Source organism: Rhinatrema bivittatum, chromosome 4 (assembly GCF_901001135.1).
Source record: "Rhinatrema bivittatum chromosome 4, aRhiBiv1.1, whole genome shotgun sequence".
Lineage (NCBI taxonomy): Eukaryota > Metazoa > Chordata > Amphibia > Gymnophiona > Rhinatrematidae > Rhinatrema > Rhinatrema bivittatum.
The window spans coordinates 111,590,580-112,711,318 of NC_042618.1; the positions used below are offsets into that span (position 1 = coordinate 111,590,580).

Sequence of the window (1,120,739 nt, forward strand, 5' to 3'; positions counted from 1 at the left end):
CACTGTTCTAGTTATATGCAGTTCTTTAGTTTATTTGTTAATGTTTCTCAAAATGGCGGGGGGTGGGGGGGGGAGGGGTGGTGTATGCTGGTGACTGCTGGAAGTCGGGTGTATACGGCCTCCATATTATGTATCCCCAGGAGGGTTGGAGGGATACGGTTGAATTGCTGGGGCACACATTGGGACACATCTGTACTTTTGATATCCTGGGATTGGAGGGGAGGAGTTGGGGAGACTCGTGTTTTGTGGGCCACATGATCAGGAGGGGGGGTACTGTCCTCACCGCCACGGGTGTGCTATGTACTTGTTATGCGACATGACTACTAGGATATTATCCCTAAATGTGAAGGGGTTGAATACTCCGAGGAAACGCTTGCTGCTCCGTAAGGAGCTTCAGCGACAGAGGGCAGGAATAGCATTTATTCAAGAAACGCATGTACGGAGACACCATGAACGGCTTCTGACTTTCCCACAGTTCTCTACCTGTTATTGGGCAGCCAGCTCTAAAGAGCAGAAATATGCTGGGGTGGGCATCCTACTTTCCTCTGCATGTGTTCATGAGGAGTTATTTAAATTGATAGATCCCCAGGGCAGATATGTTTTTCTGAAACTAAGGGTGGGTAAAAATATACTCTCCCTGCTAAATGTCTATTTCCCACACACGGATCAGGTGGCCTTTCTGAATCACATTGATGACCTCCTGTTCAAGCATTTAGAAGGGGATTTAGTACTGGGGGGTGATTTTAATGCCACTTTATCACCCTTTTTGGACAACAGTTCAGGCACCAGTGCCGCTCATAGTTTTCGGTCCAAATGGCGTAGCTTTCTGGCCAAATGGTGAGTGATTGATATCTGGCGGCGGAGGTATCCACACTCTAGATCCTATTCCTTTTACTCTCATCCCCATGGCACGTACTCTCGGATTGACTATTTTTTTGTCTCCACACAAATGCAAAATAGGGTGCGGAAAACAGAGATAGACCATATCACCTGGTCTGACCATGCCCCAATCTGGATAGATGTTGAACTTCAGGACACTGTCCCTGGGTATAGGCCATGGCGACTTAATGAGGGCTTGCTTAAGGATCGGGATTTTGTTACTAAGATAGAGTCCCACCTGAAACTCTTTTTTCAGGAAAATAAGACAGAGGATATGACCCCCGTGACAGTATGGGAATGCTCTAAGGCTGTGATGCGGGGCCTCTTTATTTCTCAAGCAGCATACTGCAACAAGAAAAGGGAGGCCACTAGGCTCAGTCTGCTAGCTCAGTTAGGGGTCTTGACTAAAAGGCACAGCGCTACCTCCTCGAATTCTGTTTATTATTTAAAGTTATTTATTATTATTATTTATTTAAAGTTTTTTATATACCGCCGCTCATCAAAGATATCACGTCGGTGTACAATGAACAGGAACTTACGCCGGAGCGTTATACATTTAACAGGGTTAAATAAACATTATACATATTACAAAAGTAAGAATATATATATTTAAACATAAAACAAGTAGAATCTTTTAAAACCGAACTATCATTTAGGTTTAACTGAGCTGAGTTAAACAGGACTGGAAAGTAAAGGGATATTAGGAAATTAGGTATGAGAGTAGGGACAGGTTAGGAGGGGTTGGAATTATAAATTAGGGGTGATAAGAAAGGGAAGAAAGCGCTTAAGGTGCATTTAAGAGCAAATGTATGGAATGGTATTTACAGTAAGGGCATAAAAAGGGGAACTTAGATATAGTGTAGAGAAAGGGGGTGTTGGGTAAATAAGGCAGGGCATATAAAGGGAAGAACGACATATATATTTCAGGTATAAGCATGTGTAAATAACCATGTCTTGAGTTTTTGCTTGAAGGTTTTGGAAGATGGCTCAAGGCGCAGTTCAGTGGGCAAGGTATTCCATAACAATGGGCCAGAAAAGGAAAGCGCTCGTGCTTTGGTGGAGGCATGGTTATATAGTTTGGGTGAGGGGGTCTGTAATGTGGCGAGGTATTGATTTCTAGTTGGCTTAATAGATGTTTGAAATTGCAGTGAATTATTAAACCATTTCATTTCAGGATTGTGGAGGGCTTTATGGATCAGTGTTAATGTCTTGTACTGTATGCGAGATTGAATGGGGAGCCAGTGTAGGTCCTTCAAAACTGGCGTAATATGTTCCTTTGAATTTGTGTTGGTAAGGATACGGGCTGCAGTGTTTTGCAGAATTTGTAAGGGGCGGATGGCATTTTTAGGTAGGCCTAGGAGGAGTGAATTGCAATAATCTGTTTTGGAAAACAACATGGCTTGTAAAACTGTCCGGAAATCAGATGCGTGAAGCAAGGGTTTCAATTTTTTGAGTGTATGTAATTTGAAAAAACATTCTTTAAGGATTGCACTGATAAATTTTTTGAGGGTCATCAATAATGACTCCTAAGTCTCGGACTTGGTGAGAGAATTGTATGTGCGTAGGTGTTATAGGTGAGGTAGGCGACGTATGTAATGGGGTGGGAGGAGATATGATCATGAGTTCTGTTTTTGTGGAGTTGAGGGCAAGTTGTAAGGAAGTTAATAAATTGTTGATGGCAGTGAGAGTAGTGTCCCAGATTTCAAGAGCTTTGGATATGGATTCTGTTACTGGAATAAGAATTTGTACATCGTCAGCGTACAAAAAGTGTGGAAGTTTAAGGTTGGCGAGGAGATGGCAAAGTGGAAGAAGATAAATGTTAAAAAGGGTAGATGAAAGTGATGAGCCTTGCGGGACTCCTTGCTTCAGGGGGATTTCTTTTGATAGGTGGTTGCCAATTTTGACTTTATAATTACGGTTGGACAGGTAGGAAGTAAACCAGTTATGCGCGGTACCAATTATTCCAATCTCGTGTAGGCGTTGGAGGAGAATTTGGTGGTTAACGGTATCAAAAGCCGCTGAAATATCCAGGATTACTAGAAGATGTATTTGATTTCTATCTAGGCTTTTGAGAAGGTAATCAGACAGTGATAAGAGAAGAGTTTCGGTACTATGTAATTTGCGAAACCCGTATTGTGAGGGAGAGAGGATTTGGTGTTCTTCTAAATAGTCACTGAGTTGACGGTTGATAGTTTTTTCTAGGATTTTAGCAATAAATGGGAGATTAGAAATAGGGCGGTAATTGGCAAGGTCTAATGGGTCGAGCTTAGGTTTTTTTAAAGTAGGTTTAAGGATAGCAAATTTTAGAGTGTTGGGTACTTGTCCAAATTCGATGGAAGTATTGATAATGCTAGAAATGGGGCTGGCTATTAGATCAGGGACAGTGAGGAGGAGTTTTGTGGGGATGGTATCAGACGGGTGAGAGGAGGGTTTAGCTTTTTTGAGCAGGGATTCAATTTCAGTTGTTGCTGTGTTTTCAAAGATTGTTAGCTGAGGTGCAGAGTCTTTTGTGTGACAGGTTATTGAATTGGGGCTTGTGGGAATTGTGGGGGAAGCGTGTCATAATTTTGTTAATTTTGTCCTGAAAGAAAGAAGCCAGTTGTTCGCATTTGATTTTGGCTTCTTCTTCTGGTATGATATTTGGAGTGAGGTTGGTAAGTGAAGTGACATATTCGAACAAAATTTTTTGATTGAATTGAAATTGATGTATTTTACTAGCATAGAAATTCTTTTTAGCATTGTTGATCATCTCACTATAGTTTTGCAGCGAAGTTTTGTATCGTGCAAGTAGAGTAGGTGTGGGTTCATTACGCCAATTTTTTTCAGCTTTTCTAAGGGCTTGTTTTAGGTCTTTCAGTGTGGGAGTGTACCAAGGTTTTTTTGTATTTTTCTGAGAGGAGAGGTTTTTTGTAATGAGGGGGCAAATGTTATTAGCAACTGAGAGGGTGTATTCATTCCATGATGTTAAAGCAGTATCAGCATTTGATAGATCAAGGTTAAACTGGGTGTTGGATAGAGCTGTGGTAAGCTCATCTCTATTGCATGTTTTTCGGTATTGTATAGTGGTAGAGCAGATTGGGGGGGGCGGCGGTCTTTGAAGAGTGTTGGATGTTCTTATGATATAGTGGTCAGACCATGGGATGGGTGTGCATGATAGAGAATCAGTTACGAAGTGACGGTTTGTAAAGATGAGGTCGAGTGAGTGACCAGCTTTATTACAGCTTTATTACAGCTTTATTACAGATTAAGGGCAAACTTCGGTCCCTAGACGACGAAGCTATTAGCCATCATATGCTCCTGTTAAAACAAAAATTCTTTGAGGGAGGCAATAAAGCAGGGCGATATTTAGCCCAAAAGCTGCGCGCTAAGAGGGCACAGGCGACCATCGCCAGGATAGTTACCTCAGGGGACTCTGCTACTACGACGTCGGAGGGTATTAGGCATGCTTTTACAAATTTTTATGCCCATTTATATTCACCTGATGGTACGATAAATGAGACTGCCATTGTCGACTACTTGCAATCGGTGCACTTACCTTCCTTGACTGAGTCACAGAGGGTTTTTCTGGATAAGCCTATTGAGACCGAGGAGGTGCTTACCGCCATTAAACAATTGAAGCCTGGCAAGGCTCCGGGTCTCGACGGCTATACGGGTTGTTATTACCGCAAGTTTGCCCATCTTCTGGTGGGACCTTTGACAGATGCGTTTAACTCCCTCTTGCAGGGGTCGGCCATTGGACGGGACGCTAATACTGCTGGTATCACGGTGTTACCGAAACCAGGCCGCGACCCCACCAATTGTGGCTCTTACAGGCCTATATCACTCATTAACATTGACCTTAAAATCCTTGCCAGAGTCCTGGCCGCTCGCCTAAATGGAGTATTGCCCAGTTTAGTACATAACGACCAGGTGGGTTTCGTACCGGGGCGGTTAGCGGCGGACAATGTTCGCAGGATAGTCGATATTATTGATTGGGTGCATGCTGAGGGATTGCCGGCTGTACTGCTTTCATTGGACGCGGAGAAGGCATTTGACTTGGTGCACTGGCCGTTTCTTTTTCAGACTCTGCACACCATGTCATTTGGCCCTTCCTTTGTGACCTGGTTGGAAAAACTGTACGCTCAACCCTTAGCACGCGTTAAGGTTAATGGTAGTTATGGTACGCCGTTTGAGATCCAGAGGGGAACCAGACAGGGGTGCCCTCTGTCACCTTTACTATTCGCCCTATTCCTTGAACCCTTCACTACGGCCATTCGCAACTCACAGGGGGTGGTGGGCGTTCGGAAGGGGGCACATCATTTTAAGATTTCCCTCTTCGCTGATGACGTGATGTTCACTATTACAGACCCGGAGCACTCCCTGCCACAGATTATGTCAGAATTAATCCGATTTACTTCTGTATCCGGAATGAAGGTTAATTATGATAAATCAGAAATTCTCAATCTTACTCTGTCGCCTCTGGAAGTGCAATCCCTAAGGCGACAGTTCCCTTTTAAGTGGGCCGCCTCCTCCCTTAAATATTTGGGTGTCCGACTAGGCTCCACAACTAGTCAGTTATATACGTTAAATTATGACCCGCTAGTACAAACCATACGTAAAGATCTAAACACCTGGCAGTGTCAGATGCATTCATGGCTGGGTAGACTCGCCATTATTAAGATGAATATTCTGCCCCGGTTTTTATATTTTTTTACTACGATACCAATTTTTTTGCCTTCTTCAATTCTAAAGAAGTGGCAGCAGATGCTCTGCAGTTACATCTGGCGCAAGAGGCCCCCAAGGGTGGCCCAGGCGACTTTATATAGAACAAAGCCTCAAGGGGGTGTTCAGTTACCTAATTTGTTGTGGTACTACCTCGCTGCACAGCTTCGGGCTCTGGTGGCCCTTCACCGCACAACTGATGTGCCGCAGTGGGTGCTGTTGGAACAGGCACTGGTAGGGAGGGTTCCCTTATCGGCACTTCCTTGGCAGCCACCTTTGACTGGGGTACAGATTCAATATATGCCTATCTCTCTCCGCACCACCCTAAAGGTGTGGCTTAACTGGAAGGTTAAGTTGGTGGGGCCTGAACGGTACTCTACTATGACACACCTTCACACGAATACTGTCTACCACCTCTCTGACAAATCACCGATTGTGCGGAGTTGGATATCGGCAGGTATCATTAAATTGGCACATGTTCAGTTTCAGGGGTCCCTGTACACTCTTGAACAGTTATGTAATCAATATAAGTTGGGTGGAGGGGACTTCTTGCACTACGCCAAACTTTACCATTTTGTTAAGCGTGGGCTACGGGGGGGGCACTCTAAAACTGACAAGCACCCTGTTCGAGACCTATTGTAAATATGCCACTACCATCAGGGGTGTCATATCCAAGATATATGGCCTTTTTAATGGGTTACTGAAGGAGACTCCCCGCCATCGCACATTATGGGAACACGACTTTCAATGTCCTCTAGAGGACACGGAATGGGATTCTATTTATTCCCTTGCTCACAAATGCTCAGTATCGGCCAGTTTACAGGAAAACTGTTATAAGCTGATTTACCGGTGGCACTACACACCAGAGCGTCTCCATAAGTTTCGGCCCACAATATCTGACCAATGTTGGCGGGGATGCGGACACACCGGAACCTACTATCATATCTGGTGGGCATGCCCCAAGGTAGCAACAGTGTGGCGAGAGGTTTTGGGTTGGCTCTCGGCGGTTGTACTGGAGCCGGTGAGAGCTGAACCGATGCACGCACTTCTAGGCCTACCCTTACTTGGACACAATAAAGAGACACAGAAATTTTTGCTGCAAGTCTTTATTGCGACGCGCACGGAGATAGCCTGCCATTGGAAGGACGCCACTGCCCCCAGTTTGGCTAAAATCCAAAGCAGACTACACACATATTACCAACTTAGCAGACTTACTGCGGTACACAGAGACCGTTTGGTAGCGTTTGACAGGATGTGGGATCATTACACCAAGTGGCTCAAGCTCCAAAGCATGTCTACATAATGAATGTCACCGATGCTCTAGGTCCTGATCTAGTATATCTAAGCCTATCTAGATACCTTGGCCACTCTCACTCGGGGGATGGGCCTCAGCTATAAACTTATCCACTAGGGCCCTTACTCTGGTCGCATACGTGGGATATGCCCTTTCTGTTATAGTTGTCGCTGTTTTAGCCCATATGATTGCTACTTCTCCTTCAATTTATTGGTGGTCTCACTTCATTCCTTCTCCCAGGCTAAAATCTTCCATACAACTCTTCCATACATTACTTCCTTGCCGATATATATATTCCCAGTGTGTAAGGGGGGTGGGGGGTGGAGTACTGGGGTGGGGGGTGACTGTATAATTAAAAATTTGGTCAATTTTGGTTCGGAATGTATTGGTTCCTCTAGCAGTTTGTTGATGCTACCAAATTGCACTTACTGTTCTGTATTACACTTTCTGTTTTTATATGCTGATGTTTTGTATCATTGTTTTGCACTGATTGACAATAAATTCTTTAAACACAAAAAAAAAAACACGCGCGAATTCGAATGCAACGTTGTGTCAAAGTTTCAAAGCAATTGGTGAAGAACTTTTGGAGATTTAAGATTTTGAACAAACGAACATTTACATTTTTATTTATATAGATGATGTCGTAGCATGTCTTCAGCAATTAACTGAGAAGGTGCTTTATAAATATAATTGCAATTACTACCATGATTCTTCTCTCTCATAATCTTTTGTTTGTTATCACATCTCAAGAAATATCAATAAAAATCTATATTCCTGGCTAACCACAAATAAACTAGTTTTAAATTTGTCAAAACCAGAGATCATAGTTTTATAGTATCATCCATCTGTTCTGACTCCATTATCAATGACCATTGATGGGAATGTGATAAAAATTGTCGATAAAGCAAAAAGTCTAGGAGTTATTATTAACTCCAAATTGTCGTTTATTCCGCAAACCAGAGCAGTGGTTAGATCTGGATTTTATAAGCTACGACTGATATGGCCTGTGAATGTACTTTTTCTACCCACTGACTTTCAACTAGTAGTCCAAGCCTTAATAATACTTGTGACTGACTATTGTAACATCTTGCTCCTAGTCTCCCTACTTATATTATCAAGTCCCTGCAGCTTATAACAGAATGCCTCAGTCTGCCTTATATCTGGCCTCCCAATTAGGGATCACATATCTCTTGTCTTGGTAAGCTTACATTGGTTTCCTATTGCATTTACAATTAAATTTAAGAGGGCCTGTTTGGTGTATAATTTGTAAGTTCGCACAGCAACATTATGGATCTCTACCATTATTAAGCCTTATTGTCCTTTGAGAGCATTGCATTCATCACAGAGAGCTCTGCTCGATGTACCTTCCCTTAAGGAGGTTCATTTACATGAAATTTGAAAATCTGCTTTTTCAGTTGCAGGTCCAGAGTAGAATAGTTTACCAGATGGGTTGAGATCTGTGACTTGCCCAAAGGCCTTCAAGAAAAAATTCAAAACTTTACTTTTTGAGCAGGCCTATTACTAAAGTCTTATTATTTTTGCTTTAGGGTCAGTTCATGTTCTGCACGTGTTCAGTTCTATAATTGTTATGAGAGGTATTTAACTAGGTTTTTACTGTCTTTTACTATTTTTAGGCGTTAGACTATTTTATGTTGTTCTTAATCTTGTTTGATTCATCTACTTTTAATGTATAGGTTCTGTTGTGAGACGCCCTGGATAGGAGCAGCATAAATATAACCATGTGTTGGGTCTCTGGTTCAATTTCATTTCATTTCATTTATAAAATTTATTAATCGCTTAACACTGTTAGGCCTAAGCGATATACCCAGGTTTCAGCCACAACTGTAGATTTCCAGTATAAAAAGACCCCCTTAATAGCAGCTGTCAAAGGACCCTGGATTTACTTTTTTATCTCCATCAAGCAACCATTTTTTGGTCAACTTATTTAGCAATAAAAGTAATACTAATCAGAAACCAACACTTCCTCTTTCTTGGGCATTGAAAAATCCTAAAATAGCTCCCCAAATTGACCTTTTCACTCTATGATCAGGATAATATTTGATTAATAATGTTTGCGCTATTGAGTCATGAGAATGAATGAGATTTTGGAGTTTAAAAATGCAAAAATGTAGAATGGTATAACCCAAAGTAATTAAAAAATAATATGTATATCTATATGCTTTAACAGCTTGTATGAATGTCAAATAAAAATGTCCTGGTCTAGCATAAACTTTAGCATTTCCTTTCTGTTTTCTATTGTCTGGGTAAAGAACATAAGAGTGATTTGCTTTCTGGTCATGCAGTGCTATGTTTGGCTACCCCATTCTGATTATAAAACTCAACCACTGTGACAGGGAATCTAAATAGTAATTCTGTTTGTCAGAACAATTGTGATAGGCTACTGAGGTGTTTTGTAAAGCTATGAAATTACCCATAATTTCATCATCTTTCACATACCTAGATAAGCATGTAAAAACATTATCACCTGAATCATTATAATACACATCTACTGGCCAATATTCAGAATACTCCTTCCTAAACATAAAGCAAGATTCCTCAAACTCCCACCCCTTTGGATGTTTATAACTTCCGTTAACAAAGAGCAGAACGGTATTTTCACACATAGGGTAGTCATTCTCATGAACATAATCAGGCCCTTGTCCTATGGGGAGGGCTCGAAAGCACCATTCAATTGGAGTTGGCCTGCATGCAAAATGAATTAGTGTGATGAATACGGTGGAGTCACTGAATTTGGTCATCATGTTCCTTGTATCCACCAACCTGTGAGATTTGCTGGCACTGCCTGAAACATAGAAGTGGCCTTAAAAGGAGAAGCAGAAGTTGGTATGTAAGAGTAGATCCAACAATCTGTTAGATTATAAACTTCTTGATTGGCCTTAGTGAGATGCACATAGCCATTATCTTCTGGAATCATCAGTGGGCTGGCCATTAGCCCGGGTAGGATAGCCAGCATGAGCAGGGAGAACATCCATATTTTCACTTCTCTTTTTTGAAACAGCCATTTTGATTTTAGATGATATGGATATGGAAAGCATTTCAATTTCCTGAGGCTCCGATGAAACAGCACCTGGCTCCAAAGGATAGGATACCTGGCTGTGTCAGGGTGCAAGTGAGGACTAGACGACATACCAGCTTATTAAGATCTTAGCAGGGTCAGGCATGCCTTACTGTGGTTCTGCTGGACTGCAAAGCTGAATATAAACAGGTTTACTTGCTTTACACAAGCGTGTCTAGGGCAAGCACTGTCCCCAAAAGAGCAACATCCCTTGGAGGGCTCCGCACCCATGTGGCTGTGTGAGACAAGCTGTTCAATGGCTTTTCCAACAGTTTTGGAGAACTGGCACTAGGTCTCTCATTGATCAAAATGAATCACTGTAGATGGTTCATAAGCTTTCTTACAATGGCTAACGTGCACACAGTGGTCAAAGCCCTGTAATTTTAAAGCAGAGTGACTCACCAATAGTACTTGATAAAGTCCCTTCCACTTTGGCTGTAAGCAGTGCTTTGTAGTATACAAACTCACCTGGTTGGATATCTAGAAAGTCTGTGTTAGGCAGGCCCTTGGAACACCGGAGAAATCTGTTGAACAATCTGGTTTTGTAGATGCAATTGTAACACATAAGAACATAAGAACATGTCTTACTGGGTCAGACCAAGGTCCATCAAGCCCAGAATCCTGTCTCCAACAGTGGCCAATTCAGGCCATAAGAACCTGGCAGCTGCTCAAAAACTAAATCTGTCTCATGTTACTGCTGCTTGTAATAGCAGTGGCTATTTTCTAAGTCAGCTTAATTAATAGCAGGTAATGGACTTCTCCTCCAATAACTTATCCAATCCTTTTTTAAACCCAGCTACACTAACTGCACTAACCACAAAACATAGAATCAGTTAATCTTGCACAAAGTTCATATCTATTGGCAACTTTGACATAGTGGGCACAAGCAAAGGCTTACCAAACAATATCTCATATGGAGTGAGTCCATGTTTAGGGTTATTTCTTATGTTAATTGAAGCCAAGAGTAATTTTTCCCACTTTAGCCATTAAAATCTATAGGAGATGGCAATATCCAATCCAGATCAATGTTGAACCTTATGGAACTGAATATTAAAAAACTCATAGTAAAAACTTTAAAAAATATATCCGAAGCAAGAAACCTGTGAGGGAGTCGGTTGGCCCATTAGATGACCGAGGAGTTAAAGGGGCTCTTAGGGAAGATAAGGCCAATGCAGAAAGATTAAATTAATTCTTTGCTTCCATGTTTACTAATGAGGATGTTGGGGAGATACCAGTTCCGGAGATGGTTTTCAAGGGTGATGAGTCAGACGAACTGAACGAAATCACTGTGAACCTGGAAGATGTAGTAGGCCAGATTGACAAACTAAAGAGTAGCAAATCACCTGGACTGGATGGTATGCATCCTAGGGTACTTGAGGAACTCAGAAATGAAATTTCTGATCTATTAGTTCAAATTTGTAACCTATCATTAAAATCATCCATTGTACCTGAAGACTGGAGGGTGGCCAATGTAACCCCAATATTTAAAAAAGGCTCCAGGTGCGATCCGGGTAACTATAGACCAGTGAGTCTGACTTCAGTGCCGGGAAAAATAGTGGAAACTATTCTCAAGATCAAAATCGTAGAACATATAGAAAGATATGGTTTAATGGAACACAGTCAATATGGAATTACCCAAGGGAAGTCTTGTCTAACAAATCTGCTTCATTTTTTTGAAGGGGTTAATAAATATGTAGATAAAGGTGAACCGGAGGACCTTACTAGATATAGTGTATTTGGATTTTCAGAAGGTGTTTGACAAAGTCCATCATGAGGGCTTCTAAGAAAACTAAAAAGTCATGGGATAGTCCTTTCGTGGATTACAAACTGGTTAAAAGACAGGAAACAGAGAGTAGGATTAAATGGTCAATTTTCTCAGTGGAAAAGGGTGAACAGTGGAGTGCCTCAGGGATCTGTGCTTGGACCCGTGCTTTTCAATATATATATAAATGATCTGGAAAGGAATACGATGAGTGAGGTTATCAAATTTGCGGACGATACAAAATTATTCAGAGTAGTTAAATCACAAGCGGATGGTGATATATTACAGGAGGACATTACAAGACTGGAAGATTGGGCATCCAAATGGCAGATGATATTTAATGTGGACAAGTGCAAGGTGTTGCATATAGGGAAAAATAACCCTTGCTTTAGTTACACGATGTTAGGTTCCATATTAGGAGCTACCACTGAGGAGAAAGATCTGGGGATCATAGTGGATTATACTTTGAAATGGTCGGATCAGTGTTCTGCAGCCGTCAGGAAAGCAAACGGAATGTTAGGAATTATTAGGAAGGGAAAGATTAATAAAACGGAAAATGTCATAATGCCTCCATATCGCTCCATGGAGAGACCGCTCCTTGAATACTGTGTACAATTCTGGTCACCGCATCTGAAAAAAGATATAGTTGCGATGGAGAAGGTACAGAGAAGGGCAACCAAAATGATAAAGGGGATGGAACAGCTCCCCTATGAGGAAAGGCTGAAGAGGTTAGAGCTGTTCAGCTTGGAGAAGAGACGGCTGAGGGGGGATATGATAGAGGTCTTTAAGATCATGAGAGGTCTTGAATGAGTAGATGTGAATCGGTTATTTACACTTTCGAATAATAGAAGGACTAGGGGGCATTCCGTGAAGTGTTATAGTTAGTGAGGTTTTAGGTGGACCCTTGGACACTGTGGCAGCTGATCACACCCATGGGGGGGAAGTCCAGTGAGGGGCCACAGGTCAGGCTCAGCTCTGGACACACAAACACAGAAAGTTCTTTATTTAGACTGTTTGAGAAGCCACCAGAGGTGGCGCTAGTGAGTAGAAGATGTAGCCTGGCTGGGCTAGTATTCCCCAGGGTGCTGGAACAGCGGTTCTTCCGGTAGCAGTGCTGTAGTGGAGAGAATTGAGAAAATGAGCACAATAGAACATTCACAGAGTCCCAGATATGGAGAAGCCCCGAGATAGGGAGAGCTGGTGCTCGAGGAGAGAGTACCAGATCCCTGGAGGTAGAGAGACTTGTTGGCAAAGTACTCACACAGCGGTTCCATGTAAGAGATGGCACTGACGCTGGAACGGGGGCAGGCCCTCGAGGAGCGAGTGCCTGGTTCCAGGAAAACAGCTCTAAGGAGTAGATGGTGATAGTACTCACTGATGTTGTCTGTGGCGAATTCTTCCAAGTAGAAGAGGAGATAGATGCAGGCAGCGAGTCAGGGAACATGGGCCCTCGAGGAGCGAGTACCCCGTTAGCAGAAAGAGTCCAATAGTAGTTGGAAGGCAGAGTAGCTGGGTACGGAGAGTGAATCCCATCCTTAAGATTCCCCTTGCTAACTCAACGGCTAGCAATAAACTGTAGGCTTAAATATCCGGGCAGCGTGACGTCATCACAGGGGGATGCCCCTGAGGAACACGCCAAAGAGGAAATAAGAATGAGGGCCGCGTGGCGTGCGTGCCCTAAGGAACCTGTAGAACATGGCAGGAGGCAGCGCCCAAGCCGGTCCTGGGACTCCGGAGAGGACAGCAGGTGGACACCGCGGCAGCCAGGCGTCCGTGAAGAGCAGAAGAAGCCGCAAACAAGGAAAGGTAGGTGGAGTGAAGCCGTCGGGAAGTGATGGTCACAACAGTACCCCCCTTCAAAGGGCGGTCTCCTCTGTAGGTACCAGGTTTTGGTTTCCAAGGATACGAGAGATGAAACTGATGGAGCATCTCTTTGTCAAGGATATTAGCCAGAGGCTCCCAAGAATTTTCTTCGGGGCCAAAACCTTCCCATGAAAGAAGGTATTCCCAAGTCTTGCCTTGTTTTTGGACATCAAGGACGGCTTCGACCTTGTATTCTAGGTCATCTTCTGCATTGAAGGGAGATGGTTCCTGAGACTTGGAAGAGAACTCACTGAGAATGAGTGGTTTCAAAAGTGAAACATGGAAAGCGTTCTGGATGTTTAATCCAGGTGGTAGCTTCAGACTGTAAGTGATGTTGCCAAGACGTCAGAGGATTGGAAATGGTCCAACGTAGATAGGAGCAAATCGAGTGGAGGGTAACTTCAGTCTAAGGTGCTTAGTGGATAGCCAGACTTTGTCACCAGGTTGAAAGACAGGCGCTTTGTAATGGTGAGCGTCATAAAAACATTTGGCTCGATCACTCGCTTTGAGTAGCATTTCTTTCGTCTGAGTCCATAATTGATGGATATCATCAGCAATGGATTGAGCTGCTGGGGACGTCACTGACTGCTTCAGTGGAAGTGGTGGTGATGGTGAACGTCCATATACCACTTCAAAAGGTGTTGATCCAGTGGATGATGCTGGATGAGAATTAATGGCGAATTCAGCCCATGGTAACAGTTCGGCCCAGTTATTCTGATGGCAACTCACATAGACCTGAATGAACTGTTTCAGGGTCCTATTCATCTGTTCCGTTTCGTCATTTGAGTGAGGATGATAGGCTGAAGTATAATCTAGAGAGATTTTGAAAAGCTTGCACAAAGCCTTCCAGAATCTTGCCGTGAACTATGATCCTCGATCTGAGACTATGTGCTTCGGTAGGCCATAAAGGCGAAAGATGTGGGTTATGAAGAGCTTTGCAAGCTCCAAGGCTGAAGGTAAGCCAGGCAGCACCACAAAATGGGCCATCTTGCTGAAATGGTCAACTGTGACCCAAATGGTATTCATACCTCCAGAGAGGGGAAGATCAACTACAAAGTCAGTAGCGATATACATCCAAGGCTGTTCCGGAGCTGGAAGCGGTTTCAGCAATCCCCACGGTTGGCCAGAAGTAGGTTTGTGCTTGGCACAGTTGGCACAAGATGCTATGTAGGAGAGTGTATCTTCCTTGATAGTTGGCCACCAATAATACTTCTGTAGCTTCAGCAGGGTACGGCGTTGACCAGGATGGCCAACCAGCTTGGAATCGTGAGCCCAATAGAGCACTTTCTTCCTGAGGTGTTTAGGCACGATGGTTTTACCAGCGGGCACAGTATGAGTAGCCGCCAAGATGACTTTCTTCTGGTCGATAGTATGCTGAGGTTCTTCTGGAATATCCTCCGAGAGAAAGGAGTGTGACAGGGCATTAGCTCTGGTATTCTTGTCTCTGGGGCGATATTTGAGCACGAAGTCAAAACGGTTAAAAAATAAGGACCATCTGGCTTGTCTATGGTTAAGACGTTGCGCATGGCAGAGATACTCTAGATTCTCATGGTCCGTAAACACGGTAATTTGATGTTGAGCGCCTTCAAGCCAAGGCCGTCATTCCTCTAATGCTAACTTAATAACCAGGAGCTCTTTATCTCCGATCTCAAAGTTCTTCTCTGCTGGAGAGAAACGTCACGAGAAGAAAGAGCAGGGACGTAAGGATTTGAAGTCTCCTGTTGGCTCAATACAGCTCCACACTGACATCAGAAGCATCGACCTCCACGATGAATGACTTGTTGGGGTCTGGATGACACAGGCATGGTTCAGTGGAAAAGGCAGTCTTTAAATCCTCGAACGCGGATATGGCCTCTGCAGACCATTTAGAAGCGTTGGCCCCTTTCCGGGTCATTGCAGTTAAAGGCACAGTTAAAGAAGAGTAGTTCTTTATAAAGCTTCTAGAGTAATTAGTAAACCCCAAAAATCATCTCAGGGCCTTCAGGCTGGTAGGTTGAGGCCAATATTTAATACTCTCTAATTTTTGGGGATCCATCTGGAAGCCATCTTTAGACACAATGTAGCCAAGAAAAGGCACAGAGTCTTTATGGAATTCGCACTTGGATAGCTTGGCATAGAGCCGATGTTTTCGAAGTCTTCGTAGTACTTGTTTGATGTCCTCTAGATGAGTAGACAGTTCCTGAGAAAAGATCAGGATATCATCTAGGTACACTGCGATGTAAAACAGATCCCGCAAGCTGTCATTCATCATGTTCTGGAACACGGCGGGTGCATTGCACAGGGCGAAAGGCATTACTAAGTACTCAAAATAACCATCTTGAGTGTTGAAGGCTGTTTTCCATTCGTCGCCACTGCGAATGTGAACTAAGTTATAGGGGCTCTTCAGGTCAAGTTTCGAGAATATCTTGGCAGCTTGAAGCCGGTTGAACAGCTCTGAGATTAAAGTCAGGGGATATCGATCTTTGATCGTGATCTCGTTCAGACCTCGATAGTCGATACAAGGACGTAAGGTACCATCCTTCTTTCCCACAAAGAAGAAGCCTGCGCCAGCTGGAGACATTGATGGTCTAATGAATCCTTTCTGTAAATTCTCCTTGATGTACTCAGACATAGCCTTATTCTCTACTGCAGAGAGTGGATAGACATGTCCTTTAGGAGGTTCAGTGTTCAGTTTAAGCCTTTTGGCACAGTCATAAGATATGTGTGGAGGAAGGATATCAGCAGCTTCTTTGGAGAACACATCAGCAAATGATGCGTATTGAGGCGGCAGTCCTGGCATCACTGGAGTTGTAGGCATGCAGAGGACAGGAGAAACCTCCTTAAGGCACTTGCCATAACAACCTGGGCCCCAGCGGGAGAGCTCCAAGGTGGCCCAGTCGAATTGAGGCTGTTGCGATTGCAACCAGTGTAACCCCAGAACGATAGGGTGCATGGCCTTCTCTAACACAAAGAAGGAAATTAACTCAGTATGGAGGGCTCCGGTGTGGAGGGTTACCGGTTCGGTGCAACGGGTCACATCACCCAGCAAAGGTTCTCCATGGATAGAAGATAAGAGCAATGGAATCTTCAAAGTGACAAGGGGAATCCTCAAATGTTCCACTGGGTAAATGTAACATCAGGACTTGCTAGAGATATAAAGTTCCTGGATGTAATAAATGATTGTTTCATGGAGCAATTGGTTCAGGAACCAACAAGAGAGGGAGCTATTTTAGATTTAATTCTTAGTGGAACACAGGATTTGGTGAGAGAGGTAACGGTGGTGGGGCCACTTGGCAACAGTGATCATAACATGATCAAATTTAAACTAATAACTGGAAGGGAGACAATAAGTAAATCTGCAGCTCTAACACTAAACTTTCAAAAGGGAAACTTTGATAAAATGAGGAAAATAGTCAGAAAAAAACTGAAAGGTGCAGCTGCAAAGGTTAAAAGTGTTCAACAGGCTTGGACATTGTTTAAAAATACAATCATAGAGGCACAGTCCATATGTATTCCACGCATTAAGAAAGGTGGAAGGAAGGCAAAACAATTACCGTCATGGTTAAAAGGTGAGGTGAAAGAGGCTATTTTAGCCAAAAAATCATCCTTCAAAAATTGGAAGAAGGATCCATCTGAAGAAAATAGGATAAAACATAAGCATTGTCAAGTTAAGTGTAAAACATTGATAAAACAGGCGAAAAGAGAATTTGAAATGAAGTTGGCCATAGAGGCAAAAACTCATAACAAAAACTTTTTTAAATATATCCAAAGCAAGAAACCTGTGAGGGAGTCGGTTGGACCATTAGATGACCGAGGGGTTAAAGGGGCTCTTAGGGAAGATACTGCCATTGCAGAAAGACTAAATGAATTCTTTGCTTCCGTGTTTACTAATGAGGATGTTGGGGAGATACCAGTTCCGGAGATGGTTTTCAGGGGTGATGAGTCAGACGAACTGAACGAAATCACTGGAAGATGTAGTAGGTCAGATTGACAAACTAAAGAGTAGCAAGTCACCTGGACCAGATGGTATGCATCCTAGAAACATAGAAACATAGAAATGACGGCAGAAGAAGACCAAACGGCCCATCCAGTCTGCCCAGCAAGCTTCACACATTTTTTTTTCTCTCATACTTATCATTTTCTCTTAACTCTTGGTTCTATTTCCCTTCCACCCCCACCATTAATGTAGAGAGCAGTGATGGAGCTGCATCCAAGTGAAATACCTAGCTTGATTAGTTAGGGGTAGTAGGGGTAGTAACTGCTGCAATAAGCAAGCTACACCCATGTTTATTCCCTTTACCCAGACTATGTCATACAGCCCCTATTGGTTGTTTTTCTTCTCTCCTGCCGTTGAAGCGGAGAGCCATGCTGGTTAGGCATTGAAAGTGAAGTATCAGGCCCTTTTGGTTTAGGGTAGTAACCGCCGTAACAAGCCAGCTACTCCCTGCTTTGTGAGTGCGAATCCTTTTTTTTTTTTTTTTTCTTCTCCCCTGCAGTTGAAGCTATTCTGGATATGCGTGAAGCCTCAGCTTTTCTTATTCCCCTGCTGTTGAAGCAGAGAGCTATGCTGGAAATGCTTGATGTATCAGCCTCTCCCATGCCATGAAGCAGAGAAGCAGGAACTAAAAAATGAAATTTCTGACCTATTAGTTAAAATTTGTAACCTATCATTAAAGTCATCCATTGTACCTGAAGACTGGATGTTACGGGCGCGTCCGCCATGCCGCTGACGGGTCGAGGGTTTGGGCGCCCTCGGGTACATATCGTAGGCACGAGGAGCACGGCCGTCTCTAAAGCAGGTGGTGTGAGCCCTTGGGCCACGGCGAGAGCTAGGGAGGAGCCCCAGCCACACCGTGGGAGGTGAGCCAGTGCTGGCATGGTGAGCCAGGCGAGTACTGAAGCAGGGGTTAAGGAGCGGAGTTTGACCCTCAGCCGGACCTGCACGCCCATGACAACCAGCAATGTAATGTTGGTTGATGAACGGTCCTCCGACTGTTCCAAGCCCTTTCGGACCTGCCGCTGGGTAACGGCAAGGGGCGGCAGGCCAGACAGAGAACGAGGGCAGACAGAGTCCTAGTACACGGACGACATCTTAGTCGAAGTTTAGTGCAGAGACATCAGAAGCAAGGACTGGTGCAGAGACATCAGAGACAAGGACTGGTGCAGAGACATCAGAGGCAGGGTACTGAAGGTGCAGACGTAGAGTCAGGAACGAGGTATGATGCATACAGGAGACTCAAGGGCGAGGTACGAGACTGGCAACATGGAGTGCCCTACACAGCCCGCCCGTGGGGCTGGTCACGGACCATGACAGAGGTTGCCGCAGGATACCAGGCTTTCAGAGAGTTCAGGAATAGGGTAAGGCTTTCTCACAGATTCAGGAACGAGGTGCATAGCTTGCATCACGAAGCGCCCTACTCAGCCTGCCCAAGGGGCTGGTCACAGACCACGACATGGCTTGCCGCAAGGCACCATGACATCTTGAAGATACAGGAACGAGGTGCTAGCTTTCAGGACAGGGTAAGGCTTTCTCACAGACTCAGGAACGAGGTGCATGGCTTGCATCACGAAGCGCCCTACTCAGCCCGCCCACGGGGCTGGTCACAGACCACGACATGGCTTGCCACAAGGCACCAGGACATCTTGAAGATACAGGAACGAGGTGCTAGCATTCAGGAGATTCAGGAACAGGGTAGAAACAAGTAACTGCACTCCTGGCAGTCTTTAGCAGGGATTGCTGCACACCGGCAGCCAAAGGCAAGGATTACTGCACGCTGGCAGCCTGAAGCAGGGTTTGCTGCACACCGGCAGCCTGAAGCAGGGTTTTCTGGGAAAATCAGGAACTGGATCAAGCACTGGATCAGGAACAGACATCAGGCAACATCAGGAGCAGACATCAGGACAGAGACAGGACAAGGAGCCATCAAAGCAAGGCAGACCACGGAGGACCTGGATCGGGAGAGGTTACAGGCAACTGTAGAACCCAATCCGAAGGCAGACATCAGGACTGGAAACAAGGAACAAGAAGACACTGAACACAAAGCCATCAAGACACAGGAGACCATGGTGGACCTGGATCAGCAGACAGGACACAGCAATGTGCAAGCTAATCCAAAGGCAAGTAGCAAGTGAAATGAGAGTCCTTTTATACTGCAGGATGTAGGCAACTCCCTGGGAGGAGTTTGCCTGGACCGCCCCTCGCTGGCCCTATAACTGAGGTGGAGAGCTGCGGACCAGCCCCTAGGGAGAAGGGCGTGGCCGAACAGGAAGTCCAAACGCAGCCAAGCAAGCCACAGGCAGGCCTCAGGAACAGCTAGGCCTCCCAGGCCCTGGAGCAAGTCGTGGATGGTGCACAGGCGAGGCCCTGGCTTCGGAGCGGCCTCCGGAGGGAAGGTAAGATACCTCCTGTAGCGCAGCAACAGGGGGGATCGTAACACTGGAGGGTGGCCAATGTAACCCCAATATTTAAAAAAGGCTCCAGGGGTGATCCAGGTAACTATAGACCAGTGAGCCTAACTTCAGTGCCGGGAAAAATAGTGGAAACTATCCTCAAGATCAAAATTGTAGAGCATATAGAAAGACATGATTTAATGGAACACAGTCAATACGGATTTACCCAAGGGAAGTCTTGCCTAACAAACCTGCTTCATTTTTTTGAAGGGGTTAATAAACATGTGGATAAAGGTGAACCGGTAGATGTAGTGTATTTGGATTTTCAGAAGGCGTTTGACAAAGTCCCTCATGAGAGGCTTCTACGAAAACTAAAAAGTCATGGGATAGGAGGCGATGTCCTTTCATGGATTACAAACTGGTTAAAAGACAGGAAACAGAGAGTAGGACTAAATGGTCAATTTTCTCAGTGGAAAAGGGTAAACAATGGAGTGCCTCAGGGATCTGTACTTGGACCGGTGCTTTTCAATATATATATAAATTATCTGGAAAGGAATACGACGAGTGACGTTATCAAATTTGCGGATGATACAAAATTATTCAGAGTAGTTAAATCACAAGCAGACTGTGATACATTACAAGAGGTCCTTGCAAGACTGGAAGATTGGGCATCCAAATGGCAGATGAAATTTAATGTGGACAAGTGCAAGGTGCTGTATATAGGGAAAAATAACCGTTGCTGAACTTACACGATGTTAGGTTCCATATTAGGAGCTACCACCCAAGAAAGAGATCTAGGCGTCATAGTAGATAATACATTGACATCGTCGGCTCAGTGTGCTGCAGCAGTCAAAAAAGCAAATAGAATGTTAGGAATTATTAGGAAGGGAATGGTTAATAAAACGGAAAATGTTATAATGCCTCTGTATCGCTCCATGGTGAGACCACACCTTGAATACTGTGTACAATTCTGGTCACCGTATCTCAAAAAGGATATAGTTGCAATGGAGAAGGTACAGAGAAGGGCAACCAAAATGATAAAGGGGATGGAACAGCTCCCCTATGAGGAAAGGCTGAAGAGGTTAGGGCTTTTCAGCTTGGAGAAGAGACAGCTGAGGGGGGATATGATAGAGGTCTTTAAGATCATGAGAGGTCTTGAACGAGTAGATGTGACTCGGTTATTTACACTTTCGAATAATAGAAGGACTAGGGGGCATTCCATGAAGTTAGCAAGTAGCACATTTAAGACTAATCGGAGAAAATTCTTTTTCACTCAACGCACAATAAAGCTCTGGAATTTGTTGCCAGAGGATGTGGTTAGTGCAGTTAGTGTAGCTGGGTTCAAAAAAGGTTTGGATAAGTTCTTGGAAGAGAAGTCCATTAACTGCTATTAATTAAGTTTACTTAGGGAATAGCCCCTGCTATTAATTGCATCAGTAACATGGGATCTTCTAGGTGTTTGGGTAATTGCCAGGTTCTTGTGGCCTGGTTTGGCCTCTGTTGGAAACAGGATGCTGGGCTTGATGGACCCTTGGTCTGACCCAGCATGGCAATTTCTTATGTTCTTAGGCATTGTAGTATGAAGTTGCCTCCTGCCCCCGAATCCATCAGGGCAAGAGTTTGAATTTCAGATGGTCCGCAGATCAGGGAGACTGGGAAAGAGAGCGGAGGAGAGGGCGTAGTAAGGCCTAATAATAGTCCTCCTGCAGGACTTAGGCCCGTCCGTTTCCGGGACGAATTGGGCATGTTGGGACATCGTGACCAGCTTGTCCATAGTACATACACAGGCCATGCCTCTTCCGAAGTCCTCTCTCTTTTGAAGTCAGGTGACTGCGACTAAGTTGCATCGGTTCCTCTCCACTGGCGACAGGTATTGCTGGAACCATCTGAAGTGCAGGTTTAGCACGAACCTCCTTCTGAACTGGTCCTTTACTAGGCATGAGTTCTTTCACCTTATCATGAAGCCGGTGGTCAATTCTAGTAGCCAAAGCCACTAGTTCATCCAGCAAGTCAGGTGTCTCACAAGCGGCCAGCTTGTCTTTCAAGTGAGTATCCAGTCCTCTGAAGGAGAGGGTTTTCAGACATTTAGAATCCCAGCATAATTCGGTAGCAAGAGTCTTGAACTCTATTGCAAAATCAGACAACCAATGGGACAGTGCTATACCGGGGTACAAATTATATCGCAATGACAGAGAGGAGCACCCGGGAGGCAGTGTGGTGCTTTATCTCCGGGATGGCATAGAGTCCAACAGGATAAACATCCTGCACGAGACTAAATGCACGATTGAATCTTTATGGGTAGAAATTCCTTGTGTGTCGGGGAAGACTATAGTGATAAGCGTATACTACCGTACACCTGGAGAAGGTTTTCATGGGTAATGATTCAGATGGACTGAACCAAATCACGTTGCACAAACAGTGAAGGTGTTTGCTGGATGCAGGCTGCCTTGGCATCTCCTGCTATAGCCCCTGAAACAGCTCTTTCGAGCGAAACTCAGCTTGAGTCGGGCTTTTTTGATGCATAGTGCTGAATAAAGAACTAAGAATCCTTGGTGTTCATGGGTTCTTTTTTTTTTATCATTCACTGCTATACATTATAATTCTCCCATCTTACTTCTTAGACTTCTGGTATTAGCATACAAACATTTCAAAGTTTGTTTTTTGTTTGTATTTTCATTCTGCTTTTTTTTTTTTTTGGTAAAACAATTTTTATTGGGTTTTTCAAAAAACGTACAACATCACAGAGACGGGTGTGTTCAGATCCCACTCCGAAATAAACATACCCAACCAACAACATTTCTACCCCCTCCCACTGACCTCCCATCCCCTCCCAACCCTCCCTCCCCCCCTTTTTTTTTTGTACCTTTCACCGTACAGAACAGACATATGCAATAAGACATTGTACACAAAATCATCGGGATGGTTGGCCTGGAGAAACCCAACGTCATTCAATCATTCAGGACCAGACTCCGGGCTCGGTGTGGAAGCCGCTGAAGGTAAGGATTCCAAATACTGGAGAAGAGGCGTCGTCTACGTGGAGATCCCCATGCCGCCATGCTCTCCATGGTCTCATTCTGCTTTTTAATTGATAGGGATAAGTTAGAATTTTTTAGCTCAGGTGAGTTTTTAGTTACAGGCACTTGGACTACTTTTCTTATTACTGGAACCTCACTATCGGGATGCCCTAATTCTAATGCATCATTAGTATCCTTGAAGATACCTCTCTCCGAACCATGCACTGCTGAGTGACTGGCGGCTTTCCCCTTTGTTCTAGTTTAAAAGCTGCTCTATCTTCTTTTTAAAGGTTAGCGCCAGCAGTCTGGTTCCACCCTGGTTAAGGTGGAGCCCATCCCTTCAGAAGAGACTCCCCCTTCCCCAAAAGGTTCCCCAGTTCCTAACAAAACTGAATCCCTCTTCCTTGCATCATCGTCTCATCCACGCATTGAGACTCCGGAGTTCTTCCTGCCTCTGGTGACCTGCACGTGGAACAGGGAGCATTTCAGAGAATGCTACCCTGGAGGTTCTGGATTTAAGATTTCTACCTATGAGCCTAAATTTGGCTTCCAGAACCTCCCTCCCACATTTTCCTATGTCATTGGTGCCTACATGTACCACGACAGCCGGCTGCTCCCCAGCACTGTCTAAAATCCTAACTAGGTGATGCATGAGGTCCGCCACCTTCACACTAGGTAGGCATGTTACCAAGCGATCCTCACGCCCGCCAGCCACCCAGCTGTCTACATTCCTAATAATCATTCCAGATGTCTCCCAGAAGCCATTCAAGCTCGGGTCAGTCTGAGTTCCTTGTATGCCAGAAGTTGCAGGTAGGCCGTGACAGCAAAGGATTCTGGATAAGCAAAGTCTTCATATTAGGCTGCCCATATATCATTTCCCTCTTGTGCCATGTCAAATGGCAAAAGTGGCACACCAAAGCATCAGAGATGATGACAGCAGACAGTATAGGGCTAGGCCTATAGGTGTATTCTAGCCACTAACCTTTGGTTTATATTGGGTGTGTCAAGCATGTGTCCCTCTAGATCCCTAAATTAGGTACATGATACTCACAGATTCAAGCAGTCTTCAGATAGCAAATGGCAGCATTAAGGCTGAAGTTACAATAAAAGCCAGTCAGCTCTGAGGTTGAACTGCAAATACAACTAGATTATCATAACATTAGTCTTAAGCTTCAATTTATATTACATAAGTATCAGAAGAACAGTGTAAAAAAACTAAACAACTGGCAAAAGGAAGAAATTATTCTTGAAGGGTACAGAGAAAGTAATAAGAGGCAGTCCAGTGTAATGGACAAAGAAAAAGAAGGAAGACATTAAATAGCAATGTAGGGAAGATGTTTCAAATCACATGTAGTATTTTCTAAGGCAAAAGACCACATATTAGGGTTAGAACCAGCATAAAAATAGAAAGGAGAATGAGGAGCTATTATAGCAGAAAATATAGGAATAGTGACATATCCCTATGACAGTGAACATCATTTATAATGGGTGAGTCTCTGCAAGGAGATCAATCTCATAATAAACACAAAGGCCACACTACCAGGAAATATTTGTGAGAGGGTATAAACAGACTCTAGGTAAAATCTAATAGGCAGTATTACAGGAAGAAATGTTCAAAAAGGGGGTCAAGGAAGAAATCAGAGTAAAAAAGGGAATAGGATATTGAGATGTTACCATAGATGCAGGCTGCAGAGATCCAGCAGGAACATGGCGAGACCCCCTCGGCGTTCTTGGAACATGTTAGGGCCAGAATGAGACAATACTCTGGCCTACCAGTAGATGATCCCATAAGTCAGGGATTATTAAAGATAAATTTTGTCACAAAATCCTGGCTGGATATTCAAAAGAAGCTGCAGAAGCTAGAGGGGTAGAACAAGAAACCCATAGAGGAATTGTTAAAGGAAGCACAGAAAGTATTTGTGAGAAGGGAAGAAGAGAGACAGAAGCAAAAAGCAAAAATAATGGTAAACACAGTGAATGAGATAATAAAGTGAGAAACACAAGATAGGGAAGGGGATCGAGGACGAGGAAGGAATAGGGGAGGTTGGCCAAGGGGTAGAGGGCGAGGACAGGGAGGTAGAGGCTACAGTGGAAGTCCGGGATTCAGAGGAGGATGGGATCCAAATCAATCCGGATGTGTTACGCGCCCCGCCAGCGGCCATCCCGAGCACGGGACCGCTCACCTGCATAGTTCCTCAGCGGGTCCCTGGACGACCTCCTTCACGGTGGTTGCTAGTCCAGCTAGGCTCTGGTGGTCTGCGGCAGCAGACGCTGGGCCTTCCATTGCACGCCAGGCCTCACGCCAAGGGTCGGCGTCTTCCTCCATGCTAGCCACGCACATACACGCACGTACGCGGCCTGCCCCAAGACTTGTAGGGCCGAAGACGGGACCAGGTTCCACGGCGCGCCCTGATTGAGCTACGATATAAGGAAATTCCTGACTGCACTTCCTTGCCTTGGCGATCAGGTTAGTACTCTGCTAGATTGTCTTCGCGTTTGTTCCTGCTTGTTCTTAGTCTCGTCCAGGATCCTTCTGTTCCAGTTCCGTTCCTGACTTGTTCCTGTATCCTCGTTCCTGAGTCCTGTCTGTTCCCAGGTAGTACCCTTGGACTGACTTCTGGTACTGACCTCGGCTTGTTCTTGACCTGCCTGACTGCCTGCTGCCTGTCTACGACCCTCGCTAGTTCATGATTTGTCTGTCTGCCGCCTGCGTCAAGACCCAGCCTGTTCCTGATCTACTCGTCTGTCTGCCGCCTGCCTCAAGGACCTCTGCTTGCCTCTGACTACATCTGACCCTTGCTTCGGTGATCACTCCTCAGACTGATCTATGGACATTGACCTTTCACCTGCCTGACCACGCTTCCAGATTCTGGCTGTTCCTCGCCTTGTCATCACCAATTCTGTTCTGGTTCTCCTTGCTCCAGCTCGAACCTGACCGCGCTCTTTCTCTGTCTGTGGGCACGCCGGACTATCATTCTCCCAGGAGACCCTGCGAGGCCCATCTAAGTCCAAGTGGCTCGGGTCCCTACGGGCTCCCGGGACCTCAGGCTTCCAGTGGTGAAGCTCTACCTAGCCTCTGTCTCCTTCAGTGCTCCCCCCCCCCCCCGGGCCAGTTATCTCCTGATTCCTTTCAGGAGCCATTCCACCCTTGCCCCAGGCCAAGGGTCCACCCCAGAGCACATCAGGATGTTACCATTGTGGGCAGAAAGGACACTTCAAAAGAGAATGTCCTCAAATGTTGAGGAAAGAGAAGGTTTTCTCAATGGTGGAAGATGAAAGTGAATAGGGAGGTCAGGGGCTGCTTACCTTTAGGTCCTACCGAGAGTCCTTGGTAAATTTGGAGGTAGGACTAGAAAATGAGATAATCTTTTTGGTAGATATAGGAGCTGCTAGATCTTCAGTTGTAAATTTGCCAGTGTGGGTAGGAATAACACCCCAGAAACTGACAGTTTCAGGGGTAAAGGGAGAACAATTTTCAGTCACAATTAGAAGAAACAAATATAGGAAGCCAAATTAGGAGGTAAAAGGAAACCTTCTCTATATACTAGAGACAGGGTGTAATTTGTTAGGAAGGGACTTGTTAACTCGATTAGAATACAAATCCAGGTGGAAGGAGACCAGCTGGTCGTTCACATGAAACCCCTTGCACCCCAAGATGAAGCCGAAATAGAACCAGAAGTATGAGTGCGGGATGGTAATAGAGTGTGAAGCTTATGTTTGTCTTTGGGTGGGAGATGTCTTAATGGTGTTGACAAAGGTCTTTGATTTTGCTGTCAAAGGAGGAAGTGATTTTATTTTTTGTGTTAGTTCTAATTTAGAGGTAAGATTCTGTTCTGGTGGTGATTTTATCTGGCTATTCACTATTTCAAATAGTTTTTTGTTTGGGCTTGCATGATACAATGGGAGAGGTATGTTTTTTAGGACATTTTTATTATCTTATATTATGTTGTCATGTGTAATTTACATTGCAGTCTATCCTTTTTGAAGGGTGTTTTCCAATATTTTCTTTCTAGTTTTCACCCTTGGGAATAGCGAGGCATGCATCTATGGGGAGGGTAAAGGACAATTTTTGAGAGGGGGGGGGGGGGGGAGATGGTACTTCTGGCTAAGGCTTTTTCCACGTTTTCATTCCATACCTTTACTTGGACTGTTACACATGGCTTCTTTTCCATAGGTGGGAATTGTAGAGCATTTAGCAGGATTTTGAAGTCTACAACTTTCTTATTCTGGATCACTTTCAAGGATTTAGTCGTGTCTGCTTATTTAAAGTTTCTGAGCAAAAATATTTAATTTTCTCTGTATAATGACTTTGAGGAGAAAACAGTAATTCTTAAGAACATAAGAAAATGCCATACTGGGTCAGACCAAGGGTCCATCAAGCCCAGCATCCTGTTTCCAACAGTGGCCAATCCAGGCCATAAGAACCTGGCAAGTATCCAAAAACTAAGTCTATTCCATGTTACCATTGCTAATGGCAGTGGCTATTCTCTAAGTGAACTTAATAGCAGGTAATGGACTTCTCCTCCAAGAACTTATCCAATCCTTTTTTAAACACAGCTATACTAACTGCACTAACCACATCCTCTGGCAACAAATTCCAGAGTTTAATTGTGCGCTGAGTAAAAAAGAACTTTCTCCGATTAGTTTTAAATGTGCCCCATGCTAACTTCATGGAGTGCCCCCTAGTCTTTCTACTATCCGAAAGAGTAAATAACCGATTCACATCTACCCGTTCTAGACCTCTCATGATTTTAAACACCTCTATCATATCCCCCCTCAGTCGTCTCTTCTCCAAGCTGAAAAGTCCTAACCTCTTTAGTCTTTCCTCATAGGGGAGTTGTTCCATTCCCCTTATCATTTTGGTAGCCCTTCTCTGTACCTTCTCCATCGCAATTATATATTTTTTGAGATGCGGCGACCAGAATTGTACACAGTATTCAAGGTGCGGTCTCACCATGGAGCGATACAGAGGCATTATGACATTTTCTGTTTTATTCACCATTCCCTTTCTAATAATTCCCAACATTCTGTTTGCTTTTTTGACTGCTGCAGCACACTGTACCGACGATTTCAATGTGTTATCCACTATGACACCTAGATCTCTTTCTTGGGTTGTAGCACCTAATATGGAACCCAACATTGTGTAATTATAGCATGGGTTATTTTTCCCTATATGCATCACCTTGCACTTATTCACATTAAATTTCATCTGCCATTTGGATGCCCAATTTTCCAGTCTCACAAGATCTTCCTGCAATTTATCACAATCTGCTTGTGATTTAACTACTCTGAACAATTTTGTGTCATCTGCAAATTTGATTATCTCACTCGTCGTATTTCTTTCCAGATCATTTATAAATATATTGAAAAGTAAGGGTCCCAATACAGATCCCTGAGGCACTCCACTGTCCATTCCCTTCCACTGAGAAAATTGCCCATTTAATCCTATTCTCTGTTTCCTGTCTTTTAGCCAGTTTGCAATCCACGAAAGGACATCGCCACCTATCCCATGACTTTTTATTTTTCCTAGAAGCCTCTCATGAGGAACTTTGTCAAACGCCTTCTGAAAATCCAAGTATACTATATATACCGGTTCACCTTTATCTTATTTTATTTTTTTTATTAATTTATTTAAAATTTTTATATACCGACATTCATCTAGGATATCACATCGGTTTACAGTGTAACACAAACAAACGCCAAGCATGGCACTTTACATTGAACAAATAAAACAAGTTAACAAATGAATAAATGAGGGTGTGAACAAGGGGAAAATTGCATTAAATACTCAACTAGGTTTGTAATTATATATATATGTACAAAAGGAAGACACTAAGAGATAAACAATTTAGGAGTGCTAGGAGGAGAGGGGGGAGTGATGAGCAGAGAAGGGGTGAGAAAAAGGTAGGAGAAGGGCGACCAGAAGAGGGGGGCAGAGGAGAGAAAGGGTGGGCAGTAGAGAGGAGGGAGAAATTAGGTGTATGCCTTGGTGATATCCACATGTTTATTAACTCCTTGTTTAGCCAAAAGAAATTAGGGAGAAATTAGGTGTATGCCTTGGTGATATCCACATGTTTATTAACTCCTTCAAAAAAGTGAAGCAGACTTGCCCTGGGTAAAGCCATGCTGACTTTGTTCCATTAAACCATATCTTTCTATATGTTCTGTGATTTTGATGTTTAGAACACTTTCCACTATTTTTCCTGGCACTGAAGTCAGGCTAACCGGTCTGTAGTTTCCCGGATCGCCCCTGGAGCCCTTTTTAAATATTGGGGTTACATTTGCTATCCTCCAGTCTTCAGGTACAATGGATGATTTTAATGATAAGTTACAAATTTTTCTAATAGGTCTGAAATTTCATTTTTAGTTCCTTCAGAACTCTGGGGTGTATACCATCCGGTCCAGGTGATTTACTACTCTTCAGTTTGTCAATCAGGCCTACCACATCTTCTAGGTTCACCGTGATTTGATTCAGTCCATCTGAATCATTACCCATGAAAAGCTTCTCCATTACTGGTACCTCCCCAACATCCTCTTCAGTAAACACCGAAGCAAAGAAATCATTTAATCTTTCCGCGATGGCCTTATCTTCTCTAAGTGCCCCTTTAAACCCTCGATCATCTAACGGTCCAACTGACTCCCTCACAGGCTTTCTGCTTCAGATATATTTTAAAAAGTTTTTACTGTGAGTTTTTGCCTCTACAGCCAACTTCTTTTCAAATTCTCTCTTAGCCTGTCTTACATTTAACTTGCCAATGTTTATGCTTTATCCTATTTTCTTCTGTTGGATCCTTCTTCCAATTTTTGAATGAAGATCTTTTGGCTAAAATAGCTTCTTTCACCTCCCCTTTTAACCATGCCGGTAATCGTTTTGCCTTCTTTCCACCTTTCTTAATGTGTGGAATACATCTGGACTGTGCTTCTAGAATGGTATTTTTTAACAATGACCACGCCTCTTGGACATTTTTTACTTTTGTAGCTGCTCCTTTCAGTTTTTTTCTAACAATTTTTCTCATTTTATCAAAGTTTCCCTTTTGAAAGTTTAGCACGAGAGCCTTGGATTTGCACACTGTTCCTTTTCCAGTCATTAAATCAAATTTGATCATATTATGATCACTATTGCCAAGCGGCCCCACCACCGTTACCTCTCTCACCAAGTCCTGTGCTCCACTGAGAATTAGATCTAAAATTGCTCCCTCTCTCGTCGGTTCCTGAACCAATTGCTCCATAAAGCTATAATTTATTCCATCCAGGAACGTTATCTCTCTAGCGTGACCCGATGATACATTTACCCAGTCTATATTGGGGTAATTGAAGTCTACAAAATTATATCAAAAAGAGTCAACACAGTAACCCGATGGGAGAACTGTAACATATAAGGGAAACCGAATAGTGATTTAAATTATAGCGTATAGTGACGGTGTCCCCAGTGTCCCCAGTCGGTATACCGACTGGGGACAGTGAGTCCGGCAGGTTTAAATGCCGAGTTAGAATTGCACACTTTTTTAGGATAAAATTGACCTAGGATTCAGTGCTTTCTTTTCAAATTTTCTGACAGTCAATACGTCATCAATTGACGTCACATCCATTGCATACTTATTAAAGACGTAAACGCTAGCCTCGTTTCCTCCTTGCGACGTAGAAGAATGGCTGAGACGCCAGGTCCATTTTGAAACGGTAGCCTACGGTGATCAGATAAGTACTACATTTTATATATTAAATTGAAAGTCACTAAAACTGTTTCTTTAAACACTTGTAGATAAACACTCCTAAGTTGATGTTCGTCTATATGCCCCTGAGGAAGCTTTGTCAAGCGAAACATCGGCCGTGTTGGGCGTTTTTCCAAATATCAGTCTGAGAGAGTGCTAGTCACCTCTTATTCATATAATGACAACGGAGTGTAAAATATTACCAATGGAGTGAACAACACTATTAATAGAGTGGAAGCTCATGTTTTAAAGAAAAAGAAAAAAATAACAAAAAATCTTTTCAAATAAATAATTAAAAGAATTTTAAGTGACGGTGAATGATTAGAAGTCCGGTTGGATTTGGGTTTGAATCACAACGTCAGGCTTGCTGACACCGTCACTATAGGCTACAATTTAAATCACTATTCGGTTTCCCTTATATGTTACGGTAATTGAAGTCTCCCATTATTACTGCACTACCAATTTGGTTAGCTTCCCTAATTTCTCTTAGCATTTCACTGTCCGTCTCACCATCTTGACCAGGTGGACGGTAGTATACCCCTATCGCTATAGTCTTCCCCGACACACAAGGGATTTCTACCCATAAAGATTCAATTTTGAATTTAGTCTCATGCAGGATATTTATCCTGCTGGACTCTATGCCATCCCGGACATAAAGTGCCACACCTCCTCCCGAGTGCTCCTCTCTGTCATTGCGATATAATTTGTACCCCGGTTTAGCACTGTCCCATTGGTTATCCTCTTTCCACCATGTCTCTGAGATGCCAATTAAGTCTATGTCATCATTTACTGCTATACATTCTAATTCTCCCATCTTACTTCTTAGACTTCTGGCATTAGCATACAAGCATTTCAAAGTTTGTTTTTTGTTTGTATTTTCATTCTGCTTTTGAATTGATAGGGATAAGTTAGAATTATTTAGCTCAGGTGAGTTTTTAGTTACAGGCACTTGGACTACTTTTCTAATTATTGGAACCTCACTGTTGGAATGCCCTAATTCTAATGCATCATTAGTATCCTTTAAAGATACCTGTCTCTGAACCATGCGCTGCTGAGCGACTGTCGGCTTTCCCCTTTGTTCTAGTTTAAAAGCTGCTCTATCTCTAACTAAATATGAACTGCCAGGCATAGCTATGGTTCCCAGTTTGCCACAGTATATATCTTTTGCTAAGAAATCATAGTCACTCAACTCTGCTTAGCTGTTTATGCCATTGCTTTACTGCTTTGTCCCCCGGACTTACTGCTGCTGCTCTCTGCCTCTGGCAGTGTTCCCCTACCATGTTTTATTTACAAATTTGGATTGAGAAGTCTATCAATAATTCTGTGTTTCTGGAAGTACTCTTGGTGCTCAGCAGCTCCACCTTAGTAAACTGAACTAGGCAGTAGGTAGTCGTGAGGAAAAGAAATACAGCAAGGGTATGATAATAAATGATGGCAGATAAAAGACCTAAATGGTGCATCCAGTTTGTTCAGCGCATGCAGCACCTGCTATTCACAGGTGCTCACCCATTCAAGTATTAACTAGGACCAACGTTGCCTGGCTTCCCAGGTCAGACAAAATTGGGCAGGATACCTATAGGGTGGAAAGGAAGGGAGACATTAGGGGATAAAGAAAAAGAGAAAAAAAAAGACAACTGGAGAGAAAGGAAGGTAATTCAATGGATATGTGCGCGGAAGGAGAAAACAGAGACGTGGCAGAAGGGAATAAAGGTTCCAAACTAATGAACATAAAGAAGAAAGAGAGAGACTAAGTAACATGGGGAGTAGAGTCAGGCTCGAAAAGAAGCATCTATGAAAATGTGGGATACACGCCAAGGGAAAAAAGAAATGAAAATGAAAAGACAATAGCAAGAGAAAGAAAAATGGATAATGAAAAAACAAGAGTTGCCATTGCCAAACAGAAAAAACTTGTATTTTTTAATGGAAAAGGTGCATTTAAAGATTTCCGATAAAAGCTGACAGTTGCCTTTTTGTGTATATTTACTAATACATATTAATTTATGCAAATATGCAACGAAATGTACTCTTGAGCTGTCCCAGAAACAGTCACCCTGGCCTCCTTTTCTCTTTCAAGACCTATATTACCTAACCCAAGGCAATTTAATTTACGGAAGACCTCAGCCGTAGCTCTTTGCCACGCTGCCGTTAAGCGCTCGTAGCGTCGCACTGCTCCTGGCTTCCTTTCTGACGGTTGTCACACTGCCGTGAACGTGCCGGAAAGTGAGGTTGTCTCGCGCTGTCTCCTCGGTAACGGGTTTCCGGTTGGCTTGGTAGTGGGGAGGAGGCTACTGTCAATGGATTTCAAAATGGCGGACGAAGGGGATAGTGGGGACGGAACGGAGACGAGTGGAGTTCCTGTGAACCCCCAGTCTTTGGCTATGGTGAGTCTCGGGTAGGGCGTGCAGTGGTGGTCAGTCTCTGGCGCTCAAAGTGTTGGTGGTAGACTACTCGTTAGACAGAAACTCGTGGTACGACTGATTCCTTACTTTTCATTTCCTAGGCAGCAAGGCAGGTATGGAGGGGTTAGAAGTGTTTTCCGGCGTTTTGATATTCTGCGGGCTCCCTTAGAATATTGTAGATGTTACAAGGAACGCAAAACGAAAACTGCAGTGTCCCGGTTGTCCTCATCCCTTGTTTACATGGCAGGCACAGGAAGCTTGGAGAGGCGGTGGAAGCTCCGGTCTCGCTTTTAACCTCCATTCCTCAGGCACAGTATCATGTTGTCCTTATGAAGAGACAATTTTCTTCTCTGCCCCCCCCCCTCCCCTTTTTTTTGGGTGGTGAAGGTAAGGTAGGGAAAATGTTTTGTGAGAGCAGGTGTCATCTCAGAGGTGGCTGAGTTTAGGCCTTGGCAGTAGTTTTGGTAGTCATCTATGCAGTTATCTCTTAGAGGCTGCAGAAGTGTTGTAAACAGCACTGGGTGCACAGTCTTTTATCCTAGTTTTGGGGCCACATATACTTTATTCTTCATGCTTTTGTTATGTCGATCGTGAAATATGTAAAGACCTTTTATTTGTCAAATTTATTACTTAACTTTCCAAGAACAAACTTGCCCCGGGCGAGGTACACAAATTGAATCGACAATACATACATAAACACATTGAAACACAAGTCAGACAAGGGTTTCTAAGACCGTCAACTGTATTAATGTAATTTTTTGTTTTATTTGATTTTTGACTGATGGTCAGAAAACCAAAACTGTACTATAAATATTTACAAAAGAAACATTTGCTGTACGTTTGATGTTTGTTTTGCTTTTGTTTAGTTTGGACTAGTCTGTAGAAATAAAATTAAAAAAAAAAAATCCAACAAACAGGTTTGGGAAAACTAGGTTTATATACTAGAAATGGAATATTTGTAGCAATTTATCTTCAATTGTGTTAAAGCATGTGTTAAAGCATGAATTCTTTTGGATTTATATCTAGATGGTACTCTTTGAGCTGGGCAGGTCCTACTACTGCTTTTATTTTATTCGAGTTGATATTTTTCCAGGTTGTTTATAATTTCTATAGTGCTACCAGGCATATGCAGCGCTGTACAGAGAAACAGAAGAGAGAGTCTCTGTTTGTTGGCATTTGCAATCTGGTCAAGACACAAAAAATTAAAAAAAAGCTTTGTGTTAAAATAGTAAGGCCATGATGTTGTTTCTCTACTAAGATTGTTCTTTAATTATTATATAAATTGCAGTTACAAAAAAGCATTTTACAATGCTTCACAGCACAAAAATAAAGTTCTACCAAGCAAAAAGAAATAATATAAAGTGATACCCCCTTTTTTAAAATTTCCTGACTAGTTTTAGGGAATTGAGATTCTATTAGGTCCAAACAAAATTAGCAGATTAGAGCAAGAGGTGACATTACAACCGAATCATAAAATACATTATGGTAGTGTGAACAGGCAAGGGTGGGGGTTGTTATGTAAGCAATAGAAGGTGACAAGCAGTAGGATTAATTCTGTTAGTTAAAAACCTCAAGTTGCTGTTCAGTCCTTCTTTGTGTGCTCTGAAGTGTTTGATAAATGGGTAATTTTTTTCCAAGAATTTGGAAACCTTTTCTGTCATTGCTTACTACAGTTAGGAATCTCTTGCAGGGACAGCCCAGTCACATTTCTGTGTACAGGATACTCCAGTACAGAATTAATGCCTTGGGTATCTAATCAAAATCTTGTATTTAATGCTGTTTAAAGAAGCGTTTAGTTGAAAATTGATTTTAAATGGAAATAGTCTTGATGTTTGTGATTTTATTGTTATAGGTTAAGGTGTGATCCACTTAGCTTGATTTGTTTTCATTATAAGCAGGCAATAAATGTTTTTAAATAAAAAATACTTTGGGAGAAAGATGTCCAATATCAGGTAAGTGCTTGGGAGGGAGGGGGAGTAGATGTCTGTTAATAGTAAGTTATTCACAAGAACAGCTGATGTTAATGTCTTCTTGTTTTTGATTTTTAAGTTTGAATAATCCCATTTCAATTATGGAACCTGTTGACTCATTTTTTTCTTTATTTTATTTTGATAAAAAATTCAATAAATAGGTTTAAAGATACAATTTTAGGATAACCTTCCTTGGATGAAATCCATTCCATTACTATAATATTATGTAATTGGCATCTCCAAACTTCACCATTCATCCATTTGATCCTGAAATATTTTTTAGCTATAAGAATGTGTTTTTGGTCAGGGAATATTTATTAAAGAAGTAAACTTGCAGACTGATCAAAGATACATAATAGGATAGATTTTGAAAATGAATCATTAACTATACTATTAACAGTACCTAAGATGTGATTCTAAAATGCTGAACTATTAGGGCACTCCTATATGCAGTATAAATTGATTTACATTTGCTGCACTCATTTGTAGAGATTATTCCTGTTTTAAAAGCTCTAGCTAGGTTAATATATTATCTCCCCATCATTTTGTAGTACAATTCCCACAGCAGTACATTCCCTGTAAAAAAAAATTTTCACCATGGAGACCCCTCTCCCATTTCATCTCATTTCAATCCAAAAACCTATCACTCCCTCTTGGTAACCTCTCATGACTGTATTAGATAGTGGATTAATTATTGATTATTTAGGAACTTGTAGGTTTGAGAGAGAGACAGACCCTTCTCTACAGCTCTGAGGAGCATTATATCAAATTTTGTTTTTGGTTAGAAATATTTTTATTAATGCATTACGCACATTCAACATAATGTTTAATTAGCAGGAATGCAAATAACTGCTTGTCTGAAAGATCAAAGTACTCTCTTAAGTTCTTGAAAAGAATACATCAGGTTCTCTCCTAATGGAATGAATTTGTTAATGATTACCAGCCTTTTCAGAGTCCAGTTTTTAAAAACACTTGCAGACTTCCCACTTGGGTTACAGTCATTGCCTCTTAAAGGAAGAAACTTAGAGTATCCGGGTGGCCACCACAGAACCCTCCTCGCTGAGCTCCTGGCCTATCTCACTGAATGTATTAGAGGACTCTGTCTAATTTTGGCTTGGAACATATTGGCTTTATCATATAGCACATAAAAAAAGATTAAATGGTAGCAGTAATTGTTCAATTTGCACAGAAGTATAAATCCACTTGCTAATAAGCCAGTCATGGATATGACGCATGATACATGTTTGGTTATATTTCTTAAGGTCCAGAAGAGAGCATCCACCTTTTTGAATATGGCTGAAAAATTTTCTTAATTGAAAGTTTGGATTTTTTTTTTATCCCACTATAAAAATCTGGAAATTTACTTTGTTAGTCTTCTGCACATTCTTACCAAGTAATACTGGGGGGATGTTTGCAGCGCACAGAGATATTTTGAATAACTGGGATTCTTCCAGTTAGAGAATTGGGTAGGTTATGCCAGCTGGCTAGGTTTGAAAACATTGGGGTGACATTTAATGAGTACAGTATTTTCAGATTACTAGGAATGGAAATTCCAAAATATTAATCTTCTGAATTACCCACCTTACGGGAAAGATCCCTTTCCAATTTTGTCACACCTTACTAGTTAGGTCTAGAGCCACCAATTTGTGAAATTAATCTTCAGGCATGAGAGAGCCAGTATTTTCCATCAGGTTGGTTACTATTGACAATGAAGGCTCTAGCTCTAACAATAACAGGAGCATGTCAGCAGCAGCCAGGCTGATTTTGATGATATCTTTCACTAAGGGCCAGATTTTAAAAGGGGTACGTGCATAAGTTATGCGCGTAACCCTTTTAAAACCCCCCTGTGCGCGCCGAGCCTATTTTGCATAGGCTCAGCGGCGCGTGCAAGCCCCGGGACGCGCTTAAGTCCCGGGGCTTCGCAAGGGGTGTGTATTGGGTGGGCAGTGCAAATTTCGGGGTGTTCCAGGGGGCGTGTCGGGGCATGGTGCCAGCCCGGGGGCGTGGTCGAGATCTCCGGACCAGCCCCTGGGTTGGGTGATGGCGCGCCAGCAGCCCGCTGGCACGCGCAGAGTTACACCTGCCTCTGGCAGGCATAACTTTAACAACAAAGGTAGGGGGACGGTTTAGATAGGGCCGGGGGGTGGGTTAGGTAGGGGGGGGTAGAAGGAAAGTTCCCTCCGAGGTTGCTCCGATTTCGGAGCGGCCTTAGAGGGAACGGGCAGCGTGCGCAGGGCTCTGCATGCGCAAGTTGCACAAATGTGCACCCCCTTGTGTGCGCTGACCCTGGATTTTTGTTTCCGCGCGCGTACATTTATAAAATCTACCCCTAAGTGAATCCCTTTACAAATCTCTAAGATTTGAAGTTTCCGAACTAGATGCTCTAGGCTCAGAACATACAAAAGGGGCTTTTCCTAGCATGTAGCCAGATGGACTCAGAACAAATGGGTATAGTGTGCTCGTGCTACCGTAGCAGTTGGAGACGGATCTGACGTCAGCACGGGTACGTAAACCCCAATAGGAAGTGAGGCAATTCAGTAATTTCCGTCTCCAAAGCAGTTTGGAGAGCCTGCACGCTCGCAGAGCGTGTTTTCCAATACTACTTTCTATATTCTACTTACTAAATTTCTACAGGAATATCAAGCCTCGCACTCCTGCGGTGATACCCTCTGGTCCCTCCCCCAGTTGAGTTTCCCGGGGTGATTTCCGCGATCCCTCGGAGGTCTAGGCCTCGGTCCGGTGGCCGAATCGCGGCAGGGATCTAGCCCCTGAGCGAGAAGGGCTTGGGCCGGGCTGAGAGGCGCCTCGGTCCCGGCGTGGACCTAGAGGCAGCGGGTGCATTTCCTCAAGCGCGGCGGTGAAGGTATTTCCCCTCTCCCCCCGCAGCCGGAGACCGCCCGGGTTCCAACCGGGAAGCGCTGAGGATCAGGTAAGGCGTACATCTCTTACTTTTGGTCTCCGAGGTACGAGGATCGGCGGCGTTGCCTGTATGCGGCACGCCGTGGAGGTCGCCATTTTGTCGGCCTTGTTCAGGTATTGAGCACCCATGATAGGCGCCTGTATATGATTAAGCGCATATTATTGAGCGCATATTGTATATCATTGAGCGTATATTGATGACCGCATACTATTGAGCGTATATTGCTGATCGCATATTCTTGAGCGCATATTGTATATCATTGAGCGTATATTGCTGACCACATTTTATTGAGCGCATATTGTATATTATCGAGCGTATATTGCTGCCGCATATTATTGAGCGCATATTGTATATCATTGAGCGTATATTGCTGACCGCATTTTATTGAGCGCATATTGTATATTATCGAGCGTATATTGCTGCCGCATATTGTTAAGCGCATATTGTATATCATTGAGCGTATATTGCTGCCGCATATTGTTAAGCGCATATTGTATTGAGCGTATATTCTTCAGCGCTACATTTGCAAGCCGCGATGGAACATTCGAACGCCCCAGCGTCTCCTGCGGCGGCGCCTCCTGATTCCGGCGTAAAAGCTCTCGGCCTCTGCTCAGCATGCCAGCTTAGAGCCACGCACAGCGAGGAGCCAGACTCCCTTTGTGCCCAATGTGAGGAGGCAGTGGGAGCCTCGGGCCAGGACCAGTCTCAACCGAGGTTTGCTGACAGTTCCCCAGGGGCCACCCCGGATCTAGCGGGCAGTCTCGACCAACCTGGGATCCCGGGGGACCTGGTACCCCGACGACTAGAGACCGCTTCCATTTCCTGGGTGGATCTCTTTAAGGGGATCCATGCCTTTGTACAGATGCAATCAGCTTCCTGTCCAGGCCCTGCTGTTGCTCCAGCTGATCCTGCCCCTGGACCTTCGCGCCCTTATCGTGAGCACCTGCCTCCGGGCAGTCCGGTTCAGGCGGACCCTGATGTCTCGGAGGACGAGTCCGAACCCCCCGAGGAGGGGGAACTTCCCTCGGGGATTGAGCCATATCGAACCATGAGGCGGTTCTTTCCCAAGGAAGATCTCTCCGACCTGGTATCTCAGTGCCTGGCGGAGTTGGCTATTACAGGAGCCAGCACTACGGTGCCCTCTATGCAGAACCCTCTGCTGGAAGGTCTTCGTCCTACAGCCTGCCATTTTCCCTTCTTGCAAGCAGCACAGCAACTGATAGATTTGGAATGGGCTGCACCAGCGGCCTCATTCAAAGGGGGTTGGGCCCTGACGGGCATGTACTCCCTGGAACCGGTAATCAAGGAGATGCTGGCGTGCCCTCAGGTGGACGCCTTGGTTAGCGCTGTGGTCAAGCGCACTACCATTCCAGTTGAAGGGGGGGCGGCCCTCAAGGAGCCTCATGACCGGCGACTGGATGTTATCCTGAAACAGACCTTTGAGGTGGCAGCTCTATCTTTGTGGATCGCAACCTGCTGCACAGTGGTGACGCGTTCCTGTTTGTCACAGGTCAGGAACAATGCTCCGGCAGCAGACATGGAGTCAGCTCTCTCGTTCCTCACGGATGCCGCATCCGACCTAGTCCGTACGACAGCAAAGGGGGTCTCATCCTCTGTAGCTGCCGGGAGGCAGCTCTGGATACGGAATTGGTCAGCCGATGCTCCTTCGAAGACACGCCTCACCAGAATGCCCTTTAGGGGTTCTTTCCTGTTCGGCAGCGACCTTGATAAACTGGCCAGCACATGGGGCGCCTCTCCAGTACCTCGACTGCCGGAAGATAGGTTCAAAAGGAACCAGCGCGCCTTTCCGAGGCCCTCCAGAGGTAGAAGCTCCCAGCGCTTCACTCCCTATAGGAGTCGCTACCAGGCGCCTCATCCTCAGGCCAGGAACCAGTCCTTTCGGACCAAGCAGCATAAGAGGGGAGCCGCCTCTGGTTCACGGCCCGGCCACGCCTCCCAATGAGAATCAGCCGATCCATCCGGGGGACGGAGCCATAGGGGGCAGGTTAATCCTCTTCTACCCCAGATGGGTCGAGATTACATCGGATCAGTGGGTCCTTGCCATCATCCGAGAGGGGTATTATCTGGACTTCCATCACATCCCTCCGGACAGGTTTGTGGAATCTTCGTGTCCAATACACAAGAAGGTGGCATTGGAAGCTACCCTGGCGAGGCTCCTGTCCTTGAAAGCCATAATCCCAGTACCTGCATGGGAATTGGATTCTGGGCACTATTCCATTTATTTCATGGTACCCAAGAAAGAGGGCACTTTCCGGCCCGTACTGGACCTCAAGTCAGTCAATCGATACTTAAGGGTCCCGAGGTTTCGCATGGAAACTCTGCGCTCAGTCAAGACCGCAGTACAGCCAGGAGAATTCCTCACGGCCTTAGACTTGTCAGAAGCCTACCTGCATATCCCGATCCATCCGGATCATCAGCGCTACCTACGCTTCAAGGTTCTGGGACACCACTTCCAATTCCGGGCTTTGCCCTTCGGGTTAGCCACGGCGCCGCGGACCTTCACCAAGGTGATCGTAGTGGTAGCAGCGGCGCTCAGACGGGAAGGAATCCTTGTCCATCCCTACCTAGTCGATTGGCTGATCAGGGCGAAATCACAAGAGGAGAGCCATCGGGCAACCAACAGAGTGATCGCCCTTCTGGAAAGCCTGGGATGGGTAGTCAACCTCAACAAGAGTTGCCTACAGCCTTCCCAATCACTGGAATACCTGGGAGTCCAGTTCGACACCCAGGCAGACACAGTCAGTCTCACTACCAAGAGAAGATTAAAACTTCAGACGCGTCTCCGGTCCTTGATGGGAGCCAGCCGGCCCATAGCTTGGGACTATCTGCAGGTTCTCGGCCTCATGGCATCCACCCTGGAAGTAGTACCCTGGGCAAGGGCCCATATGAGACCTCTACAACGCTCCCTGCTTTCTCGCTGGAGCCCCTGCTTCCGGAATTATTCCGTGCATCTACCTCTGCCAGCCAGAGTGCGGACCCAGTTACGGTGGTGGTTGCAGTCCAACCACACGATCAGGGGGTCGAAGATGTCCTCCCCCACGTGGATTCTGCTCACCACAGATGCCAGCCTGAGCGGATGGGGAGCACACTGCAAAGAACTCACTGCACAAGGGCGGTGGGACAGAGAAGAGTCAGGGTGGAACATCAACCGTCTAGAGTCACGGGCAGTCCGGTTAGCCTGCCTGCAATTTGCTCACAGACTGCGGAACCGGGCAGTCAGAGTGATGTCCGACAACGCCACCACGGTGGCATACATCAACCGTCGGGGCGGAATCAGATGCCGACAGGTGTCCCTAGAGATGGCCCCGCTAATGGCTTGGGCAGAGGTGAATCTCCAGGACATCTCCGCCGTCCACATTGCCGGGAAGGACAACACCACGGCAGACTTCCTCAGCAGAGAAAGCCTAAATCCGGGGGAATGGCAGCTGTCGCCCACAGCCTTCCAGATGATTGTGGATCAGTGGGGGATTCCGGACATGGACTTACTAGCGGACAGGTCCAATGCTCAAATACCCAGATACTTCAGCCGCAAGCGAGATCCGTTCGCTCACGGGATCGATGCCCTGGTTCAGCCATGGCCTCCCGGGACCCTGCTATACGCTTTTCCTCCGTGGCCTTTGCTGGGCGCCCTTATCCACAAGATTCAGAAGCACCGGGGCCTAGTTCTTCTAGTGGCACCAGACTGGCCAAGAAGACCCTGGTACGCGGACATGAGAAGACTACTGGCAGGGGAGCCCCTTCCCCTGCCTCCTCTCAGGGACCTGCTACGTCAAGGTCCCATCCTCCACGAGGATCCGGCTCAATTCTCTCTTACGGTCTGGCCATTGAGAGGGCTAGACTAAAGAAAAGAGGTTACTCGGAGCCGGTGATAGATACACTCCTCCGAGCTCGCGAGTTTTCCACATCCCTCACCTATATAAGGATCTGGAGAGTATTTGAAGCCTGGTGCGACACTCATGGCACCAATCCACATGCGACCACAATCCCTATTGTTCTAGATTTCCTGCAAGATGGGCTTCAGAAGGGTCTCTCCCTAAGCTCCATCAAGGTTCAGGTGGCTGCGCTGTCTTGCTACGGTCCCAGGAGGGATGGCAAGACCATTGCCATGCACCCAGATGTTTCCCGCTTCCTGAAAGGAGTCAAGCACATTCGTCCGCCACTGAAGTGGGCAGTGCCCCTGTGGAACCTCAACATTGTTTTGGATTTCCTCGCAGGATCTACCTTCGGGGCCTGTCTCTCCGTTCACTAACTTTGAAGATGGAGTTCTTGCTGGCGGTGTGTTCCGCACGCCGCATCTCAGAGCTACAAGCACTGTCCTGCCGTGATCCCTTTTTGCGAATCACTCCTGAGGCTATCCATCTTCGCACGGTTCCCTCCTTTCTACCTAAAGTGGTCTCACAATTTCATCTCAACCAAACCATATCTTTGCCAACCACGGCGGGTTTGAAGAAATCAGAAGAAGGGCGTTTACTACGCCATCTCGACATTGGCAGATTGCTGCCCAGATATCTGGAAATGACAGAAGAAGTACGAAAGACGGACCATCTGTTCGTCCTGCACAGCGGAAAGAAACAAGGAGAAGCGGCCTCTCGGTCCACCATCGCCCGCTGGATTAAAGAAGTTATCAGAGCGGCTTACGTAGAGGCAGGGAAGTCACCGCCTCTACAAGTCAAGGCTCATTCTACATCTTGGGCAGAATCTAGGCTGCTGTCGCCTGCAGAAATATGTAAAGCGGCGACATGGTCCTCCCTCCATACCTTCTCCAGGTTCTACCGTCTGGATGTCCAGGCCAGGGAGGACACAGCATTTGCGAGGGCAGTCCAACGCGGTCCTCAGGCAGCCTCCCACCCAGTCCGGGAGTAGCTTTTGTACATCCCATTTGTTCTGAGTCCATCTGGCTACACGCTAGGAAATGTTGAGATTACTTACCTGATAATCTCCTTTTCCTTAGTGTAGACAGATGGACTCAGCATCCCGCCCGGCTGCCCGGTATACATGGGTTTCACCGATTCAAGGAAGGCCATGTCATCTTCTTACATAAGAGCGTCCCCTTTGCCAGGTGTCGACGCCTTCCGGTTGTGAATGCTGGTGGTCTCCAGCTACTATCAATCGGTCAGGGGAATCCTGTTTCACTATTTCATTGATCGTCAGTACACATATATCCATAACAGCTTTTGCAAGGAAGATTACTGAATTGCCTCACTTCCTGTGGGGGTATATGTACCCGTGCTGACGTCGGATCCGTCTCCAACTGCTAGCACGAGCACACTATACCCATTTGTTCTGAGTCCATCTGTCTACACTAAGGAAAAGGAGATTATCAGGTAAGTAATCTCAACAATAAGGGCCATCCATGCCTGATTTTATATAGTAGAGAAAACCTCTTGGAAACTATCCCAAGGTGTTCCTTGTTCCATGGAGCAACATTTTTTCAAGACCATTAGGCCCTTATGGTCAGGATACTAAAAGGTAAATTAAGAATACACCAGGAACATAAGACATTTTTAAAGTTACAGGGATCCAGCACTTTGGAACACACATAAAGGACTGATCAGAGACTTAAGTTTTTTTTAATTTGCTACCAGAAATAATCTTCTGCCTCTGTCAACTTATCACTTTTAACACATCAACTCTGTTCTTCCCGCTACCATTGTAATCTATCTTATGATTTAGTTGTATTTTCTGACAATGTCATCTCTTGCTTTGACCTGAGGAATGTTAACTCCTGAAAGCTAGTCAAGAAATGTATTGTTAATCCACTATGGAGGTGGTAATATGTATGTAGTTATAATGAATAGACCTTTTATTCATATGTCATGTAGAGGGGTGCGTCAATTATTTTCCTCTGAAGTATTTTTAATGCTTTATTGTGAAAATAAATTAATGTACAACTAAAAGTGTAGGTGGAAATTTGGAATGCCAGATCACATTCTGGGCTCAGATTGGCATCTGGATATTAGGAAAAAGTTGTTTTGGCAACTAATGCAAAATAGGCCCCTAAAATGACAATTCTGTGATCCCACATAATCTGACACCAATTTTGGAAGAACTGTGGAGGTATGATGAATAAGGGGTCAATTTTAAGTGTTGCTTGTGCAAAAATGCTCAGAGGTCTGAGTAACGCAGATTTTAAAAGCTGTGATTTATATATGTATGTGTGCATGAGCAAAAAATAAGGGGGGGAGGGGCAGGGCATGGGTGTTCTGAGGCAGGGCCAAATGTTACTCACGTAAATCTGTATTTTAAAACCAGAGGCCACAGCACACAGTAGCTTGTGATGAGAAGCAAGTCTGCAGATCTCGTGTTTTAGGGCTTATATGACGGGGGCGAGCAGGATGAAGATTCAGAGGAATCTGGATGACCTTGAGATTGACTGGACAAACTGGGAATGTCCCTTGCATGAGCATGTTTAAAATCTACTTACCTACGTGTGTTAAAACTGGCGAAAATCTATGGAAGATACGCAAAGTAGGTTTGCTCAAGTAACCTCTTGAAATTAGGAGCATACTTATGTACAGTAGGTGTATTTTAAATCATATACAAGCAAGTGTGCACATGATTTAAAATTCCAGCATAGCTCCACTCATGCACTGATACGTGCATGTATGGGCATATGTGTGCTAATTTTAAAATTAGCCTGTAAGAGCAGTGCTTGTACTTCACTGACCTTGTCAAGTAGTCAACAAGGCTACTAAAAACAGCCTTTTTCATTTGAACTTTAAATTTAGCTGGTTCCAGAAGCTCAAATGGAGGCTTCATGAGCTGAACCTGGATGACATTAAGATTCCATGGCACCAGAGGCTTATTGACAGAAGGTTTAGAATGCCACAATCCTTTTCATAAATTTGGCTCCTTTTTATCTGCTGATGGTATACTGCAATAGAACTGAAGTTTACTTTCACAAAGGACATATTAAGTCTTGAGCGGAGTAGCTCTACAAATAAATGGGTCCAGAGATCTGGCCTGACCCCAGGCTAAAAACCTCTTCCATTTGAAGCTGTAGAATTTTCTAGTCGAAGGCATTTTGGCAGAAATCAAGATGTCTTATATTTTCTCTTGGAAGGAGCAGGGAGGAAACTACTGTGCATTGAACATCCATACTGTGAGTACTAGGGAGGATAGGTTCGGATAGCAGAGTTATCTGTCCTCCTGCATGATGAAATGAGGGACAAAAGTTCCCAATGAGATGGGAGGCTGCTTGGATTATTGGACGAGGTAGGGGAACCACGCATGCCTTGGCCATGCTGGAGCAATGAGATTCATTCTTGCACAGTCTTGAAGCACTTTCTGGAGTGTCCTTACAATCAACAGGATTGGTGGGTATGCATTTGGAAGACTAGCATCCCAGTGCAGCAGAAGAGCATCTGGAACTAAACAAAACCTGTTTGGAAGCATGGAGCAAAACTTTGACCTTTCTGTTGCTCTCCAAAGCAAACAACTTGAGTGTTGGCTGCCACCCTCCATCCCTCCCAGAGATTGAACAAATTATCCATCATTTGCTCATCCAAGGACTTGTCTGAGATGGTTCTCGGATGAGGATGAAGACTCCCTGGAGGAAGGGGAAATCCCTCCAGGAACGGAACCTTACTGAACCATGAGGCGGTTCTTCGCCAAAGACGAACTATCAGACCTCGTGGCTCACAGCTTGAAAGAGCTCACTATCCCAGGCACAAGTGCCACAGGGGAACCAAAGATGAACCCCCTCCTTGAGGGACTCTGTCAGGCCTCCCACCAATTCCCTTTGCTGCAAGCCGTTCAACAGCTGATTGACCTGGAGGCCACGTTCAAGGGGGGGCCACGTTCAAGGGGAGGCCACGTTCAAGGGGGGACGGACCCTGGCAGCCCTATACCCTCTGGGCCCCGCTGCCAAAGATCTCCTGGCATCCCTATCATCTCTATGACTGACCACATCATCCTAGGATTAGACAAAGGACAAGCCTTCCTTCTGATACTACTCGACCTCTCGTCTGCATTTGATACGGTCAATCACTCCCTTCTCGTCAACCAATTATCAGCCATAGGTATCTCAGGCACTGCCCTTTCATGGTTCAGAACCTTCCTCAGCAACAGAGGTTATAAGGTTAAGATTCATAATAAAGAATCCTCTATACACCCCGCATCAGTAGGAGTCCCTCAGGGCTCATCCCTGTCTCCTACCTTGTTTAACATTAATCTGTTACCTTTATGTAAACTTCTCACTGACCTCAATCTCAAACATTTTCTCTACGCTGACGATATTCAGGTCCTGATCCCCATCGAAGAGTCGCTCGCAAAAACACTGTTGCACTGGGAATCCTGCCTCCAAAATATCAAACAACTTCTTACAAGTCTCAACCTGATACTAAATTCATCAAAAACAGAACTTCTACTCATCACACCAGAAAACAGCTCCATCTCATACACCCATCCTACCATACCAAACACCACACAAGTGAGAGATCTAGGAGTTCAAATTGACAATCACCTAAACCTGAAAGCTAACATCAACAAAACCACCAGAGGCTGCTTTTATAAGCTCCAAGTGCTGAAAAGAATACGACCCCTCTTCCACACACATGACTTCAGAACGATCCTACAATCAATCATTTTCGCAAAGCTGGACTATTGTAACACCATCATGCTTGGTCTCCCTTCATCACACACCAAACCATTACAAATGGTCCAAAACGCCTCCGCCCGTATACTCACCAACACCAGGAGAAGAGAACACATAACACCTATCTTGATGGACCTCCATTGGCTGCCCATCCACTTCAGAATAATCTACAAGGCCATTCTCACCATTTTCAAAAACATCCATCAATTAGCCCCAATCGATCTACATATCCCCCTCCGATTACACCATTCCACAAGACCGACAAGAGATGCTTACAAAGGATCACTTCAAGTACCTCCAGCCAAGACTACCAGACACATCACGCTCAGAGATCGGGCATTCTCCACAGCCGGTCCAACATTATGGAACTCCATTCCCCCGGATCTTAGAATGGAACCCAACATCTCAACATTCAAGAAAAGACTCAAGACGTGGCTGTTCACGCAGGCCTTTCCTAACTCCAATTCCCTCTAACTCCCTTCATTCAACACGCTCCGCTAGCATTAGCGTTAATAGCCACCTCTTACAATGTTATCTATACTTATATATAACTATCTGATCTTCATTTCCCTTCTCATTCCAAGTTATTGTTTTCCTTGTTATATGTAACTGCTTTTCTGCACTATTGTTTAAATGGTAAAGTTTATTATAATTACACCCCTGTTTCTTGTGAACCAGCATGATGGGACCACAGTCTTGAATGTTGGTATATAAAAAAGTTAAATAAATAAATAAATAAATCCCCAAAGTGGATGCCATGGTCTGCGCGGTCTCAAAGCGCACTACCATCCCAGTCGAGGGAGGAGTGGCACTCAAGGATGCCCAGGACAGACGTCTGGAATCCATCCTCAAACAGTCATTCGATATATCAGATATGTCATTACAGATCGCGCCCTGCTGTGCCGTGGTGACACGCGCCTGCTTATCAAAGACCAGGAACGCCACCATACCCGTCGAAGCACTAGAACCAGCAGTATCGTTCCTCACGGATGCGACCTCTGACCTGGTGCGCACCGCAGCCAGAGGCATTTCGTCCGTTGTGGCAGCCGGAAGGCAACTCTGGCTCTAAAGCTGGTCAGCTGACGAGACGTCTCGTGAGCTGCAAAAGGCAGCTCATGAGAGTGCCTTTTAAGGGAACCCTCCTGTTCAGAAGCGAACTGGAGAAGTTAGCCGACAAATGGGGCGAATCCCCAGTACCGTGGCTACTGGAGGACAAGAACAAGAGAAGCCAGCGCCCCTCTCCCCGAATATGTAAGAGCAGGGGATCACAGCTCTTCAAACCGTACAAAAGTACATATCAAGCAACTCGTCCCGCAGGCAGGGGCCAGTCCTTTTGGAACAAACACAGCAAGAGGGAAACCGGCGTGAGTCCAGGTCCCAGCCGCACCCCGCAATGAAGATCAGCCGACCCATCCACAGGAAGAAGCCATAGGGGGGCAGACTTGCCCTATTCTACCAAAGATGGGTCGAGATAACTTCGGACAAGTGGGTCCTAACCATAATTCAAGAGGGATATTTTCTGGACTTCCACAACATTCCTCTGGACAAATTTGTGAAATCTCCCTGCTACGACCCTTCCAAGGCGACGGCAGTGGAAACCACACTGACCAAATTGCTAGACTTAAAGGCCATAATGCCGGTGCCCACGCATCAACAGAATACTGGGCACTATTCCACCTATTTTATCGTTCCCAAGAAAGATGGTACGTTCCGGCCCATCCTGGACCTCAAGTCTGTCAATCGCTACCTGAGGGTACCTTGCTTCCGCATGGAAACCCTACACTCAGTCATAAGGGCAATACAGCCAGGAGAATTTCTCACATCCCTGGATCTGTCAGAAGCCTACTTGCACATCCCGGTCCATCACGAGCATCAGCGTTTCTTATGCTTCGTGATCCTGGACCACCACTGCCAGTTCAGGGCTAGCTACAGCATCCCGAACGTTCACCAAAATCATGGTTGTAGTGGCAGCGACACTGAGGAAAGAAGGAATCCTCGTACACCCATATCTGGACGATTGACTGATCAGGGAAAAATCCCTAGAGGAAAGTCATCAGGTGACCACTAGAGTCAAAACTCTACTGGAGAACCTCAGGTAGGTGGTCAACACAAACAAGAGCTATCTGCAGCCCTCCCAATCTCTGGAATACCTGGGAGTCTGGTTAGACACCAGACAAGACCAGGTCATTCTGACTCCTCCAAGGAGAACAAAGCTGATGAACCAATTGCGAAACATATTAAGCAGCCTTCGCCCCAAAGTGTGGGACTACCTCCAAGTTCTCGGTCTCATGACATCCACACTGGAAGTGCTTCCATGGGCAAGAGCTCACATGCGACCTCCTACAGCATTCCCTTCTGTCACGATGGAATCCGATGTCTCGGAAGAAGTTCGAACCCAGCTACAATGGTGGCTACAAGAAGACCATCTGAGCAAGGGAGTAAGGCTATCCCCACTGACCTGGATCCTGCTCACCACGGATGCGAGCCTGCGAGGGTGGAGAGCCCACTGCCAGGAGCTGAATGCCCAGGGGCAATGGGACAAGGAAGAGTCGGGATGGAACATCAACCGACTGGAAGCACGGGCAGTCAGGCTAGCCTGCCTACGCTTCAGTCAGACTCTGGGACGAATCGGTCAGAGTCATGTCGGGCAACGCCACAACAGTTGCCTACATCAACTGCCAGGGAGGAACCAGAAGCCAACAGGTGTCCCTGGAAATAGACCCCCTAATGGCGTGGGTGAAATCAAACCTACAAGAGATCTCAGCCACCCACATCGCGGGAAAAGACAACATCACTGCGGATTACCTCAGCAGAGAAAGTCTAAACCCAGGGGAATGGAGGCTGTCAGCCACAGCCTTCCAGTTGATAGTAAATCGATGGGGAACACCAGCCATGGACCTCCTGGCAACCCAGTCCAACACCCAAGTTTCCAACTTCAGTCGCAGACGGGAACCACAATCCCAAGGGATCGATGCCCTCGTCCAGGCCTGGCCTCAGGAAATCCTGCTATACGCCCCGCCTCCCCCGTGGCCGCTACTGGGTGGGATCATCCGCAAGATAGAACACCACAAGGGACCAGTACTTCTAGTGGCCTTGGACTGGCCAAGAAGGCCGTGGTACACAGACATGCGAAGACTACTGACAGGGAGCCCTCTCCCTCTACCTCCACACCAGGATCTGCTCCAACAAGGCCTGATCCTCCACGAAGACCCAACTCTATTCTCTCTTACGGTCTGGCATTGAGAGGACACGCCTGAAGAAGAGTGGATACTTGGGGGTGGTGATTGACACTCTGCTCCGAGCATGCAAGTTTTCCACATCTCTAACTACATATGAATATGGAGAATATTCAAAGCCTGGTTTGAGGACCGCGACATCCTCCTGCAGTCAGGTGGCCGCATTGGCCCGCGGTCTGTCCCTCCGACTACTAACACTGAAGACTGCATTTCTAGTGGCAGTCTGTTCGGTCCGTCGCATCTCCGAGCTTCAAGTACTGTCCTGTCGAGAACCGTTCCTCAGGTTCATACCGGGATCCATACAGCTACACACGGTCCCCTCCCTCCCAAAAGTGGTTTCTAACTTCCATCTAAACCAAACCATCTCGCTGCCATCGCCAGATGAGCATAAGGACTCTGAAGAATCTCGCCGCCTTCGCCATCTTAACGTCGGCAGACTCCTAGTCTCCGACCTGGAAAGGTCGGAATCCTTACGGAAGACGGACCACCTATTCGTTCTTCACAGCGGGAAGAAACAAGGGAAAGTGGCCTCATGGGCAACCATAGCCCGCTGGATCAAAGAAGTTATCAAGGCGGCCTACGTAGAGGCAGGCAAGCCTCCACCGCTGCAAGTCAAGGCCCATTCCAGTAGAGCCCAGGCAGTGTCCTGGGCGAAAACCAAAATGCCGTCACCCGCCGAGATCTATCGAGCAGCGACATGGTCCTCCATTCACACCTTCTCCAGGTTCTACCGCTTGGATGTTCAGGCTCGGGAGGACACGGCATTCGCAAGGGCAGTACTAAGTGGGCCACGGGCAGCCTCCCACCCGGTTCGGGAGTAGCTTTTGTACATCCCATTGGTTCTGAGTCCATCTGCTACATGCTAGGAAATGGAGAAATTACTTACCTGATAATTTTGTTTTCCTTAGTGTAGACAGATGGACTCACCATCCTGCCCACGGCTGCCGACAAACACAGAAACCTCAGGTGACAATCCCTGAGAGCAAGACAAACACGGGTAAGCCAAGCTTCCCTCTAATTAAGACACCCATACCTACCGGGTGTCAGCGTTTCTCGGTTGAGTGCACTGGCAGTCTCCAGCTATAACCACATTAACCAGTTCAAGTTAATCACGTTAACCAAGTTATTCAGTCACACATATATCCACAATTGCTTTTCGAAGAGAATACTGAAGAGCAGAGCTTCCTGCAGGGGTATATGTACTAGGGCTGACGTCAGACTGAAATCTGACTCCATCTCCAACTGCTATCAGGAGCACACCATACCCATTGGTCCTGAATCCATCTGTCTACACTAAGGAAAACGAAATTATCAGGTAAGTAATTTCTCCTTTGATGCTTCTTAATTTGAGCTATAGTTTCCTTGACTTTGTCCCTGAATAGATTGTCTTCAGCCCAAGGGATATCCGCAAGCTAATCATGAATATCTTTCTGCAGACCATTGGCTTGTAACCAAGCTAACTTGTGGGCCCCAGTGGCCCCACTGAAGTCTGGCTATAATGTTGAGTGCCTCGTAAACCAAGCAAACTAGATGTCTTTTGCACTTGTCTGCTTCCTCCATTGCCTTCCTACCCAATGCTTGTTCCAGGGCAAGAAATTATGTAAGAGGCTTCAGCTTCTTAACACGCTCTATAAGTACCGTAGCATGTACAGCCGGTGTTCTCAGCATGGTGTTCAGGTCTTTTCCTTGCAAGGTTTTGGGTAGCTCCTGGGTCGTATTAGTGCATTTGAGAGCTAACTTTACCATCACAAAATGATGAGGAAGCTGGACTACATCAGACCTTGGTACTATTTGTATCCTGTACTTTAAGTCAAATTTCCTGACAACTTGAAGGCATATGGTGGGATTTTGCCACATCCTGAACTGGAGATTATGGGGCAACTAGTGCATAGGGATCACTGCTGAGTCTCCTGGAGATTGCAGCAGCTGAAGCAGGCCAAAAACCCATGTTCTTCGATCAGCCTCTTTCCGGATATTGATGCCCAGCACATTCTGTTAACTTATCCAGGAATCTGGAACAACAGAGGTCCACCTGGAGGGAGAGTGTTGTAGTGGATCAGTTCTCATTACAAAATCATCGCAAACTTTGTGATTACTTATTGCCTTCCAGGTCTCTTACATCAAGACCCATCTCATTTACTCAAAGCCTTATCGAACCTTCCAATCAATTTCTCTAAAACTATAATTACTGGTGACTTCAATATTCATCTTGATCATCCTAATCCTCCTCCTTCAGCTCTCTCCTTTCTTTGTGCCATGGGAGGGCTTGGCTGGGAACAACTCATTAATGCAGCCACTCACAAACATGGCCATACCCTTGATCTTGTTTTTGTTAACCAAACTACATTTCAATACCTCCATCTGGACTTTCTATTTATCCTGTACCTTGGTCTGATCACTTTCTCATCCAACGTTTTGTTACCACTAACGGCATCCTTCCACAACCGAATCCAGACAAAAACTAATTGACCCTCTACAGAAGGAAAAAAATAAGTATAGAAAATTTTATTGAGGCCTTTTTACCGAATATGCCTTCAACTGTCAGTTCAGACATTAACAATACTGTATCCTCATGGGATTCTGCAATTCGTAATATCCTCAATACCATAGCTCCTTTAGTTCCTCAAACTGCAAAATCCAAACGTAACGCTCTCTGGTACTCTGTTCGTAAGGATGCATTCAAAACTACTCTACTCTAAGGCATCTAGAACGCTTTAGGAAAAACATTGTACCACTACAGCTAAAAATTCCTACTTTTTTTGTCTGAGAAAATACAAGAAAGAAATTGATATTGCCAAAAAAACCTTCTACTAACAAAAAATAATTGCAGCCAATGGTAATCCTTCTTTTCTTTTTAACATTGTCAAGTCTATAATTCTAATATGGTTTATCATATAATTCTTCTCTAATATGGTTTATCATATATAATCGCGTTTTAACTGTGATGCATGTTGGCACCACAGTAAAGTTAACCTACCTTTTAACTATTTATCTTTCTTCCACCTATCATTGTAATTTCCTTTCTCAGTTACATGTAAACCGACATGATGTTTTTTTACGAATGCCGGTATATAAAAGTTATAAAATAAATAAATAAAATAAGTCTTTAACAACAATCCCTCATACTGACCGTTCTGATATCGATTGATGCCTTCTGTAATCGTATAGCCACTCATTTTCAAGACAAAATTTCGAAAATCATTAGCAGCCTCCTCCAACCTTCTAATCATCAATTACATTCCCCTCTGCCAGTTTGAAACTGGTCACATTTTTCTCATGTAGACGTCTCATCTATTATTCACATACTACAGAAAACTAAGATCTCCTCTTCTTCTCCTTTTAATCCTTGTTCTGGCCAACTACTAAAAGCTTTATGTGATCTCGCAAGTTCATTAAAAAACCCCTCCCCCACAACACTTGCCACACATAAATCCACTTTACATACCCACAGAACATCCACGCAGAAATCCAAACGTGACTTCTATGTATGTAAAATTCACAACCTCCAATTTAATCCCAAAGCCCTCTTTTCATACGTATCTGACCTTACAAAAACCCCCAACCATCCCTCCGCCCATTTGGACTCCAAAAACAGAAGTAACGACGTCACCCAAAATTCACAAAACCTGGGAGTCATCTTAGACAATTAGCTTAATTTAAAAAAAATGTATAAATACCACCACCAAAGAATGTTTCTACAAACTTCATGTACTTACTCAGACCCCTCCTCTACTTCAATGTTCTCCAGGCCCTCATCTTCTCAAAAATGGACTATTGTAACTCCCTCCTGCTAGGCCTCCCCAACTCATCCATCAAACCACTCCAAATGCTACAGAACGCCGCAGCCAGAATCCTCACCAATACACGCAAAATGGACCACATCACTCCCATCCTAAAAGACCTCCACTGGCTCCCCATAGAAACATAGAAATGACGGCAGAAGAAGACCAAACGGCCCATCCAGTCTGCCCAGCAAGCTACGCACTTTATCCATTTTTATTTCCCTTTTTCTCTCTCCCACCTGTTACTATTGGCTTCCAGTACCCTCCAGCCCTAATAGCCCTAATTCCCCTCCACCCCACCACCAATGTAGAGAGCAGCGCCGTATCTGCATCCAAGTGAACATCCAGCTCAATTAGGGGTAGCAACCGCTGTAACAAGCAGGCCACACCCCTGCCCCATACTCTTACCCACCCCTGTTTTTTTTTGTTTTGTCTTTTTTGGAGATGGCAGCCCTCCATCCTTCCGCTCTGTGAAGGTGGAACACCAACCACTGGCATCCCACTCCGTGAATGCCTCTGTGGCTACTGCCGCTCTGTGCAGTGTTTTGCTGCTTCCTCTTTATTCACGCCCTCTAGACTTGATGGATCCACAGTGTTTATCCCATGCCCCTTTGAAGTCCTTCACAGTTTTAGACTTCATCACTTCCTCAGGAAGGGCATTCCAGGCATCCACCACCCTATCCGTGAAGAAATACTTCTTGACATTCCTCCCTGGAGCCTCAGCTCGTGACCTCTGGTTCTGCTGATTTTTTTCTGATGGAAAAGGTTTGTCATTGTCTTTGGATCATTAAAGTTTTTCAAGTATCTGAAAGTCTGAATCATATCACCCCTGCTCCTCCTGTCCTCCAGGGAGTACATGTTTAGATTCTTCAATCTCTCCTCGTATGTCATCCGATGAAAACCCTCCATCTTCCTGGTCGCCCTTCTCTGTACCGCTTCCATCTTGTCTTTGTTTCTTTGTAGATACGGTCTCCAGAACTGAACACAGTACTCCAGGTGAGGCCTCACCAAGGACCTGTACAAGGGGATAATCACTTCCCTTTTCTTACTCTATATTCCTCTCTCTATGCAGCCCAGCATTCTTCTGGCTTTTGCTATTGCCTTGTCGCATTGTTTCGCAGACTTCATATCATTAGACACCATCACCTCAAGGTCTCTCTCCTGCTCCGTGCACATCAGCCTTCCCCCACCCCCCCCTCTCGAATACAGTTCATTCGGATTTCCACTCCCCATATGCATGACTTTGCACTTCTTGGCATTGAATCTCAGCTGCCATATCTTCGACCACTCTTCCAGTTTCCTTAAATCCCGTCTCATTCTCTCCACTCCTTCCGGCGTGTCCACTCTGTTGGAGATCTTAGTGTCATCCGCTAAAAGACAAACCTTACCTTCTATCCTGTCCACAATGTCGCTCACAAAGATATTGGACCGGTCCCAACACCGATCCTTGCGGTACACCACTTAAAACCGCTCTCTCTTCAGAGAAAGTTCAATTTACCATCACACATTGTCTTCTGTCCGTCAACCAGTTTGCAATCCAGGTCACCACCTCGGCACTCACTCCTAAGCTTCTCGTTTTATTCACCAGTCTCCTGTGCGGAACCGTATCAAAAGCTTTGCTGAAATCCAAGTAGATGACATCGAGCGCTCTTCCTCGATCCAATTCCTTGGTTACCCAGTCAAAAAAGTCAATCAGATTTGTCTGACAGGATCTTCCCCTGGTGAATCCATGCTGCCTCTGGTCCATCAATTCTCCGGACTGTAGATAGTTCACTATTCTCTCTTTCAACAGTGACTCCATTACTTTTCCCATCACCGAAGTGAGGCTAACCAGTCTGTAGTTACCAGCCTCCTCTCTGTTCCCACTCTTGTGAAGCGGGACCACCACCGCTCTTCTCCAGTCACTCGGCACCACTCCCATTTCTAGGGATCTATTGAACAGGTCACACAGTGGACCCAACAGCACATCTCTGAGCTCCCTCAGTATCCTTGGATGAATCCCATCAGGCCCCATGGCTTTGTCCACTTTCAGATTCTTTAGCTCTTCCCATACATTTTCTACTGTAAAAGGATTTTCATCTATTCCACTTCCCTCCAGTTTCTTGTTGTGTAGAGATGGTCCTTCTCCAGGGTCGTCTTTAGTGAACACAGAGCTGAAGTATTCGTTTAATATTTCTGCCATTTCTTCATCTCTCTCCACACATTGATCATTTCCACCTTTCAATTTCACTATACCACTTTGGACTTTTCTCTTTTCGCTGACGTATCTGAAAAATGTTTTGTCACCATTTTTTTATCTCCTTGGCAATCCTCTCTTCCGCTTGACTTTTTGCCAACTTGATTAATTTCTTTGTCTCCCTCAGTTGAATCAAATATTCTTCTTTGTGCTCCTCCCTTTGGGATCTTTTATATTTCTTGAATGCTGTTCTTTTAGCTTTAATTTTGTCAGCCACCTCCTTTGAGGACCAGATAGGTTTCAATTTTCTTTTGCTTTTCTTTACATTTCTAACATATAGAGTAGTTGCCTTGGTGATTGCTCCTTTTAGATTGGTCCACTGCTGATCCACATCTCTCTCGTTCTCCCATCCTTTTAGTTCTTCCTCTAGGTACTTCCCCATTTCCTCAAAGTCCGTGTTTTTGAACTGTAAAACTCGGGTCTTTGTGGTTCTTTTCCATGTTCTTTTAGTGATATTAAACCATACCGTTTGATGATCACTGGTGCTGAGGTGGGCGCCCACCTGGACATCAGAGACATTATCTCCATTAGAGAGCACTAAGTCGAGTAAAGTTCCTTCTCTCGTGGGTTCCAATACCATTTGTTTGAACAAAGTTACTTGCATGGCATCCACTATCGCTCTATTATTTTTAGGTTCTGCAGATGGGATTTTCCAGTCTACATCTGGCATATTAAAGTCACCAATGATCACCACTTCTCCCTTCTTACCTATCTTATGGATGTCTTCAACCAGATCTCTGTCCAGCTCTTCCTTTTGGTTTGGAGGCCTATAAACCACTCCAATATAAATGGACGCTCCGTCATCTTTTTTTAGGTTGACCCATAGTGCTTCTTCCTTGCCCCATCTTCCTTGCATCTCAGATGCTTGGATATTGTTTCTGACATAGAGCCACACCTCCCCCTTTTCTATCCACTCTGTCCTTCCTTAACAAGTTATAGCCTGGTATTGCTGTATCCCAATCATGAAATTCTGTGAACCATGTCTCTGTGATAGCAACAATGTCCAATTCTGCCTCCGTCATTAGGGCTTGCAGATCTGGGATTTTATTTCCCAAACTATGAGCATTTGTGGTCATAGCTTTCCAGGTTCTCTCTTTAAGGTTATTGCTTTTCCTGGACTCCTTATGAGATTTTAGTTGAGATTTGTTATTCACTTTACTCTTTCCTTTTGCAGTTGTGCCACTGATGACAGTTATCCATCTCAATTAGCTTTTTCTTTTGGTTATGGATCTTGAAATTCTGCATGCATTTGGTTTTTTTTCCCTTTTCTGGTAACACTTCAATGTTTTTCTCAAGAACTTCTTCAGTTTTTAATATAGAGAAGGCTTTTTGTTCTTTTTGCATTTGGTATAGTGTGTGTCTCCTCAACACAGGTCTAATTCTACCAGAGCCCACTGTAATCCTGGTTTTTAATGAATTCTTTAATGACCTGTTTGAGTGGGGGGGTATACTTGTTGGCTGCCCATCTGTCAAGAATGGGTGTCTGTGGGTCACATGTGTTATCCTACCTGAGCCTAATGAATCTCTTTTTCTTGACTCCTGGTTTTTCTGTGGTATTGGGGAATTATTTTCAGAATCCTCTACAAAAGTCTCACTATCATTCACAAAACCCTGTACAACCAGACCTCAACTGGATGAATGACTCTCTCTCTTTTTTTTCACTTCTCCAACAGACCTACCAGATCTGCCTACAAAGGGGGGGGGGGGGGGAGAGAGAGAAGAGTATGTGGGGGACAGAGATGTGCAGGGGGGGGGGAGAGAGAGAGAAGAGTATGTGGGGGACAGAGATGTGCTGGGGGGGGGGAGAGAGAGAGAAGAGTATGTGGGGGACAGAGATGTGCTGGGGGGGGAGATATGAGTGTGTGGGGGACAGACAACTAGTTTTATTATTGTTACTCAAATTATAACAACATTAATCTTGGAATATTTATTTTTAATATAAATGAAAATTTTTTCATGAGATAGGTTATGTCGTGAAACATTTTATTTATGTATATGTTTTAAGGAAACATACATAAATTGTCGAAATACGTTTCGTTCGTTTAACCTTTAACCTCTGGTTTGCTAATAGACTGAATTACTGTGTCGTGAAATTGTCTAAAAAGTGTGTCACTGACACAAAGTTTGGAAAGCTCTGCTCTAGACCATCAAATCCTCCTTCACCAATTGCAATCCATCGGTTTCATGGACTCCATCATAAATTGGTTTCGTACCTACTTATCGAACCATCCACATCAGATCAACATCGGTCCCCACTCATCTACATGAGCCTGGTGTTCCCAAGGTTCATCACTTTTTGGCTATTCTATTTAATATCTAATACCACTTTGCCAACTCCTAAACAGTCTTAGTATCCAGTTTAAAATCTATGCCGATGATATTCAGTTTTTTGTGCCCTGTTCTACATCATGGTCCCAACCATGCTTTCTTCCATATGTCTATATATTAAAACAATCTATGGGTATCCCATAATCGTCTTAAATTAAACACATCAAAAACAGAAATTCTTCTCTTCTCAACCATACCACACTCTGCCTGTAGTCCATCTGATTTACTCCTTGATGATTTAACATATTTCAATAATATCAAAAGCTCGAAACTTTGGCATAATCTTAGACTCAAGTCTATCTATGTCTCACCACATCTCTATTACTGTTAACAACTGAAGTTTGAAGGAGTTTCTAACACCTCCGTATTTCTCACGACACCTGCTGGATGCTCATCATACTCTTCCCTTTTCCTTACTAGATTACTGACTTTAATACCTTTTATTTGCGTTTTATCTTAATGATTATGGTATTTGTTTTTGTTATTTTTGAATATTGACAGTTGTAAACCGTTTTGACACACGCGTTGTAAAAGCGGTATATAAACCTTTTTAAATAAAGCTGATGGAATTCCCATAGTTCCTATTTCTGATGCTGACACTGGAGTATTGCTAACCCCTGACCCCAACAATGAAGAGGGAGACAGAGGGTTGCCTTGGAGGGGACATAACCAGGAGAGAAGTTGACTTAGCTGATGCTTCTTTCCCCATACTCCAGCTCTGTGTGGGACTCCCCATCCACAAGCGAAGGGCTGTTCAGTTGTTGAGAGTAACACCTATGGCTGGCAGTTCTTGCGATGGTGTCGGGACCATCTGTTTCTTGTCCAAAGGGGGCTCTGTAGTCAGCTTTAGACTTATAGGGCCGGATTTTAAAGCATACATGTGCGCGTGCTACCTGGCGTGCGCACGTGTACTCCTGATTTTATAACATGTGTGCGCATGCTATAAAATCCAGGGTCTGTGCGCGCAAGAGGGTGCAAGCTGAGCCCTGCTGCCTTCCCCTGTTCCCTCCTAGACCGCTCCAAAATCGGAGCGGCCTCAGAGGGACCTTCCTTAGCCCCCACCCCACCTTCCTTTCCCCCCTACCTTTGTTTGTTTCTTTTTGTTTTAAAACTTACTTCAGCCCTGGGGCTGAAGTAAGTTGTGCACGCTGGCCAACTGCTGGCGAGTGATCCCCAGCCCAGCGGCGGTGCAGAGGTCTCTGACCACGCCCCCGGACTGCCCTGCCCCGCCCCTTTTGTAAAGCCCTGGGACTTGCATGTGTCCCGGGGCTTTATGTGCGTCGCCGGGCCTTTTGAAAGTAGGCCCGGTGCGCGTAAGGCCGGTTACACACGTAAATCTTCTGAGAATCCGGCCCAGAGTGAATAGCTGTCATGGCAGCGATGTGGCCAGTAGAGGGTGTCATATGTTAGAGTGTAAGCTACCCTTCCTTTTTCTAGTTCTGGATATGATTCTCAATGTGGATTTCTTCTCTGCTTGTCTAAAATTTTAATAACTAGGGGAATACTAAGTTCTACACTTAAAAAGCTCAAAAGATGGAATCAGCAACCATATATTCATTATCACTTTAACATTTGTCTTCTGGTAATTGAACAACCAACTTAAGCACAAACCCCCCCCCACAGCTCTAACTAACTTATAACCAGGCTTAAGGTAATCCTAGTAATAAACATAATTATCTGAGGGCTTACTAGTCTAGCTTCCATTGGCTTAAATGTAATGTTACACATTTTCTAATGCATGAGACAATGTTAACAGCAAATACAATAATTTTAAGGTTCACTAGTCTAGGTTCCAAAGGCTTGATTATAGCAGTGGTTCCCAACCTTTTTTGTGTTGTGGCATACCTGGCATTGAGCTCACTTCATCATGGCACACCAGCACCTTCTCTATCCCCCCAACCCCTGGCATCATCACCCTCCCTTCACTCTGCACCCCTTGTATCATCACCTTTTCTCTTCCCTCTCCCTTCACTCCACTGTAGTTCTCTCAAGCCACCCTTGGCATCATCATCTTCTCGTCCCTTCCCTCATCATCACTTTCTCCTCCTGTCCCTCTCCCCCCTATTTCCCAGCATCATCACCTTCTCTCCCCTTTACCACATGGTATTGTCACCTTCACCTTTCCTCTCTTCTCTCCTCTCCTTCCAGCCCTCCCCCAGTTTAATTTCCATCAACCTCTTCTATTCTCTCACTTCACTCCACCACTCCCCCTGCCAATCTCCTTCTCTCTTCCTCCTTGGCATCAGTACTTTCTCTTTCCTTCCCCTGCCTCTTCCAGCAGCACTTACCTGGTGGTGCTGCTGCTTTCTTCTATACCTGTTTCCCTTTGTAATTGGAACTGCATGAGGCCAGTAGAACATGAGACTAAAGGGTTCCCCATGCTGTTTCAGTTGCAGAGAAGAGGCCACAGAGGGGGAAACAGAAGCAGCAAAGCACTGCTCTTTGACTCCCCCTGCTGGTGGGAGGATATCCTGCAGGCCAACTATTAGGAAAAGAGAAATTAAAGAATTGTGGTACACCAGAGCTACAGTTGCGGCACACTGGTTGGGAAATGCTGGATTTTAGGGTTCACCACTCACAAGACAATCCAGCTGTTCTTCAATTGCTGTAGACTTCAGTTCCTTCAGGTAAAATACAAGGTCCCCAATTACACTAAATCAACTTTACAACTTCATATAGTCCCTAAACAACCCTCTAAACTATGTATGAATCATTAGTCTTTAGTAGCAAATCTTTTCCTTCAAACTCTTAGGGAACAGAAACAGCAGTGCCAGTAATTAGAGTCTGGTATGCTATCATTAATTAGCTTGGCTCACAACAAGGTTTCGGTTCCTATAACAAATTGCCAAGCTTTATTAGTTTGGTAGCAAACCTTTTTTTTCAAACACTCAGGAGGAAAAGAGAACAGCAGTGCTAGTAATTAGAGTCTGGTGCACTATCATTAATGAGCAAGCACGAACACGTTTTCTAGTCCACTGTTAATGGTTTTAACTCCCTCACTCATTTACTATCAATTTAGGAGAAGTTTGATGCTGCAAGATTTCAATACAGAGCCTGGCTATTGTACTTTGGGTAAAGTATGTACTACTGAAAAAAACCAGGAATATAGTCTTTACTAAGGGCATAAAAATCCAGCCCATATAAATTCCACAATATAACTCGGCCCAGCTCAGTGCAATTGTTTCTTTCTTCAGGTCTGCCTTGTCAGAGCACCTAAACCCAGGTCATTTTCTTTCTTAAAGTTAGTTTCTCAAAGTCCCAAAAATTAGGAGACAATAGTCTCCCTCATAAAACCTCTAGCATTTGACTTAAGTGGTGAATTGTTCCTAGGTCAGTTTCTGAGTCCTTGTCCTCTTCCTCCAGGGTCTCCTCTGTCTGTGGATTGGTGAGCTTCTTGCTCACCATGGTATTCCCTCTTTTTCTTGTTACTGCAAAGCCCTCTTTTTGTCTTTTTTTTTTTTGGCACTTGAAAGCCTTTGAGTGATGCAGTACTGTCATCATCTGTCTCATCTTCTCCCTGCTCAGATTCTGCCAGAACCTAGTTGTTAGCTTCTCTTTGGAACTACATTTCTCAGCTCCCCTATCTTAGTTTCTAGTCCAATTTTGTTCTCAAGAAATCCTGCCTTCTTGATTATGTCCTAAATTTTGCACAGGGATTAGTGAGGCTTCTTGTGAATCATCACAGATGAGCTGTACCTTGACATGGAACTGGGTGGAGCTCCAATATGCAGGAATACCTCCTCCATCTTAGATAACTGAGACTGCAGGGCACCTTTCCTATCTGCAGGAATGAAGGAGGCAAATAAATTCTTCATCTTGTCAGTGAGCTGGTCCACTAGCTGCCGTGCTCTTTGGGCTAGAGTTGGAGAAGACCTCCTCTTGTGAGATTCTTATGGGCTCCTCCTCACCTTGCTGGAATAAGACTAAATTACTTATTTCCATGAAAGATTTTGTTCCAAAATGCTCTGCACTAATCTGGATGGCCTACACACTGAGGCCTCTGGTGCTCATGCTGGAGGGCTCTTACTTGGCATCTTCATTGAACCCTCCAGGTTCCGAACACAAAATCAACCCGTCACACAACGGCAAGAGACCGGGCACTCTCGACAGCTGGACCCGCACTTTGGAACTCAATTCCTACTAATCTCCGCCTAGAACCTTGCCTTCCAACCTTTCGCAAGAGACTAAAGACTTGGCTTTTTAAACAAGCCTTCCCGGACAGCTCATAACCCCCTCCAGTTCATATAACAATGTCTCTAGATAGTACTGTAAATAATTATTAAATTTATTTATATTCCCCTTACAGTTCCTGTTACACCCCACTCTCCCCCTTTCTGCTCATTCCATGTTATTTACCCCTGTTTTTTGTAACTGCTTCCCCCCTTGCACAAGTTTAGTTATACTGTTCATTGCACCCCTTGTTCTATGTGAACCGGCATGATGTGACTTGTTCATGAATGCCGGTATATAAAAAAGCTAAATAAATAAATAAATAAATAATAGTGGATGGACTTGGTGCTGTGGAGTGTGCACTCTGTGCTGAAGCCACTGATTGGTGCCCTGAAGGTGCTGGGGTCTGGGAATAAAAGGTGATCCAGTACCAAGGGGATTTTTCACCCTGTGAAGGATGAAGGCATTGCGCTGACGATGACACCACGGATGTAGGGCCATGCAGCTCCTTTATTTGGCTGTGACGGGTTCTGCCTCAGGGATGGACCCCTTTTAGGCACTGGCCTCCATGCATCTTCTGTTAGCAAACATTTCTGCGCACTGCTTGATCGTATTTTCCCCTCCCTTCGCTCTTAAAGCCTGTGCCAGTGGAAGAGGGGAGCTTTAGCCATGGAAGGGTGACGTGAGGAGCCCATGCTTGACTTGATGCATAATGAGTCAGTTGATTGTCCTGCTGTGGGATGAAGAAGGACTCCAGTGTCTGGGCTCGTGTGAACACTTCTCCTTAAGTGCTCTCTGGAGGTCCCTCATTTTCCAGGCTGGGGACCTAAATTTGGGGGACATGCGACCACATTTATAACAGGTAATCATCTTGTGGTTGGGGCTCAAGCACTTGTAGCAAATTTCATGGGTGACTGTAGTCGACTTCCGAAACCTGCAGACACAGATCTTGAAGCTGCTGATGGCTGGCTGCTGCTTAGGCCTTTCATTAGACGCAAAAAACTCTTGAGCTTATTTCCTTTTTTTTGCATTTAAAGGTGCTGTGGAGATAGTGGAGAAAAAAATGTAACTGCAATAAGGCAGACAAAAATTCTAATACAAAAATCTAGAGAGAGGGAGTCGTATGTATATGTGGAATATTGGATAAAATCATGTGGCAGCTTTTGTGTGGGAACTGATCAAGCTCAGTAAAACCTTTACTGAGCTTTGAGAGATGGGTCTGCTCAGCACCATTGGATAACGTAGCCCATACGTCATGGCTAATTCAGCCCGTTTGTTGATGGAGAATGAAGTGTTAGGTTAGATGCCATTATGTTCTGAAGAGGCTCCCAGAATTTTTGGTTCCTGTTGTGATTGTCAGTTCAACTGACTTTGAGAAGGTTATTGGAAAACAGAGGTACCTATCTCCATATCTATTAATACTTTATACATTAAGGGCCAGATTTTCAAAGGGGTACGCGCGTACCCTCCCCCCCCCCCGAAAACCTGCCCGAAGTTCCCCCTTCGCACGCGAGCCTATGTTGAGTAGGCTCAGCGGTACGCGCAAGCCCCAGGATGCGTGTAAGTCCCAGGGCTTTCCTGGGGGGGGGGGGTTTGCCGTGGCGGTGTGTCATTTGGGGGTGGGGCTGTGGGCGTGGTTCCAGCCCAGGGGTGTTTTGGGGGCGTGGCCAAGGCCTCCGAAACAGCTCCCAGGCCTGGGAATCATGCACCGGTGGCCGGCCCGGCAGGCGTAACTTGTGCCACAAAGATAGGGATGGGTTAGGTAGGGGAAGGGAGGGGAAGGTATGGGGGGTGGAGGGAACGGAGGCAGGCTGTGCGGCTTGGCGCGCGCAGGCTGCCAATTTTGCACAGCCCTGTGCGCACGCCGATCCCGGATTTTAACAGATACGCGCGGCTACGCGCGTATCTATTAAAATCCAGAGTACTCTTGCTTGCGCCTGGTGCGCAAACAAAATTACGCGTGTGTGTGCAAATTTGTAAAATCTACCCCTAAGTGTTTGTGTATTTGTGTGTGGGTTTTTGTTTTTGTTTTTTTTTTTTTGTAAGGAAGTTTTATAATATTGATCAAATCTTAGATTTTTCTTGCGGGAACAGGGTGTGAACTAAAACAAACTGCAAAATTTATTTGCATTACAGTCAGCAGAAGTAGCCTTTTTTTTTCCAATCTATTTATCGACTGTACTTTGAATAAATGTACCGTATTTTTCGCTCCATAAGACGCACCTGACCATAAGATGAATCTAGGATTCAGAGGGGGAAAATTAAAAAAAAAAAAAGGTGTGCTAAACCTGCTCTGCTCCCTGGGCGTCTGTGCGTCTTATGGAGCAAAATTGGGGAGTACATAAAATGTTTGTTTTTGTCCCCATTTTGTTTTCGGGTCTGGGGAGGGCCATTTCGGTCCACTCCCCAGATCAAAAAACTTTTATCATTCTCTTTCTGTGGGAAAAATTTAAAACAAACCCCCCCCCCCTCCCGGCCTGCCAAAAGTCCCTGGTGTTCCAGCGGGGGTCCAGGAGCGATCTCCAGCTGCCAGGATGCCGATGGTTGCCCCTGTGATATAATAAGGGCAAAGGGCTGTTGGCACCATTTTGATTACTGGCAGCCCAAGTGCAGGAGATCGCTCCTGGGCCCCTGCTGGACCACCAGGGACTTTTGGCAGGTCTTTGGGGGGGGGGGGGGGAGGAGGGTTGTAGGTTGTTGGGTTTTTTTTTCTTTTTTTTTTTTTTTTTTTATATTCGCTCTAGAAGACGCACAGACATTTCCCCCCCACTTTTGGGGAAAAAACGTGCATCTTATGGAATGTAAAATACGGTACTTCATGATGTTAGCAATAGCTGCTAATTTTGCTGAATTCTTTGGGTTTTATAACTGGTCAGAATGCAGTATTAAGCTAGAAACTTGAGATTGTTTGTTCTACAAGCAAGTAGTAGATGTAAAACAATCAAAGTGGTGTTTGTGAATCCCTTAAAATCTCACTTCATTCTTGCAATTACTTATGTGTATCCCAAAATGACAAGAAGCGGGTGGCATCTTACATACTAACCAATTTATTGAGCTTTTGAGGATAGAGTCCACTTAGTTAGATATGCATCTGATAGAAGCACATCTGACAAAGTGGACTCTGTCCTCGAAAGCTCATTGCCAGGTGGCCCAAGGGTAATGGACAATAAACAGATTAGAGACACGAGCTATCAGGTTAGCACGCCAAAAGTTTCTTCTGTTGCTGAAATGGAGAGCAGTCAGGGTGATGTCAGAAACTCCATGGCAATAGCATATGTAAACAAGGAGGCACCCACAGCTATGCTCTAGCGCAGGAGGCAGTCCAGTTTTGTGAGTGGGCAGAAAACAATCTCCTCCTGTTCTTGGCAGTGCTTTTATTTTATTTAAAATTATTTCCTGAACTCTCCAAAGTTCAGGGCGGGGTACATAAAATAACATAAATAATAAAATAGAACATCTGTAATATTATAATACAAAAACTTTAGACAAAAATGCTGCTTACAATAAGACAAATCTCCAGGGGCTGTGCCAATGGTTGTACAAAGTAGCTGTTATATCAAAATAGGAGCCTGCAATCTAAGAGGCTGCTTTAAATAAATGTTTTTAGAGCTTTTTCAAACTGCATATAGTAAGGAAGGACAATCCCTAGGCTGACTTCCTCAACAAGATCAGGCTGGACCCAGAAGAGTGGGAGCAGAGTCCAGAAGCCTTCCAGATGATACTGGATCACACTGGGTTCCCGGGTGTAGGTATAATGGCGACAAGCTCAAATGCCAAGGTAGAAATGTGCTTCCATCACAGGGCAGAACTGGGCTCCAGTGGCTATAGAAGCTGTTTTGTTCCTGTGATCGCAGTTCAGCCCACTGTATGTCTTCCCACTATGGCCTCTGGTGGGCAGGATGCTAAAAACAATAGAGGGCCACTCGTCCACAGTATTACTAGTAGCCTCAGATTAACTGAGGAGGCCATGGTATGCAGATCTAGTCAGGCTGTTTCCCAAGGAACATGGCCGCCTCTGGCAAGGGCTAGTTCTAATGGAGAATCTGGCTCCATTCTTTCTTATGGCCTATTGTGTCCGTCGGTCGCAGATGGCTGCGTCCTCTGTTGCTTACCTTTCTTCTGCCTAACTCTGTTCACCTTGGGAAGATGGCTGCCTCTGCTTCTCTACACCGACCCCTTTGGCGCCCCCAGATCGGCATGGGCGATTGCATTCACCATCTTTCTCCCGGGATCACCTAGGGCACTCATGCGCGCAGCCCAGTCCTTGACTTGCGTCATGGCGGGAACCGCGGGGGCATCCCCACCGCATGCGTCACAAGCTCAGGACATTTAAACCCAATTCACAGTTCCAGCTACGAGTTAGCAAGGAATCCTCCTTGCTGATCTCTTCTCATTATCAGATGCCTCCGCTCTGTGTACTCTCGCTCCAGGATGTCTTAGGTACCCGCTCCACGTGGTCCTTGCCTCGCTCCTCTTTACCCTCTGGGGTTATCTGCTACCAACAAAGATGTCTAAGGCACCCACTCCTCGGCGGTCTGGCCTCGCTCCTATTTACCCTTCGGGGTTGCCTATCTATTACCAGGACGCCTATAGTATCCGTTCCTCAGGGCTCTCTCCTACTACAACTACCAGCATCAGAGTGAGTACTGCCACTCCAGTTCTCTCTTTTTGCTTGTCTCATCTCACTCTCTCCATAGACTCCCGATCTAATTTGCACTGCGGGCCTGGTGAGACTGTGGAACTGCCATTCCACTCTGCTAAATACAGACAGAACATTATCATCTGGCTGGAATCCTCACCCGGTCTTTGGGTTACCATCTACGTGGCAGTACAATAAAGATATATCTCTGTGTCCATCTCTGCCTAGAGCTAGCCTATCGCTGCATGTCCCCACAGGGCTCTGCCCTGTGGGAGGTGTCATCTCTTACAGCAACCAAGGGCCCATGTTTCAATGTCCAAAACACAACATGGCCTAGCCCTTGATAGAGTGTACTTGTGTAGTAGAGGTTACACCTCAACCATAATTTCAACCATATTAAAAGCCTGAATGCCCTCAAACTGACGTACATCATAATCTGGTGATTTGAAGGTTTCTGCAACAAGCATGGATTCTCCCCATGGAGGACAGACATATTGCATATTTTACATTTCTTACAGTTGGGCCTAGCCAAAGGGCTGGCCCTTAATTCCTTGAAGGTACAGGTGGCTGCTATTTCATGCTATAGGGGCTGCGTCAAGGGCGCTCAGGTGGCAGCACACCCAGACATTGTGCGGTTTCTGAGAGGTGAAATGGATGTGCCTGCCTTTCAGGCCCTTAATCCCTCAATGGGATGTCAACTTAGTCTTAATGGCCTTAGTGAAACTATCTTTTGAAACTGGTAAGACAGGCCTCCATAAAGGACCTTTCCCTAGTTATGATCTGCTTGGCAAGGTGCATCTTAGGGCCTGCAGCTCTATCACATAGAGATCATTACTTGGTCTTCTCGGATGTGGTGACTTTTCAGTAGTACACGAGAAATAAGTGCAGAAAAGTTTATTGGTCCACACATAAAGCTTCATAAATAAAGGTATAATATTTCAGAAACGGCAATTCCACTGTATAAATATAAGTTTTAGAAGGATCCCCTGACACGGACACCGTGTTTTGCCACAAGGCTGCGTCGGGAGGGACAGCGAATTTTAGCAACAATTTGTGTCCGTAGTTATAGAGGTTCACAGGAACTGTGGAGTTGCTGTTTCTGAAATATTATACCTTTATTTATGAAACTTTGTGTGGACCAATAAACTTTTCTGCACTTATTTCTCGTGTATTATTGATGCCTAGTGCAGTAACAGTTCTCCCTTGCTTGTTGTGGACTTTTCAGTAGTCCCATTCTTTCTACCAAAGATAGTATCTGTGTTCCATATTAAACACTCTGTTCTCTTCCAGCCTTTAGTAGCAGAGAAGGTAAGGAAAGAGATGGTCTACTTCGGTTAGATATTTTCTGTATATTGTTGAAGTATTTAAAGGTAACAAATGCCTTTGCGAAGATAGACAAGATGTGTTTGGTTCCCGAAATGGGGGAAAGCAACGTCTAAAGCCATCATAGCTACATGGATAAAGGAGTCAGTAACCTCCAGCATGCATGCCCTTGGTCAAGCAGGACTGAGAGCCCACTCTATAAGAGCATATGCATCTTCATGGTTTGAAACATCTGTGACATCGCCAGATGAAATCTGCAAGACCACCACATGGGCATCTCTGCACACCTTCACGAAGTACAAGTTTGATGTGCAGGCCAAGGCAGACTCTGCCTTTGGAGCATTAGTAGTGAGGACAGCCTAATCTTCCTTCCGCCCCAGCAAGGGGAAACTTAGGTAACTCCCATATGTATTGACTGCTCTAGCAGGATGATAGGGCAGGTTAAATTATTCTTACCTGATAATTTTATTTCCTTGAGTCCTGCTAGACCAGTTCAGACAAGGGCTATGAGGCTCATGGAAACTATTGACTTTATATGAGGTAGCTCAGTTGTCCCCTCTTCATTCTTCCTGTTTTTACCTTTTCCTCCTCTTGACTCACTTGGAGCGGTCTTCAGTACCCTATACTAGAAGTTCAAGAATTGAGCATTGTCGGGATTTTGTGTGGTCACAGTGCTTTGGCAGTAAGATACTGGGAGCAAACCTGGGCCATACCTCCCTTTCAGGCTGATATAGTAAAATGCGCGGGAGAGCCGGTGCTCCGAGGTGAGCGCGAACTTTCCCGACGCGCACCCAGGCCACTCTCCTGGGCGTGTGATTTAGTATTCAAATGAGGGCCCACGGTAATAAGGCGCTAGGGACACTAGCGCTCCTTATTGGCAGAAGCGGCGGCTGTCAGCGGGTTTGAAAGCCGCCGCTTCTGCCAATAAGGGGCCTCTGACTTAATATCGCGATGATATTAAGTCGGAGGTTGTACAGAAAAGCAGATCTTTCTGCTTTTCTGTACACTTTCCCGGTGCCGGCTGGCTTGGCTGCACATTTTACATTCTGGATCGCGTGGGACTAATAGGCTCATCAACATGCATTTGCATGTTGCGGGCACTATTAGTTTCGGGGGAGAGGGGGGGTTGGCCTTGCGTTTTCCACGCGCTATTACCCGTTATATAGTAAGGGGTAAAAATAGCGCGTGGAAAACACGCAGCCAAATGGGGGCTAACAGTGCGCTTCGTCGAGCCCACCATAGTGCATCAGCCCTTTTATAAGCCCAGAGTAAGGTAATAAAAAGGTTTATCTTCTGTCTCTGGCAATTGTGGAAGAGGGAAATCCCATATGTAATTGACTGGTCTAGCAGGACTCGAGGAAAGAAAATGATCAGGTAAGAATAATTTAATCTTTTTCTTGAAACCTATTTTGGTTTGCATATAAAGCTGGCCTAATATAACGACTCCATTTATACTGTGTGATAACTCTATGACTTGGCTTGTATTTGAATTCTGTTGGTTCCCACAGCATTTTTTTTTAATACTTGTTTTGAATGTTAGGTTAGTATCCCTTTAATTTTTGAGGTCAAATAAAAAAAAAACCCAAAACAAAGTCATGTAAACTTAGTTAACCTCTGCATCTACAGTAGGCTGTGGGACGATTAGTTTATGCTGTTGGTGTTTTCATAATGATTATATCTTACTATACTCCACACTAGAAATTTTGGACAGCATGCAGTTTGTGCCAGTTGCATGATGAATAGGAGTGGAAGAAGAATTCTGATAACTGTTAACAACTTTCTCAGTCCATTTTTTTTTTTTTTTGTTGTTTTAAAAAATGAAGTTAAAATTCACATGGGAACAGGGGTGTAGCGTCCATAGTGCAGAGGCACCACCAACTTTAAAAAGGGGTGTGTTGTGCACTACCAATCAGTGGCATTCTTAGATCTGGGCGCAAGGGCCCGTACTCTGAATCTGATGATCAGTGCCCCGAGTCGGGGTTTTTTTTTTTTGTCGCGTTTTAAAAGAAAAGGCTTGTCCTCTGATTCACTGCACTGCATCGGTGAAAAGATCCCCCATCTTCTCTTACCTCTTCAGTCATGCCTTTTGTTTCTCCTTTGTTGGTGGAGAGGGGGCAGGGTTCAGCTTGGCAGACAGTAATAGATGCGCTTGTGCTGCCTACTTTCTAGCTCTTTCAGCAGCACAGACACCGATCAGTTGCTACAGTGTAGGCCGCTGGGACTAAGAGCATGCACAGTGCTGCTGGTCCCCTCTGCCCCTCCTGCTACTGTGCAAGTCTGCTTTTGAAACAGGAAGTGTACCGGCAGCAGGAGAAGAGGGAGGGGCCATGGAAACAAGTAGCACTGAGCATACTCAAAGTCCCCCACGGCCTGCAATGCAACGATTTCTCTGAATCCGTGTTGCTGATAGACCTGGAAAGCAGGTACCACAAAGTGCCTCTTCTACTGTCTGCCGAGCCATCCCTCCCCTGAGTCAGAAATTTTGGGTGGCTAAGCAGGAAGGAAGTAGAGAGAGATAGCAAAATGGAGGCAGTAAATGGGAGAAAGAGATAGGTTTGGAAAAGGAAGAAGAGAAATGAGTAGGAGCAGGAGAGAGACCTTGGGATGATAGTGTCTAATGATCTGAAGTTGGCGAAACAATGTGACAAGGCGATAGCTACAGTCAGAAGAATGCTGGGCTGCATAGAGAGAGGAATGTCTAGTAAGAGAAAGGAAGTGATGATCCCCTTGTACAGGGCCTTGGTGAGGCCTCACCTGGAGTACTGTGTTCAGTTCTGGAGACCGTATCTTCTAAGGGACAGAGACAGGATGGAGACAGTCCAGGGAAGGGCGACCAAAAAGGTGGATGGTCTTCATAAAATGACTTATGAGGAGAGATTGAAGAACCCAAATATGTATACCCTGGAGGAGAGGAGGAGCAGGGGTGATATGATACAGACTTTCAGATACCTGAAAGGTTTTAATGATCCATGGTCAACAACAAACCTTTTCTGTTGGAAAAAAATCAGTAGAACAAGGGGACACGATTTGAAGCTCCAGGGAGGAAGACTCAGAACCAATGTCAGGAAGTATTTCTTCACAGAGAGAGTGGTGGATGCCTGGAATGCCCTTCCGGAGGAAGTGGTGAAGACTAAAACTGTGAAGGATTTCAAAGGGGCATGGGATAAACACTGGATCCATAAAGGCTAGAGGATGGGAGTGAAGAGAAGAGCCATGGGGGTGGAGTACTGGAATGGAGGCTACTACCTGTTGATTACTACCCTTACTCAATAAGCCTTCGCAACTCCAACATTGCTCTCTGCTTCAACTGCAAGGGGAAATGTGGAAAAGGGGATTTGCATTCAGATGACAACCAACAAGGACTGAACTTCACAATCTGGGTAAACAAAGAAGCATGGGGGTAGTTTGCTTATTACGGCGATTACTAGCCTAAACCAATTAAGCCTGATACATCGCTTTGAATACATATGTAGCACTGCTCTTTGCTTCAATGGTAGGGGGAAATGTGGAAAACAGGTTTTACATTCAGACAACATCCAACAAGGCATTGATCTGTGCAGTCTGGGTAACCAAGCATCGGGGAAACTTACTTGATGCGGCGGTTACTACCTTTAACGATTAAGCCTTCTGCTCACCTTTGATGCAACTCCAACATTACTCTCTGCATCAATGACAGGGGATGGCAGGAAATTTTTTTTTTTTTTTTTACTCTTTATTAAGTTATTAAATCAAACATTTACAAAGATTACTTTGTTTCAGAAATATGTTGCATTAACACAAGAATGAAAAATATCAGCAAATAAAATTTTTTCAAATAAGGAACCTTGATTAATACATCCCTTAGACCACTATACTAAATGGGGGGGTGTACTGCACAATGTAGGGAGATTGAGGAAAACAAATTTTATAGAATGAAAATAGCGGACATCAAGCTTCAGGTATTTCTATTAGACTATTTGATTCATCACCTATCTGTTGTTCCAGCTTCTTGGCATCCACAAAGGCCCTCAGATGCTCTACTTGAAAAAATATATAACTCTCTCTTCTATACTTAAGGACACATTTACATGGGAACCTAAGTATGAAGGAGGCCCCAAGATCTAAAACCTCCTGTCTTAAGGCTAGAAAGCTTTTTCTTTTTTGTTGAGTCTCTTTTGTCAAATCTGGAAATATACGCAGACAGGATCCCATAAAAGGTACATTAAGCTTTTTAAAATATGCCCTTATAAGTACACCCATATCGTTTTCGTTAAAGAAAGAAATCAATAAAGTTGATTTTTCAATAATTTCATAAGTGGATGATTCCAGAAACTCAGTCAGGTTTTCAAACGTATTCTGAGTTGGTGGTACAGGTTGATTCTTTCGTATAGGGAGAAAATAGACCTTTTCCAGGGGTGTGGAGTCTTATCCGCGGGAATCTCCAAAACATCACATATATACCGATTCACGGTTATCCTAGGCAACTCTCCTACAACCCTGGGAAAATTGATAATTCTCAAATTCAAATGTCTGTGTGTTCTCAATTTTCTCCATTTTTCTTTTAATCATCCTACAGTCCTGAATCAAAACAGTCTGCACATCTTTAACTTGTTTGAGTCCTGCCTCCAATTCAATCACTTTCCAGAGACTTCTTTTTTATAGCCATCAAAGCTGTTATTTAAAGTATCTAACTGACTGGATACTGAATTTATTTTTAAAGAGCAGTCTGTTAAGGCCTTTGCCATAGCTGATGATAAATTCCACAGGCAGTCTAAAGTGACTACCTGTGGTTTCTCCGCTATTACCTCTCTCTCAAGGTGGGGGGGAGGGTATCCTGTCCCGAGGTCTCTTCTCCGGGAACTGGCTGCTCTTCTCTTCTTCCCGAAGCACTCTCTTCACCGAGAGAGGTTTCTCCGTGTTTCATGGAGGTCTGCACACACTGCTCCAAAGGCACCGCCCCCTCAAGCTGCACACCAGAAGTTAACCCTTCAGGGCTCTCAGGCAGCCTCGGTGTCGATGTTGCTCGTGCCGCTGGTGGTGGTCGATCGTCTAACGGACTGAGGGAAACCTCAGAGGTCGAGTCCCCAGCTCCCCTCTGGGACTCGACAGCCGGAACACTCAGCCCTGCTGCCTCAGAAGCGCCGATGCATTGCTTGATTGTTCTCTGTCCAGCTGGGATCGCCGAGGAAGAGTGGGGTAAGCTCGGGGTCTCCCCTTGCGTTTAGGAGGCATTTTTTTCCACTTCCACAGAAGTTACAATGAAATAATTGTTAAGGCAAAAAAGACGCTGGAACAGGAGTGCTATGCGTCTGCAGTGTCCACCATCTTGACTCCACCCCCCAGGGGATGGCAGGAAATTTGAATCAAACAGTTACAAACAAGGGCCCTGAACTTGCTGGTAGATGAAACAGATAAGTATGGGAAAATAAGTGTGGGAGCTTGCTGGGCAGACTGGATGGGCCGATTGGTCTTTTTCTGCCGTCATTTCTATGGGAGAGGGAAGAGAGATGTGGGAGGTGAGATTCATAGCTTGGGGAATATGGGGAGGACAGCAATAGGAGGGAAGAGAGAGATGCAGAGGTGGGAGGTTGGTAGTGGGAGGGCAGGAGAGTGATCAAAGATGGGGCAAAAGTTAGAGGATTGGGTGGAAGAGTAGGGAGTTGGGGATTGGATGGATATGCAGGGATGCAGTGACTCTGTGATTTGGTGAGAGGTTTGAATTAGGGGGTTGTTAGATGGGTTAGGGGGGTTACAGGGTTCAAAAAGGCAAGGAGGAGTGAAGAAATGGTGCAAAGAACCGGGAGGAGCTGGGGAAGTTTGAGAGGCAAGGGAAAGGGAGGGAATGAGAGACAGGAAATCTGGGAATGAGCAGAAGGATGTTATCTTCCTGTTATTTCCAAAAGACCCAGATTGTCCACTGTCAGAGGCCAGATGCTGGGCTGCTTGAACCATTACCATTGACCTGACTAGCATGGCACATCTTATATTGAGAGGGACAGGTCTGTCAAGTGAGTCAGAGATGGTGAAAGCGGGAATAGGTGGCTGGGCAGGAGCAGAAGAAAGGGGATGAGTGAGGGAAGAAGCTGGAGCTGTTGAGGGAATGAGAGAGAGGGAGGTAGACGAGGCTTGGGAGGGTGGTGAGTATAGACAGAGGGACTAGTGAGTGGGTGGAAGAATAGAAGGCTGAGAAAGGTGAGAAGGGGAGTGGGTGATAGTGGTAAATAGGTAAGAGGGAGATGGGGGACTGGAGGAGGAGAGGTAAAATTTAGCTATGAGAGGATAGAGAAGCAAGGAAGAAAGAAATGGAGAAAGATGAAAGGGAAAGATTGTCAGAAACAGATATAGGGAAAGAGAAGACAGGAGAGAGGAAAGACCACCAAGAGTAAAGTGAGAGAGACCAGCCATGGGTTTGGAAACTGGATGCCGACAAAATTGAGCGACCAGTTTTTAACCTGCGAGCTGTGGGCTGATTTTAAATTTATTATTTTTTATTTTTTTATTTTTAACTTTTTTTTAACTTTTGGGACCTCCGACTTAATATCGCCATGATATTAAGTTGGAGGGTGCACAGAAAAGCAGTTTTTACTGCTTTTCTGTGCACTTCCCCGGTGCCGGCAGAAATTAACGCCTACCTTTGGGTAGGCGCTAATTTCTGAAAGTAAAACTGAACCTCACCCCCCCCTCCCCCAGTTATGACTGATTAAATCGAAATGCAACTAACTGCACAATGGAAAGAGATTAAACATCTTGGGCTTTTTTTCGTCCAGGGAGAATCATAGAAAGTACATGGCATAGAGCAGAGAAAATGCCATTTTTGTCTTCAAGTAAATGCCTGAGCTGTTTGATAATCTGGATGTTGTGAGAATTTGAGCTATATATTAGCTGTAAGGAATACATGCCGTTTTTAAACTACTTTCTCTTCTTTAGGCACACCTACAAGCCCAAGTTCTTGGCTGTGCTATTGTAATCTAAAACGTCTTCGTGAGCAGCGTATACCAGAGTGATAACTATACTGTGTAACTGATTAAAACAATTAAAAGGAAAATGCTTTAACTAGAACACATAGCCTCAAATACTACAGTGACTAAATAGAATAGGCATGTGCATTTTACTCCATTCGTTTCATTCATTTTGCAATATGTACATATCTGAAGAATGGATAGTGCTTGCCAGAAAAAAATGGTGTACGTGTATAAACTTGGCACTTACATAAGCATATTTATTTATTTATTTATAACTTTTCTATACCGAAGTTCAAATAACAGAGTTAATTATCACTCCGGTTTACATTGCAACCATAAAACAGTGACAAAGTTGTCTTACATAGAACAGGGGGAGAGAAAAACTTGGATACAGCTTAAGCATGGGGAGTAACGTGTCAAAACTGGTAAGAACTGATAAGAGTTGGCTTTTTGGGGTAGCAAGGTATTCCGAGGGAGGGGGTAGGAATGAGGGATTGTAAGGGGGTTGGAAGGGGGGTTGGAAAGTGGGTGGGGGAGGGTAGCGGAGGGTTACCATAGATTTAATGAAACTAATATACATATATTAAATAGCTTAGGCAGCGGAAGAAAAAGTGCTTAGGCATCTGAGCTTAGGAAGAGAAGGTCCGTGGAGGATGAGGCAAGGACAAGTGTTATGGGAAGGCTTGTCTGAATAGTAGCGTCTTAAGTCTCTTCTTGAATGTAATTGGGCATTGTTCCAGCCTAAGGTCCGGTGGGAGCAGGTTCCACTGTTTGGGGCCTGCGGTGGAAAAGGCTCTTTTACTAAAGGAGGTTTTGAATGTAGGTGTTCTAAGAGTCCCTCTTTGCGCTAATCTCAGAGGACGGGTTGAAGTATGAAGTTGCAGGGGGGTCGATAGGTCCAGCGGAGAGATGTTAAGAATGGCTTTGTGGGTGATTACTAAAAGCTTGTAGATTACTAAAAGCTTGTAGAGCATACACCATTCGTTTTTGCTGGCCCACTATCCATTTGTAATATACTCTGGTACTGCCAAAATAAAAGGAGCAACAAATGCACATCCCTAAAATAGAATATACTCACCTATGAAAAGCAAGGCTGTAATTAGCAAGTATAGCGTAGAAACTACTCTTGCATGTTCTTAGCATGGCACCTGGTGTTGAGGAACAGTAGTTATTTATTTATATTTTTATATTCTGCTTTTTGGCACTTCAAAGTGTACATTCAGGTACTATAGGTATTTCCCTATCCCCACAGGGCTTACAATCTAATTTTGTGCCTGAGACAATGGAGGGTAAATAACTTGTCCAAGGTCACAAGGAGCCACGGTGGGATTTGAACTCTGGTTTCCCTGGGTTGTAGCCCACTGCTTTAACCAACTCTTTTGTTGATGGCTGGAGCTTGACCAAGGATAACAGTGATACTCTTGAGTGGTTGGTTGTGAAATAAATGTATCGGTTATTTTTAGAGTCATGTGTCTGCTGCAATGGCAGTGGATATGCACTGCAGCTCAAGGCCAGATGAAAATGGATGTTTGAAAGGGGAGATAGAATGGTGGTGTGGATTATAACAAGAATAAACTCGGACTAAAGTCATTGAACATCCTTGTTCAGATGCTGTGCATAAATAGTAGTATATGATTATGACTAGCAGTGATCAGTCCTACATTTCTGAATTTTAGAAAATGGGTTTTTGTTCATAGCAGGATGCAACAGCACTTGTCCATGTGAGAAAAAATAGGAAAATACCTGAGGTCACATGTAATGGTTCTTTAGCGAGAGCCAGCTGGGAGAGGGTGGAAGTCCCTACAAGGAAAAATAAACATAAAAATAAAGAATCACTCTAACAAAGAAAACTATCCTTGGGGGATTGCACAGATGGGTTTTCCTCCCACGCTCCTTGATAGGCATTGCTACAGACATTTTCTAGAGTCCCTGTTTCATTAAGTGCTTTTTGCATTATTTTCACTTATGACAAAACCGCATTATTGAATATGATTTAATGATTGGAAAGCTTGAAAACAATCTCATGTCAAAATAATTTTGGATCTTGCAACTGCTTGTTATAGTGCAAAGTTATTGTAGCTGTATTGATCCGAGAGAACTGGATTCTTTTCATGTTGTAATGCTTTTTTAGTTCATTTGGCATAAAACTGGAGAGATGCAAGAAGTTTGGGGATTACATAGTTGCTTTCTTTGGATAGGGAAGAGAAATTTGTAGTGTCCAAATCTCACATACAATATCATTCTTCGATAATTCTTACACAGGTTATATTTGGGGCATGCCTTAGATGGACTGCAGCAGAGTTTGGGGCAAGTGTCAGCTCAGGAGCTGGAGGGAGGCTGCTGCATACATCTCTGTATTCACTCTTCTAGCACCTATATATGCATTTGAGCCATAGCCTGGTTCCACTTTTATTGTTTTCATGTGAAGTGGCAAGCACCCTTTGAGTATCATGTCCCTTGTCATCCCCTAACGCCTCTCCTGGTTACTGTAAAAATGTATTCCATGCATTAAAATGATATATAACATTTACATATTTCTCTCTGGGCATATAATGAGAGGAATAATATAGAACAGAAGGCTACAACAGAAAAACTGCTGCACCCTTATCATATGGTCTCTGAAGCTGGTATGGTGACTAAAAGGCAGAACTTGAGGTAAACAAAGTAGGATTGTTGAACTCATTCCCTTCAGGTGCTGTTAACCCTCAATCCCCTTTCCATCCTTTAATCCATGAATAGTATTTTATGTTCAAGGCTTGATATAGCTTTATTGTAGGTAATGAATTATAGATCAGAAGGTATTGAAATGCTGCCCAAGTTTCTGCAGGAACTGTAATTACACTGAAATATTGCCCAGGTCCCTGTAGGAACTGTAAAATGCTTGTCCATATTTGTTCAATTCAAGCAACTCCTCCTCTACCCTGACCTAAATCCTTCCTGTTTAACTTGGTAAATGTTCCTCAGAAATGGATTACTGTAATGCACGGCTATGCTGATGGGAATGAGGGTTGCAGGTAAATTGTACCCTTTCCCTAAACTTGCTGTTATAAAAGTGCATGCTGTTATGCTGCTGAATGTGAAACTGCAATGGGAGCAAGAACATGTTTATGAATGTACAGTTGTGCTCATAAATTTACAATTCCCTGGCAGAATTTGTAAGATGTTTTCTTAACATGATGTACATGAGTGATCAGACAAAACATCTGTTATTTTTAATGTTTCAAATTAGAATCACAGAATAGTACAATCATTAAACAAGCTATAGCAATAAGGGAAATAATAATGGTCCTGTTCAAAAGTTTGCATGCACTTAGCTCTTAATATTGTGTATTGGCCCTTTTTCCATCAATGACCACTTGTAGTTTTTTTGGGATAGTTGTGAATGAGGCCCGATATTTTCTCATGTGATAAAGCTGATCATTCCTTTTGGCAAAAAGCCTCCAGATCCTTTAAATTATTTGGTTGTCTAGCATGAACTAAATGTTGAGTTATCCCCAAAGTGGCTCAAAGGAGACTGTGATGGCCATTCCAGAACCTTTTACTTTCTTCTGCTGCAGCCACTGAAGGGTCGACTTGGCCTTATGTTTCGGCTCATTGTCATGTTGGAAAGCCCAAGTGCACCCCATGTGCAGTTTCCTGGCTGATGAATGCAAATTCCCCTCCAGAATTTTCTGGTAAGTTGCTGCATTCACTCTGCCATCAATTTTGACTAAATTCCCTGAGCTACTGTAGCTCACACTCCCCGCCCCCCTCCCCCCTCCAAAAAAAGAGCAGAGATCCATCTCCATGCTTCATGGTAGGGATGATGTGCGTCTCTTCATAGAGTTTATGGTTGTGACCATAAAGTTCAGTTTTGGTCTCATTACTCCAAATTAATTTGTTTCAGAAGTTTTGAGGATTCTCTAGGTGCTGTTTGGTGTATTGTAATGGGGATGTTTTGTGGCGTTGGTGCAGCAGTGTGTGTTTTTGTTTTTTTTCTGGCAATTCTACCATACAGCCTATTTTTGTTAAAGTATCTCCTTATTGTACATACTGAAATACCCACACCACTTTGTTTCAGAGAAGCCTGTATTTCAGTAGAAGTTGCTTGTGGGTTTTTCTTTGCATCCTGACAAATTTTCGTGACAGTTGTCTGAAATCTTTCTTGGTCTATCTTGGTATTAACAGAACCCATAATTTTCTACTTTTTGATCAGAGTTTGAACAATACTGATTGGCATTTTCAAATCTTTGGATATCTTTTTATAACCTTTTCCTGATTTATAAAGTTTGAACTACTTTGCTTGCAGTTCCTTTGACAGTTCTTTTGCTTTCCCCAAGCTTCAGTAACCACCAAAGTCAGTGCAGCCCTGGATGAAACACACAAGGGTTTCTCAAGAGCTAAGAAACTAATTGACTATACACAGACACTAATTACAATCAAACAAGGCACAGGTGTGGCTACCTACCCGTCATTGCCATCTCAAACTTTGTGCGTCAACTTGAATGTTTGGCTGATAATATACACTCAAGGGTATATAAACTTTTGAACAGGACCATTTTATTATTTTCCTTATTGCTATGGTTTGTTTATTTAATGATTGTGCTGTTCTGTGATGCATAATTTAATTTGAAACACATTAAAAATAAGATGTGTTTTGTCTGATCACTCATGTTTTCTTAACATGCTACACATCTTACATATTCTGTCAGGGGTATGTAAACCTATGAACATAACTGTGATATATATTGTCTGGAATATTTTGGACAAAGTGCTAGGTCTGTTTATAGTGATAAGTTATGGCGTTTTTCAAGGTTAACAATATTGGTTGTCTATTTTCCTAGATCTAAGGGGGTTCAAAGCATACTTTAGAGGAAAAAAGCTCTTTATTTTAAGCTGTATGTAGTTTAAAAAATTTGGTACATATATGAAGTGAGTGGATGCCTCAATAGCTCACCATGCTTTGTAAGATAGTTTTGGGCTAGGTAAAAATGTGTTTTTCAGCAGGCTTAGTGGCTGTGCCCAGCACTGGCATGTAGAAAATCACTGGTTTGATACCACAGTCAAGTATTCCACTCCAGATCATATCAAATGGGGGATGCTGTGAAGGTAGGGAGTCATTGCCTTTGCACATTGGTGACACCTAGTGGCCAGTTTCATATTTGTAGAGCAGTGCTTTCAAACATTCTCCTGGAGCAGTAATTCTCAACCGGTGCGTCACGACACACCAGTGTGTTGCCAAGCACCGGCAGGTGTGTGATGTGTGCTACCCGCAGCTGGCGGGGCCGAAGATGGAAGCTACCGGCCGCTGCCGGAGACCAGGCCGGTGGGGCCATAGCTGGAAGTACTGGCTGCTGCCAGAGACCAGGCCGATGGGGCTGAAGATGGAAGCTGCTGGCCACCGGCAGAGACCAGGCCAGTGGGGCCAAAGACTGGAGCTGATCAGTTGGGGGCCGCTGTGTATTTGAGATCGGGACGGTGCTTCTGTTTGTGTGTGTGTGGGGTGGGAAAGGGGACGGTGTGTGTGTGTGTGTGTGGGGGGGGGGGTGGGAAAGGGACGGGGTGTGTGTGTGTGGGGTGGGAAAGGGGACGGTGTGTGTGTGTGTGTGTGTGGGGGGGGTGGGAAAGGGACGGGGTGCGTGTGTGTGGGGTGGGAAAGGGACGGGGTGTGGGGGTGGGAAAGGGACGGGGTGTGTGTGTGTGTGTGTGGGGGGGTGGGAAAGGGACGGTGTGTGTGTGTGTGTGGGGGGGGGTGGGAAAGGGACGGGGTGTGTGTGTGTGGGGGTGGGAAAGGGACGGGGTGTGTGTGTGTGTGGGGGTGGGAAAGGGACGGGGGTGTGTGTGTGTGTGTGGGGGTGGGAAAGGGACGGGGGTGTGTGTGTGTGTGGGGGTGGGAAAGGGACGGGGTGTGTGTGTGTGTGGGGGTGGGAAAGGGACGGGGTGTGTGTGTGTGGGGGGTGGGAAAGGGACGGGGTGTGTGTGTGTGTGGGGGGGTGGGAAAGGGACGGGGTGTGTGTGTGTGTGTGTGGGGGTGGGAAAGGGACGGGGTGTGTGTGTGTGTGTGTGTGGGGGGGTGGGAAAGGGACGGGGTGTGTGTGTGTGTGGGGGTGGGAAAGGGACGGGGTGTGTGTGTGTGTGGGGGGGTGGGAAAGGGACGGGGTGTGTGTGTGTGTGGGGGGAGGGTGGGAAAGGGACGGTGCTTCCGTGTGTGTGTGTGTGTGTGTGTGTGTGTGTGTGGTGGGAAAGGGACGGGGTGTGTGTGTGTGTGGGGTGGGGTGGGAAAGGGACAGGGTGCGTGTGTGTGTGGGGTGGGGTGGGAAAGGGACGGGGTGCGTGTGTGTGGGGGGGGGAAAGGGACGGGGTGTGTGTGTGTGTGGGAAAGGGAGATAGAGACTGGTTGTGGTCCCTAAGGAAGAGGACCGCGAGGACAGCTACTGCTACTTCTGGCCTGGCCTGCAAGGGAAAGGAATAGGAGAACTGCTGGAGAGGGTAAGTAAAGGTGACTTTTAAGTTCATTTTTCTTGATTGACTGCCATTTTAATTATTGGGTATTATGTGATGTCTGCTGTTTTGAAATATTTAATTGGTGTTTGGAGAATTTTTAATAATTTGTAAGATTTTTTTAATTGTTTTTGTTTAGATGTTGTTCTTTTCAGTTGTTGTAAAAATATGTGAATAAATGTTTCAAATTTATTTCTGTGTGGGGATCTATATATAGCAGGTTGGCTTTTTCTGTTTTCCTAATTGGAGGCGTATTGGTGTTTAGGGCCTGGTTTAATATCTGTTAGTGTTGCCTTTTTATAGGTTGGATTGTTCCATCTGAGTGCATGCCATAATGCAGGTGTAACTTTGTGCGTATTAGTTTGTGTGCATTATTGCAGATCTTGGTACTATATTAGGTGCTATATTTCTGTTTTCATTTCTCCTGTTTTGTAGTGCATGCAGAGTGTTTTTTTGGTTTCTATTCCAGTTTCTGTCTCCATATTTGTAATTTTTGGTATTTCTGTACTTGGTGAAGGTCTATTTTGTGTGTATGACCGAGGTGAGGTATTTGATTAGCACATAGGCTAGTAAAATACCTCACCTATATTTGTTGTGTTTTCTCAATAGGACATGCATTGGTGGTGAACTGCTATCTTCTTTTAAGTAGGGCTGTTGCGCTTGGTAGTAGAGGGAGTTTGTATTGCTGTTATTCTGATGTTATGTCAATATCTTTTTTGTGTGGTGAGTTATACTGGGAATGTTCTAGTTCTGCTTTATACTCATTGCTGAGGGTGTGTGTGTGTGTGTGTTGGGGAGGGGGGGAGGTTTCCAGTGGATGATAAATGTACATTTAGCCTTGTGACTGTCATGTGTTCAGTGTCGCATGTGAGAACTATCAGGTGTGTCCCAACAGAAAAAAGGTTGAGAACCACTGTCCTGGAGGCACACCTAATGAATATGCATGAGAGAGATTTGCATACACTGAAGACCATATGTATGCAAATCTTTCTCATGTATATTCATTATGGCAGTCCTAAAAATCCGACAGGTTAGATGTGCTTCAGGAGAGGGTTGGGAAACACTGCTGTAGAAAAAGCCCTGGTGTATATCTTCTGGCTGAAGACTGTTGCTGCAATGACCAGGCTAGATACAAAGGGTGGTAGGAGGATGTATATAAAATAGAGAAAAAATCCCCAGGTAGTTGTGAATGAAGGCTCACTCTATTAGGATTCCAACTGTGGTTCTGATTTGAGGTGGAGGAAAAATACGAGGAAACTGCCAAGTCAGAAAACCCCCAAATTGTTAATCAATGTAAGCTATCTTGATGCATGGGGGGACGGAACTGTATGGTACTTGTCATATCTAGGACATGATAATGCTTGTTTCATATTGGTTTAATTGCAATTTTGTTTTTCAAATATAAGTAATTACGGTCAGGAACATTTCTGTGTATAAAGCATTGTCTGTACAAGATTACACTAAAAATAGTTCAGCGATAAATTACACATTTCCTGCTCAAATGGAGGCTATAAAAAATCTTACAACAGGTATAAAAAAAAGTCTGCCTTTCTTCCCTACGTTGTTGTTTTTAGACTCGCAAGAAATAAAAACTGTATGCAGAATATAAAAAAATTATTTATAAATGGAACACATTTTTTGTAAACTGTGTGAAGCACCTAGTAGTCAAGTCTGTCTGCTTGAATGATTATGTATGTGGGTAATTTTACTGTCCAAAAGCTTCCCCTAATGACTATTTCTAAGTTGATTGGATGTCAGTAAAATGTTTTAAGTGGTGGTGGTAGCATCTAGATCAGTTGTATCTGTCTAATTAAAAAAAAATAAAAATTTGGTGGTAGTTCATTAGCTCTCCTTCAGGTTGGTGGCTGTCAGTCAGTTACAATGTGTAATAATCTCTACCTGGTTTGTAGCTGACTGTGACTGTGGTGTACAAAAAGCACCTTGCCTGTGCAATAACTTTTGATTCTTTTTTGGTGTCCATACATCCAATGTTCCCTCTAATTTCTGACATACTATGTACGCAAAAATTTTGTTGTGTGCAACTTTTCCGAAACTTAACTTAATGTTGTGCATCCAAACTTACAACTCAGCCTACTGGAATTTAAAAAAGAAGTGAAGACCAAGTGAAATGTTAACATGTTTATATACTTCTTAAATAAAGAGGCTACTAAGGTATAGCAAGTAGAAAGCGTAACAGTTTATTTGTTTTATATCATATATACTGGGCGTCTGCGCCTCATAACTCAGTTCACAACTTCACAGTCCATAATATTTACATTTTTTCCCTGCGGTCTTTGACATTTGTCCATTCGTTATAGATTCTGTCAAGATCTATATTTCCGCCATCTAGTTGATAGTTCTTCACACACATGATCATATCCAAATACTCAGTCTGTAATAGATTCCGCGATTTGGTTTTCATAGCATTCATTAAACTGAAGCCACGTTCAGTCTACACTGGATGCCATGAATGTTCCTCCAATATCCATCAACACAGCGAGGTCTTTGAATTGTTCATTTTGAGTTACAAACAACAACATAGATGACAAATTTGAAACTAGTTTTGTCTTTGATTTTCTCAGCAACAACGAATTTGAAGTATTCGTATTGATCATCTACTGTTAACTCCTCAGGCAGAAACTCTTTATATTGAGCACAAAGTGATTTTATGTTATCAATTCCGAAATTGAAGTCACAATTGATAAGTGACCCAATATCAAATGCAGTCCATGCCTGTACTTCCTCTTCTGGAAACCTTTCATCCAGATGGACACACAAGAGATTGATAAAAGTGATCAGCGAGCTTGTGTCAACTGCACTATTGGTTGGTACTTGTAATAGTGCTTTAACACTTTGACTCCACTGAGGTGAGCTTTTTAGATATTGACTTCTGATCTTATTCAGTTTGCCTTGAGCTAGATGGTGAGCTTCTAGAGTTGTTAAACCCTTCTTCTGAAGAAGAAGAGACAATGAAGCCAAATCTGATAGAACATGATAAAGGGGATGGAACAGCTCCCCTATGAGGAAAGGCTGAAGAGGTTAGGGCTGTTCAGCTTGGAGAAGAGACAGCTGAGGGGGGGATATGATAGAGGTCTTTAAGATCATGAGAGGTCTTGAACGAGTAGATGTGACTCTGTTATTTACACTTTTGAATAATAGAAGGACTAGGGGGCATTCCATGAAGTTAGCAAGTAACACATTTAAGACTAATCGGAGAAAATGTTATATTTATTCTACCTGCCTCTATCTTCCTTCCAGCTTGTCTTTAAGCCTCCAAGTTTTCCATTCCTTGTTGATTGTAACTTTGACTTATTCCTTTTCCTTTGTTATCTATTATTTACCAGAATTGTTACCTCAGTTTACCCTTTGTTAAAATGTAAACCGATCCGATATGGTTATCTACTATGAAGGTCGGTATAAAAAACTGTTAAATAAATAAATAAATAAAATTCTTTTTCACTCAACGCACAATAAAGCTCTGGAATTTGTTGCCAGAGGAGGTGGTTAGTGCAGTTAGTGTAGCTGGGTTCAAAAAAGGTTTGGATAAGTTCTTGGAGGAGAAGTCCATTAATGGCTATTAATCAATTATACTTAGGGAATAGCCACTGCCATTAATTGCATCAGTAGCATGGGTTCTTCTTAGTGTTTGGGTAATTGCCAGGTTCTTGTGGCCTGGTTTTGGCCTCTGTTGGAAACAGGATGCTGGGCTTGATGGACCCTTGGTCTGACCCAGCATGGCAATTTCTTATGTTCTTAACATCATTCAAAATTTCCAGAGCTACCCTAAACTCAGAAGTGCTCAGCTTCTTGAACAGTATTTGGCAATTGGGTCTTTTCCCTGTTCTTCCTCGAAATATTGTAACAAAACAGCATAGTTTTGAACTATAGCTTGCATTGCAAAATGCCTCGACAGCCATCGTACTTCATTTAAAGGTCTGAATGCCACTGAATCATGCTCTGAGGCGTCAACGATTTCTTGAAATTTAACTATTTTCGAAATAGATCTACTAAACATAGAGTACACAGTTCTGATAAGAGTGTCAATGTCTTGCATCAGTTTGACTTCTTTCCATGTATCAGCTATTCCTAAATTTTCACGATGTGTTACACAGTGTTGCTGAGTTAGGTGTGGGATTTCTTTTTTCAACTGTGCTGCTACTCCATTTTTTCTTCCTAACATAACAGAGGCTCCGTCCGATGTAAACATAACCATCTTCCTTAAAACAAGCTTGTTTGCTTTATAAAAGAGTTTGACGGCAGATACGATTAAAGCAGCATTGCAATGTTCCAATCGCAAAATGCCACCAAACAATACTTTGTAATCCAAAACATTGTTAGGCCAATACTTAAAGTATTAAGCATTTGGTCAAAGATATGTCAGTGCTTTCATAAACGGTTAAAGTGTGGAACAATGCCGAAGAAATTTCTTGCATTATATCATTTTGAACAACGCTGTTGATAACTTCAAGAAATTCAAATTCATAATTTTTACTTCTCCAACTATCTGGCAGCTTTCAAATTTGGCCATGTGTTCATATATATATGTAACACCAGCATAGAGGAGTTCAATTTGATGGCTAGCAAGACGCTGTCAATCAGGACCTTTATCTCACCTGGATTGGAACTCTTCCGTTCTACAATGATTTGCCTCCTTTGCTTTTCTTCTGGAGTCTCTAGTAACAGGTTCTTCAACCCACCGCGGAATAGTGGATTCATATTTTTCAATTTTGTTACACTGTCAGTGTGAGATTTACTTACTTAGATGTCTTTTGAGGAAATCCAGTTTCCAGACCTCGTTCCAACTTTTACCCGTAGAAAATTCTCCTACAGCTTTTGCTTCAGCGCAGACCAGACAAATGACTCCTTTATCTTCATCATAGGAAAACATTTCGCGCAGGGCTATGCGAGTTAGGCCATGCAACTTCGCGGTATTAGTTTCAACAGTCTCATCTAGCCATTCGGCTTTAAATGATGTAGCTGTTCTCTTGCATTTAACACCTTTACTCATTTCGGTTTTTGTGTTCATATCTTATCTTAAGTTGATAATATTTAAGTTAATTACAATTATTTAAACTTAACCAGTTGACACTATCTTTTTCTAATGTTCTTTATAAATGATTTATATTACCAGATGGCGTCATATACACTCAGTCATCTAGTTGCTGATGCAGAGCATAGATTCTTGTATGCGTGTGTATTGTGTAGCCTAGCAGTTCTAGCATCCCTCCCATTTACACTGTGTCGCTGTACCCTGAACCGCTGCAGCTATGCCATTGGAGGTTGGGAGTATGAACTCTTCCTGACCTCATCCCATTAATGACCTAGCAGGTTAGCAGTCAGTTCTAAGTAACAGGTGGCATCCTGGCCTCTGTCAGAGAGCTGCATCAGTGTGTGCACTTAGGCCTAAATTCACTGGGGTTACAGAAACTTTGGAGCAAGTGTTTAAACCAATACTATGGACTGTGTAGTAGAGTGAGTCAGAGATCTCTTAACCCACAGAGTGGCACAGACATTATGTAGTGCCCGTTAGGTGTCTCCCATCATTGCTGTTCAAGTATAATGCTGTGCAAGGTTAATGCCTAATAATTTGCCTAGTTTTTGGAAAAATTCTAGGATTAAAAACTCTATGCGCTAAACTTTGTACCATGTGCGCGGCCTTCACGGGCCATGTGCGCGCGCACAGCTTAGAGGGAACACTGCATACATCAACACAGTAGATGAAGAATTGATATTATTACAAGCAGTTATACTTTGTTCCTCGCAGCTGGGATATATCCTTGTCAGTTTGGACAGCAATAACTGGTCAAACTGGATGGACCAGTTGGTCTTTTACTGCTGTTATCTACTATGTAACTATATTTTATTGCTTTAAATGCACAAACACAATGTTTTATTAAAATATTCCTTTAATTCCTTCAGTTTCTTTTTTTAAAAAGTTTTAAAATGTTTGTGCATCTGGATAATTTCATTTGTTCATTAGCATTCTAATTGTTTTAATCTTTGATGTTTGTTTGATTTGTATATTTATTTTATCTGATGTTTTGTGTATGTTGTATTGTAAGCCACTTAAGGCCCTTGCATAGGTGGGTTATAAATAAATCAATCATAACCATTTAGCTTTTTCTCCTTAAAACTTTTCTTTCTTCTTTTCTCTCTTTTCATATTATCCTCCAGGTCTCTATATTTTACTGGATTTTGTTGTCATTTCAGTGCTAGAGAAACTAATTTTAGCCTCTGGTACAAATTAGTAAAGATTCCACAAATCATACCTGTTGCGCCCCTCTTTCAAACTCCATTTTAACCTCTCCCTCTGTCTGACATTCTTTCCCTTTTTTCTTTCCTTCTTCCAATAGTGTAATTTTCTCCTCTTCCTTCTGTTTGAATAATTTAGGTACTAAAATTAATGGACTAACACACAGTATTTTGAGTTGTATATGAAAAGCAGTTCATTACTATTAAAATGGAGCTAGGATAAATTGTGCACTTTCCCTGGGTGTAGTTGTTTTTGTGTAGGTCCTCAGGGGCTATCATAAGGCCCATTTACATTTTTTTTTTTTTTTTATCCGAGAGGAGTTGGCAAAATAGATGGATCCCTTCAAGATGTTTTTCTTCATTCACCATTGATGAGATAGTGAGTTGATTGACTTGAAAATCATTTAGGAAAGTTTTTACTGTCTTTGATCAGCTTTCCTCTGTTTTTCTGCTCTATTTTAAACCGACTGATTTTTTTTTTTTCCCTAGTGGTGGGACGAAAGATTAGATTTTCATACAGCTTTTTACCAGCACTTGGCAAAATTTGTGCCAGGAATTTACCATGATGAAATGCACCCTGTAGTGGAGAAACAAGAAGAGATGGCCCAGATGATGATTTTCACCCCTTTGGAATGGTATTTATTTGGGGAAGATCCTGATATCTGTTTGAAGAAGCTGCAGCAGTGTGGCGCACCCCAGCTTTGTGGGAAGGTTTTCAAAGGTGGGGAGACAACTTACTCCTGCAGGTGAGATTTATGTCTCTGACTTGAGTTTTAAAAGCTGGGGTATGTTCCTGGCACCTAGCATAGGCTGGTACAAGCATTAGTTCAGAAACAATCCAAACGATTTGGCATAAAACAGCATTCGTACTGATCATTCATTGTTTTGAAGGAAGGGTGGTTCAGCAGTAAATAATGTCCGTACAAAGACTCTGGCAGATTTTTTTTTTTTTTTAAAAAGAAAAATAGCTATAAATGAATACTGCTGTTACTTACTATAAGAAATTATGAAACCACATTCTTTTAAACATTTATATTGAAATTTAACAATATACTAGCAACATACTTATAAATATAGCACTGGCAAAAAAGAAATATAAAGCAAAATACCAAATTCTCTCTCTATAAAATTACCAGTGTGTACCAGTGATTTTTGCTTTGAAAATCCCTCCTTAATGGCAGAAAATATGTGGCATTGTCCTCGCACAAAGTTTACACCTGTTCCATTCAGGGCATATCTTGGCATTGGTAACTTCTAGATTAGATGCCAAAATAGTCCAAGTGTAAACTTTATTTGAATGGAGACGTGAATTCATACAAATGCCCTAAATTCACGTCTCCATTCAAATAAAGTTTACACTTGGACTGTTTTGGCGTCTAATCTGCATTGTTGCCCAGACGGCTTTCTTAGATAGCCTTCCCTCTTGTTTTCTCAGTTGGTAACTTCTATGCATACTTTCAAAAATATGAAGGTGTGCAAAGTCATAGCCTCGTCCCAGTTCTGCCTTCTAGAATGTTTACTCCCAATGTGTATAAAAGAGCAGCCAAAACCAGGTTCTGCGTGTGCTATTATGCATGCTGGCCCTCGGTTGATTTTCAAAGTGCCACTTGGTACATAAAATATTTTATGCAGGGTAAGTCACCTTTTATAAATCAGCACAATATGTGAAAAATGCTACACACATTGTCACATTTTTTAAGAATCAGTCCTAAAATAGAAGCCCAAAAAGCCTCTTTTGGGGTCGCATGGAGTGAGAAATGACACTCCCAGTGTGTGCATGGGTTTTTTTTGGTTTTTTTGTTTGTTTTTTTAATACTCTAATACTGTGGTAATAGGAGCCTAGCTTATGATGTTACTGCTGGCATGAAATTCCTGCAGTGACACTGAAAACAGTCTACATTTTTAAAACATTGACTTATTTCTTGGACTTATTATTTCCTCTCTTGATTTTCTTCTTAAATTTTTGTTTTTTGGGGGTTTTTTTTGTTGTTGTACAGTATACTTATATTTTCTGTTTGTTAAAATGAGGTATGTATCTTTAACCATGGCCTGGTCAATACCTGTTTTTAAAAATGTTCTTCCCTGAGTCATGCTTTTAAATTCTTTAGTGAAGTCTTTATGAGGTTCCAGAAAAGATCAGCACTATAGCTCCCTGATTTATATAAATTTGATGAATGAGGTGACTAAATGGGAACTGTTTTTAAGCACATTAAGGGACCAATATATTGTCTGTTAAAATCAGCTATTAATGAAATACAATTGAAGTGTGCGTTAACATTAGGAATTAATGTACATGTTAAAATCCTATTAATGCAGACATTAAAAGATAACTATAATTGAGTTGAACTTTTTTTTGTGTTAACAGCACTGTTAAATTTTATACATTTAAGCTTTTTTTTTTCTTTTTGCTGCACTAATTAGTAAAGAGTTGTTTAGCATAATTCTGTATCTCATTACTTCAATAGCATAGATTTTATGTTAAGGTTAATTCAACATTCAGACTCCATCCTCCCTGAAGCACTGCATTGTTAATCTGATTCTTGTTCATGGTGAAGATGTTAGCATCAAACTTTGCTATACAGTGAAACCGAGGTTTCTAAAACCTAAATGTTTCATGAAAGATGTGTGTTTATTTTATTTTATTTTTTTGATCTGCAGGGACTGTGCAATAGATCCAACATGTGTCCTTTGTATGGATTGTTTCCAAAACAGTATTCACAAGAACCACCGCTACAAGGTACAAGTATCTGCCTTCATAGCATGAGATTTCATTGTGACTTGTCATTGAAAAAACGAACGCAAGGTGCCACTCAATGGAAGCCAATCTGAGTTTGATACTTGGAAACTGCTGCAATTAGGCGTGCCCCAAGAATCAGCATTATCAGCTGTACTATTTAATATGTACTTGCAAACACTAGCAAAGATTTTGTCATCACTTGGTGTTATCTAATTTCTAGTACCATACATATCGAATGGGAGTTGTTCTGCTGTACTCTTCAATCACTGTTTTAAAACAGAGCATGACTAACCCTGGCTAATAGTGAGGTTCGTCATCTTAAAAACTCTTCCCATTCAAATGGGCAAAGGAATCCATAATGGGCAAAGGAATCCATAAAGTATCTGGGAATAAGGATTGGACCCAGGGTAAGGGATCTTTTTGTACTAAATTATCTCCCTTTATTAAAAAGTTAGATCAGGCTATCCAAAGGTGGAACTGGGAGCACTTTTCTTGCAGGCCGATACAGTAAGGAGCAGTAGGAAGAGCTGCGTTAGTGCGGGGCGCACCCGTGTTTGCCGCACGCACAGTCCGGCTCACCTACCGCTCGATACTGTATTAAAATCACATGCAAATGCAAGCCGCGTCCGTGAAGTGTTAGGCCCGCGCAACCCATTTTACTGTATAGGCGCTTTATACAGTGCCTATACAGTATCAAGTCCAACCCTGCAAACACGCCCAATTGAGACATTTCCACTTGCTAAAGAAGCACGGATTGGCTTTAGCATTAGGAAAGACTCTCTTTGAACACTTATGTGTAGATGTGGAGAGGAAGAAGGGTTTCATTTCTAAGATTTATAAACTGCTTATGGGAACTTGCAGAGAATCCTTTCCCCATACAAAGGTGTGGGAAAATGATTTGAGAACTTCCCTATCATTAGATGTCTGGGATCAAATTTACACCACAGCTTACAAATGTTCCATATCAGCCTCCTTACAGGAAACTTGCTATAAATTACTACTGAGGTGGTACCTCACCCTATTTAGGCTACACCATATTTATCCATCGATAGATTCTAACTGTTGGAGGAATTGCGGGTGTGAAGGTACCTTCTTTCATGTATAGTGGGAGTACCCCAAAGTCTCCTTATTCTGGGACCAACTACTACAGTGGCTGGAATCCGTTTTGGGAGTTCAGGTATCTGTCAAATGCAGGGTTAGTGTTGCTAAATGTCCCGCATTTAAATTTAGATAAATACCAACAATGATTGTGCCAACAAGTGTCCATAGCAGTTAGATGTGAATTAGCTTGTATTGGAAAAGAACAGATGTCCCCACACTACAATCAGCCCTAAAATGAGTGTGCTTCTATTATATAATGTTGGTTTTATATGTTTTCGTTATATTGTATTACTTATTTTAATTTATAATTGACTTAGCACAGAATTTTGATATAGGCAGAATAAATATTTTTAAATAAGAAGGGACGTGAAAAGCCTCAAGGCCAAAAAAGCACTACTGTCAGAATTTGCCAGACTGCATGGGGGTAATAAACAAATATTGGTGGGAAAGAACCTTAGTGCTGAAGAGGTTATAACTACCAATAAGAAGCATGATGAAGCTGAGAGATTTCTTGGAGAAGTATGCTAGTGGGAAGGACCACAAATAGATGGTTTGTCAGGAAGAGGAATTTTGAGGGCAGGAAACGTACAAGTAAACTATAAGACTAAAACTTCAAAAGTTTTACTATGGGAGCCACATACTCATTGGTGTAGAATGAGTGGAGATCGGAAGAGAAAGCAATGGCATGCTGTCTCTGACATGTACTTGTCATAGTAACATAGAAACTTTATGGCAGTCTGTATGGCCTATCTAGTCTGCCCAGTCTCCCAACTAACTTAGCTTTACAATTCCCATCACTCCCCCAGAGATCCCTTGTATTTATCCCATGCTTTCTTGAATCAAATGCCGTTTTTGTCTTTTCCACCTCCTCTTGGAGGCCATTCCATGCATCCACTACCTTCTCTGTAAAGAAATATATCCCAAGATTACTCCTGAGTCTGTCCTCTTTCACCCTCATCCCATGACTGCTCGTTCTAGAGTCTCCTTTCTGTTGAAAGAGTTTTGCTTCCTGTGCATGGGGAGATATGAAATACATTTAACTACTTGCCTTTCCTCTAGGGTATACACATTTAAATATGTCTGTCCCCATATGCTTCAGAACAAAGACCACTATCCATTTTAGTAGCCACTCTCTGGACTTACTCCAACCAGTTTTTCTTTTTGAAAGTACGGTCTCCAGAATTGTACACATTTACTCTAAATGAGGTTTCACCAGGGACCTATACAAGGGCATTATTGCTTCTCTTTTTCTGCTGACCATGCCTCTCCCTATGTAGCCAAGCATCTTTCTGGCTTTTCCTGTCACTTTATCCACTTGTTTAGTCACTTTAAGCTCATCCGATACAATCGCCCCCAGATCCTGCTGCTCTTTTATGCTTAGAAGAATTTCACCTTCAATTCTGTACCTCTGGTTTGGGTTTTTACAGCCTAATTACATGACTCTGCATTTTTTTTAGCATTAAATCTTAGTTGGGAGACCCTAAATCAGGGCTTCCCAAACCTGTCCTGGGGACCCCACAGCCAGTCGGGTTTTCAGGATTTCCACAATGAATATGCATGAGATAAATTTGCATACCGCGGAGACTCAGTATATGCAAATTTAACTCATGCATATTCATTGTGGATATCCTGAAAGCTCGACTGGCTGTGAGGACCCCAGGACAGGTTTGGGAAGCTCTGCCCTAGATCATTCCTTGAGCTTTGCTAGATCTCTCCTCATGTTTTACCACATTTTCTTGTGCGTCTTCCCTGTTACAGATTTTGATATCGTTGGCAAACCTTTCCTGAAATCCTTCTGCTATGTTGCTTACGAAAATGTTGAAAAGAACTGGGCCAAGGTCCGATTGCTAAGACATACCACTAGTAATGCCCCCCCCCCCTTTAGAGTAAACGCCATTTACCACTACCTTTTGTGGCCTCCCAGTCAGCCAGTTTTTAACTCATTCCAATACTCTAGGCTCATACAAGGAGTTCTCAATTTATTTATGTTGCCTCTGTGGAACCGTGTCAAAGGCCTTACTGAAATCCAAGTACGCTGCATCTATTGTTCTCCCTTGATCCAACTCTTTGGTCACCCAATCAAAGAAATTGATCAGATTCATCTGACAAGATCTATTTCTAATAAAACAATGCTGCCTTAGATCTTGCAAGCCATTGGAATCCGAAAACTGTGCTATCCTCTGTTTTAGCAGCAATTCTGTTAATTTGCTCACCACAGAGATCAGACTGACTGGCCTGTAGTTCCCAGCCTCCTTTTTACATCCACTTTTTTGAATAGGAAACACATTTGCCAGTCTCCAGTCCTTTGGAACTACTTGCAACTCTAAAGAAGCATTGAAAAGGTCAGCCAGGGTAGCTACCAGGACTTCTTAGTTCCCTCAATAACCTCAGATGTATCCTATCCAGCCCCTTTGCTTTGTCTTATTTAAGTTTAGTTAGCTCCTCATGAACACACTGTTCTGAAAATCAATTAAAATTTACCTTGCTTTCAACCTTATTTGTATTTGTTTTATTTAGTCTTGCTCCTGACCCTTCTACAATGAACACCAAACAGAAATATTTGTTTAGTAGTTTTTGCTTTTTTTTTTTCCCCCTCATCTTCTACATATTCCTCTCCTTCACCTCTTAAGTATCACAATGCCACTTTTGTACTTTCTTCTATCATTAACATATCTAAAAATGTCTTGTTCCCCTGTTTTACCATATTTGCTATGTTTTTTTTTCTTCCTATGAGGGAGTATACAGAAAACTCCCTCAGACCACCGTAAGGGACTGGCAAATCAGTCTTGCCCAGTCGTCTTTAAGATAGACACACACATGGAATCATGGATGAAAGGAGGAGCCCCACACCACAGGTTAAGAGCTCAGGGCCTAGAAGGCTTAGTCAGGCCCCAGGAAGCAGGGAGAGAGATATCATATGCCCATACGCCAGAACCTGTTATGTCTAAAGGTGAGCTGCATCTAATATTTTTTTGAGATCTGGAGTTAATGCGAATTGCACTAAATTTTTGAAACCTAAAGGTAAGTTGTGCTGCCCTTTTTTTGTTTCTTTGTTTGTTTTTCACTGTAAATAAAGTGAACTTAAGGAACAGCCAGAACCTACCACCTTTTATCCCAGGACAAACCGGATGATAGTCCTCACATGTGGGTGACATCATCAGATGGAGCCTTGATACCGGAAAAACTTCTGTCAAAAGTTTCTAGAAACTTTTGGCTGGCACACTGAGCCCACTGAGCATGCCCAGCATGCCATGATATTCTCAGCCACAGGGGTCTCCCTTCAGTCTCTTTTTTTCCGCCTTGCTATAAGCAAAGCAGATTAGGAGCTCTAGAAAATTTTCCCTCACTTTTCCTCAGGGAAGAATATATATTTTCAGTCACAAAATCATTGTCATCTGGTCTCCCTTTGACATAGTATCGGTGAGTACATTTTTTGAATCATTTTTCGGTTGATTCCGGTCACCCTTACTATTGGTATTCGCCGGTCATCGACCGTTACTCGGCCTCATTTTTTATCATGGCCTCCGGATTCAAGAAATGTCAGGATTGTAACCAGACTATGTCAGTTACCGACCCCACAATGTTTGTGTTTTGTGCCTGGGATCTGGCCACGATGTCCGGGCTTGTTTAACTTGTGTCAAGATGACACCAAAGGGCAGGTGTGCCCGTTTGGACAAGATGGAGGAGTTGTTTAAGAAAACCCCATCGGCATCGTCTACATCGTCTCCAAGAATAACACCTCCCTTGGTCGCAAAACATTGAGGAGAAAAAAGGACCGGTGACCGTCCGTCACCGACTCCATTGGCGTCCTCCATAAAGTCTTCCTCAGCATTGAAGGAACATCGAGAAAAAAGATGCCATTGACATCGTTCCACCGACCCATTGGATGGAAAGACACAGCCATTGACTTCAAAGAACATTGAGCCGATGCCCAAACGACTCCGGGTACTGGAACCAACATGCCCTACCGTACCCGAGGAACCGAGGCGCTCTCCACCGGGTTCGGTGTTAGAGACTGTGCCATCACGCTCAGTCGTGGAAGTGCCAGTAGCGCCAGTCTTATCTTCCCCAGTGACAGTGGACCCAGTCCCAGTTTCCAGGGAAGAGGTGACTACCATGGTCCAGCAGGCCATCGTCGAGGCTTTTCGAAATTTCCAGTCTCCTTCCGTACCATCGGTACCGACCCCGGTATAGGCATCAGATCCGTCGATATTTCAGCCTTTGCTGAACAAAATCGATGCCTTGGTAGGTATATTTCCTCCACCGGCGCTGATGACGCCGGTACCACCGATGCAACCATCGATGCCGACGCATCCACCGGTGACTCCTTCCATTCCGATCCCAGGTTTATCGGAGGAAGATGCTAGGGATTCGGATTCCGTCCCAGGGCCATCGGGCCTTCACCGTCATCGAATATTGGAGAAACCATCGATGCCAATGTGTCCCGGTCCATCGGGTGATACCCGACATTGAGGCCCATCGATTCTCCATCGATGCCTTCATTACCTCCTATGCTGCCAAAGCAGATTCCATCAAAATCTGCTTTTAAGACAAAGCATCATCTACCACCAGATGATCCTGAATCGCCTTATCCTCAGTATACTCCCTGGAAGGATGTGGATTCTGATACTGAGTCAGAAGAATTACAGTCTGAGCCTTCTCCACCAGAAGAGAGAAGAAAGTCCCCTCCTGAAGACTTGTCCTTTACAAATTTCATTAAGGAAATGGCAGACACAATTCCCTTCGAATTGCGGACGGAGGACACAAGGCTCTAGAAGTCCTTCAATTCGTGGATGCACCAAAGGAGGAAATGGCAATACCAATCCATGAAGTCCTATTAGAACTCCAACAAAGGATGTGGGAACATCCATGTTCAATTCAAACTGTAAATAGAAGAACAGATGCCACATACCTGGTGCAACATGCTCCAGGTTTCCAAAAACCCCAACTACCTCATCACTCAGTCATTGAATCGGCTCAGAAAAAAAGCCAGGAAACAGAAGCCACACTCTTCTATCCCACCAGGAAAAGAACAGAGATTCTTAGACATCTTAGGAAGAGAGGTTTTTCAGGGATCCATGCTGGTATCTCGTATTGCGGCGTACCAGCTTTATATGACACAGTACCAAAGAAACATGTGGAAGCAAGTTCAAGGTATTGCCAATGATCTCCCTTGGCAACAACAACTGGCTTTGAACACACTCATTGCAAAGGGGCTGGAATCTGGTAAACACGAGGTAAGGGCAGCTTATGATGCTTTTGAAACATCTATTCGCTCATCAGCAATTAATGCAAGGAGGTGGGCTTGGCTTAAGGCCTCAGACCTCAGGCAAGAAGTCCAGGAAAGATTGGTAGATCTCCCTTGTACTGGAGAGAATCTCTTTGGAGAAAAGATTCAGGCTATGGTCTCTCAGTTAAAGATCAGCACGAGACACTCCACCAGCTCTCCAAACTACCATCAGATCAGCCATCCTCTCTAAGAAAATCAGCTAGAAGGGACACCAGGAGACTCTTCCTTCTGAAGACCTAGAAGATATTACCCACCTGCTTCTTCAGTGCGTTCATACCGTCCACCACAAGGGGGACGCGTACGCCAGCAAAAAACCCAACCACCACCACAAACTGGTCCAGCAGCGGGTTTTTGAAATGAATCAAGAGAACAGAAGCCTTTCCATCAACCCTATGCCCCACTTGTCAGTAGGAGGTCGACTTCATCATTTCAAACACCAATGGAGTCTCATCACAAAAGATCAATGGGTATTAGCCATACTAAACCGGGGATACTGTCTAAAGTTCCAAACGATAGCCCCGCATTCGCCACCCATTCCAATATGGTCAAACATGGTCATCACACCTCAACTTCAAGTAGAACTCTCTACTTTGCTGACTGCCAGGGCTATCGAACCAGTGCCCCGGTCTCAACAAGGCAAGGGGTTCTATTCCCGCTATTTCCTCATTCCAAAGAAAACAGGTGGCCTTCGCCCTATCTTAGACCTACACAATCTGAACAAATTTCTTCAAAAAGAAAAATTTCGGATGGTATCTCTGGGAACCATCCTTCCTTTGCTTCAACGTGGAGATTGGCTCTGTTCTCTAGATCTTCAAGACGCTTTATGCCCACATACAAATTTCCACACAACTTCGCAAGTATCTGCGATTCATCATGGGAAAACATCATTACCAGTATCGAGTCCTACCATTCGTACTTGTCTCTGCTCCTCGAGTATTCACAAAATGTCTAGCAGTGGCTGCTGCACAACTAAGGAAAAACTGCATTCATGTTTTTCCATACCTAGACGATTGGCTAATCAGAAGTCCATCCAGGCAGGGAGCTCTGTCTGCCTTAAAAAGCACAATAATACTATTACACTCCCTGGGATTTCTCATCAACTATCAAAAATCCCACATCGACCTGTCTCAACTCCTCACATTCATCGGAGCAGACATCGACACCACAGTGGCGAAAGCTTTTCTTCCAAAGGACCGTGCCAACAATCTAGCATGTTTAGCGAACTCTATAACCCAATACCAGTTTGCATCTGCCCATCAACTACTAGTGCTACTAGGACCCATGGCCTCGACAGTACATGTTACCCCTATGGTGAAGTTAGCCATGAGAAGAACTCAATGGACTTTGAAATCTCGATGGCTACAAGCTTTCCAACCACTGTCATACACAGTTCAAATCACCCATCAGTTACACCTATCGCTCCACTGGTGGACAAATCAAACAGCATTGAAAGCTGGTCTCCCATTCCAACAGTCAACTCCGCAAGTCATCCTGACCACAGATGCCTCCAACTTGGGATGGGGAGCTCACGTCAACAACCTTCAAACACAAGGGACGTGGACTACGCTTGAAATGAAGTGTCAGATAAACTTCTTAGAACTTCGAGCTATGCGATATGCCCTCTATGCCTTCAAAGACTGCCTCTCAAACAAGATTGTGCTGATACAAACGGACAACACAGTAGTAATGTGGTGCATAAACAAACAGGGAGGCACAGGCTCTTATCTGCTCTGCCAGGAAGCAGTGCAGATTTGGGCTTGGGCTCTAGAGCACTCCATGCATCTCCAAGCAACTTATCTAGCGAGCATACAAAACGTCCTAGCGGACGATCTCAGTCGACATTTCCATCCCCACGAATGGTCTCTGGATCCATGTGTAGCGAGCAAAATCTTTCAACGCTGGGGTTGCCCAGCTATAGACCTCTTTGTGTCCAAACTGAACCACAAAGTGGAAAGGTTCTGCTCCCTCCATGGCCGTCGACAAGCATTCCCCAGGGACGCATTTGCTCGCCCCTGGAACACAGGACTTCTCTATGCGTATCCTCCAATCCCGCTCATAGCAAAAACTCTCGTGAAGCTATAACAGGACAGAGGAACAATGATCCTTATGGCCCCGTATTGGCCTCGACAAGTATGGTTTCCCATACTACTCGACCTCTCGATCAGAGACCCAATTCGCCTGGGCACAGCGCCCACTCTCGTAACTCAGAATCAGGGCACGTTGCGTCATCCCAACCTGACAACTCTTGCCCTGACAGCTTGGATGTTGAAGGCTTAATTCTGCAACCACTTAATCTTTCAACACAAGTCTCTAAAGTTCTCGTAGCTTCACGAAAGTCTTCCACACGTAAATCTTACCACTTTAAATGGACTAGAATTACCAAGTGGTGCACACAAAAAGGTTTTGACCCTTTCTCTTGCCCCACTCCTTCTTTATTAGATTACCTTTGCCACCTTTTGGATTCTGGTCTCCAGACATCCTCTGTAAGGGTACACCTAAGTGCCATATTGGCATACCACAAGGGAATAGGGGATGCGCCAATAACAGCGCAACCCCTAGTAAGTCTGTTTGAGAGGCTTACTTCATTTTAAGCCTCCCATTCGACCACTGGTCACTGAGTGGGACCTAAATATAGTACTGACGAGACTCATGCGGTCACCATTTGAGCCTCTACATTCCTGTGATGAAAAATTTCTTACATGGAAAGTATTTTTCTTAGACATTACATCGGCTAGGAGGGTCAGTGAGTTGCAAGCTCTCGTCACATACTCACCCTACACAAGGTTCCTGCATGACAGAGTAGTCCTTCGCACTCACCCCAAATTCCTACCAAAAGTAGAAATGGATTTTCACATCAATCAGTCAATAGTCTTGCCTACTTTCTTTCCAAGACCTCACTCTCACCAGGGAGAGAGAGTCTTACACATCTTAGACTGTAAACGTGCGCTAGCTTTTTACCTGAACTGCACGGCGGTCCATAGGAAATCCACTCAACTCCTTGTTTCTTTTGACAAAAATAAACCAGGAGTTGCGGTAGGAAAACAGACTCTCTCCAACTGGCTAGCAGACTATCGAATTCTGTTATGAAAAAGCGAACATTCCTCTCTAGGGGCGAATAAAAGCACATTCAGTAAGGGCTATGTCCACATCAGTAGCACACTATCGTTCAGTGCCCATTCTTGACATATGTAAAGCTGCAACATGGAGTTCCCTTCACACCTTTGCAGCTCATTATTGTTTGGACAAAGAAGGACGACAAGATTCAGCCTTTGGACAATCTGTCTTAAAGAACTTATTTCCAGTATAACACCAACTCCTTCTACATCCAACCTGCTGTGATTTCAGGCTGCCTCATTTTTTCCAGCAGTACACCTGTTGTGCTTGTTGCACAAGTTGTATGCTGTTGGTGGAATATAAGAATGACTCGGCCTGTAGCTTGCTAATCACCCATATGTGAGGACTATCATCCTGGTTGTCCTGGGATAAAGCAAAATTGCTTACCTTGTAATAGGTGTTATCCCAGGACAACAGGATGTAGTCCTCACAGAACCCACCCGCCACCCCGTGGAGTTATGTCCATTATGTTTTATTATTTTATTTTTTTAGCTCACGCATAATGCTACAAACGAGACTGAAGGGAGACCCCTGTGGCTGAGAATATCATGGCATGCTGGGCATGCTCAGTGTGCCAGCCAAAAGTTTCTCCGTATCAGGGCTCCATCTGATGATGTCACCCATATGTGAGGACTACATCCTGCTGCCCTGGGATAACACCTATTACAAGGTAAGCAATTTTGCTTTATCTCTGGCTGTTCCCCCAACTTGCTGCACTCAAGTTACCTTACTTCCTTTGAATTTTTTCATTCTTGACTACTTTCCCAGCTTCTCTTAGCTTTTCCAGATATTGTTGCCTGTCTTCCTCTTTTTACAATCTCTTGTAGCTTATGAAAGCTAACTTTTTTTCTCCCTTACCCTTTTCAGCTACTTCTTTAGAAAACCATAGCAGCCTCTTTTTTTCTCTTTCCTTTATTTCCGTTCCTAAAAAATATTAGCTGCCCTTACAATATCTCATTGTAATTTTGCCCACTGCTATTCTACTTCCCCCTAGATTTACCATCTAGCCAATGACTCCTTTCAGGTACTCCCCCATTGTTTACAAAATGAGTTTTCCTAAAGTTTAGGACCCTCTCCTTTGAATGAATCTTCATGTTCTGTGCTCTAATACTGAACCACACCATCCAGTAATAACTGGATCCTAGATGATGGTCCATTACAACATTAGAGATACTGTCCCCATTGGTAAGCAGCAGGTCCAATACCACTCCTTCCTGTGTGGGTTTCATTACCAATTGACAGAACATTTCTTCTTGCAGAGAATCCAGGATTTCCCTGCTTCCAGAAGACACTGCAGCTGGGATGTCCCTATCAGCATCTGATAGAATGAAGTCCCCTCCCCTTTTCATAGCAATTTTGTGATTACCCTCCATTATATCTGTAACCATTTTGTCAGCTTGTGATGGAGGTCTGTATATTACACCTATATAAATAGATGTTCCATTCTCTCTTTCCAGTTTAACCCACAGTGTTGTCTTCTTACCTTGCAAGCCCTGCAATTCTGTTGCTTTAATATTAATTTTTATATATAGTACGATACCTTCTTCCTTTCTTCCTATCCGGTCATTCTGAATAGATTGTAGCCCGGTATATAGGGCTAGTAGTTCCAGTAAGTAAACTAGGCAGTCACCTAGAGTGCCAAGATTTTGGGGATGGCAAAATCCCACCCATGTGAGGTCGAGGGATGCTATACCAGAGCCAATACTACCAAAGAAGGAAGTGTCATCCCGAAACCACTGCTGTGGGAAGGAGGAAGCACTGTGTTGGAGTTGCTGCCAATAGATAAGTGGGGGGGGACGGGACGACTAACCAAAGGATTGCCTAGGGTGCCAAATAGGCTTGCACCGGCCTTACCAATATAACTATATCCCAGTCATGGTTGTCTGTGTACCACCTCTCTGAGAGAGCCACTACATATAAATCTGCATCTTTCATGATTGCCTCTAGATCCAGGACTTTATTTCCCATATGAGTATTAATGTATGTAGCTTTCCAGAGATTGTCCTTTTCTCCTATTTCTATGTAAGTATTTAATGTTTACTTACTTTTAGCATTTTGTCCATCTTCCTGCTTGCCCACTTTTGACGATTTTAGACTGTACAATGGAAATCCCATGTTGATGAGGTTTCCTAAATGACTGAGGAAGAAAAGTCATTTTGCCGGACAGTCAGATCTGTACATAATCATTTACAAAAGCAAAAGAATGGCTGCATTGAATTTATAATGATAAAGAAGAACAAACAAAAGCAATCCAAATAAAGCAAGAATTGTGTGCACTCTTCAAACACAATTTTAAGGAGACAGCAGAGGCAATAAAAATAAAAAGTCACCTTTATTGTCAGCTAATATATTTTATGGATCATAGAATAATATGAAAGGGATATAGTTTTGACACATTTTTTGTGTATTCATATGCTTAGTAAGGTTTAAAGGCTATTCTGAGATCCTTCCTTATATTCTTAGCAAATTTAAAGAACAATGTTAATGAACTAAACTACAACATACTCGTGAAACAAATTATAAAACTTATTAAAAATATTGAAGATTTACTTCAACTGCATACTAAAATATATCCAGCCTTAGTCGTAATCAGAATCTGTTCAATATTCATTCCACAAGGACTTTTTATAGTAAACATGCTGGCGATCTTCTTGTTTTGGAATAGAGAAAGCTATTAATTTGAAAAAGGAAGTGATAAACTTAAGATTGTTGGAGAATTCTGTTGGATACAGAGTTAGGTACATTGATTTCTTATGGAATGAATATTGAATTCTGCTACATCATCTTCCTCCTCCATGTCTTTTCCTCCTTGTTCCCACCTCCAGGAATGCCTCCCAAGCCCTTGAGAGAGACTATGGAGGGAAATTAACCCATTCTCTTTTTCCTGTCTCAGGAAGTGCTTCTGAGGTTATTGTTTGGGTTGGGATTCTTTGGCTAAGAGTCCAGGACATAGATAAAATAAAGATTAGATTGCCGAGAACTGTTTCATGTTGCCCTTCCCCTAGTTTCTCTGTTAATTTAATTCTTCTGGCATGGTGTTCATGCCTCTTTCAGCCACCCACTTATACTTTTTCCTTGCTTGGTGGTTTCATTCTCTGATAGAGGTTCCTGACTCCTTCCTTTCTTTCTAGAAGTCCTGGGCTTGCTTCTTTTGTCCTTTAAGGTGAGAGAGCTCTTGTTCTTTCTGGCCTTGCCTTTTTTTTTTTTTTTTTTCTGCCTAGTCTCCTAAGATGTTCTGAGAGGGCTGAATCCCAGGCCATTTATTTTTTCTTCTATTTTTTCTTAGTCTGGCTTCTGTTCCTGGGGTTATTCCATCTCTCAGTAAGTATGCTATCCTTTGTGCTGTTCAAGAGGTGCACATATATAACATTCATGAATATCATTAACATATTTGTATATAATTTTTCAGATGCATACTTCTACTGGAGGTGGTTTCTGTGATTGTGGGGACACAGAGGCTTGGAAGACAGGCCCATTTTGTAAAATACATGAGCCTGGAGCTGGAACAACTGCAAAAGGGGTAAGAGAATACAGAATGAAGAAAAGTGAAATGTTGCTAAGAAACCATTTTGGAACTTTGAAATTTCTTCCACATACTGATCTCTTTGGTAATAATGAGTCTGTGGCTTGGGATGGACAAACAATTGGCAAATTTTATTTTTCTACATTTCAAAAGAATAAATTTAATGGGAATATATAGAAACACTTTTTTTCCCCCCAGAAATTCACAGGAAAACCAAAACATTAAACAATCATATATAATTGTTCTTAAAGCATAGCACAAAATTTAAGTTGGAGAGAGAAGGTGAATAAAAAGATTAGATGTTAAAAAAAACCCAAAACAAACCCAAAAAACCCCAAACAAAAGAAAACCCCAAAGGAAAATTACAAACTGACAAAAGGCAATCTGGATATATTTCAATGATGTGCAATTATCTTATAGTCCTACAGGAGAAGCAGTGTTCCCTGTATGTATACAGATCACTCCAGACTCCCGGGGTTTTGTCTCCCTGCCAGCAGATGGAGACAGAGAAAGTTTCACTGACATTGTACATAACCCAGTGTGCCACCTGCAGTCCCTCAGTATTTCTCTGTCTCCAGTAGATGGTGCAAAATCTACAGTTATGCAGTCAGGAGACTATTATGGATATATGAGCTTTCCTCCCAGGGGTTTTTGGGAACTAGTGGGTTCTTCCCTGTCTGGTCGAGGTGGACAAGCTTGGGAGTTGGTAACCCTATGCTCGCTCCTTTCTTCCCTGGGATGTAAATCTGGTGGTCAAGATCCTGCCCCTTTACAAGGCTACTGAGGCAGCTACAGACTCAGGGGAGGCTGTTTCTTTTAGTCGGTCCCTTTTTTAATTTGGCTGATTTTCTTTTTTCCTGCTAGCAGGTCTGTGTTCCATTCTAAGGAGTAGATATTGTAAGTTTTTGGTAAAATTCTGAAGAATAAAAAGGTCTGGTATTTTTTCTGATCTGCCATGCATCCTGTGCTCCTGGAACCTGAACCTCTGCACCAAAGGAAAGTATTGGTTTCCATGTATCTTTATTTGTTCTCAGTCAGTAAAAAACCCCAAAATGAAGGACCTAGCTAGAGGAATCTGTGCAGCAGTGAGGTTCCAGGGGGGAAGCTACCTTAACAGCTTGGGAAGCTCAGAGATGGGGTTTTTCAACAGCTTCTCTGTCTGTGGAGGAGACTAGGTGTTGGCTCTGTGGCTCTGAGGAACTGTTCCTGTGCTTCCCGTTGAGGTGCTGGTGGTGCCGTGGGTGCGGGGAAGAACAGATGTGTTTGCAGCAAAAGCATTCAGAGGTCTACTTCAAGCATGGTCGCAGCGGTAGAACAAGCCTCACGGATGATGGGGTCTAGCACTGAGGCTTTCCCTATCAGTGTGGAAATGGTGGCCATTTTGGAGTCCCTAGCAGCCTCGACGGGAGAGGCAGGGGAATCCCCTCCTCAACTATCGCCGGCAGTTCCCTGTCCTGCAGAGGTGCAGAGAGGCATAATAACTGAGGAGGAGTAGAGGTCTTCTGCTGGATTTAATTTGCTTATGCACAAGTCGTGTTTAGTGAGATGCTGGATCTTGCCTCAGTCTCCATGGATTCTGCCAGTCAAGAGGCCTGAGCTGTTGAGAAGCTCTTCAGGACTATGATTTTCCATGCTGGATGTTAAACAGATCCGGGCCTAAATGCGCTGAAGGTGCAGACAGGCTTTACTTAGCCATGTGGCAGGTTACTGCAGTGGTTCTTTTCTCGCGTGCATAGGCATGTGTGCGTATTCTCACTGTGTGGCAGTTGTATGTGCTGGGACCTGTGTGCATAAGGTGTGTCTGCAACCTAGACTTATGCGCATATTTGCGCAGCTAGTTGTGCGCATATTTGTTCAGCTACTTGTTTGCGTACAACCATGACCTAGTCTTGAGCGTGTATTTGCATGCATCCTGGAGGGGTGTGTGTGTATACGCCCAGGTGGCATTAATGTGCGTGCAGGAGGCCTCCTAGAGCCGAAGTTCAGGAGAGCAAGGCACCAGGGATAAACAGGTCCACACGCCATGCTATCTGTGAGGCTTTGCTGTCTGACAGCAATTCAGTCCTCACTCTCTCTCTCCATTTGTGTCAGTGCTGTTTAGATGCTCAACGTGATTTGACTACTACAGCTTTTGCCCATGTTGGGACATCCCCTTGGCTTATGGTGTTTCTGGATGGGGAATGGAGTGGGAGGCGAGGGAATGGTCAATTCTCCCTTGTTTCTGAGGGCAAAAGCTTTCCAGAGAGGTTGGAGAGAGCAAGGTTGGGCCTGTGGACTCTGGTATGGATCCATCCTCCTCCTCCTGGGTGAAATGTTTTCAGTGCCTGCAGACCTTTCTGCAGGGGGTGCCCAGTGAAGGCAAAGCAACCTACTATGTAGGGATCATGTGCTTGGGCCTCCCATTTGTCAGTCGCTGCAGGGGGGCTGTCCCTGGTAATGTTCAAGGGGGTGTGTATCATGAGACATCGGAGGATTCCGATGGGGATTTGGCTTTCTCACTTTTTTAGAAGAGGAGAAATTGCATATGATTGAGAGCCGCTTTGGATTCTGCTCAGATTTGTTTTTCTTTTTTCACAGAGATGTCTTGAGTTTGTTGGCTCAGATCCTGTACATGATTAGTGTGGCTGGAGGTCAATTTTAAGTAAAGCATCCTGTTTCTTTTCCCCCCTGTATCCAATTCAAGAGACATTGGATTTAAAGAATGTAAATGCAGCTCTCAAGGTTCCCTGTTTCCGAGTGGAAACTCTGAGGTCCAACTCGGAGTGCCGTCATAGGGGGCGGTACACAAGGGAGAGTTCTTGGCATCTCTTGCCTTGATAGAGGCATATCTGCACATAGCCATCAGGCCGGAGCACCAGAGATTCCTGAGGTTCATGGTCCTAAGGGAATATTTTTGGTTTCGAGCCCTTCCCTTCAGCTGCCGTCTGCTCCACGTACTTTCACCAAGGTGATGGTGATGGTGGTGGGGGCAGCCGCATTGGAAAAGGAGGGTGTATTGGTGTATCCGTATCTGGATGACTGGCTTCTTCATGCAAAATCAAATGACCTCTGACAATCAGTACAAAAGGTACCGATGCACTTGAAGTCTCTAGGATGGGTGGCGAACCTAGCAATGAGCCATTTAGTCCTTTTACAAACTCTGGAGTATCTGAGAGCTCAGTTCAACACACTAGCAGAGAGAGTGTTTCTCACAGAGAGAGAGAGAGTGCTGAAATTGCAGAGTCAGATTAGGCTTCTGCTAGAGCTTTCGGTGCCTAGTGTCTGGGACTGTTTACAGGTCTGGGTTCTATGGCAATGACATTGGAATTAATGCATTGGGCGTTTGCACATATGCGGCCTCTGCAGGGCTCTTCTCCCACAGGAATACGTTATTGGAATAGTTTCTTCTTCCTCATCTGTTAAAAGGGGAAGCTAGGGGACAGTCTTTCGTGGTGCTTACTTGCACCAAGCTCGAGCGAGGTACAGAATTGGGGATTCTGAAATGGATAATAGTCACCACCAATGCAAGCCTCTCTGGATGGAGGGCTGTGTGGCAAGATCAGTCGGCACAGGGCCAGTGGTCGAAACAGGAGACCTCATGGCCTAACATGCGGGTAGAGGTTAGAGCGGTGCCTTTCGGCCAAAGTTATGTGCACTTCCAGGACATATCCTATCAGACAATGCAACAACGGTGGACTGCATCAACTGTCAAGGCGGAACCAAGAATCAGGCAGCGGTTCAAGAGACCTGGGAGTTACTTCTCTGGGCAGAACAGCACTTGGAGCGGCTGGCAGTGTCTCACATTGCCGGAGTGAACTAGGTTCAGGCGGATTTTATCAGTCTGAGAAAGTTATGACCCTGGGGAATGGGTGCTGTCTGAGGCAGTGATGTCTCATTCACGGAAGATGGGGATATCTCAACCAAAAAGAACACCAAGGAGTTGCGGTTTTACAGCCACTGAACAGAACACAGTGCAAAGGAATCAGAGCTCTTGTGCTGCTGTGGACTTGAGGGATTCTTCTTTGTCTTCTTTCCCGTGGTCTCTGGTGGACAAGCGATTACGGCAGATAGAGAAACATCCAGGAAATATGATCCTGGTAGCTCCAGAGTGGCCACATCGACCATGCTTCCCAGATCTGATCAACATGGCCATAGATGGGCCCCTGATGTTCGGACATCAGTCGACCTTTTTCCACCAGGGCTAATTATTTTTGGGTCAGGGGCTCACTTCTGTTTCACATCTTTGCTTCTGAGAAGAGAAAACTTGAGATGGAGGGGATATTCCAAAGCGGTTATTTCCACCTTCTACATCCTTGATGTATATGCGAATTTGGAGGAAATTAGAGTTCTGATCTGGTGTTGAGGAGTGCAGCTGCAATCAGTTCAGGCTACGATGTCACATATTTTGGCTTTCCTACAGAAAGATTCTGGCCTTTAAATCTGAGTGTCCAGGTAGCAACATTGGGTTGTCTCTGGGGTAAGGTGCAAGGGTATCCTCTGTCCACACATCCAGATGTTCTATGGTTCTTTCAAGGAGCTAAGAACTTGTATCCTCAGGTGTGGAATATTTGTCCATCTTGGAATCTGAATCTAGTCCTTAGAGGATTGTGTGAGGCTCTGTTTGAACCACTAAAGAAAGCTACGGTTACAGTCTTGACTCTTTCTTGGTTGCTATTTGTTCAGCCAGGAGAATTTCAGAGCTCCAGGCACTGTCGTGTTGAGATCCTTCTTACAGATGTTTGATTCCGGGGGTATCTTTATGCATGGTGCCATCTTTTTTCTGCCTGAGGTAGTCTCTGCATCCCATTTTAGACAGTAGAGCTTCCAGCTTTTATGGATTTGGATTCCTCTACGCCTCAGACGGGGGAGCTTAGGCTCTTAGATTGGAAGCATGCATTATTGAGGTATAAAGGTCATTTAAAATTTCCATAGATTGCACCTCCTCTTTGTAGATCGTATCACCTCTTTGTACTGTGGAGTGGTCCAGAGGAAGGAAATAAGTCGTCTAAAGCTACAGTTGTGCGGTGGCTGAAGGAAGCGGTCGAGTTGACTTACATTTCTAAAGGGTGCCCGTTGCCAGGGGGGTGGGGGCGCACTTGATGCGTTCTCAAACGACTTACTGTGCTGAGTCACATCAAGTGTCTCCACATGAAATTTGCTGGGTGACTACTGGAAAGTCATTGCCACTTTTGCTAGGCATTATCACTTGGATGCCTGGGCTCTGGCTTCCATGTGCTTTAGTAAGAGTGTTTTATGAGAGGACTCTTCACATCCCACCCAAGTTAAGGGGAGCTTAGGTACATCCCAGGAGTCTGGACTGATCTGGGTATGTACAGGGAAAGGAAAATTGTCTTCCTTGCTAACTTTCGTTCCTGTAGTACTACAGATCAGTCCAGAGACTCGCCCATTTACTGGGGGGAGAGTCCGCTGCTCGTACTGTTGCAAGTAAGAACCAATTTTCCTGTATTAGTTACTCCTACTAAGAAAGATTTTGAAGATTAAAAAAAAGAAAGCTCTCTGTTGCTTATGATTAAAACACATGTACTTATTAAACAAGTATATTACAAAGATTTATATGCACCTTGAATCTCAATCGGCCAGAATCTTTTGGTGTCCCTTGAGCGACTTCCCATATGTAAGGAAGCACCCTCACTGTGTGATTCAAAAACGGAGAATAATGCTTTATTCTGAAAATAGTCTCACTATTTTCTCTGAGGTCAATATTCAAAAGCCATTTAGACGGATAACTCACAAGTTATCCATCTAAATGGCAACTTTTGAGATATTCAGCCACTTACCTGGCTAAATTATAGCTGGATAAGTCATTATACGGCTATAATTTAGCCAGATAAAAAAAGAGGTGTTCTGGGGCATACAAAAGTTATCCTGCTAACTTAGCTGGTTTTCAACTATAATTGGCTATGTTAGCCAGATAACTTTAGATCTGCTTCAGAGTAGGTCTAAAGATAATCTGGCCTTGTGTAGCTTAATAATCTGCCATTTAATTGGATATCTTCAAATGATTCCTAGTTAAATAGCGATCCTGTCAAAAAAAAAAAAAAAAATCCCCAAAAACGTCAATACGGGCCTCCTGCTTTGATTCCCACCTTATCATAAATGTCACAATTCCCCCTCAGCTGGCACGGACTCCCCTCAAACCCCCTCTAAATTGAGGCAAAAAAAAACAACTTTTATCTATGCCAGCTCTCCCTGGTAAATACTTAAAAAGAAATTACTGCCTCCTTGCCACCACCATGCTCCTGAATCCCTCCCATGCACCCAATATGTGAGTGGTGGGCCTGTTTTAAAACCTGGGATTGTAATTCAGAACTATCCTGGTCACTTATGCGTTACATTCTTAGTAGTGCTAGAAACATATTTTAGCATAGATGGCGGGCTTAACAAGCAAGGCCGGATAACTTAAACTTAACCGGCTATATTCAAACATAGTGGTTAGATTTTTTTAGTTATCTGGCTATATGTAACTGGATAACTTTAGGCAAGTATATTCAGTGAGATGTTTATCAGGATAACTTGTCCACTATCTCAGTGGTCCCCAACCCTGTCCTGGGGGTCCACCAGCCAGTCGGGTTTTCAGGATACCCACAATGAATATGCATGAGAGAAAATTTGTATGTCATGGAGGCAGTGCATGCAAATTTTATCTCATGCATATTCATTGTGGGTATCCTGAAAACCCGTCTGGCTGGTGGATCCCCAGAACAGGATTGGGGACCACTGCACTGTCTGACCTACTGAATATGGATTTCTATCTGGCTTCAAACAGCAGGTGACTGATGTTATTGGTTGTACTCTCTTCCTCTTCCAGAGGCCTCTCTAACATCCCAGTAAGGTCTATAGACCAATGATTCTCAACCCAGTGCTCAGGACACATCTAGCTAGTTTGGTTTTCAGGAAAACCACAATGAATATTTATGAAATAGATATGCATACAATGGAGTCAGTACATGCAGGTCTATGTTACGCATATTCATTGAGGATATCCTGAAAACCTGGCTGGGTGTGTCCAGAGGACTGGGTTGATAACCCCTGACCTAGATTGTCTAACTTCAACTTCCCTTCCTCCACAACTTCATAGGGGAGCTATCATGTTTTCCAAGAGGCAGATAATAGACCATAAAAGTAGGTGGAATAGCTTTTATAGGTATTTTGAATGTTTTGTAAATATTTTTTCATCTTATCTCCTGGATTATATTAGGGGTTCTAGGAAAGTTGAGGAATCTCCAGATGTCTGGATCTGTTCTCCAAATCCTCCAACTTGGAGTGAACTGCTAGATTATATTTAATTATGTCTGCACTACTGGTCTTCACTACCAACATCTGTTCCAGAATATCAGTAGTAGTGGGCAAGGTTCTCAAACAGAGGTCACAAACCTTGCATCATGTACATTTATGAATTGTGAGAAGCCTTTGTTTGCTTGTTAGCTTTGGTGCTCCAACTTAATTGTAACTTGCCTCAATGAAGCCTCACGCTCTGAGTGTTTGTTTGGAACTACCTGGGATTTTTCCCTATTTTTATTTCCTCACTCTCCTCCCTTTATAACCCAGCCATTACAATGACAGTTCTCAGTAAGGGAGAACAGACCCATGCACTTTTTTTTAAAGCATATGCTGTTAATTCCCAGTTGTTTGACCAAGAGCCTGGAATTCATGTTTTGTTTGGATCATTAGTTTCCCTAGCTGGTGTCCTGGTATTTCCTAGTGTTCTCTCATCCAAGTACAAGCCAAGTTTGACTCTGCTTAGCCAGGTACTCACATGGCATATAACATTTAATGCTGATCCACTGTTCTTGCATCCCTTCAGAACCTAATTCATGGACTCTGAATCCTCCTCCAGGTCAGGGGGTGTGTCGCAGAATTCTCTTAACTGAATCCGGCTTGTCAAGTAGGGTCTTGATTTCAATTCTCAGATCAGACACCTGCTGGTTGAATTTGCCTGACTTGATTTGCATATCATTGTCAGCCCCTCAGAGAGTAAAGAGCCAGGTCTTTGTTATTTGCATCTGGTGGCTAAGCACTCTTAAGTAGACAGTCCCAAAAATACTGAGTACTAATTCAGTGCAAAGTTATGGTAGTTCAGATCTTAATGAATATTTCTTAGTAATTTATTGTAAGGTGTAGAATACTAAGAAAAGACCTGTTTCATACAGTTAACTTAGCTTTTAAATTATCGAAACTCCTAATTTTAAAACAGCTGAAAAACGTGAAGATGAGACTAGATATTCTCAGTGCTTTTTCTCAAGTGTCCTGTGTGGTTTCCTATTGTTAGTGGTTTCTCAAATAGATCCAGCTTTGATAAAATCCTTCAGGACCCCATTAAAGCATCAGCAAGCATAGTATCTTATTTGGACCAATGATGTTAATCTAATATTTTCTGAAACTGCTAAATAACATGAACCAAATTTAATTACAGGCACTTCTTTTTGTGTCTGATGTGCAATAATTGTTTGGTCTCTGTTCCATTTGGTGCAGGAGAAGCATTTTAATAGCAACTAATTTGATTTTATGTGACATTTTGCACATCTGTTTAATCTTTGTGGGGTTTTTGCATTTTAACTGTTATTGCTGTTCCATGACAACAGTTAGCAATTGCCATATCTGTCTGCCATGCACTAGAATAGAGATCTGTCTAGGATACTCGTCAGTTCATTAAGCCACAAATCTTTTATTTCATGGCTGCAATTTCCTCCTTTTTGATCTAAAACGAGCAAAGTGTATACCATAGTAGATGGCAAATATCCAAGCAGAGTAAGTTTAAAGTACAAATTTTACTGAAAAAGTAAAGTGTGTGTTTAATGGAGAGTCTGTCATATTTACAAGAACAAAATGTATAAACGCTGCCTGGGGATAAGAGATTTTAGTTTATTAATGAGAAACTTAAATTTAGCCTTCGCAACCTCCTTCCTGCACATTACTATGTCATTGGACAGGGAACGCAGGGTTTGGAGAGAAGCTGATCTAGGCCTTTGTACCAGGCAGACAAATTATCAAGCAATTCTCATATCCACTAGCCATTCAGCTATCATCTGTATCCCTAAGAATAAAATTGCCATTAACGACAGCAGTCCTATTCCTACCCTCTTGTTCGTAAAGACCTAAAGATGCATCCTTTGTGCAAGAGAGTAACACATCACCAGGAAGGTAGATCCCAGCTACTGAAATATTTCTTGCCACCAAAGGGTGATGCTTTCCTTCCTGGTGTCCTGACTAGGTCCCTAAAGACTTCTATTTTTCTCTTTTTGCCTTAGCTCCTTTAGGTCAGCTATATGCTGCCAAATCTGATAAATAAAAGTATATTTCTGAGGAGAATACACATTGTCTTTTTCTGACTTAGGATCACAAGTAAGGTGGGAGGGCAGCTGGCAGTGTCTTGTAGCAGACAGATCTCTGCACCCCTAAACTTGCTTACAGGTTAAGGGAAATTGGATTCAAACAGCATCCGTGGGGCCCTGACTTTTATGGTCTGGGAAACTGATAAAACATGAGGGTAACCTGCACAGTGTAGCAAATACTGGCATAAGTATAAACTTGCTGGGTAGATTTGGTGGATCATTTGGTCCTTTTCTGCTGTCATTTCTATGTTTCTATGATCGATCGATCTATCTGTGTATAAGAAATTTTTCATCTTTTGAGTGTCAGTTTTTCCACACACATGCTCTCAAATGTTTTTGTATGTAAGGTTTTAAAATTGGAATCCATGACTCTTACCATCATTAGTATCATGTGATCTATAAACATACGTTTTCACTTGTTTAGGAAGTAGGTAATGTACTTAAGTATATCATATATTTCTATTAATACATGTATAAGAAATACCTTATGGACTTCATAATTATTGAACTAACATTCCTGTACGTACCCGGATCAGTCCAGACAGTGGGTTGAGCCTCCTTTCCAGCAGGTGGAGACAGACTAAAACTTGAAGGATGCCCTATATCAGGACAGAGCCTATCCTCTACCCCTTCAGTATTCGTCTGTCTCCAGCAGGTGCAGCATCTCCCCTTCGGTTCTCTGCTGTAGGCTAGTCAGCCTCTTCTTCTTTCTTTTTCGGCTCAAGCAAGTAGTTCTTTGATTCCCGCTTGTTTTAAAAACAAAGGAAAAAAATCTATGAAGGAAATTTTTGCCTTCTTTTAGTGCTTTTACTGTTTTTGTGTGGGAGACGTCCGTCTCCCAGCTCTTGCCTGGCTCGGGGGGCTTTGCCCCTTTTGCAGGAGGGGGTTCCCTGCATAGTCCTGAGTCCGTGGACGCTTCCAGGTGTGGGGACCGACGCTCTCTGGGCCTCGTTCCCCCTCTGGCTGCCGAGAGGGTTTTTAACCCGCTGCTGCGCTCAGTAAAAAAAAAAAAAAAAAAGGAGTTTAAAAGTTTCAAACTTTCAATAAGTTGCAGGTACTCACCTACCTCTGGGCCTCGTTCCCCCTCTGGCTGCCGAGAGGGTTTTTAACCCGCTGCTGCGCTCAGTAAAAAAAAAAAAAGGAGTTTAAAAGTTTCAAACTTTCAATAAGTTGCAGGTACTCACCTACCTCTAACTTATTTGCAGCAGTTGACCAACTTTTTTATTTTTTTCTGGTCAGAGTAGGGCTAGAACCGGCAGCCAGAGAAGCAGAAGGCAGTAGGTTTCCCGCCTGCTCTCTCCTGCTGTGCAAGCTGTCAATCAAGCTTTTTTTTCTTCAGCCGAGGCTTAGCTATGTCCCGGCTGGCAGCCTGCCTTTCTTGTGGGCTGCCCTCTTCGCATTTTTCGCGGCAGGGCCTCTGCACTGCTTGCCTGCCGGGTGGGGAAGGTCCCTCCTCAGCAGGACAAGCAAATTTAGCCCGGGGCTCCACTCCTCCCGGCATGGCTAGGCCTTTCCCGGGTCGGCAGAGCCCGGGAATGGCCGCCATCTTGGATTTTTCATCGAGGCCGATTTCAGTGCTCCCTGGGGCTGGGGGGGCCAGATTCTTTTGATTTAACCCCCGATTTGGCCTCCGCGGGTGCCCATGAGTGGGGTCCTGACCTTCCCTCACCCCCCTCCCCCCCTGCCAAATCCAGGGTCCGTTTTTCAGCGGATTTCGTCCTCCTCAAGCACAAATCTTATCTAGCTAGCCTGCATGAGCTGGACGAAAGCCCCCCCTGCCCCCCGCCAAAAATCCCTCGCTCAGCGCCGTTGACCACTGGACCGGCCGAGGAGCCCCAGGGACCAGTTCGGGTGCAGGCGGTCCCGGGGGTGCCCCCCCCCCCGGTGTCTCCCGTGTCCTCTGACCCCCGTTGCTTCCTCTGATTCGGCGGATGCCTGCCCCCAGAGGGGGATGACCCTAGAGCCCTCCGTCTTTTTCGTAAGGAGGAATTAGAGCCCCTCCTCCCTTTTGTTTTGCAGGAGCTGGGTCTGGAGAGTCCCTCCGTGGATAATCTCATGGCCTCGCTCCCTAAGGATATGAACCCGGTTCTGGGAGGGCTCCGGGCTCCGGCCTCGGCCTTTCCCTTCCACCCCATGCTTAAGCTCCTTATCCTGCGGGAATGGGAGGCTCCTGAGGGTGCGCTTTGGGTGGGGTGTGCGATGGATAAGCTCTATCCCTTCCCGGAGTAGGGCTTGGAGCTGTTGCGATATCCATCGGTGGATTCTTATGTTTCTGCAGTGGCCAAGCACACCACGATTCCGGTGGAAGGCTCCACGGCCTTGAAGGATTCACAAGATCGTAAGCTGGAGGCTCACCTGAAGCGCATCTTCGACGTTCTGGCCCTTGGGGTCCGGGCGTCTTGCTGTAGCAGTCTCATGATGCGAGTGGGCCTCCAGTGGGTCCAACAGTTACTCTGCACCCGGGAGCTTCCGCCAGGTGAGGCAGAACAAGCCGAACGTCTGGAGGCAGTCACCGCTCTTTGGCGAGGATCTTGAGAAGCTTATGGACTCCTTGGCTGACAACAAGGTCCATAAGCTCCCAGAGGACCGCCCTAAGTCTTTACCGATCCTTTGCGGCCTCTCGCTCTTGCTTCAGGGGCCAACGTCGCTTCGCTTCTCGGGGGCGGGGCGGTTCTGCGAGGGGGTCTTCTTGTGCGCAGTCCTGGTCACAGTCCTTGCGTGGCAGACGGCCCTTTCGCGAGGGCCAGCCCATGCGTACCGCCGCTAAACCTGCCATGCAATGAAGTTTAGCCAACCCATTCCTCTGTTCCTTACCTCAGCGGACGCCTCTCCCTGTTCTTCGAGGAATGGGTCAAGATCATGTTGGATCAGTGGGTCCTCGACATTATCAGAGACGGGTACGCTTTTGACCTCGTCAGGGAACTTCCAGATCTTTCTTTTCTCGCCTTGCGGCCGGGACAAGAGGGACGCGGTGGTCCCAGTCCCGGAAAAGGAAATTGGCACCGGCCAGTATTCTATTTACTTCACCGTGCCCAAAAAGGACGGGTCCTTCCGCCCAATATTGGACCTCAAGAGGGTCAATCGGGCTCTCAAGAGCCCCCACTTCCGCATGGAAACCCTGCGGGCGGTCATTGCGGCGGTCCGCCCCGGAGAGTTCCTTGCTTCCCTCGATCTCGCAGAAGCTTATTTTCATATTCCCATTCACCGCGACTATCAGAAGTATCTCCGATTCCACATTCTCAACCAGAACTTCCAGTTTCGAGCTCTCCCCTTCGGCCTCGCGACTGCTCCTCGCACCTTCACGAAGGTCATGGTAGTAGTAGCGGCGGCCTTGCGCCGGGAGGGGATTCTCGTCCATCCCTATCTGGACGATTGGCTCATCAGGGCCAAGTTGGAGACCTCTTGCCGGCGGGCGGTGGATCGCGTCTTGGAGCTCCTTGCCTCTCTCGGGTGGGTAGTGAACTTTTTCAAGAGCAAGCTTCAGCCCTCCCAGGAGTTGGAATTTCTGGGAGCCCACTTCGACACCCGAGTAGGCAAGGTTTTCTTACCTCGGGCGCAAGCCCTCAAGCTGATCGATCAGGTCCAGACTTTGATTGCCCTACCCTCCCCGACAGCCTGGGATTATCTCCAAGTCCTGGGATCCATTGCTTCTACCCTCGACCTTGTCCCCTGGGCTTTTACTCATATGCGTCCGTTACAGAAAGCTTTGCTGTCCCGTTGGCAGCCAGTGTTGGAGCAGTTCCACGTGGTCCTTCCGTTCTTGCATTCTACTGCCGACGAATTACAGTGGTGGCTGTCTATTCCTCATCTTCTGCAAGGGATGCCTCGTCAAGCTCCACAGTGGACGATGGTGACCACGGACGCCAGCCTGTTGGGCTAGGGTGCGGTCTACCTTTCTCAGTCCACCCAGGGAGCATGGTCGCAGACTCAGTCGCACTGGCACATCAATCGACTGGAAACTTTGGTGGTCCGCCTGGCGCTTCAGGAGTTCCTTCCCCTGATCCACAGCAAGGCGGTACGAGTCCTGTCCGACAACTCCACCACAGTCGCCTACATCAATCGCCAAGGGGGCACTCGCAGTCTCCTGATAGCCTTAGAAGCCAGCCATCTCCTCGCTTGGGCGGAGCGTCACCTACAGTGCCTTGCGGCTTCTCACATCGCCGGAAAAGACAATGTTCAAGCCGACTTCCTCAGCCGGCAGTCGCTCGATCCAGGAGAGTGGGAGCTCGCGGACGCGGCCATGGCTCTGATAGTGGACAGGTGGGGTCCTCCTCACCTCGACCTCATGGTGACTCTGCGCAATGCAAAGGCCAATCGGTTCTTCAGCCGCTGGAGGGAGCACAGCGCAGAGGGCGTGGATGCTCTGGCTCTACCTTGGCCAGCGGACGTCCTTCTGTACATGTTTCCCCCGTGGCCACTGGTGGGGAAAGTTCTCATGAGAATCGAGCTCCCCCGGGGACCGGTGATTCTCGCCGCGAAGGCCGTGGTTCGCGGATCTTATCAATCTAGCGGTGGACGGGCCCCTGCACCTCGGTCATCTCCCTCGTCTCCTCCAGCAGGGGCCTGTATTTTTCGACCAGGCCGATCGCTTCTGTCTTGCGGCCTGGCTTTTGAACGGCGTCGCCTGAGGCGCAAAGGTTATAGGGAGGAGGTCATCTCCACCCTGCTGCGAGCCCGGAAGCAGTCGACTTCTCAGGCCCTTGTGCGCATCTGGAAAGTTTTGAGTCCGCGTGTACGGAGGCGGGTGTCCCTGCGTGCTCCGCCTCGATTCCTTTGATTCTTTCTTTTCTTCAGAAGGGTCTCTCTAAGGGCCTCTCCTTCAGTTCTCTACGCATTCAAGTCTCTGCGCTCGGCTCTCTCCTGGGTCTGGTGGACGGTTATGCCGTAGCAGCTCACCCTGACGTGATTCGTTTCCTGAGCGGCGTTAGACACCTCTGCCCCCCCTCTCGGGCCACGTGTCCATCGTAGAGTCTCAACCTAGTCCTTCGTGCTCTTTGTGCGGCTCCCTTCGAGCCTCTTCGCCACGCTACGCTCAAGGATCTTACTCTAAAGACTGTCTTTCTGGTCTCTATTTCCTCTGCTCGCCGTATTTCCAAGCTGCAGGCGCTGTCCTTTTGGGAGCCCTTCTTGTGTTTCTCGGATTCCGGGGTTTCTCTCAGGATGGTTCCTTCCTTCTTGCCTAAGGTTGTCTCTGCTTTTCATGTCAACCAGTCGGTCTAACTCCCAGCGTTCTCTCCGGAGGAGATTGCGGGTATGGCGTGTGGCGACCTTCGTCGGCTAGATGTAAAATGAGTCTTGCTTCGTTATCCCCAGGTCACCAATGACTTCCGGGTATCGGACCATCTCTTCGTCCTTTGGAGTGGCCCCAACCGCGGAAAACAGGCTTCTAAGACCACGATTGCGCGGTGGTTGAAGGAAGCCATTTCCTCGGCGTATCTTTGTCAAAGTCGTCCGCTTCCGGAGGGTCTGAAGGCCCATTCTCTGCGTTCTCAGGCTACTTCGTGGACGGAGAGTCAATCTGTCTCCCTGCAGGAGATTTGCAGGGCCGCCACTTGGACGTCTCTGCACACTTTTGCTCGGCACTACCGTCTGGATGTACACGCTCCGGTGTTCGGTTCCTTTGGGCGGCAAGTGCTTCGAGCGGGACTGTCTCGGTCCCACCCAGTTTAGGGAAGCTTTGGTACATCCCACTGTCTGGACTGATCCGGGTACGTACAGGAAAGGAAAATTAGTTCTTACCTATTAATTTTCGTTCCTGTAGTACCACGGATCAGTCCAGACGCCCTTCCCTGTCTGTCTTTTGTCCTCTCGAAGCTTGTTTTCTTGCAGGTCTGCAGATTTCCGTATATTTCTTTGTGCAAGATTACTGAGCAATTACACTGGAAGCCTTGGTCGTTTTCTTATACCAAGTTGATGCAAGAGCGTATAGGTATACTATGTTTTCTACATTATTCTATATTTGCTCCGTTGAGCTTTACAGTTACTTGCTTGATCCTATTCTTGGGTTTGTTGTTTTATGCTTTGACATACGTTATACTGAAGGGGTAGAGGATAGGCTCTGTCCTGATAAAGGGCATCCTTCAAGTTCTAGTCTGTCTCCACCTGCTGGAAAGGAGGCTCAACCCACTGTCTGGACTGATCCGTGGTACTACAGGAACGAAAATTAACAGATAAGAACTAATTTTCCTTTTGTGTTCATAGTTCTTTGTATAGATGTTTGCCCCTTTTAATTAGAGAAAAAAAATGCTAGACAGAAAAAAACAGCAAGAGAGAAATTCAAAATATATAATCACAGTTTCTCTGAGGCAATGGAATGAGTAAGCTTTGAATACCTTTTGCTTTAGACAAAGCTATTCTGAATGCAGTAGTCTCTGATCCCCTGTAATCACAGTTTACCAAACAAAATTTGCCCTAGTGTTTTAAATAACTACCAATGATACACTGAACTGAAGAAAGAGGGGCAAATGTTTGCTGCCTGGTTTCATCATCTGAAGAGATTATTCTTTCAATAGCTATATGTAAAGTTTTTTTTGAGAACTTGTGTCAAAGGTGCTATATAATATGGGAATTGTTGAGACAATTATTGTATTATCCTTGATTGTATATCCCCATAATGCTCCATACATTATTAAACTATATAGCAAGATAATGGGTACCCTCATACTGGATTATCTAGGGAGCTGCATTCTGTTTTGGTTGTGGGATCATTGTGTCAGCATTTGGGCTATAGTAGTGGAGAGTAAGGGTATAGATATGTGGACACCTGTATATAATGGTCACTGGCATGTAGCCTGTCAACATGGATGAGTGAGGTTAGAGTAGGTTTTTTGGGACCCATGAGTTAGAGGTTCTACCTAAGTTCATATTGGTAACATTGTTTTCTTCCAGAATGATGGGCATCATCTAAGTGAAGAAATCATGGCTCAGGCCAGAAAATTATTTCCCTCTGTGATTAAGTACATTGTTGATATGACAATTTGGGAAGAGGAGATGGATCTTCCTCTAGGCCTTCAGACCAGGTATCCTGTATTTTTGTTTATTTTTCAGAATACAAGCATTGTTGGCTTGCTTGTAGGTGTGCACTCTTTTATATTTGAGGTCTGTGAAATAAAGGGAGGAGAGAAATAATTTCTGCATAGTTAAATCCCTGGTAATAAATAACTACAAAAAAAAAGTATAACTGTGTTGTAATGCAAGAAAAAATAATGCAGTATAGGAACATTATTACTCTGGAAATTATTGATGTGTGTGGGCATTGCAATTTTTCCATAGAATATTGTAAACCAGGTTTTGCAGTTTATATTCTGAACTTTACTATTTCTGATTTGCAAGTACCTCCTTTATTGAAAAGGTGATTCATGTCTACTGACACCTTTTTATTTTTGACTGGCTAATATCCATATTCATTCCAAGTGGAACTGGAACTACGGTCTACTGTTGGTCTTATCCTAGTTCCTCAAATAGATCCATTTCTCAAGGGTGGAAGTTGTTTTGCAGGTAATCCACATGTACTAACTATAGCTTTTAGGACATTTTTTCTTGCTGATCTAATAAGTGTTTGGATTCTTTCCCAGTACTGAGAAGACAGACCATTACTACTGTGTTTTGTTCAACGATGAACATCATTCTTATGATCATGTGATCTACAGTCTTCAGAGGTCGCTGGCATGTGATCTGAGAGAGGCTCAGTCGCACACTGTGGCAATAGATAAAGAGGTCTGTGTTATATGAAGTCCCTTTTTGGTGGTGGTGTATACAATAACTTTGTAATTTTGCTTCAAATACCTCTCTGTTGATAGGAAATATATTGTAAATGAAAAATAGGATACTCTACAGTTGACTACCGTACAGACAGGATTGTGGAGATGATTTTGTTTCTTGCTGTCTTGTATTAGTTTTATAATTACTGATAATTTCATGGTCATGGATATCTTAGCATAGCAGTAAATAAGAAATCAGAAGGTTATGGCTTTTGAAGAAAATTAAGCAGATGGAGGTGCACCTGACTGTCCTTTTATATGTAATATAAATCCTCTATAATGTGTTGTCTAGTGAGAAGCATGTGATACCACATCTAATAGTGGGACCTAAGAGTGATTATATTGCTTTATAAAATGTTGATTTAAATTAACTCTTATGTAATGGGTTCATATGTAAGATGCATCAAATTTTAACATAGAATACAGAGCTAAGATTCTGTCACGCTGATGGCATTAGTCTTTTACTTGTGGGGCAAGAATCCCCCATGAAAAGATTCACTGAATTCCTTAGTGGATTACCCATATCGTGTTTGTTCCCTATCCCAACCTCCTTTTTTTCATTGCCATAATTTTAAAAATTAAATTGTTTTCATGCATTTTCCTTTGTAGTTCAGTGCCTTTGTTATGCTGAGGGGCTTTGCCTTATCCTGACTCTTTGTTTAAAAGACAGCACCACCTTTTAAAAACATTGAGCACTTGTTACAAAGCTTTATGGTATTTTTTTACCTTCTAAAACAGGGACGCAGGGCTGTTAAAGGAGGTAACTTTATGGATTGTCAGGAAGTTGAAGATGATATTAAGGTAACCTTTATGTGTGTGTATATATGGGTGCACATACAATTTTCTGTCTGAAACTTCATGCTATCAATTTGTTTAACACTGTCTTCTTCAGCTCTCTACTTATTTGACATGTGAGAAGTACTAATGGAACAAGCTTAAAAAGTTGATGTAATTGTTTTTCTGCATTTTGTTTCATGCTCTTGAACCATGTCATCAATGTGCAACAGTTGAATCCTTTTTGGGGAAGTATGGTTTGGAAATGTAATTTTATTTTAAATCTTAATTCTGTTTAAACATATGAGAGGTAAGTGACTAGATGAATATAGTGAAATACTCAAGGAATTCTCTTAGGATAATTGAGATCATCTTTTTTTCGCGTAGATAAGCAGTTGAATTAGCCATGCTGTATGGGTACGTCCTCCGTGCCACTAGGTGGCGGCGCTCTCTAAGACTAGCAAAGTCTTTTAGCTAGGTACTCCATCCCATCTATAACCTGACAGGATTACCTCAGGCTCCTCAGTCTAAAATTTTCCGCGCAACACAGTGTGCAGGGCTCTCTATTTATTTTCACTATACTTAACAAAACAGTTATATTTCTATCTAAAATCCTCTTGACAAAAAGAGAAAACGAAGATGAAGACACACATCATCAATAAAAACAAAAAACCAACAAAAAAAAATCCTCAAGCTGCCTGCACGAGATTGTTCAGCATCTCGGGGCACCCCCTCCCCCTCCAAACCTACTTGATGCTTACTTTGACCCCCTGGTCTACCCGGGCTGGCACAGAGTAGAGACCGGGGGAGGGGCGCTTTGTAGCTGTTGTTTCTCCCTTACCGGCTGCTGAAAGACAGAGCGCCAAGTTTAAAATTGGCTCTGGGATGTCCTGCCCTGCTGCAGCACTGACTGTCTCTCGATCTCAGAGGCCAAAACTAGTTGCGGTGGCGCCGAAGGACCGGTGCGTCAGTGTGTGAGCTGGAGAACTGGCACGTCACTGATCCGAGGGCACATCGTCCCAGGAGCCAAGGAGCCAGCTCATTAATCAAGTGTGCCGAGGAGCCGGCACGTGCACCATGGAGCAGGCGCATTGGTATCTGTGCCTGCGCCGTGGACCGGGCGCATTGGCACACGCCCTAGCCATCGTTATGCTGGCCTGGCGCCGACGCATCCAACCGCTATCCCGAGCAGAGCCATCGGCACGCATTGGCCCACTCTGGTCTTGATGTGGGCTTCAGATGCCCCAGACCATCCGGCACATCATCCAAACAGGCGCAGACAAAGTCATGCGGGTGAACACGCAGGATGCGGATGCGGGATCCGCCAAACGGTGGGATGCACTGAACGCCGGCGGAGACGCCGGACACGCCAGGACATGGGCATATGCGCCGGGTGCATGGTAACTTATGCCCTCCATCCACCTGACGCTATCGCAGCGTCCACCGCCTAGAAGAAAGAAAAAAAAAAATGCAGTGAACAATAACGCAAAGGCTCCCATGAGTGCGCCTAGAAGTCCACGCAAAGGGAAGGGGTCACCGTAAGACCCACGTAACAAACACGTACTTCAAACCGCTAAAGCCTAATAAGGGTAAAAAAAACACTTTTTTTTTTACGTGGCCTATTTGCCCAATGGCCCTACCACAGCATTGAGACCAGGATCTCATAGGTGCTGTGCACATTCTCCTTCCATATTACTATGCACCTTCCCCTTCATTTCCTGCTAGTGGACGGGATGTTGCAGGCAGCTTCTAAGTTCAGGCTTCCTTTTTTTCACCGCCACCATACGATAATAAGTCACTAGATGACTTTAAAAAAAAAAATGTGGAAAAGAGGAGAAATACAACCTTTTTCATCTGCAATGCTCAAAGCATGCAGTCACACCATGGGTTTTTTACATCTCGCATGCCTGGGGATACTCTACAGACTCTAACTCCACAACTCCATCCAGCTCGACAGACACCATTTACCTCCTCAAGTTCATTTCTATGATGGAGGAGTGAGGTGCTTCCTAAGTTGTTTTTTTTTTTTTTTTTTTTTTTTTTTAAAGAAAAAAAAGATGTTTCTTCTGGTACTTCAGTAATGCCTTAGCAACCAGACATCTTACATGGCTACATTCTGCAACAATAGAGTACAATTCCCGACATATGTGCAATATTGCCATTTCGTCTGGACATTTATCCAAAATAAATTCACTGATGCATTCCAAGCTTCAGAAACATCAAGCAACAGTCTCACCCTTATTCTAGGTCTCTCTCTTGCCAACCATCGAAACGGCAGATTAACAGTAGACAACACGTCAGCATAAGTCACCGGCGTTTCCTCAAAAAAAAAAACCCAGTGGGATTTTTAAAGCCATGGGGCCACCATCCACCTTTAAGGTGCAGGTTGTCCGCTTCTTTCCCAGCCTGAACTCACATATATCGAGTCAATGGGGGTTTCTCAAAATTACACGTATCGTCTCACTAGACACATTTCCTCCTTACAAGACCTCCGGAAATTTACTAAAAAAAAAAAATTTTTTTTTTTTTTTTTTTTGGATAATTTTCTTTGCGGAATGACTTCTCTGTTATTTCCTTTGTTTCCGGATGGACAACCATTCCGTCCGATATAAGATTCTTACATTCCACCTTGCTTCTTCTCCCACAGATTTTTTCACCAAACGCAGAGCACTGGTCATGCGCACCTTCATCGTTTGAAGGTGCAATTATTTCTCTCTCTGGCTAATTGACTCCTATGAGGCGTCCACTCTAACACTTCTCGAAGCAATCTGTACACAGATTTCTTCCCTAAACAACTCTGCTTCATGGTACCACAATGGCAGCTCGCCTGGTCCTACCTGTTCTGGGACAGACGACGGCAAACATTTCCATGGTTCCACATGCCCACCTATAAAGCACCAATACGCTCAGTTTCTCAATAAATGGACCACTCACATTTACGTGATCAGCAGCAGGGGAAAGAAACCCATAATCCTGACTACTCCCGCTTACTAAATTGGCGGGCTCACCCCTGCATTTCCTAAGTCATCAATTAATTTTCACCACAGTTGACTCCCCCAGGGCCGGGGACTCTCATCTGAACGAATTATAGATGCAAGGTCCATGAACTTCGGAATCAACTATGCTACACGTAAACCTTCCAGAACTTGCGGAGGTCAGTAACACCCTCCCAACCTTCTAAGCTTAAAAAAAAAAAAAAAACAACCAAAAAAACCCCCCCCCACTCTGGAATCACACAGAATCCGGATTCCAAGCTTCTAGTAAACTAGAGGAACTCAGGTCCATGGAACCTCTACACAGAGAGGATTCCAATATGAGAGCAGACTCACTTCACTTCACTCGGCTCTCTCTTCTGACTTACTGAGTCTAGAATGGTCACGCTCAATCAATATTCTCGAATGGGAATGTCACTACAGGGAGTCTTTTGCGACAGACTGCAACAGACAACAGGAGACACCTCTACAGAGTTTATCCGAGTCCACTCAGATTCGCTCTGAGCTCTTTTTGCTCATTGCTGGATCACAACTAATTTTCTACATTCTCTCTAATTCCATTCATCTCTTTAATGCTATTGAGATCCTACAGGACCAAGCACTACACCTCCTGATCGTAGACATTCATAGCAAACCGGATGCATCTGCTCCGCTTCGCAACAGCAGTGCCATGACGTCCCTGATCCAGTTGCCTTCTACAATTCTCGAGCCACAGCCATTCCCCTGGGCACTGGCTCACAGTCTCTTCACGTGCACAAAGAAGCACTACGACATCCTCTTCACTCCTCCCTATACCTTACGGCATGGAGATCTAGAGGCCTGTTTCCTAGCGCTTAAACGTTTTTTTCCTGCCAATCAAGATGTCATATCCATCTCCTTTACAGCGAACGCCTTCCTACTTCCTCGCTACGGGTTCACGTAAGCAATAAAATGGCTTGCCCATTCATCTACATGAGGACATATGAACATAAGAAAATGCCATACTGGGTCAGTCCATCATCAAGCCCAGCATCCTGTTTCCAACAGTGGCCAATCCAGGCCATAAGAACCTGGCAAGTACCCAAAAACTAAGTCTATTCCATGTAACCATTGCTAATGGCAGTGGCTATTCTCTAAGTGAACTTAATAGCAGGTAATGGACTTCTCCTCCAAGAACTTATCCAATCCTTTTTTAAACACAGCTATACTAACTGCACTAACCACATTCTCTGGCAACAAATTCCAGAGTTTAATTGTGCGTTGAGTAAAAAAGAACTTTCTCCGATTAGTTTTAAATGTGCCCCATGCTAACTTCATGGAGTGCCCCCTAGTCTTTCTACTATCCGAAAGAGTAAATAACCGATTCACATCTACCCGTTCTAGACCTCTCATGATTTTAAACACCTCTATCATATCCCCCCTCAGTCGTCTCTTCTCCAAGCTGAAAAGTCCTAACCTCTTTAGTCTTTCTTCATAGGGGAGTTGTTCCATTCCCCTTATCATTTTGGTAGCCCTTCTCTGTACCTTCTCCATCGCAATTATATCTTTTTTGAGATGCGGCGACCAGAATTGTACACAGTATTCAAGGTGCGGTCTCATCATGGAGCGATACAGAGGCATTATGACATTTTCCGTTTTATTCACCATTCCTTTTCTAATAATTCCCAACATTCTGTTTGCTTTTTTGACTGCCGCAGCACACTGCACCGACGATTTCAATGTGTTATCAACTATGACACCTAGATCTCTTTCTTGGGTTGTAGCACCTAATATGGAACCCAACATTGTGTAATTATAGCATGGGTTATTTTTCCCTATATGCATCACCTTGCACTTATCCACATTAAATTTCATCTGCCATCTGGATGCCCAATTTTCCAGTCTCACAAGGTCTTCCTGCAATTTATCACAATCTGCTTGTGATTTAACTACTCTGAACAATCTTGTGTCATCTGCAAATTTGATTATCTCACTCGTCTTATTTCTTTCCAGATCATTTATAAATATATTGAACAGTAAGGGTCCCAATACAGATCCCTGAGGCACTCCACTGTCCACTCCCTTCCACTGAGAAAACTGCCCATTTAATCCTACTCTCTGTTTCCTGTCTTTTAGCCAGTTTGCAATCCATGAAAGGACATCGCCACCTATCCCATGACTTTTTACTTTTTCTAGAAGCCTCTCATGAGAAACTTTGTCAAACGCCTTCTGAAAATCCAAGTATACTATATCTACCAGTTCACCTTTATCCACATGTTTATTAACTCCTTCAAAAAAGTGAAGCAGATTTGTGAGACAAGACTTGCCCTGGGTAAAGCCATACTGACTTTGTTCCATTAAACCATGTCTTTCTATATGTTCTGTGATTTTGATGTTTAGAACACTTTCCACTATTTTTCCTGGCACTGAAGTCAGACTAACCGGTCTGTAGTTTCCCGGATCGCCCCTGGAGCCCTTTTTAAATATTGGGGTTACATTTGCTATCCTCCAGTCTTCAGGTACAATGGATGATTTTAATGATAGGTTACAAATTTTTACTAATAGGTCTGAAATTTCATTTTTTAGTTCCTTCAGAACTCTGGGGTGTATACCATCCGGTCCAGGTGATTTACTACTCTTCAGTTTGTCAATCAGGCCTACCACATCTTCTAGGTTCACCGTGATTTGATTCAGTCCATCTGAATCATTACCCATGAAAACCTTCTCCATTACGGGTACCTTATTTACCATTCTTTACTATCCAGAATTGTAAAAGCTATTACACCAACGTACACCTTCACATACACCACAGGTGTTGTAGGTCATAGGCATACTTTAGAACAACTAATGTTCTCACCCCTTGCACCTGGGACACTTCTCACTTTCAATACTTCTCATGGATGGTGCTGTCCTGGTCGGTTTTTTGCCTTCTGCAAGGAGCCTAAGTGAGTTGCAAGTATCGATTCACCATGCTCCTTATCTTTTTTCACCATGTCACGGTGACCTTGCGCACTCACCTTACCTGTTTTCCTATGGGAATTTCCAGTTTCGATATTAACTGACCATCACCTTCCCACGTTTTCATCCAAGACTTCATCCACATGACACTGTGACTGTTACATACCTTGGCTTTCATTCGAATCAAACGCACACAGGCGTCCAGAGATGATGGCTACTTTCTTCACAGGAATATGCCACTGTCTCCAGTTCTGTTATAATAGAACATCACACATGCTATACGCAATCCTAAGGGCACACCACGTGCATGCACTTGCAGCCTCCATGACCCTTTTCTGTCAATTACCTCTCATAGACATTTGTGCAGCGGCGATATGGTCATCGCTACACACTTTCACATCCACCATTGTTTACGCAAACAGACGGGGATGATTCGTTTTTGAGATGGACTAACCTACAGAAGTGCACAGATTCCAAACATATATATAGCCTTCATAGGAACTGTCCGCCATGGTTACTGTATTGAGCAAAAAAAAAGTTCAATCACACGCACCAATTGCTCAGTACGTCAGCTGGGGACTCCCATACAGCATAGCTAATTCAACTGCTTATTTATGTGAAAAGAGCAAGTTTGCTTACCGTAAACGGTGTTCTCCGTAGATGAAAGATGAATTAGCCATGCTGACCTGCCTGCCTCCTCGGACAGTTCTAGCATACCTGTCTTGGTTTGATGCTGACTGAGGAGCCTGAGGTAATCCTGTCAGGTCATAGATGGGCCCGAGTACCTAGCTAAAAGACTTTGCTAGTCTTGGAGAGCTCCGCCACCTAGTGGCACAGAGGACGTACCCATACAGCATGGCTAATTCATCTGCTATCTACGGAAAACACCTTTTACGGTAAGCAAACTTGCTGTTCTTGGCCTTGGTAATAGGTAGCATAATCTACCAAACTTTTTTTTTTTAATCATTTATTTTTGCTAAATCACTTCAAACACTTCAGCTTAACTTGTTCCTCCTTCTTTTAAATGCAGAAGCTAGAAAACAGTAGTACTATTCAAGGTGCGTAATTAATGCAGAATAAAATTTTGCCAATTTAAAGGCTAGCTTGTTAGCAAGGGCTGTGCAATGCAATGCCATGCGGAGGACCACGGAGTTTGATTTCTCGGCCAGAATTCGACTTGCTATGGCTGGAGATGCTATAGAAGCAATGTTTACAGCTTTTACGGGGATGGGAGTCCCAGGCATAGCTCAACAGTGCTATGTACTGGCCAGACTCTTGAGTACATAGTTCTGTGTTCTAGAGTGTGGTGACGTCTGTGGTCTTTGGCTAAGGACTTTCTCAGTAGTAGCTGAGCTAAGTACATCGTAAGGGGATATAAAAATAGGAAGGGGCAAAATAACACCAGCAGGCCGATGCAATATCATGCATGTAAAAAAACGTGTGTCTAAACTGGATGCACATTTTATTTGAAAACGCGCACATCCACCTCTCTTGGGCACTCAATGCAATACACAAATGTGCTGCTGTGCTAAAAGGGACGTTCAGCGGATAATTTGTGCGTCCCTAGCGCTCTGCATCGGGCGCCCAGGAGAAATGGCTGTGCTTCCACAACAGCCTGGCCAGAGCTTCCTTCCACTGCCCCCCCCAGTAAGCTGTTCTTGATTGGTCTTTTTCACTGACAGGTGTCAGTGAAAGGACCAATCCCCTCTCAGGACAGCCATCTGAAAGGGAATTGGTTCTTTCACCGACATGTGACAGTAAATGACTAATCAGCAGTAAGTGAAAACTGAATAAATTAAGTGCCCTGTGTGTGCAGGTTACCAAAATGGATGCTCAATTTGAGTGTGTTTTATCCCGCAGTAGCTAATTTACTGGCACAATACACAGGCATAATATGTACAGCTCTGAGCATGTATATTGTGCGCCTCCAAATCCTTTTTTTTTTTTTTTTTTTAAATGTAGACTTTTTTTTTCTTTTTGCATGGTGCTGCTTTTTTGTGGTTCTTCCTATTTAGTATCAAGAGGATATGAAGTAGGAGGAACTACAGAAAAGCAGGGATTTTTTTTGTTTTTTGTTTTTAAGTTGAGCCCTTGATGTGCGGGAAGACTTTTCGCCTGCTCTGAGCAGGCGTAAGATTTGACAAGTTAAAAAGTGCGCCTCGGGTGCTCGAGGATATTTTGTATAGCAGGCATGGAATTTACATGTGATGAGCTCTATTAGCTACGTGTGAGTTTGGACGTGTATTTTGGACGCGCTGATACCTTATTGCATCAGGGGTTCTGGACGCACGTGCAACATGCACGGCCAAAAAACACATCTGAGCACTCTTAACCTGTGCACTAGGCTCAGTGCCCAATATTGCATCAGCCTTTATGAATGCATACTCATAGTGCCATAGCCCAACAGAGGATGTTTCTTATTTGATCTGGAAGGTCATAGGTCGTAGGAGGAAATTTCCTGGCCAAAATAAAATAAAATCCAACTTTTAAAAGACTAATATTATTTAGAGTTAGAATTATTTTTGCCTGATTTTTAATAGTTAGCTTCTTGTCATCATGATGCCTATTGTGGAGATCCTCCCTAGGTGTGTGTTGATTGGAAAGCTCTCTAAAAGTTTCAGTTCTTAATTTCACTCAGTACTGTATATAGAAAATGATCAAGATACATTTCCTAGTTAATGGAGCTTCAAAAACCTTTTGTGCATTACTCAAACATCTACACATTTAAGAAATGATGTAAATATATTGGAAAATGTGCATTCCATGGTAATCTATAATTGACCTTTGTAGGCACTAGGTAACAAACAAAAGCACACTAAATAAATAAATAAACAATTGCAATACTTTATACCAATGGTTTTCAACAGGTGTGTCGGGTCAAACTGGTGTGTTGTGAGGTCCTGGGAGGTGCCGGGACACATTGGTGTGTCGTGATGTCCTGGGAGGTGTGTCGCAGGGCCAGCAGATGGCTGCCTCCTTATCAGCCCGGGTGGGAGTTGGTTGATACATTGGGCCTTCTCTTCTTTCTGGCCCAGTGGGAGGCTGTTTCCTCCTTCACCCAGATCAGAGGGAGACATTGCCAGCTCCTGCTGTTCTGGGCCTGATGGGATGCAAACTTTCTTCCCCTGCTGAGTCTGGGCGTGATGCTGCTGATGATCTCTTCACCCTGTGGAGGGTGGGGAAAAGAGGTTGGGGATCCAGGGAAGATGAAGGTGGAACGGAGAGGGAGTGTGGGGGCTGCTGAGCAGAAAAGGGTGGGAAACAGGGGGTTGGGGTAGCTGGGCAGGCAGGGAGATGGGATGAAGGTGGTAGGGAGAGTCAAGCAGAGGAGAGAAGGAGCACAGGGAAGAGGATTTGGGGGGGTCAGGAATATGAGTGTGAGCGGATGATTGAAAGGGAGTAATTGGGGAAAAGTGAAGGACGATGGAGGCATGGAAGGGGAGTGACGGGGTGCAAGAGCCATAATATGTTAGTTTTGGGAATGTGCATGTCTTCTCTCTTTGTACTTTGCTTAGTGTAGGAGGATATGTATTTCTGTTTCTAGCTCTCAGTTTTGCACTGCATGCAGAGTGGAGTTTTGAGGTTTCCATTCCAGTTTTTGTTTCCACATTTGTAATTTGCGGTCTCTTATTCTGTATTTGTGAAGGTCAGATCTGTATGTGTAATTGGTGTGAGGTATTTAACTAGCAGGTAGGGATTTGTATCAATCTTCTTCGTTGCGTTTTCTCATTCTCAATAGGACATGCATTGGTGCTGCACTGCTGCCTTTTCACTGTTTGAGTTCTTGGAATTAGTGTTTCCCGTCGACAGCAGGGCTGAATTAGCCATGCTGTCATGGGATCTGTCAATCAGGCCCGGGAAGCGGAGCTTGTCAAAGCAGAGAACAGAGCTTTGCTCTCTGCGGCTGCGCGTGTGTTCCCGCGTAGGAAAGTAACGGAATCTCCTCAGTCTGTTTTTTCCGCGAGCGGGATCGCACTCGGAGCTGTTCTTCTCCTCAGCATTAAAGTAATACACATGTCAAAATCTGGGTTTAAACCCTGTCAATGCGGCAAAGTAATGTCGGTCACGGTCGGCCATGACCGATGTTACCGATGCCTAGGACCAGATCACAATCGGGAAGATTGTGAATTTTGCTCCAGGATGTCACCTAGAGCACTAAAACAAAGGGCCTACAGGCTTCAGGAGCTTTTGGCCTCAACGGAACCATCGGAGGTTCATTCATCGCCTGGCCCACCGACTTCATCGGCTCCTTCAAAAAAGAGAAAATCTTCGTCGGATCATCAACCCTCCACTCTTGGAGGTAAGGAGAGCTCAAAACGACAAAGGCCAATGGATTCTAGAAAATCCACAGAGCCAGAAGCGCCACAACAGGACATATTGGCGCCAGAAATCTCGGCGCCTACAATGTCTGTGCCTACGGTGCCGTATGTGCACAAAAAAAGTATCGGCGCAAATACTTCGGCGCCTAGAGAGGGATCGGCGCACAATTCTTTTATGCGCATGACGCCTACAACACTTCCGCGTACAACGCTGAAGAACCCGGCGCGCATGGTGCAGAAGAATGCTGCGCGAAGAGCAAATGCGCGCAAGGCGTCGTTGACATCTGCGCGTACGGCGCCGACATCACCTACGCGCTCGACTCCATTGGGATCTATGTGCGCGGCACCGAAGACATCGGCGCCGATAACCCTTGCACACACGAAAACAGAATGGTATGCGCACAAGTCTACTTCCGCGCATAAATCTATGTCCGCGCATATTTCTAAATCTGTGCATAAATCTAAATCTGCGGTTGGAAACTATCACCGTCTTCACGTAGAAGTCATACAGACTCGTCGTCTCACTATTATCATAAGCACTCATGACACTCTCACCAGAAAAAATTGGCAAAGAGGAGTTCCTCATGGGAAATAAGCCCTTCGACTTCTAAATCATCTCATATACCGCCTTCCAATTCCTTCTCACATAGAGAGGTAATACAGGTTGTTTCCTCTAACACTTCTACAGATTCAGAAGATTCGAGGAACATAACTGGCAATAAAATATGAAACGACGGGGAGCCTAAGAGGTGGTGAGAGGCTTCAAGTGAGCGTGAGTCCGGAGAGCCTTACCCTGTAACATTCTTCAAACCCCAGCAGAGCTCGAGAGACCTAGCCAGCCTGAGGAGAGGGAAGGAGGCGGGACCAGGCGACGTGAGCGGTGTGAGGGAAGCCCGTGCCCTATAAGAACAAAGGGCAGACGCCGAACTCCGGGAGCCTAAGAGGTGGTGAGAGGCTTCAAGTGAGCGTGAGTCCGGAGAGCCTTACCCTGTAACATTCTTCAAACCCCAGCAGAGCTCGAGAGACCTAGCCAGCCTGAGGAGAGGGAAGGAGGCGGGACCAGGCGACGTGAGCGGCGTGAGGGAAGCCCGTGCCCTATAAGAACAAAGGGCAAGTGGCGCCCCGCCGTCGCGGTGCGCTGCCTAAGCCGCGCGCTCCGAAGGGGCGAGCGGCTTTGACCGGCTTAGACCGGAGAAGGCCGGGAGGCAGCACTCCATGCTCAATTGTTCCTTACACCACCCCAAAGAATTATGGAATAATTTGCAGTTTGTTGTGTGGATTTTGCAGCTTGTTGGTGTACCTGATTGCTTAGTTTATGATGCCGCATACGAAGCGTAAGGGCAAAGTTAGACAAGAACCCTCAACCCTTGCCATTCCGAGCCCCAAACAAACAACGCTGACAACATTCTACCCAACTACGGAGAACGTGACCCCGGAGAATCCCGTTACAGTTCCAGTAGGTGAGCAAACCTTGGATATGTTGGGAGAAGTGACTCTCAGTCCCGGGGCCCCAATTACACCTATACCACCTGCCAGCGCTACAAATGTCACTGCTACAGACTTGGTAGAGGAACGGTATTTGTTTCTGCAATCGAGTCCGATTGAGGGGGGCAGTGATATGAAAGTTCCGCTAGTAAGTGGGGAAAAGGAAATTCCCCCTTTGGAGCAGGAGGTAATTTATGTCGGAGGTAGGTCCGTCAAGAGATCTGAAACACCTGGAGGAAGTCCTCAATCCATTTCGTGGACTGCACCCAACCAGAATTTGGCAAACCCCCAGGAATTAATATCTATACCAGTAATAGATAAGGGTACAGTGACTATGGAAATGTTATGGCAATCGATTAATATGCTCCAAAATAATATAACGAAATTAAATGGGAATATCAAGGACATGCAAGATGTCCTGCTAAATATAAATCCATTGGTTACAAATTATGGGGTTACTCTAAAAAAAAAAAAGTTGAAGATGAAATTAACACTGTTAAAAAAGTGCAATCGTCTATTATTCAGGGCGAAATGTTAATTACAAAGAAAGTTGAAAATTTGGAAAACCAAGTTAGATACTCTAACTTGAGAATGGTGAACTTCCCCAAATGTAAAATGGTCTCTTTAAAAGAACAGCTGAAAAATTATTTTTCAGAGATATTGCAAATATCCTCAGATAACTTTCCAGCAGTTCTAAATGTTTATTTCATAAATAAAGATAGAGTTAAAACATCTTCCCCAGAAGTACAGGAAATAACATTAAATGTAACCGACCTCATTGAGACATCATATAGTTCCCAGGTAGAGGAAAGAGGGACTCTATTAGTAAAGTTTGCTTTATCATCAGATAGAGACAAAATACTTAAATTATTTATGTTAAAAAGATCCTCCCTCTACCTGGGACAAAAAATATGGGTCTACCCTGATGTTTCAAAAGATACACAGCAGAGGCGAAAAAAGTTTATAACATTGGCAAATATGGCAAGAACATATGATATTCAAATAATGGTCAGATTTCCATGTAAATGTATCATGTATAAAGAAGGTAAAAAATATGTTTATTATGATCCAGAACATTTGGAAAAATTTTTGGAGGAATGCAAGAAACAAAAGGAGGATAGCACTTCATAATGTCATTCCAGGCAAATTGGTATATAATAGAGATATACTCCGTAATCTGCAATTTATGTATTATGTTATAGTTTATTATTCTATTTGCTAAATTAGGCTCCTCAATATTGTTTTGTAACAAGGAAACAGGGTCAATAAGATTTTTTCTTCTTGTTATTTCAATTTGAGTATAAAATTTATGTGAAGACCCTGAACCTTTAAAATGTTCAATTTGAATATTGAATATATGTACGTTTTGAATTTTTGTTGCATGATTGTAAAAAATTCATAAATAAACAATTAAAAAAAAATAAAAAAAAATGAAACGACAAGAAGGTATCTGATACTTCACCTCAGAATACTCCAATGCACCCTAAAGCAGGTGTCTCAAGGTCAATGGAACACATCCAATCGTTGGTTTGAATGAGAGGAAGGATTGACTTCAAGGATACCATTTTGAATTTCTCCTTGGTGAGAAATTTGTTCAGTTCCCTTAGATCTAGTATGGGGCCCGTACAACAATGCCCCCTCATACAAAAGAGGCATTTTGTCAATTGTCTCAATCTTTAGCAGGTTTTTATGAAACTCTTCAGTCATCGTTCAAAATGACTAATATTGCTGATGACAGTTCTCCGGAACACAAGGCACAGCTTACTAGAGAACCGTCGGTGGAGCCGCCGACATCTCCCATAACAAATCGACCAGCCTGGCCAACTCATACTCAGGATACATCTTTTGATTCTCCTTCAATGCAAACATCTCCATCATCATCTACGAGATTCCCATCAGATCCGCAAGAACAACCTCAGGAACCGTACTCCCCTCCGGAAGACCTCACATACCCAAAATTCCTAGAAAAATTGGGTACAATACTGCATCTAGAGGTCCAAAAAGAAGCAGACCCTAGAGCAGAAACCCTTGGTCTCCTAAAGATTTTTGATACTCCAGGGGAACCAACATCTCTTCCACCACAAAAACTCCTGCATTCAGTCTTACAGAAGTCCTGGGATGCGCCTTATGCAATTGCAGCCGTTTCCAGGAAAACAGACATAAAATTTTGTATGAGGAAAACATCACCGTACACGCTACCACAATTACCTCATACCTTGATAGTGGTGGAATCGGGGATGCAAAGATTTAAGAAAAAAAAAATCTCATTCCTCATTCCCACCAGGGAAAGACAACATATTTAGATGAATTTGGCAGAAAAATATATCATAACTCAATGTTGACTACTCGAATTATGCACCATCAATTCTATTTGGTACAATACCTATATGAGTGCATGCAAGCTATGAAGGGTATGCTTTCCTCGACGGCAGATCAGATACCTCCGCCTCTTCATGGCATGGAAGAGTGTTCTCGACACCTTTTGAGGTCAATCTACGAAGCACATGAAACATCATCCAGGGCATCAGCAACAGCCATTGCAGCCCGCAGACTAGCATGGTTACGTTCAAGTTCAATACGTGAAGATTTGCATGAGAAACTAACAAACCTCCCATGTACAGGAGATAACCTGTTCGGAGAAAGATTCCAGGACACAGTAGGTAAACTGAAGGAAGAAGCTCTAGCAATACAATCATTAACATCACATCCTAATTATTTGACCACATGTCATTATATTGGATCTACTCGTAGGCAATCATATGCCAGGAGACCCTATAGATCTTATCAGTCTTTTCATACACAAACATACTCTTCCTACCAGCGTCCTCCTCCACAACAGAATACCTCAAACCAACGTAGAGGTAAACCACGTAACCAGAGACAACAGGCACAACAGCCAACTTCTGCACCAAAAGCAACTTCATCTTTTTAGTTACTCAGCCAGCACCACAACATCAAGCTCCACCAGGCAGAATTCTTTCTTGCCTGGAAGCCTGGGAAAGAATAACATCTGATCAATGGGTTTTGGAGATGGTACGTCACGGTTACCAGCTCCAATTTATTTATTTATTTTATTTATTTAGCATTTTTATATACCGACTTTCCAATAACAATTACTGATCAATTCGGTTTACATTTTAACAGAACAATAACATTGACAAGTAAATGTCTTACAATGAACAGGTCGATATAACTTGGATAAGTATATATGGGGTTAACAAGTAAAAGATACTTTGCCTAATGTAGGCATAACAAAAGATACAGTGCCTAATGTAGGTTAAATAAACAGTTGCTAATTATAAGACTAGGTTATGATCTTCGACTGCCAAAGTTTACGTGAGTTCTATAGATGATCTAAATAGCTCTCAGGTGGATTACCACCGAAAGGATCATTGGCAGGGATGTTCCGCAGGTTGCTGTTATGGGAAAGCTTGGTTGAATAACCAAGTCTTGAGTCTTTTTTTAAATGTAGATGAGCATTGCACTGATCTGAGTTCTGGTGGGAGAGTGTTCCAGGTTTTGGGGCCCGCTGTGGAGAAGGCTCTTTTGCTTAATGCTGACTTCATCGGTATATGCAGGTTGTTTTTATAGGCTTGTCTTACTGGTCTGGTGGAAGTGTGGAATTGGAGAGGGATTTTGAGAATTTGAGGGAATTTGCCACAAAACCCATATTGCCTCATCTTTCCACGCTCAAGATTCACAACCCCCAACCAAAACGGGGGGTGGGGGGGGGGGGATTGCTTTGCTTTGCAAACAACAAGCAATTCGACAAATTCACCCAGGCTCCAAATCAGCAGCATTTTATCCCACATACTTCCTCATTCCCAAGAAGACGGGGGGCCTTCGCCCCATACTAGATCTAAGGGAACTGAACAAATTTCTCACCAAGGAGAAATTCAAAATGGTATCCTTGAAGTCAATCCTTCCTCTCATTCAAACCAACGATTGGATGTGTTCCATCGACCTGAAGGATGCTTACACACGCATTCCAATCCATCCATCCTCGTGGCATTACCTATGCTTTCGCTACAGGCATCAACACTGCCAGTACAAAGTCCTTCCCTTTGGCCTTTCGGCTGCACCCAGGGTATTCACCAAATGCATGATAGTGGTGGTGGCTCATCTCAGACAACAAGGTATAACCATCTTTCCATATCTGGACGATTAGCTCATAATCGGCCCAACTCCCAACATCTTAATAGATCACCTCCATCGGGTGATGCGCTGCGTACAGGAACTAGGATTAGTGATCAATTTTCAGAAATCACACCTACAACCAACACAGCAGTTACAGTTCATAGGAGCATGCCTGGACACTACTTGCAACAGGGCATACCTACCATGCGACAGAATATCACATTTCCATCACCTTCTACACACATTGAACCATACTCAGAGTCCGTCAGCGAGACAGGTGTTGGTAGTCCTGGGCCACATGGCGGCGGCGATTTTCATGGTTCCCAACACCAGGCTATACATGAGACACCTTCAATGGGGTCTAAAACGTCTATGGAAACAACATTCACAACCATTGACACAGAAGATTTCACTGACCGCTGAAATGAAAAAGGACATAGCATGGTGGCTCCTAGACTCCACCCTGTCCAAAGGAGCATTGTTCAGTTCCCCTCCTCACAACGCAGTCTTAACCACAGATGCGTCTCGCAAGGGCTGGAGTACACACCTAGAGATTTACGAAACACAAGGGTTATGGATGATCTCGGAACAGAACCTGCAAATAAATTTACTGGAGCTCAGAGCGATTCACAATGCATTACAAGTATTCCAAGACCACCTGAAAGGACGCAGGGTCATGATCTACACGGACAACCAAGTAGCGATGTTTTACATCAACAAACAAGGAGGGTCCGGTTCATGGTCCCTTTGCAAGGAGACCCTGATAATTTTCGAACACGTTCACTGGAATTCCATACATTTCCAAGCAACTTAACTACCAGGAGTTGCAAACACAAGAGCGGACAGACTAAGCCGCATCTTTCATCCTCACGAATGGGCACTCAATACAGAAATAGCCCAGGACATATTCATGCAGTGGGGGACACCTTCGATAGATCTCTTTGCAACAGAGATCAATGCTCAAGTTCCCAAATTCTGCTCGATAAGACCAAGCCAATTCAGGATCGCTCAAGATGCCTTCCTCATTCCGTGGACGACAGGCCTCTTGTACGCCTTTCCTCCCATACCACTCATAACAAGAACAATTCAGAAATGCATAGCGGACAAAGCTCAACTGATGCTCATAGCCCCGGCCTGGCCGAGACAACCATGGTACAGTTTCCTTCTCTGGCTATCCATCATGGATCCAATTCAATTACAGAATCGACAAGATCTTCTCTGCCACGATCAAGGGACACTTCTACACCCGCTACACTCATCTCTACTCTTGACAGCGTGGAGATTGAGAGGCTCCTTCTGACAGAAAAAGGAGTTTCCATTTCAGCACAATTCATTTTGTTAGAATCTAGGAAACTCTCAACCAGAAAAAATTATAGCTATAAATGGAAACGTTACTCTGCCTGGTGCATTTCCAAAGGTGTACCACCATTGGACTGCTCACCGGAGTTGCTCATTGATTATCTTCATACACTATATGTAACTGGTCTAGCAACATCATCCATCAGAGTTCACCTCCACACCATAGGCGCCTATCATAGACCAATCAACGATATTCCTATATCCAATCACCCATTCCTGTCTCGTTTCATCAAAGGATTAACTCACATTCGTCCTCCGGTATCTAAACCTCCAGTTCCATGGAACCTCAACATAGTTCTGGAACAGCTCATGCTTTCCCCATTTGAACCCATGGACTTGGCACACATAAAATACCTCACATGGAAAGTGGTATTCCTGGTTGCAATAACATCAGCACGAAGAGTTAGTGAGTTACAGGCCTTGGTTCATTACCCTCCATATTTGCAATTTCATCACCAGAAGGTAGTTCTCTGAACTCACCTATCCTTCCTACCGAAAGTGGTTACTCAATTCCATCTCAATCAGACCATGGAATTACCCACCTTTTTCCTTACACTTCATGCAAATGATAGGGAAAAACCACTGCACACGCTAGATTGTAAAAGAGCTTTAGCACACTACAAAGAGAGAACAAACTCTGACTCCCGTGTTTCTCAACTCTTTGTCTCCTTCGACTCGAAGGCACCTGGATTACCAGTGGCTACGCACCATCTCCAGCTGGATAGTACAGTGCATCAAATTCTGCTATGATAAACAGAATTTACAATTACATTCTACTCCTAAAGCTCACCAAGTCAGAGCAGTAGCGACCTCCTTGGCACACCTTAAGAATGTACAACCCATAGACATTTGCAAGGCAGCTACATGATCATCGCTTCATACCTTCACATCTCACTACTGCCTTGATCAACAGGCAGCCACTGATGCGAAGATAGGGCAAGCAATACTGCAATCTCTATCCTCCTGTCCACGGTGACTGCCACACTGTCAAAGATCACGTACAAACATATATATCATAAACAACGTGATCGGGAGCTTGGGACTCCCATGACAGCATGGCTAATTCAGCCCTGCTATCGATGGGGAAAAAGCAAGTTTGCTTACCGTAAACGATGTTTCCGTAGATAGTTCCGTAGATAGTTTCTTCGACACTAAGGCTTAATCACAGACTGAGGAGATTCCGTTACTTTCCTGCGCGGGAACACACGCGCAGCCGCAGAGAGCAAAGCTCTGTTCTCTGCTTTGACAAGCTCTGCCTCCCGGGCCTGATTGACAGATCCCATGACAGCATGGCTAATTCATCCTGCTATCTACAGAAACATCGTTTAGGGTAAGCAAACTTGCTTTTGCAGTCTTATGGAAGGTTTGCTGCACATGTGCTGAATGGGTTTGTTGGTTTTTTTCTCCAGGTTTTATATTTTACAATGTGCCTGGTAGTAAGGGAGTTTCAGTTTCTTTTACTGAGATAGCACCAGAATCAGAATATCTGTTTTTTTTTTATATAGCAAGTTATATTTGAAATATCCTAGTTCTGCTCTGCATCCATTGTTTGGGGGGGGGGGGGGGATTCCTGTGGTTGCAGAGTATGTTTACATTTAGCCCTGTGATGGTCAAGTGTTCAGTGTGTCACAACTTTAAGCATTATCTACCAGATATGTGCCAACAGAAAAAAGGTTGAGTGCTTTATACACTATAGGCTTTCTTAAGTGTTTGATTTTTTTGGCATATAGAATTGGCACAAATGACGAAATATTTGCTAATTTTTCTTTTTTTTTTTTTTTGCATTTGAGCCGTTTGTTAATTATTTTGAATACCAAATTTGCATGTAGTTCTCTATATGTTCCCAGTATGAAATGGGATATTTGTAAGCAAATTCTTTCATTTGTGCTACATATTAATTTGATATCTATCTGGCTCAAACCCTGATTAAAGAGATGACTAAAATGTTGCTATGGCAAAACAGGAGTTTGTAACTGTTAATGTTTATCTGCCATGTAAAATTCCTTTCCCTTTGAGAACTTTTTTTCTTTCTAGTGATTTGAAGATGGACAGCAGGTGGTAGCAAATCAATGCAGTATTCCATAATCGCTAGCAACTGGAGCTGACAAAGTTAGTTCCAGAGTCAGAATGAGCTACTGACAACTTGCTGCTGCTGAGAGTCCATTAGTTTTTCAGTTTCAGCTAGGGGGAGAGACAGTTAATTGACAGAGAGAGTGTGAGTGACCCTTTTCAGCTGGGAATTTACAGCTAGGTGCTGACAAATATAATGTGATATAATGACACGCTAGAGAGATAACATTCCTGGATGGAATAAATGATAGCTTTATGGAGCAATTGGTTCAGGAACAGACGAGAGAGGGAGCAATTTTAGATCTAATTCTCAGTGGAGCACAGGACTTGGTGAGAGAGGTAACGATGGTGGGGCCGCTTGGCAATATTGATCATAATATGGTCAAATTTGAATTAATGACTGGAAGAGGAACAGTATGCAAATCCACGGTTCTCATGCTAAACTTTCAAAAGGGAAACTTTGATAAAATGAGAAAAATTGTTAGAAAAATACTGAAAGGAGCAGCTAAAAAGTAAAAACAAATGTGCAAGAGGCGTGGTCATTGTTAAAAAATACCATTCTAAGAAGCACAGTCCAGATGTATTCCACACATTAAGTAAGGTGGAAAGAAGGCAAAACGATTACCGGCATGGTTAAAAGGGGAGGTGAAAGAAGCTATTTTATCCAAAAGATCGTCATTCAAAAATTGGAAGAAGAATCCAACAGAAGAAAATAGGATAATACATAAACATTGGTAAGTTAAATGTAAGACATTGATAAGACAGGCTAAGAGAGAATTTGAAAAGAAGTTGGCTGTAGAGGCAAAAACTCACAGTAAAAACTTTTAAAAATATATCCGAAGCAGAAGCCTGTAAGGGAGTCAGTTGGACCGTTAGATGATCAAGGGGTTAAAGGGGCACTTAGAGAAGATAAGGCCATCGCGGAAAGATTAAATGATTTCTTTGCTTCGGTGTTTACTGAAGAGGATATTGGGGAGGTACCCATACTGGAGAAGGTTTTCATGGGCAATGATTCAGATGGACTGAATCAAATCACAGTGAACCTAGAAGATGTGGTAGACCTGATTGACAAACTGAAGAGTAGTAAATCACCTGGACCGGATGGTATACACCCCAGAGTTCTGAAAGAACTAAAAAATGAAATTTCAGACCTATTAGTAAAAATTTGTAACCTATCATTAAAATCATCCATTGTACCTGAAGACTGGAGGATAGCAAATGTAACACCAATATTTAAAAAGGGCTCCAGGGGTGATCCGGGAAACTACAGACCAGTTAGCCTGACTTCAGTGCCAGGAAAAATAGTGGAAAGTGTTCTAAACATCAAAATCACAGAACATATAGAAAGACATGGTTTAATGGAACAAAGTCAGCATGGCTTTACCCAAGGCAAGTCTTGCCTCACAAATCTGCTTCACTTTTTTGAAGGAGTTAATAAACATGTGGATAAAGGTGAACCGGTAGATGTAGTATACTTGGATTTTCAGAAGGCGTTTGACAAAGTTCCTCATGAGAGGCTTCTAGGAAAAGTAAAATGTCATGGGATAGGTGGTGATGTCCTTTTGTGGATTGCAAACTGGCTAAAAGACAGGAAACAGAGAGTAGGATTAAATGGACAATTTTCTCATTGGAAGGGAGTGGGCAGTGGAGTGCCTCAGGGATCTGTATTGGGACCATTACTTTTCAATATATTTATAAATGATCTGGAAAGAAATACGAGTGAGATAATCAAATTTGCAGATGATACAAAATTGTTCAGAGTAGTTAAATCGCAAGCAGATTGTGATAAATTGCAGGAAGTCCTTGTAAGACTGGAAAATTGGGCATCCAAATGGCAGATGAAATTTAATGTGGTAAGTGCAAGGTGATGCATATAGGGAAAAATAACCCATGCTATAGTTACACAGTGTTAGGTTCCATATTAGGTGCTACAACCCAAGAAAGAGATCTAGGCGTCATAGTGGATAACACATTGAAATCATCAGTTCAGTGTGCTGCGGCAGTCAAAAAAGCAAACAGAATGTTGGGAATTATTAGAAAGGGAATGGTGAATAAAATGGAAAATGTCATAATGCCTCTGTATCGCTCCATGGTGAGACTGCACTTTGAATACTGTGTACAATTCTGGTCGCCGCATCTCAAAAAAGATATAATTGCAATGGAGAAGGTACAGAGAAGGGCTACCAAAATAAGGGGAATGGAACAGCTTCCCTATGAGGAAAGACTATAGAGGTTAGGACTTTTCAGTTTGGAGAAGAGACGACTGAGGGGGGATATGATAGAGGTGTTTAAAATCATGAGAGGTCTAGAACGGGTAGATGTGAATCGGTTATTTACTCTTTCGGATAATAGAAAGACTAGGGAGCACTCCACGAAGTTAGCATGTGGCACATTTAAAACTAATCGGAGAAAGTTCTTTTTTACTCAGTGCACAGTTAAACTCTGGAATTTGTTGCCAGAGGATGTGGTTAGTGCAGTTAGTATAGCTGTGTTTAAAAAAGGATTGGATAAGTTCTTGGAGGAGAGGTCCATTACCTGCTATTAAGTTGACTTAGAAAATAGCCACTGCTATTACTAGCAACAGTAACATGGAATAGACTTAGTTTTTGGGTACTTGCCAGGTTCTTATTGCCTGGATTGGCCACTGTTTGAAACAGGATGCTGGGCTTGATGGACCCTTGATCTGACCCAGTATGGCATGTTCTTATGCATTTGTCCGTCAGATCTAACAGTGAAAGTTACAGCATTAAGCTCTGTTAACAAGCTGATTTAAGTGTATGTTAGTATTCTGTGAAAATCCTTTCCTTTCTGTATGTTGTAAATCAACTTTTAATCTTTTGTTTACAGCTCCTTTTTGTTAATAAGCTATTTCATGTGTTAGCTCTGTTTTTTATGACTGATTTAGTGACCCGGGTGAGTGCTATAGGATTCTTGTATTTTTAGGCATTCACAGACAATCTGCTTTCTGAGAATCCTGTGATTTCAGTTTGTCGTGAGGTAGTGTCCCTAGAATTCCTTGGGAGAATACCTTGTAGGCAGGGCACTTGCCCAACGGCAAGCAGAAACCCAGCTGCTGGGTGGGTGGTTGCCAGATCAGGGGCACATTCTTGCTGGGGCCCTCAAGTGCATTGCTTGCTGGGACTCTCAAATGGTAAAGGGTTTAACTCCTGGAGACAATGGTAAGGATAGTGCAAGAGCATTATGTGACAGTTGCAAAACCATCAAAATATTAAAAATAGTTTAGAGCCTTAAATAAGGTAGAAATGGCATCATAGTGGTTAAAGGGTGACAAATTTAGCAAGGCTAAAGTATTATATTGTAAATTAGTTTTTAAAATTAATTTCATTACTCTTTCATTTTCAAGATTGGTATGGTCTGGTATACCCCACTTTTAAATTTAGGCTGAAGTTAGAACTTTTCAAATTTCTTTTTTTAAAGAGTACCTCATTGTTTTGGATTGTGTTTACATAAGTAGGACCAGTTATGTATCCATTGAAATTTGAAGTCTGGGTCACTTATAATGTATAAATGTTGAGTCAGAAAATTCTTTTTGCTAGAGTGTTTTCCATTGTATACTCAGACAAAAATAGCTTTAGAGTATAGAACTCATTCTACAAATGAATGCAACTTGATTTTTTTTCCAAATAATTTGCCATTAGAGCTGATTAAGTGCTATTGAAAATGAGGCTGTTGATCTCAGGTGTGGCATAGGATAAATGGAGAATTGGTAAGCAACTTTCTTTAGTTAAAGGTAGCATTTTGTGTTTATATGATCATAGAGCCATTGAGAGATCATAACATTTCTTAATTTGAAGTCAGATCTGCTACTAGAAATCCAGAAATAAGATTAACATAGTAGAACCATATTAGATCCTTGACTTGTGCTTTCTAAAATGTCCGTTTTAATGTTGTACTGAATGTTGATCAAATTTTTGATTTGAAAGAACAATGTACTTTTCTTCTTCTAGAGCTTGTATTCTAAAGCAAGATTATGTTCTAAAATCTAAATGATCAAATGGTCCTTTGTTTTCCTAGGCACACTCAGAGAATGTGTCATTACGTCAGCTTCATACTGAGGTGCTGCATTCAGATGTTATGGCTCATCAAAAATTTGCTTTGCGGCTTGGTTGTTGGTTGAATAAACTAATGAGTTATTCAAGTGAGTATATATTAGTTTTGACCACATAAACTACTTTGGTACTGGATAGTGTGCCTCTTCTGTTCAACTACTGTAAATGTTCACTATTGTTAAATTCCACTGAAACAAAGATTTTTACTTGCTTGGACTTGAGGGTCTGTGTGCAATGCGACCCTCAATGGGCTATGTTCCTTGATGCTCAGACCTTCCATTCCTATGGTCCTGCTGGTGGTCATATTTCCAGCACTGCCGCAGCTTAAAAAACTGCCTCACACAGAGTTCCTCACTTCAGCTTGGAATCTGTTGTGTTCCTCCTTGTGGTCCTCTGTTACTCTGTTACTCTGTTCTTGTAATGGGCCCTAGTTTTGCAACCTTCTGATCTATGTTTTGTTCTGTTCTGTTTGCTCTTTGTTTTTGTCTAGCTTTGTATTTGGGCTTTAGTATTGTGGCTTTCTGTTTTGTTTGTGTTTGATTTGTTTGGCTCTATTCTGTGGCCTCCTGGTCCTTGCTTGTTAGTCCCGTCCCTGTCTATATAGCCCCGAGTTTGTTCTGTCGTGTTTGTAGTGCACTCCTTGTCTTGTAATCCTGTGTGGGCACCTTTCTGTTCTCTGCTGTTTTTCTGCAGCCTAGCTCTGCCCTAACTGTCCCTTGCATCGGTTTCTGAGTGTACTTCCTGCCAGCCACCAGAACCTGAGAGCTCAACTCGAGGAGAAGGTGGCAAGTCCAGCAGAAGACCCTGGTGCTTGGCCAGCCCTGTGCCTGTTTAAACTAGCTGTTCCAGATTCCAGCTTGCTTCAAATCCAGGGCTTACCATAACTGGCAGCTGTGCCCTGTCAGGAATGAAAAAAGCAAAAAATTGAAATGTATGAATCAGTGAATTATATTTTAATTGTAAGTTATATCTTCCATAGGTGATTTCCGCCAGATCTTCTGCCAAGCTTGCCTCAAGCAAGAGACTGGTTCTGATGAGCCTTGTCCCATCAGCAGGTTAATACTTTGGGATGCAAAGCTTTATAAAGGTGAGCATATATGATCTTACAACAGGGGTTGGCAACCTATGGCACGAGAGTGAGAAAAACAGCTGGGTTTCCCTGGTTCAGATGCTATGTCAGAGGTTGAAGGATGTACATGATAGAAGGATTGAGGCTATTCTTAAGCAAGCCTTTGAGGCAGCGGCGATTGAATTTACAGATTGCCTCTTGTTGCATCCTAGTGGCGAGATCTTGTTTGCTTCTCTCTCAGGAGGTTGAGTCTGGAGGGAATTCCAGAACGGTTATGGAACCTGCTGCTGCCCTTTTAGCAGACGCAGGCCGTGATTTGGTTTGGACCTCAGCCAGAGGAGTGGCTTCAGTGATAGCGGCCAACTGTCAACTCTGGTTGCAAAATTGGTCAGCTGATACAGCTTCCAATGCCAGTCTTATTTATTTATTAGCTACCAAGAAGCCCTTTAAAGGCTCACTTTTCTTTGGGAGTGAGTTGGAGAAACAGGCCAGTAAGTGGGGCAAGTCTCCGGTGCCTCAGTTGCTGGAGGATAAGAAACACTTACAGCGCTCCTTTAGTATTAGGGATCATTTCCAGCATTCCAGGTGTTTTTGTCCCTACAGAGAGGGATGACCTTTCAGCAAACTCGGCCTTTCCCTGTACGTACCCGGATCAGTCCCGACTGTGGGTTGAGCCTACTTTCCAGCAGGTGGAGACAGACTAAAACTGAAAGGATATCCTATATGAGGACAGAGCCTATCCTGTAACCCTTCTGTATTTGTCTGTCTCCAGCAGGTGCAGCACGTCTCTCTTCGGTCTCCTAATCTAGGCTAGTCAGCCTTCTTTCTCTTCCTTCCTTCTGGGATCAAGCAAGTACTTATTCCTTAGGGATTTTGTAGTTGTTTTCTTCCTGTTAAAATAAAGTTAAAAGGTTAGTCAGGAAGTTGTGGATTTTTTCTTCAGGAGACGGTTCTGTCTCTTGGCTCTTGCCGGACTCAGGGGGGCTTTGCCCCTTGTGCAGTGCATAGCCTGTGTCTGTTACCGCTTCCAGATGTGGGGACAGAGTCTGTCCAGGGCTCGTCTTCCCCCCCCCCCCCCCACCCTGGCTGCTGAAGGGTCTTAATGTTTCGCTGCTGTGCTCAGTCCATTTACAAAAAAAAAACAAAAAAAAAACCAGTGACACAGAAACAGGTTTAAGTTTAAAAGTGCTCCCAGTGCTTTTAATACTTACCTACAGCAGCAGACCAATATTCTGTGTCTTTGTCCCCCACCTGGGCTTGAACTGGCAGCCAGACAGGCAGGAGTCAGCAAGTTTCCCCCCTGCTTCACTCCGGGCCTCCAGGCTGTCAATCAAACTTTTCTCTGCAGCCTTTTTTTCTTCAGAGCGACCCTCTCTTTGCCGCAGCAGGCAGCCTGCCTCTTCTCCCCCAGCCCCTTAAGAACATAAGAAAATGCCATACTGGGTCAGACCAAGGGTCCATCAAGCCCAGCATCCTGTTTCCAACAGTGGCCAATCCAGGTCATAAGAACCTGGCAAGTACCCAAAAACTAAGTCTATTCCATGTTACTGTTGCTAATGGCAGTGGCTATTCTCTAAGTCAGAGCTTTCCAAACTTTTCATGTTGGTGACACACTTTTTAGACAAACATAATTTCACGACACGGTAATTCAGTCTACTAGTAAACCAGAGGTTAAAGGTTAAACGAACGAAACATATTTCGACAATTTATGTATGTTTCCTTAAATATATACATAAATAAAATGTTTCACGACACAACCTATCTCATGAAAACCTTAAATTTATATTAAAAATATATATTCCAAGATTCATGTTATTGTTATAATTTACGAGAAACAATAATAAAACAAATTGTCTGTCCCCCACACCCTCATCTCTCTCCTCCCCCCAGCACATGTCTGGCCCCCACACACTCATATCTCTCCCCCTCAAGCACATGTCTGGCCCCCACACTCATGTACCTCGTCTTTTTGATTGTTGCCAGTTAAGTGCTTCACTCCCTTCCATGATCACCAGACACTGCTGCTTGCAGTCAGTACTCCTCATGGCCAGGCCTCATCGGCAGCAGCAGCCAATGCAAGGATGGCTGGGCTCGTTCCACCCACCAAGCCCCCCCAAAAAACGCGATTGACAGCAAAAATCTCCCAATAATAAGCAACCCATAAACTGAAAAAAAAAGTTGAATCTCTAGGAAAAAAAAAAGCCCAAACTCGCATCAGAGTTGACCGGGCTTGCGCGACACACCTGCACACTGCAGGCGACACACTAACGTGTCCCGACACACAGTTTGGAAAGCTCTGCTCTAAGTGAACTTAATAGCAGGTAATGGACTTCTCCTCCAAGAACTTATCCAATCCTTTTTTAAACACAGCTATACTAACTGCACTGACCACATCCCCTGGTAACAAATTCCAGAGTTTAATTGTGCGTTGAGTAAAAAAGAACTTTTTCCGATTAGTTTTAAATGTGCCCCATGCTAACTTCATGGAGTGCCCCCTAGTCTTTCTACTATCCGAAAGAGTAAATAACCGATTCACATCTACCCATTCTAGACCTCTCATGATTTTAAACATCTCTATCATATCCCCCCTCAGTCGTCTCTTCTCCAAGCTGAAAAGTCCTAACCTCTTTAGTCTTTCCTCGTAGGGAAGCTGTTCCCTACGAGGCCCCCCTCCCCCTTCATGTTTTTTTTGCGAGGGGGCCCTCTCCCCTGCCTCCCTGCCGGGTGGGGTAGGTCCCTCCTTGGCAGGGCTGGCAAATTTAGCCCGGGGATCGACTCCCCAGAGCTTGGCCAGGCCGTTCCCGGGTTGGGAAAGCCCGGGAACGGTGGCCATTTTGGATTTTTTGTCGGCTCAGTTTTCGGAGCTCTCTGGGGCTGGGGGGCCAATTTTATTTTTGCAGCTAACCCCCGATTTCAGCCCCCTGGCCCCCCAGGATGGATTTTCTGTCACCCTCTCCCTCCCCCTCCCCCACCCGGGACTTCCATGGCTTGTTTTGTATCTAATTTTGTCGTCCTCCTGCGTAGATTTTATTTAGCTAGCCTGCAGGAGGAGGAGGAAGGTTCCCCCCTTGCCCCCCCCCCCCCCCCCGGCAAAAAACAAAACAAAACTTTTTTTTACCCGCTCCGCGCCGTTGACGGTTAGACTGGCTGCGGAGCCCCCGGGGTTCCTTGGGGCGCCGGTGGTCCCAAGGGTGCCCCTCCCCCGAACTCCCGGTGGATCCGGTACACCCGGATCCTGCCGCATATCCTGATGCGGAGGATACCCTTCCACCCCTGGAGGGGGACAACCCCAGGGTCTTTGGACTCCCTTATGGCCTCTTTGCCCAAGGGTATGGACCCTGTCCTGGCGGGAATCAGGGATCCGGCAATCGCCTTCACCCCTCATCACACGCACAAGTTGTAGCACCTGCGGGAATGGAACGCTCCTGAGACGGGACTCTGGGCGGGCCGTGCACTAGACAAGCTCCCCCTCCCGGAGGTATGCTTAGATTTAAAAAAAAAAAAAAAAAAAAAAAAAAGAAAAAACAAAAGACAATAATCCCTCCGTGGACTACTTATGCGATCACGATACAGGAGGGTTTCCCGGCTTTTAAAGCCGCCCAGGTCCGCATGCTCAAGGCTCATGTGATGCGCATTTTTGATGTCCTGGCGCTTGGGGGTGCGTGCGCCTATTTGCAGCAGTCTCATGCTGCGGGCAGGTCTCAGGTCGGTTCAAAGTTGCTCTGCACCCGGGACCCACCGTAGGCAGAGGCTGCGCATACGACCTTCTCCACGTCCAGGCAAAAGCGATGGCTTCGGCGAGGTCCGCCAAACGGCTCCTCTGGCTGCGCCATTGGTCGGCCGATCCGTCCTCCAAAGCCCGGTTGGGCATGTTGCTGTTCAAAGGTAAGCTGCTTCTTGGCAAGGACCTTGAGAAACTCTGGATTCCTTGGGGGAAAATAAAGTCCAAAAGCTTCCGGAGGACCATCCGAAACCATCCCGTTCCTTTACACCTTCTCGTCCACGTTATCTGGGCCAGAGATGGTATACCCCACGCGGGCAGGGTGACTTCTCAGGGGGTTTTTCCGTCTTGCTCGCAGCCTTGGTCGCAGCCTTCCCATGGGTGCCATCCCTTTCGTGAGGGCCAGCCCACGCGCTCCATCCTTACGCCTGCCACACAATGAAGTACACTTGACTCATTCCTCTGTCCCCTTCCTAGGCGGTCGATTCTCCCTATTTTTCATGGCATGGGTCAAATTCATGTCGGACCAGTGGGTCCTCGACGTCCTCAGAGACTGGTACGCCTTCGCTTTGCTCGAGATTCTCGAGATCCTTTTTCTATTTCCCTGTGCGGTCGGTCCCAGCGGCAAGCGGGGTGGAGCAAACCCCCGCCTGGCCCCTGTGTCTGGGCGTGGTGGTCCCGGTTCCAGACAGCAAACTTGCCGCAGGCCAGTATTCTATTTACTTTGTCGTTCCCTAACAGGAAGGGTCTTCGTCTGATCTTCGTCGATCTGATCTAAGCTCAATTCATGACATCAAAGCATTCAAAAAAGAACTAAAGACATGGTTATTCAGTCAAACTTTTAGAGATGGCGTGGGATAAGAAATCCACCCCCTTTCGAACCATTACACATTGACGCTCCCATTCCTTCGACGATCCCCTTCTATTAAACACTTTCTCCCCTCCCCTCCCCCCCCACCCGCTTCTTTCCCTCTCACCTCCCCTTTCATCGCCCTCGTCCCTCATACAACCTTATCAAGTCTTTACCTGAAATCACCTAACATACCCCGAGCTACTACCCAGACCCATTTCATACATTAACCCTCCCCTGCTCAGATTGCTATTTGTTCCACATAATAGCTAATGAATATCATATATTATATCTTCGTATAGATTATCTCCTGTATATAATTTTCTCATTTAATATGTTAAATAAGGTTCTACTCTTTGATGGTTAAATATAGTTATAAGATATTTGTATGTATTACGTTGTTATCCTGTAAACCGGAGTGAAGGCAAAACGCTATACTTCGGTATATAAAAACCCCCAAATAAATAAATAAATAAATCTTAGACCTCACAAGAGTCAACCGGGTTCTCAAGATCCCGCTTTCCGCATGAAAACTCTGCGAGTGGTCCTCGTGCCGTTTCGCCCCGGAGAGTTCCTTGCCTCACTTGCTTTGACAGAGGCGTATTTCCATATTCCGATTCATCGCGGCTACCGTAGTCTCTTCGTGTTCACATCCTCCACCGGGACTTCCAGTTCAGGGCGCTTCCCTTTGGTCTCGCGACGGCACCTTGCGCCTTCACCAAAGTCATAGTGGTGGTGGCAGCAGCTCTCCGCTGGAAAGGGATCCTTGTTCACCCCTACCTGGACGTCTGGCTTGTCGGGGCCAAGGTGGAGGCTCTTGCCGGCAGGCGGTGGATCGCGTGTTAGCTCTCCTCGCATCTCTCGGGTGCATACTGAATTTCTCCAAGAGCTACCTTCAGCCCTCCCAGGAGTTAGGGTTCCTGGGAGCTCACTTCGACAACCAGGTGGGCAAGGTCTTCTTGCCTCGCATGCGGGCTCTCGAGTTGATCGGCCGGTTTCAGAGTCGGATCTTGCTGCCTTCTCCGACGGCCTGTGTCTACCTGCAGGTCTCGGGCCCCTTGGCTTCTGCCATCGACCTTGTCCCTTGGGCATTTGCTCATATGCGACCGTTCCAGAAAGCTTTGCTGTCCTGTTGGCAGACAGTGTCGGAACAGTTTCACACAGTTCTCCCGTTTTTTGGGCCTTACCGTCGCCGACTTGCAGTGGTGGCTTTTCCTTCCTCATTTGCTACAGGGAAAGCCTCTCCAAGTCCCTCAGTGGACGATAGTAACCATGGACGCCAGTCTCTCGGGCTGGGGTGCGGTCTGCCTCTCCCAGTACGCCCAGGGGATCTGACCGGCAGCTTAGTCTCACTGGCACATCATTCGGTTGGAGGCTCGGGCGATGTTCTTAGCTCTTCTGGAGTTTCTCCCCCTCATCTGCGGCAAGGCGATAATGGTCTTGTCCAACAGCTCCTCCACTGTGGCTTATCAATCGCCAAGGAGGCGCCCGCAGTCCGCTGATGGTCCTGGAAACCAGCTGTCTCTTCGCCTGGGCAGAGCGACATCTACAGTGCCCGGCGGCCTCCCACATTGTGGGCAAGGGGAATGTTCAGGCCGATTTTCTCAGTCGTCAGTCGCTCAATCCCAGGGAGTGGGAACTCTGACGTAGCCATGAATCTCATCGTCGACAGGTGGTCCCCCACCACCTGGGCCTCATGGTGACCCTTTGCAATGCTGAGGCAAATTAGTTCTTCCGCCGCTGGAGGGAACACGGCTCGGAGGGCGTAGATGCTTTGGCTCTCCCTTGGCCGGCGGACGTCCTTCTGGATGTGTCGTCGTCCCCCCCCCCCCCCCCCCCCCCCCCCCCCCCCGTGGCCCCTGGTCGGGAAAGTTCTCAGAAGAATGGAACTCCACTGGGGTCCCGTGGTTCTGGTAGCACCAGAGTGGCCGCGCAGGCCGTGGTTTGTGGATTTTCTCAACCTAGCGCTGGACGGACCTCTGCGGCTACGCCATCTTCCTCTGCTCATTCGTCAAGGACCTGTATTTTTCGACCAGGCCGATCGCTCCTGTCTAGCGGCCTGGTTTTTGAAAGACGACGCCTAAGGCGCAAGGGCTATTAGGAGGAGGTCATCTCCACCTTGCTGCGGGCCCGGAAACAGTCGACTTCCCTGGCGTACACGCATATCTGGAACGTGTTTGAAGCTGTTTGTGCGGAGTCGGATATCTCAGCTCTCTCTGCCCCGATCTAGTTAGTCCTCTCTTTCCCAAGGAGATCTTCTCCCCTCTCGGCTCTCTCCTGGGTTGGGTAGAATGTCATCACTGAGCGGGCCACCCGGATGTGATTGGTGCTTGAAGGGCGTCAAGCATCTACGTCCACCTTCTCGGCTGCTTGACCGTAGGGGAGTTTTAACCTGATCCTTCGGGCCCTCTGTGCGGCTCTGTTCGAACCTCTCCGTCGCACTACCTTGCAAGCTCTTACGCTTAAGACTGTCTTTCTGGTCTCTATCTCTTCTGCTAGTCTGATCTCGGTGATCCAAGCGCTGTCCTGTTAGGAACCTTTTGTTTTGCGATTTTCCGATTCCGGGGTATCCCTCGTGACGGGCCCTTCCTTCTTAGTGAAGGTTCTTCTAACCTCCATGTCAACCTGTCGGCAGAACTCCCTGCATTTTCCCCTGCGACTGGGGACGATTTTCATAAATTTGATACCATACGAGTTCTACTTCGCTATTTCCAGGTTACCCATGGCTTTCGGGTTTCGGTTCATCTTTTGTCCTCTGGAGTGGACCCATTCGGGGTAAGCCGGCTTCCAAGACCACTATCGCACAGTGGTTGAAGGAAGCGATCTCCTCGGCCTATCTTTGTCGAGGTCGGGCGGTTCCCGAGGGCCTAACGGCTCATTCACTGCGTTCTCAAGCTACTTCCTGGGCGGACAGTCAATCGGTCTCTCCGCAGGAGATTTTCAGTACCACCATTTGGATGTCCTTGCATACTTTTGCTCGACACTACCGCCTGGAGGTGCAAACTCTGCTTCTTGGTTCTTTTGGGCTACACCCCACCCATCCCACCCGGTTTAGGGAAGCTTTGGTACATCCCACAGTCTGGACTGATCCGGATATGTACAGGGAAAGGAAAATTAGTTCTTACCTGTTAATTTTCGTTCCTGTAGTACCACGGATTAGGATAAACACGGATCAGGATAAACACAAAAATAGATGCCTTGATCTTTTTCAATTGTTTATTAAAACAGAGACGTATTCACAATTTGTGAAAGATCAAGGCATCTATTTTTGTGTTTATCCTGACGGCTATCATAGATCGCCTACCTCTTTGCTTTCTTGTACCACGGATCAGTCCAGACGCCCTTCCCTGTTTGTCTTTTTTTCTGTCCTCTCGAAGCTTGTTTCTCTTGCAGGTTTGTAGATTTCCACACATCTTTTTTTTGTGCATGAATACTGAGCAAATACACCGGAAGCCTTGGTTGCCCAGCACCAAGTATATGCAAGAGCGGTTAGTCATACCATATCTATTACATTGTTCTACATCTGCTCCATTGAGCTTTCTGTTTGTGCTGTATGAAGATCCAAAGAAGGGAAGCAGGGCTTCCAAAGACACTATTGCGAGGTGGTTAAAAGAGGCAATTATTTCAACTTACATTTGTAATGGCTGGAAGATTTCTGAGGGCGTGTGGGCGCATTCTGTGAGGGTTGAGTGTCAGCTTGTCACCTCTGGACATCAGTAGGGCAGTGACATGGTCTTTGCTGCACACTTTGTCCCTGTATTATCGTTTGGATGTTCCCTCGCCAGGAGAACAGAGTTCTGGAAATAGTGTGTGGAGAGCAGGTCTTTTGGGTTCCCGCCCAGTATAGGGGTAATTTGGTACATCCCACTTGTCTGGGCTGATCTGGGGTATGAACAGGAAAGGAAGATTGGTTCTTACCTGCCAATTTTTGTTCTTTAAATACCTCAGTTCGGTCCAGAGACCCACCCGAGAGTTGCAAAAGACCGGGTGGATTACAGGCTATTAGTCTTGATAAGCTTTTCAGTGTATATATTTTAAGATCCTGTAGGAGGCCAGTATTGATTGGTTCCTTTGGGTTTGATGTGGGGATCCAACTCAAGGGGACTCCAACCCTTTATTAACTTTTTCCCTGGGAAGACAGGGGGTAGTTGATGATTTCACTCTAGTTTTGGCTTGGGTACAGGTCAATACTGAGGGACTGCTGGTAGCACTCTTGGTAATGTAGCGGTGCCTCAAAGTTTTTGTTCTCTGCCGCCATTTGCTGGTAGGGATGCAAAACCCACGTGTCTGGACTGATCTGTTGCACTTCAGGAATGAAAATTAGCAGGTAAGAACCAATTTTCCTTTCCCATGTATGGAGAGCAGTTTGTTCTCAGAGGACAAGCATCAGTGACATTATCCAATGGAGCCAGTCACAGAACTCTGATTTCAAAGAATCTAGAGCTTTGAATACTGAGCTTGTGTAACTGTAGTTATTTACCTGTCCCCTAGGCAGAGCCCCTCAGTCTTTTTCCATGGAGCCATGTGGTTGCAGTATTCAGCTTTACTCTTTCCTCACAGCTGCTCCTGTGTGTTTGTTTTTTTTTTTTTTGGATCCATAACTGTTTTTTTCTAACAGCCTTTTTCATATCCTCACCTTGCAGCGTTTCTCGTTTTTCCTTTCTTCTTTTATTTACGACTTTGCTGGCCGCATGGCGGGCCTTATGCTGTGCAGCCTGGCAGAGTCTACTTTCTTTTCTTAATAAATAATGCTGCAATTGCAGCTTATTTTCTGTGTCCTCTCTTTAATTTGTTTGTGCCTTTATCAGGTGCTGATTTGACTGGCAGTATGCAGTCCATGTGTGGACCTTGTAGGCCTCTGGGCCTGAGGACTTGCCAGAGTTCTTGCCCAGGCAGGAGTTCCATTTAATGTCATCTGACTGCTGGGCATCAATGGAAGTCTAGGCAGTGAAGGAATCGAGGACCGTATTGTTCCTGTGAAGAGGAGAGCTCATCCTCCCCACCCTCCAAGTAAACAGTCTCCAAGGGCCTGTGGTGCTCTGAACAACATAGACTCCCCTCTTGCTTGTCAGCTCTGGTAATGCTGTCTCCTTAAGAGAGAGGGTGAGCATGAGCCAGGGTCATCAGCATTGTTGCTGCTCCATCAGTGCCTTGCCTGAGATCAGTTGTCCATGCACATCTGGGTCAGAGCACCAGTGATCTGATGTATCAGCGTCAGGGATGCATCGGGTGCCATGGATGCTACCAAGCACTGTGACTGCTCTTGATGCAATAGAGACTGCCCTCAAGGCAGGGGCCATGGATGGCAGGCATTGGTTGCTGCCATGGAAGTCATCAAGCCATGGAGCGCCATGGATGCAATCAAGTGCCTTGGGCTATCTGGTGCTATAGATGCCCTCGGTCCCATCAAGGGCCATGGTCACTATCAAGCACCACAGCCATTGAGCATCAGGAATGGGCATTCTAGGTGTATCATGGGTGGCGGTGTGTGCCAAAGGCAGCATTGAGCGCGGGCGGCACCTTTGATGTTGAGTGCTATAGGCACTAATGAGAGCTATTGAAGTGTCCAGATGGGCACCATTGGTGCCATTGAATACCGTGGGTACCATGTAGCGCCATTGAAGTCATAGACCTGATGCCATCAAGCACTGAATGCTGACGCTGTCAAATGCCATGGGCAACATCAAGGATATTTGTGCCATTGTTCGCTTTGGGTGCCATCAATGTCGCAATACACCTTTGACACTATTGTACGTTATAGACACCTTAGAGCACCATGGGTGCCGTCGACTGTCAAAGATGCTGTCGAGGCCATTGACAGACATCAATGCTTGTGGGCGCCATGGACATCAAGACATCCTTCACTCTTTTTGAGCATTGCAGGTGCTGTTGAAAGCGTTGATGTTGCCGGACCTTCAATGGCTTCGGGCTACCATGGGCACCTTCAGGCAAAATGGGCGCAATCAGTGATGCTGGACCATTGATGCCTTCTGGTGGGGTCATCGATGTCTTCAGCTACCGTGGGAGCCATTTAGCTCTTTTAGAACATAAGAACATACCATACAGGGTCAGACCAAGGGTCCATCAAGCTCAGCATCCTGTTTCCAACAGTGGTCAATCCAGGTTAAAGTACCTGGCAAGTACCCAAAAACTAAGTATATCCCATGCTACTGATGCTAGTAATAGCAGTGGCTATTTTCTAAGTCAGCTTGATTAATAGCAGGTAATGGACTTCTCCTCCAAGAACTTATACAAACCTTTTTTAAACCCAGCTACACTAACTGCACTAACCACATCCCCTGACAACAAATTCCAGAGTTTAATTGTGCGTTGAGTGAAAAAGAACTTTCTCCGATTAGTTTTAAATGTGCTACATAATAACTTCATGGACTGCCCCCTAGTCCTTCTACTATCCGAAAGATTAAATAACCGATTCACATTTATCCATTCTAGACCTCTCATGATTTTAAACACCTCTATCATATCCCCCCTCAGCTATCTCTGTTATGTTTTGTAGGTTTTGGGTGGACCATTGAACACTGTGGTAGCTGACCACGCCCACAGGGGAAAGTCCTGTGAGAGGCCATAGGTCAGGCTCAGCTCCGGACACACAAACACAGATTATATCTTTTATTAGACAATTTATGAAGCTACCAGAGGTGGCGGTAGTGAGTACAAGATGGAGCCCGGATAGACTAGTATTCCTCAGGGCGCTGGAACAGCGGCTTCTTCCTACAGCAGTGCTGTAGGAAGAATAACTGAGAAAATGAGTACACTAAGATATTCACAGTCCCCAGTATGGAGAAGCCTCGCGATAGGGAGAGTTGGCCCTCGAGGAGTGAGTACCAGATCCCTGGGCATAGAGACTTGTTGGCAAGTACTCAAGCAGCAGTTCTTCTTGGAAGGTGGCACTGGTACTGGAACGGAGGCAGGCCCTCAAGGAGTGAGTATCTGGTTCCAGGGAAACAGCTCTGAGGAGTAGATGGTAGTAGTACTCACAGATGGTGTCTGTAGCGAATTCTTCCAAGTAGAAGAGGAGATGGACAAAGGCAGCGAGTCAGGGAACATGGGCCCTCGAGGAGCGAGTACCGGTTCCTGATAGCGACCTGAAAAAAGCAGAGAGGCCCCCCCGAGGAGCGGGTACCTCATTAACAGCAAAGAGTCCAAATAGAAGTTGGAGGCAGAGTAGCAGGGTACGGAGAGCGAATCCCATCCATAGGAATTACCTTTGCTAACTCAAAGGCTAGCAATAAACAACAGGCTTAAACATTCGGGTAGCGTGATGTCATCACAGGGGGATGCCCCTGAGGTTTGCGCCATAGAGGAAATAAGAATGAGGGCTGCGCGGCACGTGCGCCCTAAGGTACTTGAGGAGCATGGCAGGAGGCAGCGCCCAAGCCGGTCCGGGGATGCCAGAGAGGATGGCAGGCAGACGCAGCGGCAGCCAGACATCCATAGGGAGCAGGAGGAGTCGCAGAAAAAGAAAGGTAGGCGGAGTGAAGACGTCGGGTCGCGACGTTTGCAACACTCTTCTCCAAGCTGAACAGCCCTAACCTCTTTAGTCTTACCTCATAGGGGAGCTGTTCCATCCCCTTTATCATTTTGGTCGCCTTTCTCTGTACCTTCTCCATCATAACTATATCTTTTTTTTGAGATGCGACGACCAGAATTGTACACAGTATTCAAGGTGTGTGGTCTCATTGTGGAGCGATACAGAGGCATTATGACATTTTCCATTTTATTCACCATTCCCTTCCTAATAATTCCTAACATTCTGTTTGAAATTGTCAGCTCAGTGTGCTGCGGCAATAAAAAAAAAACCCAATGTATTAACCACTATGACGCCTAGATCTTTCCTGGGTAGTAGCTCTTAATATGGAACCTTACATCGTGTAACTATAGCATGTGTTATTTTACCCAATATGTATCACCTTGCACTTATCCACATTAAATTTCATCTGCCATTTGGATGCCCAATTTTCCAGTCTCACAAGGTCCTCCTGCAATTTATCACAATCTGCTTGTGATGTAACTTCTCTGAATAATTTTGTATCATCTGTAACTTTGATTACTTCACTTGTCGTATTCCTTTCCAGATCATTTATAAATATATTGAAAAGCATGGGTCTGAGTACAGAACCCTGAGGCACTCCACTCCTCACCGCCCTCCACTGAGAAAATTCTTTCTATATGTTTTGTGATTTTGATCTTTAGAACACTTTCCACTATTTTTCTTGGCACTGAAATCAGGCTAACTGGTTTGTAGTTTCCTGGCTCATCTCTGGAGCCCTTTTTAAATATTGGGGTTACATTAGCCACCCTCCAGTCTTCAGAAGCAATAGATGATTTTAAGGATAGGTTACAAATTTTTACTAATAGATCTGAAATTTCATTTTTGAGTTCCTTCAGAACCCTGCTAAACTTTCAAAAGGGAAACGTTGAGAAAATGAGAAAAATAGAAAAAAACTGAAAGGAGCAGCTACAAAGGTAAAATGTGTGCATCCGGTCCAGGTGATTTACTATTCTTCAGTTTGTCAATCAAGTCTACCACATCTTCTAGATTTACCATGATTTGGTTTAGTCCATCTGAATCATTACCCATGAAAACCTTCTCGGAAATGGGTATCTCCTCAACATCCTTTTCAGTAAACACCAAAGCAAAGAAATTGTTTATTCTTTCCGCAATGGTGTTATCTTCTCTAAGTACCCCTTTAACCCCTCGATCATCTAATGATCCAACTGACTCCCTCACAGGCTTTCTGCTTCGGATGTATTTTAAAACGTTTTTACTGTGAGTTTTTGTCTCTACAGCCAACTTCTCATTTAGCCCGTCTTATCAATGTCTTACATTTAACTTGCCAGTGCTTATGCTTTATCCTATTTTCTTCTGTTGGATCCTTCTTCCAATTTTTGAATGAAGATCTTTTGGCTAAAATAGCCTCTTTCTTCTCATCGTTTAACCATGCCAGTAATCATTTTGCCTTCCTTCCACCTTTCATAATGTGTGGAATAAATCTGGACTGTGCTTCTAGGATGACATTTTTTAACAGTGTCCACGCCACTTGCACACTTTTTACCTTTGTAGCTGCTCCTTTCATTTTTTTTTCTTATTATTTTTCTCATTTTATCAAAGTTTCCTTTTTGAAAGTTTAGTACTAGAGCTGTGAATTTGCTTACTGTCCCCCTTCCAGTCATTAATTCAAATTTGATCATATTATGATCACTGTTGCCAAGCGGCCCCACCACCATTACCTCTCTCACCAAATCCTGTGCTCCACTACGAATTAGATCTAAAATTGCGCCCCCTCTTGTCTGTTCCTGAACCAATTGCTCCATAAAACTGTCATCTATTCTATCCAGGAAATTTATCTCTCTAGCATGTCCTGATGTTACATTTACCCAGTAAATATTGGGGTAATTGAAATCTCCCATTATTACTGCACTACCAGTTTGGTTAGCTTCCCTAATTTCTCTTAGCATTTCACTGTCCGTCTCACCATCTTGGCCAGGTGGACAATAGTATAGTCCTATCACTATACTCTTCCCCAACACACAAGGGATTTCTACCCATAAAGATTTGATTGTGCATTTAGTCTCATGCAGGATCTTTATCCTGTTGGACTCTATGCCATCTCGGACATAAAGCACCAACCCGCCTCCTAGATGCTCGTGTCTGTCATTGCGATATAATTTGTACCCTGGTATAGCAGTGTCCCATTGCTTATCCTCCTTCCACCATGTCTCTGAGATGCCAATTAAGTCTGTCATTCACTGCTATACATTTTAATTCTCCCATCTTACTTGTTAGACTTTTGGCATTAGCATCCAAACATTTCAAAGTGTGTGTTTTGTTTGTATTTTCATTCTGCTTTTTAAATGATGCAGATAAATTGGAATCTTTTAGCTCGGGTGAGTTTTTAATTACAGACACTTGGGCTACTTTTCTTATTATTGGAACCTCACTTTTGGGATGACCTAATTCTAATGCATCTTTAGTATCCTTTGAAGATACCTCCCTCCAAACCTTGCGCTGCTGAGCAACTGTCTGCTTTCCCCTTTGTTCTAGTTTAAAATCTGCTTTATCTCCTTTTGAAAGGTTAGAGCCAGCAGCCTGGTTCCACCCTGGTTAAGGGTGGAGCCCATCTTTTCAGAAAAGGTTCCCCAGTTCCTTACAAAACTGCATTCCTCTTCCTTGCACCATCGTTTAATCCACACATTGAAACTCTGGAGCTCTGCCTGCCTCTGGGGACCTGAACTTGGAACAGGGAGCATTTCAGAGAATGCTACCCTGGAGGTTCTGGATTTAAGCTTTCTACCTAAGAGCCTAAATTTGGCTTCCAGAACCTCCCTCCCACATTTTCCTATGTCGTTGGTGCCCACATGAACTATGACAGCCGGCTGCTCCCCAGCACTGTCTGAAATCCTAACTAGGTGATGCGTGAGGTCCACCACATTTGCACCAAGTAGGAATGTTACCAGCAATCCTCACGCCCACCAGCCCACCCGGCTGTCTACATTCCTAATCAAATCACCAACTATAACGGCCGACCTAACCCTTCCCTCCTGGGCAGTAGCCCTGGGAGATACATCCTCAGTGTGAGAGGACAATGCACCACCTGGAGAGCAGGTCCTTGCTACAGGATCCTTTCCTGTTGCACCAGGTTGATGCTCTCTGATCATGAGACCTTCTTCCTCCAAGGCAGCACCAGGGCTGCCAGTCTGAAGTTGGGACTTGGCTACTATGTCCCTAAAGGTCTCATCTATATACCTCTCTGTCTGCCTCAGCTCCTCCAGGTCTGCCACTCTAGCCTTCAGAGATCGGACTCGTTCTTTGAGACACAGGAGCTCTTTGCATTAGATGCACACGTACAACTTGTCACCGGCGGGTAAAAAGTCATACATCTGACCCTTGGTCTGACCCAGTATGGCATTTTCTTATGTTCTTATGACGTCAGCCCCTAGTACATATACCCTTGCAGGAAGTGCAGCTCTTCAGTACTTTCCGTCTCCATAGCAGTTAGGAACTATCTGCACGCTTTCACAGCTTTAGAACAAATTCAATGGAGAAAATCCAAATTAGGAAGAAAACCTACCTCTGAAGATGAGCCCCGCTCTCTTGCGGTGATACCCTTGGGTCCCTCCCCCAGTTGAGAATTCCCGAGGTGATTTCCGTGGTCCCTCGGAGGTGAGCCTTGGTCTGGTGGCCGAATCGAGGCGAGGACCTAGCCCCCGATCTTGGGCGTGGCTGAGAGGCAGCGTGTGCACCCTCGAGCGCGGCGGTGAAGGTATTTGCTCTCTCCCCCCGCAGCCGGAGACCACCCGGAACGAAACCGGGAAGCACCAAAGACAAGGTAAAGTAGAAATCTTTAGCATAGACTCCGGTCTCCGAGGTTCGAGGAGTCGCACAGGTCGCCGGCCGGGACCGTGCCGCCGGTTGATCTGCCCTAGCAGGGCCAGGCCCCGGTTAGTTCCAAGGGTCCTCCCACGCCATATTGCCATAATGCCCGCGTGGTCGCCGTCGCCATATTGGCCCTATTCGCCGCTCTGTCCGCCGTTTCGATCCGGGCGCACAAAATACATGTGCGCATAAAGTTACACGTACAAGGGCCATGTGCGCATAACATATACGCACATCGCGCGCCTATCGGACTGAGCGCATATCTGCAATTTGGGCGAACACCTACGTGCACATCTTAGACGCGCCGGAGCGCATAAGGGTTTACGCGCCTATAGCCATGGCACCACCAGAAATGGAGCTCAAGGCCTCTGCCTAGCATGCCATATCAGAGCCGCACAAAGTGAAGAGGCCCTGGGAGATCCAGTCCAGGTCCAGTCCCACCCAGGGCAGAGTACTAGTTCCTCAGTGAGTACCCTGGACCTAGCAAATTCCAGCGGGACAACCCCTCAGACAGGGACCTCTAGGGACTCAACGCCCCTTATTTTGGACTCAGCGTCTATCTCATGGGTGGAATTCTTCAAAGGGCTACACACCTTCGTCCACATGAGGACAGAGCCTCCGGCTAAACAGCCACAGCCTCCACCAGAAGACCTTTATCTCTCAGGCCACGCTAGGTCTAGACAAATGTTTCCACCGACCGGAAGCCCCACCTATGGAGGCACGGACAACTCTGAAGAGGAAGCAGAGCCCCTAGAAGAGGGGGAACTCCCCCCGGGGACAGAGCCTCACCGAACCGTGAGAAACTTCTTCACCAAGGACGACCTCCCAGACCTGGTCACCCACAGCCTGAAGGAGCTCGCTATCCCGGGCACAAGTGCTTCGGGGGAGCCTAAGACTAATTCCCTGCTAGAGGGACTCCATCAGACCTCTCGCCATTTCCCTCTCTTACAAGCCATTCAGCAGCTAATTGACCTGGAATGGAGTGTTCCAGAGTCCACATTCAAAGGGGGACGAGCTATGGCAGCCATGTACCCCCTGGACCCGGCGGCCAAAGACTTTCTGACATGCCCAAAAGTGGATGCCATGGTCTGCGCGGTCTCGAAGCGCACTACTATCCCAGTGGAGGGGGAGGAGCAGCGCTCAAAGATGTTCATGACCGGCGTCTGGAATCCATCCTTAAACAGTCCTTTGATGTCGCCGCTATGTCTCTACAAATAGCAGCCTGCTGCACCATAGTGACACGTGCCTGCCTATCTCAGACCAGGAGCAACACCCCTGGGGAGGCCATGGCACCAGCAGTATCATTCCTTGTGGACACTACCTCTGATCTGGTGTGCACAGCTGTCTCTGCCAGCTGTGGCTGCCAGGAGACAACTCTGGCTCCGAAGCTGGTTGGCCGACTCATCTTCCAAAACACATCTCACAAGGATGCCCTTCAAAGGATCCCTTCTATTAGGCAGCGAACTAGAGAAACTGGCCAACAAATGGGGCAAGTCCCCATTGCCACGCCTACCGGAGACAGGAATAAGAGAAACCAGCGACCCCTCCCCCGGGCCTCTAGGGGCAGAGATTCACAACGCATCAAGCGCCCCGCCCTACAGGCAGGAATCAGTCCTTTCGGAACAAGCACAACAAAAGGGGAACCAGCTCAGGTCCAGGCCCCAGCCGCACTCCACAAGGAGATTCAGCCGACCCATCCAAGGGAAGAAGCCATAGGGGGCAGACTAGATGGGTCGAGAGAACTTCGGACAAGTGGGTCCTAGCCATCATTCGAGAGGGGTACTACCTGGATTTTCTACGAACCCCTCCGGACACGTTCGTGGAATCCCCCTGCCCACGACCTCTCCAAGAGGGTGGCAGTGGAAGCTACACTGACCAGACTACTGGCCCTCAAGGCCATAACCCCAGTGGCTCCTCAAGAAATAAATACTGGGCATTATCCCATTTATTTTATCGTCCCCAAGAAAGAAGGGATATTCAGGCCCATCCTGGACTTCAAGTCGGTCAACCGCCACCTGAGGTCCCTGCTTCCGCATGGAAATACTACGCTCCGTAATAAGGGCGATACAACCGGGAGAGTTCCTCACATCCCTGGATCTTTCGGAGGCCTACCTTCACATCCCAATTCATCAGGAACATTAGCGCTTCCTACGCTTCAAAATCCTGGACCGTCACTACCAGTTCCGGGCACTACCCTTCGGGTTAGCCACAGCACCCCGGATGTTCACCAAGATCATAGTGATGATGGCGGCAACACTGAGGAAGGAAGGAATCCTCGTACACCCTTACCTAGACGATTGGCTGATCAGGGTGAAATCCCCAGAGGAAAGCCACCAAGCAACCAGCAGAGTCAAAACTCTACTGGAGAGCCTCGGAAGGGTGGTCTACACAAACAAAAGTTGTTTGCAGCCCACACAGTTGCTAGAATATCTAGGAGTCCGATTCGACACCAAAGAAGACAAGGGCAGCCTGACTCCCACAAGGAGATCAAAACTGAGGAACCGGTTACAATTCCTGCTGAGCGAACCTCGCCCCACAGCATGGGATTACCTACAAGTCCTCGGTCTGATGGCAGCCACACTGGAAGTAGTGCCAAGGCCGCGAGCTCACATGAGACCCCTATGGCGCTCACTTCTATCGCGATGGAATCCACTGTCTCAGAACTACGCCGTTTGTCTATAACTCCCGGGCAGGGTCTGGACTCAGTTACGGTGGTGGCTGCAGGGCAGCCACCTGAACCCAGGGGGCAAGGCTATCTTCACCAGCCTGGACCCTGCTCACCACAGACCCCAGCCTACGAGAATGGGGAGCACACTGCAAGGCGTTAACCGCCCAAGGGCAGTGGAACACAGAAGAGTCGGGATGGAACATCAACCGCCTAGAAGCGCGGGTGGTCAGACTAGCCTGCCTGCGATTCAAACACAGACTCCGAGACAAAGCGGTCAGAGTAATGTCAGACAACGCCACGACAGTGGCCTATATCAACCGTCAGGGGGGAACCAGAAGCCAACAGGTGTCTCTGGAAATTGACCCTCTAATGTCGTGGGCGGAAGTAAACTTCCAGGAGATCTCCACATCTCCACATCGTTGGGAAAGACAACATCACGGCAAACTACCTCAGCAGAGAAAGTCTAGACCCAGGAGAATGGAAGCTGTCACCCACAGCGTTCCAAATGATAGTGATCCGGTGGGGGACACCAGAAATGGACCTTCTGGCAAACCGGTCCAATGCCCAAGTACCCAGGTACCTCAGCCGCAGGCAGGAACCTCAGTCCCAGGGGATCGATCCCCTGGTACAGACCTGGCCACAGGGGACCCTATTATATGCCTTCCCGCCATGGCCCCTGTTGGGCGCAATCATCCACAAGATACAGCTACACAGGGGACTAGTACTTCTAGTGGCCCCGGACTGGCCAAGAATACCGTGGTACGCATACATGAGAAGACTACTAGCAGGGACCCCCCTGCCACTACCTCTAGACAGAGACCTGCGTCAACAAGGCCCGATCCTCCACGAGGAGCCAGCTCAATTCTCTCTTACGGCCTGGCCATTGAGAGGGCTTGCCTGAGAGAGAGCGGATACTCGGGGGCTGTAATCGACATCCTACTCCGAGCACGCAAGTTCTCCACATCTTTAACGTACATAAAGATTTGGAGAGTATTCGAAGTCTGGTGCGAAGACCACGACATCATACCACGCTCAATTAAAGTTCCCGTGATCCTGGAATTTCTGCAGAACGGGCTACAGAAGGGTCTGTCCCTCAGCTCCATCAAGGTACAGGTAGCCGCATTGTCATGCTACGGCTCCAAGAGCGAGGGCGACAGCATAGCTTCTCACCCGGACGTTTCACGCTTCTTGAAAGGAGGCAAACACATCCGCCCACCACTAAAGTGGCTGGTACCTCTTTGGAATCTCAACCTGGTCTTGGATTTCCTAGCAGGAGCCTCCTTCAGGCCCCTCCGAGGTCTGTCCCTTTGCCTGTTAACTTTAAAGACAGCATTCCTGCTGGCAGTTTGTTCAGCCCGCCGCATTTCGGAACTACAAGCACTGTCCTGCCGTGAGCCGTTCCTCAGGCTCACCTCAGGAACCATCCAGCTACACACGGTCCCTTCGTTCCTTCCCAAAGTGGTGTCACACTTCCATCTTAACCAAACTATCTCGCTACCATCGCCGGATGAGTTGAAGAATTCAGAAGAGGCTTGTAGCCTACGCCACCTCAACATCGGCAGACTCCTATCCAGATACCTGGAAATGTCGGAACCCGTATGAAAAAAGGACCACCTATTCGACCTTCACAGCGGGAAGAGACAAGGGGAAGTGGCCTCACAGGCAACCATAGCCCGCTGGATCAAGGAAGTCATCAAGGCCTACATAGAGGGAAGCAAGCCACCGCCTTTACAGGTCATGGCCCATTCTACTAGAGCCCAGGCAGTGTCCTGGGCAGAAACCAGATGCTGTCACCCACCGAGATTTGCAGGGTGGCGACATGGTCCTCCATACACACCTTCTCCAAATTCTACCGCCTGGATGTCCAGGCTCAGGAGGACACGGCATTTGCAAGAGCAGTACTAAGTGGGTCACGGGCAGCCTCCCACCCAGTTCGGGAGTAGCTTTTATACATCCCATTGGTCCTGAGTCCATCTGCTACATGCTAGGAAATGGAGAAATTACTTACCTGCTAATTTCGTTTTCCTTAGTGTAGACAGATGGACTCAGCATCCCACCCTTGGCTGCTGTTACTCATGGAATTTCGAATGATTCAAGGGTAAACCATGTTTTCATCCACCTAGGACACCCACCCTACCGGGTGTCGACGCTTTCTGGTTGAGTATACTAGCGATCTCCAGCTATAGCCAATTCAACCAGATCAAGTTAATCCAGTTAATCAGTTATAAAGTTTAACCAAGTTATAAAGTTATTCAAGTTAATCAAATTAGTCAGTCACACATATATCCACAATGCTTTTCGAGGAGAATACTGAAGAGCTGCACTTCCTGCAGGGGTATATGTACTAGGGGCTGACGTCAGATTGAAATCTGATCTGTCTCCAACTGCTATCAGGAGTACACTATACCCATTGGTCCTGAGTCCACCTGTCTACACTAAGGAAAACGAAATTATCAGGTAAGTAATTTCTCCAATCTTGGCACACCACTTAAAGGTTGTAGTACAATATGATCAAGCTTATTTGAAAAAGGTTCATGATTGTTTAATTGTATTTAGCTCACACCTTTTTTCATTGATGGCTCAAGGCATGTTACATTCAGGTATAGTAGTTATTTCTCCGTTTCAAGAGGGCTCAGGATTAATTCCTTATGTTGATAATGGAATTCATTCCCTCCAATTGATAGGTATTAAAACTGATTCTCTTTGACTTTTCCAGGAGCTAGAAAGATTGTACATGAACTGATCTTCAGTAGTTTTTTCATGGAAATAGAATATAAGAAGCTTTTTGCAGTGGAATTTGTGAAGGTAACTGAAATATTAATATTCTGTATATATGTATGTTTGCAAAAGAGGGGGTTAAAGAGTTCTGCGTGTAACCTTAAATCTAATTTTATCTGTTTTCACACTGGATTATCCAATATATAGCAACACCAGTAAAGTTTTCCTCGAGTTAAACTTTGCATGCACAACAGTATTAACTAGTTACCACACATTTTAGCTTGCCATTATTCCCTACACTTTCTTGGCTCATAAATATGTTTATGGTAACCAGATGTGGTGATTAGTTGGGGAATTGGAGGAGTGTGGAGTTAAAACCATAGCGGAGAACCAAATAATGAAGTCTGAGCAATAGCATAACCACACATAATCTCTTTCCAAATAAGGATCCTCTTTTTCTATCCCGTGCTTTTGTTCCTTGAAAGGCAGGTATTTATAAAATGAAAAAAATATTATCTAACTACAATTCATACATTAAAGTAATGTACTTAACATGAGTTTAGCATTGCATTTAAAAAATATGGCAGCAGAAGGTTAAAATTTAAAGGAGCAAAGGAGGGGGCTTTGTTTATGTTAAATCAAGATTTTATTTGTAGAAGGTTATAGGTGAAATATTCTATCAACAGCTTACTGTAACAATCACTCTAACAATTTTATTTATCACAATTTCTTTTGTAAGGGGAATACTTAATACTACTAAAACTATCCGTAACCTCTCAGAGCTTTTAGGGAAAATATGCTTCAGAGAGCTATGTTTTCTTTTTATAATAAATTATTTTTTAGTCTGAACTTTATCTCAGGACAAGCAGGATGATAGTCCTCATATATGGGTGATATCACTGGACGGAGCCCTATCATGGAAAACTTTCTGTCAAAGTTTCTAGAAACTTTTGATTGGCACACTGAGCATGCCCAGCATGCCATGATCCCTCGAGCCACAGGAGTCTCCCTTCAGTCTTCGTTTTTCCGCGCTGCAGTTAGCATCGCGGTGAAGGAGCCCTGTGTGAGTTTTCTCACACAAAACACTTAGAGAAAAAAGTTAAAAATTTCTCGATTTACCCCTTCATAGGGGTCTCCCTGTCTTCACCGGCCGGTGAGTACTTGCTTTTCCCGGTCGATTCTGGTTAAACAGAATTTTTCTGTCAGAAGGTCGTCAACGGCTGTCCGGCCTTCATAATGGCAACGGGTTTTAAAAAAATGCCCGAACTGCCCTCGCACTATGTCTATCACCGACCCGCATGTCGAGTGTGTGCTGTGCTTCGGCGAATCTCATAATGTTTCCTCCTGTCCATAATGTGCCAAAATGACGGCCAAGGGCAGGCGAGCCCGTCAGGAGAAATGGAACATCTCTTCCATATTCAACTAATACCATCAACATCGACTTAGTCGTCTCCGGCTGGAGCGGCTAAAAGGTTAGTCGTCCGAAAGAGTCGCCCTGACTGCTCTGGTGACCGATTATCACAGACTCCATCCCGGTCATCGGTAAAATCTACATTGGGGCTTGAGAAAAAAAGCACCGAATATCTGGAGAAGCATCTTCATCGGACGTCGACACCCGATGTTGCATCGATTCCCGGAACTCCATTGATGCCAAAAGAGCCATCGCCGAAAAGGTCTCGAGTGGAAGAGCCATCGATACCCTCGATGCCTCTCACTCCAAGACGATCCCTACCGGTAACGGTGCCGGGAACCGAGCCAACACAGGGACCTGTGGAAGTGCTGGTTCCGCCTTCTCTGCCACCCCCTATAGCTGCTCTGACCTCACCAGCTATACAGGAAGAACTGGATGGTTTTATCCCCCAGGCAGTCAAAGATGCTCTCCGAGACCTTCAACCATCGATGCCATCTCAGCTGATACCCGCGCTGATGCCACTACCGATGCCGGCGCCGGATCTTTCAGTCTTTGCACCAATCCTCTCGAAGCTCGATTCCCTTATCGATGCTCTCCTGATACAACCATCAACACCGAAAATGCCGATTCCCGTGAGTGAAGATGATGCCTCCGGGGCTTCTCCCATGCCTGAACCCGTTCCAGGGCCGTCTGGAATTTCTTGGCCGAGAATTTTGGTGTCTCCATCGATGCCTTTTTCTCCTCCATCGATGCCACCGCAAAAGCCATCAATGTCTTCAATGCCTTTTTCTCCTCCATCGATGCCACCGCAAAAGCCATCAATGTCTTCAATGCCTTTTTCTCCACCATCGATGCCACCGCAAAAGCCATCAATGTCTTAGATGCCTTTGTTCATACCTCACTCTACTCCTCCACAATGCCCTTCATCAGACACCTGGGAGGAGGGAGACACTGATTCCTCATCAGAAGATATACTGTCTGAGCCATCCCCACTTGAAGAAAGGAGGAAGTCACCTCCAGAGGACCTCTCCTTTTCAAATTTTGTAAAGGAGATGGCTGATACCATTCCTTTTCAGCTAGTGGCAGAAGAGGACACCAGGCAGAAGACCCTGGAGGTTTTGCAGTTTGTAGATCCTCCTAAAGAAGTTTGAGCAATACCAGTCCATGGGGTCCTGGTTGACCTACAGCATAGGCTGTGGGAGCACCCCTGTTCAATCCCACCAGTGAACAAGAGGATGGATGCCACCTACCTAGTACAGCATATTCCAGGTTACTAAAAGGCCCAACTCCCACACCAATCTGTAGTTGTAGAATCCGCCCCGAAGAAGTCAAAGAGGATATGTCCCCATACATCGACACCTCCTGGCAAAGAACAAAAGTTCTTAGATACTCTTGGCAGAAAGGTTTTTCAGGGTTCAATGCTTATCTCCAGGATAGCGTCATATCAACTATATATGACTCAGTATCAATGCAATCTTTGGAAGCAGATGCAACAACTATCTGAGTCCTTACCTCAACAATATCAAGACTCAGTGAATGACATCATACACAAGGGCCTAGAATCTGGCAAACATGAAGTCTGTGCAGCCTATGATAGTTTTGAAATCTCATCCAGGATGGCTGCAACGGGAATTAGTGCCCGTAGGTGGGCCTGACTGAAGGCCTCTGACCTCGGGCCTGAGATTCAGGAAAAGTTAGCAGATCTGCCTTGTACTGGTAACAACCTTTTTGGGGGAAAAGTTCAAGATGCAGTGGCGCAGCTAAAATAACATTCAGAAACTCTGCACCAACTTTCTGCGGTTCCAATAGAAACACCGTCTTCTGCATGTAAGAAAGGACACCAGAAAACCCTATTACAGACTGCGGAGGTGATATCCATCAGCACCCCGTGGTAGGGCATCCAGACCAGCGCAGAGAAGTCATCCTAAGCAACCAAGGGCACCTAGGCCTCAACCTCCTCAGACAGGCCCAGCATCAGGATTTTGAGTACGTGCCAGAGGACAGCAGCCACTCCACCAACCCGATCCCAAATCTACCAGTGGGAGGTTGGGTCTCTTTCTTTCAATCCAATTGGTCAAACATAATTTATTTTATTTATTTAGCATTTGTTTATATACCGAGGTACAGCTGACATAGCCTTCACTCCGGTTTACATTATAACAAACCAGTTACATTTAAATTCATAACAGTGTGACAGAGAATGAATCAGAACATTAACTTAAAGTCAATAAATACATTGAACCATTCATTGAACAATAGTTATGAGTGTAAGCAACACTTGAAGTAGACGGTTGAAACCGTTAGAGAGAAGAAAGGTTTCTGCAAGACAGGACGAAAGACAGAAGGAGGGGATTGCTGGCATAAAAAAGGAACGTGAAGGTGGATATGAAACATAACAGATCAATGGGTACTATCTATTATAACACAAGGTTACCAACTGGGTTTTATCACAGTACCAGAAGACTCACCACCAAGGTCTCTTTGGATACACAAAGATCATATCGCTCTCCTGCACACAGAATTAGCATCCTTCTGAGAGCCAGGGCCGTGGAACCAGTTCCCGGATCTCAGCAGGGCAGAGGATTCTACTCCCATTATTTCCTCATTCCAAAGAAAACAGGAGGCCTATGTCCCATCTTAGACCTCCGCAATCTCAACAAATTTCTACGGAAAGAAAAATTCAGAATGGTCTCCTTAGACACCATGCTTCCCCTTCTTCAAGCAGGAGATTGGCTCTGTTCTCTGGATCTGCAAGACACTTATGCTCACATTCCAATATTCCCTCCTCATCGCAAATTTCTACGCTTCCTGGTGGGACATCAGCATTTCCAATACCGGGTTCTACCATTCTGACTGGCCTCAGCACCCCGAGAATTCACAAAGTGCCTAGCGATAGCAGCGGCCCATTTGCACAAAGAAAGTATACACGTCTTTCCTTACCTGGACGACTGACTCATCAAAAGCCAGTCAAGACAAGGAGCTCTCAACTCAGGCTCACAATCAATCTGCTCCACTCGTTGGGATTCCTAATCAACTACCAGAATTCCCACCTCATGCCATCTCGCCTGCTGCAATTCATCGGAGCAGAGTTGAAAACCATAATATCAAGAGCCTTCCTCCCAGAGGACCGCGCAGAGACTCTCTCCTCATTAGCGAAATCTCTGCACACAAAGGAACATGTGACAGCCCATCAGTTTCTAACTCTGCTCGGCCACATGGCCTCGACAGTTCACGTCACTCCTAAGGCCAGATTAGCCATGAGAATAACCCAATGGATGTTAAGGTCACAGTGGATACAAGCTATTCAACCACTGTCGTCTCCAATTCAAATAACCCACCAACTACGTTCCTCTCTCCTCTGGTGGGCAAATACGAACAACTTGCACAAAGGCCTACCCTTCCAACAACCAGTTCTGCAAGTAACTTTAACTACAGATGCATCCATCTTAGGTTGGGGAGCACACATAGGCAATCTCCAAACTCAAGGTACTTGGACAAAACTCGAAGCAACATTTCAAATCGATTTCCTGGAGCTTCGAGCTATACGTTATGCTCTATATGCGTTCAAGGACTGCCTTTCACACAACACTGTTCGTATACAGACGGACAACACAGTAGCCATGTGGCACCTGAACAAACAGGGAGGTACGGGCTTGTATCTCCTTTGTCAAGAAGCCGCACAGATTTGGGACTGGGCCCTGACACATTCCATGTTTCTCCGGGCCACTTATCTGGTGGGCATTCACAGCATAGTTGCAGACCACCTCAGTCGTCAGTTCCAACCTCACGAGTGGTCCCTGGATCCTTTAGTAACAACCAGGATATTTCAACGTTGGGGTCAACCAACAGTGGACCTCTTTGCATCCGAGCTGAATAACAAAGTGGACAGTTTCTGCTCCCTGCACAAACAGAGAACTCAGTTAGTCAAGGACGCCTTTGCTCGCCCCTGGAATTCAGGTCTTCTATACGCGTATCCCCCGATACTGCTAATAACCAAAACTCTAGTGAAGCTACAACAGGACAAAGGGTCAGTGATATTCATGGCCCCGTATTGGCCACAACAAGTGTGATTTCCCATACTTCTCGACCTCTTGATCAGAGATCCGATTCGCCTGGGTACAGCTCCCACTCTCATAACTCAGGATCAGGGCAGGTTGCGCCATCCCAACCTTCAATCCCTATCTCTAACAGCCTGGATGTTGAAAGCTTGATCCTGCAACCACTCAATCTTTCAACTAATGTCTCTTAAGTGCTTGTAGCTCCACGTAAACCTTCCACACGAAAAACCTATCGTTCTAAGTGGAAAAGATTCACCACGTGGGGTGCACAGAAAAGTACTGGCCCCTTTTCCTGCCCCACAACATCTTTATTAGACTATCTCTGGCACCTTTCAGACTCTGGTCTCCAGACCATGTTAGTAAGGTTACATCTAAGCGCTATCATCTTACCATCATACAGTAGGGGATGCACCGATATCAGCGCAACCCCTTGTCAGTAGATTTATAAGAAGTTTAATTCACCTTAAACCCCCGTTACGGCCACCAGTCACGGAATGGGACCTTAATGTGGTACTAACAAGACTCATGCGTTCTCCCTTTGAACCCATGGATTCCTGCCATGTGAAATTTCTTACATGGAAGGTTCTCTTTCTAGTAGCTATTACATCTGCTAGAAGGGTTAGTGAGTTACAAGCACTTGTCACATATTCACCCTATACAAGGTTCCTACATGACCAAGTGGTACTCCGTACACACACAAAATTCCTTCCCAAGGTAGTTACGGAATTCCACTTGAATCAGTCCATAGTCTTGCCCACATTCTTCCCAAGATCTCACTCTCACCAAGGTGAGAGGGTTTTGCACACCTTAGACTGTAAACGTGCACTTGCATATTACCTAGACCGCAATGCAGTCCATAGGAAATCCACTCAACTCTTGTTTCTTTTGATAAAAACAAACCAGGTAAAGCAGTGGGCAAACAAACTCTCTCTAACTGGCTTGCAGATTGTATAGAGTTCTGCTATGAAAAAGCAGGCCTTCCTCTCCAGGGATGAGTAAAGGCGCACTCAGTAAGAGCAATGTCAACCTCAGTAGCACACTATCATTCAGTACCAATAACTGACATATGTAAAGCTGCAACATGGAGTTCTCTTCACACCTTTGCAGCTCATTATTGTTTGGACAAGGAAGGACGATAAGATTCAGCCTACAGACAATCTGTCTTAAAGAACTTGTTTCCAGTATAATCTCAACTCCTACATCCAACCTGCTGCGATTTCAGGCGGTCTCATTTTTTCCAACTACACCAGTTGTTGTGCCCGTTGCACAAGTTGTTTGCTGTTGGTCCAATACAAGAATGACTCAGCCTGTAGCTTGCTAATCACCCATATGTGAGGACTATCATCCTGCTTGTCCTGGGATAAAGCAAAATTGCTTACCTGTAATAGGTGCAATCCCAGGACAGCAGGATGTAGTCCTCACGAAACCCACCTGCCACTCCGCAGGTGGTTATCTTATTTTTGCTAATGCTTATTGCTACACACGAGACTGAAGGAGACCCCTGTGGCTCGAGGGATCATGGCATGCTGGGCATGTTCAGTGGGCTCAGTGTGCCAATCAAAAGTTTCTCGAAACTTTGACAGTTTTCCATGATAGGGCTCTGCCCAGTGACGTCACCCATATATGAGGACTACATCCTGCTGTTGTGTTTGCAGAGGGTGAGCTCATGGGGCCATCCCAGGCAACAGAGAGCTCCCAAGCTCCAGCTGGCTCCCCAGCCAAATCCTGGGATGGGGTTTTGACTGGATCGTAGGGAGTATAAACCAGCCATCTGTACTGGAGATGCTGGGATCTTTGCAAATCTGTGGCCCAGTATAACCTCAGACCAGTGGGTCTTGTCCATCATCCATCAAGGGTACCAATTAAACCTATTGGGTGTCCCGCCAAATTACCCCCCCCCCCGGTGACTGTTTTGGGGGCCAATAGTGCATCAAGAGGTACTACTTTGGGAGCTCTCTGCCCTTTTAACGGTCAGAGCGGTTGAGCCTGTCCCACCAAGGCAAAGAGGGCAGGGATTCTACTCCTGGTATTTCCTGATTCCAAAGAGAACAGGTGGACTCTGTCCATCCTAGACCTGAGGGCCTTGAACAAGTTTCTGAAAAAAGAAAAATTTCAGATGGTTTCCCTGGGCACCCTGATTCCCCTCCTGCAAAAAGGGGACTGGCTTTGCTCCCACGATTTAAAGGACACATACACTCACATCGAGATCTTCCCATGTCACAGGAAGTATGCCAGATTTGTGATGGGAAAACAGTATTTCAGGTATACGGTGTTGCCGTTTGGGCTAGCGTCGCCCCCACATGTCTTTACAAAATGACTGGCTATGTATGGTGGGAGTGCACATCCGCAGACTGGTAGTGCATGTTTTCCCCTTACTTGGACAATTGGCTGGTCAAGAGCACCTCTCAGGAAGGGGCCGTTCGGTCCTTGTGCTTGACCATCTGGGTGTTGGAGTCTCGGTTTGTCATCAACCACCCGAAGTCCCGTCTCAGTCCGAAACTTTGATTGGACTTCATAGGAGCCCTGCTAGATATGGGTCAGGCAAAAGCCTTCCTGCTGTAATCCAGGGCAGTTACCTTGGGTCCATAGTGGCGGTGATTCAACAGAGCCAGCAGGTTTCAGCTCGGCACATGTCGAGGCTGTTGGACCACATGGCCGCAACCGTTCATATCACTCCTTGGTACATTTACACATGCGCAGAGCCCAATGCACTCTGAGGTCGCAGTGGTGACAGGCAACACCGAACTTCTGGGCTCGCATCAGACTCACTCTGCCTCTCAGGGACTCTTTTTGTCCTGGTGGCAGGCTCTCTCAAATTTGGAACAGGGAATATCTTTCCAAAATCCCCCTACCCAAATTGTCCTAACCACAGATGCATCAACCTTGGAGTGGGGAGCTCATGTAGAGGGGCTCTATACCCAGGGCTTATGGTCAGCCCAGGAAGCAGGTGTAAAATCAACTTCCTGGAGCTCTAGGCGATCAGATACACGCTATGGGCTTTCAGAGATTGGCTGTCCAGCAAGATTGTTCTGATACAGACACCTAAGTTGACATGTGGGTATGTTCATTTCCCTCCTGTGTCGGGAAATGGTCCAGATCTGGTCCTGGGTCATGTCCCACGGGCTGATACTCAGGGCCATGTATTTGGCTGGAATGGAGAATGTGATAGCCCATGAGTGGTCTCTGGACCAAGGGCTAGCTATCTGAATCTTCTGTCTCTGGGGAAACCTGGAGATGGACTTGTGGTCATCCTCCTGCAACAGGAAGGTGACTCAGTTCTACTCCCTGTGCAGGTCGGATGGCAAACCAGCCTCAGATGCCTTTGCCCGACATTGGGGCAGGGGTCTTCTGTACGCATATTCTTCGATTCGTCTAGTTACGAATAGTCTCTTGAAGCTTCATGAGGACAGAGGGACTATGATCTTCATAGCCCCTCATTGGCTGAAACAGATTTGGTTCCCACTCCTTCGGGAGTTATCCATCCGAAAACCGATCAGTCTGGGGACTTCCTCAGATCTCATCACGCAAGATCAGAGCAGGCTATGGCATGCCAACCTCCAGGCCCTATCACTTACAGCCTGGATGTTGAAAGGTTGATCCTGCAGCTGCTTGATCTTTCTGAAAATGTGTCTTGATTTCTGGAAGCTTCCAGAAAGCCTTCCAATTGAAAGTCCTAAGGACTGAAGTAGAGGAGTTTTTCTGTGTAGTGGAGCAGAAGGCCCTAGATCTGTTCTCCTGCCCCATGCAAAAACTGCTTGACTACCTCTTACACCTGTCGGAGGTGGGCTTGCAAATCAACTCTGTTAGAGTTCATTTCAGTGCAATTGGCGCATACCACCAAGGTGTAGATGGTACACCCATCTCTGTACAGCCTATAATTGTATGTTTCATGTGGGGCCTGCTTCAACTGAAGCCTCCCCTAAGGCCTCCCACTGTGTCTTGGAACTTCAGTGTGGTGTTAGCTCAGCTGATGAACGCTGAGCTGCTACACTCCTGTGACCTGAAGTACCTGACCTGGAAGGTCATATTTTTGGTGGCAGTCACTTCTGCACACAGGGTCAGCGAGCTCCAGGCCTTAGTGACTTATCCACCTTACACTAAGTTTTATCATGATAGGGTGGTCTTGTGCACACACCTTAAGGTGTGGCAGATTTTCATCTTAACCAGTCAATCATCCTGCCATCATTCTTTCATAAGCCCCATTTGCACCGAGGAAAACGAGCCCTGCACAGTTTGAATTGCAAGAGAGCCTTAGCCTTCTATCTGGAGCGGAAAGAAGCCCATAGACAGTCCATCCAACTTTTTATTTCTTTTGATAGGAATAGGTTGGGAATTGCTGTTGCCAAATAGACACTATCCAATTGGCTAGCAGACTGCATCTCCTTCTGTTACGCCCAGGCAGGAATGCGTCTTGGGGGTCATATCAAGGCTTATTCTGTCGGAGCCATAGCAATGTCAGTAGCCCACTTGTGAGCAGTTCCCATGGAGATCTGCAAGGCTGTGACATAGAGTTCTCTCCACACCTTCACATCCCCTTACCGTCTAAACAAAGATGGCTGAAGTGACAGTAGGTTCGACTAGTTTGTCCTCAGGAATCTGTTTGAGGTATAGAACCCAATTCTCCGTGACTAGGGCCCATGGTTTGGGTTTAGACTGTCTCCCCTTTGTTACCAACAGAACTGTGGTTGTTGTGCCCGTTGGCATCTGGTTGGGTGTTGGGGAGCAGCCTGTAGCTAGGGATTCACGCATGTGTGAGGACTACCATTCTGCTTGTCCTAGGAGAAAGCAGAGTTGCTTACCTGTAACAGGTGTTCCAGGACAAGCAGGATGTTAGTCCTCACAAAATCTGCCTGCCACCCCGTGGAGTTGGGTTCTCCTATTTTTGTTTATTTTTTGTTGTAATTCTGTGTTATAAGATTGAAGAGGGTCCCCACGTGGATTAGGGTATGCTCAGTCAAAGTTCTATAAACTTTGACTTCTAGACTTCTATAAACTTTGATTTAAGTGTGAGGACTAACAGCCTGCTGTCCTAGGAGAACACATGTTACAGGTCAGCAACTCTGCTTTTTCTTTTTATGTGTGTATATCAGTATATTAACCAATTTGTTGTATACTGTTGAGCATTTCAGCAGCTGGCAACAACGATAAGACTATTTTTAGTGGTAATGGGGAAGGAAAAGAGAAGTATTATTGGGTGTAATTGTAATATTTTGATGTGTACATATACGTGAACATAAGAACATAACATTTGTTAAATGCAGAATTGTTACATATTACATTGAAAAAATATTATTTTGGTTTCAGATGTAACATTCACAATTTCGTGAATTAAATGTCAGCTATACATATAGATTTGTGCTTTCTGATTTTGTAATTTAATGTATATTATACATGTATTTATTTTTCTATACCAACATTGGATTTGCCATATCACATCGGTTTACATATAATAATAAATCTAAGGCTAGCCTTGTAATGACTTGAAACAATGTAACAGCTTAAATTGGATAACTAGTTAAGTACATAATTTCTTACAGTATTATAAGCAGCTACAGAAGGAATATATTGATGATGACCATGATAGAAGTATCTCTGTGACCTCTCTCTCTGTCCAGATGTTCACAGTTCCTACATTGGTATGTATTGTATACTGAACTAAAGATTTCTTACAAAATGAAAACCTGGAAACATATATGTTTCTCTAATTGTATTATGAAAATATGAATAGTTATTCTCACTCATTCTGCACAATCTGTTGTATAATGATAAAGATGAGAGAACTTTTTTATTTTTCTGTTAAGCTCTGCAGAGGAGGACTTTTCTTATTCCTTCCCATTCAGCCATCACCTGGGAGCCATCCTACCATATTTTCTCCTCCAATTATATTGGTCAAGCTCTATGGGCAGCCTCATGGTGTCAAGAAAACAGGATGAGGCTCCTTTTAAATACTACCATTGTGGCAACTTTGTTATCTTTTATAAAGAATGCATACCACCACTGTTATAAGTACAAGTATGTCTGTCATAACTAGATGAATCTCTACTGGGAAGAATGGGTTGTTTTGGTCTTTATATGCCATCATTATGTTATGTTAATAGATTCTTGCTGAGATATGCATTTTTCTAGATAAAAGATTTTAGGAATATCTACAAATCAATTGATTCCTAGGAATATGTTTGTACATCATCACTTTTTAAGGTATAAACTCCAATTGCAGCACATTTTGCTCCCATAGCATATCTAGTAATTGAATTATAGAAAGGAGAAAAGTAGGAAAAGTGGCTGCAAAACCAGTATAACGGAACCTTGTTACATACATTGTGACTGTATATCTACAACGTGGAAGTACATTGAAAATGACCACTTATTTAATTTTATTTATTAAAAAAAAATAAAAAATAATGATATGGAGACAAGTAGAAGAAAATTAACAGCAACCCAGCTGGTGTTTACAGCACTGATGGGAAGAGAATATTGTTTGGAGTATGTTTGCAGCTTAGTGGTATAAATTTTTTAATGAAATTTTTTAGTGCCTAATAGTTTGATATAAAATGGTGCAATGGGAATCCATTTTAATGCTGTCAACCTTGGAATCTTTCATGTTGAAGTGCTAATTTAAAGGGGGGAAATCAGAGTAGCAGAAAGGGGTAAAGACAAACATATCACCAGAATGAAAAGGATATAGGTCTCTGTTTTACTGTGGAAATCCATATTCTGTACTTTCTTTATCACACATTCTCTCACTCCAGCTACCAATATATAAGGCTCAGAGATGTAATGTCTGAGTAAAGCATATTTATCTGATTAAATTTTTTAACCACATAGGCCCGCCATCTTATTGAAGAACAGTGTGTACTAACGGTCATCGCTGAGACGCTGCTTGAGGTGTTACCAGAGTATTTGGATGGGAGCAACAAGTTCAACTTCCAAGGCTACAGCCAGGATAAGCTGGGCAGGGTATATGCAATCATCTGCGACCTCAAGTAGGTTGATGTTTTGGGTATTGTAAGGGTTTTTCTATAGTTTCTCCAACTTTAAATCGGATAGCAAATGTCTCAGCATCATATAAAGGGAGCAGAATGTCTTCATCTTTTTAGATAATTTTATTATAGCAGCATAAAAGATCTACCATATATAAAACCATGATATACTTTTTAGGTTTCTGGTTTAACAACTCTTGTTACCAAGGTTCTGACAACCCCTGTGTTTAGCTCAAAGTTAACTTGCAAATCTCAAATGCATTGCCAGTAAATTACCCAGTCTAAAATTGTAATTTGGCCAGTTTATTTCAAGTTGATCAGGAGTGCATGGAGACATCACAAAAGTGGTCTCAAGCTCTCTCACTCTCTGCTGTAGTGAGTGGTCCTTCTGAAGAATCAGGGTTCTGTCTTAGCATGGAGGGCAGTCAGCTGGACCTTCATTGGGCAAATACAGATTAACACCACCTTCTCAGGGTGGCAGAGGAAAGGAGCGAAGGTTGGCTTGGCCTGTAAAGGCTTGGGCAAGGATGAGATCGGCAAGTACTCCAAAGTTAATGGAGCTGAGCTGAGGAGGGAGCCCAGTCTCAAAGCTTAGGCTTGAGCTTCTTGAAAAATCTTGGGTGCAGGGTTTGAGTGTAAAGCTTGCATGAACACCAGCCTTAAATCTGAAAGTTCAAAGTCTTGTTTCCTCATACAGCATATGAATCAAAAATTGATATTGCTTAGATGTTGCCACAGTCCAATGGCATAGGATTGGTGGGCTTCAATATGACTTTCCTAGCATGTAGCAGATGGACTCAAAACAAGTGGGTATAGTGTGCTCGTGCTAGCAGTTGGAGACGGATCTGACGTCAGCACGGGTACATATATCCCCGCAGTAAGTGCAGCAATTCAGTAATTTCCGTCTCCAAAGCAGTTTGGAGCTACCTCACGCTCGCTGAGCGTGTTTCCAAATTCTAACGACTAAATTCATAGAAGAAACCTACCTGAAGACGAGCTCCGCACTCCTGCGGTGATACCATTCGGTCCCTCCCCCAGTTGAGTTTCCCGATGCGATTTCCGTGGTGCCTCGGAGGTAAGAGCCTCGGTCCGGTGGCCGATTCGCGGCAGGGACCTAGCCCCCGAGTGAGAAGGGCTCGGGCGTGGCATAGAGGCAGCCTCGGTCCCGGTGTGGACTTGGCCCCCGAGCGAGACGAGTTCGGGCGCGGCCTAGAGGCAGCGGGTGCACCTCATCGAGCGTGGCGGTGACGGTAATCACCCTCTCCCCCCGCGCCAGAGACCGCCCGGGTCGCAACCGGGAAGCGCCGAAGACAAGGTAAGGCGTACATCTTTACTTGTGGGTCTCCAAGGAACCGAGGAGTAGCAGAGTCTGCCTACGTGGCAACCCGCCAAGGGGGTCGCCATTTTGCCTGTCTGCTCGCCGACGCCTTCTGTCCTGGTTCGTCACCATGCAATAGGCGCATGTTGCTACGCGCACGTTGATTGGCATGTTGCTCAGTACATACTGTTAGGCGCCCGTTGCTAAGCGCATACTGTTAGGCGCCCGTTGCTAAGCGCCCGTTCATAGGCGCCCGCTGATAGGCGCACGTTCATAGGTGCCCGCTGATAGGCGCCCGCGGATAGGCGCACGTTGATACGCGCACATTGATAAGCGCACGTGGACAGGCGCACGTGGATAAGCGCATATTGGTAGGCGCACATCTTCGCGCATATTACAAAGCACAGACTCTAGCTGCATTAACAGACGAGATGTAGTGTAAGAGAGCCCATGCGTCAGCGGAGCTGGCACCTCCTGAATCAGGCATAAGCCTCTGCTCTGCATGCAACCTCAGAGCCACACAGAGCGAGGAAGCAGACTCCCTATATGCCCAATGTGAAGAGGCCCTGGGAGTTCCAGGCCAGGACCGGTCGAGGCCCAGCGTACTTGCCAGTTCCTCAGGGAACACCCCGGACCTAGCAGGCAGCGGGGAGCTGCCAGGGAACCTGAGAGACCTGGTGCCCCTAAGGCCAGATCCGGCTTCGCTTTTCTGGGTGGAATTATTCAAGGGGATTCATGCCTTTGTCACAATGCAGGCTGCGCCCCGAACGGGTCCATACGTACCGCATGACCCGGCCCCTGGACCCTCAAGGCCTAGGCATGGCCACTCGCCACCTGGAAGCCCCACTTATGAGGATTCAGATTGCCCGGAGGAAGACGAAGAGCCCCGATGAGGGAGAATTTCCCTCTGGGATTGAACCATATCGGACCATGAGGCGCTTCTTTCTGAAAGAGGATCTCCCAGGCCTGATCTCTCAATACCTGTCGGAACTGGCTCTTCTGGGCCATGACGCTCCAGGGGAACCGAGAATGAACCCCCTGTTAGAGAGGGCCTGCGTCAAATGACTCACCATTTTCCCCTCCTACAAGCAGCACAGCAGCTAATCGATCTAGAATGGAATGCGCCGGAGGCCTCATTCAAAGGGGGTCGGGCCTTGGCTGGCATGTACCCCTTAGACCCGGCAGCTAAGGAAATGCTGGCGTGCCCTCAGGTAGACGCCATAGTAAGTGCAATTGTGAAGCGCACCACCATTCCGGTGGAAGGGGGGACGGCCCTCAAGGATACACATGACCGGCACATGGACGCCATTCTGAAACAAGCTTTTGAGGTGGCAGCCATGTCCCTACGAATTGCGACCTGCACCGTGGTGACGCGTTCCTGTTTATCACAGGCTAGGAATAACACCCCGGGAGAAGAGATGGAATCAGCTCTCTCGTTCCTCACTGACGCAGCCTCCGACCTAGTCTGTACGGCAGCCAAGGGAGTATCATCCGCAGTGGCAGCCAGGAGGCAGCTCTGGCTACGTAATTGGTCGGCCGACTCCTCTTCCAAGACACATCTCACGAGAATGCCCTTTAAGGGATCCCTCCTGTTCGGCAGCGACCTCGAGAAACTGGCCAATAAATGGGGCGCCTCTCCATTACCCTGTCTACCAGAAGACAGGCCAAGGAGGAGCCAGCGCCCTTTTCCTAGACCATCCAGAGGTCGAAACTCTCAGCGCTTCAACCCTTACAGGACTCGCTACCAAGCACCTCGTCCGCAGGCCAGGAATCAGTCCTTTCGGACTAAACGCAACAAGAGGGGAACTGGCTCGGGTTCGGGTCCCGGCCGTACCCCACAGTGACAATCAGCCGACCCATCCGGGGGTAGCAGCCATAGGGGGCAGGCTAACCCTCTTCTACCGCAGGTGGATTGAGATTACCTCGGACCAGTGGGTCCTCGCCATCATCCGAGATGGGTACTATCTGGACTTTCTTCGGCTCCCGCCGGACAAGTTTGTGGAATCTCCTTGTTCACCCCTCAAGAGGACAGCACTAGAAGTTACCTTGCGGAGGCTCCTGTCCCTAAAAGCCATAATCCCAGTGCCTGCATGGGAGATAAATTCTGGGCATTATTCCATTTATTTCATAGTGCCCAAGAAGGAGGGCACTTTCAGGCCCGTCCTGGACCTCAAGTCAGTCAACCGACACCTACGGGTCCCCAGCTTTCGCATGGAAACTCTGCGGTATGTCAAAAATTCAGTACAGCCAGGGGAGTTTCTTACATCCCTAGATCTGTTGGAAACCTACTTGCATATCCCAATCTATCGGGATCACCAGCGCTATTTACGCTTCAAAGTCCTGAATCAACACTTCCAGTTCCGAGCTTTACCCTTCGGGTCAGCCACCGCGGACCTTTACCAAGGTCATAGTAGTAGTGGCGGCGTCTCTCAGGAAGGAAGGAATCCTCGTCCATCCCTATCTGGACGATTGGCTGATCAGGGCAAAGTCCCCGGAGGAGAGCCACCAGGCAATCAACAGAGTTATAGCTCTTCTGGAAAGCCTAGGATGGGTAGTAAACTTGAACAAGAGTTCCCTACAGCCTTCTCAGTCGCTGGAATACCTAGGAGTCCGATTCGACACCCAGGAAGACAAGGTCAGTCTGACCTCCAGCAAAGCTCTGGAATCGTCTGCAGGCCCTGCTGAGCGCCACCCGGCCCACAGCTTGGGATTACCTACAGGTCCTCTGCCTTATGGCATCCACTCTGGAGGTGATACCATGGGCGCGGACTCATATGTGACCATTACAACGCGCCCTCCTATCTCGGTGGAGCCCACGATCACAGAACTACACCGTACACCTACCTCTACCAGCCAGAATACGGAATCAGATACGGTGGTGGTTGCAGCCCAGCCACATGAGCCGGGGGTCAAGAATGTCCTCCCCCACCTGGACTCTGCTCACTACAGATGCCAGCCTGAACAGATGGGGAGCACACTGCGAAGAACTCACCGCCCAAGGGCGGTGGAACAGAGAAGAGTCGGGTTGGAACATCAACCGACTAGAGGCACGGGCAGTCAGGCTAGCGTGCCTGCGATTTGCCCACAGACTTCGAAACAGAGCGGTCAGAGTGATGTCTGACAACTCCACCACGGTGGCATACATCAACCGACAGGGCGGAACCAGAAGCCAACAGGTATCCCTAGAAATAGCCCCCCTGATGACTTGGGCGGAAGCAAATCTCCAGGACATCTCCGCTGTCCACATCGCCGGGAGGGACAACACCACGGCAGACTTCCTCAGCAGAGAAAGCCTAAATCCAGGGGAATGGCAGCTGTCGCCCACAGCTTTCCAGATGATTGTGGATCAGTGGGGGACACCGGGCATGGACCTACTAGCGGACAGGTCCAACGCTCAAGTACCCAGATATTTCAGCCGCAGGTGGGATCCGCTATCCCAGGGGATCGATGCCCTGGTACAGCCATGGCCTCAGGGGATCCTGCTATATGCCTTTCCTCCATGGCCCCTGTACACAAGATTCAGCGGCACAGAGGCCTAGTTCTTCTAGTGGCCTCGGACTGGCCAAGAAGACCCTGGTACGCAGACATGAGAAGACTACTGGCAGGGACTCCATCTCCCCTGCCTCCACACAGGGACCTGCTGCGGCAAGGTCCCATCCTCCACGAGTATCCAGCTCAATTCTCTCTTACGGTCTGGCCATTGAGAGGGCTAGACTGAAGAAAAGAGGATACTCGGGGCCGGTAATAGATACACTCCTTTGAGAGCGCAAGTTCTCCACATCACTAACGTATATAAGGATCTGGAGAGTATTTGAAGCCTGGTGCGAAACTCACAGCACCAATCCACATGCCACTAAAATCCCTATTATTTTGGATTTCCTGCAAGATGGCCTTCAGAAGGGTCTGTCCCTCAATTCCATCAAGGTTCAAGTGGCAGCGCTATCCTGCTACGGTCCCAGGAGTGACAGCAACAGCATCGCCACACACCCAGACATTTCCCGTTTCCTGAAAGGAGTCAAACACATTCGCCCGCCACTGAAGTGGCCAGTGCCCCTGTGGAACCTCAACCTAGTCTTGGAATTTCTAGCGGGACACGCCTTTAGACCACTTCGAGGCCTGTCCCTTCGTTTGCTAACCTTGAAGATGGTGTTCCTGCTGGCTGTATGCTCAGCACGCCGCATCTCAGAGCTACAAGCACTGTCCTGCCGTGATCCGTTTCTCAGAATCACTCCAGAGGCTATCCATCTTCGCACGGTTACTTCCTTCTTACCCAAAGTAGTCTCACACTTCCACCTCAACCAAACCATATCCTTGCCTACCACGGAAGGTTTGAAGAAGTCGGAAGAAGATCGAATACTATGCCATCTCGACATCGGCAGGCTGCTGTCCAGATACCTGGAAATGTCAGAAGCAGTACGAAAGACGGACCACCAGTTCGTCCTTCACAGCGGGAAGAAGCAAGGAGAAGCGGCCTCACGGGCAACCATCGCCCGCTGGATCAAAGAAGTTATCAAGGCAGCCTACGTAGAAATGGGAAAACCACCACCTCTACGGGTCAAGGCTCACTCTACCAGAGCGCAAGCGGCCTCTTGGGCAGAAACTAGGATGCTGTCGCCTGCAGAGATATGTAAAGCAGTGACGTGGTCCTCCCTCCATACCTTCTCCAGATTCTACCATCTGGACGTCCAGGCCAGGGAGGACACAGCATTTGCGAGGGCAATCCTGAACGGACCTCGGGCAGCCTCCCGCCCAGTCCGGGAGTAGCTTTTGTACATCCCACTTGTTTTGAGTCCATCTGCTACACGCTAGGAAATGTAGAGATTACTTACCTGATAATCTCATTTTCCTTAGTGTATGCAGATGGACTCAGCATCCCGCCCGGCTGCCGGCATACATGGGGATTCACCGGCTCACGGTAAGCCATGTTTTTCTTATAATAGGGCATCCACCCTGCCGGGTATCGATGCCTTCCGGTTGAGAACACTGGCGGTCTCCAGCTACTATCAATCGGTCAGGGTAATCCTGTTCATTTAAACGATCGGTCAGTTACACATATATCCATAAAGCTTTTGCAAGGAAGATTACTGAATTGCTGCACCTTCCTGCGGGGGTATATGTACCCGTGCTGACGTCAGATCCGTCGCCAACTGCTAGCACGAGCACACTATACCCACTTGTTTTGAGTCCATCTGCATACACTAAGGAAAACGAGATTATCAGGTAAGTAATCTCACCATTCTTTTAGCTGGTACATATATGCATTTCTCACAGAAATGATGGCGTGAATTGGAAGACATCTGGTGAACAATTCTGGGTCACATGACTGAATACAAAGTTTCAGCTTATCACATTTGTGTCTGGTGCTACCAGCTGAATTGTAAGGTGAAGACAGTTTGCTCAATATGAAGAACAATAGCAGCTGTTTCTTCTCCATGTAGTTCCCAAAGGCATTCAAAATAAAACTTCAGGGGCCATCACATAGCTTGATTTCCATCTTGTGTTGTCAGGCCTGCAAAGTTTGATTTAGTTGCATACTTCTTTTAGGGTGATTGCTTATTCCTATAGTAGACACATATTGCAGAGGACCAGCCAAGGGGCAGTACTGCATATATAGAAGACCTAGATAAAGTTTCCAAGCCTGAGTCTAGTTCATCAGAATTGGAGAATGCTGTGAAGACAGCTTTCACAATCCCTGAATGGAGGGGGGTGATTCTTGGCCATTGCACTATAGTAACACTTAGTGGCCAAGTTCAGAGTTCACAGGCTGGGTTTCAGAGAGCCATCATACTCTCTGCCCCTTGGCTGAGCAGGACTAGATGGGAAAAGGATTTATAAAATCTGGACAGACTATGAATAGTTGTGAATAAAGGCTCTGGCTACATAGCCCTGTAGAACCTGGTTTCTATTGATTTTAAGAGTTCTCATTATGGTCTAAGATTATGATCTGGAAGCTCAGAAAAACTACTAGGTGATTTGGTTACTCCTAAGCTGTGTATTATGTACCATTTATTTTAGTCAATCCCTTATAATTAAAAAAAAAATTAGCAGGCCTGGGTCAGATCAGGTCTTTTGTTCCCTGGGTCAGCGGGGGTGGGGATGCTGTGGGCAGGGGATTGCAGTCACAATACAACAGCATCATCTACTAGTCAGATTTAGGGCCCATGATTGCAGGGTTTTAGAAAGAGCCTCGGTGCATGGCCCTCAGCCAAGGACTGTCATTACAATGTCTGGGATGTAAAATAGGGGAAAATCCCTAGCTAGTTGTGAAAGAAGGCAAATGGTACCATACACTAGTAGAGACTGATTCTGATTGAGCAGGAAACTGAAATAGCAGGAGGAAACTGCCAAAAAAAAAAAAAGTGGTTTTTTTTTTCCTATTTTGAATTAGTGTTATTTTTATCTTTGGATATATTATTTCAATAGAAAAAAGTAGCTGAAGGACAATTGAAAGGAAAGGAACTAAGAAGAAATGTAAGGGCATGCTGCTTTACTAGAAGAGTAATGGATGCTTGAAATAGTATACCATCAGAGGTAGTAGTCAAAAACAGAGGCAGAATTCAAGCATGTTGAGGACAAATACAGAAGATGATGGTAAGGATAAGGAAGGGATATGACTGATGACTGGATATCTAGCAAGGTCTGCATTACACAGGCCGGGGCACCTGCAGGTTGGATGGGCCAAGGGGTCTTTTATCTACATAGTCCAGGGATGGCTAAATCTAGACCATAAGAAACACAAACAGGTCTAGTTTTCATACTATCCACAGTGAATATTCATGAGAGAGATCTGCTTGCATCACCTCTGCTGTGTTGAAATCTCTCGCATGTTCATTCATTGTGGATATCCGAAAAACCAGATCTGTTTGTGGCTTTTGAAAATCAGAATTGGCCACCCCGGTATAATTGGTTAACTCGTGTTAGAACAGCGTATTCTAGAATCCTTAATACCACAATGATTAGACCAGTTAATCATATATAATTATGAAGCTGATTGTTTTAAGCATGCACTGGACATGCTTTGTATAACTGTTAGTAAAAGCTGAGATGGCTTAGATATAAGGTTGTTTTATAATGATTCCTTTCTCCACATCTGAGTACTTAGCCATTTTTCCCTTTGATTTTTAAGGGTTCTCATCATGACTAAAGATTTTGATCTAGTAAATCCTAAGCAGAGGAAAATTTCCATGTTTTTAAGGCAGAATTTATGATAGTAATTGTTTATAGCCCATCTCTTACAGGAATATGCAGAATAAACTTCTCTGTGATAAATGTGTTTTAAATGTTTCTGGGACAGGTACATTTTAATTACCAGGCCCACCACATGGACAGACATATTGAGGTCCCGGTTTTTAGAAGGGTTTCGATCTTTCTTGAGGATTCTATCCTGCATGCAGGTATGTTTCATTCCTATGGAAGTCTAGTAAAGAGAAAAAAGATGCTCTCATAAAACTACATCTACCTCTTGTTTTAATCCAATGCCTTCTCGCTGAACTTGTTCATGCTTCCAAATGTAATAGGCTCACAAACAACTAGAATTTCACTCTTGAATGCTGTAAATATCTTCTAACACAAAAAGTGTATTAGACAGACAAATTAAGAATTTGATTTAGAATGATCATCATAATAATGTCAAAAGACTGCATCATTTACTTTCAATGACTGAAATACCATTAGTGTTATAATCATCAGTCATTCAAGATAAGTAATAGCCCTTACTCATACAACTTTTTTTTATAATTTTGAAATATGCAAATAAAATATCTTGTTTATTTATCTGGGAAGGTATCTAGAGTCCACTTAATATTTGTTGGTGACTTAAATGTCCTTTACTTTGGGGGAGAGATCATAAAACATTCAATGCTATAACTTGCTAGATGTAAAAACAAACATTATCTGATGCCGCAGCTCACCCCTGATAGCTGACAGTCAGCAGTGAGCTGTCTTAGCGTTCAGCACACCTCCTAAGATAATTCCTGTAAGAACATGCTATTGAAGATGAGGTGGAAGTAATATAATATCCACCTTGGAAGAGACTTCTTGGAATACAGTTGATTTCTTGACTCAGAGTGCAAACTGCTCTCGAAAAGCTGTGGCTTCAGATAATGTTTATTTTCACATCTAGCAAGTTATAGAGTTGAAAGTTTTATGATCTCTCCCCCAAGATAAAGGGCATTTAAGTCATCAACAAGTATTAAGTGGATCTAGCTACCTTTCCAAATAAGTAAACAAGATATTTTATTTGTATATTTAAAAAATATTAAAAAAAATGTTGATTGAGTACGGGCCATTACCTATCTTGAATGACTATAACGCTAATGTCATTTCGGACATCAGTCATTGAAAGTAATTGCTACATTCCTTTGACATTATTATGATGGTCATTTTTATTTTTTTAATTTAAATTTTTTTAACAACACAAGTTAGAATGTAACAATCAGAACATCCATAGTATACTGTCAAATGTAGTCCTTTCATACAGCAAGATTGTAAACTTAGCATACATTGATCAGGAAACGCTTCTACAAATTGTACACTGCTGTGGTCATAGATTAAAGAGAGAACGTAATAAAACATTAGATTAAACTGTCTGGTGAATTATTGGATTCCATTTATGGAATGCTCTATAATTGTATAAGTGTTTAATATTTACCTTGTATGGTTATAGATTTTTCTCCCCTCCCCTCCCCCCCCCAACCCTACCCATCCCCTGCTATTGTCGCACTACTAAGACCACCTTAAGATATACATGATGATTTTGCTTACGAAGCTGAGCACTATCAGGGTTACAGTGAAGAGGCAATGAGAACATTAACGTCTCAAAATATGTATGGCTATGTCCTGGGCCTATAAGTCATTTATGAAGTATCTCTACATGGCAGCCTGGCGTATTTATACCTCAACGAGAGCTGGAATTTTTCCAGTCAATATAGGACTGCCATACTTGTTCGAAGCTATGCAATCTGTCTCCCTGAATAGCTGTCAACTTTCCCATATAAAACACTTTTTCCAATTGAGAGCGGAAATGATTTAGAAGGAACTTCAGCTTTTCACTACCATAAAGCTAATTCTCATTTGACAGCAGAGAAAACCTGATATATCCATCGTTGTGTATGGGACGTGCCTACGTTAAGAGGGGCATGTAACAGGTATTTTTTGGGATCTGTGAGGATAGCGAGACTCGTTAGTTCAGAAATAAAATCCCTAACCGCTTCCCACAAATGTTGCACCCTTGTACACTCCCACCACATATGCAAGAAGGTCCCAGCCTGCCTATACCCCTTCCAGCAATGATTATCATTCTGCATAGGGTTAGGTACCACCAGTATATAGTACCTTATATCCATTTTCTTTGATTGAGGTAGATACAGAACTTCGGCTAATAGCAAGAAAGATTTGATCCCAGACCTTGTCAGCCAGAACTTCCCCTAGGTCTTGCTCCCACGCACGTTGAAAGGTCACCTTGCCTTGAAAAGTACCCTTAATGAGTGAGAATTCTAGTTATTGGTTTGGTAATTCTTTTGTGTTGAGAGCATAAATTTTCAAAGAGGGATTTGCCCTTGCGAAGTTCTGGTCCTATATGGGCCGTACTAAAGAAATGTAAGATTTGATTATAAGCATAGATGTCTCTATCTGGCAGGTGAAAAAGACGTAAGTCTGAGAAGGTTAAAAGGTGTTGACCATCCCATAATTGGTCCAATTTGTAAAGACCGTTGGCCCCCCATCTGGTAAAAATACCATGTTCATGACCCGGAGGGAAAGATTTATCGTATAAAAAAGAAGTCAGATGGTATACTAGTCTATCTTTCCACTTGTCCCAAACTTGAAACAAGAGTTGTGTGAATGGGGAAAGATCTTTGTTGTCCCTACGCCCTCTCTGCCAAGCCCTTACGTGAAGGGGGTGTGTGTCTCTCTAAGTGGGGATGCTACTCTCACCCATGGTTTAAGTGTATCCTCAGAATGACAATGAAGAAATGCACTCAATTGGGAAGCACCAAAGTTCCAGGAGAGATTGGGCACCTGTAGACCGCCAAATAGTTTCTCTTGGAATAGCATAGAGCGTGCCACCCTGGGTGGTCTCCTTTTCCATATAAATCTAAGTAGCTTACGTTGCCATAGTGTCAGCGTAGCATCGGGCACTAATATAGGGTGGGTTTTGAAAAAGATAGCTAAGACGGGGCAGTATCTTCATCTTTATTATTGCTATCAGGCCAAACCACAAGAACATTCCCCTATCCCACTGAGTCAAATCGTTTTGGATGGTACGAAACAGTGGGATATAATTCAGGCGATACAAATCCTGACACTCTGAACCTATTTTAACACTCAAATACTTCACCCACTCTTTCACTACATGGAATGGGAGAGTCCGTGTGATATCACCAAAGCGATCCAGTACCATCAATACATTTAGGAGCTCCGATTTGTCCTCATTGACCTTAAAACCGGAAACTACCCCATATTCTCTCATCCCAGCCAGTAAAGATTGCTCTGGTTCTGTAACTGTGCATAGAAGGTCATCCGCAAATATTGATATTTTATAATTGGTGGAGCCTTTCCTCAATCCCCAAACTTCTGGGTTCGCCCTAACCTTGGCCACATAAGGCTCAAGAGAGAGTGCAAAAAGAAGTGTTGACAAGACAGCCTTGTCTGGTACCCCTCTTTACCGGGAAAGGGTCACATATTCTCCATTGACCTTTAGGCTGCCCCTTGGGTTATCATACAATCGCTGTATCCATTAATAAGTTCAATCTGGGCCCTAATTTTATCTAAAACTTTAAACAGGTAAGACCAGTATACTCTGTCAAATGCTTTCTCTGCGTCGACAGCCAGAAGTACCATAGGGGGGTACCTGCCTGCTTTGCTTTTCCACATTACCTCCAAAACTCTCTTCATATTATCCGAGGCCAACCTGCCTGGGACAAAGCCAGACTGATCTTCGTGTATTAGGGATGGAGCCACCATAGCGAGCCTAGTAGCCAGGATCTTGGCCAAAATTTTAAGGTCGATATTAAGGATATGGGACGATATGATCCACATAGGATGGGGTTCCGGCCGCTCTTGGCCACTATTGTTATGCCAGCTAGATTCGATTCTGGGGATAGCGAGCCCTCCCCTATCAAAGCAATAAACATAGTGAGCAGGGGCAGTATCACCGCGGCTTGAAACACCTTGTAAAATTTGGCAGTATACCCATCAAGCCCTGGGGATTTGCCCACCTTCAGCTCTTGAATTGCCTTGTATAATTCAGCATGAGTGATTTCTGCATTGAGAAAGTTTTGGGCTTCGTCAGGTAGGGGAAGGGAGTTAAACACCTGCCAGATAGTCATCTATAGTAGCGGCCTCCATCGCCGTGTCTGAAGCATATAAATCAGTATAGAAACCTGTAAAAGCATATGCTGATTTCTTCAGTGGTAAACAGAAGATCCCCTGAGGCATCTTTTATCTTAGTAATATGATATTGCGCTACCCATTCTTTTAAGCATCTAGCCAAGAGATGCCCGGCCTTGTTGCTAAATTCAAAGTGTTGCTGCTTAACCAGATCCATCTGAAAGGCCGTCTTATCAAGATCCAGAGCTTGAAGCTCCTTTTTAGCGGATAAGAGTTCCTCTAGTGTGCCAGGGTCTAAAGAGCATTTGTGGCTTAGCGATAATCGGGCTATGCGGTGGAGAAGATGAGCCCAGCATTTCTCTCCTTTTTAAGAAAACTGGCCCGAGAAATCAATTTACCTCTGACTACTGCTTTTAAACAGTCCCAAACAATACTGGGAGAGAGTCCATCCAGGTTATTAAATGTCAGGTATTCTCCAATGTCATCTGATAATGCGTCGACAAAAGACTTGTCATTTAAGAGACTATCATTTAACATCCAGTGAAAATTGTCAGCCATTTTATTGGGTAATGTAATTTCCAGCCAAATTGGGGAGTGGTCGGACCATATGATAAGCCCAATATTTGAGTCTACTGTTAGGTTCACTAACTCTTTGTCCACAAGATACATATCTATGCGAGAGTAGGTGCAGTGGGCATGAGAGTAATAAGTATAGTCGCGCTGAGTGGGGTTTCGTAGCCGCCAGATATCTTCTAATCCCCTCTCGGAGATCAAGAGTTTAAGAGCCTGCCTCTGTGCCCGGAGACCTGTGCCCCCATCCCCCGAGTTGTCCAAAAAAGGATACCTAGTCAGATTAAAATCGCTTCCCACTATCCACATGCCCTTCGGCCAATGACTCTAACAGTGTGGAAATGATGTTCAGGAACTTGCCTTGATCTGTGTTGGGGCCATATATGTTAAGAGTGAACAAGTTTGTGCCCACCAGAATTTCTATTACAATGTATCTCCCATCAGGGTCATACCTGCTATCTTTGACATCGATCACCAACATGCGTGCGAATAGGATACCCACGCCACAATATTTCCATTTGATGGAGGCTGAAGCTAATTATTGCTGGGAAAAAAATTTGTTCCAGAGCAAACATTCTGTACGCTTAAGCAGATGTGTCTCCAGACAGAAAATAACATTTGCGCGCCCCTTTTTTGCCTCTTGGAAGAATAATTTCCTCTTATAGGATGAGTTAAGCCCCTTTGTATTAATTGACATTATTCGTAACCTTGCCATTGTTCCCTTGTAGATCTGAGATAAAGTCGTACCCCTTCTAGGCCCTTGAGTGTTAGTGTGAGGCATCCTCTTATTTCCATAACCCCTGTGTGCGGTAATGTATCTCTTGGCAGCCAGAATAGTATCTCACCTCCCCTCCCCATCCCCCTCAGATTGACCTGATTGAAGCCCACATACAGCCCCAGAGGGCCTCATTTTGGAGGAGTGTGTGCATCGTCTCATTAGACAACCCCCCCAGCCTCGATCCCGTCCTGCCTCTGCCCCCCCTTTTGGTAAACATGTCAACATGACAGAGGAAATAAAATAAAGTTAGGCTGCCAAAACAAAAGATAGCAGTTATATGAAAACAGTTTAAGTCCGCTGGTGTGAAAGGATCTTGGAACAGATCCCATGTGGAAATTCTGGATAGAAGCATCTGCTAACAGTTCATCCAGGGCGATCGCAGAGTTGCAAAGATCCACTAGAGTGTTGGCGAAGCCTCTTGCCCCCCTTTTCTACGCATTGCCATCTGGGTGTCTCGCTGCATGGCCGACCCTGCCTCTCGCCTCCGGGAGCATTAGTCGAAATATTAATATTCATGCCTGCGGCTTGCAGAATATCTTTCGCTTCTTCCGGAGAAGGGATCCGTGATGTAACACCTGCTATGGTAAAACTTAAGCCGAAGAGGAACAGCCATCTGTATGGCTACGGAGTGTAGTTACAACATCTCTAAGTTCTCTCCTTTTGCATATAGTAGATGGGGCTAAATCTTGGAATTCCTCTATTTCATTGCCTTTCCACATTACTGGGCCCTCTCTGCGAGTCTTCAAGGCAATTTCCTACTTCTCTGCGTAGCTGTGGAAACACATTGCAATGTCTCTGGGCATGCTAAGATGTGGTGCCCCTAAGGCCCTATGGGCTCTTTCCAGCTTTACTACTACTGGAGCTTCAGAATCATCAGCCAGCGAGCCCAAAATATGCCCACAGATGTCGTTTACTACCTGTTTACAGTCCAAAAAGTCCACTGTCTCAGGAATCCCCCTAAATCTTAGGTTTGCCCTGCGGGATCTGTTCTCTAGATCGTCCATCCTGGTTAACAGATCAGTGTTGCCTTGGAGAAGCTTGTCCTGGGCTAACTTACAGTTGGATAATTCTGAGGCCTGGTCCTCCAGCCGTGCCTCCATCTCCTCCACCCTGCTCCCTAGCGCAGCCAGATTTCCTACGATTTCTGCCCTCAAATCTAATCTCCCCAAACCAGTGCTGGAATTCTGCCCGGCTCGGTGCTGTATCGCCTGCGCCATTCCCTCCGTTCCCTCTCACCTCCTTAGTCTCGGGGTCTGCTGAGGCCTGTTCCGCCCCATCAAGCGCCATTTGTGCCACGGCGCTGGTGAAAGATAACTTTTGCAATTCTGATTTTTTTTTCTTCGGCGCAGACATCGCGCTGAGGGGATGGCCATCAAGGTAAAAAAATTCAGCAATTGGAGCTGTTTGGAGCCTGGATGCAGGGGGGATCGATGCAAGCCAAGTTGGGAGCTCGGAACCAGGTGGCCATACTCGACGGTGACGTCACGTCCTCCCTATGATGGTCATTCTATATCAAATTCTTAATTTGTTTAGTACACTTTTTGTGTTGGAAGATATTTACAGCATTCGAGTGACATTCTTGTTTTTGGATATCAATTATATTTTGCTCTAGAGTTCATTTTTAGTAGTAAATGTAATAGGCTAGCATAGTGATAACTTTTTGTTGATTTTTAGGACATGTCAAGAGCTTGTAGAAAAACCTAGAATTAAACCCTTTTGAAATCTATTTAAATACTTTTGAAAATTCCATAGGTTCACCCATTAGTGCTGGAGCAATGCTGGGGGAAGTCAGTTGATAGCATGAGAATAGAGTGGATGTAGCTATTGATAGATGGTTTTTGTTATGTGGACACAAGATCATGCACCTTTAAAGGGGAACATTTAGCTCCATCAAAATATGAGTCCTGTGAGGAATAGCTTAGTTACCATGTTTTAGGCCTTGTTCTCTGCACACTGGAAGGGATTCTAAATTCAAGTATGTGGCTGGGGTAGCGGACCACCTTTTTGGTTGTGTGTGTGGGGAGGGGCAAAAATCATGCAAGCTCTGCCCCGGCCTCGATCCCCTTCACAATAAATTTTGACACCCCCTCTCATAACCAGCCAGCTGTCCTCAGCCTATTTCCTTGGACTGCAATCCCTTAGCCTTGGACCTCCAGCCTCTGACTCTCCAGGCCTCAGGCAGACTCCATCTTTGGACCAGTAACCCTCAGCCTTGGACCTCCAGTTTCTGAGCCCCCAGGCAGCCTCAGACCACCAGCACTCTCACCCTTTGACTCCCAGACTTGGACTCCTCCAACCTCCAGTCCTGGGCATTCCCAGCCTCAAGCCTTTGACTCATCCTGCAGCCAGTCAGTCATCCTGCCTCCCTCCATTCTTGTGCTCCTGCAGGAACCACATGACTCATTGTGAATTTGAGTCATGCAGATGCCTGCATTCTCATGCTGTTCTTGCAGTAGCAAGATTACATGCACCCACAAGGCTCAAAAGTTGCAGAGAGCCATACAGTGACTGCAAGAGAGCTTCCGGTATGGTGCCACTTGAGATTTGCTGGAACCAGGGCCTGAGTGTCTTATGCCATGCCAGTGCTTATGGTATGTGGTAAGGTGCTTTGAAAGATAGTGCTGGCCACTGAACATCAAATAATATATTCATATCGGTTTCAAGTATGTAGTCACAATATTTCTACTTGTTTGTGTAGTAAAAGGTTACACATTAAATTATACCATGTGAAGTATGTTTGTTTCTCCTAGAACAAGCAGGATGCTAGTCCTCATATGTGGGTGACATCATCCGATGGAGCCCAGCATGGAAAACTTATGTAAAAGTTTCTAGAAACTTTGATTGGCACACTGAGCATGCCTTTCCTGGGGCTAGAGACAGTTTGCTGGGGACACCTGAAGCTATTACACTGAAGTCCTTTTGGATTGCCTTCACATATTTGGAGTTTGCTGTTTGTAAGATATTAGAGGGCATGGAGTCCTCTCTCAGGGACTGCAAAGATCAGGTTACCAGCCTGGATAATTCAGTAATTCTTCATGTTGGGAAATTGGAGTCATATGAGGAACAATTAAAGGCTGTGATTGAGATAAATGTTAACCTTATAAAGGCCAGACAGGAATTCCGATGTAGGTTAGAGATGATAGAAAAGAGATGCATTCTCCCTCTCGTGGGCAACCGGTCTGCTCTATGCATTCCCTCCACTTCCTCTTCTGTCGAAGACTCTCGTGAAGCTACATCAGGACAAGGGAGCCATGATCCTGATAGCACCTCACTGGCCACGCCAAGTGTGGTTCCCCATACTTCAGGATCTCTCCATCCGCAGGCACATTCCCTTGGGAACGGACCCGCATCTGATCACTCAAAACGATGGATGTCTACGCCATCCCAATCTTCAGGCCTTGTCCCTGTCGGCATGGATGTTGAAAGGTTAATCCTTCAACCACTTAACCTTTCAGATTTGGTTTCTCGTGTCCTGATTGCTTCACGGAAGCCTTCCACAAGAAAATCTTATTCTTATAAATGGAAAAGGTACACATCATGGTGCTCTTCGCAGTCCCTTGATCCCTTTTCCTGTCCAATCTCATGGTTTTTGGACTATCTCTGGCATTTGTCAGTCAGGTCTAAAAACCTCTTCCATCAGAATGCATGTCAGTGCAGTAGCCGCCTTCCATAAAGGTGTCGGAGATGTCCCTATATCAGTACAACCCCTCGTAACACGATTTTTAAAGGGCTTGCTCCATATCAAACCACCTTTATGTCCTCCAGCCCCTTCTTGGGACCTTAACCTGGTTCTCGGTCGGCTCATGAAAACTCCATTCGAGCCTCTTCACTCCTGTGACCTAAAATATCTCACATGGAAAGTGATTTTCCTTTTAGCTATCACTTCAGCTCGCAGGGTTAGTGGATTACAGGCCCTAGTTACCTATCTGCCTTACACTAAACTCCTGCGGGACCGGGCGGTACTCCACACTCACCCTAAGTTTTTACCCAAGGTAGTTTCGGAGTTTCACATTAATCAATCCATCATACTACCTACCTTTTTTCCCAGGCCCCATTCCAATCCAGGGGAACAGACTCTGCATACCCTTGACTGTAAACGGGCTCTAGCTTTCTATCTAGACCTTACAGTTGCCCACAGGAAGAGTACTCAATTATTCTTCTCTTTTCATCCCAACAATTAGGGCAACCTGTGGGTAAGCAGACTCTCTCCTCCTGGTTGGTGGACTGCATATTCTTTTGCTACCAGCAAGCAGGCATTCCTTTTCAAGACCGTGTTAAAGCACACTCTGTGAGGGCCATGGCGACTTCAGTAGCACACCTAAGATCGGTGCCACTTCCTGACATTTGCAGGGCTGCCACCTGGAGCTCTCTCCATACCTTCGTAGCCCACTATTGCTTGGACAAAGTCGGAAGACAAGATTCCATCTTCGGCCAGTCTGTCCTGCGTAACCTATTTCCAACGTGACGTACCAACACCCTTCTGCCTGCTCGGTGGGGTTCAGGATGCCCTCTACCAAATTCCACCCCAGTTGTTGTGCCTGTTGCACGCCGTTGGGTACATTTGGTGCGTGTTCGGACATCCTCAGCTCGGTACTCACCCATATGTGAGGAGTACCATCCTACTTGTCCTGTGAGAAAGCAAGTGTTGCTTACCTGTAGCAGGTGTTCTCACAGGATAGCAGAATGTTAGTCCTCACGAAACCCGCCTACCACCCCGCGGTGTTGGGTTCGTAACGTTTTGTTTTATTTTTTTGGCACTGCCTGTAGCTATCAAATAAGACTGTAGGGGAACCCCTGCTGGCTGCAGGGTTAGTGCCATGCTGGGCATGCCCAGTAGGGGCTAGTCAAAGTTCTGGAAATTTTGATAGAAGTTTTCCGTGATTGGGCTCCATCCTGATGATGTCACCCATATGTGAGGACTAACATCCTGCTGTCCTGTGAGAACACCTGTTACAGGTAAGCAACACTTGCTATATCTGACTCCTATTTGTCAGCTGCTCTGTACATGGTGTGATATACAGAATATATGCAGACGACATCCAGTTCTACTTTCCTACCAAACAAACTTGGACCGATACTTTTAGATTTCTAGAACTATGTGTATCAAACATAGAGATGGCTAGTGCACAATAAATTAAGCCTAAACTTATCCAAAACTGACATACTCATACTAGGTAAATCCCCCTTTGAGAATACCCCCTCCTCTATTAAACTGCACCTTTTAATATTGCAAAAGAAGTCCATATTTTAGGCATCGTATTAGACCCTAAACTAAATCTAACCACGCACATCAAAGCACTTCAAAAAGCCTCATTTTAAAAAATTAGACTACTAAAACACATCAAGTCCATACTGGACCCTCTTCATTTCCGTTCTACATTTCAGTCACTAATCCTCACCAGTTTAGATTATTGTAACTCCATGTTTCTAGATCTCCCTCAATCTATGATTTGCCCCCTTCAACTCATACAAAATTCAACTGCCCAACTTCTCTCCAATAGCAGCATCTATGACCATATATCTCCACTTCTTCATAAATTACATTGGCGCCCAATCAAATGGCGTGTACAAATCAAAGCCTTGACAATCATTCATAACCTCATTTATAGTAATAACACTACTTGGTTATCAGCATCTCTACATATATACACACCATGCAAAAACCTTAGGTCAAAAAACAAACTTCTTCAAATTCCTTTCCCTAAAGCTACTAGACTGGTTTCAACCAGGGAATGAGCGTTTTCTATAGCAGGTCCTATTTTGTGGAACACTATCCTTCCAGATATATAACTAACTGACAAAAAAGCCTTCAAGAAAGCCCTCAAGCATTACTTTTTCCAACTAGCCTTCCCTGACCTGTGTACATCTTAAATTATTTTAATCCTGTGTTGTTTTTTTTTTCTTATTGACTTTTAAACTTTTTTAAATTTACTACCATTTTATTTTACTTTAAGATATATATTAGTTATGTCATAAATGTAATTTTTAGTTACTGTTTTTAAGTTTATTATGTATGTAGTTTTTGTAACCCGCCCAGACCTTTGGAGGGCGTGGGCTATAAATACACTTAAATAAATAACTAGAATGCCTGTGGACCACAGATCAAGATTGGCAAAGAACCAGGAGGCCTGTAGGCCCTAGAGCAAGGCAGGAAACCAGGATGCTCGAAGGCAGGCAAGGCAAGGAACAGCTGGCTAAAGCAGAGCGTCCAAAGGAACTCTATGCCGAAGCACAGAGGTATGGGCTAGGTGGGGTTAAATAGTGAGTTGTGGATATGAAACAGGTAGACAAGGAAGGCCGGGACAGCCAGGGGAGAGTGCTCTGGTGGTGAGGAGGCTGCACTGTAGCCAGAATCGTAACATGTCAAAACCAATTTTATTAAATCTATACCAATCTGCGGTTCCTAGCACAAAACACAAAAAAAGGACATTATAGAACCAGACTATTTTATCTACTATTTCACTGTATCTAGCCACAAAAAGCCCTGCATACCCAGTCTATAGCCCAGACTCCCCCATCTTATTTTCCAGTAGTTAAAATAAAAAGAATCCCATTTAGTTGTTTTCTAAAAATAATATAAATAGGAATCTTATGAGCATAACTTGGGAGCGAATTCCATAGTTTTGAAGTGATGGCTAAAAAAGCCCTCCAGCTCATTCCCTTCAAAGGAGGAGTCTAAAGTTAAATTTTCATTTGCAGACTATAAACTTCTCCTGATATCATATCAAAACAAGCACTTTTTCAAATATAACCAGTCCTTACAAAAGAGCATATTAAACATCATAGACAAGATCTTAAATTCAGTTTGCACTGAAATGGGCAACATTGAATGACTTTTAAGGTAGGTATGATATGGTCTTGTAAACAGAGATGTAACAACAAATAGATTGCAGAGTTTTGCACTTTTTGAACAGATCTTTACTAGACTGAGGCAATTCCACCCAACAGGAAATTGTAGTAGACCAATATACTGGTTACTGTTACATGCATTAGAGTGGCTAGTTCTTTCTTCTCAAGAAAAGGTAGCAATTGACCTAATTTATACAATTGAAAAACAAAACAAGATTTTTATGGTAGATCCCACTTGAGACTTTAATCTATTATCCTGCATCCAATCTGAGATCCTCTGGAGGCAGTCATTAAACCTTAACATGGCCTCATCCCTTTGGGAGCCAAGCTCAGATACAGTTTAATTTTATCCATGTATATCTGGAACCTTCAGCTCTTATCAGATCACACAAGGGACATATATACAAATTAAAAAACGTAGGGGAGAAGATGGAGCCCTGGGAGATGCCACAGGATAGTTTCCAGACAGGAAAAAAGTTCCCTGTAAATATTAAGACGAAATAATAGCCTACTGATGACTACCAGTTGCCTTTCTTTTACTACTTTGGTGATCTGGGAGCCAACTGATTATACTGAGGTGAAGGGCTTTATAGCCCTGTTATCAATGCATCTTGACTATCCATTCCCTTCATTTTCTATCACTAATCTTGCAGAACTAAATCCACCACCCCCTCCAGGCATTTTATTGAACTGAGATTACATTTTATGGAGATTACCTTTGCAGGGCATGGAGGAGATAAAGAGGCAGATTGGCCAGCACATTGAAGTGGATCCTGATTGGGAAGCAGCTATCGCAATCCAGATGCAGCTGAAAAACATCCTTGTGATGTTCCAGGAGTGGTGTGCCAGTGACGTAAGTTAAATTTTTACCATTTCCAGCCAGTGCTTGTTCTTTCACTCTCTATATACCCACTGCAGTGCATTCATTTCTGATTTAACATGAGTATTTTATTGCTATACTGTACATGATGCATTCTTCAGCCACCCTGTTAACCTACTATTCTGTTCTCCAAAAACATTTAGAACCGGTTTCTTCAATTTTCTTAGGGAAATACTCTCAATAATAGACAGACATATACGGGGTCATATTCAGTAAGCTGAGTAGTGGACGAGTTATCCAGCTAAAATTAGCCAGAAAACGTGTTCCATATATTCAGCGAGATAAACGTCCTGCTGAATATACTAGCCTAAATTTATCCAGCTACATACAGAGGAATAACTTACCTAACAGGCTATGTTTGAATATAGCCGTTTAGATTTTTTAAGTTATCTGGCTTTGTGTGGCTGGCAAACTTGCTACTTATCCATATATTTTTAATAATTATATGGGTATTTTACTGTTTTAGGATACTTGTTTGTGATGTTATATTATGTATTATTGAGAGCAGAGAGGATAGAGGATAGTAAGGGTATGGAGTATAATCCTGTATAAATTGTAGGGCCTTTTATTTGCCCTAATTGTAGATGATGTGTTAAACTCTGTTTTGTGCCGTTGTATATTTTTCTTATGGATAATAGAGATTTTAAATAAATGTTATCCAGGTAAGTAGCGCTTTGAAATTAAAAAAAAAAATAGTAGTAGTAGTAGTAGTAAAGGGCCCCATGGCATGATCCCCTCTTTCCCCCACCAAAATTCATTGAAGGCCTGTGGGGCCATGCATCCCCATCCTACATTCCCTCCTAAATGGTAAAATTGGTTTGGGGGTCTGCAAATCAGGACCCCTCTTTACCCCATTCTCCTATTCTCTTAAAAGAAAAAAAAAGTTTCCCACCTCAGATCCTCCCCTCACCCACTTGATCAGCATTATAGTTGTGGCCCAGTGAGCCCCCCTGACATACAAAATGCTGCCAGAAGCGAGGAAGAGTAGATTCTCATTCAGGCACTTCCATTGAAGCTTCTGATGCTGCTGGAAGCGTTAGCTATAGTGTACAATTCTAGCGCTGAGCACTGCTGAAGCATACAGTATGGGTAACTAACTTACACTTCCTCTCAGGCCCAAATTTAAGCATAAGCAACATAAGCAATTGTCTAGGCTGCCAAATTTGTAGACCAAAGAAGAGCCTGCCTCTGTTTGCTTTAGGGCCCTGTGTTAGCACAATTTCAGAAGAGGCACTGCCATGGCATTCTGCTTGTGGGCAACAAAATCTTAAATCCAGCCATGCCAGGAATGAGTATCTACTCTACCTTGTACCTAGCAGCAGTTTTGTAAGAGGGGATCCAGGAGTTTGGCAGGGAAGGAGGGGGCCCTTTACGTTGGGATTTTTTTTTTGTTGTTTTTTTAATTTCAAAGTGCTACTTATCCAGGTATCTTTTAAAGATATTCACATAATAGCAAGTTATCCAGCTAACTTAGCCAAATTTCATTTACATCCAGCTAAGTTAGCCGGATAACTAAAACCCCTCCCAGAAATGCCCCAAAATGCTTTTTTTTAATTTTTTTTTTTATCCAGCTAAATTATAGCTGAATGATAAAACATTTGGGTATAATTTAGCTGGATAACTTGTGAGTTGATGGATATCTAATTGGCTTTTGAATATTGACCTCCCTAGTTTACAGTTAATAGATTAATCTAGATTAAAATCTTTAGATAAGAGAGGATCCAAAATAAAAAATAAAAAAATCAATTGTATGGGTCTGCAGTTCTTTTTGAAAAGACACTAAAAGTGTATAATGTAATCCAATAGAATGTACAATAAATTTCTGTAGTACAGCAATCTCAATCTCTGGACCTACCTCACCAGGTTTTCAGGATATCCACTATTAATGTGCGTATTAATATATAGAAACATGACGGCAGAAAAAGACCTTATGGCCCATCTAGTCTGCCCATCTGTCCATTTAATTTAGCATTATAATTCTCATCACTTCCTTAGAGAAGTCCTGTATTTTTACCCTATGCTTTCTTGAATTCAGATGCTGTTTTTGTTTCCACCACTTCCACTGGGAGGCTGTTATTTACTCTTTCGGATAATAGAAAGACTAGGGGGCACTCCATGAAGTTAGAAAGTTCTTTTTCACTTAATGCACAATTAAACTCTGGAATTTGTTGCCAGAGGATATGGTTAGTGCATTTAGTGTAGCTGTGTTTAAAAAAGGATTGGATAAGTTCTTGGAGGAGAAGTCCATTACCTGCTATTAGCTGAGTTGACTTAGAAAATAGCCACTGCTATTACTAGCAACGGTAACATGGAATAGACTTAGTTTTTGGGTACTTGCCAGGTTCTTATTTATTTATTTATACTTTTTTTTTTTTATATACCGACATTATATCAGTGATGTCACTCGGGTTACAGAAGAACAGAACTGAAATAAGAGGGGGGTTCTTATTTTTTTACAGAGAACGTAATAAACATAACTGATCTGTAACATGGTTAACTAGCAAACGAGCAACGAGTGGCGTAGGGGTTTAACTGGAAGCTTGGAGGGGAATAGGGCTGAGGGCGGGGAGGGTGGGAAAGGGTATTGCGTTATTGGGGCGAAGGCTTGTCGAAAGAGCCAGGTTCTTAGGTGTTTCTTGAAGAGCTGATTGGAGGGTTCAGTTCTCAGTTGTGCTGGAAGGCTGTTCCAGAGTGAAGGCCCAGCTATGGACAATGCACGTTCCCTTGTTGTGGTTAGATGAGCTTCTTTTGGGGTGGGGATGGGAAGAAGACTGGTGTTGGAGGAGCGGAGGTTTCGTTGTGTTATGTGGAAGCGTAGAGGAGTGCTTAGCCAGTCCAATTTGTCTTCATGGAGTGTTTTATGGATGATAGATAAGGTTTTGTGTTGAATCCGGTAGGTGATGGGTAGCCAGTGGAGATCCTTGAGGATGGGGGTGATATGGTCTGATTTCCTTTTGTTTGTAAGAGATCTGGCTGCTGCATTTTTCAGTAGTTGGAGTGGTCTGATTGTGGCGGCAGGGAGGCCGAGTAGGAGGGAGTTGCAATAGTCGAGCTTTGAGAATATTAAGGTTTGGAGAACGGTTCTGTAGTCATGTGGGATGAGGAGCGGTTTGAGTCTTTTGAGTATCTGGAGTTTGAAGAAACCATCTTTTATGATGGTGTTGACATGATTTTTGAGGTTGATTTTTGCGTCCATGGTGATGCCGAGGTTTCTGGGTGCCGGGGATAACTAATGGTTCGTGGAAGTTGTTGAGCTGAGGGGTTTGAGAGTGAGGGTGGCGTGGTTTGTTATATGTAGGATTTCAGTTTTTTTATGGTTGAGCGAGAGTGATAGTTGTGCGAGGAGTTGGGTAATGTCCGCTAGATGGGTGTCCCAGGCTTTCAGGGTGTTTTCGAGGGATGTTTTAAGGGGGAGCAGAATCTGTATGTCATCTGCGTATATGTAGTAGGTAAGACCTCTGTTGGAAAGTAGCTTGCAGAGGGGGAGCATGTAGATGTTAAACAGAGTGGAGGAGAGGGAGGATCCTTGGGATACGCCATGTGGGAGGGGAATTTCTTTGGATTGTGAGGAGTCTATTCTTACTGAGTAGGATCTGTCGGAGAGATATGAGTCAAACCATTTGAGTGTGGTGTTACATAGGCCGATTTCCTTTAGTCTGGTTAGCAGGGTGTTGTGGTTGATGGTGTCAAACGCTGCGGAAATGTCCAGGAGGATCAGTAGGAAGGATGTGCCTTTGTCCAGGCCTCTGAGGATGGAGTCAGTGAGGGATAGAAGAAGTGTGTCTGTGCTAAGGAATTTTCTGAAGCCATGTTGTGCCAGGTATAGAATGTTATGGTTTTTCAGATGTTCGGAGAGTTGTTTGACTATTTTTTCTAGGATCTTAGCAATGAAGGGGAGGTTGGAGATGGGTCTGAAATTGGAGGGGTCAGCAGTATCAAAGTTGGGTTTTTTGGGGATGGGTTTGATGATTGCAGATTTGAGTCTGTCAGGGAAGGTACCTTGTTCTTATGTTCTAAGATTACTTATGAGCCTACTCCCTTTCAGCCTTAACTCATGACCTAGAACATCTTTTCCATTGAAAAAGGCTCAGTTCCTGTGCATGGAAACTTTTAAGAACATAAGAAATTGCCATGCTGGGTCAGACCAAGGGTCCATCAAGCCCAGCATCCTGTTTCCAACAGAGGCCAAACCAGGCCACAAGAACCTAGCTATTACCCAAACACCAAGAAGATCCCATGCTACTGATGCAATTAATAGCAGTGGCTATTCCCTAAGTAAACTTGATTTAATAGCAGTTAATGGACGTCTCCTCCAAGAACTTATCCAAACCTTTTTTGAACTCAGCTACACTAACTGCACTAACCACATCCTCTGGCAACAAATTCCAGAGCTTAATTGTGCATTGAGTGAAAAATAATTTTCTCCAATTAGTCTTAAATGTGCTACTTGCTAACTTCATGGAATGCCCCCTAGTCCTTATATTATCCGAAAGTGTAAATAACCGATTCACATATACTCGTTCAAGACCTCTCATGATCTTAAAGACCTCTGTTATATCCCCCCTCAGCCGTTTCTTCTCCAAGCTGAACAGCCTTAACCTCTTCAGCCTTTCCTCATAGGGGAGCTGTTCCATCCCCTTTATCATTTTGGTTGCCCTTCTCTGTACCTTCTCCAGCGCAATTATATCTTTTTTGAGATGCGGCAACAGAATTGTACACAGTATTCAAGGTGCAGTCTCACATCTATCATAAATATCATCTCCCCTATCTCGCCTTTCCTCTAGGATATACATGTTTAGATCTTTAAGTCTTTCTCCATATGCTTTAGAATGAAGACCACTGACAATTTTAATAGCCATCCTCTGGACCAACTCCATCCTGTTGTTGTAAATATGAATTAAAAATATCTTTGTTACAAAGTATAGAATAAGGCTATTCCAATTCATATTTGCAACATTGTATGTCAAATGCCACTTTCAAATGTTCTAGGTAATTTGTTTGGTCTGTTTCAGACTTTTGTGGTTTCTTATTTGTAAGTACACATTACTCTTCACTTTGTCATGTATATTATCATTTAATGTATGTTGGTTATCATTGTAGATTTCTTGTTAATGTGCATTGGTTATGTGTGTTGTCTTTATCCCAGGACAAGCAGGATGCTAGTCCTCACATATGGGTGACATCACCGAACGGAGCCCAGGCGGGAAAGCTTTCTGTCAAAGTTTCTAGAAACTTTTGACTGGCCCTGTGAGGCCACTGAGCATGCCCAGCATGCTATGATATTCTCTGCCAGAGGTGTCTCTCTTCAGTCTTCACTTTTCCACGCTGCCGTTCGCACCGCGGACCTATAGCCCTAGCGTTTGGGAATTTCTTTGACTGAAAAAGTCAACTATTTTCATAATATTCTCTGTCATAGGAAACTCTACCTCGCCGGCTGGTGAGTACTGTATTTTTCCAAATTTTCGGAAGAAAATTTTCTCACACACACACACTCGTTCATTGGCCGTCGATTCAAAAATGGTGACGGGCTTCAAAAAATGCCCCGTCTGCAACCGAAATATGTCTATAACCGATCCGCATTTGGAGTGTGTACTGTGCCTCGGGGGAAAAACATGATGTCAGTACACGCTCCAAATGTGCAGAGATGACCGTAAAAGGCCGAAAAGCCAGGCAAGAGAAAATGGAACACCTATTTTCTCTTCAGCTAATCCTTCTCCCTCGAAACCACCGAGGTCGTCTCCGGCTGGAGCAACAAAAAGAGTTTTACTCAAAAAACCGCATCCGGATGGATCCGGGGATCGTCCGTCCTCTCCATCGTCTGTGCTCTCCACAAAGTCGGCAGAGCATCCAAAAACTAAACATCGCCATCGACGTCCATCATCGTCCGCATCGGTGTCCCAGGACGAATCGATTCTGAAGCGGCCTAAAAATCAGGAAATGCCGGTGGCTGGGCCTTCGCCGTCACCAGTACCTACGACATCATCGATGGACATCGCAGCACCGACAAGTATGGTTCCCCACACTATTAGATCTCTCAATCAGGGACCCAATTCGCCTGGGAGTAGCTCCCACTCTCATAACTCAGGATCAGGGCCGGTTACGACATCCCAACCTTCAGTCCTATCCCTGACAGCATGGATGTTGAAAACTTGATCTTACAACCACTCAATCTTTCATCTCATATATCTCAAGTGCTTATAGCTTCACGTAAACCTTCCACACGAAAGAACTATTCTTCTAAATGGAAAAGATTCACTTTGTGGTGCTCAGCAAAGGATATAAATCCTTTCACTTGCCCCACAACTTCTCTACTGGAATACTTATACCATCTTTCGGAATCTGGTCTCCAGACTTCATCTGTAAGAGTACATTTAAGTGCAATCCCTGCTTACCATAACAAGATGGGAGATGCACCTATTTTGACACAACCTCTCGTAAGCAGATTTATGAGAGGTTTAACTCACCTTAAACCACCAATTCGAAAACCTGTTCCAAGCTGGCACCTGAATTTGGTATTAACAAGACTCATGCGCTCTCCTTTCGAACCCATCGACTCTTGTAATCTTAAATTTCTCACATGGAAGACTATCTTCCTCGTAGCCATTACTTCAGCTAGAAGAGTTAGTGAGTTACAAGCACTTGTCACATACGAACCTTAGACGGTCCAAGAAAACAAAGAGGTAGGCGATCTATGATAGCCGTAAGGATAAACACAAACAATAGATGCCTGATCTTTTTCCAAATGTTTATTAAGCAGAGACGTGTTCAAAAATCGCCCGACTCAGGCCGAGTTTCGCAGTTCAACTAAGGGAATTTAATAAACGTATACTTGAACATAAAAGTAGTATCAAGAGAAGTGTTAGGTCAAAACCACTAGTTGACCACTCCTTGGAATTTGGTCACACATTTGAACACTATAGATTCTGTGTTGTTCAGCAGCCAATTTTGAACTGGAGAGGAGGAAACTTGGATAAAATGTTATTACAGATAGAGCAGAAATACATTTATGAATTTAATACATTGACACCAAATGGTTTAAACATGGAAACAGATCTATCTGTATTCCTTTGATCTGTAATAGTGTACTGAAAATTTTTTTAATTTTATTTCTGCAGCATCCAGCATCATCATAAACTATGACTAAATGGCATTGAAATTGGTAAAATATGCTATATGATTTATGGTTTTAGACATTTTTTACTGTATTCATTTAACTGATTATTTTATTATTTTTTATTTAATATAATTTTTAGGTGTTATTAAGTATTGAATTTTAACCATTTCCTCATTATAAACATTTTTATCGTTTGTTTTTTTCTTAGTTGGTTTTAACATGCCACTGTCCCAATTACTAGTTTAATCTCTGGATCGGGTGTAGTGCATTCAGATGACGTTTTACATAGAACACACCCACTTAATTGATTGACATTTGAGGGAATGCCCACTAAATTGAATTTAGATCGCTTTGTTTAAATAACATAAAGATTTATGTTTAATATAAATTTTCCACCTTGCAGACTGATTTTGAGCCATTTTATTAACTTGAATAAAATAATTTTATCAGTCCCTGGTCCTGATTTTTTGGTGCCAAAATTAGGGATTTAAAATGGTGGACAATCAAGGCTGAGCTCAGTAGCAGCAGAGACCGGGAGTGAAGTGCTGTTTGCAGAAGGTAAAACCTCTTTTAAAATACCTCTCAGTGTTCTTCAAATTAGATTTTTTTTTAGCTATTTGAGTGTATGAAAAGCATCTTTTCATGACATTAACTTGTAGCATGGAAAAAGCAAGTTGTCTTTGGTTATTTTAGTGTATTTTAGTGGGTTTTTTTTGTTTTTTTTTAGTGACTCAAGCGTAAGAAATTAAGGATTACAATTGGCAAGTGTTCACTATGACAGCAGAGAGTAGAACTGATATGTTTGTTTTTAACACCCTCATTGGCATGTTTTTTCTAATATACACATTTTTTAATTTTTTAGTAGTTTTAATATTTATAATGATTTGAAATGGTTTATTATTATGTTTAACAAATTTTTACTCACAAAATATTCACCACTTCATCTTTGACCCCAGAGATGGGGTCAAAGATGAAGACGCCACACATCTACAAGACCAGTGAGAAAAGCCTACAGAAACAACCTCCAGACTCCACCAATGAAATCAACGTTAAGCAAAAGAGCATTCTCCACAGCTGGTCCCAAACTCTGGAATAGTCTCCCACCAGAACTCAAATCAGTACAATGCCCCATTATTTTAAAAAAAAAAACTTAAGACGTGGCTCTTCCATCAAGCTTTTCCATAACATCAGCCTGCGGAATAATATCGGCCAAGGACCCCTCAAGGTTATTTTCATTCAACCTACAAGAAAGCTATATAAGAACTTCAATTTATTTTAAACAACCAACAAGAGAATTACACAAGAACTATCCAAGTTCAGCTCTGGAACTTCTTTGAAACCCCAAAGAATACCCCCAAAATACCACAAGGAATACCAAAAGAATTTGTCTAACCAACTTCAACTCCTTGGCAGTCCAAATCCCAATACCCACCCTCTTGACAGTCCAACGCCATTGTTTAGTGCCTCTACCCACCTTTAGGCTTTGTATATATTTGTATATAGTACTATTTGTATATAGTACTTTTTATGTAATCAACCCACATATTTATTTCCAAGTTATTTTCTTCCTGTTCCTTGTAAGACATTTACTTGTCACTGTTGTTATTGTTCAAATTGTAAACCGAATTGATCAGTAATTCTGTTACTGGAAAGTCTGTATAGAAAAGTTCTAAATAAATAAATAAATAACAAATAAAAAATGAGTACAGTTTATACAGTTTGATTTATGGTAAAGTAAAATGTCCAAATAGAAGGTTTTTATTATATATTTTTTATGTAGCATTGTTTTTATTTGTTTCTCTGCCATTTTACCATCAGGAAATGATTCAGAATGACTAATATGTACTATGATGAGATTTCAGTTTTTAAGTTTGTCACACATTTTCTCTGGTTATCTTAAGCATTGCTGACAGTAATTGACTGTACATCGGATGAAAAATACACTACTGAGATTTTTTCATAACTGTGGAGTGTTGAAGGTAAATTTATCTTTAAACCTGCTGAGAAGTATATATATTGTTAAATATTTAATTCTTAAGCAGGAATGGATAAAGTATTCTTGTGGGTATGTTTGATATACTGTTGGATTTTTGTCATCATTTTAAGAATTTATTAATTTAATTTTAAATAATCAATATTTTTTATCAATATCTGAGATCTTAATTAAGGATTTAAAAAGTTTTTATTTTGTGATAATGACTTTTTAATATTTATAAGATCTTAAAGATGTTGCTAATTTGAGTGTTGTTTTTAGATATTATTGTTAATTTATGTTTGGTTTGTTTGTAGCCCCTGAGGCAGCGGTTTTTGAACCGCGAAACTCGGCCTGAGTCGGGCGATTTTTGAACACGTCTCTGCTTAATAAACATTTGGAAAAAGATCAGGCATCTATTGTTTGTGTTTATACATATGAACCTTATACAAAGTTCCTACATGACAGAGTGGTTCTCCGTACACATCCAAAATTCCTTCCCAAGGTAGTTACGGAATTCCACTTGAACCAATCCATAAATTTACCCACATTTTTTCCAAGGCCTCATTCCCATCCAGGAGAAACAGCCTTACACACCTTGGACTGTAAGCGTACACTTGCTTTCTATATAAACCGTATTGCAGTCCACAGGAAATCCACTCAGCTTTTTGTTTCTTATGATCCAATCAAACTGGGTAAACATAGAAACATAGAAATGACGGCAGAAGAAGACCAAATGGCCCATCTAGTCTGCCCAGCAAGCTTCACACATATTTTCTCTCATACTTATCTGTTTCTCTTAGCTCTTGGTTCTATTTCCCTTCCACCCCCACCTTTAATGTAGAGAGCAGTGATGGAGCTGCATCCAAGTGAAATATCTAGCTTGATTCGTTAGGGGTAGTAGCCGCCGCAATAAGCAAGCTGCACCCATGCTTATTTGTTTTACCCAGACTATGTTATTAGCCCTTATTGGTTGTTTTTCTTCTCCCCTGCCGTTGAAGCAGGGAGCTATGCTGGATATGCGTGACGTATAAGTCTTCTCCCATGCCGTTGAAGCAGAGAGCCATGCTGGATGTGCATCGAAAGTGAAGTATCAGGCACATTTGGTTTGGGGTAGTAACCGCCGTAACAAGCCAGCTACTCCCCGCTTTGTGAGTGCGAACCCTCTTTTCTTCTCCCCTGCCGTTGAAGCAGAGAGCTCTGCTGGATGTGTGAAGTATCAGTTTTTCTTCTCCCCTGCTGTTGAATCAGAGAACTTTGCTGTATATGCATTGAAAGTGAAGTATCAGGCTTATTTGATTTGGGGTAGTAACCGCCGTAACAAGCCAGCTACTCCCCTCTTTGTGAGTGTGAATCCTTTTTTCCACATTTCCTCTTGCTGTTGAAGCTTAGAGCGATGTTGGAGTCACCGTAAGCCTGTGTATGTTTATTTAATAAGGGTATTGACTCCAGGCAGTAGCCATCATTCTGGCGAGTCACCCACTCTTCATTGGCAGCCTCTTGACTTTATGGATCCACAGTGTTTATCCCACGCCCCTTTGAAGTCCTTCACAGTTCTGGTCTTCACCACATCCTCCGGAAGGGCATTCCAGGCATCCACCACCCTCTCCGTGAAGAAATACTTCCTGACATTGGTTCTGAATCTTCCTCCCTGGAGCTTCAAATCGTGACCCCTGGTTCTGCTGATTTTTTTCCTTCGGAAAAGGTTTGTCGTTGTCTTTTGATCATTAACACCTTTCAAGTATCTGAAAGTCTGTATCATATCACCTCTGCTCCTCCTTTCCTCCAGGGTGTACATATTTAGATTCTTCAATCTCTCCTCGTACGTCATCCGATGAAGATCCTCCACCTTCCTGGTCGCCCTTCTCTGTACCGCCTCCATCTTGTCTTTGTCTTTTTGAAGGTATGGTTTCCAGAACTGAACACAGTACTCCAGGTGAGGCCTCACCAAGGACCTGTACAAGGGAATAATCACTTCCCTTTTCTTACTCGATATTCCTCTCTCTATGCAGCCCAGCATTCTTCTGGCTTTAGCTATCGCCTTGTCGCATTGTTTCGCCGACTTCAGATCATTAGACACCATCACCCCAAGGTCCCTCTCCTGCTCCGTGCACATCAGCCTTTCCCCCCCCAGTGGGTAAACATACCCTATCAAATTGGATAGCAGATTGCATAGAGTTCTGCTATGAACAAGCAGGCCTTCCTCTTCAAGGGCAAGTAAAGGCACATTCAGTAAGAGCAATGTCAACTTCAGTAACACACTTTCGTTCAGTGCCAGTCCTAGACATATACAAAGCAGCAACATGGAGTTCTCTTCACACTTTTGCAGCCCACTACTGATTGGACAAAGAAGGAAGACAAGATTCAGCCTATGGACAATCTGTCTTAAAGAACTTGTTTCCAGTTTAATCCCAACTCCTTCTACATCCAATGTTTTGTGATCTTCGGTGACTCATTTCAACAACAATACTTCACTGTTGCTTCAATACAAAATGACTCAGCCTCTAGCTCGCTATTCACCCGTATGTGAGGACTAGCATCCTGCTTGTCCTGGGATAAAGCAAAATTGCTTACCTTGTAATAGATGTTAGCCCTACAACCTTTCAGACGAAGAAGTCTGGCACTCACCGATTAAAGCATCTTTTTGCTCTATTCCAAATTCCTTTGGATAATGCTTCTTCAATTATTTTTGACCTTTAACTTCCTTCCAGCTCTTAAGCTTCCCAAGTTTTTACTCCTTGTTAAATGTAACTTTTATCTTATTCTCTTCTCTTGTTAATTACTTTTATTTATTGCTTCTGTTATACCCTTGTTTTATGTAAACCGATCCGATATGGTTTAATTTACTATGAAGGTCGGTATAAAAAACTGTTAAATAAATAAATAAATAAATCCCAGGACAGCAGGATGTAGTCCTCACAGAACCCACCCGCCACCCTGCGGAGTTAGGCCTCAGACCTTTATTATTTTATTTTTGCTAACGCTTTATGCTATATACCAGACTGAAGAGAGACACCTGTGGCAGAGAATATCATAGCATGCTGGGCATGCTCAGTGGCCTCACAGGGCCAGTCAAAAGTTTCTAGAAACTTTGACAGAAAGCTTTTCCGCCTGGGCTCCGTTCGGTGACGTCACCCATATGTGAGGACTAAATCCTGCTGTCCTGGGATAACACCTACTACAAGGTAAGCAATTTTGCTTTTCAATGATTGACATTAGTTAGACAGATTAGTATTTAATTTCATATACGATCACACATAGTTTATCCTTTGCTATGTAATTGTAAAAATGAATGGTTGTTTAACACATATTTTAATGTTTGATTAGATTATTAAAAATGAAGTTTTAATATATGTAATACATGGGATTCTTTTATTTGATATACATTGCTAGATTTTTTAATCTGTTTTGCCCTACTTTGTGTGTAGCATACTGATATGATATAACCTAATGTGCCTCCTGCAGTTCCTCAGTATTTCTCTGTTTCTAGCATATGGTAGAGGTGTAAAACTTGCAGTCTGGAGTGAAAAAGAAAAGTAAATATTTACATAATCTTTCCAGTAATATTTATTTCTTTAAACAATTTTTATATACCGCTGTCTATAGTGGCACACAAAGTGGATCACAAATTTTACACACACATAGTAATTAAAATGATTAAAACATCAAATGAAACATTACATCTTAAACATACTTGCAAAAAACACATTACCTACAGATGATAAATCTCTAGCAGTCAGCACCTGTCAATAAAGCTTGATTTGCTAGAATAACTATAAGCGCTGATCTGAGAAACTCACATATCTGGTAAATGTGACAGTACTCTGAATTGCTCACACTTTACTGTAAAGTTTAAGTCTTAAGGTCCCTCTTAAATGCCTTCGCGTTGGTGATTATGTGTAATGTAGTTACTATTTGATTGTTTTTTTGTATCTCGTTGTTAAAAATGTAAACCGGAGTGAAGGCCTTCACGAATACTTTGGTATACAAAAACCTATAAATAAATAAATAAAAATGTTTCACATAGCGTGTTCCATAATTTTGGGCGGCCACTGAAAAAGCGCAGTTCCTTGTTAAATCCAATCTGGCCAACTTTGGAGTCAGAATGCCAACAGATTTTTATTTGCAGTGCATAGCTGTCGCGGAGGTTTATATATGCGCAGTGAAGAACACAGCCAAACATTAGATTCATTATTTAGGGAATTAAAGATTACCGTTAACACATTATATTATTTTCAAAATATTATGGATAGCGAGTGCAGTGATTCTAGTACTGGTGAAATATTTGTCCTTTGAGTGTTAGTTAAAATGGGAGCAGCAGAATGTTGAACTAGCTGCAGCTACTGCAATGTGTTTACTAGCATTCCCAAATACAGTGAATTACGGCAATCAGTTTTTGTTAAGACTAAAGATTGAAGAACCATATGAAAATCGTACGGTTCAAGCAGTGGTTTTAAACGCTTTAGCAGTTGTATCTTGTAAAATGAAGACTTTACTACAGAGGAAACATGATGTTGCATAGAAAGCGAAGAATCAAGAGTTACTCCCAAATTTCTGGCTCTATGTACGATGCGAATAGTAAAATTATCGAAATTCAAGATTACTGGGGCATTAGATGCATTAGGTATGCTGGATAATAGCATTATCTCGGTCTATGAAATTTTAATCTGTTGTGAACTAACGAGGGTCTTGTCGGGAAGGTGCGCACTGCAATATGCGGCTCCTGCTGACACACAGCTCCGACTTCATGGTGTGCGGTAACAGCTGTCGCTCCTGCGGGGAGTCACGTTCGCATCTTTCTTGGGCTGGCTTATGCTCCTGCTACATCTCCGGAGGGGAAGGCAGTACAGGAGAGAAGAGCCATGCTGCGAAACTCGATTGAGCACCGAGAGCATCAGGGTCTGCCGCTGGTGCCTTTCCTTTTTGGTGCGGGAAAGGCAACCATCTTGGTGGCAGCAGAGACCTCTAGGGAGGCAGGGAATTCCCACCTCGATTATCTCCGGCTGTGCAGGACCCCAAGTAAGGACAGGAAGCCTCTGAGCTAGAGGAGGATCTGCTGGGGGGAGGATTCCTCCACCTTTCCCTCAGTTTGTGCTGCTCCTGCACAGGAAATATCTGGTCTAGGAAGGCGGTGGGGGGGTGGGGGGGGCAAGAGGCCTCAGTCCCAGGTTTGGCCTACTGGTGATTTTGCAGCCTGTGAAGAGATCCAAGGTTTCAGGGAAGAAGGGGTCTGCAGGTATCCAGAGGATCCTAGGACTGTGGGCTCGCCCGGGTAGCCCCAGGGATGACTCTGAGGAATCAGAAGGTTCCGTTGCATCAGCAGATGCCTCTCCTGGAGCAGGAGAATGGTTCAGGACTTGAAGCCAGAGGATGGTCCACTGGAAGTGCCGGTAGCCGAAGGGGATGATCTTAAGGTGGTGCATCTCTTCTGCAAGGAGAAAATCTTACAGCTTTGCACAAACACACATACTTATAGATGCACATTCACAGTTAAATTATGCATTTATAACGGATTTTACATGAAAAAAGAGTATTCAAAAGTATAGTCTTCTGAGGCAAAAATATCACTTATAATATGCATATTATATTTACTTGCACTGCTGTGGTGCCAAACAGAAAATACAGCAAAAAAGACACTTGGAACTCCTGTTGAATTAAACTTTTTGAAATGTGTGCTGGGTGTGGGCTTAGCCCTCAGAAAGCCATGAATAACCAGAATTAGTGTTACAATACAATAAACCTTCCATACCAAAACAACCCTTACTGCCAGCACTCTAAACAGTAACATTTATTTATTTATTTAATTCTTTTCTATACCAGTATTAGTGGTTACAACATACCGGTTTACATCCAAACTGAAGGTAGAAAGTACATCAAACAGGGAAAGGGGATGGGACTGAAAGGAACAGGAGAGAAAGGTAGCCGGAAAATGGCAAACAAGAGGTCAGAATAAATAGATAATAAGTTAAACAATGTAACATAACTTAACAAATAAGTTCAAGGTAATGAACTGATGCAGAAGGGGGGTTGAGGCGCAGGGGATCTAATCTGGGCCTGTTTGAAAAGCCAGGTCTTTAACTTATTTTTGAATTTGATGGCACAAGGCTCAAGTCGGAGGTTTGTGGGTAGTGAGTTCCAGCGGGCAGGACCAGCAATGGAGAAGGCTCGGTCCCTCGTGGAAGTACAGTGTGCCTTCTTGAGGGATGGGATATGGAGGGTTCCTATGTTATTTGCTCTGGTGTGGCGGTCTGAGAGTGTGAGATGGAACGGCTCGTCGAGCCAGTTGGAGTTGTTTGTAGATGGATTTGTGAATAATAGTGAGGGTTTTTTAGAGGATACGCGAGGGGATCGGGAGCCAATGCAGCAAGTCTTTAAGGATGGGGTAATATGGTCATATTTACGGGCACTTGTGATAGTTCTTGCGACCGCATTCTGAAGCATTTGAAACTGTTTTATGATGGAGTAAGGAAGGCCTAGGAGTGTAGAGTTACAATAGTCCATCTTGGATGAAAGGGTGGCTTGAATGACGGTCCGGAAATCATAGGTATGGAGTAAAGGTTTTAGTTTTTTCATGACATTAAGCTTATAGAAACCTTCCTTGAGGATAGAGTTGATATATTTTTTTCAGGTTCAATTGCTGATCAAGCAGGACACCAAGGTCTCGTACGAAGAGCTGAGAGGAGATGGAGCTATATGCAGGGTCGCTTGCTAGGTGGGGTTTAGGGATCTGTTGTTGGGAGATGAAAAGCAGTTCAGTTTTGGAGGTATTTAGGGTGAGGTGGAGAATCGTGAGTAGGGTGTTAATGGAAGCAAGACATTTCTCCCAGAATTTTAGAGAATCAGAGATTGAGTCGTGAATAGGTATGATGATTTGTACATCATCGGCATATAGGTAGAATTTGAGGCCAAGGTCGGATAGGAGCTGGCAGTGGGGGGTAAGGTAAATATTGAATTGGGTAGATGAGAGGGAGGAACCTTGAGGAACTCCTTGGGAAAGGGAGTAATGAGTAGATTTGGCATTGCCTATTTTGACAGAGAATTGTCTATTGGACAGGTATGATTTAAACCAAAAGAGGGCTGAGCCTGAGATGCCTGTGTCAGATAGGCGGGAGATGAGGTGGTTGTGGCTTATTGTGTCGAACGCTGAGGAGATGTCAAGTAGAGCGAGGAATAGCAGTGACCTTGGTCCATGCCTCTGATGAGGTGGTCAGAGAGTGTGAGTAGGAGGGTTTCAGTATTGAAGTGCTTGCGAAAACCGAATTGTGAAAGGTGTAGGATATCATTGCTTTCGAGGTAATCGATGAGTTGGGTGTTGACTACCTTTTCCATGATTTTGGTGATAACAGGGAGGTTTGAGATAGGACTAAAATTGGTTGGGACATTGGGGTCTAGCGAGGGTTTTTTGAGCAGGGGTTTGACAACTGCATGTTTGAGTGTGTCTGGGACTGTGCCAGAGGAGAGGGAGCAATTGATGATGTTGGCTAGGGGTTTGGCGATGATGTTAGGAATGGTGAGGAGTGCTTTGGTGGGATGGTGTCTGTGGGGTGGGATGCAGGTTTAATCTTTTTGAGAATAGATTCAATTTCCTTGGATGAGGTGAGGTCAAGGGTAGTAGTGGTTGAGCTTGGGCCAGGGGGTGTGGGAGGTGGGGTGAGGGGGAATCTGAGGAGGATGTTTGCTATTTTTTTGTGGAAGTAAAGTGCTAGTTTTTCACATTTGTTACTAGCTTCGTTGTCAGGGATGGGAGGAGTGGAGGACTTAGTGAGATCTGCAACGTAGGAGAACAGGGCTTTGGGGTTGTACTTGTATTCATGTATTTTTGATGCATAAAAGACACGTTTGGACTTAAGTGTAGAGAGTCTGTAGGAGTGCAGGGCAGTTTTGAAGATGGATGCATGTTGGGGTGAGGGGTATTTACGCCAGATTCTCTCACTCAGTCTGAGATTATTTTTCATTATTTATAACTCCGCAGTGTACCATGTTTTTTTATTTTTTGATGCTGGGAGCAATTCTCGGCTGGTGACTGGGCATAATTTGTTCGCGATGTCAAGGGTGAGGTTGCTCCATGAGGCAAGTGCAGTTTCAGGGTTGGTACAGTCGAGTTTGGACAGAGGTGGAGAAAGCTGAGATCAGGTCCTCGCTGGAGCAGGATTTTCTGAAGACAATGGTGGCATTTTGTGCAGGGGTGTACAAGGTCGGGGCATTTATCGAAAGCAGGGTTTCGATGAGGGAGTGGTCAGACCAGGGAACAGGGGTGCATGAAGGTGTTAGGTGACTGGATGCAGGAATTAATGAAAATAAGTTCTAGGGTGTGCCTAGCTTTATGGGTGGGGGAAGAGATAAGTTGTTTAAGGCCAATGGCGTGGAGTGAATTAAGAAAGGTTTCACAGGACGATGAGAAGGGGAGGGAATTTACATGGAGATTGAAGTCTCCTAGTATAATGGCTGGGATTTCGATATTGATGATGTCAGAAATGAATTCAATCAGGGGGGAGGGGTTGAGGTCTAGAAGGCCAGGGAGGGTATAGACAAGGCAGACTTGAGTTCAGGGGATTTGAACAGGCCAATTTCAAATCAGGGGGGGTATCAATGTTCACAGGTTTGAGTTTTAGATGCTTTTTAACTGCTAAAAGGAGGCCACCGCCTCTTTTCTTAGGTCTAGGGATGGTGAAAATATCATAGGAGAGTGTGGGGAGCTGATTAAGGAGGGCAATGTCGGAATCCTTGAGCCAGGTTTCTGTGATGGCGCAGATTTCCGGCTTGCAATCAAGTAGTAGCTTGTTGAGGATTGGGTTTTTTTTAGAGAGAGATTGTGCATTGAAGAGAACTAAGGAAAGGGTTGTAAGTCCCAGTAGCTGTGTCAGGGGGGAGATGAGGATGGGGAGAAGGGATTTGCGATGAGCGGGCAGGATGGTGTGGGGGAGGAATGGGGGGGGGGGGGTGTCTGTGGGAAGGATAGTGAATGCGGGGGATTGGATAGGTTGTCGTCATGCTGAGACCCGGGGGATTAAGCAAGGAAACAGATGATAGCTGAGATAGCAAAGGATGACAGCCAGGGGTGGGAACAGCAGATGGACAGCAAAGGGGGCGGGTTGGCACAATAGAGGCCCAGTTGACAATAATTAGCTAGATTACCAAAGGGGGGGCAAATACAATAGTAAAATAGGAGTATAATTAACACTGAGGCTAGAATAAATGTACAGTTAACAAAAGCAGTGTGGCAATGGTAAATAGACAATAGAGGTACAATTAACAATAAATAGCTGGATTAGCTTAGAGGGGGCGAATACTGTATTGAGAAGCGGGTAATGAGATAAAGCAACGGTTCTAGTATAATGGTTTAATCAGAAAGGATGGGATGTTAGGAGGTTAGGGACAAGGGGGAGAGGGGCTGGGCGATAAGGAGTGGGGGGGTAGGAGGGAGCACTATGGGGCGCACTAAGGGGCAGGCCCCTTGGTCGCACTCCTTAGACATGTGACGCCTGCGGTCGGGGCCTTCCTTTTACGGGGCAAGGTAGGCCAGAAGCAGAGTCACAGGGGGACGGTCCTCTCGTGGAGAGAGGGCCGGCCTTGCCTGATGCTGGTCTCTGGTCCAGGCGGTCGTGGTGGACGGATGCCGTGCTCCTGACCCCAATGGGTCTGTGTTGGCCGCGCGGAGCTTGCGGAGGTCAGAGTCGGGTGCAGGGATCCGGCCGAGAGGGACCTACGGTCGGGGCCTTCCTTATATGGGGTAAGGTAGGCCGGAAGCAGCGTCAGCAGGGGGAGGTCTTCTTGTAGAGAGAGGGCTGGCCTTGCCTGATGCTGGTCTCGGTGGACGGATGCCGTGCTCCTGACCCCGAAGGGTCTGCGGAGCTTGTGGAGGTCCGAGGCTGGTGCAGATTGCTATTGATTCCTACAGATAAATTATATGATAGCAGATTACCTCATCTCGGTCACACATGGAGAATACAGACAGATCCTGGCCAAATACAGGATAAAGATACCAGAAAGTATAAATAGAAACATAATGGAACTGGATCCTACAAGCCAGCCTCTGTAAGCAGAGCAACCATGGAAAAGGCAGAAACATTACCATTCTTCATAAAACATTAAATAATACAATCAGGAAATCATCAATCATAATAGTAAAATCATAGTCATATAAAAAATATATTTCAAACCAGTTAACATAGATTATCCCAGGACAAGCAGGATGATAGTCCTCACATATGGGTGACATCATCAGATGTGAGGACTATCATCCTGCTTGTCCTGGGATAATCTATGTTAACTGGTTTGAAATATATTTTTTATATGACTATGATTTTACTATTATGATTGATGATTTCCTGATTGTATTATTTAATGTTTTATGAAGAATGGTAATGTTTCTGCCTCTGTCCAGGGCTCCATCTGTCAGATGGAGCCCTGGTATGCAAAACTTCTGGCAAAAGTTTCTAGAAACTTTTGGCTGGCACTCTGAGCCTACTGAGCATGCCCAGCATGCCATGATATTCTCAGCCACAGGGGTCTCCCTTCAGTCTCTTTTTTTCTGCCTTGCTGTAAGCAAAGCAGATCAGGAGCTCTGGGAAATTTTCCTTCATTTTTCCTTAAGGGAAGAAAACTTTTTTTCAGTCACATTTCATCATAATTGGGTCTTCCTTTGACACAATCTTGGTGAGTACAATTTTTTGGTTAGTTTTCGGTCGATTCCGGTCACCTCACTCTCGGTTCCCACCGGTCATCGACCGTTATTAGGCCACAACTTTTATCATGGCCTTCGGCTTCAAAAAATGTCCAGATTGTAACCGGACTATGTCCATTACTGACCCACATTATGACCTTGTTCTGTGCCTGGGATCAGGTCACGATGTCCGGGCTTGTTTAACCTGTGCCCAGATGACACCGAAGGGCAGGCGTGCCCGTTTAGACAAGATGGAAGAATTGTTTAAAAAAATCGCATTGTCATTGTTGACATCGTCCCCAAGAATAACACCTCCCTCTGTTGCTGATCATCGAGGTGAAAAAAGAACCGATGACCATCCGTCACCGGCACCATCGATATCCTCTATAGCATCTTCTTCAGCATCGAAGGATCATCGAGAAAAGAAATGACCACGCCATCGATCCATCGGATGGTAAGGCATCAACATCGACATCGAAAATCATCAAACCAATGCCAAAGAAAGTCCGTGTACTGGAGCCAACTCCACCAGCTGTACATGAGGAACCGCAGCGCTCTCCACCGGGCTTGTTGTCAGAGGATGTGCCACCACGAGTAATCGTGGAAGTGCCAATAGCGCCAGCAGTACCTTCCCCAGTGACAGAGGACACAGTCCCAGTTTCCAGGGAAGAGGTGGCTAGTATAGACCAAAAAGCCGTCGTCGAGGCTTTACGGAATTTACAGCCTCCGACAAGTACCATCAGTACCGATATCAATTCCTGCATCGACATTGGACCAGTCAATATTTCAGCCTTTGCTGAATAGACTCGATGCCTTGATAGGAGCCTTTCCTCCAACACCGGCACCGATTCCACAGATGCAACCATTGACGCCATCGATGCAGACGCACCCACTGGTGGCTCCTGCCATCAAGATTACTGGATCATCGGATGAGGACGATAGGGACTCCGATTCCGTCCCAGGGCCATCGGGCCTTCACCGACATCGAGTCCCGAAGAATCCATCGATGCCAGTACATCCAGGTCCGTCAGGTGGTACCTGGAATCGATTTCCACCGATGCCATCGAGGCCCATCTATTCCCCATCAATGCCCTCATTATCATGATGCCAAAACACATTCCAGCAAAATCTGCTTTTAAATCAAAGCATCATATACAGCCAGAGGACCCTGACTCCCCTTATCCTCAAAATACTCCCCGGAAGGATATTGACACTGATACGGAGTCAGAGGAATTGCAATCGGAGCCCTCTCCACCAGAGAGAAAGAAATCCCTTCCTGAAGATTTGTCATTTACAAATTTTATTAAAGAAATGGCGGACACAATTCCCTTTGAATTGATAACAGAGGAGGATACCAGACAGAAGGCCCTAGAAGTCCTTCAATTCGTGGGCGCACCAAAAGAAATAATGGCAATCCCAATCCATGAAGTCCTTTTAGAACTACAACGGATGTGGGAACATCCCTGCTCAGTCCCAGCAGTAAATCGGAGAACAGATGCCACTTACTTAGTGCAACATGCTCCAGGGTACCAGAAGCCCCAACTGCCTCATCATTCGGTAGTTGTAGAATCGCCTCAGAAAAAAGCCCGAAAACAAAAACCTCACTCATCTGTTCCACCAGGAAAAGAGCAACGCTTCCTAGATACCTTAGGAAGGAAAGTTTATCAAGGCTCCATGCTGGTAGAACGCATTGCAGCATACCAGCTTTATATGACACAGTACCAAAGAAACTTGTGGAAACAAGTACACGGTATTGTGGATAACCTTCCTCAGCAACAACAACTAGCTTTGACTACGTTAGTTGAAAAAAGATTGGAATCTGGTAAACACGGGATGAGAGCAGCTTATGACGAGTTTGAAACATCAACTCGTCTATCAGCCTCAGCAATAAATGCAAGAAGATGGGCCTGGCTCAAGGCCTCAGACCTCAGGCAGGAAGTCCAGGAAAGGCTGGCAGATCTCCCTTGTGTTGGAGACAATCTTTTCGGGGAAAAGATTGAAGCTACAGTATCTCAGTTGAAAGACCATCATGAGACACTCAGACAGCTCTCCAAACTGCCAGCAGACCAGCCATCCTCCCTAAGAAGGCCAACTCGAAGGGACACAAGGCGACCCTTCTATAGACCTAGAAGGTATTACCCACCTGCCTCTTCAGCACGTCAGTACCGTCCATCACAAAGAAGACGTCCACGTCAGCCAAAACAACAAAAAACCCAGCAACCACCCCAAACTGGACCAGCAGTGGGTTTTTGAACCAAATTAAGAGAACCAGAAGCCTCTTTCTCAACCCTATGCCCTCCCTACCAGTAGAAGGTCGACTTCATTATTTCAAACACCAATGGAGTCTCATCACAAAAGACCAATGGGTATTAGCCATACTAAATCGGGGATATCGCCTAAAATTCAAAACAATACCCCCGCATTCTCCACCCATTCCACTTTGGACAAACATGGTCATCACACCTCAACTCCAAGTAGAACTCTCTACTTTGCTGACTGCCAGGGCCATCGAACCAGTGCCCCGGTCTCAAGGTACAGGGTTCTATTCCCGATATTTCCTAATTCCAAAGAAAACAGGCGCCCACACACGTTATCTTTACATACATACATACATACATACATACATTCATTCATTCTTTCACACATTCCATCTCTCATATACATGCCTATGCTCTTACACACACTCCTTCTCTCTCTCCCCAACACACATTGTGTATGTGTGCATGCCTTTGGGAGACTGTGTGTGTCACATAGGCTCACACAGGCACTCGCACAGAGGATCTCACAGAGACATACACACAAGTTCAAGTTCTGACACAGACACACATTCAAGCATTCACACAGACACATACACATTCACACAAGTTCAACACACATTCTCTCTCTCTCTCTCTCTCTTCCCCCCCCCCCCCATCCCTCCCCTCCAGGCCATGGTTTGATGAGCTCTACTGCGGCCCCTTCCATCTTTCTCTTCACGTCGGGCCATGATGGGATGAGCTCCTCCATGGTCAAGCCTTTCCTTCGGCCCCGCCATCCTTCTTGCGATTTGAGGGGGGGGGGGGGGAGGACGGAAAGCCGTGAGTGCACACGCACAGCTAAGAGGGAAAACTGCTGCAGCCTTTCCTCATTTTCGGCCGCTGGCAGGTTGAGCTCTGCTGGTAGCCCTGCATAGTCTCCTATTGCTACCATGGTGTGCACACCTGGTCATGCCGGGCCTGCTTAAATACATTTAGTTCTTTATATTTGCTATCAAATATTAACCTGTACAAGCGTACAAAATTAATCCAAAATCTACTATCTCTAAAACACAATTCTTAACATTTGCAAACAATACTAGCGTTAAAAACTAATCATGAAGACTCGAGCGGCAGTACTTCACTTCAGTAACCATTCTGTAGTCCTAACATTCTAGATATTGAGAGAGAGTTACTGCACAGGGTAGTGCAAAGAAATAAATTCTCTTGCGTCTTTCTGGCTTTCAGGAAGCAATCTACCTCTGTTTACTGAAGAGGATGTTGGGGAGGTACCCGTAATGGAGAAGGTTTTCATGGGTAATGATTCAGATGGACTAAATCAAATCACGGTGAACCTAGAAGATGTGGTAGGCCTGATTGACAAACTGAAGAGTAGTAAATCACCTGGACCGGATGGTATACACCCCAGAGTTCTGTAGGAACTAAAAAATGAAATTTCTGACCTATTAGTAAACATTTGTAACTTATCATTAAAATCATCCATTGTACCTGAAGACTGGAGGATAGCAAATGTAACCCCAATATTTAAGAAGGGCTCCAGGGGCGATCTGGGAAACTACAGACCGGTTAGCCTGACTTCAGTGCCAGGAAAAATAGTGGAAAGTGTTTTAAACATCAAAATCACATAACATATAGAAAGACATGATTTAATGGAACAAAGTCAGCATGGCTTTACCCAGGGCAAGTCTTGCCTCACAAATCTGCTTCACTTTTTTGAAGGAGTTAATAAACATGTGGATAAAGGTGAACCGGTAGATATAGTATACTTGGATTTTCAGAAGGCGTTTGACAAAGTTCCTCATGAGAGGCTTCTAGGAAAAGTAAAAAGTCATGGGATAGGTGGCGATGTCCTTTTGTGGATTGCAAACTGGCTAATAGACAGGAAACAGAGAGTAGGATTAAATGGGCAATTTTCTCAGTGGAAGGGAGTGGACAGTGGAGTGCCTCAGGGATCTGTATTGGGACCCTTACTTTTCAATATATTTATAAATGATCTGGAAAGAAATACGACGAGTGAGATAATCAAATTTGCAGATGACACAAAATTGTTCAGAGTAGTTAAATCACAAGCAGATTGTGATAAATTGCAGGAAGACCTTGTGAGATTGGAAAATTGGGCATCCAAATGGCAGATGAAATTTAATGTGGATAAGTGCAAGGTGTTGCATATAGGGAAAAATAACCCATGCTATAATTACACAATGTTGGGTTCCATATTAGGTGCTACAACCCAAGAAAGAGATCTAGGTGTCATAGTGGATAACACATTGAAATCATCAGTATAGTGTGCTGCGGCAGTCAAAAAAGCAAACAATGTTGGGAATTATTAGAAAGGGAATGGTGAATAAAACGGAAAATGTCATAATGCCTCTGTATCGCTCCATGATGAGACCGCACCTTGAATACTGTGTACAATTCTGGTCGCCGCATCTCAAAAAAGATACAATTGCGATGGAGAAGGTATAGAGAAGGGCTACCAAAATGATAAGGGGAATGGAACAACTCCCCTATGAGGAAAGAGTAAAGAGGTTAGGACTTTTCAGCTTGGAGAAGAGACGACTGAGGGGGGATATGATAGAGGTGTTTAAAATCATGAGAGGTGTAGAACGGGTAGATGTGAATCAGTTATTTACTCTTTCGGATAGTAGAAAGACTAGGGGGCACTCCATGAAGTTAGCATGGGGCACATTTAAAACTAATCGGAGAAAGTTCTTTTTTACTCAACGCACAATTAAACTCTGGAATTTGTTGCCAGAGGATGTGATTAGTTCAGTTAGTATAGCTGTGTTTAAAAAAGGATTGGATACGTTTTTGGAGGAGAAGTCCATTACCTGCTATTAAGTTCACTTAGAGAATAGCCACTGCCATTAGCAATGGTAACATGGAATAGACTTAGGTTTTGGGTACTTGCCAGGTTCTTATGGCCTGGATTGGCCACTGTTGGAAACAGGATGCCGGGCTTGATGGACCCTTGGTCTGACCCAGTATGGCATTTTCTTATGTTCTTATGTTCGTAAAAGATTTTACAAGTTTAAATGGAAAATGTTTGCCATTTGGTGTGAGGGCAAGACTGTAGAGCTTGTCTCATGCTCCATACAAAATCTACTTAATACCTTCTCCATCCTAGCCTTTAGATTCTTGTGGGATAAAGAAACTGGCCTGGAAGTTCATATTTTTGGTGGCAGTTATAACTTCCTGCAGAGTTAATCATCTCCAGGTTCTAATTACTTATTCTCCATATTTATTTATTTATTTAAAAACTTTTCTATACCGTTGCTAAGTTAAATACCATCGCAACGGTTTACATGTAGGCACGTATTTAATGTAGGTAAAAGTGTACTATAGTGCATTCTAACAGGTGCCGTCAAAGTTTTGGTTACAATATATCATTATACATAGTCATTTAGTGAGGTAGTTCATGACCAATTGTACCAAGGTACTTACACCGGTAGTTTTATCACACATAGTATTATAGTTATGCTTTGTGGTGTAGAAATCATAGACTAATCTACTGTACAGTCTTAAGGGACTGTGTGTCGGTGCCTTTCTGTCTTTTCCCGAATAATTTCTCTCTATTCTCCTGTCTCTTTGTAAAATGCTTGTTTAAAAAGCCATGTTTTTAAACTTTTCTTAAATGTCTTGAGATCATTTTGCAGTCTGATCTCTGGAGGCATTGTGTTCCAGATTATGGGTCCTGCTAGTGATAGGGCTTTTTCTCTCACTTGGGTCAGTCTTGCTGTTTTAACTGATGGAATGGTTAGGAGTGCTTTATTTGCTGATTGGAGGTTCCTTTGTGGAGTGTGTACCCGTAATGCTGTGTTTAACCAATCTGATTTCTCATCATAAATTAGTTTGTGAATGATACATAAGGTTTTGTATTTAATTCTGTGCTCAATTGGTAGCCAATGTAACACTGCTAGGGTTTCAGTTATATGGTCCCTCCTTCTTTTTCCGGTTAGTATTCTTGCTGCTGTGTTCTGAAGTATTTGCAGTGGTCTTAATGTTGTATTAGGTAGTCCTAACATAAGGGCATTACAGTAATCTGTGCTGGAGAAAATTAGTGCCTGTAGTATTGTTCGGAAGTCCTTTTGAGTTAGTAGTGGTTTGTTTTCTTAGTACCATGAGTTTTGCATAACCCTCCCTCACCTTCAGTGATATGTGTTGTTTTAGATTGATTTCAGGGTCCATTATTGTTCCCAGGTTAAGTACTTTCCCCGCTAGTTCAATTCTTTGGTTGTCTTTGAGTAATATTGAGGTTTGACTGATTTCAGAATTTTTTCTTTCTAGGTGTAGGAATTCTGTTTTATCAATGTTAATTACAAGTTCCATTTGTGTCAGTAATTGTTTTATAATGCTTAGGTACATGTTGGCTAGGTTTAATGTTTTCTCTAGAGTGTCCTCTATGGGTAGAATTAGTTGAATATCGTCGGCATAGATGTAGTGTATAATTCCTAGCCCTGCAAGTAAGTGGCATAATGGCAGCATGTATATGTTAAAAAGGGTCGCAGATAGGGCTGATCCCTGTGGAACTCCTGTTTTGAGATTAATTTTTTCTGATAATGTGTTGTTGATCTGAACTTGGAAAAACCTGTTTTTTTAGATATGAACTGAACCATTTTAATGTTAGGCCATGTAATCCGATTTCTTCCAGTCTATTTAGTAGTATTTCATGGTTTACTGTGTCAAAGGCTGCCGATGGGTCAAGCATTAGTAGAATATAGTGTTTACCACTATCAAAGCCTCTTAGAATGTTATCTGTTAGAGAGTAGCAGAGTCTCAGTGCTGTAGTGTTTTCGAAAACCGTGTTGAGCTGGATACAGTATGTTACTGTTATCCAGGTGTTCAGCTACTGTTTCTGTACCGTTTTTTCAATTAAGTTTAGCTATTAACGGAAGATTTGATACTGGTCTGTAGTTGTTCAGGATCATGGGGGTCACTGTTTTTTTTCTTAATTATTGGTTTTATTATTGCTCCTTTCAGTATATCTGGCATTGTTCCTTCTTCTAGGGATAGGTTTATGATTTTAGTCAGTGTATGGGTGACTATGTTAGCTGATTTCTTCAGTTCAATTGTAGGTATTGAGTCAATTTTGTGTGGGGCGGGGTTTACATTTTTTAGCATATGTTCCAATTCCATTTCAGATATTTCAGTGAAAGATGTCCATGGGTTGACATCCCTTTTTTGCATTTTAATTTCTTGGTTGGCAGAGTTTGGAAGTTTGTCTCTTAGTTTAATAATTTTGTCACTGAAAAATTTGGCGATTTCATTACATTTTGTTTCTGGTAGGTTTTGTGGTGATTCTTGTTTGTCACTGGTTAGGTTTGATACTATTGAGAATAGTGTTCTTGGATTATGTGCAATTTTTTCAATTTTATTGCTGAAATATTCTCTCTTAACATTGAGTATTAGTTGTTTGTAGTAAGCTAGGTGTTTTCTGTATTTAGTTAGGTTCTCGGATGTTTTGTGTTTTCTCCATTTTCTTTCCAATGCTCTGAGTGTCCTTTTTGCATCTTTTACTTTTGTATTATGCCATGGGTTATGTTGTCTTGCTTCTTTTTTCTGTATCAGTTTGATGGGGTTTATTTCATCAGCAATTTTTTTGGTTGTTTCTAACCATGTTTCTGTGGCCGAATTACTGTTGTTAAAATCAATATCTGTTAGTTTATCTTCTAGTTTGTCTTTTAGTTTTTCAATATTAAAAGGTGATCTATATTTGCATTCTAAGGGTTTATGATTTTGTTTGATTTGGGGTTTAAGGAATTTTACGTCAGAATGAATGAGGAAATGGTCTGACCATGGAATTTGTGTGTATTCAGATTTGCAGTGTTCTAAGTAATTGTGGTTGATGAAGGTGAGATCCAGTGAATGTCCAGCTTTATGTGTTGGTTTGTTTGTTATTAGCGAGAAGCCTAATGCTGTCATTGCGTCTAATAGTGCTTGGCATGTGTTAGATAAAGGGTGGGCATCCATGTGAAGATTAAAATCTCCTAACACTATGGTTGGTTTAGAGATGTTTAAGTGTGTGGTTAGGAACTCAATTAATGGCGATATATTTAGTTCTAGGAGGCTCGGTGGGCAGTAGATAAGGCATATTTGTATATTGTTGGTATCAAACATGGCAATTTCATGATTTTGGGGGGGGGGGGGGGGGGGGTGTTATTTGGATGGGTTTTCATTTAAAGGTTTTTTCAATAATTAGTAAAAGCCCTCCTCCGCGTTTGTTTAATCTGGGGACTGAAAATACTTCACAATTTTTGTGAGCTATTTGATTTTTTAGAACTACATCTGCTTTTTTTAACCATGATTCTGTTATTGCAACAAAGTTTGGTTTGTTGTCATACAGTAAATCCGTGATGATTGGGAATTTCTTTGCAACTGAATGTGCATTTACTAGGATGAATGTAAGCATGATTAGTTTGTTTATTGCAGGAGTTATGGAAATAGACATGGGGATACTAAATTTTATCACCCATCCCAAGTTTTCTCTGAAGGTTCTGTCTGACTCTATTTTAACCAGTCAGTTGTCCTCCCAGCATTCCCCAGGCTACACTTGCAGAGAGGTAAGCAATTCCTGCACAGTTTGAATTGCAGGAGAGCTGTCACCTTCTCTCTGGAGTAGACTCTTAGAAGGGTTACCCAGCCTTTTGTTTCATTTTATCCAAACAGGAATACCCTTCCAGAGGAGGTGAAAACCAAAACAGTGAAAGAATTCAAAGTAGCATGGGATAAATACCATGGATCCCTAAAGGCTAAAGGATGGAAATGAAGAAAATAATTCATGGGGTAACTTTCTGGTGCGGCGGTTACTACCCTTAACCAATAAGCCTTGATACTGTTGATGCAATTCCACCATTGCTCTCTGCTTCAACAGCAGGGAGAAAAGGGGAATTGAATTTGGACAGCAACCAGCGAGGGCCCTGACTTTTATGTCTAGGGAAACAAGTATGGGGGTAACTTGTTGATGCAACAGTTAATACCCTTAACCAATAAGATTGATACTTTGATGCAACTCAAACATTGTTCTCTTCTTCAACAGCAAGGCATACTTTATTTATTTGTTTGTTTGTTTTTATATACCGACATTAGATTGAGATATCACATCGGTTCACATGAAACTGAGAAAGCAAATAAGACATGGGCTGCTTATTTTTACAGGCTAACATGGAGAACAACTTAGGAGATACAGAGTAACTTGGAAAGCTTAATAACTTAGAGTACTTAACTTATTTTTACAGAGTGACTTAGAATACTTAACAGGCAACTAATTTTTACAAAGTGTCCTGATAACTTGGTGGCTTGACAGCTTGGACATGATGACTTAGTTGAAGTTGAGTTTAAACATTATGAAATAAATTCATTTGGGTTTGATATTAATGTTAATTAAAGAGACCATTGTGAGTTATTTGTGTTAGTTACTGAGACCATTAATAGTTACCTATGTTACATTTATGTACAGAATCAAGGGTGAGGGATCAGCTGGATACAATGGGCGAGAGGGGAGCCCTTTGGTGGTAGAGTTTTGAGTCTAGTGCAGTGATGGCTAACCTATGACACGCGTGTCAGAGGTGACACGCCGAGTCGTTTTGGCTGACACGCGCAGCGTTTCAAGGACTATCAGGAATTTATTTTTTTTTTATCGGCTGCGCCGAGCCTTTTCTTTTTCAGCTGCGCCGACCCTTTAAAATGTGTTTTTTAGTTTCCCCCTACCCTCCACCAATGCCCCCCGGGCGCAGGGAGGCTCATGCGTCGCAGCGATGAGGCTCAAGACAAAGATCGCGTTCAAACGCGCTGATGCTCCTCCTTCCTGCCTGTGCGGCCCCGGAAGTAAACATTGCCGGAGCCGCGTGGGCAGGAAGGAGGAAGAGAATCAGCGCGTGCAGAAGAGGAGGAGCCGCCACGGGTCGCTGCGAATCCCAAGTCGCAGCGGCCCAAGAAGAGGAAGAGGCCCAGTAGCAGGGCTGCCGCGGCCCGAGAAGATCAGGGCCGCTGCAGAGCCCAACCTGCGGCGACCCGCGAAGAGGAGGCCCAGAGGTGAGAGAGAGGCTGAGGGCCCGTAGAGTGCGTGTATGAGGTGAGTTGAGAGAGAGGACCTGAATGTTTGCAGAGACAGCATGTGAGAGCCTCTGTGTGTGTGTGTGTGTGTGTGTGTGTGTGTGTGTGTGTGAGAGAGAGAGAGAGAGAGAGAGAGAGAGAGAGAGAGAGAGAGAGAGAGAGAGAGCATGTGCCAGTGAGAGCCTGTGTGTATGAATGATTGTATGAGAGAGAGCATGTGCCAGTGAGAGCCTGTGTATATGAATGATTGTATGAGAGAGCATGTGCCAGTGAGAGCCTGTGTGTATGAATGATTGTATGAGAGAGCATGTGCCAGTGAGAGCCTGTGTATATGAATGATTGTATGAGAGAGCATGTGCCAGTGAGAGCCTGTGTGTATGAATGATTGTATGAGAGAGAGCATGTGCCAGTGAGAGCCTGTGTGTGTGAGAAAGAGAAATGCATGTGAGAATGAGAACCTGACTGTGTGTTTGAGGGAAGAAGATGGAGAAAAAAGAAACAGAAAAAAAGACAATATAAAAGGAATTGGCAAAAAAATAAGAAAGGGAAGGTGAAAAAAAAGCCTGTGACCAACCAATTAGAAAACTAAGATCAGACAGCAAAGGCAAAAAAAAAATAATTTACTTTTTAGTGATTGGCACATATGTAATCTTTGGGAATGTGCAAGAGTAGCACTTTCTCTATGCGGATCTCACAATGTATGAGATTAGCATGGAGAAAGTGGAAGCCCACGGGGCCTGCACAGAGGAGGCAGCAGAATGGACTTCAGTGTCAGTAGCAGCAATCGGCACCTCCGCAATAGCCACGCGGCATCAGTGACAGTGGCAGCAGAGGAATGAGAGAGGTTCCGAGGTTGCTGGCAAAAGAAAGCGAGGGGGGGTCTGCCTTTAGTGTGTGAATGTGAATGAATGGGACTCTGCCTGGGGGTGTATGTGTGTGAATGCATGGGTGCCTGCCTGGGGGTCTGTATGTGTGAGAATGAATGTGTGCATGCCTGGGAGATGGGGAGGGAGTGTTGTGAACATGAATGGGAGCCAATAAAAAATCAACTGACAGATGAAGTTTGTAACGCTTGCTTGGACTTGAAGTGTACGAAATACCAACCTTCAATTGAAGATTTAGCCAATGAAATTCAGCAACAAAAAAGTCACTAAGCAGGTAAGGTAAAGAATTATTTGTTTTTGCTTTATTAATAAATACAGTATATATATATTAAAATTATAACTTTGTTATTGATTAGAGCTACAAATATCACAGAATTATGGATTTTTCTAGAAGTGACACACCACCCGAGTTATGCTAGGTTTTTTTTAATGAATTTTGACACACTGAGCTCAAAAGGTTGGCCATCACTGGTCTAGTGGAATTGTATTTGTCTGCGAGGATTAGTTCGGAATTTATTGTGGGTTTATGGAACTCCAGTAGGTGTGGGTGGGGTGGGCTAAGTCTCTGGAGGGAAGGCTTTCAGGAAGAGCCATGTTTTGAGATGTTTTTTGAAGGTTTGAGTCGAGGGTTCGGTTCTGAGTTGTGGTGGAAAGGAGTTCCTTAGGGTGGGTCCGGCTACTGATGTGGCATGTTTCCTGACTGCGGAGAGGTGTTCTGATTTTGGGGGGGTGGGCGGACAGTGAGGAGCCCTGATTTGGTGGACCGGAGACTCCAGCAACCAAGAGCCCTGACATTTACAATGTGGGAAACTGATAAGCATGGGGTAACCTACACGGCACAGTAGATACTACTATAAGCTTACTGGGCAGACTGGATGGACTATTTGGGCCTTTTCTGCTGTCATTTCTATATTTCTGTGTAATCAAATGGACTATATATAATTAGCTAGCAGACTGCATCTCCTTTTGTTTAACCTGTTGCTGCTGACCTAAGAAGTTTATCAGCCACACAATCCCGGTCTTCTCTCTGTAACAAATTGTTCAAGTGAACATTGTTATTGGACTGGGGGTTCCCGGGAGATGACATGCGAGTAGGAAATTCAATGCATGAAGGAGTAGCCTAATTGTTTAGAGCAGTGACTATGAACAAGGGAAGCCAGGGTTCAAATCTCACTGCTGCTCCTTGTGATCTTGGGCAAGTCACTTTAGCCTTCATTGCCTCAGGTACAAACTTAGGGCCTGATTCATCAAGATATTTTCCCATAGACACAGAATGGGAGAAAAACCTTAGTGAATCAGGCAATTAGATTGTAAACCCCCTGGGGATAGGAAAATACCTACAGTACCTGAATGTATTCTGCTTTGAAAGTGCCTGAAAAGCGGAATATAAATCAAATAAATATTGAGAAAAGCCCAGAAAGACCTTTTCTGAATATTCTCTGAAACAGTCTGTGTTGGTACTGTCAGATGACATTACCTACTTGTGTGACTAATTATCCTGCTGTCCTCTGAGAGTATTAATTACAAGTAAGAAACTTTGCTTATATAATGTACATGTATTGTGGATTTCCTGAAAACCAGAATGTACAGGTGGGTCCCCAAGACTGTTGAGAACCACTGCTCTAATGATAGTTTTACTGAGTCAGTTATTTCCACATAATGCACAGATGTGATGTTTTTTTTTAATGTAATATACAAATAAAAATGATTAAATTGCAAAGGGTGGGAATCTTTCAGGGTACATGACCAGGTTGTCAGACTGCTCTCCTTGTTTAGCTCAATGGCTCACTCACTGAGTCTTTCCTGCTATGCCTCTCCCTCCCTTTTTCCCTTACTCCAATCTTGATGATGTCTCTTTCTTCCCCCTTTCCTCACTTAATCCATGCTTTGCTCACATCCTCCTTTATGGATTCCCTTCCTGGCTCCCCCCCTTTCTTCATTCTTCTGTTTCTTCCTTCTGTCCCTCAGTGCCTCCTGTCACACACTTTTTTTTATTTCCTCACTTCCTTTCTCCCTTTCTCTTTCAGTCCTCCACTGATTCTGTCCTCCTAGTCTTCTCTCACTATCTCTCATCACTCTATCCATCATTGACTCCTTGCTTTTCTGTCTCTCCTTTACTAATTCCCTCCTTGGATCCCTCTCCTTCCTTCCTTCCCTTCATTTCCTCACTGCCTCTCTCATGCCTTTTGTTCCTTACTCCTTGCTTTCCTCACACCTTCTTTCTCCACTTTCTTCACTTCCTCTCTCTCACCCACTGAAAGGAAGACAACACACATTGGCATGAACAAAACAGAAAGGAAGCACACCAGGTGACCCTTACACAGAAAACACTGGACAGAAGCAAAGTGATCAGGTGTGGGAGTAGTGTTGTCTCGGTTTCCTGTGCTGGTGATACAACAGCAGCATGGAGATATGCACCTCCACACCAGTAACATAGCAGCAGAGACATGATGGGGGACTGACAGTCACCTTTTCAGTATGTCATGTACCAGTGAACGAACCTACAGCAGTCACAGAACAGGACAGAGGAGATGGGCCCAACGGTGCAGTGCAGTATCCATTTTTTACCCCAATGACCAGCATAAACAATGAAGTGATGGAGCAGTAGGGCCAGTTTGGAGCTATACTGCCAGTATGTCTACTTTTTAAGCCGATATCTGCATATTTTGGATGTCTCCCCATGGCATCTGTTCAATGCAATAACCAGATGGACATGCAGGAGCATGGTTTTTTTTTATATGTAGATATATATATATATGTATATGTATATACATATGTTTTATTTATATATATACAAGCCGTTAAGCCCGTTAAAACGGGCTACATTACATTTGTTTTCAGTCCATTTTCTAACACAGCACCCTTCTACACTTTTTCTCCCTCTCTCCCCCTTCCCCTCGTTCACTCCTCCCCTTTCCTCCACTCAGTCTTACTCACCCTCTGTCTCCCACTGCCTTCTTCCCCTCACTCTCACACTCCCTCCCCTTCCCTCAGTCACTCCCACCTCTCTCCCCTTCCCTCATTCACTCCCCACCCTCTCTCAATCCCATCCCCTCCCCCTCAGCCCTCCTCCACTCCCTTTTTCTCTGCTCCACAACTTCTTACCCTTCCACTTACTCACATCCCTGTCTCTCACCTCTCCCTCATTCTCCCTCTCCCCCCTTCCACTTACATCCCTGTCTCTCACCTCTCCCCTATTCTCCCTCTCCCCTCACTCTTCCCCACCCCCTACCTACCTCCCTCCCACACACTCACCCACTCCGCCCTCCCTCTCACTCAGGCCCTCCCTCTCACTCAGGCCCTCCCTCTCACTCCCTCAGTCCCTCCCTCCCTCTCTCTCCCTCAGTCCCTCCCTCCCCAATCCCTCCCTCCCCTCCCTCAGTCCCTCCCTCTCACTAAGTCACTCCCTCCCACCGTCCCTCCCACTCCCTCCCACTCCCTCCCTCCCTCTCACTCAGTCCATCCCTCCCTCGCTACTGGCCGCCGCCGCCCGCTACCGCCCGCTGCCGCCGCCGCTACTGCCGCCGCTACCGCCGCCCGCTACCGCCGCCGCCACTGCCACCCGCCGCCATGTTTTTTTTTTTTCCTTACCCTGCCTAAGACCGACGTGCTCGCCCGACAATGCGCAGTAGAGCTGCTCTCTACTGCGCATTTGCGGCACGTCGGTCAGGCATCATTTATCTAGTTAGATATATATATATACACACACACACAAAAATAGAGTATTCAAACAGAGTACTCATGTCAGCCTATGTCACAACACTACTGCTAAACTACTGGGCTAGTTTAACTGTCTCTCTTCTGGTTTCTGTATTTGATTTAAAGTTCAATTTCAACACAAATATACATGTATCCTTTTTTTGTAATACTGTAGGAAGAAGTGTTGCTGAGAGCTTACAAAGAATGCCATAAAGCTGTAATTCAGTGTAGCACTAATATTTCTTCAAGAAGAAAGGTAATGCTTCATATGTCTGGCCATTCTCTAGAGGAGCGACCCTATCGTGTGTCTGTAGACCCAGTCAGCATACATCTGCCACTCTCCAGAACACTTGCTGGTGAGGCATCGCTATATTCTTTCTTGATATTTGTTGTACCGTATCAGTTCTTAGCCCTGTTATAATGTAAAAAATGTAAAATATATAAACGTCTGAGCGCCATACTTTGCTAGGTAATTTTCCCTTGTATTCCCTCCTCCCCTCAACTTATTGGCATCAGTTTGGGTGTTGCAGCATCAGTATTCCCACTGAGGGGCACAGACCAAGGTAGTCTTCAGAGTACAATAAGTAAACTTCTTGCTTGGACAGTAGGTTCTTTCTATTCTAATCCCAACAAATCTGAGCTAGTCCAGGGAAACCAAGCAGAACTTGTTGCTGGTTTATCAGACTAATATTAGTTCTGTGGAGGAAATTTTTTAAATCCATTTATAAGGGTAAATACTGATTTACCTGCTTCAATTGCTGGTGTGGCAATTGCACTCCCTCAATTATACTGTTTTAATTGTATTTGATTTGTATGTTGAGATGTTGAACACTGCCTTGTAGCTACTGAAGAGGAAGTTTATAAATTTGGAAATATATAAATAATGTGGCTGAAAGTATGCATGTTGTATTGTGAAACTTGTGCATTTTTTTGTCACATTTGGAAAAGGTGTTGCCTGAGGCATGTTTGTTTAGGGAAGGAAAATAATGTGTAAACTGCATTTTCAATTCTGCATGTGCTGTGTTTCATGGAAAAGGTAGCTGCACAAGAAGGAGCCAAGTACCCATGGCTACTTTCAAAATGAAATTATGCATATATTTTCTTTTTGAAACTTGGTGCATAGTCTGTGGGTAAAAGCACTTGTGCTTTATCTTATTAAGAGTACAAATGTCATCTTAATACTATAGTGTTAAGGTTAACAATTTGTTCACTATCCCTTTGTGTATAATGTTGTAAAATTGGATTAGAACCAGTCCACTGCTTTTACTTTCTTCTCTCTGTTATTGTCATTTAGGTCTACATGCACATCTGAGCAGGACTGGAGTCATCTCAAGGCTACATGAATTTGTCACACCTGTAAGTAGGTTTTGCTTCTAATTTTAGCAATCCAGTCTTCTGTATCACAGGAATTGAATTACAGAGCATGGATATATTGTCACACACCCAGATTTTGGAGCAAGTCCGCCATTAACACCCTCTTTTCTAATCTCCACCTTGCATTAAACCCCTCCAAAACGGAACTTCTCCTCATTTCTCAATACCTACCCCCCCAAACCCGCCCTTGCAAATGATGCTGCATATAGCGCCTTTCCCGCACAGCATTGTGTTCGAAACCTTGGAGTTCAGATTGATCAGCAATTGAACCTAAAACACATCAACACAATCCTCAAGGAAGGTTTCTATAAGCTCGATGTGATGAAAAAATTAAAACCATTACTCCATGTCAGTGATTTCCGCACCATCATCCAGGCCACTCTCTCATCTAAAATGGACTATTATAACTCCCTCTTCCTAGGCCTCCCCCACTCCACTATAAAACCACTTCAAATGCTTCAGAGTGCGGTAGCTAGGACCATATCTAACGCCTATAAATATGACCATATCACTCCCAGCCTTAAAGACCTTCACTGGCTCACGATCCCCTCTCGTATCCTCTATAAAACTCTCACTACGATCCGCAAAGCCATTTACACTCACAATTCAAACTGGCTTGATGAGCCACTCCGTCACACACGCTCTAACCGCCCCACCAGAGCTTCTAATAAAGGGACCATCCATGTGCCTTCCCTAAAGAAGGCACACCTTGCATCCACGAGGGACTGAGCCCTTTCCGTTGCTGGGCCTACACACTGGAATTCACTACCTTCGAACCTCTGGCTTGAGCTGTGCGCTATTAAATTCAGAACTAACTTAAAAGATCTGGCTCTTCAAACAAGCATACCCTTCATAGCTCCTCTACACTCCCACACCCCTTGCTGCGCCAGCTTGTAACCTGAACCTATGTATAAAGTTATGTTACATTGTTTCACTGTTTTCTGGTTTTGCGTATTCCTGCAACCAGCCTGTTGCGCTTGTATTTCCAATTCCTTGCTGCATCTCTGTTCCTATGTAATCCCTTCCCTGATACCTGTTTATTGTAACTTCCAACCTGTAGTTCTGCTGTAAACCGATATGATGTCGCTACTAATATCGGTATAAAAAAGTCTTAAATAAGTCTCAAATACAAATTAAATAAAATCAGCAATAGTATGGATCCCTGGGGGAATTCCATACTCTGGACACCATAAAGCAGAAGACTCACTGCTGAAATATACTGTTTGGACCACATCCTTCAAATAAGAGCAAAACCACCTCATTTCACTCTTCCCAAAATCTATGTCAGAAAGCTTTCATAGTAGAATCTTGTGATCTATAGTTTCCTAGGCTGCAGTGAAATTCAGTAGTAGATTATCCTCCAGTACCATAAACAAAGTTTCTGTACTGAGCTTTCTTCTAAAACCAGACTGAAAAGAGTCCAGTATTCCACTGGTATTCAAACAAATCATATAATTGTTTTGCTACCAGCCAGTCAATAATCTTCTCCAAAAATAGAAGATTTGAAACTGGATAGTAGCTACTCAGGACCTTAGGATCCAAGGAAGATGCTTTTTTGATTGCTTTGTTTTTGTTGTTTTTTTTTTTTTAGCAGGGGGTGTACCATAGCTGATTTAAACTAGTTGGAAATAGCCCTTCTGATAGGGATGTATTGATGATCTTATGAATAGGCGGTGCAAAATTTAGAGACTGTTTTCACCAATTGGATGCGGCACAACTCTTGAATACAATTTATAGGTTTCTTCTTATCTATCATTATTATGATATCCTCAAGCTCCACATGAGAAAATCTTTGAAAAGAGGCCACCCTTTAGAAGTCACTATATACTTTCTTCAATGAATCACAGTTTTCCAACCTCAGTTTGGATCTGAATGTAGACATTTTACTAGAAAAAAAGGTAACAAAGCTGCTTTTGTCTAAATTAAATGTCAGTGTTTTATATTAACAGGTCCATTCAACAGATCATTCACAATCATAAAAGCCTAATTTTAAAATGATTTCTTTGCCATTACAATAGCGAGTTTATAAAATTTAGTGCTATTGCCATTTGAATTCATTTTCAACCAACTGACACTCAACAATCGAGAGATGCTCTTATACTTCTTGAATCTTAGATTCTCTAAAAATCAAGATGCTTTCAAAATAGTGGAAACTAAATCTACCCGAGTGACTGCGGGCTCAGATACTGCAGGTCAAGCTGGTGCTGACCCGTTCCCACACAGCGTGGGAACGGATGCCATTTTGCAATCTTTCAGAGCTGCCACTTGTGCTGCGATGGGGGAGGGGTTTTTACTGCCACCTCCTTCTCAGCAGAGGTTCCCAGGTGAAAGGGACCTTTTGCATCATGATTTGCCAGTAATGGAGGATAGCCCCGAGGGGGTTTCTGACTCCTCCTCTTCCTCGTCGGACTTTGTTTTACTGCTCCATAAAGCTTATAAAGCAAAACAAAATCAGGGAAGCAGCAGTCTGGCTTAAAATCCGTTTCTCTGGGGTCCAAGCCTATTTCCAAGAAACACTCTAGGTCTCAGGGGGCTGCTGACTCATCGAGACCTAAGTGCCCTCTCCGAACAGGGGTCCCTCAGACTGACTCAGATACCTCTGATCAAGTTACTGATCCTAGAGACCCAGACCATCAGTCCCAGCCCCCACAGGGGGGTAGATGGGGACATTGATGGACATCAGCAAGGGATTCACATGTCACGGAAGGTGACGACCGAAAGGTGATCCGTCTCTTTAGGAGGGAGGAGTTGGGACCTCTTATTCCTTCCATTCTCGCTGAGCTGGGCATTGAGGGTCCGCCCGAGGAGTCAAAATTGGGAGCGATGGATCCAGTCTTACTGGGTCTGAGAGGCCCTGCTACCTCCTTCCCTTTCCATTTCTCGGCTACGGTCTTGCTGTTCCGGGAGTGGGATACCCCGGATTTGAAGGTGAGTAAAGCCATGGATAAGCTATATCCTCTGCCGGAGGATGCTTTAGAGCTGCTTTGAGTGCCCAAGGTGGATGCGGCTGTATCCACGGTTACCAAGAAGACCACGATCCCAGTCACAGGGGCCATAGCGCTCAAAGACCTCCAAGACAGGAAGTTGGAGTTGCAACTTAAAAAGATTTTTGAGGTATCCACACTGGGAGTGCGGGCGGCCATGTGCAGTAATTTTGCCTTGAGAGCAGGCCTCCGCTGGGTTCAGCAGTTGTTGCAGGCCAACGCGGATTTCTCGGATGAGGAGGCTGCTCAAGCAGGCCATCTAGAAGCGTATTTATTTATTTATTTGTGTATTTATTTATTTAGAAGAGTTTATATACTGAGGTATAGCTAGCTGCCTTCACTCCGGTTTACATTTTAAACAACTTATTACAGGAGAAAAATATAATTGAGAACATTAACGCACAACATTCTTCTATGTGCAGTCAAAGTGAAAAGGGAGTAAATTATATAAAAAAAAAAATCGACTGATAACAGGCATTATACAAACAGAGACTAATTGGGTGATACGGTATACAGAGATGGAATCAGCGAGTACGGGAGCACGCGTTGCATATAAACTTGCACATGACTTCGGGTCTCGGAGTGTGGGCGGACAGCTTAGCCAACACCAGCTGTGAATGATTGCCTGAAAAGCCAGGTCTTGAGCTCCTTTTTGAATGATTTGGAGTCATTGATAGTGATTAGGTAGTCTGGTAGGGAATTCCATGCTGTCGGTCCCGCAATGGAGAAGGCTCTGTTCCTCGTGTTGGAGAGCTTAGCTGAAGGGAGAAGGGGTATTGCTAGGTTTAGTTTGCTGGTTGTTCTTGTTCGTTGTGGATTGTGTAGCTGGATCATGTTATCAAGGGTGTAGTTCTCTGTTCTGTAGATGGCATTGTGTAGGATAGTTAGTCTTGAACTTGATTTTTTGTTCGACTGGAAGCCAGTGGAGACTTCTCAGAACCGGGGAGATGTGGTCCGTTTTTCCTTGCCGGTTAGGACCCTGGCTGCAGCATTCTGCAAGAGTTGAAGAGGTTTTAAGGCCGATTTGGGAAGACTAATCAGGAGCGAGTTACAGTAATCGATACTGTTGAAAATAAGAGATTGTAGGACTGTTCTGAATTCTTGTTGGTTGTAGGAGCGGTTTTAGGTGTTTCAGTTTGTGTAATTTGTAAAATCCGACTTTAGTTTTTGTTGCAATGTTCTTTTTGTGGTTTAGTTCGTTGTCGATCCAGATACCGAGGTCTTTAGTATTGTTCTTCAGTTGGATGTTAGTGTTGTCGATTTGTAAGGGCGGCAGTGGAGTAATTTGGCCAGTGTTGTTTCTTTCGATGAGGATTCACTCAGTTTTGGTCATGTTGAGGCATAGTTTTAGTTGGTTCAGCATGTTTCTGATAGCAATGAGGTGGTTAGCTGTACGACTCAGGGCGTCTTCAATTGTTGAGGTTATTGGAATGAGGAGTTAAATGTCGTCGGCATACATGTAGTATGTAACGCCTAGACTTGAGAAGTTGGCAGAGTGGTAGTAGATAGATATTAAAGAGGGTGGCTGAGAGGGCGGAACCCCAGTTTCAAGGGGGAGGGGGTCAGAGGAGTTGTTAACGGTTACTTTGAAGAGCCTGTCTTTTAGAAATGAGGTGAACCAGTCGAGAGTTTTTCCTGACAGACCTATGTTTGCAAGTCTGGATATCAGGCTTTTGTGGTCTACGATGTCAAAAGCCGCGGAGAGATCTAATAGAATTAGTAGGTGGCTGAGTTTATTGTCAAATCCTCTTATTATTTTGTTTGATAGATTTAGTAGTAGGGTTTCGGTACTGTGATTTTTTTTTTAAACCATGCTGAGAATGGTGTAGTATTTTGTTGCTTTCCAGGTGTTCATTCAGCTGTATCAGTGCGGCTTTCTCTATCATTTTTGCAAGAAGGGGAAGGTTCGAAATAGGATGGTAGTTATTCAGATCGACTGGGTCTAGGTTCTTTTTTTTTTTAGAATTGGAGTGATTGTTGCAATTTTTAGTTTTGAAGGAAGTTCATCTTCTTCAAGAGATTTGTTAATAATTGCTGCTATGGAGGGGGCAATAAAATGAGCCATTTCTTTTAATTCACGGGTAGGGATGGTGTCAAGATCGTGATGATCTGGGTTTATCTTCCTTAGCATTTTTTTCAGCTTCAATATTTGTGATAAGATCGAAATTCGACCAAGGTGTTATCTTTGTTGTGTCTTGAAGTTCTACTGTATTTGTGGAATTGTTAAAGGTGCCAGTGATTTTGTTTATTTTATTCTTAAAGAAAATGGCAAGGTCTTGGCTTAAATTCAATGGCTTACATTCAATTAAATTCAATGGCTTACAGTGCTGATGCACTTCACAACCTATTGAAGACGTCAGCGAGATCCATGGTATCTGCGGTCTCAGCTCGGAGACGCTTGTGGTTAAGAAACTGGTTGGCGTACGTGTCCTCCAAGACACAGCTGGGTTCTTTTCCTTTTAAGGGTAAATTGCTTTTTGGAAAGGACTTGGAAGATTTGATTCAATCTCTGGGAGAGAATAAGGTTCACCGCCTGCCAGAGGACAGGCCTAAGTCAAGAGGGACTTTCTCATCCCGGGCCAGATTCAGAGGGTTTCTGTGCTTCCGACCAGCTAGAGTCCCCAGTTCTTCTTTTTGTCAGACACCAACTAGGCAACAGTCCTGGTCCCAGCCCTTTCGGGGCAGAAAATTCGGCAGAGCCGGGAATTCCCAGTCTACTTCGGGGGCTAAGTCTTCACAATGAAGGGGCGCCAGTCCATTCCTCGGTGCCTGTGGTAGGGGGCAGACTATCCCTATTTTTCGAGGAATGGGCCAAGGTAACAATGGACCAGTGGGTGCTGGCCGAGATAAGACAAGGCTACGCCTTAGATTTTGCACGGCGTCCTCAGGACAGGTTTCTCGTCTGTCCCTGCAGTTACGCAACCAAGCAAAGAGCGGTCCAGGCAGTTAGGAGCCATCATCCCAGTACCTCTAGAGGCAAGAAGGAAGGGCCATTATTCCATTTACTTCGTGGTGCCAAAGAAAGAAGGATCCTTTCGGCCCATTCTGGTTCTTAAATGAGTGAACAGATGCCTCAGGGTGCCACGTTTTCACATGGAAATGTTCTGGTCAGTCATTGCCTCGGTGCGAAAGGGAGAGTTTCTGGCGTCCCTGGATTTCACGGAGGCATACCTTCATATAGGCATCCGGTTGGGATCACCAGAAGTTCCTTCGTTTTTTGTGATACTGGGTCAGCATTTTCAGTTTCGAGCGCTGCCCTTTGGGCTGGCCACCGCACCCAGGACGTTCACCAAGGTAATTGTAGTCGTGGCAGACCATCTCCGTAAGGAAGGGCTGCTGGTACATCCCTACCTGGACGACTGGCTGATTCGAGTGAAGTCGGAACCACTGGCCGGTTGGCAGTTCACAAGGTACTCCAACTACCTCAGTCACTGTGCTGGGTGGTCAATTTATCCAAGAGCAGGCTCGTGCCCTCTCAGTCCTTGGAGTATTTGGGGGGCTCTATTCGACACACACAGCAGGGCAGAGTATTTCTTTCCACAGAACGCATTCCAAATTGCAGGCTCAAGTAAGAGCCTTGTTACTCAAGCATCCTCCCAGGGTCCGGGATTACTGCAAGTTCTCGGCTCGATGACCTCAACCTTGGAACTGGTTCCCTGGGCTTTTGCTCATATGCGGCCTTTACAGTCCGCGGTGCTTTCCCGCTGGAATCCCGTCTCAGAACTGTTTCTTCTTCCTCTCCCACTGACGGATGCCGCACGGTCCAGTCTCGATTGGTGGCTGGTATCGGATAATCTGACTCGTGGAGTTCCCCTGGAGGTGCCCGACTGGACAGTGGTTACCACGGATGCCAGTCTCTCCAGTTGGGGAGCGGTATGCCGGAGGAAATCTGTACAGGGATTTTTGGTCTCCAGAGGAGTCACAGTGGTCAATAAATCATCTGGAGACTTGAGCGGTTTTATGGTTAGCGTTTACAAGCGTTTCGTCCTCTCCTGCAGGGAAGGTCCGTCTGAGTTCTCTTGAACAATGTAACCCCAGTACTGTACATTAATCGTCAAGGAGGGACCGGAAGTCAAGCCAGTGGCAGTCGAGGCTCGGTCAATTGATCAGCTGGGCAGAACAGTTACTTAGTCAGCATAATGGCGTTTCACATTGCCGGCATGGACAACGTGCAGGCAGACTTTCTCCAGCCGAAATCGCCTAGATTCCCGGGGAATGGGAGTTAGCGGAAGCAGTTTTTCAACTAATATGCTACATGTGGCGATGTTTGTTTCGGAATGCCAAGACTCCGCATTTTCTATGCTCGTCGCAGAGAGACGGGAGCAGAGGGCGTGGATGCCCTAGTCCTTGCCCTGGTCCACCGAAGTTCTACTGTACGTCTTTCCACCTTGGCTGTTGATCGGCAAAGAACTCAGATGAATAGAGCTCCATCCGGCGGAGGTCATCCTCGTAGCCCCAGAATGGCCCATTCGCCCATGGTTTGCAGACCTCCTCAATCTAGTGGTGATGGGTCCACGTAGTTTCCAGACAGTCCAGTACTGCTATATCAAGGACCTGTCTGTTTGGAGGAAGTAGATCACTTTTGTCTAGCGGCAAGGCTTTTGAAAGGTGACTGTTATGGGTTAAAGGCTATTCTCCAGCCATAGTGGCTACGCTTTTGCGATCGTGTAAGAGTATGGAAGATTTTTGAGGCTTGGGGTTTAGACAGAGATGTTTCTCCTACCCAGGCCTTGGTGTCGGATATTCTGTTTTTCTTCAGGCTGGTTCTGTCCAAGGGCTTCTTGTGCAGTTCCCTTCATGTGCAGGTGGCGGCCTTTTGGTTGTTTGCATGGCTCTGTGCAAGGTGTAGCATTAGTGGCACATCAGATGTGGCTTGTTTCTTAAGGGGAGCAAAGCACTTACGTTCTCCGCTGAGGCATCCTTGTCTGTCCTGGAATTTAAATTTAGTTCTCACGGCTCTATGCTCTGCACCCTTTGAGCCTTTGAAGAGGGCGACTATGAAGGATCTTACCTTGAAGGTAGTCTTTCTGGTGGCCATTACATTGGCTTGTAGAGTGTCTGAGCTCCAAGCTCTTTCCTGTAGAGTCTTTTTTGCTGATTTCGGAGTCAGGGGTTCATTACAGACAGTGCCTTCCTTTCTCCCAAAAGTGGTTTCTTCCTTTCATATCAACCAATTGGTGGAGCTTCTGGCTTTCGCAAAATTAGACCATTTGGATCCCTTGTCACAGGGATTTGTGGAAGCTGGACGTTTGCAGAACATTGCTCTGTTATCTGGAGGTTAAAAATGACTTTCGTGTGTCCGACCATCTTTTTGTGCTCTTGAGTGGCTCCAAGCGGGGTCAGATGGCCTCCAAGACTACCATAGCTCGCTGACTGAAGGAGACTGTTAGCTCGGCCTATCTCCTTCATGGTAGATCTTTTCCTGTTCTAAGAGCTCACTCTACTCGTTCGCATGCAGCGTCTTGGGCAGAGTGCCAGATGGTTTCTCCACAGGAAATTTGCAGTGCGGCTACGTGGAAGTCCTTGCATATGATTGCGAGACATTACAGACTGGATGTCCAAGCATCAGGTTTCTGGTGGTTTTGCAGAAGGTGTGCTTCGAGAGGGCCTTTCCGGATCCCATCCCAGGTAAGGTAGCTCTGGTACATCCCAGGAGTGTGGACTGATCTGGGTATGTACAGGGAAAGGAAAATGAGTTTCTTACCTGAATTTTTGTTCCTGTAGTACCACGGATCAGTCCAGAGTCCCGCCCGTCAGAGGCATGGAAGTAAGGGAGAGTCCCGCTCGGTTATTGTGTAATTAATTTTAGGTTTGCAGAAATTTGCGATTGTCTATCCTCAAGTGGTTCTACAGGTTCGGTTCCCAGGAGGGTTAAGTGGACCAATTATTTCTTTTCTTGTTAAAGGTTATTGTACATAGTTCAAGAGGTTTTGATGAGATATTCTGCTTTGACATTGAGTAGTACTGCCGGACTGTAGGTGGCACCATTCTATTTATAGGCGGAACGTTGTTATGGAAACTGCTCTATCTCTATCTGCTAGAGGGGGGCAAACCCAGGAGTCTGGTTTGACCCATGGTACTACAGAAATGAAAATTATCAGGTAAGAAACTAATTTTCGTATTTCTCCATCCTTCCAGAACTTAACCAATTCAGTCCCCCAAATTCTTGGCAGATAATTTGCTTTTTGAATGAAAACTGATCCATTGTCTAGAATCTGTTTTTAAATTAATATTATTCAGTTGAAAATGAATCAGTGCATTGTCAGACCATATTACTGGCATAATTTCCACTACTTCAGTTCCCATAACTAGATAGATCAAAAATATTTTTGTTATGACAATCAGTTGTTACATGTCAAATAAAGGTACATTGCCTCATAAAACAAAGCAAAACAGCATCTAGGTAAGGCCACCCACCCCCCCCATAGAACAAGAAACCATAAAGAGAAGATCAGGCATAAAGTTGTAAGCACTTCAGTCCATATAATAAAGGGTGCAAGATGGCTTCTGTGGCAAAGGATGGGATGATTTCTGAAATCAATGACACGTGGCATATAGAGTTCTCCTAATATGGTGTATTTTTTACATTGACGCATAGTCTCTTAATTCATTATTAAGTTAGATGTGATGTTTATGGAGTAAAGCTAATATAAGAGCAAAATCAAATTAATCAATGAGAAAATTCCATCATGTGAATAACTCCCTGTATCTAATAATACCTACATATACTATGTACTAATCTGCTTAATGTTCCCACTTTATTATAAGGAACAAGCAATAGTCAAAACCACAAACAACTTAGGTGCTCAGGACATTACATAAAAACATTATACTTTCACTGAACTGACTACATAAATTCTTTCTCTGCATTTCTTCAGACAACAAATAACACATAGTTGAGCTAAAAAATTAGACCAAAAAGTATTTGGATTTGATCCAAATAAAACAAAAGTCAGAATTAAAATAGATTTGTTTAAAAATGAAAATAAATCAAACTGGGAGAAAAATGTCATCTTCAAGCGTTACATTCTACATGGCAGAGAAGGCTTTATGTTGTCCACCTGGAAAAAAATATAAAAATCTGGCAAGCAAACAAAATTAATGTAATGTTTATTGTGAAATTACGGTTTCATTGAAACTAAACATTCTGATAGCCTTAATTCAGCAAATAACGGTCATGAAGCTACTCTCTTGTCTCTATTGTTATGCCTCTAGGAAGCACTACCACAAGTTGTGGTGCGATAGCTGCTCTTCATCTGCAGATATAAAACCCCTTTGTTCCATTTTTTAAGGTGATAATGTATAAGAGAGAAAACATAATCTAAACCTGCATATATGGTTAAATTATGTTGCAAATTACTGCTACAAATATGACAGACCCATCAATAAACCATGGCATGGAGTCCTATATTTCTGAATTTTGAATTGGAATCTCATTGAATAAAGGCAAAACTAGGATATATCTGTTATCATTAGGATATGACATTTTTAATCAACAAATACTTTAGTATTGATTGTAATTATATAATTTTTCTCCTTTTTTCCCTCTGTTTAATTAACTCATATCCTTAATGTATTTTCTTCTCTTATACATTTATTTAGTGATTTTTATATACCGCGGCACGTAAAGATATACATCACCTCGGTTTACAGTAAACAATAAATTAGCAACAGGCTTTACATACAACAGGTTTTACAGTAAGTAAAACAATTGACAGCAAACAGGCTTACATAAATAACATTACCCATACCATACCATAAATAACATTTACTATACCATACCATAACTCAGTCCATCCACTAACGTACCCTGACCCTCAAACAACTTGCAGTGTAGTAACCCCTCTGTTCAAGCAACAAAAACTCTTCCAAAAGGAGAGCTCCTTCAACTCATTTTTAAAATCCTATAAACCTTGTGTGAATCTATTAAGAGTCTGAGGAATAGTTTATAAGTGCTTTGTGATATGAAATTAATCAAAACAAATTGTTGCTGGATAGGGTAAAAAGGTTCTTACTCCCTTATTCAGAATGATTTTTGTATGTATTTATTTATTTCCTTAGTCTTTTCTATTACCGTCGCTAAGTTATATACCATTGCAACGGTTTTACATGTAGGCACATAAGTTTGGAGTAAGCGTATACTTAAAATAACCAAATGGATGCATTTTAACTCTCACTAGAATAAAGCAACTTTCCAACTCAGGTCTCTCACTGTTTTTTTTTCTTCAGAGAGGAGGTGAATTCCTGAGGGTGGGGCTAGGTACTCCTACTGCTATAGTAAAACAAACTTTCTTTACCGCAGATGTAACTTGAAAGCTGATCATAATATATTACTTTACACTTCAGTCATTTATTTATTGACAAAAAACACTGTTTACCACACCCACATCTGGCAGAGCAGATATCTTGTTAACCTGTAGAAATAAAATCTCACATACAAAGAAAAATGTGATTCATCTTTCAACTCTAATCCCATGGGAAGACAGACAGCTACCGGATACCTTTTCATTTCTAACTAAAGTAGGAAACTACTTTGAATATTTTACTTAACATAAAAAAATCCCTATTCTGTTCTTACCACATGACCACATGATTTTTTGATTTATTAAGCAAAGGAAGCAAAAGGCAGAAAGTAAAAAGGAAGCTTATCTCATCTATATCAGATCTCTGTATAAACAATACAAACATCTGCGTTGTTTAAAGAGCAAGGCACTCAGAAACTAACTGCATGTTTCAACTCATTCTGCCATATAGGTTCCTTCCCTAAATAGTACAAGAAAATTATTCCTTACCTGCTAATTTTCGTTCCTGTAGTATACCACGGATCAGTCCAGACAGTGGGTTATGTCCCCAGTCCAGCAGATTGGAGTCAGAACAAATTTCAGAGGGCGGTTCCCTTATACACCAGTGCACCCTCTGGAAAACCTTAGTATATAGAGAATATCCAAGCATGAACACAAACAGAAAATGGATGGATCAAGAAAAAACTACCCAGTTAACATGGTAGATAGTAATGCAAAACAGTTGTACCAACTGGCAAAGAAACTTGCAAAATGAACTTTGATTCCAGTCTGACAGACTTGGAACAGAGCAGTAAGTGAAGAACAACGAAGCAGGGATAGACAACCCTCCCATCCTCCAAATCCTTAGGGAGGGCGTCTGGACTGATCCGTGGTACTACAGGAACGAAAATTAGCAGGTAAGGAATAATTTTCTTTTCCCTGTACGTACCCGATTCAGTCCAGTCAGTGGGATGTACCAAGCTTCCCTACTTAGGGGTGGGTCCCGGATAACCCTGCCCGAATGACTCGATCGCCAAAGGAGCCAAAGACCGGCGGTGTGAAGGATCGGTAGTGCCTAGCGAAAGTGTGCAATGAAACTGCAGGTTGCCGCTCGGCATATTTCCTGAGAAGAGACAGAGCCACTTTCCGCCCAGGAAGCTGCCTGATCCCGGAGAGAATGGGCTTTGATGCTGCGGCGTCTGCTTACCTGATCCCAGGTAAGCTGCTACTATAGCTTCTTTCAACAGGCCACAAGAACCTGGCAATTACTCAAACACTAAGAAGATCTCATGCTACTGATGAAACTAATAGCAGTGGTTGTTCCCTAAGTAAACTTGATTAATAGCAGTTAATGGACTTTCTCCTCCAAGAACTCATCCAACCTTTTTTGAACCCAGCCACACTAACTGCACTAACCACATCCTCTGGCAACAAATTCCAGAGCTTAATTGTGCGTTGAGTGAAAAAGAATTTTCTCCGATTAGTCTTAAATGTGGTACTTGCTAATTTCATGGAATGCCCCCTAGTCTTTCTATTATTCGAAAGTGTAAATAACTGATTCACATCTACCCGTTCAAGACCTCTCATGATCTTAAAGACCTCTATCATATCTCCCCTCAGCCATCTCTTCTCCAAGATGAACAGTCCTAACTTCTTCAGCCTTTCCTCATTTGGAGCTGCAACACCCTGCACTTGTCCACATTAAATTTCATCTGCCATTTGGATGCCCAATCTTCCAATATTGCAAGGTCCTCCTGTAATGTATTACAATCCGCTTGTGATTTAACTACTCTGAATAGTTTTGTATCGTCTGCAAATTTCATAACCTCACTCGTCATATTCCTTTCCAGATCATTTATAAATATATTGAAAAGCACCGGTCCAAGGACAGATCCCTGAGGCACTCCACTGTTTACCCTTTTCCACTGAGAAAATTGACCATTTAATCCTACTCGCTGTTTCCTGTCTTTTAACCAGTTTGTAATCCACGAAAGGACATCGCCTCCTATCCCATGACTTTTTAGTTTTCTTAGAAGCCTCTCATGAGGGACTTTGTCAAACGCCCTTTTAAAAATCCAAATACACTACATCTCTATCCACATGTTCATTAACCCCCCCTCAAAAAAAATGAAGCAGATCTGTTAGACAAGACTTCCCTTGGATAAATCCATGTTGACTGTATTCCACTAAACCATGTCTTTCTATATGCTCTATGATTTTGATCCTTAGAATACTTTCCACTATTTTTCCCGGCACTGAAGTCAGGCTCACTGGTCTATAGTTACCCATATTGCCCCTGGAGCCCCATCAAAATATTGAGGTTACGTTGGCCACCCTCCAGTCTTCAGATAAAATGGGTTTTGTGTGTAGACAGGAGGGAAAAGCATATAATTCATTTTAGAATAAAGCTGTAATGTAACAAAATATGGAAAAAATGAAGGGGTCTGGGGGGGAAGTGACGTCATCCCAACTGCATGGACGTCTGAGGCGTTAGCTCCGCTCCCCTTCATCCTGCATTAAGCATTAAAAGCTTTTTAACGGCGAATTTTTTATTCTGGACAGCATCAGGGGTTGTCAAATCCCTACCGATGCACCCCAGGAGGAAAACTGCGGATCTTAAGGCTTTTTCCTACGAACCGGGAGGTTCCCGTTTTGCGGCCTTGAGCGAAGAATCTGATCCAGGAGCTCCCGCAATGGCGGATGCCGTGCCGCGCGCTGGGGTGCCGGCGATTGAGCGGCGCTTGACGGTTCGGATCGCACTCACGTTCCGCACCGGCTGAACCGACTAAAATGATTTTCAGCTTTGGTTCCGGGAAATTCAAAGTGACATTAAATCGATGCGTTCCGAAATGCAGGCGGCGCGATGACCGAATTTCGCACTGAAATCGGAGATATTGGCAGGCGAGTGGAAGATGTAGAAGGGATTGTAGAGGGGCAGGTAGTAGAAACCTCGACCCTTAAGAAAGAAGTAGCGCTGCTTCACAAAGCAAACGAGGAGCTGCAACTCAAAATGGAGGACTTAGAGAATCGTTCTCGCCGAGCAAACATCCGGGTGAGGGGAGTCCCCGACACGGCGGAATATGCTGATGCCACAGGGGTGGTACAGAAAATATGTGAGCTCATTCTCCATAACAGCCCTGCATCGGCTGGGACCAAGGCTGGCGACATCATGCTGGATAGAGCGCACCGTGCACTGAGGGCACCCCGACCGAATGTCTCCAGAGACATTATAGCCTGTTTACATAGTTTTCGCCTGAAGGAAGCTATTATGCAACAGGCCCGTAAGTTGGGCACAATAACCTGGGAAGGGCACAGTGTTACGGTTTATAACGACTTGGCAGCCGCTACACTTCAGAGACGACGGGACTTTCAGCCGGTAACCTTGATTCTCCGAGAGGCAAATCTGAGATACCGGTGGGTGTACCCTGCAGGACTTGCTTTTACTAAAGATGGCCGTACGAGATTTATAAAGATGGTGGCGGATGCGGCTTCATTTTGGCGGAGGAAGGTATGCAGCTTCCGGATTCGGGACATGGTTTCTCTAAGCCGCTGGCTGCGGATCGGCCCCGGTGGCAACGAAAGGGGACATCTGGATCACGTCTACGTAGAAATTCATCTGAATCCAATATGACTCTGAGTACCAGTTCTGAGGCCAAGGTTCCTTGAGTGGCCCTCCCTGCATATTCGCCCGGTTGGGGGGGGTTTTTTCTTTGCATTGCTCGTTCGGGGGCGACCTTGTGCTGCAGGGTTTTATTCCCTGTTATCTATGGGGAACTGTTGCAGAATCGGTTTACAGGTTCCTAAGTTTTATACCCTATGGGTGGCCTTTTGATAAGGGCTGGATGTATGTTTCAATTTCTGTGTTTAGTTATACGCTGTTTTGTTATTCTGTATGAAAGGGGGGGGGGGGGCGCACTTCACCTCGTATTCCCCGGCCATGGTCATTGGCGGGGAACATGGGGTTTTTGGGTGGGGGGGAGGGGGAGGGGGGGACGGGGGGTGTATTTTCGTGGGGGTTTATTTCTTTTTGGACTTCTCTGTGGTAAGGTGGGACAGCCGTTATTGGCCATCTGTGGACATGCTCTGGTCAGATTGGTTGGGGGGCGTAATTTAGGCAAGAAGGGGGAGGTGTGGATGGTTATGAATATGGCATCTCTTAAAATAGTGTCTCTGAACGTGAAGGGACTCAACCATCCCGCCAAGCGCAATAGTTTATTTAAAGATGCGTTGCGGATGAAAGCTGATATTTTATTTCTTCAGGACGCACTTGCGTAAACGTCATGAAAAGTTATTGCATCACGGGTTATCCCTTGGTGTTTCTGGCAGCAAGTACTCCCCAATAAGTACAATGGGGTGGGGATTTGATCTCCAGGGACCTGGTGGGGCAGGTGGATTCGGTATTTAGGGATCCAGAGGGTCGGTTTCTCATAGTGTCCATATATTTTCAGCAGATTTTGTACACCTTGGTTAATGTTTATAATCCTAACAAGCTGCAGAGGGCTACTATACAGCGAATAGATGACCAGCTGCTAAATCCTCTTGTGGGCGGTTGATTTTGGGGGGGATTTTAATTTAGTTTGTGATCCACGAATGGATTGTTCCACAGGAGTGGACATTATGCCCAAGTGGATAGTAGAGCTCTACATGCCTTTATTGCTAAATGGCATTTAGTGGACATATGGAGGGAACGTAACCCCACGGCGAGGGATTACTCGTATTTTTCGACAGCACATGAGATCTACACTAGAATTGACTTTCTGCTGGTTGACTCTGCATGTGTGGGGGTCACGATAGATACCGGTATTGGTTCGATTACCTGGTCGGACCATGCCTCGGTCTGGTGGTCCTTTAGTACTGCAGGCTCTGATACTGGTTGCCGGTTTTGGCGATTGAACGACTCTCTTATTAAGGATAAGCAGATAGAGCAAGACATAAGACTCGCCATTCAGGAGTATTTGCACTTGAATGACAACAGGGAGTCTACACCAGTGGTGATTTGGGATTGTCTGAAAGCCGTTGTAAGGGGCAAGTTGATAGCTATTGCTTCTTACCGGAAAAAGGAAAAGCTTAGGAAAAGCAATCTATTGAGAACTAAATTAGGAGTGGAAGCGGCTCATAAAGCCGCACCTACTAAGGCTCTGTTACGTGAATTGGGGGAACTTCGGTATCAGTTGCAGCAGCTGGACGCTGATGAGAGGGCCCATCAGCTAGATCTGGCTCGCCAAACTTATTATGAGCATGGTAATAGAGCGGGGAAATTGTTAGCCCATACTTTGAAGGCTAGGGCAGCACAAACCCAGATCACCAAGATTCAGACTCGGGAGGGGCAGTGACGACGGAGGGACGGAATAATCAGAACGCAATTTAATACTTTTTTTGCCATTTATATTCTAGAGAACAGGCTGCCTCGGAAGAACCATTCGGGACTATTTAGATGGGGTTACATTACCGTGCCTGGAAGCCCCTCTGACGGAGGGAATGGGTCAGGCTATTACTTCAGCGGAAGTATTGGCAGCCATAGCTGAGTTGAAACCAGGAAAGGCCCCGGGATTAGATGGGTATTCACCTCTTTTTTATAAAAAATTTAAGGATGTGTTAGTGAGTGATCCTTTGGTGGCATGTTCAACGCATTGGGTACGGGAGCTCATATGCTCCCTGCGGCTAATGTTGCAGGTATAACGATTCTCCCTAAGCCCGGAAAGGACCCAATGTTATGTAGCTCCTATAGACCCATCTCCCTTATCAACATTGATTTAAAATTATTAGCAAAATTTTGGCCACCCGTTTGAAGTTTGTTTTCCCTTATTGGTGCACGATGATCAAGCCGGCTTTATGCCCGGAGGATGGCGGGCGATAATATTCGCAAAGTGGTCAATATTATACACTACGCTAAACGGCAATCCATCCCTTCGGTGTTGTTCGGGGTTGATGCGGAGAAGGCCTTTGATCGGGTCCACTGGCCATTTTTGTTTCAGGTGCTTCGAAAGGTGGGGCTGGGAGGGGGTTTCCTCACGTGGGTTCAAGAATTATATAGCCCCGGCTGCCTGCATTAAAATTAATGGGGGATACTCCGAGAATTTTGAGGTACAGCGGGGGACCCGGCAGGGATGCCCGCTTTCACCATTATTATTTGCCTTAAGTTTGGAGCCCTTGGCCACCAAGATTCGGGAAGCGGAAGGGGTTCAGGGGATTCAAATTGGGGATGCTCCTATAACTTGCGCTTTATGCGGATGATGTGTTGTTTACCCTGGCTGATCCGGCTTGTTCTTTGGCGAGCCTGCTGCCTATTTGGAGGATTATGGTTCGGTTTCAGGGTTTAAGGTAACAAAGACAAATCAGAGATATTGCCTATTGTTTGGCCCCACCTCTGGTTGATCAACTCAAAGCTCAATTTCCTTTTGTTTGGGCCTCCAAATCAGTGAAATATTTGGGGGTTTTCTGGGTCCGGAGTACAAAGAGTTATTCCAGTTGAATTATGAGCCCTTACTTAAGAAGTTAGACTTAGACTTGCTAACTGGGATAGGTTGACACTTTCTTGGATGGGAAGGGTTGCGGCTCTTAAGATGACCTTTTTGCCTCGGATTGCTTATCTTTTCCAAACATTGCCATGTTTGGTGCCTGCTTTGGTGTTAAAAAAACTGCAGGTTAAAGTTTTCTCTTTTATTTGGAGGAGACGACCTCCGAGAGTAGCTCGTGCGGTGCTGTATCAACACAAGCGCGATGGGGGAGTGGGGGTCCCAAATTTTCTACACTACTATATTGCTTCACAATTACGAGCCATGGTGGATTTTCATAACCATCAGGATGTCAAACAATGGGTCCGCCTAGAAGTTTCTTGCTCCAGGGTGCTTATTCGGATGAGTGTTTTGGGGACTGGAGTCTATCCCCATGATATGGGTATCCAATCTCCATGTACTATGGTTACGTTACTGATATGGCGAAAGTGGCGACCGCAGTTTATTGGGGATCGGAAATTCTTGCACTCAACTACAATTCGAGCCTGCAAGATTTTTCTTGCTGGCTGGGCGGAGAGAACCTTTCAAGTATGGAAGCGTAGTGGTTTGCTGACACTGGGGCAACTGTGGTATGATCAGGGGGTACGCTCTTGGGAGGAGCTTCGGTCCACGTATCATCTGGGGGCCAACCAGTATTATGCCTATTTACAAATTTGTCATTTTTTGCATTCTAAGCCAGTGCGCACAGACTTGCTTAAAGGGAAGACGCTACTGGAAGGCTATTGTGCTACTGCACATACGATACGGGGGGTAATCTCAAAGCTTTATACTGTCCTGAATGGAGCGCTGAAGGGCAAGCCCACTCATGTGAAAGCTTGGGAAAAAGACTTGGGGGGCCCCTTATCGAGGCTGAATGGGAAACATGTTTTTCCGCTGTGGGACGGTCGTCACGTCAGCCTCTATGGTGGAAAATGGTTACAAGATGTTATTCCGGTGGCATCTTACCCCCTATAAGCTGTATAAGATGGGGCTTAGGATTCGTTGTGCTGGCGGAATTGTGGGCTGGAGGGAGATTTTTACCACATGTGGTGGACGTGTCCCGTGATTCGTGCCCTCTGGGAACAAGTGGAACAGTGGTTTGGGGTTCTAGTGGGTGTGCCTGTAGTCTTTCACCCGAAGGAAGTTTTGCTCCACATTCCAGTTTCGCAAGACACTCATATGCATAGTTTACTACTCAGGGCAGTGGCGCACGCGGTGAGGGGTGAAATTGCCAGGCGGTGGAAGGCCTAGTTCCCCTACTCTGTCTGATATCTTGAGGAGATTGAAATGGATCTATTATATGGAGTATCTGACGGCAATTCGTAGAGACAATATGGCCAAATTGGGCAAAGTTTGGCATCTTTACACACACTGGTCTGATACCACCTTACCGAGCTCAGCAGGAACACGTTAGCGGGAATGGGAATGGGGGGGGGACGACAGGGGTGCCGGGGGGATGGGGTTTTTGTTATAAGGGATCTAGGGGTGGGGGGTGGCACCTAAGGGTGGTTCTCCCACGGGGGTTATAACAGACATGAGTATTTTGACGTTGTTTATTGCAATGTTGGTTGCTGGTTTTCTACTATGGGCTAGATTGTTGTGTATTAGCCTGCATTGCCTTTGTTCTATGGAATGTGTACTGGTATTTATGTCAATAAACATACAATTACAAAAAAAAAAAATGAAGGGGTCTGAATACTTTCTGAATGCACTGTAATGTGAGGAGCAAACAAGTAAAATTAATTGCAAACAATATCGCATGTTTTATTTATTATGTTAATTATGTTCTATAATGATTCTGATAACAGGTAATTTTATGTGCTTGCGTTCATTATACTGTATTTCATTATGTGTGTCTAAGATGCCGCCTTAGGGCTTATTTTAGATCTTCAGGTCCAGTACATAGCAGATTAATACACCAAACCTGATGATGCGAGTAGGACCTTTATGGTATAAGACTTTTCTGTATAATTGTATGTATTAATGATTTTAGGAGGAACTGAAGGTGGAGAGATGTTAGTGAATATCCCCTGCGCTGTCTGGTGCTAGTTGCCCAGGTGTCTGCAGAAATGTGGGAGAAGGAATGGGCTATCTCTAATAAGTCAGGTATGGAACTACCATGAAAGATATGGTTGTACTTATATATAATAATTTGATATTTATGTTGCCATGGTTAATATATCTCATTTGATATTTATTAGATTTCTCAGTGCAGCATGCAAGGATATTACAATGGCATTGCTGAAAGATTTCTAAGCCATTGATCTGTTGCCACGTGCAAAGGTATTTTTTATAGTTGGTTCATAAACATATGTCACATCCATTATCTAGGTCTGGCTGTATCAGTTTTTATTTTATTCAGCAATTTTCAATGAAAATATAGTTTAAGCATGGTGCTAGTAAGGAAGAAAGTCTCCTGCTATTTAACTGACAATCTTTCAAAAATACATCTTTGCCAGCATAAGTAAGTTATTCTTTTGGTTCAATCGTAATAATTCTAATTAGATTGAGAGGAAAGCCTTCCCCTTAATTTAGGGAAGCAAGTGAACAATGATTTGATTGGCCAGTGGTATCAGTTTATTTCTTGGCATGTTTCTTGGGTCACTTGACCCTAGGAGTGCTTGTATCTTAAATGTGTAAGAGCTCTGTAAGCAATACCTCCAGAAGCAATTGCCCTGCTTCCGTAGCTTCAAGAGCTGACACTGATGCCAGAACCAGTGAGACAAGAAAACTGTAAGAGAGAAAAGCTACATGTAGCACTAAAAAATTCCCTTCCCCCACTGAATCTTCATTTTCCCCATAGATAAGCAGGCTGAATTAACTATGCTTTCTGGGACTTCCTCCTGGGCCGCCCGACGTGGAATCCTCTCAAAGAATACAGAGCTATGCTCTCTGGGCTTGCTCAGCTTTCCCGCGCAATTTCCCTAACCTGCCCAGTTTTCATTTCTCTGCAGCAGCTCACAGTTGTGCTCCTCTTCTCTCATACCTAAAATTTCTCTTCAGCTTCTTTCTACACTTTTTTAGGTACCCCCATAAAGCACTTGTAAGTGCTAATATGCCTCTGAGAACCTCCCGGATTTTAAATTCTGCCAAGGTGGCAAAAATTATGTCTATCACTGACGGACATAATCATTTGCTATACTTTGCCTTAGGGCTGGATCATGACCAGACATCCTGCCGGTCGTCTGCGGCAGGATGTCCACCATGGTTCAAAGGAAGAGGGCAGAAAAAATGAAGAAGAAATTGAAAGCAGACCCATCCGGGTCATATGAACCAACAAATAAAAGTAATGGAGTCTCTCTGCTGAAGAGAGAATAGTGAACTATCTACAGCTCCGGAGAATCGGATGGACCAGAGGCAACATGGATTCACCAGGGGAAGATCCTGTCAGACAAATCTGATGACTTTTTTGACTGGGTAACCAAGGAATGGATCAAGGAAGAGCGCCTCAATGTCATATACTTGGATTTCAGCAAAGCTTTTGATACGGTTCCGCACAGGAGGATGGTGAATAAACGAGAAGCTTAGGACGTGAGTGCCGAGGTGGTGACCTGGATTGCAAATGGTTGACTGACAGAAGACAATGTGTGATGGGTAAACGGAACCCTTCTCTGAATGAGAGAGCGGTTTTAAGTGGTTGTACCGCAAGGATCGGTGTTGGGACCGGTCCTGTTCAATATCTTTGTGAGCGACATTGCGGACGGGATAGAAGGTAAGGTTTGTCTTTTTGCGGATGACACTAAGATCTGCAACAGATGTGGACACGCCGGAAGAAGTGGAGAGAATGAGACGGGATCTAAGGAAACTGGAAGAGTGGTCGAAGATATGGCAGCTGAGATTCAATGCCAAGAAGTGCAAAGTCATGCATATGGGAGCGGAATCCGACATGAACTGTATTCGCTGGGGGGGGGGAACGGCTGATGTGCATGGAGCAGGAGAGGGACCTTGGGGTGATAGTGTCTAATGATATTGACGTCTGCGAAACAATGCGACAAGGCGATAGCAAAAGCCAGAAGATGCTGGGCTGCATAGAGAGAGGAATATCGAGTAAGAAAAGGGAAGTGATTATTCCCTTTGTACAGGTCCTTGGTGCGGCCTCACCTGGAGTACTGTGTTCAGTTCTGGAGACCGTATCTACAAAAGACAAAGACAAGATGGAAGATGGAAGCGGGGTAAAGGAGAAGGGCGGACCAGGAAGGTGGAGGATATTCATCGGATGACGTACGAGGGAGAGATTGAAGAATCTAAATCTGTACACCCTGGAGGAAAGGAGGAGCAGAGGGATATGATTATACAGACTTTCAGATACTGAAAGGTTTAATATCCAAAGGCAACGACCAAACCTTACCATAAGAAAAAATCAGCAGAAACCAGGGGGTCCACGATTTGAAGCTCCAGGGAGGAAGATTCAGAACCAAGTCAGGAAGTATTTCTTCACGGAGAGGGGTGGTGGATGCCTGGAATGCCCTTCCGGAGGAAGGATAGGTGAAGACCAGAACTGTGAAGGACTTCAAAGGGCGTGGGATAAACACTGTGGATCCATAAAGTCAAGAGGCCACCAATTGAAGAGTGGGTGACTCGCCAGACAGAATGATGGCTACTGCCTAGAGACAATACCCTTATTCAATAAACATACACATGGTTACTGTGACTCCAACATCACTCTAAGCTTCAACAGCAAGAGGAAATGTGGAAAAAAAGGATTTGCACTCACAAAAACAGGAGTAGCTGGCTTGTTACGGCGGTTTACTACCCCAAACCAAATAACCAAATTACTACCTCCACCTTCCTCTATTCCTGATGCCTTTCAACTAGCTTGATCACTCCATTCTTATACTTCACTTTCAATGCATATCCAGCATAGTTCTCTGCTTCAACGGCAGGGGAGAAGAAAAACTGTTACTTCACACATCCAGCAGAGCTCTCTGCTTCAACGGCAGGGGAGAAGAAAAAAGGGTTCGCACTCACAAAGCGGGGAGTAGCTAGCTTGTTACGGCGGTTACTACCCCAAACCAAATGTACTTGATACTTCACTCTTGACGCATATCCAGCATGGCTCTCTGCTTCAACGGCATGGGAGAAAGACTGATACATCACGAATTTCCAGCATAGCTCTCTGCTTCAACGGCAGGGGAAAAGAAAAACTGATACTTCACGCATATCCAGCATAACATCAACGGCAGGGGAGAAGAAAAAAGGATTCACACTCACAAAGCGGGGAGTAGCTGGCTTGTTACGGCGGTTACTACCCCAAACCAAATGTGCCTGATACTTCACTTTCGATGCATATCCAGCATAGCTCTCTGCTTCAACGGCAGGGGAGAAGAAAAAAACTGATACCTCACGCATATCCAGCATAGCTCCCTGCTTCAACGGCAGGGGAGAAGATAAACAACCAATAAGGGCTGTATAACACAATCTGGGTAAAAACAAATAAGCATGGGTGTAGCTTGCTTATTGCGGCGGTTACTACCCCTACTACCTCTAACTAATCAAACTAGATATTTCACTTGGATACAGCTCCATCACCGCTCTCTACATTAATGGTGGGGGTGGAAGGGAAATAGAACCAAGAGCTAAGAGAAACAGATAAGTATGAGAGAAAAAATGAGGGAAGCTTGCTGGGCAGACTGGATGGGCCATTTGGTCTTCTTCTGCCGTCATTTCTATGTTTCTATGTTTCTATGTTTCTATAAATAGATTGATGCAGTTGCTGCCGGTAGAAAAGAGGAAAATATCTACCACAAACGAGAAGATCCTCTTCGTTGGAACCTTGGCCAAAAAGTAAGTGCTCCGAGGGAGATACCAAAAATGCGAAGGGCTCAGACGATAAAAGCCCAAAAGACCCAGATACTTAAAAAAACAAAACAAAAAAAAAAACCATCCCCTCGGGAACAGGGTCAGAAGCAACGACTCTGAGCAAAGACCAGGAAAGAGCGTGCAACTCAGTCGGTTGGCGTACCTGTTACACTTGACGCAGGAACCGTCGAAGCAGTACAGTCTTCTGACGCAAGACGCAACTTCTTTCTCAACGTAAGAAGAGTTGAGTTGTCAGATGCAGGATCCATCAACGCGTTCGAAGCATGTAGCATCGCATCGGTCAACGTACGAAGTGAAAAAGCACGCTGCGCAAGAACTGCATCGACGCTCAAAGGAGGACACAATGCATCGGCCAACACAGAATGCAGCACCTCCAATTCATATACCTAAAAAAGAAATCTTTGACTCAAATGAAGCGCCAAAATCCCAGGGACCTTCCCACAGGAAGTAACCAAGCACAGATCCACAAATAGTGTTTACTCAAGAACTGGAGGGCGGTTCTGACGTATAAGTAGTGCGACTTACAGACAATTCTTCCTCTTCATCTAAAGGCATAGTATACTTGGGCCTATCACAGGAATCAAAGCTTAAAAGAGCGCACAGCCCAGTTGCAGGAACCTCTTATAAAAAAGCACAAATCCCACCAAGAACCCTAGGGCCAATTGGGGTCGCAAAGAGAGCCAGACTCTGCTATCCTATAGGCAGCTCTTCCAAAGAAGGTTCCATCCCATATAGCCAAACATCCCGCCCCAAGATGAGGTCTTCAGCTTCACAAGCAATAACTCAAATATCTGATATTCTGAAATTTTTTTGCATCACTACCAGAATCCTCCCACAAGCAGGATTCTTCAAGTGAACCTGAGGATAACATATTCATAAGATCTTTACCATCTTCCCCTCCGGGAGAAGAACAAATAGAAGGATCCATAGGTCATGACCTCAGCCCAGTGGATTGAGATCAGGACTTAAATGTCCCAGCCTTCCCATCAACATCTCCGGGGTCATCAACAGGAATCCCTTCAGATCCACCAGAAGGACCACCTGAATAGTCTTCACCTCCTGAAGACTTGACATACTCTAAATTTGTAGAGAAGGTTGAAATAAAAGATACCAGACCCAAGGTCAGAGGTTCATGGAATATTGAAAATATTTGATGTACCGTCAGAACCCATGGCACTACACCCTCACACAGTGCTGGAGGATTTACTAGACAAATCTTGGATGTCTCAGTTTTCTATCCCTACCATCTCTAGGAAAACAGAACTAAAACTTAGATTATGAAAGTCCATCCATTATGGATCAGTGCAACTACTGCATGCTTCGGTTGTTGTTGAGTCAGCAATGAAACAAGGCTGTACTCAAATACACACCCGCAGGTAAAAACACTAAATATCTGGAAGACTTCGGGGGGGAAAAAGATATGTCAAGGTTCTATGCTGAATTCAAGAATACAACACCACCAGTTCTACATTACTCAATGCTTATTTGAATGCTTACAGGAATAGATGAAAACCGGGAAGTCCCTACAGTACTGATGCTCAAATCAAATTTGATATGGAGGAAAGTTTATGCCATCTGATAAGAACGATTTATGAGGCCTTTGATATCTCTGTGAAAATGTCAGCTATGTCTATAGCAGTACGCAGAATCGTATGGCTTAGAGCAAGTGCCATAAGAGAAGACATTCATGAAAAACTTGCTGATCTCGCTTCCAAAGGAGACAGCCTGTTTGGCGACAGGTTGAAAGAGATGGTCTCACAATTTAAAAGCAAAAAAGTGTAGCAGTCTCATCACTCACGTTACCAACAGAGCATTACCCTTCCAAACGTTATTATCCATACAAATGACTGTTCTACCAACATAGTCAGGATAGACCATCCACAAGTTGTTGCACAATGCCTTACCAATCTCAGAGACAACAATCTCAACCACCTCAGCCAAGAAATTGCTGAAGAAGGCCTGAGCCAGAAACTTCAACAAACTTTTTGAGCAAAGCAAGGCCACAGCCAACACCAGCTGTAGGGGGAAGAATATCTTCATCCTATCAGGAATGGTCCTTCATAACATCAGACCGTTGGATCCTCAGTATTGTGAAGAATGGATATCAACTGAATTTCCGTGTAACCCCAAGCCTACCCCATCTAGTTTATCCACAAAAAGATTGCACAAACATGGATCTTCTTCAAAAGGAAGTACAATTGCTTTTAGACCAAAATGCCATACAACAGCTGCCTCGCTGGCAACACAACCCATAGCTTTTACTCCCAATACTTCCTGATACCCAAGAAAGGGAAGGAATCTCAGACCTATATTAGACATATGGGCTTTGAACAGATTTATGCAGAGAGAAATTCAAGATGACGTCTGTCAAAAACCATTCTTCATTTCTACAACCCAATGATTGGATATGCTCCTTGGATCTCAAAGATGCATATGCCCACATTCTAATGCACCTGACCTTGCGCAAGTACCTTCGCTTTCAAGTGAACGAAATGCATTATCAATACTATGTACTTCTGTGTGGCCTATCCTTGGCACCCAGGGTTTTCAAAAAATGTCTAACAGTGGCTGAGGCCCATCTTCGAAGGAAGGGCATCAAGATTTTTCCCTACCTGGACGACTGGCTCCTAGTATCCTCAAAACCAAAAATACTTCATTCACACCTACAGCAGACCATAATCCGCTTGGACAAACTGGGATACATAATCAACTACGAAAAGTCGGACCAAATTCCTACCCAAATCCTCCAGTTCATTGGAGCATTAATAAATACCAAAATCTGCAGAGCCTTCCTTCCACTGGAACAAGTCCAGACCTTTCAAGAACTGGCCTCTGCATTAAAGACTCATTCCAGTGCCTTAGCTCGGCAAATTCTAAAAATGCTGGGTAACATTGCAGCAGCCGTATTTGTGATACTACACATGACTTCACATGTGTCGACTTCAATGGAGACCAAAAGCTCAGTGGTCTCAACACAATCAGCCAATGTCCCATGAAATTATCCTGACTCCCTCAATGACCACAGATAAAGATTGGTGGCTCTCACCCTGAGTTCTGCAGATGGGAGCTCTGTTCGATCATAAGAATAGCAAATCACTATGACAACAGATGCATCTACTCATAGCTGGGGTGCACATGTACTGCACCTGAAAACTCAAGGGACTTGGTCACCACAGGAAAAACAGCTGCAGATAAACCTACTGGAGTTGAGGGCTATAAGGCATGCAATCCACCTTCATTCATATCCTCACTGGAAAGAGCATAATGGTCTACACGGACATCCAAGTAGCCATGTTTTACATAAACAAAGGCGGGTCAGATTTCATGGACTCTTTGCAGGGAGGCAGTGCTGATACTAGAATGGGCATTGAACCATTCCATTCAATTGCAAGCAACATATCTTCTGGAAATAAGAAACACAGAAGCCAATAGGCTCAACAGGATTTTCCACCCCCATGAGTGGGAATTGAAACAAATAGTGAACAGTCTATTCAGGAAATGGGGAATGCCCTACATAGACCTCTTCGCAACGGCAGCCAACACGAAACTACCACATTTCTGCTCCATCTACCCCAGTACACGCAGAATAGCTCAAGATGCATTCCTACTTCTGTGGATGGAAAACCTGTTTATACACTTACCCACCAATACCCGTGTTGGGTAGGGTAATCCAAAAGTACATAGCCCATGAATCCGTTCATATTCTCATTGCACCAGCATGGCCCAAGCAATCATAGTATACCTACCACGTACATTTGAACATTCAAACGCTGATACAATTAGGAAACAGAGAGGATCTTATATCACAGGAAGGGAGCATGCTACGTCACCCCCTACACTCCTCTCTGCATCTGACAGCGTGGAGATTGAAAAGAAGGCCTTAAGTCATCTCTCTCTTCCAACAGGTATTGAACATATTCTTATTTCCACTAGAAAACCATCTATACAGAAAAATTATGCAGGAAAATGGAGCAGATACTCCAGCTGGAGTAATACTACAGCAATAGATCCTCTCCATAGCTCTCCACCACAAATTATTCAGTATCTCCATTTACTCTCTTCCTCTGGTCTAGTAGTATCGTCCATTCGAATACACTTGAGTGCTATAGCAGCATACCACCTTTCTTTGAATGGGAAAGCCATATCTATGCATCCCTTAGTATCTCGTTTCATGTGTGGAGCAATAAGACTTCGTCCTTAGGTCACAAAGTCAGCGTTCCTTGGGACATTAACATAGTTTTGGAAAAACTCATGGACCCACCATTTAAAACCATTACACTCCACCTCAATGAAATTTCTGACAGGTATGGTATTATTTCTAGTAGCCGTCACATCAGTAAGAAGGGTCGGTGAATTACAAGCCTTTGTTCACTACTCTCCACACCTACAGTTTTGCCATGATAAGGTCACCTTATGAATAAATCCAGAATTTTCCCTAAAATAGTCTCAGCATTCCATTTGAACCAGGCAATCACCATACCCACTTTTTTTCCCCAAGACACATGCTATGGAAAGGGAAAAAACCCTTCACACCTTAGATTGTAAAAGAGCTTTGGTATATTATATTCAAAGGACTCAGTCTTCGAAATGTAGTTCACAACTGTTTCTTTCTTTCAACCCGAATGCACCATGTTTGCCAGTATATAAATGAACGTTAGCAAATTGTTATTCCAGTGAATTAACTTCTGTTACTCAACTGATAACGAGAAGCTCCCAGATGGTGTGAAGGCACATCAAATCCGAGCCATGGCAACTTCCATTGTTCAGCTGAAAGATGTACCGATTTTAGATATCTGCAGAGCAGCCACATGGTCCTCTTCGCACACCTTCACATCATACTACTGTCTTAAAAAGCAGACTCAACAGTGGAAGAAGCAGTATTTCACTTCACAACCAAAACTTAAGCTGTCCACAAACTTCATTAATTCCTTCGCGCACAGTCGTCTGATTTATACATGACTAGGAAAAATCAGAAGGAACAGTGTGCTCTAGAATTCATAGCTGGGGACTCCCAGAGAGCATGGCTAATTCAGCCTGCTTATCACTCAGCGTAGAGTTAAACTCTGGAATTCATTGCCAGGGGATGTGGTTTCAGCAGTTAGTGATACTGGGTTTAAAAAAGGTTTGGATAAGTTCCTAGAGGTTAATCCATAAACTGTTATTACAGTAATTAGATAGATCACAAGCTACTATTGCTTATTAATGTTTGGGTACTTGCTAGGTACATGTGACTTGAGTTGGCCATTGTTGGAAACAGGATACTAGGCTTGATGGACCCTTGGATTGACCCAGTATGGCATTTCTTATGTTCTTATGTAAGTTTGCTTACTGTAAACGGTGTTTTCCGTAGGTAGCAGGATGAATTAGCCATGCGTCCCCACCCTCCTCTCTGGACAGCTTCTACTCTGACTCTCTCTGTCCTGTAATAGGGAACAGAGCTGTTTTTCCTGAACCATACCCAGATCAGTCCATCAAGTAGGTTTATGCATTTCTATCAGCAAATGGAGACAGAGAAGAAAAACTTTGAGGCACTGCTACATAATCGAGAGTACCACCTGCAGTCCTTCAGTATTTCTCTGCCTTCAGCAGAGGTAGAGGTGCATACCTGCAGTCCTGACTGAAAGTGGAAACTTGGAGTTTTTGACGTTGGATTCCGCTCCCCGAGGTGCTAGGTTCTTTTGTGGGCCATCCCTCGGGTTGAGCCGAGCGACCAGGGGGTTGGATACTCCTGGCTATAGTGGCTTGATACCTCCGGGGACCTTGATAGCCAGGGGACTGGCTCACTCTGGGTGGCCCAAAGTCTTCTCCTGTCTGCCACTGGCTCCGTGCAGGGAAGTATCCCTCCTTTTGTTTTAACATTTAAGCATGTTGAAAAAAAAAAAAAAAGTAGAACAGTCAAGTGGAGCCAGGAGTATCGGCCTGTGGTGCAGTGCCGGGGCGGTCAACCAGTGTGAGCAGAAAAAGCTGGGCTTGACAGGAGGGGAGAGCGCTTAGGACTGCGTATTAGTTTTGCCTTTTCTCCCGGCGGGGGAAGATTTGGTGGGTGCCATGCAGCTCGCATGGCTCTTAGGCTGCTGCCGTTGTTCCTCCCGCGTGCCATCAGTGCCGGGTGTGTGCTGTAGCTCATGTGGCGCTTAGCCTGCTGCTGTTTTTCCTGTGTGCCTTCAGGGGCAGTGAGGGCGCTCCTTTTGCGCATTTTGGCAAAGATCACGTGATGCGGCCTTGCTCACGACAGTGCGCTAAGTCCGACCACATGGCGGTTAAACCACGCATGGAACCTTGTAAGGTCTGCAGACTTTAGTCAGCCCAATTGAATGATCGCTCCCTCTGCACAGGGTTGGCTAAGGGAGGGGAGGGCGCTTTTGGTAAGCCTTCTAAGGCCAGGAAGGCCTCTTGATCCGCGAGTGTTGTGCCTGGCTCCAAGGGAGCGGTCTCCTTTGCTTCTTCTCCTGAGAGGATCGCAGTTAGGTGGCCTCGGTCAGCCGGGATGCCTGTAACTCCCCTCCCCCCTCACCTGCGGTGCAGGAACCTGAGGAGGTGCAGGAAGTGGGGAATAGATGTGGATTTTGGTCTCTTTACTCAGGAACTTGGGGGCCCGCAGGGTATTTCCCCCAAATTTGTTTTGCTAATGCATGAAGCTTTTTTGGCTAGGGAAATCTTAGGCCAGAGGAGAGTCAGAGAGCGAAGGTTGGGCCCATCCAAGAGACCGAGACTGGCTTTGGGCAATTCGGAGCGAGGACTCAGACACCTGGGGCTGCGGGGTACTGGTGCGGGGGGGGGGAGGAACCCCCCAAAGACTCCGAGATGCAGGACGATCCTGTGTCGCCCCAAGGTGTGGATCTGGATGCGGACCCAGATGGTGGGCCAGCCACCGGATTGGATGTGGGCAAGGATGATCCGGACCTCCTGGAAGGACCTACAACTGAGGGGGATGACCCTCGGTTAGTCCATCTGTTTAAGAAGGAGGACTGTTGCCCTCTCATCCCTCAGGTGTTGGAAGAGTTGGGGGTGAAGCTGACTCAGGAGTCGCCGCATAAAAAGGGTGTCAACTCTGTTCTGGATGGACTGCGGGGCCTTCCTAGTGCTTTTCCCATTCCTAAGAAGAATCAGAAGCTCATTAGTCTGGAATGGGATTCTCCGGATGCAGGCATATAAAGGTTGGTAGGGCAATGGCTAAGCTTTATCCCTTGCTGAAGGAGCACTTGGACTGTCTTAAGACCCCTAAGGTTGATGCGGTGGTCTTGGCCATCACTAAGTATACGATTTTGGTGGCGGGTTCTGCCGCCCTGAAGGATGTCCAGGATCGCAGATTGGAGATTCAGTTGAAGCGCATGTTTGAGGTGTCAGCTTTGAGTTTGTAAACCGCAGTGTGTGCCAGCATGATATAGCGAGCTTGTTGGTGCTGGATCCAGAAGCCTCATGAACAAGCCTAGTCTGGTGTGCTCATCCCTGTTCAGGCGGCTCACCTGGAAGCTGGAGTGGCTTATGTGGCGGATGCCTTGTATGATTTGGTGCGTGGAATATGGCCTTGGTGGTAGCTGCTCGCAGACTTCTATGGTTATGCAATTGATCAGCAGATGTGGTCCAAGGTTCAGCTATGCAATCTTCCATTTAAGGGGAAGCTGCTGTTCGGGGAGTACCTGGATCAGCTAATGAAGTCCCTGGTGGAATCCAAGGGAAATAGGCTGCCGGAGGATAGGAAAGGAAATAAGGTCTTTCCATCTCGATCCCATTTTTGGGACTCCAGGAGATTTCACTCTGGGAGAGGGATTTCTTCTTCGGGTTCCAAGCAGCCTTCTGATCACCAGCAGACATTTCGGGGTGCTGGCAGGTCCTCCAGAAGCGGGTCCGGTCAAGGGACTGGAACCAAAAAGGCCTTCCAATGAAGCCAGGCTTGCCCACTCCTCGTTAGGGGGCACGTTGTCCTGTTTTTACGAGGAGTGGGTCAAGATTACCTTGGACTGAAGAGTGCTAGAGATGGTAAGAGATGCCTTATAATTTTCGTGTCCGCTCAGAGAAGCCTTTCTGGAGTCTCACTGTGCTTCCCGAAACAAAAGGGAGGCGATAGAGGAGACGCTTCAAAGGTTAATTAGCCATAATTCCGGTGCCGCTAAGTGAACAGGGGCAGGGGAGGTACTCCATCAATTTTGTGGTTCCAAAGAAGAGGGGCACCTTTCATCCCATCTTGGATTTGCAAAAAGTAAACTTAAGCTTGCAGCTGCCATGTTTCCGGATGGAGACATTGTGTATGGTGATTGCGGCGGTCCGCAAATGAGAATTCCTGGCATCTTTGGATCTAATCGAAGCTTATCTGCCCATTCCCATTCAAAGGGCCATCAGATGTATCTATGGTTCAAGGTCTTAGGCCAGCACTTCCAGTTTCAGGCTTTCCCTTTTGGGTTGGCCATGGCTCCTCGAACTTTCATGAAGGTGATAGTGGTGGTGGCGGCAGCCTTGCGACGAGAAGGCATCTTGGTCCATCTGTATCTCGACAATTGGCTTATCTGGGCAAAGATGGAGGAGGAGTGCTGTCGATCCGTGCAGCAGGTAATGAACACCCTTGGCTCTCTGGGTTGGGTCATCAATGTGGCGAAGAGTCACTTGGTCCAGTCTCAATTGTTGTAATATCTAGGAGCCCTCTTCGATACCCAGGAGAGCAGTGGACAGATTGTCAAAGTTGCAAATTCAGGTGACGCGACTGTTGCATCTGGGGTTACCTGCAAGTCCTGGGGTCCTGCAGCCTCAGCGTTGGATTTGGTTCCGTGGGCCTTTGCTCACATGCGGCTGCTGCGGGAGGGCACTGTTGTCCAGATGGAATCCGATGTCTGAGCAGTTTTACCTACCATTGCCTCTTCTAGCGGAATCCAGGTCCGGCCTTGCCTGGTGGCTGTCGAGGAACAACCTGGAAAAGGGAGTGGACCTGGAGGATCCGGATTGGGTGGTAGTGACCACTGATGCCAGCCTCAAGGGCTGGGGAGCAGTGTGCCTGGGTCGTTATGCCCAGGGACATTAGTCAGTGGTGGAGGCGTCCGGGTCCATCAATCGTCTGGAGATGAGGGTGGTGTTCAGAACCCTAGAAGTTTCTGCCTCTGATCAGGGTCACATGTTTTGAATGTTTTCGGACAGTACAATAACGGTGGCATACATCAACTGTCAAGGAGGAACGAAGAGTCACGCGGTGGCTTGGGAGGCTCAGCTGTTGTTTGTGTGGGCGGAGCGTCACCTCGAAGGAATTGCAGTCTCTCATGTAGCGGGCATAGTCAACTTGCAGGTGGACTTCCTCAGCAGGCAGCAGCTGGATCCTGGGGAGTGGGAGCTGTCTTCGGAAGCCTGGAATCACATTTGTGCCAGATGGGAGGTTCTGCAGATGAATCTCATGGCAACACGAGCCAATGCAAAGATGACAAGATTCTTCAGTTGCAGAAGGGAAGCTGGTTCAGTAGGACTGGATGCTCTGATGTACCTGTGGCCGAGGGGGATCTTTCTATATGTGTTTCCTCCGTGGCCACTCATAGGTTGAGTGTTGCGGAGCATAGAAGCGCATACAGGACAGTAGTGCTGGTAGTGCCAGAATGGCCGAGTTGTCCATGGTTTTTAGATCTGATGTATCTGGTGGTGGACGGACCTCTCCAGCTGGCTCATCCACCGGGATTATTGCGGCAGGGACCCATATTTTTGGATTATGGCTTGGCTTTTGAGAGGCGGTGCTTGTGCATAAAAGGATATTCACAACCAGTTATTTCCTAGCGTGTAGCAGATGGACTCAAAACAAATGGGTATAGTGTGCTCGTGCTAGCAGTTGGAGACTGATCTGACGTCAGCACAGGTACATATACCCCCACAGGAAGTGAAGCAATTCAGTAATTTCCGTCTCCAAAGCAGTTTGGAGCTACCCCTCGCTCGCTGAGCGTGTTTCCAAATTCTAACGACTAAATTCATAGAAGAAATCTACTGAAGATGAGCCCCGCACTCCTGTGGTGATACCAGGCGGTCACTCACCCAGTTGAGTTTCCCGAGCTGACTTCTGTGGTCCCTCGGAGGTAGGAGCCTCGGTCCGGTGGCCGGTTCGCGGCAGGGACCCAGCCCCCGAGTGAGAAGGGCTCGGGCACAGCTTGGCCCCCGAGCGGTTCGGGCGCGGCATAGAGGCAGCCTCAGTCCCAGCGTGGACTTGGCCCCCGAGCGGTTCGGGCGTGGCCTAGAGGCAGCGGGTGCACTTCCTTAAGCGCAGCGGTGAAGGTATTCCCCTATTCCCCCGCAGCCGGAGACCGCCCGGGTCGCAGCCGGGAAGCGCCGAAGACAAGGTAAGGCGTACATCTTTACTTGGTCTCCGAGGAAGTGTGGACTGACTGGGCCTGCCTACGAGGCCGCCCGCCTGGGAGGTCGTCATTTTGCCTGCCTACTTCTCTTTTCTAATTAAGCGCTTTTGCTTGCTAAACGCATGTTGTTAGTGCACGCGATAGGCGCATGTTGTTAGCGCACGCGATAGGCGCATGTTGTTAGCGCACGCGATAGGCGCATGTTGTTGGCGCACGCTACTAGGATACGCACACATATGCTAAGACGCCCGCTATAGGCGCCCGTTTATAAGACGCCCGTTTATAAGACGCCCGTTTATAGGCGCACGTTTATAAGACGCCCGCTATAGGCGCACATTTATAAGACGCCCGTTTATAGGTGCACTGTTTATAAGACGCCTGCTATAGGCGCACATTTATAAGACGCCCGCTATAGGCGCACATTTATAAGACGCCCGTTCATAGGCGCACTGTTTATGAGACGCCCGCTATAGGCACACGTTGATAAGATGCCCGTTCTAGGCGCATGCTGTTAAGCGCCTGTGTTAGGCGCACTGGACGACACCTCATTTAAGGCAAATGGAGCATAAGAATGCCTCTGCGTCCGCAGAGCCGGCACCCCCAGAATCAGGCATGAACGCTCTAAGCCTCTGCTCAGCATGCAACTTTAGAGCCACACAGAGCGAGGAAGCAGACTCCCTATGTGCCCAATGTGAGGAAGCCATGGCAGTTCCAGGGCAAGACCGGTCCCAGCCCAGTGGTTCCTCGGGGACCACACCGGACTTAGCAGGCCGCGGCGAGCAGCCAGGGAATCCGAGAGACCTGGTACCCCTGCGGCCAGATCTGGCTTCGCTTTCCTGGGTGGAATTATTTAAGGGGATTCACGCCTTTGTCCAGATGCAGTCTGCTCCTCGGATGGGTCTTTCCGTCCTGGTTGATCCGGTCCCTGGACCCTCGAGACCTAGGCGCAGCCACTTACCACCCGACAGCCCCAATCATGGGGATTCGGATTACTCCCAGGTAAGTGAGGAGCCCCCCAAGGAGAATGAACTTCCCTCGGAGATAGAACCATATCGGACCATGAGACGCTTCTTTCGGAGAGAAGATCGGCCAGGCCAGGACCCCTCAGGGGTCCTTGTACAGAACCCTCTGCTAGAGGGCCTGCACCAAACGGTTCACCACTTTCCCCTCCTACAAGCAGCACAGCAGCTAATCGAGCTGGAATGGAAGGCACCGGAGGCCTCATTCAAAGGGGGTCGGGCCTTGTCTGGCATGTACCCTCTAGATCCGATATCCAAGGAACTGCTGGCATGCCCCAGGGTAGACGCCATAATTAACGCAATTGTGAAACGCACCACCATTCCGGTGGAGGGGGAAGCGGCTCTCAAGGATGTGCATGACCGACGCATGGACACCATTCTGAAACAAGCCTTTGAGGTAGCAGCCATGTCTCTTCGAATCGCAACTTGCTGCACCGTGGTGACGCGCTCCTGTTTATCACAGGCAAGAAACAACACCCCGGGAGAAGACATGGAATCAGCTCTCGCATTTCTCACAGACACAGCCTCCGACCACGTCCATACGGCAGCCAAGGGAGTGTCCTCCTCAGTGGCAGCCAGAAGACAGCTTTGGCTACGCAATTGGGCGGCCGACTCGTCCTCCAAGACTCGACTCACAAGAATGCCCTTTAAGGGTTCCCTACTGTTCGGCAGCGACCTTGAGAATTGGGCTACAAAATGGGGTGCCTCTCCGTTACCCCGTCTACCAGAAGACAGGTCAAGGAGGAGCCAGCGTTCTGTTTTCTAGACCATCCAGAGGTAGAAACTCGCAGTGCTTCAACCCTTACAGGTCTCTCTAACAAGCACCTCGTTCTCAGGCCAGGAATCAGCCCTTTCGGGCTAAACACATCAACCGACAGGGCGGAACCAGAAGCCAACAAGTGTCACTAGAAATAACTCCCCATATGATTTGGGCAGACGCCAATCTTCAGGACATCTCCGCCGTACACATCGCCGGGAAGGCCAACACTGCGGCAGACTTCCTCAGCAGAGAAAGCCTAAACCCGGGAGAATGGCAACTGTCACCCACAGCCTTTCAGATAATTGTGGATCACTGGGGGATGCCAGCCATGGACCTATTAGCAGACAGGTCCAACGCTCAAGTTCCCAGATATTTCAGCCGCAGGCGGGATCCTCGAGCTCAGAGGATCGATGCCCTGGTACAGCCGTGGCCTCGGGATCCTGCTATACACATTTCCTCCATGGCCCCTGTTGGGCGCCATCGTACACAGGATTCAGCGACACAGAGGTCTAGTTCTTTTAGTGGCCTCGGACTGGCCAAGAAGACCCTGGTACGCAGACATGAGAAGACTACTGGCAGGGAATCCTCTACGCCTGCCTCCACACAGGGACCTGCTGCAGCAAGGTCCCATCCTCCACGAGGATCTGGCTCAATTCTCTCTTACGGTATGGCCATTGAGAGGGCTAGATTGAGGAAAAGAGGATACTCGGAGCGGTAATAGATACACTCCTCCGAGCACGCAAGTTCTCCACATCACTAACATATATCAGGATCTGGAGAGTTTTTAAGCCTGGTGCGACTCTCATGGCACCAATTCACATGCCGCTAAGATTCCTCTCTTCTTGGACTTCCTACAAGATGGACTTCAGAAGGGTCTGTCCCTCAGCTCCATCAAGGTACAGGTAGCAGCGCTGTCTTGCCACAGTCCCAGGCGTGACGGCAAATCCATTGCCCAGCACCCAGACGTTTCACGTTTCCTGTAAGGAGTTAAACACATTCGCCCGCCACTGAAGTGGCCAGTGCCCTTGTGGAACCTCAACCTAGTGTTGGAATTTCTAGCGGGATCAGCCTTCAGGCCCCTTCGAGGCCTGTCTCTCCGTCTATTGACCTTGAAGATGGTGTTCTTGCTGGCTGTGTGTTCAGCACGCCGCATCTCAGAGCTACAAGCACTATCCTGTCGTGATCCATTTCTCAGAATCACTCCAGAGGCCATCCATCTTCGTACAGTTCCCTCCTTTTTACCCAAAGTGGTCTCACACTTTCACCTCAACCAAACCATATCCTTGCCTACCACGGAAGGTTTGAAGAAATCGGAGGAAGGTCGAATACTACGTCATCTCGACATCGGCAGACTGCTGTCCAGATACCTGGAAATGTCAGAAGCAGTACGAAAGACGGACCACCTGTTCGTCCTGCATAGCGGGAAGAAGCAAGGGGAAGCGGCCTCACGGCCGACTATCGCCCGCTGGATTAAAGAAGTTATCAAGGCAGCCTACGTAGAGGCAGGAAAACCACCACCTCTACAGGTCAAGGCTCATTCTACCAGAGCACAATCAGCCTCTTGGGCAGAAGCTAAGCTGCTGTCGCCTGCAGAGATATGCAAAGCGGCGACGTGGTCCTCCCTCCATACCTTCTCCAGATTCTACCGTCTGGACGTTCAGGCCAGGGAGGACACAGCATTTGCGAGGGCGATCCTACACGGTCCTCGGGCAGCCTCCCGCCCAGTCCGCGAGTAGCTTTTGTACATCCCATTTGTTTTGAGTCCATTTGCTACACGCTAGGAAATGTTGAGATTACTTTCCTGGTAATCTCCTTTTCCTTAGTGTATGCAGATGGACTCAGCATCCCGCCCGGCTGCCGGTATACATGGGGATTCGCTGACTCACGGTAAGCCATGTTTTGCTTATAATAGGGCTTCCACCCTGCCGGGTGTCGACGCCTTCCAGTTGAGAACACTGGCGGTCTCCAGCTACCATCAATTGGTCAGGGTAATCCTGTTGATTAATCAATCGGTCAGTACACATATAGCTATAACAGCTTTGCAAGGAAGATTACTGAATTGCTTCACTTCCTGTGGGGGTATATGTACCCGTGCTGACGTCAGATCCATCTCCAACTGCTAGCACGAGCACACTATACCCATTTGTTTTGAGTCCATCTGCATACACTAAGGAAAAGGAGATTACCAGTTAAGTAATCTCGACATTACTCCGCTTTTGCAGGTGAGGCGACCTGCTACTTCCATGGTGTACATCAGGGTTTGGAAGGTTTTTGAAACCTGGTGTCTACAACAATGCTTGGATCTGCTGTTGGTGACTGTTCCGCATATTTTGTCCTTCCTTCAGCAGGGCTTGTCCAAGGGTTTGTCCTGTAGTTGGCTCCATGTCCAGGTTTCTGCCTTGGGTTGCCTCAGAGGCAAGATGCGAGATAGGTCTTTGGCCTCCCATCCTGATGACATTTGAATCCTGAAGGGGGTGAAGCACGTACGCCCTTTGGTGTGGAAAACATGCCCAGATTGGAACCTCAATTTAGTCTTGCAGGTTAGGGATGTGAATCATTTTTTGACAATTTAAAACAATCGTCAGATATATTTTAAATCGTCAAAAATCGTTAGAGCCGCGATACAATAGCAATTCCCCTGATTTATCATCAAAAAATCGTAAATCGGGGGAGGGCGGGAAAACCGGCACACCAAAACAACCCTAAAACCCACCCCGACCCTTTAAAACAAATCCCCCACCCTCCCGAACCCCCCCAAAATATTTTAAATTACCTGGGGTCCAGTGGGGGGGGGGGGGTCCCCCGGCGTGATCTCCCGCTCTCGTGCCACGGCTGCGTTAATAGAAATGGCGCCGGTGGCCCTTTGCCCTTACCATATGACAGGGCAAAGGTAACGCCGGTGCCATTTTGGTTCCTGTCACCCGACGTCACAAGTGCAGGAGATCGCTCCCGGACCCCCGCTGGACCCCCAGGGACTTTTGGCCAGCTTGGGGGGCCTCCTGACCCCCACAAGACTTGCCAAAAGTCCAGCGGGGGTCCGGGAGCGACCTCTTGCACTCAGGCCGTATTGCCAGTATTCAAAATGGCGCCGGCACTACTTTTGCCCTCACTTTGTCATGACAAAATGGCGCCGGTGGCCTGAGAGCGGGAAATCGTGCCGGGCCCCCCCCCCCCACTGAACCCCAGGTAATTTAAAACATTTTGGGGGGTTCGGGAGGGTCGGGGTGGGTTTTAGGGTTGTTTTGGTGTGCCGGTTTTCCCGCCGATTTACGATTTGACGATTTTTTAACAAAAAAAACCATGATGATCAGATTTTCCTCCCCCCCCCAGCCAAAATCGATCGTTAAGACGATCGATCACATGATTTACATCCCTATTGCAGGTTCTCTGTGAGGTGCCTTTTCAGCCTCTTGGATGGGTTTCCTTGAAGGACCATACGTTAAAGGCGGTTTTTCTGGTTGTGATACCACAGATCAGTCCAGAGACCTGTACCGGTATTGCTGCCGAAAGACTGATTTTCCTGGTATTTTTCTCTGTATTTCAAAGAGCTTTTCTGTATTTTCTTTTTTTTTTTTTTTATGGACCAAGCGGTTGACTGACTGTTGGGTACTAGAGTTAAGTTGGTCTCCAGTTCAAGGGTATCCAACGCTGGTATAGGGGAAGGTTTGCTAATCTTAAATTGGGTAAAGGTCAGTACTGAGGGACTGCAAGTGGCACTCTCATTTATGTAGCAGTGTATCAAAGTTTTTTTTTCTCTGCCTCCATATGCTGGTAGGAATGCATAAACCAACTTGTCTGGACTAATCTGTGGTATTACAGGAACCAACTTTCCTTTCTTTGCTCTGTCCCTTCTAGCCTTACCCTTCCCTCTTGTTCTCTGCAGGGGGAGGGGAAAGGCTGGAGCAGGAGCAGCTGAATCTCACTGAGCAGCTGTTGCCTGCTCAGTGAGATTCAGCACAGCTGAGAGACAGCAAATCTTAAACTGGCCTCCATGAAATTTGACCGCTCTAGGCCTGCTGTTTACTAGTTTTATGGCATGGCCCTTAGTCCTAGTGTTTGAAAGGGTAACTAACTGTTCCCTATTTACCTGTTCTACTAGACTCATGATTTTATAAATCTCAATCATAACCCCTCTCTGTCCTCTCTTTTCCAAACTAAAGATCCCAAATCTGTTTAGTCTTTCTCCATAAGGGAGCTTTTCATCCCCTTTATCATTTTTGTTGCTCTTCTCTGTATCTTTTCTATGTACGCTATCTCTTTTTTTTTTTTTTTTTTTTAGATGGAACAACCAGAATTAACATATTTTTCAGCATATGTCACTTTTTTTTCAACAATTTCAGTGACTGCGACTTATACACCAGTGCCACTTATCTACTGACATATATTCATATTCTCCCTTTCTCTCTCTCTGTGTGCATTTACTTTCCATAACCTTGGTAAACAGACTCACATCCTGCGTGCCCTCAGTGCGCCGATATAGACTGCAAGTCCGTAGTGCGCCGAATCAGTCTCCATGCCGTTACGCTGCCGATACACTCTACATGCCCTTACTATGCCTGCTCCTCCACAACGCTGGCAGACTCGCAGCCAGTGTATCCTGCATGCCCTCAGTGAGCCAATACACTCTCTGTACAAACAAGTGCATCTTATACAAAGGTGCGACTTTTCTACCAACTTTTTCATGAGTGATCACAGTGAGGGCATGGAGAGTGTAATTGGGTTTATTTTTTCCTATGTTCATTACATTGTACTTGTTGACATTAAATTGCATCCACCATTTAGATGCCCTGTCTCCTAGTCTGAAAAGGTCCTTTTGCAATTCCTCACAATCCACTGCTGTTTTGACAACTTGAAACAATTTGTGTCATCTGAAAATTTGGTCACCTCACTTGTTCCTTTTTTCAAATTATTTATGAATATGCTATTTAGCACAGGTCCCAGTACAAACCCTGGGGCATTCCAATAATAGTATGCTATAGAGATACATTTTTTCTTTTCTTTTCTTTGTGGTAAAAAAAAAAAAATGTTGATAAATGTGTAAACTTGTTTTTAGTGAACAATTGATAACCTATGTCTCCTTTATTAATAACTATTAATAAAATTTTTTTTAAAAAGCCTAACAAATGCTCTATATAGTTTGTTTTTTTCTGTTTTCACCAGGTGTTTTACTACCAAGATGTAAAATGCAGGGAGGAGATGTTTGATAAAGATATCATAATGCTGCAGGTAGAGTCTTTTTCCATTATATTTGATAATGTTACAAGATGCATTACCCCTTTTATCAGCTAAGTAACTTATTATTTTCATTTTAATTAAGAAAAAAGCTATTGCTCACCTAAAAGGAAAAAAATCTTGTTGAGCTTGTACATTTGCTACTCCTAAGTTATGAAATCCAGACTTTCATTCATGAACAGTGAGGATAAGACCTTAAACTAATGGATAACCATTATATATTCTTCATCACTTTTTTCCCTGTTTTTAATTTAAAATAGCCTTCCCTTCACCCACATACATACATATATCTATATCTTATACTTTATCTATAATGAACATAATTTGCTTAAAGAATGATGGTTGAATTGACCCACTTCCGAAACTTGTGAGCTGTAACACTATTTTCAAAACTGCCATTCTTCTTGATTTTGTTTCATTAAATCCCTACATTGATCTAGGTAAGATGGAAACTATTTTAAAGACTATTATAAGGTAGAAACAATTAATTTCTATTGGAGTATTTCTGCTTTCTGGGTGTGAGAGGGGAAGCTGAAAAAAGAAGCGTATTCCACTGTGAATGTGGGAGAAAAAGTTAGAGGAGATGATTGGAACAGAGTTAAAAATACAATATGTCGGGAAAATCATAAATTGCCACATCATCTTCCTATATAAATTTTGAAAAATGACTGGTTAAGCAGGTAAGCATTCAGTTAATACAATCAGTCGAATGGCCCCAGGGTTCCGGCTGTAGCGCTACATACTGTGAAGGGATTAGCAAAAGTTGGGCATGCTTCTTAAATGATAAGCCCATGCCAGGGAAGGGAAGGAAGATAGCTACTACTACTGTGGGTGACCCCTGCTAACCATGGAGCCACATTTGGGGTTTATCATTCAGGAGCCATCCTTCTAGCTCTGGAGGCTGGCAGGTGTAAACATCATGCTGTCTGAGGTGAGGAAGTGATACACAGGTAATGAATGGATTTTAAAAAAAATGCATTACATACTTTATTATCTTCCTATATATTTGGTTAAACACGTTTCTAGGTTTATTTTGTTGTTCAGCTATTTCCTCTTAGATTCCTTGCCTTGTCCTTGATTGTGGTACTATCCCACTGAAATTCAAATCTGCATTCCCTGTACGTACCAGGATCAGTCCAGACAGTGGGTTATGTCCCCCGTCCAGCAGATGGAGTCAGAACAGAGCTCGAGGGCACCGCCTCCTGTACCAGCGCACCCTCTACTGGAGCTCAGTATCTTTCTGACTCCAGCAGATGTGAGTTGGGGAATCAGTGCTTCCCCAAGGTGACAGGTTCTGAGTTTTTATTTTGCTCTTTTGAGTCTCTCTCCTGTCATTTCCTTTGATATTAACAATTTGGATCAAGTTTGTTCAAAAAAAAAAAAAAAAAAATTAGTAGAGAAAATCTTCCTGTCAGTAATTTTGAGGAGGCGTGCTTTTTCTGTGTTCTGTCTCCTCCTGCAGCTTGTTTCACTTGCGTCTGGGGTAAGTGTGTTTTATTTGCCTTTCAGCTGCTTGTTCTCGGCGTTTGCCGGGACTGCCGGCTCCTGCACACATTTTTCAGCGGTCCCTCGGCCCGGCGACTTCTACCTCGGGCCTGGGCGCGCCGGCAGCGGTTCTTCCTGCCGGCGCCTGGGGACCACTCGGGCGGGTTGTGTCGGCCTTCAGGCCCCCCCCCGCGCTGCGTTTTCGAATCGGCCCCCCCCGAGGCTTCTTCCGGCGGTGGTTTTTTTTTCTCCTTATGCCGTGCGGGTCTCGTTGCGAGACCTGCGGCGAGGCGGGGACTCGTTTTTCTAACGAGGGAGTCTGCCCACGCTGCCTCCCCAACGGGGAAGGCGCTGTGCACGGCTCGGGTTCGCGCCCAGCGCCCCCCTCTCCACAGCCAGGGAACCGCGGGCCGGCCACGTTCTCGGCAATGGCGGGAACGGCGGCCATTTTGGATGAAGATTTCAGCGCGGACCGCGCTCCGGATGAGCAGGACGCAGTTCGGGGAGCCCCCCGCCTGCACCGGGGCCCCGAGGAGGGCCTGTCTGCCCGGCTCCCATAAGGGGATCCTGCTGCTGCGCCTTCGCCTGGCCTGCCGTTTTTTTCACCGGACTTCATCCTGAAGATGCACACGGCCTATTTACAAGGCCTGGCGGATCCGGGGGGTGCTCCCGCGGGACCTCCTGCGCCCAAGATTGCCAAGCTCGCGGTCCCCGCCCCCGGGTCCCTGGTTCCACCTGGGACGGCCACAGGATTCTCAGCTTTGCCATCCCGTCGCTTGTGGTGGGAGCGGCTTTCCCTTCGGGCCCTGACCCCTCGGACCCTCCGGATCCTGCGCATTCGGAGGGGCAGGCCGAAGGCGACGATCCGCGAGCCCTGCGCATTTTCCACAAGCAGAATTGGAGGACTTACTACAACGGACCTTGCAAGAGCTCGATCTGGACCCTCCGCCAGATCCCCCGGCACCTGTGGCCCCAGCGGTTGCGACGTGCTCCAAAAAAGGGGACCCGGTTCTGGCGGCCCTCAGGCCTAGGGCTAAGGCTTTCCCGGTCCATGAGTCGTTTCTTCAGCTCCTCACCGGGGAATGGGACGTCCCGGAGGCATCCTTGAAGGTCGCCCGGGCCATGGAGAAATTGTACCCGCTGCCGGAGGATTTCCTGGATCTCGTTCGGTTCCCAAAGGTGGACTCGGCGGTCTCGGCGGTGACTAAGCGGACTACGATCCCAGTTACTGGCGGAACGGCCCTACGGGACACGCAAGACCGCAAGTTGGAGACGTTCCTCAAGAAGGTTTTTGAGGTTTCCGCCTTGGGGATGCACGCCGTCATGTGCACTTCTTTGACCCAGAGGGCCAGTCTTCTCTGGGTCCAGCAGCTCCTAACGTCGCAGCAGTTGCCGCCGGATGAAGCCGCTCAGGCCGACAGCCTGGAATCGGCCATCGCTTACGGGGCGGATGCTCTGTATGACCTCTTTTGCGTCCTGGCCCGGTCCATGGTGTCGGTGGTGGCGGCTCGTAGACTCCTGTGGCTCCGAAATTGGTCTGCGGACACCTCCAAGTCGAGCCTGGGGTCCCTTCCATTTCGGGGGAAATTCCTCTTCGGAAATGACCTGGATCAGATCATCAAGTCTCTGGGGGAAAACTCGGTGCATCGTCTACCCGAGGATCGGCAGAGACCTTACCGAGCCTTTGCTTCCACCAGAACCAGGGCTCGGGCGCAGCGGCGCTACAGGTCGTACCGGCAGCCAAGTTCTCGCACAACTTCGAGTAGACCGCAGCCGTGGTCGCGCTCCTTTCGAGGGCGGAGACCCTCGAGGGAGGGCTCGGGGCAGGGGAACCCCCCCGCCAAATCTGCTCAATGATGCCAGACCGGCCCACTCCTCCTGCCCGACCATCGGAGGCCTACTCACACAATTCGCAGAGGAGTGGGCAAAGGTTACTTCAGACCAGTGGGTCCTGGACACCATCCAATATGGTTACGCCTTGGAGTTTGTCCGCCCCCCTCGGGACAGGTTTCTCTTCTCTCCTTGCGGCTCCGACCTCAAGAGGGTGGCGGTTCAACAGACTCTAGACCGGCTGCAGGCCATAGAGGCTATTGTACCCGTTCCCTTCGGCGAGGTGGGCTCGGGCCATTATTCCATCTACTTCGTGGTGCCCAAGAAAGACGGTTCGTTCCGGCCCATACTGGATTTGAAGGAGGTGAACCGCTCGCTGCGGGTCAACCGGTTCCGCATGGAAACGCTGCGATCCGTGATTGCCGCAGTTCATCAGGGCGAGTTCCTGGCTTCCCTGGATCTGACGGAGGCGTACCTGCACATCCTGATACATCCGGACCACAGGCGTTACCTACGCTCCAAGATTCTCGGTCAACACCTTCAGTTCCGGGCCCTACCCTTCGGACTCGCAACGGCTCCCCGGACGTTCACCAAGATCATGGTGGTAGTGGCGGCGGCCCTTCGGAAGGAGGGTATACTAGTGCATCCCTACCTGGACGACTGGCTGGTGCGGGCAAAGTCTTTCTCGCATGGTCAGGACTCGGTGGCCAGGGTCTTGGAGGTGCTCCGCTCCCTGGGCTGGGTGGTGAACCTCCCCAAGAGTTCCCTCGTTCCATCTCAACGCTTGGATTTCCTGGGAGCAACCTTCGACACACATCTGGGCATGGTGTTCCTGCGTCCGGACAAGGCTATCTCCCTGAGGGAACACATCCATCGTTTTGCGGCCTTGTCGGACCCTACAGCGTGGAATTATCTTCAGCTTCTGGGAGTGATGGCTTCCACCATCGACATGGTGCCCTGGGCTTTTGCACACCTACGTCCACTGCAGGCGTCCCTGCTGTCTCGCTGGAAACCTGTGTCGCAGGAGTATCAGGTAGTTCTGCCCCTCCCTCAGTCGGCTCGGGACAGTCTGAACTGGTGGCTGGTTCCGGCTCATCTGGCCCGCGGCGTCTCGCTCGAAGTCCCCTCCTGGGTGGTAGTGACGACCGACGCCAGTCTCGTGGGTTGGGGCGCCGTCTGCGGCAGAAGCGCCACACAGGGGATGTGGTCCCCGGAGGAGGCAAGGTGGCCGATCAATCGTCTGGAGACCAGGGCGGTACGTTTGGCGCTTCAGCGTTTCCTCCCCCTGGTTCGGGGCAGGGAGGTACGAATTCTCTCGGACAACGCGACGACAGTGGCTTACATCAATCGTCAAGGCGGGACGCGGAGCGAGCAGGTCTCCGCGGAAACCACGCTCCTGATGGCATGGGCGGAACTCCATCTTGTACGTCTCGCAGCCTCCCACATCGCCGGGGTAGACAACATTCAGGCGGATTACCTGAGTCGTCAGCGGTTGGACCCCGGCAAATGGTCTCTTTCCGCCGAGGCGATGGACCTCCTGGTTCAACGCTGGGGACCGCCACGGTTGGACTTGATGGCTACAGCCCTCAACGCCAAGGCCCCGCGCTTCTTCAGCCACAGAAGGGAACGCGGCGCGGAGGGGATGGATGCTCTAGTATTACCGTGGCCGACAGGTCAGCTCCTCTGTGTGTTTCCTCCCTGGCCATTGGTGGGCAAGATCCTTCGAAGAATCGAAAACCACTGCGGTCCCGTAATCCTAGTGGCCCCGGAATGGCCGCGTTGGCCTTGGTTCGCGGATCTACTCCACATGGCGGTGGACGGCCCGGTCCGGCTGAGTCATCTTCCTCGGCTCCTGCATCAGGGTCCGGTATTTTTCGAGCAGGCGGCACTCTTTTGTCTTGCGGCCTGGCTTTTGAACGGCGCCGACTCCGCCGCCGAGGCTATCCGGAGGCGGTGATTTCAATGATGCTCCGGGCTCGTAAGCCCTCGACCTCTGTTGCCTACGGGCGAGTGTGGAAGGTCTTCGAGTCCTGGTGTGTCGGTCATGGGACCCGCCCGACGGAAGCAACGGTTCCCCTAATCCTTCAGTTTTTGCAAGACGGATTGGATAAGGGCCTGGCATACAATTCTCTCCGAGTACAAGTGGCGGCCCTGAATGCCCTGGTACAGACAGAGGTTTCTCTACCTCTCCAAGCGGATATCGCTCGTTTCCTGAAGGGGGTTAAGCATCTTTGGCCTCCAGTTCGAGATCCCTGCCCGTCGTGGAGCCTTAACCTAGTTCTCCGGGCTCTGGCGGGCGCTCCTTTCGAGCCACTGCAGGAGGCTTCCCTCAAGGACCTCACTATGAAGACGGTTTTCCTTGTGGCGATTTCTTCGGCTCGTCGCATCTCGGAGCTACAGGCGCTTTCCTGCAGGGAACCGTACCTCCGCCTTTCTGATGCGGGGGTTTCTCTACGTACCGTACCATCCTTCCTTCCGAAGGTGGTTTCTCACTTCCACTTGAACCAGACGGTGGAACTTCCGGCGTTCTCGCCAGGGGAAGAGAGGTCCCTTCGTCATTTGGACGTCAAACGGGCTCTGCTCCGTTACCTGGAGGCTACCAATGAGTTCCGGGTTTCCGATCACCTGTTTGTGCTCTGGTCGGGACCTAAGAAGGGCTCCGCCGCATCGAAGACAACGATTGCCCGCTGGATCAAGGATGCCATCTCGGCGTCTTATATCGGGGCTGGTCGTGATCCGCCTACAGGCGTCAGAGCTCATTCTACACGCTCGCAAGCCGCGTCTTGGGCGGAATCTCGGTCCGTCTCGCCACTGGAAATCTGCCGGGCAGCGACATGGAAGTCGTTGCATACCTTTGCTTGGCATTATCAGTTACACCTGCCGCTTTCAGCCCCTGGGCTTTTTGGCGATCAGGTTCTCCGAGCAGGGCTCTCAGGGGCCCACCCGGTTTAGGGAAGCTTGGGTACATTCCACCGTCTGGACTGATCCTGGTATGTACAGGGAAAAGAAAATTATTCCTTACCTGCTAATTTTCGTTCCTGTAGTACCATGGATCAGTCCAGACGCCCACCACTCTGGGATACTGCTCCCCTGCTCGGTCTTCTGTACGTGTCTCTGTCTCATCTTCTCTTCCTCTCTGGTTCCCTCTCAGAGTTGTACAGCTCCTCACAAGTTGACTAGGGCGACCTCGTTCTGGGTCTGCCTATCCATTGTTCTTGATGTTGGTTTACGTCAGGGTTTTTGATCCAAATTGTTCTGTTTTTGGCTCTTTTGGGCTTTGTTATGCATGATACTGAGCTCCAGTAGAGGGTGCGCTGGTACAGGAGGCGGTGCCCTCGAGCTCTCTTCTGACTCCATCTGCTGGACGGGGGACATAACCCACCGTCTGGACTGATCCATGGTACTACAGGAACGAAAATTAGCAGGTAAGGAATAATTTTCTTCTTTAGAGCAATGGAGCTGTATCTTTTAAAATAGCCTTCATTTTATCTGGCAGCTCCTTCACTGCCTTCACTCATTGGATTGTGAACAGGGTATGGAGAACAGATGCTTATGAAAGGTGAGTGAATAAACAGTAGCAAGACCTGAAGCCTTGGCAATAGTATTACTGCTCACAAGATTCAAACTCCTGCTAATTCCACTATCTTTGTGCAATACCAATTGTCCAATATTATGTACTTACAAAATAACTTAGTGCATGTTAAATAACAGAATCTTTATTAAATTAAATATTTATCTTTCCTTTGACCTGGATTCCCTGTGCCCTGTTTAATTTTGTTAAAAATTGTAAACCCGGCAAAAAGCTTTTCTGTGTCTTATTGTCATTCTAGGCAGAGTTTTATTTTATTGGTAGGATATCTAAAGCTTGAAATTTTTAGGAATGGATGTAGAAAAAAAGATCTGTTCTCTTTGTGCAGTTACTGAATCAAATTGTTTGAAGTTGAATGGTTTTGTAACATGTCTGCAAATTGTTAGAAATTAAGTCATGGGTCTGGCTCAGTGGCAGTTTTATGCACTTCCATGTAGAAGGTCCTCCCTTTGATTCCTATATCAGGTCTTCTGCTCTCCAGGTCAACTAGGAATGCTGGAAGGGAGGGAATTGTGGTCATCAATAAGAATGGCATTTAGTGGTCATATTTAGATCCCATGATACGGAGTTTTGGAAAGAGTCCTGGTGCATGACTTCTGGTGTCAGGACTGTTGCTGCAGTGACCAGGCTAGGAACAGTGGGAGGGTCTAATAAAATAGGGGAAAGATCCCAGGTAGTTGGGAATGAAGGCTCATGATGCCAGGATCCTAGGACTGGTTCCAACTTGAGCTGCAAGAAAAAGAGAAAAGGAAGGAAAACTCAGGGCAAAAAAAAAAAATTGAGGCATTCATTTCTCAATGAGGATTATGACTAATGCTTTGGCATATCTGGCAGATTGGTGCTTCTCAGATGGATCCAAACCGCTTCTTGTTGCTGCTGCTCCAGAGATTTGAACTTTTCGATTTTTTGAAGCGAGTAATGCCTACTAAAGACATGGTGAGTTATAGCTTTTCTTAGTTTGATGTTTGTGTAGTAGGCTAGGAATTTGTACATGAACTTGGTCCAAATTCTTAATATTATTTGGTGATTTATATAGCGCTCTAAACCAGTTTAGTTTTACAACAAATTGCATACAGGTGCATTTAGTCCCTGTGTCAGAAAACTTACAACATAAGTGAACACCTGAAGCAAATATAACAGGAGTAATCCCTTCTTCACAAGTATTTATATACCTTACATTCAGCATCATAAAAATATGGCCTTTTATGGAAATTAGATCACCAGGACCATCCATTCTGCCCATTTTTCCTGCCTGCTGTAGACCCAACTTGATCTTTGCTTTCCTTTCAACTTCCCACTACCCACGGTTCTTTGTCAATTTCCTGTATGGCTCAGATAACCTAAATAAGTCTTGAACAGTAGCCCCCCTCACAAGCCCCTTTAATCTAGCTTTGTTTTCATGTTATATGCCTACCATTGTATTACTTCTGTTTATTACGAATGTTTATCCACCTTGTAACACTCATTATAATTATGAATGTTTTACCTGTAAACTGTCATGAATTAGTGATTCTCATATGGAATGATGGCGTATAAAACATCTAAATAAATAAATAAATGGCAGAAACCTCCAAATCAGAATGCACCGACATCAATATACTATAGCTGCCCCTACTACTAGTACACCTATGGAATAGTACTTCACCCAAATAACATACTCTCTGTATATAGTATCAGGTTCTGACTCTCTCTGGTTATGTAAAGTAATCCCTTAGGGTTCTAACTTGGCTTTATTTAAAATAGAAATGTAAAGTTTATTATATGGAGAAACTCATAGCTATCAAACATGATTCACAGTTAAAATTTGAAAAAGTTTGGTGCTCTTATTCGTATTGGGTGGGGGTGGGGGTGGGGGGAGGGTTTAGGGAAACCGATAGAAGGTGTGTGTGTGTGTGTGTGTGTGTGTACACACAGACATCAAACTATACACACACACACAGGAGTAGAAACAAGTTGTCCAGCTAATGTTCTATGGGCATTATCTTTATCGCTGTTCTTTTCTTCTATGTGTTTGAGCTTGTATATCAGTGTCTCAATCAGGATTATGTGTGATGTATCATTATATTGTAGCATTCAATAAAAAGTTAATTAAACAAAATTGTAAATATCAAAGTTTTCTTAGAACTTTGAGCATACCCTACTGAGCATGTGTAGCGTACCTTATTGCCACTTGTCCAAGCAGGGACCCCTGCAGTCTCATCTTTTCTGCAGAGCACACAGGTTACGGTTTTTTTTTGTCTCCTCTTGAGAAGGAACCTTCAGCTTTCTGAGAAGGCAGGATTGATATTTCACAAGACCCCATGGTCTTATTTTGTTTTCTAAAGCCACCTAGGTAGGTTTCGTCGGTTTGCTTTATACATATCCTTTATTCTTTGACAGCTGTGTTTTGCCCTGGTATTGCTGCACTGAGAAGGCGTAAGTCACATTTTTTGTCTTCAGGTTGTTTGATTTTATTATGCTTATTTTTTGGCTGATGCCCATACTAGAGAAAGCGGCCAGTGGTTTTAATAACCACCCCCTGTATGAGAAGTTCATGTCTACCATGGATCTCCATGATAGATCCATCCTTGGCTGACCACAACGTCCTTGGTCAACAACCAATATTCTTTCCTAGAGGAGAATCAACATCAATACCAGCTTCATATATGGTGATTTCTAGCTCATTGTGAGCTCCCTCGACATCAGCATCAGGAAGGACCTGGGGAATGGGTCATCACCTGTCCTTTCCCACTCAAAGAAGATGAAGGGCTCGGCCTCTTCAGTTCTAGCATTAAGGAGTGCTGATGACGTTAATTGGGTGAAGGCTAGCAAGCATTGACAGAAGTCTCAGTTGATGTCCATTGCTGGGAGCAAGTATATCCTGGTAGCTTACCTGAATTCCCCCAAGCATTTCCATGGTAAGGAGCCTTCATCCTCAATTTAATCCCAGGAACTGCAGCAGTTTCCAATGGTCCAGATGTTAACCACTGGTACACCCCTGGTATCCATGGAAAGCGATGCCTTGTTTTCATCAGCAGTCTGTGAGAAGCAGTTGGACAGGAAGATCCAACAGGCCTTGGACGGAGCTATGCATAGCGTCTGTTTCAGCATTGAGGGCCTCAGTATCCATGCAGACTGGAGTCTCTCAAGGTATCTGAAGGAGTGGTAGAGATGCCATTTCCCAGAGGGGAATCAACATCAATACCAGCTTTACAGATTTTGATTTTTATCTCATTGCATTGTTGGGAAGGCAACTTCTCTGAGATGCATAAACTCATTGGGATCCAGGCCCCAATAGACAAGTACTTCCCTCTCTGAGGTCTTGTCTGCAAGATGGGCAAGATCATAGAAACATAGAAATGATGGCAGAAGAAGACCAAACGGCCTATCTAGTCTGCCCAGAAAGCTTTCACACTTATTTTTTTTTCTCATACTTGTCTGTTAATCTTGGCCCTTAGTAAGTTTTTGGTTCTATTTACCTTCCACCCCCAGCCATTGATGTAGAGAGCAGTGCTGGAGCTGCATCTAAGTGAAATATCTAGCTTAATTGGTTAGGGGTAGTAACTGCCGCAGTAAGCAAGCTACTTCCATGCTTGTTTATCCAGCCTGTACAATTCAGTCCTTGTTGGTTGTTGTCAGGGTCCACATCCCCAACTTATCAATTTGGCTCGGATTCAGAATACTCCTGAGGATATAGCTATGGATTTGAAGATTTTTCTGATTAGGCAGAATCAACAGGTCTCTTCTTCGCAGGAAAGAAGAAAGTCTCCACTGGAGGACCTCTCCTTTACCTGCTTCATCCAGAGAAGACATTCCATTTGCTTTGTAGAAGGAAGAGATGTTTAGGAACAAGATGTTGGGAATCCTCCAATTCATGGAGCTTCAGAAATCGATTGTGGTAGGCCCAGTACACAGGATCCTTCAAGAATTATAGATGAAGATGTTGGATGTTCTTATGTTCTATGTTATGGTCAAGTTGACCTTTAAGGTTTTCAAGATTGCATCGAGAGTCTCTACAATGAGGATTGGCACCCATTAGACTCTCCTGGCTGCAGGTTTCAGCCTTCTATCCAGATGTCCAGAAAAGACTCGATGTGCCATGCAATGGAGACAGTCTCTTTGGAGGTAATGGTGGTCCAAATAAAAAAAACCAAAACAGTGTGATGCATGTACTGTGGCTCGAAAAAGTTGAAGGAGGGATCCCTGTGGGGTAAATTAATTTTTAGTAATTCCGTGAGGAAACTTCCTGTCAGGAATCTCTGCAGAGCTCCTTAACCGCATGGCTACTGCTGTGCGGAAAAAAGAAGACTGAATGGGGGACCCCTGCTGGGCATGCCCAGTAGGGGCCAGTCAAAGTTCTGGAAACTTTGACAGAAGTGTTCTTTGATTGGGCTCCATCCTGTGATGTCACCCATATGTGAGGACTAATATCCTGCTGTCCTGTGAGAACACCTGTTACAGGTAAGCAACATTTGCTTTCTCTTGGAGACCAATGCAATTCAGTCTGTTCCACTCAAGGAAAAAGGGCTGGAATTTATGCCAAGTATTTCTTGAGCCCAGTGAAAACAGGAGGACTCCATCAATCATAAGCCTAAGAGCCTTAAAGAAATTATTGAAAAGGGAAAAATTCAAGATGGTTTCCCCAGGCATGTTGATTCTCTTTCTCAAAAAATGGAGATTGATTATGCCATCAGCATCTAATGAATGCTTACATCCACATAGATATATTTCTAGCTCACAGGAAATATCCGATTCATAGTAGGTAATTGCCTCCTCCAGTTTCCCATGCTGCCCTTGAGCATAGCATCAGCCCCAGTTGTCTTCATAAATTATCTCACAATGGTGACAAACTGGAGATGCATGTTTTCCCATACCTGGATGATTGATTAGTAAAGAGCACATCTCAAGCAGGTACCACAGAATCAATGTACAGAGTCATCCTAGTATTGAGTTACTAGGGTTCATCATCAGCTACCCCACTTGAGCCTGTTATCTCCATTGGGGTTTATCGGGGCAGTGCTAGATAGAACTTGGGCAAGAACCTTCCTCATATAGCAGTGGATGGTCACATTGATATCCGCAGTGGAGAGGATTCAAGAGAGTCAACAGGCATCAGCATGGGACATGTTGAGGTGGTTGGATCTCATGGCATCACAATGCATTGTACTCTGTTGGCATATCTTCATATGAGAAGAGTCCAAGGGACCTTCCAATCATAGTGGGTACAAGCCAGCATCCACATCGTTCAGCTGTTCAAGGACTCCCTGTCCTGTTGGCAGATTCATTCCACTCTGATCAGGGGTAGGCCCTTACATTCTCCTAACCAAAGATGCATCCAACCTGGGGTAGAGAGCCCATGGAGAATAATTTTGCACCCAAGACTTTTGGTCCACTGAGGAAAGCTTTAGCAGATACATTTCCAGAGATAAGAATGGTTTGTTAAACCCTGATGGCTTGCAGAGATTGCCTTTCTGGATAAGAATTACTGTGTTGTCCAATCAAGTAGTATTGTGTTACATCAATAAGCAGGTAGGAATGGGATTACATCTTCTATTTCACAAAATTGTCCAGACGTTGGTCTGGGCTATTATTTAAGGAATAATCCTCAAGGCCACTTACCTGGCAGGCGAGGAGAATGTCCTGGTAGTCAGATTGAGTTGGGTCCTGGAACCTCATGAATGGCTCCTGGACTGGAGTGTAACAAACCAAATATTTCACGAGTGGAATATTCCATGGTGAATCTGTTTGCATTCCCTCAGAACAGAAAAGTCCTGCTTTTCTGTTCCAGGAAAGGGGTTCAAGGCAAACTAGCCTTGGATGCCATTGCCCTCAGTTGCTACCAGGGCTTACTGTATGTCCATTTTTTAATTCCTCTCGTTGTGAAGACCTTGTTGAAACTCAGAAGAGGTCAGGGGACTTTGATTCTTATAGCACCCTTTTGGCCAAGACAAATTTGGTTTCTTTTCCGAAGGGAGATGTTTATCAGGATTCTAATCAGCCTGGGGAAATCCTCACTCCTCATCCCTCAAGATCAGTGGCTGTTGTGCCGTCCCAGTATCAGATCCCTGGTTCTCAAAGCCAGAATGTTGAGGGTGGCTTTACAACCTCTAGATCTTTGAAGATGTGTTGCAAATTCTTCTAGCTTCAAGGAAGGACTTCAGCCCATAGAACATTCTTGTGAAGTTGAGGAGGTATGCCTTTTGGGTGTGAGAAAAAGGTCCTAGATCCTTTCTTCTGCTGTACACGGAATCTGCTTGATCACTTTCTACATTTTCCAGAGTCCCATTTCAAGACCAACTCAGTAAGAGTTCATTTTAGTGTAATTGTTACCTTTCATCAGTGTGTAGAAGGTAGTCTCATTTCTGTGTACCATTTAGTTGTTAGATTCATTAAGCGTTTGCCTCATTTGTACTGACCTAGCTGATGAAAGCTCCTTTTCAGCCTCTGCACTCCTGTAAGCTGAAGTCCCTGACCTAGAAGGTCGTATTTTTGGTGGTGGTGACTTTGGTTCTTTATAAGTCTTGGGAGGCTGTATTGGGAAATGTTGAGGGAACTTGACAGTTTTATTATGGATGGTATTGATTTCCTATTTTTCATAAGGCAATTGTAAGATGTTCTGATGAGAGACGTTATGAACTGTTGTTTTTCTTATGATGGCTAAACCTATTAGGATATTCTCTCTGTGTTAAAGGTCTTAAAATGCCATTAAAAAGGCAGTTACTGTTTAAAGAGGTAGTTAAACTGGAGGCTTCAATTATATTTTTGCAAGACACCTACCTTTGGATAAAGGATGAGCACTTGCTGTGGAATAAATATTTTTCCTTGTGTTTTTTTGCATCAAGTTCTATTTGCAGTAAATATAGTAGGATGGGCATAATGTTCTCTAAAAATTTGCTGGTTCATGTTCAAGAGGTTACAGTTGGTAAAGAGGACAAGTTCTTAATAGTTAAATTACAGTTAGATGCACTTTTTTTTTTTTTACTTTTGTTAATATTTATTCTCCCAATCTGACCAAGGTGGGGGTTTTATTATCTGAGACAGGTGTTGAGCTTACATCTAGGTAGGTTTGTTATAATAGGTAGGAATATTAATATTACTAGAAACCCTGCTTTAGATAATTCATTGGGATCTGGGTTGGGGAGATATTCACCTAGGCTTAAATTGAAAAACCTGGTTATAAAATATAACTTAATTGACAAATGGAGATTACTGAATCAATCTAAAAGGGATTATTCTTTTTTTCTCCTCTGAGCATGCTTCTTACTCCAGGATAGATTTTTTTCCTCATTGATAAAAGTTTAATTTCTCATGTGGTAAGTGTTGATATTGGAACCATTTCTTTGTCAGATCATGGTCCCTGTTCTGAATCTTTCTCACGAAGATTTGGGCAATCTTTTTTGGCATTTGGATGAGAATCTGAGTGATTCTGAATTTTGTCAACGATTGTGAGATCTGCTTACCTATTTTAGGCATGATGATGATAGGAAGACCTCTGCACAGACCCTTTGAGACTGTTTTAAACTGGTTATCGGTGGGAAACTAATTCGCAAGCTGTTCATAAGAAAAGAGAAAAAAATTCAGACCCAGATTAGTCTACAGGCTTAGATTTAACATAAAATCCAGTGATTTTGAGACAATTGGAAATTTATGGAAGTAAATTGAGATCTTGATGTTAAAGACATTACTTATAAGCTTAATCAGGTTCACCAACAGTATATTGAATTCAGAAATAAAGTAAGCAGATTATTAGCTTTTAAATGGAAGAAAAAGAAACAGTTTAGGCAGTAAAATAAGGGATAAGCAGGGGGTATATTGCTGAAGAGCTCAGCTATTAGAGGAAGGTTTGCTCAATTTTATAGAGATTTGAATACTGCAGACCATCTGTCCTGAAATGAGGTTGTATGTTAAGTTATTCAATGCACAATGTTGGCATAATCTGTTCCTTTTTATCCTTTTCCGTGGGGAAAGGAATCTTTGAGAGCAGGTTTTATGTATTTGCATTTTGTTGTAATTTTTGTTTTCTTTAAATTATTCAGGTCTTGACAAAACAACGCAATACATTAATAGAAGAGATGCTGCAAATTTTAATTTATGTTGTTGGTATGTATTCATTGATTTAACTGACATGTATTAGTTTCATAATTGCACCTCCTGTAACGTTTTACGTTTATGGTTTCATTCCCATCCTCTCCATAAAACTTTTTACCTTTTAAAGCAAGCTGATAATACTATTGCTTTCAGGTTTTTGTTTGTTTTTTTTGACATGCAGTCCCCCTTCTGCTTTACTTTGAGTACTGCACAATAAATCTATATTGGTAACACTGGAACTCCCCGACCCCTATTTTAAAACACTTGCATCCCAGCCATCATGATGACAATTCTTGACCAGGAGTCACAGTGCTCTGATTCTTTTAGAACACAGTTTTTGAGTTTAGCCAGTAAATATAACTACTGCGATTGGGACTTCTAGAACATTGTCTTTGCATCATTTATAGCTGGCAGCCAGTGTTCCAATTAAGTGCCCATAAGTTGTGAAATAGGTGCACACAGGAAAACAGCATGGACAAGAAATGAAAATAGAATGGTATTTCAGAGAGCACTGTGCACAAATTTCTACAATACATTGCACACAATATATATATATATATATATATATATATATATATATATATATATATATATATATATATATATATATATATTTTTTTTTTTTTTTTTTTTACGCACGTGGCCTTCAAAAAAAAAAAAAAAAAAAATAGAACATTGCTGGCAGCTTTAGCAGAAAAGGACTGGAAATCAAAAACAGAAATTCCTCATGGGAACATGCAACTTTGCTACTGAGCCATTGAGTTTAGCCTAGCATGTAGCACTGCTTACAGGAGAATATATTACTTATCAAGAAATTCATGATCAGTCCACTACTCTGCTATTTTAATGGGGAGACCACTTTCATAGGATTATTCTTGTTGAAAGAATAAAACTATGCTTTGGTTAAAACAAAGGTATACAACCCTGATCCTCAAGGGTTGCCAGTAGATCTGGTTTTTGGGAAATCCAGGTTATGCAAACTAATTTGGTTCTCGTACTATGTGTATTTCTCTGAGGACAAGCAGGATTGCAGTCCTCACACATGGATGACATCATCCAATGGAGCTTGCCACGGAAAACTTATGTCAAAGTTTCTAGAACTTTTGTGCTTCACTGGGCATGCCCATGCATGCATTATACTATGTATCCGTGCAGGGTCCCTTCAGTCTTTCGTTTTCCATGGAGTCCTTCAGTTGCGGTGTGGTGTCTCACTCTTTTGTTTCTGGGCCTTGTTTTCTTTTTTCAGCCCCAGAATCATTTGTCGCAGGGGCCTGAGGTCTTGTTACTCGTAGTTTCCCTAAGTAAAGTTTGTTGGTTGAATTTCTAAGTTTTCTTTTGCCTTGATAGTGGAGCCATTGATCCATTGCTGCCATAAACTTTGAATTTGTATCCCTTTTGTTTCAGTCAGACATGTCTAGCAGATTCCAGTGATGCTCCAGTGCAAAAGGACCATGTCTAGCACAGACCCCCATGACAGATTTGTTCTTTGCTTGATAGCATCCCATGATGTCCAGCTGTGTCGCAAATATGTGACTATGACCCTCAAAGGACACCGATTCTGACTAGAACTTATGGATAGACTCTTCAGGAACCAGAATATCAATCCATATACACTGAAGAACCTCTGAGCTGCATTGATGGAAGGAGCTGCTTCGGGGGGTTTGGGGATGAGGAACCATTGGTTCTGACTCTTCCTGATCAAAGAAGGTGTCAGTTTCTGTCTGTTCAATTACAGTATTGAAAAGCTGAGCATCAAGGGAAGCCAAAGATACATTGGCATTGGTCTCCATCTGTGTCTGATGTCAGTGGAGGGGAAGGTCTAATCCATGCCGAGCACCCTCAGAAGCGATCCCTGAAAGCCAGTCCTATTTGTGCCATTTGATGTCCTGGCATGTACACCTGTTGATTAATTAACAATGTTCAGTGCTGATACAGCCCCAATAATATAGTATATGACAGCAGATAAAGACCAATCGGTCCATCTAGTCTGCCCAGTGAATTGCTTTTGGCAGTAAATGCCGCTCTGTGCAGGTTGCCCCATACCTTCGGTTAAGGGCAGCAACTGCTGCTTCGTGCAGGTTAACCCATTCCCTCAGAAATAGGAGCTGCTGTTCTGTGCAGGCTACCCCTGCAGCAAGCAGTTCTTCCTCATACTTGATGTTTATAATAAACTCTGATTTACTACTTTCAATGAATACCATAGAAAATAATCACTTGGAAATTGCTTTATGTAGGTGTAAGAGGACTAATAAGGGCCATAAGCAATCCTGGTTTATAGGATGTCCTTGGTGAATATTTAGCAAATATTTGTGTGCATTTGGTCTGAGAACCACTTTAAACATAGAAATGACAGCAGAAAAAGACCAGTTGGCCCATCCAGTCTGCCCAGCAAGCTCCCACACTTATTTTCCCATACGTATCTCTTTCACCACCACCACCAATTTCAGGGCCCTTGTTGGTAACTGTTTGATTCAAGTTTCTTGCCATTGATGCAGATAGTAATGTTGGAGTTGCATTAAAGGTGAGCATAAGGCTTAATGGTTAAGTGTAGTAACCATTGCATCAAACAAGTTACCCCGATGCTTGTTAACCCAGATTGCACAGATCATTGCCTTGTTGGATGTTGTCTGAATGTAAATCCTGTTTTCCACATTTCCCCCTTTCCCCCCTGCCATTGAAGCAGAGAACAATGCTATGTATGCATTCAAAGTGATGTATCAGGCTTAATTGGTTTAGGGTAGTAACCGCCGAATTAAGCAAGCTTACCCCCATGCTTATTTGTTTATCCAGATTGTGACGTTCACTCCTTGTTGGTTGTTGCCTGAATGCAAATCCTCTTTTCCACATTTCCCCTTGCCGTAGAAGCAGAGAGCAATGTTGGAGTTGCATTAACCTTGCAAAGGCTTATTGAATAAGGATAGTAATCACCATGTAGTAGCCTCCACTCCAGTAATCCACCCCCATGGCTCTTCACTTCATTCCCATCCTCTAGCCTTTATGGATCCACAATGTTTATCCCATGCCCCTTTGAAATCCTTCACAGTTTTAGTTTTCACCACTTCCTCCGGAAGGGCATTCCAGGCATCCACCACCCTCTCCATGAAGAAATACTTCCTGACATTGGTTCTGAGTCTTCCTCCCTGGAGCTTCAAATCGTGTCCCCTTGTTCTACTGATTTTTTTCCAACTGAAAAGGTTTGTTGTTTTTCATGGATCATTAAAACCTTTCAAGTATCTGAAAATCTGTATCATATCACCCCTGCTCCTCCTCTCCTCCAGGGTATACATATTTAGGTTCTTCAATCTCTCCTCAAGTCATTTTATGAAGATCATCCACCTTTTCGGTCGCCCTTCTCTGGACCGCCTCCATCCTGTCCCTGTCCCTTTGGAGATATGGTCTCCAGAACTGAACAGAGTACTCCAGGTAAGGACTCACCAAGGCCCTGTACAAGGGGATTATCACTTCCTTTCTCTTACTAGATATTCCTTTCTCTATGCAGCCCAGGATTCTTCTGGCTTTAGCTATGGCCTTGTCACATTGTTTCACCAACTTTAGATCATTAGACACTATCACCCCAAGGTCTCTCTCCTGCTCCGTGCACATCAACCCTTCACCCCCCATCAAATACAGTTCTTTCGGATTTCCACACCCCATGTGCATGACTCTGCACGTCTTGGCATTGAATCTCAGCTGCCATATCTTCGACCACTCTTCCAGCTTCCTTAAATCCCATCTCATTCTCTCCACTCCTTCCGGCGTGTCCACTCTGTTGCAGATCTTAGTAATATCCGCAAAAAGACAAACCTTACCTTCTATCCTGTCCGCAATGTCGCTCACAAAGATATTGAACAGGACCGGTCCCAACACCGATCCTTGCGGCACTCCGCTTAACACCGCTCTATCTTCAGAATAAGTTCCATTTACCATCACACATTGTCTTCTGTCCGTCAACCAGTTTGCAATCCAGGCCACCACCTTGGCACTCACTCCTAAGCTTCTCATTTTATTCACAAGCCTCCTGTGCGGGACCGTATCAAAAGCTTAGTCACCCAATCAAAAAAGTCAATCAGATTTGTCTGACAGGACCTTCCCCTGGTGAATCCATGCTGCCTCTGGTCCAGCAATTCTTCTGACTGTAGATAGTTCACTATTCTTTCTTTCAGCAGCGACTCCATGACTTTTCCTACCACCGAGGTGTGAGGCTAACCGGCCTGTAGTTTCCAGTCTCCTCTCTGCTCCCACTCTTGTGAAGCAGGACCACCACCGCTCTTCTCCAATTACTCGGCACCACTCCCGTTTCTAGGGATCTATTGAACAGGTCACACAGTGGACCCGCAAACACATCTCTGAGCTCCCTCAGTATCCTGGGATGAACCTCATCAGGCCCCATGGCTTTGTCCACTTTCAGTTTTCCTAGCTCTTCCCATACATTCTCTTCTGTAAACAGAGTTACTTCTACTCCACTCCCCTCCAGTTTCTTGTTACCTAGTGATCGTCCTTCTCCAAGGTCCTCTTTAGTGAACACTGAAGTATTCGTTTAATATTTCTGCCATTTCTTCGTCCGTCTCCATATATTGATTCTTTTCACCTTTCAATTTCACTATACCACTTTGAACTTTTCTCCTTTCTCTGATGTATCTGTTTTGTCACCTCGCTTTACCTCTTTGGCAATCCTTTCTTCAGCTTGACTTTTTGCTGTCTTGATTACATTCTTTGTCTCCCTCAGTTCCACCAGATATTCGTCCTTGTGCTCCTCCCTTTGGGATCCTTTATATTTCTTGAATGCTACTCTTTTAGCTTTTATTTTGTCAGCCACCTCCTTTGAGTACCATATAGGTTTCATTTTTCTCTTGCTTTTCTTTACTTTTCTAACATATAGATTAGTTGCCTTGGTTATTGCTCCTTTTAGTTTGGCCCACTGTTGTTCCACATCTCTCATGTTCTCCCAGCCTTCTATTTCTTCCTCCAGGTACTTCCCCATTTCATCAAAGTCTGTGTTTTTGAACTGCAAAACTCTGGTCTTCGTGCTTCTTCTCCGTATCCTGTTTGTGATATGAAACCATACCGTTTGATGATCACTGGTGCTGAGGTGGGTCACCCACCTGGATATTAGACACATTATCTCCATTAGTGAGCACTAAATCTAGAATAGCTCCCTCCCTCGTGGATTCTGTTACCAGTTGTTTGAACAGAGACCCTTGCAGGGCATCCACTATCTCTTCACTACTGTTAGATTCTGCAGAAGGCATTCTCCAGTCTACATCCGGCAGATTAAAATCTCCAACAATCACCACTTCTTCCTTCTTTCCCATGTTTTGGATGTCTTCAACCAGATCTCTGACAAGCTCTTCCATTTGATTTAGAGGCCTGTAAACCAATCCAATAAAAATGGATGCCCCATCATCTTTTTTTTTAGGTCGACCCATAGTGCTTCTTCTTTGCCCCATCTTCCTTGCAGCTCAGATGCTTGGATTTTGTTTCTCCCAAATAATAACAAAATCTCACCATATAATGTACCATCAACTTTATGATGAAATTTTGAGAGATGGGGTAAGTTTCATATATTTTGATGCATGCCTCCACGGCCTTGCTTCAATTTTTTAATTATAGTCATCAATTTACCTCCCTCCCACTCTCTATTTTATTCAACAATTTTTTAAACAAACTTTTTTTGATATTTGAGTAAAAAGATATCTATATATCATTCAATAAACCCTCTAAACCATGTTTCAATGACCAATTATTAAATGTCCCCCGTCAAAAAATTTTATTTTACTTGTGAAGTTCAAACTAATGTCTTTCGATCTTTCTCCAACCCTGTTTAGTTGTTCTTTCTTCAACGAAATAGATTTTCTTTTTTTATTTGTTATTAAATTATTCAAACTCAATGAGTACTTTTTACTTTGAGCATTTTATCTCTGCTTTTATTTGAACAAAAATGCATCTCCATTCAGGCGACATTGTTTGTGTATCAGTTGCAATAAGCTTTCGCTACCGCCAAAGGCTATTAAAAGTATATGCGGTTTCTATCTCATTTGGACTCAACTTGACATGGTGGGGTTATAAATCTTCTTTCCAATTATTGACGCCAAACAAACACTTATCTCGCATGTTCTCCCCCTTTCGATCTTTCTCCAACCCTGTTTAGTTGTTCTTTCTTCAATGAAATAGATTTTCTTTTTTATTCGTTATTAAATTATTCAAACTCAATGAGTACTTTTTACTCTGAGCATTTTATCTCTGCTTCTATTTGAACAAAAATGCATCTCCATTCATTCAGGCGACATTTTTGTGTATCATTTGCAATAAGCTTTCACTACCGCCAAAGGCTAATAAAAGTATGGCATCACTTCATATTTATTTCCTGCCTTATCTTCTTTCCAGCTTGTTGCAAGCTTCCAAGTTCTCTTCCCTGTTGATTGTAATTTTGACTCATTCCTACCTACTGTTTATCTTTCGTTTACTTGAATAGTTACCCCAGTTTTTATTCTTGTTAATTGTAAACCGATCCGATATGGTTATTTACTATGAAGGTCGGTATATAAAACTGTTAAATAAAATAAATAAATAAATATATGCGGTTTCTATCTCATTTGGACTCAACTTATCAAAAAGTTTTGACGGGACATTTAATAATTGGACATTGAAACATGGTTTAGAGGGTTTATTGAATGATATATAGATATCTTTTTACTCAAATATCAAAAAAAGTTTGTTTAAAAAATTGAATAAAATAGAGAGTGGGAGGGAGGTAAATTGATGACTATAATTAAAAAATTGAAGCAAGGCCGTAGAGGCATGCATCAAAATATATGAAACTTATCCCATCTCTCAAAAAAAATTTTCAAAAAAAATATACAATCTTTTTCAAAAATGTTTTCAAAATTTCTTCATAAAGTTGATGGTACATTATATGGTGAGATTTTATTATTATTTGGGAGTGTGATGTTTTGGTCTTACCTTAGCGGAGATTAACAAATGGATTTTGTTTCTGACATAAAGAGCCACTCCTCTTCCTTTCCTATCCTCTCTGTCCTTCCTTAACAAGTTATAGCCCGGTATTGCCGTATCCCAATCATGAGATTCCGTGAACCACGTCTCCATGACCGCAACAATGTCCAAGTCCGCCTCCACCATTAGGGCTTGCAGATTTGGGATTTTATTGCCCAAACTAAGAGCATTTGTGCTCATAGCTTTCCAGCTTTTCTCGTTCAGGTTACTGCTTTTCTTGGGCTCCTTTTGTAACTTATTTAGTTGAGTTTTGTTATCCACTTCACCCTTTTCCATTGCATTAGTATTTGGGGGGTGCCATTCTAATTTATTTCTGCCACCCCCGGCATCTAGTTTAAATGTCTTAAGTCATAAGATTTGAATTTATCTCTTAGGATCCTTTTTCCTGCCACAGACAGATGTAAAAAATTCTTATCAACACCTACATTATGTGGAATGCTGTATTCTTGTTGATTTAAATTATGCTGTGGTTAAAAATTATATTAATTATATTAATTATATTAATTTTTAACCACTACAGCATAATTTAAATCAACAAGAATACAGCATTCCACATAATGTAGGTGTTGATAAGAATTTTTTAATCATTTTAAAATTGAATTAGCACTATAAAATAAGATTATATCAGCGATTGAGGTTCAGCTCATGATTTTCCAGATAATTGTTTAGATCGCTGAAATTGTGGTGTATTCTATTGATATCTTTTGGTTTGTCACAGACAGATGTAAGCCATCTTTGAGAGAGAGCTTTTTACTGTTCCATACACGGCCCCAATCCCCAATAAATCCAAATTTAATTAGTATGTTTTGCTTATTCTGAAAACCAGACCTGACTGCAACCTTTTAAGGACCAGAGTTGAGAAACCATGATTTTGCATGTTCCTAATACATTGGTTATGTAATGTTTGAACATCTTCAGTGAAACTGGATGGCATGAAATCCTCCCTAGATAAAATGTACTACTTAATTACAGAGTAGCGTTTATGGCAATAACTTGCCACCATGATGTCATCTGAATTTTCAAATTTTTTCCACTTTGAATTGACCTCCGTAGGTTTTTGTTTTCCTTACAGCTAGATCCTGTCAAACATCCAGAAATAAACTATATACCATATTCAAAAGTGCATGTACCTTTTGAAAATATCTTTTCTCTTTTTCTGGCTGTAAGGGGAGAGATATGTGCCTGGATTGAGTCATGTGATCAAGGAGGATGTCACCATGAGGGAGATCATCCATCTACTTTGCATTGAACCAATGGCTCATAGTAGCATTGCAAAATGTTTGCCTGAGAATGTGAGTACTTGCTTATTTTTATGAGCAAACAGATGAGAACAGAGTTAAACCTGGTTTCTATCATTTATTGATTTGAGATTTTCCAAAACCAGAGTTTTTGACCCATACTTTTTATATTTTATATTTTAAGTCACAAAGGAATCATGCTATTGAACTATAAACATGAAGGACAGATGTGAAGATTTTACAAGTTTAGTCAATTTTTAATATATATTTAAAAATAATGCTGGCTTTTTAAAAGTTTGAATATACATTACTATGTTTAGATCTATAGTAGTAAACTTTTCCCAACTTTTACTTTTTCTGTTTCATTCCTTACAGACCTATGAATACCATATCTGATCAGTAGAGATTAGTGTGTTCTTTATATAGATTATATCTACAAGTGAATTTTTATTCTTTATGTGTATCTAAATATGCAGTAAAAGTCTTCAACCCTTTCTCTTATAAAGTGCTAGTAAATTGTTTCCCTTTAGTAATTGAATGTGAATAATTTTATTTTTTTTAATAGGAAAACAATGATACTGGCTTGGACAAAGTTATCAATAAAGTAGCCATATTCAAGTAAGCCTTTTAATTCTGTGCATATTACAAATTATTTGAAGATGCTTCTCTAAACAAATCTGGCTTTTTCTCTACCTTGGGACAGATTTACTTTGAGCAAAAATAGGAAGAAAAAGTATAAAAAGCATGCAAGCCATTTGTTGTTTTGAAATGGCATATCTTTGGCTCGAGGACTGAATTTCCTGAAACTTTTGGAAAGGAAAAAAAGTCCTAGAAAATTGTATACAAGCAAATGTTTGTGTAAATATTACAGGAAAATTGGTTCTTACCTGCTAATTTTCGTTCCTGTAGTACCACGGATCAGCCCAGACTGCTGGGTCATGCCTCCCTTCCAGCAGATGGAAACAGAGAAAAACTTGAAAGGCATCCCTTTAAGTAGGATGCGCCACCTGCAGCCCCCTTCAGTATAAACAGTATCAAAGCAGAAAATGGAATTAAACTGGTAACAGGAATCCAAAATTTAAATGGTCAAACCAAATCAATGAGACCCAACTATGTACAAAATAAGCGCATTTGAGAAATCCTCATCCTGCTATATAGCATGACAGAAAAATTGAAAAACACTAGAGCGGAATCAAAAACTGGGCGGGCTTCTGGGCTGATCCATGGTACTACAGGAACGAAAATTAGCAGGTAAGAACCAATTTTCCTTTCCCTGCACATACCCGGATCAGCCCAGACTGCTGGGATGTACCCAAGCCGCCTTATATGGGGTGGGACCTAGAAAGACCCGCTCGAAGCACACAGCTGCCAAAGCTCTCTCAGTCAGGAGCCCGAACATCAAAACAGTAATGCTGAGCAAAAGTATGCAAAGGTTTCTAAGTCACCGCCCTACAGATCTCCTGGGGGGAAATCAACTGACTTTCTGCCCAGTACGCCGCCTGAGAACAAAGCAAATGAGCCTTAAGACCCTCTGTAACCGCTCATCCGTGACATATGTAAGCTGAAGCAATAGCATCCTTCAACCACCGGGCCATAGTAGTAGCCTTGGAAGCTTTATGCCCTTTCCTGGGACTGCTCCACAAAACAAAAAGGTGGTCTGACAGGCGAAAATCATTAGTGACCTCCAAGTAACACAGTAGTGCCCACCTGACATCCAAACGCTTCAATTCATGAGCATGTGGAGAATTCTGATCCAAATCTGGAAAAGCAGGCAACTGAACCGACTGGTTCACGTGAAAAGCCGATACAACCTTAGGCAGAAAGGATGCACGGTTCTAAGAGAAACGCCAAAATCGGAAAACCTAAGAAAAGGTTCGCGACAAGATAGAGCCTAAATTTCTGAAACTCTCTGAGCCGAGCAGATAGCCACTAAAAACACCGTTTTGAGTGTAAGGTCCTTTAGAATAACGCACTTGAACGGTTCAAAAGGAGATTCACACACTGTCCTAAGGACTAAATTCAAACTCCAGGATGGACAAACAGCTCGACTTGGTGGATTCAAGTGCTTAGCACCTCGTAGGAAACAAACCACATCAGGATGAGTTGCTATGGACACACCTTCCACTTTTCCACGTAAACAGCCTAATGCCGCCACTTGAACTTGAGCCCCTCTTGCAAGAAGGCTAGAATGTGGACTATTGAGGCCCGCCTAGGAGAAACGTTAGACCTACTACACCAAGAGTCAAAAACCTTCCAGACTCTGACATAAGAGAGGTGGAAGTTTTACGACCCTGCAAAAGAATAGAAATCACCGTATCTGGATAACCCTTCTTTCTCAACTGCCACCTCTCATAAGCCAAGCTGCTAGACAAAAGTGATCCACCTGGTCAAAAAATACTGGACCTTGCTGCAGAAGATTCGGAAGCTGACCCAGATGGAGCAGACCGTCCACTGCAAGGTTGAGGAGATCTGCGAATCACGGCCTCTGTGGCCATTCCGGAGCTACCAGCACCACCTCTCCTGGATGGGCTTCTACTCTTCTCAAGACCTTGCCTATCAGGGGTCAAGGAGGGAATGCGTAGACCAGAATGTTGCGAGGCCATGGGAGGACAAGGGCATCCACCCCTTCCACTCCGTGCTCTCTTCTGTGACTGAAAAAGCACGGTGCCTTGGCATTCCCCTTAGTCGCCATTAGATCCAAACGGGGAATCCCCCACCGATGAGTTATCAATGCGAATGCCTCGGACAGCTCCCACTCTCCGGGATCCAAGCTCTGACAGCTCAGAAAATCCGCCTGCATGTTGTCTATCCCGGCAATATGCGAAGCCGCTATCCTGAGCAGATGTATTTCCGCCCTGGCCATGAGCTTGTCCGCCTTCGTAGCTACAGGACGGCTTTTTTCCTCCTTGCCGGTTGATGTATGCCACCATCGTTGCATTGTCTGAGAGCACTCTCACCGACCAATGATGAACTAGAGGCAAGAACTTCTGCAAGGCCAACCATACCGCCCTGGTTGCGAGACGATTGATGGACCATTGCGCTTCCTGCTGCGTCCATTGGCCTTGTGCTGCCTGAAACTGGCAAACTGCCCCCCCCCAGCCAGAAAGGCTGGCATCAGTCGTTACAATAGTCCACTGAGGGACCTCCAGATCCATCCCCCGCGACAAGTGTTCGGGACTCAGCCACCAAGCTAGGCTGGACCTGGCCGGTTCCTGGAGAGGTAAGGGGACTTGAAAAGCCTCCGACTTGGGGTCCCAATGTGAGAGCAAAGCCCTTTGCAATGGTCTCATATGAGCGAAAGTCCATGGGACCAACTCCAGAGTAGATGCCATAGAACCAAGCACCTGTAAGTAGTCCCACGACATAGGAATTGGCAGGGACAAGAGATGCCGAACTTGCGACATGAGCTTGTCTATCCGATCCGAGTATCGAATCTCGCCCCCCAAAAATCCAGGACCTGGGCAGGGGACAACTGGCTCTTGGCCGCATTGATGATCCATCCCAGAGAGCAAAGAGTTTGCACCACCTTGACGACCGCCGCCTCGCATCGTTCCTTTGACTTCGCTCGAATGAGCCAATCATCCAAGTAGAGATGGACCAGGATCCCCTGGCGACGGAGAGCCATCGCCACGACCACCATCATGTGGTAAACGTGCGCAGAGTGGTAGCTAGCCCAAAGGGAAGGGCCTGAAACTTGGTAATGCTTGCCGAGAATCATAAACCGGAGATACCACTGATGGTCCTTCTGAATTGCAATGTGTAGATACGCTTTTGTCAAATCGAGGGATGCTAAAAACTCCCCCACTCTGATGGAGGCAATTACGGAACGTAGCGTCTCCATGCGAAAATGGGGCACTCGGAGAGCTCTGTTGACCTTCTTCAGATCCAAAATCGGATGGAAGGACCCCTCCTTCTTCGGAACCAGAAAATAAATCTAATATCTGCCGGTTTGAAGTTCGTCCAAAGGAACCGGGATGACCGCCCCTAGCTCTAACAACCGACGAAGCATGAGAGAGACTTGGCGCCTTTTCTCCAGGGACCCGCAGGGCGACACCAGAAACAGATCACGTAAGGGATGAGCAAAATCTAAGGCGCAGCCATGTTCTATAATGTTTAGAACCCAGTGGTCCGACGTTATTTTGACCCACTCCTCGTAAAACAGGGACAGCCACCCCTCGACGACCGGAATAGGGGAGTGGGCCAGCGCTATTTCATTGGGAGGACTTGGCTCCTGTCGCCCCGGGGTACTGCCGTCTCTGGCGGCTCTACGGCCACGAAAGAAAGGAGATCAAGTCTGTGATCTTCCGGACGTCTGCCTTTGGCCAAAAGGAGCCGGCTTAGACTGGCGAAAACAGCGCTGTCCCCTAAAATGCGAACGGGAAGGGCCAAAACCTCTGGAAGCTTTTGGCCTATCTGGGAGCTTGTACACCTTATTGTCCCCCCAAGGACTTAATGAGCTGCTCCAAATCATCCCCAAAAAGGAATTTCCCCCTAAACGGAAAAGCACCCAGCTGCGATTTGGAGGCAACATTGGCCGACCGATTATGGAGCCATAAAAGCCTGCGAAGATATACAAAGGAGATTGTACAAGGCATCCGCCCCATAGGCTACACCGCTTCCAAATGATCAGCCTGCTCAGACTCCTCCAGGGAGAGCTCCCGGGCACTCAGGAGTTGCTATACCCACCGGAGACTCACACGCTGCATTAAACTACTACAAGCAGCCGCTCGAACCCCCAGAGCCGACACCTCAAAGATACGTTTGAGAAGAACCTCAAGCTTACAATCCTGAGGGTCCCTAAGGGCAATCACCGCAACCACCGGAATAGTCGTATGCTTGGTGACTGCGGAGATGGCCGCATCCACTTTGGGAACGTTAAGGAGGTCTAGAGAGTCATCCGGCAGCGGGTACAATTTATCCATAGCTCGGCCTATGCGAAGGCTAGCTTCCGGAGTATCCCACTCCCGAAACAGCTGGAGCAACATAGGATGAAAAGGAAAATTTCTAGCCGGGGGACGAAGACCAGACAGCACCGGATCCTGAGGCGCTGGCATCTGTCCGACCAGTATGCCAAATTCCGCTAGGACATGTGGAATCATCGGCTCCAATTCATCTCTACGAAAGAGTCTAAGGACCCAAGGATCATCCCCTTCCACTGGCGCTACATGCTCGGAATCATCATCCATTTCCGCCTGAAGCGAATCAGCCAGCGGCACGGCACCCTGGGTCCCGGAACCGGACCTTTCCCGGACCACCTGAATGCGGGAGACCTCAGGAGGATCTGGCCTAGGAATCTGCACCGGGAGGAGAGGGCCCAGCCCCAGGCCGCCCCGGAGGATGCTCAGGATCCCCCGGGGGGATAAGGCTAGCTAAATATGCCTTATGCAGCAGCAAAATAAAATCAGCTGAAAAAGGTGGCTGGCCCTTTAAATTTTCCCACTCGGTGGGGGGTTTCCCAAGGGGGCAGGGAAGGTGGGAAACAAATCGTGGGGAGAACTGGGGCAAAAATCATGCAGAAATAACTGAAGGGGGAGATCCCCTCCCCCTGCCAAGCTATCTGCATCGGCATCCGCAGCCCCTAAAATGGCCGTCGTTCCCATGTTCCGTGAGAGCGGGGCAGGCTGAGCACCACGGGCCAATGTGCCTACCTCCCCCTTTCGCCGGCCGCTGCCTCCGACGGGCCCTTGCCCCCAGGAAGACAGCGGGAGCAGAGGTTATGGGAGAGCTGTGCTGCTAGCTCCCCGCAGGCTCTACAGGCCGAGGCACAAGGCATTGCCGTGCTGTAAAGGAGGGGAGGCTGCCCAAAAGAACCACTGGAGCCCGAGAGGCCGAAAGAGAGCAGCGCTGCTCTAAAAACGCCGAGGCTTGTTTCCTTTTTTTTTTTTTTTAAATCGCGTTGGCCTCACCATAGCAAAACCCGTGGTTGTCTCTGGGCCAGGGAGGGAGGGACAGGCCCACCGATAAAGCTCCTCCCCCCCCCCCCCCCCCCCCCCAGTCACTCACCGGCTGCTGCTCCTGGGACACCGGAGCAAAGAGAAGCTTCCTGGCAGGCCTACCACCGAGGAGAAAATGACTCTGCTCCTTGGGAGGCCCGGCTATTTATTTATTTTTTTTAACTTTTTTTTTTTTTTAAATCAACCAAAAACAAAAACTTTGTTTCAGCCAGACAAATCAAGGATACCTGTCACTTTTTTTTTTTTTTGTATAGAATCAATTAACCAGGACCGCAGGTTCTGCCACCTTCATCTGCTGGAGACAGAGAAATACTGAAGGAGGCTGCAGGTGGCGCATCCTACTTACAGGGGTGCCCTTCAAGTTTTTCTCTGTCTCCATCTGCTGGAAGGGAGGCATAACCCAGCAGTCTGGGCTGATCCAAGTACGTACAGGGAATGTTGAAATTTTGCCCAGTTCTTAAATTTTAGCAGTTTTGAGATAAAAGTCCCATAGAACCTTTTGCAGATATTTTGGCTTGCACTAAGTTTCCCTGTCTGAAGCTGCTTTAAATTAATGCTATGGGCAAAAGACATACTATTTCAAACACTACAAGCAAACGGGCTTATGGGATTTTTATACTCTTTTTGCTTGAAATGTAAATCTGGACTCTACCTTTTTTTGTTTTATCAAAAATCTCATAAATAGGAATAATTGTTTTCTTTAAAAACTATATACATGACAATATTTTTAACAAAATGGATAAGATCAGTGCTAATGCTAGAGCTTGAATACAGCAGCCTAGAAATTTCTAGGTGTCCTGATGATATTTATGTATTTCTTAACGTCCAGTCATATGAATCCAGAACAAGGGGGTTATGCACCCCTACCAGCAGATGAAGACAGAGCAAACTGACTTCACCGTATATATACCCTTGCAGGGTTATAAGCCTGCCAGTATTCTCCAACTCAAGCAGATGGTGGGCGTGCATTTCCCTAGTGGGGATTGCTTCATTTTGAGAAAGGAGAATTAAGGAAATAAATACGCCCCACTCTCCTACGGTGATAACAAATGGTCTCTCCCCCAGTTGAGAATTCCTGAGGTGATTTCTGTGGTCCCTCAAATGAGTGCCTTGGTCCGGTAGCTGGTTTTCAGCTGGCGTAGACTTAGCTGCTTAAGAGGCTGAAAGGCAGCGGTTGCAGGAAGCTGAGCACAGTGGTGAAGGCACATGTTCTCTCCCCCCACATCCAGAGACAGTCTTCGTACTCAGCCAGGTAAGGCGGAGCTCCGGTAAATGACTCTGGGGTAAGCTCTAGGGCAGTTAGGGAACCAGCTGCTGCTGCCTTGGCAGATGCGGGCTGTGATTTGGTCCGCACTTCAGCCAGAGGGGTGGTTTCTACAGTAGCAACCAGGTGTCAGTTATGGTTGAGAAATTGGTCGGCCGATGCGACCTCCAAGACTAACCTCACCAACTTGCACTTTAATGGCTTGCTTTTATTTGGGAGCGAGTTGGAGGAACTGGCCAGTAAGTGGGGTGAATCTCTGGTTCCTTGTTTGCCAGAGGATAAGAAGCAGACGCAACAGCGATTCTTTAACATGAGAGGTTGTGCTTGAGGATCCAGGCGTTTTTGACCCTATAGAGGAGTGACCTTTCAGAGGACCCGGCCTTTTGGTAGGTCTCAGTTCTTTCATCCCAGACAACCCAGAAGGGGCACAGACTCGGGAAGTGGAACCTGCCCATCCCTTCCAATTTAGGCTTTCCGACCCACCCCCAGGAACAGGAGATGGGGGGGTGCCTCTCTCTTTAATCAGAGGTGGGTCGAAATCACATCGGATCAGTGGGTCCTGGAAGTGATATTTATTTATTTATTTTGAACTTTTTTTTATACTGACCTTCATGTTGAAAGCAAACATATCAAATCGGTGTACATATAACAGAAGAGCCCAAGGCATTACATAGAACAATGATATGAGAAGGATATGCAATGGAGTTTTGCAGTGTTCCTTGGGATGTATTTATGGAGTGTCCCTGCCACTCCCTGCAGAAGAAGCAGGCAGTGGAGAGTACATTGGCTTAGTCTGTGGGCTGTGGTCCCAGTGCCCACATCTCATGAAAATACAGGGCAATATTCCAATTATTTCGTCATACCAATGAAGGAGCACTGCTTTCGTCCCTTCCTGGACCTCAGAGCTGTCAACTGTCATCTGCAGGTGAATCATTTTTGCATGGAAACCTTGCGCTCTGTTATAATGGCCGTGCAGTTGGGGTAATTTCTGATCTCCCTGGATCTGTCTGAAGTGTATCTTCACATTCCAGTCTGACTAGAATTTTAATGCTTTTTGTGGTTCACAGTTCTGGGGCACCAATTTCAGTTTCGGGAACTGCCCTTTGGTCTGCCCACTGCTCCCTGAACCTTTTCCAAGGTAATGGTAGTAGTTGTGGCAGAGTTGAGAGAGGATGGAATCCTAGTACACCCATAATTGACTGACTGGCTGATTCGAGCCATTTCGCCGGAAGAGAGCCTTCTGATAACTCACACGGTAATTTTCCTGTTGCAGGAGCTCAGCTGGGTGGTGACTCTAGCCAAGAGCAATCTTCAGCCTACTCAGTCACTGGAATACCTCAGGGTTTGGTTCATCATGAAGTAGGGCAAGGTGTTCCTGCCGGAAGCTCAAATTCAGAAGTTTGTAGCTCAACTCTGTTGGTTGAACAATCTGCACCCAACCGTATGGTCTTACCTGCAGGTACTTGCCTTCATGGTGGCAATCCTGGAAGTGGTACTGTGGGCGAGGGTGCATATGCATCCTCTTCAGCGCTCCCTGATGTCTCGGTGGAACCCACAGTTTCGGCCAATGGAGATCTTCTCCCAACTTCAGTGGAGATTCCAACGGCTGAGAGTCTTCTTGGTTGGGCAGCTCACTGTCAGGAGCTGACAGCGCAAGGGCGCTGGAGTGCAGAAGAGTCTCTCTGGAGCATCAATCGGCTGGGAGCCAGGGTGGTCCGGTTGGCATGTTTACAGTTTGAGGTTGCACAGTAGATCACTCCGAATAATGTCGGACAATGCAACAACTGTGGCTTACATCAATTGACAGGGAGGTACCAAGAGCTAACAAGTGTCGCAGGAAATAGATCAGCTTACAGAATGGGAAAAGGTGCATCTCCAGATGATCTCAGCCTCACACATTGCAGGCAAAGACAACGTAAGAGCAGACTTTCTCAGCAGGGAGAATCTGGACCCAAGAGAGTGAGTGTTGACAGATGAGGCATTTCAGCTGATTTGGGATCGCTGGGGTCTCCTGTTGGCGACATTGTGTAATGTGAAAGTTCTGCATTTCTTCAGTCGCAGGAGGAAGTCATTGGGGATTAATGACCTAGTGCAGGAGCGGCCGGAAGACAAGTTGCTGTATGCCTTTCCTCCAAGGCCCATGTTGGACAGACTGATTCAAAGGATTGAACACCATAGAGGGATGATGCTCTTGGTCACTCCAGATTGGTATGCAGATCTGTGGAGGCTCATGGTGGATTTGCCTCTTTGACTTCCAGCGCACAGGAACCTGTTGCAGCAGGGACCTGTCTTCACGAAGATCCGACTCTATTTGTCTTACAGTATGGCCCTTGAAAGGGCTCGCTTGCTGAAACGTGGATACTCTGTGGCAGTGATTTCCACCTTGCTAAGAGCTAGAAAGTTCTCCACTTCTTTGGCCCATGTGCAGGTTTGGAGAATGTTTGAGGATCAAGATTCCACTCATTTTGGAATTTTTGCAGGATGTTTGAGGATCAAGATTCCACTCATTTTGGAATTTTTGCAGGATGGCTTGAATAAAGGCTTAGCTTCTCAATTCCTTAAAGGTACAAGTAGTGGCTTTCACCTGTTTCAGGGGTCAGGTAGATGGTGGATCTTTGCTCATCCTGATGTGGCCCATTTTCTGAAAGGAATGAAACATTGTTGTCATCCTTTGCGGTTTCTGGTGCTCCTATGAAGTCTTAATTTGATTTTGGAATTTTTGGCTGGCCCTACACTTAGATTACTACGTACTCTGTCCTTGTGGTTTCTGACCTTGTAAACTGTGTTCCTTGTGGCAATTTGTTCTGCATGTAGGGCTTCCAAACTGCAGGCCTTGTTTTGCTGGGAACCATTTCTCCAGGTGACTGCAGGGGTGGTACAGCTGCGTACTGTTCCTTTTACCGAAGGTGGTCACTGAGTTTCACGTGAATCAGTCCATCTCCCTGCCATCTCCAGACAGAGAGAAAGATATAGAGAAGTATTAGCTGTTGCGACCCTTGGATGTCAAGAGACGTCGGCTATCTGGAAGTTTCTGAGCCTTTGCGGAAGTCTGATCGCCTGTTTGTCCTTCTCGGTGATGGAGAGCCAGCCTCGCGGGCTACAATAGCTTACTGGATTAAGGTGGTAGTCAGGCCGCATATGTGGCTGCTGGGAAGCTGTTACCTAGTCAGGTTAGGGCTTACTCCACTTGGGCTCAGTCAGTGTCATGGGCAAAAGTTAGATTGTTGTCTTCCATCAATATTTGCCAAGCTGCGATGTAGTCCTCCTTACACACCTTTCCCAGGTATTATCATCTGGATGTTCAGGCCCAGGAGGACGCAGCCTTTGCATATGTGGTTTTGACTGGACCGCAGATAGCTTCCTGCCCTATTCGGGAGTAGCTTGGGAACATCCTACTTGTTCTGGATTCATCTGACTGGACACTAAGAAATGAGAAATTACTACTTTCTGATAATTTCCTTTTCTTTAGGACAGTCAGTTGAATCAACCTTCCTTTCCTCGGCTATTGAATGATTGCATAATGATCCTCCTGTGTGCCTACGTGTTACAGGGATTACTGATAAGTATTACTCCAGTCTCTAGACTAGTGTTATTACATTCTTGTCTGTGCTCAATGTTGCTTGTTGGCTGAGTACAATAAATAACCATCTCACTTTCACTCGAAGTATAGAAGTCAAGAAAGATGAACCCACTAAAATTATAGCATATAACGAATTGTGACCTTCATACAGCACTGAGTCCACAAAAGGATTTGTGTTTATACTTCGAGTGAATGTGAGATGGTTATTTATTATTGAGATATTGATTCTTTCACTTTTGGGTTCTGTTTCATGCTGTATTGTTGGCTGAGTATTGCAATGGTTATGTTTTTAATCAAGTTTTTTGCTAGTCTGTCCACAGTTGCTTTTGAAGAAAATACTGGCAGGCCGATATCACTGCAGGGGGTATGTACTGTGATGTCAATTTACTCCGTTTCCATCTGCTGGTAGAGGTGCATATCCCACTTGTTCTGGATTCATCTGACTGTCCTAAAGAAAAGGAAATTATCAGGTAAGTAGTAATTTCTCATTTCTGGTAGATCAAGGAACAGCTTGAATTGGCGGAACAGATCAATAAAGGAGTTATCAGTTAACTTATCTTTGTTTCTTAAATTCAGCTTGTCTTTGAAGTGAGAGAAGTAGCAGATTGTTTTTAATGATACTCTGAACTTCAGAGAGAGGCTCAGACCCTAGGAACTTTAATTTCAATAGCTAATTTGTTAAATACAGATGATCTTAATACTCCCTGTGTACTATTCACAGATATATATGTAGCACTAAAGAGATGGTAAATATTTTATTAGATATCTTACTGCAAGCATAAGAGCAAAGGTAAAAAGGGTCAGTCTGAGAACCAGCTTAATTTGCATTTTTTGCTTATTCTGAAAACCAGACCTTCCAACGTTTATGAGATAGTATATCAAGTGAGAACACTAAAAAAAAAAAAATAAACAAATTTTGATTGATGAAAAAGCAATTATGTATAAGGTCAGTTTTCAAAAGCAATTTACCTGGGTTAATAGGCTGTCTGAAAATTGCCTACCCTGTATGCGGTTAAAAGTGTGTTTGTTGTGGAATAATGAATGTAATTTTAGCTAATGTTTTTACATTTTGTCATTTTAATACATTTTTATTGATGTTTTATTTTTATTATATTTGGGGGGTTTTTGTCCATTATATTGTTATCTACTTTGCATGAAATTTTTGCTATAAACAGGTTATAAGCATTTTGAATAAATAAATCCACATATTCCAGGAGGCAATCCCGGGATGGTGATAGATCAGGAGAGGCAACAACATATAATTTTGGCTGGAAAAAGTACCTGCAGAAAAAGGAGGCACAAATCTCTGCAGGTATTTTTTCTTTAGTTTTCAGAGTGAAAGCATGTGCATACATTTCCTTTGAAAACTAGTGAAAAACCTGCAGGTAAAAAGACCTGTGAACATTGCATCAAAAGGCAGAGTTTTGAAAATTGCTTCCAATATGAAGATAGTGCCCATGTCATGGAAATAAAATGGGAAACAGTGTTAAATTTAGGTCTCAAATATAGGATATATTTATAATTCAAAGGCAAACAGAGGCACTCAGCCATAGCTAAGTTGGTGATAACTTCAAAATGTTGCTAGAAATCAAAAACTAAACACATCCTTCTGTAAAAAATTGTTGCATTTTCCCCATATACAAGTCATCTGATATCTAGATTGAAAAGTCAAGTTTGTGTGTGGAAAAGGTTTTGGAGAACTTTGACAAAATATTGCTTTTACATTTCTGGCTTTTAAATGTTTATAGTCTATGCCGTCTTTGGGGTTTTTCTTTGAAACATAATTAACACACTAACTGTTTTTCAGTGTAATAACTGTGGTGCTTTAGTCCTAAGGCATACCATCTAGAGGCCTAAGACTTGTCCCATTTGACTTCAACTGACTCAGATGAAAAAGGAATTTGCTTTGCATTAAAAAAGCCTCACCCATAATACAGCATTCTGGAAATCTGCCTCTACTTCCACAGAGGATTTGAAAACTCAGAAATAAATAGGTTACAGTGAGATCTGGTAAAGTAAGAGATATGTGATACAGAGAAACCACTTCTGCCAAATGACACCCATACAAAAATTCCTTTTCTGCCTTAGAAAATAAAGATGCACCAGGAATGGAAATTGAAGTGCTATCTGAAAGGAATGAAGATACCCAGTGCACACAGAAGCTCAAAGTACTGTCAGAGAACCTCAAAACAGAAAATTTGTTTTGCCGTGTGACTTTATTATAAGAACATAAGAAATTGCCATATTGGGTCAGACCAAGGGTCCATCAAGCCCAGCATCCAGTTTCCAACAAAGGTCCAATCCAGGCTACAAGTACCTGGCAAGTACCCAAACCCTAAGTAGATCCCGTGCTACTGATACCAGTAATAACAGTGGCTATTTTCTAAGTCAGCTTGATTAATAGCGGTTAATGAACTTCTCCTCCAAGAACGTATCCAAACCTTTTTAAACCCAGCTACACTAACTACACTAACCACATCCTCTAGCTGCAAAGTCCAGAACTTAATTGTGCATTGAGTGTGAAAGAATTTTCTCAGATTAATTTTAAATGTGCTACGTGCTAACTTCATGGAGTGCCTCCCTAGTCCTTCTATTATCCAAAAGAGTAAATAACCGATTCACATATACCCGTTCTAGACCTCTCATGATTTTAAAGACCTCTGTCATATCCCGTCTCAGCCATCTCTTCTCCAAGCTGAATAGTCTAACCTCTTTAGCCTTTCCTCATAGGGGAGCTGTTCATCCCCTTTATCATTTTGGTTGCCCTTCTCTGTACCTTCTCCATCGCAACTATATCTTTTTTGAGATGCGGCAACCAGAATTGTTCACAGCACTCGAAGTGCAGTTTCACCATTGAGCGATACAAAGGTATTATGACATTTTCTGTTTTATTCATCATTCTCTCTCTTCCTAATAATTCCTAACATTGTTTGCTTTTTTGACTGCCGCAGCAAACTGAGCCAACGATTTAATATATCATCCACTATGACACCTAGATCTTTTTCCTGGGTGGTAGCTCCTAATATGGAACCTAACATTGTGTAATTGCAGCATGGATTATTTTTCCCTATATATATCACTTTGCACTTGTCCACATTAAATTTCATCTGCCATTTGGATGCCCAATCTTCCAGTCTCGCAACGTTTTCCTGCAATTTATCACAATCTGCTTGTGATTTAACTACTCTGAATAATTTTGTATCTGCAAATTTGATTACCTCACTCATCGTATTCCTTTCCAGATCATTTATAAATATATTGAAAAGCACCGGTCCAAGTACAGATCCCTGAGGCATTCCACTGTTTACCTTTTTCCACTGAGAAAATTGACCATTTAATCCTACTCTCTGTTTCCTGTCTTTTAACCAGTTTGTAATCCATGAGAGGACACTGCCTCCTATCACATGACTTTTTAGTTTTCTTGGAAGCCTCTTATGAGGGACTTTATCAAATGCCGTCTGAAAATCCAAATACACTACATCTGCTGGTTCACCTTTATCCACATGTTTATTAACCCCTTCAAAAATATTGAAGCAGATTGTAGGGCAAGATTTGCCTTGTGCAAATCCATGCTGATTGTGTTCCATTAAACCATGTCTTTCTATATGCTTGGTGATTTTGATCTTTAGAATAGTTTCCACTATTTTTCCTGGCACTGAAGTCAGGCCCAGTGGCCTATAGTTTCCCAGATCATCCGTGGAGCCCTTTTTAAATGTTGGGGTTACATTGGTCACCCTCCAGTCTTCAGGTTCAATGGATGATTTTAATGATAGGTTACACATTAACTAATAGATCTGACATTTCATTTTTTAGTTCCTTCAAAGCCCTGGGGTGCATACCATCTGGTCCATGTGATTTGCTATTCTTTAGTTTGTCAATCTGGCCTACTGCATCTTCCAGGTTTGCAGTGATTTGGTTCATTTTATCTGACTTATCATCCTTGAAAACCATCTTCAGAACCAGCATCTCCCCAAAATCCTCATTAGTAAACACAGAAGATAAGAATTTATTTAGTCTTTCTGCAGTGGCTTTATCTTCCCTGAGACCCCCTTTAACCCCTCGATCATCTAACTTAGAAATATCTTTTGAGGGACATACAAAGGTTAAAGACCCCCCCCCCCCAGGATACTCGGCTAGCAGAAATGCAAAGCAGAGAAGAAAATAAGGCCTCTAAAATTGATGTTATAATCCACTGGGATCTGATTCACTGGTTTAAAACATCTCCCCTGAAGATCAGAAAGATTCCAGAATTTGGGAGAGGGACTCTGGCGCATGATGAACACCATAGCCTTTTCAGATGTTACCTGTTCATGGAGAGAAAGAGGAAAGGTGGTGCTGTATAGATGGCTTTAATACATGGCTCAAAACTTGATTTAAAGAAGGTTTTAGATATGTAGGAAGTTGTGGCTGTGTATGGAACAGTAAAAGACATTCTGTGTGGACAACTGAACAAACTGCCATATAATTTGGTTGACATTATCTGATGATGCTAAGTTGGGTTATTTTCTCTCAAAACCCATAAAGTTTCATTTTTGCTTTCTGAGTGGGTGCAGGCCTTCCCGCACATAATCCTCTTCAGCCTCTTTGTCCTATGCAGCAAATGGTTGGAAAGAAATTTTTCCATCAGCATTACGATAAAACGTGGAAATGTTGACAGTGAAAGAATCTGTGGAAAGGAAAGGGAAAGAGTCCTTTTAAGAAGTGCAAAAAATGTGGACATAAGATGTGCATCTTAGATTTTGCATTCTTTGACTTAAATGCTTGGTCCAGACCTTGATACAGCAAACTATGGACTTTATGGACAGATGTCCCTGAGGGCACTAGCTTACAGAATGCTCCAAATGAAAGAAGAGCAACCACCTTCATGTGATAAGTTGGAAAACATTTCAAATTAAAATCATCAGATTGTGCACGAGAGTCAAATATGCCAGAAGAACAAACTGAGGACCCATCGGTGTAGAAACATAGTAATTGAGATTACTCTGTGCTGAGAAGACACAGCGCCGAACCATTGATGCCAAGAGATTGTAGCTAAGAACTACCAGTGCCAAGGAAGTTCAGCACGGAACTATGGATAGCAAAACACCTTTGGCACCAAGGATCACTGGCATCACAGAAATGTGGCATAGAACCATCCAAGACAAAACATCAGCTCTGAGATTTATCAGCACTAATAAGATGCTACTCACTGCTAGAACCATGACACAGATATTCCAGATGCTGCAAGAAAGCTTTTCTGCACTGAGGTCAGCTTCAGACTGACATAAAATAGGGAAAAAACAGAGAAGTACAAAGAATCAACAAGTGGCATGTCTTCACCTCTTGTATTGGGACTAGAGATGGATTCCAAAAAACTTTTACATTCACACATTCCTCTGCAACAGCCATTACAGCAATATAATGCCTTTGTACAGTAATTGTGGGGCAGACTTCGTAAACACATACATGAAGCAAATCTCTCAACAACAAAAGTCTGTCACTCAGCCCATGCTGAAAAAGTTTAGAGAACATCTAAAAGCAAAATTTCTATCTTCTAGCTTTAAAAATAGAGAAGAAAGAGGAGCCAAGGAAACTTATAAATAAGAAACAGCTTAATTTATTCATACCATTTCTGATGATTCACAGAGTTCAATTGACTCCATTATAATAGAATCAGATATACTGTACCCAGAACAACCCAGGAGTTTAACACTACCAGAAGAGACTCCACATAACCAAATTTTCTTTATACATTGTCAGAGGTAATATCATACATCTTAGAAGAGTATGCAGAAGAAAATAAACTACTTGCAAGGGGTGCTAAGATTCATTGAGCTACCAAAAATGCTACAAGTGCATGATGTGTTAAAGTCCAAAAAAAAACCCTTGGAAGACAACTTTTTCTGGTCTGCCAGTAACCAAAAACATTGATGTAAATATGACATGAGACGGTGATGAAGAAAGTAAAAAATGGAAAAACTTACTCAAATATTCCTCTAGGGAAAGATCAATACAGTGGGTAAAAGTATATCAAGGAGCGACTTTGTAAGTAAGGATTGGTGTGCACCAGATTAGAATGATTAAATGTCTTTATAATAACCTCAGAAAACTCCATGAGTAGTCTAAAACATTGCCAGAAAAACATTCTTTCAGTGAATCATGGCAGACACACAAGACTATATGAAACATATGACAGGATCAATTTACGACTCCAATACAGTGATAAGGGTATCTGCAACAGCCATAGCAGCAAGAAGGCTAGCATGGCTAAGGGTATCAGGTCTCAGAGATGATGTCCACAAAAAACTGGCAGATACACTTTTTGCCAGAGACAATTTATTTAGAGATAAGATGAAAGATACAGTAGAAGCGATAAAAAAAATCAAAATACAGCTCTTTAGTCTCAACTCTTCTCATCAAGAAACCATAATACAAAGAAGGCTCAAGCAAGATCCTTAGAATAGGCCATTTTTCAATTCCCAAAGGAGAAGATATTACCTTGACTATTCTTTCAGGCAACTCCAGCTGCAGTCACAAGGTCATCGACTACAAACAAGATGGCAAAATCATAACAGATCTCACAGATGCATAACCTTCAGCCTCCACAGAAATCCATGCCACTTTTTAGACTGCAATCTAGGGAAGCCTTACTGGGAGGTGCTGAGTAGTTCTGCAGATGAGCCAGGCTGAGGGACTAGTGCTGGAGGCCTCAGGAACTTCTTCCTCCTGTGTTGCTCCCCACGATGCCATCTATCTCAGTCAGCTGCACCTATTTAATCCAGGAGGCAGTGGTAAATGGGTGGAAGCCTTAACATGAGAGTGCTGGGCAGTTCTGCAGCTGAATTGGCCAAGGGACTGAGTGCTGGATGCCCCGAGAACAACTTCCTCCTGTCACTCCCTGTGATGTTATCTATTTTAGCCCGCTGCACCTATTTAATCCATGAGGTGGTGGTCCACAGCCACCATCACACACCCCTTGGTAAAAATTTGGAATGCTTTTGATTTTTTTTCTTCCCCTTTTTAAATGGGAAGAAAAAGAAAAACTAAAACCATTTCTATACCTGCAGCGAGTGGGGTGAAAGATCCGATGGATTTCTATTTGACCCGAAGGGTGAGTCAATCACTGAGTCTGTTCCTGATATTTTATTCTCATTGGGGGGCCTCATTTAGTCCAGCTCTGAGCCAGTCTCCTCCTACCCCCACTGGATTCACTAGGGAAGGACTATTGGTGAATAGATCTGATCCTGTGGAGGTCATACCTATGTCGACATAGGGGCTAAAGACATAGGGGTATGCAATTGGTACATACTGTGATGAATTTCCCAGTTATTGATTGTAGCTCAAAAGCATCTGTTACTTCCATCTGTTACTTCTATTCCACTGGAAGTGAGCTTTGATATAACTAAGCCCAAAAGGGTTACTTTAGCCGATGTATGGAGTACTGACACCAAGATGGAGAAATCATTGTCCCAATCAATATCTCAATTTGGTAATTTTTCTAAGGAGACCAGGAAACACTCGAAGATCACTGAAGCCATTTAACTCAGTCTACCATTCTAGCCTTAAATTCTCAAGCTGCAGTGGCTTAGTCATGTGGAACTTCCTTTATTAAAGACACTTTACTCATATATAAACAACTTGAAGGGCTGGAAAATACTATGAGGGGAGAAAACTTATGTTTTCTGAATTTTCCAATAGCCAGAATTGCTTTCAGCGAATGAGTTATTTAAAAAATGTGTGGGAAATGTTGACTATTCCTAGTGAAAATATATTAATTTCTAAGATGTTATGTTCCTCATTTTAAGAAGGTAAATCAAGATTCAGATGAAACTATGGATGTTTTGCAGGCTGATAGCCCTAATTTATCATTCTTTTTGGAGGCATCCATAGATGATATACAAGCTAGGGCCACTTTGATAGTTACTTTTAGTTTGGTGCAAGATAAAAATCTGGTACTCCAAAAATACTTTAAAGAATTTCTTTTTTGTGGTCAGATTTTTTCTGATGTCTCTAGAAACACCCAACTTAGAAGGAAGCAATTTTACAGTTGAGACAACAGGTAGTAGCTATATTTGCCACTTTTTTCTCAAATTTCCTTGTAAATGTTTGGTAACATTTCAGAAGAATAAGTTTATATTTTTTGATCCTGCTTATTTGGAAGTTTTGCTTGTGGATAAAGGGGACTGATTGGACACTTAGTTACAGCTTATTGTAGGAGCAAATGATACTGGTTAATATTTTTTTTCTCTCCCAAAATGGTGTAAAGATACTTTATTTTTCTTTTATGAGTTTTCTCTTTTTTTTTTTCTTCCTTTAGGCTTCCCATTTTTTAATGTGTACTGGTATAATTGGAATACTATGTAATGTAATAGGTGGAAATTAGTCTTCATGACAGCTTGCTAATTGTGTTTTTTCTTTGTACTCCAACTTGTTTGCTTTTTCTTTATTTTCATTGTTATATGAATTTAAGAATTTAATACAATATAAATGAAAAAAAAAGACTGCAGCCCAGCTTTCCAACAAAACTTTTTTCCTGGTGCTGAAAGTAGGGGGAAGACTACAGTTTTTCAAGAATCACTGGAGTCAAATAACAGACAAACGGATTTCGAAAATAATAATCAAAGGATATTTTCTAAATTTTGCAAGTTTGCCATCCCCGGATCCACCAGTTTACCAGCACTCAAAAGAATAACTTTCCATGCTACAGAAAGAGTTGTAATCACTTCTGCAAACAAAAGCAGTTCAATCTGCTCCCAAATCACAAAGGGGAATAGGATTCTACACCAGATACATCCTAATTAAAAAACAAAACAGGAAATCTTTGTCCAATACAAGATCTCAGTGATTTAAACATCTTTCTAAAAAGAGAAGTTCAAAATGAATTCAATAGATATGATTTTTACTACTCCTCAAAAATGGAACTGGCTAGCATCCTTGAATCTAAAAGATGCTGATGTACACATCCCAATAAACAAGACTTACTAAAAATTTTAAAGATTTTACCCTAGAAGACCAGCATTACTAATATAGGGTTCTACCATTCGGACTTGCAGCAGCTCCCAGAGTATTCACCAAATACATAGGAGTTGTAGCAGCTTGTCGGAGAAAACAGACCATACTAGTATTATCATATTTAGACGACTGGCTAATATCATCAAGTCTATCTTGTGAGCATTCAATCAAGGACACAAGCTTACTAGTAAGAAAAATGCACTACCTCAAGTTCCCAGTAAACCTTCAAAAAATCAGCATCTGGCCACAACAGTGTGTGAAGTTCATAGACAACTCTGCTCAAAATGATCAAAGTGAAAGCATATCTCCCTTTAAAGCCAGCAACTAAGTTGATAGACTTAGCATAAGTCAAGGGAAAGAAATAGGTAACAACCAAAAACATACATGTGACTACTGGGACTCTCAGCATCAACCATGCATGTTACAGCTATGGCAAGACAGAGAATGAGACAAGGACACTGTCACTAACCTACAAAATCCAGATAAACAAGGAAGTTAGATTCTCATCCAATGTATTACTAAAGGGAAACAATTTAATAGTACTTTATAAGAGACAGGTGATATGGAATCTTTCTGCTCTGTCTGTTCTTAAAGGCACCTTGTCTATTTTAGCATTTATTGCATCCTCTCTACAGGGATGCCCTAATTTCCCTTTTCTCTTAGTATCCGTCAAAGATAAATCATTCTGAACCATGTGCTTTTAAGCAGCTGTTGGCTTCCCCCTTCATTTAGTTAAAAGTTGCATTATCTCAATTTTAAATGTTAGTTCCAGCAGCCTGGTTCCACTCTGGTTAAGGTGGAGCCTTCCAGAAAAGGCCCCCTCTTCCCCAAAATGATGCTCAGTTCCCCCAAAAAACCTAAAATCGTCTTCCCTGCACCATTATCTCATCCAAGTATCGAGATTCTGGAGTTCTGCCTGCCTCTGGGGTCCTGTACGTGGAACAGGGAGCATTTCTGAGAATGTTTACTTGGAGGTTCTGGATTCCAACTTTCTACCTAAAATCCCTAAATTTCGCTTCCAGAAACACTCTCCTATAGTTTCCCTTGTCATTGGTACCCACATGTACCAAGACAGCCAACTTCTCCCCAGCACTATCTAAAATCCTATGTGAAGCAGAACCTCCTTGTACAGGGGCTAACATTTTCGATGATGAAGTTAAATTGATGATAGACCTAATGAAAGAAAACTTAATTCTACAGTCCAGTCACAACAGACGACTACATCGTAAACACAAGAGTAAAGAACCATCTGTGCTTAAATCTGTGGACAATACAATAATGATGAATTCAAACTAGGGCATAGAGATGTTAAGACCTCATAACTGTGTGAAAACACTTGTATTGTGTAGAGTCACACATTTTAATGATAGGGTAGTAGAAGAGTTTAATAATGATTTTTCTATGAAAACATCTTTTGTTTCTTTTTCTTTTTTTCAAAAGACTATCATTCTGTACTCCAAATGGTATCAGTAGCTACATCAGATCAACAATTACTGAATAAAAATTTCAACATTAACCTTATAGAAGACAATATTGTTGTTCTCGCAGGTTTCAACTTACTCTTATCAGTGGCCCCATCTGCAGCAGCAGCAGGTCTGGCAGTGCACAAAAAAGAATGCAGCCCAAGAGCTAGTCAACAATCCTTAAAAACAAAACAAAACAAAAAACCCCCAAAAAACCTAGTATAGATTTTTGACTACCAGTCTGAGGAACTCCCTCAATACAGTTAGAAACCCTGTCAGTGGGGGAAGGCTTCAATTTTTCTTACACATTGGTCCCTAATTACATAAGGTCAATATTTACTAAAAAATTATCTGCAATAATTATTGTCTACATTTCAAAACTTTATCTACACAGACATCTCCAGTCTCTCATTCCATTCCTGTGTAACAACTGCAGCTCTTCCAGACAGAGCTTTCATCTGTTTTAGCAGCAAAAGAAATAGAACCAATCCCCCAATTGGAAAGGGACACTGGTCTCTATTCAGGGTACTTCCTCATCCCCAAACGACAGTGGGTCTACATACTACCTTAGATCTCAAGATTTAAACAAACACCTAAAGAGGAAATCGTTCAGAATGAATTCTTTAGGCACAGTTCTCCTACATTTGAAAAAATGTCTGGCTAACTACCCTAAATCTGAAAAATTCCTACAAACACATTTCCATTCACAAGACCACAGAAGGTTTCTGTGAGTCACAGTTGCAGTTGAGCTTCCCCAATATTAGTCTAGTGGCAGTTGTAGAAGCTCATGTGAGGAAAAACTATATGTGGATGTTTCCTTACTTAGACGATTGGTTCATATCAAACAACGCTTACAAGAAGTGCTTTCATCCACTTGTTACACAATGCACACACTTCAGTCTGTGATATATGTATCATTAACTTTCGAAGAGACATCATTTTGAATTCATAGGTGCATCATTGGATACCATAAAGGAAAGGCTTTCCTCCCTTGTCAATGAATGGACAATTTAGTTCAATTTTGCCAATTAGACAATAGTTTCATAATGTCTTTTCATGAAGATGTTAGGTCACATGGCAGCAAATGTACATGTTATTTCTTTCACTCATCTTCATATGAGACAAGTTCAATGGCATGTAAAAACCCAGTGGAATCTGCATTCACAACTGCTGTCTCACGCAAAGCAACTTTAAAAAAAACCCTCATTCTCTCTTTGAAACAATTGATTCAGCCTTCCTTGTGGGCAAACTTTCATCCCCCTCAAATACAATGGATATTAACTGCGGATGCCTCCATTCAGGAATGGGAAGCACATCTGAACAATATTTGTTCTCAAGGGACTTAGAATCTACACGAGCAGAAATTCCATATAAACCTGCTAGCACTCAGGACAATCTTCTGTGATTTAAAGTTTTCAAACCATAGATAATAGGAAAAACAGTACAAGTCCCAACAGAGAATAAAGTAGCAATGTACTACATTAACAAATTATGTACCTGATTCACTATGGGTTTTTCCCATAGACACAAAATGGGAGAAAAGCCTTAAATAATCTGGCCCTGTGAAGGACAGGATCTTCCCAACTCTGGTGGAAACATGCAAGATTTGGAATCGGGCAGTTTTGCAAAATGTATTCCTCAATGCCATTCATCTTTAGGCAAGCAGTATCAGATGACAGACTCTTTGAATCAGCAACTACAGCCACATGAATGGTCATTAGATGACCTTATAACACAATAGCTTTTTTATCTTTGGGGAAGTCTGCAAATAGATATTTTCGAAGCACCACTCAACCACAAGGTATCCCTTTACTTTTCAAGAACACTAGCAAATAATTGGTGATGAATACATTTTTCATCCCATGGAATCAAGGTCTTCTGTATGCTTTCTCTCCAGTACCGCTCATAGCCAAAATGCTTCAAAAATTAAGCAAAGACAAAGGCATCATGATCTTGATAGCACCTTTTTGGCCAAGAATGGTTTCAATGTCTTCAATGCCTAGCTATTTTTCAAATCATTTAATATGGATTATTCCCAGCACTAATCACACACTACAGCAGAACTTTTCTCCCCCCATGACTTCGATCTATGGTTCTTATTGCCTGGATGTTGAAAGCCAATTAGTTCATGATACAGTTACCTTTAGAAGTAATGGAGTCATACTTTCAGCAAGGGAAACCTTAACTAGAAAGTCCTACAACTTTAAATGGAAAATATTTTCTGTTTTGTGTACAGCACAAAATAAAATTTGATTTGTGTATCCTACTTCAGTTGTACTTCAGTACCTGTTAAATCTCTCTAATTCCAGATTGAAGACTACTTCAGAGGGAGGATAATTTTCAAATAACTGCACGCAGCAGCATATATGTGTGTGTGTGTGTGTGTGTATATATATATATATATATATATATATATATATATAGCCATGTATTTATTTATTTATTTTTATTTATTTAAGATTTTTATATACCGGCATTCGTGATACAATCACATCATGCCGGTTTTCATAAAACAAGGGGTGTACAATGAACAATTGAGTAGATTTACGATAGTATTTTATAACCTATGTGTATCACAAAATACGCGTGCCTCTCCATACAGCATATGTGCATATGTATGCTTATGCATAAATACGTGTAATGCATTGAAAGTGCGTACTTCTCTTATCTATTTGAAAAATATATGCGTATATATTTTACACATAATTATCATTGCCAGTTTTAGCAGTTACTCTACTGGTTTGCCCAGTCCTTTTCCAGGTCATTGAGACCCTCCTGGTTCTTCAGTCTGAACTGATCCCAGAACTCACATTCAGCCAGTAGTACATAACATATTTAATATCGCTTATGGAAAATAATTAGTAGGTGTAAAATTATACAAGTAATTTGACAAATCAACCTGTGCATCTTTTAAATGCAACTTAAGCATGTATATGTTGGCCCCACCCCCTTTTTGCATGTTTAAACAGTGTGGGCACACAGAAGCAAAACTTTGCACTTAAAGAATGTTGATTATAAAATAGCATGTATGTGAGTAGATACTACTTATATATATGCTAATAGTTACATGCATAACTCCTCCATTTGAGTGCTAATAGCAGCTTAACAACAATTAGAAGGCCTTCCCATACCTCAATAGCCTATAGTATAAGGATGGCCAACCTGTCACACATCAGGAGCCATAAAACCAGAATTCACAGATGTAGAGAGCCGCCAATCATTTCCCAAGCTGGGAGGAGCAAGAGGGGGCTGGATGCCTCCCCCCACACCTATCTGAAAGAAAAGGCCAACTATCTCACAGAAATACACACACAGTCACTCTCTGTTTTAACAAGACACACATACGCAGTAACACAAACAGATACAGACACACACACACACAGTCTCTCAGACACAAAGAGAGATGCTCATTTTGCTGTGGTGCTGCTGCTCATGTGCTCTCTCAGGGGTATGCCCACGTTCCAGTACTGCCTGTGTCAACATTCCTGTCTTGGGCTTGGACAGGGTTCTGATTTCCACTTTCTGTAGTCTGGCTCAGGGATTCGTGCTTTGGTGTGTGCCTGTGGTTTTAAGAAGTTGAAGTGCCTATAGGATAAGTATGCCAGAGTTCTGCCTATTTCCTCTCTAGCCATGTCTCATGGCTTGGAGGTCATGTGGAATAAGTACAATGCCTTCGTTACACCCTGTTTAAGCTCTCTAGAGCAGTGGTTCTCAACCTTTTTTCTATCAGGACACACCTGAGAGACGATGCTTACATGCGTGACACACTGAACACATGACCATCATGGGACTAAATATAAGCATATGCCCTGCATCCACAGGAGTCCCCCACTTCCTAACAGAGCAAAACTAAGACATTTCCCTGTACAGCTCACCATACAAAAAAAGATCTACTCTAATTCTGGTGTCATCTTAACAGCATCACAAACTTCCTCTACTACCAGGTGCATTGCAAAATAATACAAACAAATCCCACTCTGTACATGTCTATCAAACCTGCCATACCTCAGCAGCACTAACTCCAAGAAATGAAATAGCAATAGCCTACCCATGAAAAGGCAGCAGCTCACCACCAGTGCAATATAATATTGAGAAAATACAACAAATAAGGCTGATACAAACCTCTAGTCAAGTACCTCATCTCAGTACATAGACAGAACACAGACAGACCTGCCTTCACCAAATATAGAATAAAAGTCCACAAATTACAAACGTGGAAACCCCAAGACCTCCTTCTGCATGCAGTGCAAAACTGGAGATTAGAAACAAAAATATATATTTCCACCTACACTAAGCAAAGTTCAAAGAGAGAAGGAATGAATATTCTCAAAACTGGAGGGGAGTGACCCAGTCACTCCCCTCCATGCCCCCATCAACCCTCACTTCTCCCAACTACTCAGTCATCCCTTCACATGCTAATATCCCTGTCCAACATTCCCGATACCTCCCATCCCACGTCCTCTTCCCCATGTTCCCTCTCTCCCCTGTTCAACTCTTTTTGCCCTTTCCTCTCCCCTTCCCTACCCAGAATACCTCTGACCACCTCTTTCTTACCCCTTCCTGCTCAGCATCCCCCCATTCCCCGCTGCCCTCTCCCCAACCTAGCAGCCCCACACCTCCCATCTCTCTCCACTTCCATCTCTCTTCCATGCCCAGCAGCCTCAACCATTCCCTCCTGCACCTCTCCCTACCCATCAACCCCAACCTCCTTCCTCCCAACTCCTTCCTATCCAGCAGACTCCTGACTCCCTATCTCCCCATGCCTTCCTGCCCAGCAGACTCTTGAACTCCTATCTTTTCTAGAGATGTGTTCGTGATAAACGAATGCACATCTCTAATCTTTTCACGCCTTCTTGTCCAGTACATTTCCCCCTCCTCCTGGCTCCCAGCCAGCAGAAAAGTCTTCAGTCCATTCCAAAGTTTCCCTCCCTCTTTATCAGCAGCAGATGAGGGCAAGAAGGATTGAGGAGAGGAAGATGAGGAGGCAGCAGATCTATAGAGCAGGCACATTTCTCCCTTATGCTTCTGCTTTCACATCCAGGCCCTATAGGGTAAAGACAGTATCAGCAGCCTCACTGCCAGGCCAGGCAGGGGAAGATAAAGTTGGTGTTCTGCCAGGCCCATATGAACAGGAGTTGGTGATATTACGCTCTGATCTGGGTGAAGGAGGAGGGAGCAACCTCCTACTGGCCAAGAAGAGGAGAAGGAAGCAAGAGCAGCTTCCTGTCATACCCAATGAAAGAGAAGTCAGCCAATTCCTGCCCAGATTGATGAGGAAAGATCAGTCTTCTGCTGGCTCTGCGACACACCTTCTGGGACTTCGCGACACACTAGTGTGTCCCGACACACCTGTTGAGAACCACTGCTCTAGAGCAACCTTCCTTTATTCCCTTCAGTACCTTTAACAACATCAACTCGTCAGTTAGCAGTTTGAAATTTATTTTATATATTACCCAACTAAAGGCTATCTTCCAAACTCCCCACATTTACCAGCTTTCCAGAGTATACATCAGTATACATCATATCAGTCACTCTGATGAAATTCCATTACATGATTTCTTTCCAGTTTCCCACTAAACAACATCACAATTCCTAAACTCAAGCTTAATTCTTTAACAGAGTCTCCACCAAGTTTAAGTGCAGAAGTTAAATAGTTTTAAGGGGCAGCCTTAATTTGATCCCTCTGTGTTAATTACAGGGCTCCCTCCCACATTACCTTCACTGAATACAGGACTTTAGCTTTCCAGATACAAATCACATTTAAAAAGCAGACATAACATCCTGGATGTAAACCTACAAACCTATCAATGTGAGTATTGCCACCTTTTAGCCTCCACATTACTGTTACCCAGCATGGGCAGTTTAAATGCCTGGCTTTCATAACAGTTGTGTTACAATGTCTAAAGCTTTGTTTACCCTGGTTAATAAGCATACAAAGTACTTAGACACCAGTGTCACAGTGCTGTAGTTTCCTTATTACTTTGGTAGTGTACTTTTAACAAAGTCAAACTTTCCATATCAATCAAGAGAATCCCTCAACTGTGCTGCACTCTTTTCTCCCTGCATATATTTTGGTAGTATAGCTTAAACTAGGCAAAACCCTTTCTATATTAAGGCAGTCTCTCAGTAGTGTTGCAGGGGGAATAACCCTTCTCTTTTCTCTTTTCCTTTCACCTTCTATGTATCAGGCTTTTCTCCCACAAGTTTCTCTCATAGTTTTTTATATTCAAAAGTACCCAGTGTTTCCTTTGAGAAAAGTTCTCTCATGCATATTCATTGTGGATATCCTGAAAACCCAACTGGCTGGGGGGTCCCCAGGACAGGGTTGGGAACCGCTGCCTTAGATGATTAAAAGAAAAAGACTTTGTGCTGGCATTTAAAGAAGCTGTGGAGTTGAAGTGCTTTGATAAATATTGCAGGAATTCAGACATTTATAAACAAAGGGAGAGTAATATTTGGAGGAACTCTTTTGTGGGGTATCTAGTGAGAATTACATGGGGAGTTAGCTCAAAGGAAACACTGGGTACTTTTGAATATAAAACCCTATGAGAGAAACTTGTGGGAGAAAAGCCTGTGATACATAGAAGGTTGGGAACCAGTGATCTAAGGCATCAACTTAACTTAATGGCTGCAGGAATCAGGAGACTCTGCTTCATCTTTGTCAGAGACTTGTCTCCATGGTAGGCTCAGTGTCTGCCTCCCTGTTCTATTTTTTTCACCTGGTAGCAGGTCAGCTGAAGTGTGTGGACTCCCACCTCCCCTCTCCCTGCCCCATGTCAGCTGTTCCTACCTGTTTTTTTTCCTGGATACCATTTAGTTTCTTTTTAGAAAATTCTAGATCCAAGGGTCTGCAGTCTTTCCAAGTGGAGGAGTGTTTTGTTTTGTTTTTTAATTGTTTTTGACCAAAGTATTTTGAGAGCCATATCACTTTCTTGAATATTAATACATCACCCACACATATTCCCAAAACATGTCTATATATAGAGAGCTATTTTCAAAGTCATTTACAAGCATAAAATAATTTTATGTACATAAATGACTTATTAGAAAATGTGCCCATCTTTGTATGCAAGCAAAATGTACACAACTTAATTTCATACGTACTTTGGAAAAAGGAGGTGTTCTGTGGTGAGGGGAGGGGAATTTGGGTTTACATGCTTTTGATTTTAAAAAGTTTACACTTAAATCTACACACACACACATGTTGTTATGCCATGCCATGCCAGGATCAGGTATACCTTTGTGTGGGGAAGTTTGTTTGCTTGTCTGTCAAGAATGGGGAAAAATGCACTATCCCACTGTGCAAAGTTTGTAGACATTTATTCTAAATGATTCATGGCTGTTATTGCTGCAAAAGGGGTTTCCAAAAAGTAGTGAGTCAAGGAATATGAAAACTTAAAAAATCAAGACTTTGAATTTTTTTTTTCTTAAATACTTTTGGAATATTTCTATACTTTTCATAACGTAAGTGTAAAGTATGTTGTGAAACGAACACCTTTCTTAAAGGTGAATTTTCAAAGAGTTGCAAGCGCATAAATTAGGTATGCACACAAATAGCACACATTTGCATAAATGCTATTTTATAAACCTCAAACATATGCATGCAAGTAATGGTGCATGAATTTGCTTTTATTAAAAAAACCAAAAAGGAGGCGGGCTTTCTGGGCAGTGCCAACATTTGTGTATAAATTGCTATTTTATATTGTGTAGCCAAATATTGACTGGGATTGAGGGGGTCAAGATAAACTGGGGGGAGTTCAGGCTGAAAATCCAGGAAGGTCTTGATGATCCAGAGATAAACTGGGCAAACTAGTGGACTAATTGTTTGATTAAACTGGTCATTTCATTCACGCACTCATTATAAACTTTGATTTACATGCGTAAAAGCCAACAAATGCTAAGGAAAATATGTGAGTGAAATCTACACATGTAAATGCTTAAAACTAGGAGCACAAATATTCACATACAGAAGATTTGCATCATTTATCTGTATTAATATATTTTTTAAAACTTTATTTTAACCAAGGGTTGCACACAATATTGTCAAAAGTACACACAAAGGTCCAAGGTGGAATCTAGATGATCCCACACTTGCACATAACAAAATTATATGCAGAAATAAACATCTCAAATACAAAACAGAGAAAAATACTAGAGAACAGAAGTATATAGATACATAACAGGAGTATGAAAGAACTATGCAAGAACCTAACCAAAGGGAGAGCAAAAATAAATTTGAGCTGAAGCCCCTGAACCATTCAACTTTCCCAAAGAGTATTCGTATTTTATTGTACATAGACTCGTTATGCTTTAACAAAAATGTCAATTTTTCAATAAGTGCAATCTCATGTATGTATTTATGCCATGTAGCCAGGGAAGGGGCTGATTTCCACGATATGGCAATAGTGAATCTACCCACATGGATTAAGTGGTCAGCCAAAATGCATTTAGTGGTGACCAGCCTCTGGGCCTCCCACCTGCCATCAAACAGAGCTCAGCAGAGAGGTGTAAGGTTCCCCCCAATATCTTTTCCACTATCCTCTTCAGCCCCTGCCAAAAAGATGCCACCAGCAGATACTCCCACCACATGTGGAAAAAGGACCCCTCCATCTTACATCTCCTCCAGTAGATTCTTGAGGAGCCTAGGGAAAAATGCAGCGTAAAACAGAAGGTAATGATGAGTACGCTGCAAAAGCTTCATCATAAGCTCAACCCTCCTTTTACGCTCTCCATAAACATCTGGATAAATTTTGACTTCTGTAGGTAAGTGGTGCCTTTGCTGCCACTTAGTCGGATAAGTCTCAAGACCCTCTTCTTATCCAGCTATGTTGAAAATATACATCGCATATCTTTTAGATACACGAACATATTCTTGGGTAGATTTAAGCATATTTTATATAATGTGCACACATTTGCACGCATGATATAAAATACATGTACATGCATGCACATATCCATATAGCTGTATGTATGGGTATGTGTTCATTTTAAAGTTATCCTCCCTATGCATTTTGATTGGTATTTTATAGACGCCGAATGTAAAACATGTACAAAGGAATGAAGACTTTTGTAAGGCTCTGTTATGTGTTTTATTTTTCATGCATAAAGTATGCGCAGAAAAACAGGCACAAATGTCCACAGATACTTTGTTCCCTGGGCAGTTTTCAAAGTGAAATTATGCATGTACTTTCCATTTGAAAAGTGGTGCAAAGATCATAGGTAATATATATTCATAAACTTTGAAGCAATGTAAGCAGTTCGATAATTGCTCCCCCTATGTTTTAATATAAATTGAAGTTTAACAATAAATAACAATAATCATGATAATTGGTAGCATAGGATATTTCAGAAGAATGGAATGTATTTCTAGAATTATTTAAAATCTACATCCTATTACTGCCTACGCAGGAAGCCAGGTGTGTCTGGCCACGGAGTCTATGAGCTGAAGGAGCAATACCAGAATCAGTTCAACTTGTTCTTTTATCACTACACGAAGACACAGCACAGCAAGGTAGGAGATGTGAGATATTGGGGCAAAGAGGATGAAAACATTTTATTTATAGTACTGGTAGGTTCATTTTGAATTTCTTATTTATATATACTTTTTATTATCTCATTTTTCCTAATTCCTTCCTGTGAACCAATAGTACCGTAACAGGGGAGAAACCAAAACTACATATGTTACAAGAAAGCTGTGTATGTTTAGTCCAGGCCCTTCTCCTCTGCTGCACCACCAAAGGAAGGGCCTGGATAGGAAAGGCAGCTGGTTGCTGAGGAGCAAGTTTACCTAGAAGTTAACCCTATTGTAGAAGTGTGTTAACAGGAAGAGTATTTTTTTTTAACTTTATAATTACTTTTTGACAAAAACAAAGTGACTTCAAACCAGTGTTAAGCTAGTGCGGATTGGACAGTTTTGTTATTAAGCTGTACCCAAACAGAAAACACAGGCTTGTATAGAAAAGTTGTGGGGATTAATCTGCATCCTCCCTATGCTCATTCTTGTCTTCATTGCATTCCAAAGGCCACAATTTATGTAACTTTTTTTGTATTGCAAATGTTTTCTGCTAAGGGAGGAAACTTGTGTGAGAGCACATGACTATTCCATGTCATGTCTGCTTGTGCCATTCAGATGCTTTTTGTATAACATTTCAGTAACTCTCTAATCTTATAGGCTGAACATACGCAGAAGAAAAGGAGAAAGCAGGAGAACAGCGATGAAGGTAAAGAAGCTGAACTGAGAGTCTTTCTTTTGGCTGAAATATCTGCCTTGATGTGAAGAATTAAAATTCTACCAATTAATCTTCTAAAAGCTAAAAATGTACTATAAAAATGGTTGTAGTGAGAAACTGCACATGTTGTTCTGCTGTAGTAGTCTCTGTATATCCGTAATGTATATACTGTAGTGCTATAGCTGTGAGAAATACCCAAACATAAAGAGGTCAATTTTAAGATCTGGTGCATATGTGCACTGTCTGCAGAATTTGCCCCAGTTTTCAAAGTGAAAGTACATGTGTATTTCTGGAGAGTGTGATGTGGGGCCTGTTTCTGTTTCTTCTGATTCCATTCAATAATTTTGTGACCCCATTTGGGAACTACTATATTAGTTGCTGCTTTTGAAGTGACTGCCACTTAGCAGTTCAAGACATAATGAATAATAGATGGAAACATGAACTTGGCTCCTAGATAACTAAAGGGGGCTATTTCAGAAAAATGTTGTGGCAGTTTTGCTTTTACCACAGTAAGGGGTAGATTTTAAAAAGCATTTACTCGAGCAAAACTGGTTTTTGCTCGAGTAAATACACTTTACTCAAGTAAGTGGGCTTTTCAAAATTGCTACAATATATGCCATTGAATTGTCCATAGGATTTACTCAAGTAAGTGCACTTTACTCGAGTAAATAGCTTTTGAAAATTGCTACGATAGTATGTCACATTTACATGCATAACTCCTTTGAAAATGACCCCCTAAGGGTTGTTCTTATAAATTAGAATTTTGTTGCAAGTAGATGGTACCTCTGCTTTAAACCACTACAATCTTGCTGGCTAAAACTTGGTAACAATGGAGAGATTTTCTACCACATTTCTTCTAAACTTCATTTTTTTTTAATTTAAACCTGTTTTTCAGTGCTGCCACCTCCACCACCACCTGAATTTATGCCTGCTTTCAGCAATGTAGTGAACCTGCTGCACTGTGATATCATGATGCATATCCTCAGGACTATTTTGCAGAGGGTAGTAGAGTTAGATGCCACATCATGGACCGAAGCCATGATCCAGATGGTATGAAATGCTGAAGAAACTGTGGCAATTTTCTGATTTACAGTAACAATGCTCAAAATGTTGTTTAATGAACCTATTTATATCCTATACAGGAAAGCATTTAGCATGTTGACCTATGTGGTTATTAACTATAGCTTTACACTTATTGGTATGGTTACATAACACTTTTTTTTAAGGTTCTGTCTTGGGGAAAGCCTTTTCTTTTGTATCATTAGGTGATGTTAGATGCATTTTTTATAATGAACATTTTTTTAGTCCAATAAAATTATTTTCCCCAAAGAAATATTTTTGTTAGAATCACGCCAATGTTATCATATCACCCATCACACAATATGTAAGAGAAGCTTCCAAATTGGACTCCTCCTGTGTACTTCTACAGATTAGTTTTGTTCAAATTAAATTCATTTTCTAGTAATTAAATGCATGTGCTAATGCAAGGGCCCATAAAAAATGATTAGGAAAAAAGACCATTAGATATGTAGTCACTCCCTCTGACCTCTTTTGTACCTCATTTGTACTCTGCCTCATTTTCTCTCTCTCTGCATACTAATTCTCTACACAGTAAACATACACACATGGTTACACTGTGTTTGTAATGTTATCTGCACAGAGGCCGGACGATGTTTAGAAGCATGTGTTAGGCATGTACATGTGCTCTCCCACAGAAAATACATAGAAAATTGTTGTCTTTGTGTCCCTTGAAAAAAGTGTTTTGATTGTGTTTTGTGTTGATTGTTACAGGACAACTTTTGGTGGGATACTAAGACTATTTATTTAAAAATGTTGTATACCACATAAATCAGCCAAAGCCACCAAGGCGGTTTACAATAGTAATTCAAAAAACCATCTGATTATAAAGTTATAAATTTTCAATCACTTGGCATATCTTTTTCTTTTTCTTTTCGTGGGACCTTACATATCACCGGAAGTGGTGGAAATGTTAAAAATAGCAGAGTATCTGCTGGATGTTAAGAAGGTCCCACAAAAAGAAAAAGAAATAGATATGCCAAGTGATTGAAAAGTTTATAACTTTATAATCAGATTTTTTTTTAATTACTGTGTAGAGAATGAGTATGTAGAGAGAGAAAATGAGGCAGTGTACAAATGCAATCAGGTGTTCAGGTAGTTGTATACTTCACATTGACAGAACAAGAACCCTCATGTATAGACTAAACTTAAGCAAATTGAATTGAGCAAATTCAAACTTAAATCCTGATCATACAAAAAAAATCTTATTACTGCAAAAATCGAATATTATGCCAGCATAGTGAAAAATAAAAAATTAGTATAACCTTTATTTTTTTCTGTTCAAAAATGTTTTTAAAAGAAAACAATTATAATATTTAATCCTCAAAGGGGTCACAGTCCAAACAAAATCACAGACTTTAGAACAGTCAGTACTCCAATGCAGGGTTAAGAGCTCATAATGTTCTCTATATCCACACATACAGCATTGTCTTTTTAGGTCTAGAGGCTGTGAGTAACAACTCTTCATAAACAGTGATTGCTTGAGTTCTTAAATGCCCCGATGGCACAACTTTAAACAACTCCTCTTGACAAAGGGTCCTTTTTTTCACCCAGAGGGCTTCATCAGGAGACTGAGTTTAAATGAAAACAAGCTGGACCTATTATACTGCCTTATATGATGCTAGAGATTTCAGTTATCAATGGGCATCAAAACGGCTGTAAACTTCAAACTTTCTAAACCTTCAATTTTATTCTGACAGCAGCCTTCCTTCCTTTAGCATCTCAAATCTGGAAAATGAAAATGAGGCATGTTTAGTCTATACATACATACATACTTCACAATGACTATCCATAATATATCGGGCTTGGTAGTTTGTCCATCAGTGCTCACGCTTGTTCCCAAGCCCGCCAATAGATGGTGCAGGCGGCTCCAACACGCCATACAGCGGCCATATCACAACACCAGCTACAAGAGGTACTCCTGGGGGAATTCAGTGCTACTGCGGAATGCAGATTTTGCATAGAATTCCTCCTTCTCGCAGATTTCCTCCTTCACTTCCTGTCCCACGATGGCCGCTGTCCTTCCTATTCAAACCGGAAGGACAGCGGCCATCGCGGGACAGGCAGAAAATAGCAGAAAAAGGAAGGCCCCCGTGTGCTGCGATCGGCGCCCGGGCCTTCATCTTCACGGCGAATGGAGCGTGTGCCGCGGGACGCACTCCGTTCGAAACATGCCAGAGTCTCCCTTGCTATTTTCTGCTTAAGGCGAAAATGGAAGGCCCCCGTGTGCCGCGAACGGCGCGCCGGGCCTTCATCTTCTCCGCAATTGGCGCGCCGGACTTTCATCTTCTCTGCGAATGGCGTGCCGGGCCTTCATGTTCGCCGCAAATGGTGCGGGTCCCGCGGCATGCCGGTGAGAGAGAATGTGTGTCGGGGAGGGGAGGGTGAGAGAGAGCATGGTTGGTAAGAGGGGGGGTGGGAGGGTATGAGAGAGCATGGGAGGTAAGAGAAGGGTGGGTGTGGGGGGATGCTTGAATGTGGGTTTCAGAGAGAGGGAGCCTATATGAGGGGAGGGGGTTACCGGTGAGAGAGAATGTGTGTGTGTGTGAGAGAGGAGAAGGGGGTGTGGGGGAGTGCGAGAGACAGCTTGGTAAATAAACTTTGCGAGCCCTGGCTTTAGCAAATGTGCCTCCAAGTCCCTTGCCCTGGGTGAAAACAATTTAGTTTTTCTTTTTCAGCTAACGCTTCCATACAAGAGCATATGTGCCAATAAAAAGGCTCGCCGCCCAGGCGTAGAACGGGTACAGTTGCTAGTATATATATAGTCAAAACAAAGGCAGACAGAAAAAAATATCTATATAAATAGTTCCCACCCAATACAATATTGGTATAACATATATATAATATGTTTAAGAATTTTTTGTTACTTTTAAAATGTAAGGGAAACAGATTACTTCCCATTAATCATACTCATAGTCTACTGCTGGCCTGACATGGCACCATGTTTCGAAGACACGTCAGGGGCTTCCTTTATTAATGCCAACGTACTTTGTTTGGCACAGTCTCAATTTTCATAGCGTCTATTCAGCAGCCATTTTGCAGCAACCCTGACATTTTGCAGGGTTGCTGAATAGACACTACGAGAATTGAGACTTATGCAAGCATTAATGCACACTAAATTATTAGCCTGCAATTTTAAGATGAGATGCAAAACTGCAAATTTCCTCATCAGTTACCATGAGAAAAACAATTGTGTTAACATCAATATTAATGCCTCTACATTAATACCTAAAACTTAACTACATTTAATAAATTATTGCATTAATTAATTTATTTTTTATTTAAAGCTTTTTTATACCGGCATTCATGATAGGATCACATCATGCCGGTTTACAGGAAACAAGGGGGTGATAACCTAGAACATTTAACAGGTGACAAGAAGCAAAAAAGTTACAATAAAACAGGGGAGGAGGAACTGGGAGAAGATAAGAGGCTTGAAAGGTTTTTAGGAATGAGAACAAAAAACAAGGAAAACTATTTACATAGTACTGGAATGTAACTTAGTGGTTGTAGCAGTTAATGCAGATTTTGCACTTTTTAATTAACATGCTGTGCTATATTTTGCCGGAGCATGTTTTGTGAATATTAAATGTATTTATTTAAAAGATTTATATCCCGCACTTTGGTCCATAGCTCAAGGCAGCATACAGGAATACAGTCATAAAACAAACAAAACATGGCAGACATACAGAGGAGAAGAGGCATTGTACCTAATATCATCAAACTACAACAAGTTGGAGCCTGCCAAAATAATTTTTTTTAAATATAATCATAAAACTAAACCAGCACATACCACATTAATGCACTAATTAGAACATACTTTTATAAGTAGACCCCTAAATCTGCAAGTGTAGTGTATGTATTAATATTTTGTCAGTTTGATTTTAAACAGTTAGGGGTAGATTTTCAGAGGGTTATATGCGAAACCCCCGAAAACCTACCCCAAACCCCCCCTGTGCGCGCTGAGGCTATCTTGCATAGGCTTCCGGCATGTGCAAAGCCCCGAGACGCGCATAAGTCCCAGGGCTTTCCTGGGGGGGCGTGTCGGGTGCGTGCCGCGACAGCTCGTCATCGGGGGACGTGGTTCCGGCCCGGGGGCGTGGCCGTGGCCTCCGGACCAGAACATGGCGTGCCGGCAGCCGGCCCGGTGCGCGCAAGTTATGCCTGCCTTCAGCAGGCGTAACTTTCGCAACAAAGGTAGGGGGGGGGGGTGTAGATAGGGCCGGGGGAGGCCGAAGGAAAGTTCCCTCCGAGGCCGCTCCGATTTCGGAACGGCCTCGGAGGGAATGGAGGCAGGCTGCGCTGCTCAGTGCATGCAGGCTGCTGATTTTGGGCAACCTTGCGCGTGCCGACCCCGGATTTTAATGGACACGCGCGGCTACGCGCGTATCTATTGAAATCCCGCGTACTCTTGTTCGTGACTGGTGAGCGAACAAAAGTACGCGTGTGCACAACTTTATAAAATCTACCCCTTAGTTATTAGTACACAGAGTATTCTGTATTTTACAGTGTTGTAGAAGGCTGGTATTAATGTGCAATGATCTAAAGTGTTATTTTGTATTGTAAAGCTACACTTGTATTTTCTAGTACATAAAAGGTGTTGTCCTTTAGCGGAGGTAGTGTTCACAGCCCTTGAATATTGCTATGGATGATACCTGGTGGCTGGATTTAAAGCCTACGATGCAGGGTTTCCGAAGAAACCCTGGGCATGGCTTCCAGCCTCAGCACCATGGTTGCAAAGGTCAAATTAGGAACAATGGGAAGGAAGGTCTCTTAAGATAAGGGGAAAATTCCCAGATAGTTGTGAATGAAAGCTCATGGCATTAGATTCCATTCTGATTCAGGGAAAAGGGGAGTTGGATTTAGACAACAACCAATGAGGGCCTTGACTTTTACAGTCCGGAGAACTGATAAAATGGGGGGTAACCTGCACGGAACAGCAATTACTATCCTTAACAGAAGGCAAGGGATTATTTCCCTTAACCAACTACAAGATCACTCTCTGCTCTGCCAATGGTGGCGGGGAAGGGTGGGCGTGAGAGGGTGGAAGAGGAGTTGGATTCAGATGACAATCAACATGGGCTCTGACTTTTACGATCTGGGGAAGTGATACACAGACATAAGTGAAAAAGTAAGGATTGCTTCTAAGACCAAGTCCATAAGCAAAACATGCCAGCACTGTCTGAATTTTCAAGAAAACTCATCCCCTAGTAAAAATGTTGCTAACAATAATTTTTTTTTGGGTTATCATAAGGCTTGGGAATAACTGCACGGAGCAACAGTTATTACCTTTAAGAGAAGCATGGGATTACTATTCTTAGCTAATAAACCTTGATGCTTTTGACGCAACTGCAACATCGCTTTCCGCTTTTGGGGGGGGTGTGGAATTGGATTTGGACGACAACCAGTACGGGCCCTGACTTTTATGGTTTGGGTTACTGACACACAGACCTAAGGGAAAAAGCACAGGACTGCTTCTACATCTGTCTCTAAGCAAAACATGCGAAGCAGCACTAGCTGAGTTTTCAAGAATGTTCATCATCCAGTAAAAGAGAAACCTGCACAGCAGATACAACCATTTGGTCCTTTTCTGCCGTCATTACTATCTATGATGGATCATTTGGTCCTTTTCTGCTGTCATTATTATGCTACTATGTTATGACTGAGCTGGGAAAAAAAAAAAAGGAAAAAAATGGCAATGTCAGGCTGAAAAAAAAGTCATTAAAATTCTTTATTTGAGGATTAATTTTTTTCTCTTATCCCAGGTGCTTCATCTTATAACTTTTGGTTTACTTGAAGAAAGGCAACAGCTGCAGAAAGCCTCCGAGGAAGAAGTGACTTTCGACTTTTATCACAAGGCATCGAGTAAGTATGGTAACTGAGGACAATTAACATTTTTTATTTAGTCTATTCCTACACCACAAAGACTGCAATTTTAAAGATTATCAAATGGAAATAATTCTTGATTCCAGACTGAATTGCATCCTTAAAATGCTAATTGAACTAGTTTGAATGTATGCATAAGGAGAAGTATTTTATAACTATATATTCAGGTAAAGATTGTGCATACCTCTTCCTTACAGAATTTACACTCTATTTTCAAAGTGAACTTATGAGCATAAACTTGCTCTGAAAATTTGCAGGTAATTGGCTTAGTTCATGTAGAAATTAACTCACACAAAGTTACACTTTTCTTCAAGTGTGCAATTTGTTCTTGCAAATTTAATCACATACATTTTATAATCAAAAAGTGTGCATGCAAGTTCCATCTCCACCCCAGCTGAGTTACATGCATACATACGCAAGAATGGTTTTGAAATTCAGCCCAAAGGGTAATTTTTGAAGTGTTTCTCCATTAAAACGGTGTTTTACGCAAACAAATGGCCTTTTACAAAATTGGCCTTTTACAAAATTGCCCTCCCACTATGTGGATGAATTTATATGCATGAGTCATGTTAGTGCATAAATATACTTGGAATGTGAGTAGGCATATCTGGGGAGGCATTTGAACTTAAGTGCATACATTTGGATTTTAAAAAATATGCATGAAAATGGTCACACAAAATTTGTACAATTAATTTAGGCATAAATTGTATGAGTAGTTTGTTTGCAAGTCCACTTTGAAAAATTATGTAACTTATGTGTATATTTGCCATGTTTTTATGCACAATGTTAGAAAATTGCTCCCTGAAAGGGTAATTTTTAAAACCATTTCTGTGAGTAATCAGTGCTTTACCCATGGAAATTGGCTTTTAGAAATTTGCCTGCGCTAAATGCACATGAATGTACAGTAAGAGGAGTGTTTCCCAGGGGAGGGGTTGGGAGGAGTTTCCACTTATGTAGTTTTTATGGGATAATTTTAAAGGAAAAGTACATAAGAACATAAGAAATTGCCATGCTGGGTCAGACCAAGGGTCCATCAAGCCCAGCATCCTGTTTCCAACAGAGGCCAAACCAGGCCACAAGAACCTGGCAATTATCCAACACTAAGAAGATCCCATGCTACTGATGCAATTAATAGCAGTGGCTATTCCCTAAGGGGCTTGCGCGTACCCCCGTTCGCGCACGAGGCACAAACAAAAGTACGCCGGATTTCAACAGATACGGGCTTAGCCATTAAAATCCGGGGTCGGCGTGCGCAAGGCTGCCCAAAATCGGCAGCCTGCGCGTGCAGAGCCTGCCTCCGTTCCCTCCGAGGCCGCTCCGAAATTGGAGCAGCCTCGGAGGGAACTTTCCTTCCACCCCCCGCACCTTCCCCTCCCTTCTACCTAACCCCCCCCCCCCCCCCTGGCCCTATCTAAACCCCCCCTACCTTTGTTGCACAAGTTATGCCTGCCCACAGGTAAAAATCAGACTTTTCTGGGGGTGGGGATGGAGTTTAAAATTACCACCCAAGGGTGCAATAAATTGAAACTTCTATGCTGGTAAATTTGTGTTTCTCCATGGACAAGCAGGACAAATCCACCCACACAAGTTGGTAATCACATCTGATGGTGCTGACACTGAAAAATTACTCTCTAGCATGCAAGGGAATTCCTGCACAGACACCACCTTGCAGTCCTCAATTTTTCCTTCTGTTGAGCCAATTCGATGTGGAAAATCTTTCTTAAAGTGGCCGCTGTGCTTTTGTGGATTCCTTTTACGTAATATTTTAATTTCATTTGTCAGTTTAATTATTCTTTCCTTGCAAGCCTCCAAAAAAAACAAAAAAAAGGTTTCCTGTTACCTTGCTACAGTTTCCTTCGCTGCATGATGTGAGAAAAATCTAGAACGGATAAAACACCTTTTAAACAATGTTCACAATACTGGCATAACATATACAGCCTGGATCTTTATGAATTATGCCTTATGTGAAGGCCCCCAAGCATCTATATCTAGCTGCTCAGGATGTGGCAGGATGGTCCCCCTTGAGGATAGTTAAATGGAGATGAATATTGGTATTTTCTCTATCAGACAAAGACAAAAGATGGTCTTTGAGATATGTACCAAAATCAAAAAGATCAGAGTCAAAAGATCAGGGTTGCAGCTCTTCAGGTTCCTGCATGGAACATAAAACTTCATGGAAGAGGTTGCCATTGGCCCCATGAATCTTGAAGAAACACTGCAGCCAGCATACATTAGCACCAAAGTCAACTATCTCTTCACGGCCAAAATGTTTCAGAGCACAGTCTGTGCTAAAAGTCCTTGGAGCATCTGTGCCAAAACTCCTCAGAGTTTCAGCACCATCCTCGCCATCTGCCTTGGCACTATTGGCTAAAGCGCAGAAATCTGTCAGCATTGATGCAATAGGAGCAATAAAGTTTCTACTTTTGACAATTGATTTTAGACCCCGAACCTGATGCTTCAACCACAACTCAACATTCGATTTCTTCAGAATGTCACCCCTTCATACAGAAGATGCTATTGGAATTCATTCATTCATATATGAAAACTTTACTAGCTGGACCTCCAACTCTCTCAACACTGTTCCAAAGACAAACATCACAATTACATGAAGAAACATTTTTCTAGACAAGAACATCCATCTAAAGAAACTCTGGTACTAGTTTCAGATTACTTCTCTTCTCTTGGCTTACCATTTCTTTGCTCTGTAACAAGTTGTACAGATTTTCTATTACATCTGCCACCAGAACCTAAGAGAACTACCTCACCACCAGAAGACATATCTTATCCAAATTGAATTTAAAAATGTTAGGTCACGTGATGTGGTGAGAGCGTGCAGACATGCTGCTCCAGGGCTGCACTCCCTATATCCAATCCCATTGACCTTTTATTGTGGTGAATATCGGAACTTAATATTTTCCATGCAATGCTGAGGACTGGTAAAGGTCTGGTACTGTTTTGTTCTGGCAATTTATAGCTATTGATGGTCACAAAAGCAATTTGGTAAGAGAAGCCGAGACTGATGGTGGTGAGTAAGATGGCCGACAATGCTAGTAAACCTCTTGTCACCGCAGATTTTGGCAGGGGAGCCCAGAGATATAGTGACAATGATTTTGTCTGCGATGGGTGAAAAACTGAGTAAATTGCATTCTAGATTTGATATTCAATCCTTACTTACAGATCATTTGAAGTGGATTGTGGAAACTGAGGTGCAAATCACAGGGGTAGAGGAGCGAGTGCAAATATTGCAGTGTAAATTGGAGGTTCGCTGTACGTACCGGATCAGTCCAGACTCCTGGGTTTTGCCCCCGCACCAACAGATGGAGACAGAGCAAAACTTGATAAGCTCTGCCATAAATACCAGGGTGCCTCCCACAGCCTGTCAGTATTACTCTGTCTCCAGCAGATGGTCGGGTGCTTCTCCCACAGTCTGATTTGATTTAAAAAAAAAAAAAAAAAAAAAGGGTGTTTAGTCAGGTTATTTTTGTGTGTGGCTTTCTTCTCTCTAATAAGTTGAAAAAAAAAATCTGGAAAAAGAAGTAAGGAAGAAGCTGTTTGTAGAGCCGGTCCTTCACTCCCAGGGGGTTGTGTACAGCCCAGCCGGGGTGATACGGGGAGCCTGGCTCACTCACCCCAGCCAGACCGCTTCAGAACCACGGCGAGGGACAGCTCCAGGTAAAAAAAAAAAAAAAAAAGAGACGATTTTTAAGTTTGCTCAGGCGGCGGTCGATTCAGCGTCTTCCTTCCCTCCCTCTTCCCTTCTCCTCCTCGGTGAGTTTTTCTTTGGTTCTTTTTTCCCTAGCGCCGAGCATGCCACGTGGGTTGGCCTGCTCGGCTTGCGGCTCGGGCGCCGCACGCCTCTCTCGCACCTGGGGGCAATTGTTCCTGTTCCCGCCTTGGAGCAACAAAGCGGACACTATTCCATATACTTAGTCATTCCAAAGAAAGAAGGGGCCTTCCGGCCCATACTAGATCTCAAGGGCATCAACAGATGTCTCCGGATACCACGTTTTCGCATGGAAACCTTGAGGTCCTTGATTGCCTCCGTGAGACTGGGGGCGTTTCTGGCTTCGCTGGATCTCACGGAGGCATATCTCCACATCGGAATCCAGAAAGATCATCGGAGGTCCCTCAGGTTCTATATTTTGGGGAAACACTATCAGTTTCAAGCGTTACCATTTGGTCTGGCTACGGCCTCCAGGACTTTCACCAAGATCATGGTGGTGGTTGCAGCGCAGTTGCGCCGGGAGGGTCTGTTAGTCCATCCATATCTGGATGACTGGTTGATCCGAGCAAAGTCCGAGGTGCTTTGTCATTTGGCGATTCAATGGTGCTGCAGTTGTTGCGCTCCCTAGGATGGGTAGTCAATACAGCCAAGAACCACCTCAGTCGCTGGAAGTTTTGGGAGCTTTATTCGACACTCGACAGGGCAAGGTTTTTCTGTCCGTCAAGCGCAGTCTCAAATTACAGCACCAGGTCAGGGCCTTACTGCAGAACCAGTCTCCGACGGTTTGGGACTATTTGCAGTTGATAGGTTCAATGGCATCGACCCTGGAGTTGGTCCTGTGGGCCTTTGCACACGTGTCCATTGCAATCGGCATTGCTTTCCCGCTGGAGTCCGGTTTCCGAACAGTTCCATCTTCCGTTGCCTCTAACGGAGGTAGCACGGTCCAGCCTGGGATGGTGGTTGCGTTCGGACGATCTCGGGGGGGGGGGTGTCTCTCTGGTGGCGCCGGATTGGACGGTGGGTCACCACGGATGTGAGCCTCTCCGGTTGGGGAGCGGTGTGTCTACAAAACTCCGTTCAGGGTCTCTGGTCCACGCTAGAGTCCCGCTGGTCCATCAATCGTTTGGAGACCAGGGCGGTGCGTCTGGCACTCCGGGCCTTTCTGCCCCTGATTCAAGGAAAGGCGGTCAGGGTGTTGTCCGACAATGCGACAACGGTAGCCTATATCAATTGTCCAGGGGGGACCCGGAGTCGCCCGGTGGTGTTGGAAGCTCGACTGTTGATCCAGTGGGCAGAGCGGCACCTTCTCAGCATCGCCGCGTCTCACATGGCAGGGGTAGACAACCTTCATGCAGACTTCCTGAGTCGGCATCAACTCGATCCCGGAGAATGGGAACTGGAGGATAGGGCGTTCCAACTAATCTGCGACAGATGGGGACAACCAGCCATGGATCTGATGGCGACCTTTCAGAATGCTAAGGCTCCACGCTTCTTTGCCCGCCACAGGGAACTGGGGGCGGAGGGGGTGGACGCCTTGGCTCTACCCTGGCCAAAGTCGATCCTTCTGTATGTCTTTCCCCCCTGGCCGCTGATCGGCAAAGTCTTGCGTCGAATCGAGAGTCACCCTACGGAGGTGATTCTGGTGGCTCCCGAGTGGCCACGGCGTCCCTGGTTTGCAGATCTTCTCAACCTGGCATTAGAGGAACCTCTGCATCTTCTGGCGTTGCCGAATCTTCTTCATCAGGGGCCTGTCTCTTTTGATCAGGTAGATCGCTTCTGTCTAGCGGCCTGGCATTTGAGAGGCGCAGTCTAAGAGGTAAAGGCTGTTCTGATGCAGTGGTCTCCACACTTCTGCGGTCGCGCAAGACCTCGACTTCCTTATCATATGTGCGAGTTTGGAAGGTTTTCGAATCATGGTGTGTATCTCGGGTGATTCGAGCTACTCTGGCGTCTGTGTCCGAGATTTTAGCCTTCCTTCAAGATGGTTTGGCCAAGGGCCTGTCCTGTAGTTCGTTGAGGGTGCAAGTGGCTGCTCTCGGTTGTTTACGTGGTTCAGTGGAAGGAGGGTCGCTGGCTTCCCATCCAGACGTTGTCCGTTTTCTTAAGGGGGTAAAGCATTTACGTCCACCGCTGCTTGTTCCCTGTCCTTCCTAGAACTTAAACATGGTGTTAAAGGCCTTGTGCGGTCCACCATTTGAACCACTGAAGAGGGCGACCCTGAAGGATCTAACGTTGAAGGTAGTCTTTTTGGTGGCAATCACTTCGGCTAGGTGTGTTTCTGAGCTTCAGGCGTTGTCCTGTAGGGAACCATTTTTGCGGATCGCTGAGTCCGGAGTTAGTCTCCGGACGGTTCCCTCCTTCCTGCCAAAAGTACCAAAAGTGGTTTCCTCTTTTCATTTGAACCAGTCGGTGGAGCTTCCGGCGTTTTCGCAGCTCGACAGGTCTGATTCTTTTTTCAAGGACTTGAAGAAACTGGATGTGCGTAGGGTCCTTCAACGCTATCTGGAAGTTACTAATGGCTTCCGGGTTTCGGATCATCTCTTCGTTCTCTGGCAGGGTCCCAAAAAGGGTAATATGGCCTCCAAGACCACCATCTCACGGTGGTTGAAGGAGGCCATTAATTCCGCATACCTTTTAGATGGTCAGCCTTTGCCTTTGGGACTGAAGGCACACTCTACACATTCCCAGGTGGCTTCCTGGGCGGAGTGTCATCAGATTTCTCCACAAGAGATTTGCAGAGTAGTGACCTAGAAGTCGTTGCATACATTCACACGTCATTATTGTTTGGATGTCCAGGATTCCAGGGAGGGCAATTTCGGAGCAGGCGTGTTGAGAGCGGGCCTCTCCGGGTCCCATCCCAAGTAGTTTAAGCTCTGGTACATCCCAGGAGTCTGGGCTGATCCGGTACGTACAGGGAAAAGAAAATTAGGTCTTACCTTCGATAATTTTCGTTCCTGTAGTACCAAGGATCAGTCCAGAGTCCCGCCCACTTCTGCATTAAGTTGGAGAGTCCGCTGTTTTCTAGTTCTGCTCTAATTCATTGGTCCGTGAAGGTCCTTATCACTGTCTTTCTGTTTTTGGGTCCGGTTCCATGTTGGGGGTAGTGACCCGAGGGTTCCCTGTAGTACCAAGGATCAGTCCAGACTCCTGGGTTTTGCCCCCGCACCAGCAGATGGAGACAGAGCAAAACTTGACAGGCTCTGCCATAAATACCAGGGTGCCTCCCACAGCCTGTCAGTATTACGTAATGTCAAAGCAGAATAATTCCCAGCTGCAAACTAACTGTAGCACATTATCGTTCAGTGCCCATCCTAGACATATGTAAAGCTGCAACATGGAGTTCCCGTCACACCTTTGCAGCTCATTATTGTCTGGACAAAGAAGGACGACAAGATTCAGCCTTTGGACAAGCTGTCTTGAACTTATTTCCAGTATAACTCCAACTCCTTCTACATCCATCCTGCTGTGATTCAGTCTGCCTCATTTTTTTCAGCAGTACACCAGTTGTTGTGCTTGTTGCACAAGTTGTATGCTGTTGGTATAACGTAAGAATGACTCAACCTGTAGCTTGCTAATCACCCATATGTGAGGACTATCATCCTGCTTGTCCTGGGAGAAAGCAAAATTGCTTACCTTGTAATAGGTGTTATCCCAGGACAGCAGGATGTAGTCCTCACAGAACCCACCCGCCTCCCCGCGGAGTTGGGTCCGATACAATTTTTTTTTTTTTTTTTAGCTACAAACGAGACTGAAGGGAGACCCCTGTGGCTGAGAATATCATGGCATGCTGGGCATGCTCAGTAGGCCCACAGTGCCAGCCAAAAGTTTCTAGAAACTCTTGACAGATGTTTTCCGTACCAGGGCTCCATCTGATGATGTCACCCATATGTGAGGACTATCATCCTGCTTGTCCTGGGATAATGATACTACCACATCTAGAAAAGGGGAACTGGTGGATGACTAAAAAAAGTGCTTATATGCACGTAAGTATTAATAGGAACCATAGAAATTTCCCATGGTTTGAAGTGAATCAGGAACATTACTAGTAGTGTGTACTGCCTTTTGGATTATCAGCAGCCCCGCAAAATGCATAGCAGTAGTTGCTGCCCACATTAGAAAGAATATTGTATTTCTATTTCCATACCTAGACGATTGTTTCATATCGGACCATTCTCTGGAGCAAGCCAAGAGAACAACAAACTTCATAATTCAGACACTTCAATAGACAGGTTTTCTAATCAACTATGAAATGTGCCGTTTAATTCTGTCAAATCAACTGGAGTTTATAGGTATATACAGAAATACTGACTAGGGCAAAGCATTTACACTTTTGCAAAGAAGGAAAAATGTAATTAACCTTTTAGGTACCAACGTTCCACAAGTGGAACATTTTTTCATATACTTTTATTTACTTGCAAATTTTTTATACCATATTTGGGTCTAGTTAACTAACATATGTAAAAAGGGGCATCAGGAAATAATTCCTTCAATGAGCAGGATCAGAAAGGTTAAGTTAATTTATATATTAGCCAAATGGTCAAGTGTGGCAGCCAGATTTTTCTTGAAACTGTTAGGTCATATGGCAACAACTGTACATGTGGACCCTCTGGCTTGCTTATACATTTATTTATTTATTTATTTATTTATTAACTTTTATTTACCGACATTCGTGCAGCACATCATGCCGGTTTACAAAGAACTCAGGTGGGCGATACAATAAAACAGTAAAACAATGTACAAAGAATAAAATAAAAGTAAAACCATAACAATGTAACCTTAGGACAAAATACTATTTCTTACAAAAGGACGCATTAACCGATCATGATCAAAAAGAGATAAATTAAGCAGTAGGGGGGGGGGATGTTGTTTCTTCTAGGGTATCCATGGGTGGTGCGGGGGGAGGCGGGGGAAAACATAGGATGGGGTGGAGAGGTTCGAACAGGGGGGGCTGGGGAGAAATTAAATTGGTTTGTGTCGGGATAGGCCTGTCGGAATAGCCATGTTTTGACTCCTTTCTTGAAAATTTGCAGGGATGTCTCTTGGCGTAGGAGGGTGGGGAGGGAGTTCCAGAGGGTGGGGCCAGCGACGGAGAAGGCTCTCTCTCTGGTGTGAGTAGAATGTGCTGCCATGATCCCAAAACACCCAAAAACTCGTCACACAGTTGTATATTTTTTAATTTTTTTAAAATATGCATCAGCAAATTTCTGTCATGCCAGAAAGTTTCTTTGTAGGACTAGGAGGCTAGGATCTGAGTGTAACTGCAAGCTAAGTTATTTTTGAATTCTTTCCTTCTTATAAAAAGAAATAGTCATCTAAAGATATTGCTCTGATTGGACCTGAGAGCAGTGATATATATATATAGATATATATATATAGATATATATATATATAGATAAAGCTTTTATTAAGACAAAATATAAAATAAATATATCTGGGATTAATAAAGTAAAGTTGGACCTATGTGAGAACGCAGTTTGTGGGTGATATAAACTGTACTCTAGAGGGTCCTACAAAGAAACTTTATGGCGTGATAGAAATTTGCTGATACATATTTTAAAAAATAGACAACTGGGTGACGAGAGTTTTTTGGTGTTTTGGGATTAAGTTTGGTAGTCCCCAAATTACGTTTGTTTTTTTGGGCTAGTGTATGTGGATTGATTGATCGGAATTGCTGATACATGAAACAAATCCTGTGGTATCTAAAACATTGTTTGAATCACCATACCCGACCTCTACTTTTCAATTTATAGATCATAAGATTGCTTGTTCATGCTTTGCATTGGTGGACTCAACTCATCAATCTTCTATGTGGATGAGATTTTAACCCCCATCCCAATCTAGTTTTGACAACAGATGCATCCACTCAAAGCTGAAGGGCACATCTCAATGCCCTATGTTTCCAGGTAACAGGGACTACTCAGGAGAAAAACCACCGCATACTTTTTTAGAACTCTGAGCCATATTCAATACTTGCAAGTATTCAAGAATTGATTAGAAAATCAAATAGTCCAGATATAAATAGACAATTAGGTAGCTATGTATTACATAAAAAAGCAAGGAGGCATGGGTTCAGCAGTTCTCTGCAAAGAAGCATGCATCATATTGAAATGAGTGGTAAACAGGAAGATATATTTAGTGGTAATATCTGCCAAGTGAATGATCTAATGGATAAGTTAAGCTGTTGAGTCCAAGCTCATGAATGCTCTCTTGCTTGGACACAATAAAAACTTCTATTTTGATTCTGGGGAGCACAAAGATGGATCTTTTTGCACCACTGGAAAACAAGCTTCACCTGTTTTGCCAAAAAAAAAAAAAAAAAATACTCATAATGCACTAGTGTCTAACATCTTCCTTTTTCCATGGGATGCACATCTTCTATATGCATCCCCCTATTCCATTAATACCGAGAAAAGATAAAGCAAAGATGATTCTAATTGCAACCTTTTGGCCACATCAGATATAGTTCCCCTGGTTACAAAAACTGGCAATACTACCTCCAATTCATCTTGAAATATTTCCATCTGTCCTTACGCAGAACAGTGGAACTCTTCTATATCCACATTTCCATTCGTTATCTCTAACATGGATGTTAAAAGAAGATTAGTACAGCATATGCCCTGTCCAGAGAAATTAAGACAAATGATTCTAGCAGCAAGAAAACCTACCACTAGACATTCCTATATCTTTAAATGGAAACATTTTTCATTATGGTGTTCTAGTCATGAACTAGATCTTTTCAACATCTCGTATTCTTCAGTAGTTGATGGAACTATTAGATTCTGGATTGAAGTTTAATTCGGTGAGAGCACACATAAGTGCAATAGCAGTTTATCACAGTTGATGAGACATTGGATACTCAACCAATATCTCATCAATCTATTATATGAAGATTTATAAAAGGCCTCTTTAACCTCTGTGCTTGAAAAAAAGACATTCCCATCCAATGGGATCTTAATGTTCTGGCTAAGTTAATGGCTTCTCCATTTGAACCTCTAGCTACAGCTCATCTCAAATATTTATCCTGGAAAGTATTATTTTTAATAGCAATTACTTCTGCATTTAAAATAAGTGAGCTTCAGACTTTAGTCACTCAAGATCTTTATACACAAATTTTAAAAAATCGAGTAGTTTTAAGAACTCATCCAAAATTTTTACCAAAGATCATGTCTCAGTTCTATCTCAATCAAATGATAGTATTGCCAATATTTTTCTCCAAAGTCTTACGCATCAAGCACTGAATGAAGACTACATATGGTGGACTGCAAGAGAGTGTTAATTATTTTACTTAAAAAGAACTAAACCCTTCAGAAAAGCTACTCAGCTTTTTTTTATCCTATGGCTAAGTCAGGCAGGGCTTATCAGTGAAGAACCAGACTCTGCCAGCATGGCTTTCAGAGGTTAAATTACACCAAATCAGGGATACGTCAATGGTTCATCTTAGATAGTATCTCTTCAAGAAATTTGCAAGCATCATATGGTTGTCTGTAAATATGTTTACAAAGCAGTACTGTGTAGAAGAAGATTCTCACAGAGAGAGTAGCTTTTGCTAAGCAGTACTTAAAAACTTTTTAAAATAGACCTTCAACTCTCTTCATCCATTTAACAAACTTACAGGCTGATACAGAAAGAAATGCAGGAGAGTGGGCGAGCGCCCAGGCTAGTGTCCTGTGCACGCGATACAGTAAATAAAATTATTCAAATTAGGGTCCACGGTAAAAGGAGGCGCTAGGGACACTAGTGCGTCCCTAGCACCTCCTATTTGACAGGAGTGGCAGCTGTCAGCGAGTTTGACAGCCAACGCTCAATTTTGCCGGCGTCTGTTCTCAAACCCGCTGACAGCCACGGGTTCGGAAACAGGACGCCAGCAAAATTGAGCATCTGGTTTTCAACCCGCGGGCTGCTTTTACATTTTTTATTTTTAATTATGTTTTACTTTTGGGACCTCCGACTTAATATCGCCATGATATTAAGTCGAGGGTGTACAGAAAAGCAGTTTTCACTGCTTTTCTGTATACTTTCCTGGTGCCGAGAAAAAATAACGCCTACCTTTGGGTAGGCGCTAATTTCTGAAAGTAAAATGTGCGGCTTGGCTGCACATTTTACTTTCTGAATCGCGTGGGAATAACTAATAGGGCCATCAACATGCATTTGCATGTTGCGGGCGCGACGCGCTATTACCCCTTACTGAATAAGGGATAAAGCTAGCGCATCAAAAACGCACGTCCAACCGCGGGTAGGCGCGCTCCACCGGAGCGCACTGTACTGTTTCAGCCTGTTATTTGCCGTCCTCAGCTCGGGAATCCCCACTTGTGTGGATGAATTTGTCCTGCTTGTCCACAAAGAAAGGAAAGTTACCTGCAACAGGTGTTCTCTGTGGACAGCAGTACAAGCCAGCCACACAATCCCGCCCTCCTCTTCAACAATTGAAGCTCAGAATTCCTGCATGAGCAAAGAAAGTTTTTAAGCTATAGAGTAATTTTTCCATGTTGGTGCCATTGGATGGTTTGTCCTGTTATACATGGAGAACACATGTTACAGGTAAGCAAGTTACTTTACCAATGTAAAATTGCAGTCTAATTATAGCCCTTTCCATATGTGTACAAGCACACTTGCTGTTCAGGGTTATGCACTCAAAAAAGAGGGTGCAGTTAAGTTGGGGAGAGAAGTTACACACGAAGATTGCATAATTAAGTCATGTTTAATCACTTGTACATACTTTGCACCACCTTTAATGCAGGTGCAAAGTATATACAAGTGATTAAACACCTGTGTTGTATGTGCTGCCTGAATTTTGAAAGGGAAATTTTGCAAAGATTTTTACCTTTGAAAATCAGAGTACAGTCCTGCAGAATGGCTCATTATTGCCTATCAAGGGATTTGGTTGCACTGGTGTCATCACACTTCTGTGTACCAATAAAACTAAACTATTATATACTTGGGACTTATGCACTAAAATTTGTACTGAGCAGGTAAGATAACCAGCAATTTTTAAATTTCACACTAATCAGCTAAGAATGTATTGTATATGTGGTTTTATATTGTACATCGCTTTGATTTAATGTAGAAAAGCAAATAAATCAATAAACTAAACTCTTTAAAAGAATAAATAAATAAAAAACCCCTTCCCTCCCACTTTCAAAATATTTTAAAATGCTCCCTCGCAATCTGAACCCATTTCCTTCCCACTCTTCAAATATTTAAAAATGTCCTCCTCCAGTCTGATCACTTCATTTCGAATTCCTTTTTCATTTTTTTAAATCATTGACCTGCAGTGGTGCTTTCAATCTCCTCTTAATACACTCTGAATACATCTTTAAAAAAAAAAAAAGTCCTATAGAAGCACCCCAATCCCTCCTGTCCTCATCTCTTTTCTGCTGAAAGCAAACACCAAAGTAGCCATTTCTCATCTTCTTGGCCACCATCCTTCCAACACAGGAATTCCTACCACCATCCCCTTCATCCCTACAAATATCTTCCTTACTTAAAGCGGGAGGTTGACACAGACTTATATCCTCCTGCTTTGGCTCCATACTAAGGGTAGGTAGCTGCTAAAGCCTAAGAGCACTTAGTGTTAATTTATTCACTGCACTTTCAAAAGAAACCAATCCACATTCAGAACTTTTTTTTTTTTTTAAAGATAAAAAGAGTGGGGAGGAATTAACAATGACTGTGAAAGGGAGTAATGCTTTAAAAAAAAAAAAAAAAAAAAAAAAGTAAAAGGAATGGGATCAGGAAGGGAAATTGAGTTGTTGGACATGTTTTTTATTTATTTATTTTTTTGTTAATGTTTAGAGAGTGGGTGCCTGGCTAGATTTATGCCTACTATTGTAACACATTTGCCAGTCAAGTTAGGTGGCAGTGCTAACTGCCTATCTTTCTTTTCTTGCCCTAACTCTGCCCCCAAACCACCCTGAAGTGGGCCAGCTAAATTTAGCTGGTTAGTCTGGCGAGTCTTCAGAGGCTTTGATCTAGCTAGCTAGATCCCTCTGAATTTTGACCTCTGTTTATGGTATTGCTTCTGATTGATCACTAAACATTATAGCAGACTAGTAGGCCGATACAGTTCAGTGCGCTCCGATGGAGCGCACTGAACTGTATCGGCCTAACAGTGCGCTCCGATGGAGCGCACTGTTAGCCGGCATTTGGATGCTCGTTTTGGATGCGCTAGCTTTACCCCTTATTCAGTAAGGGGTAATAGAACGTCCAAAACGCGCGTCCAACCTCCCCCCCCCCCCCCCCCCCCGAACCTAATAGCGCTCGCAACATGCAAATGCATGTTGATGGCCCTATTAGGAATTCCTGCGCGATTCAGAAAGCAAAATGTGCAGCCAAGCCGCACATTTTACTTTCAGAAATTAGCACCTACCCAAAGGTAGGCGCTAATTTCTCTGGGCACCGACTTAATATCATGGCAATATTAAGTCGGAGGGTCCCGAAAGTTTAAAAAAGCAAAAAATAAAAAAATGTAAAATGGGCCCGCGGCTGGCGGGTCAAAAACTGGATGCTCAATTTTGCCGGCGTCCAGTTTCCGAACACATAGCTGTCAGCGGGCTCGAGAACCAGCGTCTGCTGTCAAACCTGCTGACAGCCGCCTCTTTTTACCGCCGGGCCTAATTTAAATAAATTAAAATACTGAATCGCACGCACAGGAGAGTGGCCTGTCTGCGCACCGGGAGAGCAGGCGCTCTCCCGCGATTTTACCGTATCGGCCCATATGAAAGTAAGTATAAAAAGTCACAAAAGCTTGTAGAAAGGCTTGGAATGCACACAGTCCTTTTAAAAGCTCTAATGACATTTTTCTCTTTTTTGTACATATATCTCCATTTCTTCCTTTCCCTTATGTAGGAGCAGGAAGTTCATCACCAAATGCTCTGAGCATATTGATGCTTTTGGAGAAACTAAAGATTATTCCACAGTTAGAAGCACAAAAGGACATGGTTAGCTGGGTACAGCAGGTAAACGAGTCATAATAAACTCAGCATGACCTGAACTCCTTTTTTAAAATTGTTTTTAAACATATTTTCTTTACCTTCACTTATTCTCTTCCCCCACTGTGTTTAGTAGAAGTGACTGCTGCCAGACTCGATAATTCCACTGATGTTTGCACAAGCTTGGCAGCTGAGTGAAATCAGGCTTGTCTATAAAAAGAATAATCTTTTCCACAAGGATTTATTTCTGCACTAGGAATTTTCCAGTTTGGTGTGCTGGATCAGTCTCTGAATATTGTTACTGTTTAAGTATATATGTAAGTTTTACTTAACTTAAAATTTGACTCTACATGTAGCACACATAAATTTTCTTTAGGCATGGATTACTTGTAGAACCTTCTAGCAGACAGATCATAGCAGATTGAAAGATGATAGCATTTCTGATCAAATAACTGATTGTAAAGAAGACCTTCATTGCTGGAAAACAAATAGTTCTAATTATGTCTAGCTGGATTTCAGTGGGGTACTATCAGGTAGATTTTCAAAGGCTACGCACGCAAATTCTGGGCCTTGCGCACGCCGGGTGAATTTTCAAAGAGGCCCAGCCACGCGCGTAAACCGCGTTACGCGCACCACTGTCAGGCCTCTTCACAGCGGGGGGCAGACCTGGACAGCGCCATTGAATGCTGCCTAGAAGACCTGGGAACCCGAAGTAAGTTATAAAACAAACAAAAAAAAATAGGGTTTAGGGATGGAGAGGAGAAGAGGGGAGGGAGTTTAGGTAGGGGGGGTAGGGAACTGGGGAAGGCCCGAATGTGTCGCCGTGCGGAATTTGCATAAATTCTCCTTCCCTTGCGCGCGTCGCCAGCTCATATGCGCGTGGATTATAAAATCCGGCGCGCATGTGCATGCGCCCATCGGATTTTATAACATGCGCCAGTGCGCGCGTGTTATAAAATTGGTGCGTCTGTGTGTGCACGCACGTTTTAAAATCTATTTCTATTTGTGCAGTACTATAAAGTGACCTTGTTTTTCAACTTGGGCAAAATTCCACCAAAATCATTTTACTTTTTATTTCTTTTTTCTAAACTATTGAAAGATATCAATGTCAATCCTGCAGTCTTCATTTTCAACATCTCCCATCCTCTCTCACTTCCTCCAGCAAGTAGGAGCAATGCTTCATGCTGTATCTACAATCTCTGACTGAATTCAATGTGAGGTTTGAACACATTGTGCCAATAGGCCCTTAACTTGTGCACGTCGTAGCTTCCGGGCATCCCGACCCCCCCCCCCCCCCAACCCTTGACCACACAGAGGCAAAGAAAGGTAATTAATTCTCTTTATTTGAGTGGAAGAAACGGCCACAGCCAATTGACATTAATTTAAACATCAGCAACCAGCAATATTTTTTAAACAAGCTTAACATTTGCAATTAAAGCGTTATGCCCTCACCGGTAAAACTGCATGTCATTACCCACCCCACCATTTGTTTGAGGCGGCAGCCTTCCGCTCCATGAAGGTGGTACACCCTTGGCATCCCGCTCCGTGAATGCCGCTCCAACCTTCTGCTCCATGACGGCGGTACACCAACCACTGGCATCCTACTCCGTGAATGCCACAGTGTCCACTGCCGCTCCGTGCAGTATGCTGCTGCCTCCTACCACCCCGGGCCTTGCGGGCCACACTTATTTATTTATGCCAGGCCTTCATTGGTTCACCCCCAGACCGTCCCTAATCTCGGTCTGCGCCATGTTTTGCGTGTAGCCATCCTCAAACTTTTCTTTATGCAAAATCATTGTTGCTCAAAATCATTGCTGCTCAAATATTCCCTTATGCCACGAAACATCCCCCTATAATACCGGTGAGGGCCCTGCCATGGTAGGAAACAGTAATACCTTACTTGTTCCCTACCCCCCACCTAACCTACCCCTCACCTAATCCGCTAGCGCTGCTGTGGCCGTTTGCAGGGAGAGTATAAAGATATCCATGCCCACGTCTGATAAATGCACCCCCATTATGCCTATACATGCCCGCACAGGTGGGTAAAATATTATCATGAGTGATGACGTGACCCCCTACAGCCCTTACCCAAGCTCCTATTTCTTTATTTAATTTACACCTGCTTTTCTCAATGCCTTTGTAGGACTTTGCTCCTCTCCATACCAATCGAGGGATAATGTGAGACCAAACTAGTACCACAGCTGGCCAAAAAGCCTCGACCATAGTCAAATCCTTTTTGATGGCAATTATGAGGTCAATGTTTTTGATCGCGACCAAATCGTTATCTCCTAAATGAAAGATGGTAATGTCTGGCCGTGGAAGCTCCGCAGAGTATTGAAGGATGTATGGCATTAATTGGGCCCACTTCATCCCCCGGTTGCCTAGCCAAATTATGCTGGCCTTGTTCCGTGGTATGCCCATCTGTTCACTGGAGGTCTTTGTTCTGGCTCTGTGTGCCCAATACACAAATGAGTGCCCCAAGATCCATATCACCTTCGCGACCGGTGGAGAGTCTATGACAGATAAGAACAGCAGTGGTTAGGGGTAGGGCAGTCAATGAAGCGCTAGGCTATGTATGTCCTAGGGGCCTGCTTTATGGGCCGGATGTATGACTTGTATTTGCTCGATTGCCAGCACCCTCTGCTTTGATCTGTGCCTCACTCAACCCACTGCTGCTTGCAAACGATGCTGCACCAATTCTGAAGGAATGGGTGTGATATTCGCCCAGGTTCTCCCCTATCCTTGCTAAACCCTTGCGCAATATACTAATAAACTGGTAACGCGACAAAGAAAATCCATTTTGATGTTTTAGCAAGGGACCGTTCCCCGGTGGGCGCACTAATAAATATATACGCGTGGCCCTAACTGGGCATATGGCCTCTGTACTAGCGGGATACAATGTAACCCATCTTCCCCTTGCACATTGGTCATTTTTTGATTTGCTGATGAAAATCTGGACCGCCTCCTGACACACCCGTATGTTCTCCATCGCAAGGCCTTCCTCGGAGGTCCTGGTGGTCACTTTTGCCTGTGGGATCAGGTCGCTGCTCCTAAAGGCTCCAAAAAACATTAAGGAAAAGGTGAGGGTCCACAGCTTTATCTCGAAAGCATCCCAGACCAACCTAGGGAGCTCCTCGACTAGAGCTTTCAGCACCATAGGTGTAATAGGCCTTCTATTATCTGCCCTAGTTGGTTCTTGCCTCTGCCAGCCCTCTAATAACTTCCTAATCAAAAAGGAGTTGCTGATGCCACTGATGCCGCACAATTTAGCAACAAATCCAATTGCAGCCAAGTACTGACCTGCCTGCGCTCTGGAGACACCAGAGTCCTTGAGGTGGATTAAGAACTCTGTTACTGTTCTCTCCATAAATTGCCTCGGATAATGAGTGCTGTGTGCTTGACTAAAATCTTGGAATAAAATCCATCCCCTTGAATAGGCTCTCCATGTACTCTCCGCTAGAGCCGGTTTCAGCATGGAGGCAATCCTGGGCACCCCAATTCCCAAATCCATGGTGGAATACGTGATGGTTGGTCCTTTGCCTCCGGAGCCAGGAATCTGAAACGAGACCACTGAAAACGGGAAAGAGCATCAGCAATGCTGTTCCCTGTACGTACCAGGATCAGTCCAGGACACCTGGGTTGTGACTCCGCACCAGTAGATGGAGACAGAGCAAAACTTGTCGGACTGTGCCATATATGACCCCATGCCAGTCACAGCCCCTCAGTCTTACTCTGTATCCAGTAGATGGTGCAGGTGCAGTCACAGCCCCTGCCTGCCCTGATTCTGGTAGTCAGTCAGGGTTGGTTGATTTTTTTTGGTAGTTTCAGTATTTTAGGTAAGCCTAGTTTGAGGTTTCTGTCAAATTGGGGTTTTTGTTTTGATTGGTGAGTGAAGTCCCGTCCGCCCTGCCTCCCAGGGGGGTTGTGAGGTTCTGAGGGGACCATCCCCCCTGGTCGAGGCCGCTGCTAGGGTCGAGGACCCGGCTTCTCTAGTAGCAGCGCCAGGGGTGACACCGGGGAGCCCGGTTCACTCACCCCTGCTGGAACAGGGCTCCAGGACCGAGGACAGCGGCAAGCGTTTGTAAAAAAAAAAAAAAAAAAAAAAAAAAAAAAAAAAAAAAGTTTCTTGTTTTGTTGTCTGCCGGCTCTCCGTTGCCTCACGTCACCGCTCCGTTTTTCTCGGGGGGGGCGCCGCTGGCAGGAGGGAGGTCACTGAGCTTTCTTTTGCTTTTGATTTTAATTTGGTCGTGTCTGTCCTCATTTTCGCCTCGATCGCCGGCATGCCTCGTGGGTCGTCTTGTCGGGCCTGCGGCTTGGCGCGCGCCTTTCGCGGGAGGGCCTCTGTGCGGCCTGCATCCCGGGCGGAGAGGGGTCGTCCGGGGGTCCAGGTCCAGGGCCGCGCGGTGGGGGCTCAGCTGATAGGCCCCAAGATCTTTTCCCGCTCAGCGCGGGAGTGGCGGCCATTTTGGTCACCGGCCGCGAAATGGCGGGGGAGGCGGCACGGGATACAGCCTTGCCTCCCGCGCTTTCCCCGCAGCGGGGCACTGCGGGGGGGGGGGGGGGGTGTCGCCTCGGAGGGTCTTAGGTCCCCTGGGGATACCGGGGAAGATTCTTCGGATTCCGGATCTTTTTCGGCTGACTTTGTGCTTTTGCTCCGCAAAGTGCTTAAATACAAGCGCAGCCGAGGAAAAGGAAAGCTAAGGAGGCTGCGGAGGTCTCCCCGGAGCCTTCGCAAGGGAAGCGGCCTCCACGGGGCGTCCCGCAGGAGTCTGATACAGAATCTTCCTCCGTGGCAGACACGGATTCCCCTGAGGAGCCCCTGAAGGGGGCCGAGGAGGCGGTGGCGGACGGTTCCACCCAGCCCAGCGCGGGCAAAGGGGCACAGACCATGGAAGGAGATGACCCCAAGGTGGTCCGACTATTCCGCAGGGAGGAACTGTCCCCACTAATACTGGCCATTCTTCAGGAGCTGGGAATAGAGGCCCCGCCGGTGGTGGTCCGACAAGAGGCCAACATGGATTGGGTCCTGTTAGGTCTCACGGGGCCGGCAGTTGCCTTTCCGTTTCATTTTTCTTCTTCGGATATCTTGTTCCGGGAATGGGATACTCCGGAGTTAGGATTGAAGGTCAGCAAGGCCATGGATAAGCTTTACCCACTACCGGAGGATGCGCTGGAACTTCTCAGACTCCCGAAGGTGGATTCAGCGGTTTCCGCGGTGACGAAGAGGTCTACCATCCCGGTTACGGGAGCGACGGCTCCCAGGGACATACAGGACAGGAAGCTGGAAGTGCAACTTAAGATCTTTGAGGTGTCCGCCCTGGGGGTGCGGGCCGCCATCTGCACGAACTTCGCTATGCGAGCTAGCCTGCGCTGGGCCCAGGTTCTTCAAGCGAATGCGGGCCTGTAAGCAGAAGAGGCATCACAGGCAGATAGGTTGGAGGTGGCAATAGCGTATGGGGCAGATGCTCTCCACGATCTGCTGTGTACGTCAGCTAGGTCCATGGTGGCGGCTGTCTCGGCGCGCTGCCTCCTGTGGCTGCGCAACTGGGCGGCGGATGGCTCTTCCGAGGCTCACCTCGGGGCGCTGCCATTCAAGGGGAAGTTGTTGTTTGGCAAGGAGTTGGATGATTTAATGATTTCTCTGGGGGAGAACAGGGCTTTTAAGCTGCCCGAGGACAGGTCCAGGGAACGGTCTTCGTTTCCGGCCAGGTCCCGTTTTCGTGGTCCCAGGAAGTCGTGTCCTCAAAGGTCTACCGGCCCCTCGTATAGGTCGTCTTCCTCCCGAACCCCTCAGTGGCAGCAGTCCTTTCGGGGGAAACGTTTCGATAGACAAGGAGGAGCCCCGTCGGGCACGGGGTCCAAGGCTTCGCAATGAAATGCGGTCGGCCCATCCCTCGCCGCAGCCTCAGCACGTCGTTCCAAATGCCAGGGCGCTGTTAACGTTATTTTTAGAGGAATGGGCCAGCGTGACGTCGGACCAGTGGGTCCTCAACATGATAAGACACGGCTACGCATTAGATTTTGCTCGCATCCCAGCGGACAAGTTCCTTGTCTCGCCCTGCAAGGCCCCCGAGAAGAAGGCGGCAGTGCTAGGCACCATCCGGCGCTTGGAAAGCTTGGGAGCTATTTCCCCCGTCCCGGTCAGCCAGCACGGCAAGGGACGTTACTCCATTTACTTCATCGTTCCAAAGAAAGACGGCATGTCAAGACCGATCCTGGATCTAAAAGGGGTAAACAGATGCCTTTGCGTTCCTCACTTCAAAATGGAGACTATTCGTTCGGTAATCTCCTCGGCTCGTCCAGGCGAATTTCTGGCCTCCCTAGATCTCATGGAAGCGTACCTTCACATAGGCATTCAGCCGTCGTTCCAGCGATTCCTAAGGTTCTGCATCCTGGGGTGGCATTACCAATTTCGGGCGCTCCCGTTTGGTCTCGCGACGGCTCCCCATACATTCACGAAAGTGATGGTAGTGGTGGCGGCGCAGCTACGCCGGGAAGGGCTTCTGGTTCATCCTTACCTGGACGATTGGTTGATTCGGGCGAAGTCCGAGGGTCAGTGTCGGCTGGCAGTGGCCAGGGTCCTACAGCTTTTGCAGTCTCTAGGCTGGGTGGTCAACTTCAACAAGAGTACCTGGCACCCACCCAGACCTTGGAATACCTTGGAGCCGTATTCGATATGAAACAGGGCAAGGTGTTCCTATCTCACGAACGGATATGCAAACTGCAAGCTCAAGTGCGGCGGTTATTGTCTCTCCGCCGACCGCGGGTCTGCGATTATCTGACGGTTCTGGGTTCTATGGCTTCAACGCTCGCGCTGGTTCCCTGGGCGTTCGCTCATCTGCGGCCATTGCAGTCATCCTTACTATCCCGCTGGAAGCCGGTTTCGGAGGAGTTTCACCTACCGCTTCCACTCACAGACCAGGCGAGATCCAGCCTGTATTGGTGGCTGGATTCCAGTCATCTGATCTGTGGAGTGTCCCTCCTAGTGCCCAATTGGATAGTGGTGACCACGGATGCCAGTCTCTCCGGCTGGGGAGCAGTTTGCCTAGGCAAGTCAGTTCAAGGCCTATGGTCAGCGTCTCAAGCGCAGTGGTGTATCAACCGGCTAGAGACCAGAGCGGTCCATCTGGCACTGCAAGCCTTCCTACCGCTGGTGCGGGGAAAGGCGGTCCGAGTGTTGTCGGACAACGCAACTACCGTGGCCTACATCAATCGCCAAGGCGGGACGAGAAGTCCACTGGTGGCGGAGGAGGCACAGCTCTTGATGGCCTGGTCGGAACAAAATCTCAGCAACATCGCGGCGTCTCACATTGCCGGAATCGACAACGTCCAGGCGGATTTTCTCAGCCGTCATCGCCTGGACCCCGGGGAGTGGGAGCTGGCGAACGAAGCGTTTCTCCTCATCTGCAAGATGTGGGGAATGCCCCACATGGATCTGATGGCCACGTGGCACAACGCGAAGGCCCCGCGTTTTTACAGTCGGCGTCGAGAAAGGGGAGCAGAAGGCGTCGACGCATTGGTGCTTCCCTGGCCGACAGATGTGCTGCTGTTCGTGTTTCCCCCGTGGCCGATGATCGGCAAGATTCTCCGGCGCATAGAATTGTACCCGTCCAACGTGACGGGTGCAATTCTATGCGCATATGACGGGTGCAATTCTCTATGACGGGTGCAATTCTCTATGATGGGTGCAATTCTCCGGCGCATAGAATTGCACCCGTCCAACGTGACGGGTGCAATGGATCCAATGTGATCATGGTGGCACCGAGTGGCCGCGCCGTCCGTGGTTCGCCGACCTCATCCAGTTGTCGGTGGCGGCACCCCTTCGTCTCCAAGGGTTCGCTGGGCTCCTCTGTCAGGGCCCCGTCTGTTTGGAGGATGCGGATCACTTCTGTCTCGCAGCATGGCTTTTGAGAGGAATCGGTTGAAGAGAAAAGGTTACTCAGACGCGATGATAGCCACGCTGCTGAGGTCCAGGAAGCAGTCTACGTCCCTGGCGTATGTCCGTGTCTGGGTGGTCTTTGAGGAATGGTGCGTGAAGCGTGGTGTGGATCCCACTTCCGCTTCCGTATCCGATATTCTGGCGTTTCTCCAGGCCGGTCTGGCCAAAGGCTTGGCCTGCAGTTCTCTACGGGTCCAAGTGGCGGCACTCGGTTGTTTGCGAGGTAAGGTCCGGGGAACCTCCCTGGCTCTTCATCCGGATATCTCCTATTTTCTTTGGGGGGCTAAACATCTCCGTCCTCCATTGTGTTCCCCCTGCCCGTCCTGGAACCTCAATTGGGTCCTCTCCGCCTTATGCTCAGCACCGTTTGAGCCCTTGAAGCGCGCAACTGTTAAGGATCTCACATTGAAGACTGTATTCCTGGTGACGATTGCCTCGGCACGGCGTGTTTCGGAATTGCAGGCCCTGTCCTGTAGGGAACCGTTCTTGCGTATTTCCGATTCAGGAGTCTCCTTGTGAACGGACCCTTCTTTTCTGCCTAAAGTGGTGTCGTCTTTTCACTTAAATCAGTCAGTCGAGCTGCCCGCTTTTGCGGTCGGGGAGGGAACTGAGGAAGCTTGATGTGCGGAGATCCCTCCTTCGCTATCTGGAGGTTACTAATCCGTTTTGGGTAACAGATCATCTGTTTGTTTTGTTCTCTGCTCCAAAGAAAGGGGCCGCAGCGTCCCGCACGACAATCGCCCGTTGGCTCAAGGAGGCCATTGGTTCGGCGTACTTGGTGCGGGGAAAACCGCTGCCCGTGGGTCTTCGGGCTCACTCGACTCGATCTCAAGCTGCATCTTGGGCGGAAGCTTCTCAGGTGTCGCCTCAAGAGATTTGCAGGGCGGCTACCTGGAAGTCGTTACATACCTTTATCAGGCATTACCGGTTGGATGTCCGGGCTACCGATGCCGGGGGTTTTGGAGAGAGGGTACTTCGAGCGGGACTCTCTACTTCCCACCCTCGGTAAGTTGGCTCTGGTACGTCCCAGGTGTCCTGGACTGATCCTGGTACGTACAGGGGAAGGAAAATTAGTTTCTTACCTGATAATTTTCGTTCCTGTAGTACCAAGGATCAGCCCAGGAGCCCGCCCGCAGTGCTGCGCTGAAGTAACGGAGAGTCCGCTCATCGTTGTTAGCTAATCTGACCGCTTGTTTAGCTCTCCCGGTTGGGGAGTCCGGTTCCAGAAGGGGTTTTGGAATTATTTTCCGTTCAAGTAGCGAGTTTACTAGCTAGTTTTGGTTTTCCTGGTTGGATTTCTACTTTGACATTACGTATGACTGAGGGGCTGTGACTGGCACGGGGTCATATATGGCACAGTCCGACAAGTTTTGCTCTGTCTCCATCTACTGGTGCGGAGTCACAACCCAGGTGTCCTGGACTGATCCTTGGTACTACAGGAACAAAAATTATCAGGTAAGAAACTAATTTTCCTTTATCCGCCCCAGGTACATGCTTAGCCTTGAAGACCAGGTTAATGCGCAGGCAGAGCAATACCAAAGTCCCGCAGTAGCCTCAGAACCCTGTTCTGAGTGAGCTGTGAGGGAGTTAATGACCTGCACCACCGCCATATTATCGGACCAGAAAACTACTCTCATATTCTGGAAACAGGGCATCCACATGTGTATGGCCGCCACTATGGGGAATAACTCAAGAAAGGTGATATCCCCGAGAACGCCCAAGGCTTCCCAATGTGAAGGCCAGTGCTCCGCACACCATCTCCCTGCCAGATAGGACCAAAATCCTACGCTGCCTGCCGCATCAGTGTAGAGCTGTAATTCCTGATTGGTAACTAGCGGGTCCCTCCATACTGTTCTCCCGTTATACTCCAAGAATGTCTGCCAGACTCCCAGGTCCTCTCTTAGCTCCTGGGTGATTCTAATAAAATGATGGCCCCTTTGGGTACCCGCTGTGGCTTGGGATAATCTTCTAATGAATGGGCGACCCATGGCCATGATTTTGCAAGCGAAATTAAGATGACCGATGAGTGACTGCATTTGTTATAACGTGACTTTCTTTGACTTTGCGGTGACCCAGATGGCGTCACGCAAAGCTTCTAGTTTTTTGTGCGTGAGGCGCGTGACCATTTGCTGTGTGTCGATCTCGATGCCGAGAAAGGACAGTAATTGGCTAGCCTTTCCGTTTTATGGTGTGCTAGTGTAATACCTAGATCGTCAGCTTTACTGATGAAATCCTTAAGGGCCTGAGCGCATGCATATGTGTCCCTGTGGCCAGTGAACAAAAAATCGTCCAAGTAATGGATCATTTTTCCTCTGCCGATGTCCTGCTCCACTGCCCATTGAACAAACGTGCTGAGCTTCTCAAAGTAGGCGCAAGATATGGAGCAGCCCATCGGCAGGCGTTTGTCGAAGTAATATTTACCCTGAAATTGGAACCCCAACAAATGAAAACAGCTGGGGTGTATTGGTGGCAAATGGAAGGCTTGGTCAAATGACGTGCAAGATACAGAGCATGTTTCGGGGTCCAGGTGATCGTTAACTGATCCTCCCACCAGGAAAGACAGATGGTGAATCATTCTGAATTCACCTGGCTCTTTTTTAGGTACAACCCCAAGCGGTGAAATCCTAAAGTTGGGTATTGGTTTCCTTTTAAATGGCCCTTCTACCCTGCTTAAAGAGCACTCTTTCTTAATTTTCTGAGCTATAATATTCTCATTGTCCCTTGCTGATAGGAGATTATCAGCCTCTGTAGATGTTTCGAGAACCTTGAAAGGGATGTGGAAACCTTCCGAGAATCTGTAATAGAGCCACCTCGCCACCTCAGGCTGATAATCCTTTAATATGCTCCATAACCTATGCAGGGTGATAGGCGTTGGAGCTATACCCCAACTAATGCTGCTCTGTCTGTTGGCTGCCACCTCCGTTCGTACACTTGGCTTGAGGGTGGCCTGCCCCACATCCCGAGCATGAGTGTCTGAATCTGCAAGCTCCTGCCTATTTGCAGAAACCATTATTGTACAGGCGCCAGATGGGAGCGCCTCCCCTAAATCTCGTGGGTTGCATAAACCGCTGCGCTTGACGAAGGGGTTGCCCTTGACAAAAAGGGGGCCTCCCTGGAAAAGTCTGGTGTCGAAACGCCGACCATGTATTAGGCTGGTAAGCGTTTCCTGAGAAGCCGGGGGTGACTTCATGCACCGGTCTATAAGGGGTGATTTTGGAAAGCCACAGATCAATATATTTTCTATCCCAATCTAAACTAGGATTCACTGCCATATTTCGCCTAAACTGCTAGTCGTACTCTAACCAAGCGGTACCCCCATATGTACGGTATGTACCGCAGATAACGTCCAGATATGTGAACAGGGAGCAACATTTTTCCGGGTATTTTTCCCCTATAATACTGGACAAAATTCTAAAGCCCGCCGACCAATTGGCTAGAGATCTTGCTATAATGGATTTGTCTTTAGCTGCCAGCTTGCATGCCTCATGGCACTTTGGCTCGGCTCCTTCCCCCTCCCTCCTAAGCAACTCGAATATGTCCACATACGCATTGCGGCAGATTTTTGCTTTCAATGTTTCGGAGACATGCGTGGTGAGAGAGCCCATAGTACATATATATTGTGCCGCATTAATCATCGTGGTGGATGAGTTTGCTGCGTGCTCCTGACCTGTGTTCCCTACATGTCTCTCTGCTGCTACTGCTGCTGTTGTGGGCTTGGGAACCACCCCGTTTTGTGTTGCTGGTAACTGTTGTGCTGCCCGTAACAGGAAAACCTTCCCAATGGCTCGCCTTGGTGGCCCCTGTCCCTGCGGAGAAACATGACTTGGCGCTACCGGGCCCCCGGCCGCATGTCCGTTAATGTTCTCGGAAAGGGCTTTCATGGCAGCTAATATATCTGTTGTACTCCCTTGTGCCCAGCCACGCTTCGCTGCTGCTGCTGTTTAGCGTGTTTAGTGCTTGTGGCAGGTAAATGAGCTGTTCTTGGGGAGCCTGTGCATTAGCCTGGCCCATGTTTAAAGCAGTGTACTCACAGTTCTATCTTTCTTGTTAGTAATGTCTTGACTCAAGTGGAGTAGGGGTGTTGCTAGCTGCCCCTTGATGTGGGGTGACAGTTGCATTGTTATACTGCATGGGTGCCCAGTTGTCGTTCTGTAACCCCGCAAGCAGTGACCTCACTGTGACCAGTGCCTGCTCCGTGGCGAGTAGCAGCTCCTTTCCCGGTTGTGTAGAGCTCGTTCTGTCGTCGTGAGCTTGTTGTGGCGCTGCTGTGCTCGCAGGGGCCACACCTTCCATCGGGCGTCACTCTGGCACATAGCAGCCCAAGTGGCTGATGCTGCGTGGTTGATGCCTGGTCCCTGCTTTGTGTGCCTTGTTCCTCTGTGTCCTGGACTTGCTTCTTGTGCGGTTGCCGTCATCCGGGGTAGCTGCAAAGTTTTCTTGTGGCATGCTTGGCTTCCTCCTCCCTCTTTTTCCGGTTGGTGCATGATCTGCTATTGTTAGCTGTGGTGCAGCGATGGAAGAATGACTGGCAGACATGCTGTGTAAACATATAAATAGGTTAGACCACTGTCCTCGTCCTTGTTGGGGGGGGGGAGTCAGTTACCCGGTGAAGGCCAGTAGGGGGCAGCGGGTGGGGGGGGGGAGCAAATTGCAAGGGGCCAAGTGCCGGCGGAAATAAAAGAGCAGGGGGCTATGGAAGGATGGGAGGGGGGTTGGGGGGTGGCAGAAGTGTCGTTGGCGAGGCAGATAAAAAAGCGAATTAGATAACAGCAAATAGAAAAAAAAAAAGCTCTCTAGTCCTCCGCCGGCTAATGTGCCCCCCTTCCCTATCCCACCCCTTAATGTACCTGAAACGCCTTCCTGTCTCATTGGCTCTTGACAGGAATTTAAATCGGCCAAGGTACCTCATTTGTCACCTGTCACCCCATTGGCCGCCAGTTCCCCCCCCCCCACTTACTGGCTGCAGCATGCCTGCCCAGTTATGCAGCCCCAGCCTCGAGAGGCTGGGCCTCATTTTCATTCAAACCACAGAGTGTACCCAGCTAGCATCTGGTGAGCTGAATCAACAGTGAATGTGGGACTTGCAGCAGAAGACTGATATAATTTTATCTCCTTCCCTTCATCTGAACCTGCAGGCTACATCATTATGAACTCAATACCACCAGAAAAGAGAAGAAGCCTCCAAAATGCCTGGCTTTCCACCAACTCTGTCTTCCAGGTGTTTTTGAGACATCTTCTCTTTTCTGGCTGTATTGAGCTCTTGATGATGTAGCTGGCAGGATCAGGTGAAGGGAAGAAGATAAAATTATGTCAGTCTTCTGCTGCAGGTTTACCAACTTTGGGCTGGGGATTGGGAAAAGCAGAGCCCCTAATCTTTGCCAGAATAAGGGAAGGACAAGCAATTATGTGAGACCCTTCTAGCAGGTTTTGAGGGTGAGGAGAAGGAAAGCCCTCACTTTCTTTAAAGGGCATCTCATGAATATTAATTGTAGGTATCATGAAACACTTGTGGCCTTTCAGGAATGGAGTTGGCTTTTTCTATCATTTATCGACTCTGTTTTAGGTTGTTTTTTTTAAATAAGGCACTTTACCCATAGCAGTGGTAGAGCTGACCAGGTTAGTATAAAGTTATTTACCTCTGAGTTTGAGGTTTTATGTTTTCTGCTCAAAAGACTATCATTATCCTTCTGTATTCTGCTTTAGGTGCCTGTATAAGGTTCTCATTCTTCTAGTAATTCTAGTTATTTTTTTCATGATTTTATGACAGTCTTCCCAAAATTTTCTATGAAAAAAAATCATCACTGTTTAAACATGAAACCTGTATAATACAACAAAGTCCTACTTCCTCTGATCTGTGTGCTTTACTTCCAGATGTTTGATACAGTAAAATGTTTGAGAGAAAAATCCAGTGCAACAGCAGTAGCCACTACATCAGGATCAGAAGTCATGAAAGGAGATGAGGTAATGAGTCAGCAGATGGCAAAGGGAAACTTTTGTTTTCTGCAGCATTTAAATTCTTTACACTGTGATCTCTGCTATTATATAGGTCTTATCCACAAGAAAAACACACTTATTGTAGCCCTGTCAGAATAGAGAGAGCCCTCATTTGTTACATTGCCTGACATCGAACTTTCATGTCCAAGAAGAATTTGCACTTTGTTCCAGATCTCCAAGACCTCGTTTCACATTCCAGTACGCTAAGTATATTGCCAAACACAGACAACAGCACATCTAACGCCTGCAGGAGGTGCTGGGTGCTAACATCATTGCATTATAACTTGGCCCCCGCTGGCTCACTAGGTGAAAGAGAGAGGGAAAGATGGCTGTGCTAGGAGTGGTGGGATCTAGAAGAAAGTTGAGGGAGTGAGAATATTGGTGGGGTAATGAAGAAAGCATGGGAGAGGACTGAAAGAGGAAATAGGAATTGCTGAGGGAAGACTGGGAAAGAACAACTGGAGAAGAGCTGGTTTGGGGAATGGGAGAAGAGAAAGAAAGGAAAGAAATAGGGAACAGCAAAAGGAGGACAAAATCAGCAGTTGAAAGAGAAAAGGATGAATGAAAATACCAGAAAATGCTAGTAAAGAAGAGAAGGAACAGAGAAGAAATTGCCAGACAGAAATGTGGAATGCCTGAGTTTTTCTGTGTCCTGTAAAAAAAAACAAAAAAAAAAAGCAACTTTGGCGAAAACAAGCCTCTCTGTTAAATGCCAGCACCTGTGTCTGGAAGAAGACAAGTTATGTTATGAAATTTTAAAATAGGTTCAGAATAAATCTATTTTTTTAAGCACAAATGAGGTCACAGCCTTGGCATTGGAAACAATTCCTTATGTATAACATTGTTTCCTATGGGAAAATTAGTTTTGACTTAACGTCATCTCAATTTAAAAAATGAAGTTTCTTACCTGTACCAGGTGTTCTCCTTGGACAGCAATGCAAATAGCCACAGAAATGGGTGACGTCAGCCTCCGTTGAATACGTGTGTGTTCTCCTTATATGGTTCAGAAAGTTCTAAAAGTCTTGCTGAGTATATGTAAGCCTTCCTGCCCAGTCGTCACCTCTCCCAACATCCTCAGTTTAGTTTAAAGCTGTATCACGTGTCTCTTTTTTCCCCCCACTTTCTGCGGAGGAGGGAGGACTGTCCACGAAGAACACCTGCTACTGGTAAAAAAAAACTTTCTTTTCTCTGTGGAGAAGCACGCAGTACAGCCACACAAGTAGGGCTCTGGATGTCAAAGTAGCAATGTATTTCTTTTCGATACTTTGCATCCACTTAGCCTTTATGGAAAGCTGTGTTGTTGTCCTTTTTATGTAAGACAGCTCTCAGGATTGTTTTCCCAAATTTTGTACTTGGTTTGAACTTCTAATTGAAGCAATAATGATTGATGAGGGTGATTCTATCTGACCCAATTGCTGCGTTTAGAATTTCTGTCAGGGGACGTTGACTCTGGAATGCAGCCGAAGCTGCCATCCTAATTTGGTGTGGTTTATAAGATTCAGGCAGAATTCGATTCTCTAGTGTATAGCAAAAGGTTATACATTGCCTTAAGCAAGGCGGATGTAGTCTGTTTGGAAACTTTATCCTTTTTATGCTCTGAATAAGATACAAATAGTTGTCAAGATTTTCTATACGACTCTATTACTTAAAAAAAAAAAAAAAAAGATGTGCTCTTCTGCAGTCGAGATTGTGGTAAGTTTGTGCTTGTATGAGGTTTTGGAAAGAAAATCGATAACTCTGATTTAGATGAAAATCCAGAATTATTTTAGGGAGAAATCTTGTATTTGTTCTAAATGTTACTCTGTCCTCACAGAAACTCATATATGGTCTGTGCATAACCAATGCCTGCAGTTCACCTATTCTTGCAGTAGTTACTGCAATTAGAAACACTACTTTCCAGGACATCAGTTGCATAAGAATATCCGCTAAGGGTTCCAAAGGTGAATCTGTTTTTGTAAAATGTAGGCAAGATCCCAAGCTGGCATTAGAGGTCGGAGATTAGCTAGGTCTTTCATGAAACATTGAATTAATGGATCTTGAGAAATAGGTTTCATAAGGATGGAATGGTGATATGCTGTAACAGCTCTAGAGTGTACTCTTATGGTAGAATTTGCCAGGTGAAAGATGGTAAAAGTATCTTAGTAACTGGTCCATAATGCATGCATGAGACTGAATTGAGTTTGAATTACACCAATGACAGAGTCTCTTCTGTTTTTTGGGATAAGCCTTTTGAGTTGAGGGTTTTCTTGAGGCTTTCAGAATGTTTGTTATTTGGATAGGAAGGTTTAAGTTCTCGTAGGAATGCTCATTAGCTTCCATGCTGTTAGAGCTGTTAGAGCTAATGTCTATACCTCTAGGTGTAATAGAGATCCATTGCACTGCATTCTAAGATTCTAAGATGTTATATATTATATATTATATTTTATTATATTATATAAATTTATTATATACGGTATATTACCTTGTTACTCTTTTTATCACATTGTTAATTTTCTATCGCTTTCCTTACTTTCCAAGTTACTTTATGTCCCTGTTTTATTGTAACTGCTATTTCTTCTTATATCACATGTTAATGTTCTAAGTTTTTCTCCTCTTGTCACACCCTGTTAATTGTAAACCGACATGATGCGACTCCCATCGCGAATGCCGGTATATAAAAAATTAAAATAAATAAATAAATAAAATAAGATTGTTTTGAAGTGGTAGACATACTGGGTTGTCTACTGAGAGACAGTTTAGCCAAGGGATCAAAAGCTGCTGTGGCCAAAATGGAGCTATTAAAATTTGTGTTCCTCCCTCTGCTCTTAGTTTCAAAATTACCTTCGTAATCAAGGGTTTTGGTAGAAAGGCGTAAGTGAAGAGACCAGTCCATGGGATTGCAAATGCATCTTGTGACAGGGCTTGATCTGAGAACCTCTTTGAACAGAACTTGTTCATCTTCTTGTTGAAGGAAGTTGCAAACAAATCTATTTGAAGCGTTCCCCATTTGTTGATGATTGTGCAAAGGACTTGGTCGTCTAGTTCCCTGTTGTGTAGATGTAGTTGCCTGCTGAGACGATCTGCTAGTATGTTTTGCCTGCCTGGATGGTAAACTGCTGAGAGATGTATTGTATGTGAAATTGCAAAATACCATATTTTAACCGCTTTTTTGCATAGTGTATAAGAACCTGTTCCCCCTTGTTTGTTTACATAGAACGTGGCTTCTTGATTATGCGTCTGAATCTGGTTGCTTGAGTTGGTAATGTATAGTTGGAATACCTGGAGTGCCTTGAACACAGCTAGAATCTCCAAATGATTTTTATGTAGTTGAGGTTCTTCTATGGACCATAATCCCTCTGTTGTTGTTTTTGTTTTTTTTTTGTTTAAGTGGGCTCCCCTGTAGTGATGCATCCATTGTTATCTTGTGATGAATATGGTAGGGTGCATTTTTTTGCCCACATGTTAAATTAGATATTCTTGTTCACTATTGTAATGACCTTTTCAAATGGCTGGTAACTGGGATTTTAGTCAACATAGATTGTGTGCTTTGCTTGCAATGAATTTTGAGATGATACTATGGTCAACACATTTTTTTTTTAAATTTATTCTTTATTATAATTTTCAAATTACAAGTAAGACAAATCTTACTAAAGGGAAAAAAAAGGATTCATCCATATCAAATTAATACATGAAATTTCAGAAACATTTATAACATAGGTCAACAAAAACTTTGATATGCATCATCTAAAAGGAAATATTGAGGGGAGAGAAATTACCAGGAGAAAAATTAGGAAATTCAGCATTTTCATGTCTCTTAAAGAAATGGCTAAGCTTAATTGGCAGCACATATTATTATTAGATCCCACTTAGTGCTCGCTAGGGGAAATTACAGAAATCACCCTAGCATTTACAAACAACTTGAGCTGCTCTGGGTAATAAAACACAAAACATTCATCTTTACGTTTCACAATGCATCTACTCGGATATCTCAAGACATAGGAGTATCCCAAACTTTTAACTTGTGATCTATAGACTAAAAATTCCCTTCTCCTTTGTTGTGTAACACAAGGAAGGTCCGGGAAAATTCTCACCATAGCTCCATAAAAAGGAGTTGACATATTTTTAAAGAAATTCTTCATCACAATTCCCATATCATATTCTGATACAAAAGTAACTAGAAGAGTAGCTCTATCTCACAGTTCTGTTGAGGAGTCTTCCAGGTACTGGGTTACATTCTCCATAATCTCAGCCTGATTTTCAGAACGTCGTCTAACCATTTGTGGAAATGTAAGAAAAAATTGCTTAACTATGCACGGCAAACCCTGCTCGTTAAGCTTCAAATTTTCAAGGAAATATTTCTTAAGAGTCACATCGATTGCCCCACAATTCTAAGAATCTAAGGTTGAGATGTTTGGAGTAATTCTCTAGGTTTTCAATTCTGCGGGAAGCCAATGTAACATCTTTAATCATCTTAGTAGTACAATCCTCGTTTGTTTTCAGAGTGGCTTCCACCAAATCAATCCTGGATTCACTTTTACCCACATTTTCTTCTATTTTTTCCACCTTTGTATTGAGAATTTCGACACTTGCAGAGACTTGCCCAGGCCGGGCACTAAGTTCCATAAAGCGTCAAGAGTCACACTTGCTGGCTTTTTTGGCATTTGAAAGTGGCTTAACTCACCCACTTTCTCATCCAGCCTTCTTTCCACCGTCATCAGCCGGTCACTTCTCTCCCTTTCTCCCTGCTCGGGGGTCGATGTCCGGACCACCACCTCATTTTCTCCAACTCTACACACAGCAGGGCCTTCAGGAGATTCGGACAAGCTGCAAAAATCTCCTCCAAGTTCCGCTCCTGCCGACGCCACAGTCGCCCCTTCGGCAGGCTGTGCCTTGACAAACGTGGGGGAGCTGGTGGAAGATGCCATCAACGAGCGCCAAGGATATGGAGGGGTAAGTGTTACTTTCCCCTGCGACGCGGAGGCTCCTTCCTCCGACGCCTGAACGGGGGCCTTCTCCAATTTTGCTGCCAATGCCGGTGAGTAGGATTTCATTAATCGCTGCCCTGATATCTGGGGAGGGTCGGAGGGGTAGACCCGTACTTTCCCCTTTCTTTTTGCAGGCATTTCCAAAGAAATTTTAGAGATAGTTCGAAGCAGCGCTCTCTCAGCAGCTATGCACGGCCATCTTGTCTCCCAGTCAACGCATTTTTAAGTGAGCATGAGGTACCATGTGCACCATGGATGCAATGTGGCTGATTATTCTGAGGAGGATTCTGGCAGTGCTGGTGGTTCTTCATGTTAGATGAAGCATTAGATCTCACAAGACCTTTGCTCTTCTTTTTGGGAGAAAAGTGCATATTTTCCTTGTCTTCAGCAGTGTGCCAATGAACTCTAGGTTCTGGGACAGGGAAAGATTGGGCTTTTTGAAGTTTGACAAATCCCAAGTTTGAAGTAGTTGTAAGACTATAGATGTATTGTATGCATTCTTGGTTTGTCCTTGCTGGAATGAGCCAGTCGTCCAAGTACGGGAATAGTAGTCTATTTCTTTTCCAAAGATGTGCTGCTACTACTGCTAGAATCTTTGTGAAATCTTTGGCTGAGTCAAGACCGAATGGTAAAATTTGATGTTGGTAAAGGGAACTTTAAATTGCAAACCGTAGGTATTTTTTGATGATTGTGTGTGATTGGAATGTAAGTGTTAGGCAACTTTCATGTTTGTGGTTGTTAACCAGTCATCTTGTTGAAGAAGTGGCATTATTGTCTGGAGCGTGTACATGAAGAAATTTTTGTTGCGAAGATGCTTATTCAATAACCGAAGATCCAAAATTGGATGAAGTTCTCCTGACTTTTTGAGATCAGAAAGTACTTGGAGTAGAACCTTTGTTCTGTCTGAGAAGTTGGAATTCTGATTATGGCTTTTGACCATATCAAAGGTGAAATTTCTGCAAACTGCTATGCTTTAATAAGAATGTACTTATGGTCTTGCAATATTGGTCTTTGGGAATTTTCTTGAAATTTAGATGGTATCCTTTTTCTATTATAGAAAGCACCCATTTGTCTGATGTTATCTGCTTCCATGAGTTGTAAAATTTTGTTAGCCTAGTGGAAATTTTGTGTTTGCATTTAGGGTCAAAAACTAGATTGATTTCTTTGAGAACTGGTTCTGTTTGTTACCCTGTCCTGTGGAATGGGAACTTTGATTTCTTGGTTGCTGGTTTTGTTGCGTAAAAGAATGGTACTGCTGTGGTTGTTTGCGAAAGTAGCTATGTGGCTGATAACCTCTGTAAGATGATATATAGTATGGACATCTTTAAGAGTAGAATGGATTTCGTCTACTCTGGTGTTGAGTAGATGATGTTGATGATAGTGATTGTAAAGCCGTGTTCTGCATCTTTATCGACTTAACTGCCGCCTCCTACCTTTTCCCTAAACAAATTTTCGCCCTTACGTAAGACACCTACCAGTTTTTCATGTACATCTTCCTTTACACTGGATGCTAACAGCCAAGCTAATCTTCTGACTGTGTTGGCAACTGTGGAGGTTCGAGAAGATATATTGAAAGTGTCATATACCAGTGCATTGCAAACCCTGGGGAGAGAGAGGTTTATCTCTGTGTGCAGAGATTGCAACCAAATATCCTTGCTAGTTAGAAGGGGTGATTCTTCCCATCAAAAGGACACCCTGCCTACCTGGGGAACCCTATTTTTCCAAACCCTGGAGGATAGGATTTCCCCTGGTTGGTGTTTTGACCTTCCTGCACAGATTGAGAAGGAAATTGTAATGAGAAAACATGCTGCTGCGAATTGATTGTGCCAGTTTCATTGTTTTCATCAGTAAAGATTTGTTTGGACATTAATATAGTGACTCCAGACTTTCTTTGGCATGCCCAGCCCACTGAGGGACTGACATACATTTGTTGCCCCTGGGGAATAATAAAAGGAGACAAGGAAGCCTCTCTTAGCACTCGGGGCCCTGGGAGTCATCTTCCCCCACCATTTGACCAAGAACCCAGGCCCTGGAAGGAAGAATCAATCAGTGAATGAGCTAACCTGGTAAAGTTCCTGTTCCCATGAGAACAACAAATATTTTTATGGCCTCATTGGGTAGCGGCCTGCACCCGGAGTTGGTTACAGGTACAATCTTGAGTTCTTTGATTGTTTCATAGCAGACTTAACAATCAGTAATTCATGGGGCAGCTGATATTTGGTGTGGCCTTGACGCTATTTTATGGCATATTTAATAGAGGCTTGGGAGCTGGTATGAAAGTCTATGGAATATTTCATCTGATATATGATTTCATCTGACAATATCAGCATAGTCGTTGTCACCCAGCCCCTCTGTATACAAGTTCCTGAAGAGTTCATTATTGAAATGTAAATAATCATGTTTTTGTTCACTGTAAGTTCCACTAAGTTCCTCCTTGCGCCTTCATGTTTTTGTTAATTGTTCAGCAAATAATTGTTAATTGTTTCAATGTAAACCGCCAACGAGGCGACAGTTTTTTCCTTGTAAAACCGGTGTGATATGTATATTATACAGGAACATTCGGTATATAAAAACCAAAAATAAATAAATAATAAATATCTTGCAACTCCAACAAAGTTTCCAGCATCAGAATCATTTTATTTTTTTGTGGTTGAATGAATTCAAAATTCCCGATTCATTAGCTGTAGTTTTATCATCTTCTATTGCAAAATTGTTTCCTTTCGGCGAAAGAGTAAATGGTAGATCTGGAGAAACATCTGGAATTGGACACACTAATGAATCTAAGGAGGAAGTTGAAAGGTCAGAAGATATGGTAACAACTGATGATGCATCAGGTAGCACTATAGAAATGTTAAGTAGTAGGAGTAGGTTCCTGTCATACCCCAAATCAGTCCAGTCAAGTGGGTTTTCATCCCTACCAGTCGATAGAGAACAAAAACTTTTCTGAAACTGCTACATAAGCTAGAGTACCACCTGCAGTCCCTCAGTATTTCTCTGACCCTAGCAGATGGTAGAGAGGTGAGAATCCTGCAGTCTGGAGTATTAGATTTAAAAAAAAAAAAAAAAGACAACAGGATTCTCTGGTGGGCTCCCTGAGATGCTAGGCAGCTTTGTGGGTCATCCTTCAAGTGGAGCAATGGGGGTGGTATCCCTGGTTTACCTCAGCCTGAAGTCAACGAGGGAACTGAAAGTCAGTGGTTCTGGCTCTCTCCGTCCCCTGGAGGTCAACAAGGGGACTGAAAGCTGATGGTTCTTGCTCCCTCTTTCCCCTTAGACTGCTCCCGCTGGCCCTCCAGCATCTGAATCACCATCAGGGAAGTATTCCCTTTCTTTTTTCTGGGGGGGAGGGGGTATTTTCGCAGACCTGACTTAAAAAAAAAAAAAAAAAAAAAAAAAAAAAGCAGTACAGGTGCAGACAGGGGAGGAGAAGGAGCGCGAGCAATCAAGGCCCACTGGGCACCTGGGTCTGTGAGGGAGGGGGGGTTCCATTGTGGCCTATTAGCAGGCAGCTTCCCATCAAGCGTGAAGCACATCTGGCTCGAAAGAGTGCAAAGCTTGTGCATAATGGCGACGGCCGTGGCAAGTGCTGCAAGGCCGGCAGGGAGAAGTGGAGTTGGGGATCCCAGATAGGGGAGTGGTGACCACAGACGCCATCCTGACAAGGACAGATGTCTCAGAGTTGGTGGTCATCCATACAAGTATTATGGTCTGTCATTCATGCAGTTCGAGTTTTGTCATCCAATGTGGCAACAGTGGACTCAGCGGCTGTTTTCTTGAGCAGAAACATACTTGACGGCGCTTGCAGCATCCCATGTAGCCAGGGTGGGCAATGTATAAATGGACATCTCAGCCATCCAATTGGATCTGGGAGAATGGGAATTTTTGTTCTCAGACTCCATCTGCTGGTAGGGATGCAAAACCCACTTGTCTGGACTGATTGGTGGTATTCCAGGAACAAAAATTAGCAGGTAAGAATCAATTTTTCTTTCATGGGAAATCTCTTATTTGGAGCCTAGTTTCTGGTTAGATGACTTATTTTCTTTTGGATCTGGCAGGTATTTCTTGACAAAGGCGGAACACATCCTTTTAACAAAGGCATGATATTCACAATGTGGAAATGGTAGAAGAATGTTACCATCAGAATCATAATCCATCTCATAAGACTTGTCAGAATGTACAGAATTCTGATCTTCATCAGAAAAGTCTGTGTCAGAATCTGATAGGGATCTCGCATGCTTTCTCTGTTTGACTTTCTTAGGAGAAAGAGAAATAATGTTGATGTCCAATTCTATGCCGCTATGCTTCGATCCATGTTTCAGCATGGAAGAAGATGGACTTAAAATCGGTGCCATGGGTTCAGCACTATGTAATGAATCTGCTAGTTCATTGCCATGCATTTGCGCCAGCTTGTGTGCCATTCTTGGAGCCGATTCGCTCGGTGTTGCTATTTTCAGCACAGAGTCGTAGGATTTTTTCGGTGCCATATGCTTTGTTCTTGGATCTTTTGACACGGAACACACCAATTTCGACAGACGAATGGTGGCTATGATCTTTTCCCTTTTGTGAGGAATGACTTCGACTCATTCTCTTAGAATTCAAGGAATGGGAGGAGGAATAGCAAAGTGATTTTGATTCTAATCCTAAGTTCTTGATTTCTTATTCACAAAAGCTTTTCTGAAACTGCTACATAAGCTAGAGTGCCACCTGCAGTCCCTCAGTATTGACCTGTACCCAAGCCAAGATGTAGAAAAATTCCAAAACTAACCTAACTCCCCCCTCTACATGAGCAGGGGAATAAAGGTAGAGCCCTTCCACAAGAGCCCTTATGTCCATAGCAAGGATTGAAACCCCTGAAAGTTAAATAACGACTTTTCAGTCTTTTCTAAGATATGCATAGCCAAGATATTGGTCATTCAACAGGGTGGGTCTCTGAACTGATCTGTGGTATTCCAGGATTGAAACAGAGCAGGTATAACGAATTTTCCTTTCCTGTTCCAAACCCCAGATCAGTCCAGACAATACCTACAGTACTGCATGAATCATGCAAATGATAGCTCCTGCCTTAACAACAAAATTTGAACATGATCTATGTTTTCTATACTTTTATTTTTCCCATTATATCAAGAAAGTAATTTTTAATTTGTTTATCTTCAGATATTAAAATATACAGCAGAATTCTTCTAATCTGAACCCTGTGATTAAAGACCTAGGTTTTTTGGTTTTTTTTTTGTTTTTGTTTTTTTGATCCAACAGTTTCTTCCTGCTCCTTTGGGCTTTCAGCTCTATTGGAACCAGGGCTAGGATCTGGTGCTATGAATCTTCATTTACATCTACTTGTGGATTTTTCCTTTCTTTTAAATCCCCTCCCATATTACTTATTCCAGTCAAGATATATTAAGATAGTAAATGACAGCAGATAAAGTTCTATCCAGTCTCCCCAGCAAGTTGCTTAGGTGGTAACTGCCACTCCATGCAGGTTATCTGTGCCTTCTTTAAGAGTAGCAGATGCCCCCATATACTTACTGTTAAGGATAGCAACTGCCGCTCTGTACAGGCTATCACCATTCAGAAATGTTACATCTAAAAATTTCTTTTTTTTTTTTCAATTCTTTATTTTACATTTCTTAATTATAACAGGCAAATGGATACAATACATAAAATATACTTATACATCTCCTGTGGGAACTAAATCTCAATCTTTACCCATATAATCAGATAATAGTAATATTTAAAGAAAAAGTGGACCGTTGGAAAATTAAACAGAGCGAAAAATATAAGGTAAATATGGTATCACCCATAATACTAGGCAACAAGAGATAACAACAATTTAAATAATTTTTTCGCTCTCAACCATTTTCTGCACTTTGGGGGTGTGAGTCCAGGAAAGCCTGTAATGCTGCGACTTCAAAATAAACATACTTTTGATCTTTAAACCAAATTTCGCACTTGTAAGGGTATCTTTAAAGGAATCTGGCACCCCTGGCCAGGGTGGCAGACTTCAATTTAAGAAACTCTTGTCTCCTTACCTGAGTTGGTCTAGATAGATCTGGATAAATCCAGATCTGTTGACCATGGAAATTTAATAATCTATTACGTAAAAATAAACGTAATATTGTATCTCTTTCTTGTGGAAATGTAAAGGAGACAAAAAGAGTTTCCCTAGAAGTTATAACAGTGTCTAAGTAGTTTCTAAGACATCTGATATATCAATGGATTGCTCTGGTTGTTCTTCTCTTATAGAGGATTTTTTAAAGATATTATAAATTTTTGCAATAGTTGGTATCGCTTGTTCAGGTATCTTTAATAGGTGCAAAAAATATTCTTTAAGCATATCTTTAGGGGAAGTCAGTCTCAAATATGGAAAATTAAGCAGTCTAATGTTGGAATATCTAAAGTTATTTTCCATGAGTTCTAATTTCCTTGCATTTGAGATTTCACTTTTAACCAAATGACTTTGTATATTTTCTACTTTACTTAAACGTTGTTCTTGCATATCCAATTTAACCTGATGTGTTGTCGCTACTTTTTCTACCTCTATTGCTTTTCTTTGTACCTCTACATGTGTCTTGGTCAATTTTAATATAGCATTTTCGAGAGATTTAATTGCAGTCCAGAGTATATCCATTGTTATCTCTGATGTTGTTGGAGTAACAATTATATTATCTACAGACTGCCCCGTATCACATTCCCCTGCATCAATGTTTCCCATCCCTGGTGGGGATGGGATATTGGGAGCTCCGGGGCTCAGAGAGATAGCTTCGGCCAGAGAAACAGATTCTCGCTCCAAATCTGTTTCTAATGCGGCCTTGTCCTCCGGATTAGTTGTTGTTGTTGGCACAAAGAAAGAAGAAATATTAGACTGAGTTAGGCCCGGTACTGGAGATGATGATCATATTCTCAAAAATTTATAATATCAAGATGTATTTTTGATTTCTATATTTTAGATCTTAATGTTTAAAAAGTGTTTTTTATTCTTTTTAAAAACATCTTTTTAATATTTATGAGATCTTGATGATATAAATTTTTGAGAATATGCATTTATATTTATTATGTACCTAAATTGAATTATTGATGTTTGGTTTGTTTGTAGCCCCTGAGGCAGCGGCTGTTGAGCTGCGAAACTCTGCCTGAGTCGGGCAATTTTATGAACACGTCTCTGCATGAATAAAGTTTTGAAAAAGATCAAGGCATCTATTCTGTTTTGTTTACCTCACCATGGAGCGATACAGAGGCATTATGACATTTTCCGTTTTATTCACCATTCCCTTTCTAATAATTCCCAACATTCTGTTTGCTTTTTTGACTGCCGCAGCACACTGAACAGACTATTTCAATGTGTTATCCACTATGACGCCTAGATCTCTTTCTTGGGTTGTAGCACCTAATATGGAACCCAACATTGTGTAATTATAGCATGGGTTATTTTTCCTTATATGCATAACCTTGCACTTATCCACATTAAATTTCATCTGCCATTTGGATGCCCAATTTTCCAATCTCACAAGATCTTCCTGTAATTTATCACAATCTGCTTGTGATTTAACTTCTCTGAACAATTTTGTGTCATCTGCAAATTTGATTATCTCACTCGTCGTATTTCTTTCCAGATCATTTATAAATATATTGAAAAGTAAGAGTCCCAATACAGATCCCTGAGGCACTCCACTGTCCACTCCCTTCCACTGAGAAAATTGTCCATTTAATCCTACTCTCTGTTTCCTGTCTTTTAGCCAGTTTGCAATCCACGAAAGGACATCGCCACCTATCCCATGACTTTTTACTTTTCCTAGAAGTCTCTCATGAGGAACTTTGTCAGACGCCTTCTGAAAATCCAAGTGCATCATTAATACCTTTCAGGCATCATTAATACCTTTCAGGTATTAGTCTGTATTGCATCTCCCCTGTCTCTCCTCTCATCCAGAGTATACATATTTAGGTCTTCCAGTCTGATCTCCTAAGTCTTTCAGTGCAGACAGCACACCATTTTGGTCGCGTTTCTCTGAACACACTTCCATCCTATATGTGGCCAGGAGCAATGCACCAGGATACTTCCAGAACCCTGCAATCATGGCTGTTAAATCTGGTCATTGGTCACCATTGCATGATGAATATGATTTTCCTCTCTGCAGAGGCTATGAACATTGCCTCCACAGCATTCCCATGGAGCAGAAGATCTGAGCCGGGAATTGAAGCCAGGCCCCCCTGCACGGCAGTGTGCAGCAATGACACTAAACTTCCAGGCACTCCCAACTTCTGGTTATTTAACATGGTTTACTGACTCCAGTGAGACTTTGTTCATTCTGTTAATTTACACTTTTACATTGAAGTCAAATGTCTACTGCTAATACTTTCTGCAATACACAAAGTTGCACTGCCTTTGATACTTTGTTTATTTCTTGTACCTTTTTTCTGCTTCTTTTAAAATGTTTCCTCTTCATCCAGCCAGACTCGTTCGGATGCATGGGTTATATTCTCCAAGCAGCAAATGGAGACAGATAAAAAAGGCTTGCTGACATTACCTCATATAGGGCATGCACTCTGCCAGTATTCTTTGTCTCTAGTAGATGGTAGGCAAGTATTCCATGCTGTGACTGAGTCCTGGTTTTAGGCCGGGTGAAGAAGAACATTCAGCTTGTACTTACTCCTGGGGTGACAGTCTGGTGACTCCCTTCTTTGATTGAGCTGATCCTGGGGTGTCAGTGACTCTCTCCCTCAGTTGAGCCAAGTCTAGTGTCTTGGGGGCTTCCTTGGGGTTGGGTCATTAGAGGTTGACTGTGAGTACTCCCCCCCCCCCCCCCTTCCCTTCCCCCCATGTCTTTTGTAGTCTCTCCTAGGATTAGTCTGGTTCATGATAATGTTTCCCTCTTTTTTTGTTGGTTGCTGCTTGCTAGTTAACTAAAGTTTAAAAATTTTAAAAAGAAAAAAAGGAAAGCATAGAAACATAGAAATGACGGCAGAAGAAGACCAAATGGCCCATCCAGTCTGCCCAGCAAGCCATGCACTTTTTTTTTTTTCCTCATACTTGTTACGCCTGGCTTTTAGTACCCCTTAGTTCCATTTCCCCTCCACCCCACCACCAATGTAGAGAGCAGTGCCCGAACCACATCCAAGTGAATATCTAGCTTAATTAGGGGTAGTAACTGCAGCAATAAGCAGGCTACACCCATGCCTTTGTCCACCCAGACTATGTAATTCAGACCTTGTTGGTTGTTGTCCATATACAGATCCTCTTTTCCATATTCCCCCTGCCGTTGAAGCAGAGAGCTATGCGTTGAAAGTGAAGTATTAGACTTTCTCCCCTGCCGTTGAAGCAGAGAGCTATGCTGGATATGTATTGAAAGTAAAGTATTGGCTTATTTGGTTTTGGGGAAGTAACTGCCGTAACAAGCAAGCTACACCTTGCTTTTTTGTGAATGCAAATCCTTTTTTTTTCTTCCACATTTCCTCTTGCTGTTGAAGCCTAGAGCAATGATGGAGTCTCATTAACCGTGTGTATGTACATTGAACAAGGGTATTATCTCCAGGTAGTAGCGTTCATTCTTGCGAGCCACATTAACAATCAACAAATATTGAACAAGCCTAATAATTGGCAATACCTATAGCCTATGTCCTCAACGGTAATTTTACATACTCTTACCCACCCCTCTGCTTTTTTTTTTGGAGATGGCAGCCCTCAATCCTTCCGCTCCGTGAAGGTGGTATACCATTGGCATCCTGCTCCATGAATGCCCTCCAGCCTTCCGCTCCGTGAAGGTGGAACACCGACCACTGAGGCATCTGAGGCAGTCACTTCTGTATTCAGACTGGCTTTTGCAGTTGAGTTGGTCCATGGCAGGAGATCAGGGATTTTGGTTTGTTCCCGGGGCTGGGCAGCAAGGGAACAACGACTAGTTAATGGCAGTGCTTCAGGAGCATGGGAAGAAGGCTCCCAAGCAGTTGTCTCTGGCGGTAGGAGGGAAATTTATAAAGAGCTTGTGAGGAGGAGAGGGAGAGAGAAGCATGGCGTTTTCAGGGGTAACTGTGTTGGTGAAGTCATTAGACCATTTGGTTTGCTACTGTGGTGGGTGTAGTAGCCATTTTATTCCCACAGGAAAGAGAAGTTTTGCTTCCCATGGGGTTGGATGTCACTGCTGCAGTCCTGGGGACTTCAGGAGCTGCAGCAGGTAAAGTAGCTGGAAGTTCTTCTGCAGGGTAGGAATCATCTTCTTTCTGGTCAGCACTCTCTGCAGAATTCCTGAAGTGCCTGCAGCAAGCTTTCCAAATGGGGCATCACCAGGGGCAGCCTCCTCATTACAGGTCCCGCCAGGAAGTTTGCGTTATTCTTCTGGGCATAAAAGAGCTAAAAGGGAGTTGGAGGGGAATCAAGAAGAATGGTCTTTGGATTCCGATGCATTCTTACTGCCTCTTAAGAGACTGAAAAGCAGTGATAGTGACAGGGGATTTGGAGGAGGGGAAATACTTTCCCAGGAAGGAGGGCAATTCTCCTGTGATTTGCCTTTCCATAAAGAGGAACTTTCTTCCCTAATGTCGTAATCCTTAGGGATTTTAAATATAGCTGAGGAGAAGGGGGAAGATGATGGTGCTTTGAAGGATTCAGTTATGGCAGGGTTGCACAAGCCATCCAAGGCATTTCCCCACCATAAGTCTATCAGGGAACTGATCTCAGGAAAGTGGGACTCTCTGGACACCAGCTTTAAGGCTTTGATGAGGCTTTATCCATAAAAAATAACATAACAATTAACCGAAACATGTATAATCTATCCTACAAACTAAGTTCATAAAACATTCATAACTCTGTAAAACTATAATCCTATGTTAACCATTTAAATGAACCTTTTTTTTTTTTTTTCTAAACTCTGTTAAACTTCGAAACTTTGTAAACCGTTGTGATGGCAAAACCGAACGACTGTATATAAAACTCGACAAATAAATTAAGTGAGGAGGAAAGGCAGAAATTGAAGACTCCTAAGGTAGATGTTCTGGTTTGTGTGGTCACTAGGAGGATCCCTATTCCTGTAGAGCATGGTTCTCAACCTTTTTCCCATCGTGACACACTAAATGAACAGCGCTCACATGTGTAACACACTGCTCATTACAATCCATGGCGGAAAAAAAAAAAAAATGCCCAGTATCACTTTTATTGTTAAAAATGACACAAGGGAAAGATAAATATTCTCTTTGAATAGAAATCACATAAATAGTAAGCATCCCCTACCAGAACAGCACCAAATTCCAGCATTCAAACAATAAACATCTTATCTAAGAAAAGAAAACACTGAAAATATTACCCTAGGCTTAAAACACCAATACTCCTCCTGTTAGGAAAACAAAACAAGCCAAGCTGCTATAGAGCCCTATGCAGAAGCTGCATGCCAGCAGAATACCTCACCTCAGTCACATGTGCAGACCTTCACCTAACAAAAAATAGAGACCATAAAGCATATATAGAAATTTGCAGACAAAAACTGAACTAGAAACTGCAAAATGCTGCAGAGAGACTCTATACAGAGCAACAAAGGAAAAAGAGAAACATCACCAGTCCTTATAAAACAAATCAAGAAATATTAAATGAATAGCAGTAAAACCATAATAATAAAATGAACAGATTATTTCAAAACAGCTGATGAATGGAATATCCAATAATTAAAAACTCATAAAAAATTCCAGACACCAATACAATATTTCAAAACAGCAGAAACAAAGACCCAACAATGAAAAATAATAAGGATAAAAAAATTGCTCTGCTCTCCGTACTTGGGAACTTTTGATTTCCAGGTGCCTTGAGATTGTTGTGAATTAGCAAGAGGAGAGGAGAGGGGTTTGCTTTCAACTTTCGCCTCTCTCTGTCACACCCAAGCTCTCTTCTCACACAGGCTCACAATCACACACATACACATGCTCTCTCACTTACTGTACATTGGCTTTCAATCACACATTTACACACGTGCTCTCTTTCTCACACACAAGCTCTCAGTGACACACACATACTTTCAGACACGCACAAATACATGTTTTCTCTCATATTTATACACACAGGTGCTTAATCATACATACACATGCTCTCTCTCACACATACAGGTCTCAATCACTTACATACATGCTATGTCTTTCTCTCACACACAAAGGCTTTCAATCACACACACATGCTCGCTCACACACCACACAGGCTCTCCCTCTCACACTTAAATACATGCTTGGTCTCAAATACACACATGCTCATGGTCCCCCCCCCCCCCCCCCCCCCCCCCCCCCCCCCCCCCCCCCCCGCCCTGCTGAATAACAACTGGCGGCAGCAGTAGCCATCTCCTTTTCCAATTCTTATGACCTTGAGAAAGGAGTCCTGTCAGCCATGGGGACTGACATTACTCCTCTTTTTTCTCCAGGGTGCGCTGCACTGCTCTTCTCCTTCAGGCCAATGCTGCATACACTTGTAACTTAGCATGGTCTCTTCTTCCTGTGTATGCAGCCGCTGCACACCACTTCCTCTTCTGGGCCGCAGGGGCAGGAAGAAGAGACCGTGCTGCTGACTGAGCATTTATTCCAGCTCTCCTGCTGCATTCTGCCCAGGCTGTCAGCATTTCAAGGATGGGCGGAGGAAGCGTTTGCATCTTGCTGGGGCAGGGGTAGCAGCTGGACCAGCAGGAAACTGGGAAGTGTGGCGACACACCTGTGATGTGCTTGGTAACACACCGGTTGAAAACTGCTGCTGTAGAGGGTGGTGCTTTCCTCAAGAATGCACAGGACAGGAGAATTGAAGTGGTCCTTAAACATCCCTTTAATGCGACTAGTCTAGCCCTATAAGCGGTGGTAAGTCATGGAATTGTGGCTAGAACAATCTGTTTATTACAGCTCATTCAGGAGGGTTCTTTGGAAGGTAATGGTGCTATTATGGAGGAAGCAGCTCAGTGAAGCTGGGCCAGCTTTTCTGGCAGATGTTTCTTATGTTTAGTGCATATTACGGCTAAGTCTGTGGCTTCCTTTGTGACAGTGAGAGGTTTGTTAGGATCCCCCAACCAGTTGAGCAGTCATTTCTCACAGGACAAGCAGGATGGTTGTCCTCACAAATGGGTGACATCGAGGATGGAGCCCACCACGGAAAACTTCTGTCAAAGTTTAACAGAACTTTGACTGGCCCCTACTGGGCATGCCCAGCAAGGCACTGACCCTGCAGCCAGCAGGGGTCTCCCTTCAGTCTTCTTTTTTCCGCGCAGCAGTTGCCACGCGGTGAAAGGAGCTCTCTAACCACGTTCCTGACAGGAATTTGGAAATTAATTTCCTAAGAAAATTTGCCCCTCAGGGGTCTCCCTTCGACAAATTTTTTAGTCATCTTACGGAACCCGGTAAGTTTTTTGCCTTCTTCCATCGACTACTGTCGAATTTGGCCCTCGAGGCCTGTTGGCACTTACCGATCCCCAGCCTAAATTTTGGCTTCCAGCCATGGCAACGGGGTTCCGTCGTTGTCCGGATTGTACCCGGACTATGTCCATCACAGACCCCCACAGGGTTTGTGTAATGTGCTTGGGTAGTGAGCATGATGTCCTGACTTGCACCAAATGTGCCTTAATGACACCCAAGGGTCGCAAAGCCAGGATGGAGAAGATGGGGCTCCTCTTCCATGCACCCACCCCAACGCCATCGATAGCATCGACGTCATCGGAACCGGCACCGTCGAAGTTGTACCATCATCGTCAACCCTCCGGTGACCGTCCGCCATCGATCGCTTCTCGGCCGTCGACTCCCGTCCCTTCCCCGGATGGGCGAGGGGATCGGAAGGAAAAGCACCGCCATCGACGGCACAAGTCTCGGCCTGTCGAGGATCCACAGCCATCGACCTCTACTCAAGCCGAGCCACCGACAAAGAAGCCGCGAACAGACCGGACGCCCTCCACGTCTCGTTCGCCGGCATCGAGGAAACCCTCACCCTCTCGGGGTGTGGGGGCCGTGATCCCACCGGTTACGGTGGTCCCTCCGGCCCTGCCTCAGCCTCCCTCTCCCGTCGAGCCGGGTATGTTTACCCCTGGTCTCCGGGCAGAACTGGACCGGCTGGTCCAGGAGGCCATCGAGAAAGCGATGAAGAAATTACAACCTCCATCGGCACCGTCTCCGGCACCGGTTCCAGTGCCGCCCCCGGCACCGATGCCGGCACCGGCTTCGCCACCGAGGAGGGAACCGACCACCGAGCCGTTGATACAAGCGCTAGCACCGCTACTGAGCCGCATGGAGGCACTCATGACGGCCCTTCCATCGGTGATTCCAGTGCCATCGACAACACCACCGTCTCCGACTGGTTTCTCATCGGCAGGAGAAACACAGTTTCGAATTCCCCCTTCCGGGGTAGTTCCATCGGTACCTTCTGATATATCTCCACCGATTTACCCTTCGGCTCCATCGATTCCGCGCCAGGCACCGATTCCATCGGCAGCACCGAAGCCATCGATGCCATTTCTGATTCCACCTACCGCACCGATTCCACCTCGGTTTCCATCGATGCCTTCAGAGCCTCAGCCAGGTCCATCAGGGCTACAAGCCCCACATGATCCCTACGATACCTGGGGTGATGATGATGATACCTCTTCTGACACAGATTTGCCTTCGCCACCATCTCCTACAGAGAGTAGAAAAAGATCTCCTCCTGAGGATCTATCTTTCATTAATTTTGTGAAAGAGATGTCAGAAGTTGTACCTTTCCAACTACAATCTGAAGCTGATGACAGACACCAGATGATGGAACTACTTCAATTTCTGGATGCTCCAAAAATCATCGCTTCCATCCCTATACACCAGGTGTTTTTGGATCTGCTCAAGAAAAACTGGGAATCTCCTTCATCGGTGTCACCAGTTAACAAGAAAGCTGACTCCACATACCTTGTCCAGTCAGCACCAGGTTTCCAAAAACCTCAACTGGATCATCGCTCTGTTGTGGTTGAGTCCGCACAGAAGAAGGCCAAGCATCTTAAGCCGCACTCTTCTACCCCACCTACCAGGGACAACAAGTTCCTGGATAGTGTGGGACGGAAAGTGTATCATGGAGCTATGTTGATTTCACGCATAGCTTCATATCAACTTTACATGACTCAATACAACAGAGCCATCCTTAAGCAGATGCAAGACTATGCTGACACGTTGCCGGACCAATACCAACCGCAGCTTCAAGCCCTTCTTCACAAGGGATTTGAGGCAGGGAAGCACGAGATTAGGACTGCCTACGACATATTCGATGCTTCCACGAAGGTTTCAGCCACAGCCATCTCAGCCAGACGTTGGGCTTGGTTAAAGTCATCCAACCTTCGCCCAGAGGTCCAGGATCGTCTTGCTGATTTGCCCTGCTTAGGCGACAATTTGTTTGGGGAACAAATTCAACAGATTGTGGCGGAGTTAAAAGACCACCATGAGACGTTGAAACAACTCTCATCTGTCCCACCTGAGGTGACCTCCAAGCAACCGCAAAAGAAGGACTCTAAGAAGTCGTTCTTTCGACCACGCCGCTACTACCCTCCGTCAACTAGGGCTCGTCCTGCACGGTCCTCTAACAGGCCTCAGCCTCGTCAGCCGAGAAAGCAAAGACCTACTGTAGCCCCACCCCCTGGGCCTGCGGCGGGCCTTTGACTTCCCTGTATTGAGCACATGCCAACTCCCTCTTCCACACATCCCTGTGGGAGGTCGGCTGTACCACTTCTTACCCCGTTGGAAACAGATTACCTCAGATCAGTGGGTGCTAGCAATTATCGCACAGGGTTACCACCTCAACTTCATAACACTTCCGCCAGACTCCCCGCCCCTTCAGGCATGGAGTCTAACCAGCCATTTGACTCAATTACATCAAGAAGTATCCCTTCTTCTACAGTCAAATGCTATAGAACCCGTCCCTCCTTGTCAACAAGGGAAAGGATTCTATTCCAGATACTTCCTAATACCAAAGAAATCAGGGGGGTTACGTCCAATTCTGGACCTTCGGGCCCTCAACAAGTATCTACGAAAAGAGAAGTTCAAGATGGTAACCCTGGGCGCCTTGCTCCCTCTGTTGCAAAAGGGGGATTGGCTGTGCTCTCTCGACCTCAAGGACGCTTATACCCACATTGCGATAACACAATCTCATCGCAAGTATCTGCGTTTTCTGATAGGCCACGACCATTATCAATACCGGGTACTACCTTTCGGTCTGGCGTCTGCTCCACGAGTCTTTACCAAATGTCTCGTAGTAGTAGCAGCATTTCTCAGGAAGGAAGGTGTCCACGTCTACCCCTATCTGGACGATTGGCTAATCAGGGCCTCCACCCCTCAAATTGCGCAATCCTCCCTAACGTTGACAATTCACACACTCCTCTCCTTAGGGTTTCTTGTCAATTACGAGAAATCTTGCTTGGTCCCATCTCAGACCTTATCCTTCATTGGAGCAGACTTGGACACCTTACAGGCAAAAGCCTACCTTCCACTTCAACAAGTCCAAACTCTCATGTCTCTAGCTCGCCAGCTCCAGTCTCAACACACTGCCACAGCTCGCCAATTCCTCATCCTCCTAGGACACATGGCATCCTCGGTTCAAGTCACTCCCTTGACCCGACTAGCCATGAGAGTATCGCAATGGACTCTGCGACACCAATGGCTTCAAGCTTTCCAGCCTCTGTCCTACATCGTCACAGTTACACAAGCGCTACGCCTGTCTTTAACCTGGTGGACGACTCAAGTCAATCTCCTTCAGGGCTTACCCTTTCTCCTACCAGATCCACAGGTAATCCTAACCACCGATGCTTCCCACGTCGGTTGGGGGGCCCATGTGGACGATTTACAAACCCAAGGGTTGTGGTCGCCAGAGGAAGCCGAACACCAGATAAATTTCTTGGAACTTCGAGCAATTCGCTACGTGCTCAGAACTTTCCAAGATCATCTCTCAGATCAGATAATCTTAATCCAGACAGACAACCAAGTGGCCATGTGGTACATAAACAAGCAGGGAGGCACAGGCTCCTTCCTTCTGTGTCAGGAAGCTGCGCAGATTTGGGCAGAAGCCCTCTCCCATTCCATGTACCTCAAGGCCACTTACTTGCCGGGAATAGACAATGTATTGGCAGACCAGCTGAGCCGTGTCTTCAAGCCACACGAGTGGTCACTCGATCCTCTGGTAGTGACCTCTCTGTTTCACAAGTGGGGTTTTCCCCGCATAGACCTCTTTGCGTCCCCTCAGAACCACAAAGTGGACGATTACTGCTCTCTCATTCGGAGCCAACACTCTCAACCGAGGGATGCCTTCTCCCTCAAGTGGACGACAGGTCTGCTTTATGCATTCCCTCCACTTCCACTTCTGTCAAGGACTCTCGTGAAGCTACGCCAGGACAGGGGAACCATGATCCTGATAGCTCCCCACTGGCCACGCCAAGTGTGGTTTCCCATACTCCAGGATCTCTCCATCCGCAGGCACATCCCTCTGGGAACGGATCCGCATCTGCTCACTCAAAACGACGGATGCCTCCTCCATCCCAACCTCCAAGCCTTGTCCCTGACGGCATGGATGTTGAAAGGTTAGTCCTTCAGCCTTTTAACCTTTCGGATTTGGTTTCTCGTGTCCTGATAGCTTCACGAAAGCCCTCCACCAGAAGATCATATTCATATAAATGGAAAAGGTATACATCATGGTGCACTTCTCAGTCCCTTGATCCCCTTTCCTGTCCAATCTCTAAGTTCTTGGACTACTTATGGCACCTATCAGAATCCGGTCTAAGGACCTCTTCCATTAGGATGCATGTCAGTGCGGTAGCCGCCTTCCATAAAGGTATAGAAGGTGTCCCTATTTCAGTACAACCCCTGGTGACACGCTTTCTTAAAGGCTTGCTCCATCTGAAGCCACCCTTACGTCCTCCGGCCCCATCTTGGGACCTTAATCTGGTTCTTGGTCGTCTAATGAAACCACCTTTCGAACCTCTGCACTCCTGTGAATTGAAGTATCTCACATGGAAAGTATTATTCCTATTGGCTATCACTTCAGCTCGCAGGGTTAGTGAGTTACAGGCCTTAGTCACCTATCCGCCTTACACTAAACTCCTGCAAGACAGGGCGGTGCTCCGCACTCACCCTAAATTTTTACCTAAGGTAGTTTCGGAGTTTCATATCAATCAATCCATCATACTACCTATCTTTTTTCCCAGGCCCCATTCCAACTCTGGGGAACAGACTCTGCATACCCTAGACTGTAAACGAGCTCTAGCGTTTTATCTAGACCGTACAGTTGCTCACAGGAAGAGCACTCAATTATTTGTCTCCTTCCATCCTAACAAGTTGGGACAACCTGTGGGTAAGCAGGCTCTTTCCTCCTGGTTGGCGGACTGCATTTCTTTTTGCTATCAGCAAGCTGGCATTCCTTTTCAAGACCGTGTTAAAGCACACTCTGTGAGGGCCATGGCGACTTCAGTAGCTCACCTTCGATCGGTGCCGCTTCCTGACATCTGCAGGGCTGCAATCTGGAGTTCTCTCCATACCTTTGCAGCCCACTATTGTTTGGACAAAGCTGGAAGACAGGACTCCATCTTCGGCCAATCTGTCTTGCGTAACCTTTTTCCAACATGATGTACCAACACCCTTCCACCTTCCCGGTAGGTTGCGGATGCCCTTTCCCAAATTCCACCCCAGTTGTTGTGCCTGTTGCACGTCGTTGGGTGCATTTGGTGCAAGCCAGGACATCCTCAGCTCGGTACTCACCCATTTGTGAGGACAACCATCCTGCTTGTCCTGTGAGAAAGCAAATGTTGCTTACCTGATGTAACAGGTGTTCTCACAGGACAGCAGGATGTTAGTCCTCACGAAACCCGCCCGCCACCCCGCGGTGTTGGGTTCGTTTTAGTTTTTACTTTTTTAGGCACTGCCTGTAGCTTTGAAAATCAGACTGAAGGGAGACCCCTGCTGGCTGCAGGGTCAGTGCCTTGCTGGGCATGCCCAGTAGGGGCCAGTCAAAGTTCTGTTAAACTTTGACAGAAGTTTTCCGTGGTGGGCTCCATCCTCAATGTCACCCATTTGTGAGGACTAACATCCTGCTGTCCTGTGAGAACACCTGTTACATCAGGTAAGCAACATTTGCTATCTCCAAGACTCAGCTGATGAAGTTTCTCTTTAAGAGAGATCATCTTTTTGGTGAAGAACCTGAAACGTTTGTGAAATCCCAGGGAGAATTTAAGTTGCCCAGGTTGCCAGAGGATAAGCCTAAAGGAGCTTCATGTCCTGCGCCAGCTAGGAGCCGTTTTGGGATCCGAAATGGAGGTGTTGTGTTCCATAGCGGTGACATTGGGTTTGTCCCTTGGGCGAGAGGACAAATGAGACTGTTGCAGAGAGTCTTGTTGTCCAGATATCCTCCTCAGTCTCGGGTCCATGCCAGGTGTTTGGCTTTGCTGGAGCAGGTCAGGGAGAGCCTGGATTGGTGATTGATCTCCAGGAATCTGGAAGATGAGGTAAACTTGGAGACACCTCTGTGAATTATGGTGACAACTGATGCCAGTCTCTTCGGATGAGGGGGCACATTGTCAGGGTCAAGTGGGTCAAGGTGTCTGGTTGGCAGAAGAATCCAAGTGATCCATCAATCATTTGAGGGCAAGGGCACCTCTTACGTTTTGTTCCTCTTCTGAGGGGGCAAGCAGTTAAAGTTCTTATGGATAATGCAGCAACAGTGTTGTATATAACTCACCAAAGAAGGACCAGACGTGCACAAAGCAGCCCAATTGATACAATGGGCAGAGAAGCATGTGAAAATTCTTTCTGCAGCTCATGTAGCGGGAAAAGAAAACCTGCAAGCAAGCCGCCTCAGCTGGAATTCTCTGGATCTGGAGGAGTGGTCCCTGTCAGAGGAGGCATTCTCTTTGATAGTGTCCCAATGGGGGAGTGCCTGTAATGGATTTAATGGCCTCCCACAACATTGCCAAAGTAAGCAATTTCTTCAGTCGAAGAAAAGAGCAAAGATCAGCAGGACCGGATGCTCTGATTCAATAATGGCTAGAAAAAGGCCTAATTTGTTTCCCCCATTGCCCTGGATAGACAATAGAGATGTGAATCGGAACTGAAATCCGAACCGATTCTGGTTCCGATTCACATCTATAGAGATGTGAATCGGAACTGAAATCCGAACCGATTCTGGTTCCGATTCACATCTCTAGTAGACAGTGCTTTGCAGAGGGTTGCAGAGCATCAGGATCTTATGATTCTCATAGCACCAGATTGTCCATGACCTCCCTGATACACAGATCTAGTAAAAATGTTTGCGGGCAGCCCAGTGGCTTTTCCACAGTCCAAGGATATGTTGGTCCAGGGTCCTCTGGTGCATAAAGATTCAGATTGATTTTGTTTTATGGCTTGGCCCTTGAAAGGGCACATTTAATTAAGAAGTGTTACTCCCAAAGAGTCATGAGTACTCTTTTACATGCAAGGAAAGTGTCTTTATCCTTAGCATATGTGAATCTAGAGGATTTTTGAGACCTGGTGTTCTTCCAGAGGTGTTTCACCCAGGAAGGTCTTGATTCCAATGATTTTGGATTTTCTGCAGGAGGCTTTGGAGAAGGGCTTAGCTCTCAGTTCTCTGATAGTTCAGGTATCAGCTATTGCCTGTTTCAGGGGTTGTTTGGAAGGCAGATCTTTATCTGCTTATCCAGATGTAATGCGGTTTCTTCGAGGGGTTAAACATATTCGCCGTCCAGCTAGACAGGGGTAGATTTTAAAAGGTGCGCGCAAGTTTTAAAATCGGGGGTTGGCATGCGCAAGGGGGTGCACAATTGTGCACCTTGTGCGAGCCGCGCTGTCTTCCCCTGTTCCCTATCCCCCCACCCTACCTTCCCTTCCCTTCCCCTACCTCCCCCACCCTTTCCCTCCTACCTTTTTCTTTTCTTTTTTTTTTTTTTTTATTGTTTCAAAACTTACTTCAGCCTTGGCAGTAGGTCGGCGCGCGATCCCTCGCAAAACAGCAAATGGCCGCTGTGTCAGGAGCCTCTGGCTCCTGAGCCACACCCCATCTTGAGAGTAAGTTTGGCAGTGTTCCACCCAGATGGATAGCTTGGGTACATCCCATGTGCATAGACTGGTCTGACTGAATGAAGAGGAAGGAGAGATGTATTCTTAATTGATAATTTCCTTTCCTTGAATACAGACAATCCAGTCCAGGACCCTCCCTAACTGCCAAAGTCTATATTCTGTAGTGTATTTTGGAGTGTTGTAGATTTTGAATGCTCCCTGGATGAAAAAGTTCTGACCACAGATTGAGAGGAACCAGGCTCTGATCAGGTGGGAATTTTCCTTTTAAGTTCCTTATTGAAGGTATTGCTTGTTACATAGAATACTGGTCGGCTGAATGCAACATGGAACACTATAAGGGGTAATGTCAGCAAGCCTTTTGTTCTGTCCCCATCTTCTGGTTGGGGAGGATAACCTCTGTGTCTGGACTGATTTGGCTGAATTCAAGGAAAGGAAATTATCAGGTAACAATAAATGTCTCCTTTCTATGGGTTACAGAGCACCCAAGACAAAGAGAAGAGGAAAAGGAAGGCTGAAGCAGCCAGGCTGCATCGACAGAAAATCATGGCCCAGATGTCAGCCCTGCAAAGAAATTTTATTGAAAGCCACAAATTATTATATGAGACTACAGTAGAGAGTCAGGAAAGAATAGATACCAGAGCTGAAGAAGAAAGGTAAGACCAAAGACATTAAAAAAGCCAAGCAAATATGCATTGGAAGAAATTGTTTTATGTAATTCTGACTTGGGCTGATAATGATATACATCTTTTATAGCTGCTTTGTTGACTTTGCATTGTACAGGTAAATCTATCATCTTTTATTGATAGAACCCCTGATAATGGAGGAGGTGGACATAGTTGATCAGCAGTTGGAGAGGAAGCAAGGAATACTTATTGCTTTTCTGTGTTCTACTGATATGTAATAAAGGAATTTGTTAGGTAATGATTATTCATATATTGGTATAGAAAGACCTTTTTAAAATGTAGCTCCTATCTATTTTTTAAGAGCTCTTTTTTTTCAGTAATGGAAGAACTGGTTTTTGTTTTCAGCGCACTTCCAGAAACACTTACAGATTTTTAAAGCACACCTGGTGAACCTCCACTTCTTTTCTTTCCAAATGAAAAGCTGGTTCCTTTTTACATGAGAACCAAACTTTAGACCAGGGTCCCCAAACTATGGCCCCCAGGCCAGATCCGATCCATGGAGCTCAATTTCTTGCCTGCCATACTTGTCCTTCTGGTGGCCAGATCCAGCCCACAGAAGTTTTTTTGTTCTTTGGGAGTTTCCCCCTACTTAAGATAGAGGCAGCAGCAAGGCTGGTAGAATTTCCCAGGCCTCACCAACAGAAACAGAAGAAGACAGTGGAACCAGAAGAAAACACATGCAGCAATGGGGAAAAGCTAGAGGGGATGCCAGGCTCTGCCAATGATAGCCAGACTCAGCTGCATAGGAAGCAACCACTAGCAGAGAGGCTGCATCCACTAGTAAAAATCAAGAGGTAGCAAGGTGGACTAGATGAGAGAAGGTAAATTGGAGTGAATGAGAAGGAATGGGATGAATTAGAGGGGAGAGGGGGGGAGAGGTCAGAGGGATGAGGTAAATAAGAAAATGGAGGAGGGAGATGAATAGTGAATCAAGGGAAGGAATGGGGTGAGTGAGACGGGATGATTGAGTGAGGGGAGGGGGGTGAGGTGAGAAGGAAGGAGAGGGGAAGCCGGTGAGAAGGAAGGGGTGAGTGAAGGGAGAGAGATGGGGGAATCGTAAGAGTGAAGGAAGGGAGGTGAAAGAGGGAAGGTGAGGATGGGTGAGAAGGAAAGTGGGGAGGGTGAGTTAAGGCAGTGAATAAGAGGGAAGAAGGGATAGAGTAAGAGTGGAGGGCAGGTGGAAAGTGAAAGGGAGGTGAGAGTAAGAGAAGGAATGTGTTATAAGGGAGGGAGGTGAAAGAGGGAGGAGATGGGCTAAGAGGGAGGGAGGTGAGAAGAAAGGAGTGAAAGGGGATCGGAAGAAGAGAAGGAAGAGAGGGGATAGGGTGAGATAAATGAAAGATGGCCTAAATGTGAAAGAGGGAGGGGAAAGAATGTGTGAGAAGAAGAGCACTACAGACACGCACAGACTCACCACACACACACACCCCTACCCCTACTCTGCAAGGGGTAAGGCTCCCAGGGGTGTGGCACAGTTGCTAACCAAAGAAATCTAGAAATACTATGATTGACATTTATACAGATCCTGCCCACTTTTTCCATTTCCCAGTATTTCAAATGAATGAAAGGACACTTCTTCAGAAAAATCCGAGAGGACCCCCATGGCTCTCTTAGTGGTTTGAAACATCCTTTATGGTTCTTGCCTGAAAAGTCTGACTCCTACATTAGACTGTATTTTGTAAAATATGATTTTCACTGAACAAGATATATTGAAATATTTTTACCAGGTGATGCTGGATGGAAACTATAATTGGCATTTTGTTACTGGGAAAAGGAGAACTGAATTATGGGGAATGATTTGGAAAAGATATTTCTCCTAGGACAAGTAGGATGGTAGTCCTCACATGTGGGTGACATCATTAGATGGAGCCTGGCATGGAAAGCTTCTGTCAAAGTTTCTAGAACTTTGACAAGGCACACTGAGCATGCCACTATCCACACATCTATGCAGGGTCCCTCTCCAGTCTCTCTTCTTCCCCGGAGCTGTTGCCTCGCGGACGTGGAGTTCACGCTCTTTATTTATTTATTTCCCCCCCCCCCCCTTCAAAAAGCCTATTTTGAATCTTCTCGTACCTTTCCACGCTGGGTCCCTTTATCTTTCTCGGCCCTAGTTAGAGGCGTCATGGTAAATTACTCACGTTCTCTACGGTTGATCACTGACTGTGCTGTCCTCCGGTGACCGCTGGCCATCGACCGCTCGGCGGTTATTTTTGTCGATGGCTTCCTCTGGGGTTCTGCCACTGCCCCCAGTGCCCTCAGACTGTGTCCATCACAGACCCCGACGAGGTCTGTGTCCTGTGCCTGGGGCCCTCACACGATGTGCGCAGCTGTCCATTTTGTGCTCAGATGACCCCCAAAAGTTGTCAAGCATGCCTAGATAAGATGGACAAATTGTTTGGTGCCAAGAAGTAGGATCCTTTGACCTCTGTGTCCGGGGTGTCAACACCCCACAGCAAGGAAGACCCTGGAGACATTGGAGCCATCTTATCCTCTCCCTTGCCAATCCCCCAGCTGGAGATAGGTCCTGGGGATCGACCCGTATCCGTTTCTTCCCTTTCTAGGTCTGGGTCATCGCCAACATCCTGTGTGCTGGGGAAAGACTGGGACGAGCATCCGGGGAAACTAAGAAAGCACCAGCATTGGTCACCTTCCTTCCATGACTCCAAGCTTGGGAAGGTGCCGGCTTTGCCCGCGATGCCCCCAAAACGGCTCCGTACCGACGAGTCATCGATGCCCTTTGAAGTTGAGGGCCCGAGGTGGTCCCCACCAATGTTGGTGCTGGGCTCCAAGGGGAACCAGGTCACACCACCTCTTCCTCAAGCTGTACTGTCATCGACAGCATTCGAGGAGGAGTTGAAGTGCAGGATGTGTCTGGCGGTAGGGCAAGCCCTAAAGGGTATCGAGCCACCAAAGCCCCCTCTGTGCCTCTGCCGCAGCCAGAGCCTGCACCATCATAAGAACATAAGAAATTGCCATGCTGGGTCAGACCAAGGGTCCATCAAGCCCAGCATCCTGTTTCCAACAGAGGCCAAAACCAGGCCACAAGAACCTGGCAATTACCCAAACACTAAGAAGATCCCATGCTACTGATGCAATTAATAGCAGTGGCTATTTCCTAAGTAAAATTGATTAATAGCCATTAATGGACTTCTCCTCCAAGAACTTATCCAAACCTTTTTTGAACCCAGCTACACTAAGTGCACTAACCACATCCTCTGGCAACAAATTCCAGAGCTTTATTGGGCGTTGAGTGTGAAAGAATTTTCTCAGATTAGTCTTAAATGTGCTACTTGCTAACTTCATGGAATGCCCCCTAGTCCTTCTATTATTCGAAAGTGAAAATAACCGAGTCACATCTACTCGTTCAAGACCTCTCATGATCTTAAAGACCTCTATCATATCCCCCCTCAGCCGTCTCTTCTCCAAGCTGAACAGCCCTAATCTCTTCAGCCTTTCCTCATAGGGAAGCTGTTCCATCCCCTTTATCATTTTGGTTGCCCTTCTCTGTACCTTCTCCATCGCAACTATATCTTTTTTGAGATGCGGCGACCAGAATTGTACACAGTATTCAAGGTGTGGTCTCACCATGGAGCGATATAGAGGCATTATGACATTTTCCGTTCTATTAACCATTCCCTTCCTAATAATTCCTAACATTCTATTTGCTTTTTTGACTGCTGCAGCACACTGAGCTGACGATTTTAAAGTATTATCCAATATGATGCCTAGATCTTTTTCCTGGGTGGTAGCTCCTAATATGGAACCTAACATTGTGTAACTCCATGCTAGCAATGTTGCTGGAGTGCTTGGACTTCATCAGTGCACTGCCAACGCAACCCATGCCGATACCCCAGGAGCCCTCACTACCACGAGGGGTACCAGTGAGGCCACGGTCAGAAACAGTTCCCATCGAAGATTCCTCTGATGAGGAAGGGCCATCAGCTCCGGTGGTATGTCCTCCCCGATTGATTCCACAGCCACCAAGCCTCAGGTTACCAGGGCCCATGACTCCATTGATGCCCCCGGGGCCGAGTGTGCTGTTTGTGCCTGTAGGGCTTTTGGTGCCCCTGGCGCCCTGGCCTAAGTCTGTGCTTCAGACTCTGGGAACATCCAATCTTGGTTCCTTCAGAGAACAGGAAGACCGCAGTGTACCTGGTGCAACCTTCTACCGGGTTCAAGAGGCATCACCTCCCATACCAATCCATGGTAGTGGAGTCTGCTCTTAAAAAAGCAAAAAGGTCCTGCACGCATGCCTCTGCACCCCCCAATGTGTGAGCACAAGGCCCTAGATGCCCTAGGCTGCAAGGTCTTCCAAAGTTCCATGTTGGCAGCTCGCATTGCTTGCTACCAGTTATACATGGGCCAATATTCCAGAAATCTCTGGAAGCAGGTACAGGATTTGACAGACCACCTCCCTCAACAATTTCAGCAAAATTTCCTAAATGTTGTGCAGCAGGGATTGGAATGCGACAAACATAAAGTTCGATCCGCGTATGATGTCTTTGAGACAATGACGAGAGTGGCCGCGATGGGCATTGAGGTTTGTCATATGGCCTTGCTAAGGACCTCTGATCTCCGGCCCAAGGTATTGCTGACCTACCTTGTACTGGAGAGAATCTCTTCACTGACAAAATCAAGGAGACAGTAACACAACTCAAAGATCATCACAAGACCTTGCAGCATCTATCCGCAAGCACCTCGGACCCCCAGTCCTCAGGCAAAAAATCCTCGAGGCAGGGTCCTCGACAACCATTCTACCGTCCAAGGAAATACTACCCTCCGGCAAGCAGGGCACAACCTCAGAGGCCTGGACCAAGGTCTCAGCCTAGACAACAGTGTGCCCCCAGAACTCAGCCAGCACTGCAGCAGACTCCTGCCACAGATTTTTGACTGGCTGCGAGGGAGTTTAAGCCAGTCACCACTGCAGCCAGTGGTGGGCCTACTGGTCAGAGGTTGGTTGACGTCCTTCATGGACCATTGGAGAGCCATCACCTCAGGTTGGTGGATCCTCTGCATCATCTGCCAGGAAAACAGGTTACATTTCCAGGAGACCCCGCCAGACTCTCCCCGTGTCCATCTTGGAAGGCTCCCAAGGATCGAGAAATACTTCTCAAGGAGCTCTGTGCCCTAACAGTGTCCAGAGCGGTCGAGCCCGTACCTCCCAGTCAGTGGGGAAGCAGATTCTACTCCAGGTATTTCCTTATCCCGAAGAGAATGGGAGGTCTTTTTGGATCTGAGGGCCTTGAACAAGTTCCTCACACGGGAGAAGTTCAAGATGGTCTCGCTGAGTGTCCTTATTCCCCTTCTGCACCAGGGGGACTGGATTTGTTGCCTCAATCTAAAAGATGCCTGTGCTCATATAGAGATTGCCCAAGCCCACCAGAAATATCTCCGGTTTGTAGTGGGCGAGCACAATTTTCAGTACAAGGTGTGCTGCCCTTCAGACTGGCATCAGTGCCCCACATTTTCACGAAGTGCCTTGCAGCAGTGGCTGCGCATCTGTGAAGGCAGCGCGGGAAAGTCTTTCCCTATCTGAACGACTGGCTAGTCAAAGGTGCCTCCAGACAAAGAACGCTGCAGTCCCTACAGGCCACCATTCGAATCTTGGAGAACATGGAGTTTTTAATCAATTACCCCAAGTCCCAGCTGCTCCCATCCTCAAATCTGAACTTCATAGGTGCCAGGTTTGACACAACTCAAGCCTGGGCGTTTCTGCCCAGGGATTGAGCGATCACCTTGGCTTTGTTGGCGGAGACTATCTCAGGAAGTTGCCAAATTTCAGCACGCACCATGTTGTGCTTACTGGGGCACATGGCAGTGATTGTCCATGTCACCCTCTTTTCTCGCCTTCACATGCACAGGGTGCAGTGGACCTTGTGGTCTCAGTGGTGCCAGGCCAATCAGGACCTTGGGGAGCACATTCAGGTCACCACACCGCTCCGAGACTCCCTGTCATGGTGGATGACTCTTCCCAATCTGGAGGTGGGGGTTCTGTTCCAGGCTTCCCCCATTCAGGTTGTACTCACCACTGATGCCTCCCACCTGAGCTGGGGAGCTCATGTGGGGGAACCTTGACACCCAGGGTTGCTGGTCAGCTCAGGAGCTGAGGTGTCAGATCAATTTCCTGGAGTTGCGGGCGGTCCATTATGCCATCTCTGTGTTTTGGGAGCAACTGTCCAGCAAGGTTGTGCTCGTCCAGACCGACAATCAGGAAGCCATGTGGTACCTCAACAAACAGGGAGGAACGGGATTATTCCTCCTATGCCAGGAGGCAGTCCAAATCTAGTCATGGGCCTTATCCAGAAGTTCTTCGAGCCAGATACCTGCCGGGACGGAAGAATGTTCTGGCGGACAGGCTAAGTCGTTCCTTCCAACCACATGAGTGGTCCCTGAAGCAGGAGATAGCAGACCAGATCTTCTGCCTTTGGGGGACTCCAGAAGTGGATCTTTTCACTTCCCCTTGCAACAAGAAAGTGGACCAGTTCTGTTCCCTGACTGGGAGGGAGGACAGGACAATGTCAAATTCCTTTGCCCTACACTGGGGCAGAGGTCTCTTGTATACCTATCCTCCGTTTCCTCTGGTCTCCAAGACGCTCCTAAAACTCAAGCAGGACCAGGGGACCATGATTCTCATCGCACCTTATTGGCCCTGGCAGATCTGGTTCTCACTGCTGCAGGACCTTTCCCTCCATGACCTGATATATCTGGGAATGTCTCCTGACCTCATAATGCAAGATCAGGGGAGGCTGCGCCATACCAACCTCCAGGCCTTGTCACTCACGGCTTGGATGTTGAAAGGGTGACCTTATAGCCTCTGAATCTCTCAGAGGGAGTATCTTGGGTCCTGCTGGAGTCCTGGAAACCTTCTACTAGGAAGTTTTATGGCCTCAAGTGGAAGAGATTTTTGGTGTGGTGTGACTACCAGGGGTTGAACCCGTTTTCGTGTTCTACCTCCAAGTTGTTAGATTACCTGCTGTACCTCTCGAACGCTGCTTAAAGACCACCTCGGTGAGAGTGCACCTCAGTGCAATTGGAGCCTACCACCAAGGAGTGGTTGGATCACTCATCTCGATGCAGCCTGTTCTGGGTAGTTGCATGTGTGATCTACTCCAGCTGAAACCTCTCCTCAGGCCCCCTGCGGTTTCCTGGGACCTCAGTGTGGTCTTGGCCCACCTGATGAACGCTCCCTTTGAGCCTTTGTGCTCTTGCGACCTGAAGTACCTGACCTGGAAGGTCATTATTTTGGTAGTGATCACTTCAGGACGCAGGGTTAGTGAAATTCAGGTGCTGGTGTCATATCCACCCTACATGAAGTTCTTCCATGATCGGGTAGTTCTCTGCACTCACCCTAAGTTCCTGCTGAAGGTGGCGACTGAGTTCCACCTTAATCAGTTCATTGTCCTGTCAACCTTCTTTCCTAAGCTTCATTCACATCGGAGTGAGCGAACTCTACACAGCCTAGATTGCAAAAGGGCCTTGGCATTCTATCTGGAACAAACAGCAGGCCACAGACAGTCTACGCAACTCTTCATTTTGTTCATCAGAAATAGATTGGGAGTTGCCATATCCAAGCAGACCTTGTCTAACTGGCTTGCAGACTGCATCTCTTTCTGCTATGAGCAGGCGGGTCTACAGCTGGATGGCCATGTCAAAGCTCACTCCATTCGAGACAGGCAACTTTGGTGGCCCACTTGCATGTGATCCCCATGGACAAAATAAGCAAAGCTGCAACCTGGAGTTCCCTCCACACCTTTGCTTCACACTACTGCTTGGACAGAGAAGGTCGACATGACAGCCATTTCAGTCAGTTGGTCCTGTAGAATCTTTTCCATAGTTAAACTTGACTTTTCAGACCTTATGCACCTTGTCTGGGTTCAGACTGGCTCCCCCTGTTGTCACCAGCACTGGTTTGTTGTGCTCATTGGCACTTAGTTAAGTGCTGTGAGCCCCTGTTATGTACAGGAGCAGCCTGTAGCTAGGTATTCACCTACATGTGAGGACTACCATCCTGCTTGTCCTGGGACAAAGCAGAGTTGCTTACCTATAACCGGTGTTCTCCTAGAACAGCAGGATGTTAGTCCTCAAACAACCCACCTCCACCCCACGGAGCTGGGTTTCTAATGTTTATTTTATTTTTTATGAATTCTATGTTACGAGACTGAAGAGGGGACCCCGCGTGGATAATGGCATGCTGGGCATGCTCAGTGTGCCTAGTCAAAGGTCTAGAAACTTTGTCAGACGTTTTCTGTGCTAGGCTCCATCTGATGATGTCACCCAAATGTGAGGACTAACATCCTGCTGTCCTAGGAGAACACCTGTTACAGGTAAGCAACTCTGCTTTATTACTTGCAGGAAAACTGTACCATGTTGCTGGTAATGCTTGTGAAAAGAGGAAGTAGCAACTCAGGTTTTTTGTTAGTAATTTTTATTGTAATGAAAATTAGTGTTATTTATAGTGGTCTTTGGGTTAAAAAAATACAAAACAGAGGAATTTTGCAAATTACAAAAATTGCCAGACAGCTGATAGATTAAGGACTTACTATAATCAAAATAATGGTGTCTTGTATAACAATTTGTTTGGAAGAGTAGGCTACTCATGCATACAATTACACTTGGGATCTTCAGAGGAGACTATATATTAAAGAGAGAGGCATATGCCATGCTATGTCACGCATAACAGATTTACAGTCCAGGACTTGGTTCATTGGTCGGGCAGGAACTGTGGATTAGCAGCGGGAGTCTGCAGACCAGTCTGGGCTGCAGTAACATGGCAAGATGTCTCTGATCTCTGAAATGCCTTAGGACTGCCTCTTTCTTTTATATCTTATGAGAAGATCTGCTGTGATGTTGGCCCCTAATTACATATGTACAACACAGCAGTTTTTGGTAGTTTCTAGCAATTTCTGAGAAGGTGTCATGGCATATTCATCCATTTTTTCCTTTTAATGGATTTTTTTTAATTTAAATTTTTATTGATATAATGTAAATACAGGTATCATAACATGGATGACCAGAAACAATGATATATTATGAATACAAGTTAAGATATCACTAATATCATTTAGCGAAACAAGATAATGGATGTCTTCTATATGGTTTGAGATCTGAGCCAAGGCCTAGTCATCCTTAGTTCTCCTTTTCTTCAGCCATTGTTTGTTCCATGATCTAGAAGGTAATATCTTAGAAGTCCATATTCAGTAAGTCAATGAGCAGACAAGTTACTTTAAGACTTAACCAGCCATATTCAAACTCTAGATAGTTAGGTTTAAAGTTAGCCGGATAACTTGTTCTGGATATTCAGCAGGGTAAACGTTTCATTGAATATACTCACTTAAAGTTATCCAGCTACCTTTTGCCAGATAACTTTAAACCTAACCAACTAGCTTCTGAATATGGCCAGTTAAGTCTTAAGCCTTGTAAGCCAGATAACCAGCCACTTAACTGGATATCTTCAAAAGATACTCCTATAGAAAAAAAAAAAAAAGCTTCACCACAAGCCTCCTGGTCTGTTTCCCACCCCTACTTCAAATTTAAGTCCGATTGGCTGAGATACCCCCTCAAAAAAACCTCTCTTAATCAAACCTTGACACTGGCTCTCCAGTCCTCACCCTTCCTCCTAGGGGAAAAAAAATTATGCTACCTCCCCACCCTGCCCTCCCACGCATCCCCCTGACCCTGAAAACGGTCCCTTATATGGCTTAGGATTGCATTATGGTGCTTCCAGCATATCCCTGAACAACCACACTGGAAGCATAAGCTATCAACAAAACTGTTCCGCTATTTATTTATTTGAAGGGTTTTATAAACCGTTACTCGGTAAAGCCATCATAACGGTTTACATAGTGAACAATTTTTATCATGGAAGTTTTGAGATATCATAACATAGTGAACAATTATAGGAATAAACATAACATAACAAGTCTAGGAAGTAATATAAGGTTGGATGAGGAGGGAGGTATGTTAGATTGTAGATTATAGTTGTGAGTTCATTTGAGAGTTGGTATGAGCATATGATTGGGGGTCCGTGAAGAATTTACGAAACAGTAAAGTTTTTAGGTCTTTTTTGAAGGTTTTTATGTTGTGTTGAGTTCTCAGGTCTTCAGGTAGAGTGTTCCAAAGATTGGGGGAGGCGATGGAGAAGGCAATTGGGGTTGGGAGGGGGATCTCAGCCAGCAGGGGCTTGTTAAAGTTGAGATGAGGTGAGGGGGTGTGAATCGGGCCGGGAGGCCTGCAGTGAAGGGTTTTTCTTTTTTATAGGCCATATAACTGAAACCCTAATTGAACTACACTGGCTACCCATTGAACAAAGAATTCAATATAAGACACTATGCACCATACATAAATTAATACATGACGAAGAGGCAGAATGGCTGAACACAGCCCTTCGCGTACATACCCCCCCCCCCCCCCCCCCCCCCCACAGAAACCTGAGATCAGCAAACAAAGCCCTGCTAACTATTCCCTTAGTTAAAACAGCCAGAGTAACTCAAGTAAGGGATAGGGCCCTATCCCTAGCAGGACCTATAATATGGAACACCATGCCTTCAGAAATCAGAATGCAAAGAGACATCAAAGCATTCCAAAAAATTTTAAAAACATGGCTATTTAAACAAGCATACCACAAAGAGAATGGAGAGTAGAATCCAGGGAAATGTAGGATGCTGTCAGCAGAACACAGACACACACACTGTGTGTATTTTATTCTTATTAGATTGCAACAACATAGGACGAGATTTAAGTGTGAAGTTATCTTATAGCTGATATAGTTAGAAGTAGACATGACATCACAACCACTAAGTAATATTTAATATGAAACTGTTACAGTATTTGTTAGCACCTGTTTATTTAATATATTATAACACATTTAAGCAAACATGTAATTATCTGCCTTATTGTGAACCGTTGTGACGGCAGCTTGCTTAACGACAGTATAGAAAAGATTTTAAATAAATAAATAAATAGGCGTGCCACATAACCAGATATCTTGTGAAGTTGTCCAGTTAAGTGGTAAGTTATTCAGCCACATGGCCGCATATTAGATCTACTCTGGAGCAGGTCTAAAGTTATCCAATTAACTTAGCCGGTTCTAGTTTAAAATCGGCCAATGTAACTGGATAACTTAACTTCTCCAGGATATATCCAGCTAAAATCTAACCAGTTCAATATTTAAAATCTTGTCATTTAGATATGTCAGGTGCAATACATAATTCCAAATATACCAACTCTATCGCTGCATACTGTTCTGACATCTGTTGTCTTTGAGTTTTTTTTCTTTCTCTCTTCCCTTTTCCCCACCCATCTTCTCTTCTGTAGTGCACATCTTGGCTCTTGAATAGTGTTCATTATTTGCTGATCTCTAATTCTGTGTTTAATTCTGGTAGTACTCCTGTGGCTGTAGATTACTCCAGAATAGCCTTGGGACCCAAAAGAGACCCAACTGCCTCTGAAAAGGAAGTCCTAACATGTATCTTGTGTCAGGAGGAGCAGGAAGTGAGGATAGATGATGCTGCCATGGTACTGACAGCTTGTGTTCAGAAATCAACTGCCTTAACCCAGAACAGGGGGAAAACTACAGTACATTCAGGTGGTATGTATATGTCCTCTGCTGCTTTCACAGGGTATGATTGCTTGCATCCTGGATTTACTTTATTCCAGCAATAGTTGCGCTTTACTAACTGTTTAAGGATGTTACAGGATCTAAAAACTGTTCAGCTTGTTGCAGACTGTTACAAGTTTCCTGTGTTTTTTAAACATAGGAATGACTTACTTTGTATAGGCATATGCATATAATATCACCTCTATACATATATATGATTACCTTATATGTAGAACAATGAAAACACATGTACTATGTTTAATCATATTTTATAATATAAAAACCTTATATTTTTGTAGAATTTTTCATAGCTATAGTCTGAATTTACCTTGGTTTGTGTGTCTCCTTGTAGATTGTTATATTCTGTACATATTTTATACCCAAGTGATATGATCAAAACATATTTAATCCCATATATTGGACTATATAGCTCCCTGGCATTTGGTATGAGGACAGACACTGTAAAATTAATTTTAATTAATTTTTTAAATTATGAATTTTTTTGGCCTGCTTTTCCAAATAATGTTCAAGGCTGCTTACAACATTATTAGTATTAGATAGTATTTGGAATTAAAAAAAAATAAATGAAGAGTGAGGATAAGCAAGGATCAACACTGATCTGGACAGGATGGTTAGAGAGCAAAAGTAAACTCCAAGATGGCGATACAGTTAAAAAAAACAAAAAAAAAACCTGACATTTACATAGGAATTTGAAATAGCAAAACAGAATACCCTAATAAACACAATAAAGGGTATAGTCTGCTTTAGAAGATTATTAATGTAAGAAAGCAGAAGAACCTAGGAGTCACAGATGAAACACATGTGAATACAGATATTTAATGTGTGTCTCAAGAACCCTGTTTGATTTCCTAGGTTCCTCAGAATGGCTTTTTTATACCAAAGAATATTATCATCATTTCTCAGATGACAAGCAGGATACTTTATCCTCACACACAGGTGGTGTCATTTGATGGAGCTGATATTCTACAGTTCTAAAGCTAACATTCTCAAAACATCCCGCTTTCCAGTATCCAAGAAGGGCCCCTCCCAGTTCTGTTTTTCAGCAGAGCCCAGTGGTCACTTTTCATCATGCTTTCCTCATTATTTCCTCTTAAAGGGTGAATTGTTTCAGTAAGAATTTTTTTTCTTTCTGACCTCACTCTCTGTTTTGGGTATTTTTTCAAAAAGATAAATCGAAAAAAGACAGTATCTCACAATAGCTCAAGTTAATCTTAACTCCATTTATTTATTCATCTCATTATTCATTATCAAATACTAAAATCCAAACTCTACTAATTTTTCTTAAAATATTAATATAGAATAAATGCATAGATTTATTCATTAAGTTAACCAAAATACAACCCTCCCAACTACCCTCTACACTTCATTGTATACATATACCGTAACACAATACACCACATATCACATGATTACCATCAAAACCAAAAAACATGTATATCAATCAAATTAAACAAAAACACAAAACCAAAAACTCCAAAAAAAAAAATGGCCACACATTAAAAATGAAGGTATGTATCATCCGACAAGTAGGGCTGCCTTCTGTTGTCCGTGATATCAGCTTTAAAAGCGTTATATATATCAACGATGTAATCCTAGACACTGGTCACATCCAAACTGCGGCAAATGCTTGTCAGAATCCAACCAGCTCAGTGTTCACTCACACTGAACTCCATAAATCAGAACACTCTTCCAACAGATGTTGTAGCTGTAAAGAACTAAGAAGCTCTGTCCCTCTTATATTTTGTAAATCCACGTGCAGTCTGCGTCCGCACTCATCGGATCCCAGACAATCTCAAGACGTCCACTCGCAATAAACTCTGTTGAAGGGATGATCTTCCGAAAATATATAAGACCGTAGTGGTATTAACAAACCATTCGAGCGGAACCTGCTCGAAGTCTGGTGATGTCACAGGCCCACCTGCAAGGGGCGAGACAGGTTTGGGTTCTCTTTGGCTAGAGCAGGCGCTGTGGGGGATGTAGCCAGAGGAGGGAGAGGCATTGCTGTTGCTTCAACAGATGTACGTCCACAAGTCCAGGGGGGCCATACCTGAGTGGTCTGGACAACAGTCAAGGCACAAGGAAACCACAGCAAGAGTATCAAGAGAATTATCGACCACAAACCAGATCGCAATTCCCAGATTAAATGAGACGGTCCCCTGATGCAGGCAGCTAAATGCTGCCAAAATGCAGCGTTGAGTATGGTTTGTTAATACCACTATGGTCATATATCTTCGGAAGATCATCCCTTCAACATAGTTTATTGTGAGTGGACGTCTTGAGATTGTCTGGGCTCCAATGAGTGCTACCGCGGACTGCACGTGGATTTACAAAATATAAGAAGACAGAGCTTATTAGTTGTTTACAGCAACAACATCTGTTCCCTGTACGTACCAGGATCAGTCCAGACTCCTGGGTTTTGCCCCCCCTCTAGCAGATGGAGACAGAAGTTTATAAACAAAAACTCAGCCTATATCTAGGCTGGTGCCACCTACAGTCTTGCAGTATTCTTCTGTCTCCTAGCAGGTGGAGAGGGTGCAAAACCTACAGTCTGTTTAGGGCCTAAGTTTTAGGTGTTTAAAAAAAAAAAAGAGAGAGAGAGAAATTTTGACCTAGCAGGTAGGTGTTGTGTTTGCTGAAGGGGAAGGACCGCAGAGGCTTGCCTGCTGGTCCCAGTCCCCGCCTCCCAGGGGAAGGTAGGGTCCTGAAGGGACTGTTCCCCCTGGTAGAGGCTGCCGAGGAGTGGGGGAGCCCCATGTACCGGCACTGACAGGCCTGGGGGTGATACCGGGGGTCCCGGCTCACTCCCCCCCAGCCGGCTCTGGATCCGAGGTAAAGTTTAAAAAAAAAAAAAAAGTGTAGCTGTTTTTTGGCTTTGTGTGTGTGTGCTGTTCAGGTTGCCTTACTTCCTCGCGGTGACTGGGGCTCGGCGATCCGGGGAGTTTTTCGGGGATATTTTATTTTATCTTCGGGCTCTCTTCCCGCTCCGCGGCGTCTTCATGCCCAGGCAGGCTGCTTGCAGGGCCTGCGGGTCCGCGGCAGCGCGGCTGTCGCGAGACAGCCTGTGTTCCGGATGCATGGGCGGCGGAGAGGGGGGATCGGCGTCGGCTTCAGGGACCCGGAGGGGTAGACAGTCGCGCGCTGGGTCGTCCTCCGCGGTTTCTGCTTTTTCTGAGCGGTCGTCTTCAGAACCGCCGGGGGCGGCCGCCATTTTGACCGTGTTTTCGGCGGGAACGGTGGCCATTTTCTCAGCGCGGACAGCCGAGATAAGCGCGGGCCTGTGAGACAACAGGGACTTTGTGGACCCGCCACGTTTGTCCCCCCAGCAGGGGTCTGCGGGGGGGGGGACAGGCCGGCAGGGCCTAGGGCACCTAGTGAGGATTCCCCCGGGGAAGGGGGTGACGAGGAGGGGTCATCGGACTCCTCCTTTAACTCACAGTTTATATTGCTTATGCATAAGGCTTTTAAAGCTCGGCACCTAGCCAGGAAAAGGATGCAGGGGACCCCTGAGACTGGGGCTCCGGCAGCGAAAGTACCGAAGCCCGGTCCGGGGATGGGGGGCCGGCTCGAGCCAGACCCCTTCGATCCTGGGGGGCGGAGGTTTGTCAGGACTCCTCGTCGGAGGAGCTAGAAGAGCCGGCGGAGGATCCGGAGTTTCCATCCCAGCCCCCGAGGGGGGTTGAGGGGGATGGAGAGCCGGGGACTAAAGGTTCCGGGGCACCCCATGGAGCAGAGGGGGATGATCCGAAGGTAGTCAGGTTATTCCATAAGGATGAGTTAGGACCCCTCATTCCGGAGATCCTGGGGGAGCTGGGAATTCCACTTTCCCAGGTTGAGTCTCGTCTTGGACAGACGGATCCGGTCGTCCTGGGGCTCCGGAGGCCGTCTTCGGCTTTCCCGTTGCACTTTTCGGCCTCGGATTTACTTTTTAAGGAGTGGGATACTCCGGATTTGGGCCTAAAAGTAGCAAAAGCCATGGATAAGTTATATCCACTGCCGGAGGACGTGCTGGAGCTTTTGCGCCTACCAAGGATTGATTCAGCGGTAACGAAAAAGACCACCATCCCGGTGACGGGAGGTACGGCGCTTAAGGATATACAGGATAGGAAGTTGGAAGTTCAGCTAAAGCGTATCTTTGAAGTTTCGGCGTTGGGAATCCGTGCTGCGATCTGTAGTAATTTTTCGTTGAGAGCAGGTCTTCGCTGGGCGCAGCAGCTTTTGGCCAATGAGTCCCTGTCCTCGGACGAGGTGAGGCAGGCAAGTCGGTTAGAAGCGGTCATCGCCTATAGTGCGGATGCGTTTTATGATCTCCTGCGCACCTCCGCAAGGACTATGGTCTCCGGTGGCGGCGCGGCGATTGCTATGGCTCCGCCATTGGGCGGCGGATGGCACCTCCAAGGCTAGGTTGGGCTCCCTTCCCTTTAAGGGGAAGTTGCTGTTTGGCAAGGAGTTGGAGGACCTAATTGAATCCTTGGGGGAGAATAAGGTACACCATCTCCCGGAGGATAGACACCGTTACCGGGGGGCCCCAGCCTCTCGTCCTCGTTTTCGTGGTGGTCGTAGACCACGGTCGACTCGAGGATCGACCTCTTCGTTCCGTCACGGAGCTACCCGCCAGCAATCGTATTCTCAGTCCTTTCGTGGGCGCCGTTTCGGCCGTCCAGGAGCCGGTCAGACTGCGCAGGGTGGTAAGCCAGCACAATGATGTGAGGCCAGTCCATTTCCCCGTTCCCAAGGTTGGCGGCAGGTTAAGCCGGTTTTACGAGGAATGGACCAGAATCACGTCGGATCAGTGGGTACTAGAGGTGATAAGACAAAGCTACGCGTTAGATTTTTCGCGCCCCCGCCTCAGTGCTTCCTGGTGTCCCCTTGCTGTTTTTCAGAAAAACGTCGAGCGGTGCGGGCGACTCTGGCTCGGCTGCGCGATCTCGGGGCCATAGTGCCAGTCCCCCCCCGGCGAGCTCCGGCAGGGCCGTTATTCCATTTATTTTGTAGTACCCAAGAAGGAGGGAATGTTTCGTCCCATTCTCGATCTGAAGAGTGTCAACAAGTGTCTAAGGGTACCGCGTTTTCGGATGGAAACCTTACGGTCCATAATCGCGTCGGTGAGAAAGGGGGAGTTTCTGGCCTCTCTGGATCTCACGGAGGCGTACCTTCACATTGGCATTCGGCAGGAGCACCAACGGTTTCTCCGGTTTGCGGTAATGAGGCAACATTACCAGTTTCAGGCGTTGCCCTTTGGCCTGGCAACGGCTCCGCGCACGTTCACCAAGATTATGGTGGTGGTGGCGGCAGCGAGACTCCGCGAAGAGGGGCTGTTGGTGCATCCATACTTGGACGATTGGCTGATTCGGGCCAAGTCGAGAGATCTTTGTCATCTGGCGGTCCAGCGAGTTCTACACCTCTTACGCTCGCTGGGTTGGGTGGTCAATGTAGCCAAGAGCCATCTGGTGCCGTCTCAATCCCTGGAATATTTGGGAGCTTTGTTCGACACGTGTCAAGGCACGGTGTCACTCATGCAGGATCGAATAATAAAGCTGCAAGCTCAGATCCAAAGGTTGTTACGCAAGCCAGTACCAGTAGTATGGGATTATTTACAGGTATTGGGCTCTATGAACTCCACGCTAGAGTTAGTTCCATGGGCGTTCGCTCATATGCGTCCCTTGCAGACAGCGTTGCTCTCCCGCTGGCGCCCCGTCTCGGAGGAATATTTCCTCAGCTTGCCATTGACCCAGGACACCAGAGACAGCTTGCCGTGGTGGCTCTGCCAGGCCAACTTGAGTCGAGGGGTTTCGTTGGAAACTCCATCGTGGACGGTGGTTACCACGGACGCCAGCCTGCTCGGTTGGGGAGCGGTCTGTCTCGGGCAGGCAGTTCAGGGAACATGGTCGGCTCGGGAGGCGTCGTGGTCCATCAATCGGTTGGATACTCGAGCGGTGCGGCTAGCTCTGTTGAGGTTCCTCTCGCTCATCCGTGGTCAGTCAGGATTCTGTCGGACAATGCGACCACGGTAGCCTACATCAATTGGCAGGGGGGAACCAAGAGTCAGCCGGTGGCGGCCGAAGCTCGGTCGTTGATGATATGGGCGGAGGCCCACCTGAGCAGTATTGCGGCTTCCCACATAGCCGGTGGCCGCTCATAGGAAGGGTGCTGCGTCGAATAGAGAAGCACCCGGCGGATGTGATCATTGTCGCTCCAGAATGGCCAAGGAGGCCGTGGTTCGCGGATCTGCTGAATCTAGCGGTCGAGGAGCCACTTCGTTTCCCGTTTATTCCGGACCTCCTGCATCAGGGGCCCGTTTGTTTCGACCTGGTACATCGCTTTTGTCTAGCGGCATGGCTTTTGAGAGGCAGCGGTTGAGATCTAAGGGGTACGCTGAAACGGTGGTATCTACACTTTTGCGTTCCCGAAAGAAGTCTACGTCCATGTCTTATGTGCGTGTGTGGCGACTTTTTGAGTCTTGGTGTTTGGAGCGCAGCGTAGCGCCTACCCGAGCGGTGATCCCGGACATACTGCTGTTTCTCCAGGACGGGTTATCCAAGGGGCTTTCCTGTAGTTCCTTGAGGGTGCAAGTAGCGGCGTTAGGTTCCTTCCGAGGACTAGTGCATGGAGTTTCGGTGGCGGCGCATCTGGATGTGGTGCGTTTCCTTCGGGGGGCAAAGCATTTGCGCCCTCCGTTTAGACAGCCGTGTCCGTCTTGGAATTTGAATGTTGTCCTTAAAGCGTTGTGTACGGCACCTTTTGAGCCTCTTCGCAGTGTCACGCTTAAGGATTTAACTCTAAAGGTGGTATTCTTGGTGGCCATGGTCTTGGCCCGGCGGATTTCTGAGCTTCAGGCTCTGTCGTGTCAGGAGCCTTTTTTGTGGATTTCAGATTCGGGAATCTCATTGCGGACGGGTACCGTCTTTTTTACCCAAGGTGGTCTCATCGTTTCACGTGAATCAGACGGTAGAGTTGCCATCTTTTGGGTAGGTGCCGTCTTCGGACCCTATGGCTAAGGATCTTCGTAAGTTAGATGTGCGGCACGTGCCGCTACATTATTTGGAAGTCACTAATGCCTTCAGGGAGTCCGACCATCTATTCGTACTCTATGGTGGTTCAAGGCGGGGTAAGGCGGCCTCCAAGACTACGATTGCTCGGTGGTTGAAAGAAACCATTCGGTCGGCATACCTTTTGCAGGGGAGGTCGTTGCCTTTGGGGCTGAGAGCCCACTCTACTCGTGCCCAGGCTGCTTCCTGGGCGGAATGCCACCATATCCCTACAGAGGAGATCTGTAGGGCGGCCACCTGGAAATCGGTCCACACTTTTGCCTGGCACTATCGTTTGGATGTGAAAGCGCCAGGGTCGTCGGGATTTGGAGAAGGGGTGCTTAGAGCAGGCCTCTCCGTCTCCCACCCTAAGTAAGGTAAGCTCTGGTACATCCCAGGAGTCTGGACTGATCCTGGTACGTACAGGGAAAAGAAAATTAGGTTCTTACCTTTTGCTAATTTTCGTTCCTGTAGTACCGAGGATCAGTCCAGAGTCCCGCCCAGTGTTGGGAATTTCTGCCGGGAGAGGATGTGTGGTCTGTGTGTGTGTTAACTAAGTCAGGAAGTTTTTTCGTGTTGGTTACCTCGAGTTCGGTACCCAGTTGGGTGGAGTTGTGCTTAGTTTTGCATAGTTTTTGAGGTAAATTTCAACGTTCTAAGGATTATATGTTGCGGTTGGTCCTGCTGCTTTGACATTAAGTAATACTGCCAGACTGTAGGTGGCACCAGCCTATATATAGGCAGAGTTTTTGTTTATAAACTTCTGTCTCCATCTGCTAGAGGGGTGGCAAAACCCAGGAGTCTGGACTGATCCTCGGTACTACAGGAACGAAAATTAGCAAAAGGTAAGAACCTAATTTTCTTTTGGAAGAGTATTCTGATTCATGGAGTTCAGTGCGAATAGACACTGTGAGCTGGTTGGATTCTGATAAGCATTTGCCGCGGTTGCCACAGTCTGGATGTGACCAGCGTCTAGGATTACATTGTTGATATATATATATATATATATATGTCGCTTTTTAAACTGATATCACGGGCAATAGAAGGCAGCCCTACTTGTCGGATGATACATACCTTCATTTTTAATGTGTGCAATTTTTTTGGTGTTTGGTTTTGTGTTTTTTTTTAATTTTGATTGATATAAATGTTTTTTTATTTTGGTGGTATACATGTGGTATGTGGTGTATTATGTTATATCTTTGTGTGTGTTGTGGTATATGTGTACATTGATGTGTAGACGGTAGTTGGGAGGGTTGTATTTTGGTTAACTTAATGCATAGATCAATGCATTTATACTATATTAATATTTTAAGAAAAATTTGTAGAGTTTGGATGTTAGTATTTGATAATGAATAATGAGATGAATAAATAAATGGAGTTAAGATTTAACTTGTGAGTTATTGTGGGAGACTTGTGTTTTTTTCGATTTGTCTTTTTGGATTTGTATGGACAGACAGTCCTGAGTGGTGTTGTCTTTGTTTGGGTATTTTTTCAATTGGGTAGTAGGTCATTATGTAGGTTTTCAACATCTTTTGAAGTTCTTTCTTTTTTGCACATCAGCTTTCTGCCTAGCCTAGTACATTAAGAGCATTGGGCAATCTTATATTTTGTCTAAATTCAGTTGTTTGATTTTGCTTCAGTCACTTTTTGTCCAATGTCCCAAAAGAAGAAGGAGATCAGTGGCTTCTGAAATTTCCCTGGTACAACCAGTGGATGTCCATTATAGACATGCATGAGGTATGTGTGTGTATGCCTGGGGGAGATAAGCATGCAATCTCTGATTGAAGCACTTGTAAACAGATGATTCTCAGAGGATGTCGGACCCATTTGAAGCTTATGGAAACCTTTTCAAGTTTAACTCAAACACTTCAGAGGTACCAGCATTGAAAGACACTGATGGTGCATCAACATTGGGGAGGCTTCAAGCTTTGCTGGTGGAGTACCAATAAAGGCTAGAAAGACAGCTCCCCCCTCCACCCAATGAAAGCAAAGATTTCTGCTTCATCAGTACTGGCACTGGGGGATTAACATTGATGCATCGAGCGAAGGCAAGGAATCATCATCATCTTTCCCCATTGATGCAGAATATCAAGCTGGCTGCAGTTGTATGTCCTTCCAGATATCCCTACAGAGAGGGTGATTTACATTTTAGATAGTCTAGGTGATCATAAGTCTTCAGGGGGCAAGGATGCAGCCACTGATACACTTCAGATGTCCCAGGAAGATGTCACCACTCCTGCTTCCCATGCACTTTTGGCATTGGTAGTTTTTGAGGAGTTGGAGAGAAGATGCCAGGAAGCAATGAAATGCAGTTTTATTGACATCAATGCATCTGTATCTTCAGTGGTGATATAGACTTAGCTTCACCTGATCCTGGAAACTGTTGGAGCCCGGAAGGTATCACATTGATGCAGAAACCTAGGGGGGCATTGGCACCGGTTTCCATCACTCTGTTGTCGATCTCCAGTGCATCAAGGAGGAAGCTACACCAATATGCGGAGTGGCATCTGGGACTAGTCCTCAGTGTATCCTCAATCAAGCCTTGGCCCTAGTCAGATGCTGACTTGGACATCTCCCTCACAGTATTCTGAATTGGAGTCTGAGTGTTCCTGGGGTAATGATTATAGATCTGAGGAATACTTTAATCATGCAAAGTAAATAAGTCACCTCTCAGACTCCTCTACTCCACAGAAAAGGAGATAATCTCCATTTCCTGAATTTAAGGAAATGGTGAATACCAGTCCATTTCAGTTGGAAAAGGAGGTTGAATCCAGGGCACAAATGTTTAACATCCTCCAGTTTCATAATCGCTACTAAAGATATTGTGGCAGTGCCTATCCATGGTATACTTAGAGGTTCAAATGAGAATGTGAGACATTTCCTTCTCTACTTTCAATTGATAGGAAGGCAGACACTGTGTATCATGTTTGAAGGCTCCTAGATATAAAAAATAACTACTTCGTTACTAGCCTATTGTAGAATCCACATTCAAAAAAGCCAAGAGGTCGAGGAGTCATTCCTTGGTGCCTTTCGGGCATGACTCCCATACTCTTGACATGGTTAGGAAGAAGATTTACTATGCTCTCTTCCTTTACAGCATCTTACCATCTCTTCATGGGTCAGTATATGTGGGACATTCTGCAAAAGGTGAATGCCCTGTCAAGTTCTCTCCCTCAAGAGAAACGTGACAAGTTGGTATTGCTAGAGGACAAGGAGCAGGAGTATGAAAAACATTTGATTAGGTCGACCTATGATGTTTCCAAGACTGCATCGGGAGTCTCTGCCATTGGGATTGGAGTTTACAGATTCCCATGGCTACAAGTCTCAGATCTTTCTTCAGATGCACAAGGAAGGCTTGCTGACGTGCCCTGCAAGGGAGAAAATCACATTAGGGATAAGGTCAAGAAAGTGGTGGATCAAATTAAAGACCACTGCCCCATGTTTCCGACCATCTCTGTAGCCACTTCAGATTTGCCCTCCACGTCAACAGGGAGGTTTGTGAGAGGGATGCAGAGAAAACACTTCTACTCTCTGAAGAGGTGTTTTCCTCTGCCCCCTCATTCCCATAAACAATAGAAACCTTGCTTTCATGCCAGAAAGCAGAGGACTCCTAAGTCACAAACAGCTCCCCAGTCAAAACCTGGGATGGGATTTTGACTAGATCCAGGAAAATATAGTCCATGTTCTTATGTCAGTTTCAGAAAACCTGTTTGTAGGGAGAGGGTTAAGGGTTTACCTAAACTGTTGGCCCACAATAACCTCAGGTAGCTGGAGTCTTAGTATAATTCAGAATGATACAACTTTGCTTATTGGAAACACCTCCAGATTTCCCATTGAGAGGATCTTGGTCTACCTTTAACCATCAGAAACTGGTAGTCCATTAACTCTCCTCCCTCATAGAGGCCAAAACCATTGAGCCTGATCCACCATAGTAAAGAGGACTGGGATTTATATTCAAAGTATTTCCTGATCACAAAAAAGATAGGACTCATCCCATTTTAGATCTAAGGGTCTTGAACAATACCTCTTGAAGGTATTGGCATCTTAATTCCTTTTCTACAAGGAGATTGGATACGTTCCATGCTTTTAAAAAATGTTTTTACCCACATAGGAATATTTCCAGGACACAGGAAATATCTCAGAATCACAGTAGAGAAATGCCACCTCCTATATTCTGTGCTATTCTTCATCCTAGTATCGGCATTACAAATATTCACAAAATGTCTAGCTGTGGTAGTTGCACAACTTCACATACTGGGTGTGCATGTATTTTCCTTTTTGAATGATTGGTTGATCAAGAGCACATGCCTCAAGGAAGTATCATAAAATCAATTAGCAAAACCAATTGAAGTTGCTAGGACTCATCATAAATTGCCCCAAATCCCACCTGAATCCCTCATCTCAATTGGAATTCAAAGGAGCTCTGCAAGACATGACTCTGGCACAGGAAAGGATTACCAACTTGGCATCCATAATGGAAAACATGAAAAGACTCAGCAGACATCAGCATGGGACATGTTGAGGATGTTGGGTCTAATTGCATCAATAGTTTGTCATTTCCTTAACATGTCTCCATACAGGAAACTCCGTCAAATCACCTTGAGGGACTGGCCACAGCTATCTGGCCCGGTCTTCCTTAAGGATTAGCCCCTTAAGGGATTCTGGGTGAGATGAGGCTCCCCTCACCCTATGATAAGGAGTCAGGGCCCCAAAGGGTTGGAGAAACCCTGGGGAGCAGGCAGGAACTGAGTATATGCAAAGACTTTCTATGTTTAATGTTTGAGTGATACCAGAACTGCGAGGTGAGCTTCATTATTTTCTGTTTTGCTTTTCACTGTAAATAAAATTGCATATAAAGAAACAGCCAGAGTCTGCCTTCTTTGCCCCCTCAGGCTGTTTCCCAAGCCCATCCACACTGACTCAAGTCTTACAGCCCCACAGTGGCCCTGAATTGGGGAGTAGCAAATCTTGTATTCCACTAGTGGGGAACACCCATGATGAATCTGTTTTTGTTCCTTCTGAAAAGGAAGGTTCCTCAGCTCTATTCAAGGAGAGAGTCACATTGTAAACCTAGTCTCTGTCTTCTCCCTAAACTGGGGAAAGGGTTTTCTGTATGCATATCCTCCAGCTGATCTGGTGACTTTGCTAAAACTCAAAAGGTACCTGAGAACTGTGATCCTACTAGGTCATATGTTGTTTTTTTTCTGTTATGTTTCTATGAGTCATTCTGAGAAATGGCTAAGGTCCACATTCTGATAGGTTCCCAACATAGGAGATATGATCCTGTTCCTCCCTGCTTATTTACATAGAACATAACCACTTGGCTATCCATTTAAATAAGGATAATTTGGGCAAGACAGATCTGGTTCCTGCTCCTCCAGGAGTTGTCCATGAGAGAGCCTATTTGGGTGGGGAGTTATCCAAATCTCATCATGTATAAGAGGGAATAATGCTTCATTCCAACATCAGGTCCCTAACCCTCACATCCTTGATGTTGAAGGTGGTGTTAGGTTCCCTGGATCCATTAGAGGATGTCTTTCATATTCTTCTGGCTTCTGATAAGATTTCCACCAGAAGGTTATATGATTTTTAGTGGAAGAGGTTTGCCTTATAGTCTGAATGAAATACCACACTGGATGGGACCTCACGTGGACACATTATCACAGGAATTGCACAAGCACAATAGAATCTGCCAGAGAGCTTTAGAACTGCAGATTATCAGCGCTGACTTAGGCTTTATCAGATAATCTATCCTTCTGTCCTTGAACACCTGTTACAACTCATCTATATCTGCAAGTAAATATTTGTAAATGTTGCACCTTTCTCAGAAACATTTGATCCTCATTTTATGGACCCTGACTTGGCTTGTGGGACCCATACTGGAAGTTGTGGTCATGTGATGCATGCAGCTTGTTGGCAAAAGTAAGTAGGCATAATTCATAATTGTGATATTTTAGTGACTTCTGAGGCTTATTGACTGCCTGTATTCTGGTCCATTCAGAGAGAAAGAGATTGGTTATATTGCCTGTCATGTTCGACATAATCAGAGATAAGCTGAAACTGCACATACAACATCCAGAAAATTAGAGGCATTATGCTAGAACCACTGAGAGAATTTGAAAAATGACAAACAAAAATTGTCATTGGCATAACAAAATAGTCCTTTAAAAATGGCATAATTCATAGATGCCACAGCTTTGTTTTTAAATTTTGAGGTGAACATTATGGATGGACTGGTGGTTCATAAAAAAGTTTTTGTATATCCAAATTTATTCCTCTTCCTTTATTCTGTAATCTGCTCGCATTCTGCTTTTCTGGTTAACCTGCTCTTGAATGTTGCAGATACTTTGAAGCAATGAATATAAATTCTCGCCATCGCCTTCATGTGGAGCTGATTTTTGATTTAGAGAATGGAGAATATCTCTGCCCACTCTGCAAATCTCTGTGCAACACTGTGATTCCCATCATTCCACTTCAGGCACAGCAGATAAACAGGTATATATCTTAATTTCTAGTAATATGGTCTGAGTCACTGAGTTAGTGTTTTTTTCTTGGACATAGATGATGGTTGAGTTTTTCCAGCTGGCTTATATATATTCAGTCAGATTGGGACATCCCTTCTAACTTGTTTCAGTTGGGTACTGCAGTCTATGTAATTGTCCAGTTCTGAGGGGGAGCAGAGAAATAGTGGGAAAACTCAGCCCTACTGCAAAAAGCTACTTTGTTGTTTGTTTGACCCAGTAGTTCCTACTTTTTCCTCTAATTAAATCTTAACCAGGGCTGGAATCTGGCACCATGAACTTCAATTCTCAAACACCTGAGGATTTTTCTCCTGAATTTTATTAAATCAACCCTCCCACTATTCCTAGTCTGATTGTTACAGCAACAGTCCTGAGGTTGGGAACCATGCACCAGACATGCATCCTTGTCATGGATCCAAACTCTGGCCACTAGGTGTTACGCTTAAGCAATGATCAAAACTCACTCCCATGCCCTCCCCTAAGGAATGTTAATGCATTCTCGGCTCCAGCCACCCTGGAATGCAGAAAACTCAGTCAGGAACCAAACCGGAGATCTTCTGCATAAAAATGCATAACACTGCCATGGAGCCTTTGGCCAGTCCCAAAAAAGGTACTTTGTGATTTGAAGCTGCTTTATAGACTGGAGCTGCTTTCTCATTTTATAACAGCAGCTATCTACCTTCCTAGTTCTCTGAAAGTGAGTAGAGCACTGTGCCACTAAAAATCCACTGACTTTCTAAAAGCAAATGGAGGTTCCCTGTACGTACCCGGATCAGTCCAGACTGTGGGTTATGCCTCCCTTCCAGCAGATGGAGACAGAGAAAAACTTGAAGAGCACCCCTTATAACTTGGAGCGCCATCTGCATCTCTTCAGTGTTTCTCTGTCTCCAGCAGATGGATGTGGCAATCCCTGCAGGCGTGACCTTCTGTGGTTAAGTTCTATCTCTTCAAAAAAAAAGAAACAAATAGCAAACTGGATCAAGCAACTGTCTATCCTCCCAGAGGGTCTGAAGGTCCTAGCTGGGCTATCCCTTCTGGTGGTAGGATCCAGGAGCTGGGGTTGGTGACCCCGCGGAGCTCCTTCAGGTAAGGTGCCTGGGGTGGAGATACCGGTGGTCCGGTCCCTCTTCCACCTTTCTTGTGCCCACTGTGCGCGCTGCCGAAACGTCCTGCTCCCTGTAAGACTCTGGCCACTCCGTTCCTGTTTAGCGCAGGAACGGCGGCCATTTTGGACTCCTTTACCTGCGCAGGCCTGTGCAGTCACTGGAGGAGATTTCCCTCCCCCTGATTTGTCTCCCAGGCAGGCCAGTCCTGGCGATCCTGTGGAACAGGACCAGGATTTTTTGGATTCTATGCCCGATCCCCTGGTGGGGGAAGGGGGCGGGGAGAATCCTTTTTCATTAGATTTTGTGCTTTTAATGCACAAAATCTTTCTGGCAACTCAGGCGCAGCAATCGGTCACTACCTGTTTGGGGCGACCTGCGGGGCCCCCTCCAAAGCTACCTAAGCGCCAGGACCACCAGACCTCCCTTCGCGTTGTGAAGCTTCGGGGTACCTCCCTTACGGGCTCTTCTACGAGCCAGATGCGGTGCCAGAGGGTTCTTCGGACCCTCCCTCCGTCCCGCCCTCTCCTTCGGGATCGGAGCTGGAAGAGGATCTAGGGAAGCCATTCCACCTGGAGGGGGACAACCCTAAAGTGGTTCGTCTTTTTCAAAGGGAAGAATTGGATCCTTTAATTCCATGGGCCCTTTTGGAACTCGGTGTGGACCTCCCACAAGACGTGCCCCCACAGGGTTCGGTAGATCCAGTTTTAGCAGGCTTGCGAGGCCCATCTAAAACTTTTCCTTTCCATCCTATGGTTCAGGCATTGATGACTAGAGAATGGAATGTTCCTGAGGCAGGGCTCCATGTCGAGCGGGCTATGGATAAGCTTTATCCCTTGCCCGAGGAGACCCTGGAACTGTTAACGTTTCCCAAAGTGGATGCTTCCGTGTCAGCAGTAACTAAGCGGACCACTATTCATGTGGCTGGGGCTGCGGCCCTTAAGGATCTACAAGACAGAAAGCTAGAGGTTCTTCTCAAGCGAATCTTTGAAGTTTCAGCATTAGGTATAAGAACAACAGTGTGTAGCAGCTTCATGCTCCAAGCTGGCCTCTGTTGGGTCCAGCATTTGTTGACTTCCAGAGACCTTTCTCCAGAGGACTCGGCAGAAGCAGAACATCTAGAGGCAGCGGTGGCTTATGGAGCTGATGCCCTGTATGATCTCCTCAGAACATCCTCTTGGACACTATGGCATCTGCGGTGTCCGCAAGGCGACTCTTATGGCTACGCAACTGGGCCGCGGATGCCTCTTCCAAGGCAGTTAAGCTCTCTGCCTTTTAAGGGAAAGCTACTTTTCGGCGAAGACTTGGAGCAGATGATCAAGTTTCTTGGTGAGAACAAACTGCACAAGCTCCCGGAGGATCGACCCAAACCTTCCAGAGGTTTCCAGCCGGCTAGCTCGCGTTTTCGCACGCAACGAAAATTTCGGCAGAGCAGGATGCAGACTGGGAGTCAGCGCCAGCCAGCGGGGTGGTCACAACCGTGGCCCTCTTCCTTTCGGGGACGTCGACCCTCCTGAGACGGATCCTCTTCAGCCACGTTCGGATCCAAGTCCTCTCAATGAAATGCTGCTGGCCCATCCGTCGATCCCTCGTGTGTGTGTGTGGGGGGGGGGGGGGGGCGCGGCGGTTATCCCAATTTCACGAGGAGTGGGCCAGGATAATCTCCGATCATAGGGTCTTAAACATCATAAAACACGGCTACGCTTTGGAATTTGCTCTGCCTCTTCGACATCTCTTCATGGTCTCCCCTTGCGGTTCTCATACCAAGGCACAGATCGTGAAGCTGACTCTCGAACGTCTTATTGCCCTGGGAGCTGTGGTTCCCATCCCTCAGGCCGAGTGGAAAAAGGGAAGATATTCCATCTATTTTGTGGTTCCCAAGAAGGAAGGATCCTTCTGACCGATTCTCAACCTCCAGAGAATCAACAGAGCGCTCAAAATCCCACACTTCCAAATGGAAACTCTCTGGTCCGTCCTTGTGGCAGTATGCAGCGGCGAATTTCTCGCTTCCTTGGATCTCACGGAAGCGTACTTACACATACTCATTCTAAAAGCCCATCAGAAGTATCTGCGCTTCAAGATCCTCAGACAACATTTTCAGTTCGCTGCCCTGCCCTTCGGACTCGCTACAACCCTCCGCACGTTCACCAAGGTGTAATGGTGGTTGTGGCAGCGGCCCTACGCAGAGAAGGTATTCTGATGCACCCGTACCTGGACGATTGGCTCAATCATGTGAAATCCCAGGAGCTCTGCGTGGAAGCTGTCTCCAAAGTCCTCAGCCTTCTCGAGTCTTTTGGATGGGTCGTCAATTACGCCAAGAGCAAACTTATTCCATCTCAAATCATGGATTTTTTAGGGGCTCGGTTCGACACCAGTCAGAGAAAGGTATTCCTCCCACCGGAGTGGGTCCACAAGTTGTTGCTGTCTGTCCGTCGACTGTTGTCTCTCCCTCTACCTACAGCTTGGGACTATTTGCAGGTTCTCGGCTCCATGGCATCCATCTAGGACTTGGTTTCTTGGGCTTTTGCGCATATGAGACCAGTGCAATGAGCGTTACTGACCCGCTGGGATCCAAAGTCTGAGGAATTTCAGGTCCCACTACCTCTCACCGAGTCCCCCAGGTGCAGTCGTGGCTGGTGGCTGGTCCCAGAACATCTGAGCCGAGGGGGTGGACCTCGAAGTTCCCCAATGGATAGTGGTAACCACAGATGCCAGTCTCTCAGGTTGGGGAGCAGTCTGTCAGTCCAGGGCCTATGGTCAGCGGAGGAAGTGAGTTGGTCCATCAATCGCTTGGAGACCAGGGCTGCTCGTTTGGCTCTCAGGCACTTTCGTCCTCTCCTTCGCAACCGAGCAGTCAGAGTCCTGTCCGACAATGCGATAACCATAGCCTACATCAACCATCAAGGCAGTACCAAGAGTCAATCAGTAGCGACAGAAGCGGAGCTGCTCATGGACTGGGCGGAGAAGAATCTTGCTCTGCTAGCCGCATCTCACATTGCCAGAACCGACAACGTACAATCAGATTATCTAAGTCAACAAAGGATAGATCCTGGAGAATGGGAGCTATCTGACCAAGCAATGGACCTCATCATGCGCAGGTGGGGGATCCCTCATTTAGACCTGATGGCTACGCTTCAGAATACCAAGGCTCCACGCTTCTTATAGCCGCAGAAGAGAGCACAGGGCAGAAGGAGTCGATGCACTAGTGCTTCCCTGGCTGACTTTGGTACTCCTGTACGTCTTTCCTCCTTGGCCCCTCATCAGCAAGATTCTTCGCAGAATAGAGGTACATCCAGGAAGAGTGATTCTCATAGTTGCGGAGTGGCCCAGGCATCCATGGTTTGCCGACCTGGTCAATCTTGCGTTGGACGGTCCCCTGAGGTTCAGACATCTTTCACATCTGCTTCGTCAGGGACCAATATTTTTCGACCAGGCAGATCACTTTTTGAGAGGTGGCGATTAAGGAAGAAGGGATACTCTGAGGCCGTGATTACTACTCTGCTACAATCTAGGAAGAGCTCCACTTCACTTTCCTATATCAGAGTTTGGAAGGTGTTTGAGATCTGGTGTCGAGAACAGGGTGTTCCCCACATTCGCCGTCAATAGCTCATATATTGGCGTTCTTGCAAAAAGGCTTGGCAAAAGGTTTGTCTTTCAATTCCCTGCGGGATCAAGTAGCAGCCTTAGGTTCTCTTGTAGGTAGAGTTTTTGGACAGTCTCTCGCCTCACATCCAGATGTGGTTCGGTTTCTTCGGGGAGCAAACCATGTACACCCCCCAGTCCGACTTGTGTGTCCTTCTTGGAATCTTAATTTGGTACTAAGAGTGTTGTGTGACCCACCTTTTGAACCTCTTAAGAGGGCCACCTTAAAGGACCTCACCTTGAAAACAGTATTTTTGGAAGCTATCTGTTCGGCCAGGCGAATTTCTGAGATCCAGGTCCTGTTGTGTAGAGATTTCTAACTCAGGAGTTTCTCTTAAAACGGTTCTTTCCTGTATACCAAAGGTGGTTTTGTCCTTCCATGTTAATCAGTCAGTGGAGCTTCCAGCTTTTTCAGACTCTTCCCCTGACATTCCTCATGCCAAAGAGTTGAGGCGGTCTCGATGTTCGAAGGACGTTATTGCATTATTTGGAGATCATCTGTTCATATTATGGAGCGGACCTAAGAGAGGACAGAAAGCATCTAAAGCGACTATAGCTAGATGGTTGAAGGAAGCTATTTCCTCTGCATACATTTGTCGCGGTTGTCCCGTTCCTGAAGGGTTGAAAGCCCACTCGCTTCGTTCCCAAGTGACTTCGTGGGCTGAATGTCAGTTGATATCGCCACAAGAAATTTGTAGAGCGGCAACCTGGAAGACAAATGCATACCTTTGCTCATCATTAACGCCTGGACGTCCAGGCTCCAGACGCAGGTGATTTTGGTAGCGCTGTCATTCGAGCGGGACTCTCGGAGTTCCACCCTAATAAGGGACTCTTTGGTACATCCCATAGTCTGGACTGATCCAGGTACGTACAGGGAAAGGAAAATTGGTTCTTACCTGCTAATTTTTGTTCTTGTAATACCACAAATCAGTCCAGACGCCCGCCCTTCTGAGGAGGGTTGTCCTTTCCTGAGAGTCCACTGTGAATTCTTTATGACGGTATTTTATTCTGCAGAAAACTATAAAAGAAGGCTACAAGTTTCTTCTCATTCTTGGTTTCACTACAATTGGTTTACTAGTTGAAGTTTCAAGTTCTCTATTTCTGACCTTGCTTGATCCATGTTTGTTCCTGGTTTGATCTTATTTTAAGTCTGCTTGGATATTCTGTACACTGAAGAGATGCAGGTAGCACTCCAAGTTATAAGGGGTGCTCTTCAAGTTTTTCTCTGTCTCCATCTGCTGGAAGGGAGGCATAACCCACAGTCTGGACTGATCCTTGGTACTTTAGGAATGAAAATTAGCAGGTAAGAACCAATTTTCCTTTCTTTTTAAAAAAGGTTTTCTGCTGCACTCAGGTAGGCCAATCCATACTGGTGGGTTATGCACTTCTACCAGCAGATGGAGATGGATAAAATCGACTCGCTGATGCCATCCACATATAACCCTGCTCCGATAGCCTGCCGGTATTCTCTGTCTCCAGCAGATGATGGACATGCATCTCTCTAGTGGGGATTGCTTGTGTTAAAAAAAAAAAAAAATAGAACAAAGAGTTGAGTCCTGAGGTAACAGCCTTCAGTTAGCAGTTTAAGTCTTGATGCCTGGCCAGGCTTAGGTTTAAGAAGGATGAGGGAATGCTCTGCAGTGAAAGCTTGTGCCCTCTCCCCCTGAAACCAGTCACCCGATTGTGCTCTCAGCCAGGGAAGGACTGAGCTCAGGTACAAATAAAAGGAGGGAAGTGTTAGGCTGCCTTTTTCCTTACCAAGTTGTGTCGCTCTCTCTGCATTTAATACCCGCCCCCAGGGGGAGAGTGGAAGTGGCATGGGTCGGCGGGTAGAGCAGCTTTTGCCAAGTCCTGCATTGCAGGCTCAGACAGTTGGCAGCATGGTAGGCCTCTTTAGGGGATTTTTTTTTCCTGCGCACATACATAGCTGTGCGCACAATACATAGCTGCGCTGTGCATGTATGCGTGCAAGCCCGCAGCCTAGATTTAGGTGTGTCATTGGATGAGTACGCCTGTGCGCACGTTGGTGTGTGTGCACTTTTTTGATGGCAAAAAAAGTCTAAGTGCCTTGTGCGGCTTACCATATAAGGGCAATTCAGCCGTCACTCTCACTTCACTTGTGCCAACTCTGTCTGAAGGCTCAAGGCGATTTACCTCCCAAGGATTTTGCCACCACTGGGGAATTGCCTCCACTGATGGAGGACTCGGTGGGAGGAGACGTAGAAAGTGATGCAATGTACAGTTCCCCTCCCCCCCCCCCTTCCCCTTGTTCCCAGGGAAGGAATCGGAGAATGCCATGTTCAGTCCTATGAGCTCTGGTTTGGATTCATCTTCCTTCTCCTGGGTGGAGTTTTTCCTGGGGTTACATGCGTTTCTGAAAGGGGATCCAGCAGAGGCGAAGCTGCCAAGTAAGAAGGGGGCTCATCATAGAGCATTCCACTTGGCATCCAAGTCTGAGAAACTAAGTAGAGGAGGATGAAGATCATGGCCCGACAGATATTCCCGATGAAGATTTGAATTTCACACCTCTGGTAGAGTGGGAAATTCTACCTGACTTAGAACTACATAGGACTCTACTCTGCTTCTTTCATAAAGACGAATTGCCAGGTCTGTTGACTCAGACTTTGAAAACACTTGGAGTAGATGGGGGTGACGTTACGGGATCACAAAAGAAAGATCCCATCTCCGTTACCTTGCATAAGGTGTCTTGGTGCCTGGAACCGATTCAAGAGCTAATTGATCTTGAGTGGAATGCCCCAGGAAAGGGGTGGGGGGGGGGCGTTCATTGGTGGGCCTATACTCCTTTGATCTGAAGGCAAGCGAGAAGTTGCGATTCCTGAAGGTTGATGCCTTGGAATGCACCAATACCAAGCGAGCCACCATCCCGATCGAAGGGGGAGCAGCTCTGAAGGATGCCCAGAATAGGAGGATTGAGACCATTCTCAAGCAGGCATTTGAAGCCATGGCAATGAATTTGCAAATAGCTTCTTGCTGCTGCTTGGTGGCTTGAGCCGGTTTGCATCTCTCTCAGGAGACTCAAGGAGTGGGAGCAGATAGCGGGCTGGTGTTGCAACTCCTAGTTCCATTTCTAACTGATTCAGGCTATGACTTGATACATATGGCAACTAGAGGTATAGCTTCTGTAATAGCGGCAAGGCGCCTGTTGCGGCTGTGCAACGGATTGGCAGATACTATTTCTAAGTCAAATTTGATAAGTTACCCTTTAAAGGTTTTCTCTTATTTGGAAGTGAGTTGGAGAAGATGGTGAATAGATGGGGTGAATCCAAAATTCCTGTAGTACCTGTGGCTCACTTCAAGATAGAAACTTTACGCTCTGCAATTATGGCAGTACAGAGAGAGGAATCTCTCATGTCTCTCAATCTGATGGAAGCCTAAGTACCTATCTTCATTCGACAAGAGCCATCAGTGTTTTTCATTTTGCTGTTCTAGGGCAATATTATCTGTTTCAGGCCCTGCCAATTCGGTCTGGCTATGGCGCCGAGGACCTTCTCCAAGTTCATGGTGGTGGTAGTGGCGTCTGCATGAGGAAGGCATTCTAGTCCATCCGTATCTGGATGACTGGTTGATTCGAGCCAAGAATGTGAAAGAAAGTCAGTTGGCATCTCGCAAATTGATCTGCTAGCTCAGGAGCTAGACTGAGTGTGAACTTAGCCAAGAGCAGTCTACAGCCAACAGATCCTGGAGTACCTCGGTATGTGATTTGATACAGAGCGGGGCAGAGTGTTCCTGCTAGAGAAACGTATTCAGAAGTTGGTGACTCAAGTCCAGTCCATGAGGAGGGCTATTTGTTCAATGATTTGGTCTTAACTGCAGGTCTTGGGGTCTATGGCAGCAATGTTGGAGGTAGTATCCTGGGCAAGGGCACATATGCAGCCCCTTCAGCATGCGTTGCTTTCCTGGTAGAATCTGCAGATTCTTGAAGGGAGTCAAGCATCTATGTTCTCCCTTGTGTCTACTGGTTTCTCTTTAGGACCTTAAGCTGGTATTTGGTTTCTTGGTGGGTACTATTTTTCGAGCACTAAGTGATCTTTCCTTGCAGCTGCTGACCTTGAAAATGTTTTTTCTGGTGGCAATCTGTTTGGTGAAGCGTATTTCCAAGATACAGGCTTTCTTGCCATGAGCCATTTCTGCGAATAACTCTGGGGGCAGTACAGCTTCGGACTGTATCTTTTTTTTTTTTAATACAGAAAATGGTATAGGAATTTCATTTGATTCAGTCTATTTCCTTACCCACACTGGGCAGGGATAGAGATAAATAGGATTATAGGTTGTTGCATGCCTTGGATTCAAGCGGCATCTGATGTGGTACTTGAAGGTTACTCGCTCTTTGAAGAAGACCAATCGACTGTTCTGCATAAGAACATAAGACATGCCATACTGGGTCAGACCAAGGGTCCATCAAGCCCAACATCCTGTTTCCAACAGTGGCCAATCCAAGTCACAATTACTTGGCAAGTACCCAAACATTAAAAAGATCCCAAGCTACTATTCCTTATTTATTAATAGCAGTTTCTGGACTTCTTCTCCAATCCTAATATCCTTACACTGGTTACTGGTTAAATATCGAATCGAATACAAAGTCTTATGCATTCTTCACAAAATCATAAATGGTGAACAAACTGACTGGCTTAATGCCGCCATTAGGATTCACACTCCATAACGCAATCTCCGTTCTGCCAATAAAGGTCTCCTAAATATTCCCTCTGTCCATTCAGCACATCTCTATCAAGTAAGAGATCGGGCTTTATCATTGGCAGGACCCAAGTGCTGGAATTCCCTCCCAATAGAGACACGGCTTCAACCAGATCTAAAAGTTTTCAGAAAGGAGTTAAAGATGTGGCTTTTTACAAAGACCTATCAGGATCCAACATGATTCTTTTTATAACTTGTTTAAAGAGCTTTTTCTGTTTCAGTCCTGACTTTATGCTTTTATTGAATACAGCTGCCTCTAGTATTTTATTTTCCTTAATCTTATTATCTTTTATTTTATTCTATTAGTCATGTATTTTTTATTCTTCATGTTATTTGCTATTATTAAACTCTGTTATCTTTACTATTTATTGTAAAACTGGGTAAACCTTTGTAATGGTTCCCGAATGACGGTATATAAAAGTTATTAAATTAATTAATTAAATAGACTTATCCAAAGACTTTTTTAAATCCAGTTTTGCTAACTGCCCGGAACCACATCCTGTGGCAATGAATTCCAGAGCTTAATTATGCATTGAGTGAAAAAGAATTTTCTCCATATTGTTTTAAATGAGTTACTTGCTAACTTCATGGAGTGTCCCCGTAGTCCTTTTATTGTCTGAGAAAGTAAATAACCAATTTACATTTACCTGTTCATGTCCTTTTCTGATTTTGTAGACCTCTGTCATATCCTCCCTCAGCCGTCAATTCTCCAAGCTGAACAACCCTAACCTCTCTAGCCTTTCCTCATTGGGGAGTTGTTCCATCCCCTTTATCATTTTGGGTACCCTTCTTTGTACTTTCTCCAGTGCAGCTATATTTTTTTTGAGATGGGACGACCAGAATTGCACACGGTATTCAACGTGCGATCTCACCATGTGCGATACAGAAGCATTATGACATCGATTGTTTTATTTACCATTCCCTTCCTAATAATTTCTAACATTCTGGTTGCTTTTTTTGACTGCCACAGCACACTGAGCCGACTATTTCAATGTATTATGCACTATGACGCCTAGATCTCTTTCCTGGGTGGTAACTCCTAATATGGAGCCGAACATCGTGTAACTGTAACAAGGGTTATTTTTCCCTATATGTATCACCTTGTACTTGTCCAATTAAAATTCATCTACCATTTGAACACCCAATCTTCCAGCCTCACAAGGTCCTCCTGCAGTTTATCACAATCCGTTTGAGATTTAACTACTCTGCATAATTTTGTGTCATCCGCAAATTTGATCACCTCACTCGATGTACCCCTTTCCAGATCATTTATAAATATATTAAAAAGCACTAGTCCAAGTACAGATCCCTGAGGCTCTCCACTGTTTACCTTTTTCTATTGTGAAAACAGACCATTTAATCCTACTCTCTGTTTCCTGTCTTTTAACCAGTTTGTAATCCACAAAAGGGCATCACCTCCTATCCCATGACTTTTTAGTTTTCTTAGAAGCCTCTCATGACGGACTTTGTTGAATACCTTCTGAAAATCCAAATACACCACATCTACTGGTTCACCTTTATCCATGTTGTCCTTAACGGGACCCAACTTGTGGAATTCAATGCCTCTGGAGATAAGACTGCAGAGAAATTTTAAACTATTTATAAGGAAATTTTGAAAACATGCCTTTTTAAACAGGCGTTTTACAAGGAGAATGGAGAAATTAAATAAAGGCGCAAGCACCGTAAACACAACACTCAGCACCTAGTTTTTTACTATGTGCTTAATTATTATTTTTATTCAAAATTTCACTGTTAACTTTATATAACATTTTTATTACAAGAAGACCTACGTGTAAGTTAAACCTTAACACATGTATCAAAAGGACAAGACAAACATACTCATCATATAATTGTTTATTTAAATGCACTTTGTTACCGAACCATTTTTGGCACTTCTAGAATGTTTTAACTAGTTTAAATAATTAATGTTACTATATGTGCCTTCCTGTAAACCGTTGTGATGGTAAATAACTTAACAACGGTATATAAAAGATTTTAAATAAACAAATAAAATAAATAAATTCACCCCTTCAAAAGAAATTGTAGGAGATTTGTGAAGCAAGACTTCCCTTGGGTAAATCCATACTGGCTGTGTCCCATTAAACCGTGTCTATCTAAATGTTCTCTGATTTTACTCTTTATAACAGTGTCCACGATTTTTCCTGGCACTGGAGTCAGGCTCACCGATCTATAGTTTCCTGGATCGCCACTGGAGCCCTTTTTAAATATTGGGGTTACATTGGCCACCTTCTATTCTTCAAGTACAACAGGTGATTTTAATGATAGGTTATAAATGAATTGTAATAGGTCTGAAATATCATTTTTTAGTTCTTTCAGAACCCTGGGGTGTATACCATCCGGTCCAGGTAATTTACTAGTCTTCAGTTTGTCCATCTGGAGGTAAACAACGAGAACTGGCCTCGTGGGTTATGGAAGCCCATTTGGTTAAAGAGGTTAACATGGTTGCCTATGTGGATGCAAATGTCCCATTGCATGGGCAAGTCGGTGTGCATTCCACTAGAGCTCAGCTGGTCTCGTAGGTGGAGATTTGATTATTGTCTCCTGTTGAGATTTGCCGAGCAGCAACTTGGTCTTCCTTACATTCTTTCTCCAAGCATTACCTCTTGGATGTTAAGGCTCAAGAGGACATGGCCTTCGTGTTTGTGGTGTTGGCGGGAGCACAGGCACCCTGTTTCGGGAGTAGCTTTGGTACATCCCACCGGGGTGGCTTGGCCTGCCAAAGTGCAGAGGAAGGTGAAATTAACTTCTTACTTGATAATTTCCTTTCCTCTAAGGAAGGTAGGCCAATCAACCTGCCATGGGCTGCCTACTTGGTATTTGGTTTCAGCAGTCCCAACATGGTCATTTGGCTAGGGCCTACAATGTTCAAGGGGCCTACTTTTGTTGGGCAAAATTTTAAAAACTAAATATATCTATTTCTAACATGTATAAATAAAACATTTATTCAACTTATTGTACTAACTTTTTTATGCAAGAGAAGGATTCAGTCGTTTTGTTCTTTAGATTTAAATATGATTGTTTTATTTTATAGAGGTGAGCAAGCTTACAAACTTAACAGCGGAATGTAAGGCTGACCTTGGTGGTATTGAAAAGTATCTGGACAGTTTTGAATGTGTTTTAATGGCTTCAATTTGGATTAAAGTGCTAACAATGATACATGAGGTAAATCTACTATTGGAATGTTGTGATGCAACATTGGATGCAGAAAGAGACAATATCAATCAATTACAAGCAGATCTTCTGAAGCTTAGAGACAAGTGGGATGAAATACTTCAAGAAGCCCGAACAGTGTCAAGTAAAATAAGTATATTGACTAACTTTAATTTGCATCGTGGGTTCCACACACTCAACTCAACAACATGCAGAAAATTACTTCATGGTGAATGTGTTCCATCACGTAATAGACTTTGTACTTAATGGGCTTAAGCGTCGATTTTCTGCAGTTAAAGAAATATGCAACTATTTTGGTTTTTTATGAGACTTTAAGAACTTGAGTGAAGACAAATTATTTCAAAAAGTTAACAGATTTGTGAGCCAATATGCGAATCAAGTTTCAGTTGGACTCCTCGATGAAATAGCTTTGCTTAAGAGAGTGTTTGACGAAAATTTTAAAATTGATGATATGTCACCGAAAACATTTACGGTCAAATATTGAGTTTGAAGTTATCTAATATTTTTCCGATTGTCCTTATTGCACTGAGAATTTTCTTGACATTTCCAGCAACGGTGGCATCAAATGAAAGAAGCTTTAGTGTCCTAAAATTAATTAAATCCTATTTGCGATAGACAATGGGACAAGAACGACTAAATGGATTGGCTATATTGAATATGAATAGTGATATAGCAAAGTTACTTGACTTTTCAATTGTAATTGAAGAATTTGCTAACAAAAAAGCTCGTAAAGCCTTCTTAAATAAAAATTATTTGAGAAATTTAGAAAAAGATTTAAGTATCACATCAGAACCTTACATAGGGGCCTACTTTTCTTAGCTGGCACGGGCCTAATTCCTGCTTTCCCCGGCCCTGGGTTTCAGGTTGTGCTTTATTCAGGGATGATACAGAGGTGTTCCTGGTTATGAGTCATTTGAAGGACTGGTAAATGGAAAAACTTGTTCCTAAGGTCAGTTGATGTTAAATTTTTACTGATCTCAGTGTTTCCCAGTTAGCTGGAAGTAATGATTTGAAGACTGTTAATAGTTATATTTCAAGTATAATCAGTTTATCCACAGTTTGGTTTTTCTAGAGATACTGGCAGGCTGATGTCAGGGCAGGGCTATATGTCTCTGACGTCAGTGAGTCAGTTTTCTCCATCTCCATCTTCTGGTAGGAGTACATAACCCACCGGTGTGGATTGGCCAGCCTTCCTTAGAGGAAAGGAAATGATCAGGTAAGAAGAAATTTCATCATCGTCTTTGCTGCTGGAAATAGGCAACACAAAGAGCACCAATCCTATCATTGAGGCTCCATGCACTGTTATAAGAATGTGCACATCCTTTCTTTTTTTTTTTTTTTTCCAATTGTTCTCTGAGAAGTTCACTATTAGGAAATAGTGTTTAGATATGATTAGACAAACCTCCTGCCAGCCAAGAAATCTAGAAAATGCTTTTTTTTTTTTTTTTTATTAAAAGGAACACCTTGTTGTCTGATCATAGCTTCGCATCTTGTCTGTTTCTGCTTCATGTACATTTTCTTATTAACCTTAAATCACTTGTTCTTCTCTCTCATTCTTAGTGAGGATGCAGAAGCAGTATCTCAACTTCTAACTTTGCCTCACTGGTTAGAAATTGTGATAAGCAGGATATCGGGCTCTAGTGTGAAAAACATAACAGGTTTGTGTTCTGCTTTTCTTAGTTGTCTTTACAGAAGAATTCATATGCTGAATACATTTTTTGATCCAAAATTCGAATTAGCGCTACAGAGGCTTCTCAGACTTTGAGACTGTATTTGTTTTGTCTCAGTCAAGAATGACAGGCCTGGATTTTAGAGGGCAATTTTCAGAACCTATTTACCCGGGAAAAAGCTTTATGAAAATTGGTCACCCTGCTAACAGGTAAAAGTGGGTGTGCATTGAATGGAGGCATTCCTAGTGGTGGGGATAGGGTGAGAAATGCAACAACATGTGTAATTTTGCATTTTCAATACTTTTTGCAGTTTTTTGAAGGGAAAAGGTACTTACAGAAACAGCAGATGTAAATCTCTACAGGTTCTTTTTCCCTAGGCAGTTATCAGAGATAAAGTATGTGTAGATTTTCCCTTTAAGAACTAGTGCAAAAAATTCTGAGGGAAAGATAACTGCAGACTTTTTAACTACTCACAGACATTTGAAAATTGCCTCTTAAATGGCTGGCATATAATTGCTCTTTAAAGTCTGATGCTACTCACCAGGGAGATTCCCATTATAACCTGAAATCCCTTTTGTAGATTCCTAAGGAAAAATATAGGAAAATTGGATTTTACCTGCTAATTTTTCTTCCTGTAAAACAACAGTTCAGTCCAGACTCCTGGGTTTTACCTCCCTGCCAGCAGATGGAGACAGAGAAATGTTTCACTGAAATTGCCATATATCCTAGTGTGCCACCTGGATTCCCTCAGTATTGACCCATACCCAAGCCAAGATGATAATAACCAAACATTAAATTAAGAACCCAAATCTCCTTTATTGAGCAGGAGGGAGCTGAAGCCTCAAAATTGGAAACCCCATTCCAACAACAAGAGAGAATATCATTGAATTCCTCAATAACTGTCATTTACATACTGCCAACACGAGTGGACTTTCTAATCTGGTGGGGCTCTGGACTGATGTGCGGTATTCCAGGAATGAAAATTAGCAGGTAAGAACCAATTTTCGTTTCATGTTCATACCCTAGATCAGTCCAGACTCCTGGGATGTACCCAAGCTCCCCTAAACAGGGTAGGTCCTTGATAGTCCCGCTCATAGATCGCACTCACCAAAGCCCAAGGAATCTGGAGCCTAGACACCCAATCGATAATGCCTGGCAAAAGTATGTAACAACTTTCACATAGCCACCTGACAAATCTCCTGCGGAAGCACCTGTTGACACTCGGCCCAGGAGATCACCTGGGAGTGAGCCCTCAGCCCCTCTGGCACTGGGTGACCATTACAAATGTAAGCTGAGCCAATAGCTTCCTTCACCCAATGTGCAATCTTAGCTGTATTCCTTCCTTAGACCACTCCACAGCACAAAGAGGTTATCTGACATCCGGAAACAATTAGTAACTTGAGATATCTCAGCAGCATGCACCGCACGTCCAAGACCCGAAGTTTCTTCACATGAGGTGCAGATAAATCCAGATTTGGAAAGGCCAGAAGCACCACTGATTAACTAAGATGGAATGCAGAAATAACCTTCGGAAGGAACGAGAGTATCATATGCAACAAGACTCTGGACTATGATATCTGTAGAAAATGATCTCTACATGACAATGCCTGAAGTTCTGAAATCCTCCTGGCCGAACAAATTGCCACCAAAAACACTGCTTTCAGGGTTAAATCCTTTATAGTTACAGTCTTCAGCAGTTCAAACAGAGCCTCACACATTCAAGAAGGACATAACCTTTGCACATGAGGACCCAAATGTTTTGCCCCCCGAAGAAAGCAAACTACATCTGGATGTGCGGCCAGGGCCACTCCTTGTATTTTACCCCAAAGACAGCCCAAAGCTGCCACTTGCACCTGAAGAGAGTTAAAGGCTAGTCCTTTAACAACCCCTTCTGTAGAAAGGTCAAAATATGTGTAACTGAAGCCTGAGTAGGCTGCGCTCCCCAATCGGTACAGCAGGACTCGAAAACCCTACAAATCCTCACTTAGGCCAAGGATGTGGATGGTCTTCTGGCCCTGCAGCAAGGTGTTGCTGAGATCCTTGGAATAGCCTTTCCATCTCGGAGGTTTCCTCTCAAAAACCAAGCCATGAGACAGAAGTGAGCCACCTGATCAGAAAATCTTGGACCCTGACAAAAAAGCTTGAGCAGCTGGCCAAAACTTAATGGCCCGTCTAACACCATGTTGACCAGGTCTGCGAATCATGGTCGATGAAGCTACCAGATTCAATCTTGCCTGGAAGTTTCTCTATCCATCATAGCACCTTGCACACCAGTGGCCATGAAGGAAATACATAAAGAAGAATTCCCCGAGGCCAGGGTAGGACCAGAGCATCGACCCCCCCCCCCCCCTTCTCCCCATGTTCTCGTCTACGACTGTAAGTATGGGACACATTGTTGTTCTGTTGTGACGCCATTAAGACCATGTAGGGAATTCCCCATTAGATTCGAATGAGGGTCATCGCTTCTTCTGACAGCTCCCACTCTCTGGGCTCCAGCCTTTGTCAACTGAGAAAATCTTCCTGAATGTTGTTCACCCTGACAATATGAAATGTCGCCAGACATGGCAAGTGCTGTTCTGCCCGGCGAACCAACTCCTAGGCCTCCTGAATGACCTCTTTGTTCCTCCCTGCCGGTTGATGTAGGCTACCATCATTGCACTGTATGACAGAACATGCATCGGACAATTGTGTAACTGTGGCAGAAAGGCAAGCAATGCAATGCGTACTGCTCTCGTCTCTAATCGATTGATAGCCCATGATGTCTCCTTCGAGCATTAGCACTGAGCCTAGTGACCTTGACACACTGCTCCCCATCCAGAAAGACTGGCATTGGTGGTCACCGTCACTCAATTCAGCACCTCCAATTCCACCTCATGATTCAGAATGGCCCAAGTAAGCCACCATGAAAGACTGCACCTGGACTTCCCCTTGAGAAGACGCATAAGAACATCCCATACTGGGTCAGAGCAAGGGTCCGTCAAGCCCAGCATCCTGTTTCCAACAGTGGCCAATCCAGGCCATAAGAACCTGCAATTACCTGAAAACTAGTCTATTCCATGTTACTGTTGCTAGTAATAGCAGTGGCTATTTTCTAAGTCAACTTAATTAATAGCAGGTAATGGACTTCTCCTCCAAGAACTTATCCAATCCTTTTTTAAACAAGCTATACTAACTGCACTAACCACATCCTCTGGCAACAAATTCCAGAGTTTAACTGTGCGTTGAGTGAAAAAGAACTTTCTACGATTAGTTTTAAATGTGCCACATGCTAACTTCCTGGAGTGCCCCCTAGTTTTTCTATTATCTGAAAAAGTAAATAACCGATTCACATCAACCTGTTCTAGACCTCTCATGATTTTAAACACCTCTATCATATCCCCCATCAGCCATCTCTTCTCCAAGCTGAAAAGTCCTAACCTCTTTAGTCTTTCCTCATAGGGGAGTTGTTCCATTCCCCTTATCATTTTGGTCGCCCTTCTCTGTACCTTCTTCATAGCAGTTATATCTTTTTTGAGATGCAGCGACCAGAATTGTACACAGTATTCAAGGTGCGGTCTCACCATGGAGCGACACAGAGGCATGATAGAGGTCTTTAAGATCATGAGAGGTCTTGAACGAGTAGATGTGACTCGGTTATTTACACTTTAGAATAATAGAAGGACTAGGGGGCATTCCATGAAGTTAGCAAGTAGCCCATTTAAGACTAATCGGAGAAAATTCTTTTTCACTCAACGCACAATAAAGCTCTGGAATTTGTTGCCAGAGGATGTTGTTAGTGCAGTTAGTGTAGCTGGGTTCAAGAAAGGTTTGGATAAGTTCTTGAAGGAGAAGTCCATTAACGGCTATTAATCAAGTTTACTTAGGGAATAGCCACTGCTATTAATTGTATCAGTAGCATGGGATCTTCTTAGTGTTTGGGTAATTGCCAGGTTCTTGTGGCCTGGTTTGGCCTCTGTTGGAAACAGGATGCTGGGCTTGATGGACCCTTGGTCTGACCCAGCATGGCAATTTATGTTCTTATGACATTTTCCGTTTTATTCACCATTCCCTTTCTAATAATTCCCAACATTCTGTTTGCTTTTTTGACTGCCGCAGCACACTGAACCGACGACTTCAATGTGTTATCCACTATGACGCTAGATCTCTTTCTTGGGTGGTAGCACCTAATATGGAACCTAACATTGTGTAACTATAGCATGAGTTATATTTCCCTATATGCATCACCTTGCACTTATCCACATTAATTTCATCTGCCATTTTGATGCCCAATTTTCCAGTCACACAAGGCCTTCCTGCAATTTATCACAATCTGCTTGTGATTTAACTACTCTGAACAATTTTGTATCATCTGCAAATTTGATTACCTCACTCGTATTTCTTTCCAGATCATTTATAAATATATTGAAAAGTAAGGGTCCCAATAAAGATCCCTGAGGCACTCCACTGCCCACTCCCTTCCACTGAGAAAATTGTCCATTTAATCCTACTCTCTGTTTCCTGTCTTTTAACCAGTTTGTAATCCACCAAAGGACATCGCCACCTATCCCATGACTTTTTACTTTTCCTAGAAACCTCTCATGAGGAACTTTGTCAAACGCCTTCTGAAAATCCAAGTACACTACATCTACCGGTTCACCTTTATCCACATGTTTAACTCCTTCAAAAAAGTGAAGCCGATTTGTGAGGCAAGACTTGCCTTGGGTAAAGCTATGCTGACTTTGTTCCATTAAACCATGTCTTTCTATATATTCTGTGATTTTGATGTTTAGAACACTTTCCACTATTTTTCCTGGCACTGAAGGAAGGCTAACCGGTCTCAGTTTCCTGGATCGCCCCTGGAGCCATTTTTAAATATTGGGTTACATTAGCTTTCCTCCAGTCTTCAGGTACAATGGATGATTTTAATGATAGATTACAAATCTTTATTAATAGGTCTGAAATTTCATTTTTTAGTTCCTTCAGAACTCTGGGATGTATACCATCCGGTCCAGGTGATTTACTACTCTTCAGTTTGTCAATCAGGCTTACCACATCTTCTAGGTTCACCATGATTTGGTTCAGTCCATCTGAATCATTACCCATGAAAACCTTCTCCAGTTATGGGTACCTCCCCAACATCCTCTTCAGTAAACACCGAAACAAACAAATCATTTAATCTTTCTGCGATGGCCTTATCTTCTCTAAGTGCCCCTTTAACCCCTCGATTATCTAACGGTCCAACTGACTCCCTCACAGGCTTTCTGCTTCGGATATATTTTAAAAAGTTTTTATTGTGAGTTTTTGCCTTTATGGCCAACTTCTTTTCAAATTCTCTCTTAGCCTGTTTTACATTTAACTTGCCAACGCTTATGCATTATCCTATTTTCTTTTGTTGGATCCTTCTTCCAATTTTTGAATGAAAATCTTTTGGCTAAAATAGCTTCCTTCACCTCCCCATTTAACCATGCTGGTAATCGTTTTGCCTTCTTTCCACCTTTTTTAATGTGTGGAATACATCTGGACTGTGCTTCTAGGATGGTATTTTTTTTTTAACAATGACCATGCCTCTTGCACACTTCTTACCTTTGTAGCTGCTCCTTTCAGTTTTTTTCTAACAATTTTTCTCATTTTATCAAAGTTTCCCTTTTGAAAGTTTAGCACGAGAGCCGTGGATTTGCTTACTGTCCCCCTTCCAGTCATTAATTCAAATTTGATCATATTATGATCACTTTTGCCAAGTGGCCCCACCACAGTTACCTCTCTCACCAAATCCTGTGTTCCACTGAGAATTAGATCTAAAATTGCTCCCTCTCTTGTCGGTTCCTGAACCAATTGCTCCATAAAAATTTCATTTATTCCATCCAAGAACTTTATATCTCTAGCATGTACCGATGATCCATTTACCCAGTCAATATTGGGGTAATTGAAGTCTCCCATTATTACTGCACTACTAATTTGGTTAGCTTCCCTAATTTCTCTTAGCATTTCACTGTCAGCAGAAGATGAATCTGATTCCAACAGGGGAGAGGTGCCCTCTGAAGGGGTCACATATGATCAAATGCCCATGGGACCAGCTCTAACATCAATGCATAGAACCCAAGAACTATAAATAGTCCCAGATCTTGGGCATTGAATGTTTCAACAGGCAGAGAACTTGACCCTGCAACTTATATCCTCCTCTCCTCCATGAGAAACATCTTCTTTGCCTGGGTGTCAAACCAAGCCCCTAGGTATTCCAGGGTTTGATACAGTGTGAGATGGCTCTTTGTCAGATTCACTACTCAGCCCAGAAACCTTAACCATTCCAGAATCCGCTGCACCGACTGTCGACAGAAAACTGCTGACTTTGCCCAAATGATCCAGTCATTGAGATACCGATGCACCAACACTCCTTCCCTCTTGAGGGCTGCTGCCACTACTGCTATCACTTTGCTGAATGTATGTGGTGCTGTTGCTAACACGAAAAGAAGGGCACAAAACTGAAAGTGTTCCCCAAGGATCATAAACTGCTGGTGCTCTGGCTTAAATTGCTATATGCAGATATATGTCTGTCAAATCTAGGGATGCCAGGAACTTTCCCTTGCGTATTGTTGCTATGACTGACCGCAGAGTCTCCATACAAAACCAGGGAACCTTGAGGGCTGCATTTACCTTTTTTAAATCTAAAATCAGCCAGAACGTTCCCTTCTTTTATGGTACCATGATATAAATGGAATAGCTTCCTATTTTCTGTTCCTGTTGAAGAACCGGCACTATAGCCCCTAGATGTTGCAAGCAGTCCACTGTCCCCTAAACTGCCACTTGCGTGGCACGTGGAGTGCAAAGGGAGATGCTGTAGGTTTCTTGTATTAGTCAAGCAAATTCTAACACTTAGCTGTCTTTTATCACACTTAGGGGTAGATTTTCAAACACGGCGCGTTCGTGTACTTTTGTTGGCGCTCCAAGCGCCAACAAAAGTACGCGGGATTTTAGTAGATACGCGCGGAGCCGCGCGTATCCACTAAAATCCTGGATCGGCGCGCGCAAGGCTATGAATTCTGTATAGCCGGCGCGCGCCGAGCCGCGCTGCCTACCCCCGTTCCCTCCAAGGCCGCTCCGAAATCGGAGCGGCCTTGGAGGGAATCCTCTAACGCCCTCCCCTCATCTTCCCCTCCCTTCCTCTATCTAACCCACCCCGCCCGACCCTGTCTACACCCCCCCCCCTTACCTTTCTCCGGGGATTTACGCCTCCCGGAGGGAGAAGTAAATCCCCGCGCGCCAGCGGGCCTCCTGCGCGCCGGGCCACGACCTGGGGGCGGGTACGGAGGGCGCGGCCACGCCCCCGGACCGCCCCGGGCCGTAGCCACGCCCCTGTACCCGCCCCCAAAACGCTGCCAACACGCCCCCGAAACGCCGCGACGACCGGGACCGCCCCCCGACACGCCCCCCCTCTGAGAACCCCGGGACATACGCGAGTCCCGGGGCTCTGCGCGCGCCGGTAGGCCTATGTAAAATAGGCTCACCGGCGCGCAGGGCCCTGCTCGCCTAAATCCGCCCGGTTTTGGGTGGATTTAGGCGAGCAGGGCTCTGAAAATCCGCCCCTTAGGTCTCACTGGTCTGTTGTAATTCTAGTCCACTCCTCATAAAAGAGAGCGAAACAACCCCTGACTGCCAGAAGAGAAGATGCCTTGCTAGCGTTGTCTCTGGATGGCTTCCACCCACCCCAAAAGGACTGCTTCCAGGACTATGTTCTTTCTGAGCCCTGTCTCTGAGGCCCCGAAGAGCCCCTATTCTGCCAAAATCTCTTATTATCTTGAAAGTGCGAATGGGCAAAAAAGGACTTATTATCCCTTTTCGGCCTGTCCTCCAGCAGTTTGTTCTTTGGTCTCTCCTAGATGTTTCACCAGCTGCTCTTAGGCCTGCCTGAACTAGAGCTTTCTCTTGAATGGCAGGACTCCCAGCTGAGACTTAGACCAAACATCAGCTGATCAGTTTCTCAACCAAATCAATCACCTGGCTAACACAGCAGACAACATAATCCTGGAGAATGTTCTGATTAGGTCAGTCAAGACATCCACCACATATGCTACTGCTGCCTCCAAACACTTAGCCTGTTTTGTTGCAGATGGTGGACTCGGCATAAGCATGCTCTTTGCATAAAACCACTGCAAACCGCAACACATATGCCTAACACCATGATCTCAAAAATCTTCTTGAGGTGGACTTCCATCTTATGATCCTACACATATCTTAGTGCGACAGACCCTGCCACCAGAATGGTAGTTTTCTTGGTTACCACCGACACGGAGGCAAACGTTTGTGCGTCTCCTTGAGCAACAGGTAAAGTTTAGCCATTATTCTACCCACCTTCAGGCCGGTCTCAGGGGTGTCCCACTCCCTGACCACCAGTTTCTTCACTGACTTATGAAATGGAAACGCTTTCGCTGGGCCCTTCAATCTGCCACCTATGCTACGGGGTCCACACCTTTCATATCTGATTCTTATTGCACAACCTTGATGCCTAGCTCCTTAAGGACATGCAGAATCATTGGCCACAGCTCCTCCTTGCAAAAAAGCCACACTAACTTAGGGTGATCCCCTTCAGCCACTGGCACTTCCTCTGGTCCATCATCAGGTTCTGACTCATCCAGAGCTGATCCTTCTCCAGGATAAACATCCGCAGAAGCATCAGAAATATCTGATTCTTCAGTGTACCTCCTGAGTCTACTTGGTCAAGCTGACAGTCCAAGAATTCTTCAGATAATAGTTAGACTCCTTTTTCTCTGAAAGCTTGGGTCTCTTCGCAGGCCATGACCCACTTGTAGGCTGATCCCAAGGCAGAGAGTTATTCTCCCCCTCTGCATTCTTAGCCAGATATGATTTGTGCATTAGGAGCACAAAATCTGCAGAAAAGGTGGGAGACCCATCCAAATCCTCCTCCAGAGGTCCTATCTCAGGAGGCTCGCTTACCCCTCCTTGGGCCTAGAAACTGCAGGAGACAAAGGAAGTGGGGAATCCCCAATCACCCCTGCAGTTGCTGCCACTGAAGCCAAGATGGCTGCCATTCCCGCACTGATGGGAAAGGCCTTCATGGGAGCTTCTGACGTTCTTGGCATACGCCTGACAGTAGTGCAGGAGTACTGCTCACCCAAGCCGCTTCACACCCCCCCCCCCCCAAGAGAAGTATTGCTCGCACAAGCTGACTCTAGAGAGGCGCAAACATGACTCTCCACAGGAGCAGTAGTTCTTGCTGCTTGCCATTGCAGCCACGTGGTGCTTGGAGCCTCATGCCATTGTGATCACCCCTGCACTGGGACCCGTAGACAAAAAGAGGTGATTGGCTCTGCACTTGGGAAATCGACCTCGCCGGTGATTAGGACTACTACAAACTCGCAGAGAAGGTTGCTGCTACTGAGCAGCAACTTATTTTTTTTTTTTTTTGGTAAAAAATCTTTAATAGCCCCAAGAACAATAGTTATTTCCTTTAAAATAGCCAGGTCATGAAAATGTAGAGCTGCCACGGGAAATTCAAAGGTCACTCCTCAAGGGTGAGGGAACTGGACCACCAGCTGTACAACCCCCACGGGTTGTACAGCTGCTGGTCGTCAAACAACATTCTCTGAATTTTCAAGAAGGCTCCTTATCTAGTAAAAATATTGCTTTGCTAATATATAAGGCTTTGGGGTAATCTGCATGGAGTGGCAGTTAGTACCATAAAAAAACTTGCTAGTCACACATGCCTTCCCTTATTTGCAGATTAGACATTACATAAATGCATTACCGGACGCTACAAGACTCCCCTCAACCTTTCATACCATTGATCGTGTCTTCAGGGTTGAGGCAGTTAATGCTCCAACATTATCTATATACTATAAGGCCCTGGTTCGTATGGTGGAGGTGGATATGTACATAGTGTTGGAGGCCCGCTGGAATAGGGATGGGACCTTTCTAGTTAGCCAGACAATACTGCGGAGGGCATTTCGACGAATAGCAGGGCTCTCGAACAACACGAGCTATCGTGAACTCCAGTTTAAATTTTTGAGCCATGCCTATATGTCGCCACAAGCGGCCCATCAATCGACAATAGCAAACACTGCGGCCTGCCCTAAGTGTGGCGAGGCTGTGGGGACTCTTTCCCATATGTTCTGGGCGTGCGCCTCAGTACAACGTTTTTGGCGCAGAATTGCAGCTTATCTAGCGGACTTGATAGATATTTCTTTCCCAGTCACCCCTATGTGGATGCTTTTTGGATGTATATCTCCTATCCGAATTAGGGATCCGGGTCTTCGAGTACTTTTTCAAAAGGCTACTCTGGTGGGGGAAAAATTGATACTCTTGGTATGGCGCTCGCCGGAGGCCCCGTCCTACTGGGCCTGGAGAAATCATTGGCATCTTATGATGACAATGGAAAATTTGGAGGCCAGGATTTCCCCACGGCATAGACAGAGGTTTCTGAAGGTGTGGCAACCCTATATCCAATCGCTTTCCTCGAGGGCCCGCAGCTTGGCGATTAACGACTAAATTTCTATGACAGTATTGATGTATCACCTTTTCTGTAATAGTGTCATGCTGCTCTTGATGTTCTGGTATATCAGATTGCTTCTCTTCTTCTTCGTAGGGGGGGGGCGGGGGCGGGGGGCAGGTGTTTAGGGGATTAGTGAGATACTTGTAACTGTATGTGTTGATTGCAGCTGGGGAGAGCCAAGAGCCCTGTTCTCCCTAGGAATGTTGTTGTTGCTGTAATTTTGAAAAATCAATAAAAACCGTTTAAACATCAAAAAAAACTTGCTGAGCAGACTGGATGGACCATTTGTTTTTTATCTGCCATCAATACTATGTTACTATGGCGACCAGAATTGAGCTTCTTTCAAGGGTCACCAACCCTCTTCTCGTCCATCTCAAACCAGGGGGGATGGCCTCAACCAGGACCTAACAACCCGTAAGAAGAATGCTGGAACCTAAAAATATTTTCCTTTTTTTTTTTTTTTTTTAAAATAAATAAACTCTTTCAAAGGTTGGTGACCCTTGAAAGAGGCTCAATCCTGGTCTCCAGAGTAACATATTTGCTCCAGTCTGCAGGGTTTACACTTCTACCATCTGCTGGAGACGGAGAAATACTGAGAGACTGCAAGTGGCACACTAGGCTATATTTTATATATATATATATATATATATATATATATAATATTTTGTGAGTAGATACCTCATATATACTAAAGTGGAGGCAACTTGCTGTTTACTCACACTTAAATATGAAGATAGTTCTTGCTTAATGAACCTCACTATTCAGAAGGTGAATTAAATCACCATCTTTGAACTTTTCCATTTATATGATGTTGGCTTGGATCAAGTATTAATAGATTACATCATATTAAGCAGTTTTTATGTAACACACTAGATTATATGGCAGTCAGTGAAACTTTTCTCTTGTCTCCATCTGCTGGCAGGGAGGCAAAACCCAGGAGTCTGGTCTGATCTGGGCTATGAACAGGAACTTTAGTATATTGTGACCCTTGTTTGTCTCACATTGTCTATTTGACCTCAATAAAGTAAAATGAAAAGCACAACAAAAGAAATACAGATATGAGTAAACAGGTACTAATTATGTATATTTATATTCCACCTTTCAGGCACTTCAAAGTGGATTACATTCATGCAGGGCCTGTGCAAGGGGAATTGGTGCCCTAGGAGAGCCTTCTCCCTTGCACCGCCGCCACCCCCCGGTCTATGCCCCGACTCCTACCTCATTCTCAATCACGGCCACTGACTGTGTAGTTTTCTGGGTCACGAGCAGGTTGGGCACTGCTCGCGGCCCGCCAAATCTCCACTCCTCTTTGCCACCACTTGCGGCCCCATATGGCTCGCACCCAGTGGCGCACCAAGGATCTCAGACGCTCGGGGGCCAATGCATTTGTGAGCCTCTCCAGCATCCCCCCTTAATCCTTCTTGTTACTAATGCTTAAGGTCACAGAAAGTCAGTGATGTCTCTAGACAGAAGAAGTTGGGGGGGGGGGGGGGAGCCAAAATGACATTTCTTCATCACACCCACCTCTATAGCATGGATCCTGCTTTAAAATTGGTTATAAAAAAAAGTATTAAAAAAGTCCAAAGGGTCTTCTGCGTAATTTTAAAAAGCTGGCCGGTTTCACACTATAAAATTATTTGATAGCCTCATTCAACTAATTCTATATGGCTATGAGAGTGAAGTCTGGAATATATAGGAAGAGACAGAATGTCAATACAAATCCTGCAGCTCCAATTCTGTAACTCTGTGCATCCACTGAAATTCCCCCAAACAGTGAGCTTGGATGTTTCTCTTACAGCTCATCATACTAAAAGATATTTTCAAATTCTGGTGTCACCTCACAGTAACAGCAGCACAAACACGTTCCACTGCCAGACACACTGTGAACTAACACAAAACCCCGCAAAAAAGACACTCAAAATCTATACTGCAATCCCATCATAACATAACAGTAATAACACCAAGGACTCAAACAACAATAACCCTACCTGTGAATAAGCAAGGGTAAATATTACATTGGGTCCTAGAATAACAATACACCACTTACTGAGGAAACAAACCAGATTGCTTTAGATCCCTATACAGACACTACATGCTAGCAGAATCTCTCATCATGGTCACACACACAGAGCAGCCCTCACCAAATACAGAATACAAAATAAAGGAGCACAAATTAGAAAAAACTGAAATGGAAACCCCAAGAAGCCAGACTCTGTGTATTAACAATGGAAAAACAGAACCACCATTCCTCATAAAACAATAAAATCAAGAAACATAAAGCATCAGTTATAATAGTAAAACCATACTAATAAAAGAATATTTTAAAACTACTGATAACTGTATATGATTTTAATTAATAGAAATTCTATTTTTTACAATTTCCCAAACACCAATAAAATATTTCAAAACAGCACATATATCAAATAACACCCAGTAGTTAAAGCTAATAAAGATTTTAAAAAGCCCCTGCTGTCCATACATGGGAACTCTTGATTTCCAGTCACCCTGATATTGTCGAGGATTAGGAGGTTATCCTCTCTCTCTCACACATACTCACATGTCCATTCTCTCTCACACATACACTGTCACGTACATACACATTCATGCTCTTTTACCCACCATAACCTCTGGCTCTCACAGACACTGACGCACTCTCAGGCTGTAAGACACTCTCCCCCTCCACACACACTCTTACTCCACTGGATTTTCTCATACACACTCATGCTCTCACTCTCACTGGCTCCCTCACATACACACAAACACACACACCCAGGCAAGCTCCCAATCATTCTCACACTGATCCCCAGGCAGGCTCCCATTCATTTTCACACCACTCACTCCCCATCCCCCAGGCATGCACACATTCATTCTCACACACACACATACGCCATACACAGGCAGGCAGCTATTCTCACACATACAAACACCAGGAAGACACCCATTCATTCTCATACACAGACACACCCTCAGGCAGGCACCCATGCATTCACACATATACCCCCAGGGAGACTCCCATTCATGCACATGCACACACTAAAGGCAGATCCCCTCTTTTTTTTTTTTGCCAACAACGTTAGTCTCTCTCATTCCTCTGCTGCCACTGTCGCTGCTGCCGCATGGCTATTGGGGAGGTGCTGATTGTTGCTACTGGCACTGAAGCCCATTCTGCCTCCTCTGTGTATGCCCCGTGGGCTTCCAGTTCCTCCATGCTGATCTCGTACATTGTGAGATCCGCATAGAGAAAGTACTACTCTGCACATTCCCAAAGATTACATGTGCCAATCAGTAAAAAGTAATTTATTTTTTTTTACATTTGCTGACTGATCTTAATTTTCTAATCGGTTGGTCACAGGCTTTTTTTTTCCACCCTCCCTTTCTTATTTTTTTGCCAATTCCTTTTATGTTGTCTTTTTCTATTTCTTTTCTCTCCATCTGTCTTCTTCCCTCAAACATAGTCGGGTTCTCATTCTCGCATGCTTTCTCTCTCTCTCTCCATCTCTCTCTCATGCAGTGATTCATACACACAGGCTCTCACTGGCACATGCTGTCTGACTCTCACACACACAGGCTTTCTCTCACTCCCACATGCTGTCTTGCTCAAGCACAGGCTCTCACTGTCACATGCTGTCTCTCACACACACAGAGGCTCTCACATGCTGTCTCTGCAAACATTCAGGTCTTCACTCTCAACACACTCACACACAATCTCTCAACTCATCTCATAATGCACACATACAAGACTCTACAGGCCCTCAGCCTCTCTCTCACCTCTGGGCCTCCTCTTCATGGGTCGCCGCAGGATGGGCTCTGCAGCGGCCCTGGTCTTCTCAGGCCGCCCGCAATGTGGGATTCGCGGCGGCCCGTAAGCACTGCCCCTCTTCTGCACGCGGCTGATGCTCCTTCTCCTTCCTGCCCGTGCGGCTCCAGCAACACTTTTCTTCCGGGGCCGCGCAAGCAGGAAGGAGGAGGAGGAGGAGCACCTGCATGTTTAGACGCGACCTTTTTCTTCAGGCCGTGGTGACGTGAGCTCCACCACGGCCCTGCCGATCTTCTTGCTGTGTGTATCCGGCACACAGCACGGCAGTAGTTCACTGCTCAGCCGCCAGTGGGATGAGGTCCACTGGCGGCCGCATGAGCCTTCATGTCGGCCATCAGCGGCTCGGCACCCCCTAGTTTTTGGTGCCCTATGCAATCGCCTAGTTTGCCTAGTGCTTCCACCGGCCCTGCATTCATGTACAGTAGGTACTTCCCTGTGCCCAATGACAGGGAGAGCTACCTTGAAACTTAAGAACAGGAGTGTGTGCATATGTTTCATACTAATGACTTCAATTTTACTTCAACATTAGCATCAGTTTTCATATATGTATTTTGAATGTTATCATTAGAAAATATTATATTGTAATAATTTTGTTTCTCTAAAGGTGAAAAGCAGCAATCTCCAGTTTTAACCAGTGAGGAAACCAGGGATCCTTCTGTGGAATTTCACTCCATACTGAGCTACGGTGTGCAGCCCTCGTAAGTGTTCCAGAGCTAGATAAAAGATTTGGAAATGTTTCTGCAAAGTTTAAAACACTGTTTAAAATTGAGCTCTTTCTCTAAAAGAAAAGCCTTAAGACCATTTCTCTAGCATTTTTCACTTTTTTACAGTGCCATTTTTTTGCTTTCTGAGCATCCCATTTGAACATTTAATTTTTTTTCGGTATTTCTTTATATGTTTTTTGTTTTGCTTTATTTTTATATAAATCTATGGTGTGCCCACATCTTGAATTCTATGTGCAGTTCTGGTCATGCTATCTCAAACAGGGCTTGATGCAACTAGAAAAGATAGAATAGGGCAACAAAGATGATTAGGAGTATGGAACAACTTCCATATGAAGAGATACTCCTAAAGTCAACACTCAGCCTGGAAAAGAGATGACAGAAGTGAGTTCCCTGTACGTACCCGGATCAGTCCAGACAGTGGGTTATGTCCCTCTTCCAGCAGATGGAGTCTGAGAAAAACTTGAAAGGTGCCCTTATATAAGCAGGTGCACCCTCTGCGTCCCTCCAGTATTCCTCTGACTCCAGCAGATGCGAGTGGTATAACCTGCGGTTCCCCCTTCTCTCTCTGATACAGATTGAACATTAGTTTTCTATGTTCTCTGTGGTTTTGTTTCTCTATTTGGTTGGATCAAGTTTATTTAAAAAAAAAAAGTGTAAGCTGTTACTAGAAGTTCTCAGTGCCTCGGCACTAAAACTTGCAAGCAGAACTGTTCCCCCTGTTTAACCTTGTGAGGTGTTCAGGTAAGTTCTGTCTTATTTCTCTTCACAGATTTTTCATACTTTTATCATTCTTGGGGTGGTAGTTAGTGGTCCAACCACTCCCCCTTCCTCCAACGACATGTTGCCCTGAGAAGCCGTTTTTTCCTCTGGGCAGCACTAGCAGAGAAGCGTAATTCCTCTGCTCAAAAAAAAAAATTTTATTGGAAAGTTCCTTCAAGGTTCTTTCACAGTCGTTGGTATTTTGAGCGGAGGTTCCTTCCCGCTCTGGTCAGAATTCGGGAGTGAGCGCTGTAGCTGCCTGTGTTCCTCCCTCCCCCCATGCCGCGATTTTCACAATGCGGAGCCTGTGGAGAGCCCGGGTCTTGGTTCTCCAGGGAAGGCTTGTGTTCGAGGTGCCTCCCTGGCGGGGAGGGTCCCTCGACTCTGACCACTCGTTCAGCCGTGCGTTTGCAGTTGCGCCAGCCTCGGAGGGGGGGGGGGGGTCGGCCCCATCCCCATCTAGCACGGGAATGGTGGCCATTTTGATTTCCGAGCCGCCTGTTCCAGCGCAGCCTACTGATGATTCGGGCCTCGGTTTTTAACTGCCACCGCAGATTCTGTCGCCTGTTGATCCCCCCCGGACCTGGCCACAGCCTCAGGAGTTTCTTCGGGGACTCTCCCTGATATCCCCTCCTCGGACCCTTACCCCCCTGCCCCCTTTTCAACGGACTTTGTTCTGCTTCTTCACAGTGCATATCTGGCTCGCTTAGAACAGCAGCAAGAGCCAGTCCCTGGACCGCTTCCTGCCAAAGTCAGCAGAGTAGATCAGCCAAGGGATGGCACGGGGTCTGGGGCTACCTTGGGGTCCTCCAGGGTTCGGCTCGTCCCCCAGCCGGTTATGCCTGCTCCTATACCTCAGTATCCTTCTTTTCCTGATCCTGATTTGGATGATCAGACCTCCCACTTGCAGGTAGAAGGGGATGACCCTAGGGTTCCCCGCCTCTTTCACAGGGAAGAATTGGACCCCCTAATTCCCCATGTTCTGAAGGAATTGGATATTGATGCGCCTGAGGATGCCCCTGGCACCATCGCTAAAAAGGGGGATCCAGTTTTGGCGGGGCTGCGTCCACCGGCAAGAACCTTCCCTTTCCACGAGATGCTCCTACAATTGTTTTCCAGGGAATGGGATGCCCCTGATGCTACACGCAACATGGGCAGAGCTATGGACAAGCTCTGCCCCCTCCCTGAAGAGTACCTGGATCTCCTCAAGGTACCCAAGGCGGACGCGTCGGTTTTGGGCGGTCACAAAACGGACGACAATCCCAGTCACAGGTGGAACCACTCTCCGGGATCTTCAAGACCGAAAGCTTGAGGCATACCTCAAAAGGATTCTTGAGGCATACCTCAGAAGGATTCTTGAGGCATACCTCAAAAGGATTCTTGAGGTATACCTCAAAAGCATTCTTGAGGTATCCGCTCTGGGTGTCAGAGCCGCTGTCTGTAGCTCTCTTATGCAGTGTGCAGGTCTCCGATGGTTCCAACAACTGTTCAGTGCGCAAGACCTGCCTCAGGAGGAAGCGCAGCAAGCAGAGCGTCTGGAATCAATCCTAGTTTATGGGGCGGATGCGCTATACGACCTTCTCCAGGTTCTGGCCAGGTCGATGGCTTCAGCTGTCTCAGCCAGACACCTTCTTTGGCTTCGGAATTGGTCCACGGATGTTTCATCTAAAAGTCAGGTGGGATCCTTACCTTTTAAAGGAAAATTACTTTTTGGAGAGGAACTGGAACAGATTTATTTATTTATTTATTAGCTTTTATATATCGACATTATTAAGTCCCTCGGAGAGAATAAGGTACATAAGTTGCCTGAGGATCGCCCGATAAGCTCCAGGACTTTCAGCTCCACTAGGAGCTGTTTCAGGGGTCAATGACTGTTTCGTCAGTCCAGGCCAGTCTCTCAGAGGCCACCTTCAGCTCGTTCCCAGTCTTGGTCACATTCCTTTCGGGACCAAAGAACAACTCTGGATAACCCCTCCCAAGGAGGCCCATCCAAGTCTTCTCAATGAAGTTGTGCCAACCCACGCCTCGAAGTCCAGGATAGGAGGACGTCTTCGCCTCTTCTACAAGGAGTGGGTCAAAATTACCTCAGATCACTGGGTTCTGGATATTCTAAAGCATGGCTACGCGTTAGAATTTTCTTGGCCCCTAAGAGACAGGTTCCTCTTCTCTCCGTGCGGCCCAGTGCAGAAGCAGCTCATCGTACGGGAGACTCTCGACTGACTCCTGGCCCTGGGAGTCATCCTTCTGGTGCCTTTGGCGGATCAGGGGTCAGGCAGTTATTCTGTTTACTTCGTAGTCCCCAAAAAGGAAGGATCATTCCGTCCAATCCTCGATCTCAAGATGGTCAACAGAGCCCTCAAGGTTCCTCGCTTCCGGATGGAAACGTTGAGGTCCGTCATTGCGGCAGTTCACCGCGGGGAGTTTCTGGCCTCCCTGTACTTAACAGAGGCTTATCTCCACATTCCGATCTTCAAGGAGCACCAGCGTTTTCTGCGCTTCAAGATACTCGGTCAGTATTTCCAGTTTCAGACACTACCCTTCGGCTTAGCAACTGCTCCCCGCACTTTCACCAAGGTCATGGTGGTAGTGGCGGCAGCCCTCCGAAGGGAGGGAATGCTAGTGCACCCCTATCTGCATGTGACTGGCTCATTCGGGCGAAGACCAGGGACCTGTGTCAACAGGCCGTCGACAAGGTCCTACGGCTCCTCCGCTCCCTGGGATGGATTGTCAATTTTTCCAAGAGCAGCCTCACTCCCTCGCAATCTCTCAACTTCTTGGGAGCACACTTCAACACCAGAGTGGGCAAGGTGTTCCTTCGCCCGGACCGGGCCCGGTCCCTCATCTCTCAGGTACAGCGCTTCAGGGGCCTCCCGCTCCCCACAGCATGGGACTATCTCCAGGTTCTGGGCTCTGGCGTCAACTCTCGATTGGTACCTTGGGCCTTGGCACATATGCAACCTTTTGCAGAGAGCTTTACTATCACACTGGAAACTGGTCTTGCAGGAGTTCCAAGCCCCCTGCCCCTGTCGGATCTTGCCAAGGACAGCCTGGGCTGGTGGCTCAGTCTGGATCACTTGTTGAAGGGAGTGGACTTGGAGGTCCCTCAGTGGGTAATCATCACCACGGATGCCAGCCTCTCTGGTTGGGGGGCTGTGTGCCACACGCAATCGGCTCAGGGGCAGTGGATGCCGATGCAGGTGACATGGCCGAGAAATCGACTGGAAACCAGAGCAGCCTGGCTCGCATTGAAGCGTTTCCTCCCCCTCGTCCATCATCAGGCCGTAAGAATACTATCCGACAATGCGACCACAGTGGCGTACATCAATCGGCAAGGCAGAACGAGAAGCCATCTTGTCTCTCTGGAAGCGGACAAGCTGATGGCATGGGCAGAGCTTCAGCTCTCTCGCCTGGCAGCGTCCCACATTCCAGGGGTGGACAATGTCCAAGCGGATTTCTTAAGCAGGCAACACATAGATCCTGGAGAATGGGAACTCTCCGTGGATGCAATGGCTCTCCTCTTTCACCGGTGGGGAACTCCCCACATGGACCTAATGGCGACTCAGTGAAATCTCCACGTTTTTTTCAGTCGGAGAAGGGAGCACGGGGCAGAAGGAGTGGATGCCCTGGTCCTTCCATGGCCACGACATCTCCTGCTCTACGTGTTCCCGCCCTGGCCCCTGGTGGGAAAGGTAATTCGGAGAATAGAAATCCACCAGGGACCGTGATCCTGGTAGCGCCTGAATGGCCACAAAGACCGTGGTTTGCGGACTTGATCAACCTCAAAGTGGACGGTCCTCTTCGCTTGGGACATCTACCGAACCTCCTACATCAGGATCCAGTATTTTTCGACAGGGCAGATTGCTTCTGTCTTGCAGCCTGGCTTTTGAGAGGCGCCGGTCAAGACGACGAGGTTACCAAGAGGATGTTATTTCCACTCTCCTCAAGGCCAGGAAGACTTCTACTTCCCTTTCTATGTCCGGGTCTGGAAGGTTTTTGAGGCCTGGTGTCAGTCCATCAACATACCTCCACAGCGTGCCTCCATTGCCCAAATTCTTTCTTTTCTTCAGCGGAGTCTGGAGAAAGGACTGGCCTACAATTCTCTGCGAGTCCAGGTGGCAGCCCTGGGCTCTGTCATCCAACATCTGGACAGGGCTCCTTTGTCAGCTCATCCTGACATAGTTCGTTTCTTGAAGGGGGTCAAGCCTCCAGTCCACGCTCTGTACCCTTCCTGGAGTCTCAATTTGGTACTTCAGGTCCTGGCCGGTCCTCCCTTCGAACAGCTGAACAGTGCTACCCTTAAGGATCTGACACTCAAGACGGTCTTCCTGGTCTCCATTACTTCCACCCACAGGATCTCGGAACTTCAGGCTCTCTCTTGCAGGGAACCCTATCTCCGCTATACGGATTCTGGGGTGTCCTTGACCACAGCCCCATCTTTTCTACCGAAAGTGGTCTCGGCGTTTCATGTGAATCAATCGGTGGAACTTCCGTCCTTCTCGACTGAAGACTCCAGGGAGCTCCGCCGCCTTGATGTCAAGCACGTTCTTATGCGCTATTTGGAGGTGACTAACGAATTCCGTTTAACGGACCATCTCTTTGTCCTCTGGAGAGGTCCCAAGAAGGGCAACAAGGCTTCTAAGACTTCCATTGCTCTCTAGTTGAAAGAAGCAATCTCTTCAGCATACGTGGGAACGGGGTGGCAGCCTCCAGCGGGGATCAGGGCTCATTCTCTCCGGGCTCAAGCCACCTCCTCGGCCGAGAGTCAGGCAGTATCTCCGCAGGAGATTTGCCAGGCATCTACGTGGAAATCGCTACACATCTTTTCTCAGCATTATCGTTTGCATCTTCCATCACCGGGTTTTGACTCCTTTGGCGCTCACACAATTCGAGCAGGGCTATCCGGGGCCCACCCTACATAGGGAAGCTTTGGTATATCCCACTGTCTGGACTGATCCAGGTACGTATAGGGAAAAGAAAAATGTTCCTTACCTGCTAATTTTCGTTCCTGTAGTACCACGGATCAGTCCAGATGCCCTCCCTGAGATTTTTATGCGATTGGGATTGTCTCTCAGCTGTTATGTGTACAATTTCTGCGTGGTTCTTTTTGCAACTTTTATTTTTCTCAAAAAAATTGGTATTTTATGCCGGGTTTATAATTGTTCAGTTTTCTGAGGTCACTTGATCCATCCACACTATTATTTTATGCTTTGATATTCTGAATACTGGAGGGATGCAGAGGGGGTACCTGCTTTTTTAAGGTCGCCTTTCGAGTTTTTCTCTGACTCCATCTGCTGGAAGGGGGACATAACCCACTGCCTGGACTGCTCTGTGGTACTACAGGAACAAAAATTAGCAGGTAAGGAATAATTTTCTTATATGTTAGATTTATATAAAATCATAAATGGTGTAAAGAATGTAAATAGTTCATTTATTATTCACTATGGGCCTGATTCACTATGCTTTTTTCCCCCTCCATAAACACAGAATGGGATAACAACTTTAGTAAATCAGGTCATATATCTCATAATGCAAAATCTCGGGGGCACCCGATGAAACTATCCGGTGACATGTTTAAAATATGGAAAATAAAGTACTTCTTACAGTATATGGTTAACCTATGGGACTCCTTGCCCTGGGACTTTATGGAGGCAAATAGTATAACTGGGTTTGAAATGGGATTAATCAAATTTTTGGAATTAGATTAGTTATGGATGGAAGGGAGCAATAGGGGACATTTCTTATTCACATTTCTTATTCACTGCTTTAATATACTCATTGCTTGCTGCTGTTGGGTTAGCTGGGACCTTTGGTTTGACCCACTTTGTTAGTTATGTTTTTATGCATTATACTTTTTGATTATGAGAACTTGATAAAAGCACAGATATCTCCTCCTAATCTGGATCATCCTCTGCATTCAAAAAGAAAATGTCTGGGCTTATACTAAGCTCATAGCAAACAGCTATAAAATGCACATCGAAAAAATTTGAAACTAAATAAATTGATATCAGGTGAAATTCTCTGGAGGCCTCTATTCACTTTCCTTCTTCCCAGCATACTTTGATCCCATTTTCTCAGCCCATCCCTATTCCCCTTCTCCAGCCCACTCTGTACACACTATTCTCACAGGACAAGCAGGATGGTTGTTCTCACAAATGGGTGACATCGAGGATGGAGCCCAACCACGGAAAACTTTTGTCAAAGTTTCAGGAACTTTGACTGGCCCCTACTGGGCATGCCCAGCACGGCACTAACCCTGCAGCCAGCAGGGGTCTCCCTTCAGTCTTCTTTTTTCCGCGCAGCAGTAGCCACGCGGTCAAAGAGCTCTTAACCACGTTCCTGACAGGAATTCTTCAATTAAATTTCTGAAGAAAATTTGCCCCTCAGGGGTCTCCCTTCTTCAAATTTTTCACTCCGCGGAACTTCGGTAAGTTTTTGCCATCCTTTGGTCAACTACCGTCGAGTTTGGCCCTCGAGGCCCGTTGGCAGTCGACAGTCCCGCGGCTAAATTTTTGGCCTATGGCCATGGCGTCGGGGTTCCGTCGGTGTCCGGATTGTACCCGAACTATGTCAATCACAGACCCACATAGAGTCTGTGTTTTGTGCTTAGGAAGCGAGCATGATGTCCTGACTTGCACCAAATGTGCCCTAATGACACCAAAAGGTCGCAAAGCCAGAATGGAAAAGATGGGACTCCTTTTCCATGCTCGTACCCCAACGCCATCGATTGCATCAACGTCATCGGAACCGGCACCGTCGAAGTCTCATCATCATCGACAGCCCTCCGGTGACCGTCCGCCATCGACGACTTCATGGCCATCGACTCCTGTCCCTTCCCCTGATCATCGAGGGGATCGGAAGGAGAAACATCGCCATTGACGTCATAAGTCTCGGCCCGTCGAGGAACCGATGTCATCAACCTCTGTACTGTCCGAGCCTCCGCCAAAGAAGTCTCGACCAGAAGTGGCACCGTCCACTCCTGTCTCGCAGACACCGAGGCAACCCTCACCCCTCCGGGGTTTGGGAGCCACGATTCCACCGGTGACGGTGGTCCCTCCGGCTCGGCCTCAGCCTCCCTCTCCCGTCGAGCCGGGTCTCGTTACCCCAGGTCTCCGGGCAGAACTGGACCGGCTGGTCCAGGAGGCCATTGACAAGGCGATACTACGGTTCCAGACTCCTCCGGCACCGAGAGTGGAACCAGTCACCGATCCGATTCCAGCAGCACTGGCACCGCTGCTTGCCCGGATGGAAGCGCTTATGAATGCCCTTCCACCGGCAACACCCGGATCACCGACAGCCTTCTCATCAGGTGGAGAAACACCGTACCGAATTCCCCCTTCGGGGGTAGTTCCATCGGTGCCTTGTCGTCCCTCGCCACCGATACATTCCTCGGGGGCGATACGCACATCAACTCCACCGAGGATTCCGATGCAGACACCGATTCCCTCGATGCCGACACCGGTTCCTTCGATGCCGGCACCGGCACCGATGCCGGCACCGATTCCATCGAGGACATTCTCGATGCCCCCAGTGATTCCTTCCAATTTCTCGGAGCCTCAACCGGGGCCTTCAGGTATTCAGCCCCCTCATGGTCCTACAGGTCAGCATCCTGATCCTTATCACACCTGGGGTGATGATACCTCTACTGACACCGATGATTTGCTTTCACCACCCTCTCCTGCGGGGAGTAGAAAGCGTTCTCCCCCTGAGGACCTCTTTCATAAATTTTGTGAAGGAAATGTCGGAGTTGGTCCCTTTCCAACTTCAATCTGAACAAGATGACAGGCACCAGATGATGGAATTGCTCCAATTCCTGGATGCCCCTAAGGTCATCACCTCTATTCCAATTCATCAGGTTTTTCTAGACCTTCTCAAAAAGAATTGGGAATCTCCTGGATCTATTGCTCCGGTAAACAAAAAAGCTGACTCTACCTATCTCGTACAGTCAGCACCTGGCTTTCAGAAACCACAATTGGACCATCATTCTGTTGTGGTAGAATCAGCTCAAAAGAAAGCTAAACGACTAAAGCCACATTCTTCCATACCTCCTACTAAGGAAAATAAATTCCTAGATAGTATAGGTAGAAAGGTGTACCAAGGAGCCATGCTGATCTCTAGAATAGCTTCTTATCAGCTGTATATGACTCAATATAATAGGGTCATCCTGAAACAGATGCAGGAGTACTCAGATGCCTTACCAGAACAGTTCCAACCACAGCTTCAATCCCTACTAAATAAAGGATTTGAAGCTGGGAAGCATGAAATAAGAACGGCTTATGACATCTTTGATGCTTCCACTAGACTTTCTGCTACGGCCATCTCTGCCAGACGCTGGGCTTGGCTCAAGTCATCTGACCTTCGTCCAGAAGTTCAGGACAGGCTCTCTGACTTGCCCTGTCTAGGGGATAATTTGTTTGGTGAGCAGATTCAGCAAATTGTTGCTGAACTAAAGGATCATCATGAGACACTTAAACAGCTCTCATCCATTCCTCCTGACTTGCCTTCTAAACAGCCGTTTAGGAAGGACTCCAAAAAGTCTTTCTTCCGGCCACGGAAGTATTATCCCCCACTAGCCAAGGCTAGGCCTGCGAGGTCTTACCATAAAACTCAACCTCGCCAGTCTCATAAACAAAAGCCCACCGCAGCTCCACAACCTGGCCCTGCGGTGGGTTTTTGACTCTCACTTAGAGAGCACTTGCCAAACCCCTCTTCCAGCCATACCAGTAGGAGGTCGGCTGTGCTACTTTCTAGAAAGGTGGCATCATATCACCACAGATCAGTGGGTGATAGCGATAATTGCACAGGGTTACCATCTCAACTTCCTGACTCTCCCTTCCGACTTCCCACCCCTGCAGGCGTGGAGACTCACCGATCACTCTGTTCTTTTAGAGCAGGAAGTTTCTCTTCTCCTACAGTCAAACGCTATAGAATCCGTTCCTCCCTTACAACAAGGACTAGGGTTCTACTCCAGGTACTTCCTGATCCCAAAAAAGTCAGGGGGGCTTCGTCCGATCCTGGACCTACGGGCCCTCAACAAGTACCTTCACAAGGAGAAGTTCAAGATGGTAACCCTGGGCTCGCTTCTCCCTCTGCTGCAAAGAGGGGACTGGCTATGCTCTCCAGACCTGAAAGACGCATATACCCACATTGCGATCACGCAATCTTGTCGCAAATACCTGCATTTTCTAGTAGGCCGGAATCACTACCAATATCGAGTGCTACCTTTCGGCCTGGCATCCGCACCACGAGTTTTCACCAAATGCCTTGTGGTAGTTGCAGCTTTTCTGAGGAAGGCAGGTGTCCACGTCTACCCCTATCTGGACGATTGGTTAATCAGGGCCCCAACCCAGCAGATTGCTCGGTCCTCCCTGACCCTAACAATTCAAACTTTGCTTTCTCTAGGGTTTCTTGTCAATTACGACAAATCCTACTTAGTCCCATCTCAGACCTTATCCTTCATTGGGGCAGACTTGGACACCTTACAGGCAAAAGCCTTCCTTCCTCATCAACGGGTTCAAACCCTTGTGTCCCTAGCTCGCCAGCTGCAGTCTCAACACACAGCAACAGCTCGCCAATTCCTCGTTCTACTGGGACACATGGCCTCCTCAGTTCATGTGACTCCCATGGCCCGTTTAGCCATGAGAGTCACACAATGGACTCTGAGATTACAATGTACACAAGCTGTTCAGCCTCTGTCCTCCATTGTTCGCATCACCGATGCACTCCGTCTGTCTCTTGCCTGGTGGACAAATCAATCCAACCTCCTACAGGGCTTGCCTTTTCTTCCACCAGATCCCCAGGTAATCCTCACCACCGACGCTTCCAACATCGGTTGGGGAGCCCATGTAAACAATCTACAAACTCAGGGATTCTGGTCACTAGAGGAAGCCAAACACCAGATAAATTTCCTGGAGCTGCGAGCAATTCGCTATGCTCTAAGGACTTTTCAAGATTGCCTATCGAACCACGCAATCTTAATTCAGACAGACAACCAGGTGGCCATGTGGTACATAAACAAGCAGGGAGGCACAGGCTCCTTCCTTCTGTGTCAGGAAGCTGCGCAGATTTGGGCAGAAGCCCTCTCCCGCTCCATGTACCTCAGGGCCACCTACCTGCCGGGAGTAGACAATGTATTGGCAGACCAGCTGAGCCGTGTCTTCCAACCACACGAGTGGTCACTCAATCCTTTGGTAGCGACCTCTCTGTTTCACAAATAGGGTTATCCCCACATAGACCTCTTTGCGTCCCCTCAGAACCACAAAGTGGACAATTACTGCTCTCTCATTCGGAGCCAGCACTCTCGGCCGAGGGATGCATTCTCCCTCACGTGGACAACCGGTCTGCTCTATGCATTCCCTCCACTTCCTCTTCTGTCGAAGACTCTCGTGAAGCTGCGTCAGGACAGATGAACTATGATCCTGATAGCACCGCACTGGCCACGCCAAGTGTGGTTTCCCATACTCCAGGATCTCTCCATCCGCAGGCACATTCCTCTGGGAAAGGACCCGCATCTGCTCACTCAAAACGGCGGATGCCTCCTCCATCCCAACCTCCAAGCCTTGTCCCTGACGGCATGGATGTTGAAAGGTTAGTCCTTCAGCCATTTAACCTTTCGGATTCAGTTTCTCGTGTCCTGATCGCTTCACGAAAGCCTTCCACAAGAAAATCTTATTCCTACAAATGGAAAAGGTATACTTCATGGTGCACTTCTCAGTCCCTTGATCCCCTTTCCTGTCCAATCTCTAAATTCTTGGACTATCTCTGGCATCTATCAGAATCAGGTCTAAAGACCTCTTCCATTAGAATGCATGTCAATGCGGTAGCCGCCTTCCATAAAGGTATCGGGGGGTGTCCCTATTTCAGTACAACCCCTTGTAACACGCTTTCTTAAAGGCTTGCTCCATTTGAAGCCACCTTTACGTCCTCCGGCCCCATCTTGGGACCTTAATCTGGTTCTTGGTCGCCTTATGAAACCACCTTTCGAACCTCTTCACTCCTGTGACCTAAAATATCTCACATGGAAAGTGTTATTCCTTTTGGCTATCACTTCAGCTCGCAGGGTTAGTGAATTACAGGCCCTAGTTACCTATCCGCCTTACACTAAACTCCTGCAGGACCGGGCAGTACTCCGCACTCACCCCAAATTCTTACCTAAGGTAGTTTCAGAGTTTCATATTAATCAATCCATCATACTACCTATCTTCTTTCCCAGGCCCCACTCCAACTCCGGGGAACAGATTCTGCATACCCTGGACTGTAAACGGGCTCTAGCTTTTTATCTAGACCGTACAGCTGCCCACAGGAAGAGCACTCAATTATTTGTCTCTTTCCATCCTAACAAGTTAGGGCAGCCTGTGGGTAAGCAGGCTCTTTCCTCATGGTTGGCGGACTGCATCTCCTTTTGCTATCTGCAAGCTGGCATTCCTTTCCAAGACCGTGTCAAAGCACACTCTGTGAGGGCCATGGCGACTTCAGTAGCACACCTTCGATCTCCCTAACACAAGCCCAGAATTCTCTCCACCCCCCCCCCCCCCACAGCCCAACTCCAGCACTATATCTTCTCTTTCCCCAGCACACCCTGCCTCCCTTCTCATCCCTTCTGTCCCAGATATTTGTCACTCCCAGTTTGAATGCCCTACTCCAACCTGACCCAATCAGTCCCGCTGTTTTCCCCCTCCTACCCGACTTTCTGCTTCTCTCCATTTCCAGAGCTCTCTTTTCCAGTCTGCCTGTCATTGTGACTCCATCCAGTCCTGCTGCTCTCTGGTTTCCTGTGCCCTGCCGACAGCTTCCTTATTCCCCCAGATCAGTTCAGATGCATATTTTTTTCTCCCCTACCAGTAGATGGAGACAGAGAAGAAAAGCTTTGCTGAAACTGTTGCTTAAGCCAGTGTACGACCTGCAGTTCTTCAGTATTCTCTGTCTCCAGCAGATGGTAGGGGTGCAAAACCTTCGGTCTGGAGCTTTGAATTAAAAAAAAAAAGAAAAAGAAAATGAAGGATAAATAGCTCACAGGGATGCTAGGTTCCGTGAAGGGCCAATTCCTGATAGAGTAGGGTGAGCCAGGGGGTTGGTGTTGCTGAATTGTCTCTGCTTGGATTCTATGAGTAGACTGATAGCCAGGAGTCTGGTTCCTTCTTTTTCCCCACACGGCTCTCTCTCTAAAGGGAGGTCTCTGGAGAAGGCACTGGCAGGGAAATACACCTGTTTTGCTTTTGGTGATCTGTCTCTTAAAAAAAAACAAAAAAAAAACACGGGAGGCAGGCCTGATTGACTTGTTGAAATCGACAATCAGGGGAGAGAGAGTCAGCTGCAGCTTGAGCGTGTGAGGCCAGATATAAGCTCTGCACTGCCATGAGACTGTTTTTTTTGGTGAGTGGTGTTCTGTCCCGCCAAGAGCAAGTGTAGCCCAGGTCCCAGGATGGCAGCAACTGCAGAGTGCAGGAAACGCTACAAATCGTGTGGGGACAAGAAAGTGCAGGTGAACACATTGGGGCTGTGTGGGCCATGTACTAAAGGCGGGAAGGCAACTCAGTGACTGTGGCTCTGGAGGTGAAGCTGACAATGCTGCTCTTCTTTGCAGTGTGGGAACTATGGCCATTTTAGTCTGTTCTCACAGTACAGGGAAGATCAGGGAAGGGGTCTGCTTGTCCTCTTCCATCATCCCCTGCCGTACAGGACTTAGGTAGTGCCCAGGAAAGATCTAATGAGGACGGATGCTCTTCAGAAGCAGATTCTGAGTCTGGTAAAACCTTTTCAACTGACTTTTTGCAGTTGATGCACAAAGCTTTTTTAACAAGGAAAGGAACATTAGGGAAACATTAAGGCTCTAAGAGTCTCCTGTGTCTGAGCAAGACTCGTAAAGTATCTCCCCCCCCCCCCCCCCCCCCAGGCTAGAGGGGCTCCTATGAACTCCTGGCAATAAGCGGCATACTGATTGGGAATCGAAGGAGTCTGCGGGCTTTGAGGTAGAGGGGGACCCCTTAATAGAGCCTCCAGGAGATGAGGATGAGGACCCTGCAGAAGAGGGGGAGATCTCTAAGGTGGAAGGGGATGATCCCCAGGGTAGGTTCAGCACGTCTGCAAAAAAGAATTCTCTGAGGACAAGCAGAATGGTGGTCCTCATACATGAGTGACATTATCAGATGGAGCTTGGCATGGAACGTTGATCTCAAAGAATCTAGAACTTTCAAACATGCCCTACTGAGCATGTGCAGTTGTAGTCATCACCTTCCCCTTCTAGGCAGAGTCCCTCAGTCTCTTTTTTCCGCAGAGCCATGTGGTTGCAGGAGTCATATGTCTCAGGGTATTCAGCTTTGCTCTCTCTCCTCACAGTTTTTGTAAGTGATTTTCTCTAGAGCTGCAGCAGTTTCCTTTCCTTTACCTTATGGTCGTTTTAGTTCTTTTCCTTTTTCTTCTTCTTTCTTCTGTCGCATGGTGGGCCTTAGTTGCTGTCCTGTCTGGCAGTCTATTTTTATCCCTTATTAAATTAATACTGCACCAGCAGTTTAGTATCTGTCCTCTCCTTGCTCTGTTTTTTTTTTTAACCTTTGTCAGGTGCTGGCAGAACTGACTGAATGCAGTCTGTGGGTGATCCATGTTGACCGCTGAGTCTGAGGATTCGCCTGAGTTTTTACCCCAGCAAGAGTTCCATGTCGTTTCACCAATCGATTGGCATCAATGGTTCAGACAGTGCAAAGATCGAGAACCACACCATTCCTGTGGGTGGGAGAGCTCATCCTCCCCACATTCAAAGGAACTAGTCTCCTTAGGCAGAAGCCCTGGATGATGTAGTCTCCCCTCCTGCTTGCCAGTGATGGCAGTGCAGTCACCTTCTGAGAAAGGTGTGCAGGAGCCTGGGCAAGCAGCTAGTTGCCGCATATTTGGTGCCATGCCTCGTAACGGTTGCCCTTGCACATCTGTGACCAGCACACCATTGATCTAGCACATCAATGTCAGGACCGCATCGGGGACCAGGACTGCAATTGAGCCTTGATGCCATTGATTTTCTGGGACGCCCTTGATGCCACAAGGGCCTTCTGTGGATCTCGATGACCCTGAGTCATCGAGCAACATGGGCCTCGATGTGGTGGAGTAGCGGCACCAACCTCTAATGTCAGGGACCAAGTCTGCCATTAAGCACCATGGTCCCCCTCAATGCCATTAGAACCACCCTTGATGCTGATGATCTCGCTGACTTGGTGCCTTCGATGACAATGATGCCTTGGTGCCATCGATGCTTTCGATGCCCTCGGGGACTTCGATTCCATCGATGCCCTGAGGGCCATCTAGCCCATTGAGGTGAGTGAGTAGCCACCCTTGATGCCTTCGAGGTGCGTGACCTCAATGCCGAGGCTCCCCTCGGGGCCATCACAGTGCGGAGTTGCCCTGATACCATCGAGATGCAAGGCCACTATAAAGGCCAATGGGTGTGTTCGCCACTGATACCTTTCGTTGCTGCCCTCGCCAATTTCAGGCACCACCAACGAGGTACTGGGATTGCCATTGAGCACCCTAGTTGTCCCCGAGGCCATGAACCGCTGGGGCTCTTGAGAGCCCTCGGGTGCCAGTGAAGCCCTTGAGCAACAGAAATTTCGGCCTTGAACAGATCAAGCGCTGGGGTTGCCATTTGTTCAAGACGTCCTGGTATGCTGAGACAGTGTTCCAGTGCCCTCGAGGCTCCTTGGCGGTGTCCAGACGGGGCACTGAGGGGCATCATGCTGTCCCATCATTGGCCTATGGCTATCAGGCATCATGGATGCCAGTGATCTTGGGGGCCCGGAGCATCGGAGGCCCCATCTGGATTTGTGCATCATCGGTGTTAATGAGTGCTAGCAAGGCTATCGTCAGCCATAGCTGCTGGTGAGGGACACTATCAAGCTCGCAGAATGGATAGGTGAGTCAAGGGGAACAGTGGATGGCACTGTGACAGTATTTGGTTCCTTTGGTTTCTGATGAGGCATGTCTGGGCCGTGTCAGGGCTGCAGAGCCTATGTCTGCAGGTGCCCCTGGCATCCTTGGTACTGCCAGTCCAGTGATGCCTTCGGGCACTGGGGTCTCTAATGGTGCCAGTGGGCTGTTGAGATCCACGGGCTCCTGTGGCGCTGGGGATGGTGCTATATACAGTCAAACTGATCAAGATTCGGTCCAGCACCATCAAAGCCCTGGGTGCAGCATTGTTTGGTGCCCTTGATGTGATCATCATTGTTGAGCACAAAAGCGCTACGGGCTCTATGGATGCCATCACCACTGTGGACACCATTGGATGCGGTTGGATACTGCAGGATACAACCAAAGAGCACCATGGGCACAGTCTGTCGCCATGGACTTCACTGCTGTCGTTTCACGAGGGAAGCGGTGTGAGCCATTCCCGAGACAGTTTCAAAGGCTGTGTCCACCCTTTTGGAGCATTTATCAGATACTGAAGGGGGTGCACCATAGAACGCCACCCATCACATTGCCTTACCAGCGCCCCAGTGGCTCTGGGGTCACCTTAGTCGCACTGTTTTTGCGCACTCCACTGGGAGTTACTCTGAAGGTATAGCCCAGAATGTGCGGTTGGATACTGCAAGGCATTTACTCAAGCATCTCCGATGATGGCAGGCGGCATTCTCCCTGTCTGTGCAGTTCTCAGCCATGCCAGGGTTATGCCATTGTCACGCCAAGGTCTCAGCCTCTTTGTCAGTTCTGCACCACAAAGTGCTAGGGAGCACCGGCAAGGAAGGTGTCATTACACCCTCTGTGATTTGCCTTTTGGCAGCGCGCAGCCACCAGCTCTAGCATGTGGTGCTCGGTCCTTGCTGTGTCGTGGGATTCTACCCACAAGCACAGTGAGTGGGGTCATAGGTGTGCCACCTCCATAGGATGGGATACCACTGTATGAGTACTGGTCAGCGTGCTTTTACAGTGAAGGGCTCTATTCTTCAGTTGCCCTCTATTGTGTGAGTATGTGTGTGTGTTTCCCTTGTGGCGAGCAAAGTAGGTTTTGCGCTGCAGCCACAGGACTGACCCAGGACTGCGTTCCTGGTCGAACCCCAAGGGGAGTAGACACCAGGAGGGTAGAGCCAGGAGTGTTCTTCCTCAGAAGAGAAATGTCTTTCGATCTCTTCCATGTCGCACATCTCCTTTGTGGGGAAGCCCCTTGGGCTCCGTCCCTAGCAGGTTTATCACTGAACCAGAGCCTCGATTCTTGGATCTGTGCATCTCCTTATAGGCCAGGGCTGGGGGACGGCAGCGGCAGTCATCTGACCATTTTTGCTGGGGCCCCTTCGTTGATTACTGTGGTGGCTTCCCATCTGAGGATTGCTGCCAGTGGCAGATTGGTCACTTTTGAACCTCAGCGATCAGTGATTGTCTCAACTCTCAACTGGAGAACTGAAAGGTTGTTTGGGATCGGAAGGCCCCAATTCCCATTGCTTTCCTGTCCCTTCAGGAAGGAGGCATTCAACTGGGTTCTAGTGCAACTTTTATGAGTTTCCCTCTGGACACCTGGTTGTCCATCCCTGTAAGGGGGTGTCCCTCGTTCTCAGTTTCCCATAGAAGGCATGTCACTGCTTCTGACTGGCGGTTGCTCTCAGTTCCTCACAGGATCTGAGAGCTGGTTGAGCAGTAGTGCTCTCCTTAGGTTGTCCTAAAGCATAGCAGGTCTGTTTCGCGAGGGAGCCATTCCAGATTAGCTCCTCAGTGAAGATTAGGGGTTTCTCCCATCCAGTAGTCAACTTTGATACCTGCTGAGCTTAATGGACTTTTTTGATAAGGACCAGTCATCCTCGCCTGCGGGACCCTACGTCAGTGAGGAGGGTTCTAGTCCATCTAATTGGCGAGTATGTCTTTCAGCCTATCGCCATATTCATGGTTGAGGGAGTTGGGGGACAAAGGACCCCGCAGCAGAGGTGCTGCTCTTTGGTGCAGTGGCTTGCAAGGTACACTTCCCCATTTTAGGGATAACCCTCTCTGCGGACAGGGGAGTCCTGGTTCGTGCACCAATTGTTCCATTTACTGGACCGCATACTTCCTTGGGGAAAGTATATGCTGTCATGGCTGAGGTATTAATACTTAAGCCAGGTTCTTGGTAATCTGTTCCGAGATCGCTCTTGCCTTGCCCTGGTATCCTTAGGGTTTCCAGGCTGGTGAAGAAATCCTGTTTGACAGGGGTTTGCATTTGTGGCACCCCAGCTTCCTTTCTCTTAGTGGAATGTGTCTGGATTTCTTCCCTGAGGAATTTGCTCTGTTTCAGCTATTCCAAGCAGGCTGAGAGCTCTATCTCAGTGGGTAATTCCCTACTGGAATCGGCAGTGAGTTATTCGCTTGGGATTGAGTTGTTATATAACCTAGCGACTTGTGCTTAGCCCTGCAGTCCAGCAGTCTGCCTCTTTGTGTTCTTTGCTCTTTCCAATTTACAGTTGGAATTTCAGGGAGGGGGGGGGGAAAGCTATGGCATTCTTGGTATATCTTGGTATATACCTGCAGGGAAAGATACACCACTTTTTCCCTATATTTTCGCCAAGCTCTGGCCAATACTGCTTTTACTTTTTCTCACTTCATTAGGTTGCCCAAAGTGTCTTTCTGCTCACCTGAATTATCCTGTAGACAGGATGGATAGCCCTGCCCTTAACGGGGTTTAGTGTGGGTGAGCTTCAGGCCTAACTTATCTCCCTGTTCTGGTGTTTGGGCTAGCGATCCCATTTAGGGATGGCCTCTCATCCCTGAAACTCTTGATGCTGTCCTGATCAGCTATGTCTGGTACTTTGGCACGTAGAATCTGTCACAAACCCTGCCATTGTTGTTGATTATTCTTCCAAGCGTTGCTTGGGTTTTCTACCCATTGTACCTATTAGCCAAACATGGGCACACTTCGGCAGATGCATTCTGTCCTTCGGATTTCAGTGGATCGCAGTTTCTTTCTGCGGAGTTCTTGGGCCCCAGTTGGTTTTTGGGTGTCTTGTAACACTGAAGGAAACTGTGATCTTCGTCCAAGAGTCCTTCTCTTGCTTACATCTCTAGACTTTTTCCTGTATCCAGGAGGTTCTAGACCTACTGTCGTCGTTGCAGTTTACTGATCCGAGATACTGCTTGTACTGTTTTCTGTGATGCAGAGTATGTTTCTTGCAGACACTCACATCACTCCTCTGCCTTAGGCGCCCCTGCTACACATGGGGGTTTTCTGCTTCGGTAGTTTCTTTGGTTTTTTTTATTTGTAGAACCCAACCCTTTTCCCACCTAGACCCCTTGTGGGTCAACTGCCTCATAGGCAAAAAGGAGAAAGGTGATGCTTTCAGTACTGTGCTGTTTCCCGCTTTGTCCTGTTCAGACAGCCTAAAGCTTGAAAATCACCCATGTGTGAGGACTACCATCCTGCTTGTCCTCAGAGAAAGCAGAGTTGATTACCTGTAACAGGTGTTTTTCGAGGTCAGCAGGATATTATTCCTCATGAAACTGACTCGCCTCCCCTGTGAGTTGGTTTCTTAATGTACTAGCTATATCATGGACTGAGGGACTCTGCCTAGGGGGCAGGGAAATGACTACAGCTGCACATACTCAGTAGGGCGTGTTTGAAAGTTCTAGATTCTTTCAGATCGAAGTTCCGTGCCAGACTCCATCTAATGATGTCACCCATGTGTGAAGACTAACATCCTGCTGTCCTCGAAGAACACCTGTTACAGGTAAGTCTGCTTTATTTCCCCAAGTTTTAAAAGAGCATGGGATTAAAGAGGTTTGGGAAGATTTTGAAGCATGTGGGAGAAGATCCCATCATGGAAGGCCTTTGGGATCCAGCGAGAACCTTTCCATTCCATTGTATAGTCAAGAAGCTGGTTTTTAGGGAGTGGGATACTCCTGAGGTAGTTTTAAAGGTCGGTAGAGCGATTGAAAGCTTAACTGCTACTGAAGGATGCATTGGAGCTCTTGAAGGTGCCTAAGGTGAATGCGTCAATCTCAGCAGTGACCAAGAAGATGATCAATCTGGTGGTGGGTTCAGCTGCACTAAAAGATGCTCAGGACTGGAAGATGGAAATACATCTTAGGAAGATGTTTGAAATCTTGGCCTTGGACATATGGTGGCTGTGTTTACTAGTTTCTTGGCATGGGCCTGTTTGCACTGGTTCAACATCTTCAGGTAGAGGGGACAGGAGATTTTCATCCAAGCAGGCAGAGCATTTTGGAGGCTGGGGTATCTATATTGCAGATGCTTTGTATGACTTGCTGTGCATTTCCACCTGGAATAAGATGTCAGCTGTTTTGGACAGAAAACTGCTGTGGTCGCATAATTGATCGGCAAATGTCTGGCAGTCTTCCCTGGAACTTGAGTGAGTGCAAGGGGCATAAATTGACTGAAGATAAGTCCAAGGGGTATAAAAAGAGCCTCCCAGGTAGACAAAGAATACCGGGAGTCAAGAAGGTATCAGCTGGCAAGGGACCCTCCTCACAGAGGTAGAAAAACCATGCATCTGGACTAATCTGTGATACTCCAAAAATGAAAATTAACAGGTAAGAACCAATTTTCCTTTGCTACATACGTATGTTCCTCAGTTGTGGGTGAGGTGCACATGTGAGCTGGCACATACACGTACAACTTAGCAGTCCCTATGTCCACTGGCCTCCAGCATGTGTATATGTCAGTTGGAGCTTACACATAAGAACATGCCATACTGGGTCAGACCAGGGGTCCATCAAGCCTAGCATCCTTTTTCCAACAGTGGCCAATCCAGGCTATAAGTACCTGGCAAGAACCCAAAAAACTAAGTTTATCCCAATCTACTGATGCTAGTAATAATAGTGGCTATTTTCTAAGTCAACGATTAATAGCAGGTAATGGACTTCTCCTCCAAGAACTTATCCAAACATATTTTTTTAAACCCTGCTACACTAATTGCACTAACCACAACCCCTGGCAACAAATTCCAGAGTTTAGTTGTGCGTTGAGTGAAAAATAATTTTCTCAGATTAGTTTTAAATGTGCTACATGCTAACTTCATGGAGTGCCATCTAGTCATATTATACGAAAGAGTAAATAACCAATTCACATTTACTCGTTCTAGGCCTCTCATGATTTTAAACACCTCTAACATATCCCCCCTCAGCCGTCTCTTCTCCAAGCTCTTTAGTCTCTTTAGTCTTTCCTCATAGGGGAGCTGTTCCATCCCCTTTATTATTTTGGTCACCCTTTTCTGGACCTTCTCCATCGCAACTATATCTTTTTGAGATGCAGCGACCAGAATTGTACACAGTATTCAAGGTGCGGTCTCACCATGGAGCGATACAGAGGCATTATGACATTTTCTGTTTTATTCAACATTCCCTTGCAAATAATTCCTAACATTCTGTTTGCTTTTTTGACTGCCACAGCACATTGAGCTGATTATTTCAATGTATTATCCACCATGACGCCTAGATCTCTTTCCTGGGTGGTAGCTCCTAATATGGAACCTAACATTGTGTAACGGTAACATGGGTTATTTTTCCCTATATGTATCACCTTGAACTTATCCACATTAAATTTCTTCTGCTATTTGGATACCCAATTTTCCAGTCTCAGAAGGTCTTCCTACAATTTACCGTATTTTTCGCTCCATAAGACGCACTTTTTTCCACCAAACGTGGGGGTAAAATGTCTGTGCGTCTTGTGGAGTGAATATAAAAAAACCCAAAAAACCCCATCCCAACCCTTTAAAGTTAATTAACTACAACCCCCCCCCAACCCTCCTGACCCCCCCCCCAAGATTTGCCAAAAGTTCCTTGGGGTCCAGCGGGGGTGCGGGAGTGATCTACTGCACTCGGGCCGTCGGCTGCTGTTATTCAAAATGGCGCCGATAGCCTTTGCCCTTACTATGTCACAGGGGCTACCGGTGTCATTGGTCAGCCCCTGTCACATGGTAGGAGCAATGGATGGCAAGGCCAATACCGACCAATGGCAACAGTAGCCCCTGTGACATAGTAAGGGCAAAGGCTATCGGCGCCATTTTGAATACTGGCAGCTGACGGCCCGAGTGCAGAAGATCACTCCTGCACCCCCGCTGGAACACCAGGGACTTTTGGCAAGTCTTGGGGGGGGGAGGTCAGGAGGGTGGGGGGGGGGTTTGTAGTTAATTAACTTTAAAGGGTTGGGATGGGTGTTTTTTTTTTTTTCCCCCCCCAACAAAGAGAACGGTAAATGTTTTCTGATCCGGGGAGTGGACAGAAATGGCCCTCCCCAGACCCAAAAATGAAATGGGGACCAAAAATAATTTTATGCCCTCCCCTAATTTGCTCCATAAGACGCACAGACGCCCAGGAACAGAGGCAGTTTAGCACACCATTATTATTTATTTATTTATTTATTTATTTTTAATTTTCTGCTCTGAATTCTAGGTGCGTCTTATGGTCAGGTGTGTCTTATGGAGCGAAAAATACGGTATCTTAATTACTCTGAATAATTTTGTATCATCTGCAAATTTGATTACCTCACTCGTCATATTCCTTTCCAGATCATTTATAAATATGTTGAAAAGCACGGCTCCCAGTACAGATCCCTGAGGCACTCCACTGCCCGCCCCCTCTACTGAGAAAATTATCCATTTAATCCTACTCTGTTTCCTGTCTTTTAGCCAGTTTGTAATCCATGAAAGGGCACCACCACCTATCCCATGACTTTTTACTTTTCCTAGAAGCCTCTCATGAGGAACTTTGTCAAATGCCTTCTGAAAATCCAAATACACTACATCTACCGGTTCACCTTTATCTACATGTTTATTAACCCCTTCAAAAAAGTGAAGCAAATTTAGGAGGCAAGACTTGCCATGGGTAAAACCATGCTGACTTTGTTCCATTAAACCACGCCTTTCTATATGTTCTGTGATTTTGATCTTTAGAATACTTTCCACTATTTTTCCTGGCACTGAAGTCGGGCTAACTGGTCTGTAGTTTTCCTGGATCTCCCCTGGAGCCCTTTTTAAATATTGGGGTTACTTTAGCCACCCAAAGGTCTTCACGTACAATGGATGATTTTAATGATAGTTTACATATTTTTACTAATAGATCTGAAGTTTCATTTTTTAGTTCCTTCAGATCCATGGGGTGTATACCATCTGGTCCAGGTGATGTACTACTATATAGTTTGTCAATCAGGCTTACTACATCTTCAGTCCATCTGAATCATTGCCCATGAAATACTTCTCCGGACCGGGTATCTCCCCAACATCCTCTTCAATAAACACCGAAGCACAGAAATCGTTTAATGTTTCCCCGATGGCCTTATCTTCTCTAAGTGCCCCTTTAACCCCTCGATCATCTAATGGTCCAACTGACTCCCTCGCAGGCTTTCTGCTTCGGATATATTTTAAAAAGTTTGTACTGTGAGTTTTTGCCACTACGGCCAACTTCTCTCTTAGCCCGTCTCATCAATGTCTTGCATTTAACTTGCCATGGCTTATGCTTTATCCTATTTTCTTCTGTTGGTTCCTTTTTGAATGAAGATCTTTTGGCTAAAATAGCCTCTTTCAACTCACCTTTTAACCTTTTATTTGGTGGACTAAATATCTTAGGGTAATTTTCAAAAGAAAATGTAAATGTAACAGACTATCATAGCAATTTTCAAAAGCCCATTTATCCACATTAAATGTACTTAACATGGGCAAAACCTATTGACAATTCAATAGCATATATTGTAGCAATTTTCAAAAGATTTTTTTAACCTGTATATTTTTCTGTTCTTTATTTTAACAAGATTGAAAAGTTATACGTCATGGAATACATTAATTCTGAAGTCGTTCTTTAGATTGAGCACTGAGCATTTGAGACATGAAAGGTTGTGTTTGTATATAAGCGCACGAGTAAGCCTTTGTTTTTTGTGTGCATGTGAGAAAGAGGTCCGATTCTGGTGTCAGAGATGCAAGCATTGTGAGTGGTTCTGTGTGTGTGTGTGAGAGGGAGGTTGTATATATATTTCTCACAGGACAAGCAGGATGGTAGTCCTCACATATGGGTCACATCACAGGGTGCAGCCCAATCACGGAAAACCTCTGTCAAAGTTTCCAGAACTTTGACTGGACCCTTCTGGGCATGTCCAGCATGGCACTAACCCTGCAGCCAGCAGGGGTCCCCCTTCAGTTTTCTTTTTTCCGCGCAGCAGTAGCCACGCAGTTAAGGAGCTCTGCAGAGATTCCTGACAGGAAATTCCTCACGGAATTACTAAAATTTAATTAACCCCACAGGGGTCCCTCCTTCAACTTTTTCAACCACGGTACTCCGTTAAGTTTTTTACCCGTTTCCCGTCGATTACCGTCTAGTTTGGCCCTCGCGGCCTACTGGCCGTCGACCATACCGTGGCTCAATTTTTTCATGGCCATGTGTCGGGGTTCCGCCGGTGCCTGGACTGTAATTGCACCATGTCCATCACAGACCCCCACAAAGTCTGTGTAATGTGTCTCGGATGTGAACACGATGTCCTAACCTGCACCAAATGTGCCCTAATGACACCAAAAAGTCATAAAGCTAGAATGGAGAAAATGGAACTTCTCTTACGTGCTCAAACCCCGACGCTGTCTATTGCATCGATGTCGTCAGAACCGTCACCGTCAACTTCGCAACAGTATCGACCCCCGGCTGGTGACCGTCCAGCATCGACGACTTCTCAGCCTTTAACACCCTCTACTCCCCCTCAGGACCATGGGGATCGTAGAGATAAACATCGCCACCGGCATTGAAAGTCTCGGGCCATTGAGGGAGCGAAACCATCGACCTCGCCTTCGTCCGAGCCACCGTCGAAGAAGCCCCGTCCAGAAAAGGCACTGACCTTTTCGGCGACCGGGTCACCAAGCCAACCCCAACAGGGTATCGGGAGCCGCAACTCCGCCTTTAACGGTGGTCCCTCCAGCTATGCCTCTGCCTCCTTCTTCTGTTCCGGAGCCGGGGCTGCTTGCTCCAGGTCTCTGAGAAGAACTGGACCGGATGGTTCAGGAGGCCATCGACAAGGCGATGCATCGACTCCAAGTTCCTCCAGCACAGACACAGATACCGATTGCGGAACCGACCACGACCCGATTCTAGCAGCGTTGGCACCGCTGCTCTCGAGGATGAAGCACTCATGGCCGCTTTTCCACCGATGAACCCTGGGTCACCGATGGCTCCAATGCCCTCCCCCGCTTACTTTGTCATCGGGAGGAGAAACACCGTTCCACATCCCTCCATCGGGAGTTCTGCCGATGCCGATACGTCCGGTGCCATCGATCCATCCATTGGTGCCTGCACTGGTGCCTTCAATGCCTTCATCGGTACCTCCAGTTAGTCCTTTGGAGCCTAGACCAGGGCCTTCAGGGATCCCACCGCCCCATCCTCCTCTAGTCCCCTAGAGGAGCAGGTGGTGATCCCTATGATACCTGGACTGATGATTCTTCACCAGACACCGATGATTTGCCTTCACCACCTTCACCTACTGAAAGCAGAAAGCGTTCTCCTCCAGAGGACCTTTACTTTATAAATTTTGTGAAGGAGATGTCTGAATTGGTTCCCTTCCAATTACAGACAGAACAGGACGATAGGCATCAAATGATGGAGTTGCTACAATTCCTGGATGCTACCAAGGAAATAACCTCCACCCTTATCCACCAGATTCTTCTGGATCTCCTCAAAAAGAACTGGGAACATCCTGGCTCTGTTACTCCAGTCAACAGGAAAGCTGACACCACCTATCTCGTACAGTCAGCTCCAGGCTTTCACAAACCTCAATTGGATCACCAATCTGTAGTTGTAGAATCTGCCCAGAAAAGAGCAAGGAGATCAATACCTCACACTTCTTTTCCCCCAGGCAAGGAGCAGAAATTTCTAGATGCCATTGGTCGCCGTGTCTTCCAGGGATCAATGCTCATCTCCAGAATTGCCTCTTATCAGCTCTATATGACCCAATATAATAGGGTCTTATTTAAGCAGATACAAGACTTCACAGACTCCCTGCCTCAGCAATTTCAAGAACAAGTGCAAACCCTAGTAAACAAGGGTTTTGAGGCAGGCAAGCATGAGATCAGATCATCTTATGATATCTTTGACACTGCTACCAGGATATCTGCAGTTGCTATCTCGGCAAGACAATGGGCCTGGCTCAAGACTTCCGACCTTCGCCCTGAAGTACAAGACAGATTATCCGACCTGCCTTGTGTAGGAGATAATCTGTTTGGCGAGCAGATTCAATGAACGGTGGCTGAACTCAAGGACCATCATGAGACCCTAAGACAGCTCTCTCTGATGCCTTCTGAGTACTCTTCAAATCAGCCCTTCTGAAAGGACTCTAAGAAGTCATTCTTCCGCCCGAAGAAATCCTACCCGCCACCAGCTAGAACCCATTCTACGAGACCGTTTCAAAAAACTCAGTCTCGTCAGATGTGAAAACAAAAACCGCAAGCACCTCCTCAACCAGGTCCTGCTTCCAGTTTTTGACTCCACCATAGAGAACAGCAGCCAGCTTCCATTGCCCCACATACCAGTGGGAGGTTGATTGTGCCATTTCAACAACAGGTGGCACTCAATCACCTCAGACCAGTGGGTCCTGGCGATAATTGCTCAGGGTTTTCATCTGATCTTTCTCTCCATTCCACCGGACTCCCCACCTCTACCGACGTGGAGAACATCCGATCACTCCATCCTTCTGGAACAGGAGGTCTCCCTCCTCCTCCAGTCCAAGGCAGTAGAACCCGTACCCTACTCTCAGCACGGCCTGGGGTTCTATTTCCAGTACTTTCTAATCCCCCAAAAATCGGGGGGTGTTCGTCCAATTCTGGACCTATGTGCCCTCAACAAGTACCTCCAGCGAGAGAAGTTCAAAATGGTAACCTTGGACTCTCTTCCTCTTCTACAAAGAGGAGACTGGCTCTGCTCTCTAGACCTCCAGGATGCATACACTCATATCATGATAATTCCATCCCATCGCAAATACCTGAGGTTTCTAGTAGGCCCCAAGCACTATCAGTACCGAGTGCTTCCACTCGGCCTCACGTCTGCACCACGAGTCTTCACAAAATGCCTCATCGTGGTTGCAATCTTCCTCAGAACTCAAGGTGTTCATGTCTACCCCTATCTAGATGATTGGTTAATCAGGGCTCCCACTCAGCAAGCTGCTCTGTCATCCCTACGTCTTACCTTACACACTCTAATTTCGCACGGATTTCTCATCAACTACGACAAATCCTACTTAGTCCCATCTCAAACCTTATCGTTCATTGGGGCAGACTTGGACACCTTGCAGGCAAAGGCTTTTCTGCCTCAACAGCGAGCTCTCAATCTCGTGTCTCTTGCAGACCAGCTACAGTCTCAGCACTCCACGACTGCACACCACTTTCTCATCCTCCTGGGACACTTGGCGTCCTCAGTTCAGGTCACCCCAATGGCCCTCTTGGCCATGAGTCATGCAGTGGCCTCTAAGGTCACAATGGACTCAATCCATTCAGCCCCTGTCGACCATTGTCCACGTAACAGACTCACTCCATCAGTCTCTCACCTGGTGGAGAAATCAGGTCAACCTCCTCCAAGGCTTGCCCTTCCAGGCTCCAGGCCCTCAAAGAACTCTCACCACCGATGCTTCCAATCTCGGCTGGGGAGCCCATGTGGCCGATCTGCAGACACAAGGATCTTATTTATTTATTTATTTATTTAGAAACTTTTATATACCGGCATTAGTGGGTACATCATACCGGTTCACATAATAACTTAGTTTGGAAAATACATTTCAACAAGGAGAATGTAACTGGGCGGGGGGTAAAATAAATAAGCAGTAGGAAGGATAGATAAAACAAGAAAGTCATAACCAGAGAATACAATTTATAATTTACAATGGTAGTCTCCTTAATATAAGGAGAGGGCAGTCCCCTGGAGGGGGGGGACTATGAGGGGAGATGGAAAAGTTATTCTGGATAAGCATGGTTGAACAGAAGTGTTTTTAGTTTTTTTTTTAATTTAATTGCACACGGTTCAATGCGCATGTGGTCAGGTAGAGAGTTCCAGAGAGCTGGACCGGCAATAGAGATAGCACGGTCGCGGGTAGAGGAGAGATGAGCCATTTTCAGGGATTGGACATGTAGGGTGCCTTTGTTGGTAGATCTGGTGGCTCGGGTGGACTGGGGGGCAGTGAAAGGGAGGTTGAGCCAGTTGGAATTGTGGGAGTGGATGGACTTGGGCTCTAGAGGAAACCAAACACCAAATAAATTTCCTGGAGCTTCGAGCAATCAGCTATGCTCTCAGGGTATTTCAGGATCGCCTCTCCAATCGAGTCATCCTGATCCAGACGGACAACCAGGTGGCCATGTGGTACATCAACAAACAGGGAGGGATGGGCTCCTACCTTCTGTGTCAGGAAGCTGCACAGATCTGGGCAGAGGCCCTCTCCCACTCGAAGTACCTCAGGGCCACCTACTTGCCGGGAGTGGACAATGTGTTGGCAGACAAGCTGAGTCGCACCTTTCAACCGCACGAGTGGTCTCTCAACCCCTCAGTAGCGAACTCGATCTTCCAACAATGGGTTCATCCTCAAATAGACCTCTTTGCGTCACCTCAAAATCGCAAAGTAGACAGCTTCTGCTCTCTCACTCACAGCCAACACTATCAGCCAAGAAACGTGTTCTCCCTCTCATGGGCAACCGGTCTCCTATATGCATTCCCTCCACTTCCTCTTCTCTCAAAGACTCTCGTGAAGTTACGTCAGGACAAGGGAACCATGATCCTGATAGCATCTCACTGGCCGCGCCAAGTGTGGTTTCCAATACTTCAGGATCTCTCCATTCGCAGGCACATTCCAATGAGAAAGGACCCGCTTCTAATCACTCAAAACGGCGGGTGCCTACGCCACCCCAATCTTCAAGCCTTGTTCCTGACGGCATGGATGTTGAAAGGTTAATCCTTCAGCCACTTAACCTTTCTGAACCAGTTTCCCGGGTCCTGATTGCTTCACGCAAGCCTTCCATGAGAAAATTGTATTCTTACAAATGGACCAGGTTTATGTCATGGTGCTCTTTTCAGTCCCTTGACCCCTTTACCTGTCCAATCACGGTTTCTGGACTATCTCTGGACTTGTCAGAGTCAGGTCTAAAAACTTCCTCCCTCAGGATGCATGTCAGTGCGGTAGCCGCCTTCTATAAAGGTGTCGGGGATGTTCCCATATCAGTACAACACCTTGTAACACGTTTTTTGAAGGGTTTGCTTCACCTCAAGCCTCCTCTGTGTCCTCAGGCCCCTTCTTGGGACCTCAACCTAGTTTTGGGTCGACTCATGAAACCACTATTCGAGCCTCTTCAATCCTGTGACCTTCGATATCTCACATGGAAAGTGATTTTCCTTTTGGCAATCACTTCGGCTCACAGAGTTAGTGAATTACAGGCTCTAGTTAACTATCCACCTTACACTAAACTTCTGAAGGACCGGGCAGTACTCCGCACTCACCCTAAATTCTTGCTTAAGGTAGTTTCGGAGTTTCATCTCAATCAATCCATTATACTACCTACCTTTTTTCCCAGGCCCCATTCCAATCCAGGAGAACAGGCTCTGCATACCCTTGACTGCAAACGGGCTCTAGTGTTCTGCCTGGACTGTACAGCTGCCCACAGGACAAGCACTCAATTGTTTGTCTCTTTCCATCCTACCAAATTGGGGCAGCCTGTGGGTAAACAGACTCTCTCCTCCTGGTTAGCGGACTGCATATCCTTTTGCTATCAGCAAGCGGGCATTCCACTTCAAGAACGTGTTAAAGCACACTCTGTGAGGGCCATGGCAACTGCAGTAGCACACCTACACTCTGTGCCGCTTCCTGACATTTGCAGAGCTGCCACCTGGAGTTCTCTCCATACCTATACAGCCCATTATTGCTTAGACAAAGCCGGAAGACAAGATTCCATCTTTGGCCAGTCTGTCTTGCGCAACCTATTTACAATGTGACGTACCAACACCCTTCCGCTTGCCCGTTGGGGTTCAGGATGCCCTCGACCAAATTTCATCCCAGGCCTAGTGCCTTGCACGCCTGAGTACATTTGGTGCATGTTCAGACATCCTCAGCTCGGTACTCACCCATATGTGAGGACTACCATCCTGCTTGTCCTGTGAGAAAGCAAATGTTGCTTACCTGTAACAGGTGTTCTCACAGGACAGCAAGATGTTAGTCCTCACGAAACTCGGCTGCCGCCCCGCGGTGTTGGGTTCATTACGTTTTCTTATTTTATTTTCGGCACTACCTGTAGCTTTTTAACAAGACTGAAGGGGGACCCCTGCTGGCTGCAGGGTTAGTGCCATGCTGGGCATGCCCAGTAGGGGCCAGTCAAAGTTCTGGAAACTTTGACAAAAGTGTTCCGTGATTGGGCTGCATCCTGTGATGTCACCCATATGTGAGGACTAACAACCCACTGTGAGCAACATTGGCTATATGTGTGTGTATGCACAATTGAGGCTTTGTGTATGTATTCGAAAGGGCACTTGAATTTGCTTGCATGTGAGATGGTGACAGATGCTGGTGGTGTTTGTGTGTGTGAAATAGAGAATGTATGTGTGTGAGAAAAATGGGTTCTGTATGTTTGAGAAATGGAGTATATGTGTGTGTGTGTGTGAGAATGTCCTTCCAGTTCCATTTCAATCCATTTCTTTTTTTCCACTTGCATTTAGAACTTTCATAATTATGCATATAAAGCTCAAAGTTAAAAATCTGAATTTCAACTTACGTATGTTATATGCATACATTAAAAAAACATGGCTGGAAATTAGTGGGCCAAGAAAACAAACCGGCAACCGATCCAAGATGGCTGATAGCAACAAACGCAAGAAGTAGAATCGGTATAAAAATGGACTTTATTGAATCTTTGCACCATTTTGTTTGAGCAGCGAGTAGAACTAAAACGCCATTGCGTTTACAGTGGTTTGCTGTTAAAAGTGGCTGATTTAAAACCAGATTTCATAGTCAGTTTTTGCTGATGAATGTTTCTCTAAGTATGATATGAGAGATCCATGCTAATCTGAGCCAACTCAAGTGGCTCTTAAGCCCCTGAGGCAGCTCGTTGAGCGAAACTCGGCCAGAGTCGGGCAAGATTCAGTAAAGTCCATTTTTATACCGATTCTACTTCTTGCGTTTACTGGAAATTGGTGGGGACAAAAAGTGCCTAAAAGCTCTTACTAGGAAAAAGCATACATCGATCAGGCAATACTGCACTGTGCAGAAGTATGCTTAGTACAATGCAGAATAATCATCAAAATATTTTACAGTTTCTGTAGTGAATGCTCCGATGCATGTACCAATGGTACCAATTCATTTTTGAATACTAACCAACATCTTTCCCCTCTCCTCACCCATCATTTGCTTGTGTTCTTAATGGCCATTTTCTTATCCTGCTAGACCAGTCCAGACTTGTTAGTTTATGCAACCTTGCCAGCAGAGGTAGACTAAGAACACAACTTTTCTAGTGACTACAGTGAGTTGCCAGTATTCTTTAGACAATGCACTGGAATAATAAAAACCCATTATAACAACTAACAAAGATTATTTTAACAAATACAAAAGGTGAAAAACCTCCAAGAACCCTGCATACCCCCTCCCCCACACACACACATTACAGCACGATAGATGAAAAAACGAGAAGTAGAGAAAATAGATTCAGAAAATGTCTCAGACTTTTCAAAATTCGAAGTAATACAACATGACCTTTCTGCTGAACCCAAGGCTTTCAGCTTCAGCTGCAGTCCTTGACTTCCTAAGTTGGTCCTTGACTGGTCTAGCAGGATACAAGAAAAGGAGATTATCCGGTAAGACTACATTTTTCCTTATTTACAAAGTGCAGGATCGGTCCAGACATGTGGGAAGTACTCCAGCCCATTCTAATGCAGATAGATAGAAAACAGAGTTGCCTTGAGAACACCTACTCAAAATCCTGCATCTGTTTTAGCATTTACTAATGTTCATTTTACATGTACGTGTAATGCTTGCTGAAGATATGGTTGACTAAGTGGCCGTCTCACAGATATCTTCTAGCATAAACCCACTCATCTGGACTGGTCTAGCAAGATTCAAGGAAAGCAAATTATCAGGTAAGACTAAATTTCTCCATTATGAACTGATAGATTCACACAGATGGGTGATGTCACCCATTTGTGTGGCTGATTATCCCACTGGATATGGAGAGCATACATTACAGGTAAGCAACTCTGTGCTCTTCATTGACAAGCAGGATCACCCATAGAAGTGGGTGATGATATCCAGCAGTGTCATTGGGTGACATCACCTATTGGTGTGAATTATTGAGCTGCTGCTGTTAGAGAACCCTAGTTATAGGTAAGTAATTTTACTAACCCTGTTTTATTTTGATGCGGTTACAGTGCTATAAGTTTTGCTTAAATGGTTAGGTGCCTCGTTCGTAGTCTATATCAAAATGGGCATATTTAGCTTTGCATTTTTGACCTGAAGTTCCATGCCTAGCCTGTGAACAAGTTCTCTGTTTCCAGCAGAAATACCTTCCAAGAATTACTACATAGCTGTCTATGAAGAAGATAGTTGGTGCTTAAGTGGAAAAGCCCAGTGTTGTGACTCACTGCTGCTTTCTTGTTTGTACTTCCCAGAGCCAAATATTCTAACAGTATCAAGGAAATGCTGATTCTCTTCGCCACCACAGCTTATCGAGTTGGATTGAAGGTTCCTCCCAATGAAGTAGATCCTCGTGTTCCTGTGATGGCTTGGAGCACCTGTGCTTTCACCATTCAATCCATAGGTAAGTAGTTCAGATGAGAAGTTTTAAGATGAAAAATTGGATTTGCTTTCAATCCACTTAGATTTCTACCTCTTTTGTTACATAGTTCTGATGAAGAAATTACAATCAGGACTTAAAATAATAAGTGATTTTAGTACATCAGAATTTGTTGAATTGCAGGTTTGAAGACTTGGGGGCTTATATAATCTATACCACCAGACAAATATGTGAAAAAGACCTGATCTGGAGTCTGGAAAAGAAGAGTAAATGGCAAATTACTAAGTTTCCTTGTTTAACTAATTGGGTACCACGTTTGTGAAGAGATATCCTACATAAGCTCAAAATCAGAGAAAACACTGTGATAGACAGCTTACTAAGGCTTTATTTCTACAGGATATTTGTGCCATTTTGTGCGTATAGGCTAGAGCCATTCTTCTGAATTAGATGACTAATAAATATAATAGTGAGCAGGGCCTAATAAAGCGAACTTGGTTACAGGAAATTAGAAAGTTGTTTAAATGGATCCTTACCAATGAAATGAATATATAAAGTCAGCCTTTGAATAGGTGTTTATAAAACTGTGGACATGTAATTGATTTTCCTCATCATCTAACCAGACCAGACCAGATATGTGGGTTATGTTCACCAACCATCAGATGGAGATGGAAACTAACAGGTTTGCTGACATTGCTCCTTATAAGGTTCCATTCTAACCTCAGCCTTACAGTAGTCTTTGTCTCCAGCAGATAGTAGGCAAACCTCCCATGCTATGAGCTGAGGCTTGGTTAAGCAGGGTGAAGAAAAAAATATTGGAAGTGGCTGGACAGCTCCTGAGGCGAAAGTTTGCATGTTCCTTCCCTCAGTTGAGTACAACCCTAGACCAGGGAACTTCCAGTTTATTCCTGGGTTAGGGCCAAAAACTGTTCAATACAGTTTTGAACCTGTCTTTTTGGATTGGCCATAGCTCCAAGGACCTTTTCCAAGGTGATGGTAGTGGTGAAGGCATCCTTACAGCGAGAAGGTGTTCTGATTTATCGTTATCTGGATGATTGGTTGAGCTGAGTGAAATCGGCCTAAGAGAGTGAGTCAGCCACAGCCAGAGTAGTTTAGCTGCCACAGGAGCTGAGCAGGATGATACATTTTGTGAAGAACAAGTGACAGGCCTCTAAGTCCTTGGAGTATCTGGGAGTTTGTTTCAAAATGAAAGGAGATCACAATTAATTAATGCTTCAGGGGATGCAGCAACTCTAGAGGCAAGAGCATGCATTGTTATACACCAAGAGGCATAAGGTTTGGAGTTATTTTCAGGTATTGCGGTCCATTCACAATTGGATTGTGATATATTGCAGGAGGTCCTTGTGAGACTGAAGATTGGGCATCCAAATGGCAGATGAAATTTAATATGGACCAAGTGCAACGTGTTGCATATAGGAAAAAATAACCCTTGTTATAGTTACACGATGTTAGGTTCCATATTAGGAAAAAGATCTAGGCATCATAGTGGATAATGCTTTGAAATTGTCGGCTCAGTCTGCTGCAGCAGTCAAAAAAGCAACCAATGTTAGGAATTACTAGGAAGGGAATGGTTAATAACACGGAAGATATCATAATGCCTCTTAATCGTTCCACGGTGAGACTGCACCTTGAATACTGTGCCGTATCTCAAAAAAGATATAGTTGCAATGGAGAAGGTACAGAAGAAGGGCAACCAAAGTGATAAAGTGGATGGAATAGCTCCCCTATGAGGAAAGGCTGAAAAGGTTAGGGCTGTTCAGCTTGGAGAAGAGACAGCTGAGGGTGGATACAAGAGGTTTTTAAAATCATGAGAAGTCTTGAATGAGTAGATGTGAATCAGTTATTTACACTTTCGGATAATAGAAGGACTAGGGGGCACTCCATGAAGTTAGCAAGTAGCACATTTATTATTTATTTATTTATTTATTTAAGAACTTTTCTATACCGGTATTCGTAGGTACATCATATCGGTTTACAGATAATGTATTACAGAGAACAAGGGTAGGGGAAACAAGGGAACGATAGAGGAACCAAAGAACAAGGGGGTTGAGGGGGGGTAAAATGGAATAATAGGAGAAACTAATATGAACGAGGAAGCTAGAGGAAGGTAACAGGGGAAAAAGGGTACTAAAATACACAGGGGAAGAGGATTCAGACAAAAAGTGGTCTAACTAATAACGGCTAGATGGTACGGGGTAACAAGGCATAGGAAATTCTGAAAAACGGGGCAAAAATAAACTGAGATACAAGGCGTAAGAAATACTGAAATACAAGACATAAAATATACTGAAATACAGGGGGAATAAAATACAGGACTAACAATGGATAATATAAAATAAGGAGAATATTAAAAAAAGGCAAAAGAGAAACTGAAATACATGGGAGAGAATTTACAGGACTAAAACTGAAATAATATAAGATGAATACAGTAAACTATATAAAATATGAATACAACTATATAAAATACGATGAATACAGTGAAATAATGGGGATGAGGATTGGAAGTAAGAGGGGGGGGGCCTAGAGGGAAGGGGAGAGAAGAAGCAAGAAGAATAGAGGGAAGGAAAGGGGGGAAATGGACTCTATTTAGGGTATGCCTGTTTGAAAAGCCATGTCTTAAGCTTTTTCTTAAATTTCTGAGAACATGGCTCTTAAGTGGAGATCGGGGGCAAGGAATTCCAGAGGGTCGGGCCTGCCAAGGAAGACCAATTGAAGAAAATTCTTTTTCACTCAACGCGCAATTAAGCTCTGGAATTTGTTGCCAGAGGATGTGGTTAGTGCAGTTAGTATAGCTGGGTTTAAAAAAGGTCTGGATAAGTTCTTGAGAAGTCTATTAACTGCTATTAATCAAGTTGACTTAGGGAATTTCCTCTGCTATTACTGGCATCGGTAGCATGGGATCCTCTTAGTGTTTGGGTACTTGCCAGGCTCTTGTGGCCTGGTTTGGCCTCTGTTGGAAACAGGATGCTGGGCTTGATGGACCCTTGGTCTGACCCAGCATGGCAATTTCTTATGTTCCTTGAATCCACCCTGTTCTGCTTAGCAGCATTGTCTGCTATTGAATATTTTAGGAAAAAGAAAGTTTGTGGTAGTATTCTTATTTAGTGGTAAATTTCAATGAAGTATATTTGTTATAAAATCTGAGTTCCGTGTTTCTGGTTATTCTGTCATCTCCCTCCTGGAATCCCCCCTGGTTGTAGGGAGAAAGAATTGGGCTTCTCATAGCTTGTTACAGAATATACTGACAGAATGACATCAGCAAGTCTGTCCGTCTCTGTCTCCATTTGCTGGTTGGTGAGTATAACCCACAAACCTGCCCTGGTCTGGCTGGATTCAAAGAAAGGAAAATATCAGGTAAGAACAAATTTCTCCTTGTGTGCTACATGGTATGAACATATGTTTCTGTGTAGCATAGAAATCCATATACAAAGACCCACTGAATGGGTGAAAGTGCCATTGCATATACCTGGATAAAGTTAGCTGGATAATTATCCAGGTAAAGTTACTCAGGTAACTTTGTCTGGGCTATGCTGAATACCAGCACTGCCAAGAAAAAGTAAAACTGTACCCCAGGAACACCCTTAGTGCTGCCTTTCCCCCAGGTAAATGTTGTGCAAGCAACAATTTGCTTGGGCAAAATTTAGCCAGGGAGCAGGGGAAATATTTCAGACCTTGGGATTTGTTTGGCTGACTCCAAAAATTAACCAGTCAAAGCCTTTAGATATTGACCTCATCTTTTAAGTACTCACTATAAATGTGTTTCCCAGACATATTGGAGGTATTTGAGGTATTGCCTGTGTTAACATTTGCAAGTAATTGACTCATGTTTACCTTATAAAGTTGTTCCCTGTACGTACCCGGATCAGTCCAGACACCTGGGTTTTGCCTCCGCACCAGCAGATGGAGACAGAGCAAGACTTTGACGGGCTCTGTCATATACCAAGGTGCCACCCACAGCCTCTCAGTCTTACTCTGTCTCCAGCAGATGGCGGGTGCAAAACCCACAGTCTCTGGAGATTCCTGATTGTGTAGTAGTATAGTTTAGTTATAGTCGGGATTTATTTGTTAATTTCCATGGTTTAAAAAAATAATAATAATAAAGAAGTCAGGTCCTTCGTTGCTGGGAGCCTCCCAGGGGGTTAGAAGGTTCTGAGGGGACCATCCCCCATGGTTGAGGCCGCTGCTCAGGGTCGAGGACCCGGTCCCATTGGGGTAGCAGCGTCGGGGGTGATACCGGGGAGCCCGGCTCACTCACCCCCCCACTGGAGCAGGAGGTCCAGCACCAAGGACAACAATCGGCAAGTGCTCCTCTGTAAAAAAAAAAAAAAAAAAAAAAAAAAAAAAAAAAGTGTTTGGTTTTTCTGCCTTTGCGCACCAGCTCTCCGCTATCGTCTCTGCTGTTTTCTGTAGTTTTTATTGCAGTTTTCATCGGGGGTTGCAGGCGGCAGTGGGGACAGATGCCTCTGGGATCATTGTGCCGCGTGCGACGGCCTGTGTTCGGGATGCGTGCAGGGAGAAGAGGGCTCTTCCGATTTCGATCGGGGGGGGGGGGAGGGGTGTCGTTTACGAGCGCCGCATTTGCCAGTGAGCGCCGGACCGGGTGAGGCAGGGCTGGAAGATCCGTTCCCGCTGAGCGCAGGAACGACGGCCATTTTGAGCTCACTTCGGGATGCCACGCGGTCAGTGCTGGGGGAGGGATCGCTGCCTCCCAAGCTTTCTCCTCAACAGCTCCCATTGGGGGGTGGAACGCTACAGCGGGGGAGGCCTCTCCCTTACAGGAGGATAGCCCGGAGGGCTCCTCCTCGGAATAATCTTTTTCCTCAGAATTTGTGCTACTTATGCACAAAGTTTTTAAAGCTAAGAAAGGGTTAAAAAGCTAACTCCTGGGAAGCTGGGGCTTCAGCCAAAGTCCTAGGAGAAACGTAAAAGGAATAAGTCCCGGGGGGATTCGGACCCACCAAAAGGAAAAAGACCATTGCGGTCCATCCTGCCAGGGACGGACACGGATTCCACATCTCAGGACGAGACGGACCCTCCGGTAAGGCCCCTGGGGGGGGGCGCCGATGAGGCAGATACGGAGGTATCAGCGCAGCCCAGTACCAACAAGGGAGCGCAAGCAATGGACGGGGATGGCCCACGGGTGGTACGTCTTTTTAAAAAAGATGAGTTGGCACCGCTTATTCCAGCCATCCTGCAGGAGCTCAGAATAGACGCTCTGCCGGCAGAATCCCGTCTGGGAGCTATGGACCTGGTCTTATTGGGTCTCGGGACCGACGGTGTCCTTTCCTTTTCACTTTTCGGCGACAGACCTTCTCTTCTGGGAATGGGACACTCTGGATTTGGGTCTGAAAGTAAGCAAGGCTATGGACAAGCTGTATCCTCTCCCAGAAAACGCTTTGGAGATCATGCGTCTTCCTCGGGTGAACGCAGCGGTGTCAGCCGTGACGAAGAGGTCCACGATTCCAGTGACAGGGGCTACGGCTCTTAAGGACTTACAGGACAGGAAACTGGAGCTCCAGCTCAAGAAGGTCTTCGAGGTGTCTGCGCTGGGTGTCTGCGCAGCGATATGTAGTAACTTTGCACTTCGGGCGGACCTTCGCTGGGATCAGCAACTCCAGGCCAATGCTGATCTCTCGGAAGGAGAAGCCACACAGGCGAATCATCTGGAGGCGGTAATCGCTTACAGCGCGGATGCATTGTATGATCTCTTGCGCACGTCCGCCAGATCCATGGTCTCCGCGGTTTCCGCACGCCGTCTCCTTTGGCTCCGGAATTGAGGCCATTCTTAAGCAGTCCTTTGAAGCAATGGCAATGAATTAACAAATATCTTCTTGTTGTTGCCTGATGGCTCACTCTTGTTTGCTTCTTTCTCAGGAGGTTGATGAATCTGGTGTGAATGCAAGGGCAGTGATGAAACCAGCAGCCACCTTTTTGGCAGATGTGGGCTTTGATTTGGTCCGCACTTCAGCCAGAGGGGTGGCTTCGGTAATAGCAGCCAGGCATCAGTTATGGCTGAGAAATTGGTCAGAGAATGCAACTTCCAAGTCTAACCTTACAAAACTGCCCTTTAAAGGCTCGCTCTTGTTTGGGAGCGAACTGGAGAAAATAGCCAATAAGTGGGATAAGTCCCAGGTTCCTCGCTTGCCAGAGGATAAGAAACAGACGCTGCGATCCTTCAGCATGAGAGGTCATACTAGGGGATCAAAACGCTTTCAACCCTACAGAAGAGCAGTCTTTCAAAGGACTCGACCTTTGGTTAGATCTCAGTCCTTTCGTCTCCGGCAGCCCAGATGGCACAGACTCGAGTAGTGGAGCCCCCCAAGCTTCCCAAATAAGGTGTGCCCCCCCAGGAACTGGCGATAGGGGTCGCCTCTCTTTTATTGGAGGTGGGTTGAAATCACGACAGACTAGTGGGTTCTGAAGGAAACACAAGATGGCTATGTGCTGGATTTTCAGTGTTCCTTGGGATGTATTCATGGTGTCTCTCTGCAACTCTCCACAGAAGAGACAGGTAGTGGAGTGTACTTTTAGACTTCTCAGTCTGCAAGCTGTGGTACCAGTGCCCACATCTCAAGAAAATACGGGCCGATATTCCATTTATTTTGTTGTGCCCAAGAAGGAGGGTTCTTTTTGTCCCATCCTACATCTCAAGGGGGGTCAACCTATGTGAATCGTTGTCGATTGGAAACCTTGCGCTTAGTGATAATGGCAGTCTAGTCAGGGGATTTTCTGATGTGTCTGGATTTGTCTGCGGCATACCTGCATATTCCCATCCGGTTAGAGCATCAATGGTTTCTGCATTTGGTGGTTTTGGGATTCCATTATCAGTTTTAAGCTCTGCCTTTTAGTTTGGCCACCATGCCCAGAACGTTTTCCAAGGCTATGGTGGTGGCGGCAGTGGAATTGATAGAGATTGGGATTCTAGTATACCCGTACTTGGACGACTGGCTGATTCAGGCCAAGAATCTGGAAGAGAGCCTCCAGGTGTTGCGCAAGATAATTTCCTTGTTGCAGGAATTAGGTTGGGTGGTGAAGAGCAATCTTCAACCATCTCAGTCACTAGAGTATCTTGGTGTTTGGTATGACATGAAGTAGGGCAGGATGTTCCTGCTGGAGGGCCGCATTCAGAAGCTGACGGCGCAGGTGCATCTGTTGATGAACATGATACATCCAACAGTGTGGTCTTATCTACAAGTATTCAGTTTAATGGCGGTGACCCTGGAGGTGGTGCCGTGGGCGAGGGCACATATGCGTGCTCTTCAGCACTCTCTGCTGTCATGTTGGAGCCCGCAGTCTCAGGACTATTCGATTTAGCTTCACCTACCGATGGAAGTCTGCATTCACCTGTAGTGGTGGTTGCAAGCGGATCATCTAAGAAAAGGGGTTTCTCTAAGATCACCGGACTAGCTAGTACTCATGAAAGATGTGAGCCTCCAAGGTTGGGGAGCTCACTGTCAGGAGCTGACAGCACAAGGGCACTGGGGTACAGAAGAGTCTCTCTGGAGCATCAATCAGCTGGAAGCCTGTGCTGTCCGGTTGGCATGCTTATGGTTTGGAGACTGATTGCAGGGTCAAGCAGTCCAGATAATGTCGGACAATGCAAGGCAGTGGCTTACATCAATCGACAGAGGAACCAAGAGCCAGCAAATGTCGCAGGAAAATAGCCCAACTTATAGATGAGCAGAAGTGCATCTTCAGGAGATCTCAGCCTTGCACATTACAGGAAAAGCCAATGTAAGAGCAGACTTTTTCAGCAGATAGTCTGGATCCAGGAGAATGGGAATTGTAAAAAGAGGCGTTTCAGCTAATAGATCGCTGGGGCCTTCCATTTCTGGATCTGCTGGTGACTTCTCGCAATGCAAAGGTTCCTCGATTCTTCAGTCGCAGAAGAGATCCAAAATCCTTGGGCATCAATGCCCTTGTGCAGGAGTGGTCGGAGGGTAAGCTGCTGTATGCTTTTCCTCCATGGCCCATGTTGGACAGAATGGTTCAGAAGATAGAGAGTCAGAGGGAGGTGGTGCTTCTGATGGCACCAAATTGGCCCAGGAGACAGTGGTATGCAGATCTGCAAAGGCTCCGGGTGGACTCTCCCCTCCAGTTTCAGGCACACAGAGATCTGCTACAGCAGGGGCATGTTCTTTACGAAGATCCCACTCAAATTTCTTTTACGGTATGGCCCTTGAGAGGGCTCAGTTGCTAAAGCGTGAATATTCTACTGCGGTGATTGCCACCTTGCTGCGAGCAAGAAAGTTCTCCACTTCTTTAGCCTCTGTGCGGGTTTGGTGAGTGTTTGAGGGTTGGTGTGAAGATTGAGGAGTTCTTCCTTGTTCTGTTAAGATCCCACTCATTTTGGAATTTTTGCAGGATGGATTGTGTAAAAGGTTGACCCTTAATTCATTAAAGATAAATGTGGCAGTTCTTGCCTGTTTCTGAGGTCAGGTGAATGGTGGACCCTTGTCGGCTCATCCAGATGTGGCCCGTTTCTTGAAAGGAGTGAAGCATTTTCATCCTCCCTTGCAGTTACTGGTGCCCTTGTAGAGGCTTAATCTAGTTTTGGATTTTTTTTTGTGGGCCCTACTTATTGATTGATGTGTAACCTTTCCTTGAAGTTACTGACCTTGAAAACTGTGTTTCTTATGGCAGTTGTGTTCAGCATATAGGATATCCCAATTGCAAGCCTTGTCTTATTGAGAGTCATTTCTACTATTGACTTCAGGGGCAATACAGCTGCATACTGTTCCTTCCTTTTTGCCAAAAGTGGTCTTGAATTTTCACTTGAATCAGTCATTTCCCTGCCGTCTTTGGAAAGGGAAAGGGATGCAAAGGAATATCACCTGTTCGGTCCTTGTATGTCAAGAGGCATATCTTGAGGTATTTGGAGGTTTCTAAACCTCTCAGGAAGATGGATTGCCTGTTTGTTCTTCACAGTGGAAGTAAATAGGTTGAATCAGTGTCGTGGGCTACAATAGCCCCCTTGATTAAGGAGGTGGTCATGGCCGCATATGTGGATGCTAAGCAGCTGCTGTCTAGTCAGGTTAGGGCTCGTTCCACTAGGGCTCAGGCAGTGTCATGGGTGGAGGTTAGACTATTATCTCCCGTCGAACTTTGCCAAGCTGCGACATGGTCTTCTTTACACACCTTTTCCAGGCATTATCACCTGGATATGCAGGCCCGGGAGGACGCAGCCTTTGCACGTGTGGTTTTGACTGGATTGCAGGCAACTTCCTGCCCTGTTCGGCAGTAGTTCGGGTACATCCCACTGGTTTTGGATTCACCTGTCTGAACATTAAGAAAGGAGAAATTACTACTTACCTGATAATTTCCTTTTCTTTCGTACAGACAGGTGAATCCACCTTCCCGCCCTTGACTGCCGAATGCTTGTGCTATGGTCCTCCGGTGTGGCTGTGTGTTCCAGGGAGTACTGGTAAGTATCAATCAATCCTTAGACTAGTGTTATTACATTCTTTGAGCTCAGTGTTTTCCTGTTCGCTAAGTGCTAGAATGGTTATCTGTTAATCAAGTTTTGTTAGTTTGTCCACAGTTGGCTTTTGCAGAGAATACTGGCAGCTGATGTCACTGCAGGAATATATATACTGTGATGTCAGATTTGCTCAGTCTCCATCTGCTGGTAGAGGTGCATAACCCATTGGTTATGTACTAAAGAAAAGGAAATTATCAGGTAAGTAAGGAAATTATCAGGTAAGTAGTCATTTCTCCTTTCAACTGGGGATGAAGGTTCAAATCACTACATGTTGTGTGCACCCAGCTGCAATGAATTTCACTCCTCTGCCTGTTTGGGAAATGAAATGTCTGTTTTTGGGAGGGTTTTATTTCTTTAGTAATATAGTTTGGGAGAACCATGGCTGCCAAGGAAATGTATGGGATAAGAGGGCCGTAAAATGGAAATCAAAATATCAACAGTGCCATATTTTGTTATGTGTTTTCTTTTTTAGAAAACCTGTTAGAAGATGATGGAAAACCTTTATTTGGATCTCTGCAAAATAGACAGGTAAAATCCACAGGAAAGAGCTTATTTAAATCATTTATGTACTTGGAACTTTGAACATTATTTAACATCTCATCTCCCTTAATTAGCTTTTATGTGTTAGCTTGTGCTTCCACTCAACAGCAGATTTTAAATCTGAAGTGTGTGATTATTTTTCCCCAACAAAGTTGCAGAAATCAAGGTGTTTTCTTTTAGTTCCTCTAAAGTCGATATTGAGCCACAGGTAGACTGGGAAAATTATATGGATAAACATATCTGCATAATTTAAATTGGATATTCAGTGGTGCAGAAACTCCATGAGGAGGAGATAATTTTTTGAAAACAAAATAAAACTATAGAATCCATCAAGAACCAAAGCGCCACACTCCAATCATTATCTGCTTTAGAGATGGATACTTACTTATTTGCAAAGAAGATTTCTCCAGGGCAAATATAAAAAAAAAAACCAAAACATATTCCTATTCTCAACAAACACTACAATCCATATGCTTATTGTAGACAGCAACCCATTATTTTGCAGCAACTTCAACAGCCCTAGTAGTAAACCCAGAACTTCAATGGAGACAAAGGGAAAATATTCATCAACAATAATGTCAAACTCAGCAGACTCCTCAAATGCTCACCACTCATTTTTGACACAAATCCCATGACCAGACATTCGAATAGGGCGAAGACTAAAATTTTTCAAACATCAATAGAATCTCATCATTATGGGGAGCTGCCTGTCTTGCTGCGATTCAGGAGAAGAGAGCAGAGGTGTCATCCTGTGAGGCCTGGCCTTGCCTTGCTTGCCTGCCTTGCTGCGACCCATGAGAGAAGAGCAGGAACCATCTAGGCCACCTGACACTGATGTCATCAGAGTGTCGGGGTCCTATTAAAGGAGGCACCCTGCGGCAAGGTATGGAGCTGCCCTTCTTGCATTTCAGGAGAGGAGAGCAGAGGTGTCATCCAGTGAGGCCTGGCCTTGCATGCCTGCCTTGCTGCGACCCATGAGAGGAGAGCAGGAACCATCTAGGCAACCTGAAGCTGATGTCATTGGAGCGTCTGGGGCCTATTAAAGGAGGAGCCCTGCGGTGCGCCTCTTATGCCATTTTTTAAAGACCTTTTGGCAAAGAATGGGAAGGAAAAGGAAGGGGAAACTTCCCTACTTTTCTCAAGCTTCTAGCCCAACTCCTGTAAGTGGTCCCATGGATCGTCATGTTATTTCTAGTTCAACACTGCAGGACAACGTGAGTACTAAACAGGAGAAACATCTCCTTGAGCCCTGAAGCTAGATCTCCATCTCTTATCCTAAGTGGTTTATTAGTGCAACAGGAGGTTATACCTGTACAGTCTATTTCTTCTCTGCTGTCTGGTGCTAATTTTTCATCTGATTTAAGTTTGGGTCAGACTTGCGAAAGGAACTCCGTTATTCCAATCCCGGTCCCATTGCAAGTCCTATTTAGAGAGGCTATGGAGGAGTCTAATCACATGCTGGTATCTGGGGAGATATCCCTTAAGGATATTTGGAAAGTTGTGGTGGGAATAGACTCTAAATTATCAAATTCAATTTCTCAATTTTGTCAATTTTCTCAGGATACTGTTAATAAATTAAGAAGTTGATGCTAGGTTATCCTGCAATGTCTGCCCAATCTTCTACTATTTCCAATTTGCAATCAGTATCAACTGCAGGAATTAAAGATAGGATTCTTTATTCTAAATGTGAGTTAATGGAAAACAGACTAAGGTTTAATAATCTTAGTCTGTTGAATTTTCCTATCTCCCATCTGATATCAGGAGAGGAATATTTAAAAAAAAAATGTGGTTCCCTGAACGTACCGGGATCAGTCCAGACAGTGGGTTATCTCCCCCTTCCAGCAGATGGAATCAATGAGAACTTTGAAGGATGCTTCCTTATAAGGTAGTGACCCTCTACTAATCCTCAGTATTCTCTTGACTCCAGCAGATGACAGTGGTGGCTTTCGTTCCCCACTGAGATGACTAGAAAGCTATTTTAGGAATTTTCTCTATTTTCCTCAGCTTTCCTTTCTTTTGGATGGATGAAGTCTAATTTTAAAAAAAAATCTTTGAATTTTGAATTTTCTGAGGGAATTATTTGGAGAGCTCTCCTGTGACCTCCGCTCCTGTTTTAGTGGGAGCATTCTATTGCTTGCAGGCAGTACTATTTGCAGCTCTCCCCACCTCTTCCATCTCTGTTGTCGGGGTAAGTTTGTTTTTATTTCCTTTTGACAGGTTATTTCCTCTTTTCAGGGTGCAAGTCAGTGGTGCCAACCTCTCCCCCTGTGGCTGCTATCCGACCCGCTGCCCCTGAGACGCAGTTTTCCTCTCAGCAGCCGGCACAGAGAGGCGTTATTCCTCTGTGCCTCTATCTGTCTCTATCAGATAGAGGCACAGAGGAGGGATAGAGCTGAGGGATAGAGAGAGAGCAGGACTGAAGCGGAGGCTATTACCCGTTACAGCCACTAACCTGGTGAGCGTGAGAGAGAACAGGCTGAAGCGGAGGTTTTTACCGCTTCCCGCAGCTTTAAACCTTGCCTGTTTCTCACGTTAAGAACAGCTGGTTCCTTCACGGCTCTGTTGGTGGTTCCCCATGCCTCGTTCGTCCAGGTGCTGCGCTTGTGGAGAGCCTGAGTCGAGGCTCTCCCACGAGGGGATTTGCACAGCTTGCCTCCCTGGTGGGGAGGGACCCTCTCAACCACCGGGCTGCTCTGGTTCTCGTCTTCTGGCACGCCTCGATGCTCAGGGGCCGGCCCCAATCCTGCTGACCGCGGGAACGGTGGCCATTTTGTCTCCAGACTCGGCTGCTCTGGTGCTAACAGGAGAAGAGCAGGATGCTCATTTTTCATCTCAGCTGCCGGTTTTGACATCCGTTCCACCTCTGGAGCCTTTTCCTCCGTCAGGGGATCTTCCCACTCTTCCTCCATCGGGGCCACCTCTGTTTTCCACGGATTTTGTTCTCCTGCTTCACAATGCTTACCTGGCCAGAATGGGCCAGCACCAGGAATTTTTGGCGGGACCTCCTCCTCCTAAGGTACCCAGAATGGCTGATTCCACTGAGGTCTTATGAAATGCCAGACCGTGGGGAGTGCCCAAGGGTCAGCGGTCCCGGGACCAGGGGTACCTCCGACCACCTCAAGCGCTCTGAGGGTCCGTTTGGTACACCCCTCTGCGGGGGGGGGGGGGGGGGTCTGTTCCTCAGCAGGATCTGGATCCGGATGAACCTTCAACTACGGCTCAATTGGAAGGGGATGATCCTAGAGTCCTGAGCATCTTCCAGAGGGATGAGCTGGACCCCCTCATTCCACATATCCTACAGGAATTGGACATTGAGGCCCCTCAGGACCCGCCTGAGCCTAATCCACCAGCGAAGAAAGGGGACCCCCTTCTGGCTGGTCTACGTCTGCCGTGTAGGTCCTTTCCTTCCCATTCCACGTTCCTTCAACTGTTATCCAGGGAATGGGATTCTCCAGAGACCTCCCTCAAGGTCGGCAGAGCCATGGATAAGCTATATCCTCTCCTGGATGATTTCCTGGAGCTTCTTAAGGTTCCCAAAGTAGATTCTGCAGTCTCAGCAGTGACAAAAAGAACTACCATTCCAGTAACGGGTGGTGCAGCCTTGCAAGATCTTCAAGATCGAAAGCTGGAAGTTTATCTTAAGAGATTTTTCGAGGTGTCCGCCCTGGGGATCCGGGCGGCCATTTGTAGTTCCTTTGCTCAGCATGCAGGCCTCCGCTGTGACAGCCTCCATATGCTATGACAGCCTCCAGGCAGACCACCTGGAGGCTGTCATAGCATATGGAGCAGACGCTCTATATGCTATTCTGAGAGTATTGGCCAGATCTATGGTTTCTGCAGTCTCGGCTAGACGCCTCCTCTGGCTTCGCAACTGGTCGGCGGATTCTTCTTCCAAGTCGCAGCTGGGATTCCTACCCTTCAAGGGCAAGCTACTATTTGGGGAGGATCTGGACCAGATTATCAGGTCCCTCAGAGAATAAGGTACACAAACTGCCAGAGGATCGCCCTCGTTCTTCTAAGTCTTTTAATTCTACTAGAAGCCGATTCAGGAATCAACGTCGTTTCTGCCAGGCAAGGACTGCAGCTCCTCGTCAGCCGTCCTCTCAATCTCAATCCTGGACTCGGTCCTTTCGTGCCCGAAGACAGCCCCGCTCTGGTCCTGCCCAGGGGACGTCCTCCAAGTCTTCACAATGAAGCTATGCCAGCCCACTCCCCGATCCCCAGGATAGGGGGACGTCTCTCCCTTTTCTACGAGGAGTGGGTCAACAACACGTCAGATCAGTGGGCCCTGGATATTCTAAGACACGGCTACACGTTAGAATTTGCTCAGCTGCTAAGAGACAGGTTCCTCTTCTCTCCATGTGGCCCAGTCCAAAAGCAACTCATACTCCGGTAGACATTTGACAGGCTTCTGGCTCTCGGAGCGATTTATCCGGTCCCCCCCCACCCCCCCCCCCCCCCCCCCCCCCCCCGGAAGCAGGCCGGGGACATTATTCGCTATACTTCGTAGTCCCCAAGAAGGAAGGTTCCTTCTGCCCGATCTTGGATCTCAAGTTGGTCAACAGGGCCCTCAAGATTCCCCACTTTCGGATGGAAACCTTGCACTCCGCGATAGTGGCGGTACATTCCGGAGAATTTTTGGCCTCCCTGGATCTGATGGAAGCTTATCTACACATTCCCATCCTCCAAGCGCACCAGCGTTTTCTGCAATTCAGGATTCTGGGACAGCAGTTCCAGGCTCTACCCTTTGGTCTTGCGACCGCTCCTCGAACCTTCACAAAGGTGATGATAGTAGTAGCTTCTGCTCTCCGGAGGGAGGGAGTCTTGGTGCACCCATACCTGGACGACTGGCTCATTCAGGCAAAGTCCTCAGCCCAGTGCCACCGGGCGTTTGACAAGGTGTTGATGCTTCTTTACTCCCTCGGTTGGGAACTTCGTCAAGAGCAGCCTTTCTCCATCTCAGTCTCTGGACTTCCTGGGGGCGCATTTCGACACAGCGCTGGGCAAGGTGTCTCTGCCCCCGGACAGGGCTCATACACTCATAGCTGAGATACAGTGATTCATCGGTCTCTCGCTTCCAACAGCGTGGGATTACCTCCAGGTCCTGGGATCCATGGCTTCCACCATCGATCTGGTCCCCTGGGCATTTGCACATATGCATCCCTTACAGCGTGCTTTGCTTTCCCGCTGGAAGCCGCTGTCTCGGGACTTCCAAGCCATCCTTCCTCTCCTGCAGGGAGCCAAGGACAGTCTCTCGTGGTGGTTCAACCTGCCTCATCTTCTCCAGGGTGTTCCTTTGGACATCCCGAAATGGGTAATCGTCACGACGGACGCCAGTCTCTCTGGCTGGGGAGCGGTGTGTCAGATGAGTTCTGCGCAAGGGAAGTGGACGCCATCCCAAGCAACTTGGCCGATCAATCGCTTGGAGACCAGAGCAGTGCGTCTGGCATTGAAATGCTTCCTACCTCTCGTCCATCATCGCACAGTCCGAATACTCTCAGACAATGCGACCACTGTGGCCTATATCAATCGCCAAGGGGGCACGAGGAGCCAGCATGTCTCTTGGGAGACAGACAGATTGGTGGTGTGGGCGGAGACTCGTCTCTCCCACCTAGCGGCTTCCCACATCGCAGGCGTAGACAACATTCAAGCCGACTTTCTCAGTTGTCAACATCTAGATCCCGGAGAGTGGGAACTTTCAGAGGAGGCGGTGAATCTCCTGTTCCACAGATGGGGGGACCCCCTATCTGGATCTAATGGCAACTTCCCGGAATGCCAAGGCAGCTTGGTTCTTCAGTCGCAGAAGAGAGTACGGCACAGAGGGAGTGGATGCCTTAGACCTCCCCTGGCCCCGTCACGTTCTCCTCTACGTGTTTCCCCCTTGGCCTCTGGTGGGCAAGGTGCTCCGGAGAATAGAGTCCCAGTAGGGTCTGGTAATGCTGGTGGCGCCGGAATGGCCCCGTCATCCATGGTTTGCAGACTTGATCAACCTCGCAGTGGATGGACCTCTTCGTCTGGGTCACCTTCCACACTTGCTGCATCAGGGTCCAGTATCTTTCGCCCAGGCCGATCGCTTCTGTCTTGCGGCCTGGCTTTTGAGAGGCGCCGGCTGAGATGGTGTGAATACCCAGAGGCCGTTATCTCGACCCTCCTCAAGGCTAGAAAGACGTCTACCTCCATCTCCTATATCAGGGTATGGAAAGTTTTTGAGAACTGGTGTGCCTCCATACCTGTGTCGTCACGGACCACCTCAGTGGCTCAGATCCTATCTTTTCTTCAACAGGGACTGGAAAAGGGTCTGGCCTACAGCTCACTGAGAGTTCAAGTCTTTGCCCTAGGCTCTCTACTTCATCAATGAGAGGGAACTTCCCTCTCCTCTCACCCGGTTATCATCAGATTCCTCAGGGGGGTGAAGCACGCTCGTTATCCTTCGTGGAGTCTCAATCTCGTTCTCCGAATCTTGGTTGGTCCACCCTTTGAACCCATGCGTTCCGCGACCCTCAAGGATATCACTCTCAAGACTGTTTTCCTCGTAGCTATCTGTTCTGCCCGCAGAATCTCGGAGCTTCAAGCACCCTCGTGCAGAGAGCCCTACCTTCTTTTTACGGATTCAGGAGTTTCCTTGTGCACTGTGCCTGCTTTTCTGCCCAAGGTGGTTTCTGAGTTCCACTTGAATCAGACGGTAGAGCTTCCATCCTTCTCAGCGGAAGCATCGGTGGATCTATGCAAGCTAGATGTCAAGCGTATCCTCATTCGCTATCTGGAAGTCGCTAATGATTTTCACTTGTCAAGACCATCTTTTTGTTCTCTGGCATGGTCCGAGGAAGGGGGCCAAGGCGTCGAAAACTACCATTGCTCGCTGGCTGAAGGAGACAATCTCGGTGGCCTACATTGGAGCGGGTCGACAACCTCCGGCGGGTGTCAAGGCCCAATCTCTTCGAGCTTAGGCTGCTTCCTGGGCGGAGATGCAATCGGTCTCATTCCAGGAGATTTGTCGAGCAGCAACTTGGAAATCGTTACATTCCTTTGCTCGTCATTATCGTGTACACATACAGTCGCCTACTTTTGGCTCCTTTGGCTCTAGGGTCATTCGAGCAGGGCTTTCCGGGGCCCACCCTAAGTAGGGAAGCTTTGGTACATCCCACTGTCTGGACTGATCCTAGTACGTACAGGGAAAAGAAAATTATTCCTTACCTGCTAATTTTCGTTCCTGTAGTACCAAGGATCAGTCCAGATGCCCTCCCTGACTGTTTTATTGGGTTTGGGATTGCCTCTCTGCTCAAATTGTTCTTCAGTGCCTTTTTTCCTTTGGCTAGTTACTGGTTCATTCTGCAAGTTTGTTGTTTGACACTGTTTTGTGCCTTTTGCACACTGTTATTTGTTACTTAATTCTATTGTTCTTGATCCATCCTGATTTTCCTCTTTGCTTTGATATACTCCATACTGAGGATTAGTAGAGGGTGCACTACCTTATAAGGAAGCATCCTTCAAAGTTCTAATTGACTCCATCTGCTGGAAGGGAGAGGTAACCATTGTCTGGACTGACCCTTGGTACTACAGGAACAAAAATTAGCAGGTAAGGAATACTTTTCTTTTGAAATACTACAATTCCTGTCTGAGAAAAATTCTTGATAAATAATTCTTGCTACATACCTGACAAAAAGAGGTTTTCTGGTAGTGGATCAGGGGAGGTAGATGTGTTGCTCCCTGTCCCTAGTCCAGATTCCTCTTTATTTCTTAAGTCTTCCAATGATAATGTCCTGTCTAAAGCTACTTTTGTTGTTTCTTTTGCATTAACTGTGGATAAAGAAGTGTTTTTTAAACAATACTTTAAATATAAGGGATCTTTATTTTGTGGTCATAGTTATGATATTTCCTGATGTCTCTAGGGAGACACAGATCAGAAGGAAGCAATTTCTTCAATTAAAACCTCGTGTTCTCTCACTTGGCGCCTTGTTTTATTTAAGGTTTCCATGTAAGTGTATTATTACTTATCAGAGAAATAAGTTTGTTTTTGTGGACCCTGTATACCTGGAAACATTCTTGATGGACAAATCTACTGGGTAATCTTTGTTGCTGTTAGTATAATTGGGCAGCTCCAATAATGTGGACTATATTTAAGTCCACACAAGCAGGTGAGTGCTAAGATTAAGTTGTACAGTCCCAAGGAATTCGAAACAATTTGTAAATCCAAAGGTAATATTTATTTATAGCGGCAACTCCACTGTGTATATAAGATCATGCTTTAAGCAAAAGGGTCCCCCGACACGGACCCGTGTTTCGCCAGGGGCTGCATCGGGGGGGACGCACAAGTAAATTCAGAGCAATCTGTAAATAAGGGTAAAAACACAGGACTGTAACAAAATGTCACTGCCAATGCCATATATACAATCAAACAGTATATCCACTTACCGAGTTGAAGAGTATACACACGTAACAGGGAGCGCGTTTGAGTGTCATTAAACATGGAGTTTTAAACATGTAAAGGCGCCAAAAACTTTCACAGACCAATCAGTTAAGGCAAACAACCCACCAATCAGAGCATGGTATTATTATCCAATGGGCTGTCAGATAAAGTGTACCCATTCAATCTCTTTGTTGAGACCTACGGGGGTAACGGTATTCAGCCGGTAAATCCATCGTTGTTCACATTGAATCAGATGGGCATCAAAATCCCCCCCTCTAGGAAGGGGAGAAAGCACTTCCAAAACAAAGAAGAAAATATCAGAAATTGAATGAGAAAGGGCTACCCAATGATCAACCAAGGGAGCTAATAGACGTGAATGTTTGATATTGGATCGATGTTCTATTATACGAGTACGAATTTGTCTATTAGTCTTGCCGATGTAAAGTTTGTTACAGGGACAACGAATGACATAAATTACACCTGTAGAACTGCAATCGGAAAAATCAAATAGAGTAAAAACTTTGCCCGAAGTCGGATCAGTAAAATCAGACATCCTAGCAGTATGTCTACAGACTGAACAACTTCCACATGGAGCATGTGTGTGTGCCAGTCTGTTGTGAGAAAAGTCAGAATGAGTTAGGATATCTTTTAAATTCCTGCCCCTCCGATACGTAAATCGCAATGAACTCTGAAAAAGTTGTGAAAAAGACAGGGCTAACCAGTGTTTCCGAACAATTGAGGCAATATTATGACTAGCTGGTGAAAATGGTAGAATGCAATTTACAGAATTTTCTGAATCAGTATGTGAGGGTAGGAATAACAAATCTCTGTTGACATATAATGCTCTCTTAAATGCCCGTTTCAAAATCTTCAAAGGGTACCCCCTCTGTCTAAACCGGAGCAACATCTCCTTAGCTTTGTTGACGTACTCAACTCTCGAAGAGCACAGCCTGCGTAGCCGGAGGAACTGACCTGTCGGGATGTTGGTCTTAAGAATTCTCGGGTGGCAGCTGTCAAATTTCAGAATCGTATTACGATCAGTTTCTTTTCTGTATATTGAGGTTGTGAAGATACCATCATGAATTTTAATAAGCATGTCTAAAAAGGGGATCTGAGAATGGTGCAAATTAAAGCTGAACTGAAGGTGTGGATTGCAATTATTCAACCAATCGAAAAACATAAAAAATTGAATCTCAGTCCCTAACCTATACTGTTTGATTGTATATATGGCATTGGCAGTGACATTTTGTTACAGTCCTGTGTTTTTACCCTTATTTACAGATTGCTCTGAATTTACTTGTGCGTCCCCCCCGATGCAGCCCCTGGCGAAACACGGGTCCGTGTCGGGGGACCCTTTTGCTTAAAGCATGATCTTATATACACAGTGGAGTTGCCGCTATAAATAAATATTACCTTTGGATTTACAAATTGTTTCGAATTCCTTGGGACTGTACAACTTAATCTTAGCACTCACCTGCTTGTGTGGAATTATACTTAGAGTGCTTTGCTGTGCTTGGTGATTTATGGACTTACATTCCTTATATGTGAGCAGATTAAATGGCTGCCAGTGCCGATGATGAACAAACCATTAGCTACTCGGATGAAAATTTACCTCACGTTGGGTAATATATCAGTTTGTAAATGCGTCTTGAACCAAAATAGATATAGTGTGCTTAAGGGTATCTGTGGGATCAGCTTGTAGAGGAAGGTAAAATGTGGTGTCATGTAATTGACGACATACCTCAGATCTATAATTGGTCCGATCCATGATAACCACCCCACCCCCCTTATCGGCCGGTTTAATCACTAATGTAGGATCTGCTGCCAATGAAGACAGTGCAACACTTTCATCCTTGGTAAGGTTATACCGAATACGTTGATGGGACTGAGATAAAAGATGAATATCCTGTTGTATTAGTTTTTCAAACACTACCAACATAGGATCCACTGGGCCCGGATGGACCCATTTCGATTTCGTAGTGACCAGAGATCCATCAGGAGTAGGTTGGGTATCTTGAAAAAATAATTTCAATTTTAACAATCTAAAGAACCTATGCAGGTGTACTTGTACATTGAAAGGGTCATTACGGATAGTGGGTACAAATGACAAACCCCTAGACAGAGACCTTAACTCAATTTCAGACAAAGTCCGCGAAGACAAGTTAAAAATTAAATCAGAGTCTATTGCCAGGGATCTGGTTGTTGTCGAGTCGTTCTGGTTGTGCGTTGAATGGGGGCGGGACGGCCTCGAGATCTGGTTCCCCGATTGCTGCGGGGTGCCTGTCCCGAGTCTAAAAAAGAGGCAGCTATGGAAGCATAATGTCCCGATGATGAAGGTAACGAGCCAGTTTGCAAGTTCTGATTTGAACGAGGGTTTGGCACAGATGTATCTTCCCCCGAAGATTCGTCCGAAGACGACTGAGCGAAGGTGACTGCCCTTTTTTGTGGGCGGTTCGGATTTAGCCATTGGTATACGTAGCCTTTAGTATAATCTGTAATGTCTCTCTGAAATTTTCTAAATTTAGCCGCCTTTAAGTCTTTCCTGAATTTTTCAAGATTTTCTTTGAATTCGGTATATTGTTGTTCAAATGTATCCAGAAATGTGGGACTAGACCGAATCGTCTGAATGCTCGTTTCTACTTCAGTCTTTAAAGGGGTGATCAGCTCCTTGGTAGTCTCGATGATCAGAACCATTAAATCAAACGAGCATTTGTTCAGAATCTTATTCCATCGTTCAATAAAGGCAGGGTTGTCCGCATGCAGTCTAGGTTCTTTCTGAATCCGTAGCCCACGGGGAATTCTTCGTGCTCTACAATATTCGGTCAGTGTAGAGGCATGCAGTTCAGCGCGAGTTAAGCGTTTCTGTATGTTGATAATGTCTATCCAGGTAATGGTAGGAAGATCCTCAGCCGTGTCTGTGAAGAATGGGGCGTCTGCAATTACTGCTTGAAAAGCCTCATCCGAGTAGCTAAAGGTTTGTTCATCATCGGCACTGGCAGCCATTTAATCTGCTCACATATAAGGAATGTAAGTCCATAAATCACCAAGCACAGCAAAGCACTCTAAGTATAATTCCACACAAGCAGGTGAGTGCTAAGATTAAGTTGTACAGTCCCAAGGAATTCGAAACAATTTGTAAATCCAAAGGTAATATTTATTTATAGCGGCAACTCCACTGTGTATATAAGATCATGCTTTAAGCAAAAGGGTCCCCCGACACGGACCCGTGTTTCGCCAGGGGCTGCATCGGGGGGGGGACGCACAAGTAAATTCAGAGCAATCTGTAAATAAGGGTAAAAACACAGGACTGTAACAAAATGTCACTGCCAATGCCATATATACAATCAAACAGTATAGGTTAGGGACTGAGATTCAATTTTTTATGTTTTTCGATTGGTTGAATAATTGCAATCCACACCTTCAGTTCAGCTTTAATTTGCACCATTCTCAGATCCCCTTTTTAGACATGCTTATTAAAATTCATGATGGTATCTTCACAACCTCAATATACAGAAAAGAAACTGATCGTAATACGATTCTGAAATTTGACAGCTGCCACCCGAGAATTCTTAAGACCAACATCCCGACAGGTCAGTTCCTCCGGCTACGCAGGCTGTGCTCTTCGAGAGTTGAGTACGTCAACAAAGCTAGGGAGATGTTGCTCCGGTTTAGACAGAGGGGGTACCCTTTGAAGATTTTGAAACGGGCATTTAAGAGAGCATTATATGTCAACAGAGATTTGTTATTCCTACCCTCACATACTGATTCAGAAAATTCTGTAAATTGCATTCTACCATTTTCACCAGCTAGTCATAATATTGCCTCAATTGTTCGGAAACACTGGTTAGCCCTGTCTTTTTCACAACTTTTTCAGAGTTCATTGCGATTTACGTATCGGAGGGGCAGGAATTTAAAAGATATCCTAACTCATTCTGACTTTTCTCACAACAGACTGGCACACACACGGGGCGCACATGCTCCATGTGGAAGTTGTTCAGTCTGTAGACATACTGCTAGGATGTCTGATTTTACTGATCCGACTTCGGGCAAAGTTTTTACTCTATTTGATTTTTCCGATTGCAGTTCTACAGGTGTAATTTATGTCATTCGTTGTCCCTGTAACAAACTTTACATCGGCAAGACTAATAGACAAATTCGTACTCGTATAATAGAACATCGATCCAATATCAAACATTCACGTCTATTAGCTCCCTTGGTTGATTATTGGGTAGCCCTTTCTCATTCAATTTCTGATATTTTCTTCTTTGTTTTGGAAGTGCTTTCTCCCCTTCCTAGAGGGGGAGATTTTGATGCCCATCTGATTCAATGTGAACAACGATGGATTTACCGGCTGAATACCGTTACCCCCGTAGGTCTCAACAAAGAGATTGAATGGGTACACTTTATCTGACAGCCCATTGGATAATAATACCATGCTCTGATTGGTGGGTTGTTTGCCTTAGCTGATTGGTCTGTGAAAGTTTTTGGCGCCTTTACATGTTTAAAACTCCATGTTTAATGACACTCAAACGCGCTCCCTGTTACGTGTGTATACTCTTCAACTCGGTAAGTGGATATACTGTTTGATTGTATATATGGCATTGGCAGTGACATTTTGTTACAGTCCTGTGTTTTTACCCTTATTTACAGATTGCTCTGAATTTACTTGTGCGTCCCCCCCGATGCAGCCCCTGGCGAAACACGGGTCCGTGTCGGGGGACCCTTTTGCTTAAAGCATGATCTTATATACACAGTGGAGTTGCCGCTATAAATAAATATTACCTTTGGATTTACAAATTGTTTCGAATTCCTTGGGACTGTACAACTTAATCTTAGCACTCACCTGCTTGTGTGGAATTATACTTAGAGTGCTTTGCTGTGCTTGGTGATTTATGGACTATATTTAAGTAAAATGTTTTCTTCTCTTTTTTATATATATTGGTACCAGTTGTTATATTGTTTTTTCACTGTTTTCTGTTTATTTTCTGTTTCTTGAAATATGAAGTAAACTTAATAAAGAATTAACTATATTAAAAAAAAAAAAGAATCTCATCACTAAGGACAAGTGGGTTTTCAAGATCATCCATCAAGAATATTTTCTCAATTTCAAAACATTACCACCATGAAAACCTACCCATTAATATTATTCAACACATCAACTAAAAATATTGACCCAGGAGGTACACACACGCGTACAATCTAGAGAAGTCCAATCAGTCCATAAAAACATAAATTTCCTTACTGGGTCAGACCAAGGGTCCATCAAGCCCAGCATCCTGTTACCAACAGTGGCTACAATCCAGGCTACAAGTACCTGGCAAGTACCCAAAAACTAAGTATATCCCATGCTACTGATGCAGTGGCTATTTTCTAAGTCAACTTGATTAATAGCAGGTAATGGACTTCTCCTCCAAACCATTTTTAAATCCAGCTACACTACTGCACTAACCACATCCTCTGGCAACAAATTCCAGAGTTTAATTGTGCATTCAGTCAGCAAGCGAAAGGATTTTGCTCCATATATTTCCTCATTCCAGAGAAAACAGGAGATCTTCGACCAGGGATGTGAATACTTTCTGAAGAGAGAAAAGTTCAAAATGAACTTGGTGAGCACAAAACTTTTTTTTCTTCAGCATCAAGACTCTCCAACAATCCTTAACTGACCCCATACTATGAGACTCCAACTCTAATGAATCATACTGCCTAGTGCTGATTGATCTCACAGCAGCTTTTGATACTGTTGATCATAATCTACTTTGCAGACAGTTGAGAAACATTGGGATCAAAAGAAATGTACTTAATTGGTTCACCTCATTCCTTGCAAACAGATCTTTCCAAGTTAAATTCAACAATCACTTATCTGACACATACCAATGCTCAACAGGCATTCCACAGTTCTTATGTTCTTAAAACTGTGGCACTCCATGCCAGAGGACCTGCGATCAATAACAGACTTTAAAAAAAATGTAAGAGCGATTTAAAAACATGGCTATTCACAAATGCCTACTATCTGACAGAAAACTCCAATTCATCATGAGTCTGATAACCAGAAATGTCCTGACCAATTCCCCCTACCCTTGACCCTTCTATTGCCCAGTTACGTCTTTCCTTAATTGTACCTATCCTTGATACATACCCGCTGTCTCTATATGTTTCCCTAGTTTATGGACGTATGCCTACCTCAGTTTTTCACTATTTATTTATGAATGTCAAACCTGTACACCATTATAAACTAGTGATTTTCACATGGAACGACATTATCTAAAACACATAAATAAACTCATTCATCCTCCACAAATACAGAAGTTATTGACGATATATGTATCTAATCAGGGCTGGGGAGCTCATACTGGCTTACTGTGTTCTCAAGGCCTTTGAACAAAACAAGAGTCATTACTTCACATCAATATCCTGAAAATGAGAGTGATCTACAGTGGCCTTTGAGTATTTGAAATATATCTAAAGAACAACATATTCAGATTTGGATGGACCAGAAAGTGTCAGTGTTTTACATACATAAGAAAGGGATGACAGGCTTCTTTCCAGCTTTACATAGAAGCATTAAACATTTGTATATCAGCAATGAAAGGCAGAATGCAGCTCTCTGCTGTCTGTCTCCCAGGAAAACACAATATACTAGCGGACAGGTTGTGCCATCAACTTCAGCCCCGTGGAACCTATTTGTCCTATGGGGAACACAGACCATAGACCTGTTTATATTGCCTTTCATTGCAAACTGAAACAATATTGTTCCTGGAGACTAACCAACCAAGCACTAGGCCTACTATGTATTCCCTCTGATTCATTTAATAGCAAGAACTATACTAAAATTGTAAAGGGAAAAGGGAAGAATGATCCTAATAGCCCTGTAATTGGGGCAGAATTGTGGAATTCGGTGATTGCTGGGGGGGGGGGGGGGGGAGGTGATGAGGAGTGGAGGAAGAGGGATAGTGATGATGCCAGGGGATGGGAAAGGGTGGAGGCAGAGGGAAGGAAATGATGCCAAGTGGTCAGGGAGAGGAATAGAGGGAAGATGATAATGTTGCCAGAGGGCGGGGAGGGAGAGAGAGAGAGAGGGAAAGTGCTTCTGATGCCAGAGACTGAGGAGAAGAGGTGGAGGGAGTGGGAAGGTGATGGTGGGGAGGGGAGATAGAGGGAGAAGCAAGATGATGATAATGTCAGGGTGTGGCAGGAAGAGGTGGTGGGAGAGGGAAAGTGATAATGATGCCAGGGGGTGGGGGAAAAGGGAGAGGGAAGATGATGCCAAGGGGTGGGGAGAGAGAAAGGAAGAAGATTATGATGCCAGAGGAGAGGGAAGAGAATGTGATTAAGATGATGGAGGGGTGGGGAAAGAGAGGAGAAGATGATATAGGGGTGGAAGAAAGAAGAAAGTGATGGTGCCAAGGGGTGGGAGGAAAGAGAAGGTGATGATGCCAGTGGGATTGGGGGGGGGGGGGGGGAAGAGAAAGTGATGATGGGGAAGCTGGTGATGTGCCACAGTGAAGTGAACCCTATAACAGGTGTGCCACGAAGCAAAAAAAAGGTTGGGAACCACTGGTTTAGGTCAAGGTCTACTACTTTATCTTTATTAAAATTTGATAATTGCTTATTTAACCAGATACTAAGTGATATACAGAACAAAACATACATAATACAAAACTTAAGCAATCAAATATATCAATAAGATCTCACAACACGAAAACATGTCACAGACATTTTTTTTTACACATGCTCATATTTCTTGGCTTACAGCTAGGACTGCTTAAAAGGATACATTTTAGATAGTACACTTAATGTGTTTGAACCCCTGGCTACAAATAAGATTGCTTGAATAGATGAGTTTCAATAGTATCTTGAATGTCTTTAGAAACTCTAACTGAGGCATTGATTCTAGAAAGGAATTCCAGAGTATAAGAGCTGCCACTTAAAAAGCACAGTCCCGCATTACTGCAAGACGAGTCAGCAATCCTCTCTGATAGGATCTCAGAGATTTCTTGGTTTGATACATCCATAAAGTTGCATGGGACCATGGAAACACACTGGAATTAAATCAGTTTTAAAACTATGGTAGAAACTTATAATGTATGCTTGCAGGTCAGACCCTTGACTTGAATGTCTCTTAAATTCTGAACCTGCTATTTTGGAACCTTTTGTGCTCTAAAAAATACTTCCTTACAAGATTGTCTCCCCCCCCCTCAGTTGAAGAAGCTTTAGTTTCTACTCCCTTGAAAAAAAAAAACCACTTAACCCAATGGTCCTATCCAACTTTGTCAGTCTCTCACTTGCTATTCCTTGGTAAACTTATTGAGAGGCTGGTAGAACAACAATTTAGAGAAATTTCACATTTTGGATACGGTCCAGTAGTTCTTTCATACTAATCAAAGTATTGACACAATTTTGATTAAGCTTGCAAATGACTTTTATTGTAATTTGACCAGGGTATAGATACACTGGTGGTTCTTCTGGACCTTAGTGCTATGCTTGATACAGTGGACCATAATATTCTTCTGCTCCATCTTTAGGAGATTATCTTATCTACAGTTAAAATAGTTTGGATCATTCCTGTCAGGTGGATGATGATGTATCACCTGAGGCTCCTTTAGTTCCTCTGCTTTCCTTCTTATTTGTGGTGTTCCCTAGGTACCACCTACCCTTTCTCTGGACCAGGTTGTTTGGACTTCCAAAAGCATCTCACTTATGTATGCTGATTATATACAATTTTATACTTATCTTGGTGACCATTATGAGAGGTGGTTTCACACCTTAACAGTTATCTGTGAATGATGCTCAGTGGATGAAATTATATAAGTTGAAATTGAACCCCCCTAAAGCAGAGGTTATTTAATTCTGAAGATCCTCACTCTTCTTTTTTTAGCCCAGTCAAAAAACTGAGCAATAACATGATCTGCCAGGGTTAGCACTTTAACATTTTAGAGGTCATTTTGACTCCTATTTAACCTTTGATGAACACATTTCAACTCTGGTGATAAATAGTATATTTTTCTTAAATTTTATATAACATTTGTGCCCTTTTTTTCTCTTAAGATGTGCTTTTTGTAGTAGTCCAGCCATGATTATATTGAGAGGTAATCCAAGAGATTATAGACCGGTGAGCCTGACATCAGTGGTAGGCAAAATAGTAGAAGCCATTCTTAAAAATAAAATCAGTGACTGTATACCGTAGATAGGCATGGCTTAATGGAGAAGAGTCAACATGGTTTTAGCAAGGGGAATGGAGAATAAAATGAAAAATGTATTGCCTTTGTGTTGAGCCATGATGTGACCACACCTTGAGTATTGTGTGCAATTCTGGTCACCCCATTTCAAGAAAGACATAGAACTAGAAAAGGTGCAGAGGAGGGCAACAAAATGATAAAGGGAATGGAACATTACTCCTATGATGACAGGCTATGCAGGTTAGAGCTCTTGAGCATGGAAAAAATACGGCTGAGTGGGGACATGATTGAAGTTTATAAACTCATAAGTGGGGAGCAATGGGTAAATAAAGAATGGTTATTTATTATTTCAAATAATATTAAAACAATGGGACATTCCATGAAATTAACAACCAGCAGATGCAAAACAAATCATAAAAAGTACCTTTTCACTTAGTGTACATCAAGCTGTGGAATCTGTTGCCAGAGGATGTTTTCAAAGTGACTAGAGTATCAGGGTTTAAAAGAGGTTTGGACAAGTTCCTGGAGGAAATAAATGTCTATTTCACATTATTAGCCAGGTAGACTAAAGAAAGCTGTTCTTATCCTTGGGAGTGAGTAAACAGCAATTAGATCTATTTTATGGGATCTTCCCCTGGATTTGCCACGGTCGGAAACAAGATGTTGGACTTGATGGACCTTGGTCTGACCAGTCATGGCAATTCTTATGTATTTATGAGACTGATTTATTGCAATGCCCTTTATTTATTTATTTATTTATTTATTTTTGGTTTTTATATACCGGAAGTTCCTGTATAATATACATATCACTCCGGTTCACAGATAACAGAGATAACTATCGCCGGGATGGCGTTTTACATGGAACATATCGAACAGTAAATCTATTATAAAGTAGAATACAAACTAAGATCTACTAAGAACACATAAATAAAGCAAATAAACATTACAAAATTGCTGTGGGATGGGAGGGTTGTTATTCTTCCTGCTCTTAGCTCTCTGGGAAAGCTTGTAGGAAGAGCCAAGTCTTGAGTTTCACTTTGAACGTGGAATGGCACGGCTCAAGGCGGAGGTCTGGTGGTAGTGAGTTCCAGAGCGAAGGGCCCGCTGTGGATAGTGCGCGTTTCCTCAGGGAGGATTTTGCTGGTTGGGTGATCATTCTGTTCTGATATGCCCTTCTGGTTGGCTTTTTAGAAGTGTGTAGTTGGAGCTGGAAGGTTAAGTTGAGTGGAGCGATGCTATGTAGGGCCTTATGAATCATCATGCTGGTTTTGAACTGTATCCTGTATTTAATGGGGAGCCAGTGGAGATGCTGGAGGATCGGGGTGATATGGTCCCTTTTTTTGGCGTTGGTGAGAATTCTTGCTGTGGCATTCAAGACCATCTGGAGGGGTTTGGTGGTGCAGGCGGGAAGGCCCAGCAGGAGTGAATTGCAGTAGTCCAATTTCGGGAGAATGATGGCCTGGAGTACTGTGCGGAAATCCCTGTAGCGGAGAAGTGGCTTTAGTTTCTTTAAAACTTGTAATTTAAAGAAGCATTCTTTTGTGGTGTTATTTACGAATTTGTTGAGGTTGAGTCTGTTGTCTAGGAGTACACCCAGATCTCTGATTTGAGGTGAGGTGGTGTATCCTGAGGTGTCTAGAGGATTGCAGGCGGTGGTTGGGGCAGATTGTTCCGGTGCTATTATAAGAATTTCCGTTTTGTTTGTGTTTAGAACTAAGTTGAGACTGGCTAGTAGATCGTTGATGGTTGAGAGGCATTTATTCCAGTAATCCATGGTTTTGTGTATAGTATCCGTTATGGGGATGAGTATTTGTATGTCATCCGCGTATAGAAAATGGATTAGATTGAGGTTAGTAAGTAGATGACAGAGTGGGAGGAGATAAATGTTGAAGAGGGTGGGGGAGAGTGAGGATCCTTGTGGTACCCCCATTTTGGATTGAATGGGGTGAGACTCCTTGTTGTTTATCTTGACTTTGTATGTTCTGTTCTCAAGGAAGGATTTAAACCAGTTGAAAGCTGCTCCTGTTATGCCGATGTCTGTTAGCCGTTATCTTGGTCTTCCAGGAAAGGCCACTCAGTATCTACAGATTTGTTAAAATAATGCTTCTAGTATTATCTTTGGACCTTGCCCCATTTAATCATATTTGTTCCATTTATACAATCTCCACTGGCTCCTTATTTTATCTTGGATCCAATTTAAGGCTACAATCCTAATGATCATATTTTTACATCCGAGTGGTCCCTTTTATCTGTCAGAGTACTTGATCTGTATGGAATATAACAAGTTATTATATTCAGCTAAGGAAGCTTTTCTCAGGCTTCCTCGTTTAAAGGAATGTATGCTGAAGAAAACCAGGAGAGGAGTTTTTTTCATTTTTTCTTCCCAAGTTATGGAACTCGATGCCTTGGGATCTTTGTTATTTGGAGCAATACCAATCTTTCCATAAGGCCATCAAGACCTGGAGTTTTTTTGTTCTCCAATTGTGTAGGTTTTTGCCATTTGAGTTAATAGTATCTTATCAAACCAATTCATATTTATATTTTGTATGAATGTGTCCTTTTTTAAGTTTTCATGTTAACCATAATGTGTGCGATATGGTGATTGTCTCATTTGTTTTCTTTTAACCTGTTAGCCATTGTGAGAAACAATGGGATATAAAAATAAATGTAAAGGAAAGGGAGGTAGAAGCAGATAATTCTACTCATTCCTGGACTCCTCACTGCTTCAATGGGTGAGCAGGTGGGGAGGATACAGACATCTCTTCCCCTTCCTGGGTTCTCTCTCTCTCTACCTGGGTAGCAAGGAGAAGGAAGGTGGTGACCCTGTCTCCTCTCTACTTTTTCAGTTGGGCGGGCAGGCAGGGAGTAAAAGGCAACAGATAGTGAGCTGCTTCCTACTCTGCTCGTGTCAGGGTAGTGCTTGCGGTCTTGTGTTTCTGCTCCCCACCCTTTGTTGTCACACCTCAAAGACTGAGAGCAACTAGATCAAATCAAATAATGCTGCTGACTGAATGACATGTTTGCTGCCAGTCTATGCTGATTAGCATTAACAGTCTTGTAAGAACAGTTAAAGCACAGACATACCATTGGATTTGTCCATTAAAAAAAAATAGTCCTATTATTTTAAAGCTGAAAATTAAAAAAAGCAAATGATGTCCACTGACCGATGCCTAATGTTTGTAGAGAAGTCCAAGAAATTCATGTTGTGATGTTTATCACAGTTGGATCACATTTGTCTTTGAGTTCTCTATGTAATCTCTTATATTTATTGAAAATTGCAGGTTAAAAGAAACAAAATAAGAAACTGATAGGATCTAGACTATTTTTAAAACTGGAGCATTTTCCATCTTCCCAGCTATAGTAAAGACAAGTAATAACAGTAACGAGGAAATATTACATACTCAGAACTTGAATTCTGAGCACAGTAGCATGCTACTGAGTCTTTCCTGATACTTTGAGAGGCAACTGTTGGGATTTATTGTGTATTAACATAACCAGAAAACCTTGTCGTTATACATCTGGTTGTATAATGAAATATGTATAATCCGTTGGGCAAATGTTAAATAAGAAGCACATCTCATGACATTTGTTACTCTTTAAACAATTGATTATTACAAATGAATTTGAAGAGAGACAACAGAATAAAACCTCCAGAAGATATTTATTTCCTGGGTAGGTCCTTAAGAGGACAACATTAATCATCTGTTTAAAAACTGCCCTCCTTCAATGTGGCTAAAAGTCTGCACATTCTTCAACAATATGCATACTTTTAACTGCATTGAAAAGAAGCATTCTCAGGGGCATGTTCGGGTCACGGGAGGAAATGTATGTGCATAGATTGCACTTTCAACTCTATATACAAACACTTGCAGCAAAATTATACCTGCAGATAAAGCAGGTGCAGGTGACCATGGGTCTGACAAAATATGGCAGTTCTTATGTACTTTGTATGTTTAGCAAATTTCAAGTAGAAAGTACATGTAATCCTTGTCCCAATGTAGACAGTTTGAAAATTGCCCCCATAGTGACCCAAGATGTTCTTTTTTTTTTTTCCCTTCCCCTTTTCTGCATTATAGAACAGTGGCCTTAAAGCATTAGTAAAGTTTGCTGCAGCTCAGAGGATTACATCACCACAAAGCCTGATTCAGAAACATTTGGTCCGTTTCTTAGCAGGTAACTTGTGTATTTTTTTTATTTTTCTTTCATTTTTTTTATTGCCTATCACCTCTTCTCAAGCAGAAATTCATTGAAAGGTTTGGTTGCATTTATTATGTATTGCACGTGTATACAAAGCTTTTAGATATTGTAGGGCCAATATTTTAAAAGCTGGGCTCCTAAATTAGTTGCCTAAGGGCTGGATTTACTAATACCGCCGGGCTCTTTGAATCCCGCGGTAATGGGGGACGGGGGGGGGGGGGCGGTCCTGCGATAGCTGGCAGCGATCGCACCTCCATGGTGCGATCACTGCCAGCATCGCGCCAAATAACTACACCATAAAAGGTGTAGTTATTTGGCGTGAACTTGACAGCGATAAATAAGCGTACTTTTCGCTGTCGGCGAAGTCTTCGTGGCGTCAGCCCTGGTGCCGCCCCGACGACTCCTCTTCCGGGGCTGACGCCGCCCCGACTCCGCCCCCATCTTGGTATCGCACGCGATAAGGGACTTTTTGCGTGCGATCCGTTTGGTAAATGACCCCCTAAGTTAGGCATCTATTTTCAGCCAAACTCAGGGAGCCTAAGTTTTCAGCTGAAAATTCACATAAATTTAGGTACTTAAAAATTAGGAACCTAAATTTAGGACTGCTATTAATTTACCTAGCCTTAGACTCATAAATTAGATGCCTTGTTCTTAAAATCAGTACTAATCTTACAACTTGTTTCTCTGCCCTAACTCTGACCCTATAGCCACCAACCTATTTAGACTTCTAAATTAAGAGCCCTAATGAAATTAGGGGCCAACATTTAGGCACTCAACCCTGGTAAATTTTCAAAAAGGCTAATTAAGAGTTTAATGCCAAAGTATTAGGAACCTAAACTCTTTGAAAATTAGCCCACCTTTCAGCTTCATAATAATAAGTTACCTATGTAGGGATATTCAGAAATGTAAATCTAAAATAATACAGAACTTAAAACGCCAACCCTACACAGATGTTTAAGACATTCAAAATATATTTGCTGAAGGAATAGTGTGATATGATATAAACATCCAAACAATTACAGGGCCGCATTTAGTTTTTTAGTGCCCCTAGGTGCAAGGTGTGTGTGGTGGGGGTCTCCCTTATCCCCCAAAGGATGTGTTGGTCTGGGGGTTGTTTCCCCACTCCCCTCTCCTGAGGATGTGCCATGTTGAAGAGCGCTTCTTTCTCCATGGGGTAGCACTCTCTCTCGCTGTCTGTCATATGCTTGAGTATCACTTAACCTGAGCAGCAGCATCCTGTCATAGCTGCCCTTTTAAAGGCAAAGGGGAATCTACAGTAAATCTGGAAGGGAGCCTATAGTGCTCCAAATGCCGCCATTCCACCTCTACACCTTTAAGAGAGTTTAGCTAATGGGACGCTAATGCCACCAGTACCAGAGGTGTGTCATGTTTGACTGCTCCTAGGTTAGTCCCAAAACCAGCCACACTCTTCCCCCCCCCCCCCCCCCCCAGCTGTTGCCAGCACCGACGGATTCTGCAACATGCTTACATGCTTACATGCAACATGCTTACATGCTCACAGATGCTTACTGTGACTCCAACATCGCTCTAAGCTTCAACGGCAAGAGGAAATGTGGAAAAAAGGATTTGCAATCACAAAGAGGGGAGTAGCTGGCTTGTTACGGCGGTTACTACCCCAAACCAAATAAGCCTAATACTTCACTTTCCAAGCATATACAGCATAGTTCTCTGCTTCAACGGCAGGGGAGAAGAAAAGAGGGTTCACACTCACAAAGCGGGGAGTAGCTGGCTTATTACGGCGGTTACTACCCCAAACCAAATGTGCCTGATACTTCGCTTTCGATGCATATCCAGCATGGCTCTCTGCTTCATGGCATGGGAGAAGGGCTGATGCATCGGGCATTTCCGGCGTGGCTCTCTGCTTCAACGGCAGGGGAATAAGAAAAGCTGAGGCTTCACGCATATCCAGAATAGCTTCAACTGCAGGGGAGAAGAAAAAAAAAAAGGATTCGCACTCACAAAGCAGGGAGTAGCTGGCTTGTTACGGCGGTTACTACCCTAAACCAAAAGGGCCTGATACTTCACTTTCAATGCATGACCAGCATGGCTCTCCGCTTCAACGGCAGGAGAGAGGAAAAACAACCAATAGGGGCTGTATGACATAGTCTGGGTAGGAGGAATGGGCATGGGTGTGGCTTGCTTATTGCAGCGGTTACTACCCCTACTGCCCCTGACTGGTCGGGCTGGGTATTTCACTTGGATGCAGCTCCGTCACTGCTCTCTGCATTGGTGGTGGGGGTGGAAGGGAAATAGAACCAAGAGTTAGGAGAGGAAGATAAGTATGGGGGAAGGGGGTGTGTGGGGCTTGCTGGGCAGACTGGATGGGCCATTTGGTCTTCTTCTGCCGTCATTTCTATGTTTCTATGTTTCATGGCCAGAATGGCATTGCTGTTATCCTCCCACCAGCCTCCATAGGCATGCACGCATAGCAGGCACCAAAGCTTTTTGAGGATGGCAAAAGTGCCCTCCAAAACACTCCTGTCTTGACTACTGTAATGTACTGACCCAGCCTGACTCCGGGAATTATGTCTCACTATACCCTGAGGGACCATCGCCTAAGTCGTACTGGCCCCCACGGGACGTGCCCACGGGATTCCCACTCCCACAGACAGTAAGAAAAGAACCGTGGTAGCTAGCAGAGAGACTAGCCAACCACTTCTACCATGGAGTCAACTTTCAAGAGGAGTAATAGTTTTTCTAAGTTGACAGAGCATTATAGGATCTGGTGGTGACAAAGTGATAGCAGAGTGTGAAGATATCTGTTCCTGAGCATTTTATCAACAATGAAAATAAGCTTATTACCCCTGAACTGGAAAACTTAATTTTGAAATGTTGTATCAATGTTGGGATGCACCTTAGGCTGACCATCACATTTATATCTTTGGGCCAATGTAGATTGGTTCTCCAGATAAGTTCCTTTTGGATTGCAATATGAAAAATTTCTAAAACAAAATTGGAACTGTAGTACTGAATGACCTATATATGATTATAACCATAAGACATTAAAATTCAGACCTAAGTCAAATAAGATATGTGCAGTCTCTGAGTATGATGTTCCTACACAAGACATAATTGTTTGTGTCACTTAAGCTCCAGAGTGAATTTTTCTTTTTTGGTAGTTTAGTAGTTTCACTCTCTAAGGTCTCCTTACAGTATTGGCACAGTTTTAATGACACACCTGTGGGGGTCTCCCCCCCCCCCCCCCCACCTGCCAAGGACAGAAAAAAAAATCTGCGGTGGCACATGAGGTACTCGCAGAGCTCCAAACCACCCCCCCACCACCATCCCCTTTACATTGGGCAGGAAGAAGAGCTCCACTGAGGCAAGGCAAAACAAAGCAATGAAGAGAGAGGAAAGGAGAGGGAGTGAGTAAGAACTTCTCATTCACACCTGTCCCTTACCCTTCTTTTCTCATGCAGCGTATCTCCCCTTCCCTTCTCTCAGCTCAACGTCCCTGAGTGAGTGAAAGGAAAGGAGTGTTGAGCTGAGAGAGTGGAAATGGAAGGTGGATGTGAGTAAGGGAGAAGAAAAGGGATGAAGGAGGGGGAGATGAGAGAGAGAGGAAAGGGAGGGGGCAAGTGAGAAGAAAGGGGGCTGAGAGGGAAGGGAAAGGGGATGCGAGTGAAGTGGAAGAGGGGAGGGAGAGAAAAAAGGGGGAAAGGTGATAAGTAGAGAAGAAGGAGCAAGAATGTATGGATGTGTTTTGGGGGGGGGGGGGGGAGAGAGAATACAGGGTCAGTAGAAGAACTAGACGGACTAGGCAGCTGCCTGGAGCATCACAGTTTGGGGGCAGCACAGGACTACTACAGTTGGAATTCCTTGTTCTTCACACCTGCACGGGTCCAGGAGTGGAAGTTCTGTTAGGTGGATCTGCACAGGTGGGAAGAAGGAGGCACAATCAATGCGGCCAGAAGGAGCAGGAGCAGTGTTGGCCTATGTAGCCAGAAGGAAGGAGTAAGAGCAGTGTTGGCCTACGCCCTGAGAGAAAAGAGGAGTAGTCCCAACGTCTGCATGGGCTGAAAAGGTGGAGGCTTCTGCTGCAAATTATACATTCCAGAGGGGGAGCAAGAGTGTGTTTCCTAGTGTGTAGCTAGATGGACTCAGAACCAATGGGTTATATGCTCCCCTGCTAGCAGATGGAAACTGAGTCAGGTTTCAAAGCTGACGTCACCTTAGATACAGCCCTCTTCCCCCCCCCCCCCCCCCCCCCCCCCCCCCCCCCCCCCCCCAATAGCCGGAGACCGTGTCTGTACTCAGCTGATAAGCACTGAGCCCAGGTAAGGAAAAAAAAAAAAAAAAAAAGGTTCAGATGCATTGGAGAGGTTCCAGTTTCCTTGCTCGGCGCGCTGTACCAAAGTCGTTCCCAATCCTGTTGGGGTAAAAGGGGAAGTGGGCTTCCGAGCGGGTTGAGCGATCCCACTTTAGGTTTGGTAGGCACATCACATGGTAGGCCGTGGCAGCGCCATCTTGCGTGCATGTTTGTGCATCTTGTATTGCCCCCCATAGAGTGTCTGTACGCGCAGTGCATGCCGGCTCTGTGCACGTGCTGTGCACATAATGTCAGAATGAACATGTGTGTGGTTAGGGTGTGTATATGACAGAGCAAGAGGACAAAGTTTGTGTGTAACCTATCCCCCCCAACTAATCCACAACAGTCTCAGGGTGATTAGAAATCAAAAGTTCCCAAGTAAGGAGAGCGGGGGAATTTCTTTTATCCTTATTAGTTTTAATTATTGGGTGTTATTTAATGTGTCTGCACTTTTAAAATGTTATTCATTTTTAGGATGTTTTAAAAAAAATTGTATGTAAGGTGTTTTTTTAAATAATCTTTATTTCATATTTACAGTACAAACAAACTTTCCCCACAAAAATAAACATCTTAACAATTCTACAATCATTCCCCCAACAGTTCCCATACCCCAAGGAGTTGATCCCCTTCCTATCTTACCCCCACAATCTCCAACCGCATTCTAAAGCAATACATTATGCTTCATGAAAGCTAAATCTAGCTTTCATCTAGCTCAGAAGGCAAGAGATTCAAGTATAATCCCCAAATCTGCAAAAATTTCTTATGGGCTGTCAAAGGCTTTCCACAGTATTTCTTATACTCAAGACTGATTAACTCTAGCATTTCTGCTTTCTAGTGTGCCATAGTAGGTTTTTTAGACTCTAATCAAGTAGACATTATACATCTTTTCACTATTAGGCAGCATTTCAAAAGGTAATTATATGTAACAATACTGAATCGAGAACCTTTGAAGAGTGAAAGAAAACAGAGACAAAAATATCCACTCTAGATTGCATCTGATTATATTAGACTTTCAAAAGTAACCATGACTGTCATATATAAATTTAAAGGACGCTGCCTGTGTAAAGCACTTAATTTTGTGAAGTTTCTGCTTGTGCTCTTGATTGGATACATTGTGTTCGTAATCCTGATCACAAAACCTGGCATGATCAGTGTTGCGAAGGCTGTGTTGAGCATGGGCACTTTAAATGAGAACTTCAGCATCCATTTTTCACATAACTTTTATTTGCATATGAAAAAATCTTAAAAAAGAGTTTAGCGCATGACCAATGATTATATCATAATAGATGTTGGGAAGCAAAGTGACCATTGCCTATATTACAGGCAGTGACATTTAAATCCATATATGACAGTCATGGTCAGTTTTGAATGTCTAATATAGTCAAACACTAAATCAAGAGTGGATATTTATAGTATTTCAAAATGAGCACCACTTTCCTCTTTTCTATGTCTCCATATTCTGGTGGAATACCCAAAATACAGAGCATTGGCGATTTAGCCCCAATCTGAGAAAACAAATTTACAACAATTCCCATATGTTGCTCCAAAACTTCTGCAACAATTCACACACCCAAATACAATGAAAGAGGATTGCATTGTTCCCCCAACATTTAACACATTTGCTTGAGTCCAAGATTCCTGCCTTAAAGGCTCTGGATGGAGAGTTTAATTATTGAATGTTCTATTTCTTAGCTATTTTGTAATGTTCTTTTCCTTAGCATGTTTTTACTATTATGATTGATGTTTTATATTTTTTTTATTGTATTTGATGTTTTATGAGGAATGATGTTTCTGTTTTTCCATTGTTGCACTACATTTTGAATCTGGCTTGTGGTGATTGCCTGTTACATTTTTGTCTGCACATTTTTATTTGTACTTTATGGTCTCTGTATTTGGTGAGGTTCTGTCTGTATTCTGTATATATGTCCAAATTAAGGTGTTCTGCAACTGTATTGTTTCTGTATGGGGTCTATAGCAGCTTGCTTATTCTTTTATCCTAATAGGAATTGTATTGGTTTTTTTTAGGGCCTGGTGTAATATTTGCAGTGTTGCTTTTTCATAGGTAGGGTTGTTACTGTTTGATTGCTGGCAATTAATGTTTCGGTGAGGGAGGTATACTAGATTGCAGTTGTAATTCAGTTTACTCATAGCTTTCCTAGGGCTAAGTTTATACACATAACATATAGAAACATAGAAGTGATGGCAGAAAAGAACCTTATGGCCCATCCAGTCTACCCAGCAAGCTCCCATATTTATCAGTTTCCCAAACTTATCAGTTACTCAGACTGCCAGGGTCAGGGCTCTTGTTGGTTACTGTTTGAGTCCAATTTCCTTACCCCTGCTGCAATTGAAGCAGAGAGCAATATTGGCGTTTCATCAGAAGTGTAATATCAGGCTTTTTGGTTAAGGGTAATAACCGCCGCATCAAGCAAGTTACCCCCATGCTTATTTGTTTTCCTAGAGTGTACAGTTCAATGTCCTTGTTGGTTTTTGTCTGAATCCATTTCCTCTCTTCCCCCCTGCTGTTGAAGCAGTAAGCAATGATGGAGTTGCATCACAGTATGAAGTCTTATTTGTTAAGGGTAGTATCCGCCGCACCAGCAAGTTACCCCCATGCCTCTTACTTCATTCCCCTCCCCCTTAGGGATCCTCAGTGTTTATCCCATGCCCTTTTGAAATCTTGCACCGATTTCATCTTCCCCACCTCCTCCAGCAGGGCATTCCAGGTGTCCACCACTTTCTCCATGAAGAAATATTTCCTGATATTGATTCTGAGTTGTCCTCCCTGGAGTTTCATTTCGTGACCCCTAGTTCTATTGGATTCTTTCCAGTGGAAAAGGTTTGTTGTTGATCGTGCATTATTAAAACCTTTCAAGTATCTGAAGGTCTGTATCATATCTCCTCTGCTCCTCCAGGGTATACATATTTAGGTCCTTTAACCTCTCCTCATAAGTCATTTGATGGAGACCTCCCATCATGTTGGTCGCCTTTCTCTGGACCGACTCCAACCTGTCTCTGTCACTTTTGAGATACGGTCTCCAGAACTGATAACAGTAATCCAGGTGAGGCTTCGCCAAGGACCTGTACAAGAGGATTATCACTTCCTTTTTTCTTACTAGATATTCCTCTCTCTATGCAGCCCAGCATTCTTCTGTCTTTAGCTATCGCCTTGTCACATTGCTTTGCCATCTTTAGATTGTTAGACACTATCACCCCACGGTCTCTCTCATGTTCCGTGCACAGCAGCGCTTCACCCCCGCGCCCCCCCCCCCCCCCCCAGTCACATACTGTTCCTTCGGATTACCGCATCCCAGATGCATAACTCTACACTTCTTGGCATTAAATCCCAGTTGCCATATCTTCGACCACTCTTCAAGCCTCCTTAAATCATGTCTCATTCTCTCCACTCCTTCCAGCGTGTCCATTCTGTTGCAGATCTTAATATCATCTGCAAATAGAAATACTTTACCTTCTATCCCTTCCGCAATGTCACAAAGACATTGAACAGAACCATTCTCAACACCGATCCCTGCTTCACTCCATTTAACGCTGTTCTCTCTTCAGAGTAGGTTCCATTTACCATCACACGTTGTCTTCTATCTGCCAACCAGTTTGTAATCCACACCACCACCTTGGCGCTCACTCCCAAGATTCTCATTTTGTTCACGAGTCTTCTATGTGGGACCGAATCAAAGGCTTTACTAAAATCCAAGTAAATCACATCAAGCTCTCTTCCCTGATCCAATTCTCTAGTCACCCATAGGGCTAATACCATATGGGTTCCAAGTGTCTTTTTTTTGCTTTTTTGCAGAGTTTTCTGGTTGGCACCACAGCGGTGCATGTAAATGTAATATACATGTTGCAAGTGATATTTTTACCTTGGTAGACTGTACTATGAATGTCCTTTTTCATGTAAAATCTGTTATGAATGCATCATTTTTAATTGTGTATAGGGAGGGCACAAGGCTGTAAGGTTTACCTAGAGTGCCCTTGCACTGTCCTGGAGGGAGTGTGTCACATAGAACTGCACCATTCACCTATTTCTTACTTCCCCAGGGGGAGGGAGGGGAGCAAATACTGGTGAAGGGTAGGAGGCAAGAAATAGGATCCCTGGGCGAGTGACAAGGTTGTTAGTTTCCTAGAAATATTATCATTAACACACTTTCTGACACTCCTCTGGGAACACTGACCCCATCTCCCCCTTCCCCAGCATTTCAAGTCATCAAAAGGTATAGACAGTAAAGGGAACACCCCTCTTTGCCCCCTCATTGATTTGACCTGTACATGGCCTTGGGGGGCAGAGGCTCCATGTTTCCATGAGCCACCCTGATTGTGACCTTTGATTTCTTCTCTCTTTCCTTCCCCATCCCCACCTTGGCCTCCTCTAATATTGTGACTCTGGTCGTTGTCCCTACATTTAAGGAGTTTTTGCTTTCAAAATGATAACTGATCAAGTTATAAAAAAAAAAAACAGGGTAAAGGATCAACTGCATGGATTGGCTTGGATTCCAATGGTGGCTGCTTCTGCTCTGGGAGAGCCCTGGGGGAAAGAAGCTTGGAGAGCTGAAGGAAGTGCCTCATATGGAGCTCTTCTGGAGTTCCTCCATGGGCTTAGAATGCAAGTATGCAGCAGCTGCGGGAGGTGGGGGAAGCAAGAGGCAGCCTGTTTTTCTTGGTATTTGTGCTACTTTTGCCCAGTGCCTTTTTTTTCTGCAGTGCTAGTCTGGAGGACACAAGATTGCTTATTTTCAAGAGACCACCTGAAGTCAGCATTACGTGGGGAATTGCAGCCCCCTGTGAAGCAATATTGCTCTTTTGGAGATGGACATTCTACTAGGATTTCTGGGAGATCCTTACCTCCAGCCAGTCTACTTTGGGATGGGAAGAGGCACAGTCTGTTGAAAGAGGAGAAAGGAGAAATTTCTCACAGCAGATATTGAGGAATTCTCTGTCTTCTAGTCGTTTAAAAGAGAAGAATTAGGCTCTCTCATATCCCAAATACTGAAATCCCTTAAGATTTCTGATCAGTTGACTGAGAATTTCAAATCAGAAGGGGATACCATTCTGGAGGACTGCAAGCAATTTTCAAACTTCCCTTAGACAGGGTTGTTGGAGACATGATTACTATGGAATGGGAAAGACCAGGCTGAGCACCATGGGAGATCCCACAAGCATAGACACCAGTCACTGTCGATGTGCGGCTCCGGTTCTGGTGTGGTACCGGTAGCTGCCATTCCACCGACATAGCCGGGAGTCCCAGGCATTCCCCACTGATATTGGTGCCATGCACCGTGCCTCCTCAGAGAACAGAGGAAGAGCCGGTGACGCCTCATCCTCCTCCTTCAGTCCTCAACTCATCGGACTTTCAGGAGGAGTTGGACCGCAGGGTGCAGACCGCGGTGCTCAGAGCTCTACGGAGAGTCAAGCAGCCTGTGCCGCCGGTCCCGGAGCCTCTGCTATCTATTCTGGCACCTCTGAACGTCCTGTTAGGCACCCAACTGACATAACTGGTGCCCGAGGGCCCTTCAGTTCCACAGTGGCCACTGATACCCCTTTGGGAGAGCTCCCTATCATCAGATCCTCCGAGGAGGAAGACGTGGATGGTGCCGCATTCCTGAAGCTTCAGTTCCTCGAATCTTTGTCCGTCCCTCCAGCCTCCTGCGGCCCTCGGTCCACCTGACGCTGGGGGAACTGTCAATTCCCATGGTGCCCTCGATGCCTCTGAAGCCCTTGGAGCCCAGGGCTGGACTGCCCCACCGGCCTCGCTCACACCGCGATGGCTTTAGTGAGGAGGAAAGCTCTTATGAACCATGAGGGGATGATTCCTCGGACTCTTCGTCCGAATACTTGGACAACCCTCTCCAAGCCTTCCCCGCTAGAGGAACGGAGTCAGTGTCCCCCAGAGGATCTTTCCTTTGCAGGGTTCGAGAGGGCCATGGCTGAGGCTTTCCCCTTCCAATTGTTTACTGAGGAGGTTGCATGACATAAGATGCTTGAAGTGCTCCAGTTTGTCAATGCCCCTAAGGAGAATGTGGCATTTCCCATCCATGACATCTTTAAGGATCTTCTCCTTCGGATGTGGGAACACCTGATCTTCATTTCTCCTGTCAATAGGAAGGCGGATGCCACTTATTTGGTACAGCAGGCCACGGGATTCGAGAGGGGGCACCTCCCCCATCAGTCAGTGGCAGTGGAGTATGCCTTGAAAAAGGCCAGGCGCTCCCGTACCCACGCTTCTGCCCCTCCAAGGTGAGAGCATAGGGAGCTCGATGATCTGGCAGAAAGATCTTTCAGGGCACTATGCTCATTGACCGCATTGCCGCCCACCAGTTGTATATGACCCAGTACAATTAGAACCTATGAAAATGAGTCCAAGATCTAATAGCCTGCCGCAGCAGCGATTGCCCTGCTAGGTTTTGAGGCTGGCAAACACGAGGTGAGGTCCACCTACAATGTGTTTGAGACCGCGGCCCGGGTAGCCACCATGGGCATCGGTGCCCATAGGATGGCCTGGCTCAGGGCCTCTGACCTCCATCCAGAAGTACAAGAGAAGCTGACTGACTTCCCCAGTACAGGAGACAACCTCTTTGGGGATAAGGTCCGGAATGTGATGGTTCAGTTTAAGGACTACCATGAAAACCCTACAACAGCTCTCTGCTAGTGCTTCCAACGTCCCTTCTTCTACCAGGAAGTCTTCCAGGCTTAGACCCCGGAAGCCTTTTTACGGGCTGAGAAAATATTATCCTCCAGCCTCTTGAGTTTGCACGCCACACACTAGCTTCAGGGGCTGCTCTAGTCAGCAGCAAGCACCCAGAACTCAACTTGTGCCCCAGCAAGCCCTGTCCACAGATTTTTGACTTGTGGCGAGGTAGCATGAATCAGCCGAGCATACCCCTGATGCCGGATTCCCCAGTGGGAGGCAGGCTTATCAGCTTTGCCCATCACTGGGAGGATATTACTTCAGACCGAAGGTTCCTTTCCATAGTCTGTCAGGGGTATCAACTCAATTTCAGACGGCTCCTAGAGACCTCTCCCCCATGTCCATCGTGGGATTCATCTGCCCAGCTGGTCATACTTCAGTCAGAACTCTCCGCCCTTCTCTCAGCAGGAGCAATAGAGCCCCTTCCTCTCCCTCAGCATGGCCGAGGGTTCTATTTGAGGTATTTCCTCATTCCGAAGAGAAACGGTGGCCTGCGCCCCATTCTTGACCTCAGGGTATTGAACAAGTTTCTCGTAAGAGAAAAATTCAAGATGGTCTCTCTGGGCACACTGATACCCCTCCTCAAAAGAGGAGACTGGTTCTGCTCCCTCCATCTCAAAGAGGCTTGTGCTCACATAGCCATCTTCCCCGGCCATAGTAAGTACCTCCACTTTGTGGTGGGGAAGTCTCATTACCAGGTCAAGGTACTGCCTTTTGGGTTGGCCTCAGCCCCTCGTGTATTCACCAAATGCCTAGCGATGGTGACTGCGTACCTCTGCCGTCATGTGGTACACGTCTTCCCGTACCTAGACAACTGGTTGATCAACAGCAATTCCCGCACAGGGACACTAAGTGCTCTAGCCCTGACAGTGCAGACTCTGCAATCCTTGGGGTTCGTGATCAACTACCTGAAGTCTCATTTCTGCCCATCTCCTCAGCTGGATTGTATAGGAGCCAGGCTGGACACAGTGCAAGTGAAAGCATTTTTGCCCCGCGATCAGGCTCTTGCCCTCCCCTCGTTGGCAGCCTTTGTGCACAGCAGCCGGCATGTCACTGCCTGCCTTCTGTTCTGTTTGTTGGGCCACATGGTGGCCTCATTCCACATTACCCCTCTCACCCACTTGTGCATGTGAAGGGCACAGTGGCAGCAGGCCTCCTAGGACCTGGAGATTCCTCTTTCAGTCACGGAGCCTCTGAGGGCATCTCTGTCATGGAGGGAGAACCTCTCCAACCTGGAGCAGGGAATTCCTTTCCAGGTTGCCCCGCCTCAAATGGTCCTCACCACCGATGCCTCCCCTCAGGGCTGGGGAGCCCATGTAGACAGCCTTGTGAGTGGTCTCAGGAATCCTGCCCGCGACCCCGCAGAATTGGGTTCAACTTCCGGTTTGTTTTATTTTTTCGCTTGTATTTTTATCTATGCTACAAGACTGAAGGGGGACCTCGCATGGATGCGTGGATAGTGGCATGCTGGGCATGCTTAGTGTGCTAGTCAAAGATTCTAGAAACTTTGACAAAAGTTTTCTGTGCCAGGCTCCATCGGATGATGTCACCCTCATGTGAGGACTAACATCCTGCTGTCCTAGGAGTACACATGTTACAGGTAAACAACTGTGCTTTTTCCTGATCATATTTCAAAGATGAATTTTTAAGGTTGGTTCTCTAAAGGGCTCTGGAGAACTGGTCAACTTTTTGAGGATGTCTTTTATTTCTTAACAGGCTCTTCAAAAGCAATTTCATTTTGATAGTATTTCTATTTTTTCAATATTTAAGGAAGGGTTGGTCACTAAAGAGCCTGTGAAATCTTCATGTAGAAAAGCATTGTCTGTTTTTGAAAAAGTGGTCCTAAGTGTCTGCAGGAATAAGAGTTTGATCTCATTTCTTTATAAATTGCTGGTGAATGCTGATTTTTTAGTATTTGATAATCTTAAAGGGGTTTGGAAAAAGGATTTGGGTCATATTTTGTCTGAAGATGACTGGAGGTTTTTGGATTTTTTTTTTTTTTTTTTTTTTTTTTTTTAGATTATGTAAAGGGAGCTCAATTAGTGCTTCTATCCATGAGAATAGGTATAAAATTTTCTATTGTTGGATCTCTACTCCTGTGAAGTTTAACATGAATTTCCTAGGGTGTAGCAGATGGACTCATTACAAATGGGTATAGTGTGCTCATGCTAGCAGTTGGAGATGGATCTGACGTCAGCACGTGGTACATATACCCTTGCAGGAAGTGCAGACGCTCAGTAATTTCAGTCTCCAAAGCAGTTTGGAGCTACCTTAAGCTCGCTGAGCGTTTTTCCAAATTCTAACGACTAAATTCTTAGAAGAATCCTACCTGAAGACGAGCCCCGCACTCCTGCGGTGATACCCTCGGGTCCCTCCCCCAGTTGAGTTTCCCGAGGTGATTTCCGTGGTCCCTCGGAGGTAAGAGCCTCGGTCCGGTGGCCGGTTCGCGGCAGGGACCTAGCCCCCGAGTGAGAAGGGCTCGGGCGCGGCATAGAGGCAGCCTCGGTCCCGATCCGTTCGCGGTGAGGACTTGGCCCCCGAGCGAGACGAGTTCGGGCGCGGCTTAGAGGCAGCGGGTGCACTTCCTCGAGCGCGGCGGTGACTGTACTCACCCTCTCCCCCCGCAGCCGGAGACCGCCCGGGTCGCAGCCGAGAAGTGCGGAAGATCAGGTAAGGCGTACATCTTTACCTTACTGGTCTCCGAAGAGCGAGGATTAGCGGGGTCTGCCTACGTGGCAGCCCGCCAAGGAGGTCGCCATTTTGCCTGCCTGCTTGCCGTCGCCATCTGCCCTGGTTCGCCGCCTCGATCAAGCGCCCGAAATTGATAGGCGCACGTTCATAGGCGCACGTTCATAGGTGCACGTTCATAGGCGCACGTTCATAGGCGCACATTGAAAGGCGCGTACTTTCGGCTGAGAGCACCGGAGATAACAGACGAGATGGAGCGTATGAGAGCCCATGCGTCCGCAGAGCCGGCACCTCCAGAATCAGGCATAAGAGCTCTAGGCCTCTGCTCAGCATGCCACCTCAAGAGTCACACAGAGCGAGGACGCAGACTCCCTATGCGCCCAATGTGAGGAGGCCCTGGGAGTTCCAGGCCAGGGCTGGTCCCAGCCCAGATTGATGGCCAGTTCCTCAGAGAACACCCCGAACCTAGCAGGCCGCGGTGAGCAGCCAGGGAACCCTAGAGACCTGGTGCCCCTACGGCTAGAACCTGCTTCGCTCTCCTGGGTGGAATTATTCAAGGGGATTCACGCCTTCATCAAGATGCAGTCTGATCCCCGACCGGACCCATACGTACCGGATGACCCTGCCCCTGGACCCTCAAGACCTAGGCACGGCCACCCGCCACCCGGAAGCCCCACTTACGGGGACTCAGATTACTCTGAGGAAGAAGGCGAGCTCCCCGAGGAGGGAGAACTTCCCTCTGGGATAGAGCCATATAGAACCATGAGACGCTTCTTTCTTAAGGAGGATCTTCCAGACCTGGTCTCTCAATGCCTGTCGGAGCTGGCTATCCCGGGCCCAGGCACCCCAGGGGAACCTAGAATGAACCTCCTGCTAGAGGGCCTGCGTCAAACGGCTCACCATTTTCCCCTCCTACAAGCAGCACAGCAGTTAATTGATCTGGAGTGGAATGCGCCGGAGGCCTCGTTCAAAGGGGGTCAGGCTTTGTCTAGCATGTACCCCCTGGACCCGGCAACCAAGGAGCTGCTGGCGTGCCCAAAGGTAGACGCCATAGTTAGCGCAATTGTGAAGCGCACCACCATTCCGGTGGAGGGAGGGGCGGCCCTCAAGGATGCACATGACCGGCGCATGGACGCCATTCTGAAACAAGCCTTTGAGGTGGCAGCCATGTCCTACAAATTGCGACCTGCTGCACCGTGGTGACGCGTTCCTGTTTATCACAAGCCAGGAACAACACCCTGGGAGAAGAAATGGAATCAGCCCTCTCGTTTCTCACTGACGCTGCCTCCGACTTAGTCCGTACAGCAGCCAAGGGAGTGTCATCCTCAGTGGCAGCCAGGAGACAGCTCTGGCTACGAAATTGGTCGGCCGACTCCTCCTCCAAGACGCGCCTTACAAGAATGCCCTTTAAGGGATCCCTCCTGTTCGGCAGCGACCTTGAGAACCTGGCTAACAAGTGGGGCGCGTCTCCATTACCCCGTCTACCAGAAGACAAGTCAAGGAGGAACCAGCGCCCTTTTCCTAGACCATCCAGAGGTAGAAGCTCTCAACGCTTCAACCCTTACAGGGCTCGCTACCAAGCACCTCGTTCTCAGACCAGGAACCAGTTCTTTCGGACCAGACACAACAAGAAGGGAACCGGTTCGGGTCCGGGCCGCACCCCACAATGAGAATCAGCCAACCCATCTGGGGGACGAAGCCATAGGGGGCAGGCTAACCCTATTCTACCACAGGTGGGTCGAGATTACTTCGGACCAGTGGGTCCTCACCATTGTCCGGGAAGGGTATTACCTGGACTTCCTTCATCTCCCTCCGGACAAGTTTGTGGAATCTCCTTATCCGCCCCTCAAGAGGGCGGCGCTGGAAGCTACCTTGGGGAGGCTCCTGTCCCTAAAAGCCATAATCCCACTGCCTGCATGGGGGAGAAATTCTGGGCATTACTCCATTTATTTCATCGTACCCAAGAAGGGGGGGGGCACCTTCAGACCTGTCCTGGACGTCAAGTCAGTCAACCGGCACTTAAGGGTCCCAGGATTTCGCATGAAAACTCTGCGGTCAGTCCGAAGTGCAATTCAGCCAGGGGAGTATCTCACATCCCTGGATCTGTCAGAGGCTTATTTGCATATCCCAATCCATCGGGATCACCAGCGCTACTTACGCTTCAAAGTCCTGGATCAACACTTTCAGTTCCGGGCTCTACCCTTCGGGTTAGCCACCGCACTGCGGACCTTTACCAAGGTAATAGTAGTGGTGGCGGCGTCACTCAGGAAGGAAGGCATTCTCGTCCATCCCTACCTAGAAGATTGGCTGATCAGGGCAAAGTCACCGGAGGAGAGCCACCGGGCAACCAACAGAGTTATATCTCTTCTGGAAAGCCTAGGATGGGTAGTCAACACAAGCAAGAGTTCCCTACAGCCTTCACAGTCGCTGGAATACCTAGGAGTCTGATTCGACACCCAGGAAGACAAGGTCAGCCTGACCTCCAAGAGGAAATCAAAACTCCGGAATCGTTTACAGACTTTGCTGAGTGCCACCCGGCCCACAGCTTGGGATTACCTACAGGTCCTCGGCCTAATGGCCTCCACTCTGGAAGTGGTTCCATGGGCACGGGTTCATATGAGACCGTTACAACGCGCCCTCTTATCTCGGTGGCGCCCACGAATACAGAACTACACCGTGCATCTAACTCTACCGGCCAGAGTATGGCATCAGTTACGATGGTGGCTGCAGCCCAGCCACACAAGCCGGGGGTCAAAAATGTCCTCTCCAACCTGGACCCTACTCACTACAGATGCCAGTCTCAGTGGCTGGGGAGCACACTGTGAAGAACTAACCGCCCAAGGGCGGTGGAACAGAGAAGAGTCGGGGTGGAACATCAACCGACTAGAGGCATGGGCAGTCAGGTTAGCATGCCTGCGATTTGCCCACAGACTTCGCAACAGAGCAGTCGGGGTGATGTCGGACAATGCCACCATGGTGGCATACAGCAACCGGCAGGGCGGAGCCAGGAGCCGACAGGTATCCTTAGAAATAGCCCTCCTGATGGTTTGGGCGGAACCAAATCTCCAGGACATCTCCGCCGTCCACATCGCCGGGAAGGACAACACCACGGCAGACTTCCTCAGCAGAGAAAGCCTAAACCCGGGGGAATGGCAGCTGTCATCCACAGCCTTCCAGATGATTGTGGATCAGTGGGGGACGCCGGGCATGGACCTACTAGCGGACAGGTCCAACGCTCAAGTACCCAGATACTTCAGTCGCAGACGAGATCCTCTATCCCACGGGATCGACGCCCTGGTTCAACCATGGCCTCAGGGGATACTGCTATATGCCTTCCCCCCCATGGCCCCTGCTGGGCGCCATTATACACAAGATACAGCGACACAGAGGCCTAGTTATTCTGGTGGCCCCGGACTGGCCAAGAAGACCCTGGTACGCAGACATGAGAAGACTACTGGCAGTGGATCCTCTACCCCTGCCCCCTCACAGAGATCTGCTGAGACAAGGTCCCATCCTCCACGAGAATCCAGCTCAATTCTCTCTTACGGTCTGGCCATTGAGAGGGCTCGACTGAGGAAAAGGGGATACTCGGGGGCGGTAATAGATACACTCCTCCGAGCACGCAAGTTCTCCACATCACTAACTTACATACGGATCTGGAGAGTATTTGAAGCCTGGTGCGAAACTCGCAGCACCAACCCACATGCCGCTAAAATCCCCATCATTTTGGATTTCCTGCAAGATGGGCTTCAGAAGGGTCTGTCCCTCAATTCAATCAAGGTTCAGGTGGCAGCGCTATCCTACTACGGCCCCAGGAGTGACGGCAACGCCATTGCCACACACCCAGACATTTCACGTTTCCTGAAAGGAGTCAAACACATTCGCCCGCCACTGAAGTGGCCAGTGCCCCTGTGGAACCTCAACCTGGTTTTGGACTTCCTAGCGGGACCCACCTTCAGACCCCTCCGAGGACTGTCCTTCCGGTTGTTAACCTAGAAGATGGTGTTCTTGCTGGCCGTATGCTCAGCACGCCGCATCTCGGAGCTACAAGCGCTGTCCTGCCGCAATCCATTTCTCAGAATCACCCCAGGGGCTATCCATCTTCGCACGGTTCCTTCCTTCCTTACCCAGAGTAGTCTCTCATTTCCACCTCAACCAAACCATATCCTTGCCAACCACGGAAGGGTTGAAGAAATCGGAAGAAGGTCGAATACTGCGTCATCTCGACATCGGCAGGCTGCTGTCCAGATACCTGGAAATGTCGGAAACAGTACGAAAGACTGTTCGTCCTTCACAGTGGGAAGAGGCAAGGAGAAGCGGCCTCACGAGTGAATATTGCTCGCTGGATCAAAGAAGTTATTAAGCGGCCTACGTAGAAGCGGGAAAACCACCACCTCTACGAGTCAAGGCTCACTCTACCAGAGCACAAGCAGCCTCCTGGGCAGAAACTAGGATGCTGTCGCCTGCAGAGATATGTAAAGCGGCAATGTGGTCCTCCATCCATACCTTCTCCAGATTCTACCGTCTGGACGTCCAGGCTAGGGAGGACTCAGCATTTGCAAGGGCAATCCTAAACGTACCTCGGGCAGCCTCCCGCCCAGTCCGGGAGTAGCTTTTGTACATCCCATTTGTAATGAGTCCATCTGCTACACGCTAGGAAATGGTGAGATTACTTACCTGATAATCTCGTTTTCCTTAGTGTAGGCAGATGGACTCAGCATCCCGCCCGGCTGCCAATATTTATGGGGATTCACCGTTTCAAGGTAAGCCATGTTTCCTTACATAGGGCATCCACCCTGCCGGGTATCGACGCCTTCCGGTTGAGAACACTGGCGGTCTCCAGCTACTATCAATCAGTCAAGTTAATCATGTTCAGTTAATCAATCGGTCAGTCACACATGTATCCATACAGCTTTTGCAAGGAAGATTACTGAGCGTCTGCACTTCCTGCAGGGGTATATGTACCATGTGCTGACGTCAGATCCGTCTCCAACTGCTAGCACGAGCACACTATACCCATTTGTAATGAGTCCATCTGCCTACACTAAGGAAAACGAGATTATCAGGTAAGTAATCTCACCATTTTTTAAAGGATCCTCTTTGTTGGAGAGATTGTGGAGAGAGAGGTTCCTTTTTTCATGTTTAGTTGGCATGCCTTGTTAAAAATTATTTTGGTCAGAAATTACTTTGTGGATTTATAAGGTTGCCAAGATAAGAATCCCTCTAGATCCAGCTATACTGCTTTTGAGTCACAGTATATCAAATTATGTTATTTGGCTCCCTACTTTGTTCATATATTGGTGGCGGCAAGGCCTTTGTGTTGGAGTTCACCATCCAAACCTCTGTTTTTATGGCTCCAAAGCTTATGGTATATTTGTTATGGAGCACTTGACTTATCAGGTTAGAGATTGTTATCCTGATGTTTCTAAAATTTGAAAGCAACAACACAAAGAGCAACAAAAAGGCGACCCTGTCGAAACTAAATAACACAAACAAAAGGTATCGCCACACCTATAACCCAATCACACCGTCAATTATATTTTTAGAAAAATTATTTAGAAAACAGGACTGCATCAGCAAGCCTTTGTCAACGTGCACAATATAACCATATTGAGCCATCCGGTCTTTTCAATCATTTGCAGCCTGTCATGTGAGTTCAAAAGTGTTCAAAAGCCCACTGTAAATCTCATGCTTGGGGGGCAGTCCTGTTTTCTAAATAATTTTTCTAAAAATATAATTGACGGTGTGATTGGGTTATAGGTGTGGCGATACCTTTTGTTTGTGTTATCTAAAATTTGAAAGCCATTTTTGGATGCTGTTGAGGACTATGGGCAGAATCTTTGTTGTTAATGGATTCTTGCCCTGTGCTTTTTGTTTTATCAGTGAGAATTTGTATGTATTGTATTCTTTATGCTATTTGGTTTGGAGTAAGGTCTAGCTGGAAGTTTTGCTTGCTTATTGGTGGGAGGAGGGGGGTTTTTTTTGTATTTTTCTCTGTTTTGGTTGGTTGTTTTCCCTGCTAATTTCAAGTTTTGACTTATGGGCATAATCTTTGCTTGCTGGGTAGACTAGATGGACCATTTTGGTCTTTTTCTGCTTTCATTACTATGTTACATATTTTAAATCATATTTTTAACTGTTGGTATGATTGTTTCCTTTGGGTTTATATTGTTTTCAATTTGTCTTGATAAAATGTTAAATTTTAAAAAAATTCATTTTTAAAAGAGAGAGTGATACCAGATTCTGTGGTGATTGTGGGTATTGGTCATTCTGGTCATGGTTGTAAACCTGTCAGGCCTTCAAATTATTTATTGACCTCTTCATGCATGTTTTATTTCTTACAATTTATGGAAGATGTATTCAGGCTGATGTTTTTTCATGTTAATGAGGATAATTTTATAACAGCCTGAATGTAGCAAGTACATGCAGACTTAAACCTGAATTTTCACAGCGGATTTAAGCGCGTAAGACTACTTTGAAAATCAGCAGGTGTATGTGGAAATCAGTGTGGCATGCAAAAGCACAATTAAACATGCTTGAGAGTAGGTGTAAATATATACGTACATTTACACGCATTATTTCAAAAGTATGCTTATAAATGGTTTCTCAGCCTTACTCTGCCCCAGGAACGCCACTTACTAGTACACGCAAAATCTCTTCCTCATTTATTTTTATGTGCACAACTCCTGAAGCAATTTTCTAAAAGCCCATTTATGTGCAAAAAACCATGTTTTATACACATAAATGCTTTGAAAAATCAGACCTAATGTGCTGACTTGTTCTTTGAAGGTACATTTCTGGATTTAACCTTAGAAAGAATGTCTCGAAAATTGCATGGTTTTATACTAATCGCTATTTTATGTGAGTTTCCAGTAATGTAGCATCTTTAAAGAATCCTGAAGCTTAGAGTAATTTGTCAATACTCCTCTTTTGTAGTTCTATAGCATTCTTAAATGTAACCTATTTTAACAAATGTAAAGGACCTATTTAAATAAGACTAAAATATGAGCACTTTTTTTGTTTGTTGCTAGTTTTACTGCCAAGCATAAAAATGGAAGACACTCCCTCCCTTCTGTCTGTAGATTTCTTCCACATTTTGGTAAGTTTTTATTTTCAGTTTGACATTTAGTTCATTTTGTTTGTTTTGGTCATATTAACTTTACTGGATCCCTGCCTTCATATAAACTGGCTTGATATTTTGTGATTTATCAGGTTCAAATCACTAGATTTAGTTTTGTATTTTTCACTGAACTCTTGACCTCCAAGACCTCTTGTTCTTTCTAAATCTCTACCTTCTTCAGCAAGGCCTCATACAGATCAGGACAGAATTCACTCATCCCCCCATGGGCTGCTATTTTATTTTTATTTTCACTTCTATTGAAGTATACTCCAATGGCCAAGAGATCTGGAGCTGCTCCTTTGTAGAGTTGATGTCATGCTTTCCAGTATTGGAAGATGCTTGAGGAGAATATAATTTATGCTCACTTTTAACCTCGCCTGTTATCTACATTGATACCTGCCAGTAACACTGCTCAAGGGACAGCACAGATTTCTACCAAACCAGAGTATTTCACTCTAGTACAGAAAGTAGGAGGATGGACCAAACCCATTTCAGTAGTGTCATGAAGAGATGTTTAGTTTACCTAATAGCCTGTTTGCTAACCCTTGTCATTAGGTATAGTTAATTTTGTTCTGTATTTACTGTATACCTCTGTGCAGTTATTTTTCTTTATAGGTTCTACAGTCCCATAACTCATTGTTTATTTTTCTTTCTAACAGGTGGGTGCTGTATTAGCATTCCCATCTCTGTATTGGGAAGACTCAGTAGAACTGCAACCCTCCACCATCAGCTCTTCTTATAATAACCTTTACCTCTTTCATTTGCTCACCATGGCCCATATAGTGCAGATCCTCATCAGCTCTGCCACTGGTAAGAGTTCCAACCCCATAGTGACCTCTTGTACACACTCTGATACTGGCTCTGTTTGTTTATTTTGTAATGCATATGTTTGGGAGAAGATATTTTGTTTTACTTGAATTGATTCTTTACTTTTTGATATTAGAAAACTTTTCAAGGATGGAATTCATTTTATTTTTCAACCCTACTGTTTAAACGTTAGATACTGTTATCTGTAGACCTTCAGCTGGGGAATCATGATTTCAGTCTTGAAAAAGATGAAAAGCATTTATTTTTAAATATTATTACCTTATCTTTGACTGGGCAGCTCTCTGCAATGTGAAAGACCTGAGTTTGGAACCTGCAAAGTGTTAGCTTTAGCTGAAAGCAGAAGTAGTATTCTTTATTTGCTCTAAAAATCATTAATGTCAGCTTTTAATGAAAGACTATTATGAGGTTAATATACAAACATACATAAAGGTAGGCACAGAGGATACAAACCTTATCTGTTACATAAGGTTTGGAGTTTGGATACCAAAAGTAAAAACAAATAATGTGATTCATAATCCAATCAAGAGTTCACCCTATAAGCTTCCCTTTGCCACTCTTCACATACGACTTTGGCTGTTTGTTCAATGTGCTCACACAACCTGTCTCTCTACTACTGTGTGAATACCTGGAGCCTTTTAAATGAAGAATTTAGTATGATGAGTAAAGAGAGATTTGCATCCAACATGCATGACAGAACAATCCAAGAATAAGGTCTTTGAACAGAATGTTTTCATTGTTATTGCTTAGCCTTGAAATAGTAAAGGAGCTGACTTTATAAGTATTGAAAATACAATTAATTAATGCATTCAGATAACATCTATTGTATTTCTCATTTATGCCATCTAATGATATCCAGATAGAGAAAGGTTATTAAGAACATCTGATGCAATGACAATATAAGGGATTAGATGTTCATCTGGTAGAACACTATTTATTTGTGGCAGTGGTATTTCACATTATCAGAGAACAAGCAGGATGTTAGTCCTCACACATTTATTTATTTATTTATTTAAAATTTTTATATACCGGCATTCATGTTGCAAACACATCATGCCGGTTTACATATAACAGGGGTGTACAGTGAACAATTCAATAACCTATTTGTGTAGAAGGAAGCAGTTACAAATAACAAGGTAAAAGAACTGGGAGGAGAGAAGAAAAGGGAGAGAATAACATTAGGTATAGGTATTTACATTAGTAATAACATTTTTACATGTGGAAGTGGTAGAATCTGGCTGAATAGAATTAATCGGTGTCCGGGAAAGCTTTTTTAAACAGCCAGGTCTTAAGTCTCTTCCTGAAGGTTGGGAGACTGGGCTCCTGTCTAAGGTCCGGTGGGATGGAGTTCCATAGAAGGGGGCCGGCTGTTGAAAAGGCCCGATCTCTCAAGGTAATGTGTTTGGTAGATCTGGCTGGGGGCACTTGAAGAGATCCTCTGAGTGTGTCTCTTGTTGGTCTGGAGGAGTTATAAATTTGGAATGGGAATTGTATGTCGAGTGGGGTGTGTTGATGGATGGTTTTGTATATTATGGAAAGAGATTTGTAGAGGATTCTAAAGTGAACAGGCAACCAGTGGAGATCTTTTAGGATTGGAGATATATGGTCCCTCCTCCTGGAGTTTGTCAGTAATCTTGCCGCAGCGTTTTGTAACATCTGGAGGGGTCTAGTATAGGAGGAAGGTAGGCCCAGTAGGATAGAGTTACAGTAATCGATCTTAGAAAAAATGATAGCTTGTAGAATGGTTCTGAAGTCCTGAGTGTGGAAGAGTGGTCTAATTCTTTTCAGAACTTGGAGTTTGTGGAAACAGTCCTTGGTGGTTCTGTTGATGTAAGCTTTAAGGTTCATCCGGTTATCAATTAATACTCCTAGATCTCTCACCTGTGTAGTAGTTGGGATAGTTGGAGGATTAGAGATGGCATTGTTATCTGGGGAGATGAGAAGCAGTTCTGTTTTAGAGGAGTTTAAAACTAGGTTTAGGTTAGCCAGGAGATGTTTAATTTCGAAGAGACAGTTTTCCCAGTGAACCAATGTTTTTGTGTAAGATTCTTTAATGGGTATCACGATCTGGATGTCGTCGGCGTAGAGAAAATGTTTGAGGTTAAGGTTGGAGAGGAGTTGGCAGATAGGTAAAAGATAAATGTTAAAGAGTGTAGGTGACAGTGAGGAGCCCTGAGGGACTCCTATGGATGCGTCCATTCGTGAAGATTCTTTGTTCTGTATCTTAACCTTGAAGCCTCTGTTGGAGAGAAAAGATTTAAACCATGAGAGAGCGGTGCCTGAGATACCTATAGAAGCCAGAATGGAAGTGAGAATGGAATGATTGACCGTATCAAAGGCGGCTGATAGGTCCAGTAGAATTAAGAGGAAGGATTGGCCTTTGTCAAGGCCCATTAATATGAAGTCAGACATGGAGATGAGGAGGGATTCTGTGTTCAGTGATTTGCGAAATCCGTATTGTGATTGGAATAGGATTTTGTTTTCTTCTATGTATTCGGAGAGTTGAGTATTGACAACTTTTTCTAGAATCTTGGCTATGAATGGGAGATTGGCGATAGGACGGAAGTTGTTGGGGTCTTTAGGATCCAAGTTGGGTTTCTTGAGTAGAGGTTTGATGGAGGCCAATTTGAGGTCGTCAGGATATAGTCCTTGGGAGAGTGAGCAGTTTATGATGTCCGACAATGTTTTAGCGATGGAGTCAGGGATGGCCAGGAGCAGTTTGGTGGGGATAGTATCCAAAGGGTGGGAGGAAGGTTTCATTCTTCTTATAAGAGTTTGTATCTCTAAGATAGAGATGGGTTCAAGTGTTTCCAGACCATTGTTGTTGGGGGATGATTGTTGAAGAGACTGGTAAAGAGCAGGGTCGGTGGGATTAGAAGGCAGATGAGTTAGAAGGCTGTTGACTTTGTTGTGAAAATGAAGAGCAAGTTCTTCAGCTTTGGGTTGTGCTAGGTCGTTGGGAATCTCCTGTGGGATGATTTGGGTGAGATTGGAGACATAGGCAAAGAGGGCTTTTGCGTCGAAGATTAAGTGGTGAATCTTGGATGCATAGTAGTCCCTTTTGGATTTAGAGGTAGTTGACTTGTATTGATGGAGGGTGGCTTTGTAGATGGATCGTGTATTGGTGCTTGGGGATTTGCGCCAGTCGCTCTCTTTCTGTCTTAGATTTTGTTTTAGCTTTCTTAGTTCTTTCCGTGAACCATGGTTGTCTTTTGGAGGCGTTTGGGAGTGATTTTTTGGTTGCTAGCGGACATAGCTTGTCGGCTATGGAATCTGTGATGGCTTTCCAAGAGCGGAGAGCTGTGTTCGGGTTTGAGAGATCAATGGATGGAAGTTGAGAGGCTAGGTGTGAGCTGAGGTCTTCTGTAGAGCAGGATCTTCTGTATGGGAAGGATGGTGAGGGCCCTTTGGAGGTGGAGGGTTTATTCAATGAGAATGCGGTTGAGATAAGTGAGTGATCAGACCAAGGGACCTTCTTGCTTTTGAGGCGTGAAGAATGTTTGATGCCTGGGTTAATAAAGATAAGATCCAGCGTGTGGCCTGCTTTGTGTGTGGGTTTGGTAACTAATTGATTGAAACCCAGGGCTGAGAGAAAGGATTCACAGCTGGATGATGGGGTAGGGTTGTCCACATGCAGATTAAAATCTCCTAGGATAATTGCTGGAGCGTCCAGTTTGATGAGGGTTGTGATTTCCTCTACTAAGGGGGAGGGGTCTGTCTCAAGGAGGCCCGGAGGGGCGTAGACGAGTAGGATTTGTAGTTGTTCCGAGGTGAAGAGACCCATTTCTAGCTTAGAGTCTGAGTTGTATGGGTAACATCATCAGATGGAGCCTGATGCAGAACAATTATGTCAAAGTTTCTAGAAACTTTGACTAGGCACACTGAGCATGCCCAGTATTCCCTGTTCCATGCGTTCACGAAGTGTCCCTCTTCAGTCCCTTTTTTTTCCCCATGGAACTGTCAGTCTCGTGGTTTGATTGAGTTCTAAAACTTTTGTTTTCTTACTTCCTGGAAAACTTTGTTTTTGCAGTTTTTTGCTGTCTTTCTTCTCATTGCTTCCCCATAGTGCCTCCAGTCAGGGTTTTGGCATTTGGGTAAATTTCCTAATGCGGTTGGTTCACCCCATGGTGGTGGTACCTCAGTGCCTGTCTCCCATTGATGCCCGCAGCCATCGTTCCATGTTTTTCCTGTTTGTTTCGCCCTGTCTTGGTCACATCTGTTTTCCCTCGATGCACCCAGTGCCCAAGGACCATGTCGATCACTGATCCTCATGAGGTTTCTATCCTCTACCTGGGGGCATCGCATGACGTCTGGGATTGCCACTTGTACGCCACATGACTCTGAAGGGTCAGGTCGAAGAAGTCCGAGGCATCGGTGGCATCAGCACTGAAGGACCTTGGAGCCGCACCAATGAGCATCACGCCATAGGCATCAGTGGGACTGTTGGTTCTATTCAGGTCGCCAGTGGATAGGGGCACCGGAGACCAACCATTCTCGATCTCCTCCAGGCCGAGGATGTCTGGTTCATTGTTCTCGACCTCAGCACTGGGAAAAGGCCAGGCCGAGCATTATAGGAAGACCAAGAAGCATTGGCACCGGGTCCTATCTGTGCATAGTGCCGAGCACGGGGACACACCGGCTTTTGCTGCAATGCCTCTGAAGCAACCTCGTGAAGAGGAACACCAAACCTCCATCGATGCCTGAGGTCTGCGATAGTCTCCACTGGTTCTGGTGCCAGTCACCGATCCCCCTCACGGGTCTGAGGAAAATCTGGCCACTTCTCCTTCCTCTTATTCGGTACTGGCATCGACAACGTTTGAGAAGGAGCTAGAGCATTGAGTCTATTTAGCGGTGGAGCAAGTGCTGCAGGGCTTCGGTCTTGCGGCATAGATGACACTGGAGCCGGTGCTGCCCGTGCTTGTACTGCTTCAGGAGAAGTTCATTGTGCTCATCGGTGCCTTACCAACCCAGCTGGCATTGGTTCCCGGGACGGCACCAGTGCCTGGCGGGGCACCAAGGCCTCTCCCTACCGATACAGTGGTCGTTGCCAGTTCCTCTGAGGAGGAAGCTCCACCGAGGCCAACAGAGACTCCAAGGACAGAAGTCCCCCATCCAGTTCCATTGGTGCCTGCACCTCTGGATGTTGGCTGAGCACCTAGGGCCCCATCCCCTGGAGTATACAGTGAGGATGAAGGTCCCTATGAGCCCTGGGGGGGGGGGGGGATGATCATTCGGAATTCTCCGAGGATTCAGGTGGATTCCATCAAACCCTTCTCCTCCAGAGAAGGAAGTTCCCACCTGAGGACTTAACCTTCTCAGGGTTTGTTAGGGTGATGGCGGAGGCCATTCCATTCTAGCTTTTGACTGAAGAAGATGCCGGGCACAAAATGCTTGAGATTCTTCAGTTCGTGGAGCCTCCTAAGAAAATTGTGGCGGTCCTGATACACGAGACCCTTATGGAGTTGAGGTTGAAAATTTGGGAACAACCTCTCTCAGTGCCTCCCATGAATAAGAAGGTGGACAAGGTTTATCTCATCCAAAATATTTCCGGATTTGATAAGCGTCAGCTGCCCCACTAAATTCACCCTCAGTAGGGCCTCAGCACCCCTGAGAAAGGAACACAGAACATTGGACACTCTTGGGAGGAAGGTGTTCCAAAGTGCCATGCTTATTGCCCGCATCGCAGCCTACCACCTCTACATGAACCAATACTTGCAGGACATCTGGAGGCAGGTGCAGGAGGTAGCTGAGCAACTGCCTCAACAGCAGCAAGACACCCTCATGTCACTGGTGCATAAGGTTTGGAGTGTGGAAAACACTAGGTCCAGGCGACCTATGGTGTTTTTGAAATAGTATCAAGGGTCTCTGCTGCGGGAATCTATGCATGCAGACAGGCATGGCTGTGGACCTCAGATCTCAGACCAAAGGTACAGGAATAATTCACTGATTGCCACACACTGGAGAGAATCTCTTTGGAGATAGATTGAAGGATGCTGTGGCCAAACTCCGGGACCATCATGAAACTCTCCACCTGCACTCTGGATCCGTCGTCCTCACCCAGGATGCCAGCAAGACAGGGGACCAGGAAGTCTTTTTTTCGCCAAAGGAAGTACTATCCTCCTCCTCAATCCCGTACACACCATCAGAGCTCCCGTGGCTGTTCCAGGCAGCAGAGTGCTCCCAAGCCTCAACCAGCTCCTCTGTCAACTGGAGGGACAGGGTTTTGACTGGGCTATAGGGAACGTTGACATAAGTTTTCCACATCGGGCTCCATCTGATGTCACCCATGTAACACATCCTATGTCCTCAGAGAACACCTGTTACAGGTAAGCAACTCTGCTTTCTCTTTTGTAATCTAGGTTTAAAGCCAGGACTTACTGCTATAGCGACAATAATCAAGTAAACATATTGTTGTCGTCCCCCCACAGCCCTAACTTGGGAAAAAAGATTAAGGTTAGGTCAGGGAAGGAAAAGTACATGCTATGAATTAATTTTCAAATCACTTCATGTACTTTGCATCTGCTCTTCAGCAGGTATAAAGTACACAGGTACAAAAGTTCTCCCAAGACAAGCAGGATGGTAGTCCTCACATATGGGTGACATCACTGGACGGAGCCCTATCACGGAAAACTTTTCTGTCAAAGTTTCTACAAAGCTTTGACTGGCTCACTGAACACATTGAGCATGCCCAGCATGCCATTATCCCTGTGTCCACAGGGGTCTCCCTTCAATCTCTTTTTTTTCTGCGCTGCAGTTTGCCTCACGTTCAGGAGCTCTGTGAGAGATTTCTCACAACTTTTCCTCACGTAAATACTTGAAGTTTTACTTCACAAATAATTTTTCCCTACACGGTTCTCTCTTCGTGTACATTTAATCGATGCTCGGTGAGTACTATGCCCTGTTTTCGGTCAGTTCCTGTCATCTCACTAATTGTTTCACCGGCTTACCAACTGAATTGCGGCCTCCCTTCTCCCTATGTTTTTCATCCTCAGTTAGCCCCACAAAGCCTACGAGTGCCATCCTGTGATCCTCCACTGGGTTATTGGGGCTAGAGGGATTTATTTATTTATTTGTTTGTTTATTTAGTTTTTCTATACCGGTGTTGGTACATACCTTCACACCAGTTAACAAAGTTTCTTAAATTAATAATAACATAAAATAAGTAAAAAGAAAAATAAAATACAATAAATTTCATAAAAAACAGGAAAATCAGTCATAAAAATACTAATACATATGTAAAATTAAATCATAAAATGGTCACATTTAAAACCAAAATTATAGAACAAATAAAATAAAATAATGATTCTAACTAGCTACTACTTGAAAAGCTTGTACATATAACCAAGTTTTTAGAGCTTTCTTGAACTCTTTCAAGTTACTTTGGAGCCTTAGTTCAATAGGTAGTGAATTCCAAAGACCTGGTCCCGCTAATAAGGGATAGGGACGTCCACGATTACCGTTGCCACCAGGGCCGCCGTCGAGGCCATTGATGCTCTCATCTATTCCATCCATGACTCTATTGATTCCCTCGGTGCCCTCGTTGCGGTCGGTGCCCCATCCATGCCATCCTGCCTCCATCGATGCTTTCATCAATGCCACCATCGATTCTATCGATACTCCCTTCAGTTCCGTCGATGGCATCGATGTCCGCATCGATTCTGTCAGTGCCATCAGTGTTTTCATCGATGCCACTGATCCCTCCTTGAATTCCATCGATGCCATTGATGCCATCGATGCCCGTGCCTATTCCATCCGTGCCATCGATGCCCGTGCCTCTTCCATCAGTGCCATCATCGAGTCTGTTGATGCCGCCATCAATTCCAGTTGATGCCACATCGATTTCATAGATGCCTACTTCAATACCATCGGTGCTTCCGTCAATGTTATTGGTGCTCCGCTCGTGCCATCGATACTTCCATCGATGCCTTCGATATCCTCGATGCCACCATCGATACCGTCAATACTACCGGAGCACCTAAACCCAATGCCCTTGATTAAACAAAACGCTCCATACTTCGGGTTCTTAACCAAAGCCCCGTATAATCCTAGGGCACTACACAGTGCCAGGAGCAGTGCAGGCATGGTGACAATCCGTCGCCATCCGAGACAGCGAGGGCATCCACCTCGGTGCTGGAGAAAGACCGTGCCGAGCACTGTGGCAATCATCGTCACCGGCACGGTGACCGTCTGCCCCCGAAGCAATCCAGGACATTGGTGGCATCTTACTCGGTGCTGGAGAATGACCGGGCCAAGCTCCGAGGGATACTTATTCCGCACCGGCATCAATATCCATTGTGCCAGTTGCAAAGCGGGCCCAGCTGCATGAGCCCTGTGCTCCTCTGCACCCGGGCGTCGAGGCATTCCCCACCAATAAAGGTGCCAGATACTGAGCCACCACAAAATAATGTGGAACCGCCAGTAACGCCTAGCCTGTCTCCTCTGTAGCTGCGCTACCATACCAGCTTACAGAGTTGAGCCGGATGTTTACATCCTGCAGGCTGTCCTCGATGCCTCCCGAAATCCACTAACACCGGAGCCATCGATATTCACCGACTCATCCTTCTGCGCTCCACCACGAAGGATGTTAAGTACTCTAATCCCACTTCAGCAACAATCCCATCGAGACCTGGTCGCTAAATCGGGCCACATGGTTCTGGAAGGTTCTGGGTCGTATTCTCCTCCAAGAACCTTATTTGTGTCACATATTGCTATTGCCAGCTATGTTTGACACAACAAGAGAGCCTCTCTACCAATAATTTGGGATTGCATCGAGACGTCCTCCCGTTGCCAGAAACGGGACTCTGTACTCGATAATACTCTGGCTTCTGGTTCCTAATTATGGCCCGATATCCCAGATACATTAGTTGATCTGCTAGACACAAGATCCAGCAGTCACTGCCTCAATTGCAAGCCCACCTGACAACAGCTCTTGAAGTTTTCTTGCACAGCAGACAGAGATGCAGGTAAGACTTTTACCGCTCCTGCGTGAGACCAACTGATATCCAGATTATATCAGTTCTGCCAATTTGTCAGCTTCCTGATCTCTCAACCTTGCCAGATATCAGAGCGGCCATCCCACTTAGTACCAGAGCTCGGGGTACGGTTCCCCAGACGCTACAAAACAGGGGGAGGGGGGGGAGTTTAAGCCCACTATTCCTTCTTTCAACAAAAAGCAGATGCTTTCTGCCCATCCTGGACCTCAGAAATGTCAACAACTTTCTTCAGAAGGGACAGGTAAAACGGTGTCTCTCATCACAGTGCTTCCCTTATCGAAGTAAGTGCGTTACCTCTGTCCTCTAGTCTTTCTATGTGCTTCATAGTGAGCCAACAACATTCCAATACCAAGTTCTGCCATTCACACTAGCTTCGACAACGTGTGTATTTCACCAAATACCTAGCAGTGACTGCTGTTTCTCTACGGAGCAAAACATCATTCACACTTTTCCTTGCATGGACAACTGCCTAATAGGAGTCAATCCAAGCAAGGAGCTCTAAATTCTCCAAGACTCACTATAAATGTACTACTTTTGCCTGGGATTTCTGTTTAACTACCATAAATCCCATATGGAGCAGTTCTGGGCACTACTGATGCAAAAACTTTCCTGCCCAACAACCGCGCAGACATCCTGTGAAAGACCTACACATCTCCGCATGCATGCAACATAGCCTCAGCCCCTCAATTCTTCATTGATGGGCCACGGGGTTTTTCACTATCCACTTCACTCACATGCCCAGACTGGCTATGAGTAAGATTCAATGGATTTTCACATATTAGTGGCTCTAAGCTGTTCAACCCCTTTCATCCCTGATTCATATTACCGATCCAGAACCACATCCTCAGATGCTCCTGGTCACGGTCACATTCACTTAGGATTGAAGAGTTCGAATCCACTTCTTCCCAACCCAATATGCGTCTATTCCGCTCCATACTGAATTTCACATCAACTTCCTGGAGCTTCGAGCCATGAGTTATGCCTTTTATGCCTTAAAATACTGCCTCTGACACAAACCTTGTGCATACAGACAGACAGCGTAGCAACAATGTGGTATTCCAGTACACACGCATGCACAACTTCTTAGCTGCTCTGCCAGGGAGCTGCGCAGCTCTAGCCTTCGGCCCTTGCACACTCAATGCATTCCCGGGCCACTTATCTAACAGATTTACCAAACGCACTAGCAGACCTTCTCCATAGATGTTTCCATCCTCTCGAATGGTCTCTGACTTCATGTGTAGCGAGCAAAATCTTCTAGTGCTGAGGTCAACCGACCTTGCCCTCTGCGTCCAAATCGAACCACATGGTGGACAGATCCTACTCCTTACACATGTACCGGAATGCGTTCCCATAGACGCCTTTGCTTGCTCTGCAACAAAGGCCTCTTATATGTGTCTCTTTCAATGCCTCTCATAGCCAAAACTCTCATTATGCTACAACATGACGGGGTTCACTGTTTCTCAGACCCACATCCTGACCGTGACAAGTATGCTTTCCAATACTTCTCAACCTATCACAATTCGTCTGCTCACAGGTCAGTCTCATATCACAGCCTCACTGATGTTCTCAGGTACTGGTAGCGTCACAACAGCCTTCCACTTGGACGTTGTTGCTGTCATGGAAACGTGGTTTACGGAATCTCATGACTGGGATACGGCAATACCAGGCTATAACTTGTTAAGGAAGGACAGAGAGGATAGGAAAGGGGGAGGTGTGGCTCTTTATGTTAGAAACAATATCCAAGCATCTGAGCTGCAAGGAAGTTGGGGCAACGAAGAAGCACTATGGGCCGACCTAAAAAAGGATGGGACATCCATTTTTATTGGAGTGGTTTACAGGCCTCCAAACCAAAAACAAGAGCTGGACAGAGATCTGGTTGAAGACATCCAAAAGATGAGAAAGAAGGGAGAAGTGGTGATCGTTGGAGACTTTAATATGCCAGATGTAGACTGGAGAATCCCATCTGCAGAATCTAATAATAGTAGAGAAATAGTGGATGCCCTGCAAGTAGCTTTGTTCAAACAAATGGTTATGGAACCCACAAGAGAAGGAGCTATACTCGACTTAGTGCTCACTAATGGAGATGTTGTCTCTGATGTCCAGGTGGGTGCCCCCCTCAGCACCAGTGATCATCAAACGGTATGGTTTAATATTACAAAAAGGATACGGCAAAGAAGCACAAAGACCCGAGTTTTGCATTTCAAAAACACGGACTTTGATGAAATGGGGAAGTACCTGGAGGAAGAACTGAAAGGCTGGGAGAACGAGAGAGATGTGGATCAACAGTGGACCAATCTAAAAGGAGCAATTACCAAGGCAACTAATCTATATGTTAGAAAAGTAAAGAAAAGCAAAAGACAAAAGAAACCTATCTGGTTCTCAAAGGAGGTGGCTGACAAAATAAAGGCTAAAAGAACAGCATTCAAGAAATATAAAAGATCCCAAAGGGAGGAGCACAAAGAAGAATATCTGGTAGAACTGAGGGAGACGAAATTAATCAAGACGGCAAAAAGTCAAGTGGAAGAGAGGATTGCCAAGGAGGTAAAGAGAGGTGACAAAACATTTTTCAGATACATCAGAGAAAAGTTCAAAGTGGTATAGTGAAATTGAAAGGTGGAAAGGATCAATGTGTGGAGAGAGATGAAGAAATGGCAGAAATATTAAATGAATACTTCTGTTCTGTGTTCAGTAAGGAGGACCCTGGAGAAGGACCGTCCCTAGTTAACAAGAAACTGGAGGGGAGTGGAGTAGATGTAACTCAATTTACAGTAGTAAATGTATGGGAAAAGCTGGAGAAACTGAAAGTGGACAAAGCCATGGGGCCTGATGAGGTTCATCCCAGGATACTGAGGGAGCTCAGAGATATGCTGGCGGGTCCGCTGTGTGACCTGTTCAATAGATCCCTAGAAACGGGAGTGGTGCCGAGTGATTGGAGAAGAGCGGTGGTGGTCCCGCTTCACAAGAGTGGGAACAGAGAAGAGGCTGGTAACTACAGACCGGTTAGGCTCACTTCGGTGGTGGGAAAAGTAATGGAGTCACTGTTGAAAGAGAGAATAGTGAACTATCTACAGTTGGGAGAATTGATGGACCAGAGGCAGCATGGATTCACCAGGGGAAGATCCTGTCAGACAAATCTGATTGACTTTTTTGACTGGGTAACCAAGGAATTGGATCAAGGAAGAGCACTCGGTGTCATCTACTTGGATTTCAGCAAAGCTTTTGCTACGGTCCCGCACAGGAGACTGGTGAATAAAGTAAACAGCTTAGGAGTGAGTGCCGAGGTGGTGACCTGGATTGCAAACTAGTTGACGGACAGAAGACAATGTGTGATGGTAAATGGAACTCTCTCTGAAGAGAGAGCGGTTTTAAGCGGTGTACCGCAGGGATCGATGTTGGGACCGGTCCTGTTCAATATCTTTGTGAGCGACATTGCGGATGGGATAGAAGGTAAGGTTTGTCTTTTTGCGGATGACACTAAGATCTGCAACAGAGTAGACACGCCGGAAGGAGTGGAGAGAATGAGATGGGATTTAAGGAAGGTGGAAGAGTGGTCGAAGATATGGCAGCTGAGATTCAATGCCAAGAAGTGCAGAGTCATGCAAATGGGGAGTGGAAATCCGAATGAACTGTATTCGATGGGGGGGGAAAGGCTGATGTGCACGGAGCAGGAGAGAGACCTTGGGGTGATAGTGTCTAATGATCTGAAGTCGGCAAAACAATGTAACAAGGCGATAGCTAAAGCCAGAAGAATGCTGGGCTGCATAGAGAGAGGAATATCAAGTAAGAAAAGGGAAGTGATTATCCCCTTGTACAAGTCCTTGGTGAGGCCTCACCTGGAATACTGTGTTCAGTTCTGGAGACCGTATCTCCGAAAAGACAGAGACAAGATGGAGGCGGTCCAGAGAAGGGCGACAAAAAAGGTGGAGGGTCTTCATCGAATGTCATACGAGGGAGAGATTGAAGAATCTAAATATGTACACCCTGGAAGAAAGGAGGAGCAGGGGTGATATGATTCAGACTTTCAGATACTTGAAAGGCTTTAGCGATCCAAAGACAACGACAAACCTTTTCCGTCAGAAAAAAATCAGCAGAACCAGAGGTCACGAGCTGAGGCTCCAGGAAGGAAGACTAAGAACCAATGTCAGGAAGTATTTCTTCACGGAGAGAGTGGTGGATGCCTGGAATGCCCTTCCGGAGGAAGTGGTGAAGACCCGAACTGTGAAGGACTTCAAAGGGGGGCATGGGATAAACACTGTGGATCCATCAAGTCTAGAGGACGTAAATGAAGAGGGGGTGGCTCGCATACAGTATGCCGAACAAGCAGCAGCCCTCAAGATAGAAGGGCTCAGAATAAAAGAACAACAGGAAGCCACAGCTGCCGCCACAGTCGCCACTGAAGTGCGCAGAAAGGCTGAGCTAGAGATCGCCTTAGACCTGTTGCAGTAAAAGGGAGAAGCAGCAGCCCTTGAAGCCCAAATTAAAGGTCTTGTTGTGGGGGGGGGGGAGTTGTCACAGCCACAAAAAGTAGTGGACGCAGGGATCAATAACCGGGGCCCGCAAGGCCAGGGGCAGTAGCCACAGAGGCATTCACGGAGCGGGATGCCAGTGGTCGGTGTTCCACCTTCACGGAGCGGAAGGCTGGAGTGGCATTCACGGAGCAGGATGCCAATGGTATACCATCTTCACGGAGCGGAAGGATGGAGGGCTGCCATCTCCAAAAAAAAAAAAAAGCAGAGGGGGTGGGTAAGAGTATGTAAAATTACCGGTGAGGACATAGGCTATAGGTATTGCCAATTATTAGGCTTGTTCAATATTTGTTGATTGTTAATGTGGCTCGCGAGAATGAGCGCTACTACCTGGAGATAATACCCTTGTTCAATGTACATACACACGGTTAATGAGACTCCATCATTGCTCTAGGCTTCAACAGCAAGAGGAAATGTGGAAGAAAAAAAAAAAAGGATTTGCATTCACAAAAAAGCGAGGTGTAGCTTGCTTGTTATGGCGGTTACTTCCCCAAAACCAAATAAGCCAATACTTTACTTTCAATACATATCCAGCATAGCTCTCTGCTTCAACGGCAGGGGGAATGTGGAAAAGAGGATCTGTATACGGACAACAACCAACAAGGTCTGAATTACATAGTCTGGGTGGACAAAGGCATGGGTGTAGCCTGCTTATTGCTGCGGTTACTACCCCTAATTAAGCTAGATATTCACTTGGATGTGGTTCTGGCACTGCTCTCTACATTGGTGGTGGGGTGGAGGGGAAATGGAACTAAGGGGTACTAAAAGCCAGGCGTAACAAGTATATGAGAGAAAAAAAAAAGAGTGCATGGCTTGCTGGGCAGACTGGATGGGCCATTTGGTCTTCTACTGCCGTCATTTCTATGTTTCTAAATCTTGCCATTCGAAATGACATGATTTACCACATGGCGCATACAAAAGGGTATTAGCCCCTTTTTTCTACACCACCCCTTTTCTTTTATGCTATCTAACATACCCTCGGATTGTGGTTCCCAGACATCCTCCGCAGAGGTACACCTCAGTTCCAATTCAGCGTACCACTTGGGAGTGGGGATGCCCGATTAACGGTTCAACCCCTTATGAGTCGGCTTACCATGGGTTATCCACTGATTAAGCAGCCTCTAGGTTCACTGGTTATGGAATGGGACCTACATTTAGTGCTTACAAGACTCATACATTCCCCGTTCGAGCTTTTGCATTCTTATAACTTTAACAGTCCAACATGGGAAAATGTTTTCCCTCGTAGCCAATCACTTCTGCTAACAGGGTCAGTGAGTTACAAGCCCTTGTTGCATACTCACCCGACACTGCGATCCTCTGTGACCAAGTGGTCCTCCGTACTCACCCTCATATTCTTCTTAAGGTAGACATAGACTCTCAACTTACTCAGAATATACTCTGCCCACTTTTTCCCCAACGCCTCACTCCAACCAGGGCGCGAGGGTTTTCCACTCCTTGGACTGTAAGAGTGCACTTGCATTCTATCTAGACCGCACTACACTCCATAGGAATTACGTACACCTAACTCTTTCCTTCTTTGACAGAAGACAAGCTGCGAGTTCAAGTGGGCAAACAGACTCTCTCCAACTGACTAACAGACTGTATCGAATTCTGCTATGACGCACCAGGCCTTCCTGTCTAGGTGTGAGTACAGACACATTCTATAACAGCCCTGACAACATCGGTACCACACTATCGTTCAGTACCAATGGCCGCTATTTCCTATTCTGTGACTTGTAGCTCTCTTCACACATTCACAGCCCCCTACTACTTAGCAATGAAAGTCTGTCAAGACTATGCCTTTGGCCAACCTGTCTTTCTTCCACGATAATCCCCAACTCCTTCCACAACCACCTGCTGTGATGTCAGGCTGCCTCATCATTGCCAATAGCACCCAAATTATTGTGCCTCCGCACGAGTTGTTATAATACAAGTCAGCCTGTAGCTTGCTAATCACCCAAATGTGAGGACTACCATCTTGCTTGTCCTGGGAGAAAGCAGAGTTGCTTACCTGTAACAGGTGTTCTCCCAGGACAGCAGGATGTAGTCCTCATGGAACCCACCCGCCACCCGCGGAGTTGGGTCTACTAATGTTTCTTGTTTTATTTTTTGCTCACGCTTTTTGCTACAAACGAGACTGAAGGGAGACCCCTGTGGACACAGGGATAATGGCATGCTGGGCATGCTCAGTGTGTTCAGTGTGCCAGTCAAAGCTTTCTAGAAACTTTGACAGAAAAGTTTTCCGTGATAAGGCTCCATCCAGTGACGTCACCCATATGTAAAGACTACATCCTGCTGTCCTGGGAGAACATCTGTTACAGGTAAGCAACTCTGCTTTCTCATGCTGTGCACGCCACCCAGATTCGCCTGCAGTGTCATAGGTTACTGTGATTCTGCAAGCATCATAAACAGTATGATGCTTGTAGGAGCACAGATAACCACTATATTGCACTTGACTGGAATAAGCTGAGAAAAACTGCAGAAGGAATGAGTTCTACTTCTGCCTTGCAGGTTGAAACAGGCTTATAGCAGCAAATTAATGGCATGATTGTCACCATTGTGTGATATATCTGGATCAATCAGAGACAGAAGGAGAGAGTATTGGTAGCGTGAGGTATTTGTGCTTAGAAAACATTCTGCATGGACAAGCAAAACAAATTTCAGCCTCACTTGTGAGGTGATCTCATCCAACAATGCCATTGTGGAATGTGCTCTCTCAGAGCTCAGAAAGACCATTCTGAGCATGTGCAGCAGATCCCATGCAGCCATTGCCTCACAAATTCAGTTTTTTCTTTTCCACTAAAGCAAAAGAATGTGTTTGCTCTCTCATTCAAGAATATTTCTCTACTACCCTTTTGAACTGTCTCTTTCGGTGTTTCTTCTTTGTTTCTTTTTGATTATTTTTTGGGGTTTTCTTCTTTTTTTTTACCTTGCAAGTCTCTCAAAAAAAAAAAAAAAGAAAACATCACTTAGACATACTGATGCAGCTTCAAAAATACAGCTTCCACTATCAAAATGTCGAAAAGATTCTCCTTTGATTCTAGTACAAAATCTGACACGTCTTCACTAAAGAAAATGTGGCTTAAGTTCATAAATAAATATTTAATAAACATTCCAGCTATTTTACCACTTCCTTCTTAGTTGGAATCTATTCTGAAAAGCTACTTCAGTTGAATAAAATTGCAATTGTCCATACTGTGCTTCCAAGAAAGGCAGGATGTGTTGGCTGAAAAGTCATGCAGCTTTAATTCTTCTAGGAGCAGACTGATGTTGGTAGATCCACCAATATTCCTCTATGATTTGCAAAAGAATTCTCAGTTTTACCAATCTCATGATGAGTTTGTAAGTTAGTTTACATATTTATCATCAAATCCTTCCTCCGAGCCAGTGATAAGTAGTTCTCCAACAGAGAATGATTTATCCAGCTTTCCTTCAAAAGATGTCAACTTCTATTCCCTTCACCAAGGAAGAGAAAATGGAACCCAGAGAAGAAATGTTTGATGTCCTTAAATACACACAGGCCCCAAAACAGCTCATAATGCTTACTGAGTTCTGTAGGAGCTGCAGTTGAAGATGTGACAAACACCATTCACCACACTGCCAGTGATGAGAAAATTAAATCTCAAATACAAAGTGCAGCCATGTCCAGGCCACAAGAAAGTTCAGTTGCCACATGACTCTATTGTAGTAGAATCAGCATCAAAGAAAAAATGAAGTGTTCTGAAACATATTCAGTACACTATCTAGAAAGATGCAAAGCTCTTGGATTCCACAGCTTAGAAAATGTTTGTCTTCCATGTTAACAGCAAGAATTTCAGTCCACCAATTCCACATGGTCCAGTACATGTATAATATCTTGCAAAGGTTAAGTGACACCTCTTCTCAGCTTACTTTATAGTCTCAAGACTTGATCACACTACACATCAGTGAAGCAGAAATGTGCACTAAACATGTAATATGCTCTTCATATGACTGTATATGATACAGCTTGTAGAATTTCTGCCATAGCAATAGGCACAAGGAGGCTGGCTTGATTGAATTGGCTTAAGGCATTGTTACTGCGGGATGATGTACAAGACAAATTAGCTGACATAGTGCATGGGAATAACTTGTTCATTGAGAAGGTAAAGGTGATAGTGGATGTAATAAAAGATCATTGCTCCAGTCTCCAGATGCTGACAGAAGCTACTTCTGGTCAGCTGTCACACACAAGAAAATATCAGCAGCCTCCATATAGGAAGACAGTATTTCCTTACCCATAGGTAAATACCATCCCTATGGTTATCAAAGAATGTCCACAGAAGCTGCAAGGCAGGAAGCACACAAAAGAAAGAGATGCTCCACTCCTTGGGACATTCCTATTCCAACCAATAAGATTGATGCTAGAAAACCAGACTTTGGGGTAAAGAAGAAAAAGGCAAGAATGGCATTGTTGATAGAAGTGTCAGTAAACAGTGACTATTTTATGGATCATATGGAGAAAGTGAAGATGCTAAGAGATGCAATTGGAAACCAAAGAAATGTGGCAGAAAGATACAGAAATAGTCCCAATTGTTTTGAGTGCCATTGACCTCATGAAGAATTTTCAAATGCACCTTGATATGTTGTCTAGATAAGGTTTAAAAGAGTGCAGAGGAGCAGCAGGCTGTCATGATACATATGGATATCAATGACATAGGAAGGTACAGAAGAGAGGTTCTGGATGCTACATTTAGGGTCATGGATAGGAAATTGAAATCCAGAACCTCTAGGGCTGCATTCTTAGAAATGTTCCCCGTTCCATGCGCAGGACCCCAGAGGTAGGTTGAGCTCCAGAGTCAATGCATAGGTGAGATGGTGCAGTAAAGTGTGCAGCCTGGCCATGACCATGGCAGGCAAAAACACACCACCGTGATGCTGCCGGCTGCACGTTATCACCCCCTTGCCCCTTTTTTGTCCTCACAGGCCATCATTCCGCTGTACTCGTCGCGGAATGATAAATCTCCCTACAAATGAGTTAGAATGTCCCAATAGAGAACTGGTTGTAAAAGCTGAAAAAATCTGAATGTATTTAGATACAGAGCTCACAGATAAAAATGACTCCAAGCTGCCTGTATCATCTGATGATCAGGTTGAAGGTACTTACAAAAATAGAAATGCAAATAAAACTACTTTAAAATGACTGTATGCAAATGCAAAGAAGTCTGAAAATAAAACTGTAAAGTTAGAATGTATGGTGCTAAAGGAAAATCTAGATTTAATAGCCAACTCGGAGACTTGGTGGAAGGAGGATAACAGGGACACTGATTCCAGGGCACAAAATATATCAGCACGACAGGGTAGATAAAATTGGAAGAGGTGGAAATATATGCTAAGAATGACATAGAATCAAGAAGGATAAAAGTTTTGCAGGAAACCAACTGCACTCTGGAATCCTTATGGATAGAAATTCCAATGGGAAAAAGGAAGAGTATAGTAGTGGGGGCATAATACTGCCCACCTGGCCAGATGAAATAGACTGCACAATTCTAACATAGATTAGACTGGCTAGTAAAATGGGCAACAGAATAATAATGGGAGATTTCAATTAATCAAGTATTGATTGCGTAAATATCACATCAGGATGTGCTTGGGAGGTAAAGTTCCTAAATGCCAACAGTGATTGCTTCATGCAGCAATTAGATATGGAACCAGTGAGAAGAGGAACTTTGTTAGATCTAGTTCTCAGTGGAGCACAGTACCTGGTGCAAGAAATAGAGGGCCTGGTTTTGAAAACTTTACGTGCTTAAAATTGGGTTTTACCCATGTTCATGAGCTTTTGAAAATTGCAACAATGCATGCCATTGAATTGTCCATATAATTTATCTACATAAATGGGTTTTGAAAATTATGATAGTATATTACATTTACATACATTATCAGGTGAAAATTCACCTGATAATTTTTAGTTCTCAGCTATCTGTTGTAATCAGGCTGTTAGAAATGTTAGAATTTTGTATTGTAGAATATGCAGCTCTTCCAGAGAAATGTTTTGGGGCAGTGACAGAGTGTGAGGAGATACAGTTCAATTACAAATATCTGTTGTAATCAAACTGTACCTCCTCATTCTGGGGAAAGCAGTATATCCAGTATCAGAAAAGGAAAAGAACCAAGGGATTCTACTTCAGATACTTTATCATTCCAAAGAAGACAGGAGATCTACTTCCTATTCTAGACCTCCAGAACAAACATCTGAAAAAGGAAAAATTCAGAATGACCTTATAAGGTAGTTCTTCAACATTTATAGATCAATAACTGGTTTACTACTACGGATCTGAGAGAGATGCTTTATACACATTTCCATTTGTAACGTTCATAGGAAATACCTGAGATTCAAAATAGGAGAAGAATATTAGCAGCACTGTGTTCTGTCCTTTGGTCTAGTGGCAGTGACAAGAATATTTACCAAATGCCTGGCAGTCCTACTGCACATGTAAGTAAGCACAATATATTTAGATGACTGGGTCATTTTAATCAGAAGCTTCCAGGTATAGGTGGCCATCTCTTTCACTTTTAAATTCTCCAATCAGTAGGTTTCATTATAAACTTCCAAAAATAATTTTTAAACCCAATCCATCAGTTGGACTTCATATGAGCATCATTGGGTAAGACAAAAGGGAAAACTTTCCTACCTCATTACAGAAAAGATGATATCCACATTATTATTCATAAGTCAGTTTCAGCCAATTTTTTCTTGAAGATGCAGCGTCATATGGTAGCAACAGTGCACATCACACTTTTAGCTTGACTCCATATGAAGCGCCCTCAAAAGTTCAATGAAATTGACATTCACAGCTACTATCACAAAGAGTATATATATTTCAAGACATCTGCTTTTTAAGATGGTGGACCTAACCTTTAAATCTCCTCCTTGGTAGAGCTTTTTATCCTCCTCAAATTCAACAAATCATGACAACCGATGCCTCCCTTTTTGGATGAGAAGCACATCTGAATTTCATCTCTTCCCAAGGACCTTGGACCTTGCAGGAACAAAGATTGCATATCACCCTGTTTGAGTTAAGGGTAATCTTCAATGTCTTGAAAGTTTTTGATACTGGCAAATGTAAAACCATGTAGGGTAGTGAGAAGTAAATCTAATCACATGTAAATCTAGGGACTACTAGACTATCCTATATCTGTTTAAAAAGAAAAAGCCTTCATACAAGGGATTCACTTTCAATGAGTCACATAATCATCAGTCTTCTGAGAGGTTACTTTCCTGGTTTTACAATTTATATTTATTATCTCTTTACAATTTATTATCTTTCCAGTAGGTGTCATAGATACCCAATTCAACTCCATGTTTCGAGAATAATTCTCCACTAGGGGTGTTCCATTCTGTTTGAGTCCCATCAAACAGAATGGAGCACCCCTGTTGCAAAATTATCATCAAAACATGGAGCCATGTATCTGATATCTGCTAGCAAGATAAATGCTGTGAACATTGAGGTAATATATTAGAAGTTATTAGTTTGCAATTTTATTAGCGTATACAAAAACAATTTTAAAACAGGAAAGTAACTTATTTATTTATTTTTTATTTTTATATACCGATCTTCTTGCATGGGATACAAATCAAACCGGTTTACAGTGAAACAATAACCTCGCATGAAAGCGTTACATAGAACATGAAACATTGAATAAACTTTGAATAAAACATTAGGAATATAGAATATTAGGTAACTTTACAATAAATTAGATTATATTGAATATAATATAAACTTGTCAGAAGACATATGACTGTAGTAGTAGACTGCTACTATAGTATAATCTTGCAAAAGTAATGCATCCTTTATATAAAAGGCTTTTTTATAACAAACGTTTGATCATATTATTAGTCCCTGGATTTACAAGAGAGTGGATTTAAGTGTGATGGATTGAAAGTTTTCAAATTGTGGATAAATGAAAATATGTGGACTTGCACTACGATCAAGTAGCTATGTACTACATAAAAAAACAAGGAGGAACAGGTTCTGCAATGCAAAATATAGAACTGGGCAGTTCTATAAAAAAAACACTCCTTTCGGCCATTTGTCTCCCAAGCAAAGACAACCAATAAGCAGACTTTTTGAGTCATTGTCTTCAACCACGCAAATGGTTGTTTGGCAACAACACGGCAAAGCATTTTCAACAGTGGGAAACTCCAAGAACATCACCATGCAATCACAAAGTACCCCTATATTGCTGCAGAACACTAACACCTCATTGCCTAGCCAGAGATGCATTTTCAATGCTATGGAATTTGAGATCTTATATATGTTTTTCCTCCAATTCCTTGTATATCCAAAACACTTGTCAAACTGAAAGCAGATAAAAGAAACATTATCCTAATATCCCCCTACTTGCCTCACCAGATATAGTTTTCATGACTCCTATGCCTAGCAGTTGCTCAGCCTATCAGCTTAAAAGTATTCTTAGGTTTAATCACACAGCACAACAGATCCCATCTACACTCCAATCCTCCATCTCTTGTACTTACAGCTTGGATTTTGAAGGCAAATTAGTTCAAGATATGGGACTTCCCTTTTAGGTACAACAAGTTATTCTCATGTTAAGAGAACCTACTACCCATCCACCCCTAGCTCATCCTTTAATTTTTAGGCAGGTTCCACTTAAAAAAAAAAAAAAAAAAAACACCTTATTGAGAGTTTGATCATTCCCGTGAAGGCCACTACCAGACATATAGTGAATTCACTAATACATTTAAAGGACATTAATTAGACACATTCCTACTCCCATAGCAACCTAAAACTTAAGTAGGAACTGAAGAAATTTGAGATGAAGGCAGCAGTCCAGCAGCAAGAGGGGGGGGCTTCCCAGTCTTTTGCATCGAGTGTCACATGTATGATTTTTTTACCCACCGGTGAGAAATTGTACATGTGCATACAATGCAAAGAGCTCCTGGCTCTCAGAGAACAAGTCCGATCTCTGGAGGCTAGAGTGGTAGACCTGGAGGAGCTGAGGCAGACAGGTATATAGATGAGACCTTCAGGGACATAGTAGCCAAATCCCAACTTCAGACTGGCAGCCCTGGTGCTGCCTTGGAGGAAGAAGGTCTCATGATTGGAGAGCATCAACCTGATGCAGCAGGAAAGGATCCTGTAGCAACAACCTGCCCTCCAGGTGATGCATTGTCCTTTCGCACCGAGGATATCTCCCCAAAGCCTACTGCCCAGGAGGGAAGGGTTAGGTCGGCCTTCATAGTTGGTGATTCGATTATTAAGAATGTAGACAGCTGGGTGATTGGTGGGCGTGAGGATTGCCTGGTAACATGCCTACCTGTTGCGAAGGTGGCAGACCTCACGTATCACCTAAATAGGATTTTACACGGTGCTGGGGAGGAGCCGGCTATCGTGGTACATGTGGGCACCAACGACATAGGAAAATGTGGGAGGGAGGTTCTGGAAGCCAAATTTAGACTCTTAGGAAGAAAGCTTAAACACAGAACCTCCAGGGTAGCTTTCTCTGAAAATGCTTCCTGTTCCACGCGCAGGTCACCAGAGACAGGCAGAGCTCTGGAGTCCCAATGCGTGGATGAGACGATGGTGCAAAGAAGAGGGATTCCGTTTTGTTAGGAACTGGGGAACCTTTTGGAGAAGGGGAGTCTCTTCCGAAGGTATGGGCTCCACCTTAACAAAGGTGGAACCAGACTGCTGGTGCTAACTTTTAAAAAGGAGATAGAGCAGCTTTTAAACTAGAACAAAGGGGAAAGCCAACAGTCACTCAGCAGCGCATTGTTCGGAGAGAGGTATCTTCAAAGGATACTAATGATGCATTAGAATTAGGGCATCCCAACAGTGAGGTTCCAATTATAAGAAAAGTAGTCCAAGTTGCCTGTAAGTAAAAACTCAGCTGAGCTAAAAAAAATGTTAAGTTATCCCTATCAATTAAAAAGCAGAATGAAAATACAAACAAAAAATTAACTATGAAATGTTTGTATGCTAATGCCAGAAGTCTAAGAAGTAAGATGGGAGAATTAGAATGTATAGCAGTGAATGATGCCATAGACTTAATTGGCATCTCGGAGACATGGTGGAAGGAGGACAACCAATGGGACAGTGCTATATCGGGGTACAAATTATATCGCAATGACAGAGAGGGCACCCAGGAGGCGGTGTGGCACTTTATGTCCGGGATGGCATAGAGTCCAACAGGATAAACATCCTGCATGAGACTAAATGCACAATTGAATCTTTATGGGTAGAAATCCCTTGTGTGTCAGGGAAGACTATAGTGATAGGAGCATACTACCGTCCACCTGGTCAAGATGGTGAGACTGATGGTGAAATGCTAAGAGAAATTAGGGAAGCTAACCAAATTGGTAGTGCGGTAATAATGGGAGACTTCAATTACCCCAGTATTGACTGGGTAAATGTATCATCAGTACATGCTAGAGATATAAAGTTCCTGGATAGAATAAATGAAATTTTTATGGAGCAATTGGTCCAGGAACTGACAAGAGAGGGAGCAATTTTAGATCTAATTCTCAGTGGAGGATAGGATTTGGTGAGAGAGGTAATGGTGGTGGGGCCGCTTGGCAATAGTGATCATAATATGATCAAATTTGAATTAATGATTGGAAGGGGGACAGAAAGCAAATCCACGGCTCTCGTGCTAAACTTTCAAAAGAGAAAGGTAGATGTAGTGTATTTGGATTTTCAGAAGGCGTTTGACAAAAGTCCCTCGTGAGAGGCTTCTACGAAAACTAAAAAGTTATGGGATAGGAGGTGATGTCCTTTCGAGGATTACAAACTGGTTAAAGGACAGGAAACAGAGTAGGATTAAATGGTCAATTTTCTCAGTGGAAAAGGGTAACAGTGGAGTGCCTCAGGGATCTGTAACTTGGACCGGTGCTTTTCAATATATATATTAATGATTCGGAAAGGAATACGACGAGTGAGGTTATCAAATTTGCGGATGAAACAAAATTATTCAGAGTAGTTAAATCACAAGCAGACTGTGATACATTGCAAGACTGGAAGATTGGGCATCCAAATGGCAGATGAAATTTAATGTGGACAAGTGCAAGGTGTTGCATATAGGGAAAAATAACCCTTGCTGTAGTTACACGATGTTAGGTTCCATATTAGGAGCTACCACCCAGGAAAAAGATCTAGGCATCATAGTGGATAATACTTTAAATCGTCGGCTCAGTGTGCTGCAGCAGTCAAAAAAGCAAAACAGAATTTAGGAATTATTAGGAAGGGAATGGTTAATAAAATGGAAAATGTCATAATGCTTCTATATCGCTCCATGGTGAGACCGCACCTTGAATACTGTGTACAATTCTGGTCGCCGCATCTCAAAAAAGAGATAGTTGCGATGGAGAAAGGTACAGAGAAGGGCAACCAAAATGATAAAGGGGATGGAACAGCTCCCCTATGAGGAAAGGCTGAAGAGGTTAGGGCTGTTCAGCTTGGAGAAGAGACGGCTGAGGGGGGATATGATAGAGTTCTTTAAGATCATGAGCGGTCTTGAACGAGTAGATGTGACTCAGTTATTTACACTTTCGAATAATAGAAGGACTAGGGGGCATTCCATGAAGTTAGCAAGTAGCACATTTAAGACTAATCAGAGAAAATTGTTTTTCAGTCAACGCACAATAAAGCTCTGGAATTTGTTGCCAGATGATGTGGTTAGTGTAGCTGGGTTCAAAAAAGGTTTGGTTAAGTTCTTGGAGGAGAAGTCCATTAACTGCTATTAATCAAGTTTACTTAGGGAATAGCCATTGCTATTAATTGCATCAGTAGCATGGGATCTTCTTAGTGTTTGGATAATTGCCAGTTTCTTGTGGCCTGGTTTGATCTCTGTTGGAAACAGGATGCTGGGCTTGATGGACCCTTGGTCTGACCCAGCATGGTAATTTCTTATGTTCTTATGAAACTTTGATAAAATGAGAAAAATTGGAAGAAAAAACTGAAAGGAGCAGCTACTAAGGTAAAAAGTGTGCAAGAGGCGTGGTCATTGTTAAAAAAAAAATACCATCCTAGAAGCACAGTCCAGATGTATTCCACACATTAAAAAAAGGTGGAAAGAAGGCAAAATGATTACCAGCATGGTTAAAAGGGGAGGTGAAAGACGCTATTTTAGCCAAAAGATCTTCATTCAAAAATTGGAAGAAGGATCCAAATGAAGAAAATAGGATAATGCATAATCATTGGCAAGTTAAATGTAAGACATTGATAAGACAGGCTAAGAGAGAATTTGAAAAGAAGTTAGCCATAGAGGCAAAAACTCACAGTAAAAACTTTTTAAAATATATCTGAAGCAGAAAGCCTGTGAGGGAGTCAGTTGGACCATTAGATGATCGAGGGGTTAAAGGGGCACTTGGAGAAGATAAGGCCATCGTGGAAAGATTAAATGATTTATTTGCTTCGGTGTTTACTAAAGAGTATGTTGGGGAGATACCCGTTCCAGAGAAGGTTTTCATGGGTAATGATTGAGGTGGAGTGAACCAAATCACGGTGAACCTAGAAGATGTGGTAGGCCTGATTGATAAACTGAAGAGTAGTAAATCACCTGGACTGGATTGTATACACCCCAGGGTTCTGAAGGAACTCAAAAATGAAATTTCAGACCTATTAGTAAAAATTTGTAACCTATCATTAAAATCATCCATTGTACCTGAAAACTGGAATATAGCTAATGTAACCCAAATATTTAAAAAGGGCTCCAGGGACGATCCGGGAAACTACAGACCAGTTAGCCTGACTTCAGTGCCAGGAAAAATAATGGAAAGTGTTCTAAGCATCAAAATCACAGAACTTATAGAAAGACAAGGTTTAATGTAATAAAGTCAGCATGGCTTTACCCAAGGCAAGTCTTGCCTCACAAATTTGCTTCACTTTTTTGAAGGTGTTAATAAACGTGGATAAAGGTGAACCGGTAGATGTAGTGTACTTGGATTTTCAGAAGGCGTTTGATAAAGTTCCTCACAAGAGGCATCTAGGTAAAGTAAAAAGTCATGGTATAGGTGGCGATGTCCTTTCGTGGATTACAAACTGGCTAAAAGACAGGAAACAGAGAGTAGGATTAAATGAACAATTTTCTCAGTGGAAGGGAGTGGGCAGTGGAGTGCCTCGGAGATCTGTATTGGGACCCTTACTTTTCATATATTTATAAATGATCTGGAAAGAAATACGACTAGTGAGGTAATCAAATTTGCAGATGATACAAAATTGTTCAGAGTAGTTAAATCACAAGTAGATTGTGATAAATTGCAGGCAGACTTTGTGAGACTGGAAAATTGGGCATCGAAATGGCAGATGAAATTTAATGTGGATAAGTGCAAGGTGATGCATGTAGGGAAAAATAACCCATGCTATAGTTACACAATGTTAGGTTCCATATTAGGTGCTACCACCCAAGAAAAAGATCTGGGCGTCATAATGGATAACACATTGAAATCGTCGGTTCAGTGTACTGCCGCAGTCAAAAAAGCAAACAGAATGTTGGGAATTATTAGGAAGGGAATGGTGAATAAAACGGAAAATGTCATAATGCCTCTGTATCGCTCCATGGTGAGACCCCACCTTGAATACTGTGTACATTTCTGGTTGCTGCATCTCAAAAAAGATGGATAATTGCGATGGAGAAAGTACAGAGAAGGGCGACCAAAATGATAAGGGGACTGGAACAGCTCCCCTATGAGGAAAGACTAAAGAGATTAGGACTTTTCAGCTTGGAGAAGAGACGGCTGAGGGGGGGATATGATAGAGGTGTTTAAAATCATGAGAGGTCTAGAACGGGTAGATGTGAATCGGTTATTTAGACTTTCAGATAATAGAAAGTCTAGGGGACACTCCATGAAGTTAGCATGTGGCACATTTAAAACTAATCAGAGAAAGTTCTTCTTCACTCAACGCACAATTAAACTCTGGAATTTGTTGCCAGAGGATGTGGTTAGTTCAGTTGGTATAGCTGTGTTTAAAAAAAGATTAGATAAGTTCTTAGAGAAGTCCATTACCTGCTAATAATTAAGTTGACTTAGAAAATAGCCACTGCTATTACTAGCAACGGTAATATGAAATAGACTTAGTTTTTGGGTACTTGCCAGGTTCTTATGTCCTGGATTGGCCACTGTTGGAAACAGGATGCTGGGCTTGATGGACCCTTTGTCTGACCCAGTATGGCATGTTGTTATGTTCTTACAAGGAAATCTATATAATTTTAAATGGAAACAATTGTCTATTTGGTGTGCAACAAAACAAAAAGATTCATTCCTTTGTTCCACTTCTTTTATACTTCAGTATATGTAAAGTTTCTCTAACTCTGGTTTAAAGACCAGTTCTGATAGAGTCCACTTAAGTGTTATATCGGCATTATCGTCTTTCCATGAGCATTTCAATAACCCAACATGCCCTAGTGCAGGGGTCGGGAACCAATGGCTCGCGAGCCAGATGTGGCTCTTTTGATGGCTGCATCTGGCTCTCAGACAAATCTTTAATAAAAAAGTAAAAATCTAACAAAAACCCCCACCCTCCTGACGCCCCCCAAGACCTCCAAAATTAATTTACTACAACCCCCCACCCTCTTGTCCCCCCAAGACCTGCCAAAAGTCCCTGGTGGTCCAGCGGGGGTCCAGGAGCGGTCCGGGAGCGATCTCCTGGACTTGGGCTGTCGGCTGCCAGAAGTCAAAATGGCGCCGACGGCCCTTTGCCCTCACTATGTCACTGGGGTCGACCAATGGCGGCAGTAGCCCCTGTGACATAGTAAGGGCAAAGGGTGTCAGCTGCCAGTAGTCAAAATGGCGTCGACGTCCCTTTGCCCTTACTATGTCACAGGGGCTACCGCTGCCATTGGTCGACCCCAGTGACATAGTGAGGGCAAAGGGCCGTCGGTGCCATTTTGACTATTGGCAGCCGACAGCCCAAGTCCAGGAGATCGCTCCCGGACCCCCGCTGGACCACCAGGGACTTTTGGCAGGTCTTGGGGGGGGTCAGGAGGGTGGGAGGTTGTAGTAAATTAATTTTGGAGGTCTTGGGGGGCATCAGGAGGGTGGGGGGGTTTGTTAGATTTTTACTTTTTTTATTAAAGATTTGTCTGCGAGCCCTGGACCCCCGCTGGACCACCAGGGACTTTTGGCAGGTCTTGGGGGGGGGTCAGGAGGGTGGGGGATTGTAGTAAATTAATTTGGAGGTATTGGGGGGCATCAGGAGGGTGGGGGTTTTGTTAGATTTTTACTTTTTTTATTAAAGATTTGTCTGCGAGCCCTGGACCCCCACTGGACCACCAGGGACTTTTGGCAGGTCTTGGGGGGGTCAGGAGGGTGGGGGGTTGTAGTAAATTAATTTGGTAGGTCTTGTATGGCTTAAAATATGTGGCGTTCATGGCTCTCTCAGCCAAAAAGGTTCCTGACCCCTGCCCTAGTGGTTGGCTTTGTGAAAGGCCGCCATCCCTTTATCCACCAATGAGGGATCCTTTTATACCATGGGACCTAGATGTTGTCCACATTTTGAGCCCATTGTAATGGCGGATCTGAAACTTATTTCTTGGAGGATACTATTCTTAATAGCGGTAACTTCCACGCACAGCTTTAGTAGTACACTGTTACTATACACAAATCTACAAAAACAAATTAGTACTAAAAACTCATCCAAAGATCCTACCTAAGGTAGTCTCTCAATTTCATTTAAATTACTCAATTCTACTATCAACATTTTTTTCCCCAAAACTACATTCTAATAAAAGTGAGCAAGCACTTCACACTCTGGATTGCAGAAGAACTCTATTTTACTTACAGGAAATCATCTCATTATGTATTTCCTTTAACCCAATAAAGCAAGAAATTGCAGTCACCAAGCAAACTGTCTCCTCGTGGATTGATGAATTTCTTTCCATTATGGTAAATCAGGTCTCCAGTTTCACAGCAGATTGAAAACACATCAGATTTGAGCTACTGCAACTTCCTTGGCACAACATCATTCCGCTTCTGTTGAAGAAATTTCTAAAGTAGCTACTTTGCAAAACCTTGAGGCCTCCAAGTGAAATAGCAGTTTTGGCCTAAAGCTTGCGCAATTAAATTACTTCAACTCTCCCTCCTGGTTGCAATCCATTATTACCAAATCAAGAAGAGAAATTCGTACTGCATCCCTCAGGGTGGAAATTCCCACTCATGTGGCTGACAGTTTTGTTTGTCCACAGAGAAAGCAAAGTTGCTTACCTGTAACAGGTTTCTCTGTAGACACCAGGACAGGTCAGCCACACAATGCTTTCCTTCTCTCTGTAGAGTTGAAGTTTAGCTTGTAAGGAACTGAGAGAATTTGTGAAGCATCTGTGTATGCTCCAAAATACTTCTAGGTCTTTCTGAGCTCTGTGATGATACTGTCTGATGACCACCCCAATTGTATGGCTGAATTGTCCTGTCTTCTACAGAGATCATCTCCTTATTGCAATGATGATGATGATGATATTTGTTTGCAGACTGTCCCTCTGCTCAGGTACAAGATGACAGCGAGGAGGCTAGGTCAGCTGCGGCTCTTTGTAGAGAAGTTTCCCAATATACTAATGGGTAAGTAATACTCAAGCTATGATACTACCTTACTAGATTGGTCATTTTCAATACAAAATAGTATTAAAATACAAAGTAAGTACATCAGCCCTCTCCAGATTTCCAGGAAATATACATAACATTGAATTGGGACCTAAGTTTAGTTATGTATGTTTTACAATCTATAGATCTATTTACCGTAGCTGTTGATTAAGTGCAATATCAGATGCAGGGTTTTCCTTGCTTTCTTGATGCATTTGCTCAATTTTCATAATCACTTAATTGATACAGTCATCTCTCAAGCACAGCGGAATAATTAGGAATATGTAAACCAGTCTTTTGTTCTTTAATGATATATCTGAGCATTATGATACGACAGGATGGGTTGATGTTCTTATGTTCTTATGATAGGAGTCAGAAATTTGAAAATTCTTCCAAGACTTACTCGCCAGGAAATAAATGCACTTACCATGTAGTCCCCCCCCCCCTCAAAATAAAAAATAAATGCACTTTCTCATACCACTTAAACTTGGATACTGTCTTACCCACTTCCTAATCTTCCCACTCTCCTGAGAATAGTACCCAGAGAATTATAAGGAAGAGGATTGTTGAAATGAGACAGGATCAAGGGACAGTGGCAAGAGAAGGGGGTCTCAAGCAGGCTGCATTAAAAAAAAAAAAAAAAAAAGATACTATTGGATCGTGGGCCACTGGTGTCATCTTGCTTCTCCATGCCTCCTGTTCCTCTCCTCTGGCAGAAGGGGATAAAATGGCTAGTTGCTGCTCCTGTGGTCTGACTCTGCCATGCATCCTGTCTAGTGGAATGGGGATGGTTGCCACTATTCCAAATGCTGAGCGCCTCCTTTGCTTGTCCTTCAACTACGGAGGAGAACAGAACAACCTAGAATGTGTCTCTAGCACGTGCCACAAGCAATACAGTGCTTGCAAAGTTTGCTCACCAACTGTTAAAATCAACTTGATTTCAGATTACTGGGTTTTTGGAACCCTGACAAGTGTTATGAGATGAAGTTCAGTAACATTCACAATGAAGGTGTAATAAGTTACCCATATCTCTCTGAAGTACCATAATAGTATGAAGCAACTTACCTTAGGAAAGAGATAGAGGAAATTGAGCACAAACAGTAGGAAAAGAAGAGATAGTAATAGAATAGTTTTTTTTTAATTTGTTGTATATTTTGATCAAGCCTTTTCATTGGTAGCTCAAGATGTTACATTCAGGTACAGTAGTGGATAAATACAGCCTGAAGACACTAACAGTAACATCCAAGACACCATGGAGCGTAAGGAAAACTAGTGCACTTCCTGCTGGCCAATTAGGTCACACTGATGTACAGTTTGAAAGTGAGGGCTGTTCTATCACTGGCACCAGTGCTCCACCATCATAGATCAGTCTTTCTGTGGCAGCTGGATTTATTGTTCACTCAGTGTCCTTTTGTTACTATAATGTTGCACTTCTGTCTCTCTTGTTCCCTTCTTTTAGTTGCTTAAGGCAGGATATCCCAGGTTGGTATATGTGGGACTGTGTGAAGAAGGGGATAACACCTTACCTTCGCTGTGCTGCTTTATATTTCCATTATTTGCTGGGTGTGACACCACCTGAAGAGCTGCAGTCCTGTAAGTATAAGCAATGAGCTCTGAAGACTAAAATGAATCTCTGTAATGTAGCTAGCTCCAGAGATTGAAAACACAGCACTGCAAATGTTTATAGTAGTCATATATATCTTCAGTATTTGAGGAGAAAGAAAGATGCATTCATTTTAATTTTAGACTCTGGCCCTTCTTGAACTAAATTTACATTTGTATTGCTATTTATATATTAATATTAAATTCAAATCATGAAGGCATGAGAGAGAGGAATTACATATTACTAGGAAAGAAAAGCAGCAGCTCGTTCAGGCTTGTAAAGTGAGAGGGACAGAAAAGAGATTTGGACGAATAGAAGCAGGACTGTTGGTTGCAGCTCTCTGTACTCATTCTGCTTCTCTTTTGCAGCTTCTCAAGAAGGACACTTTGGGGCACTCTGTAGTTACCTGTCGCTGCCCAGCAATTTGTTCTTGCTTTTCCAGGAATACTGGGACTCCGTAAACCCCATGCTCCAAAGGTATGGAAATAAAAAATGAGCAGACTTCTTGCATTAAGAATATTAGATGGTGGTTACATAGAAATTATAGCTGGCAACTGCCAAGATTTACCAACTTATAAACAATTTTTACTGACAGTCTGAGATTTTTACTGATAATTTAGTAGACATTTTTCGCACAGTGTGGTTGTTACAAATCTTAAAGTTGGCACGCCTTGAAAGCAACAGTTCTTTCAAAACACTAAAGGAAACGTTTTCTTTACCATATGTATAGGACCAGTGGAGCACTGAGCTGACATTTTTACAGACAAATTATTTTTATGAATTTTAAGGATATCATTTTGTTTTTTGCTGTCTTTATTTATTTTACTGATTGTCAATAAGTTTACTAACGGTTGGCCACATTGCTATTTATGCTGCAGGATTTTCAAACCCCGTAAGTCAGACCTTTCATGATTACTGAGGCAGTCCAACTTTTGAAGTGTGTTTTGTCTGAAGTAGTTTTAAGCATTGTATAGAATTTGCTGTTTATGATGGAAATAAAATTACATTTCCTAGCGTGTAGCGGATGGACTCATTACAAATGGGTATAGTGTGCTCGTGCTAGCAGTTGGAGACTGATCTGACATCAGCACGTGATACATGCAGGAAGTGCAGACGCTCAGTAATTTCCGTCTCCAAAGCAGTTTGGCGCTACCTCACGCTCGCTGAGCGTTTTTCCAAATTATAACGACTAAATTCTTAGAAGAATCTTACCTGAAGACGAGCCCCGCACTCCTGCGGTGATACCCTCGGGTCCCTCCCCCAGTTGAGTTTCCCGAGGTGATTTCCGTGGTCCTTCGGAGGTAAGAGCCTCGGTCCGGTGGCCGGATCGCGGCAGGGACCTAGCCCCCGAGTGAGAAGGACTCGGGCGCGGCATAGAGGCAGCCTCGGTCCCGATCCGTTCGTGGTGAGGACTTGGCCCCCGAGCGAGACGAGTTCAGGCGCAGCTTAGAGGCAGCGGGTGCACTTACTCGAGCACAGGGGTGACGGTACTCACCCTCTCCCCCCGCAGCCGGAGACCGCCCGGGTCGCAGCTGGGAAGCGCCGAAGATCAGGTAAGGAGTACATCTTTACTTTACTGGTCTCCGAAGAGCGAGGATTAGCGGGTTCTGCCTACGTGGCAGCCCACCAAGGAGGTCGCCATTTTGCCTGCCTGCTCGCCGTCGCCATCTGCCCTGGTTCGCCGCCTCGATCTAGCGTACAGTTTAAGCGCACAGGCATCGGGCGCGTATGTTAGGCGCCCGAAAGTGATAGGCGCAGGTTCATAGGCGCACATTGATAGGCGCACGTTCATAGGCGCATGTTCATAGGCGCACATTGAAAGGCACATACTTTCGGCTGAGAGCACCGGAGATAACAGACGCGATGGAGCGTATGAGAGCCCATGCATCCGCAGATCCGGCACCTCCAGAATCAGGCATAAGAGCTCTAGGCCTCTGCTCAGCATGCCACCTCAGAGCCACGCAGAGCAAGGAAGCAGACTCCCTATGTGCCCAATGTGAGGAGGCCCTGGGAGTTCCAGGCCAGGGCCAGTCCCCGGCCAGATTGACTGCCAGTTCCTCAGGGAATACCCCGAACCTAGCAGGCCGCGGTGAGCAGCCAGGGAACCCTAGAGACCTGGTGCCCCTACGGCTAGAACCTGCTTCGCTCTCCTGGGTGGAATTATTCAAGGGGATTCATGCCTTCGTCAAGATGCAGTCTGATCCCCGACCGGACCCATACGTACCGTATGATCCTGCCCCTGGACCCTCTAGACCTAGGCACGGCCACCCGGAAGCCCCACTTATGGGGACTCAGATTACTCTGAGGAAGAAGGCGAGCTCCCCGAGGAGGGAGAACGTCCCTCGGGGATAGAGCCGTATTGAACCATGAGACGCTTCTTTCTTAAGGAGGATCTTCCAGACCTGGTCTCTCAATGTCTGTCGGAGCTGGCTATCCCGGGCTCAGGCACCCCAGGGGAACCTAGAATGAACCCCCTGCCAGAGGGCCTGCGTCAAACGGCTCACCATTTTCCCCTCCTACAAGCAGCACAGCAGCTAATCAATCTGGAGTGGAATGTGCTGGAGGCCTCATTCAAAGGGGGTCGGGCTTTGTCTAGCATATACCCCCTGGACCCGGCAACCAAGGAGCTGCTGGCATGCCCGAAGGTAGACGCCATAGTTAGCGCAATTGTGAAGGGCACCACCATTCCGGTGGAGGGAGGGGCGGCCCTCAAGGATGCACATGACCGGCGCATGGACGCCATTCTGAAACAAGCTTTTGAGGTGGCAGCCATGTCCCTATAAATTGCGACCTGCTGCACCATGGTGACGCGTTCCTGTTTATCACAAGCCAGGAACAACACCCCGGGAGAAGAAATGGAATCAGCCCTCTCGTTCCTCACTGACGCTGCCTCCAACTTAGTCCGTACAGCAGCCCAAGGGAGTGTCATCCTCAGCTCTGGCTACGAAATTGGTCGGCCGCCTCCTCCTCCAAGACACGCCTTACAAGAATGCCCTTTAAGGGATCCCTCCTGTTCGGCAGCGACCTCGAGAACCTGGCTAACAAGTGGGGTGCATCTCCATTACCCGTCTACCAGAAGACAAGTCAAGGAGGAACCAGCGCTCTTTTCCTAGACCATCCAGAGGTAGAAGCTCTCAATGCTTCAACCCTTACAGGGCTCGCTACCAAGCACCTCGTTCTCAGACCAGGAACCAGTCCTTTCAGACCAGGCACAACAAGAGGGGAACTGGCTCGGGTTTGGGTCCCGGCCGCACCCCACAATGAGAATCAGCTGACCCATCTGGGGGAAGAAGCCATAGGGGGCAGGCTAACCCTATTCTACCACAGGTGGGTCGAGATTACTTCGGACCAGTGGGTCCTCGCCATTGTCCGGGAAGGGTATTACCTGGACTTCCTTCATCTCCCTCCGGACAAGTTTGTGGAATCTCCTTGTCCACCCCTCAAGAGGGAGGCGCTGGAAGCTACCTTGGGGAGGCTCCTGTCCCCAAAAGCCATTATCCCAGTGCCTGCATGGGAGATAAATTCTGGGCATTACTCCATTTATTTCATCGTACCCAAGAAGGGGGGGGGGCACCTTCAGACCTGTCCTGGACCCTCAAGTCAGTCAACCGGCACTTAAGGGTCCCAGGATTTCGCATGGAAACTCTGCGGTCAGTCCGAAGTGCAATTCAGCCAGGGGAGTATCTCACATCCCTGGATCTGTCAGAGGCTTATTTGCATATCCCAATCCATCGGGATCACCAGTGCTACTTACGCTTCAAAGTCCTGGATCAACACTTTCAGTTCCGGGCTCTACCCTTCGGGTTAGCCACCGCGCCGCGGACCTTTACCAAGGTAATAGTAGTGGTGGCGGCTTCACTCAGGAAGGAAGGCATTCTAGTCCATCCCTACCTAGACGATTGGCTGATCAGGGAAAGTTACCGGAGGAGAGCCACCGGGCAACCAACAGAGTTATATCTCTTCTGGAAAGCCTAGGATGGGTAGTCAACACAAGCAAGAGTTCCCTACAGCCTTCACAGTCGCTGGAATACCTAGGAGTCCGATTCGACACCCAGGAAGACAAGGTCAGCCTGACCTCCAAGAGGAAATCAAAACTCCGGAATCGTTTACAGACTTTGCTGAGCGCCACCCGGCCCACAGCTTGGGATTACCTACAGGTCCTCGGCCTAATGGCCTCCACTCTGGAAGTGGTTCCATGGGCACGGGCTCATATGAGACCATTACAACGCGCTCTCATATCTCGGTGGCGCCCACGATTACAGAACTACACCATGCATCTACCTCTACCGGCCAGAGTACGGAATCAGTTACGGTGGTGGCTGCAGCCCGGCCACATGAGCCGGGGGTCAAAAAATGTCCTCTCCAACCTGGACCCTGCTCACTACAGATGCCAGCCTCAGCGGCTGGGGAGCACACTGCGAAGAACTAACCGCCCAAGGGCGGTGGAACAGAGAAGAGTCAGGGTGGAACATCAACCGACTAGAGGCACGGGCAGTCAGGTTAGCATGCCTGCGATTTGCCCACAGACTTCGCAACAGAGCAGTCAGGGTGATGTCGGACAATGCCACCATGGTGGCATACATCAACCGGCAGGGCGGAACCAGGAGCCGACAGGTATCCTTAGAAACAGCCCTCCTGATGGTTTGGGCGGAAGCAAATCTCCAGGACATCTCAGCCGTCCACATCGCCGGAAAGGACAACACCACGGCAGGCTTCCTCAGCAGAGAAAGCCTAAACCCGGGGGAATGGCAACTGTCATCCACGGCCTTCCAGATGATTGTGGATCAGTGGGGGACGCCGGGCATGGACCTACTAGCGGACAGGTTCAACGCTCAAGTACCCAGATACTTCAGTTGCAGACGAGATCCTCTATCCCACGGGATCGACGCCCTGGTGCAACCATGGCCTCAGGGGATACTGCTATATGCCTTCCCCCTATGGCCCCTGCTGGGCATCATTATACACAAGATTCAGCGACACAGAGGCCTAGTTCTTCTGGTGGCCCCGGACTGGCCAAGAAGACCCTGGTACGCAGACATGAGAATACTACTGGCAGGGGATCCTCTACCCCTGCCCCCTCACAGGGTCCTGCTGAGGCAAGGTCCCATCCTCCATGATAATCCAGCTCAATTCTCTCTTACGGTCTGGCCATTGAGAGGGCTCGACTGAGGAAAAGGGGATACTCGGGGGCGGTAATAGATACACTCCTCCGAGCACGCAAGTTCTCCACATCACTAACTTACATACGGATCTGGAGAGTATTTGAAGCCTGGTGCAAAACTCGCAACAGGACCCACCTTCAGACCGCTCCGAGGACTGTCCCTCTGGTTGTTAACCTTGAAGATGGTGTTCTTGCTGGCCGTATGCTCCACACGCCGCATCTCAGAGCTACAAGCTCTGTCCTGCTGCGATTCGTTTCTCAGGATCACCCCAGGGGCTATCCATCTTCGCACGGTTCCTTCCTTCTTACCCAAAGTAGTGTCACACTTCCACCTCAACCAAACCATATCCTTGCCAACCATGGAAGGGTTGAAGAAATCGGAAGCAGGCCGAATACTGCATCATCTCGACATCGGCAGGCTGCTGTCCAGATACCTGGAGATGTCGGAAACAGTACGAAAGACAGACCACCTGTTCGTCCTTCACAGTGGGAAGCGGCAAGGCGAAGCGGTCTCACGAGCGACTATTGCTCGCTAGATCAAAGAAGTTATCAAAGCGGTCTACGTAGAAGCGGGAAAACCACCACCTCTACGAGTCAAGGCTCACTCTACCAGAGCACAAGCGGCCTCCTGGGCAGAAACTAGGATGCTGTCGCCTGCAGAGATATGTAAAGCGGCAACGTGGTCCTCCATCCATACCTTCTCCAGATTCTACTGTCTGGACGTCCAGGCCAGGGAGGACTCAGCATTTGCAAGGGCAATCCTAAACGTACCTCGGGCAGCCTCCCACCCAGTCCGGAAGTAGCTTTTGTACATCCCATTTGTAATGAGTCCATCTGCTACACGCTAGGAAATGGTGAGATTACTTACCTGATAATCTCGTTTTCCTTAGTGTAGGCAGATGGACTCAGCATCCCGCCCGGCTGCCGATATATATGGGGATTCACCGTTTCGAGGTAAGCCATGTTTCCTTACATAGGGCATCCACCCTGCCGGGTGTCGACGCCTTCTGTTTGAGAACACTGGCGGTCTCCAGCTACTATCAATCGGTCAGGTTAATCATGTTCAGTTAATCAATCAGTCAGTCACACATATATCCATACAGCTTTTGCAAGGAAGATTACTGAGCGTCTGCACTTCCTGCAGGGTATATGTATCACGTGCTGACGTCAGATCCGTCTCCAACTGCTAGCACGAGCACACTATACCCATTTGTAATGAGTCCATCTGCCTACACTAAGGAAAACGAGATTATCAGGTAAGTAATCTCACCAATAGTTCATTTTATTCTGACAAAAAAATGTATTTTAGAACACTTACCAATTGCTGCAAGGAAGGTTTTATAAAACCATTTATATCTGAACTACTGAATTTCATTTGTAGCCAATTGCAATCTAAGGCATTTCAGGGCGGATTTCTATATTAGACTTCAAAGGACATATTTACTTTCAGGCCGATATAGTACGGTGTGCTTGGCCCCCAAAAAACTAATAGCGCTCATCACATGCAAATGCATGTTGATGAGTCTATTAGTCGCTCGGGATACTGAAAGGGCAGGCGTTAATTTCTGAGCAACCCGGAAAAGTGTACAGAAAAGCAGAAAATGCTACTTTTCTGTACACCCTCCAACTTAATATCCTAGCGATATTAAGTCGGAGGACCCAAAAATAAAAAAAAATTGAAAATTAAAAAAAATTTGCCCGCCGGTCAGCAGGTTAGAAAAACACATTCTCAATTTTATCGGCGTCCATTTTCCTAACCCGTGGCTGTCAGCGGGTTCGAAAACAGACACTGGTAAAATTGAGCGTCGCTTGTCGAACCCTCTGACAGCCACCTCTACTGCTAATAAGGAGGTGCTAGGGACGCGCTATTGTCCCTAATGCCTCCTTATTAGCTCGACACCTCATTTAAATAGAGAATCATGCACCCAGGAGAGGTGCCTTGGGCGCGTGTCGGGAGAGCGGGTGCTCAATACAGAGCGCCAGCTCTCCCACACTTTTTACGGTATCGGCCTGTTTGAAAATTATAGTGAATTCTGTAACAGTGGAATCAACAAGCACCTTCATAGAATGTAGTATTTGCTGGAGAGTTCCATGTGCAGCCTCCTCATGATACAGGTTGTTGGGTTTTTTTTTCAAATTTTAAGTATTCTAAATTGCTGGACAATTTTATAGTTGGAACTCCTTTGCCTTTACAACTCCGAAGAATTGAAAAATTTTAAATACAAAATTAGCCTTTTTATTATTACTATTAGAAAATACCTTTACATAAAATATAGTATGAGCAGAGGATTTTTTTTCAGCTTTTTTCATAATCGAGTTGGAATTCTTTTAAAAACCTTGTGCACAATAGCTTGTTGGCAGTTTATGGGAATAAGAAATCTGAATTTAAATCCTAAGCACATGCTTTGAATATGCTAGCCCATCGATACTTATTGACTACTTGTTGGCAGCTTAAGGTGAAGAATCCTAAAGTAGCCCTCTATATTCACTGTTACGTGGGGAGAGAGCTGCTTGAGATGAGATTTTGACACTGATGTTCACCCAATTGTTTGGATAATGGGGAAGAAATAGAGCCACTAATAATTGGTGGTGCCTCAATCCTAGACCCCTAAATCCTCCCTCTTCTCAAAGCAGAATGCCAGCTAGAGTGTTCCTGACTAAATAAAGAAGTAGAGGAAGTTTGGGAAGAAAAGTGAAAAGAATATCTTTTATGAAATTGTTTTGAAAGTTCTTAATAAAGAGTGTGCTCTTAAACGACATACATATGGTATACTTTTTGACCCCCCCACACAGGTGGTGCTCGGATCCGACTGTGCTGAGTTTTCTGAAGGGAAAAAGCACCTCAGTCAGGTTAGTTTCATTTTAACAGGACAATGGTTTTGGGTAGCCCTTCTTTGTGATTTTTTTTTTCCTTTTTAACAGTGCCTGTCTTTATGTAAAGCATCTTCATGAAAAAAAAACAATATGCTTGTCTCATTTTTAGCCTTTTTCCCTTTGTAATGCCTGAAATTTCTGAGGGATTTGTAATTTATTTTTTTTTTTTTTAAAGAAAAGTTACAAAATAGAGTGACTTTTCTAAATGGCTCCCTGTGGCTTTGACATATGTCCCCAAGCACATCAGGGCTCTGATAGATGAATGAAAGTCAGGCACAGTTCACCAGGTGTCACAGACCCTAGAAAATCCTGATGTATCAGTGGCTGTGCACCCTTAAGTCCTGGGAGCCCTGGGGTGCATCTTTGAAGAACAAGATATTTCCTAATTTTTTATTTCAAAGAAATGGTACAGAATGATGGATATTGCCTAGGTGGCTTTGAAGAGGCTTGGAGGGTGATATTGTTCCTTCAAGGTGTGTAAGCACAATAGTCTTTGATGGAAAACCTGTCACCTTGGATTGTTATTTTAGATTTAATTACTTGCCTTTCCTGTCGCAAGGTGAGTTACAATTCAGATACACTTCTAAAGAGCTTATGGGATTGAGGGATGCTAGGGTCAGTTTTCTCTAAGGTTCACAGGAGATTCTAACCAAAATGGTGTAAAGTCTATACCAGAAGATTTATCAGAAGAGAGTTAAGGTCCTCCATATGTAGAGGAGAGGCAAGACGGTGGGGGGTAGAGATATGATAAAGATATTAAATATCTGAAAGGTATTAAAAAAATGCACAAGAGACCAACCTTTTCCAATGGAAAAGAAGCTGTAGAATTGGAGTCATGACATGAAACTCGAGTGGGACAGACTCAGGAACAACATCAGAAAATATTGTTCCCTGTACGTACCAGGATCAGTCCAGACTGCTGGGTTATGCCTCCCTTCTAGCAGATGGCGTCAGAGAAAAGCTGAAAAGCACCCCCTAGATATACCGGTGTGCCACCTGCGATCCTTCAGTATTTCTCTGACTCCAGCAGATGAAGGAAAGCATAGCCTGCGGTCCTGTCCTTGTCAAATTCCGTGATAATCCTTTACATTGGGAAGGTTTGGCATTTGAGATATCCCTTAGACCTTTGGCTAGATCAATCTTGATTTAAAAAAAAAAAAAAAAGATATATATCTATATAACTAATAATAAATACTGTCAGGAAAGGCAAGTGTACTGATAGCGTCCTGAAGGGCAGGCAAGGCAGGGCAGTGCCCTAATGCCTTTTTACCTGGAGATTGTGTCCCTACCCGGTGAGCTGGGGGGAGTATTAACCGGTGGGCTGGTACTCTTCCCCCTGCTATACAAGCCCAGAGACGATAAAATTCCTCTGGTGGGTGCTAGCTTGTGCTAAGGTATCAGGGAGGTGTTTCCCCTGCTTGGTGGCTGATTAAAAAAAAAAAAACCAAACAAACAAAACCTGTTTAAAAAAAGGGCACATTTAAAAGGGTATTCAGACCTTTTCTTCAGCCCTAGCCTGCTGTAGTTTCCCGGGCTTCCGGAGGGGGTGGATTACTTCACCCAGCTGCCTTTCATTTTTCCGCGCGCTTTTAATGCCACGTGGGTCGTGTTGCGGGACTTGTGGGGGGCCGTCTTTGCGGCTCCTCCGCGAAGGTCTCTGCTCCCATCGTATCACCGGGGGCAGGGGCGCCTTCGCAGAGGCTGATTTTCTCAACGGGGATTTTTTCCCTGCCACGACCGCGCGGCTCGAGGAGCGATCAGGCAGCTCGCAGGCAGAGGCCTGGCCTGTCCCTGCGCGGTGGCCATCTTGCTGCACTAGGGTGGGGATCTCCCTTCTCTCTCTCCGCTGTCTTTGAGCCCTCAACGGCCCCGCGATTTGCAACCAGATGCAGACCCTCCCCCATTTTTTGCCTCCAGGAGGGACCTTACGTAGGCAGCGCCCATTCTCATCCCAATTTTTTTCTTTCTACTACATGACGTATATATACAAGCTGAGGCTGATTGGGATGCACGGTATCCTGCCCCGGCTAAACAATTTAGACCGGCTGCAGACCCGGGGAAAGCTTGGCCTCTGCTCCCCCACTCAGTTCCGGACAGGGGGGGGGGGGGTTTCCCATGCCCTCCATGCCTTAGGCTCCAGCGCCTCAGGATCCTCTCTTGCTGCAAGAATGGTGGCTTTTTTGCCTTCCCCACGGGGGAAGAAGAGGAGCTGGGTGCAGGGGGGAGGGGTGGTCCAGTCCTTTTCCCATGTAGACCCCTGACAAGTTTCATACCGCAGGCTTCTGGTCAGAGAAGTAAAATTCCTCTGTCACTTAAGACCCCTGGGAAGTCTCATGCCTCAGGTTCCTCTGTCACTTAAGACCCCTGTGAACCTTCATGTCTCAGGTCTCTTGTCACTGGTCTCTTACTGTCAGAGAAGTAATATTCCTCTATCAGTTTAAGCTGTCTGGGGAGAAAAAAAAAAAAAGAGGAAAAGTTTTTACTTTTTATTAATCAGTAACCTGTGCAAGGACCGGCAGCTTAAGGGGAAGGAGCGGAGAGCAGTTCTCTCTCTCTCTCCCACTCGCAGCAGCCGGGCACAGAAGGACTTTGCCGTTCCCGTGGCATCTCCTCTCCCTCCCCCCCCCCCCCCCCCCCCCCCCCCCCCCCCCCCCCCCCGATGCCTCAATCACCATTTTGTATCCATATGTGGAGAGCCGGCCTGCTGCACAAATCGAGCCTGTCTCCTTGCCGGACGGGGGAAGGGATTCTGTAGTTCATCAATCCCCTCCGGCTTTGCGCCCCGTGGGCTCTCCAGATTTGATCCTGGACCCTTAGAACGATATCCCCTCTCCTCCAATTCCAGGGAAAGCCCCTTCTTTCTTTACTACTGATTTTGTACTTTTATTACACCTAATTTAAGCCTGTGCAACCGGCAGACCTAGAGCTTGCCTCTCCTCCCGATGTGGCCCCTCCCCTAGGGGGGCCTTAAAGAGACAGCAGGTTTTTTTCTTCTAAGTTTGTGTTTTTAATGCCCAAAGCTTTTTTAGAAGCATAGGCTGAAGGGCAGGAGGAGGGACCTACACTAGCAAAGGTCCCTAGGCCATCAGGGGTGTTGGATCCCTTTAGAGCAGTGGTTCTCAACCCTGTCCTGGGGACCCCCCCAGCTAGTCGGGTTTTCAGGATATCCACAATGAATATGCATGAGAGAAAATTTGCATGCACTGTCGCAGGACCTTCTCCTTGGGGATGGAGATGGGGACATTGATGGGTCCACCCCAGACTAGTTGGACCAAATCATTAAATCGCTTGGGGTGGATAAGGTACATAAATTGCCAGAAGATCGTCCTCGGACCGCCAGAACCTCCAACACTACATGGCCCCGGTTCAGAGGGCAACGGTGTGATCGTCAGACTAGACCGGTGCCTCACAGGACTCCCTCTTCATGGTCGCAGTCCTGGTCTCATTCCTTTCGAGACCGGAGACTAGCTCGGGACTCCTGTACGCAAGGAGTTCCGGCTATATCTACCCTATGAAACGTTGCTGGCCCACTCTTCAGGTGATGGTGGTAGTCACAGCATGCTTTCGACGTGATGGGATATTAGTTCATCCCTGCCTGGACGACTGGCTCATTCGAGTGAAATCGAAATAGCCTTCAAGATTGTGGTGCAGTCGGTGTTGCACAGTGTACTTTCGCTAGGCTGGCGGCTCCGTCCCGGATGTTGGAATTTCCGGGAGCACGTGGAATTTCTCGGAGCACATGTCGACACATCTGAGGGCAAGGTTTCCTTGTCTCTGGTGAGGATGGAGACGTTAATGGCTCAAGTTTGACGTCTGATGGTCCTTCCTTTGCCCAAGGTGTAGGACTACTTACAAGTTCTTGGTTCTATGGCGTCTACCCTTTAGTTGGTTCCTTGGGCCTTTGCTCATATGAGACCTTTGCAGAGTGCGTTGCTTTCCCGTTGGGATCCCAATTCGGATGAGTTCTACCTGCCCTTGCCGTTTCTGGATCCGACCAGGCCAGCCTAGATGGGTGATGAGTCCCGGATCACTTGCTTCAAGGTGTGAACCTGAAAATCCCCAGTGGTAAATTGTGACAACGGATGTCAGCCTGACCGGTTGGGGGGCGGTCTGTCAGTCCTGCTCGGCACAAGGTCAGTGGAGACCTCAGCAGGCCCAAGTGGTCCATATAAATCGGTTGGAAACCAGGGCGGTTCGGCTAGCACTGCACCAATTTCTCCCACTTGTCAGGTACCGGGCGGTGCAGATTCTATCCGACAATGCGGCCACTGTGGCTTACATAAACCGTCAAGGGGGAACAAAGAGTCGGCCGGTAGCCTCCAAGGTGGACAAGTTGATGGCCTGGGCGGAATGCAATCTGACCTGCATAGCGGCATCTCATATAGCCGGAGTAGACAGCGTCCAGGTGGACTTCTTCAGCCGACAGCGGCTAGATTTATTTATTTATTTATTTATTTAACAGCTTTTAATATACCTGTGTTCGTGGGACACATCACGCCGGTTTACAATAGAACTTGAAAAAGGCGGAAAGTTACAATAAACAGGGCGGGGGTATGGGAGCAGGTGCGAAAAAGGGCGGGAGTGGGGGGGTAGGTAGGAGGAAAGTATAGAAGCTGAAAAAGTAGAGGCGTAACTAAAGAAGGGTAGGGGGGTAGATCCCGGCGAATGGAAACTGTCCGAGGAGGTGATGTGGCTAGTGATGCACTGGTGGGGGTCCCCTCGCCTGGACTTGATGGCGACTCGTCTGAATGCCAAAACGGCTCGTTTCTTCAGTCGCAGAAGGGAGCACGCATCGGAAGGGGTGGATGCCCTGGTTCTTCCATGGCCTCCCGACATTCTCCTCTACGTGTTTCCTCCTTGGCCATTGGTGGGAAAGGTTTTAAGGCGAATAGAATCCCACCGGGGACCGGTTATTCTCATGGCTTCGAAGTGGCCAAGAAGGCCATGGGTCGCAGATCTGATCAACCTAGCGGCCTTTTGCGTCTGGGTCACCTACCGAATTTACTGCGACAGGGTCCAGTATATTTCGATCAGGCGGATCGCTTTTGTCTAGCGGCTTGGCTTATGAGAGGAGGCAATTGAGAAAGAAAGGCTATCCAGAGGTGGTGATTACCACCCTTCTGCGCGCATGAAAGGCATCTACTTCTCTCACCTATGTTCGGGTGTGGAAAGGGTTTGATTCCTGGTGCAGTGGGTTGAAGGTGTCCCCACGGCATGCCACGATAGTACACATTCTTGCCTTCTCACAGGACGGCTTGAAGAAAGGTTTGACATATAGTTCACTCTGGGTCCAGGTAGTGGTGCTAGGTTGCTTACGTGGTAAGCTTGTGGGTACCTCCATCGCGGGTCATCCGGATGTTGCTCATTTTTTGAGGGGAGCTAAACATTTACACCCGCCGGTGCGGGCAGTTTGTCCTTCATGGAGTTTGAATGTGGTGCTCCGTGGACTTTGCGGTTCTCCTTTTGAGCCTATCAAGCGGGCCACGTTGAAGGATTTAACTCTTAAAATGGTGTTTCTTGTGGCTATCTGTTCGGCCAGACACATTTTGGAACTTCAGGCGTTGTCATGTAGAGATCCGTTCGTGGTCTCGGCATTCCACGTCAACCAGTCTGTTGAGTTACCAGCCTTTCTGGAAGTGGATAAGAGTTCTCCCCAGGGCCAGGATATGAGGAAGTTGGACATATGACGGATTCTCCTGCGGTATTTGGAGGTGACTAATGTCTTTCGACTGTCTGATCATCTTTTTGTCTTATGGAGCGGTCCAAAGAAAGGGTGTAAGGCTTCTAAGACTACCATTGCCCGATGGCTAAAGGACGCTATTGCTTCAGTGTACATATGTCACGGGCGACAAGTGCCAGGTGGTCTTAAGGCTCATTCTATCAGATCGCAAGCGTCGTCGTGGGCACCGAACCAATGTGTATCACCTCAAGAAATCTGTAGGGCAGCTACTTGGAAGTCTTTACACACGTTTGCTAAGCATTACCATTTGGATGTCCGAGCTCTGGATGTGGATTCCTTTGGCAGCAGTGTGCTTAGAGCGGGACTCTTGAGGTCCCACCCCTTTTAGGGCAGCTTGGGTACATCCCAGCAATCTGGACTGATCCTGGTACGTACAGGGAAAGGAAAATTGGCTCTTACCTGCTAATTTTCGTTCCTGTAGTACCAAGGATAAGTCCAGACGCCCGCCCAGAGATATATTGTCCAGGAGAGTCTGCTCAGCTTGTTTTGTGGTTTTCAATTACAGGTTTTGGCGCCTTCGAAGTCTCGTACGAGCGCTTATACTTAGTTTTTGTTGGTTATTGTTTTACAAATAAATAAATAAATAAATAGGGAAGGTTTTTTCCTTGATCTAGTCATTGGTTATTAAATTTACTTCATTCTGCTTTGATATTGATTATACTGAAGGATAGCAGGTGGCACACCGGTATATCTAGGGGGTGCTTTTCAGCTTTTCTCTGACTCCCATCTGCTGGAAGGGAGGCATAACCCAGCAGTCTGGACTGATCCTTGGTACTACAGGAACAAAAATTAGCAGGTAAGAACCAATTTTCCTTTTTCATGGAGAGAGTGGTGGATGCTTGGAATGCCTTCCCAGAGGAGGTGGTGAAGCTAAAAATGGTGACTGAATTCAAAGGGCATGGAATAAACCCAGAAGATCCTTAGAAGAAAGAGGACAGACATGAAGCAATGGAGTTACTGAATGTTGGTAACATGCATGAGCAGCAGTTACAATCCTAAACAAGAAGGTGAGGGAGTAATCTTCACAGAGCACCAGTTACATCCCTGAACATCTTGCTGGGCAGACTGGATGGGCCGTTTGGTCTTTATCTGTCATCATTTACTATATTACAAACATCTTCCCTCCCTTCAGCCATCCCAAAGTTTAAACCATGCAGGGCCAGCAGCTCTCACAGACTAACAGGACCCAGTATGTTTTAAACCACAGGATAGCTGAAGTATGCCTAGCAAAAGAGAAGGTGTCTAAAATCTTCTAGGCACCTTAGAGGAAACTTTGGTTAGGGTGCATAAGGAAAGACATAATTATTTTTTTTATTTATATGCTACTTTTTTTGACACGTCAAAGCAGATTACATACTGGTACTATAGGTATTTCCCTATAGTACAAAGAACTTACAATCTTAGATTCTTTACTAAGCATTTTCCTGTCGATAAGCAGGCTGAATTATCCATGCTTTCTGCGATGTCCTCCAGGGGCGGAGCTTCTCTCAAAGAATATAGAGCTGCTCTTCTATATGGCTGTGTGGCGGTTACCGTGGAATTGCCTAGTCTCCTCATTTCTTTTCCGTGCAACTCACTGGACGCATGGATCAACTTTTCTTGTATGTTTTTCTCCTCAGAGTTTCTTCTTTTCACCTTGGTGAACCCTCAACAGCACTTTTCAGTGCTCACGTGGCTCCAAAAACCCCTGGATTTAAATATTGCCAGTGTAGCAAAATTATGTCTGTCACAGACGGACATAATTAATACTACCTGTGCTTGGAGCCTGATCACAAGCAATCGATGTGCCACAACTGTGGCAGGATGTCTCCAAGGTCCCAGAGACAGTGGGCTGCAAAAATAGCCAAGCTGAGAGAAATCGAAGATATTTCTTTGGGTTCCTATACCCCAATTTCAATGCATCACTCAACCCTTTCATCACCAGAGCCTAAAACACAACGCCCCAGGCAAGAGAAAAAGGCGTCGTCAGTGGGCCCAATACCATCTTTAGGTACTCAGGGCAAGCAGGACCAGGTGGGAAAAGCTCTGAGTGCCCAAGGCGACTTAAGCCATTTCTAAAGTACATAAGGGGGTAATGTCATCAACTAAAATATCGTCAAAAGGTGTCAGGAGTCGGGAAGCGTTTCAACCTATGATGCACCCAAAGCTCAATGCAGTTAATCAAGAGTCTGTGTCGCACCAACCTGGGCATACAACGCATCATAATGCACTGATCTGACGCCACGAACCACAACGCAAGCAGGCTAAGAAGCATAAGCCGTGATTGACACTCACGATGCACAAACAGCAGTTGTAGACACACTCAACACGTCCAAAGCAGGCGTCGACCCATAGCATACTGGGAAGTGACCGAGCTTCAAAACACCAGCCCTCAAAGCCTCCAACGGAGCGGTAATGGGATCCACAAATAGTATTCCTGCTGGAGGAGCTGTTTGCTTCTGATCCATAGAGGTTGAGGAGGTCCTATCTTCCCCACTATGTCCAGGTTCTGATAGATACTCTACATCTTCTCAGAGAGTCTACTCAGGCATCTTGTCCATCTCCATACAAAAGAGGCAGTTACCTTAGTTACAGGAACCTCTAACTAAAAGACATAGATCAACCCATAAACATCTGGGACCATCCGAGCATCTCAAGGGTCCAGATTCCGCCATCTTCCTTGTGGCATTAGCACCATCTAAGAAGATGGTTAAGAAACCTACTTTACATGTTGGGGCAGCAGGAGATGCAGCTACTCCATCATCAAAAGAGAAACATTCCCTACGCACTGGGGAACTGGCTGCGCAAGCCATGTCCCAAATTTCAGCTATTTTGGAAACCACCTTTTCTTCACTGGAAGGGAGCTGCCATCCCCGCCCCCCACCTAGTCCGTCAGAGGAAGGTTTCTCCTTACCGTCAATTTCTTCTCCAGTTCAGAAACATAGTAGTCTGCAAGACCGGGACCAACACCCAGCTCCAGGTTTTTCCCTTGAACCAGACAAGGACCCTCAGGATTCTCCTCAGACTTCCCCAGGTTCTTCAACGGGAATTACTTCTGACCCCTCCGAGGACCCACCAGAGTCTTCAATGCCTCCAGAAGACTTATTCCAGGTTTGTCGAAAAGGTTGGCTCCATCCTTAAAGAAGAGATGAGAAAGGTGCCATATCCAAGGTCTGAGATAATGGGCATTTAAAAAATCTTTGACATTCCATCAGAACCTATTGCACTTCCGACCCATGCGGTTCTTGATGCGATCATGGGCAAGGCTTGGGATTTCCCGTTTTCAAGTGATTCCATCTCCAGAAAGAACTGACATAAAATTCTGCATGAGGAAATCTCATTATGGCACAGTCCAACTCCCACACGCATCTGTGGTTGTCAAATTGACCACGAAAAAAGGCGAAAAATCAACGCTACATTCTAACACACCTCCAGCCAAAGAGCATAAATACCTGGATGAATTTGGGGGAGAGGTTTTTCAAGCAGCAATGCTTAATGCAAAAATACATCAATTCTAAATCACACAGTACCTATATGAGTATTTGCAAATCCTCAAGCCACACATTACACCAGCAGCAAATGTCCAAGCTCCTCCTCAGTCTTTAATAGACATCAAGGAGGGACTAAGGTATCTTCTTCTTACCATTTATGAGGCATTTGAAACTTCCATTCGTACATCATTGGCGTCCATAGCAGTCTGCAGGATAGCCAGGCTCCGCGCCAGTGCTATCCAAAAAGATGTACATTACAAACTGGCGGACTTGCCTTGTAAAGAGGATAACTTGTTTGGGGATTGGTTGCAAGAGATTGTCTCCCAGTTGAAAGAACAGAATGTAGTAGTCTCATCATTCACTTCACTTTCGGAGCAGCAGACCTTTTCTAAGAGATACGACTCCAGTTATAAAAAGCCTTTTTATCAAAGACGTCTGTATAGGTCATACACTCCCTACAGACTGCCGCCTTACCAGCCCCCAAAGCAACAAGGGCAGCAAGCCCAACCTAGAGGCTGCCAGAGAGACCAGCATAATCAAATGCAACCTCAGGGCCCCAACCAAAAGCCACAATAGAATTTTTGAATATAGTTCAGGCACAGCTGTCCTTAACAGTGAGGGGCAGAATATCCCGTTTTTACAGTGTCTGGGATTCCATCACATCAGACCCATGGGTATTGTATCTGATTCGCAAGGGGTATAGAATAAACTTCAAAAGAAGCCCTTTGCTTCCCCTCTTCGTTCCATTGTTTCGGGATCGTGCACAGAATTTACTTCTACAGCAGGAGGTGCATTCGCTACTTCACCAACAAAGCTATTCAAGTGCTACTTCAACACCAGCGCAACAGGGGATTTTATTCCCAATACTTCCTCTTCTCAAAGAGGAGTTGGGGTCTCTGTCCCATACTGGACCTCCGTACCCTCAACAAGTGCATTCAGAAGGAGAAATTCAAAATGACATCTCTCAAAACCATTCTTCCCTTCCTAGAAGGGAAATGTACTCCTTGGATCTCAAAGATGCTTATTCACACATCCCAATGCACCAATCTTCTTGGCACTACCTGTGTTTTCAAGTCAACGCTCAACACTACCAATACAAAGTCCTCCCTTTTGGCCTCTCAGCCTCCAGAGTGTTTACAAAATGCCTAGCTGAGGCTGTGTCCTACCTAAGAAGGAAGAGTATAAAGGTCTTCCCATATCTACATAAGAACATAAGAAATTGCCATGCTGGGTCAGACTAAGGGTCCAACAGAGGCCAAACCAGGCCACAAGAACCTGGCAATTACCCAAATACCAAGAAGATCCCCTGCTACTGATGCAATTAATAGCAGTGGCTATTCCCTAAATAAACTTGATTAATAGCAGTTAATGGACTTCTCCTCCAAGAACTTATCTAAACCTTTTTTGAACCCAGCTACACTAACTGCACTAAACCACATCCTCTGGCAACAAATTCCAGAGCTTAATTGCGCATTGAGAGAAAAAGAATTTTCTCCGATTAGTCTTAAATGTGTTACTTGCTAACTTCATGGAATGCCCCCTTGTCCTTCTTGTATCCTCCAAATCCATCTGCTCCAGACAATAGACTACCTGGAAAGCCTGGGATCCAAGCTTCAGCCTACACAAGTGCTTCAGTTCATAGAAGCAAAGATAAATACAGTCTTCTGCAGAGTTTTTCTTCCACCAAGAGAATCCAAACTTTCCTAGCGTGTAGCAGATGGACTCAAAACAAGTGGGTATACCGTGCTCGTGCTAGCAGTTGGAGACTGATCTGACGTCAGCACGGGTACATATACCCCCACAGGAAGTGAAGCAACTCAGTAATTTCCGTCTCCAAAGCAGTTTGGAGCTACCTCACACTCGCTGAGCGTTCTTCCAAATTCTAGCGACTAAATTCCTAGACAATATTTCTTAACAACGATCCCCGCACTCCTGCGGTGATACCAGTCGGTCACTCCCCCAGTTGAGTTTCCCGAGGTGATTTCCGTGGTCCCTCGGAGGTAAGTGCCTCGGTCCGGTGGCCGGCTCGCAGCAGGACCTGCCCCGAGCGAGAAGGGCTTGGGCGCGGCCTAGAGGCAGCCTCGGTCCCGGCGTGGACTTGGCCCCCGAGCGAGACGAGTTCGAGCGCGACCTAGAGGCAGCGGGTGCACCTCCTCGAGCGCAGCGGTGAAGGTATTCGCCCTCTCCCCCCGCAGCCAGACACTGCCCAGGTTGCAGCCGGGAAGCGCCGAAGACAAGGTAAGGCGTATATATATTTACTTGTTGGTCTCCGAGGATCCGAGGAGGAGCAGAGTGTGCCTCTGGGGCGGCCAGTTAAGTGGGCCGCCATTTCGACTGCCTGCTCGCCATTATCTTCTACCTGAAGTGTCTCGCCTAGTGCTACACGCACGGCGATAGGCGCGCGTTGCTCGGCGCCCGTTCATAGACGCACGTTGCTAAGACGCACATTGCCAGGCGCCCGTTCATAGACGCATGTTGCTAAGACGCACGTTGCTAAGACGCATATTGCTAGGCGCCCGTTCATAGGCGCACGTTGCTAAGACGCACATTGTTAGGCGCCCGCTGATAGGCGCCCGTTTATAGGCGCACATTGTTAGGCGCACGTTGCTGAGCGCTGGTTTCAGGCGCCTGCTTTCGCGCCCAGCGCAGACTCTTATTGAGTTCACCGGTGGCATGGAGCATAAGGGTGACCAGGCTTCGGCAGTGCCGGCACCTCCAGAATCAGGCATCAATCTCTGCTCTGCACGCAACCTCAGGGCCCCACAGAATGAGGATGCAGACTCCCTATGTGCCCAATGTGAAGAGGCCTTGGGAGCCTCGGGCCAGGGCCGATCACAGCCCAGCGTTCTTGCCGGTTCCTTAGGGAACACTCCGGAGCCTGCAAGCAGCGGGGAGCAGCCAGTGAACCAGGGGGGCCTGGTTCCCATGCGGCCAGATATGGCTTCGATCTCCTGGGTGGAATTATTCAAAGGGATTCATACCTTTGTTTCGATGCAATCAGCTCCCCGACCAGGTCCGTACATCCAGAATGACCCAGCCCCTGGACCCTCACGGCCTAGGAGCGGCCACTCGCCACCTGATAGCCCCGATTATGGGGATTCAGACTACCCGGCAGAAGAAGATGAGCCCCCCGAGGAGGGAGAGCTTCCCTCGGGGGTAGAACCTTATCGGACCGTGCGGCACTTCTTCCCCAGAGCAGATCTTCCAGACCTGATCTCACAATGCCTGTCGGAACTGGCCCTTCCGGGCCATGACACCCCAGGGGAACCTAGAGTGAACCCCCTGTTAGAGGGCCTGCGCCAAACTTCTCACCACTTTCCCCTCCTACACGTGGCACAGCAGTTAATCGACCTGGAATGGGCAGCACCGGAGGCTCCATTCAAGGGGGGTCGGGCCTTGGCTGGCATGTACCGCTTAGCTCCGGCGACTAAGGACTTGTTGGCGTGCCCTCAGATAGACGCCATAGTCAGCGCAATTGCGAAGCGCACCACCATCCCGGTGGAAGGAGGGACGGCCCTCAAGGATACTCATGACCGGCGTCTGGACGCCATCCTGAAGCAGGCCTTTGAAGTGGCAGCCATGTCCCTACGAATTGCGACTTGCTGCACGGTGGTGACGCGTTCCTGCTTATCTCAGGCTCGGAACAACGCCCCGGGAGAGGGGATGGAATCAGCCCTCTCATTCCTTACTGACACAGCCTCCGACCTCGTCCGTACGGCAGCCAAGGGAGTGTCATCCTCAGTGGCAGCCAGGAGGCAGCTCTGGCTACGTAACTGGTCGGCCGACTCCTCCTCCAAGACATGTCTCACGAGAATGCCCTTCGAGGGATCTCTCCTGTTCGGCAGCGACCTGGAGAAGCTGGCCAATAAATGGGGCGCCTCTCCTTTACCTCGTCTACCAGAAGACAGGCCACGCAGGAGGCAGCGCCCATCTTCTAGACCACCCAGAGGTAGAACCTCTCAGCGCTTCAACTTTTACGGGACTCGCTACCAGGCACCTCGGTCGCAAGCCAGGAATCAGTCCTTTTGGCCTAAGCACAATAAGAGGGGAGCCGGCTCGGGTTCCGGCTCCAGCCGTACCCCACAATGACAATCAGCCGGCCCATCCGGGGGCAGCAGCCATAGGGGGCAGGCTGACCCTCTTTTACCGCAGGTGGGCCGAGATTACCTCGGACCAGTGGGTCCTCACCATCATCCGAGAAGGGTACTACCTGGTCTTTCTTCGGCTCCCGCCAGACAAGTTTGTAGAATCTCCTGGTTCACCCCTCAAGAGGGCGGCGCTAGATGTTACCTTACAGAGGCTTCTCTCCCTCAAGGCCATAATTCCAGTGCCTGCAGGGTAGATAAATTCTGGTCATTATTCCATTTATTTCATAGTGCCCAAGAAGGAGGGCACTTTCAGGCCCGTTCTGGACCTCAAGTCAGTCAACCGCTACCTACGGGTACCCAGCTTTCGCATGGAAAACCTACGGTCTGTCAAAAATTCAGTACAGCCAGGGGAGTTTCTCACATCCCTAGATCTGTCAGAAGCCTACCTGCATATCCCAATCCATCGGGATCATCAGCGCTACCTACGTTTCAAAGTCTTGGACCAACACTTTCAGTTTCGGGCGTTACCCTTCGGGTTAGCCACAGTGCCGCGGATCTTTACCAAGGTCATAGTAGTAGTGGCGGCGGCCCTCAGGAAGGAGGGGATTCTCGTCCATCCCTACCTGGACGATTGGTTGATCAGGGCAAAATCGCCAGAAGAGAGCCATCGGGCAACCAGCCGAGTGATTGCTCTTCTAGAGAGCCTAGGCTGGGTAGTAAACTTAAACAAGAGTTCCCTACAGCCGTCTCAGTCGAAGGAATACCTAGGAGTCCTATTCGACACTCAGGCAGACAGTCAGCTTGACTCCCAAAAGAAGAGAAAAGCTCAAGAATCGTCTGCAAGCCCTGCTGTACGCCGTCCGGCCCACAGCTTGGGATTACCTACAAATCCTCGGCCTGATGGCATCCACTTTGGAGGTGATACCATGGGCACGGGCGCATATGAGGCCGTTACAACGCGCCCTCCTATCCCGGTGGAGCCCGCGATCACAAACTTACACCGTACACCTACCTCTCCCAGCCAGGGTACGGAATCAACTGCGATGGTGGCTGCAGCAATGCCACAGGAGCCGGGGGTCCAGGATGTCCTCCCCGACCTGGACCCTGCTCACGACCAACGCCAGCCTGAGCGGCTGGGGCACACATTGCGAAGGACTCACCGCCCAAGGGCGGTGGAGCAGAGAAGAGTCGAGATGGAACATCAACCGACTAGAGGCACGGGCAGTCAGGCTAGCGTGCCTGTGACTTGCCCACAGACTGCGACACAGAGCAGTCAGAGTGATGTCAGACAACGCCACCATGGTGGCATACATCAACCGACAGGGCGGAACCAGAAGCCAACAGGTAGCCCTAGAAATAGCCCCCCTGATGACTTGGGTGGAAGCAAATCTCCAGGACATCTCCGCCATCCACATCACCGGGAAGGACAACACCGCGGCAGACTTCCTCAGCAGGGAAAGTCTACATCCCGGGGATTGGCAACTGTCACCCACAGCGTTCCAGATGATTGTGAATCAGTGGGGGACCCCGGGCATGGACCTACTAGCGGACAGGTCCAATGCTCAAGTACCCAGATATTTCAGCCACAGGCGGGATCCTCTGTCTCAAGGGATCGATGCACTGGTGCAACCATGGCCCCAGGAGATCCTGCTGTATGCTTTTCCACCATGGCCCCTGCTGGGCGCCATTATACACAGGATTCAGCGGCACAGAGGCCTAGTTCTTCTAGTGGCCCCGGACTGGCCAAGAAGACCCTGGTACGCAGACATGAGAAGACTATTGGCAGGGAATCCACTACCCCTGCCGCCACACAGGGACCTGCTGCGGCAAGGTCCCATACTCCACGAGGATCCAGCTCAATTCTCTCTTACGGTTTGGCCATTGAGAGGGCTAGACTGAAGTCACGGGGATATTCAGGACCGGTAATAGATACACTCCTTAGAGCACGCAAGTTCTCCACATCACTAACTTATATAAGGATCTGGAGAGTATTTGAAGCTTGGTGCGAAGCTAATAGCACCAATCCACATGCTGCTAAGATTCCTATCATTTTGGACTTCCTACAAGATGGTCTTCAGAAAGGTCTGTCCCTCAGTTCCATCAAGGTCCAAGTGGCAGCACTTTCCTGCTACGGTCCCCGGAGTGACGGCAATAGCATCGCCACACACCCAGACGTTTCACGCTTCCTGAAAGGTGTCAAACACATTCGTCCGCCACTGAAGTGGCCCATACCTCTGTGGAACCTCAACCTAGTTTTGGAATTTCTAGCGGGACACGCCTTCGGTCCACTTCGAGGCCTGTCCTTCCATTTGTTAACCTTGAAGATGGTGTTCCTGCTGGCTGTTTGCTCCGCACGACGCGTCTCAGAGCTACAAGCACTGTCTTGCCGTGATCCGTTTCTCCAGATCACGCCAGAAGCCATCCATCTTCGCACAGTCCCTTCCTTCTTACCCAAAGTAGTCTCGCACTTCCACCTCAACCAAACCATCTCTTTACCTACCACAGAAGGTTTGAAGAAGTCAGAAGAAGGTCGAATTCTACGACATCTCGACATCGGCAGGCTACTGTCCAGATACCTGGAAGTATCCGAAGCAATACGAAAGACGGACCATCTGTTCGTTCTACACAGCGGGAAGAAGCAAGGGGAAGCGGCCTCACGGGCAACTATCGCCCGCTGGGTCAAAGAAGTTATCAAGGCAGCCTACGTAGACGCGGGAAAATCACCGCTTCTACAGGTCAAGGCTCACTTTACCAGAGCGCAAGCAGCCTCTTGGGCAGAAACTCGAATGCTATCGCCTGCTGAGATCTGTAAGGCTGCGATGTGGTCCTCCCTCCATACCTTCTCCAGATTCTACCGTCTGGATGTCCAGGCCAGGGAGGACACCGCATTCGCGAGGGCAATCCTGCACGGACCGCGGGCAGCCTCCCACCCAGTCCAGGAGTAGCTTTTGTACATCCCACTTGTTTTGAGTCCATCTGCTACACGCTAGGAAATGTAGAGATTACTTACCTGATAATCTCGTTTTCCTTAGTGTATGCAGATGGACTCAGCATCCCGCCCGGCTGCCGGTATACATGGGATTTCACAGGCTCCAGGTAAGCCATGTTTTACTACATAGGGCATCCACCCTGCCGGGTGTCGACGCCTTCCGGTTGAGAATCCTGGCGGTCTCCAGCTACTATCAACCGGTCAGGGTAATCCTGTTTAATTAATCGATTGGTCAGTACTCACAGAGCTATGACAGCTTTGCAAGGAAGATTACTGAGTTGCTTCACTTCCTGTGGGGGTATATGTACCCGTGCTGACGTCAGATCCGTCTCCAACTGCTAGCACGAGCACGGTATACCCACTTGTTTTGAGTCCATCTGCATACACTAAGGAAAACGAGATTATCAGGTAAGTAATCTCTACAATTTTGCACACTAGCTCTCCAGTTACAGCAACAGTCGCACCCCTTAGCATGTCAAATACTCATGCTGTTAGGGCACATGGCAGCAGCCATTTACGTCATTCCACACATTTACCTTCATGTGCGTCGTCTGCAGTGGGGACTCAAAGCCCAATGGTCCCAGTAGAGCCATCCAATGTCCATAAAGGTAGCTGTGACTTAATCCATGAAGACAGACATAAACTGGTGGCTGTCTCCATCGATTTTAGAGATGGGGGCACCATTTCCCACCCTGATGCATCAATTCATACTTACCACAGATGCATCCACAAGAGGATGGGGAGCTCATCTGCTAGATCTGAAAATGCAGGGCCTATGGTCTTTAATAGAGAGGACCTTTCAGAACAACCTTCTGGAGTTAAGATCAACAAAGAATGCAATTTACACCTTTCTGCCTTGACTTCAGGGAAAAAGAGTGATAAATCACACAGACAATCAAGTAGCCATGTTTTATATAAACAAGGCGGTCCGGTTCTAGGATACTGTGCAAGAAAGCTGTACAGATTCTGGAATGGACAGAAATACACTCCAAACCACTTCAGGCAACTTACCTTCCTGGCGTAGTGAACATGGAAGCAGACAGGCTCAACAGGATCTTTCATCCCCATGAATGGTCTCTACATCAGGAGGTGGCGAACGATCTTTTAACGCCATGGGGCACCCTTTGCATGGACCTGTTCACCACAGAAAACATGAAGCTGCTAAGGTTTTGCTCTGTACCTATGTCCAGACAGATTCTCGCAAGATGCATTCCTCGTTCCCTGGGTGGGAGACCTTTTTTATCTGTATCCCCCGATACCACTAATAGATCGAGCGGTTCAGAAATGCATCGTGGAAGAAGCAGATCTCATCTTCATAGCTTCAGCTTAGCCCAGGCAACCGTGATATGCCTATCTATTTCAACTTTACATTGTCTATCAGAGTATGCCTTAGTGCTATAGCTGCGTATCATTCATCAAGGAATGGACTATCCATTTCAACCCATCCGTTGATTACACGTTTCATGAAGGGAGTCCAAAACTTTGCCCACCAGTCTCAAAGCCTCCTAACCCTTGGGATATCAGCTTGGCATTGGAAACGCTCATGCTTCCACTCCTAGAGACTGCCTCTATGAAGTTTCTAACATGGACAGTTCTGTTCTTGGTTGCAATAACCTTGGTGAGATGAGTCAATTAACTTCAAGCACTAATTCATTATACTCCTTATTTGCAGTTTTACCATGACAAAGTCACTTAAGGACACATCCGTCTTTCTTACCAAACATTGTTTTTGCCTTTCACCTGAAAACGATTACGCTACCAATGTTTTTCCCAAGACCTCATGAAAATGACAGGGAAAGAGTACTTCACACATTAGACTGTAAAAGAGCCTTGGCATATTACAAGAAAAGAACTAAAAACAAATAACCAGGTTTCCCAGCGTTTTGTTTCTTTCAATCCAAATATGCCAGGGTTACCAATAGTGAAAAGAACATTAGCTAATTGGATAACTCAATACATTCACTTCTGCTGCTCGGCCCAACCTTCAAGACTCACATCCATTGTCATTGCACATCAGTTTAGAGCCGCAGTAGCTTCTATTGCACATCTTCATAATGTGCCTTTGTTGGACATTTGCAAAGCAGCTACATGGTCCTCTCTCTGTATTTTCATATCTCATTGTCTAGACCAGCAAGCAGCTTGAGATGCCCCGGTGGGATCAGTGGTGTTGCATCATGCCACTAGAGTTTGCAGCTATCCACGGGATTTACGGGTTGTGCACACAAAACTTAAGAAGTAACCACATCAAATGACTGTCATCTCTTCAAATACTCAATCTGAGGTTTATGTATGATATCAACCCTAGGTTGGGGAATCCCAGGCAGCATGGTTAATTCAGCTTGCTTATCGATGGGGAAAAAAGCAAGTTTGCTTAACATAAAAAGTGTTTTCCGTAGATAGAAGGATGAATTAGCCATGCAATCCCACCCTCCTCCCTAGATAACCTTTGTCTTTCTCTGCACTTTGCTGATTATCCTATCAACTGAGGAGATTAGACAATCGAGGGGGAACAGCCACGCAGCTGCACAGAGCAAAGCTCTATATTTGAGAGAATCTCCACCCCCGAGCCGAAACATGCGTGTCCACACCCCCCCGCCCGAAACATGCAAATGCATGTTGATGGCCCTATTAGTTATTCCTGTGCGATTCAGAAAGTAAAATGTGCAGCCAAGCCGCACATTTTACTTTCAGAAATTAGCGCCTACCCAAAGGTAGGCGTTAACTTCTCTCGGTACCGGGAAAGTGTACAGAAAAGCAGTAACAACTGCTTTTCTGTATACCCTCCGACTTAATATCATGGCGATATTAAGTCGGAGGTCCCAAAAGTAAAAAATAATTAAAAAGAAAAAAATGTAAAATCAGCTTGCGGGTTGAAAACCGGACGCTCAATTTTGCCAACGTCCGGTCTTCGAACCCGTGGCTGTCAGCGGGTCCGAGAACCGACGCCGGCAAAATTGAGTGTCGGCTGTCAAACCCGCTGACAGCCGCCGCTCCTGTCAAAAAGGAGGCACTAGGGACGCGCTAGTGTGCCTAGCGCCTCCTTTTACTGCGGGCCCTAATTAGCATATTTTTATTTACTGTATCGCGCGCACAGGACACTGGCCTGTGCGCATGCTGGGAGAGCGGGCGCTCTCCCGTGTTTCTTTCTGTATCGGCCTGTCAGTTTGCTCCTAGCACTCCTACCCTCCAATGTCCATCCATTTTCCACAATAATCCAAACATCCACCAACACTACTGCAGTTATTACCTGAACATCTGGCCTCCTAGGTCCCCATGATGTTTACTGATGATACCTCACTAGCAACAACCCACTACACCAATCTGGTCAACACAAAGAGCACTTGGCCAGTTAACGTGGGCACCTGCATTTCTGCTAGAACTTCTAATTATGTACTAGCAGCCTGCCAGGCAAACCAAGCTGCTAATTAATTCTATCAACACAACCTGCCAGACAGACCTGGGTATGTAAGCACCTGTTTTCCGCAAAGAATTCTTATTGTTTCATAATACTCCATTAATCTCAAATAAACAATGAGCTACATGTTAATCAGCAGCAAGTCTTAGCTCTTGAGAAACAAAGGAAACTTGTATTCTCAAGAGTTTCACACGACTATTGATAAAACTGTATATAGTGGGCTTGGAGCAGTGAGCAGCTCTGTTCTGGAAAACCTGCCATTCATTCTCAGGCATTTAGTTCCCATGTGCGGTGAAGAGGGTTTTCTTGAAACAAAATTTGACACTAGAAAACTATATAAAGGGACCAATATTCAGTAAGCTAGTGAGCAGACAAGTTATCCATGTCCCACTGAATATCCTCAAATATTTATCCAACTAATTTAATTGGCTAACTTTTGAATATGGCCAGTTAGGTTTAAAGTTATCCAGCTTTATATAGCAGATAATGTGCCATTTCACCATGTATATTCAAAAGAATATATCCAGTTATGTGATGATGGAGATTTAAAATAAAAAAAAAAAGCTGTGTGCCCCTCCAAGCCTCTGTAATAGGTAATTTAAAAGTGGAAGTTTCTTTTACATCAGCCTCTCCCTGCCGTCTCCTGGTAAATCCAGCTTCCAATAAAGCTCCCTCCCTCCACCCCCAACTCTATCTCTCCCACCCACCCTGTATCTCTGTGAACCTGGGGCTTCTGTTTCCAGCACCAGAATCACAATAGCTCAATTTTATTTATTTATTTTTTGAGTGAACTAGATATCTTTTGAAGATACCCGGTTAAGTGGCGGGTTTTCTGGCCATACAAGGCTGGATAACTTCAGCCCTACTTTGAGGCTGGTCAAAGTAGGGCTAACTTAGCTGTGTATAGTTTACTGGATTACTTGAAACACCTCTCTTTTTTCTATCTGGCTAAATTATAGCTGGATAATGACTTATCCAGCTATAATTTAGTCAGATATGTGCCACAATATTCAAAAAATTGCCATTTAGCTGGATAACTTGTGAGTTATCCAGCTAAATGGCTTTGAATATTGACCTCATAGTTTCTTAGTTTGTGATGAAAAGAAAAATAGTCTCTTGATACCAACCTCCAGGTACTCTCCATTCTGCTGCTGTTATCCACGCTTTTTACCATATGAAGTAATAATTCCAAGTTTTGCTACTGTATATCTTACATAACCAGCACTACTGAGCTTATTCTGACCTACATTTAACAGCTTTAGAAGAGGCGTTTATGGCCTTATTTATTTGATTTTATATTCCTTTCCTTTGAAAGCTTCAGATATACCTGGTTTTCAAGATATGTACAAAGAATTTTCATCAAGCATATTTTCATACATGTGATTTGAGAATCAGATTAATTTGTATAGCTTGGCTACTTGTAAGACCAGACCTGTTTGCAGCCCTTGAGGACCAGGGTTGTGTACCTCTGAATACCCTACTTCTTTATCACCAACCACAACCACGCCTCTGTCACTCTTGTCCTCATTTAGTCAAATTTTCCCTTCTAAGCCAGGAAATGTTGACCACCTTAAATTGCAAAGTTCACTCTCCTGCCTCCTGAGATCATTTAAAAATGTGATGTACACTGATTTCTGAGGACTTGGTAGCATCTTTATAACTACCTAGTCCAAACAGATGAGAATTTGAATAAGCTTTCAATTTGGGTCATGGTAGTGCTCTGTCAACTGTCTCCCGTATTGGTTTCCTACAAATTGCTCTATTTTCTGCTTTTTGGGCCAACAAAAGCAGCACACAATCCCTAGGGAGAGGAGAAGTGTCTGCGATCGCACAGTGGTACTTGGGTTCAAGAAGAAGCCCAGGGACTACTGTTAGGGTTGGTCTATATAAGCTGGGGTTTATAAAATATCACAGTAGTGGTAAATGAAAATTGATGGTGATGTAACCCAACAGAGGCCATTTCCAATTGAGCTAGAAGCCAGAAGGAATAAGAAAAAAAGAGCCATGCCAAAAAACAAATATATTAAAAAAATTATTGCAGGCCAAGTAAATAAAATGATCCCTCTCATTTCTGTTTTAAGTTGTTACTTATTAAAATATTTTACTGCTCAGGTATCCTAGGAAAAGAAATAAATTAATAGAGCTTCCTGAAGACTACAGTTGCCTCCTAAATCAAGCCTCTCAATTCAGGTAAGAAGACTCTTCCCTGTCCCATTTTACAGGCTCAGATTGAAACTTTACTTTTTCTGTATCTTAATGTGGAAAATCTTTATCAAGTAGATTGTGCTCACCATCATACTTGATGGATCCCCATCCTATGTGGTGATAAAATTAGACAGAACTCTTACATTTTGTTATCACATTGATGGCATGTCCAGAAAAGTAACAACCTGAATCAAATTGCTGCAGAAACTTTGACTATTTTACACTTCTGTTACTCACTCCCAAGGATAGCAGTAACCTTCTTTCCCTGTACGTACCCAGATCAGTCCAGACCGTGGTTGAGCCTCCTGTCCAGCAGATGGAGACAGACCAAAACTGAAAGGGTATCCTATATCAGGACAGAGCCTATCCTGCATCCCTCCAGTATTCGTCTGTCTCCAGCAGATGCAAGCAGCTGAACCTGCGGTTCCCCTTCTACTTCTTCTCCTTATTTTTACCTTCTTTTCCCTGCGGGGGTCTGGTACCTATCTTAATCAGGATCAAGCAAGTATTGATTGAAAAAAAAAATCATAACGCTTTGAAAGACTTCTCTGTTATTTTGGGAGACAGCTCTGTCTCCCTGCTCTGCTGGGGGCCTAGGGGGGGCTTGCCCCTTGAAATCTTTGGCCTAGGCCCCTTATTCCTGGTGACCTTTTGGGGGGACACTGGTGGTCCAGTTAATCCCCCCTGGCTAGCTGTCCATCTTGCTGAGGAATCCCTCCCCCAGCTACTAGCTGAGCTTAAAAAAAAAAAAAAGTGAAGTAAATACAGACAGTGTTTTTGCCTAAGCTCCTTTTAGCTAGTTTTTAAGCATTTGGACAGCTCGGGCGTCATGCATGGTTCAGTCTCTGCCTCCGCTGACTGGCCGGCACACCTCAGCGCGTCTCAGCTATTTTTCCCTCGCAACAATTTTTTTTTACTCAGCTGATGCCGTGTTCCTGCTTTTGTGTCGCCTGCGAGGAGTCTGCCTCGAGGCTCTCCCACGGCGGCCTCTGCTCTGGGTGCCTGCCGACTGGGGAGGGCCCCCTCCTTGGCACCCGCAGCTACGGCGACCCGGGGGCGAGCTGCTCGCCGCATGGCTAGGCCGTTCCCGTCTCGGAAATCCTCGGGAACAGCGACCATTTTGGAAACTAATCTTGATGCTGAATCGGAGCTGCAGGGCGGAGGTGAGCCTGATTTTTTTTTAATTTCTCCTCCGGATTTGAGCCCCCCTCATTCCCAGGAGAGGGTGTCTGACCCCCCTACCCCCCCTCTCCTCCTCCCTTCCGGAAAATCTAAAAATCGATTCTCTACCGAGTTTGTGCTTCTCATGCACAAGTCTTACCTTGCTAGCCTACAGGAGGAGGACCCCCCCCTAAGAATCCGCGGTTTCCTCCCTCGCAACCTCCTAAGGTGCCGGAGGGGCAGGGATCCATTAGGGTTAGGGTGGTCCGGGGGGTCCCTTTGCCTCTGATCCCCCCCCCCCCCCCAACCGCTGTCGGTCCCTGATCCGGATACTGATCCACTGCTTCTTAACCCCCCCCCCCCCACCCTCCTTGAGGGGGGACAACCCATGAGTGCTGCGATTATTTCAAAGGGAGGAACTGGAACCGCTCATTCCCTTCATTCTGCAGGAACTGGGAATTGAGGTGCTCCTCTGAGGATACAGTTACTGCCGCTATACCTGCTAACATGGACCCAATCCTGGCGGGACTTAGGGCTCCTCCATGTACATTTCCGTTCCATCCTATGCACAAACTGATGCTCCTTCGGGAGTGGGAGACCCCAGAGACAGGACTGCGTGTGGGTAAGGCTATGGACAAGCTCTACCCGCTTCCTGAGGACTGTTTGGATCTGCTTAAGATACCCAAGGTAGATTCCTCCATCTCTGAGGTTTCCAAGCACACCACTATCCCAGTGGTGGGGGCTACGGCATTGAAGGATGTCCAAGACCGCAAGCCTGAATTCTATCTCAAGTGCATCTTTGAGATTTTGTCCTTAAGAGTTCGGGCGACAATCTGCAGCAGTCTCATGCAGCGGGCAAACCTCAGGTGGGTTCAGCAATTACTCAGCACCCAAGACCTCGCGTCTGCAGAGGCGGAACAGGCGGATCGGCTAGAACACGCAATTGCGTTTGGGGCTGATGCCCTTTACGATCTTCTCCGGGTGCAAGCCAAAGCCATGGTCTCCGGTCTCGGCCAGGCGTCTCCTCTGGCTGAGAAATTGGTCTGTGGATCCCTCTTCTAAAGCGCAGTTGGGCACTCTCCCCTTCAAGGGTTAGTTGCTTTTTGGGGAGGACCTAGAACAGCTTATTAAATCTCTCGATGAGAATAAGATTCATAAGCTGCCGGAGGACCGTCCAAAACAGTCTTAAGACTTTCTTTCCTTCCTGAACTCGCTTCAGAGGTCAAAGTCGATATAACAGCAGAGCCCAGGGCTCCTTTCCAAGAGGCAATGCTTCCTGATCCCAATTCTGGTCTCATTCCTTTCGAGGATGTCGACCCTTCCGGGATGATAACCAGCAACACGTAGCCACCAAGTCTGCTTCCTAATGAGATATGGCCAGCCCATCCCTCCGTTCCAAACTTAGATGGACGGCTGTCCCTGTTTCTTGAGGAATGGGCCAAAATCATGACTGATCAGTGGGTCCTAGAGGTAATATTTATTTATTTATTTATTTAAAATTTTTATATACCGACATTCATCCAGGATATCATATCGGTTCACATTGTAACGCAAAAACAAACGCACGGCATGGCGCTTTACATTGAACAGTAAAAAACATGATAACAAGGCATTAACGAGAGGGGGGAACAATAATATGGGAAGTTTTGCAATAAAATTATATACAAGAATTGCAGTTATATACATATGTACAAAAGAAAGAAAACTATGAGGTTAATTTTAATCAGGCTAGGAGATAAGATGGGGAAGAGAAGGGAGGAGAGCAAGGAAAGAGGGGGGCAGAGAGAAAGAAAAGAAGGTGGCGGAGAAGAGGGAGGGGAGAGTGGGGCGGTAGAATGGGAAACAGGGGAGGAGTGTGGAGAGTGGGAACAGTGGTGAGGTATAGTGAAAAATTAAGTGTATGCTTTTGCAAAGAGCCAGGTCTTGAGCTTCCGCTTGAAAGATTTGAGGCATTCTTCTTGCCGTAGTTCAACAGGCATTTTGTTCCAGAGGGTCGGCCCGGCTATCGATAGTGCACGGGCTCTTGTGGAAGTGAGTTTATAGAGTTTAGGAGAGGGGATAGGCATGGTTGCTAGATGTGCTAGTCTGGTGGGCTTATTAGACTGGTGTAAACGGAAGGATTCATTGAACCAGTTCATTTCGGGATTGTATAGGGCTTTGTGGATGAGAGAGAGAGCCTTATATTGTATGCGGGAGGCTATTGGAAGCCAATGTAGGTCTTTTAGAACAGGTGTAATATGTCATGTCTACGTAAATTGGTCAAGATCCGGGCTGTGGTGTTTTGTAAGATTTGAATGGGATGGATGGCATTATTAGGTAGGCCGAGGAGTAGGGAATTGCAGTAGTCGGTTTTGGCGAAGATTGTGGTTTGGAGAACTGTACGGAAATCGGGGGGATGTAATAAGGGTTTGAGTTTTTTTAGTGTGTGGAGTTTAAAGAAGCCGTCTTTTAGAAAAAGGCTACACATTAGTATTTGCTCGATCTACCAGACCTTCACCTAATCTCTCCCTGAGGAAGTCGAGAGGCCTGCGGTCGACTAGACCCTGAGCAGGCTGCTGGAACTGGGGGCCTTAGTTCCAGTCCCGGTGGAGGAACAAGGGTTCGGCCAATATTTCATATACTTCGTCGTTCCCAAAAAGGAAGGCTCCTTCTGTCCAATTCTGGATCTCAAGTGAGTCAACCGAGCTCTCAAGGTTCCCCATTTTCAAATGGAAACCCTGAGGGCAGTAATAGCAGCGGTTCGCTCAGGAGAATTCCTGGTATCGCTCAACCGGATGGAGGCCTACTTGCACATTCCGATTCGCTGCGACCATCAGTGGTACCTCCGGTTTGAGATCCTGGGCCAACATTACCAGTTTCGAGCGCTACCATTCGGTCTCACCACAGCGCCGCGCACGTTTACCAAAGTCATAGGGGTGGTGGCGGCGGCCTCTCTTCGTCGAGACGGAGTTCTGGTCCACCCTTACCTAGACGATTGGCTCATCCAGGCCAAATCAGAGTCTCTCTGCAAGCTGGCGGTCGACAAGGTCCTGACTTGTCTGACCTCCCTGGGGTAGATAATCAACTTTCCCAAGAGCAAGCTCCAGCCATCCCAGACCCTGGAGTTCCTGGGGGCACGATTCGACACCCGAGCCGGCAAGGTGTTCCTTCCAGATGCGAGAGTGCTCAAACTCAGGACCCAAGTGCGCACCTTTCATTCTCTTGCTCTACCCACAGCCTGGGACTACATTCAGGTCCTGGGGTCCATGGCCTCCACTATCGATCTGGTTCCGTGGACTTTTGCGCATATGTGTGCATTACAGAAAGCATTGCTATCCCTCTGGAAGCCGATGGAGCAATTTCAGACGCCTCTCCCGCTCTCAGAGTCTACCTTCGCCGAGCTACAATGGTGGCTCTCGCCTGCCGCCTCCTGAAGGGGGTGTCCCTTCAGATGTTGCAGTGGATCGTTGTCACGACGGACACCAGTCTCTTTGGCTGGGGAGCGGTGTGCCAGACCCAGTCTACTCAGGGCTACTGGTCCCCAGTCCAATCTCGCTGGCACATCAATCGATTGGAAGCTTGAGCGGTACGCCTGGCTGTCAAGGTCTTCCTTCCCTTACTCCATCGCAAGGTGGTGCGGGTTCTCTTGGGCAACTCCACCACGGTGGCCTACATCAATCGACAGAGAGGCACCAGGAGTCGCCTGGTGGCTCTGGAAGCCAGCAAGCTCTTCACTTGTTTGGAGCATCATCTAGAGCGCCTAGCAGCATCCCACATTGCGGGGAAAGAGAATGTTCAAGTCTACTTTCTCAGTCGTCAGCAGTTAGATCCCGGCGAGTGGGAGTTGTCAGACAAGGCGATGGATCTGATTGTCCGCAGCTGGGGTCCCCCACACTTGGATCTGATGGCCACAATGAACAATATGAAAGCGCCCCGGTTCTTCAGCTGCAGAAGGGAACAGTGCACGGAAGGAGTGGATGCGCTGGTCCTTCCCTGGCCTCAAGACATTCTCCTATACGTGTTTCCTCCTTGGCCACTGGTGGGCAAAGTGCTCAGAAGAATCGAGCTCCATCAGGGTCCCATCATTCTAGCGGCTCCAGAGTGGCCTCGCAGACCGTGGTTCGCGGATCTGGTAAACCTTGTGACGGACGGCCCTCTCCGCCTCTGTCATCTCCCCCACCTTCTTTGGCAGGGTCCCATATTTTTTGATCAGGCGGATCGCTTTTGTCTAGCGGCCTGGCTTTTGAACGGTGGAGGTTGAGAAAGAAGGGATATAAAGAAGAAGTTATATCCACTCTGTTGAGAGCCCGAAAGCCGGCTACCTCTCTCGCTTATGTCCGGGTCTGGAAGGTGTTCAAAAATGCGTGTGCCACTTCGGGATTGTTGGCCCGTAAGATTCCAATTTCCCAGGTTCTTTCCTTCCTCCAGAATGGTGTCTCCAAGGATTTGTCTTTCAGTTCCTTGTGGGTACAGGTCTCCGCCCTCGGCTCCCTCTTAGGCAACATTGATGGTTTCTCAGTGGCGGCTCATCCAGGTGTCATTCGCTTCCTCAAGAGGGCCAAACATTTGAAGCCGCCGGTATGGGCTACTTGTCCCTCGTGGAGTCTTAACTTGGTGCTTCGGATTCTCTGCGAAGTTCCCTTCGAACCTCTATGGAGGGCTACATTTAAGGATTTGACCCTCAAAGCTGTCTTTCTGGTGTCCATTTGTTCTGCCAGAAGAATTTCGGAGCTCCAAGCTTTGTCGTGCAGGGGACCTTTTCTACGTTTTTCTGATTCAAGGGTATCTCTCAAAACGATACCCTCTTTCTTGCCAATAGTCGTGTCTTCTTTTCACGTCAATCAGTCAATAGAACTTCCAGCTTTTTCTTCTAAAGACATCGCAATTACGTCTGAGGGTGGTCTGCTCCACCTGGATGTGAAACGGGTTTTGCTCCATTACCTCCAGGTTACGAATGAGTTCCGGGTCTTGGATCACCTGTTTGTTCTGTGGAGTGGCCCAAATAAGGGAAATAAGGCTTCAAAGACCACTATTGCACAGTGGCTAAAGGAGGCTATTGCGTCGGCCCACATCTGTAAGGGCCGACTGGTGCCGGAAGGCCTAAAGGCCCACTCCTTACGTTCTCAAGCCACTTCTTGGGCGGAGAGTCAATCAGTCTCTCCGCAGGAAATATGTAGAGCAGCCACTTAGAAATCTCTGCATACTTTTGCTCGTCATTACTGCCTAAATGTACAGGCTCCAGTTTTTGGCTCCTTCGGGCGGCAGGTTCTTCGAGCGGGACTGTCTCGGTCCCATCTTGTTTAGGGAAGCTTTGGTACATCCCACGGTCTGGACTGATCCAGGTATGTACAGGGAAAGGAAAATTGGTTCTTACCTGCTAATTTTCGATCCTGTAGTACCACGGATCAGTCCAGACACCCTCCCTTACTAGAACTGTTCAGTCCGCTCGAAGTTTCTTTCGTTACAGGTTTTTTTTTCCAGATACCTGCATTTTCTATTATTACATTAGGCACCAGAAGCATCTTACAGATGGCAAGGAAAATAAATGTTTATGCCAGAGCGTTCTTTATACAGAATTCTTTCAATTGTTCAATTCTTTAAAATTTATCAGTGTTCTTGTTACTTGCTTGATCTTACGGGAGTTATATCTGCTTTGAAAGTTTTTATACTGAAGGGATGCAGGGTAGGCTCTGTCCTGATATAGGATACCCTTTCAGTTTTGGTCTGTCTCCATCTGCTGGACAGGAGGCTCAACCACGGTCTGGACTGATCCGTGGTACTACAGGAACGAAAATTAGCAGGTAAGAACCAATTTTCCTTTAGTCTACCTAGCTAATAATATGTTATGGACTTTTCCTCCAGGAACTTTTCCAAATCTGTTTTAAACCCAAATACCTAGTTGCTTTGATAAAGTCCTCTGGCAACAGATTCCACAGCTTGATATTACACTAAAGAAAAAAAAAGTACTTTCTATGATCTGTTTTGAATCTGCTGGTGGTTAGTTTCAGGGAATGTCTCCTTGTTTTAATATTTGAATAGATAAATAACCATGTTTTATTTACCCGTTCCACCCCATTCATAATTTTATAAACTTCTATCATGTCTCCTCTCAGCCATCTCTTTTTCAAACTGAAGAGCCCTAGCCTGCCTAGCGCTTCCCCATAGGAGAGATGTTTCATCTCCTTTATCATTTTTGTCACCCTCCTCTGCACTTTTTCTAGTTCTGCTATATCTTTCTGGAGATCGGGCAACCAGAACTACACACAACAGTGAAAGTGCAGTCACACCATGTCTCGATAAAGAGGCAATGTAATATTTTCCATTTTATTATCCTTTGCTTTTTGGATCATTCCTAACATTCTATTTGCTTTTTTGACTGCTGCTGCACAGAGAGCAGAGGATTTCGGCATTTTTTCCATAAGAACACTAAGGTCCTTTTCCTGGGTAATGACTCCCAATTCAGAAGAAGAAATATTTATTTTCGAAACACAGCCCATGTCAGGTTTCTCAAACAGTCGTAGCAGACACTGATTTTTGGATTACAAGACTCAAAAAGAAAAGGTTTCTTAATAGTCATAGCAGACATTGATCTAGATTATAAGACTCAGATAAGTTTTTAAAGTATTTAATAATTCCTGAAAAATACCATCATTTTAGAGCTTTAAAAAAAATTTCTGAAAGAATTTTCAGTTAACAAGAAAGGAAGGGGGACAATGATGAAAAACAGCTAACCCAATTATATATGATTGGTGATTTGAGCATATTCTTCCCTTTCCTTGTTGTATGCACAGCAATTTTAACACACTTTCTATCTCAGCAGATTGAACTTTCTCCCCCAGTGATGATGTCAATGATAATAAATCTATTCTAGACTAGGTCCCATTAAGGATAGAATAATAAATATAATCTCTACGACTAGGATATAGCATTCTCCATACATCCAACAGGCGCAGAGTTTTAATCATGTCATTCAGTTTCACTCTCTTTTTGCTTTGTACTATTCCTACATGGTCTGAATTATCTAACTTCAGTTTAATTATCAGATTAAAATCTCTTTCCCCCCCCCCCCCCCACCCCAATTACCAAAGTCCCTTTTGCAAAATGTAAAAGCAACTCAGTGACCTTATCAAAAAAAACCTCCCTTGATCATAATGTGGTGCATACAGGTTCACTATAGTAATTGAAATTCTTTCAATGCTCACATTCAAAAAGAGGAATCTTCAAATTCCAAAAAGGTTTCTAGGTGTGAAGGTTACGAAAAAATATACTTTTTCCACTGAAAATTAATAAAACACTCTGATATTTTAGGAAAAATGTAGCTCCTAATTCCAAGGTTTTAGTTTTCAAGGTTAAAAATTGTTTTCTCATAGCCTGGGTAGGCTTGGAGACATCAGGAAAAATGAAAGCCTTCTGCCCGCAGAATAGTATATCTTTATTTTTAAAGAATGTATCCAATATAAACTCTTTCTCCCTTTCTAATACAAAGGAACAAACATTGTAGTTCTCTTATTTTATAACATCGATGGATTCCTCCAAGAAGGTAGATATACCTGGTGTACTCTCATCCTTCCTCCCAGTTATATTACTCATTTGAAAAGGAAAGTAATACATTTTTTAAATAGATGGTATTTCTTCACATACAAGGATTTCCTTCAAATATTTCACGAACATCTCATATGGTGAAAGCAATCTGTTGTATGGAAAATTTACAAAATGTAAATTTTTAGTTCTAATAAGGTTTTCCAAATTTTCCATATCTGTATGTAATACCATATTATCAGCTGTATGTGCATTTCCCAACATTTTTATATTATTTACTTCTAATGACAAGCTCTTGACAGTTGGAATTTGAAGTAAATAATTATGTTGGGCTCCCCTGCATTATTGTATTAAGTGATATGTTTTATTTTATAATGGATAAGGATCCTGATTATATTGTGTTACAAACAGTTACACTGTTTATTTATATTATGCACAGATATGTGATTTTAAATAATTGAAATATCTAATAAAGAGAAAATTATAATAAAAAAAAAGACTAATCTACTTCCCCTAACCCTTTCAACCTAATTCACTACAGCATTCAACCTTCTATATAACGGCACAGCCACCCCCAACATTTATTCTTTAAACAGTTTGACACAAAAGCCATCTAATCATCATCCCTGTGCTTCAACAGCCTTTCATCCACTCTCTTCAGATGTGTTTCTTGAATTAGCACAATGTCAGCATATAGTATTGACATTTCTTTAAACAAGAGCTGTCTTTTCGAGGGAATATTTTAGCCCCCTTGATGGTTCAGCAAGACAATATTTTTTACTTACATTACCCCCAACCATACAGAGAACCCACCCCACCCCTTTCCTATCTCCTCCTCTCTCCTGCTTAATACCCATCCCAACCCCCACGCTTATTCCCCTACCAAAATATTTCTGCCACCTCCACACTTGGCAGAAATAACTCCTTCAGCGGATTGACCTTACAGATCAGATGATCAGCACACACTTAAATCTTGCTTCAAGCAGACTACTACCATTCCAAACAGAGAGAGAGGGAAAGAAAATGCATTTTTGTTTATAATGTCCAAGTTCCTAATGAAATCAATTAGTCCTAGAGTCATAAACTTTCCCAAGTGTGAACAGCAGCCTGCTAAGAAAGCTTCATAAGATTCTGACTTTCTTAAGCCTCCTTTGCTGCCACAACAGACATTTTCTATTCCAAGGAGTTTTACTGCTACTTCAACTATTTCTGCTGTTTATATCATGCTGGTGAGTTTGCTTCCATCCAGCAAACACTGCCTTTTAACAAACTCTCTCCTAGGTAAGGGTGCTGCAGCCATTTTGCTTGACTCCACCAATTCAGATACCAGACCTGCCTTCTTCAAGGCCTACTTTACTTCTTCAGGTATCTTAACTCTGAAAGATGTCCCACTTACTGTAATGGACAGATCACATGGAAGCAACTAGCAATACCTAATGTTTCCACTCTTCAACTTTGCCGTCATCTTCTTCATCTCTCTTCTTCACCGCAAAATCACAGATCATAGATCACTAAGTATTTCCAGGTTATGATCCACCCAACAGAAGGATCCAAGGCTTCTTGCTTTAGCCATTATTTGTTCCTTTATAGGAAAATCTCAAAAGCAGGCAATTATGTCTCGGGGTATGTTATTTTGCTTTATGCCAATTATTCTTTGCTCTGTGGAATTTGAGAAAAATACCTTTTTCTGGGTTCTTAAAGGTCTCTATATTTGAGGGATTTGACTATAAGGAGAAACACAGTGGATACATAAAAAGAAAAAAAAAACATTGTAGATTTTGTAGAGCTTAACAAGTATGTTGTGTTCTGAGTTGCTGTTATCTCAAGAAGTGAATGTACTGTTAGATTTTGTTTGGGCACATTGTAGTCAAAATATGGAGCAGGCTACTTGCTGACTCCAGAGATGGGTTGTGCAATGTTGAATCAGACTTTGCAGTTGGCACCTTGCATGATAAAATTGATGACACCTAGTATGTAAGAAAAATGGTTTCAGTATTTGGACTTGATTACAATGGGTCAATAAATGATGGCAGCAGACCCTAAATAAGATCTGTGATTGGACCATTTATGTGACAATAAGAATAATGTTGTGATGTAAGAATGTTTGTCATCAGGGAATGAAGCATTGATTGGTTACATGCCTTGTTAATGAAAGATATTAGAGATGAACCCTGGGGACTAAGGGGCAGATAGGATGACTAGAGCAACTGTGCTATAGCCATGTAGAATTTTTTTTCTCTAATAAAGACAATGAAAAATGAAGTGTTGCATGTCATTTTTTTCTCCTTTCTGAAATGGAAACTATAAAAGTTGCTCATTGGACATGTTTAAACAGCCAGGCCCTCCGGCAGTTGCGATTAGGCTGGGAGGTTGTTTTTTGTTTGGATGCTATATTCAGCAGTACCCTCAAATGTTTATTTGCCCCAAATCTAGGCTTTAGGCATCCCCACTGTTTAAAATTGCTCTGCCGATTATTTTTTTTTTGTACAATAGCTTTAAAGACCTTGTACTCAATTCAGACAGCCCTGAATTCTGACATTGTTACGCTGCGATCTATTTTCAAAATCCTCCAGTTTATCAAGTATCTTAACGTGCAGTATCCAAGTCTTTACCAAGTTTGCACTACTTTTCAAGCTGCCTCATGCAATCCTCTACTCTGTTCCATCTCATCCAGTTTCCAGTCTCTGTGACCTCTGTTCTAACCTCCACAATCATGTCCAATATTTTCCCCTTAATGGCAGCTAAATCTCTTTCTAGGTTTCTAAACCAATGTTTTAGCTCATCCCGAGTTATTTCTTTGTTCTCCAGGCTTGCCCTGCTTCCTTTCTTGCTCTCCTCCTCAGAACTCGACGAGGCTTGCTTGTGCATGGCTTTACTCTTGGCCATGCACTTGAATGCTGATTCTCCCACAGTGAAAAATCTTTTAATTTCTGCTATTCGCTTCTGAGTCAACATGCTCCATCTTTAAGGCTATCAATTTATGCTCACAAGTGGTTAGTTTCTTCACAGAAATTGCTTATTTTTGCTAATTTTGCCACAACTGATCAGCGATCATAGGCAATGCTGCCATTCTGTCCGTCAATTCCTCTTAATTTTTCTAATTTTCTGAGATCAGCAGTGCTGTATTAAAACCCCCTTTTTTTTTTTTTTTTTTGCCTTCTTTCAGATGCCCAAGGTCTTCAGATGATGAGCGAAAGCATCCTGTACTTTGTTTATTTTGCGGGGCTATGCTGTGCTCCCAGAACACCTGCTGCCAAGAGACTGTGAATGGGGATGAGCTGGGAGCCTGCACTGTTCATTCTTTCCAGTGTGGAGCAGGAGTTTGCATGTTCCTCAAGTAGGTAATCAAGTGCTAGTATACATGCAATATTTTGTACTGCTGGCTTCCATTTATTTATTTTGGGGAAGCTATAAGGGATACAACTATTTGTTCTCAACCACTTTGTTAAAGATATTTGCCAGAAGAGAATTGCTTTTTCCCAAAAGCACAATGCTTGGTTATTAGCTTAATATATGTCTGCATGGAACTAGCAAAACTGAAAGTGGACAAAGTCATGTGGCTGGATAAGATGCATTCTAGAATATTAAAGGAACTCAGAGAAGTTCTCTCTGGTCCTTTGAAAGGACCTATTCAATAGATCTTTGGAGATGGGAATGGTTCCATTGGACTAGAGAAGGATAGATGCAGTCCCTCTTCATAATTTATTTATTTTATTTATTTATTTTTAAAATATATTCTGCAACTTCCAACACTGCAGATTACATGTTCACATTCATAACAAAATGTCAATTTTCCTAGCGTGTAGCAGATGGACTCATAACGAATGGGTATAGCGTGCTCTTGCAAGCAGTTGGAGACGGATCTGACGTCAGCACGTAGTACATATACCCCTGCAGGAAGTGCAGACGCTCAGTAATTTCCGTCTGCAAAGCAGTTTGGAGCTACCTCACGCTCGCTGAGCGTGAGGTAAATTCATAGAAGAATCCTACCTAAAGACTAGCCCCGCACTCCTGCAGTGATACCCTCTGGTCCCTCCCCCAGTTGAGTTTCCCGAGGTGATTTCCGTGGTCCCTCGGAGGTGAGAGCCTCAGTCCGGTGACCGAATCGCGGCAGGGATCTAGCCCCCGAGTGAGAAGGGCGCGGCATAGAGGCAGCCTCGGTCCCGATCCGTTCACGGTGAGGACTTGGCCCCCGAGCGAGACGAGTTTGGGCGCGGCTTAGAAGCAGCAGGTGCACTTCCTCGAGCGCAGCAGTGATGGTAATCACCCTCTCCCCCCGCAGCCGGAGACCGCCCGGGTTGCAGCCAGGAAGCGCCAAAGATCAGGTAAGGCGTACATCTTTACTTGTTGCTGGTCTCCGAAGAGCGAGGATTAGCGGGGTCTGCCTACGTGGAAGCCCACCATTTGCCTGCCTGCTCGCCACCGCCATCTGCCCTGGTTCGCCGCCTCGGTCTAGTGTTCAGACCAGACTAAGCGCACAGGCAACGGGCACGTATGTTAGGCGCCCGAAGGTAAGTGGGCGCACATTGAATAGGCACACATTGATGGGCGCACGTTGATGGGCGCACATTGATCGGCACACATTGATCGGCACACATCTTTCGCAAGACGGCTGGGAGCACACCGGCGCATAGAGATAACAGACGCGATGGAGCGTATGAGAGCCCATGCGTCCACGGAGCCGGCACCTCCAGAATCAGGCATAAGAGCTCTAGGCCGCTGCTCAGCATGCCACCTCAGAGCCACACAGAGCAAGGAAGCAGACTCCCTATGTGCCCAATGTGAGGAGGCCCTGGGAGTTCCAGGCCAGGGCCGGTCCCAGCCCAGATTAATTGCCAGTTCCTCAGGGAACACCCTGGACCTAGCAGGCCGAGGTGAGCAGCCGGGGAACCCTAGAGACTTGGTGCCCCTAAGGCTAGAACCTGCTTCGCTCTCCTGGGTGGAATTATTCAAGGGGATTCACGCCTTTGTCAAAATGCAGTCAGATCCCCAAACGGATCCATACGTACCGGATGACCCAGCCCCTGGACCCTCTAGACCTAGGCACGGCCACCCGCCACCCGGAAGCCCCACTTATGGGGATTCAGATTGCTCTGAGGAAGAAGGCGAGCTCCCCGAGCAGGGAGAACTTCCCTCGGGGATAGAGCCGTATCGAACCATGAGACGCTTCTTTCTTAAGGAGGATCTCCCAGACCTGGTCTCTCAATGCCTGTCAGAGCTGGCTATCCCGGGGCAAGGCACCCCAGGGGAACCTAGAATGAACCCCCTGCTAGAGGGCCTTCGTCAAACGGCTCACCATTTTCCCCTCCTTCAAGCAGCACAGCAGCTAATCGATCTGGAGTGGAATGCGCCGGAGGCCTCATTCAAAGGGGGTCGGGCTTTGTCTAGCATGTACCCCCTGGACCCGGCAACCAAGGAGCTGCTGGCTTGCCCCAAGATAGACGCCATAGTTTGCGCAATTGTGAAGCGCACTACCATTCCAGTGGAGGGAGGGGCAGCCCTCAAGGATGCACATGACCGGCGCCTGGATGCCATTCTGAAACAAGCCTTCGAGGTGGCAGCCATGTCCCTACGAATCGCCACCTGCTGCACCGTGGTGACGCGTTCCTGTTTATCACAAGCCAGGAACAACACTCCGGGAGAAGAAATGGAATCAGCTCTCTCGTTCCTCACTGATGCTGCCTCCGACTTAGTTCGTACGGCAGCCAAGGGAGTGTCATCCTCAGTGGCAGCCAGGAGACAGCTCTGGCTACGAAATTGGTCGGCCGACTCCTCCTCCAAGACGCGCCTTACAAGAATGCCCTTTAAGGGATCCCTCCTGTTCGGCAGCGACCTCGAGAAACTGGCTAACAAATGGGGCGCCTCTCCATTACCCCGTCTTCCAGAAGACAAGTCAAGGAGGAACCAACGCCCTTTTCCTAGGCCATCCAGAGGCAGAAGCTCTCAACGCTTCAACCCTTACAGGACTAGCTACCAAGCACCTCGTTCTCAGACCAGGAACCAGTCCTTTCGGACCAGGCACAACAAGAGGGGAACAGGCTCGGGTTCGGGAAGCTACCTTGCGGAGGCTCCTGTCCCTAAAAGCTATAATTCCAGTGCCTGCATGGGAGATAAATTCTGGGCATTACTCCATTTATTTCATCGTACACAAGAAGGGGGGCACCTTCAGACCCGTTCTGGACCTCAAGTCAGTCAACCGGCACTTAAGGGTCCCAGGATTTCGCATGGAAACTCTGCGGTCAGTCCGAAGTGCAATACAGCCAGGGGAGTATCTCACATCCCTGGATCTGTCAGAGGCCTACTTGCATATCCCAATCCATCGGGATCACCAGCGCTACTTACGCTTCAAAGTCCTGAAACAACACTTTCAGTTCCGGGCTTTACCCTTCGGGTTAGCCACTGCGCCGCGGACCTTTACCAAGGTAATAGTAGTGGTGGCGGCGTCACTCAGGAAGGAAGGAATTCTCGTCCATCCCTACCTAGACGATTGGCTGATCAGGGCAAAGTCACCGGAGGAGAGCCACCGGGCAACCAACAGAGTTATATCTCTTCTGGAAAGCCTAGGATGGGTGGTCAACATGAACAAGAGTTCCCTACAGCCTTCGCAGTTGCTGGAATACCTAGGAGTCCGATTCGACACCCAGGGAGACAAAGTCAGCCTGACCTCCAAGAGGAGATCAAACCTCCGGAATCATTTACAGACTCTGCTGAGCACCACCCAGCCCACAGCTTGGGATTACCTACAGGTCCTCGGCCTAATGGCGTCCACTCTGGAAGTAGTACCATGGGCACGGGCTCATATTATATCATATAATATATATATATATATATATATATATATATCATATATTGCATTTTAATGTAAGAATGTCAGTATAGAAAAATTATAAATAAATAAATAAATAAGAGACCGTTACAACGCACCCTCCTATCTCGGTAGAGCCCACGGTTACAAAACTACACCGTGCATCTACCTCTACCGGCCAGAGTACAGCATCAGTTACGGTGGTGGCTGCAGCCCGGCCACACGAGCCAGGGGTCAAAAATGTCCTCCCCAACCTGACCCTGCTCACTACAGATGCCAGCCTGAGCGGCTGGGGAGCACACTGCGAAGAGCTAACTGCCCAAGGGCGGTGGAATAGAGAATAGTCGGGGTGGAACATCAACCGACTAGAGGCACGGGCAGTCAGGTTAGCCTGCCTGCGATTTGCTCACAGACTTCGAAACAGAGCAGTCAGAGTGATGTCGGGCAATGCCACCGCGGTGGCATACATCAACCGACAGGGCGGAACCGCAAGCCGACAGGTATCCTTAGAAATAGCCCCCCTGATGGCTTGGGCGGAAGCAAATCTCCAGGACATCTCCGCCGTCCACATCGCCGGGAAGGACAACACCACAGCAGACTTCCTCAGCAGAGAAAGCCTAAACCCGGGGGAATGGCAGCTGTCATCCACGGCCTTCCAGATGATTGTGGATCATTTTTCCTAAATGTTTTGTTTTCTCTTTGTAACCTTAACTCCAGGGGCATGGAGTTTCATAGTATGGGTCCCGCTAGGGATAATGCTATACTATGGAACTCCATGCCCCTGGAGTTAAGGTTACAAAGAGAAAACAAAACATTTAGGAAAAATCTAAAAACCTGGCTGTTTAAACAAGCTTTTCAAAAAGAGAAGGGAGAATAGAAACCAGGGAAGCGCAAGGAACACCCATACACACAACAGTAATCACCAAGTGTGTAGTTTTTATATTTTTTGTTTTAATAGAGAACGCATCACTAAAGGATAAGTTACAATTATAAAACGAGTCTTGTACTCAAAACTGCCATAGAATTGACCTGGACATGATGATTTTCACACTTATCAATTTACATTTATTAAAAACTATGTTACCGAACCTTATGGCACCTATGTAAACTGAAAGATTTTAATTGCATTACTTTATGTGCCTTACTGTAAACCATTGTGACGGTACCCACCTTAACGACGGTATAGAAAAGATTTTAAATAAATAAATAATGACCATGGAGTGAAGTATACTGACTGTATTAGGTTTTGGTTGTGATGGTGATTTGGAAACCAAAACAATTTTTTAGCGTCTAGACAGATGAATCCAGAACCAGTGGGTTATGCTGCTCTACCAGCAGATGGAGACTGAGCAAAGCTGACATCACAGTATGTATACTCCTGCAGTGACATCAGCCTGACAGTATTCTCTGTCTCCAGCAGATGGTGGATATGCATCTCCCTACTGGGGATTGCTTCAAGTTTTAGAAGAAGAAAGAAAGAAGGAAATTTAATTTGCCCCACTCCCCTGTGGTGATACCAAATGGTCCCTCCCCCAGTTGAGAATTCCTGAGGTGATTTTTGTGGTCCCTCAGATGAGTGCCTTGGTCCGGTAGCTGGTTTTGTCAGTCGGCGTAGACTTAGCTGTTAAAACAGCTGAAAGGCAGTGGGTGCAGGAAGCCGAGTGCAGTAGTGACAGTATTTGCCCTTGCCCCCCGCAGCTGGAGACAGTCTCTGTACTCAGCAGGGACAGGCTGAGCTCAGGTAAAGCTTAAAAAAAAAAAGAAATAGAAAATGACAGACACAGAGGAGAGGAGGGTTTTTTGTAGGGCTTCCTCTGGTGTCTGTGCTCGAAGCGCTGTTCCAACATTTGTTTCCACCCCCAAGGGATGCTAAGGGATGTGGGCAGCCTGGTGCATTGAGCAGCCCTATTGGGCTAGTCACTGTTCTTAGGCTTTTCTCTGTGTGTTGCATGGTAGGATGCGGCAGCGCTTTTTCCTGCGCATTAGAGTGCCATCTTCAGGATCGTCGGTTTGCACAAGTGCGTCTGGCTGGCTGTGTGTCCAGGTTATGCGTCCAGTTTTTGGACGCTTAGTTGGACATGTGCTTGGGCATCCAGGTGGTAGTGGCATCTGTGTTAGGCGTGCACTTACCTGTACACACAATTTGGTCTGCATTGGGCGTTCTGCATACGTGGGTTGTGCGCTTAAGTTTTGGACGCCTAAGTTTGGAGATGGCTAAATTTTGGGTGCATATATTTTACAGCACAAATTCATCTGGATGCACACCTTTCAGTTGCCTGTTAATCTTACTTACAGACTTAAGGCGCCTATAGCTAAGAAACCCAAGCATCATATTTGGGCATCTCAGCCTGGTGTTCCCTCTAACTTGTGCCAGCTCTTCTTAGAGGCTTAAGGAGAATTACCTTTGACTGATTTTACTAAGCCTGGTTCTTCCCAGCCTGTTGAGGGCCTGGGTAAAGACATGTCAGGAGGGAAGCCTGACCTTGGAACTCCCTTAACTGGTTCGTCAGCAGGGGAAGTTAGCTCAGTGGGCACAGCACAGGTGCCTTCGGGTTTTGGCATGGATCCGTCTGCCTTCTCTTGGGTGGAATTTTTTCAAGGATTGCAATCCTTTCTTCAGGCGCAGTCCTCCCCGGACCAATCTTGCCAGGTCAGAGTCTCAAGTGGTGACCTCTCACTCGCCCAGTACTATGTTTAAGCACTGAAGTACACTGTTAGTGTTTTGAGGTGTTGAAGTGGATTCTTGGGTACTGTGGAGATGGCCACTCCCACGGGGAGGAGCCCCATGAGGAACCGCAGTACTAGGCTAGAATCTATACACACAGACACAGAGAATTTGTATTTATTATACAGCTTGATGGTACTGCCCAGGGTGGACAGTAGTAAGGCAACCCAGTAGAAGCAGTCCAGGGGTCCTCAGCAGAGGAGACCAGTCCCACTCTTGAGTAGATGAAAGGCAGCGCAGGGTAGCAGAGGCAGGACCCGGATGTAGACTCCAAGCACTGAAACTGAAGGTGGAACAGACTGAGAGAATTAGTACTCACTGAGTAGTTAGCTGTATTGATGGAGATCCTGGCAGGCAGAAGCGAAGCAGTTGCAGGCACTAGTGTAGGGAGCACAGGCCCTCGAGGAGCGAGTACCCGGTTTCCCAGATAAGTACCTGAAAGAGAAGATGGGCCCCCAAGGAGCAGGTACCCAGATTAGCGATGAATTACCCCGAAGGGCAGAGTGAGAGCTTCCAGCGGCTAGAGCAGCTTAAACCGGAGTGAATCCAGTCCTTGCTAACTCAGTTTGTTAGCAAACGAAGGGCAGGCTAAATACCAGGATGTGCTGACGTCACTCGGAGGGGACACCCCCGAGGTTCCCACCATGACGTGAATAAAGACGTGGGTGGCATGCGTGCGTGCACCCTAGGAGGCCCTTAGGAGAAACATGGCGAACGCCATCGCTGTTGCCGATCCGGGGATGCCGGAGAGAGCGGCATGAAGACGCGGTGGCAGCCAACCTCCCAAGGCTTGAGGAGAGAAAAGGAAGAAAGGTGAGGCACAAAGGTCTAAGCCGTCTGAGACCGACAGACGCAACATACACCTAGATTGGCAGCAGGTCTTCCCGATAGGGATCTGGATGGCATGGCCGACGAGGCCGATCCTTACTCTCTGAAGAATGGGGAAATTCCTCCGGGACTGTAACCATATAGGAGGACTATGTTGTGGTTCTTTCATAGAGATGAATTACCGGCTCTGATTTCCCAGACATGAAAGATGCTGGGAGTACCTGGGGGTGATTCCATATCTGAGCTGAAGAAAAATCCCATTTTGGTTTCTTTACGTAAAGCCTCTTTTTTTTTTTTTCCCTGTTATGGAGGCTGTTCAAGAATTGATTGATCTTGAGTGGGGCAACTCGGGGGCTAACTTCAAAGAGGGTCGAGTCTTAGAAGGCCTGTAACCCCTGGATCCAGTAGCAAGAGAGCGTTTGTGTTTTCTGAAAGTGGACACGCTTGTCTGTGCTTTTTCCAAGCGCACGACTATCCCATGGAGGGAGGAGCGGCCTTGAAGGATGTGCATGATAAAAAGGATTGAGGCCATCCTTAAACAGGCATTTGAAACAGTGGCAGTGACCTTACAGATAGCTTCTTGTTGTGCCCTGGTGGCTCACTCTTGTTTACTTCTCTCTCAGGAGGTCGATGAATCTGGAATGAATTCCAGGGCAGTTATGGAGCCAGCAGCTGCCTTTTTGGCAATTGCGGGCTGTGATTTGTTCCGCATCTCAGCCAGAGGGGTGGCTTCAGTAATAGTGGCCAGGCGTCAGTTATGGCTGAGAAATTGGTCGGCCGATGTGACCTCCAAGGCTAGCCGTATGAAATTGCCCTTTAAAGGGCAACACGCTCCCAAACAAGAGCGTGTTGCTCTTGTTTGGGAGCGAGTTGGAGAAACTGGTCAATAAGTGGGGCAAGTCCCCGGTCCTCAGTTGTCGGAGGATAAGAAGCAGACGCAGTGCTCCTTTGGCATGAGAGGTTTTGCTAGGGGATCCAAGAGTTTTTGACCCTAGAGAGGAGTGACCTTTCAGAGGACGTGACCTTTTGGCAGGCCTCATTCGTTTCTACCCAGTCGGGACGCAGGCTAAGGTAGCGGAACTTCCAGAACCTCCCAATGAAGGTTTGCGGACCCACCCCCAGGAGTTTCGCAGTGTTCCTTGGGATGTGTTCATGGCGTCTCCCTGCAGAAGAAGCAGGCAATGGAGTGTACATTATCAAGGCTCCTTAGTCTGGGGGCTGTGATTCCAGTGCCTATGTCTCAAGAAAATACAGGTCAATATTAATTTATTTCATTGTGCCCGAAAGGAGGGCTCCGTTCGTCTCATCCTGGACCTCAAAAGGGTCAACAGTCATTTGTGTGTGACTCATTTTCACATGGAAAAATTACGCTCACTGATAATGGCCGTGCAGTTGGGGGAATTTCTGACCTCCTTGGATCTGTCCAAGGCATATTTGCATATTCCCACCCGACCCTTTAAAATGACCCCCTTGACCCCCCCCCCCCCCCAAAAACCTTTTAAAATTACCTGGTGGTCCAGCGGGGGCGCGATCTCCCACTCTCGGGCCATCGACTGCGTTAATAAAAATGGCGCCGATGGCCCTTTGTCCTTACCCTGTGACAGGGCAAAGGTAGCGCCAGCACCATTTTGAATATTGGCAATATGGCCTGAGTGCAGGAGATCGCTCCTGGACCCCTAGGGACTTTTGGCCAGCTTGGGGGGGCCTCCTGACCCCCACAAGACTTGCCAAAAGTCGGCCCCTATAACATAGTGGCCCCTATGTCATAGTGAGGGCAAAGGTAGCGCCGGCGCCATTTTGAATACTGGCAATACGGCCCGAGTGCAGGAGGTCGCTCCCGGACCCCCGCTGGACTTTTGGCAAGTGTTGTGGGGGTCAGGAGGCTCCCCCAAGCTGGCCAAAAGTCCCTGGGGGTCCAGCGGGGGTCCAGGAGCGATCTCCTGCACTCGGGCCGTATTGCCAATATTCAAAATGGTGCCGGCGCTACCTTTGCCCTGTCACAGGGTAAGGGCAAAGGGCCATCGGCGCCATTTTTATTAACGCAGCTGATGGCCTGAGAGCCGTTGATCGCTCCCCGCGCTCCCGCTGGACCACCAGGTAATTTTAAAACCTTTTTTGGGGGTTCGGGAGGGTGTTTTGATTATCTGATCGGGCGCAGCCGATAATCAGAACTCAAATCGGGCTGGGTGATAAAAATTTTAAGATTTGGATCGGAACCGATCAGATTCCGGTTCCGATTCACATCTCTACTGGAAATAGCTACACCTTTTGCAGGGGTGCTATGGGGGTAATAGTGTGCACTGCGGCCGCAACCGCAGTGGACAAAGACGCACTGCCGCAATGTAGTGGAGTGCCCACTATCGCCCCCTGCCCCTTTTCTAGCCACAGCTCTTCATTCCGCTATACTTATAGTGGAATGAAAAATCCTACAGTTAAATAGAAGGCTTGGGGATAACCTGCACAGAGAAGCAGTTAAAACCCTGAAAAATCTTGCTGGGCAGACTAGATGGGCCATTTGTGTCTTTTTCTGATGTCATTTACTATATTAGCATGTATTCTAATGTAGTAATCTTATACTATAGAATATCATATTCTGTCTCATATTAGCCAGCACTTTGTAGTGCTGGTCATTTACCTCACTGAACAGACAGTAAGACTGCTGTTTTTTAAATCTCCAGATATTGTCTGAGAATGAAATAAACTGATTTCTCTCAACTTTTATCTTGAGGTGGAGTCTCAGATAATTTTCTGTCTCTGTTCCTCCCACTGAATATGAGCTTGTTATGAAAGGAAGGTTGCAGCCCCAGTTGTTACTGGAGCCAGCCTGCCATTCACAACTCAAAGACTAGACTCAGTTCATAGCACTTTGCTTAATGGGAATCAGGTTTCCTTGGTTCCTAAGTATGTAATGTAAGTCCTAAAAGCAGGCAGTTGTGAAGGGCTCTTGGAGAACAAGGGAGCCCATTAACCAGCGTTGCTATATGTCAGTGTAAATATCCCAGTGTAGTATGACAAGAGATGCTTGTATTTCAGTTTAACATAACACTTGTTTTTTTATTTGTTACAGAATTAGGGAGTGTAAAGTGGTTCTAGTAGAAGGTAAAACACGAGGCTGCTTGTATCCTGCTCCATACCTGGATGAGTATGGTGAAACAGACCCTGACCTAAAGTAAGAATGCTTATTTTTATATCGCTGTTCTGGGCAGTATTTGCTGTTCCCATTCTGTTGTGTGTTAGCCCTGTGAAATGCTGAACAATACTACATCAAGCACTGTTGTTGCCCCTCCCCCCCCCCCCCCCCTCTTTTTTTTTTCTTTTTACTCGTGTAAATATAAGCAAGTTTGCTTACCGTAAACAGTGTTTCCGGATCGCAGAGTGAATTAGCCATGCTGTCATGGGAACGTCCTCCAGGTGTCGTGAGGCGGAGCTTGCCAAAGCTGTTACAGAGCTTAGCTCTGTACGGCTGTGTGTATGTTCCCACGCAGGAAGGCAGTTTCTCCTCAGTCTGTACTATAACAGAAAGAAAGTATTAACATGCACTGGTGCAGCTGTCCAGGGAGGCAGGTGGGTCAGCATGGCTAATTCATCCTGCTATCTATGGAAACACCGTTTACGGTAAGCAAACTTGCTTTTTCCCATCAATAGCAGGGCTGAATTAGCCATGCTGTCATGGGAGTCCCAAGGGTTTGCGAGGGTTAGTGTACTTCGCCAATACCTGCTCGAGCATAACCCAGTTGCCGTGGACAGCCAGCCTGGACTGCTTACGTAGTGAAATGTTGCAATACTGCCTTTCCCAGTTTGGCATCTTCGAATGACTGCTGGTCCAGACAGTAATGAGACGTAAAAATGTGGAGAGATGACCATGTGGCAGCTTTGCAGATGTCCAGGGGCGGTACGTGCCGTAGGTCTGCAAACAGAGGTGGAAACCGCTCGCAGTTGGTGAGCATGTGGCTTGCCCAGGAGCAGAGTGTGTTGATTGTTGTAGCAGAAGTGGATGCATTGGGAAATCCAGCTGGAAATAGTTTGCTTCACCACTGGTAAGCCAGGGGCATTCGGGTTAAAGGTGACAAATAGTTGTGTTGTTCTAGTGTCAGAGTGAGTCCGACTTTTGTAGTAGATTAATGCTCTTTTACAGTCTAGTGTGTGCAATAGACATTTTCTGTCATTCTGGTGAGGTTTTGGAAAAAATGTTGGGAGTTCGATGGACTGATTAAGGTGGAAGGCACAAACCACCGTCAGTAGGAAGGAGGGATGAGTCCGAAGCACCATTTTGTGGTGGTAAAACTGTAGATACAGTGTATAGTGTACTAGTGCTTGCAGTTCGCTCACACATCTTGCTGTTGTAACTGCTACAAGGAAAAAATACTTTCCATGTGAGGTATTTTATGTGCAAGGACTCCATAGGTTCAAATGGTGGCAGCATTAGCTGCTCCAAAACGAGATTAAGATTCCAGGCCACCGGCAGTTTAGATATCAGGGGTCTAAGATTACAAAAGAACACTAAAACTTTTAAAAAAGAACTCAAGACCTGGCTATTCAGACAAGCCTTCAAAGACGGGATCGGTTAATCTACCTGTCCCACTCAACACCCCACACCCTTACGGATAGTTCAGACATACATAATTATCTTTAAACCCTACCATTACAGTTGTTTAAACCACATAGAGATATACCCAACATGCTTATTCCCATCAACTGTCATAAACAAACCATAACCTGCCCCCCTCTGTCCTAATCTGTGGATTTACCAGTCATCTCGTTATACTGTTATATCTCGTTATGATTATATGTTGTTATTATATATAACTATACCTCGTTATCTCACACATACTGTGTTACCTGTTATCTCATTTTATGTAATTCCTGGTTCTGCCAGTTACCGTTATGCTTTCCAATGGTTTCTACACATGTAACTCTGAACCGGAACACTTTGAACCGGTATGATGTCCCCACTAATACCGGTATATAAAAGTTTCTAAATAAATAAATAAATAATGTAACTCATTGTTTCAAATGTAAACCGGAGTGAAGGCCTCTAGCTAAACTTCGGTATATAAAAATGAATAAATAAAATAAAATAAAATGAATCGTGTAACCAGTGGGTGGTTAGAGATTGAATGACCTTGATGTTTGTGGTAGGCTGCAATGGCACTGAGGTGGACTCTAACTGAAGCCGTCACTAGCCCTGCCATATACAGCGTGTGTAGGTAGTCCAGTAGGGTTTCTGACGAGCAGCCGAATTAATCGAAGTGGCGATCTATGCACCAAGACAAGTATCACTTCCATTTGAGTTGGTAATTTTGTCTGGTAGATGGTTTTCTGGCGGCAATCAGGACGTCCTGGGCGCCTTGGGAAATTCCTTGTTCCCTTAGTAATGGCCGTTCAATCTCCACGCCATTAGATGCAGCGATCTCTGCATTCAGTGCAGGAGGGAGCCTTCCTCTTGGGATAGGAGGTCGCTCCTGCAGTCTAGTGGAATGAGTGTGTCGATCGACAAACGTAGGAGATAACCCTGGTAAGGTTATCTTGGCCACGCTGGAGCAATTAGGATTAGGTCTGTATCTTGTATGCACTTCTGAATCATGCGAGTAAGGAGTGGAATCGGGGGAAAGGCATACAGTAGTCCTGCCAACCAAGGAAGTAGAAAGGCATCCGGCGCTGTGCAGAGAGGACTGGGAAACACCGAACAGAAATGTGGCACCTTCCTGTTCTGCTCTGTGGCGAAGAAGTCCAAGGTCAGAACTCCCCAGTGTCCAAAGATGTCGTCTGCCACCTGTTGGTGGAGCAACCATTCATGGTGGTGAAATATTCTGCTCAATCTGTCCGCTCGATCATTGTCTATTCCCAGTAGGTACGTTGCTTGCAGCAGGATTGAGTGGCAGGTTGCCCACTCGAAGATGAGGATTGCTTCTCTGCAAAGGTTCCATGAACCCGACCCTCCTTGCTTGTTGATGTAGAACATGGCCACTTGGTTGTCGGTATATACCATGACCCTCTTGCCTTGTAAGTAAGTGACAAAGGTCCAGAGGGCATTTCTGATGGCCCTCAGCTCCAGGAGGTTGATTTGATAAGATTGTTCTCGAGGGGATCGTTGACCTTGCGTTTGCAGGTGGTCCAGATGGGCACCCCATCCCTTGTGTGAAGCGTCTGTCGTGAGGACTGCGTTGTGCGGTAGTAGATGGAACAGTGCTCCCCTGGTAAGTGTATGGGTTTTTAACCACCAGTCCAAATTCTTGGCCATTTCTTGAGTCAGGGAGACTATTCGGGATATTATTATTATTATTATTATTTATTTTTAGTTTTTTTATACCGATTTTCCTGCATAAAATGCATATCAAACCGGATAGAGGGTGACTGTAGTGCAACCATTGTTTTTTCAGGCCCCACTGAAGTCAATGCCTGTGTAGTCTGGTGTGGGGAACTGTGTGAATGGCCACTGCCATATGACCCAAGATGGTGAGTATCTGACAGGCGGATGGTTTTGCGTTAGAGCGAAGTTCTTTTGCCAATCGGCGGAGCTCCAACCTCCGATCCTGGGGAAGGAAGGCCCTGCCCTGGGATGTGCTGAGTTGTGCATCAATGAACTGTAGGTTTTGTGAGGGTTAGAGGCTCGATTTCTCATAGTTGATGATCAGCCCCAGTTCCTGAAGACAGGTAATGGTTTGAAGAAGGTGGCATTGTACAGTCCTCAGGTCCGAGACTACTAGGAGCCAATCGTCGAGGTAAGGAAACAACTGGACCCCTTGTTTGCTGAGGTCGGCCACCACCACTGCCATGCACTTTGTGAAGACTTTTGGAGCGGCCGACAGGCCGAAGGGGAGAACTTTGTATTGGTAGTGTTGGCCATTGAAATGGAAGCACAGGTATCACCATGAGGATGGGTGCATTGGGATGTGTGTGTAGGTGTTCTCTAAATCTAGGGAGCACATCCAATCATTGGGTTGAAGAAGAGGAAGAATGGTCTGAGGGAGACCATCTTGAACTTTTCTCGGACCAGATACTTGTTTAACTCTTGTAAGTCCAATATTGGATGAAGACCACCCGATTTCTTGGGTATTTGGAAATAGGGGGAGTAAAAACCCGTATTCCAGAGAGATGTGGGTACAACTTGGATTGCGTGTTGATGCTGAAGAGTTGAGATTTCTTCCGCTAACTGTAGATGATTGGTTAGCACTTCCCTGATGGGGGGTGAGATTGGGTAGGGGGAGTCTGGATATGAAATGGAGTTAACTGTGGCACACTATCTCCAAAACCCAACGATCAGTAGTGATTCATGACCAGGCGCTGATGAACGACTATATCCTGCCTCCTACTGCTGTAGGGGGTGGTGGCCCCGCTGAGCTCAAAAAGATGGTGGGGCCTTCGGGCTGGCGGGGGATTGCTGCCCCTGTTGCCGCTGGGTTCTGGATCTGCCTCATCGTTGTTGCTGCTGTTGCGATTGCTGGTGGTTTTGTTGAAAAGTGGGTGAATGGTACAGAGGGTAGCTCTGATAGGGCGGTCTGATATGATTGCCTGCAAAACGGTTTGAAGTACCATCAAGTGAATGTGGTGTGGGCCGATGGGTTGGTCAAGGATTGCACCGCCACACTTTGTTCTTTTATTTGGGACACCGTTTCCTGTAATCTGCTCCGAATAGATTATCTCCCTGACAGGGGAGGTTGACCAGCTTCTCATGAACATCTTCACGTATTGCACTGGCTCGAAGCCTTGCCAAGCGCCATGCAGCTATCGCAGATGCCGATGCTCTGTACGATGTTTCAAGTGCTTAATATATTGTGCGGAGGAGATGGCGTATACCCTCCTTCATATCCTGGATGGGTTGCGGTGGGGGAACCGTAGAACCCACATCTGGTATAAGATCCTTTGAGCTGTAGGCATTTGTACAAATATTGCATGATATAAAATTGGTGCTGGTGTATACAAGCACCCAACATGGCAGATTGGAAGGATCTCCTCGCAAACTCATCTAGGTAGCGATGGTCTTTCCCCGATGGCGTGTTTGAGTGTAGTCTCGTCTTTTTTGCCCATTGCATGGCCGACTCAACCACAATAGAAGCATGAGGTAGCTGAGGTAGTGTGTATAATGGTGATTGTCTCATGCGAAACTTTGTCGGTCTTCCTGGAAACTAGAGCATTGGCGAACGGTGTTTCCCAAGATTTCTCCAGGACCGCATCCAACAATTGGTGGGGAAGGGAGAGCCATTGGTTCCGAGGGAAGCTCAAACATTTTAAAATGCCTAAAGTTTCTGCTCTTGGATCTGGGTACTTGTGGATCTCAATGTTCAGGGTGGTTCCCACTTTTTCAGTGAATTTAGGATATGAAAGATCTTCTTTCATTTTCATTTCATTTATTAAAATTTAGTAATCGCTTAACACAAATGTTTTTTGGCCTAAGCGATTTACAATAAAACTTACATAAAATTATGTGTGGAATCGCTGCTAGGAGAATATCTGAATCCGGTGCCTGCGGGCATTGTGGCTGAGGGCATTCGTCCTCTCGAGCCCTGATCCTCTTACGCAGGGGTTGTTGGAGCTGCAAGGAGGTACGACGTTGTCTGGAAACAGATGAGAGATCAGAATAGACCTGCACGGATGACGATGATGAGGAATCCTCAGAGGCGGAATGAGAGGACACATCTACCAAGTCCTCATCTGGCCTGATGGTTGACACTGGACTTTTGTGTTCCAATGTGCGTTTGTGTGGTCTAGGCCATGGAACCACTGTGTGATCGGAGGGGATATCACCCTCTTGTTCAATTGGCCTTGGTTCCCATGGATGCTCCAAGGATTGCATCACAGCGTGCGTCGCTGGCGTCTTTGTCGGCAGCCGTGTGGATGACGTGTGCTTCGACGGCTGCGTCAATGTCTTCTGCGTCGACGGCTGTGTCGATGCTGTCTGCGTCGATGGCCTCGCCGATAATGAGTGTGTTAGCGGTCACGTCGATGGGCGCGCCAATGACATCTGTGTCGATGGCCACGTTGTAGTGCCTGCGTTGGTGTTTTCAGGCATCAAAGGCCTCGGTGTCAACGCTGATGCTTCGAAAGATCGACAATCGCATCGAGGCTCATGGTGTAGATCGCGATCCTTATGTCGAGGCACATCGCGATATCCATGTTTATTCTTTGATTTTTCACCCCCTTCTTTTGATGATCCATGGGGCCCCAAGGAGGCTGCTCTTTTTTTTTTTTTTTTTTGAGTGGGCCTGTTTTGGTGCCGGCCCTGATGAAGAATGGGCCTCTGAGGTGGGGGCATATGAGCCCTGCGCTGCGAGCCTCAAATTTTCAATTTGTTGGGCTCTCTGTCGTTGGGCACTAGGTGACATGCGGTCGCCTGGTCATGATATGGGCCGAAGCAGATATAGCATGCCAAGTGTCCATCAGTGATGGACATTATTTTCTCACATGCGCACGGTTTAAAACCCAATGGTCGGGGCATACCTGCGTGATGGTGCTCTTTAAAGTCAGTGTCTTCAATTTCTCTGTGGTTTTTTTTTTGTCCACTGTGCTGAGGAGAGAGACAGCTCCACGTGTGTTCGCACTCGCAGAAAGGGCAGACTGAAGAGAAGCTGCCTTCTTGCATGGGAACACATGCGCAGCCACACAAAGCTAAGCTCTGTAACAGCTTTGGCAAGCATCACCTTATGACTCTCGGAGGACGTTCCCATGACAGCATGGCTAATTCAGCCTTGCTATCGATGGGAAATTGCAGTGACTTCATATATAGAGGTTCATCTGTCCTAGTATAGGATGTGAGAAGAGCATATGTATGAATCCATGAAAATTACTATTAGTCACCTACGATTACAGGTTAGTAATTAGTTTTATTCAGGATAACTTCTACAAAATTTTCGGTCTTAAATCACCAGAACTGCTTATCAACTTTAGTGCTTCACAGTATTGTCAGTGTCTAGTATTTCATCAGAATTATTTGGCATCCTTTCTTCACTTGATCTATTCAGTATATGGCTTATTTAAAAAATTATGGATTAATGGGTTACAAAATATGGAGGTCTATATTCAAATGGTTTGTCTTGACTACATTTGGGACTTAGCCAGACCATGGAATCTGACTTTCATGCTGCACTTACTGCATCCAACTTCTCCGGGTAAGTTTTTAGCTGGAAAAAGCTTACAACTTAGACATTGCAGGGCATTTCAGGATGGGCCAAATTTATAAAGATAACTTATTTGGATAACTGACATTCAGAGTTGTGTGGTCAAGTCTGGTTATGCTACAAAGAAGTCTTAAAATTATCCAGATAACTTTAACTGGGTATAGTCTTGATGCAGCCACACCGCTGAATATCCAATTTAAATTATCCAGATAAGTTTATTCAGATAGCTTACCCCGTCTGCCTGTGTCTTAATATTGATATGGTATTATAACAACAAAAACAGCCAAATTCACATGTGATTGGATAGGATGTAATCATAAGTGTATGGCAAAATGATCTCAGCTATATCTCAGAAAAGAGCCTCTCATAAAACCCAGGGTATAATCCAGAGAGAAAATCCCATTATAGTCTAACCAAAGGAACTTTAAAAAAAAAAGTTTATATATATATATAATTATATATTCCTGTATGATCATATGCTGTCCATTCATTTTAGTTTAGGAATTAAAGATGTCAGAGACCAAGCTCAGTAAAAATAAATAAATAAATATGATTTCAACTGGGTTGCCTATGTCGACATTCTTTTGTATGACCACAGTAACACTATCCTGTCAGATAATGTTACTGTCGACCATAAATGTTTGCCTGCAGTTTACTTTCATCACACACAAATGTTTTTGAGAATGAATCCAAGAGCTGTGCATATGTTTACATGTCTTTAAATATAACAAATGATTTTGTGCTTCCTTTGAAGGAGAGGGAACCCCCTACACTTATCTCATGAGCGCTACCGAAAGCTCCACCAACTGTGGCAACAGCACTGCATCATAGAAGAGATTGCCAGAAGCCAAGAAACCAACCAGATCTTTTTTGGAATTAACTGGCAACTTCTTTGAATCCAGATTTCATTTTAGATCATAGACTGACACAGACAAGGTTTTTGAAAAAGGAAAGGGGATGACAGACATTATGACTGTGTGCGCGTGTGTGTGTATGTGTGTGTGTGTGTGTTGGAAATGGATTCTTTGATAGTGGGAAGAGCTACATGATCCTGACTCTTAGCACACATATTGAAACAAAATGTGTTGTCCTGTAGGGCCTTTTTAGTATCGGAACTGACCTCTAGAAGATATGATTTGCTGCTGTAGAACAGTCAGGACCAGAAATATTTGGGCTGTGAATATCTTCGGAGCCTCTAAATATTTCCTTCCCAGTAGAAATCAGTCTCTTTTTCCTGGACTTGCACTAAACTCAGGTCATCTATCAAAAGTATGTCCAGAGTTTTAAAAAGAAAAAGGATTGTTCATGTAACTCTCCGTGTTCTATACAACCATCATATTCTGTGCCCAGCTAGCATTTCGACCAGGACACAGCACATGTGCTTTGCAGTATGACTACCCTTTGTTTCTGAGATCTAGGCTTCCAACTCTGCCTTAGCATGACTGATGTTAACCCAGGTCCTTGACAAGTTGGCAGTAATTGGCAATAAGAAAACTATTTCCAAGTTTGCATCAGAAAGGGAATTCATTGTCAAGTTTCATAGGCCCAAAGTATATATCTTCCGTTAATAATTCTCACTACATAAATATTTCTAGGAAAAAAAATTGTTTACCCTGACACAAGGGAATAGGGAAATGGAGTATAAAATTATCCCCTAAAGATCTCCTTTTCATCCTTAGCTGCTTGAAGATGTAATCACTGTCAGCCCATTATCTTGTTAGGCAGAACTTTTGATTAGTGCAAGCTTAGAGGCAGTGAATATACAATTGTGCTGCAACAGTCCTGCTCTTGTCAAAAAAAATAAAAACTTCCAGCTATTCTAATACAGTATGCCTAGCTGATGGCACAGTTGACTGGAAGACTCCGGGTGCACCTGATGTTCAGGAAATGGATTGCATGGAAGGCTGCTGCTTTATCTTCTTAAATTGCTGAACCAAAAACAGAAATATTGAGGCCCATTTATTGTTTCTGTTTGAGGCCACGGAAGATTATGTAATAAGTAAAAGCTTTTTAGCAAGTATCTTTCAATCTCCTTTTTGTAAATTTCCCCAGTTTATTTCTCTTCAGAGTTCAAGTGGTCGTCTGGCCAGAGATTGCACTACTTGCTGGTAAATTCTGTCACACAGATTTAGATCTTGTAAAATCATGGTGAATCTCTGGATGTTTTTGTTTTCTTTGGGAGTATGGGGGAATCCAAAGGTCTAAATTCTCATTGCATTCTTTTCCTTATATCTAATTTTCAAGTCCCAATCATTTAGTATACACTGCAGCTGCTTTTAAGCAAATAAGAATATATATATATATATATATATAGTTACATACATATATATATATATATATATATGTATGTATTTATATAAATGTAAAAAAAAATTATTGTACTAAGAATTTGTTCATACTCTGTATACAGATAGTTTGCATACATTTTTTGTGTATTGTTTTTGTTTATCCTGACCATGTACTGTAAGGAATGGACTTTTATGGTCCTTGTCTTCCGCTTGTTATCATAAAGGATTTTCCCTCTGCGATTTTGCTTTTTCCTTTTTCAGCCAGATATGTCTGTAAGGAAATGACAGTTTATTGGTGCAACTGTTGTGATTTTGAGCTGGAAATTCAAGTTCATGTTGGAATATCGAACCAGAGGCTGAGTTTTGCAAGGTTCCAGTAGAACATCTGAATGACTAGAGCTGTGTACTGAACTATCAGCATATCCATTATGCCTCAAGATTCAGCAGTTGTGACTCTCTGGACAGTGTCAGTACTTATCTATCATTCTCCATGTTACTTAAAAAAAATAAATAACTATTTTTGATCTGTTTGATTCTTCCTGTTCCATTACATTTCTAGCTTGGCTAGAGCTGGCTACTATGTTAGACAGTGGCACTAAGAACCTTAATGTACCCCCACTCTGAGATTTATTTATTTATTTATTTTATTTAGCATTTTTTATATACCGAGGTATAGCAGAGTTGCCTTCACTCCGGTTTACATACAAAAAACAACATGATACATTGAACGATGTTTGAAATTTAAAAAAATTTCAAAAGTTAACAGTAATGAGCAAAAAAAATAACAAGAGAATGAATATTACAGGATAACACAGGGTGGAAACCCTGGGTAGGTGGACAGAGATATCTGGGAACATCAAAGACAGAGGACATCTGCATCATGAAACAGGGAATTTGAATGAGGGGGATAATGAAAGATAGTAGGCTATGTTAATATACTTTAAGTCATAGAGTGCAGTCTTTAAAAGATTGGCTGAGTAGCCAGGATTTTAGGTCTTTTTTGAAGGATTTTAAGTTTTCTTGATTAGGAGGAAATGAGGTAATGAATTCCAGAGTTTTGGGCCAACAATGGAAAGGGCTCTGCTTCTGGTGGAGGATAATTTGGCCTGTGGAAGTGAGGGAATTACTAGTTGAATTTTACTAGTAGATCTTGTTGTTCGGTGAGAGCTATGTAAATGAATGATGTCATCAAAGGCGGAGTATTCGGCTTTATATATTGCATTGTGAAGAATAGAGAGAACTTTGAATTCTACTCTTTTTTCAATAGGGAGCCACTGTAATTGATTGAGGACAGGTGTAATATGATCGGTCTTTCTTTTACCTGTTAGTACTCTGGCTGCAGCGTTCTGAAGGAGCTGCAAGGGTCTCAAAGAAGATTTTGGAAGGCCAATCAAAAGGGAGTTGCAGTAGTCTAAACTGGAAAATAGGAGGGCTTGTAGGACGGTTTTGAAATCATGGGGGTGAAGCAGAGGTTTTAGATGTTTTAAAATTTGAAGTTTGTAGAAGCCTTCTTTTATTTTTGTAGCGATGTGTTTCTTGAAGTTTAGGTCGATGTCTAACCAAAATCCCAGGTCTTTAACGCTCTCTTTAAGATGTACGAGGGTCTTGTCAAAGAGGAAGGGTGGAATTGTTTTATAATCAGGATTATTTTTGGAGATTAGGATACATTCAGTTTTGCTGGTATTTAGACATAGTTTAAGATGAATTAGCATGTTTCTGATTGTGTCCAGGTGTGAGGCTGCTTTAGACATAGCATCTTCTATCGAGGAGGAAATTGGTATGAGGAATTGTATATCATCGGCATACATGTAATATGTTATGTCGAGTCTTGAGAGGAGATGGCAAAGAGGGGTCAGGTAGATGTTGAATAAGATGGGTGAAAGTGCTGATCCTTGTGGCACACCTGTTTCGAGGGGGATGGGGTTCGATGAGCAATTGTTGTGAGAAACTTTGAAGTGTCTATTATTGAGGAAGGATGTAAACCAACTAAGAGTCTTGCCAGCTAGTCCTATGGATTCTAGACAGGAAATAAGAATTTTATGATCCACTGTGTCGAAGGCTGCAGAGAGGTCTAAAAGAATCAGAAGGTATCCTTTTTTGTTGTCAAGTCCTCTTAGGATGGTATTGGAGAGGTTAAGTAGGAGGGTTTCAGTGCTGTGGTTTTTTCTGAAGCCGAATTGGGAGGGAAAGAGAATTTTGTTATCGTCTAGATGTTCGTTGAGTTGTTTCAAAGCTGCTTTCTCTATCATTTTGGCGAAGAAGGGTAAGTTGGAAATTGGGCGGTAGTTGTTTAGGTCGTCTGGGTTGAGGTTTTTTTTCTTTAATAAAGGTGTGATGGTGGCGATTTTTAACTTGGGAGGCAGCTCTCCTTCCTCGAGTGACTTGTTGATGATTGCTGAAATTGTTGGAGCTAAAGGATAAGTGATTTCTTTAAGTACTCGGGTGGGAATGGTGTCAAGTTCGTGTCGTGCAGGGTTGATTTTCTTCAGCATTTTTTCTGTTTCTATGATGGAAACATTTAGCCCTATAATATGTCTCCTCTCATTCACTATAGTTCAGCCATCACAGCAATGGTCCTTGACAAGCAGGAATGCACAGTGTCTCCAGATCATGAGTCCTGAATGTGATCAGTAGGTGACGCTGAAGAACAATGGCATACTTCACTGCTTCTGCAGCATTCCCAGCCAGCCTGGGAAGCAGAGTCCTGGCCCAGGAATAGAACAGAGTTTTGACAGCACTGGCATTGAACCAGCAGGCCAGCCATCCTCCAAATTAATATTTTTAAATAGCAAATCAATATAGAATGTTTTCAGTAGTTTTGTACATCAGAACAATGCAATTTATTTATGTAAAGAAGGTTAATTTAATTAAGATTTTATAATAATGAAAATAACCCTCCTTAATAGGGTTGTGTTTTGTTATAGTTTTAATTGCTTAATTATAATGCTCACATTTTTAAAGCATACACTCTATAGACTAGATGCACAGTCATGTTTTTCCATTCTAGCTATATCTGGGCTCCATTTTCATAGCAAATTTGAATGGACATCTCATTCAAGGTCAGTTAATGGTACAACTTTTAAAATAGAACGGTCGTTTTTTTTCTCAAGCTGTATTTCTGATTGTTTAGCTGCATATAATAGCTGTGAAGATATATTTTACTTTTTAAGATAAAACTTTACTAAATCTCCATTTTCTCCTCCCTTCAAAAACCACAACTGCATGGTGATGGTATCGTGTGTATTTTACATTGATTCCCATATATTAAGTGGTATAGAAAGCTGTGTGAACCTCCATTATGAGTGCAACATTTCAGTTTTATGTTATTTTTCTCAGATATAGGTTTCCTTTGATTTTAAAATAAATGGCAAACAGGTGGATATGGCCCCTGGGCAAGCCCAGAAGAAATAGGATTTTTTTTTATTTTTGTTTCTTTGAATGTTGAGGGATCATTGCAATTCTGTGTCGTTTTGGTAATTTGTAATCAAATCCCCATACAAATTAAGGTGAATCTATCAAGGAGCTTTTGATAAAACTATTATTTTTTAAAAATGGTTGTCTGAAGTTTCCATAGATTTTTCATTTTCTTTTTTTTCCTTATTTATAAATTTGCATATACAAAAAGAATGAAAATGTCAAGAAGCAATACAGAAGTAAGACAGCGAAGAAAAAAAATTCAGTTCAATAAAGATTCCAAAATCATTAGCCCTAAATCTAACAGAGAAAGAGAACCAAGCACAATTTAAGGGAATATAGGTGAAGAAACTAATAGGATCTAGGCATCTTATCTCTACTCTATTCAAACCTCAGATGGTGTGTTAATGACTTTCCTCTTTTGATCTAGAAAAAAACGAAGTTGATCAGGGGAGAAAAATTAGTGTCTAGGCTTTAAATACTTGTCTACATGATTGCAAGGATACCTAAGAAGAAACTAACCTCCTAAAGCCAGAACTTTCTAGTTGCATTGCTGAAAACAACTTCCTGCTATATTAAGTATATTTAGTTACATCAAAGTATATCCAAATGTTTCGCATAGTACAAAGCTTGTGATTTGCAGAAATATAATTTCAAAACCATATTGAAATCCTGTTTGAAAACAAAGGTGACCAGGAGAATTCCCCTCTCCACAACACAGTTCCAAGCTATCCAACAAAGCTGATGCATCCAGTCTATCTGGTTGAACACTTACACCTAAGAAAGAGTGCTTTATTCAAAGGAGGGAAATTCCCATCCAAGATTATTATCCTGGGTCAAAGTCAAATTCAGTTGCTGAATTTCTGAAGACATAATTTCCAACTTCCTCCTTCAAATTAACAATAGCTTCAGATTGGGCTTTACACATCTCTGCAATTTCATTAACCAGAAGACTGATATCTGAGACACAGAAATAGTATTATGCATCCACATTAGCACAATCCAAATTTTGTCAAAAGATATCTCCAAGGGTCATACCAGTAGTGGCAGTGGCTTACTTAGCATCTGAATATTCATCTTGCTAGAATTCAAAGAAAACTGTGCCGACATACCTTCCCCAGCCAAATATTTACTCATTGTTCCTGCCGATATGCTTTCTTCCCATGACATCTCCATTCAGGTCTCACCCCCATTCTCCTCCCCAGTGGAAGTCACAGCTGCATCATCAGTCTGGGATGACTCCACAAAGACTCCAGTGCCAAAGGCTGCCTCAGAGGAAGACATTCAGGGGGAGAAAGAGTCACATCCAATCCAGAAGCTCCAGATCTCCCTGCTGCAGAACTCTACCAGGACCCTTGGACGCTGCACTGGACCAAACCCATTGCTCACAAACTGATCCCAGTCATTTGGGTTACCAGTTCAGAAAGGAACAGCCTTAGTCAACCCTTCCTCTTAGGAGTCATAATGAAACATAAGGAAAAAAAAGCATCAAACGTAAATGAATCAGCAAACCATTATGCTGCCATCTTGTCTCCTCCCCCCTCAAGCTCTTCATTTTCTTTCAAAGCAAATGAGAACCTACATTAAGGAAAGAGACTATTTAAGCAAGCACAAAACAATCACATTACATTGAAGCAGAAACTAAATGGCTTTTCTCTATAATTTGCCCAAGCAGTCATAGATTTTTCTCCCTGTTCTATATTCTTCCCATAACCCTCACCAACACACAGCCTAGTCATTACAGTCACAGTCCTGGGCTAGAGGATGTGCACGAGGGTTCCTTCTGGAACTTTGCAATAATGGACCCTGAATCCAGCCATTAGTTGTCACCTTTTCTCTGTGGACAGGCAGAACATAATTCAGCCACACAAGTGGGTGACATCCAACAACATGGATGTGTTCTCTCAGAGCTCAGAAAGACCTAGAACTCTCTCTGAGCATGTGCAGGTGTTCCTGTGCTGCCACCACAGCACAAGTTTCCTCAGCTGTTTTTTTTTCACTGAAGCATAAGGATGTTTGCTCTCTGTCTTACATTTGCTGATTTTTTTTCCCTGCATATTTTCTAAATTTTTCCAATGATTTCCTTATTTTCCTTTCCCAGTTTTTTAATCTCATTTTGTGAGTCTCCTTAAAAAAAAAATAGAATAGTTATTTCCCTACATGTCTCTCTTATTTTTCTTCATTTTCACAATGTTTGGGGGGGGGGGGGGGGGGGGGAGAGCTGTTAAAATCTTGCACCAAAGATGTCAACCCTTGACTTACATGATCTCTGCCTCTACTGCTTATCCATCACATGATATGAGTTACTACACAGCCTGTGGATGAATGTCCCCATGAGCAATATCATACAGCGATCATAAACTCAAATTCCACTTTTCCTCTCTGTCTAAAGGAAGGAGGAGTTCAGAGACCTAGGAAAAGGTCAGAGTCTTCTCTGCACCGAAGCCATACCTCTTCAGCTTTAGGCTCTGGGTACAAGAAAAAGATCAACCCGGTTAGTGCTGAAAACTTCAAAGTATTCCCAAAAAAGTCAATGCACTGATAATCCATCGGTGCCATCAACTTATGGTGCCAAAGTCTTGAAGCCATCTCCAGCAATTATATTGACACTGAATCAATAACTTCTCAGCACAAAGATTCTGTACTGAAGCCTCCTGAGGGAAAATCCATTCCTTCCATCTTGGTGCAAGAATCAGATGCTTATTCTGTAGCACTTGCTCTTCCACCACCTGAATGCCATCCATTCATGCAGAAACTTTGGTTAGAGTTTGTAACTACATGAAGAGTATTACCCTCCACTAGTGGAACCCATTTTGGAGAAGCTGTCTGGCCAGTTAGAATCCGATCTATTATTCCTCCTTTCTAGCAGCTTCAACAACAATACGAGAAATTTCTAAACTCCATCTCTTCGAGATAAGGCTCCTTCCATGCTGCTTTCTGACTCTGAAAAAAATTTTCAGTCAACTTACATGCACTAGAAAGTATGACATATCCATACTTCCTCCAGAAAATGGTGAATATAATTCCCTTTAAATTGGATGAAGAAGTAGACTTTCTGGGATTCTAAAATATATTCAAGCACCTAAACAGAATTTTGCTGTTTCAAACACAAAACCCTTCCCAAGATCTTCAATATAAACTGTGGCAGAATCCCACCACCCCCCTATTTTCCAGTTATCAGGAAACAAGACTTTTAAGTGAAAAGTTCACCATTGTCCAGGCCATAACAAAATAGAATTGTACCAAAAAGGGGAACATCAATAAACCTTTCTCTGTATTACCACCAACTCAAAATAATTTTTATTTTGTTAAATTTTCTAATTTTCAATATTTATAAAAAAAATTTAATTTGAATTACTTGAATTATTTTAATTATTTTTGTTTAATTGAAGCCACATCAGCAAGCTAGACGAAGTACCCCATCCACCGACAAGGTCTTCCGGACTATGCGATCATTTGCGGTTTCACTTTTAGATGTTATCTAATATTTCAATTTTGACGCCACTGTCTTGTGCATCGTAACTCGATTTCAATTCAAGGTCATGTAAGATGTTTAAATTTTAGCATCCACGGCAAATAACTTTTACTTCATGGCTCGTCAACGGCCAATGTTTTGCATAGTCCTCCTTCTTCAGGAGCCATATAGTCATTTATTTGAACAAACAAATTGCAGAGGTGCAGAATCACTTGCTGAATTCTGGATTTGGCTTCTATAAATGTAAAAAACCACTATCAATGCTTTGAACTGAAACAAAGTCCTTAGTACTTAGCTTAGTGTCTGTAATACCATTGATTTCTCTCGGACGTCTTGTTTCCACAAACTTCACAACCAGAACAGAGACCAGATGCCAATTTGAAAGACATTTAAATACCAGCTGAGTCTTAGAGTCACTCATTGATCCTGATGACGTAATGAAGTCAAATGGATACAGGCAATCCCACAGTCACCCCGAAACCAGGGCCTCGCCTGTGTACCATCCAGGATTTGCTCCAGGGCCTGGGAGGCCTAGCTGTTCTTGAGGCCTGCCTGTGGCTTGCTTGTGTTTGCTTGGACTTCCTGGTTCCGGCCACACCCTTCTCTCTAGGGGCCGGCCCGCATCTCTCCACCTCAGTTATAGGGCCAGCGAGGGGCGGTCCAGGTGAACTCCTCCCAGGGAGTCGCCTGCATGCAGCAGTATAAAAGGACTTTCACTTCAGTTCCTGTTTGCCTTTGGATTGAGTCTCACAGTCGTCTGTGCTCCTTCCTCGATCCAGGTCCTCCGTGGTCGTCTTTGCTTCGATGGCTCCCTGTTCTGTCTTTGCCTGTTGCCTTGATGTTTGTTCCGGATGTTCCTGATGTTTGTTCCTGATCCAGTTCCAGATGTTCCTACCTGCTTTAGGCTGCCAGGAGTGCAGCAACCTGCCTTAGACTGCCAGGAGTGCAGTAACCCACCGCTTCCTCTTCCCTGTGCTCGTCCCGCTCCTGCGGCTGTAGGACAGGGTGGTCCGTGACCAGTCCAGCCGTGCTGGCTGTGTAGGGCGCCCTGAGAGACAGTGCCAATGTCTTCCTTCCTAGCCCTCGTCTATGATGTCTTGCTTCAGCCCTCGTCTATGATGTCTTCAGTGTTCTAAGGACTCTGTCTGCCCTCGTCCTCTGTCCGGCCTGCTTCCCTATGCCGTTACCCAGCAGCAGGTCCGAAAGGGCTTGGAACAGTCAGAGTACCATTCATCAATCAACATTGCGTTGGTTGCCATGGGCGTGCAGGTCCGGCTGAGGGTCAGACTCTGTTCCTCATTCCTGCTTCAGTACCTGCCTGGCTCTCCATGCTTGCATCAGCTCACCTCCCACGGTGTGGCTTGGGGCTCCCCCCTGAGTCTTGCCGTGGCCCAAGGGCTCACTCTACCTGCTCTAGAGGCGACCGCGCTCCTCGCGCTCGTAACAGAATCCGAAGGCCCTCAAGCCTTCGGCCTGTAACAATTGCAGATTGTATATCGATGTAGTCACGGAATCCAACTGCTCAGTGAAACTTTTTAAATCTAAAGTATGTGATAATTCTTTAAGATAAGATATCTCTTGTTGTAAATCACTATCCTTTTTCTGTGCTGTTTTTATAATTAATATCAAGTCGAGACTACATTTATTCAAAATAGCATTCCAGTCATTAACAAACTCATCATTTTCTTTATATAAATGGGGTTCTTTCAAAACTCTCAAGCCCCTAGGAATGTGTTGGTGACAGCAGTACTGTAGGAGTGTATCAGCATGTAGCGTCGTTCAAACAGATCTTCGTGAAAGTTTGAGTAACGTGTTCCAATGATCATTGTTGGATGGACCTGTGATCTCAGAAAAAATAGATGGTTTTGCAATAATTGCAAATCAGCTTCTGAAAAACTCAGTGTTTTGAGTGTCTCTGTGCCTGCTATTGCTCATAAAAATGACAAATCAAAAAAAGAACATGCAAGTTCCCAAATGCCTCAAAATTGTACCAAAAAGTGGAACATCAGTAAACCTTTCTCTGTATTACCACCAACTCAAAATAAGTTTTATTTTATTAAATTTTCTAATTTTCAATATTTATAAGAAATTTTAATTTTGAATTTTAATTACTTTAATTATTTTTGTTTAATGAAGCCGCATCAGCAAGCCAGATGAAGTACCCCGACAAGGTCTTCCAGACTACTCGATAATTTGCGGTTTCACTTCTAGATGTTGTTTAATATTTCAATTTTGACGCCACTGTCTTGTGCATCATAACTCAATTTCAATTCAAGGTCGAATGTTACGAACCAGCGCCTGAAGGCTCCATTAGTGACACATTGTTTAGATCTACAACACAAGTTCGATGACTTGAAAGTATGTGTCTTAGAACAAATTAAACCCCATTGGCGGGGAGGCGATTTAAATTTAAAATTGCTACGAGCTGAACAGCGTTGGATACACACCTTAAACACACACCATGCATCCATATGGATTAAACACTTCATTGGAATTTCAAGTATTTCTTTAAGGAGTTGCACCTATGTAGGGGTTTTTTTTAGAGACAAAATATGTTTCCAATTACAATATTCATCATTGTTTGACATAAGTGGTTCGTGATGGGAAGATCAAGGGTTTCAGGGCGACTGTGGGATTGCCTGTATCCATTTGACTTCATTACGTCGTTGTCGATGAGTGACACTAAGACTTAGCTGTTATTTAAATGCCTTTCAAATTGGTGTTTGGGCTCTGTTCCGTTTATGGAGACAAGACGTCCGAGAGAAATCGATGGTATTACCCACACTATGCTAAGTACTAAGGACTATGTTTCAGTTCAAAGCATTGATAGTGGTTTTTTACATTTATAGAAGCCAAATCCAGAAATCAGTAAGTGATTCTGCACCTCTGCAATTTGTTTATTCAAATTAATATATGGCTCCTGAAGAAGCAGGACTATGTGAAACAGGCCGTTGTCGAGCCATGAAGCAAAAGTTATTTGCCATGGGTGCTAAAATTTAAACATCTTACAGGACTTTGAATTGAAATCGAGTTACGATGCACAAGATTGTGGCGTCAAAATTGAAATATTAGATGAATCTAGAAGTGAAACCGCAAATGATCGAGTAGTCCGGAAGACCTTGTCGGTGGATGGGATACTTCGTCTGGCTTGCTGATGCGGCTTCATTAAACAAAAAGTAATTAAAATTAAAATTTTTTATAAATATTGAAAATTAGAAAATTTAACAAAATAAAAATTATTTTGAGTTGGTGGTAATACAAAGAAAGGTTTATTGCTGTTCCCCTTTTTGGTACAATTTTATTGCATTTGGGAACTTGCATGTTCTTTTTTTGATTTCACATAACAAAATAGAGGCAGATTCTAACAAGGTTAGAATATGCCTTACCTTAAAAAAAGGCAAAAAGATCAAAACCACATTCCAGTTATCCTTTTGCTAAGGATACCAAATTATTTGACAAATCAGGAAATAAAGTGTTCCCATTGATTATTTTGCAAAACTGGATCTCAACCCATCAGTTCTATATAATTCAGTACTTCTACATTAAACTCCCCCAAAAATGAGAAGTTGCATATCCGCTTCCTTCAGACACGCAAAATCTATTTACTGTTTATTTGAATGAAACAGAAGAATGTGTAAAATACCTCATAAGATCTTCATATAATATTTTCAACACAGCTTCAAGGTCTGCTGCCATAGCCATAGGAGCCAGAAGACTGGCCTGGCTGAAAGCCTCAGGCCTAAGAGAAGACATACATGTCAGACTTGTTCATGAACAAAGTTAAGGAGATGGTTGATCTTATAAGAGAGATTGATCAACACTCCAAAAGTTATCAGCCGCTACATCTCAAGAACAACCTACTCTGCAGACTTACAGAAAACAGTTTTATTACCCCCATACAAAGTAAAAAGCATACCCTTTTCAGAGACTATGGGCCTCATTTTCCAAGCCGCTCACACGCGATAAGGGACTTTTCGTGTGCGAAAGGTCCCTTATCGCGTGCGATACCAGGATGGGGGCGGAGTCGGCCCCGGAAGAGGAGGAGTCGGGGCGTCACCGGGACCGACTCTGCGCCGACGCCGCGGACAGCGAAAAGGTAAGTGCCTTTTCGCTGCCTATTTCGCTCCCAATTGCTACACCTCCTATGGTGGCGCTATTGGGTGCGAAACTGGCAGTGATCGCACCGCGATGGTGCGATCGCTGCCGGCTAGCACAGGCCCGCCCCCCCGCCCCTCAACTGTTCCAAAAAATGAATTTATGAGTTTTTGTACTACTTGTGGTCGAGTTGGTGCTTCCAACTGCTTCCAGCCTCGTGCAATCACCGACCTAGCAGCTATCAATATTTGTGTAATTAAATAAAGGTGTTCCAATTGCTCATCTGTCATTTGTATGTTCAGTAAAAACAAGGCTGGATGGGGATGCAATTTAGTATGGCTAATAATACGAATAAAATTTGCAATGTCCTCCCAGAAGGCTACAATTTTGGGACAGGTCCACCACATATGTAGATATGTGCCAACATTACCACACTTCCGCTAGCAGCTACTATCCCATTTATTAGAGAATTTATGCAGCTTAGATGGGGTGATATGCCAATGATACAGAAGTTTATATCCCTGTTCCACTAATGAAGCTGAGATAGAGCACTGCTTAATCCTCAAGAAACCTTCTCTCCAATATGGTTGCCCTCTTAAGTCAGGAATATCCTTTTCCCAGCTTTTAAGGTGGGCAGGCAACTCAGACAGATCCCCATTAAGCAGCATGTATACTTTAGAGATAACCTTACCAGTGCTCTCAGCCTTTTCACAATACCCCTCCAGCAAAGTTTTCCCTTGTAGCAGATCTTTTTTAACAGGAGGCTGCATCATATAATGCTTAAGTTGTAGATAAAAGTAAAAATCTGAAGGGGGTAAGCCATACTGCAACATTAGATCATTGAATTCCCTGAACACACCTCCCTGAAGTAGATGCCCCAAACTAAAACATCTTCCCACAGTCCACCTCCTGGCCACCCCTAGCGAGTGTCCTGGTAAAAACCCCTTTTGAAAGAAAATTGGCATGCTAAAGAAAAATTGCCTGGTCCCCACAAGTTTGTACTTCCATACATCCCATAATGCTAAAGTATGTGTTACTGTAGGAACCACCAAACTGAGCTCTGGTCTATCAACTTTCCTCAGCCATAATAGTGAGCCGGCTCCCCCTCCCCGAATTAGATCCCTTTCTAGTCTCACCCATCTCCTCCCCTTCCCAGAGTATGCCAATGTATTGCCGACCGCAATTGTGCCGCAACATAGTACCAGACTAAGCATGGTACTCAAAGTCCTCCCCTCTGTCTGGGTAAATATAGCACCTGTCTATTAACTCTTGGTGGTCTATGACGCCAAATAAATCTCAAGAGTTTCCTCTGCCATATGGTAAAGGACTCTGCTGGAATAGCGATAGGTAGCGTTTGGAACAAATAGTTGAATCTGGACAAAATATTCATTTTCACCATCGCTATGCGACCCAGCGATGATAAGCCTAGCCTTTCCCATGTCTGCAGGTCCTGTACAATTTTGGGCCAAAGTCCCCCATAATTGAGCTGGTATAATTTTTCCAACCTAGGGCCAATTTTAACCCCTAAATATTTCAGGCTGTGATGTACCACCTTAAACGGGAATTTCTTCTGCAGTCGGTCAAATTGGACCGAAGAGACAGATACATTTAACAGTTCAGATTTCTCTGCATTAAGATGATAGCCATAGACAAGTGCTAAATCGATTCATGGTAGAAAGTAAATATTCTAATTACTGCTCGGGGTGAGAAATGGTAAACAGGACATCATCAGCGAACATAGAGAGTTTATATTCTTGGTCTCCCACTTGTAAGCCTTGTATCTCACTTTGTGATCTAATGGCTGCTGCCAACGGCTCTAGGTACAGTGCAAATAGTAATGGCGAGAGAGGACACCCCTGCCTCGTACCCCGTTCAATTTGAAAGGTTGGGGAATATCCCCCATTTACTTTGATACATGCATTGGGAGTGCGATACAGCTCCTTAATCCAGGTAGAGAAATTGCCACCCAGCCCCACTTTATCTAACACCGCTATAAGGTAGTCCCAATGTACCGTGTCAAATGCCTTCTCAGCATCAACTGTGAGAAGAGCCATGGGCACCCGATGTTCCTGCCCCCACCACATCAAATCGAGCACCCGTCTCACATTGTCAGCTGCAAGCCGACCTGGGACGAACCCCATCTGATCTGGGTGTATGAGAAAGGGCGCCACAGCCCCCAAACTATTAGCTAAGACTTTGGCTAAGAGCTTTAACTCCAAGTTAATTAACGAGATAGACCTATAAGACCCGCACTGCGTCGGATCTTTGCCTGGTTTAGCCAAGATCGTGATTCCCGCTTTATTAGCCTGGGCTGAAATCATTCCACCATATAACAAGTGATTAAATGCTCTAGTTAGAGGCCCAGATATAATATTACTCAATTTTTTGTAAAAGCCCGCTGAGAACCCATCCACCCCTGGTGACTTACCCATTTTTAGGCCCTTAATAGCTTGTCCAACCTCTAACTCCGTTATTTCCTTATTAACCATCTCCCGCTGTAAATCCCCCAGTTGTGGAAGAGTAATGTCAGACAAATATGTCTGAATATCTTCCTGCGAGATATCCTGTCATCTAGAATACAACTATTGATAGAATCGGGTAAAGCAGTCTCTGATGGCCGCATTCTCTGACAGCATGTCTCCCTTCTCATCTTGAATCTTGAGGATCTGATTTAGACTCATCTGTGCCTTAAGACGCCTAGCTAACAGCCTGCCCGCTTTGTTACCCTCCTCAAAGTATTCCTGTTTCACTTTGTCTAGTTGATGTACAATAGAGCGCATATCTAATTGCTCGAGGTCTTTCCGCAAAGTTTTTAATTGGGAGCTAATTTGAGGTTCAGGGTGCCTCTTATTCCGAATCTCCAATTTCCCTATTCGTTGAAGAATAGTGAATCTCTGACTCTCCCTCTCCCACTTGACGTGAGTAGCGCACACAATCAGCTTGCCCCTTGCTACCGCTTTAAGGCAATCTCACACCACTATGGGAGAGACATCCCCGATGTCATTTTCTACAATATATTTTTCCGTTTCCTGGTGGAATTGGAGTTCATACTGTCTGTCGTCCAGTAGGCTCTCATTGAGTTTCCAAAATCGTTCCCCCCCCCCCCTGACCCCCTAAGCCTTGTAATGTAAGACGAATCGCTGCATGGTCCGACCAAGTGAGTACATCAATACTAGCGTCTTTTACAAAGTTAACCAAGCTTTTATCAATTAAAAACATGTCTATCCTAGAATAGGAACCATGGGCCGCCGAGAAGAAAGTATAGTCCCTCTCGGAGGTATGAATATGACGCCAGATGTCTACTAAATCCCATTCCTGCATGAAGTTCTTTAGGCATTTTCTATGTGTTTTAGAGTAGGCCGAACCACCCGTACTTGTGTCCAGATACGGATAGCAGGGCAAATTGAAGTCTCCCCCCACGAGCACCATGCCCTCCGCCCATTGCCTCAACACTGCTGCTATCTTATCTATAAAGGGACCTTGGCCCGCATTAGGTGCATAAATATTCACTATCATATACACTTGATGTCCAATTTTTAGTTTCAAAAGAAGGTATCTGCCTTCCATGTCCCGAATCACAGTTTGCACATCGACAGTCATCTTCTTTGAGAAGAGGATTCCGACCCCTCTATATTTCCCTTTGACCGTAGCTGCTGCATAATACTGAACTGGGAAATGGTGCGAAAGCATTAATTTCTCATGCCTCTTCCTTAGATGCGTCTCCTGGCACAACAAAATATATGTTTTTGCCTGGATGACATCTTGAAACAGACGTTTACGTTTAGAATGTATCTGTAACCCCTTCACATTCCAGGATAGCACTTTAATTGTACCCGCCATTGGATAAGATAACCCCTTTCTCCTTTACCTCGGTACCCCAATCAAGCAAAAAAAGAAGTCCATTCTTCTTCCATATCCATCCCATTGCCCCCATACTGTATAGCACAGGTCCCTTATAAACCTTCTCCCGATTTCCCCCCTCCCTTCCCTCCCCTCCCATCTCATTTAAAGAAGGAATGATCACTCTGAGGACCCCCCCCAGGAGCCCAAAACTGGCCTCCTATAAACGAAAAAGACCAAACTACTACAGTATATGCAGCATTAATAAATCAACTCTCAAACTTCGTCCATAACCTCAACTGGATAACTGAGTTGAATATTTTCAGATGTCCATGGGCCTCCAATGCTAAAAGAAAGCGAACATGAAGCTGATGAAACCCGAAATTTAGAACTTCAGCGATTAGGATCAAATGATGTAGCAGATCCCCCTTAATTCCGGCGCAGTCTCTTTCCTCCTGATTGAACCCTTTGCCATCTCTGAGGTTGATCCCGCTTGTCCTGCTCCTCATGCTGTGTATCATCGATGCCGTTGGAGGTGAACATCCTAGCTGCAGTCAGCACTTTCCTGGCTTCCTGCACAGTTTGCACTCTTGTTGTAGATCCTTTAATGGTGAAAGATAGTCCGAATGGGAAAAGCCACTTATATCTAACCTCTCCCTTCCGCAGAGTAGTAACTATATCCTTGAACTCCCATCTCTTCCGGATAGTATATGCAGATAAGTCTTGAAAAACTTCTATGGCGTATCCCTGCCACATGATATCTGTCCTTTTCCTTGCTTGTGCCAATATCTTTTCTTTAACTTGGCAGGAGTAAAAGCACACTACTATATCCCAGGGTTGATTGCCCCGGGGTTTAGCCAGGGCTCTATGGGCCCTATCAAAGATGATCGCCATACTCCCTTCAGGGGGGTTATTATCATATAAGATGAGTTCACAAATGTCTTTTATGACCGCGATGCAGTCTGCATAAGCAGATTCTTCAGGAATCCCCCTGAATCTCAGGTTCCCTCTTCTAGAACGATTCTCCAAATCATCGACCCAGGTCCTCAATTCGCAGTTGGATTCCTGTAATGATTTCACTTCCTGCTACAGCCCATGATGTCTGTCCCTCCGCTCTCTGCCCTGGTCTACCCTGCACTCAAGATCTCCAGTACCCAAACCAGATGAAACCTACAAAGGACCACAGATGAAAGTCTGGACTGCGCCCCCAGTGTGCAGCCTTCAGTGCTGCTGACTGCTGCAGGTGAGTTCAGTGGGGTCACATCAGCGCATGGGGCTGGGGAATCCACTGAACAACCCTGCAACAGAGGCCAGCAAGGCCCAGCCCCCTGTGGAGCATGCCAAAAGTGAAAGGAGGCATAAGAGGAAGAATAGGCAGTCCTTTCACTCCAACTCCTCTGGCAGCAGGAGTTCCTCACCAGTATCTTCCCTTAGCTCCCAGGGGTCAGTGGCAGAGGACTTGCAGAGCATCATTGCCACTAATACTAGTCTGCCAGCGCTAAACATGACAAAGTTGTGGCAAGGCGTTCCACATTCACTCCAGCGCCACATACGCCGTCAACAATATGTCGATATTTTTAGTTTGCAGGAGGGGGCATAGGAAGGTGGAAGGGTCACGCAAGAATCGCAAATGGCATGAAGCTCCTTCGGGTCCCAAGTAGGTCTCTAGGAACGTTAACTGCGTGTGATCCTTTGTGTGCCTAGCGTCAATAGTCGGTCGAGCCGATCCCTCACAGCACTTAGCTTTGTGGTTTTATTTAGACCCCATTGTCAGTGCCCATTCCACCTATGAGGGATTTGCTTAGTTGAACTACGATGAGTGACTCGGGGAAAGGATGACTGATATACGATCCATGTCAAGCTGTGGCTGATGCACATGACTGCACGCAATTCAGAAACACAAGTGCACAATCACTCTTCAAACTCAGGGAGGCTCCCAGGGGTGGAGGCAGGCAGGGGCAAGTAGCCCTTTCACGTGAGCTCTGACCCTAGTCAGCTGGGAGCATTTGGAGTTGGGTCTTAGCCTCTATCCCAATAGACAATCAAGGTTTCAGGGAGGGCTTCAGAATCCCATATGAGGGACCTCTGAACTCCGCACACTCTGCAACCAGGTTCGCTAATGTAGTGAGAGAGAAGCTGTGGGTGGAGATTAGTCTTGGGGGAGGGTAGCAGGTCCCTTCAACCTCCTGCCCTTTGACAAGATGATCCTGTCACCTTTAGCGGTGGAGCCTAAGAAGGAACAGTAAATTCAGACTGATACACAATCTCTCTTACCCAGAGGGCCGGGCTGTGAATGATTTCATCCCACGGGAGGCGTGCACGGTCCAATACACTTCCTTCGACAGTGCACTCGACCTCAGGGATTGCGGGGAAGGGGCTCTAATGGTGAACGTTAACATAAAGTCTGCTTTCCAGCTCTTGCAGCTGCATCTGAACAACTTCTCTTTACTAGGGTTTGGCTTCAAATGCACTCACTATTTTGATAAATGCATGCCCATGGGGTGCTCGGTTTCATGTGCACACTTCGAGACCTTCAGCACCTTCCTACATTGGAAATTGTCCCTGCACATGGGCTTGACAGTAATCATCCACTACTTGGACAATTTTCTGTTTGTTTGACCTCATGGCTCAGAGGTGCATCACGATCCATTCGATGGCTTTCAAAGCATGGGTCAAAGATTTTGGCATTCCACTGGCAGCAGGCAAACTGGAACCACCAGCTGAGGTCCTTACTTTTCTCGGCATCAAGCTCAACACCATTCAAATTATGTCCAGGCTCCCAGCTGGCAAAATACAGAAGTTGTTTGAATTGAACTGAGGTACTCATCTGGCCCACAAGGTGACCTTGGCCACTATGCAATCCCTAATAAGGAGCCTGGCTTTTTCCTGCAGGATCATCCCAATGGGGGGTGGGCATTCCTACAACGATTGATTAGCGCTTCCTTGGCAGTAACGAAGAAGTACCACTGCTTGCGAGTTACCCGCACCTTGTATGAGGATTTTGTAGTATGGGAGAAATTCCTGATCCAATTCAATAGCGCAGTAATGTGGTTACCCCCACCCGTATCCAGTTTCAATTTAAAGCTATTCTCAGATGCCTCTGGAGGCATTGGCTTTGGCCTTAATTTCAGGGTTGCTGGCGTGCTGAGACTTGGCCTTCCAATTGGATGGACTTAGGGATCACAGCTAGTATCACCTTCCTGGAACTCTACCCAATAGTAGTAGTGCTCCACCTTTGGCAAGGGTGGCTAGTGAACAGAAAGATGATAATTTGGTGTGACAACCAAGTGGTCGTACGCGTAATCAAACGGCAGTCTGCTAGGTGTATTCCCATTGTGGAGCTCCTGAGTCTGATAGTTTTAAAGTGCTTGCAGTTAAATGTGTTGGCATGGGCGAGAGACATCCCCAGTCTTCGCAACAAGATTGCTGATTGTCTTTCTCGTTCTAAGTGAGAAGACTTCCTTCTGACGCTGAGGAGCAGGCGATGCCGATCCCGACACACCTTTTGGACCATTGGAACTGGGATGCATTCAACCTGGTGCAGCAGTCGGTCGCACCATCCACTTGGTGAGCATATCTGAGGGGATACAGAGACATCGTGGAATTCCTTGAAACCACTTCCCTGCCCAAGAGCCTTGGCCTTTCGAACAAACTGGTGGGATACGTCGTGCAGGCCAAGTGGCGCAGCATGTCCCAAGGCACAGTTCAAGTCAATTTGGCAGGCCTTCTTCATAAAGGCACAGGGTTTGCTCAACCCGACAAGGGATTTTGCCATCAGGCGCGCCCTAGCGGGCTGGGCCAAGCGCAATCTGCGAGCTCCAAATGTGTGCCGTCCTATTCCACATGATCATTTGTTGGCTGTATGGTGCTTTCTACCTTCAGTCCTCTTTCGAGCTGCCTTCTGCATTGCATCCTTCCCCACGTGCTGTGTGAGTGAGCTGGTTGCTGCAGCCAGCACCCAACATGACCGTTCCAATCTGTGAGCCTACAACTTTTCATTGCAAATGGAAAGATCAGTATCAGGATTCGGAGTTCCAAGACCAATCAACTCAGCAGGGGACAATCAATCACATTAGCTCAACTGTGCGATATAGGGTGGTCAGACCCTCGGGGGAGGGGGGGGGGGGTTACAGTTCCTATTGCATGTAACACACTCCTACTGAGCAAATACCAGTTTAATGCTGTCTGCAAGCGCACCCTGGAAGTGGCTGGCTTGAAGCCGGAGCAGTTCGGGAATCACTCATTCCGAATCGGGGCGGCCTCAAGCGCAGCAGCATTGGGTTTGTTGGGCACTGCCATCCAGCGTATCGGCAGATGGCGTTCCCTGGTGTACCTATCCTGCATTAGGTAGGCGAGCAAAATCCCACGTCCCATTGCACCATTTATTTATTTATTTAACAATTGTTATATACCGAGGTTCTGGTAACAATGTTACCAATCACCTCGGTTTACATATAACATTAGGATGACTAAACATATGAGTCTTACATAGAACAGGAGAGTGAACTTGGAAAAAATGAATTAAAATAAGGGATAATAATCCAACAAATAAGGCATAATAATACAACAAATGAATAACAACAATCTTATAGACAGGCAATTAGAATGAGTTAATCGAGTATCTAGTATTTGTAACTTGTCTAGATGGATAAGCCATTGGCTATAGTATAGATGCTGGCTGTGACCGACATATCCTACCAGCATGCTCTCCCTGTGACTCTGACCTATGCATAAAGTATAATATATAGAGGGGAAATCTGTGTCATACGTACACAGAGTGCTACAAATTGCATCTTACTGGAAACAAATTTGTGCTTTCTTTGGACCAAATTTTGGGATGTCAGGTCCACTGGTTGGATCTGTAAATATATTTAAACATACTGGATCAAAGTTTAAGGTTACTAAGGGGGGGGGGGGAGATTCATAACAGTAGCATAATTGTTAGCTAAAAAGTTTATCCTGTTGCACTGGAAAAGTAATGAATTACCCACTTTTTGCTCCTTAAAGGATCTAATGAAACACATGGCACAGATGGAGCCAATAAGGAAAAGGAATTTACAACACCCTAAGTACTTGGCTTCGCAGCTATAGTAACTGAAATAGTAACAGGAATTGCCTCAGAGGGTTATTTTGTATGGCTTAATATTCTTATCATGCTTTCAGGCCAATACAGAACGGTGCGCTCGGCCGAGCACACCATTAGCCCCCGTCTGGACGTGCGTTTTCGATGTGCTATTATTACCCCTTATACAGTAAGGGGTAATAGCGCGAGAAAAATGTGTGTTCAACCCCCCAAAAACTAATAGCGCCCGCAACATGCAAATGCATGTTGATGAGCCTATTAGTTATTCCCGCGCCATACAGAAAGTAAAATGTGCAGCCAAGCCGCACATTTTACTCTCAGAAATTAACTCCTGCTGGAACCAGGAAAGTATACAGAAAAGCAGAAAAAACTGCTTTTCTGTACACCTTCCGACTTAATATCATAGCGATATCAAGTCGGAGGCCCCAAAAATAAAAAATCATTAAAAAAAACAAAATCAGACCGCGGCTCGCGGGTTGGAAGATGGACGCTCGATTTTGCCAGCGTCCATTTTCCAAACCTGTGGCTGTCAGCGGGTTTGGCAACAGACGCCGGTAAAATTATGCATCTGTTGTCAAACCCGCTGACAGCCGCCACTTCTGCCAATAAGGAGGCGCTAGGGACGCACTAGTGTCCCTAGCGCCTCCTTATTACTGCGGGCCCTCATTTGAATACTAAATCGCGCGCCAAGGAGAGCAGCCACTCACCTCGGAGTGCCGGCTCTCCTGCGCATTTTACTGTATCGGCCCGTTTATTTGAAAGAGGTGAATGAAACTGGATGGAGAACCTGCTGGGAGTGAATGAAGTGTGTGTGTGTGGTGTGAGTGAATGGTATGAAGAGAAGGAGGGAGAGGTGGGAGGGGTAAGCATAACAAAACTAAAAAGGAAAGAGAAAACCTAGAGTCACCCTGGAAAGTTTAGTTTGTATTGCAATTTTATTATTCATTGTTGTGCATGTTATTGTCCCTCTTATGAGGGCAGACTGTACAGTTTTCAGTGATTCTAAAAGTATAAAAAAAAATTCCTCTTTTTTTTTAATCCTCATGTACAATATACAAAGAGAAGGTTACTTTCAAACAGCTAAGCAGGCACACATATATATATGTGCATATGGGCACATGACCAGACACACAGCAATTTTATATCCTGCATGCATGCTATAAAATAGCCCTGGCATGCATATGTGTGCTTCTAATTTTAAAGCTTGTGCATGCACAGCTGCGTAAGTTGGCTTTGGGACGTGCAAATGAGGGAATTTTATAACAAACATGCATCCAGTTCATGACCAGTTTCACCAGTTCATCCACCAGTTTGCCTGCACTCCCCCTGGTTAATCCAGACCCCTCAAATATTTCAGAGATGCCTGGAAATAGTTTTATTAAGACTTACACCTCCTCCATAGCAAAAGTAAATTTGTATTCAAATATACCTGGATACTTGCCAGGTTCTTATGGCCTGGATTGGCCACTGTTGGAAACAGGATGCTGGGCTTGATGGACCCTTGGTCTGACCCCCAATGTGAGATATTTGCACATTGGTACTTGTGTGTGCATATGGGTTGCTTATAAAATCATGTGGACACGGGCATGTGCTAGATGCACACACATCTCCCAATTTTGGCACATGCCTGGCTTTTAAAATTCACTTTTAAATTATTCGCCCATATAAGAATATGATTTGTTAGAAACCATAGACATTTGAGCGGAGCATATTACTCCAGAAGCTGTTCAGTAATCTATTTTTCTTTATTTCTGAAGGGTTTTGGAAATTTAAAAACAATCCTAATTAAGATTAGTACTGCCTAAACGTGGTGTTGCTTAGTTATCTTCATTTGAAGTGATAGTCTTGCTTTCAATATCACAGCTCTTTCCCCGGCAAGTGTAATGGCAGAGAATGTTAAAGTGATCGCCAATGCCAAAAAGTAACCCCAATGGAATGCAAAGCTCTTGATTCTTTCAGGCAAAACTATCAGCAGACATTATGACAGTATTGCTTTATGATTTCGGTTTTACAGTACTATAATAAAGTGTAAAAAAAAATTATTTTAACCAGTATATTGAATAGATATACACTGTATGTTTTTGAGCCATATATACAACCTAATGGTCTTTATTAAGTAACTTCTATTTCTGGATGTCACCTTTAAATCAGGGCCTCAGAGGTGAAAGATTAATGCATAACTCACTAATCTATTAATGTTTCAAGCAACCTACAAATGTTATATTTGGGGTTTTGTTTTTTGTTGGTTTTTTGTTTGTTTTTTTTACCAAAAATTGTCTTGTGCTTGTATTTCCAAGTTATTCTGAGGCAGTTATATTGTAAATTCCTCATCTTCAAAGCTTCAGGTGCTAATGTGGAAATACATTGCTCTGATTGGATTACGCATTAGTGCAGTGACAAGGAGGATAAGAGGATTCATATGAAGTGTACTTCTCTATCACAGCTAATGTGGTGGCTCAGCAGGATTGGCCTTTTACTAAGGTCATCTGTGTCCTTGTATATTAATGAGAGATCAGTGGACAGGATTGTATCTTTGAATTGTGTGTACCTGTTGCTTGAAATCTAATATGTGCTAGTAAATTAGATCAATAATGCTTAGGGATGAAACATCATTTCAGTAAATAGTGAAATTATATACAGATGAAAATGGATCTTATCTTGAGTTTGGGAAGAAAGTTGAACAGAGGTGTATATGTAGAAAATTCACTAGATTAGGGGTAGATTTTAAAAGTGTGCGCACGGGTGTACATAATCATCAGCCAAACAGGTATATTTTATGTATATTTTTGATATTTTTGATATTGCAGATAAAAATGTACTTGACCAACACTGTGTTGTCAAGATAAGTACGTTTTTATCTAAAATATACACACAGGGGTACATTTTAAGAAACAGTACGCTGGATTTTATAAGATACGCACGTATCTTATAAAATCCGGGGTCGGCACGCACAAGGGGGTGCACATTTGTGCACCTTGCGCGTGCTTCTAACATATAGATTTGTTGCCTTTATAATAGCTTCTTTTAATTTGGCCCACTGTTCCGCCTCACCCATTTTTTCCCAGTCTTCCCATGCCCAGTCTTCTAGTTCTTCCTCCAGCTACATCCTCATTTTGACAAAGTCTGTATTTGTGAAATTCAAACCTTGGGTCTTTGTGTGACTTCTCTATCCTGTTCGTGATATTGAACCATACTGTCTGATGACCAGTGGTGCTCAGAACAGCCCCTACCCGAACATCAGAGACATTATCCCCATTGGTGAGCACTAGATTGAGTATCACACCCTCCCCCATGGGTTCCATTGCTATTTGTTTGAGCCCCTTGAAGGGCATCCATTATCTTTCTACTTTCTGTAGATTCTGCAAAAGGGATGCTCCAATGCACATCTGGTAGATTAAAATCTCCAACAAGCAACACTTCTCCCTTCTTTCCCACATTTTGGATGTCCTTTATCAGATCTCCATCCAGTTAGCAGGGCCTCCTCAAGCAGGCAGGAGAAGCAGGGCTGGCGAGGAGGGAGAGAGATGCAGGAACAAGGCATAAGGCTTAAGAGCACCTGAGACAGCCAGAGTTGGACACAGCAGTCGAAGGAGAGACTCAGTTGGATGGAAGGAGACTGTGAATGTATCCCCGGGGATGTTTTTTTTTTTTAATTATTATTTTTTCCTGACCATTTTTTTACTTTATTATTTGGAGCATGGGACTTGGGCCCTGGGAATAGCATTTCATTTTGATTTTGGACTGTGGGAGAAAGTCTGGGATGTGGTGAGGATGGGTGGAGGGGGTTGGGGAAGGGGACAGGTGGGATTGGGAGAGGGTCTCAAGCTATGAAGAACTTTAATGTATGGAAGCTGGCAGCATTTTGGGTGAAAGGCTGTTTTTTGAGACATTGTTAAGTGGACTTTGTTGTTTGGGTGATATTTTTCTGGAGTCTAGAAGACTGACTGAATGCCTCAGTCTGTGCACACAAGGCGGGGAGGATGGCTGTGACAGGATGATGGCACCAGAGGGAAGCTGCAAGGGAAAATGGACTCTTGTGGTCAGTTCTTGGTGCACAGGGGTTTATGCAGGAAAAATGGAGGTGGGTTCCTCGATATGGTTTAGTATTGGGGATGGCAGTACTGGGGGTTTAAATGTGGGGCTCACTGGTTTTGGAGGGCTGGTAAGGCTTCTATTTCTAATCTCTTTAGGATCAGTGGGGATGACCTATGTAGGTGGTTAGGAAGTAGTAAGTGTGGAGTTAGGGATTGAATTTGGAGATTTTTGGGTGGTTATGGGTAAGGGCAGAAGGAAAGAAGGTTGAAAAGACAGAGGGGGAGAATGCCTGGAAGAAGGCAACGCATCCTCGGCCCTGAGGGGTCTCCTGCCATAGGATGAGGTCATTGGCAAAAGAGGGGGTGGGGGGGCAAGGGATGGAGTGGGAGGGTTGCACTGTTCCAGATAAGAAATTGGATTTTTGGAAGCTGTGGAAAGTGAGGGATGGAAGTGAGGGAGGGAGTTGATGAGATGTTTAATGTTGGGTAAAGGAGGGATTAAAGTAAAAAAAGGCAGACAACACATTTATGTTCTTTCCTGGTTGGCAGACCTCAGTTTTATACTTAGTTCTTATATGTGCAGGATGCTGGCAAGTACTGAATCTCTTTGATTATGGCTGATTCTAAAATTAAACTAATATCCTGGAACGTCAGGGGTATTACATCCCTAGTAAAAAAAAAAAAAAAAAAAGCAAATTTTTCAATTGCTCAAAAAGCACTCTTAAAATTCTGATGTTGCAGGAGACTCACCTGGTTGATAGAGAACACAAGAAACTTCAGAGACTGGGTTGGTCAGATATATTACGCCTCTTTTAACTACAGAAGTAGAGGTGTGTGTATATTTTTGCACAAGGATTTACCCATAAAAATAAACAAAGTGCAAAAAGATCCTGAAGGTAGATTTGTACTTATTGAGAGGGGTCTTGCATGAGCAGCTAGTGGTGCTGGTGAACGTTTATGGACCTAATACACTTGAAAACTTTTTTTTTTTTAAGCAGTTGGGGCATACATTTGTGGAATTTTCATCGTTCCCTGTATTAGTTGTTGGGGATTGGAATGTATGTATAGACTTGAGGGTTGATTGGTCAAGGCCAGGGGAATCTGAGCAGAATAAATGGATGCTATGGTGGATCAGGGAGTCTGACTTGGTAGATATTTGGCAGGCTAAGTTCCCTAGAGGAAGAAATTACACATATTACTCGGGTGTCCATGATACTTATAGCCGATTGGATTATTTTCTCTGTTTGCGGACTCTAGTGGGTCGAACAGTGGGGGCTGATATTTTAACATGCCATCTCTCAGAACACCACCTTGTAGTACTATTGTTCGATACACTGCAGAACTTCCAGCAGTTGATTGTGAAGAAGATTAAAGCTTTTCAAGAGGTTAACTCTGCTGAGGGATACAGTCCAGTGGTACTCTGGGACACCTTAAAGGTGGTGCTCCGAGGTAAAACTATAAAATATACGTGTTATTGTAAAAGGATCTACGAAGCCAAAGAAAAGTAATTGGAAAGAGATATTGCTAAGTTAGAAGTTTTACATAAGTGGAGTGGGGGTAAAAATGTTTGGGGACAATTGATGGCGCAAAGGCACACATTAGAGTTACTTCAAAGTGATAAAATAGAGAAGGCAATGTGTTTTACATGCCAGAAGTTCTATGAACATGGGAACAAGGCAGGTAAATTGCTTGGGCATGTGCTTAAAAAGAATTAGAGCCATAATTACAAAAATCAAGACAGCATAGAGGCAGGTATTCGGAAATGATAGACCATTAATAATACTTTCCAAGATTATTTTGCTGATCTTTATGTTGGGCAAGAGACGTGCTCTATGGAAGTGATTTCAGAGTATTTAGGAAAAGTGCAGTTGCCTGGGATTACTGAAGAGCAGAATGAACAGCTGAGGAATCCTCTAATGGCTGGGGAAATGGAGAGAGAGCGGTGAAGCTGCTCCCTATGGACAAAAGCCCAGATCCAGATGGTTTGCCTCTGGATTTTTATAAGAAATTCTTCCTGGAGGTAGTTCTGCCTTTAGCTAGGGCATTTGAACATTTAAAGGAAAACCCATACTGTCAACATAGCTCGATGGATGCCACAATTGTACTAATTCACAAAAAAAGGTAGAGAAGAGGAAGATTCTGGGTCTTATTGGTGTATTTCTTTATTGAATGTGGACATTAAGATTTTGGCAAAGGTGATGCAATTAAGATTAGAAAATATACTGCCCCAACTAATGAAAACTGATCAAATCGGGAGACTCTCTACCGCTAACACTAGGAGGACTTTTCAAATAATCTTCCTTGCTCGAAAGTTCAGGATTCCGGGCCTGGTAGTGTCATTGGATGCCAAAAAGGCCTTTGATAGACTACACCGGTCCTTTCTCTTTGCGACATTACATGCTTTGCATATAGATATTGAATTTATGAATTGGATCCAATGACTTTACACATACACCATAGCTAAGGTTTTGACGAATGGTTCTTTAACTCAGGAATTTCCAATATGGCAGTGGACTAAGTAGGGATGTCCATTGTTATCGCTGCTGTTTGATCTTTCAATAGAGGTACTGGCCCAGACAATATGGAATGATATACAAATCAGAAGATATCACCTTTTTGGCAAGGATCACAAGATCTCCTTACTCGCTGATGACATGTTGCTATATCTCACAGATGTGGCTCATGTAGTGCCCAGGGTTCTAGAGGAATATGGAGTGGTTTCTGGCTACAAGATCAATTATCAGAAGTTGGAATTATTTCTAGCTGGTGGAATCACTGAATACGCGTGCCGGGGTGCTTATGGCACTTCAAAGTGGTACAGGAGGTTTTTAAATACTTGGGGATTTATATTCCATACAAGCGGTCAGATTTATATAGGATGAATTATGCTTCTGTATATAATAAAATACTGGAAGACCTGGGGAAGTAGGCCTGGATCTTGATCAGTTGGGTGGATTGCATAGGGATATTTAAAATGAATATTCTGCCTAGGCTTATATATCTGTTAAAGCATGCTCCTCTGGATTTGCCTAGCAAATTCTTTGACAATCTCAATGGGCAGCTTTCTCAGTTTATTTGACAGGGGAAGGCTCCCAGGGTGAAACCGAGTGTGCTATGAAAATCTAAAAACGGTGGCAGGATGGTGTGCCCTTTTTTTGGGGTATTATTAGGCCTTGCAACTTGTAAGTCTCAAAGCACAGATTGGCATTGTTCACAATCTTGGTATTCACTGAAATGCAGGCGTGGTGGGCTGAATAGATATAGCATTATTGCCATATAAGCCTGCCACGTCAGCACAAGTAAGGAGGGTTACAGATTTCTGTCCTATAATTGTGCACTCTCTTAGGAATTGGCAAACAATGTATAAGGGGATGAGAGTGGTCATAAATCTTCATACACCGATAGCTGTGCTGTGGAAAACTCTTCCCTTTCAATAAACTCTTTTCATGCAGACTTTTGCAATTGGTAGAAACTGGGGTTAAGATATTTAGGACAGATGTGGGACGAAGAGGGTTGGTGTTCCTTTGAAGATTTACATAAGAACATAAGACTTGCCATACTTGGTCAGACCAAGGGTCCATCAAGCCCAGTATCCTGTTTCCAACAGTGGCCAAGCCAGGTCACAAGTATCTAGCAGGATCCCAAGGGGTAGATAGAATCCAAGCTGCTTACCTCAAAAATAGGCAGATTTCTGCAACGCTACCTTAATAATGGTTCATGGACTTTTCATCCAGGAACTTGTTTAAACCTTTTTTAAACACAGCTACACTAATAGCTTTCACCACATCCTCTGATAATGAATTCCAGAGCTTAATTATGTGTTGAGTAAAAAAAAGTATTTTCTCTTACTAGTTTTAAATGTATTACCTAGTAACTTCATTGTGTGTCCCCTGGTCTTTGTAATTTTCAAAAGAGTAAACAACTAATTGTTTACTTGTTCCATTCCACTCAATATTTTATAGACCTCTGTCATATCTCCCCTCAGCCATTTCTTCTCCAAAGTGAAGAGTCCTAACCTCTTTATAGCTGTTCTTCATAGGGGAATTGTTCCATCTCCTTTATCATCTTGGTCGCCTTTCTCTGTCCTTTTTTAATACTGCTATATATATTTCTTGAGATTTGGTGACCAAAACTGCACACAATACTCAAGATGAGGTTGCACCATGGAGCAATACAGAGGCATTATGATATTCCGTTTTATTCTCCATTCCTTTCCTAATAATCCCTAACATTCTATTTGCTTTCTTACCTACTGCTGCACACTGAGCAGAAGATTGCAACATATTTTCAACAATGATACCTAGATCCTTTTCCCGAGTGGTGACTCCTAATGTGGAACCTTGCATTTTGTAGCTATAATTTGGGTTACTCTTCCCTAAGTGCATCACTTTGCATTTGTCCACATAAAATTTCATTTGCTATTTGCATGCCCAGACTCTCAGTTTTGCAATGTGTCTTGCAATTTCTCACAATCCTTTTGTGATTTAACCACTTTGAATAATTTTGTGTCAATCTGCAAATTTGATCACCTCACTTGTTCCCATTTCCAGGTCATTTATAAATATATTAAAAAGCAGTGGTCCCAGAACAGATCCCTGGGGCAGGCACTCCAGTATTCACCTTTTTCCATTGGGAAAATTTACCATTTAGCCCTAATCTCTGTTTTCTATCTTTTAACCAGTTGGCAATCCATAATAGGACACTGCCCCCTATCCCATGACTTTTTAATTTCCTAAGAAGTCTTTCATGAGGGACTTTGTCAAATGCTTTCTGGAAATCCAGGTACATTATATCAGCTGGTTCATGTTTATCCACATGTTTATTTATACTCTCTAAAAATGTAGCAAATTCGTGAGGCAAGACTTCCCTTGGCTAAATCCATGTTGGCTTTGTCCCATAACACTATGCTTATCTATATGTTCAGCAATTTTGTTCTTTGCAAATTGAATATGACTTGGAAGATGGGTCTAAGGGCAGTTATGACAGACTCAAGGCCCAGATGACTCAAATGGAAGGGGTGAAATGGACACCCTTTAAAGTAGAGCAAGTGTTTTTGACAGTAGGTATAGGAAAGAGGAGTATAGCTATATTGGGCAATTATTGGAATGCAAGAGGAAAGGGAGTCCAATGCCAAACTGATAGAGCAATGGGATACTGATCTGGATACTCAACAGCTAAAGATTGGGGGCTGGCATCTGGAAAGTACATAAAATATCAACGTGCAGGATGGAACTGATGTACAAACTGGTTAAAAGAATCATTAGATATCCTCTGCATTATGCTAAGTTCTCCCAGGGGCATCACGTCGTTGTTGGAGGGATTATGGTGGCCATGTTCAATAGTAGAGGAATACTGGACCAAGGTTGAATATAATGGCATGCTGAGTGGTTCTGGGGCTTTGGTCTGTTGTGGTGCTTGCCAGTTCCTTGCGTAAGCTAGGAAATCATCTCCTCCACATACTTGAAAATTGACACATACTGGAAAACACAACCCTTGCTCTTTCATTCATACAAGCAGGTTCAGGATATTTCAGTAATTGAAATAATATTTGCTTTGCACAAGAAATCTTTTCTTTGTAATAGGATGTGGAGGCCTTATTGGTGGCACTTGTAAGAGAGGGGGAGGGGGGTTAACATCCGCTGGAATATCTGATGTTCAAAATAACATGCTTGGGCACTAAGCATTTGAAAGGAGGGGAAATTATTCTTCTATTTTTAAGTAAGGGATAGGATGCCTATGTCTAGCGAAGATGTATTGTATAGCACTGCTAGATATTTTGTTTTCAGTTGTTTTGTCTGCCGGTTGTTTAAATAAAGTTAAAAGAGAAATCCTACAATACATAAATGCATAGTTTATTGGACATTGTCATTTGAATATGAATCTGTAAGTTTCTGTAGCTTTTTTTCTATTAATTAATTTTCACTCTACCATTCCTAATGATGAGCCAGAAAGTACAGAACTGTACTAGTACTCATAGTACAAGTTATAAGTGTTAGAATGTATCGACACTGAAGGCAATATGGCTGACATTTTAAAATCTTTTTTTCAACTGGTTTATACATTTATTGTTAAGCAACTCAATACACTGTAATAGCTTATATATTTATAAAAAGGCTTCAGTCCACTAAACAGTTTAAAGGGGCATTTCATGTTGAAGTATAAGTTGTAATCTTCAAGAAACGTATTGAGTTACATCAACCACAATCCATGGTGAGTTGACAATGTGGTAACGTCATTGTGTTGCCTATATTTTTTCATTTTTTTCCCACTGGGTTTCCATGTCAAGAACTTCTTTTCTTCATTTACTTGCAGAGAGTCCGCAACCAGAAAATTTACATTTACTAAGGTGTAGTCTGGGATGGACTTCTTGAATTTTTCCTAAATATATATTGCACAGAACAAGATGTTTGTTTTTTTTAATGTACAAAAATGCTTTCTTCAATAATCTCTCTATGTGAACATAGACACTTAGGGTTCTATACCAAGTCCCAGCCTGCTCTGTCAGTGAACCATGATTATTTCAACATGGTTTGCTTGAAATATTTTTACTTGCATCCTCATCTATTAAACTGTCAGCTTCTGAAACAAATTATGATATACAAAGAGAAAATAACTGCTTCCATCTGCAGGTCACATTATATTATTCGGTTAGTACCAACACAACATATGGAGCCATATTTGTTTTAATTTTGTGTTGTTTTAATTTTGTGGATCAGATGTGCTAAAAGGTTTTTCTATTTTTGTTTCTATGGAGAAAAATAGTACATCAGGCTCTTCATATCAGAATCATAAAAGTGACATGGGTATGTGGTCTAAGGACATCAGGTTGAGATACATGGTATTTCCTCTTACATACTGTGAATGTTTAAAAAAAGAAGTTTTGATAGACTCTGGGCTGATCGCGTTTAGCAACTACTTCAATTGTTTCATCTTTGTGATACTGAACAAATAGCAGAGCATATAGGAGTTAGTTCCCTGTACGTACCTGGATCAGTCCAGACAGTGGGTTATATCCCCCGACCAGCAGATGGAGTCAGAACAGAGTTTGAGAGCATCAGCATATAGAGTAGTGCACCCTCTGCTGGAGCTCAGTATTCTTCTGACTCCAGCAGATGCGAGTGGGGGGATCCACTAGCTCCCCCAGATTGACCAGGGTTTCTTCATTTTTAGTTATTTCTTTCTTTTTCTCCACAGTATTTCCCTGTCATATGTTTCTCTTCAATTTGGATCCTTAAAGTTTAAAAAAAAAAAAATTTTTTTTCAATTTTTGAGGCGGCATGTGTCTGTGGCTTTGCCTTCTCTATTCTGTACTCCTTTCCTCTTCCGTTGGGGTAAGTGGAAGTTTTTTGAATTTCTTTCTCCACAGGTTTGCTTCCTTTTGGTGGTGCCCCGTGGATGCTGGTGGTTCCGGCCGCTCCACACGTCGTTGGGGGTCCCGCAGTTCGTAAGCTCCGCCCGTGGGTGTGTGCTCAACTAAAACGGGGGTTTTCCCCCGCAGTTACTGGACCCCTTCGGCGGGTTGTTAGGGCCATTTCCAGGCCGCGGCACTAGCTCGTCTTTGGCCCCCCCGAGGCTTTTCTTTTTCCCGGTGCTGACATGCCACGGTCCTCGAGGTGTGAGGCCACTATTCCATTTACTTCATCGTTCCCAAAAAGGATGGTTCCTTTCGCCCCATCCTGGACTTGAGGTAAACAAGGCCCTCAGGATCACCCGATTCCGCATGGAGACTCTCCGATCAGTGATTGCCGCAGTGCACAAAGGAGAATTCCTCGCTTCACTGGACCTCTCGGAAGCGTACTTGCATATTCCCATCCTGCCGGCTCACCGGCGGTATCTTCACTTCAAGATTCTCAGTCAACCTTTTCAGTTCAAGGCGCTTCCCTTCGGTTTGGCGACCGCACCTCGGACCTTCACAAAGATCATAGTAGTGGTGGCGGCGGCCCTCCGCAAGGAGGGTATCCTAGTACATCCGTATCTAGACGACTGGCTGATTCGAGCGAAGTCCTTCTCACATGGTCAGACTTCAGTGGCCAGAGTAGTACAATTCCTACGCTCTCTGGGCTGGGTGGTGAACCTTCCAAAGAGTTCCCTTGTGCCCTCGCAACATCTGGATTTCTTAGGGGCGAGCTTCGATACCCGGCGGGGGATGGTGTTCCTGCGCCAGGACAAGGCGCAAGCCCTGAGAGAGCACGTGCTTCGGTTTTCGGCTCTGGAAGAGCCAACCGCCTGGAATTATCTGCAACTCCTGGGAGTAATGGCCTCCACCATCGACATGGTACCCTGGGCGTTTGCACACCTGCGTCCACTGCAGGTGTCCCTACTATCCCGCTGGAAACCAGTCTCCCAAGAGTATCAGGTGATCCTGCCGCTTCCACCATTAGCCAGGAAAAGCCTGAATTGGTGGCTTGTCCCCTCGCATCTGGCTCGGGGAGTCTCGCTCGAGGTTCCCAATTGGGTGGTGGTGACCACCGATGCCAGCCTCGCGGGATGGGGCGCCATCTACGAAAGAAGCGCCACTCAAGGGACTTGGACGCCAGAGGAGGCAAAGTGGCCGATCAATCGCCTAGAAACGAGAGCCGTGCGTTTCGCTCTCCAGCGTTTTCTTCCCCTGGTGTGACACAGGGAGGTGAGGATCCTCTCGGACAATGCCACCACAGTGGCCTACATCAATCGGCAAGGGGGGACAAGAAGCAAGCATGTCTCCCTCGAGTCTACTCCCCTGATGGAGTGGGCGGAGAGCAATCTCGTCCGGATAGCGGCCTCTCACATCGCAGGGGTGGACAACGTTCAGGCAGACTTCCTGAGTCATCAACAGCTAGACCCCGGCGAGTGGGCTCTCTCCGACGAGGCAATGCATCTCATCATCCGTCGTTGGGGGACTCCACGCCTCGATCTAATGGCGACCTCTCTCAACACCAAGGCTCCACGCTTCTTCAGCCGCAGAAGAGAGTGCGGCGCGGAGGGGGTGGATGCCCTCGCCCTTCCGTGGCCGTCGGATCAACTGCTCTATGTGTTTCCTCCTTGGCCTCTGGTCGGCAAGGTTCTCCGCAAGTTAGAACATCATCGAGGGACTGTAATTCTCGTCGCCCCGGAATGGCCCCGTTGGCCATGGTTCGCAGATCTACTTCAGATGACGGTGGACGGCCCACTTCGCCTGTCCCATCTTCCTCATCTTCTGCGCCAGGGTCCGGTATTTTTCGAGCAGGCAGAACTCTTCTGTCTTGCGGCCTGGCTTTTGAACGGCGCCGTCTCCACCACAGAGGCTACCCAGAGACAATGATCTCAACGATGCTTCGTTCCCGCAAGCCTTCGACCTCCGTCGCTTATGTCCGAGTTTGGAAAGTCTTCGAAGCATGGTGTTCCGACCGCGGATTCCAAACCATGGAGGCGACTGTTCCGCTGATCCTTCATTTCCTACAGGATGGTCTGGATAAGGGTCTCGCCTATAATTCGCTCTGGGTTCAGGTGGCGGCCTTGAATGTCTTGGTACAGAAGGACTGCTCTCTACCCCTTCAGCTGGATATCGCATGTTTTCTGAAGGGTGCCAAACACCTGCGGCCACCGGTCAGGGATCCTTTCCCTTCTTGGAGTCTCAACTTGGTGCTGTACATGCTGTCGGGCCCTCCTTTTGAACCCCTGAGGGGGTCCTCCCTCAAGGACCTGACCCTCAAGACAGTTTTCCTGGTAGCCATCTCTTCTGCTCGCCGGATTTCAGAACTTCAAGCCTTGTCCTGCCGAGACCCTTATCTGCGTTTCTCCGACTCCCTTCGTACGGTGCCATCCTTCCTACCAAAGGTGGTCTCGGCCTTCCACGTCAATCAAACGGTGGAGCTTCCAGCGTTTACTCCAGAGGAACCCCGGTCTCTCCGGCTCCTGGACGTCAAGCGTGTACTGCTCCGCTACCTGGAGGTTACCAATGACTTCCGGGTATCTGATCATTTGTTTGTCCTCTGGTCAGGACCAAGGAGAGGTTCTCAGGCATCCAAGATGACTATTGCTCGCTGGATAAAGGACGCCATCTCTTCTGCTTACATTGCGGCGGGGCGGGTGCCGCCTCGCAGCGTCTCAGCTCATTCCACGCGATCCCAAGCGGCGTCCTGGGCGGAATCTCGCTCTGTTTCCTCCCAGGAAATCTGCCGTGCGGTGACATGGAAGTCGTTGCACACTTTTTCCAGACATTACAGACTATACCTGGCGCCTCAGGGCACGGGTTCTTTTGGCGATCAGGTTCTCCGAGCAGGTCTCTCAGGACCCCACCCGGTTTAGGGAAGCTTGGGTACATCCCACTGTCTGGACTGATCCAGGTACGTACAGGGAAAAGAAAATTATTCCTTACCTGCTAATTTTCGTTCCTGTAGTACCATGGATCAGTCCAGACGCCCGCCACTAGAGGTTTCATTAGGTCCTGCTCGGATTCTTCCAGGTATCTTTCATTCTGTTTGTCTCTGATTAGTGTTACTGTTCACAGCTCCTCACAAGTTGACTGTTGCTGGTCCCGTTGACAGTTTGTTTACTTATATCTTTCTCTGTTCCTCTTTGGGAACGGTTCTGGATCCAAAATGTTGTGTTTTTTGCTTTTGGGCTTTGCTATGCGTAATACTGAGCTCCAGCAGAGGGTGCACTACTCCATATGCTGACGCTCTCAAACTCTGTTCTGACTCCATCTGCTGGTCGGGGGATATAACCCACTGTCTGGACTGATCCATGGTACTACAGGAACGAAAATTAGCAGGTAAGGAATCATTTTCTTCTGCCAAGTATTCAGCTCCATGGATAGAGAATCCATTTATGTCTCATACAGAAAATGTTGCTATTTCTGGATAATGGTCAAAGTTTGCTCTTCAGTGAGGGAGAATAACTGATCTTCAAGCATTGGTCAGTCTTAGCTTACAGTAGGAATGGAGCTTGGCGGAACATCATCTGGCCCATAGTTTGCTGCTTGGATGTCCACATTAGGATCATTTATCCCAGAGACTGTAGAGATCTGGTTGGCTTTGCCCAGGTTCTTAATGATTCTGAGGTTGTGTTTTGCTGTCTCCACACAGCTGTTCTCCAGTAACCAGCCATCAGATTCACATTCTGGGTCCCCTTGAAGGAGTACGTTCTCCATCGCTGTTTGTAAGTAACGGACTCCCATCAAAACGGATAACTATAGAAAAAATATTGAAGAATTAAACCTAGGCCTGAAGTTTAGTCCTCACACCTGCAACAAATCATCAATACTGCACAGCTGATCATACAAACTACATTTTGCACTTGGTATGTACCTGAGACTCTTTTTGAGAGTACCTACAAATACATATTTCACACATTGACTAGAAATTCTGCCAGCCTGCTATTGGATCACAATGCTGAATCTTTATTTTTAATCCAAAAATTGGCATATTGCCATTTTCTAAAAAATTATATTCTCATGGTGAGTGGTAAAAGGTCACTGATTGTTCTGTAATGATTAGGAAGAATAGTATATCAAATTGAAAAGATAGGTAGGTACTCCTTGTTGCTATTTTCCCTACTCTTTCAGCTTTACCAAAAGAATATTTGGTAAAGCTGAAAGAAGCAGGGAAAATAGGATAGCAAAGATGGGATTGGGGAAAAAAGATAGCTAAGGAGGTAAAATGAAATGACAAGAATTGTTTCAGGTATGTTAATGAAAGGAGAAAGGCCAGAGGTGTATGGTGGAGGCTAAAGCAGTAACAGACTTTGAGTGTATACAATAACACAGAAAATCCGCAGTTGCAAAGCGAAGAGATAGCAGAAGCGCAACCTCACAGTGATTTTACTGAAATGATTCAATGCTGAGTGCTGAAACTTTCAGAATGAATGACAAAGTGGTTGGGGATGAAATATTTGAAGCATTAGTGCAGTGGTAGGCAACTCCAGTCCTGGAATGCCACAAACTGGTCTGGGTTTCAGGACATCCACAATGAATATGCATGGGGTATGTTTGCATACAATGGAGGCAATGCATGCAAATATATCTTATGCATATTGATTGTCTATATCTTGAAAACCAGATCTCTAGGATCAGAGTTGCCTATATTAGCTGCAACTCAACTACATAACCAGTTGTTCTGTTAATCTTCATAGCTGCTTCTTGTTACCCCCCTCCCAGTTCTGTTTTTCCCTGTTAACATGTAACTTCCAAGCCTAATTTTGTTCAATGTAAACTGGTATGATGTCCACAACTAATACCGGTATATAAAAATGTATAAATAAATAAATAAACAAACAACTATGCAGGGGCAACTCAAGAGAATCTGCTGCCTGAGGCGAGGGATGAGACTGCGCTTCCCCCAGCCCCACCTGACCTCAATCCGCCAGGGAATGGCACAGGTCAAATCAAGAGGGGAGTCTCTATGCAGTCTGGCCCTTTTAGTGATTTGAAATATTGCAGAAGGGAGAAAGAAGGGGTCAGATTTCCCAGAGGAGTGGCAGAGTGATAATGTTTCTAGGAAGCTGGCAAACCTGCCATTCTCCCAGGAACCCTAAGACTTGCCTCCCACCTTCCCCAGCATTTTCCCCCTGGAGAAGTGGGAGATGGGTGAATAGTGGTGGATTCTCTCCGAGCCGTTGTAAAGGCATAAGACAGACTAGGCCCTGTACAGCCTTGTGCCCACACCCCTCTGCCCTCACCACCCACAATTACAAATTCTGCATTTATAATAACTAATTTTACATGAAAAAGGTCATTCAAAATAGTCTTCTGAGGTAAAGATATCACAACAACATATATATTATTTTTACATGCATTGTTGTGTGTCAACCAGAAAACGCAGCAAAAAGCAAAAAATACACTTGGAATGCATATGGTATTAAGTTATTGTAATGCATGTTGGGTGTGGGCTTTGTCTTCAGAAAGTCCTGAGTGAACTGAATTATAGTAAACCCTCCTGAATCAAAACAGCACTAACTGCTAGCACTCAAACAGTAAAAACCCTACCTAAGAAAAGGCAACATTGCAAATATTACTCCAGATCCTAAAAACCAAAACACCACCTATTAGAAAAGCAAAACATCACAGGCTTCCATTGATCCCTACACAGAAACTATATGCTAGTAAAATACCTCACCTAGGTCACACATACAGAACACAGACAGAAAAAAGTGATCAAAAAGTATAAATAGAAATGTGCAGTTGGAAGTTGCAAAAAGTCAGACAGTGTATATTGTTCAAGAATGGAAAAACAGAAATATCATGAAACAAAAGTAAAAGGGAATCAATCTTTCTAACAATATAGAACATCTTTATTGTATGTCATAAATCAATATTTTGGACATCTTGACACAAAGTCTTCTGGGAATAGGGAATTCTCACAGGACAAGCAGGATGGTAGTCCTCACATATGGGTGACATCACAGGATGGAGCCCAATCACGGAACACTTCTGTCAAAGTTTCCAGAACTTTGACTGGCCCCTACTGGGTATGCCCAGCATGGCAGTAACCCTGCAGCCAGCAGGGGTCCCCCTTCAGTCTTCTTTTTTCTGTGCAGCAGTAGCCATGCGGTTAAGGAGCTCTGCAGAGATTCCTGACAGGAATTTTACTCACAGAATTACTAAAATTTAATTTACCCCACAGGGGTCCCTCCTTCAACTTTTTCAAGCCGCGGTACTCCGGTAAATTTTTTTACCCGTTTTCCGTCGATTACCGTCGACTTTGGCCCTCGCGGCCTACTGGCCGTCGACCGTACCGCAGCTCAATTTTTTCATGGCCATGGCGTCGGGGTTCCGCCGGTGCCTGAACTGTAATCGCACCATGTCCAACACAGACCCTCACAAAATCTGTGTAATGTGTCTCGGATGTGAGCACGATGTCCTAACCTTCACCAAATGTGCCCTTATGACACCAAAAGGTTGCAAGGCTAGAATGGAGAAGTTGGAACTTCTCTTCCGTGCTCAAACCCCGACGCCGTCCATTGCATCGATGTTGTTGGAACCGGCACCATCATCATCATCACGCCAGCATCAACCTCCGGCCGGTGACTGTCCGGCATCGATGACTTCTCAGCCTTTCACACTCTCTACTCCCCCTCAGGACCGAGGGGATCGTAGAGATAAATATCGCCACCAGCATCGAAAGTCTCGGACAATCGAGGGAGCGAAATCATTGACCTTGCCATCGTCCGAGCCGCCGTCGAAGAAGCCCCGTCCAGAAAAGGCACAGACCTTTTCGGCGACCGGGTCACCGAGGCAACCCTCACCCCACAGGGTATCAGGAGCCACGACTCCACCTTTAACGGTGGTCCCTCCGGCTATGCCTCTGCCTCCTTCTTCTGTTCCAGAGCCGGGGCTACTTGCTCCAGGTCTCCGAGAAGAACTGGACTGGATGGTTCAGGAGGCGATGGCCTCCTGAACCAGAGTTCAAAAAAAAGTTAAAAACCTGGCTCTTCAGGCAAGCGTTCCAATCTCCAGAATGTAACTAAGCGCCCTACTCTGATTGAACTTGGAATATTTTGTTTTACAGTTAATAATATGCAACGTATATCCTGCTAATCATCTTCATTTTAATTCAATTTATGATTAATTCAAGTTTAACCTGCAAATTGTTAATGGTTCATTGTTATTTATTGATATTTATTGTTATTGTTATTGTTTAATGTTCTCTGTAAAAAAACCTCGGTCCTAACTCCCAGACCTGGGCAATTCTGTTTGTTTCATGTAAACCGGATTGATTTGTATTGTATACAGGAATTCCGGTATATAAAAATTAAAAATAAATAAATAAATAAATCGACTCCAGGTTCCTCCGGCACAGACACCGGTACCGATTGCGGAACCGACCACTGACCCGATTCCAGCAGCGTTGGCACTGCTGCTCTCGAGAATGGAAGCGCTTATGGCCACTTTTCCACCGATGGACCCCGGGTCACCAATGGCTCCAGTGCCCTCCCCGCTTGCTTTGTCATCGGGAGAAGAAACACCATTCCACATCCCTCCATCGAGAGTTCTGCCGATGCCTCAGCCGTCGATGCCGATATGTTCGGTGCCACCGATCCACCCATCGGTGCCGACTCGTCCATCGGCACCACCAAGCCATCCATCGATGCCTGCACAGGTGCCTTTGATGCCCTCATCGGTGCCTCCAGTTATTCCTTCAGAGCCTTGACCAGGACCTTCAGGGATCCCACCACCCCATCCTCCTCTAGTCCCTAGAGGAGCAGGTGCTGATCCCTATGATACCTGGCCTGATGATTCACCTTCACCACCTTCACCTACTGAAAGCAGAAAGCGTTCTCCTCCAGAGGACCTTTCCTTCATAAATTTTGTGAAGGAGATGTCTGAATTGGTTCCCTTTCAATTACAGATTAAACAAGATGACAGGCATCAAATCATGGAGCTGTTACAATTCCTGGATGCTCCCAAGGAAATAACCTCCATCCCTATCCACCAGGTTCTTCTGGATCTCCTCAAAAAGAACTGGGAACATCCTGGCTCTGTTGCTCCAGTCCACAGGAAAGTTGACACCACCTATCTCGTTCAGTCAGTTCCAGGCTTTCGCAAACCTCAATTGGATCATCAATCTGTGGTTGTCAAATCTGCCCACAAAAGAGCAAGGAGATCAAAACCTCACACTTCCTTTCCCCCAGGCAAGGAACAAAAATTTCTAGATGCCATTGGTCGCCGTGTCTTCCAGGGATCAATGCTCATCTCCAGAATTGCCTCTTATCAGCTCTATATGACCCAATATAATAGGGTCTTATTTAAGCAGATACAAGACTTAAGACTCCTTGCCTCAGCAATTTCAAGATCAACTCCAAACCCTAGTAAACAAGGGTTTTGAGGCAGGCAAGCATGAGATCAGATCATCTTACAACATCTTTGACACTGCTACCAGGGTATCTGCAGCTCCTATCTCGGCAAGACGATGGGCCTGGCTCAAGTCTTCCGACCTTCACTCTGAAGTTCAGGACAGATTGTCTGACCTGCCCTGTGTAGGAGACAATCTGTTTGGCGAGCAGATTCAACGGACGGTGGTGGAACTCAAGGACCATCATGAGGCCCTGAGACAGCTCTCTCTGATGCCTTCTGAGTACTCTTCAAAACAGCCCTTTCGGAAGGACTCTAAGAAGTCATTCTTCCGCCCAAAGAAGTCCTACCCGCCACCAACTAGAACCCGTTCTATGAGATCGTTTCAAAAAGCCCAGTCTCGTCAGATACGAAAACAAAAACCACAAGCAGCTCCTCAGCCGAGCCCTGCTTCCGGTTTTTGACTCCTGCATAGAGAGCAGCAGCCAGTTTCCATTGCCCCACATACCAGTGGGAGGTCGATTGTGCCATTTCAACAGGTGGCACTCAATCTCCTCAGACCAATGGGTCCTAGTGATAATGCTCAAGGTTATCGCCTGAACTTTCTCTCCATTCTACCGGACTCCCCACCTCTATCGACGTGGAGAACATCCAATCACTCCATCCTTCTGGAACAGGAGGTCTCCCTCCTCCTCCAGTCCAAGGCAATAGAACCAGTACCTTACTCTCAGCATGGCTTAGGGTTCTATTCCTGGTACTTTCTAATCCCGAAAAAATTGGGAGGCGTTGGTCCAATTCTGGATCTATGTGCCCTCAACAAGTACCTCCACTGAGAGAAGTTCCAATTGGTAACCTTGGGCTCTGTTCTACAAAGAGGAGACTGGCTCTGCTCTCTAGATCTCCAGGACGCATACACTCATATCACGATAATTCCATCTTATCGCAAATAACTGAGGTTTCTAGTAGGCCCCAAGCACTATCAGTACCGAGTGCTTCCATTTGGCCTCACGTCTGCACCACGAGTCATCACAAAATGCCTCGTCGTAGTTGCAGCCTTCCTCAGGACTCAAGGTGTTCACGTCTACCCCTATCTAGATGACTGGTTAATCAGGGCTCCCACTCAGCAAGCTGCTCTGTCGTCCCTACATCTTACTTTACACACTATAATTTCACTTGGATTTCTCGTCAACTACGACAAATCCTACATAGTCCCATCTCAAACCTTATCGTTCATTGGGGCAGACTTGGACACCTTGCAAGCAAGGGCTTTTCTGCCTCCACAGTAAGCTCTCACTCTCGTGTCTCTTGCACACCAGCTGCAGTGTCAGCACTCCACAACTGCACACCACTTTCTCATCCTCCTGAGAAAATCGTATTCTTACAAATGGACCAGGTTTACATCATGGTGCTCTTTTCAGTCCCTTGACCTGTCCAATCACAAAGTTTCTGGACTATCTCTGGCACTTGTCAGAGTCTGGTCTAAAAACCTCCTCCATCAGGATGCATGTCAGTTCGGTAGCCGCCTTCCATAAAGGTGTCGGGGATGTTCCCATATCAGTACAACCTCTCGTACCACGTTTTTGAAGGGTTTGCTTCACCTCAAGCCGCCTCTGCATCCTCCGGCCCCTTCTTGGGACCTCAACCTAGTTATGGGTCGGCTCATGAAACCACCAATCGAGCCTCTTCAATCCTGTGATCTTCAATATCTCACATGGAAAGTGATTTTCCTTTTAGCAATCACTTCCGCTCGCAGAGTTAGTGAATTACAGGCTCTAGTTACCTATCCGCCTTACACTAAACGTCTGCAGGACCGAGCAGTACTCCGCACTCACCCTAAATTCTTGCCTAAGGTAGTTTCGGAGTTTCATCTCAATCAATCCATTATACTACCTACCTTTTTTCCCAGGTCCCATTCCAATCCAGGAGAACAGGCTCTGCATACCCTTGACTGCAAATGGGCTCTAGCATTCTACCTAGACCGTACAGCTGCCCACAGGAAAAGCACTCAATTGTTTGTCTCTTTCCATCCTATCAAATTGGGGCAGCCTGTGGGTAAACACTCACTCCTCCTGGTTGGCGGACTGCATATCCTTTTGCTATCAGCAAGCGGGCATTTCACTTCAAGACCGTGTTAAAGCACATTCTGTGAGGGCCATGGCGACTTCAGTAGCACACCTACGCTCGGTGCCGCTTCCTGACATTTGCAGGGCTGCTACCTGGAGTTCTCTCCATACCTTTACAGCCCACTATTGCTTAGACAAAGCCGGAAGACAAGATTCCATCTTTGGCCAGTCAGTCTTGCGCAACCAACACCCTTCCGCCTGCCCGGTGGAGTTCAGGATGCCCTCGGCCAAATTTCATCCCAGGCCTAGTGCCTTGCATACCGGAGTACATTTGGTGCATACTCGGACATCCTCAGCTCGGTACTCACCCATATGTGAGGATTACCATCCTGCTTGTCCTGTGAGAAAGCAAATGTTGCATACATGTAACAGGTGTTCTCACAGGACAGCAGGATGTTAGTCCTCACGAAACCCACCCGCCGCCCCGCGGTGTTGGGTTCATAACGTTTTCTTTTTTTTATTTTCGGCACTACCTGTAGCTTTTTAACAAGACTGAAGGGGGACCCCTGCTGGCTGCAAGGTTAGTGCCATGCTTGGCATGCCCAGTTAGGGGCCAATCAAAGTTCTGGAAACCTTGACAGAAGTGTTCTTTGATTGGGCTCCATCCTGTGATGTCACCCATATGTGAGGACTAACATCCTGCTGTCCTGTGAGAACACCTGTTACAGGTAAGCAACATTTGCTATACCTACAGTACCTGAATGTAATCTGCTTTGAATTGCTGAATAAAGTGCAAAAAGCAGAATATAAAAATCTGTATAAATAAAACATTCTAAAGTAATAGACCTGGTACACAAAAACCCTCACAACCCTTAAACCACAGATTATTAGAATGCAAGCTATTCACTTAAAAAATATTTCAAACATACCATATAACAAGAAGGTAGGCGATCTAAGAAAGCTGTCAGGAAAACATACCATATAGCCATGCCAATCTCACAGCATACTAAAACTAATTCACACCAAAATAAAAACCATAAATGGTATTTGTTACAATAAGGACTCCAAGATATCATACATGTAACTTCTCAACTTGTACCTTTAGGTACACTGTGACAGTCAACTTCAGATGATGGACAAAATGTATATATAATTTTCTAAAGTGTACCCCAACAGAGGCCACCATTTCGCAGGAACAGCTTCATCAGGGGGATTTGTTAATAAAGAATATACATATGTATCAACATTTTTTTTTGAAACATTTTTTTAAAAATTCCCAAAAGGCTGAACTTGAGGGTGTTTTCTTGCAGTTCCATTTGCAGATAGTCAAAAAGGAGAAATTCTTTCAACTGTGTACAGGGGTTTCACTAGGGGCACCCTTAAAAATAAAAATGAAAGATGGAACATAATAGAAATACAGAAAATTATTTTAACCCAAAAAAACAAAAGGCAGGAAATTTTTATACATTAAATTATTTACAGTGAAGTAAGAATATAAATACATTTTCTTCCCGGTTTTGCACTAAAGGCTGCCAACTTAACTTTATTGGAACCCACACATCGAGCGCCAACAGCGCTACTGACTGGAGCTAGCCATTGAAATATGAAACGACGTTCCTTCTGTTTCAAAATTCTCAAAATATCTCTTCCCCTATGTAATCTAACCTTACTAATCACAAAGAATTTTAAATTCTCAATCAATGTCTCTCAGTGCTCCACTAAAGGTGTTCAGTGTTACAAAAACATATTTGGCTCTTTGTCTGCCCTATATTATTAATTGGCAAGGACAAATTATAGCATAAATAACCTGACTTGTTTGACAGTCAGAATTTTTTGGAATAGTATAAGGTTTTGACAGGGTGGGATGATTAAAGCTTGAAATATTCAAAGAGTGGGCACAGACAGTGTAGTGTCCACATGCTGATTGACTACCATTCTGGTAATATTCATCATATGGTAAAATAAAAGACCCAAGGTAATTGCATAGGTTTTTATTTTTCCTAAACGCAAAAAATAAGTGGCTCATCAAAGGGACCAACACTAGCTAATATATGCCAGTGTGTTTTTGAATGATGGGCTTAATCCCAGTATCCCTATTTGAAAAAGGAATAGTGTACATAAATCATTCCAATGGGCTCTGTTCAGTATTTCTCAAAAGGTTCTCTTGATTTGCATAACGAGCTCTTTTATTATAGGCTCGCCTTATACATTTATGTGTGTAGCCCTGGTCCAAAAAACATTCAGATAAATTCTCTGCTTGTTTTTCTATATTTATAAGTTGAGGAACAAATTCTTCTTAGACATAGAAACTGTCCGGGAATATTATGTTTGAGATTTCTAGGATGGAAACTAGACTGATGTAGGAAAATGTTTTTATCTGTAGGTTTCCTATAAAGGGTGGTTACAATTGTCTCATTTTCAACCTTGACTATCAGATCTAGAAAAGGAATTTGCATACTATTATAGTGGATAGAAAATTTGAGATTCAAATCACAGTGGTTTACCATTGGATACATTTCTCAAATTTATCTACTGTACTGATACAAATGAAAAAAAATTCAATATAACTTCTCCATATGATGATATTCTGCCAAAATGTGTGTGTGTGTATGTGTGTATGTATATATATATATATATATATATATATATATTTCTTTGAAATCTGCAACATATGGAGGAAGTAACTTCACCATCAGCAATGGCCACATAAACCCTGAGCTCCCGACCCGGCCTCTCTAAATCTCCCTGCATCGCACTTCTGTAGAGCAGCACTGAGCGATTTTTATCCTCCCAACAGCATTTCCTAGTGGCACGATGGTGGCTCCAAAGAAAAAAATTGACTTGCAGAAATTCTTCATGAGCGCCGCCGCGCCCTTGGAGTCAGGCGCAGATAGCTGTAAGCAGGCTGACCATGCGTCCCCAGAGGTGAGTGGAGGTAGCAGTGCAAGAGTGGGGGATGGTGCACCAAGCCGTGCCAATTTTTTAAGCTGGTTCGCGGAGCTCTGCAACGATATGGCAGGCTTGAAAAAAGAAATCCATGGCCTGCTAGCTGAATTGAAAGGGGACATGGCTTACCTGGGGAGGCAGGTCGAAGAAACTCTGAGATCCGTTTGGAAGACCTTGCAAGTTGTCCCAGCACAAGCTCCTGCAGACTAATACTGAGCTATTAAACCATATTGAAGACCTGGAAAATAGGTCACAGAGAGCTAATTTGAGGTTCAGAGGGGTACCTGAGAATTCTGAGTTTGCAAACTGTAGACAAGTGGTGTCTAGTATCTGTGCACAAGTCCTGGGTTCGGATCTGGAATCTCTTGAAGCACCAGTGGTAAAGCTGGAAGGGGCACACAGGGCCCTGGGAGCAGCGCGTAACAATCTTCCTCAAGACATAATTGCCTGCTTTCATAGCTTTTCTCAAAAAGAGGATATAATTCTGGCAGCTAAAAAATTGGGACTTGTGATCTGGAAGGGCCACAATGTGGAAATTTACCAGGACCTGGCGATCTCTACCATCCGCAAACGCAGGGAGTTCTGAGATGTCGCCACGCTTTGAAGCAACAATATGGTTATTCCCCTTTGGCTTCAGTTTTACCATTGCTGGAGTGACTTCCCACATCTCCATGGTTGATGAAGCAGCAGATATTCTGCAAGCAGCAGGCATGGACATTACTATCCCAGCTGCTCCCACACTGGCTAGTGAAAGTACTTGACCATGCAGTGATATCCCCAGTTGGCAACATGTGGATAAAGTAGGCAGGAGGTTCCAATTACATTCGGGAGGATCGCAGACGTCCAGAGATCAATCGGCGTGAATTTCCTTACTGTTTGTTTAAGATTGGGCTGGAGTAGCTCGATGGCTCTGCTTGAGGCTCTTGTGTGATATTACCTTTTTTAAACTGGGGCATGGGGGGTGTTTTTTTCCAATCTTATATATTGTTTTCGGTTGGGTTGGTTGGAGATTGGGTGGAGTGGTTAGGTGCAATGATGACTTTGTTCCTCAAGGAGGTGATCCACGTGGGCGGGAAGTGGATCCATTATAGGGGAATTATGGGGGTAAGGGGTTTAGGTGGGGGGGAAACAGGTTCATGGTTATATTTGTGAGTTAGAGCTTTGTAACAACTTGGTGCATGGGTATGTAAGTGCAGGGAGTTGTGGTGACTTTTTGGGTCTGGTTCTACATGGGGAGGAGCTAGGTTTCCTTGACTCGGTTTCAGGATGGCAGGGTTATGAGTAATTTCTATTAAAGCTAAGAGCCTTAATACGCAGAATAAAGAATGACCCTGTATGTTTGCAGATGATCTCTTATTTACAGTGGCTAATCTAGAATTCTCCTTACAGGCTTTGCTGCAGGATATGAGAGTGCTTGGTAAAGTTCCTGGTTTTAAAGTTAATGAGGATACATCAGAACTGTTAAATATTTCAGTATCATGTGACTACTTTGATCGCATAAGGGCCAATCTCCCTTTTTGAGTAGCAAAGGGGGTGGCTGAAATACCTATGGGTGAAAATTGGTCCTGAGGTAAAGAATTTGTTTGGACTTAACTATATCCCTTTATTTTCTAGTATACAAAAAGATTTAGATAGATGGGATAGAGGGTGCTTTTCAATGTTTGGGAGAATAGCTATTATCAAAATGAATGTGTTGCTTCGTTTTTGTTATTTTTTCCAGACTTTGCCGGTGCCTGTGCCTGACTCACTGTTGATTCTGTGGCAGCGAAAGCTCCTCAGATTCATCTGGAAATGTAGGCCACCTAGAGTCGCTAGATTAGTCCTCTAGCAGGATAAAATGGGGGGCTGCAGTTTCCCCATTTGATGTGGTATTTTGCTGCGTCCCAACTAAGTGCGTTTATACATTGGTATAAAGAGGGGGAACTGAAACCTTGGGCTTGCATTGCTCACAGGGTGCTGGTGATCCCCCATTACATATTAGGGCTTGGCAAAAAGGGGGTGCTGTCCTTTCTTTCGCCTTTCTCAAGATTGATTTTGAAGATATGGGGGAAATGGAGGTCTAGGTTACTAGGTGATTAAACAAACAAAAAAGGCCTATCATCTCGCATCTTTTCTTTTTGATAGATCTTTCTTCCCTGAGACAAATCTGAGGGGAAAAGGTGTGTATAAATGGGAACAATTGTGGGATGGCCAGAAACTTATACCCTTCACATAATTGCAACACCTATATCAGTTTCCTGAACTGATCTCTTTGCTTACAACCAGGTCCTCCATTTTTTTCTTAATTTATATGGCCCGAATGTTGAACAGGGCCCTTTCTTTATATGCATCTCTGCCCTACTGGAGGAGTGGGCTGAGGGCCAGGTAATAGTAGGGGGTGACTTCAATCTAACTAGATACCCATACTTAGATTATACTAGTTCTGGTGGGGGAGGGTTTAGATCTCATAGGCAGGCATTAAAAATTTGATCTCTGAGAAGGGGTTTAGTGGGTATCTGGTGGCTGAGTATCCCAACTCAGCATATTTATTTAAGAACATAAGAAAATGCTATACTGGGTCAGACCAAGGGTCCATCAAGCCCAGCATCCTGTTTCCAACAGTGGCCAATCCAGGCCATAAGAACCTGGCAAGTACCCAAAAACTAAGTCTATTCCATGTAACCATTGCTAATGGCAGTGGCTATTCTCTAAGTGAACTTAATAGCAGGTAATGGACTTCTCCTCCAAGAACTTATCCAATCCTTTTTTAAACACAGCTATACTAACTGCACGAACCACATTCTCTGGCAACAAATTCCAGAGTTTAATTGTGCGTTGAGTAAAAAAGAACTTTCTCTGATTAGTTTTAAATGTGCCCCATGCTAACTTCATGGAGTGTCCCCTAGTCTTTCTACTATCCGAAAGAGTAAATAACCAATTCACATCTACCCGTTCTAGACCTCTCATGATTTTAAACACCTCTATCATATCCCCCACTCAGCCGTCTCTTCTCCAAGCTGAAAAGTCCTAACCTCTTTAGTCTTTCCTCATAGGGGAATTGTTCCATTCCCCTTATCATTTTGGTAGCCCTTCTCTGTACCTTCTCCATCGCAATTATATCTTTTTTGAGATGCGGCGACCAGAATTGTACACAGTATTCAAGGTGCGGTCTCACCACTTGACAAATTAAATACAGAGGCTGTATTATGCATTAGTGCTTGTGATTGAAGGGGGCTTTGGTTCGAAATTTGCCTTGTGGTGGAGGGTTCCATCCTCCTCTCTGATAACGAGTCCGTTAACGTAAAAAATGTTCTGGTAAAGAGTCAAAGTACTTAGATTCGTCTTCAGATGAATCAGTAAATGATACAGACTTTTGCTTTGGTCCCACATCAGAGACATCCTCATCCGAGTTTTAGTGTACCAATTCTATTACTTTAGAATGTTGAAGATTTTGTGACAAGATGTCCTAAAAACTGATAAGTGTTCTTTATCATCAAATTGATTCCCTTTTACTTTTGTTTAGTTTCACAAAATAGAAATATCACCATTCCTCACAAAAATACAATAAAACCATGAAATATAAAACATAATAGGAAAACCATACTAATAAGAATCAATATTTCAAAACAGGTGTCAAATAGAATAACATCCAATAAACTCATATAAACATCTTTTTAAATTTACCAACACCAATAAAATATTTCAAAACAGCAGATACAAGAAATAAAGTCTAAAATTTAAAACAAGGCTAAAAATTTTCCTATGCTCTCCATACTTGGGAACTTTTGATTTCCATTCACCCTGAGATTGTCGTGAACTAGTTGGGGAGTGAGAGGGTGCATACTTTATCCTCTCTATACACACATTCCCTAACATATATGTTTGTTCTCTTACATGTTAGCTCTCATGCACACACCCTCTTACATACACAAGCAAAGGCTCTCACACACAGCCTCTCTCTCTCTCTCTTTCACACACAGGGTCTCTTCATTCACTGGTTCTCCCTCACTTTCACACGCACAGGCTCTCTCATCCTGTCTCTCTCACACACAAGCTCTCTCTTACTCACTGGTGTTCTCTCTCCTCACTCACACACAAGAACTCTCTCACTCACTAGTGCTCTTTCCCTCACTGTCACATGCACACAAGCTGTCTCACACTCACTCCCACACACAAGCTCTCTCTCACTCACTGGCACTCTCTCCCTCTCACACACATAAGGTGTCTCACAATCTCCCTCTCACACACAAACAAACACATTCAAGCTGTTTCTTACTTACTGGAGCTCTCTTCATCTCTAACACACACATGCACTTGTCTCTCTCTCTCTCTCTCACTCTCTCTCACACAGCCATAGCCACACAGCTCTCTCTCTATCACACACAAGCTCTCATTCACTGGCATTCTCTCCTTCTCACACAAATAAGCTGTCTCAGATTTTCCCTCTCATACACACACATAAGCTGTCTCTCACTCACTGGCACTCTCAGGCTGGAGCCTCTGCTTCAGATGACAGCCCCACTGGGCTTTTCCTTATGTATTGTGGACAGCAGGAGGAGGTGTCAAGAGTTCCTTTCTTTATTCACCACGGCAGGAGAGAGGGGCATTGACGGCCTCACGGGGCGGGATGAGAGATACTGATGGCCTGAATTGGCCTTTTTTCATGTGCTGCTGGAAGGAGGAGAGGTGCTGGTGGCCTTTAATTTCGTGCCACGAGAGGGGGAGGGGAGGTGCCGGTGGCTTTTAATTGCATGACACGGGCAAAAGTCTGAAGGAGACACAAGGCACGAGCTGTTGCTGCAGGAGAGAAAGGGAAAGCACTTATGCAATTTCTCATAGTGTAGCGCCACTGTAGGTTGTGGAGTGAAACCACAGCTCCTTCAGGCAAGATAGCAGATGTGCTGCTGCACTGGACTGGAGGGATAAAATCCGGACAGTTTCCAGACATTTTAACCCTCCATCTGGCTTCCAGATATGTGCAGGGTCTTCTGTTTCATACACCAGCAAGGGGTTGGAATCCTGCCGATGTTTAGCTAACTATGTATCAGGAAGCAGGGGGAGGTGACCACTGAGCATTTTGGAAGGCACTTTTTGCAGCTCCAAAATTTTGCTGCCTGAAGCAGCTGCCTCACCTTGCCTCATTATAGAATTGCCCCTCTAGATATGGTAGATTATAAATCTAGTTATGACTCTGATTCATAGCAGAAATGCAGGCACTCACATAGGTTCTGTCTGGCAGCCTACACAGGGGATCCAGGAGACTTGATGTTTGGACAACAGCCACATTAGTATTTAGATCGGTGGTTCCCAAACCTGTCCTGAGGAATCACCAGTCAGTTGGGTTTTCAGGATATCTGAAATGAATATGCAAATTACATATGTAAATTTCTCATGCATATTCATTGCAGATATCCCTAAAACCCAACTGGCTGGGGGGTCCCTCAAAACAGGTTTGGGAACTACTGATCTAGATTATGACAATGTTTTCTGGTTAAATATGCGAAGGAAGGGGTGCTGGGTGTGAATCACATGGGGTATTCTGTATGCTCATTTACCTAAATAATAAATGAGGAGAGATCTTATAAGCAACCATGCTCTATGGATGGCAACTGGGATATATCCTTCTAATGTGGAAAAGAATAACTAGACAGATTGGATGGGCTGATAAATCTTTGCCATCATCTCCTTTAAAAAGGAGATAGAGCAGTTTTTAAACTAAATCAGAGGAGAAAGCTGACAGTCACTCAGCAGTGCGTAACATCAATAGATAAGAGCACAGCCAGCCAATAGGAATACATACATACATATTCATTCCTAAGTGACCTTTACTGACCTGGGAAGTGTGAACACTTTGTTTCATTTTCTGTTGGTGTTCGTTAGTTTCCAGTTCCATTTCCCATCCCCCCAACCATCACCTCAGTGGTAACCTTGGTAATATCAATAGATAAGAGGGCAGCCAGCCAATAGGAACACATATTCATTCCTAACTGACCTTCAGTGACCTGGAAAGTGTTTATTTGTATCATTTTCAGTTAGTGCGCACTAAATCGAGTTAGTGCGCACTAACGGGGAGTTAGTGCGCACTAACGGGGAGTTAGTGCGCACTAACACGATTTAACGATTTTTAACGATAAATCGTTAGAATTTCTATTGTATCGTGTTCTATAACGATTTAAGACGATATAAACATTATCGGACGATAATTTTAATCGTTGAAAAACGATTCACATCCCTAGTGCATGATTCAGAGGGAGGTATCTTCAAAGGATACTAATGAAGCATTAGAGTTAGGGCATCCCAACAGAGAGGTTCCAATAATAAGAAAAATAGTCTAAGTGCCTATAATTAAAGACTCACATGAGCTAAAAGATTCCAATTTATCCCTGTCAACTGAAAAGCAAATGTTAATACAAACAAAAAACACACTTTGAAATGTTTGTATGCTAATGCCAGAAGTTTAAAATGTAAGATGGGAGCGTTAAGAGTGTATAGCAGTGAATGATGGCATAGATTTAGGGGCAGATTTTCAAAGGGTTACGTGCGTAACCCCCGAAAAGCTGCCCCTTCCACCCTCTGCGCGCGCCGAGCCAGCCCCGGGATGCGCGTGTCGGGGGGCGTGTTGCAGCCGGTTCGTCATTGGGGGCATTCCGGGGCGGGGCCACGGCCGTGGTTCCGGTCCAGTGGCATTCCAGGGGCATGGCCGCAGCCCCCTGGACAGAACATGGCGCACCGGCAGCCGGCCTGGCGCACATAACTTTTGAAATAAAGGTAGGGGGGGAATTAGGGCCGGGGGATGGGTTAGTTAGGGGAAGGAAAGGGAAGGAAAGGGAAGGTGGGAGGCACCGAAAGAAAGTTCCCTCTGAGGCTGCTCCAATTTCAGAGCGGCCTCGGAGGGACCGGAGGCAAGCTGCGTGGCTCGGCGCGTGCAGGCTGCCGATTTTGCACAGCCTTGCGCGTGCTGACCCCCCTGTTGCGCGAACAAAAGTACGCACGCGCGTACTTTTTAAAAATCTGGCCCTTAACTGGCATCTCTTGCCAATTAAGAGACATCGTGGAAAGAGGATAACCAATGGGATAGTGCTATAGCAGGATACAAATTATATCGCAATGATAGAGAGGAGCAACTTGATGGCAGGGTGGCACTTTATGTCCGGGATGGCATAGAGTCAAACAGGATAAAGATCCTGCAAGAGACTAAATACACAATTCAATCTTTATGGCTAGAAATCCCTTATGTATAGGGGAAGAGTATAGCAATAAGAATATGCTACCATCCACCTGGCCAAAATGATGAGATGGACAGTGAAATGCTAAGAGAAATTAGGGAAGCTAACCAAATAGGTAGTGCAGTAATAATGGCAGATTTCAATTACCAATTAAATATTAGGAGTAAATATATAGTCAATTTCAAATTCATTTTAAAACATTGAAAAACAATTTTTTTTATTATTTCAACAACTTAATTGTTAATTTAAAAAATGTATATAATTGTACATACAAATTATATAAACATTACATACAAAACCAACTGTATCAAAATCATATAGCAACTTCACATAAAATCTATTCAAAAGATATTTTCAATATTCTTATAAAAGACATTTTTTTACAAAAATTAATAAATCATGCACAACCTACATATGGATATGATCATTCACATCTATTTTTACTCAATCATCCATAAACACGCATGTTGCCAAAGAAAAAAATATTAAAATCCAAAGATACTCAGACTATTCACACATAGCTACTATGCTTCAGACATTAGATGTAGCTCTGATTCTTCCAATCCACACAAATCCCCAAGAATCCTTCCAGATATATCTATCGCTTGAATCATAGTTGCTATATCTTCAATGCTTCCAATCCATAAAAATCCCGTCAAGGGCCAGAGTTTTGTCTCGAAAACGAGGCTGCTTCAGTGGAACTAAGAAAATAAAACAAAAAAATCAACTAAATCAAAAACCACCCGTCATGTCTCACAAACTAAGCATATGTCACTATTCACCAATTTGAAATGAGCCAAAAAAATAGTACCACTAACACTAAGGAGTAGATCTTAAAAGCCCTGCGCGCGTAAATCCTCCCGGATTTACGCGCACAGGGCACTCGCGTGCTGGTGCGACTATTTTGCATAGGCCGCTGGCGTGCGCAAAGCCCCGGGACGCACATAAGTCCCGGGGCTTCGTAAAAGGGGCGGGAGGGGGCGTGTCCGGGGGGTGTTGGCCAGCCGGGGGTGTGTCCGGGGGCATGTCTGGGAGGTCAGGGGGCGGTCCGAGGCGGGTCCGGGGGCATGGCGACGGTTCGGGGGCGGGCCGGGAGGGCGGTCCTGAGTCCCCCAGCACTGCGGCCTGTGCCGGGGGATGCCGAGGCGGCGCACACAAGTTACGCCTGCCTCAAGCAGGCGTAACTTGTACAGCAAAGGTAGGGGGGGGGATTTAGGTAGGGCCTGGGGGGTGCGTTAGATAGGGGAAGGGAGGGGAAGGTGGGGGGACGCGGGAGGGAACGGAGGCAGGCTGCGCGGCTCGGCATGCGCAGGCTGCGTACTTTTGTTTCCCCGCGCGTACTCTTTAAAGATCTACCTCTGTGTGCAGAGAATGGCGAAAAGTCTTCTGGCTAAAATTTATCAGTGTTCACCTCCGGTGTCCAAAAGATACTAGTAATATAAAAAATAATTAAACAAACAATCATTACAACAAAACATACATTAAACAATAGTGAAATGAATACCATAGACATTCTCAAAGTATAAACAGCAGAAGGTTTAAATTCAAATTACCTGACTTTCCTCAAAAGAACACTACTGATCGGCATTAAGATGCTGAAGCTTTACAAATTGCCAGCTGCTTCAAGATTTAAATTCAAATTACCTAAAAAAAAACCACTACTGGTTGGCACCAGAATGCTGAAGCTTTACAAAACGCCAAAAGCTTCAAGAATCAAAAAGAATACACCGCTATATATATAGAGCATATTAGGAATCCTTAACTTTAAAGAAATATAGTTATTTAAATAAAAAATTGAAACAAATTTACCATATCATTACAGGAAGATACTTAAGAAACATTCCACATACTGCACCAGAAATGATTGAACCAAAACAATCAATTAACATATGTTCTGACTCCTACCTTTATAAATGTTCACAAGACTATTAATGCACCAATCAAAAAACAGCTTCTCAAAAAATGGTCCAATCACAAAGAGGCTTGTTAGCAAACACTGCCAGAACATCCACATCACAGAATGTCATCACTGTACTTAAAAAAAAAAAAAAAAAAAAAAAAAAAAAAAAATTTTAATAAACCAACTTCCAACCAGCAGATGTCATACATTCACTTTGCTGAAATCACAATATACTATCAAGGTAGGAGGATAAAAGTTAGCCAGAAGTCTTTTTGCAATTCACTGTGCTTAGTGTTAATAGCGGTACTATTTTTTGGCTCATTTCAAATCAGTGAGTAGTGACATATGCTTAGTTTGTGGGACATGACTGGTGGTTTTTGGTTTAATTTTTTCGATTTTTTTTTCTTAGTTCCACTGAAGCAGCTTCATTTTCGAGGCAAAACTCGGGCCCTTGTCGACATTTTTGTGGATTGGAAGCATTGGAGATATATCTATCACCTGAAGCATAGTAGCTGTATCTGGAAGGATTCTTGGGGATTTGTATGGATTGAAAGAATCAGAAACACATCTACTGTCTGAAGAATAGTAGCTATATCTAGAGAGATTCTTGGATTTGTGTGGATTGGAAGAATCAGAGATAGATCTATCGTCTGAAGCATAGTAGCTATGTGTGTGGAGGGATTTTTTGTATGAATAGTCTGAATATCTTTGGATTTTAATTTTTTTCTTTGGCAACATGCGTTTTGATGGATGATTGAGTGTGAATGGATGTGAGTGAACATTTCTGTATATTGGTTGTGTATGAATTATGGGTGTGATTATTTTGAAATGTAAAAGTTTTTTAAATATTGAAAATATCTTTTGAATAGATTTTGTGAAGTTGCTATATGATTTTGCTACAGTTGATTTTGTATGTAATGTTTATATAATTTGTATGTACAATTATATGCATTTTTTAAATTTCTAGCCAGTCAGGTTAGGCAGGAAGGTCAAACAATTGCTAACATGGTTAATAAGTGAGGTGAAAGAGGCTATTTTAGCCAAAAGATCATTATTAAAAAATTGGAAGAAGGATCCATCAGAAGAAAATAGGATAAAGCATAAGCATTGTCAAATTAAATGTAAGACATTGATAAGATAGGCTAAGAAAAAATGTAAAAAAAAAAAAAAAAAAAAAAGTTGGCCAAAGAGGCAAAAAGTCAGGTAGAGAGTCCATCAAGCTAAGTTGAGAGAACATTGCACAAATCTCATCTTTGGGTGAGTTTCCTCACTCCGAAGGTCATCAAATCTTCACAAGAGAGCACTGTTCTGTTCATATGTCTCACTCTGAAAGTCAAAGTGGCTCCTACCCCCTACACTCCTATCTAAACCTCACCTTGAGTAACTAGGAGGGCCTCATATAGAGGTATAAATACCTATCTCTCTCTCTCTCTCTCTCTCATATATATGAGGGCCCTGATAGCTAGGCTGTCTCTCCAGCAACTTAAAAAAAGCCATATCTCATGGCTTAACGCAAATGAAAAAGGTGTAGTTAAAGCTATGCCACTAATCCCGCCCCAAACTCCTCCCCTTTTTCTGATTTGCATCACACATGCATTTTGGTGCTTTCGCAAGTGTTAAAGGTGCTTAACTCAGCGAAAACACCATATAGCACTTTGATAAATGACCCCCTTAGATAGCCATGGTTTAATGGGACACAGCCAGCATAGATTTTCCCAAGGGAAGACTTGCCTCACAAATCTCCTACATTTTTTTAAAGGGTGAATAAACATGTGGACAAAGGTGAACCAGTAGATGTAGTGTATTTGGATTTTCAGAAGGCATTCAACAAAGTCCCTCATGATAGGCTTCTAAGAAAACTGGAAAGTCATGGGATGGGAGGCAATGTCCTTTTGTGGATTACAAACTGGTTAAAAGACAGGAAACAGTGAGTAGGATTAAATGATCTGTTTTCACAGTGGAAAAAGGTAAAAAAAAAAAAAGTGGAGTGCCTCAGGGATTTGTACTTGGACCAGTGCTTTTTAATATATTTATAAATGATCTGGAAAGGGATATAACAAGTGAAGTGATCAAATTTGCGCATGACACAAAATTATGACGAGTAGTTAAATCTCAAGTAGATTGTGATAAATTGCAGGAGGACCTTGTGAGACTGGAAGATTGGGCTTCTAAATGGCTGATGAAATTTAATGTGGACAAATGCAAGGTGATGCATATAGGGAAAAATAACCCTTGCTGTAGTTACACGTTAGGTTCTATCTTAGGAGTTACCACCCAGGAATGAGATCTAGGCATCATAGTGGATAATACATTGAAATCTTCTCCTCAGTGTGCTGTGGCAGTAAAAAAAACAAACAATGTTAGGAACTATTAGGAAGGGAATGGCAAATAAAATGATGGATGTCAATGCTTCTGTATTGCTCCATGGTTGGACCACACCATGAATATTGTGTGCAATTATGGTCATGACATCTCAAAAAAGCTATAGTTTCACTGGAGAAAGGCAGAGAAGGGCAACCAAAATAAGGGGAATGGAATGGCTGCCCTATGAGAAAAGGCTAAAGAAGTTAGGGCTGTTCAGTTTGGAGAAGAGACGACTGAGGGGGGGGGGGGGGGGGAGATATGATAGAGGTCTACAAAATCATGAAAGGACTTGATCAGGTTAATAATAAATCAGTTATTTACTCTCTCAGTTAATAGGAGTAGGGGGGCACACCATGAAGTTAGCAAGTAGCTCATTTAAAACAAATCATTTCACTCAGCACACAGTTAAAATCTGGAATTCATTGCCAGAGGATGTGGTTATGGCAGTAAATGTAACTGGATTTAAAAAAGGTTTGGTTAAGTTCCTAGAAAAAAAAATCCATAAACTGCTATTAATAAGGAATAGTAGCTTGAGATCTATTTAATATTTGGGTACTTGTGACTTGGATTAGCAACTGTTGGAAATAGTATGTTGGGCTTGATGGACCTCCCAGTATGGCATATCTTATGTTACTATATTGAAAAGCTGACCATGGCAGATTTTAAGAGGATCCAAGTCACCAAGGAGATGCAGAGATATAAAGTCAGTCCCAAACTTCAAAATTTGTATACACAAATGTTTAATTCATTAAATCGGCAACTCCATTGCTTAAGAGACACAAGAGTTTTTCAACACGGAGTCCCCCGACACGGACCCGTGTTTCGCCAAACTCGGGTGCGTCGGGGGAGAACAGTAATTTCTTTGCGGTATTCAAAGCTATGAATAAAACAAAAATAAAGAATTAATTTAGAATATTACATGAGGGATCTGATATATAACAGAGGATCCCGTAGTTCTTAACAATTTAAATACATAAAGCAACTATAATGTACCGCTTAGGTAATATGCTATATAATTTAAACCACGGAGAGGAACAAGAACGCAGTGCTTACAGATCACGAGAGAATAATAAAAAGAATTGAAAATCAAAAATCAGATAATATGCAAACCAAAGTGAAAGCGGTGTAAGCCATACATAGATATTATCATGACCCTGTATCTTAATGGTGTCGGGGGTGTTCGAGATATACAAACATAAATTGAGTAATTTGAGCAGCCGCGTTTGGCAAAACACGGGTCCGTGTCGGGGGACTCAGTGTTGAAAAACTCTTGTGTCTCTTAAGCTATGGAGTTGCTGATTTAATGAATTAAATATTTGTGTATACAAATTTAGAAGTTTGGGACTGACTTTATATCTCTGCATCTCCTTGGTGACTTGGATATTATAGTTGGAGTGCAGTATTCGCTCCTCTGTGATGTTTGTGGATTTCTCCGGTTTTTCTGGAGCTATTATAAATGGATCCCGCTCTTGAAGAGATAACCTTTAGCTACCCTGAAGAGGCTTTCCAAGCAGTACTTACAGATCCGCCATTCTTCTCAGAATCATCTCCAGCACTCCCCAGCATATCTTGGATTGACATAATTAATCTACAGAAACGCCTTACCCGTGCAGAGTTGCATATGTTCACTTTGATTGAATATTGTCGAGTTAAAAGAATACCGCGTGGTCTGAGGGTCTTCAAAGAACCTCATCTACATACAGAGAATAAAGAATTTTTGAATCGTTGGAACCAAATTCTTAATAAATGTTCCTTTGATTTGATGCTCCTGATCATCAAAACTACTAAGCCATTACTAGTTTCTCTGAAAGAAGAATTATCAGTTCAAATTGACAGTATTAAGTATCAGTCTACTTTGGAGACCTTTGATCAGCAGTTGACTGATTTCAATTCCAATCTGAATAAGTTTCAAAGTGACCTTAAGGCTACAAAATACAAGAAGTTTCTACGGGACGAGGCAGACTATTCTAAAGGCCTCAAACTGTCCTGCTGGTCGCAAGGTGACTTTTGCAAATACATCCTCTTCCGACGACTCTTCCGGAGACGAGATACCTATAGCCAGCCATCAGAACCAACCATTAATCTCTCATCAGTCAGAATCTTCTTCATCCTCATCTTTATTTCAGCCTCAAGTAACAGTGCCATCTTCGACTTTTCCTCATCCTCAAGCTTTTTTAGACCATCCTCCATCAGACCATGCTCAATCAGGCCAAATGAATCAGAATACACGATCCCAGGGACGATCACAGGGCCCTCCCTCCTCCAGAGTTACCCGCAACACTCGTCGTCAATATCAACAACAGCAACAACCCTACAATCCCTGGCAGTAACATCTGCCTCTTCCGGATTGGTGTTTAATCTGTCTACGCATAATCTTTCCAGAACAGAAGTGTTGGTGTTAGAAAGAGGACTTTCATTTGTTCCTACTATTCTGTATGATGCATTTGAGGTCCAAATTTATCTCTATAGATTCTTCCGTTCCCTTTGTATTAAACATTTTTTTGCAGAATCTCCGAACACTGTTGATATATCGTTGGCTAAGAAGAAATCAAGATGGTCCCCTCCTGGACCAATTGATTCCGTACTGATAGCTTTTGAAAAATTGATTCAAGCTGCGGTACAAAGTCTTTCTCCTAAACCCCCGGTGAAACATTTCAACATCTCAAGGGCTGAAAGACAGGCCATTACAGCATTAACTAATGATCCATCGATCATCATAAAACCTGCAGACAAGGGGGGGCGGCATAGTAATCTTGGACCGTGATATGTACATTAGGGAAGTCACATGTCAACTATCAGATACTGATTTTTACTTACCACTCATAAGTGACCCTACTTCAGAATTACAAGATATTATCAAGAATGTAGTAGAGGAAGCTTTAATTTCACATCAGATTACACAACGTGAAGCTTCCTTCTTACAGACCGAATTTCCTATTATTCCAACATTTTATATCTTACCTAAAATTCATAAATCGTTACACAACCCACCAGGGCGTCCGATTGTCTCAGGCATTGGTTCAGTATTGGAACCTTTATCACAATTTATTGACATTTTTCTGAAACCACTTGTATGTAAGGCTCGGTCATTTGTTAAAGACACTAACCACTTCATTCAGATTTTGGAAAATGTAGCAGTCCCTATAGATTCTGGTTATTTTTTGGTTTCTTTAGATATTGTCTATTATATTCAAATATTCCTCAACAAGAGGCTTTAAATCTGATTAAGGATATTTTGAATGAACGTCCTGACCCAGTGCGCATCTCTACCTCTTTTCTACTTACACTCACACGACTAGCCTTAACCAGGAATTACTTTCAATTTCAAACTGCTATGTTTCAACAAATAAAAGGTACAGCAATGGGAGCCACAATGGCTCCCAGTTTGGCGTGCCTTTATGTAAGTAAATTTGAAGAAGAGTTTATTTACACATCATCATGGGCATCCTTCATTTTTACTTGGTTGAGATATATCGATGATATCTTCCTAGTATGGACAGGATCTGATATTCAATTTTATATGTTCTATGATTGGCTTAACTCTTGCAATAAGCATCTTCAGTTTAATTTTGCCATTAATTCTAGGTCTATTTCGTTCTTAGATGCTACTGTTTCAATTGACAATGGCAGTTTCAGCACATCAATTTTTTCGTAAACAAACTGATAGGAATACGCTATTAAGGTTTGATAGCCATCATCCTACCCCTTTAAGGTCCAATATTCCAACAGGTCAGTTACTAAGACTAAGACGGATTTGCTCCTCACGTGAAGAGTTTGTCACTGAAGCTAAGCAGATGATAGCAAGGTTTCAGGAACGTGGGTACCCACGTCATATTCTCCATAGGGCATTTAAACGTGCTCTTTACGCTAATTGAGAGTATTTGTTTTTACCACAAACAGGATCATCTGATGAATGTTTCAACTGCATATTGCCATTTTCCACTCACATACATTGTGTTACCACCATTATCAAGCAGTATTGGCCAATGTTATCTATTCACAAGATTTTTTATATTCCAATTCGATTTTCATTCCGCCAGGGCTGTAATTTAAAAGATGTTTTGGTACACTCACATTTGACAGATCCCATGATAAAGGAGCCAACACAATTTTTGGGTCATGGTCCGTGTGGACATTGTTCAGTGTGCCCCTTGACATCCAATTTGACAGTTTTTGAGCACCCAATGTCTCATGTTAAGTATAAATTAAATTTCACAGCTACATGTCAAACTAGAGGAGTGGTCTATATAATTGTATGCCCGTGTGCTAAATTATATGTGGGAAAGACTTCCCGCCCTATCCGAACTCGCATTATTGAACATCGTTCGAATATTAAAAAGAGCAGGGAAACAGCTCCTTTAGTTACTCACTGGATATCTATGGGACATACAGAATCTGATATTAAATTCTGTTTAATTGATGTAGTTTCCCCACCACCTCGGGGTGGCTGTTTTTCTGATATACTGGCACGCAGAGAACAGAAATGGATTTTCAAATTGCATAGTCTTACACCTGATGGACTCAACAACGAGATAGAATGGCAGTATTTTCTTTAGTGATTGCTGCAGGTTTTTCAATGTCAGCCATCTGTTTAGGTTCACCTCTGACTGGTCAAGAGTCCCCATGGTAACATGACCCTATTGGCTGATTTTTGGCGTCAAATCGGGTGCCTTTTTAAATATTGAGTAATGCCGGCATTCTATGCTCTCCTTGCCTGAAATGCTGCCAAGACGCTAAGATTTAAAGATATCGTACTTCACGGTCACATTGCTAGATATGTGAATGGGACATGAAATAATTCTGATCATGTATTTAAAATATTTGTGATGTATTTTTTAAAATTCTTAACATTTTTTAATGGTTACTAAAAGAATATTTAAAGTATTCTCGTTTGCATTGACTGCAACAATCGTGTCTTCAAAATGTCATATATGCTATTAATATATTTTTGACTTTGTTCCTCTTTGGCAATTTTGATAATCTGTTAGAATGGCTGCTCAAATTACTCAATTTATGTTTGAATATCTCGAACACCCCCGACGCCATTAAGATACAGGGTCATGATAATATCTATGTACGGCTTACACCGCTTTCACTTTGGTTTGCATATTATCTGATTTTTGATTTTCAATTCTTTTTATTATTCTCTCGTGATCTGTAAGCACTGCGTTCTTGTTCCTCTCCGTGGTTTAAATTATATAGCATATTACCTAAGTGGTACATTATAGTTGTTTTATGTATTTAAATTGTTAAGAACTACGGGATCCTCTGTTATATATCAGATCCCTCATGTAATATTCTAAATTAATTCTTTGTTTTTGTTTTATTCATAGCTTTGAATACCGCAAAGAAATTACTGTTCTCCCCCGACGCAGCCGCATTTGGCGAAACACGGGTCCGTGTCGGGGGACTCCGTGTTGAAAAACTCTTGTGTCTCTTAAGCAATGGAGTTGCCGATTTAATGAATTAAACATTTGTGTATACAAATTTTGAAGTTTGGGACTGACTTTATATCTCTGCATCTCCTTGGTGACTTGGATATTATAGTTGGAGTGCAGTATTCGCTCCTCTGTGACGTTTGTAGATTTTAAGAGGATGCCATTATCATTTGAGTTGTTCTGTGAAGTTTTTTATGCCTTGCAACCTGTTGCATTTAGTTCCAGAATGGTTAAGTTGTTTGTAAATTTTATAGTGCATATTACATGTCATCATATGAGATATTTTGAACGTTTCATCAGATAGATAATATTTCTACTAACCATATACTCTATCTGCTCCTGTACCTTACAAATGGAAGAACTTACTTCAAACATCCAGATGAGAATCACTGTTAAACCAATGGATTGAATGATGTGGGTGTAGTACTCTAGCAAGACATGCCTGCAACCTTTCATCCAGACATTGAGCTCCTCAGTAAGGAAATCATAGTTATAGTGAGCTGAGTTGTTGGTGAGATGGTACAGGATACAGGGGCGGGGGGAGTTTGGATTGCAACAACTGAAAGGAACTCCATCCACCAAGAATTTACCATCCACATTGCTTTTGAAACGGCTGTAACAAAACAGAGCAAAAAAATGCAGGAGTAGCATTAGAAAGCAATGACAGACAAAACCATATGAAATTCATTATGGTTAACGGACTCCATACACTGGTACCAGGTAACTTTCCCTACTGTCCTCAAATATTGCATTCATTGTGCATTAGACCAGCAATTCTCAACCCAGCCAACGGGACACATCCAGCCTGTTGGGTTTTCAGGATATCCACAATGAATATCCATGAATAGATCTGCATGCACTGCCACCATTATATGCAAATATATCATGCATATTCATTGAGGATATCCTGAAAACCAAATTGGCTCAATGTGTCCCAATAAAATGCTGGCCTGAAGTGGCTTACTGGCAGAGTAGTACCCATTCAGAATCAGGGATAGGCTTTTGATTAAAAGATTAGCCAGACAACAGTAATTGTTCTGGAAGATCTCCCTGTATTTATTAACAAGTTATTTACAATAATTTATATTCCATTTAATTACCAAATTATGTTTGAAATGGGAGAGGCTGAGGTTTTACACAAACTTTTGATAGCTGTGCCCTTCCAGTAATAAAAGAAGGTTACAAATTACATCTGTTGGAATACTCTCAAAATCGTCTCCCAAGGAAAGAATTTGCATGCAGCAAAATCTATTTTTCCTGCTTCTTGGAGGCCAAACTGATTGAACCTGTCCCACTGTTGGAAAGAGGGCAGGGATTTTATTCCAGGTACTTCCTGATCCCAAAGAAAACTGCAATTTTCCATCTTATTCTAGACTTAAGGACCTTGACCATGCTTCAGCCTATCTCCAGACCCAGACCTCCGCTACGCCTGACCATGCTTCAGCCTATCTCCAGACCCAGACCTCCGCTACGCCTGATTACGCTTCAGCCTATCTCCAGACCCAGACCTCCGCTATGCCTACTACGCTACAGCCTATCTCCAGACCTTGACCATTGCTTGATTGACTAACGCTATTGACTTCTCAGTGATCAGATCTCGGCATTGCTTGCCATGACCTCTGATTTGCCGCCAGCCCTGATCCAAGCCTGTCAGTCGCCTCTCCTAGCCTACTCCCTGGATGTGGACTTATTAGGCTTCGGCCTACCTTTGCTCGAGCGCCCTCAGCCAACCTCAGTTCCATTGGTGCCCGAGTTCCAGTACTTTACCCAGTCCAGAGTAGGACTACGCCACCTATCGTCTGCTGTCTCTGGGCTGAACCAACCTCTCTTTCTAACCAACCTTGAGGCCCATCTAAGTCCTGCCGGTCCCGGCACCCAAAGGCTCAACCCGCGGGGAATGAGGGCTGGTATAGGTGAGGTTCCAGCGGCCTTTGCCTATCAGCCCACTCCACCTGCCGACGGTGGGGACCTGTAGGTTCTCACCTATGGGTTGTGTCAACCCCACCTCAGCCCAAGGGTCCACCTCTGACACAACAGGCCCTCCCCTTGTGAGCAGCTCTCTCCTTTACAGACTGGGGCAGTGCAGCCTGATTTTGTGGTTAGAGGACTTGCAGAAGTTTTTGCCTAATTTGGATTTTGGGCCTACTTTTGGACTTTGATACCATCTACCTGCAATCTGTGGGGAAAAGGTTGGGAAGCTGCCTTTCCAGTCCACTCTGGCTGGTTAGGTTTGCCTCCCAGTTTTGTTTTGTTTTTTTATTTTTCCATTTTTGTTTTAAGAGTAAGACCCCCTGGTTCTTGCCTGGAGGAAGATTACAGGGAAGTCTCCATGTGTGTGTGTGTTGGGGGGGAGGGGGGAGGGAAGACCTGCCAATTTGCACCCTTACCGAGGACAGAGGAATGGTGGTGACTCGCTATAAGTGCTCCTGGTGTTCAAACTCAGTTTTGGAAAGACTATTTTTGTTTAAATGATCTGGGCGGAAGGTTTTGCTGCCCCCTTCCTGCCCTGAAGTAGGATCATCAGAGAGCTGTGTGTTCCTGTGTTTATTTATTTATGAAACTTATATTCCGCCCAGAGCAGCTAGGGCTCCTGATCAAGAGACTCTGAATGCTGAACTCTGGAGCTTGCTGCAAGCTGCTTGGTCCTGAACACAAAGCAGGAAGGCAAGTGGAAAGGAGGAGACAGAGAGAGAGAGCAGAGATACTCTGAGAAGAAAGCAGGGAAGGAGGGGGGGGGGGGCGGCGAGAGGAGAACAGACACATTACAGGAGTGAAAGGAAAGAAAAGAGCAAAGAAACAAGGGAGAGAAATAGGTATGGCAGTAAGTGAGGATAGCTGAGACTAAGGGAGGGAGGGGAAAGATGAGCAAAGACACACAAGGAACTATATACAGAGAGGGAGGAGATGGAAAAGAGCAGACAGGAGAGAGATATATAGAGAGTTAGAGGGCAGTGGGAAAATCAGGCACAGGAAGGAAGGGGAGAGAAGAAATAGAGCCAACAGGGTTAGAGGAGAGACATATGGAGAGGGTGGAGATAGAGAAAAGTAGAGATACATGGAAGAGGGGCAACATAGCAGAGAAAGATACTGGTAAGAAGGGCAGAGAGAAGAATAGAGACAGAGGAAGGATGAAGAAGAGAAGAGAGGGAGAAAAATATAAAACGAGAGAAGGGAGAGGCTACGTAGAAGGCAATAGAGAAGAGTAAAGACAATAGAGAGGAAGAGAAAAATAGAGGCATACAAGAAATGAGAGAGAGAATTCAGACACAGGAGAGGGGGAGAGAGAAAAGCAGAAATATATGGGGAGAAGGGGAAAGAAGAGCACAGAGACAGGGGAGATGAGAAGAAAAAAAACACACCACATCCACAGGGGAGAGAAATAGAGAAGGGACAGGGAAAGAAGAACAGAGACACACAAGAAGGGAAGGAGAAGAGTGCAGAGAGATAAAATAAGAGCAGAGATGTGGGGAGAAAGATATACAGGGAGAGAGGAAAAGGAAGAGCAGACATACACCAGATATATTGAAAAGGAAAGGATGAAGAAGAGCAGACAGAAAAGAAGGGGTGAAAGAAGAATAGAGGCAATGTGGGCTGAGAGAGAAGAGTAGAAACATGAAGGGAGGGAATGAAAACAAAGATAAAGGAATTAATATACAGAGAGAATGAAGGCAGAAGAGAGACCAGACACACAGGGAAAGAGAAACACAGGGGGAAGGGGAAAATAGCAAAGGGCGAAGAGCACAGAGAGAGACAGGGAAGGGAAGAGGAGAGTGAGAACAGAGACCAACAGGTGAGAGAGATAAGGAGTGTGTTTTAAAAAGAGCAGGACATGGAGGTAAAGGAAAGAGGAGGTGTGAGAGATCTAGAGAGAGGTAAAAGAAGAGCAGAGACATACAAGAAGGGAAGAACAAAAAAATAGAGAGAGATGAGACGGCTGAGAGAAGAGAAGAGATACAAGAAGGGGAAAAGGTCACCAAAAGTAAAACAAACAAATATAAAAATGCCCCTTTCCCGTCAAAAGAAAATTGCTAGATCAATGCAATAAAATTGGGTCCCTGGCCATTGTCCTAAACAGGGCAGGGAAGAGGTAGACACATGGGACTACTCATGCAGGCTAGTCTGAGAGCACAGCTGGAAAAAGGAGGCAGCCAGGAGGAGACTCTGGTAGTGGGAGACATCTGATGAGGGTTATTGGCAAGGCTTGGGGGGGGAAGGGAGCCAGCTGTGGAGGAAGATCTTGGTGAGGTATTGATATTAATGGTGGGGTTCCTGTTAACTTTTTCATAGTATGGCCATGGCCATTGCCAGAGCTGATTTTCAGGATATCCACAACAAATGTGCACAAAATATATTTCCATACAGTTTGTCTATGAAGTTGCTTAATTTACATTTCTTTAGTTTGATGTTTTGTGTATTTTGTACACTGAAAACCAGGCCTGTTTAGTCTAGAGCTGCTAGACCAAAGAGATATTATTTTACACATGGCTGGCTATGGAAATATAAGGGGGAAAAAAACTTTGGAAGCTAGTCTAAACTAGAGAGGCACAACTGAGACAGAGGATAGAAAGGACATGTCATTTAAAAAAAAAAAAAAAACCCTCGATCTTTCTTATTTTTCCCTATTGGCTGCTATGGAATACATGAAGCAGAGTTTCCTTACTCAAATGCTGAGCGAGGGCAAATACACACAGGGGGTAATTTTCAAAGGAGTTACGCGCATAAATGTAACTACTATTGTAGCAATTTTCAAAAGCCATTTACTCACGTAAAGTGCACTTATGCGAATAAATCCTATGGACGATTCAATGGCATATATTGTAGCAATTTTCAAAAGCCCACTTACTCAAATAAAGTGCATTTACATGCGTAAAACCCAGATTTACGCATGTAAATGCTTTTAAAAATCTGGCCCACAGTGCCAAATACAAGCGCAGACCTGCAAAGCTTCTTGCACCTCTTTTTAACAGGCACGGTTGTTTCTGTGCAGGTTTCTACTTAGTGCCAAATGTATATCTTGGCCAAAACTTACTGCTATTTCAATGTTAAATAAAAATAAAAAAAAAGTAAGCTGTGCTATTGTTGTGTTTTCTTTCTTTGCAGCTTGGTGAAAACTGGGGGAGTTTTGCACAAAGCCTAAATTTGGTGCAGATGCAAAAATGAAGTAAAATTGTGCTTATTTTGTCATGATTTTTTCACCCAGTCCTTAAACCCAGCCCACACACTCTTCTATTTCATTCTTAATATCCACTGGGACCTTTCTTATTCCATCTGCTTGAGATAGATTTTCATTCTGTTTCCTATTCTGAAAACAGCCAGATGTGCACTGAGAACCCCTGATGTAGATGGTGGTTGGATTTATTGTGCTCTGAACAGGAAGGAGAAATCAAGCAGCACACCATTTAACTTGTAAAGGGCATTTTTACTAGGATAACTTTTGAACCCGATACTCTCAACATAAATCATCCTCAGTCCTGCAGAAGTTCCTTAACCTCCTAAATGGCTGAACATCTGGAGCTAGTCAACCTGTGGCATTTTTTCTCAGGCTGCAAAAAGATATTCTTCCAGGATTGAGGGGGATACTCAGCTCCGTTTCATGGAAATGAACACCTGTGCATAATATTGTGCTCATGTCTGAATTTCACAGAACAGAAGCCATTGTAATTACCTGACATGAAGCTTCTACTACCAAAAGTTTTCAAATCTTGTCTATTGTGACCTGCTATGGGGACAAGCCTTAAAAAGGTACTTGAAGAAAATGTCCTTTACTTTGGTAATGTAGCAAAGCAGGGAAAAGATCACATCTGAAGAGGGGACAAAACCTAACGTACACATAATGCACTTTCCTCCTTCATTTTCTGCTAGTCTTTTGGTTGTTAATTAAGGATCTTTTTAATATACAGGTTGACATCTTCCTAATTTAGCTGCAGGGACAACATGGTTTTGTAACATCACTGCTTCTTTTCTTTGTGGAAATATTATTTTGAATTGTGGATTCCATTAAATTAGCCAGGAGAAAGAAACATTCATTCTGTATAAAGGACTCTACTTTTCAAAGAGTGGAAGAAATCCTTACGCAAACTGTGCTCAAAGAGTACGAGTGAGATAATATTCAGTGATGCTTTTCAGTTATTATTTATTTTAGACATTAAGGGGTAGATTTTCAAAGAGTTGCGCGCGTAAGATACTCACGCAACCCCCGAAAACCTACCCCTGCCTCCCCCTATCTTGCATAGGCTCGGCGGCGCGTGTGTAAATCCCGGGGCTTCGAATAAGGGGCTGGCTGGGAGCGTACACGGGGGCGTGGTGGCGGTCTGTGGGCGGGGCCGGAGGCGTGATGGCGGTGCGGGGGCGGGGCCGAGTGCTCCGGCACAAAGGCCGGGGCAGGGAGCCAGTGGCGCGCGCCAGAGGCAGGTGTAACTCCACGAAATAAAGTAGGGGAGGGACTTAGTTAGGGCTGGGGGGTGGGTTAGATAGGGGAAGGGAGGGAAAAGGTGTGTGTGGGGGGGGGGGGGGGACAAAAAAAAGTTCCCTCCAAGGCCGCTCCGATTTCGGAGCTGCCTCGGAGGGAACGGAGGCAGGCTGCTTTGCTCGGCTCGGTGCGCGCAAGTTGCACAATTGTGCACCTCCCCTGTGCGCGCCGACCCTGGATTTTATAACATGCGCACGGAAACGTGTGCATGTTATAAAATCGGACATAGATTTGTTCGTGCCGGGTTGTGCGAACAAATCTGCGCCCTCGCATAAGTTTAAAGATTTGCCCCTAAATACTTTGTGCTTGTATTAATTGAATTATATTCTCCTGCAAGTGCGCAAATCACTGCTACCTTTTTAATAAATGTTACCTAGTGGTATCTTTGGTTAAAAAACAATTATGAATATTATAAGAAATGCAAATGCATTTTTAGTAACATATTTAAACATATGAAAAAATAATTGTTTTACGTTGTCTAAATAAAAAGGTCATTCTTCAGCCAATGTGCTGCTCATACCACTGAAGAACGTCATTCATTATTATCAATGACTTCTGTACTTACCTGATCACCTCTTTCGAACTCATATCCAGGTAGCGAATGGATATCCACTGGATTTCAAACCAATCCCTGAAGCCATTGTTTCCACAACACTGAAATTCAATCTGTAACATGTCTATGGTTGTCTTCATAAAACAGCGTCCAGGTATGTCTGTGTCCTTGTAGAACTTGAGAGCATTCCTCAGACCCTGGTACAGAGATTCCTCCAATTCATTTCTCATTGTGTAACACATAATGGCCCCCACAAATATAAAGAAGGTGAAAAAGAAGGTGCATATGATATAGGGAAGCATAATGAGCTTCAACCTTGAAAATTTATTGGTGTCTAAGCAGTCATAGCAGATTTTACCCCCAAAGAGGTTGATGATACAAGCAATGATTCCTACGGCAATCAGCATATTGGGTACTGAATGGATATCTCCATTTTCCATCAGCTCATTATGTTTCTTGATTTCAATTTTCAGAAAAAGGCCAAGGCTGAATAGAATGACACCAGTCACCACAGAAACCCAATTGAGAATCCATAGAATCTGAGCTAGCTTGTCCCGCCTAGTTTTGGTGAATTTCACTTTAAGAACAGCCATTTTCAAATTGGCTTTAGGAAAAGAAGCCTTGCAAGTTGGAAAGAAGATTAGCAGTGCATATCCAGTGACAAAGTTGAAAAGCGGAACCCTCACTGTAACACAAAGAGAGAAAGATCAATAGCTATTCTGTAACTACCTGTTCTCATATAACATGTATTGTCTATACATACATGCATACCCTTCCTCCTGTCATGAAAGGGTTCCCACATTTACCATCTACAAAACAAAGTGGATTTTTAAAAGTAGAGTTTCACAATCTCTGGAGAAGGGAGTCTCAGTAATTGCTCAATAGCAACATCTAGCAACCAGATTTAGGATCCATATTAATTGAGTTACGGAGCTGAAGTTTGAAGGGTCCAGTTGAGCACCATTGCTGCAAACCCAGGACTCCTGTGTGATGAATCTACCTACATCTGTTTAAGTAATGCACATGATCAAATCACACATCACAAATTTCTTAAAATCTACATACCTGGAAATTCTCTCTTTTCATTTTTCAAAGTGCGGGAATTGGCTTATGAAGAAGACAAAGCTACATGCTATAGACTGACTTACAAACCTACCTTCAGTGTCAGCCTGGTGGCTCAGAGGCTCTGCACTGCCATGTGGAGGGAGCTGGGCTTGATTCCTGGCTTGGGTCTTATACTCTCTGGTTTGGCTGCAGCTGGGAATGGGGAGGAGGCATTCATAACCCCTGGGGGGTGGGGGAGAGAGAGTCACAATCATTACACAACAGCAAAATCTAGTTGCTAGAAGGAGTCCTGGTGTATGACCCCAGCCAAAGACTTTTGTGACAATGTTTGGGAGGGGATATAAAATAGTGGGGAAAAATTTCCAGGTAGTTGTGCATGAAGGTTCAAGCACCAGATCCCAACCCTGCAGAAGGAAATTATCTTCAGATGTTCAAGGAAACGTACCTTTCTCATCACACAGCAAGCAGTAATACAAAATCCACCAACCTGATTGGGAGCATCAGGAAACATCTTCCAGGCGTTGCCTCTTTGATTCAGGGTAGCAGGTTGAGGGAGTTTACTGTGAGGTTCACTTCGAGATGATGGTGTGTGTGTCTAGAGTCTAGAAACTCTCAGGGCACTTGGAGAAACCACAGTGTCTTCAGCCACAGTAATCGCTGCAGCTCTAATCATAGCTAATGGATTTAATTCGGGGTCCTTATGCTGACTGGCTAAATCCTACAAAACAGGGCACTTAACTAAATGTGGTCCAAGCCCTCTGTAGCATTTAATTTATATTGGTGTTATTCTTTCATTAGCTTGCTTGCTTTCACTGAGGATATGAGAAGTAAGAGAGAGACCTGTTCTGGCAGCTTCTTTAATATGGCTTTCTTTGTGATAATTGTATTTGTTAAACACATTCATGGGGTTTTTTTAACCAACTGAAAGATATTTATAATGCTATATCTAAAAAGTGGTGAGACTATATAACTTAAAAAAAAAGATGGTGTGTGATAATGGTTTGTTGTACTGCAACTAGAGAAGGGTGGCAATAGTCCAAGATAGTCAAACATTTTTTCTCTCACAGGCCATGCCCTGCAACATAGCTGTATAGTTTGAGCAGAGGCCCAGTTCAGCTACCACCACAGACTCTGAGCAAATTAGTTATATTGACTAGAGACAAAGGCAGGGGAGGCAGTACTATACAACCATGCTAGGTCTTGTTGCGGGCCCCATTGGGATCCCTACTAAAGAAGTATGGCCTAGTTGTTAGATTAGGTCAGGGTAGTGCATAGTTGAGGAATGTGCCACCTATTTCACAGCACTTCCACTTGAGGCCGCTGTACTCCCTTTGTTCCCATCTGCATAAAAGCAAGTGACCCCTAGAGTCTGTGTGGCTTTTTAATTTGGATTTCAAGAGGAGGAGTGTTTCCTTTTGATTCTCTTAATTTTTCAGAGTAAAGGACCAAAGCCTTGACTGAGGAGTTTTAGAAAGTCAGAAGAGTATTTTTTAACTTGCACAAAGTGGTTGATGACATATCTCCAATGATTTTTGTTCAGAAGAAAGTTTTATCCACCCTTCCTGCCCACCAAGGGAGGAGTGAAGAACAGAAATTCTTAAGAGATCCTGGTATCACTTAGTTCTTGTGATTCCCTTGCCCATCCGGCAACCATGAAGGAAGAAGAGAGAATATTCACCCAGTATCCAACAGAGGAGTAGAAGTAAGGAGAGAGAGTGGCACCTTTACGAGGTTTAAGCACAACAGATACCCATCCAGTATACGGAAGAGAATCAAGAAGGTTCCTATCCAGTACAGCAGAATGAAAGGGACGAGTTGACTTTATTGTGACCATTGTTAAATGTATCTAACTGTGCTGACTTGCATAATGTTTCTTAACTCTATTTTGTAAGATATTTTAAATAGAGTTTACAACAACAGAGTGGAGAATTCAGTATCAAGCATTTGGATCCCAGGTATTTGAATGGGAAAATTAAATTGGGAAGAGGATCCCATATTTCACAGTAAACCAGGGAGGATTCACATTCACTGCAAGGATAAGGAAGGTACCCTGAGAGTTGGTTCAAGGGATCACAGAACTACAGATTCACAGATTTACTATTTTTAATGGCTTTATGGAAGTTATTCAAAAGAGACTTTTTATAAATACACGTGCCATATTTCATGTTTGAACAACTTCATCAGTAAAGTTGTGTTGAAATACCAGTTTTGTGTGTAGCGTGTTGACTGGCATTCAGTGAAGGATTTGACACACAACCTCTGGGCCCTGGCTATTATTCTCTCCCTATTTGTAGAGAATCCTGTAGATCCAGGACTAAAATAGAGTAATATGAAGGTACTGAGTGTGTGCCCTGTGGACTCTTAGAAGGGATCCCAGTCCAGTGGTTACACTATTATTTTTTCTCATCAAGATATGTGGCTTTAGCCTGAAGTCTCTGACTGTACACATACACATGCTTTTCAGATGCATCCGATTTTTTTAAGATAGAAATGTTTGTGAAGAATTCTGACCTAAATGGTGTAGCTTTTAAAGATGTAATATTTGTTCCATTACATAAATACAGGTAAGTTTTCATTTGGTTAATTTGAAATGGTTATTGTGGTAGAATCTTTGGGAACCATTTTTCAATTCTAAAATGACATCTTTTAATATTAAAAACAACTCTCTGCATATTATGCACCAGTTTTGTGCTTTTCTAGCTCCCCTTCTCAGAGGACAGATAAAATGTCTTCATCAGTCTCCATTCTTAAATTTGGACAAACGTTCCAACAAACAGAAGGCATGAGTAAGAATCCACCAGCACACGAAGGAAAAGAAGCAACAGAATTTACAAACCAAGAGAAAAGAAAAAAAACTTTAAAAAATCTGATCAGCAAATAAGGAAAGACAGTTATAGTAAAAGAGCAAATACAGTGGGAAATGCAGAGTTATTTGAGAAACATCATATAGATCAAAACCTGACACAGGAGTAGTTAAGGAGAGGAAAATTTAAACCTAAAGATGAGAGACTGATGATTGCAGCTGGTTCACAGCCAGCACAGAAAAAAAATGGAAAAACAGACAAATGCAAATTCTGTAAAACAGGATTAGAAACAATTATGTATCTCATCGCTGGGATCAACTTTGGTCATTTTTATTGGCAACTGGTTTGACCAGTAGAATGTTTTCATTACTGAATATATAAATATGAGAAATGGTGATAAATTTTACTACACAGTAAGGGAAGTTTACTTTGATCTATCAGGGTGCTCCATTTCTTTATATTGTTTGTAATAACAACTCTGATTGTTTGCAAATAAACAACTCTGACCAAGTCTTAAATCACACAATAATATATTTATTATACTGAGTATAAGCAATGGTATACGCAGGAAGCAAAGGTATACTTACAACAATGTACATAGCACATCTATGGTCTGGAACATTTGCTTAATTTTTTTCTTTTTGCAAGCTCTTTTTATATACATTTTCTGTAAGCTAATTGATAACTACTATTTGTTCCAAAACCACAAGATTTCAGTTAACCTTGCTGCTAAGTGCAGCTACTCTTTGTTCCCGTTTAATCTTATCTTACTTCATATGCACAAACTTTCTTCACAGATACCCTTTTTCAGATCTGTTATCTTCACAGATACCCTTTCTCAGACCTGTCATCTTCTTATCTTATGCTCATCCTGTGACTTCACTTGTTGACGTTTCACCTGGATTCTGCTAATGTGTGTGTTACTAGGCCATAGTTCATATGTTGCTTTGCAAAACTAGGCCATAGTTCACCATAGCTTCTTCTTCTTTCTTCAGAGCCTTAATTCATTTTGAGGCCTCTGGTATTTTTTTCCTTCAGGATATTCTACAATCCTCCCTTGAGCCAGATTGACTCTGGCTCACATTAGGTGTCTTCATTCTTCACACAGGGGAACAGCATAGAGACTAGGGTTTTCTTCTTTGTATCTGTGGACACCTCCCTAGGACCTCCCTTTTTTAACTGCTCTCACTTTCCGTTTCCCAGCTATCATCTGTACTGATTGTGGTTTGGACCATTCTAGTAGTTCTCAAGTTTATATTGCTATACGCTATCATATTGGTTACTGGTTTTGGTGTTAGCATCTTTGGTCGACAATATTGTAATACTGAACAAATACATGGAATACAAAAACATAACATTATGCCTAAAACTAGTAATCCAAGAAAAACCCCTACTATCCCCTTCAAATGACTAGATAAGTTAGAAAACCAGGAGGTTATGGAATCCCACCAAGTTACTGAGATTCCTCCCTCAAAATCGCTAACTTGAAGTCTAGCCAGTTCTTGTATCTTTTGCATTGCGTTGTAAACTATATAAGAGCGATTAACCACTACTGTACAACATTCAGAGCTATTAAGTACTGTACACAATCCGCCTTGGGCAGCCAATATATAGTCCAGACCATGTCGATTATATGTAGAAACAGTAGTTAATTCATCTACCGTGTCTTGAAGGGCTTTAAGGGCGATTTCTAATTCATGCGTGACTACATGGAGAACAGATTGTAGTCGCCGAATGGCCATTCCCAATTCAGCTGCAACTGCAGGTTGGGCAAATGGTAACCATGAGGTATAGCTTAATGCATCTAATCTAGTTTTAGTTAAAGGGTAGGTGGAGTTAATATAATCCAATGAGAGTTGGATTGCTTGATCCTCAGGGACAGCTGAGGGAACACTCCTTCGGGAGCGGGTATGCATAGGGTGATTTAATGGAATAATTCGAGAAAAATAGTTAAATGTAACTAACACACAAAATTCATAGTATGTAGGGAGTTTGAGGAAAACTATTCCATCACACAACCAATAATGTCCAACATAAAGATTTGCAAAGTTTTGTATTACGGTATCATTGCTATTGTCATAAGGGCCATAAACAAAAGGAGATTTATATTTTCCTAATACACTACAAGGAACCAAAGATAAGTCATTTTCAGATGAACAGTTATTGTCTGCTATGTTGAAGAGGTCACACAGACGTGGACAGACAGTGTATGTGGAATTGAAAGTGCGTATATATTGGGTGTCGGTGGCTACATGTACAATCTTGGACAGATTTGCTATACATGGGAGGCAACCTGGTGGAGGAGATGCAGTAATATGTGAAAATGTGCAATTACAGCTTATTACAATGTCAGTGAAAGGGGTGCTGGGTAAGATGGTTCCCTTACGAATAATCCATGTTGTATTGTATGTGGAGTAAGTATAGTTGCAAGGAATAGGGTTCGGGGAAGTAACATTACTAAGGCAAAGAAAACCATTTTTTGGTAAATCAGCTGTAAGTGGGGGAGGTTTGGCATTACCCAAATATTGTGTCCATGTTTGTCCTGCTAATGGATCTATGGTCATATTGTGTGGTCCATTATCTTTAAATCCTAAAATATGGTGTAATGGAACTGGAAAGGAAATGGCTGGGACATGTGAATGGGCTTTTTGATGTGGAGTACAGACGATACAATCAGTAACATCTGCTGGAAGAGTCTTTACTAATTCTTGTATTGTCTGTACCCACAAATTTGTTAAACCTGAAACAGGGGCCTGTTGGAGAGGGAAAGAAGTAACAAGTGGCCATGTATACGTTAGTACATATAAGCAGGTTAGTAAACATAACATTTTCATTTCCTTCAGTCGTCAGTCTATTTCAGAGAGAAAAGATAATGCAACAGTCCAATTATAGTATCGGATTAAATGTCCGTATATCCGACAAATGTACCCAAGTGGAATGTTCAGATAGTTTAGCAGCAGTATGGCTGAGGTCTGTGATAGTGAAAGGTCCAACGTATATCGGATCCTTCCAAGTCTTGTGGGTGTAATTCTTTCGTAGTACTTGATCACCTACTGAAAAGGAAGCGCAAAAAGATTGTTTAGGAACCTTTTTCGATTCAGTCTGTATTAGATCTGCTGCCATGGCTACTAGGGGCTGAACTTTTTTCCAATACTCTACTTGAGTATCAGTTTGTCTTATTCTCACCGGATTCATAATCCGTCCTGTCTGTAATTGAAATGGAGTGATCTCATGGATTGTACCTGGCGTATTCCGTATATTCATTAAGGCCAATGGTAATACATCCAACCAGGTATATAATTTGTTTGTTTTGTTTTTATTTAATGCTGCTAGTAATACCCTCAATTTGGTTTTCAATATTCCATTATATCGTTCTACCAAACCATTCGAGGTTGGCTTATAGACTGACACACGTCGATGGATAATATTACAGATCTCTTGTAATTCATTCATAATTTGATTATTAAAGTGTGTCCCATTATCAGATACAATTTTGATTGGACATCCATGGGCTGGTAAAATTCTATGTAAAAAGGTATCAATAACTACATGAGCTGTTTCTTTTGTACATGGGAAAGCTTCTATCCAATGTGAAAAGCTATCCACCCATACCAATACATACCGTTTTCCTTTAACTGCTTCAATCATATCAGTGTAATCAATGTGCCATTCCAAACCTGGTCCCTGGGGGATAGGCAAGTTCCCAGGACTCACAGCTGGGCCTCGACGAGCTATATGAGTAGAACAGACTAAACAGTTATGAATTATCTGTACAGCTAAAGCATAAAGATTCTGGTTCCAATGATTACTTTGTATGCCTGCTAATAGTGCAGTGGCAGACAGATGCATGGTTGCATGCCATGCCAAGAAGTATCGCAACACTTCTGATGTTGTCAAACATTTTTTTCCATTAGGGTGGAGCCATTCTTTCCCTTTTTTATAACATCCAATTGTCACCCATTTCTGTAATTCCTCACCACTAGGTTGTTCATGGAGTATGTCAAGTGGCATGGGATATGGAGTATGCATTAATTCTGAGCTAAACCGTGTTTGCATAGTCATTAGTTTCACAGTAAGCACTTCTGTAGCAGCTTTATCTGCTAGGTCATTTCCTTGTGCCTCAAAGCTCATATGTCCAGTATGTGCTGGCGTCCATACTATAGCAGTTTTAGAACCAACCCCTTCCCTTTTCGATAATAAATTCAGTATTTGTTTCCAGTTGTTGATATGTTGTAAGGGCTGACCCGTGGCAGTAATCATTCCCCTTCTTTTCCATTTCAATAAATGGTATTGTAGAGAACTAACTACATATGAACTATCAGTATAGATTGTGCAGTGTTCTTTTATTCCTGAAGATTTCAAAGCTGCTATTACAGCAAGGAGTTCAGCTTCTTGTGCTGTTACACCTTTCTCTGTTTGATACTGTATTTTGGTAATAATATCTAAACTGGGTGTAACACTTAATGCTGCAAACGCTGCTTGCTGGTCTTTCTGTGCCCCATCTGTAAACCATATCAGTCCCTTGTCAAGGGGATCAAACTGGGTCAGTAAAAGGTCCGGGATGTCTTTTCTTTCAATTTGTCTCTGTACATTACTAGGAAAAAAACAATCTAGTAACTTATTCTGAGCTTTCGTGAGAGGTGCTGTTACTATATCTTGGCCAGTCAATATTGTTTGATATTTACCAAATCTGGTTGCTGTCAATGCAGCCTGACTAGTCGTTAGCAAATGATGTATTGAATGAGCACAGTGTAAAATTAACGAGCTATATGGCATCATAGCTCGCCATTTACCAATAGCGGCGACAATAGCAGTTAATAACTTTGGAATTTCAGGTAGAGCCATTTCCACTGGACTATAGGATCCAGATAGAAATGCCACTGCTTGTTTCGGTGTATCTTCTTGATTTACAAAAGCAGCCCATGTGTTTCCCATGTCTCGGACCCATATATGCACTTTCAGCCTGGGGTCTACAGTACCTAAGGGTTCAGCCTGTAGTAAAGTCTGTAATACATCTTGTATTACCATTTCGTCATCTTCAGTCAATTTTATTTGCGCATAAGACCCAGTACCAGCCGGTACCTGTAAATGCCTCAGTAGAGGAGAAATGCGCGCTGAATAACTTGGTATCCATTGTCGACAGTAATTAAAAGTTCCCAATAAACCTCGTAATTGCTTTAAATTCTGGGGAAACTCCTGTTTCTGTAGTTCTAACAATAGGTCCTTTGTTATGTGTTTAGTAGCTGAGGATATTATTTGACCTAGAAAATTTACTTGAGTCTTAGCTAATACACATTTCTGTTGATTACATTTATATCCTGCCTCACCAAGCCTTTGTAATAATTTAAATGTCCATTCACAACATTCTATTTTAGTTTCAGCAGAAAGCAATATGTCATCAACATATGTAAATAAAGATACTGATTTAGGTAAAATACTTCTGAACTGCTCTAGATCCTTGTTCAATTGTTTTGAAAATACAGTCGGGCTATCTGTAAAACCTTGGGGCATCCGTGCCCATCGATAAGCCTTTGTGCCTAATACAAAAGATGTTAAATCACGAGAAGCAGTATGTAAAGGAATTGCAAAGAATGCATTAGATAAATCAATGACAGAGTTGAACTTATATATGGGCTGTGTTTGTAATAATGTCAGAGGATTAGCACATACTGGATATTGTGGAATCACTATATCATTCAATGCACGTAAATCATGAACAATTCTGACATCATTTTCTCCTTTTGGCACAGGGAACAAAGGAGTATTATAGGGTGACTGTGATTCTTCAATAATACCATGTTTTAACAATCTAGCAATATGTTTCATAGTAGGTTCCATTAATTTTTCTTTTACTGGATAAGGGCTCACATTTGGTCCCAGCTCAAATGGTACTGTTTTAATTCGATAAGCTGGAGCTGTTTTTGCCCTACCATAAGGAGACTCTTCAGTGCTCCACAAATCTAAAGGTAGTTGATCCCATTTCCATTCATCTGGGATTTCATTCTCCTCCTCACTTCCTATTGAAGTGAGTAAGGAAAGGAGGCTCTTAGATGCTGGGATTTTAAAGGTGAGAGTTAATCCAAATTGAGTAAGTAGGTCTCGTCCTAGTAAATTTACAGGGCAATGTTCAGCAATTAAGAATTTAACTGAAGCTTCTCTTTTACCTTGTGTAGTGTTAATTACTACTGGGGTTAATTCAGTTAAATGTTTTTTACTGGGCTTGCCATCAAAGCCAATAGTGGTGTTTGTTTCAATGGATCTTTTTACAGCGCTTGGTTTAACACAAATAACAGATGATGTAGCGCCTGTATCAATCAAAAATTGCATTGGAACCTGCTGAGGACCTACTAATAGTTGAATAAATGGCTCTGAATTATGTAAGAATACAGTATCTCCCTGGATCATTCCTCTATTCCCTGCAGTCTGTCAATAATTACCTTGGTCCCACACAGGGAATTGTGAGGGCTGTTGGCCAGCCTGTAACTGATCTGGTGCAGATAACGGCGGTGTCTGCAATGTTTGGTTAAGCGGCGGCGGCGTCTGTAAAACTGTTTGTTGATCAGGGACTCCTGATCGCCTGCATTCAGTTGCATAGTGTCCAAATGACTGGCAATTCCAGCACTGCACATGAGCTCTTCTATCAGGGGACGGTCTATTCATTATCCCTTGTGCAAAACCTCTTCCTCCCCTTCCCCTTCTCATCCCTCGACCTCGGGGGATATAGGAGGGATATGCTCCCTGATATATTCCTGCATACGGGGTACGCGGAGGACCCTGTATCACATAACAATCCTGTATATCACTGCCTTGTAGGTTTACTGTATCCTGATTTCTTTGTGTTTTCATATTCTTTTTCTCTTCTAAGTCCGCTATCTGTAATGTCATTAATTTGCTAGCCATTTTCTGTTGCTCTTTATTAGAAGTTCTTATCATTTTGCAATGCACTGAGGCGAAATGCATTAAAGTGTTTCTCACCTCTGGCCATGTTTTTGTTGAAAGTGCCACAACATTATTCAAATTAGTCTGCATATTTGCAGGCAAAGTAGCATAGAATAAATGTAAAAATACAGGGATGTTTGGCTGTATATCAGCATCCTGCCCGGTTTGTGCCTTATACATGTCCATACATTTTGTCAAGTGCATTGCAAAATCAGTTAAGCCATCCCACTTGGCTGCAGTGATAGCTGTAAAATCTATGCTTGTAGGATACAGGACATTTAAAGCATTTACCAAATCTATCCTATCTTGGCCTTGGAAAGGAATTCCGTCAGCAATATGGGTGATAAGTCTCGGACGTGCGCTTACTGCTGAGAGTTGTGGTAAACTAATGCCGCAAGCTGCACATAGCGCCTTAAAATCCCCTATGGCTAAATGTGTTCCGGCCGTATTAGTATCTATTGCCTCGAGCCAGAGCCTTGCTCCTTTATGTATACTAGGCAATTTTTGTATAATCGTACTAATATCTACTGGTGTATATGGTTTATAAGCTGCAATGGGTGGCTGTTGCCCATTATCTCTTAGGAAGATAGGAAATTCTTTCAATTCCACATTATCTTTCTTGTTTCTTACTCCCTTAAAGGGTGGCGAGTTTAAATCTTGTATACATTTTAACCATATGTCTAGACCTTTCTGAATATATTCCCAATCTTCTGACTCCGTACAATATTTGCCGATTAATTCCCTTATTTCTGCAAGCTGTGCTTCATTTACTGGCCCTTCTGGGTGGCAAGGAATGTTTATATTTGCATTGCTTAATCCTGTCTTAACAGTGGTCCACCATGGAGCCCCATATGAACCTTCCTCATTCGTTTTAATCCTTTCTTTAATCATCTCTGGTGTCAAGGATGACCCTTGAGCCGTTTCTGTTGACCGACTCTGTGGGGTTTCTGATAACACATTAACCCGTAATTGCTGACAGTCCTTGCCATCGGCAGGTGTCAGGTGCACTAATCCCTTAATTTTAAAGTTATCTGTTCCAGGGAAAAGCTCAGCAGCTTCCCGTTCAAATTTAGCTGCTTGTTCTAAGTCCGGATATAAGGGTTTAGGCTTTTGTACAGGACCTTTTAACGGACCATAGCCTGCTGGTATAGGCATTAAAATTTCGTGATCACTGTCTTCCAGCAGGGGACATGTAGTCACATATGGGGGCGGATTTAGGGATTTTGATCCTATCTCACCTATAACCTTATTTTTCTTTTTTATTTCTTTATCAGCTGTATATAAGTCACCTGTCACTGAAAATAAATTCCAGACATGCAGGTGTTTCTTTAGACTATTTTTCTTTTTATTATCTTGTAGGAATGTTAACAATGGCAATAAATGACTAAGTTTCAAAGATCCTTCCATGGGCCAGGAAAGAAAGGAATCTTTAGCAGAGTATTTACCCCATTTGTCATTTGTTTTCTTAATAAGGTCTTTCTCAAATGGAAATAAATTAATTACATGCTGGACAGCCGTACATGTATCATCACTGTTAACATATAATGTACGTACCGTGGTAGGCTTTCCTAATTGTCCTTCTGGGACCCTTTTAGGGGTGGGGTGTGTTTTAACCATTTTAAACTGTCGTTTACTTAGTCTACGCACATATAACTGTATATAGTAACCAAAACAAAATAAGAACACAAAATATATACACGCTAATATCAACCCACACAGTAAATACAAGAAAAACAACAATTGCTGCAGCGTTAAAACCTCAGGCGCCTTTTCTCAAAACTATCACCACGATTTACACAGGACTCCTGGCTTTAATTACCGATCACTCCTGGACCAGTTGATCAAGCTGGGCCCTAGGGGATCACACCAGGAGAACGTAAATCTTCTACTCTTCCCAAGAAATAATCAGAGCTGCTTCCACAAACATGTGACGAATGCCCGCATTCAATCCACCAATTGTTTGTAATAACAACTCTGATTGTTTGCAAATAAACAACTCTGACCAAGTCTTAAATCACACAATAATATATTTATTATACTGAGTATAAGCAATGGTATACGCAGGAAGCAAAGGTATACTTACAACAATGTACATAGCACATCTATGGTCTGGAACATTTGCTTAATTTTTTTCTTTTTGCAAGCTCTTTTTATATACATTTTCTGTAAGCTAATTGATAACTACTATTTGTTCCAAAACCACAAGATTTCAGTTAACCTTGCTGCTAAGTGCAGCTACTCTTTGTTCCCGTTTAATCTTATCTTACTTCATATGCACAAACTTTCTTCACAGATACCCTTTTTCAGATCTGTTATCTTCACAGATACCCTTTCTCAGACCTGTCATCTTCTTATCTTATGCTCATCCTGTGACTTCACTTGTTGACGTTTCACCTGGATTCTGCTAATGTGTGTGTTACTAGGCCATAGTTCATATGTTGCTTTGCAAAACTAGGCCATAGTTCACCATAGCTTCTTCTTCTTTCTTCAGAGCCTTAATTCATTTTGAGGCCTCTGGTATTTTTTTCCTTCAGGATATTCTACAATATCATTTCATAATTATGCAAAAAGACATTTAAAATTATGCTCTTTTAGGATAATACACAGATGTATTATCACAAAACGTGAGCATAGTGAAATAAGATGCTAATATCTGCTGTCCTCTAATGTATGAAGAAAGGCAATGAGTTAATTTTGTTTGCCCAACAGTTTCCTCCTGCTCCTTGGGCCTTGAGCTTAATCAGACCTGGCTTCCGTTGGGCTACAATATAATGAGCCTTCATTCACAAATAGCTAGGGGTTTTGCCAAAGCCATTGCTATAGGGTGGAAAGTTCCTCCCCCCCCCCTCCCCCAAAAAAAAAAAATTGACGTCAACTCCTGCCAACCTAGCCTTAACCAACATCTCTAACTCAGTCCTTGCTGCTTCTGCCACTGACATGGATGCCTCTTCTCTCCTTTGTATGACTGCATGGTTGAAATATCAGGTGTTTGAAATGTACGACTCCACAGATATAAAGTCCTGCAGTTCAAACAACAGGCGTTTCAATTGCATGGCTGCCCGTAGGATGGGGGAGGCAACCGTGCCCGAAGCTAGAAGCAGCAAGGTCCAGATTACAGGTGCTGACTGTCATGGCCATGGCCAAGGCAGAGAGAGAGAGCAAAGACTTGGGTATTTGGGGGAGATCAGGAACTCAGCAATTGGTTGTGGGAAAGATGAGGGCTTGGGGACAAGGAGAGCATAGCAGGAAGAAGACAAGAATTCAGGGACAGTGGGGAGAGCAGGAGAAGGATAGGGGTTAAGGGATTAGGAGGCGAGCAGGAGAAGAAAAGGGACTTGGGAGTAGATAAAGGGAAGAATAGGGACTGGAGGGAGAGCAGGGAAAGGACAGGGTTTTGAGGATTGAAGGGGAAAGCAGGAAAAGATCAGGGACTGTGGGGAGAGCAGGAGAAGGATATAGATTTAGGGACTGAGGGAAAGCAGGGTATGAACAGAGATGAGATGGGTGAGCGGGGACTTGGAATCTAGAAGAGCTGGAGCAGAATGAGAACATGGAAACGGGGGGAGAAAGCAGGGGAAGAACAGAGACATTGGGAACTGGGGGGAGAGAGTCTGGCCCTTTTGGTGATTTGAAATGCTGAAGAAGTAGGAAAGCAGGGATCGGTGTTTCCAAAAGAGTGGCAGATAGACTGTCAGTAATAAAATATTTCTAGAAAGCTGGCAACCCTGTCACGCTCCCAAGAACCCTACCACCTTCCTCCCATATTTTCCCAGTACTTGCCCTCTGAGAAGGAGGGAGATGGGTTGAATGGAGGGGGGTCTGTGAGTGGCCCACTCTCCAGGTTGGTGCAAGGGTATTAGGCACACTAGGTGAACTTTACAACTTTGTGCCCCTATTTTCCCAGCCCTCACCACACAAAAGGGCATGCATGGTCTTCTATCACAATAATATGTATATTATTTTTACATGCACTACTGTGGTGCCAACCAGAAAAACCTGCAAAAAAAAAAGACACTTGGAACACACATGATATTAAACCTATTGTAAAATGTGTTTGATGTGGGCTTGGCCCTCAGAAAACCATGCATAAACCGGAATTACAATTACAGTATAGTAAACCTCCCATTTCAAAACAGCACTAAATGCCAGCACTCAAACAGTAATAACTCTACCTATGAAAAGGCAACATGACGACTCTCTCTTACATCAGGCCCTAAAACACCATTACACCTCCTATAGTCAGTCAGACTGCTATAGATCTCTACACAGAAACTACATGCCAGCAGAATACCTCACCTTAATCACACATACAGAACAGATGGACTGACACCAAATAAAATATAAACAGAAATGTGCAGACAAAAACTGAACTGGAAACCATAAGAAACAAGACTTTGTGCACTACCACAATGGAAAAAACAGAACACCATCATTCCTCATAAAACATTAATAAAATCAAGAATTATAACACATCAATCATAATATTAAAACTATACTAATAGAATAAATATTTCAAAACAGCCGAGAAACAAGACATTCAATAATTTAAACTAAAAAAATACTAAAAAAGTTCTCAAAAACCAATATAATATTTTAAAACAGATACAAATGACACCCAACAGTTAAATCTAATAAGAATAAAAAAAATGTACCATCCCACCATGCTTGGGATCTTTTCTTTTCCAGTCACTCTGAGATTTTTGTGGATGGGGGGCCACACATACTTTATCTTCTCTCTCTCTCTCACACACACACACACACACACACACACACACACACACTCATATAAGCATACAAGCTTTCTCACTCACACATATCCACACAGACTGTTATGCATACCCACACACATATGCACAGGCTCTTTGACGCACCCCTACACACTGACACAGTCTCTTTGAGGCATCACACACACTCACACATGCCTACAGGCTCTCACATACCACATACACACATGCATACTGGCTCTCTTACACACCACACATACTCATTGGTATATAGACTCTCTCAAATGCGTGCATGTACACACACATACACACACACACACACAATCAGGGCCTCCCCCTCCCACTGTGCCTCACAGGGCCTCTTCTCTTGGCTGCAATGGGATGGGCTCCACCACAGCCCCACCAGGCCTCATTTCTTTGGGCCATTGCGGGATAGAATCCGTTATGGGCCAGCCAGGCCTCTCTTCATTTGCAGGTACTTCAATAATCATATGTTTGTGTGAGGTGGCCACCACAGGAGTGCTTTGGAGGGCACTTTTTGCCATTCCCAAACAGCCACCTCACCTTACCTCATGATAGAACCAATCTGGCCCCTGTACAGATTTTTGGTAAGGCCGCATCTGGAGTACTATGTTCAGTTCTAGAGGCCGTATCTCAAAAAGGATAGAGACAGGATGAAAGCGGTCCAGGCAAAAGGCAACCAAAATATTGTCGAGTCTTTACCAGATAAGACTGGAGGAACTTAAATATGTATACCTTTGAGAAGATGAAACGGGAGATATGATATAAAATTTTAAATATCTTAAAGGTATAACTGATGCACAAAAATCAAACTTTTTCCAATGGAAAGGAAGCTGTAGAACCAGGGGTCATGTTCTCAGACTCTAAGGGGGTATACTCAGGTACAATGTCAGGAAATATTTCTTCATAGAAAGGGTGGTGGATGCATGGAATGCCCTCTAAGAAGAAGTAGTGAAGACAAGAATGGTAATGGAATTCAACAGGGTGTAGGGTAAACACAGAGGATCTGTAATGGTTCTAGGACAGAAATGAAAAAAAAGGGGTAACCTTAGTTAACTCCTAGGTGTAACGTTTTTTAATCTATATGAAATGGCAGTTACTACCCTAAACAACTTGCTGGGCAGAATGGATGGAACATTTTGGTCTTTATTTGCTGCCATTTTCTATGTTACTATGTTAGCTCTTCAAGTGCTGCTGTAACATGCATGGTTAAATATTATTGTATTTATTGTACACTGCTTTTATTGGTTTTGTTGATTATAGGGTATATAAATGTTATAAATAAATATTTTGCAACTTCTTCAGACACAGTCAACATAGACTGCCCTGGTTGTTCTGGTTCTGTGACCATTTTGGTATCTATATGTTTCACTTTCTCCACCAGTTTGTAACTGGAGTATTGTGGAAGCAATTTTAAGAGAATCTTACAATTCTTAGTTTAGAGGCATGCTTGACAGAGCTCTCCTAACTCATGTCAACTTCCCAATGGATTATCACGTTGCCAGGCCTGGATTTGCCGATAGGTACACTAGAGCGCCTAGGGTGGCAAAATTCTGGGGCGGGGCAGCAGGCCTGCTGAAGATTTGCTGCCTCTCAGCTGTGCCGAATCTCATTCAGGAGAGAAGAGCCCTCTGCTTCCTGCTTCAGCCTTTCCCCTCCTGGTGCACAGAACAAGAGGGGGAAGGGTGAGGCTAGAAGGGGCAAAGTAAAGAAAAACAGCTCTATTCCCTATTACAACATCCTCTCCCACTGCCACACATTCCCTGCCATCCTGTGCAGGGACTAGGATGAGAGGGTTGAGGCCAGAACACACAGCAGGGAGCAAATCAAAACCCTGCTCTCTAATCCAGCCTCTCTCCTCTTGTCATTCAGGGACATGAGGGAAGGAGGTAAACCTGGAGCAGATAAAGCAGAACAAAGAGCACTATGCCTTACACCTTCTGCTCTGTTGTCCCTGGTTTGGGGGAAGGGGGGAATGGGGAGGTGGGGTGACAACACCAACAGTGCCTAGAGATGGCAAAATCCCAAATCCGTCACTGCATGTCACCTCAGTCTGCTGTCATCTTCTACTGCGTTAATCTGGGTTTTTGATGCTTCATAGCCCATTGAATTCTGCGACATATCTTATGGTATCCTGAGACATTCTGCTATAAATGGTTTTAAAAGTCTCTTGCGTCCCTAGTAATTTAGGAAAATGGCTGTTCCTTAGCCAAGTGTTGGCTGCTGGATCAGAGAGCAGCCAGCAGGTGGCAGTGTGTGCATAAATTTTAAAAAAATATTATTAGCCCACTTTTTAAAAGGAAATAAGGCTTGTGAGATTGCTGTTTCTGCGCATGTGCATGAAGTTCAATCTGTTTATTAAATATTTTCATTTTTAAGCAAATAAAAAAATATATAAAGATGAATAAATACAGGATAATACGGATAACCATATTAAAAAAATAATAGGTATTAAATAGGAATTGCAAGAACATCTTAGGAATTAAGGTAATCAGATACAGGCTTCCAGAAAGCATAAACCTTTCTTTTTTTGACACATTTTTAGCACCACCATTACTTCATATTTGGTTACCATACAAATGGTATTCCACCAGTAATTGACATTTAAAAGATTACTGTTTTTCCAGTTGCTAAGCACCGGTTATATTGCATATGCAATAAGAAAAGATAACAGCTTTCTTTGATTAATATTAAAATATTTTATAGTTCATAGGTATGGGTAGTGAAAAGTTTATAGTGATGTATTGCCAGACTTGAATCCAAAAGGGTCTTGTTTTAACACATTCATATAACATGTGTTGCAGAGTACCTACATATAAACCACAATCAAGGCTGGCAGAATCACTAGGCGAACTAAGCCTGGGCCTAGGGCGCCAACCATTTGGGGGCATGAGCGGCAGTGGTGGCAAAGAGGAGTGGGGATTCGAATCTCCACTCCTGTTTGCTGCTGCCGCTCGCGAGAAGCAGGAGTCGGGGCTGCGACGGGGGGTGTCAGCATGACTTGGGGGAGAGGGGTGGTGCAAGGCAAAAGGTGTCTACGGTGCCTAATCCCCTTGCACCAGCCCTGATCACAATGCCAACATGCACCAGAGTTCTGTAATTCCGCCCTATATAATTTCATTGGAGTCTAAGGGACTCGGTTGAGCAAAAAATATAAAGTCTGAGTAAAACTGGCTGAACATGACACTCTAATAGTTTGCATCCAGAATCTTTGCCATTTAAAAAGACCATGTTTTAATTTCAGTTCTTTTTCCCATACTGCTTCCAAACCAAGGTTCCAAGATGCCAACTGAGAACAAAGTATCTTTTAAAACTGGAATGCTAAATCTTGAACCATAAGGAATAAAGCTCTGAGCAATTAGGTAGTGAACCTGGCATAGGAATGGTTCGTGTTATACAATGATGTAACTATAACCATTTGTAAGATTGAGACTGAGGCAGCTGATATGTTTGGACCAACTCTTCAAAGGAACGTACTCTGTTATTATCCAGAATTTGCTGAAGTGACCAAATTCCTTTGACCTGCCATTCCCTCCAATTAATTATGTTTTTATTAACAAGTAAGTGTGAGTTTAGCCAGGTAGGGGAACACTTATTAAAATTCCATTTTGTCTTTAGTATTTTATTAAAAGTACAAAGTGTTGAATAAATAGTGTTCAAAGTTGGGAAATCATTTACAGATTCGGGGGCTCTCATTTCTGGTAAGAAGAAAAGTGGCAATGGAGCTGCCATAGATCTTTCTAGCATTAGCTAATTTGGTGTATATCGTAAAGCCTCTGCATTTAACACCCATACAGGGTCATTTATCAAAATGTGTTATGTCGTTAAACAGCATAATAACACCATAACGCACGCGATAGTTATCGCAATGTGCAGCGCAAATGCTAATTTTACAAATTTATTTAAAGGGGCGGGATGAGGGAGAGGAGTGGAGTAGAGAGAGAGAGAGAGAAAGCCTCTGGGGTGGTACACGTAGTAGTCAACTATTTATAGTGCTATAGGAGGGCCAGCTAGTAACACGAGGTGAAGATTGGGTGGTGGTATGGGGTTTTTGGGCCAGTTTTACATGCAAAGTGAGACATACGAACAGCACAGTAGACCTCAGTGAAGATTTGACATGATTTGGAGTGAGGAAAGTTGTACAAAGATAAGATTTCTACAATGTTCCCCTGCCCTAGCTTGATGGATTCTCTACCAGGGTTCTATCAAGCTAGGGCGAGAGAACACTGAAGTAATCTCATCTTAGTCTGACTTTCCTCACTCCAAATCATGTCAAATCTTCACCGAGGTCTTCTATGATGTTTGTATGTCTCACTTTGCATGTAAAACTGGCCTCAAAACCCCAGACCATCATCAAATCTTCACCTCATGTTACTAGCTGGCCCTCCTATAGCACTATAAATAGTTGACTACTATGTGTACCACCCCAGAGGCTTTCTCTCTCTCTCTCTCTCTCTCTCTACTCCACTCCTCTCTCTATCCGCAATCCCGCCTCTTTGAATAAATTTATAAAATTTGCATTTGTGCTGCACATTGCAATAACTATCACGTGCATTATAGTGTTATTATGCTATTTAACGCCATAACACATTTTGATAAATGACCCTGTATGGGTGTTAAATGCAGAGGCTTTATGATATACACCAAATTAGCTAATGCTAGAAAAATCTATGGCAGCTCCATTGCCACTTTTCTTCTTACCAGAAATGAGATCCCCCAAATCGTATGTCTCACTCTGCATGTAAAACTGGCCCCAAAACCCTAGACCACAACCAAATCCTCACCTCGAGTTACTAGCTGGCCATCCTATAGTGATATAAATAGTTGACTACTAGGAAAGCCTTATAAAGAGTCTCGCTCTCTCTCTTGCATTTTGATGAATTTAGACTATAGTGTTTTATATCAGAGGAGGTAATGCTTGATGATACTTTAAAAATTCTGGAAATCCCACACCACCCAATTTTTTTTTCTGTTTTAATTTTTGTAAAGCTATCCTCTACATCCTATAGTTACACAATGTTAGGTTCCATATTATGTGCTACCACCCAAGAAAGAGATCTAGGCATCATAGTGGATAAAAAATTGAAATTGTCGGTTCGGTGTGCTGCGGCTGTTATGAACCAGGAGGTGGACCCTTAGTCCGAGGTAAGGTTAATGCTACCAAAGAGAGAATCAACCCTCTCTGGTCCCTACTGTCAGAGGGGCAAGGCTTGAAGATATGGTAGTAGACTGAAGACATCACCCTGGAAGCTCGGAGTTCCCCCAGGAGGAGCCAGTAGGAACCCGGCCGCTGGGACTTAGGAGACTCACCGAAGACTGAAGGTAGGTCCAGATGCAGGCGCCTCCTGCAGGTCATGGATTACGGATGGCTGGCGCCTCCAGCAGGTCGTAGACAGTCCAGGAGCGTGAGTCGAAGAATAGTCAAGATCCATTTCCAGGGTCGAAGTCCAAAGAAGGGTCGTAAGCCAGTCCAGAAGCAAGACAGGAGAATGGTCCGAAGCCAGTCCGGGAGCAAATCAGGAGAAAGGTCTGAAGCCAGTCCAGGAGTAAATCAGGAGAAAGGTCCGAAGTCGGTCCAGGGTCAAAACCAGGGAAACACCGCAAACAGTCCAAAGATCCAAGCCAAGGAAGCAGTCCAAGAAGAAGCTGGAGCAGGATGAGGAACGGAACCAGGGCACGGAGCACAAGCAACTACCTCACAAGCCTCAATACCAAGGCAAGGTCTGAGGAGCAGACCTTGCCTTAAATACCTAGAAACAGGAAAGAGTCCAGAGGAGGAACCACGACAACTTCCTGTTGTGGTTCCTTTAAATTTGGCAGCCAGCCGTGCGCGCGGCCCTAGTCATCCCCCGAGGAGGGCGGAGCCAGCCCAGCCGACGAGGAGCCATGCGGCCGGATGCCATCAGCAGCAACGGCTGAGAAGGAAGTGCAAGGGAGAACTGCCTGTGCCTGCCAGAGCCTAGGGGATTGACGGACCCCGCAGGTAGGCACTTGTCCCGGTCACGGTCTGCCATGACCGGCGGCCATGACGGTCGGTCCCGGCCATGGACCGCCGTGGCCGGTGACCATAACAGCAGCAGTCAAAAAAGCAAACAGAATGTTGGGAATTATTAGAAAGGGAATGGTGATTAAAACGGAAAATGTCATAATGCCTCTGTATCGCTCCATGGTGAGACCCCCACATTGAATACTGTGTACAATTCTGGTCGCCGCATCTCAAAAAAGATATAATTGCGATGGAGAAGATACAGAGAAGGGGGACCAAAATAATAAGGGGAATGGAACAGCTCCCCTTTGAGGAAAGACTAAAGAGGTTAGATCTTTTCAGCTTGGAGAAGAGACAGCTGAGGGGGGATATGATAGAGGTGTTTAAAATCAAGAGAGGTCTAGAACGGGTAGATGTGAATTGGTTATTTAGTCTTTCAGATAATAGAAAGACTAGAGGGCACTCCAAGAAGTTAGCATGTGGCACATTTAAAACTAATCGGAGAAAGTTCTTCTTCACTCAACGCACAATTAAACTCTGGAATTTGTTGCCAGAGGATGTGGTTAGTTCAGTTAGTATAGCTGTGTTTAAAAAAGGATTGGATAAGTTCTTGGAGGAGAAGTCCATTACCTGCTATTAATTAAGTTGACTTAGAAAATAGCCACTGCTATTACTAGCAATGGTAACATGAAATAGACATAGTTTTTGGGTACTTGCCAGGTTCTTATGGCCTGGATTGGCCATGGTGACCGCATTGGGGGACATCACCTTGTTTCAAGTAGACCTTTGTTGTTGAAAATTTGTAGAGTTCCAATATCTCTATAAAGTTTAATTCATGCTACAATATATGTAAGGACTATTTCCAATTTTCTTACGCTCTTCTTCTTTGATGCTCAACTCTACCCTACCATGACAAATACAATGGAGACCATCTATGAATTGCGTCTTCCATCCAATAACTTTGTTATTATCTGCATTGAAGCTTCTAACATGAGTTACTCTCTGGCTTAAACATTATCCCTAAGTATTTAAAACCTACAGGTGACTATTTAAAATTGAAGTCAGGAAGAGAAGATTGAGTACATAAAGCATTTAATGGCATTAGTTCAGTTTTATCCTAGTTGACCCTAAAACCTGAGAAGGCTAAGAACTTATCCATTAACTCTAATAATAGGGTATTATTAGGGCTCGCCAAAAACAGTAACAAATCATCAGCATAAGCTGCAATTTTGTATTTTCTTATTTTCATTTTGCTAGATAGCAAGAAGGAGTGGCTCAAGGGTTAATAATAGCAGAGACAAAGGACATCCTTGTCTTGTTCCCCTTACCAAATTGAAACTATTTGAAAGAGTATTATTAACCAGGATTCTTGAGCATGGCTTACTATATAAAACACCTATATATTTGATAAATTATTCCCCAAATCCAAACCATTTAAGTGTCTTGATCATATACTCCCATTCCACTCTATCAAAGACTATTTTAGCATCAATAGATAAAGCTGCTACTGGATTCTTAGCTATTTTTGCAAGTGAAATAATGTCATGAAATATTTGAGTTATAAAAAAAAAAGTCTTCCTTTTACAAATCCTATCTGATCAGGATGAACTAGACTTTCTAAAATGTTAATTCTAGTTGCTAATATTTTAGAATATATTTTACAATCTACGTTCAATAAGAAAATGGGTCCATAATTTTGAAACTGCATATGATCCCTTCCTGGTTTTTCTAAAAGTATTATATCAGCCTCTAAAAAATTACCAGATGCTTTTCCTATCTGAGAGTAATGAGAATATAACTTAAGTCTAGAAACTAGAGTAGATTTAAAAGCCTTGTAAAATTCCACTGGAATTCCATCTGGCCCAGGAGACTTACCCGAAGAAAGTGACTCAATAGCTTGTGTAATTTCTCTTTCATTTACTGGCAAGTCTAGACATTTTCTATCTTCTTCTGATATATATGGTGCCTTTACTTTTACAAGAAAAGATTCACAATCCAACTGAGCACAATATATGTCTGAAATCTCAGAAGTATATGTGCTTGATAATATTTAAGAAACTGACTTAAAATCTCTGAATCCTTTTTAGCAATAGAATTATCTGTCTTTTTAATAGCATGAATGCAAGTTCTAACAGCATATTGTGCCAAAGACTACCAATTTTATTGTTACCAACATATCAAGATTATCTCATAAATATGCTCTTCCCTGCTTTTTGACTAAGTAACGTTATATTTATATTTTTATTATCAGGTCGATCCAGTAAAGTTCAGTTGAAGATTTCTCATCTGTAACGAGCTTGCTGCGCACAATTCGGACGCGTAAGGCAAACCAGCGATACAGTCTCCAGTTTTGCGCATCCGTAGTGCTTCTTAAAACAGACGCGTAACCCTTCCCGCACCCGGCATGTAAATGAACGAATTAGCTGTATAATGAAGGAATTAGCTATTCCCCTCCGATACCGTAACGCGCGCTCAGGTTCTCTCATTAGTAATGCACTGTTTTGCCGCGGCCGTAACGTGTTAGTTTACCGCCTCCCCCTAGTAGGAGTTAGGACTGAGTCTAGTAACAAATCCATCGACACCGCTTAAGATACTCAAAAACAATAAAACACAATTTTAAAAAAAAGCGATACAGAGATGATCGAGAAAATGTAATGATGTGGGACACATAAAACCTGTCAGAAGAAAAAATAAAAATTTTTAAATACCTGTCGGAGGGCCGCGTGGGTCCAGGCGGCCGGCGGCGGCGGGAGCCGGGTGGTCGCGTGTTAAATCTAGGCCGCGGGCGGGTGGGCGCCTGTTCCGGGCGGCGGCGGGGGGACACGCGTTAGTTCGAGACGGCCGGCGGGCGGCGGGTGGTCGCGTGTTAAATCTAGGCCGGGTCCGCACAGGCGCGCATTCACTGCCGGTGGGGGCTGCCTCTCCCGGCAGCCCCCACCGGCAGTGAATGAATTCATTCATCCAGGCGGAGGAGCCGGCTGCTTTCGCCACCGGCTCCTCCGCCTGGATGAATGAATGAATGCGCGCCTGTGCGACCCCTGCGATTCGGCGCTCAAGGCAGTCACATGCCGTGACGTCACGCCTCGAGCGCCGAATTGCAGGGGTCGCACAGGCGCGCGCATTCATTCATCCAGGCGGAGGAGCCGGTGGCGAAAGCAGCCGGCTCCTCCGCCTGGATGAATGAATTCATTCACTGCCAGTGGGGGCTGCCTCTCCGGGAGCCCCCACCGGCAGTGAATGAATGAATGTGCGCCTGTGCGACCCCTGCGATTCGGCGCTCAAGGCAGTCACATGCCGTGACTTCACGCCTTGAGCGCCGAATCGCAGGGGTCGCACAGGCGCGCATTCATTCACTGCCGGTGGGGGCTGCCGGACCCCACCGGCAGTGAATGAATGCGCGCCTGTGCGGACCCGGCCTAGATTTAACACGCGACCACCCGCCGGCCGTCTCGAACTAACGCGTGTCCCCCCGCCGCCGCCGCCCGGAACAGGCGCCCACCCACCCGCGGCCTAGATTTAACACGCGACCACCCGGCTCCCGCCGCCGCCGGCCGCCTGGACCCACGCGGCCGTCTGAAACTAACGCGCATCTACCCCCCGCCGCCCGGAACAGGCGCCCACCCGCCCGCGGCCTAGATTTAACACGCGACCACCGGCCCCCCGGATCCCGCCGGCCGCCTGGACCCACGCGGCCCTCCGACAGGTATTTAAAAATTTTGATTTTTACACTTCCTGGTACCTGTCATTTCAAATGTCATTTGAAATGACAGGTACCAGCGCACCCTGGTTACTGTATAGGCGCTGTATTAAGCGCCTATACAGTAAAATGGGTTACGCGGCCATAACCCTCCCCTACCGCTTTAAAGCCGCGGCATGCATTTGCATGCGATTAGAGGAGAGTATCGGGGAGTTAGTGAAGAGAACTGTGCGTGCGGGGAGGAAGGGTGCGCCTGACACTACCGCACTGTTTCTACCGCGGCCTTACTGGATCGACCTGTTAGTAAGTTGTAGTAATGTGGCTGATAAACCATTTTGAATATGCTCAGTCTCTATTAATGCTATTTCTCTTTCCAAGGAACCTAGTATTGAGTTATAGGTCTTTTCTTCTATGCCACATAGCTGATGATTTCACCATGTAATGTAGCTTTAAATGCTTCCCAGATTATTGGAACAGAGACTTGTTTTGACTCATTTAACATATAAAATTCAGAGATGAAATGGGCCATGTTCGCCTGTTGTTAAGCTTTTATGTTCGCCTGTTGTTAAGCTACATTTCTACGCTGCTCTTGTGTTATCCCCCTCCCAGTTCTTTCTCCCTGTTAATATGTACTTTCAAACCTGCTGTTCAAATGTGAACCGGTATGATGTCCCTACTAATACCGGTATATAAAAGTATCTAAATAAATAAATAAAATAAATTTTTCCTTTAAAATCATCATCCTCTAACAAAATATTAAATCTCCAACTAGTTGATTGTCTATTCACACCAAATTTTCAGGACATATTGGTGGGACATATGCGCAGATGGGCACATACTCAGAATAAAATGGTTTTGGGCAAGAGATCATTCAGGTCTTGTATACAATAGAAAAGTAAAGAGTACCTTTTGATAGCATATTGTTATTTTTGGGAGATAAACTAAAGGTCTAACAGCAGAGAAAGTTAACAGACAGATGGTATTTCTGAGTCTTACAGCTGCTAGAAAAGCAATACTTAGTCATTGGATTGAGAAAAGCCCACCAGATGTAACATTTTAAATAAATCTAATGATGCATATATTAGAAATGGAGTGTTTAAATATGTAGTCTTCCAATAACAGAAATGCAGTAGCAACAGTGTCTAGAACTCTTGGTGAATTCCTTGGAATGCTTCAGCGCCCGGCTGGGGATGCCACAGCAGTTCCAGCACCCATTGCTTCCCCGGAGACTCCTCCGATGGCTGCTGCCGCTCCTATGATCCATCTGCCAGTATCACCACGATACACTGGGGATCAAGACCAATGTCACGGATTCCTGAACCAGTGTTTTATGCACTTCACCTTCCAACCAGCACAGTTTCCCACCAACTCTGTCAAGACCACTTTCATCCTTTCTCTCCTGGATGGGAAGGCTCTAGCATGGTCTTCTCCTCTTTAGGAATGTGGAGATCCTTTATTTCAAAATTTACAGGACTTCGTTAAAACATTCAAGCAGGTATTTGACTAGTCTGGATGACTCACTATAGCAGATTCTAATCTGTTACATCTTCGCCAGGGTGCACACCCGCTCATGGACTACGCCATTAAGTTCAGGACTTTAGCCACTGAACTAAATTGGAGGGAGGAAAGCCTTCGGTGCATATTTCTGGAGGGATTATCATCTCGAATAAAAGATGAATTATCCGCCCAGGAGTTAGCCGACTCATTAGACAAACTGTTTGATCTGGCCGGTCAGGTAGCTGTCGTCTACAGCAGAGGTCTCGGGAGGTAAAACGACATCGCCAGTGCTGTTGGCTCCTGCCTTTTCTCATCCTCGAGTGGCATCAACATCTGCCTCCTCTAATTCTCCCAGCACGGTATGAGCAGAAGAACCCATGCAGCTGGGATGGACCCAACTCACGTCGGAAGAAAGGATTTGCCGCCATACCTTGGGCCTCTGTTTCTACTGCGGTGGTGCAGGACATCACTTAGCACAGTGCCCACAGAAACTGGGAAATGGACGAACCTAGGAGCTGGCGGGGAAGATGCTACTGAGTCTTACCATGCTTGCTCCCCAACTTATCCTGCCCATCACAATAAGATCAGACTGGCAAGAGCACTCCACACTAGCCCTTGTTGACTCTGGGGCTGGGGGAAATTTTATCACGAGGGCACTTGTTCACTCCTTGGCTTTACCAATAGTGAATCTGGCGTATCCGCTGACTATTTCCTACATCCATGGAGACCCGCTCCCGGGGCATATTACCACCAACACAGCTCCTCTCCAACTTTGCACCGGGATTCTCCATACTGAGAGTATCACCTTTCTGGTCATTGAAAAGGCTATCTGCCCTATCATCCTGGGGCTTCCATGGTTGCAATGCCATTCACCCCAATTCGATGGGAATCTTTACAACTTTCTAAGTGGGGCCTGCAGTGCCACAACTCCTGTTTGGATTGAGTTTGACCACCATCAGCACTGTTAGTGTCCACGACCCTCCCAGGTCTGCCATCTCTGTATGCAGACTACGCTGATGTATTCTCAAAGACTAAGGCCAAAGAACTACCTCCTCATAGACCTTACGATTGTGCCATCAATCTGATAATATAGAGACCATACTGGGTCAGACCAAGGGTCCATCAAGCCCAGTATCCTGTTTCCAACAGTGGCCAATCCAGGCCATAAGAACCTGGCAAGTACCCAAAAACTAAGACTATTCCATGTTTCCATTGCTAGTAATAGCGGTGGTTATTATCTAAGTCAACTTAATTAATAGCAGGTAATGGACTTCTCCTCAAGAACTTATCCAATCCTTTTTTAAACACAGCTATACTAACTGAACTAACCACATCCTCTGGCAACAAATTCCAGAGTTTAATTGAGTGAAAAAGAACTTTCTCCGATTAGTTTTAAATGTGCCACATGCTAACTTCATGGAGTGCCCCCTAGTCTTTCTATTATCCGAAAGAGTAAATAACTGATTCACATCCATCCGTTCTAGACCTCTCATGATTTTAAACACCTCTATCATATCCCCCCTCAGCCATCTCTTCTCCAAGCTGAAAAGTCCTAACCTCTTTAGTCTTTCCTCATAGGGGAGCTGTTCCATTCCCCTTATCATTTTGGTAGCCCTTTTCTGTACCTTCTCCATCACAATTATATCTTTTTTGAGATGCGGCAACCAGAATTGTACACAGTATTCAAGGTGCGGTCTCACCATGGAACGATACAGAGGCATTATGATATTTTCCGTTTTATTCACCATTCCCTTTCTAATAATTCCCAACATTCTGTTTGCTTTTTTGACTGCCGCAGCACACTGAACCGACGATTTCAATGTGTTATCCACTATGACACCTAGATCTCTTTCTTGGGTTGTAGCACCTAATATGGAACCCAACATTGTGTAATTATAGCATCATCTTGCACTTATCCACATTAAATTTCATCAGCCATTTGGATGCCCAATTTTCCAGTCTCACAAGGTCTTCCTGCAATTTATCACAATCTGCTTGTGATTTAACTACTCTGAACAATTTTGTGTCATCTGCAAATTTGATTATCTTACTCGTCTTGTTTCTTTCCAGATCATTTATAAATATATTGAAAAGTAAGGGTCCCAATACAGATCCCTGAGGCACTCCACTGCCTACTCCCTTCCACTGAGAAAATTTTCCATTTAATCCTATTCTCTGTTTCCTGTCTTTTAGCCAGTTTGCAATCCAAGAAAGGACATCGCCACCTATCCCATGACTTTTTACTTTTCCTAGAAGGCTCTCATGAGGAACGTTTGTCAAACACCTTCTGAAAATCCAAGTATACTACGTCTATCGGTTCACCTTTATCCACAAGTTTATTAACTCCTTCAAAAAAGTGAAGCAGATTTGTGAGGCAAGACTTGCCTTGGGTAAAGCCATGCTGACTTTGTTCCATTAAACCATGCCTTTCTATATGTTCTGTGATTTTGATGTTTAGAACACTTTCCACTATTTTTCCTGGCACTGAAGTCAGGCTAACTGGTCTGTAGTTTCCCGGATTGTCCCTGGAGCCCTTTTGAAATATTGGGGTTACATTTGCTATCCTCCAGTCTTCAGGTACAATGGATGATTTTAATGATAGGTTACAAATTTTTACTAATAGGTCTGAAATTTCATTTTTTAGTTCCTTCAAAACTCTGGGGTGTATACCATCCGGTCCAGGTGATTTACTACTCTTCAGTTTGTCAATCAGGTCTACCACATCTTCTAGGTTCACCATGATTTGATTCAGTCCATCTGAATCATTACCCATGAAAACCTTCTCCATTACGGGTACCTCCCCAACAACCTCTTCAGTAAACACCGAAGCAAAGAAATCATTTAATCTTTCTGCGATGGCTTTATCTTCTCTAAGTGCCCCTTTAACCGCTCGATCATCTAATGGTCCAACTGACTCCCTCACAGGCTTTCTGCTTCGGATATATTTAAAAAAGTTTTTACTGTGAGTTTTTGCCTCTACAGCCAACTTCTTTTCAAATTCTCTCTTAGCCTGTCTTATCAATGTCTTACATTTAACTTGCCAACATTTATGCTTTATCCTATTTTCTTCTGTTGGATCCGTCTTCCAATTTTTGAATGAAGATCTTTTGGCTGAAATAGCTTCTTTCACCTCCCCTTTTAACCATACTGGTAATCGTTTTGCCTTCTTTCCACCTTTCTTAATGTGTGGAATACATCTGGACTGTGCTTCTAGAATGGTATTTTTTAACAATGACCACGCCTCTTGCACACTTTTTATTTTTGTAGCTGCTCCTTTCAGTTTTTTTCTAACAATTTTTCTCATTTTATCAAAGTTTCCCTTTTGAAAGTTTAGGACGAGAGCCGTGGATTTGCATACTGTTCCTCTTCCAGTCATTAAATCAAATTTGATCATATTATGATCACTATTGCCAAGGGGCCCCGCCACCGTTACCTCTCTCACCAAGTCCTGTGCGCCACTGAGAATTAGATCTAAAATTGCTCCCTCTCTCGTTGGTTCCTGAACCAATTGTTCCATAAAGCTATCATTTATTCCATCCAGGAATGTTATCTCTCTAGCGTGTCCCGATGATACATTTACCCAGTCAATATTGGGGTAATTGAAGTCTGCTGAAAAACACATTGTACAATATTATTTCAAATTTGATGTGTGTATTTTTCTAAATATAATTCACTTACTAACTTATTAAGGACCGTCATAACACCCGTGGTCTGCATGCATTTGATGCCTGTATTTTCAGCCACTTTGGGTCATCTTTAATCATTGGTCCTATAAAATTTAAACTTAAACAGTCTTTTTTTGTTTTTATAATTTTTGCATTTTTTATATACTCATGTAGTATGTGGAAAAAATACTTCCCTCAGTAAGGCGAAGTTTTACTGTCATGCAAGTCCCACTCAGGTACTTCTATTGGCATATAAGAGCAATACAATTGCCTACTTGTTCGGCGTTGCTGCTTCACCATACGAGTCTCTTCCTCCGTTCGCTGTTTTTATGGGCGCCACCACGCTGCCACATTCGTCTAGATTCAGCACCACTGCGCTGCTTGCCGAGATCCTGCTTTGCCGCACGGGTATCCCCCGTTTGTTGTATACTGGCGCCGCCGCGCTGCCGCACAAGTCGGGGTTAAGCGCCGCCGCGCTGGTTCATAGAAGTCCAACGTACGTTTCGCAGTGATTGCTGCTTCAGGGACTATAAGATATACTCAAGGAATACTTTTTAAGAATACGTTTTAAATTCCACATCTGTATCCAACATTTGCCATGTTTCTATAAGAACAAAATTTCATACTAAGTCACACAAACTTCAAAACAAACAATTAAATATGTACATCCCAGGGGCCTTGTATCCGCAACTTGTTACTCACCCAAGCTTCACGCCATGTCCTGATTCTGGCGTCTATGTGAGTCGACTACTGTGTTGCACCTGCTTATATGTTATTAATCATGCCTCACCTGAGTATAGTTGGCAAACCAGTGTGTGTTTGGTGAACCTGGTGAGGGTTCACATGAAGTGAATCCGCTCGATGTCCTTGTTGAGCCCATGAGGGGCTAATGACTGTAATTGAAATATCCATTTTTGTTCAGCTTGTTGAAGTCTTTTAATTCTATTTCCCCTTCTCCAATGCTCCGCAACAATTTCCAATATTGTCTAACGGAGGTCAGAATAAACATGATTAGTATCTTTACAATGTGAGACTAAAGGTTTATCTATTCTGCCCATCTTCAGACAACATTTGTGTTCTGTAAGTCTGTAACGTATTGGGCGTTTGGTCATGACCACATAAGTCAGTGGACACGGGCAGAAGATTGCACATATACTACATATGATGTGTTGCAATCGGATTGAGGCAGGCTTTCAATTCTACCCATGGATATCTGGATGGAAGAGATTGAAGCTTTTTGAGAACAGTATGAACAATTCCCATTGCATATTATATTCTCCACCACCATCGGTGGATTATATATGCTAGAGTGTACTACTCGGTCTTTGATGTTTTGGCATCGAGTAGGCTATCCGGATGGGATCTTGCAGCTGAGGGTGAATTTCTTGTAGAATCCTCCAGTGTTGTCTAATGGCTCTGCTGATAGCAGGGGCTGCCAGTGTGTGTCTCAACACCAGGGTCTGTGGGTTCGAATCCTCCTGATTTTTGGGCAGAAACAAATAATCACGGTTTGAATATAAAGCTCTGAGATAAGCCTTTTTAACTCTAGAGACCGAATATCCACGTTGTAAAAACCTCTGAGCCATATTCTGTGCTTGGTCCTTAAATTCTTTGTAGTCTGTGCATATGCGTCTCAACCTCATGAATTGACCAACTGGTAAGTTCATTTTAAATGTGTTCGGATGAAAACTGTCAAATCTCAAAAGGTTATTGCGATCGTTGGGTTTGCGATATAATGTGGTAATAATCAAATCAGACTGCCTAGTAATCAAAAGATCGAGGTATGCGACTTGCTGAGTGTGGAAGTTCATGGTGAACTTTAAGCACGTGTCCAAACTATTCAGCCAAGTGTGGAATTCCAACAGTGATGATGAGGACCCTTCCCACACAACAAATACTTCGTCGATATACCTTTTCCAATGTTTAAGGTGGGGTGTCCATACGCTGTCTTCAATATATTGTTTTTCAAAGGCAGAGACAAACAGGTTGGCTACGTCTGGCGCCATAGCTGCACCCATTGCTGTTCCTCTAGTCTGCAAATAAAATTTATGCTGAAACATAAAATAATTTTTGGTTCAGGCTAAATGCAATAGCTGAATGATGAAGGAGGTCGGAATGCGCTGTGGTTGTGGTCTATTGTTTAGTGTAGATGCAATTACTGTCAGCAGATCTTCCTGAGTTATCACGGTATATAAAGATTTGATATCCATTGTTACCAATAAACAGTTTTCGTTGAGACGGACAGTGGACAAAAATTGTAGCATGTGAGAGGTGTCCTTAATGTATGAAGGTGTTTGCGGAACAAAGGATTGAAGAATTTTATCAAGAAAAATGGACATGGGTTCAAGCACCGATTCCTTTGCTGAGACGATAGGTCTTCCAGGGGGATTTTCTAGATTTTTGTGAATTTTGGGGACGATGTATAAAACCGGAATCCTAGGATGTTGATTGAACAGAAAATTGCGTTCATGATTAGTGAGATATCCTTGTTCATGTCCATATTCAACAACTTGTTTAACTTCAGCCAAAATGTGATCTGTGGGATCTTCATCAAGTTCACAATAGAATGCACTGTTAGAAAGCTGACGATGTACTTCTTGCAGATATGATTGAGTGTTCATGATAACCACTGCGCCACCTTTATCCGCCGGTTTAATGACAATCCTGTCGGCTTTGCAGGTTATGCAGGGCTGTTGACTCCTCACGGGTCAGATTGTAAAAAACATGAGATTTGGATTTTTCAATCTTTTCTACTTCATGAAGAACAAGCGTTTGAAAGGTATTAATAGCCGGGCCTCCGGGGGGAGGCGGACTCCATTTGGATTTGGGTTTGACCACTGAAGTTGTGGTAAATGCGGGCTGTTCCAATGGGGTATGTGATAAAAATATTTTTCGTTGTAATTGCCTTATAAATTTACTGAAATCACATCTGAATTTGAAGGGATTATGTTGTTGTGTAGGAACAAAATTAAGCCCTTTATTGAGCACCGCTTCCTCAGATGGAGAGATCAAACATCCTGAGATATTTATTACAGCCGATGTTAAGTCCATTCGTTCTGTCTGGTGGCAGGGGGGATAGTTGCTGGTTGAATATTATGATCTGGTTCTGGGTCGATTGCGACCCGTATTTTGGTAATTGCGTGTCCCGCGTCTTCGGCCCCTGTTGATTTGACCCCGATGCTGAGCCGATTGCTGATAGTCCCCCGTTGGTCGGTCTTCATCACTACCCGATGAACTGTCTGATAGGTTAAAAGTGACCTGTTTTGGTTTTGCCTCGGGGTTTAACTATGGGTATATTGATCCTTTTTTATAATCACCTTCATCTCGGTGAAATTTATTGATTTTAGTAATCTTGAGTTCACTTTTGAATTTATCCATGCTCTGTTTAAATTCCTGGAGACTGGTGTCAAATATGTCCAATGCTACATCATGTTTAAGTGATTCTAGCATAGCTTGTGATTGATCCCGTAATTCTTGAGTGATTTTTTGTGTTTGACTTACTATGAGGAGCATGAGGTCCATGGAGCACTTGTTCAGTATATAGGACCATTTTTCCAAGAAGTCAGGATACTCAGTATAGAGTTTTGGTTCCTTGACCATTCTCAAGCCTCGCGGAATACGTTGGTGTTTTAAGTATTCTACCATGGTGATGCCTGGTGTTGAGACACACGCTGGCAGCCCCTGCTATCAGCAGAGCCATTAGACAACACTGGAGGATTCTACAAGAAATTCACCCTCAGCTGCAAGATCCCATCCAAATAGCCTACTCAAGAGGCCAAAACATCAAAGACCGAGTAGTACACTCTAACATATATAATCCACCGATGGAGGTGGAGAATATAATATGCAATGGGAATTGTTCATACTGTTCTCAAAAAGCTTCAATCTCTTCCATCCAGATATCCACGGGTAGAATTGAAAGCCTGCCTCAATCCGATTGCAACACATCATATGTAGTATATGCAATCTTCTGCCAGTGTCCACTGACTTATGTGGGCATGACCAAACGCCCAATACGTTACAGACTTACAGAACCCAAATGTTGTCTGAAGACGGGCAGAATAGATGAACCTTTAGTCTCACATTGTAAAGATACTAATCATGTTTATTCTGACCTCCGTTGGACAATATTGGAAATTGTTGCGGAGCATTGGAGAAAGGGAAATAGAATTAAAAGACTTCAACAAGCTGAACAAAAATGGATATTTCAATTACAGTCATTAGCCCCTCATGGGCTCAACAAGGACATCGAGTGGATTCACTTCATGTGAACCCTCACCAGGTTCACCAAACACACACAGGTTTGCCAACTATACTCAGGTGAGGCATGATTAATAACATATAAGCAGGTGCAACACAGTAGTCGACTCACATAGATGCCAGAATCAGGACACGGCGTGAAGCTTGGGTGAGTAACAAGTTGCGGATACAAGGCCCCTGGGATGTACATATTTAATTGTTTGTTTTGAAGTTTGTGTGACTTAGTATGAAATTTTGTTCTTATAGAAACATGGCAAATGTTGGATACAGATGTGGAATTTAAAACATATTCTTAAAAAGTATTCCTTGAGTATATCTTATAGTCCCTGAAGCAGCAATCACTGCGAAACGAATGTTGGACTTCTGTGAACCAGCGCGGCGGCGCCAGTATACAACAAACGGGGGATACCCGTGCGGCAAAGCAGGATCTTGGCGAGCAGTGCGGTGTTGCTGAATCCAGACGAATGTGGCAGCGTGGTGGCGCCCATAAAAACAGCGAACGGAGGAAGAGACTCGTATGGTGAAGCAGCAACGCCGAACAAATAGGCAATTGTATTGCTCTTATATGCCAGTAGAAGTACCTGAGCGGGACTTGCATGACAGTAAAACTTCGCCTTACTGAGGGAAGTATTTTTTCCACATACTACATGAGTATATAAAAAATGCAAAAATTATAAAAACAAAAAAAGACTGTTTAAGTTTAAATTTTATAGGACCAATGATTAAAGATGACCCAAAGTGGCTGAAAATACAGGCATCAAATGCATGCAGACCACGGGTGTTATGACGGTCCTTAATAAGTTAGTAAGTTTATTTATTTATTTATTTATAAAACTTTTAATATACCGACATTCATAGGGCATATCATGCCGGTTTACAAATAACTGAAGCAGGAAGAAAATACAATGAACAGGGGTGGGGGAGAAGGGGAGCAGGCAAGAAAAAGGTGAGAGGTGGGCAGGGGAAGAGCAGCAGGAAAGAATAGGGCAGAAGGAGAGAGAGGAACAATCAACTTGATAAATATAATAAAAGGAACATAATTGTAACTGTTTTTAAAATTATAATTAAGGCGAAGGACTCATTTACAATAGATCAGTTGTATGATTAATTGTTTGGGGGGGGAGGGGGAGAGGGAGGCGGATTAGGGGGAAGAGGTGGGGGGGGAGATTAGGGGGTAGGGAGAGTGGGGTAAGGGGTGGTTGGGGGGTGAAAGGGAGGGAGTACGGCAATGGAGGGGATAGGGGGTGGGCTAGGTTTGATTGGCTTCTGGGTAGGCTTGCCTGAACAGCCAGGTCTTGATGCCTTTTTTGAAGGACTGTAAGGAGGGCTCAAGTCGAAGGTAATGGGGAAGTGAGTTCCAAAGGGTGGGGCCAGCTATGGTAAACGCTCTTTCTCTGGTGTTGGAGAGGTGTGCGGTTTTGAGGGGTGGGGTGTGTAGGGTGCCTGCGAGGGCATTTCTAGTGGGTCGATTAGAGGTACGGAAGTGTGGCATGTTTTTAAGCCAGGCGGGGTTGTTTTTTGAAGGGCGTTGTGCAGTATGGTGAGGGTTTTATATTTAATGCGGTATGGTATGGGAAGCCAGTGCAGGTCCTTTAGTATGGGGGTTATGTGTTCAGTCTTACGGGTATTGGTGGTGATTCTTGCCATCGCATTTTGAAGGATTTGTAGGGGTTTGATTGCGGAAGTAGGGAGGCCTAACAGGAGGGAATTGCAGAAATCTAGTTTGGAAAGGATAGTGGACTGCAGAACTAAACGGAAATCATGTGCATGAAGGAGTGGTTTCAGTTTTTTAAGAATGTGAAGTTTGTAGAAACCTCCTTTTATTAGGGACTTGATGTGTGGCTTGAAATTGAGGTGTTGATCAAGTAGGATTCCTAGGTCTCTTACATTAGATGTAGGTGAGTGGGTTATGGTGGGGGTGAGAGCAGCGGGGCAGGAAGTGTGCTCTGGTTGATTGATGACGAGGATTTCAGTTTTATCTGCATTGAGTGCCAGGTGGAGATTGGCCAAAAGGGAGTTGATGGTTGAGAGGCAGGATTCCCAGTATTGAAGGGATGCCTTGAGTGTAGTTTGAATGGGGATGATGATTTGGACATCATCAGCATACAGGAAGAAAGTCAGCCCTAGGTCGGAGAGAAGTTGGCAGAGGGGGAGAAGATAGATGTTGAAAAGTGTAGAAGAGAGGGAGGATCCTTGGGGGACGCCTTGTGTGAGTGGGATATGTGAAGAGGTACTTTGATTGATTTGTACAGCGTATTCTCTGTGGTTGAGATAGGAGGAGAACCAGGATAGAGCAGTGCCAGTGACGCCTATTTCTGCCAACCTGGAAAGTAGGATTTGGTGGTTAACAGTGTCAAAGGCCACAGAGATATCAAGGACGGCCAGGAGGTATGATTTCCCCTGGTCCATGCCGATGAGGAGAGTGTCAGTGATAGCTAAAAGGAGATTTTCAGTGTTACGACCTTTACGGAAGCCGAATTGCGAAGGGTGTAGGATATTGTGGTCCTCAAGGAAGTCAGTGAGTTGGATGTTGACTACCTTCTCGAGGATCTTGGATATAAGGGGGAGGTTGGAGATGGGTCTGTAATTTGCTGGGTTTGCAGGATCAAGGGTGGGTTTTTTTAGGAGGGGTTTGACTACAGCTAGTTTAAGGGGGTCTGGGACTTTGCCGTAGGTTAGTGAGCAGTTAATTATGTTTGCTATGGGTTTAGCAATGGTAGTGGGTATGGAGAGGAGGAATTTAGAGGGGATTGAGTCTGCTATGTGAGAGGCCGGTCTCATCTTTTTTAGGATAGATTCTATCTCTAGGGTGGAGGTGTGTTCAAGGGATTCGAGGAGGTGCTTGGTATTACTGGTGGGGGGAGGTATGGGGGGGGATTGGAGGGGAGGCGCTGAAGAATGCTGTTGATTTTGGTCTGGAAATACCTTGCGATTTCCTCACATTTTGTGTCGGTGTTTCCTTCGTGGGAGATGGGAGTGGGGGATTTAGTAAGATCAGCAACATAGGAGAAAAGGGCTTTGGGGTTGAATTGGTAGCAATGAATTTTGGAGGAATAGAAGTCACGTTTGGCTTGGAGGGTGGCTTGGCGGTAGTTGTGCAGGGTCTGTTTGTATATAGCTTTATGAGTAGGAGAGGGTTGTCTGCGCCAGATGCGTTCCTTGGATCTGAGATCCTGCTTTGACTTCTTTAACTGGTTGGTATACCAGGGTTGTTTTTCTCTTGTTGATAGTGGGATTTCTTTGTGTACAATTGGACAGAGTTCGTCAGCTATAGTGGATGTGATGTTATTCCATGATTGCAAGGCTGTATCTGGATTGGAGAGGTCAAGGTTCTTGGTTGTTTTTTCAAGTGCAAGGGCGAGCTCCTCTGAGGGGCATGTTTTGCGAAAGGATATGGTTTTGTTCTGTGATTGTGATGTGTTTGTAGTGATGCTGGTAGAGAGGGAGGCATTGACAATGAAGTGGTCTGACCAAGGGATGGGGGTAGTGGAGAGGGTGTTGGATGCTGAGATGTAGGAGTTAACGAAAAGGAGGTCAAGGGTATGACCAGCTCTGTGTGTGGGTGTAGTGATGAGCTGTCTATAACCTAGGGCTTTGAGAGTGATCAATAAGGTTTCACATGAGGAAGTGATCGGGCTGGCGTCTACGTGGAGATTGAAGTCGCCAAGTATAATAGCTGGGCTATCGGGTTTAAGGTTGTCAACGATAAATTCTATGAGGGGGGATGGGTCATGGTCAAGTATGCCGGGGGGGGCATAGATGAGACATACCTGTAGGGTGGTGGATTTGAAAAGTCCTATTTCTAGTTTGGGGGGGGGTTGGGAGGGTTGGAGTTTTAGGTTAAGATATTTTTTAGCTGCTAGGAGTAAACCACCGCCTCTTTTTTTATGTCTTGGGATAGAGAAGATATCATAGGTTTGTTGTGGGAGTTGGTTTAGGAAAACCTGGTCTGTGTCTTTTAGCCAGGTTTCCGTGATGGCGCATAGGTCTAGGCTGTTGTCAGAGAGGATGTCGTAGAGGATAGGCGCTTTTTTAAGGATAGATTGGGAGTTGAATAATGAAATGGCAAGAGTTGCTAGGCCTAGGAGTTGTGTGAGGGGTTTGATCAAGATAGGGATTAAGGATTTCTGGTGGTTGCCAGGATGGGTTTGGGAAAGGGTGGTTTTGCGTAGGGTGGGGTGGTGGATAATGGGAATAGTGTAGTGACACATGTCGGATTGAAGGTAGGGTGGGGGCAGGGAAGGAAGAAACGGTGTGGTGGGCTGCTGTAAATCCACACAGAGGGATGAGGGTGGGAGTTAGAGGCAGGATGGAGGAGTTATGCAGTTACATATAATTTGGTGTGGTACATTTAACTGGAGAATGTACTTGCAATGGAGTCTTTTCTTGTATAAATAGGACGTTGCAAGTGAGAAGCATTAGGGGGGGTTTATACAGTTAGGAATGAACAGGTGGGGTAGGCACTTACAAGGCTTTCTATATACAATTGGTATGAAGGAAAGACATAGCTTTAGTTATACACCTACATATCTGGATCAAGCATTTGGAGGGTTGCAGAGCGATAATGGTCAGGGGTTAAGGGAGAGGGCGGGTCTAGTGGGTGGGAGGTATTTAGTGCAGGGGTGTAGGGGCGGGTGAGGGCAGTGGGGTGCGACAGGGAGGATAGCGTCACAAAGTTGTCCCACAAAGGGGCACACTAAGGGGCAGGCCCCTTAGTCGCGCTCCTGCGGCGCGAGACGCCTGGCGCGAGACGCCAGCGGGTTGCTTGCTTCTTTAAACTGTCTTTCTGTGCCGGATGTGAGGCACCAGGAGTGGGCGGTCCTTCTACGGTGATTCGGGTCGGATGCAGTTCCGGTTTGGGCTGGTCTCTCAATTAGGGCTGCTGATTGGTGGCAGCGGGGAGTAGGCCGGCTGCAGGTCCCACGTGGTCAGCGATTCCGGGGCTCGGGGCTGCGATCCGAGGTCGGCGGGGCTTGGTCCCTGGACGGGGCGGCGCCGACTAGGCTGGCTGGAGGGCAGGTGAGGCGCAGCGAAAAGAGGATCGCCGGAAGGGAGAGCTCCTATTTAAAGGGCTCTTACCTTGTGTTTTTTTATTTTTACTCCGTCAGTTCCGGGTTGGGCTGTGTGTATTTAGAAAAATACACACATCAAATTTGAAATAATATTGTACAACGTGTTTTTCAGCAGTGCTTACCTAATCGTTGTATTTTGCATAAGCTCTGGATATTTTTGGTAATTGAAGTCTCCCATTATTACTGCACTACCAATTTGGTTAGCTTCCCTAATTTCTCTTAGCATTTCACTGTCCGTCTCACCATCTTGACCAGGTGGGCGGTAGTATACTCCTATCACTATAGTCTTCCCCGACATACAAGGGATTTCTACCCATAAAGATTCAATTTTGTATTTAGTCTCATGCAGGATGTTTATCCTGTTGGACTCTATGCCATCCCGGACATAAAGTGCCACACCTCCTCCCGGGTGCTCCTCTCCGTCTTTGGGATATAATTTGTACCCCGGTATAGCACTGTCCCATTGGGTATCCTCTTTCCACCATGTCTCTGAGATGCCAATTAAGTCTGTCATCATTCACTGCTATACATTCTAATTCTCCCATCTTACTTCTTAGACTTCTGGCATTAACATACAAACATTTCAAAGTTTGTTTTTTGTTTGTATTTTCATTCTGCTTTTTAATTGATAGGGATAAGTTAGAATTTTTTTAGCTCAGGTGAGTTTTTAGTTACAGGCACTTGGACTATTTTTCTAATTATTGGAACCTCACTGTCGGGATGCCCTAATTCTAATGCATCATTAGTATCCTTTGAAGATACCTCTCTCCGAACCATGCGCTGCTGAGCGACTGTCTGCTTTCCCCTTAGAGCAGCTTTTAAACTAGAACAATCTCCTTTTTAAAGGTTATTGCCAGCAGTCTGGTTTCACCCTGGTTAAGGTGGAGCCCATCCCTTCGGAAGAGACTCCCCCTTCCTAACAAAACTGAATCCCTCTTCCTTGCACCATCGTCTCATCCACGCATTGAGACTCCGGAGCTCTGCCTGCCTCTGGTGACCTGCGCGTGGAACAGGGAGCATTTCAGAGAATGCTACCCTGGAGGATCTGGATTTAAGCTTTCTACCTAAGAGCCTAAATTTGGCTTCCAGAACCTCCCTCCCACATTTTCCTATGTCGTTGGTGCCCACATGTACCACGACAGCCGGCTCCTCCCCAGCACTGTCTAAAATCCTATCTAGGTGACGCGTGAGGTCCGCCACCTTCGCACCAGGTAGGCATGTTACCAGGCGATCCTCACGCCCACCAGCCACCCAGCTATCTACATTCCTAATAATTGAATCACCAACTATGACGGCCGACCTAACCCTTCCCTCCTGGGCAGTAGGCCTTGGGGAGATATCCTCGGTGCGAAAGTACAATGCATCACCTAGAGAGCAGGTCCTTGCTACAGGATCCTTTCCTGCTGCACCTGGTTGATGCTCTCCCATCCTGAGACCTTCTTCCTCCAAGGCAGCACCAGGGCTGCCAGTCTGAAGTTGGGACTTGACTACTATGTCCCTGAAGGTCTCATCTATATAGCTCTCTGTCTGCCTCAGCTCCTCCAGGTCTGCCACTCTAGCCTCCAGAGATCGGACTTGTTCTCTGAGAGCTAGGAGCTCTTTGCATCGCATGCACATGTACAACTTCTTACCGGTGGGTAAAAAATCATACATGTGACACTCTATGCAAAAGCCCCCCTCATAGACTTTCAGACTATGGCCACGGTATCTAATAGATAGTACCGGTGAATGGAATGCAAGTATTTGTACAATCCTGCTAGAGATTGCTTGCAACCCCGATAAATACCTAGTAACCTCTGAAAGGGCCCCAAAGATGGGGTTGATGCATTAAGCTTCATCACTGTGAGTATTATAGTTTACTGGGTCGCCCGAACACTCTAATAAACATATGAGTGCACCACTATTTACAGAAAGGGGAGCAAAACCTATTTCGGTTTGGTAATAAACCTGGGAGATTAATGGCAAATTTAACAAAGACTAGACGACAACGATCTTTTATCGCTACTGTGAAAGCCCAATCCAGTGAGATCACAAACAAAGAAAAAGAAATCTGTGAAATCTTCAGACAGTGTTACAGTACACTATATAAGCCAGGCCTACCCAATGAACAAATTGAAGAAGAATCGTTCTTTCACGATATTCCCATGCCGACACTGACGGCCTCCCAACTTGCTTTTCTGAACAGACCCATACAGAATTACGAAGTGCTGCAGACTATTTCAGCTACCAAAACAGGGAAATCCCCAGGCCCAGATGGCCTTTCCTATGATTTCTATAAAATACTTCAAGTCCATATTAGCATGCATCTAACTAACTATTACACAGTTGGACTGCAACAAGAACAATTTCCCGCTTCATTCAATGAAGCGCACATCACAGTCCTTCCCAAACCTGGCAAAGACCTACAGCAACTTTCCTCCTATAGGCCAATTTTCCTACTGAATTGTGATTTTAAAATTTTAAGAAAAATCCTGGCCGAACGTTTGAATGTTCTCCTTCCTGCTCTGGCATCACACCATCAAACTGGTTTTGTTAGAGGGAGGAAACTGACCGCAAATATAATTAAACTCATCACAGCTCAACACGTATGTCAACATCAAGATATTCCGGCCTTGGCCATAGGTTTTGACTCAGAAAAGGCGTTTGACCAAGTGGCCTGGCCTTACTTATATTCTGTCTTACAATGTTTTGGCATTCGGGGTGATTTTCTCCATTACATCTCCTTGCTTTACCATATCCCGACAGCACGTATACTAGTAAATGATTGCCTCTCGGATGTGGTTCAGATACAGAGGGGGGTCCGACAAGGTTGCCCGCTGTCACCCCTTTATATAGTCTCTATATTGATCCACTTTTGAGAAAAATTGATGCCTGCCGAGAGGTAAAAGGTTTCGGGGGACCCATCCAAATCTTTAAAATAGCCGCTTTTGCGGACGATCTTTTAGTTTTTGCAACACAACCTTTACATTCACTTCCGGTAGTATTGGAACTGCTAGATGATTTTGGCCAATTCTCAGGCCTCAAAATAAATTACGATAAGTCCGAGGCCATAGATGTCACCGGGTATGTACATAAAGCCTGGTCAGGCACCTTCCCCCTCTGCTGGGTGACGAGTAGCCTTAAATACTTGGGTGTACAAATCCCTACCAATATAAACCATCTCCATAAAGCTAATATACAACCTTTCGTAGCACAAACCCTAACCCACTACAGAGATGGACATCGCTACCACTGTCCTTAACAGGCTGTATACAGCTATTTAAAATGATACTGCTTCCCAAATGGTTGTATGTACTACAATTAGCACCACATTGGATCACATAACATGACCATGTCCAAATTCGCCAAGCTTTCAGATTGTTTCTTTGGAGGGGAAAAAAGGCCAGAATACCCTTAACCATCCTTTCCTGCCCTAAAGACCAAGGGGGGCTGGACTGCCCTACCTGGCTTGTAGTCTTAAACATGTGTGGGATTGGTTGTTTGCCACATCAACTTTCACCCCATATAAATATCTCCTTTAATGGTATGGGGTATCTTCCCTGAACCCATTATTACAGCTTGATACATTCCAGATTCCCCACTATCTCAGAGCGCAGGAACTTCTCCGCACATGTCGGAAGGCATGGTCTAGGTTATGTAAACTTGGGAAGATACCGAGCCGGCTAACACCTCTTCTCACCAATACTGGACATGACCTTTTTCCACCTGGAAAGAGGAAGGGGGTCTTCCACAGGTGGGGCACCAAGGTCTTATTTTTATATCAGACCTATCAGACAGGGTAATGAGAGCTGTTCTCCCTTTTCAAATGCTTCAACAACATTTTGCCATACCGAATACAGATTATTATGCCTACCTCTAAGTTCACCTTATACGAACCTTGCAACCTAGATTAGCGGTAACAGTAGAAACCCAGAAGCTTAGTGATCTAATACAGCTAGGGAAAAATAAAAAACCCACTGCATCTCACTATTACAAAGAGCTCATTGGTTTGGAGTATACACGTGTCCTAGGTCAACTCCACACCAAATGGGCGGAATGGTCCCTATTCTCATTAACACACACTGAATTTGAAAAATGTTTTAAGGATTTGTCACTAGTGTCAGAAAATGTTCTTTTACGTGAAACCAGTTATAGATTTCTTTGGAAGAGTTACATTACCCCTTTACAAGCGAAGCAAATGCGGATTATGCAATCTAACACTGCCCAAAATGCTTAAGTGAGGACAGTAATTTTTATCATTGTTTCTGGGAATGTAGAGTAATATCCCATTTTTGGGGCCTGATTCATGGTGCCTGTCAAATATTTTTTAAAAAGTAGCTACTTTTAGACCTAACATTATGGTTATTTGGACTGGATCCTGCAGATCGCTTACACTTAACGTCACCAGAACGATTGTTTCTCACAAAGGCGAGTCTCATGGGGAAAAAAGTTATTCTGGCTAATTGGTTAAATATGGGAAACCCCAGTTATGAGCATTGGTTTCAACACATGCTAAGCCTTTGTTCCTTGGAACATGTCATCTCAAATGATGTCATGCCAAAGAGATCTATGAACACAAAGTTGATTTGGTCTGCTTTTATAAGATACCTAGCTCCTCTCACAGGCAACACTCAAGACCCTTGGAGCACAGAATCGGCTTCCATGGCTGTCGCAACCATGCAGGATGCATCAGCAGAGCACTGAACAACTTCGATATCCAGGATCATACACTCTGAGAACTTTTATAAGGAAGGGTGGGAGGGGACAAGGGGGGGGGGAATACATGTGAACTGATGTTAATGTTATTTCAGCTGTTTTAATGTGTGCATTTAAAACCAATAAAAATAGTTTAAAAAAAAAAGAGAACATACCATTGTTTGTATATTCAATAAAGCAATGAAACTTGTCCCTTCCTGCTCTTGCTAAATTTGTAAAAAAAAAAAAAAAAAAAAAGTAGACTGTCTCCTATGGGAAACCTTAGGTTCCCACAGATGGGGAGTCATGGAGCAGATTCCCAGGGCACCATCAATTGCTTCTGTGAAGTTTGCTACCCATATTGCATATATTGGATAAGAAACTTCCCCTGCTCCCACATGCAACACAAAACACAAGTCATATGGAGGCACCAGCCCTCCCTCCACCTTACCATCAGCAAAGGTTGTTGAGCCCAGCAGCCACTCCCCCAATGCACACAAAATACAGGACAAATTATAGTACCGCATATTGGGAAAACCCCAACCACATTCAGACTTGGGTGTCATTAACCTGCTCAAGGATACCTGTTTTGTATTTCTTTTCAGCCATACACAGGCAGAAGGTGAGAAGAAGGGGTTATTGGAAATGTCTGCTGTTTCTGTGACCTTAAGCATTTCTACAAGGAAGAGGATGATGATGGTTGTGGGAAGGGAGGGCAGATAAATATATTGGCCCCTGAGTGCTGGAGACCATTGCTACACCACTGGCCTTCAGAATTATACATAGTATGCTAGTTGATAACCTGATCAGACTGGAGTTCTCATCTCCTTTTATTCTGGAGGTTATGCTTCTCCCAATGCATGTCCCTCTGGTCACCTCCTTATTACACAGTTTTTCTACCTTGTGATCATCAGACACTATAGTGCCTAACTCTTGGACTTTACCTACCATCTGATTTACTGGGGAAAAGCTGCAGCAAAAGCTAATTAAATGTAATGGTGATTTTATCAGCTATTACTCATAAAATATTACATTTTAAAAAATGTTCCTGTTAAAATGGATTCTGTGCATGCTTAAAAATGTATATTTGCTATTTTTAATAAATTGCTAACATCATAGCTACTACGTCTATTAATGACCTCATAGAAAAACAAGGAACAGAACAGCCAATCAGCTTACAAATTCAGACAATTAGCATCCAAAATTATATTTGAAGTTTACGATCATATTATAAATTCATACAATTAACATTCAAAAACTAAATTTGAACTTTTTAGACTAGTACAAACAGTGTCCAAGACCAGCAGGGATATCATTCTAACGATCTTTTCACAAAACAAGACTCGACATTGTTTCCGCAATGCTCTCCTTTAAACGCTATTAAAAACTACATTGCCCAGAAACCTCTTCTCTCGCATCTGCGCACTGTCTTTGTGACGCTTTCCCAGGTAACGGCGCTCTCTAGCAAACCTGAATACAGCGGCATTCAAAGATGGGAGGAGACAAACGCCTTCTCGCCCACCTTTTTCTCGGTGATCGACAACCTCTGTAACCAGTCTGTCGCCTAGGCTGCCGCCGTTTCGTTCAATCAGCAAGCAGGCAGTGGGGTGGGCGGCTTCGGTCAGAGAGAAGATGGGCGGGACTAACGGGTGGAGCAGGGTAGAGTGCGAGGGTCTGTTGCGAAGGTAGACAGTGACGTCGCTAGTGCTGCAGTGATGGAGAGCGGACGCTGGAAGTAGCAGCGGGGTTAAAGCAGATGGCTGAGAAACTGCTGAGTAGCTTCGTTACAAATAACCAATATAAGTAGAAGAGCAAAATAAAAAAAAAAAAACGATAGGAACGCAAAGTTATCGCAGCTTGTCCCCAGCTGCTCAATGGCCGGGCTGGGAGGTGCTCGCTGCTCGTCCGCCTTCAGTTTAGGTTAAAGCCCCTCTTGGCCCCGCGGGGGATCCGGGCGCTTTATTTTTCTAGAGATCGACTAAAGGTGAATGGCTGGTGCTCGCTGCCCGTAACGGGAGGCCCGGGGCCGGCGCCGCTGAGGTAAGCAGTGAAGTGACCTCGGAGCAGTGCTTCCCCGCCCTGCTGGGGGGTAGGGTTAGTGGGAAGGAACCGGCTCGAACCTTGGTAGCTGGAACTGGTGGCGGCTCGGGGTGGGGATCCATTCATTCATTCCTTTCTCCCTTCTCTGCTGCTCCTTCGTTGGATGTCAGCTAATGTCATCGAAGCTCATGGCAGCTCTTAAATTCAGGGGTACTTGGCTGTAGTCTTGCCCCTCCTTTTGCCATCAACGTGTTCAGTGGTGTATGTTCCTTTGTGTATATACTTGTTATAGATATGATTTTGCCACATGTATATAAATATAGATCCTATGTTCTAATTTGTAGTGCTTTTTATGATCATGCCTTTGTGTGCCTAGTCGAGGATGGGGAATGCAGTCGGTGGCTGTCACGTTAGCCGCCCTGAAGCCATTAACGGCATCTGCATCAATCCAGTAATATAGATCTCTCAGGCAAGGCCAGGAGCATGTGTTGACATTCGGGGAACTGCAAACCCCCTGTGAATTAATGCAAAAAATGGAAATAAAAGAAGGGTGTTTCCCTTTCATGGATTATGGTGCTGTGCTCCAACCTTTTACTTGCTCTTTCCTAGGAGGAGGAAGCATTGATGAGAGAGAGGAGGACAAAGATGGGTATTGAATTGCTAACCTTGAGGGTGTGTGCTGTAGTAGCAGTGGGCTATGGTGATGCGAGCCAAATGAAGGTGAAGCATCTTAAAGAATATAGATGGAATGAACAAACATATAGTTGTATATTCTTAATGGCCATTTTTGTAAAGATTGTTTCTTATTAGAATTTAGAATGGGAACATTGTAAGTAGATTGAGAGAAACCTTTTGTTATGGTTTAGGCAATGGATGATGCGAAGACTCAGATGAATAGAAAGCAGGTTTTTGTAAATGTATAGTAAACGTGAGGAAACATGGAAAATGTGACTAGCTATGCTGTATATAATGCTATAAAAGTTTATGAAAACTATACATTATGAAGAAGCATGGAGAAAAATTCAGTCTTTATTGGGTAGAGTGATTATTTTGTTACAGAACTTCCAATGTAAGTTGCAGCATAAACTTTTACAATCCTTATAGTGTACTATGGTGAACATTTTTTATTTTCTTTTTAACAGTAATTACTTTCTGCCCAGTCAGTCTGCATTGTATTAAAACTACTATGATTAGGTTGTCTGATTTTCATGATTTATATTTACTAAATTTGAGTCAGAACAAGGTAACAATTGTTGCAAGCAACTACAGACTTGATGCCAGGCAGATATAAATGTGCGAACAGAAAATATGAATTGGTTGCTTCTCTCAAATCATCTTTTTGCCAATGTGGCACAGAGAATTTTATGTATAACCTTTGTTTTTGAAGGCAATTGATTTTGGGCTTAACTGTGAAATTTCTTTAGAGATGTTGGTAGTGGGTAGTTTTCAGATTTCATCGAGCTTATTCCTGAAATCAGATAACCTGTAATATATTCCTGGATGTTTTTGTCGTTAACATTTACTGCTTTCTTTTTCTTTTTGTTCTCTTTTGGACCTATCAGTTTCCTTTTTTTCCTTTGGGCCTCCAGCTCATTTAAATCCAGGCCTGGGAATCTGCAACCATGAGCCTTCATTCACAATTACCCTAGGATTTTTTCCGTTTATTTTAATAGACCCTTCCTCCCAATGTCCCTAGATGATCATTGCAGCAGTGGTCCTAAGACAAGGAGCCATGCACCAGGATTCCTCTCAGAACCCTGTAAACATGAGCCTGGAATCCATCCACCAGGTGTTGCCCTTAGTGATGATCATGTCTCTTTCCCCCCCCCCCCATCCCATTTATGCAGTTGCTCCATAAAGGTAGCTATGCTTGGAATAATGACAGTCTCAAGTTACTTCACATGGAATGATTTCTGATTGGTTCATGTTCTTTGTGAAAAGCTCAATTTGTGAAATCATAACCAATACAGACCAGTCAGATTGTAAATTCATTTGTAATTTCTTGCTAACATGTTAACCAGTACCGAAGTTCAAGGTAATTGCAGGAGAAAGATGAAAACAATAACCCTTGCTGTAGTTACACGATGTTAGGTTCCATATTAGGAGCTACCACCCAGGAAAAAGATCTAGGCATCATAGTGGATAATACTTTAAAATCGTCGGCTCAGTCTGCTGCAGCAGTCAAAAAAGCAAACAGAATGTTAGGAATTATTAGGAAGGGAATGGTTAATAAAACGGAAAATGTCATAATGCCTCTGTATCACTCCATGGTGAGACCACACCTTGAATACTGTGTACAATTCTGGTTGCCGCATCTCAAAAATGATATAGTTGCAATGGAGAAGGTACAGAGAAGGGCAACCAAAATGATAAAGGGGATGGAACAGCTCCCCTATGAGGAAAGGCTGAAGAGGTTAGGGCTGTTCAGCTTGGAGAAGAGACAGCTGTGGGGGGATATGATAGAGGTCTTTAAGCTCATGAGAGGTCTTGAACGAGTAGATGTGACTCGGTTATTTACACTTTTGAATAATAGAAGGACTAGGAGGCATTCCATGAAGTTAGCAAGAAGCACATTTAAGACTAATCAGAGAAAATTCTTTTTCACTCAACGTACAATAAAGCTCTGGAATTTGTTGCCAGAGGATGTGGTTAGTGCAGTTAGTGTAGCTGGGTTCAAAAAGGTTTGGATAAGTTCTTGGAGGAGAAGTCCATTAACGGCTATTAATCAAGTTTACTTAGGGAATAGCCACTGCTATTTAATTGCATCAGTAGCATGGGATCTTCTTAGTGTTTGGGTAATTGCCAGGTTCTTGTGGCCTGGTTTGGCTTCTGTTGGAAACAGGATGCTAGGCTTGATGGACCCTTGGTCTGACCCAGCATGGCAATTTCTTATGTTCTTAATTCATGAACAATGAATAAGCAAACAGTAAAATTTTAAACAATACATGGTAAATTACTATGTGCGCTATTGGAATACTCCATCATGCACAAAGCATGGCTTTCTTTTCATATTTTAAGTTTTCAGTTGATTCTGTATTAAAATATCTACTATATAGAAACAACATATGGCTTTTGAGACACAGCTTGAGAGTTACAGGCTTAATGCTATTCTGCAACCAAGCTAGCATATATACATTGACAAGCAGTGGTTTCTAATCTGCAATTTTATTGGTAGGTAGTCACATGACATGAATTATACTGCTGCTCTTGCCTTCTGGAGAGTGCTATAGAGTCTGGTTCCCTGTCCTTCTGCACAATGTTCCTTTCCTTTTTTTTTTTTTTTTTTACACTGATGACTAAATTGTTTGTCTTCTAGCCCCTTGTGTTTCCAGTGGCCCTCAAATTAATTTTTAACCCTTTTCTGCAGCTTTATTTTATTCAGTTTCTGCATGTGAGTTAGGGACATTGAGTTTTTTGTTATAGTGCTAACGTTTTCTCTGAGGATTTTCCAGTGTAAGTAAATTTTATTGTATGATTGGAAGGGTTGATAAGATTGCTTGTAGCAGAGTAAATATTTATTGATATATCAACAGTAAAGTTGACTGATAAGATAAAAGCCTGTTCACTGGACTCCTGCAAAATACCTCAGTCCTTTCCTGATTAGTGGAGCTGTTGTATTTAACTCATATTTTTTATTCTAGAGGTGCCGATTTAATATTAGCACGATCACAAATTAGAGATCCTTTTTATCTTCATATTCTCAGATTCTGTGAGGCAGTAAAACATGCCAGTGTCTAGAAATGGGTCTGGTGTTGTCCTACTGTTTTCTACCTTTTTGTGCAGTGGTTGTGGATGCTTGATGTGAAACCTTGTTCATATGCAAGGTATATGAGTGTCTAGAATATTTATAAAAATACAAATGGAAGTTCATTTCCCATCGCAGCAGTTTGGGATGATTTACTTTTTACAAGTGATTTAGAATGAATCGATGAATCCCAGTAAGTTGCCTGTGATGGTACTCATAGTAAAAGCAGGAATGTCTTAAACATTTGTATTTCTCCCAAATTGGGGATGGTCAACTCTGGCCCTTCTTGAGGGCCACGAACAGATCTTATTTTCAGGATAATCCACCATAAATATTGGAGAGCTTTAATTGCCAAGATTTGGTTTAAGACAGATTAATTTGCATATTTTGGTAATCTTGAAAACCAATCTCCGAGGAAGGGTCTAAGAAATCTGAGGAAGTGAGGATATATATATATATTTCTTTTTTGGAGAAACATAACTCTCTGACCTGGTTATATCACTTACCTGTCTTGACTGCATCTAATATGTTGTGTTTATTTTATTTCATTTTATATTTATTTAAGTTTTTAAGTGTAGTTGAAAGGAGAGAGGATAAATAAAGGCAGATGGCAAAAAGATACATGGACTGGTGAGGTGGTATCAAAGTATGGGAAGGCAATGTCTGTGAAGGGCATATCCAATAAGGGAGAGAAGGCAACGAAAATCAGCAAAAAATGATTACCTGTAGAGTCAGAAGAACAACAATTTAAAAAATTGAGTTGGAAAAATTTCAAATGGTTGTGTTAGATGGAGGAAGAAGAGGGAATATTAAAGCAAAGGACAGGTGACAGGAAAAAGCAGAGACAGAACTTAGCCCACATAAACTTCCTTTAGATGGTGAAACAGTGCTAGAATTTAATATTTTTATTTTTAGCTCACATCTTTTCACTGGAAGCTGAAGGTGAGTTACATTCTTGATTTGCCTGGTTCTCAGCCTGCTGCTCTAACCATTTGGCTATTTCTCCAGTCTAATAACCACTGAGTAAATGTTTTTATTTAAAACACTTATTTGTCTAACCTGTGAGGCTGAAGCTAATGTACAATAAATAAAATCAATCATACAATAAATTGATTAGCAAACTCTGCCTGAATACACACATCATAATGTATTCTAAACACAATTTTAATAAGACATTTTAAATAAAAATGGGAGGCAAAAAAAAAGTGGGTTTTCAAACCTTTTCTAATTCTCAAATCAATTCTGATCTTAGTTCTTAGGGAGAGAATTCCATTGGATAAAAAGCCATACAGAAAAAGGCTCATGTTCTGGTGCTGATGGACAGATGAGGGACAGAGAATAAATTTGTCTTTAAAGCAGAGACATCATCCTAGAACATATTTTATTAATTTCTCCTTCAAAGGGCCTAAACTGTGCATAGCCCCGGTGGGCTAGGCCCTGCAATTAGGCTTTTTCCCTGCGCATCATGTGGTAGGCAGCGGAGGCATTTTCGCGCACTTCTGTGTTTGCTTTACTGCCTTCTACAGGACGTCAGTGTGAGCAGTACATTGGCTGTGCGCACTCGCTGTGGGCTCAGTTTTAGGTGCACCTTCTGTGCGCACAAATTTTTCAGTGTTGTCGGTGTGCCCAGGCTTTGGTACACGGTTTGTGCAAGTGCCTTTTGCTGCGCTTACTATTGGGGCGCCTAATTTTTGTGCACATACATTTTGTGCGCTTGAAGTATTTTTAGCACAAGCCGGCTGGACGCACATTCTCTGTCACCGGTGCACTGATGGCGCCGGTGAGCAAGAAACTTAAGTGCCTTTCTCTCTGTGTTGCCTATCATATTAGGGCATCTCAGCCTGACAGGTCTTCTAACATATCAGCACTGTTTAGAGGCTCAGGGAGAGTTGTCTTCATCTCATTTCGCTAAGCCTCTTGTTTTTTCCCTGTTATGGATGCCCTTCAGGAATTGATTAATCTTGAATAGGACACCCCAGAGGCAACTTTCAAAGGCGGTTGGACATTGGAAGGCCTGTACCCCCTGGATCCAGCGGTATAGGAGCATTTGCATTGTCCCAAAATGGATGCCCTGGCCTGTGCCATCTCTAAGCGGACGACTATTCCCATAGGAGGGAGGAGCGGCCCTGAAGGATGCGCTTGATAAGGAGTAATGAGGCTATCCTTAAGCAAGCCTTTGAGGCAGTGGCAATAACTTTACAGATAGCTTCTTGTTGCTTCCTGGTGCACGATCTTGTCTGCTTCTTTCTCAGGAAGCTGATGATTCTGTAGTGAATTTCAGAGTGGTTATGGAGCCCGCTGCCGCCTTTTTAGCTGAACCAGGCTGTGATTTGGTCTGTACCTTGGCCAGAAGAGTAGCTTTGGTGGTAGCGGCCAGGCGTCAACTATGGTTGCGAAATTGGTCAGCTGACGCAGCCTCCAAAGCTAATCTACAAAAATCCCTTTTAAAGGCTCACTCTTGTTTTGGGAGCGAGTTGGAGAAATTGGTCAGTAAGTGAGGTGACTCTCCAGTCCCTCGGTTGCTGGAGGATAAGAAGCAGATGCAGCGCGTTCTTCCCTACAGAGGGTTGACCTTTTAGAGGATTTGGCCTTTTGGTAGGTCTTAGTCCTTTCGTTCCCGACAGCCAAGAGAGCATCGTGCTCGAGCAGTGGATCCTCCTGAGCTTCCCAGTGAAGGTTTGTTGTCCCACTTTCGGGAGCAAGAGATAGGAGGACACTTGTCTCTTTTATCAAAGGTTGGTCAAGATCACATCGGTTCAGTGGGTCCTGGAAGTGATATCTTATATGTCCTGGAATTTTGCACTATTCCTCGGGACACATTCATGGTGTCTCCTTGCCACGCCCCTCAGAAGAAGCAGGCAGTGGAATCTATGCTTCTAAGGCTCCTCTGGCTGAGGGCTGTAGTTCCAGTGCCTACGTCTCAAAGTATGGGACAATATTCCATTTATTTTGTGGTGCCCCAAAAGGAGGGCTCCTTTTGTCCCATCCTAGATATCAGGTGTCAATCGTCATTTGAGGGTGACTCATTTTTGCATGGAAACCTTACGCTCTGTGATAATGGCCATGTAGTCGGGGGAATATTTGACCTCCCTGGATCTGTTTGAGGCCTACCTTCACATTCCTATCCATTTGGAGCACCGTTTTCTACGTTTTGCGATGTTGGGCGCTATTACCAGAAGCTGTTCCTTCGGGTGACTCCAGGGGCATCCCTTGGATATCAAGAGACTTGTGCGGTATCTGGAGGTTTCTGAACCTTTCTGAAAGACGGGTCGCCTATTTCCCTCCCAGTCTGCTCCTTAATTGGAGCGGACTGGGAGGGAACTGGGGAAGACCAGAATGCATCGCCACACGGAAATTGCAGAAGTCACCCCCCCCCTTGCATGTGCCGCCCACACATACGCATGTGGATTATAAAATCTGGTGCACATGTATGCACGGCCCATGGATTTTCCACTATGCACATGCTAGTGTGTGCATAGTAGAAAATCGGTGTGTCCATGCGTGCGCAAAGTGGAAAATCTATCCCTTAGATTGCGAGCCCTCTGGGGACAGGGAAATAATCAACTTTGAAGTTCTGAAAACCAATATAAATCAAATAAATAAAGGAATCAAACGTAAAAACATACTGAAATACCTCTGGAATAAAATTTGTGATTACATAATGGCTAAACCATGAATATTCAAAAACATGCCTTTTAAATCCTCGTTCTTTAAGACAATCAAAAGATAACTATATTTGACATCAGTAGAGTATCCACTATTGATACTCCTGCTTCAGCTAATCTCCTATATATTGGAAACAAAATTCTAAATTGTATCCAAAAAGACAGATATGGGGAGATATTATGACGATGCTGAGTTCTCAAATATTTCTATGTTTATTGCATTGAAGCCACCAAGAGATATGAGCAGGGCCGGATTTACATATTTCTACGCCCTAGGCCAAAGCACAATTCTGTACCCCTCCCCCTCAAAAGTTGATTTATAATTTTCATTTTAATATGTAATCCCTGCCAGTTATTTGAAACATATTTAAACTTGCGAACCCAGAAGCAAAATAAAACAGACCAAAACCAGTAAAAAATGTTTCAGCCCGCAGGACCCGCATCACCCCGCGGAAATTCTTCTGTCTGACCCGACCCTGCCCACGGGTTCAGGTCGGGCCAGCCCACAAAATGCAGATGTCTGCCTATATAAACCATACGAGGTACAACGATTACTACTTTGGTTAATTCTAATTATTCACCCAGTTGGCATATTCGATACAAAAAACAGCGAATAAAATTGACATAAAATGCAGAAGATTTACATCGATTCTCATCTGACATTATAGAATTTTATTGAAATGTTTTGCATTTTGTGTCACTTATATTACACCACATTAAATGATACTGCATAAACAAGCCATAAGTTGTGTATGTTTCATGTTGTGTAATAAAAAATTGCAGCCCCCTTATAATTTGGCGAACACCCCGTCAACTTTTTCTGCTTATGACTTTCAGCCCTGAGATAACAAAACAGTATATAAAAGTAGTAACGATATATTTTACATATCTATTATCAGTAGATATGTAGAAGACAAGCGATATGAGCATAATGAATCACTTGGAATCACTACTGTAACGCCAAATCTGGAATTTTCCTTTAACGTGGTTTACACTGAGTGTGTGAGAGAGAAATAGCAAATGCTTTTTGCCTGTGACTGAGTAAGACCGCAAACTGTAGAGATGGGCAACATAAATGTGCCGCTCAATTTATTTAAAGTTTATGGATGTAAATTTAAAAAAACAGCATTTTATATGGCCTTTTCAAAATAATACTGAAAAATTTGTAAATGGTTGATTATTTCTGCTGTATATACGCCCCCCTGACTGCTGTGCACTAGGCCATGGCCTAGGTTGGCCTTATGGGAAATCCGACTCTGGATATGAGACTATTTCAGTTCTCAGCTTAGCACCTTCTGCATACAAATCATTTTAAATTTAAGGGAGAAACCATCGGATTTTCAAAATCTTAATCTATATAATCTTGTGAATTCTATCTTCTAATGATCTAAAAAGACAGGCCATATTGTCAAGTTTGAACTGTGGAAAACTCAAACCTCCTTCTTTCATTGGCAGTATTAACCTACTAGTATGCAACTGGATTTTTTTTTCTCTGTCCTCAAAAATCTAGAACAAACTTTAAATAACTTTTATATCTTTAGCTAACAGTCCCAGGAGAAGCATTTGAAAAAACACTTAATAGTTTTGGAAAAAGCACCATTTTTATCAAGGCTGTTCTTCCCTGAATAGACACTGAGAAGTGCATCCAACTCTTAATTTTCTAGTAAAATGTTTAGCAATGGAATATTATGTGTATATAATTCAAAAGGCTGCTTAGTAATCCATGCATCTAAATATGTTACAGTTGTCAGCCTATTTAAGTGGAAAGTTATCCTGCTGGGTTCTCAAATTTCCTATAATATCTAAAGCTTCCAATTTCTCTAAATTGCATTTAAACCCAGAAAATCATCTGAGTAATATTTATAAAGCAATGATGAGCAACATATAACTTTAAAAAGGAAGACTATAATAGAATGAGCAAATTAGAAAAAAAACCCTAATAGGAACAGTTACAAAAGTTGTTTGCATGAGGCATGGATATTGTTTAAAAATACCATTGTGGAAGCTCAGATAAAATGTATTCCATGCACTATAAAAGGTTGAAGGAAGCACAAATGATTGTCAGCATAGTTTAATGGTGAGATGAAAGAGACAGTTAAAGCCAAAAGGGATCATTCAAAAAATGGTAGTAGACCCAAATGAAGAAAATAGGCAAGAGCATAAGTATGGGCAAGTTAGATGTAAATTAAGATGATAGACCAAGAGAGAATTTTGCCATAGAGGTAAAAAAAAATTACTAATAAAAACTTTCAAGTATCTTTGAAGCAAAAAGCCTATGAGGGAATTGGGCTGCTAGATAACCAAGGGGTGAAAGAGGTGCTCAGGTAATAGCAGGAAAAACTGAATTAATTACTTGCCTCAGTCTTTGAGAAAGATATTGGGAACATAACCCACAGTGGAAACGTTTTGGTGATTTTGAGCAATTTAAAACAAACCTCTATGATAGTGGATGATGTAATAGATCAAATTGTGGATGATGTAATAGATCAAATTGACAAATTAAAGAGTAACAAATCACCAAGACCAGATGATATCCACCCAGAGTTCTGAAAGAACTGAAACATGACATTGTAAACTTGTTAGTAATCTGAAACCTATCATTTAAAACAGCTACAATACTTGAAGATTGGAGGGTGGCCAGTGTAAAAAGGGCTCTGGGGTAATCTCAGACCTACAAATTGGTGAGCCTGATGCCAATGCTGGGCACAATGGTAGAAGTATTCTTAAAAACAAAGTTACTAGTCGTACGGATACAGATGGCTTAATGAGGCAGAGACAACATGGTTTTAGCAAAATAGTCTTGCTTTAATTTATTTATTTTTTAAAGTGTAAATATCCAAATGTAAAGAAGGAGCAAAGCTGCACTCCACAATTAATGTACACAATCCCAAAGGAGTGCAAGATGGCCCTCCTTACCGCTCTAGCTGTGAGAACTCCTCAGCTGATTTTAAGCTATTGTTAAAAAATTATAGACTGTCCCTCCCGACGCAGCCTTCGGGCGAAACACGGGGTCCGTGTCGGGGGACCCTGAAGCAGTCATTAATTGATGCATGGATTAAAAATAAGGAGTGGTTCCGTTTGAACGTTTAAAATAAACATTGTGATGATACAACTATTGGACCTATAGTTTTCTTGCACTCCTTTGGGGTTAAAGTGTAAATAGACATGCAGATAAAATTAAGCTAGTTGATAAATATTTTAATTTTCAGAAGGCATTTGACAAAGTCCCCCATGAGACTCTTCATGAAATTAAAAAGTAATGGGAATAGGAGGCAGTGTCCTATTGTGCATTGATAACTGGTTGAGGCTAAATGGTCAGTTTTCCAAGGGTCATTAGTTGGGCTACCACAGGGATCGGTACTGGGACCTGTGTTATTTAACATATAAATGATCTGGAAAAGGGAACAATGACTGAGGTGATCAAATTTGAGAGAGATCACACCACATTATGTTTATAAATGCACAGATAGTTTTTCAACTGAAATAAAAATGTTCTATAACCAATCCTAAGGCTTTGTTACATAGGGCAGTACTTCTCAACCTTTTGTATGTTAGGTATCAGCTATCTTCCTTAAATTATATGGACCTGTTGCAGTGCTGATGAGAATGGGAGGGAAGGGGTCCCCCAGAAAATTAAAGAGCAGGAGAATGGTATACTCCCTCCCCCCACCTAGCCTTTAATCTCATGGGTCAGACTTGTATCTGGTCTCTGTCATTTTAAGAAGGTAACTAGCAGTTTAAGAAAATAGTTTTCTAAAAAAATGTTGCTCTTAATTAAATAAAAAAGCACCCTTCTCTTTTGCTTTCTCTCCCCTTCCCTTTTCTAGTTAGTCAACAGTGTTTTCCTCAGGAAAGAAAATAAAAATTCCCTCTTTTCCCTCCCCTTCCCTGTCAGCCGCCAGTTGGTCATTTAAGGAAACAAAAATACCTCTTTCCCCCTTCCCCAGTTGGCTACTAACTTTAAAAAAAAAAGAATGAAATCCATCCTCCTCTCTCCCTTCCCTCTGCCAAGCAGCAACACTACTACATACAATTAATATCCCATCTCTGTGGACTGTTTTCCCAGTTGGGACCAATCCCGAGGCTTGATCTCTGGGAGAGGAGCAACTGAATGTTAATGAGGTGATGAGACTTGAGTCTGCGTCTGGTCAGCTCTCAGGCCCTGTTTGTGCCTCTGTTTTCTGTATGGGCGGTGGGGCCTGACAGTGGAGTAGATGCTGCCTCATTAACATTTATCTGCAGCTGCTATTGTTATTGTTCCAGAGATGAGGCCTTAGGACTGGCCCTCAACTGAAAAAATAGGTCTGCATGGTAAAGGGCAGGGTTAGGTAACATTTCTGGTGGTCGTGGTGCAGAGTGCAGTTCAGTGCAGGGCATGTCTTGCTTCCTCCTCTGCCTTCTGCAATTACTGAGAGCTGTCTCACTCTCATTTCAACCCCCCTCTCCCTGGGCCACATAACCATTCCTATTAAAGAGGCCATAAGCTGCAAACTTCTCAGGCATTATGCTGCAAATAAGCATGGGTTAATAATAGAGAATTGTAAGGGTGATTATAGATGTACAGGAGTAACTGTACCATATTTGCAGCATAATGCCTGAGAAGTTTGGAGCTTATGGCCTCTTTAATAGGAATGGTTATGTGGCCCGGGGGAGAGGGGGTTGAGACAAGAGTGAGACTGCTGGTACCAGAAGGTGGGGAGAAAGGGGTTGAGATGGGAGCAGGACTGCTGGGGCCAGAAGGAGGTGGTTGAGATGGGAACGAGACTGATGGGGTCAGAGGGAGGGGAGAGAGGGGTTAACAGAGAGAGAGAGACTATTGGGGAAGTGGGAGGAGAGGGGGCTTACATGAGAGGGAAACTGCTGGAGAGGGGGCAGAGAGGGGGGTTGAGAGAGTATAAGATTGTGATCGCTGGAAACAGAGTGGGGCATGAGAAAGAGATTGCTGAGATCAGTGGGTGGCTGAGGTGCTTGAAAGGAGAGAGATACTGCTAGCTCGGGAGAGGGGTTTTGAGAGAGAGAGAGAGAGAGAGGTGGGTTTAGGGAGGGGGGATGAGACTTATCCCCCGTGCCCCCATCCCCATCCTCAGCAGTTTTTCTCAATGCCCCACCTCTCCACCAGTCTTTCTCATCATGTGGAGGAGGGACATTGAGAGAGAAACTGCTGGAGTGGTCAGTAAATTTGATTTGCATGGCAATTTGTACATGTGTTGCCAAAATAATAAATAAATTGATAATAGTAGATTTTTCTGGTACAGAGAGGACAATTCCCAGATTTTGTTGCCGGTCTATATTGTCCCTGGTCAGATATTAGTCTTAGGTACGAAGGTCATAATTATTATGACGTGTGTGGTGGTTATACATTATTTAGCTGCTTGTCTTCCCTTGAGAATAGGGAGAGCTGAGTTTTTTGCCTTTAGATTACTAATGTGCATTTTTTTTTATTACTTGTATGTAATTTTAAATGATGAATTATATATTAGGATGTTTATTACATTATTTGGCTGTAAATCACTTTGGGTTAAACTTCATTTGAGGAAAGCAGTCTACAAATAACATAAACATGTTTCTGGCTCAGTGTCAGGATACAACATTTTGTTATAGCTGCTGTTTCTCCCAGGGTTATATGGAGTTTTTCCTGCTCATTCTTTTATGGGATGTCTGATTTTCTTTTAGTTGTAGGAAACGTGTACCTTGGATATCTTTCTGATTTGGACAGTATAAGAAGAAATGCATTTCTTTTCTCTTTTTCCAGTGTTACATTGCATGACTTCTTGGGGTTTCCAACTTTAGTCTGCATATTTCTATGTCTAGTCTGGTCATTTATGCTATTTTTGGTGGTTTGTAAGGTACAGTGCTAGTGAATGTATCTGTAGAAGTCAAGCTTGTTCTGTTTTCTAATCTGCAGCTATCAGTAGGAGGTACACTGGTATTTAAGAGCTTGCTGCAATTTTTATAGTGCTGCCTTTTCATAGGTAGGATTCTTGCTGTGTGAGTCCTGGGAATTAGTAATGTTTTGAGATACTTGTCTTTATAGTAAACTTGAGTATGGTCATGTTTGTTATAGGATACTGCCTCCTTTTTTTAAACTTTTTTTAATTTCTTGAACAGCCAGACACTGAGTACTACAAAACTAGTAATAAAACAATTATGGTAATTCAATAATACAAAACAAGAACATGTAAGCCTTACACAGGTGCTGAGTCAGCATTACAGTGATCCAAATATCAGAATCTGCCCCACAGAGTCATAAATTCCACTTTTCCTTTTAAGATAGTATGTCAGTTTCTCAATATGGGAGAAAATCTGCTTTCATTAGTTCTCCAGAGAAGATGGAACTTTCCAAAATAGAGCAGTTGTGATTCTCGCAGCCAATAACATCTGATTTAATATCCATTGCTTTTCCCCCAGCAAGACGGAGTTCCAGGATCCCAATGCTACCTCTGGAGAAGCAGGAATAACAATAGCAATAATTTGGGAGATTTCCTCAAAAACTGCTACCCAGAAATCTTGCACTATGGGACAAATCCACCACATGTGTAAATAAATCCCAGATGTCCACTTTCACTCCAGCACTTAGCAGTGTAAACAGGATTTGTATTCACAAACAAAGTAGGATGCAAGTAAGTCTGCATAAGTCTGACCATCAAATCAGCCCTTTTTCTACATACAGAAATACTGTACACCTCCTCCCATAATATTTCCCATTCCTCTTTGTCTAAATGAATTAACAATTTAGTATATCATTTATGCATTAGGTTATGTAACCTGAGTTTCATCCTTCACTAACTCCAGAGAGACTCTTGTATACCATAGAAATAAGCTTAACCTTGGATTTAGAGTCGCTCCATATAAAGCCACTATCATCATATTAAAATGTCAAGTAACCCTGTCAGCATTCTTCAGTTTAATCAAGGATTTTGACGGCAAGTCATACTGAGAGTGAATACTAGCAGATATTATACTGATGCTGCAGCTGCTTGAAGGATGCTATCTGCTCCTCCGACCACACCTGTCAAATGTATTTTTATCCATGAGAGGCCCAATTCAGAATATTGTTAAACGAAGTGTACAGAAATTTCTGGATTGTAGTGTATTGAGAGGGGAGGCAACTTTTTTCTTTTCAAACCTTATTTGCCCCCGCATTTGAGGCCATATGGGCAAAGTGTGAGCTATAACAAAACTTCACTTTCAAATCTTCCGACCATCTGAGGTGATGGAGGGAGAGCTGCCAGTAAGCCAACTCCTCACCTCCCAGGAATGCTCTTACAAAAGATATCCATCCCAAAGAACACGATCGGTCCAGTCAGTCCTGCAACAGGACCAAACAAGCAGCCCAAAAATAAAGTTGAGGGTTCGATAATGCCACATATCCCTTATGCTTGGGTAACCACAAAACATTGAGCTTAATTGGGGAGGGCTTATTCACCCAAATGAAACTATACATTAAACCAATTAGATCCATAAATATCTGCCCTGGAGTGTGTGTGTTGAAATATAACAAACGTGACAGCACATTTATTTTTTTAAATGTTGATCCTCCTGGACCAAGCCACAGGCAAGTCTTTCCAGGTATTCAAATTGGTTCAAAGCTTAGTAAGAACTGATCTTATTAGGGACAACAATCCCCAAATATTTTTTAGTTTGGCTACTTAAGAACATAAGAGCATAAGAATATGCCATACTGGGTCAGACCAAGGGTCCATCAAGCCCAGCATCCTGTTTCCAACAGTGGTCAATCCAGGCCATAAGAACCTGGCAAGTACCCAAAAACTTGCAACTTAAATCTAACCAAACAAGGAGAAATGACTGAGCATGGTCCTATAGGAAAATCTGACTAATTGCCACTTACCTTGTACCCTGAAACCTTTCCATATTGGTCCAGAATATCTAATATATGAGGCACTGACTTATGAACATTAGACTTATGAAAATCATCTGCATACAATAAGATCTTATGAGAGTACCCCCCACCCCAATGTTAAAGCCTGAAATCCTTCTGGATTGTTGAATATCCTGAGCCTGAGGTTCAGTCATTAAATCAAACAATAAAGGTGATGAGAGACAACCCTGACAAATGCCCTGCAATATAGAAAACATAGAAGGAAACGGTTGACAAATTACTCTTGTTGTAGGCTCAGAATAGAGTAGCTGTCCCTGCCATAAAACCAGGAGGAACTGAAATTTTTCCAGCAGTGCAATCATAAAAAGCCACGAGTCCCTGTCAAAGGCCACCTCTGAATCCAAGGCCAAAATCAGACCTGGAACTCTAAAGTTGTCAGCCAATTAATGATGAACAAATTTCTAGTATTAGTGGTGGAGTTCCAGCCTTTGCAAAACCTGATTGGTCCTGATGCACCAAAAAAAGGGAGAACAGATTTCAACTTCACCTGGAGTACCTTTGTCTGAATCTTAACATCTGTGTTGATCAGGGAAATGGACCTATACACCCCATATTCAGTCAGAAAATTATCCTTTTTGGGAAGCACAATATTAACATCTAATAAGTGCTCCATACTTACAGGACTCATAAGATTAAAAGACTAGAGAGCAGAGAAGAAAGTAAGGGTAAAAATTGCTTATTCCATAGGATAGCCTTCTGGTCTGGGAAATTTGCCACAAGAGAGAGGCATAGGAGCATGATACTATTCTTGACCACTAATTGGAGACTTTAGCCACTGTTTTTGCTCTGCTGGTAACTTTGGAAGCTGAATCAAGGTTAAGAAAGCATCAGTTGCTTCCCTATTGGAGGGATATTCAGAAGTGTAAAAAGCCTTATAAAAATTGCCGAGAGCCTCAGAAATCTCAGGTGTGAGGTGACAGCACCAGAGGGCCATCTAATCTACAGACAAAGAGCTTTTGATGCTTTCTTTGAATCAGCTGAGCAAGGAATTTACCTGACTTATTACCATGCACATAATACCTTTGCTTTAAAAAAACATAAAAAACCTCTCTATCCCCGCCACCTGCAGATTTTTAAGATCTTCTCTAGCGAAAAGAAGTACAGCATAAACCCTCTTGGACCCTGTGGCTTTGTGTTTTTCTTGCAGGTCCCTCACTTTCACTTTGAGATCCAATTGCTTCTGTTTTTTGACTCTATTGATGTGGCTGGCGTAATGAATAACCTGCCCCCTCAACACAGCCTTAAAGGTTTCCTAAAGAAGAACAGGAGACTAATCGGCTATAGAATGATGGAATAAGAAATCAGCTATAGCCACATCCTCCATGTCCTTGAAGGTCTTTTCTATCCCAATACTGAGTCTATAGGAACCCTGAGGAGAAGGTACCTTCAATGGAGAAAATAATGAAATAGAAATTGTATAAGAATGTCACTGGAACCCATCTTAGACATCAGGGAAACAGAACAAAAGAAATAATCAATGCTGCTGAAAAATTGGAAACATGCAGAAAAACAGGTGACATCTCTACCTGAGGGATTCTGTAGCCTCCAGATATCTTGTACATGAAAGTGAGAAATAAACTGTATAAGACCCTTGTTGCTATCATACACTTGAGATTGTCTGCAGAATCTGTTCTTGATGGGATCAGTACATGAATTCCAACCCCCCGGCTACCATAGGCAAAGTGGACACTTCTTCCTGATGATTTTGCAAATTATCATAGAAAGTGGTTTGTCCCACATTAGGGTCATAAATATTACAAAAAAGCAAAAGTCTCAAAAGAATTCACATACCAAGATGACCCAATACCCTATGGATCCATAATAATGTACTATACCGAAATTGGCAAAGATTCATGATTCAAATACAAAACTCAACTTCTGGAATTATAAGAAGCAAAAAATATTTGACCCACCCAGACCGTTTTGAGGTTAACAGTTTCTGAATCAGATAAATGTGTCTCCTGTAAAAAGGCAATTTGACCCCATTCTGTTTGAGAAACTGTAGCGCACTCTGCATTTTTAATGGAAGATGAAATACCCCTCACATTTAGCAAATCAGATTAACTTTCAAGTCAGCCATACTTTCAAAAAACGAAGCAAGCAATATTGGTATGAAAAAATCCCCAACTCATTGCAACAGATTTATTAATCCTATCCAGGCAGGTCCACCAGTGCCAAAACAAGACCCTGCATAACATATACCACCTTCAAGCTTGTCCAATTTTTACTACAACCTCAATTATACACTGAGGATCCAGAAAAAAAAACCCCCAACCCTAAACCTCTAAAATTATTAAAAAAAAAAAAAAAAAAAGTAAAAAAGTCCAAAAAATCATGAGCAAACACCTTCATCCACAAAACATAGTTCACTTTACTCCCGTGAACCCTTGGACCCAAAAACACACATTATGAACCTCCGAGGTCCCGAATTTGCAGGTCATTCGCAGAGCTTGACGTGTTTGTGCCCTCCATCTATGAACGTTTCTGTATAGCTGCAATAGAGTCAAACACTTTTGGAGCACCATCCTTACCACTAAAATAGTGCGACTGTATAACTGCACAAGGCCTCTTTCCTTTTTTAGACAACATTCCTAATACCCGGTGCACACAATCAGTGACCAGTGTGTCAATAAGTGTGAACTGCAGAGTATTGGGCAACCATTTAGAGAAAAAACTTGACTAGATTAGAGCCATCGTTCCCCTCCTGCAATCCAGTGACAGCGAGGTTGTTTCGAAGACTCCTATTTCCAGATTGTCCTGCTTTTCCAGCAAGGCCTTATAAGCCCCCTCAAGCTTTTCAACTTTTTGCTTCATAACAGTGAATGGGTTCCCAATTTAATTCACTCTCTCACCCATGTCATCCAACTTAGTTTTGTTCACTGTTGATACGAGTTGAGCCACTTTATCTACCACAGCTCTAATTAAGCATCCAAACTCATGTGTATCTGTTGAGAAAGTGTATATAGTACCTCTCTCATAGAGGTAACCTTGTCTGCTGTTAGAGCCGTGTGGGAGAGAGCTGCTTTCACCAGTGCCATGTCTTTTTCCAGGTCCCTTTTTTTTTTTTTTTAAGCATGCTTTTCTCCAAGGACAAGCAAGATGGTAGTCCTCACACATGGGTGACATCAGATGGAGCCCAGCATGGAAAACTTTTGTTAAAGTTTCTAGAAACAGTGACAGACATATTGAGCATGCCCCTATCCACGTGTCCACACAGAGTCTCTCTTCAGTCTCTCTTTCTGCAAAACTGAAGCCTCGTGGCTGTAGAGCTCATGCTCTTTCTGTGGAAAACTATCTTCCTTTTTTCATCCTGAATCCCATCGGGTCCCTTTGCATTTTTCAGGGATTTTTCTTGGGCACTGCAGTAAGTTTTTCTCGTAGTTTGCAGTTGATTACTGATGGTGCCGCCCCCCGTTGGCTGCTGGGCACCAACCGCGTGCTGCGTTCTTTTTCCCATGGCATAATCCGGCTTCTGCCATTGACCCCAGTGTCCCTGGACTATGTCCATCATGGACCACCACAAGGTCTATGTCTTGTGCATGGGGGCATTGCATGATGTCCGTGGCTATGATATTTGTGCCCAGATGACCCCCAAAGGCTTCGGGTGTGCCTCGATAAAATGGAGAAATTGTTTGGCGCCAAGAAATCAGAAATGTTGACATCAGTGTCAGGCACTTCAACGCTGAAGGGTGTAGAGATATCAGTCCAACCCCCTTGGTGTCCCCTCTACTACCAGTCCCTGGCTTAGAAATAGGGGCGGGGAACTGTTCAAGATCGGTGTCCTCGCGTTCCAGTTCAGGATCCTCACCATCTCCCTCGACTCTTGGGAAAGAACACACAGAGTACCTGGAAAAATCCAGGAAACATCGCCACAGGTCCTCATTGTCGCTGGTGTCTGGCCACAGGAAGTTGTCGGCATCATTCGTGCTGCCCACGAAGCAGTCCTGGGCTGAGGGAGCAGCTTGCCGAGCAGCCCGAAGGACCATAGTAATCCCCACCAGTGCCGGTGAAGGGTACAAATCCCCCCACGGTTCTGGGGTCAATCTGATTTCGCCACTGCCGCCTCCTCCAGCTGTTCTATCCTTGGCAGCCTTTGTGGAGGAGTTGGAGAAATGTGTGCTGTCGGCCGGGCCCTACAGGGCGTCGAGCCACCAGTTCCACCAGGACCACCACCGCCACAGGAGCAGACTCCGTCGGTGCTTGCGCCTTTGGAGTGGCTGGACCTGCTGCTTCGTGTCCTACCGACGCAGCCTGCCCTGAGTCCCTTTGTTATCGAAGGGAGCATTGATGCGGCCTCCACCGGTAGCTATCCTGGTGACTGACTCCTCTGATGAGGAAGGACTGTTGAGGTTGATGGCGCCATTGCTGTGCAAGGCACCCATGACCGGTGCTAGCCCTCCCAGGACCTTTGGGGTCGATGCCTTTGGAGCTGCCGATTTCCCCTGGTGCTCCCGTTGCCTATGGGGCTTTTGGTGCTGGTCCCCCCCCCCCCACCCCGGCTTCTACCGGTGCTTTTGGTGCCACTGAGATCGTTGGGGTCTCAGCACAAAACTCTGCAAGGGTTCCACCTCGTGTCTCTGGGCACACAGAGTGAGGATGATGCCCCCTTTCATCCTTGGGAGGGGGAGGCATCCTTTTCCTCGGCGGAGAACTCTGAGGACTTGCCTTCCAAACCCTCTCCCCTGGAGGAGAGGCGTAAGTCCCCACCAGAGGATTTGACCTTTACTGGGTTTGTAAAGGCCATGGCAGAATCAGTGCCTCTCTAGCTCTTAACAGAGTAGGATTCCAGGCATGAAATGTTGGCGGTCCTATAGTTTGATGCTCCTAAAGAAGTGGCTGTGCCAGTGCAAGATATATTCAAGGAGTTGGTCATCCGGCACTGGGAACACCTCATCTCCAACCCTCCAGTGAACCAGAAGACTGGCGCAGTCTATCTAGTCCAACCCCACCACAGGATTTGAATGCCGTCAACTTCCACACCAGTCGGTGGTGGTGGAATCCGCCTTAAGAAAAAAGCAAAGAGGTTACTTACTTATGCTTCGGCTCCTCTGGGTCGTGAACACAGAGCTTTGGATGTTCTAGGGAGGCGGGTCTTCCAGGGCTCCATGTTGGCAGCCAGAATCGCCTGCTATCAGCTCTGTGAGCCAATACTCCAGAAACCTCTGGAAGCAAGTCCAGGATAGGGTGGAACACCTCCCACAACAGTTTCAGGACAATTTCCAGAAGATACTTCAACAGGGTCTTGAATGTGACACACGAAGTCCACTCCGCATACAGTGTTTGAAACAGCAACAAGAGTTGCGGCGGCTGGCATTGGGGCTTGACGCATGGCCTGGCTTCGCGCTTCCAGCCTCCAACCCGAACTGCAGGATTATCTGGCAGACCTACCCTGAACCGGGAAGAATCTCTTCAGAGACAAAATCAAAGAGGTGATAGCACAGCTGAAAGGACCATCATGAAACCCTTCAGCATTTATTGGCCTGCGCCTGGGACCCTCAGTCCTCGGGCAAAAAGCCATCCTGGCAATACACGAGACACCCATTTTACTGGCCACGCAAGTATTATCCATCGGTGTCCAGAGCGAGACCAAAACGAGCACCAGGCAGGGCAAGAGCAAGTTAGCACATGCCCCTCAACCGCCTCCCGGCCCACAACAGAACCCCACCATGGGGTTTTTACTGGAGGTGAGAGTGGGGGGGTGGGGGTGGGGTGTTCAGGGAGCAATCCCTACCCCAGTGCACCGACCCTCCAGTGGGGGGCCGCCTGCAGCTTTTTGCCGACCGCTGAGTTTGTCATCTCAGACCAATGGGTCCTATCAGTCATTCGGTGGGGATACAGATTGTGTTTCCAAAGGATTTCTCCAGGATCTCCTCCGTGCCCCTAGTGGAGATCTACAGAGAACCAGCAAATACTTCAGCCAGCGCTCTCTGCCCTCTTAATAGCTGAGTGGTTGAATCAGTGCCACCAAGTCAGCAGGCAATGGATTCTATTCTAGGTATTTACTGATTCCCAAGAAAACCGGTGGCCTTCACCCCATATTAGATCTAAGGGTGTTGAACTGCTTTCTTGTCTGAGAAAAATTCAAAATGGTCCTGTTGGGAACTCTGATCCCTCTCCTCAGGATTGGAGACTGACTGTGCTTCCTCAGTCTCAGACGCATATGCCTATATTCCCATTTCTTCCAGGGATCAGAAGTACCTCCACTTCCTGGTAAGGGGGAACACTATCAGTATCGGGTGCTGCCTTTCGGTCTTGCATCGGCATCCCGCGTCTTCACAAAATGCCTAGCAGTGGTGGGGACTTATCTCAGGAGACAACAAGTACATGTCTTCCCCTACCTAGACGATTGGCTTATCAAGAGCGACTCCAGACAGGGAGCATTGCATTCTCTACACTCCACCATATGTGCTCTGGAGCACCTGGGATTTCTAATCAATTACCCGAAATTCCAACTTCTTCTGTCACTGCAGTTTGACTTCTTCGGGGCCAGTGTGTGATACAGTCCAGAGAGAGGCTTTCTTGCCCTGGGAACAAGCGCTGAACCTAGTTTCCCTGGCAGGGGTGATCTCTCACTGCCATCATGTCTTGGTGCCTGCGTCTTCTGGGGCATATGACAATGAAGGTCCATGTCACACCCTTTGCTCGGCTGCACATGCACAGAGCGCAGTGGATATTGTGCTCTGTGGTGCCAGGCCACTCAGAACCTTCAAGTTCACATCTTAGTCACTACACCACTTTAACAATCCCTCGTGTGGTGGAAGACCCTTTCCAACCTGGAGAGGGGAATGCCTTTCCAGATCAATCAGCCTCAAATTGCTCTCACCACAGAATGCTTCTCGCACGAGTACGGGGGGCCATGTTGCAGACCTCAGCACAGACCTCAGCACGGGCATTCCAGGACCACTTGGCCAACAAGGTAGTTCTGGTTCAAACCGACAATCAAGTGGCAATGGTGGTACTTGAACAGCAGGGGGGGATGGGTTCGTTTCTCCTTTGCCAAGAAACTATACAGATTTGGTCCTGGGCTCTCTCGCAGGGTATTCTTCTCCGAGCTGTGTTCCTCCCAGGGACGGACAACGTCCTGGCGGATTCATTGAGTTGGCTCTTCCGGCCCCACAAATGGTCCCTGAAACAGGAGGTGGCAAACCGCATCTTCCACCTGTGGGGAACCCCGGACATAGATCTGTTTACTTCCCTGGGCAACAATAAAGTGGATCGGTTCTGCTCCCTGGTCAGGGCGGATGAGGGGTTGGGGTTGGATGCCTTCTTACATCACTGGAGCACTAGCCTCCTGTATACTTATCCCCCGCTGCTACTAGTCTCGAAGACACTCTAATAGGACTGAGGTATCATGATCCTGATTGTGCCTTTTTAGCCACATCAGATCTGGTTCCCGCTCCTGCAGGATCTGGCCTCATGTCCTCCAATCTGTCTGGGGACTGCTCCGGACCTGATGACGTAAGATCAAGGCAGACTTCGCCACCCCAACCTCCAAGCCTTGTCCCTCACAGAGTGGATGTTGACCGGTTGACCCTGAAGAACCTGGACCTTTCAGACAGCATGTCTCGAGTACTGGTGGAGTCCAGGAAGCCTTCCACAAGATCTTACAACCTCAAGTGGAAACTATTCTCAGTTTGGTGTGAGGGGAACGGATTGGACCCATCTCATGCTCCACACTGAGACTTCCTGTTGTACCTGGCTGAGGCTGGGTTGTAGGCACCCCGGAGGTCCAACTTGGTAAAGACCTTCGCTCCTTGCAGCTGGTCTAGTAACTCTGGAATCGGAGGTGAAGGGTACCTGTCCCATCACGTGATGGCGTTGAGGCTGCGGTAATCGATGCAAGGACGCAGTGACCCATTCTTCTTGGCCACAAAGAAGAACCCGGCCCCGACAGGGGAGTTAGAGGGCCAAATGAAACCTCTGTCCAAATTCTCTTAAATATATGAAGATGTGGCCCGAGTTTCTGGAAGTGACAAGGGGTAAACCTGCCCCCTGGGAGGCGATGTGCCTGGGACCAGGTTAATGGCACAGTCAAAGGAGAAGTTCAGCCTTTTCCTTAGAGAACACATCTTCAAAGTCTTGGTACTGTGGTGGGAGAGCCATGGGCATAGTCAAGAAAGGCACCCTGGGACGAGGAATACTCGTCAGGCAGGAGTCAAAAGAAGACTGGCTCCAAGCTGCGATCTGAAGGGTATCCCATTGTATGAGTGGGGAATGTTTCTGTAGCCAGGGTAAGCCCAAGATGATGGGGTGCATGGATTTCTACAGTATAAGGAAGGAGATCTCTTCCACATGCAGGAGACCGGTACAAAGGACCAAGGGCTTGGTGCAGGTAGTAATGTTCCCCGGCAGGAGAGTACCATGAATCGCAGATACCCGGATCGGAGGAATTTGGGGTTGGACCCCAATCTGCAACTGCTGAATGAGGTCTGCGAGAATGAAATTCCCTCTGGCTCCGGAGTCTACCAAAGCCAGCGTATCAAACGTACCCCCCAGGGTAGACGAGGGTAACCGGTACAGTACATGAGGAGGCGGAACATGTATTACCTAGGGTCACCTCCCCATTGATCCCTAGGTTCTGGCATTTCCCGGCCGCTCACCACATCAGGCTAGGAAGTGCCCCTTGCCACCGCAATATAGGCACAGACCTTGAGCGTGGCGTTGCCTCCTCTCTTCCTGCGAGATGGTACCTCAACCTAACTGCATAGGCTCTACGTCTTGGTTTCTGGGAGAGGCAGAGGAGGAGGGTGCCGGTCGGGGAAAAGTATGCCCAGAGTTACTGGGTTTACAACTGGACCTCCCTTCCCGAAAACGGCGTTGGATACGGCGGTCCACCCATCCAGCTAGATCAACCAGGCTGTTCAGGTCATCCGTGAGGTCTCTCGCTCCTAGCTCATCTTGGAGTCTTGAAGAGATCCCTTCCAAGAATATGCTGTGGAGGCTGTCGTCCCCCCAATCTAGCTTGGCTGCAAGGGTGCATACTCGGCAAGGGACCGGTTGCCTTGGCGTAGCTGAAGTAACTCAGAGGTGACAGTAGGCCTGCGAGAGGGCTCATAAAAGATATGTCAGAAGGCAGAGACAAACTATTCCAGATTCCCTAGCAGGGGATCTCTACGCTCCCACAGCAGAGAAGCCCAGGCCAGGGGCTTCCCGTCCAACAAAGATATAATGTAACCGGTCTTAATCCGATCAGATGAAAACTGGGAAGGCAGCAAATTGAATCGGATGAAACACTGATTGAGGAATCTGCGGCAGTACTTCGCTTCCTCTGAGTACCGTGAGGGTGCCGGCAGCTGTGTAGGTGTCGCAGGTCCAGGGTTGGTCACGGCAATGGGCACAGGAGGTACCAGTTCAGGTGACCCATCAATCCGATTGGCCAATCTCTCTGCGGTCTTCATCAGGGCATCCAGTCAGATTTGCTGTTGCTGCAGACGGGCAATTCCGGGGACGGCTTTTAAGCCGGCCACGTCTGCCGGGTCCATGGCCTTGCAAACTGTTGCATTCGTGGACCCTTGAGCCGGCTGGGACAGTTGAAGACTCACCGTGGGAAGACCCACAGTGGATGTCGAAGGTGGGAGGCGGCACTGAGCAGGAGACTGGAGGGATCGTCACCACTGGAAGCACGAGGTCCCCCCAGGAGGAGTCTGTGAGGACCCGAGCCGTTTGGACTCTTGTGGGCCGATGTCTGAAGAGGAGTCCCAGAGGAGTCCCAGAGGAGCGAGAAGTGTAGAGCTGAAGCCAGGAGGCCAAATGGAACTTCACCACTGGAAGCCTGCTGTCCCCCCGAGAGGAGCTTGTGAGGACCCGAGCCGCTTGGACTTAGGAAAGGCCTCCTGGAAGCGAGCCGGAAGCCAGTAGACGAAAGCAGCAACTAATAGCTCTCAACAGAGAGTGAACCTTGTTGCAAGGCACTGCATAGGCCCAGCTGTAGGGTTTAAATACCCCTGCAGCATGTGATGTCATCCGAGGGCCGTCCTGACTTTCCTGCGCTGGCCCTTTTAAGTGCTAAGCCTCCGCTCACGCGCCTAGGGGGAGGGGCCAGGCACTGAAGGTTGCCGGTGTCTCCCTCGAGGAGGGAGCGCCATGACAGAGGCCAGGACAGGCCTTGTCGGCAGGAGGGGAGTGGCGGTGGCCCAGGCCAGCCCCGATGTAAGTTAAGAGACCGGGGCACGGCCTGGGACCGTAACAACTCCATACATTTACTCTGTTCCTATTTTAATACTTTATTTTGATTCTTACTGCTACCCAGTGCACCAAACGGACTATCATCTACAAACCTACCTATTCTTGTTGAATGAAATCTGCCTTATGATCTTCTTTCTCTCCATTAGCTAAGTGCTTGTGTCTCTGTCTTGATTGCAGTCCATTTTGTGAGTAAGGAAAAGATGGAATAAATACTTTTCCAACAAGCTCTCACTTGTGTGAATGTCACTTGCTTTGGTATTCTACTTTAAAGAATACAGAAACTTCCATATTGAATTGTTTCTTATTCTTTTGAAGTAGTTTTGTCAAAGCATCAGTGATCATATCTTCTGTTGCTGAGCTGAAATTTTCCCTGTTTTGTGTCATCTCTTATAAATATTGAATTGTATTCTTGGTTGACAAGTAGGGGTGAATTAGCCATAACACATGGATGACATCATCCAATGGTGCTGAACAGACCCATCTCTCTACCTCAATAAAATTTGCCATTAAGCATGCATTGCCTTGTGAAACCCTTGGTCATTTTTGTTTTTCTGCATGGACATATACCTCTTTTTTTTTTTTTTTTTTTTTCTCTCTTTCTCTACTTAGTCTACTTCCAGCCTAAAATGTTTGCTGCTTCTAACTCACTTTCAAGTTGCATCATGTCTTGACAGCCCTTCAACAGCACTTTTCAGTGCTATATGTGTGTAAAAAAAAAAAAAAAAAAAAAAGTCCGGCTTTAAGAACACTGAATGAGGCCATAAAATATCAGTCACAGATGGCCACTGATTACGATTCAGGTACCTACCCAGTGGAAAGATGGAAAAGCTTTGCAGGTTGGTATAAAGTTGGAGTTGTTCTGCCTCTCAGAGTGGAGCCTCTTCAGGCTCCTTCAGTGCTGAGTCAAGCAGGAGCTCCTCTAACAAAGCTCCCCCAATTCAGGCACTAGGTTCCAGATTTGCGATACTTTAGGGGTTGAGCAAGATTCAGAAGCATGGAGAGCAGGAGTCAGCTCCGTGCACCCATGGGCTGCTTCCACCTCCTTGTGTGGCTTGGCATAGAAGAAACACTATTTGTCAAAGCTGGTAGTATAGTTGGCACCACCATCTCTCTGTGCCAGTGGTGCATTGGATCAAGTCCTGGTCTGAGTAATCCTGGTTGTCCTCAGATATATGGCAGTAGCTTGTGTGTGGTCCCCATTATTTGCTTCAACATGAGTTTACTAATGGAGCCTCAGAACCCAGTGAGAGAAACTGCTTTACACTCCATGAAGATTACTGCAGAGATGAAATTGTCTCCTTTGATGGCTAGATTCAAAGGTCCTGGAGATATGTGTGCCCTCTTCAAATTCTGTCTAATCAGGTGATAGGGATGTGCATTTGTTAGGTATTGGATGTCCATTCATTTTGTGCGTAAGCGTGTATATAATTGACAAATGTAGGCACAAAACAAATGGTATGCGTGTTCATCTAAAGTGCGTCCATTAGGTGCACACCATTCGTTGTGTGTACATTCGTTCATTCGTTATGTACGATAGGTGTCCAAACAAATGGCTGCACGAATGCACATCCCTATCAGGTAATGCTAACAAAGGATGCATCAACTAGGGGAGGGAGCACACACAAAGGCTCCTTCCAAACTCAAGGGATCTGGTTAGCGACAGAACATCTGTTTCAGATCAATCTCTTGGAACTACAAGCCATCTGACATGCATTGAGAGTTTTTCAAATCTTTAGAGAGAGAGAGAGAGTTCTGATCCAAATCGACATCCAAGTAGCAATGTTCTATATGAACAAACAAGGGGCACAGAGTCCTGGACTCTGTCTTGAATTGCTGAGAATTTGGGCATGGGCTTGCAGCCGCAGAGCTTTTCTCCAAGTTACTACCTTCCCAGGAGCTCCAGTATGCTGGCAGATTGTCTCAGCAGGGTTTTTCACCACCGTGTGTGGTCCTCGGACCAAAGTATGGCTGTCAGGCTATTCATCCTCTAGGGTTACCAGTCAATTGACTCGTTTGCATCAGAGGACAACAGGAAAGTCGAAACATTTTGCGCCATTTTTCAAGTTAAGTTCAGATCCATTTTGGATGCTTTTGTGTTCAAATGGGATGCAGATTTGATATATATTTCCTCCACTTCTGTTGTAGCAAGGACAGTATAGAAGCTACTCAAAAACCAGGCTCCTCCTATCCTCACTATTCCAGTTTGACCCAGACAAGTATGGTTCTCTTACCTCGTCGGGTTGTCAATCTTCCAGTCTATCCCTCCAGTCTATCCCTCTTGGCTCTGATCTGACTCTATTAACTCATAAGGAGGCAAGATAATCTGTTATAATATTTCTCCTTTATTAGATATAAGTATTGTTGTTTCTATTTCTTTTTTAGTAAAGTAAATATATGCAAAGTTTTTTTATATTATATTGATACCAATGTATTTTTATGCTGACTTTTCTATTTTATTTTATTATTTTTTACTGTCATTATTTGAAGTTTTAGTTATTTTAATTTCTTTATTTTAATTTTGAAATAATTGTAAACCGTTTTGTTCAAATTCATTTGTTATAACGGTATATAAAAAGTTTTAAATAAATAAAATAAAAATCTGTATCAACTGAACCTACCCTTCATCAACTTGATGGGCATGGATGTTGAGTTCTCGATTAGTCTCATCATTATCATTGTCTAAGGAGGTTGAGGAAATTGTTTTTTCAGCCAGGAAGCCATCTATCAGAAGAGTGTAAAGTTTTAAATAGAAGTGTTTTTCATCTTGGTGACAAAGCTGGTTACTTGAATGCATTTGCATGTGCTTCAAAAGATCTACTTTAGTACTTGTTCTCCTTCTCCTCTTCTGGCCTCAGTATGTCCATCAATGTGCATCTCAGTGCCATTGCTGTTTACTATCCTCAAGTGGATGGAAAACCAGTCTCTGACCATCCACTCTCTGGTTTTGAAGTTCATGAAAGGTTTGTGGCGTACAAAACTTCCAGTTGCCAAGCTACCAATGCTATGGGATCTTAGTGTAGATTTGGTGTAACTAATGAAGCCTCTCTACAAACTGATGGATTAAGATTCCTTAAAGTTTCTTACCTAGAAAATGGTATTTCTAGTTGCCATCACTTTGACTAGAAGACTCAGCTAGCTAGAAGCATTGGTTCATTACTTTCCATATCTACAGTTTTTCCACAGCAGAGTGGTACGTTGTACTCACCTCAAGTTTCTACCAAAAGTAGTTTCAGCATTTCATTTGAATCAAGCCATTGTTTTGCCTGCATTCGTTTCAAGACCTCTTGCACATAAGAGGAATTAAGGCTTTCCATTCACTGTACTGTAAACAGAGAACTTAACCACATTGTCTGGTTTCTCAGCTTTTCATCTCTTATGATTCTAATAGAGTGGGAACAGCTGTTGCCAAGTGCATATTGTCCAGTTAGCTAGCAGACTGTATTGCACATGGCTATGCTGTAGCTGGCCTCCAGATCTCACACTGTCAATACTCATTAAGTAAGTGCCATGTTCTTTGAAGAGTCCTGGAAAGCTGCAACTTAGTTGTCATTTTACACTTTCATCTCTCATTACTATCTAAACAGCCACTCCAGAAGTGACAGTAGCTTTGAGCAAGCAATTTTGTGCAGCCTATTCACTCTGTAGTCCACCCTCCATGGGTGGGGGTGGGGGAGAGTAGGGGACTGGCTAGGTTACTTTTTTAGTACATGCTCTCCGGAAACCCTCGGCTTGGGACTCCCTATGTGAAATAGTTCAGCCCTGTTTGTCAACAGAGAAAGCAAGTTTGCTTACTGTAAACCAGGGTTCTCCATAGATGGCAGGATGAATTGGAATGCTTAATAACTGCCCACTTCCCTGGAGAGTTGATTACCTAACTAAAGCTAAACTCAGTCGATTGAGGAGCTCATGATGCAGCAAGTATGTGGGAACTCTCACGCATGCTCAGTGAGAAAACTTTACTGAGCTAGAGAAATGAGTCTGTTTGGTGCCATCTGATAATGTCATCCACGTCATGGCTAATTCATCCTGCTGTCTACAGAGAATCCTACTTATAGTAAGCAAACTTGCTTTCTCTGCCAGATTTTATATCTACTTGTTTTTTACGCTACTTACTAAATCCAAGTTTATTTATAGAGTTTTAGTTAACCACATTCCTTCTTAGATAGTCTTCGATAGAGCAATTTATTCAGCTTCACAAGTAGATCCGAACACAATCTGTTTAATGGCTTTCTAGCTGGATGCTTGTGATTTCTTATATGCATAACATCTGGTAGATCTTTCATCCTGAATTCCAGTTTCAACTTGCATCTGAATAACTAATTATTCTTTCTCCAAAAGCTTCATAACACAAAATATTCTCTTGTTACTTGAAGATACAGTGGCTTGCAAAAGTATTTGACCCCCCTAAAAAGTCAGCAGATTTGTGTGGATTACAAATGAGACACAGATTGTTCCAAAGTATGTTTATTTCAAACCAGTATTCCCTTAAAGTAAATTTTCAAAGTCACAATTCATTATTTGTCTGCATTTTTGTAAAATTTTAAAACTGAGAAATGCTTGAATACGTAACTGTGGGGAAACTCCAAGTTTACACAAATGAAAGATATTGCCCTAACAATTAGCTTACAATTGACCTCTACCTGTGAATCATTAAAAAGGTCAGCTATTCTTGATGAAAGACCCCCTAATTCCAGTGCCATTGGTCAGATTGTGAACCTGAAGGAAAATTGTGAAAATGAAGACCACAGAGCACTTTATGGAAATTAAAGTTACAGGTATGCACAAGATAGGAAAAGGCTACAAAATATCAAAGTGCTTAGATATCCCAATGAGCGCTGTTGGATCAATTGTGAGGAAATGGAAGTACATCATACCACCCAGACACTGCTTACACAAGGCCATCCCTCAAAACTTTGCATCAGAGCAAGGAGGAGACTTGTGAGGGAAGCCACAGAGAGGCCAGCAATCACTTTGAAGGAGCTACAGAGTTCAGTGACTGAGACTGGAGGCGAGGTGCACCAGTCAACCATATCAAGAACTCTGCATACAACTGCATGGAAGGGTGGCTAGAAAGAACCAATTATTTAAAGAAAAAAAAGACATCAGAGCAAGTCTGGAGTTTGCTAGAAAGCATCAGAATGACCCAGCTAAAATGTGGGACAAGGTTTTGTGGTCAGATGTGACAAAAATGGAGCTTTTTGGCCAAAATTCAAAACGTTGTGTGGTACAAACCCAACACTGCCTATTCCTCAGCAAATGCCATCCCAACAGTAAAGTATAGGGATGGCGGTAACATGTTGTGGGGATGCTTTTCTTGAGTGGGGACTGGGCATCTTGTTAAAATTGAAGGACAGATGGATGGTACAGCATGCGGGGAGATAATGTAGATTAACCTGCTTCAGTCTGCTAAAAAACTAAAACTTGGGAGAAAGTTCATCTTTCAGCAGGACAGTGATCCCAAGCACAAGGCCAAAGCAACAGATGAGTGGTTGCACAGCAAAAAGGTGAGTGTTCTACAATGGCCAAGTCAAAGTGCAGACCTCAGTCAAGCGAGAATCTGTGGTGCTATTTGGAAATTGTAGTCCATAAGAATCATCCAACCAACCTGAACAGCCTAGAGCAAATTTGCCAGGAAGAATGGGCAAAATCACTCTCAGTGTGCAAGCTGGTAGCAACTTGCCCCAACAGACTTAAAGCTGTTATTGCAGCAAAAGGTGATTCTACCAAGTACTTGTCTGAAGGTGGTAAATACTTATGCAAGCAGCGTTTTTCAATTTTTAATTTTATTTTACAAAACAAATGCAGAGAAATAATGAATTTTGACTTTGAAAACGTACTTTAAGAGCATACTGTCTGGAACAATCTGTGTGAGTGTCATTTGTAATCCACATAAATATGCTGACCTTTTAGGGGGTCGAATACTTTTGCAAGCCATTGTATTGAGAATACATTTGGCCATCTTCAAGTTTTCAGTCATATAGCAAGTATTTGAGCTGTTCAAATAATGAACTGATGTTGTATCTGCTCTTGTTTCTTGTACAAGATCCGTACCAGAATCTTTTTGGAAATTTTATATAAACTCTGAATGGTCAATTTTTGTGAACATGGTTTAGCTCAATGGATGTTGATACTATCTTACAGTCACTTATGCTAAAATTTCTTAAGATTTAAAAAAAAAAAAAAAAAAAAAGTTCTTATGATTGACAGTTGTTTGTCTGCATTTTTAGTATTGTATTTGATTTTTGTATATTTGATTTTTTGATTTATATTTTGCTTTTTCATGCACTTCAATGTGGATTGCATTCAGGTACTATAGGTATTTCTCTCTGTCAATTCCTATAAATGTTTTCGTTCAGTTTTGTTCTCTAGAAAGGTCTTTATTCCTATAGAAACTTTCCATTATTGGTGCTACATAAATAGCATCTACATAAATAACTAGTATATCATATTCTTCTCCTTGTCATAATATATACTTGCATTCATCTGATTCTATTTGATGATAACCCTTGTCACACAATATTTCATCTAATGTCATGTACCATACACACCTTTGTTGTTTTTAATCCATATATTGCCATTTTGATTTTATTAGTCCCTAGAGATTGCTCCAATAGGCTTCTTGTAGTTCTCCTGAAGATATGCTGTTTACACATCAGATTGTCAGCCAATTAAATTTTATTCATTTGCTAAATCCAATAATAATCTAATAGTTGTCATTTTCATTACTAGCTGATATGTTTCCTGATAAGTGAATTCTATATTGCTAATCATAACCAACTGCCACTAGTTGTGCTTTATACTGCTTCACATCTTCTTTAGGATTTTATAACTTAAATACCCATTTTGATTAAATAACATTCATGTCCTTTTTTTTTTTTTTCTTGACACTCTTTCCTATGTTTTCATCTTATTGTGAAATGAAAGTTCTTCAGCAATTGTCTTTATTGCATCTTCAGTGCATATTGGTTCTTTTACTCTCTGATGCAGACTGTTGCAATAAAACTTTGTCTTTGGTTTAGGTTCTAGTCTATCGGGGGTCATGACTTATGTGTTGAATGACAGTTTCTGCTTGTCTAGCTTTCTGTTCTTGTTCTAATAAGATTTCACTATGCATTTCTGTTATAGATAATGAAAGTTCATGTGATTCTTTCATTATCAACTGACTTTTCATTGATGCCTCTTGGTATTTCTTCAATATGACAATGTCTAGTATTTTCATTTGGAAATAAGTGACTTGATCATATATCCTCAGTCACCTCTATTTTCTAGAATTTCAGCTCCTTTTTTGACTCAAACGTTGCATTTCTGCTTGCGAGAATCATCTTCATTTTGGGATCTTACGAATAATATCCTTTCCTGTTTTTGTAATAACCAACGAAGATTATAGGTTTGCTCTTATCTAACTTCTGTTATTGCATGGGAATTCAGGAATATACGAGACATCCAAACATTTTGAAGTATCCTACAAATTGCCTCTTGCCTGCCTACACTCCTTGTAACTTTTCTTTCAGTAACTTGTGTGACAGTCTCTTACATAAGCCTCATGACTTACTGCTTCAGCTCAAACCTTGACTGGAAGTCCAGATTTTAGCAGCAGTGTTCTTGCTGCTGCTTCTAATAGGATTTGATTACCATGTTCTGCAATTCTATTTTGGCATGTTGAATGTGGAACTGTCTTCTCATAATGAATGCTATAATCCTTCATGGAGTTTAGTCTTATCGTTGATAAACTTTCATTGTCAGTATGGATTCGTTTTAGCTTCTTGCCTGTTTGGCACATTCTAATAGTCATTGAAAATATTTGGGACTTTGTCTTTGTGCCTAAAGAATAATATATTAAACTTCCAGATTCAGTCCTCTACAATGACAAATATATTTTGGCTACCACCAATAGAATCCAATTGCATGGTTTCACATTAATCCATGTGTTTTAGCTCCAATAGGTTTTTGCTTGGTTCCTTGGAAATAGCCTTAAATGATTTTTTTGAATTTCTTCTTTTATTCAGTCTTCACATATATCTAGACATCCTGGCTTCAAGTGAATACCTTTCAACTTTCCCACTATCGCTCATGGATTTTTTTTTTTTTTTTTTTTATTCTGCCTTTCAGACACTTCAAAACAGATTACATTAAGGTACTGCATGTATTTTAGAATGTATTAGTTCAAATGTGTAAGATGTTTGTGCCTCATCTTGCATTGCTTGTGCAGTATTTGCATGATTACTCACTGATATAGCCTTAGTGTTCATCCAATAAATGCCAGTCTTTTGATGCAGTGAACAAAAGTTGTTTTTGCCATTTTTTACTTCACAGCCATCTTTGTCAAAAATCACTTTCATGCCAGCATTGTTAATTCGGAACAGATATGAGATTCTCAGCTAATTTAGGTACATATAGTACATCTTCAGCCATCAGATTTTCATTGTCACTGTCTCTGTATGGCTTGAGTTGAATACTTCCTACTTCTACTGCTTCCTTGGACATGCTATCTGCCATTGTTGCAGATTTGTCCTGTACTGTGGTGTAGTTGTCGAGTAATTCATGCTGTCCAGTTAGACTTGAGGCACTGAAAATGACTGGCAATTATCTCTTGATGTATGTGGTTTATTTTTATATGGAAAGTAAGGCGAAATAGGGGTTTTATGTGCACTGTGATGACTCGTTTTGTCTTGTTACTTGTATTTCCTTTGAGCTAGCTTGCATGTGGTGTTTTGACCTTTTCCAACACTGTAGTTCAACACTGAGGCATGGGTTGCTTGAGTGACTTAGACTGAGACTTGAACAGCATATATTCCAGTATCCTTAGGGAGCTGGAAGACTGTTACATCGTGCAGAAAGCCATTGCTAGTATTTCATGCTGCACTTTGTGTGATTGGACCTTCACCAATAGCTCACAGAGAACTAACCCTGAAGTTGCTAGAACTCCCTACTCTTTGCTGGGGATATATTCTTTAGAGTTTGTGTGTGTCTGAGATAATAAGCAAGCCAGAGGGAGTTAATTCTAGTGTCTCTTTCCCACCCAATCTCAACCCTTGAGTTTTAGGCAAGAGACACTTTCTCATTTAAAAATCAATCAGGCACCAGCCCTTATTGAGAGTTTAATCATCCCCTTGTAGGACACTGGCAGATCAATTAGTAAATACACCTGTAAATTTGAAGTACTCTAATTCCAACTCCCTTAGTATCCTAAACTTAACTAGGAACTCAACAAAATTAAGATGAAGGCAGTAGTTCAGCAGCAAGGGGGGGGGGGGGCTTTCCAGTCTTTTGCATTGTCATGTATGATTTTTTACCTGCCGGTGAGAGATTGTATGTGTGCACCTGGTGCAAAAGAACTCCTGGCTTTCAGAGAAGAGTCCGATCTCCGGAGCCTAGAGTGGCAGACTTGGAGGAGCTGAGGCAGACAGGTACATTGAGACTTTCAGGGACATAGAGGCCAAGTCCCAAATCCAGTCTGGCAGCCCCAATGCTGCCTTGTATCAGAAAGGTCTCCCGGTTGGAGAACATCACCCTGGTGAAGCAGGAAGTGATCCTGTAGCAAGGATCTTCTCTCCAGGTGATGTGTTGCCCTCTCATACTGAGGAAAAGCTCCCAGGGCTACTGCCTAGGAGGGAAGGGTTAGATTGGCCATCATAGTTGGTGATTCGATTATTAGAAATGTAGATAGCTGGGTGGCTGGTAGACGTGAGGACCGCCTGCTAACTTGCCTGTCTGGTGCAAAGGTGGCTGACCTTACGCGTCACCTATATAGGATTATAGACAGTGCTGGAGAGGAGCCGGCTGTCGTAGTACATGTGGGCACTAACGAAATAGGAAAATGTGGGAGAGAGGTTCTGGAAACGAAATTTAGGATTCTAGGTAGAAAGCTGAAATCCAGAACCTCCAGGGTAGCATTCTCTTAAATGCTCTCTGTTCCATGTGCATGTCCCCAGAGGCAGGCAGAGCTACGGAGTCTCAATGCGTGGATGAGACGATGATGCAGGAAAGGAGGGATTCAGTTTTGTAAGGAACTGGGGAACCCTTTGGGGAAGGGAGAGACTTTTCTGAAAGGATGGGCTCCCCCTCAACCAGAGTGGAACCAGGTTGCTGGCACTAACTTTTAAAACTGAGATAGAGCAGCTTTTAAACTAACACAAGGGGGAAAGCTGACAGTCACCTAAGCATGGATCGGAGGAATATATCTTTAAAGAATAGTAATGAAACAGGAGAGTTAGGGTATCCAAACAGAGAGGTTCCAATAAAAGCAAACGGAGTCCATGTGGCTATACGTAAAAAATCACCTGAGCTAAAGATTTCCAAATTATCCCTTTCAACTGAAAAGCAGGTTGTTAATACAAACAAAAAATGCACTTTAGAGTTAGAGTGTATAGCAGTAGCTGATGAGATAGACAGACATAATTGGCATCTCAGAGACCAGGTAGAAGCAGGATAACCAATGGGTCAGTGCTATATCAGGGTACAAATATATCGCAACGATAGGGAAGATCAGCTTGGTGGGGTTGTGGCACTTTATGTCTGGGAGGGTATAGAGTCCAGCAGGATAAAGATCATACAAGAGACTAAATGCTCAGTAGAATCTATACGAGTAGAGTATATTGATAGGAGTATACTACTGTCCACCTGGACAAAATGGTCAGACAGATGATGAAATGCTAAGAGAAATCAGGGAAGCTGACCAATTTGGCAGTGCAGTAAGAACATAAGAACATGTCTTAGTGGTTGGGTAATTGCCAGGTTCTTGTGGCCTGGTTTGGCCTCTGTTGGAAACAGGATGCTAGGCTTGATGGACCCTTGGTCTGACCCAGCATGGTAACTTCTTATGTTCTACCCCTAGATCTTCTCTACCCTGAGAAGATCTAGGGGTAGATCTTCTTGACCACAGCAAAGATCTCAGCCCAGGCATCCTAGAATCACTAGGCCTCAACCGCCAGCGCAGACAGGACCAGCTGCAGGTTTCTGAGGCGGGCGCCAGAGAGCAAAAGCCATCTCCACAATCCCAACCCAAACTTACCAGTAGGAGGTCGTCTCCTTCTACAATCATTGGTTCCAGTTGACAACAGACCAATGGGTACTCTCAATAATATCACGAGGTTACCAACTCAATTTCCTATCAATTCCAAGAGACTCTCCTTCAAGGCCTTTTTCGTTAAATGAAAATCACATTATTCATCTGCAAGCAGAATTATCCACCCTTCTGAGAACCAGAGCCGTAGAACCGGTATCCCCGGACTCAGCAGGGCAGAGGTTTCTACTCCCGTTATTTCTTCATTCCAAAGAAAACAGGAGGCCTACGTCCCATCCTAGACCTCCAAAATCTCAAAATCTCAACAAATTTCTAAGGAAAGAAAAGAAAAGTTCAGGATGGTTTCTCTAGGTACCATGCTTCCCCTTCTTCAGACAGGAGATTGGCTTTGTTCTCTGGATCTACAAGACGCCTATGCTCACATTCCAATATTCCCTCCTCATCGCAAATATCTGCGTTTCCTAGTGGGTCAACAGCATTTCCAATACAGACTTGCCTAAGCACCCAGAGTATTCATGAAATGCCTGGCAGTAGTAGCAGCTCAATTACACAAAGAAAGTGTACACGTTTTCCCATACCTGGACGACTGGCTCATCAGAAGTCAATCTCAACAAGGAGCTCTTGTTTCAGACGAACAATCACTCTGCTGCACTCGATGGGGTTTCTCATCAATTACCAAAAGTCCCATCTCATCCCGTCTCACCTGCTTCAATTCATCGGAGCAGAATTGAACACCATCCTATCAAGAGCTTTCCTACCCAAACTCGCTACGTTCGCAGAAACAAGCGACAGCTCATCAGTTTCTCACTTTACTAGGTCACATGGCCTCCACAGTTCACGTTACTCCTATGGCCAGATTAGCCATGAGAATAACCCAATGGATATTAAGGTCACAATGGGTACAATCCATTCAACCACTGTTGTCTCCAATTCAAGTAACCCACCAGCTACATTTATCTCTCCTTTGGTGGGCAAACAGGGACAACTTGCGCAAGGGCCTACCCTTCCAACAACCAGTCCCACAGATAACTTTAACTACAGATGCATCCACCTTGTGTTGGGGAGCCCACATAGACAATCTCCAAACTCAGAGTACTTGGACAAAACTCGAAGTAACTTTTCAAATCAATTTCCTAGAACTTCGAGCTATATGTTATGCTCTACATGCGTTCAAGGACTGCCTTTCACACAAGACTGTTCTAATTCAAACAGGCAATACAGTAGCCATGTGGTACCCAAACAAACAGGGGGGTACGGGCTCGTATCTCTTTTGTCAAGAAGCAGCACAGATTTGGGACTGGGCCCTGACACATTCCATGTTTCTCCGGGCCACTTATCTAGCGGGCATCCACAACGTAGTTGCAGATCACCTCAGTCGTCAGTTCCAACCTCACGAATGGTCCCTGGATCCCTTAGTAGCGACCAGGATCTTTCAACATTGGGGACAACCAACAATAGACCTCTTTGCATCAGACCTGAATCACAAGGTGGACAAGTTCTGCTCTCTACACAAACAGAAACACCAGCCAGCCAAGGACGCCTTTGCTCACCCTTGGAACTTAGGTCTTCTATATGCGTATCCTCCGATACCGCTAATAACCAAAACTCTAGTGAAGCTACAACAGGACAAGGGGTCCATGATACTCATAGCCCCACATTGGCCTCGGCAAATATGGTTTCCCATACTTCTCGACCTTTCGATCACAGAGCCAATTTGCCTGGGTGTAGCTCCCACTCTCATAACTCAAGATCAGGGCAGGTTGCGCCATCCCAACCTTCAGTCCTTATCTCTGACAGCCTGGATGTTGAAAGCTTGGTCTTGCAACCACTCAATCTTTCAACTAATGTCTCTCAAGTGCATGTAGCTTCACGTAAGCCTTCCACACAGAAGAACTATTCTTCGAAGTGGAAAAGATTTACTTTGTGGTGCACCCAAGGGTTTTGACCCTTTCCCACCCCACACCTTCTTTGCTAGACTACTTATGTCATCTTTCAGACTCTGGTCTCCAGACCTCATCTGTGCGAGTATATTTAAGTGCAATCTCGGCTTATCATAATAAGATGGGAGATGCACCAATATCCATACAACCTCTTGTCAGTAGATTTATGAGAGGTTTAACTCACCTTAAACCACCAATACGGCCACCAGTCACAGAGTGGGACCTTAATTTGGTGTTAACAAGGGTCATGCGTTCTCCTTTTGACCCCATGAATTCCTGCGATTTTAAATTTCTTACATGGAAGACTATCTTCTTAATAGCCATTACATCTGCTAGAAGAGTTAGTGAGTTACAAGCACTTGTCACATACTCACCCTACACAAAATTCCTACATGACCAGGTGGTACTCCGTACACACCCAAAATTTCTTCCCAAGGTTGTAACAGAATTCCATTTGAATCAATCCATAGTCTTACCCACATTCTTTCCGAAACCTCACTCTCACCAAGGTGAGAGAGCTTTACATACCTTAGACTGTAAGCGTGCGCTAGCATATTACTTGGACCATACTGCAGTCCACAGGAAATCCACTCAACTCTTTTTGTTTCTTTTGATCCGGGCAAACACACTCTCTCAAACTGGCTAGCAGATTGTATAGAGTTCTGTTATGAAAAAGCAGGCCTTCCTCTCCAAGGGCGAGTAAAAGTAAGAGCAATGTCAACCTCCGTAGCTCACTATCGTTCACTGTCAGTTCTCGACATATGTAAAGCTGCAACATGGAGTTCTCTTCACACCTTTGCAGCTCATTACTGTTTGGACAAAGGACGACGACAAGATTCAGCCTACGGACAATCTGTCTTAAAGAACTTGTTTCCAGTATAATCCCAACTCCTTCTACATCCAACCTGCTATGATTTTCGGCTGCCTCATTTTCACAAACAATACTTCAGTGTTGCTTCTCTACAAAATGACTCAGCCTCTAGCTTGCTAATCACCCATATGTGAGGACTAGCATCCTGCTTGTCCTGGGATAAAGCAAAATTGCTTACCTTGTAATAGGTGTTATCCCAGGACAGCAGGATGTAGTCCTCACGAAACCCACCCACCACCCCGCGGAGTTGGGTTCGATACGTTTTATTATTTTATTTTTGGCTAAAGCTTATTGCTACATACGAGACTGAAGGGAGAGAATATCATGGCATGCTGGGGCCTGCTCAGTGGGCTCACAGGGCCAGTCAAAAGTTTCTAGAAACTTTGACAGAAAGATTTCCGTGACAGGGCTCCGTCAATGACGTCACCCATATGTGAGGACTACATCCTGCTGTCCTGGGATAACATCTGTTACAACGTAAGCAATTTTGATATATTTTAAACATTTTTATATGTGTTTTTAATTGACTGAATTTATCAGCAGATTTGACATTTTTATTGGTATGTTTGTTTTATATTTCTTGATTATGTTTGCATTGCTTACAAGGTTTGGCTTCTTGTGATTGCCAGTTCAGTTTTTGTCTGCACACTTCAATTTATATTTTATGATCTCTTCTGTATTTGGTGAGAGTCTATCTGGGTTCTGCTTGTGTGACTGAGGCTTTAGTTATTCTGCTAGCATGTAGTTTCTTTGCAGGGATTTAATCTGTTTTCCTAATAGAAGGTGTATTGGTGTTTAGGGCCTGATGTAATATTTACAGTATGGCTTTTTCATAGGAAGAGTGCTGGCAATTATGATATGGAAGGCTTACTATATTGGAATTGTAGTTCAGTTTATTCTTGGCTTTCTGTGGGCCAAGTCCACACCCAGTGCCCTTTACCATGGGCCTAATACCATATGGGATCCAATAAACCGCCTTGATTACTATGAGAAAGGTAGTTGGTCTATTAGACTATTATTATTGAAAGTTTTTCTTTTTTGCAGTGTATGCCTATGCAATATATATGTTGTAAGTGATATTTTTACTTCAGAAGATTGTACTTTGAATGACTATTTTCCATATGCAATCTGCCTTTTTAGGTTGGGGGAGCTAATACATTTTAAAATGGAAAAGAATGCATAAGTTTTAATTATGTGGGGAGGGGGAATAAAAGACACTAAGGTTTGTCTAGGGCATCTAATACCCTTGTATCAGCCTTAAGAGCGAGTGTGTCACACACACAGTCTCCCACCATTCACCAACCTCTCACCCCCAGGGGGCAGATCCTGGAGAAGGGTGGGAGGCAGGCAATAGGGAATGAAGGAGTCTTATTTATAGACCCAGGAGGTGGGGGCGGCCAAAGGCCACCCCGCCCCATTAAACATTTCTCCGGCACCCCCTAGTGCAGATGCCAAAGACTGAGAACAAAAAAATAACAGGCCCAAAAACTGAGTGGTTAGAGCAGCAGGCTGCAAACAAGGGAAGCCAAGGTTCAAATCCTCTTGCTATTCCTTGTGACTCTGGGCAAGTCACTTCACCCTTCATTGCCTTCCCTTCATTGATTTCACCTGCACCGGACCATTGGCGGGGGGGCATGTCATCCTTCACCTCAGGCAGCAGATTGCCTTGAGCCGCCCCTGCGTTAGAGGTGCATCCCTATTAACTATTCCATAATTTCAGTAGAGGAGAGGCTGTAGGTTTATTTACCTGGCTGCAGTAATTCCTCTGCCGTAACTCTGGCACTTCATGCAGTTTTACTATTCAAATCCTAGTACAGAAAATGAATTTATTCAGTCATCAATTACAGTGCCCAGATTAGGGAGATCCAACGGCTGAGTTGACCATTTATCTGTCTCACATAGACAACAGGATAAGCGTTGTAAGGTGTAGCTAAGTTCTTTGTGTGATGACAAGGCTCCTTTCTTCATGTGTTATTTGTTATCCCTTGCCATGTAGTCATGGGATTTTGGAATTTTAGCTGGAATTGTAGGCATTGTAAACTTCTACCGAGTGTATATTTTAGCTTAACCTTTCATTCTGTATTTTGGGTTGCCAAGGTTCACAGATCAAGCTGATCTTAACCTACTACAGGTTAGGCAGTTTCTAGTGTGGCTCTAGCTTAGCCCTGATCTTTGTGGACTTGCAATGTTGCTGTGTGTTAAATACACAGCTCTTGTATGCCCTGCTCCCAGGGCCCAGTCCTTTTTTGATTACCAATGTGAGGATAGGTCACAAAGTAACAAAATAAGATGTTTATCCAGAACTAAAAGAGATTGCTTTTTGGGACATGTGTGGATCCAAATCCTTTCTCTTCCCCAACTTTTCTTTGAGTTCTCATGTCCCCTCTGACATGTCCTGAAAATTTGGTGTGAAAAGGACATCAAACACCAAAATTATTAGGGACACCAAATACCTTCGAACCCTTTAGAAACCTGCTTTCACATATTAGTTATTCTGAGAATAATTTAATGTGTTCTTTGTGGAAATAAAAATACTTTGCAGACAGACCCACAAATTCTGGATTTTATAGATTTGCATAGGATTTTTTTTTTTGAAAGGATGAATTTAGCTTGACATATGATAAACGTTCTCTCTATTTAATCCCCAGCTTCTTTTCTATGCTCCAAGTTGTATTACTCCCTTGTTTTATTGTAACTGCATACCTTAACCTTCTCTTGTTTAATGTTTTTATCATTATTATTACTACAACTATTATTATTAAGATAAATGTTAGATTTTTACCTTGTTTGTTACCTATCCACTTGTTAATTGTAAACTGACATGATGCGATATCTATTGCGAATGCCGGTATAGAAAAACTTAAAATAAATAAATAAACATGATTATACTGAATTTGAAATCAATGAATTTTTGGTCACTGCTGTTATATTCTCTTATTACCTCATTGTATCCTTTGGCTACACCTAATGCCTTTTTTTTTTTTTAGTAGAACAATCTGTATCCTCTGACATGAATATGCAGGTAACTTAGTAAAGATTGCAGAAAAAGACCAGTTGATCCATACTGTCTAGTTATTCCTGCCCACACTCTATGGCTGGCAGCCATATAGAAAGTGATGCCTTGTAAGCTATTACTCCTTTTCCAGGACAATTTTTGTTGTCATCTTCATTTGTACGCTACTGTTTTGAGCAGACAAGCATACAAGATTCCTCATTTAGTTTATATCCTGTCTCTTGTCTCTGAAAAATTTGTCATGCAGAGCTGAAGTGAGGGGATCAAGTTGGACAGCCTGTGCAGTGCCAAAGCTCTTCTCTGACAATGCCAAAGCCCTGGGATTTACCAAGAAAAAACATGACACATTCTTAGGTTTATTTTAACAAAAATGTTATTTACAATAGAGAATCTCATAACTGGCATGTTTCTTCATTTTATCATCTGTTAGTTGTATATGGCACTTGTTGAGATATTCTTATGATAGGGCACATGCAGGACCACTCCTTTCATGAGGTGTGATGCATTCACATAAAATAAAACAAAGCAGTTTTGCATATCTTTATTTTTTTTGATCCAGATGTTTCATGTTGCCCCTTTGAGCTTTCAGCTTAATTGGCACCAGGCTTGGGATCCAGCACCATGAGCTTTCATTTGCAGCTGTGCAGGGATTTTTTGCTTCTTGTATATTCCCTCCCAATTCACTTTAGTTTAGTTGTTGCAGTGATAGTTCTCAGCCAGTTATGCACCAGGGCTCTTTCCAAAAATCTGCATTCATGAGCCCTAAATTTGGCCATAAGATGCTACAAATGCTGCCTCCATAGCATCTTCAACCTGGGGAGGATCTTGATAGGTAGATCCTGGGAACCATACTTTAAATATTGTGGAACTGGGATAATAATCCTAATGATCTGCTGGAATGGTGGGGGAGTGGGGTTGATGAATAAAACTAGCATTTATTAGGGTTTGAGTTCACTGTTTAAAACCTAATTGAGAATATATCCTTGTTTGGCTATGAACTGTTCAGTAATGTAACAAGTATAGATGTTGGACTGCTCTTGAATAATTTTGGATAAACTTTTAAATAAATGTGTACAGTTACTAGTAAATACCATTTGTGTAAACAACTTCGTAAAAAGTCAACGACTCTATGGGGACATCTTAGAACTCTAGTCAGCAGTCAGATTATTTTATATCACCTGTTCATTGCATGCTTTGAACATTGATGTTGTTCACTGCTGGTTATTGTCTCGGAGCTTGACTGTAATCTTGTCTTTTCCAGTTAAAAGGTTTACTGTGTATTTTGTTCCAGATGTGCTTGCAGCCTTTTTTTTTGGCAGGTTAAGACTTTTTTTTTTTCCTTTTTAAGGAAACAAGGCATTCGTAAAATAAATAATAAAATGTACATATAGAGGGGTAATTTTCTAACTGTCCATATTGGTGCAAAGTTAATGGGTACTTTTTATCTACAGATTTTGCACCAGTTTTCAAATTGGAAGTATACACATACTTTCACTTTGAAAATTATCCTGAGGATACCACTTACACACATTTACATCTGCTAATATGTAAGAATTTTTCCGAGAAAAAATATGCACGTACATTTGCAAATTCAAAAATATGTGCATGAGTGCAAGTTTCTCCACATCCTCACCCCCCTGGAAAACGTTTTCTCACTGCTGGTAAAGTTACATATGTAGTGGCACTGCACACACAAGTTTTCTCACATATAGGGAGGGAAGTTTTGTATATGCTCATTTCTGTGGGTAGAAAACTTTATCCACTGAAATGACTTTGAAAATTGCTCTGATAACGTAACTTGTTTGTTCAAATTTTCTTCTCTTTACAGTTGTCTAATGGAATGAGGGAGTAGTGTAGCAATTAGAGCAGTGGGCTGAGAACCAGGGAAGACAGGGTTCTAATCCTGTTGATGCTCTTTTTGTGACCTTGGACAAGTCACTTCATCATCCATTGCCTCAGGTACAAACTTAGGGTCTCATAAGCATTTTTCCTATAGACACAGAATAAGAGAAAAGACTTAGTAAATCAGGCCCTTAGATTGTAAGCCTTCTGGGGAGAAGGAAATACTTACAGTACCTGCATGTAACTTGCCTTGACCTACCAATGAAAATGCATAATCTAAATACATAATGCAATGGGGACATTTTAACATTCTGAAGGTCATACAGTGAATGGTAGAGAAGGGTATAAAACTAGGATCTCTTAGCATGCAGCTCTGTTTTACAAACATTTTGTGCTACCAGGTGAAAAATTGTTCACATTTGTTAGTACTTTTTGTATCTTAGCATTAGAGAGAGCACTAAAACCTCACAAATCAAAGGAAGCAAATACTCATAGAAATATTTTTCATATTTGTGTAGATACTTTAAAATTGCACATTTGTTTTACTTTCCTTAAAATGTCAAGAACATTGGAAATTATATTTGCTTTATACTGTCTTAATCTGGCAGTTATGAAGATTTGTTGAATATTGTCTAAAGATATATTTCTAATTGTGAATTCAGTGGTGGGCAATCTGTTCTTTTCTGTAGATTTCTGCAAGACTATTGTATAGATTGTTGGTAAATTTATGTAATAAAAATATATCGACTAAGATTTTGAAAACTATAAAATACAATAGCATTAACACAGATGAGATATTAGTTGACTATTTTTATAGATGTGTTTTTTTGTGGTTCTGATGAAATTACAGAGCTACAATTTACATTCTGTCAACAGCCCTCAATAGCATGCTCAGACTTACTTAACATTCAATCACATACCCAAGTGTAAGATTAATTGGACTCTGGAAAGCTCATATTTCATCTTGGATCAAGGCCATCTTATTCTTTCCTGTTATATACTTAGTTTGCATATAAATTTGATTACTTTCTTGGAAATTACATTTAGGATAAACTCTAAACATTAAGCCTACTAGGTCTCTTCTGATTTCATTCTGCTGTCTCCCAAACATTTCAGAAAAATGTGCTCCAATGTTTTTTTTTCTCCCTAGGATACCTCATTTCACTCTCACTTCTTAAGTACTGAAGAAAAAGCTTAAGGGGTAGATTTTCAAAGACATGCGTGGGCGTCCATGTGCGCATGGTTCCCAGCGCGTGCACATGGACGCGGTGATTTCATAATGTGTGCGGCGACATGCAAGTGTTATAAAATATGATTTCTGCACGCACATGCGCACCGGATTTTAATATCTGTGAGTGCATGTGTGGGCGGGTGGCCTCTCATATTATAAAATACGATTCCTGTGCGCAGATGCAAGCTAGATTTTTATATCCACTTATGCGGGCGGGTGGCCAATTAAGGAGCAAACTTTCCTATTCCCCTACCTAGCTTTCCTCCCTTTTCCCCTCTCCTCCCCGACTCCTAAACCCACCTTAACTATCTTAGCTTTTTTTTTTGTTTTATTTCTTATGTGCTTTAAGGAGCAGACGTAAGTTGTGTGTGCTTGGCCGGCTGCCAGCGTGTGCTTTCCCGGGACAGCGCAAAATGGCGCTGTCCTGGCCCGCCCCCTTTTGATGACCCGGCACTTCAGCATGTATCGGGAGATATAGACATGGCCGGGCTGTCTCTAAAATGCACTCGTGTGCGCAGTGCCCTTTCTCTTGCCCAGGAAGACCTGGGTCTAGTGGAGCATGTCAAAGGTCACTGTGCTGGAGCTCAGACTGCATCTGATTTGAAGTGGGAAAGTGGGATTTTCTCCACACATTGACAACACACCCCTGTTTTGGCAGGGATTCCTGATGTAAAACTGAATTTTAAACAGTCCTGTCCTATGGAGACCCATTACTGGTCAAGCCATCACACACACACACAAAAAAAAAAAAGGAAAAACATATGAGGTTGGCCTATTGTCACCCAAAGCAGTAGTTTCTTTGGCACTGTTCAGTTTTTCCCTTTTGTTTAAGGTAGCCTGTAGCTTGGAAGCCCCCACATATGAGGACTGCTATCCTGTTTGACTCAAGAGAAAGTGACATTACTTACCTGTAACAATACTACTACTACTACTACTACCACTACCACTACCACTACTACCCAGGGCCAGTGCAAGGGTATTTGGCACCCTAGGCAAACCTTACAGTCTGGCGCCCCCTCCCCATACACAATTTTAAATTATGCATTTATAACATGTTTTACATGAACAATGACATTCTGAGGTAAAATTAATATACAAGTTGTTGTGATAATTTCATGCACTGTTTAATGCCAACAAGAAACCTTTGCATCTTGGAATTCATATGGCATCATACCTATTGTGATATGTTTTGGCATGGTCCTCCCGAATCAACACAGTATTATCTGCCAACGCTCAAAGAATAACAACCCTACCTATGAAAAAGAATACCAAAAATATTACACCAGAATCTAAAATACCAATACACCTCCTATCAGGAAAACAGAACAGGCTAAGCTACTACAGATCCCTATAGAGAAACCACATGCTAAAATATTGCTTCATCTCAGTCTTTGCATGTAGAACACAAACCCTCACCAAATACAGAATAAAGCCAAATAAAGTATAAATAGAAACGTGCAGACAAAAACTAAACTGTAAAACGCATCACGCCAGACTCTATACAGTGTAACAATGGAAAAACAAAAATGTCACCATTCCTTGTGAAACAAATCAATAAAATAAAGATATATAAATCATTAATCATAATTATAAAATCATACAAATAAAATAATTTCAAAACAGCTGATGAACAGAATATCCAATAATTAAAGACTCATGCAAATTTTGAAAGCTTTACAAAACAACAATAAAATATTTCAAACAGCAGACACATCACATACTACCCAATAATTAAAATGATAGTCAATCAAGAAAAATGAACTTAAAAAGCCACCTTTACTTACCCTCTCCAGCAGTTCTACTCCTTTCCCTTGCAGGCCATACCAGAAGCAGCAGTAACTGCTGAAGCTGTCCTCACAGACCTCTTCCTTAGGGACCACAACCAGTCTCTTCTCTCTCTCACACACATACCAGTCATGCCCTCAGGACCAGTTTATGTCTCTCCCCAACCAGTCAGTCTCAGTCTCTCTTTCTCTCTCTGTTGCAGCAATGAAGACACATCAGGCAGGATTCGTGGTGAAGCGTGTCCCCAGGAAGGTCACCTCTCCTCCTCCTTCCCCGGGGCTCCTTTTATTGTACATAATTCCATAGCATAGCATGCAGATTTGTCATCACATCATTGGTTCTTTGCAAATACATATATCATTCATTGGCTGTTACAGCGCCATACCATAAATGTCCTTCCTGGCCCTTTGCTGACTACGCGTAAGCTGGCAGGCCGGGAGGGGAAAGGTCATAAATTGGACATTGAAGCAGTTTAAGATGTGTTAAACTAGCTGACTAAGTGTAAGAGGAAGTAGGCAACAGTTTGAGCTCTATTCCTGGTGCAGGCATGTCTGGTGCAAGTAGATTGTAAGACAGATTTCCTGTCTCAGCTAGTGGCAGGCTAAAGCTTACACAATTCTGCTGCCTTCAGTGTAGGCCCGAGAAAAGGGAAGATAGAGCATGTCAGGGGTTAAACTCTATCAGCTATCAGGAGCTAAGCTCACACACTCTCACACTCTCTCACACTCTCTGATCAGCCGTTCTCACCCATACACACGTCACCTCTCTGGCCAGTCTCTCTCAATCACACATGCTCTCGCTCTCTCTTACTTTCATACAGGCTTTCAATCACACACATGCTCTATCTCACTTACAAACAGGCTCAATCACACACATGTTCTATCTCACTTACAAACAAGCTCAATCACACACATGTTCTATCTCACAGCCACAAGCCAGCCAAAAATATGCTCCATCTCTCTTGCGCGCACACATTGACACACACAAGCACCCTCCCTGCCTCACATACGTATTACACTCTCACAGAAGCACCTTGCTTTCAGACTTGCAGCATTTTTCACTTTTACTAAAAGTGAAAGTGATGCTCCCAACCATTAAATTAGAAAACCACATTCCTATCAAAAGGCGAAATGACACCTTTCCTTCAGGTTCTGTCCTCCCAAGGGACAGCCACCCACACAGTACAGCTTCTCTTGTTTTACGCTTCCAGGCAATAAAGCAAGTGTCTTTCTTCAAACTATCAGTCGTATGATTATTCATGTGGGAGATATGGAACAGAAAGACATCCTTAGTCGGCTTCCCTTTTAAATGGGAAGATTCCAGTCTTAGTCATTTAAAAATATACATTTTCTAAAGGCTTAAAAAAAAAAAAAAAAAAAAAAGCAAAACCATTTCAGATTCTATTCTAGTCTTCATACTTAAATTATGCTTAAAAAAAACCCAAAAACAAACAAACCCCACCTGGCATCAGTATCTTAAATTTGTGATTTTGCTGAGATGAACATTTTAAAAACTTTAATTTTTTTTGCTTTAGTATTTGTCTCTACCCACTTTAAGTTAAATTTTATTTTCCAGAAGAGGGATGCTTAAAATTTAGTAATTTTATCTTTCATCCAACTTTTCAAAAGTTCAGCTATATGTGTTATCATATTTCATTTTTTTAAACTGGCAGATTCCTTTCTCACATACACACACACACACTCACAGAAAGAAGATCAGCGCCGAGTCTTAGGGGGCGCCGCGGCAGGCAGGCAGCCAGCTCCCGACTCGCCCTGCCTCCCCGCCAGTGCTACCCTCCCGACACCACCCCCTAGTGGTCCAGAGGAGGTCCCGGGAGCGATCTGCCGCTCCCGGGGCCTCGGCTGCCACTAAGCAAAATGGCGCCGGTGGCCTTCAGCCCCTACCATGTGACAGGGGCTACCGGTGCCATTGGTTGACCCCTGTCACATGATAGGGGCTGAAGGTAACCGGCGCCCCCTAAATCTCAACGCTTGGTCTCCACCTAGGCGAGTCGAAGGCTGTCAGAATTTTGAAAGGGCACTTTTTGCCCTTTCAAAATTCTGCTGCCTGCCGCAGCGCCCCCTAAGTCTCGGCGCCCTAGGCATAGGCCTAGCTCGCCTAGTGGTTCTGCCGGCACTGCCACTACCACCACCAGCAGGATGTCAGTTCTCACTAAAACCTCCTGCCTCCCCCTGGAGTTGGTTACACCAAGTCTTAGCTTTATCATGAACTGAAGGGCCCTGACTTGGAGGCAGGAAGATGGCTAGGGTTGCATTTGCCCAGTAGGGCATGCTCAGAGCTTCTTACGAAGGTTTGAAATCCTTTCTGTGCTGGCTCCATCTGATGATATAACTCATATGTTAGGACTGTCCATCAGAGAACAGTCGTTGCAGGTAAATATTTTCACTATTTTGGTATTAGCACATTGGTATAATAGGGAAGAATTGATAAAGGGAGGAAGTAAAGATATAGTCTGGAGTTTTCTCTTTTTGAGAGATGAAGCAGTTGACTTGTTTTTTTTTTTTTAACTTTCTCCTACAGCCCTGTACAATTTTTTTTTTTTTTATTCCACCCTTCCCTGAATGAGTGACTTGCAGATTCCCTTGCTGGCCCAGGGCTGGAAAAGAGATCCCTTTAGACCAGCGGTTCTCAACCTTTATAGTTCTGCGACCCTTTTAATACAATTCCCCACTATGTGGCGACCCCCAACCATAAAATTATTTTCGTTCATAGGCCTAAGTAACTGTACTGTATATACCGTATTTTCCGGCATATAAGACTACCCCCAACTTTTACAGTTAAAATATAGAGTTTGGGATATACTCGCCGTATAAGACTACCCCTCTTCCAACGGATTCCAACATTTACAGCAGGAGGGAGTGACTCGAGGAGTGAGGGCGCGCTGCCCGATTGGCCGGTACTGGGCAAAAGGGGCTTGCTTTGGCAAGCCCCTTTTGCCCAGCACCGGCCAATCGGGGAGCAAGGGAGCGCAGAATGAACTCTTTTACTGCATCCGGTGAGGGGAGGGAGTGACTCGAGGAACGACAAAAAACCCATATTTCCGATGGTCTCTTAGGCGACCCCTAGCAAATCGTCATTCGACCCCCAAAGGGGTCGCGACCCACAGGTTGAGAACCGCTGCTTTAGACTGTCTCCTGGCCTTCTCCCCTCAGTACCGCTCTTCTTTCCTAGCACTGTTTTTGTCTCTTTAGAAGGCATTTTCTTTCTTTAAAACATATTAGATGATTAACTTTCTTGAATTAGTGTTACACATCTAGCAGATTGATGTAGAACATATGAAAACTTCCTGAAGGTGCAAAATGCAAGAAACTTATCCTTTCCCAACTAATAGAAACATAGACATGACAGCAGAAGAAGACCAAATAGCCCATCCAGTCTGCCCTGCAAGCCTTCACACTTATTTTTCTCATACTTATCTGTTACTCTGACCGCTGAGGTCAGGGCTCTTATTGGTAACTTTTTGTTTCTAATTTCCTCCCCCCCCCCCCCTTGCCAATGATGTAGAGAGCAGTGCTGGAGCCTGGAGCTGCATCAAAGTGAAGTATCAAGCCTAATTGGTTAGGGGTAGTAACCGCAGCAATAAGCAAGCTACTCCCATGCTTATTTGTTTACCCAGCCTGTGCAATTTAGTCCTTGTTTGTTGTTGTCTGAATGTAAATCCTCTTATTTTCATTCTCCCCTGCCTTTGAAGCAGTGAGCTATGTTGGATATGCATTGAAAGTGAAGTATCAGGCTTAATTGGTTTGGGGTAGTAACCGCAGCAACAAGCGAGTTACTCCCACTCTTATTTGTGATTGCAAATACTTTTTATTTATTTATTTATCAAGTTTTATGTACCGTCATTCGGTATGCCATCACAACGGTTTACATATTTAAACAAGGGATATGAAAGTTTACAAATAACAAAAAGGGAGAAATAGATAAGTAGTTCAGAGATTATCATCAGGGTAAAAATAAGGTCAATGTACAGTCAGATGAAGGTATAGCAGGTAAGGTAAAGAGGAGTGAGGTAATAAAAAGTATGGGAAAGGTTATGTTCTCAGCTGGAGATGGTTCAGAGTTAAGATGAACTTGGTAACTGAGCATGTGAGCTCCTGCCTGTTCAGAGTCTTTCTTTTCCCACATTTCCTCTTGCTTTGAAGCATAGAGTAATGTTGGAGTTGCATTAACCGTGTGAATGTTTATTGAATAAGGGTATTAATCACCAGGTATTAGCTGTCATTCCCGCAAGCCACCCCCATGCCTCTTCGCTTCATTCACATCCTCAAGACTTTATGGATCCACAGTGTTTATCCCACGCCCCTTTGAAATCCTTCACAGTTTTGGTCTTCACCAGGGTGTTCCAGGCATCCACCACCCTCTCCGTGAAGAAATATTTCCTGACATTGGTTCTGAGTCTTCCTCCCTGGAGTTTTAAATCGTGACCCCTGGTTCTGCAGATTTTTTTCCAACAGGAAAGGTTTGCTGTTGACTTTGGATCATTAAAACCTTTCAAGTGTCTGAAAGTCTGTATCTCATCACCCCTGCTCCTCCTTTCCTCCAGGGTGTACATATTTAGATTCTTAGTCTCTCCTCATAAGTCATTCGATGAAGAGAAGGGCGACCTTTTTGGTCGCCCTTCTCTGGACCACCTACAGTAAACCAAGATTACTTGTGTTTCCTGAAGATTCTTTTTTGCTTGGTGTTATGTCTGTTTTTTTTTTTTCTGAAAATGGTAAAGTAATGTATATTGACTAAAACTTACAATACAGGAAAAAGGCAAATCTTTTTTAAGAACCTCATAAACATTCAATATATATAACGAGCAATATCCAAATGTCTGTCTAATAAGACAGTCAATAAAAAGTTACATAAGGGATTATCACACAGCATACCTCTACATTCATTAAAATTATTATGAATCATGCAGTCAATGCCTTATATTGCTTTAAAAGTGCAAAATACAGTATGTATATTTTTGTTTAAATGCTTTCATTTTTTGCTGCTGATCAATAAATTTATTGTGTCAAAAAATATTTTTATATAAATCCCCAGTTTGTAAACTGTCAGTTCTTCTATTTCATATCCAAAAATAGCCAAATAATTTAGCCTCAACTATGTTGGTGAAGAGTAATGATCTCCAACGATCTATAACTCTTGGCATGGACTGTGTTTGTTGTATTGGCTGCCTCAGGGAAGAAACTGTTCTTGAATCGATAAGATTTAAAAAAAATGACACACAGTATCTATGACCTCTAACCAAAAATGTAAAAGAAAAATCAGGTCAGTTTACATTTTTATCTAGTAATCCAATGAAAATATTAATATATTAATTAGAGGTGTGGTCAGAATAATTTCTGAGTGGTTCATGTTTGGCATCTGTACATGCCTAAATTAACAAAAAAGTAGGCCAATCACACCACAAAATCAAAATCCAGAAGCCAGTGTTGGAAAACACATTGAAAGCAACTAAAATGGGGCACTCATAAGTCAACGACGTGTCAGATATAAAAGTCCATCAGTCCGCACAAAGATTCTAATCTGTTCCTCTTTTTTAGAGCTTTTTGGTATTAGACAAAGCGAAAACATAAATGAGTTTTTTTTTGTTTGAACATTGTCCTATGGACTATTCATCCTACAGCAACCAATGCTCTCAGGTTAGGTAGATCTGTGGAAAAGCTAGAAATCAGAAAGTTTTCCCAGAAAACTTAGGGATCTTGTTGAAAAATTGGAACATTCATATTTTTCCTGATTATGTTGATACCTTATGGTGATTGCAAGTATTGCAGCTTGCACAGATAAATGACTAACATGGGTATCCAAGAAATCAGTGTAGTGAGAAAAAAAGCACATTATAAAACCTACTGTACAATTCTTTCTTTACTTGTTTTAGTCCATTTTTTTAGAATTGTTTTTAAAGCACATTAAAATAATTCAAACTTCTATAGTCTAACAAATATTTGAAGCAAAAATGGTATTTCAAACAAAATCTTAACAAATTCACATTCTAATGTAGCATACCTCCAGTTGCAAAGTTTGTATGTGTTATGGTTTGTGGGCATGTGGACCCTTGGCCCGAGGTGAGAGTTGTTACTACACTGTCGGGAGGCGAGGTCAGGCACAGCAGGGAGCTCTGGGTAAGGCTGTGGAGAGATCCCAAGGAGCCAGGCAGAATCCCCCAGTAGGTAGACAGGCTGTAGATAATACCTGGGCAGAGACCCCCGAGGGGGAAGACGCTAGGCAGGCCATAGAGCAGGAGGCATGAGACTGGCCATGCAGGAGATATTCAGGAGAGGCAACCCTGAGGGGCAGAGCTGCGCAGTGAAGGAGGTGCTGATATAAAGACATAGGCCAACCCGCAGAGCAGGGAAGCTCGAGTCAGATCTCCAGTGATGGACATATGCTCAACCCCGAGGAGCGGGAAGCACTGACAGTCTCAGTATAGCACTGAACCACTGCCCCAAGAAGCAGGGAAGTGCTGGCAGTCTCTGTACAGACTCCTCGTAGACACGACCCCGAGGAGCGGGGAAGCGTGGACAGTCGTAGTGTAGCACGAGAGCGCGGCCCCGAGGAATGGGGAAGTGCTAACAGTTTCTTGTACAGCACGTAGGCACAGCCCCAAGGAGCAGAGAAGCGCCGACAGTCTTGTACAGCACGTATGCACAACCCCAAGGAGCGGGGGAAGCCCTGAGGTAGAACTCCCGAGTGGTAAAGGTGTTCCAGGGGACAGCCCCGAGGAGCGGGGAGCCTTGCAGGGTAGGACTTCCAGAGGCGCAGGGCCAGCCCGAGGATTGGGGAAGGCCCGGAGACAAAGTCCCTGTAGAGTGCGCCCACTGGCCCCCGAGGAGCAGGTACTAGACAGAGACCAAGGTCTAAGGAGTCGCATAGCGTAGCCACAGGAACACGGAGGCAGGAACTTGTAGAGACGTATGGAACTCATTGCCAAGTTGGCTAGCTGGGGGCAAAGGTGGAGCTTAAGTACCTAGATCCGATGACATCATCAAACAGGGATGCCCCTGAGGTTCCCGCCGAAGAGGCTTCAAAGGAGGGCCTGCTGGCGCGCGCGCCTAGGAAGGTCCAATGTCGACGTGGGTGGCGGCGGCATCTCGGCCACCATGAGGAGCCATGGGGAGCGGCGGTGGAGACTGGCCTGCGCAGCGAGCAGACCTGGGGAGGGCAGGAGAATTGTGCAGGATGTAAGTATACACGCTCGCAGCAGTCTGCGACCGGGCATAACAGTATGTCAAATTATTTGGAGCCAAAGTGAAAACTATTTAACAAAGTCTTCTTCTAATATAACATGCTTCCAAAAAAGCATTTCCCTAGCAGAAAGCTATTTGTATTAATCATGCAGTGATCAAATGGTATCCCATTATTTTTTATTTATTTTTGACCCAGTAGTTTCTTCCTGTTTCTTTTGTACTTCCAGCTCAATCGTAACCAAGACTGGGATCTGGCACCAGGAGCTTTCATTTACAACTAGTGGGGATTTTTCCTCTATTTTATATCTCCTCCCAATTTACATGTAACACACTTGTCTGCGGGATACTGCACAGTGGTTGCCATCCTGTATCTCAAGGTTCTGAGTCCAGCATGGTCCCTGGTATCCTGAACATCTGATGTATCCTGCAGCTGCGTCTAAGGACCCTTAACAACTTAACAATTTTATAGGCCCAGCGCCCAGGAGTTCCTGTGGGCGTGCCTTGCTAACATCGCTATTCTATAAAAGGAACCTCAGTCCTCTGAGGCACTGCCTGAGCAATAGTTTTGGTTCTTGCTGCCTTTCACCTTTGACCTAGCCTGATCCCTGACTCTGTCTTGTCTGCTGCCTGCCCTGACCTTTGCTTGCCTTTTGAAGTCATTTGTACTGTGCTTTCCCTGACCTGTTGCTTGCCTCTTGACTGTGATTGAATGCACCTGCCCTGTCTTTGGCCTGCTTCTTAATGTTGCTTGAACTCTCCCTGCCTCGACCACACCTATCTGACTATACTCCTGCCTCCCGATCCCATTCTGGATTTGTGGTCCTGCTGTGAGTCCACCCTCTAGTCTGTGACATTACATTTAGTTCAGTCATTGCAGTGATGATCCTGGGCTGGAGGCCATGCATTAGTAGTCTTTCTGGAACCTTTGAATCATGGGCTCTGAATCTGGCCACTACATGTCACCCTTAAGCAATAGCCACGATTCTTTTCTCCCTGTTGGCATTGCATGCTACCACTGTAACCCCAGCCAGCCCAGGGTGTAGAAGACGACCCAGGGATTGAACCGGGGACTTTATGCATGGCAGGGCAGAGCCTTTGCCACTGAGCCACTGTGTCAGCCCCAGCAGAGTCCCATTCTCATGCCGACATCAGCAAACAACTCTGCATCTCTGCTGATACTGTCCATGTTTGGATAACATCTGTGTCAAAAGTTCACAACAAACATTGTAACTGTATTGATGCAGTTAGTGCTTTCACAAGAGCTGATTAATGAACAAGATATTGATCATCTCTTGTAGATGCATCATAGGCATTGATACAGTCAGTGCTTGTAAGCTAAAACTGGAAAGGTGGTCTAGACATACAAATGAAATGTTTAAAAATATTGCTACTGGTGGTAGAAGCAACAGGGCTGGGGGGGGGGGTCTGTTCCCCCTCTAGGCCCTGCCAACTGAAGATGAGATGGAGCTACAGCCCTCTGAGCCTTCTGCTGTTACTACACTCGCATACTCACACTCCTGAAGTGGGGCATGCCAACTGGATGATTAAAGGAAAAAAGGGCTATGTTGTCTTTAGCAATGCAGTGGCATTTCAGGTTCAGGAGGGAGAGAATATAATGATATGGAAGTGTTACAGAGAATAAAGGCAAAAAGTGTTTAAAAAAAATTACATAAAACATGACACAAAAGATGAACAAACGTAATAAAAATACAAAAATAAAGAGAAAAATAGAAACAATGAGAGTGAAAATGGTAAAAAACAAAAAAGAATTGTTGGGCAGGGTGGGATGGAGTTTTCCCCAACTACTAAAAATATTAGTTGGCACCTCCAGTTTTTTAAAAACTTTCCACTCCTTACCATTTGTGTAGTGTGTGACCTGTCTATCTGGATGTGGTGTGTCTCGATCTGAGTATGTGTGTGGTCTGTGCCTTTCTCTGAGTCTGAATATGGTGTGTCTGTGACTTGATGTGTGGAGCCTCTGTGTCTAGGTGTGCAGTATCTGTTTCTGCTTGTGTTTGGGTGTGGGGTGCAAGCCGCTTTGTGTCCATATTTGTGTAAGTGTGGGCTTGCTCCTTTTAGCAACTTGAGAAACAAAATAGGGGCTTTGAGCCACTGGTTAGCAGTCTGACTCACTGGTGGCTTAGCAACTGGTTCAACAGCTGATTAGCTGGCAAGAGAATTTGACACCAGGAATCCAGGATTCCCTTCTTATGCCCCCTACATCTCCTTCTCCCCTATGAAACTGCAAGACACAAACACATTCCTAGAGCACATGGAACTATCACAATGCATACTAATGATCATCTGCAGGTCATAGCATCATAAAAGCACCCGCTTTAAGTTGTCATGCAATTCTAGACTTTTTAAAATTAATATAGAGGTGTGCTGAGTAAGATAGTGCCTTATTTCTCTTTTCATTGATAACAATCTTATAATGGGCATTAGGACCTGATTTAACTGCAGTCTATTTTTATTTTTAAAGAAGGAATTGGAATTATTGTTGTATAGTGTTTCAGTAAAAAAAAACAACTTTTATATCTGATCCCTATCTAGGGTTCACTAGAAAAGAGCTTTTGTTAAAATGGAGACCTTTCCAGCAGTGGAAGGTTTGGGCAGATCCTTATATGACAGTGATTTATGGTGTACCTTTTCCCAAAGGGGATGGGTTTGATGGTGATACATGAGGTGCTTCCTGTGAGACACAGCAGAGAGAGAGCTAGAGAGAAGCTAAGGAGGTCTGCATTCAGCTCAAGGAGCTAAGAGCTGAAGTATGGAAGTTGTGGATTTGCTGGAAGAGCAAACGAAGCTCCCTTCATTCTGGAGAGCCATCTAGGGAAATAAGGACTCTAGGAGCAAAGGGACACCATCCTATCCTGGGGAAGCCCTTAGCCTGAGTATGATAAAGGGGAAGGCTTCCTCCTCTTCATTGGGGCTGAAAGGAGAGAAGTCTCTGTGAGGACTTGAGAGGGACAAGTCTTTGGTTTGGGTTGTACTCAAATGTCTTTAGTGAGTAACCAGTTGGAAATCTAGTTTTCTGCATCAAAGTCCATCTGATGATGTCACCCATGTGTGAGGACTAACACCCTGCTGACCTCGGAGACACCTGTTACAGGTAAGCAGCTCTGCTTTTTGGTTTGGAGAACAGCTTGACTGTGGATTTTTTTGTGGACTAGTCTCCCTTTGAACCCCATTACATTCTATTTTCCAATGGAAGGAACCCTGTCCCGAGGCTGCAGGCAGGCTTTTACGACCCCCTGCATTCACCGAAGTGAAAAGGAGCTTACAAAAGTAATGCCCAAACAGGGACCCCAAGGGGAGTGAAGATTTTGTGGTCTAAAACAATTTTTGTGAAAACTACAATTTTCCAGTATGTAAGAGACTGTTTGGAAAAAACATTTTTTTCCTTTGGGTCTATTAACTTCAGTGGGCTAAGATAGCCCCTGTGTGTCCATGCGGAGGATAGGGCAAAGAAGTAAAACTCGTGGCTACTTCCCAGGAGGGGGGGCAGATCAAAGTGACATTCCTGGTGGAGTAGTCTCAGGAGATCTTCTGATGTTAACTAGGAGGGAGGATCTGGCTGGAGGAGTTCCTGGGAGTGGAGGTGCTGCAAGTCCATGAAGCAGCTCCTCCTAACAGTCCAGGGAGTGTGGGGAAGCAGGAGTTTTCTATCCCCTGTACTGGAAGATGCTTCTGCCACCCAGAGAGGGAGCAAGCTAGAGATAAGCTAGCTTTCAGCTCAAAGAGCTAAGGGCAGAAATGTGGAAGTTTATGGATTTGCTGGAGAGCAAAAGAAGTTCCCTTCAAGTATGGAGAGACAACCTGGGGGGATAAGGACCCTCTGAACAAAGGTACACCATCCTATTTTGGGGCAGCCCTCAACCTGAGTGTGAAAAAGGAGACGTTTCCCTGCTCTTCATTGGGATTGAAAGGAGGGAAAAACCTCCCTGAGGACTTGAGTGGGACAGGTTTTCGGTTTGAGCTGTACTCAGGTGATCTGCACTCCACTGACCTGAGAAGTAACTTGTTGGAAATCTGTGATTCTATATGAGAAGTTGTTTTTCCTGTGTTTTTAGTACCTTTTAGACTGTGTGGTAGATTTCCTGCCATTATTGGGACTGATTTTGTTCATTTGGACTTTTAATAATTTTCTTTTTTCTGGCTTGGAACACAACTTGAGTGTAGACAGTGAGTTTTATGTACAAGTCTCCCCTTCTTTTTCACCTGCTAAACTAGTCCGTTATACTTTGGATTTTTCCCGTTACTTAGTTGTCAGAGACAGAAAGCACACTCTTTTCATGACCTCATTTTGGGTCATAAAAGGGGGGAGTGGTTGTTCTCACAGGACAAGCAGGCTGGTAGTCCTCACATACGGGTGACATCACAGGATGGAGCCCAATCACGGAAAATTTCTGTCAAAGTTTCTAGAACTTTGGCCCCTACTGGGCATGCCCAGCATGGCACTAACCCTGCAGCCAGCAGGGGTCCCCCTTCAGTCTTTTTTTTTCCACGCAGCAGTAGCCGCGTGGTAAAGGAGCTCTGAAGAGATTCCTGACAGGAATTTTCCTCACGGAATTACTAAAAGTTAAATTGCCCTGCAGGGGTCCCTCCTCTAACTTTTGTCAGTCCGCAGTACTCCAGTAAGTTTTTACCCGTCTCCCGTTGATTACCATCGGGTTTGGCCCTCACGGCCTACTGGCCGTCGACTGTACCGCGGCTTGATTTTTTTTCCATGGCTATGGCGTCGGGGTTCCATCGGTGCCCGGACTGTGCCCGCACCATGTCTAACACAGACCCCCATAAAGTCTGTGTAATGTGTTTAGGACGTGAGCACGATGTCTTGACCTGCACCAATTGTGCCCTAAAGACACCGAAGGGTTGCAAGGGCAGAATGGAGAAGATGGAACTTCTCTTCCGTGCTCAAACCCCGACTCCATCTATTGCATCGACGTCATCAGAACTGGCACAGTCGACTTCACGCCAGCATCGACCACCGACCGGTGACCGACCGGCATCGACGACTTCTCGGCCATCGACACCCTCTAATCCCCCTCAGGATCGAGGAGATCGCAGGGAGAAACATCGCCATTGACACCGTAAGACTCGGACCATCAAGGGAGCGAAATCATCGACCTCGCCATCGTCCGAGCCGCTGTCAAAGAAACCCCGTCCAAGAAAGGCACCGACCATTCCTGCGACCTGGTCTTTGAGGCAACCCTCACCCGATCGGGAGCCGCGACTCCGCCTTTAACGGTGGTCCCTCCGGCTATGCCTCTGCCTCCTTCTTCTGTTCCGGAGCCGGGGCTGCTTGCTCCAGGTCTCCGAGAAGAACTGGATCGGATGGTTCAGGAGGCCATCGACAAGGCGATTCAACGTCTTCAGGTTCCTCCAGCACAGACACTGGCACTGACTGTGGAACCGATCATCAACCTGATTCTGGCACCGCTGCTATCCAGGATGGAAGCCCTAATGGCTGCCTTTCCACCGATGGATCCCGGGTCTCTGATGGCTCCGATGCCCTCCCCACTGACAGCATCATCGGGAGGAGAACCACAGTTCCTCATCCCTCCATCGGGAGTTCTGCCTCAGCCATCGATGCCTATACGTCCCTCGCCACCAACCCATCCATTGGTGCCGATACCTCCGGTGCTACCAACCCATCCATCAATGCCCTCAAAGCCTGTACCGGTGCCTTCGATGCCATCATCGGTGCCTCCGATAATTCCTCCGATCCCTTCGGAGCTTAGACCGGGACCTTCAGGTATCCAACCACCCTATCCCCCTCTACTTCCTAGAGGGAAGGGTGTTGATCCTTATGATACCTGGGGAGATGATACCTCATCAGACACCGATGACTTGCCGTCACCTACTGAGAGTAGAAAACGTTCTCCTCCAGAGGACCTCTCATTTATAAATTTTGTGAAGGAAATGGCTGAATTGGTTCTTTTTCAATTACAGACGGAACAGGATGATAGGCACCAGATGATTGAGTTGCTCCAATTTCTGGATGCCCCCAAGGTAATAACCTCTGTTCCCATCCATCAGGTCCTTCTTGATCTCCTTAAGAAGAACTCTGAAAATCCTGGATCAGTTGCTCCAGTACACAGGAAAGCTGACACTACTTATTTAGTGCAGTCAGCCCCAGGTTTTCAAAAGTCACAGCTTGATCACCACTCGGTCGTGGTAGAGTCTGCACAAAAGAGAGCAAAAAGGTCAAAGCCTCACTCGTCTGTTCCTCCTGGAAAGGAACAGAAATTCCTAGATAACATTGGTCGCCGAGCGTTGCAAGGTGCCATGCTCATCTCCTGAATTGCTGCCTATCAGCTTTATATGACCCAATATAACAGGGTCATTTTTAAGCAGATACAAGACTTGTCAGACTCCCTGCCTCAGCAATTCCAAGAACAATTACAAACCCTTGTAAACAAAGGTTTTGAGGCAGGCAAGCAGGAGATTAGAACATCTTATGACATTTTTGACACCTCTACCAGAGTTTCTGTAGCTGCTATATCGGCGAGACGGTGGGCCTGGCTCAAGTCTTCTGACCTTCGCCCAGAAGTGCAAGAATGGTTGTCCAACCTGCCTTCTGTGGGAGATAATCTGTTCGGCGAACAGATCCAACGGACGGTGGCAGAATTAAAGGACCATCATGAGACCCTAAAATAGCTCCCTTTGATGCCTTCCAACTTCTCTTCAAAGCAGCCCTTCAGAAAGGACTCTAAGAAGTCATTCTAGCATCCGAAGAAGTCATACCCGCCACCAGCCAGATTCCATGCTACAAGACCTTATCAAAAACCACAGTCTCGTCAAGCCCGAAAACAAAAACCACAAGCAGCTCCCCAGCCAGGGCCTGCTTCAGGTTTTTGACTTCCACTTAGAGAGCAGCAGCCAGATTCCTCTGTCGCACATACCAGTGGGAGGTCGACGTGCCACTTCCCCAACATGTGGCATTCAATCACATCAGACCAATGGGTGTTGGCAATCATTGCTCAGGGTTACCATCTGAACTTTCTCGCCCTGCCACTGGACTCCCCACCTCTACAAATGTGGAGAACATCCGATCACTCCATTCTTCTGGATCAAGAGGTCTCCCTCCTTCTCCAGTCAAGAGCAATAGAACCCATTGCACACTCTCAACAAGGCCTAGGGTTCTATTCCTGGTACTTCCTAATCCCCCAAAAAATCAAGAGGCGTCCGTCCTATTCTAGACCTACGGGCCCTCAACAAGTACCTCCAGCGAGAAAAGTTCAAGATGGTCACCTTGGGATCACATCTACAAAGAGGAGACTGGCTCTGCTCTCTGGACCTCCAGGATGCATACACCCATTTTGTGATCAGTCCAGCTCATCATAAATACCTGAGGTTCCTAGTAGGCCCCAAGCACTATTAATACCGAGTGCTTCCATTCGGCCTCGCGTCTGCATCACAAGTCTTTACAAAATGCCTCGTAGTCGTCGCAGCATTCCTCAGGACACAAGGTGTTCACATCTCCCCTATCTGGACGACTGGTTAATCAGGGCTCCCACTCAGCAAGCTTCTCTGTTGTCCCTCAATCTAACCTTACACACTCTAATTTCGTTAGTATTTCTAGTCAATTACGACAAATCCTACTTAGTCCCATCTCAAATCTTGTCGTTCATTGGGGCAGACTTGGACACCTTGCAGGCAAAGGCTTTCCTGCCTCGACAACGAGCACTGACTCTCGTGTCCCTTGCTCACCAGCCACAGTCTCAACGCACTGTGACTGCATGCCAATTTCTCGTCCTCCTGGGACACATGGCATCCTCAGTCCATGTCACACCAATGGCCTGCTTGGCCATGAGACTCATGCACTGGACTCTGAGGTCTCAATGGACTCAAGCTATTCAGCCTCTGTTGGCCATTGTCCACGTCACCGACTCACTCCACCTGTCCCTCGCCTGGTGGAAAAATCAGACCAATCTCCTCCAGGGATTGCCCTTCCAGGTTCCAAATCCTCAAACCATTCTCACCACTGATGCTTCCAACCTCGGGTGGGGAGCCCATGTAGCCGACCTGCAGACACAAGGCTTTGGTCTCCAGAGGAAGCCAAACACCAAATAAATTTCCTGGAGCTTCGAGCAATAAGATATGCTCTCAGGACTTTTCAGGATCGCCTATCAAATCAGGTCATCCTAATTCAGACGGACAACCAGGTGGCCATGTGGTACATCAACAAGCAGGGAGGAATGGGCTCCTTCCTTCTGTGTCAGGAAGCTGCACAGATTTGGGCGGAAGCCCTCTCCCATTCGATGTACCTCAGGGCCACCTACTTGCCGGGAGTGAAAAATGTGCTGGTAAACAAGCTGAGTCGTGTTTTTCAACCGCACGAGTGGTCTCTCAACCCCTCGGTAGCGAACTCCATCTTCCAATAATGGGGATATCCTCAGATAAACCTCTTTGCGTCCTCTCAGAACCACAAAGTGGACAACTATTGCTCCATCATTCGCAACGAACACTCTCAGCCCAGAGACACATTCTCCCTCTCATGGGCAACCGGTCTGCTTTATGCATTCCCTTCACTTCCTCTTCTCTCGAAGACTCTCGTGAAGTTACATCAGGACAAGGGAACCATGATCCTGATAGCACCTCACTGGCCACGCCAAGTGTGGTTTCCAATACTTCAGGATCTCTCCATCCGCGGGCACATTCCCTTGGGACAGGACCCGCTCCTGATCACTCAAAATGACGGGTGCCTACGCCATCCTAGTCTTCAAGCCTTGTCCCTGACGGCATGGATGTTGAAAGGTTAATCCTTCAGCCACTTAACCTTTCAGATCCAGTTTCCCGTATCTTGATTGCTTCACGGAAGCCTTCCACAAGAAAATCTTAGTCTTACAAATGGAAAAGGTTCACGTCATGGTGCTCTTCTCAGTCCCTTGACCCATTTTCCTGTCCAATCCCGAAGTTTCTGGACTATCTCTGGCATCTGTCAGAGTCAGGTCTTAAACATCTTCCATTAGAATGCATGTCAGTGCGGTAGCCGCCTTCCATAAAGGTATCAGGGATGTCCCTTTATCAGTACAACCCCTTGTAACACGTTTTTTGAAGGGCTTGCTCCACATGAAGCCTCCACTGCGTCCTCCGGCCCCTTCTTGGGATCTTAATCTGGTTTTGGGTCGGCTCCTCAAACCACCGTTCAAGCCTCTTCACTCCTGTGACCTTCGATATCTCACATGGAAAGTGATTTTCCTTTTGGCTATCACTTCAGCTCGCAGAGTTAGTGAATTGCAGGCTCTAGTTACCCATCTGCCTTACACTAAACTTCTGCAGAACCGGGCGGTACTCCGCACTCACCCTAAATTCTTACCTAAGGTAGTCTCTGATTTTCATCTAAACCAATCCATCATACTACCTACCTTTTTTCCCAGGCCCCATGCCACCCCAGGAGAACAGGCTCTGCATACCCTTGACTGTAAACGGGCTCTAGCGTTTTACCTAGACCGTACAGCTGCCCATAGGGAAAACACTCAGTTGTTCATCTTTTTCCACCCTAATAAGTTAGGGAAGCCTGTGGGTAAGCAGACTCTCTCCTCCTGGTTGGCGAACTGCATATTCTTCTGCTATCAGCAAGTGGGCATTCCATTTCAAGACCGTGTTAAAGCACACTCTGTGAGGGCCATGGTGACTTCAGTAGCACACCTACGATCGGTGCCGCTTCCTGATATTTGCAGGGCTGCCATCTGGCGTTCTCTCCACACCTTTGCAGCCCACTATTGCTTGGACAAAGCCGAAAGACAAGATTCCATCTTTGGCTAGTCTGTCCTTCGTAACTTATTTACAACATGACGTACCTACACTGTTCCGCCTGCCCGTTAGGATTCAGGATGCCCTCTACCAAATTCCTCCCCAGTTGTTGTGCCTGTTGCACGCCTTTGGGTACATTTGGTGCATTTTCGGACTCTGCCACATGTGAGGACTACCATCCTGCTCGTCCTGTGAGAAAGCAAATGTTGCTTACCTGTAACAGGTGTTCTCACAGGACAGCAGGATGTTAGTCCTCATGAAACCCGCCTGCCGCCCTGCGGTGTTGGGTTTGTAACATTTTGTTATTTTATTCTTTGGCACTGCCTATAGTTTTCAAATAAGACTGAAGGGGGACCCCTGCTGGCTGCAGGGTTAGTGCCATGCTGGGCATGCCCAGTAGGGGCCAGTCAAAGTTCTAGAAACTTTGACAGAAGTTTTCCATAATTGGGCTCCATCCTCTGTCACCCATATGTGAGGACTAACATCCTGCTGTCCTGTGAGAACACCTGTTACAGGTAAGCAACATTTGCTAAACCCCATGCCAATAGTTTGTCTCCTGTAACTGCAGACAAGAGTAAATGGACTCTTAAGATACTTCCAAAGTCAGGTTGTGGCCCCTTCTGGGTACAGTCTACTAAACTCCTGGGGCAGCACCTTCTTGGTGTTGATTTTTCCCAGTGCAGCTGCCTCTAAGGTAACTTTTCTTTTGTTACAGGCATTAGGGCTTAGATCCCTGCACCTGAGGGACTAAGATTCCCCACTCCCTAGTGAGTAAAGGGTCTGAGAAGACCTGCCCTATTAAAAACAAAAAACCAAAAAAACCCCCCCAAAAAAACCTAGGAGCCTGAGGTCTCTTTCCCCTCCTCCACACCATGGCTTTCTCTCGCTCTCTCTGCTCTGCTCCCTCCCCTTGAAGGCTTAAACACCTGCCAGCTGCACCTGAGAGAGTTATTTCTTTAAAAATATAAAAAGGCGTGCAAGATGAGAGAGGAGAAAAAGCAGTAGTCATGGGCTGTGGTATATGGAGCTACCACAGCTAGGCAGGTGACCGTGGCAGGCAAGTACCACTGCGACAAGCTCCCATGGCAGCATTTCACAGCAGGCCTTTACTTATAGGCAAGCCATAAATATTTTCAATAAATCAAATTCCCCAGAGGTGGTGAGTCACAGAAGAACTGAGGAGAAGGATGCCGCCGCAGGATGCAGCACACCATGCTGCCATAATAGAACAGGCCTGTGGGACTACAGCCAATCATCATTGTGTGGGGCAGGGGAAGGGAGCTAGCTCAGTCAGGAGCAGCAGAAGTTCTCACAGGTGTGGTACTTGTGGAGTCAAGAAGGTCCCCAGCATGGTTGGCTTCTGATGCCAGGACTGTGATGGAGGCCCAGAGTCAGCCTCACCAAAATAGCTCAATGAGAACACTCCTAGTGCAGGGGAAGCACCATGGAAGGGGGCTGTGCTCCCCTTATTCTAGGTGAGGAGGAAGGGCTGCCCCCAAGTCAGCCAGGCTTGGGGAGCCTCCTTGTTTGGAGGGGGCTCTAGGGACGGTCCAATATTGGATTGATTGGCCCAAAGCTGGGCTTTGGACCAGCCCCTATCAGGATCGCACCCTAGTGGTTTTTCTCACCATGCAGAAATCTTGCTCAGTGGGAGGGGGGGTTCAGTGATCCTTGAAAGATAACATCAGGACACCTAAGTGCACGTGAATCACCAATGTGGACGGCTTCACCAGCCATGACTACTTCACCAGACTCCATAAAAGAGAGAGGTGATCAATGGACGAAAAAGGCCTGAGCATACCTCAGGAATTCTGCTTCTCATCTGACAAACTCCCTCATGAGGGACTTCTTAGGAAATTAAAAAATCATGATATAGGGGGCAGTGTCCTCCTGTGGATTGGGAACTGGTAAAAAGGTAGAAAATTAAGAGTAGGGCTAAAGTTAAATTTTCTCAATGGAGAAATGTAAATAGTGGAATGCCCTAGAGATGTGTTCTGGGATCACTGCTTTTTAATATATTTATAAATGACCTGGAAATGGGAACAGCAAGTGAGATCAGATTTGCTGATGACACAAAATTATTCATAGTTGTTAAATCACAAGAGGATTTGAGGAAATCTCAATGATAATTAGGTCTTTGGTTCTTCTAATGCGAATGAAATAAAAATCACACCAGGTTAATTAACTGCAGGAAGTATTACTTTTTATTAATGTGCGCACACCAAGAATGTTGTGTCTGTGGACCCTTGGGCTGAAGCGAGATTCTCTACCTGCAGGTTCTTGCTGTCAGCAGGTGGATCCAGTTGAAGCAGAAATCAAACAGGACCTTCACGTATACCAGCCCATGTTCCCCCTCGGGTTGAACCTTTGGGTGCCTGGGCCAGCAGGACTTAGGCAAGGGTCTGTGCTGATGACTGGAGACATGGTCTGAGGCCGGGTGAAAGTCGTAGGCAGGTGGCCAATTGACATGTTGAGGTCCAGGCAAAGGTCAGAGGTATGCAGTGGTCATGGGCAGGTAGCAGTCAGGCATATCCAGAATTCAGGCAGTGATCGAGGGCCGACAGTGGTCAAGCGTATCTGGAGTTCAAGCAGAGGTCAAAATCAGGTATCCTTCCAAGGGAGAAATGGAACAGAGCAAGAGCAGGTTGGGCAGATGAGGACTGGGCAGGCTGAAGATGAAGACTAGAATGCTGGGACACACACACACACACACACTACTAAACAATAGCTGGACCTGTTGCTGAGGCAGTGAGGGAAGGAGAGAGAGAGAGAGCGCGCGCCTTTTTTAGGGCTTAGCGCGCGGGCGTATGCACACGCGCCTAAAGAGAAACATGGGTGGTTGGGGTCGGTGACATCCTGTTGCACGGTGCACTGATGGCGTCTCGCCATATCACAGCATGGCGTCCCGTTACGAGGAGAGCTGGCAGCAACTGGCCGCATCGGGAAACAACGGGGATGGCCCATCTGGGGAGGTAAGTGTGGCAGTTTGCGGGGGTAGCCTGCGGACTTCCAAATGCAACAAAGATAATTTCTGACCTGAACTAGTCTTACCAGAGTTCTAAAAAAACACAGGAACAGCATTTCTCTTATACCGAAAATGTTAGCATGAATTACATATCTCAGCATTCTTAGGTGGTCATGATCGGCAAATTTCAATTTCTCCTTTTTTCTTTCAGCAAGCATACACAGTTACTTATGGCATATTTTTATATTTGCATTGCTAAGCATGTTAGAACATGTTAGAAATTGCAAGAGGACCTTGCAAAATTGGGAGATTGGGCATACCAATGGCAAATGCAATTTAATATGGAGAAGCCCTGGATTGTCTTGCACTGAGGATGTCTCTCCCAGGCTCTTGTCCAGGAGGGGAAGGGTTAGGTCTGCAGTCATAGTTAGTGATTCGATTATTAAGAATGTAGACAGCTGGGTGGCTGGTGGGTGTGAGGATCGCCTGGTAATATGCCTACCTGGTGTGAAGGTGGCAGACCTCACGCATTGCCTAAATAGGATTTTAGACAGTGCTGGGGAGGCGACAGCTGTTGTGGTACATGTGGGCACCGACGTAGGTAAATGTGGGAGGAAGGTTCTGGAAGCCAAATTTAGGCTCTTAGGTAGAAAGCTGAAATCCAAGACCTCCAGGGTAGCATTCTCTGAAATGCTCCCTGTTCCAAGTGCAGGTCCCCAGAGGCAGGCAGAGCTCCGGAGTCTCAATGCGTGGATGAGACGATGGTGCAAGGAAGAGGGATTCCGTTTTATAAGGAACTGGGGAACCTTTTGGAGAAGGGGGAGTCTCTTCCAAAGGGGTGGGCTCCACCTTAACCAGGGTGGAACCAGACTGCTGGCGCTAACCTTTAAAAAGAAGATAGAGCAGCTTTTAAATTAGAACAAAGGGAAAGCTGACAGTCACTAAGCAGCGCATCGTTTGGAGGGAGGTATCTTCGAAGGATACTAATAAAGCAATAGAGTTAAGCATTCTCACAGAGAAGTTCCAATTATAAGAAAAGTAGCCCATGTGCCTAAAAATAGTCACCTGAGCTAAAAGATTCCAAATAATCCCTGCTAAGTGAAAAACAGAATGTTAATACAAACGAAAAACACACTTTGAAATGTTTGTATGCTAATGCCAGAAGTCTAAGAAGTAAGATGGGAGTGTTAGAGTGTATAGCAGTGAATGATGACAGACTTAATTGGCATCTCAGAGACATGGTGGAAGGTGGATAACCAATGGAATAGTGCTATACAAAGGTGCAAATTATATTTATTTATTTAATTTATATTTTGTATACTGATATTCTGATAAGCATAATGGTTCACAGCATCAATATAATTCAAATCATATAAAAAACCTAAAAACTACAAAATCATATAAGTAATAGTTTAAAATCCTAACCTAAAATAAAGTAAAATACAAATAATTTTACCAGTAAAACAGGTAAAATATATGATCAAAGTTCATAGAAGAAACATCAACGCAAAAGCATCACCTCCTCATTCAAAATCAACTCTGATAAAAATACAACTCCATTAAATTGCATTCTCTCCAAATGCTTGTTTAAATAACCAGGTTTTTAAATCTTTTTTTAACAGTTTGATAATTAGACTGTAGTCTCAACTCTGTTGGAAGGGAATTCTATAATTTAGGCCCAGCTAAAGATACTGCTCTTTCCCTGACTTTGCTCAAATGGGTAGACCTAACTGAAGAATAGATTAAAAAAAAACCCTTTGTTTGCTGATTGTAGATTGCTGCGGAGTATGAATCCGCAATGTTGCATTGAACCATTCTATTTTCTCATTATTTATTGATTTGTGTATTAAACAAAGGACTTTATACTTTATTCTACATTTTCTTGGTAGCCAATACAGTTCTATCAAGGTGGGTGCAATATATTTTTTTACATCAGTTAGGACTTTTGCAGCTGCATTCTATAATAGCTGAAGAGGACTCAGGGTATTATAGAGAAGATCTAAAAGGAAAGCATTACAATAATCAATTTTAGAAAAGATCAAAGTCTGTAAATTGGTCCTGAAGTCACTAAAATAGAAGTGGGTTTTTTTTTTTAAATGTGTAGTTTATTAAAACCATCTCTAATAATAATAATTATGGATATCTTTATATTCAACTCACTATTCAGAAATACCCCTAGATCCCGAGCAGAATTTATTTATTTATTTATTTATTTATTTAACATTTTTATATACCGGGCTTCATGCAGGATTGCATATCAGCTCGGTTTACATTGTAACTGAAAAAAGACATGCATAAAGAACGCAATTTACATAGAACAGAATTGACTAATTTAAAATAAGACATCGACATTTTTTCTAGTCTATTGCTTAAAAATAATATTTTGATCTTTTGATGATTTAGTGCTAATTTCAAGAGCGCAAGCAATTGTTGGATTGAAGACATATTTCTAATAATTTCAATGTATTCTCAATGGAGCCCTATACAGGTAAAAGCATCTGGACATTGTCTGCATAAATGTAATGTATTATCCCTAATCCAGATAATAGTTTGTAAAGTGGCAACATGTATAGATTAAATAGTGTCACTGATAAAGATGAACCCTGGGGAACTCCTGAATCAAGAGGAATTTTATCAGATTTTGAGATTCCAGTCTTAACCATGAATGAGCGATCATACAGATAGGAATTAAACCAAGATAATGTTTTTCCTGATAATCCAATTTCTGAAAACCTGTCAATAAACATACTGGGGCGGATTTTCAGAGCCCTGCTCGCGTAAATCCGCCCAAAACCGGGCGGATTTACGCGAGCAGGGCCCTGCGCGCCGGGAAGCCTATTTTACATAGGCCTCCCGGCGCGCGCAGAGCCCCGGGACTCGCGTAAGTCCCGGGGTTCTCCGAGGGGGGCGTGTCGGGGGGCGGGCCCGGTCGTCGCGGCGTTTCGGGGGCGTGTCGGCAGCGTTTTGGGGGCGGGTACGGGGGCGTGGCTACGGCCCGGGGGCGTGGCCGCGCCCTCCGTACCCGCCCCCAGGTCGCGGCCGGCGCGCAGGAGGCCCGCTCGCGCGCGGGGATTTACGCCTCCCGGAGGGAGGCGTAAATCCCCCGACAAAGGTAAGGGGGGGGTTTAGACAGGGCCGGGCGGGTGGGTTAGGTAGGGGAAGGGAGGGGAAGGTGAGGGGAGGGCAAAGGAAAGTTCCCTCTGAGGCCGCTCCGATTTCGGAGCGGCCTTGGAGGGAACGGGGGTAGGCTGCGCGGCTTGGCGCGCGCCGGCTATACAAAATCCATAGCCTTGCGCGCGCCGATCCAGGTTTTTAGCAGATACGCGCGGCTCCGCGCGTATCTACTAAAATCCAGCGTACTTTTGTTTGCGCCTGGAGCGCAAACAAAAGTAGGCTATTCGCGCGCCTTTTAAAATCCGCCCCACTATGATTAACAGTATAAATGCTGCTTAAATATCTGACAATCAGTAGGTTGGACTGGCCAGAATACATACCTCTGAGAATTGTATCTGTTAGTGCAATGATAGAGGCAATTTGTTGGCAGAATGGCACTTTGTCTGGGATGGCATAGAGTCCAACAGGATAAGGATCCTGCAAGAGACTAAATGCACAATAGAATCTTTATGGGTAGAAATTCCTTGTGTTTGGGGAAGAGAATAGCGAAAGAGTATACTACTGTCCATCTGGCCAAAATGAGACAGACAGTGAAATGCTAAGAGAAATTAGGGAAGCTAACCAAATTGGTAGTGAGGTAATAATGGGAGACTTCAATTACCTCAATATTTACTGGGTAAATGTAACAGGGCATGCTAGAGAGAGAAAATTCCTGGTTGGAATAAATGACAGGTTTATGGAGCAATTGGTTCAGAAACCGATGAGCAAGGGAACAGTTTTAGGTCTAATTCGCACAGAATTTAGTGAGAGGGGTAATGGTGGTGGGGCCACTTGGCAATAGTGATCATAACATGATCAAATTTGAATTAATGACTGGAAGGGGACAGTAAGTAAATCCTGGTTCTAGCACTAAACTTTCAAAAGAGAAAACTTTAATAAAATGAGAAAAATAGTTAAAAATTAAATAACTGAAAGGTGTAGCTATAAAGGTTAAGTGTGTGCAACAGGCATGGGCATTGTTAAAAAAAATTACCATTTTAGAAGTGCAGTCCAGATATATTCCACATAAGAAAGGTGGGAGGAAGGCTAAGTGATTGCTGGCATGGTTAAAAAGTGAGGTAAAAGAGACTATTTTAGCTAAAAGATCCTCATTCAAAAATAGGAAGGAAGGATCCATCAGAAGGAAATAAGATAAAACATAAGCATTGGCAATCTAAATGTAAGAAATTGATAAGACAGGCTGAGAGAATTTGAAAAGAAGTTGGCCGTAGAGGCAAAAACTCATAATAAAAACTTTTTAAAATATATCTGAAACAGCCTGCAAGGGATTCGGTTGGACCATTAGATGATAGAGGGATTAAAGGAGCACTTAGGGGGGAGATAAGGACATTGTGGAAAGACTAAACAAAGGGGTAGATTTTCAAACCCTGGCGCGTGTAAAAGCCCGGGCCTTATGAGTGCGGGGCCAATTTTCAAACGGCCAGCCGTGCACGTAAACCCCGGGACGCGTGTAAGTCCCAGGGCTTGAAAAACAGGAAGTCCAGGGGCAGGGCGAGGCTAGAGGCGCCTGGCACAGCAGCCATTTGCTGCTGTGCTGGGAGATCATGAGCCGGCAGGATGCTGGCTCGCACAGCTTGCTCCTGCTCCGAGGCAGGAGAAAAGGTAAAATAAAATTTGGGGTAGTTAGGATAGGGGAAGGGAGGTTAGGCTACAGGGTTGGGAGGGAACTGGGGAAGGCCCTGATGCGTCACCACACGTATTTACTAAAGTTGACCCCCTTGCGCATGCCGACTTGCATTTTATAACATGCATACCAGTGCACGCATTTTATAAAATCACACATCCATGTGTGTGCGTTTTGAAAATCTACCCCAAATTCTTTGCTTCGGTATTTACAGAAGAGGATGTTAGGGAGATGACCGTTCCGAAGATGGTTGTCAAGGGTGACAATTCAGATGAACTTAATGAAATCATGGTGAACCTGGAAGATGTAGCAAGCCAGATTGTCAAAATGAAGAGTTAAATCACATGGTATATACTAAAAAATGAAATTTCAGATCTATTATAATTAATTTGTAACCTATCTTTAAAATCATCTGTTGTACCTGAAGGCTGGAACAGTGGCCACTGTTAACCTCCTTGTAGCCTATCTTTAAAATCATCTGTTGTACCTGAAGACTGGAAGGGTGGCCACTCTAACCCCCATATTTAAAAAGGGCTCCAGGAATGATCTAGGAAACTACAGACTGGTGAGCCTGACTTTAGTGCCAAAATAAATCATAGAAACTGTTACAAAGAATAAAATCATAGAACATTTATTCAGACATAGTTTAATGTGACATAGCCAGTATGGATTTACCCAAGGAAAGTTTTGCCTCACAAATCTACATTTTTTTGAAGGGTTGAATAAACATGGACAAATATGAACCGGTAGATGTGGTATATTTGGATTTTTCAGAAGTTCCTCATGAGAGGATTCTAAGAAAACTAAAAAGTCATGAGGTAGAAGGTAAAGTCCTTTTGTGGATTGTAAACTGGTTAAAAGATAGGAAACAGAGTAAGATTTAATAGTCTGTTTTCACAGTGGAAAAAAGTAAACAGAGTGCCTCAGGAAAGGTTGGCAGACCTTCCTTGCAGAGGGGACAACTTGTTTGGCGAGAAGATTCAGGAGACAATGGCGCATTTCAAAGATCACCATGAGACCTTGCGCCAGCTGTCCACTGTTCCCTCGGACTTCTCTTCTACCGCCAAGAGGTCATTTAGACGGGAACCTAGGAAGCTATCCTATAAACCACGTAGTTATTACCCTCCTCCATCCCATGCTCGACCACCCAGACCTTCTCAAAGAGGACAGCCTCGGCAACACAGGGCCCCAAAACCCCAACCAGTTCCGCAGACTGGTCCAGCGTCGGGGTTTTGACTCCCTTCTAGAGAGCAGCAGTCAACCCCTTCCTCCAACACTCTTTCCTGTGGGAGGCCACTTTGCCAACACATGGCACACAACAACCACTGACCAATGGGTCTTTTCTGTGGTTACCCACGGTTACTACCGGAATTTATTTACACTACCATCGGACTCTCCACCATGTCTGGCGTGGAGTCTAACAGACTACACTCCACCTCTCGAGGCAGAACTCTCCATCTTCCTGCAGTCCAATGCCATGGAACCGGTTCCCCAACTGCAGCGATGGAAACTGTTCTACTCTCGGTATTTTCTAATTTCAAAAAAGTCAGGTGGCATACGTCCTATCCTGGACCTCCGTGCCCTAAACAAACATCTCAGCAAGGAAAAGCTCAGGATGGTTACCTTGGGCACCATGCTCCTTCTCCTACAAAAGGGAGATTGGTTCTGCTCTCTAGATCTTCAGGAGGCATATGCCCACATAGCCATATACCCTTTTCATCGAAAATATCTCAGATTCATAGTAGGTCACAGACATTTCTAATATCGAGTGCTGCTGTTCAGCCTAGCATCAGCACCTCGGGTATTCACAAAATGCCTTGCAGTAGTAGCAGCTTACCTAAGGCAGCGCAGTAGCCATGTCTATCCGTATCTAGACGATTGGCTGCTCAGGGGTCCTTCCAAGGAGATAGTACTTCAATCCCTCTGTATTACCATACGCCTACTACAATACTTGGGGTTTCTCATAAACTACCCCAAATCACATCTGACTCCGTCACGCAGTCTCTCGTTCATCGGAGCAGATCTCAACACCATTCAAGCCAGGGTGTTCCTTCCAAAGGACCAAGCACGCACACTGTCAACCTTAGCAAAAGCAATACAGACTCGCCGCACTACTACAGCGCGTCTCCTGCTAACCTTGCTAGGACACATGACTCCTACTGTTCACGTTATCCCAATGGCTCGGCTAGCCATGACAGTAACACAATGGACTTTAAAGTCCCAATGGTCCCAATCACATCAACATATGTCCCACATTGTTCACTTCACTAGCCAGCTTAGACTTTCACTAGCTTTGTGGATACAGGAGTCCAATCTTCAGATAGTACTACCTTTTCAACCTCCAGAGCCTCAGATTACATTAACCACAGATGCCTCCAACCTGGGTTGGAGAGCCCATGTCAACAACCTTCAAACCCAGGGAACCTGGACCTCAGAAGAATCAAACCACCAGATCAATGTTCTAGAGCTCAGGGCAATACAATATGCCCTATTCGCATTTCAGGATTGCCTATCCAACAAGACAATCCTAATTGAAACAGACAACCAGGTAGCGATGTGGTACCTCAACAAGCAGGGGGGCACAGGCTCTTACCTGCTATGCCAGGAGGAGGCGCAGATCTGGGCCTGGGCTCCCTCCCATTCCATGCTACTGAGAGCAACCTACCTGGCAGGCGTGGACAATGTGATGGCGGACAATCTCAGCCGAACCTTTCATCCCCAAGAATGGTTCCTAGATCCCACTGTAGTGAACACGATTTTCCACCAGTGGGGCCGCCCACACATAGACCTCTTTGCATCAATTCACAACCGTAAAGTAGACCAATTCTACTCTCTACACTGCAGCTGCAAGACACCTCCAAGGGTTGCCTTCGCCCACTCGTGAACATGGGTCTTCTATATGCATACCCTCTGATTCCACTCATCAGCAAAACTCTCATGAAGCTACGCCAAGACCGGGGTACAATGGTTCTCATAGCCCCATACTGGCCGCAACGTGTTTGGATTCCCATCCTACACGACCTCTCAGTCCAGCAACCAAATTCGCTTGGGCACAGATCCAACTCTAATAACATAAGAACATAAGAAATTACCATGCTGGGTCAGACCAAGGGTCCATCAAGCCCAGCATCCTGTTTCCAACAGAGGCCAAACCAGGCCACAAGAACCTGGCATTTACCCAAACACTAAGAAGATCCCATGCTACTGATGCAATTAATAGCAGTGGCTATTCCCTAAGTAAACTTGATTAATAGCAGTTAATGGACTTCTCCTCCAAGAAGTTATCCAAACCTTTTTTGAACCCAGCTACACGAACTGCACTAACCACATCCTCTGGCAACAAATTCCAGAGCTTTATTATAACGCAGAACAACGGGCTGTTGTGTCATCTGAACATCCACTCCCTGTCTCTGACAGCATGGATGTTGAACGGTTGATTCTGTAATCACTTCACCTTTCTAATGATGTGTCCCAGGTCCTCGTAGTTTAACGGAAGCCTTCTACTAGAAAATCTTATCGTTCCAAGTGGAAAAGATTCCACATGTGGTGTACGGCAAAAGAAATAGATCTCTTTTCCTGCCCCACAACAAGGTTCCTGGACTACCTCTGGCACCTCTCTGAGTCTGGCCTACAAACTTCCTCCATCCGAATGCATTTAAGTGCCATAGCCGCTTACCACAAAGGTATAGGAGATGCACCAATTTCAGCACAACCCCTGGTAGGGTGCTTTATGAGAGGCTTACTCCAGTTGAAGCCTGCATTGCATTCCCCAATTGCATCATGGGACCTCAATGTTGTACTAGCTCGGCTCATGTGACCTCCGTTCGAGCCCCTACACTCCTGTGAGCTCAGACATCTCACTTGGAAGGTGATCTTTCTAGTTGCTATAACATCAGCTCGCAGAGTCAGTGAGCTACAGGCATTGGTCACATACCCACCTTATATCAAATTCCTCCACGATCATGTGGTACTCTGCACTCACCCTTAATTTCTGCCAAAGGTGGCTTCTGATTTCCATTTAAATCAGTCCATAATACTTCCTACCTTTTTTCCAAAACCTCACTCTCACAACCAGGTGAGAGGGCACTGCATTCCTTAGACTGCAAACATGCGCTAGCCTTCTATTTAGACCACACTGCAGCCCATAGGAAGTCCACCCAACTTTTTATCTCCTTTGATAAAACTAAACTGGGAGTTCCGGTGGGCAAGCAGACCCTGCCACCTAGCTGGGGGACTGTATTGCCTTCTGCTACCAACAAGCAGGCCTTCCACTACAGGGATGCGTGAAAGTGCATTCAGTCAGAGCCATGGCAACGTCAGTAGCACACCTCCGTTCTGTACCTATTACTGACATCTGTAGAGCTGCCACATGGAGCTTTTTCCACACCTTTGCAGCTCATTATTGTCTTGACAAGACTGGCAGGCAGGATTCCCTCTTTGGCCAGTCTGTCCTATGTAATTTGTTTCCAGTTTAATAATCCAACTTCCTACCTGCGACCCACTCTGAAATTCAGGATGCCCTCATACCCAACAGCACTCCTGTTGTTGTGCCTGTTGCACGTCGTTGGGTGCTTTTGGTTCACTCTATTTGGGCATCCTGTAGCTCACTATTCACCCATATGTGTGAACTACCATCCTGCTTGTCCTGGGAGAAAGCAGAGTTGCTTACCTATAACAGGTGTTCTTCCAGGACAGCATGATGTTAGTCCTCATGAAACCCGCCCACCACCCCGCGGAGTTGGGTTCGCTTACGTTTTCTTATTTTATTTTTCGCTCGTATGTTTTGCTACAAACAAGACTGAAGGGGGACCCCTGCTGGATGCAGGGTTAGTGGCATGCTGGGCATGCTCAGTGTGCCAGTCAGAGTTCTAGAAATTTTGACAAAGTGTTCCGTAATAGGGCTCCATCGATGATGTCACCCATATGTGAGGACTAACATCCTGCTGTCCTGGGAGAACACCTTTTACAGGTAAGCACTTCTGCTTTCCAGAGAGAGATGGCTGCATTGTGATTCCAATTTCCCCATTTTCTCAGATTGTGCATCCAAACGCATATCAGTCATCCACACAGTGCCTTATCTCGGACAAGTCCTCCTTCATTTTGATTATTAAGCCCTTCAGGTCCTTCTTACTTTCTCGCATGCCCTTGTGCAAGTCACAGAACCATTGCCTGAACTCTGCATGAATCGGGAGATCTTAACAGATGACCCGCAGAGTCACTCTGCACCAAGGCTTCTTCCTGCGCCCCAGGCCTCAAATTTTCGGAGGACATTTTCACATTTGAAAATTGTTTAAAGTCTGCTTCTTTCTTCTTAGCTACCATCAGGGAGAAATAGAAACAGTTTTAGGCACACTAGAAGGCAAAAAAATAGCTCAGGGAAGAGCAGAGCCCAAATTCAGGTGGCCATCTTGCTTGGTGGCCACGCCCCCTTTCCCAGACTGGTGTTTTTAAATTATTTATAAATGATCTGAAAAGGGGTATGACGAGTGAGGTGATCAAATTTGTGGATGACAGTAAATTATACAGAGTAGTTAAATCTCAAGTGGATTGTAATTAACTGCAGGGAGGACCTTGGGAGGCTGGAAGATTGTGTGTCCAAATGGCAGATGAAATTTAATTTGGACAAGTGTAAGGTGATGCATATAGGGAAAAATAACCCTTGCTATAGTTACATGATGTTAGGTTTCATATTAGGAGTTACCACCCAGGAAAGAGATCTAGGTGTCATAGTGGATAATACATTGAAATCATCGGCTCAGTGTGCTGTGGCAGTCAAAAAGGCAAACAGAGTATTGGGAATTAATAGGAAAGGAATGGCGAATAAAACTGTGGATGTCCATAATGTCTCAGTATGCTCCATGGTGAATCCACACCTTGAATACTGTGTGCAATTCTGGTCACTGCATCTGAAAAAAGATATAGGTGCGCTAAAGAAAATACAGAGAAGGGCAACCAAAATGATAAAGGGCATGGAACAGCTCCCCTATGAGGAAAGGCTAAGGAGATTAGGGTTATTCAGAGACGGCTGAGGGGGATATGATAGAGGTCTACAAAATCATGAACGGACTTGAACAAGTAAATTTAAATTGGTTATTTACTCTTTCAGTCAATAAAAGGACTATGGGATACTCCATGAAGTTAGCAAGAGGCTCATCAAAATGGAAAAAATTATTTTTTGCTCGACACATAATTAAGTTCCGGAATTCATTGCTAGAGGATATGGTTACAGCATTTAATGTAACTGAGTTTAAATAGGGTTTGGATAACTTCTAGAGGAGAAGTCCATAAACTGCTATTAATCAATAAGGAATAGTAGCTTGGGATCTATTTAATGTTTGGGTACTTGCCAGGTACTTGTGACTTGGATTGGCCACTGTTGGAAACAGGAGGCTGGGCTTGATGGACCCCTGGTCTGACCCAGTATAATATGTCTTATGTTCTTATGTTAAGTGTAAGGTGATGCACTTAGGAAGAATAACCCAAATTATAGTTACATAATACAAGGTTTCACATTTGGAGTTGTCATTCAGGAAATGAATCTGGGCTTCATTGTTGGTAATACATGGAAATCTTCTGATTAGTGTGCAGCAGCCAATAAAGCAAATAAAATGCTAGGAATTATTAGGAAAGGAATGAAGAGTAAAACGGAGAATATTATAATGCCTTTATATTGCTCCATGTTGCTACCTTATCTTGAGTGTTGTGTGCAGTTCTGTTTACCATATCTCCAAAAGATATAGCTGAATTAGAAAAGGACAGAGAAAGGTGACTATAAAATGATAAAGGGGATGGAATGATTCACCTATGAGGAAAGGCTAAAGAGGTTAAGACTCCAGCTTGGAGAAGAGACAGTTATTTAAGATGAGTGGCGTGGAATGAGTAAATGTAAAACAGTTGTTTACTCTTTCAAAAAATACTAAGACTAGGAGACACACAATTAAGTTACCAAGTTGTATGTTTTAAAAGTAATAAGAGAGAATATTTTTTTTTTACTCAATGCATCATTAAGCTCTGGAATTTGTTGCCAGAGGATATGCCGAAATCTGTAAGTATAACTGCATTTAAAAAAACGTTTTGAAAAGGTCCTAGAGGAGAAAAAGATTGAAGTGTTATCTGAAAAGAGAGAAGAAACCCAATGCATACAGAAATTCCAGATCAGAAACCAAAGAAAAAAGCTCACTATGATGGATGACTGTCATCAGAGGCACTGATCTTTTCCCTTGCACAAATGCAAAGGGAAAAGTGGATAACAAAACTCAACTGAAGAGGTCACAAAAGGAGTCCAGGAACAGCAGTAAACTGAACGAAGAAAGCTGGAAAGCTATGAGCACAAATGCTCATAGTTTGGGCAATAAAGTCCCAGATCTGCAAGCCCTAATGGTGGAGGCAGACTTGGACGTTGCTGTCACAGAAACATGGTTTACGGAATCTCATGACTGGGATACAGCAATACCAGGCTATAACTTGTTAAGGAAGGACAGAGAGGATAGGAAAGGGGGAGGAGTGGCTCCTTATGTCAGAAACAATATCCAAGCATCTGAGCTGCAAGGAAGATGGGACAATGAAGAAGCACTATGGGCCGACCTAAAAAAAGATGGGGCATCCATTTTTATTGGAGTGGTTTACAGGCCTCCAAACCAAAAGGAAGAGCTGGACAGAGATCTGGTTGAAGACATCCAAAAGATAGGAAAGAAGGGAGAAGTGGTGATCGTTGGAAACTGGATGTAGATGGCCATCTGCAGAATCTAATAATAGTAGAGAAATAGTGGATGCCCTGCAAGTAGCTTTGTTCAAACAAATGGTAATGGAACCCACGAGAGAAGGAGCTATACTCGACTTAGTGCTCACTAATGGAGATAATGTCTCTGATGTCCAGGTGGGCACCTACCTCAGCAGCAGTGATCATCAAACGGTATGGTTTAATATCACAAAAAGGATACGGAAAAGAAGCACAAAGACCCGAGTTTTGCAGTTCAAAAACACGGACTTTGATGAAATGGGGAAGTACCTGGAGGAAGAACTAAAAGGCTGGGAGAATGAGAGAGATGTGGATCAACAGTGGACCAATCTAAAAGGAGCAGTTACCAAGGCAACTAATCTATATGTAAGAAAAGAAAAATGAAACCTATCTGGTTCTCAAAGGAGGTGGCTGACAAAATAAAGGCCAAAAGAACAGCGTTCAAGAAATATAAAAGATCCCAAAGGGAGGAGCACAAAGAAGAATATTTGGTAGAACTGAGGGAGACGAAGAAATTAATCAAGACAGCAAAAAGTCAAGTGGAAGAGAGGATTGGCAAGGACATAAAGAGAGGTGACAAAACATTTTTCAGATATATCAGTGAAAAGAGAAAAGTTCAAAGTGGTATAGTGAAATTGAAAGGTGGAAAGGATCAATGTGTGGAGAGAGATGAAGAAATGGCAGAAATATTAAACGAATACTTCAGTTCTGTGTTCACTAAAGAGGACCCTGGAGAAGGACCGTCGCTAGTTAACAAGAAACTGGAGGGGATTGGAGTAGATGTAACTCTATTTACAGTAGAAAATGTATGGGAAGAGCTGGGGAAACTGAAAGTGGACAAAGCCATGGGGCCCGTGAGGTTCATCCCAGGATACTGAGGGAGCTCAGAGATGTGCTGGCGGGTCCGCTGTGTGACCTGTTCAATAGATCCCTAGAAACGGGAGTGGTGCCGAGTGATTGGAGAAGAGCGGTGGTGGTCCCGCTTCACAAGAGTGGGAACAGAGAAGAGGCTGGTAACTACAGACCAGTTAACCTCACTTCGGTGGTGGGAAAAGTAATGGAGTCACTGTTGAAAGAGAGAATAGTGTACTATCTACAGTCGGGAGAATTGCTGGACCAGAGGCAGCATGGATTCACCAGGGGAAGATCCTGTCAGACAAATCTGATTGACTTTTTTGACTGGGTAACCAAGGAATTGGATCAAGGAAGAGCACTCGATGTCATCTACTTGGATTTCAGCAAAGCTTTTGATACGGTCCCGCATAGGAGACTGGTGAATAAAATGAGACGCTTAGGAGTGAGTGCAGAGGTGGTCGCTTGGATTGCAAACTGGTTGACGGACAGAAGACAGTGTGTGATGGTAAATGGAACTCTCTCTGAAGAGAGAGTGGTTTTAAGCGGTGTACCGCAAGGATCGGTGTTGGGACCGGTCCTGTTCAATATCTTTGTGAGCGACATTGTGGACGGGATAGTAGGTAAGGTTTGTCTTTTTGTGGATGACACTAAGATCTGCAACAGAGTGGACACGCCGGAAGGAGTAGAGAGAATGAGACGGGATTTAAGGAAGCTGGAAGAGTGGTCGAAGATTTGGCAGCTGAGATTCAATGCCAAGAAGTGCAGAGTCATGCATATGGGGAGTGGAAATCCAAATGAACTGTATTTAATGGGGGGAGAAAGACTGATGTGCACGGAGCAGGAGAGAGACCTTGGGGTGATAGTATCTAATGATCTGAAGTCGGCAAAACAATGTGACAAGGCGATAGCTAAAGCCAGAAGAATGCTGGGCTGCATAGAGAGAGGAATATCGCGTAGGAAAAGGGAAGTGATTATCCCCTTGTACAGGTCCTTGGTGAGGCCTCACCTGGAGTACTGTGTTCAGTTCTGGAGACCGTATCTCCAAAGAGACAGAGACAAGATGGAGGCGGTCCAGAGAAGGGCGACCAAAAAGGTGGAGGTCTTCATCAAATGACTTATGAGGAGAGATTGAAGAATCTAAATATGTACACCCTGGAGGAAAGGAGGAGCAGAGGTAATATGATACAGACTTTCAGATACTTGAAAGGTTTTAATGATCCAAAGGCAATGACAAACCTTTTCTGTTGGAAAAAAAATCAACAGAACCAGAGATCACGATTTGAAGCTCCAGGGCGGAAGACTCAGAACCAATGTCAGGAAGTATTTCTTCACGGAGAGGGTGGTGGATGCCTGGAATGCCCTTCCGGAGGAAGTGGTGAAGACCAGAACTGTGAAGGACTTCAAAGGGGCGTGGGATAAACACTGTGGATCCATAAAGTCTAGAGGATGTGAATGAAGAGTGGGTGGCTCACGGGAATGACAGCTACTACATGGAGATGATACCCTTATTCAAAAAACATACACATAGTTAATGCGACTCCAACATTGCTCTAAGCTTCAACGGCAAGAGGAAATGTGGAAAAAAGGATTTGCATTCATAAAAAAAAGCGGGGAGTAGCTTGCTTGTAACGGCGGTTACTACCCCAAACCAAATAAGCCTGATCCTTCACTTTCAATACACATCCAGCATAGCTCTCTGCTTCAACGGCAAGGGAGAAAGACCGATACTTCACGCATATCCAGCATAGCTCTCTGCTTTAACGGCAGGGGAGAAAGACCGATACTTCATGCATATCCAGCATAGCTCTCTGCTTCAGTGGCAGGGGGAATGAAGAAAAGTGGATCTATATACAGACAACCAACAAGGACTGAATTGCATGGTCTGGGTAAACAAATAAGCATGGGTGTGGCTTGCTTATTGCGGCAGTTACTACCCTTAAACTAATTAAGCTAGATATTTCCCTTAGATGCAGTTCCAACACTGCTCTCTACATTAATGGTGGGGGTGGAAGGGAAATAGAACCAAAAGGTTACTAAGAGCCAAGAGAAACAGATAAGTATGAGAAAAAAAAAGTGCAAAGCTTGCTGGGCAGACTGGATGGGCCGTTTGGTCTTCTTCTGCCGTCATTTCTATGTTTCTATGAAAAGTCCATAAAACATTAAGGTGGAATTGCAGAAATCCACTGCTTATTCCTGGGATAAGCAGCATGGAATCTATCCACCCTTTGGTATTCTGCCAGGTATTTGTGTCCTGGATTGGCCACTGTTGAAAACAAGATACTAGGCTTGATGGACCTTTGGTCTGACTTATGTGCTTATGTTCTTGTTGCCAGAGGATGTAGTGAAAGCATTTAGTGCAGCTTGGTTTAGAAATTCCTATAGAAAAAGCCCATAAACTATATTATTAGCCTTGTATACATGGGAAAACCACTACTTATCTCTGGTTATGAGCATGAAGGATTGAACCTATTCTTTGGGATCCTTCTGGTTACTTGTGATTTGGATTGACCACTGTTAGAGACAGGATGACTGGTCTTGATGGTCCTCTGGTCTGACCCAGCATGGCATTTCTTATATTCCTTCTTTCCTAAGAGCTTTACATTTCACTTCCCTACTCTTTCATTTAGAGTGGAGTTATCGTTCTGTCCACTGTTGAACTGTCTGTACCACTGTTAATTTTATTCTGTTTTGCTACAATCTCAATAATAAAAGAAACATAAATGCCATACTGAGTCAGACAAAAGATCCATCAAGCCCAGCATCCTGTCTTTCTGATCGTGGCCAGTGTAGGTCACAAGTACCAGCAGAATTCCTACAATAATATTTATTTTTAATTACTTGACTTTTCAGAGGTACACTGAAGGTGTGGTATTCAAGCAGAACAATCTGAGTACTAATTAATCATGTGATCTCCATTTGGAATGACGGTATATAAAATGTCTAAAATATATATGAAATATAAAAATGTGGATGAGATGCAATAAAGGAACCTCACCCCAGCTGGTTGAAGAAAAGCCAAATGTATCTATGTAGCCTTTTTCAAAATGAAAGTGGGAGATGATACCTTAACAGTTTTATTTTTTGACATTTACATTATAAGATGGGCAGGATAATATGAAATATATTTGCCAACTTTAGTATTTGAATTCTTTATTGAATTTTATACCCAGTCACACAGACTAGAAAAGAGAATGGTAAGTTTTAATATTTTCAGCCTCAGGAGCTTCTGATCTTTGCAAACATAACTGTATTCCTACTGATCAATTTCAATTCAGAAGTGTATTTTTTATCCATCAAATCTTTTTCTGAGGGGTGAATAGAAGAAAAAGGGGTGAGAGGTTTGGTACATGACACCTCTGGCATTAAAGGGTTTAAGTTTAGCAGTACAATTGTTTCTTGTGTTCATTTGGATCTTGTGTTTAGTGAGATCTTCTGTGCTGCTGTTTCTTTAGCCTCCAGTTAAATGGAAGACACCCCTGGGAGCCAGATGATCTGTATTGACGTAGGCTCTGCATAGCAGCTCTGCCACCACATCAGATTGCGATGAGCGGAGGAGGAGAGCAGCCTGACATCCTGTGTGTGGGAATACTGGTCAAGGAAAGATGGAAAGTAGTGAGTATTTTTGAAGCTATTTTTAAGTGTGTTTTTAATCTTATTCATTTTTACATCCATGTGATATCTAAATGTATTAGGATATCTGGATGTAGCTGTGTTATACCTATGAGCTTCTGATGTCCCTGGCACTGAAGGTGGCTAGGAGTTTAATTCAGCATCTATGAATGAAAAGTAAACAGTAGCCTTTCTGTGTTGGTTGAATCGGCTTACTGATTTTACAGTTTCTACCTTTTTTTGTGAATGTTATTCTTTAATATAGTAATGGTGTATGTATGATGGTGTAATCTCCAGTCATCACTTTCCTCCTAATGGCTTAATGTGAATGACTGTAGATCCAGACTATGGTTCTATGCCATGTTTCTGGTTCTTGTGTAGGAATCGTACATCCACTATGCTCTGAACATTCGTTGCCATTACTACTTTTAGTTCTGGTCCAGTGCCTTCAATGCAGGCAATTTGTTGGCATTTCTTTTTGGTTCCATAATAGTTTTGGTATTTTTTAAAAATTCTTTGTCAACAAGCAGGATGAATCAGCCACACTGATGATGCTATTGAAAGACATCAACCAACACAGATTTAACTCTGTGAATACAGAAAAACCTAAGTTTCCCTGAATATACAAGGGGCTTCCTGTGCAGTCACTGCCTGATAAGGTCTGAGTCCTTTTTTGTTTAAGCTGGCACAGGAAGCAGTTCCCTGCACTTGCAGGTTTTTTGGTGTTTTCTGCTGCTGACACTGTCTATTTTTCCTTTTCTTCCCTTTTCTTCTATTTCCCAAATTCTCACTCCCTCCCCCCCTCAAAAAAATTGAGTTCAGCTTTGTGATGGCAGAGTCCATCAGCAGGTTCAAGAAAATGCCAGTGCAGTTGAAAAAATGTCTTGGAATGATAAGTATAATATCTCCTATCAGTACCATAGCCAAGATCAGAATGTCCCCCAACTGTCCACACTGCAGCAATGTCACCCATGGCCCATTGTTTCTGAACCTTCAAAATGGAAGCTTTGCACTTATCTTCAAAGACCCAATGGACGTTTGAGAGCAAGAGGAGAAAGGAAGATTAGGAGAGAGAGTCAGAAGTGAGACTTTGTCCAAGGAGATGGTGAAGGAAGCTCATCACAAAAAGGCATCACAGAGATGAGCATGCCAGAAAAATGAAACATGGACCCTGCCACACTTTACTCATGAATGCATGGATCCTCCAAGCTGGAGGCAACCTAGGAGTTCTATGAACCATTGGGGTACCATGGGACTTCTAAGAGAGCATGTTGGTGAGAGCTCAAATCCCTTCTTCAGCCTCCAGGATCATCATAGCACAGAGAGAAGGAGCATCTGAGTTAGGCCTGGCACCAAAGAGTACCATGCTTGTATAGAAATGGTTGGCGCAGTACTCTGCACTCCTAGTCCCAATCTTGTAGGAAATTGTGGAGTAGTTCTGGGGAATGATGAAACATTTTTCTAGAACATACTACTCCCATGATCTAGTGAGGAGCAGGAGCAACTGGTTTTGGAGCGTATTGAGGAAACCTCTCTTTTTCGAGATTTATACCTAGTGCAGGAGTCTCCTGTCCCTGCCAAAAGTGTTGAGCTTCAAGGATCCATCTTTTCTCTTCCCAGGAATCTCCCCTTCAGGGTTCCATGAAGGCCAGACTCTGGGATCTTCCAGTGAGGCGCAATCAGGAAGGTCAGTGACCTGCCGACTTTCTCCATGAGAGACCCTTGTTCTCAGAGTCTCTTTATTCCTAATAGTCCTGGGGGAACCTTGCCTCAGTGATCTGAGATAGAGGAGTCCATGGGACTACTATTGGAGCAGAAGACCTACATTGGGGGAAACAGTCTCACGGTGTTCCACACATTGCAAATTCTTCAGAGGGTGCAGCAAAGGCAGTACATGGTCATGTTCAAATGCGGGACATTGTCTAGAGCTCATGAAAGATGACTGACAAGGGATCACATTTGCTGCAGCTCTGGAGAACATAAGAATGTGTCCAATTGATGCAGAGAATAGAAAAATGGACTTGTGTTGTGGTCTAGATAAGCTTCTCTCCAGTTTGGGTCACAGACAAGCCTTCCTCCATTTTTGATGTCATGATTTTATAGGCATTAAAAACTATAGTGGAAAGTGATTTAATATTTTCTGGAACTCTGTTTTTGGACTTTCCCAGGACTGATGATTATAACTTTTGACCCGTTGGTTATATAAATTATTTTTATATGTGGGTTCACTATATAATGGTCTTATATAACAAGCAGTAATTCACTTGGTTTGGTTCTTACTAATTGTAGATATGGGATATTGTTTATATCTTTACAAGATTCCACCAGAATGGCCCATCCTGGTATATGCTGCCAATGCTTTTTTTTTTTTTTTTAACTCTGTTACTAAAGGAGGTAATTTTTCCTTTGGGGACGGTCAATAGAGCAGGTCCCACAAGAAAGATAAATGGAGATTTCTTCTCCAGATATTGCTTAATTTCCAAGAAATCGGGTGGTTTGAGACCTATAATAGATCTGAGGAACTTGAACAAATTCCTGTTTTCTGAAAAATTCAAAATTAACTCTTTATAAATCATCCTCCCCCCTCATAAACCTGAAGGATTGATTATGAAGGGCATATATGCACATCCTGATCCATCCCCCTACAGTGCAGATTGCTCTGTTTCATGATGAATGGCAACCACCATCGGTGCAGAGTACTTCAGTTTGGGCTCTCAGTAGTTCTGGAAATTTTCAGGAAATGTTTGGTAGTAGTTGTGGCTCATCTCCTCAAACAAGGGATCTTTGTCTTCTCCTACCTTGACAATTGGTTAATAAGACACAACCTTGCAGTCCCTCTAAGGGTAATAAAGGTTTTTGCAGTTTTACTGGTATTTATAACCTAATTTTCTGAAATCAACCAAGGTAGTTTACACAAGTTACATAGTGATAGATATTACAGAGCATGCCTTAATAAATGACACTGACAAAAACAAACTTAAAATACACACCCCTGAACAAATATATTGTAATAAACTGTATATTATTGTGTACTAAAATGAATAAAACAGAGCTGAGAGAACTTTTTTCCAGAAACTTTATATAATTTAAAATATTCAGTTAAATCTAGGTCAATAGAACTGACCACTTCATGCATACTGTATTGCAGTAGATATAGATATCTATATTTTATTTTAAGCCTGAGGGGAAAATCAGTTGGAAAACATTGTTTTTCTAAACTCCAAGCTGGAACTGGCTAAATCTTAAGACCATGTCTAAAAGACATTAGATTCTTGGGCACAATTTGTTTGGTAACCTGTTCCGCAAACTCAGAGTATCTACTCCTGGGGGAATTCTGTGCACAAAATTTTAAAAAGCTGCATACTTAATATTGGTTAAAATAACATAATATACATCACAGTCTTTGAGTAAGTAATTTAAAATGTACTAGAAAAAAAGTTATTACTCAAAAATACAGAGTTTAAGTGCACTGTAGGAGTGTCCCTTCCACCCTCTCTCCCTACTCCGCTGACCAGACCCCTTTTATTCTGCCCTCTCAGGCTTTAACTCTTCAGCTCTCCACTACTTCTTCCCTATCCCTCCAGGTGCAACCCCTTCCACTATCTCCATCCCCCAGCCCTCCACTCCTAGAGTTTGACCCCTCTCTCATATAGCCTGTGGTAACTTGGGCGATAGCAGCTTCAAAACAGCTGGAAAGAATAAGGAGGCAGACTCTGGCTGTTTCCCTTTTGTGCAATTTATTTACAGTGGAAAAAAAATGAAGAGCAAAACAAAAGATATAGCTTGCCTTAACTTCAGGTATCACCGTCCTCAAACATAAGAGGTTTTCTCATATAGTGGGCTGCTGCCTGCTCCCCAGGGCCTGCTAAACCTTCCAGGCCCTGAGCTCCTTCATTCACTCATTTTTCCTGTGGGTTTGGATTTTAAGGATGACCAGGCAAGACAGGTGTACCTGGTCCTTTAAGGCAGTCTGAGGGAGTTTTCTATATACTCCCTCACATAGCCCCTCTGTCACACAGGCATATACACCCTGACACAAGATCACCCTCTCTTGCGCGCGCGTGTGCACACTTACACACACACACACCCTCTTATAGGCTCCCTCTCTCATACATTCACACCGCCTCACATAGGCTCCCTCTCTCATACAGTCACACTGCCTCACATAGGCTCCCTCTGTCCTTTCATGCACGCACCCTTATACAGGTTCCCTCCTCTCTCTCACCCCTCCCTCAACACTGTCCATCTGTTGCGTACACATACCCATACACCTGCTCACATAGGCTCCCTCTTTTGTCCACACACACACTTGCATACCCTCTTGTAGGCTTCATCTCTCTCTCATGCACACATCCTCACACAGGCTCCTTTTCTCTCTTGCGCATGCGCACACACTACCATACTCTCCCTCTCTCATGCACTCGCTCACTCAGGCACACAGGCTCCAAATCTCTTACATACACACATTACACCCCTTGTGTGCTGTCACTCTAAGTCTTGCCATCGTCTTCAGCTGCAGGTGGGATGGGCTCTTTCAGGCCTCCTTTGTCTTTACTGCTTCTCAGCCACAAGCGGGATGTGATCAGCTTGTGGCTTGCTGAATCTTTCTCCTTGGCTTTGAGCGGGATGGATTTTGCTTGCTGCTCTGTTTCCTCCTCCTTGTCCATGAGCAGGAGGATGGGCTTTGCTCGTGGTCCGTGGGATGTTACTGCTCCTCAGTCGCGAGTGGGTTGGACTCTGCTTGAGGTCTGCCGAGTCTCTTGCCCCTTGCTGCAGACTGACTGTTGCTGGCTACATTCTAAATTCTGCTCAGAATATGGGAACTCTGTGCAAATTGTTCACTGGGCAATAGTGCAGAGTTCTCCCAGCAGTAAATGGCAAAAGTAAAAGATGTTTGCTTAAACTGATCTTTTTTTTTTTTTTTGTAAGAAGGCACTTCCTCACTCAGAGACTTTGGTTACAAGGTTAGGACATTTATCAGCTTGTCCCTCAAATTGTGAGGGCCTACATCATGTAAGATTTTTATAGGTCATGGTCAAAGCTTTAAATATTATTTGAGATGACACTGATATCCATGAAATTTCATCAAGATTGGGGTAATATGCTCGCTCTAATTTTGGATTACTTGCATTCGTTGCAAGCTTTTATTTAGGTAACCAAATGTTAGTGTCACTTGAATAATTGTTACAAAATCTTTTTTGTGAACAGATGTAGCAGGTGCAGTTATCTAAGATAGAAATATCCATGCCTTACTAAAGAATTTAAAGATAGCTGCATTGTTAAGCCACTATGAATTTTGATATCTAGGCTCATAACCTGCTCATATAACTGTAATAGATGTCCTCCAGCTTTAAAACAGGTTTGGTGAGCTGCATATTATTCAGATCCGAAGTGCATCCATTTTTTTAAATTGACTTTTTCAGATACAAAGTATGAAACAAACATTGCAAGGAAAAAAAATACAGTAACTTGGCTTAATACATGGTTAATCAGCGAAAGAAAGAGGCTGTTCAGAGGAGTACTAAAAGAAACAAAATGAAAAGAAAAGGCATAATCCTGAACAACAGAGCTGCACAACATAACTAGAACATTAGATCCCTGTGAGTGCTAATGCTGAGTAGAAGAATCAAGAAATACTCAATTGTTTTGGGGCAAAAAAGATGTATCAATCATTGTCTTTTTTAACAATACATTTACAAAGGTATCTTAAAAGAAAAGTTGCACCTGAGGAAATAGTTTCCAAGTGTATCCATTTTAATAGGATTTAATTTGAGCTTGTTCTTAAGCATCCAGTCTGAAACTGCAGATAGGCATTTTCCTGTCCTGCCCAAGACCTCATCTCCACAGTGATCCAAGGCAGAATACAACTGAAATATAATTGCAAAAAAGAAAACCCATAATCCCGAATAATCCATGTCAAGGGTTGGAGATAAACATCTGTAATCAGTCTGACAGTTATCCAAAGGATTTGTTTCTTGAAAAAACTCTTGTAATAGCACCAAAACTACATTCTCTCTAGTGGTGGCAAGAAAAGGGAAATTGGATATCGGGTGAAATTCTATAATGTTGTGGTATCTAGACTTGACTACTTTAATAGTGGTCTTAGTTGCTTTTAGCCTTGGGGCTATATAATCTTGTACTGAGGTATTAATAATTAATCTCACAGCTTCTAAGCAACTATCCATCCCCAATTTAACCAGCATTGATGGATCTAGTTGTGAGGTAGGATTTAATCTTTGCAAGATGGAGTGTGTCTCTTCCATTCTAACTTGAGAAAATGCAATCAGTAATTTCTCATTTACTTCTCTAGATGTTTGTTTCCCTTTTTTTTTTTTTTTAAACTCTTTGTGGTATACAAAATGCAACAACAAACATACATAAGCAGCAGTCATTAGCACCGTTTACAGAATGTGAAGTCACAGATGAACAAAAAGTTAAAATTAACAAAATTAAATGAAATAATTAAGCAAAGGAAGAAAGACTAATCTAATATGCATAATTAACATGCATCAGGTCTACAGTGATGATGGTAAATCCCCCATATATTATAATAATTTAAATTGTTCATTCTTCAAAGCATAACGGGGATGTTCAATATCAGCAATGTTGCGAACCTCTGTTCGCCAGTGCTCTAGGCAGGGGTTGTGCTTCCAGAATGTTGCAATGGTCCAGCTGGCCAGCTAAGCTGCTCTGTCTGTGGAGACCAGAGACCTCACCCACCTACCCAGCAAATCCATTATGGGCATAACATAAATGGAAAGATCTAAGATGTCACTGATTTCCTGAAAGACTCCCTGCCAAAACTGCCTCACTCCTGGACAATACTACCACATGTGAATGTAAGTATTTAGTTCACCACATTCTCTCCAGCACATAGTGACAGAATTGGGGAAACAGTTTGGAATAAAAAAAATTCGGGGTTTAGTAAGTTCTGTGTTATAACCTGACCATTGATTCAGTGTGTTGCATACACAGAGCACTACGAGGAGTCGCAGACCAGATATGTGTCCATGTTTTGGCATCTATAGTTGCACCCAGATCTGCATTCCATTTGTCTATTAAGGACAGAGAGGTCAGCGTTCTAAATCTATCTGTAAAAATGTCCCACTAGAAAGCAGCAATACCTTTGGCAGATGCATCGGATCACCCAGAAGACTCTCCTTGCTGTTCAGCGGCCTTAAGGGAACAGAGAAGTCAACTATGTCAGACAAAGCCTGGTGTAATTGCAGATAATTAGCTTTGTTCAGCTTGGAGAAGAGACGGCTGAGGGGAGATATGATAGAGGTCTTTAAGATCATGAGAGGTCTTGAACGAGTAGATGTGACTCAGTTATTTACACTTTCGAATAATAGAAGGACTAGGGAGCATTCCATGAAGTTAGCAAGTAGCACATTTAAGACTAATCGGAGAAAATTCTTTTTCACTCAACGCACAATAAAGCTCTGGAATTTGTTGCCAGAGGATGTGGTTAGTGCAGTTAGTGTAGCGGGGTTCAAAAAAGGTTTGGATAAGTTCTTGGAGGAGAAGTCCATTAACTGCTATTAATCAAGTTTACTTAGGGAATAGCCACTGCTATTAATTGCATCAGTAGCATGGGATCTTCTTAGTGTTTGGGTAATTGCCAGGTTCTTGTGGCCTAGTTTGGCCTCTGTTGGAAACAGGATGCTGGGCTTGATGGATCCTTGATCTGACCCAGCATGGCAATTTCTTATGTTCTTATGCCTGTGCACTAGTAGATCAAACTCCTGTCGGAGGGAGGCAGACATTCTAAAAGTCCCCTCCTACCACAACAAAATAGGCCACACTCCTCCCTCCAGGTTCAAAAGGCCAGAGAGAATGTATGACCTGAAATATTGGAGTTTCCTTAGATAGAGGCCAAAGGTGACTGTGCTTCTCCATTGAGTATGTGACTCCATACATGGAGCATGTGAACCAAAATGGGACTCTCCTTAGTCACCCACTGTCGGATTTGGGACATAGAAGAGATGAATGGCAACATAGACAAGTCAGTGATGTCCATTTGAAGACTTTCCAGATGCACCCAAGACATTGCAGAATGTCCAAACTGTTACAAACGTGGACCCTTAGGCCAAGGTGGATTTGATGCAGCCTGAAGGGAGGAGCCCTGCAGCAGACCCCCACCATCGGCAGCCAGAGATAGCTGGAGCAGAGGCCCTTCACCAGTACCAGCCCTTGTTCTCCTTAGATTGAGCCCTTGAGTTTTGGGGCCAGTTGGACTTAGGCGCAGGCCTCTGTGAAAGTGAAGATCCATTGTGTGGAGAATGTAGCAGGCCAGCATGAAGAGGAAAGCTGAGTCAGGGCAGGCAGCAGACAAGAAAAGGTTGAGTTGTGGTCGGAGGTGGGCAGAGTTCAGTCAGAATCGTGGTTGAGGCAGACAAAGTTCAATCAAACGGAGAGAAGGCAGTGGTCAGTGGCAGGCAGAGGTCTTGGATTGTCAAGGTCCAATCCAAGGGTCAAGCCAGAAGTCCAGTCCAAGGATACACGGAACGAAGAGGAGGACAGAGCACAGGAGCAGGAGGGGACACTGAAACAAGAGCTCAAGACGAACCAGACTGCCAGTAGAACTAGGAATGAGACACGGGAACTCAGGACCACACAGCAGGAATCTGGAACCAGGAACAGGAATGCAGAGGCAATGCACTTCTCAACTGAAATGACCTATTGCCGAGGCACTGGAGAGACATTCCAGACATTTATAGTGAGGGGATGATGTCATCAAAACGCCTCTCTGATTCCCGCCATTGGCCCTTAAAGGCACAAGGCCGTGTCTGTGGTGTGACCTGCTGCTGCTTTAGAGGACCAGCACTGGGAGTTGCAGCGGAAAGAGAGGCCTACAGGACGCGGTGGTCAGCCACATCTACCTTCGGGATTTCCCTCGGCGTCTGGTGACATCTGAGCCTGGTCTGGGCTGGAAGTGAGTGTGGCGGCTTGCAGGAGTAGCCCTTGAGCGACCAAGCACAACGCAAACCATGATTGACACAGATTAAGGAGTGCCCAGTAATAAATTTTGAGATTGGGGAGTGCCATTCTCCCTTGGTTTTTGGGGAGCCAAAGCTGGCTAAGATGTATATGTGCACATTTGTGTTGCCAGACAAGCCTGGGAGGGGATATTGTAGGATAAGTGTTGAAATAAATATAGCAATTTAGGTAGCATAGTCATCAATAAATTAATCCTACCTGCCCAAGAGAGTGGCAGATCCATCCATGCCTGTAAATCCTGTCTGATTTTAGCTAAGAGGTTATCAGTTTTTTTTAATAAACAGATCTTTGAAGTCTCTAGGGACAAAGAACCCCAGATATTTAAAACCATTGTGAACTATCTTAAAGTCAGACATGCATGCATTCAGGGCTTAAACTTTACAGCCAAGAGGAATTATCTCTGATTTATCATAGTTGATTTTATAACCAGAGAGTTCTCCATATTGTGGTAAAACCTCTAGGATGCTGGACCAGAAGCACATTGAATAGTTGAATAGTTAATTAAGTCAGCAGATTGTCCACGTAGAAAACGATTGCACGACTAGAACGACTATTGCCTTTTCAGAAGTGTTAACCTGTTTATGGAAAGGGGTTAAGCGATACAGATAACTTCAGTGCTTGGCTCAAAAGTTGGTATAAGGAACAAAGTTTTGGATATATTGGAAACTGAGCCATGAATGGAACCGTAGAAAAAGGATCCTAAGAGATAAATTCAAATCAAAATGCCATTTACTAGTTGAAAGCCGGTAATTGCAAGATTTTGCCTAATAGCTGCAGCTAGCAGTTCTATGGTGAGATCAAACAATAGGGGAGACAGTGGACAAACCTGAAACATGCCATGAGCAGTGGGAAAGAAAGAAGAAAGATCCTTAATTAAAAGATGAGCCTGCAGTGCAGCATATATAGCTTGGATCCATTCAATAAATTGATCAGGGAGCCTTGCATTACGGTTCACAGCAAATAGGAATGACCTCAACAGATGGTTAAAGGCCTTTTCTGTATCCAGAGAGGCAAAAAGGCCAGTGAAACCACATGTTTGGACATAAGAATATTAAAGAGCCTTCTTGTATTTGAAGTAGAAATCCGCCCCTTCACAAAACTGTTTGATTTTTGTGTACCAGTAATGGCAGTACTGACTCTAATCTGAACTGCAAAATCTTAGCTAGAATTTTCAGGTCCAAATTCAGTAAGGAGATAGGGTGGTATGAACTGCACTCTTTTAAGTCTTTTTCTTTCTTAGGAGTCAAAGAGATAGTAGCATTGCCCAGAGTACTTGGTGAAACATCTGAGAGTCCAGTTGTGTTAGAATGAAAGCAAAAAGGGAGCAATGTCATATGATATCCCATTGATCTCCCATTTCTGTTATAGTTTAATTCTGTCCTATCTTCCGACATCCATGTTTTTACTCTCCCTGTTTTAATGTAACTTCTCATTTCTACTTATATGTTAATTGGTTTCCCCATGTTTTTAATGTAAACCGGCACGATAAGACCTGGTCTTGAGTGTCGGTATAGTAAAAGAAGTTAAATAAATAAATAAATATCCATCTGGCCCTGGTCATTTCCCACCCAGGCGCATACGAACTGCTGTTTGTATTTCAAGTAGAGAAATGGGGGCCAATAATTTGTTCTGCTGGTATTCCGTCAGAGCAGGCAGATTTAATTGAGCAATGAAAGATTGGATGTTGTCCGAATTAGCTGGAACAGGGTTGGAGTACAACTCAAAGAAATATTTTAGAAAGAGAAGCTCCATCTTGTCTGATTTCGCAGTACAAATGCCAGTGGAGTACAGTAGAAGAGGACCGGAAGGCTCATCTGTATACTGTTTCCAGCATCCCCCGAGAGAGGACTGTAGAGGTCACAGCGTGCGATCCAGGCTTCGAACTCCACAGCCCCAGCTTCCAAAGGCCCCGCACCCTTTGCTGTAGAAGAAGAGGGCCATTAGGATCATGAATCTCAAACTTCTCAATCCTTTGCGTGAAGATCAACTTAATGGAGGTTGAAGAGGATTGGTAAGTATAGCTTTGGGAAATCTTAGGACTTAAAGAGAGGTGAAATAGTGGGATATATTCTTTAGAGTTTGTGTGTGTCTGAGATAATAAGCAAGGCAGAGGGTGTTAATTCTAGTGTCTTTCCCTCTCACCCACTCCTAACTCAACCCTTGATTTTTAGGCAAGAGACACTTTCTCATTAAAAATCAATCCAGCTTTTACCTAAATCATACTATTGCACCAGCCCTTATTGAGAGTTTAATCATCCACTTGTAGGTCACTAGCAGATTAATTAGTGAATACACCTTTACATTTAAAGTACTCGAATTCCAGCTCCCTTAGCAACCTAAACATAACTAGGAACTCAACAAAATTAAGATGAAGGCAGCAGTTCAGCAGCAAGAGGGGGACTTTACAGTCATTTGCATTGTGTCACATGTATGATTTTTTTTGTACCCACCGGTGAAAGATTGTGTGGGTTCACCCGGTGCAAAGAGCTCCTGGCTCTCAGAGAACAAGTTCAATCTCTGGAGGCTAGATTGGCAGACTTGGAGGAGCTGAGGCAGACAGAGAGGGACATTGAGATATTCAGGGACATAGTAGCCAAGTCCCAAATCCAGTCTGGCAGCCCCGGTGCTGCCTTGGATCAGAAAGGTCTCCCGGTTGGAGAATATCACCCTGGTGTAGCAGGAAGTGATCCTGAAGCAAGGACCTGCTCTCCAGGTGATGTTATCCTCTCGCACTGAGGACAAGTCTCCCAGGGCTACTGCCTAGAAGGGAAGGGTTAGATCGACCATCATAGATAGAAGTACTGATGCGCAAATTATTAGATAATTGAAGTTTTTTCTGTAAGCGAATTGTTGAGATTTAGAAAAAGAGAACCTCTCCATACAGCCTCTGAGGCAACCCCAAGCGAGGCGAAACTCGGCCAGAGTCGGGCACCTGTATGAATATATGTCTCCACTCAAATAAAAAGGTTATACTTGGACTATTTTGGTGTCTAATCCATATTGTTGCCCAAACAGCATTTTTAGACAACCTACCCTCCTGTTTCATCAGTCCAGGTTATTGGTAAGGCCTCACTTGGAATATTGAGTTCAGTTCTGGAGACTGTATCTCAAAAGGGACAGAGACAGGATGGAGGCAGTCCAGAGAAGGATGAAAAAATGGTGGGGGTTCTCCATCAAATGATGTATGAGGAGAGGTTGACGGAACTAAATGTGTACCTTGGAGGAGAGGAGGTGCAGTGGAGATATGATACAGACCTTCAGATATCTGAAAGTTTTTAATGATGCACAGTTGACAAACCATCTATGTTGGAAAGAAATCAGAACTAGGGGTCGTGAAATGAAACTCTAGGAAGGACGACTCAGAACCAATGTCAGGAAATATTTCTTCACAGAGAGGGTGGTGGATGCCTGGAATGCCCTTCTGGAGGAGGTGGTGAAGACAAAAATGGTGAAAGATTTCAAAGGGGCATGCAATAAACACTGTGGATCCCTAAAGACTAGAGGATGGAAATGAGGGAAAAGAGTGCATGGGGTAATTTGCTGGTGTGCTGGTTACTACCCTTAACCAATAAGCCTTATACTTGTGATGCAACTCCAACATTGCTCTCTGCTTCAATGGGAAGAGGTAACGGGTAATTGGACTCAGACAGCAACCAACAAGGGCCCTGACTTTGACGGTTTGGGAAACTAAGTATGGGGGTAACTTGTATGGCATGGCAGATGTTAACATTATGGGGGAGATTTGTATGGGGCGGCTGATGCTACCATAAGCTTACTGGGCAGACTGAATGGACTGTTGGGTCCTTTTCTGCCGTAATTTCTATGTTTCTGTTTTTGATGGACCCTTGATCTGACCCAGTATGGCAATTTTTATGTTCTCATGATAGAGACGATATGAGATATGCAAGCTTTTTTCTTTACAACCCAGGCTAGTAGCACCCCCAGGCTTATCCCCATGGTCATAAAACTTTAGCTGTGTAAACCTAAGGGCATTTTCAATTTTGTGCAACTTAGGTGTTTTTAGCTGTCTGCAATAGGTTTCCAGTAATTTATATATTTATTAGAGCAATCATTTTTTTATTTTGGATTTCCAGATCCTTAATTTTATGCCGGAGTAAATCAGCCCATATCTTACACTTGTTTTTGAGATTGCTTGTGTAGCTAATAATCTTACCTGGAAAAAAGGCCTTAAAGGTTTCCCAACATAAAATTGGCAAGTAGTCCACTTCTAGATCACAAGCATTGAATTCAGCTACTGAATCCTGTAAGAAGCTAGAATAGTATTTTTCACCCCATAAGGAAGTGTTTAGTTTCCATGTGAAGGTAGGGGAGACTTTAAAAAAAAAAAAAAAAAAAAAAAAAAAGGCAGGATGCTGAGAACTGAAGGATTTATGCATATATTCCAGTCTCCCCCTATACGTATCCGCTCAAAGCCAAGTTACAATAATGTCTGTCAGGGCCTTGTAAAATTCTGCCTCTTCATGATTAGGCGATAAATATTAACTGACATGAACCTATCTTGATTCAAAGAATAACATATTTCCCTTCTGTGTTCTTTTAAAGACCGATATACCATGAGCAGGGCCGATGCAAGCTTTTTTGCTGCCCTGTGCAAGCAGTTACTGAACTGCACCCCCCACCCCCCTTTGTTAATTCATTGTCTGTCCCGGGTCCACCAAAAAAACAAACAAACCCAGTTCCCTTCAGTGATAAAAACTTTGAAAAATGAAACCATCTCCACCCCCCCCCACCCCTCCCTGGTATTAGGTATCCTAGGCAAACCTTATAGCCTTGCAGGATACCCCTCCCTTCTTGGCCTGCTTCACACTCACAGTTAAGAGTTATGCATTTATAACAAAATTTCACATGAAAAATATCAGTGTACCATATTCTGAGGTAAAAATATCGCTTACATTATATTTACATGCACTGCTGTGAAGCTAACCAGAAAGCCTGTAAAAACACACTTGGAACCCATATGGTATTAGGCCTGTTGTAACGTGTGTTGTGTATGAACTTGACCCTCCAAAAGCCCTAAAACACTAATACACTTCCTATTAGGAGAATACCTCACCTCAGTCACACATGCAGAACATAAATAAACCCTCACCAAATACAAAATAGAGCAACCATAAAGTAGAAATATAAACATGACAGAATCTGAACTGGAAATCATAAGAAGCCAGCCTCTCTATGCAGTGGAGCAATAAAAACCAGAATCATCACTATTCCTCAAACATCAAACAATAAAATCAAGAAATAAAATAAATATATAATCATAATAGTAAAGACATATTGATGATGATATTCCAAAAACAGATGACAAATAAAAGATCGAATAATTAAAAACTCACATACAATTTGTCCCAAAAATGTCCCAAACACCAATAAAATATTTCCTAACAGCAGACACATTGAATAACACCTGAAAAATAAAACTAAAAAGGATTTTAAAATTTCATACTCTCCATACCTGGGAACTGTTGATTTCTAGTCACCCTGAGATTATCATGGATTAGTGGGAGTGGGGTGCATAAATTTCTCCTCTTTTATATTTATACACACTCTCGCACACACATACATACACACTCTTTCTCTTCCTCTCCAACAACCCCACAGGCATCTCCAGCTCTTCTTTGGTTGGAATCTGCCAGCAGCCCTGGGCTGCCCTCTTCATTTCAGCTGCTGGCAGGTTGGTATCCACCTGCATTCCCATTCTCTCTCTCACACAACCTCTGTCTCACACAACCTAGGCAACTCCCATTCTTTCTCTCACACACAGCCCAGTCAAGCTCCCATTCACATCCACCCAAATGCCAGGCAGGCTCTCATTCTTACATACACATTCCCTGCCCATCCTAGGAAGATTCCCATGCATGCATGTCCATATATATATATGCAGACTCCTGTTCACATATACATACATTCTCTGAGAAATATGTATAAGGGAGCTCAGTAGTGTGCCATGCGCCTAGGTTAAGAGGCACTGACTGTACTTTTTTTCGTTAACTTGGAACTATAATACTGGAAAAATAAATCATATTGAGTACTATAATGACTAATTTGACATTTAGGTTCTGGAATATGAGTGGTATTTGTTCCTTAATCAAGAGATGGAAAATTTAAGTACTTAAATTGCATTTTTTTGCGAGACACACACTTAGAAACAGAACATGCAAAATTAAAATCTGACTAGAGTGAAAATTGTATATACTCTTCCTATTCCACAAAAAAAAGTTGCTATCCTAACGAATAAAAGCTTTCCTTTTATAATTGACAAAATAATCAAAGATCTACAGGGATGTAATGGGTCAAGAGAAAGGAGTGAAAATATTATTGGGAAATGTATATGCTCTAAATAAATACAATCATAGGTTCTGCCTCCAAATTGTTATGCAAGTGGCCCTGTTTGCAGATTATCAAATTATATTAGCAGGAAATTTCAACATAGCTCTAAATGCAGCTGTAGATGCTTCTCCCCCTCATTTAATAGGAAAATTAAATGCTAAAAGGTGCACATTTTCCTCATGAAGAACTGGTTCTCTTAAATATACAGAGGTAACTGCTCCCAGAAAATCAAGATTACACCTTTCATTCAAATGTGCATGGGTCCTTTTCTAGAATAGGTTATGTTCCGATATCTAGTAGTTTGTATGATAACCCAAGATGCAAATATAGGAGCAAATCCACTTTCTGATCATTCACATATTGATGTCACTCCATATGTATATATAGAGGGGGAAGAGAAACTTTTTTTTTTTTTGGATACTGAACCCTCTATTATTTCAGGACTCAGATTCAAGGATTATATTTTAGAAAGATGGCAAGCATATGAATTATTGAATTTTATACTAGATTTGGATCCTAGAGTATTTTGGGAAACTGCTAAAACTGTTATGCAGAGATATATCTTCCATGGCACAAAGAAGGAAAGTGTGTGATAAAGATTTGTACAATGCAACTCAAGATATAATTAAAGCAAAAGCAGAAATTTTTGAAATTAAATCCCCAGAGACTAAGAAGCAGTTAGACAATTGCAGGATAGAATTAAATGGTTTATTACAAGATATTGTGCAGGCTTCATTAATGTCCTAGCAACTGTACCTGTTCTACGCCTGGGCGGCGAGCCTTTTTATTGGCACATATGCTCTTGTATGGAAGTGTTAGCTAAAAAGGAAAAACTAAATTGTTTTCACCCAGGGCAAGGGACATGGAGGCACATTTGCTAAAGCCAGGGCTGGCAAAGTTTATTTACCAAGCTGTATCTCGCACTCCCCCACATCCCCTCTCCTCTCTCACACACACATTCTCTTTCACCGGCATCCCCCTCCCCTCATATAGGATCCCTCTCTCTGAAACTCACACTCAAGCATCCCCCCACCCACCCTCTCTTACCTCCCATGCTCTCTCTCATACCCTCCCCACCCCCCTCTTACCATCCATGCTCTCTATCACCCCCCATCTCACACACACATTCTCTCACCGGCATCCCCGCCCCCCCCATGCTCTCTCTCTCACACCCTCCTGTTCTTTCTCACCCTCCCCAGCACACATTCTCTGTCACTGGCATGCCGCGGGACCTGTGCCGTTCGCAGCGAAGATGAAGGCGCGGCGCCGTTCGTGGCACACGGGGGCCTTCCATTTTCGCCTTGAGCAGAAAATAGCGGAGACCCCCGGTATGCCGCGAACGGAGCGTGTCCCGCGGCACTCGCTCCATTCGCAGCAAAGATGAAGGCCAGGGTGAGCCGATCGCAGCACACAGGGGGCTTTCCCGTTTCGTTGCGAACAGCGCGCTGGGCCTTCATCTTCGCTGCGAACGGAGCGTGTGCTGCTGGATGCGCTCCGCAGCATGCCAAGGTCTCCTCTGCTATTTTCTGCCTGTCCCACGATGGCCGCTGTCCTTCCTGTTTTGAATAGTCTTCCAGCGAGGGAGGAAATCGGTGAGGTGAGGGAGGAAATCTGCGGGAAGGAGGAATTCTGCACAAAATCTGCATTCCGCAGTAGCGCTGAATTCCCCCAGGAGTACCTTTTGTAGCTGGTGTTGTGACATGGCCGCTGTACGGCGTGTTGAGCCTCCAAGGTGGCCAGGGAGCCGCCTGCGCCATCTATCGGTGGGCTGGGGAACATGCGCGAGCACTGACTGACACACTACCAAGCCCGATATATTATAGCGCCATCTATCGGTGGGCTGGGGAACATGGGCGAGCACTGACGGACACACTACCAAGCCCGATATATTATAGCGCCATCTATCGGCGGGCCAGGGAACATGGGCGAGCACTGACGGACACACTATGAAGCCCGATATGTTATGGATTTCAAGGCCAAACAGTAAACATTTGGTAGTAAATCTAGGAAAACTCTGGCTAGGTTAGTCAAAAGTAAATCTCAGAAGAAACATTCTTAAGAGATTTGCTGGACAGGCTCTGTAATTAAAATAAGGAAATTAAGAAAATTATACAGAGTTTTATGATCATTTATGCAGTAGGTTTGAAGGGACTGAAGTAAGAGACAGGTTTGGATATATCTTGTTTGTGTATGGAAGACAAGAAACATCATAATAATCCTAGAATATAATATCCTTAAAAATGGACAGGGTTTTATTGTCCTTAACAAATTACAAAACACCAAGATCAAATGGTTATGGGGGAGAATTTTATAAGCATCTGAAGTAACAATTGGTGACCCACTTGGCTGCTGTTTTTCAGGTTGTTGAAGGGATTTTTACCTTGTAGTGCAAATTTAGCAGTTATTATAGTATTACCAAAGAAAGATAGGGATCCTCAACTACTGTCTTCATAGCACTCATTTCACATATTAATCTAGAGTGTAATCTATATGGAGAGATGTTGGAAACAGGATGCTGGGCTCGATGGACCCTTGATCTGACCAAGTATGGCCATTTCTTATGTTCGTGAGCCTGAAATGTATTTATTAAAACATTGCTAGATGCAATCCACAATTCTAATAGGCTGCCTCTAAAACGTACCCTGCCTCAGTTTACCTTGTTCATGAATGTTCTCCCTTAAGTTCTATGTCAACATGTTATAATGTATTACGCCCCTGAGGTGACTTCATTTCCATGTAAACCGGTGCGATATGTATTGTATACAGGAACATCGGTATAGAAAAAAATCAAAATAAATAAATAGATAGGCTATTAGTGGAATCTTAGAATGAAAACTATAATTTTCAAATTAATCCATTCTAATCAGGTTGGTTTTGTTGCAAGCAGACAAGCAAAGAGTAATTTTAGAAGAATAGTGGCTGCACTACATCAGGTTGCTGAATGTGATGCAGAGGTCTTGGTGATAGTAAAGGGATATCCTTGTCAAAGCTGTTTCAGTCTTTCAAACCATTAGCTATCAAGCTAAGGGAAATGTAAAGGCATCAAGGTTGGACGTAAGGAATGCTAATTGAATCTTTTTGCAGATGACATCTTATTGTTTAGCACTGATATAGCAAACTCTATTCCAGTTTTACTAGATATAGTCATTGAGTGCATGTGCTGGACTTACGATAAACTTTAAAAAATCAGATGCCTTAGCTATTCTTTTGCCTAAAAACTTTAGAAAGGGACATTCCCATTTAAATAGGCTGAACAGAAGATACAATTTTTAGGAATTAGGATTCCAGTTAAATGGAACTACAATGTTGGAGAAAATATATAATCAGAACTTTGGCAGCATCTACCTTTAAGTATGAAGGATAGAAGTGCTTTATTTAAAATGGCTCTTTTTCATAAAACATTGTTTTACAATTACCATGCTGGTTGCAAAGATGTATTAATAAACAGTTTGACAAAACCAAAATACCACAAGTACTGTAAATTTATAGAATAGACGCTTATGGTGAATATTGACCAGTCATAATAGGCTTCATCTTATGAGCATCATTACAAGATGATTGGCCTTATTCTTAATCATCGGTCAAAGTCCCAAGTGGTGGATCAATTTTTTTCAAGTATTTTCATTTGCAATGTATGTACTTCATACAGTTCATATAACTTAGCTTGTGAAATCGCTGAAGCCGTAAGTTGTCAACACTCCCGACATGGGTCCATGTTTCGAACGCTTGCCGTTCTTTATCAAGGGCTAGAGTTCAGCATCTAAGAGAGAAAACCAGTGTTATCTCAATATCGATATAAAGAGTCACAACAATCAATAAATTACTTATGGGACAACGCATCAATGTTGAAAAACCCTAGGCTTGCATTTACTGTATATGTAGTCCTTCGGGATTCAAGAATTCAACTATGGCGTTTCCGCTTTCATTTCCTATGTGGGCACCAGAAATGTGTCTTAATATATGCAAAAATGACATTGAGAATTGTAGTTAATGACGTGGGTAACGTCAAATCAATGTGTACCATTCCACTGCAAGGTTTAATCCATTGGGATGGACAGTGTTCAATTTAAAAATCCAATATTACTCTCTGTAATTGAGAGCAGCTTTGCTGTTACCTCTTCTAGGATTTTTATGAACCAATTCTACTACCTGCCATTTGATATCATGGAATGAATGATGATGTTGTACACAGTGAAACACGATTGGAGCTTGAAGTTTAGATGTAACTAAACAACTGCGATGTTCATTGAGTCTGGTCTTGATGGAACGTTTGGTTCTACCCACATATATCAATGGGCATGGGCATTGTAGTATATAAATCACATTGGTTGAGGTACAATCAGTATGGTGGTAAGCGGAATGAATGTTGCCATGGGGGTCAGTCCAGTCAGGCCCTGTGAGAGCTTGACTGCAAAATGAACATCTATCACAGGTCCAATGTCCAGTAATATCAATGTTTGAAATATTCAAAGGACTTGGTAGGTAAGAATGAATTAATATATCTTTCAAATTTCTTCCGTGATTATAGGAACATTTTTGAAGATGGAATGCATTTTTTAAATAGGCCAATGATGCAAAATCAATTGTGAAATCTGCGATGAAAAAAAGGAAAAAGGTAGCACACATGTTAAAGGGGTTTCCTCAGGTTCTTTATTATCGAGCAACAACCATTTTCGTTCCACATTATAAGCCCGTTTGTATGCTTGCTTTATATATTTCAATGGATAGCCTCGCTGTAAAAATTTCTGTATCATGAACTGAGATTGTACGATAAAATCTGTTTTATGGGTGCATAAACGTCGTAACCGAAGAAATTGGCTGATGGGCAGATTTTTCCGTAAATGTAAAGGGTGAAAACTGGAGAAGTGCATTCCAGTTAAATGGAATGCACTTCCTTGCGCAGGGTTTAACGTAAAGATTAGAAATAAGATGTAAATCTTCTTTGCAGATGAGAATATCCAGAAATTCGATCTTTTGAAGGTCATAGTGAATGGTAAATTGTAAATGACCATCCAAAGAATTCAACCACTGTAAAAAAAAAAACAAAACAAAAAAAAAAACAAACAACTTTTAGAGATGATTCATCTGAATTCCAAAGGAAAAAAACATCATCAATGTAACGGTACCGGTGGGAAACATTAACAAATTCTGGTGCTCCATACAAAAATTTATTCTTAAATGTTGTGACGTATAAATTTGCTATGATGGGGGCCATGGTGGCCCCCATAGCTGTTCCTTGAACCTGTTTGTAAAAATTATCTTGAAAGATAAAATAATTCTCAGTAAGAGCTAATTGAGCTAATTTAAAAATAAACTGTCGGAATGCGATGTGGTTTCGGTCTTTGTTCCAATGTAACAAATACTGGGGTAGATTTACAAAAAGGGCACCCTCGCGTACTTTTGTAGGCGCATCAGGCGCAAACAAAAGTACGCGGGATTTTAGTAGATACGCGCGTAGCCGCTAAAATCCTGGATCGGCGCGCGCAAGGCTACCGATTTCGTGTAGCCGGCGCACGCCGAGCCGCGCAGCCTACCTCCGTTCCCTCCAAGGCCGCTCCGAAATCGGAGCGGCCTCGGAGGGAATTCGCTAACACCCTCCCCTCACCTTCCCCTCCCTTCCTCTACCTAACCCACCCCCCCCCACCTTTGTTGGGGGATTTACGCCTCCCAGAGGAAGAAGTAAATCCCCGCGCGCCAGCAGGCTGCTGGCGCGCCTAGACGCTACCCGGGGGCGGTTCCGGAGGGCGCGGCCACGCCCCCAGACCGCCCCAGGCCGAAACCATGCCCCCGGGCCCGCCCCCGAAACGCCGCGTCCCGCCCCGAAAATGGCGCGCCGCTCGGCCCTGCCCCCCGACACTCCCCCGACACGCCCCCCTCGGAAAACCCCGGGACTTGCGCGAGTCCCGGGGCTCTGTGCGCGCCGGTAGGCCTATTGAACATAGGCGCACCGGCGCGCAGGGCCCTGCTCGCGTAAATCAGGGCGGATTTACGCGAGCAGGGCTCTTAAAATCCGCCCCACTATTTGTAAAGCTGCTGTTTGTGGTATATTAGTGTAAAGAGCCTGGATGTCCAAAGTGACCAAAAATGAATCTTTAGCACAATGTATGGCTTGCATAATTTTAAGCATGTGTTTGGTGTCTTTTAAAAAAGATGCTGTTTGAGAAATGAAAGGTTGTAGGAAAACATCTACAAAAATTGACAAAGGTTCTAAAATCGAATCTACAGTACTGACGATGGGACGTCCTGGAGGGTCAACGATGTTTTTATGAACCTTAGGTACCATATAGATCGTTGGTATGGTAGGAAAATCATTGATTAAGAATCTTCGTTCACGTTGAGTAAGAAAACCTTGAATCACTGCTTCTTCCTCAATAGTCAAAATTGTATCCTGTAGTATAGGAGTAGGATCATGCCTTAAAATAACATAACTCAGTGGGTCATTGAGATGATCCACAACTTTGTGTATGTAGTCCTCTTTATTCATCAGGACGATGGCTCCTCCCTTGTCCGCTTGTTTAATAATAATTGATTTCTCATCTCGTAAAGACCTTAAGGCAGTATTCTCTTCTTTAGATAAATTATGTCTTGGAGCTAAAAATTGTTCGAATAAGTATAAATCGCCTAAAATTAGATCTATGAATGTTTTAATAGCAGGATCGATAATGCCCGGTGGAAGCCACTGGGATTTAGGTGCCACTATGGAAAGATCACAGCCTGTATCTTATTGTGAAAAATATAAAGAAATTTGTAATTTTCTAAAGAACTGATATAATTGACATCTTGTTTTAAATGGATCGTAATGATATGGAACAAAGGAAAGACCTCTTTGACCGATAATTAAGAATAAGGCCAATCATCTAGCAATATGCTCATAAGATGAAGCCTATTATGACTGGTCAGTATTCACCATAAATTTACAGTACTTGTGGTATTTTGGTTTTGTCAGATCTGCATTTCACCTTAGTACTTAAATTCATTGATATTGGGTTTCACGTGAGTTATTGTTGATTAATAAACAGTTTAACAGAAATCTCAGTATTTTTGTGGAAGAAGCAAAAACCTCATATATGGGTCAATTTTCAAAATCCGCCACGCATATAAGCCGGCAGATACCTGCATGGCTGAGCTGCATGTGCACCGTGGAGATCTTGAAAAGTCCGTGGCCATGCGCATATCTCCCAGTACGCGCCGAAGAGCTGGCAAAGCACTGTCCCAGTGAATCGCGCTCCAGCAGCTGGCTGGCGCACGCAACTTACTACTGCTCCGGAGAGCAGGTAAGTATTGAACAAAAAAAAAAACTTGTTAGAGGGGTTTATAGATCAGGGAGGAAAGGGGAAAAGGCAGATTAGGTAGGGGGTGTAGGAAGCTCCCTCCCAGCCCCTTTATTGGAGCGGACTGGGAGGGAACTGGGGAAAGGCCCAGTCCGTCGCTGCCCGCATTTTATAAAATGACCCTCCTTACGCATGCGAGTCAGCACTTGCATATATATGCGCACAGTAATATAAAATCAGGCATGCACCCCCAGAACAACTTAGAGTATTCATAGACTCTAGGAAAAAGGCCTTTACAACCTCCTCTCCTAATCAGGAACCGGGCTAAATTTACATAGATCACATGAAAGTGAGGTAAATTGATTAGGTGTGACATGCTTTCTTTGTTAGATATGCATATGTATCTCTCTTTAAAAAAAAAATACTCCCAAGATTTCTGTTCTCCTCTATTTCTCTTTTTTTATTTTGAAATGTTTGTGGTCTAAATACTGGATGATGCTTCAATTATAATTTTTCTGTTTTGAAAATAGTTACAGAATTACTGAGCAAGTACTTCTTTGTAATGGTTTAAAAAACTAATAAAGAGTAAATTAAAAAAAAAAAATCAGGCATGCACGTGCGCATGGGTAGCGTTTTTTTTTTAACATGCGTGTGTCGGCGCACGCATGTTGTAAGATCAGCATGTCCATGTACGTATGCCAAGAACCATGCGCACATGGACACCCACGCGTGTGTTTAAAAACTACCACATAGTGTTTAAGAAATCATTTAAGAGAAAAGAGCCAAGAGGGAGAAATCTTCCACATTTGTGAATTTATAATAGATCTTGCCAACTGCGAGTGATATCTGTTTGATTATTAGAAGTAAATAAATATGCTAATTTTGATATTACAAAAGATATGATGGAGCCATACTGGCCTATTAATGTGGTTCATGGGTTGGGTGGATCCCTGCATAGGGAAATCAAAATGTACTCATTAATTAAACCAATTAGATTAGCTGGGAATTTCATGAGTTAAAAATGTTAAAAATGTTTTTTGTTTGCCCAATACTCATATCAAATGACTGTAGTAGGGAATCCAAAGTTTGAACCTTATAGAGAAAACACTAAAAAAAAAAAAAAAAAAAAAAAGCATAAAAGTACTAGGCAAGTATGAGATATGACGACAGATAATCTCTGTCATATGCTGAGCTAAAAGAAAAGTTTGATCTGCATAATAATCAATTATTTTCTTACTTGCATGTATGGCATATTTAGTATGAAACTATATGCCAACGCAGTTTTTGAGAGAGAGAGGATTCTTCCAGTGCCGCCTTAAATATTTTAAACATAAGAATACTGTTACAGTGTGGTATAATCTAGGGAGAAGAAGCATCAGTGAAAATATCTTAGAATTATAATGTAATCATTGGGTGGATAGCCTGCAAGATAAAATGAAGGTAGAGGATATGACCTACTGTTATATACAAGCACATACAGTTTCAGGGAATATGCATATTAAAGAGATGCAATTGAAGATCTTCCATTCTGTCTATATGGACGAAAGTAGGATTTATAGGATGGGATTTCTGAAATCAGATATTTTTACTAAATGTAAGACTGATAAAGGTAATTTTATTCATAGTTTCTATTCTTGTAGTAAGATACTGAGTTTTTGGCAGAAGGTTTTTGAGGAAATAACTCCAATATTAATCTTTGCCATATATTTTATCCTGTTTCCTCTAGCCATTTAATGGGTTTACATTTCCTAGCTATCATTAAAGCCAAGTCAATTAAACGTTTATTGTTCTTATGTACATTATCTTCTATCATTCTTAAACACAATTCTTTTGAGCCATCATAAGAGACACTAATTTTAAATATTCTCTTTCAACATGAGAAATCAGTATGCTAACAGGGAGCTATTGAAGATTAACAAATTTATTTCCCTTTGGAAGTCTTTTACGAATCTTCCAATTGAAACCTGGCGAACGCTTTAGTCATATCGCAAATTCAAATGGTCTCAAAGATATTGATTATTTAATGTGTATTTGCTGAAGAATGTCAGGCTCTAGCAGGCTGTATTATGAATATAGTCAACTATAATTTATATGTTTTTCCACAGTGTATAAGGTTATACACAGTCCCTTACTGAGTGTAAAATTTACAATGCTACTTATTATGTTCACGTACTGTTCCTTTTCTCCTCTTCCTGTTTTTTCCTCTCTTCTCTTGCCCCTTCTCTCTTCCTATCTGCTCCCTCTCCCCCCACTCTGGTTTTTTGTAATTTTCTCCTTCAGTTATATTATAAACTGGCATAATATACCCACGAATGTTGATATATAAAAGCTAATAAATAAATAGACTTGTTTGGCTTTAATACTTTTGGAGATCTTATAAGCAGTGGAAGTGGTGCAATATATGAATGTGTATGAGCGTGAGGGGGAAAAGGCACAGAGGCACACATTACCTTAGTTTTACAATGTGTCTTAAAGCTATATGAGTGAGGTTAGTGAATTAGGTTTATTAAGACAATATTGTTTGTGTTTTGTTTTGTTTTACTATATCTTTACTGAGTTCCTTATTTAATTACAATAAGATAAAGAAATACAATTGGTGTAGCAAATAATCCCAATCAATATATTATCAAAAATATACTAGGTTACAAAAATCATATGCCTTATAATTCTGAGGATTTAAAAGAAATTAGCATCATATTGACAGATATTAAGGAAAAAGGAGGATATACCTGGATTACTTAAAAATTAAGGACTAACCCCACAAATAGCTTATCTTAAAATAGAACCTAGTCTTCTGAACTTTTCTCAGCATTCTTATTTAAAATAAAAGTTTCTAAATGAAGAGGGTCAGAAAACACAAATTTATTTGAATGCAAAGTTATAAAGCATCCACAGGGAAATTAGAGGAAAATGGATGCTCCCAGGCCCAATACTTTATTTTTTAATGAAAGGAAATGTCTCCTTCACACTTATATAGGGTGGGAAACATCAGGGAAAATAATATCTTTTGGCCACAAAAGGATATATCCTTATTCTTCAGGTATCTATAGAAAACTATATCTTTATCCCTCTCTGCACAAAAAGAAACAAGAGTAGATCTATTATTTATCATGTCTATTGATTCCTCTAAGAAAGTAGAAAGGCCAGGACTATCTAACATAGGAGGTTAGTTAATCTGTTCTGAACCTTTCCTCTTAGCCAAATAAAATATTTTAGAAATGTGTGGAATCTCATCTTCTGAAAAAGACAATATCTCTTTAGATATTTTTTAAACATTTCTAATGCAGATAGCAACCTAGTAAATGGAAAATTTATGAAGTGCACATTCTTAACTCACATAATTTTCTAGTGACTCAGTCTCATTATGTAGAAACAAGCTATCCTTAATATGAGCAGATTCAGCAGTAAGTAACAATGGCAGATGTTATTTTCTCTAATTCCTGTAATTTATTTTCTTGTACCAACATAGTAGACTTAGTTTCATTCATAAAAACTTTAAACTGAGAAATGGTTTGGGACACATCATTATCCAATTTCTTAATCAAATTCCATATATCAGCAAGTATTACACAAGAGGGATCTTTGCCTATAACCAGAGGTGATACCATCACTTTAGGATTGAGGTCTTCAGAGCCAGAGTTATTACAAACCCTAGTAGCAGGCATTACAAACTCGCATGCCTCTTGTCTAGGGTTTGGATCATTCCCCTCATTCAGTTACAAACTTGGGGAAAAATCAAAGCATCCTACCTGCGATGAAAGAGCTAATGGTTGGGGGAAAGTCTATTATCTGCAGGACTCAAGGAAACTCCTGTGGAGGAGCTTCCAGCTCAGTCACTGACGGACAACTCACCCACCCGAAGTAGATGGTTGTCCATTGAGCCTCGAATAGCTGGAGCCGTTGAAGATGTATAAACTTTTAACTTCCTTTCCTTCCTCATCAAAACAAGATAAGCTGTGTGTCCCTTTGGCGTGCATGGCTTCTGCAGCATGCGACAGCTCGCGCCATAGGGCTGTAGATTTTATAAGGGAAGAAGGTCCCTTGATGATGACGTCAGCAGCAGTGCTGAGGCAGGGGTTGGGGCGCACCGCGATGATGGGGGAGATCAGAGAGGCTCACAATGGCCCTGGATCTTCTCTCCCAGGTACCTCCAGAGGAGGAAACTCCCTGCTTGGGTTTCTATACCTATTCTGTTCTTCTATTTGTATGCTTTGTTGCAATATTCTCTTCTGATGTATAATACAGTCGTTTTAAAATAATTAAAAAATAAAATAAAATAAAGGACATAGAGGAAGCAATTAGTAAATCTCTGGCTACAGACAAACTAAATCCATTCTTATTTGCTGTTGGCACATTTGCAAGTTCTTGGCAGATGCTGTGTACGACTTTGTCTCTTCTCCAAGATTATGTCTTTATTTATTTAAAAGATTTGTTATCCGCACACATTGCAACAGGCTCGTGGTGGAGTACAGCAGTTTTAAAACGTATATAATAAATTAACAAGCTAAAACAAACATTAGCTGTGCTTGTCTGCTATAAACAATAAAGAACAGGTTTCATCATTAATGGAGTAAACCTGCAGCCTATCCTTCAACAGAGACTTCTTGCTTAAACAGGTTTGCAAAGCTGCCTTAAACGTGAGTGGACAAGACATGACTCTAAGTTAATTAAGTAGTGAAATTCCAGAATATTGGGCCTGCCACAGAGAATGCCCTGTCACGAGTAAATCCTAGCTGAGCCAAGCATGGTGAAGGGACCTCCAGTAAATTCTTTCCTGATTATCTCAATACCTGATTTGGCTTATAAATCCGTAAAGCAGGGCTTCCCAAACCTGTCCTGGGGACCCCACAGCCAGTCGGGTTTTCAGGATATCCACATAAATATGCATGAGATACATTTGCATAATATGGAGACTCCATAATATGCAAATGTATCTCATGCAAATTCATTGTGGATATCCTGAAAACCTGACTGGGACAGGTTTGGGAAGCCCTGCTGTAAAGCCAAATTTAGCCAAATAGATGAGTCCCCGAATATTAGCTTGTGTTTCAATATTGCTATTTTATAACCAGCTCTCCACTTAATTGGGAGCCAATGTAAAGATATCAGTTGGAGTAATATGTTTCCTTAAATGCACTCCAATAAGTATTCTAGCAACAGCATTTTGCACAAGCTACAATAGTCTGGTAGTGTTAGCTGGGAGCCCATGATATAAGGAATTGCAATAGTCCAGGCTTGATAGGATCAGTACCTGTAGTACTGACCCTAAAGGCCTGTGACTTAAGAACTGGTTTTAATCTTCTAATCATTTGCAGCTTGTAAAAAGATGTTTTAACTACTGATTTCATTTGAGGGACTAGGGAAAGATTGGTATCAACTGTTATCCCTAAGTACTTAACGGTAGAGGCAATTGGAATCTTATGGCCATCGACTGAAGAAATTGTTGGATGTTGCTCAAATCACGGTTACTCAAGATAGTCACCTTGGTCTTATCAGTGTTCAACATTCATTTATTATAATGTAGCCAATTCTTTACTATAGTTAGACATAGTGCTACCAAATCAAAGGGTTTTTTCTTGGATGAATCAAATGTAAGGAAAAATTGGATGTTATTAGTGTAAACTTTATAGTTTACCCCGAGACATGCCAGAAAGTTGCTGAAAGAACAGAGCCTGTGGAACACCAATAGGTGTCCAATCAGATACATTGTTACCAGCTTTCACTTGTTGAGAACACTTGGACAAATATGAGGCAAAGCATTTTAATACAGTACCTGCCAGGCCAAAAGACTGAAGCCACTTTAGCAGAATATTATGGTCTAGCTTACTCTAGCATATTGAATGCTGCAGAGATGTCCAAGAGAAGCATAATGTATGTGGTGCTCCAGTCAAAGCCCTGATAACAGTATCTAAATTTGACAGAAGCAAGATCTTAGTAATAAAACCTTTTTTAAAATCGAACCAACCTTGATCAATATTTGTCTTGATGAAATCATAAAGTTGGAACAAGATGGCAGACTCAATGATTTTAACCAATAACAACAATAATATTGGTCTGTAATTTGAGAGTATCACAGAATCAGCTGAGGTTTTCTTCATTGTAGGTCTAACAGATACATGTTTCAAAGAAATTGGCATATCATTAGTTAAGGACAGGTGACAATGTCCACAATTTGTTTTGAAACCTCATCCCTTAAAATCTTAATGATGGCAGTATGTTAGGGATCAAGGGAACATGATGAAGAGTTCATCCTCACAAGAATCTGACCAATATCAAATTAGACACAGGTTCAAATACTTTTTATGGTACTATTTCATTGTTTGCTCGCAGCTGAATTATGTCGCTATTAGTGAAGTTGATGCAAACATGTTTTATTTTGTTCATTAAAAAAATGCTGCAAACTCATTGCAGCGTGCTGAACTGTCTACGGTTTTCTGCCTTAGTTGGGTGTGATGTTAATGATGTGTAACAATGTAAAATAATTCAGCTGGACTGGTCTCAGAGGTTTGGATTCTATAGGTGAAATATTCTCTTTTTGACTTGTCAGTGCTCTTGCAATACAATTTCAGCTGATAAGCATATCTGGCCTTGTTTGCCACTGTTGGAGATTTGAGCCACTTTGTTCACATGTCTCAGTTGCTGTTCAAGTAATCTTAAAGTTGAATTAAACCAAGATGCATGCTTCAAACATCTAGTTCTAGTAGATTTTATGGGGGCAAGTCTGTCAGAAATTGCAAGCAGAGCGCCATTCCTCCACAGCTTGGTCCAGGATGTCTCTAGAAAGATCATCTAGTTGGGCGAGTAACAATTCTTTAAATTTAACAGCATCTATACGACCACGCTTGGTGATCTGATAGGTGGAATCACAAGAGGTGGTCTGTGTAGCATTAATCATAAAGAGCCCAGAAATCAGGTAATTGGACCATGGAATTTTGTGAAAGGTAAATTGAGGTGGCGAAGATCTGAGATATCCTGGATTAATGAAACATAAATAAAGTGTATGCCCTTGTTTGTGGGTGGGAACGTGGATGAGCTGTTCCCTCTCAAGGCCAGTCATAGATAACAAAATACTTCTGCTATAGAAGATAAAGGTTCCTGATCCAGATGAATGTTAGTCATTAAGGACTATTGTTGAGGCTGGCTGTCCATAGAATGGATAAAAGCTCAATCAAAGGAGAGGAATTATGACAATAGTCCTGGGGAAGAGCGCATAAAACAAAAGTTTGCTATAGTATACGTAACTAACATTATCTCATAATGAAAGGGTAAGTCAGTTTGTAGTAATGAAGGTCTGAATTTGTTCTTTGATTACCATCAGGCTGCCACTACATTTGTCATCTCTTAGCTGTGAAAAAATAGAATACTTGTCAGGACAGATGATTCAACAAAACTATATCAGCGTCTAGTAACCAGGTCTCGGTTATACAGAAACAATCGGGACTCTTTGTAGATAAGTCAGAGATGATTGGAATATTTTTTTTTTCCCTAACAGACTGTGTGGTAGCAGCTAGGAGAGACTTGTAACTAAAAAGCAAGTTTGCAAACATGTCTTCTCAGAGCTATTTGGGATCCTTTTTGGAGATGCAAATCTGTTTGTGCCTCAGCTTGAAATGATTAAAGAAGTGGCCAGCCTTTCTGCTATAGGGCAGGTTCTTATGGCCTGGATTGGCCACTGATGGAAACAGGATGCTGGGCTTGATGGACCCTTGGCCTGACCCAGTATGGCATGTTCTTAAATCTGGACCTTCTAGTTACCTGTAGCGATTTCTTGGAAAAACAGATTTTTTTTTGTTTCTCCCAGAATGCAAGAGCCTGCAACTATGATCCCATCTCAGGGAGCAGTTGACAATATCCCATAAAGAGGCCTTTCTAACAAAAGGGTAGTGTGCAAGTTCTGACTCCAGAACAGCTGCATCAGCAAATAAAAGGAAGGATGCAGTGCTTCTCCCAGTCTGAGAAAAATGCAGTGTAGATGTTTTAAGCTCTAGACATTTATAGCTGTGATGATTCTTGTCAAATAGAGGGGACCCCAAAATAGTGAGCAGGCCAAAATCTAAAGTCAGGGTTAAAGTCGCTGAATGAAGCATCACTGGTATTGGACTAAGAAGGGTGTGATCTTCTGCCTGTTGAGCCCTCAGTTGCTGACAGCCTTCAAGCCTTTGACTACGCAGGGCTTGTATTGGGTGGTGATATACTAGACACAACAAATGTAGCCACGAATATGAATCCATTAGAAAGCACTCATGAGTAAGGTCCACTTGAAAGACTGGGCCGAAATGAGACACCAAGACGAGTTTAGATTCAAGGAGAGCATTACCACTGCTATACATAAGATAGGAAACAAGATGACACCTGAGGGGAAATAGGAGCCATAAGAGTGACTAAACCTGTTTGAGGAAAACACTGATATTTGCTCATGGCAGGAAGGAAGTTAACTCTATTACAGAGACTGAGCCCCCTCAGGCTGAAGGTGGAACCTCACAATAGTATGTTCACATTTATGGAGTTTAAGAATTCTACAGGAATGAACAAGGCTGCCGCACTATGGCAGATTTTGAATCAACTTGTGAGAATTTGGGCTATAGTATCTACCTCTATCATGCAAAAAAAAAAAAGAAATGTAGAGTTGAATTCCATCTCTTTCTAGTCCCATGCCTGTTCTGATCTTAAAGAAATTGAATAGGTCTGTGCAGGATCAGCACCTCATAATGAAATCTTTGTTCTCTGATTCAAGCGGATAAACCAGGAGGCTTCCTTTGCTGCTCCTGTACATTCGAATTGTTCTGTTTCATGAAAAGTATCTCTGGTTTGTCTTAGGTACATAACACTATTAACAGAGAGTCTTGCATTCAATCTTGCCGCAGTTCCCCAGAGAGTTTAATAAGGTTGTTATAACTGATCAGCAATCTCAGGATTACCTTTTTGTATTTCTGTATCTGGATGATATCCTTGTCAAGTGATATGAGGCTTGCAGTAAGGTGATTTTTTTTTTGTTGTTGTTGCAAATGCACAGGTATTCATTTGACAAAATTTTCCAGATTCACTGCAGAATCTAGTTCACTTAGGAGTGAGATTCTATAGCTGTTTGAGACTATTCAGGTTATCAGAAGGTAAGTTGTAGCAGCAACAAGTCCCCATCAGAGGGCTATCACTCTGGATTTCACTCTTTTTTTTTTCTCTAGTTTGTGCAATAGAACTAAGATCCAGATTCATTAAGGCTTTTCTCCCATGTTGTGTCTATGGGAAAAACCATAGTGAATGAGGTACTAAGAATGGTATCAAGTCGAAAGAAATGTTTTTGGAATTTTGATATGACAAGCAAAAAAAGTAGTTTATAATGGAATAGGCATTCTATTAGGTTTGATGAAGATCAACATTTTGGTTGGGAGGGAAGTGGAGAAGGGAAAAAGGTGGTGGGAATATGTAAAGAAATTCATATAGACTTCCTGTGAATTTAACTGGCTTTTTTTTTTTTTTAATTAGCTGCTAATATATTCTGCAGATCATGGGATTCCTTTGTACTTTTTCAAATCACAAAGTGCCAGTTAACACAGGTAAATATTTTATTCATTTGTTTTTTCCTCTTGTTCTCTCTTCTTACTTTGCTTCATAGTTGAGAAAAATTGGAGGTGGAGGATTTGGAGAAATCTATGATGCCTTAGACCTGCTCACCAGGGAAAATGTTGCACTGAAGGTGGAATCTGCCCAGCAACCAAAACAAGTCCTGAAAATGGAAGTGGCTGTTCTGAAGAAGCTCCAAGGTATTTTGAATGGTTCCATTTTCCTTGCCTCAGCCATGGTATCCAAGCTTAGTTTTCTGCTCTACTCTAGTGCTTTTTGACCTTTTTTATTTCATGTCACTTTCAAGTTTGCCTAATCCTTGTGGCTTGATTCTCACCCCCTTCTTCCTCACACTGGTAGGAGCAGAACAGCACTTTTTACCTACGTGTACCTCATTCTACACGCTTTAATCTGACATCTGAATGTGTGGGGCCCAGTGAGTCCTATGAAATGACAGCCCCATACATTCAAATCTCACATTGAAGTTTTCAGAGGAGGTGCATACATTTAAGAAGTACTACTGCTCTTCAGCCTGTGGGAAAAAGGAAGTGGTGAGGGTAAGGTTATCATATTTCTGGTGGATGAATCTGGGGTACTTGTTCTTTATAGTGCGCAAGCAGTTCATTTTTGTGGGAGAGGGGAAGTCTGATGGATTGTCCCCATGTAAAACTGTAGTAATCTACTCTTAAAAAAAATAATATATATTTTTTTATTTTATTTAAAAGTTTTTTTATATACCGCACATATGGGCACTTGCGTGTCTGTCTAGGCGGTTTACAAATTTACATACATAATGACAAAAGAAAATTTACATACGTATTATATATCTCTACAAGTGCATTCTTTAAGTTTTGTTACCAGAAAATATTTTTGGGCCCAATAGAAAAAACTCAGTATTCGTGGTTATGTCCTGCCTACAAGAGAATAATTTACATACCAAATAAAATCAAATTAGCCAATAAAATCCAACTATTCACAACATGAAAATTCTATGTAGGAGACATCTCTGGGTTAGAAACTTTTAGCTGGATTCCAAGATATTTTACATTGATGAGTTATTAATATTCTATATCAGGCAATAAGTTTCTAACCATTGGTATGTTTGGATTGCTTGTTTGGCTTAGTGTCTCTTTTCCCCGCTTTCTCTGGTCATCTCTTTTCCTTTTTTTGTTTTCCCCCTCTCGTTTTTTGGTGTCCTCAGTCTTTCTTTTTCATTCAGAGTGTATATTTTAATACTTTATATTCAGTTTTTAGGTATTTATTATACTGCATAACTAGTAAAATTCACAATAGAAGCAGTTTACAGATTTAGCATACATAATAAAATCCAACATAAAACCAGTTACGGTATAATACAGCATTATATATACAAACTACTGCTACTTCCACTCCCCCAAGACCCCACCACTTTTTGCTTTCTTCTCTTGATTCTCTCCTTTCCCCATTCCTCTTCATCTTCTCTCTCATCCATTATATCCCAGGATCTCCCCTCCCCCCTGAAATCCAGTGTTCTTTCTCTCTCCCCATTTTTTTCTCCTTCTGTCCACCCAATACCTAGTCCTCTTCTCTGAGGACAAGCAGGATGGAGGTCCTCACACTTGGGTGACATCATCGGATGGAGCCTAGCATGGAACTTTGATCTTAAAGAATCTAGAACTTTCAAACATGCCCTACTGAGCATGTGCAGCTGTAGTCATCACCCTGTCCCTCGGCAGAGTCCCACAGTCTCTCTTCTTTTTTTTTTCCTGCAGAGCCGTGTGGTCACGGGAGCCGTGTGCTCACGGTAATCAGCTTTGCTCTCTACCTTTGTAAGTGATTTTTCTAGAGGTGTAGCTATTTTCTCTGCTTTACCTCACGGTAGTTTTATTTCTTTTCCCTTTTTTCCTCTGTTCCGTCTGCCAGTCGCATGGCAGGCCTTAGTCACTGTGCAGTCTGGCAGAGTCTATTTCTTCCCTTTTTCAAAAAAAAAAAAAAATGCACCTGCAGTTTAGTATCTGTCCTTTCCTTGCTTTGTCTATTTTTGACCTTTTTTCCAGTGCGAGCAGGACTGACTGAGTGCAGTCCATGGGTGATCCGCGTGGGCCGCTGAGCCTGGGGATTCGCCTGAGTCACAGTGAAGAGATCGAGGACCATACCATTCCTGTGGGGGGAGAGCTCATCCTCCCTACACTCAAAGAAAATAGTCTCCACAGGCAGGAGCACTGGATGACGTAGCCTCCCCTCCTGCTTGCCGGTGATGGCAGTGCAGTCTCCCTGGGAGAGAGGGTAAGCAGGAGCATGGGCAAGCAGCTTGCTGCTGCAACTTCAGTGCCATGCCCAATGCACCATTGATCTGACACATCAATCTCAGGACTGTGTCGGGAACCAGGATTGCCATTGAGCACCATGGTCACCCTGGACACCATTGAGGTGCCTGAACACCCTTGATGTCATTGAGGTGTTTGAACACCCTCGCTACCATAAGGGCTTTCTGATCCATATTCATCTGTGGACATGGCGTCTCGTTGCACCGGAGACATCAACGCCTTGGGCTATGATGTGGCAGAGTAGCAGCATGACCTCTAGTGTCTGCGACCAGGTCTGCTATCAAGCGCCATGATTCCCCTCAATGCAGTTGAGGTTGACTTCAATGTTTGATGCCATCGATGCCCTTGAGGCCACAGTGCTATCATTGCCATGGTGCCATCAATGCCATCGATTACATCACGGTGCATGCCTGGCCAGCCTTGATGCCATGGCAACCCTTGAGGCTGTCGCGGTGAGTGGCTGCAATGCTATCGCGATGTGGATGTGCCCCAATAACATTGGTGCATTCAGTGCCATTGGGGTGAGGGGCCGCCATGGAGACCATTTGACATGTTGGCCACCAATGCCTTTTGTTGCTGCTCTCGACTATATCGAAAACCACCAACGAAGTGCTGGGATCACCATTGAGTGCCCTGGTCGTCCTTGAGGCGTCATCCGCTGGGGCTCTTGAGAGCCCTCGAGAGCCACTGAAGCCCTCAGGCGACAGGGATTTCAGCCTTGGATGGATCGAGTGCTGGGGTCGCCATCTAATCAAGGCAGCCTGGCACGCCAAGGCATCCTGGCGCAGTAGTCCGGTGCCCTCAGGGCTCCTTGGTGGTGTCCCGACAGGGTTCTGAGGAGCAGCATGCTGTCCCATCATGGGCTATGGCTATTGGGTACCATGGATGCCAATGATCTCAGGGACTCTGAGCCATTGGGATTGGGGGGCATCGGAGGCTCTGCCTGGATTCATGCAGTAGTGAGGCTATTGTCAGCCATGACTGCTGGCGAGAGACACCATCATGTTAGTATCGGAGCCGAGGGGAACAGTCGATGCTGGCAGTCATTGTGGGAAACAATGACTGCCAGCATCGACTGCAGAGGCTGCAGAGTCTCTGCCTGCAGGCGCCCCTGGCATCCTTGGTACTACCAGTCTATTGCCACTTTTGGGTACCGGAGACTGTATTGGTGCCGCTGGGCGGTTGATTTCCCAGGGCGTTTGTGGTGCCAGGGAGGGTGCTATATACAGTTGAACTTATCCTGATTTGGTCAAGTGCTGTTGAAGCCCTGGGTGCTGTGTCATTTGATGCCCTTGATGTGACCCTTCATTGGTAAGCGCGATAGTGTTCTGAGCCTTAGGGGCACCATCACCACTGTAGGCAACAGTGGATATGGTCGGATGCCGCGGGACATAACCATGAGGGGGAAACTAAGGTGAGCCATTCCCGCTGCAGTTTCATGGGCTGTGTCCAGCCTCTTAGAGCTTTCTCAGGTACTGGGGGGGCGACGCCATAGAACACTATCTCCACCATGCCATGCACAGTGCACCAGTGGTACTGGGGACACCATCGTCACACTGTTCCTGTTAACTCCACTGTGAGTTACTGTGATAATGGAGCACAACATGCGCAGTCGGATACGGCAACATAAGAACATAAGATATTCCATACTGTGTCAGACAAAGGGTCCATCAAGCCCAGTATCCTGATTACAACAGTGGCCAATCCAAGTCACAAGTACCCAAACATTAGATAGATCACAAGCTACTATTGCTTATTAATTACCGTCATAGCAGTTTATGGATTTATCCTCTAGGAACGTATCCAAACCTTTTTTAAACCTAGTTTACATTAACTACTATAACCATATCCTCTGGCAATGAATTCCAAAGCTTAACGATGCACTGATGCCTTCGACCCCTTGTGGGTCAGCTACTCACAGGCAAAAGGGAGATAGGTAGTGCTTTTGCACTGTGTGGTTTCCTGCTTGGACAGCCTATATCTAGGGATTCACCCATTTGTGAGGACTACCATCCTTCTTGTCCTTGGAGAAAGCAGAGTTGTTTACTTGTAACAGGTGTTCTCCTAGGGCAAGCAGGATGGTAGTCCTCACAGATGAGTGACATCATCAGATGGAGCCCAGCACGGAAAACTTTTGTCAAAGTTTCTAGAAGCTTTGACTGGCACACTGAGCATGCCACTATCCACGCGAGGTCCCCCTTCAGTCTCTCTTTCCGCGGAGCAGTTGCCTCGCGGTTTGTGGAGCTCTGTTTCATTCTCTTTTTTTTTTTTTTTTTTAACTCCTTTATTTTCATTTTCAATAACTCTTGAACAGAAGAAAGAGTACCATCAACTAAATACAGGTACACCCTTGCCATTCCTCCTCCTCCCCCCCACCCTAGTGAAGGTGATGATGATGATAATAATAATGCTATTATTTTGGCTCTGACACGTGGAAGTCCCAGAACTCTCTCCCATTTTCTAGACAGGCAAATCCTCCATTGTTCCATATAAAGGCATAAGAACAAGTCCATGTACATAGGTTCCGGCTACTGGTTTGTCATTTGTAGTTAGCAGCTTGTAGCTGGATCCCTGACTTACACAATAGTTATTGAAGTGACAATAGGTTGTTCTTGTTCTAGATGAAAGGAATGTCAGATATCCTCTTCAGATAAAAACTGCATATTTTCGCGAGGAGGAGCCTCACGCAGAGAGATATTCAAAACCTGCCAAACGATGGAGCTGGTTTCTCCAGTAAGTCATGGATGGTGCTTTCACATCCAGCTAATGAGCCAGAATTGATTTTTTGGCCAGTAAACAAGCCTTCTTGAATAGCAATCCTTGGGAATCGGAGAGGTCATCTTTAATCTCTACCAGGGAGTTGAATTGGCACAATAAAGGGAATATATGTAAAACACATCGATGCATGTTGCTCAGATAGCCAAGGATTTTTTCCCAGAATTCCTATATCAGTATACACATAGAGCTGAATTGGCTAGTTTGGCTTTATGAGCTCATAGCAGCGAAATGTACATACGGCGTAAAAATTTAAATTGTACTTCTCTCATCTGCACATTTTCAGATATTTCATTAATATGCACAAAACAATTTTGGATTATACGAAGGGTAACTGGAATTTCCATCTCTCGATTCCAACTTGTAACCAATTCAGGCAGAGCTGAGGCACCCCACACCTGTTTCAAAGCTGCTATTAAAGAAGTACAAGACAGCTTCCTCCCCGGCGCCAATGAGAAAAAAAACCTGTCAATTTAGATTTGTCCAAAAATATGGGGGATTTAAGGAGATCTGTCACAATAAAATATCAGGCTTGTAAATAAGCATAATGTTCTTTATGTGACAGTGAATATTTACTTTGGAGATCCTGAAAGCTGTGGACTAACCCTCGCTCCTCTTGTACAAACTGATATAAATAAGTCAAACCTTTATTGGCCCATTGTTGAAAAATTACGTACGTTAGACCTGGAGTAAACCTAGGATGGCCCAGTGTGGTCAACATAGAGGAAACTGTTTAAGGGATCTGTAGTTTAGCACAGAGCAATTTCCAGGCTTGCCTACATGTCTCCACTATTGGGTTGTTTTGAAATTCACCTGGAATGGCCCGGTACATGTAATAAATTCCCAATTTGCAATGGATAACACCATGCCTGTAGAAAGACGTGAGGGGAAAATGTCTCTGCGCCCCATATCCAATCATAGACATGCCGCAATAAGTAAGGAACATTGCACATCTGCAAGTTCAGGCAGTTCAGTCCTCCTGCTTCATGAGTCAGTTGCAATTTGGAGAGGGCTAACCTGGCTCGTTTATTTCCCCATAAGAAACTACATAGTACTCTGTCCAGTTCCAATATATGTATTTGTTTAAGTCGGACCGGTAACATTTGGAAGATATATAGCCACCTAGGTAGCTCCATCATCTTAAATAGTTGGATCCGCCCTCCCAGGGATAAAGACAGATTCTGCCATTCCCTCAGCCTTCCCTTGGTCTTCCATAACAAAGGAAGTATATTATTGTCATATATTTTAGTAATATCTACTGGGATGTTTATGCTCAAATATCTCATTTCTTTCTCCACCCACCGGAGGGGGAAGGAGCCTGGCCAGTGGCTCTTCAGGAGTCCTATAACATCTAAGGCCTCAGATTTATCCTGATTGATTTTGAGTCCTGAAAATTTACCATAGTGATTTTGTAATAGCATGACCTGTAGCAAAGAGGAGACAGGGTTCGTTAAGAAAACTAAAACATCTGCGAATGCAGCTATAGTAAAAGATTCTCCCTTCAGTTCCAATCCTGATATATTTGGGGAGTTCGCTATCTTCCTTAACAACGGATCCAGCATAAGGGATATATAATAATGGAGATAGGGGGCAGCCTAGTCTTGTACCCCTCTACAGCTCAAAATCTTGAGACATGTCCCCATTGGCTAAAATCCCTTCTGAGGTTCTTGGTACAGTAGGGAAATATTTTTCACCACCTCCCCTTGCAGACCATATCTATTTAGCACGGAAAATAAGTCGCACCATGTCACACGGTCGAATGCTTTTTCAGCATCGAATCCCACTACCAAGACAGGAGTACACGCGAAATTACACTGTATCATAGCTGTCCACAGTCGGACCAGATATTTGCTTGCTGCCCTCCCGGGTACGAAACCCACTTGCTTCGGGGAGATTAGGTTTGGCAAAACCACTTTCAGCCTATTCGCTAAAAATTTTGTGAATAATTTTAAATCGAAATTTAAAAGCGAGATAGGCCTGTATGAGGATGGTAAAGTAGGGTTTTTTCCTCCCTTAGGGAGCACTGTAATAAAGGCCTTTTTGGCATCCCTAGGAAAGCCACCTCTTTGCGAGGCTGCTGAGAAAAAAATCTTTCAATATAGGGCTGATTTCCCCATAAAAATTTGCATTGAGCCTATCTGGGCTGGGGGCCTTATGCAAAGGGCTTGATTTGATTCCTTCCATAATTTCAGATATAGTAAAGTGTCTATTCACACCTTCTAATTGCTGTGCTGTCACTTTTGGTAGTTCTAATCCCTGAAAAAAGGATTCCTCTAATTCACCAGCATTGTTCTGGGAGTCCTCTGAGTATAATTGAGCATAGAAAGAGCGAAATATACGACCTATATCTGTCGTGGAGGTATATTTAACCCCATCAGGCCCTTGTAACACCTCTATATAGTTATGTCCTTTTTTGGTTTTAACTAAGTTAGCTAGTACTTTGCCAGCTTATTCCCAAACCTGTATAGATTATGTGATGTATAAAGCAGTGAAGTCATGGCTTTTTGATGCAAGATACAATTAAGCTGATATAGTGATTCTCTATATTTTCTATTGGCAACAGATAGGGAGGCTATCAAGAGGGCTTTAAATTTTTTAAAAACTTTCTCCATATCAATGATCCGTTTATTTAGTAGTCTATTTTTCTGGATCATATAGGCTGTGATGTCTCCCCGTTGAACCGCCTTCCTCGCCGTCTTGTGGGAATAGTTATAGTCTTCATATTCTTTCCATTTGGTTTTAAGAAACATTTGAAAGTCTACATCTCCTGTGAGGTGAGATGGAAACCTCCAACGATGCGGCCTCTGTCCCACAATCCTCCACTTAAGATCCACCCAAAGCATAGCATGATCAGAGAATTCTGTGGGTCCAATCTCAGCCTTATGATACATAAAGAAATTCACAGTACTAGCTAATATATATATATCGATCCTTGACATTGAGTCATGGGCCCTTGCTATGTGGGTAAAATCTTTCTCTTCTGGATGCATTACTCTCCTTATATATGATAACTGCAGTTGTTTGGAAAGATATGGAATACCCTTCAGTAGCCCCAGTCTCGGCAAATGAGCTTTTGTTTGGCAGTCAATGGAGGAGTCTGCTACACAATTAAAATCCCCCGCGAGAAATACTGGACCTATAGCATGTGTGGAAAGGACCTGGATAAGGTCCATGAGAAATTGGTGTGAATAGGTATTTGGTGCATACACGCTGCCTATGGTCACTGACTTGCCAAGTAGTTTCCCAGTAATAATTACATAGCGGCCACCATTATCTTTTAAGGTAGCCATATGTTCAAAGACTATTCCCTTACCCATTAAAATAGCAACTCCGCCTTTTAGACTGATTGCTGGAGAAAAGAATTGCTGTTCCACCCAACCTTTGGTTATTTTTAAATGCTCTTTATTATCTAAGTGGGTCTCTTGCAGACTCACTATGTGAGCCTTATGTCTTTTAAGTGAAGCCAACAATTTGGTCCTCTTTACCAGGGATCCCAGTCCAGCTATATTCCAAGATAATATCCTTAAGGTGTCATCCATATAGTAAACAATCAGCCATATAGCTTAAAGCATTCCTGTGATTATATATCCAAATTTACCCTGCCCCCACCCTCCCAGCCTAGGGGCCCAGTATTGTGAATACTATTTCCTAGCCAGCTGTTGCCCTTACATGTCCTCCAAGCTAGCTATTTGTCTCTCTCATTGGTTTGTGTCAGCCATGAAAAATCCTCCCCCCCACCCCCCAATCTCCCCTTCTAGATTTTCCTCCTTTTCCTCCACTGATTCCCAGTATAACTGGAGCTATCCAGACCCACTTTAAATCCTGATCTGGTGCTCTCCCCAAACCAGATGGGGGCTCATACATTGCTAGAGTAAAGGTAAACAAACCATACAAATTTTCCAATATATCAGAACAATACTGGTCTCCCAGATTAATCAGTTTCTGTTGATCCCTTTAGAGCAAACTTGTTTTTGTATTTTTTGTTTTGGTCTGCCATGTATACCATCACCTCTCTGTCCGAATTGGTAACCTGTCTGGTATGCCGAGGCCTCCTCAAGCAGCAGATAAAGATGCTAGGAAAGTCCTTGCGTTAGCAGCTGTGTCAAAAGCCTTCCAGACTCCATTATATTTCACTCTCAGTCAAGCTGGATATTGTAGATTGAATTTAAAGTGATGGTTATGGAGCTCTGCACATATTTGGGAAAATTCTCTCAGCTTCTGAGATACAGTAGTACAATAATCCTGGAAGATTAGAAACTTTTTCCCTTCATATTGCAGTGACGGCTTTTTCCTGTAAGCCTGTAAGATAGCCTATTTATGTGCAAAATTAAGAAATTTTGCAATGATGACTCTTGGTCTCGTGGAGTCTGGATTTCATGCCCCCAGGCTGTGTGCTTTCTCCACATGGCAGCTGCCCTGTAAGTGGCTCAGGTCCAGTTCTGATAACATGGTTATTTACTGCGATGAAGCGCTGGCTTGGGGGGCCGTTGGCCATTTTAGGTTCCTCCAGCTTGCCGGGAACCTTTTTCTCTCGTTGCTGCTTCGCTGCCATATCCCCTGTGCCTCGGAGCGGGAAGCCATGGGTGAAGGTTGGTGTCGGCAAAAGCCCAAAACGGGTTTTGGGCTTTTGCTTGAAGGGAGCACCGGGAGCGAGCGGGCTGAGCTGCTCACTCGCTCATCGGGTCATGTGGTCTCCTCATTCTCTTTTTTTTGTGCTCATTTCGAGAATTTTTCCTCGTTTCATCGATGGGTTCCCCTTCACGGTCGGTACTTCTCCTCGGTGCGGTAGGTAAAAAAATGTTTCCTCCTTTTTCAAGGGCGATTCTCTGAGTCCCACTTCTCGGTGGTCCCCGGTCATCAACTGCATGCCGGTTGTTTTTTCATAGTGCCATCCAGTTTTGTTGCTGCCCCCAATGCCCATGGACCATGTCCATCACAGATCCGCATGAGGTTTGCATCCTCTGTCTAGGGGCCTCGCATGACATCCGAGGGTGTCAGTTGTGTGATCAGATGACCCCCAAGGGCTGTGTGCTCGTCTCGATAAAATGGAGAAACTTTTCGGTTCTAAAAAGTCCGCTTCATCAGCACCCACGTTGGAGTCTCCGACACCCGGGGGTTGAGGGGAGCCGCTGAATATGCTCCCCCTTGCCACTCCGCTGACATTTTCTAAAGACTGAGGGAATGGCGATCGCTCCTCCATGATATCACTGGTTTCCAGGACATCGGGATCCTCCGCTTCCTCGGTGCCGGGGAAAGACCGGGCCGAGCACAGTGAGAGAGATCTTGTAAGCATAGACACCAATCGCCGTTGTCGCACAGCTCTGGTTCCGGTGCGGTGCCGGCAGCTGTTGCACCACCACTGAAGCAACCCTGTGGTACAGAGACCCCATCCTCCGATAAACCAGGGAGTCCCAGGCATTCTCCATCAACATCAGTACCAGGCACCATGCCTCCTCGGAGAACCGAGGAAGCAACGGTGACGCCTTGTCCCCCTCCCTCAGTCCTGGCCTTACCAGACTTTCAGGAGGAGCTGGACTGCAGGGTGCAGAGCTCAGTGCTCCGAGCTTTGCAGAGCATTGAGGCGCCTCAGTCACCAGTCCCCATGCCGGTGCCAAAACCTCCGCCATCTATTTTGGCACCCCTGGTTGAGCATCTGGATTTCCTTCTTGGCACCCTCCGACGCAACCGGTGCCCAAGGAGCCTTCGGTGCCCCAGTAGCGATCCCCATTATTGGGTCCTCCAAGGAGGAAGATGTGGCCGGTGCCACGGCCTCAAAGCATCTGTTCCGGCGGGACCACAGATTCTTGCGGTGCCCTTGAAGCCCAGGACCAGGGATTTCCTCAGGCATTGCCAACACAGGTCCTGCGATGGCCTAAGTGAGAAAGAAGGACCTTATGACTCGTGGGGAATCGACTCTTCAGAGTCTTCATCCGAAATCTCGGACGACCCTCTTTCAGAGCTTTCTCCACCAGAGGAAAGGTGTCTGTCTCTCCTGGAGGACCTATCCCCTTCCAACTTCTCACAGAGGAGGATGCGTGACATAAGATGTTGGAAGTATTCCAGTTTGTCGATGCTCCTAAGGAGATAGTGGCTGTTCCCATTCATGACATCTTTAAGAAGCTTCTCCTTAGAATGTGGGAACACCCGATCTCTATCTCTCCAGTGAATAGGAAGGCGGATGCCACCTACCTGGTGCAGCAAGCGTTAGGGTTTGAGAGATGGCATCTCCCTCACCAGTCTGTGGTTGTGGAATCCACTCTCAAAAAGGTCAAGCATTTCCGCACCCATGCATCTGCCCCTCCGGGGTGGGAACATAGGGAACTGGATGCTTTTGGGTAGGAAGGTTTTTCAGGGCGCTATGCTCATTGCCCATATCACCTCTTACTAGTTGTACATGACCCAGTACAACCGAAACCTGTGGAAACAGGTCCAGGAGCTCGCAGAAAGCCTCTCCCAGCAGCAGCAGGAGTCACTTTCTGCCATTGTCCAGTTGGGTCTGGAAGCCGGGAAACACAAGGTGAGGTCCACCTGCAATGTTTTTGAGACAGCAGCCTGGTTAGCCACCGTGGGCATTGGTGCCTATAGGATGGCCTGGCTATGGGTTTCCGACCTCCATCCAGAGTTGCAGGAGAAGTTGACTGACCTCCCATGTATGGCTGATACCTTTTTGGGGATAAAGTCAAAGATGCGGTAGCTCAGTTGAAGGATCACCACAAAACCCTATAACAACTCTCCGCTAGTGCTTCAGACCCACCCTCCTCTGCCAGGAAAAGCCAAGCTCCAGGAAATCCTTTTACCGGCAGCGAAAATATTATCCCCTCGGCTCTTGGACTCTCACACCCCGTGCTAGCTCTAGGAGTCGTTCCCATCAGCAATGTGCACCTAGACCCCTGTCGGCCCCCCAACAGGCCTCAGCTATGGGCTTTTTGACTGGTGGCGAGGGAGCATGGGTCAGCAGGATGTACCTCCGGCCCTGGATCCCCCAGTGGGAGGCAGACTTCTTTACTTTGCCCACCACTGGGGAACCATCATTTCATACCAATGGGTCCTCACCGTAGTTCATCAGGGGTACTGTCTCAATTTCAGATGAATTCCAGAGAACTCTCCCCCATGTCCATCATGGTGTTCGTCTGCCAGCAGGTCATACTTCAGACAGAACTATTCGCCCTTCTCACAGCAGGAGCAGTGGAGCATGTTCCTCAGCAGGGCTAGGGGTTCTATTCAAGGTATTTCCTCATATCGAAGAGGACTGGGGCTTTGTACCCTATTCTCAACCTTAGGGCATTGAACAAATTTCTCGCAAGAGAAAAGTTCAAGATGGTTTCGCTGGGCACTCTGACTCCCCTCCTCAAAAGAGGGTACTGGATCTACTCCCTCGATCTCAAGGATGCCTACACCCACATTGCCATCTTCTCCGGGCACAGAAAGTATCTGTGCTTCATAGTGGGGAAGGCTCACTACCAATACAAGGTATTGCCTTTTGGTTTGGCCTCAGCCCCTCGAGTCTTCACCAAGTGCCTGGCAGTAGTGGCTGCACATCTGACGCCAGGCGGTGCACATCTTCCTGTACCTAGACGACTGGTTAGTCAAAAGCGACTCACACTTGGAGGCAATTGATTCTTTAACCCTGACGATGCAGACTCTGCAGTCCTTGGGTTTTGTTATCAACTACCCAAAATCTCACCTCTGCCCGTCTTCCAGGCTGGACTTCATAGGAACCAGGCTGGACACTGTGCAGTTGAAAGTGTTCTTGCCACGTGACCGGGCCCTTGCCCTAGCTTCATTGGCAACTTTTGTGCACAGCAGTCGGAATGGAAGTGCCCGCTTTCTGCTTTTCTTGTTGGGCCACATGGTGGCCTCGGTCCACATTACTCTGCTAGCCCATTTTTGCATGCGCAGAGCACAGTGAACATTTCAGTCCCAATGGCAGCAGGTATCCCAGGCCTCAAGGCCCATGCCTCCATCACACCACCTCTGAGGATCTCTCTTTCCTGGTGGGAGAGTCTCTCCAACTTGGAGCAGGGGATCGCCTTCCACGCTGCCCTGCCCCAAGTAATCCTTACTACTGATGCCTCTCCTCAGGGCTGGGGAGCCCCTGTGGACAGCCTCTGCACACAAGGTCACTGGACTGCTCAGGAAGCTCTCTGCCAGATAAACATCCTAAAACTTCACCGCCCTCTGGGCATTCCGGGACAGGTTGTCACACAAGGAAGTCCTGATTTGGACGGACAACCAAGTCGCGATGTGGTATATCAACAAATAGGGAGGCCCGGGGTCGTTCCTTCCCTGTCAGGTGGTGGTGCAGCTCTGGGCCTGGGCCCTGTCTCAGGGGATGTTGCTGTGGGCGACGTACCTACCCGAGGCTATGAATGTGCTGGCGGACCATCTAAGCCGCTCTTTTCAGCCACACGAATGGTTCCTAAATCAGACATGGCAGCCTGGATTTACCACTGGTGGAGAACCCCCGGATGTAGACCTTTTTCGCCTCCCTGTACAACTGCAAGGTGGACAATTTCTGCTTCCTGTTCGCATGAGGCAGTCATCCAGCCTCCGATGCCTTCTCTCTTCACTGGGGGAATATAAGAATTTGCCATGCTGGGTCAGACCAAGGGTCCATCAAGCCCAACATCCTGTTTCCAACAGAGGCCAAACCAGGCCTCAAGAACCTGGCAATTACCCAAACATTAAGAAGATCCCATGCCACTGATGCAATTAATAGCAGTGGCTATTCCCTAAGTAAATTTGATTAATAGCCGTTAATGGACTTCTCCAAGAACTTATCCAAACCTTTTTTGAACTGCACTAACCACATCCTCTGGCAACAAATTCCAGAGCTTTATTGTGCGTTGGGTGAAAAAGAATTTTCTCCGATTAGTCTTAAATGTGCTACTTGCTAACTTCATGGAATGCCCCCTAGTCCTCCTGTAGAGCCTCCTGTATGCATATCCTCCTCTCCCGCTCCTCTTGAAGACTCTTCTAAAACTTCAGCAGGACCGGGGGACCATGATACTCGTGGCACCCTACTGGTCCCGGCAGGTCTGGTTCCCTTTTCTTCGGGATCTGTCAATCAGGGATCCCATCAGTCTGGGCACTGCGTCCGATCTGATCACTCAGAGCCCCAGGGTGTGTTGTGCCATCCGAATCTGTTTGTTTGGACTCTCTGCTGCCCCCAGGGTTTTCACCAAGTGCTTTGCAGTGGTGGCAGCACACCTGTATCAACAGGGAATCCAGGTTTTCTCATATCTGAATGACTGGCTAATAAGAGCAGCCTCATGAGAGGAAGCCCTTCATTTCTTTCAGGAAACAGTCTTCTTCAGAAAGTTATGCTTTCTCATCAACATCTGGAAATCCCACCTAACCGCAACCCAACCCACACTCTTCAGTTCATTGGAGCATTCCTGCTCATGACTGAGTGCTCATTCCATTTCCATGTCCTAAACTTGTTGTCCAAATAATACTCCATGTTCTCACCAAGTTCTAGTGGTCTTGGGGAACATGGCAGCCACTATATATGTGGTTCAACTCACACAATTACATATTCTTTCCTTCAGTGGGGGCTTAAAAATCATTGAGACTAGCTGCTTCAACCGATGTGCTCAAGAATTGCTGTAACTCCAGAGATGGAGCAACTTGGGTTGTGGTTACAGCATCAGGTGCTTAGAGGGGGCTCTCTTCGTCCCATCACCTTACCAGATAATGCTAGCTGCTGAGCCTCAAAAAAAAAAGTCTGGGGCACCCATATGCATTCACATCAGACACAAGGCACCTGGTCACCTCGGGAGCAGCAGCTCCAGATCAGTCTTCTCAAACTCTGGCCATCAAACATGCTCTCAAAGCATTCACTCATCTCTTTTTAGACAAGAGCATCTTGATACAAACAGACCGCCAGGTTGCCATGTTTTACATCAACAAGCAGGGGGGGAGCACAAATACTTGTCTTCAAATATTGCAGTAGGCAAGCGATTATCGAGCAATTTTTCAAGCCACATATCTCCCTAGCCTGGTCAATACAGTGGTCCATCTCAGCAGTGTTTTGCCCACATGAATGGTCTCTGATAGCCCACTGTGAGCAGGCTCTTCAGATTATAAGGTCAATTGACAATTGGTCTCTTTGCATCTGAAAACAATCGCAAATTTGATCAAATCTGTTCCAACTTACTGAGTCCATTAAGAGTCACATAGGATGTGTTTCTGCTCGATTGGGAAGCAGACCTCATGTATGCTTTTCCATCATTACCACTTGTAGTGAAGACAGTGCAGAAGTTCATTTGTGCCCGGGTAAAGATGATTCTCTGAACCCGAGCACAAATTTCTTGCCCCAACATAGCCAAGATAAATTTGGCATACCTATCTAGTACAGCTCTCATTGCATCCTCTGATTGTTTTTTTTTGAGGTACTGCCCATCTCTTCTCATACAAGACAATGGTCGTTGTCTTTACCCCACCTTTCAGCACTTCATTTGACAGCTTGGATGTTGAGTATGAAGTGATAACTGTCTCTCCCTTCCAAGAGAAGTAGAGGAGATTCTCTTAACAAGAAAGCCATCTACGAGTTGGAACTCTTTTAATTGGAAACGATACTCCCATTGGTGCTCCAAAAATTACCTTGACTCTTACGCATGTGAGTCTCAACTACTTTTCTCTTACTTTCGTCATTTCTCAGCCTCTGGTCTAGTCAGATCTTGCATAAGAGTCCACTTAAGCGCAGTAGCATTGTACTAGGACCGGACAATACCTCAGTGTGGACCAACCCGCTCATCTCAAAGTTCATGAAAGGACTGTTAAAAGTCAAGCCACTGGGGGCAGTCATGTGATGAGATAGACCTGAGAGGACACTAGTTTCTGGGTTCTGGCTGCCACCCTTTCATAATCTGCACACATCCGTCTGTCTATGTGACTCATCACCCATATTTATATATATATTGGAACAACAATTGCCATGTGCTATGCTAGCGAAGGTAGGAGAAAAGAACAAAGAAGATCCCCGCTCTGCTGATCCTAAAACTGCGGCCATGAAATCCACCCTGACCTCGCATATGTTAGATGAAACTGTGATGTTGGATCTAACATATGTGGTGGTGGCCACCTTGCAAGACAAGTTTTCTACTATCTCAGAACAAATTGCTGTCTTAAAAAGCTCATAGACTGAGTTTGGCCTGTGATTAGATAATGCAGAAGGCCGCATTTCAGTCCTGGAATATGACTTTGTGATGTCTGATACTAAAAGAGTTGGAAAAAACTCTGGCAGTACAAGAAGATAAAGTAGAAGATCTGGAGAATAGATCATCCTGGAGAAATCTAAGATTTGTCTGTTTCAACAAAATCCTGGAAGAATGGAGCTTGGCAGGGGGTTTGTCCCCGTGGCTTCCAGAGACGCTGGGCCTACTGAAGTTTCAGGATATGCTGATAATTAAACAGGCCAACCATCTGGGAATGAAAAAAGGAAAAAATCAAAACCCCAGAATTTTGATAGCGAAAATTCGTAAATTTTGCACACAAACAGGCCATAATACAGGCGTATCATAAAAAAACAGATTTAATGTACTAGTCTCAGTGTATTTGAGTATTTCAGGACTATTCACGAAAGGTATCCAAAAAGCAGAAAGAATTTGTGCCATTTATGTTCCAGCTTAGTACAAAAGCAGATTCAATTTACTTTGTGGTTCCGGGTATGTTTACGCATATGGCATGAGGGATCTCTGCATGTTTTTGATACTGTTGACACACTTCAAAAAATAATTACCATTAGAAATATAACCACTTATGCAGTATCACATATATTTATTTGTAGGATCTGCAACTCAATGAGTTTGGCTGTCGTTCAAACTCATACCACAAGTGAAAGGTCCATTTACTTTATTTAATAATCACTCAATTTTTAGATTTTTTAACTTGCAACTGCAGAGTTTTTTTTAAAAAGTATATGTAGACAAACTCATGAGCAGATATTTGGAAAAAAGGTAATCCTCTGTTGACTTTGAAAGCGAGTCTCATAGGCAAATATTGAAGAATAACAAAGTCCCTTAACCAATCATTAAAAGGCAATACTCATCTGTATAGTAGAGAACAAAGATCCCTTGATACCGTTGAGACAGCAAAAATGTTTTTGACGTTATGTCTGAGTTTTAAGAAGGTGGTCATCATATTTCCTGCCTTTTAGTTTGTATTGCTGAAGATAGAAGCCAAGACTGTCACTGAATGTTTGAATTGCAATATCAAGTATAAAAGATCTCATCAATGGTGGTCAATTATCATTTTCCATTTTGGGCTGCTGATGGTTGGAGATAGCTCCGTTGGAGTGCGGAAAAGTGCATGAATGTTCATTTTCTGGTTCAGAAGAATGCAGTTTGTGAAATATTCTGATTGTGATATCTAATAATCATACTAATGGAAGTAAATGTGCATCGGTAAAAAATATAAACTGTTATACTTAACGCATGGTACTTATAGACGCTTCTGTTTGTTTAAATTTTGCACCTTACAATTTGTAGTATGTCTGTCTGTGCTAATAACTGCTTCATTGTTTGCTGTGCTGACAAGGGTCATGATAATCTGGGGGGATGGCACCTGTACACCTGCACACTAGGCTCTCATTTACAGAGGGCATTATATTACCTATGGCTTTTAGTGAGGGACGAGATGGGGGAGGGGAAGGAAATTTGGGAGATGTACTTATATTCTTTGTTTTATTGAAAGCAGAAGTCTGTTTATTATGGATGATTGGAGAATGTCGGTGAAGATTTGCTAAATGGGAGATGGAGGATTTGGGGGAAGGGAGTGTGAACCAATTGCCATGTTGGAGGTTAAGTAAAGTATGCTTTGAGGTACAATGCAGGCTGGGGCATGGGTTCAATAAACTCGCATTTGGGTGGTTTAAGTGCAGAAAATTGGGATGTGGACCCACGTTGTTAATATTTCATGGAATGTTGCGGGCTTAGGTACTTCTGTGAAGAGAGAGAAAGTTTTAGTGCATTAGACTAAATTACGAAGTAATGTCATCTTTATACAGGAAACTCGTATGAAAGATTGGGAGCACAAAAAACTATGGAAAATAGGTTAATCAAGTATTTTATATGTCTGGTAACATGAAATGAAATGGCTTTGCTATATTATTGCACAAAAATGTTGCCTTTAATATGGAAAAACATTGTAGATCCAGAGGGGTGGCACATTATTATTTATGGGCCAGCTGTTTAAGCCTGAGAACTTAGCCTCCATTTATGCCCCCAACAATTATGATCATTCATTTTTGTGGGGTTAGCTTCGCATTTAGTAGTGTTGGGCCCAGCTCCTTTACTTATTTGGGGGGAGGAGGGATTTTAATTGCGTGCCACTAGATAGTAGAAGAGTTCAAAAATGTGAAATCTGGGTTCCCATACAGGTTTTAATTTTCTATGCGATACTCTACAGCTGCTTGACATTTGGAGAGTATTAAATCTTAGTATTTACGATTATACTCATTACGTGAGAGCACATCAGTCAAAATCCAGAATAGATTGTGTTGCTATATTAGCGTTTGTTAAACTTTATAACTACCTTCGCCATTGAAAGTTTGGTGATATCAGATCACGCTCCAGTGACGTGTCATCTTGTTTTTAGAATGCTGCCGCCTCAGGGGTGGCGCATGCCTTTGTGGTTGATTCATGATAGCCAATTTAAGAGTTTTTTGGAACAAAAATGGAGGGACTATAAGGTGAGCAATGCTCAATATCAAGATACTCCAATTCTATTCTGGGAAACAAAAGCTGTGGTGCGTGGGGAAAAATTGCCAGTTATGTGGTAACAGCTAAGAGGAAATTGAATTGTGAGATCTTAGATTTAGAAAAACAATTGGCTAATTATAAAAGGAAGATGAATGACAGTGATATGGCTGGAGAATGGAAGGAAAAACTTTACGGGACACAAATTGCTTAACATGTTATTTCATTAATAAAAGCTACTGCCTCACTGTTTTACTGCAGGCATAAGCTGTTTCACTATGGAAACAAATCAGACAAGATATTAGCAAATCTAGTTAGAAATCAGGGCGGGTCTAGATTTATTAATGGGCTAAAATCTGATACTGGGTTGAAGGTTACTGCAGCCTCTGATATTTGTAAGATCTTTCAGCAATTTTACCAAAATCAATATCAGGGTGATCCTGAGGATCTTTCCCAGCATCAACATTTTAGGTCTAAAGTAAAGCTACCTGCCTTATCCCAGATTGATCTCGAAAAAATTAATTCTCCTATTTCAACTTTTGAAGTAATGAAAGTGATCAAAGAATTAATTTCTCTTAAGACACCTGGCCCAAATGGTATTTCAGGACAATTTTATAAGATCCTGGGAGAACTATTGGTAAAACCCTTGAGGGCTCTCTTTGAAAGATGGTAGACATTGGGGAAATGGCAGAAAAGTTAAAAATAGAAACAATAATAATACTTTCAAAAGCTAGGAAAGATCCTTATAATCTGGCTTCTTCTTGTCCCATTTCTCTCCTGAATCAGGATATCAAAGTTTATGCAAAGATTATAGCAAATTGGTTCAAATATATATTGCCAGGGCTCAGTTCTCCAAAGCAAACTGGTTTTGTATGTGGGCTGCAATCAGGATCGAATGTGCGCAAGTTGCTTCATGTTCTGGAGGCATGTAGTGAAAAGGGGTGGAAGTTTTGACGTTGAAAAAGCATTTGATCAGGTCTTAAATGATGTCCTTATCAGTTTGGGTTTTATGGGGTGTATATTAGAGTTGATTAGAGTGTTATATTCAAACCCAAGTGCATGAATGTGTGTCACTGGTTTATTCTCTGACACCTTTGAATTAGAAGGACATCGGGCAGGGTTGTCCCCTGTCCCCATTGCTATATATTTTGATTCTGGAGCCTCTCATTCATTAACTTTAATTGGGAATCCAGGGTATCAGATGTTCAATTGTGTAACCGAATGGTTAAACTGATGCTCTTTGTGGATGATATTTTAATGATTCTTACTAAGGCATATCAGTCTTTCCTTGTGGTATTAACAATCTATACGAGAATATGGGAGCTTCTCAGGCCTAAAATTTAAATTTGTGTAAATCAGAGACTCTGGATCTTTCAAGCAAGTTGAGAAGTACCTGGTCTGATTTTTCCTTGAAATGGGTGGCAGGTAAATTAAATATTTAGGCATCATATTTCATAGCCAGATAAATGAATAGTATAGCCTGAATATTCCACCCATTGTAAGGGAGATTAAACAACAGTTGCTAAACTGGATGCACTTTCCACTGTCATTATCTGGGATAATTGCTTCTGAAACCTTCAGATCTAGTGAAAACACATCAGCTATGTGCTATAGCTTCTTCCATTGCATACCTCTGGGAAGTCTGTTTGGAGGGTATCTGCAAAGCTGCCACTTGGTCACTGGGACACACCTTCACTTTTCACTACTGCCTAGACAGTCTCATAGTATTTGATAGTTCAGTAGGAAAGGCAGTACTAACTCATGTACTTTCGCAATAGTCTCCTCTCCCAGGGCATTTGGGTTACATACTAAATAAATGCTTTGTTGCAACCCTCAGCTTAGGACTCCCCACTGATCATGGCTAATTCAGCCTACTTGTAAACGGAAAAAGCAAGTTTGCTTAGCGTAAATGGTGTTTTCTGTAGATAGCAGGATGGATTAGCTATGACCTACCTACACACTGCCCTAGAGAGCAGACTATGTGCTTGTTAGCTCTGATATAGACTGAGATATAACCAGAAACTGTGCTCTGTCGCTGGACCTAGACTCTGGAATGGGATCCCTGAGACTGAGAGAAATCAGCAACTTAAAAGACTTTAAAAGAAATTTGAAGATTTATTTATTCAAACAGGCATTTAATGTTTAATGAATCCTTGCAGTATGTTTAGTGTGTCAAAACCTTTTCAAATGCTAGGTTTGAGTAACAAAATCACCCCTGCAAATTGACAAAATCAGCTGCAGTTTTATTTTATTCTAGCTGTACGTTTCCTTTAAACTTGTAAACCGCATCAAACAAACTATGTAGGGAGCAGTATATAAAGTCAAATAAATGTTGCACTGAGGCAATGCCCACACAGGAACTCCCGTACATTCTCAGTAGAGATCAAATCTTACTAGCTTGGGGGGGTCATTTATCAAATCGCGTTATGGCGTTTCCCCATGCGTTAAGCACCTTTAACGCATGCGAAAACGCCTTAAACACATGCAATAGCATCATAATGCATGGTGCGATGCAAATCTGAAAAAGAGGAGGAGTTAGGGGTGGGAGTGGGCTGGGCTCACAGTTTTGCGAAGCCCTATCGCATGCCTTTAACGCTGATTTTAACTACACCTTTTACATTAGTGTTAGGCCGTGCGATAGGTTGTGTTAGGGCTTTATTGCACATTGCGATGTTTTCACCCATGCCGGTTTAAGTTGTTTTGAAGCTCCCGGAGAGGCAGCCTAGCTATCAGGGCCCGTCCTAGAGAGAGAGAGAGACTAGCCATAATGCCCTCACACTAGATAGGTATTTATGTCTATGGGAAGCCCACCTAGTAACTCGAGGTGAGGTTTAGGTATTAGAGTAGGGGTTAGGGGCCACTTTGACATTCAAAGTGAGACGTATGAACAGCACAGTGCTCTCTTGTGAAGATTTGATGACCTTCGGAGTGAGGAAACTCTGCCAAAGATGAGATTTATGTAATGTTCTCTCAACCTAGCTTGATGTTACCCAGGTAGAGCGTCCATCAAGCTAGGTTGAGAGAACACTAATACCTAAACCTCACCTCTAGTTACTAGGTGGGCTTCCCATAGACATATTAAATACCTATCTAGTGTGAGAGCATTATGGCTAGTCTCCCCTTCTCCCCCTCTCCCTCTCTCTCCCTCTCTCGCCCTCTCTCTCCCTCTCTCTCTCGGGCCCTGATACCTAGGCTGGCTCTCTAGGAGCATCAGTTAAGTGTGCACATTGTAGAACAATTTGCATATTTTATCCTCATTGAGGATGAGTAATTTTCAAAAAAACTTATTTATGAAGATAATCATTTTATCTTCGGAAATCAGTTTTCAAAATTTCACTCTGTAGGGGAAATTTTCAAAACTTCACTGTATGGAGGCAATTTTCAAAACTGAAGATTTTTGGGTACATGTTCTTGCACAAATTTTCAAAGGGAAAGTACATGTGTACTTTGTTTGAAAATTGTCCAAGAAAAAGTGACCAAAGAAATCTGCACCTCCTTTTTCTGTGGATATTTTTTTCCAATAAAAATTGTGTTGCTGCCTCACCTCACCCTAGGAACACCTCCATGAGAATAGGGCTAAAAATACTCATGTTGAAGAATAACCTGCATACAGAGAGTGTAATTTCAAAATGCCTTTTTACCCTCCAAAAGCCATTTACATGCATAAATGGCTTTCGAAAATTGTTCTTTTAATGTCTATGAATATTTTAGTTTATTTAGTTATTTCAGGGCTTCCCAAATCTGTCTTGGTGACCCCACAGCCAGTTGGGTTTTCAGTATATCCACAATGAATATGGGCAAGAGAATTTTTGTGTTTAAACAATTTTTATTGAGTTATACAATAACAGTACAGATCACAACACCTGGAAGTGAGAGGAACTCTGATCTCACCCCAGAACAGTATCACCAATAAAAAAACCTCTACAGCATCCCCCCCATCCAAACCAACCCCCCCCTTTTTTTCGTAATAGAAGTGAGTAAAACTGTAGGTACTACGAAATAGTCCCCCTCTCCCTAGGCAAGGCCATCCCTTACAGAAATAGAAAGAGAAATGAAAATTAATTATTGACAACAAGACTGCGAGCATGGGGGGTCAACGACTGCAGGCACGGGTGCCAGATCCTCAGAAATCGCCTGCGGCGCTGGGGTGTCATCCAAGCCTCCAGGCTCTCCATGGTCATCATGAAGTGCAAACTGTTCTGCCAAGACCAAAAGGAAGGGGACTCAGCAGACCGCCACGTCGAGAGAATAATCTTCTTTCCCACCAAACAGGCCTTGGAGAGAAGCAAACGCGAGCCAGGGTCCCGAATCCGAATCGGGGAGATGCAGCCAAAAAGTAGCCACAACAGAGCAATAGGGAAAACAACATCCAGCAGGTCCGCTAGATAATTTGCCACTCGATGCCAAAATCGTCGAACCAGGCCGCAAGCCCAAAACATATGCGAAAGTGTACCCCTGTTATGACCACACTTAAGACAAGCCGCCATAGGGGCTATAGCAAAATGCCTGGCCAACACAGGGGACACATATGCCCGGCATAAAAATTTAAATTGCAACTCCCGGTAATACTGATTCTTCGTGACCCTGGCTATGCGTCCAAAACATCTTCTTAATATCGATTGAGTCACCATAAACTCCCCATCCTCATTCCATCGCGTCTCCAGTATCTGAATTTGATTTAGTGCTGATCTTCGCCGCAGGCACTTATAATACATTGACAGTGAGGGAGCAACGCGAAACTCAAAATGGAATACATTGTCCAAAATCAGGTAAGATGAGGGTAACCTTGCATCCGCTGGGAGGGCCCGTATGTAATGACAAATTTGCATAAATTGGGAAGGTGTGTGTCACCCCAAATCCATATTGGGACATAAAATCTGAATATGAGAAAAGCGTCCCCTCACGCGTTAACAAATGACCCAGTAGTGTGACCCCTCGGGCAAACCAAGACCGAAAAACCGAGGACTGTGTTCCCGGGCTAAAATCGGCATTCCCACCTATCGGCAGAAAATAAGCATTTAAAGCAGGAAGCTGCAACCTTTGAGCTAACCATTTCCACGTCTGCCGCAGCGGGCCAATCATGGCTGTATGAGTCAAAAAAGAGGGCAGGGACGCCGAGTTAGCTTGTAGCACGTACGAGGGGGCCCAAGGATACATCAAGGCTCTATCCGCTACCAGGGATGTGTGCATGGACTCGTCCACCAACCAGTCTCTCACAATTCGCAAATTACTAGCTAGGTTATACTCAGCCAGGTCAGGCAGCCCAAGGCCCCCCCTACCAGTCGCACCCTTTAACCAGGATAGGGGAACTCTTGCTCTCCCCCCTCCCCAGATAAATTTCCGGATCGCTCTCTCAACCACCTTTATGTCTCTGCGCTGAACCAATATTGGGAGATTCTGGAAAAGATAAAGCCATCTATTTATTTATTTATTTATTTATTTATTTTTAATTTTTATATACCGATGTTCCTGTAAAGAATACATATCGCACCGGTTTACAAGGAACTGAACAGTCGCCTCCAGGGCGGAAATACATTAAAACAGTCGCCTCAAGGCAGAATACATTAACACAAGTATACAGGAAAACTATTAAAAGAGAACTTTCATAAACTCAAGGCAACTTTCATAAACTCTAGGCAACAGTATCATTTTAACCATATTTATCCGGCCACTAAGGGAAAGGGGAAGTCGACTCCAGCCCGTCACTCTGTCAATCGTTACCTGTATCTGAGAAGGGACATTAACCTGATAAAGACGTTCTGGATCTACCGGTAGCTGCACCCCCAAGTATCGCAGCGACTCTCCCGCCCATCTCAGTGGAAACTCGTCCGGCCATGTATCTCTTAAATTGGGAGGATAGGCCAGCGCAGAAGACTTGGTGGCATTTAAACTAAAGCCCGAGAAAATTCCGAAGTCCCAAATCGTCTTCATTAAGACAGGAAGGGATCTCTGGGGATCTGTGATGAGAACCAGCAAGTCATCCGCGAAAGCCACCGTTTTAAAGATGTGACTACCCATACGGACCCCCCTTATCTCTTGAGTGCTTTGAATGGCAAGGAGAAGAGGCTCGAGCTGAAGGATAAACAAGAGGGGCGATAAAGGGCAGCCCTGCCTGGTCCCCCTAGCTATCTCCAGCGGTTCCGACTGCGTGCCATTAGCGATAACGACCGCCTCAGGCCGCATGTATAAGAGATGTAATGCTTGAAGGTAAAACCCCAAAAACCCCATCCTCTCCGGTACAGTAAAGAGATATTTCCATTCCACTCTATCAAACGCTTTCTCAGCGTCGAAGCTAATAGTGAGGTAAGAATATCCATTTGGCGACACATGGTCATAGCAACCAACACCCGCCTAATGTTTGCCAGTGCATAGCGCTGTCTGACAAACCCGACCTGATGGTCTCCAACTAAGAAGGGGAGGAGGACAGCCAATCTATCTGCCAAAATGTTTGCTAATATTTTGACATCTACATTCAGTAAGGAGATTGGCCTATAGGACTCAGGAAGAAGGGGAACCTTCCCCTCTTTAGGAATAAGCGTGATGTGAGCCCGATTCTCATAAGCAGGGAAAGATCCCTGGCGGATGAGATCCATAAATCCCTCTGCCAATGGACCCGCTTTTTGCTCCTTTAAAAGTTTAAAAAATTCCGCTGTGTAACCATCTGGGCCTGGAGCCTTCAGGGGACGTAGGCGGCCAATAACCAACCTCACCTCCTCCTCTGTTATGGGGCCATTTAAACTCTGCCGCTGCTCCTCTGTCAAGCACGGGAGAGACACCTTTGAGCAAACGTTATCCCAAACCTCCTCACTACCCCCCGTAGATGTGTATAAATCAGCATAATAATTACGAAAGATTTGTAGGATAGAGGGAGTGTCCTTCACAGTCCTACCCGTGGGCATACGCAATGCAGGGATGTGCCTGCGACCCCGAGTCGACCAGAGAAGGTTAACCATCATGCGGCCTGTTTTGTTGGAATATTGAAACAATTGGAACTTATAGTAGAGAATCCCTTTTTTAGCACGCTGATGAAGAAGAGAATTTAATGCCCCCTGGACCGAGCGGTAATGGTCCCGATTACGGGGTGTCCCTGCCCTATTAAAGGCTGCTCGAGCAGTAGTCAACTGCCTGGTTAACTGCAAGATCCTTTTGTTAAGCATTTTACTTCTATGGGCCATATACAAAATAATCTCCCCTCGCAGAACTGCCTTCGCCGCTGACCAAAGCAAGATCAGTTACGAATTGTGAGATTGGTTACAGGCCAGATAATCCGCCCACTTTGCCCTCACATGCTCCTGAAAATGGCTGTCATTGGCCAAAAAATAAGGGTAACGCCACAGTCTTGTTTCCGGTTGCCTGCCTCTAAACTGAAAATCCACCCAAACGGGTGCATGGTCTGAAATCACAATATTATCGATTTCCGCACCCTGCACCTGCCCAAAGGCATGACCACTGATTAGGAAAAAATCCAATCTGGATTGCGAGTCGTGCGCCCGCGAGACATGGGTAAAGTCGCGTGCCAGCGGATGCAAAGTTCTCCATATGTCTAGTAAATGCAGTATATCTTCCAACATTACAGGACCCCTCCCCATTCCATGCTCCCTCTGTCTCGCGGGTCGAGCATCCAACTCTCCATTTTTAACTGTATTGAAATCTCCGCCCACTACAAGTATGTCAGTCAAATGTGGTAGCAAATATGAGTATAAACATCTGAAAAAATGGGGGTTATAGGCATTAGGGGCATATACATTACAAAGCACTACAGTTTGCCCATACAATTCAGCAATGAGAATAATATATCGCTCTTGAGGGTCTGCGATTTTCTTCAATATCTGCAAAGGTAAGTTTTTTTTTTTTTTATTTATAGTTTATTAGAGTTTTTACAAATTATAAAATATGCAAAAAATCAAAGAAATACAGTTGCATATCATGAAATTAAATCAAAAGAACAATATTACAGGTATCAATCATTCTATATGGCACTGTAATAGTCCTCTAATTGGGAGGGCATAATCATAATACATAAAACATATTTAGGAAAATAGTAATTCAAAATTACCATAAACTGGATATATCTATTTTTCCAACTACTTATATCTCAGCCGGTTTCTTTATCAATCAAGAAAGTCTCCAGATGTGTCGGGTCCTGGAAAATAAATTTATTCTTTTGGTATACTAAAAGGCATTTACAGGGGAACCTCAAAAGTAAGTTGCCCCTAGGGACAATACTCTAGGTTTCAATAAAAGAAATTGCTTCCTCCTGTATTGTGTGGCACGCGAGACATCTGGAAACACTTGAACTTTGTAACCACAAAATAGGTGTTCTCTATTTTGGAAATATTTTTGCAATATATTAATTTTATCTTTCTCTCTGCAGAAAGACACTAATAACGTAGCTCTCTGCGGAATGTCATCTATAGATGACTCTAGAAAGGAGGTCAGATTAGGGGACGCTTGCTGTACACTGTCCATTCCTTCCTCTCCTTCCTGTCTCTTAATTCTCGAGTTCAATACATAATAAATTTTTGAGATGGATGAATCATCTACATTCGTTATAGACAAGTTTTCAACAAGATATTTTTTCAACAATTCAATAGCAGAGAGAAGCCTAGTCATGGGAAAGTTCAAAAATCTAAGGTTTTTAACCCTATTCTCATTTTCTAGGTTCTCTATCTGCCTATGATTGACCAGGCTATCCTTAATAAAGGAATTATTTACTGTTTGTAACGATGTTATCTGTACAGTATTTGCCTTTCCTAATTCCTCTAGTTGTTTCATACGATTATCATGCATCTGCAGTACATTTTTCATCTCCATATTCCCTTTATTTGTATAATCCATAAAGCCAGTCATTGTTTTCTGCAGGTCATTGATTGCTTTCAATACATCAGCTAGGGTAACTGACTGTGGGTCTAAGGTTAATGGACTAGGAACCTGTAGTCCAGTTACAACACTAGACCCCAAGTCTCTCTCTTCTCCCACCTCAGTGGGGTATGTATTCGCATCATCCATATCTACCTTCTCTGATCCAACTTCAATAGGAACATCTAAGTCCAGCAATAGCTGGACTTAGATGTTCATCTGACTTCAGACACCTCCACCCACTAACATGCACCCCATCACAATTCCCATTATACATAACTACAAGTGGAGAGCACCAAAACCCCCCACTCCCCACCTTCACAACTGCCCACATAGATTCAGGCCCTTCCCCATACCAAGACAACAAAGACTCATATCCATCATGACTTCCCCCATCACGCAACTCCTTGGCCTCTCTCTTTTCACCTTAACCCTATTCAACGCTCAATCACTTTCCAAAAAAATTCACCTTCTTAATGATTACCTCATCGACAACAACCCAGACATATGTGCAATAACAGAAACTTGGTTAAAACCTTCAGACATAACACTAACAAACCAGCTACCAACTCAAACATTTGACCTCTTCTCAATACCCAGACCCAAAAAAAAAGGAGGAGGAATCCTACTTGCCGCAAAAAAACAACTGGGCCTAACCCTACAACAATCATATTCCACTACAAAACTGGAATGCTCCCTATTCAAATCACAACAACTTCAAATATTTCTCATCTACGCCACACCAGGAACCCTAGACACCAACCCCTCTCCTCTAATAGAGCTAATAACCAAACACCTCAACTCAGAAAAACCATCTATCATCCTAGGAGACTTCAACTTACACGTCGACTCCACCCCTCAATCTTCAAACTGTGAAACATTTCTTACCTCCCTCAGTCACCTAGGATTCTCACAAATAATCAGCGGTCCCACACACAAGGCAGGTCACACATTAGACCTCATCTTTATCAACGAAAGCTTATCTACCTATTCCAATCCCTCCTGTACTCCAGTCCCCTGGTCAGATCACCAGATCATCAACACGACTCTCAAAATGAAAAACACTCCACCTCCAAACATTAACAAAACCACGATTCATTTTAGGAAACCATGCTCGATTGATCAACTTAACGAACAATGCTCCAATGATCTCAACCAACTAGACCTCTCAGATGCCGACACAGCCATTACCCTCATGGATCAAACTCACAAACAAAATAGCTGATCAACTTTGCCCAATCTCCTCCAAAAACAATTCAACCAGCACGAGACACAGAAAACCGTGGTTCACCCCAGATCTCAAATCCCTGAAACAAAAACTTCGAAACAAAGAACAAAGCTGGAGAAACAACCCTTCACACTCAGCAAAACTGGACTACAAAAACACCCTCAACACCTACAGAAATGCCATCCACAAAACAAAGAAAGACTTCTATGCAAAAAGAATTCACAATTTCATCTTCGATTCAAAAGCTCTATTTTCATACGTCTCATCTCTTACCAAACCAATGCCCCCAACTATTCCAGACCAACAAGCACTCAACAAGGCAAACGAATTGGCCACTTATTTTAAAACAAAAATCTCCAACCTCACTCAACACCTTACAACCCACAACTCCCCACCTATACCTATGAGCGCTTTTCAATTCACTCAGAACGCCAGACTAGAGGCTTTCGAACCCACATCTGCCATGGAGATCGAAAACATACTCAAAAAAATTAAACCAGCTGCTCATCCCTCAGACCCACTACCAACCAACTTGCTCACCGCCATCACTAACACTGTAGCAAAACCCATTGCAGAAATCATTAATACCTCCCTAGCCCAAGGCATTGTACCCAATCAGTTGAAACTAGCAATTCTCAAACCACTACTAAAAAAACCAAACGCTTCACCTTCTGACCCAGCTAACTTCAGACCCATTGCAAACTTACCATTGATTTCCAAACTGATGGAAAAAGCTGTCAACAAACAACTTTCCGAATACCTCGAGGAACACAACATTCTCTCTCCCGCACAATACGGTTTTCGGAAATCATTAAGCACAGAGTCCCTTCTGCTTTCTCTCACGGATACCTTACTTCTGAATCTGGAAAAAAAAACAATCATACCTACTGGTTCTCCTAGATTTATCCGCAGCATTCGACACGGTAAATCACTCTCAACTCCTAGACCAACTATCAAACATAGGAATTAAAGGCACGGCTCTCAGTTGGTTTAAATCATTCTTATCAAACAGGTTCTACAAAGTCAGAATAAACAACAAGGAATCTGAACCCATCCTATCAGACCAAGGCGTTCCACAAGGTTCATCTCTATCTCCCACCCTGTTCAACATTTACCTCCTCCCCCTCTGCCATCTGCTATCAAAACTCAAGCTTACCCACTACCTCTACGCAGACGACATCCAGATCCTCTTACCCATCTCAGAATCTATTCAAAAAACTTTATCCTTCTGGGAGGACTGTTTACAACCAATTAAACAACTACTCTCCAACCTTAACTTGATTTTAAACTCCAGCAAAACAGAGATGCTACTTATCTCACACGTCCCACACATCAACTCACCTTACCTTTATCAATCCACCTCATTAAATATTGATCTCTCTTCAGACGTCAGAGATCTAGGAGCATGGCTTGACAATCAACTTAACTTGAAAAAATTTATAAATACCACCACCAAAGACTGTTTCTATAAATTACAAGTCCTCAAAAAGTTAAAACCTCTCCTTCACTTTAATGATTTTCGCCTTGTCCTACAATCCATCATTTTTTCAAAACTCGACTACTGCAAACGCAATCCTGCTTGGACTCCCCGCTAACAGTATCAAAACCCCTTCAGATGGTACAGAACGCCGCCGCCAGAATCCTAACAAACACCAATAAAAAAGAACATATCTCCCCCTATCCTGAGCAACCTCCACTGGCTACCCATCAAACAGAGAATCCTTTATAAAACCCTTACCATTATTCATAAATCAATAAACAACATCGCCCCTATATCTCTCCAAACGCAACTTCGTCCACACCTATCCTCCAGACCCATCAGAAGCGCCTACAGAGGCACATTATTCGCCCCTCCAGCAACATCATTACTAAGAAAAAGAGCACTCTCAACCGCAGGACCACACCATTGGAATGCTCTCCCCCCAGACCTACGCCTTGAACCCAGTCTGCCAGAGTTCAAAAAAAAGTTAAAAACCTGGCTCTTCAGACAAGCGTTCCAATTTACAGAATCCAACTAAGCACCTTATCCTGATTGAACCTTTAATTTATTGTTTTATACAGTTAACAATATTCAACATATATATATATGCAATATTTAACTTTTTAATTATTTTAATTTAATTTAATTTAGGTCACGAAAACATTCAATGTTTAATGTTTAATTGTTAATTGTTATTTTTTATTTTTATTTTTCATTGTTATTTTTCAATGTTCAATGTTCGATGTAATCAACCCAGGTCTGACCTCCCAGACTGGGGCAATTTCTTCGTTTACTGTAAACCGGACTGATTTGTATTGTATACAGGAATTCCGGTATATAAAAATTAAAAATAAATAAATAAATAAATAGCTGAGATGGTAGTTGCTGGCTGGGGCTATCAGACATACCTGATGAAAAAGATATGTCTGGGATCGTATTGCGGGCTGCTTGACTTACCCGCCTTACGATATGCTGGTCCATCGGGCCTCTAGCCTCCATAGCCGCCGGGGAAGACGACCAGACCTTCGGTTTTCTCTTCCTACCCATAGAGTGGGAAGAGTTTAAGGCAATACTAAAGAAGAAAAAATTTTTACCAAGGGGCGCGCCCCTTTGGCGCGCAGCTTTGGCCGCGCGCCGGCGGCTGCGCGCCGCTACTGGCTCGGCTTTATCCCGGCGTTTTGGCCCCTCCTGATGTCGTCAATTCAGGGGCGTGGCCTCGGGGCAATCGCGGAAACAGCTGAGACAGCTCACCAGATGGAAGCGGTGAACTCCAATCTGCCCTCCTCTGCCAACCTCTCGGACGAGAGGATCTCCAGATGTAAGTCCTCCGGGGTATAGCCGCTACTGGCTCGGCTTTATCCCGGCGTTTTGGCCCCTCCTGATGTCGTCAATTCAGGGGCGTGGCCTCGGGGCAATCGCGGAAACAGCTGAGACAGCTCACCAGATGGAAGCGGTGAACTCCAATCTGCCCTCCTCTGCCAACCTCTCGGACGAGAGGATCTCCAGATGTAAGTCCTCCGGGGTATAGCCGCTACTGGCTCGGCTTTATCCGGCGTTTTGGCCCCTCCTGATGTCGTCAATTCAGGGGCGTGGCCTCGGGGCAATCGCGGAAACAGCTGAGACAGCTCACCAGATGGAAGCGGTGAACTCCAATCTGCCCTCCTCTGCCAACCTCTCGGACGAGAGGATCTCCAGATGTAAGTCCTCTCCGGGGTATAGCCGCTACTGGCTCGGCTTTATCCCGGCGTTTTGGCCCCTCCTGATGTCGTCAATTCAGGGGCGTGGCCTCGGGGCAATCGCGGAAACAGCTGAGACAGCTCACCAGATGGAAGCGGTGAACTCCAATCTGCCCTCCTCTGCCAACCTCTCGGACGAGAGGATCTCCAGATGTAAGTCCTCCGGGGTATAGCCGCTACTGGCTCGGCTTTATCCCGGCGTTTTGGCCCCTCCTGATGTCGTCAATTCAGGGGCGTGGCCTCGGGGCAATCGCGGAAACAGCTGAGACAGCTCACCAGATGGAAGCGGTGAACTCCAATCTGCCCTCCTCTGCCAACCTCTCGGACGAGAGGATCTCCAGATGTAAGTCCTCCCTGCAAAGGTAAGTTTTTATGTATTAAAATAGCAACCCCTGCTGAGCTAGAGGACCCCCCTGCCCCTCTAATCTCTCCTACCCAGTCCCGCTTCAAGTACCTAAGTTCCGATACAGCAAGATGTGTCTCTTGTAGAAATGCCACAGACACCTGCTTATGTTTCAGTAAAGTGAGAACTTTAGAACGCTTAACCGGGGAGCGTAATCCACAGACATTTTATGATATCACCCGTGTAAGATTAAGCATACTAGAAAAACCAACATCCACAGGAATGCCTCGTATCCCACCTCAAAGGGGTAGGGACCCTCCCAGCCAAGGCCCCCACCTTCCAACATCCATACACCCCCATTTCAAAGGAAACACTCATTCCATAGTACCAACCAGCCAGTCAATCATTCATCCTCGCTTCTACAACTTCCCCCCGTCTCTCCCCCTGCCCCCCTTGGCCCACCCAATAGGGTTTCCCTCCAGTCCCCCTCATTATCATCACTCCCCGGACCCCCTAAGCGGAGGTAAGTATCACACTTACTGATGCTTCCGGGCACCGCCCCAGTCTTATATACAGGGTCCACATTGCACTCTCCCCCCTCCTCGCCGTCCCTCTCTGGTCCAAGCCCCATCCCCTAAAAAGCAACTGCAGCATGTGACTTCCCCACTCCATTAAGTCCAGACCAAATTGAGAACATATGAGTACGAGTTCTGAGAGATGCAGTCCTCCGGCAGAAAAGACACCCTTCATCGTCTAGCAGGAGCATACCCAATCCTCTCCGTGCTACCATCTAATTCTTATGTCAGAGCTGGAGGGGCGTAATCGGCCAGACTCTAAGGCCTATTGCAGCGGAAGTGCATAGTTCATAGCTCCTCAGATATGAAAGGAAATAGATGGTATAATAAAAACTAGCACTCAGAGGCTTTCAAGTCCATCTGTAAAGCTGAGGTGTCCGGTATCCCAATAATGTGTGGACAGAAAAAACCCCCAAATGAACATCGGAACCAGGCAACCAGCCTTTTAACTGCAGAACCTCGTCCACACGCAGCAAAACCTGGAATGGGATTGTACTTGTCATAGACGTTGGACTCTCATCTGCTTCTTGAGAAGAAAAAGCAAACTCTTGCAGGAGCCATCACTATCTTCCCCCTGAGATACAAACAATCATCAGGTATCCAGGGTATCCACAAAGGCCTTAACCTTCTCCACCGTATCAAAGTAATGCACCCGCGAGTTATGCCAAACCCGTAAACGCGCTGGAAATAACAATGCAAACTTTATGCCTTTGGTGTGAAGCGTGGAGCATATCTGTGAAAAGCGACGTCTGCTCGCTGACACTGCTGCCGAGAAATCCTGGAACACCCGGATAGTGTGAGCCTGATATTTCAAATCTGCTTTCTGCCGCGATGCTCTCCACAGCTCCGCCTTATGCGCTGAATTTAAAATTTTTGCAGTCACCAGTCTTGGCCTATCCAGATTCTGCTGTTTTGTTCCCAGCCGGTGAGCACGCTCCACCACCAGTTTCCCTTTAAGGTGTGGCAGGGCCAGCGCCTCTGGGAGCCAGGTCTCAAGCACAGTGCGCAGGGAGCCCTCCTCCAGGCTCTCAGGGAATCCTAGAAAGCGCAGATTATCCCTGCGCGCTCTATTTTCTACATCCTCCACCTTGTCTGCCAAGGCCTGCAGTGTGGATGCCTGCTCCGCCATCTTGGCCATGCGGTCAGTGCCTGCATCTTCCAGAGCTGAGATACGAGTCTCAGCTGCTTCCAGCCGCGGTGGCAGAGCTGCCAGGGTGTCCCTCACCTCCCCCAACTGATCGGTCAGTCCAGCCCAATGCTCGTCCAAGGCCTCCCGAATCGCTAGCTTTATGTCATCTATGGTAAGAGGCAGCGGGGGGGGAGGGGGACTCACCCGTCGATGCGGCAGCCATTTTCTTGTCAGCCACCCTGGCCTTTTCTTTCTCTTTTTTTGCCTTCAACGATGCCATTCGACCCACGGTTTTTGCAAAAAACGAATCGCTGGGTCGAGCCCCTTTCCCTGACTCCTCAACTGTCCGATTTGGTAGTGTTCACGTGGTTTGGGGTCGCTTTATCGCTGAGACGGGCCCGGAGCTGAGCCGAGGCACGTCTGCTCAGCTAGTGCATCACGTGATCCCCCCATGGGCAAGATAATTTTGCATATACCTGGTCTCCAGGGTTGGTTAATTCCATAAACTAGTCTCTTGGACAACTTGGCAGAGCAAGTAAACCTATTTGACATTCTTTGCACATTGTTATGCAGTTCTGTGCAACCACAGAAGGTAAAAATAACTCTTAAACTAACATGTCCATAATTTTGGGACTAGCTGGTGTTTTTGTGCTCTTGGTTGCCCTCTGACACACAATGGCTTTCTGTTCATGTTCTGGAGTATAAATTTACAGTTCCTGGGATTGCAGGTATATAGTTTTACATCTAGGAAATGTACACACAATATGATATATATTTGCACAAAAACATTTCAGTGTAGCCTACTTTCTGAGCAGTTATTTTGAATTGCTGCATTGGCAAGATAGTTAATAAGCAAGTCATACTTTATATTAATGATGTTAATATAAGTAGCATACAGGCTCCTATTAATGAAAATGATGTGTACAATTATTCATAAGCGATTTATAAAAGTGTCTTTATAAATTAAAAATATGACTTAAGACAAGTGTCTTGGCTAAAAATACTTTGGAATAGTTGCTATTATAATATTTGAGAGGTTTGGAATGATGACCCAGTTAAACAAATATTGGGGTCTATTTACTAACCTGTGATTTGCATTAACGTTTCTTGCATGCTATTAAAGGTGAATTTTAAAAGCCCCATGTACACCAAAATGAAGAGATGTGCAAATATTCGGGCTCATGTGCACCAAGCAGTTTTTAAAAGCTACCGTGTGTAAATGCTGCTGCACACATATCCAGGAACGTCTCTAAAAGGGTGTGGTCTGGGCAGTACATGGGCGATACATGGATGTTTCAGGACTTAAACCAGAAATTTGCTTGTAAATGCATAGGTGATCTGGTGCTTGCGGAGGCCTCCTGCCATGTAACTTTACTTCTTCTATGGATGACATAAGTCCTCCCCCCCCCAAATAAGCCATTACAGAGGGGTTTAAAGGGTCTGGGGTAACTGGGGGATACACAGGCTATCAAACTGGGCGGGGGGGGGGGGGGGGGGGGTTTGGAGAAACCTATCTGTTAACTGGATGAACTGGGAACGAACAGGCAAAACTGGCAAATGCGTTGGTGCGCGTCCCTTTTAAAATCCCGCCACTTAAATGGTAGAAGAGAGATTTGCACGCACACGCATGCACCCACTTAATATTCAGTAAACATGGACGCAGCCAGGCACATGTATGTTATAAAATAGCATCGTCCGTGGACATGGGCCAACAGACATGCACATGTGTGCCCTCACGCTGGTTTAAAAGTTACCGTCTTATGGCCGACCGTTTATTCCCCCACGCGTGTAAAATAAACAGGGGCTACGCGCTGAAATGCTGTGCTAGATAAAGGGGCAGTGTTGGGGGGGGGGGGGTGGAGAGGGGCGGGGCTGGAGGTGGCCATTTGCCGTTGTGCCGGAGAGCGTGAGCAATTGCTACAGCTCCTGTTGAGCAAAAGATAAAACAAGCAAAACAAAATAGGGATTAGATAGGATAGGGATAGGGGGTGGGGAGGAGAGGGAAAGGGAAAGGGAAGGAAGGTTAGATACAGGGGTAGGGAAGTTAAGGAGCGGACTGGAAGGGAAGGCTGGGATGCGTCGCCACTTGGGAATTGCGTAAATCCTCCTGCACATGCTTGCGGATTACAAAAACCGGCATGCATGCAGCCCAAGATTTTATATCATGCACGCGCATGTTATAAAATCAGTGCGTCCATGTGTGCGTGCCGGGTAGCGTGTGCACCTTTAAAAATCTACCTGTTAGTGAATAAGATCATGTTACCAATAATATGACCTGCAGTAAATAAAGTGTGCTACCTTGCATTGCAAGTAAGTAAATAGACCCCATAATTCGCTGAATATCCATGAGTATTTATTTATTGCATTTTTTTTTGTTTATGTATAGGGAAAGATCATGTATGCAGATTCATAGGCTGTGGAAGGAATGACCGATTCAACTATGTAGTCATGCAGTTGCAGGTAAGTTAGACCAAAATGATCCAGTTTATTTTCATCAAACTGGTTTTCTTTCTAAATTTTCCTCTTATCCCACCTCATCAAGAAAAAGCTTCCCATTTAAAATCCTAGTAATGGGCACTTAAGTAAAAATAATGGACGTGAGCTTGAGACATAATACAGTTAGACATACATTTACCTCTGACACCATCCAGTCAAGCATCCTGGCTTGATGATGATGATGATAAGGTGGTTTTCAGGAAAACAGAGTTCTAAAAGCTTCTTATATCAGTATTGAAAGATGGTTAGAATTATGTCAGTTCTGACTCAATGTGAAATTGTAGTAATAACTTTTATGTTGGCATGTTTTTCGGTTTCTGTAAAGGTTTTCATGCACACAGTAATAAGCACTGGAATTAACTCAGGTTTGGCATTATGATTCCATATTAACTCCTGCTCAGTCAGCACTGACTTTGCAGTTGTCTTTTTGTAGTATCTGCATATGTGCCACACCTTAAGAGTCAAGAGAATTAAGATGAGATTATAATTTTTCAATGAAATTGAACTGAAATTCTTAAGAGAATCTCACCTAATTCCATCATCTTAAAAATGTTTCTAAATCAAGAAGTCCTTTAAGTAGTGTATAGTATGACCCTCAGCAATTTTGCCTTAATTGTCACATTTTTTTGAATTTGTTTCTATGGCTTGCCTATTGTAATTAAGTTGAGCCATCCATTTGGCAGATGATGTTAGTAGTATGATGATTAAATTGCATGTGTTGTGTTAACTGTTCATAGGCAATGGTATTCAAAGTGATGCAACTCTTTTCTTTTTGTAATCCAAATTTATTTATGAGCAGTGAAGGGTAAATTCTGTTCACATTATGCAAATATCATGTAAACATATAACCAAATTTAAATCAATCTGATTTATGCTAAAAACCTGTCTTTATTTCCAACCCTTAACAAACCCAAGCACATAGTATTAGGCCAGGTTGTAAAGAAAAACACTTTTTACAGTTATCCCTTTCAGAAATTCCTCCCCCATACCATCCTCTCCCTCTAGCCCCCATAAGATCTGATACTCACACTCTAATCCAGCACCATTGTAGCAAGCCCAGCTCTATAATCCTGTTGACAATTTAAGCAATCTCTTTTGGCTTGGTACAATTAGTTCTAGGAAGGGAATGGCTCTCTTTATTTGTATTTATTTTAAGAGATTTAAAAAAAAATTATTTTAGGAGTTGGGGTGGGTGGGGATTGAGTTTTTGGAGTTTCATTTGTGTATTGCGTAATTTTAAAATTTGTATGTTGTGTTATTTCTTTCAAATATGTTCACTGCTTTGAGTGGTTCATGTAACATGTAGGCAGTGTATAAAACAATAAATGAAATATAGCAAAAAGTGTCCCAAATTTTAGGAAATACAGGAAAACCACCTCTTGCTTGGTCGATAAACTCTTCATAATCTGCATTGTTGAGATCAGGTTTCTCCAGTCCTTAAGTGTACTGTATCTTGACACTTTCTAGGTTCTTCCCTTAACAGGACGCATGGGAGTAACTTGCATGGCACGGAGGTTACTACCAAAAGAAAATTGCTGGGCAGACTGGAATGGACCATTTGGTCTTTATCTGTCATCGTTTCTATGTTACTCTCTTAAGAATTGCTTGCTGAGCTAATAAAAGAGAATTTTATTACATCAGAATATAAGAAATGCCATAATGGGTCAGATCAAAGGTCTATCAAGCCCAATATCCTGGAACTGACAGTGGATATTCTAGGTCACAAGTACCCAGAGGGTCCCAAATTATATACCACATTCTTGTTCGTAACCAGGGATAAGCAGTGGCTTTTCCATATCTTGGTGACTAATAGTGGTTTATGGACTTTTCTGGTACAAAACCAAATGAAGGTATAAATGAAAGATTCCAGTATCAGATACTACATAAATATGAAGGAATCAAAAACTCTGAATATTTGTAATTTTTAATTAACAATATAGCAAAAATTATCTTTATCAAAAAAATCTCTTAAATGCTAATATAAAATATATAATACAAAAAACTTTTTTGATACAAATCTCAAAACAAGAAATTAGCAGGACACAACATCACAGATATCACATAACAATCTTTCCACTCATAACACACCTCACGCAAACTATCGAAATGCATGCACTCCAGCTAACATACACACAATCTTTATACACATAGATAAAATGTATTCCACCTAATACTGTCTCAGTCTTAGAGCTTATCCTATCCCAATAAAGAAAGGATCCACTCTGTTTCGCCAAATTCAGGCTTCTTCAGGGGATGTAAAAAGTACTCGGCATGTTGACCTAAAACGTCTTCAATTCTATTTTTTATGAGCTCCCGGCATTTATTTGCCGATGAACTCTAGTCTGACACTATGTAGACTGGTGTCATTCCTCAAAGAACCATCTTTATATGTCATGGCAACATTTCAAAATTATATAATGCTGTAGAAGCAGTGAGACAACCAAAGGAACTAGTGGTCAAATTCACTAATATTGTGATGAAATTTAATGAAATCTAAACAACTCTTCTGCCGCTATTTAATCACTGCACTATGAAGATTGCTTCTAAAAAAAAAAGTGTTCAAAACGTGATTTATATATTCACTTATCTATAAATAAAGTTGTTAAATAAAATATAAACTCAATCGTTTCATCTCCCTAGCAAATGATCTCAATGTGTTATAACAGCGTCACAAAGTGATATAATAAAACACTGTGAAATCATTGAAACTGCCAGAAATCTAATGACTGAACTTACTGATGTCAAAATGGTCTTCAATGAGATTTAGACACATCTTCTATGAACGATATATAACAGTATGTCAAACTAACAAATAACACCAAAATATAAGAACCCATAAATCTGGACCTTTACTTGCTGACCTGTGTTTCAGACTCTGCACTTCAGCTGTTCCCGAAAAAAGCTGCGGCTGCACAATGAAATCTAATCTATCTTATATGTACAAAGCAATCAAAAAAAAATAAGCGTAATGTAACACCATTACGTTGACTTACTCAATTCAAAAGAACCATTAATATAGTCGATGATATCTTATAATAAGCTGGCCAGTCAATCTCCTGATTAAGTCCTCCAGGCTTGAGCATAGGCCATTCAGAAATCGTGTCATTCTTTGTCTCCCCCATTTTGATTGGATACTTGGTAAATGACAAATTTTAAGTCTTGCTCCACATGGATCATCTTAACCCAGTGTTCAACTAATGGGGCTTATTCTTTATTTGTGCGTAAGCAACTGAGGTGCTTTCTGATACAAACCCCTACTGCATGTTTAGTTTGACCTATGTAAATTAAATTTCAAGGAGACACCACCGCATATGCTACTTATGTTGACCTGTATATGTAATGTCTGAGTTTGTACTCTCGCATCAAATTAGGATGTTTAAATACTGATATATTTAAGCGCTTATGGCCGCTTTTCCACCGGTGGATCCCAGGTCTCCGATGGCTCCGATGCCCTTCCCACTGAAGGCATCATCGGGAGGAGAAACACCTTTCCTCATCCCTCCATCGGGAGTTCTGCCTCAGCCATCGATGCCAATACGTCCCTTGCCACCGACCCATCCATTGGTGCCGATACGTCCGGCGCCACAGAGTCATCCATCGATGCCTTCGATGCCATCATTGGTGCCTCAGATTCCTTCGGAGCCTAGACCCAGGACCTTCAGGTATCCAACCACCCTGTCCCCCTCTAGTTCCTAGAGGGACAGGTGCTGATCCTTATGATACCTGGGCTGATGATACCTCAACAGACACCAATGATTTACCTTCACCACCTTCACCCGCTGAGAGTAGGAAGCGTTCTCCTCCAGAGGACCTCTCCTTTATAAACTTTGTGAAGGAATGTCTGAGTTGGTTCCCTTTCAATTACAGATGGAACAGGATGATAGGCACCAGATGATGGAGTTGCTCCAGTTCCTGGATGCCCCCAAGGTAATCACCTCTATTCCCATCCATCAGGTCTTTCTCGATCTCCTCAAGAAAGAACTGGGAACATCCTGGATCGATTGCTCCAGTACACAGGAAAGCTGACACTACCTATTTGGTGCAGTCAGCCCCAGGCTTTCAAAAATCACAGCTTGATCACCACTCTGTCGTGGTAGAGTCTGCACAAAAGAGGGCAAAGAGGTCAAAGCCTCACTCGTCTGTTCCTCTTGGAAAGGAACAGAAGTTCCTAGATAACATTGGTCGCCAAGTATTCCAAGGGGCCATGCTCATCTCCCGAATTGCCGCCTATCAGCTTTATATGACCCAATATAATAGGGTCATTTTTAAGCAGATACAGGACTTCTCAGACTCCCTGCCTCAGCAATTTCAAGAACAATTACAAACCCTAGTAAGCAAGGGTTTTGAGGCAGGCTAGCATGAGATTAGAACATCTTATGACATTTTTGACACTTCTACCAGAGTGTCTGCAGCTGCTATTTCGGCGAGACTGTGGGCCTGGCTCAAGTCTTCTGACCTTCGCCCAGAAGTGCAAGACCGGTTATCCGACCTGCCTCGTGTCGGAGATAATCTGTTTGGCAAACAGATTCAACGGACGGTGGCAGAATTAAAGGACCATCATGAGACCCTAAGACAGCTCTCTCTGATGCCCTCCGACTTCTCTTCAAAACAGCCCTTCAGAAAGGACTCTGAAGAAGTCATTCTTCCGCCCGAAGAAGTCTTACCCACCACCAACCAGATCCTGTGCCACGAGACCTTATCAAAAACCGCAGTCTCGTCAAGCCCGTAAACAAAAACCACAAGCAGCCCCTAACCAGGACTTGCTTCAGGTTTTTGACTTCCACTTAGAGAGCAGCAGCCAAATTCCTCTGTCGCACATACCAGTGGGAGGTCGATTGTGCCACTTCCACAACATGTGGCATTCAATCACATCCGACCAATGGGTATTGACAATCATTGCTCAGGGTTACCATCTGAACTTTCTCGCCCTGCCACCGGACTCCCCACCTCTACAGACATGGAGACCATCCGAACACTCCATTCTTCTGGATCAAGAGGTTTTCCTCCTTCTCCACAGAACATATAGAAAGACATGGTTTAATGGAACAAAGTCAGCATGGCTTTACCCAGGGCAAGTCTTGCCTCACAAATCTGCTTCACTTTTTTGAAGGAGTTAATAAACATGTGGATAAAGGTGAACCGGTAGATATAGTATACTTGGATTTTCAGAAGGCGTTTGACAAAGTTCCTCATGAGAGGCTTCTAGGAAAAGTAAAAAGTCATGGGATAGGTGGCGATGTCCTTTCGTGGATTGCAAACTGGCTAAAAGACAGGAAACAGAGAGTAGGATTAAATGGGCAATTTTCTCAGTGGAAGGGAGTGGACAGTGGAGTACCTCAGGGTTCTGTGTTGGGACCCTTACTGTTCAATATATTTATAAATGATCTGGAAAGAAATACGACGAGTGAGATAATCAAATTTGCAGATGACACAAAATTGTGCAGAGTAGTTAAATCACAAGCAGATTGTGATAAATTGCAGGAAGACCTTGTGAGACTGGAAAATTGGGCATCCAAATGGCAGATGAAATTTAATGTGGATAAGTGCAAGGTGATGCATATAGGGAAAATAACCCATGCTATAATTACACGATGTTGGGTTCCATATTAGGTGCTACAACCCAAGAAAGAGATCTAGGTGTCATAGTGGATAACACATTGAAATCGTCGGTTCAGTGTGCTGCGGCAGTCAAAAAAGCAAACAATGTTGGGAATTATTAGAAAAGGAATGATGAATAAAACAGAAAATGTCATAATGCCTCTGTATCACTCCATGGTGAGACCGCACCTTGAATACTGTGTACAATTCTGGTCGCCGCATCTCAAAAAAGATATAATTGCGATGGAGAAGGTACAGAGAAGGGCTACCAAATGATAAGGGGAATGGAACAACTCCCCTATGAGGAAAGACTAAGAGGTTAGGACTTTTCAGCTTGGAGAAGAGACGACTGAGGGGGGATATGATAGAGGTGTTTAAAATCATGAGAGGTCTAGAACGGGTAGATGTGAATCGGTTATTTACTCTTTCGGATAGTAGAAGGACTAGGGGACACTCCATGAAGTTAGCATGGGGCACATTTAAAACTAATCGGAGAAAGTTCTTTTTTACTCAACGCACAATTAAACTCTGGAATTTGTTGCCAGAGAATGTGGTTCGTGCAGTTAGTATAGCTGTGTTTAAAAAAGGATTGGATAAGTTCTTGGAGGAGAAGTCCATTACCTGCTATTAAGTTCACTTAGAGAATAGCCACTGCCATTAGCAATGGTTACATGGAATAGACTTAGTTTTTGGGTACTTGCCAGGTTCTTATGGCCTGGATTGGCCACTGTTGGAGACGGGATGCTGGGCTTGATGGACCCTTGGTCTGACCCAGTATGGCATTTTCTTATGTTCTTATGTTCTTATGTTCAAGAGCAATAGAACCCATTCCATACTCTCAGCAAGGCCTAGGGTTCTATTCCCGGTATTTCCTAATCCCTCAAAAATCGGGAGGTGTCCGTCCTATTCTGGACCTACGGGCCCTGAACAAGAACCTCCAGCGAGAAAAGTTCAAGATGGTCACCTTGGGATCGCTTCTACCTCTTTTACAAAGAGGAGACTGGCTCTGCTCTCTGGACCTCCAAGACGCATACACCCATATTGCAATAAGTCCAGCTCATCGCAAGTACCTGAGGTTACTAGTAGGCCCCAAGCACTATCAATACTGAGTGCTTCCATTCGGCCTAGCGTCTGCACCACGAGTCTTTACAAAATTCCTCGTAGTTGTTGCAGCCTTCCTCAGGACACAAGGTGTTCACGTCTACCCCTACCTGGACAACTGGTTAATCAGGGCTCCCACTCAGCAAGCTGCTCTGTCATCCCTCAATCTAACCTTACACACTCTAATTTCGTTAGGATTTCTCGTCAATTACGACAAATCCTACTTAGTCCCATCTCAAACCTTGTCGTTCATTGGGGCAGACTTGGACACCTTACAGGCAAAGGCTTTCCTGCCTTGACAATGAGCAGTGACACTTGTATCTCTTGCTCACCAGCTGCAGTCTCAGCACTCTGCGACTGCACGCCAATTTCTTGTCCTCCTGGGACACATGTCGTCCTCAGTCCATGTCACACCAATGGCCCGCTTGGCCAAGAGACTCATGCACTGGACTCTGAGCTCTCAATGGACTCAAGCTATTCAGCCTCTGTCTGCCATTGTCCACATCACCGACTCACTCTGACTGTCTCTCGCCTGGTGGAAAAATCAGACCAATCTCCTCCAGGAATTGCCCTTCCAGGTTCCAAATCCTCAAATCATTCTCACCACCGACACTTCCAACCTCGGGTGGGGAGCCCACTTAGCTGATCTGCAGACACAAGGCTCTTGGTCTCCAGAGGAAGCCAAACACCAAATACATTTCCTGGAGCTTCGAGCAATCAGATATGCTCTTGGGGCTTTTCAGGATCGCCTATCAAATCAGGTCATCCTGATTCAGACGGACAACCAGGTGGCCATGTGGTACATCAACAAGCAGGGAGGTAGGGGCTCCTTCCTTCTGTGTCAGGAAGCTGCACAGATTTGGGCGAAGCTCTCCCATTCGATGTACCTCAAGGCTACTTACTTACCGGGAGCGGACAATGTGTTGGCAGACAAGCTGAGTCGCGTCTTTCAACCGCACGAGTGGTCTCTCAACCCCTGGGTAGCGAACTCCATTTTTCAACAATGGTGATATCCTTGAATAGACCTCTTTGCGTCCCCACAAAACTGCAAAGTGGAAAACTACTGCTCTCTCATTCGCAGCAAACTCTTTCGTCCCAGAGACGCATTCTCCCTCTCGTGGACAACCGGTCTGCTCTATGCATTCCCTCCACTTCCTCTTCTCTCAAAGACTCTCGTGAAGTTACGTCAGGACAAGGGAACCATGATCCTGATAGCTCCTCACTGGCCACGCCAAGTGTGGTTTCCAATACTTCAGGATCTCTCCATCCGCAGGCACATTCCCTTGGGAAAAGACCCGCTTCTGATCACTCAGAATGACGGGAGCCTATGCCATCCCAATCTTCACGCCTTATCCCTGACGGCATGGATGTTGAAAGGTTAATCCTCCAACCATTTAACCTTTCTGAACCAGTTTCCCGTGTCTTGATTGCTTCTCGGAAGCCTTCCAAGAGAAAATCTTACTCTTACAAATGGAAAATGTTCACGTCATGGTGCTTTTCTCAGTCCCTTGATCCCCTTTCCTGTCCAATCCTGAAGTATCTGGACTATCTCTGGCATCTATCTGAGTCAGGTCTAAAGACTTCTTCCATCAGAATGCATGTCGGTGCAGTAGCCGCCTTCCATAAAGGTGTCGGGGATGTCCCTATATCAGTACAACCCCTTGTAACACGCTTTTTGAAGGGCTTGCTCCATATCACGCCTCCACTATGTCCTCCGGCCCCTTCTTGGGACCTTAATCTGGTTTTGGGTTGGCTCATGAAACCACCGTTCGAGCTTCTTCACTCCTGTGACCTTCGATATCTCACATGGAAAGTGATTTTCCTTTTGGCTATCACTTCAGCTCCAGAGTTAGTGAATTGCAGGCTCTAGTTACCTATCCGCCTTACACTAAACTTCTGCAGGACTGGGCGGTACTCCGCACTCACCCTAAATTCTTGCCTAAGGTAGTTTCGGATTTTCATCTTAATCAATCCATCATACTACCTACCTTTTTTCCCAGGCCCCATGCCAACCCAGGAGAACAGGCTCTGCATACCCTTGACTATAAATGGGCTCTAGCATTTTACCTAGACTGTACAGCTGCCCACAAGGAAAGCACTCAGTTGTTCGTCTCTTTCCACCCTAACAAGTTAGGGAAGCCTGTGGGTAAGCAGACTCTCTCCTCCTGGTTGGCGGACTGCATATCCTTCTGCTATCAGCAAGCGGGCATTCCATTCCAAGACCGTGTTAAAGCACACTCTTTGAGGGCCATGGTGACTTCAGTAGCACACCTACGCTCTGTGCCGCTTCCTGACATTTGCAGGGCTGCTACCTGGAGTTCTCTCCACACCTTTGCAGCCCACTATTGCTTGGACAAAGCCGGAAGAGAAGATTCCATCTTCAGCCAGTCTGTCCTTCGTAACCTGTTTACAACGTGACGTACCAACACCCTTCCGCCTGCCCGGTGGAGTTCAGGATGACCTCTACCAAATTCCTCCCCAGTTGTTGTGCCTGTTGCACTCCTTTGGGTACATTTGGTGCATGTTCAGACATCCTCAGCTCGGTACTCACCCATATGTGAGGACTACCATCCTGCTTGTCCTGTGAGGAAGCAAATGTTGCTTACCTGTAACAGGTGTTCTCACAGGACAGCAGGATGTTGGTCCTCACGAAACCCGCCCGCCGCCCCACGGTGTTGGGTTCGTAACGTTTTCAAGTAAGACTGAAGGGGGACCCCTGCTGGCTGCAGGGTTAGTGCCATGCTGGGCATGCCCAGTAGGGGCCAGTCAAAGTTCTGGAAACTGACAGAAGTTTTCTGTGATTGGGCTCCATCCTGATGATGTCACCTATATGTGAGGACTAACATCCTGCTGTCTTGTGAGAACACCTGTTACGGATAAGCAACGTTTGCTTTCATCCTAGCTTGATGGTATGCTTTTATAGAGTCCATCAAGCTAGAGTGAGAGAACAGTAGAAATGGCATCTTTGTGAGACTTTCCTCACTCCAAATGACGTCAAATCTTCACCAAGGAGTTACTGTGCCGTTTGTTCATCTCACTCTACATGAGAAACTGGCCCCTAAACCACCACCAGCATCTCACCTCAACCTATTAGATGGCCTGCCTATACAAATATAAATACTTCACTAGTATGAGGGCCTTGTATATAGTCTCTCTCTCTCTTTCCCTCTCTCTCTCTCCCTCTCCAAGATGTGAAAATAGGAATTATTGCAGAGTGCACCACATGATACTACCATTGCGAAGCGGTATGTTACCACGTGGTGCAGTAATTCTAAAATTTCCCTAAACACACCCCGTTATCAATACGTTAATGCATTTTGATGAATCTAGGTTTATATGTGAAATGATATCAAATAGTGTACATCTTTGTAAGCAGTAATGAAATCAAAATAAGCATGCAAGATATGACTGCCAAAGGGGAGGTTGTTGAAATCTAATTTTTTGGTGATTTTACGATTTCTTCATTTTCTAAAATGGCTGCCCAGACGACACAGGTTCTCTTGCTGTCCAAGGGCTGAAGAGGAATCACTCAGTGCTGATCCTAAGTCAACTAGTTACCCTTGTAGCTGCAATCAACTTTCCTTTTCCTTGAGCCCAATAGGAATGTGCATTTGTTTGAAACAAATTGGTAAAACTTAACAAATAGGTACCTATTTGTTTCATTAATGGGTTCCCTTGAATGAAATTATTATTCATTCCAGTTATGTTTCCCATTCATTTCTATGACCCACTGAAGTCTATGGCAAGATTTTTGTTCAAGTTCAAGCATTTATTGATAAAAAGGATTTTTGTATAAGACGCAATAAAAGCTACTTTTCCAAATACTTGAAGTGGGCTTCAAATATGAATTTACTCTCTGCTACTTCCCAAGCCATATAAATGGATCCATCCATGTGTAGATCATAATCAGACCTAGAACAGTGTTTCCAGGAAACTCTAAATATAGTCTTATCAGTATTGAACCAGACTAAATCAGAATGATGTACACTGTCAATTTGCAGAAGTAACCAAAGATCAAAACCTCAAGACCATTGGATGGCCATATGGGACAGCCTAAGAAGGTAACCCCAAAGCAAAAAGGATACTTCCCAACTGTTAAAAAAAAATCACTTGGCACAAAAACATCAAAGTAAATCCATATCTGATTCAGATTCAGTGGAAAATAAATCAAGAATAATAAGAACAAAAACTAGGAAAGAGCAACATAAATAAAAACAAGAAATGTACAACTCAGAAAAATCTTACTCCGGAAACTGGCAAGGTCCTCCATTTTACACTAACAAGTCAGAAAACAAGTAACTCAGATAACAGTGAAAGCTAGCTATATCAAAATCAGGAAAATAAAAATGAATATGCCAAAGTTGCACAGCAAGAAAGAGCAACAAAAATTAACAAAAACATTGGCAGCAAAAACACCCTTAGCCGCAAAAAAAAAACAAAAACCTGTGGTAACTAAATATTTGTTATTAATTCAAATATTTCTTATATCAAAACACTTGTTTTGAATGCAGTAACCTGGGTTAGGTGAATGAAACAGAGCGACTGGTCTGTGAGTTCAATAACCCCCCTCTCCCCTTTTTCTTGGGTCTCAACAAGGTGAAAACACCGTAGAGAAAAATGCAGTCCTATGCTCATTCAGGAGAGCCCAGAGCAGGGATGAAATGATCACAGCCAGATACACCAGCAGATATAAAGCAAGACCCCACCCAGGATAACAACTACCAGGGGCATAACTAAATTACAAAAAAAGAAAGATGTTACAAAAACACTTTTTGCAGGGAAAATGCCAAGCTGGACAGATAGGGGAGTGGTGAAACAGGTGGTATAGAAAAAGAATTAAAACCACTCGCCTGGAAAATGCCAACTCCCACTTCTGAATGGGTTTCTGGCACCATCTGACGAATCCAGGCCAGCTTTTTTTTTCTCTGCTTGAATGTGAGACATGAACCCACTCAGTTGCTTCGGTAAAGCTTAGACTTTATTAGCTAGCAATTTACTTGTATGTAGAAGTAACCAATCTGACCCTAGTGACAGATTCTAGAAGCTTTATAGGGTTTGATAAGCATGATGGCAATTAGCCAACCACAGAAGTCACATGGCTTACAGGTACAACCAGCTTGCAGGTGCCAAAGGTCACTAAACTGCAAGCTAAATGAGGGCTCAAGGTGTGAACAAGATCTCTAGGCCACAAACTAGGTGGGAGCCAGAGGTGGGAAGATTACTTGACCACAGGTCTAAATGTCAGCCCTGCTTTCAGTGAAAACCATGGCTCTAATCTGGGACACTAGGCGAAGGGACCTTCCATATCTCTAATGCATTTTACCTGTTATAATATAACAATAGCGCTGTTCCAGGTATATGTATTTATTTATTTATTTATAAATTGCTTTCCAGATATGTCACTCAAAGTGATATACAGAAATATACATAAAATACATTCACACACAAATCCAGACAAACTGAGATAACACAAACAATATTACTGCAGATTGAAAGAAAACCACCCTCCAAAGACTTCCATCATTTTTGGGACATCAACCATATTTTTAAACTCTTCTGAAATCGGAGATTACCCTCTGCACATGGCATCATAGTTAACTCATTTCAAAATTTTGGAATGATTGCAGAGAAGACCCAGTTCTGCAACTGCACATCCCTAAATGCTTTTACAGCTGGAAGCTGAAGTACATACATATCTATGATTTATTTGCAGACCATGGCTACAGGTAACCCATTTCAACTAACTGCTCAGATGTGGAGGGCATAACCCCTTCTTTACCTTGAAAGCTAATACCAAAGATTTAAACTTACAATGCTGCCCAATAGGTAATCAAGGTAACTGCCTAAGTAGACAACCTGCTGACACATGCCGAGAGCAGCTTGTAATAAGGCGAGCTGCACTGTTCTGTATAAACTGCAATTTTCTAATCACCAAAACTGGCAGACCCACATTACAATTATCAAGTTGAGAAATAACATGGGTACAGTAAACCATCTTTAATGCACTGGAATCTAAAAATGGTTTCAGTTGCCTAAGTAACTTTAGTTTTGTACAGCACTGTGTATGTTGTGTAGCACTATAGAAATGTTTAGTAGTAGTGGTAGAAACTATAGTAAACTTTAAGCCACTTGCGAGATCTGTTTCTCAAGAGACAAAAGGGGGGGGTCTAACCTTATCTCTAATAACTAAACCTTCTCACTACTTGTGGAAAAACCCAGTAGAATTCAGGCCTATTTGCTAGAATTTAACACTAGCCTCAGCCACTCACAAACTGTATTCAAACAAGCATTAGCTCTCTGGACAGAATCAAATCTATTCTTATCCAGTTGGATGTCATTTGAATAAATAAAGAATGAAAACCAACAGAGCTAAAAAAAAATTATTACAAAGCAAAGGGGACAGTGAGGAACCTTGAGGGGGCCCTTGTTCAACTTCTTTAAAAGAGGATCTCCTACCATGAAAAAACCTGTCTGAAATCTTCCATGTAAAAAAAGGGAAGATCCAATCTCACACAACCTTTTAAGCCATATTCCAAGTAACAGGCATGTACAATGGAATGATGAAATCGAAGGCACTGGAAAGATCCAACATCACTATAAACACTCTCTCTCCCACATCTAAATAGGGAAACACATCATCAAAGAGGGAAACTATAATTGTCTCTGTACTACAGTCCTGATGAAAACCTACCCGAGCTGTTTCCATTTTCCCACAACCATAAAAATTTGACCCTCTTGCTTAGTAAGTAAGTACCTTTTCAAACACCTTGGCTACATAAGGTAAATTGATACTGGTGTATAATTACAACACTTTGTGGAATCCAGTTTTACTTTTCAAAATGGGCAAAACAATAGCCCATTTCAAGACCCCCGGAACTTTTCCTCAACCAATAATGCATTCACCAATCTTAATAAAAAAGCTAAAACATCTTGATAACTCGTGCATTAAAAGGAAAGAACACAGAATAAAATAAGAAAGTACATATCACCAGCACCTTAAATGCCATCAAGGATAAGGTGTCAAAACATTCCAAATAATCAGCATCTGTATTTACTATCTGAATACTCACATCTGGACAGGAAATTACAATCTGGTTTCCATCTGCCATCAAAGAATCTTTCACCAACATCTTTCACCATCTTTCACAAACATCTCACAATCAGGAATCGTATCAAACTTAATTGACTCATTAACATTCTTTCCCATTATGGAATTGACTACCTTAAACAATACTCTGATTTATTATTAACTTTTTCATTTTCACCAGAATAATTCTTCTAAGTTATCATAATTAATTTAAAATTGTAGCTGCCTTTTGCCACTTCATTCTATCTGCAGTTTTACCTGATTTCCTCCACTCATGGTCTAGGTAATGTAAACCTATTTTTGCTCTGCAAAATCTGAAGAAAACCCTGGGGAAATCAACTGCTTATTCTTCCCTCCAAAGCTAGCCCACGGTAATCCTGCCCCAACTGATAGTTGAGAAGTAGTTAATTCCTCAAGACTTTCACTCCCATCTTCATTAACTAAACCTAATGAGCTAGAACATACCACCTTTCTATGGAAATATGCCATTTGCAGAAGTTGGCAGAAACCTTTGACATTTAGCTAACCACAGATGTCATTTTCCATGTAGCAGTAGCCACCCTGGCTTTATCAGCTGTATCTTCACCTAATCCTAGTAGCTAGCCACAATACATGTCCTGGCAGTAAGCAGTGTCATCTTTAAGACACAAATGTCAAATGCTTTGAGCAAGTTGCAACAATTTCTAACACATCTTCTCGTGACCTACTTTTTACTTAACCTTTAGTGCAGTGTTACATAGCTAGTCCCTTTGCTGTATTGAAAGTCTAAAAGGATAACTCCACTTAAGGTCAGCAGACCCTGATATTTCAACAGTATGTTGGTTATACTGGGGTGTTTTTGTCCCCAGAAAAAAATATGAAAAAAGAAAACAAAAATCAAGTTTCTCCTACCTCCTCATTCTTTTCTAGTTCTTACCTGCTCCTCTACAGTCCCAACCTGGTTCTGTCATTCTGTTTGCTGGTTATACTGGGGTGTTTTGTCCATAGACAAAACACCCCAAAGCCTACGCCTTGTATATTCCTGTAAATAGTCCGTTGCAGTTTTTATTTATTGCTTTAATTCCTCCACCTCCTGCTCTTTGTATACTCCTCCTTGTTCGCCCTCCCTGTTCATTGTAATTTCTACCTTTAAAGTTACATTGTAAACCGGTATGATGTATGCATACTAATACCGGTATATAAAAGTTTTTAAATAAATAAATAAATAAATAAATAAATAAATACCCTCAGAAGGAAGAAATACAGGCAGAACAGAAAACATGCAGAGTAGAAGCCTTTTACATTTTCTGAATGTGGTAAATTTCAGAAGGAAGAGAACTAATGCAACACCAGAAAATAAAGAAAGGGAAGAGACTATATTCAGCTACAGAATATGGGAAAAGCTTTCTTAATAAAGCAAACCTAACAAATTATCAGGAAAGCCATACTGAGGAGAGACCAAAGTCATATTCTGATTGTGATTAAAGTTTGTCGGAAAGCAGATTTCACAGGAAACATAAAATTCCACCCAGCAGTAAGATCAGGATCAAATAGGGAATGAAACAAAAGTTCATGTCACAAAAATGTTACTGACAGGTCATTCTCTTGTACAAAATCTGATAAGTAGCAAGTGCCTCCACAGGACTACTGACATCTCCCATGCCACTCTGCCTTGCTGCTATACCACTTATCGCTCACCTTAGGAGTCTTTCTTTCACTTAGCATTGCTGCTGTATCCTGTATTTTGCACCTTGAAGGTTTTGCTGTTACCCTGCCTTGCTATCCTGCCTTGCTACCCTGCCTTGCTAACCCAGATTGTACACTAGGGGATGTTTTTGCCACTCTGGGGGACTTATGTACACCTCTCATGGTGCTATGGTTTGTCGATACCACTGTTTGTGCTGCTTTGTCCCTTTATCAGTGCCTTGGACTTTTTCTACTTTGTTCCCACTTCATGGTGCCTGAGGATGTTAATGCCATTCTTGGTACCACTTTGCCTTTCATACTACCGTTGAGAGTTCATGCCACTATTGAAGATGCCCTCTTTTGAAGCCTTGGGTTTTCTTTCCACTCTAGCTGCTTCTTTGCTCCTCTGACAGTGCCTTGGAGAAGTCCTGCCACTGCTGGTACCACTTTGCCCCTTTATAGTGCCTTAGACTCTTCATGCCACTTTTGGTGCCACTTTGACATAGTCTTGATGTGTTGGCATGCCTTCACCATTCTGATGATCTCTACCTACCAGTTTCATTAAAAATTATTAGAACATTCCAATTTGGGAGCCCAAAATAGTCTGCATTGCTTTCCCCATTCCCCCATTAACTATAATGGCAAACGAATGAACAAATATTATTTTTGTTTGAAACTAATGAAATAAATCTAGGTGCCCTATGAAATGAGGGAATGAACCAAACCAAATTATCTTTCCTCTGTACAACCTTAGAGCCCAAGTGTGTGATACACCTGGACCCTGCTGGTTTTGATGTAGAGTCATCCTATGCTATGAGCAAGCCACAGGACTCGGGTTGTTTTTCAAAAGGGCACATTAATGCTCAGATTTCAAGGTGACATTTTAAACATGCCAGTGAAAGTACTGACTGGATATTAAATTTTAGACCCAAGCCATTTGGAAGAAGGTTTAACTTGAAAAGGAGACTCTCTTGTTACTTCTGGTCACAGCATGTTGTGTTAGTATCACAGAACCCACTTCAATCTAAGCTTACTTACAAGCTGTCTGGTTCTAAAATTTTGCAGAGCAGTTGGTGATGTCAACATACCCTTATTTCACAGTGGGGCAGGCATGCTGACATCTCTGCAACTGCATCACATGTTTCTAGGAGCAGCAAGCAACTTGTTTCAATCATTCCATACAGCAGGTTTGCAGCAGGGTAATGAGTAAAGTAAATTATTACTTAATCATGACCATGAAAGCTAATGTTGTATCTTGTGTTAAAGTGCACTGTTGGGTTTACCAGGGCAGAAATCTGGCAGATTTGCGTCGGAGTCAGTCCCGGGGAACTTTTAGCATCAGTACCACCTTACGACTGGGCAAGCAAATCCTAGAGTCTATTGAGAGCATCCACTCTGTGGGATTTTTACATCGAGACATTAAACCGGTAAGTGAAGACCTCTGAGATATAATCAATGGAGATTAGTTTTCCAGCCTTAATTTAGAGTGCTGAAAACTTGGAGAGAGTGAATGAAATGTTGCTCTTGTTTGCAGGCAATCTATAATGCAGTTAAGTAGAGTGGGATTGCAATTGTAGATGACAGTTGAGGTATTTTCATGTATTTGCCCTAGGAATCTTGTGTAAAATGGAGCAAGAAGAAAATACTCTGATTTAGAAGGGTAGGAGAGGAAGGAAAATAGGAAACAGTGCATTTTTCTGAACTGCTTTAGTGTAGATGCACCTGAGTTATGTCTTACAATCTACCTTTATACCCTAATCTCTCTCATAACCTAATATATTGTACTTATTCCTTCTCTAATTCCAGAAATTAATGATTATTCTTTTTTTAATCAAACAGCCTTCGGCTTTCCTCATTCACGTCCACCAGGACTCCTACCCTACCATCAGCAGTTTGTTTTAGTTAGCCTTATTTTTTTCTCCTTTGGTTTCTGTTTTGTCTTCAACATTAGTAAAGCTGAAAAATCACATTTTTCTAATTTATGAAATATATATCTATTGTCTTCATTCAAAATAGTTCTAAAAGCCAATCAGATTATGCTGAGTATAAACGGCAGTTTGTTTAAAAAAAAATGTTTCCACCTGATCAGCTAATGTGTAAGGCGTGCTGTGCTCTAATAAAAACAGATCTCTATAGACATTGCAGCAAATTAATGAAGGCAATTAAAAATAATTTCAGTTACAGACATAGATAATTTCAAACTTAAGTCAAGTGAAAGCAAAAAAAAGGATAAAATGTGCAGTGAATAAAATTGAATTGATGCTGACTGATGTATTAACACTAGGCTTAATTTAGGAGAAGATGCTGATAGGAAACAGGCATTTTTAATTTAAAAAGTATTACAAATGATGCAGGGCCTGGATATTTCAGGATTATAAAAAGAAAAAAAATTGGCCTTTTTGAATTTCTACTTTAACATTAATGTCCAGTTCCATCATGTGTGTGTCTGTCTAATCTTTGTTGACTGATAAATATTGTGCAGATTTGAGTCACACTATAGAAAAATGTTGCCTTAGGTGGCACAAGTTGTGATTCGCAGAGAATTCTATGGGTAGCATGGTGATTCAAACAATAACAAATGTATATTATATATATCTTTTATTTTCTAGTCTAATTTTGCCATGGGACGTTTCCCTAGTACATGTCGAAAATGTTATATGCTGGACTTTGGTCTTGCTCGACAATTTACCAACTCATGTGGCGATGTGAGACCGGTAAGAGATTTCAAACTGATTCTTGCAAATGTGTAAATGAGCAACCATCGATGTGTTGCATTGTTTCTAGCTGCATAGACTGCTGTCAAGATATAAAATATAAATTTGGAGAAATGCATTCCAAAAAAATATGTGGAAGTGGAAGATAGTTGAATTGAAAATGAACAGTCGTCAATCCTAGCTCAAAAAAAGTGAGACATGATTGGTGAAGTTAATGCTAAAGATTAAGTGTTCATATCTTTTTTTTATTGTAATGTTCTTCGATGGTATTGTAGCAGTTTGTATTTGAAGTTTAGTTTGACCTTTCTGATGAGGAAATGGTGTATATACTGTATAATCAAATATTAAGGGATGCCACAATAATAATAAACATGAATTGTTTATTTCAAAATATTTTAATAAAAACATAATCACATACAGTAGAGCATCACAATCCTCCTACGTATAATATCGAATTATGGGAGGTAGGAGGTTGGTCCTATAAGGGAAATGTTTTGTATACAATATACAATTTATAATCTGTATGTGTGATGTTCAAGCAGTTAGAAGTAATGCTGGCTATAGTAAAAGGGAGGTCCAGTGTAAGTACAATATTTCAGTTGTAACAAGCACACGATACTGTTAGAAATTAGAGAGGGATTGATGGTTTTCTTCCACCAATAATATTAAACTGTGGGAGGTAGGAGGGAGGTCCTCCAAGGCAAAAGTAGGGTATATAATTTATAACCCGCATGTGCGGTGTTTTCAAGCAGTTAGGAGTAATGCTGGCTACAGTGAAAGTGTGTGCTGATGTAAGTAATATATTCTGAAGTCCATAATAATTGAAATCTTTGATATTTGACCAACTCAATGTTTAATATTTTTGACAGATTTGAACGGATGAGGTTTTTTAGATATATTTTAGAGAAAATCGCGAGAAGTTAGTTTCAAAGATGGGGTACATTTGTAATTGGCTTGGAACATTAGGTTTAGTATTGTTTGAGTCAGCAGCCAGTGGCTAATATATTGGTACAATTTTAACTCCTTTTAATTGTTTTAATTTAGAAACACTGTAGGAGTGAGACATGATAATCCTTGATGTTGAAATGTTTTCGATAGGAAGCGGTGGTAATATAATCCCTAAAGAGTGTATTAGTGGCAGTAAGCATGCATATGGGGTACTATCTTTGAAATGAATGGCTAATAAAGTAAATCATATATTTTTTTGTCATTCTTTCAGTATTTTTTATTTCAGCTGACTTTTTCAGGGTGGGCATGTATGGTAGTGATCTATATGGAGTTTCCATGTGAAATCTGACTCTTCTGGTAGAGTGGAAGCATACAATTGAATACAATATAGGTAGATAAAATTTGAATTTAAATCACTACATAAGTGTTATATTTATTCCTATACAACATTCTACATTTTTTGATTTACAGTTCTTTAACATCAAGTAGAAAATTGGTAACTAAGGAACATTCGGATTTGAAAGTATATCGGGATCTGTTTATTAAAGAATATGTAGGATATTTTTAGGAGAAGCCTTTTTTAAGGATTGGGTCTTCCCCTGAAGAAGACTGCATTTAGTCATCGAAACTAGGGCTTTAGTTGAATGTGGGGTTTTAAACATAGGATTATGATTCTCTATTGTATGTGATTGTCTTTGAAAAAACATTTTGAAATAAACATTTTTCATGTTTATGTATTATTGTGGCATCCCTTAATATTTTATTGTTAATTATATTGATGTCAATAACCCTTTGGTACCTTCGATGTTATAGCACCATAGTGGTATATACTGTATTGAAAAAATAAGCCCATAGGATTTTCTGTAACAAAACTAAAGAAAATACAGCTGGATTTTAGGGTTGCTTGTTTTTTTCCCTATCCTTTTCCTGCCTGGTGCCTGTGACTTCTTGGCAGCATACTACAGAGCTTTGCCATTGCAGCTCACAGCGCCTGGTTTTCCCAAGGGGTCCCTCATCCAGGTACCAGCCAGGCATGACTCTGCTTAGCTTGTGAGATTGGACACATTTAAACATTTATAGACCAGTATCACTATGCTGTAAGGATAAATATTTTTATTTTATTTTCAGAACACTTGTTTTCCAGCAGTATTCTGTAATTTCCTTATGGGAAGTGCAGATTTGTTTCTAGAGTTTGCAAGGAATCTATCTATATTATTTATTTATTTACATTTGTTCATTGACTGACTTTGAGTTGATTAAAGAAAATAAAGCTTAAGGCCAGTACTATGCACACTAATAGAAAAACTTCCCTGCAGACTATATATGTGTAAAAATGTATTGCTACCCCAACTAAAAAGATGGAAGATCAGTTCTCATCTGTGATGTTTTACAAGTTAAGTATGATTACAAACAAAACTTAAAATGCCATTGTGTGCCCCACAATGTGAATATTTTGTGTGCTTTTGGTCAGCCTATTTTTGAAAAATGACACTGCAACAAGGAAAAGGCAATGTACAAATGATTAGGAGTATAGAACAAATTCATAGAAAAAGAGACTCAAACTAGAATTTCTCAGTTTAGAGAGAGTCTGGTGGTGGCAGGAGATTTGATAAAGGTGTATAAAATAATGCAAGATGTAAAAAATCTAAAAAGGGAAATACTTTATTTTATAACATAAGAATGAGGGGATAATTGATGAAACATTCAGGCAGCAGGTTTAAAACAAGACCGTATTTCTTCACACACCAACATCAAATGCTATGATGGCTAATTGTGTAACTGGGTTTAGAAAATGATTAGACAAATGTATGGAAGATAGATCAATCACATACTAATTAACACAGTAGTCAGGGATGTCATCCCAGGTTAAGTGACTCCTGGAAACCGGAAGGGTATAACAGCAGATGGACAGCTTTCTTAGGTATCTTCTCAAGTATCTGCTGCATTCCCCTGTTGCAGACAAAGTACTGGGCTAGATGGAACTTTGATCTGACCCAGACTGGCAATTTTATTCTTCTAAACTTGGTATGTAATAAAAGTGGCAACTAATGCACATTTTTGTTTTATGTAAACTGGATACAATCATACAAGAAACCAGGACCCTCAAACAAAATGGCAATGAATGGTGTCTATAAGCCATTATTCCCCACCAGTGAAAGAGTACTGATCTTTTGCATTTCATTATTGTAGCCACTCTGACAGTTGTTGAATGTCAGTATCAGGGGCAGTCAAAGCATATTGTAAGCACAGCAGATGAACATATCTGACATGCAAAGATTTCTGAATTGTAACTGCAATTTCACCACACGTGTTTTAGTTGCCTTAGTAGTGTGAAGTATATAAGGAAGTTAATAAGATGTGCTTGGGGAAGCATTGTGAAGTATTTTTATGCCATTAGGAAACTAGTACCAATATAACCAGGGACTCTGGTTCAGAGTCTTCTCCTAGGACAAGCATGATGTTAGTCCTCAAGTGGGTGACATCATCAGATGGTGCACAGCATGGAAAACCTCTATCAAAGTTTCTAGGAACTTTGACTGGCACACTGAGCATGCCCAGCAAGCCAGTGTCCACGCAGGGTCCCTCTGTCTCTTCTTTTCCGCAGAGCAATCATCTTGCGGATGTGGAGCTCGTGCTGGTTTTTACTCTGGAAAAGAGTTTTTCTCGTTTCTTTTCCTTGTTGGGTCCCTCAATTCTTCCCGGCCTTAGTTAGAGGGCATTGTGGTAAGTTTTCTGTTCTCTGTGGTTGATTACCGACTGTGCCATCTCCGGATGGCTGCCAGCCACGATCATTTGTTGGTTGTTTTTTTCTATGGTATCATCTGGCTTCTGCGGATGCCCCCATTGCCCCCAGACTATGTCCATTACAGATCCCACCACGAGGTCTGTAATCTGGGCCTGGGGGCATCGCACGATGTCCAGGGGTGTTCGTTCTATGCCCAGATGACCCTATAGGGTTGTCATGTGCACCTTGACAAAATGGAGAAATTCTTCGGCCCAGGAAGTCTGAGTCCTTGACCTTGGCAGTGGGGGCTTTGATACCTCGGGGCATGGAGGATCCAGTAGTCACCAGTCCTATTTTATCTTCTCCGCTGGTTCCCCAGGTCGAGTCAGGTGCAGAGGATCGGCCTCTTTCCATTTCTTCCCATTCTAAGTCTGAGTCATTGCCATCTCCCTCAGCGTCAGGGAAAAAACAGGGGCCCTTTGTCCGATTCTGGACCTGAGGGGTTTGAACAAATTCCTCAAATGGGAAAAGCTCAAGATGGTCTCGCTGGGTGCCCTGATTCCTCTCCTGCGGAGGGGAGACTGATTTTGCTCCCTCAATCTAAAAGATGCCTACTCTCACATCAAAACTTCCCGCATCCACTGGAAATACTCTGGGTTTGTGGTGGGTGAGAGCCATTTTCAATACCAGGTTTTGCCTTCGAACTGGCATCTGCACCCCATGTCTTAACAAAATGCCTGGCAGTAGTGAAGGCTTATATGGAGGCTGTGAGTGCAGGTTTTTCCCTATCTGGACAACTGGCTCATCAAGAGCAAGGAGCTCTGTAGTCCCTACATTCCACCATTTGGGTCTGGGAGACCTTGGGCTTTCTGTCAACTACCCAAAGTCGCAGCTGGACCCATCACTGCAACTGGACTTCATTGGTGCCAAGTTCGACGTGGCTCAGGCTCGGGTGTTCTTGCCTTGGGATCAAGCGCTCACCTTAGTGTCCCTTGCAGGAGCGATCTCTGAGTCACCAGGTCTCCGTGCACCGCATGTTGTGCCAGTTGGGACATTTAGCTGCAACCATTCATGTCACTCCCTTCACTCATCTGCACATGCGCAGGGTGCAGTGAGCCCTGCGGTCCCAGTGGCAACAGGCCACCCAGGACCTTCTGTTGCACATTATGGTCACGCCGCCGCTCCGAGACTCCTTGTTGTGGTGGGAGACCCTATCTAACTTGGAGGTAGGCATACCTTTTCAGGCTTCCCCTGCTCAGGTTGTGCTTACCACGGATGCTTCCCACCTGGACTGGGGGACCCATGTTGGAAGTCTCCACACCCAGGGTCAATGGTCAGCACAGGAAGCACAGTGTCCAATCAACTTCCTGGAGCTCCAGGTGATCCGATGCGTGCTTTGGGTATTTTGAGATTGGTCAACAAGGTGGTCCTCATCCAGACCGACAATCAGGTGACGGTGGTACCTCAACAAGCAGGGAGGCACAAGATCATTACTCCTTTGTCAGGAGGTGGTCCAGATCCGGTCATGGGCACTATCCCAGGACATCCTTCTCTGTGCCATGTATTTGCCGGGGCAGGAGAATATGATAGTGGACAATTTGAGTCGTTCCTTCCACCTGCACAAGTGGTCCCTGAAGCAGGAAGTTGCAGATCGGATCTTCTGTCTCTGGGGAACCCCGGGCATGGATCTCTTCGCTTCCTTCTACAACAGGAAGGTAAATCAGTTTTGTTCCCTTTCCATGGGGAACGGCAAGCCGGCATCGGATGCCTTTGTCTGCCATTGGGGCACGGTCCTCCTGTTTACCTACCCTCTGCTTCCACTAGTGTCAAAGATTCTCCTGAAGCTCCAACAGGACCGGGGGACCATGATTCTCATCTCACCTTATTGGCTGAGGCAGAGCTGGTTCCCGCTCCTGCAGGATCTCTTCCTGCGAGAGCCAGTCAGTCTGGGAACTTCCCCAGACCTCATCACGCAGGATCAGGGCAAACTAAGCCATACCAACATCCAGGCCTTATCTCTTATGGCTTGGATGTTAAGAGGATGACCTTACAGCCCCTGGACCTCTTGGAGGGCATGTCTTGAGTCCTGGTGGAGTCCAGGAAGTCTTACAGCCTTAAGTGGAAGAGATTCTCCATTTGGTGTGAGAGCCACAGCTTGGACCCATTCTCTTGCTCCATATTTAAACTGTTGAATTACCTGCTACACTTCTCGGAGGCTGACCTGAAGAATAACTCTGTCAGAGTACATCTTAGTGCTATCGAGGCCTACCACCATGGGGTGGATGGTTCGTCCATTTTTGGGTAGCCTATTGTGGGGCGCTTTGAGGGGTCTGCTTCAGCTGAAGCCTCCCCTCAAAGCCCCTGCAGTTTCCTGGGACCTCAGCTTGGTCTTGGCCCATCTGATGAAGGCTCCCTTTGAGCCTTTGCGCTCTTGTGACCTGAAGTACCTGACCTGGAAAGACATTTTCTTGATAGTGGACATCTTGGCACGCAGAGTCAGCAAACTTCAGGCTCTGGTGTCATATCCACCCAAAGTTCTTCCATGATCGGCAGGTTCTATGCACAAACCCTAAGTTCCTACCGAAGGTGGTGATTGATTTCCACCTGAACCAGTTAGTCATTGTGCCTACCTTCTTTCCTAAGTCTTATTCGCACCAGGGCAAATGGGCTCTGCACAGTCTAGATTGCAAACGAGCCTTAGCCTTCTACCTGGAATGAACAGGAGCAATCCACGCAACTTTTCATTTATTTTGACAAGAACCGATTTGGAAGTTGCTGTGACTAAGCAGAACTTGTCCAATTGGCTAGCGGACTGCATTTCTTTCTGCTATATGCAAGCAGGACTGCAGCTGGGGGGCCATGTCAAGGCTCACTCTGTTCGAGCCATGGCTGCTTCTGTGGCCCACTTGCAAGTGGATCCCATGGACAAGATTTGCAAGGCTGCAAATTGGAGTTCCCTCCACATCTTTGCCTCACACTACTGTCTGGACAGGGGTGGCCGGCACAATAGCAGTTTCGGTCAGTCTGTCCTCCGGAATCTCTCAAGCTGTAAAACCCAACTCTTCCTGCCTCAGGCCCATTGTTCGGTTTCAGGCTGACTCCTCTGTCAGCGCCTTGGTGGTTGTGCCCGTTGGTACCTGGGGCCTGTAGCTAGGTATTCACCTACTTATGAGGACTACCATCCTGCTTGTCTTAGGAGCAAGCAGAGTTGCTTACCTGTAACAGATGTTCTCCTAGGCCAGCAGGATGTTAGTCCTCAGTAAACCCACCCGCCACCCCACGGAGTTGGGTTTTCTCCTAGTTTATTTTATTTTTGTGTAATTCTATATTACGAGACTGAAGAGGGGGACCCCGTGTGGACATGTGGATAGTGGCATGCTCGGTATGCTCAGTGTGTCAGTCAGTTTCTAGAAACTTTGATAGAAGTTTTCCATACCGGGCTCCATCTGATGATGACACCCACTTGTGAGGACTTACAGCCTGCTGTCCTAGGAGACCACCTGTTACAGGTAAGCAACTCTGCTTTCCTCTCTAGTCTTTGGCAAAAGAGGGAGTTCAGTTGTTTAGGAAAGCCATCAGGGGGAGGGGAGCTTATACAGGGAAGGAAATAATTATTGCAAACTTTTACAACGTGAATTTGTTGCATGTGCATATCTGTCCATTAAATGAAATCATGAAGACACTTGATACAGTGGTTTCTCATATTCTGAACATATGGGGGGAAAACACTTGATAAACTATGTACAAAAGAACTGGTTTGTTTGGCACTATTGTTTCCCATTAAATAGAGTTTTGTTTTCAGTGATCATGAATAGTTATTGAGAACTGGTTACAGAAATCTCTCCACTTATGGGCAAGCAGTAAAATTAAAGCTGTTCTTTAATGAACATCCATTATGCATTTTGTTTATGCTAAATAGAAATGGAATTTTGTTACAAAGTTAATTTTTTTAATGTGACTATTTTAGGCTGTGGTTTAACAATTCTCAGATTGCCTGTAAGATCATTTTTGAAGGGAAACTCTAGGGAAACTGTATCTGCACTCTGCAGATACAGAGTACCTGCATGCTTTGCACCTGCTTTAAAGCAGGTGGAAAGTCAAGCCAGAAAGTATGTGCAGTGATTTCAAAATGAAATAGTCATGTGCACTTTCCTTCTCCTATCCTAAGCCTGCTCTTTTTTTTTTTCATGTGGGCAAAGGTATAGTGTACATAATGGGGGGAGGAGTGGGGTAGATGTCAAAGGGGCTTTTTAAGCAGTTAAATGTGTAAATTGTTTTGAAAATTTTCCCCAGAATGATTAAAGGCATAATTTATTAAGTTTTTTCCCCATAGACCCAAATTGGGGAAAAAAGCCTTAGTAAATCAGATCCTGTGTTTATATTTTGATGTCATAGACTTCTCTGAATGAAATTGTCTGTTTCATTGGTCACATCTAATTGGTCAGAGACAGTTAAACCCTTGTATTCTAATTTCAGAGCGGTGCTTACATTTCTGAAAATAATTATATCTTTATAATGCTCCCTGGAAGTTTATTGTATGGTTTCTCTAAAACGAATTCTCTAGTCTTGTTAGTAGTAGTTAAATTTGATTATTGAATGAACTTGTACAAACCAAGTAAACATATATGATAGGTTTCAAACAAAAATACTTCATAAGGCTCTGTATTGCATGATCTCATTTTGTTCATATCCTATACATATATAAACACGGCTAAAGATTTGCTTATTTTCTGTTTTTTTCTACTCTCAGATTTTATCATATAATTAGTTTGACACATAAAGAACTCTTGTGTTCATATCCTAGTTTACAGTTAATGGCAGTTGCTTGAACTTATCAATATAAAACAAGAATATAGAAACATAGCGATATAAAACATCATTTTATTTTTATTTATTTATTTGAGTTTTTCTATACCGGCATTCACGGAGATTCGTATCATGTCGGTTTACATAAAACAGGGGTGATCAATACATTATAAACGTGTATAAATATAACATGAGTATACATTTTATATATTTACAAATTATAACAAGTTATAACAGTGCGCAGAAAAAATCATAACAGATAAATTCCATATGGACCATCCAGTATGCCTGTCCACATCTCCTATGCAGCTTTATTGTCCCTTCTCCTTCGCTTCACAGAGACTGAAATTAGGGACATAATTTTCAATTAGAAAAATGCTTTTATAAATGTTACTGCAGGTACTTGACAATCTGAAATTACTGTTACTAATTATAAAATGTACTCTTACCTCTGTATATTATCTAAAGAGCTGAACAATATTCCAGGTCTTACCCTTTGTGCCAGAGTGTAACAGAATGGGAAAAATCCATCATGATGCTGACTTTAATGAGACTCTAGACTGTCCATATTTTATTAGTTGTTACATTGTCTTCTTTGAGACAGACTAAGCATATCTAGCCCTGGACACCTGTCAGGGCTCTTTAGGAAGCATTTGGATATTGTCCTGTAACAGTTGAGCCATATTGCTCAACTCTGTGGAAAGGAAGGTTGCCACTGGGGATTTTGGGTTCCTGAAGCAGTCAGTGAGCATAGGAACTGAGAGCCAGTTCCTACGCTCACTGACATTCTTCAGCAGCTGTTCAATTAACAGTGATAACAAGGAGGGGATTCAGGATGGTGACCTAGCTCTACACGGAGTTGCACCTGCTCTTCCCTACCATCCTGTTCGTGTTTAAGATGCCTCATTCTGGCTGCAAGCGAAGGGCTAAGGAGAAGGAAGTCTCATTTGCCTCTCTGGAGAGTCCCCTTGTTGATCCGATGGATGCGCATGTGCAGTGAGGGGTTTGTGTGCTGGCAGGGCCGGTGCAAGGGGATTTGGCGCCCTAGGCGAGCCTTCTTCCTTGCGCCCCCCCGGTCCCGACTCCTACCTCATTCTCAATCATGCCCGCTGACTGGGGTTTTCTGGGTCGCGAGCAGATTGGGCACTGCTTGCGGCCCGCCAAATCTCCACTCCTCTTTGCCACCACTTGCGGCCCCATATGGCTCGCACCCAGTGGCGCATCAAGGGTCTCCGGCGTCCAGGGGCCAATGCATTTGTGTGCCACAGAAAATCAGTGGCATCTCTAGACAGAAGAATTTGTTTTGGGTGGGGGGGAGCCAAAATGACATTTCTTCATCACACCCACCTCTATAGCATGGATCCTGCTTTAAAATTGGTTATAAAAAAAAGTGTTGTTAAAAAAAGTCCAAAGGGTCCTCTGCATTATTTTAAAAAGCTGGCCAGTTTCACACTTCTAGTAAAACAACTATAAAATTATTTGATAGCCTCATTCAACTAATTCTATATGGATTATGAGAGTGAAGTCTGGAATTTATAGGAAGGGACAGAATGTCAATACAAATCCTGCACCTCCAGTTCTGTAACTGTGCATCCACTGAAATTCCCCCAAACAATGGAGCTTGGATGTTTCCCTTACAGCTCATCATACTAAAAGATATTTTCAAATTCTGGTGTCACCTCACAGTAACAGCAGCACAAACACCTTCCACTGCCAGACACATTGTGAACTAACATAAAGCACCGCAAAAGAGACACCCAAAATCTATACTGCAATCCCATCATAACATAACAGTAATAACACCAAGGACTCAAACAACAATAACCCTACCTGTGAATAAGCAAGGGTAAATATTACACTGGGTCCTAGAATACCAATACACCACCTACTGAGGAAACAAAACAAACCCAATTGCTATAGATCTCTATACAGACCCTCACCAAATACAGAATACAAAATAAAGGAGCACAAATTAGAAAAAACTGAAATGGAAACCCCAAGAAGCCAGACTCTGTGTATTAGCAATGGAAAAACAGAACAACCATTCCTCATAAAACAAATAAAATCAAGAAACAAAGCATCAGTTATAATAGTAAAACCATACTAATAAAATATTTTAAAACTACTGATAGATAGAATTTCTATTAATTAAAATCCTATACATTTTTTACAATTTCCCAAACACCAATAAAATATTTCAAAACAGTACATATATCAAATAACACACAATAATTAAAACCAATAAGGATTTTAAAAAGCCCTTGCTGTCCATACATGGGAGCTCTTGATTTCCAGTCACCCTGATATTGTCGAGGATTAGGAGGTTATCCTCTCTCTCTCACACATACTCACATGTCCATTCTCTCTCACACATACACTGTCACATACATACACATTCATGCTCTTATACCCAACCATAACCTCTCGCTCTCACAGACACTGACACACTCAGGCTCTAAGGCACTCTCTCCCCCTCCACACACACCCCCACACAAACTCTTACTCCCCTGGATTTTCTCATACACACTCATGCTCTCACTCTCACTGGCTCCCTCACATACACACAAACACACACTCCCAGGCAAGCTCCCACTCGTTCTCACACAGACACACACACACACAGGCAAGCTCCTAGTCATTCTCACACTGAACCCCAGGCAGGCTCCCATTCATTTTCACACTCTCCCTCCCCATCACCCAGGCATGTACACATTCATTCTCACACACACAGACCCCCCAGGCAGGCACCAATTTATTCTCACACACACACATACACCACAAACAGGCAGGCACCTATTCTCACACATACAAACCCCAGGAAGACACCCATACATTCTCATTCACAGACACACCCTCAGGCAGGCGCCCATGCATTCACACACATACACCGCCAGGCAGACTCCCATTCATACACATGCACACACTAAAGGCAGAGACCCCCTCTCTTTCTTTTGCCAGCAACCTCAGAGCCTCTCTCATCCCTCTGCTGCCACTGTCACTGCTGCTGTATGGCTATTGCGGAGGTGCTGATTGCTGCTATTGGCACTGAAGCCCATTCTGCTGCCTCCTCTGTGCAGGCCCCATGGGCTTCCAGTTCCTCTATGCTGATCTCGTACATTGTGAGATCCGCATAGAGAAAGTGCTACTCTTGCACATTCCCAAAGATTACATGTTCCAATCAGTAAAAAGTAATTTATTTCTTTTTACATTTGCTGTCTGATCTTAGTTTTCTAATCGGTTGGTCACAGGCTTTTTTTTTTCCACCTTCCCTTTCTTATTTTTTTGCCAATTCCTTTTATAACATATTTCTTTTCTCTCCATCTGTCTGCTTCCTTCAAACACACAGTCAGGTTCTCATTCTCACATGCTTTCTCTCTCTCACATACACAGGCACTCATTCTCACATGCTGTCCCTCATACAATCATTTATACACAGTCTCTCTCTTGCACATCCTGTTTAACTCTCACTCCCACATGCTGTCTTGCTCAAGCACAGGTTCTCACTGTCACATGCTCTCTCTCATACAATCATTCCTACACACAGGCTCTCACTGTCACATGCTGACTCACACACACAGGCTCTCTCTCACTCCCACATGCTGTCCTGCTCAAGCACAGGCTCTCACTTTCACATGCTCTCTCTCATACAATCATTCCTACACACAGGCTCTCACTGTCACATGCTGACTCACACACACACACAGGCTCTCTCTCTCACTCCTACATGCTGTCTTGCTCAAGCACAGGCTCTCACTATCACATGCTGTCTCTCACACACACAGAGGCTCTCCCATGCTGTCTCTGCAAACATTCAGGTCTTCACTCACACACACACACACACAGTCTCTCAACTCATCTCATACACGCACACATACACACTGTACAAACCCTCAGTCTCTCTCTCACCTCTGGGCCTCCTCTTCACGGGCCACTGCAGGATGGGCTCTGCAGCGGCCCCGGTCTTCTCGAGCCGCGCTGATCCTCTTCTGCACGCGGCTGATGCTCCTCCTCTTTCCTGCCCGCGCGGCTCCGGCAACATTTTTCTTCCGGGGCCGCGCGGGCAGGAAGGAGGAGAAGTTCCTGCATTGGCTGATGCTCCTCCTCCTTCCTGCCCGCGCGGCTCCGGCAACATTTTTCTTCCGGGGCCGCGCGGGCAGGAAGGAGGAGAAGTTCCTGCATTGGCTGATGCTCCTCCTCCTTCCTGCCCGCGCGGCTCCGGCAACATTTTTCTTCCGGGGCCGCTCGGGCAGGAAGGAGGAGGCGCAGCAGCATGTTTAGACGCGACTGTACCACGGTCCTGCCGATCTTCTTGCTGTATGTATCCGACACACAGCATAGCAGTAGTTCACCGCTCAGCCGCCATTGGGATGACGTCCACCGGCGGCCATTGGCCATCAGCGGCTCGGCGCCCCCTAATGCTCAGCGCCCTAGGCGATCGCCTAGTTCGCCTAGTGCTTCCGCCGGCCCTGGCGGCTCGGCGCCCCCTAATGCTCAGCGCCCTAGGCGGTCGCCTAGTGCTTCCGCCGGCCCTGTGTGCTGGGAGGTGAATCGCTGGAAGTTAGTCGAAAGGAAGAGGTACTCGACTCCTTCCCTGATTTGGTAACATCACTGTCCTTGGCGGAAAAGATGGCTCCTATCAGCCCTGCTGCGGCAAGGATCCTTTCACCATGACAGGTACCAGTGCGGGTTGGTGAATCTGTGATTTCTGAGTCCCATCCTGAGGCCGCTGTGCCAGTGTCCATTGCCTCAGAGCCTGGAACGGATATCGCTGGTATTTCAGGAGCAATTCTTCCAAGAGGACTTCAGCCTCATTATGAAGATGAATCTCCTCAGGAAATAATTCCCTCTTTGGAAGAATCTTCTATTAATCCTTTTGTCATGGTAAGACCTCCAGTATTTTCCCTAGAAACTATATGGGGAGCGATTGTGACCTTGAATTCTAATTTAACCACTCAGTTAAACCCGGTGGTTAAAGTTATTGAGATTGAAAATCAAGTTAATTCTTTGAAAGAGTAGAACATAGGCATTGGTCATTTATGTGAAACTTTAAAACAAGATATGGGAAATGCGATTGAGCAACAACAAGCACTGATGAAAGAAAATCAGCTCTTAACAAATAGGATTGAAAACTTTGAGAATCAAATTCATGAAAGGAGCTTGCATTTTATTAACTTTCCTAAAGTTCCTTATACCTGGGAGAGAAAACATTTTTTTCCCCTAAATCTGAAGTAGAAAAATTGGAAATTTTCCAATTTTTTTCAGGCCTTCACAACTAATTTTATTAGAAACTGGGGAACATTCTGAGGAAGAAAGTGTCTATTCCAATAGGATGGGCTTTGCCTTAACCAGAGTGGAACCAGACTTCTGGTGCTAACTTTTTAAAAGGAGATAGAACAGCTTTTAAACTAGAACATGGGGGAAAGCCAACAATCACCCAGCAGTGCATGGTTCCAGAGCGTAGTAACTTCAAGGGATACTGGCAAACCAAGAAAGCGAGAATGTCCCGATAGAGAGTGGGTTATAAAAGCCGAAAAAGCCCAGATGTATTTAAATAGAGAGCACACAAATAAAAATAATTCCAAACTGCCTGTATTATATGATAATAAACAGATTGTGGGTGCATAGAAAAATAGAAATACAAATAAATCCCCTTTAAAATATCTATATGCAAATGCCAGAAGTCTGAGAAATAAGACTGGAGAGTTAGAATGCATGGCACTGAAGGAAGATATTGATATAAGAATCTTGGAGACCTGCTGGAAGGAGAATAACCAGTGGGATATTGTGATACCAGGATGCAAATTATATCGATATGACAGGGCAGATAAATTGGTGGCGAGGTGGAACTATATGTTAAGGATGGCATAGAGTCAAGCAGGATAAAAGTTTTGCATGAAATAAACTGCACCCTGGAATACTTAAGAATAGAAATTCAGAGAGTAAAAGGCCAGGATGAGGAAACATTGATAAATTCTTACAGAAATTAGACTGGTTAGTAAAATAGGCAACACAGTAATAATGGGAGAATTCAATTATCCAAATATTGATTGAGTAAATATCACATACGGATGTGCAAGAGAAGTAAAGGTCCTAGATGTCATTAATTGCTACTTCATGCAGCAGCAATTCATGGAACCAAAGAGAAGAGGAACTACAGTACCTGAATGTTCTGTTTAAGTGCCTAAAAGTGGAATATAAATAAATTAAATAAATATAGATCTAGTTCTTATTGGAATGCAGGACCTGGTGCAAGAGATAAAGGTGGTGAATCTGCTAGGCAATAGTGAACATAATGTTATTAAATTTGACAATCACTGGAGGTTAAATGCAAAGGAAAAACTACTACAGTAGCATCTACCTTATAAATGGCCTGTGACCGACGGCCCGCAAATGCGCAGTAGAGACCAGCTCTACCGCGCATGTGAGGGCGAGCACGTCGCTCTGAGGCAGCTTCAGAAAGAAAAAAAAATGGCGGCGTCCAGTGGCAGCAGCGGCGGTACCGGCAGCGGGCGGCGACGGCGGTAGCGAGCGGCGGCGGTGGCGACGGCGGTAGCGGGCGGCGACGGCGGTAGCGGGCGGTAGCGAGGGAGGGAGAAGAGAGAGAGAGGGAGGGACGGACTGAGTGGGAGGGAGGGACGGAGAGAGAGAGTGGGAGGGAGTGACTGAGTGAGAGGGAGGGATTGAGTGAGGGGGAGGGACTGAGTGAGAGGGAGGGAGTGGGACTGAGTGAGAGGGAGAGGGGGGACTGAGGGAGGGAGTGGGACTGGGAGAGAGAGGGAGGGAGTGGGGACTGAGGGAGAGTGAGTGGGACTGAGTGAGAGGGAGGGGGGAGGGAGTGACTGAGTGGGAGGGAGGGATTGAGTGAGGGGGAGGGACTGAGGGAGGGAGTGGGACTGAGGGAGAGGACGGAGGGAGTGGGGACTGAGTGAGAGTGAGTGGGACTGAGTGAGAGGGAGGGAGAGAGGGGGGAGGGAGTGAGTGAGACTGAGTGGGAGGGAGGGACTGAGTGATAGGAGAGGGAGGGTGGGGAGGAGTGGGTGAGGGAGGGGGTGGTGAAGAGTGAGGGGAGAGAGAAAGAGGGGGAGGTGAGAGACAGAGGGATGTAGCCCATTTTAACGGGCTTAACGGCTTGTTTAACTATAAAAAGGGAGACTAAAATAAAATGAGGACATTCTTTAGGGAAAAAAACAAAAGAAGCAATCTTTAAGGCTAAAAACTTGCAGGAGGCATGGGCCTTGTTTAAAATTATCAACCTTGAGGCACAGACAAAATGTATTCCATGTATTAGAAAAGTTCAAAAGAAAACCAAACGACTGCTGGCATGGTTTAATAAGAACATATGAAATTGCCATACTGGGTCAAACCAAGGGTCCATCAAGCCCAGCATCCCTGTTTCCAACAGTGGCAAGTACCCAAACACTAAGTAGATCCCATGCTACTGATGCCAGTAATAGCAGTGGCTATTCCCTAAGTCAGCTTGATTAATAGCAGTTAATGGACTTTACATTTATTGAGAATTTATGAATTGCCTAACATTGAAAGGCCTAGGCAATGTAAAAATAACATTCATACAATAGAATAAAAAACAGATAAATATAGTAAAATAATAAAATTAACTAAAAACAAACATAAAAACATCAAAAATACCTTAAAATAATAACAAGATAATATTAATAACAAGAAAAAAAGAATAACTCAGCTAAAATAGACAAGGTTGAAAAGAACTTATCCAAACCTTTTTTTTTTAAACCCAGCTATACTATAACTGCATTAACCACATCCTCTGGCAACAAATTCCAGAGCTTAGTTGTGCATTGAGTGAAATAATTTTCTCTGATTAATTTTAAATGTGCTACTTGCTAACTTCATGGAGTGCTCCCTAGACCTTTGGTTATCTGAAAGAGTAAATAACCAATTCATATTTACCCATTCTAGACCTCTCATGATTTTAAAGACCTCTATCATATCCCTCCTTAGCCGCTCTTCTCCAAGCTTGAACAGTCCTAACGTCTTTAGCTTTTCCTCATAGGGGAGCTGTTCATCCCCTTTATCATTTTGGTCGCCCTTCTCTGTACCTTCTCCAGTGCAACTATATCTTTTTTGAGATTCAGTGGTCAGAATGTACACAGTACTCAAGGTGCAGTCTCACCATGGAGCGATATAGAGGCATTATGACATTTTCCGTTTTATTCACCATTCCTTGCCTAATAATTCCTAACATTGTTTGGTTTTTTGACTGCTGCAGCACACTGAGTTGACAATTTCAATGTATTATCCACTATGATGCCTAGATCTTTTTCCTGGGTGCTAATTCCTAATATGGTAACTAGAGCATGGGTCCTAATTCCCTATATGCAACACCTTGCACTTGTTCACATTAAATATCTTCTGCCATTTGGATTCCCAATCTTTCAGTCTCGCAAGGTCCTCCTGCAATTTATCACAATCTGCTTGTGATTTAATGATTGAAATAGACCAAGCCAAAAGGTCATTATTCCAAAAATGGGAAGCAGACTCAAATGTAAATAGGAAAGAGCTTAAACAATGGCAAATTAGATGTAAAACTATAATTAGAATGAGAGAATTTGAAAAGAAGCAAACATTTTTCAATTATATTTCAAGCAAAAACCTTGTGAGAGTGTCAGTTGGGCCACTAGATGAAAGCGGGGTAAAATGGGTAGTCAGGGAGGACAAGAAAATAGCAGAAAAGCTAAATTAATTTTTTGCCTCTATCTTTACTGAGGAGGATGTCAGGGTCATATCCACACCAGAAATATTTTTTTTGATGGTGTTGACTCTGAACAATTAAATGGAATCACTGTGAAACTGGAGAACTTGATAACTCATATTAAGACTAAAGAATAGCAAATAATTGGGAAAGAATGATATTCTCTCCAGAGTTCTGAAGGAGCACATAAATAAAATTTGCAACCTATCATTTAAAACAGACACAGAAGGTGACCAGTGTGATGCCAATTTTTAAAAATGGCTCGAGGGGTGACCCGGGAAACTGCAGGCTGATGAGCCTGACATCAGTGCCGGGAAAAATTGTTGAAGCTATTCTTAAATACAAAATCACTGACCACATAGACATGGTTTAATGGGAGAGCATCAGCATGGTTTTGCAAAAGGAAATCTTGCCTTAACAAATTTACTAGATTTTTTTGGAAGCTGTAAATAAACTTGTGGATAAAAGTGAGCTTGTTGGTAAAGTGTATTTGGATTTTCAGAAAGCTTTGACAAAGTCCCTCTTGAGAGACATCTCAGGAAATTGAGAAGTCATTGATTGGAGGTACTATCTTATTGTGGATTGGTAACTGGATAAATGGGATAGGACTAAATAGACATTTCTGAAGGGATCCTGCTTCTGCAGCGCCTCTTTCACCTCATCAATTGTCTTCGCCTTTATAGGTCTCCCCTTCTACAGTGAACAAAATGCCGAAGGGAAATAGCCATTTGTATCTCACGTTTCTCACCAGAGAATGTCTGTAGCTTCTTTCATTTCTCTGTGCCTAGCGAGCATCGTAACAGATAAGTTGGCGCAAAGCTCAATTTTGTGGGACTCCCACTGGAATACCCCACCTGCCCTTTGCAGTCACCAAGGTCTTTTCTTTTAACTGATAATCTCCGAAACACACAATGATATCTCTTGGGAGACCAGGAGACCAGGGTTCGAGTCCCGCTGTCGCTCCTTGTGACCTTGGGCAAGTCACTTTACCCTCCATTGCCTCAGGTACAAAAACTTAGATTGTAAGCTCTCTGGGGATAGAGAAATACCTACAGTACATGAATGTAAACCGATGTGATATCTCAGCTCAAATGTCGGTATATAAAAAATAATAAAATAAATAAAATAAATTCCAGCCTGGAAGGCCTTGCAAATTCGCTTCACCACTTCAACACAGTCCATATATTCCAGCGTTTCAGGGACTCCTCAGACGCAACAAATTGTTCCTACGTGCACGATCTTCCAAATCTGCAATCGTAATGCTTACTTCCTCTTTCCCTTCCCTCAGCGCCATGACTTCATTCTGCAGCTTTTCAATTTGTGCAGTCTGAGCCTTTTGCCACTGCTTGATCTCATCCATATGGGAATCGCCTTCAGCATCTCATGTTTAGTTTTATCAATGTCCCGTTTGAGGTCCCTTAACCATGCCTTCATCTCTTCCCAGACCGATAGCTCACCTTCTGCATTGTCCATCTGATCATGCTCACCCTCCTCTTCCAAACCAGAGGGAGATCACTCCCGTGCCATCCATAGGCCTGCCACCAGCTGGTTTGGCGTAGTGGCTGCTGCAAAGTATTTTTGATTTCAGCCACTTTCTTTCTCGTCGACATCACAACACAGCTATTAAGGCAGCAAAACACCGGAGATTTGGGCTCTTAAGGCTTTGAATAGACACTGATTGCGAAGGATTAAGCAAAACATTTGATCAGAGCAATGGAATTAGGCTACCATTTTAGCCCATGATGTCACTTCTTCCAAAAAACTTTTTTCTTTTATGATATGCTGTGTGTGCTATCCCCTTGGCTTGCCACTCTATCTCTCAACAGTAAAGGACACAAAATTCCAGAGGATTCCAGGTTTTTGGACGCTAGGGGAAAGCAAGGTTGCTCTCTGAATTGTAAAGAAAATAATCCAGTACTTGGTGGTGCTAGTATAGTTGTTCTTCTGAACTCTGAATATGTACAGTTTATCCCAATAGACAGTTGAAAGGTAGGTTTGACAGATGGTATCAAAAATAATATTAAATACTAAAGTTTATCCACCTTAGAAGCTTAATATATAATATACAATATATTATTTTTCACATGATGTGGCAAGTTAGAGATTTTATCAAGAAAAACTATGTAGATTTTAAAGAGAATTTAAGCAGCATCCATAAGTAAAAATTAAGAACTGACCAACACGACCTTTCCATTTCAGTTTGTGGATTGCAAGTTCTCCTCTTTATTGCCGTCTTACTGCCTTTCAAGTACACAAGGTCATTCTCTTCTTTTGGGTTCAGAGATTTAAAGTAACCTCTGCAGTACCTTAGGTTGCCGGGCTTTTTTTTAACCTAGTTTACTATAGGGAAGCTGCCCTTATAAAATCATTGACTTTGAAACATTCATCCAATTTCATTCAAATTTCTGCCATAGACAGGGGAACACCTATGCCTTTTGGCTCACACTGTTCATATGCCTACAGTATTTGGGCTTCTGTTCCTTTTTGTTTCCTATAGGGAAATGGGCCAGTTCAGTCCAGTTCAAATCTTAGAATGGTCAGAGCACATTGTAATGTCGTCAAGCGTTTGGAAGACTTGTGTCATTGACTTAGAATATATTGATAACTACTTGTCATTGGTTAGTGCCTATGAGTCAAACAAGGCATCATAAAACAGCTGGAAACTCTTTACTGAGAAGGGTATTGGCAATACTTTCTTTAATGGTGGAGATTCTGAGCAAATAAAATAAATAACTGTGATAATGGAAGATGTATAAATTAGACTGACAGATTAAAGGTTTATAAATCCCCGGGATAGGATATCATCTGCTCCAGAGTTCTGAAACAACTAAAGCATGAAAGTATTAATCTGTTACTAGTTATATGCAACATTATTTAAAGCAGTGGTTCCCAACCTTGTCCTGGGGACCCCCCAGCAAGTCGGGTTTTCAGGATATCCACAATGAATATGCTGGAGAGAAAATTTGCATGTTATGGAGTCAGTGCATGCACATTTTCTCTCATGCATATTCATTGTGGATATCCTGGAAACCTGACTGGCTGGGGTGAGCCAGTTGATATAGTGTATTTGGATTTTCAGAAAGCATTTGACAAAGGCCCCATGAGAGACTCCTTAGGAAATTAAAAAGCTACGGGATACAAGGCATTATCCTGTTGTGGATTGGTAAATGGCTAAAATACAGAAAAAGGAGGATGAGACTAAATGGTCAATTTTCCAAATGGAGAAAGACCATTAATGGAGTACTACAAGGACTGGTATTGGGACCTGTGTTGTTTAACACATTCATAAATGATCTAGAAAAGGGAACAACAAGTGTTAAGAACCACTGGATTTAGGAGAATGAGCAACTGAATGTTAGATAAAATTTAATGCGGAAAATTGCAAGGTGATGCACATAGGAAAAAATAATTCCAGCTACAGTTACACGATGCTAGGTTCTGTATTGGGAGACATTACTCTTGAAGTTCTTGTAGACAATACATTGAAATACTTGGCTCATTTCAGAGTGGCGGTCCAAAAAGCAAAATTTATTTATTTGTTGAGTTTTATATACAGTCATTCAGTGAAGCCATCACAACGGTTTACAAGATTCAAATTGTAATACTTTTAACAATTGTGAAAATAAAAGGTATAACAGGATGCATATTAAACAAAAATTAATCATTTATAGTCCAGAAGAGAATCATTTGAGTGAGGAGGTTTTGTTTGGAGCTGGTTGGAGACAAGTTATTTTGTGGATTTGGTTGGAAATTCCTTTGGGTGTTAGGATGATGAGAAGTTTGAATGTCAATGTAGACTGATGGGGGGAACATTTAAGCTACCTGAGTTGTTTGAGCGTAAGTTTCTTTGAGGATTCTGGGGGGTAATGTTTAAGCCAGTTAAACCCTGATGTTCATTGTTTAGTATTTTATGTATGATGGTAATGGTGCTTTAATTGGAAGCCAGTGTAGTGAATATCAATATGTGTTCATTTCTCTTTGTTCCTGTCAGAATTCTAGCTGCAGAATCTGGAGAGGTTTGAGGTTGGAAGATGGTATTCCAACCAGTAGGGAGTTGCAGTAGTCGATGGTAGAGAATATGAGTAGCTGTAATACAGTTTTGAAGTCATAAGGGTTAAGAAAATGTTTTAAACATCTTAGGGTTAGTAGTTTGTGATATCCCTCTTTGATTTTGGTTGATATATGGTTTTTGAATGAAAATTCTTTGTCAATAATAATTCCAAGGTTTCTGGTGTGGGTGACAGGGAAAATAGAGTTCATTTGATTGTCAAGTAAAGGTAGGGGGTGGTGGATTTGGGTTGGGTTTTTTGTCCATGAGGATTATTTCAGTTTTGTCGATGTTGATTATGAGTTTCAGTGAAGCTAGGAGATGTTTAATTAAGACAAGTAGAGCGGATGTTTTTGTACGTGTCTTCGATTGAATTTTGGAGGGGAATTAGAAGTTGAATGTCATCAGCGTAGAGGAAGTGTGTGATTCCATTATCTTTCAGTAGTTGGCAAATGGGAAGAAGGTATATGTTATTTAGAGTGGTTGATAACGCTGATCCTTGGGGAACTCCAGTGTTGAGGTTAATCTTTTTGGATGGGTTGTTGTTAATTGATACTTGGTAGGTTCTGTCAGGATGAGAACCATTGTAAGGTGGTGCCAGTTAAACCAATTTCAGTCAGTCATTCTAATAGTATGTTGTGGTTTACTGTGTTGAAAGCAGCTGAGAGGTCAAGGAGAATGAGTAGGTATTTTTTTGCCTTTGTTGAATCCTCTTAGTATTGAGTCATTTAAAGAGAGTAGGAGAGTTTCTGTGCTTAGGTTCTTTCTGAATCCATATTGTGATGGTGATAGGATGTTGTTTGTTTCAAGATAATCGTCAAATGATCCTGTTGCATTCACTGCCATGGGACAGGCCCGCATGCAGCTCCCTCACCTTTCCCCCGGCACTGTTCGGCTGTTCTCTGGCCCGTGCTGTCTGAGCTGCCGTTCCGACTGCCTTCTCTCTCTTACTGCCACTGCCAGGGCCCTCTTCATGGCGTGGAGCCACCGCCATTGCCTTGTGGCTCAGCGCCTCTTCTGCTGTTCCTTGTGGCAGGGGTGCCACCCCTGTCTCCATCTTCTTGCGGCAGGGAGCCGCTGTTTGTCTCCTCTTTGTGGCAAGGAAGCCACCAACACCGCTGACCTTCCTGCGGCAGGAGTGCCGCTGTAGGTTTCTTCATTGCGGCCCGGGTGCCGCCAACGCCTTGGTTATTCCTGCTCCACCTGGCTCCTGCATAGGCACGCACGCCTCTTTTGAATATTTAAAGGGCCAGCGGCGGGAAAAGCTCCGCAGCCCCAACTGATGATGTCATCGCCTCGTTCTGCCTTCAGCCCTGTAAAAGGGCTCTCCTCCACTTCCTCGGGGCCTTCACATCGGATCTTCATGGTTGTCCATGGTCTCTTTGTCCTGCAAGGCCCTCCATGGTCTACTTCTGTTTAGATGGTTCTATGTTCTTCGTTGGATGTTCCTGATCCTCCTGTTCCTGGTTTCCTTGTCCCTTTGAAGCTCTGTCATGTCACCTGTTCTGTGTTTCTGGTCTCCTGTTGGTCCTTCGTCCAGTCTTCTGAATCTTTGTCTCATCCAATTCTTCTGTCAAGCTCCTTGTGTTCTGGTCTTCTGGATTTTCCCTCGTCCTTCCTTTAGACGTGCCAGCGTTGTGGTCCATGTCCAGCCGTGGGCGGCTGTGTAGGGTGCTTCCAGGCACAGGGCCTGTTTCCAAGTCCGTCTTCGCTGGATCCAGTTCTGAGTCCTCCCTATTTCTAGAGTTTGAAGTTCCAAGTCAAGTCTCAAGTTCCTGTCCGTGTTCCTAGTTCTGGGCTCATGGAGCTTGACCAGCCAGCAGATCGCCTTGCCTTGTTCTGAGTTCCAAGTGATGTCCTGACTCCTGTCCTCTTCTGAGTCTCAGTCCTGAGCCTGTCCCGCTCCCCGTGTTGTCCGCAACTAACCTGTGGCGGGTTGTGTAGGGCACGCAGTAGGACAGCGTGGTCCACGACCAGCCCATGGGGGCCTCTGTAGGGTGCACTGTTGTGTAGTACCCTGGGAGGCTGGACTCCCAGGGTACTACACTTCTATCCTATCCCCCCCTCAGCTGTATTTTCTCCAAGACTGAACAGTTGTAACTTCTTTAGCCTTTCCTCATAGGGGAGCTGTTCCAACCCCTTTATCATTTTGGTTGCTCTTCTCTGTACCTTTTCCAATACAACTATATCCTTTTTGAGATGCAGCAACCAGAATTGCATACAGTACTCCAGGTGCGGCCCCACCATGGAGCAATACAGAAGCACTATGATATTCTCTGTATTATTCTTAATTCCCTGCCTAATAATTCCTAGCATTTTGTTTGCTTTTTTGACTGCCGCATACTGAGCTGAGGATTTCAAAATATTGTCCACTATGACACACAGATCCTTTTCCTGGGTGGTAACTCTTAATATGGAACCTAACATCATGTAACTAAAATATGGGTTATTTTTCCCCGGGTGCATCACTTTGCATTTGTCCACATTAAATTTCATCTGCCATTTAAATGCCCAGTCTTTCAGTCTTGCAAGGTCCTCCAATTTTTCACAATCTGCTTGTGATTTAACAACTCTGAATAATTTTGTGTTTGCAAATTTGATCATCTTACTCTATTTCACTTTCCAGATCATTTATAAATATATTAAAAAGCACCGGTCCTGATAAAGATCCCTGAGACATTTTCCATTTAGTCCTGCTCTCTTCTTCCTATCTTTTAACCAGTTTACAATCCACAGTAGGACATTGCCTCCTATCCTGTGACTTTTTATTTATTTGTTTGAGTGTTTTTATATACCGTCGTTCCATGTGAAAAATACTAGTTCACAATGCATACAGGGTTGGTACTCATGTAATTCTGGCCAGATAAAAGGGGGGGTGGGGGGGAGGTTGAAAGAAAAGGGGATATAGTTTATAAAAATAAATTTGGATATCTGAGTCGAGGTGAAAAAATTTCAGATATCTGAGTCGGGGTGAATTGGCTGAATCAGCCAAATCATAAGCAATAGTGAATAGCCATGTTTTCAGTTCTTTCTTAAATTTCTTATTGTCTGGTATTGTTCACAGATTCTCTGGCATTCCAAAGCTTTGGGCCAATTGAAATCGCTCGATCTCTAGTTTGAGTTAGATGAGAATTTCTTATGGTCAGTATTTCTAGAATAACTTTATTCTGAGATCTAAGAGGTTGTGTGGGAATATGTGATTTAAATGTTATTCCCATCATGTTGTTGTTTGGATTAGTGTTGTTGAATATTATTGTTTTGACTGTCAGGAGTCAATGTAATGCTAACAGAGTTGGGATGATGTGTTTGTATTTCCTTGATCCAGTTAAAATTTAATTTTAATTTTCTCAGGATTCTATGATGGGGCACTGAAAATCCAAATACACTATATTTACTGGCTCACCATTATCCACATATTTATTAACCCATTCAAAAAATGTAGCAAATTGGTGAGGCAAGATTTCCCTTGTGTGAATCCATGTTGGCTGTGTCACTTTAAACCATGCCTTTCTATATATTTTATTTATTTTTTTAACATTTTTATATACCGATAACCATTTGCACATCGTATCGGTTTACAATTAACTTAGAACTGATAGGCAAAAGGCCTTTACATGGAACAGTAACTGAAATTAGAACATGGGAAAACAGGAAATTAATAAACATGGGAACAGGAAACAGTAGTCAAAGGGGAAAACTAGTGTACAGAAATTAAATTTACAAGTATTTACAAAAAATAATCAGAGACAAATGCATATGGGATCTGTTAGCAATTATGAGGACGAATTGGCAGACAGGTAGGCTTGAAGAAAAAGCCATGTTTTGAGTTTCTTTTTGAATTTCGGGGTGGATGTCTCTGTGCGCAGGTCAGGAGGGAGGGAATTCCAAATGGTAGGGCCGGCAAGGGAAAAAGCCCTATTCATTGTGGAGAGCAGTTTGTAGGGTTTGATAGAGGGAGTGTGGATGGTTCCTTGAAGGGCAGGACGGGTGGGTCTTGTGGAGGAGCGAGGAAGGAGAGGGGGGCAGAGCCAATGGAGGTTATTGTTGGTAATGCTCTTGTGGATGAGGGATAATGTTTTGTACAGGATGCGTGATTGAATTGGTAGCCAGTGGAGTTCGATGAGGGGTTGGTGTGATGTGGATTTTTTTTTTTGTGTGATTTTGTTCTTTTTTTTTCTCAAAATAATTTTTATTGACAGGGAAGAACTCCGCACACATATACAAATTATCGTAAACATGTCCAAGAAATTGTCATCAAAGACAAACATTGCATTGTAATCAAATTGCACCTAGAAATGTTCTTTAGAATAGTTTCCATGATTTTTCCCAGCACTGAAGTCAAACTCACCAGTCTGTTGATTCCTGAATCACCCCTGGAGCCCTTTATAAAGATTGGAATTACATTGGCCACCCTTCAATCTTCGGGTACAATGGACAGTTTTAAGGATAGGTTACAAATTACCAGTAATATATCTTCAGTTTCATTTTTTAGATCTTTCAGGAATCTGGGGTATTTACCAACTGATCCGGGTGATTTGCTACTCTTTAGTTTGTCGATCTGCCTTATTAAATCTTCCAGCTTCACTGTGATTTGTTTCAGTTCTTTTGAATCATCGCCATTGAATATAAACCTAAACTTTGTGATCAGCTAATCCATGCCACAAGATTCACCATGGCAATACTTTACAAGTCCCCACCACTAATAGCAAATTGGTGCAAATAGCTACATGAAATAGCCACCATTTAAAAACTAATGTATATGTTGTGAAATAGTTTACCTGTCTATGATAAAATGAGGGGATACTGAAGATATAGTAATCAGTCATAGGTAATGAGTACAAATAAATGGTAGTTTGTTTAGACTGAGTCAGACTGATATAATGACTTAGGATGTTGAAGATCTAGAAGACTGGCATGTCAGTTATATTTGAAGGTAATTAATTTTCTCCTTTTTTTTCTGTTGATATTATATGGGAATAGTTACGTACCTGTAAAGATCTGTTTTGCTTTGTCTGTTTATTAAATAAAAAGTTATAAAAAAGACATTTTCAGTCAATTTAACTGTTTTTTCTAATTGTTCCCCATGGTGTGCCTATCTAGACATCTTGAATCTTTTTGGATCTTTCACAGGATTAAATATTAATTTGGAAAAATCAAATGCCCTAGATATTACTGAAGATATATGGTACAGTTGGCTTGATGTTTTTCCTTTAATCTAGGCTCTAGGTTGGATTTGAAGATGCCATGAGATTTTTGGGTATTATGTAGAAGGAATGTAAAACCATTATTTTAAAAATGGAGAAATTACCAGAATGCTAGATCTTGTTTGCTGCTTCCATTATTGGGCAGGATATAGTGTATAAAAACAATTATATTGCCGAAGCATTTACATACACTGATGCTTTATCAGTAGTCGTTATCTCCTTTACTAAGTTAGTGACTTTGTTTATTTGGAAAGAAAATAAACCAAATATGTTGAAAGGAATATCCATCTTCCAGCAGAGGATTAGGTCTTCCAAATATTAGAACTTATAATGTAGCATGTCTTTGGGGTACTGTCAGGGATTAAGTAATTAATATCCCTACCTCATAAGGGCAATTCTTCAACGCTATAAGCACATTGACTGGCATATTGTTATCTATATTTAAACCCCTGCTTCTTTTCTCTGATCCAAGTTATATTACTCCCTTGTTTTATTGTAACTGCATTCCTTAGCCTTCTCTTGTTTAATGTTTTTTACTACCATTACTATTATTTTATTATTATTACTTAGATCAATGTTATTTATTGCCTTTTTGTTCCCTATCTACTTGTTAATTGTAAACCGACATGATGCGATATTTATCGCGAATGCCGGTATAGAAAAACTTAAAATAAATAAATAAATAAATAAGATATGAATTTATTCTTTGAGTTGCAAGGAGAAACACAAATGGTTAAATCACTAAAGGCCTGATTCACTAAGGGTTTTTTCCCATTCTGAGTCTATCAGAAAACAATTTAGTGAATCAGGCCCTAAGCTTGGTATTTTGTTCTGCATGCAAAGGTGAGAGAAATGCCAGACTCATAGGGGGACTTACGAAGCCCTGAATGTAGTCATGCAGAAGGATCATACATTCATTATATTTGGACATGCCTCAGTATAAGAACATTGTGAGATAATCTTTCAGCATTTAACTATTTCGGTAAAAGAAATACCACCAAGAAGTGTGGAGCTTTGCCGGCTAAGTATTATGGAAATTATCTAAATACTAAATGTCTGGTTAATTGCAAAGTACTGTATACTGACTCAGTGTTTGGAAGAAAGTCTCTTCAAATCAGGCAGTTTGAAGATTACAAATGCATGGGTTAAAAAATATAAAAAAGTTTTTCTTAATCTCAATAAACTTATTGGATTTGGAAAAAAGTTCCTTAAAGAATGAGAGCCATTCTTTGTCTCTGGCTGTGAGATTATGAAGTGATGTAATAAACTTGTTAAAGATCTAATAATATCAAATGTTACTATAATGCTTTCAGTTAAACACATTGATAAAAGTTTTATATGTTTAATATATGTTGTGGTTTGGGAAGGGAGGGTGAGGAAAGAGTTGATAAAGTAAAATGAATTGTCAATGTATATACCTATCTGGTGGTGATGTATTAGATATTGTATACTAAACTGGTTTTGTTATATTACATTGATACAATAAAAGAATTAAAAAAAAAAAGTGTCAATAACATAGAATGATCTGTGAAACATCTCTCCTTGCTGGTGTTATATGGAAACCCTGAAATTTGAGTGTATTAAATGAAGAACCACAGAAGCAGTTGATACTCTTGTTTATTTCCTGTGCTTTTTCTATTGTAGCCACGAGCCGTAGCAGGGTTTCGGGGGACAGTGCGATATGCGTCTGTCAATGCGCATAGGAATCGGGTGAGTAGCTATTGAATCATAGTCTGAATATTTTCATTATTGACCGGTACTGCTAAATGTTTCGGTTTTGTACACATGTATTATGCACTATTTTTTAACAACTTAGAATGTTTGGGGAAACGCTATGTTTTTACTATAGAACATTTGCTCAGAATTAAAATATTTTCTGGTTTTTCAAGTTTTTTTGGATGTGAAAATGACACCCAAGGCTTTAAAATGGTTTTAGTACTAGCTATGCAATAGTTTCTGGTTTTCTCTATAGGGTAGTGCTAATATTATAAACCATGAATAAAATCCCAGCAATCTATAGTACTATCTGTTGCATGTCTCTTTTTTTCTGTCTATTAAAAAATGACCTTTTTGAAGTGCACATAATCTAGTGAACTTGGATGGACATGTTGCCTCCGAGCTCTGGGTACCATCCCCCATCATACCTAAATTTTTGTTGTTTTTTTGGCACATGTTCATATGAGACTCTAGATTACTGATTTTTTAAGTTATATGGCAACATTTGTTAAGACTCCTGAAGTAATGTTCTTAAAACTTGAGAAAAAGGGTAAAGAAAAGTAGACTCGCTGATTCAAAGATGGCAGCTGCTAAAGAGAATGCTCCTCCATGCTTGTTGGATGAGGAGGTGGTCGCTGAATCAACCTCAGCTGTTACAGTATTGAATAGTATGTTTGATCAAATCTCTAAACAAATTACCGATGTTAACAATATGATGTTAGACTTTGGCACGCTGTTGGGGTGATGGAGGGTCATGCCGATGCCGCAGAAAAAGACACCATATTCCTAAGGGATATAGATGACCTAGAAAATAGGTCAAGACGTAACAATTTCCAGTTTGTTGGATTGCAGAATTGGTTGCTGATGAAAATCTTGTGAACTTGTTGGAAATGTGGCTGCTTAACAATTTAGGCCTCTCTTAGTACCAAGGGAAAATTGCATTTGAATGGGCACTTCGCTGGGGAGGCAGATTGTCAGGGTGAGTAAAGCAAGTATGGTAATCACAAAATTGCTAAATTATGCCCACAAAATGAATATATTACAGGCCTTTAATAAGAGGAGGAATTTTTATTGTCAGAATCAGTGAGTTTTGATATTCTAGGACCTTTCAAACTGGTGCCTGCAAAAAGGAAGGAGTTCATGCCTCTGTGTACAGCGCTGACCCAAAAGCAGATTGTTTGCTTTACAATATCTCATCAAGCTGAAGGTTTGGCTAACACTGTCCAAGTATATGTCAGAGTTGATGCAGCAAAATCATTTGTTGGTAATCTACAAAATAGTGATGCATGCCTGGATATGAGGCAAGCATTTCAGAGCTGGAAGCGATGCAGGATAGCTTCTAAAGCATATTCTGGAACATGCAAGCAGCATTTCAACTAAAGCACAATCTGTTTGTGACAGAATTTTAAGTTTGACAGTTTCATAGGAAAATGGGTTTGTTTTGTTCTATGTTTTGACCTGGACAAAACTGTTGATTCTTGTCCTCCAGTGCAGGTCTTTGAGTATTTTTGTTAATCGTGACAGTCTGGTGGCAAATTTTGGAATTTGAGTGCTGGCATATAATTTTTCTTATGGTGCTATCGATTTAAATGCTTTTTGTTCACTACTTTATCTAGGAGATGGATCTGGTTACTTTAGTTAGTGGAGATAGAAAGTGCATGGAGGAATATGCACCAAAGACGCACATATGAATGGATGTGCTTGTTCCTAGTTTTGCTTGATGCCTTTGTAGTGAGTGTGAAAACAAGGAATTCTTTGCAGAGACTGTGCTAAGTCCTATGACTTTTACCTGGGTTTGGGTTTGGGGATGACATCTGAGCACATCATTAACTGGCTTGATGGAGGTTAATCTGGTTCTGAGGTGGGGTTTATGGTGGTGGTGGTGGGGAATTATTCTATTAGGGGGGTCTATTTAGGAGGTGGAGCTTGGAGGAGGGAGAGAAAATTAAACTGGGTATAAATGTATGGATTTTGTGCATATATTCTAAATATAGAATTCTAATGTACGGCACAGATACTGTCTGTTATTCATAATGTCCACTGCTCGTAATGGGATGTGTACCTTGTGTTGTATTTTGCATCAGAAATATGGGATAGAGATCTGGATTAAGGGACCAGTGCAATAAAGTGGCCCAACCTAGCGCACAGGTTTACATGCAGTTGGAAATGTTTTTTGGACGCGCTAGACTAGCACCCAATGCAGTAAGGAAATTAGTTGTCCAAAATGTGCACCCAAACAAATGCATAACTGATAGCGCTCATCACATGTAAATTCCATGTAGATGAGGCTATTACTCCCCAATGCAAAAAATCTCTGGGTGCCCAACACACTTTTTAACACAGCAAATTGAATTCTAGTCCCAGAACTGGTGTTAGTTTAAATGTCTGTGATAGAATACATGACAGAAAGCATCAGACTGCCTTAAGGGACCGAGTCCAGCTAACTGGCCTGGTCCACCTTAAGACAGACAGGAAGGAGATCCTCGGGTGGGGGCGTATCCCTGAGGTAAGGGATAAAAAGATGAGGCCCTGAGAGAGAGAGGCCTCAGGAAGAAGAAGGAAGCTGTAATTAAGTGCAGGGTCTGTTTTGGAAGTTTTCTTTTGCTTGTCAGTTTGCTGAGGTAAGCAGCCATTTTCTTCTGTTTTGTTAAATAAATCTGTAAATAAACTGGTGAAAAGCAGACCAGATTCCAGTCTTTATTAAGAATAAAAAATTGAACACAAACTTCACAAAACAACATACAAGAATGAAGCAGTCAATCGACTACATAATAGGCAACTGTATGTGAGTTTGTCACAGAACATGTCAATCAGTTTTGTGATCATTTCCCCCCAATTTTTAAATTCCCTCCCCCCCCCCCCACTCTGAAGTGAGTCATGGCCTCTACATTGGCTCTTGCAAAGCATAACATCATTATCTACATATGTCCTCCTGGCTGGCTTACTCAGGTCCAGGCAGGCTCATGAAAGAAACCAACATGGAACACCTAGGCTCCCAGAACCCCCTGCCACCAAACCCAAACCCTGCCTCATGTTTCCAGATAGCATACATAATGTACGGGTCAGAAACAAACGGGAACAGCAAATGTGGCATAAGGGTATGTAGTCTATAAACTCTTTAAAAGTAAGCTCCTATCCCTACCAGAAAGACTGAATATGTTTATCCCAGATAATCAGGAACTGTTTTAGCAGCAGGGGTCACAGTTGTGGACAGGGGTTCCATATGCATCATGCTATGCAATGCATTTCTCCATTGCCAAAAAGATGGGTGATCTTTCTCCCTCCATTGTAGCAAAATAGCACATTTCCCCTGTACCAGTGCTTTATGTACCAAATGTCTGTCTTCTTCCTTCCGCAGGCTAATAGGAAAGCCTATACTAAATAACAGTACTTCGAATTCCATGGGAATTCTATCAGTCAAGACATCCTCCAAGTATATTAAAACCTTTCCCCAGAATTTGTGAAAACTGGGCAATTCCAAAACACATGAGTGAATGATCCTGTCCTGAAACGTATAAATATAGGCTGTACAAAGATGGGTGTACCATCTATACTGTGGTGATATGCACCAATCGCATTAAAATGAACTGTGACAGAGTTGGTTTTTAAGCCAGCCTCCGAAAGGTGTAGAAGGTAATCAAGCAGTTTTTGTGTGGTGCAGGAGAACGGATCTAGGGCCTTCAGCTCACACCACATGGAAAACCTGCACCAGTCCATAGGACTTTCTAGTGGAAGGCTTTCTAGAAGCTACCAGGACTCAGATACATACTCAGAAAGATCAAGTGGCTGCAGGATTAACCTCTCAATCCAGGCTGTAAGCAACAGGGCCTGAAGGTTGCGATGCCACAGCCTGCCTTGATCTTGCATGATGAGATCTGGGTACATCCTCAGATTGATCGATTTCCAGATGGACAACTCCTACAGGAGTGAAAACCAGATCTTTCTCAGCCAATGAGGGGCTATGAGGATCATAATCCCTCTGTCCTCGCAAAGCTTCAAGACAGTCTTCGCCACTAAGGGAATCGTAGAATATGTGTACAGAAGACCCTTACCTCAATGACGGGCCAGGGCGTCTGAGGCTAGTTTGCCATTTGACCTGGACAGGGAGTAGAACAGAGGCACCTTCCTGTTGCAAGGGAATGCAAACAGATCTATATCCGGGCTCCCCCAGAGGCTCGACTCAGTCTGTCCACCAGCACATTCTCTGTCCTGGCCAGGTACATGGCCCTGAGCACCAACCTGTGAGACAGGGCCCGGGCCACGACCAGATCTGGACCACTTCCTGACACAGGAGGAACAATCACCTGCCTCCCTGCTTGTTGACATACCACATGGCTTACCTGGTTATCAGTCATGATCAGGACAACTTTGTTGGATAGCCAATCTCTGAAAGCCCTTAGTGCGTACCTGATTGCTCGGAGCTCCAGGAAATTGATTTGACAAGAACATTCCTCAGTAGACCACATACCCTGGGTGCCGAGTCCATCCACATGAGTTCCCCACCCCAGGGTAGATGCATCCGTAATTAGCACAATTTGAGTAGGGAGTCTCCAAAAGGAAATCCCCCGTTCCAGACTGGAAAGTACTCATTTCCAGGACAAAGGAGTCGTGAGAGACGGGGTGACTTGGATGCAGTCCTGGAGGCTCTGAGTGGCTTGGTGCCACTGTGATTTCAGGGTCCACTGGGCTCTGCACATGTGTAAGCATGCCAAGGGAGTGACATGGACATCATGGCTATGTGGCCAAACAACCTCAACCTAGACAATCATGTGAATTTCAAAAAATACATAATTCCACACTTAAAGAGTGCTTTTTCAAACTACACACCTTGAGAAAACTAAAACCCCTCCTTCATCTCTCCGATTTTCATACAGTATTGCAGGCAACTGTTTTCTCGAAAATCGACTATTGCAACTCCCTTCTACTAGGTCTCCCCAAAAACACCATTCACCCACTCCAAATCCTCCAAAACGCTACCACTCGCATCCTCACTAACACCCGTAGAAATGAACACATATCACCTGTCCTCCAAGATCTACACTGGCTCCCCATAAGACACTGTATCGGATACAAAACCCTCTCCATTATCCACAAAGCCCTTCATAATTCCGACATGAATTGGCTCAAAAAAACATTAACATTTCACACCTCCTCTAGACTGTCCAGAAATCAATACCTGGCAACCTTACGCACACCCTCTCCTCTCCCAAATTCTACAACCTTGCATCCACTAAAGCTCGATCACTGTCCATAGCTGGGTCTGCGCTGTGGAACTCTATGCCAGTTAGTCTATGCCAGGAACTCTGCCCAAAGAAATTTAAGCAGAAGCTAAAGACCTGGCTATTTAAACAGGCTTATTCCATACCAGACTGAATCCCATTCAGATATCTCTCTCCCCTCTTGCCCACCCACCCACCCTCTGGTTCCTCTCATAATTCCTGTGATTCCTCTCTCTGCCCTCTAGTCCCTAGTTCTTCTAATGATTCGCTTTTACAAAGAGCTCTATGTAATATAGTCTAAAACATTGTAAAATAAGCTCTTGTTCCCCATACTAAGTTTTGCTCGTGTTTGCTGCAATTGCATTCAGTTCATTTACATTCAGTTCATGTTACATGCATATATGAAGAGTTATATGTAAAGCATTTTAAAGCTAAGTTCGTGTTTCAATGTAAACCGATGTGATACTCACAGTGTATGTCGGTATATAAAATCGCTAAATAAATAAATGTGCCAGGCTGATACCTGCTGGCTCTGCTGAACTTCTGCTGCAATGGTTGCCAAAGCGACGTCCCTCTGGTGCGGCAGAAAGTCCTTGGCCTGACCCGTGTCTAGCAGGGCTCCAATGAAGTCCAGTTGAGGTGACTGACTGAGATAGGACTTTGGGTAGTTGAGAACGATCCCTAGTGACTCTAATACCCAGATGGTCAAACACATGGACCTGGTGGCCCCTGCCTGAGGTGTGCTCTTGACCAGCCAATCGTCCAGATACAGGAAAACATGCACTTCCAGCCTGCAGACATTTTGTGAAGACCCGTGGGGCGGACACGAGAATGGTAACACCCAGTACTGGAAGTGCTATTTTCCCACCACAAATTGGAGATACGTCCTGTGACCAGAGAAGATCTCAATATGGGTGTATGCGAGATAGCATAGGCAGACCACTTTTTGTAAAAGGGGGATCAAGGAGCACCAGGGAAACCAATCTTGAATGTTTCTTAGAAACTTGTTCAAGGCCCTCAGGTCTAGATGGGATGTTCTCTTTGGAATTAGGAAGTACCTGGAGTAGAATCCCACCCTCTTTGCCCTGATGGTATGAGCTTGACCACTCTGGCTGTTAAGAGGGAGGAGAGCTCCGCTTGTAGTATCTCCTGATGCACTACTGGCTCCCAAAATGGGCATGTAGGGCAATTTGGCAGGACACTCAATAGATTTAATTGGTAACTCTGGCGGATGATGGACAAAACCACGGTTTGAGGTTACAATGGGCCACCGGTTCACAAAGAACCGCAGCCTTCTCCTGACTGGAGGGTCCATTGTCTTGGGTATGGACAACTGGCTTACACTCCCTATGGCCCAGTCAAAATCCCATCCCCGGAGTTGACTGAGGAGATGGCTGGCTCTTTGCTGCCTGGGATGGCCACGGGAGCTCTGATGGTATTGCTGGGATCAAGGAGGTGGTGGATAGTACTTCCTTGGCCCTTCCTCGACAGCTTCCTGGAGGAGGAGGACAGGTCCAGAGTACTAGCAGAGAGTAGTTGGAGGGTTTCATGATGGTCCTGGAGTTGGGCCACAGCATCCCTCACCCTATCTCCTAAGAGATTCTCTCCAGTACATGGCACGTCAGCAAGTCGTTCCTGTACCTCTGGTCGGAGATCTGAGGTCTAGCCATGCCATTCTGCGAGCACTGATTCCCGCTGCAGAGACCCTTGATGCCATCTCAAAAACATCCTAGGTCGCACAGACCTCATGTTTCCCGCACTCCAGACTTTTGTTCACCAGCGACATGAAGGTGTCTTGCTGCAGTTGAGGCAGCTGCTAAGCCACCTCCTGCACCTGCTTCTAGATGTCCCACGAGTATTGGCTCATGTAGAGCTGGTAGGCAGCAATGCAGGCAATAAGCTTGGCACCTTGGAATAACTTACCCCAAAGAGCGTCCATCGTTCTGTCGTCCTTCCCTGGGGGCACTGAGGAATGGGTCCGAGAGTGCCTAGCCCTCTTGAGGATGTATTCGACCACCACCGACTGGTGAGGCCCTTGACACTTATCGAATCCAGCAGCCTTCTGGACAAGATAGACTCCGTCCACTTTCTTATTAACGGGAGGCATTGTGAGAGATTTTTCCCAAATCCTCAGCAGCAACATCTTAAGGATCTTGTGCACTGGGACCACCACGCTCTCCTTAGGCTTCACAAACTGGAGGATCTCAAGCATTTTGTGCCTAGCATCCTCCTCTGACAAAAGCTGGAATGGGATGGTCTCAGCCATTACCTCACAAACCCTGCGAAGATTAAGTCCTCAGGTGGAGCCTTCCTTCGCTCATCTGGAGAAGGTCTGATGGGAGACCATCCAAATCCTCTGAGGACTCAGTCTGATCATTCCCCCAGCTAAGTTGGAGAAGCTTTTTCCTTGCTGCTTCTAACTACCTCTCTTCCTCTTCCCGGCAGCCCTGAGACTGCTGCCGTCACCACTCTGCTGAGCAAACAGCAGAGACCACCAAAGAAAGAAAAGAAAATAGATAAGACCAGAAAATAAGATATGCTTTGCTAGAAAATCTACCCAGCGAGACATAAGATTGGAAACTTTTATTCCCAGATATAGAATATTAATAAATTATCAGTCCAAAATGTCTGACCTAGATTTGTCTCCCACACAGAATTTACATGTTAACCGCTAGATTTTGTTGGATGTTATGATTTGTTCTATTGAACAATTAAATCTCTTGTATGCAGGATATATCCACCAGCCCTGAGGCTTTTGTATAGGGTTACAAGTATTTTATGAAGATAAAACTTAATTGTGCTCTTAGGTATATTTTGAGAGTCTATTATTCCATAGGGACTGACCACTGGAAACTGCGTCCCCGTGCCCCCTCCCCCCACCCCCCGAAAAAAACAAAAACGAATGGCTTGCTACTGGTAACCATAAATCTTACTGTAATTTTGCTACTTTGGTCATCTGTAAGCAGTATTCAGACCTCAAACTATTTGTTGAAAAAAGGAGAAGCCCGTGAAGGCTATGGGAGACGGGGTAGTACAGCACAATAATCATTTGCACAGGGCAGCAAAACAGGTAGCTCTGGCCCTGGTTACTCTACAAAGATGAAAAGTAGAAACAAATGAATCAGAACAGAGAAGTCAATATTTTAAAATTTTCAGTTTGTACTGCTTTGAATTGCAGTTATTAAAAATGTAAAAAAAAATCCCAAACATTTTTGACCAAACCAGTTATGATATAGGTACATTATAAATATAGCACGAAAGATTTAGTCATGAAGGAAAATAAACATAAAAACTTAGTCTGAGTGAGTCAGGCAAATTATTCAGAATGGCCTTTGTTTTTTATTCACGCTCCGCTGTATCAGGAGACTGATTAAAAGTCTGGGGTCTCAAGCCCTCTTCTTATACCTCTGAAATCTTTCCATATCAATTTTTATATCCTCCTTAGGAATCCTGTCTCTCTGAGATTTTTCACCATCTGCTATATCCCTCTTCTTCCTGATTTTTTTTTTTCTGTTGATTGACAAGTCAATTCCACTGTCTTCTCTGGAATCGTCCCTGGGACCCTAGTTAAACATACTCAAAATATCTTATCAAAATAACAAGTTTTGATATCCTAAGTATCCCCTTTCCTAATAGAAATACCTACAGTACCTGAATGTAAACCGATGTGATATCTCAGATCGAATGTCGGTATACAAAAAAATAATAAATAAATAAATCCTATCCCTCCAGATATTGATCTTGCCCTACTGTGTGCATTTGTCTCTAGCAGTTACTGCCAGTCAGATGACTGAGGAGAGGAGAGGGATTGAATCACAGATGTTTTATGGAGGAGGAGAAAGGGGCATGTTCTGGAGAGCACATGCACTCTTAGGCAAGCAAATAGAGAGACTTAAAGCAGCTGCAGATAGACTGAAAGGCCATTTCCTCTTCATCCAGTCAAGTGGGTTATACAGGCCAACCAGCAGACAGATAGAAAACAAAGTTTGCTGATTTCACTCTTTGTTTACTTATATGCTAATACCAGCCTGCCAGGACTCTCTTATCTCCAGCAGATGGTGGACAAGCTTCCTGTGTTGGGAGCAAAGGTCTTGTTAGGCTGGGGGAACAGAAAAATTCTGGTGAGCAGCTCCTATAATTCCCTCTTTCTCCTCCCTCCTCCTCTCTCCCATGGACTTCTGCTCTGCTCCTTGAAAATTCAGAGTCAATTCAGGTCCAAAGCCTTGTGCTTCCTTCTTCAGGACCCAAGGGAGTTCTAGGGGGACTGGAAGTTTTTCCACTCTCTTCCTCCCCATCTGCCTTCCTTGCTTTCAGGATATGTTTGCTGCTTCCCCTTTAAAGTCTTGAACTTGTTTCTGGCTGCAGCAATAAAGTTTAAAAAAAAACACACACAAAGGGGAATACTAGCTAATCAGCAGACAGAGGTTTGTGGCAACTGTAGAGCAGGGCTGCCCTCTGGGCAGCAGACAAAGCCGGCATGTAAAGCCTCTGTTCTGCACAGTATGCAGTCTTAACACAATGCCTTTGAAGATGAATTTTTAAAGCTGCTGGGGGAATGGAATAGTGCACATACGTCTTCCCCACCTTTTAGCGGGGGGTCCGCAACTGAAAGCGCTGTTTTGTTTTGTTTTTTTGGGGGAGGGGGTTTCACCGGGCTGCAGATAATGGTTGGGAGCACTAGTGGCCATTTTGAAATTGTACTAAAACGGTAGGTGCTGGTCAGTGATTTGATGCTGTCTGAGGTGTCTATAATATTAGTTTTGTCTTTCTTGGCAGGATCACAGTTTGCTCCTTTTAAGGCTATTTCTGTTAAACTTCATATTCTGAAGATGCTCTTCTTACCAATATGCACACTCTCGTGGTTTTCAAGGATTGGATCCAACTTTGTATGGTTCCTTCCTTTCTAATGAAAGAAGTTTCAGAATACGTTTTAACCAGTCAAGTTCCTGCTCTTTGTTTAGCAGGTCGACACTTTTGGAAGAATGTGCGCCACTTTGATTCTTGGATGTAAGGAGACATCCTTTACAAAATTTCAGGATCTCTAGCCTTTTTTTTTTTTTTTTTTTTTAGGAGATCTGATCTAATTTTTATTCTGTATATTGGGGCGCCCACTAGAGTTTCTGTGATGCACTGGTTTAAAGAGGTGTTTACATAGGTTTATGTTAAGCCTGGGACTCCATTATTGAACTAGATTCATGGTCATTCCACGAGGACTCAGGTTTATTCATGGGGAGAGCTGCAACTGGTCTCTTCTTGGAGATCTGTAGAGCAGCATCTTGGTCTATATTGCATCCCTTTCTGGATGTTGCAGTCTGACTGTCAGGGTTACAGAGGTTAGCATCTGTCACCATGGCAGTTTTGCGGCGGCCTTGGGCAGCATCCCACTCTGTTAGGCTACATCTATTAGGGTACATCTCACTTGTCCGGACTAGTCTGACAGGATGAAGAGGAAGGTGAAATAAATATTTACCTGATAATTTCCTTTCCTTGAATATAGTCCAGTCCAGGTCCCTTTCTATGCTACTGCTATCTTCAGTATCTTCATTTACATTATGCCTTTCAGCAAATGTTTTTCGCAGGTAAATAAACAGGGTTGGAAACCATTATGGCTTCCTGTGCTTTGCTGCAGGTGAATGGTTTCTTATGCTACTATTGGATACTCATTTGTTTATTTATTTATTTAAATGTTTATATTCTGCTTTTCGCACTTTTTTCAGCATTTCAAAGCGATTTACATTCAGGTACTGTAGGTATTGCTGCTTCTTCCTTAGTTTTTTCTGGAAGTGCACTAGTTTAAAGATATTGATAATGATAAATGTAATTATAATAACTCCTATGATGGTTCTATTAATGTTGGCCTCAGTTGGCTTTTTACAAGAATTCTGGCAGGCTGCATGTCAGCACAGAGGTATATTATAACAGCGAGCCTGTTGTCAGGGCTGGTGCTAGTGTTTTTGCTGCCCTGTGCGAACAATTACTGTGCTGCCTCCCTCCTCATTTTTTTTTAAACACAGAATACCCCACCTCAATTAAACATACAGAACACACTCACCATCACCAAATTCAGAATAAAGAGACTATAAACAGAAACTGAACCGGAAACCACAAATCGCAACAAGAAGTTCTCTGTATGCAGTGCAGCTGTGGAGGAACAAACATCACCAGTCCTCATAAATCATCAGTCAAAATCAAGGAATATAAATAAATCATATTAGTAAAACCATACTTATAAAAAGAATATTTCCAATGATTTAAGGAATAGAATAACATCCAATAATTAAGAGCTCATACAAAATTTAAAAATTTTTCCAAACAAATTATTTCAAAATGGCAGACACAGACATCCAATAAGTAAAATAATGATGGAAAATTTACTGCTCTCCGTACCTGAAAAAATTTTTATTTCTAGTCATCATGAGTTTAAGGCATAGATTAGAGAGGCAGCACAAATTTTCTACACATCCACCCCTCCAGGCAGGCTCCCATTCTCTCTCTCACACACACACTTACACACACACTTACATACTTTTGTCGGCTGCCGGTGGGATGGGGTCTACTGGCAGCCTTGGAGACCTCATTCTCTTTCGGGATGCTGGTGAAATGGGATCCATCGGCAGCCTCGTGGGCCTCCTATTTTTCCGGTCCGCCGAAGGGATGGGGTCCAAATGCAGCCTCACAGGCCTCTTTCTCTTCCAGGCCACCAGTAGGATAGAGTCCACCGGTGGCCTCATGGGCCTCTTCTACTTCTGGGTCACCGGTGGGATGTGATATATCAGCGGATCCCTGGGCCTCGTCCTCTTCTCGTCCACAGACAGACTCGTGGGCTGCTGCTTCTGCCGCCCCTCCGGGTGTGCTGCCCTGTGCAATTGCATGGAATGCACACCTGGTAGTCAGACTGACGGTCAGACTGACGGTCAGACAAGTAGTAATTTCACCTTTCCCTTCCTGTTGCAATACCACAGGTATCTAATGAAGAGACTCCTGGACTTGGGTTTTTCATGTTATTTTTCTGATTTGCAGATAAACAGAAAGGGGAAGGTACATTAAGAAAACAATAAAAGTTTTTGCTATCAAAAAAGTGTCTGCATTCGAAATGGAATAATGCATCATTGGGTTTAAATCTGTGCAAAAATAATTCTCATCTCGTGATTTCTGAATAACCAGTCATTGGTTAGTCAGAAAATCAGGTGTGTTTTTTATTTTTTTAGTGGCTTACCCTGAAAATTTAAAGGGTATTGATTGCACTGTGAATAAAATGTTATGAAAAAGCAAGTTTGCTTACCGTAAACGATGTTTCCGTAGATAGCAGGATGAATTAGCCATGCTGTCATGGGATCTGTCAATCAGGCCCGGGAGGCGGAGCTTGTCAAAGCAGAGAACAGAGCTTTGCTCTCTGCGGCTGCGCGTGTGTTCCCGCGCAGGAAAGTAACAGAATCTCCTCAGTCTGTGATTAAGCTGTAGTGTAGTCGAAGACTAGGTGACTGCCAGGGAGGAGGGTGGGTCAGCATGGCTAATTCATCCTGCTATCTACGGAAACATCGTTTACGGTAAGCAAACTTGCTTTTTCCCGTCGATAGCAGGGCTGAATTAGCCATGCTGTCATGGGAGTCCAAAGCTCCCGATCACGTCATATATGACATATATGGGTGGACGTGATCTTTGACAGTGTGGCAGTCACCGTGGACAGGAGGATAGAGATTGCAGTATTGCTTGCCCTATCTTCGCATCCGTGGTTGCTTGCTGGTCAAGACAGTAATGAGATGGGAAGGTATTCAGTGATGACCATGTAGCTGCCTTGGAAATGTCTCTGGTTTGCACATTCTTCAGGTGTGCTAAGGATGTGGCTACTGCTCTGATTTGGTGAGCTTTAGGAGTAGACTGTAAATTTAAATTCTGGTTGTTGTTGCAGAATTTGATGCATTGTGTTATACAATTGGAGATGGTGCGTTTAGCTACTGGCAGTACAGGAGCTTTTGGTTCGTAGGAAACAAAGAGTTGAGAAACACGGGTGTCCGAGTTTGTCCTCTCTTTGTAGTGTGTTAAGCTCTTTACAATCCAGTGTGTGCAGTAGCTTTTCCCTCTCGTTTGCATGAGGTTTAGGGAAAATATTGGTAATTCCATTGTCTGATTGAGATGGAATGGAGTAACTATCTTCGGTAGGAAGGATGGGTGAGTTCGTAGAACTACCTTTGTTGATGAAATTGTAAGTACGTAGGATAATGGATCAAAGCTTGTAACTCACTAAGTCTTCGTGCTGATGTTACTGCAACCAGGAATACCACCTTCCAGGTGAGATATTTAATGTGCTGAGTCCATAGGTTCAAATGGAGAAAGTATGAGCTGTTCCAGAACTATGTTGAGGTTCCATGGAACTGGAGGTTTGGATATTGGAGGACGAATGTGAGTTAAACCCTTCATGAAACGAGTCAGTAATGGGTGATTGGATATAGGAATGTCATTGATTGGTCTATGATAGGCGCCTATGGCGCTGAGGTGAACTCTGATGGATGATGTTGTTAGTCCATCTACATATAGTGTATGAAGATAATCAATGAGCAATTCGGGGTAGCAGTCCAATGGCGGTACACCTTTGGAAGTGCCCCAAGTAGAGTAGTGTTTCCATGTGTAACTATGAGTTTTCCTGGTTGAGAGTTTTCTTAATTGTAACAAGATGAATTGTGCTGAAGTGGAAAACTTCTTGTTCATTTAGAAGGAGTCTTTCAATCTCCAAGCTGTCAAGTGCAGAGATGAGTGTAGCGGGTGTAGGAGTGTTTCTTGATCTTGGTTTAGAAGATCTTGACGATTCGGTAATAGAATTGGATCCTTGATGGATAGTCGAAGTAGGAAACTGTACCATGGTTGCCTCGGTCATGCCGGGGCTATGAGTATCAGTTGAGTTTTGTCCTCTATTCACTTCTGAATGGTTCTTGTTATGAGAGGTATGGGAGGAAAGGCATACAGAATGCTTGTCTCCCATGGAATGAGGAAGGTTTCATGAGCGATCCTGAAATGGCTCGGTCTTATCAAGCAGAAGTTGGAAACTTGAGAATTGATCTCTGTTGTAAAGAGATCTATGGAAGGTGTCCCGCACTGTAGAAATATGTCCTGGACTATTTCTGTATTGAGTGACCATTCGCAGGGATGCAAGATGCGGCTTATGTTGTCCGCTCTTGTGTTCGCAACTCCCGGTAGGTAAGTTGCTTGTAGATGTATGCAATTCTTGTGAACGTGTTCGAAGATTGTTAGGGTCTCCTTGCAGAGGGGCCATGAACCGAATTCTCTTTGTTTGTTGATGTAAACATCGCTACTTGGTTGTGTGTGTAGATCATGACCCTGCGTCCTTTCAGGTGGTCTTGGAAGACTCACAAGGCGTTGCGAATCGCTTTGAGTTCCAATAGATTTATTTGTAGATTCAGTTCTGAGATCGTACATAACCCTTGGGTTTCGTAAATCTCGAGGTGTGCACCCTATGTCCTGCGAGATGCATGTGTGGTTAGAACTGCATTGTGAGGAGGCTGAACAATGCTCCTTGGATAGGGTGGAATCTAGGAGTCACCATGCTATATCTTTTTTCATTTCTGCGGTCAGTGAAACCTTCTGCGTCACTGGTTGTGAATGCTGTTTTCATTGGCGCTTTAGACCCCATTGAAGGGGTCTAATGTGTAGCCTGGTGTTGGGAATCGTGAAATTTGTCACTGTCACGTGGTCCAGACTTACCAGGACTGTCTACTGACGGCCTCTGAATATGTTTCAAGGTGTGCAGGAGTTGACGGAAATGTGATATTATGTCGTCTGGGAGATATGCTCTGTTGCACATAGTGTCCAAGCATGTGCCTATGAACTGTCATTGCTGTGTTGGTTGTAATGTGATTTTGAAATTTTATCACCAACCTTAGTTGCTGTAAGCAATGTATCACCCGTGTGAGGTGATACTATAAGATGTTCGGAGTTGAGGCTATTATGAGCCAGTCGTACATATACGGAAAGATGGTTATACCTTGTTTCCTGAGATAAACTACCACCACTATCATGTATTTGGTGAAATTTCTGGGTACAGCCGTTAGTCCAAAGGGAAGAACTTGTACTGGTAGTGTTGATGTCTGTATCGAAAACACATGTAAAACCACAAGGATGGATGGATTGGAATGTGTGTGTATGCATCCTTCAGATCGATGGAGCACATCGAATCGTTGGTTGAATGAGAGGAAGAATTGACTTCAACGATACCATTTGAATTTCTCCTTGGTGAGAAATTTGTTCAATTTCCTTTGATCTAGTATGGGCGAAGGCCCCCAGACTCCTTTGGTATGAGAAAGTACGGGAAATAAATGCTGCTAGTTTGGGGTGTGGGTGGATTATCGAATTGCATGTTGTTTGCAAAGTAAAGCAATTTCCCCCACCCCAGTTGTGTATGAGAACTGTGAGTCTTGAGTGCGGAAAGATGAGGCAAGATTGGTTTTGTAACAAATTGGAGTTGGTAACCTTGACGTACTATCTGCAGAACCCATTGGTCTGATGTTATTCTTTCCAGACTCTCAGGTAAGCACGACTTCTGCCTGGAGGAGCTTGTTGTTGTGGTGGCGGCTGAGTAACTAAAAGACGAAGTCGTTTTGCTGCAGTAGCCGTATGTAATGGCTGCTGTCTTTGGTTACGTGGTTTACCCCTTTGTTGATTTGAGGTATTGTATGTGGAGCAGGACGTTGGTAGGCAAGGCATGGCTGCGTACGAAAACTTTAAATGTATAGGGTCTTCTGGCAAATGGTTGCCTACGGATAGACCCGACATAACGACGTGTAGTCGAATAAATAGGATGCGATGCTAGCGATTGTACTGCTAGATCTTTGTCTTTAATTTACTTACTGCGTCCTGGAATTTCTCTCCGAACAGGATATTTCCTGTACATGGGAGGTTTGATAGTGTCTCGTGTAAGTCTTCACATATCGAACTTGAACGTAACCATGTTAGTGTGCGGGCTGCAATGACTGTTGCAGATGCCCTGGATGATGTTTCAAGTGCTTCTTAGATTGACCTCAAGAGGTGTCGAGAGCATTCTACTATGCCATGAAGAAGCTGAGGTATCTGTTCCGTCATAGAGGAATAAGTAGTTTTTATAGCTTGCATGCACTCATATGGATATTGCACCATGTTGAACTGATGTTGCATAATTCTTGCGGTTATATCGAGTTATGGAATATTTTCCTTTCAAACTCATCTAAATCTTTGTTGTCTTTCCCCGGTGGGGAAGTGGTATGCAACTTATTTCCTTGTACCTTTGCATCGCCAACTCTACTACAAGTGATGTATGATGCAATTGTGATAGAGTATATAGTGACGTTTTCTTCATAGGAAATTTACGTCAGTTTTCCTGGAAATGGCTGTTATTGTATAAGGTAGCCTCCAGGATTTTGCAAGATTGAATGCAGGATATCTTGTGGTGGAAGAATGTTGGTTCCACCTGAGTATCAATTTTATAGAAGACCAATTTTGGGTATGTAAGGTCTTCAGGAGGGGAATACGACTCCCGAATGTGGTCTTGCAGATTTGAGAGACATCCCACTTATGGTGATGGGGATGTTTGTATTGAAGGAGAATCCAAAGATGTCTCCTGGACATGAGTTGGTGAGGCTGGTTGGTTTAACATGGGAGATGTCGGTGCCAACTGCTGTTTAGTAGCAATATTAGGTATTTAAATGATGATGGAAGTATCACGTAAAAAACTGTTAAGATTGAGACAGTTGGAAAAATGCTTCTCTTATATGAGAGGGCATAACCATACTACTGTCTTGTTTTTGTGCGATACCTGTTTGAGGTGAAGTTGTGGAAACTTCACGGGCTCTTTGTAGTCTATTATCAGAAGTAATACTTAAAAGTTTTCGAATCTGAAGAAGTGTTCGAGGAAGAAATTTTCATTTCTTCCTTGTCTTTTTTTTTTTTTTTTTTGCTTTACGAGATAATATAGAAGTCGAGGGATTTATCTCCCATGATGCACTCCTCTTTGGTAATTTATTACGGTGGGAGTGACTTAAATACTTATATTAGTCATCAGATGATGTATCAGTATCTGTGACTTCAGTCTCTGGAAATTTAGCTGTGTGAAGGGTATTGATTCCGCTTTCAGCTCATCTTTAATTTTTTTTTTTTTTTTTTTATGAATAATTATGGATTCCACGCGCAGATGTTGATCTATGCGCTGAGTTAGATATATGCGCGTAGATATGTTTATGCGCGGATGTAGAGTTATGCGCGGTATGCGCGTATGCGCGACGGTGAACTTATGCGCACTTGTAATCTGTGCGCGGAATTAAATTTCTGCGCAGTTTTAGTTGTATGCGCATACCTTTTTTATGTGGCGCGCACATGGGTTATCGGCGCCGATGTGTTCGGCGCCGTGCGCATAAGCCTCTTTATGCACATAAGCCTTTTGTAGGCGGCGCCTTGCGCATAATCCGGTTTGTATTCGGCGCCGTACGCGCAAGGTCTTCCGGCGCCGTACGCACAGGTACTTCCGGCGCCGTATGCGCTGGATCTTCCGGCGCCGTACGCACTGGGTCTTCCGGCGCCGTATGCGCATCTGTTCGGCGCGGTGTTTTCTCTGCGCCATGTGCGTATTTGTTCGGCGCGGTGGTTTCCTCTGCGCCATGCGCGTATTTGTTTGGCGCGGTGGTTTTCTCTGCGCCATGCGCGTATTTGTTCAGCGCGGTGGTTTTCTCTGCGCCATGCGCGCCTGGAGCTATGAGCTACGCACAGACTCCATCCTCGGCGCCGGTATGTTCATCTGCGCGTGGACGGTGCCGTAGGCGCATAAATCATCGGCGCCGAGGATTCCACCTCCGATGAGGTATGTTGCGGCTCTATAGGCACTGGGGATTTTCAAGAACCCACTGGCCTTTGTTGTTTGCCTTTCCCTTACCTCCTAGAGTGGAGGACTTAGGATTTGACGGCAAAGCTTCTTTCTTCCGTTGGAGCCGATGCAGTTAGCGGACTAGGTCCTGAAGCCGGTGGCCGCTTGATTAATGCTCTAGATGATATCTTAGAGCGAACTTACCTTTGTCTCGATTATGAGTCAGTCCGAGACATTTATTATAGCGGTCGTAGTGACAGGGTTTGAACCCGATTTTGATATTTAAATTCTGTTTTTAAAACTGAGGAGAAATCAGCTCCGCGTGCGATCCCGCTCGCGGAAAAAACAGACTGAGGAGATTCTGTTACTTTCCTGCGCGGGAACACACGCGCAGCCGCAGAGAGCAAAGCTCTGTTCTCTGCTTTGACAAGCTCCGCCTCCCGGGCCTGATTGACAGATCCCATGACAGCATGGCTAATTCAGCCCTGCTATCGACGGGAAACAAATCATACAGAAGAGTGTTTCATCAATAGTAACAAAAAGTACTTACTTCCAGTACTTACTTACCAGTGACAACATGCAATCACCATGTACTCCTGCCTGACTCCCTGCCACATTCTACTATGCAGCCATCTCTTTCTCCTTTCTGCATCCTGGGGCAATCCTTTCTTCCCCTTCTGTTCTTTGTGCTCATGCCTATCTCTCCCTACTTACTATCCTGCTTTCCCTTTCCCCAGTGCTTTCACCCAACTTACTGTGAATGTCATCTCTCTTACATACTTACATATTGTAAATGACAGCAGAAAAAGTCTGCCCAGCAAGCCCTTTTTTTTTTTTTTTTTTTAGGGTAGTAACTGCTGCTCTGGGCAGGTTAACCCCACCTCCCCTCATGCCTTCTGTTAACCTGCATGGAGCGACAGCTACTACCCTTATGCCCCCATGCGTTCTGTTATGGGTAGTTGCTGCTGCTGTATGCAGGTGACTCCCATTAACACAGGTTACCCCTTTTTTTCATTTTCATCCTTTAGCCATTAGGTATCCTCTCTGTTTGTCCCATGACCTTTTGAATTCCATGACGTTCTTCTCTTCATTACCTCTTCCTCTCCTTCTCTGTCCACACTCAGCACAGGACAGACCAGCTACTCAGGCCTGGCGCGACCAGGTGTATATACTGTGCATTTGCATGGGGCGACACTCCCAGGGGGAGTGGCAGGCCGGTGGCAGCAGGAGAAGCTATGGGGCCACTGGCGGAGCCTAACCTGCTAGCGGCCAAAGAAGGAGAGAGGTCACCAGCAGGGCTCAACCTGCCAGCAGTGGAAAATGAGAAGCCCAGAGTTCCCTTTTATTTACGTGTTTGCACCCATGCACAACGTTCCCTGTGGGTGCGCGCAGTTTGCGCTGTCCCTTCTCAAGCAGGAAGGCTGGTGTGTTGTGGCAGAGCTCATCCCACCCCGGCCCAATGACCATAGGAGGCTGTGTATGTGAGTGAGAGCCTATGTGTGTCTGTGAGAGCCTGTATGTGTGCGTCTCTACGTCTGTATGAGAGCCTGTATATGTGCGTCTCTACGTCTGTATGAGAGCCTGTGTCTGCGTCTCTACGTCTGTATGAGAGCCTGTGTCTGTGTGAGAGCCTGTGTGTGTGTATTTCGCTGTGTAAGAGCCTGTGTGTGTTTGTGTGCCTGTGAGAGCCTATGTGTCACAGATAAGCTCTCGCAGGCATACACACACACATAATATATCTGTGAGAGAGAGGGAGTGTGTGAGTATTCTTATGGAACAGCTGCCCTATGAGAAAAGGCTAAAGAATTTAGGGTTGTTCAGTTTGGAGAAGAGACAACTATGGGGGGATATGATAGAGGTCCACAAAATCATGACAGGTCTTCAACAAGTCAATGTAAATCGGTTACTTTCTCTCTCAGAGAAGGACCAGGGGCATTCTATGAAGTTAGCAAGTAACTTATTTAAAACAAAGTGAAGAAAATTCTTTTTCACTCAGCATATAGTTAAACTCTGGAATTCATTGCCAGAGGATGTGTTTACAGTATTTAGTGTAACTGGGTTTAAAAAAAGTTTGGATAAGTTCCTAAATGATAAATCCATAAACTGCTATGACTGTAATTAATAAGCAGTAGCAGCTTGTGATCTAATGTTTGGGTACTTGCTAGGTACTTGTGACTTGGATTGGCCACTGTTGGAAACAGGATACTGGAATTGATGGACCCTTGGTCTGATCCACTATGGCATATCTTATGTTCTTGAATGAATGTTATTGTATGTCTGAATGAGAGAGAAGATAAAATTTGCGCAACCCTACCTCCCCCAATCTATGATGATCTCAGGGTGACTGGAAATCAGAAGATCCCAGGTATGGAGAGCAGGAGATTTTAATCATTATTAATTTTAATTATTGGGTGTATTTTGATGTTTCTACTCTTTTGAAGTGTTTAATTTTTGTGGGGAAATAGAACTTTTTTTAATTATTGGATTATTCATCGGATGTTTTGAAATATTTTAATGGTGTTTGGGAAATTTTCAGTATTCTATTCCTGCTTTGAAATATTTATTCTTTTTATGAATATGATTTTATTATTTCTTGATTTTACTTTTTAAAGTTTTATGAAGAATAGTAATGTTTCTGTTTTTCCATTTTTGCTCTGCATATAAAGACTGGCCGCTTATGGGTTCCAGTTCAATTCTTCTCAGCACGTTTCTGTTTAAACTTTGATCTCTTTATTCTGTATTTGGTCAGGGACTCTCTGTGTTCTGCATATGTGATTGAGGCGAGGCAATTTGCTGGCATGTAATTTCTGTCAGGCCGATACAGTAAAGTGTGCTCAGCTGAGCACACCGTTTTAACCATGGTTGGATGTGCATATTGGACACGTGTCCACTGCCCCAGCCAGCGGGTCAGGTTAGGAAAATAGATGCTCAGTTTTATGAGTGTCCTTTTTCCTAACCCATGGCTGTGCAGCAGGCCGCGTAAGGGTTCTAGGGCCTGGTAAAATATGTGTAGAGTTGCTTTTTCATAGATAAAGTAGGGTTGTTTTGGTATGGGAGGTTTACTATATTGTAATGGTAATTCTGTTTATTCATGGTTTTCTGAGGGCCAAGCCCACACCCAACACGCACTACAAAAAAAGTCTAATTCCATAGGAGTTCGAAGTGTCTTTTTAGCAGAGTTTTCTGATTGGCACCACAGCAGTGCATGTAAATATAATATGCATGTTATAAGTGATATTTTTGCCTCAGAAGACTGTGTATTTGTCATGTAAAATTAAATGCTTAATTTAATTGTGTATGTCTGTAAAGGGTGTGGGACAGTGGGGGGTGTCGTGGGTGCAAGGCTGTAAGGTTTGCCTAGGGTACCCTTTATCCATGTGTTTCAGGGGTGAGAGGGTGTGTCAGTTTTTGAAAAAAATATAGATTGCAGGAGGGAGCTGGGCTTTATTTGAGGGGCCAGGAACAGAAACTGACTGAATCTGGGAGGGGGGGGAGGGGTGGCAGTACAGCAATTGTTCGCACAGGGCAGCAAAAAAGCTAATACCTGCCCTGAAGCTACTCAAGATGCTCAAAGCAGAATAAAAAGAGATGAAATTGTGTCCAGTTGCTAATAGGATTTTTTTTAAATGTGATTGTCTCTCCAGTTTTACAACTATTAATGGGTTAAAATACCCTGCTATTTTCAAGAGAGAGTTGTTTTTTGTTTAGGTGACAGTTCTACAGTTATATGTAAAGCCCCCTTCCGCTGTTGGGCAGTTCATCGTTTTATGTAAACCGGAGTGATTTGTAATTCCCACAAGAACTTCGGTATATAAAAATTAAAAATAAATAAATAAATAAGATGTTAGCTAATAGCTAATATTCTATCTCTTATCCATAATTCTATCTGCACAAATTTGAATACAGAGGAGTTGAACCATCCTCTCAACTTCTAGAAATGAGGAGTTGTGCAGTAATGGGAGTACAAGGATTTTATGGAAATGCAAGCTGATAGCTGTCTTTCTTGTTAACAGGAGATGGGAAGGCATGATGACCTTTGGTCCCTGTTTTACATGCTGGTGGAGTTTGTGGTTGGACAGCTACCTTGGAGGAAAATAAAAGACAAGGTAAATTTGCTGAAAGTAGGAGGGTGGCAAGAAGCTACAGTAAATGTCCTGCCTAGCATTTTTAAAGCAGAAAAGTTAACTTGATTCTTTAATTATCAAGTTGCCTATTTCTAGACCCTATTACATCCTCTCTATGTTTTATACTCAGGTCTTTCATTTTTGTCCTAGTATATTTTGAATCTATTTTTGGTGGAATCTAGCTAGCTAAGGATTTAGTTGGCTAGACCCCACTGGGTAACATCACTCTGCAGAGCAGCTAAATTTGTCTGGCTAGATTCACTAACCGGCTATGTATTTTATTTTATTTAAATAAATTTGGCTTCAAAATGGGTGACTTGGGAAGTGTTGCTGAGGTGAGCTCCTGACTTGGTGGACCAGTGCTGATTTTATGCTTATTTTTCAGTTCAGTCTCTTTATTGAAACAGTTCTGATTTTATGCTTAACTCTGGCTAGCTCATTGTCCTTTTGAAAATCAGCTCATCTATTTCTTATTTTTTATAGATTTTTGGAATCAAGTTTGCTTACTGTAAATGGTGTTTTCCATCAATAGGATGAATTAGCCATTACTTATGGGTGACATTATCCAATGGGTAACATTATCCAGTGACACCAAATGCACTCTCTCCAAGCTAGTTGAGCTTTAATATCTTCTGAGCATGCACAGGAGTTCGTGAGTGGGAATTGCCTCGTGAGCCTCCTCAGTCAGTACTAGAGCTAAGCTAGCTATGTAGTCAACTTTCCAGGTTGGTGGATGGATATTCCATGGCTAATTCATCTTGCTGTCTACAGAAAGCACCGTTTTCAGTAAACAAATTTGCTTTTCCCATCAGTAAGCAGGCTGAATTAGCCATTATATATGGGGAATCCTAAACTAAGGGTTACAGCTAAGCGTTTATTTAATAAACATCCCAGGCTCCACCATGAAATGTGGAGTACAACAAGAAGAAATTTCACAAAACTGCTTGTCGAAAGTTACTATCTTTGAGATATTATCAAAACTATAATGGGATGTGAAGGTATGAACTGAAGCCCAAGTTGCAGCTTTGCAAATATTCTTAATGGGCTGTTCGCGAAAATGAGGGACGAGGAGGCCATGGCTCTCACTTGTTGAGCTTTTACTGTGATTTGTAAACCTAAGTCGTAGCTGTGATGAATGCACCCAGCCAACCAGTTAGATAAGGTGCGCTTGACAGCCACTATTCCCAAAAGGTTTGGGTCATAGGAGATGAAAAGCTGATTGGTTTGACAATAGGACTAAGTCTTTCTTATATAATTTGCCAGGGCTCATTTGCAGACTAAAGAATGGAGGACTTTTGCACCTTCATGCACGTATGACCTCAGAAAAAATGTAGGCAGTACAATGGATTGATCAATATGGAAAGCTAACACCACCTTTGGAAGAAACTTGGGTGGGCTCGGAGAAAAAATTGGAGATATGGACACCAGTATTAGTGTGCATTTCTATATATAGCACAAAGAAAAATTTGTGAGTGACCATGTAAAACCTGTGAGCAATGCTCCGAAATGTATGAGCAATTGCTTGCACTCTCACCTTAGAGAGAACAATGATATGAAGGATAGTGTACAAAAACCTGTAGTTGCTGACTTTTCTAGCAGAAGTGATCACAAATAGAAATAGTACTTTCCAAGTCAAGAATTTTAGAGAAACTGATTCCAAAGGCTTAAATGGATGTTTCATTAGCTGAAAAAGTACATTTAAATCCAATGGCACGGAAGATTTTTGAACAGATGGTTTGACATGCAGCAGTCTCTTCATGAAATTAAATATCAATAGATGAGTTGGGTTTGCTGTCCAGTATATTATGATAGGCACTATGACACTGAGGTGCATGCACACCAAAGAAGTGGTGAGATCTGATTTTGAAAGCTGAATCAGATATTGCAATAGATGCTTAGATTCTCATGAGAAGGGGTCAAATGCATTCTGGAGACACTGCTTGGAATATCTATTCCACTTAAAGGCATAACTCCTTCTCATTGATGGTTTTCTAGAGGAGACTAATAGGTTTACAATCTCTGTGAGTAAGTGGAGATCAGCCTTTATGGTGTGCTCAACATCCAGGCCATTAGGTTGAGTTCGAGAGATTGAGATGATAAAATATGCTATTGTTTTGAGTGAGCAGTGTTGGATCTGTCTCCAGCAGGTCTGGGAGGATTGCTGGAAAGTCCTATGAGATATGCATACTATGTTTGTCTGGGCCATGCTGAAGCTATGAGGATCAGGCACACATGATCTCGAAGAACTTTCTGTACTGTCTTGGCAATAAGTGGTCTCGGTGGAAAAGAGTACATAAAGCTTGATCCACAATCAAGGAAGAAAGCATCCTGAGTCAGTCTGCAGTCGCTTGGAAGGATGGAGCAGAATCGATTTTAGTTTGCTGTTTTTCTTGTGAAACGAACAGGTCCTCTATTGACTGACCCCATAATTTGAAGAGCCAGTCTGCTGCAGATTGAGACCACTCATGTGGATGAAATATTCTGCTGAGGTGAGCGGCCAACATGTTGATGATTCCTGGAAGGTAAGAGGCTTTGTAATATGGCTCGATTTGTGTTCGCCCACATCCAGATTTTGAGAGCTTCCTGATAGAGGGGCTACAATCCCGTTCCCCCTTGTTTGTTGACATAGAACATGGCAACCTGATTGTTGGTCTGGATCAGGATGCTCTTATTTCAAAGAGGATGTGTGAATGCAATCGGAGCATTTTTTCTCACTTGCAACTCTAGGTGCCAAGGGTTTGAAGGGTTCCCAAGTGAATGCCCCATCCTTTGATTGAAATGTCCATCGTTGGTGTTAACTGGTATGGATGGAGGTGAAGGGGTGCCCCCTCTCTGAGGACATGAGGTTGTACCACCACTTAAACTCTTGATCTATTTGTCAGTAAATCTGGACCATGTTAGAGTGGTTATGTGATTTGATCCTATTGGGAGCAGAGGACCTACTGACTGGAAAATATGCATCCAGGTTAGCAAAACAACATGGTTAGCCGCTGCCATGTGTCCTAGTACTACTAGAAGAGTTATCATGCTCATTCATTGAGAGGAGAGCAGTTTCATGATCAGAGTGCCCATGAAAGTTGCTCAGTCCAAAGCGCGCTGTCTTGTAAGAAATGTATTTACGCCCCTGTAAACTTTAGTCTTTGCGTTGGTACTAAATTTGACTTTTCAAAGTTGATTAGGAACTCTAGGCTCTGCAGAAGTGATATAGCTTCATGGAGAGACTGGAGCACGCCCTCTCAAAGTCTGGACATAATCAGCCTTTCAGCCAGATAAGGGAATGTTTGAATCCCCTGTCACTTTAAATGTATTGCTACCACCCCCAGATATTTCATTTTGAATTTCTCTTGGTGTATGTGCTTGTTCAGATGTCTGAGATCCAGAATAGTTCACAATCCCCCTGATCTCTTGGCGATAAGGAAATATGTGGAGTAACAACCCTAGGAATGCTGTGACACTGAGCTCCATTGCTTCAGGAGTAACTGAACTTCCAGGTGACGTTGTGACAAGTGCACTGGATCTGGCCGAAGCACTGAACAATGCGGAAGTGGTGATAGGTGGGAGAAATGCAAGTAGTACCCAGATTGCACTATTTGAAGGACCCAAAAGTCTTTTGTTGTTTGGTGCAACTCATCTAGAAAAAGCTCGATTCTTCCCCCAACTAGAACACATCTGTGTGGATTGGTCAAGGGGATCAAAAACTTGATCCAGGCTTAGGTTGGACTGGTTGGGTGGCCTTTGTTTGACTGCTTCCTTTGTCTTGGTTTGGTAACGAGAGGATATTGACATTGAGCCAGAGGAGCTTGCAGGTGGTGTTGCTGATAAGACTAGAAAGGACGTCTGTGGAAATAGGGTCATTTGTAATGATAGAAGGGCCATTTCAGGGCAGAGGGTTGCTTGAGGCCCATCAAGAGAGACTGAACAGCTATGGTTTGGTCCTTTATCTGCGTGACTGGTCTCTCAGAACGTCTCCCCCAAAAAAGATTATCTCCAAGACAGGGAAAGACCACTAACTTTTCATGTACAGTGGCTTGCAAAAGTATTCGACCCCCCCCCCCCCCCAAAAAAAGTCAGGAGATTTGTGAGAATTACAAATGACACTTACACAGATTGTTCCATACAGTATGTTTATTGCAAACCAGTATGTTCTTAAAGTAAATTTTCAAAGTCACAATTCATTATTTCTCTGAATTTTTTGTAAAATAAAGTTAAAAACTGAAATATGCTGCTTGCATAATCATTCAATCCCTTCAGACTTGGTAGAACTACCTTTTACTGCAGGAATAGTTTTAAGTTTGCTGGGATAAGTTTCTACCAACTTTGCTCACTGTTTGGGAGTGATTTTTTTCCCATTTTTACTGGCAGATTTGCTCAAGTTTGTTCAGGTTATTTGGATGATATTTGTGGACTGCAGTTTTCAAATAGTGGCAAAGATTCTCGATTGGATCGAGATCTGGACTTTGACATGGCCAATGTACAACATTCACCTTTTTTTTTGTCAGCCACGCCTGTGTTGCTTTGGCCTTGTGCTGCTGAAAGGTGAACTTTCTCCCAAATTTTAGTTTGTTAGCACACTGAATGAAGTAGGTTGTCCTGCAGTATCTACCTGTATATTGCACTATCCATCCGTCCTTCAATTTTAACAAGAATCCCAGTCCCCACTGAGGAAAAGCATCTCTACAAAATGATACTGCCTCTCCCATAATTTACTGTTGGGATGTTTTTTTCTGCAAAATGGGTAGTGTTAGGTTTGCACTATACATAGCATTTAGAATTTTGGCCAAAAAGCTCCGTTTTTGTCTCTTCTGACCACAAAACATTATCCCACGCTTTAGCTGGCTTACTCTAATGCTTCCTGGCAAACTCTAGATGTGCCTTGATGTGGTTTTTCTTCACTAATGGCTTCTTTCTAGCCACCCGCCCATGCAGGCCATTTGTATGCAGTGCTCTTGTTATGGTTGTCTGTGCACCTCCACTTCAGTCTCAGTCACTGTAGCTTCTTCAAAGTAGTTGACCTCTCTGTGGCATCCCTCACAAGTCTCCTTCTTGCTCTGATGCTGAGTTTTGAGGGACAGCCTTGTGTAAGCAGTGTCTGGGTGGTATGAATTGAAACAGCTTCCATTTCCTTACAATTGATCCAACAATGCTCACTGGGATATCCAAGCACTTTGATATTATTTTGTAGCTTTTTCCTATCTTGTGCAAGTCTATAACTTTATCTTTAATTTCCTTAGAATGCTCTTTGGTCTTCATTTTCACAGCTTTCCTTCAGGTTCACAGATTTCACAGTCTAACCAATGGTGCTGGAATTAGGAGGTCGTTTCTCCAGAAAAGCTGTCCTTTTTTTTTTAATGATTCACAGGTAGAGGCCAGTTGCAAGCCAATTAAGGTACTATCTTTCACCTGTGTAAACTTGGAGTTTCCACAGCACATGGGGTTGAATATTTACGCAAGCAGCATTTTTCATTTTTTAATTTTATTTTACAAAAAATGCAGAGAAATAATGAATTGTGACTTTGTAAATTTACTTTGAGTATACTGGTTTGCAATAAACAGACTGGAACAATCTGTGAAAGTGTCATTTGTAATCCACACTAATATGCTGACTTTTTAGAGGGTCGAATACTTTTGCAAGCCACTGTATGTCCTGTCTTATGCTACTGGCACGAAGCCATGTCTGTGATGCACTACAGTGGACAATGCAAAGGTACTTGAAATGGAATCATAAAATTCATAAACTGAATGGAGGAGATGTTGGATGTCCTCAAAAACATTGGGGATAGTTTGAGGACTTATCTATTTGGAGGAAAGATTTTAACTTCTGGAGACAGTTGTGGTGGATATATTGGACCATTATGCAGGCGGTTAGTATAGAAACTTGAAATATTTTCTTGCTAAAGTGGTTTAAAAACCTGTGGTCTATTCCTGGTGATGATTTGGAGTAGATTTGTGTTTTCTCTGCTTTTTTTCATTGAAGATTCAAATACCACCAAATTATGTGTTAATTACACCACTCCAAATCTTGGAGATTGCTGAACTCAGTATTTCAAGTCCAACTTTCTCACAGTCGGCGTGCCAGAGATTGGTGTTTCCCATATCCTCATTGGCAGAACATTTAGGATGGAATATACAGGCAATGCTTCTGGCTCCAATGGAGTATCAACAAATTTGTAGGAGCCCTAGGAGATCAGAGCAAGGGACTTTGTCTTTACACACATGGATTCTGACACCTGATCCCATCTTCTCAATGAACTTTGAGAGGTCTTCCGGTGACTCTGGTAGAGGGTTGAAGGGTATGCCTGTTGAGTTTTTCATCTGAACTCAGGAAACTTGTCACTCACCAAGGAATGTAAGGAAGATGATGGTGAGTCAGGAGATACCCCCCAGCAAAGGAAGTGGCTCCTGACAGTCCTTAACCTCAAATCTGCTAGACTCTGCTGTGAAGTGTGTAGCCCTATGGGAAACACCTCGACTCATCTAAGGGGAACTGCTGATGCCAGCGTCTGAAGAATAGGCTGACAAGATTTATCCAACTGCTTAGAAAGGGTAGAGAAGAAACATTGACCAGTTTTAACTGATTGGTAAGATCTCTGAGCCACAGTAGGCTGTGGTATATCCTCCTCAAAGACAAGGACTGATTGCTGTGCTTGAGACTATGGTTGGCCTGAAGTAAACCGAAGTATGGAGGATATGGGTGCTAGTAGCTCAAGATGGAAATATTCTGCCTTTAATTAAGGTGATGTAAGCCTTCTCGTGATTGGAGATTGGAATGGCAACCCAACCCCTTTCCCAGCCGACCTAGGATGGGTTGTATACAACTGGGTAAAGCCACTTGAAGAATCTGTAGGACCGGCAAGGGCGCATGCTTCAAAGACTTTGAAGACTGAGACTTGATGTACTGCAATGCATGATAGTACATTTGCATTGAGTACTGTGTCAATGATGCACTATTGGAAGTTCTAGCTACATCTTGGCTGTGCCACGGGCTGCCACCTCAGGGCCTGAGTGTCTGACCCCAGTACATTGATGAGTCGAAGTGCCAATATATCCAAATGTGTCGATGAAATATGCTTTTTTGGTCACCATGCAGCAGGAGTGTTAATGCTGAGTATATCATGCATCCAGCCTGTGCCAACTGCTTTGATACAACGTTTGTATGCAGTGCATCATACATTGATTCCCTCAATGCACCATGTGGCCAAGTCAGAGATGTGCCATGCATTGAGTACACTAATGCCGTTTGGTTCATGCATCAAGCACCATGGACTTCATAGTTTGTATCAACAGCACTGATGAGGGTTATGCCAATGATACTGGCACCAATTCATTGCATTTCAAGTGCTTCTGTTTTTTTGATGCCAGATCTAGCTCGAGAGACTGGTTGCACTTTTTCTTTGAGTCACAACTTTGAACACTCATTCCCACAGCTTTGGCCTGAACCAGTGAAGGAGTTTTGGAGGAGCCACTGCTCTGGTCTTTACCACTGAGGCAGATGAAGCTGCACGGCAAGAGGAGGATCTGCTGCAACTCCACAGAGATTTATGCAGCACCTCTATACGATGAGCCCTGGACTTTTGGGAACACAGGGACATCTGTCCACACGCAGTTCTTCTGGTTATGGTCCAGGCCTAGACAGACGTAACATTTTGTGGCTGTCAGTAGTAGACATTACCTTTCCAGCACTTGAAACCATTGACTCTTTTTCTGAGACATGTCAAGGAGACTAGGTCTGATGTGAGGCTGTAGCTACTGTTGTACTGTGATTCAGCATTATTTGGGGGGGGGGGGCTTAGCACTGAAAATACTTTTGCAGGGCTGTCGAGGCAGCAAGATAAAAAAGAAAATGACCAATTGGTCTGAAAAATATGCAGTTTGTGAAAACATTCTGAGGAGAGATAGCGTACACATCTGTGCAAGTGCTCAGACAAAAAATGACTGAGGAGGCTCATGAGACACTGCCTGCGCGGGAACTCCCGCACATGCTCAGTAGAGCTTAACGCTCTGCTAACCTATAGAGACAAGTCCATTCTGTGCTGCCGGATAATGTCACCCACATGGCTAATTCAGCCTGTTTGTCAGAAAAAAGGTTTAAGATTCATAGTATTCAAATTATATGTGAACAGCATAACAGCACTCTGACTTATTTAGATCCATAATGGTAGGATCAGCTAAAAAGGAGGAGCATTTGGAAACTTAAAACACTTAATACCATTTTAAGAATTCATTAAAATTGGAACATAAAAAGGAATCTTATTGATTTTAATTACCAGCTGACCTCTCTAAAATAATGTCTAACATTACAGATTTAGGCCCTGATTTACTAAAGTTTTTTTTCCCCCCATTCTGTCTCTGGGGGAAAAATGCTTAGTAAATGAGGCCCTTAATTTGTACAGTTAATGGCTCTTCCAGTTGGGCTAATGTGTAATTTAAGTGCACAAAAAAAGGTTGTATTTTAAAATAAGGTTCACTATTTTTGTCTTTTTGTATTCAGAATGTTCTATAACCAAAATACCCACCAAAGAAAATTGTGGATTAAACTCATTTATTACATACTTCCTAGGTGCTGTAAATTTGTTGTGAAAGCATATATAGACACATGGCAAATTAGCTCAGTTTTTACTCTGGAAGCAGATACAGTTTAAATAATCATGACTAAGAATTTTCTGTTTAATCAACATGTATGGAAGATTGGGATGTTATGCATTCACTATCTCCCTGTTTACTGTTGTTAGGAGCAAGTGGGTTCTATCAAAGAAAGGTATGAGCACCGGCTGATGTTGAAGCATCTTCCTCCAGAATTCAGCATATTTCTGGACCATATCACTAGCTTAGATTATTTTACAAAACCTGATTATCAGGTAAGAGTCCATTGTTTTGATTTTTATGGGTTTATCCTCTGTATTCTTAAAAATACTACCACCTGTTATCTTCTTTTTAGATAGCTTAATAATTGTAGTGGTAGTAATCTGAGTTTTCTCTAACGTCATACATTCAGGTTGCCAAAACTCATTAGTCATGGCAGAACCCAGACCCCTACCGAACATCAGAAATATGAATTGAGCATTGAACCTGGATTGTAGTATTTAGCTTGTACATTTTGCAGTCAGTTTTTCAAAATGTCATCATAGGCAAGGCAAAATATTTTTGAGCTGCTGGTTTAGGGCCTGATTCACTAAGGCACATCTCCCATTCTGTGTCTATGGGAAAATACCTTGATGAATCAGGTCCTTGGTGAGTTGAGTCAAATTTCAGTACACCTAAGATAAGTTTAATGCTGTTGGCCTTGTAATGTCCAAGATGAATTTTGAAAGTCTAGTGATAACCAAGTGCATATGCTTTCGAGGTTTGTGCTAATTGAAAATAATCTTTTCCACAACTTGTTTGCTGTTCTCACAGAACAATGAAACTCTCTAAACCTTGTCTTTCAAAGAAAAGCTTTGCTATAACAGGAAACTCATTGTATTACAAGAGAAATTTTCTCCCACTAATCTGTGTCAAAAGTGAAAGAAAATCAAAGTTGAAGCATGCTATATAAAATAACAATAGTGTAGTTATTTATATAATTCTAGTATTACTTTATTATGTTATAAATATGAATTATTTGATTTCAGTTACTTACAATCCCCATTTCCAAATTGCTCAATGTGGATTACTTTTAATTAAACTAAAACTGATTTAAAAAAAAAAAACAAAAAAAAAACCAGCTAGTCCTGTGAGAGATCCTGTCATTCTGCCAGTTTGGAAAAAAAACTTGCTTATGGCAAGTTACAAGATAAAATACATAAAATACAGTCAAACCTGCCTTTTCCAACCTCTGGGAACAACCAAGGCAGTGTACAACCATAAAAAAATACTTCAATACATTTGCATATAAATTAAAAACATTAAACATCAAACAAATGCAACAACAAAATAATGCAAGACGGGGCATTGCAGGATAAGGGCACAGGTGGCTTGTGTGTGAAATCTATTGGCCAGTGCCCTGAATCTCAACAAGCAGAGAACAGCCCTCTGCTTGCTTCCTGCTCTAGCCTCTCCCCTCTAGACAAGATGTAGGGAAAAGGTGGGGAGGTGAATGAGCCTGGAACAGCCACTGCAACTGCAGAGCAAAGAAGAACTCCTCTGCTCCCTAATCCAGCCCCTCCCCTCCAATCATTCACAGACATGCGGGGAGGGGATGAGATTAGAGCAGAGAAAAGAACAAATGGTATTCTCCCTGCTCTAGCCCCTCTCCTACCAGGCAGCATGCAAGGAACTGGGAGGGAAGGGCTGGAGCAGACATAGTCAAAGCTCTGTATGATCCTAGGACTCAGCCAAGGGCAGAGTACTCTGGGAGCGATTATGGTGAGAGAGAAGGAGGTCTGGTAAAGAGGGGCTGAATATTTGAGGGTGGCTGTTGCAAGAGAGGGTTAATGGAGAAAGTGAGGAGAAGTTGAATGCTTGAGGGAAAGGTGATGCAAAAGGGAGCAAGGAGTGAGTGAATTCTTGGGAGGTGGTACAAAAGAGGGTAAATATTAAGAAGGTGCGGTTGATTGCTGGGAGAACAGAAGGTATAAATGCTGGGTGGGGTGCAGCACAAAGGAGGAGTAAATGCTGGAAGAAGGATAAGGATGGAAGAGAATTCCATCCCCTACCCTATTTCCTTGAAGTCAGCAATGCAAATTTGGGCTCTGACACCTTTTTGCCTCCTTGAGGTTCCTGCTGTCAGGATCTGCAGGAGGTGTGAAAAGACAGGGATTAAGAGAGCCTGAGTAATACATGGGGAAGGGCAGATTATAAATTAAATAAAAAATGTTGTCACCCTAAAAACCATGATAAAATTGTAGTACTTTTTACAACTTATGTGTATTTCAGAAGGCAAAATTAGGAATTGTACAGAGAACACAGGGCATGTTCCTAGTTACTTCCTTGTTTTGGTACTTTTTCAAAATATAATTTTAAAACATTTAAGATTGTCAGTAGCTAATAGCTTTCCCCTCTCTCTCTCTCTCTTGCATGCACACAAGCGCACACACACACGCAAGCTTTTCAATATAATTACCAATCCTTTGCGTTGTGGTTGTAGCTCCTCACTTCCGTGTTTGACAACAGCATGAAGACATTCGGAGTTGTAGAGAGTGACCCCTTTGACTGGGAGAAGAGTGGAACAGACGGCTCTCTAACGACAACGACGACTTCAACTACTCCCCAGCTCCATACCCGCCTGACCCCTGCTGCCATTGGGTATGTCCCTGAACAATACATTCTGCGCCATCCCTAAAAGAAAGCACATCATACAAAACTGTGCATACTGAAATTGCCCCTCTACGTGCTAGGATCCCGCCTTTTGAAATTTAGCTTAAATAGACCGACTGTGAAACCTGTCACTTCGTTATCAAAGAAATAGTTCATGGGGAGCTGGTCTCATCGCTTAGACCACAGTATTCAGGGATGTGTGGTGATTCAAGTTCAGATCCTCTGTTTGATGAGGCCAGCTGAGGATACACCTTGGAGGGAAGACTCTCCTGCAGCCTGGGACCAGCAGGGATCTCCTACACCACCTAGGCAAGACGGTCTGGGGAGAGTTGGAGTTGGAAGAGACCCAGAAAATGTAAGGGACTGAAAATATAGGAGCCTCAAAACAAAAAAGCTGTACCTCTCCAGTCATTTTTTTTTTTTTAGCAGTTTTTTTTTGTTTTATTTTGTTTTTTATCACAGGCCAAATGGGATTGTACAGTTGAATGTTGCTCCTGGTAAGCCTAAGACTGGAGAATAACCCGGGTTGCTGTAGATGAAGTGTGAGAGATCTGTAGAAAAACAGAAATTAAAAAAAAAAATGCATGGAAGACCGCAAAGCAAACATTTTGACATTGTGGCATTAGCAGCCAACACTAGTACATTTTTATCATTCTCTAATTTCAGAAATATTAAAGATGAGTGCTTTTTACTTATTAGCTACTCATTTTTCAAAAATTAATATAAAAAGTACTTATATTTAACAAAGTCAGAATTTTCTTTGTAAAATATTTTTTGAGCATTGTGTTTGTGCTGAGCAAAAATATAATCACACAAAAAAGCCCTAAAGATAGAAAGATGAGAAAATTTCAATATAATTTGATACGTATTGCCAGTATTATAAATTTATATATTTAGGACCATCATATAATACTGGCAATACTTATCGAATTATATTGAGCAAAAATAAAAAGCATTCTGTTACATATATTCCACTTTCATCATATACAGCCGTTATATCTTGCACACATTGCCCCAGGTCCATCTTTTGTAGGTGATGTACTGGTACATGAAGTGATTTGATAACTTTTGTGTCAGATTCTAAACAGACAGTGCTTCTAAATCTAATTTGAATATGTGTTTACCTGATACTTGCTGTGCATCTCCCTGTGCAGAATTGCAAATGCCACCCCAATCCCAGGAGATTTGCTGCGCGAGAATACAGATGAAGTATTTCCAGATGAGCATCTTAGTGATGGGGACAATGGGATCCCAGCTGCCATTACGCCAGAGAAGATTCCTGGTTCACCGGGACATCATCGACCTCAGGAGAAGGATGTCTGGGAGGAGATGGATGCCAACAGGAACAAGATTAAATTAGGGGTCTGTAAGGTATGCATATATGTAACCCTTCCATAATTAGTCTTAGGGCAGGATGTCATACATGAAAGCATTAATTTTATTACATTGTATAATGAAATAACTAATAGAGAGCATTACAAATGTGCTATAACGCACATTCTTAATGTACTTTAATTCCTCTCATGAACGTGGAATTTACTAAGAGTTTTAAACCCTTAAAGCTTGTATTCGGGCTTGGAACGCGCATTGCTACACCTGGAAATTTAGGTGCATTGTTAGCTATGACAATACATTCTCAGCCCCCCCCCCCCCCACCAGTGTTGAAATCCTGAAAGGGGCAGCTAGCCCCCCAAGAGGCATCCTCTTTCTTCCCCCAGCAGATGAAAACCCCACCCACCCAGAACCCCAAAAATCTGCTCCCCCACAGCAGATGAAGACTGCGTAGTCAACTCTGCTCCTTCCAATACCCCAAAATTGTGCCACCTTCCTCCAACAGAAGCTTCCACCTCCCTTTAGATCCCTCCTTATACACTGAAGCCCCCAGATCCAGAATTGGATAGGAGTGAGCCCCTGTCACATCTGCTTTGAGTGCCGAAATTTAAAAAAATGGTACCGGCTGACCAGAGGCTTCCCTTTGTCATGTGTGGCGATGTGCTTCGGGGGGACATTTGCTTGGGAGAGAGAGAGAGGAGAATCTGGTTGGAAAGGGGGATTTGGCTACAGAGTTTTCAAGAGCGCCAGCAGATGCCTTAGTCTGCTGATGTTCTCAGAGGTTTAGTTAACTTTGGGGCTTATCATATATCATCAATTTTATTGTGATCCACATTGTCTTTAAGGAGCTGCTTTGCATGCATTTGCATGCGATACAATTCAAAACATTTTCCTGCGTGTTCGGTCAAATGTTTCTGTAATATCTGTAACGTTCAAGCAAGCATTACAGATATTGCTCATTTATGTGGTTTTACTCTGTGTTAAACACCAAATTATGTGTTAACACATGTTGACACAATAATGTACATTAGTAGGCCTCTTAATGCTTTACCTTTTTACATTTGTATAAAGGATTTGAAATTGAATCTGAGTTCAAAAGATCTTAATATAGTCCTAATGACATTGAGTATCAGTGTTTGCCTAGGAGAATGCCAGTACTTAAATATGGTGAATGAGGAAAGAAATGCATTATTTATTTATTTATGTATTTAATTTAAAACTTTTCTATACCGTCATTAAGTTAGATAACCATCACAACGGTTTACAGAAGGGCACGATAATGATAAATATGGGTGGTAAGAAAGGAACAATATTGAAATTGATTTTGAAATCTTGAATGGGAACTGTGTTGATGGGCTGGGAAGTCATGCAGATACTTTTCTTGCCTAGTTGCTATCTACTCAAGTGGGTGCCTTATCTTTAATATGGTCAATCATAAAGTGCTGACTTTGAAAATGGTGATTCAGAGAATTACACTGCAGCATTGGGTTAATTTGGTAGGCCTCTATATTAGAATATCAGATGGATATTTATATAAATAAGAGAAAGGATAGCAGTTCCTAATGCCAAATCAATCAAATGAAAATCAGATAATCCACCAACGTAATATATTGTGCATTTCCACGGGAAACATGGTATTTAACCTGCAGAAATGGGCTGCTTGAAAACTGTACATCTGTAATTTCCTGAGGGTGTGTTTAGGCTGAGGGAGGGAAATAACAATTGTAAATGACATTTTCAAATTAATGTATTTCCAAGGGGAAAAAGTACCAGCAGAAAAAGGCAGGCACAAATCTCTGGGTACTTTTTCCCGAGGTTGTATATATGAGTGTACTTTTCTTTTGAATATTGGTGCAAGGCCTGTAGCTAAAACTTCCCATGCATTTTGCATCAGTGTGAGCAATTTTGATTTTTGCTCCCATAAGTATGTGTTATGGGGCAATTATAACTTAAGATAAAGTTATTGAAGTCCAGCCATTTTTTCAAAGGACAGGCAAGATGGCAGTCTTCACATATGTGTGATGTCATTCGACGGAGCCCAGAACGGAACTTTGACTTCACAGATTCTAGACGTTTATGAACATGTTCCACTGAGCATGTGCAGCTGTAGCCACCTCCCAGCCTCCCAGATGGTCCCTCAGTCTCATTTTTTCCACCGAGCCTACAAGTCCCAGTTCTTTGCTGTCTCTCTCACAACTACTGCAGTGAAAGTTTTTGGAGCCGCAGAAGCTGTTAGTTAAGTTTTCTCCCTAATGTACCTGCAGGTAGTTTTTGTTTGTGTTTCTTCTTTTTTAATACTTTCTCCTAGGACAAGCTGGATGGTTGTCCTCACACATGGGTGACATTTTTGGATGGAGCCCGGCATGGAAAACTTATGGCACACTGAGCATACCCAGCATGGCACTATCCACACAGGGTCCCTCTTTGGTCTCATCTTTTCCATGGAGCTATCATCTCGCAGTTGTGGAGCTCATGCTCTTTTTCTTTAGGAAAACATTTTTCTGTGCCGGGTCCCTCTCCATTCTTCCTGGCTTTAGTTTAGTCTGAGACGTGGTACGTTTTTTGCCTTCTATGTGGTTGGTTACCGGTAGCGGTGTCCTTTAGTGTCTGCTGATCATCAACTGCTCACTGGCTGTTTTGTCATGGCATTGTTGCGTTTTCGTTGGTGCCCCCAATGCTCACGGACTATATCCCTCATGGATCCGCACGAGGTGTGATCCTCTGCCTGGGGACAGCGCAAGATATTCAGGGATGCTGTTTTTGCGACTAGATAAACCCCAAGGGCGTGCCCGCCTGGACAAAATGGAGAAGTTGTTTGCTTCCAGGAAGTCTGAACCCTCGACACCAGTGTCTGGGGCATCGATCCCTCTTCCAGTGGGAGGAGGGGTGCTGGACATCATCCTTCATCATTCTCCTCTCGGTTGAGGACCTCTGGATCGTCTCCTCCTTCCTTGACGCCGGGAAAAGACTAGGCCAAGCATCATGGGAAACATTGCCACCGGTCTCTATCCTCACACGGTGCCAGGCTTGGGTTGGCATCAGGTTCTGCTGTGATGCCCCCAAAGTGACCTCGCGGCAAGGAGGTATCTCCCTCCATCGACGCTGGGGGTCCGAGGTGTTCCCCACCGATTCTGGTGCCAATCTCCCTTGGGGCTCTGAGGGAGATCTGGCTACGCCTTCTCCTCTTGAGGCTGTCCTGTCAGTAGTGGTGGCCTTCAAGGAGGAGCTGGAATGCAGGGTGCGATTGGCAGTTGTTCAAGCCCTACAGGGTATCGAGCCGCCGACCCCATTGATGCCAGAGCCCGCTATGTTGGCACCATTGCTGGAGCGCTTCAGCACTCTTCTCAGCGTTCTCCCTACGCAGCCAGTGCCAGTGTCCAGGGTGCCATTGAAGCCCTACCAGCCACCAGTGCCACGTTATCCTGATGCAATCCCCATAATAGGGTCCTCCAAGGAGGAAGGGCCTTCGAGGTCAGACTCTCATTTCCGTGACCAGTGTTGCCTGGTCCAATTCTGGGTCCTTTGGGGCCCTTGGTGCCCAAGCCTCTAGGCCTGGGAAGGCCTCCCCCCCCCCCCCCCCACCCACCCACAGGTGTCTACAGGTGATCTTAGTGACGATGACGCCCCTTACGACCTGTAGGGGGATGATTCCTCTGAGTCCTCTTTTGAGGACATCGGTGACCTCCCCTCAGATCTGTCTCCTCCGGAGGAGTGGCGCCAGTCCCTACCTGAGGACTTAACCTTTGCTGGCTTTGTACAGACCATGGCCGAAGCCATCCTGTTCCAACTTCTTATGGAAGGAGAATGCCAGAGACAAGATGCTGGAGGCTATCCAGTTTGTGGATGCCCCAAAGGAATTGGTAGCTGTTCTGTCCATGAGATTTTCAAGGAGTTGCTCCTTAGAATCTGGGAATACCCCATCTCAGTGCCTCCGGTGTACTTGGTCCAGCATACAATGGGTTTGAGAAGAATAAACTCCCTCACCAGTCCATTGTGGTGGAGTCTGCCCTTAAGAAGGCCAAGCGCTCTCATCCCCATGTCTCCACCCCTCCGGGATGGGAATACAGAGCATTGGATGTGTTGGATAGGAAGGTGTTTCAGGGTGCCATGATGATTTCACTTATCACCTCCTACCAGCTTTATATGACACAGTATTCTCGAAACCTCTGGAAGCAGATCCAGGACCTGACCGAGTGTCTGCCTCAGCAGCAGAAGGATGTTTTTTCAGTGGTCATCCAGCAGGGTCTTGAATATAGCAAGCATGAGGTGTGCCCCACCTACGATGTTTTTGAGACAGCGGTGAGGGTGGTCGCCGCGGGAATTGGTGCTTGCCGGATGGCCTGGTTTCGGGCTTCAGATCTCCGCCCGGAGGTGCAGGAGAAGCTTGCGGACCTGCCATATACTGGAAAAAACCTCTTTGGTGACAAGGTGAGGGATGCTGTGGCTCAGTTAAAGGATCATCATGAGACCTTGCAGCATCTCTTGGCCAGTACATTGGACCTGCCATCCTCGGCCAGGAAGTCCTCGTATCAGGGCCCAAGGAGGTCCTTCTACCACCAGAGGAAATACTACCCTGCCACTTCTCACACCTGGTCCCAGTGGATGAGTTCTAGGGCCCACCCTAGACAGCAGCGGTCCCCCAGACCTTAGCCGGTGCCCCAGACAAGCTATGGGGTTTTGACTGGCTGCAAAGTAGCATAAGCTAACACCCATACCCTTGACACACGGCCCTCAAGTCGGAGACCAGTTACAATTCTTCCTGGACCATTGGCCCAGTGTTACCTTGGACCAGTGGGTTCTGTCCATTGTTCATCAAAGGTACTGATTGAACTTTCTGGGTGTCCCTCTGGACTCTCCCCCTTGCCCCTCTTAGGGTCAGGAAATACTTTTGACGGAGCTTGACAACCTCATAATGGCCAGGGCTGTCGAGCCCGTCCTGCCGAAACAGCAGTAGTGGGTGCGTAGCTCCACAGGTTGGGAGTGCAGGTGTTCCTCTACCTGGATGATTGGCTTGTCAAGAGCCCCATCCAGGAAGGAGTGCTACAGTCTCTGTGCTTTACCATTCGGGTGTTAGTGTCCAGTTGAATTGTAGAGTGGAGCACCAATTATGGGTAGGAAAGAAGAACTGAATGTCATCTGCATAGATACAGTAGGAGACACTGAGAGTAGATAGAAGCTGACATATAAGAGAAAGATAGATATTGAACAAAGCTGTGGAAAGAGAGGATCCTTGTGGGACACCGGTGTTGCGGGGGAACCAAGATGATGATGTGGAGTTAATTATGACATTTTATGTTGAGTCCTTCCACTTGGAACCATACTCATTATGAACTAAAGATTTATTACTGCCCCTGATGAAGAATCAAAACGCACCATGTGTCAGGCAAGGGACTGGAATTTAAAAGAAAGGACTCTTCATATTAAGACAAGTTCATTCAAATGAAATAAAATGTTTACAAAAATTTTTTATTTGCAATGAAAATATTTAAAGAAATTGTGAGGGGTAGTGAGACAAATGATTATATGTAAGGAGTGAAAACGAACGCTTTGGTGTTTTCTAGTCACTTTTGTAGCATTACACCACTGTACGCAATCTATTAACGTCTTTATTTTATGTTGGTCACTAAACAAATTCCTCCGTAGGGTATATTTTTGTCCTGGCATTTTTCATATATAACACTCATCTGAGTCATTAGAGATTTATGAGCTAAGTATCCCCTCTTTTCTCTCTATTAAATTGGACTGAGAAGGTAGAAAGAGAGGACTGGAGCTGGGAGAAATACTCCTTTATTTTCCTCCTCCAGATTACCAAGATCCCATAACCTCCATCCCCTCTCCCTGTCCATGATCTTCCCTCCCCCCTCCTTTAATCTTCAATTCTCCCTCCTCCTTTTCAGACCTTTCTCTTGCCCTTCTAAACCTTCCTTCTGATCCATCTCCTCCTATTGCTCTCCTGATCCTTTCTCTTCTTCCTTTCGTTTTGATCTTCCCTCTTACCCTTCCATGATTGTTTTTTTCTTTTCCTCTCCTGATTCCCCTCTCCTCATTTCTGATCTTCTTTTTCTGCTCTCCCATCCTCAAGCTTTTCTCCTTCTCCTCCTTCCTCCCTCTCCCCTCCCTATCCCTAAGATCTGCCATCCTTTCGATCCCAATATCCTTTCGATCCCATACAACTCCCAAAAGAACAAAATAAATTATACAGGCTAAAGGGGAAAATACTTTGTTTTTATTATGCAAAATAAATTTACCTTATTTAAAATGAAAAACTGCTACAGAATTTTTTAACCCTTGCTGCAGAGTTCACTCCTTGAGCTACCACAAGAAATGGGGCTGTGCTTTCATAAATATATAGTTCTCTGAGGACAAGCAGGATGGTAGTCCTCTCACATGGGTGATGTCATCAGATGGAACCCAGCCCGGAACTTTGATCTCAAAGATTCTAGAACTTTCAAACATGACCTGCTGAGCATGTGCAGCTGTAGTTATCACCCTATCCCATAGGCAGAATCCCTCAGTCTCTTTTTATCCACAGAGTCGTGTGGTCGCAGCCATGTTGTCACGGTATTCAGCTTTGCTCTCTCCTCACAGTTTTTGTAATGTGAATTTTTTTAGAGCTGCAGCTGTTTCTCTCTTCCTTTATCTTACAGTATTTTTATTTTCTTTTTCTAAGGAACCCGTCTCCACAGGCAGGAGCCCTGGATGACGTAGCCTCCACTTCTGCTTCCCTATGGCAGTGTAATCTCCTTGTGAGAGAGGGTGAGCAGGAGCCTGGGCAAGCAGCATTGCTCCTGCACTTTTGGTGCATGCCATGTCCGGTATCAGTTGCCCATGCACACCCATGCCAGTGCACCAGTGGTTTGACGGGTCAATGTCAGGACCACGTCGGAGACTAGGACTGCCATTGAGTGCCATGGTCACCCTTGACGCCATCAAGGTGCTGAAGCACCATTCTTGCCATCAAAGTGCTTGACTTTCCCCTACACCTTAAGGGTCATAGACCGTAAGCGCCATCAAGTGCCGGGCACGCTTGATGGCACCATCAGTGGCTTCTGTGCTGTAGGCATTGGTGCGTGCCATAGATACATCAAGCGCAGTAGGCGCTCGATACACTGGAGGAATAGCATCGACCTGAGCATCATCGAGCACTATGGGCCTCGATGTGGCAGAGTAGCGGCACCGACCTTTTCTGTTGTAGTTCAGACCGTGTCTGGGACCAGGACTTCCATCGAGCTCCATGGCCACCCTCAATGCTATCAGAGCCACCCTCGATGCCATTGAGTTGTGTGGCTGCCCTCAAGGTCATCGAGGGGTGTGGCCACCCTCTAGAATATCGAGGGCCATGGCTGCCCTCAAGGCTGCACTCGATGCCATTGAGGTTGGGGGCCACTATGGAGGCCTTCAGGAGTGTTTTCCAGTCATGACATGCTTTGCCGCTCTTGACAATGTTAAGCACCATCGATGAGGCACCAGGATTGCCATTGAGCGTCCTAGTTACCCTCGAGACCATCGACCACTGGAGTTCCTGAGAGGCCTCGAGTGCCATTGAAGCCCTTGGGCAACAGGGGCGTCGGGCCTTGGATGACCTTGATACTGTCGAGTACCATGTTTGCCATCGACCTGAGGTACCCTGGAGCACTGGGATCATGGGACATTAGAGGCCCAGTCGGACTTTGAGCCCCATCAGTGCTAATGAGTGCTAGGGTTGCAGCCATTGGCGCTAGCGAGGGTCGCCATCGAACTCACAGCATTGATGCCCTTGGGCATATAGGTGAGTCGAGCAAAACTGTCAATGGCACTGGCAATCATCTGTTCCTTTGGACATCGATGCAATGTGTCTGTGCTGTGTTGGGGCCGCAGAGCTTCTGTCTTCAGGTGCCACAGCCGTCCTCCGAACTGCCAGTCCATTGTGCCTTCTGCCACAAGAGACTCCATCAGTGCGCTGACACCCAAAGATTTTCGGACTTTGGAGTTAGTGAGTTATCAGTACCTTCAGGCCCCAAAGGCAATGGGTGCCATCAGGCTGTAGACATTCGCGAGCCCGCAGCATGGTCAAATGCCATCGAAGCCCTGGATGCAGCATTGATTGGTGCTATAGATGCGATCCAGCATTAGTAAGCGAGAGAGCACTATAGGTACCATGTTCATTGTCACCATGGTGGGCATCCACAGATGCGGTCAGATGCTGCAGGACACTGCCGCAGAGCACCATGGACTTTGCTGCTGCAGTTAAATGATGGAAAGAGCAGTGAGCCATTCACAGTACACTGCCCACCGACACGCCATAATCAGAGCCCCAGTGGTACTGGGGAGCCTGTCGTTACACTGCTCCTGTTGACTCCATGAAGAGTTAGTATGACAGCAGAGCGCAGCAAGCACAGTCAAGTATGGTGGGATTGTCTACTCCTTCAAGCATATCAGTCGCTGGCAGGCGGTATTCTCTTTGTCAACACAGTACATAGCCATGCCAGGTTTCTACCATCATCGCGTCAAGGTATCAGCTTTCTCGTTTGTTCTGTACCATAGGGTGCTAAGGGACATGTAATTGCTTTTTGGCAGTGCGCAACCACTGACTGTAGGTAGTGCTCAGTCCTTGCTGCGCCATGGGATTCTACCCACAAGCACTGAGAGTGAGTTCGTAAGTGTGCCGGCATCTACAGGATGGGATACCGCCGAATGAGTACTGGTCATCACGCTTTTAAAGTAGAGGGCACTATTCTTTCGCACTTTTAAAGCGGAAGGTACTGTTCTTCCAATTTCCCTCTAGGGTTATGTCTGTGTGTGTTTCTCACATGGCAAGCACAACGGGTTGTGTGCTGCAGCCAAAGGACTGGCCTAAGACTATGTTCCTAGACAAACCCGTATGGGGGTGCATAGGGTAGTGTCGGGAGTCTTCTCCTTCCATGTTAGCTCACAGTTGAATTCCCTTCATGGGGAAGCCCCTGAGGCTCCATCCCTTGCAGGTCTATCACTGAACTGGAGCCTCAATTCTTTTGAATCTGTGCATCTCCTTGTAGGCCAGAATCGGCGGGCATTGGGGGATGGCAGCAGCGTTCATTGAATCATTTCTGCTGGGGTCCCTCCGTTGATTACCATGGTAATCATGACCCTCAGCAGTCAGTGACTGTAACTCAACCCTCACCTGGAGAGTTGGCAGGTTTTTTGGGATTGGGAGGCCAGTTGATTTCTTGTCTCTTCAGGAAGGGGAGATATGGCTGGGTTTTTAGAAGCAACCCTTATGGGTTCCTCCCTCCCCCAGATGACTCATTGTTCACCCCTACCATCCTGCTTGTCCTGTGAGAAACCCCTAATCTTCACCAGGGAGCTACTCTGAAGAGGAGACCCAGAGTATGATGGGGAGACAGAATCTGGAATAGCTCCCTCGTGAAACAGATCTGCTGTTACTTAGGACGACCTAAGAAAAGTGCTATCACTCGACCTGTTCTCAGATCCCGAGGGGAACAGAAAGCAACTGCCAATCAGAAGCAGTGAAATCCCTTTCTCAGTGAAATGAAGAACGAGGGCCTCTGTCAACCATTGTCCGCATCCCGACGCACTCCATCTGTCTCTCACCTGGTGGAAAGATCAGAACAATCTCCTCCAGGGACTGCCCTTTCATCTACCAGATCCTCAACTCATTCTCACCACCGATGCTTCCAACCTCGGCTGGGAAGCTCATGTGAACAATCTACAGACACAAGGATCTTGGTCTCCAGAGGAAGCCAAACACCAGATAAATTTCCTGGAGCTTCGAGCAATGCGATATGCTCTCAGAGCTTTTCAGGATTACCTATCAAATCACGTCATCCTAATTCAGACGGACAATCAGGTGGCCATGTGGTACATTAACAAACAGGGAGGCACAGGTTCCTTCCTTCTGTGTCAGGAAGCTGCGCAGATTTGGGCGGAAGCGCTCTCCCACTCGATGTACTTCAGGGCCACCTACTTGCCGGGAGTGCACAATGTCTTGGCAGACAAACTGAGTCATGTCTTCCAACCGCACGAGTGGTCGCTCGATCCCTCGGTAGCGACCTCTCTCTTCCAGCAATGGGGTTATCCCCAAATAGACCTCTTTGCGTCCCCTCAGAACCACAAAGTAGACAATTACTGCTCCCTCATTCGGAGCGAGCGCTCTCAGCCCAGAGATACATTCTCCCTCTCGTGGGCAGCCGGTCTGCTTTATGCATTCCCTCCACTTCCTCTTCTCTTGAAGACTCTCGTGAAGCTCCGTCAGGACAAGGGAACCATGATCCTGATAGCACCTCACTGGCCACGCCAAGTGTGGTTTCCAGTACTCCAGGATCTCTCCATCCGCAGGCACATTCCTTTGGGAAAGGACCCGCTTCTGATCACTCAGAACGACGGATTTCTACGCCTTGTCCCTGATGGCATGGATGTTGAAAGGCTAATCCTTCAGCCACTTAACCTTTCAGATTCGGTTTCGCGTGTCCTGATTGCTTCGCGAAAGCCTTCCACAAGGAATGGAAAAGGTACACATCATAGTGCACTTTGCAGTCTCTTGATCCCTTTTCCTGTCCAATCCCAAGGTTTTTGGACTATCTCTGGCATTTGTCTGAGTCAGGTTTAAAAACCTCTTCAATCAGAATGCATGTCAGAGTGGTAGCCGCCTTCCATAAAGGTGTCAGGGATGTCCCTATATCGGTCCAACCCCTCGTAACACGTTTTCTTAAAGGTTTGCTCCATATCAAGCCAGCTTTACGTCTTCCAGCCCCTTCTTGGGACCTTAATCTCGTTCTCGGTCGGCTCATGAAACCTCCGTTCGAGCCTCTTCACTCCTGTGACCTAAAATATCTCACATGGAAAGTGATTTTCCTTTTAGCTATCACTTCAGCTCGCAGGGTTAGTGAATTACAGGCCCTAGTTACCTATCCACCTTACACTAAACTCCTGCAGGACCGGGTGGTACTCCGCACTCACCCTAAGTTTTTGCCTAAGGTAGTTTCGGAGTTTTACATTAATCAATCCATCATACTACCCACCTTCTTTCCCAGGCCCCACTCCAACCCAGGGGAACAGGCTGTGCATACCCTTGACTGTAAATGGGCTCTAGCGTTCTACCTAGACCGTACAGTTGCCCACAGGAAGAGTACTCAGTTATTCGTATCTTTCCATCCCAACAAATTAGGGCAACCTGTGGGTAAGCAGACTCTCTCCTCCTGGTTGGCGGAATGCATATCTTTTTGCTATCAGCAAGCAGGCATTCCTTTCCAAGACCGTGTTAAAGCACACTCTGTGAGGGCCATGGCGACTTCAGTAGCACACCTACGATTGGTGCCGCTTCCTGACATTTGCAGGGCTGCCACCTGGAGCTCACTCCACACTTTCGCAGCCCACTATTGCTTGGACAAAGCCGGAAGACAGGATTCCATCTTCGGCCAATCTGTCCTGCGTAACCTATTTCCAACGTGACGTACCAACACCCGGTGGGGTTCAGGATACCCTCTACCAAATTCCACCCCAGTTGTTGTGCCTCTTGCACGCCGTTGGGTACATTTGGTGCATGTTCGGACATCCTCAGCTCGGTACTCACCCATATGTGAGGACTACCATCCTGCTTGTCCTGTGAGAAAGCAAATGTTGCTTACCTGTATCAGGTGTTCTCACAGGACAGCAGGATGTTAGTCCTCACGAAACCCGCCCACCGCCCCGCGGTGTTGGGTTCGTAACGTTTTGTTGTTTTATTTTTTCGGCACTGCCTGTAGCTATCAAATAAGACTGAAGGGGGACCCCTGCTGGATGCAGAGTTAGTGCCATGCTGGGCATGCCCAGTAGGAGCCAGTCAAAGTTCTGGAAACTTTGACAGAAGTTTTCTGTGATTGGGCTCCATCCTGATGATGTCACCCATATGTGAGGACTAACATCCTGCTGTCCTTTGAGAACACCTGTTACAGGTAAGCAACATTTGCTTTCTCCCGTGTGGAAGTCACCTTTAATACCTGCTGAGCTCAATGTGTGTTTTTCATGGATGACTACTCTTGCCTGTCATTCTCGCCTGCAGGACCCTACCTCAGTGAGGAGGGTTCTAGTCCATCTAATTGGCGGGTATGCCTTTCAACCTCTCATATCCATGGCTGAGGGAGTTGGAGTACGAGTGACCCCTCAACAGAGGTGCTATTCTTTTTTTGCGATGGCTTGCGAGCTATAGATACCCATTTTAGGGATAACCCTGTCTGTGGACCGGAGAGTCCTGGTTCATGCAACTGTTACATTTACTAGACTGCGTGCTTCCTTGGAGGAAGTATATATAATCATGGCTGAGGTTGGCTAACCCTGCACTGGTATCCTTAGGGTTTGCAGACCGGTTAAGAAATCCTGTTCTGCAGGAGTTTGCACTTGTAGCATCCCTGCTTCTTGTCTCTTGGTGAAGTGTTTCTGGATTTCTTCTATGGGGGAGGTTCGCGCGCTGGGCATTTAAAATCCGGCCCTGGGGTTTTGTGTCTCATTCAATTCTATGGTTTTCTTTTTGTAGACCCATCTCCTTTCCCACCTAGACCTGTTTTTTGGTTGGCTGCCTCGCAGACAAAAGGGAGAAAGGTGGTGCTTTTAACATTGTGTGGTTTTCTGCTTGTCCTGCTCAGGCAGCCTATAGCTTGGAAATCACCCATGTGTGAGGACTGCCATCCTGCTTGTCCTCTGAGAAAGCAGAGTGGCTACTGTAACAGGTGTTCTCAGAGGATAGCAGGATGTCAAGCCTTATGAACCACCCCTCCCCCCCCGGAGTTGGTTTCTCCATGTATTAGCTATATCATGGACTGAAGGGCTCTGCCTAGGGGGGTAGGGTGATAACTATGGCTGCACATGCTCAGTAGGGCATGTTTGAAAGTTCTAGAATCTTTGAGATCAAAGTTCTGGGCCGGGCTCCATCCAATGATATCATCCATGTGTGAAGGATGACATCCTGCTGTCTTCTAAGAACACCTGTTACAGGTAAGCAACTCTGTATTTTTGTGTGTGTATATACCAAACACACACATATATGTATATGTATTTTTTTTGTTTAGCATTCTTTAAACATAATTTTAGAAGATTCCACTAATTTTTATAGTTTCTAAAGCATACCCATCTCAAATAGGATATTTAAGGTCATCTTCATGTATATTAATGATATTGCTAATTGACTATTTATAGATATCACTACTTATGGGTAAGAATATGGTCGAGATTATACAATCATTTATATTTTTTTTCTAGCAGGCTGCTACGGAGGAGGAGAACAGCCACGGTCCTGTAAATGGCATGCTTAATGCACCAAGTCTTGGCTCTCCAATTCGAGTGCGCTCAGAGACTGCTCAGCCTGACAGAGATGTCCCACTTCTGCGTAAATTACGCTCTATACACAGTTTTGAGCTGGAAAAACGCCTAACACTGGAATCGAAGCCAGACACTGACAAATTTTTGGAGACTTGGTACAAAAACTGAAATTTTCTTGAATCATGGTTGTATTAATGAAAAGAGACCTTATTTAATCCTTTCTTCATCACCAGTTAGCCTTGCCAAGCAATACATATAAAAGTAGTTGCTGTGTCATATGTTTAGGTTGTGACCTGTAGAGTTAATGGGTTCTCCTATAGTACTTTGTGGCTATTCATATGTTGTCACCTTTTTGTTATACTCTGTGATGCAAGGCAAAAATGCAACAATCCCTATTATAGCCTTCACAAAGTGTTGCATTACTTATCCCTTGAGAGAACAGTGAGTTTGCCTATGTTTTTTAACGGTGTATTTTGTATCTTTTGTACATACATACATAGATGTCTACAGATTGCATATACAATTAGTATTTTGCAGCTATCTTTGTGAATACTTTGTTCTATTGAGTGTATATATTGAGTTACTAAGCAACTGCTAACTCCAGATTAATGCTTATTTCTTCCAGGACCATTAAGTTAACCATCTTTTGTCACTGTGAAGGCTTTGTAATAAACGGTCATACAATTATATCTCTTCTGATATAACAAATTTCATACCTTTCTCTCTGCATGCACTCAAGCACATGTATTATGTCTTGCATTTCAAGGCACACTTGAAATATATTTTTAATCAGGCTTGTAGCACCCAATACAATTTGAACTATTTCTGTAACTTTCTGCCACATTTTCTTGGTCTATGATTGCATTATTTGAGGATCTTTTCTCTGTATACATTGTATAAATAGTTGATTGGAACTGACACCTCTATTAGGAATGATGATCTTATGATGTGGTTTTCTTGCATTGAGCTTTTTGTTGGTTGGGAGTGTCCCAGGTGATCACAGATTCTTCATTCTCTATAATTCTGTCAGTGCTTTTTTCCGGTATAGTAATGATAAGAGTATTTATGCAGTTTTAGTGAATGTGTCTTGCCACCTTATTATGTCTTTCTGTATGTAACTCTTCTGATATCAGCACATCATACCCTGTGATGAGATGTTTGTTTCCAGTTCTGTTGTATAGCATCTGCTTTTGTCTGTTTTACTTTTTTTTTTTAATGCAGGATGTGAACTATCTTGTCCATAGTCCACTATGATATTGTTTCAGTTATCTATTTCTCATCTTTCGGTTGAAGTTCATCACTCCTTAACCATTCCTATGTCAAATTTTGATCTAGTTCTGTGTGCAGAAATAATTCTCTGTATTTCTTGGTACATTTATGCTTTTTCCATTTGTTTATTCCATGTTTACTAGTCTGAATCTTTAGACTATTTTTCTTGTTTTGGAAATTGTTGCCTCTTTCCCCAAGTGTGCTGGTAGGTTCTTATTCATTACTCTGCTTGTTGAAACAGAATAGATTCTGATTTTGTCTGTTTACTTTCATGTTAAGCATTTTTTTGAGTATTGAAATCTATTGATACTGTTAGGTATGCATATAGCAGCTCTTTATATGTAATCTATTTCTATATGACTCAAATCTCTGCATACACAAATTCTTATAATTATAAATTACTTAGTGGGCATGGAAGAGTTTTCTTGTCCTTACATCCAACTACCGTATTTTTCGGACTATAAGGCGCATTATCAATGAGCGCCTGCTAAGGCGTCCAGGTTCATATATAAGGCGCACCGGAATATAAGGCGGCCGCCCCGGGAGCCGGGTCTAAGTCTCTGCCTGCACTGCTCAGAGCCTTTTTTTTTTAATCGGTTGTGCTCGGGTCAGGAGGAATCCGGGTAAACCCTTTAAAAGAGTAAAGAGAACCTCGAAAAAATGAAATGTCCGGGGACCACCGCATCAGTACATCAACATTCAGAACCGGGGAGGTCTCGGATATGTACAAAGTGCATACGCGGTCGGCAAACCATCAATTAAATTATGCAGTAGCAAGAAAAAGATCGCGTTTAAACGCTCCACTTCTGCATGCGCTGATGCTCCTCCTCCTTCCTGCCTGTACGTCACCGGAAGTAAACTTTACCGGAGCCGCGTGGGCAGGAAGGAGGGGAAGCATCAGCGCGTGCAGAAGTGGAGCAGCACTTGCGTTTACGGACCGCCATGAATCTCAAGTCGCAGCGGCCCAAGAAGAAGAAGAGGCCCGGTAGCAGGGCCACTGCAGAGCCCATCCTGCGGCGACCCGCAAAGAGGAGGCCTAGAGGTGAGTGAGAGCCTGTGCTTGAGACTGAGTGTATGAATGATTGTATGAGACATGTGACAGTGAGAGCCATTGTGTGTGTGTGAGAGAGAGAAATGCATGTGAGAATGAGAACCTGTGTGTTTGAGGGAAGAAGATGGAGAGAAAAGAAACAGAAAAAAAGACAATATAAAAGGAGTGGCAGCAGAAGAATTCATTTATAAGGCGCACTTCCGATTTCTGAGAAAATCTTAGGTTTTTATGTGCGCCTTATAGTCCGAAAAATACAGTATTCATAATCTTTGTAGGGCCAGGCTACAGTTCCGAAAAGTAGAAGAGTTCAGGGATTATAAATTGGTTAATGGTTTAAATAATACAGGTGAATTTTCAAAAGAGTTCCTCATGTAAATCTAACATATTGTCATAATTTTAAAAAGCCATTTACCTGCATTAAGTACACTTAACATGTGTAAAACCTATGGACAATTCAATGACACATATTGCAGCAATTTTTAAAAGCCCTTTTATATAGGTAAAGTGCTTTTATATATAAAACCCAGTTCTAAGCATGTAAATGCTTTTGAAAATCAGGGCCTTATTCTATGCTGTTAAGCACTTTTCATTATCAATTTTGCTGTCCTGTAGTATTCTTGCTGATCCTTTCTCTTAATAACTAGTGCTAGATTGTTGCACCTTTCTCTTCTCCTACATATATATATATATATATATATATATACATCTAGAAAGAGAGAAACTAATATTGGCACTTATTCCCTTAGGGGTAGATTTTATAAAAGTACGCCCACGCGTACTTTTGTTCGCACCAGGTGCAAACAAGAGTACGCTGGATTTTAATAGATATGCGCGTAGCCGTGCATATCTTTTAAAATCCGGGGTCGGCGCGCGCAAGGCTGCCCAAAATCGGCAGCCTGCGCACGCTGAGCTGTGCAGCCTGCCTCTGTTCCCTCCGAGGCCGCTCTGAAATCGGAGCGGTCTCGGAGGGAACTTTCCTTCCACCCCCCCCCCCAGCCCTATCTAAACTCCCCCCCTACCTTTGTTTTAAAAGTTACGCCTGCGCCAGCTGCGCGATTCCCCGGCCCAGGAGCTGTTTCGGAGGCCTCGGCCACGCCCCCGGGCCGGAACCATGCCCGCGGCCCCGCCCCCGAATGACACGCTGCCACGACACGCCCCCCCCCCCAGGAAAGTCCCGGGACTTACGCGCATCCTGGGGCGCGCGCAGGGGGAATTTGGGGCAGGTTTTCGAGGGGTACGCACGTACCCCTTTGAAAATCTGCCCCTTAGAAGCAGAAAGGGCCAAACTCATGACACTGTATACAGATTATAAACAAATAGGCCCCTTCACTTGTCAGTAATTAATTTATTAAATATCAATGCTAATTCAATAATCTTATGATTCAAATAACCTTCAAAATCCTAGTTGTCTCCAATCAACACTCACTCTATTCATCCTGCATGCATACTATTAACTCTTACTTTAAAAGTTCTCAATTTTAATTACCTCAAACTAAATTGTACATAAGCAGCAGCTATATCAATTGTAAACTTGAAAACTGGGGTTTATAGGTTATTTGGCTCTTAAGAGCATTGAATTAGCATTAATATTTAATAAATGAATTGTTGTATAAGTGAAGGGGCCCATTTGTTTATAATCTATCACATACTTTCCTGGTCAAGGTTTTGTTAGTTTTCAGTCACAGAAATATTTTCAGTTTTGTCTAATTTTCCTTTAAGGAAGTTCACGCTAGTATATTTTGTCGAGGCCAAATGTCATTCTGATGTCATCTAAGATGTTCTTCACTATTTGGAGTTGTTCTACTAAGTGAAATGCATAGGAGCTGTAAAGTTTCAGATCATCTACAAATAGCAGATACAATGCTATCTGTAGATCATTAGTGTCTCTAGTGTTAAGGCTAAATCCATAACCCAAGGAATTAATGAGAGTACATGATAGAATCAGTGCCAGACAAAACAGGAATAGTGACAGGGAATCTCCCTGAAATATTCCTCGCTGGATCTTAATGTTGGGAATGACACAATTCATTTGGAGTGTAGTCTGCCACATTTTCATGGTATACTTGATGTATTCGATCAATCTAGGGTTCACTCTGTAACAATTTATTATCCAAGAGTGTGAGCTGCTGTCAAAAGCTTTTTTATAGTCAATCCATGCTATAATAAGATTTCATCTTTTCTTGCAGCTGATCATGATGCCTTTATTCAGCATTATTTGGTCTTTGTTTTCATATATTCCTCTTTTTTTTGCCATTCCTTTCTGTCACCATGATATTATTGTTTATGTAATCGTATATATTGTCTGCATCTATTGCTGTGAAAAGCTTGTAGATTATAGGTAGTCAAATTATTGGTTGGTAGTTTTGGGGGATGTTACTTAGGTCTCCCTTTAGAAGGAGACGTATTCTTCCTGATAGCCATTGTGTATTAGTTCTAGCAGTTGATTAGTTCTTAATGGAGGGATTTTAAATGAGCCAAAAGTTGGGCATCCATACAGGCCAGGGCTCTTCCTAACCTGGTTCCAGCTCTTTTTTTGTTACTTCAGGCCATTCTGTAGTTTTGAGGTTTACCTTTTCCATATTCTTCTGTATGCTAGCCAGCCATTCTGCTTCTCTTATCGTGTTCTATGAGATCCTCATATACATTTCTGTAAAACTTTTATTTTCTCAGCTTTGGTTGGTCATATTTTAACTGCACTAATATTCTTCTCCAATTCCCTAAGGGGAACTGCTTCGGATTTGCTCTAAATGTTTTATTTTTGAGTTCCTATTTCTGTTTCTTTATTTCTCACAGGACAAGCAGGATGGTTGTCCTCACAAATGGGTGACATCGAGGATGGAGCCCACCACGGAAAACTTCTGTCAAAGTTTAACAGAACTTTGACTGGCCCCTACTGGGCATGCCCAGCACGGCACTGACCCTGCAGCCAGCAGGGGTCTCCCTTCAGTCTTCTTTTTTCCTCGCAGCAGTTGCCACGCGGCGAAAGGAGCTCTTAACCACGTTCCTGACAGGAATTCGGAATTTTATTTCTGAAGAAAATTTGCCCCTCAGGGGTCTCCCTTCGACAAATTTTTTCAACCTCGCGGAACTCCGGTAAGTTTTTTGCCGATTTTGGTCGACTTCCGTCGAGTTTGGCCCTTGAGGCCTGTCGACAGTCACCAATCCCGCGACTAAATTTTTGGCCCAAGGCCATGGCGACGGGGTTCTGTCGATGTCCGGATTGCACCCGGACTATGTCAATCACAGACCCCCATAGGGTCTGTGTTTTGTGTTTAGGCAGCGAGCATGATGTCCTGACTTGCACCAAATGTGCCTTAATGACACCCAAAGGTCGCAAAGCCAGGATGGAGAAGATGGGGCTCCTCTTCCATGCTCGCACCCCAACGCCATCGATAGCATCGACGTCATCGGAACCGGCACCGTCGAAGTTGCGCCATCATCGTCAACCCTCCGGTGACCGTCCTCCGTCGATGACTTCCCGGCCGTCGACTCCCGTCCCTTCCCCGGATGGGCGAGGGGATCGGAAGGAAAAACATCGCCATCGACGGCACAAGTCTCGGCCCGTCGAGGATCCAGAACCATCGACCTCCGTACAGACCGAGCCACCGACTAAAAAGCCTCGCTCAGACCTGGCACCGTCCACGTCTCGTTCGCAGGCACCGAGGAAACCCTCACTCCCTCGGGGTGTGGGAGCCGTGATCCCACCGGTTACGGTGGTCCCTCCGGCTCTGCCTCAGCCTCCCTCTCCCGTCGAGCCGGGTATTGTTACCCCTGGTCTCCGGGCAGAACTGGACCAGCTGGTCCAGGAGGCCATCGAAAAAGCGATGCAGAAGTTCCAACCTCCACCGGCTCCGGCACCGATTCCGGCACCGACTCCGCCACCGAGGAGGGAACCGACTGCCGAGCCACTGGTAGAAGCTCTAGCCCCGCTACTGCACCGCATGGAGGTGCTTATAACGGCCCTTCCATCGGTGATTTCAGTAGCACCGACAACACCACCGTCTCCGACAGGATTATCATCGGGAGGGGAAACACTGTTTGTGATTCCCCCTTCAGGGGTGGTCCCATCGGTGCCTTCTCGTCTCTCGCCACCAATATATCCTTCGGCTCCATCGATTCCAAGGCCGGCACCGATTCCATCGACAGCACCGAAGCCATCGATGCCGTTTCCGGCTCCGCCTTCAGCACCGATGCCATCGAGATTCTACTCGATACCCTCCATGGTTCCTCCTAATATCCCGGACCCTCAACCAGGACCTTCAGGGCTTCAAGCCCCGCATGATCCCTATGATACCTGGGGTGATGATACATCTTCTGACACGGATTTACCTTCACCACCGTCTCCTACAGAGAGTAGAAAGCGTTCTCCTCCTGAGGATCTCTCGTTTATTAATTTTGTGAAGGAGATGTCAGAATTAGTCCCTTTTCAGCTACAATCTGAAAAAGATGACAGGCACCAGATGATGGAACTGCTCCAATTTCTGGATGCTCCTAAAATCATCGCTTCCATCCCTATTCACCAGGTGTTTCTGGATCTTCTAAAGAAAAACTGGGAATCTCCTTCATCTGTTTCCCCAGTCAATAAGAAAGCTGACTCCACATATCTTGTCCAGTCAGCACCGGGATTTCAGAAGCCTCAACTGGATCATCGCTCAGTCGTAGTTGAGTCAGCGCAAAAGAAAGCTAAGCGTCTAAAGCCACACTCTTCAACACCACCTACCAAGGACAACAAATTCCTGGATAGTGTAGGAAGGAAGGTGTATCACGGAGCTATGTTAATTTCACGCATAGCTTCGTACCAGCTTTACATGACTCAATATAACAGAGCCATCCTAAAACAGATGCAAGAATATGCAGACACCTTGCCTGAGCAATATCAACCACAGCTTCAAGCCCTCCTTAACAAAGGGTTTGAGGCCGGGAAGCATGAGATTCGGACTGCATATGACATCTTCGATGCTTCCACAAAAGTTTCAGCTACAGCCATCTCAGCCAGACGTTGGGCTTGGTTAAAATCATCCGACCTTCGCCCAGAGGTCCAGGATCGGCTATCTGATTTACCCTGCCTAGGGGACAATTTGTTTGGAGAACAAATTCAGCAAATAGTAGCTGAATTAAAAGATCACCACGAGACGTTGAGACAACTCTCATCCACTCCATCTGATGTGACCTCCAAACAACCATCTAAGAAAGACTCTAAAAAGTCGTTCTTTAGGCCACGTCGGTATTACCCTCCATCGGCTAAGCCTCGACCTGCACGGTCTTCCAACAGAGCTCAGCCACGCCAGCCTCGGAAGCAAAGACCTACTGTAGCCCCTCCCCCTGGGCCTGCGGCGGGCCTTTGACTTCCCTGTAGAGAGCACGTGCCAGACCCCTCTTCCAGCCATCCCTGTTGGAGGTCGACTGTGCCACTTTTTAACCGCTGGCTACAGATCACCTCAGATCAGTGGGTACTAGCAATTATAGCACAGGGTTACCACCTCAACTTCACTACTCTTCCTGCAGACTCCCCGCCTCTACAAGCATGGAGTCTGACCAGCCACTTGGCTCACTTACAACAAGAAGTATTCCTTCTTCTGCAATCAAATGCTATAGAACCCGTCCCTCCCTCTCAGCAAGGAAAGGGATTCTACTCCAGGTACTTCCTGATACCAAAGAAATCAGGGGGGCTTCGTCCCATCTTAGACCTTCGAGCCCTCAACAAGTACCTTCAAAAAGAGAAGTTCAAGATGGTGACCCTGGGCTCGCTTCTCCCTCTGCTGCAAAGAGGGGACTGGCTATGCTCTCTCGACCTCAAAGAAGCTTATACCCACATTGCGATAACACAATCCCATCGCAAGTACCTGCGTTTTCTGGTGGGCCGGAATCACTACCAATATCGAGTACTACCTTTCGGCCTGGCATCTGCACCACGGGTCTTTACCAAATGTCTCGTCGTGGTAGCTGCATTCCTCAGGAAGGAAGGTGTCCACGTCTACCCCTACCTGGACGATTGGTTAATCAGGGCCCCCACCCAACAGATTGCTCAATCCTCCCTAAAATTGACAATTCAAACACTCCTTTCCTTAGGGTTTCTTGTCAATTACGAGAAATCTTGCTTAGTCCCATCTCAAACCTTATCCTTCATTGGGGCGGACTTGGACACCTTACAAGCAAAAGCCTACCTTCCTCATCAAAGGGTCCAGACTCTAATATCCCTAGCTCGCCAGCTCCAGTCTCAAAACACTGCCACGGCTCGCCAATTCCTCGTTCTCCTAGGACACATGGCATCCTCGGTTCAAGTCACTCCCATGACCCGACTAGCCATGAGAGTTACTCAATGGACTCTGCGACACCAATGGATTCAAGCTCTTCAGCCCCTGTCCACCATTGTCACAATTACACAAGCGCTACGCCTGTCCTTAACCTGGTGGACGACTCCAGTCAACCTCCTTCAGGGTTTACCTTTTCTTCTACCAGATCCCCAAGTAATCCTAACCACCGATGCTTCCCACATCGGTTGGGGAGCCCATGTGGACGATTTACAAACTCAGGGACTCTGGTCTCCAGAAGAAGCCAAACACCAGATAAATTTCTTGGAACTGCGAGCAATCCGCTACGCGCTCAGAACTTTCCAAACTCACCTATCGAATCAGATAATATTGATCCAGACAGACAACCAGGTGGCCATGTGGTACATAAACAAGCAGGGAGGCACAGGCTCCTTCCTTCTGTGTCAGGAAGCTGTGCAGATTTGGGAGAAGCCCTCTCCCACTCTATGTACCTCAGGGCCACCTACCTGCCGGGAGTAGACAATGTATTGGCAGACCAGCTGAGCCGTGTCTTCCAACCACACGAGTGGTCACTCAATCCGCTCGTAGCGACCTCTCTGTTTCACAAGTGGGGTTATCCCCACATAGACCTCTTTGCGTCTCCTCAGAACCACAAAGTAGACAATTACTGCTCTCTTATTCGGAGCCAACACTCTCGGCCGAGGGATGCCTTCTCCCTCAAGTGGACAACCGGTCTGCTCTATGCATTCCCTCCACTTCCTCTTCTGTCGAGGACTCTCGTGAAGCTACGCCAGGACAGAGGAACCATGATCCTGATAGCACCGCACTGGCCTCGCCAGGTGTGGTTTCCCATACTTCAGGATCTCTCCATCTGCAGGCACATTCCCTTGGGAAAGGACCCGCATCTACTCACTCAAAACGACGGATGCCTCCTCCATCCCAACCTCCAAGCCTTGTCCCTGACGGCATAGATGTTGAAAGGTTAGTCCTTCAGCCTTTCAACCTTTCGGATTCAGTTTCTCGTGTCCTGATAGCTTCGCGAAAGCCCTCCACTAGACGATCCTATTCATATAAATGGAAAAGGTACACATCATGGTGCACTTCTCAGTCCCTTGATCCCCTTTCCTGTCCAATCTCTAAATTCTTGGACTATTTATGGCATCTATCAGAATCAGGTCTTAAAACCTCTTCCATAAGGATGCATGTCAGTGCGGTAGCCGCCTTCCATAAAGGTATCGAGGGTGTCCCTATTTCAGTACAACCCCTGGTAACACGCTTTCTTAAAGGCTTGCTCCATCTGAAGCCACCCTTACGTCCTCCGGCCCCATCTTGGGACCTAAATCTGGTTCTTGGTCGTCTAATGAAACCACCTTTCGAACCTCTGAACTCCTGTGACTTGAAATACCTCACTTGGAAAGTGTTATTCCTTTTGGCTATCACTTCAGCTCGCAGGGTTAGTAAATTACAGGCCCTAGTTACCTATCCGCCTTACACTAAACTCTTACAGGACCGGGCGGTACTCCGCACTCACCCTAAATTTTTACCTAAGGTAGTTTCGGAGCTTCATATCAATCAATCCATCATACTACCTATCTTTTTTCCCAGGCCCCACTCCAACTCCGGGGAACAGACTCTGCATACCCTAGACTGTAAACGAGCTCTAGCTTTTTATCTAGACCTTACAGTTGCTCACAGGAAGAGCACTCAATTATTTGTCTCTTTCCATCCTAACAAATTAGGACAACCTGTGGGTAAGCAGGCTCTCTCCTCTTGGTTGGCGGACTGCATTTCTTTTTGCTATCAGCAAGCTGGCATTCCTTTTCAAGACCGTGTCAAGGCACACTCTGTGAGGGCCATGGCGACTTCAGTAGCACACCTTCGATCGGTGCCGCTTCCTGACATCTGTAAAGCTGCAACCTGGAGTTCTCTCCATACCTTTGCAGCCCACTATTGTTTGGACAAAGCTGGAAGACAGGACTCCATCTTCGGCCAATCTGTCTTGCATAACCTTTTTCCAACATGATGTACCAACACCCTTCCACCTTCCCGGTAGGGTGCGGATGCCCTCTACCAAATTTCACCCCAGTTATTGTGCCTGTTGCATGCCGTTGGGTGCATTTGGTGTAAGTCGGGACATCCTCAGCTCGGTACTCACCCATTTGTGAGGACAACCATCCTGCTTGTCCTGTGAGAAAGCAAATGTTGCTTACCTGATGTAACAGGTGTTCTCACAGGACAGCAGGATGTTAGTCCTCACGAAACCCGCCCGCCACCCCGCGGTGTTGGGTTCATTTTATTTTTCCTTTTTCGGCACTGCCTATAGCTTTGAAAATCAGACTGAAGGGAGACCCCTGCTGGCTGCAGGGTCAGTGCCGTGCTGGGCATGCCCAGTAGGGGCCAGTCAAAGTTCTGTTAAACTTTGACAGAAGTTTTCCGTGGTGGGCTCCATCCTCGATGTCACCCATTTGTGAGGACTAACATCCTGCTGTCCTGTGAGAACACCTGTTACATCAGGTAAGCAACATTTGCTATCTCTGCAGCTTTTGCAGTCCTGCTGTTATTTTCAGTTTGCTGTTGGAGTATATGAACTTAAGATCTTTTTCAGTTACTACAGCGGGTTTCAGCTTGAGGTTTATAATTTTTCTCATTATTTTTGATGTCTTCGGTCCTTTGAGGTACTCGTCTGCCAGTGATACCTCCGTACGCAGTGATTTTATTTTTTTCCTTCATACGTTTTTCCCGAGGAGAAGGAGTTCTCCTGTTCTTCTGGCTTTGTGTCCTTGTTGGTAGGGCTTCCTCAGTAATGATTTTCATTGCGCAATATTATATCCAATTTATTTCTGTGATATCAATAGGTGGTCTCTTTATGGACGTTATGCCTTGTTGATCTTATTTATGCTTTATACTTTGGGTGCCAAGTTCAATTTAAGTATTCGTTCTCGCCCCTTGACCCTAGCATTTGTATCCATCTCCACTTAGACCAAGAGTTCATCAGTCAACTCCTTTTATTTCTCCTGTCTTTCATCTTCCCTGTTTTCTGATCTGTCTTGCATGGCTTTTATCCTCGTGTTGCACCATTTTCATTCACTGGTAGCTCTCATGTTATCTCCTCCAGTTGCTTTGGCTGCTCCGGCACTTTTCTTTTGGTGTTCCTTAACTGTTTCAGCACATTTCTTCTGGTGCTTCTCTGCAGATCTCTTCTTTCACTCTCTAGTTCTCATTCTGCATCAGCATTTAGTAGTTTAAAACCATTATCATTTATGTACTACTTTGCATTTGCTTTTCCCACTTAAAGATCTTAAAAGTGCTTGGTTGCTTTTTGCAACTTTTCCTTTGGCTTTCCTCTTTCTTCAGTTTTTGGTGTGATCTCTTTCTAAACACTCTTGATTGAAATTTAGGGTTTGTGGCATATCTAAAGCAGTACAATATTTCCTTTTTATCTTCAGGGTACGTATAATGGTATCTCTTCCTCTTAGGTTTATTTCATTAGCTTCTGTGTTCTGTCTCCTGCTACAGTAGGTCCATGAACAGGATCACCATGGCTATAGTTGTACTAAGGATATTGTCTGCACTTTTGCTACCACCATCATTAGGCCTAATGCTTAAACTAAGTCTGGGCACCTTTTTATCATGGGCAATGTGTGGCTAGTATGAATTTTTCTTTTTCTTTCCTTTTATACTTCTGGAAGAGGTGGTTGCCTTGCTGAGATTTGAAATTTATTTATTTATTTATTTATTTTTAATTTTTATATACCGGAATTCCTGTATGCAATACAAATCAGTCCGGTTTACAAGTAACGAAAAGGTTGCCCTGGTCTGGTAGATTAGACTGGGGTTTTTTACATAGAACATAGAACAATAACAATCAACTATTGAACATTATTACAAGGAACAGTGAAAGTAACAATAGTATTTAACAAACATATAATATTATTATAACATTAATATTATACAGTGATGTCACCACATGAAAATTCTCAGATGGACTTTGCAAGAAACATTTTCACTATTCTCTCCCACTCAGATATATATACAGCAGTTGTTAATCACAGACCACACTACAGACCCCTCTGGTGTGGAAAAACCGGTTACTAATTTTGGTGCCAGTTTTGGTATATGATAACTTTATCTTTCCTCTCTGAAAGCTATCAGTAAAGTCATGTGCAGAAGGTGACATAGCGTCTCAGGTAGAGAGCAGGATTTGGACTACATATGTCTCAAAACTATTTTGGGTGTTTCAGTTCTCTGATCTCTAGATTAGATGTCCTTTTTTGTTTTATAGACACTTGCTTCCCCTACAAACACATTTTTCTAACATACACTGCACAAATATTTGTGTGTGCTTAGGTTTCAAACTCCTTTCTTCCCAGCTGTCTCTTGCTAATATAATCACGTGTTATGTGGGACTTTTCTGAGAAATTTTGTAGTGTAAAACCATAGATATTTTATGTAAGACTGATATCTGAAAGCATGCTGCTAACTGGGTGTGATGGCGGTTATAAAGAGCTGGGAACTTTTGGATTTTTATTCATTATTGTTGGAACTAGTTCTGTTTCCGTGTTTCTGTATATGCATCACATTAGATAGGATTTCTGTGTTTGAACTTGGCTTTGTGGATTGCATTTTCCAAGTGTAGGTTCCTCCTTGAACATACTGTTGCTCAATATATATGAGTTATTGCTACATTGAGTATTTAGTAGTAGAGTATTTAAATGAAAGTCCAAGACAATAGTTTTCCCTCTTTCAACAGCAATGTCTTCCTAGTAAAAATGGATAACTTGTATGATTTGTACTGCATATGTCCTCTTGATAATCAAATATATGATAGCTCTTCAAACAGCTCAGCAGTCTTTACATATCCAACCCCATGTTACCTTTTAAAAGATTAGTAAATTAACTGTAGAATCCTGGCTACCTATCCGCTTGGTAAATTACAGTAAGGTCTCATTTAATTTTCTTCTAATGCGTTCAGACCAGTTTTAAATATGTTCTGTGATGACCATTCCTATTATAGGTTAAAGCTATTTAAAAGTGAGCTTCCATTTTAATTGAGTATGAAAGTTAAATAAGAACTATACTATACATGTGTTTGGTTCTGACGTGTAACTGTTTCTTCTTTCTTTCTATTTTACTAAGCTTGGAGAAAATTCAGAAAGACACTAATGCTGGAAAGGAACCTATTGCTGCTACTCCTTTGCCTCCCTTGCCTCATCCACAGAAGACTCTTCCTCTCTCCACAGCAGGACGTCTTGACCATGTTTGGCACTATGACGATGAATACCTTCCTGATGCTTCCAAGCTTGGCTCTGTCAGTTCTCCAGAACATGGTGATGGGGTGGTTAGCAATGGATTTGTAGCTGTCAACTTAAGCTCCTGCCAGCAGGAAGTAGATTCTAAGGAGTGGGTAATGGTGGACAAGGAACGTGACTTGAAAGATTTCAGGACCGGGGCTCAAGGGCACAAAATAACTGGAAGTCCCTCTGAGGAAGAACCCGAAGTGCTCCAAGTTCTAGAGGAGTCTCCTCAAGAAGAACATCCCATACTGAGTACTTGGACTGACAATGTCCATGGCAAGAAAGAAGTTGTATTAGGTATAGCTGCTTCTGGAACTTTAACAGATAGATTAGAGTTTATGGCAGATGCTGCTGGCCAGCTACTTCCAGTCACACCAACAAGTCCAATGGAGGCCCAAGCAGAAGGAGCCCTCACACCGGTAAGGCAACTATTCATAGTAGAATAAGATCTTTTTTCTTCCTTTAGGGATAACTATCAAAAATAGTAAATTATCAAGATGTGTATTCACTTGCTAAACTTGCCAACAGTTATAGGTTTGTCTGTTTAAAAATAATCAAACTAAGTTTTCAGAAGCAATGATCTAGAGTGGGAGTGCTAAACCCAGTCCTTGGGACACACATACCCAGTCAAGTTCAGGATATCCACAGTGTATATGCATGAGAGAGATTTGCATGCACTGCTTCCACTATATACAAACTTATCTCCTCATATGGCTAGATGTGTCCTGAGAAATGGGTTGAGAACCACTCTTCTAATGCCCAACCTTTTTAATTTGTCTAGCGGTAGTGAAATGCTGCTTTTAATATCTGCCTTATAGCTTTTATCAATACAAATATTTGAAGAAGATTAACTGTGAAATTAAGAAATGGAGTCTGTTCTTTACATTGGACTAATAATAAATTAATAATAAACAGGTGCAAAAAGACTGATGTTGATACTAATTCCTTTCTGTCCAAGTACACCAGTTTTGATTTTACAGTCCAATATGCTATAATGCACATAGTTAAAACTCATCAACTCCAGCTGCAAGGAGTAGTGTAATATTTCTTGACAAATTTTATCTCAAGGCTACTATTTTATATCTAGACCCATATTTACCAAAATCACTACTGTCTGATGTTTCTTTGGTGGTTTACTTGAATTACATTGTTTTCAGTTTATATCTCAGTGGATAGATGTTTGTCCTAAAATCAGCCATCCTAGTTGTTCAGGCTTTATTAAACCAAGGATTGAGTAGACATGGACCTCTTCTCTTGAATAAGTTATAATAGATTGGTAAGTGTAGGGAAAGCTTGTGCCCCTGTTCTCTAGCTAAAAAAGGGCTTAAGTTTCCAGAGCTTTGTTCGTGGCATCTCTCAAGCATTATGCTCAATGTTTAATTTTTTTTAAATATTATTTATACTATTCAGTTTAATATTACACATTTTTTTCATCAGTAGAATATTAGTTGGTTGCCCTTACCCAATATACCCATTTATAGAGAACTTAAAATGACAGTTACTAATACAATGATAGCTGCATTGCTTTTGCCAGTATTACTTGCTTTCCTTGCTTGAAATCAAATAATCCTATACTGCAGTAAGTTAATATATAGAGCTATTCAGAATCCATTTACTCAGGTAAATAGCTATTTACCAGGTAAATTGAAAATTGCCCATCCTTTACCCAGGTAAAATTACGTGTGGCATTGTTTTTATTATACCAAAAAAGTCAGCGACATAAATGTAATGAATAGAAATGAAATGTATTTATTTATTTATTTAACAGTTTTTCTATACCGACATTAGTAGGCACATCATATCGGTTTACATTAAAAACTTTAGATTGAAAAGTACAAAGAACAGGGAGCGGGAGAAGAGGGACAACAAGTGGAATTTAAGCAACAAATAATTGTCATTTTGAACACAGCAATTCAGCATCACCATATTTTTTGTTCTCTCTAATTAGTTAATGTCCTATACTTTTATGAGCTAACCACTTTCAGATTGTGAGCTTTGCTTTGAGTTAATAGTTGACATAGATTTCATTTGGCACAATCTACAGTATATTAATGTTATTTAATGCATGTATGTAACCATATTTCCCAAACAGAAGATGCTGCCCTCTTAGAAGTAAATATCACAGATTTTTAGATTTTTCAATACCCTTCTGCAGAACATGCTTAATTGGAGATCTAATGGCTCTCCTTGAATCACTTATTGAAATTAACATAATTGCCATACTGGGTTAGACCAAGGGTATATCAAGCACAATGTTCTTTTAAGGTACCCATTTGATAAGAAAAAGAAGATAAAGAATAGCGCTAAACAGGAAGAGAGCCAGTCTTTGCCACATTCTTCAATATTTTATTTTTGTAAGGGTAAAGGCATAAGAGAGAGCAATTCATAGTTCCCCCTTTAACTCAGATTATTTATTACTTTACAGAAATATTGTTCATGGATTCCTGTGTCACATAGGGCCTCATTTTCCAAGCCACTCGCATGCGATAAGGGACCTTTTGCACGCAAAAAGTCCCTTATCGCGTGCGATACCAGGATGGGGGCGGAGTCGGGGTGGAGTTGGCCCCGGAAGAGGAGGAGTCGGGGCGTCACCGGGGCCGACTCTGCGGACAGCAAAAAGGTAGGTGCCTTTTCGCTGCCTATTTCGCTCCCAATAGCTCCACCTCCTATGGTGGAGCTATTGGGTGCGAAACCGGCAGCGATCGCTCTGCGATGGTGCAATCGCTGCCGGCTAGCGCAGGCCCGCCCCCCCGTTTCGGCCCCCCGCCCCTCATCTTCTAAAGTATCGCAGGCCTGCGATACTTTAGAAAATGAGGCCCATAATTTGTTGTCTCTCATCCCGAGATGTTTCCTAAAATTAACTTATGGAATTTAGAATGCTATAGTGCACTAAAACATAGGTCCAGTTTTCAACTAATATGTTCATGTAAATAGACCATGCTCATTCTTGATGCCTAATAATTGAGTGCCTCGGTTTCATTGTATTTTGGGTACTGGGTACTTCAGTATAGGAGGTTACCTGATATCTCAGTATTTGACAGTTTCTGGTCCTTCAGTCCCTTGGTGTACCAGTGCCTTATAGCCTCAAGAATTTGTTTATACTTTAATGCAAGGATATTCACTATGAGCCTTCAAGGGATAAAACTAGGACAGGTTTTCCATTTAAATAAAATATACATATTAACCAAATTCTTAGATCAAATACCCCTTCACCAGGTCATGTTAGTGTGTTAAGAGTACATAATCCTCCTCAGCTTTTCCACTTAAAATGCCTGCGCCCATCAGTATCTTGAGAGTATTTGATTCCTTAAGTACAGTTTTGCAGTTCCATATATATCAGTGTTTATATAATAGCACATCTGGTATTAACACCATTATAGTTTTGTTTTTATTTTTTTGAAGTATTCATTTTATTAATTTTCATGTCAAAAAGCAAGACTTGTGTTGCGGTCCCGACCACTTCCCTTCTGTTAGGGCTCAGGCCCGTCTACCTCCACTTCAGTAGTCACCGTATTCCGCCCGCTCCGGACCCCGGGGGCTTCTCTCTCTCCACGTGGCAACTGCCATTACGGGCCTGCTTCCCTCCGGTCTCGTGTCGCGTGTCCAGCTCCCGGAAGCCCGGCCCCGCCCTCTCGGCTGACGTCACACCCGATATAACCGGCGTTCAGACTCTCTCTCAATGCCTTGCAACGAGGTTCACAACTTCTTAGTTGCTTCCAGTTGAATTCCTGTTGATCTCCACATTGCCTGCTTCCGACTCCGGTTTGCCTCTGACTCCGCTTCAGCCTACAGCCTGCCTCCGACTCCGGTTTGCCTCTGACTCCGCTTCAGCCTACAGCCTGCCTCCGACTCCGGTTTGCCTCTGACTCCGCTTCAGCCTACGCGACATGCTCCACTCTCATGTTATTGTCTATCTTGATGACGTGCTTATGTTCTCCAGGGATCTGGATACTCACCGCCACCACGTCACACAAGTTCTGCAGGCTCTCCGAGACAATCATCTTTATGCTAAGCTTGAGAAATGTGTCTTTGAAGCTGAGGCCCTGCCCTTCCTGGGGTACATTATTTCTTCCACAGGCTTCCGGATGGACCCCGAAAAAGTCTCAGCCATAACTAGATGGCCCCAACCCCGGGGTCTCAAGGCTCTCCAAAGATTCCTGGGGTTCGCTAACTTTTATAGACATTTTATTCCACAATACTCGCATCGGGTTGCTCCCCTTACTGCCCTGACCCGTAAGGGAGCTGACGCCAAAAACTGGCCTGACGCTGCTGTCGCAGCCTTCACCGATTTGAAGGAGGCATTCCTCACGGACACCTGTCTCCGCCATCCGGATCCGGCAAAACCTTTCATCGTCAAAGTCGATGCCTCCAGCATAGCCGTCGGGGCGGTCCTCAGTCAACACTCCGATTCTGGACAGTTATTGCCTTGCTCCTACTTCTCCAGGAAGTTTTCCCCTGCCGAGGCGAATTACTCCATCGGCGACAGAGTTATTGGCAATCAAGCTCGCGTTTGAAGAGTGGAGACAATGGCTCGAGGGCGCAAGACACACAACCACCGTATATATGGACCACAAAAACCTAGAGTTTCTGTCCCAGGCCCAACGGTTAAACCCCCGCCAAGCCAGGTGGGCCATGTTCTTTAGCCGCTTTGACTTTATCCTACAATACCGGCCAGCTGCTAAGAATCTCCGAGCTGATGCTCTCTCACGGACCTCCCTATCCGAAGAAGACCAGGAGCCTCCACAGTACATCCTAGACCCTAGTAAGGTTCGCCTGTCCGCCCTGATGGTCCTCTCCCAAGGTAGAACCGTAGTTCCCCGACGAGATTGTCTAAAGACATTGCGCTGGGCCCATGACTCCCTCACTGGAGGGCACGCAGGATGTGAGAGAACATTGGAGCTCCTTAATCGTTATTACTGGTGTTATTACTGGTGGCCCAACATTCGACAGGATGTTCGCGTCTATGTAAGTTCTTGCCCCACCTGTGTTCGACAAAAGCCCAGTCCTGGACCCCCGTGCGGTCTTCTACAGCCTCTGCCAGTTCCCACAGAGCCCTGGACCCATCTCGCTACAGACTTTATGGTCGACTTGCCTCCGTCTCGCGGTCAGACGATTATCTGGGTCACCGTCGACCATTTCTCCAAGATGGTGCACCTTGTTCCATTGACTAAGTTACCCTCTGCACCCGAACTAGCTCTCCTCTTCACCCAGCATATATTCCGGCTGCACGGCCTCCCGCAAGACATAGTTTCCGACCGTGGGCCACAATTCGTCGCACGTTACTGGAGGGCTCTCTGTAAATGCTTCAAAGTGCAGCTCAGCTTTTCTACGGCTTTCCACCCGCAGAGTAATGGGCAGTCCGAAAGGATGAATTGGACCCTGAAAACCTACCTTCGAGCCTTCGCCAATGAGAGGCAAGACAACTGGTCTGAACTGCTGCCCTGGGCCGAGTTTGCCTATAACAACCAAGCTCATGCCGCCACCGGGCTCTCACCTTTCCAGCTAATATACGGGGAACAGCTGAGACCTCCACTTCCCATCGCTACACCCAGTGCCTCTCTAGCCGCCCAGTTAATGGCTCAACAGCTATAGACCCTGTGGCAGAAAACCCAGAACAAATTGACCCGCTCAGCCTCTTCTGCCAAACAGACATCTGATCGCCATCGATGACCGGCTCCCACCTTTCAGCCAGGAGACCGGGTTTGGCTCAGCACAAAAAACATTAGTCTCCGCCTCCCCTCACGGAGATTTGCACCCAGGTTCTGTGGGCCATTCCAGATCGCCGAGAGAGTGGACTCGGTCTCATATCGGCTGAGGTTGCCGTCCTCTCTTCGAGTCCACAATGTTTTCCACGTATTCCTGCTAAAACCCGTAGTTCTTTCTCGCTACCACCGAAGACCTCCGGATCCATCACCCACTTCCATCGATGATGATCCTACTTACCAGGTATGCGAGGTCCTAGATGTTCGATTCTACAACCGAAGGTGGGAATATCTTCTCTCATGGGAAGGTTGCGGCGACGAGGACAACACCTGGGAGCCCAGCCGTAACATCCTGGACAAATCCCTATTGCAACAGTTCCACCGTGACCACCCGGAGAAACCCGGTCCTCTCAAGAGGGGCCGTAAAGGGGGGGGTACTGTTGCGGTCCCGACCGCTTCCCTTCTGTTAGGGCTCAGGCCCGCCTACATCCGCTTCAGTAGTCGCCGCATTCCGCCCGCTCCGGACCCCGGGGGCTTCTCTCTCTCCACGTGCCGGCCGCCATTACGGGCCTGCTTCCCTCTGGTCTTGCGCGTCCAGATCCCGGAAGCCCGGCCCCGCCCTCGCGGCTGATGTCACGCCCAATGCCCAATATAACCGGCGTTCAGACTCTCTCTCAACGCCTTGCAACGAGGTTCACAACTTCTTAGTTGCTTCCAGTTGCGTTCCTGTTGATCTCCACGTTACCTGCTTCCGACTCCGGTTTGCCTCTGACTCCGCTTTAGCCTAAAGCCTGCCTCCAACTCCGGTTTGCCTCTGACTCCGCCTCAGCCTACAGCCTGCCTCTGACTCCAGTTTGCCTCTGACCCCGCTTCAGCCTGCAGCCTGCTTCAGACTCCGGTTTGCTTCTGACCCCGCTTAGCCCACTGCCTGCCTCTGACTCCGGTTTGCTACAGACTCCGCAGCTGCTCGCTGCCCTGCCTTCAGCCGGCCCTCGGCTCTGCGCAGCCGGTCCCCAGCCTTCCAGGTACTTTGGACTTCCTGTTCACTCTGCCAGCCCCGGTCCCGGCCTACGCCCCACCACAGCCTTCTGGACATTCTGCAAACAGCTCCCAGTCCCAAGGACCCGGGACCCTACGGGCTCCTCCCGGGGGGTCCCCGGTTCCTGGGTGAACCCTTCTAGCTTGTGGCTCCGCCTCCCGGCCTACCCTGTCTCCCTAGGTAGGTCGGCCCAAGGGTCCACTATCCTCTCCAGCAGCATCAAACTGCAGCAACTTGTACAACAAATACATAAGATATTTTTTAACACAAGCTTAAGTTCCACCCACCGCCTAGGCCAATTACAAGACAGGTCAAGAAAGACTTTGAGACATAGCTTACCATAGAAGCAAAAACTAATAATAAAATATTTTTCAAGTAAATCAGGGAATTAGACCAATAAAACATTAGAAATTATACAGCAAGGAATAGAAAAAGCAGGGAATATAATTATTTATTTGAACTAACTTGTTAATCACTTCCCCAACATAAAAATCCCCTGAGGCGATGTACAAAAATAACATGCATAATTCCATCAAAAACACAAAAAAAATGCCTCTATCGATCCATGGGGCAACCGTACCTTAAGTATTATGTGCTATTCTGGCCGCCACATTTCATTAAAGATATAGTGAACCTAGGAAAGGTACAAAGAAGGATGACCAAAATTATAAAAAAGATGGAACGTCTCTCTTAAGAGGAAATGTTTAAAAGGTTAGGCTGTTCAGCTTGGAGAAGATGACTAAGAAGAAATATGATAGTAGTGTAGAACAAGTTAATAAGGAATGGTTAATATGCACTCGGTAGTTGTAAAGGTCATCCAAATCTCATCAAAATTGTGAAGGACATTGTTCATCTTAGAAATAATTCTCTCATATGACATTGCTACAGCCATTTCTTTAAGCCAGTCATTAGCAGATGGAGATGTTTACATCTTCCGTAATCTCATTTTTAGTGTTGAAATTAGCATAATTGATGACCATTTTTTTTTTTTTTTTACAAAGTTTATTGCTGGTATCAAGCTCCATGATGATATGTAGTATATGGACTCTGAGGTTTATGGAGAAGTGTTATGCATTACCCCATCAATAGCTAACTTCCTGCTGTAAGATTTGTAATAATACACAATCCATCAAAACATATACTAAAGATCCTGTTTCTTGTTGGCATCTTAGTAGATTTTTAAATTATTCAGCTCCACCTTAAGTAACTTCATTGAGTACCGAGAATAGCAACCAAAATGATAAAGGGAATGGAGCGGCTCCCCTATGAGGAAAGGCTAAAGAGGTTAGGGCTGTTTAGCTTGGAGAACAGAGAAATGAGGGAGATGATATAGAAGTCTATAAAATCATGAGAGGCCTAATGGGTAAAAATGTAAATTGCTTATTTCTCCAAGGACAAGCAGGATGGTAGTCCTCTCACATGGGTGACGTCATTAGATGGAGCCTGGCAAGAAAAACTTTTGTCAAAGTTTCTAGAAACTTTGGCTAGCACACTGAGAATGCCCAGCATGTCATTATCCACGCGTCCACGCGGGGTCCCTCTTCAGTCTCTTTTTCCGCAAAGCTAAAACCTCACTGCTGTGGAGCTCATGTTGTTTTGATGTGGAAAACAACTTTTTTTTTTTCCTGAGTCCCGTAGGGTCCCTCTGCATGTTTTCGGGTTTTATTCTCTTGGTATCAGTAAGTTTCCTTGGTAGTTTGTGGTAGATTACTAATGGTGACATGTCCCAATGGCTGCCAGACATCGACTGTGCGCAGCATTCTTTTTTCCATGGCGTCACCTGGCTTCCGCCGCTGCCCCCAGAGCCCCTGGACCATGAGGTCTGTGTGCTGTGCCTGGGGCCATTGCTTGATGTCCATGGCTGTGATCTTTGTACCCAAATGACCCCCAAAGGTCTGGCACGCCTGGATAAAATGGCGAAGCTGTTCGGCGCTAAGAAATCAGAGCTATCAACATCGGCATCGGGACTTCGACTCCACAGGATAAGGGAGTCTCAGCTATGACCTTGGTGTCCCCTCTTCTACAGAGTCCTGGTCCAGAAGTAGAAGCGGGGAACCGAGCGAGGTCCATATCCTCAGGTTCCAGATCCGGTTCCTCTCCATCTCCCTTGGCTCCGGGGAAGGACCAGGGTGAGTGCTGGGAAAAGTCCAGGAAGCACGAAAGTATTATCCACCAGTGTCCTGAGCCATGTGCCCCTTGACCGGCCCCTGCCCCACCTCAGAATCTTCCACGGGGTTTTGAGTGGTGGCGAGGGGATTTGAGTCAGCACACCCTACCCCAGGATGCCGAGCCCCCTAGTGGGACGCCGCCTGCAGCTCTTTGCCGACCGATGGATTTCAGTCACCTCAGAACAATGGGTCCTCTCCATCATGCAGCAGGGGGTACAGGTTGCCTTTCCAACGGACTCCTCCACATTCTCCTCAGTGTCCTCAGTGTCCTCAGTGGAGATGTTCAGAGAATCAGCAAATATTTTGAGTACAGCTCATCACCCTCTTAATGGCTTGGTCAAACCAGTACCACCAGGGCAACGGGTTCTACTCCAGGTATTTCCTGATTCCCAAGGAAACCGGAGACCTTTGCCCCATTCTAGATCTGAGGGCATTAAACTGTTTTCTTGTCAGAGAAAAGTTCAAGATGATCTTGTTGGGAACTCTGATCCCTCTCCTCAGAGCTGGGGTCTGGCTCTGCTCCCTCAGTCTCAGACACACATGTCCATATTCCCAGTTCTCCAAGAGATCGGAGGTATCTTCGATTCATAGTAGAGGGAAGCACTATCAGTATCAGGTGCTGCCTTTCGGCCTGGTGACTATGCCCAGCATCTTCACAAAATGCACGTCTTCCCCTGCCTCGATGATTGGCTCATCAAGAGTGACTCCAGGCTGGGGGTGTTGCATTCCCTACAAACCACCATATGTGTTCTGGAGGACCTGGGGTTTCTAATCAACTACGAGAAATCACATCTCCAGCTATCACTGCAGTTGAACTTCATCAGAGTCAGTTTCAATATGGTTCAGAGGAAGGTTTTCCTGCCCTGGGACCGAGCTATAACCCTCGCTTCCCTGGCAAGGGTAATTTCCTGCTGCCCTCACATTTCAGTGCACCAGTTTCTGCGCCTTTTGGGGCACATGGCAATGACAGTTCACATTACACCATTCGCTCAGCTACACATGCGTAGGGCACAGTGGACATTGTGCTTACAGTGGTGCCAAGCCACCCAGGATCTTCAGGCTCACATCTGTCACCACTCCACTTCAGTGACCCTTCGTATGGTGGGACACCTTATCCAACCTGGAGAAGGGGGCGCCTTTCTGGGTACCTCAGTCCCAGATCGTCCTCACCACAGATGAGTCTCACACAGGTTGAGGAGCCCATGTTGCAGGTCTCAGTACCCAAGGCCATTGGTCTGTGCAAGAGCTGTATTTCCAGGTAAATTTCTTGGAGCTGCGGGCTATCCATTACACGCTACGGACATTCCAGGAGCACTTGACCAACAAAAGTAGTCCTTGTTCAACCAAAAATCAAGTGGCGATGTGGTATTTGAACCAGCAAGGGGGTACTGAATTGTACCACTTCTGCCAAGAGGCAGTGCAGATTTGGTTCTGGGCTCTAGCAAGAGGCATCTTTCTCTGAGCCATGTACCTCCCGGGGATGGACAACATCCTGGCAGATTTATTGAGTTGGACCTTCCGACTCCACGAATGGTCCCTGAATCAGGAGGTTGCGAACCACATCTTCTGCCAGTAGGGGACCCCGGACATAGATCTGTTTGCCTCCCCAGAGAACAGGAAAGTGGATCAGTTCTGCTCTCTGGTCCAGGTGGGCAGAGGATAGGTGTCTGATGCCTTTCCACGGCACTAAGGCACCAGCCTCCTGTACGCTTATCCTCCCCTGCCACTGGTCTTGAGGACACTTCAAAAACTCCAGCAGGACTGAGGCACCATGATCTTGATTGCTCCTTTTTGGCCATGCCAGATTTGATTCCCGCTTCTGCAGGAACTGGCCTCCCACCCTCTGATTCAGCTGGGGACTGCTCCAGACCTAATCACACAGGACCAGGGCAGGCTGTGCCACCCCAACCTCTGAGCCTTGTCCCTCACAGCTTGGATGTTGACCAGGTGAACGTGCAGACCTTTCGGCCGGTGTGTCTCGGGTTCTGTTAGAGTCCAGGAAACCTTCCACGAGGAGATCTTACAATCTCAAGTAAAAGAGGTTCTCGGTTTGGTGTGAAGGGCATGGTCTGAACCCATTTTCATGTCCCACACCAAAACCTTTGGACTACCTATTACACCTCTCCAAGGCTGGCTTGAAGACCACTTGCGTGAGGGTTTATTTATTTATTTATTGTTTTTATATACCGACATTCGATCTCAATCGAGATATCACACCGGTTTACATTTAGGTACTGTAGGTATTTTTCTATCCCCAGAGGGCTTACAATCTAAGTTTGTACTGAAGGTTCACCTCAGTGCCATTGGGGCATATCATCAGGGAATGGATGGTGCCTCCATTTCCACCCATCCACTTGTAGGACGTTTCATGAGAGGTTTATTGCAGCTTAAGCCTCCGACGTGGCCCCCAGTGGTCTCCTGGGACCTCAGTGTGGTCTTGGCCCATCTCATGAGGGCACTGTTTGAGCCTCTGGGATCTGGCAATCTAAAGTACCTATCCTGGAAAGTCATCGTCATGGTGGCAGTCACCTCAGCACACAGGGTCAGTGAGCTTCAGGCTTTAGTATTGTATCCACCTTATGCAACACTTTGTCATGATACGGTGGTCTTGCGTACACACCCAAAGTTCCTCCCAAAGGTGGTCACGGAATTCCATCTCAATCAATCCATTGTCTTGCCTACCTTTTTTCCAAGACCGCATGCTCGTCAGGGTGAACATGCCCTGTACACTCTAGATTGTAAAAGGGCGCTGGCTTTTTACCTGGAATGAACAGCACCTCACTGCCAGTCCACTCAACTCTGTCTCCTTTGACAAGAACAGGTTGGGGGTCGCAGTGTCCAAACAGACCTTATCCCATTGGCTAGCAGACTGTATTTCTTTCTGCTATGCACAAGTGGGATTACAAATTGAGGGCCACATCAAGGCTCATTCAGTCCGAGCCATGTCAGTTTTGGTGGCTCACTTGCATGCAGTACCAGTATACGAGATATGTGCGGCGGTAACTTGGAGTTCACTCCACACATTTGCCTCTCATTATCGTCTGGACAAAGATGGATGATGTGTCAGTCATTTCGGTAAGTCGGTCCTCCGTAATCTATTTCAACCTTGAAAACCCAACTCTTCCTACCTTGGGCCCTTTCTTCGGGCGCAGGCTTGCTACCTATGTTCTGGCAGCTGTAGTTGTTGAGCATGTTTGCACCTGTTAAAGGCTGCATATGTTAGGAGAAGCCTGTAGCTACATATTCACCCATGTGTGAGGTCTGTCATCCTGCTTGTCCTTGGAAAAAGCAGAGTTGCTTACCCTGTAACAGGTGTTCTCCAAAGACAACAGGATGTTAGTCCTCACAAAACTCACCCACCACCCCACAGAGTTGGGTTTCTTTTGGTTTTATTTTCGCAAACTGGAGAGGGACCCCACATGGGCATGCTTGGTGTGTCAGTCAAAGTTTCTAGACTTTGATAAAAGTTTTCTGTGCCGGGCTCCATCTGATGATGTCACCCATGTGTGAGGACTAACATCCTGATGTCCTTGGAGAATAATTGTTCAGGTAAGCAACTCTGCTTTACTCTTTTAGATAATAGAAGGGACTGGAGGGCACACCACGAAGTTAGCAAGTAGCACATTTAAAACAAATCAGAGAAAATTCTTTTTCACTCAATGCACAATTGAGCTGTGGAATTCGTTGTTGGAGGATGTGGTTAGGGAAGTTAGTATAGCAGGGTTTAAAAAAGGTTTGAATAAGTTCCTGGAGGAGAAGTCCATAAACTGCAGTTGACTTAGGGAATAGCCACTGCGATTACTGGCATCAGTAGCATAGAATCTATTTAATGTTTGGGTTTTTGCTAGGTACTTGTAACTTGGATTGGCTACTGTTGGAAACTGGATGCTGGGCTTGATGGGACCCTCAGTCTGACCTAGTATGGCAACTTCTTATGTTCTTATGGAATCCATTACCAATGATTATACACTTTAAATTAAACTAGTTTAACTCTGGCATCCTTAATTCCCTGTGTATCATGTTTCCCATTGGTCTTCTGATAGATCCAGAATAAGGTGGTTTTCCCATTTCTCTTTCAGTTTTGTTTGAGTAACTGTTGATAGAATGATATCTAAAAGCCATTCATAGAAAATTGAAGGTAATCTCCTTTGAAATTTCGCTGTCTTCAGAAACTGAATCAATGAGAAATAATCTAATGGAATTCTTTTAACTTTCAAGCCTTCTCTGAGTGCTTTTTAATTGGTAGAATTTAAAATAGTTGGTATTTTGAAGGCCACAATTGCTCTAGTTCAGAAAATGAATGCCCTGTCTCATGAAGCAGATGATCCAGTTGAAAAATACAATATGGCTTTTCCCCGTTTTTATTTTGGAAGTACCCTATATCAAAGTAATAGTCATTCTTTTTGGATCATTCCCTAGCATTTTGTGAATCCTAATCCAAGCATCCAAATTTAGAATCAAGGTGCGATTTTCTTTCTTATGTTTCTTTCACATCTATATTCTATGCCAGTGATCTTCAACATATAAGGCGTGTGAGCCACTGATTGCTCCTGTGGGCCTCTAGTGCAGCTTCCCCCCCAAATTGATCGATAGCCACATGAAGAAAAAAAATCAGTTACCTAGCGTTGAAGAGTAGTTAAAGATTTGGTAGCTGAGATTCAATGCCAAGAAGTGCAAAATCATGCATTTTGTGGGCAGTAATCCAAAAGAGCTATATGTAATGGGATGAGAAAGACCAATGTGCATGGACAAGGAGAGGAATCTTTGCAATATGAAGGCAGTGAAGCAATGTGATAGGGTGGTAACTAAAGTCAGAGGGATGCTGGGCTGCATAGAAATAAGAATAACCATGAAAAATGAGATAATGCCCTTATTCAGGTCTTTGGGGAGGCCTCATCTGGAGTACTGTGTTCAGTTATGGAGACCATATCTCAAAAAGGATAGAAACAGGATGGAAGCAGTCCAGAGGAAGGTAACCAAAATTGTGTGGGGTGTGTATCAGAAGACCTATGAGAAGAGGCTGAAAGATCTATATATGTATACACTGGAGAAGAAAAGGTGCAGGGGAGATATGATACAGATCTTTAGATACCTGAAAGGTATTAATGATGTACAAACATCAAATCTTTTCCATGGAAAGGAAACTGTATAATTAGGAGTCACAATATGAAATTCCAGGAATGGACGACTCAGAACCAACATCAGGAAATATTTCTTCACAGAGAGGATAGTGGATGTCTGGAATGCCCTCCCAGAAGAGGTGATGAAGAGAAAAGGGCATGGGATAAACATTGTGGATTCCTAGAGGATGGAAATGAAGTAATGGGGTAACCTTTGTTAACTTTAGTTGTAAAATTTCTGCATGGGATAACCTGCAGGGAATGGTGGGTAATCTGCACAGAGCGGCAATTGCTACCCTTAACAGAAGGCATGGGGGTAACCTGCTTGGGCAGACTTGATGAACCATGTGATCTTTATCTGCCATCATTTACGATGTTAAAAGGCAGTTTTCTCACTGTGCTGCTGCTGACAATGAGCCAATTCCATAGTCAGCTCCCATGGACAGTTAACCTCCATGCATGCCCACCAACACAGAGACTTCACAAGGTGCTTGCAAGCAAGAGCCTGCTGGATTCCAACTGTTGCTTCTGGTCCCACAGTGAATAAGGCTGCATATGCTCCCTACTGGCTGCTGCTCATATAAAATAACTTGAGTGGTAGGAAGAATTTAACTATCTTTATTGCAGATAGTATTATTTTTCTGTTTCTTGACTGTATTGAGCATTGGTATTACAACTACTACTTAACACTTCTATAGCGCTACTGAACATATGCAGCACTGTACAAAAAAAAATATGAGGCAATCCTTGCTATCCAGAGCTTGCAGTCTAATCAAGTCAAACAAAAAGGGCAAAAGAGACTTGGGGAATTTCATTTATTAAGACATTAGTTCTCAACCTTTTTTCTGTCGGAACACACCTGACAGATAGTTCTCACATGCGTGACACACTGAACAAATGACCATCATAGGGCTAAATGTAAAAGTACAGTTTGCATCCACAGGAACCCCCCGACCCACAATTATGGATGTAAAGCAGAATTATGACATTCCCTGTACAACTCACTGTACAAAAAAGATATTCTAGTTCTAGTGTCATCTCAGTAACAGCAACACAAACTCCTACTACCAGGCTCAATAGCCCTACTTATGAAAAGACAGCAGTTTATCACCAATGCATGTCCTCTTGAGAAAATACAACAAATAAGACTGATACAGTAAAATACCTCACCTCAGTCACATACACAGAACCAACCTAACACACTCCCAGGATCTGCAGTAATGCATATAAACTAATCTGCACACAGTTACACCTGTATTATGGAATACACTCAAACAGTAACAACCCTTCCTATGAAAATGAAACACTACAAATATTAAATCAGGCCCTAAACACCAATACACCTCCTTAGAAACAAAGAACTAGCCAAGCAGCTATAGATCCCAACACAGAAATAATTGTATAACTGTACTAATAAGCAGAATAAATGTTTCACAACAACTATGAACAGAATAATATCCAACAATTAAAAACTCATAAAAATTATTTAAAATTCTCCAAACACCAATAAAATATTTCAAAATAGCAGACACATCACGTAATATTCAGTAATTAAAATGGCAGTCAATCAGCCAGCAGCTCTCCTACTCCTCTTTCATGCAGGCCAGTAGCACACACCAGAAACAGTAGTGGCTGAAGCTCTGTACTCATGGTCCTCTTCCTTAGGGCCCACGACCAGTCTCTCTGTCTCTCACACACACACACACACATACCAGTTACACCCCCATGACCAGTTTCTGTCTTTCACACACCATTCATCTCCCGACCAGTCTTTCTCTTACACACACACCAGTCACCTTCCCTAACAGTCTGTCCTTCTCATGCACACACACACACACACACACACACACACAGGCTTCCCACTCTCATGTTCTATCTTACATATACAAGCTTCTCACTCCCATGCTGTGTCTCACACACACCCAGGTTTCTCACTTCTATGCTAGTTCTCTCCACATGCACAGGCTTCTCATTCCCATAATCACTTTCTCTCACACACACACACACACACACACACACACACACACACACACACACTCTACAGTCATCTCCCTGACCAGTCACTTCCATTGTCTTTCCTTTATACACACATCACCTCTCTGACCAGTTTCTCTCAATTACATACATGCTCTCTCTCACACACTTACATAGATGATCTCAATCAAATGCTCTCACTTACACACACATAAACACTCTCAATCACACATACATTCTCTCACTTACAGACAGGCTGGCTGTCTCTCTCACTTCCTGCCCCCTCCCCTGTGCACAAATGGTAGCTGCAGTAGCCTCCTCCTTTAGCCCCCGCAGGCCAAAAAAGAAGAATCCCATCAGCCATGGGAGGCTAATTCTGCTGTCTCCTTTGCCGATTGCCAGCTGCTTCTGATTTTGCTCCGAGTCCACGCTACTGCTCGGGGCCAATGCTGCTGCCGCTACTTTTTCGTGCAGCATGGCTCTTTCTTCTTCCCACGCACCACACTTCCTGGTGCGGGAAGAAAAAAAGGCCCAGCCGCAGTTGCCAGCTTCCAATGACACTGCTGCCGTTCCTATCCGGGCTTGAACGTGCTGATAGCCCGGGCGGCAACGGCAGCAGTGTGTTGAGTCCATCTGTCTCAGACGGCTTCTTCCTCTGTGCCTCACCTTTCTTCTTTCCCTCTCCTCAAGCCTTGGGAAGATGGCTGCTGCCACGTCTTCATGCCGCTCTCTCCGGTGTCCCCGGATCAGCAACGGCAACTGTGTTCGCCATGATTTTCCTGAGGGCCTCCTAGGGTGCGCGTGCACCAACCACGTCTTTATCCACATCATGGCGGGAACTTCGGTGGTGTCCCCCTCCGGGTGACATCATCACATCCTGGTATTTAGCCTGCCCTTCGTTTGCTAACAAACTGAGTTAGCAAGGATTGGATTGCCTCCGGTCTAAGCTGCTCTGCCGCTTCCTAGCTGCCGCAGGAAGCTCTCTCTGCCCTTCGGGGTATTTCTTCACTAACCTGGGTACCCGCTCCTCGGGGGCCCTTCTGCTCTATTTCAGGTGCCTATTTTGGGATACTGGGTGCTCGCTCCTCGAGGGCCCGCTCTCCCTAATCTGGTGCCTGCCACTGAACAATTTCTGCCTGCCAGGACCTTCAACAATACAGCTTTTACTTCAGTGAGTACTAACCCTTTCAGTCTCTCGGCTTCAGCGCTCTGTGTCTACATCCAGGACCTGTTCCTGCTATGCTGCTCTGCCTATCACCTACTCTAGTGTGAGACTGGTCTCCTCTGCTGAGGACCCCTGGACTACTTCACTAGGTTATCTTCACTGCTGCCCGCTCCCGGGCAGTACCATTGAGCTGTACAATAAAAACAACTTCTCTGTGTCTGCGTGTATAGAGTCTAGCCTAGTACTGCGGTTCCTCACAGGGCTCCTCCCCGTGGGAGTGGCCATCACCGCAGTACCCAAGAATCCACTCCAACACCTCATAACCATAACAGATTGCTAACTCCATGGATTCGGCTCAGCTCACCGCTTTGCAGGCCATTCCAGGCCTGGCCCAGCGAATCTCCAGACAACTTGACTGTTGCCTTTAATCAGTTACACGCACAGATGAATGCACCGGCTGCCGCAGGTAAAGAAGTTATACCGCCAGAAGTGATGGTCAAGTTTACAGTGCCTCTATCTGCTCCGACATGCTTCACGGGCGAAGTTTGGAAGTGTAGAGGATTTATTAATCAATGTTGTATGCACTTTTCTCTGCGACCTAACCATTTCCCTACAGCGTATACCAAGACCACCTATATCCTTTCATATCTGGACAGAAGAGTGCTGGCTTGGGCCTCACTGCTGTGGGAGCACAATGACCCTATCCTGAATGATCTTGCCAGGTTTCTTGAACTGTTTAAGTCAGTATTTGATGACCCTGCTCGGTACTCGATAGGATCAGCTTTGGTTTATCTAAAACAAGGTAACAAACCTTTACCAGACTTCGCCATTGAATTCAAGACGTTGGCTTCTGAATTACACTGGGAACCTAGGTGCCTGAAAACCCTATTTTTTGAAGGCCTGAACTCCCGGTTGAAAGATGAACTGGTGACTCGTGAGATGCCCAAGACCTCAGCGGAACTTATGAAGTTGGCAGCAAAGATTGATCGCCGAATTCGCGACAAAGTTCAAGAGGTCAAGAGTCCCAGAAGCCCACTCCAGGGAGAGATTCATGTCAAGTTTGTACCCAGGCCTACACTCTCAGGGCCTGCTGCTGGTGAAGAAGAACCAATGCAATTGGGCCGCAGTCATTTGTCTTCTAAAGAGAGACGATTCCAAAAGAGGTTGGGACTATGCATGTATTGTGGACAAGCTGGTCATGCTGTACAAACATGAAAGTGTTGGTGGTAACTGGATGAGATTATGGGGGAGGATGGTTTAGTGTGAAGGTTATCAGATGATGGTCTGAGATAAGAAGTGAGATGGAGAAATCTGAGAGACAGCAGTTGGAGGAAAGGACTAGGTCAAGGCAATGGCCATGCTTGTGAGTAGAGGCAGTAGAGCAGAATTAGAGATCAAATGAGGAAGTTAAGGAAAGCAGTTTTGAGGCATAAGAATCAGAGGGGTCATCAATATGAAGGTTAAAGTCACCATGAATAATGGAAGGGGAAGATAGGTCAAGGAAGAAGGAAAGCCAGGAATCAAAGTAGGTGAGAAAGGAGGAGGGGTATTTATCAGAGGGTCGAAAAATGACAGCTACCTGGAGAGGTAGTGGGGTGAATAAGTGGATAGAGTGGGCCTCAAAGGAAGTAAAAGAGTAGGATTGAGGTAGATGAATGGGGGAAGAGCAGCAGTCTACCATCACCACTGTGGCCTACTGTGAGAGGTGAATAGGAAAAAACATAACCTTCATGACAGAGCAGCAAATGAAGCAGAGCCCTCAGGGGAAAGCCAGGTCTCTGTCAAGGCAAGGAGATGAAAAGTGTGACCAAGGATTCTATTCCAGATATTTCCTAATCCACAAAATGTCAGAGAAATTAAGGCCTATACTGGACTTCTGTAAACTAAACAAATTGCTGGTTCAGAAGAGATTCAAGATGAACTCCCTCCAAATGATCCCTTCTTTCATTCAGCCATCAGAAGTTCCTCAGGTTCATGGTGAAGAATGTACACTACCAATACAAGGTGCTCCCCTTCCCCAAGGATGTTCACAAAATGCTTCACAGTAGTGATAGCACAATTTCAGCAAGGAGTCTTCTTTTTCCCCTATCTAGATGATCAATTGATGATGTGCCCACCTCTGTCAGGAGTTCTGAAGACCCTCGAGAAGTCTGTTTGGCTCCTCCAGTCCCTGGGTTTCCTGGTTAACTTTGCCAAGTCAAATCTGATTCCAGCTCAAAGAATTCAGTTCTTAAGAACCTGGATTGACTCACTTTAGAAAAGATATTTCTCCTTGTCAAAAAGGCTATGTTGCTGGTAAGTCTAGTAAGGGCCTTATTTCAGCAGTACCGAGGGTCAGCAAAATCAGTCCTGGTCCTTCATGGCCACATGGCAGTTGCAGTACATGTGATGCCCTTGACTCATCTGTGCATTTATTTATTTAATAGGTTTTATATACAGTTCGAGGGTACATAACAACGGTTTACAATACCAAACATAAAACAACTAATAAAACAATATATAAAATTACATTATACAACTGACAGGCTGAGTACTGCAGTTTACAAGCAGGATTCATAAATATAAACAAGACAGTATTTCAAGGCTCTAGATGTTAAAGACCCTCTTTTTGATCTTCCAAATAGGCTCTCTCAAAGAGCCAAATTTTGAGGCCTTTTCGGAATTTCCTTAACTCAGTTTCTAGTCTTAACTCTGTAGGCATGGTGTTCCAAAGACTAGGACCCGCAATGGATACAACCCTTTCATGCACCAAAAACAGATGTGCAGTGTTTAATGAGGGAATCTGGAGTAGGCCTTTGTTCGCTGACCTCAATGACTGCTCGGGGTATGTAGTCGAATTGAGAAGTTTAACCAGTCTGTTTTCTGACCATATATTGCCTTGAGAAGGATGCAACAAATTTTGTACCATATTCTTTGAGGAATTGGGAGCCAATGTAGTTGTATCAATATCGGGGTAATGTGGTCTCGTTTTTTTACAGTTTGTCAGAACTGTTGCTGTGGAGTTTTGTAACACCTGCAGCGGACATAGAGTGGTTTGGGGAAGGCCTAATAGTAATGAGTTGCAGTAGTCCAGTGAGGAAAATATAAGAGCTTGTAGGACCGAACGGAAATCATTGGGTTCTAATAAAGGTTTTAGTTGTCTTAACATCAACAATTTGTAATAGCCTTCTCTCAATTTAGTCGTGATGTGTTTCTTAAAGTTTAAACCACATGTGGGACCTTCAGGGGGTCTCCACAGCCAATGGGATCAGATCTATAAACCATTATCCCACCAAATATCCATAACCTCTAGGATGAGAACAACCCTCCAATGGTGGAGGAAGCTGCAAATTCTACAGGTAGGTCTCTAGCTATATGCCCCACTGCATCAAGTGACTCTTTCTACCGACACCTTCACCAAGGAGCAGGGGACTTACACACTGATCTTTCTCCATCATTTGGTATCCAAATTCATGAAAGGACTGTAACATTCCAGACCTCTGGTCAATAAACTTCCAGTGCCTTGGGACTTCAGTGTAGTCCTAACTCAACTCATGAAACCTTCTTTTGAACCTCTCATGTTGGTAGACTTGAAGTTTCTCACTTAAAAAGCGTTGTTTCTCTTGGCTGTCTCTTTGGCATGAAGAGTAAATGAACTACAGTCTTTGATTTCATATTCACTATACCTGCAATTTTTTCACAATAGGATGGCTCTGTGGACCCATCTCCAAGTTCCTTCTGAAAGTGGTATCTGCATTCCATATTAATCAAACTATTGTGCTTTCCGCATTCTTTCCAAGATCTCATGAGGACAAAAGAGAATGGGCTCTTTACTTCTTAGACTATATGTGAGCCACAGCATATTACCAAAAGAGGTCTCAACCTCACCGTCAAACTATGTCCAATTGGCTATTGGATTGTATAAGTGAACTGTTATGCACTAGCAGATTAGATTAAGGCTCACCAAGTGTGAGCCATGGTGACTTCAGTGACTCATCTCAGAGCCACTTCTATATATAATACATGCAAAACTACTACTTGGTTGTCTGTGCGAATCTTCATGTCCCACTGCTGATGGATAACATGACCCAAGGAGACAAAAGGTTTAGACAAGCAGTTCTGCGCAGCCTGTTCACCCACTGGTCTACTCTTCACCTATGAGGCTGAGTTGTCTTTAGTAAGTACTTCCCCAGTGCATCCCTTAGGTTAGGACTCCCCATATTAATGACAAATTCATGTTTGCTTGTTGACAGAGAAAAAGCAATTTGCTAATTTGTAAACAGGGTTCTCCGTAGAAAGGATGAATCTCAATAACTATCCACTTTACTATAGAGTCTACTGCCTCGCTACAGTTTGAGCTCTGGAAGAGACTAAGGGACTCATGAGGCAGCATGCGCACAGAAATGCTTGCACATGTTCATTAAAGTCTTTTCTGAGCTCTGACATCTGCATCTGTGTCAGTGCCGTTGGCTAATGTCACCCTCACCATTGGCTATTTCATCCTCCTGTTTATGGAGAACCCTGTTTGCAACTTTCTGTGCTTCATGAGACCAGGTCTTTTATTTTTATATTTTATGTATTTTTCAACTTATATTTAGACTTTTGTTCCAGTGTTTTCTCATTTGTTAATATTTTTTCCAGACTTTTAGTGGCTGCACAATATAGTTAAAACAAATTGCTTATTTTTTCCACGGTAATGTAACTTGCTGGCTCATGGGCACTGGCACTCTCTCTGAAGCTGTTGCCACTGTAGATAGTTCAGTAATATTTTGTATTTTAATGGCTAGCACTTGGTTTACAGTATGATCGGCACTAAAATGTTTGGAATTAGTTTCCCTTCCTGAATTTTTAATTGAACAAATATTTTGATAATCATTTCAATAAAATATTTTATTTCATTTCAGGGGGACTATTTCAGATATTTTAGAGATAAAATAGGTATAATAAATACTTGGTTCAGTTGAAAAATACCTTTCCCGGAAGGTTTCTTTCCTTAATGTTTTGATTATCCATCTTTTTCAAAAGTGTAAAAAGGTGAATCCTATATCATTATAAGTGCTTTTTAAATTTAACAGTTTTGCTATTTCAAGGTTCATTAGGAGCACCAAACTTTCAGTGGTTAAAGGTGAGTTTTAAGGATGAGCTCTGGCTGAAGGCTTATGCTTAGAATAATCTTGTGATCATAGAGGCTTTGATTTCACTCAACTGGTAGAAACAGAGGAAGAGTAAATGTTTTATCAATTTTCTAGGTTTGGAATATTTTCTTAAGAAATAAATGATGCTCTTGGCTGCAGGAACTGTAGATATTCACATAAATAGATAAAAATGAAAACAATAGGACAATTGTTTTAAAACTTAAAAAAAAAAATCTCTTTTTTTTTTCCCCACCATGTTCTCACAGCTCAGCGTATTTCACATGCCGCATTCCTACCCTTCAAGACTTCCAAGTCCAATCTTCCGTTCCCTGAACCCCATAGCCTTTCTGTCTAGCTATTTGGACCCTCTACTCAAGAAAGAGGCTGGCTTCCCTTGGAGTCAGTCAGCTGACAGCCAGTCGTCCTCCTGCTCAGCTGGCCGTAGGCAGCTTCCTGTCATTCCAGGTGGCTCCAAGTTCCCCCCTGTTATTCGTTTATCAAAAGCCGGAGTCCAACAGGTGAATAAATCTGTGTCTCCATGCAACCATCACTGGTGTGTCCAAGTTGACCATTGGCTTTATTTATGTTCCTTGTGGGAAAACAAATTAAAACCCATTTGTATGTCTCTGTATTTCATTAGTGGATCTGTCGAATTACAGGGATCAAGGCATTTCAGTTTTTACTGGGAATTTTAGAAAATATGTAAATACTCATTTCATACTCTGAGGATAACATTAAGAACATGTTAAGTGAAGGGCGCTTGATAAAGGCATGTTGGAGAATAGTATCCAATGAATATTTTTTAGGGAATATAAAGTCCCCAATGTATTCCAAGTACTGTGCACTGATATGAAAGAAACCTAAGTTCAATTCCTGAACCCAGCTACTGCTCACAGTCTCCCTCCCGAGGGGGGTGGGGGGGGGGGGGGGGGAATGGGAGCAAGTCTCTTAGACACATGCAGTGGTGACACCTAGTGACCAAACTTGGTGCATGCATAACAGAATCTTGAGGGAACTGTTCTGTAGCCCCTGACCAAGGACTTTCCTTGCAGTGGCTGAGCTAGAAAATAAAAACTAGGGGAAAAACTACATAATTTTTCACTATGTAATCTGTGTAGCATGAATTTGTTATTATAAATGGACTATAAATATTTGTAAATAAAATGGTAGTTGTGAAACTTATTCATGGAGGTTCATGATTTCATGCAAGAACGGAAGTAGAGGCTGGTTTTGGTTTGAACTGGAAATCCAAGGGATCAGGAAGAAACTGCTAATCAAAAAAATAAGTCAGCATTAAGTAAATTTTTAGTAAGGGAACACAATCAGATACACTCAATAGAATCTCTGTGGAGAAAACTTGTGTCGCTATCAAACAGATCCCTTTCAGTGAAGAGCAACAAAACAAAGCATGTTTTATACTTTTTATTACAGAAGACACTTAGAACTGTTAGTAAGGAAGTTAAAAAAAAAAAATACAGAGTTGATTTTTTTTTTTTAATGTATAAACTGCCTAAATATTTGGATATATCTAAATTAGACCTGGATCAACAAAATCCCATTTCCTCATTTAGATGCTAAACTCCTGGCCTAATAAGCCAAGCTTGTTACAGTTTAGGGGATGTCTCCCACTTGTTTAACCTTCCTGAAAAGAATAAAATTTTGCAGGGTACTTAGTATTCTTCCTCATTCTCCAATATCTTCCTCCTACAAAAATCTCACATGGTTGAGATAGCAGGATTCAGTTCCTGAAGAGCTGCCTTCAGTACTGCTCTTTGGCAAGTAAATAACACATGGGAGGAACTCTGTTTGTTCCTGTTCGACAAACTGATGCCCACTGAAGCAGTGCTCCCAGTCTTAGAACTAATAGTTAGATTTCAGTTTCCTGTTTTTTCCATCACTAGGTTTATATCATTTAATAGCTATTCATTTAAATAGACTTCTCCATACATTTAAGGGTAGATTTTAATAGCTGTGTGCGTGCACATGGACGCACCAATTTTATATCATGCGCGCGCCGTTAATCCAGATTTTTGCGTTTATTTATTTGCAATTTTTGTATACCGACATTCGTTAGGAAAACATCACATCAGTTTCCATGTAACATAAAGTGGCCAACTGGGCTTTACAATGAAACTGATAGGCGAACTGGGTAGAGGGGAAGCGGGGGGGAAAACAAGGGTAATACTGTACAAATTGAAAAGCGAAATAAAATGGCTTGGCATTTCTCGCGGGGCGATGCATTTTGCCCTTCCCCTTCCCCTCTCCTCCTCAACCCCTGAGCTGAAGTAAGTTGCGCGTGCCAGCAGCTGGCTGGTGAACAATGGTGCTGTTCCCACCCCTCTCCGCCCAAAACACCCCTCCGCCCCGCCCTTTCCAAGAGGCCCGGCACTTGAGCGCATACCGGCCTTTACGCTCATGGCCGGGCTTCTTGGAAGATTTGCCCGGCACGCATAAGGCCTAGCCACATGCGTAAAGGCCGGAATTTACAAGCGCTGGGCATTTAAAATCTGCCCATTAATGAATAAAAATAATAGAGAAATAATCTTTCATATATTTTGTAATCCCATTCATTCTCTTACCCTCAACTCTCTCTTCGTATGGTTCACTAAGGGTGGGAGTGTGCTTTGGCACACAGCAATTCCATGATTCATTTCCAGCGAATGGCAGAAAATAAACATGGATGAGAATTATTTTCTCATATGATTCAATTTAGCATTTATAGTAATATGTATATGGTGCTGCTCCATAGCATTATATATACTTCCTAGTGATACATTCTAGTGTAGAGCTTCTAGTAGGTAAAAATATTTTTAAGCAATTCTTTTATCAATTAAGAATGGAATAATGACATTGTATAATATATTTTCAGGCAAACTCTCATAATATATTTCTAATATATTACACCTCCCAATTTGTGGTTTTAAAATTTTTATTTACATTTTGAAAGCAATGAAAAAGCGCCATCAAACTTGCAATTCTCCAGAAAGTAGGGATGTTAATTCGATTTTCACGAATTAGACAATGTCAACGATATTGTCTAATTCATCATGGTTCAGTAGCACCGATATACGAAGTGATTTTTGGCGAAATTTCTACAAATTTCGTGTTAGTGCGCACTAACGAAGTTACTGTGCACTGCATATCTCTTAGTGTGCAGTAATACCAATTAGTATGCACTGTTTTTCTAGCTAACGAACTCCTCTGAATTGATACTTTTTAATTTTTAAGTAGCATTTTTTAGTGCGCACTAACATTAGTTACAGCGCACTACTACATACTTAGTGCGCTGTAAGTTCTATTAGGGCGTACTAACTAACCTTAGGGCCAGATTTTAAAACTTATGCGCGGGCGTAGATTTGTGCGCGCAACCCGGCACGCACAAATCTATGCCCAATTTTATAATGTGCGCGCGCGCAACCGCGCGGATGTTATAAAATCCGAGGTCGGCGCGCGCGAGCCCTAGGGGAGCCCCGATGGCTTTCCCTGTTCCCTCCGAGGCAGCTCCGAAATCGGAGCAGCCTCGGAAGGAACATTTTTTCAGTCCCACCCACCCACCCCCCAGCCCTACCTAAATCCCCTCCCCACCTTATTTTATTTCTTACGCCTACCTGAGGCAGGCGTATCTTGTGCGCACCAGCTGGCACGGCCGCAACAAAGGAGGCCTCGGGACTGCCCCCGGACCACTGTCACGCCCCTGGACCCGCCCCCAGACCGCTGCCACGTCCCCAGACCCGCCACCTTCCCACCCCTTTTTCGACGCCCCGGGACATACGTGCGTCCCGGGACTTGGGCACGCCGCTACCTATGCAAAATAGGCTCGGCGCACGCAGGGGCAGATTTTCTCGGGTTACGCGCGTAGCCTTTGAATATCTGCCCCTTAATGCGCATTAACAAATAGCTAGTGCGCACTATCTCATTCGGAGTTAGTGCGCACTAACTGGTTGTTAGTGTGCACTAATGCGCGGAGTTAGTGCGCACTAATGCACTTCGTCGAAAATTGCTGGGAAAAAAAAACGAACCATGGGAAACCGAAATTTTCTGTGGAGCGCCCCCCCCCATCCAAAGCCTGAACCGATATGTTTAAACGAAGCACATCTCTAGAAATTAGCAAACTGCTGCCTAAAAATGATCATATTGTTGTTCTGCACTGGTTTTCAAACAAAACAAAGTGGTGATCTCAGGTACATAACAGTTTGTGAAAGAAGTTGGTTTACACTACACAGCCACTGAGTGAACATAATCTGCAATAGAATGAGAAAAATAAATTCTACTATGGGGCCACACCATTCAGTGCTGAGAAGAGACAGCTGAGGAGGGATATGTTTGAGGTTTATAAAATCATGAGTGGAATAGAATAGGTAAATGTGAATCAGTTATTTAGGCTTTCGAAAAAAAACAAAACTTGGAGACACACTATAAAGTTAGTAAGTAGCACATTTTAAAGCAAATTGGAGAAAATCTTTTTCATTCTATGCACAGTTAAGCCCTGGTATTCATTGCCAGAGGATGAATAAATTCATACCATAGTTTCTATAAAATTTATAAAGGTGTTTGGTAATGCTTCATAAACTACCAAGAGCACTCCACCATTAGTGCCTTATGTGTCATTCTTGTTTAATCATGAGCACCACCATCCACCCTATCCTTTTTAATGTTTAATAAATTTTTTAAAAAAATTGTGTAGGTTTTATAAAGTTAATTTCTCTTCTTGTTTTTTTAGTTTTTTTAGTTTTTACAGATGTTAATTTCTCTTCTTATTTTTAAAGAGGTTTGAGTGTAAAAACACTATCGAACAGAGAATAACAGGTCGCCAAAATGTTAAAACACACTTATCTTAACATCGATATTTTTCAATTGCGGCTCTTGCCCCAACAAGTCCCCGTTTCGAAAGTTCTTCATCAGGGGAAGCCACTAAACTGGTACATAATGCGATTCCTTGTCTGTAATTCTTGTCTTCACTGAAACTTTATGCTGAGCTCGCCTCCGCGCTGCTCCTCTGTGTTCCTCTTTGAAAAGATGGCGGACCCGCTCTCCCTTGTTCGGCGTCCCAGTTTAAAGGGACTCCATCACGTGATTCTCCACATGGCTAAAATGCGATACTCCTCCCCCACAGAAACAAGCTAATTCAGAGGAGAGACAACCAATCAATTTGGTCATTTAACGCACTGGGCACTTCCGTTTTCAATTTAAATATCCAGTATTGCTCTCTTCGATTCAACAATGTTCCCACATCATCCCATGCCGACTTCTTTATAATTTGTTCAATTATAGTCCACTTCAAATCTTCAAAATGATAGCCATGCTCCATACAATGATTAACTAGCGGTGCTGTTATCACTCTGTTATTTATACGAGATCTATGCTCCATTAGTCTTGCTTTAATAGGTCTGCTTGTACGTCCTATATACACCTTATAACATTTACAAATGATGGCATAAACCACGTTTTTTGATAGACAATTAGTCACCCCTCCATGTTTGACTGTGTAGCCTGTATTTGCATCGATCCAACTATTACCTTCAATAGTGTTCATACATACTGAACAAGATCCGCATTGTTTATGTTCTCCCCTTTCATCTAATACATATATGTATTAGATGAAAGGGGAGGGTATTTATACGAGAAAGGGGAGGGTATTTATACGAGATCTATACTCCATTAGTCTTGCTTTAATAGGTCTGCTTGTACGTCCTATATACACCTTATAACATTTACAAATGATGGCATAAACCACGTTTTTTGATAGACAATTAGTCACCCCTCCATTTATTTATTTATTTAACACTTTTTTATACCGACCTTCATAGTAAATAAACCATATCGGATCGGTTTACATAAAACAAGGGTATAACAGAAGCAATAAATAAAAGTAATTAACAAGAAAAGAGAATAAGATAAAGTTAAATTTAACAAGGAGTAAAAAACTTGGGAAGCTTAAGAGCTGGAAGGAAGTTAAAGGCCAAAAAATAATTAAAGAAGCATAGTCCAAAAGGAATTTGGATTAATGCAAAAGATGCTTTATTCAGTAAGTGCCAGACTTTATTCAGTAAGATGCTTTATTCAGTAAGATGCTTTATTCAGTAAGTGCCAGACTTTATTCAGTAAGTGCCAGTCATGTTTGACTGTGTAGCCTGTATTTGCATCGATCCAACTATTACCTTCAATAGTGTTCATACATACTGAACAAGATCCGCATTGTTTATGTTCTCCCCTTTCATCTAATACATATATGTATAAATTACAAATGATGGCATAAACCACGTTTTTTGATAGACAATTAGTCACCCCTCCATGTTTGACTGTGTAGCCTGTATTTGCATCGATCCAACTATTACCTTCAATAGTGTTCATACATACTGAACAAGATCCGCATTGTTTATGTTCTCCCCTTTCATCTAATACATATATGTATTAGATGAAAGGGGTTTATGCCATCATTTGTAAATGTTATAAGGTGTATATAGGACGTACAAGCAGACCTATTAAAGCAAGACTAATGGAGTATAGATCTCGTATAAATAACAGAGTGATAACAGCACCGCTAGTTATTTATTTTATTTATTTATTTTTAATTTTTATATACCGGAATTCCTGTATGCAATACAAATCAATCCGGTTTACATGTAACAAAAAGGTTGCCCTGGTCTGGGAGGTTAGACCGGGGTTTTTTACATAGAACATTGAACATTGAACAATAACAATCAACCAATGAACATTAACATTAACATTATTACAAGGAACAATGAGAGTATCAATAATATTTAACAAATAATAAATAACCTTGTTCGTGTTTTGAATGGTATGTGTGTGTTCCCCTTTTTACAATGGACTTTAGTAGCGTATATCGACTGCAGTAAACGGTTATATAATATGTCCTCTATTAAATGACTGTTAAATAGGCATTGCGACTAAGCAAGTACATGTAAGAAATTACATGTAAGAAATTAAGTGTCAAGCAATTCGTGACACCCTACAATGGTTGGATCTGAAAGTCAGGAGGAGGTGCTTATTTACACTCTGGGAATTGGAATGCTTGCCTGAAGAGCCAGGTTTTTAACCTTTTTTTGAATTCTGGTAGATTGGGTTCGAGTCGTAGGTCTGGTGGGAGCGCATTCCATTGGTGTGGTCCTGCAGTGGAGAGAGCTCTTTTTCTTAGTGTTGATTTGGCAGGAGCTGCGACTAATGTGCCTTTGTAGGCGTTTCTGATGGGTCTAGTTAATCATTGTATGGAGCATGGCTATCATTTTGAAGATTTGAAGTGGACTATAATTGAACAAATTATAAAGAAGTCGGCATGGGATGATGTGGGAACATTGTTGAATCGAAGAGAGCAATACTGGATATTTAAATTGAAAACGGAAGTGCCCAGTGCGTTAAATGACCAAATTGATTGGTTGTCTCTCCTCTGAATTAGCTTGTTTCTGTGGGGGAGGAGTATCGCATTTTAGCCATGTGGAGAATCACGTGATGGAGTCCCTTTAAACTGGGACGCCGAACAAGGGAGAGCGGGTCCGCCATCTTTTCAAAGAGGAACACAGAGGAGCAGCGCGGAGGCGAGCTCAGCATAACGTTTCAGTGAAGACAAGAATTACAGACAAGGAATCGCATTATGTACCAGTTTAGTGGCTTCCCCTGATGAAGAACTTTCGAAACGGGGACTTGTTGGGGCAAGAGCCGCAATTGAAAAATATCGATGTTAAGATAAGTGTGTTTTAACATTTTGGCGACCTGTTATTCTCTGTTCGATAGTGTTTTTACACTCAAACCTCTTTAAAAATAAGAAGAGAAATTAACAACTGTAAAAACTAAAAAAACAAGAAGAGAAATTAACTTTATAAAACCTACACAATTTTTTAAAAAAATTTATTAAACATTAAAAAGGATAGGGTGGATGGTGGTGCTCATGATTAAACAAGAATGACTCATAAGGCACTAATGGTGGAGTGCTCTTGGTAGTTTATGAAGCATTACCAAACACCTTTATAAATTTTATAGAAACTATGGTATGAATTTAGGGTTTTTGGGTGTGAGTTTAAAAATAAAAGTAAAAAATAAAAAATAAAAATTCATATAATAAAATGTAAGAGTAGATTAAGTGCGGGTTTTGAATGGTGTACGATTGTATTTACCCCCACTGTTGTGGATTTATAGTAGAGGATGAATAAAGGCAGATGGTGTAGAAAAGTTTAAATACAAATTTGGACAAGTTCTTTGAGAAGTCTATAAACTGTTATTAACCAGATAGACTTGAAAAAAGCTACTACTTATCCCTGGGTATTAGCAGCATTGAATCTATCTGGGATCCTGCCAGGTACCTGAGACCTATATTGATCACAGTTGGGTACTGGGCTTGATGAATGCTCAGTCTGACCCAGTATGGCAATTCGTATGATCTTGTATTGTAAAAGAAATTCCAGAACCCTCTAATACTCACACATATCAACTTTACAACATGCTGTTGGACTTTTATTTATTTACATTTATAGGCTCCCTTTCTGTAAGATTCATTCTCTTCTAGGGTTATATCATTATTATCAAGCAATCAGTAAGCTGACAGTAAATAAAATCACTTCTGTATTGATATTTCAAATGCCAGTCCAGTTAAGACAAAATTGGATTTTAAAAGTTATGAGCAATACTATAATCTTCCAGCTAAAACCAGAATTTGAATAGGTAGATAAGGAAGGAGGAACATAAGAAATTGCTATACTGGGTCAGACCAAGGGTCCATCAAGCCCAGCATCCTGTTTCCAACAGTGGCCAATCCAGGCTGCAAGTACCCAAAAACTAAGTATATCCCACGCTACTGATGCTAGTAATAGCAGTGGCTATTTTCTATTTTCTGAGTCAATTTGATTAATAGCAGGTAATGGACTTCTCCTCCAAGAACTTATCCAAATCTTTTTTAAACCCAGCTCCACCTACTGCACTAACCACATCCCCTGGCAACAAATTCCAGAGTTTAATTGTGTGTTGAGAGAAAAAAAAATTTTCTCAGATTAGTTTTAAATGTGCTACATGCTAACTTCATGGAGTGCCCCCTAGTCCTTCTATTATCCAAAAGAGTAAATAACAGATTCACATTTGCCTGTTTTAGATCTCTCATGATTTTAAAGATCTCTAATATATCCCCCCCTCAGCCATCTCTTCTCCAAGCTGAACAGCTCTAACCTCTTTAGTCTTTCATCATAGGGGAGCAGTTCCATCCCTTTTATCATTTTGGTCGCCCTTCTCTGTACCGTCTCCATTGCAGCTATATCTTTCTTAAGATACGTCTGGCCATGCGAGTAACACAGTGGACATTAAAGTCCTAGTGGTCACAGGCACATCATCCAATGTCCAACATTGTCCACATCACCAAATAGCTTCGCCTCTCACTGGCATGGTGGATTCAGGAGTCCCACCTGCTTCAAGGTCTATCATTTCAAGCTCCAGAACCTCAAATAATCTTAACGACTGATGCTTCCACTCTAGGTTGGGGAGCACATGTCAACCACCTGCAGACTTAGGGAACCTGGTCGGCAGAGGAGTCGCAACATCAAATAACTTTTCTGGAGCTCCGAGCGATCAGATATGCTCTCTCTGTGTTTTGGGATTGTTTGTCCAACAAAACAATCTTGATCCAAACGGACAACCAGGTAGCAATGTGGTACGTCAACAAGCAGGGAGGAACCAGATCCTACCTCCTATGTCAGGAGGTAGCACAGATTTGGGCTTTTGCTTTATCTCAGGCCATGCTTCTCAGAGTGACCTACCTGGCATGTGTGGACAATCTTCTAGCGGACAATCTGTCAGGAATTTCAGCCCCACGAGTGGTCCCTCAACCCTGTCACTGCGGACAGAATATTTCAGAATTGGGGGTACCCGACCATTGACCTCTTCATGTCACTTCAGAATCGCAAGGTGGACAACTTCTGCTCCCTGCATCGCAGTCACCAAGTTCCACCTCGGGAAGCATTCGCTCTATCCTGGAAGAAGGGCCTCCTCTATGCCTACCCACCACTTCCTCTCATCAGCAAGACTCTCGTGAAGCTACGCACGGACAAGGGTCTAATGATTCTCATTGCCCCCTACTGGCCACGACAGGCATGGTTTCCCATCCTTCGTGATCTCTCAGTGCGTCCGCAGATTCCCCTAGGCTCAGATCCATCCCTGATATCTCAGAGGAACGGCCAATTGCGCCACCCCAACCTTCAGGCCTTGTCACTGACAGCTTGGATGTTGAAAGGTTGATCCTGCAACTGCTCAGTCTTTTGGACTCTGTATCCCAGGTCCTGATAGCTTCACGAAAGCCTTCTACTAGAAGGTCTTATTATTCTAAATGGAAAAGATTTTCATTGTGGTGCACTTCAAAGGAGTTAGATCCTTTTACCTGCCCCACGAATCAGTTTTTAGACTACCTTTGGCATCTCTCAGAGTTGGGTTTACAAACCTCCTCCATCAGGGTGCATGTCAGTGCGGTGGCTGCCTTCCATAGGGGTACAGAGGATGTCTCTATCTCGACGCAGCCCCTCATAGTGCGCTTTATGAAGGGCTTGCTTCACCTGAAGCCTCCTTTCCGTCCACCGGCCCTGGCTTGGGACCTTAATGTGGTATTAGCGCAGCTCATGAAACCTCCGTTGGCGCAACCCGCAGGAATGCAGAGGCTCAATCTCACTTGGAAGGTCCTTTTCCTTCTGGCGTTAACGTCTGCTTGCAGGATCAGTGAGCTACAGGCGCTGGTTACATACCCCCCTTACACGAAATTTCTTCATGATCGGGAGGTCCTTCACACTCATCCTAAATTTCTTCCGAAAGTGGTATCTGAGTTTCGTTTAAATCAATCCATAGTGCTGCCTACTTTCTTTCCCAAACCCCACTCACTTCCTGGTGAGAGGGCTCTGCATTCCTTGGACTGCAGAGCCCTCTGCAGGCCATAGGAAATCCACCCAGCTCTTTGTTTCCTTTGATAAACTTATGCTGGGGGTCCTGGTGGGAAAACAGACCCTGTCCTCCTGGCTAGTGGACTGTATTTCCTCCTGCTATCATCAAGCGGGCCTTCCGCTCCAGGGACGCATTAAGGCGCACTCCTTTAGAGCAATGGCAACGTCTGTAGCACACCTTCGTTCTGTACCTCTTCTTGATATCTGCAAAGCTGCAACGTGGAATTCTCTCCATACCTTTGCAGCCCACTATTGCCTGGACAAAGCTGGCACACAAGATTCTATCTTTGGCCGGTCTGTTCTACGCAATCTATTCTCAGCGTAATAACCAACTTCCTTCTACACCAGCTGAGATTTTCAGGCTGCCTGTTATCCAAAGAACCACCCATGTTGGCGTGCCTGTTGCACCTCTTTGAGTGTTTTTGGTACATGCGCGAGCATCCTCAGATTGTTGTTCACCCATATGTGAGGACTATCATCCTGCTTGTCCTGTGAGAAAGCAGAGTTGCTTAGCTGTAACAGGTGTTCTCACAGGACAGCAGGATGTTAATCCTCACGAAACCCACCCGCCACCCCGCGGAGTTGGGTACGCTTGCGATTTATTATTTTATTTTTCGCCCGCTCTATTTTACTATACATAAGACTGAAGGGAGACCCCTGCTGGATGCAGGGTTAGTGCCATGCTGGGCATGCCCAATAGATGCCAGTCAAAGCTCTAGAAACTTTGACAGAAGTTTTCCGTGATTGGGCTCCATCCTGATGATGTCATCCATATGTGAGGACTAACATCCTGCTGTCCTATGAGAACACCTGTTACAGGTAAGCAATTCTGCTTTATTCAACATACTATCAAGCTGTGGAATCTGTTGCCAGAGGACATGATCAAGGCGACTAGCATAGCAGGGTTGAAAAGAGGTTTGGACAAGTTCCTGGAGGAAAAGTCCATAACACATTATTAGCTAATAGTCTAAAGAAAGCTATTGCTAACTCTGGAAGTAAGAAACAGGAATTAGATCAACTTTATGGAATCTGCCAGGTACTTGTGACCTGGATTGGCCATTGACTGAGAGAAGATGCTGGGTTTGATGGACCTTGGTCTGATCCAGCATGGCAATTTCTTATGTTCATAAGAATTAGGCATAAAAGCAAACAAAGAAAAGAATGTTTTGCCCCTAGTTCCTAAGAATTCTGGCTGATGCCTGCATATTTAAAATAATTTCCATCTAGTAATGTTTCCTATGGCAGCCAAGATAAAAAAAAAAAAGAAAAAAATACCAGTAACACCTGCACTGGCAAAATTGCAGCTGAGAGGAATTCATTTCAGAACTTTTAAATAAAAAGATTTTTGAATGATGCAAAATAACATGGAAAATAGTTGAGTTCATGAGTTGGCACAGCCAGCTCACTAAAGTGATAAACTTTCAGAGGATATTCACCCATTTGTTCTGTATATATATAAAAAAAAAAAAAAAGTCAAAAGGCTGCTTAGGTATTTTCATTTGACCTTTCTTTAGAGGAGTGGTTGCAGTGTTAGTCTACTTGAATATTTAGCTGGATAAGTTAGACCTGCTAACTATTAGATAGCCAGCTATATTCAATGGTGCAGTCATGCTGCCGAATACCCCAGCTAAGTTAGCTAGATATGTTTATGTGGCGGATTTGCTCAGCCAGATAGTGGCCGAATATGGACCTCTTTGAAATAAGGGTCAACAAAAAAGCTTTTTTATTTTTTTTTATTGTTTTTATTTTTTATTGTTTTTATTTTTTATTGGACTAACTTAATACACCTGTAGCTTTCTAGAGCTAGTTTGTTGACCTTTATTTGGAGGACTGAAAAGCAAGTTGGACAACAAAAAAAAGTTATAAATGAATAAAGAAAATTGTGGGCAATGACAGTGCTGAGTTTCTTTATGGTGTTTTAATATACCCAGGTGGATAATGTAAATTACTAATTTATCTTCCTCTACAAATTAATGGGGAGGTCACCACTGAGGATCTGATTCACTAAAACCTTTCTCCCAGTCTAAATCTGTGAGAAAAAAGGTTAGGAATTAATTTTCATAAAAGTGCATAATTAAGCCAGTCATATTTTAATCGGTTAAGTTAAGCACATTTTTAGTTGAGCTTAGGTTTTCAGTTAAAAATGTGCTAAAATATTGCCAGCTGGATTTAGGTCACTTAAACTTAGGTGCTTAAACTTAGCCAGCTAGTGCTGAAAAATCATCACTACCCCTACCTCCCAAAGCCAGTAATCCTGACCTCCCACTGGATCTGCTAATTCAGTACATTCCCCAACAGCCCTGAAATCACTCTTCCTCCTAATGTGAAAATCAAAGATGCCTTCTCCCTAACAGCTACCTGATCCCGCTCCCAACCCCTAAACACCCCCTCAAATGCACCTACATTTGAACCATCTTGAAGATTCAATCTTACTTCCTACTGGCCTAACATTCAGTGTTGCTCAGATAGTGCCTAGTGTCAGAGAAATACTGGGTACCAGGCCAATAGGAGGTAAGAAAGCTTCCTCCTGCTGGCTCAGATTTGGGAGCATGTGGGGTGGGGGTGGGGAGGTTGTATCATTGATTTCCATATTGGGATCAGATGGTTGTCCAGGGAAGGGAGAGAGAGACAGGGGGGTATCATTGATTTTCAAATTGGAAGAGATGATCCAAGTGGCTGTCAGGGGAAGGCAATATGGATTTACACATCATTTGGGAGAGAGAACAGATCAGGTGTTTATCAAGGGAGTGGTATCATTAATTTTCACATCAAACGGTTGGATTGCTGGTTCCCAAGCACAGGAATAGCTGCCTAATTCTCTTCCTCCTAATCCCACTCCTCGGACTGCTCAGAATTTGGGCAGTTAAATTTAGTGCTCACCTCCAGTAAATTTTCAGAGCCTTTGATTTAGCCAGCTAAGTCTTTACTTAACTAGTTAGATCTGGTTAAACTTCAGCTTGTTGGGTAAAATAGCATGAAATATCCCCAAAAGGTAAAAATGTATGCACTCAAAAATGAATATGAAAATATGTAGGGGACAGCAATCTTATTAAAATGTCTACTCAGCCACTGGTGAAAAATGTATTTTGAAAAAGTAAATAACCTCTATTGCAGTTTTAGTTGGTATCCAAGGACAAATACTGATTTCACTTCACTTAGCCAAAATCCCCCAGAAAGTGGTTCCTGCTGGGGTCCGATTCGCCTTTATCACTGAGTCTATATGTTGCTAGCCTGCAAATTTTGCAGAGGAAAGTATTACAATGCCTCTGTGACTGTCTTTTTGTCCGTCCTTTCATGCTTCCATTGGTGTCTCTGTAGTCTTTCAGTGCCAGTTCACAATAAGATAATTGCTTTTCTCAGAATGGTGTATTTTTCATATTGTATTTATGAAATGTATCATTTTATCTTTAAAATATTGAATAGTTTGGCAGAATGTGGTACCAGGCTTTTCTATAGCCCAGACTTGTATCAGCAATGCACTTGACATGAGCCTCAATCTGTTTTGGGGTTTTTTGCTATTTTTAAAGTTTTGTGTTTTGTTTCTTAATTACTTTACCCCTGAACAGTAAGTAAATTCTTCTAAATGGTTGTGATTCACAATATAAATGTCTATAAATATATACTTAGAAATTATATGTGAATTTTGACATTTATGTACAGGATATATAATTAAAGTAAGTGTCACAATTGCAGAATTAAAAATTTGAATTAAAAATAAGGCAAATAGCCTTAATGTTTTGTTAGGTCTGTTTCTTACATCAGATATGAAATCTTTGAAAATAAAATGCATTTCTTAGAATTACATGGGACTCTGATTTCTGCTTGACTGTGGCATTTATTATGTCATCTTATGCTGCCTCTTCTAAATCATCAGGCTCTCTGCCCTTAGTTGGAGACTGCTTCAAAATCACTCAGTTGATGACTAGAAGCAAGTCAGCAAGGTGTAAGATGGAACAAGAAATGCCTGATCTAGCTACCATTATCTTGGGTCCTAAATAGTTCTAAGGATGTGGCTTTTTAAACTTTTCCAAACCTGATCATGCTTCTTAAAGTTTTTATGCTTGCTTGTCCTTGACTGCAGGTTAACATTTTTAATGAATGTAATAGAGTTTTAAAAAAGAACATTTGTTCTATTTGAATGCTGAAAAAAACAAATGCCAGTAATAAATGATTTTTTTATAAAGATATGAGGATCTGTGGGCAGTGCTCACCTCCCTCCAGCAGAGTCCTCAGTGGGCCATGTGTACACTCTGATCAGTACTCAAGCTCTGTGGCGTGGAGGTTCTGCTGGTGAACATACTCTTTGTATAGCCACAGTTTATAAGCCAACTTCACAATGAATATCTTTCCTCAGCTTGGGTCCAATTCTGGTCCTTTTTGTGGCCTCTGTAACAGGCAGATGCAATAAGGAGTGTTCAGCAGAACGCAGTTTCTCGTAGTTGTACGCGCATTTTATGCGCATAAACCTTATACTTATTCAGCAAGGAGTTTTGTGCATGTAAAACTGCATCCTGCTTAGCACCTTTGCATGGAAATCCCATGCAAATTAAGGCATTAAGCATTCCCCCCCCCCCTCCCCCCCGATGAAGAGAAGAGTAGTGGCTTAATTCACATTTTCTTAGTGCTGGAAATTTTACTCCAGGTCAGAGGTGGAATAAAGCTTCCAGTCCTGCTGTTCCCTTAATAAATTGACATGCGAGCTCAACAAGGAATGCTTATTTCTTTATTTGTACAATCCGTAAACGCAAAGTATTAATACCCAGTGATGGGTAAGTGTGCTTCTTAGTATAGGGGATTGGAGGGAGAAGCATCGCCATCGCAAGTCTCGGACCGTCGAGGAATCGAAGTCATCGACCTCAGTACCGTCCGAGCATCCACCGAAGAAGTCTCTATCAGAAGCGGCACCGTCCACTTCTGTTTCTGAGACACCGAGGCAACCTTCACCCCATCGGGGTTTGGGAGCCGCGATTCCACCGGTGACGGTGGTCCCTCCGGCTCAGCCTCAGCCTCCCTCTTCCGCGGAGCCGGGTCTTGTTACCCCAGGTCTCCGGGAAGAACTGGACCGGCTGGTCCAGGAGGCCATCGACAAGGCGATGCAATGGTTCCAGATTCCTTCGGTACCGACTCCGGCACCGAGAGTAGAACCGGTCACCGACCCGATTCCAGCAGCGCTGGCACCACTTCTCGCTCGGATGGAAGCGCTCATGACCGCCCTTCCACCAGTGATTCCTGGGTCACCGACAGCACCAGTGCGCTCCCCGATGGCAATTTCATCTGGTGGAGAAACACCGTACCGAATTCCTCCTTCAGGAGTGGTTCCATCGATGCCGTGTCGTCCTTCGCCACCGATTCATTCTTCCGGGGCGATACGCACATCGGCTCCACCGATGCCTTCGATGCCGGCACCGATGCCTCCGAAGGTATTTTCGATGCCCCCGGTGATTCCTTCGGGTTTCTCGGAGCCTCAACCGGGACCTTCGGGTATCCAACCCCCTCGTGGTCATACAGGTCAGCAACCTGATCCTTACGACACCTGGGGTGATGATACTTCCACAAACACCGATGATTTACCTTCATCACCCTCTCCTGCTGAAAGCAGAAAGCGTTCTCCCCCTGAGGACCTCTCTTTCATCAATTTTGTGAAGGAAATGTCGGAATTGGTCCCTTTTCAGCTTCAATCAGAGCAAGATGACAGGCATCAAATGATGGAATTACTCCAATTTCTGGATGCCCCAAAAGTCATCACTTCCATTCCAATTCATCAGGTTTTTCTGGACCTTCTAAAAAAGAATTGGGAAACTCCTGGATCTGTTCCAGTAAACAAAAAAGCTGACTCTACTTACCTGGTACAGTCAGCACCTGGCTTTCAAAAACCTCAGCTAGACCACCACTCTCCATACCTCCTACTAAGGAAAACAAGTTCCTAGACAGTATAGGCAGAAGAGTATATCAAGGGGCCATGCTCATTTCCAGGATAGCTTCTTATCAGCTGTACATGACCCAATACAACAGGGTCATTTTCAAGCAGATACAAGAATTTTCATATACCTTACCAGAACAATTCCAACAACACCTTCAAACCCTCGTAACTAAGGGATTTGAAGCTGGGAAGCATGAGATAAGAACATCTTATGACATCTTCGATGCTTCCACTAGACTGTCTGCTACAGCCATCTCAGCAAGACGCTGGGCTTGGCTTAAGTCCTCTGACCTTCGCCCAGAGGTTCAGGACAGGCTCTCTGACCTGCCCTGCTTAGGGGATAATTTGTTCGGTGAGCAAATTCAACAAGTAGTTGCTGAATTAAAGGATCATCATGAGACCCTAAAACAGCTCTCATCGACTCCTTTTGACTTCCCTTCTAAACAACCATTTAAGAAGGAACCTAAAAAGTCATTCTTCCGTCCACGGAAGTACTATCCCCCACAAACCAAGTCTAGGTCAACGAGGCCGTATCAAAAACCTCAGCCTCGCCAACCTCGAAAGCAAAAGCCCACAGCAGCTCCGCAACCAGGACCTGTGTCGGGGTTTTGACTTTCACTTAGAGAGCAGATGCCTAATCCCTCTACCAAACATACCAGTAAGAGGTCGATTAACCCATTTTACAGAAAAATGGCATCACATCACCACAGATCAATGGGTGCTAGCGATAATTGCATAGGTTTACCATCTAAACTTCCTAACTCGAGGGAGACGAAATGGCCGCCGACGAGTGAGCAGCGGAAAGCGGAGCTCCGTGGTGACTTTCCTTTTCTTTTCTCCTTAAAAGATTTCCTATTACATTTTCTTTTAAATTCGTTTTGTGGTACAATGCCACATACGAAACGTAAGGCGAAAATTACAGAGGTTACCTCTACCCTGATTCAATCTTCACATCAGCCACGGATAGAGGAGCTTTTCGCTGGCCCGTTGCAGCAAACGCCGGAAGGAGGGGCTGTTGGAGGAGACAACGGAGAGCAGCCGTTGAGCCTTCTGGCCACAGAAACATCTCTGAGCCCCGGCGCGCCAAAAACCCCTGAGGCACCGCTTAAGAAATTAGAGCTGGACGTTAACATCTCTGCACTGCTGGAAAACAAAACAACTCTCCAGGTAGGAGAAGCCCAGAGAGGAAAGGAAGGATTTCCTAATTCCTCGGTGAGTTTAGATGAGTCTAACTCCGGGGCCCTACGGGTTGAAAAACCTCAGGAAACCAGTGAAGGTAACTCTTTTTTTCTGAAGCCTGAAATGAGAAAAGAGAAAGAAATACGGGTGGTTTGTGACTCTTTACACTCCATAACCCGTAATGTGACTTTGGAACATACATTAAATGTTATTTCTACTATGGAAAAATCTATAGCCTCCCTAACTGTTATAGTTAGGGAAAGTATTGACTTGAGTCATGGATTGGAAAAGAGGCTGGAGAAAATTGAATTAACAACATCTGTATTGGAAAATAAGACTGAAAACAATAGGAATCGGATGATCACACGAAGCCCTTTATTATGTGCCCGACTCTGGCCGAGTTTGGAAAATAAGACAACAGAAATGGAAAAGATTCAGATGAATTTGATCAAATCTGAGTCTATACAAATGACTAAAATGGAAAATTTGGAAAATCTTGTTAAAAGGAATAACATAAGGATTTTAAATTTCCCTAAGATGAGATTATTGTCACATCGTGAATTGCTCAGATGCTATTTCATAAATGTTTTAAAATTCGCTGAACAGGATATTCCTAAAATAAAAAGAATATACTATATACCCCAGCCAACCGAAGAGAAATCCCAATCAGATCACAGGGAGAATATGGAGGATTCCTATGACCTGACTAACATCCTGGAAAAATCCTTTGAATTGGAAGTGAAGGAGAGAGCCACTCTTTTTGTCCAACTCGACTCATCTGTTGAAAGAGACTCAATTTTGAAGTTGTTCTTTCGAAATCAAGATCATAAATTTTATGGTTTTCCCGTGAAAGTTTTCCCTGACCTCACTAAACTAACTCAGTTAAGAAGACGACGATTCCTGGAAATGCGGGGGGAGGTTTTGTCCAGAGGGGGGAAATTTCTGTTGCGGTTCCCATGTCAATGTTTAATCATATATAAAGATTCCAGGTATAAGTTCAAAGAGCCGGAACAACTACGTGTATACCTCGATTCTCATTCCAGTCAGCCTTAGGGAAATTAGGCATATAGAAATGTGCACAGGTTAACTCAGAAGCTTTATGTTTAAAATGTTAAAAATGTTTAAGATTTCCTTTAATAACTGCTCTTTATCCAAAATTGTCTCCCCTATTTCTTATAATTTCTGGGCTAAATGGAAGGGATTTTTATTTTCTGTTTACAATATTTGTTTTCCTAAAAAATTATTGCCTTTCCCTTACTATTGTGAAATGCTAATACTTATCTGTAAAAATTATATTGTGAAAATTCAATAAATAGATAATTAAAAAAAAAACAAAAAAAAACTTCCTAACTCTTCCTTCAGACTCTCCACCTCTGCAAGCGTGGAGACTTACCGACCACTCTGTTCTTCTAGAGCAGGAAGTTTCCCTTCTCCTCCAGTCAAACGCTATAGAACCCGTTCCTCTCTTACAACAAGGGCTAGGGTTCTATTCCAGGTATTTTCTGATCCCAAAACAGTCAGGAGGACTTCGCCCAATCCTAGACCTACGGGCCCTCAACAAGTACCTTCACAGAGAGAAGTTCAAGATGGTAACCCTGGGCTCGCTTCTCCCTCTTCTGCAAAGAGAAGACTGGCTCTCCTCTCTAGACCTGAAAGACGCTTATACCCACATTGCGATAGCTCAAGCTCATCGCAAATACCTCCAATTTCTAGTTGGCCAAAACCACTATCAATACCGAGTGCTCCCATTTGGCCTAGCATCCGCACCACGAGTTTTCATCAAATGTCTCGTAGTGGTTGCAGCGTTCCTCAGGAAGGAAGGTGTCCATCTCTACCCCTACTTGAACGATTGGTTAATCAGGGCCCCAACTCAGCAAATCGCTCGGTCTTCCCTGACCCTGACAATTCAAACTCTAATTTCTCTAGGGTTTCTTGTCAACTACGAGAAATCCTACTTAGTCCCATCTCAAACCTTATCCTTCATTGGAGCAGACTTGGACACCTTACAGGAAAATGCCTGCCTTCCTCATCAACGTGGCCAAACCCTTGTGTCCCTAGCTTGCCAGTTGCAGTCTCAACGCACAGCAACAGCTCGCCAATTCCTCATTCTGCTGGGACACATGGCCTCTTCAGTTTATGAGACTCCAATGGCCCAGCTGGCCATGAGTCTATCAATGGACTCTGAAATCACAATGGATCCAAGCCACACAGCCTCTGTCGACCATTGTTCGCATCACCGATGCACTCCGTCTGTCTCTTGCCTGGTGGAAAAATCAATCAAACCTCCTACAAGGCTTGCCCTTTCATCCACCAGATCCTCAAATAATTCTCACCACCGACGCTTCCAACGTCAGCTGGGGAGCCCATGTAAACAGTTTACAAACCCAAGGATTCTGGTCTCTAGAGGAAGCCAAACACCAGATAAATTTCCTGGAGCTTCGAGCAATCCGATACGCTCTCAGGGCTTTTCAAGATTGCCTATCAAATCATATAATCTTGATTCAGACGGACAACCAGGTGGCTATGTGGTACATCAACAAGCAGGGAGGCACAGGCTCCTTCCTTCTCTGTCAGGAAACTGCACAGATTTGGGCAGAGGCCCTCTCTCGTTCGATGTACCTCACTTGCCGGGGGTAGACAATGTCTTGGCAGACCAGCTGAGCCGTGTCTTCCAACCACACGAGTGGTCACTCAATCCCTTGGTAGCGACCTCTCTTTTCCAGAAATGGGGTTATCCCCACATAGACCTCTTTGCGTCCCCTCAGAACCACAAAGTGGACAATTACTGCTCTCTCATTCGGAGTCAGCACTCTCGGCCCAGGGATGCATTCTCCCTCACGTGGACAAGCGGTCTGCTTTATGCATTCCCTCCACGTCCTCTTCTGTCGAAGACTCTCGTGAAGCTACGTCAGGACAAGGGAACCATGATCCTGATAGCACCGCACTGGCCACGCAAAGTGTGGTTTCCTATACTCCAGGGTCTCTCCATCCGCAGACACATTCCCCTGGGAAAGGACCCGCATCTGATCACTCAGAACGACGGATGCCTCCTCCATCCCAACCTCCAAGCCTTGTCTCTGATGGCATGGATGTTGAAAGGTTAGTCCTTCAACCTCTTAACCTTTCGGATTCAGTTTCTCGTGTCCTGATCGCTTCGCGAAAGCCTTCCACAAGAAAATCTTATTCTTATAAATGGAAAAGGTATACATCATGGTGCACTTCTCAGTCCCTTGATCCCCTTTCCTGTCCAATTTCTAAATTTTTGGACTATCTTTGGCATTTATCAGAATCAGGTCTAAAGACCTCTTCCATTAGAATGCATGTCAGTGCGGTAGCCGCCTTCCATAAAGATATTGGGGGTGTCCCTATTTCAGTACAACCCCTTGTAACACACTTTCTTAAAGGCTTGCTCCATTTGAAGCCACCTTTACGTCCTCCGGCCCCATCTTGGGACCTTAATCTGGTTCTTGGTCGCCTTATGAAACCACCCTTCGAACCTCTTCACTCCTGTGACCTTAAATATCTCACATGGAAAGTGATTTTCCTTTTGGCTATCGCTTCAGCTCGCAGGGTTAGTGAATTACAGGCCCTAGTTACCTATTCGCCTTACACTAAACTCCTGCAGGACCGGGCGGTACTCCGCACTCACCCAAAATTCTTACCTAAGGTAGTTTCGGAGTTTCATATTAATCAATCCATCATACTACCTATTTTCTTTCCCAGGCCCCACTCCAACACCGGGGAACAGACTCTGCACACCCTCGATTGTAAATGGGCCCTAGCATTCTATCTAGACTGTACAGTTGCCCACAGGAAGAGCACTCAGTTATTCGTCTCTTTCCATCCCAACAAGTTAGGGCAACCTGTGGGTAAGCAGGCTCTTTCCTCCTGGTTGGCGGACTGCATCGCTTTTTGCTATCAGCAAGCTGGCATTCCCTTTCAAGACCGTGTTAAAGCACACTCTGTGAGGGCCATGGCGACTTCAGTAGCACACCTTCGATCGGTGCCGCTTCCTGACATCTGCAGGGCTGCCACCTGGAGTTCTCTCCATACATTTGCAGCCCACTACTGCTTGGACAAAGCCGGAAGACAGGATTCCATCTTCGGCCAATCTGTCTTGCGTAACCTTTTTCCAACATGACGTACCAACACCCTTCCGCCTACCCGGTGGGGTGCGGATGCCCTCTACCAAATTCCACCCCAGTTGTTGTGCCTGTTGCACGCCATTGGGTACATTTGGTACTTGTTCGGACATCCTCAGCTCGCTACTCACCCATTTGTGAGGACAACCATCCTGCTTGTCCTGTGAGAAAGCAAATGTTGCTTACCTGATGTACAGGTGTTCTCACAGGACAGCAGGATGTTAGTCCTCACGAAACCCGCCCGCCGCCCCGCGGTGTTGGGTTCGTTTCTCATTTCGTTTTTAAGCACTGCCTGTAGCTTTCAAACAAGACTGAAGGGGGACCCCTGCTGGCTGCAGGGTTGGTGCCGTGCTGGGCATGCCCAGTAGGGGCCAGTCAAAGTTCTAGAAACTTTGACAGAAGTTTTCCTCGATGTCACCCATTTGTGAGGACTAACATCCTGCTGTCCTGTGAGAAACACCTGTTACATCAGGTAAGCAACATTTGCTATCTCCAATCCCTTGCTAAACATATTCTAATGGTTCATATATCTGAAAGAAAATTGGTAATTTTTTTAAAGAACCAAACCAGATATGTGTATTTAGGCCTATTATAACATGTGAGATTTGACTTTATATTCAGGTTAGCACCCAAAGTTTATATATTTTTTTTGTATTCTGGAGGTGTTGGCACACATTTTTTATGCTGTTTTATTTTTTCAAATAAATTTAGGTAAATCATCATTATAGTTACATAATACAAATTTCTGTTGTGAGGTTTTACAGATATTTATTTGTAATTAATAGAATTTCCAAAATAAATTTGGAAAAGTCTACTTAAATTTATAGCTACTTAGAAAGTTTTATGGCAATGACATGGATTTTACATGCTTTCTTAAATTAGATACATTTATGGAGTGTAATGGATTTGCTAAGATTTTACATTGCAATTATGCTTTACTGGATAAACGTAAGAATTGTTTTAAAATAACCTTTGAAGGCTACATAAGTCCCTTTTTTGTATGTGACAAGATGGGGACTTTTGGAGACTTGAAAGTTCAGATAATGCTCACGTTTGTTGTTAAAACATGAGCAGATTGTGAGGAATTGTAGGAAGACCTTGCCAGACTAGGGGACTGAGCATCTAAATAAAATTGTTTGCAAGTGCAAAGTGATGCGCACATGGGGAAAAAAAAATCCTAATTATATGTATACAAAGCAGAGTTCCATAGAAGTTACCATACAACAAAATGATTTTGGAGTCCTTGTGGAAACCATATTAGAATCATCAGCAGCCAACAAAGCAAATTGAATGTTAGGATTTATTTTACAACTTTGTTTGCTGATATTGTTTCCCCTGTTATTCATTCATTACACCAGTATGCAGTGCTGAATGTGAATTAGCTATTGCTGCACTCGTGCCAGTCTAAAGAAGATTCTCTAAAAATCAAATTTCCACTCCTCTTTTCTTTTTCCCAGTGTTTCTAGCCAATGTCTAATTACAGACATAATTGCATTGCAAAACAAACACAGAATGCAACCATGCATTTGTATCGATCCGTGGTGTAACCACACCTTGAGTTTTGTCTGAAGTTCTGGTCATCACATCTTTTTATTTAAATTTTATTAATTTTCATCAATGTTACACATCATGAAACAGGAAAATAAATGATATCATACAAAAAATAAAATAGCAATATAACTCTACTATCATAACATATAAGGAAAATTTACTGCATTTATTTGCATGTCTCTTTATAACCCATAATAGGGGGGAGAACACTAGAAACATAAAGATTATCCAGATATTAACATTCTGGATATAATATAGGAGAAGGAGTTAACATTATCTTTTTAGGCTTCTGTCTCTGATCTTGATACTTGATTTTTATCTAAAAGAAAAGTTTCTAACTGTAAAGGATCAATAAAACCAAATTTTTTTCCTTGGTAATTAATCAAACAAAGACAAGGGAACTTCAAGAAAAAAGTTGCTCCTGTTGCTAAAACTTTACTTTTCAGGGACAAAAAGCTTCTCCTCCTTACTTGAGTGGACCTAGCCACATCAGGAAAGATTTGTACTTTATGTCCACAAAATAGTAAATCCCTAGCAGCAAAGAACTTCTTAAACAATTTCTCTTTATCCTGTTCTGAAATACAAGAAATAATTAAAGTTGCTCTATTATTAATCTGGTCCATCGACTCTTCTAAGAAGGTCGATATACCAGAAGAGGAAGGGTTTTCCTGATCATTTTGATTCCCAGCTAATCTAGGAGGTTTTTTAGATAAATAGTATATCTTAGAAAGATTAGGTATATCTTCCTCATCATATGATAAATTTTCCTTCAAAAATTTCTTAAATAGCTCCCAGGGTGAGAGAAGCCGAGTTTGGGGAAAATTTATAATTCTCAGGTTCTTTGCCCTAAACAAATTCTCAATATATTCCATATCTTTATGTATACCCAAACTATCTCGAATAAATGCATTTTCTGAATTTTGTACTAAATGTACTCTTAGTCACGGCAATTAAATCTTTTTCACATTTCTCGATTTTTTTCCCCTGTTCTTCGATCATATTTCTATTTGACTTAATAACTGCTAACAATGATTCATTCATTTTTAGTATATTACTATCAAGTTTCAAAATCATTTTTCCAAGATCACTTAAGGTGAAGTCTGGCTGTATTGCTACAGAACTACATACACCTTTATCCCCTAGTGGTTGTATATCCTCCAAAATTGAAGTATAAACTTTCTCAGTCCATTGAGATTCAGTCAGTGTTTGCAGATCTAAGTCTCTATGGACTTCTCCTACCAGGTTCCTTGCTGCGTCTGGCGTTGTTATTCCAGTCGGCTGTTAGGGAGACTTCGGACCATTGCCAGGACTTAAGGAGGCAAAGGATGTAGCCCCCAAACTGTTCTCTTTTGGCACTTCCATCACTCTAATGACGTGATGGTCCATCGGTCCTGAATGATGTTGTTGCGAGGGTGATGATGTAATTATCCTCGCCTTCCTCTTCCTGCCCATAGAGAAATTTTACAGGAAACAAAATCAAAATATCCTGCCGGCCAACGGCCTAACCGGTCTAAGCTGGTCCAAGCCGTGCGCCCCTTCGGTGTGCGCGGCTTAGGCGTGGCGCCGGCGGCAGCGGGGCGCCGTCCCACTGCGGATTTTGTAGTCAGTGGGGGAGGGATTTCAGTGATGTCACAGCTCTGCGACAGAGCTACTCACGAGTTCCAGGTGTTCTTGTAACCGGCAAGCAGCGAAACGGCAGGGTGAGTGGACCTCCTCCTCTCTCCTACCTCACTCCCCCTGGTCATCACATCTTTAAAAAGATATAGCAGTACTAAGAGGAAAAGAAGGACAACAAAAATGATACAGGGAATCGAACGAATCCCTTTCAAGGAAGAGCTTAACAGATTAGGCTCTTCAGCTTAGAGCAGAAGTAAAGAAGAGGGGATGTGATGGAGGTTTACAGAATCATGAGTGATGTTGAACATGTTAACAGGAATAGTTATTTACTCTATCAAACCATATGAGAACTAAAGGATATTCCACAAAACTACTACCAGATTAAAATCAAATTGAAAAAAACATTTTTTATTCAACAATTATGTTCTGGAATTTAACAGAGAATGTAGTCAAGGCTAGTAATATAGCTGAATTTTAAAAGTTTTGGACAAGTTACTTGAGAACAAGTCTGTAAACAATGATTATTCAGACTTGGGTGTCAGACCTCTGGGAGTAAGCAGTAGGGAATAGACTTTCCTATTAGGATCTGATCAAGTGACCCAGATTGGCCACTGTTGGACATAGGATGCTGGACTCCATGGATCATTGGTCTGATTCAGCATAACACTTAATATGGTTCAGTGAAATATATCATGACCTGCGAAGACCAGCTAGGACCAATATGGCTACTAGAATGAGGTAGTTTGGCCTCTGTTTAATCAAATTCAGGAAATGTTTTGTATCTGCCAAATTTCCATTGTCATAAATGCAGATATGCATTGGATATTTGGCACCGATAGATATTTGCTACATCCTTAAATAAAAATACTCAAGTCACGCAGGCGGTGGAACTATCATAGATGTTCCCCTAACACCTGCCATTCTGCCTACAGAATGAACTACAAACACTTATTTAAGATAAGTAATAAGGATTGCCAACTTCAGAGAAACTTTTTTTATTGACGGTCTGAGAGTTCTCCTAAGCTTCCAATTCTTTTCCTGCCACTATGTGTATACCTGAGCTGTCTGCCTGCTATCTGAGGTAATATCAGTTTCAGCACCTGCCCAGCATCGGAGGGAACCAGAAGATAGAGGCAGCCAGTGTTGCCAACCACCCAGAGATTCATGGGCCCCATAAAGACATTCATGAATCTTAAGGACAGTTTCATTTTTCTGCTGTTTTTATGGGCAGCCTATAAATTTACATATGGTGACCCTGCCTAGCATGCTGTCCTTTATTTCCTTTGGTAGCTTGCCTTCCCCTTCTGGTATGTAATTTTTTCTTTGGCACACTGTCCTTTTCCCCTCCCTCTTCCTGGGCATACACTCCTATCCCCATCTCTTTCACCCTGACATGTTTTCCTCCTCTGCCCTCCCCTGTGCACAGGCAGCAGCTTCTCATTCTGGACCATGATGGCAGTGGCAGCCGCAGCAGCTTTTAAGCCTGGATCCCTAATACTGAGCCTGGGCCCTTGACTTCAGTGGCATCTCAGCAACTGCTTGGCTTGGCCTGGGCTGGTTGTAGGAACATGTTAGGTGGGTTTTCTAGCCCTGACGCTTTGCTTTCAGAGAGTCTGTAGAGACATGGCCAAGTTTATGGGCTGCTGCAAAAAAATGTATGAACCATACAGACAAATGTGTGTGTTTGAGTTTTACTGGCAGCCTATACATTTATGGGCAGTTGACAATCCTGATACTTCCGTACGGGGTGCCCCATCAGTCCATAATATGTATGTTCAGACTCTTCAAATGATGTGCCCAATATTCAAAGATATCCAGTTATCTAAGTTATCCGGATATTAATTATCTGGTTAACTTAGAATGAATATTCAGCAGCATGCTATGTTGCTGAATATAACCGAATAAGTGCTAGTTAACCAGATAAGTTATATCCGGACAACATTAGATTTGCTGTTGAACTGATCTAACTTATTCAGTTAACTTAACCAGATAAGGCTGAATATAGGCACTTTATGATAACCAGTTAATTTGCCCCGCCTTGATCTGCCCATTGCCTGCCCCCAAGTTATCCGGCTATCTACTTAACCGAATGAATACTTCTCCACTAAATGGCAACCGCTCAACATAGCCAGATATTCAGTGGCTGCCACTTAGCCAGATAAGTCCTATTTACCTGGCTAATTAGCATTTGAATATCTATCCCAATTTGTATACACACAAATGGCAGAGAGATTTTATCCAATTAGAAAAATGGAAATTTAGAAAATGCATCTTAAGTTGTGGTACATTTTTCTAAGGCACCACATGTGGTGTAAACACTTTTAGTGTTTGGTACATGGCATAAAGTTTAGTGCTACTTTAGCTCTTGCTAAACGGATGATAATGTCAGAGTTCTGAAGTATCTGTCACCTTCTTGCACCTCAAGATCTGGACTTCTCTGTGTCTGTGGCTCTTCACGCTTTTAAGTATTTGCATTTAGTTTCATGTCACCAGAATCAAGTCCATTTGATATTGGTGCTTTTATGCTATTCTGATATGAACAATACACGTCTGGTGTTCATAGTCCAAGCATGTTTAGACAATTGAGTTCCTAAAATTCCCAAAATTTACTTTGGAATTAATGTCTCGGTGACATAACATGACCCAGATACCTTAAAAAGAACCCTCTGCATGTTATGATTTTGTGTTGCATTTTGTTGATGGTTTAGGATTTCTTCTTTTATTGTTATAAGCATTGTAGAGGCTATTGAGATTTTATGGTGTAATACACTTTATGATAAGTCCAGAATGTTTCTTCTCGGTGATATAAGAACATGTGCAGTAGCATCATGATCCTGCTTCAGCTGTATTTTGTGTTGATAGTATTTGCAATTCTTAAAAGCATTTATTTTGAGGTTAATCATTGACATTTTCTTTCCAGTATATTCTCAGGAAAGGAAAGAATTGAGTGTTAGAGCAAATGTTTTACAATTGGAATTATGCCTCAATCACAGCAAAGTTCTAAACCCAGGAACTCTGGGGAAATATTTTCAGGCAGTGTGAGACAGGTTATGTGATTGACTCGTTGTTAGGAAATCATGAAAAGTACCACCTTTGAAGAATAACAATAATAAACAAGTAATTGCACTTTCTGGCTCAAATGCCTTTTGGAAACCTTCCCATTGTCTTAGTGTGGGAACTGTCTTTCCTTTCATATAATCTGTCATTCATTATCGCCCTTTCTCTATTCCTCCCTTCCAAATACTCCTAACAGTTATTATTTCTGCACTTGTATGCTTTGATAGACAAACAGGTTTCTTTCTCTGAGACTGTAGTTTTGCTCAGCAGCCAAGCATTCATAGCCCTCTACCTATAATTCTTTGTTTCCAGTTCTGGTCTCTTCAATAGGGAAAAAAAAAAATTGAGATTTAGAAAGCAATGCATATAGCAATTAAATTTGATGTTATTTTTTGTTAAAATTATGAGTCAGTTATACTATATAAAACTTGATGAATAGCGAACTATAGCAGACGTTGAATTCTGAGGATCAACTTGGATATTCCAGAATTAATTTTCTGATGAGGTATAACAAGAACACACAAGGCAGTTTACTAAAACAGAGAAAAGAGCCTTCATTAGGGGGAATTTTAGGAATCATATTTTTAGACAATATGAGATAGTGGTTGATGCATACAGTATGCATTCAGATAGGTTGTACAGTGCTATAGATTGCTAACGTAGACAGCTGTATCTGTTTGGGGGCAAACTTATAAGGAGCAGAGACATTTGACATATTTGTGTTTTCAGTGTTTTATTTTTAATTTTGTAATATATTTAACAATGCAAGTCTGCAATAGTTATTTTATATGATGGAAGCCAAGGAGAGAAAGTTGGATATATGATAGACTTTCTATCTGTTACTAAGTTTTTAAACAAATTTAATGTACTGTCTTAAAAATATGTTTGATAATTACTCCCAATAACTTTTCAGTAAGTACTTTACTATTGTTTACAGGTTACTTTATCCCTATCCAGGGCAATGTGAAAATCAGCTAACAATGTGCCAGCATAGTTATACAGAAGTTTAAAATAATACTGACATCTAGTTTTGCAATTTTATTAGTGCGTTCTAGTACTGGATAGATTTGAGATACTGTTCTTTGAAAAACATTTTTCTGATTTGATGTGTTTAACTGATGTTTTTTTTATTTTTTAACATAGATAACAATACCTAGACCTTCTGTAACATCCACACAATCTGCTTCTGAGAGCTTTCATTATGGTCATCATTTGGAGAAGAAAGAAACACAACTCATAGATCACACAGTAGAGCTTTCATCTCCTCAGGAGATGGGATTGGTAACATCAGAGGGTGTCTTGAACAGTGGTGGCTGCCAACCAGATCTGGTGCTTCAGTTCGAGCAGATCAATCCAGAGATATTTCAGAAAGAGAGGCATATTCCAGACTGTGTCAAATCTCAAGAATGTGGCCAAAAGAATTTACTTGAACAATGTAAAGAGAGGCTGTTGGAGAAGGAACCTGGAAGCTCTTCATTGGAACCTAAAGAAAGACATCCTGTTGATTCTGAGAATGCCATTGAAAAATTAAACAAAGGTCAGTGTTTTAAAGAGGGTTTACGTCCTCTTTCAAATTCAAAACTAGTAGAGGAAGATCCTTCAGCTGCCAGTAAAACATCTGACGAGCCAAGATCAAGGACTTTCTGTATAGTGCCAAATCAAGAATCAAATCATGAAGTACCTAAGTCACTGAAAGCTGATACTGCAGAAGTTTATTCATCGAGAGTTACTGACCAGTTTGTTGTTGGAACAGGAACCCAAATGGTTGTGCAAGAAAATGGTTTCCATGATGACAATAAGGAAATTGATCATGTTGATGAATTTCCAGTCCAAAAGGTAAATCTTCCTTCCTTTTTGCCTCGTGGGGGTGAAAGAGAAAAAAATGGTCCAAAGAATGGAGACCTGCTTAATTGCATTTTAGAGACTGAGAACTTTCAGCAGCACAAGAAGGATTCAATTAGGTCACCCTTTACTGTCAGGCAGAGTCGCATCCCAATATTAGCACAAGAGATAGACACAGCATCTGAATCATCATCTCCTGTCTCAGCAAAGGAGAAGCTGCTTCAGAAGAAGGCCCATCAGACAGACTTAGCCAAGCTACTTATGGAAAAAAGGCAACTTAAATCTTTGCTTGGTGAGCTCTCAAGTGCCTCTGACAAGTCACTTGATGAAAAGGCATATCCTGCACCCGTACCATCATCTGAAGATGATGGGTTTTCATTTCCTAAGTTAGCAGTGGACCATCAAATGGGCAGACAAGCAGAAGATGGCTCTTTATCACCAAGCAACCCTCATTCCAGAAAGAGCAAAATTCCAAGGCCAGTATCATGGGCTAGCAGTGATCCAGTCATTTCTGCCTCAGCTCAGTTCCTTCCTCATCCACCTCCTGGGAAACCACCAACTAGGCCTGGAGTGGAGGCCAGGTAAGATGAATAAATAAAAAAAAATGTATATTAATTATGAAAAAGTTTTTAGTGGACACTTACATTATATACAGTCTGTATTAAGTCAAGGGACTGTACAGATTTAACAAATATAAAATATTATATTAACAGACATGGGCTCAATATTCAGCCATATTCGGCTAAGTTACAAGGGATATTCAGCGGCACACAAATTGCTACTTAGCTGGATAAGTTACATGGTCTAACTTAAGCGAAAAGAGCAAATATTGCTGCTTATCCAGTTAAGTTAACTAGATAAGTAATGCCGTCTTGATCTGCCCACTTTTTATGTGACTAAAAGATAGATGGATAAGTGACTTACCTGGCTATCTAGCAACTGCTGAATATACCAGGTTAGTGCCATTTTGGAAAATGGCAACTACCCAACCCTGATGTGAAATTAGATCTTAGGTATGGGATATGTGGGAGGGGGGTCGGAGGAGGGGGAGAGTGGGAAGATGAGGTGGGGTGGAGTCCAGGACCCTTTTTTTTTAATGTGCTGTCACTTGGGGGGGTGAGAGGTATTGACTGTCAGGGGGCTGTCAGTGTCATTTGCGAGGCTGAGGGATGGGGGGATTCCTATCAGGGGGATTGTCAGTGTCACTTAGAGGGTGGGGGGTATGACAGTGGAAAGCTGGGACCATATTTTATGTTTTATCTTTGGGGAGGAAAGAAAGGGAGCTATCACCACATAGGTTGTTTTTTGTTTTTTTTATTTACATTTTGGGGGAGTTGGAGACACCTCCACTGGTGGCCCTGGCTAGAGATGGGGTTCAGCACTGACCCCCTGCTCAACCTCCCCGTTTGCTGCTATTTTTTTTTCAGGCCACTAGCCCTTTAAGGTGATGGCGGTCCTGTGAGGTTGGGGCTGCCATTGCGTTAAAGGGTTGCTCACCTCGTTCTTTTGTTCTGCGGTGTTTGGCCACGAGACAAAAGAATGCGCCATACAACCACAATGCTTTTTCAGGGGAGGGGCCCCACTATCAGGGCGACAACCCCTGCGATAGTGGGACCACCTTCTGCGATAAAATATCGTGGCTTAGTGTATCAAGGGATAAGGTAGGAAATTGTGTGTCATTTTTGTGACAGACATCTTAGTACATCTCATTGGGTCTCCCATTGCATTCCAAATGATTTTCTGACAAATCAAACAATTTATGATGTATTCCATGGTGAATAAGAAAAATGTCACATTTGTATACCACTCACTAATACAGAAAAGGATATGTTGTTTAAACAAAATGTTAAAACTACATTTATGACCACATGTAACTGATTATTACCTTTCCTTAAAGGTTACGCAGATATAGAGTTCTGGGAAGTGGCAACTCTGAATCAGATCTTTTCTCTCGCCTTGCTCAAATCCTGAATGGATCTCAGAAAACAAGAAGTTCCACTCAGTCCAAAAGTCCAGGATCTCCTCACAGCCCCAAAACACCACCCAAAAGCCCCGTCATCCCCCGTCGCAGCCCTAGTTCCTCACCCAGGAGTTCTTCATTACCCCGTACTGCCAGTTCTTCACCATCAAGGGCTGGAAGGCCCCATCATGACCAGAGAAGTTCATCTCCACATCTTGGACGAAGTAAATCCCCTCCAAGTTTTTCAGGCTCTTCCTCTTCACGGAGGTCCTGCCAACAGGAGCACTGCTGCAGTAAACAGAACAAGAATGGCTTAAAGGGAACTGGTAGCCCCCACCACTCAACAAACAGTAAAATCATCCGTGGGAAGTCCTCCACCAGAGAGAACAAGGTGTCCAGTAAACTAAGCAGATAGTAATCAGGTGTTGTTACTGGTATGACAGGTGTTCGTCCTCCTCATCCTGATGCATGTTGTGTCTGTGTACTGTATACAACAAAACAAATCAGTGTTGGTCTTCACTTTCTCAAGAAGGTACACTTAAAATAATCATTTGTATAAGAAGACATAACAAGTAGCCAGACATTGCCTAAAAGCAGACAAAACACAGATCAGGACAAATTTTTTAAGAGCTTAAAGGATTGAAAGCAAAGGCCAGGTCTGTGGGAGATTGTTAAAGTAATAATGATCTCTAAAGTGGGCATCATGTTGCTCTTGATTTTGTTTTTGGCTTTCCTCATAAAAAGGAAATGACATTTTAAATGTCACTGCCTAAGAGGTCCTTATTGCTTCCCTTATGTTTTTAGGGTGGAGTAGGATGTGTCTTGAAAGAATATGGTAAAATATTTTGAGCTGTGTGGTTTATCCATGCTGGCTTGCAACCACCTTTCTTGAGCCATCCAGTACCTTGCACAAAAGGTCACCTGAAATTTCACATATTTTACTCTCCTGTGTATTGTAGCATACCATTCATATTTTGTAAAATAACGGTACCATTTTTTGTAATAGCATTAGTAGCACAGGTTTTTCTGAGGAGAAAAAAAAGCATCATTAGCCAACTAGTCAGAAGCATCCCTAATATCATTGTTCCTTTTATTGACTTTGGGAGTTTTGACCTTTTAGGCTGCCTTCATGTTGGTGGATTCCAGAAGTGTTCTTTGTAGCCCAAAGCTGGCATGGAGCAGAAACCAGGGTTTTTGGCAACTTACTAGTTAGCTATTTGCCTTGGGTTATGAAATGGGGATGCTTGAAATGTATTAGCATTCCCAAATAGAAAGACGAATTTGTAGCAGTGCTGATAATCATTTCCGTGTATGTAGATGCTACTGAACCACACTATTTTGTCAGAACAAACTAAAATCAAGGATTTTTACTGATTTCCTAGAGCTTGTTAGGGGGAGGGTGGAGGGATAAGATTAGTATATAGATCACCTGCCACAATTAGCATTTATGTTGATGACTATCCTCTTTTAAGATTTTGTATATCAATTTTTGCAGTTGTGCTCTTTTAATTCACACATTAAAATAAGAGAATGAAATCTCCAGAGTAACTCCCACTCATCTCACTATTTAGTCAGGGAAGTTATTTTTCCTTGCTTGGATTGACACCGGCAGCTTCTGCCACATTTCCAACCAGTTACCAACAAAGAGAGAGTCTTGCCAATTCAAAAATATTACATCCTTTTGAATGTTTAATTTACACTTTGAAGTGGATTTGTACATAGAACACTTAGATGTAAAACTACTTTCTGTAGAATGTTTTTGGAATTCATAGATGGCCAGCAGAACAAAAACGTACGGTTTGTAGATCTTAAGAAAAGCCAGACACCAGTAAAAATATATCCTTTTCCCACAAGGATTTTGTGGGAAATGTCTATTTTCTGTTTGCTGTAATCACATGCCCTTCTCTCCAGCCAGTGTCAGCTGTGTTTTTTGTGAAATGTTTCTGCGCCAAACTAGTACCTTTGGACGTACAAGAAAACGTTTGCGCTTTCTGACACACGAAAACTGCAGTTGACTGAATGCAGCTGCAGTGAATCTTACTTGCTTCTTTTAGTTAGTTTTTGTTGGAACTTTTTAACAGTTAACCTGCATACTGTTTCCCCATATGCAATGTAACACAACAGTGTCTTTTGCTCTGGGTGTTTTCAAGCACTACAGGTGAATGGAATCTGGCGTAGATACCTTCTCTCTGTTTATGAAGAAACTGTAACATTGGAACATTTTGTATAATATTGTACAATAGGTGCTAAACAATAATTGCATGTCCTCATGGTAAATTATATAATATAAATATTTATAAATATATATATATATATATGTATACAAATATAAATTCACATATGCTTTCTCATTCTACATTTGTAATTTATGGACTGCAGATTATAAATGTTTTGGGTTTTTTTGTTATATCCCTCAAAACTTTTAGCCTTGCTTCTTCATTTTCTTGAAGTATTTTCCTGGCATGCAAAGTGTATTATTCTCCATGCCTCAGAAAAGGATTTAGTCATCTTCTAGGTATGAATGGCTGATGATTTCTCAATAGGCCATCTTTGTTTTATCTGAAAAGGTTTTTTTTATTTTATTTATGGCTCAGTTTTGTGTTACAGGAAACTTGTTCAAGTGATATTGAGTTTGTGATCGAGACCTGATTCTTGATCATAATCTCCTAGTGGTGTCCTCTCATACATAAGGACTATTGAAAATGGTACTTACTGATATTTTTAACCTAGAAATTCAAGAAGTATATTTATTTGACTAAAAGAGAGATGTTTTTCTTTTTTTATAGAACTAGTTTTGGATATTTTACTTAGCCTCAGACACAGTTTTTTGTGTTAAAACATGTTTTAAAGTTAAATGGCATGTATGTCTACCATCTGTCCTTCCAGATAAGAATGAAATAACTAAGTTTTAAATTGTGGTGTTAGTGTAGCTTGATTACCAGATAATGAAAATATTGTTCAAAGTTTGTCTCCATGTGAGACTGTAGGAGGACATGACTTGGCATGTCACCCTTAGGGAGCTACTGAATATCTAGAAGACCCGGTAGTACTGGAATAATTGATGAAAAATATCAGTACAAACTTGCCATGTTATGTTGTACTCTTCCTGAAATAAGTTGTTTATAATGATTTTCTCTTCCTTAAAAACAAAACAAAAGAAAACTACTAATTTCATAGGAAAATGGTTGACTACAAACATTTTGATCGTCTCCAAGAATGGCTAAAAAATGAAGGACTTCATATATTATTGTATATTACTTTTATATCACCTGCTCTTTCCTTCACTGGAAACCACTCCAGTTCCCTAAAGATACCAAAGTTACTATAAGAGTAATGTCCCATTTAGAAGAGTCTTTAGCCTGAACTCTGGCCTAGGTTTGCCAACTGGTTCCAGATTCACCTGACAGAGTTGTTCCAGATTCACCTGACAGAGTTGTTCCAGTTCTGGTTTTATCTCATTGCATGCAGGGATTTAAAGTTCTGATTTCCTTACTGTAGTCACTAATAAAAGTAAGACTACAAGTCCCTGCATGCAATGGGGTGAACCTTTAATCTGGATCAACCATGTTGAGCGAATTTGCAGCCAGTTAGCAAACCTAACTGGAAGGCCAATGTAGTCATGTCTCTATCTCCTCTTCTAAGAAGCATCTTGATCAGACCTCATACCTTGTCAACTGGCCTGAAAACTTACTTTCATAATTATTGTAAAACATTTCCATGTGTGTGTGTGTGTATATATATATATATATATATATATATATATATATACACACACACACATATGTTAACAATCCTTATCAAATTCATGTATCCTAATTTTTAATGTACCTTAATAATTGACGACAGAATAAGGTGTGAGGATTTCATTTTTGTCATCTTATTTATTTATTTTTTTAATACTTGCTGCCCTTGGACTTCAAAATTATTTGTGGAGAGGGAAAACCCAGAACACTGACAGGAATGTTAGTAAGATCACAGCGAAATGCATTCTTCAATGTACAGTCTATGGTCTTCCTGCTGCTGTGTCATTGGGTGTGGTTAGCAATGTTTGTTGCTGTGAGAAACCACCACCATATCCATTTGAGTATGTGCTTTGATTTTGGAAATGCAAAAACTGCTGTAAAAATGTTATTAAAAAGCATTAGTTGCTAGTTTGCAGGACAGTAAATGCTATAGAGGTTTCTTTTGGATGAACATGCATTGCAGTTGTGAATTCTCAGCTGCGAATTCTCAGCTGCCTTTTTCAGTGACTAGCTGTGAAACCATAAGTGGCTTTGCTGGAGCACTTTAAGCAGCTGTGCTTCCTACTCGCTGCAGAATCTAAATTTTCACTAAGTGGGAGGATATCAAATGAAATTTCTGTTTTCCTGACAAAAGATGAAAATAACATTGCTGAATTAGTTTGCGCCTGAGATAAAGGTGACCAGCCACAGAATCTCCTGCGTCTCTTCCTCTTGGACAGGTTCCAAGATGTTATTTGAATGTTCCCTCTGAAAGTATGAAATTAGAGGTGTAGTGCATAACAAGTTCCAGAAGAAAATGGTAGAGCAAGAGATGTTCTGAGCCGCATTAATTGTGAAAATGAAGTTTCTCCCTAATTTTCTCAAGGAAACAATGAGAAATAAATACAAAAAAGAACTTGAATTTCACAGTGAGTAGGAGATACCATTTCACTAACCTGTTTCATCTACCCTGAGCTGGTACTATAAGTAAAATATGTAGAGCAAATATTATGAATTCTTACTCAGATTACTACAAATTCAGATTAGGTAAATCTAGTAATCTACAATTACTTTCATGATTGTTAAATTTGCCGTATTTACTGTTGTCTTAAGTTTCTTCATTACTAAAAAAAAAAAAAAATGCCTGCAGATTAAAATTGTACTCTGATATGATCTTGACTCACTGATTTATATTTCACAGCTAAAAGAATGCCGTCAGAAATTCTAACTACAGGTCAAATATGGCAGTTGTGCACTAGTGTAGACTATTCCTCTTCTTTTTACTTTTTTTCCCCTTCATGGAAATGGCATGCATCTTTGAAAATCGCAGTCTTTGGACAGCAGCATTTTTGGATATGTGTGTGTGTATACAATGCATCACCAGTCCGATTAGCTGATTTAGAATTTGCATTGCCTTGTTTTGCTGTAACTTTGAATTGGTCCTAAAAGGCTTTTACTTACATTTTTATTTATACACAGTAGAGAGTAGATAGATACTAGTAATTAGGGTCTTAGTGCTTTTAAATTAATTAATGCAATTTGGTGGCACTCTTATACCCTGTTCGATGTAAAATGCCTCCCCAGGCGTCTGTTTGCGTTACAATGTGAACCGATGTGATATCCCTGATGAATGTCGGTCTATAAAAATTTTAAATAAATAAATACCTTCTCCCTTCAGAAAACAATGATGAAATGACCCTTATGAACTAGTGAAGAATCTATATTTGCTCAAAGAAACTAACTGTGGTGAAGTATTTGAACTGAATTCACAGTAGGCAAAGTAGGCAGTGTAGGCAAAGGGGTACATTTTAAGAAACAGCGCGCGCGTGTACTTTTGTTCGCGCACCAGGCACAAACAAAAGTACGCTGGATTTTATAAGAAACGCGCGTAGCCGCGCGTTTCTTATAAAATCCGGGGTTTGCGCGCGCAAGGGGGTACACTTTTGTGCACCTTGCACGCGCCAAGCCCTACGCGCGCTGCCCATTCCCTCCACCCACCTGCACCTTCCCCTCCCTTCCCCTACCTAATCCACCCCCCCCCCGGCCCTATCTAAAAACCCCCCCCACACCTTTATTCTAAAAGTTACGCCTGGCTCTGGCAAGTGTAACTCGCGCGCGCCAGCGGGCTGCTGGTGCGCCATCTCCCGACCCGGGGGCTGTTCCGGAGGTCTCAGCCGTGCCCCCGGAATGCCCCTGGGCCGGCACCACGCCCCCCTCTGCCCCCGGGAACCCGCCCACCCGACACGCCCCCCTAGCGAAGCCCCGGGACTTACACGCGCCGTCGAGCCTATGCAAAATAGGCTCGGCGCGCGCAGGGGGGGTTTTAAAAGGGTTACACGCGTACCTTATGCGCGTAACCCTTTTAAAATCCGGCTCAAAGTGTCTTGAATGCAAACCTTATATTGGTGAAAGTAATTTATTTCCACAGTGAATTGGCTACATATTGCAGTAACATACTGACTGAGAACTGGAAGCGGCTTAACATGTGCCTCAGTAGAATATTGAAAAACAAAAATTGGAAAGTTATTAGACTGTGATGAGAAATTTGGAAACTTTCCTAAATGAATTATGGTAACAAAATCAACAATTAATGCTATGTCTACAAAAGAAGAAAAGGAATTAAGAATGACTAAAAAATGTTGGTTAAAGCTTAAAAAAATGAGTTTTAAATGCAGAGGTCACTAACATCAAATACTGACCAAATGTTAGGTAAGACTTCTTTTATTATAGAACATAATTCTTGGTCTATATGATCATAGGTATGAGTTAGTATAATAGCAAAAGCATGAGAGGAATATATTTTTGAGCACCAAACTACTGTTACTTGTGAGAATCTTAAACATGTGATGGCTAAACTTATCTAGGTAGTGGGCATTTCAGCAGATAGTTACCTGGACTGAGCACATGAAAAAATTGAGGATGATTAAAACATTTATTGGTAAGGGATTGTCTGCAAAACTGAGACATGTGTGCTGCCTTTGTGTAGTTGCTTTATAACGTTTAATTCATATTTTCACATACAAATTCATATTAATGTTAAATACAAACCGCCTCATATGTTCCTAAGATACAAACCTAACTTACACACATAATTTATTGTATTAAATTGTTACTGTACTATGATGGCACATTATTAAGTTATAAACTATGCCACTCTTTTTTCATTATCGTGCCTTTACTGTAAACCATTGTGATGGTTATTTAACTTAACAGTAAAGAAGAGTTTTTAAATAAATAAAATAAATACTTTCTAAAAAAAAAACAAGATAGTGCACAGTAAAATCTATTGGGAAAATCAGGATCATTCTGGTAGGAGTAATAATTATATTCCAATCAAACAATTTTTATCATGATAGCCAGTTTAGGAAGAGACATCATCAAGTAAGCAGAGGGATGAAGTGAAGAAACTCATTGTACACCATCACTGAACTTCTACAGGAGTAACATTTAGTTTTTACCCAGGAATATCAGCTATGGTTTGATATCAGGTAGTCTTATAAATCTGAGTTTATTTTAAACTATTAGTATATTGATAATTATGACAGAATACGGTATGTTGGTAATATTCACTTTACCATTAGTATACTTTTATCTTGGTAAGTAGATTTGCTTATGCATATTTTACATACAAGTGGCATGTCACTTAAATATTAAGCAATCTATAGACACTCTTTCTTGAATATTGTGTAAGATGCTTCACCTTGACACACATTAGGCTACTTCAGATGCCCTGCCATCCTGTGACCATGCTCTGCAGATGTTCCACTGTGGAAACAAGTATATTTTTTATTGAGTAAAATGTTGCATTTAAGGCTTATTGACACTGCCGCTACCAGAGTACAGTCAGATTATCACTATGTGGTGAGTTTCTCTGGATCACACTACATAGATTTAGCACTCCTGTAATTACATGGGGCATTTTTCTGTTAATATACACACTTGCCTTATTTTTTCTCTTCCTATATTCTGATGACATGGAATTCTCAGACTCCTTATTTGACTGCGCTTGCTATTTCTTTATTTAAAATTATTCATATGGTTTAGTTATCATGATACAGAATTTATTTAAATAGAAAAACTAATGCTCAAACTTTAGGGTTTTTTTTCTAGAATACAAAAGGAAAAAGTCTCTTCCAGGTTATATGTTCCCTCCAAGAGAGTCAGCTCCAAGCCAATATGACACATACCTAATAAACCACAGATTCATCCCTATCAGCAGGAGGATGTTGTATACCTATATATTTTTTTCTTTTTGTCATTTATATACCATTGTCTCAGCATAGCCTTCACAACGGTTAACATTACATTAAATATACAATAAGAAATTACAATTAATTATAAGCATAAAACAGGTAAAAATTAAAAAAGATTACAAAGGAGGTATTGATTATTAAAAGCATATGAAACCATAAATATTTAACCAATAAAATACTAAAAGCATAAAAATATATACTTCCAGCATTATTTAAAGGTTAAGAATAGAGCCACCTGTGAATGTACAATTAAATACATGTCTGTTTCTCTTCTTCGCTATAGGCCGCATTGAACAACCATGTTTTAAGTTCTGCTTTAAATTTATTTTTCTCCTGCTGCATCCTCAGTTGAACTGGTAGAGTATTCCACAGTTTTGATCCTGCAATTGACAGCGCCCTTTCTCTAATTTGTCTAAGATGTGCTGATTTAATGGTGGGAATTGATAAAAGTCCTTTGTTAGCCGATCTTAGGCTTCTTTGTGGAGTGTGCAATTGCAAGTTTATATAATCTTTTATGCGATATTTAAAAGGGAGTTGAGGATTGGGTTTGTCACAAAACAAATGTTTTCCTAAGTCTTATATCATCATTAATATCTGAAACTGATTTTTCTCAAACTCTTTGCGGTGTGACAGAGGTATATCATGGGAGTTTTCGTCTGTACGAACTTGCCGCTTTTTGCCCCCATTTCATTGCTGTTTGGATTTAAAACATTATCAAATGCCTCACCTGCAAATGATCAAAAACAGCGAAGACCTAAACTGGAGGGGTAAGGATTTTGTCTTGTTATACTTGGTAGTTTCTGAGATCTTTCCTGTATCTAACACAATAAATTACCTAACAGAGTACTCAGCCCCAGAATCCAGAGGTATCCTCATGATACTTGCAAATAGAATGCAGAGTTTCCAAGTTAAACAGTGTCAATTTGAGGAACTGCACTCTTCTGTTTTTCCTTGACTTTCCTCCTGTGAGGAATTCATTAACTCCTTGGAGCAGCTTTTTCATTCCAATGCTGACTCATGCATCTTAATTTATTTTCTTGCCTTTTTTTTTTTAATTGGATTGACTGAGCAAGTAGGTGACCCCTGTCCACTTAAAGTCAGTTCCCTTGTGTAATTTTATCCCATCATGGCCTTGTTACAGCAGATGAGATTTCCTACTGCTTCATCTGTCTATTTGGCGAGGGACCATTCAATGTGGAGGAGTATTTTTTTTCTTTTATTTTGTATTCATAATTCTTTCACCCCAAAAAATCAATTTTATCCCAGCCATCTCAGAGAAACATTGCAGCTTCAATATTTATTAAATAATTAAATGTTCTTGCCAGCAATTATCATGAAAGCAAAAACTTTCTCTGAATTACAGGCTGATGATTACTTTACATTAAAAAAATTACACATAGTCATGTTACATAATATAAAGAGAAAATAGGTTGTGGGCTGCTTTTTGTTACACAGACATTGTGATTCTTTTTTCTACAAGTTTTGTTACATTTACTTTTGAAACTCTGTAAAGAGGTATTTTTTAATTTTAAAAGAATGTTAAACTTCGGTTAAAATAACAATAAAGCAATTCAGCAAAACAGTTAATGCATCAAATCATGAATGACTCCTCAACATTCTAGAGTAAAAGTAAAATATACATAAAATAAAAATTCCTTGATGTGGGGGATTATTAATGACTTTTTATGGAGGCCCCAAACTTAGTTTTATAAAAAGTATTGCGCTAACTTTGCATTATTTGTCCTATTTCCATCACTGGTTTATATGTCCCAGAAAACTGAAGAGTTTAAGAAACAGGAAGTAAAACTTACAAAAGCCGAATTATAATTTTTGCCATTTCTTTTATCTTTGGCTTAGATCCCTATTGTATATATGCCCGTTCTAGAAATTAGCTATTACAGCAACAGTCCTTCGGCCAAGGACCTTAGTTCCCTTTATCACCTGGACTTGGAATTTCTTAGTTGTGCAAAAGCTGGGACTCCCCCCTACTCCCCAAGAGCTTCCAGCCCATGCTAGCCTGAGGTGCAGGAGCTATACCTAGGAATCAAGCTATCCTCATGACAGTGGTGCTGCTTGGGTCATCAAGACAGGGCTCTTATAGAGCAGGAAATTAAAACAAAAGTGTGACATGAGATAGATTATATAGCTAAGACATGCAGTAACTGAATCCTGGCATGGTACCATCAAATCTTGAACAGACATTAACAAACTGATTCAAGCCATAGTGTAGATGTTTTGATTTGGCCCTTCAGCTGTATTCCTACAGAGCCCAAATGTTTGTTTTCTTGTGAATATATATTTATACCACTGTTTAAAAGCAATCAGATTGAAAATGGGAAGTCAAGACTTTCCTTGGAAAGACCTTTGAGCAGTTTTGTATGTACCCCTTCACTTTTTACACTTGGATGGTTCTAATTTCCTATCCGTCTACTGCTCTCTAAAGCTGTGCTGTTATAAAATTGCTCTCGCCTGACTTCCCTGAAAAGCAGTTCTTCTCCCGTGTTCCAGTTTAACTAGTCTAAGGAACAGATAATGCGAAGCTGCCATCCTTTTTTCTCACTCTGCTTTCTGTTGTAAGGAAACTCAAGGTAGTGATATTGCCACCTATTAAACTGACATCTTTCTTTAAAAAAAAAAAAAAAGTACTGTATTGTGTTTGCCTTTCTTCTTAGTTGAAGTTTCTTGACATGTGTAGAGGTGGTGAATACTAGTGTTGCCTCTTGTATAGGTAGATGGCATGCCAGACTGATTTGCCCAACATACTTCTCACCCCCTGCCTAGTGTGGCAGTTACAACCCTAAACAACTTGCTGGGTAGATTGGATGGACCATTTGGCTCTTAATCTGCCATCATTTACTATGCAGACCATTCATGCAGTGCAGCTGGTCTCAATCCTGACCAGAAATTTAGCCTCTTCAGTCTGCCAGTCTTTCAGTCCAACTACTGTGGCACTGATGACAGATGAAGTTTTTCATTGACAAGCAAATTTTCAAACAGCTGCGCACATTTTCGGAAAGGATCTCCGCTACACGCAGAAGTGCCAGGCCCTGAAAAGGGGTGGGCCGGGGGGGCATAGTCGGGGCAGGAGGGAGGCCAGCTGGGACAGCGACCATTAGCCGCTGTCCCGGGGAAGCACGCGCCGGCAGCCAGCCAATACGTGGAAACTACTTGTGCTCGCAGTAAGCAGTAAAATAAAAACAAATTGGTGATAGCTTAGGTTTAGAGGGCAGGGAGGAGAGGGGAAGAGAGAGGAAGTTTAGGTAGGTGGGGGAGGGAACTGGGGGAGGCCCAATTGCATCACCGCGCATATTTAGCAAAAATTGCCCCCCCCCCCCCCCCCCATGCATGGCCATCGGATTTTATAATATGCACGTGCACGTTATAAAGTTGGTGCGTCCATGTGCGCAGGGTGGGAACCGCTCGCTTTTAAAATCGACCCCATAGTATCTAATCAAATGCATAGGTTAGTTGTTAACAAGACTTCAGACCAGTTGTCAAGCTTCTGAAACTAAACCAGTGGCTGCTGAATTAAAATGTTACCAGCAAAGACCCATTAATGCTATAAATTAAGGAAATTCTAGTACCATATACTTTTGTGGTGAAAAACCAGGGTATTGTCCTATATAGCCTTGCAGTTTAAATTTATTTATTACCACATTCACGTCTCTGCAGGTTAACCAAACACTTTATATTTGGTGACTCATCTACAACTTCTTGGTGTGCAGTATGAATTCTGTTTTTCCAGAGTATCTTTGCAAGTAGGCAGCAGCAGTTGGAAATAGTTTGTGTAGCCCACTGTTGTTGCTTGCTCAAGGTCCCTGACTGTTCCTCTCAACACCCTGATCACCATTAAACTTTGTCAGAACCAAGTGACTCTCAGCTTCAAAATATTACTTCTAGCTTATACACTGGTTAGTATTAATTTTACAACCAGCATATTTATATGTAGGGGATTTGTTTATATATGAGTATAAACAGGTAGCAGTTTTCAAGCTGTCCACATAGGGACAAGATCCACAGACTTTTAACCTGCATACTTTGCACCAGTCTTCAAAGCAAAAGCACATTTACGCCTGATTTTGTTATAGAATTTTGCTGGAAAAGTATGCATGTAGATTTGAAAATGCAATCTACATGCATACATTTCCTCCCCTGACCTAAACACACTTTTGGGAACCCTTCCTCTGTGTGCAGCTAAAAGTGTATAGTTTTAGCTACATTGGGGAAGGGTGGTTTTCAGGCAACTGATTTATGCAGGTAATTCATTATTTACCCATGTAGATAGATTTGATAAATGCCCTCACAATACTAAATTTAGATTTTAAACATTTTTGACACTGCTTATACTTATCACAGCTGATGCAAGTTTTCCTGTTTGATATGAGAGCTACAATATTTCCCCAAATTTCTCCTCCCTCTTTTGTTTTAGAAAACATTATATTTCTTTACTTAACATCCAATGAACAAATGCTTGACGAAAAGGTTCATGTGATGATTGTTTGTACATAAATATGTAATTTATTTTTCCCTCCTCCATTTGTACCATATCAAGGCTTTGTACAGTGTTTTATGTTCTGTTTTTAAATTATTTTGTATTTTATTTTTATAAGCTGATTATAAATAAAATATTCATTCAGCATGCAAACAGAAGTCCTGGCCTGTATTTAATGACTGATTTAATTTGCTGCCCATCTTTTAGTACTCACATGCAAATTACCTGGTGGTCCAGTGGGCCCCGGGAGCGATCTCCAGCTCTCGGGCCGTCGGCTGCCACTAATAAAAATGGCGCCGATGACCCTTTGCCCTTACCATGTGACAGGGTAACCGTGCCATTGGCCGGCCCCTGTCACATGGTAGGAGCACTGGACAGCAGGCGCTATTTTTAAAGGGTCGGGGTGGGTTTTTTGTTTATCGGATCGGGCACAGCTGATTTAAAAAAAAAAAAAAAAAAACGATCGGGCCAGATGAAAAAAATGCACATCTCTACTTCTTGATAATCCCATTCAGGAGTCAGAGGTGAGACAAGCTATAAAAGCTTTAAAACCTGGTAAATCTCCTGAACTGGACAACCTAATTGGCAATTATTATAAAAAGTTATCCCACATACTAATCACCCCTCTTACCAGCATGTTTAATTCATTAAGGGAAGATAATGCCTTAGAGACTCATGCCAATATAGCAGGACTTACAGTGCTGGCAAAGCCAGGCAGAGACCCTATTAATTGTGGATCTTCTGACCCATTTTGTTAATTAATTTGGATCTCAAAATCCTGGCAAGGATTCTTGCTGAGCACTTGAAAATAATTCTCCCTCAGCTAGTTCATAATGATCAAATGGGATTTATCTCTTCTAGAATGGCAGGTGACAATATCCGAAAAGTAGTGGACTTATTAGATTGGGTTCAACATAAATAGATACCATCTGCTTTACTATCGATTGATGCTGAAAAGGCTTTTGACCTTGTGCATTGGCCATTTCTATTTAAGGTATTGCAAAAAAATGCGATTTGGCAGATTTTTCAAACAATGGTTAGTTAAATTATATGATTCACCAAGGGCATAGGTAAAGGTGAATGGAGGTTATGGGCCTAATTTTAATGTCCAGCATGGTACCCGACAAGGCTGCCCATTATCACCCATGATGTTTGCCTTATTTTTGGAACCATTCGCAATGAAGGTCCGATCATCTGTCAACATCATTTGGGTGACAATCCAGGATTTCATTTCAAGCTTTCATTGTTTGCAGATGACATTTTATTTACGCTTACGGAACCCAAAAGGTCCCTTGCAGGAGTGATGAGAGAATTGGAACAATTTCATAAAGTCTTCGGCTTTAAAGTAAATTATGAAAATCTGAACTCTTGAATACTAATCTCCCGAGCAATGATATAGCTAGCATACAATGTGATTACCCATTTCATTGGGCAAAATCATCCATTAGATATTTGGGTGTGCAACTTGGACCTAGTATAACAGATCTCTTTGCTCTGAATTATATACTGCTCTGGAGGAAAATTGACAAAGACTTAAATTCTTGGAGTAGAGAGTATTTTTAATGGCTGGGTTGTATAGCGATCGTTAAGATGAATATTCTACCTCGTTTACTATACTTCTTCTCCACCATACCCATCTTCATCTCTGCAGTAATCCTGAAGCAATGGTAGAAAAAAATATATGGTTTTTTTAGGGGAAAAAAGGCCACCGAGCGTAGCCAGGGCAATACTATTTCTTTCCAAGAGCGCTGGTGGGCTGGGGGCTCCAAACTTGCCTTGGTATTTCACAGCAGCTCAGTTCAGAGCGTTCGTGGATATTTACAATAAGGCTGAAATTAAACAGTGGGTACGATTAAAACAGCTACAGGTAGGGGTGATGCCGCTGCAGGCAACCTAGACATACCATGAGACCACTGTTATATGTGACACCGGCTCTAGGCACTACAATGAAACTATGGAAACAATGGAAGGCTAAATTAGTGAGATCCTTCAACTACTTCCATCTTTCTCAATTATTTCACATCAGTTTCCCGGGGGGGCAAGGGATCCTCACACTTTAAAGACTGGACAGCTCGCAGTATTATCCGTATCGGGCAGCTAATAACAGATAATGTTATCATAGAACGAGCAGTATTACAAGATAAATATAACTTGGATTCCGGAAGCTTTTTAGCTTATGCCCAGGTCAAGCACTTCTTACTATCCATGATTAAAGCAAAATACCTTCGTCTCTCTAAATCTGTTTGAAAATTATTGTGAACACTCTGATAGGATACGAGGGGTAACCTCCAAGATATATACACTTTGGACACCTATTCTCCTTATTCATTCCCTCATATTCAGGCATGGAATCAGGACCTAAGGGAAGTGCTAGATGACACTGCTTGGGATATGGTGTTCTGCATGACGGCAAAGGCTTCGATAACTGCTACCATCCAGGAGCACTGTTATTATTTACTGCTGGCATCTCACCCCAGTCAAACTAGATAGTATGTTTCCCACAACCTGGAATATGTGCTGGAGGAATTGTGGCCAGATGGGGGATTTTATGTATATATGGTGGCATTGCCCAAAGGAGATCTCTTTCTGGAAAGAGATTTACTTGTGGCTAGCCAAGTTAATAGAGGGTATAGGAGTTATGGATCCTAAATACGCCTTGTTAACTATGCCCATCACAGGTCTTTAAATTCTGGCCCAAAAATTCTGCCTACAAGTTTTTATAGCCGCCAGAAGCGAAATAGCAAAGGCATGGAGACAACCTATCCCATCGACACTCGCAGTTGTGACTCATAGGCTATATGCCCAATATCAGATGGCTCACTTGACAGCTGTAAAACAGGATAAACTGAATGCCTTCCACTCAGTGTGGAAATACATGAAGGTATGATTGCAGGTCCCAACTATGTAACGATGGTAGTAATAATGACAATATGTAAGAAGCAGGACATGGTATGCTTAGTAATATGCTTATAATACGACAGCAGAGAGTGATAACATTTTAATTATATTTTATTTATTCATTTATTCATACATGTATCCATGCAACACAGATGGTTATTCCGAACATGATGAGACGGGGAGGGTGGAAGGGGATATTTCACACCTTTATAAACAAAATCTTGACCAATGTTATATACTATCATGTTTATGTTTATACTGTTTTTCATGTAATGTTCTGTTTAATTGGTCAATAAAGAACATATTAATTATAAAAAAAAAAAAATGAAAGCCTTCCACCAGGAAGTCTTACAGACTCAAGTGGAGAAGGTTCTCCATCTGGTGTGGAGGTCCTGGCCTGTATCCATTCGCCTGCTCCATGCTGCAGTTGCTAGACCAGCTGTGGCCCCTCTGAGGCTGGCCTGAAGACCAACTCGGTCAGGTTCCACCTGAGTGCCATCAGCGCTTACCATCAAGGTATTGATGGTACGCCCATCTTTGTGCAGCCCATAGTAGGGCGATTTATGCAGGGGTTGCTTCAGATAAAACCCTCCTTGTGTCCTGTTTTGTCCTGGGACCTCAGTATGGTGCTACTGCACTCATGCATGACCTGTTCGAGCCTATGCTCTCCTGCGTTCTGAGGTACCTAACTTGGAAGGTTCTCTTCCTCATGGCAGTCACTTCGGCTTATAGAGTTAGTGAGCTTCAGGCGTTGGTGACATATTCGCCATACACAAAGTTCTTTCATGATAGGGTGGTCCTGTGTACTTACCCTAAGTTTCTACCTAAGGTGGTGACTGATTTTCATCTTAATCAGTCTATTATTCTGCCCCCCTTTTTCCCAAGACCTCATTCTCACCAAGGCAATCCACATAACTCTTCATATCCTTTGACAAGAACAGAATGGACGTTGCTGTGGCCAAACAAACTCTGTCCAACTGGCTGGCGGATTGCATCTCCTGCTATGTGCAGGCGGACCTTCAGCTTGGAGGCCGTGTTCAGACTCACTCATGACATAAGTTCGGCCAATCTGTCCTTTGTAACCTCTTCCAGGCTTAAAAACCCAACTCTCCCTGCCTAGTGCCCATCATTTGGGTTCATGCTGTCTCCCTTTGTTACCAATAGCACCGCAGTTATTTTTGTGCCTGTTGCTCATAAGCCTTACCAGGAGCAGCCTGTAGCTTGGTATTCACCCATCTGTGAGGACTACCATCCTGCTTGTCCGAGGAGAAAGCATAGCTGCTTACCTGTAACAGGTGTTCTTCTAAGATAACAGGATATTTGTCATCGGGAAAGCTGCCCTGCGGAGTTGGGTTCTTATGTGATTTATTTTTTTCCACTCGTAAATTATATGTTACGAGACTGAAGAGGGATCTCACTTGGATGCGCAGATAGTGGCATGCTGGGCATGCTCAGTGTGCCAATCAAAGTTCTAGAAATTTTGGCAAACGTTTTCCATGCTGGGCTCCATCTGATGATGTTACCCATCTGTGAGGACTAACATCCTGCTGTCCTAGGAGAACACCTGTTACAGATAAGCAACTCTGCTTTATCCCCCTGCCTAGTATCTCTTCAGCCCCCCCAGCACAGCATTTTCTTCTCCCCTCCACACAATGTCCAGCAAACAAGCATCACTCTAACCTGGCCTCTTTCTGCAGTGCCAGCATCCTCTGTCCACCCTGCTCTCATCCCCTCAGCACTGCCACCCACCTTACCAACAGCTCAGCACCTTCTCTCTCCATCCCCACCCACGCAACATCTTCTCATTTTCTCTACTCCACCACCCACTCAGCATGCATGTGCTGCACACTCCAACTATTCATTAATACCAAAGTAATCAGAGGAATATATATATATCTTAATAACTCCTGTTTCCACAATCACTTAAATGTGTTTATATTTATTCACACCATTTTTTAATAATAACTCTTAAAAGAATTTTTGCACACTATGCATGTAATATTCACATCAAATACATACCCCACAAAATGCCAACTTATCATTTAAGGATGCTCACACATTCCCAACCATTCATACCTTAATGCATGCATACTCATACATATCCCACCATCCCATATAAAATCATACAAAATAAGGAGAAAATTCTCCACTAAAACAAATAAAAAAAAAATGTTCTTACTGGATTATAATTCTCAACCATACCAAATAATGGGTTTGAATTCCAAATGCCAATAATTGAATGTTCACCTATTCAACATACTCTTGCCACCCTCCATCTGCCCAGTGCCCTCTCTGTCCACCATCACACTTGTTTGTTTGTTCTTATATTGTACAATTTCCAGTATTTTAACTCGGCATTCATTTCCCTCTCTCCTAATGCAGCAGTTCTGGCTTCTTCCTGTTCCTTGGCTACTGGTGAGAATGGCTCCGCCAACAACCCTGAGTCTGTCAATGGTGGGATTTTGCTGCCCCCAAATTTTGGTGCTCTAAGTGACCACCTAGTTTACCTGATGGAAGTACTAACCCTGAACTCACCATGTTTCTTCACAAGATATGGTACCAAGTGTCAACTCTTTGTTTCATCAGCTGCTGCTTATTTTTTTTTTTTACACAGCTCTGGGAGGAGCTTTTTAATGTAGCACTGTCATTTAAATTTTTATCTCTTAATCTTTTTTGTTTTTTTCAAAGTGCTAAATGGAATTCTCTCAAAGTGGGTTACAGCATAATAGAAAAATTTGCTCACAAACGGATCATTTGTAGCTTTGTATTGCAAAAGTGTAAACAATTAGAATAGCAGCAAAAAGACACAATACCAATCGCGAAATAAAATGTACCTCAAGGCCTAACTCCTAAAATAATTCTACAATCTTGACTATGCTCTAGCAGCAACATAAAAATGGTGATTAACTCAAAACATATAATGTCATAGCAAGATTCTGGATTGTAGTAGCATGATTCAGGCAATCATGGTGAAAAGCTGGACAATTTCCATAATCAATTTCCAGGATTGGTATTTAAAGACCTCATAGAATGGCCAGGCTTTTATTTGCTTCCTAAAGTGAAGGTGGTAATGTATTTGTTGGAGCTCTTCTGGTAGGGAGTTCCAAAAGGCAATTGCTGCTTCCTTGAAGGATCTATTACGGGTGTCTGTTCTTTTCATTTCTTTTATCTGATGGAGTAGTATTGCAGACTCTGAATGAGGATCTTAGGGTCTGGAAAGCATGTATATTGGTAGTCTGCCATTCAAGTAGATAGGATTATTTGCTGTTAGTGCTTTGAATATCGGCGTTAGTTTTGAATTTTGTTGTGTATGATATTGGCAGCCAATGTAGTTTGAATAGGACCGGTGTGATATGGTCATGTGGTTTGCAACCGTCTATTAGTCACATAGCTGAGTTTTGCGTAATCTGGAAACAATTGGAGCTAATGGCTATGCACACCATGAAATTGCACAGGGCAGCACACCCAGGGGGCGGCAGTGGAAGGGACAACTAAAGAAATTAAAAAGAGGCCCATGCAGCTGCCGATGGACTCCCTTCTACTGGGGGCCAGTATATGACAAAAAAGGAGGCCAGTGTAGCCGCCATTGGACCCCATCCCACCAGTAGCCAAAAAGAGAGAGAGACCCAGCAGGCCCCCGGAGGACCCCAGTCCTCTGGTAGCTGAAGAAAGAAAAGGACTACACCAGGAGCAGAAGAGGGGAGACTGTTCTTTCGCTCTTTTTCTGTGCTGGCCCTGTGGTATTCAAAACTCATTGAACAAGCACATCCTCTGTGTTAGCCCTGAAAGTATTGAATACCGCAGGGCCAGTAAAGGGGGAGCTGCAAAATGGGTTCTGTCTTCTACTGGTAAGGAACCTGCCTGCATTTTATATATGTGAATGAATAGCAGCCTGCTAGGGTTGTCTATGTGTGAGTGAATGGCAGCCTGCCTGGGTTTTGTGTGTGTGTGTGTGTATATATATGAATGGGAGCCCGCCCAGGTTGTATGTGTGTCTGTGTGAATGGGAGCCTGTTTGGCCAGCTTGTGTGTGTGTGTGAATGGGAGTCTTCCTGGGTTTTGTCAGTGTGTGTGCATGTGTGAATGGGAGCCTGCCTGGGTTTTGGTGTGTAAATGGGATCCTGCCTGGGTTTTGCGTGTATGAATGGGATCCTGCCGCTGTTGCTTGTGTGTAAATGGGAGCCTCCCAGGGTGTTCGTCTGTGCAAGTGGGAGCCTGCCTGGGTTGTTTGTATTTGGAAGCTTCTCTGGCCAGATTAAGTGTGAGAGAGTGAATCAGAGCCTACTTTGGTTTTGTGTGTGTGTGAATGGGAACCTGTCTGGGTTTAGAGTGTAAATGGGAACCTGCCTAAATTGGAGTGGGTTGCAGTGGAATGGGAACCTGCCTAAATTGGAGTGGGTTGGAGTGGAATGGGAGCCTGCCTGGGTTTTGTGTGTGAATAGGAGCATGCCTGGGGAGGGGGAATGGGAGTTTGCCTGGCCAGGTTGTGCATGTGTGTGTCTGTGAATGGGGAGTCTTGCCTAGATTTTGTGTGTGTGAATGGGAGCCTACTTGGATTGTTTGTCTGTGTGTGTGAATGGGAACCTGCATTGGTTTTGTGTATGTAACTAGAATTCCACCTCAGTTGCTTGTTTCTGAATGGGAACCTGCCTCGTGTGTGTTTTACAAGTGAGAGCATATCTGGATTTTGTGTGTGTATATGAGCTTGCCTGGCCAGATTGTGTATGTGTGAGAATGGGAGCTTGCCTTTGATGTGCGTGAATGGGAGTCTGCTTGGGTTTTGTGTGTAAATGGGAGTCTGCCTGTGTGTGAGTGTGACTAGGAGCCTGGCTGAATTGTGTATGTGAATGGGAGCCTGCCTGGATTATGTGTGTGAATGGGAGCCTGCCTTGGTTGCTTGTGGGTGTGTGTATTGGAGCCTGACTGGCCAGGTTGTGTATGTGTGTGAAAAGGAGGGGGTGTGAATGGAAGCCTGCTTGGGTTGTGTGTTTATGAATGAGAGCCTGCATTGGTTTTGTGTATATGAATGGGAGCCTGCATTAGTTTGGTGTATGTGAATTGTAGTTTGCGCCAGTTGCTTGTGTGTGAATGGGAGCCTGCCCCATGTGTGTTGTCTCTGCAAGTGGGATTCTGTCTGGATTGTGTGTGTGTATAAGAGCTTGCCTGACCAGATTGTCCTTATATGTGAATGGGAGCCAGCTTATGTTATGTGCATGTGTGTGAATAGAAGCCTATCTGGGTTTTGTGTGTGGGTGAATGGAAGCCTGCCAATGATGGTGTGTGTTTGTGAATGGGAGCCTACCAGGGTTGCTTGTGTGTATGAATGAGAGCCAATCTAGCTTTTGTATGTTTGAATGGGAGCCTGCCTCATTTGCTAGTATGTGAACAGGAGCCTGCCTGTGGTGTGTCTGTGCAGATTGGAGCCTGCCCGAGGGGGGGGGGGGGGGGTATGTGTGAATGGGAGCCTACCTGGGTTTTGCGTGTGAATGGGAGCCTGCCTGGGTTTTGTGTGTGTGTGAATAGGAGCCTGCCTGGGTTTTGTGTGTGTGTGAATGGGAGCTTGCCTGGATTTTGTGTGTGTGTGAATGGGAGCTTGCCTGGATTTTGTGCATGAATGGAAGCCTGCTTGGATTGGAATGGAAGAGTAGCCTAGTGGTTAGAGCAGCAGGCTACTAACCAGGAAAACTAGGCTACTAACCAAGAATCCTACTGCTACTCCATATGACATTTGTCAAGTTACTTTACCCTCCGTTGCCTCACAGTACAAACTTAAAGTGAATTTTAAAAGGCTGATGTGCGCATCAATTAGGGGATGCATGAATGTTAGTCCAGTGTGTGCCATGTAGATTTTAAAAATCGCCCACTTATGCAGTAGAAGCGGCATTTGTACACATAGGTGTGCCCACTTAAAATTGCGCGCACAAGTGCTATTTTACAAACATGCATTCCTAAACACGCGTATGTCAAAATAGCTGCATCCCTGGGTGTAGGCTGACGAACATGCGCATCCCTTTGAAAGTTACTGTCTTACCCCTAGATTCATCATTCTGCTATATTTATAGCAGACTGGTGAGGTGAGAAAAAAAAGGGTGGAGGGCGATAGCAGCTGCACCGCACATTATCGCCCCCATAGCGCCACAGGAAAAAGTATAGATATTTCCCACGGTGCTGCCTGCACAGCGCTTCCGGGACATAACTCTGCCCAAACCCCACGCACATCCCTCCCCTTCCCCTAATTAGAATAATACCGCCGCAATACCAGCACAACACAGAATAAAGAATGACCTTGTTAGATATTAAGCCCTCTGGAGATAGGGAAATACCTACAGTAACTTAATGCAATCTGCTTTGAAGTGCCAGAAAGGGGATTATAACTTACTAAATAAATACATTGGCTTTATATGAATGGGAGCCTATGTGGATTTTGTGTGTGTATGTATGTGAATGGGAGGCTGCCTGGGTTTTGTGCATATATTTGAATAGGACTTAGTATAAGACCCAAAGTATATAGCATGTGATCAAAATCATCCAAAATATAAGACCTGCTATAAAAGAAAATTCTTAGGAGAATCAAGTTTACTTTTATACGATGCTATAAAAGATTTAGCTATCGTGTCTGTGAGCCTTGAGTTATTAGGCTTCATTAATCATTAGGTAACTTGTTTGTATTTGTGCAGAGTGTGTTAAAGTCCACTTCCAAAATGAAAATTCTTTCTGTGCCACTTATCTTTCTGTATTACTTATCTTGTGCTGCTGAATTATATATGGTCAGTATGATGAAGCCAACATCTAGACATTTCGGAGTGGCAAGGCTCCTTCTTCAAGGGCTTGGTGTTGGCGGGACTGAACTATAAAACGCTGCAGATCTGCATAAGAATAAAGAATCTTCTTAATTAGTGCGAGAACACGTAAGCTGCGGATACTAAGGCTGGAAACCAATACATACTTGTAATATATCACATCGACGAGCTGTTCCGTGAAAGAAGTTTCAGCGCAGCTGGCTGTGGACAGAGAACTGTCACTGCGATCCGGTCCGACTCGCAATGTACTAGGATGCCACTCATGCTAATAATTAATGTTGCCAGAGTTCTGCTCTAATGACGGCAATTCCAACTCTGCTGTGCGGCAAGAGATGAATGATCCATGTGGGACCGCTCTGTTTCACGAGTGATCTGAGCGATGCTGCAACATTATAGTTGTATGTCATCTGTATAATTTAACATTTAGACATTTTATATACCGTCGTTCCATGAATAGATCACAACGGTTTACAAGATAACATTCATAGTAATACATTTAACAGATAAACCTAGACAAAATAAAACAATTGGTTATGTTAAGAGATGATAATAGATTATGTTAATAGAACATAAGAACATAAGAAAATGCCATACTGGGTCAGACCAAGGGTCCATCAAGCCCAGCATCCTGTTTCCAACAGTGGCCAATCCAGGCCATAAGAACCTGGCAAGTACCCAAAAACTGATTCTATTCCATGTTGTTACCATTGCTAATGGCAGTGGCTATTCTCTAAGTGAACTTAATAGCAGGTAATGGACTTCTCCTCCAAGAACTTATCCAATCCTTTTTTAAACACAGTTATACTAACTGCACTAACCACATTTTCTGGCAACAAATTCCAGAGTTTAATTGTGCGTTGAGTAAAAAAGAACTTTCTCCGATTAGTTTTAAATGTGCCCCATGCTAACTTCATGGAGTGCCTCCTAGTCTTTCTACTATCCGAAAGAGTAAATAACCGATTCACATCTACCCGTTCTAGACCTCTCATGATTTTAAACATCTCTATCATAGCCCCCCTCAGTCGTCTCTTCTCCAAGCTGAAAAGTCCTAACCTCTTTAGTCTTTGCTCATAGGGGAGGTGTTCCATTCCCTTTATCATTTTGGTAGCCCTTCTCTGTACCTTCTCCATCGCAATTATATCTGTTTTGAGATGCGGCGACCAGAATTGTACACAGTATTCAAAGTGCGGTCTCACCATGGAGTGATACAGAGGCATTATGACATTTTCCGTTTTATTCACCATTCCCTTTCTAATAATTCCCAACATTCTGTTTGCTTTTTTGACTGCCGCAGCACACTGAACAGACTATTTCAATGTGTTATCCACTTTGACACCTAGATCTCTTTCTTGGGTTGTAGCACCTAATATGGAACCCAACATTATGTAATTATAGCATGGGTTATTTTTCCCTATATGCATCACCTTGCACTTATCCACATTAAATTTCATCTGCCATTTGGATGCCCAATTTTCCAGTCTCACAAGGTCTTCCTGCAATTTATCACAATCTGCTTGTGATTTAACTACTCTGAACAATTTCGTGTCACCTGCAAATTTGATTATCTCACTCGTATTTCTTTCCAGATCATTTATAAATATATTGAAAAGTAAGGGTCCCAATACAGATCCCGGAGGCACTTCACTGTCCACTCCTTTCCACTGAGAAAATTGTCCATTTAATCCTACTCTCTGTTTCCTGTCTTTTAGCCAGTTTGCAATCCACGAAAGGACATCGCCACCTATCCCATGACTTTTTACTTTTCCTAGAAGCCTCTCATGAGGAACTTTGTCAAACGCCTTCTGAAAATCCAAGTATACTATATCTACCGGTTCACCTTTATCCACATGTTTATTAACTCCTTCAAAAAAGTGAAGCAGATTTGTGAGGCAAGACTTGCCCTGGGTAAAGCCATGCTGACTTTGTTCCATTAAACCATGTCTTTCTATATGTTCTGTGATTTTGATGTTTAGAACACTTTCCACTATTTTTCCTGGCACTGAAGTCAGGCTTACCGGTCTGTAGTTTCCCAGATTGCCCCTGGAGCCCTTTTTAAATATTGGGGTTACATTTGCTATCCTCCAGTCTTCAGGTACAATGGATGATTTTAATGATAAGTTACAAATTTTTATTAATAGGTCTGAAATTTCATTTTTTAGTTCCTTCAGAACTCTGGGGTGTATACCATCCGGTCCAGGTGATTTACTACTCTTCAGTTTGTCAATCAGGCCTACCACATCTTCTAGGTTCACCATGATTTGATTCAGTCCATCTGAATCATTACCCATGAAAACCTTCTCCATTACGGGTACCTCCCCAACATCCTCTTCAGTAAACACCGAAGCAAAGAAATCATTTAATCTTTCCGCGATGGCCTTATCTTCTCTAAGTGCCCCTTTAACCCCTCGATCATCTAACGGTCCAACTGACTCCCTCACAGGCTTTCTGCTTCTGATATATTTAAAAAGGTTTTTACTGTGAGTTTTTGCCTCTACAGCCAACTTCTTTTCAAATTCTCTCTTAGCCTGTCTTACCAATGTCTTACATTTAACTTGCCAACGTTTATGCTTTATCCTATTTTCTTCAGTTGGATCCTTCTTCCAATTTTTGAATGAAGATCTTTTGGCTAAAATAGCTTCTTTCACCTCCCCTTTTAACCATGCCGGTAATCGTTTTGCCTTCTTTCCAACTTTCTTAATGTGTGGAATACATCTGGACTGTGCTTCTAGAATGGTATTTTTAACAATGACCACGCCTCTTGGACATTTTTTACTTTTGTAGCTGCTCCTTTAAGTTTTTTTCTAACAATTTTTCTCATTTTATCAAAGTTTCCCTTTTGAAAGTTTAGCACGAGAGCCTTTGATTTCCACACTGTTCCTCTTCCAGTCATTAAATCAAATTTGATCATATTATGATCACTATTGCCAAGCGGCCCCAGCACCGTTACCTCTCTAACCAAGTCCTGTGCTCCACTGAGAATTAGATCTAAAATTGCTCCCTCTCTCGTCAGTTCCTGAACTAATTGCTCCATAAAGCTATCATTTATTCCATCCAGGAAAGTTATCTCTCTAGCGTGACCCAATGATACATTTACCCAGTCAGTATTGGGGTAATTGAAGTCTCCCATTATTACTGCACTACCAATTTGGTTAGCTTCCCTAATTTCTCTTAGCATTTCACTGTCCGTCTCACCATCTTGACCAGGTGGACGGTAGTATACCCCTATCACTATAGTCTTCCCCGACACACAAGGGATTTCTACCCATAAAGATTCAATTTTGTATTTAGTCTCATGCAGGATGTTTATCCTGTTGGACTCTATGCCATCCCGGACATAAAGCACCACACCTCCTCCCAAGTGCTCCTCTCTGTCATTGTGATATAATTTGTACCCCGGTATAGCACTGTCCCATTGGTTATCCTCTTTCCACCATGTCTCTGAGATGCCAATTAAGTCTGTCATCATTCACTGCTATACATTCTAATTCTTCCATCTTACTTCTGGCATTAGCATACAAATATTTCAAAGTTTGTTTTTTGTTTGTATTTTCATTCTGCTTTTTAATTGATAGGGATAAGTTAGAATTTTTTTAGCTCAGGTGAGTTTTTAGTTACAGGCACTTGGACTACTTTTCTAATTATTGGAACCTCACTGTCGGGATGCCCTAATTCTAATGCATCATTAGTATCCTTTAAAGATACCTTTCTCCGAACTATGCGCTGCTGAGCGACTGTCGGCTTTCCCCTTTGTTCTAGTTTAAAAGATGCTCTATCTCCTTTTTAAAGGTTAGCGCCAGCAGTCTGGTTCCACCCTGGTTAAGGTGGAGCCCATCCCTTCGGAAGAGACTCCCCCTTCCCCAAAAGGTTTCCCAGTTCCTAACAAAACTGAATCCCTCTTCCTTGCACCATCGTCTCATCCACGCATTGAGACTCCGGAGCTCTGCCTGCCTCTGGTGACCTGCACGTGGAACAGGGAGCATTTCAGAGAATGCTACCCTGGAGGTTCTGGATTTAAGCTTTCTACCTAAGAGCCTAAATTTGGCTTCCAGAACCTCCCTCCCACATTTTCCTATGTCGTTGGTGCCCACATGTACCACGACAACTGGCTCCTCCCCAGCACTGTCTAAAATCCTATCTAGGTGATGCATGAGGTCCGCCACCTTCGCACCAGGTAGGCATGTTACCAGGCGATCCTCACACCCACCAGCCACCCAGCTATCTACATTCCTAATAATCGAATCACCAACTAGATAGTTAATAGATGATAAAGATTATGATAATAGAATGTTGAAGTAAAATAGTACATAGCGATCTCATATATATATTATAGAAAGCGGCAGAGGCCGATGATACATCAAGAAAAACACCAATAACGGCCCTCCCCGATCAAATTCACATAATAGTTAATGACAGAAACCAGCCATTTCAGTGCTGTGTTTCTGTCTGAGCCTATACTGAAACTGGTGAAGAATTATTTTCATTCAGAAAATCCATTAACTGACAAACCAATTTCTCCAATACTTTCTCTAACATACCTAAATTAGAAGACATTGAATAAAAACAGGTGGGAGGGTTTAGGGACTGGACAAAGAATAGTCCTTTTTAATATGGTAGGAATACCATCAAATAACGAACGATTATACAACACAACCAGAGTATCAAAAAAATCATCCTTAAGTAGATACAATATAGAAGAGGGGCAGGCATCCATAAAGCAAAATTAATTCTTAAGCTGAAACAAATATTTATCTACTTCTGATTGGCCATCTTGAAATGTTTCCCATATTACGGGAGTCTGAGCTAATAAAGTTGAATTAACTACTGACTCATTGTTTGTTTCTTCAGGTATAACAGTATGTTGACTAGTCTGCAGGTTTACAGTTAAAATCTAAATGTTATTATGCAGAAAGAAAGCAAAATCTTCAGCTGAAAAATGTAGAGAGGAATCAATACTCTTTGGGCCTTCAGCGATTATCTTTACAGTATTAAATAATTATGTGGATGACAAGGATTTTTTAAGCTGAGAGGTAAAGAACTTTTTACTTGCTGTTTCAAATAATTTCTTATCCTTCCTGGCTTGCATGTATTGATTTAGTGTAATAACAGAGTGATATTTCCTCCACTTTCTCTCATGCTTTCTCATTAGCCTTTTGCTAACAACCAATACCGAGTCACACCAAGGACCTCTGGCATGGCCTCTGAGTAACATTATATTTAACCTGGGCAATTCTATCAGTAATGGAATTTAAGGCTGTGTCCAAAGACTCAGCCAAATGATCAATAGATCTATTGTTCCAATTACCCTTAGCTGGAATCCATTCTTACTGAAACAAGCTTTGATCAATAGGGGCTCGTATTTTTTTTTTTTTTTTTTAGCACTTGCTCCTACTAAAGTCAGTAGTTGTATTCTTGAAAAATAATAATTAAAAGAAATGAAATAATGATCTGACAACATTACGGGTTCTATTCTTATATCAGAAAGAGTATGTGAATTAGACACATGCTCAGAGATCAGAACTTGATCAAGATTATATCCACCACAGTGGTTGGGTTCAAGAATACATTGAATAGGTCCTCATATTCTAAGTAAATACCTTGTGGTTTGCAATCGGAATGGATGTTACAATCACCATTTATAAGAATTTTAGGCGAAATTAGGAGCAAACTAATAAAGAAATCTGATATAAACAAGAGATCTTTACACAGAACATTGGGAGGGCAGTAAAGCAAGGCAAATATCCAATTTCAATCTTAAAAACAATGCTCTCACAACCATGACCAATTGATAGAGGTAAAAATTGGGGACCCGGGATAGTCTTGTAAAATACTAGGGCACCCCCAACTTATTTTTCCTCCCTCGTCTGCTGAATTAAAAAATAATGCACAGAACAGGTCAAATGCAATAAAGAGAGATCAGCAGATGACAACCATGTTTCTGATAGAAAAAATAAATCAAATACATCTTCCTGTAGATAGGATAAAATTAAATCATGTTTTTTTTCTAAATGACAAAACATTTATATTACCTATTTAGTCAGTTATAGTCCACTTTCTGACATTTCAAAGCAGATTACATTCAGGAACTGTAGGAATTTCCCTATCTGCGTGTACATGTCCCACATAGAAACCCGAGATCGGCTAACAAAGCCCTCCTAACCGTCCCTTCTGTTAGGACAGCAAGACTGACCCAAGTTAGAGAGTGGGCATTATCCTTAGCAGGACCTATACTATGGAACACTATGCCCCTAGAAATTAGATTACAGAGAAATTTCAAACTTTTTAAAAAAAGTTTAAAAACCTGGCTTTTTAAACAAGCATTTTACAAAGAGAACGGAGAATAGATGAGTAAAGAAAGCAGGCAGTAGAACATCAGCACGCAGCACTTAGCTCAATATGTGCGTATTTTGTTGATTTATTTCACCACTAACATGAGAGAAAATATACAGTTCAAAAGAGTTATACATGTAAATAAAACTGATTCATGTATAAAAAGATAAGATTTATTACATTCATCAAATAGGCTTTATTATGAAATTATGTAACTGGACCTTAATGGCACTTTTTATAGAACGTATTAACATATACAATTCCCAACATTACTATATGTGCCTTTCTGTAAACCGTTGTGATGGTATATAACTTAACAACGGTATAAAAAAGATGTTAAATAAATAAATAAATCTCCAGAGGGCTTACTGCCTAAAATGGTAACTTTCAGAGCGGTGCGCACATTCATCGGCCTGTGCCCAGGGACATGGCTATTTTATAAAATGATCCAAGGAAATGTGCAGGAAAAATTAAATGTCCACGCAAAACTCAATGGTCATTATTTAAATTTACTTAATATGCCAACTCCACAGTGTTTTAATAAACAAACAATCTTGAGTACGAGCGGGTCCCCCGACACAGAACCGTGTTTTGCCACGGGCTATGGCGGGAGGGACGAAGGAAAACTTTATCAATTCTGAGGAAACAAATAAAAAATGCTGCATGGGCTGAAATACAGATGGGAACAAATTATTTTAAACAACAACGTGACTTCCAGTACTGACGTCACCGGCAACGGAGTCCGGAATTTGAGCTCCGGGACTCCCTCCCCCGGATCTCCCTAAAAACCCCTCAAAATAGCGGCGATTTTCAAAGTTTTTGCCTGGACCGGCTTTGTAAAGGTCGGTGCCGCTGGGGACCAGTGCTTTTTACTCCTGCAAGAGCACGTAGCAGCAACAAGGATGAGTGAAAGAGCATGCCGCGAAACGCTCATAAAATGGCGGAAGGCCCGCTGACTTTTCCTAATGCCTGCTACTTCTAGTTTGGTGCCCGGATGGCGATTTTACTAACAATGGGCTCCTTACCATATAGTGCTTTTGCAAGCATCTCCTGAGGGGTGGAGAGCGCCCCGAATGCTGAGCGGCACCGGGAGGCGAGTGCTCCACGTGGCTAAGATGGCGACCGTCTCCAGGAGCTCTCCTGCCTCCAGATCCTGAATGGGCCGGCTTTTTTAGATCTTGCAGGGGAGTGGAAGTGCCCTAATTCTGTGAAACATTTTGCCTGCTTTGCTTCTATTTTGAGTTCATTTTCTCTGGGTATTTTTCTCTCTCCACCTGGATTTGCACTGTGGTGCTGCTTTTGGCGGGCTTTGAACTGTAGGTGGGATTACTGAGAACTACTGACACTAGAAGCTGGTGCATTGGCTTTGGCGGGATCTGACTTGTACATGGCCTCATTTGGAATCAGTGAGACTGGTTCGCCGGCTGCTCCGCTGTGATTTCAGGCCCTGTATTTTCAGCTTTCATATCTATCCCAATACCCGGTGCTTGGCAGATTCTGCACTTGGTGATCTAGTCCCTTGAGGGTCTAGGAGTCCTGGTCCACCTCATGGAAGGCGGGCAATGCGCCAGAGGAGTACTCGAAAAAACACTGTCTGCTGTCAGCGCTCTGTAATTATCCGTAAGATGGCTGAGGCTCCTGCAGGGGCCAAAGTATTGGAATCGCTCTGCAGTGACACTCTGAGAAATCTGCCTTACAACAGATTTCTCAGAGTGTCACTGCAGCTTTGGATCTCCGACTTACTAAAATACAAGCCTCTGTGGAGGACATTAAATCAGCCTTAGAAGGCCAAACCAAAAGGCTGGATGAGGCAGAACAGGTTCTGTTGGATCATGGAGATCGACTTGTGGCATCTGAGCAATATGTGACAGATCTTTAGGCCATTCAGCGAGAGCTGAAGGCCAAGATTGAGGACTTGGAAGATCAGAGCAGACGGAACAATATTCGGTTCATCGGACTGCCTGAGGCCATTAAAGAAGGGGAACTCTCTACGTGGCTGGAAAAGTGGCTGCCGGAGCAGCTGGGTCTGGACTGTGCGGTAGGCCCGCTAATCTGTGAGCGAGCTCATTGTGTTGGGCTGCTGCAAGACGGTGCCATGAGGCCCCGACCAGTGTTAGCAAGAATACTAAACTGGGCTTACAAGACTAAAATAATGCGGGCATTTAAACAACACGCTGGCCTGAATATCAAGGCCGTAGGATTCTTCTCTTCAACGATTTCTTGGCTAACACGTCCACGTTGCAGAAAACCATGTCGCTGGCATGCACTGAGGTTCACAAGAGAGGTGTTCAGTTTGGCCTCCTTTACCCAGCCAAGTTGCGTGTCTTTCATGATAAAGTTCTTTTTTTCACTTCCAAAGAGGAGGCGGAAAGATTCATTGCAACCCTGCCACGTCTTGCCGGAGAATGAGGGATACTACATGCCGCCTTTATTTCTACAGTTAATGTTCTAGCGCTGTTTGCTGCTGATGACTGATTTGTTACAGCTTATGAGGGTTATGGTCTCTGTTGGGTAGCAAAGCTTATGTCACACCTGCGAGTTTCTTAGTGGCTGTGAGGAGGCATATGACCCTTTTTTGTCTGTTACTGCCTTCTACAGCTAAGAGGTCTTCAAGGTTCCTGGGGCGATGGGACTCTATACTCTATTGAGGTTGTTAGTACTGTTCTATTCTTTTGCTTAACTGCTCTAGTGAGGGGTTGAGGGGAGGATGAGGGAGGAAGGGGGTGGAGGGAAGCCTTTTTCAGCCCTCTCGCTAGTTGGTGGGGAAGAAATTGGCTTCGAGCCTCTTGGAGCAAACGAAAGTAGGATGGTTGATATGCATGGCTGTATGGGTGTGGATGGGAAGTATGTGAGGGGGTTTGGGTGGTACGGTATGGGGGGGCGGGGTCCTGGGAGGGGAAAGGGAAAAGGAGCGACCTACTATGACCAGAGCAGGGGCACATGGGAATTTTTGGTACATCATCTTGCGGCTTAGGCTAGGAAGCTGCAAGATCACTTCTGGAGGGATTTTCAGCCTTATTTTAAGGGCTGTGCAAGTACTGTTCAGTGGTGTTGGTGGGAATGGCAAAGGTTAAAGTAACTACGTTGAATGTTGATGGTATTCATTCTCCCATCAAGAGGAAAAAATTGTTAACCCACTTTAATCGTATGCATTCACAGGTGGTTTTTTTTTTTGCAGGAAACCCATCTCTGTGATGCTGAACACAAAAAGCTTAAAAAAGAGTGGGTGGGACAATGTGTTTACTCTTCTTATATGGCCCGTAAGAGGGGTGTGGCTCTTCTCTTCCACAAACAATTGCCATTCCAAATCACTAAAACTTGTCATGACACGGAGGGACGATATGTGCTGACAGCCAGGGTTCTCTATCAACAGAAGGTGGTATTTTGTAATGTTTTGACCCCCAACATTTATTCCCAGGACTTCTTCTCCCATTTGGTGGGGTTGCGGGCCAAATTTTCTGACTACGATCTAGTGGTTGGAGGGGATTTTAATGTGGTGGCCAACAAGCAACTTGACTGCAAGCCGCCTAAGCTTGTCAGTGCTCTTGACCAACAATTGGGGGTTAATTTTCTATGCACTGAACTACAACTCATGGATGTATGGCGTGTCTTACATCCTGGTGATCTTGACTTTACTTTTTTTTCTAACCCACACTAGACGTATTCCCATCTGGACTATCTGTTGGTTTCTGACAGGTGGTTTTCTGGCATGGAAGAGGCAAACATAGGGGGTCATATCATCTGATCACGCTCCTGTCACCGTTATCTTGAATTGTGGGAGGGGCCAGAGACCCCCCTTTTCCTGGCGCATGCGGCCAGATCTCTATCTCAATCAGGAATTTCATGCGCATTTACAGCGTTGCTGGGTGGAATACGTAAAATTTAATGGTACCCAGAGATGACGGCGGCTATGGTATGGGAGGCTGGAAAGGTAGTTATGCGTGGGGAAATTATAGCCTATGTTGCCAAGATTAATCGTCAGCGTAATGCCGAAATATTGCGGCTCACAAAGGTTCTCAAAGATGCGCAGCAAAAACATGTGGTTGATATGACCCCAGAAGCTAAGGGCCAGGTTGATCAGGCGTGAGAAGCTCTGAACTGTCTCCTACACCAAAGGGCATCTAAATCTCTCAGGTACTACCAATATCAGCTGTACAGGTATGGAAATCGAGCCAGTAAATTACTAGCGCACTTAGTACGGCCTCGGGATCATAGGAGGACAATTGTGGGTATCCGCGATCGGCAGGGTCATCATCGAACGGCCCAAAGTGATATATCTACTAGGTTTTTGGAATTCTATCAAAAACTATACGCGGAAAAACCTCGGGATCCCACAGCTACCGAGGCCTTGTTTCAAACCCTTCCTTGGCCGCAGTTGGCTCCTGACCAATTAGGGAAGCTTAATGTTCCCATTAGTGACCAGGAAGTGCATATGGCTATCCACAAGTTAAAACTGGGAAAGGCAGCGGGCCAGGATGGCCTGGGTTCTGAGTTTTATAAAATTCTCAAATTTTCGTTGCTGTCTCCCCTCCATAAGTTTTACAATGAAATGTTACACCTTAACTCTTTGTCTGCTGCCTTGAACCATTCGGTCATAGTAATTTTACCAAAGCCTGGTAAGGATCCGTTGGAAGTGGGTTCTTATAGGCCCATCTCTTTATTAAACGTTGATATTAAATTGTTGGTGGCTATCTTGGCGGAGCGGTTGAGTGGCCTTTTTCCCACTATTATTCATGGAGATCAGACGGGGTTTGTTCGGGGCCATCAGGGGATGCGCAACGTGCGGAGACTGATCACGGCTCTTAGTTACCACCCAGGAGAGGAGGCAGCGATCCTTAGCCTGGACGCTGAAAAGGCGTTTGACTCCCTTTCGTGGGGGTATTTATTTTGGGTGATGCGACAGTATGGGATCTTGGGGGCATTTCTGCAGTGGCTCGAAATTTTATATAGTAACCCCAGTGCTAGTATTTTGGTGAATGGAATCCCGACTCCTTCTTTTACTTTTTACATTGCGGGGTTCGACAGGGTTGCCCTCTCTCCCCATTGCTTTTTATAATGGCACTAGAACCCCTAGCTATTCGATTACGCGAGGATCGTAGGGTATGTGGTATTAGTCTTAACAATCACCCTCTTAAGTTGGCAATGTTTGCTGATGACATTTTGCTTTTTGTGGGTAGACCCCCGCACCAGCATACCGGTAATTATTGAGTTATTCGGTCACTTTCAGAAGGTGGCGGGCCTAAAAATTAATTTTGCTAAGTCAGAAGCCCTAGCTTTGGAACCTCGGCTGCAACACACTTGGAATGGCCCTTTTCCTCTTCAGTAGGCCGCTGGCAAACTCAAATATCTTGGCATATGGATTCCCAGAGACTTGAGGGCCTTATATGAGCTCAATGTTCATGCTGTTTTGGATAAAATACATCAATTATGAACGCAACAGATCTATAGCACCAAGTTCAAGGAAGGGAGTAGCTGTCCAACAATAGCAAAATAAATAAGCTAGAATCCCAAAAATGAGAACCAATAATAGTGTAAGTACACAGCTTAGTTTTACTTGTCAGCAGACCTCATACGGGGCATACATATCTGATGCTAGTTAGCAATAGTATACCAATTGTATAATCATCGGTCAGATTATTTTTTAAGATTTTTCTTATGCTCAAGTGAACAATAAAATAGCCCATTGGCAGTGCATATTTAAGTATTAAGCTTTTTTTTAGCAGCATCGCAAAATTCATGCACTTAGCTTGATTTTCTCGAGGAGGTAGCGGAGACATGGGCGTGGGGACATGCACAGACCGATGATTATACAATTGGTATACTATTGCTAACTAGCATCAGATATGTATGCCCCGTATGAGGTCTGCTGACAAGTAAAACTAAGCTGTGTACTTACACTATTATTGGTTCTCATTTTTGGATAAAATACAGACACAATTAATTGCTTGGGGCCCCCTGCCGCTGTCCTTGTTTGGTCGCTGTGCATTAATTAAAATGGTAATTGCTCCTAAAGTTCTTTTCGTCTTGCATATGACCCCTTGCTGGCTGAAGGCAGCGGACATTAGACAACTCTCTGCTGCTATTCAAAGATTTTTGTGGAGAGGGAAGAGGGTACATCTTACCTATGCAACGCTCACTTGTCCCAGGGAGCGGGGGGTATATGGGTTGCCTGATTTTCGGCTTTATAATTCCGCTTGCCAGCTTCACTTTGTGGGGGAGTGGATTACTGATATTTACCAATATTGTGAGCCTGGTCTCTTGACCCGAATGGCTGTCCCCTGGTCACCATTGAGTCTTATTCAAACCAGTGAAAGCATGCGCAGAGCATTAACTTTTCCCAAAATACTGCTTTATCCTTGTATGCGGGCCTGGCAGTGGCTGCGCTTGCGGGGGGTGGGGGGTGGGGGGGGCAGGACGGGATTAGCCTCCATGTTGATGCCCTTGTTGGGAAATGTGAATTTTGTGCCGGGAAGGGATTGTAGCGCACTGTTTCAATTGTGGGCTCGGAAAGGCGTGGCCTATGTATGTCATTTTTATGACCATGACCATGATACATATGCATTGTTAGACTATGCCGCTTTGAGTATCACTTATCAATTGCCTAACAAATATTTTTTTGCCTACTTGCAAGTGCGACATTACTTGTTATCTTTGCAGTGGACCTTGGAGACTCGAGCGGAGGAATCAGCATTTGCCACTACGATATTTGATACAGCTTTTCTTAAGAACACGATCGCTGGATGGGCCAAACTGGGACGGTCCATGCAAGTGGATGGTCGCCTAGAGTGTTTGGCAGCTAAATGGTCTAATGAACTCAATCTGCCACTTTCTCCTAAGTACATGGAACAGTGCTTTACGGCGCTACATCGACAGGTCAAAGACATTGGACTTCGAGAAGTGCAATTTAAAATACTACATCGCATTTATTGTACAGATGTTCGGCGCTTCCAGATGGGGAGTACAGACTCACCTCTGTGTATCAAATGCAGAACAGAAGAGGGTACGCTTCTACATCATCTCTTTCGATGTCCTTCTTTGACTGCTTTTTGGGACTCAGTATCGGATGTCATATTACAATGCACAGCAGTCTCGATACTTGCAACTGGGCAGTTTCTGTTGTCCAGTCCTCAGGCCTGCTCTGCTGAGATTAATCGCGCAAAACTCAAGAAACTCAAGACCTGGCTCTTCGCCAAGGCATACACCTAATTTCTCTCTTCCTCTCCACTGCCCACCCTTCCTCTCCTCTGCCCCCCTCTTCTGGCCCTCTATCCCCTCACTTCGCCCTTCTCCTACCTTTTTCTCCCCCCCTCACCTCATACACTTTTTCTCCCCCCCTCTCCTCCTAGCACCCCTAAACTGCTTATCTCTTAGTGTCTTCCTTTTGTACATATGTATATACTTACAAACCTCGTTGATTATTTAATGCAAATTTCCCCTTGTTATTCACGCCCTCATTTATTCATTTGTTAACTTGTTTTTATTTGTTCAATGTAAAGCGCCATGCCTGGCGTTTGTTTGTGTTACACTGTAAACCGATGTGATATCCTGGATGAATGTCGGTATATAAAAATTTTAAATAAATAAAGAAAGAAAGAAAGAAAGAAAGAAAGAAAGAAAGACAAATTTAGCAGAGTGGCCATCCTTCTGGCCTGTCGCACTATACTCTTTGACTGGGCGGCTCCGGATGTGTCTCCATCCATCTCAGCTTGGTTCCACAGACTGGCTCTCACTCGCCAACTTGAACAGCTGGACTGTGTATTGGGCAAATGTAAACCTGATAAACGATACCTTGCGTGTTGGCAAGCCTGTTTTGGTTTGTTGCCAGTGAATTTACAAGAAGGGTTTCGAGCTAGTGGATATGATTCTGGTTGGCTACAACCCATGGTCGCTGGAGGGGGGGGGGGGGGGGAGTCGGGGGTGGTATGAATGGTTTGAGGTGTAAATGGTAAGCCTGGCTTTGGGGTGTTGGATGCTATTGCAAGTATGGATGGGGAAATTGAGATATGGAAATAAAAGAATTGGGATTGAGCCGTGACTGATGTTTAGGGGCTGCTACTATGTACTCATCTCTGGTTTGTACTAATTGTTATGTACTTTGTTTATACCTGCAGTGCGGGTCTCATTCTCTATTGCTGCTTCTTCCCAATAAAGAAAAAATTATTTTGAAAAAAAAAAAAAAAACAACGTAAAATAACATTAAGGCATACCTGTGATGTTTTCGACATTGAAGATAACCAGGAATGCAAAGGTAACATGCATCAGACGTCCATTTAACATGAAAAAATTTGCGTGAAATTCAACAGTCAAGCAAGAGGAGCAAAGGCATAACGGACATGTAGGAGAACTAATACAGAGATTGAAAACAAAAAAGGGGACCAGAAAAGGAACTGTGCAAAGTTATGTGAAATAACACCTTTCAATTTCCTTGTTCAAACCCTGAGGTGTCAGACTATTCAAATTGAAAATCCACCTTTGTTCCCTTCAGATTAAAATTTCTGAAAAATTCCCCCCACGATGTGGAGGAGATATCACATCAGTTACAAAGAACCGTAAATCCGAAATATTGTGTGATTGGTCAGACCAATGTGGGACCAGAGGAGCATTTTCATGAGAGTTATGAAGGCTAGATCTGTGCTCAATTATTCTAGTTTTAATAGGGGGAAATTTTTCAGAAATTTTAATCCGAAGGGAACAAAGGTGGATTTTCAATTTGAATAGCAGTAGGATTTGAAGCCTAGTTTCCCTGCTGTTCTAACCCCTAGCCTACGTTAACATTCCAGTCTTAGAAGGCATCCATTCACACACAAAATCTAGGCAGGCTCCTATTCACATACCGACAAAGCTCAGGCAGACACCCATTCACACACACAAAGATACACAAAACCCAGGCATGCTTCCATTCACACACACACAACAATACACAAATCCCAGATAGGCTCCCATTCACACACATACACAGCGATAGACAAAACCCAGGCAGGCTCCCATATATATTCAAATTGGATCCTTTCTTTTATCCATTTGTTTCTTCACGGCAGCAGCATATTTCATGCTCATCCCCCCTTTCAGTTGCAGCTTTTCTCATGGCCCCCACCTTCAGTGGCTCCTCTCACATGGCCCACATCTTCAGTGGCAGCGCCTTCTCTCACATGCTTCCCCCTTCAGGCCCCCAACCTTCAGCAATGGAAGAAACACTTGGGTCTCCTCAATTCTCCGGATTTTCTTCTCCTGGGGGATATAGCTACTAGGGTATTTCCCTTAGCGGGATATAGCTACTAGGTATTTCCCTAAGCTGCTACAAGACTTCCTATTAATTTCTTTGTTGCCAGTCCCCTTCATCCTTGGCACATGACAAAAAAAATTTTTTTTTTTAAACCCAGTCTCAGGTTTTGCAAATACTGCACATACAGAGCTGATGAACCACAATCTAAATGCTAAACACAGCTCTCTGGAAGACCACCTTCGAGTCTTTCCAAGAAGGTATATTAAAGTGATCACGGGTATGCTTTGCATGCTTCAACACCAACTCCACCACCATGGAGTGGTGCAATAGCTGGACAACCCCAGAGTTTGGGGAGGACTGAACTCGATGCTTGAAATCAAGTTTCTGGACCACTGGAAGAGACAATGTCAAAGTCTACCACATCCTCATTTGCAGGTTTGTGAAGAGGTATTGCACCAGAATGGATACAGAGTCCACAGGAGGTTGAAGAAATTGCAAAAGTCCAAATACATTGGTTCTCGGGTCCTGCTCTTTCCTAATACTAATGGACAGCATCTTCACTAGCTTATCCAAAAACACAAATAGATCCTTTAGAGGGAGAGGTATGCTCAGGCAAGTCAGGTAGGGGATCTGAAGGAATCCCTGTAGAGGAGTCCACTACTGACTCTGGAGTAGGCTGGGCTAGGAACCAAACAACATTGAGGGATAGTTGATCTGACGGGGAAACTTTTGGAAAGAACTCAGAATGAGCTGACTCCACTTCTTCCTCTTCTGAACTCTGAAGGGGACTAAGTTGGAGGAGATGAATCTGCCACTTCAGAGCAAGGATTCCAACTTTGGCAGCCTTAAAGGGAGGAGGCATGCACCTCTGAGTGACTAAGATGGAAGAAACATTCCTCCACCTTGGACAGGAGAGTTTGTAACCTTCCTCTCCTGTCTTCAGGAGGCAATGAAATTCTTCAGCAGCTCTGACAGCTGGGCTCCCCTGGGCTGAGAGATCTCCTGTGCTGGAGTTTGAGGAGAGACATCTTGATAAACAGAGATCGGTTCATCCTTACTAAGGGGCTGCTGACACTGATAGCACTGAGAGAGAGCTTGGAACCACAGTGATTATAACTGCCAAAGCACCTGGTTGCACTGACTCCTCTCGCTCCATGTTTGATTGCACCTCCCTCTGTGTCATAGCCGTGCTCTTTATAGGAGCTGGCTTATGCATAGAGGCACTCTGCTCCAATGAAAAATAAGGCGCCTTAGCATGCCATGTCGAGGGAGCTGTCTGTGCCCTGGAATGTATGCCCCATGCCTATGAAATAGATGGTGTCTTGGTTGATATTGTATCTGGATAAAATAGATGGTTTAGCACCATAGCCATCTTCTGTGTCATAAAAACCCCCACAATAGCACCTGCACTGATGAGACCATCTCTTGCCTTGGTGTTGATGATAGACCTGCTCCAGCGATGCCTTGTGACAATGATCCAGACTTTGTGGCACTAAGGAAGATAATCATAGAAAGGGGTACCTTGATTTATTTAAATGTTCCTCTGCCACAGGCACCTGTGACAGATCCAGGAACCAGCACCATAGGAGAGGGAGCCTTCTTGTGTTCATGGTAAAGAAAGGGGGAAGGATCATGCTTTGATGACTTCAGCTGAGAATCCAATAATGCCTCGCTCCTGGAAGAGGAGCAGCTCTGCTGTTCAGTCTCACGCAAAGACTTTGGGCTCTTACTCGCCAGTGCTTTCCACAGGGCTTCCATCTTCCAAGCACGGTAAAGCTGTAGCAGTCTAAGGAGTCATGATCCAACTCAAGGCAGCAAATGTTTACAGAATGTGTATCTATAATGGACATATGACACCCACAAATGCAGACCTTGTAACCGCTGACCATGGTTATCTTGGCCTTGGGCCTTTCCATGATTTTTCTTTTCTTTTTTAAACTGAAAAGCTCTGTTGAGGGGCTGCAGAAGCAGTAGCAGTGAGGTAGATGAGACCAAAAATCTAAATGAAGAGAGAGACTGGGAACACGCCTTTGCAGCAGCTTGGACGAAGAAAGAGGAGGGAGGTGTACCTGTGTGGGAACTCCCACGCATACTCAGTAAGACTTTTACTGAGCTCTGAGACCTGGGTTCATGTCAGCATTATTGGATGGTGTTACCCATGCATTACGGCTGATTTATCCTGCTGTCTAGGAGAGCCCTGTCTGCAGGTAAGCAAACTTGTGTCTGCACTAGAGTTCTGCATGGTGGTTTTCAGTTTGAAACTTAATGTGAAACTTTTGTGAATTACAGTGCCTGACAAACATTCACATCTACACTTGTTTGTGTTTACATATGCCTGGACCCCTTTGCTGATTGCACAGGTATATTTTTTTACTCCGTTAGGTATTTGTATGAACCATTTTTGTAGATTATGCTAATTGTCTCTTTGGTCAGGATTATTTTCAGGTATCCTACGACTAGACAACTTTATGTTCAGTTTTTAATTTTATTTTGTGTGGGAATTTCAATGACTCTTTCATTGATTTTTCTCCTGTGTGTCTTAAGTTATTTTTCCACAGAAAATTTTTTTTTTTGTTATAACACTGAAATTCCCAGGCAAAATAAAATAAAAAAATGACAACAAAGGTTCAAGCCTATAACTAAATCTGGCCTCCTATAATTCAACTCTATTTTATTATGGTTTATGCCTTCTAACGTTCATTAGGGCACGTCAAGTTCAAATCCCTAGAAATGTATTTGTCACATTGGACTAGTATAGGTTACCTTTTAGAGAATCCATTTGCATTCTCATTTGTTGTGAGATTTTTTATGTTAAGCATTAGCCTGAAGGTAGTTAATCTTTAATTTAGGAGATGAAGTGGGTGTGTTTGTGTATGTGTGTGTTTTTTTATTTGCCAGTATAATCTTATACTTTGTCCTCAGGAAGTTTGCTCATTTTCTACAATTGGCTCATCTCTCAACCCTGGTTGGAAGAGTGACTTTTTGTTTTAGGATTGCATGCTGATAAAGAAACAGTTTAGAAGGTCAGAAGAGATTACATGAGCTTTTATTCAATGTACCCTTATCACAAAAATCACTTTTAAGTTCTAAATGATTTCATCAATAAGCTCTTGCCCTGGTTTTCTGTTTAGTTGCATTGTATATTTTTCATTGAGTTCAAAATTCATGTCACACTTAAATCCATTATTTGTAAAGGGATGTTTTCAACTCCTTTTTTGTAGACCTTTTTCAGTTTGCTAAACCCTATCAATAAGAATCTAAGCAGATATTCAACTTTAGAGATACTCTTTACCTATTACTGTTGCTTGCAGCAGCTATTTCCAACATTTCATACAACGCACCTGTTTGGGAGTTGCACATTTCATGCATGCTAGATTGGTCTCACTTAAGTAAAAAAGGAGCAGAATGAAATGAAAGGTTGACAGTTGAGAAATTACCTCAAGCACAGAATTACAGGTCTTAAACTTTTAAACTTGGGAAGCTTCACAGCACTATACAACAGATACTGATATCTATCAGTGTAAATGCATAAAAATTGTAGGGATGTGCATTCGTTTCATTCGTTTAATTCATTTCATATGTTTCCCATTACATGTCAATTAGATGTGCATTCGTTTCATAGGTTTCATATTACATGCTTGTATAGGAAATGTATGAAACGAATGCACATCCCTAAAAAATTGTACCTTTGGAGAACACTTACAGACCAGGAATAAGGATAAGTATGGGAAGAAAATAAGTTACAAATAGTCTAACTCTTTGCTCATGTTAGGCAAACTACCATTTAGTACTCCTAATACAAAATGGACAATATTTTGTAGTCATCTTCAGAATATTCACTCAGCTATAGACTTAGGTTTTCTGATGACTTTAATACTAATTCTTTTTGCTAAACAAATTTGCTGTATTGCAGACTTAGGGGTAGATTTTATAAAATCCGGGGTCGGCGCGCGCAAGGGGGTGCACATTTGTGCACCTTGCGCACACCGAGCCCTGTGCGCGCTGCCCGTTCCCTCCGAGGTTGCTCCAAAATTGGAGCGGCCTCGGAGGGAACTTTCCTTCGGCCTCCCCCCACCTTCCCCTCCCTAACCCCCCCAGCCCTATCTACACCCCCCCTACTTTTATCGTGAAAGTTACGCCTGCTCTGATCGGCCACCACCGCCGCGCGATTCCCCGGCCACGATTTCGGAGGCCTCTGCCACGCCCCCGAAACGCCTCCGGGCTGGCACCACACCCCCGAGACGCCCCCAGAATGCCCCCAACGTCGCGCCACCCCCTGACACGCCCTGGACACGTCCCCCTAGCAAAGCCCTGGGACTTATGCGTGTCCCGGGGCTTGCTCGCGACGCCGAGCCTATACAAAATAGGCTCGGCGTGCGCAGGGGGGTTTTGAAAGGGTTACGCGCATAACTTATGCGCGTAACCCTTTTAAAATCTACCCCTTAGTTTCTAGGTGATAAAATAGTTTCCTTAGCAGATCCATTGTTAGGCATGCATCAGAAAGGGGAGAAACATTTGCCTATATATCCTGATGTAGAAAAGATGTTAAGCAATGGGCACATCCTAGCTGTAAACATATCATTCCTAAAATATTATAAAAAAAACTATTATAGCCCTACTTAGAGGTGTGGCCTGTGCAGCAATGGATTTTCCCCATGTGAAAAAACTTTTCAGGGGAACTGTCCCTGTGAATCAGCAAACACACTGAAATAAAACACTGCTTTTATTGTTGCAGGAAACAGAACAGCATTAATAAAGCTGTGCAAACACATAAGAACTAGTTGTACAGTACTGCTCTGCCCTTAAAATAAATTATGAATAATGAATCTTTGTATTTACTGGTACCATGACCTGGTAAAACAAATTATCAATGAGCTGCTTATAATCCACTAGGATGTTTTACACTAATCACTGGCCTCAGTAATGCACATGCATTAACAAATACAGTTGTCTCCAGTTCTCTATAGCAGGGGTGGACAACTCTGGTCCTCAAGAGCCATAAACAAGCCTGGTTTTCAGGATATCCATAATTAATATGCATGAGAGACATTTGCATACAATGGAGACAGTATATGAAAATATTACTCATGCATATCCATTGTAGATATCCTGAAAAATAAGCCTGTTTGTTGCTCATGAGGACCAGAGTTGGCCACTCTGCTTTACAGGCATGTGCTGTGATGCTTAATGTACCTTAAACCCCAGGGATTAATAGCCCTGTGATATGTCCTTGGCTTTTTGAGGATGATGAGTTTCACAGATTGATCTTCATCATGGAACCCAATAACATCCGGAGTCCTTTCAGGGTTCTGTCCTTTCTGCTGCACTCTTTAACATTTATCTGATTCCACTGTGTTGTTACTTGCCCATTTAGGATTTTCATACAAACTTTGTCAACAATATTTAGATTCTTTTTCCTCCTGAAATTATCCTGGAACTCCAATATACAGTTTTTCTTGTTATGTATCTCCTCTTTATCATTATCATTAAATGTGAAAAAAAAAACCATGAGGTTATGATTCTTGGGCAACCATATCCATATATTATTAACCCTTCATCAACTGCATTATGAAGATACTTCTATCACATTTTCTCATAAAGTATGAGACTTGGGAATGATTATGGACCCCAGATTATCTATGATCCTTCTGGTTAAATCTGTCTACTTAGATTCCATGATATGATGGGATTGGGCTCACTCAAAATGATGTCTCTGGGCTAATAAGAACATAAGTCTAAAATGGAACTTGTACAATCAGCTGTGAATTCCAAATATACAGTACATTTTCTATCAGTGGCTTTTTCAGAAACTTGAGTTTGAATTGGAAAGATCTACTGTTGATGATTCTATTTATTCTGCTTTGATTAATCCTTTCAACAGTTAAGAACATAAGAAAATGCCATACTGGGTCAGACCAAGGGTCCATCAAGCCCAGCATCCTGTTTCCAACAGTGGCCAATCCAGGCCATAAGAACCTGGCAAGTACCCAAAAACTAAGTCTATTCCATGTTACCACTGCTAATGGCAGTGGCTATTCTCTAAGTGAACTTAATAGCAGGTAATGGACTTCTCCTCCAAGAACTTATCCAATCCTTTTTTAAACACAGCTATACTAACTGCACTAACCACATCCTCTGGCAACAAATTCCAGAGTTTAATTGTACATTGTGTAAAAAAGAACTTTCTCCGATTAGTTTTAAATGTGCCCCATGCTAACTTCATGGAGTGCCCCCTAGTCTTTCTACTATCCGAAAGAGTAAATAACCGATTCACATCTACCCGTTCTAGACCTCTCATGATTTTAAACATCTCTATTATATCCCCCCCTCAGCCGTCTCTTCTCCAAGCTGAAAAGTCCTAACCTCTTTAGTCTTTCCTCATAGGGGAGCTGTTCCATTCCCCTTATCATTTTGGTAGCCCTTCTCTGTACCTTCTCCATCGCAATTATATCTTTTTTGAGATGCAGCGACCAGAATTGTACACAGTATTCAAGGTGTGGTCTCACCATGGAGCGATACAGAGGTTCAACAAGATATGTTGCAAATACTGCATATTTCTTCTTATCTGCTTGCAGAGGACTTTGGATCAAACATTGGTCAAATGATTATTCTTCAAAATTCCTACAAGTGAGTATCTAATGATGGTGTGATTAATTTTTTTGTGCTAAGGCAAGATTGTCAAAGATACTGGGGGACGTAAGATAGACTTTTTAACTTATGATAAACCCAAACGCACACAGGTTTCAATACAGAGATTTAAAAAAGAAAATGTTTGACACTATAGAAATTAGTGAACATTATAAAGGCTCAATGAATAGATATTTTTGCTATGGCAAATTCTCATAATTATAGTTTTCTCAGCAAAAAAACCAAAAAACCTCTTCCAACAATAAACCTCATTAATGCAAATTCCAGAGTCCAGGTGCACTACTTAGGAGGCAGACTATAAAAATTCCACCACATCTTGGAAACTGTTTCATACAGATTGGGTATTAAACAGTCTACAATCAGGTTCCCTTATAGAGTACTGAAACATTCCAATCATGTTTTCATGAAATCATGCATTCCAGAAGCCATGCAAAAAGATCATCTTCAAAATTTGGTTCAACATCTTTTAAATACTCAAGTGATTAAAATTGGTTCCTCTGCAGGAAAGATTTTAAGGCACATATTCAAAGATTTTCATTGTTCCAAAGAAGTCTGTATGCAGGCATCCAGTGCTGAACTTTAAAAGATTAAACATATTTATAGTCATAACATCTTTTCAGAATGGAATCATTCACATCCAAAATTCAGGTGATTTGTTTGTACTTTAGACTATTTATTTATTCCAATAGCTATCTGTCATCAAAAGGTCTTCAGATTTGCTATACTAGGGCAACATTATTAATATCAAGTCATGCCTTGCTCTGCTCCCAAAGTGTTTACCCAAATCCTCATTGCTCTAATAAATATATTAAGAGTCGGACAGACTAAAGTTTGCTCTCAATTTTATGTAAATCTGGCTCTAAAAGAACAAAAAAAATTGTTTACTTTATTTATAAGGAATTCTAATCTGAGCACGATCATACCAACAAGCAATATCTGAGAATAAAGTGAAATTTAAGCTTACCTGCTACTTTACTTTCCTTTAGTCCTGCCAGACCAGTCCAAACAAGCGGGTTATGTTCCTTCTGCCAGCAGATGGAGACAGAGGACAAAAGAAATCTCAAAGCTGACTTCACTCCCCTAATAGGGGTCTGGTGCGGCCTTCAGCTGTTCAGTATCCTATGTCAAAGCTAAGACAACTGAAGGCAATTGTTTATTTTGGTTTCCAAATTGCTGCCACAATCAAAATCTGATGCAGCCAAGAAACTTCACTCTATGGTCATTAACTTTGGAATTAGATAATCTCTACACCAAAGTCATAATTAGGCTAACTACCCTTAACGTGGGAAGCCAAGTACTCGCTGCTAGTTTTATGAACTTGTCAGAGTGAGAGCCCTTGATCATTGTGGCTTCACTGGGTGGGTTCTGGACTGGTCAGGAAGGACTAAATTTAAATTTCGTCTTCCTTATCCATGCCAGACAGTTCAAACAAATGGAACAAACCATTGCTCCACCTAGACCATGTGAGAAGAAACTACAATAGTTCTCAGGAGTCTTGCATCCAAGGTGTAGCTTTTCCCAGCCTGCAAACCCACACTGAGGTCCTTAGAGCAGGTATGAAGAGAGACAAGGGTGCTACCCTGCCATTATCCTTGGAAAGACAGGTTTTAATTCTGCCTAAGAGGAGTCCTGCACCCTCATCAAGTGGGCTTGACAGCACTCTTGCACCTGCAAACTTTTGCTTGAACAGGCCAAAGTGCTCATCTCTTTGATTCTTCCTGAAATCAGTGTCTTAGAAATCACTGTGCTTTAATAAGATACATCAAAGACCTATCCAAGAAAAAAATGGATCACTTATAAACATTTCAAAAGTGACTTACCACAAACTTGAGAGTGGCTATTTCTGTCCTGGCCTAATCATTCTACTTTCTTATCATAAATGAAAAAAAGCCTGATTTCAACAGAAACACGGGTGGATTGGCCTATTGGAAATCGGGCTTCCCCCGTTGGGCCGGTTGCTCCCATCATATGGGATTTTTTTTTAGCTTTCAGTTCCCGGCCAAAGAAAAGAAGAGGGGCTGCTATAGCCCAAAGAGGAAGCTGTGGAGATGCAGCAGAGAGGCCTGCAAGGCCGTTGCCACAGCCAGCAGAGAGCCATGTGGATCTGCGTCAGAGAGGCCCATGAGGCCACTACCACGGTCTGAAGACAGACGTGGGGCCGCAGGAGAGAGACCCGTGAGTCTGCTGCTGAGGTCTGAAGACAGCCATCTGGGGCCACAGCAGAGAGGTCCACGAGGCCGCTGCCATTAGCTGAAGACAGACGTGGGGCTGCAGTAGAGAGGCCTGTGAGGCCGCGGCAGTCCCCATCTTGCCGGGGCTGCAGCAGAGCCCATCCTGCCCCAGCCAAGAGAGAAGCCTGCAAGGCACAAGATCCCAGGTATGGAAAGCTGGAGATTTTTAATCTTATTTAAAATATTTGGGTGTTATTTCATATGTCTGTCGTTTGAAATATTTGGTGTTTGGGAAATAATAGAAAAAAATGAGTCATTTTAATTACTGGATGTTTGTTGGCTGTTGCCTGCTTGACATTTATTCTTTTTATTAGTACGGCTTTAATATTATGAATGTTTTATATTTCATGACTTTATTGCTTAATGTTTTATGAGAAATGATGATGCTTCTGCTTTTCCATTGTTGCATTGCATAATACAGTCAGGTATTCCTTGGTTTCCAGAGTATTGCAGAAGTGGACACTTGGACTGAGGTGAGGTTGGCGTTACCTACAGGGAGGAGCCCTGCAGGTCCTCACCGTTGGCAGGCAGAGCTGGCTGGTGCAGAGGCCCAACAGGATCTTCACCAATACCACCCCTCGTTCCCCTTAGGTTGAGCCCTTGAGTGCTGGGGCCAGCTGGACTTAGGTGTGGGCCTTGGTGCAGGGATGAATCAATTGCAGAAGAGACAGTTGGCCAGCAAAAGAGAACAAGGTCAGTCCAAGCAGAGGTCAGGGCAGGCAGCAGAGACGAGAGCAGGCCAAGGTCAGGACAGGTGGTATTCACAAGGCAGGCAGCAATCCAATTACTGGGGCGCCTGAGGCAGGGCAGAGCAGGCCTTATATAGGAAGAGGCCTGTGACGTTATCCGGGGCACCACGGAAGATTTCCCACCGTGGGCTCTTTGAGTGCCCGAGTTGCATGCGTGCGTCTAGGGATGCCCCACTCAGCTGAGTGGTGTTCCTAGCACACAGGCCGACACAGAAAACCATGCGGGAGAGCCGGCGAGCGTACAGGCCACTCTCCTGGGCATGTGATTCAGGAGGGTGGCCTATGCAAATTAGGGCCCACGGTAAAAGGAGGCGCTAGGGACACTAGCGCATCCTTTTTGACAGGAGCAGTGGCTGTCAGCGGGTTTGACAGCCAACGCTCAATTTTGCCGGCATCTTTTCTCAAACCCGCTTACAGCCACAGGCTCGGAAAATGGACGCCAGCTAAATTGAGCGTCCATATTCCGACCCATGGGCCGCAGGCCAATTTTTTTTTTTTTTTTTACTTTTGGGGCCTCCGACTTAATATCGCTACGATATTAAGTCAGAGGATGTACAGAAAAGCAGTTTTTTATGCTTTTCTGTACACTTTCCCGGTGTTGGCAGAAATTAACGTCAGGGCAGGCGTTAATTTCTGAAAGTAAAATGTGCGGCTTGGCTGCACATTTTACTTTCTGTATCGCGCGGGAATAACTAATAGGGCCATCAACATGCATTTGCATGTTGCAGGCACTATTCGTTTCGGGGGGGGGGGGGGGGTTGGATGCGTGTTTTCGACGCGCTATTACCCCTTACTGTGTAAAGGGTAAAGCTAGCTCGTCGAAAACACGTGTCCAAACCCAGGCTACAGTGTATCAGCCTGACAGTGAGTTAAGCCTGCATGGCAGCCAGCTGTGTTTACGATCAGGGCCCAGCCATGGCGTTGGTGGGCCCCCTGCGACCTGGGTCTGTAGGTAAGAATGACCAGTCATGGGACGGACCTGTGCCTGGCCAAACGCAACACAGAGCATGTGTGTGAGTGACAGTGAGTGAGCCAATGAACATATTTGTGAGCAAGAAGACTTTTTAAACCAGTGAGCATGTGTTTGAGAGAATATAAGGGAGTTTGTGTAAGAATGAACTTGTATGTGAAAGAGTATGTATATATGAGAGAGTTTGTATACACCTCCTATCCCTGACTAATCCATGGCAATGTCAGCATGACTGGAGTCTAAAGTTCCCAGGTATGGAGAGCAGGGGATTTTTTTTTAGCCTTAGTTTTAATTATTGAGTGTTATGTGATGTGTCTGCTGTTTCTAAATATTTTATTGACCATTGGAAATTTTGAAAAAAAAAAAAAGTGATATGTTTTAATCTTTGGGTGTCCTATTCATCAGCTACTTTGAAATATTTATTATTTGTATGAGTATGGTTTTACTATTATGATTTATGGTTTTTATAACTTGATTTTATTAGATGTTTAATGAGGAATGGGGATGTTTCTGTTTTTCCATTGTTGCACTGCATATGTAGTCTGTCTTGCTACAGTTTCCAATTCAGTTTTTGTTTGCATGTTGCTAGTTATACTTTATTGTTTCTTTAACTGTGTTCTGCATGTGTCTGAGGTATTCTGCTAGCATGTAGTTTTTGAGTAGGGATCTTAAGCTTGGCTTTTGTTTTCCTAATATTTATTTATTTATTTAGAACTTTTCTATACCGACTTTCCAATAACAGAATTACTGATCAATTCGGTTTACATTTTGAACAATAACAGTGACAAGAAAATGTCTTACAAAAAACAGGTAGAAATAACTTGGAGATAAATATATGGGGTTAAATAACAAAGAAATACAATATACAAAGCCTAATATAGGCTTTGTATATTGTATTATATCAGGTGTATTATATCAGGTGTATTAGTGTGTTAGGGCCTTTTCATAGGTAGGTTGTTACTGTTTGAGTGCTGGCAGTTAGTGCTGTTTTCGTATGGGAGGTTTACTATATTGTAATTCAGTTTAAAGCTTTCTGAGGGCTGACATGCTATATAATAATCCCAATAACATGGCTGCAGGTACCATAGCAGTGCATATAAATAATACATATTATAAGTGACATTTTTACCTTAGAACACTGAATATTCTTTTTCATGTAAAATCTGCTACTATAAATGCATATTCTTAAATTGTTTGTGGGAAGGGATAATAGAAGGACTAGGGGGCATTCCATGAAGTTAGCAAGTAGCACATTTAAGACTTATCAGAGAAAATTATTTTTCACTCAATCCACAATTAAGCTTTGGAATTTGTTGCCAGAGGATGTGGTTAGTGCTGTTAGTGTAGCTGGGTTCAAAAAATGTTTGGATAAGTTCTTGGAGGAGAAGTCCATTAACTGCTATTAATCAAGTTTACTTAGGGAATAGCCACTGCTATTAATTGCATCAGTAGCATGGGATCTTCTTGGTGTTTGGGTACTTGCCAGGTTCTTGTGGCCTGGTTTGGCCTCTGTTGGAAACAGGATGCTGGGCTTAATGGACCCTTGGTCTGACCCAGCATGGCAATTTCTTATGTTCTTATGGGTGGGGCCAGGAGTCCATGCAAGGCTGTAAGGTTCACCTGGTGATGCCTAATACCCTTGCACCAGCCCTGGTTGCACTGGCTCTATAAGAGAAAGCAGGATTCCATCTGGAGCTGTGCTATTTTGGGTTTGTGTCTCTCTCCAATCTCAGCCAGAGCTTAATTATCTCTTTTTATAAGCTCAGGGTACAGTATGGGTTATTTCTGGTCCCCTCTCCCCTGGAGTCAGTAGATGAAACAAGACTGAATAAAATGAGAAGCTTAGGAATGAGTGCCGAGGTGGTGGCCTGGATTGCAAACTGGTTGACGGACAGAAGACAATGTGTGATGGTAAATGGAACTCTCTCTGAAGAGCAAGCGGTTTTAAGCGGTGTACCACAAGGATCTGTGTTGGGACCGGTCCTGTTCAATATCTATGTGAGCGACATTACGGACAGGATAGAAGGTAAGGTTTATCTTTTTGCGGATGACACTAAGATCTGCAACAGAGTGGACACGCCGGAAGGAGTGGAGAGAATGAGACGGGATTTAAGGAAGCTGGAAGAGTGGTCAAAGATATGGCAGCTGAGATTTAATGCCAAGAAGTGCAGAGTCATGCATATGGGGTGTGGAAATCCGAAAGAACAGTATTCGATGGGGAGGGCTGGTGTGCATGGAGCAGGAGAGAGACCTTGGGGTGATAGTGTCTAACGATCTGAAGTCGGCGAAACAATGTGACAAGGCGATAGCTAAAGCCAGAGGAATGCTGGGCTGCATAGAGAGAGGGATATCGAGTAAGAAAAGGGAAATGATTATCCCCTTGTACAGGTCCTTGGTGAGGCCTCACCTGGAGTACTGTGTTCAGTTCTGGAGACCGAATCTCCGAAGAGACAGAGACAAGATGGAGGCGGTCCAGAGAAGGGCGACCAAAAGGGTGAATGGTCTTCATCGACTGACTTATGAGGAGAGATTGAAGAATCTAAATATGTACACCCTGGAGGAAAGGAGGAGCAGAGGTGACATGATACAGACTTTCAGATACTTGAAAGGTTTTAATGATCCAAAGGCAACGACAAACCTTTTCCGTCGGAAAAAAATCAGCAGAACCAGAGGTCACAATTTGAAGCTCCAGGGAGGAAGACTCAGAACCAATGTCAGGAAGTATTTCTTCACGGAGAGGGTGGTGGATGCCTGGAATGCCCTTCCGGAAGAAGTGGTGAAGACCAGATCTGTGAAGGACTTCAAAGGGGTGTGGGATAAACACTGTGGATCCATAAAGTCTAGAGGACGTGAATGAAGAGTGGGTGGCTCACGGGAATGATGGCTACTGCCTTATTCAATAAACATACACACGGTTAATGCGACTCCAACATTGCTCTAAGCTTCAACGGCAAGAGGAAACGTGGAAAAAGATTTGCATTCACAAAAAAAGCGGGGAGTAGCTTGCTTGTTATGGCGGTTACTTCCCCAAACCAAATAAGCCTGGTACTTCACTTTCAATGCATATCCAGCATAGCTCTCTGCTTCAACGGCAGGGGAAAAAGTCTCATAGTTCACTTTCAATGTATATCCAGCAAAATTCTCTGCTTCTACGGCAGGGGGAATGAAGAAAAGTAGATCTATATACAGACAACAACCAACAAGATCTGAATTATTTAGTCTGGGTAAACAAATAAGCATGGGTATAGCTTGCTTATTGCGGCGGTTACTACCCCTAACTAATTAAGCTAGATATTTCACTTAGAGGCAGTTCCAACACTGCTCTCTACATTAATGGTAGGGGTGGAAGGGAAAAAGAATCAAAAGGTTACTAAGAGCCAAGAGAGTAACAGATAAGAATGAGAAAAAAAAAAGTGCAGAACTTGCTGGGCAGACTGGATGGGCCGTTTGGTTTTCTTCTGCTGTCATTTCTATGTTTCTATGACTGGAGAACCATAAAGCAGCAGATTGTGTAGCCTAAAGTCAGTGGGAATGCACTAGTGGTGAAGAGGGTTTCTGAGAAGTGGAGGCAAGCTAAAGGCATAGGAAGGAAGGGGATAAGCTAGGAGGAAGTGCCTATGCAATGTTGGGAAGGATTCTGTCTGAGGTGACTGTAATGAGCTCTGAGAGAAGCAGCTGGCTGTGGAACCAGTCTCCTAGAGAATGGGATTGGGAAAGGGAGGGAGCTGCTGCAGAATGGGGAAGGGCTGGCAGCAAGCAAGAACGTTACCCCATGATGCAGCAGGGCTGGACTGGGGGCACTCACTTTGTGAGCAGATAAGCAGCAGCACAGCAGTAGCATGTCAGAGAGAGTGTTTGTGTGTCTGTGTCAGAGTGAGACACACACACACACCCATATACACTTTGTCTGTAAGAGAAAGTGTGCATGTGGCTATCTTTCTCTGTGTCAAGACACACTCTCTGTGTTTGGGTGTTTCTGTCTGGGAGAGAGTATGTGTCTTTGTATGCTAGATCAGCTATATCCTCCTCCTCTTGTCCAGTCAATTCCCTACAACTGTTCCAGCCAGTGCAGTGCTGTAGCAGCCCAAATGTTGCCAAGGATAAGCTAAAGTTATTCTGTGTGGGAACATGGACAAGGGCTAGGAACGGCTTGAGAAGCAAGACCACCCTGCAATTGTGTTTTGTTTTTTTTAACAGGTTATAGCAATCTATAGCTTCACAAGCCTAATTTATTATTAAAAGACCCTCTGGGAATCTTCATTTGTGTAGAGCCATTTCTGCAGGCTGTTCCCTCCATAGCTCAGCTATCAGAAAGGGCAGGAGCTGCAACATATATGTGAGGTCACCTGCTGAAATAACGCAGTAGTGAATTGGAGCTGCACAAGCTCTGCTGTACTTGAGGGAAAATATGTAGCCACCCCCTCCCAAAACTTCCCTGTTTGACTATCGGAGGGAGGTAAAGAGACTGGCAAGCTTAATTTATTACCTATTTTGGCATGAAGCCGAGACAAAATGTCTGCTGATCCAGCCAGAACGGAAGTGCCTACCAGACCCCCTGTTCCATGTGCACTACAGTGTTGCCTTCCATCTTAGGGGCTGTAGCTCAATCTGGGAGCCCACCTGGATTTTACTCTAGGCAGGGTGCTCTTCCGCTGCAGTTTGCGCCCACCCGCCTGCCTACGCATAAGCCAGGAAGAATGCACTCACTGAGCTACTGTGACTTACCTGTGCAGCGTGCCTCCTTCCCTTTACTTACCTGTGCAGCGTGCCTCCTTCCCTTTACTTACCTGTGCAGCGTGCCTCCTACCCCTTTACTTACCTGTGCAGCGTGCCACCTTCTCTTTACTTACCTGTGCAGCGTGCCTCCTACCTCTTTACTTACCTGTGCGGCGTGCCTCCTACCCCTTTACTTACCTGTGCGGCGTGCCTCCTACCCCTTTACTTACCTGTGCGGCGTGCCTCCTACCCCTTTACTTACCTGTGCGGCGTGCCTCCTTCCCTTTACTTACCTGTGCAGCGTGCCTCCTACCCCTTTACTTACCTGTGCAGCGTGCCTCCTACCCCTTTACTTACCTGTGCAGCGTGCCACCTTCCCTTTACTTACCTGTGCAGCGTGCCTCCTACCCCTTTACTTACCTGTGCAGCGTGCCTCCTACCCTTTACTTACCTGTGCAGCGTGCCTCCTACCCCTTTACTTACCTGTGCAGCGTGCCTCCTTCCCTTTACTTACCTGTGCAGCGTGCCTCCTACCCCTTTACTTACCTGTGCAGCGTGCCACCTTCTCTTTACTTACCTGTGCAGCGTGCCTCCTACCCCTTTACTTACCTGTGCAGCGTGCCACCTTCCCTTTACTTACCTGTGCAGCGTGCCTCCTACCCCTTTACTTACCTGTGCAGCGTGCCTCCTACCCTTTACTTACCTGTGCAGCGTGCCACCTTCTCTTTACTTACCTGTGCAGCGTGCCTCCTACCCCTTTACTTACCTGTGCAGCGTGCCACCTTCTCTTTACTTACCTGTGCAGCGTGCCTCCTACCCTTTACTTACCTGTGCAGCGTGCCTCCTACCCCTTTACTTACCTGTGCAGCGTGCCACCTTCTCTTTACTTACCTGTGCAGCGTGCCTCCTACCCCTTTACTTACCTGTGCAGCGTGCCTCCTACCCCTTTACTTACCTGTGCAGCGTGCCACCTTCTCTTTACTTACCTGTGCAGCGTGCCTCCTACCCCTTTACTTACCTGTGCAGCGTGCCTCCTTCCCCTTTACTTACCTGTGCAGCGTGCCTCCTACCCCTTTACTTACCTGTGCAGCGTGCCTCCTTCCCTTTACTTACCTGTGCAGCGTGCCTCCTACCCCTTTACTTACCTGTGCAGCGTGCCACCTTCTCTTTACTTACCTGTGCAGCGTGCCTCCTACCTTTACTTACCTGTGCAGCGTGCCACCTTCTCTTTACTTACCTGTGCAGCGTGCCTCCTACCCCTTTACTTACCTGTGCAGCGTGCCACCTTCCCTTTACTTACCTGTGCAGCGTGCCTCCTTCCCTTTACTTACCTGTGCAGCGTGCCTCCTACCCCTTTACTTACCTGTGCAGCGTGCCACCTTCTCTTTACTTACCTGTGCAGCGTGCCTCCTACCCCTTTACTTACCTGTGCAGCGTGCCTCCTACCCTTTACTTACCTGTGCAGCGTGCCTCCTACCCCTTTACTTACCTGTGCAGCGTGCCTCCTACCCCTTTCCTTACCTGTGCAGCGTGCCTCCTACCCCTCTACTTACCTGTGCAGCGTGCCACCTTCTCTTTACTTACCTGTGCAGCGTGCCACCTTCTCTTTACTTACCTGTGCAGCGTGCCTCCTACCCCTTTACTTACCTGTGCAGCGTGCCACCTTCCCTTTACAGCCATAGCGGAAGCCAGCAGAGGGAAGGAGGGGGAGAGTCATCTGATCCCCGACTGAGTCCAAATCTGGAACACCAAAGGAAATTGGGAGGCTGTCAAGGGAAAAGACTGTGCTGCGAGCTTTATTTATTTGATTTTTAAATTACTTGCCTCCCTGTTGCTCTCCCAGACAGGGAGAGTGCGCTGTCGATAACTCCTACGACTGGACCCCCCACCCAGTGCTTGATCCATTGGTGCAGGAATTCAGACACCCCCCCCCCCCCCCCGAGTCAGTTCCCAGGGTGAAGGGAGAATCAGTCCTACCAGGGCCATCACCCAGAGCACCCCAAAACTCTGCCTATGCTCCACCCAGAACCTGAGCCTAAAATGCCTTCTCAGGAGTAGCCTACTTATAGCTGCAGCATCAGTCCACATGTCTGCTCCATCTGCTGGAGACAAAGATATGCTGAAGCACTGAAGGCCACATCAGACCTATAGGGAGAGTGAAGTCAATTTTGAGCTTTTTTTGTCTGTCTCCGTCTGCTGGCAGGAGGAAAATAACCCACTTTTTTGGATTGGTCTGGCATGGATGATAAGGAAAACAGTAATTTCAACTCTAGAATCACATGGTATAACGGCAAAAATAATCTTGTTGGCCTTGAACCAGTGGGCTGCTGGAATGAGAGTCTGATACTTGGCATTTGAAGCACTGAGTGGCTCTGGTTAAGCAAGCTAGAATTTCTGCAGAGTCTGAGGCTAAAACTTACAAACCCGCTCCTGAGGAATCAGATTAGTCCTTAGGTTAGGGTTTATAAAAGAGATATCTGGGAACAACACTTGTTCCCAGCAATTGTTAGGGCTGATGAGACATGCATTGACTTGTGAAGTCTTGCTAGTGAAGTAAGTTGTACGTATGCTTCTTGAAATGAAGGAACTGAGCAACTGGAGATTCAGACCTGTATGAGTTCTGTGAACTGAACTTGTATATATCTGCTTGGAATTGGAACACCTGTTGAGTTTATTAAAAAAAAAACCAAAACCCTGCAGATACGAAAAACTTTTTCTCCATGGGGTACAATATAATAAATATAAATCAAGATAATAATCAGTAAAACGTATAACTTAAATTTATATGATAAGAGGAGAAAGTTGGTTCAAATATAAAGGCTTTTACCTTCTTTCAAACATTTAAGTAGCACTCTAAATGACATATTTCAGGAGGAAGTGTCTTCCACAGTTTTGATGCAGCCCCAGTAAAGGCCCTAGAACGAGTTTCTATTAACCAGACATTGTTAGTGGTTGGAACTTTTAGGAGCATTGGTCTTTGTGATCTCAATACTCGTATTGGCATGTAAACAAAGGTAACACAACATGTATGTGATCTGGGACAACATTGTACTGTGCTTTGAATACTAATATAAGGAGCTTAAATGTATTTATTTAAAAATGTATAGCCCACATATCTACAATACTAGGCAGGTTGCAAATACTAAACATAATTATAATAATTAAAACATATCAAATAAACACCATGAAATACAACAAACCAAATAAATCAGTTCGCATAAAATCAAACCCATATAAAATACAGTAGATGTCTGCAGTGCCTTTAGAGGACTTCTATCTTCCAGTCTTGCCTGAAACATGTATTGAACCAAGGGCTTCTGAAATACTGTGATAATGTCATGTGGAATTCCTGAAAGTTGTGTGCTTACAGTGGGCCTCAGTCAGACCTAAACATTTGACTCTGTTGGGTGCTACATGGGGAGAAAATCAAATTGAATTTATCATCTACTAGGAAGCCAATGATATTCAAATAATTTAGGAAATACCGTATATCCTCATAATATTGTGAACCAGTAATTATACAAGCTGCACATTTTGGACTAACTGGAGAACAAAGAATGATAAATTGGGCAGCACTCAAATTAAATTACAGTAATGGATCTGGGGAGGTACAAACGTTTCCATAATAGCTCAGAAATTACCAGATTATACATTTTAGTATCCTCAATAGTTTCAATTTATAGTAAACAGGCTTAGTGGATGCTTTTACTTGAGCTTTCATAGAGGTTAGTGTCTAGATTGACACCCAGGTAACATACCTCACAGTGAATAGCACTATTTATCTGGAACATAGTTATCAGGCATTAAAGTCCTTTGAAATACTTGAACTTGTGTTTGCGTTGAAACTGGCTTATATATAAGTGAGAATGAGAAATTACTACTTACCTGATAATTTCCTTTTCTCTAGTGAAGACAGGTTAATCCACGTCCAGTGGGTTATGCACCTCTACCAGCAGATGGAGAAGGAGCAAAGCTTATGTCACGGTACATATATCCCTGCACTGACATCAGCCCACCAGTATTGTCTGCAAACCTGTGGACAAATTAACACCAATTGATTATAACTTTTAATAGACAACTACTCAAGTATTCAGTCAACAGGAAACACTGAGCTCAGACAAAGAGGGTAACATCACTAATCTAGGGATTAAAACTGACACCAGTTATCCCCAGACACGCAGCCACTCAGAAGGACCACAGAACCACAAACTGGCAGCCAAGGGCGGGAAGGTGGATTAACCTGTCTTCACTAGAGTAAAGGAAATTATCAGGTAAGTAGTAATTTCTCAGCATTCAGACAAGTTAATCCATGACCAGTGGAATGTACTAATGCTACTCCCAAACAGGGCAGGAGGCTGCCCACAGTCCAACAAACACTGTATGCACAGAGACTGCATCCTCCCAGGCCTGCACATCCAGGCGGGAATACCTGGAAAAAAAGTGTGTAAGGAGGAGCATGTTGCAGCTTGGCAAATCTCAACAGGAGACAATAATCGAAACTCCGCCCATGACACTGCCTGAGCCCCAACCTGTTTAGGCAACAACCATGATAACCTCTCTAACCCAATGGGCTAAAGTAGCCCACTATGCCGACTCACCCCGTTTACCTCTACTGTGGAGAACAAACAGGCGGTCAGCCTTCCTGAGAGGATTTAATAATCTCCAATACAGATGCCTCTTGACTTCCAAGGTCTGCAACAAATGATATTCATCCACATCTCTCTTTCTGTCCAGCACTGGCAAGGAAAATGATTGGCTCAAATGAAAATCCGAGGCCACTTTCGGCAAAAAAAAGGACAGAGCAGTCGGAAGCTGGACCGTCCCTGGAGACACCCGCAGGAACGGTACCCAGCAACAAAGAACCCATAGCTCAGACCAGACGCATAGAACAATTCACCATGAGAAACACAATTTTCAAGATTCTAAACTCAGGGAGAGGCTATGAGTGGCTGAAAAGTGGAAATTTGCCAAAATTCTAGAACCAGATTAAGGCTCCATGAGGGCACCTGCAAATGCAAGGGAGGATGAAGAAGCCTCATCCCCTACAAAAAAAGGGCCACATCCAGATGGGCTGACAAGGGTCCGCCATTCACCTGACCCTTGAAAACAGACAAGAGCTGTCACCTGCACCTTCAAAAATTTAAGGGCCAAGCCCTTAAGTGACCCATCCATGGATGCGTGCAAGTTTAAAAATCTACCTCTGTTTTGGTAACATTAAATTCAGAGATGAAGGATCTTCTGTGGTGGCAAAAGGAATTGTTAGTACTAAGTTTCTTTAAGAAATCCATACGCCTGGATTATTAGCCTAGTGGTTAGGACAGTAGACTGCAAACCAGGGTTCAAATCCCACTGCTGCTTCTTGTGATCTTGGGCAAGTCACTTCACCCTCCATTGCTTCAGTTACAAACTTAGATTGTGAGCTCTCTAGAGACAGGGTAATGCATGCAGTGTACCCAGAGATATTCCATTAACTCATCAGTGAAAGCTATAATGGAGTTCCTTTCTCAAGAACTGGTGATCAGTTTAAGTTGAAGTTATGGCAGTGGTAAGAGGAAATTCTAATAAGAAAATCACCTTGTCACATACTGATTTCATAAGATTGTTGATTGCTAAGATAACAGGGCCTAACGTTTATAGGAAAATTGGTTCTTACCTGCTAATTTTCATTCCTTTAGTACCAAGGATCAGCCCAGACTGCTGGGTTATGCCTCCCTTCCAGCAGATAGAGACAGAGAAAAACTTGAAAGACACCCCTGCAGCCCCTTCAGTATAAACAATATCAAAGCAGAATTAGTGGAAACAGGAATCCAAAAATTTAAATGGTTAAAACAAATTTAGGAGACTCAACTATGTACAAAATGTGAAATCTTCATCCTGCTATAGTATGACAGGAAAAAAAACGATAATCTGTCGAGCGGAATCAAAAAACTGGGCGAGTGTCTGGGCTGATCCGTGGTACTACAGGAACGAAAATTAGAGGTAAAAACCAATTTCCCTGTACATACCGGGATCAGCCCAGACTGCTGGGAAGTACCAAAGCCGCCTTACATGGGATGGCCCAGCTCGAAGCACACCGCTGCCAAAACTCTCCAAGTCGAGAGCCCGAACATCCAAATGTTAATGCCAAACAAAGGTATACAAAGATTTCCAGGTATGCAAAGATTTACAGCTCTCCTGAGGGGAAATCACTTGACTTTCTGCCCAGGACGCCACCTGAGAACGGAGCGAATGAGCCTTAAGACCCTCTGGAACTGCTCGCCCGTGACATATGTATGCTGAAGCACTAGCATCCTTCAACCACGAGCAATAGTAGCCTTGGAAGCTTTATGCCCTTTCCTGGGACCGTTCAACAAGACAAAAAGATGATCCGACAGGCAAAAATCATTAGTGACCTCCAAGTAACGCATCAGCGCCCGCCTGACATCCAAACGCTTCAATTCACGAGCATATGGAGAATTCTGATCCAAATCCGAGAACGCAGGCAACTCAATGGACTGGTTCACGTGAAAAGCCAATACAACCTTAGGCAGAAAGGACAGCACGGTTCTAAGAGAAACGCTAAAATCAGAAAACCTAAGAAAAGGTTCGCGACAAGACAGGGCCTGAATTTCCGAAATTCCCTGAGCTGAGCAGATAGCTACCAAAAACACCGTTTTGAGTGTAAGGTCCTTCAGAGTGATGCACCTGAGCGGTTCAAAAGGAGGTTCACACAACGTCCTAAGGACCAAATTCAAACTCCAGGATGGACAAATAGCTCAACGTGGTGGATGCAACTGCTTAGCATCCCGAAGGAAACAAACCACATCCGGATGAGCCACTATGGACGTACCGTCCACCTTTCCACATAAACATCCTAACCGCCGCCACTTGAACCAAGAGAGAACTGAAAGCTAGCCCTTTTGCCAAACCCTCTTGCAAGAAGGCTAGAATGTGGACTATCGAGGCCAGTCTAGGGGAAACATTCGACCTACTACACCAAGAGTCAAAAACCTTCCAGACTCTGACATATGTAAGAGAGATGGAAGTTTTGCGAGCCCGTAAAAGAGTGGAAATCTCCGAATCCAGATACCCCTTCTTTCTCAACTGCCACCTCCCATAAGTCAAGCTGCTAGACAAAAGCGAGCCACCTGGTTGAAAAATACTGGACCCTGCTGCAGGAGATTATGAAGCTGACACAGACGGAGTGGCCTGTCCACTGCAAGGTTGAGGAGAACCACATCCATGGCCATTGTGGCCATTCCGGAGCCACTAGCACCATCGCTCCCGGATGGGCTTCTATCCTTCTCAAGACCTTGCCTACCAGAGGCCAAGGAGGGAATGCGTAGAGCAGAATGTCATGAGGCCATGGGAGGACAAGAGTGTCCACCCCTTCCACTCCGTGCTGTCTTCTGCAACTGAAGAAGCGCGGCGCCTTGGCATTCCCTCGAGTCGCTAGTAGATCCAAACAGGGAATCCCCCAATGATGAGATATCAATGCAAACCCTCATCGGACAGCTCCCATTCTCTGGGATCCAATCTCTGACTGCTCAGAAAATCTGCCTGTATGTTGTTTACCCCAGCAATGTGTGAAGCCGCTATCCTGAGCAGATGAGTTTCTGCTCACGCCAAGAGCTCGTCTCCCACCACCGCTGTGGGGTGGCTCTTTGTGCCTTCCTGCCGGTTGATATATGCTACAAATAAAGAATCCACAAATAATCAGGAAATCGCTGATAATCCACTGTAATAAAGTTCGGCGTCTCTTGTCCCTGCCAGTTCTCAACCGTGGGACTATTTACAGGTTCTTGGTTCTATGGTGTCTACTCTGGAGTTGGTCCCGTGGGCTTTTGCTCATATGAGGCCGTTGCAAAGGGCTTTGCTCTCACGTTGGGACCCCAAGTTGGAAGCTTTTCAAGTTCCCTTACCCCTCCAGGAACCGGCTAGGTCCAGCCTAGCTTGGTGGCTGGCCCACAAACACTTGTCCCGGGGTATGGATCTGGAGGTCCCTCAGTGGACTATTGTGATGACTGATGCCAGTCTCTCCAGCTGGGGGGCAGTTTGCCAATCTCAGGCAGCCCAAAGCCAATGGATGCAGCAGGAAGCGCAATGCACAATAGTCTCGAGACCAGGGCAGTCCGCTTGGCCCTGCAGAAGTTCTTGCCTCTGGTTCATTGTCGGTTGGTGAGCGTGC

At 44.0% G+C, this 1,120,739-nt stretch overlaps 3 protein-coding genes and 1 non-coding gene across 7 annotated transcripts; 2 read left to right on the plus strand and 2 right to left on the minus strand.

The window, feature by feature from the left end:
* The first annotated feature begins 32,909 nt into the window (after positions 1–32,909).
* On the plus strand, positions 32,910–629,347 carry UBR1 (ubiquitin protein ligase E3 component n-recognin 1). The gene is given in 49 exon segments (XM_029598685.1): positions 32,910–33,048; positions 88,450–88,706; positions 90,619–90,697; positions 103,612–103,722; positions 119,946–120,076; positions 120,632–120,773; positions 121,556–121,618; positions 144,906–145,029; positions 145,920–146,027; positions 167,363–167,451; positions 178,371–178,469; positions 179,659–179,816; positions 188,426–188,525; positions 201,381–201,509; positions 236,351–236,531; positions 237,470–237,535; positions 257,195–257,207; positions 257,321–257,384; positions 257,386–257,415; positions 278,385–278,450; positions 286,195–286,296; positions 293,376–293,439; positions 301,606–301,730; positions 302,242–302,294; positions 332,337–332,439; positions 333,100–333,148; positions 334,053–334,207; positions 340,000–340,099; positions 354,690–354,799; positions 368,583–368,672; positions 395,147–395,322; positions 406,734–406,939; positions 419,823–419,916; positions 420,337–420,489; positions 434,726–434,823; positions 449,740–449,833; positions 482,162–482,310; positions 492,258–492,313; positions 513,985–514,081; positions 534,855–534,922; positions 535,603–535,753; positions 565,728–565,815; positions 567,296–567,429; positions 567,808–567,916; positions 575,394–575,450; positions 597,289–597,366; positions 609,227–609,397; positions 619,486–619,587; positions 627,288–629,347. Coding segments are annotated over 49 exon segments (5,271 nt in total). The 5' UTR covers positions 32,910–32,961; the 3' UTR covers positions 627,430–629,347.
* Positions 446,560–446,700, minus strand: LOC115091410. The gene has a single exon (XR_003856712.1). It is a non-coding gene; the product is annotated as a small nucleolar RNA SNORA17 (small nucleolar RNA).
* A 34,297-nt stretch (positions 629,348–663,644) lies between the features above and the next one.
* On the minus strand, positions 663,645–698,147 carry LOC115089362 (photoreceptor outer segment membrane glycoprotein 2-like). The gene is made up of 3 exons (XM_029597451.1): positions 697,461–698,147; positions 690,793–691,039; positions 663,645–663,911 (listed from the first exon to the last, which is right to left on the minus strand). The coding sequence occupies exons 1-3, from the start codon at positions 698,039–698,041 to the stop codon at positions 663,645–663,647; spliced, it is 1,095 nt and encodes a 364-aa protein (XP_029453311.1). The 5' UTR covers positions 698,042–698,147.
* A 45,348-nt stretch (positions 698,148–743,495) lies between these two features.
* On the plus strand, positions 743,496–1,065,148 carry TTBK2 (tau tubulin kinase 2). Of its 4 annotated transcripts, none has more exons than XM_029598687.1 (15): positions 743,496–743,892; positions 827,865–828,024; positions 860,254–860,401; positions 896,719–896,792; positions 913,566–913,706; positions 914,889–914,993; positions 943,097–943,162; positions 965,242–965,334; positions 974,082–974,207; positions 976,415–976,572; positions 977,739–977,955; positions 991,129–991,340; positions 1,004,914–1,005,490; positions 1,056,885–1,058,164; positions 1,059,481–1,065,148. In XM_029598687.1, exons 2-15 carry the CDS (start codon positions 827,956–827,958, stop codon positions 1,059,956–1,059,958), a joined length of 3,744 nt encoding a protein of 1,247 aa, XP_029454547.1. In that variant the 5' UTR covers positions 743,496–743,892; positions 827,865–827,955; the 3' UTR covers positions 1,059,959–1,065,148. The 4 variants fall into 4 exon arrangements, with proteins under 4 accessions (XP_029454547.1, XP_029454546.1, XP_029454548.1 ...); XM_029598686.1 differs by having other exon boundaries at positions 991,126–991,340; positions 1,059,481–1,065,147; XM_029598688.1 differs by lacking the exons at positions 743,496–743,892; positions 827,865–828,024; positions 860,254–860,401; ... (1 more) ...; positions 913,566–913,706; positions 914,889–914,993 and adding an exon at positions 927,954–928,353 and having other exon boundaries at positions 991,126–991,340.
* Positions 1,065,149–1,120,739: the final 55,591 nt, after the last annotated feature.

Bases quoted from the DNA above. Each gene is read 5' to 3' on its own strand.
- TTBK2 (XM_029598686.1), top strand. From the start codon at position 827,956: ATGAGCGGAGGAGGAGAGCAGCCTGACATCCTGTGTGTGGGAATACTG. The intron at 860,402-896,718 runs GTATTTTGAATG...GTTTATGTATAG, and splicing joins TGTTCTGAAGAAGCTCCAAG to GGAAAGATCATGTATGCAGA. The intron at 1,005,491-1,056,884 runs GTAAGGCAACTA...TTTTTAACATAG, and splicing joins CAGAAGGAGCCCTCACACCG to ATAACAATACCTAGACCTTC.
- LOC115089362 (XM_029597451.1), bottom strand. From the start codon at position 698,041: ATGGCTGTTCTTAAAGTGAAATTCACCAAAACTAGGCGGGACAAGCTA. The intron at 691,040-697,460 runs GTAAGTACAGAA...GTTTTGTTACAG, and splicing joins AGTTCGAAAGAGGTGATCAG to CCGTTTCAAAAGCAATGTGG. The intron at 663,912-690,792 runs GTAAGTTCTTCC...TTTTTTCTATAG, and splicing joins TTCTCATCTGGATGTTTGAA to TTATCCGTTTTGATGGGAGT.